Source organism: Cygnus atratus, chromosome 6, assembly GCF_013377495.2.
Source record: "Cygnus atratus isolate AKBS03 ecotype Queensland, Australia chromosome 6, CAtr_DNAZoo_HiC_assembly, whole genome shotgun sequence".
Lineage (NCBI taxonomy): Eukaryota > Metazoa > Chordata > Aves > Anseriformes > Anatidae > Cygnus > Cygnus atratus.
In genome coordinates, this window is record NC_066367.1 from 15,871,016 (window position 1) to 17,024,448 (window position 1,153,433).

Here is a 1,153,433-nt window from a genome sequence, read left to right on the forward strand (position 1 = left end):
TTAATGTAATAAGTTGCTGTTTACCTAAGCCCATGCTTCGGTGTTGGGATGACCCCTGATCCATATGCGTACCTCTATTCATTCAGGGTGGAAGGATTTTGAGAGTACAGGCCATGAATAGATCCAAAACTATGTTGCAATTTGTTGTTTTAAGAATGAAAAATCACAGGGTTTATTAAAAAAAGGAAGTTGCTTTATAGCATTTTCTAGTGTGGAGCCACTCAAACTAAAATAGAAGCAGAGTTCTCTCTTCTGCATGTCATTGACTGGTAAAAATTGGTCACTTCTGAATTGCTTCCTTTTTTCCTGCCATAGGAGCACTCCCTCTGGTTCCCCCTGCTGTAGTTAAGTAGTTACCCAAGGCCAGTTTTTTTTCTGAAACATCTTCTTACACTTTTGTAGTCTAAACTGAGAACTAAATGTTTTCTGTTTGTGATCACTTGCTAGTATCTCCTCCCCTTCTCTTATATTTTATTTTGTGTCAAATTTTAGAACTGTTTTTTCTCTACAGTGAAGTCAATGTGGAATGCTTTCCTGTGATGTACATTTCTTTAGCTGTAGAATTAACTCAAGTTTAGCATGTATAAAGCTTTTTATAAATAGCTACTTTATCTTTGCCATTAAAAAAATAAATAAAAATAAATAAATAATGACCTAATGTTGTCTGTTATGCTTCCATGTTTCAGCTCTGAGATTATCTGAGTATTTTGAAATACGCAGTTTTGGAAGTTGCTAGTAACTGTTGAACAAAAAGACTTGTTTTATTTACAAAAAAATAAAAAATAAATTATAGAATGTGAGAGGTTGGGAAGAAAATATTTTCATCTCAGGTAGTGAGATTGGCTTGCTTCTTCTAAAATGACAATACACAGAAGTCTTTTTCTTCTTCGTCATCCATCAGCCAGAAGTATATCTGAGGTTTCTGGTCTTTGGTTTAAACTACTGTTAAGTTTTCATTATAAATGTGCCACCTACTAGAGCAAAAGGCCCGTCAGCAAATATTTATTAATGTTATCTTCTCCCAGACACATTTGCATAGTAATTTCTTGCTAGATTTCTGTGCTTCTGGTTGTCATATCTACAGTGCTTCTTGTCAGCTTCACCATAGGGTATCAAAATGGTAATAAGAATTGGTGAGGATGTGGAGCATGGAGGCTTAATAAAATGCCTTTAAAAACAAAACAAAAACCCAACCAGAACGGATATTGTAAATTATAATGCAAAATACCTGTGAGTGAATGTCCATTAAGGGAATCTTACATATGGAGGTACTGTATATCTTGATTTCAAGATGGAAAAAAAAAATAATTCTTCGTATAGCCTTGTGGCAAAAATAACAATAACAACAACATCAAAAAACACTTGAAAAAAGATTTTATACTTCTTTGTGATATTCTTATTTTTTAAAATGTGTTCAGGATTGTCTTGGCATAGGACCAGTCATGATCATCATTACAAACGAGAGGCATTTTACTCAGAGCTTGTTGTCTTTTATGCCATAACAATCAAGTGCGTGGTTATTTATATTGCAAGCGTGTCTTAAAATCCACAGTTTTGTTATGCTAGACTTGTATAAAATTATGGGAAAGACTTTTATCCCCCAAACTTTAAAATCTACTTTGAAATATAATGCATGAAAACACTATATAGCAAGTAGGAGAAAAAATAAATCTAGAAATGATCACTCTGCTAAAGTCAAGTGATTTTCTCGCTATGAAGAATGTAAGAGGAAGAAATCAGAGACCCTACCTTGGGTTGTGGTGTCTGGGGTATGTTGCTCATGCCCAGGTTTTCAGCATCTTGATTCTAGGTCCTCAGTGATAAATGCACAGAGTCCAAATTTTATGCTTGCTGAATCTTAAATTTCTGTACTTCAGTTGAAATATAAACATAAAATTGCATATATTTTAAGGGTTTTTAAAACATGTTTGTAAGCTGATCATTGCAGTCAGTGTCCTTGTACACTGCCTGTTCATTCTTTTCATCTGTCAAGTGCTATTAAAGTGCTCTTTGACCATGAGATGTTGGGATGGTGTTAAATATTTTGTCCATATGTCTTAGAATGTAAGTATCTACAAGAGTATCAAGAAAGTTGGAGTGACTGCTGATAGGTCTACACAGTCTGTCTGGGATGCCACAGTAATTGGAAGAAGCTAGTAGCAGGATAGTTTCCCTCGGGTTTGTCACCTCTTTCTCATTGCTTAAGGAAGGAATCAAATTTCTTAGTCACAGGTATTTGTTGCATGAATTTTCATTTCTGTTGTTTATTTAGTGATGATTGAATGGCCAGTTTTGTATTGCTGGACAAAGGAAACTTAGCTTTGTTAGGGTGTTTTTTGATGTGTGCAACTGAACCATTTCCAAAACATGCATTTTTTTAATCTTTTTTTCTTGGTTTTATGCATGTCAGATTTGTGAGCAAAAGCTTGCATATTGATTTTTTTCAGTGCTATGTGAACAAAGAAATGATGTGTTAGAAGGCTAAGTGAATTAATGTCTTTAAATTACTTGGGGATCCTTAAATGAAAGGCTTCATGGAAATACTCTTTCAGATTTTTATTTTCCTGTTACTGAGCTATCTTTGCCTTTAGCCACTTTCTCGGAGACAATAAGCCTTTTTTTTTTTTTCCTTCTCACATCTCACCTGGTTTTATGTCGAACAGTCCTGCTCATGGAAAATATAAATGACTTCTCTTTGTTAGGTGACTGAGTGTAGTCTTCTACCGTCTTGTGAAACAGGCCAGGGTATATATTTGGCGTTGCTCCAGGTAGTGAGTGCTTGGAGTGAGCTGGGGCAGTGCTTCAGGAAACATGCCGCTTGCAGGAACAGGGCTCACATTTCCATTGGCTGGAAAAGGAGAAACATCAGCTGAAGTCATTAACATCGTTGTCTTTGGGGGTGCATGTAGCTGATCTGCCTACTTTCCCAGAATGAGCCACTGAAGCCAGTAAATAAGGCAATAAAATATGTCGCAGGTAGTAAATCTTAAACACCAAAAGAAAAAAAGATCTAAACAGTTTGAAGAAGAACATGGTTCTTTCAAACGTTAGGAGATTGAGGTTGTGTGGAAAGGGTATGGATAAAGAAAAACTGTGCTATTTTTATAGGAGTCGGTAAAGATTGTATCACAGGAAACTTCTGAAATGCTTTTGAACATTTCAATAATGAAAAAAACAGAAAAGGGAAGCAAGTCTAAGCAATGTCTGAAAGTGAAAACACTTAAAGTACGTGAATGTAACTCAAGGAAATACCTGAGTGCAAGAACATATCCCAAGGAGATATTGGAAATAAGCAGAGTACAGTATTACAGAACTTAAAAATAAGAAATCAAGTTCTGCACACAGTTTTATGGGCATGTGGAATTGATTCAAAGTGTATTTCTTCATAACTGGGCTTTCAAGGATAAAGGCATGACCTAATCTATTACTAAAGCGATTGTTCAAAGCATGATTTGACTTTCAGAATGATTTGGTTATTAGTCTTTTGTCCAATGGGTTAAAACAGCAGTGTTTCAATTTATACTTTTATAGGGATATATATGCTTGTGTGTAATATACACACACACAGAATTCAAAAATAACTAAAGTTAATTCCAGACTACGAAACAGAGGCTGGTGGAGAAGTACTGTGCTAGTCGTCTAAGCAATGATAGATGATTTCAGTGAATTGCAATTAGTTCAGAGTTGTGCATATTCATAATGAGGGCATAAATTATTTGGTTCTCCTTTCAATTTATTTCCTGTTATGTCTAAGCATAGGAAATATGCTTGGGAATTCAGGACTACAGCATCTAGCAAGAGTGGAAAAGACATACCAGTTCAAGTCACTGAGAGATATGTATTACTTAAGTGTCTTTCATAACATAATTGCAGCGTTTTAATTACAGCTGTTCAAAAATATGGCAAGCTTTTCATGACATTGACATAAATTACTAAAATAATCTTTCTGGAGAAACATCTGGAAGTATTTTGGAAGTCCATAGTTTGGGTTTTCAGCTAGCACAAATCTTGATGCTTTTCTAGGGTAACCTCAGAATAATCATTTTTCTCAGTTGTGTGTTGTAGCCATAAATAAGATTTTTTTCTGCTTTTTTAGGATTGTTTGCTATTTACCTTTGGGTTGTTAATATGTAAGGTAAACAAGTGTGTATAAAATTATAATACATTCTATTCATTATATTATACATTTATCACTATCATACTGAATGCCCTCAGAATTACTTTGAGATGTGTTCAGCATTTGTTGCATGCAGTTCTTCCTTTTTGCAAACAGAAAGAAACTGCAAGGAAGGAAGGTTTTATGAACTAAATATATAGTGGTGTATGAGATATTCTGGGGTGCCTGGCAGGAGGAAGCTTTAGGAATATCAAGTTTAAGTATCTGTGTCTTGTATTTGTGACACTGGGGTTGCGTTGTTTTGTTGTTTGATGGTTGGTTTTGTTCTTTGGTTATTTTTTAGCCCAGTAACCTTTATGGCCCTTTTCAACTACTGTGTTTACTCTCATTTTTTTACTCTCATTTACTCTCGTTTTTGTCAGTTGAGAATGATGAAATGGCCATGGTTGTTGGCATCTTGGAGGAGAATGGTTCAGATCTGTATATGCCATTAGGAAAACTTCCAGACAGTATCCCTTGGGAATGAAGATGTATTCAACGGAGGGAGTGGATATTCACTGACAGTTTTTGGGGTGTATCATTGATCCGAAGGATGAAGATGATTCTCAACCGCATTTGTAAAGGAAGTGACTGCCTTCATTGTTTAGTTTATTAGATGAAGACCGTTCTCCTTCTCCAAGAGCAAAAGATTGCAGCAACACTGCATAGTTCAAAAAAGGAAGTTTGATTTTTTTTTTTCTTTTGTCTTTTTCAGATCTTGAAAACAGAAGCTAGATAGGCTAATTTGGCATCCATAGTAGGTATTACTGTCTATTCCTCACATTCTTTTTCCGGCATGTCATTAAGCTTAGCCCACCAATGGCTGTGCAAGGGTATTCATGATTAGCACACCATGGTGGTATTGCCCCTAATGTGAGGGCATTGATCATTTGTAGTCCATTTATGGGGAATACTGCTATTCTGAGTTTGTTAAAGAAGATGGGTTGCTCTTGTTTACATAGCTTCTTTGTATTTTTAACGTGTCCCATGTAGTTGATTTCAGATATTCCCTGTCCTTCAGTTATCTTCTCAATTTAGCAACTGATCAAAGGAGAATTATCACTTGCAAAATTAGATCTGTGAAGAAATGTACCATTGTAGCTGCGATCAAGTCACACTTCATGAAACTCAAGCTGAATCACAGAGTGTTTGTCATAGAAAAGCATTGTTTAGCTGTTGCACAAGAATAAACAATAAGTTTTACCAACTACTACTATTAATAAGTTTCTAAAATCTGTCTCTGAGGCAATTACAGATCCATGCATCCCAAATCTAGTATTATGCATTTGGTCCTCTGAGATTTGAAAGGTTTGTGAAGTTTTATGTTGCCAAGCTGCTTTCTACTGAGCACTCTTCAGGGGAGGTTTCTGCGGCTCACTTGCTTTATCCAGTAGGAGTCTTGAAACAATTTCCACTCCAGAAATGTGTTCCTGTTTTCCCTGTTCAAGGTGGTAGTGTACAAAGAATTGAGTTGAGGAGCTTGAAACTTCTGCTTTTAGACAGAATGGCCCGTCTTCAAACACATGTGGAAAACATTAAACTATCTTAGTATATGAATATTAAATTGGCAGAAACCTATATAATAATGCAAAATTACGGTTCATGGCTGAATTAGGTCCTGATTTTTCAATCGCTAGCTAAGTTTATTTGTGATAGACCACAGGAATGACTAATATGATAATCTTATCAGAAAAAAAAAATGATACCACAGGGCAAATTGGCCTACAACCTATGCTAAAAACAAAACAAAACACCTGCATTTCTTGCATTATAATGTGTGCCTCTATTCATCCATCAGTGTGAAGTGCTCTTGTTATTACTTTTTTTTCTCTGAAAACTCAGCTGTGGGCTATTGTTGGGGAAAAAAAAACAGTATTAACTATTTTTTTTTAAAATATCCATATTGCTGATTGAAGCAAAATTAACAAAGGCAGGAAAACTCAAGGTAAACTTGTATGCTAGTTCATCCTGTGCATATCAGCTTAATGGTTAAACTAAATGGCATATGCTTTGGTTTCAGCAAGGATTAGTGTGGCAAGGTGTTGAGTTTGCAATCCAACAGAGCACTTGAGCATGTGCTTAAGTTCTTAAGTAACTGTCTTGAAGCTTTATAATTAAATGCAAGTTTCTATTCAGTGACTCAGAGGCAGTAAAACCAATGCAACCTCTTGTACCCTGGAGCTTCACCACTGGTACAGAGTACCATTCGGATTGTACATTGCAGCAAGGGCAAACAGTCAGGCACATTCTGTGAGATGAGTCAAGTACTCCAGCTGTTTTTTTTCGCAAATCCTGAGCTAGATGTGGAAAATTTGAGGTCCAATGTGTCATAATTGGAGACTTCTTGGAATTTGTTTAATTTTATTTGAATTCAGATAATATCACCCACATCCTTTTATTTGTGAGCTTTTTTCTGCATTTATTACTTTGGTAGATTATTTGCATTTTTAAGTAAAGTTCCAATGTGATTTTATTGAAATGTGCTGTCATTAAAAATTAGACAAAGAGCTATTGATGTTATTAAGCTCTACACAATTGATGGAGAATGACTTTTAATGTGTTTCTAGATTTTGTCTATTTTAATCTGTCAAAGTTGCTTAATTAAATAAAGGCTAGAGTAGATTGCATGTCTACAGTAAAGTGGAAAAGTTTGTATATTTAATACCTAATAAACCTCAACTTGTGTTACTGTGTCTAAACATATTGGCAGTACTACTCAAATTCAGTCAATATATTCTCTTCTTTAATAACATTCAAATTTTGAATGTAGCTGATAAAAAAGAAAGATTTATCTAATTTTATTCTTTAGTGACAGACTTGTGGTTGTACCCAATCTTATTGTGTTGAATAATTTCAAAAGAAAGAATGGAACTTCAAGGCTAAATTTTTCATTATATGTTAAAATAACAAGTCTTATGTCTGCTCTGAGTTGATGTGAATGAAGTATGTAGCACTGCACATACATTTATCATTGCACATACAGTAAGATACACGAAAATTACATTGTGTGTGAGAAATTGTCTGCACACTTCCTAGAATATTTCCCAGTAATCCTCTTTTCTCCATAAATAATATTCACATTTATTACAAGTATACATTTCTTAGATTAATTGCTTTTTTTTTTTTTTGAACCAAGAACATTCATAAGGCTCCAAATCCTCACAATATTAGGTGTGCAGTTATTTTGGAAATTTCATTTTGTTTATGAACATTTTCAGGCTTTATGATTATGGTACTGAAATTTAACTCATTACCTCTGTAAGATTTATGTATTCGGTGGATATGTGGCTGATCAGTTTCATAACATTTAGAAATTCTTTGCTCTTATTCCTAAAATAAATAAATCTACAATACATTAATCCAGGTAAACCAAAGGGGAGTGACTGAAAGGTTCTGTATAGTACTAATCTACTTAAATATCATCCATGTTTGAGTTATAAATATGAGTAGGGTATTTCCATTATTTCACCATATTTATAACTCTGAGCTTTAGAGTTTTACATATCATATCATAGGTTTGTCATTTTTCCAGCCACATGTGTAATACATGCCTGTCACTGAATTGGAACAAATAGCTAAATTTCATCCATAATTATGAAATAAATTTTGAATACGTATTCTCTTTTAATACCATTTCAGTGGTATCCAAATACCTATTTTTATTTTTTTCCCTTGCAGTTGTTGCTGTTGAAAAAGCTTATTCGTTGATAAACCAATTGTTTTTTATCATGCTATATACTTTCCCATATAAGTTAAATGTGAATTTATTCATATGCATTATGCTTTGTTTTCATTTGAATTTCCAGAGTTTATTAGTATACGTTTTTTAGCACACTTAACTTTTACAAGCACTTAAGTAAATGAGATTAATTTAAGTAAGCACTCCATTGTTACAGGCTATGCCCTTTTTAAAGGTGAGAGGAATCCTGAGAGTAAAGATAACAACTTTGAGTTAAATAATGTAAAGTTTTACACCTGACTGTATCTATTAAGTCTTCCTAATTTTTTCCTGAAATTCTTGCTTTTGGTGTATTGTTTGCAACAGTAACTTCAGCATCCTGATGAAAAAAAAATATATGTATATATTTATGTATATATTTTGCATGTGTCCCCTCTGTGCATATTGGCTCCCTAAGGTTAAGTGCCCAAGATGATACTGATCTACAGGGTACTGCACAACCAGACTTGGGAAGCATGGGTTCACGGATAAAGGCAAGGAACAAGGTTATAGGCCAAAATAAACAAGTTGATGCAGAAAATACCTGATATATAACCCAGATATGTATCTCTGTTGCTTTTTCAAAAGCTGTGCAATATAAATAGGTTAAATATTAATTCTCTCCCAAACTATCTACTTAGCTACTAGAAGATGACAGTTTGTTTAAAATAATCCTTTACAAAGTTTATGATGGCAAACAGGGTGGCCATTGGACAGGAATTTCCAGGATAAGGGGTGGCATAAGGTGTCACCTGCTTGCAAGACAAATGAGTTGATGCTCACATTATTTGTGGAAGGATTGGTGGGAGAGAGACCTAATTGCAAAGGGCCTTAGAAGTTTCTGTTCAACAACTAAACATAAGCTATGCTGATACTCCTTGGTGTCTGATGAGAGCTCTTCCACTAGCAGCTGATGCAAGCGAGCTGTGGTGGCTCTGGTCAGCCGTATGGAGTCCAGTCCCTGCCTCATGCTGGACTTGTTGTCTGTTGAGTTTCAGGATAGTTCTGTTTCTGCTACTACGTTCAATGAATAACATCAAACTTCACATAGACTTTCATTTCAGCTTATAATGGTGGTCATAAATAACTTCAATATCCAAGTACTATCTTCCGTTAGTGTGAAGATCATATTTTTCATTCTCTTCAGCAAGCTGTGGGTTACCTCAGCTCAGTTTAGATCTGTATAGGCCGTACAGCAGTTCAGTCCCCCTTGATGTGAGAAATTGTGCTAGAGACAAAACCAGAACACTGACACCTTACAAAACAAACTATAGGTTAAATTACAACCAGGGTAAATATTTGAATAAAAAGGAACCAGTGTGGAGAAGAAAGTACTATAGGGATTTCCTAGCCACATCTGAAACGAGCCCAGAAGGACAATCCTATTGATATTATTCTTATCCTGATGACCTTGTAGCTTGAGTTAATGGTTTCTAAACTTGACTGAAGAGTTTGCAGGACAGTCCTGTTTGTCTCCGTTCAAGGAGAAAGTCTTGTTTTTCAGCTCCACATTACTTTTCTAAGATTTTGTTTGTTCTCTAAATCTTTAATATGTATTTTAATTTGCATGGGTGTAGAAACAATGAAATTGTATTCTTGTGATCTGATCAAGACTGAAATGCAGTTCACTTGTGTTGTTATATACTTTCTTTTTAAAGATCTGGAAGTCATCTGCAACTATAATAAGCTTACCTAACACAAATTCTTGATGAAGGTGCATTTTGGGGAGGAGCAGGGGAAAGCGGAGTGGGCTCATAACAATCTAAAACCCAGGCTATTTCACACTGAGGCATGCGTCGGGTGGCTTCTGAGCCCAAACACATTTAAGCATATCTGCAGATACATCTATCTGGCAAGGAACCCGTTCCACTTTTCGGAAACTAGGGCTGCAGAGTCGTCTGAGGAAATGATCTTTGTGACAGATCCTTAATTGATTTTAAAATTGTTACAGCTTCTGTGACTTCAGACATAAAAATGAATATGCTGTATTTCCTGTAGTTATGTAGTTAATGTTAAGATACATTTCAGTTTTTCAGTTCCCACGTGGAACGCTGAACTTCACCTTTGTACACAATGCTGTTAATAGAAGTTGGATACTGGGCATTTTATAGCTGAAAACATTGTGCTCTCATAAATGTTAACTGTCATAGTAGTCTGTAAAATCAAGAAGCACCAAGGGATAACGTAATTTCAATTTTCAAACAATTGTATCTGTTTTAGAATGAAGACTTGTGATTAAAAAAAAAAAAAGAAAAAAGAAAGAAACAAAATAGATCTCATATTTTTATCATAATTGTGGACTTTGCCAGTGGCTGCTATGTGAAAAATTTCTTAAATTTTACTCGTAGCATTTCAGAATATTTGATGTTAAATGAGCAGGATTTTTATTCAGCTGTTCTGTTATTTAGTGAAAGCAGCTCTGATTTTCAAACATGTAGCTGACAGAAAGGACCAGACCAGGAATTACCCATTTTGGGAGGGTTTTCTCATGGAAAGCTTTTCAAAACAAGGGGGAAATTATGCTAAAGCACAAACTGTTTTTTTCTTGTTAAAAAGCTGAGAAAAAACAGAAACTACATAATATATAATAACAATTTGAAAATAATATATATATAATGTGGTTTGAGCTTTGTCCTTTAATTTTAATGAATTTAAGTTATGAAAATATGTCTGCTTTTGGGAACTTAAGCATTAATGTCCTTTTGAGTAAGGTAGCTAAATGCTTAAACATGTCCTCTATTGTGCAGGCAAGGAAGAGAAATAAAATATAAATTAAAAATATTTATAGAAAGTAGAAAGGAGAAAAAAGCCTGTTTTCTTTATAATTTGTTTCTCTTTAGTCCTAGGATTTAAGCATCTAATACCAATATGTGATGGCTTCTTTATAAAAAAAAAAAATCCATTTATTATGAGCAATATTAAAGCTCATAAATATTAATATCTGTTTTAAAAACATTGACCAGTAAACGCTTGACCCTTAGTAAATGCATGTTATTGGTGCAGAGATGTTTGGAAGGATCTTATCAACATCCACTGGTTTATTTCTTGAAGACGTCTGAGACATCTGAATTTTAAGTTAGTTTCTTGTATTGATCGGCCAGTCTTTCATTTCCTGAACTAATATTTAGCAGAACTTATTTTTCTGTTTTTCATTTGAGTGCTAGTGATGTTAAGCAGAGGTGAAGTGGCAGGTGTGATTAAAGTTAATACTCAATATCATAAACTGTTTTTTCTTCAATATTCTTTATCCAGGGACTTGTGAGTTGATGCATAGTTCTGTTTTTCTTGATAGGTCCAATGCTTGCTTTGCTTATGAACTCTTAACATAAAATTGTTCATTAACAACCACGAAATGTCTCCAGTTTGATGTACCTTTCAATATGCTGTTCATTTGAATGGAAATAATTTTTACACTATTGTACAGAATCAGTCTGACAGTTTATTTTCTGTTGCTTGTCATGTGATACTTTGGCTGCCCAAACCTCTTAGGTATCTTGGTACGTCTCCATGTTTGCGTACCCCGAGAATGACATGTTTTTAGGATGTATTGCTTTGAATTCTGCTGGAGTTCTGAGGGTTTGCTTCTTATCTGATTTATTGTTGTGTTGCTATTAATAATTCAAAAATAGACACAGTAAAAAACACATCAGGACAATTTTGTTGCTGCAAATCAAGGCTAAATAAAATTTGCAATGAGTTCATTAAATGTGGTTACAGTTACTCAAGAGCATCCTGTTAGTCCGTGTTACCTGTTAGTGATATATACTTTATAGCAACCTGTGTGTGTCCATGGTTCTCAACTGCATGGGATCAAGACTGGTCTGGAGAATGATGAAGTCATACTGCATTAAGCAAGAGCAATTACTAGGTTAATATACGTATACATATATATATATATATATATATATACACTTTTATATACATATAGTTGAGTCGTTCTCAAGCCAGTGCGATTTTTCTTCTTGCTTGTTCTAGTTCCTCCTCTGTTCACAATTTTGTAACTACCTTTTCATTCTTCTGCTGGCAACATAAAATAATATATCTTCTGATCTATTAAAAATATCAGCAATATTGATTCTTTGGGTTAAAACACATACAAAAAATCTTTTTTTTTTTTTTTTTTTTGAGGGGGAAGCTCTTAACTTCACAGAGACATAAACAGTAGTAGAGGTTTTGAGGTTCAGCTGCAATTTTCTTCTGGTCTGTCTTATGATGTTGCTTTATCTTAACATGTAAAAAAGAGGAAGTTATTTAAGTTAAAATGGTAACTAAAATTGCAGTAATAAAGTTCCTACCAGTAAGGTAGGGAGGAGGAATAATTGTGGCATAGTGATGTATTATACCAAAAATTGATATGACTTCTTTCTTATCGAATGTTATGTTTAGGTCTCCCGTCTATTACTAGACAAAATGGCTCTTTTCCGATGGACTGTGCTATATATAGTGGGAGTGACTTGGAATTTAAGCAAGAAACTCTGTACATGCTGAACTGTGGAAGGCATTGCAGAGTTTCAATGTCTGTTTTAAAAAAGAGTGAACAGGAGATAAGCTCTTTGATAAGTGTTAATTTACCATTCTTGTGACTTTTTTAGCACATTTTTTTCACGATCAGCACATGTATGTATACTTATAAACTTTATTATGATATGTTGTCGCAAAACTGGTTAAGATTAAGCATGTTTTTGTTCCATACTGAAATTTCAGAAAGTAGTTGAAATGACCAGGGCTGGTTATGATGTTCTTCAGTCTTTGTGTTTGGATTCATAGCCAGTCTTTTCAGACATGGTTGCTGTTTTCTTTCTTTCTTTATACATATGTTCTTGTTGGGAAAAATAATAGTAATAATTAAAAAAAAAAAAAGTCCATTTATCTGTAAGGAAAAACTAGGATATCAGTCTACCTCAAAATGGGGATGTGAGGTTGGAAGATATATTTTGATGCCAGTCTTCATTTAACTATATAACTGGTCAGCCTTTCCAATGAAAATAAAAGGTTACATGAAGGATTGAGACAAAGCTGTTCTGGCATTTCTTTGCATCTCAAGTTTCCGTACAGATCTAAATCTGACTCTGGTATAGATGCAACACTTGTCTCATTAGTCAGTTTTTCTCTTGTCAGGGGCCAGTAATGCTGACTGATACAAATGGATGTGAGCTGTCTGGGAGGGGCAGGCAGGAGTTTACTTGTGTTATTCTGTTCAGAGTTGTCCAGAAATAAAATACATTTTTGTTTAGCTGATTTCTTAGTGTTGAAATATTTGTATTTCACAGTTCTGTTATTGTTATTCTTTGACACTTGCTTACAATGACAGGAGAAAGTTGCTTGGCTGCAGGTCCAATTCATTTCTGAAGAGTACAAAGATTTTATGTAAGGGTCCTTTCTGAGTTTCAGGAGAGACCCATCTCTGCCTTGTGATATGTTTGAGAATGGCCACGGTTGCAGGTTAACCCACTGCAGAGAGAATATGCTCTGTGACAAGATGGATATTGGTCTGTCTTCTCTCTGATTTTGAAGGACTAAAAGTTCTTGACTTGTAAGATTTTAAGAACAATCTGAGTAATTACACAAACTTTATTTTTGTGCATTACTATTTATATAGATTATTTTTGCCTTGTATACATCTTCAATCCTATACATCTTCCTGAGATAATTATTTTCTTGTATACAAAATATAACTACTTTTAATGACTTGAGAAAAAAAAATGAAATGCTTGTTTACCTGTATGCCCTTCTTTAGACTTTCTCTAGAGGTCCCATTTTTTTAAAATATGAAACGAAAGTCAGTCTTTCCATTATCGAGTTTCTCTCTAAGAAGTGAATTTTTGGAAGAACATGGTAAAAATAACATCTTTCTTTACTTACAGAATGTGAAACTGAGAAGAGGAAATAATTAGTCTGAGTTATCCTAAGGTCAACCATTTCTGCTCATCTCCCATTAAGTCTGCTTAACTCCTGTGTACCAGTTAAATTTTCCTTTGAAACTGATAAAATGAAAGAAGGTATGACATGCTCAGTAGAGCAACAGGCATGGAGAAAAATGCAGGAATAGTAAAATTATACCCTTCTTCTTAAATAAGTGCAGATCAGTCAGGAGCGAGGGAGCTCCTTTCTCCCACTGCCCTTCGCTGAGTGCAGGCACTTATTAAAGTACTTACTTTAACTGGCACTACTGCAGTCAGCAAGCCTGAACCACTTAACTAATCCATTCCCAGCAAAACATACTTTTGTGTATTGCAAGAGGAAGTGAAAATGAAATTTAAAAGTACAGACCACCATTATTCATCTACCTTTGAAAGGAGGAAGGGTGCCCTAGCCTTGCAGGCTGCTCTGTGCAGCCCTATTGCTAGATGCTCATGTCTTCCTTGGACCTGAAAGAGAACATCCCAGGTAAAGTACAAATCCACTGAAGTAGTGACCTGGAGTTGCCATGAAATAGTGTAGAGCACGGAATAGCAGGGCTGAGGTACAGAGAGTCACTACACCAGTCAGAAAGTCTGGGGAGATGAGAAGCAGGTGACTTTTCAGGCCCAAATTCATATGCTGGAAGCACTCTTAACTACTTTGCCAGCCTGACTTGCTAGGGCAAATTTAAAGACAAGTGAATGTAGGGCTTTAATGTCCCTCTGTTAGGCTTGTAAGTAGGTGCTGGCTCCATCTGCTGTCCGGTACAGCATTTAACAGGTCCTGTAGACTCGTTTCTTTATCCTCTTGCTCTTGGTGCAGAACTGATTTGCATTTGGTGGATGGGGGTGGACATAAAAGAAGAACCCTCCACTGTGATCCTATCATATACTTGATGCTGGACCAAGGAATTTTGGAGCAGTTAGTAAGAATGATATAGGAATTTTTTTGATATAAATAAAGAGGGATAGGGCATTTTATCATCATTATTTGATTGCTAGAGTAGACATGGAAATTAATTTACTGTTATCTCAAATATTAATAATAATTATAGTGCAAGTTATCTTTTTGAGGTGTTTGGTACAGTTCTACAGCTGTCAAGATGAGCAGGCTTTAAACACTGACTCATGCACAGTAAGTGATCCTCTGCTTAAGACAATTAAAATTTACTTCTCTAAACTTAAGCTTTATAGTTTTTTTTTTAAAAAAAAAAGGAAAATATTGAGTAATATCAATTTTTTACTGAGCCCGTGAGGCCAGATGTTACTGGAGAAAGGGACGTAGGAATAATCGGGTACATTTGGAAAGAGAGTACTGATGACAACTCTTCCTCTCAAGGTTTGATTTATCCTGAGTGCTTCTTCAAGGAAAGTGTCCAAACCCCCTTCACATGCTTTAAAGAAAATGTAATTGTCTCTAATTTCCATTAAACTGTCTTTATCCCCTGTTAGGTGCCTAAATGCTGTCCGGCTAAAGGAGGTATGGACTGTACTGTGGAGTCCACGGCGATCAGCTCTTCTTAGTTCCTCTGTTCCTATACATTTATTATCTGTGTTTCATTCTGTGACAATGCATAAAGCTTCCCTAGGGAACTGAATTGCTAAACAAAATCTGTCTTGTAGTATCATTTCAAGTAGGACAGATGTAATCCTCATCCATGTTATAAGGTTTTGCCCATATATTTTTTTTTAGGACTAGACTATCATGGTTACTGGAATTAGTACTGGATAAGCAGGCAAAACTGCAATTGCACTGCTTCAGCAACATTTGCTTAAAGAAGCTTGAGTAGTGATTTTATTTTATTTTTAAGGGTACCTCAAACTTAAGCTGAGGTGCAGTTGAAGGACTTCAAGTCCCAGACACAGCTGACTCAGTTATCCAAGGACACAGTATCTGCAATTTCTTTCTGCTTCTGTGTAGTTTCAGAGGCTTTTTGAAACTGGTCTGAATGGTAGATAATAGTGAAATAGCCCTCAGGAATGATCACCAGATTAGGAAAAGATTAGCCAAACAGCTTTACACTTCTATTTTAGATAGAAATTTTAGATAACAACACTACTGAAATAAGTGAATTTGAATGAGATTTAGATGGAAAAAATGAATATTCATGTTTGTTGCATTCAAAAAAAAAAGTGGTGCTTATCTGTTTTTCTCTATGACAATTAAAAACTCAATTATATTTTTATGGGCATAAATGTGTCCTGTCGTGGATTGCAATATGTTGGTACTTTGCCAAGGAGGTGGCAGACTGCAGTGCTAATCCGCTGAAGAACACAGCAATTCATTTTAAGAAATCGGTGAAAATGTATGCTATTCCAATTGAGCAAACCCAGATGACTAATTAAATTAGATTGCTCAAAAATTCATAACAGGTATCTGGAATGACCTCACTGCTATCAGTGCTATAAATGTCCCTGGAGAACTTGGATTAGCCAAGTGAATACTCTGATGAAGGAAGGGCATCCTCGGTGAGCAGGTTGTCCCAAAGGGATAAAACAGTTATGTCTCCTATTCCCTGGAGGAAATAATCATACCTAAATGCATGTGGAAAAAGGCAGCTAAGGTATCAATAAGAAGCTTAGAGGTTAACATTGCAAGATTAGTTCTTTATCCAGACTGGAAAGAGAGGATGTCATCCATATATTGCAAATAACGTTCTGGGCAAAAAGCTTACTGAACATAACATGATTCAGAGAGAAGGCAATTACTTCATTTTGAAATACTGAGCTTTTGGGCTGGTAGCAACATACCTTACACAAAAATCATGTGATGCTTTTAGAAGTGTAAGCTTTGGATGCTGAAGTGCAAACTGATGGAATTTTCCATCAAAAGTGCAGGGGTGGAGGTCTGACAGTGAGTCCAGGCCTGCGGTGCTGTTCCTGGGGGTTGGGAGGAGGCAGGGTGGTTTTTCTGCTCCCATCCAAAGCCTGGAAATTTTCAGCCAACCTTCTGTACACCTCACACTTGTTCATACACAGCTTTAGGAGCATATGTTTGTATTCGTATTAGATATAAATACTTATGGAGTCTCACAGACATTCAAACAACCATGTGCATCTGTGAACCTGCAAACCTTTGGGGATGGATTTTAACAGGTGTAAATCTGCTTCTAGTTCTGATGCGTCTGTACAGATGCTATCTCTGGAAAGCTCATGCACAATTTGATGGCTTTTGTAGAAAGAGAAGGCTGGCTGCCAAGAAAAATTAACTCAGTGTCTTGTGTCAGTTAAGCAGTTTAATTGGCTTTCACACCTAAGGCAGAAATAAAAACGAGCTACTACTTGTCACCATGCTCTGGGGGAGACTGTTCTTTTTGTAGAGTAGCACACATCTGTCTGTTTCAGAGGGAATTCATTACAACAGACCCTGTCGTATTGTACTGGCATTCAGCTGCCTAAGCCCAGAAACCTTCCCTCACCCCACAGCGCAGAGCCCTTGGTCTACTTCTCAGGCACATCTTCCACTTCCAAAATACACTGACATGGATTCTCATGTGCTGGGTGTCTCTGTTCCTTGCAGCTTTCTCCTTTCCCATGACCTGCAAAGTAGCTGTGCCGGGGTAGGAGTGTGCTTTTCACTCCAGCCAGCTGTGGGTATCACTGCTCTGGTGGACTGCAGAAATACTTTAAGGTTGCAGTATGAGATCCAGTGCAAACCCACAAAAAATAGCTGCTAACTTGAGCATCACCAAAAAGGAAAAGGATTCAATGTACAAGAAGAGCAAACAAAGAGGCCAGTATCATCATAGCTGCACACAGTGCAATTAAGTGCTAATTAAGTAGAGAAATGATAGATGGAAAGACAAAGAACAGGAAGACAGAGAAAGTGGCAAATGGAGAGGAAGGATTGAAGGGAAGGGAGTTTGGGGAATGTGCAGTTCCCTTCTAATTTGGAGAGGCTGTGTGGGAGAAGATTGGAGCCAATACACAGTCCACAGAAGAACAGACATCTTGCTTCACATTTACAGAGCAGGGGTGGAAATTGTGCTTCTCGGATTGTGCCAGTTAAGCAACTCAGCCCCTGAAAGCAGGAGACTTTTCTCAGCATCTGTTTTACAACTATAGCTTAACACAAATGCTGAGTGAGTTGCACTATGTCATACTTGAATCCTTTTGAAACACCCAGATTAGGATGAGACTGTATAGCCTTCCAGCCCTGTATTTTATCAGAAGTGTTTTCATCTGTGGAAATTTCCTGTTGTGCCCTGCCATTAAATGAGAATGTCCATTCAGGGGGGAAAAAAAAAAAATGCAAAATCTGAGCAGAAACAGCCATTAATGTCTCAGATAAGTCTGCCAATAAATTCTCCTAATGAGTGAACCTGTGAGTTAGGGATGGTAGTTCCTTACATGGTTTCATTTCTTTTCTGTTCCTTCTTGCATCAGGATGTTGTTATTTTCATAACCCAGCACTCAAATATCACAAGGTAATTTTGAGCCATTACTAGTACAAATTTGAACAAGTCATTGGCTCGCTCTATCCACTCTGAGTATTATTTATGAAAAAGACCAGTCCTGCCAAAAATATGAACTTTAAACTGATCAATATGCCATTATCTGCTTAAAAATGTAAATAAAAAAATCACTGCCTCAGCTGTTTTTATTTTTTTACATTTGCTATGCTGCTGCTTCTAATTTGAAATTTTGTTCTGAAATGCTACAGAGAGAGGCAAAAAGGGCAAATGAACAGTTTTTATGAGATTGTCTTTAAAATGGGATTAATGGGGTTTAAACTATTAGCCCTTAGTATAGTACACCTGGATGTGTCATTCATTTTTTTTATGGCTTCATAAGAAACTGTCTTTTGATACTTCTTGTCTATGTTAAACTTTTTGGTGTAATAGTACTTAGAAACAGTATGTTTCTTTTCTTTTCTTCTTCTTTTCTTCTTCTCCTTCTCTCCTCTCCTCTTCTTCTTCTCTTCTCTTTTCTTTTTCTTTACTTCTTTTCTTTTTTTTAACTTCCTAAGCCTCTTACAGTCATCAGAAGGATTTGAATGTATTTTCAAACTAAATAATTGCTCAGAAGGCTGTATTAAACTTACATTTTCATGTCAGTATAAATGTCTTTCTCATTTTTTATCATCAATCTGACATTTCTGTGACTGCAACCTACTCTGCTTCCATTTATGCCATGAATTGATGATTGGTTTGCTAAAGTCCATTATTCCTTAACAACAGAGAGAAGCATGCTGATTAAAAAAAGTCATGAGCATACTCGTTTCCCAGAGCCTTTACCGTATTTTCATATTTCTGGTGTCAAATGAAAGGATGGCTCTCAAGATAGAGTTCCTTTCAAGGTATTCTTGATGGCAGAGTCGAGTTCCTTTCAAGGTATTCTTGATGGCAGAGTCAAATACTTTCAGTACAAATGAGGCAGTATCTCTTTCTGGTATCACCATATGCCACAATATGCCTGCCCTTGCACAAGTTGTAGGAGGTACTTTCAGTAGTCTGAATCCCTGTCTCCTATTGCCTTTTCCTATTTTCTTTTGCCCTGAAAGCACTCATGCCTTCATTCAAGCACAAATAGCTTCCCCAACCTGACCATGAAATTCTTTGCACCACAATTTGGAATCTCTAGGGCATGAGAGTTGCTTCTTCCTCAGCGACAAAGTGCTTTGCAAATGGCATAAGAATGGTTAAGCCTTTAGTGGTGGTTGTGTATTTTTTTTTTCTTTCTTTAAATGTTGTGTCATCACTTTCTAAAAAAGCTGATTGTGTTTAAGGAACAATGTCACTGGCGTTTATCTGTTGTGATGGGATAACTGCTTTCCAGCTCTAGTAAAGATGTCTGAACAGGTCATTTAAAAAAAATAGAAATCAGAATAGAACATAGCAGAGAAGATTTGGTATTATATAGCAAGGCATATCATGCACTTTTTTTTTTTTGACTTTGGGAAAGTCACAGATGCTTTAATTCATTACATAGAAAACCTGATGTACTTGTCATCTGTATCCTTTTTGGTACTGCTTACTTACATCGAAATCTCTTAGGTCAGGAATTCTTGTATGCAGAGCTCTTAGTACTGTGAAGCTTAATGTCACTTGACACCTCTCAGCATCACTGTAATAGATAAAATTAAAAATCATCAAGGGATATTTTATAGAATTTTGTATAGACTAGCTTGCAGCTAGTTAAGCTCAATGATTCCCCTCTATTCACATTATTTATGAACTTTTTTTATCATTAACATTATGATGAATATATATCTATTTGAATTTTGGAAGCAAAAGCTGGGGAAGATATATGTGCAACTTAAAATTTTGCTGTTTTCAAGTATAACCTTCTTTTCTATTCTAAACTTTTCTGAAGGTTATACAGAAATCCAGTGCAAACTGAGTTGGAGAACTAGAAGGCTATGAGTCTTTCAGAATCTGTGCTTATTGCAATAACGTGGGGGTAAGGGGATCTGATGTACCTCACGTGAAAGTTTCTGTTTTCCAGTGCCTGGTAGCACAAGATCCAAATCAGAAAATAAATTTGTCATTCTTGTTTTCTGACTGCAGGGAAGTACTTAATGGAATGACTCTGAAATGTCTGCTGTCATCTGGACCTTATAATGATAAATATTTATCTTAGGTCAAAATTTTATCTGTGCTTGACAATGTCTCCTGCATGTTCCTGTGTGTCTGTACAGTAGGATCATGTTATTCTACCAGTCTCCTGACTTCTGTTTTGCTCCTTCAAATTGAGATGATTCTTAGGGATTGCATAAAATGCATTGGATGAAAATGCTGCTTGAATGTGACCTTCAGAAACCCATGCATGTGTGACAGGTTTGCACAGTTGCCTGGTGAAGCTACCTTCCTTGCTTTTGCTTTGAATCCTGCCTTGAATTTTAAAAACAAAAGGTGGGTGATTTGGTACTTCCTATACTTTGCAGAATTTGGAGCATGGGTGTGAATCCTTTATTATAAGAGGTAGGATAGTTGTGTTTTTCATTGAACAAAGGTCTTTTTTTTCTTATACTAGCTGCTGGTTTAAGTCAGTCTCTCTGGAGAGTACTTGCAGTTCATTGGTATGCATTGCAATATTCCATCTATCTGTCTTCATTATGAATTCATCAAGATCTTAACACTAACATTCTTCTATTCAACATATATATTTGAAAATATTTGATGGACAGAAATGAGGGTTAAGAATCATGATGGGTAGTACAATAATAATATGGTCAAAAACTTAGCATAAAAGAACTTACTAGTAATTACTAGATGTAGCAGCTACAGTCAATTTTTTTTGTGTGAAAAATTTCTTTAACACTTCTGTATGCAATTAGTAGATGTTGCACTGAAGATAAAACCTTGAGAACAAGTACAACAAACCTGAAGAATTGTTCATGCACAGAAAACAAAGGACTAAACCGAAAGGATCTAAGCACAGTCATGCAGAGAAGCCTCTTACGGGTTTGACAGCAGGATGCTATTATTACTGTTTGACACTAATCTCTATGGAAGTCCCAAGTGGTAAATTTTGGAATTCTGGAAGGATGACTTGCTCTGTGCTCAAGCTGAAAATAAAGTACATCTACATACACTGTTCATTTTGCTTCAGTCACATCCTGACTGTACAGTTCTCCAGGTTTCTAAGCATCAGCCAAAATATAAGCCTGTTATATCACAGCCTGCTAGGGAGACTTGTCTGTATCAAAGCAGTAGAAAGAATGGAAGTTCAAACACCATGTTTTATGTAGATATTGTTGGATTCTAAGTTACTTTTGTTATTAAAACTTATTAGCCAAAGATAATAAATAACCTATTACAAATGCTCAAGTATCACTTCTCCAGCCTTGACACATGAGAGATGCCAGGAGAACACAGGGCGTGTGTGGAAATTTAAAGCATTAACTTTGGTAAAAAGATACCACCTGAGGATCTTACCAGTTGAGCTCTCTGTCAGCTCTTCATTCTTGGCTATGGGAGCTGCTCGTGAGCAAGTCGAGTGTACTTGCCCTCAGATAAGCAGCTCGACAGCTGCTTATCTTCTTGCCGCTCTGCAGTCCCAGCGTGCATGCTCTTGTGCATGCTTTCTTTCCTTTAATGAGATTTGTGGTAGTAGGTACCAGGCTTGCAGTGAATGTTGTACCGCCTTATCTTCTGGAAGGTCAGCACCTGATAGCTAGCTGGGAAAAAAATGCATTCATTTTTGTCATATTTCATTTACCATTGTTCTTTGCCTTTTTTACCTTCATTTCTCCCTAATGTTTTTGCTTTCTTTTCACTTCTCCCTATCTGCCTTTCGCTATCTTACAATAACATTTTGCCTTGCCTTTTATTCCATTCTTCTCTCACATACTATGTTGTGTTGTTTATTTAAGCCCTTTTCCCCTCATCTTTCTCCTCTGTATTCCACTGTTTCTCTCTAGTTTCTCTTCCAGCACCTTCCCTAACCTTTGTTCCTTCTTTAGCACCATCTATAATACAGTAGCTGCATGACCGCTTCAGACTGGTGCTCAAATGGAAAGTGTTCTCCTCTGGCTTCTCTCCTCGCCAACGCGCTTGCAGTGCGGAGGTGCCATGTCAGTACCGGCACTGGCTGGGTATCTCCAAAGGGGCCTGGTCAGGCCCAAAAATAATCGAGGAACCTCCACAATCATGGGACAGTGGGCACTAGTAGGAGTAGATGGGAGTTAATATGTGTTTTAAATAGGAGGGAAGGGAGATTTGGAGTTAAAACTTAGACTGTCTGGTCCCAGAAATCACATTTTTAATGTGAGCTAGAGGGCAGGACAAAACCCTGAAACTGTGGTTAGTGAGTCCTGAGAGCGTGCCTTCAGCTGAAGGCCAGTCTCTGTGAGACCAGCTGCTGTGTGCTGTTGAGGGAAATAGAAGGGAGCTACAGTGCATTGAAGCAGCTACTTGGTTGGACCTGACCATGCCAGTGCGTTGTAATGGCTTTAACAAGAAGCTATCAAGCATTGCCAAAAAGGAGAGGTTACAGACATTGAACAAGTGGAGGGAGTCAGGGAAGCATGCCTGCTGGTTCAAGGGCATATAGTCCTTGCCATTTTGTCTTCTTATAATGCACAAATATACCACATGCTTATGGAACGTATGAAACACTTCTGCAGTTTACAGTGTACTTAAAAAAAAAAAAAAAAAAAAGCTTTCAGACTTCACAGAAAATACAAGTAGTAGTATTATTGTCAGCATGAGAGAATGTAGTATTTACTTGGGAATACTGGTCATCTTGCTAAGTCATCTGAGTCTATATAAAACCCACATAAAGTTTCATAGAGTTTTGGTGCTGCCAATCCCAAGTGCGCAATGAGAATGAGTCACATCTTCCAAGATCACAAGATTTGCTTAGAATCAGAGGGGTTTATTTTTAATTGGGTTTCATTTTTATTTGCCTTTTTATGTCAGAACTGATTCCTTTTTTCCACTGTTTTTTTCTGAGATTGTTACTGCTAGCGATGTCCCTCCTTTTAAATAAAAAATAAAATAAAAATTTGAGGGGACTCTTAAGAGTACCAAATAGTTCAGGACATGTAACAAAATCAAGTAATTGCTGCCAATTCATGTTGGCAGGTAATTATTGAAGTAAGCTGCTTTTTAGTAGAGAGGATGAGGAGTGGGAGGCTCTAGAATACAATAAGAAGATTAGGCTGAAGTTTCATGTGTGCTACTTTGAGTAACCAATAGTCACACCCTAAAGAAGGGTGTTGTCACTGGAACAATGTTTTATGAAGGACTGCATACAAAATTAATCTGTTCAGAAACATTTTGTCTATTATTTCTAGGTTTGAGGTAATTTGTTCCAAGCAGTTTGCTTTTAAAAATCCTATTCTCCCCCTCCTCCCATCCTCTCATTTTTATAAAAGCAAACAAGGAAATTAAGTAGTTCTTATCTCTGTACATCTAAGGCAAAGCACTGAAGTGGGAGGGTTCTATACGAAGTTTGTTTCATAATCCTCAGTTTGACTATGAGGAATTGTCTGACTTTACTACAACTGCACAAATTTGCATCAGATAAAGAACTGTCCCTAATGCTCTTGGACTTCCCGGTGGTGCGTGAGTGTGGGTGTTTGTTTTGATAAACTTTTTTTTTTTTCAAGCATCCTGATTTAGTTGTTCTTGGAAGCATTCTTCTGAGGTGTCAGAAGTTCTGTACAGACCACAGCTGTGTATGTGCTGCAACAGCACATCCCAAAGCAAGGTGATCCAGGGCATGGACACCTCTTTCCATTAGCAATTTATTGTTCCAGTCCCAGCTTTCAGGTGTCTTGCCTTTTGCTTTTGCAATAAGAGGTTAACTGTGATTGCACAGAACCGGTCTGTCATGGGGTTTAGGGGACTTGGGGTACTTACCATGGTAGCAGTAGCATTCTGAACATTTCTATTTCATGTTCAAATTAGGGTTGGAGGTGATTTTTGAGCCATGCAATTCCAGGTTTAAAAAGTCTCAAACCAGCTCACTGCTGATATTTCTTTAAAGGAAGCACGTTGTATCTAATGAGACAAATTCAGCTGTGAGGTAATCAAGCACTGTGGTAACATCAGACATTCGCTTTTGCAGAACCTGAATTTAGCCTACTGTTTAGACACTTAGTGTTGTGTAACCAAACACCCTGTGTAACATAGGAGTTCTGCAAGGAGTTTTTGCCTTGCTCAAAGATTAGGCATTAACTAAAAGCAGTTTCAGGGCAGCTTTATTAAAATATACCACTTTAAAACTTTAATGTAGTGATGACTTTTTTCCCCCCCCCCCCCCCTTGTGGTTTTGTTACCTCAAATTAAAGTGGCACCAGCTACTGACTGTCTCTGCATCACTTCGATGTAGTCTGAAGAGGTGTCATTCACCAATGAGAGTGAAGTAAAGTATCCCTGCGGCTTTATGGGGCAAGGCATATTTCTTAGCAGCTCGAGTTCAAACCTTACTCAAAACTCAACCCGGATCAAAAAAGGAGTTTGTGGGAACATTCCCTTTGCTAGATCTGTTGTGCAGAGCTTCATATTTTGCTGAACTAACTGTAGATGAGAAACATGCTTCTGGGTAAGTAATACCATGTGGAGGTTGAAAGCTGTCTCACCTAGCTGCATAATAGAACACTGTATGCTTGCTCCGGCTGAACGGAAGGAAAAATGCATGCAGTGTTTCTGCCGATTTATTTTTTAATAGCAACCCATTAATGAAAGCTGTTATTGTGTGCTGTAGTTTAGGAGCTGGGTAGTTGAATTAGGAAATATTAGCTTTGTGAGCATCTGTGATCTATTTTTCTAGATACTTTTTCATCTTTAGGTAAACTACATCAGAGAAATACAAATGCCAAAATCAGCATTTGAACTTTCTCTCTTTTTTTCCCTTGTTAAGATGGTAATCATGACATTTTCTGAAGGAAGGCTATAAATGAAAATTCTTGTTAGTAAGCCCATTGGAAGAATATATTAAATATTTAAAATAAATTTGTTTCTTACTTGTACACGTGCTGATAGTTGAGCGTAAAAGTTTAATGCCTGATTATTGAATGTATTTAATTTCCTTTTAGTATTATGCTGCGAAATCCTGTTGACTGATACAGTGTTATATAATAGTTTCAACAACCATAAATAGTAATAACATTTGAAATAGGTAATGCCTTCTTGTGTATTTTAAAGAACAACTTCAAATTATTGAACTTATGAAATGTTAATACGTAGCAGATTTCACTGTACTGCTTAACAGCAATGTTAAAAATGTGCACGATGCTTTCAGAAAGTTCCTCTTAGGATGTCTTGTTAGGTTGAAAGCAGATAAATTCTCTCCTTGTATCCTCAAAGTCCTGCTTGTAGTTAAAAGATTACCTTGTAGAAAACATTTTTATTTCATACAAGGCAACCTTATCAGGAGGAATGCAACTGGTATTTTTTTCAGATATCAAAATAAATACTGATGAAATGCTCATTTGCAGTGAATTGAACATTATAAAACACTCTCTGCTCTGTGTATGATCATCCTTGGGCTGTGGAAAATTTGGCTTCATAGGCTTTCATTGTTTTTAAAACATTTTTTTTTCTCTCAGTTTGCCAAGAAAGACATGTATCCATTGACCATAATTTTTGGTTACCATCTTCTTGTTTTAACATTCTAAAGGCAAGAAAATGCCCTAGGGAGATGATTTTGTTAAGAGTTTAGGATTAGTGTAGTTTTTAAATTGGGCAGATATAAGCAAAATAACTTGCATGTTTGTAGGTGCTTCAGGACTGCAAGTACAGCTATTTCATAAGCATTTATGCCTTGCCTGGTCTCTCTCCATATGTGCCCGAGACATTTTGCTCACGTTTCATTTGATGACCACAGTATTGCAGCTTGGGTGCTGAAGTGTTTGTGGTAGGGAAATGCCTTCTGATTTTTCTAGACCTTTGCTTCCCTGTCTCATCTTGTGTATTCAGACACTGTCATGATGATAATTTGCTGTGTTGTGAAAAAATGTGTGCTATGGAAGGTTTTAACAGCAGAGTCTGAGAGAAATCTGCCCCTTTGGTTGTTTCTACTGCTTGCTCAGTGATTTCAGCATTCTGTATTAGAAATGTATTTGTTCTCTCTGAACTTGGAGCCTTCCATGCCTTCTTCAGGATGCTTATTTAAGATCACTGGTCAGACCTTCCTTGTGTACTACCATTACCAAGGTAACAGCAAGATTCATGTTTACCTGCGGTTTCTCACTGGCTCAAGTGATGGCCCACAAGATGAGCAAGGCTGCTGCGTGTCACTTGCAGCAAAGGGCTGCTGGGCAGCGCAGACAGCCCCAAATCTCAGTACTGCCTGCTCCCAGGAGATGAGGTCTAGGTGCTGGGTGGTCTGTGCGGGCCAGGCAGTGGCTGTCTGCTGCTCTTGGCCAACAGCTGGCAAGCCCAAGATGACACTGTCCTGGCAACGTGGCTTGCAAGCAGAGGGAGAGAAGTAAGAGTCCCAGAATTGGTATCAGGCCTTAGGGGACAGTTACAATGTGATGAAAACTGCAGAGCAAATTCTGTCTGTGCAGAAAGTTTAAAGAACAAACAAAGAAACAAACAGAACAAAAAGGTTGTTTTAACTTATCAAAACTGCTTTATACAGAACATGCAGCTCTGTTAAACTGAGAGACCCAACTGAAAGAGGAAACCCAATAAAATGTGGAAACTTGTGCATGGAAGATAATGTGAGTTTTAGCAAGGGTAGGAGCACGAAGCAACAGTGAGGGCAGAAAAGGGCGTGTTTGAACAGGACCCTGGGCTTACGGTGGGTGTCTGGATAGCAAGGGTAATCCAGAAGTACGGAAGTACACCACTGTCACTTTGCCAATGATATTTCTTAGTAACAGTAATTTTAAAAAGCCCTCTCTGTAGGAAAGATGAAGCCAGTTTTACTGTTAAGCAGGATGTTCAGTGATGGGCACTAAAGGGCAGCATGCACATACAATTTGTGTCATAGGTTTGTGTTTAGATAGGTGAATATTCCAGGTGCACATACAGATTTCTTGATTTCTGCAAATAGATACTTGGCTTTGTTCAGTACTTGAAAATTTGGCCTTTTGGGAAAAGATGCTTTTATATGCTCTAATACTAAAGTGCTTCCAGCAAACTTTAAAATCGTCATATTCTGGAGTTGCAGAGAACATTGACATCTTTTGGATTGACTTATTCAAATATCCTTATAGCTGATGGTGTGCTCTCTTTTGAATAAATTCAGGAAAGATTCATCTTAAGCCGTTTCTATCCAGTACTGCTTTAAAGAAACAGGAAAATATAATCATTTCGTCACTTAAAGCAGCTTAAACCTTCAGGGGGAAAAGGGTTACTACTTAAATTTCAGATGAAAGGAGCGTTTTGTGAATTCATCTGTGTCATGTATTCATACCTGAATTAAAATGAGCCATGATGTACTGCTGTTTCTCTGGAACATTACATAAACTTCCCTGTTCTGAACCACGCACAAGTTTGAAATGTGCAAACAGAACTGAAAGAAACTTTGCAGTAGTTTCTCCACAAGCAGGAAGCCTAATATTTACACTACAATCAATAGGGTAGTGGACACAAAGACAAGCAGTACTTTCTCCTACAAAACTTGGTTTAGCTGGTAAAAGAAGGTAGGATCCCTGTGAACAACAACTTTCTTTATAGTTAAAGATGGGTACGGTTGGGGATGGGTTTGGCTTGAATTCTGCAGAACCTTGTTGGCTGAGATTTGGAGTTGTGCAATTAAAGCAAGGGATTGTTTAGAAATGTATTTGGAACAGATTTCTTCTGGTTTAATTCCTGGGATTTTGATCAGGTCTTTCACTTGCATTTTTGTGAGACTCCATATATTAGTTGTGGAACAATCTGGTCCTGATGTGGCTTGGCATAGTTTCTTTCTGTATGATATACCTGTATCTTCCTGCAATCCTTTGTTGTGATATTTATTTCTGTTTGTGCTGGGTGCCTTCAGGGGCATGTTCTCAGGCTTGTAGGCAAGGGAAGCAAGAACACAGCCTACCTCAGTGCAACCAGAAAGGGACAAGAGGGGACAGCAAACAGTATATTTAATACTTGTAATTGTCTCAACTGTAGGGCTGATAATATTAACTGACAATATAAGATGAAATTTTTCAATTCTAGAGGAAGGTTGCTGGATCCAGGAAATTTTCTGAAGTTAAACCTGTCTTAGTTCCTTTCGTTTCCAATATACTTCTTGTGAGGACTCTGAAAAATGTTGTTCCCTAAATTCTGTGGCTAGGAATGATTGCAAATAGCATGTGCTATGTGCAAAGAATTATTGAGAGAAAGACCTGCCTGCCCCCTTACTCCTTGAGGAGACCTGTTCATTGGAAGGAGGGCAGGTAGCTAAAGTATTGAGACACTGTGCTAAATTTCAATTTTGAGAGTGGACATTTTGCTCACTACCCTGGTGTTCTTTTTCACTGCTCCAACTGTTGTAGGGCACCAAGTGTGTGGAGGTTGAAGGTATGACACGAGCTTTAGAGTAGCAGGATTGTTTCTGAGATTAGTTGGAGTTCTTGGAAAGTTGTTAAAGTCTCTGTGGGATAATGGTGAGGGTAAGAACTGATGATTTTTAACTCTTCAGAAGTTTTGTCAGTAGATCAAAGATCAGGTGGACAGACACAGGAGATTCTTCAAATATCTGTAGTCAGTAGAAGTGTGAGGAGTCCTCCCCAAAAGGTTTAAGAATTCTAAACAATGGAGATTATCAGGTAATCATAATTGGATGATATATATCAGTTTTTCTCTTTTTTTTTTTAAGCGTATATGCCCTCTAGTTTATTTTTAATATGTGTTCTCAGAAGAGAGTTAAAATTTAAAATAACAAAAATTTAAACTAGGCAAGGAAAATTTCAGCTGTCAGACTGAGAGATTATAGGCTACTGAAAAACATGGTCTTAATAATAAAAAGTACCCTGCAAACCCCCTAGTTATTCTAAATGTGTTACCTATTGTAATAATACAAGCCAGTAAGTGAAGTTCAGCTCATATTATGAAACCCAATTTAATTTTCTAGTCTTTGTGATTGAAGTTTGTTTTGTTTGGTGATTTCATTAACCATTATTACCAATGAGAATTGAAGCTCAGACATACATTTCAAAGGGCGATGCTACCCAGAGAACTGTTATATATGCTGTTTGGGCACAGATCCAAATCGGTGTCCAGGGTTACCTGATAAAGCAAATTCCTTCACTTGAAGAGATGATAATTATAACATTGATAAATGCAATTATCCACAAGAGATGAGGCATCTCAGCAGCATTTACAAGGTACTTTTTTATATTGTTTCCAAAAAAAACAGCAGTTGGCCAACTCAGATCTTCATGTCTTTGCAGAGCTCTATCTGGTATTGCTTTCTTGTTTAGCATCCTGCTTAAATGGTTGTGCTTGTGTGGTACTAGAAAAAAGAGAATGCACATTGAGGTTTTCATGTTTAGCTAAATTAGATTCTAAACACTTTTTCCCTCTACTTTTACAAGTATTTAGACTAAAATATATGTTCTCAGAGAAGCTGTGCTTTGTACTAAACTGAAGGTGATGGCTAAAGAATCAGATTGTTCTTTCCAAATTTTATGGGGAACCTGAAGAAAGAGAGTTTTCATAATGGAGTATAGAAAATTTCTTTTTAACTCTTACTCTTTGTAATTCTTCAACAATACATGTATTGTTAAATGTCAAGGCATTTGCTCAACACAAAAGAATGCTCAAGTTCATCCTACTATATTTTGCTCCTTGTTACCAGCATTTCTTGTTCTTGCTCATGAAAGCATTCAGTCATACACTTTATGATATTACACTAAAACACCATATTGCTTAATAACTTGGATGGTGTCTGTTTTAAGCTTATAGAATAACCTATCCTGATTGAGAAAAGGCTAAGCAAAACCCCAAAATAACGCATCCCTTCTTAATATATATATACACACTTCTGTTACTTGTGTTCAATTTGGTTTAGTTCATTGTTGTAAATAAAGCAAAATACAATATATCCTTCTAAATAACACAGTTGCTCAAATAGAATTATGACTATTTTGGACTCTAGATATTTAAATTAATTTTATGCTTTTACATTGTTCATAATCACTTAGGGATACAGCCTTACAGTGTTCTTAGGCAAGTTGTTCTTGCTGACTTATCTGGAGGCCCGTCTCTGTAAGCACTGTGAAGTTGAGCCATGCTGCTTCCTGCTGATCCAAGTCATGTTCTGTTTTATGAGTATTGCACTTTAGTCTATTTGTTTCTATGATGTTGGAAGAGACTGTAACTGCTGTGTCTTAGTTAAAGGGCTGGCAGTCTGCGAAAGCTCTGTGTGTGGTACTCATTTTTGCATTGAAACAAAATATTTCTTGGTCAGGATATAATATGTAATGAAGTTATAGAGAGAATCACTGTTATTGCCAGTATGTAAGAGGTATTCCTGCAGGGATTTGCTATCAGATATAATATTACACATCAGTAGATTTAAAGTAGACTGGTTCTGATATCAAATGTTGCACATCAGTAATGCTTGCAGACTGAGATCCTACAAACCATAGAATCCGAATGGTTTGGGTTGGAAGGGACCTTAAAGGTCTTCTAGTTCCAACTCTCCTGCCATGGGCAGGGACACCTTCCACTAGACCAAGTTGCCCAAAGCCCCATCCAACCTGGCCTTGAACACTTTCAGGAATGGGGCATCCACAGCTTCTCTGGGCAACCTGTTCCAGTGCCTCACCACCCTCCGAGTAAAGAATTTCTTCCTTATACCTAGTCTAAATCTACCCTCTTTTAGTTTAAAGCTGTTACTCCTTCTCCCATCACTACACTCCCTGATAAAGAGTCCCTCTCCACTCTCTTTTAGGCCCCTTTTAGGTACTGGAAAGCTGTTATCAGGTCTCCGTGGAAAAGACCTGAACAGGTGGGTAATGGTCTAATATTATCTCCTGAGTCTCTATGTCTTCATGTAAAATTTATTTTGTCAACACAATTACACCAATTTAATAGATTGGCTTTTTAAGCTATTTTCTCTAGTCTGCTTTTCTTACTGCTCAAATTTCAGTTTATACTTGTCATAATATTCAGATTGGTTTCTTACATGAGGTTTCATAGTATATTAAACAGGTATTAGAAGTTGTTTTAAACAATACATAGTAAGGGCGTGGTCATTTCCACACATTTCACGAATATTATCATAGAAGGCTGGAGGTTCTGGAGTGGTCAGCATCATTTTCATCTCTCTCTCTGTCATCTGCATTTAGGAAATATCACAGTAATTTAGTAAAATGAAAAGACAGCTTCATATATAGACTAGTTGAAGCTTTAGTAATACAGGTTTTGTCAGTGTCTGCCGTGGTGAGACACCATGCTAGATACAAAGGAATACTCTCATGTTACCTCTGTCTCTCTGTTGTGGTAATAGCACAACGTAACGTTGTGGCTGCCCGTGTGTTTGTGAAATGCCTTTGCATTAGCAGCTGACTTCAGAAAAAAAAATAGAAGGTGGTGAATTTGGCTGCTTAGTGTTGTTTTAGAGAGTGGACCGAAAGCAAAGACCGGCATGTGCAAGGAGGTGTGAAAGGCTTAGGCATTTAATTGGCACGAATCAACCAATAGGTTTCTTGTACTTTTTTTCCTCAGACTTAATTAAATTCTAACTGGAAGATTAAACCACGGTGAGGATCATTAATAATTTAGCTGCTATACTTGTTATATACAATCTTGAAGGAAAAATATCTTGGAACTTTCATAAGGACACTAAATACCAGTCAACTCAATATTTCTGAAAATAAAAATTTTTATCGAAGACAAAACAGTAAGAAGTATTTGACCAAGCTGCTGGGTATAACAAGCACTTTCAATTTTCACTTTTGGAATTTAATAGTAAACACTCAATTTCATAACTTGCATTTGGATACAAGCTGATAATAATTTCTGTGGAAAAAGTAGTTCCCTGATACAAAGTTGTACTGCTGAAGATGAAATATTAGCTGTAGTTCAGAGATTAAGAATATATTTTCAGAATCATTTATCAAACATGTTTTTATTGATAGACCAGGACCCTCGTTTTTGTTTGTTGGACTTGAATTGAAAGGCTCTTTCTTTTCACCACCACTGGGGATGCACAAGGGCTGCCCTTTCAATCTTATGTGGTTCATTTATCAGGTTTCTTGTTTAGCAGTCTGTTTGGTAGGTCTTTCCAAAATGAGGTGCCTCATGAAACCAGACTTAGAGGACTAAATGACATAGTTATGGCAAGAGGCTAATGAGTTAGCCCTAGAAAATGTGATATAAAAAGCAACATCCAAAATTACCTTAAAACAAAGATAGGAAAACACATATAGTTCTATGTTTCTTGATTTTTGTAGCATAAATCTTAGACGCTTAATCCAAAATTAGAAGAATTATGAAAAGACATCTAATCCTTAATCCCAGAAAAAATAGCTAAAATATCAAAAGAATTATGCTTTTCCCAGAAATCTTGAAACCTTGAAAGATCAGGAAATCTTTTTTTTCCTATCTATTTTGGAATTATTTGGAATTATTATTTGGAATTATTAATTATTATATTTGGAATTTTTATTTTCCTATCTATTTTGGAAGTTCTGTGCTATTTAAGAATGAGTTTTATTATTTTTATTTCTGTTTTGCTTGAATTTAGGAGAATTATATAGATCAGAGATCGTTCGATGATAACTTCCGGGCCTTTTCTTTGGTTGATTCACGTGCTTTGTCCTGTGTTTAAAGATTAATCAGTTTGTTGACATCAACAGCTGCTCTTTAGTGACTTGAGTTACAGTATATTAATGACTGTCAGCGTGTCATGGTGGCACAGCTGAAACTTAGGTAGAGATGTCAGTAATAGATCTAAAAATAGTTCTGAAAAGTTCTTTGAAAATTTACTGCCAACTTTCTGGCATGACAGATAGTAGCACAATAGGACAAGAAAGCAGCCCTGTGATGTTGGTGAGTTTATCTCCTGACAGACAGCCAAAGAACTGCGTGTATGAGTAAATCATAGAAAAATTGCCCCTGACTAGAAATCAGGTTTTGTCCGCTTTGATGTATGAATATTAATTTAACTATAAGACATTAACTTAGGAACTTAGATTTATTCACTTATTAAAAAAGAAAAAAGGATGTAAGTCCTAAAGAAATAACAATAATAATAATAATAAAAACTCTTAAGTATTCATTAATTTGTCCTGAAAGAAAACATCCAGAGCTAAAGCTCCCCATAAATCCCTGTTGTTTCCCATCCCATGTTCTGGCAAAACAAAGAAGCTTCATTTAGTTTAATCCAAATGCCAGACTATTTTCTCTCAGGTAGCCCAAAGTTCTAGAATTAAGGGAAACTTGGTAAAGTGCTCCTTTATAAATAGGGGATTTGTTAGTTACGGTGTTTGGAATATGCATTTTAAAACTTAGCTTTTAAGTTGTCGATGAGAGTGAATCAATGGCTGGGGCTGATAACAAAATCTGTACAGGTGAAGTGTGTATTTTGTAAGAATCATCCCTTTGCAACTCCTGTTTTATATTTATTTATTTATTTTTGTTGGTTTTGCTTTTTAACTGTGCTGTCAAAAACTGAAGAACATAAGAGACATCAGAACAAGTATCAAGAGCATTATGGGAGAGAGAGAGAGAGAGTTACAGAAGCAGTGAGGCTGCTGAACTAAAAACAAAAAACAGTCAAGAGCAGAGTAGGGATATCACTGAAGGTGCGAAGAGAGACTTGACTCTAGGTGTGTTTACAGCTATAGGAAACTAAGGGCACTATAGACATAAAAGGAGACTAATTCAAATTGTTTAAAGGTTTTGAAAAGATTGAGGAATAAGGATAGAGATTCAATCTTATAATTTTACTGAAAAAGTAATTTCATAGAATCATAGAATATTCTGAGTTGAAAGGGACCCATAAGGATCATCAAGTCCAACTCCTGGCACCGCACAGGTCTGCCCAAAAGTTTAGACCATGTGACTAAGTGCACAATCCAATCTCTTCTTAAATTCAGACAGGCTTGGTGCAGTGACTACTTCACTGGGGAGCCTGTTCCAGTGTGCAACCACCCTTTCGGTGAAGAACCTCTTCCTGATGTCTAGCCTAAACTTTCCGTGCCTCAGCTTGACACCGTTCCCACGGGTCCTGTCACTGATGATAACAGAGAATAGGTCACCTGCCTTTCCACTCCCCCTCGCGAGGAAGTTGTAGACTGCGATGAGGTCCCCCCTCAGCCTCCTCTTCTCCAGGCTGAACAGGCCAAGTGACCTCAGCTGCTCCTCATATGTCTTCCCCTCTAGGCCCTTCACCATCTTCGTCGCCTTCCTCTGGACACTCTCCAACAGTTTAATGTCCTTTTTGTACTGTGGTGCCCAGAACTGCACACAGTACTCGAGGCGAGGCCGCACCAGCACAGAGTAGAGTGGGACAGTCACTTCCCTCGACCGACTAGCAATGCTGTGCTTGATGCACCCCAGGATACAGTTGGCCCTCCTGGCTGCCAGGGCACACTGCTGGCTCATATTCAACTTGCTGTCAACCACAACCCCCAGATCCCTCTCTGCGGAGCTGCTCTCCAGCGTCTCGTCGCCCAGTCTGTACGTATAGCCACGGTTGCCCCGTTCCAGGTGCAGGACCCGGCATTTGCCTTTGTTAAACTTCATGTGGTTGGTGATCGCCCAGCTCTCCATAATTTCTGTGCCTGTGGGATTTTGATGGCACTGACAGGGTAGCTGTTCAAACAATAAAAGATACAGGGAATATTTGGAGACAGATTGAAGTGGTGAAGATTCCCTTTTTACCAGTGTCCTTATAGTTTGTGTTTTTTGACAGGCTATGAATTAGAAGCACTGTGTTTTCCATTTTCCTGTAAATGTTATTCCTAAGCATTGAATTGTTAGCTTCTAATTCTGGTTTTGCTGGCATTTTTGCCACTTATTACAGTGGAAGGAGGAGTTGGTTCCTGAAGTTATGTATTGCAGCTCTGATGTGCTGATTAGCATGTCCGTGGTGTATCAGGTGCCTTATGTACTGCAGATCAGTCTGGTGTGGAACACGGGCTTCACCTGAAACTGTCTTCTGACTGGCTTGTTCTGTCTCTTTCTCTCATGTATTTATTTTTTGTTTTATTTTGCTTTATTTTGTTTTGTTTTAATTAATTTATTTTATTTTTTGACTGTTGGGAATCCTGTGAGGTTAATGAAAATAATCTCATGGACGTGAGCATATGTGAGAACAGAAATAGGCTCAGAAATCTTCAAGATCTGGTATTTATCTGATTTAAATGAGAGAGAAGTAAAATCTTAGAAGGGAGGTCATTTTCCATTTGGTTCTGCATCTTGAGTGCAGTCATCCACCAGGAGTGATGTGTGGTTTCTGATGAAGTTCAACTCCAGCTGTAGAACAAAATCAATCAGCTTTTCACTGAATGCACTCAATAGTAAAATATATACATTAAAATCAGCAATTTTAGAGACTACAAGATTACTCCATGGCTCTGTGCTCTTAAAATTTTAAAATTACGGTAATTATCACATTGAAAACTCATCTGATAGTTGAATACTAAAAATAAAATTGAAACATAAGTGAAATTGATATTAAAATATCTGAAAATCGGCTACACTCACCATCTTCATTATTTTCTGATCTTGCAGAAGTACTAAGCCATTTGGCTTTCCCACCCTTCTCATGGGATGCTCTCCTTTTGCTTTATTGGTCAAGTTGTCCTTCTGGTTTTCCCAGTATTCATCCTTAGGAATACCATTCATTTCCTTCTTCAATCCTATCACTCATGGTTATGTCCCAGTGCATCAGATTAAGGAATATTCTTTGCTTACAATATTTACTCCTCAAACATTTGTGCTACAATGAGGGATACATATACTAATTTCCTTCTAAACTAATCATAGTAACAGCATTAGAAATGGTGCTCTCTGGTTGCGTTTAAGGATCTTACATCATTCAAATATTTTATTTCAAAATTGTCTTTATTTAGAGAACTTGTAAATACCTTTTGAATATCACTTTCCCTGTGATCATGTTAGTCTGTGGCTCCTATCCTGGCTGCTGGGTTCACACAAGTGATGTTTGGTGTTCTGCCACTTGATTATTGATGTTTCTTTTGTATGCAGTAACCTTGCAATTACTTTTAGTGGCATACTCTGTGTATATATGGTGCTTTGAAATATTTTTTTAGATTACATGAAAGTTCTTTTAGCCAAATGCTTACTTCCAGCAGCTGTAAATGGTGTCAACTTACTCTTTTAGCTGTCTGCTGTTGGGATATTAATAACAGTATCACTTTACTTTTTGAGTCCCTGTTCAAGTTTGGCCATTGAGAAATGGTATGAGATAATGAAAGGGATGGAATTCTATTACGACTTAATAGTGAAACAAACAAGCAAACAAAACAACAAAATTCATCTGGATTCCTGGATAGGAATAAAAAGATTTAAATAAAAGTAAAAACTATTACTAGCTTCTCCAGTATCACTACAGTATAGTAATAGCCTTAATATTTCAAATATATGTTACAAGATCTGAATAGATCTTAGAGTTTAAAAGAATGAGCAGCTTTTGTGGAAGAAAAGAGTGGGCTGATTACAGGAAAACTAGCCACAGAACAAAAAAAATAAAAGTTTCTAATTCTTGGTCTACATAGAAAATGTTCATCCATATACAGTTAACATGCTGAGTCTATAAAGCACAGAGATTTATTTTGCTCTTAGAGGACTAGTTGTAAGATTTGGGAAATCCTTCTGTTACAGCTATTTGAGAAGTGCTTTGAGAGGTAGTTCTGCAAGTCTAACAGAAATGAGGATCTTAGCGCTGTCTTTGCTTTTTAAAATTAAACAAAGGAAAGACTTCTACATGAAAGAGAGGAATTATTACTTGTAAATCCAAACATCAGGGATTGAAATCTTAGATCCTTAGGGCAAGGAAAGTGTAAGAAATATTAAGAAGCATAACAAAGTTGCTATAAAGTCAGTATTTTATATCCAATTCTGAGTCATTCTGTACTTAAAAATTATATAATACTGCCAATTATGAATACAAATCCAGGTGGAATTTTAAAACCTTTCATAAGAATTTTGAAAACCCTCTTGATACTGTCATGCCCTAAGGAACCAGGAACATAAATAACCCAGTACCTGATGCTGACCTCTGAGAAAATATGCAAACTCCCATTAAACTGCATCTGGAGTGATTGCACCATGAGAAACAAAGGGAGAGGTGGACTTACTGGAAGGGCAGCAGTTTCTTCATGTGAGCTGCTGCGAGGCCATTGCATGGATGCTCTAATCACTTTACCGGCTTCTGCCCAGAGCCCCTTGCTGTGAGCAGCAGTGTGGCTCCTCTCTGCCAAACCTCTGGACAGAAGGGCTTCCCAGGTCTGTACCTGCACACCATGGAGTCATTCATTTCATTGATTAAGGCCCAGATAGAAAGTACTAAACTAATATGGCAAGAAAACAGTTAATTCCTCTTTGTCTTTATTGCTAGAAGTTTCCCAATGATCTTTGTTTGCCAATTTCTGCACTGTTCTTCGTTCTCATAGTTTGATTGGATCCTTTCTAATACTTCATGCATTTGACCTCCACTTGTTTTGTCTTAAATGCTTTTCTTCCTCTGCACTTGAGTAGTCTGAGTACCCTTCTCCCACACCCCAAGCTAACCCAGTCATTGTCCTGCTTTAAGATACTTAAAATACAAATATAGGAGCTGAAATCTTAGGCAAACCTCTACCACTACAAGGTAACTGTCTATACTTTATCTCAGGACATTGATTTTCTTTTTTCATACATAGTTGTCATGTCTGAGGTGAAAGAACACCTCTCACTTTGAGTAAGTTATGCCCCCCCGTGTCCCCAGTTTCCTTAAACAAAGTGAATTAAGCTAGACTTCACATAGATGCTAGACCAGCACGTCTCACAGATTATGTGAATAGCTATTATACTTTAAATGCTCATTCTCTCATGTTCCTCATAATTTCTGAATATATGTCAGTCCTCAAATACAATGTGACCCTAAAGTTATCAGTTTCCTCTTTTATTTCTTTTTGAATTCCATCTGGATTTTTTTCACTGAACAAACTTTTCTGAAAGTGTTCCTCATATAGCATGGTCTTTCCATATAACCTTTTAAATTGAAGCCCTTTTATTTCGTGCACCATCACACATTTCTTTAAATTGTGTTTCAGAGAATATCTTCTCCCAAGATGGGAACAATTCCAAACATATTTGATAAAAATGCTAATAGGATTAAGCTGAGGCTGCCAGTCTTTCCTCTTCTCTTTGAATTTTACCTTGTTTCATGGTGAGTGAACTTCATTCCCTTCCATCAGATCAGAAACCACATCATTTTGTTAGCAGATTTATCTTCTGGCTCCATCTCTGACTTTGAGAGCTGTGGGATTGGTCCTGTTAGATGTGATGTGCTGGGCTCTGTTTTTCTGCCTGGAGCCCAAGACCAGTGTGATCGCTCAGGCCCCTTGGGAACCAGCAGCTGCTGCAGTGTTGGTGGGTTGATACCCAGGTCATGCTCCCCTGGGAGCTCTCCCGGAGTGGATCTGCACTCTGTCCTTGGGCTGTTGATGCCTCTGAACAGCCTCTTATAAGAACAGAGTTTCTTTCTCACCGGGTGTCTGCAAAGATGGCCTGTGTAGGCTGTGCAATCTCTCCTTGATTAGAACAAGGATCTGCTTAGGCAAAACTGAGGCTGGAATAATGAAACTGAAATGGAGTGGGCCAGGAGTGTATGTGAAGTGTGGTCTCACTCTCTTTTTGATGAAGTTGCTCTTAATGTTTTCATTCCTCTTTGTTGTTGTGATCATTTGCATCATGTCCCTTAGATCTTAGCATTACAGGCAAGTGTCTGAGATGTTAAACAACTGTGAGAAGAGTTTATTTCCTCATTGTCTCTCCTCTTCCCCCTAAAGTAATAAAAAAGTATTGGCTCAAACAAACTAAAAAGCAGTGTTATTTCAGAATTTTATTTCCACTTTAAACACCTTTAATCAGAGAATTTGCAAAACTAGAATCAATCTGTGTTTAATCCAGTTTATCAATAGAAGGTTCTCACTCAGCTGGAAATTCCCAAGCAAGAGAAACAGCCCTCTGCTCTCAGAGCCTGCATGTTCTTTCATATATTAACATTTAATGCTTTTGCTTCCCTGAGCTCCAAAGTCAATTCAAGGCTTCTTAGCTAAAGCAGATTTTGTCCAACCCGAGTAAAAGATCATAATCCTCAGTGTGAAGTGATCTTCCAGGTGTCAACGGAATGCATCTTGACATAGAGACGGCATTGTTGAAAGCTGCGGGTTTTCTGTGGGTTTTTACAGGAAGGTTTCTGTAAAAGCTAGAGGAGCAACAAGCGTGGAGTCAGGGCTGTGGGCAACAAAGGCAGGGAAGGCAGAGATGATTCAGTGACTGGGAAAGGGTGTGCAGCCATCTTTCTGCAGGGATGTCTGGTGAAGAAAGATAAACATTTTTCATCCCAGTCTTCCTCATCATTGTCTCCTCTAGCACTTGCTCCCTTGCTAGAATATTTCCTCCTATTATCCTGCACACCATGGGAAAGGGCAAGTCAGTCCTCAGTCTTCATGGGGCCAAAGCTCGAGGAGCCAAAGCTGCTCCTGCTGCTGGGAGAGGATCAGCCTGCAGTCCATGGAGGCAGGGTTTGTTTTCTTGTTGCCATTGAGGTCTTGGGAGAGGGGCAGCAGTGCCAAGTGCTAACTGTCAGCAGGGTGAGGGAAAAGCTCTTGTGTAGGAAAATGTTCATTCAGCTGTCCCTGACAGCTGCATGTTGCCTACTGGTTGGCTTTGCAGAGCAAGGCTCTGCTCTATTGCATGTTGTCACTGTACCAAACCAGTCATGTTCTGCTGCTTATAAAGATCTCTGCAAATTCTCTGACTGATTAACAACAGGATTTAAGGTAGAAGAGGCTTCAGGTGATACTCATGCTGATCCCTTGTGTTCTGTCTGCTCAGGAGCTGCAGGGAGATGAGAGGAATTGGACATCTAGGACAGGAATCTGAAATGCGCTGAGTATCCAGGGGCTGAGCGCGCTCAGTTCCCATCAGTGGCAATTTGTACGGTTATGTGAGTTCGTGGATTATGGGCAGACAGCAGCAGGACTCAGCTGTTAGTTTGAGCTTTCTACTCTGTGTAGGAAGGATTGTGCTAGAGAAAGAGGAGAACTGTGTGGCTAAGAGAATTAATTCAAAGAGAGGATCCTTGATTTTTTCATAGCTTGTGTTGTGTTTCTGGGATGGAGCAGCAATTTACCTGAGTTGGTGAGGAAGATGAAGTATGGAACTTCCGTATTCTTTTCCATTTTGAGGTTACTTGCAACATAGAGACACTTGGAGAGAAAAGGTAAGCATTGTTTCTCTGTGCAGCAACTGTTGTCTCCTTCAGGATAGGGGGCAGGACTCTCCTGTGCTGATGCCTTGTGTCACAGCAGGGAGATCATCTCCTCTACATCAGTTCATTATTAGTAGAACTGAGGTGGGTAGGAAGAAAAACAAGTCTCTTTTTTGGCTTTTGTCTTTTTTTTTGAGCAAGGCTTTGATTCAAAAGTTACTATTTATAATAGTTTCCATTAAACCCTGAGAGTCCATACTGGCAAGTAGCATCCTATTACTAAAGAATAAGCATTTCTCAAGCATTAAAATTGCTATTCAGCTGTTCTTTTGTTTCCATGGCAACTTTAAGAGTAACAACAAAGAAGTAGGTGATGTTATCAGCCAAAAAAAATAAAAATAAATATCTGTAATGTTCAAGTGATTGTTGATAACAACAAAATGGATGCCAGTGCAGGGTCACATACAGCCAGTAATAGATATTGCACCTATGACAGAAGTATTGCATGTGACATTTTAAAGCAGAAAGCATATCAGAAAGTAAGGTTGATGCAATCAGCAGATTTTATAAATTATGCATGAGGTACTGTTTCAAAATTCAACAGGAAACTGTGGTTTGCCCTCTGTAATGGCATGAGTTGCGTGCTCATTGTATATACAATATGTGCCACCTCAAGAGGAGAGCTCAAGGTTTCTGCTCAGTTTGTCAATGGAATAGAGAACAAAGCTCCTAAAGAGGGTAAAAGCTAAAGGTTAATGTTCTCATCTAGTTTCAGTGTTGATCTGAAAAAGGAAGCATGTAAAAAAGAAAAGGCAATGCTTTTCTTACAGATAAATAAAATAAAAGGGGACTAGGAGGAGTTATTACCACTTTTTGATCTCAGACCCATGGTCACAGGGGCTTGGATATTTTAATGACACGTAGAATTGAAAATCATTCTTGGAGAAAAAGCCTTAAGTAAATCAGACTGAGACTAGTGTTGGAAACCAGCTGTGAGAGGCAAATGATTTTAAGAAAGATGCTTGATGTTAGAGCTGAGAGAATTGGAATTAAAGTAGTTTTTATGTAGCTGAGAGGTACTGAATGAGGAGGTCTGTTCATAAACAAAAGTAATGATGGATGAGTTAATGAAAATAAAACTATTCTTTTAAGTAATTTTCATCCAATATTTGACAATTCTCTTTAAACTATTGGAGATGAGATGTACTGTGGAAATTCTGCCTCTTAATATAAATATATGCCATCAATACAGCATGTACCAAAATACCTTCTGGAGTCTTAAATTAGCTGAATTTAAATGCTACTTTCTCCAGTTAATATGTCATGTTAGCGCACTGTATTTTGTAAAGGTGTCACTTCGTTTCTTGTATCCAGGGCTCTTGATTTGAGCTGTCTGTTATCAAAGAAGGCTTTTCTACTCTACAGGAAAGATGGAAAGTGGAGATTGCAACCAGGTGTTTTTCGGAGCCTGACTTGACAGCATCACACAAGCCCTCATTTCACACAGATAAACAGAACAGCTTCATTCAGTAACAAGAGCACAAAACACCATCTGATGTCTGTTTTAGACTTCAGAGAACTGGACAGATATTCATGTGGTCCTTGGTTACTCATGGCTTCAGTTACACCTGTTTCTGTCCCTCCTTAATAAAGGCATCAGTATTTTTTTTAGCTTTGTTTTATTCAAATACTTTTGCTTGTTTGCATTAAGAAACATGTCCAGCTCTCACTGTCTCCTTGCCTTATGCACGGAAAAAGTTTTTCTTGCCTTTTTTATTTTTATTTTTTGAAGGGGGGGTGTAGTGGGGGTGAGACAGGGGATACTCTTAAAACAAAACTTTCAGGGCTGCTAGTGCCTCATCTCCCACTCAACAAGCTCAGTTTCCTTATTTGTTTTCATTTGTCTCAGTTGCAAAAGCTTTCTGAACAGATCTCTGGTTTTGAAAGTTTGTAGATAAACCTGAAGCATGTATATAATTCAAATTAAATAACACGTATTTTGAAGTTACCAGTTATATTAGACTTTCATAAAACTCTTAATTAAAGTGAAACACTAACCTTTATAGTCCTTGACTGTCAGCTGAACGGCATTGCAAGGAAGTTCAGAAGTGGCAAGGTTTCTGTCATTTTCACTTTTAAACTTTGGAGGTTGGACATCAGGGTAAAGAGCTGCCACCTCCTCATTCCTTTGGCAGGTATGTTCCTCTCTCTCTCTCAGCAGTAAAAGAAACAAGGCAGAATGGAAGGAATCTAAATGAGACTGAAATAAATGTAGGCAAATGTGCTCTCATGTTTTTGATGAGATTAATTGATATGAGCTGATGGAAGTGCGGGACTGTAGTCAATTAGAAAAATTAACTTTATTTTCATGAGAGACAAGATAACAGCAGCACTAGAGATTGACAGTCTCCATTTGCAGAGCAGCAATATCCTAAGTAGTAGAGGCTTCTCTATACCTGTTTCATTTCCTGAGAAAGACAACTACATATGTAATAGTGGCAAATACATCTGCATGTCTGTCTTGTGTACGCCAGGAGGAATTGAAGGCCACCAGCTGACTCCTGGCTGGCCCCAAGCCAAGCAGTGCCTGCTTTAAATCATTGTCACTTCAGGCTTAGCTCTGTACCTCGTCTTACAGTGACATTTTTTATCCTGTTGCCATCCTATCCTCTTTGTTTGAATCTTCCAAGGAGTATTTCCCTTCTGACATGTTCTGTTAAATCTGGTTCCCTAACAAAGTTGCTTAACCTATAAAACAAAGCTGCTATTTTTCCTAAATCCATCTCTATAAACACTTCTGAAAACTAAAGGTTGCATACAATTCATTTTTGTGTGATTTATCACCAGTGGAATATTTTTTTGCAAGTCAAAAATGTATTTATACTTTTGAAACTAACTTTTTCAGTGTGAGCAAAACTTTGAGAAGTGGGATTCCAGACTTTCAAGGAAAGATGGACCGCATGTCTAAATTGCTTTCACTGGTATTAGAACAGATCTCTCAATATCTAGAATCACAGAAACATTATTAACTTTGGAAGAGGCCTCCAAGATCATCTGGTCCAACTATTCCCCAGACGCCAACATTACCCACTAAACCATGTCCCTAAGCTCCATGTCCAACCTTTCCTTAAACACCCCCAGGGATGGTGCTTCCACCACCTCCCTGGGCAACCTGTTCCAATGCCTGACTACATTGTTAATCTAGTTGCTATCAAAGGATGAACACTGAAATGCCTAAACAGTTGTTATAACTCCATCAATTAATCTGTATAATTAATAAAAATAATAACTCTGATTATTTTTCTCCAAATTTTCTATCAAGTAATTGAAGTTCCAGTCTGTAAGCAAGATCTTGATGCTTGTCATTATGTAATATTTGCAAAGTAAGTAGCAAGTAATCCTGCTGACCATTCTTTTAAATGTAAGACATCTTACGGATTTTTCTAGTTTTTAATGGATATCTCTTTAGAGTTCACTAAGATCTGTCTCAAAGATCTGATTTTAACTCTTTCTGAGCTACACACGTGCACAGGAATCTCACTAAATACCATGGAGCCAGTAGCAGACTTTTTTCTTCTGTCAGCTTTTTTCTTACCTTTACTTATTTACCCTGTGTTTTGAGTACTTTTTATAGTAAGGGGATTTTCAAATAGTGTAGAGCAAGACAGATGCCATAGATTTAAAAGCAGAATTCTTGCCAGATTATCAAAAGGTTTCATTTTATGCAGATGGATTGGATGACTTTAGATTCTGTCTAGTCCTATTTTACAGTGATTGTTGATGTGTCTAGTAATAATGGCTAGTAAAAATAGCTGAAAGTCGCTAGTCACCCTGGGAAAAATAAATAAATAAAGAAAAATTCTTTAATAAATATCTTTCTTTGTAACTTGCACAAACCCTAATGTCCCTAAATGCAAGCTGTCTGTGCTTTTCACTGATTCAGCTCTCAGCAACTTGCATGCAAACAAATTGTTACAGTGGGTATAAGGCAATGAGCAGCTGTGCTTACGGTGTGTTATCATGAACTTTGCTAGAAATGTCTTATGGAAAAATAACATTTAAAATCAGATGCAACTTATATTTGTGAATAAGACTGTAATTTCTATATATTTATTGCACAGATAAGAAACCCTGTTCTTGACTATGACACGTTTGTCCTTAATGAAAATATGAAAATAAGTGTTCTATGAACAAAAGTTCCCAGTTTCGTTACAGCTGTGGAACTTTCCATTTCATGTATGGTGGTAGCAGAACTCTGTACAAATTGCTTTGACAAAAATAGTATTTTATAAAGTGGAAAATTCCACCTTCAGAGTGAGAGGGAATCTTAGCAACCTTCTTTTCCCAGAATTTGCAAGTAGTGTGTTGGGCACTATTAAACTATTCAGTTGTCAACAACCATATTTGACAGAATTCTAGGTGTGAAAAGTTTTTGTTCGCTTTAATTTTCTGCAGGAATTGATATATCACTCTGAGTGATTCTATTAGTGTTTATACTGTTCTCTCAATTTAAAATGCAAGAAAGTGCAAGTACAACAGGAAAACAAAAACGCAAATTTCAGATACAAAATAAATGTGTTACATTAAACATTACATTAAAGTTTCTTTTTTTATATACAACAAAAAAAAAGTAGGTATTACTATATGCTTTCATGTTATGATGTTAAGATTTTGACAATCCTGTTTGTGCGGGAAGGACCCACTTTTGTGCTGTGGTCTGTACACGATAAAATCCACTGCACTTGGGACATCACTGATGCAACTTGTAGGATATGTTTGTGTTTTTGTTTGCTTCTGTTAAATTTTGTTGTATCTATCTATTACCTAGAATTTGTGATAAAACTATCTCTGAAAGACACAGTCTCCTTGAAATCAAGCAAGGCCATGTTTATACTTCAAAAAAAAAAAAAAGAAAAGTATATGAAACTGGCTGTAAATATCTTTACTGTAATTTGTCTTTAATGTCTGCAGTCTCTGTATCCATTGGTGGTCATTTAATCCTTTAGTTGTCCTTATAGCTTTGCTTCTGCTTTATGTATAACACTATTTTATTGTCTTGATACTGATGTGTGTGCTGCTGAGACTCCAAAATTCTCTTGGGAGGTTATTTCCACAGTCTGGTTCAGCTCAGAGAGTGCCACCATGAACATTAAATGTCACTGAGAGTAATCTTGGTGTTGAGAAACTTTCCCCAATGTTCAGACCCGTGTGTATGTGTGTCCTTTTATTTCAGTTCTATTTTTCAAACCTTTCCAAAATTCTTTACTAGTCTTTCTAATACCCAGTGTCCCCCCTTGCCTCTCTGTTGTGTATTGTTACTAGCACATACACATGCAACTCTTTATATATGCTAGACTTTCCACAGCTTGCTTCTTATATCAGTCTCTTCAATTTGTAAATCCTTTTCAATTTGAAAAGTACTCACTGTTTAACACAGTAAGCATTGTCAGTAAGGGACCTATAATTTTTTGCTTCATGGAAAATGTATATTGATCCTTCGAGCTTTGTCCCTCGTGCTGTGGTCAGGTTATTAGGCTTCACACATGATAGTTTTATGCGGAAGAGGGAACTGGGCTTTTCCCTCATTATCCTTAATTGCTACTCTGGCAGGTTAGTCCCTCACTCTTGCAACTCAAGTATTATTTGGAAACATATCAAATGTTTTTACTGTGTGTACCTTTTCATATTTCTTGCTACATAACCAAGGTTATCTTTAGAAAAACAAACAAACAAATAATAATAATAAAAAACATTTCACATAGAATGTCCAGATATTTTTCTTTTCTGTAGTTTTTTGTCTGTCTTATTTTGCTCTGCACAGCTGCCTGATAGATTGATTTATCAATCTATGATCTGTACCTATCCCTGCATATGAAGACCAGGTGGTCTTAGATTGATTTACAGATTTACTCTACTGTTATGATTGAATATGCACATACAGAAATGGAAATATTGGACAAAGCTCATCCTGTCCATACCCCTGTTAATATAGGCATAGTGGTTTACAATCTCAAATCTTGTTGAAGTTTTCTTCTTCTGACCACAGTGGAGTCCAGCTGCTCTTAGAAGTTCTTCTTATTTCCAGCTTGAGTTCATTCTCCCTTTACTTCATCATGGACGCCAAGATTAAATACTGTGAGATCCTACCCCATAAGATGAACATTTCGCAGTTAATATTGAAAATGAATTTAAAATATGCCAGAAGACATTTTTCCTTAAGTTTTGTTGTAAAATGATGGCTATGTTCATTGTTGAAATCAATGCTGTTAAATCTGGGGGGAAAAAAATGGTGAGATTTGTTTCTTTTTTTTTTTTTTTATTTCCCTATTCTGGCTGCATTGTTGTTTAAAGACAAGGGGTTTTTGTTTCTTTCTTTTTAATTGAGGTATCGGTCACTGATCTCTATTCAAATATGTGTTTCATAAGGGCTTTAAAATATGCTACATACATTTCTGTTTTTCTATTATAGAAAAGACATCTGACGATTAAGTTTCACTTTGCATGACTCATTTTTGTTTTGTGTAATTTTCAGAAGTGTTGTTTAATAGATGATGTTTGAAATTCATGCCCTGGGAAAAAGTGTTGTAGAGGTAGGCATTGTTGTGTTGGCAGTAAGCTGTAAGATAGAAACTGTCTTTGCAAAACTTCTAGTGAAATAGACCTTCAATTAAAACAAAAAAGGTAAAATAAACAAAAATCTTATTATGTGTTACTTAAAGGGGTAGATGTAGATTACTTCTCTCTATTGTAAACATTCTACTACTGAAAAAAAAAAAGGGTTTATTCTTCTCTTTCCTGTTCTCTTCTGCACTCTGGCTATAATTTCTTAAATACCTAAGGACATTTTTTCCATTTTGAAGCAACTTAGGCCATCCCGATCTTTCTGATTAGAGTACATAAAAGCAGATTAATGGTAAATTCAGTTGCCTGATTTCTTCCTGTGCTCAAAAGCATACACTATAGTTATGGACAAGTTTCAAGCAGACTCTAATATCAAATCCTTCCAGAGAATGGTTTTGAAAATTCTGGAAAACGACACAAATGCTAAGGGTGTACTTACCACCAGTGGAGGCAGAGGGAGATTACTCATGCTATCTGTTGGGGGTAACCATGGTAAAAGTACAGGCTCTTTCTGTAGGTGATTGACCTCCAGTGAGTACTTCTGAAAATGCAAGTTCAGAGCCTAATTCTTAATTACCTTAATCAACCCCGGCTCCTGAATTAGTGACTTGGTTTAGATTGGTTCGATTCCCTAGATTATACAGCAGTGAGTGTATTCTGGAGTATGGTTTCACTCTGAAAGGCTGTTCTATTGCAGAAATATACAGCATATTTTAAACCCATTCTGGAATGCAGGCAACTGTGAAACCATGATTGCTGTATCCACAGGAATGTATAAACCTGGGCCTTAACTAAGGAACCAGTCTTTCATCTCTATCTTTGCAAACTTCCCTTGCCCAGTTTAGCATGCTACTGTGGCAATTATTAGTGCAAGGAGATGTTGTGTTTCAGGATGTTTGCAAAGCAATGGAAAGAGAGTGTTTGTGATGAGGAAGCTGCAGCATGTGGTGCAGAATATGTGGTGGTAGATAGAGGGGTGTAAGCTGTGATCATCTCCCCAGGCTACAGGTTGTTCTGCATGGCTTGTTGCTGTGGTCCTCCTGCTGCAGATGCTGTGATCTCTGTGGTATCAGTATACCAGGTATAGTTGTTTCCCTTTTTCCATTCGGTGTTCATGTATTCCATGTATTTACTGGGTTTCTTTGTGCAGCGGCGTAGGAAGTATTAGCCAATGAATAGCATGTAGCGGTTTTTGTTAACATATAAGTGCGCTAACAAATGCCCTAGTACCTCCTCTTGTTACTCCTTTGCACTGCGAAATGCTAGCTATAGCATCTGGCCTGTCAGCTGGTGTGTCTACACAGAGCTCCTGCTCAAGTTAATAGGCCAAATTTAACTCTTTTATTGCTGCTAATTCCAGTGACTCTGAGGACTTAAAAGGAACGATGGTGGATTCACACCAGGGTGTAATGCATGCAAGTTTGGACCATTTGCTGGACTTTTGTACATTGCACATTATACCTCCAGGTACACAAGTAGTTTTACTTCCCTCTGTATTTCTCAATAGCAAATATATGTAATTAAAAGGAAAAGAGCAGAGAGATGTTATAGATTTTTTTTTTCTTCTGTATCTAATGTGTATTGCCTTTCAGTCAGCAAAGCCTGCATTACTTCAGTCTTGCCAAGAACTAAGTATGAAGCAAGAGTAAATGTGCATGGCACTCAAGAGAATTAAGGAAAAGGTTCAAACATGAATTTAAAGACCAGTGATTTGGAACATGGTCTATTTCTTAATACAGGCAAAGTAAAGTTCAGAACAGACAAAAATGTATGTAAGAGTGTGCATTGCTTCATTCTTACTTCTCAGAATCGTAGGCTTGATCTTTACTTCGGTAAATAGTCAGGGGGTTAAAAAGAGAATGGACAAGGCAAATATTTCTACCCATTCCAGGAGGCAGGCCAAAGCCTGTATGCTGCTTAGATCTGTCCAGTTTATTAGCACTGAGGAAACTAAATGTTAAATAAGGATTACTGCTTTTAAGAACAGAGTAAAATATTACATTTTAAGATAGTGAAAATAGGTTTTAGAGATAAGAGGGAGTTATATTCTTAATAGGCATGAGAACAGAATAGACATCTTACATAATTTTCTTTCCTGTTAAGTTATGCACCAAAATACTACTATGTCTATTTACTAAAAGAAATAATGTAGTATCTGAAATGACCGGTAGTGAAAGGAATTTTGCACAGAGGATTGTTTTTTTTTTCTTCAAGATTCACTTATCCGACTATTTCTTTTATCAAACTTACTGTGAGAGTTTGCAAGTTCCTTTAAAGACATCCTAATAAGAGCACAAGTGCAAATTATCAGGAAGTGCAGCAAAGATAATTTTACTAAAATATAAGCTCTTTGTGTACTCAAGCACAAAGACTGTATGTGTAGATAGGAAATGAAAAGTAGTTCAAATTACAAAGGATGATAAAGAAAGAGTAATATGAATGTATAGGACAAAATTAAAAACAAAAAAAAAACAAGAAATGAGACTGAAATAAGCATCAAACTTTGAGAACTTTTTCTGTAAATGCACTTACAGTGCTTACAAAACACCAGGGAAAAAGCTGGATTGTTATTATGTGGTTGTCAGGAAGTCAAGAAGCTGGGATTGCATGGTGCCATTTCTGCATTATTGGTGTTAGAAAGATCAATTGTTTTAACATGACGGTCATCTTAATAAGTGAAGGGGGGAAGTTAAATGAAACGGGGAGATTGCAATGTAAGAATGAGTTGGTGTTTTGATGAACTGGGATCTTCAAAATGCTGGATCTGACAAATGCTGTACAGGGACATTTGCGCTAATGGAAATCCTGGAGCTCTTACCACTTGTGAAGAGAAGAGGAAGTCCCAGAGCATTAAAAGAGACCAGATGGGTCACAGTGTTTTTAAAAGAGGAGAAGGACCAAACTGAGTTTAAGAACTAATGTATTATCTTCCCTTTGAAAATGCAGACAAGTGAATTTGTGGCAAAGCATACAAAGGAGAACAGGATCTGAGTAACAAGCAATAGGGCACACAAGCAGGGATTGCTGCTCTGTGAATGCAGAAAAGGATTGCTGCATATCACAAGCTGATTATGAGTTAACAATGCCACGTTCGACAGATGCTGTCCTGAGAGAGAACCAGAAACAGTTTGGCAGGCATTAAATTTGTCTGCTATGCTGCCAGGAAGCTGAGGGACAGTTCAGGTGAGTCTGGGTAGGAGTGAGAAGCATCGCTGGTCACAACACTTCTAATTTTTTGTACACCCCCATCTCAGTACTCTCCATTGCACTATCGTGGATTCAGTTTAATCAGTTCATGGGTCTGGTTGAAAGCAAATTTCTCTGTTGTTGTTTTGTTGCTGGTTTGTTTCCAGGTGGTCTGACTCACTGTGCTGGCTCAAGGGAAGAGTTGGGAATGGAGGGGTGGTGGGGCTGCCCAGTCTGCGCAAGTGTGGTCATGGAAAGTAGATGCAGGCTGCATGGAAGTTTTCATAAAACTGCTTTCATGCTGTTTTTACATCAAATATTATCTTCTGTTTATTTTCAGATTATTTGATTAATTAGATTTAATTTATGAAATGTGATATTAAAGTGATACTAACCTTTGAGAAGTTAGGGGTGACTTTTTTTTCGAAAGAGTTACACTATCTGAAGTTCTGTTGAAAGTCAATGAATATATTGTTAAAGTTTTTTTCTTTGGTTCAATCTCAATTTAATTTTACAGAAACATTCTATTAAATACGCATTATTTTTTTCTTTCAATGTGAATGCAGGTAAGGGTAGGGTTGCCCAAGTTCATGTCATGCAGTCTTTGAAAACATAACAGCATTGAAACTCTTTATGATATATCGCTGGCAGAGCTGGTGCACTGCTACTTCCAAAAGCAGAAAATATTTCTAGTTGAATGCCAGTCATTAATCAATGTTCAATAACGCTACCAATGTGGTGATCTGTGCTACCAAATCTGTTAGTTTTAAATCTATTGCCTTCATTCCTTCCCATGTAAGGAAGGGTACATACCATGTATTATAATTTTATAGATTTTTAAATTTTTACTTATTCATCAATCCCAACTTTGAGAATACGTAAAGCAGTACTCCTTAATTCACAGAGCCAGGATTTGAGGACTCTGTTCTTCTGAATCTCATGACCCTGCAGAATCTCTGTAACCCTGCTCTCCAAGATCCCCTTTTATTAACTTTTTCAAAAATTCAAACAGACACCATCTCTTTTAAAAATAAAAATATAAAATAAAAAGAACCTATTTAAAAGATACAGCTCTGTAGCAGCCAGCTAGCCATCTAAAACAGTAACCTCTAACTTTAATTACAAGAATAATAACAGGAAAGGTGCCACTGAAACACAGTTTGTCAGTCTTTCAGGTTATATTTGATGTGGTGATGTCAATAGTAGGCTGCCCTCCCTCTGGAGTCATGTTGCAAACAGTGTCCTCAAGGGTAATTAAAGCTAAGCACGCAATTACAGCAGCCCTGATTTGTTTGGACTTGTTGGTTGCCCACTGTCTCATAGCACCCAACATTACAAATGCACCATGTTGAAATGAAAGGATTATTTATTTCTGAGTCTCATGCTGTGTGTATGTTTAAATGCTGCGGTGGAGGTGGACTGTAGCCCTGGGTACTAAGGTAAGCATCATGACACCAATTAGCAGTGGGAACTGGGACTGCATGGTCTGTTTTATGCTTTTGTTTTGCTAAAATGATTCATGGTTGCGTGGCCTTAGCTAAACTCTGCAGCTTCTGAATACTCTAAGGCACTGGTGATCTATAGCACTTTTATTTTCTGAAACATTGACAATTTTTTATTGGACAGAAAGCTAAATTTTATTCATCAGTGAACCTGGTTTCCATGGCAGACAGTTTCAGTAGAGCACTTTCAAAAATCTGTATTACCTGTTGATACAATCTTTTACCTGATGGACGTTTAGGGAGCAATGCCAAAAGAAGATCTTAGAAAAGGAAAACAAGAAACAACTTGGGTAACCGAGCTTTCTAGAGGTGACTGTGTAGAAAGTGGGAAAAGCAAATGAAGCATGAAATTATCTGAGCCATGATGACTTTTAAGAGTGTTGATAATTGACTAATTGGTTAAATGGTTAGACACATCTGTGAGGTTGCATCTGGGTCTAGACTCCCTTTTAACTTTGTGTACACTGTTGCCAAGCTGCTGTGTTGGGGTATTGAAGTGGAATAAGGAGAAAGAAGCCAACTGCAGACATAAATGCTCCAAATGTACAAGATAAGGTGTGATGGCTTTATGTGAGCATTAACAAAATGGTTACCCATCAGCATTCCCTTTGATACACTTGTTTGTTATTAGTGGATAGCAACTCAGGATGTCCTGAAGGAAAGGCTGTGTTGAGCCTCACTAAGAATTAGATGATGAGCTCAGTGGTGTCAGAATTTGGGATAAAAGGGCTAGGTATTGAGAAACATGGTATCATATGAGAAGTGTAGGGGAAATTCACTCTCTAGAAAGCAAACTGCAACCAGATTCTATCCCCAGTATTATGGAACTTTTAAGGTAGTGTAAATTGAGTCTTTTTTTACAGCTGTTCCTTAGTAGGGACACTTCAGTTTGTAAGGAAATATTGTGTTAAATCAAAGGATACTTTTATACTCTCCCCTAATAATTTTTCCATTTTCTAGATAAAGATACTTATTTTAAGAGGTTGCTCATCATTATACAGCAGTTCCCTAAAGGGAAAAAGCACTTGTGCTTGTACTGGCATGGTAATAAACTGTTGGCACAGGTTAGTTACTGTGTTGAGTTCCTGAGATAGTTACTGTGCTTCATCCTGGGACACTAACTGATTCGATGCCCAGCACCCAAGAACACGCATTTAAGTCAAAACAAAATAAACAACAATAAAAACAAACATGGGATGTAAGTTCTCCCATGCTCTGGACAAGACTGTGGCTTCAGTAGGCTGGTGGTGATATTTTTCTTTTCATTAGGGATGACAGCATAAAACCAAATAATGCTCTCTCACTGCACCTTTGTGTTGGGAGAGTGGAAAATGCAAGGGGGGCAAATAATTTGAGTAAAACAACAAAAGAGATCCTTAGGATTTCAGAAAGATCTCTGTTTGTATAATTGGCAAGAGAGCTGAAAAAGAAACAGCTTTTTTTTTTTCTTTCTTTTTTCTTTCTTTTTTCTTTTTTTTTTTTCTGTCATACCTGGACGACTTCAAAAGAGAAAACCACTCCAAAGCAGCATTTCCCAGAACCAGGTAGGAACAGAGGAGAGGGCAGAGTTGCTTAGGTGCTCAGGCCGTGGGTACCAGAGGGAGACGTCTGAACAAGCCAGGAGTTTCCAAGAAAAACAAGCTGGAGTGGACTGCAAAACTCTAGCTGACTTTAATGCAGACAGGAGTATTGCATTTATTAATAGTTGTCACTGTTTAGAGTAAAATCCAACTTACTGAACAAGATAGTGTTAAGATGTAACAAGCCACTCTGCTTTTCAAACAAATCATCTTGTTTGGTTTAGAAAATTATAAGAAGAAAATTAGCTCTTTTAAGTTACTAATGACAAATATTTCCGTACTGCCTATACATAATAACAAATTGTGGTTCTGCTGCAGCCAGAATGTTTCTTCCGAATATCAGTGAAGAATGGTCCTTATTTTACCTAATTGCTTAAGCTTGAGAAGGAGCCAGTCCGAACAGACATGTATTAATACTAGTATAATAGTTCTAGAGTTCGTTTGACTTGGGAATATAAATATTGCAAAAAGTGTGTGGAGCAATGTAGCACGATTGCTGTAAAATTTAAGCTGGGTATTGCACTAGTGTTTCCTTTCTCAGCTGCAAGAATACAGGGAAGACTGGAGGCAAAAGGAGAAAGAACGCTGGTGTGGGTCACATTCTGTAAACCTGGGGAGGGATGGAGCTCTCCCAAAAGTTAGGAGCAGATAATTGTAAGTTATTTAAGGAAAATGTAAGGCAGTCTGTTCAATTTCTAATTATTGGACTACTCTGCATATTCCATCTTTGTGCTATCTTATATATAAAACCTACAGGGATTCTAGTTATTTCAAACTACTAGAAATGCAGTACAACTGCAAGGAGAGTAAGAATTTCTTGATCAATGTTTTGATCTACATGTCTCTAGAATAATGAAATTACAGTTTTCTATAGTTATCCCTCTATGCTCCCACCCCCTACAATTGATAAACATCGCTATTTGTTCTCCATGATTTTGGTGTGCTAAATGTTGAGATTAGGAGAATAAATATTAATGTATTTCTATTTATTATTATTATTATTACAGTAGAGATTTTAAATACCAGCTTTTCTATGACTGCCTTCATATCAAGCTTATGTATAGTATTTACAATATTTAGTCTGCATAAAACATTGGAGAAGGATTATTAACAAATCATAGAAATTAGTGATTCCAAGTCAGTCAGATTTATGTTTTTATTTTAGAATCCTTTTAAGAAATACATGCAATATATAGCTATACTTCTTTTCTTTCTGATTGTAAATAAGCTATATATAATCATCTACGCTAGGTAAGTAAGTAATGGTTGACTTTTTGGATTGATGAAATGGCAGAAATTCCATTCATTTCAGCAGCATCAAGTTTCAATTAATTTTTGGTATTGACCTAGTCAGTGGAATCCTACATGTATTTGAAAAGCAGAAATACTTCATTTCACGGTATCTGATTTTATACAAAAGGAGAATATGGAATTCTGTTAGCTTGTCTTAATAATACATTTATTTCTAGATGATAATGGAAATAGTAACTTTAAGCATACTGTAAATCACATTTTAATTTGTAGGGACAGAATTATTTTCATCATCTGACATGTTTCTTAGATAGGTCATACTTGAGCACGAAGATCTTAAACTGTGCATTATATAGTTTATTTGTACATTGCGGTGAAGTTGCATCAAATGCCTCTGGCTTTTTTGAAGCAACCACTGAAAAAATAAACTCAGACTGGAGTGAAAATATTTGACATGTCATTTTGTATGCGTATGTTGCTTTGCAACATAGGCCTGGGCTAATGCTTTCTGATAACTTGTGTTAAGATGCTTATGCAGAGTGCTTCTTGCTTAATGCTGTTGAATAGCTGTAAGCTCTATACCAGTTCTTGCTGTCTCTCCTTGTGGCTTCTGAAAAAAACAAACAAACAAAAAAAAACACCACACATCTTTGAGGATTGTACCCATTTTTAGTTGTCAGACTTGGATGGGGATGTATGATTTGTGCTGTTTAAATCAGTTAATATGTCAGTGGAAGGTCTGATTGGTTCTTTGGTCTCTGAATAACATTTGAGGTATGAATTCAGTGCATTCCAAGTTTTAAAAGATGTGTAAGTAACTAGCTCTGGTGATAACCATATCAACCCTCAAAGGACCTGCATTGCCATTCATTAATGAATTAGTTTGCATGGTGCCCTGGGGACATAGAAGTTTTTTGCATTTTTCCTATTGTCAACTGGGGGTTGTGTCATACCTCATACATACTGGGGTTTTGTTTCAAGGTATTTTTAAAAACAAGTTACATTGTCTGGATAGAGAATATATTTCAGGATCATGTTAATTTGCTGTTAGGGAAGCTGCTGAAGGAGTGGCCTTCTCTCTTCTTTACTACTTTACTTTCAATCCAGTGGAATCTCTATGGATATCATAAATCTAATTTATCATAATTTTATATTATAAGGAATCAATGTTTTGCTGATTGAATTCTCTAAAAAATGATTGAAATGCTATATTTTTTCACATTGTTTTGTATTTAAGAGATGAGAATGTCTTAAACTTCATGAATATTAATGGCATCCTAGAATAGCTTTTACCTTAAGCATTTTGATATCAGCACCTGCTTTTCAGAAACTCAGAAGTATTTTACTTGGAATCCACTTTTTTTTTTTAGCAGATTATCTTATGCGTGAAGAGGAGCACATCACATTCTGTAATGCCCATGTATAGCAATATACAACAAGCAATATTAGAAGATTCCTAAATCATGTAAACTTTGAGAAGGAAAAAAGACTAGTATTTTATTGTTCAATATAGAGAGATATGGTAGGTGCTCTGGTGACAGATGTCATATGAATACCAAAACTAAAAAATGCAGTAACATTCAAGTGACTGATTTTGCCTCTCATTTATGGTGAAAAAAAATAATGGTATTGAATGTAGCTAGGTCTGGGGCATGATGAAGTGGAGGCATTGGATCCTTGGCAAGATACCTATTGATTTTTTTTTTAAAATGGGGTGCTTTCCTGTAGTTAGGTGTTGCTTTCTTTTTTGAAATATTATGCAATTATACCAATTTTCCCATAAAGGTGCATAAAAGCAAGTGTAGGCTTGGCCTTTTTTTTTTTTTTTTTTTAACGGCACAGGCAATAGAGCTGAAGAGAGTTTTATTTGTTATGAAAGCCTAGGTACTACTTCTGGCTCTAACCTGTTTATAAAACAGTTTTTGAGGCACATGCTGAAATAAATATTTCTGACAACGTTCAAAACTTCCACTGACAAAATTAATAAATTGAACTGAAAGCTGTAGAGACCCAGATAAAGGTTATGGGTGAATGCATGCAGAATTCTCTCAGAATCGTTCCATGAAACATTTCAAACATGTCCTGCCCGGCCTTAAGGCTTCTGGAACTTTGAAGGAAAAAGCTGTAAATTGAGATGACAGTGTGAAGTATAAAGGCAGGGTGACTGTGCATACTGTGGTTGCAATCCATAACAAATTCAGCCAACGTGCAAAACAAAAGGGACAAGTTGTCACCCCCACCCCTGGAAGGGATACTTTTCGGTCAAGCAGTGTCTGAAAAATGCTTCGCTAAAAAGGTCAAGGGAGGAGAAACCCCAGAACTCACCCATCCCATCAGTTGTTCACATGTTGCTACGGTTCCCTGACTGGGTGAGACAACTAAACGTTGCTCTAGAGGGTGATGGCTCCTTATAGCCAAAAATGGTCAGACAATTCAAGGATGAGAAAGCCAGCATGTCCTGTCCCTAAACTGAAACTTCTTCGGTGTAACTGGTGTAAGTGGTGGTGGGTGTTAATAACTCAGATGAGGCCCCTTTGATGTTTTACCCAATAGTGTGTTGGGCACAAGTTAAAGATGACCACATGCAATGTGAAGTGGATGCAGATTGTCCAGTCCACAGAATTTTTTTGACAGGATACTTTAATTCAGTCCTGATAGCACTTCGGTTACTCTTCCACTTGCTCCTGTGTTGACTGTGGGCTTCTTCCTTGGATCTGAGGACCGTAGTGTTGTATTAACATCTTTAAGTAATTAAAAATGGGAAGGAATTGAATATGGCTCTAGATTTCTCTACAGTGACCTTTAGTGAAAGCTTTCCAAGACCATGCTTTCAAGTTTGAAAAGTGTAATTTGTTTATTTAAATATGCTGAAATTGTTCACAAAATGTCTTAGATGAGTAATTTATGATTTTGTATGTGTGTATATGTGTAATAGTCTAATACTGACACAAATCAGAGGAATTAATGTGCAGGCATTACATGTTTTTGTGTGTTTGTATGTGATAGAAAATGGTCTTCAAGAGAAAATCGGAGGTAATATTTTCACAAGTAGTTTTCAGGGGGATGCAAAGGGAGCAGTTGCGTGCTTGGATTTCACTGGACTTGACACCTCTCTTGAGAAGGATGACCGGTGGCAGAAGCTAGCTGTGTTTGCCTCTGCCTCGACTGTGATCTTGCCAGTTGTGCCTTCTGCAGCTTTTCTGTGGAGCAGGAAAAGAAGAGCAGGGGAATTGCTGGAGACTTGTGGACCCCCTTTGCCACCTGCCAGGCTGTCTGTAACTCATCTTTCACTGGTGCTGCCCTGGGAGAGACCAGCACAAAACTTTCCAAATGCCTCCTCCAAAATATTGATTTCATTGCTTAATTATGTGCCTTTTTTGTTAGACACGGATCACGTTTGGATAAAGATGACAAAGTCTAACCTTTGTAAAACCTTCAGTGTCCCAGTGAGTTTCAGAGTGCGTGAAGCCATGTGTAAAAAGAAACAGAGCATGTTACACAGGGACTTGCTTTTGAGACGTGTAGGAGGAAGAAATTTTTTTTTATAAAATGAGACATTTTGGATCAGATGAGTTTGCTTTCCCTCTCTTAGACAACAATAAAGCAGATCAGTTGAGGTTTGGTGCATCATTTTGGCAGTCTGTTGCTTTCATCCCCTGTGCTTAGGTAGCTCCCACAGTGGTAGTCACAAATGAAACTTTTTTTTTGTTTGTTTGTTTTTAAAAAGGTTAGAAATTACAAATTTGAAATCAGCAAATGAATTTACAAGAAAGATCAGTTATATTTATGCCAAAGACTCACAAGTAGTTTAAAACAATCTGTGTTTGACATGGTAAATTGTCTTTATCATTAAAATGCTAATGAAATGGTAAACATCTGTTAAATTTATGATGATAATGAAGCTTGTCAGCTACATCTTTCTTATGCCAGTATTCCTGCTTTGCTCAGGTCTGAATACAGACCTGGTGTAGTGATGGCAAAAATCTATTTGACCTTTGGAAAAAATGCCAGTGGAAAAGTATGCCCTGTTCTGTTGGATCAGATCATTGTCCTGAAGTGCTCCCTCCTGTAGTTTGGGTCGTCCTTACCTATCATTCTTCCAGAGGCTTTCAGATGTGGGTCTGAAAATCGAACTTCAGTCAAACAGGACTACTGGTATATGGTTGGCAATAGTAGGAGTAGTAAACAGCAAAACAGAAGCGAACAAATTTATTATTAATGCTTACACTAATCAGTCTGGTAGGTGTGTATGTTTTCTGTTCCACAGGGGCTCTGAATGTATCCTAATCTAGTGATCATGTATTATGCTGGCAGCAGAAACACCATAGGCTGCTAAACTGTGGGCAGATTTCAGATGTATTTTAAATGATCTGTACTCAGTTGAGGCGTACAATGAAGATTGCATTGTTTAGCAGAGGATGCTAATAGTTTTTTAATTTAAAAAAATTTATGCCAAATGTTTTCTATACCTCAGTTATATATAGCATCAGAAACCTTGCTTAGGTCTGATTTTAAATGCCAGTCACAATTTAACTCTATTCTGTTCTCTTTTTTTCCTGTAAAATTTAGTTAAAAGATGTAACCATATTTAGCTTCATTGCTTCATGTTTAGCTTCATAGCTTAATTGAAGTGTGTATATGCAAAGAGAGGACAGGTCTTTTTTAACTCCATGCATCTTTAATTGCTTCTGAACTTCAAAGAGAAACTTGTAGAAGTTTGATGATGATGGCACTTTATGGAGTTTAGGTAATTGCTTACAGTGTAGCTGCTGTTGGAGTACAACTCAGAAATCTAAATTATGTAAAGGTACTGTTTCAGAATCAGCGAGTAGAAATAATCATCATTTTTGCAGTCAAAGATATTTTCTTTGGGTAAATCCTCTGAGATGCTGCTTTCCTGCTGACGCTTTTTTTTTTTTTTTTCATTTTGGATATGGAGTAGAAACTATGGGCATGTTAGACAGCCTTTAGCTTTTTGACATTTGTGACTCCACTTGAATAAGCTTTGACTTAATTAAGCACAAGTGTCACTGAGTTACACGGGCTCATGCAGAATGCAGGGTTTAACTGACTTAAAGATTTGAAAAAAACTTGCATTTATGAAAGTATCGGGGTAGGAGAAGAGAGAAAATATTCTGGAATAGGGTATCTCAAGCATATTTTTCCTTTCAAGTTGTGCAGCTCAGTTGGGATGGTGTCCAACAGTTTTCTTTCCATAGTTGTCAATGACCCATCTTTCTGCTATCCTCACCCTTTGCCTGTAGAAGAAACAGAGAATAGATTATAGCCTGTTACTCATCTGCTAGGCCATAATACAATGTTTACTATGCTGCAGCTGTGATCAAATTGACTGTGTCTCCAACGTCTACAAAATTTGAGCTCAGGGCTAGTTGTAAGCGTTTGGCTATCCAATAAATTCATGCAGCCCCATCTGGCTTCTGAACTCTGCTTTCCTCTCAGATACTATAGAAAGAAGAAACTACAGGTTTGAAGTCATGTCTGTGGAGGCGATGAGATGAAAAAGGAGGAAAATTTCTCTGCCTGGAATTTTGCATGTCCTTAACAACAAGAAAGGGAGATGTTTAATGGAAGACTGGTACTTAAGCAGCCCATGTGGATTGTCTGGCATCTTGCAAGCAGATGCAAATTATTTGATTTTGTGGGAGGAGAGAGGGAAAACTGCTTGGTTTACTTTGCTCTTTTTTTCCCCTCCTGACTGAGTTTAAAAAGCTCAGACAACTTCTATGAGAAAAAATGCTTAGTTACTGTGTCAGCTCTGCTTGAGACCAAAGAAGCTCCCAAGAGAACTGTTACACTCCTGGCTGATGTGCTGGCCACTGGTGAGCAGGAGAGGGAAGTAATGATGGAGAAATTCTGGCAGAAGGGACCTAGAGGAGAGGCAGAGAATGACTCACCCTCCTGTAAAGACATGGGACACTTGTGTTCCAGTGCCTGCTCAAGTCTGTGTTGAATTATTTATTCAACCCAGGAAGGAGCATCTGAGTTTTGTTGTTGTTTGTTTTTTAGTTAATTTTTGATTTCAGTGAAGGGAAATATTGTTTGAAATCTATTTTTTTATGATTTCAGGGGGAAAAAAATACTCCCACAGGCATAGCTGGAAGCAGTGTGCTAGGCATGCTATCGTGTGGATAGGGCAAACAGCTAGTTATAAATGAATGTTTGGACATCTGTGCCTTCACATTCCTTTGGGATCTTGCTGGGGAGTGATTCTCAAGTGTATACAGCAACAATTCCAGTACGTGCATTTCTGGAAAGCCCACTTTTTGGGAGAAAGATCTGTGCTCCAATTAAGAAAATGTTGATCTGCATTGCATGTAGAGAGTTCGTGTGTGTGCCAGCTGATTATCTGTTGTCCATTTTCTAATATTTGTATCGCACTGTAAAACACAAGGAATTAAATATATATATATATATTATATGAAATGATGTTTGTGCAGCACCTGATAGTTACAGAAGCCACCAGAAGAAGAAGAAACAAACACGCAGCTCACTATTTGGAAACAGACCTCTGGATTTCAGCTTGCATGTACTGCCTGCGTTAGCTGATCTAATAGGCAACCATGAATTGCAAAAGCATCTGACTTCCATGGGCGCCCATCCTGGCCTTTTTGGCACAGAAGAATTTTTCAGCTTTAGGAGGATTTATTCTACCTGCCAGGGTGATTTATATACCATATGTCTCCTCTTCAGCTTCCGAGTATGCATGGCCATAGGGAAGTGTTCTGCCTCATCTCTAGTGTGTGGAAATAGGTTTCTTTTAATGATATTAACTCCTGCAGAGCCACTTTATTACCTCCATGCATTATTTGTTCTTGGCGGTTGTGTCAGCAACAGATAGCTATGCTGTGTGTAACGTGGAAAGGAGAATACTATGAATTCCTGGTTTTGTTTGCTCTTGGCAGGCACTACTACACTTCCCACCCTTGTGCGCACACCTGCCTTGATGATGCAGCCTTCCCTGGATATCAAACCCTTTATGCCCTTCTCTGTGGACAGCAGCTCTGCTGTTGGATTCTTCCCAAATTTTAACACAGTAAGTAAAGGTGCTTCTGCATTTAGTTTCACTGTAATGCTTTCCAAGCCAGTTCTAACATCCGGTATTGAAACAAACCTAGTTTTAGTAGAACCCTGTTTGTCTGTGCTGTGAAGGTTACTGTTCCCTCGTGTGAAAGTCTCAGGCTGTTACCCAACCTTCTTGCTGCAAATGGGCCCCATCTTTTTTTTTTTTTTTTTTTTAACTTGGTCTGTGGGGGTGTTGTTTGCACACAGAAAAAGCCCCATGGCAGAGCTTTAATGAGCAATGGAATAATTTGGGGTGTTTACCTGGGCGTATACGTTTCCATGAGCAGTAAAAAATAAAAATAAAAAAATAAAGAAAAAGCTAATGGAAAAACCAGACTGGCAGGTAAAGCCTAGATCCTCCACTGACTTAAACATGTTGAGTGCACTGAAACTAGTATTTTGCATGCTGCCACTCAGTTTCGATTGTGGAGTTAATTCAGCATAGAACAAGTCAACAAACATTAAGTTAATAGCAACAGGAAGAAAACTGCCCCGGTTCATTTCTGCTGAGTCAGTAAATATGCTTTGCTCATCCATGACCATTGCCTGAACTGTAGAGCATCATGGTAGTCACTGTTGTTGTGGAGGGACGGGAAGGGGAGCACTGTCACCGCCAGCAGGCAGTGATCAGCTGAGCCACCACCAAACATTTCCTTTGCAAATTTGCCTTCTGCCTGAAGTTAATACAGCAAGAGGACTTATTCTTCTTCCTGACTTACAAATAAATCTTGCTGACAGGCCTTGTGGTTTGAGCACGCAGTGCTGTGGGATGGTTATGAGGTAACATATCAGCCGGCTTCTTTCAAATGTCAGCAGCCCAACTTATTTTATAAACTATAGCAAATATTACTAATTCATTACAAAACAGGCATGTAAAAATTGTGTGTTTGTGGGAGATGTGAGGTTATTCATGTGTACAGATCTGGGGGGTACATACACATACTTGTGTACAAAGAGAGAAAAGATAAAAATCCAAGTATTTTTGAAGTGCAGGAGTCAAAACTTAATACAGTTTAAGACAGCAGTATGTCATTCTCATCTCCTGGGCATGATGCAATTCATATTCATTTTCCTTTGTCTAATACATTTGAAAATTTTGTTATTGATTCGTCTGTTTTCCAATTGCACTGGCATTATAGCTGAGCTTTTTCACAGAAGTGTACATAAAGTCTTGGAGAACCTTTTCTTTAGGGATGCTCTGGTTGTAGTCAACCATTATTTGCTTGCCGGTGTTTTTATTGAATTTCTGAGCTTCTGTAGCCTCTAGAGGCAGATTAATTTGGATATATAGACTGTTTTTGCCTATGTACACTAGCTTACATTTATCTAGGCTACATTCTATTTGCCTAATTGCCAGAGTGTTTATCCTTCACACCTGCCACTTCTCTCCAAACTTCTATGAGTTTTATTAAAAGAGAAGCCTGGGGTCATTGGCAAATATCTTCTATTCCTCCCTTGGAATTCTTGATAATTATCCAAAATCACACTGTCATGCACCACAGACACCACATTCTTAAACTCTCCTTTTGGAGGAACAGTATTTCAGCACTACACTATTTCTAATTCACAGACTTTGCCATTTATCTTGTACATATTGATTTTCCTTAATAGCCTTTTATAATGGACTTTAAAGCTCATTGGAAAACTAAATCATTCATGGTTATCTTCTGACAGGCACAGTGAACACCAGTTGTCATACATTTCCCTTCTTTTTAACTTAGCACAACCTTTGCAAATGTAGATTTCTGTTTTTATTATTTTTTTTTTTTATCCAAGTAAATACAAATGGGGGGGAGGGGGGAGAGGGAGGGGAGATGTGTAAATAAATAAATATAATAAAGTCAAAATCCTTTTTCCAGAAGATCAAATTTGAGTAAACACAACCAAAAATCAGTTCACCCATGATGTATGCATCTTCAGAAGTTCCTTAATTTTTCTTCTTGTGCAGTACCAGAGTATTGGAAGAGCTTTTGCCACACGCATGCACATACACACCATCATTTGCCTTACAAATTAATCACTCACAAGAGGACTTGTCAAGGGCTGTGGACAGTGACACCTCTGGCATGCAACTCTGAATCTCTTTGCCTTTGGTAGGACTGAGGGGACCGCCAGCACATGCCAGGGCCACTGTTCACTGAAGGTGGAATAAAGAAATGTGGTCTGAAGAGAAAACTTCTCTGCATCAACCTGTTTCTTTTTCAGTTGCAGCCAGATACAGAGGTGTTTTTTCTAAACCCTGTCAGGAGGTGATTTCTAACTTAATTTCAATGGCCTGAAAAAGAAAAGTTTCTGCTGAAGGGCTTGATACTGCAACTACCAGGTCATGAAGAATAAGGTAAATTATATTAAATAGAAACATGTTTAAAGGAACACCCCCTACCGTGTTTCCAAAATAACTTCCTTTATTTATGGAAATATATTTAAAATCTGGGGTAAATCCTCTTTTTATATAGTTAACTTTAACAGTTTTCAATTCTGAAAACATCTGTGGTGCTACGGATGAAACATCAGTGTTCCCATTTTCTTTGTGAACATTTTCTGATCACGTTCCTCTCCACATGGGGTACTTTCAGATAAAATGCTGAGCAGACCCTGATTTTTTTTAAAAGGAAAGAATACCCTATGTATATCTTATTTTCTTGACAGAATTGTGTGATTTAGTCTAAGATGCCTCCCTTCTGTTTCTCATAAATCAGCAGTAGTTCTAAAAATAATGTGGATGTGTGTATAGTACTTAGCAATTCATGCTCCAAATGAATTTTTCTTTGTTCCTTAGGACTTGCTTATTATGTAGGCCAAATTAGTTGGGGATGCTGGTACTGACTCTTTTGGATACACGCCTTTATTCTTCAGCTAGGGAGCTTTTTTTTTTTATTTCAGTGCATCAGCCAGAAAGATCTTCTGAGTGCAGAATAAAGGACTCCAAGCAGCAAGGTGTTGCAGAACAGGTACTCTGTTCTTTCCTGGGCTTTTTGGAGCACCGGCAAATAGTTTTGTCAGATTAGGACAAGTGTGATCAGGCTGTCACAGCCTGAATGTGGGCTGGTGCATGGAAGGACAGGAGCGCTCTCAGAAGTGCTGCAGCAACAGATCCAAAGGGGACAGCATGTTAGTCCTGGCATCAAGTTCTGTAAACTCTTACTCAGTTACTTGTACCCCTCTGCATGAAATGCATAGCTTGAATCAAATTTTTGGCTAGTATGACTTAGAATATTTTTTATTTATAGCAGAGTGGGATCCAGGAGGTTCCCAAATTGGTACCTCCAATTTGGAACGGAAGCTGTGCAAAAAGGTATTGTTTAAGTACAGATGGTCTTTAACATGCAAAAAAGACTAATGATTCCTTAACATGTAACATCTTGCATGTTGATTACATTTTAAGATCTGTGAGACTTCAAAGTGAAGTCAAGTATATAATGTTAGTGAAAATCAAAGGTAAGATTACCACACAGTTTTAATTAGGTCCCCATTGTGCATCTATTATAATGCAATCTTGGATTTTACACTCACTGGCTTTCACCATACAGCTTCACCTTCTGTTCCAGTCTTTCTCTACACATTCTTGATGCATTTTATTATGTCATCCGTTCCGTGGACTGTATGAGGAAAATATGCTTTGTGGTCACATCACAGAAGGTTATATCTATGCATGAGCTAAAATGGATGAAAGCAAAGTTTTATCTTACAAAACAAACTGAATGATCGCTGCCTGTATCTCCCTATAAGGGATGTATAGTCCCTAGAAAAAAAAAAAATAGCCCTGAAAACTCCAGCACATTCTACCTTGTCCTGAAATGAGAGCAGCACTGCTTCATTCAAATTTAGTTGAAGTGGTGTGGCCAGGGACCCATCGGTCTGCACAAAAGCAGTATCAGCAATTTCTGAGATTCTATCATCATAGAAAATAATCAGCAATTCATATGCTTCCTTCCAAGTTTGTTATGGCCTCAGGGGTAATCAAAGATTATAGTATCTCTTGTAGCATTCACGTTAGTGAGATGCTTTCCATCTAACTAGACCACAATTGGTTTCTAAATGCTGGTTTGTGCCTTCATAGTTTAGAGGACTCATGGGTTAATGTGGCCTGGTTGCTGCCTCAGAGTCTATTTCTCTTCCAGTAGGTTATGCTGAGTCTTTGCATTAGAGTTCAGATCTCCCCTTGCAAAGCAGACCAGAAGTATTTTACATTTGCCAGGGAAGGTGAGCCAGCTGGAATAGGCTACAGGAAGGGAAAGAGGAGCTGACTGGTAACGTAGTCAGATATCTCTGTCTTTTCTCCATCATTAGCCTTGCCTGGACTAAGTATCTCTGGCCTGTACCCAAGAAGACTACCGGCAGGGACTAATTTGCTCTTTCCTCTTCTGCATTTTCAATTATGTCCCTCATTTTTAGTTGCTACCTCTCTAGTTCTCGTTTGCTCTCCCTCAAATTTGAAGGGCCCCCTAATCAAGCAGATCAGAGCGCTGTGCCTCATATCGCCCGCTACTCACCCTGCGTGCCAAGAGCCTCTCCTGCTTTTGGCGCTGCACTGCAGTGCAGGAGCTTTCTGTTTCCTTCGCAGGATCTGAATTTCAGCCACTTAGCGCTCTGCTGCCATGCCAAAGTACACACTGGAGCTCAGGCTTGTATACAGGAGGAGCGGATTCCAGATGCAGCCAACTGGATGGTGCCAGGCCATTACCTACTGTCCCCTGTCCCATGCAGCCTGTCCTTGTGCTCTCATTTCCCCTTCTCCCTTCTGTGCAGAGCCAAGGGAACGGAACCTGCTCTGTTCATCTCCCTCAGAAATATTCTGCTCCTGAGAATAGGTGAAGTTTCATAAGAGCAATACCTTGATCTCATTACCTAACAACACAGGAAAGAAATTGAAGTAAATAATTTAAAAGCAGTGTTTTGTGGAGTAGCTGGATGTTTGGTTTGGTCTGGTTTGGTTTTGATTTTTTTTTCTTTAAAAAAAAAAAAAAGGCAAGATTTTTTTTTACAGGCCTCTTATGTGCCCTTTTTTATAGTTACTGCAGGCACACAAAGCTCCTCAGGTTTTCCTCTGGTCCTTCGTGGAGAACTTAGAAGTGCTCCTCCTTTACCTTCAGTTATTCTGTAGTCTGTACAGTGCATGTTTTCCAGATCATAGCCAAAATCATCCAAACTACAATATGAGGAATTGAGGGATACCTTTTATGAATGGCAGAGGGAAAAAAAAAAAAAAAAAAGACTAATACATGTTATCCCAGTTATTTACACAAGAGAAAAGATGTTCAGGAACCCCATAATAAAGCCTGAACTGTGGAAGCACAGGCTGCTGCTGCTGTGTTCCTGGGTTAATTCTTGCTGCTGTGACACAGTTTTCCTCTGGCAGTATCTGTCCCTTCCCTTTGTGTCCTTAGTCTTTTTACACCAAGCCAGGGATTTCTCCTTGTCCTTCTATGGCTCTGATGCAAATCATCAGAAACCTCTTTCAACTGTGGTATGAATTTCTGGAAAGATTCTTCTTAGTCTTTGGAGGCCCTGAAAAATGTTTATTCAAAGCATTGTATTTTTCCCACAAAGTACTTGAGCTATTTCTGTTGAAACTTTCAAAAAAGATTGAGCTTGAAGCACACACCTGGTAAGATACACCAAGTCTGTATGTGGAAAGGGGGGGTGGGGGTGGGGACGCCGGAGGGAGTAGTGCTGCCAAAAGCAGGGAGTTGTCACTCACTCTTTGACAGGTTTTACAGTTTGTGGTATTTCAGTTTAAAGATGTAGGTTCCTTAGCTCCTGTCAGAAATCTCTTCAAAGAGCAACTCTCTGCTAAATAAGAGTCTAAATAAATATTTTTCTGACTTGTTTCTAGTCTCTAATGCATGTTATTCTCGGGAAAAAAAATCTTATCTAAAATAATAGACTGTCTTTAAAGGTGATTCTCCTCAAACATTAATAATTGTCTGAAGATTCCCATTACCTTGCATTTTCTCTAGCAGGATCTGGATGGATAAGCTTGGTTCTTTAACTTCCCAGTTCTGCAGCCAGATAGGAAGCCTTGTCTCTAAGGAGTGAATGCATTGCCACACACCAGCAAGAAGCAGATGTCCCCCAGCACGCTGGCCTTCTCCTACCGCTTTACTGGAGTTCAGTGTTGATGGTGTGGTTTTTGAAAAATGGTTCCTGAATTGTTCCACTGTTTCTGTTATTGTCCATACAAGTAATTAGGTCACCAGCCTAATTCCTTAAAGAACTACAGTTTCTGCATACAAATTCTAGCATTTCCTGAGTCCTTCAGAAGATCAATTCCTTGGCTGCCTGTTTCATCTGTCTTTACAGAAAGCTGGGAATTAGTCTCCCTGACACTTCCACAGTACGTATTCCTTCTCCTTGTCAGCACACGGTGTAGCCAAAAAGCCTTTATCTTCATTGAATTGCTTTCTTAAGTTAGTAGTGTCTTCATGACACAAGGAAGATGTTTAAAGGAAGAAGATTATTAACCATAAATATTTCAGACATTAGACCATAGAAAGATGGACTGTGAGGCAAATGTCTCCTCTCACATCAGGCAGTTGCAAAATTGCAGTCTAAGACAAACGGGGAGCGTGTGTTTCACCACTGTGCTTATAGAGATTTCAGTAGTTTCTAATTACAAGTTCTCTTGTCCTAAGAAAGAATCCAGAGCACCTTTAGAAAAGTCTCAATTCTTGATGTGTCAGCTGAATGCAGAAGCACCTGCTAGTGTGGCATGCTGGCTGTACCTGCTCAGTATTCCTGCCCTCACTTACAGCTTGCTTGCATCCCACCATGAGAAAGTTAGAATTACAGAAGTGATTAATTAATAAATGACAAGAATTAGCCAAGAATTAATGGCTGTTGTACTCTCTCTTTCTGAATGTGGGTATAGCTGCCAGTCTTTTAATTTAAATGCACTCAGTTTTACAGCAATTTAAGAATAGTGTATGGCAATTTAGAGTCATAGTGTGAAAGCTGTCTTTTGTTGGCATTCCTGAAAGCTGATGGTACGCAGGTCTGAGGCCCTGACCAGCCCATTTCAACTACCTGAGCAGGGCTCATTTCAAGAGCTGTGGCTTTCAACGTGGTCTTCTCCGTACACAATCTGTCTGATCCCATAGTGGATACATACAAACTTCATATGCTACACCAACTTAATGCTATGGAAAGAGAATGAGATGTATTAGAAAAGACCAGTTTTTTCCCTTTGCCTACTCTGTATCTCATTTACTTAGATTTACAAACAAATACAAACAATAAGATTTTGATTCTGCATTAATTTTCAGGGCAGGTTTGATTAGAAATGGATTTCTCTTGTAAAGACTCTTATACAAATACAGCGTTGTTCTTTTATTTTAATCAAAAGCATTTTAAAAATTGTTTGTGTAGTGTGTGGTACTGATAAGATTAAGAAAACAGACAGACACATTATTGTGTTTTTTTTTGTGTGAAGAAAGCCTTATTCGTTACTGGGGAGAGTAGATGACAGTTGTCAACTAACATAAGAAATTTTCGGTTCTGACTTGATTCTAGTTTATATTCAGCTATTTTATACATTTATGTTAAAATGCATATATACATATAATTTATCAATTTTTAGATACATATTTTTAGCATGTGAAAGGTAACTAAGCTAATTGATTTCAGAAGACTAGGCTTCCTGCGTCCTTATTCTTTCCTGTTCAAAGAATTGATTGAGGCCATGAATTTGGCTCTAACTTCTCTTAACATGGTTCAGAAGTGTGGAAGAAATTCAAATCTACCTAAGAGGATACCTCTTATGTGCATGTGATATTGGTGTTCTGGAACAGGCTGGGAACAAGAGAACTGCCAGCAAAACTTCAAGCAGACCCTCAAAAAGAAAAGGGTGAGGTCTAAAGGCATCCTCAAAGATGAAAGCAAGAATTAGGAATCTTGCTCACCCCACACATTATCTAAGTTTTTCTGACTACTACCTCCTAGGCTTGAGTCTTCTGTCAGGATTCTACTGAAAGGTAATTTTTCATATTAGTTTACCTATTTGTATTATTTTATTGTCAGATGGTAATAGACAGTTTGTAAAAAGAAGAGCTGTGCTCTCAGGGTATGCTATTGGTTTGATTTCCAGCATGTCTCATACAGTAGTATGTTTTTATTTTTTTCTGCATCTGAAAGGAAGATGTTGCTGGTAGTATTTTTCATTTAGCTTAACATAGCCAAGTGTTCTGAATAACAGCAGCCTTAATAATAAATAGCAGTTATATAGCGTTTTCCATCAGAGGATTTTGAAGAGTTGTAAACATGTTATTTAGACCTTTCAGCTTTTTTTTTTTTTTTTCCCGAGGTTGCAAATATTTTTTTTCCACATTTTTGAGAGGAATAATACAAGTACAGTTAAACTTTGGAGCCACTAGAATCACAAATGGAAGGGAAATTGTAATATCACTTAAGTATTGCTTTAGCCAGTGGGGTTGTACTTTATTCTTTTTCTCAATTTTGGTCTGTCATAGTCCTCAAAACTCATCTTACAGATGCAAAGTCTTGTATGGTAGTAAAGGAGTAATCTGAATGCATTGAAAATGAAGCTGCTGATTTCTTTTAGCTGGTTCAGTTTAGTATAAAACAAAGCATTAAACCTCAGGTATTTACTTTTTTCCTTGTTTCCCATTTGCATAATGGGGGGGAATTCTCTTTTGTCCCTGCTTTTGTCCCAAAACATTTTGAGCAGCTTTCTGTTTATTTACTTCAACTACAAGAATCTCCACTCCTGTCCAGAGCAGGAAATTTAGCCGTTTTTTTTTTTTTACCATAAGTTTAACCTATTTTAAACGGAGGCATCCTCTGTTTAAATGATGCCAGCAGCATAATTTGGTATTCACATTTGCAAACTCAGTCCTTTTATGTACCTGTATCCTCACTTGTGGATAAGCCTTATAAGAAACCGAGACCAAATTCAGAAGTTTTTACTGTGGTGCCTTGCCAATTCTTTGTTTTGTTGGGTTGTCTTTCCATAGACATCAAATATTTTAATAATCATTTTTTATTTTTATTTTTTAATTACAACAGTTTCTAAAACAGCAGTGGAATTTAATTTTTAGAACAGTTTTTTTAAGGCTCTCCTAATGATTGTTTTCTAAACCAGAATTTACTTTTAATGTACAATAAATATATCCATGGGTGAAAGGAAGGAAGGGCAGAGGGAATAAGAGGGAATAGTCCTAGCACTGGAAAAAAAATGATAGTAAAAAGAGAATTAAAAGATGTTTTTTTCAATTCTCTTTTGATCTCTATGCTTAATCATATCATATTACATAGGGAGAAGGGAAGGGAGAGATTAAAATAATTACATGACTTATTTATTTAATATTTGATTTTCTTGATTTAAGCCAAAGAAATGCAAAGACAGGGTTAACAGAAGAGCAAAAGATCAGGAAATCCCTGGTTTTAATTCAGTTGGACAGTGTAGAACATTTTTACTTTTGTTTATGTTATTCTAAGCAACTATTTTTCACCGGTTTAGGAGAGAGAAAATTTTGCTGAGAAGGCCAGGATTCACACTTGGCCTCCTGAGCTCAGTCAGACAAATTCTTGTGAATTAGACTTTCTAAATGAAACCCCAACTGAAAGCAGCCTCTGCTCCAACTCCCAGAGTTGGTGGTGTTTCAGCCGGCTCCGCCCCCCTGACTAGGTCAAAATACAGCAAAATTGTTTGTGCTAGCCTACAAGATGAATAAATGGGCCTGTCAGTAAAGATGTAGGGCTATGCTTCCCAAGCTGATGCTGAGGAAAGAAGATGAATGCATTTCCTGTTAAAAGAAATAAGATTTAATTAAGTAGGTAAAGAGAGAGTGTATTTGAGCATACTGTTGTCACTTCTAGTGCCTATACTTCAATGGCATATTGAAAATCTGAAGAGGAGTCAGAGGAAAAACTATCGAATGAATCAAGGCTTTTATAATGAGAGGCTTAAGGAATTCAGCTTATTTGATTTATCCAAGAGAAGGTTAAGAGCTGATCTGATTGCAGTGTATACGAGTGCCTACACATTCAGACATTAGGGTGCCCTTTAATCTAATTGAGTGAGGCACAACTAGATTGAGTGGTTTGTAACAGACACAGCACGGTGTGGATGTTAGCTGTGGGAATAGTTGATCATTAGCATTGCTTCCCCAGTGATGTCGTAAATTTATCTGAGTTGGAAACTTTTAAATCAAGGCCATGTTCCCCCCTTCCCCCCCCCCCAAAAAAAAAAAAAAAAAAGGTTCTGGTTGACCACACATTATCAGACTTTGTAATAGGAAGGACTGAAGCTCTCCAGTGTGTGAGAAACTGTCACGCATTTCTCAGGAAATCAGATGTAATGGTTTCTTCTAACCTAAAACAAATCTGTAAATTGCTGTAGATGTTGCTTTCAGTATTTTGTGTGATTGCGGATACAGGCACAGAGAGAGAATCACCCCTTTTCATTTTCCTGTGCAGGCTGGACTTCAAAAGGGGAACAAGCAAGACGGTAGTACACTAAGGGACTCTGCATTATGCCGTAGGAGTGGACGTAAAGCAGGGAGGGGAGCCTAACTGCCGCTGGTAGGAGACAGAAAATCAATGTCCCAAGCCCAGGGTTCCAGCCCTGCAGCTATGTTGGCAGAAATAATGTAGAATTTTCAAAAATGAAGTTAGCTGAACAGTAACCTCTAAAAGGAAAATGATGAAGCTGAATTTATTAATATTTCATCTCTTTTAACACATAAAAGGTTGTTCCCAGCTCTGGATGCACTTTTGGTCGTCTTGTACTAAAAAGGATGTTGAAATGTAAACTCCAAAGCTTTCTCTTTCCTTTTTATTTATTTTTTTAATTTTTAAGTACTCGCTGTTATTTCAACAACTCTTTCTGGGTATCTGTAGTGTCTGACATGTTAGCAATTAAATTACAGCAAGTTTTTTGTTTTGCGTTAAAAAGTCTTCAGGCTGATTTCCCTCACTAGTAGTAGTGTGCGGAGGTCACGGCTTATCACAGCCACTGTTTTCCTTGGGGAAGCTGGAGCTTGCTGCCAAATTGATCAAGAGGGGAAGAGGCAAACACAGTGAGGAGTTGAATTCAGGGACATTTGTGTTCAGAGTACAATGCTGTTCCTGTATTTTGGGAACCATGTGGGAGGGAAGGGAGATATTAGTCCCTGCAGCCTGCCTTGTCTCAGTGAATACAAGAAGTTCAGGCTTATGTATTTCTGAGCTTGGGAAAAGGCACCTACTCAGAATTTTAAAAAGAACAAAACAGAGAGATGCTGCTCCAAAGACACTCATGGTAAAGTTATGGACTCAATGCAGCCTGCATATGGTTGGGTTTGACTTCAGTAAGATCCAAATTTCATGCTATGTGTATATATATATATGCATGATGTGCAAGTACAAAGAGAGGTAGTTAAACAACAAAATATGATAAGAGCAATCCTCAGACCACAGGATTATGGCAAAAAACTATAATGTCACAAGTTTGTTATTCTTTCTATTCTAATTTAAATATTTGCACAAATCTTTGAAACAGCTGCAGACAATCTGGAAAGAGCTCTCCCCTGGCTCACCTACTAGCCATTTACATCTGTCTGATTTTTTGAACCCTAAAACATTGCAATGAGCATTGAGATAGAAATGTGGGGAGGCTGGGGTTGGAGACCTGTATGTTCACCGTATAGAAGTACATCTCTGGGGACGTGCTCTGTGCTAGCCGAGCAGGGCTGATACATGGGCACTGTTGACAGAGTTCCCTCAAGAAAAGTAAGAGGTGTGTGCCTTAGCAGGTGTTCCTGGTAATGCAAAATAACGAAGGAAAAGTGAAACAGTGTAGTGTCCACTTGAACAGTATATTACTCTTAGCATTAGCACAATGAGAAATGTGTTCTCTCTTGTGACAAAAGCATCATGAACATGGAGAGAACAGATTATTGACAGTCTGGGCTTGCTAATCATGTCAAATGTTGCATCGCAGTGCTGAATTTTCTGATTTTGTGCTGGACATCTTAACTATGTGCTCTGTTGAGTATGGCTATTCACTTCCATAACTGCTTTGGTCATCATTATATGTACTGTTGTGGTAGAAGGCTGTGGGTATATGGCAGAATTGATGGTAAACTTCAGCATATCACCACTCTCCGTGATAGCAGCATGCTCAGCTTTCCTGACAGTTTGAGCTCAAGCACAGAATGAGCACATGTCAGCACACAGCTTCATGATCAAGAAGGATATTGGGAAGATCTGATCTGCAGGATGTTTGTTGCTGTTTGCCTAGGTACTTGCTTATAATATTTTTTAAAAGGCACACTCATAAGGAGGGTAGCCCAGCAGTTTAGAAAAATCCCAGAATTTAGTTTAGATGCTGCCCTGCATTGGTAATTTATATATGTCACTGTTTGCTCCCCTTGATTGCCAGAGGGAAGCACTGGATTGTATTATCAGTTCTACATACGGTTAAAAATTTTATTTTGTCAGAGTAAAACAGCACAGTATGCCTTAGGGCCACTGTCAGTGTTTGTACAGAAGTTTCTTAAGTGATACTTCATTAAATTTCTCATAGCCACCTATCAATATTCTGTTTATAAATGTTTTTCTAACAGACAACTTTAGATTTGACCTGAGAGTTGTCATGATAGAAGGTAACTGAGCGGAGGGCATAAATTCCCAGTCACAGTTTTAAACTTTGATTTGGAGATCCTTGAGTTCCACTGCCATGAAACGGAGGCTTTATTGCTGCTGTTATGAGAAGATAGCTTTTGGGTGTAGATTTTCATTGGAGTGGTGGCAATAGTATGTATGACACTTGCTTACCGTGTATTAATAGCTAAATAGATCAGGAACAGACTGAAAGCTTAGAGAGTAGGTCATTAGGTAGAAATGGCAAATGTAGATCAATGCACCATCACAAGTGTAGATGTTTAACCAGCAATTTAGCCTTGCTACTTTATCAGCAGCTTGTGTTGTTATTAACTAGACACTAGGCAAGCACCAAAAGCTTCAGCTCAGATAACATCTAGGTTTATCCAAACTTTTAAATTGGAGATCGCACCTGAGCAAAAAATAATGAAAGTATTCTGGGTTTGCAATATCACAAAAAGCAGCTCTTCTTGCAATGTAGTGTCAACTTATTCAATCAAAAGGCTCAGAAATGATACCCAGCCTTTCTGTTTGCAGCAGCTTACCTCTTATCAGGATCAGTACAGTTATTTCTGAGGCTTACAAGATGTTGTTTGTGCTGTCTGCTATGTGTAGAGACATGTTAAAATAACAAGAACTTCAGTTTCATCGAAGTTCTCCAGATGCCCTCGCTCAATTTTTTCCCCTCCTTCTTGTGCCTATTTTGATGTCTCTTAGTATAGTCTGGATCCCTTCCCAAAGGGCACAAAAGAAGAATCTGTGGTACCATGAAAAAAAAAAATAGGGCAGGGAGAGTTTCTGTTAGCAAGTGTTATAACAGAACTCAAGGATAAAATGAATTACCGATGATAGTGTGTAACAGCTCATATAAACTGCTTTTGTACCTGAGGGCTGAATCGTGTGAAATGTAATGCAAGTTCTTAAAATCCATTCTGTGGAAAATGTAAGCTATTAGATGACCTATTTTTGCCAAGCAAATTAATAGGAACCTGAGTAAGAATAGTATGAGAGGACACTTCATACTGTAAACTGTCTGGAAATTGTAATCATAAATTACTTTTTAAAGAGGAAACCTTCTTTACAAGCATGTTTAAAAGGGGTCAACAAATATGTGAATAAGGATGTTTTGACTGAGATATTTTGAATTACCAAAAGATTTTTCACAAAGCCCCTTAGCAAAGATTTTGAAGAAAACTGAGTAACCTGGCATAAGAGGATTAGTGCAAGCCAAAAAGGTACTTAAGCATTGAGTTGAGGAAGTTTTCTAATGGGGAAATTGCTTTTCAAGGTAGTAAGAACAAAGATAAAAAAAAAAAGTGAAAGATTGTAATGAGACTGAGAACGTACACAAGAAATGGCTGGTGAAATTCCATCTAGATAAATATAAAGTGATGTACATGGAAGGAAAAGTTCACAAAACTTCACATGCAAAATAATGTGCTATGAGTTGGCCATTCTCACTTGGGAGTGGGAACTTGGGTTTATGATATGGAATTCTGTGAAAAACATCTGCTCAGAGTTCAGCTCTGATCCACCCTGAGTAATATATGAAGCATTTTGAAAAGTTAAATAGAATTTGTACCAATTTGTTAGAATTGAGAAGGGCAGCAAGGATGCTCCAAGGAATGGGTCAACTTCTATGTGCAGAATGATCAAGCAACACAGATACAATTTTGTATGTGGTACAGGCCTTAGAAAAATGAGTTGTGTGGAGCCAGGCTTAAAGAAGAAAAATTGTTTCTTGACACAGCAGGTTGTAGGGAATGGAGCTCAGTGCAAAGTGTGGAGTTTTCTAATGTTTAGGGAGTGTCTGGGAAAGCATATTGAAGAGAAGGTCACTGGGATTTATCAAATACACGTAAAACATACTTGGTTCTGCAAAATTTCTGATAGGAAAAAGTACGTGGATCAAATGCAAATGATATATTTGGGGGAAACGCCATGTATGTTTGTGCTGCTCTTGTTCTTCTCTTGATGACTGCATATGGCTGTTTGCAGGGGGCAAAATGAGGTGGAGGTGCAGTAGAGTTTAGCTACTATGTTCTTCTATGCTTTTCGATTGTCTGTTGCTGCATTAGCATTTTGGAAGTGCTTCAAAAGTCATTGTCACCAACCTCAGTGGTTGTAGATGTCTCTTACATTTACATATTCTGAAACTGGAAAAAAAGAAGTACTAGTAGGAGATTACTGCTGAAACCAGTACAGATTCCTTGCTTATTGTAATAGTAATCCTTGCACACTGTAATAGTTCAGATGGTTTTAGGCAGACTCATTGCAAAACAATAGTATATCCAACTTTCTTGGAAAGATGTTTTTTAATTTAACTTTTTATTAAATGAACTGAACTAAGAGAGCAAGACTAAAAGGTTGTTAAACTTGTTTATGGCTACCAGAGCCAATTATTTATTCACTTATTCTTATTCTTTAACATAAACAGCATAGTGCAAGTTTTTATTTGAATTTGTGGTAGCTATTTAGTTACTATTTTTTTTATAGAACTGTTTTTTAAATACCGGTGCTCCCAACTGCGCAAAGTGCGCTGCGTCATTTCCTAATACATACCTCAATAAATAATTTGCTCCCTCTTCCCCACTCCCTCCCTCCCTGCAATGAAGAGGATAATTTTGTTTAGTAGTCTGAGATCAGTTTACCCTGCAGTATTAATCTTCCAACAGAGAGATACTATTTTTTTTTTCCAGCATGCTGTAATCCACCCTAGTTTCTGATATATTTAAAACCTGTTAATTGTTAATAGGTTGTGCTTCTTGAATTCTAATTGCGACTACATGTGGGGCTCTGGTTTGGGGAAGGATCAGTGACTGCTCCCAGGGGAACCCGAGTGGTACTTTCTGGAGGCAGCACGAGCTGTGTTATTTGTGAGAGTTTGTTTTTGTGCTGCTGCATCTGTCTGAAACTGGGACTCTGTGCATAGTCTGCCTTGTATGTTTTTGAACTGATGACTGCTAATGTTAGCACGGTGGATTGCTATCTGGAACACACAGAGGGATCATTGAGCATTGCTTCTTTTTCTTTTTGTTTTCTTTTGTTTTCTTTTCCTTTTTTTTTTTTTTTTTTAAATGGGACTGCAGACACTAGTGGGTATTTTCGCTATTACTTCTCACTGAACTCAGACACTTCAAATGGTTGAGGTACTTTTCAGCATTACTTTTTTGTTCTAGATTACCTGATCTAGCAATTAGTAGTTAAGTTGAGAAGTAAAACATATGTGCCATTTCAGAAAAAAAATGCTGTTCCCTAATGATACAGCAATCTTTTAATATATTATAAATGTGATAATGTGTATCAAGTAACATATCTATTATAAAATGAATGATGAAAAATTTTTAATCTGCATGTATAATTGTGCTATATTATGTGGGGGAATGCAGTTAAGTGGAACAAGTCAGAAACAGGGTTTTTGTTTTATTTTAAACTGTTAAACTTTGAACTGTTACTGTAGTCCATAAGGAAACATGAAATAAGGATGTTTATTTCAGTTTTTATTTTAGACTTTATCACATTCATTGTAGCAACACTGTAGTGTCGTTTAATAATTCACTATTTCTTTCCAAATGATGTTTTTACTTTTGTAGCTGTTTATCTTAACATAGTACCACTATGGCAATGAAGTCCAGAATTTAATGGCAAAAGCTGATTAAAAATTGTATTATCTCCAGAAAATTAAATAGCAATAACATCTACAAAACCACGCATTTGGTTTAAGAGGAATCTAGCAAGAAACCACTGTAGCCTTAGCCCAAAAAAAAAAAAATTAAAATTGTTTAGTAGGAGTTGAATGTTAGGTAATGGATTATTAGAGAATCTATTTTTAGGCAGATATGATGCAAAAGGTTTTTCTTACATTTTTGTTTGTAGATGTGCATATATGCAGAGAAAATCCTTGTTAATGCAGGTTTCTCTGGAAGCATGGTATTGTTCCAAGGAAAAATTGCAATCTTTATTCTCAGGTTTAGAAACTCTGGAAGCAGCTAACTTGAAATTATGATTCTTTAATTAATAAATCATTAACTTCAACTTCTTTTTTTCCTTTTATAAGTCAGTTTGCTGTCAGATATGTGATGTGTATCATCCAAGATTAAACAGCCAGGTTTCATTTCTTAAAATAGTACTGTAAAGGAAAAATCATCACTGTGACTGCAAAACAAGCTTCAGAAAAATGTAACTTTCAAGCAAATTGAACTATTTTCTCTTGTGCTGGTTTAAAGACAAGGTTGGGAAATAAGCATTTATCTTTTCTTGTAGATGGCCATTTTCCTCCTCTCCTTTTCAGACTCTATTTCATATCTTAATTTAAAAATGTAAGACCACACATGCACAAGTGCTCATAGGATGATGGAGGTTGGAAGGGACCTCAGAGGTCATCTGGTCCAACCTCCTGCTCAGAGCAGTGTCAGCTGTGAGATCACTCCAGATATACTATTTTATACAAATTGAAAAAATGATTGAATCTTTGAATCAATAAATTCATTTTAATCTTTATCTATACTGCATCATGAACAAGACATTATGCTTAGTTGAGACCTTAATGCAGTAGCAGTTATTACCCTTTAACTTCCAGTGCTGTTCCCCCATGCCGGTAGAGTTAACAACAGAGCTCTCTGCAGTATTGAGGATATTCTCAACTAGTGTTCAGCAGTGGTCCTGGTATTTAGCATAGACGTAATCATTTCCAAATCGTGAAAATGATCAAATTTAGGATTATATTCAGTGCTTTACTTATCTCCAATTTTTCAGGGTGTCAAAATGTTTTTTGAAGTGTGGTAACTTTGGTTACTTTTTCCTGGTGCAGTCTTACCACAGACTCTGTCACTCACCAGTTCTGCATAGAAATGTTTGGAGATTGTGACCATTTTCTAAGCAAATGATGTTTCTAATGGAGCCTGCAAAGGACCTTCTCTGACATAGAAATCTCCAGGAGATAATATATTCCAAATAACTGATGATATCTATCACTGAACAGAAAAACAAATAGAGACAAATGACACGGATTTGTTAGAGGGCAAAATTGTTTTTTCATAACGTCTGTTGAATCACTGGGTAACATGGGAAGGCTTTTGGGGCCTCTTTGCAATTCAGATGTGACTATCAGGCCCTGAGTATGTGGAGGATGTGTAGGGTTTGGGGAGAGGTTATTTGGTAGCCTAGGGGTGGCAGCAGTGATGGAGCTGCCTGTTGTTGTTTTTATAAGCTCTGGCAGGCTACAAAATCCCCAACCTGTGTTAAATCTAATTATTATGAGGACTGAAATATTATTTCCCCTTGTTTATCTCAAAAAAGTAAAGAATAGGCTTCCAGTAGAAAGTTACTTTTTATTTATTTTTTTTTCTTTACTGTATATTGCCCTGAGAAGTTGTAAATGGATTGTTGTTTGTTCTCCAGATGGATCCTGTGCAAAAAGCAGTCATAAACCATACCTTTGGAGTGTCCGTTCCCCCAAAGAAGAAACAAGTCATTTCCTGTAATGTCTGCCAGCTTCGCTTTAACTCTGATGTGAGTATTGGCTCTTTTCATCCCTTCCACCCCACCCCTTGCCTTTTTTATTTGGTCACAATTTGTATAATTAATCCAAACCTCTTTTTTTTTTTTTTTTTTTTTTTCCAAAGTAAGTCATTATAGTTCTGCATACATGCTGCTCAACCTGGTGGGGTGATACCTTGCCCACTCAGAGTGGAAGTCTGTAGTGGTACATTGTTCTTCATTTTTCTTGAAAGTGTCTGGAAAGTAGTGGTCTTCACACATAACCTTAACTAATTGATTGAGAGTGATACTGCCAAGGCAAACAGACCAGCTGAGTGACTGGTGCTGACTGCTACCGTGCACATTTGTTCTTGGATTTGAGGACTAGGCTGTACTTTTTTCTCAAGTTCCAAACAGTAAATATTTAGGCATGATTTTCAGTCAAACATACACTGAAACAGCACCTCTGTATTTCCAGATATAAAGACTGCATGATATACATCATCACATCCATTGACAATACCCTATTTGATAATCCAGTAACCTTCAAGAAGGAGCAGACAGATAAACTATGTGTTATCTTAATGTCATACACACTTTTCTTTTAAAAGAAATACCTTCTTCCTATTGTTCCTACATTCTTTCTGATAATGTCTCCAGGTTTCATAGAATCATAGAATAGTTTGGGTTGGAAAGGACCTTAAAGATCAACAGGTTCCAAACCCCCAAACATCCCACTAAACCAGGTTGTTCAAAGTCCCATCCAACCTGGCTTTGAACACTTTCAGGTTTTGGGCACCTTTTCCAGTAACATTTTTGTTTGTTTGTTTGTTTACCTCTAGCTGTCTTTTAAGTATGATAAGGTTCAAGGAAACTGTTTCCTGAAGTGTAATTCAAAAAAAAAAAAAAGGGCACTCCAAAAGTGTACATTGACTGATATGCTTAAAATATATATCCAGTTAGTTTTTCCCAAGCAGCTTGAAAACTAAAGAAATTCAAGAATGTTAAAAGATTTTTTTAGCGTAATAATACTACGACTTTTGACAGTTTAAAAGTATATATTTGTTCCTAGAAACTTTGTTAATGTTATTAAGCTATTAAAACCAAAAAGTTCTCAGATATTTTGTTGCTCTCAAGTGTAAGAATTATTACTTAAGTGATGCATGAATATTAAATATTTTGCTATCGTAATTTCAGTCTAAAATAGTTTGAAGACAGCTCCTCAAGGCTACTGAGTGGTTGGTGCTACTGGAGTTTCACAATAAAGCACTGGTACCTTTTGCTCTGCTTTTCTTGCTCTTGCCTCTACCATTCTATTTTGAAGTGAGTTGTAATGTGATTTCCCCAGTTTGACTTTCTTGTCTAGGCTGGCAAGGATTTTGAAGCATTGCAGTCTTACCTTCAAATTGATTTCTGAATCAAAAATCTGTCATCGTTTCACAAGCTTATTAAACTTTCTTTGAAGTGGTAATATCTACTTAACAGATTTCAAAAGTCTTTTTATTTATTTATTTATTTATTTAGTTCACTTGTCATTTTTCTTTAAGGTTAAGGTTTAAGTTTAAAAAATCTTTTTGCTCTGATTGTTGGTCCAAATACCTACTTTTACTGATTAAAACAAGGAACCAGTAAAGTTCTGCTTCTGAGTTGAGCCTTCTTTTGTCACAGAGAAGGTGGCTGAGCCTGTTCCTTCTCTTCCCTCTCTTTCTGAGGTCAGGGTCCCTCCTGCTTGGTGGGTCCTGTCCCTGGAGGAGTTGTTCATTTCGTCTACAGTGACATTTGGATGGACAAATAGTACTTCAAGGCAGATAGCTTGAATCACATCTCAGTGGCACAAAACAAAAAAGAGATGAAATAGTGTATCATTTTGTACATCTGCCAACCGAGCAATTTTTCCTATCTAGACTTGCTCACAAGGTAGAACAAAAAGTGCATATTGTATTCTGCTTCAAATGGTGACATCACAAGAGCATGTCAGATTATAGCCTTGTTCCCTCTTCTGGGGTGGCTGTATTCATACTCTGTCATTCTCCTTTTTTTCTAAACATGCTCAAAATGCTCTGTTCTAGCTACTAGAAGATAAAATCCTTTTGTAATGGATGGTTTTAAGAATGGATGAGGCATCATGACCATGCTGCTGGTAGTGATAAAAAGCAGTTCCTTACTTTCTACAGCAGTTTGTTTTACCAGGGCATTCATAAGCAACCTGGAAATTTGATTTTAGAATGTGCTGAGACTCTAGTAGTGTTATTAATACTAGAAAATACTTAAAGTTTCAAAAATATTTCATAAGCAGAGCATACAGCAATATTTGGAGAACAAGTTTTCATAGAATAGCACTTCTACTGTAAAAGCTGTCTAGCCTTTCATCACATTATTCAGTTTCTCCTGGGAAGCTTACATAAGATTCTAAACCTTTTCTCCAGGTTCAGTCTTCTAACCTTGAGAGTTATTCATCTGTGTGTGTGTTGCCTTTTTTTTTTTCTTGTGTGAGATTTTATTTTATTTAAATATTATTCCTCCCTCACAGCCTGTGATAATCTGCATTGTCATAATCTCAGAGAGAATGCCCTTTCCAATCAGCTCTGGAGACTCTTTTGTAATCTCTTGATGGATTTTTTTTTTACATGCATGCATACAAGTATTTTCTTGTGGCTGTTACGCCTTGAAATGATGATGCATAGTTCCTTCTTAGCTTGTAACCTCCTTCATAAAAATAAAAACCTGGGCTCTTTGCTTGTGCTTTTCTTTTTGGTACCTTTATAATGTGAAATTTTGTTTGGGGTGTGGAACAGTCTTTACAGTCTATAATGTGTCTGGGGACAGGGGAGAAGGCAGTCAGATATTTGTGACCATAGTATCTGTTGAATCTTTCAGGGGATCTGTTCCACTGTGCAACATTCTAAGAATGTTTTGAAACCCTTTGTGGTGGCATCAAATTATGATAACTTGCATCAAACTCTTGAGCGTAGCACACTGCAGAATGAAATTTGCAGTTCATCCACTTCATAGTTACAATTCCTTCCTCTAGCTCTACAAGGCTGACGTGCTCCTTGTAGTTGATGGGCATTTTGTTCCTTTGAACTTCCTTTGACCTAAATTATGCAAGCAAATGAAATAAAAATGACAAAAAATAGCTATTAAGTAGTTTTCTTACTTTTTTTTTCCTCCTAAATGAATTTCAGCTGCATGGTGTTTGAAGCTTCTGACCTGATTCCAGTAGTGCTCTATCTACTGCATGAGTAGTGGATATTTGTCTGTGAGAAGAAAATCGGTTTCCTTGCCTGTAATCTTTTTTTGACACTGTGGGTACTCACTGGTCTGGATCAATAGACCAAAATATTTCTGACTTAGTCAATTTTTTGTTTTCTAGCCTCCCATTAAATTAACACAGTAAATTGCAAAGGTTTCAGATTTCATTTGTTAGTGTGTTTGTTAGTTTAGCTTTGTTAAGAAAGAGTGTCCTGACATCAGATACAGAAGCAGGGATCTGCAGCTATCTGCAGGAGGATAAAGTCTAATATCAGGGATGGAACACATTTTAAAATAAGTTGTCTTCACTCCAGGAGTAAACATACCTAATGTTGAAGTGATGGTTTCTTTATTCTGAGAAGCAAAATTTTCTGGGAGTTTTTAGTTTGCTAGAGAGTTTCTAACTGAATTCTTTAGGATCTTCCAATCTTCTGTAATTTTAAAACATTTTTTAAAAGCAAAGCCAAAGGAAAAGATCTGCAGGCAAACTTAGTGTAGTTTTAGTCTGACCAGTTTATCCTCCTTCAAGACAGAAATGAATTTTGACTCATACTCTTCAAACTATACTCTTTCTATGCATTGGAGTTTAATCTGTCAATACATGTGGGAAATAAATATATCAATATATAATATAATAATAATATATAATAATGTATAATATATCTCTTCAAGATATTCTCTTCCTTATCTTGTCTCTGCTTCATAAATCTCAAAAGGTAATTTAGGGAACAACCATATGGAGTTTGGAGGGGGGAGTGAGGGGTGAGGTTATTCTTTCCCCTGTTCTTTTCTGAAACAGGATATTAATTTGGTTAGCAAATAAAATATTTATGATCTTTAAACCTCTTCAGAAGATAATATTTTGACTTTGGAATAGTAGATTTCAGAGGTCAAAAGTGATCTCTGTCAGTGGTACTTCTGTCCCTCATCTTGTTTCTTCTCCATAGTTATATTGGATTTCTTTTTGTTGTTAATAGTTAATTGTGTTTCAAACATGCATTTGGTTTTTCATGCAAAACAATCATGCATTATTTTTCTTTGTGTTTCAAAGAAGCAAAGCCTAAATAGCAAAACTAGGAAAATAGGTTGCAAGGAAAAATAGGAAAAAGGTTGCAAGGTGGTCAGCATTATTTTTTTAATTAAGCTCTGTTACAAATCATTTGTATAACAAGGCCTTGATAATAAGAACATTACATCAAGAACCTGACTCCAGTTTCTACTACTTATGCCCATCATAATTTATTAATTATGCAGGAACAATATATGCAATTTTTATTTGGCATATGGTAAATGGTTGAAAGGGTACTTATGAAATGATTGAGGTGAGTCCCAACTGTTAACTGTTTACCTACAGAGTTGAAAACCAAAGAGTTTAGTTCCAATGATTTATAAATAGAATAATTGATAGGTTTTAGACTTACAGAGGAAACAAAAGGGTATGTTACACTGTAAGACTGGTTTAGTAAAAGCAGAACAAGGATAAATCCTTGGTTGCTCACTACTTATGCTATTTTGCTTGTGTAAGCTTGTGAAGAAAATGTGAATGAACACCTAATAGTATGAAGAGACTTGGTAGGCATGGTTTGTGTAGAAAATATGAAAAACAAATGTAGCTCATCTTTTCTAGAAAGATGCTATAGCTTGAATATATAATTAATTTAAGGAAGATTCTGTATGTTACCAATGACTGTCTGTGTGACTCTGTGTCCCCTTTGTCCTTTTTTCCATCATCCCTGCTATGTACCATTACTAGAAGGCAGAGGCTATGGGTTTTACTTGTACAACACTTACGCAAATGCACTAATACTAATCATGAACATTTCCCAAATGAACCTTTAGAAATTAATGCTGTTAACTTTGCCAGTGGGCAGACAATTGAGTTAAGGAACACCACGTCTTTCTCAATTAAAGAGAATCAAATTTACATACCTGTTTTTCTGTTGGTATACATTCAGGCACTCAGTATTATTCCTTCAGAGAACATAACAAGTTGTTTGCAAATGCAGTTTTTGTAGAGAGATGCCCAGGTATTTGTCACACAGTATAAAAGTAGTACTTAAAGTTCTTTTGTTAAAACCAGACAGTTAAAACTGTATTGTAGCACAAGACACTCGCATGGCACAGTGGGCCTAACAGTGTGTCTGGTAGTTAAGCTTTACTCTAATATGTTTCAAAGAAAATTTGCAAAAGTAAAATACAAGAACACATCAAATTTTCTGAATGCATTATGAATTCTTCTTCATGAATTATTTAATAATTCATATAGAGAAACATTTGCAGATACGTTTTGAGCTACTTTAACTGGGGACTGGCTAATATATTTGGGTTTGGTATGATTTTCATAAAAGTGAAAATAAGGAAACTAAAATAGAATGGAATGGTATTTGACAAAATCAAATATTTTGCTTGAATAGTTTTTATTTATTTTATTTTATAAAAACAGAGCTGATGTGGAAAGAGAGACCTGTAATTTGAGGGGAAATGTAAATTAATTTCACACAGATGAGGGGACAGCAGAGTGTCACACTTTAAGTGTAGAGAGCTTTTTTTTGTTAGAAACTTTAAAATCTGTTCTAAAATTTTCAGCTTGTTAACTGTGCTTTTTTTTTCCCTTTTCAGTGGAGGTGGGGATCAGAATTTAGTTATGAGAGAAGCATTTAAAGAAGTAGCAGAAAGTTAATTGACCTAAAGAGTATGATTCCAGGGGCGGGGGAAAAAAAAAGAAGTAAAGGAAGTTAGTAGGGTTGTCAACCATGAAGGGAAGTGAAATGAGAAAAAAAGTGAGGACAAAATAGAGCAAGGAGCTTTTTCCTAAACAAACTTTTACGATGGTCAGTACTGGAAGTCAAATGGCATTGGATTAAGTTAGAAATATCAATTTAAAAGGGATATCAATGTGCGGATTGGTAGTTGATGAGACTGATTAATCAGAGTAGTCAGAATTGAGATATAGATTTCTGCCTGCATAAACTTTATTCGGTTATGCAGATGAAAGTGCCTTTTTTAGAAAACTGTTTAAAATAAAATAAAATAACATTTATTAATTGTTGCAGTTGGATTCACTTCAGTATATTATAATAGACATAGGTGTTTCCATCTTTGCATTAAAACCTTTGTTAACACCATTTTTATTGTTTAATTTCTATACGATGATGAAACAGTATGTGTTCCAACTCAGCAAAATACAGTATTTGAGTAAAGTTCAAGTTCTGGTTTTGTGTTAATAATCCAGCTCAGAAAAATTGTGAAATATCTCATTTACATTTACTACCACCAGACACCATCCAGCAGAAGAGAAAGAGCCCTCTTCATGGAACAGATTGTGGTGGTGAGTCAGATCTTACTCTTATGTAAAGGCCACCAGAGCAAGGGATGAAACTATTCCACCAAGAGCAAGCAAGATGCATCTTAACCTTCGAAAAATGTTTTTTTTTTTGTTTTGTTTGTTTGTTTTGTTTTCTTTCCCTTTTAAGAATTCTGGGATTCTTTCCAAAGCTGTGGTATATCTATATAGAATATAGATAAGCTTTGCTAAATAAGTTTTCATATTAACCTCATAGGTCTGGTTTTGTTGATATTAATTATTTATATTGCAGCCATTCTAGCAGAAACAAAAAGCAGTTCGAATAAGGTTTGCTGTATCTTTATGGTACCTATAAAGGGTCCAGAGGCAACAGGGCAAGGGAAAGATGGCTGTTTACTGTCCTCCATAGATTTATTCTCTGACTACTCTTGGCTCATTCTTCCTCTTCCCTTTGGCCACCAGGCAAGTCTGCAGCATCTCCCGCAGCTGCTGTGTGGCAGTAAGTCCCTTCAGCAGCTGTGGAGCTTTGGCCAGACTGTACCTGAGTTTTCTGTTATGCTCTGTTCTAGCGTCTGGCACTGCAAATTGCAGCAGTAAGAGGAAAGTAAGTCATGCTTGCAAGGATACCTGTTAGGCTTTGGCAAAATTGTTTTTCTCTGTGTATAGAAATCAAGAAGCTTCCCCCTGCTGTCTTCTCCCATGTTATTTGTATTAATAGTCCACAGAGTCTTAGGAGCTTGGGCACTAGCTAATACTGTCAGTGCTAATCCAGTCCCTTTCCTCACCATCTGTACTCAAAATTCACAAATATGTTACACTAGCAGTCCACATGGTTTGTTTGTTTGCTGTTTTTGTTGTTGTTTTCCTTTTGAAAAAGTTTTGTCATCTGTTGATCACATCTAAAAGAAGTATATGCTTCCCTCAATGCACACTTTCCCTTTCTTGTAGAAAGGTCCCTGGCTGTGATGCAGCCAGTTAGGTAACACCTCGTTGATAAGATATCATTTCATTGACATAAACGTGTTTGTATAACATGTTGTGCTCTCCGATTGATGACTCGAAATCAGTGCTGTTTTTTGTTATTGCCTGCAAAGACTCAGAAACCAAGGAAAAAACACCTTGTGGGCAGATCAGAAAAAGCAGATGTAACAGTTGGGCATTAAGAGATGCTGACAGTCACCTTATTGAATGCTTTTATAGCTAATAAAAATGATGTGATGACAGTGATCTTCTTAAAAACAAAACAAAACAAAACAAAAAACAGAAGGAAAGTTTTTGAAATTTAGGCTACTGTTACCAAATGTTAACTTTGCAAATTTGAATGGATTACTTGTACTGTCAAAAAGGTAACACACAAAATAATCAATAGCATCAAATAAAAATCTGCAGAATTGTCATCATCTTTTGTCAAATGTTTTACATTTTTCCTATAAATAAACTATTTATATTGATTCTTTGGGTTTGAAGAGTAGTGAAGCAAAAAGGAGGTAATTAAAAGCATAAATCTCAGGAACTCGTGAAGGTAATTTTCTGTTTTGAAGACAGAAATGACAAAATGATGAAAGTTGTTAGCTTCAACATGACAGAAATATTGCATGATTACAGAGTGCAGGGTTATAATGTGCTGAAAGTTCTGTTCAAAAACAGCTATTTAACAGAGCTTTAAAATAAGTTTGACTAGTTGCTTTCTTATGACATGGCTGATTTTCACAGCTTCTGCATTTTCTCCATGTCTGTTTCAGTAGTAACCTACCTTACTATTTGGAGCAATTAGGTTTTGGAGATATATTGAGAACAAAATTTTAAAAATAACACACAGCTTTGGTGTAACAAAAGCATGAATACTTCAGTGTTACAGGTTTCTTCAATTACATCTATTTTTAATATCAGATGAGATAAATTTTTTTAACATCATTTCAGGTGCATCAGGTTGTCATTGAAGAGATCTGGTAGGTTAATATTTCTTCTCTACGTAGTAATAAATTCACTTAATTAGTCATTCACACAGCAAATAGATTCTCAAACTCAGTCAGTTGTGAACTGTCAAAATGAATAGCGCTGATTTCAAATATACTGTCAATCACTGCTCCAGACAGGCGTAATTTTCTGTCATCTTTTGTACTGCATTTTGTACTTTTGTACTTAGCAGAATTTTAAAGGGTTCTTGAAGGTAATATGGCTCTCAATGAATCTATATGATCTGTGTGTTTCCTGGTTATTTTTATCTTTCTGTATATACATCTCTCTATATATACATACATTTAAGTTTATGCAAAGTAAAGCTACTGGAGATATTATTTGCTAATGACAGTCACACTTTCTTAGAAAGCATGTTTAGGTGTAGAAGATGAAGATTTGCATTGTTGATGTTCTATTAGATGCAATCTGGTATATAAGGCAATACATCATAGCAAATGTATTGTATGTAGTCTCGAAGATGAATGTCATGATGCTTAGATTTTAAACTTAATAATTGATAGCTGAAAGCAGCAATTCACAAGTAACTTCAGATTCTGAGTAAAATGTGACATTTGGATGATATGTATGTCTCAGGGGAATATATTTTTGAGAGGAAGAGCTTGTCCTTACAACCAAGTCATTAACCTTTATAGCTAGTGTTTTAGCCTTGTAAACTTGGTTAAAAAAAAAAAAAAAAGGTTTAACGATTTGTTCGTTTTTGCATACTATTTAAAGGGTTTGAATGGAGATAATCAATATTGCTTAAAGAGTGGACAGGCAAATATTTTAAGGTACAGAAATTTGAAAAAAAAACAGGGGAAAACTGCGTATTTTTGTCCGTGTTGAGTATATTCTAAGCTATTTGCAAAGGAACTCAAAACACGTCTTTTTCACTGAGCAATGATATTCTAAAAACAGACATTTGTTTAGTGTCTTATAATAGGCATTCTGTTGATCAAATATTAATGCAAGACAAATGCATGAACATTTTTGTGGAATTTGGCCTGTGTCAGTACAAAGACATATTTTGCATTCTGTTATTTAATTCCACATTTATTGTAGCTTGAAACTCCTCTTGTTCATTAAACTTCCTAGCCAGTACCCGACGGCTTCCTATAATTTCTAATAATGAGGAGGATTCAATTTTAAAATGTAGAAATGTTTATATATCAAGCTAGTAGACCACATTCAGCTTTAGAAACAAGTGAAAATTAGATTTTCATTTTAGATTGGGAGTTCTTTCATATGGAATATTCTAGTTTTTCAAAAAACAAAAACCAAACAGACAAAATCAAAAACTAAACAAACAAAAAACCCTGCCCTTCTTGACCTAGCAAGCATTTCATTTAAAATGATAATAGTAATGCAAGTTCAATGGTGACATTTAGTTTTGATAATATAAGGAACAAATGTAATGATCTTTTTAAATGAAAAAATAGATATTCCAATAATATTGAATTGTGGCACAATGACATCAACATACTTGTTCTACTTCATTGATTCATCTCTACAGTAAATGCAGCCCTATATACAGTAATAAATTATTATGCAATTAAAAACCATCATAGTACATGACTGCAGTGAGATCCATTAAGGATATTTTATTTTGACTTTTCCTAATTTTAGAGCTCTTGTTTTCAGAAACTAAATAACACTTCTGTTGTTTTCAACATTTTTTATTTCACAAATATAGTTTTGATTATACAGAATTTGCATGAGTTAGTTATTAGTTTAGTGTTAATGTTGATCAAAAATGTACATTCACTATCTATTTAAAATATTATATTCCAAAGAATATAATAGTAACTTATAATTTTGCTCTTTTTTATCATCAAAATTTTTAAGTTACCTTTCTTTTATACAGCATGTGTCTTTTAAAACTTGCGTGTGCAGAACTTCTGGATTGTCAAATCAAATGAAAATCAAAGTTCAGCTTCTTGTCTTAACTGAAAATAAATAAATAAATGTCATGGCTTGTTCCAAAGATATGTTTAATATTTCAGTCACATGTTACAGAAGATTGTAGCCTGTAATATATTGCTGTATTGTGCCAGAAACAAGTTTTAAATGGGACGTTGAGCAAATAAGTTTGCCTATAATGTGGTAGCTGTGCAAAAATGTTATAAAACTAGGATTAGTAATGCCCAGGACATTAATAATTAGAATAATTGATACCAGAAATAATCAGAACTTGCTTTCCAACTTCGGATTCCCATGTCTCTCCTTTTCTTGTGTTTACTGTGACTCCAGAAAACTCTGAAGAGCAATAAATACTGTAATTCAGTAACAGGAAACACCATTCCATGTTGATTCTGCATTTTAGTTACCAAAAAGCAATGGAATCCAATGATTCATCTCACAGTGGATAATAAGCAAGCTCTGAACTTCAGGTGCCTCTGGAAGGGTTAGAAAATATTGCTTCAGTACCTCAAGGGATGCTCTTCTAACTGCACATTTGAAAAGAGTATCTGTGTGTTACCATGCACAGCGCCATGGAAATGCACATGCACATGTGTTTAAAAAGCCTAAAACCCAAAGGTTTAACAAAATCCAGCCACTGGAATTTGAGAATACACAACTTCACTGTAGAAATAAATAGCGTGTACTTAACTGATGAGGTGAACTATTGAAACAATTTAACTGAGGTAGTTATTTCATCCCTAGCAACTTTAAAACAGAGATTGACTCCCTGCCCCACCCTGGAGGATGATGGGCTTGTTCAAAAAGTTCTGGGAAAGGCTGGTGTTTTCAGAAGCTAGATTTAGATGGTCACTGCAGTACCTTCGGTCCTTATAATATACAGCTATGAAACTGATAATGTAAATATGATAATTATAAAATTTAAATCAAAAGTGAAACCATTCACCACATTCCATGAGGTTTCACTTGTGTTTGAGGAAATCTTAATTTTAATTCTGCTTGGGCTTGTTTGTTTTCAACAGGTCTCATGTACACTATATGAGGATTGAATGAAGGGAATCAAAGACTGTAGTAGGTTCTGACTGATATTGCTGTCACTGTTATTGCAAATATCAGCAGAAAGGCTTATTATCAAGGATTTGACTTACTAAGCCTTTCTCTTGAGTGCACCTATGTCTCCTATGTTGTAGCTTTGGTCTCAGGGAGTATATAATCCTACCAACAGCACACACATGCACGGAGCATAGAGTTTGGGTATTTAAAGGGACATCATCAACTTGAGAGCACTCGAGTGGAAAATCTTGTACTTACTGTTTTTTTCTAAAGTTGCAAGTATCAGAATGAAAAGGGTATACATACACCTCAATTTTTAGCTTCAATTTCTGTACATATGTACAAGCATGTGCATATGTGCAAAACATGAATAGTTGATGTAATTTTTTTGGTGTTTGACACTCCTTCTAGTCCATCATGTGGCAACAGCAAACTGAAGAGAAATGAACAAAGCTCAGCAAGGGTGAAAAGAGACAGGGTGATGGTACTTTGCTGCTGTTCATGCTTAAGGCACATTGATGTAGCAGTATGCAAACAATTTGTACTCCTTTACCTCATTAGGAGCTGAGGAGCTCCAACCCAGAAGTTGAAAAGTGTCCCTTTAAGTAGCGCACGTAGTAGTAGTGGTATAGCCATGTAGTTTTTCTTTATAATATATAAATTGTGCTTGTACATGTGTAAATAGTTCAAAGATTTCTAAATTGTCACATAGTTTAATAGCAACTAATGAGTAGAACCTTTACTGGTTTTTAATGAAGATTAGAAATCTTAATTTCAAAGGAATTCAAAGTAAAACTTATATAGGAGCTTTTCTTACTGAATGCTTGCTTACTGAAACCTACTGAAAAAAAAAAATGCAGCCACAACATATCACTGTCCTTTTGAGTTAGAAAGCACTGTGTTTCACAGGGTATATAATCACAAAGGTTCAGTATGTAAGAACTTAACTCCTATGTTTTAACTGCAATTCTCCATCACTTTTAATGGTGCATATAATTTTTGTGAAGACTCCACGAAATTGTCTGTTCTATGGTCTATTCCAGCTGTTTAGCTGTTTCTGCTGTTCGCTCACTCCTTTGTATAAAATATATATATATATATATTACATGCTGTCCCAAGATGACTGTATTGTAACGCCTATTTCTGCTGACCTTATGACAATTTCCTCATTATGACAGCACTCTTTATAATCTCTAAGAAGTTTGGATTCCATAGTTGCTTTTTATAAAGCATGTAATTTGTTTCATTTAACACAATGAACTAAATAACATAGTGAGAATGTGGTTTTGCATGAACATAGTAAAAGTTTCCTTGCACTGATGTTGTTATATGCCAGGTGCCAAGGTGTGGTCATCTTCTTACATGAAGCATGCTTTCTCTGACCATTTTACATTGAAATGAACTACAATATTAACTTTTATAGTTAATATGTAACCTTCAATAGAGGCACATAGTAGTATGTCTCAAATCATTAAATAAACCTTGTTTGGAAATAGTAAAAACACAAACTTATTGCTAAATAGTAATATGTAAAATGTTATAGCAATATGTAAAATGTTATGAAAATATATTAGGCTTTGTATGAAACTGTGTTCTTTATCCATTTTTAGTGAATTAATTTCTTAGCAAACGAGAAAAGTGTTGAAAAGTCATTTACAGAAATTTCCAAACTTTTGGGTTTGGCTTAAGCATGTAGTTCCTTAATTTGCACCTAATGAAGTGGCCTGACTTGTCAAGGTAGATGGTAATATACAGTCAGGAAGAATAATAGGGGATTAAAATCACTGAAAAAACAGGCATTTATTTATATGTCTAGCTTTAGCTGTGCAGCTTCAAAAACACTGACCTAGTTTCTATAGATAGTTTCATGACAAAGGAGAAGTAAACATTGCATCTTAGTACATATTTCTGCTGTTCTGTTTGGGCAGCCTGGAAGAATACGTTATATATATACAACACTTTAGTAGAGAGAAAATAATAAATATCAGCTTACCTACTTCCTGTCCTTCAGGTTCCAATTTTCTTAGTCTTTGGAAAAAAATATGCAAGGCAATTTATAAAACAATCAAGACTGATAAATATTTCATTTCTTGTGTTTCACTTGGGCCTATTGAAGTTTGTAAGTATGGTGTTTCTTCTTTTTATCCCTTTCTGCTTGATCTAATAGTGAAGTCATATTGTTATTAATGACTGTTTCAATTGCTGTTAGTGTAATGATGGAAATACTTTGACTTTTGTACTAGATCAAACAGAAGAAAAAAATGGATTATTTAATCGTGTTACAGCATGGTACATCTACATCTGCACACTACAAGCAATAAAGACTAGGGAACAGTACATGAAAATTGAGTAGCATCTTTCTCAATTGGTCTTGTTTACATTTGTATAGCTCTTTAAATCTTTAAGCAGCATGGAAGCAAAGAATGACATTAGAAGTGGCAGAGCTTTATCTAATCCTGAGGCCTCTTTTTCCTAGCTAGCGAAAACACAAACTGTTCATTAAAATCCTGTCGTCTGAATATATGAGAAATTACATCTAGGAAAACTACTGGTATAAAGCTACTAAAATTTTCCAAGTGGAATAATATGGTGCCTACTATTGAAAGTGTCACTTTTCTGCCTTGTCGTCCATTGTGTTATACAGAAGTACAGAAAAAAGTGAGCCTGATTTGTTCTCCTTTGTAGAGCCAGGCCGAGGCCCACTACAAAGGAAGTAAACATGCCAAGAAGGTCAAAGCACTAGAGGCAACGAAAAATAAACCAAAAGTTGGGTCTTCCAAGGACAGCGCAAAGGCTAACACAAGCTGCTCTACGCCAGTCACAGCCAACATCTCTGACAAATCAGGTCAATGAAAACTTTTTGTTCTATACATTCTTTATTTTCTACTTTTTAGTGTTTGTATGAAAGAATCTTATTGCATGATGCTGATCCATGACTTGTCTTTTCTAAACTATTTGCGATGTTTTCTTTTACAGAATTGATTGTTTTTGATGCTGTCAAAGCTTTTTTTTCCCCACATCTGTGTTACGTGGTGTCTCTGAACGCTAAAGTCTGGTGTTTCCTATTAAACTGTTAAGACCCTCTTATCAAATTTATTCCTATAAGCTATGTTGTTCATGTGACAATAGTAATAGATGGACATGGGTGGGGCGTCAAGTCTGAGATGTACATTTCTAGCTGAGGTACAAGAAATCTCTCCAAGAATTTTTTCCTTTCTGAATAGAATAATACTGCTCCAATGAGAAACACACCCATGGAAATGTAGTGAAGCCTTATGGCACAGATATTTCCTGATTTCCACAGCTCATTAGCTCATTTAACATCACTTTTTTTTTTTCCCCCCATGTCAGTAATTTGAGGAAGATCAGTAACACTAATTGCAGTAGAGTTGAGTCACTTTCTGCTCTGTCAGTGTTGTGTTACTGAGTGAAACAGGAGAATTTACTGAACTTGCTGACAGTCTGAAATACTGTACTTGTCATCCAGGAGAAAGCACCTACTGTGGGTTACCCGAATGTTGGTCTGATATCTGGTTGTGATAAACTTGCTGCTGCCTTGGCATCCATTTATCTTCACAAGAGCTGAGCTTGACTCGGATGCTGTAGGATGATTGGTACAGACAGTTCTCTGACCAAAAAATAAAAAAGAGAGAGAGAAAGAAAGAAGGGAACAAAACTATTTCCACACCCATGGGTATTTGTTGTCCTGTTCTCCCCACAGCAGCAAAACTGCATTTGGTTCCTTAACAATGAGCTAAATTTTGCATTGATTCACCTAGAAAATCACACGTTAGATTTGAGTGAGATAGCAATGATATGTGTTCAGGGAAACAAGCCAAGTTACTATAAAACAGTTGCAAGGTACCGTCTGCTCTAAATAAAATGTGCACTATCGAACAGGAAGAGATTTAAAACATTTGATAAATATTTTACACTCTGAAACACCAAAAATAGCTTTAGTTAAAACAGCTTACCACTCCAGATGTACACTAAAACCTCAGACAACTGTTTAATAAGAAGATTTTAGTTAAAACTTCAGAGGAATTAACTGTTGTGTAGGAATGCCTGCTGTGTAGTTGTGTTATGCACTGCCTGCCCTGCTTGTGCCAAAGGCTGATGGCCAAGTAACACAAGTTGCAGTATCTTTACCAATTCTATTGTCCTTTTCAACTGTTTTCTCTAAGTCTAGAGCTGTCTCATGTATTTCTTAGGCCAGCCTGTAAGATCTATCCCTGACTTAATTTTCTTCTTCTCTGTGCAATATATCTAAAATCATTTACTCCTCTATTTTCAGTTTTTGAGAGAGGATAAAATAATCTAAGCAACAAGAGAAACCTGCTCCTGATATTGTTATATTGCCCCTGTTTTGACAGTATGTTGTTACATGTTATTAATTACTCAACACAAATTAGACAGATTACCATCTGTGTCTGTTGGACTATACCACTGCAAGTGTTTCTACATTCAAAATAAATTTCTGTGGTGATTTCTGTGGTGATTTAGTTATATGTTTTCTTCCAGCCTGGGGAACAACAGAGTTGCCTGTGAAGGGCAGGCTGCTCAAAGCCTATTGCTGCTCTTTATAAGACTGCAGGTGGGATGTTTAGGAGGACAAAACTCTGAACCTGGAGTGACAAACTCTCCACATCCAAATGGAGTGCTGCTAGCAGAGATGGGGAATGGCTTGGAGACAGGAATTTTTAGTGAGCTATGGACAAGAAACCAAGCCATAATTTTGTTTAGCTGGACATGAACAATAGCCTCTGTAAGGGAAAGTGTTCTTGAACATGTTTAGCTCTTTAACGTAATGCTTATTTCAGCAAGAAGAATCACTATGTTGCTGCTGGGAATCAATGCCATGGTGGTTGTATTTTGTTCTTGTTGGTGGTGTTTTTTGTTTTGTTTTGTGTGTGTGTTTTTCCATTCATTTATTTCTGAATATTCTAACACAGCTTTCGTTCTTTGAGAAATGGATTATTACCGAATATTCACTGTATAGGTATATTTCAGTTTTTCTTAAAAACGAAAATAATATCTAATACTAAGAGTTTAATTTCTGTTTGTGGCCATGGTATTTTCATCCTGATTTCCACCACTTGTGAATCATGATCCCTGATCCCACCACTTGTGAAACTGTTTTAACTGTTGTATTTTGAAGCATTGCTAAGTTCCTCAGAAATGTTCATCAAGAAATGTTGTTCTTGATGTCCGTTCACTGAGTATGGAAGAGGAGAATAAGAAGCTAAGAAGTGAAGAGACTTAAGTTCCAGTGTTCCTTTATTACCTGTTGCACTTCTGCTGGTATTAATGCAGAATGGGTAGGGAGTATCACAGTACATTGATAAACTGAATTTACTATTACATTACATACGTCTGCTAATAAAAGGACACAGCTTTTTTGATGTGCTACCATTTTGAGTGACTTGTTGGCATCTGACCCAAAGCTCTCCAGACAGAGCAGATACTATATATTGAAATAAAATGTCAAGTTTGCTACAGAGCCACCTCTTCTGTGGGGCAGACATAAATATTTTAGATGTCATGCTGTTTTTCAGGAGCAGTAGTAACCAGAAAAATAATTTCAGTGTTAGCTCATCTTGTGTGATGAATCTATCAAACACAAGACCCCAATTCATCCAGTCCTTATTTTTCACATCTTGTGATGCAGTGGTCTCTTTACAGCTGTTCCTTTCAACTTGAGAAGTGTGGCTGCTGTTAGAGCTACAACAATTAAATTAATGTTTAAGGTATTTTGAGGAGTTTTCAGGAAAATGTGGGCTCCTGCAGAGAGATGGACAGGGGAAACTCTGGAACATGGTCTGAGTATGACGATTCCTAATGTGTGTGAAAGAGATCTTTACTGCTGTTATTAATACAATATGATTCAGAAATAACTTCTGTAAATTGATCATCAGCAAATGTAGTGATAAAGCCATAGTACTATAATGCAGAATCTGCTGCAGCCTCAGGTAAGTGGATATATTGATGAGTTGGATTGCACAAGTTTTGCGTTCAGGTGGGATCAGACTGTTATGTGATCTGATTTGCTAAGCACAAAACTCTTCACCATTTAGAAAATACTTGTTTACTACTACTTTGAAGTACCACTGTTTTATCCTGTTCACTGTTTCAGCAGAGAAAAAGAAAAAGGCATAGATGGTGGGTGCAGTGTGGTTGTTCCCATACCTCTTATTAGGCTATGCCTACTTGTCCTGATGGGTACTTTCAAACAGGAGATGTCCATAGGGTATCCTTTCTGAACTTGTCTCCCAGTTTCTCTAAACACCCCAGGCAAGTATAGTAACAGCTATGGAACAACTTCATATGCTAGAAGATGAGTGCTGTGATACTGCAAGCTTTTTCGTGGCTACTTTGAGAGATAGTTACAGGATGGCAGCATTAACAAGCCTGCGAACTGCTCTTTCATGTGGGTCAAAGATTACCTTCCCTCCCTGTGGGACCCCAGGATTTTAAGGATGGCTTCAAGCAGAAATATATGTGTATGAGGGAGAAACTTTTTATAAAGTCTGCACTGTTCAATAGTTTGTCAAGTCCTTTAGGCTGAAAGATGTTGTGTTAATGTAATGTACACATGTGTGGACATAGGTATTTCCAGTGAAATGCATCCCTTTAGAAAATGGCAGGGGTAGCAACAAGTACATAGCACAATTTAGAATATGCAGAGTGCATTTTAAATATAGGTCTGAGAATGCAACTGAAGATGGGTGTCTGTGATTCCAGTCTAGCATATTCTAGATGCTTATAGTGATGAGTCCCTCAGGAATGCGTATGATAATAAATGGACTAAAATGTCACTATTTACTTATCAAATGAAGAGGAATTCTTTGATTACACTTCTAAATCAAAATAAATTGTTCAAAATGAAGCAGATGGTGCAGGATCATTTTCTTTAAATTCTGTTTTGATATAAAAATCAAGAATTAAATGCAAGTGTTATAACCTACTAAAAAGTCAAAAACAGGTTTCAGAATTTAAAAATAAAGCCTTTTTTGTCTTTGAGCCATTCTGTATATGATCTCTTTCCTTTTCAGTGAGAGCTGTTTGTGAAATTATATATATATGTGTGTGTGTATATATATATATATATATATATATATATGGGCGTTTCAAGTTCAGATCTTGTTCAAATAAGATCGGCAGGCTCTGCTACCTGGGACTTGTTACAAATGGACCCTTTGGATGTTTTATGAAAAGTCCTTTTTGTTCAGCTGGTACATCTGCAACATCAGGCACCTAGTCAGGCCAAATTCTGCATCCTGTTTCAAATTCTGGCCCCTCTTACTACAATTTTGTTCTGTAATTGCATCTCAGAGTAGCTAAATGAGCAGTTCAGTGTCATGCTGATGATATTCCAGCATATGAGCAGTCCTGTGCTGGTCTGTTGTGTATGGCGAGGACAGCAAGAAAGGGATGTGACTGGAAACCTCGTTTGCCAGTTTCTTGATCCAGCTGGGTCTTTTAGGAGTTACTCCAGTTATTACAGCATGCCAAAGCATGGTACAGTGTCTGCTGCCCAAGTGGGCTAGCTCAGATTTTCAAAACAACCTAGACAGATTGATAGACATAAGTGCTACTTTGTCATGTAGACATATGGTAACAAGTTAGCCTATTAGATAGGACCAGTAACTACAAGCTTTATTAGACAAAAAAAAAAAAAATTGACCTCAAGGTCTTGCCAGTGATTTTAGTTCATTGAGGGCTTTCTGTGGGCACTTTGAAAATAAACCTGTATATTTTATTCCTTTTATTCCTTAGTAGAGTGCAACATGTTGAATCACATTTACTCAGGCACGTTACGATGGGTTGGATTTCTTCAGTGTCCCAATTACCAGTGCTATTTATTCATCAACTATGAATGAGACGTAATGTCCCATGGGATGGCTTAGTTCATATTTCACAAGCCCACCATCAGGACACTCCCTTGGTCATGTGGCTTGAGTTGCCAAACTGAACTTTTCCATATGCATCTCTGTACTTACGGTATCCTAAAAATGATACCCAATTCTGAAAAAAAACCTTAATATTTATTTTTAATTCATGACTTTATTTTAAAGGAATAAACTTTTTCTTTGTTTGTTTTAAATCACAATAATCTTATAGAAAGAGCAAGGAGATAATACAGCTTCCACAGCTATCTGTAGTATATCTGTTCTGGGGGGATTCTAGGCTATTGTTATAGAGATGTCATTATAAGAACTTCAACGCTTAGGACATTTCTAGGGTATTTATTATTTAATCCTTTGTAATGTTCCCAAGTCATCCAGACCTCAAAGTCTATGCTGCTTATATTGTGATGAAGTTGAATTTTGTGGAAAAGAGGCTATAGAAGGAGAGGAACATGACAATGATTTGTTTGGCTTGCTATACATCAACGTTAACAAGTCATATTTAGAGGTTTTTTCTTATGCCTCTCTGAGATGATTATCATTATGTCTAGTCTCCATCAAAAGCTACTGAAAAACCTCATCAGTTTTTCATATTTATGCTTACATAAAGAATTCTACTGAAATTATATGCTACAAAATAATAATGCATCTGTGTTTATGTGTATTCAGATAGTGCCTGCTAAGCATGGACGTATTTATGTTAAAGAAGTTAGTTTATGGTCAGCTCTAAGAGATAAATTCAATCAGATTCACCCACCAAGGAGAGTCATTCCAGGGGTATTTTTCTGTGAAGCTCTCTGAGGATGGTAGGTTTTGTCCTCTTTTCATTAAACATTTCACAGCCCTCAGAAAAATGCTCTATATTGCTCTATACTGCCACCTGTTGAAACTCCATCCCCAAAATAGATATAAAGGCACAGCATAGAATCTGCTGCTTGACCACAGTGCTTTTGTGGTGGATAATCTAAAACAGAATTCAGGAATTCTCATAAATTCATCACATGTATGCTGTTGTTTCATGTGCAAGTACCATGCATGCATTTACATGAACATTTTATTATCAGTATTGATATGTAAAATATACTGTCAGTAGCACATGTAATGTTGATACTGGATTTAGGAGCGAATAGTCTCTGGGCATGTTCTGGTGGGTTATTTCAGCACCTACTTCAGGACGTTGCTATTTGGCTTATGCACTTAGGATGAAAGTTTAATCAAAAGGACTATTAGCAAATCAAAGTCTATTAACAAGAAACCATTTTATTAGGTTTGAACTTCTGAAACACTTTCTTCCCTGTCACTCTTACTGGTCATACTTTTTCAAAATGGGATTTTCAAGCCTCATCTTTCCATGTGTGTCTTCTTACAAGCTAAATGGGAAAGCAGTTGTTCTGCATGGTTTGGTGTTGATGACTTCCAGGAGCTCCAAGGAGTTCTTCAGGTGTTTCTTCAGTCTGCCTATAATATTAACTAGCACAGATCAAATTCTGCACCTCTACTGCAAACTGATTATAGGTGAAATTAACTGAAATTAACTGAAAAACTAAGTTCTGTGACTGACACAATTACATTGTTGAGCTGTTCCAATTTCTGTTCAAATTGGAAAAGGTCAATCTTTTCTTTCTCCAGTCATTATATAAATCAGAAATACATGCAAGCAGAAGATTGTTTTGAAGAAATGGTAAGCTTTTTCTCCTGTAGTTATTTAAAAGCAGAAGCTCTGCATTAAAAGTATACTGTAAGACTAAATACTACTCTGTGTGCTTTGCTGTGTGCCAGAACATTCATGTGCCCTAGATCACTAAAGCAGTATACTACTATAAATTATTCCAGTTATAAAAAATGGAATTTCGTGGCATATTTTTTCATTAGCATCTTTCAAATTATGCAATTTTTTCTTACTTTGGGTAGAGGTAAAGATAGGCATTGGGCTAAGCAAGAGTGACTACAGATACAACTGGTCATTGGAGCAGAGCCCAGGGATGTTCTCAGCTACTTTTTTGTTTGTTTGTTTTTAGCTATATGTATACAGTCATTTAAAGAATCCGCTTATATACATTGAATCTCTGGGCAACTCTTTTCTTGTTATATCGGGCATCTGTTTTTCTTGCTTGTTCTGCTAATAATGTGCTTGTTGAATATCCAAATTTTTTTTGGATGATAATTGAATGATAAGATAAATATGGAATGTCACAATATACTAGCAAATGATTAAATATATATTTCCATAGAGGATGCCAGAGGTGGCACAATGACCCTAACCTAGCAGAAATAGTATGTATGACATCATTCTTTATTCATAATTGGTTATGCAACATATTACAAGAGTTCTCAAGTCTTCAGGTGTGGAAGTGGAGAAGGAGGGAAAATGAGAGTAAAAGAAGCAGCTAGCAAAAAGTGAGTGTAAGATTGAGATACCAATGTCACTCATCTGCTTTGCAATTTTCTAGTAGGAAGAAAGATGATCCAGAAGAATTTAAAAAAGCGAAGGTTTTGGAATGAGATTTTGTAAAAATTCCAACAGAGAGAAGTGATATATCCTTCTTTGTCACCTCAAGATAGTTATTCTGATGGAGAATGACAGTATTATTTCCATAAGAAAAAAAATCATTTGGGATCCAAGAATGAGGTTTGTTTTTAGATGACTAAGAAATTCAAATCAGTGGAAGTTCTCTTACTCTCAGTAGGACTTAAATTAGACCTTTAAATTCATTAGAATGGAAAATTCCCAATAAAGACATCTGCAGGTTTTTTTTTTTTTTTTTTAATAGCAAGCCTGGGATGGAGTTGCTTTATCTGTATCTAATAGTTCCCCAAAGCTTATTGAAGAAAGATATTGCTGAAGAAGTAAGACTGTTCATCTGATGCCAGACATTTAGCTTTCCCACATAATCAGAGAATAAATAACAGAATGCTGACGATTACTCATGCAGTTAGTAGCTGAATGGAGTTTTGTCTGTGTCTAGTTGTGCCAAAGTTGGAGGTTGTGTCAAGTCTCTATAATTTGAGAATTAAAGGTCTTTCTTTTCTCTCAGGCTTTGAGTGACTTTAGTCTCCAAATGTAAAACAATGGGTAAGACCCAATACTGTTTCTTCAGGATGCTTTGGTTTAGCCTCTAAATGAAGTAAATGTTCTATTTTTGAACCTTTTTTTCCTGGAAAACATGCACTTACAAGTGAGGAAAATAGTTTTACTGGTGGCCTTTTTTTTTTTTCCTGTATTTTTTCACCAACTATTTAAGTAAAGGAAAAGCCCTCTAAGAGTACAAGCCAGTCTAGTCTAGTAGCAACTTCCATACATCAATAATGTGTCCAGATTTTTTTTGGTAAATGTTGTTTTTACTCATCTTTATATTTTTCATATTTATTTTTTATGCAACATAAAAGTAGGCAGCATTTAGAATACAATGCTCAAAAAAAATGCTTGTTGCTAGGGCGTGTCAGACAACTGAGACCATGAAGTTGGTGACTTGGTTTTGATACAAAATTGTTCAGAAATCCAGAATTGAAAACAAAAGTAAAAATATCCCTGACTGGCACATCAGACAGTTAAATAGGTCTTTTGAAAACTTCTTTTATTATCCTTCCAACCTTAATTCTACAGCTGCTGCATTAGTGAATTGGTGTGAGAAACATGCTACATTTCCTATAGCATAAAAATGTATATATGGTCAATAGGTTGTGTTTTATTTCCTTATCCTTTTTTTTTTTTTTTTTTCTTCAAGGAGAGTAAATCAACTTGCATGTCTGTTAGGCAAGTTATATGCAATTTATTGGTCAAATCTTGAAATCTTGAGGATATGACTGCATACTTGCAGTCTTCAGGCAAACCTGTCACTGAAATCAGTGAGAATGCACAATTATAGATGTCATTTAACTGAAATGAAGATGAGTGTTTCATAGTTGGCTTCAATGGCAGATCTGCCCAGGCAAGTACTGAGTCAGTAGTTCAGACACAGGCCCATGAGAACATACCTGCATGCAGAATGTCCGTTCTTCTTGATTAATTTGTTTAGACACCCATAAATTTTGTATTGAGTTCCAAAGCACTTTAGCAGCTGTGGGTAGAATTTTAAGATTATTTAAGCACAAACTGCAAGTACAACGTGTTTCTAGTAATGTATTTCAGATTCATAGATGGTGGACATAACATTAATTTTATGGTTGAGGAGATGACCCAAAGCATTTTTAAGAAGTGAAGGATGTCTGGGTAGAATACACTGTTTGTTATAATCTTTGAATATTATTTTTTCTAAATATTCCTACAGTATTAAAAGGTTTAAAAGACAATAAAGTACTATGGAAAACTTGCATTCCTGTATTAGTAAAATAAATGTGGCAGTCTGTAATGGGAGTAAAAATATTTACAAAACACAATAGGTTTCTGGTGTTAGAAAAAGATAAGTTTTACCAGGTAAAACTTTTTTTTTTTCCCCCCTGGGTAAAAGTCACTTTTTTAATATCACATCATATACTATATTTCAAACTTTGCCCAAATTATATAATAGTTTCCAAGTCTGTTTTAATTTTTTTCCATTCCAGACAGTACAGACTGGCATACCTTAGAAAACATGAAAGGTTAAGATAGTTTTAAAATAAATTTACCAAGTCATAGAGCAACAGTACTGAAGAATGCAAAACTATGGGATATTCTCACCTTAAGAATACTGCTTTAACTGAGAAATGTTTGAAATGTGAGTCTTCCTTGTTGATCCATAACTTTTGCACAGTTACTTCAATATAAGTTTTTTATGTATGGAAAAATGTCTGCAAGTATGCAAATAATTGACTAAAAACTGTAGGTGACACTGTAGTGTCGTCACAAAGGCACCAAGTAGTTGGAACAGCAGGTGTTCTCTGTTGAAGAAGTTGTACAGGTAGGTGCAGAAATAAATATTGCAGGTCAAGATTTTGCAGTGGCAGAACCATGTGGACTTCTGAGTATTTTCTGATTCTCAGCAATCCAATTTCATGAGAATTAGGAGAATCCAAATTTTCTAAAACAAACCTTTATAACATTTAATCCAATTAGTTGCAAATGTATTTTATACTCTGAAAAAGAGACAGGTTCCTTTGTAAAAGAATTCCCTAGAGTCTTTGCTATGCCAATTCAGAAATAAAATATGTAAGAAATTAAGTATCAACATCACTGTTGTACCATAGCCAAGCAAGCAATACTTCTGAAATTAAAATGATACTTCAGTTCAGCCAGTTGGAGAGTAATGATGCAGTTAATCAAATAATCAGGCTAGCTACAGAGCTCACTCAATATTGCAGAGCCATCCAGACGTTTCCTGATGTAGCTTCAGTATCTCAACAAAATATGTTGTAGCTTATTTCAGTGCACATTTGTGCTTCAGATGAAAAGCTTTATATTTATAGCTTCCATTTGTTTCTCATCTTTGTATGGAAACAAAATTGGTTTTCTTTAGAATGTGTCAACCATTTATTTCATGTAAGTACCTTTCATTATATAAAATCTAGCCATTTTTTTTCAGACAGGCCTGAGGTACAAGGAAGAGCATTTTACAAATACTAAAGGTAACCAGAGGGTTAATGGATACTCTGTGCTATCTGATCTGCATGTAGGTTTGCAGTGGAATTTTTCTAGAACAGAGCCCTACGGGTTTTTCAGCCTCATTTCTCAGTAGACTGCACAACTGGTGAGAAAGTAGGTATTTTGTCTGACAGCCATTAGAGTCTCATTATTCAGCAAATGTGGAGATAAAACAAAAAAGATTTAAAAATCCCTTATCAAAGTTAGCTAACTCTGTCTTAATGAGTGTCAAGAAATAATCTAATGCTCTGTGTTTTTTTGTTTGTTTGTCTGTTTGTTTTTTTTGAGTGATGATGAGCTGCAGGATGGAGCACTTGCAAATGCTGTAAAGGTTGTGACCACCAGTGACTTAATTGCTTTCCTTCTATTGTCTTCATGGCATATATTACTCAGTGTTCATCTTTTTCTTCATGAAAAGGACAAATAATTGTTTAAATGCATCCTTTATTCCTTTATAACAGTGTGAGCCAGCAGAAGATGAGACTTTCTGTGAAGAACAATGGTTTGATGCTTGCTTTTTATTTTACTGGAACTATTGTCTGCATTTCTATTCAGCAGAGTTTTTCTGCTGATAGATTGAGAAAGGCCCTTCTTGTCCTCCTGTTAATTCAGTCATTGATCCTCTTCTCCCTCCATATATTGTTTCAGGGCAAACAGAACTAATCTAAATATAACTAAATATTGTTTCCAGTATGATAACTTGTGAATTGTCGTCTTCTGCTCCAGACCTATGTGGCAGGGTAGATCCTAGGATTTGTAGATCCTTCAGGTACAATGTGGCTAAATAAGCCTTCCCCACATTGATTTTATTTTCTCATGGTTTTCTAACATCTCTTTTATGAATTTCAGACAGCCTTGCAACCTCTTTGATTGTTATCTCTCTACTTCTCTCTACTTCTGCATTTTTGTCTTAAATCTTAAAACTGTGAATTTTGTTACGGTATTTCTATGTGCAGCTTTTAACGTCTAGTTCTTTCTTCCCTGTACTATTTCTTACTAACATTTTTCATAATTTTCCATTTTCATAGTGGCATCATTTTCTTTTTCTTTGACAAATGCAGCTAGGTCAAAGCCAGGTATGTTCAGAAGCGATGCTGCAGGGATACTCCTGGACTCTCAGTGGCAGGAGAGCAGTAGCTTTTCTATGTTATTTCACCACTTTATCCCCTGAACTAAAGCTACTGATTTTCTCTCTCCAAATTCTTCAAATCCTTCACTTTCAAAGCTCTCCGTGCATTGTTTCTCTGTTGTAGTGTGCTTTTAAGGTGCTGACTTGCACTTACCACCCCTCAGCCATTGTGACCAGCTTCGCACCTTTTCTGGTCCTTCTGTTTGTGAAGATCTTCCTACAAACAGCTGCCAAACGTACTTTTGTTACCATCACCTGTGAATTTTTTTTTTTTCTGTGATGGAGTGAAAAACAGAAGAAAGCTTATGAAAAGTTTGGCTGCCACACCAATGCGTACATTGGTGACCTGTTCTGTCTCCTGCGATTTCATATGTCTGTCTGCAGCTGTGATCTCTGCTCTTAAACTGCAGATCATTTGGTCTGGGGACCATCTTGCTGTTATGTGCAGAAAGCTTAGAACAGCAAGGTCAAATGAAAAGCTGCAGTAATACCAACTAACTGGCCTCTTTTCAGCATTGTCAGTGGCTTTATAAAGGAGAGTAGGAAGAAACTAAGTTTCACTTCGTTTTGTGTCACATGTGCCAAGAATCTAAAATATCAAGTTTTAACTGAGTTAGAATTTTATCTTTCAATAAATACATTTTTACTCTGTCTTTATTGAGACCAATTTAACAACAATTATTAGTTTTTCAGCAAAATTTCTTGGATTGTATATGGATGTAATTAATGTAATTTAGTTTACCTTTGCTATGCACTTGATAAGGGAAAGAATATTTATACAACAGTCTGACAATGTGATTGATCTCCTTGTCCCATTTTGCAGTCACTGAATGCTTCAAAGGTTGTTTAATGCAGCCCAATAGTCATAGTCATATTTGGAGCTGTTGAAATTACAGGGAGAACCTGAAAGCTGGTTTCCCTCAGTACAGCTCTGCTGGTTTGGGAGATATGCCTGCTTTACCTCAAAGTCTCAAATAGTCTAAAAAATAAGTACTTCAGGTTAATATTGGTACCCAGTCACACAGCCCATGTGAACTCAGGGCTGTCATACCTCTTTGCACCTCATTTCTAATGACAACATAAAGCTATTCAAAGATGTGAAACCCATAAATAAAACACAAACCCTTCCTTTCAGAAATCACTTTTGTTATTGTTGTTACCATAGGAAACTCCATAGTCAGAAATTATTTTAAGGTGTTCAGAATCATCAAGCTATCCAAGTTCTTAAAAGCTGTTCCTTCAGCAGTGATGTGGTGTAGCACTGAGCTGTAAATAAGGCTGATACTGCCAGAGGCTTTGCACTTAACCGTGCATCATCTGTTCTCTGGTAGCACGGCATTGATAACCACTCAGTGATCAAGTTGTGCTTTAGTTTGTTCCTTGTGTGTCTCCTAACATAGTCACTTGAGGCTGGAAGTTGCACTGGAAATTGCACAACTCTTTCTTTTAGGTTCTTCAAGATGAAAGGGACCATAAGTATTTCAAGTATTTACTATTTTCTTACTTTTATAAAAGAGAATCAAAAATATCTAGACTACCAGAAACAGTTTTTTCATTATGCTCTTTTCCAGGCTGGAAGTATGTTTTGTTGTATGAGAAGGTGAAATCTGTATAATAATATAATCTTTTATAAAATCAAATCTCAATTTGTGGGATGAGAAATTAGCAAATTCCTCAAAAGAGCTCTGGTGCAGGGCTGTGTAGAGCAGCAGTGGCCACTTTACAACTGGTGTACTGTGTTTTGGTTTTAAGTAGTTTGTGTAGGGCTGCTCAGCTGGGGGATGCCAGGTATGACCAAGTAACAAAGATAGCCGTGAAGCATACATACACACACACACAGAAATGTATTCTCGGTAAATAATATATTATTACTTCTGAGCAGATTTATTTAAGTATAGGCAGAAAATGTACATGACAGTTTTGTAAGGGTTATTAGGATTGTAGCAGAACTCTCTACCTAAAAGCTTTTGGCATATGTGATGGATAGGGCTCCTGCAGGTGTCTCCCATACATAATCTAAATCTTGGATAACCTGTAAATTTTATTTCAGTTGCTATTTGAACAAGCTGTTGTGAAGCAGAAGTTTATTGCAAAGATATACTTTGTCAATTTCAGTGATAAAAACTGGAAGTAGGCATGTTGTAGGATGTAAGTAGAAATAGCTATTATTGATACAGAAAACCTATATCATTTGAATTTCTAGGTTTATATATGAGTTTTATAATTCTGCTTGTTTTTATTTTTATTAGGAATCTGAATTAAGAAACATGAATTTTAATTTATTTTTCCATTAAAAACAGCACCTATATTTTCATCATAAATTCCAAGTGAAAACTTCTGTCTAATGTGTATGGAAATCATCACACACTCTAGAGAGAGAAAAAAAAAAGTGATTTCCTAGCTGTAAAAAGCAAGACCTATTGGTACGTTTTAGTATGGTAAGAGATCATTTTAAAATATAAATTTCTAAAGTACAAATGTATATATTATAAAATTATAAACACTTGACAAATTACGAAGTAAGCAAAGTGAATTCTCTTAAAAGTACCTTGTTAACCAAACTGCTTAATGAAATGATGAAATGGTTAGGGAAAAAAAGTTGTGTTGCTTTCTGTATGGCCTGCATTGATGGTCAGTCTGTGCATGGGGATGGAGCATTGACGTGCCATTGTTAGGAACCAGGAGAGGATACAACTGCACAAAGCAAATGCAGGTTGAGTGTCACAGGGAAGAAGGTGTATGGCAGCGGCTTTGTCCCTTCTTGAGCTAAGTGACAGCAACAGTAGTGAGAGAAACATGAACTACACAGGGCGGTACATCACTTGGGCTGGCAGGGAGCTAGAACCAGTTAGATTTAAGGCTGTCAGATGTTATCCTAAGCTGTTTTCTAACTTGGATACGTAAAGCCAAAATGAGGTACTACTAAATAAATAAATAAGTCTTGAATTTTAACATGGTGCTGATGCAGACATGAGGCAAACAACCACAAATATATGAAAACAACTTCAAAGCAGAATTGAAACAATGTAAGTAGGCAACAAGAGCATTGGTATTACTGAGCCCAAAGCAATACTTAATTAGCTTGCTTTATTTTTTCCTTGGGCTCTATTTCAAAATAAATTCAGGCTTCAGTAAGAGCTCGAAATGAACCACTGATTTATTTCTCTGGAGTCCTGAGGAAAAGGCAGACTTAATTAAAAGGCAGACAGAAATTTAACACAGATGAAATATGGCCTTCTGTGTGGAAAACGAACATAGTCCAGTACAGTGCAACAGTATGAATTAGATTTTCAATGGACTCCTTGCATGTGAGTTGTGATGTGGGCATTTCAAGTTGACCCTGGGTCAGACTGAATCACAGCTGCAGCTTGCTGGGAGGAGACTGACACCATCTGGGTCTTCTGATTCCAGTTCCCTTCTGCGGAGCTGTAGGATGGTGATCGTCCTGCTTTCTATATACATATGATCTGCATTTCCTGTGCTTTGCACAGTTGAATACTTGGTAGGCATTTGTCTCAAACAAAACTGTAGGTAATGGTGTTTTGAATTCTGTAGACTGAAAACAATAAGCTATTATCCAAAGTCCATTTGGGGAAGTGCAATTTTCTGATTTAGAAGGCAGAAAAAAAAAAGGCAATTCTTGCCCCACTGCAGTGATAAATATGTACTTAGCTCACTATACTTTCTGTGGGAGTTAAACTGTCTAATAACCTTCCAATTACAACAACTTTTGAAGATTAAGCCACTGCATTAAGCACTTAAAACAGTGGAAGGAAACATCAGCTTATATAGAGGCATGTATCTCTCCATGTAAACACACAGCCACGTGGAGCTGATCAGTGTCAGGAAGCTCTCCAAAATGAAAGAATTACTATGTGAACTCTAGTTCTTTCCAAAAGCCGAGACACTGGCAGAACTTTGCCCAGCTGGATGCTGCTAACTTCTCTCTAGTTTTCCAGTTTTCTTGTCATCCCGTTAGGCACTATATACTCTAGAATTGCTTTGTATTATGAAGAGTGAAAACACTGTAAAGCTTGGGAGTATTTTAAATATTGACGTACTACATCAGCTGGCATTTGAGCCTCAGAACTAAATATCCCTTAATGGTGGCTGGAGAAGTGGGAAATGAAATCTAGCATTTTTCAATCGCCTTTTAAATTCAGCAATGGAAAGCTGTCACTCTCTGACGGTGGTTGGTGACCTGTGTAAAATGGATCTTTCTCCATTGTTTAGGATCCTATTTTACAGGCACTCAATTGCAAAATCCACAACTGCAAATCTGTTCCTCTGTGCAACAGAGGGGTTGCACAGGGAGACTGGGGGTTGTGGGCAGAAGAAACCTGTGCAGTGCCTGCATGTGGGGCAGTGAGGGCCACCCCTCTCTGCTGGGCTCCTCTGTCCAGAGCAAGCCCATCTCAGTCTCCAGGGAGTGTTTCAAAAGCACCAAGTATATATGCTTACATCCAAAAAAAAAAAAAAAAAAAAAACACATGGGAAACGACATAAAACAGACCAAGTAGAAATATAGTCTATATATACACTAACATAAGGCTTGTGGTTCTGCAGGTGTATTTTACTTTTATGGCCTGAAAGGCAAAATACCAAGGAACCTTCCTCTGCTTGATTCAGGCCCCCACGCATTTGGACATGATGCCTCTTGCAGTCTGGCAGTGTGTCACATAGAACAACAACAAGAAGTCTATTATCCTGTAATGTGAACTCACAAATGGCAGCAGTTAGAACACTTTCCCTGTAGATATTAGCACTGCTGAGAACTTTCCATACTGAAAACTCTTTAATTTAGCATGTTAGCAGATGTAATTTATCAAAACCCTCTATTTTATGAACACTCACAAGTCATATGCTGTTTGAGGTTTTTGCAGATGTAACTGATTACTATAGTGACATTAAAATTGAATAGTCTACGAACTGTGATTTAACATCACTTTCTTTTGTCATACATTATCAATCGAAATACTTTCAGAATCTGGCTTTATCATATATTCAGTCCTAATAACAGGCTTCATACTTGATTATTTTCTGTCCTATATATTTCATATTGTGTAATTTCAAAGTATTTTTATAGCTATTTTAAAAAAATAATCGATTCTTTTATTAGAATTTCCTTTCTGCTGTTTTTTAACAATTTAAAATTGATGTACTGCAATGCACTTCTGGGAAATATGCCAAAACCCGTGCATTTTGAGTATCAAAATGCCTGTTCATGGTTCACAGGCGCTCTCAATTTCTTGTTGTAGGGGGTACAATCCTGTTTTCAGAATTCTTGGTAACGCAGCATTGGGGTGATGCACAGAGTGATGTTACAACAGAGTCTGGTAGCTGTAAACATATTTCAAGGAGCCGTATTTAAAAATAACTGAGTGTTCAAAATAGAACCTAGCTTTTAAATTGGTTCAACACATTTTAAACTATGCCATAGGTTTCAGATGGGATACAAGTAATTTTGAAGAGGTCGCTGTTATGTGATTGTACTTAGACATTCGTTCCTGTTGCAGTTGCTTAATACTTTAATGTTCTTTTGAATCTGAAGGACATGAAAACGTCACATCTTAACCAGAAGAAACTGTCATGTAAGTCAAGGCAGAATCTAGCAGTGGTCATAAAGAATGACTAAGGACATTACTTTAGTTATACAAAGCCATTTAAATATTAATTGCTGTGGGTGAATGAATAAGAAATGCTCTTCTCATCCCTTTCCAGATTTTCTTCTCTGAAGTAGAGGGAACAGTCATCTTGTGGACTTAGAGAAATGACAGTACTGATAAATTTGTGGTATTCCTCACTACAGATTAAACGTTTTGAAGTATAAAGTATAAATGATGTGTATGAAAAACATACAATGTAAATGTAGCTATATGAGTTTCTAATTTGTTCTGATAAAACAAGAAAGAAACATTAATTTTGAGAAGATGCTGGTCTGCATCGTCATATACATATTATTTTACACACTTTACCCCATATGTTTTGTATCATGTCCTATTTGGGCTTGTGCTGCAAGTGATGGAACTATGATTAATCCTAAATGTAGAGCTGGCCTTTGATATTGCATTAATCTCAGAGATACAGAAATGTCTAGGCTGATATTGGTTGGTCTTTAATAAAATTAGATCTACAGTCCTTTTCTATATGTTAAAAAAAATATATCTTTAAAATGCAAATTGGCAGATGCCAGTGTTATTTAATAGAATTGAAACTTTGTGATCTTTTGTTCCACTGATGGTGGCAGTTTGTTCAGAGTGACAACAGGTCCCAGTCTGAGGCTTTCATTTCATGTGTCCATTTTGTCAGGGCTGCTCATACCAGCAACACTGCACTTTTACCCCTCTCATCCCCTGTACTTTATAAGTGAGCTGGTACCAGTACAGCTTGTGGTCAGGAGGACTGCAACTGAATAGCTTAAAATGCAATGAGTTCTTGTAGACAACACATAGGCAAGGACAATTTGAATATTGGCTCTGGTTCAAAGTTCCTCTTTAGGCACATTTAAGACATTTAATCTCTCTGCCTTGTGATTACTATCTGTAAAATGAAGTAATACATGCCTACCTGTCTCATAAGAGCACAGATTATTGATTCATGGTTGTGAAGTGATAAAGGAATATGCTGAATGCGCATCGGAGCCATCGGATCTCTGGATGTGTGGAGAATTGTTCTTGGAAAAATCTAAAAATATTAACAGCTGTGCTCATGTGTATAGTGTAGCACCATACTCAACCCTAGCTGAAAGGAAGGATATCATATGTCAAGACAGTGCTGGAGCCTTTGAGTGTCCTCCCAGTGACTTTGAGAAATTCGAGCCATTCCAAAGGCAATATATTGCTTTTCAGGAGTATTTTTGTAATCCCCAGTACAAAGCCTCACGTGTTTCTAAGCACTCTTCAGTCTTTAACCCTGGCTGCCTTTGAGCTTTCTTGGGCTCCTTTCAGCTGGCCAGATCTGCAGTGTGACAGCAACAACAGCTGGCATGACTTTGTTGAAGTCATTGGTAATGGTAAACTTAAAAGCAGGAAAGTCATTACACACATTTTGTGGTTGGATTTTAACAAGACTTCAAGGATGCTGCTGTCCTGTATAAAATTGGATGACTTAGGCCCCTGTTGTGTTAGCTTCACTAAAACCACAGGACTGTTGCTGTATGATTGTTTGTGCGCAGCATATTTGACAGATATTTTGCTTCTTTTAGAAGACAAAGGGAAAGCAAAACCCAATAGTGCAAGTCAGAATTCCAGTACAGAAGTGGGTGCTTTTCTTCCAAAGCCTGGAGTGGCAGCAGCGGCACCTGTAACACCTGCGTCATCCTCCAAGAGCACAAATGGGGCTCCTAGCACAGTGTCTGAGTCAGAAGAGGAAAAGGCCAAAAAACTACTTTACTGTTCATTATGCAAAGTGGCTGTAAATTCCCTGTCACAACTAGAAGCGCACAATACAGGTGAGTAGGTACACAACGTGAGTGAGTTTTGTGTTAATTTCCAAAAAGTCAATGTAACAAGCTGTTTTTCTGATACTGCGTTAGCCAGAATTCACTGAAGAGTCTTTTAGTTAAAACTTACAATGGCAAGTTGCTAAAACTTTTGTGTTAATGGCAATTTGATGTGTGATGTTTGATATTTTAGTAAAGCTCTCTATAAATTTTAGAACTGTCTGTCAAGTACTCTGTAAGCTTTTAGCTGACAATATCCCTACAGTTCACGTTACTTTATCATATTCCATGATATCTCCATTGTGGTTTCTGTAGCACCAAGGTTTCTAAAATGTCAGTTTTCTGCCTCTCTTTCATTTTTGAGCTGTCTGTCTCTGGTGTCTGCTTTTTGCTGGCACAATTTTTAGTAACTTTTGTTATTTGATATTTTTGCAATTTTTAGTGTGGCCTCCTTAAATTTCCTAGATGTCCTAGAATCTTTGGATTATTGAGAATCAGCTATGCTCTCCTCATTCCTCTCATAAATCTTTTAAAAGGCCACAAGCAGCAATCCCTAATGTACTCTGGCTGCTCTGTGATGTGCTGGTGATGTAAAGCTTGTTAACAAACCATTGAAGCTGGTTTTACAGCTGTAATCCATTTTTGAAATGGCCAAAGCAGCCACTTCTTCCAAATCGAGGATACTTATTGCAGTCTCCATCACCACCACCACCTCTGATGACAAGCTGTGGTAATAACTGTGTGCCTGTATAGTCTCTCATTTTACACCTTCCTGGATGGTCCCACAGTCACCATTCTGTTTTAATTATTAAAATTTTTAGAAATATGTGCTGCTCTTAAATCTGCCTTCCTCCACTTCAGCAGTAGCCAGTATAGATTTATTTCTGAGGCACCTGTACTAGAGAAATTGCCATGATGGCCTGTGCATAAAAGTATTGTCAAAGAGATTAATCCAGAAAACTCCTGTCTCTGGTTAGTATAGTCTTTCTTTACACCTCAAGTTTCAGGGTGACCAGGACCTCCAAAATACTATGGATTCAGGGGAAATCTTTAAGATAAGTATTTCCTCATTGATCGTTTATCAGTTCCCACATTTAAAGCCAAAGGTTGAATTCTGGCCCTGGGTAAGTCCAGGGAAAAAATTTAATCCAAGTAACAGAGCCAATATGTCATGCAGTCTCTTTTCTTCCACATACCATCCATCTGTATTGTGGCTGCTGGCTTAGTCACAAATTCACAGATTTTGAATGATCCCTCTGGTTTTTCTCTTGGCTAATGCCCTTTTCATGCTGTGATCCACTAGCTTCTGGATTTTGTCGGAGGGGTTTTGGCAAACACCAGGCCATGCAGCCACACGCTGCCCCCAAACAGGAGCAGCAGCCCAGTGTCCCTGCAACTCCTTTCTGTACAAATGCTTCTTCTGTTGTGCGTCCCCTTGGATTGAGGAAGTGGGAACAATGCTGACCAAAAGCAAGGTCTTTGTTAATCCTGATCTGTGGTAGTTCTGACTATTCTGTCTTGAAAATAAATGTGTTACGAGAAGTGCCATGGCTAATGGACAAGGCTGTATGATGCTGATCATTAATTCATCTTCAATCTGCGTGCCCATTAGGCTCCAAGCACAAGACAATGGTTGAGGCTCGAAATGGTGCTGGCCCCATTAAGTCTTACCCTAGACCTGGATCCCGGCTGAAGGTTCAGAATGGCAATAAAGGCTCAGGACTGCAGAACAAGACATTTCATTGTGAAATCTGCGATGTCCATGTTAATTCAGAAATTCAACTTAAGCAGGTAGTCTGTGTGTGTCTGAGGCTTAAATCTGTTGTTAGTTATGTTGCAATATTACAGGTGGGATACAGATCTGTGTGAAGATGTTTTGCCATAAAATGAACTTTTATGAAGTATTTCTTTTCCATCAGCCCACAAATATTTCTAAATATCCATTGAATTCACCTAATTGTTACAACTGGGAAAAAAAAAAAGGCGGGGGGGGAGGGGTGACTTGAGAGTTGTAAAGCAGAGGTGGACAAAATGTCAGTATCAATGAATAGCACAGTAGATCTAGTTTAAAAGTTTTCTGTGGCTCAAGAGGTTTGAACTTTGGTCCCCTAACAACCAGAAATCCTGGGCCGAGGTTCTCTGAATTCCTATTTTGGTTCTGGTTTAATCTTTTTAATAATCTTTGAATCCAAGAGGGACAATGTGACTTGAATCTATTGGTTTAGGACAGTCAGTGGGAGGGTAATACCAGGGATATGTCTCAACTGTGTGGAGCAACGTTATCATTAGCGCTGCAATATCAGCATAGCTGCATGAAGATGCAGCTCTGCCCTGACCAAGCCAATGAACCCTGGGTTCAGAGCAATGCAATACAAGTTTGTTGTTTCTGATGCCCAAACTGGGATCTCCAACTGGACGGTGCTGTGCTGTGTGAACGTGTGCTCTCCTTCACGGTTATTTCAGTTATCTCTAAGACAGTATTAAATTGCATGGTGTACACATATCCCTGGGTACTGGTTCTTCCTTCAGTTAATATTGAATTATTTGTGCAACTGAACAGCATCAGAGAGACTGAAGTTCGCCTCCTATGTCTGAATATCCTTATGACCTAGTGATTACAGCTCGGCCTAGTTCAAAGCTCCTCAGGTAGAAAACGGAAGTACTAACCAAAATACCAATAATTTGCAGAGCCTGTCTTGGATCACAGAATTTGCTGTATTTGATTAGTTTCTCATTCTCTGTTTGATGTGCTCCAAATGGTTATGTTTAATTTAGCAAAACTCATTTTTGCTCTCTCTAAAGAACCTACTTTATCTTACAAACAGGGGCTTAGGCATACCCTGCTGATAAATCAATCTGAAACTCAAAGTTGAGAAATGTTTAACCAGTTAATTAAATGTGAGGATATTTATTTCAGCACATTTCCAGCCGAAGGCATAAGGACAGAGTTGCAGGAAAGCCCATGAAACCTAAATATAGTCCTTACAACAAACTGCAGCGCAGCCCAAGTATTTTAGCAGTAAGTATTTTTATTTCTCATCACTGTCTGTGTGCATTTGTGACCTTGGGGACTCCCACCACACAGAGACAGGAGCATGACAGACCTGACACTTGCACAGAGCTTCTTCCCCTGCAGGTGTGTCTGCGCTGGGATCAGATTTGAAGATAGTTATGTATGCTGTCTGTCCCATCAAAGGCATGCAGACAACTCTGGGAGTGTTATTTACCGCTAGGAAGGAGGGAATAATCAGTGGGATGTGGAATGTGAACCACATGCCCTGTGGAAAGGTATCAGCTCTGTTGCATTGGTGCATTTCTTGAAGTCTGAAACGTATATATTCTGTCTTTCCAGGCACCTGAGATAACTCTCAGTTATGATGGATGCAGTCAGGGAAAAGGACGTATGATGTTAAGATATAAAAATACTAATGCTCATTCTCTCTATGCAGCAAAGCAGAGGGCTGAGCAGATGTATTACGTTGCTGCAAAAGAGTTATCAGTTCTTTAGGAGAATCGATTGCCTATCAGCATGCTTGGGCAGTGTCTGTCACTGACTATCAAAACACCTCACCTCTCTCTGTGCCCCCTGCTGTTCCCCTCTCACACCCACCTGCATTTCCAAGAATTCCCCAAGCTGGCTCTGCCAGTCCAATGCAGCTCAAGTTCAGGCTGGCTGCAGCACAACACAGATTGTATGTTTATTTGCTCGTGACTCAGCCTGTATTTTATTCATTAGGGGAAAGTGCATGCCATCTATGGTGCAAAAACAAGTCATAGGCTGGAAAGAGAGACATGCAAATGTGTGTGTGCAAGAGTAAGGACTGAAAAGCCTTTAAAAGCTGAGCTACTAATGGGTCTCTCTAATTGTATAGAGGCAAATGAAAATGCTGAGGGCTTTTTGTGAGTCTCCCTATTCAATAACCTTCCCCATTTGTGTGCACCATTTTATAATGTATCAGGTATGCGAAGGTCTCCACTAACAAAGGAAGGATGTGAGCATCTTTGCCCCACAAACATGTATGTGATTATGATACCTGCCATTTTCAGTGAAACTGTATTGTATGTGTTTCTGGTTAGTTTTTTCACCACAAGGTAGTTCTGAGTGATAAGTTTCACCACAAGCTAAGCTAAGTGATAAGGTTTTTTCAGAAAAATTTTATGGTATTGATCTTAAAACGTGTATGTATGTGGGTGTTGATAAGAACAGCTCTGCATCAGCAGGTAAAAAGATGGCTGAACTAATATCAGCTTCCCAGTCTGACCACTAGACTTTTCTACAATTTATTTTTGCAAGTGAAAAACTTGACTTTTTACATTGAAGTCTTAGTTGTGTTCATATATATATATATATATGTATATATTTTCACACAGTAATGATTTATGTAATTTATTGTTGCTCACTTGCAAATTATGCTCCCTTCTGAACCTGTCTGACTGCCCTACTCTTGAGATTTGTGTGTTGTGGAATATAGTTTAGTTGCTTTAATTGCCTCAAGAGCAAGAGGGCAGTATGGGTGACACCCCTGAGCAGCCGACACCAGGCTCTGTGCATCAGGGTTCGTTCTTCCCCTATGAATGGTCGTGGGGAGAAATGTAGTTCACTGCCTTTTTTGTTTGCTTTATTCCAGGCAAAACTTGCATTCCAGAAGGACATGATCAAGCCTCTGGCACCTGCATTTCTTTCCTCTCCGCTGGCGGCGGCTGCGGCAGTGTCATCCGCTCTGTCCCTCCCTCCCCGTCCCTCCGCTTCCCTCTTCCAGGCACCGGCGATACCCCCAGCTCTCCTCCGGCCGGGCCACGGTCCCATCCGTGCAACACCTGCCTCGATACTTTTTGCACCGTACTGATTTGATCGACGTAAACAGGAGATAGCTATGGCCAGTAGAAAGGGTGAAAGAAAAGCGAGCAAGGGGTCTTTCTCTTTTGAAATGCCATTTGGCGTGACACCTCAACCAACCGCACCATAAAAGTCATCACTGATGGTACTGCATTTGGAGTCTAGACAGCTCTCTTTCTCAGTCTCTCTCTCTCTCTTTTAATCCAAATAGACAGTGATTTACTAAAAATTTAAATGCTCATAAAATTATATCATTAAAGATTCATGTATCTATTAATTATTATTTTTTGCAATGTGTATGACGCACCTTGGAAACAAGGAACGTAAAATATTTTCCTGGCAGACTTGAAAACTAGGGTCTTCCTCACTCACACTTATGTAAATAGCTCTCTGGAAACCAATGGGATATAATCTAGCGTGGAAAAAGATAGATCAGCCAAGTGCTTGATCGTGGGTAACATCTCAAAAACGAACTGTGTCCTTTTCTTTTCAATGTGCTCTTGTTGACAGGGATTGTATACTGTCCTAGGCCCCAGTACTGGTGTATCTTGTGTAGTACTAAAGATGTATCACGTCTGATTTTAAGATTTTTTGTTTCTGTGCAGATGTTTGAAAGCAATGCAGCGCTGAAGGTTTTTGTTTTGTTTTGTTTTTTAATTCTTTTGTGTCACACTTTGTTTAGAGAGATTAAAACTAGAAAGCCATATAACATATAGTTAAGATTACTACTTGTTTGCTACTTTCATTTAACTTATTTTTTTTTCCCTTCACTGGTGTTGCTAAGCAATGTTTAAAGAGAAAAAAAAAAAAAGCTTTTCAGTTGCACATTACCACAGCTCACATGCATTGTTCAAGAAGACAATGGATCCATGTATTTGTACGTAAATATCCTTTTTCTTCATTTCTAACTAGTTTCCTTTGTAACGATGCTGCATAATGTTGTGGCTCCCTAATGCAATAATGTACAGAACATGAAATATTTATAATAGACTGTCTTATCTGTTTACTGAATATATTGCAGTAATGACCCTCCTCTCTTCTTACCTCCCCAACCCTTTTATAAAGGTGATCTCAATATGCAGTACTCAGACTGAAGTCATTATGTGACAATGGGGGAAAACATGGAAGAAAGGAACAAAAAAATATATAGAATTAACTTTTAGAGCATCTTTATCTGCAATCCATAATAGTAAAATGTCTGTGTATTTTTTTAAATGTATCTTTTCAATAAAATAATAAGGAAAATATACATGCTTCTTGTGTTTATTTGTTGGTACAGAAGAAAACACTTGGAACAAACAAATTTAGCTAAAGGAGTCTTTAGGAGCAAGCAAAGCATTGGAGTTGCAATAAAGTATAATTACAGAACCTGTATTTACTTCCCTAGTGTCTTAATTTCTTTGCTTTGCTACATCCTGTTACAGCCTTTTCTGGGGCTTTTTTGCAGTAAGACTGTAAACATTCAGTACATCTGAGGGTTGGAGAAAGAGGCAGGAGAGCCAGGTCGGCGATTATGGCTTTTATTATTGCACCACCAGTGTACTGTGACATGGTTATGCCATCTCTTGATGAGGTTAAGGATTAACTTTAAAGCCAGCCTGGGCATACCTGAGGCTGCGAGCAGGTTGCTTTGCAGCCAGGACTTGCTCTGAAGCATGGGCAGAGCAGGCAGCTGCTTGCCGCAGCAGGCTGTTGAAGACAGGTGTTTGGGGAAGCTTTGAAATGATCCTTTTCCCTGCTGAAAAGCTTCATCTGCCCTGTAAAAATCCTTCCTTTGTAACTACAAAGTGAAAAGTAAGGAGTTCAAGAGTAAAAAGACTTAACTATTGGCCTGACAGCATCACTGCAAGTCCACAAAGGCCAAGGAGTAAAAATGTCAGGTACTTTGCAATACAGAGTTTACAACCAACATATACCTCATAGTTGCAACATATTAGAGAGCATTTTCTGCAAATGTAATTCTGCCCAATTTCCATTATTCAGTGGAGCAGTCAACTGTGGTATGAGAGGATAACTGGCTGGAGAATAACCTACAAATGGATAGGAAAGGGAGCCCAGGCTTTTACCATCCTCTGGGGAAGCAGCCATGGCTGTATTAATCCTGTAGTCAGTGAGAATTACAAGGCGGTACGGAAACACTCCTCCACATGCACCTGTTTGTGTCTGATTTTGTAACTCATGCTCGGATGGAGTCAGGTTCAACCACTCGGTGCTTCCAGAGGAGTGCCTTGCATGAGGAGCTGACTTCTGTTTGACACAAGGTATGTTTACAGCAGCATGCATTTTAGTTGGATGTTCAGGAAACAGATGTTGTCCATGAATTAAAACACTATTTTGTCTGCATTTTTAACTTACTATTGTTGATGAGAAATTGAAAATAATTACAAGTTTCTGCCATTGAAAATGTTCCCATATAAAATACAGAAAACCTGTGCTAAGGAGGGGACTAGTCAGTGATCTGCAGATTTGTTGTACAATTGATTGTTTCCAAGAATATCCTTAATGGGAGGAATATTTAGGTCACTGGGAATGAAACACACTGTCACATCATCCAGCAATGAGTGGAATTATTTAATCTGTGCAACACAAGGAGCTAAAAGACTGCAACTGTGACCCAAGGAGGACTTGTGTTCAGAGCCATATTCAAAGCCCTTTGTACTCTTTGCTGTGTTAACTTACATTTTGTGTACTGTAGCTCCTTTTGCCACTAAAGTGATGTCCATGACACACAGGACTGAGCATTTGAGATAATAATTAGAAGATAAATGGCAAACCCTCCCCTTATACCTGCTGAGATCTTGAATTTTGGAAATGAGCTCTAAATGAGAAGATTTTGTGTCATACCTGTACAAAGGCCATCAGCTGCTTTTTTGATCCATTAGGATGTTTTCTCCTGAGGTGAAATTTCACAGGTAGCTGGCTATGTTTATTTATTTATTTGTTTTAACAAAGAACAGTTCTGAAACGTGTATTTACAGTGCAGTTGCCATTTTGAATAAATACACTGAATGCACAAACCACGAGCTGATTTTTTTCGGTAACAGGGTCTGATCCCCTCATAGGTCTGTTACTTCAGGTCTGTTTACTGCAGGAACGGTCACAGTGTGAAGGGGCACTGATGCTGGGCGCTTGCTCCACCTCTGCCTTGCAAGTTGTTCCTATGCACGAAGTCAAGTTTGTGCCACCAGAATAAGGCTTATAGTGGGCACTGTGTCAGCCAGGGATTGTCACCTGGCACTGCCATCTTCCTGCAATGGAAGGAGGATTCAGACCAGGCACAGGCACATCAGTTGGGTTTCTTTGCTGCTGACGCATGTGGCTGAACCACAGTCCCTGTATTGCAAAAGATTTCTAGAAGGGCTATCAAATAGAGGGTGTGGTCCAGTAGTCTATACAGATAAATGCTTTTAAGACAAATAATAGAAATAAGATCATTTGTGACCGCTGCAGGATACTTGTGTGCCTCTCATTTCTGCAGCTCAGAAAACTAACAAAAATCTTTCCTTCTCAGTTTGGTCAGATGGCAGAAGAAAGAAGACAGAAGCTAGTGTACACACTACTCTGCCCATATCACCACCTGAACCCTTATGATAACATTACACTGGGAATTAAATTCCACGTGCTGATGACCTAATAAACATTTCCTGTAAGAAGAGATTCTTTCATTTTAAAAAAATTACCTTATTTTTACACCTTTACTCTTGACCTATAAATTTTGTGCTCAGAAGTTTTGAAAAGAATTTGTCACCTTTGTATCTAAAAAGGACATGGTTGTTTTAAGCTCTCCAGAAAGTATTTCACTATCTTTATGCACCTGGCAGCAACCCAGTGGGACCCACTGTATATCTTTTGTACGTGTCACCTTGAATAAGTGAGGTACTGTACTGTTTATTCCTGCTTGGTTGGAGAGTAAATCTCCACAGCTGTCACCTTCTGGTCACAGTGGTCATGATGATTTTCTTACTATGTCTAGTATATTTTTAAACTGTTTTTCTTTTTTATTATTGTTGTTGTTTCAAGTGGTATCCTAAGCATCCCCAAGTATTTATTGAAAAGAGCAGCATTTCAGGTGAAAGTGTATATTTTTAAGTATTTAAAATTCTTAGATAATGTTTGGGGATTAAAGTAAGATTGACTTACAAATGTTTCTCTTTGGTTTAGCATCCTAGTCATATTTACCTGTATTGCTGCAGTGTGGTGCTAGGCACTGTGCAGACCCAGTGAACCTGCACGTGCTGCAGAATGCCGAGAGCAAACTAGTGCTGAGCATGAGGCATGGAGCAGGCTGTATCCAGCCTGTCACCTTTGACAGGTTGCCATTGAGGGAGGTCCCCATTGACCACAAAATGTTATACCCATCTTCAAAAAAGTCAGCAAGGAGTATCCAAGGATCCAAGCCTATGAAGACAAATAGTTTGGGACTAGCTGACATGGGTTTACCAAAGGCAAAATCATGCCGGGGCAGCCTGATGTTGTCCGTGATGAGATGACTGTTGAGGGGAGAGCTGGGGATGCCGCTACTTCACCTTCAGGAAGGCACAACATGCTCATCAGCAACCTGTGCAATGGGATGGAGAGCACCCTCAGCAAACGTGTGGGTTGTACCGCACAGGGGTGCCTGCTCTCCCAGGCAGAGGGCTGGGAGGGAAGGCTGCCGTCCAGAGGGATCTGTGCAAGCTGGAGGAACGGTTGGACAGGTTCCAGACAAACGCCAGGTCCTCCATCAGAGAAAGCTTTACCCCTGCAATACTGCAGCCCGGGGACCCCTCACCACAGAAGAGCTTTGCAGGACAGGGCCCGGGCGTGGGGGTACACCCAAATTTTGTGGTGGACAACTTGAACACAAGTCTGCACTGCACCCTTGTGGCAGCAGGGCTTAACTGAAAACTGTGCTGCGTTAGCAAAACCATGGCCGGCTGGTTAAGGGACATGGCAACTCTCCTGTTGGTTACTTTTGAAGCTGCACCTGGTGTCATTGTCCAGTTTGGGGCTCCTGTCCCAAGACAGATGTTGCCAAATAGGAGCAAGTATAAGAGGTTAGGACAATGGTTAGGATATGCGCGTGTGGTTTGCAAGAGAGTGAGGTGAGATGGGTTTGCTGGGGATGTCAGTTCTGGCTGCTGTCCCCAGGTGTCCAGTTGGTGGTTGCAGAGAAGAGAGACAGAGGTTTCTTGGAGCAGCCCATAAAGGGTAAGAGGTGATGGTCACAAGCAGCAGGAAGGGATGTTCTGGCTGTATATAAGTAACAAATTTTCACAGTGGAAGTGGAGCATGACGCCCAGGCAGGTTCTTGCCGTGTCCATCCCTGGGGAAGCTCAGAGTGCAGCAGGTCACAAACCCTTGAACTTTGTGGTGCTGAATATACTGAGCATTCAGAGCACAGTGGGACTGGCTATGAAACGCTGACAAAATGAAGAAAAGCATCTTATCTGTGATGGGATGAAGAAGGGGAGCTTAAAGGAGGATGTAAGTGGAAAGGTAAGAGTGAAAGTGGCAGGGTGGGGAAATTACTTTTTCTGCAGTTTTGTGGCTAGGTTTTGGTGGGTCTGAGGTTGTATTTTTCAGTCTAGAAGAAGGGATATTGCAGTAATTGCAGCATGGCGTGTTTTGGGGCCTGGTGAGTTTTGCTAAAACAAATATGTTTTCACAGAGCATCAATTGTTTAGATGATATGAAATACTTTAACCTGAAATATGTTTTGCTGAAAAATTTCTTGCCAATCTTGGTCACTTCACGTGTTTGCAGCCAAGCAACTTCCATTATTGCATCAAGTACCAGGACTAACTGGTTCTGCATTTAGCTCTGGATAAGTGTGTTCTGGAGCAAGGGAATGTTTTGGATTTTAATTGCATATTTCTCTCACACTCTATCAGACCTAATAATAAAAGATTTATATAAAAATTTATCATGTTTTTTTAGACATGGACTATTAAAGGATGTGTTGGCAATGTAACAAAGTAGCAGCAAGAGGATAGATTACAATAGGACACTGCAACAGGCAGTAGGGCTACAGCTAACTGAACCTGATGAATATGCACTGGTTTATGCAGGTAATATTTTGAATTATGCAGATAAGATTCTGAATTGCAACAGAAAGGCTACAGAAGCTAGAGACAGCTTTCTGTGTCTGGAGTTTCTGGTCAGCAAAATCTGCAGGATATAGATATGCTTTTTAATGTAAATGCACTTCTCAGAAATGTTCTCTCAGAGCTGTATAACCATATAAACAGAACTGATTCTTTTCTTCCCCCTGAAGTAGATGTAGCCAAATATTGTGATTTTATTGTGCAAACCAGATGAAAATGGAACAAAAATGGAAGTTGGCGTTCACACCTTAGCCACCTAGTTATATTTGTCTAAGTTACATGCAATGTAATGGTGAAGGCGATGTGTTAACATCACAGCTTAGGTGGAAGGTACAGTGATTCCTATGAAATTGAAGTAAACAGTAGTAAAAAAATCCCATCAACATAAGATTTTCATATGTTGTGTGAAGGGGCAGAATCAGGCTATCCCCTTTACTTGAGGCTGGGTATGTGTAGGGCTCTGCTGTGTCTTTGTTAAATGAGAAACCAGTGAGAAACCAGATACCACTTCCACTTGCACAGAAGCCCCTCTCCACCAGCTGTACTGAGGAGAGGAACAGGCATAGACAGGCTTGCAGCCACACAACACGGGCAGCACAAGTGGCAGGATGGCCACGTCTACCTTGGTGAAGTCTCTTGTAACAGGAAGGGTGCTGCCAAGTTCAGGTCAGTCTTGCATTAAATTGTTTATCTGCAGTGGTGTTAGAAGATGCATTAGTCAGGAGGTGTTAGCTGCTGTGATCTCCTTCCCTGGGCTAGGTGCAGCCAGTGTTACCAGGGCACACACGCTTCTTCTTCAGAGACTGCAGTTTATACTTAAGCTATACAACATAATTTTGGCAGATTTAAATGCTCAACATGGACAGCAGCCTGTTGGTACTGTCAGACCACTAAATCTGATCCCTGTTTTTCAGGATATTTCTGGCAATGAGCCCCCCTCCTGTGTTGCAGACCCCAAAATGGTTCTTCTTAAGCAAGAAATACTTCCATTTCTTTTCCTCAGGATTTTGTGTTTCCTTCAGTAACTCTCATGCTCTGTCCTGGTTTCAGGTAGGACAGAGTTAATTTTCCTCCTAGTAGCTGGCAGGGTGCTATGTTTTGGATTAGAATGAGAAGAGCGCTGATAACATGCTGATGTTTTAATTGTTGTAGAGCAGTGCTTACACCAAGCCAAGGACTTTTCAGCTTCTCGCTCTGTCCTGCTAGCGAGCAGGCTAGGGATGCAGCAGGAGCTGGGAGGGGACAGACCCAGGACAGCTGACCCAAACTGGCCAAAGGGGTATTCCATACCATCTGACGTCATGCTGAACAATATATAGCGGTGGCTAGCTGGGGTGGAGGGGGGGGGCCGGCTGCTCGGGGATAGGCTGGGCATCGGTCAACGGGTGGTGAGCAATTGCATTGTGCATCACTTATTTCGTACACATTATTACTATTAATACTATTATTATTATTATTATTGTTATTCTTTTCCCTGTCTTAATAAACTGTCTTTATCTCAACTCACAGACTTCACTTTCCCGTTTCGCTCCCCCATCCCGGAGAGGGAGGGGGGAGGGTGAGCGAACGGCTGTGTGGTGTTTGGCTGCCAGCCGGGCTAAACCACAACAGTCCATTTGGCGCCCAACGTGGGGCTCGAAGGGTTGAGATATCGACAGATTTGACCAGAGTGTGTTAAACTAAAATTGGTATAAGTATTCGACCTGCTTAATAGTTGCTAGTCACAATGTTGATTGCCTTAATCTCAAGTCTGCTGTGCCTGTTTCCCAAATTGAGTTTTATAGCAAGTTACTTTCTGTATGTGCTCCCTGTCGTGCTGTTTATCCTTTCCGGGCCCTGGTTTAAGATTATTATGGTATTGTGTGGTGTAACGATGGCTTATGAAATGATGAGCTATCTGGTCATGACTCTAACCTGGTATTTGTACTCAGCACTGTCGTCGACTCTATACTTCGGAAACCATATCTCAGAAACTATTAGCAACTACACCTATTGCCTTTTTTCATCAGGGAGTCAATCTGTGGAGGGGACAGGGGAAGATATTTTTTCCTACCTGTTCACTCTCCCTTCCTCCTTCACCACCCTCTTATCCCCCGAGCTAGTTACGGTAGCTCTCCAAGATGTTGAATATCCTTGGGATACTCAGACCAGCATGTTCTTGTTGTTATGTCTCCTGAATGCGCTTCAGGTTTTGTTTAAGGTTAAACAACTACTTAGGAATCTCATCCGGAGATCTGTCTTGAGGCGGGATATTTGCGAGTGGCAGGGAGTGTGGGAGGATATGGGCAGGTTTCTAGAGCAGTGGGCACCTCCAGTGTTTTGGACATTCACCCCTGAACAACTGCAAAATCCTAAAAAACTGGTAGAATGCTTGAAAAAAAGGTGTCATGACTCTGGCAGTTCCAAAGTGACACAAATCACTGTGGCGTGCTGGGGTCTGGCTTGTGCCTATCGAGCTGCAATTGATGCTACTATCAACCTAGTGACAGACCCTGCGGCCGTTCCCGTCCTGGCTCCTGCAGCCGTTCCACCTCCAGCTCCCGCAGCCATCCCGGCTCCAGCTCCCGCAGCTGTTCCAGCTCCCGCAGCCATTCCAGCTCCCGCAGCCGTTCCAGTTCCAGCTCCCGCAGCCGTTCCAGCTCCCGCAGCCGTTCCAGCTCCAGCTCCCGCAGCCATTCCAGCTCCAGCTCCCGCAGCCGTTCCAGCTCCCGCAGCCGTTCCAGCTCCAGCTCCCGCAGCCATTCCACCTCCCGCAGCCGTTCCAGCTCCCGCAGCTGTTCCAGCTCCAGCTCCTGCAGCCGTTCCAGCCCCTGCAGCTGCTTCAGCTCCTGTAGCCGCTCCCACTCCTGTGGCTGGGTCAGAGAAACGAACTGTAGCAGTGCAAGTTGCCCCTGCAGAGGGTACTCCAACCCCTGTGGCAGACCCTGTGGCTGGGTCGGAGAAACGAACTGTAGCAGTGCAAGTTGCCCCTGCAGAGGGTATTCCAACCCCTGTGGCAGACCCTGTGGCTGGGTCGGAGAGGCGAGCTGTAGCAGTGCAAGTTGCCCCTGTAGAAAAGGTGAAAAAATGGTATAGAAACTCAGGTCGTTTAGAACGCAGAAAGTCTTCTGCTAAGTCTGGGTGTGGAGAAGACGAGGCTGGGCTATCAAGTGTGCAGGAGGATGAGGATGAGGATGAGGATGTCAGAAATCAACAGTAACTACCCGAACCCTATACCAGCGTGAGCTACGAGATGTGCGAAAAGATTTTGGTCGCTGTATAGGTGAACAGCTTGTCACCTGGCTGCTCCGGTGCTGGGACACTGGAGCCAATGGTGTGGAATTAGAGGGCAGGGAAGCCAGGCGTTTGGGATCCCTTGCTAGAGATGCAAGCATTGACAAAGCAATTGGAGATGGAGCACGATCTCACAGCCTCTGGAGGCGTCTCCTGTTAGCTGTGAAGGGAAGGTATCCCTACAAGGAAGAACTTGTATGTCTACCAGTCAAGTGGACCACCATGGAGAAGGGAATTCAGTACCTGAGGGAATTAGCCGTACGGGAAGTAATTTATAAGGACCTAGACGACGCACAAACATCCACAGATCCAGATGAAGTCCAGTGTACTCGACCCATGTGGCGGAAGTTTGTACGGAATGCACCATCAACATGGGCCAGCACATTGGCAATAATATCCTGGAAAGACGGTGAAGATCCCACAGTGGGTGACATGGCTAAACAACTCCGGCAGTACGAAGGAAATCTCTCCTCTTCCCTACAGGCCTGCGTCTCGGCTGTGGAGAAACTCTCTGAAGAGTTCCACCAACTTAAAGAGAATTTATCTTCCCCCCCACCTGAACAAACCAGTGGCCACCAACTAAAAGAGAATACTTTGGATAAACTTTTTGAAGAGGTCCACCAACTTAAAGAGAATTTATTTTCCCCCCCACCTGAACGAACCAGTGGCCACCAACTAAAAGAGAATACTTTGGAGAAACTTTTTGAAGAGGTCCACCAACTTAAAGAGAGTGTATTTTCTTCCCCACCTGTACAAACCAGCGTCTCGGCTATTAGGGGTAAACGTGCATCCGTGCAAAGAAGACAATATGGTGGGTACACATCCCGTGCCACCCTGTGGTTTTACCTGCGTGACCATGGAGCAAGTGGGTTGCACTGATTACTCAGTGGGCTCGAATAGGAAACCCCAGTCGCCCAGGAATCCTGGAAGTGATTATGGACTGGCCAGAAGGCAAGTACTTTGGGATATCATCAGAGGAGGAGGTGGTCCGTGCTGAAGAAGCCCCACTGTACAACAAGCTACCAGAAAATGAGAAGAAATATGCCCTGTTCACTGATGGGTCCTGTCGTATTGTGGGAAAGCATCGGAGATGGAAAGCTGCTGTATGGAGTCCTACACGACGAGTTGCAGAAGCTGCTGAGGGAGAAGGTGAATCGAGTCAGTTTGCAGAAGTGAAAGCCATTCAGCTGGCCTTAGATATTGCTGAACGAGAAAAGTGGCCAGTTCTCTATCTCTATACTGATTCATGGATGGTAGCAAATGCCCTGTGGGGGTGGTTACAGCAATGGAAGCAGAACAACTGGGAACGCCGGGGCAAACCCATCTGGGCTGCTGCATTGTGGCAAGATATTGCTGCCCGGGTAGAGAACCTGGTTGTAAAGGTACGCCATGTAGATGCTCATGTGCCCAAGAATCGGGCTACTGAAGAACATCAAAACAACCAGCAGGTGGATCAGGCTGCTAAGACTGAAGTGGCTCAGGTGGACCTGGACTGGCAACATAAAGGTGAATTATTTATAGCCCGATGGGCCCATGACACCTCAGGCCATCAAGGTAGAGATGCAACATACAGATGGGCTAGTGACCGAGGGGTGGACCTGACCATGGACACTATAGCACAGGTTATTCATGATTGTGAAACATGTGCTGCAATTAAACAAGCCAAACGGTCAAAGCCTCTCTGGTATGGAGGACTATCCACGAGGAAATGGTTGGCGACCTGCTAAGGAGCTTGGATGTGCGCAAGTCGATGGGGCCGGATGGGATGCACCCGAGGGTACTGAAAGAACTGGCGGAGGAGCTGGCCGAGCCGCTTTCCATCATTTATCGGCAGTCCTGGCTATCGGGGGAGGTCCCAGTTGACTGGCGGCTAGCCAATGTGACGCCCATCTATAAGAAGGGCCGGAGGGCAGACCCGGGTAACTATAGGCCTGTCAGTTTGACCTCAGTGCCAGGAAAGCTCATGGAGCAGATTATCTTGAGGGTCATCACGCGGCACTTGCAGGGCGAGCAGGCGATCAGGCCCAGTCAGCATGGGTTTATGAAAGGCAGGTCCTGCTTGACGAACCTGATCTCCTTCTATGACAAAGTGACGCGCTTGGTGGATGAGGGAAGGGCTGTGGATGTGGTTTACCTTGACCTCAGTAAGGCTTTTGACACCGTTCCCCACAACATTCTCCTCAAGAAACTGGCTGCTCGGGGCTTGGACTGGCGTACGCTTCGCTGGGTTAGAAACTGGCTGGATAGCCGGGCCCAGAGAGTTGTGGTGAATGGAGTCAAATCTGGTTGGAGGCTGGTCACAAGTGGTGTCCCCCAGGGCTCGGTACTGGGGCCGGTCCTCTTTAATATCTTTATCGATGATCTGGATGAGGGCGTCCAGTGCACCCTCAGTAAGTTTGCAGATGACACCAAGCTAAGTGCGTGTGTCGATCTGCTCGAGGGCAGGAAGTCTCTGCAGGAGGATCTGGATAGGCTGGAGCGATGGGCTGAGGTCAACTGTATGAAGTTCAACAAGGCCAAGTGCCGGGTCCTGCACCTGGGGCGCAACAACCCCAAGCAGAGCTACAGGCTGGGAGATGAGTGGCTGGAAAGCTGCCTGGCCGAGAAGGACCTGGGAGTATTGGTTGATAGTCAGCTGAATATGAGCCAGCAGTGTGCTCAGGTGGCCAAGAAGGCCAACAGCATCCTGGCCTGTATAAGAAGCAGCGTGGCCAGCAGGTCTAGGGAGGTGATTGTCCCGCTGTACTCGGCTCTGGGGAGGCCGCACCTCGAGTACTGTGTTCAGTTTTGGGCCCCTTGCTACAGGAAGGACATGGACGTGCTCGAGCGAGTCCAGAGAAGGGCGACCAAGCTGGTGAGGGGTCTGGAGAACAAGTCTTACGAGGAGCGGCTGAGGGAGCTGGGCTTGTTCAGCCTGGAGAAGAGGAGGCTCGGGCGACCTTATCGCTCTCTACAGTTACCTTAAAGGAAGCTGTAGTGAGGTGGGGGTTGGTCTGTTCTCCCACGTGCCTGGTGACAGGACGAGGGGGAATGGGCGAAAGTTGCGACAGGGGAGTTTTAGGTTGGATGTTAGGAAGTACTTCTTTACCGAAAGGGTTATTAAGCATTGGAACGGGCTGCCCAGGGAGGTGGTGGAGTCGCCATCCCTGGAGGTCTTTAAAAGACGTTTAGATGTAGAGCTTAGTGATATGGTTTAGTGGAGTACTTAGTGTTAGGACAGAGGTTGGACTCGATGATCTTGAGGTCTCTTCCAACCTAGAAATCTGTGTCTGTGTGTCTGTGTCTGACGATGGCTGAAATACAAATATGGAGAGTCCTGGCAGATTGATTACATCACACTCCCCCAAACCCGCAACGGCAAGGGCCACGTACTTACAATGGTGGAAGCAACCACCGGATGGCTGGAAACATATCCTGTGCCCCATGCCACCGCCCGGAACACTATCCTGGGCCTTGAAAAGCAAGTCCTATGGCGACATGGCACCCCAGAAAGAATTGAGTCAGACAATGGGACTCATTCTGAAACAACCTTATAGACACTTGGGCCAAAGAACATGGTATTGAGTGGGTGTATCACATCCCCTATCATGCACCAGCCTCCGGGAAAGTTGAACGATACAATGGACTGTTAAAGACTACACTGAAAGCAATGGGTGCTGGGACATTCAAAAATTGGGAAACACATTTGGCAAAGGCCACCTGGTTAGTCAATACTAGAGGATCTGCCAACCGAGCTGGACCTGCCCAATCAAACCTGTTACGCACTGTAGAAGGGGATAAAGTTCCTGTAGTGCACGTAAGAAACATGCTGGGTAAGACAGTCTGGGCTACTCCTGCCTCAGGAAAAGGCAAGCCCATTCGTGGGATTGCTTTTGCCCAGGGACCTGGATGCACTTGGTGGGTAATGCAAAAGAATGGGGAGGTCTGGTGTGTACCTCAAGGGGACCTAATACTGGGTGAGAATAGCCCATGAGTTGAATTGTAGTATGTTAATTATCATATAACACTGTATGTCATCACTACCATGGTTGCTATATATCATAGATGAAAATGGTGATTAGTTAGAAGGTATTGGAAAGAGTGTAACCTGAGCATGACATAAATGGTATGGAATAAGGGGTGGATATCTGTCCTGGTTTCAGGTAGGACAGAGTTAATTTTCCTCCTAGTAGCTGGCAGGGTGCTATGTTTTGGATTAGAATGAGAAGAGCGCTGATAACATGCTGATGTTTTAATTGTTGTAGAGCAGTGCTTACACCAAGCCAAGGACTTTTCAGCTTCTCGCTCTGTCCTGCTAGCGAGCAGGCTAGGGATGCAGCAGGAGCTGGGAGGGGACAGACCCAGGACAGCTGACCCAAAGTGGCCAAAGGGGTATTCCATACCATCTGACGTCATGCTGAACAATATATAGGGGTGGCTAGCCGGGGTGGAGGGGGGGGCCGGCTGCTCGGGGATAGGCTGGGCATCGGTCAACGGGTGGTGAGCAATTGCATTGTGCATCACTTATTTCATACACATTATTACTATTAATACTATTATTATTATTATTATTATTATTATTATTATTGTTATTCTTTTCCCTGTCTTAATAAACTGTCTTTATCTCAACTCACAGACTTCACTTTCCCATTTCTCTCCCCCATCCCGGAGAGGGAGGGGGGAGGGTGAGCGAACGGCTGTGTGGTGTTTGGCTGCCAGCCGGGCTAAACCACAACATGCTCATAAGAAGATGCCATTTTTGGTTAAGCCTTCTCCACTGAGCAATCCATCCAAGTTATTTTTCTATTCAGACACTTCCTCCACTCCAGCTGTAAGAGGGAGGTTTTTCCCACTGTTCAAGGACCAGTTTCTGCCAGCCAAGCTCTCACCATCTTGTCTCAAGCTATTGCAGCAGAATCTTGCCTAGCCTTCTGATTGCATCAGCTGACTCTCTGATCCTCTCTCCAGCTCCTTTCTTGACCACATCAAATTGCGTCACTTGTTTCTCCTGAGTATCAGCTCTCATGTCTCCCAGCAAAGCTCCATCCTCCATTTTGTGACTGAAATCCATCTTCATTTTCTGGCAAGTCGTGAGGTTTTGTTCCATGCTGCTTTTGATCTTGAAAGTAGGTCCCTAAATAACAAAGTCACTGAACAGTCCATCTTCAAAATCCTCCCTACAGCCTACTTACAGAAGCAAAAACCCACCTCCCATCTCTCCCTTACCTCCCTGTATGCACCCCCCCCCTCCCCCCAATAAATAAATAAAGAACCACCACAACTTCAGGGAGATTAAAACTGGCAGGAGATTTTGTGATGTCAATTTTAGCACATAAGAACACCTAAGAATAGAGGACAATACAGCCATGACTCTTCTCATTTCATCTAAGCTCTGTCAGCCTTGACTGCATTAAGCCCATTTTGTGCCAGATCTGATGCTTGCTTTAAAGGTCCAGTGACGCCTGCAAACTCTTCCTTTTTGGGATATATTATCTCCTCAGGAAGGTAGGTGGCAGCTTCATTCAAAGTTAATTCTTGGTTTCAACTGTGCCAGATCAGGTTTTCACAAGCAATTCTAATTTTAAAATCTTCTCTAACATTTTCTGCAGAGATTGAGTGAAAAATGGGTCTTCACTGCCTGACTTCACAGGAGCTGCTCAGAGGGCTGACATGGTTGAACAGCATGAGCCTACCTCTTGCCAAACACAAAATGGTAGGAGTTTGGATGATGTAAGAGGGATGAGAGGTCTGCCTCCTGTTGCCTGTCTGCCACCAAGACAAGGCTACAGCAATCCCCTTTCACATCTGGAAAAGCTGATCCTTTGGAGCACCTGAGTCTATGCCTTGCTCCTTCCCTGTGGCAGAAATGCCCTTCTTGTGTCCGGACCTCCTGCCTCCTTCCCCAGCCAAGAGGCAACCAGAGTTCTTTCTAAAAATGAGAGTGGGCAGGGTGGGATACAACTGGAAAGGGAGCTCTCACAGTACTGGTGTGGTTTGTGAGCTGCAAAGAGGTACAACGCACTCACACATTTAAGGAGGAAAATGTGCTTGTGAAGGTGTGTTTTCACATCACCAATGTTTGTTTTACATTCTGAGTAATCAAAACTTCAGTTGTGATTTGCAATGCACTTCTGTGTTGTGATTTAAAGAATATCTAATTAAAGAATTAAACCAAAAAGTTGTTTGATAGATTTTATAAAGTGGGCCATCAAGGAGAGGACTTTACTCAATGCCAGCCTATCTGTTTGTAGGCTTCCAACAAGCAATTCTTACAAAAATACATTTCAACAGATCACCCACTTTCTTTCTAATTTCATTTAAAATAAGAAAAATTTCAACTCTGTGAGTGTCTCATTCATATATAATTGTGATACAGGGAGTTTTTATTATTGTCTGCTGATGGAAAGAAACACCACAGCCTTAAAAACAGCTGGTGATTCTTTGCAAAGGGGAAACCATGGGCATTTCTACTAGGACTGAATCAAAACAGCCTGTGAAGCCAGCTGCCAGGTCACTCTACTGATGGGAAATTAGCCTCACCCACTATTTGTTATTAAATGGAAGAGCTAGGAGAGCAAAATGGAGATCACATCACTTTTTAAAATTATTATTATTTTTGGAGGTGGCTTTACAATGGCAAGGAGGAAAGGGTGAAACCAATCTCATTAACCAGCCGAGTCATGACTCCTGGAAACCTTGAATGTTTGGCTTTTATGAGCTTTGGAAATTATCCCAAAACTTATGACTCTACAGCTAGCCTACATGGGGCTGTTTCCTTCTGGTGGAGAACCTGGAGCCATGCAGAAGCTGATCTCTGGGAAGTACGTGCAGGTGTTGTAAAGAGAAAAATCCAGTTTTCAAGGTTATTTGTAGCTTGATATAACAGGAGACCAGTGTGATTCATGTACTTGTTTCTGTGTACTGTTAGGAAGGCATGATATTTGGCTTGCGTATGTTAGTGATGGTGATATTATCTATTTATTAATTCCTAATTAGTAAGAAGGATCTTCTTCTTTCTAGGAGCATTAAAACAATAAGTAAACAAAACACTTTTTTACTTCAGTTTACTGTTGCAAGTCAATAGAATCATTTGCCACAGAACTTAACAAGACACTTCAAAAATATGGTATAGAGTTAAAAGTTACATCTTGTAACAGCATTTTGTAAAGACATTAAAAACTACCATACTTCATTAGTCATGGACCAAAAACTTAAAAAATGAAAATGCAAATCCTTAATTTTGTAATTATATATCTTAATCTGGATCCAAACTACGCTGGGCTAAAGTCTCTGAACAAAGGAGATACATATATATCATGATGAAAATAGGAAATTTTTATACTTCATAATACTAAGAATTTCTGTTGAATTTCTGTTGAAAATGTTCTGAGCTGAATGTAATTACTGCAATTTGGAAAAAAAAAAGGGGGGGGGGTGCAAACCTAGAGAACCTCTAACTGGAGAATTAGTTAGATGTAAGATGAAATAACATCCCTAATTAGATTATTATAGGTTTTCAACACAAATTCTTAACATAACTCATAGAGTTGATGATTGAAGAGGAATAAAATTTGAAGCAGCCTGTACAACACTTGTTACACCCCAGACTTTTTTTTTTTTTTTTTTTTTTTAAAGAAAGCACCCTAGAGAGGTGCAACATAGCTGAAATGGAAACACTATGATTGCAAAAGTTAGTCACCCATTGCAGACCACATCTAACATAGCAGGTCCTGCATAGCAGCAGACATATCCTTTGGAAGCAGCCCAATGATCCCTCTGCCAACTCCAGGCCTTGAGTGTTTGCCCAAGTAGGAAAGAAGCAGGTACGTGTCTACTGAGCCACAATCTTTTGAGCTATCCATAACATCTGGTAGCACTTCCTGCCCGTTGTGTTCTTGAGTCTCAAAGAGGATGTAAATGTGCACATCTCTCTCAATATGTATACTATATGCCAATTTAGACTCATCAGCCAGTACCCAATTATGCCTAATTTCACAACACTTCTGAACTTGGTCCATTAAGAAAACTTCAAGTAGTATAACTCATGTTCTCTAAGGCAGCAAGAATCTGACTTTAAATGAACTGAATAGGAAATTGCCTGGTGACTGATTCTTCAATTTAATTATTTTTTTACTGTAGAAGTTAAATGTAGCACTTTGCAGGCTACTGAATCTAGGTCAAATAGATGTGATATTAATAATAACCAGTTCTGTGTGAAATCTATGGGTTATATTTAACAGAATTTTCATTCTGTAGAATCCTGCAAAGCCCGATTTCATGTAAGTCTTACATAGGACAAAGCCAGAATTGTCTGGACTTCTGTAGATATTGGAAACTCACCCAAAATCATTCTTCCTTGGCATGTTTGCCTCCTCTGTGAGCAATTCTGGGCATCACAGGCACGGAAAGAAGGAGAGGGTCTCTAGGTTGCAATTTTCCTTATCCTTGTTTAATTTATTTTCTTTCTACCTGTTATTAAATAAGTGAAATTACCTATTATTAAATAAGTGAAAGAGACCCTGCAAACTGCCTCACAGAAGAATAACTACAAGTGAAGACATGGGTGCTTCCCTCAGATCCAGGAAGAAAACAGAATCTGTGCTGACCTGGGCAGGAGGCAGCTGAGCTGAAAGGCACTGGGTAACATTCAGTCCAGCCCAGCTCTCTCAAAAGGTACAAATCTAAAAAGAAGGTCTTGCAGGAAAGGTAGATCAATGAAAAGGTTTTGTCTTGTGTGAGCTGAAACAAAATAACAGACTGGGAAATACATAATTTATTTACGTACTGGATCTGATTTGCTTTTTGGAAAGATACTGGAAGCTTTGGTGACACAATTCTTTATTGCAATGTGTAATTTGCTGTATTTGCTGTAATTTGCTGATAGATGATGTGCACACCTTGGGCTGGGTTCGTTCTCCCCCAAGTATGCAGCAAGTACTACCATCCCTGGGGGATTTCAGGGTAGGTTTATTTCTACACTTGACAGGTAATGATTTTGTACCAGGGATCTGATTAACAGCCCTGGTGACTGCCTGTAATTTATTCAAGCTTCTGGTCCAGATGGCTTAAAAAATAAAATAAAATCCCCTGCATCTCAAATAAGGATAGAAATGAAGAACTGGACAAATGACAGAAAGGGACTTTTAGACTGTGACTGGTAGAAACAGCACTTAAAGTTTTTGTTGAAAATGCAAAGATTTGGGGAGGTAGAGGTGGAGGACATATACAAAGAGTTGTGGGGTTTTTATTTTTGTTTGTTTTGTTTTCTTTTTAAGTGAAACCTGAATAATATGTCCCTTCTGGTGCCTCTTCAATTCACACCTTTTTCCACCTTGTAGATGCAGATGTAGATGCTCTGATACCTTGTTGAAATGCCAGGACAGACGGACACAAAGAAGACTTTTTCCAGGCTTTCTGGTGAGCGCTGTGTGTCCAGACAGGCTTTGGAGAAAATCGTAACAAATGCCAGGTGAGCCGATGCTAACCACCCGCAACGTGCATGTTTGGAGGGTGCTGTTTGCATCTTGTTGCTCTGATACAAACATTAGCAAAACAGAGAAAGGAGTGGGGAAATCCGAAATGTGGCCCTCTTACTGTTGTGTGAATGTGTTGGCAGCTAATGAGGATTTCACTTTTTCCCCCCCAAAATTCCCAAATCCCACAGTAAGCAGAGCCACAGTGCTGGTGGGAGGTTTGATGACACCTGGTGGCAAAAGGGGATAATGCGGCAGGGAGGACACGAGTGACATCGGGGTCGCTGACACTAAAGGAAAACGAGATCCACTGGGAGCATAATGTGAGCTGGAGCCTGACAGCAAGAAGTGGAAAATAATATGTTGTGAATGGGGTAGAGAAGTTTAACGACATTATTTTTAGTAGCAAAACCAGCTCTAATAAATGCGTTGCGTATCTTTATAAAATATTCTGTATAAAGAAACTGTAATGGGCTCTCTGGGATCAGTTACTGTCTATTTAGAAGCAAGTGCAGATAGCAATAAGATATGACCAATTAGTTTAGCTGGGTAAAGTTGTCTCCTTGGATACCATTCAAGTGACTTCAAGCATTGCTCATGCAATATAACCGGGAATACGAGCTTCAGGGTAATAAATAGGGTGTTCTAGGTAACGCTTCATGAAGTGAATCTGGTGAGGAAAAACCCCTGTTCAGAGCAGAAGTTGCAAGGCTTACCAGTGCTGGTGCATGCCTTGCAGCAGGGGAGGGAGCCAGCCCCAAGCCTGCAGTGCAGTGCTGGGGAGGAGACCACGGCCTCTATGGGCAGCCCCGGTGAGCTGGGGGATGCTCCCCTTCACTTCTTCTATTGCCAGGCTGCATCTGTGAGGCTATTAGGCCACCATGCCAGCAGTTCCATTCCCAGGTATGATCCCTGAGGAAAACCCTTTTACTGAAGACATGTGTTAATGCTTTTTTTGTTTTCTTTATTCTTCAAAAATAATCTTTGTGTTTTGTGAATGAATTCTGTAGGGAAGTCTGCCACCATTGTTACACACCTGCCAAACACTCCAATTTTCTATCCTACCTCACAAAAAACGACTTCTTTCACTGTAAAGGCTTTTGGCACCTTTCAGTAGCTTGTCTCTTTTGCACTCTGCATTTGTATGCTATTTTCTGTTTACTTGATAGAAACAGCCCTGAAATCACCTCAGAAGTTTCACTTTAGCTCCTAGTTCCCATGTGATGTCTGCTAATAGATTGCATAGATAGGGAGATGTTTACATGGAAATGGAGGCTGTTGTAACACTGCCACGAGTATCATCCTCTCCATCTCTTGTCATGTGTCCTGTAATGGAAACACTGGGGTTGCATTCAGCCTGCTATCCTTAGGGCTAAGGGCACAACTGAGCCATCAGTTTGAGATTCCTCAGTTGACTGAACATTCATTTAAGAAATGTAATAGCTTATACTTCATGGAGAAGTGAAATTTAAGTTGTTTTCCTCTTTTATATCTCTGAAAATTTCATGGTTGACTCTTTCTCCATTCCATACTTTCTGTTACCTTAAATTGGGTGCTAAGCTTTTTTTTTTTCTGTTTGTTTTTGTTCAATTTGTTTGTTTTAAGAAGTTCGACTCTTCATCTAAATTATGGGTCTCTAAATTGAAATATCTAATTATCTGAGGGCACTGGTAATAATACGACTTGCACACTGACACACACAGCTCCATTTTTCTGTCAGAATGTCCTCATTTTCACTTTGCAGTACCACAGTTAGAGGTCAGCATTTGCTCCACTTTCAGGACTCTGCTAGAAAAGAAAGCAAGCAGTAAACTTTCAAACATTTTCTGTCCCCAGCAACTTCTCAGTAATTTTTCTCCTGTTAGAGCAATACTCCCAAGCTTTAAAAGCCAGATATGAGGTGTTCTTTTGTCTTACTTAAAATTTGTCTTGCTAATGTTTGTGGGTTTGTTTTTCCAAATTGTATAATTTAAATAGGTCAAACAAAAGTTTGTGAAGAAGAAATAAAATATCAATATACTCACAACATGCAAGCAAAGACTGTGCACAAAAGTGGCCAAGCTCTATCTTAGGCAAGTTGGACAAGCTCTAGCCAAAGCAAGAGTTATTTTTGCTTACAAGTAAGGCGAGAATTAAGCATGTATTTCCAACTTAGAGTCATATTTAAGGCCAATACCTGATCAAGCCTCAGTGACAGCAATCCTGGATTCCAGTGCTCTCATCTATGGAATAAACAAGAGCCCCTGCAGAGGCTTGGGTAGCAGGGATGGGATTTGCAATGATTTGTGGCTCCAGGGCTGATTTAGCTCTTTACATCACTGGACGTGGTGCAGATCCCATCCAGAACTGCTGCCACTCACGGTGGGAGCTGTGTGCACCACACAGGAAGGGGATCCCTTCACTCCAGCCCCTGCACCCTCTGTGCTTACAGGTAGAGTCTGTAACAGGCTGCAGCAGAAAGGGAGGGAAGAAAGTGCTCTTCATGTTGACTGAGGCTAGCAGGACAGGTAACAAGTTTAAATTTGAGGAAGGAATATTTAGACATTAGGGGAAAAATTCTCATAGTTTGGGTGAGTAAGCATTGGCATTAATTGCTTAGGCTTTGTTCTCAAAACCTACATCAGAGATTTCATAACCTCTCAGCAAACTTTTGCCAAAAATGACTCACTGCAGAGTAATGTGTTGACTGGTACTTTAAGATCCCTTGCCACTACAGATTTTAACAGTCTGTATATGCACGGTTCATTGATTTGCTGGTTTGTTCAATCATTTGACATCTTAGACCCAGTAATTAAATCAAAAGTCTTATATCAGCCACTAGTGCGGTTGTATTACAGAGAGCTTTGATGCACTTTTACTAATTGGCTGCTTCTGTATTATTATTTAGTGTGAGTTAACTTGTAGCCTGACTCATAGAGAACACTTCAAGTGCAAGTACCAAACAATAATTAATGCTGTTAAAAATACTCTGCAGCAAAAAGCAGAAACTGAGAGCACTGAGTGAAATATTTGTTCCTTTTTTCCTCAAAGGCTCTAGAGTTAAAGATTTTACAGTGTCAACTGCTTGCATAATGACAAGGGCTTGTGGCCTTCGTAGTAGGTGAATGCATTTCCATCAAGGATACACTTTTTCTTGGAAAATCTTAGTTATTCAAGACTTCAGAGAACTAAACATTACCTCTTGCAGTCTTTCTGTTGCTTTTCCTGCCACGTACCTGGCAGTGCAGAATGGATGTGGGCTTGTGGGCAGCAACTGCTGAGAGTGGCTCTTCACTTGTGGGGGTGGCTCTCTGACAGACAGAAGTCACACATATCAAAAGCCATCTTCGTTTTGTCTCCAGAGGCAATGAGAACAGCTGGCTAGCTCATGTTGTGAAATGTGTCAGGAAAGCCACTGGGACACAGTTTTAAGAAACTTGGTCCCACTTTCCCACTACCTCTAAATTAATAAAGACCATGAGATGTCCCCACTGCTCATTTTGCAGCTGCTAGAAGTGTTAGTCACAAATACACTTTCAGCCTCAGTCACAGGTCTATCTGATGGATAGGGAAACATAAACTGGGAAATAAATATTTATGATGTATAGTCTCTCACATTCTTTTATTTATAGATAGTTCAGTGCAGATGCCTATCACAACAGTAAAACTAAAGCTGAGCTAGATTTCAGCATTTATGATTCATTTGCCATGGAAGGCTTAAATCATCAGTCTACTAAATGGAATGGCTCTGAACTAAATTGTGAAGTCTTTATAAATATCAACCTTGCAAAGAAAAGAAATTTGTTACACAGTTTTTTGCACTGACTGAAAAGGCTATCTGGAATGCAGGGAACTTAACTATCCCTTGAATACTAACAGCAAAACTGAGAACAACACTAGAAGAGTAGCTGCTGGAGCTGATGTTTTTCCAAGAAGACCATGGGGTTCATCCGCAATCCCACCTGGCTGTACAACAAAGAGTTTCCAAAAGTTACTTTTGCTTTGAGAAATGCAGTATCTGTCCCAGATACAGTGAAATGTTGTTATGGTAAGTAAGAGGAATGGATAGTCAATTAAAAGCATCCTCTTCCAGACATTTTACTTCTTTGAAACCCTGGGTACGTATTTTTCATGCAGTTTAACTTTGCTGAGAGAAACGTTCATGTCTGGAGCTCAGAACTTCCTTATGAGTCCACAGTTCTCACCTTCACAGGCACTGATGGCAGTTAAAACACCTTCAAGGAGATGTTTCTTTGTGCCTGTAACAAAGCATCTGAGTCTAGCAGGGACAAGGGCCTTCATCAGCCTCTCAAGTGAAAGGATGAATACTTTGGCTCTAGCCAATCTTAAACAGGTAAGAAATGTGGTTTAAGTTAAGCAAAACATATAAAAATGGTTGAAAATAGGTTCAATGCTAACACAGTAAGTCTTGTTTTTAATGTATAGTGCTGGGTAAGCAAAACTTCTGTGCAAGACTCAAGCATCCATTATCATTTTTTATGTGCTGATAGGTAACTCTTAATCTACCCCAGAATTTCTTGCTGGGTATTTGTATTGCAAGTCATGTTAGCCAGCAATCAGGCATCCACTGTGCTTGTTATTGCTCATGCATATCAAAAATGATGATCTCACCCCAGAAAGCCTACAGTTTAGCTATATGACAAGACCAAAAAAAAAAAAAAAAAAGGTGGAGGAAAAATGAATAGGACGAACAGAGAATAATAGTAATAGAAATGGCATTCCCATTCTGTTGTTAGCATGTAGCTATTGTGTTATGTCTGCATCTCTCTTCCACAGAAAGATCAGTCTGCTTTTGCCCATCCAGCTTTTGGGGATGAGTGTTCTTTCCGTGGCTTCTAGAGTGATCAGATCTTGTCATCTTTACCCCTTAGTTCACATTGGTGTCACTTGCTTTTAGGTGTCACTCACTCTTGGACTTTTTCTGCAATTGTTCAGGTTACTTTAAGAGATGCTGGTCCTTAGCCTGGGTAGATGTTTTCTCTGACCCAGCACCTTGTACTCACTTGTTTACAAAGCTCACTGGCTAACCCTTCCAGCACTGTGCTTTTAAAGAAAAAAATAGCAAAGGATTGTATCTCCCACATGATGCCCTCCTGTGAACCCTCACTCACTTGTCTCAAGATGTGTCTTCCTCACTGAAACTGTGAACCATTTTTAGTATTTATCATTTTTTTTATTTTTCAGCTCTGAAGAGGATCTCTTATCTTTCAAGGCTGATGTTAGGTTTCAAAATCGGATTTATTTCAATACTTCAGTTTTTGAAGACCAGATCCTCTGCTGCTCCCTTGCTACCTTTCCAAACAGGCCTTCATTTGCAGGTAGGGACTGTCACTTACAGGTAACAGGAACAATTTTCTACCAAGAGCTTTATTATATCTAAAGATGGATATTTACTAAGCAAGGTAGAGCTTCTGCATTTTCATAATGCATATTTAGAGTAGTTAAGCAAGTCGTGTTTCTTTGAGTTGAACTGACATGAGATCTCTAATATTTCACCCAGGCACAGTGCCTGTTGCAGAAAGCAGTTTGATCAGTACGCTGTCTTTCATAGATAGTAATGCTATGTTGTCAGATTTCTTTGTGTGTATTTTACTTATATATTTATCTTGTGGCACTGCAGTAGAAAAGCAAGGAAGTTATCAGGCAGGCCGGGGGAAAAAAATGCCTAATCAACCCTTGAGTTTCTGGTGCTTTCACTGCAACCTAGAGTTCTATTCACTCTGACCACAGTCACAGAGTGAATAGAGGATTAAAAAGTGGGACTTTATGGACTTTTTTTTTTTTTTTAATCAGTATTGATTCTACTGTTTTGGCGCATTTTTTTTTAATTATCTTTAATCAGTATCGATTCTACTGTTTTGGTGCCTGGTCAATCTAAAGAGTGATTCTTGTTCTAAAGACTTTTTGAAAACTAAAACCTAAGATAGTTAGTCCTGTGGATAGACCTCTGCCTGAACACTTGCAAGCCTTTGTGCTATATGAAAAAGTTGGTTCTTGCAGCCTGTTTTGGTTTGAAGTGCAGTCAGTGCTGGTTAGAAATTAAACAGCACATCTGATAACACTGCTCAAGAGTTGTCCTTCTGCTGACTCTTTGGGAAATAGTCTCATTTCAGTTACTTGTTTGGGTTTTGGTCCAAATCAAGCTGTTTGGACACATCTCTCACTGTGATAATTCACGTTCAATTTCAGGTTTCTTGACTTAATGAAGCTGAAATCGCATCATTGTTTTTAAATGTATATACTTCCTGGGTAGAAAAGCCCTACCAAATTTTTATACTTTTAGTTGGTAACTTACACTAGCAGGCTGCAATATCATTTGCTTATCTTGTTTTTTTTCTTTTTGGCTTCAGAAGCAAATAGCACAGAAATAGATTGGCTTGACTGAGGGAGACGAGACTGTTCTGGTGCCTAGAAACTAGCTTTGGCTGCTGCTTGAATACAGATGTTTGTGTAGGTGATAGGTTTAAAGGTCTGTCTTCCTACTGAGGGCCTCACAGAGAACTTTTTTTTTTTTTTTTTCTCTGAAGGAGCCCAAATAAGCCTGTTTTGGTCTGTTTTCTTACCATCATTCTGTTCTGAACACTCTTAGTGGGGTTTACAAGCAACAAGCTTCCCGAGAAGCAGGAGTTAATGTATGAGTAGTCCACCCACACAGTTCAAAGAGGAGCCACGTTTTGTCCTACATTCTCTGCAGCATGGTGCAGCCACCTCAGTATGGCCACAGGTAACTATGAGCCTGGTCCCATGCTTTAAAAGGTCACTTTCATTCCTTCCTGATGACAGAGGCCAGCCAGTCTAGCTAATTTAGCTGTTCTCTGAGTTATTTGCTCTATAAGCAAGTCTCTAATGTGATGAATCACTGAAGGTGAAGAAGCAGGTCTAAAATAGGGGAGTTAAAAAAACTATTGTATCCTTCCCTTAATTAACGGTTTGGAGTGAGGCACATAGATGGAAAGAAGAGATAATGAACTTCTCACTTTAAAGGGGCAAGGAAAATCAGCTACGTGTAATCTTGGGTTTAAACATGTCTGGCAGAATCCCAGCCTGGAACTGCAAGCCTCCTGTGTGCTCCATGAGCCCAGGGAGAGCACCTGGTCCACACCAGGATGCTGATACTCCTTTACCTGTTTACGTGGATGTCTATTTCCATTTTTTTTTTGAATTGCATACAGTTGAATTTCAGGCCTTCCAGGATTCATATAGAAAACTTAATTTAGCTGCAAGTAACAAAAAGAGAAACTAGAAATTCTTTAAAATAAAACATTCCTGTGACTATCCTACTGGAAGGACAGTGAAGGTGTAATATAAATAAAGAAACAATCATATGAAAGATCTCTCTCTCAAGTGTCAAGAAGTCTACAGGACTAAGATCACTATGGAAATTCAATCTGCCTGCTGCTGCTTTTGCAGTGGAGGAGTCGAGCTGTCTCGTTCAGGCTGGCAGCAACAATTTCATGTTTGCCATGGCCATAGAGAACGTGCAGTAGCTTTTCAGACCTATGCTGACAGAGTGGCAATTCTTGCAGTGTTCAAAAGACTGGAAAAAAAGAAGGCTATGAATTGATACCCATGTGAGCCTCTTAAAATTCTCGTATCTTCAGTTAAGCTTTTGCAGTCCTGTTCGACTCCTCTGCTTGCTGTAAGTCAGAACTTCCCACTTCACTGCAAGTTTGTATGGCTTCCCTTGCCTTCCCAGACAAACTGCGGAGAAATCTGTGATTTATCACATTCAGAGCAAGGAGAGTCTCTTTTGACAGTGACAGACTGGGCTAAGAGCAGCAAGCAGACACTGATACTGGTACTTCCTAGTCGAGCAGATCCTTCTACCAAGCGCAGGTGAAAATGTACATCAGGCTGGTTGCACAGAGCCAAAACGAAGCCAGCTCTTACACTGCTCATCATTAGACAATAAAATACTTCCTTGCTTGGGAATGTGTGGAAGCAGCGAGAGGGGAATCTTACCCTGCAGAAACTGCAGATGTGGTGTGTCACAGGTGCTCTGCATGGACGCACTGGGAGCCCACAAACCCCATTGATGAGTTTGTTGCTCAGGAAGAAGCTCATGGGGGTGTCCAGGCAAGGCAAGGTAGCATTGTGCAAGTACACAAAATGCTTGGATTGCAGAAATTGCCCAGCATGCTGAAAGCTGAATTACTGTAGGGCAGGTTTCCTTCGCATGAGTTGTCTCACTTAATGGTCAGAGCAGAGAAGCAGCTCCAGTGTCTTATCTGCTCCTTATGGTGCCTCCGTGCCCTTCACAAAGCCTACAGTCATCTCAGGTCTGCTGAAACTGGTGTGCCTAGCTCTGACAGCCACAACTCTTGTGCTGTAAAAAGAAAGTGGCCTGCCTGAGAAAGGTCAAACACTGTGCAAAACAAACCAACAACAACAACAAAATTTGCTGTACAAGTAAGGGATACCAAATACAAGAAATCAGGGGGAAACAGGCTTCAGTAAAGAGATGCTGCAATTGTGGTCTTTGTGGCCACCACTCACCATGGCCCTTCTGTTGTGCCTTTTACAAAGGTGGATGCTTAACTGAAAATTCAGATTAACAAGGCCCCAGTGCACAACCCCTTCTCTTCCTTTGATGCTTTGCAAAAATCCTTTAATTTCTCTTGAATTTGACTTGTTTAACAGAAATGTAAAATGTTATGGTGGCAGACCTGCACCACATCTAATGCTGTGGAAGAACAGGTTGGATTTTCTTCTAGTGTTTTTAGTGGAAAAAAATAATATATATATATATGTATTAACAGAGTTTGGAGGGACTTTGTCCTGAAATGGTTTTACCTGCAAACAAATATGAAAACAAAATCCCACTGAGTTTTTAGTTTTTATTAACAAAAAGTATTTCAGTGGGAAATATCACGTAAATACTACTCTATTTTGGTCAACACTTTCTATAGAAAATGTTCAATAAATACTAACTGCTAATACCTTTGCTCAAATGTAACATAAAAAACAATGTAATAATTAAGTACCGAAGGGAATATTGGTCTCTGGTATTTTATACTTAAGACTCTTATTGCCTTGGAAGGTAATATATATATAATAGCATCCTGATGAAACCCTGCTGTGTTATAGAGAAAGCTGCAGTGCTAAATTTTCAAAACTATCATAAATGTAATTACCTCCTGCTGAGAATCTAAATGCTTATTCATAGCACCATTACTTTCAATAATTAAGTCTATAATTTCCTTCAGACTATGATTTGTTCCTTCCTAAATCATAAAAGCCAGGCCAAAAAAAAATTATATTTGATCAGTTAATGTATAGAAATTTCATTATGTTTGCTCCATGCCAGAATGTACGTTAAATCTTCACTGTTTGAAGTGAATCAAAGCAACTTTTAAATTCTGCCTGAGGTGGTAGGGAGCAGTGAGGAAGGAGGATGACCCACTCAAGGGAGGGGTGGGTGTGTGTGTTTCTGTCCATCTGTCTGCCCCAGCGGTTTTTAACACCTGCCAGCCAGCTAGGGCAGGGTGCACAGATGTGCTTCTCCTCTTCCTTATGCAACAGCCAGTTGCACAGCAACAGCTCAGCAGAAGGCACAGGCAGGTTCCTGGTGGTTCTTGCTACCCGCAGAACTCTGCTCCAGGTGAGGCTGCCTTCCCCAGGCAGTGCAAGGAGCTGTGCTTGCCTATGGAAATTTCAGTCATCGTGACGCTTGTCTTTTTTCTGCCTCTTTCCGCCTGTAATATGATATAGGTAAGAGAATATAGTCAGAAGATGGTAGATAATGCTTCTTAATGATAGGAAAATCTAAACTAGATTGGTCCTTGATTTTAAACGTGTAGGTTGAGTTAATGCTGTGCAGCAATTGCTGGTTCATACAGCAGAAACATACCCAGATCATTATGCGTTCTGAATGTTAATACAGTATTTCCTTTTTTTTTTTATTCAACTCAATTTGCTTCCAATTTTTCTCTTCCTTTACATGTTTTTTTTTTTTTCTGTCTTGTCAGGAAAGAAAAATCTTACTGGTTGCTAAGTAACTCTTGCAGTATTGCTGCAGATGTGCAATAGGCGTATCTGTTACTACGATGCTCTTTAGTTTTTGAGTAAAAAATATTTTTCAGTAACATCAATGTAATTTTGAAAATAATGATGGCCTGATAAAAGAGGATGCTTCTTATCCCAGATGTTTCCAGCCATGTATTCATTATATCAGCTGACTGTAGAAAAAGGCTTTTGGAGGGAACTGGATTAGCCTACAGTGTTATTCTCCAAAGTTTTATGGGAATGCAGTGTAGGTGGCTAACACGGCAAAATGAAGTCCCACCAACTCATTTGCACAGCTCCTTGTAGGTAGCCCATCTGCTATTTGAGTATCATGGCTGTCCTTTCTGAAATCATTTCTCTGAGCACTGCAGACCTGTTTGAGCTCCAGGAGGCCCCACACCAAGCAAAATTCCCCCATTCACCACCAGCACTTCAATCTGTGGCCCATGGGGTGGCAAGTGGTTGTTTCCCAACTGCTCCCTGTGGGGAACAGCAGCCACCTCTGCCATCTTTTCCTCCTCTGCGTCAGAGCACTGTGCTGATGCACACAAAGAATAAAAGCTAAAGTCGCATTGATCATTCATTTGGGAGGAAAATACCAGAATACATACATAAAAGAGAATGATTGCACTACTGATAGATTTCATTTTAGCATTTACTAATTCTGGCATGTTTGACTTTGTACCTGCAGCAAGCTTTCCATGTAGATTCTTTTTAGCAGTAATTATGTATAGATAGACTCTCCTCTTAGCGTGGGAGGAACAAAATAGTTGTAATAGTTGACATTACTCAACATTAATGCATGGCATTTTAAAGATGTGTGTATTGTGTTAATGTTTCATTTATTGTAGCTGGGTTAGGAGGTTTCCATTTATCTATTTATTTATTGTATTCATTTTAATCAGATGTGTCCGTTAAATGTAGGATGTGGCATTTGGATTTTTTTAGCGTACGCTTGCAGGAGATTGATTTTTGCCTGTGTTTGCAGAGAGTGAAGGAGTTTGCCCGTGTAATCTCCAAAAAGGTCAAATCTTGACTTAATAAATGTATGATTCAGGAATATAATGCTTGTTCTTTAGGACATCACATTAATATTTATTGGGGTCTGGATTCTACAAAGACCTACTAATTAGTTACAGTGTCTTTTGTGTATTGGTTAAACTGGCTTAAATCCAGTTCTGCTCAAGAGGGATTAAAATTGCTCCCATTATGATAACTCTACTAAGCAGAGGACTCATATTCCCATTAATTCCTATTGCTCAGATTAGTGTATTGGTACATCTTTCTGCCCCAGTAAATAGCTAGTGGTAGCCAACATTTTTAATAAACTCAGTGAAGAATATTTCCAAGGAAAAGCACCCATTAATGCTGATCTTGGAGTGAGAACCAGGTGGCCTTCCAGATATATCAGTCCAAATGTTAATAGTATTAAAAAAAAAAAAAAAAAAGATGGTTACCCTTTCGAGACAACTACAGAAAAGCAATGCTCACGCTGGAGCAGAGAGAAGGGTCTGCTGTCCAAGTAAAGGACTTCAAGGCACAGCTATCATTGCAGTACTGCATGGGGGAGGGAGGACTTACCTATATATCATGCAAGATGGTGTGGTACAAACTTCAGCAGGCTGAACTGAGCCTGTAAATCCCCCAGACTCGCTCTGGATGAGTCAGCTATATGTGCACAGCACTAACTAATCAAATATACCCTGCTTCTGGAGTCAGATCAGTTGTTTCTCAGACACCTTTGATTATAGAACTGAGTGGGTAGGAAAAAGTAAGATTACACAAAACAACTAGTAATCTCAATGTGTTTGTGGAGAAGGAAAGAGAATGTACATAATGTAACAGCTGAAAAAGAGCGTGCCCTGGTAGAAAAATCCCTACAATGAGTGAACTTAAGACAGGCTTACAACTTAAAGCTCATGCCTTATGTTGAGGGAAGAAGCTACAGAGTCAAAATTGGATTGAAAAAATAGGAGTGGAAAAGATCTAAAAAAGAATCATGTGGCACAGAAGGACACTAAATAGAATCACCAGAATCATCTAGGTGTTTTTTTGTTTACTTGTGTTTTTTTCTTAAAAACAACCAAACAAAAAAAAACAACAGAAGAACGCTGTCCACAGGTATGCCTCTAAAAGGAGCAAAGCAATGGGGGAATAAGAGTATGTTTTGTCAGCCCAGAATGCCCCAGGTGATCATGGTTCTTTATACGGAAAGCTGGTGATATGGACCAAGGTGGGGTGGATGCTGAGGAGCAGGTTCATGTCTCATGCAGATGCTGAAGCAGGGGAAGGAAAGTAAGTACATATATATGCCAGAGGAAATTGAAGAAAGTGTGCTCAGTCATAAGTAACTTCAGTAGACCAATGTAAATCTTAAAAGCACCTTCTGGACCAGGCAGTAAGAGGTAGGTACAGTGGGACTTGCCTGACCTTGAATCAACAGAAACTTCTTTGTTTTCATAGTGAACATAACATCTGATAACAGTGACTCAGCTGAAGAACTTTGCACCTCTGTGAAGTATCACCAACACTGTGGTAAGTCTGGAATGATAATGAGATTTTAAAAAACACTGGGATGTGGCTGTGGTAATCTTAACTCCTGTAATTTTTTTGTTTTGTTTTTCCTTATGACAGGTATTATTCTAGAATAGAAAAATATTATTTCATAAAACCACGTTTAAGCCCCATGGCCTGAATCTTTAGGAATTTCATCTCTAGGTGAATGGGAAAATAATGGGCAGGGAGCTAACCCATCTGCATAAACTATTTACCCAAGCTCCTAATGGGGTAAAACCACGGAGAATATTGGCACACAGGGAAAAGTCAGCAATCAGAAACCTTCATTTGCATCAGCTTTCAGATCAGCACTCCCCCACTGATGATTTTGAGCCAACATAACACGAAGCAAATTAAAAATTAGTTTGGATAGTTAAGCTGAACTTAAACGTAGGGTTCAGTTCAGAGTCCTCCCTCTCTGCGAGCCCTTGTGGAGTGTCCCACACTATGAGCACCTCACCTCTGCTCCGAAGTGGTGGCTGGCTGCTTGTATTCCTGCTGCAAGAGAGGTATCAAAATAATGACCTACCTCTAATACTAGCTTAAGGGAATATATTATGTATCATCTGAAACACAGTGCCAATGGCAGTGTTCAGGCTGAAGCTGTGTTTCTCTAATAATAATCTCTCTCTTGCTCATGCTCCCCACCATTCAAGAATCCAGTGCTTGGAAGAGGGGAATAATTTTTAAGGGCTCTCAGAGGATATATAAGTGGTTCCAGAAATTCTGGCTGAGAGCTTAAAGATATATGCTAAAGACCCTGAAATGCACTGAACCGGTCTTTTTCTGGTTATTCCAATCAGCTAAGAGAGGGCTTATATGCTGTGAAGCTTCTGGTTTTTGTTAACACATGCTCACACACACAATGGCATTCTGTTGAATTGTATCCAGAAAGTTAATTACTCTTCAGAAGGATTTTGGCTTTCTCTGAGGACAGTCTGCACCCCCTCCCCCCTCTCTTTTTTTTTTTTTTCCATTTGAGAAATCTTTTGCCTTTTTTTTAACAAATAGGTGCAGTGGGGAAATACTTGCCTGGGAAATTTCTGCAGGGAATGAGATGCACAAAGATCTTGATGCTGCAGTCCAAGATAAATAAGACATTTTAATACTCTTAGCAAATGAAAATGCAAATCACAGAAAAGTAGAGGAGGCAAAAATATATTCCCTGGCCTGAACATTCAGTGAAAGGGAGCAGGACTGGGAGGTGTCTGACAAGCACATTATTTGCAGTCTCCTACTAATTGAGTGTTATCTGCATTGCTTGCGGCTGTCATTCCATGACCAAATGTATTTGTAGAAATGCCAGTAGTTTCAGAGAGATGATGCACTTACCAGAGAAAATTCTGAGCACTGTAAGGAGACTATAAGCAAATGCTAACTGATTGAAGGGATGTCCAGAAGGATTCTTTGCACTTGTCAGGAACCAGTCCTTAAAACCTAATTAGTGTGGCAATTAAATTTTACAACTGAAGATTGTAATTGGAGTTTTCTTTGTTTGTATACATGAGTTCAACTTATCAGCATGCAGTACCTCTCTACCACCTAAGAAAGAACTGCTGCCTAAGCAGTGAGATTTAGGTGAGGCCCAAAGGTAGCTGGCAAAGAAGGAAATATTTTTAAAGGGACTTGAGAAAGAGGTGACAACTCTGAGGTTTGGGAAGCAGAGAAATAAAGGAGAAAAAATGTAGTGTCAGGGAAGAATAGATGTGATGATGATGACAGCAGATATTTGAGAAAAGATGTGGAAAAAAAGAGGAATAGGAGTGAAAGAAGGAAGAATTGTGCAACAGTGGGAAAGACTGGATCATAGAGGAATAGAAATTAGGCAGAGGAGAAAGAGAGTATCTTTATTTAACAGATATGCCTTAACAAGTCTTCTGACATGTTAATTTACTCTTTGCAAATTGTAGAAATTATTATGTACATTTTTAATCCTTTCAATGGTAATACAATGTATGTTAATGTTCACTTTCAACTAGAGATCAGAACACATTTCATTTCCAGTGTTTCAACTTGGGGGAAAATATGTTTTTATGGAGACGGAGCAATACAAATGACTGCATCTAAAAAATTCTCTAATTTCTATTGTGCGGATACCTAATAGAGGCTTTGAAAAATAAACCTCCAAACATTCCAAAGTTTCCAAAATCAGATCTGCATGGAGGCATCCCACTGCTAGCAATGCCAGTTGCCAGCTGTCAAATCCCCTGATATATTGTAGAGGTTGTGATGCTTTTGCCATGGATTATTGACTGGACCCTGCGGTCAGCACATCATTGGTGATGCTGCTCCTGCCTGCAGGCATGCAGTAGGTGCCTGCCTGCTCTAGCCGTACCAGTGTCTCTCTGTTTTCAACAGCATTCATCATTGCAGAAGAGCAAGAGGGATAACTGAAGTTCTGTGGGCATTTGAAATAATTCAGCACCACTCTATTCTGTAAAGTCTGTCAAGCTTTATATGTTAGGAGGCAAGTTGAAATTGCTGTTTGAACGAAGTATGCAGGCAGAAACAGATTAAAAGCTACTCTCAGCACATAGCACCTCTTTCAAAGTGCTGACCAGCAGTTTGTGTTTAGACAATAATTTGGGGCTGAGAGGATAATTTCAGAGCTATTCCTACCTGCCTCTGGCCAGTGTGAGGGTGTAGGGAAAGGGGATTTTGCTACCGACTGCCTTCACGGCTCTCCTGCTTTCCAGTGGTGCTAATCTGGAAGGTCTGAGGACATTCAGGGACACTTACATGCCAAGTTTAAGATAACAAAGAGCCAAAACAAGATTGGACTCAACAGAATTATTTTTCCCCAAATTATGGGTTTGTTTCTTTGTATGCTTTTATAAATGAGGTAAGTTTTAGGACGTTATCTCACCCTCAAAGACTACTGGCATGTACTGTTGGTGAGGACTTGTTTGGAAGCTGGCTTCTAGCATAGGTTTACACAGATAAATTCAATAATGTAAAAACCCCAGCAGGAACTGCTGCATACAGCTCTGTGTGCTTTAGATGATCCCAGAACAGTGCTGCTTACAAGCCACTATGGATGTACAATGTCTCCCAGACAAGTTGCTAATAAAAATGGTAAAGTACTCCCATTCTAATGATGCCATATCTCAAAACCAACCAACCAACCAACCAAAAAAGTCCCACAAAAAGTTAAAAAAAAAAAAAAAAAAAAAAAATCCCTACAGGTGAGAATGATTTCTAAAGTGAAAATGGACATTTTTTTGAGTGCCAGCAAGAATGAGGGAAAGAGCTGTTTATGTCTTCAGAGCTGATGAACATTGAGAAGAAGGAGAGAACTGAAAAAGTACCTGTCAGAGATTTGAGAAATTTTGTGTTAGCTAACATACTTGTCCTTTTGAAACAAGGAGACGTGCTATAATCACACTGGAAACAGTTATAGATCACAATTTGGTCACTGCAGGAATGAAAACAACAGAAAAGGAAGGGTATGGTGCAGTTCAAATATATATACCCCGAAGCCATGGCCAGTTTAAATCATACTGGAATACACACACAATTCAGCTTAGAAAGAATTGCCCTGTTCCTGTAAATACAGCAGAAAGTGTCCATTAAAAGAAATGAAATGTAATAAGTTCTGCCTACTATTATGACCAAACTGACTTTTTAATTTACGCCGCAATTTATGTTCTTACAAGGTTTCAGTCAAGCCATTTATTCTATCTCTTATTTTGCTGTTTCAAGAAAGAGCCAGGAAGATCAGCTGTAATCTTCTCTCATTTTAGACAAATGCAATCCTGATGGCTGTGGTCTAAAGGGCAGAGCTGTCGTCACTCTGGAGGAGGAGGAGGAAGACATCGACATCTGGTGGCAGGACAGGAACAAAGGGTGGGCTCCAAGACATGCAGCTTGCTGCTGATGGTACAGGTGAGATACTTCTCTGTGCAATAAACAGGCATAGAATAATGCAAGAGAAATTGTGTAGAATATGTACTGCAATACTGAGCATAAGTCCAGACAACTTAGCTCACGTAAATGTGACTTAGTGAGCAAAAGGTGTCTACTGACAAGGCAGGACAGGAAGTCCGTTTAATGTCTCCTTTGGTTAGCCAAGCCCTGTGCACAGTCTGGCTGGAGAGCAGAAGGGGCTGAGGAGCAGGCACCATTAGCAGAGCTGCAGTGACTACTTACATGAATTTGGAACTGCAAAGGCCTTCTGGGGCCATGGGCAGCCAAGGTAAGCACCAGCACAATCAGTACAGGACAACCTGTTTGAACCCACAGAGCTTCAGGAGCTGTGGCCTTGCTCCCCAGCAGTGTGGGCAACACCATCCCCTCTCCTGACAACTATAACATGACCGAGGTGTTACTATAAAATGACAGAAAGAACTGCAGGACGCAGCACCAGAAACAAAAAAGAAGTCCGCTTGCACTTCTGGGAAGGAGTGGCTACTGGTTGTGTTACAGCGTTGCCCGGTTCCCACTTCCTCCTTCCCCCTTCCATGAAATACTGTTTTAATATTTGAGTTCATCTGTCAATTACAAGTGGGAATATTTAGCTCCCTTTGTTTTATATAAGTTTTATATAGGTTTCAGGGTATATGTTATATGGTCTTTATTTGAAACTCCTAAACTATCAATCTAGTCCCTTTTTTTTTTTTTTTTTTTTTTTTTTTTTTTTTTTTTTGTCAGGAAAAACCTGACAGGGGGCTGTGTTCCCCCGTCTTTGTAAGTATAGTATTTCCTGAAATATTTTGTGGTTCAGATTTGGATATTAAGCACTAGTAAATGCTCAGAAAAGTGGGAGGAGTTCCTTATGCTGCTATGTACTTCCATAAACTGCAGGGCATCACTGAATCTTCAAATTTGTTCTTGTTTAAATTACATATGTCAACACCTCCCTTCTTATTACAGCCTGAACAAGTGCTCTAGCTATTTCTAATAAACAGGAGGTCATCAATTGCCTAGCAGTTGTTTACAGCACCCACCATTACATTAAATGGCTCTGCAGTCCTTAAAACATTGGCTTGCTTTTTAGTGATGACTTCATACTGTCTACTGTGAGGCACCAGGAGGATAACAAGTGACTCGCAGCCAAAGACCAGTTTGTGTGAGGAGGCAGCATACCCTCCCTCCCTCCACGGGGTGAGGGATGGAAATGGCAGAGATGTTCATGCTGCGCCTTCCTTGGGCCAAGCACGGGGGCGTGGCATGATGTTCTTCACAGGGACCTCTAACATCTTTTACATGCTTTCTTGCTCTTGTTCTGAAATACTCTGGAGTTACTCATTTTATGGACATAAGGCCTTACTCATTTGTTCCAAATTTCCGTTAAAGAACGGAAGAAAGCATGAAATGTAGGCCCCTGTGTCTACCCTGGATATCAGCAACTGCTTGTAGGAGAAATGAAATAGACTGTATTTTCATTTTTGTAACTTGAAATGACTGGTGAGGCATTTGTGTATCATAGTTAAGTTCTTTGAACCTAAATTTCAAAAAACAGGAGAAAAACCTGCAGCTTAATGGAAGTTACTGGTAGTTTGGTTATGATTTTGAAGTCAATCTATAGTCTCTGCATACTTTAGATTTGGACTCTGGCAGAGAACTATGAACCTCACATTGCAAAGGTCCTGATGACCTTCATAACAAGTAAAGTTGTACTTCTGTAATGGCCTCTTCCGTGTGCTAATTTCACATCAGAGAATGCTTGTCTGTTATTTAGATCACCATACTTTTCTAGCCCATTTTCCAGTGTTGAAGTTACTAAGTAATCATCTGTTACTTCAAATAATATAAAAATAGCATGTCATTACCATTAAGCACCAACTGCAAGGATTTAATTTTAAACCATTTCTCCTTTCCCTGACTGAAGAAATGGCTCTGCGATCATTTTTAACCTTTCATCAGCATAATTGCCAAATAATTAACAATAGTTAAATGATGAGAACCTGAGAGAATTGAAAATTATTATTGAAATATATATTTCACTGGAGCAATGACCTACATGAATGTTTCAAAATAAAAGCAATGTACATTTGGCAGCAGAGGCAACACACACTCTTTATATATGCTAGATGTTCTTTATATGTGCTTGTGTCTTAGTCACCTATAGCTGTATAGGCATAAAGACCCATCTCACTGAAGAAAACTGCTCCTCCAAGCTTATTTTATCATGCTTTGCAATGTCTTCATTTCCACTAACACAAATTACTTATTCCACAGAATAAGCAGTGGAAACCAGTATTAAGACTCTACAATCCCTTTCTAATTTCTGTAGCAGATACTGCTTCCTTGCTTCTGCTAGCAGAGCAGATTAGTCTGCTGAGTTTTTCCTGTAGTTTCTCCATTTATCTCAATGAGATCCATGTGTTGATTTTATTTTTTTTACACACCCTTTAGGAGCTGAAAGTCATCAGCCTCTCCATCCTGTCCCATCTCTGCGAGTCATCAGGATTTACTCACTCCCCTTTGCCTACTAACTTGGGTATGTTTACAAGCTGCTTGGATCCTGAAGACCTGCTCATCTGGGTGCTACCAGCACATCCTTTCCTGCTCTTTGTTCCAGGCACTCCTATCTATGTTCCACTTACACTAATCTTAACATTTCTACTCCAACTCTCTGCATAGAAAGGGTAGGAAGATGGGAAAGTACTGGGGGTATTTACTGGTGTCCGGAGGAGATCACATGTAGGACAAACCAAGGGGACACAAATGTGTCAGAAGCTTGGCTGCTCCCAAAAGGAATTATTTTCCTCCCTTCCCCCTCCCTCCCTTTTTTTCAAAAGTTCAGGCACTTATCAGTGCACAGTGTTATGATGACACTATTAGGAATCCCAAATAAAACCTCTCTCTATGGATTTTCATCAGCTCCTTCTCAAATTCATCCTTCTTGTAGACGAGTTTGTCTTTCCAATAGTTTTTTGGTAAAATCATGGAAATTTCTCTGCGGCTTTCACTCCCCTTTTTAAGGGTGTGGATATATTTTATATGTAATCACACTTTCTGCAATATTCTTCTCTTCAGTTACATCATGTACTTTTAGTGGTGGATGTGATGCTGCAGCCAGTGGCTGATGCAACTACCCTTTGAATTGCAGTTCCTTCTGGGTTCACTCAAGCCTCTCATAGCCACTTCTTTCTCTCTGCTTGCTTTCATCTATTGCCACACCATTCATATTGAGTCCAAGTTTATTTAATTTTCTGGCTAAGGTTTTGGGGGAAGTAGTGGTAGAAAGCATGTTTTATTTATTTATTTTTTTCTGCTAGTGGTTCCAAGGTACATTGCTGAAGTACCAGTAGTGCCTATACAACCCTAGTGATCCTTCAACTCCTGTCCTGTATTTAAGCCCTTGAGCTGTTTAAATCTGGAGCACCTGGCTGGAAACAAAGGCAAGGGGCTGTCTGAGTGTTTTCACAAATAGAAGTAATGTGTCTCCTGCTTCAACTACATCCCCGCCACTTCTTCATGGACTATTTAGCACAAGGGTGTTCAGCAGGCTTTGCCTTTGTTCGACACCTGCTCAGAAAAGCTGTTGAGTACCAGAGTCCATTGGAGTACGGCAGCCCATTAATGCTTGCTTTTGAAAATGCAGGTCTAACACTAGCACAGCAGTTGTGATCCTTTGTGGGAAAGTGCTCCAAATGCAAATTTTAATCAATGCTATTTCCTTATAAAATCAGTCCCTCCAGCTCCCTAATTATCAGCACCAGGCTCTGAATTGCCATTATACCTCTCATATTGAGGTCCAGATTGAAACTGATATCTTCCTGTGCTGCACAGGAAAGGATTATCACCCTGATGCTCTACCAGGGATGGGAGCATACGTCAAGCTGATTAGAACATTTTCCTCTCTCCTGTGCACAAGGTTCCACCACTGCAGCTCTCTTAATGTAAAGCTACTTATTTTTATTCTTCTTATAAAAAATAAAATAATAAAAAACCCTACATGATGCTTCTGTGTATTGTCATTCATAGCTATTTTTAAGAAATGACAAAATCAAGATTGAGCCAATATTAAGCTTATTTTTTTTATGCAGTTCATAAGTACTGTGACCACACCTGCTGTTTCCCTTTCCTCCTATGCTAACATTTTTGCAGCCTCCTGCTTTCTCTGAACAACTAAAAGCCTCTAGATCAATAAAAGAAAGTAGATGTTCAACAGAATGGCTTACAGACACCTGAGCTTTCAAAACCACTGTGAAATAATTTCCCTCCCCAGTAAAATACAAGTGAAACTCTTTGGCAAGCGAGTGCATGTTCTGCTTTGTTATGTGTAAATAGAATAAAAAAGAAAGCATGATTCCTACATTTGAATTGTTTGGAAAATAATTGTATGCTACCTGTTTCCATTACCAACAAGAAGAGCTAATTTTTTCATTTAATAATATAAAAATCATCATATGCTTTTATTAGGTTGTTTAGTTTCCTTGTGGTTGGATATAACATTGTTATACTTAACTACTATATATATAATTTATTATTGGTGATAGTTATTGCTAATAAAATAGTCAATGAAAATACAAATATTATCATATTAAAAAAAAGTTGAATCCTTTTACTGCAACAAACTGTTTTGCACATTTTAGAACTTCTTTGTAGATTCTTTAAATGGAGAGTCTTAAGAGATTTTTGCAAAGCTTTGAGGAAAGTCTGTCTTTTTGCATTTAAACCTGAAATCAGAAATGCAGGTTATATTTTTACAAGATTTTGCAGCAGCTCAGCACTTGGAATATTGTAGTTTATTAATGACTTCTGGGGGCCTGCTCTGTCAGAGAAGCCTGAAAATGTAATTGAAAAAAAAAAAAAGCATAGTGGTCACAGATAAAAATAAGGATATTAATGAATATACAGAATAGAAAAAAAAAATTGAAATCTATTTAAGGGTGAACGTTTTGAGGCATAATCTGGATTAAACCCAAATGCAATGTTTTATTTACCAACTACAACAGAAAGAGACTAGGCTTTTGTTTGCTTCTTATTTTGCTGTGCTGCAGATTAGCTGCTGCAAATGTTTAAAACTGTGTACCTGTGTCCTGCTCTGAGAGAGAAGCAAATAGATGCTGTGTGTTTGCAGTTGTGATCTGGGAAGTATCCAGCACACTCCAGCTCTGGGAGGGAAGCAGTGTTTGTGAGGAGTAACTTGGGCTGGCCTCTAATGGCTGCTTTACAGAACAGAGGAATCCAAAGGTTTGTCAGTTTGACTATTATTTTCTGCAGCTGAACACTCTTTGTGTGCCTATTCCAAAGGACTTCTGGTAATTAGAAATCTGATTTTGTATCTTTTATATCGTCCATATACTTAAATGGTTTATAGGTGATCTAAAGTCTAGACCACAGCCCTGCTAACAGAGCTACAGAAATGTCTGAAATGAACAGGGCTTCTTGTTGGCGGTGGCTGCCTGTACAGATCCAAGCACAAGATGTGCACTCTCATGCAAAATATCTAATTCTGCGGATATTTTACTCACATAAGCAACTTTATATGTGTGAATAGTCACCTTGAATTATAAATATAAGAGAACTAATTGTATTTATGAGGCCTAGCAAGACTGGAACAGGACTATTAAAAGTTTTTTCTTCCTATTCTATCAAAACTGGTTTAATTTCTCACAATAAATAGAAATTTAAAAAGAATGAAGGAAGAAGTCATACATGACAGCCTGGGGAATTGTTGTGCAGTATACAAATACTGACTGATTTTGAAACTTCTCTATTACCAAACATCTCAGCATCTGTGCGATCTGCCAAAGGGTGTGATGTGCATTCAAAACCAGGAAGCTTGGAAGGCACCAAACTTGGGCTGGTTCCACTCAAGCTTCATTGAAGAACGAAGCTTAGAAAAGCCTGACGATTCAAATCGATTGGACAAGAGAAAAGTCTTTGAAGAGGAGACCGGCGAAGTCAAGGACTGACACTAGAGAAGGGGCAAAGAACTCGGTGTACTCACAGGGAAGGGCATGCATCACTTAACAGGAGAGAATAGCTTTATACCTTCAGGTGGAGTTTGATGAGTGTGTCCTTGGTGAAAGTACTGGCTGAATCAGTCCCAGGGGGCAGAAAAGGAGCTATTTCTGACTTTGGTCTGTTCTCCAGCCTGGCTCACCATGCAGCTGCACAAACCAAAATACTCCCTGAAAAGGAAGGGGCAAGAGGGGCAGCTGCAAATGAAGCAAGGGCACATCAAATCTGGCCTGAGATGAGCACCTGCAGAGGAGAGACTGCTAGAGAAGTCTGGAGGAGATCTGTGCCACCTTCAGGTTCCAGAGGTACAGGCTGGCAGGTAGCTTGGGCGCAGCAAGAGTTTAACCTAAATCCAAAACGTGTTTAGAGCAGGGAGGAAACCAAACAGAGAAATGCACAACCAGGCCTCTACTGTTAACTAAGTCAAAGCTGAGAAGGCCGTTTATTTCTGCTACGGCATGGTACTGATGGGGTAATCGCTGGGTGCCGAACAGGTCAGTGAGTCCAGAGAAGGGTTTCGTGTGAGCTGGTAAGGATGGTGAGGAAGGTGAAGGGGGAAGAGTTGCCACTAGTGTTAGTGCTGGTAACAGCAACCAGCAGGCATAAGGACATGTTTCTGGGAAGGAGTAATAAGTGGCCTGGGTGGCACAGAAGCCAGTGAAAACAGATGGGCCCTGTTTAGCCTAAGGAAGGTTTAAATCCATGCTGCCTCTGATGACACAACCTCGGTATGCTTGTGAATTTTAAGTGGGAAGGTTCATTAGGACAATTTGCTGCAATATAGACAACTCAAATGCTTCTTGCCAGTCCTGAAAACTCTAACTTTTTATAGTTTTTTTCCTATAAACTTTATAGTTTTTATATATTTTAAATAATATGTTAGCAAATTATAAACAAAAGATTTGTATTTAGGATAAAAGGCAAATAGCTGTCTGGATCCAGTCACTGATTATTGCTGGAGGACACTGGTTTTCTTAATGATAAAGTGTGGAAGATAGCCACAGCCAGTTATGAAAGAGGGTTTAGAAGAAGAATGAAAAACAATTATTTCATAAAATAATGTGAATTCAGCAGAATCCTTGTAAAATTTTTAAGCAAAAGAATTTCACATCCCTGCCTTTATTGTGTTACTTCAAACCTATCTGTATTTGAAATGTACTTCTGATTCAGTTAAAGCAAGCATTTCAAAAATCCTGAAACGCAAGGCCATGTAGAGATAAGCAATAAATGTCAGTAACAGTTTCAAACTCTTAGGAAGCAATGCATCTGTTGAAGAAACACAGAGCCTGAGAAGCCAGATTTCATTCAGTATAAATTCTGCTTCCCCCTCCATCTCAAACAACCTTGCAATACCTGAAAAGGAATAGAACTGCCACAGTTTTGCTGAAAGGCTTAAGTGTGCGATGTTGCAAATAGCTTTTCGGTGCAGTCTGAGGACAAACACAGCAGCCTGGATAGCTCACCCTAAAAGGATGTAGGAGCCAGGCAGATCAGCGGGACAGATCTGTTGGGTGGGCACAGGCAGGCTGGCGGGAGCGCTGTGAGTCAGCTGCTGCACGGCCTGCACCAGGAGGGGGAGGAAGGTGTCTAGCCAGCTTCCTGAAGCCAAACCAGTTACATGTAAGAAATAACAAGACCTTAGCTCTTATTCCTGAAACATGAAATGGATTTAAATGCCTTTATTCACAGTACAAGAAAGATGCTATTGAAGCAATAAGGTACCCATAGATATTTGTTAATGTGTAAGGAATCTGTTTGTATACATGCAAAAGGACAAATTAAAAATTTCTTACTTAAAGAAAGAACAGAAATGTTTTCTCACAGTGCCATGCCTTAGAAGCGGAGTTGCATACATGTACATGATCTGTCTCTAGCTGTGCTCCCTGAGAATCCTTTCCTTTTATCTGCATGCACGTGGTAAATTTCCGTAGAATTTGTAAAACCAAAAGTTATTGGGAAGATGTAATTCATGGTACATTGGGTTTTCAACTTGCTCACTGACTCACAGGAAGAATATAAGGACTATTAATGGCCTTGTCTTTAGAAAGGATCATTTGATGAAGTAATATATGCTATGAGTCTGTAAGATCTTTTTATCCTTTTTTTTTTTTTTCCTTTACACACAGAAATGCACATTTTTTGTGAAATTTTGTTATATACTGTTATATACTATATATACATATATATGCAGTGATTCAGTGCAGGATAACATTCTTTGATAACCTTTCTTTTTATGGAAGTTTTTGTGTTACCTTATTAAGTAAAAATTGTTGCATGACTTCATTCATCTCTGCCCTATTTTTCCCATCTCTCAGTATGAGCTGTTCTGAAATTATGTTCATGTACTAGAAGTCAAAGTGCCAAGTACCTATTTTTGTACTCAACAGTTACATCCAAACTTCAGTTGTTGTTTAACACCAAATACTGTAAAGACAAAAAACTCAAGAAATCCTTGCCTCAGACTAGAAAATTATCAGCACTTTGGTTTAGACAGTACTCGTGATACTCTGCTTAAATAGTACCTTATTACCAAAGTGGCCTGAGTGACTTTAACAACCTACTTGTAATGCCTGTGACCTCCTTGAATGAGGTCAGCATTGCCACCTGATTCCCCATGACTTCTGATGCACCTGTGCAGAGAAGCGACACAGGAAGCCCTAGGGTTACAAACTACTTGTAAACGGTGCAAAACAACTACCAATGAGTGGGATTTTAAAACACCTCTGTGGATTAGAAAAAAAATCCTGTGATTACCTTCCAAGGGTTTTGGATGTGTTTGAAAATCCTGGCCGTTCCGGGTAAGGTTTCTGAAATATTTTAAGGTTAAGGATCAACACAATGAATTATACTTGAGACTACTTTGTTTGCACACAACAATGTTGATAAAGCAATGAGAAATTACTTCCACACATTCCAAAATATTTTACTTCTCAATTATAATTACAGATGTAATTCCTTTCTTTGGTGAAATTGTTATTTTTTTAGGCATGAAATTCTATCCTTGAAGAGGATTTTTGACACATGGGGTGAACACCACATATTGAGTAACTGAACACCAAGTAACACCCTGTCTCTGTAAAATGACCACTCTTCTATACCAAAGGTTGCATTTTAAGACTCATAAATGCTTAATAAACATAATAAACTATGAAGCAAGGCCGCTTTAAGAATGTCCATAGACTAGCAGACACAGTGATGAATTTTAACCAGCTCAGGCATTTACTCTTAAGAATGGCTTTTTTTTTTTTTTTTTTTTTTTTGAGAGAGAGAGAGAGCAAGACAGCAAGGAGTTCTGGGTTATTGCCTCTAAAAATACTTCATATTTCTTATCTTCTTTCAATTCACCTTGTCTCACAATGATTGTGATTAGTATTAGTATACACCCTGGAAGCCAACTGCTGTTTGTAAAGTTAGAAAACCAACCTATAAAGAAGATGAACCTATATATAAAAAAAAAATTATTTAAAATCTGTAACTGACCGGTTCTTGTTAACATAGGCAGATGTGCTATTTTTACACTACAGAAAAAAAACTATTACTGAGACTCTCCTTTCAATGTATTCCCTTTCCAAATGATCCCAGTCTGATCCACAGAAGAAAAGCACAGATTTGTTTTTTTCTCATGAACACACTTGTTAACTCCTCCTGGTCAGAACTGTGCCAATCTCCAGAATCACCCAATATGGGGAATGTGCACAAAAGTGTAAAGCCATCTAAGACTACACTGCAGAACACCTGTTCCTTGATTTTTGACTTTTATCACCATCTAACCACCTTTATCCTGTCAACATTTTGCTATACCTGCTAGGAGTTCATTTTGAAGCTGGAAACTATATGTAAACCTAATGTAAACAAAAGAAAAGGTGGTGGTACTGCATATAGCTTTTTCGATAGGCAAATGCTAATAAACCCCATGGCCAAAGAGTGAGCAAGCTGCAGAGAGTCAGTAAGTAATCAAGCTTCCTGAGAAAAGTATTTATTTATTTATTTATTTATTTATTATTTTTATATGCAAGCAGAAGAAGCAAGCAGTGCAGTTCTGGCAGAACGTTAGGCACTTTGTCTAAGAGTCATTCAAAAGCATCACTGATGACCAGTGCTCTCTCTGCTACTTCTAGAGTTAGTGCTTCAGAGTCCTGTTTTTCAGAGCTGTTATGCCTTGTATGACAACTGGTATGGTGAGCATACTTGTTCCTCTTCTTCAGCAAGCACCACAGCAGTAATCCCTGATCATTCTGAGCCATCCATCACCAGGGTATGCTGTAGACAACCCACCAAACCTGCTCTGTGGGATGGCACAAGCACCTAACAGGACAGGTAGGTTGGTGCTCATCTCCTTCCCCAACAGGCACAAAGGTGACCGGAGGCATGCCCATCTCCGTTTTGCGGTCGGGTGCCTTCCCACTGAACCTACAGAGACCGGATCAAGATCCATACCCTTGTTATGCCACAGGGAGACTCAGGCCAGAGCTGGTAGACCATTTTGCTGCATAGAAAGGAGGATGTTCCCCTTATACTATAGGGGCTCGGGGTCTGTTGCCAGGCAGAAACTATTTCTCCTTTGCAAGCTGAAATAAATTCCTGAGGAAACTGTTGAAGAAATGTGCGCAGCAGGACGCTGACCACAGATAGCTTTGCTTCCCAGGAAACGTTTCTGACATTTCTCAGGTAGCTAACACAAGCAATGCAGCTTTTAGGCTTCTATTTTATTTTTTCACAAGAAAGCCCTTATTTCCTCAGTAGAAAGGAAAGGACAAGTTATGAAGTATTTTATAGAAGATAAAAAGTAATTAAACAAAGTAATAAATCACTGCAAAGCTTGCTGCGGGACATGCAATCCAACAGGCTGTAATAGTACTTAGATGGATACAATGAGATCAATGCTTTATTGTTTCCACCTGACCACAAAGCATATAAAAAAAGACACAAAATACAGTTTCTTCAGAATCTTGCAAGGATTCATACTACTGTCTCATTACAGACATGTCACTCATGCAAAGACATTTGTAAAACAAAGGCTTTATCTTTTTTAAAAAATAATTTAAGTGATGAACTTCAAAGTTATTGCCAACATGAGATAGCTATTTACAATATTGTTTTATGCACTCTTTGGCAAGTATGATCTTCATGAAATATAGGTGCTTCAAAACCTGTTGCCTCCACAGTGTGCCAGCCTGTGTTGATCAGTAAATGCAATCTCACTGGTTTGGGCTACCTGGGACTCCAGTGTGGATTCCATTAGGAGTGTGATTTAAGGCTTTGTTGCAATTGTTTCAGAAGAACCAATCTCTTCTCGGTTCATGATTAAAAACTATCATTTTTAATCATCGCGGTCTACAACTTCCTCGCGAGGAGGAGTGGAGAGGCAGGTGACCTATTCTCTGTTATCATCAGTGACAGGACCCGTGGGAACGGTGTCAAGCTGAGGCACGGGAAGTTTAGGCTAGACATCAGGAAGAGGTTCTTCACCGAAAGGGTGGTTGCACAGTGGAACAGGCTCCCCAGTGAAGTAGTCACTGCACCAAGCCTGTCTGAATTTAAGAAGAGGTTGGACTGTGCACTTAGTCACATGGTCTAAACTTTTGGGCAGACCTGTGCGGTGCCAGGAGTTGGACTTGATGATCCTTGTGGGTCCCTTTCAACTCGGAATATTCTATGATTCTATGTTTTGTGTTTAAAAGAACATTGCAAATTTTTATGCTAATAGCAGGTGAATGTGGCTACCTTCAGAATTCAGTGAGCAGTAGTTCACATATTGAATACTGTAGCAGATCTTTTGTTTGTTTCTGTGATGTTTTGAATGTGCTCTGAATGCTTATGTTTCTGTCAGTTTCACTTCCCAAGCCTTCTAATATTTATCAACATAGGAGGGACTTTTCCCACTGTTTTGCCAACATGAATCTGCCTGTATGACAAACACGTAAGGCTTTAAAGTAGTAGATATCTTTGCTGCTTACCCATGAATACGATACCATCTTGTTATGATCATAAAATGCCACATAGAAAACATTCACTGTTTTTTATTTACAATTCATCATTGCCAGCCTACACTAACCCTAGTGCATAGTTATTTACTGACTTGCAAATATACAATTTATGAAATGCAATGGTCTGCAACCTATATCTCTACTTACTTATGCTAGATAGTGCTAGCTTGTGCTAATTAACCCTTCACAGTCATTTTTGACCTGCAGGTAAAAACAATTGTCTATCTGCTGCATGGAGATGTAGAAGCAAATAGCAAGCAAGGCAGCAGAGTAAATCATTGCAGCTGGAGGATTTCCAGCCTGCCTGGTGCAAGGCTGTGCCCGGCAGCGCTAAGTGGAGCAAGAGAAAGCTGTGGGAGGCTCCTCTGAGTGTGGCATGGGGTGCTGCACAGGATGGCCACCGTCACACCTGGTGGCACCTGGGACCAGTGTCATGGTGAGGAGCTGCTGCCCACTAGAAGTGTGTGTGGGGGTTGGTTTGGTTTTCTTTGATGGCTGATTTTTCTGGAAGCACAGCAGCTGAAGCTGGAAGCAGTAACTCTATTGTGAGAGCATGGCTCTGCCTGTAACAAAGGCTCTGTTGTGCTGGCACACAGCACAGCTCCCAAGGCTCAGGATGTTTTCAGCCTATTTACTTCTATTCATAGTTGAGTAAATCTGGCATGGCTGCTGGAATATTATAACATGTATGCAGGCCTGTTTTGATCAGATTGATCCTTGATACAAAAATACACTGTGAGTTCTTTTTACTGGTAGTTTGCATGGCAAAGGCCACTAACTACAACTCTGAACTTCCAGTATAACTTCAAAAAAATTATTCATCTCAGAGTCTATCCTAGCAAATCCCCCAGCAGAGGATACGTGGACAATTCTTTATCTTCAGCTCTCGCACGTCTGCTGGGTTGTGTTCCCTGAGAGAAGGAGAGCTTTGTGACTCAGCGGAGGCCAGGGATGAGGTCAGTACCACAGATGTGCTCCAACAGGGACGCTGAGGGGGAGTCCTACAACAGATGTTGACCGGCAGCTACAGGGAAAGCAGTGGTGCTTTTGCAAACTGTTTTACTGAGGAAAACCAAACAGTTGGAGCCTCTGCTAGTTACAGTTCTCATATTCGGATTGAGATATAGTAATATTCAATCATTCTGCAAATAACAAGAGCAAGATTATTGTTAGGATGAAGTCTGTAGATACTATTTTTTATTATGAGCAATTACATAGCCCAAAAATGATGTGTTCAGCAGCTTTAAGACTGACACCAACTTGACCTAGGGCAGTTAGACTGAAAGCAAGACAAGAGTCCTGGCTGGTTTTCTTCAGATTTCTTTCCAGCTTGCACATTTTTGCTTGTATCATTTTAGTCTTGGCATCATGTAGTTTCAGGATGTGCGTCCAGGATAGGGTCAAGATGAGAGGTTATCAGCTGCAGTCCGGGGAAACAAATTATTAGCTGTGTGGTGACCGAAACACCGCTGTCAAAGGGCCACAACAGGTGGAGGTAGCAGATAACGGCTCTGCCCATGCCGTTATCAAAGACCACTTCTCACCTGCGGACACCCGAATCAGCTGGCGTCCAACACGCCGCCCGCAGGCTAGCTCATACAAGGGCCCTCAGTAATTAACGAGAAAGGGGCAGCATACCTGGCAGTATCTCATTTACCACCGGGTGCCTCGCATGGCTGCGTTTTTCGGGGTACCGCTGCGCCCCGCCCCGCCCCGCGCAGCCGCACCCCCTCAGCCGGCCGTGAAGGGCCGGGGCTGGCGCTCGGCACCCCCTAGCGGGGAGGCGGCCGCGCAGTGTCTGCCGCCGGGGTGGGTGGGGATTCTCCTCGCCGGCTCTCGGCCGGCCCAGGACCCGCGCAGCGGCTCGGAGGGAGGGAAGGAAAGAAGGAGGCAGGGGCGGTCGGCTCCGCGCCCCGCAGGCGGGGGCTGCAGCGGCGCGGGGGCGGCCCCGGCAAGCCACCGTCTCCTTGCTGGCAGGGGAGGGGTCGGAGCCGCCCGCCCCTCGCCGGGGGCTGCCGCCGGCCCAGCGAGGCGCTGCGAGCCCGGCCGGAGCGGGCGGGTGGGTCCCGGCTCCGCCCCGCGTCCGCCCTGCCGCCGGCCTCTAGCCCGGCCGGGCCCTCGGAGCGCCGCAGCCCGGTGAGTAGGCGTCCGGGTGGGGGCTCTTCCCCCCACCGCAGCCCCGAGCGCGGCGCAGGCCCCGCGGCCAGGCCGCGCTTTGTTCCCCGGGAGGTGGCGGAGCTCTGTCGGGCGGCGGCTGGCCGGCTGCCTCGCGGCCCTGCCGGGTACTGAGCGGTGGTGGCCGGGCCCGGCGGTGGGGCTGGGGGCACTGCACGCCTAGCCTCCCCGCGCGGCGCCGCCTCCTCGCCCGCCGCGGGCGGGCTGACGGCTGCCTGGCCGCTCGTTTTCCTGACCCCTCGCGGGTCTCCGGCCGGGAACCGGCGCAACAGGTCCGGGCATTGTTCGCCCCGGCGCTACGGACGGGGCCGCGGCGGGGTGGGGGTGCGTGGGGATGGGGGGGGGGGGGTGGCTCCTGGGGCATCATCGGGCCCCGCTTTTGTGCGGGCGCCGCAGGGCGGCGGCCCCCTCCCGGCCCGGGGCTCCGTCGGGAGCCGCCTCGGCCGCACTTGGGGCTCGCCCCGGGAGCCGCGGCCCTGGCGCTGCCTCGGCGTGGAAGCGCTGCCTGGTCGGGAAAGGTGATTCACGGCCGGAGCAGAGGCTGCTCAGAGCCGTGGTTGCTGTTTCTTTGGGTTTTGGCAGGTCTCTTGTCCAGCGATTTTGCCTTTTCTTCCTCCATAACCGTAGCGTCTCGTGATATCCACTAATAGAGCCTTTCAGGCAGATGGTTGTGGGCAGGAGATGCTTTAAAGCGCTCTGAAACAGTGTGTCACTGCGTGGAAGCAACTGTTTAAGACTTGTGTGGATTGCTGCAGTGTGGCTCTGTGTTTGATGAATTTCTCTCTTCCTCTCAGTAAGCAAAACTGGCAGTGCTTACACGGATTAGTGTTAATAGATGCTCTCGTCACTTGCTCTTTCATCTTCATCCCAAAGGAAATACTGGTCCGCTGTGTTCCTAGCACTGCGGTGTTTGCATTGTCCTAACGATTGGATGCTGACTTTGTTCCCTCATTAAAATTCACTGTGGTGAGGAAGCACTGCTTTTTCCCCTTCCCTGTTCCGTGATGTCTGATAAGGTTCAGTGCACAGTAAATAACAAATACCACAATTACGGTACAGGAACAGCTATAGGGATGAACTTGTGTGCTAATAAAGGCTGTTATTTTTCTGAATGTATGTCTCTTTATAGTCCTAGTGATGTTGTCCATGCCAAACACGAACTTAATAATGATGGAAGGGGGAAGGTGGACCATAGCGTAGAACTGAAGCTTGGTCAGAGAGGCCTGCTGCTTGTGCTTTGTTTTGTGGGGAAGAGCAAAACAAACAAAACTAGAGACGATTACAGTGTTGCTTCTAGTGATGGCTCTGGGGAGTTTGCACAATTCTTTACAGCATAAGCTGTTGCATCTTGAAGAATCCTGTGAAATCATCTTAGCCAACTGTTTTTCTTAAAAATAACATAATAGTTGATGTTTTATTCACAGTTTAGATGGTCTGTGACATTGCTTTTCCGAGAAACAGAAATTAAGAAAACTTTGTGTCTTATAAGAAACAGTACCCTGATGTCTCCTTGCATTATAGGCTCTAATTCCAATTTAGCTGTGGAATCATATTGCTCAGTAAAGCTTACACTAAGAAGGGAAATGCACATGGTTTTGGAGTTGATTGCTGTTTGCCATCAGCAGAAGGAGTAAGGTAGGCTTCAGGTCAGTGTTAGTTTGCTGCTGCTTGAGAGGGGGGGGAATGGGAGGTACTTGTGGAAGAGACTAAACGTGTCAGTGGTGAGCTTACTCATGATGCTACACAACTGGCAAAGTTTTTAGGAGTAGAGCATGAAGAGGAATAATTTTATCCCCTCAGTGACAATGAGTGGTTGGGGAAATAAGGCACACTTATAGTAGGCAGCTCCTGATAAAGTAGGCAAAGCCTGCGCAAGGATCTAGTAAGGGTAAGAAATGGTGGCACAGGTCTTCCCCAGCATCTTTGCTCAAGCTATCTTGAGCACTTGCTATTGATATTCTTGTTCCTGGTCTATGGGTGTGTACTACTGCCTTCTCTCTGTCTTTCTGGTGTATTTGCCTGACTGGCAAATTTCTGGTAGTATCTCTCTTTATGAACCTAAAACTTGTTGTGAGAGAGTGCTGTAATGACTGCTGCAGCTGAGTAAATATAAAACCTGTGAAATGTGTTCAATGTATTGGCTTCACCTGTGATACAATAAACACAGATTTGAGTTGTTGGATGTTATTGTTAGGTGGAGTTTGATCATGGCTGCAACATTTCATGCAAGTCTTGAAGCATTTGCTGAGGTTTTTCATTTAATACTTTCTCTTAATCCTGCATTTTCTAATATGTAGAGGGACTATATCGAGTTCAATTTCTAATTTGCTTTTTTAATATTAGTGTTTAACTTAGTTAACTTAGTTTGTAGGAATACATTCATCTTCTTTTCACAAAAAAACCCACACTTTTGCCTAAAACACTGTGTAGATTACCTCTGCTAGAGAGCGTACTGCAGGGATTCTGGTTCTTGTTACTTTCCCACTGCTTCCGGTGCTGCCTTAGGAGCATTGCCTTCTAATTATAAACAATGTTGATGTCTACCATATGTTTTGGTAGAAAATATGGGATTCCTGCTGTCCTACTCAAGTCGGATGCCTAGCTTATAAGTAAGTATTTGTGAATGTGTAGTGGAGAAGTTGTTTTCTTTATCACATAGCTTTCTAACAAACCCTTGTTTTCAGTCCCAAAGGAAATAAAATTTTAGTTTCAGGATCCATGTCTAAAAATATGGTCAAATACATTTTTTATTTTTTAAATTTAAACTTCCAGTATCCAGGATCTGGAGCTCAAACTTTAATGCCTACAGAAAGCAGTGTATTCCAGTACCAATGGTAAGAAAGATCAATCTGTTCTGAAAAGTAGATTGTTAAAAACTTCATCTGACTTACTTGGGTCTTATGAAGCTGATGAATATGCTGTGTTGAAAATTATCTTTGCAGCTGGTGTTGCACGAACTTATTTTTAAGCTATGACTTTTGTGTTTAACTTACCCACTTGTTTTTTCATCTTGTGATGTTGTAAAATCTTTAAAACCTGATATAACTAAACCAAAGCTTCAGATACTGAAGTTGTTTGCAGTTTGTCTTTGGCATTATAAAATAGTGCAATTTGTGTTATTGTCTCATAGTGTTAGTGTTTCAGAGCAGTGCTCTCAAATGTAGAGGATGCTTATGCAGAAGAATGGAGATACCTGGATTCGAAAGAGAGCTGTGATTGTGGGTGAGAGTAAGGACAGAAGTTCTAAAAGCATCAAGGTAAATTGTTGCTGCTCTGCTAATGATAAGCCTGTGTACAGAAGAAAAATAAGAGACTTGAGCAAGTAGAATAACCCACTGGCAAGACTTCTTAGTCTTAGACTAAATGAGAATGAGAGATCTTGAAGTGAGGATATCCTTATGGGAGACACTAAACTTGACAAGGAAACAAGTAAAAATGAATATGGAGTGTTGTTTTCTCTTTTTCTAGGAGAGAAGATGAGCTGCAGCATTTTGGGCAAGCTGAAGTTTGGAATGCTAGGACATAACCTGTTAAGAAGGAAATCACAATAGTTAAGAGGTGATGAAGGTATGACTTAGGGCTTTGCAGCAGCAATGATTCAAGGGAGATAGATGTAGTAGGCACATGAGAATGCAGAGACAGACAATGGTGTTGGCAGAGTTGACTTTGAGATGTGTTCTTAGAAAGTATCGTTAAAGGATAAATATAGACCAGACAAAATAAGGCAAAAAAGGGCACTGGAAGCATAGGATAAATGGATTTGATGTTAACATAATGTTTTGGTCATTAAATTGCCTGTATGGCTGAACTTGAGAGAATAAATGGACATTCTTAAGGGAGAGGGTCAGGAATAACATCAAATACATAGATTAAAGGTGCTGTGGCTTATCTGTTATTGGGTGTTAATGAAAATAATGGTTTCTAATCAGTGTACTCTTAATGTATACTCTTACTCTTGTCTGTTTTCCCTATGCTAGCATAGCATTTGCAAATTCTTTCATGATATGTTCTAATTCAGCCCTAGAAAATAGTATCAGTGGAAAATGCATGAACTTGTTATACCTGTGCTTCAGGTAGCAGTTTTGAGAGCTTGACTTTTATGTTCTCTGAAACATGTGACCATCTATTTATTTATGACGGTGGAATACTATGTTTTATTGCGAGGGAATGGGAGAGAGGTGCTGTGGTTACTGCAGGTGGTTGCTGTGGCCAGGTTCTCTTGTGGTTTGGAGCTGTAATGTTCAGGATTTTTCACATGAGAACAAAATTGAAGATAACTGTTCAACTTAAGAAATAAATCTTAAATCTTTCCTTTCACACAGTAACTTAAGGCCAGCACAGTTATTTTGTATAGCAATGAATCTGTAGTTCTGAAATATTTTGAAACTTACAGATGTGCATGAAAGCTATTTATGGCCCAGCTCTGGAATATTTCAATTTTCTATTTTACTTTAACGTTTGGTTAAGATTAGCAAAGTTCTCAAACTACTTACTTATTCCTTATACAGGGATTTTAATTATCTTTATTGTGTATACCTTCTGTGCTGTGCAGTGGGGCTTGAGGAAGGAGGCCACTCCCATATATATTATTTGTAAATACAGAGGAAATTGTTCATGGTGCTTTGAGGCCCACATGCAGACTTATTTTGGAGCTAGTAACTTTGTTTGTCAGATATCAAACACGAAGTTTTAGAGATGTGTAAACAGTCTCTTTATTAGCCTCTCATTAGTTTTCTTTTTGTTTAGGCTATTTTCTCCACCTAAAAAGGATAACTGCTTTTGTCTGCTCTGCTTATGTCTGTGTTCCCCACTCGACTTTCCTCTCAAACAACCCCTTGGCCCCTGCCCCAGACTCTATCTGGCTGTCAGTTTAGAAGAGCATTTCTTTTTGCTTCCATGTAATTGTAGTGATATTATACTGGGCTGAGAAGTGATTCTGAGGGCCTGAGCCACACGTACTTGTAACCAGTGCCAAGTATGTGTATTGTTATGAAGTTGTAGAACTAGATTGTTTTCTTGCATAAATGTTATAAAAGGAACAAGAAGTTCTAATCTGGCACCCCCAGAGAAAAGTTATTTTTCATTTGCTCTAGACTGCCAACAATTACACTCATCGGTGCAGCTGTTTGTCTTTTGACTTTGTCTTTTGATACAGCTGTTTATGGTATTGTCCAATCCCTCTCCTCTTACTGTCTATTTAGTTAGCTTTATAAAGTACTGAAGGCATAAGAGCTCTCTGATCTTTCATCATGAACTGGTTTTGGCCAGTTATTTAAAGAACTGGTGATAAGGGACTTGTTTTGGCCAGCTCTTTCACTCAAGCTTTTATGGCTGTTGGTTTGTTTTTTTTTTTTTTCAGTAGAGGGAGCTAGAGTAGGAGTCTGTCAGTTTATTTTATTATTCTATGAGTTATTTATTTTTCCAACCTGAAATGCAAACCATCTCTACGTGAGAGTTTGCAATCTGTACGATTTCTGTCATGTTTCCACATGGTTTCCAACTAAGTAACATTTTAAGAGCTGAACCTGTGTTTTTTATGGTAATTAGGGAAGTGTCATGAGGGAGGAAAAAAAATGTTTGTGCTATGCTTTGAACATAACATTTCAACTGACCTATTGGGAAGTAGGAAGGGATGGAAGAAGCCATCCCCCTAATTGCCTCACTTTGCTTATTCTGTGGTCATTCGATGCTCTGAAGTGAGTTGGGACTGTTCCAGATGACTGCAGCTTCTGCTGCGTTGGCTGCCTGTTGCAAGGGAGGGAATAAGGTAGACCAGAGTCTTTTGCTGCCTGGGGAAACATCCAAAAAGAGCAAGCTATAGAGGTCTACAGAAAGGTAAACACCAGGGCTCTCTGTAGATGTCGCAGAAAAGGAAATATGGAGATCCATCCAAAACCTGAGACTTACTTTCTCTCCTATTGTAGGTTAAAGAAGCCTGGAAACTGCTGTAATTTAACACGTACCGTATGTATTTGGCTTGGCCTGAGGCTGGAAAGGTTAGAAAACTCAAGCAAGCTATAGTTTTGTGTATAACATGTCATAGTATTACGGACTTCTGCATGTGTTTCTGTGGGTTGGTGTAAGACTGTCTGTGGATGTGACTTTTAAATCCAATGAAGTGCTGTTCCTATAGAGTGCTAATTGCTGCATAGTCCCGTGCTTGCCCTTACTCTATGAGATGACTGAGGTTTAGGTACCTTGTGTCATAACTGTGGGTTGTTTGTTAAATTGTTTGTGCTCTTCCTTCTTTTCTTTACCTCTGATGTTTGCTCCAAGTCTGAGGAAAAGCTCTCATTCTGTGAAATGAATGGTTGACAGAGATCAAAGTTAAAACTTAGGAGCACAATGTCTTTCTTAGATTGCATAGCCGCTCTTACTCACTTGTTCTGTTTGCTTGCTCACCATTCATTAACTTGCTCATCACTTCTTTTTGCCAGTCATCATTTATTCACTGCTCACAGAATGTTGAGGGAGAGGAAGAGGGTGGGAAATGAATATGGAAGATGGATCAAATAGAGGAAGTAGTTGTTAGAGACAGCTCTTTTAAATTTTGTTGCTAGCTGTAGTTAATTGACAAAATGTCTAAGTTAGGACTTGAATGTCCAGATGAAGATGGGGCAGGAGAAATTGAGTACTCTTTCTGAGCTTAAATTTGGTATGTCTGTGACAACATGCTTTTTGATGGCTTGGCAAACTGTTAACACAAATTTAAACAAAATTTGGACATGTTTTCCAGTTGGCATTCATGTGCTGTCACGAGTTGCTGAGTTAAAGTACTAATTGTGTGTCTGTAATGTAACTGGCATTGTATGATTGTGTTTTGCTTTCAAAGTACATACGTTTATATACTGATGAAATCTGAGTCTATAGCTTTTATTTTTTAACTCCTTAGTGTGAATTAACAGTTTGTGGAAGATTGGGAATAATTTCTTTTGGTACAATTTGAAAATCAGGCACAATGTAAAATTTGAGTATGCCTTCTCTTTTCCACTGATGATTTGGTCAAAAAGAATAATCATTTTATGACTGAACAAAATGGTTGGGGAAAAAAAAATATTATCCCTAAATGCAAATTGTTCTGAGGTCTTAAAAGACTCTGATGCTTAAAAATAAATAAGTAGTTGCTCCTAATTTGCTAGTTATCTGCATTTGACTACCTAAGCTGATGCTCATCTACGAGGTTTTATGGTGAATTTGAAACTGTCCAGCTGAGTGACCCAGTTCTGTGTGCTCTTTGATTAGAGACAAAGGTAACAAATGAGTGTTTAGAGTCTTTTCTCACTCCTTGGGTAGGCTTAGTGTTCTCAAATTGCCCTGAAGTATCAGTGCTGGAGATACTGTGTCCTTCTTGTCGTTTTGCTACTTCTGATGTTGTCTCGCCCATAGCTTTAATGTAGCTTTAAAGGAAGGTGGAATAATAATCTACATGGATGATCGTGATATTCAGTTTTCTCTCTCACGCATGAATTTTGTGTTGAATGGATGAACTTTTCTTTAAAGCTCATCCAGGTTGTTTGGGCTAATACTTTGTGGGTTGAAGTTAATGTCTGAAAGAACTTGCATGCTGGTTTCAGGGAATGAAGCTGTTAATTTTGAAGGTTTGCAATTCAGAAGTTGATTTTTAAAGAAAAGAAAAAAAACCTTCACCCTATATGATTGAGGCTTTTTTTGTTTTTGCAGTACTTCAGAATATCTATTGTTATTCGTGATATTGTTTGTGCCTGGACTTGCAAGCTGCTACAGTTTTGAATGTAGCTGCCCATCTGCTCTTCGGTTATTTATAGGCAAATCTATGGAACTCCTTATAATCTCCCAAGTCTGCAAAACATTAATGAATTAAACATAACAATACTCTTGTAAAAAGGGAACTAATGTATAACATCTCCATTTTACAGATGGGGAGATTGAATGAAGACTAAAAGGGATAAATGACTTGCTGAAAGCCATATGTATATTTCATAGCAGAACAAGGAATGGGAACCAGATTTTCTTCTGAGTTTTGGTCCTGCTTAGCAGACCAGCCATGCTGCATTGTCTGATATGTGATGAGAAAATGGTGAAATTACCTGCCCTTTGAACCTTGCAGTAGGTATTCATGAACAGACTAACCCATTTAAGGATCTTGCTCTGTGTACTGTGCTGAATATTTCAGTTCTAACAGCTCTGAGTAATTGCATGTGTATTAATTCTCTGTGATCCTGAATTCATTTTGATTGTTGATGTTTTTACCAGTGGTTCCCGTTGAATTGCTTAGAAAGAAAGCACATGTTAATTGCAGAGTCATGTTCGCTCTAGCATTCTCAGGGCGTCTTACTTCCAGTCATCAGGTTGGTGCAAGACCTTCAACTTCATCTGCCCTCTCTCTTTAATAGACTTTTAAAATGCTTTTAAACAGTGTCTGATCATTGGTTCTTATTTGGTTAGTTTTATTGTAGGAGACTGAAGATGTATACAGAGCAAACAATATTCTTCATTCATCAGAATTACACACTTTAACTCTGACTAACACACAGTTTTAATTGTAGGTCCTTTTTGTGAATTTGTTTTAATTTTTTAAAGGAATTTTTAGAATTTCAAACTGCCTTGAATTAAAAAAAAAAAAAAGTAATTTACAGTCTTTCTAGAGCATAGCTTTCCAGAGCTTAGAAATGACAGGAAATGCAGCCTGCCTAGTCATGATTTGATTTCACATTGGAGTGCAGCCTGAAATAGTTTGCATTTTTGTTCTATAATTTTTTTTGACAACTTAGTGTATCTCCAGTCCTTTTTCCTACCCCTAAACTATATCTATTTAATTCAAGTATGTCTTCAAGAGAATTTTATTCTCAGATAGAATTAGTTTATACTTTGTGGGGTGATGGGAAGAGATTTCTTTTCTTCTTTCTCTGGAACACCTTTCAAATGTTTAGGTCTTAAATACAAATATTGTCTGGATTTAATCTTGCTGTATTTCCATAGAAATCTTCAAAAGAACAAATATGTTATTGGAGGTGAACTTTCATGTATTGATTTAAAAACCTGTAAGCCCAGGTCATTCTAAAGGAGTTCATTGAGATTCTTTGGTGTGTTTCTTTTATTTTTAGCATGTTTCCTGTACCCACAAGTTTTATAACTTAGCCAATTAAAATACCATATGCCGAGTAGAAGGGAGGTAGGCATACAGCACTCTAGATTGTTTCTGACCTTGAGCAAATGGATTTAATCTCTTTAACTTGTTTCATATCTGTATAATGAAGGATTATAAAAGTTAGTCTTTGTTTTGGAATGATAAAATGCAGCCTGTTGAAGCACTTGTCTTTTTGCAAGTGAAATTTGTTCTCTTCAGTGCTTTTGTTTTTCCTGTGTAGCTTTTTTCTCTGAGTCCAAATGCCTTTTTTAATTTTAATTTTTTAAAAATTTTTTTAATTTTTAAAGTAGGCACTGGGTCTGCAGCTTTCAGCTAGACAGCGTTACAATACTGAGCATCACATCATTCTTTCCTCATACTAAATAAAAAGCTTGAAGGTCAGCTTAAGACTGTCATTTTGTCTTCTTCCAAACAAGTTAAAAACTTTTTTTAATAGGACTAAATATACTTTTTTTTAACAGCATACTTTAAAAAAAAAAAAAAAACCTTTGACAGTTGCCAATGGAAAGTAGATGATAACTCTCTTGAAATTGTTTCACTTTCCAGTAGAAAAATGGCATTTAGTTTTAATTCAACCTGAGATTCTCTAGTGTGCTAGGGATAGTGAGAGACAGTAAACGTTTTGTTAGTCTTGGAGGTTTTTATCTGGCATGTTGTGATAGCCTGCTGTTGTGAGAGCTCTCTTCTAGATAGAACAAATCAGAGCTCTCACAGAAGAGAGGTAACTGAAAACTTCCAGAGGTTATGGAACAAAGGGTAGGTGTTTGAAATTATCATAGCTCTGACTCACCTCCCTCCACTCTCAATGAACAAAATACTTCCTTTGGTTTCAGGAAATGCTGAACAAACGAACTATTTTAATCTGTGGACAGTGCCACTATTGTGGCAGAAAATCAAGCAGCACTTGAATTTGAAATAAATCGGTGCTTTTACAACAGCGAAGTAATGTGTTCCCTAAAGTCACTAAGCTGATGCAAGCTTTTGTTCGTATGTGAAAGTATGAAAATTCTGAAGTGTGAGTGTGCAAATTTGCCTTCTTTGATTATAATACAGAGCCATTTGTAATAAGTTTGAAATCCCTCTTGAGAAAAAGGGAAAAATCATTACCAGGTGTGTGTTCCACATGTTAAAGAAAAATGAATACTGTCAAAGCTAAGTTGCTCACACAGCATGGTTTGAGCATGGTTGTAGTGGAGAGGCAAAAATGTCTGCTTGAGTCATTCTTGAGTTTTGTATTTTATGCAACAAATAGCCGACAATTTTTTGCCTGAATCATACAGGAAGCTTTAATAGGATGCTTATCTGAGTAATTGTTTAAAGTGCAAGCTGTCTTGAGACTCAGTTTCCTGAAAGAGCCAGAACTTGTTTGTTTCTTTCTGTAATGTGTGAAATGTTTTATATAATTGATGAAAAAGACACTTAAATATGGAGATTTAGAATTAAGGGATGGAATGAACATTGAGAATCTTCACACATTAAAATAGGGAGGTTGAGTAAAAAGTTGAGATATTTTTGTTTCCTAATAAAAATAGTTATTTGGCTTCTTTCTGTCTGCAGTGAAGCTCATTTCTTTAACAAAAAAGCACTAATATATTTTGCCTTGGGTGTTCTGTTTGAGGCTTTTTTTTCCACTTCCACTAGATCGCTTACAGTCTTGATTCTCTTACCTGTTCCTTTTCCAAGGAAAAATGTTATCTGTATACATAAATACGGAATTGCCCAGTGAGCTTCAGGTCTCAGTCTGAAGCCCTGTGCCTGGACACGGTTTTGTGTATTTTTCTTTTCCTTCTGGTTTGAGGTATGTGAGAAGGAAATGAACTTAATCATGTAAGGATTGAGTTAATTTTATATGTTCTTTGAAATTAGACATGCTTAGGAGCTCTGGGTCTTGCTTTATCCTTTCAGCTACAGCAAAAATGATCTTCCCCACTGGGATGGTGATCGTGAGCTACACAGTAGGAGTTAATGTAAAATAACAGTCACACTTTCAGTACTATCTCAGTGGGAGCATCATGACAAATGTATGGAAATAAAGCATTTGTGAAGTTTTCTCCTTGATCAGCCTTCTGTTTCTTTTCTTAGGTCTCTCTTCCATGGCTTTCATGTTTTCTTAAAAAGCTAGGGAAGAAAGCCAGCATGCTATTTGTCAACTGCTGCCTGGATGAATGTCTGTAGTTCTTATTCTCAGTGGGGCTGGGGTGGACTTCAGGTGCAAGATAACTGCATTGTGCTGCTGTGCACAATGAGATGGTAAATATTTTTTCTTTATTTGTATTAAAAAGAGTGGGTGGTCATTCTTTCAGGGTGAAAATCATTGTGTGATAAAGATGTGCAGTGATAGTCATTTGTTGTGCTTGCATGTTACTTACTGTAGGAGTGCTGTTTTGCTTGGGGTTGAGTGAAACCAAGTGCATGGCACAAGTACAGAAAGAAAAGACTCCGACAGCATTATATGACAGCAATAATATTATGACAGCGATTTTAATCTTCAAATACAGATGTATACATAGAAGTGTATAAAGTAGTAAATTGACAGGGTTGTCAAATACTGGGAAAGTATAAATTGACAAAAATAATGGACAGTTTTTCTTGGCACAGTGAATGCCACCTGAAATATTTTGGCATCATTTATCCAAGAAACAGTACGGCCCCCAGTTTGAATGTTAGCAACAAAAAGCTAATCTGATGCTAAATCTTGGTGATCGTATCCTAGCCTTTTGTCTGTTTTGACTGGTGGACTGGAGCGTACCTTCCCAGATGTAGATCTGGACTTAGTGGAGGTTGGTGGAGCTGCCATGGAGTCGCCAAGGAGTCTGTGATACGTGGACCCCATATATCATTCATCCAAGGTGATTAAAAGCCACTCAGTTGAGTCCTCCCTAAATCATACATGCGTCTTTTTGGGTACTTGTCACCATCTCTGGCATGCTTGAGAAAACACAAATTTATTTTTTTAATTGTTTCACGTTTACCATTTATATTCTTAGAGATGCTTTTACTCTTCATCCCTAGGAACTTTTTTCCTAAAAGTTTCTGCTCTTTTGCAGCTTGTCATTTACAAGTGTTCAGGCTGCAGTTTTTGGTGTGGCTAGGACCCTAGTCAGTCTGTCAAAATTCATCCTTTTATTTCTGTGAAATAACTCTACCTGGTTTGTCTAAGTTAGTATTGTATCCTAATGTTCGGAATTGACTCCTGCTCTTTACTTCCTTCAGCTGCTTAGCTTACTCAGTAAGAGTCACTTCTAATATAGTTATTCTATATAATTCTGGTTTTATGTTGCAACAACAAAATGTATCTGTTTACTTCAGCACTGAGATTTTTCTGAAAACCAGTAAACTCAATACACCAGTAACCAGTTTATGCCTAGTAAATGAAATGTTTCTCTGTGCTTTTAACTACAAATAAATTTCATGAACCGAATAACTTGCATGTCATTTTTGTGACACTTAGAGGGGGAGTGGAAAGTAGTGTTCGAGTATCAAACCAGTTTCTAAAGAAACAGTGTGCTTTGGTGGTTTTCTTGGGGATGTGAGCCAAGTTGTCTTAATTATTTCACAATTGGATTTTCAGTTTTGTCAGGAAGATTTGTCTCTGTGCTTTTCTGAAGAAAATTTGTCTAATTGGGAAGAGTAAATGAATCTGAAAATTGTGATGCTGATCTTGGTGCAGGGGTAGTGGGAGGGTATGAATGACGAAAGTTGGGTGAAGTAAGTTTGTTACGGGGAAAGCACTGTATGTGGTGCTGTGTAGTACAATAGAACATAGTAAAAACAAGCATGAACTCAGATACTTAGGGGAGGATGGCAGTTGATGCTTTGTGTGGGCTGGAAGACGAGGTTGTAGTTCTAGCATCCTGTTGATAGCCAATGGAACACTGAAGCATTATCACAATGAACAGCGATTTATAACACAATGGAAGTGAGATGAAGGTAAGAAGGGATTTGGAGACAGCAGAAAAAAGAGCAGAAGCATTTCCATCTGTAGGCTAGACTTGCTTATTTTGGCTGTTAGATGTTTTTTCTTTAATTGAAGACTTTCTAATGGCACGGTAGGGACAGTGTCCTAGCATAAGTGTGGCATAAGATGTTTAATGACAATATCCCCGGTAATTTAAGGTAGACTACCCAAAAGTGGGTGAGAGCACCAATCTTATTCACACTTTCTATATCTGAGTGACAGAGCAAAAAGAAAATTTACATGTAAATTAATTGTACTTTAATGGAGTTGGGGAAATAAGGCTTTTGTATGAATTATTTCTGTATCCTTGGTTGAGATTCCGCTTTGATTTTTCCTTTTTTATGAGGAGGAGGAAGATATGCTTGTTTATAATCTTATGCATTTTTCATGTAAGTATTTATTTTTTCCTCAGTTTTTACAATACTTAGAATTTATTAACTGTAATGAGCTGACTTTTGATTTTGGTGTTCTATATTTTCTTCAGAAGAGTATAGAAGTTCTTTGGCCAGTGTGCTTTCTAGTGAAACATTGCAGTTGATTTTCCCTGCTTGGTGACTTCAATTTCTTGTGTTTCAGAGCCGTGGAAATTAACTGCAGTAGAATGGAAGCGTCAGTAATATTACCCATTCTGAAGAAAAAATTGGCTTTTCTTTCAGGTACAGTTTTTCCTCAACTTGTTCCTTTCTGCATAATTTGGATGGGATTTTTAGTTTGCTTTCTTGTATTCTTTCTTGTATTTATTGGATGTATGTAATGGAAATAAATTACGGGCTAGCACTTCATCATATTTCAGAAGCATCTGTGAACATTTTTATCTAGTAGCCAAGCTATTGTAGCTGACATCTCGCACTTGTTTTCACTGTAGCCCGTAACTCAACTACACAAAGCTGATGTCATGAAGTTGCAGCATACAAGTAAAAGAATGATAATTTAGCAGACATCCAAGTATAACCCTTTTTGTTTTGTAAGTGGTTTTAGAAATGCAGGTGGTTAGTTTCAGGATTTCCTTTAGAAAATTTTTCCTTCCTTGTTACCCTTGCCTTTTTTCCAATGTAGAAGTAAATGGAAGCAGAATTAGCCAGGCATTGCCATACTTTTTTACCACCTAGTTAATTCCGGCAAGGTTTAAATGACTGTTCTTTTATTTATTCAAACTTCTTGAGTCTTGGATTAAATGCAACTTTCTCATCTCCCTAAGCCAAAGGAAAACAAAAGGGAATGCTTGAAATGATGAATGATATTCTTTTCCTGATTTCACTGCTGTTATAGATAGTTGTCTTAGTTCTTGGTGTTTAAATGTCCCCTTTAGGGAAGGTAGTTAATTTGCAGAAAACATCTCAACTTTACAAATTGACAAGTGTTGCAATAACTAAATATTCTTCTGTTTTATTTTATTTTAGCTGGTCTATTTTAACCTGCCAATTCACTTGAAGGGAGGGGTGTTCCTTTTTAAATACAGTTTGTTTTTATTTGAATTTGCTCACTGTCCCAAGGAACTTCAAATCAAACAACCAATTAAAAAAAGAAATCAGCATATATTTACAGTCTGGAACAGTGGAAAGCTTCTTCAATAATATCAGTAGATGCATAGTATGGTTAGTTGTTCAGCATTATACTATAAGGAAATTCTCATTAACTAGAGTGCCTTTGCAGTTTGGCCATTAAAGCTGCCTGATCCACTTTGAAATATAGATGTTCTTAGGTGAAAAGTAATTTATTGAGTACCAGGTGAATGCTAGCAACCTTTCTGAACTTATGTAATAGGTTTGACCTCTTTGGAATTGCATAGTATTAATGGATGTTTTAATTTAATAAATGGTAAAGATTCATGCATTAGTTCTTTTAAGCATTCTTCAGTATAAGTAAAGGAACCCAGCAGATGAACCGGTTTATCGTGTCTCTTTAAAGCAATATTATTCCCTGTAGTTCTATAAATAAAGCCATAATGATTTAAAAAAATCAGAAAAATGATATTTTAGGGAAAAGTTCTCTGGTGTTTGTATGTTGAAGCCTCTTGTTATTTTAAATTATGTGGGTACAAATGTTGGCACTGCCACCTCTTTCTGGAAGCAGAACACAGTGGTTTCTAGTGGAACAGTGTCTCCTCAGATTTGGAATTCATGGTGGTGTGCAGACAAAAGAAGAAACAAACAACAAAACAAAAAACACCAACAACAAAAAGAATCACTTCAGTGCAAAATAAATTATGGAATTTCTTTTATGTTCTTAGTTGCTTTCTTCAGCTTACATGTGTATTTTTCCGTTCTCAGTTTGTAAACTGTACCACTTCTAAGTTATGGCAAATCACCATGATGTCTCTTGATTTTTTTCGGTTTTAGTTCTAAGCCTAGGGACTTAGCCTGAGAGTAGTGCTCTTTTGTAAGACAAAGAAATTCCAAGTTTATTATGCCTAAAATCATAATCTGATTTTGTGTTTCTCTCTCACCATTGTATTCTGAAGGTGGTAGTGAATGTTTATGGAATCTTTAATATTTAGAAAGGTGTTAAATGTAATACAGCTAAGATAAAAGAGCAATTTACTTTTATTCGATTTAATAGTTTTTGTTTAATGTGTTAATACTGGCAAATGTAGACTGTATGATAGCTATCAATTCTTAACTGGTACCCTTAGGGTAATGTTCCTTTAAAGGCTTAGTTTTTCAGTATTTCCTTTAAAAATACAATTTTGAGTTAAAATGATTTTTAGATGGGTAAAAATGAGTTAGCTTTTATGTAAGTCACTGGCTATCCTACACTGAACAAAAGAATGAGTTATAATTCCTGCTTTGTCCTCATTTTATGCTATGACAGGTTGGCAGAATATTTGCCTGATATGTGTATTTCAGACAAGAAGGCAAAAATCACTGTGCAATCAGAATATAGATGTTTGAATCTTTTCTGCTAATGTTTACAAGATGGAGGAAAAACTTCAGTTACTCAAGATGACTTGTACTGAAAATTAATAATTTTAGGAAATTATTCCAGTCTGTGTGAAATGTAAAGAGAAGTGTTTTTTTGTGGGTTCAGCAAGTGCTGTTTAGATATAAAAGTGAAAATTTCTGGGTGGCTAGTATTTTACACAAGTGGACTTCAAGTGCTAATTCTAAATTTTGACTTGTAAGACCCTTTTCAACACTGGAGTCTTTCAAGTCTGTAAACTACATATGAACTACTATTAATTGTTAACTTCCTTTGTGTGGATTGGTGCTAGTCTCATGAATCCAGAAATAGCATGTAGAAGAGCAAGTCTCAGCTGTGAATTAGCCATGATAAGAGTAACTTTGTATAAATGCAAGAACACATGTTTCTGCAAACTGTCCCACCCCCCACTGCATATAAATTAAATGAAATGAACATCTTTAAGCCTCCACCTCAAGATTGCTCTTGAGTTCATGGGAGGGAGGTGAAGAGGGAGCATTAGATACAACACCTACAAATCCAGAGCTGCTGCCATGGCTCCTGATGAAGTTTCTGACTGGAGGTCAGACCAAGGCCAACTTTCAGTTGTTCCTTATAGAAACGCCTTTATAATTTCTGATGTTATTACTTTTCCTATCATGAGCTCACTCAGTTTGATCACCAGCTTCTGTCCATTCTGTGTTTTTAATCTTTATGGTTATTTGTGACATTTTTCTTTACTGTGTTAGTTTTTCATACTTCTCCATTTTGATACATCTAAACTATTTTTGAACTTAGCTGTTGCAGTTTTCAGCTTTTAGTTTCAACCAATTTATTTTCCAAATTGTTAAAAATTGTTGTCCTCCTGCCTTTCAGAACTTTAAAAAAAAAAAAAAATCATAGCTTTTTGGACAGGGAAAGACCAAATGATGCCCAACCGCATAGGGAAAGGCTTCATTCTTCATTTTAATGTTCTGTTTTTTTCTTGTTGTTGAGATAGCTAACAAGCTACTGTTAAATCAGTATGGCTTCTGAGGTATTATTTTACATCCACACAGCATTTTCCTCTAATTTGTTGGATTTAATGTGGGTTCACTAGCCAGTGTAGACAGTGGGGAGAAATCATTTTTTTCCCACTCCAAGTGTACAGATGAGAACAAATCTCAATTTTCTTGTGAGGATTGAGTTACTTTTCCTTCCTTTTTTCTTCCCCTTCCCCTATCCATTTTTCAGGCTTTCTGACTGAAAAGGCTTTTGGCCTGAAACAGACAAGGATGAACAGTCTGTAAACAACTGTTCCTTCAAACTTTGAACTCCTTCGTGGATTCTGGAGAAAGGATCTACGTGTTTATCCTGTCTCATATAGTACCACTCTTATGTTTAGAAATAGTTATTAAAATGTGTTATCAGTTTTCCAACAATTCCTCCCCTCCCTTGATTCCCCCCCCCCACACACACAAAAAAGAAGGGGAGGGGGAAGGGACACAGCTGTTGGAACAGACCACCTATAAAGCAGTAGTTTTGAAGATGTGGAATAAACTCACCTGGATATCAGTAGATCTTCAATACTATTTGTGGAGCTTGGGCAGCTTTGGAAGCAAGGAAAAAATTGCAATTAAGATGCCAACATATATTGTGCAAACAAACTTTTCATTATCACACCTGCATCTCTAACATTTTGGGGGGAATTCTCAAATTATGCCAATTTAGATATATACATATGCAGGTGTTACTGTGCTGTACTTGTGTGCTTTGTCTTATTTCTCCACAGCTCTTGCTATTCTTTAAAAAGTTCTGCTTCCTGATTTTTTGGGGAGGGGGAAGGCAAAAACATGATTTCATGGCTTTAATCACATAAACAGCACATTTACAATTTGAGAATTTTTTTCCCCTTCAGGACACAGAAAAATTACTTTTTCTTTCTAATCCCCAATGAAGCTGAGATTGTCATCACCTTGGTACAGTTACATATTTTTTTTAAATGTTAATACTTTTTTTAGAGTAAGTTTTGAGGAAAATGGAAAAGCCTTTCAAATGCTCCAGACTGTGGGAAACTTACTACTTTGAAGCTGGTTTAATCTAGAGATGGGTATTAGTATTTTTTTAAATACAAACACCTGATAATTAAAGCAAAACTGTAATAAGCTATAAAGTCAAGCAGTAGGTCCTTCTGGAGTCTGTTCACATTCAATCATGTTTTTCACTTCATATGCAAGTTCTGTTCTCCACTTCTTTACTTTTTCTTCTGTTCCCCTGGAACAACAACAACAAATTAATAAAAATAGTTGGAGTCTGAAATAACCTTGTTTTAGCTGATTATAGACATTAAAAGATTTAAGGCTAGAGAGGAAAAAAATAGATAAGCTGATTTGCTCAAAAGAGTGAATACATGAACTAGATAGGAACTGCTCCAAATTATGTGGAAAGATGCAGCACAGCTACCTCTGGCCCATTACTGAATTTAGTTCTCCACGTTAACAGCTATTTAGGAACAAATTTTTTGATCCCAAGGTCTTGCGCATTCAGAAGATCAGCAATGATATCCATGTACTTGGAGATGCAGTGAATACGGAAGAGTCTGCTGCACACCTGACTGGTTTTCTTCACACTACAAGATTTTCTGGTTGACCTTTCTGATAGAATAGACGCACGTGGTAGGAAGCTGTGTCAGTATTTATTTTTCATGTGATCTTGTTCTATTAAGTATTTTTAGCTTCAGTTGCAGTTTAAACTATGAGAAAACTCAGTCCAAATCAATTTTGGTTGCTGGTTTATAGCCATGTGACTCAAAAGTCAGTCTTTTAGAGGAATCACAGAATATCTGGGTTGGAAGGGACCCATGAGGATCATAAAGTCCAACTTCTGTGTCCCCAAAGGACCATCGAAAAAAAAAAAAAGGAAAGGACCAAAGAGAAAACTTCAGCTGTTTAAAGAAAACTTTTTTCTATTTAAACTATACTTTTCCAGAGACTATCTGGATCCTGTGTAATCAAAAATGACCGAAACCACAGCTGTAGAACATTCTACTTAAATGCAGCACCTTAGCATCACTTAACAGTTGATCTTACTGGATCTTTGTAGCTGTTACTGCCTGTATTACTTTTATTAGAAGGGTTTAAAACACATACAAAGATTAAAGCAACTGGCTTGAAGTATTTATCTTAATTGTGAGGTGACTGTTACATGTTTGTAAGTAGGTGTGGAAATCTTACGAGTTTGATGCTTGAATTACCAACTTAGAATATATTTCACGGGCAGCCTGTGTGGTAAAAAGATCCTCCTTTGTATAATGGGTGTTTCCAGGAGGTCCTATGTTATGTTGAGAGCTGCTGTGTGCTCGCTCACCTTGGAAGCTTACCATGTTTCTTTCAGGCTGGTATTGTAGATGGTTTAGGAAATGCTTTTTGGAAAGCATTATCTAGATATGCAAAAATAATGCTTCTGTAAAACTTGATTTAGGGTGACGTTTGTGTTGAAAGCACAAAATGAAAGACTGACCAATATGAATGGGATCTATGCTCTGAAGCTTTGGTGATGCATTAAATATTAGTGTGGTGAATGAATTCTCAAGTCTGAGAGGAGAAACTTCACTTGTGATTTTCACAGCAACTAGAAATACTAGTTTCATGGTGTGTTTTGAGACCATGTAGCTACAAAGTTTTTTGGTGGTGGTGTTTTTTTTAATGTTAACTTTCTAATGACTTTTTCACCCCCCCAAATAGGAGGGAAGGACAGAAGAAGTGGCCTCATTCTGACAATTCCATTATGCCTTGAGCAGACGAGTATGGATGAGCTGAGTGTCACGCTAGACTACCTGCTAAGCATTCCAAGGTGATTTCAAAGGTGTTTGGCTCAGGGCTGCTTGCTTTTCCAGTGATAGAAGGGGTCTCTTGTTGTTTCTTTTTTTTTAATTTGACTTTCAGTACAAAATAAATCTTATGTAATTGGTTGTTTAAAATGTAATATAATGTGATTTAATCAGAAACATAAGTTTGAATAAACCTAGAGATATCTATTAAGGCTTGCCTAAGTCCTTTCATTCTCTGTATCTGGCTTTGGTTGTGGTGTGTTTTTTTTGTTTCGTTTTCCTTATGTATTTCTTTTGTTTTCCTTATGTATTTCCTCACTCCTTTCTTGGGATATTTTTGGTTATTTATTTCTAATGACAGTGCATTTAAATTGCCTTGTAAATTAATGAGCTACCATTGAAATTCTTAAGCTTGCAAAGGTATCATTGCAGTTGCTGAATTTACCCACACTAATAAAGCTTCCTCATCTTTTTTTACTTTGCTGTATGCATACTCTTGGTAATCTCTAGAGTTTAAGCATGCACTAAGTTTAAAAATAGATGAAATCTCACTGAAGTTAATGAGTTTATTCAAGTGTTTAAAGTTGATACCGCTTAAATGTGCTGAATTACGACTTGAGTGTTCTGTTGTTCAGTCCTCACTGTAAAATAATTATGTTCTGCTCATGTAACTCTGTAAATTTATAATGACAGTTTTTGGCCCTAGCTTAGCTGCATTTTATTTCTTAAAATGTAGAGACTGGTCTTTATAGTTGCTTTGTATTTATCTAAAAAGGAAAGAAACCCATCAACTAAATGTTTGCTTGTATCCCTTTAAGTATGTTTTTTGGAAATAAGAATAACTGAAGAATGTTTAGTGCACTTTGTTTATCGCAATCTACAAATGTGTTAAAAACATGGTTAAATAATCCAACTTCTTTTTGCAGTGCAGGCTGTTGGAAAAAAAAAAAAGTTCTGGTTAGGGAGAGAGTGTCAAAGAATAAGTTCAGTATGTTTATAGATAAAACATCAAAATGTGTATGTTGAACCGCATTTTAGCTGTGGAAGCTTTAGGGTTTTTCAAAGAGCTTGTCTTTTTTAAAGTCATGCAAATCCCAAATTGTCATTCATGCAAGTCATCTCATTGACTTAAGGACTTGGCCACGTTTATGGAACAGATGCAGGCATTGTTGTTCTCGAAAGCATTAATTATTCTGCAGTCTCATCCTGGTGTATGTTTTTACATATATTAGCGTAAAAATAACTGTCTGGAAGTTCAACCAAAGCACTCTTTGTACTCTGTACAAACTGGGAAATCTGTTTGAAAGAAAAGTTGTGTTACCACTTTGAATGTTCTGTTTTTCAGTCATGTGGAAAAAATGACTTCTTTTATGGTGGCAGTATGGACAGATCGTTGTCATTTTTGTTTGCATTTTGTTTGGTTAGTGGGAAGTGTGTACTTTTTGGCCTAAGCTCATGCCTTTTGTGCTCTGGAAAGAGTTGCTGAACAGTGTTTGAAAAGGAGGGATGTAGGAATGAATGTTGTCCCAACCCTGGATAGCTGTCCAAGAAACATTAATGTTACTTTTTTCCCCCCAAGTTCTATCTATAAGGTAACCTAGTATGTTTAAATTTAGTTGTGCATGCTATATATTATAATTGTAACTGTTTTGTAAGGCAGGTTTTTTAGCATTAGTGGATAGTTGTTTCCAAATTTAAGAGGCATAACTGTTTAGTGTCTTGGGTAACGTTCTGTGTGTGAGTAGCACTCCTAGATCTTCAGAAAGCACTTTTCTAAAGTTTCAAGTCACCTGTTACACTTTGTTTTGATGCTATTGAAAATTAGAGTCCTATTAAGAATATAAGAAAAGCAAAAGCAGTGGTGTTATCCTATTGCTTGTGCTGGTAAAAGGTTGCTTGCTTTGTTGTGTTCTCTGTACTGTAGTTCAAATCACTGAGTTTTATTTTTTCTTAAATTTTCATATAAACATTTGCTTGATCGGTTGCTGAACGTTTCACAAGTAGTAGCTCACTTTTGGATTTGATTCTTTTTTTGGAATGGATTTAGTAGTTGTAGAGAACAGGTATGGATACCTGCAATACTTCAAGATGTTATAGTGCCACTATTCATCTTGTTCTTGAAAGTACTGGTAGTCAGTCTTTGAGTTCATTCTGAATAAATATTGCATGCACAAGGTGTGATTACTGGTTTTTTTTCAGAGTGCTTCCAGGAAAATCACATTTGATTTTACAGGTTCCTTAAGCAAAATCAAAAGGACTTAGGGATTGGCAGCCAACTTTGTAATTAACATTTTCCTAAATAGACATGTGAAACATAATGCTTACTGTTACAAGCAAGTTATGTTGCTTTTTGTAAGCTAAGGAAAAATGGCTTTGTTTTATAATTACAGGTTTGAGAGCCTGGTCACTAAAGAGACTGTACAATGCTTTTCTACCTCATGTAAATGTCATGTTTTTTTAGTTAGTTATAACTTTGCCAGATATGATTTCTCAGGTTGAAGTTTTTCTATCTAATGTGGTAACATGCTAAAAAAAAAAAACAAACACCTTTCCCTGGCTTCTTCTGGCTGCTGCTGTGCTGATGGTCATATCCAGGGGTTGCTGCCACCTTTGAACTCTGAGCTGTTCTTGTTGGGCACCTTGCTGCCTGCTTCAGTTAGGAATGAGCTTGCCATCTGCTTGTGTTAATGTACTGAGAGCAAGGAAAGTTTTTACTGTTTTTTTCTCATTCAGTACTTAGAAATTCAAAAGCTATTTCTGCTTGTCTTTGCAACTGATTTTTAAGCAGAGCTTTTGTACGTAGTATGCCCAGACTCACACCTTCTTATTAGAAAAGATGTCCGTTTAAAATACTGTTTTCTAGATCTGTAGGCAAAGCCTCTGTCCTTGTAGAGGCTTTCTTTGCACTGTAACATTTAGACAACTTGTTCAGGGAAGAAATTCAAGGACGCTTAGATAAATTCCTGCTTGGAAATGCATCAAATGATATATAGCTGTATCCTCAAGTCTGTGCCAATTCACAGTGACCTCGTGAAAACTGGCATCCCTTTGCCTTTCATAGGAAAGGTTGATTTCCAGTTTCATGTCTTTCTGAGGATTTCGTGAAGTTTGTAGTGAAGCGGTGAAGTTTATGGTGTAGGTATGAAACCTTTCCAGAGATGCTAAAGTTTAAACATATACTTTCATTAGTGTGAAATACACTTCAGTGCTACTGAGAAATTATGATTTGTAGTATCTATTATAATTTGTAATAATTGTGCATTAAAATTGAAAATTACTCATAAGTGAGCAAACCTAAGTTTTGTAAATACTATTTTCATAATTAAAAAGCCTATAGCTGTATTTTCCAGTATATTTAAATCCAAAGTCATTGTGGTCTGACACTTGTTGATGAATTTTTTACTTTTTTCTAAGCATTTTTCTTCTTTTTAGTGAAAAATGCAAAGCTAGAGGATTTACTGTGATTGTGGATGGCAGAAAATCTCAGTGGAATGTGGTGAAGACAGTTGTGTTAATGCTGCAGGTAAATCAATTTTTATACATTCATGGTTTACAGATTAGTTCTATAGATGTAAACATAATTGTTTTACTGTAGAGGTAGTAATTAATAGTGAGAGACAATTTATGGCCTTTTACGATCACAGAATATGTGTTCTGTACAGGAAGAAACAATCTGAAAAGGGAATGATTTCTTCCCTCAAGTGAGTGTCAAGTTCATTACGAGCTCAAAACATGAGATTAGAAAAAAATCTACAAAACAGAGTTTTAGTTTAAAGAATACAGAAGTATGCTCCTGACATCAACGACTATGAGTAGTAGGAATGTCTGCAGGGGACAGTTGGCACTGGTAGTGCATCTAAGTAGGCTTTGATGCAATATGCTGTACTAATTGGCTTCCATTGAAATTGAGTGTAGTAGTTGATTTTGTTGCATGTAGTAGTTTCAGTCAAATTATATCCTGGATGCTATTCAAAATAGAGAGGGGAAAAAAGTGCTAATTCTCAGCTAGAGAAGTTCATAATAATATATTATTTTATCTCTTCAGAACGGTGGGGTAATGAAAAAGTCTTATTTCGGCTAAACAGTGTAGGTTATTTTCTGGTCTCAGTGGTCAAAGAAAATGCAAGATACAGCACACTGAAACAGAGGAGAGAACTTGGACTACTGACTTTCATACTGCAATTTTAGTGAAGCCAATCACTCATGTTTTTCTGTATTAGTACAGCATGGACTAGTGGTTGGACTTCAGGACTGGGAGTAAAGAGGTTAGATTTTTTTTAGTTCTGACACTTTTTTGCTATGCAGTTTAATGCAATCTAATATTAAGTATGATGGAGCCAACATGGGAGACAGATGCAGAAAAACTTGTTTAATTTCTATCTGCAAATGTAAGTTTTTGAATAGATAGTGACACTCAAATGGAATTCAGTTCTGTGGAACAAGAAAGCTAAATCTTGAATGTTTTACTAGTTTCTTCCCCCTCTCACCCCAATTTGTTTTACAGAATGTTGTTCCAGCTGAAGTATCACTTGTTTGTGTAGTAAAGCCAGACGAGTTTTGGGATAAGAAGGTTACACACTTCTGTTTTTGGAAAGAAAAAGATAGACTTGGCTTTGAGGTATGTAGAGTTTTGTGTTCTTCAGTCAGAAATACTATTTTTGGAATACTAGAATAATTGGATGCAAATGAATATAATCTTAAAATAGTTTTATTTTAGATGCTCAGTGTGTATCCTTAATAAACCACTGTTTTCGGGTTTTCTACTTGAAAATAATATTAAATGTAGTAATTTCAAATTAGAAATATTTTCCTCAGCAAGAGGATAAAACTGTATGGTACATTTGGCTAATGTTTTGACCGAAAAATTGCTGCAGTGTTTAGTGTGAATTTTGTTCATGACTTTTGTAATAGATTGTAGAGATGCAGTGTTGTATAGTGTCACCAAATGAGTAGTTACCATTTTGCAGAACATCTTATTGCCGCTGAATGCCTCTCTCAACTTTGATGTTTTTTCTGACATTAGCAACAAAGGCTACAGGGTCTTTCAGCTTTCCAAAAATAAGCTGATAGTATTACCTCATGAGACAGAGTGTGTACAAGAGATTACACACTAATGTTATCAGTTCCATTTTTATCTTTTTGGGAAGTTAATGAAACTTCAGTTTTCCCTATTTTTAGAAAATTACCCATATCATCAATCTTTCCAACTGTTTTTGAAGCTAAGCTTGTTTGAACTAGGACAAGTTTGCTGTGTTTGCCAAATACTAAAATGCCTGCTTGTTTTGTACAAGGCACTATGAAAGCATCTTTTTTGTGAAAGAGGTTGAAAAGAAAAGATTTTTTGCAGCCTTATCTTACACTGGTAAATTCTCTCAGATGGTAAGATTATAACGTTCTTGAATACTCCTGTAGAAAAGTTAGTTCAGGGAAAATGAGACTTGGAAATTGGCAGCTAAAGGTTATGTAACTAATAAGTAATATAGTCCTGGATGATAGTCTCTTTCCTAATATAGATAAAACACTGTTAATTCATATGATTTTTGTTCTCTTAAGTCTTTTATCAGACTTTACGTAAAATAAATGGCTTCGTTTCTTCTTTTTAGAAACAATTCCTGCATGTCAAAGTGGTGTGAAGGAGTGGAACAGATGGCATGGGTTCTGATTTTCAGTCAAGTGGCCAACCCCTTTATTTTTTCATTTTTTTCATTGCATTACTTCATTTTCATTCTTGTAATGTGCTTTAGAGCCTTATAAGTAAGGAAATCCTACATCTTTGTCTTCAGGATGCTTATCTTACAGAATAAGATCATATTTTCAAGTAGTTCCCTAAAGACACTTTCCTTTGAAAAGTAGCCCAAATACAATAGAGCAATGCAAAGAACCCCTGAAAGCCCTGTCTGTGTTTCGGACAGCTAGGTGTTTGTTAATAAAGGTAATAAGGTAATAGAGGTAATTAAGTGCCTGAAGTTAAGGGCTGGAAGTGGTTCCAATTGTGGTAATATTGTGACTTAAGGTACAGTTGTGTTCTCCTGGGTTTCACAGATGTCTGTTTATGTTCACCTAAATCCCTTGAGGGGACTGGCAAGGGGGTGTAGTCAAGGTTTCTGTCTTAAAGTTCAGTGTGTAGCAGCTCAGTCATAGCCTGTTTCATAACAAAGAAGATTACCAGAGCAAAAAAAAATGAGTAGGTGATGTCCACCTATTATATGCTAGTCAATTGTTTGTAGCACATCCGAGATGAGCATTAAGAAAGCAACCAAAGCAACCATCTGTACTAAGAAGTTTATTGTTTTAATGCTGAGGCACCAGAATTTATAGTTTTCATGGACTTTACCACAAATGGATATGTGACATTTGCATTAAGGAGCTTTTTTGTTCCCTAAAGGAAGCTTACATGGATGTTTTTATCATTTGGGAGGATCCTTTTGCATGTCCTATTGAATATTCAGAAGTTTTCTTTGCTGATTTTGACATCTGTCTCCATCTGTTTGCAGACAATTGATGAAAACGGTTGGGGAAAAAAATGGAAATGACGTAGAGGGAGAGGTCAGCTTTGTACAAACAGTATTCAGAGCTCTTGCATTATTAGAGATTAGTGTTAATGGCACTGTTGCATCAATCAAAATCATGCTACTAGAAAACAATAACTTTAGTGTCCAGAGGAATAAAATACAGCACTTCTACTTTTCCCCAAACAATTGTCTGTATTATTTCTGAAAAGGCTTTAACAATGTTTTGGCAGGCCAATATTGTTGATTAGAGTAGAACAATGATGAGAGGTGTTACCGCTCTTCTAACTTATAAAAAGAAGTGAGTACAGATGGTGGCAAGCTCTGATCAGTACCAAATGGGACACATTTGAAACCTGTTACCAGTCACCTTACTAGCTGTCACTTTGTCAGAAGGGGTGGGCCGAGTGGGAAGGGAAGCAAAGACTTAAGGATTCAACAGTTAGTACTTCTCCCAGTCTTTGAAAGACCCTGTCTTGCCTTCTGTCCAGACCTATTCATTTTTCCCTTAGGAGATTTAAGATGTTCACATTATAGTCTGCTGCCCAAAGGCTTTTGCTTGAGATTGAAAAAAATAATAATAATTCTAAAGCCAACATAATAAGATCACTTTGGAAAAGAAAAATCAGTCCAGTTGCAAGCAAACAGTAGGATACTTCTATTTTTATAACTGTAAATTGTCTTCGTTTATACCTGTGTCTTAACCAATATTCAGAGCTGGCAATAGAGATGATAGCAATGGGAAGCCATCACAGAGAATGGCAGTCTTCACAGAGGAAAGAAATTAATGAAGATGTTCTTTGTGTTCTTTATGTTAAATTGTGAAATTCGGATGCAAAGAGGATAGAACGCTAATTCATAAAGAAAAAATTGGCAGAATGTGGTGATCTGCCATTAATTTTCACAGAAGGTCAAAGACAATTACTGTGATCAGATTTTGAAAAAGTTTTAGGGATCTGATGGCAACAGTTTGTATGCTCTAAGTGCTGACCTTATAATAGAATTGTCTAGAATAATAAGTAAAGACAGTCTAAGACAATATTCTATTAGTGTGTCTTTGAGAAGGTCTTATCTGTTCTACAACATCACACCTTCCAGTTTTCAACCTTTTTTTTTTCTTGCCTCTCAGCCCATGTTTAAGTAGAGATCTGTGGTAGCTAATTAAAACAGTAATGCAGAGAAAGTTATTAATGTAAAGCAAATGGAGGGAGTTAACATTAACACTGTCACTAGTCTAATTCAGTACAAGAGCTAAATTCTGTTGAGGAACCTCCCTTCCGCTTCCACTTCATCAAAATTTCAAATGATTGCTTTCCTTTTTTTTTTTTTTGAAGTTTTCAAGCAGGCTTACTGCAGTTGTCTGAGATAAGTCAATAACGCCGTTAGCTCAAAGTTTTTGAACTGTAGAGAATAAATATTTTTTTTGGAGCAACATCATAAGTTACAACAAGGCTTACTATTTGAAATTTCGTCATCTTCGAGATCTTGCTAATAAGATGCAAATGAAATTTGTGTTCTTTGATCAAATCTTACTTGTGGGGGGTGGGTGGGGAGGAAGATTTTTATCTCATTGCTAATATTTGTTACATGAAGGTTTTGCTTTGCTAGAAAAGATTTTTTTTTTAATGTCTCCATGGAACAAGTTTGTAAAGTGTATCCCCTGGTCTTACCCCTCCCTTAAAGTATTTCAATAAAATACTCAGACATAAGTAGTCTCAGTGCAGTCCATCCATTTATTGAGGTAGTTTTTTTAGAAGTGATGTTTCAGTGGTATGAACCAGCTACCTTATTTACATTTATTTCACTTCTGAAGTGTCCCGAATGAGTAAATTAATTTTCTTTTTTTATTAACTGAGAGGCATGGGAACAATGTAAAAATTACTTAAACTATAAATATGTTGAGCACATTTGCACAGTAAATAGAGGCGCTTAACTTGTGCAGTATAAAGGACTGCAAGAGTGTACTGCAAATACTTTTACTGCAAGAGAATAGTGCAAACACTTCTAAGTACTTTGCAGCGTGATATCCTGCTACTAAGTTCCCTAAAAATAGATCATGTGAAGTATGGCTTAAGAAGCATCAGTTACCACAAAGAAAACAGCCAGGAACCATGTTTATTTCTCCTGCTGTACATAGACAAGGTGGTACAGGTGGTTCTGTTAAAGGATTATGTATGAGATGTAGGCTGCGTATCAAAACTACATGCCTGGTTTAGGTCCCAGTTAACTGCAACCAGTCATAATTGATATGTTTAGCAGTAGGAGGGTCCCTTCTTGTGAATCACAGAGAAGTTCTGGTCAGTACCTCTGGACACTTAGCACAACTTGTCAAGTACTTAAGTATAAACATTGCCTACACCTGTACCTAAAATTTCTTCTATTGTTGCAGGTTATTCTAGTATCTGCTAACAAACTGACTCGGTATATTGAACCATGCCAACTAACAGAAGATTTTGGAGGAACTCTCACCTATGATCACATGGATTGGTTGAATAAGAGGCTGGTTAGTTTCCTCTTTCTTTCAAATGTCTCATTCTTGATCTATATTTTTATTTGTGTAGGAACTGCTAAGTGTATAGATTTTTCCTATGCATAGTATTGCAATTCAAATGGATGAATATACATAATTACTAACACTGGATTTTACTCAAGGGGGTGACTAAGCTAATGTAATCAATTTATTGAACTAGCGTGTTCCTTACTGAAGCTCTCTTAGACCATCACTCTAGAAGAGCCTGAATGTATGGTATAGTGGCTGCAAAGGGAAACTTTTTGCCTACTCATAGGAGAAATCCCAAGCAAGGAGGAAATACTTGGACTCTGCAGGTGTTTTAAAGTTTTCTTATGCCTCAGTTCCTGTGGACTGAGAGCCTGTCTTTAAGCTGCCCTACACTGAAATCTCTGTCAGTGCTGTGGATACAGGGATGCAGTAAACGTCTAGGAGCAAATACGCCCCTAAATCATTAATATGCATAAATTGTTACAGCGACTGTAGGTGCACATAGCACTGCAGAATGTTTCTAATCAGTTCTCCACTGGTATTTGTTTTCCAGTTACTTGAATCTTCAATACAACATTTAATCTTGAAAGAAACTGTTCTCCTGTGCAATGTGTTCTTCAAATGTGTATCCTATAGACCCCTCTAGGGTCTATAGGTGGGATTCTGGACACAGATTCTCCACAGTGCTTTCCAACTCCAACTGCCCAAAGCCTTCAAAAGTACCATGCAGCCAATCTCATAATAGAACTTCCCCTGAAAAAAATCTGAGGGCTATACTTTTTTCCCCATCTGGATCTTAGCAAATTGAGATATAAGTGTTCAGACCCGAGGGCAGAAGGACAATCTACTGTGCAGCTTTTTTCTATTGGACTTTCATGAGGAGCAGTATGTGTGTGTAGGCTAGGTTGTTTCTGCTTTTCCTGAAACCAAGAGAGTCTGGGCACATGTTAGGGCATAGGATGGGGCAGGGATATTTAATATCTTCGTCTTTCATTTTTTTGTCTGGTATATACAAATCTGGCTTCTGCTTACTACTACTTCCGTTCACAGAGTTGATAAGCACAGTATTTCCACTGTAGCTGGGACTTCTGCTTTATACATTTTAGTTCTGTGGATTTTTGTTTTATAAACCACTCTTATAAATTAGGTTTTAAGAGCTGTCCACCTCTTGTCCTTCTTGTTTTTTCCTGAAATTTAACTGGTCCTACATCGGTTAAGGAAACTTCAGCTCTAGACCATGAATTAATAAATTATGAACATGAGAAAGACCTGAAAGTTACTGCCTATATCAGTTCTGGTACCAGATCATGTCTGGTTCTGTTAAAACTTTGTTCTAGAGGAGTCATGTGAGCAGTACCCAATGTCTGACTAAACAGGCCCTGCTATCTATACATACTCCTACATTTAAAGAAACTGATTAGGAGTATTTTTTAATTTATAACTACTCCTTCTTTTATATCAGTTATTTATTACACTATAGCTCTTATTTGTAGCAATGAAAAACTGTCATCTTCACAAAGTTGGTTATTTTAATCCGTTCAAGCGAGCTGTTGGATGTTTTTGTAACATATTCGTTCAGCATTATTGTTAAGATTTACTTAAAGATTGAGGCTTAAATGAAACGGTGGAATATATATGTCCATAAGGGCTTACAGGTTTTGCAAAAATCCAAAGATTTGTGAGTGTTTCAGAATTCAGCCCTTTTTTGTTATATTCAGTGTTCTATTTCTTATTTCCCTAAGGAATCTTAGTGCTCCTAAGTGTTCCATGAACAACCCTTTTTATTTTCTGCTATTTTTACTGTGCCATCTGAATGCTGGGCAACAATGTGAAGGTTGAAGTATATTATCAGAACTAGCGGATAAATTTGTAGTGATGCCTTCAAATACTGTCACTTAAAATTGTTTTTCTAAATGTAAAACATGTTTTATTTAGGTATTTGAAAAATTCACAAAAGAATCAACATCCTTACTAGATGAGCTTGCTCTAATTAACAATGGAAGTGATAAAGGAACTCAAGAAAAAGAGAGGTGTGTGGTTAGCTTCTTGAAGTTAATGTTTTTGATATAAAATTTCATTGGAATTCAAAGTGATATTGAAAATGCAATAATTTCTTAAATGTCATACAAAATATGTAAGGAAATTTTCAAAGTTTAAAATACAGACTACAAAATTTGTGATATATGGATGCTTGCTTGGCTATTGATTGCATATAGCTGCACTTCTGGTTTGATAAAAATGAGTACAGAAAGTGAGAGTTTTATGACTGGCTGCTTTTCTTGATACTTAGAATCAAGATGGGGGAGAGGGATTTACTCCCAGTACTTTTCTTTCTAATAAGTAGTTGTGTACCAGATGTAAACAGGCTCTAAAAGAAACTAAAGGACTCTAAGATTTTTTTAATGAGTGTGTTACAATACATTTCTAAACAATGTCAAAGGCAAGCTGATGTTTTCGGTTATTTCCTGTGACTTTGATAAATGATAGCTCTTTCTATAGATTTACAAAGAGCCTGTTTAGTTAAGGTATTAGGCTGGGATGCAGGATATTTGTATTTCGGTTTTATACTTTGTTGGAAGGCTCTTAAGACAGACAGCGCACAAGCTGGTGGGGCTATGATCTTGCTTGGTTATCCCTGCTGGCAGGCCACATTTAAGAACAAAGCTGCCACTGTTATGCAGTTCTGTAAACTATGAATGCAGCTGTCACTTGATCCGTTCTTTACCTATTTTGTAGTATATAATGTATTAGTTCTTTGGGGTGTGAAGGAAGGAGAGGTGTGGAGGAAAGTAACATAGTCTCTTAATGCTTTGTGGTAGCTCCGGTGTTGGTTGAAGCCTTGTAGTGCTACTGTATTAGAAATGAATGATTAATAACGTGTTTATTACTTTATTCAAGATCAGTAGATTTGAACTTCCTTCCATCAGTTGATCCTGAGATGGTACTGCAGACAGGTAAGTTGAAAAATAATCACGTTGGTTAATAAAGTTCATTATTCATTTTCATGCCCCACATGAAAGCACGGAGGGCATGATAACTATCTTAACGAACATCTCAATGTAATAAACTTACCAGTTAACGTAATCTTTAGGTTAAAAAGAAATCTTAGCAAATATGTGGAAGAACTCCAAATGATACTTGTCTGTGTAAAATAGGTTTTAGTAGCGCTGATACCATTTTCACGGTGTTACCATAAATTAATAGGTTTAATTTGAGAATACATTGCTTCTAGATGAATCTAATATGTTGGCCTTATGTAATGAATTAATCTCAGTAGCTACCAAATGGCTACGACACAAATAGCATTTTCCTGCACAATTCAGATAATTTGCATCAGCCTTGTTCTGAGTTGACTATCTGTAAACGTGAAACACAGTCTTCTGACTCTTCACTGCTTGGAATCTCCCTTGAACCTTAAACAATTAATTTTCTTTGAACAAAATGTTTTTTTCAGGTGGATTTCTTATTCACCATAAAGCGCAGTGGCACTGTTGATTTGGAGTAGAAATTTGCTTAAAGATTTGTGCCTTTGTAGAGTATTAAGTAATGAACCATGTTAAGATGGTGATCAGAGTCTGAGGAGTGCTCAGAATCCTTATAGCCTCCTACAATGTAATGTGTGAGTCATGTAACATATGCTACAGAGAACTGCTGGCTCTGCATGCACTCTTTGCAAAGTTTTAGCTTATTTAGATGCGGAAGAATATTGTTCGAGTTAAAAAGTGACATCATAGTTACTTTCTGGAGTCTTTAAAGCTTTTAAAATACAAAGTGTCTGTAGACACTGTCAGTAGATTTTAGTCTAATTATATATCCTCCTCTAATGGTAAGATGTTTGGACAAAACGTTTCAATTTGTCGAATAGGTGGCTCCCAAGTAAGTTTGGAAGCATTGTCTATTTTCTTAATTATTGCATAAAAAATTGTTGGAGCTTTTAAAGTTTATTAACTTTTATCAAGTCATGGGAGTTCCTCACAGATAACTTTACTTTCTTTTTTTTGTCAGCTCCACTATATTGAAAGTTAGAGAATAAAAAAAAAAAAAATTCCCTGATTAGTTTTGTCTCATAAATGCAAATATGAACAAACCAAATGAAAAGAAGGAAAAATGGTAAAAATTTGTTGGGGTGATGTTCTAAGGTTTTAAATAAAAGCCTTGTCTTCCGTAATAAGTACTGTTGCTTTCACAGGCTCCAAATCAAAGTAAAAACTGTAGTTCTTAATTTAATAAGAATCTAGTTTTAAAAAAAAAAAGTTTTTACCTTGAAAATAGTAATTATTTACTTCTGAAAAAATACAGTAAAAATCAAAATTATCCTAGTATAACTGACTTGTAAAAACCTTACACTGCTTGCCCTGCAACTATCTGTGCCTTGTAGTGTTTTATAAGGTGGAATAAAGGATGTTTATTTCCATAGCATGGCAAAATGTATTTGAATTCTTAAGATACGTTCATCTCACAATAAGAAATGCGGAGTAATTGCTTGCTGCAATCTCCAAAGCCTTTGGCATTTTGATTGTCTAGATGATACTGGTTGAATTTAGAGTCTATTTTTCTGCATTTTTCTCGAGGTACTGTAATTACTATTCTGGTGTCTTTTTTTGTTTGCTTGTTTTGGTGAACTGGCACGTTACCATTTTAAGACCTGAATGGCTGATGTGGGATTGGCAGATTTTTACTTGTACGTCAACACTTCTTTACTGACCAAACACTGTTTTATTTGTTAACTTGTTCATCAAGCTTTTGGGAGTACAAATAGGTTATCTGAGTTGACTAGTAGTATAGTATTTATATGCAGAAAATTTTACCACAACTTAACAATAACTTACATTCTTTGAACAGTTTAATTGGAAGACTAAATAGCCAACCATGCTGTTTTCATATATATGACGGTCTTTACACTGCTGGGATTCTGTACCATAACATGGTGTTTAAAAGCACAAATTAAAACATGAGGCCAGTGAGAAAATATTTTTAATCAAAATACTTTGGATTCAGCTACACGCTTTCATAGGAACTTATGTGCATGTTATAAAATCTTGTCAGCTAACAGAAGTGATATGTTTAATTTGTTAGTGCTTTTAAGTTGTTCATTTATTCTAAGAATACAAACTGTATGAAAGAAATACTTTGGATGCTATACGATATTTTGAAGTAAACCAGAATACTTATGGTTGTTTCTGACTCAGCATTGTGCTTTGCAAGTGTTCTCTTATATTAATATTACTGTCAGTGAATGTTAAATTCATGTTATCTCTGTTATATGTCTTAAATATACCACATTTTTGCCCTATTTTATGACTGGTACAGCCCTGCAGACTGCCTTGTGCTCTGCATGTTAATAAAATGACATCATTAAATGTGTACAATGTATGAAAGATTAGCTATGGAAATGTACTGCTGGGTGGTCTAAAAGTACATTTGCTGACTCATCACTTGTGTGCTTGTTTTGTATCCAAATTAACCATACCATTATACATTCCTTTAAAGGCCATGAGTTGCTATCTGAGCTACAACAGCGTCGATTTAATGGTTCAGATGGAGGAGTATCATGGTCTCCAATGGATGATGAACTACTTGCTCAGCCACAGGTCATGAAGCTACTAGACTCCCTCCGAGAGCAATATACCCGCTACCAGGAAGTCTGTAGACAACGTAGCAAGAGAACTCAACTAGAGGAGATTCAGCAGAAGGTAATGCAGGTAAGGATGAAGTTGTTCTTGAATAAGGTGGGGAAGAAGGCTTGAGCTCAAATCCCAGACTGTGTTCTCTGCAAAACTAAGAATCAGATGAGGAGCTTCTTGCTATTCTTCATGATTCCTTTCACTCCTGAAACTGCAGCATGCTAGTTTGACTGGATGCTTTATGTTTTGGCTACTAGGAGGGACTTTCTAAAGATTCCTCTGATACATGGGGGTGGTAAGAATACAGAGCTCAGCTCAACCTGCTTTCACCCCCACATTGAAGAACCTTCACATTGTCCCTTTGTCTGTGACAACGTACTCTTACGTTGTTAGAGGGTAGAAACATGACATATTAGCAAAAGAAAGAACATTGACAAATGAGACACAGTTGACTGTAGTTTTGCTTTAGAGTTGGAAAACTTCCCTGACACGTTGTTGTCTGTTACTGTTACTGAAAGTTCCTGTTACTGAAGGTAAGCCATCATTTTATTCCTTTATTTGTCTAATGCTTGATGGTTTAAATAAGTTAAAGTGATTTTAACACTGTATTTTGAGGTTACTCTGACCAGAATGAACAGAAATCTTCCTAATCAATTGTGTGTTAAAGGTCATGATGAGTTGATCTGGTCCTTCGGAAACAGGCTTGTAATTGGCACTTTCAATATTTTATCAGCATAGTCTCAGTAGAGATAAAATTAATTCAATTTCTTTGATTATTTCTCAAGTGTTCATTACTTGAAATTAGATTTATGTTTTTAAGCTTCTGTGAAGCTTGACCATGCAGAAAATGGAATGGATATTGCTTTTAACCCTTACACACTGACATTTCTAAAGCACAGCAAGTGCAAATCAAGTACTCACACTTCAGTGTTCCAGGTATGGGAAGATAAAAACTAATCAATCTTGTTTTTATTTCTAGGAGTAAAAATATTAATCTACTGAGAGGAATCTTTTTCACTTGTGTAGTCATTCAGATCATAATAAAAAATAAAAAAAAGTAATCTTCTGATATTTTGAGTTGGAAATAAAAAAAAAAAAATACGCAAAGGGTTCACCCTTTGTACTGTATAGAACGCATTAGCATGGCAGTGTATATAATGGGGTGATGAGAATTTTATTCCCTGTGGTAAAGTTATAGTGGCTGAACAAGATGTGCTGATTGAAAAAAGAAATTTATAACTAGCTTGGCCAACTGCCATTGTTAATGCATTTAAATAACTTGTTTACTGCGGCATCAGCCTCATTTTGCAATATTTTTATTAGAAATAGTCTTTTCTTTGCTCTGTCTACACTACGGATGCTGCATAGTAAGTGAACAGTCTCGGTACACAGCAAGAATGTGCTTTAATATTTTACTGAATTAATCTGTTTTATAAAGAGCTTTTTATAGCTCTCTAAATGTTATACAAACTAAAAATTACTAAATCTATAAACTGATGTAGTTTCTTTTGGCTTGTGGGGAAAAAATTGATCTAATAGAGAAAAGTAAAGAAGGTAATGATGGACTGTTGGAGGTAAACTGAAGTGGAATTTATTTTGTCAAAACAAACAACTTACGGTATAACATGCTTGCAGTATTTTCATTTGGAAGGAGTGTGTACAGAGAAAAGTTACTTGCTGTGTTGCTAATTTTTTCTGTTTTGATTTCCTGTTATTTTTATTACAATTGCATCTCTAGTCATTAACAATTAAAAGTATGTATTTACAAAAATAACATTGCTGCCTTACTCCAGCTCCCTCGGTGACTCTTCTCAGATCAAATATTTGTCACACAAGGATGTTCACGTGCTCTGCTAAGCAGTAGTTTGAAATGAAGTGGTGGCCTTGGTCAGAGTGGAGACTGCTAAGCAGTGGTCTTGCACATGTTGCTGGTGTGAACCCAAACCATGGTTTCCATATGTGAGCTGCCCTTACCATACTGAAGTTACAGTAAGCTATCTAGGCGCCTCCAGTTCAGGTTCCTACCATATTTAACAAGGCACAGCAGAGATGGTGAGCACACCACAAGGTTAATCTTGAAACAGAAAAAAAAAAAAATCAAGAGCAGTAGGGTCTTAATATGACAACTGAGGGTTACTAGAAGTGATAAAAGTAGGGAAACCCCAGGATGCTTTTGGAACAAACATTGTGTGTTCTGAAATGGTGCTGCTTATAAGAAGGAGGCTGGGGGGGAAACCACAGACATAACGAATAAGCATGGAGTGAATTGAGTTACCTTCGGTAAGGATGATGGCTCTCCTTGCTTACTGTTACAAAGCAGCCTAGCAGCACTAGAAAAATTGTGCAGTTGTCTCCTGGGTGTTTCATTTATCTTTATAGTTACGGTGTTGCACTGTTACTGTATTTTTTCTGAAAAACTTTGGATCTGTTCTGTTGTCTTTGTTTAAACAAAAGATGCAGTAAAAAATCATAGAATCATGGAATCATTAAAGTTGGAAAAGACCTCCAAGATCATCTGGTCCAACCATCCTCCTTCCACCAACATTACCCACTAAACATGTCCCTAAGTGCCACATCCAACCTTTGCTTAAACACCCCCAGGGATGGTGACTCCACCACCTCCCTGGGCAACCCATTCCAAAGCCTAACCAAAGAAGAAGCTGGCTTCCAATGCTCTTTCATTAAAGTTCAAAATATGGGGGTATTCATAGATTTCCTTACTTCAGGACTTGGTAGTAAGAGACTTTCTTTAGGTTTCATTATGACTATATACTTCCTAGAAATTTAAAGCTTTATTTTCCCTTAAGGTATAATCTGGTAATTCAGATGTGTATAAATTTGAGATGCTCTGCTTTAATTTAAATAATATTAGCAAAAATGAGAATAGTTTTAATAATAATAAAATCTCATGTCATAATCCAAAACTCTATCACCAGGATCCTGCAGAGTTCTGCCAGGGTAGATCCAATAAAATGGTGCCATTAAAACTCTGTAAGAGGCTTCTGTAGTTTGAGTGGAGCAAGTTGAACGAAATAAACACCTAAAATACTAAAAGTATAAATTTTGATTTTGGAATAAATATGTATGATGTACTTGTGTGTTAAGATGTTCAACAAAATTGGGAGAAAACTCTCAGGTGTGAGGTTGAATACAGCTGTGCATTGCAATTCAGTTTAAAAAAAAAAAGTCTTGTTGAAGTGTCCATATCAAGAAAATCATGTTTTAACTTGTTATTGACAGATATGAAGTGACAGCAATCTTTGCTAGCTGCCAACTGCTTTTATGGAGCTGACAGGCTAAGGTTAATGAAAAGTAACTTCTACATAATGCTTTTGAAGATACAAATGGATTTAACAAGATATATATACGTATATTTCTGCTTATGTTAGAATTATTTTTATACCAGTTTTCATGTAATTGATCTGCTGTTTTGTTCTTTGTCATCTTTATCTTATTTACAGGTAGTCAATTGGCTTGAAGGACCTGGATCAGAACAGCTAAGGACCCAGTGGGGAATAGGCGACTCAATTAGAGCTTCACAAGCATTGCAACAGAAGCATGAAGAGATTGAGAGTCAGCACAGTGTGAGACTTCCACTGTCTTTTCAAGTAGCAAAACAATTCTAAGTGCTTGCAGTTACATGCAATGTTTTTTGGTTAGAGTACCTAGAAATTTTGGGTAGTGAATGATCTTATGGTTTACTAATTAAGCAATTTAGCAACTTATGTTCACTGTATGTAGATGTTATTTATTTTGTTTTTCAGTGTAGAAAAATGATTTCTATTTATGATTTTTTTTTTTTGTTTTATTATGGTAGAGCATTTTTTTAAGGTTTCATGTAGAACAGGTGGAGTGAATTTTTTTCCTCCCTGCCTCTAGTTGGGCAGGCAAGGGCTGAGAAATCCTATATTTCTTGGGTGAATAAGTTAATATTCTGTTAATAACTTAACTTCTGTTAATAAGTTAATAACTGTGCCTTAGACTACTTTGCTTCTGTTGGCTACATCTTTACTATGCTTTTGTTGCTCAGATGAAGAAGCGTGCATTGTAGGTATTTGTCTGTTTTGGTCAAGTGATCTCATCTCCTGTGTGTTTTCATTGCTTTAAGCTCTTTGAGCAATGTTCTATGTTGAAAAACAGTATCTTCTGAAGTTTAAACCATCTTACACTTAGAATCCTAATTTTTTTTAAATTCAACTGCATTCTTTATTGACAAAAATAATTGTGAAAACCTTTTAATCATACTAGCACTTCAGACTAACAAGAGAAGTTAGAATAGACTTCGTTCTCACTGTCTGTAGCATAGAGAACTATGCTTTAGCTGTGGCTAAATATAGTCTTTGAAGTCATTGAAATCCCAGTGAAGTTTACAATATGACCTATAGCTTGCTCATCGCTGTAAGGCACAGAAAATGCCAAACGTTTCCTGGTTCTCTGGTTCTGGCAGGATTTTGTAGAAACGGAAAAGTTACTTTCCATTTTTATACCAACAGTAATTATTAGGATTCCTGTTTATAAATTAAAACAATTTTTTGAAAACAGCAATGGAATGTGGTTGGCCTCTTTCTGTGATTTCTAAACATCTCATAATAGCTGGGTATTTTCTCTCCTAAAAATTGATTTGACAGCTTATTTTCTTTTTCATTCATCTTTTCTTTTTCATTTATTGCTGATTATATTGCTTGTATTTTAAAGACAATTCCAAAGATGCAAACAAGATCTGTTATGTTGTTAGATTTGTTATCAAAGTAGCCTTTTCTGCTTCAGTTTACTTTGAAAGTGGGAAAAAAAAAAGGTATTTGTTTTGTTTGGGGGTATCCCCATTTCCTGCCTGTTTTATTGATGGGCAGTATACTTGAGCTGTTATTTTTGAGTATTTTTTACATGGTTGAGGTGTCATGAACATCTTCTATATGTCCCCAGTGGAAAATATCAGAAATACACATTTTATTGGTAATTATAAACAAATATTATATAATTATTAATTAGATATTATATTATAAACCATATTGTATGGTTTACCAGTCTCTTAGTTGCACTGATAGCTTGCTGAAAATCAATTACTGCAATCATTTTACTTTCTTTAATGATGAAAATTAATTGTCGACCTAGATTTGTTTGACTTGCCATATTATATTTGATTTGTCATGCTTGGTAAGCTTGATTTGTATGTTCAATATCTAAAGGTAATAACAAGAGTTATGTTGTGTAAACTGAGTTTAATGAGCTTGTGTATCTATAGCACAAGTGTGATGATGGAAGATTTTTCAATAGTATGTCATCCTAGCTGGCTCTTCTGGGGTAGATGAAAGATTTATTCAGCTCTTAAAATTTTGGTTGATTGCCAATTTAACTTTTTGTGACTTTTTGTTTCCTCATTGCATCTTCTTATATTCTTTCTTACTGTGAGCAGATGGTAGAGAAAGCTTTGGGTAAAAAGAAAAAAACAAACAACAAGAACATGAATATTTATATTCTATAGTTTACATGCTTTGTAAATAAATGAAGCAAAAGCTGAAGGCATAACTTTAAAAAAAAAAAAAAGACAAACATCCTCACTGGAGATTGACAAGAATACTAATTCATTCAGATATTTTAGGCCAATAGATGGTGCTGTTCAATGTTGTTGGAAATGCATAGGGCATTTGAATGTCATTTTACTGCAGGCTAAAATAAAAGCTGTCGGGCAAACGTTTTATTTTTCAGGCATCTAAATAATGCAAGATGTGAGTGTGATCTTGATGTATCAAGTAATTTTTAAATCTCCTGGAATTGTTAAATATTTGAAATATTTGCAAAAGAAAGTACACCACCATGACAACATTAACTAACTCCTGTGTATGCATTCAGTAATCAAAGCACTTGAAAACGAAGTCTACACATTTTGAATTCAGTAGTATAAAGTCTTTCTTAAATAAGAAAGAAGGGTCATTTGAAGTTTCTATATACGGAAAGCCCGTTGTATTTAGAAGATGATGATTACTTTCACTTTGTGAACAGTAGTAGTTTTTTCTAAAGGCTTAGGAAAATTACTGCTGGTTTCAATTGTGTCACTGAAAGTAACATCTAGATAGTCTTTTGAACACCCTTTGGAACGGCTTACCACTTGTCAAAAATTGCTTTATTCAGTAGAGCACTATAGACATGTAAGTATTAGAAGTTTGTTTAAAAAAGGTGGAATTCTTCTGTTGGTTCAGTAAAGTAGTTCGAGTGGGAGTTTGTGCTGGGAGCTAGTAACTATCCTGCTTATGATTTGTAATTTTCCCATCTTTCTACACCATTTTTTTATATTGCAGTACATGTATTATTCAAAATGTTCTAAGCACTTTTTGAGTTGATTTAAAACTACAAAAGTTCTCCTCTCCTGTGAGATTTCATAATTATAGTGTAAGCTGTAATAAAATCATTTTAAAATCTGATTATTTATTAATCTGCAGTTAGATGCATGCCATATTAAGAGAAAAATGTTTGGTATTATATTAATAGTATTATTTTTGTGTCTGTAGGAGTGGTTTGCTGTTTATGTTGAGCTTAATCAGCAGATTGCAGCTCTTCTAAATGCAGGGGATGAGGAGGACCTTGTGGAATTAAAAGCATTACAGCAACAGCTGAGTGATGTGTGTTACCGGCAGGCCAGTCAGCTGGAATTCAGGCAGAATCTATTACAAGCAGCACTTGAATTTCACAGTGTTGCCCAAGATGTAAGTTGTTCTTCCTAACTTTTCACAGGCTCACCTGTCAATGTGTTATTACTGTAGTAGCGTAAGCTTTCAGTACATTGGAAAAGATTTAAGGAGGGAAGACATAGAATGTCACTTGGAAAATGCCCTAAGTCTTCGTTTACTGATTGAAACACTGGGAAGATGAATTTCCCATTTTTGGGAGAAAAGTTCTTTGCGATATATATTAAATTTCAATAGCATTTGAAATGGAATGGTTAGTAATTAAAAAAAATACATAGTTTTGCTCTTGCTTTTTTATTAAAATCACGTGCATTACCTGTTCACGATTCTCATTTTAAAGAGTATTGGATATACTCTTCATAGTTTCTTTTTAAAATTGATATTTATTCCTTTTCTATAGTTGTTTAAACAATCTTGGCTTTTTTTCCCCCCATCTAGGGATGTATGCTTTTGGAATTTTATAAGCAGGTGGGACATTTGTCTCTCATCTTGAATTGATTTCCTAAAGATGTGAAAAGACACTTCTGAAATGACAGATTCCCAAACATTTAGGAAGCAGATTGCAGACCCAAGCATCTCAAGCCCCAAATTTCTTTTTAAACAGCAATATTTGTTTTTTGTTTTAGTTGTCTCAGCAATTGGATGGCTTACTAGGAATGTTGTGTGTAGACGTAGCACCAGCAGATGGAGCATCAATTCAACAAACTTTAAAACTACTGGAAGAGAAATTGAAGAGCGTTGGTAAGCATAATATTTCTGTATTTCAGACGGATACATTCTGATGAATGCATTACAGGAAAAAAGTGTCCTTGCCCCCCAAATCCTTTCTAAAAAGGACTTCAGACAAAGGAGTCTTCAGATTTCTAGCTGAGTAAAGTTCCACCTAACTACCTTTGACTTGCTGGGCTATCTAGTCTGGGAAGTGTTATGGAGTTGTCTTCTAAATGTTTTACTTGTAATTTATATATTGGTTATATACCATTACTATGCATTTCATCTGTTAACAGACTTTTTTTCCCACTAATCGTTCTTAATAACTTGAGAATATAGTGCTTAAATTGTCCCCTTTTTGTTCCAAGAACTGACTTTTAATGACTTAAGATTGTCTTCCACTTGGTTTTAGAATGTTTGTTTCTAACAAGTATTTTGCAGTGTTTTGGAATGTGTATGTTAATAAATCCAACACTTAAGCTTGTTACACTGTCAAGCTTATGTGGAAGAAGAATTGTAAAGCAAAATTGCATATGGTAGAAATAATTATGCTTAGACTTTAACAGTGTCTTATGCATAAAACAGATATTCCTTTAGGAGAATGAATAGTAGACCTGCCAAATAATAAATATGACAGCAGATTGTAACAGCATATTTCAGTATTGAAAAATATATCAACCATATCAGATGCATTATAAAACACTAACTTCTGCCATGGTGGAATGTTTAGGTTACAACTGCCTAGCAGTGATGAACATTACGGGTATTGTGCAACTGTGTGGATGAAAGATGTTAATAAGCTTTTTGTATGCTGAAAATTTAACACTCACTGTCAGCTTTTATTCCTTTTCTTTTTATCTGTTAGATCATAAAATAGCGAAGACTTAGCTCTTTTTTCATCTGGAAGAATACTTGTGCAAACTTAGAAGTTGGAAAGGGTAGAGAAATAGATGTAGTAATGTCCTTTTCACTTTCCAGCCACCCATCTCAGAGTCTCTATTTCATTTCTTCTCTTGACTTGGGGGAAAAAAATAACAAATGTGAAAGTTAAATTTTTGCTTTTTACTTTTTTCTTTTTTTCTTTAGACTTAGGCCTGCAAGGCTTACGTGAGAAAGGTCAAAGTCTTCTTGATCAGATATCTAATCAGGCATCCTGGGCCTATGGAAAAGATGTGACTATTGAAAACAAAGAAAATGTGGACCACATCCAAGGAGTGATGGAAGATATGCAGCTTAGAAAACAAAGGTAATAACAGTTATAGTCACTAAGATTTTCATGTACTGATAAGTCATCTTAAAATATCTCTTTTTAAAAAATCATCTCTTATAAAAATCTCTTTTTGAAAAGTCATCCTAAAAAATCTCTTTTTTAGAGAGACCATTTTGCTTTATTTTCATTTAAGAGATATATTGCAATTTATACTATTCATAATATATTTTTAAAAAAGACAAGTTTCCATGTCTGGTCTACTGGAGCATATTCCTAAAGCCAGGCACCTTTGCATTTCAGTATTTGCTGGGAGAATTTGAATGCTTTCCTATACTCATAAATGTTCAAGAATTACACATTCCTTTTATATGCAGTTATGGAACAGATGCAGGAGAGCTTCTAAATGTTATCTGTTTGAGATGATAACACCAATATACTAATACTACAGTAGTGATCGTGGCTCTAAAAGTATGCAGTGGTAATGTTCCAAATTTTCTCCTTTCTTTCTCCAACCTCTACCCTTTTAGCTCTGTCGCCCCTGACCAGCAAAAGGGAAGCACAGTGTTCAGCTTTCAAAACATGTTTGGTGTTTTATGTAAGTTTTGGAAAAAGATAGGGTGGGGGATGAAATTTCAGTAGAGGAAAATGCTGGGGAGGATTGTGAGAAGGATGGATTTTGACACCGCTCACTTCATCCAAACTTTCAATTGATTTTTTTAAGATATAATAGTACCGTGGATTGGCTATATTACTGCCTTCTGCTCTATCCCCCGTCTGAGAGAATCAGATGATGATGCTCATCATTACCGTTGTAACACCTGAGACAATAAAGTACTCTCCATAGAAAGTGCCTGAACTTTGCAGATGATGGTTGAACAAAGAGGGGCAGCTAGGGAGCAACGAGGTTTAATGCGTTGTCAAGTTGCGTTTTAGGAATTACTTCTAAACACAAATTGTTTTCTTAGGGAACTCAGTGTAAGGAACCACATATTTTGATAGCACTTAACATCCTGTTTTAAGTATGTCCTCTGAATCCTGTTTACTTGCACAGTGCTGTTGTTTAGAGGGCCAACTGCACAAAGTTTTAGAGGACCTTGCATCACTGCAGTAAAACAGCAGTTGGAATTCAGAAGTAAGAAAAGAAAAATACATAGGAAAGGGAAAAAACTTGATAAATGTAGTGATGGACTCTGAACTAGCTGCTACCTCAGGAGACAAAAGTTGGAGAATTTTTTCAAAAAAGTGTTTTGTCATACTATGAGAAGCAAGTAGAATGCTAATTATTATTAGGAAAGGAGTTGAAAACTAAAAAGAAAACATCTTGGTGCCACTGTGTAGGTGTGTGGTGCATTTGTGTTTTAAGCATTCTATAATTCTTGTCCCTCTCCTCAGAAGGGATGTAGAAATGTAGGAAGTCAGAGGACAAAAAAAAAAAAGCAATCAAATGCTTAGACAAAGGTATGAGAAGGCTTTCAGATAATGAATGATTAAACCGAGGATCTTCAGCCTGGAAGGGAGACAAAAAGTAAGATAAAGGTCTGCAAGAAAGAGTGAGCCAAGGAAAAGATGGGGATAGTTTTTTTTTTCATTGCCTCTTTCAGTACAAAAGCTAGAGGCATCAAATGGAACTGGCTTAAGCACTGAAAACTAAAGCTGGTAATTAAGTATGTAAATAAGCTGTGGAATTCTTTGCCACAAGTTTAAGCTTAACTAGTTTCAGGAAGAGTTTGGACAAACGGTGGGAGGATAAACATATCAAAGGTTTTTAAATATAGATGCAGCTTGTGCCTCAAAGTCAATGGGCTGGGAATTGCTGGAAGCAAGCACACTTGCATTACTGTAAAATATTGCTGTATACTTAATCTGTTTGGATGCTCTTTCCTAAGTATCTGCTATGCCTATACAATTAAATAGGTCTTTAAATGCTGCCTCAACTCTCTAAAGTCAGTTACATTACATGCCTGTAATTCTTAGTTGTATGAAGTGATTTGTGAATTCCTTGGTTGAGAAGAAAAAGTCCTCTGCATTCATATTTGAGAGAGCAGATAAAGGCAGCAACTATTTAGATGATGTACCTCTTGATTAAAATGTTGTAGAACATTGTTTTAGCTCACGTCTTCTCTGTTTCAGTCTACTTTAGATTCAGCAAGGATCTTATAATCTCATGAATGTGTTTAACTTGACAAGGTTTCAAAACTAGCAGAAACTCTCATTCTGGCACATTCTGAATCTGACTTAATTGTCAGTATCCATAATCTTAACCCAGTTGCCCTAGATTAACCATAGCTTCTTGTACCTGTTGTAGTGATTGTTGGAAATTTACTTGCTTTTGTGTTCAGTTTGTGAACTAGATTTTGTTATGTAATATTGCAGTATATCAAGTGAAACTAAATGAAATTCAAATCAAGACTGAATAGAATCTGTACATTTTATTAGTTTTATCATTGTAGTATCCTTCAGATGGTGAAAAATGGGAATTTGAATTTTAGAATGGGAAATTAAATTTTTATTAGGTTCATGTAACTAATCTGCATAGCTTATTCCAGCTAACAAGATAAGCTTAACCAGCCATGTAATACTTCTTATCACAACACCAAAGGTTTCTTGGTTAAGTACATACAAGAGAGCAGGGTTTAGCAGTAGTCTTTTCTCATCAAAAAGATGTTTGTAGAGAGAAATAGAAAATAAGTGGTTGGGAAATTAATGTAATTTATTTCTGCCTTCTGACACTTGTTTGCAAAAGAATCAGTGCGACTTTACTTAGACGGAAAACAAAATTGTCTTAAGTTATAATTGGATAAAATCTTTTTTTATTACTTTTATTAATTTAATTACCAAATTGTCATTGTCCACTGAAAAATACAGAAGGGCACCATAGTGTTCAGTAGTATTTTTTGACATTTCATTTTCCTCAAATTCAGTGGAATGTTTATTTACATATACATACAAGCAGTGTGATGTGTATTTCTAGGGACATTTTTCTGCCCTATTTATGCTTTCAGAACACAAAATCTTTCCCTGCGTTATTAGAGCAACAAATTTCGTTTTTGTAAGCATTACAGCACTGCAGGGCACTTAACAAAACACAGGATTATAATGAACTGTTCTTTGGAAGTGCTTATGTTTGCAACCAGTTTGAAAAAGAGAGATGTGCATGCGGTCTTTAGCATTTGCTTATAGTGCTAACTGTTGTTGACACTAGTGATTTGATTTGCTGTGTGAGGCAGGAGTCTGAATCTTGCTGGCTACTTAGGCTCTGAAATTGAAGTAGAAGGGTCATTCTGCTAAATGTTTTAACATTTTAGCTCTCACAGTTGAAGGAAAATGGCTTTCAATACGTGTTAATTCTGGCTACACAAAACTGCAAAATGTTCTTAATTCAGAGCAAGAGAATTGGAATTAGTTTTTATATGAATTAGAATCATAAGGGTTCAATTGCTGCAATCTTTAGCCTAAAAAATGTATACTGTGATTTTAAACAGTTTACATTTTATTCACTAATAAAGCTTTGTCACCAGCTGACAGAACAAATCACAATTATGGCAGGTTCAAGACAGCTTTTGCCTAAATACTTCAGCAGGAAAAAGTCTGTCTTAGCCATGAAAGCCTCTGGCCTGCAAATCTCACCAGTGCAACAGGGTAAGGAATCTGGAAGGTTATGTATCTACTGCTGGCATTACTTTCTGTAGCATAACCATGTCTGGACTTGTTAAGATGATGATGTCTGTGGGTTGTAGTGCTCAGTTCTTTTTATTGCTTACTTGTTTCTTATTATTATGGCAGACAGTATTTATTTTGATCATTCTAAGCAGCACAAAAATGCTTTTGGTCACCTTTCCATGAACACTTGCATTTTAATGTTGCTCCTTGAAAACATTATTGTCAAACTCTGAGTGTATTTTGTCTGCTATGTATGTGTGCTACTGTTAAAGGTGTGAGGATATGGTAGATGTGCGACGACTGAAGATGCTTCAGATGGTACAGTTATTTAAATGTGAAGAAGATGCCGCTCAGGTATGGAAATGGCTACAGAATTTCGTCGTTCTGGTCTTTGTAATCCTCTGGCTAAATTTAGGGCGGGTTGATAGTTGTACAGCATTATTTTTTGTCACTTTCAGATGCCTTATCTAATTAATTTGTACAGTGAAAATAAAGGATATGGCAATGACTGAAAATAGTGGTTTGGGAGATTTCATGCATGATCTACTAGTTTAACTGATACCTTAACTTTTTCCAAATCAAAAGTATACAGTAGTGCTGTAGTTAATTCACCCTGCTGTATGAATGTCATTTTAATTTCCTGGCTTTTATTCTTCTTATTTTTTTTAAGGCAGTAGAATGGTTAAGTGAACTGTTGGATGCTCTGCTGAAGACACATATCCGACTGGGAGATGATTCACAAGAAACAAAAGTTTTGCTGGAGAAACATCGAAAATTTGTTGATGTTGCACAGGTAAAATGAACTACTTGTAGCAGTAGTATGGGTTTTGTACAGTTTCAGAAAATGTCTTAAATAGGATTGCCATCTATACGTACAGTAACAGAACAGCTGTTCCTTGTCTTCATGTTTTGTTTTCATGCTTGAATGAATAAATCATGATTCCTGAAATTAGTGATGAGTCTAAAGAGATTTTGAAGTGAAGATTTTGGTGATCCATCACCGATAGTGATGCTGCAGTTCTACTGCCGTAGTTTACTCGGCTATGCACATGCAGTGCAAACCACAGAACTTGAATTTCACATTGACCTTTTAAAGGCGTGTATTTCAAACAGTCTTTATAATGATTTTTGAAGGACTCCAAACAAAATGATGAAATGTTGGTGAGCAACATAATTTCAGTCTATTTGGTGCTGTACTTCATGAAACGGAGACTGTTGATTTTCCAGGTAGTTTATTATTGGCATACAATAGTCCTGCTCAAGGAATATCCCTTTAGTAAGTTTAGATCAGCTGTCCTGGCAGTGTCCCCTCCCCACCTCTTGCACGCCCCTAGCCTACTGGCTTTGGGGGGCTTTGGAGGGAGTCTTGGTGCTGTGCCAGCACTGCTCAGCAATAGACAAAACACTGGTGTGATACCAGTGCTGTTGTAGCTCCAAGTGCAGAGCACAGCACTCTATGGGCTGCTGCAGGGAAAGCGAACTCCTTCCCAGCCAGACTCAGTACACAGGTACATGTGAATTTCACCGAAGAGTAGAATATGTAAAAGCTACGCCTTCTTTAGGTGCTATTTCAGATATATACTGTTTTTAGGAATGTCTAAATCACTGTTGCTAATTAACAGATGCAATATTTTGTAGTTACACCAGTTACACTGGAACTGATTCTCTCTTTTGATGAATGGAGACCATGTAATAATGAGGAGGAATTAGAACTGACCATGACAAGGGAATAGCTTGTTGTCATAATTGTGTGCCATAAAGCACCTGGATGCTGTGTGACCAGAAACATGGTGATGGTGGTGTCAGTGAGACGGTCATCTTGGCAGTAGATACCAAGCATACAATGCAAGATACAAGCAGTTATTCTCTGTTTTCCAGAAGGTCTGCCATTTTGCCAGTATGAACATTAGACATTGGTATTTTTTCATTATTTTTGGGGGAGCATATTTTTATAGAACAAAGAACTGTTTGTGGTCATCACAATTTTATGCATGCTTCAGCAGCATTTTCTAGTAGACCAGATTTGTTCAATGTACTCGGTGGATCTAGGCTGAGGAGGTTTCACAAACGTGTCTGCTGTCATTTTAAGATAACTTGCTCTTAAGTTAAATGCAGAGTTCTTATGTGTATCTTCCTGTCCTCCAACTTTTAGAGTACTTATGATTATGGAAGACAGTTACTGCAGGCAACTGTTGTGCTGTGCCAGTCCCTACGATGCACTTCAAGGTCCTCAGGGGACACACTTCCAAGATTGAACAGAGTATGGAAACAGTTTACATTAACTTCTGAAGAAAGAGTACAGAGGCTGGAAATGGCTGTTGCATTTCATTCAAGTGCTGAAAAGGTGAGTTGTGTTTTTGAGAAGAAAAATCTATCAGAATTTAAGGAAACAATGTAAGAAAAATGAAGTTCTTAGCATTTAAAACAACTTTTTTTTTTATCTCCCTAAATATAAAAATGAAAGATTTAGAATCTTTTATTAGTTAACTTCAGTACTTAAGGAAAAAAAAGCCAACTTAGGACATGGTAAAAGAAAAAAATTCAGTTTGTCATTGAAGGAAGGCATGGGCTGCAAAGCAGGTTTATATGCTCCTTGCTTGTATTCATTTCTTGTTTGTGTAAATGGAAGATATTTTGGATCCATAGGCATTGGGAGTTGCTGGTGATTCATGAAAGCAGAAATATATCATCTGTGCTGCTGCAGATGGCTGGAAAAGGTTTTACCTGATATCAAATTAGAATTCAGTGGTTCAACTTAAAGTTGATTATCTTAGCCCATATTATGGATGTTCTTTCATTATTTCAGTAGTTAATTGTTATATTTTCAGGCAATTATAAGCAAGTAAGTGGATGGCTGAAAAAAATTGTCTGTTCATAAGCGTGATTCTTCTAGCACTGTTGTGGCATTATTAATGAGGCTGAAATTATATTGCTAATACCTATGGTTCGTACAAAAAAATAAGAAGTGTCAGAGGGAAAAGTGGAAGAAAATATGGAATTCAGTACAAATATTGGGTTCCAATCCAGTCTAGAAACTTAGGTTCATATTTTATAAACCAGTCGGAGTTTTCTGCCAGATACAGATATTTGTTTTGAAGCAGCTTGTAACAGGCCCTTCATAATCGATGTTTTTTCCATCTTATGTGACTGTCTTGCAAGCTGCTTGATGCGGACTACCATACTCATGCATTTTGAATTTGTTGTTGGAATGTTGTCTAGCAAAACTTACTTTTTTTAGTTCTTTGTTCCCACTGAACAGTACTGTAAAACATACCAGTACAGAATATTGGTAGCCCCAACCTATCTTCTTACTCAGTGGTAGCTTAACTGATGTTTTTTGTTCTGGAATTTTATGAATATTTTCATTGAGCTCATTTAAATGTGGCAGTGAAGATGCTGAAGGAACATTCACTCTGCCCTTTAATGGCACTTCGGCACTTAAATAAATAAATTACATTCTATGCCTTGTCTACCTTATTATATTTTTTGGGGTTTTGTTTTTTTATTACAGATACTGCAAGAATGTCCAGAGCAGCCTGAAGCTTTTAATGAAATAGAGCAATTTGACGAAATTGAAGCAGTTGGGAAATCGTTGTTGGACAGATTAACAGTGCCTGTAGTTTATCCTGATGGGTAAGGAAAATGTTATTGTAATGCCTTTTGGATATGTTTTTTGGTAAATTTTCATAATGCTTTCAATATGCAGAAGAATCCTGAATGCTTATTGCTGAAATTAAAAAGATAATGCATTAATTCTCATTAATTTTTCCCATCTTTTCACAGAAAGCAGGCAGATCTGATTTCAGACTTTCCAAAGACAATGTGCCCACTATTCTCACACAGTAATTATTAGATATATGCAGTCATTACACCAGCAAAGTATGTAGAAGCAACAGAAGTGACCAGTCCCAGTGTCTCTCCCTGAAAAACAAATAATCACATTTGAATTGTGATATTTGATTTATTCAGACTTTTAGCTGTCTAAAGTCTTAAGCCAATACATTGAAGATATATTTACATTTGATTTATTCAGCTAATAAAACATTACTTCCCTCATGATCTACTCATACTAAGTTAAAATTGGTGGCTGTATCAGGCTACAAAACAAAACTGAATTTGGAATTTCAACCACAATAACAACTATTCTGTTCAGCAAACTAAAGTTGTCTGTTGCAATGTTGAGCTTGTGGTTAACTTCTTCCACCTTAGTATTATCTAGTCCTGGAACTAGTCTCTGGGTATGTAAGAGCACACCGTAATGAATGGGATTTGAAATCTGTGTTTTGATTACTTTGAAATGATATCAAGCAACTTGATTATGGGCTACTTGAAGTTAATCTGAAAAATAGTTAAAAGAAGGTGGTCATGAAAATTAGTTTTGTCATATTGCCAAAATATCATGTTCCCTGTGTGTTGTAGTTTTCTTTGGCAAGGAGTATTTGAAGACAGACCAGCAGCTGAACTAGTAGTGATTTTAATGCCTTTCCAGTAGTGTATTTGAAAATAATGGAGTATTTAACAGCTGCAAGAAAAGAGAAGCAGAGAAATGTGTTACGTTTGAAGCATTTTGGTTTAACTTTCATATAGCAGTTGTAGATGTATAATGACCTGGTAAATACAGTAACTTATTCTTAAAACTGGTGTAATTTGCAGATAGACTACTCAAGTGTAAACGGTAATGTTACTGTTTTGTTAAATTTGCGTGGCACCTGTTAGAACCTGGGAAAGCTTTCCATGAAAGAAGGCACTTAGTGCACTTTGTGATTTGAGTCCTAACAGAGTGCTCTTATAATTCTAGATGTATATAAATATGTATTAGGTGGACTGAATCCTGAATGTTACTTAAGTCCCCTCCGGCATTTCAGATGGGTTCTGCTTGTCCCCTTTTCAAAGATGGGTGGGATCTTAGCTGTCCCAGATCCCAAGATACCCTGCTGATGTGCCCACAGCATTCTATTTTTAAAGCTAAACATAAACAAAAAATTGCAAAAGGTTCAGCCATTAGTACAAATCGTTTTAAAAATGTAGGGATAAAGAAAATGTCATAAAATGCCTGCAGGCATACTTCTTTAGTCTTCATTTTGGACTTAGGTCAGTGTCTTCTTGAAAGTCTGGGTCACTGTTCCCTGTCCTATTCATGGCTTTTAATCTGCATCAGACAAAATGTCTGCCCTTATTTGCGATCACATTTGCAGCTGTGCAATCTATTGTATTTCTGGAGATCCCAAGTCAAACTAGTCAACTTCCATATGAAATAACTTTTCTGTCAGTTTATGTCCATACCCCACTCAATCCCAAGTCCTTTGTCCAGCCACCATTTCCTCTGTGCTTCATAATTAGATTTGATACCTGCTCTTCTGAAAGATTTCTTCTGTTCAAATCCTGGCTTTGCTGACAGCTCAGCTAGTGGTTTCCCTAACATTTCAGCTCTCTTTTGTTATATTTAAATAGGAGAAATCTGATTTAACAGCCATGTGTTCTTTTCAATTTGAGAGAGAGATTATATAATATGACTGTCAGCATGTGGCTGACTTCATATATAGAGTCCTTCAATAAAGCAGCAATTGTATAACCTCAGTCAGAATTCATGTATAGACAGATTTCCTTGATTGTCATAGTATTAAAAACTGCAAGACTGGATTGGAGAATGGAGATGAAAATAGTGTTGCGAAGTCTCTAGTTGAGCTTACAGAATGGTGCCCTGCTGTTTAGAGAATATTTTGGATGTAAGAGGGTCATTTGCTATTTATAGTAATTTCATCAGGTTTGCCAGGCAAGTCTCATCACTGCATCTATAAAGCTTTTTAAAGGTAGTTTTTAAATTTCAAGAGAAAAAGTGCCTATTTTCCTTATGTTTCTTGTTTTATAGATTGTCATTCACATGTATATTTGCACAGTCTAACTTGTCGCTGATTTCTTTGTCTTTTTTAGTTCTGAGCAGTACTTCGGGAGCCCAAGTGATATGGCTTCTGCAGCAGAACACATTAGAGAGAAGATGAAGCTAGTTAGCCTGAAAAAGCAGCAGCTGAGACAACCAGAAGTCACTACCCCAGAGAGCTAATACTGACCCTTGTCTATCAATTCATAATAGGACTTCAGTTTGTAATCCAGCATGTTGTTTGCATATTACAGAATTTGGCATAATATATTAAAATGCATTTCACAGCTGTTATGTCTCATCTTTTTTTCAAAGTAAATGTTCTCAGCATCTTAACACTGTACATCTATCAAGCCATAATTATTTAACATGCTATGAAACCATAGATTCCAAGTATCTTATGAAAAGGAACTGTAAACTTTGCACTGAAATTTGCTGTAAAGCTTTACCTGACCTGTCAGCTGCTTCTTAGTTAAACAGCTGATGCAAGCTTTGAATGGTGCTAATGAAAGTGTTAGGAGTTCCATATTACAAAACTGTAGTTCTTTGCTTCCCCCTATGCCCAGGTGATGTGGTAATTTTAGACTGTAGGTAAAGTACCTGCAGTGTAGACAGTGGTGACCCTATAATTTTAAGATTTTAATTTGAAATACTTTAAAATAAGAGATCGTTTATTGTGCCAGTATGCAACCTACCCATCAAATCTTTGGTATATCAGATTCATTAAACATATGTTTTCCTATTTGTATTGATAATGTATTAAAAGCTGTTTGTGCTTAATAAAAATCATCTTTTTAAAATCTAATATAAATCTGTTCTGGCCTGTGTTCCCAAATGTTATTGTTATATTTTGTGATAAATGGTAGTAAACACCCTCACTTCCCCAATAGATTTACACCTCATTTTTGTTATGAACTACACTCTTTAACACTGTACTTGTAAGAGGAACTGCTCTAAACAATTATTATACAGGAGTGAGAGTCTGTGCCTTGTTTTTTTTCTGATAGCAGAACTCACACAAAGGTAAGATACTATGTGCCTAAGTCAGTGTTTTATTAACAATAGCTGTCTTCCCAGGTAAAACTGATACACATCTCTTGTGCTTTATTTTTAGGTCTTGTTTCTTTTTGAATTGGGAATCTTGCATAATGTGAATGCCCTTGGTGTGTTGTACCTTTGAGGTTAAAGATGTTTGTCTAATATGAAATTGTTAACATGAAGTTTGTAAACATTGTAAAACCATGAGATTAGTCATAAAGTGAAATTTATTAAGGGAAGGGAATTGGATTGAAACAAAATCAGCTGTGTGCTTAATTTAGCTAACTTCTTATTCTTCAGGACTTAACCTGCATAAATTGAATATTATATTTGCTGGAAGGTGGTGTGGTATCTGACCATTTTAGAATACTGTGAGGAACAAACAACTAGATCTAAGTGTCTTGTGTTGTCATCTAACTATATTGTGCTCACAGTAAAGATCAGTGCCTGCAGGAAAAGAACATTTTATTGCTCACTAGGTTTTCTTGATGCATCTGTCATTCAAATGTTGTATTTACTTGTCTCAGTTTTCTCCATATTTTTTCCACAGGAAAGTGATGCATCAAATAAAGCAATTTCTCTTCAAACACAACAACAAAACATTCAAAATCAATGGTTTCTCTTTGATAAAGTGATAAAGGTATTTTGTTCCCCTCTCAGGGTATTTTGGCAGAGGAAATCCAATTATTCTTCTGATGCATTTGATGTAGTGCTGCAGTATTACATTAATACTAGCTTAAAATCAACTGAAGTTTCACAGACCTTTTTTATATAGACTTTGTCAATGTAATAATTTAAAATTGGATTTGGTTGCTCAATTCTCTTTGAGAAAGTTGCTGACACTGTTGCTAATGTTTGGATGAGATAACTTTATTTTGAAACATCCAAAACAAGAAAAATCTGATATTTAATACAAAATGCAAACACAAAAGTAAACTAAGACTATAGTCATTAATAAGCACTATGTCTCTAATTCTGCATCACTTGTTTATAAACTGAATTAGTTACAGTAATTAATGGTCTGCAGTATGAAGTCCTGTTAAAATAGTAGCTTATAATGAGTATGTATTACAAATTATATTTGCAAGGTTTTTATTTTTATTCTGTCAAGGGGCATAACATATGCAAAAAGAGAGCAGTATCAGGGGCTTCTGACTCATTCATGTGACTGCTGTGTGCACAGCTTGTAACTGATGACTGTTCACCCTAATAACACTGATGTTAATTGTGGCTCCATGTATGAAGTCCAGTCTTGAGGCTGTTCTTAGTTGTCATCCGGCATTCCTGGAGCCCAGTGGAATTCTGACTTTCATCTTGTCTCTAATCAAGCCTCTGATATGACACCTTGGGCTATGCCAGCTTTGTGTCTCCCTCTCTGCTCTCCTTTCCTTCCTCTCTGGAATTCCTTGCCTTTAGGGAAATCAGTGGCTAGTAAAGCGCTATTTTACCAGCACTTGTGATTTTTTTTCTAATTTTCCGTGCCTCAGGAGAGATAGCAGTGGCTTTCTAGTTCATGTTGCATGGATCTGCCAGATATTTCTGAATACTTCCTGTGAACTCTCCTCTTCCTGTCCTACTGAAAAATGGAATAAACACCATCTGTTAAGAATGCTGTTAAGTGTAACAGATTCTTGTGCTGGTCTTAGCTAACTCATTGTCTACAGTTGTACTTGCTACCGAACCTTTAGAAATATACAACCCATAAGGGCTCACAACCTAAAATGAAACAGAGAAATGCTAAAATGTAAAACTGTACTTAAGTAATCTGTTGTAACTTAGCTGTGCAGGTACTGCTGCAGGCAGTAGTGTTGACTGATGGTGACTCTTGCTGCGCACTTAGAGTAGCTTTCTGATAGCAAAAACATTGCAAGCATCGAAGTTCGAAAGGATAGAAATAAGATACTTTTAACATAATTGACTTGCACTGAAGGATACAGTGCTACATGTAAAATGGGGAGATACAAATGGAATACAGAAGGATTATTGTTATCGCAAGTGAACTGTGATTAATGACTTGAAAGTGATGGGGTCAGCCCTGTTCCATTGTCAATATGGAACATGTACTCATGTTATGAAGTCAATAACAAGAATTTTTACGTTCCTGTGAGCCACCTTTGGATGTATTTGAAATGTTTCAAGATATTTTATTTCTGCTAATGTAATCCTGAGTGTTTTTTGTGACAATGAACAGAGCAACAGCATTGATAGTTGTCATTCATTCTTAATAGGGCGTCAGTTAGATAGGTGGTCTTATCAAAATGCCTATACCTGTAAGTTCTTGTAATTGTGAAGTATGTGTGGACATTTGTTTCCATAAAAATGATTAATTCTATTTACTTGTTAGCTTTGTATTGTAATTAGGAGGACTAGTGGGATTATTTTTTTCTTGGGGGGCGGGGGGAAACAGGTTTGGAGCACAGAGTCTTGTATAGTAGGTGTGACTGACTTAACATTCACATAGAGTTACTCTGGAGGTACAGCAGAGGATGGAGAAAGGTTGTCCGTGTAGTGAGGTTGTATAGCACTTTTTATACAATCATACTAGCCTAAGGATATCCATATCATCTGGGAGCAAGATAGGGGAAGATTTTTCTAACCCAGTTTATTTAAAAAAAAAAAAAAAGGTAAAATTGTGACTAGGACACTTTTGTAAGCTGAGGTTGTCGTGGGCTTTCAACAACACTAACATTGTAAATATTTTGCTACCTTCAGTTTCCTAAATTCTTCAAAAACGATTTTTTAAAATAGTGTTGGAATTATTAGGAAGGAGGAAGAGTAGAAGCTTTTGTAGCTACAGTTGAAACACTAGGTGTGTTGAATAGCACATTACTTGAAGTCAGGAGCTAAAATGCTGGGGAAATGGAGATAAAAGAAAAGGTCTGTGATTCCTACTTTCAAAGTCTAGCTCCCATATATCTCTCCAGACTCTTGGAATAGTGAAAAGAGCCAGCAGTTTAGAAGCGCTCAGTTAAGTAAGATTTCTGCTCATTTTCTTAAATGAGAACAGAAGGTTGGTCTAAGCAGTCAGGATCTCAGCCCATAAACATATAATAGTTGTAAAAGCACCTAAAAGTGAACTTAAGAGCCAAAAACTGTTAAGAGTATCTGAATTTAAATACATTCTTCCACCAAGGTAATTAATTCATTATCTGTTGTCTTTTTTCATGTTTGTGGAAAAGTGATGTACTCCAAAAAAATTACAAAGATGTGAATAGTGTTAAGTAGTGCATTATGGAGATTCAAAATGAATACAGACTGGAAACAAGTAGACTGATTCTCTTCTGTATTGTGCCCCTTCCTTCATTTCCTAATATGCAGCAATGAAAGTGCTAGCTACTGCAGAGCTGCAGGTCTGTCATTTTAAAAATAAAAATTAATTCTCACAAGCATTCCACTTCTGTTTCCTGCACTGAATAGTCCATCATTATGGTACTGATGCTTTTCTGTCAAGACTTTATCTTAATTGAAAGCTCTATTAAAAATAGACTGATTATATACCTTTTGCAAGGATATGGAGTTCAGGAGTTCTTCAAGATATTTTTCATCTGATGCTTGTAACAAGTAACTTGTTTGTAGCAACTAACATTTTTGTGAAGATTTATTGTCTGTGGATATACAGGTGAGAATAAATACCCACTCAAAATGAGTTTGATTTCCAGCTTCTTGCAGGTCCCTTTGTACAAATCTTAGATACATGGTAGCTTAGAACCATTTCTCTGTGACTTTATATGGGTGACAATTTTAAATATAAAAAATCAATATTTTACTTATCTGCAAGCCTCTTAGCTGTTTTGCAGACAACTAGCCACTGACTACTCTCATGCAATACTGATGCAAGCTCCTGTCAGGAAATATCTCATGTACCTTGGAGATGTATGTAAATAGAAGGAACATTATATGCTATGTAAAATATCCTTCTGATTTATTAAGCTCAAATATCTCTGCTTAAAATGTCTGAGTAGACCTAATGTATAATGTAAATATCCTTGGCTTCTAACACTTCGTATGTAACAGTCTTTCTCTGTTAAGGCTGATTTAGCTTCAGATCACCTGTAAGTCTTCTATAGTAAACTGTGCCACTATCTGGATATGACCAAAATTATCTGTATGACTGCTTTTCACAGCTAGCTAACATAGTTTCTTTTATGGAAGTACAAATATACTGAGCTCCACTGAGGATCCTAACATTACATATCCCAATCTTGTTCTGTCTGTTCTGCTGCAATTACTGTCACAATCGGAAAGCAACATGTATGTTAAGCAAATTAAAAAAAATAATCAAAAAGTGGTCCCATGGTAGCTGTGGGTCCTGGAACAGGCACAGTAAGCAGATGCTTGGGCAGTTCACTATTGGTATATATCACATGTTAGAACAAGACTGACAGCTCAGTGCAGAAGAGGCTCAAGGCTTTGTGAAGTACTGAGAATCACTGGCTCCATATGAACAGATATAAATGCTCACTAACAATGTACCTATAGGTTGGGCCTTAAAAACTTTCAGTTTGTTCCCACATCTTAAACAAAACACTAATTCTAATAATCTATGCCCAAAATGTTTACAGGAAAAGAGGGAGTGAATAATCAGTGCAACAGATTACCTTTCAATTCTATTTTCCCAATGGAATTCAGTAAGGGTGAGTAGAGATCTCAGATACATGCATCAGTGAATAGTGCAAGACCTGAGGTGATTCAGGCTAACAGAAAGGTTTTGATGTCATGGAAATATGTAAGAACATATGTAGAAAGATGTTGCCCAGGGAAAAATAATGATCTTTGTGGTGATGGTGATTAGGAATGGGATTGATGTGAAAGATTCTCAAACAGTAGTAATTAAAGTTCTGGATTCAATAGTCTGGAAACACTGGGGGATCTCCATTGATAGCAATCTTTAAGAACAGTTAGGACTTATATGTGCCAAGAAATTGTTACCCCTCACTACACAGGTGAGGGGTCTGGAGAACAAGTCTTATGAGGAGCGGCTGAGGGAGCTGGGATTGTTCAGCCTGGAGAAGAGGAGGCTCAGGGGTGACCTTATCTCTCTCTATAGGTACCTTAAAGGAGGCTGTAGCGAGGTGGGGGTTGGTCTGTTCTCCCATGTGCCTGGTGACAGGACAAGGGGGAATGGGCTCAAGTTGTGCCAGGGGAGGTTTAGGTTGGATATTAGGAAGAACTTCTGTACTGAAAGGGTTGTTAGGCATTGGAACGGGCTGCCCAGGGAAGTGGTTGAGTCACCATCCCTGGAGGTCTTTAAAAGACATTTAGATGTTAAGCTTAGTGATATGGTTTAGTGGAGGACTTGTTAGTGTTAGGTCAGAAGTTGGACTAGGTGATCTTGGAGGTCTCTTCCAACCTAGACGATTCTGTGAAGAAAATTGCAGGGTTGGTGTAGTTTGGTCCCTCCTTTTGAATCTAGCCCTGTTTGTGACTTCGATTCCGTATTGAAGGAACTGGTAGATCATTCTTGCATTAATTAAAAGTGCAGTTTCTACTCTGATTCCTAAATCATAGCATCAGTTTTAGATGCTCTCACCAACCCCAAGTTTTATTACAGCTAACAACTTCCAGCTACACAGAACCCGGAAGGAAGTGTCACTCAGCTGTTTCACTGGTGTGATGGTAAAAGTTAAATTATAGAAATGAAATGGAGAGTGAAATTTATCTTAACAGTAAGAACAGCTTCTTAGAGACACTGATGGGAGATCCATTACTCAAGACACTTTACATCAGAACAAAGTATGAGCAAATACTTCACCTCTCAAAAATCTGGATTTTTACTTGTTACTGTTATCTTTTTTTTTTCAGAATTAGTCAATGCATTAATTTCAGTGGTGTAACTTTTAGACATGTTTCACTTATGCAAGGTTTGTAGTATATGGTTTACCATCTCATTTGGCGGGATTTATTTTCCATTTTCGCTGTTTGTTTTCTAAATAAGAGTTGCAGATGCTGGGCAAGTGACAGCACATTCCCATTGCTGACTTTCCAGGCATGCATGGATTGCTGATGTTCCCTGTGCCTCACGGGGCTGGAGGTTGCAGAGCTCTGGTGGGTTGGAGAGCTCCATTAAGACATTTGTCTAAAGTATAATGCCAGGATTTATTTTTATTAAAGCCCTTGGCAAGTTGTAAGTAACACTTGATGTTCCGTTCTCTTATGGATTTTTGGACTGCTAGGAAAAAGAGTAGCTTTCTTGGTGTTTTGAGCATTTTCACAGACACGCACAGCATGGTTACTGGATATTTATTATGGTTGTGTGATGATGTGGGCCTGACTTTCAGAGAGACTTGGGGATAAGCCATGTTCTAAAACTGGTACTAAGTGCAGACTGTTCTTTCTGAACACTTGTATGCAGCTCTGCATGCCTCTATTGGATGATAGATAAGTGCAAGCTAGGCTCAGCAGGGTGAAGATTGTACAATGTATTCAACACATCTGACTGCTACTCCACTTATCTGCAGTGATGATGTGAATGTGATGCCCCACTGTCTGTTTTATATCGCTTGCTGCCTCTCGGAGCACGGCCTTCCTCTCCAAAACAAATGTATACAAAGACACACAGTAAGGTGGTCAGCTGTAGCCAGGGTTTTTATTACTGCTTTTCTTGAAATGGCATAAAAAGGCTGCTGTGAGCTACATGCTCAATGAGCCTTGTAAGGTTTTCATTTTTCTCCATGATATATGGCCAATTTGTTAGGTGGCAGCCATTTGTAGACATCATTTCATGCTGCGTTACCTCTGCAGGACCAATCATTTCTGAAGAAGCCATGGCTTCTGCTCCTGCAAGTAACAGAAATGTGAACTTCTGGGGTTCACCTTGGTATTGTTAGCTGTGGCCCCTTCTCTAAGTATTGTTTTGTTTCCCAGGCCTGATCAGAGAGATGTCCACGTTTCTACTGCTAAATTTTCTTCTCTGCTAACGGTTTTGCAAAAGACCTTGCAAGTGATCCAATGTATACTTTAAAGAGTTCCTCCATTGTTCCCAAGGAAGAACTGGTTGAAATGGTTGCTACTTCCAGTGAGTGTGTGTGCGTGCATGCCTGTGTTGGGAGGGGATGACAGCTGAGTTCCGTGCTTCACAGGGGTGCTAGGAAGGAAACCTCATTAACGTTTGGGAGTGGGTGAGATGTTATAGTCATGGAAGTCACGTACGTGCACAAAGGATATAAAAACTACAGCTGAAATCATTTTCATTTTAGAGCAATGAGGTGATGGTTTTTTTTATCCTATATATAGTAGTGAAATTTGAGGAGCACTGGTTAGCAAAAAGAAAGGAGGGGAAAACCATGCACATGTAATAAAACCAGTTGGTGAACTGAAGGGTTTTATCTGCAATGAAAACGTTTATACAAAACATAGTGCCAAACAGGTGGGCTGTAAGGATGTTTGGGAAGATCAAGCTTCTCCCTTGAATGCGGTTAATCAAATATCCTGCAAAGAGAACAGATCTAGCACAGCAAGAAAGAGTAACTCAGAGAAAAGATTTAACTACAGAATATTTAGTAAATATCAAATCAAGTGTTCAAAAAACTATGAATCCTATTAAGTAGTCCTGCATGCTGCTTTTGTGCCTGGAACACATCAAGCAAGGTTGTAAAACATGCCGTTCCTGAAGATCCTGCTGCATTGACTAGGTACATCATCTATCGCTGCCTTCTGAAAAGACTTCCATATAATGAAAGAATGACAGGAATTTTCAAGAGTTCGAATTAATTTAGGCCAAGTTCTGGGCTTCTTCGCTGAATTGAGGCTTTTAATCTTTTGATTCTCTCCTGGGACTGCTTATGTTTGATGAAAGCTCTGTCTTGGAATTCAAAAATGGAGGCAGTGAAATAGTTTATTTTTTAACTTCATCTTGATTTAGCTAAAGAAATAGAAAGCTCACAGTAATTGTATAGCTGGAAAGAAAATAAATCTTTGTAAATCTGACATTCTATCTTGCCTCTTTGGCTATGAGGATGATTAAAGATTTTTTTTCAAATCACAAGTATAATGTATAACACATTGCCCTGAAGATATCCTTGATATCTCCTATAAACCTTCTGTAAAATGTCAGTGGATTTTTAATGCGACCAGTCAAAACCTTGATATGAAAGTTATTTTGCATGATGTGAACTTTACCTCAGCACTCTGGTGATGCTGTTGTTGCCAGTGGGGACACAGTACTGTTCTCAGGCCGTAACATTCAAGTAAATTAATGTGTCATCTGAGATTGTATTCCCCAGTACTCTGTCTCAAATAGTCTAATATTGAAAGTGGGTTAAGGTTAAAAACAAATCAATCACCTCTGTGCAATTTTAAAAATGCAAGGAAGGCTTTTTACATTTGTACTTGATTTGACACTTCCTTCCTGCCCCCAACCCTACTACATATGGAGGATACCCAGTGCTGCTTCGTGACAGGCTGCAAATTCTGTTTCGTGTATAGAGTCTTGCATGTATGTTGCCTGCCTTTTGTCACCATACTGTGAAGAAGATCACAGGAGGTTATGCCAGAAAATCTTGCAACCACCGTATCTTTAAACTTCAGTTTGTATCCTTTTTCAAACAGTGATTATTGTCCTGTGCAAACCTGTTTTCAAGTGTGAAATTCAAGGTAATTAAGCAATTCTTGGTTGAGACAGCTGACTGCAGAGCTCATTAGTGGACTGACAATTCAGAAGATACTTGTTTGAGAAACTAGAAAAAGTAGAAAAAAATAAAATATTCAGTGATTCATGGGACAAGACTTGATTCACGGGACAAGACTTCTATCAGGACAAAAGGATCCTGGTCACATTACTGGATGCTGTAAGAAAGTTAAAGCTCTTGGAAAAGATACACCTGAGTAAATGATTTGTTTGATCAATGCTGGTGACCTAAGGTGAAAAGGGTCATAGCTAGAACTTCTGTCTTGCAGGTCTAACAGCAACAGAGGGGTCACAGTGAATTTAGTGATCAGGTTTGCAACAATAGTGCAGTTTTGAAGTGAATTTCTGACTCCTTTCACTGCATGTTAGGCTACCAGAGCACTGTTGTGATGTATAAAATTTATTTTTCAGAAGAAAACTAATCTGGAAGCTCAAATCCAAATATGATCTAAACTGTTCCAACTCTCGGAGATTAGGTTTTTGACTAATCTGTGTGTCACCTCCCCACAAACTCCTTCAGATTATTTCTGACATGGTTCTCTTGCTACAAAGAGCAAAGTGCTGTGTATGCCTTTGCACTTACTGTTAGTTGTCAACCTCTAATTCATTCCTGAAGTTCTCAGCTTCTCCTTTGAAACAGCCTTCTCCTGTTTCAAAATGTTTTCCAGTCTTTTCTCTTTCCCATCCCTACTTAAATTCCTTCTTCTCATCACTTTTATTCTTTAAATTGTCCTTTTTTCCTGGTTTTAAACCATTTTACCATGGTGAGAACTATGACTTCTGTCTCCTGCTGAATTCCAAGAGGAGAAACCTGAGGTCCAAAGGTGGCTAATCATTTATTTGTGTGTGGGGAGATATGAAGTCTTTTAGAAACACAATTAGCTGGCTCCTACTGCCTTCCAAACTATTGTCAATTTCTCTTTCTACAGCTGTGGCTGCTCCTTAAACAACTATTCCCAAACTTGCTTTCCCCTACCCTGTCTCATGGCAGCTTTTAGCAGACCAAGTGAGCTAACTCCTTTTAATCTCCCCTTTCTCCAGTCAGTTCCTCCCTGAGCAGGAAACAGTCACAGGCTCTCATCTCCACCCTGTCCACTCCAGTGGCTGAGGGCAGGGAGAGATGACAGCCAAGACCTATGGAGCCAGTGGATACCGCTCAGGAGAAAGGAGAGGAAAAATCATTCTTGAGGTTCTGGAGGAAGATATCAAAACCTCTAGCTAAGACATAGGAAAGGTGATGCTGTCCTAAGGATCACACAATCTCGCCAGCCAGCCCTTAGATTTCCAGGCCCAGAGCCTTTGGTAGACCATGGGCAAAAATAAAAAAAAATAAATCATGTTGCCATGCAGACAGCTTGGTCACTATAGTATCATTTGGCAGCAACATGAACTGAGAAGAGGGGTGGGAAGAGAGAGAGAGAGAAAAGGAGTCTTGGTACCAAGTTTGTCTACTGAACCGATCCTTTTGCACTGACCCATCTGCTACTGCAGCCAGCAGCATTCATATCCAATGAACTCTGAGCACATAGTCCCAGAACAAGGAACAAATCACCTACTTCTACTGGCATACAGCAGTAGTTTTTGCTGTGGATGGCACATGGTTCTGTAGTGTGCTAATCTACCTGAACTTCAGTTAGTACTGAAAGAGTATTAAGGGGGGAAAAGTTTTTTATTATAGGCAATGCTTCCTAATTTTATGTGGGACTTAAATTATGCAGGGTAACATGCCATCCTTTGTAGGGCATAGGGCATGAAGGGTCACTTGGATAACCTGGGAAGAGAGGGGGCTAATTCTCATGTACTGTAGTCACACCCCAGTTACATTGGGTGTCAGCAGTGAGCGCACGTTTGTTTAACAACCCAGTTCCAGACAAATGGGGTTGGGGAGGAGAGCTCAATTATTCCTGCTTTTTTTTTTACCTCTCGAGTAGATAACACAATTCAGCACCTAAATGACGGGGATGACAAGGACCTGTTGTGTGCTCACTGTTTGAGGTACCATGATTTGGAAGATGGAAGTGCATGACTAGAACGTATAGAGGAATGCTCAGCAGCATGAACCTTCAAGTAGCAGAGTTGCACAATATGGAGTTATCTTTTTAAAACAAAACAAAGTGCTCCTATTTATAACTTCACCGATAAATGACTTTTTAAAAAGCACTCTAAAGTCTCATGGCTCTTAACACTTGAAACTCAGCTACCCCATTGAATTTAGCTTTTCTGGATAAATTCTCTCTAGTATTAGATGTCTAAAGCAATGTGTTATTAGAAGTGGGGCTGTGTAACATACTTTGCTTTGTGCTCTAAATTTATCTTTCTGAAATCTGTGCCTATTTAAATCAACTCTTCCAAACAATAGAAACAACATGGTTTGACTTTTTTCTTTGTGTGTGTGTGTGTGGTTAGTATGTTTATTAATCTATAAAATTAGTCTTGTTAAATAAATGACTCATACAGATCTTTTTTGGTATAATTGCTCACTGACTACTTTTGAAGAGGTTAAACAGATGTCTCACTCTTAAATGGTAGACCCCAAACCTAGTTACCCTAATGGTATATTTTTGAGCAGTCCATGTTTTTTTTAACTGCTGGTTTTATTTTATGAGTTTACTATATGCATCTATGTGTATAATCATTGAAAAATAAAGGGAAATAGTTTTTTAATAAAGCTAAATTGTAAATATAAACCAGAAATTGGCAACATGGAGCATAATTACCTTATTAGCTGGACAGTTTGTAGCTGCCTTCAGAGTAGACCTAGGTTACAATCTGCATCTTAATCTTTTTAAGGAGAAAACATCGCTTGGCTAACATCTATATTTGGTGCAGGGTGCATACTCCTCTGAAATAACACACCACATCAGGAAGGAATTCAAATGCTCCCAAGGAATTTAGTAACAAAAGTCCCGCTGACTTTCCCTACGTGCATGGGTGAGGGAACACACTAATCCTGTTTAATAAAATGTTCTTTTTCTCCTGCTGTTCATGAAGTCCAAATAACAGATTAATGAGCTATCTAATATCTTTGTTCTCCTGATAGAATTGAATGCACTGGGCCACAGTTTTTTGTTTTTTTTGTTTGTTTGTTTGTTTGTTTGTTTGTTTTTTCTGTTGACAGGCTTATACCTGTGAGCTAACTGTTAAAAACTGCTGCATTTTTGTATTCTACAGAATACAGGTGTTCTGGACAACTCCTGGTGAGATATAAATGTTGAGCTTCCCCTCTGGTGCTGATGTGGAAAGTCCAGTTTCCTCAGAATCATATGGAGAATGAAGGTGGTCTCTGCCATTTCTTCAGTAAACTTAAGAGGACACACGAGTTGCTCTCTCCCACATCCCAGGTGGAATGAGATGTGATTGTTTCATGTTTCACGCTTGGTGTTGTTTTCTTTTTTGTTTAATCTTGTCACCCTATTCAACAGTTAACATTTTCCTTATTTATGTTTTGCCATTACGTTGACATTTGAGAAGTCATCAAGTCACTCTTCTCTTTCAGTCTTTCCTGTAGCTATTATTTTAAGGAAAGTTATAAATCCAGCTTTTGTTTGTTTGTTTGTTTGTTTTTCTATTGGCTGTGACAGCAGAAATAAAATTAAACTTGCAAAGAAAAATGATACTGAGAAATTAATGTGTTTGGATTTGGAGACATCTGTTCAGATAAGTTGGTTTAGAGATGCATCTGTTAATCAGTCACAGCTGCCAATGTCCTCAGAATTATTGCAGAGACCTTTGTTGCTTGTCCCCCACCCCCTCTGTGATGCCTAGTGAATAAAAATGTAATTGGTCCCTATTTGTCAGCATTCCTTTTTACCCTGTATATGAGTCAAGTAAAGAATAGCAAGACCCTTTTTTTTTTTTTTGGAAAAAACATGTTAGAAATAATGGTCTATTACACACAGGTTAGAAGCTGGACTTCTAAATTTAAAGGTTATATGACCTTCCTTAAAATAAGCATGGAGGCTGAAGTGATATAACATGTGGTTGTAAGCCCTAGTTAAATTTGGTGGATCTTTTCTATCATTGAGGAAATAGTAAGGACTTAGGTACTGTTTTGACAAGTGCCAAGTACAAATAGTATGTATAGTTTGTGGAACTCAACTAGGGTCCAATAAGAGGGTAACAGGGAAGAGAGTGCTTTGCAATGAAGGAGGAACATGAAAAATTAATGACTAATGGATGGAAAAGTATCAGCTGTCACTGCTTTCCAGGTCTGTTTACCGTATGGGTTGTTTTAAATGTTGTTGTTCTTGGAAGAACATAAATAGTGATTTTGCTCATATACACTGAATTAGCTTAAACTGTTTGCCAGTTTCTTGATCTCTGATACACTCTGATTTTACACAGCAGACTGTTTTTCTTTCACAGAGACACATTCAGTATGTCAGGGATCAACTAGGATAACTCTTTTTTTGGTCTTTTCTCTGCTTTATGTGACAGTGCTTTTCAAGTAGCTTTTTCTCAATGTGCTGTTTTTTTTGGGTGGCATGAAGTGTCCTCGGGACTGGTGATAATCTACCGTGAATAGAAGGGTTTTCATTAGGGTGATGTATAGGATGAGTGGAAAGATACAAGCTATAATGTTTAAATATGCTAATATGATTTTAAATAAGATAAATCTGGGAACTGTAAAACAATAATTCAGACATGGATGATGGTTCTTTCTCAACACTTTTTGCTGGGGGTTGTCTCTTATTCCTTGGGCACTCTTTTACAGCTATTTCCCAGCCCTTTACTGGGATTTCTGTGCCTTTTCTTTTTGTAGTACGCAAATATGGAAAAAAAAAAAAAAAAAGGGGGAGGGGGCCACTGGGGTCGCTGTTTTACACATGCCTTTTCTTAAGCTGATGGACTTGTCACTGACAGGGAAATGGCTTCTGCCCATACTTCAACCATTATCCACATGAAGTTAATCTCCTTCACCTGGGCTGGCTCTTCCCCTCCCTTACAAATAATAGTAACCCTGCTCTCGTTCTCTTCCTTGCTCTGCCTTCTGAGCACTGGGACAACATTTTATGCCCAGCACCCTCTTGTCCTGTCTCTCTGGCCCTGAGTAATGGCTGAGGGTAATGTCTGCAAGTGCTTCCATTTCCTGCTGTTTTCTTGTAGCCTTCATAGCACAGGTCTCTGCAAGAAGCACTTATTTCAGTGTTTTCCCTGTACACATGTCAAAATTGTGATTAGGGTTTCCCTTGCCACTCTTCAAATCCTTTTTACAGTTGTTACAGATGATACCTGGCATTTCCCACAGAATTCTCCTGAGGAAGCTGGCTGCTTAAGGCTTGAACAGGTGTGCGGTTTGTTTGATTAAAAACTAGCTGGGTGGCTGGACCCAAAGAGGTGTGGTGAATGGAGTTAAATCCATCTGGAGGCTGGTCACTAGTGGTGTCTCCCATGGCTCAGTACCGGGGACCGTTCTTTTCAGTATATTTATCAGTGATCTGGATGAGGATAGTTGAGTGCACCTTCAGTAAGTTTGTCGACACAACAAGTTAGGCGTGAGTGTTGATCTACTTGAGGGTAGGAGAGCTCTACAGAGGGATTTGGTTAGACTGGACTGATGGGCCAAGGCCAACTGTATGAAGTTCAAAAAGGCTACGTGCCTGGTCCTGTACGTGGGGCACAACAAACCCATGCAATGCTACAGGCTGGAGGAAGAGTGGCTGGAAAGCTGCCTGATGGAAAGGGACCCAGGGGTTTTGTTCAACAGCTGGATGAACATGAGCCAGCAGAGTGCTCAGGTGGCCAAGAAGGCCAACAGCATCCTGGCTTGTATTCCGAACAGCCTAGCCAACAGGACTAGGGAAGTGGTCGTCTCCTCGTACTTGACTCTGGTGAGGCTGCATCTTGAATACTGTTTTCAGTTTTGGGCCTGGCGCTACAAGAAGGAAATCAAGGTCCTGGAGCGTACCCAAAGAAAGTAATGAAGCTGGTCAAGGATCTAGAAAACAAGTCTTATGAGGAGTGGCTGAGGGAGCTGGGGCTGTTTAGCTTGGAGAAGAGAAGGGGCAGGTGAGACCTTATTGTATTTTACAATTACTTTAAAGGGGGTTGTAGTAAGGTGGGGATTGGGCTCTTCTCCCAAGCACCAGGTTATAAGATGAAGATAAATGGCTTCAAGTTATTCTAGGGGAGGTTTAGGTTGTATATTAGGAGAAATGTCTTTACTGAAAGCATTGTGCAGCATTGGAATAGGCTACTTAGGGAAGTGGTTGAGTCACCATCCCTGGAAGACTTCAAGAAACGTGTAGGTTTAGAACTTAATAGCATGGTTTAGTGGTGGACGTTAGTGCTAAGTTAAAGGTTGAACTAGATGATCTTTGAGGTCTTTTCCAACCTGAATGATTTTGTGATAATTTAGACTACAGAGACCTCACCTTTTCTACTGTTTTCCCAAGATTTTTATCTATTGTTTTTTGTTCATTTCTGTTCATTTGCTCTGTTTTGTTATTTCTTATGGACAGCTGGTGAATGCTACAGTTTCTTTTCATTCTTTCTTGTGTCTTGGAAGACACAGCAGTAGCACAGGGAAAACATTTCTCTTTACTAATGCAGATAACCTGCCTGTTTCTGGCTTCTAGCAGGATTTTTGTTTGTTTCAGACAGAGAAAGAGATGACAGGTAACTAAACAAGACTGAGAAAAGCATGCTTGTTAAATTTTGTTTCCCTAGACTCAGCTGAAGTGTATTATCATGCAATGCCAAAATTCTTAGATTTTTCTCTCACAGTTGTGCTGTAAGATCCTTTCTGATTCCTCGCTAAAATTTCTCTGTCTGGTACTCTATCTCATACCTGTCTGTCTCTATCTCATATGCTTTGCTTAAGCCAAATCAATAGAATATCCATGCATTTATTATTAGACATTTTGAATCATTTGACTCTGCTGTTGCCAAAATTGCTTATGGTCAACTTTTTGAGTGGTGTTTTTTCCACAATTTTTGGCTGTTAGCACTACAAAACATGCTTCCTCATTTAACCTGAGTGATAAAAATCTCATGCCTGGTTACTCTGAGATGATGGAATGACCCAACTTGTGCCATTAAAAACACTGTTTAAGTGTGCTTGTGAGAAACTCAAGGACACTTCAGCATAGTACCAAAATTGGCTGGGAATTCCTCTTATGAGACTAATTAGAGACCAGGCTATTTTTTCCAGTAAGTTTTTCCAGCAGTCAATCCCTAATTGCTCTCAGTCTTCTCCACAGGTTGGAAAACCCAAAGTCACTGTCTTCTGGAATGTTATTTAGAAACCTTGAGTATTTAATAATTTTTGTACAAAGGATCTATCTTCATTTTGTTCTGCCACGCCCATTATATGAATACCCACATGAGTCTCATGAATACCTATGTCATGCTTCTTTCAGTGGCAGGTATTCCTGGGCCTCTTGCAAGTATTACAAGAAATTTTAGAAAAGTACATATTTGTTTTCTTGATGGCAGATTGAGGGTTCATGGTTCTCTTTTGGCACAAGGAATAGGTTCTGTTTTGGGAATTGTTCTGTTTTGCCAAGCCTGTTTAGTTCAGCACAAATCACTACAACACACTTCAGATACCCTGTTCCAAATTCAAGTTCTGAAGAAAAAATCAGATAAAGATTATAATTTTCCACTAATTGGAGGGAGGAGACAATGAACAAGCAAGCAAAGAAAAAGAAAAATTTGACGTATCAGTTCAAATTCCCTGTAACTAATTAAATTTATTCCAGTCAAAAATATTTTATATTTTTCTTCCAGATCTTGGTTTCACTGCAGGTGTCAGTTCTACTCTCCAATTAGCAAATTTAATTTAGATAAAAAATTTGTGTGTTACTTTTAAACAAATGAAGCAAGCAGATGCTTTGAGGAGAGTTACACATGCAGTTTGTTCAGTGGAATTGTGTTGCCTGAGTGACCTGCAAGCCCAAACACTGATGATGCTTTCTCAGCTGTTCTGTGGAAGAAAACCTAGCAGCTGCTGTCTCATACTGTAGGCTACTTGTGGCATGATCAGTGCTTCTGGCGATAGAATTAATATGCCAAACCAATACCGTTAATACTATTAATTTCTTACACTGAGTTAAAAGCTTAAGTGGATTGCAACCTTTATACAATAATTAAAGAGGTCTTTCTAACACTGATTTAGAACAAAATAAAAACTATAGAAACAATTTATGATTCAATTGAAAAGCAGATATAACAACATTAGGAGGGAATAAAAGACATCTTAAGAATTCATACGGTGTGCTTAGTTTCCTTCTTTGGTTTTTATGGTCACTATATATTTTAAAATTTTAGCTTAAAATTCCCGTCTGTTTTAGTTCAGCATCTGACATATACACATGTTTAAATGCTCTGACTCAGTGGAAGAATTATGTTAAGCAGACGTATTCAGTAACTAGCAAACAAGATTTTTTTTTTTTATTTGTAGAATGTGAAAATTTAGATTGTATAGTTGCATGCTTTGAAACCTCAGAACACCATATTTGTCTGTAGAGCCTCAGTAGTATAATTTCTTCTAGCTCTTTTAATTTAAGAAACCTTTTTCCTTTGGTTAGTTGGTGCCAGATGAGGTTCACGGTTACAGCACTTGACACTTCAGATGGTGACAAAAAGAACAGACAGCTTAATGCTACCAAACTAGGGGTGTGTCAAATCTCTCTCTCAAGAATGATAAACTCAATGGAGTTGTCTATTTTTAACCTCCTGTTCTTTCCTTTTGGCAGAGTAATCAGTGTTAGCTGAGCTCTTTCACTGAATGAATCCAAGAAGCCCTGTTTGTTGCTTTCTGAAATGAACAGAGGACCTCGTAAGAGCGTTTCCAAGACTGCTTTAATGTATAAAGTCCCATTTTGAAACACAATGTCAAATGAAGCCAGTTCGGGGCAGAAGCTTTCTACAACAACTGTCAGTTCGGTTGCTGTTCATGCCGGGAATGCCAGTATCGTTATAGCTGTACTTAAGGTAAGGCAGCCAGTGCTAGCAAGTCTCATAAGCTTTCTGTTACTTTGTTAAATATTCCGCACAAATGAATAGTTAGTATAAAATGACAAAGCAAGGTAATTTAGTTAATATCTGATAGAGATTCCTTGGACATAAACACTGTTTCTGTTCCCATTTTTTATTTTTAAATAGAATAAATCATTTGCCCAAAATATGTAGGCTCTTAGAGGCAAGGAATTCCTCTTATTATTTTTTTCCATTTAAAAAGTAGGAGTGCCATGAAAATGTGTTAATAAACATGTATTACCTCTTGAGGAGACTCAACTACAATAGTTAATTTTAAGTAAGACTGCTTTTATGTAAAATTATTACTACCAACTCTGTAAATGCAGATTGCATTTATCTGTTTTGGAGTGTTTGCTGGAAATAAAAAAATACTATAACTGATAATGAGTGGTTATTTTTGAAAGCTGTGAATTCATATTCCCCCGTGTTCTTATAGAAGCCCTTATGTGTGTATATAGTTTTACTTATGAGAAGCTAAAGGCCTGTTTATGAGCTGGAATCTGCACCTTCATCTCACACAAAATTTGGCACATGGAGTAAAGTAAACCTGGAGGTCTAGGTACTGAATCCAAGCTGAAATTTTTTGGCAGTTTAATTATTCATTTTCCAGGCAACTTGGAAAGTACCCTAGCCTCAGCCACTGGAGTTTGTCTGTAGTGCAGAATAAGGTGATAATGTGTTAAGGCTGTCACCAAATTAGGGTGATTATTCAGGATGTGGTTACTTCAGTTGTGCCAGTGGGAATGTTTCATCTTCAGTTCTGACCCTTCCTGGGAGACTCCATCTGCTATCACAGGGCAGTGGTTTTGTTGCAAAGTTGCTTAAATGTAGGATGAAGACACTAATTTTTCCCTTGAGTGCTGTGGGTTCCTTGTGTGCTAGCTTTCAGTGGCAACACTGTTTTGTTCCTTCTCATCATCCTCTCTGACTTGTATTTCTCGGACTGTAGCAGTTCTGCAGCACAGGGAGGAAAGAATTAGTTATGCTTTGTGTTGCTGTCATGCTTCCTTTCTTTGTATATCCTCCAGGACAGTGTGAGAGATAGCTGTTTGGGTTCCTATTCCAACAGCTATTAATTGTCCCCACAGCTTTGTGCAATCTCTATATACCCAGTATTCAGGTATATTGGATCTGTGTGCTAGCAATAAAAAGTGGTATCAGAGTCACTGCATCTGGTTCCTTCCCAATCTGAGTTTCCTTAACTACACAGTCTTCAGCTGAAAGGGGAGACAAGTTGGTGGAAAGTTTTTAATTCATTGTGATAATCTTACTCTTCATAGGCAAAAGCAAAATCCCCTCAGAGGCTGAAGAACGAGTCCGTCATTTTGATAGCTTCTTCAAATAAAGCTAGGTTTATATTGTAACCTCTGTCTTCGTTCTGCAACTCAGGACGTGTCTGTGTGTACCTGAGATCCTATTACCATGGAAAGTAAGTGTGAACTGAGAGTCTCTGTGAGTAAATAAATAAATAAAATCTTGTGTTTTCTGAACCCTGTAATTTTAACTTATTACAGTGTGGAAAATGGGTGAAGCTTCAGCTGGCTGAATCAACACCAAATTTATTAGAAATTGGCAGCAATCAAGATGAGACTAAAAAACTACTACGAGATCACGAACTCCTCCTAACTAAACTTAAGGTAAGATCTGATAAGGCAACACAAAAGTTTATTGAATCATTATATTTCAGATACAACAGTTGGCATAGTTGCTTGGGCCTCCTGTTGTGATGTGTTTGTTAGATCCACATGGTTGTCTTTGTTGATGTTTGTTAACTCCACATAGAAAAAATATCTCACCAGTTGTCAGTATAGTAGATCAATCTTAGGCCTCTGCATTGAAGAAAATATGTTCAATGACAATTATTATTATTCTGACAATAGAAGCAAAGGTGCACTATTTTTTCTGCTTTATGCGTTACTGTCAAGTAAGAAGTTCCTGCAGTCTTCAGTAACTGCTAAATGGTTTTTTTTTTTTTTTTTTTAATTAGTATTTTTGCTCCAATAGTGTGAAGTTTGGTCGTGTTTGCAACTTCCTAGAAACTAACTAAGCTCTTCACAAGTGTGAAGTGGATATTCCAGGCACATTTTTATTGAATATTAATTGCTGTAAGTTATGGTAAGAATGATACTGTAACATTGAGTATTGCTTGTCTTGAGATAGGAAGATTTTAGCTAAGTAACAGAACTGAAATTAAATTTTAGCATTCGTGAGAGCAGGATATAACAGTTACATTTGGACACAGTGACATGCTTGTACGAAAAAGCTGATGTATCTTAAATGTTGATGTGGAGAAGAATATAAAGTCTTACAAGAAGGAAATATGTTTTCCTGATTTGAAAAGGCAGATTGATTTTCATATGTGTAGACAAATTCCTTTAAAATCTTAGAGCTATGCACAGTGAATTATTTGTAGACAAATTCCTCTAAAATCTTTCAGCTGTGTGCAGTGATTTATCTTACTGGGGTCTATCTATTTTATTTATTAACTTATTTATTGAGATTAGATAAAAATCAGAGCTGACTGAGCAAACATGACCTGGATAGGTGTTCTCTTGATTTAATATTAGTGACCATGTGCTTCCACAGTCATATCTAAAACATATGTAAGGTAATTTAATATGGTATACTGAGAATATAATCTAATATAGTGTATAGTATGGAATTTGAACAGTATGAAGAATAGCATTACAAAAGAAAAAAAAAAAAACAAAACAGTGGTTCTGCTGTCTTTACTTGTGCAAGTGTCTCATCTTTATTGCCATCAGTGTTAGACTCAGGCATTCTTGGAACAAGCTGCTGTATCCTGTTTGAACAATTCAGAATTAGCCGAATTCTTTACACACTGAAAACATGAAACTGAATTTTGTCTTCTAATACTCAAAAATAATTGTAAAGCATGGAAAAAGAAAACATAATTCAATAAAAATCTTTAAAAGAAAAACAGATGTTCAAATAACATTTTACTGATGAGTCAAACCTTAAAACTTTATATATTCATATTAAATATTGTTTGCTGAGGGGAAAAACTACTGTAAATATTGTTCTAAGTGATCTTGTGGTGTTACTGAAACTTATAAGGACATGAACAATGACAGTAAACCAATAGAATCCTCTCTCTGGACTTCAATTTGAAAATACTATATTATAGAAAACAGAAAACTTTTTTTTTTAAAAAAAAGTATGCTTTGATTGGTGAAGTCCCTAGATGCATCCCCAAGCTATTCTTCTTTTTTTTTCTATTTTTGTTTTAAAATCTTTAAACCAAAGTTAAGTCTTGGATGTTTCTTTTTATTGCAATTTGCTTAAATTGTGAGAAAATCAAATAATTCAAAAGCATTTCATGCTCTCTGATGCTAATTCGGATGTTTGACTAGTATAATCTTTCTATTCCTGTTAGTTTAGATGCATGGAGCCTTAAGTTTGTTTTTAATTTAGCAGCACTTACTTTTTCTACTCAAAACAAGTAGTAGGATAATAAAATAATCACAGATATTTTAGTTAATATTAATGAAAATACTACCATTTTTCACTCCCATTTTTGAAACCTTATGACTGGCTGCTTGAACCCAGATAACCCATCTTTATATGAGTTTGAAAAGCATGGTAGATTGGATCAGAAAGGGTATTATGCATAAACTGTTAAAGAATCCTAATTGGTAAAACAAACAAACAAACAAACAAACAAAAAAAAAACACCACCAACAACAAAAATTCATGATTTCATATTTCATACCTGTTATGCTAGCAAAATTCAGGATTGTTATTGAACATTCTACAAAAGGATTAAGTGCAAAATAAGTATTTTTCTCAATAATTTAAGAGCTGCAATAAACAAACTACAATGTCTTTATAATTCTTACTGACTGTGCATTATCAGACATGACCCTTTCTGTCTTACAATAGTCTATTAACTCTTGCCAGTACTTATTGAGCCCTAAGTTACTAAATCCACTCATCAAAAGTTTTCACAAGAATGGTTCTCAATCTTAGAAGTATTGACAACTTTTTCCACTGTACATTTGTTCATGATTTATGCATAAGTTATGTGAAGAACGTTAAAGAGGTAGTAATGTTTTTCAGTCTTCAACATCTATGAACATAAAGTTTTGATTATTTATGAGAGGATAAAAAAGAATTTAGAAATGTGGGTAGGAGAGAAGTTAAAAAGATGACACAAAATTGCAGTTGTCAGATGACACATTTTGATGTAGTCCAGTAATTCTGTTTGGTCTTTTACCCTTAGTGAGAAACAAAATTTTATAAATCTTAACAATAAAGAATTATGCATAAACAGGGCTTTAGCTGCTATCTTATCCAATGCAGCTTTTAATGCTTTCCTTTGGGTTACAAATTGTTATAGTAATTCACTATCTTGTTCCAGCTGACTCTAACAATGTGGTCTACAACAGTTTTTAACTTGTATATACTTTGCTCTTAATTAAATCTTGTCATTCGGAATGTATTATAAATAGTCTAAAAAAGATGAAGCTAGGGTCTTGTGCTCTGGTACAGCTAGCCTTACTACAGTTTCATATAGCAAATCACAAATATCTTGTTAGAACAGCATGTTTATGAAAATGAAAGGTTTCCAAGAATGATGAATATCCTTCAAACAAGTAATTTTAGTTAAAAAATAGTAAATTTATTACACTTAATATTATATTGATGACAATTGGAATCGCTTCAATAATTAAGCTTAATTGAATACGAAAAGTTGGTAGAGAACTTATTAGCTTCATTGCTTTTTATCATCCTTAAACTTTTTAAAAATATATTAGCAAGTTACAGTATAGCAAGAGGGGAAAAAATTTTTTTCTACTGTGTTTCAGTAAAAAGAAGGATGTAATCCTTCTATTTTTGAATTCTGGAGCTGGAAATAGTTTACAATAGAAAACAGTGTAATTAAAAATGTCTCCACTTGGATCTCGAGGAAATAGTTGCAATTCTATATGTCGTGCAATTTTTCAATCACTGGAATTTAAAGTACAACACCGAGTCATCTTTGATTTTTTTTTTTCAGTTTCTCTTTTATGTTGTATTAAAAAAGATTGTGAAATGATCTGGGTGATCTGGGTTTTGATCATCCTTTTGATTTTTAATTTTGTTAGTCTCATCCAAATATACAAGTATTGTAAGTTATATTCAAAATATTCAGTCCAAATTCTTTTGTCAGCTTTAAAAGTTGAGCTTTTGCAGGTATAAGGAAGGACAAAATTTGGCATGGTAGCCTGTAATCAGTTTATAGTAAGTCTGGTGGTACAGGAAAAGGAATGTAATCCAGCTCGCTATTACAGGGAACTGTTATTGGCTCAGCAACGCCAACATGTTAAATAAAAAAGAAAATAAATAACCAGTTCGACACACAGGTATACAGATGGGGTACATTAAAATATATTAGGAGAAGACCTGATGACTGAGAAATAAGTAATTTCTGGAAAATTTATTCTCTGCTTTTGATTATCAGAATTATTGTGACAAAAATTGTGTGTGCATTAGGATATTAGGAAGAAAAAAACACCACATATACAAAATAATATCCTTTGGGAGAAAGTACTCAGTTATACTCATGACTGATTTAAACTTCTTGCATTTAATTTGGGATTGGAAACACTCTACTTTTTAAATGAAAAGCAAAATAAAACTTTTCAGAAGGTCCACATTTCAAATGTTTATGGATTAGGAAAGAGATATATTGTTAATAAAGTGAAAGAAAAAATGCTGGGGAGGAAATATGTATGTGGTCTTTACAGTATCTAGTTAAAATTCCTTCATGTTCTACAGATCTCATTTTATTTGTATGATGAGGATGTCCTTTAGAGTGGAATTATTCCATTTTGCTAAATTGTCATATTGACTAATAGCATCTCAGAAGGTTAATGAAACTTGTTTAGCAACAGACATTTAAAAGATAAACTATAGTTCAGTTGCCTTATTTTGTTCATTGATGCCTAATTGATCAGGAAAACCTATGTATACTCATCTTTTTTTTCTTTTTAGACAAACGTACAGTTTTGTTTTCTTGTGGACATTAAATTTAGAGTTTGTATGTGTTAAAGAACTGAAATAAAATGTCTCTTATGAACAAGGTTAAGAATAATCATAAATGTTTTTAGGTTTGCAACCAGAGCCTTTTCTCTTTGTGATTTGACCATTCAGTATTGTCATCTAATATATTCTGATTTTAAACTAGTATGTTCTATTGTTTTGGTAAATTAGACTGTATAAGCAAAGGCAGTTTTGTAGGAAACATCAACATCTGTAATTTCATGCAAGTCTTTTTCCTGTCGTTTCCTTCATTATTTTTTTTTTGTTTGTTTAGATCATCTTCACCAGGGTTCTGTGTTCTGGGGAGAAAACAACAAAGTATGCGTTGATTTTTTACAGTCCCAAAAATGTGAGCGGAATCAACCCCCCAAAAGCTTGGGAGACTAAAATTCTGGGGGTAAAATAATATCAATTACAGTGCATATACTGCCTTTCTCCCATTCTCCGTCATTCAGTTTTTTCTAACAGAAGCTCTACCTGGAGATAACATGCTGTCTCGGTGTTTAAATCTCCCAATACTAATTCTTTCTGGATCATTAAAAAAGTGTGTGCACATGTATTGCAATGCTTTTGGCTATGACAATGTTAAAATCTCCAATAAAACAAACAGCAGCATTCTTGGTTTGTCTCCAAAGTTCTGTTTTTTATCATGAAGCAGACTTGCAGAAGTGCTATAAAACAGAAACAAATCCATTCTATAAACTTTAGCATCATCTCAGGGAGGAGGGTAGTTTACAACACTGCAAATTTTAAGTTACAATATTCACTGTAAGAATCTGAAACTAGGCTTCCGTATGATATGATTTTGACCTTTTGTACTATCTGATGCATGAAAAGGACTGCCTGAAATTAGTGTTTCCAAGACCCAGGCACCTGATTTTTATGACCCAAGTGTCGTGTGATCTTAACAGAGGATGAAAATTCAAGGATCTGTGTTTTATTTGAGTTCACCTTCACCTCTGAGATCCTAATTATACTATAGTTAATATCTATCATTCACATTGGCATAAACTACAGCAAATTGTGATTTTTTTTTTATATTTTTGATCTTTTGATATATTTTTTTTTATATTTGTTTGTTTGGTTTTGGTTTGTTATAAATTAGATTGGGTCAAGAGCTGAGTCAGGAGCTGCTACCTGTTTAAGAAGAAATATCAGATAGTATTTAAGGGCAAAGAATATTTTATGATAATCCTGTTGCACAGATGACTGGTTTCAGGAAACAAAAGGTAAATGCTTTACTGACATACAATTTTAGATTTTTTGAGATGCAAAGCAGTAAGGATTTTTAAGAAGAATGAGAACAGTTCTACTTAAATTCTAACTGTACTTAACTGCAAACACTGCCGTGCAGTATTCAGTGACTAATTTCAAGTCACATGCCATGCTTGCATTACCAAAGCATAAATTCATATCTGATATTAGCAGCCTTCTGGTGTAGGCCAAAGTGTAAGGAACACTGTTAAATCCCTTTTACTTATGAAAGTTTAGTAACCCAAATTGTTGGTAATGCCTGGAGGCCCCAGTCATAACATAACTGAACCTGTGGGATTGATTCACATTTTTTTCACTGGTTAAACAAATAAAAAATATTTTCATGCAATGAAGTAGGGAAATATACATTTTTGTTTAATTAAATAGCTAATTTATCTGCAAAACAAAATACTTGTATTCATTTTTAAAATACTTTGAGCCATTTTTTAACATAAACTGGGTTATGTTCTTTTTGTAATGAGACTGGTAGAACAAAGTTTCACAAATGTCTGCCACTCATGAAAAGTAAGAGTGAAAATGCAGAATTTGACGTATTTTTAACTTATTTTCTATTGTTCTGTTTGGTTCAGTTGTATGGTATGCTAATTATGATTCTGTGGTATGCTATGTTTGCATTCTTAATTTTAGCTAGACCTGGAATATAAACTTATAGCAACTTTGTACTGAAATAAAGTGGCTCCATCATTCTTTAGTACTGCAGTAACTAAACAATTGCTAAATTATACGTATTATCCATTACTGTTACACCTTGTATTGCAGTACAGAAAACCTAAAGACTGCAAAGCACTTAGTGTTGACTGCCAAAACACTCAGAACTGAAAAAGGTACAGTTTTAATCCTGTGCTCCCTCAGTCTACAGGGTCCTCCAGCCTCTGAAGCCCCTTCAGACTCGGCATGCTAGAGCTCCTCAGCAAAATGTGTACCCTGTAATGTTGTATTTTTCCTTCCTCTTCTTTTTAGAAATGATCTATTGTTTGTTTTAGTTGAAACTTTTCAGAAAAAAATGAGCTTCGCACAGATCCTGTTACATGAAATTTAATTCTGAACACTTTCTTTGGTAAATTCACAAGCAACAAGAGTCTTAAAATGACAGTGTCATAATTACAAGCATTACAGTCTGTCTTAGGACTCCATGACCATAAAGCTCCAGAATGCTAAAACACCATGACTTTGAACTTTTTCTTCAAGTGAACATACCAACACCAACAGAAAGGTTCTATAGAGCTCTCTTCTGTTGTAAATTTATTGGCCTTCTAAATCAATCTTACTCTAACTTGTCCTCATAAATCTTGTCTTTTTGTTTAGTTTTACCCTGAGGTCAATAGCTCCATGCATCTTTTTGGATTGCAACATGCTCTATGCTATCACCTCTAGGTCCCTGGAATGTTAAAGGTCTAGTATCTAGTATCTAGTCCTTATTTTGATCAGGAGTTTGCTAGTTTCTGACAGTGCTTCAAGCTCCCTAATAGCTAGTTATCTTGCTCTGTCTGCTCTGCTTCCCACTCGAGAAGCTTTCTCAATGCACAGTAAGGGTGTTCTGAAATGTTCACTCAGGCAGGCAGAATTTTGCATCCCTCCAGAGAGGGACAGTTTTCTCATTTCTTCAAAAAAATACAAAAGCCGTACTATCTTATCCATCACAGCTTGCATAAAAAGATAACACAGGTTTCTAGACCTTCAGCTATTTCCTCTCTGTCTTTGGTATGATATCAGGCCAAATGGAATGCCCTGAGAATGAGTGGGGTGAGTGTTGTGTGGCTGCACAACTGCTGCATTTTGTGACAATGGTCATATATACCACAGGCCTGGGTTTGTGCCCCTGTTAGTTTCCTGTCAGTAAGTCTTAATCAGAACATTGTTCCTTTCAAGCAACCAGTGTTCCTTTATAGTATGGTGAATACAACAGAGTGGAAATGGAGATGAAAAATAGCACCTCACAATGAAATTGAAATTGCCCTGTAGTTTTTAAAACAATGTTTTTCTGATGTGGTTTTACTGAGAGCAACAGAAGCTGCATGTTTGTACAAACTCCATTTTGATTACATGCCAGGCATTGCTTATATTGGCAAGCTTCATGCCAGCTCATCTGAGTTCAGAGAAACAGTTCTATTTTGGGGGCTTTAAAGGCAATGAAAGATCACAAAAGGAAACAAATAGTATATGAAGTGAAAAGTACTCTGGATGTGTTCACATCCCATAATTGTTAATCTGAGAAATAACAACATCATATAATCAGAGCTGTGTTTCTTTTCTTTCCCCCCAACCTTAATTGGGAGAAAAAAAAAAAAAAAAGACCTTTCCAGGAAACAAAATCTTCACAGATTTGTTTCATTGAAACAATAAGTATATCAAAATGTCTGGTTCTGATTTTTCTTTCTGTTATTTTAGAGATAGGAAGCCAAACCAAACCAGAAAACTAAAACATCTGATTCAAAAATATTGGAAATAAATTTAAGGCTTCATTGGAATGCTCTGTAAAGTTAAATCAATTAACACAAGACAAAAAATACCTCCCCCAAACAAAAATAAAACAGCCCTCATCAAAATTCAGGTTACTGTGAAATATTTTTGCTTTCCATGAGTCAATTTTTTGAATGGAAAAAATTCTGGAAATTGGAAAAAAAAAAAAAAAAAGCACACTTTTTTACACTTTTTTTCTTCCTACTAAGATTGCTTCTAGAACAAAAAATCCAATTTGGAGGGGAAAAAAAGAAAAGGTAATTCTGATTAGATATTAGGGAAAAAACGTTTGTCTGTGATAGTCAAATACTAGAACAGATTGCCTGAAGAGCTTTTGAAATTTCCATTATTGATGTTCAAGACTTCATTCAATAAGTTCTTGTGTAACCTGATCTAATTGACAGAGGCTGTCAATATCTTATCTTGGAGATGGAGTATTTTAGTGGCAAAATTACAGACAATAAGATAAAAATGTTTAAAATCTTTCTTTACATGTTTCATGAACTAGCTTTTCCGTATATTTCTCTGATGATTCAAATATCTATCATGAGTATGAAAGTGGTTTAATTGATATTAACTGAGTGTGGAAAAAACACTTGTGATTAAATTCAGTTTAGAGTCATAGCTACTCCTGATGAAGTAAATTCAGATCCTGGGAATAGTTGTAAGTCTGATGGGAGAGGGCGTTTCCTAAAGGACAAAACCTTTCCAAGGATGTGTGGAAATGTTCTGAATTTCCTCAGCAGGGACTACCAATATGCTTTTTCTATGGCCCAGACACAATTAAACGTTGCCTTTTTTCCTCTTTTCTTCAAAATAGCCTGTCAAAAGGCTCCATAAATTCCATCTGCCCATTGCTGTTTTGCCTTTTTTTTTTTTCAGTGCAGGTTCTAGTGTGAAATCTTTCAATAAAATAAATAAACCTAATGAACAGAGCAGATCACAATGCTTCAAGGCATTAGATTATTCTAGCTTCTGTAGATAAAAGTGGAAAAGCAGGAGCTGATTTCCTTCCACCGTAAGGGTCAATGCAAATATTGGGAGGTAGAGGAAGAAGAATGGATTTGCATATCTTACTAAACATTGTTATTTGGCTATGTTCTGCAAAATAAAAATACTACTTGTAAGCCTGAAAAAAGTATGTATGGACCATAAAGCTATACATGCAAACAGTGATTTTTCAGCTATCATGGTCAAATTCTAAATTGTACATTTCTGTAAATGGTCACAATAACTATGATGGGATTTAATAATAATAATAAAAAAGTTTTTTATTCATCAATTGATTTAGCTCACATAAGCAATACTGAATTGAAAGTATTTGATGATATAGCATTCCATAATTGTTGCTCGGTTGAGAGATTCACAAACTATCCTCCTAACAAATGCCACCACATTTGTGCTGGAAAAATGATTATTTGTGCAGATTCTACTACAGCAGTTTATATCTGTAAAAGAGATGCCCAGGAGCAACCTTGCATGGGTTATCCAAATGACTCTGCCATTGCTGTTTTAGCAGTGTTCTGGAGTTGTCAGTATAGGAATGGAGTGCTTCATTCTGCCTGCTCATGCAACCCTCGATGCTTTTTTAATCTAGCATGAAGTTTTGCTGTCTCAAGAAAAACAGAAATGAACAATGTATGTTTTTGGTTAGGAAGGCTAAGATGTGATTCACTACACAACTTCTATTATTATTATTGTTGTCGTTGTTATTATTATTATTATTATTCAGAACATTTTTGGCTTGGGAAAAACTGTTGTATATTTTTAAAGAGCTATTTAAGTTAAACTCTGAGTGAATTGAACATTAGAAGACTTAACTGTAAGCCATTTTACCTGTAAAACATATTGTTCTTCCTTACCCCACGCTCATTGCTGTACTGTCTTTGACAGTTTTCAAATATTTCTTAAACATGCTATACAAAGGTTAAAGCAAAGCACTTCCTTGGCCCCAGAGCCAAGGAAACATTTTTCTTCACTTCTCTTAATAATATATATTGTCTGAAAAATATTTCATCTGCTGTGCATGGAGCATGGAGCTGGCAACACCTGCCACATAACTCCATTTCACACACTATTTTTTTTTAAGACTAAATTTAATTTTAGTTTATGAATTAAAATTCAAATTGTACTGAAAGCATAAAGAGATCCAATTACCCTTTATTATATATTATATACCCTTTATTATATATAATATACTTAAATACGGGATAGGTAGCATCTGGGGGATTTATATATATATATATCATTCATTATATACGTTGTTATATATTTATTATTTTTAGATATTTTTATCTATTGTTATATATACTATATATTATTATATATATTATTTATATATATTATATACTTAAATACGGGATCTGGAGGATTTGATCTTGTACTATGAGGCTATTAGGAAAGGGATTCAGCAGAACAATAAGAGCTAGTTTCACTGAGACATTAGAAAACAGTATTTCCCCTTCCTGGTATTCAGAAAATAAAATGGAACATTGGTATTTTTCTCTAAAACGCTGGGTTTTTTATTAGGTGCTCTTTATCATGGGTTTCTCACCAAACAGTAAGTGTACTTAATTTCATTAGTGCCATTCGTGCTGCTGCTAATAACGACTTTTCCACGTACTTCAGAAAAAGGAAGGTTTGCTTGGTGCCCATTTTGCCACTTATGATATGACAGATGCATCTTTCATATATCAAATTTTGGGTAAAGCCAACAAAAATTATCATGATTCTTTTTTTTCTTAGTTATCAGTGTGTGAAGGTAAGTTAATTTCTTTTTTTTTTCAGTAAAAGAATAAAAAAATCCATATTTTTATACCACTCTTACAGTACTGCTTTTAGAAGGCAGGTGATGAGCCTCTTCAAGCTGACAGTTTGAACTGTCAAGAGATTTTTGAGTTTTCCCATTTCTTAGTCTTCATTAGTCTGTGTCATGAGGGTGATTTATCATGGATTTTAATCTGCCTAATATAGATTTCTTTCCCCATTACAAATTCATGTGATAGCACTTGTAATAACAGCAGAAATTGACACTTTATTAAGTCATGTCTATGATGAAGACCTGAGATAGAAAAAAATTAAAATACAACAAACATTAATCAATCTTCTTGATACTAAACATTTTAATATAAGCTGGAAATGGCCCAGCAGTTACCTTTGTCATGGTGAAATTAGCAAAGGGAATGAAACACAATAGAATGATTGTTTTGACCAGAGAATATAGATTATTTGGTGGCCAGCCTTGGCAATATGCAGTAAGCTGATCCTTGAAACATTGCATGTATTTGGTGTTTTCTGGAGAATGCATGCATGTGTTCAAACTACTCTTTTCTGGATAGCATTGAAGTAATCACAGACTTATTAGTAAGTTACAAGATAAATTTTTAAAGCTTTGATTTTTTTTTTTCTTTCCCTTTTAATATCAGTAGAGCATGATGACATACGGAAGAAGATCCAAAATATTTGTATTGCTACTACTTCCAGGAATATTCCTGTGCTTAAGCAGATGTAAAATTAAATGAGTCTAAATTTTAGAGAGAGAATGATAAATACCCTTAACACTTGTTTTCATATGAAATTTCATAAAAATGTCCCCTCTTAAGAGCAGAAGTAATTCAGAAGTTCACAATGAAACAATCATTAACAGCTACACTCATCTTTAGGAGCTGGAAATCGAGCATGAATGAGAGATTTTGGATAGTTTCAGACCGACTGAAAAAGTATCCTGATGCCAATATCAGCACTGCATTTTGGGTTCTGTTTACAGAATTCTTTATCTTTTTCTTCTCAGGCTTTGGAAGACCAAGTGTGGGACCTGCTGCATGAAGCAGACAGGGCTGCAGAGGAGAACAAAGACAAGAGTCAGGTGTATGATGCCATGGCAGAGACACTCGGAGATGCATGGGATGCCCTCATCATTATGTTAGAGAAGCGACAGGCACTTCTGGAACTTACTTCACTGTTCTTTGAAAATGCTCTGGAGGTTTGTTTTTAAATCAAATGTCTCTTGATTGGAAACGTCTTACAGAAACTCTTTCCATTGTATTTTTACTCTGTTATACATGTTAATGTTAATTAACATGTTAATGGTTTATTGCATTCCTAAGGGTTGAAGTGATTAAGAAAATAATAATCTCTTGATGTATCCTTTCTTTTCCTCCTACTTTGTAGTTCAGGATGAAATGGAACAAAAATCACGTAGACTTAAAAAAAAAAAAAAAAAATCTTAGTCATGATTTCTCCAAGATTTGTACTTGACAGAAAAGTGACAGTGAAAAATGGAACTGGACCAAAATCTAAAATGCATAATTCAGTGGCTGTGGACATTCTCCAGAGTTTGTTTCGTTCATTGTGATTCAAATTATTTGGCACTGGAACAGCTGAATTCTCAGATGTCTTCGCTAACGATTATTAATGATTGGCCACAGAAGGTTTTACACTATAATATACTTACAGTCATTGTAATTATGCTTGCAAACTAAACCTTAATCTAACTTTCCAGGCCTTTACTCAAGACTTCCATGTGCAGAAATACACAAAAAGATATTTGTGTGATTCCAGAAGACAGATTTCAGAATGTTGTTCTTTCCCCTGCTTATTCATTTCTCTGTATCTCTTACCCTAACTTGTCAAAGTGGTGATAATTTCTGTAGCTCCCTGCCTTCAATTTTCCTATAATCTCTGGAATTTATAATAATTGTTTAATAATTCACCTTGATAAATTTCCTTCTACAATGGCTAAGGGTTACATATAAATTACCAAAGCAACCATTCAAATGCTAACTGTCCCAAGAGCTCCAGTGAAGGATCTGTATGATCAACAGACTACTAATCGTTGTGTCCTGGCCGTGTGTATTATACGAAGAAATGAGTACAAAGTCGGTAAATAAATTCTGATATGATTCTGATCATATTCTATATGATAAATTCTGTACCACAAAATGTTGACCTAGTACAAATTAAATCCCTTAAGGGGTAGTCGAATTGTTCAAGCAACAGGCTTATATCATTAAAGCACAAGGCAGCAGCTGAATCGTAGCACAGATCATATCTGTTATGTACAGATGGAAAGAAAAAAAAAACAACAATATTGATTTAAATAGGAATAACTGAAACTTCTTATGGAAAGGCTTTTCTTTATATGACAACCAGTGATTATGGAAATCTTTGTTTTATTGTGGTAGAACACAAACATTATCTCAAGAATTCTCTTTAATGAAAATCAGAAATCAAATCCCAAATGTTGATAACTAATACATTTCTTTTAGAGCAAGAGGGAAGGAAATCTGGAAAAATAGAAAAGGGAGAAAAAGCAGACAGTTTTTCATCTTCCTTAATTTCATCATGGGTTTCAACGTCTTTTATTACACTGAAATGCAAATATGAACTCTACTTGTTTCTTCATTCTTGAAATGAAGCAATGGAATTAATAAAGATTAGCTAAGATACATTATATGTGCCTAGACTCTGTCTGAGGTACTCATACATGAGTTGTGCCTACAAAGGTGCAAGTCAAAGAATTTCAATCCTATTTTTAACAGTCTTAGCAGATTACCAGACCTGCTCCAAGAAACATAGCATGTTTCAATATTTAAAATATGGAACCTATGGCAAAATGATTTGTAAGGAGTAACCTAACTTTAGTCTTCATTACAGAGATGCTGCTTCCCAGTATAGGCAATTAATATGTTTACCATAATATTAGCTTAAATTTTCTACTTATTACTACCTTCAAAATATTGCTTTGAAGATTGTATCTGTCTGATGTTTCCCTCAAATGTTTCTTTCCATCAACATATTAACATGGGAAATAATTTCTGGGTAACACGGGAAATAATTTCTGGGAAGGAGATCTAAGTTAAATGCTTAATTCCTGCTAAATGAGATTTTACTGAAAGTTTTAAAATTAACAGATTTTTCCGTAAGACTATATATTTGCAGTGTGTTTGAAGACTATATTGAAAAGATGATTGACATCAACCGAAACTGTAGTTTCAGAGCGTTACAACTGAATTTTGGGTCCTCTTAATCAATGAGAACCTCAAAAGAAGATGCACTGAGAACCTGTATTTATCAGTCATTAAGAATGCTTTTTTCCAAGAACTTACAAATTCTAACGATTTTGCCCTATAATACGGAAATTAGGATTGAGTTCTGTAAAAGACAGTTATATTGCATTTCCTCCCACCCTTTGTTTTCCTAATGCAGTTTGCTGTTAAAATTGACCAAGTTGAAGATTTCTTAAAAAATGCTCAAGAATTCGACAATATTGACACTTTGAGAGAACTCCTCCTGCAACAAGAGCATCACACAAAAGGTACAAACAATATTCTGCTCCGGCAGTGTGTGTGTGTTCTGGCTCCTTGGATAGTTTTCCTTTTCCCCTGAATAATTTTTTGAAAAACATCTCAGAACAAATATGAAAATGTTCCTTTTTTTTTTTTAATATGCTGCTGAAAGAATTTAACTCTCTAGCAGTTTTTCTTTTGTTAAATGAAAATGTATTATGCTTGTGCATGTTAATAGGTATGCCATTTTAAAGATATTTGAGTAACATTTGAAAAATGCTGTTAGATTTACAAATTATTATTTTTTCCTTGCGAAATTCTTTTCTTACAGAGCTCTTGGAAAAGTCGCTTACACTTCTAAACAAAAGCCAAGAGCTAACTGAATTTATAGAAGGATTCAAACGTGAGGGGCTAAATGCAAATCCTGAGCTGATTCAGGGAGCCCATAGCAGCTGCTTGAAAATTGACAATCTCCTTGAACTGCTACAAGACAGGCGGCGGCAACTGGACAGATTTCTTAAACATCAGCGCCAAGGACTGGAGCAGGTTCTCCAAATTTGTTTGTGGCATCAACAAGAGAACAAGGTAAGACATAATAGTATGGCAAACCACAGTTTAAAAAAAATAAAATAAAAAAAAAATCAAGGACTGTTTCACAGTAAACTATTATAGAAAAGGAGCTTAAGTATATTTATTAGGGTAACATCCCTGGCTCTTTTTTTTTTTTTTTCTCTATGAGATCCTAACTTGAATATTTGACTTCATATATAACATCCTCATAATTTATTTTAATATGTTTAATGCCTTCAAAGCAGTATTTCCATAGTGTAAGTTTCTTCTGTATTATTTCTGAAAAATATATCCTTCTCTGAGTTATCAAATGTGGTGCTTCAAACCAAACTAGATTCCCTTCAAATCAGATTCCCAGCACAGCTAGCTAAATCATCTCTAGCTAAATGAGCTATAACAGCAACTGATAATAGCAATGATAGCTGCAGAAGGCTGTTTTTGGACTAGTCAGTTAAAGAGAAGATATAGTGTAGTTAGCAAATTGGTGTGACTGAAAGGCTGACTGATTATTGTGTTCTTGCAGTCAAATCAAAAGCCTTTAGGTTTCTATATTGTTTAAAGGTTTTCCATGCCTGCAATCTCTTTTTCTTCTTTCTCCCAGCTTAGCTCCCATCTCTTATTGAATCTCTCAAATACATCTTGCTTTTGTACCTTCCTTTCAAAGCCTAGGTATATCTGAATCTTGCTCTTTCTTTTCCTCTTTCCAGTCCTACTGCCCTTTTCCTTTTCACTCTTCGTCTCCCAGTGTTCAGATCAGATAACTCTTCTCTGTTTGTGGTGTGCATTATTTGATAAACTTCTGCAACAGCAGACTCTTGCCTGTCATTTTCATTGAGAGACACCACAGACTACCAGAGAAAAGATACAGGGAGAGTCCTGCTCTGCCGCCATGTCTTTGGATAGTAAGTGTGCTCTGAGAAGGGGGAACATATGCAAATTTAACTGCCAAAGTCTAATAAGATTAAAGCTGAGTTATTTTAAGTGTTTTGTTAATAGGTTAAAATTTTGTATGGACCACAAACAGTACAGTTCTGATTGTAATGCCTCTGTATTCATTCCTTGCCTCCAAAATAGTTCCCCATTATATCAGTGGAAAACGCCATCCTATGAACCATAATCCATTCTGTAGGCACCTGCTTTGCCTGTGAGGTTGCTTAAGCTGAGAAGCACCTTACTCAACAAACAAAACTACTTGGAGTTTTGCATAGAGACAACATAATTGTTACGGTACACAAGCAAACTGAAAGCCTTATTTCTGGAGCACTCAATATCAGTAGCTGCGAGAAACAGAGCAAGAATTATTTAATGATTAGATAGAACAGATAAAAATAGTGTGGTCTTTATGCAAGTGCCCTAATCTCAATATCTAATTATAAAATAGCTGAAAAAAGCCCTTGATCTTATATGCTTACATAGAAATAATGAAAAATGAATGACAATATAGGAGGCTTTATCCATTTCTATGCAAATCATTAAAAAATATCTAGTGCCTGCTTAGAGATGCATATTGCTGTTACTGTTTTTCATGGCTTTTTTTCTTTTTCTTTTTTCTTTTTTTTCTCAGTATTACCACATAGCTATCGCATAAAAGAAAGATCTTAAGTTTAGTGAATTCTAATAAATTTACAACAGCAAGAATTGAACTTTCAGTATCAGTCTAACTCCATGTTGTTTTTCATCTAGGATTAAAAAAAAATCCTTTGCATTAAAAAGTGTTAAGTATAAATACAACTACCTCATAATCCCTGTGTTGTCCCATAGTATTCAAATACAGAGGAACACTCAAATGGAAGCATTTTTGCTATTGAAGAGTAAGAGATAAATATGTGCAGGGTGTGTTTTTTTTTTTTTGACTCAAGCACACTTTTCAAAAACAATTCACATTGCCTGAGATGGTAAAGGCCACACAATTTCATGAAATTTGCCAAATATTTCTACATGTCCTCATCATGCAAGGGCTAAATACTTGGGAGTAACCAAACAGCAGGTAGATAACCAGATAGGTATTTGGGAGCAACCAGACTGACCCTAATTTAGGCATAATTGAAAATACTGTGCAGTGAGTCGTATGTGTATGCTTCCTTTTCCTTTCAGGTAGCTGCTTGTATCACAAAGAGTAAGAATAAAAACAGTTATCTACTGGCAAGTTTTCTGGTTATCTGGAAAGAGGGGCTAGTATTTAACTACCTGTTAGCTCATACCTGCATCCAGTTCAAGGCTGGTATACACAAGGAGTGACAAATTCAAATAGTTTTTAGAATCATGCTTTTTGGAATATACTTGTGTTTAGCCATTCAATCATGATTCATTACCAATCAAGCCTAGTATAATGTCTGCATCTTGCACAAGTAATATATTCATATTTAAATACAAACACTGGAAAATTAACTTTTAGAGACTTTATGTAAAATGTCTCCCTCTGGTCTCTAAGACATTATGCATATATTTCTGCGCTGACAAATTCAATTCTCAAAGCCTCTCAGCAGATCTGAAATCTAATATTTTAGTCTCTGTACAGGACTGAACTCCTATTGATGTCAAATGTTGCTACATATGTAAGAAGAGCATATTGAACTCCCATTGATGTTAATGAGAGTTCAGGAGATACAGAGAAAGTGGTGTACTGGAGATGAACTCTTCTGTGCAGGATATGAGTGGATTTTTGCTCCTCTGTTTTGCTATGCACAATTATTTGTGCCTAATGCAGAGGTCTGTATTAAAACAAAAACAAAACAAAAGGCTGTAAAGTTTACTATGTATTAGCTGGGTTCTGAAGAACTAAAATGCAGCACCTTCCTTTGATCTCTAATTGGAACGCGATGATAAGATGATTGCAACATGTTTCTTTATCAGTATTTTCATATGTGTAAGTGTACTTATACCTTTAGAGAAGGGTGTGTAACCTTCTTTTTTGGAAGTGTCAGCATACTATTTTCTGATAATCTCATTAATGAAAATCAAAGGCAGATTATACTATTTTGTGCATAATTAATTATCTTTGGAAGTAGATTTATGAATGTAATTTTTTTCAATCGACCCAATCATGCATATATAAGACAATTAAAATTATTTCTGGTCCTTGGTAGCATCAAGGGCAGACATAAGAGCTGAGTAAAATTCAGAGTACAGGTGAGTACACCTACATTGGTTATCCAGACAGATATATAGGAAATAAACTATCTTGGTGTAAGTCACAGCTTCTTTTTTATTTTGTTTTCATTAAATACAGTTTAACTAACTTAAAAAAAACAAACAAAAAAAAGTAAGGTATCTTGGTGAATTATTCAGGGTGTTCTTCCCTTTTAATCTTTGCATAATAAATAGGTTTATGATCTTGACTACAAGTATTTATATATGTCAGAATATAGAAAGGTTCTGCTGTTTCTTTACTTGAAACCAAATTTCTGTTATGAAAAATGGATATTTGCATTCTAACATCTAGTAATTAGGATCTGGAAATACATACATGTATGTGCACATACATGAGAAGAAATCTGCAGCAGTAGCTAATACACCAACACTGCTGTAGAGAATTATCTAAGCTTGGCCTACATCTATTGGTGGTGTGCTCTTTGCTGATTTTTTCTGATAGCTGTGCCCAGCATAGTGCTGCTTCAGTAGCTAGAATGAAAGCACCAAGTTTAGCTTGGACAGTTTGGAGGCAAATATAACCATTGTCATTTAATGCTTAGAATTATTTGAATCATTAAGATGTTGTATGAAGTTCATCTGTGAACTTTAGACTTCACATTTAATTCCAGCACATTCTGCAAAAGCCATTTTTCATAAATATCAAAAATTACATTTTACGATGAGTGCTGTCATGTAGACCTGAATATAGTTAAGTTATTCAAAATTCTATAATCAGTTCAAATTAAGGCTACTTCTCTGCTAGCTACTTGTCATGGCAAAATCACGGCACCAGTGAATTTAGCTGTAGTTCTGCCATTGTCTTTCTTATGGTCAAGACTTCTCCCCTTTTTTATTTCCAAATGTCTGATCCCCAGTGCTGTTTTTTTCTTAAAATGGTAATTTAGTTTCTCTTACTATTCTTATATATGCATGCAAATTTCATATGGTTCCCAGACTTTGATTCTACAAAGAACCAAAAAACCTAACACCTTGAAACAAAATGAATTTCTGACATCCTGTCAAATGAACCCCATTGTTGGTGAGACATAATCTTTCCAGAGAATATAGGCATTCTTAGTAAAGTATCATGCACCTACATGGGTTATTTGGTCTTAATATTTCACAGTTGCAAACATTCCCTTCAAAGCTGAAATTATTACTCTTATGAGTTAATATTCTAAATAACTTCTGCATTTGGGAATGTTGTCTAAACAGAAAGTCCTTAAAAAAAAAAAAAAAGACAAAGAAAAAGTACACAATGTTTCTGTGTACATAAATAAGAAACTTCACAAATGAGAAGGACTGCTGCAATATACATGGACTTGAAATGCTTTTCTTGACTGGTATACATCACATTTAGTATTTTGTTGCTGTCGTTGTTGTTACCTCATCCTCCTGCCAATATTCATTTATTAATTTCCAGAGTCTGTTATAGCACTTCTCAAATTTGGTGTTACAAGCTCTTGGATGCTGCAGTAGTGATATTTCCTCCCTGCCCACCTCCTCACATTACATTTTATTACTCCTCTTCTTTACAAGTCTGTACTTGATAATTTTAAATTGAAGTGCTGCATTTTTCTTTTAAAATGTCTGTGGCCCCTTTCTGCCCTAATTTGTTATGAAGTTAATATATATATATATGAAATTAAACAAGAATGCTTCACTAGCAATATTGTGAAGATGAATACATTAAAGATTAGGGAAGGGTTTAGGTAGTGTGGTTATGAAGAGAGGGACTTAAATGTCCCCTAGATCTGTACTGTATTGCACATTGTATTGATGATGTCTTCAGATCCTGATGAGAAAAATATTATTTGAAACTCCAAGTAGTAACTCAAGCATCAGCCACTCAAATGCACTAATGATAAAAGCACTATGAAAACACGGATAAATTCATGGCTAGGGAAAATCACCTGTTGGTAGAGAAATGCACACAATCGACACTGCAAGTAAAAAATAAGTTAAAAAAAATGGTATTTAACAAAAGTCAATAAATTGTGAATACAGTAATTAATTGAGAATAGCTCATCCACATGAAAATATGATGCTTGCACTTTAGCATTAGTATGTCAGAATACATTTTACAGGCTGCTCAAGTTCAAACGGCCTGAATTAAGGTGTCAGACTTAATTTATGGTGTGTATACATGTGTGCTTTAATACATACTGGAAGAAAGGGAGTGAAAAACAAAGTTTCTCCTGATGTGAATAATTTTTATAAAGAAAAGTGTGTTACTTAATTTCCCTTCACTACTGTATTTTCAGTCTCACACATAGAGTCTGATTGTACAAGAGCTTCAGCATGGCATGGGACAACATATGTGTGTATAAGCTTTGAATTAACATGTGTAAGAATTCCCCTCCTTAAAATACCCCCAGTTTCACAAGTGTACTGGGTGCACACGCCCTGGTCTGGAAGCCGGTGGCTGCAGGGCAGTCTCGGTGAGGAGAGTCCGGGGTGGCGCTGTGCCAGACACAGCTGGTTCCAGCAAGTTCCAAGGGCGCCATGGTGGGACTTGGCTGAGTTCTCCGTTAGCGAAGCTGTTGGTGCCTCAGTGAAAGCACAGTTAAGAAAGGAAAAAGGGCTACACCAGTGGGGTGAAGAGTGAGGGTGGGGAAAAAAACTGTGAGGAACAGCCCTGTGAACACCAAGGTCAGTGAAGAAGGGAGAAGAGGAGGAGAAGGAGGAGGTGGTCCCACAGGTCTCTGAGAAGGACACCTGTGGCCCACGGAGAGAAGCAAGCTGGGAGTAGGTACCCAAACTGTGGAGAGGGTGTATCAATTGAGTAATCTGTGACAGAACAGTAGCCGCAGAGAGCCCATTTTGGAGCAGGGTGTCCTGACAGGACCTGCAGCCCCTGGAGATCTCATGCTGGAGGAGGATAAAAGTGTGAGGAGGAAGAAGCAGCAAAGAGCTGTTATGTACTGACCATAACTCCCTGGCCCCCCTGTGCTGCTTTGTGAGGGGAGAGATGTAGAAGAATTGGGACTGAAGGAGTGAGGTTGAGCCTGGAGAAAAGGCTGGCATGGTGAAGAGGGGGAAAAAAGTGTTTTCATTTTTGTCATTGTTTCTCACCATCTAAATCTGAAACTGGCAACAAATTAAATGAGTTTTCCTGATGTTGAGTCTGTTTTGCCAGTGATGGTAAATTGATACCTTTATTTTTATTGAAGAGCTTTTTCATCCTGTTTTCTCCCCCCGTTCTGTGAAAAATCTGCTTCCAGGAAAAAAAAAAATCTTCCGTCAGTAAGTACACATCTGGAGGATATGCTCAAGAAATTGAAGGCTTAGCAGCAAAATAAATTGTTTACCTTCCAAGCTCTGTTGAATAATTTGATAATTTGCTCCTTTTTTGTTTATTTTTTATTTTTTTTAGATGTGTTGGAAATATTTTCAGTTTTAAGGTTCTTTCATTCTTAGAATCCTTTAAATTTATTAAAAATAGCTTCTACATGAGCAGATAGGAAAAAATCTGGAGCATGCTTTAAAAATACATAGTACCTGCAGTACAAAGTAATTCTGAGTATGCTATTCACGATTTAATTATGGTGGTGATTTTCCAGACTTTGAAAAGAATGAAAGTCTACTTGATACTACTATTTTAAAATGCAAAGCTTCACTCAGGAATTCTTGCCATGTGCTGTTTACCATGAAAGTGAGAGGTACCTAACATGAATCAAGTAGAAATAAATGCAAGTCATTCTGTGCAATTTGCAATAGTTTAACTACAGAAAGTGTTTGCTATAGATATTTGCTAAAGTCTACATCTGTGAGATGTAGGATTTTTTTTCCTTTTGAAAGCTATTAAAGCTGTCTTGTTATATATATTCCAGTATGTGTTTATTTTGATCACAATCCTTTCATTATGTATTTATTAACTTTAAAATAATACAAATGCAAACATTTGAATAAAAGTATCAACATTAGGAATGAAAAATGAAAAGAATGAAAATTAGGGCTGCTTTTATAGATGAAACAGTGTTGTACATATTCAAAGAATGGACAGACATTTTTCAAGTCTTTCATTGACTGAGAATTCTTTATATTATTTATGTAGGTAACATCTTGGTACAAGAAGAACATCAGAGATTATGTACACAAGCAAAACCTAGGCTCGTCTTTATTGGAAAATGAAGAGTTACTTCAAGAGCATAAAGAAATGGAAGTCAAAGTGAAAGTAAGAAATATGATAATTGAATAGTGAACTAACTTTAAAAATAAATATCAAAACATGAACTCATGAGTTTAATATATGAGTAGGTACTCGGTATGTGTACGTGTGGCATATATTTATGTCTGAATTAGAATTTTTTTTCTTTTTACTTCTTTTAACAAAAACCTCCATGTTTGACAGTATTTTTCACATTTAAAACTTTAAAAGCTATTTACAAGGCAAAAGAAGAGTAATCCTTTATGCCGTTTAATTAGTTTTTCAATTTAGTGGCAATTTTCTAGACTGGTAGTTTACGTATTAAACAACATTGCAAAAATTAAAGAAAAACAATTTAATAAAATGTATCAAAATTAAAATTTTGATAGAATATAAAAAGCCAGCCACTACTACCATAATCCATTGTTACTGAACTGCGTATGTGGTTGAAACTGGTGCATATCCATTTATTTATTGGGTACAAAAGTAATTGAAATTTTATTTTCAATGTGAATATCAGTTTTCTAGAGAATAAATCTTTTATCATGACTCATAAAAGCAAGATGGTATCTAAGAAAATGTTGATATCAAAAAATTTTATGTTTATAATGTAAATTGCATATAGTTTAGAACATTTCTTTAGGTGCTCAATTGTGCTCTCATCAGGTAAGTGCTGTTGCTGGGTCAGGCTAATTCATCATGATATCATTTCTAACAGTTGTGTTTGGATAACTCACATGACCACACAGCATGTTTTCATCCAAAGACCATTCCTATAGAAACAAATACAGCATGTCAGAAAACAGATTTTCTTCATTTAGAGAAGTTTGTGTATGAAGAGCTAAATTCTGCTGCAATGCTCGCACAAGCAAAGCAGGAGAAAAGAAAAAAAAAAAGCACACACAAAAGAATATTACATAAATGTGGTACAATTCCATCTTGTTTGGAAAATCTTGGAGCAGAAACTAAAAGTTTCTTTATTAAGAAGACCATGAACTGCACTAGTGCTTTAAAATTTCTCTTCTACAATTTTACTGAGTAATTTTATTACCTCTGATTCTTCAAGGTAAAAGCAGACACCAATTTTTGCTGTATATATATTGAAAGCAATCTATTAAGCAACAGGAAAAATACAGTATCAGATTTTTCTGGTAACACAAAAACCACAGTTAGAATTGCCCTCCCTTCAGGAATCCCTTTAGTGTCTTATATTCTAAGTAAGAAGTAAATTGTTAATATTCTACATTAATTTCAAAGTGAAATGTAGTTTCCAGAAGTCTTCAGAAGTTTTATTAGATCAAACAGATAACTGTTTTATCAGTTCATGTGAGCAAATATGAAAGCAGTTGTGAAGAACTTTTCAGTTTATGTGCAGGCATAATTCTGAGGAGGACCTTACACAATACTTGGCTAATTAATTAATTACATGCTTTCTGTGGCTTGGTGATTGCTTAGAGCATAGCTGATGTCTGTTGTCATTTCTGTCTAGTTCCCTGATTCCATAAACTGTGAATGTTTCCAAAAAGCAATTAGTAGCTTTAAAATATTTTATTTACCCCACTGCAATAATAAAGGTAGATCTTGATTAGTGTCTTTCTCATACTGTCTGAATGGCCACTACAATTTCTAATAACATTCTATCAGAAGCAATAAGGACTGATAAAATAATCAATTTTGGGATTTCTGTATTAGGTCTTACAGTGGTGTAAATGCATCTTTTCAAGTAACATTTCATATGTATACTGTAGTTTTGAGAGTGTGGTGGAAAGTTGCTGTCATATAGACAAGTGTTAAGTGTTCCCATAGGGAGTAAGATAATGGAAAGTATTAAAACTGTGTTGTGAACGGTTTCAAACAGAAAATACACTTTCATTTACTTGCATGTATTTTTGCATTAAGATTATCAGGGCACATGATTTGTTTAAATTGCTCAGAGGCAAGACTAAAAAGAATTTAGACTTTTATTTGTGTGACTGGGCTGACAGAAGATAGGAGAATGGTTTATTACATTCTTAAGTTGGTATCTTCTCTTGACCTTGTTGCGAGGTGAAACCATTGAACGTTAGCACTATCTTGTGCAATAATCAAGAGCAAAAACAATGATTCATAAACGAAGGAAAAATAAAACAAAACAGTACAATGCCACCCTCGCAAACATTAAATGGACCCCCTACACACTCCCACACCAGGTAAGAATTAAGAATAGAGGAGAGACAGATTGAAGGGTGAGTGATTCTAGTTCTTTCTGAGTTCATGTCTGGAATTCATATTTCAGTGGGACTATGCTGGCACTTTCTGTCACAGTTCTGTGGGTTGCTTGGCGTGGTAGGAAAGAACCGCTAGCAGCACTTTGTGACCAAATAGCTTTAGAGATGAAGAAAAGGAGTAAAGAGTGCTGGAATCAGTTCCCCTTTTAATAAGGATTATTTGGAGAGCACTTCTTTCCTGTATAATATATCTGCATGGTTATTGAGTCTGTCATAGCCGTCATAGGTAATAGCATGCTCTACCAATGTTTCAGGATAGTTCTTAATGGCAAAATTCAGTATCACCATCACTGATATTAACTATGTTTTTTGACATTTCATCCATCATTTATAACCCTCTTGAAAAATACCTGATCAATCAAATAAGCTAGGAAGAGCTCTTTTTTTTTTTTTCCAGATGGAATAGTGAAAGCAGTGAAAGTAAATGTTTAAAAGGCTTACTACTGTGAGGAAAAAAAAAGGAATAATGATATAAGCTAAGGAGACACATTGAATATAGGCATATACTGTGCATTGCATCTTCAGTAGGTCAGAGGAATTCATGCACATTTCTTGTCAAATAAAAAAGTCAAAGTAATAATAGGCTTTGTGTTCTTTACAGGGGAAATGAGTAACAAGTATTTTAGTGCTGACAAACAGACTGTTACAAATTTAACATGTTGAATGCTGAAGTACAGAAAGAACAAGGATTTTTCTGCTGAGTTTGTATGTCCTTATTGACAGGAAGTATAGGCTTTTTATGTGTAGAAATCTTTCCTTACAAATAGAAAGCTGGAAATACTAGAAATTCTCCAGCTGTTTTATAGAAAGTTGAACTGGTTTTGAGTGGTGATCAAATAGCTTTTAGAGAGATCAAAATACTTTTAGAGTGTGAAAGGTTGTAATTTCCATACTTTTTTAAAAAACTATAAATTATTGCAATAAATTGTGTTGTTTTATTTTGTTTTTAATGAGTGTGTGAAAAAGGTTATGAAAGAAGTTTGGCTGAGTATAAAAGAGACAGAGTTTAACCTTTGCTTCAAGATTATTTGAGAACTGCTATTGGGTAATATATACCCAATGGATTCGTGAATGTTTTTACAGTGAAATCTTCTTGCAACTCTACAAATTGAGTCATTTTCTTACAATTAGCCTTGCCTGCTGTAATGATGATTTACACATTGCAATACACTGAAACAATTCAGAACTTTTTTCTGTTTTTCTTTATCTGCTTCTAAGCTAACTCTAGAAAATTTCCCTTTTTGTTGCATTAAAATATGCCTTTTTCATTCTTGCATGAAATATTTTTAATTATGATATGAATAGCATAAAAAATGAGGATGCACATATACCACTGCACTTTCCTGGCCTTTTTTTAGTTTATTAGTCCCAGTTAAAAGCTCCCAACTGTAATGTTGTTTTCTAATTCTCATTAACGTCTATATGTTTTAATGTGAACAAAGCTTTTTCGAATATGACCACAGAATACATTTGGTACCACTTGTTCCAGTCACATGTGCTGGAAGATGATGATATTGTGCTGCCGATACAATTGTATGTCAGGGGTCCAATTTAACATGATTTGCTCATAACTAGGTCAATTAAAGTTGTGTGTATGGAGAGAGATCCTGTACTATTTCCAACATAGACACTTAAGGTAAACAGGAATAAATATAGCACATTAGACTATAATTAACCTCAAAAGCGTCATTCTTGCTCAACATTACTTAGGTCAGAGAGGCAATGAAAGAATTTTGTGAAAGGGGAGTTGTGCGTTAAGGAATATAGTGTATGATTTCACTTGATTAAAAGTGCAGACTGAAAATTATTGCATCTGGAATTCATAAGTGGTCATTATTTTTTGTTTCAAATTAATATTAAAAAAATAAGGAGTTTGCTACAGCTGTTTGTCAGTAACAGACAAAATGAAAATAATTTAAAAAAAAATTTGCTTTCATTGTGTCCCCGATTAATCTCTCTTTATTTCTCTAGGAAAATAGAGGTGTTTGGTTCAGGTTCTTAAGGAATATTTAAGGAATATAGAATTAGTGTTTTCTTGGAAAAACGTGCAATTTCTTTGTGCACACTTCAGAGAGTTTGCATGGAAAAATTGCTTTTAAAAAAAATACTTTTAGATATTTTTCTGTCTGATTTACCAGACATTTGATACAATTCTGTGGAAGGAAATGCTAAATGAATGTTTTAAAGTTTGTCTTATTTCAAAATACATTTAATTCATTACCAGAAAATGTGGAAGAAAGGTGCTACCTAAGGCATGGGAAATTGCAGGATAATAGCAGATGCTCCTTTTGTTTTGAATAGCATGATAAGACACCAATTCTAAGTACTGACAAACACAGCAGGGTCAAAGTACATAATGCAACTGTTTTGGTATTTTATCATTTTCTTTATAAAAATGCAGCAAAATCAAATGACTAAAAACCAAAGCAGTAGTTGTAAGACAGGAAAAGGTGAAATTACTCTTAAAGTAAAACTCTTTTCCATATGATTAAACTCTTTTCTATATGGTTAAGTCATAGCCTAAAAAAGATAATGGGACTGAATACTGTAATAGTATTTATCATAGGTTTAGGAAAAAAAAAAAGTTTTGTGCTTAATCCCTAAATTTTATGTATAATTTGGGTCAGAACACTAGAAGCACAAGTCAGTTCAGTGTGAGTAGTTGAAAAAAGAAATAGGAGTCAACATAGACAATCAGTTCTGATTAGATGCTTCCAACTGGTGCAATGTATACAAAGTATATGTAAACTTGTACTGATTTAACTGAATCCATTTTAAAGCACCTCAGTTTTAAAGGACCTACCTCAATTAAGTGTCAATAATGTTTTCGACTGTGGCTTGAATTCCAAATTATGGTCTTCCTTTCTAAAGTACCTTTCCTTCTGTCTGTCACTACCACTAGGAAGGTTCAAGATCAGGTAAGGCTTTGAATGAACTTGTATTTTTGTCCATCAGGAAATCAGGGCAAATGTACAACTGAGAGTTTCAGGGGTGATACCACACTTCACTGTAAAGGGGAAGTCATCTGATTTAATTGATTGCCAGACAGCTCTCAGCAAAAATTGTCTTACTGGAAGCAGCTATTACCCAGGCAATATTTTAATTTATTCTTTGATGAACAGTTGGTTTTAAGGGGATGTTTGTCATAAAAGTTTTTTTGGTTTTATGTTGTCCAGGCCATCTTGCCTGTGAAACTCTGTAAAAGAATGTAGGATGCCACCACTGACAGCTGTTACAAAAAACATAATTTGCTGAGAAATTCATCCTAGAAGAAATAGCTTCAAACAGTGATAAATTTCAGGCTTGTAAACACAATATATGTTTTCAAGTATTAATATGATCATTGTGCAGGTATATTGTTTTCCTATTGGTAGTTGATTAAAGCGGAATTTTTCCTATCAGGAATGGAACTCCACTGTGGAACAATTAGAGGCTGAAGCACTTAAGATTTTGCTTTTGGAGGACTATACAGAAAAAGAACATCTAAACCTCACAAATCAGAAAATCTGTCTGTTGCAAGAAGAAGTGTGCTGCCATATGGAAGAAAGGAAAGCCCTGCTACAAGAGGCCAATGACTTTTTTAATGCTGCTGGCAAGGTTGGTAAAAAGCCAAGCTTGTAATAATGTGATCATAACATTAGTGTACATTTGTGGGATGATAGATGTGGGATTATGCAAACAGTTTTCTAAACAATTTTGAATGGAGAATTGCTAATCTGATTACCATTTAATATTATCTCTTTTCTGAAACTTCTATCCAAAATGGCAGATGTATTTTTAAGAAACATTAAAAAAAATTATATTGAGAAGAACACTCAGTTTCCCAAAAACGTATTTGGGAAACATAGTTTGCCAAAAATTGAATTTAAAGGTCATCGTCTCTGCCATGATATCAGCAAGCTGTATGAAGGGACAGAAGCTGTTCTATAATACTCAAGCTATTACAGGCTAGTTAGGATACCAGAAATCGTGTATCTTTACTCGCAGTGGTCTCCACAGGGGCTAATGTATAATCAGACATGAGGAAAATCAAGAACAATATACAATTCCTCATATACGGCATACCATACAGTACATGGTCTATACATGACATAATAAAAAAGCAGTCAGTTAAGACACAAAACTCCCTTAATCACAGTGCTAATGATGAGACAAGGCCCACACTTGGGGTCCTTGCTTGACACTGAGGTTAGCAAGATAATGTGTAGGTAGTAATTTCCATCACAGGTGTGCTCACCTGCAGACAGTGATTCAGGTTCCAGAATTAGACTCTTATAGCTCTCAGTGGAGAAGGCTAAGAAGGGGACCTACCTGTCTACTGAATTGCTTGTTTTGTGGAGGTTGTTTAGATACACGCAGCCTTAACTAGTATCTCTATTTAATTTTAAGTAATTTCCTAATCTTGTGTGATGAAAATGGGTAAATTATTGTTGACAAAAAAAGGAATATTTTAAAGCTAAATTTTTTGCTTCTCCACACATCAAGTCTAATAATAGTTACTTGTATGAAAAATATTTTCATAAATTTGGCCATTAATTTTTGTTACATCCTACCTGCAATCTTTTTTTCCTCTTAAAAGGTCATTGTCATATTTGGATACTTTAATACAATTTAAGAATTCTGTTTGTTATTTCTATTAGTTTTTTTATTAACTCTTGTGTAAGCATGATAGGAATAGTCTTGTAGAATTACTCTTCAAATCCCAATTCCAAAGCAAAAATACCATTTTTTTTCTTCAGTCATCTCCTGAAGTTGTTTTAGGATAGTAATTTTGTAGTCTAATGTGGGTTGTATTTCTTCTGATATTTTTACTAGCTCAGGACTTAAGATTTTAAAATTATTTTTAAATGTTATTTGCAGCTAAAAATATAGAATTATTTTTTAAATTATATTGATTGAAGGGACAGCCCTTTTCATAGGTCTCCAGTTTAAAAAAAAAAAAAAAAAGTAAAACGGTGAAGAAAAAAGACTTTTTTTTAAATCCCTCTATAGGAGTACAATATGATCAAGGAAGCACATGTAGAAAGGAATAAAATAAGTGACATAATGGAAATGACCTCACATTCAGCCAAGTAGAATTAAAATGGTGAAAGTGTCCTCTTATGTGGAAGCAAAATGAGTCCTCGGACACCAGTGTCTTTGCTTCAAAATGCTCCTGGTTAAAATCTGAAATATTTACAGGCAGGTACACATGTTACTAGAAGTATATGCACTTGTAGTTCTTCTGAGCCTTTCTTTTTTGAGAGACTAGATTGAATTTCAAATTAGTCTTCCAAAAAATAAAATGATCCACTGACCAATTGCTCTTGGTATAAGAAAAATGGTTGTAATCCAGTTTCTAGTGGATGTGTGCTCATATAATAAAAATCAAAATTCTCTTTAAATGCTAATTTGACACTAGCTTGTACTGTCTTCTAGAAACTCATCAGAGGTGAAAATAAAATTGAATAATACAATTTTTCCCCTTTCAAATAGTACTTGAAAAATCTTTAACTTCCAGTTTCACCCCAAACTGTTAGAACACCAGTGTTGTTCTAGCATTTAAAATGCTGGGGAGGGAAGGAGGATGATGCAGCGTGTCTGCCAAGTATACGATGAAAGTATTTTCTGGTATTGTGTTCTAATATTAATATGCAACAATTTGTTAAATGAACTCTAATTTAGAGCAGAAGGATTAAGCAAGGAACCCTCTATCAGACTGGTGAGCTCTCTTTTTAAAAATGGTTTGTCAATTTCGTTGCCTTGATTTGGGGCATAAACCTTTTGAAACATGAGGTGTTTAGCCAGCAGTGCTGGACCAAGTACATGTTACACAAAAGTTACAGAAAACAAGGACTCGTAAACTTTTTGGAGATACTAAGTGCTTAGAATCTACTATCTGAAGATATCCCATAGTCCAATTGATTTTTAAGTCCTTCAGAGCCTTGAAAATCTGTTGCTACATTTGAAAATTTTCTACTGCAAAGCAGGACCTCAAAATTAATGACCAGACTTAAAACGTGAAAGCTCTTTATTTCCATTTTACAATAAACCTGTTCTTCATGGGCACATACAGCAAGTAGTATTAGCTATGCAAACATTTTTCCAAAACTTTTTAGTTAGAAAACTAGTTAGAGAAGTTCCTAATTTAAGGTGGCCAAAAACCAAGTGATCTGTAATTTTCAAAGCATGTTCTTTGTAGATCACTTACAGAAGCTTTATAAGCAGATAATTTCCAGGGATAGCTCCAACAATAAACTTGATATATCTATTATATATGCTGAAAAAACAACCAACAGCCTACACTGATTTTTGTTTTGAGCACCAGGTGGGGCTCTAATCATGTGTCTTTTAACCTATATGTTCCTTCAGTATTTTTTTATTAAACAACATGTAAGCAATACTTAGTATTGAAATTATTTGTAGACCCTTGAAGTGACAAAGATCTTTTCCTCCAGTAACTATGATCTTTCTTGATCTCATTTACGATAAAGAAACAGAGAAGGTTAGGTGGAAACAGTGCAAAAACTGTCCTTGATAGTGAATCCCCTTCTAATCTGAACAGTGAGCTACATGAATATAGGTCTGTTGCTTTGAGAGCAAAGGTAGCATCTTTTCATAATACAGGGCTGTGCTATGTGGAAGTACTTGATGAAGACAGGACTAGCTCTTGTGTGTCTGTTCAGCATGCCGCTACTCCTGTTATGTGTAAGAGTGAATAAAACGGGATCTGCTACTCCTGTGGTGCACTGAAACTGAATTACTTTAGTTCAGAAAAGACACATTTTCTATTTATTATGAGGGCATATCTGAACCTTTGGACTATTTACATGTAATGAACAAATAAGCAAAGCAGATTATTAGTTGTTTTGATGCTACTTTTCAGGTCGCTGGAAAGCAGAATACTTGCATTGTGTTTGTGTTCATAATTTCTGGTGTGCATTTGGCCATTTCTATTTTTACTGAAATTACTGTTTACTAACTTTACTAATGGAGTATTTAAATGTTGCCTTCATTCAGCATTAAAAGGCAGGAGTTGTCTAAGAATACTTTTGTCACTTTCTTCTGTTATTTGAACGAGAACCTTCTTGCATTAAAGAAAAATGGAGAACAGGTATAAGAAAACAAAAGTGCATGTCTGCAAAATCAAAGACTGTTTTTAATAAAAATAGATTTAATTATAATTTACTTGTTGAATATAAGTTTGATATATTTAAAACATTAAAAAAAATAACGGCGAAGCTCCTTGAGTGTGCTTCAACAAACCTTAGAGTGCTAACACTGTCAATTGTATTACTATTGCTATTTTGGTTCTGCTTCAGTATCCAAGTGGCCTATTTCTGAAAATTGAATAGTTTTAAATTCAAACTAATTATGATTTTGTATGCCCATACTTGCATGAACTTTTGCTGAATTATACCTCTTTTCTTCCGTGACCTGCAAAATCAATATCAGACCCTAAATTAAAATGTTGTTCTGAGAAATGGGGAAACTGAAGAAATGGAGAATGTTAATTGCCCATTGATCATCTGCTTATGTAAAAGAATTTATGCTTGCATTTTAAATAGAAATATTGACAACAGATTTTTTTTTTCCAGGCACTTGATGCTCTTGAAGGTATTGAGAATTACCTTAGAATCCTTAATTCAGAAGGCTTAAGTCTGCCTGTCTTGGCAATGAAGTACGAGGAATTAAAGGAAGAAATTAAAGGCTGCACAGCAAGTACTTTGCGAAAAGGACAAACTTTAGTTAATAAAGCAGATTCTCACAGGTATTCCCTCCGTTTTTCATATTTGCTGTGTTTCTCCATATCTACCTGTTGCTTTATTACTGTACTAGTTAACTAAGTAAGTGTGGTTCTAAATGACCATTTCAGCCATACTTACCTTTCATATCTCGCTGCTGGCATTTATACAAACCAATCTATTTAACAAAAATGTTTAGGAACACTACATTCTACTTTCAAGAGTGGTGTCAAGTAGTGCAATTGATGCAATAGGGCATGGTTCAGAAATGGTGGTTTAGTTAACACCTAAAAAAAAAATATGTAAAAGAAAATGTCAACAGCTGCAAACTCTTCCTGCAGGCCAATGTAATCCTCTTAGACCTTTTTTTCTGCTTCTAAAGAAAAAAAAATATATATATATGTATATTTTAATGTCTGCTTGCACCATAAAAATAGGTCCTGTTCTAAGAAAACAAACATAATATGACTTTTCAATGTTTCCCTGCTGTCATTAGACCCCATAGCACAAATATGAGTTTGCCATATATTTCAATGAGTAGTGCTAGTAGTTCTGTGCATGTGGAACACTTTACATGCCTAGGTATGGGCAATATGTAAGGATTACAATCATGGAATAATTTATATTGGCAAGGAACTTTGGAGATCACTTAGTGCAATTTCTTGTTCAAAACTTTCAGCTTAGGTCAGGTTACTCTGGGCCAGGGTCTGAATATCTCCAAGGACAGACTTCACAGCCTCTTGGGCATCCTGTTTTAGTGCTTACGCCTTTTCCTTATGAAACGTGTTTTCGTTTTATCTAGCCAAAATTTTTCTTGCTGCAACTTGTGAGCATTGCCTCTTGACCTTTTGCTATACACCTCTGAAAAGACTCTGGTCCTGCCTTTTGTGTAACCCCACTTCCTCATAGATAATGGAAGACAACATTTAGATCACCTCTTCACCTTCTTGTCTTTACTCTGTACAGTTCCGTCAGCTTGCCAATGTGCATCATGTCCTCCAAGCCCCAACCATCTTGGTGGCCTCTGTTCAGTTCAGCTCAGTTCTGCTCCAGCTTGTCTATGTCTTTCTTGTACTGTGGGGACTCAAACTGGCCTCCAGATGCAGCTTCTTAAGCCCTTAATGGAGGGGAGTGACCTGCTGGCTAGGCTCTCCCCGATGCTAGTTTTCAATGCCACAATGATCCTGATTCATGGCCAATTTTTTGTACACCAAGACTGGGTTTCTTTTTTTTTTTTCTCCCAGTCCATAGCTTTTGGAGACACCCAGAATACTCCCAGCCACCTCATAAGCCTAGTAATGGCTGAAGCAATGAGTTCTGTCTGCAAATGTGATAAAGTGTTTATATTTTAGAACAATAATTTCCCCCAGAAATATTCATGTTTTGAAAGAGGGAAGACAGAGGCCTTTGTCCTTGTCATGTATAAACTAGTATGCTATCCATTAATACCGGTCAATATTTAGCCCAGTGATTAACCCAATGGGACAACAAGATTTGTATGAGCAGCTGAGGGCCAAAGGAGGAAGATTTGTACAGGAAACAGGACTCCTATGAAGACTAAATCCTGATACTATATTCTGTTCCCATTATTGTACAGTTCACTGATAGCCTTAACTGCCTTCACAAACTTCCCTTTTCCTACTTCCCTAGGACTGGAAATCCTGACAAATACGGGCAGATGCCATTCGAAGGCAGTGAAATGGGTGAATCTGAAAAAATGTAATTACTTTCACAAAAAAACTGCTTTTCCATTGGACAGATGTTTATAGTAGTTGAACTGTGTTTAAGGATAGTGCACTGACTTCAGTGGCATAATTATAAAGCCAAATCACAGTATAAATGAAGACATAAGGTTTTATTTCTGTATTATTTTCAAATCTTCTTAAAGCACGTTACAACCCTATACTGAAGTTGGAATTAGATGATCTTTAAAGTCCCTTGCAACCCAAACCATTCTATGATTCTAAAAGATAATACCAAGGAAGCTAAAACACTGAAAATATTCACGTTGGAAGGGGAAGGGAAGAGGACAGAAGGCAATTCTTATAGTCCCTAGAGTGTTTCAAATGAAAATACTGATAAATCTGATTTTGAGCTCATGTTTTTTAAAATAAAAGACATATTTAAACATATTTAACATTTTTAAATTAAAACCAGCTAGAAAAATGAGGGTGCTGCAAAAAGGTGTATTTATTAGCTCTCTGAGCCCTATCTGAAGCCAGTAGAAAATTTCCTTTAATTTTAGAGGACAAAGGAAGAAACCTTGCATAAGTACCTGTATAAAAATAAGTTTATGATGAAACTAAACTAATGAAAACCTTATTTTGAACATTTGTCTTACAAAAATTCTCATGATGATTAAATTTCAGTTATAAATCAATTGATACATGGGTTTCTTTTTTATATCAGAACTTCAGGCCTTAATTGTATGCAGTAACTTTTTTTTTACAATTTGAAGAGGATTGCCTCAAGCATCAGATTATGAACTGCCTACCTGATATTAAATGTTATAAATTACAAGACAAACAATTGTTTTGTCATCTTTTCTTCTGTTAAAACATCATCCTTAAAAAAAAAAAAAAAGTTGACTTAGAATGTATGAGACATTCTTTGTCTACCTAACGTAATAACACTGAAATACTTAAAAGTCCAAAGAAAACATTTTTTTTTAAAGTAGAAATTATATGTTGTATAATTTTGCTCTTTTCAGGGCTGTTCTGTTTGTGGTCTCAGTCTTTAGATAGTATAACTAGGGTCATTGAAACTACTTGTAAAATCAAATATCTCAGTGGATGTGGATATATGGCAAGTGAATCTAATTTATGCAACTGGCAATAAAGATGTTTTTGGAAATGTCATGTCTGTGTGCTACTCGTTACCAGTTTTGTTGGCATTCAGGTTAATATTTTTCTTGATTACTTTCCTTGTAAGGGTCACAGCTTAAAGTTCTTGTGAAATTACTTGTCATAAAAATAATCAGAAAGGTTGTTTTGTTTTTTAAGTCATTAAAAGCCTGATTGCTGAGCAAAACTGAGAAATGCTAATAGTTGCACTTTTCCATTTTAGCTCTTGGGTAACAGAAATTCAGAAAATCATAGAGTATGTTCAAAAAAAAGTGGATCAATTACTCAGGCAGTGTCCAGATTATAAAGAACTTACTTTGAAGAAACAGCAATGGAGTACCTCACTTGAAGATCATCTAAATATGGTACATCATAACATGCCTTCTTGTTAATGTGTTAGCAATGCATTGCATTTCCATAATTTAACTATGTGAATATTAAGCTTAACTCAAATAACACAAGTTACAGATAACACTGGTTTGTTAGAGAGCACACAGTTTTAGTTAGAATGCTGAATGTTGTTATCAGAACCAGTGAACCTAAAACTGTTCTGAAAAATGTTTCCATGAGAACATTTTACCAACCATCTTTAATAAAGCAATGATTTGCTTAGATAATGAGCTATTAAAACTTGTTCTTTTGGAAATGAAGTGAGTAATTAGGACTGTGACTTGCATACAGGTTTGCTATACTGTTTCTGTCTTCTGTTTCATTGTGCTGCAGATAAAAGTAGAATTATAGCAAAATTGAGGGTTAATAAGCACGGTGACTGAACTGCAGCAAATTTTTCAGTTACGCTGAAGAAGAGTGGATTCTTTTCACTAAAATAATTCCTTTAATTCATTAAGATATGCTTTAAGGAGATCACAGCCTTTTTTAAGCTTTTGAATGTTCTGTAATACTGCAGACTTTTTAAATGATTTGTCAGAGATGAAGTAGACCCATGACTCCTAATTAAGGTTCCATATGTAAATTAAAAACAAATTAAAAAACTTGTAATCTTTTAACAAAGTTCATACGAAGGAAGCCCCAGAGTGTAGACCAAAAAAAAGTACTGAAATTTGATTACTGAATAATTAAGACTGTAATCTGATATTTCATATTTGCATGATGCTTATAATGAACTACTTTGAATCAAATGGGAAGGCAATTTGCAATACATTGGTCCCATAGCACATTTTCAATAGAAGAGGCCTCATGATATTAGAATACAATGAGAATATTGTTGAGTTTAGTTGAAAGTATATTTGCTGATAGCTCCTCTTGGTTTTGGAGCAATGATGTCACCAGCATACCATCAATCTTAAACTAAAGCTACAATAATGAAGGTAATTTTTACTCAAAAGGTAGACCCTAATATTTACATGGTTTCATTCTGCACAGTTTGTTCTAATAACTTTGTTCTCAGTCTTCCATTAGACGATATTTTGGAGATTTAAGTCATAATACATGATCTTTCACATTACAAGGAACAGTGCTCATTGTTATATTCCTACCAAGCAAAGCATTTCTAATCTTCTGCTAATACAAAGTATCTCAAAGAACATGGTGCTAAATTCAGCTGCCTTGAGATTTACTTCATATAACATCTTACAGTGACAATGAAGTGGAATTGTGTATGTGTATTAGCATGAAAATAGGTCTTCTGGCTTGGCAGAGAAGCTTTAAATGAACTTTCTGAAAAAAGAATGTGCATTCTTTTCATAAAATGGAGCATCACAAAAGTACTTATGCCGATATTAACATACCTAGATATTAATACAGCTGTGCCTTATAGAAATAACAAGCCTGGAGTACTTAGGATAAAGGAAAAGCATTCCAGCAAAATGAGAGCAGACAGGATTTTTTTCTTCAGTTTATGACTGTACCTGTTAGATGTGCAATAGTAGAAGTTTATTCTTTGGTCTTTTCATTTCTTAATTTCTCTGATTATAAAAAGTACATAATAAATAGCAGCAGCCAAGTGTTACTTCCTTTTTTTCTCTGCAAAGTGATTTATTATACTGTCTACTTATTTAAATTAACTATATAAATAATGCTTTCAAATAAAGGTATCACAGTCGATTAAAAAAATCACCCCGAAGCTTGCAGTTGGTGTGGAGATTGATTCCTGTTTGTCTGAGTCAGAAAGAATTTTGAACAAATACCTGGAACTGGCTAATCAAATGAAGGTAAAAAAAAAAAAAAAAAAAAAAAAGGCAGATTTAATAATGTTAATTAGTCTTAAAAACAAATGCATACTGTATGTATTTCTAAGTAGGGTGAGAGCCTGAAGGTTTCTTATATATTCTCGGAAAGAAAATAGGTCTATAGTTATGTTTAAAAACACAGATAACATTGCAAGTCAGTCCTTCTTGCCCATGGTGTCTATTCATCTCGTTATTTGTTTCTGCGTCAAGACTGTAATGTTGGTAGGATCCAAGTGTCACTACCTCGAGATCCTAGTGTCAGCCCTTGAAAGAACAACTCCAAATGTGGATTCGTGCTCCCTCCTGAGGCACGAAATTTAAATATTGTGTATATTAGAGGCACAGAAAACTATTTTCGTGTCTTGTGGTTGTTATGCCAAATAAAGGGGATGAATAAGCAAAAAAAAAAAAAAAAAAAAAGGGGGGGGGGGTTCTTCATGAAAAAGTAGTTGCCAGGTAGAGGAACTGCAAAGAGGGCTGTAAAGCTACCATCTGATGCATCCATTGGTCATGTAGGGAATGCAGACACTACATGAAAGCACTGCTGTACTCAGCTCTGTAACAAAGATTAGGTTGTTTTCAAGTCGCATCTAGGGCCTTTCCAATTCCTCTAGCAATGCTGCAGTATCTAGGAGTGGGTTAAAGCTACTCCACATTTCATTCCCTCTGTGGTCTTGACAAAGGTGCTTTTGTTGTGGTTAAGCTGAACAATGTTGCACTACGTAGTTTAGCTGTATCCTATGTTTTAGGAGCTCTTAAAAAACACATTACTCCTATGGAGGTGTTTTTTGTTTCAGGCAACTTTTCAGTAGATCAGCAAGAGCCCATTTTTGTAGCACATGACTGTATAATAATTTTTACTGTCTTTGTCAAATTGTTATTTGGAGGTAAGTCTAGGGTGTTATCTCTTTTGCAATGTACTATCAGCCTTGACAACAGTAATCTGTCACCTACCTATTCCTTCTATGGATTGTGATATGCTAGAGTTCGTGCACTTGGCTGAGTGACAGAAATAGATCTGCTAAGTGGTTTGAGTTAAATATTTGAAGTAGATAAGCACGTCACTATAGATATGCAGTGATTCTTATTATCGAGAGGTATGACACCATTGTCAAAGGGTCTTACAAGACAGTGTCTTACAATTTATGAGGTAATAATTCTGTAAAAAACTATTTTAAATAGGTATTGAATACCTTGGTTTCTGAAGTGATTTCCTGTTTCCCAGTTTTCTCATATTTGACTGAAACCTATTTACTTTGGCCTAAGCTGGATGTCATTCTTTCTTTACATTCTTCATATGCAGTTGAGAACAAATGGTTTTTACAAGTTCTCTTCTGGTGTACAATTTCAAGGTAACATTCAATAAGGGAAAATGTACGTGTGCTTTATATATGTTAGATATGATGCAACGGAAAAAGTTGCAACTAAAATGAAGCCTTCATTCCTTGAATGAAGCTATGAGTTAAAGCAGCTGAAAACTATAATCCCAGCTGAACCGTGGAAAATATTAGTAACTCCCAGTGTATCTGCATAGACGGCATACTGTGACTTTCTTCCGGGTTTGAGCAGTTGATGCAGTAACAGATATGACCTATTTTTGATCCCAGTCTGATTTCAACAGGTTTGCCCCATGCAAGAAAATGTAGCTTCACAGGTAAGGACTAATCTGGAGCAAGGAAACAATTATTGATTCAACAGTGAAATCACGGGTGGAAGTTAGATTAATAAACCAAAGGGCTACAGGGACAGACCTTGAAACAATTACAGCAGTAGACTTATGAAGACCCAGAGACACACTCTAGAGTGTGACTAGAGAAAAAAAATTGGTATGAGATAGAAGCAGGTAAGGGGTATTTAGACACAAGTAATCAGTTCAGAAGATTGGGCGTTACCATTTATTCAAGGTAGCATATCAATTCTGGATAGCTGTGTTCCCATATTCTTGCACTGTGAAGTGGTTTACTTGATCTGAATATGGAGATTGCTATTCTTTTCCATTTAAAATGGCTATTATGATAACTAAATAAATAGTTTTTAGGTTTAAAATGTTGCAGGAAAGAAATGGTGTGTTTCAGCACACAATGGATATTATGAGCTCTTCAACTAAGTAATTGAATTATACAGAAGAAAGTGATACTACTGAGAATTAAAAATGTGTTACCAATATTCACAAGTTCATCATGGTCATTATACATTTTGTTCTATGTTTATGCCCTGAAAGGAAGCTTCACATGAACTGGAAGCAGCTAAGGGAATCATCAAAGATATGGAAGAGTTTGAACCCGAGCAAGTGGCAGCTTTTTCTAGCAAAACTGACTTTCTGAATGAAGAACTGAAAAAAATTGAAAGAAATATTAATTCAAAACTGAAAATCCTAACAACTTATGTAAACTTTTTAAAGTCAGCAGTGGAGGTACAGATTTTTTACTTATTCTCTGACTAAGCGGTGCAAAAATCTTAGAAGTGAAAACATGTTTTAATTTAGCTAAGACAAGTATCCTGTATACCACGACATCCTGTATGAGAAGTATGCCATGGAAGCTCTAGAAGTCTTTGTAAGCTTCTTTCTGCTTTAAAGGAGAGCTGTTCCACCAGGGCAAGCAGCCCTGATCATTGAACTTGCATCACCATAATGAGTAGCCTACGTACAGATTTTCTACTGATCTATATCACCATCATAGGAAGTAATATCACTGGATTTTTACTTTTTCTCTTGTGTGTATGTTCGCTCTTTTTCTCTCATTCTACACATAATAAAAATGCTTACATGTATGTACTCTGGCTTATAAATTTACCGGTTTTGTTTCATATATTTAAAAAATATTTCTCATAACATATTTATGCAATATGTTGATACGGATATTTATCGCAGTCTTGCACTTCCACTGAAGTGCTGATTTGTCTGAATGGATTTAAAAATGAAATATAAACTAGTTCTAGCTGAGATCATAATCCATTAATACCAACAAAATTTTAACTGTGCTAATGATGCCCAGGGAAGTTATTTTTTCATTTTGAAGTAATGTTTGTTTTAATATTTTACAGCACTGTTGTTGTTCTTTTGTATCTACAAAGAAATTGACGATGGAATGGAACCTGTCACATAAAATTAGTCATAAGGTTTATTTGGTACCTTGAGTTTAAAAAAGTCAAAAAATTGGATCATATCTACTTCTGATTCTTGCTACTACCATTTACTTGATATTAAACAGATCTGTGAAAATAATTGCATGTGTATAATGTTATATAATATTTATGTAATGATATGTGACAAATTGAATGAATTACTGCTCTCTGCTTGCCATCTACTGGTTTACAGGTTATTTGAAACATTGTTTATTGTTTAGTGTTTGTATAGGTTTTAGGGAGGAAGATAGATTTTAAAACCTGTAAAAGATTCAGTATAACATTAATTTTACCTTCGATTTTATCATGTCTGTATACCTTCTGATTATGGCTATTGATTTTTTTTTAATGTTTATTTTATATCTTTCATAGGTGAATGACCATATTCAAAATCTGAAGGAATTTTATCAAGCAGAACCACTACAAACAAGCAGGGAGGTTGAAAATAAAAGTGCAATAGAGTCAGCTAATACCAAGTGGCAAAAGACTATAAAGATGATTTTTTCCACTGAAAATTTGGGTCACAATTTCCTTAATTTAGCAAATATGGTGAGTTTTTTTTTTTTCATGGAGTTATCACCTTTATCAAGGAACAAACTGAAATTATGACAGATAGGTGTATTGGTTCTGCTATCCTTCATCAAAGAACTTGTCTAAGGCAAAGTGTATTTGTTCTTTGTTTCAGTAAGGAGAGTAGGGAGTTGGGAAGATAAAATGACTGTGATGTTTCTATGGAATCACAGTTAAAACAGAATAATTCTGTAAATTTCTCATTCCCAGTTCAAGAGAAATTTCTCAGAATGAGAAACAATATCCATACTTTCACAGTATGGAGTTGTAAAAAAACCTTTGATTTGAAAATGTCAAAATGTTTACAAAATCGAAGTGAGGGAAAGTTTTAACCTGAAATGTTCATAAGGTGATCAAACATTTTGTACCACCATTTATACACAACTATGTATAATATGTGGAATGACTTTGGAGATAGAACTTATCTCCCAAAGTTCTGACGTATAATTTTCTCATGTTCTGCATAGAATTGTTAGCTGTATCATAGTATTCTTCACTGTTCTTTTGCATTTACAAAGTGCACTCTGCAGGCTTGGTACTTACAGAAAGGGCAAGAATGTGGAGATGGAGACCAGGAAGCCAAGTTGTAAGACTGAATAAGCCAATCCTGTGGAGTTTAGGCAACAAAGATTATACAGCTAGCGATGCTATTTGTTTTGCTGTTGAAAACCTGAAATTTCACTGAAATCAGAGCCTGCAAATCCATTGTAATGGAAATATGCCTTTTGTTGATATTAGCTGCGCAGTACAAAATCTGTATAGGTACAGGACCTCTGTGTAGAAATTCTGCAGCAAGTGGTCAAATTCATGGGTTGATTGAGCATCCTATCCTGGTTGATGTGTAGGAAAGCTCATATAAAAAGAGTAAAAATCAAAGGAAGAATTCTGGAGGTTTTCATCAAGAAAATCTGCTGTGTGCCTTTTCTCTAGCAGGAGGGAATTGACTTCTTGTTTTCTGTGTAAATTAGCATAATCTGATAAACTGCACTGAGTATTTGATGTTTGCCTGTGATGAGGTTTAATCCTAATTCTGTGACTGATGGTTTGTGACTTCTCCAATAGCTGTCGTTAAAGGGAGTAATTCTGCTATATATTTGTAAGATATGAAAGTGTGAGTGCTAATGGCATTGTAATTAATATTAAAAAAAATCTTGATTGGCAATGAAGTAACCCTTAATAAGTGACCCAATATATGCACATAAATATAATCCATGGACATATCCATTTTGCTCATATTGGAAAGAAGCATATATGTAAGTGCAGGATTTGGTTTATTTTACTTCCACTAAGAGTTATTCTTTACTAATGCAGCGTATGAAGTTCTAAGAAAATGGGTGCTAGAGCTGCTTCCTTACAGATAATCTTTCCTGGTGTTGTTACATTCTTTCTTGGGTTCAGCTGGATTGCCTGGGCATCCTTATCTAATTTTCCAACACCTCTTCATGATTGATTGGTTGAGATTTGCATACTGTCATTCCCTAAGCCATGCCTCCTGAACTGATCTCAATTAATGTGGATAGCTTAGATACACAGCTGTTATTTCTGCTTTCCTTGGAGAGATTAGAGAGCAATTACAATGAGCTGAGAGGGTGAGAAGGGGCAGACGATCATGACAACATACAGGAGCAAGTAAGATGAGCTGGAAAAACCTACTCCGGGAAGGTATTCAGGCAGTTAGTGTGGGCTAAAGAGCGCGCTGTCACAACTGGATACAGACAGGCATAGATGAGATAGTGTACAGTCAAGCTGAATATGTCTCAATATGATGTCACTTAAAATCTAAATGTATATCCAGATGTTCTCTCTCTAAAGACCTGGAAGTGTGTTGCCACCATATTTTCTGCTACTCTCTTCTCATGATACTCTTAGGTTGTAGTTTTTAAGTGTCTGTAAGGATACAGATCATACTAGTAATCTACAAACACTTTTCTTAAAAGAGAAATTCTGAAATGAGAAAAGCAAAAAGAGCATTACCAGGTTTTCTACAGTGCTTCTGATATAAGCTGTGCTAAAAAGAGGAAAACCCACCAATATTCAAATGCTGAACATGTTATCTCTCCCATGCTTCAGTGCTGCTTTGGTTATCAGCACAGAGTGGTCTGTTCTTCATCCTCTTCACTTTCCAGCTGCTACTCCCCAGAAGTAGGTTTTTGGGTAGTTCTGTCTATTCAGAAATTATTTAAAGACACCTAGAGTACCAGAAATTTTCAAAGAAAGTATGCTAGAATAATTGCTTTTTATTAAGTTTTTTGGGGACTTTAATGATTTTTTAATTGTATTTTTTTTGTAAAAATTCAAATGTAGGAAAATGTGTGTTTATTTATTTGCCAGGCAAATGAGAGCTTAATATTAAAAGCAGAAAAAACTGTACAAGTAACAGAAGATACCATTATTAATCTGAGTAAAGGAAAGAAAGAGCTGACTGATCTTTGGGCAATCTGGAATTTTAAAATTAATCAAGTAAAACCCATCAAGCAACAGTGCTTGATATTTAAAGAACAACTAACTAAGGTAAGTAAAAAAGTAAGAAAGCAACTGCGACAAGCATTTCTAGATTGTTACTGGTTTGTCTGTGACTCTGTCATCAACTATTATAGGTATCATTTAAGAAAGAGAAATCATCAGTAAGATAATTCTCCATAGTCTATTCCACCACTCAGATAGTCATCAAAAAGCACAAAATGTTTTTGATTGTTTTTGCCCTTATTCAAACACATACAAGTCCTCATTTCAAATTTTCAGTTTTAATCAGTTCTCTATACTATAGAAGAAGTGCTTTTTATATGCTTTTCCACTTTTTAGCACCATCTTGTTGTAATTTAAGTTACCAAACTAATCTGTGTCCTATTAGTTATTAAAGCCAAGTCCAACAATGTTTGTAAGAACAGAGGATTGAAACCTCCTTGGCACTCTGTACAGTGTGCAGTGTTCCTTAAAAGCAATGCTAGCTGTGCTAGTAGCAGAACCAGAGGCTTATGGGCACTGTTTATGTCCAGTGTGACTTACCACTAAACCACCACATCATCTGTTTTCACAAAGAATGCACTGTGTGCATAGGTGCTCCCATCTCAGTGTATGAATCGTTTTTGTGCAATATGTTCAAGATCTCTTGTCACCCTTGTCAAAGTCAGAGGGTTTGAGACAGAGGTTTATAGCCGGAAAAAAAAAAAAAAGTTAGACTACATGAAAAAATACAACTATCAACTTCAGAATCTCCTCCTTCCCCCCATCCCCCCCCCCCCTCCCCCCCATTTTCCTCCTAGACTCTGATTTAAGGAAATTTACTGACAGCTTTTATATCTGGTTTGGGAAAGGTTCTTGTTACAAATTTAGATTTGGGTTTAACTATTTTTTATTTACTAAAGAAATACTGAAATATCTGATTATCTTTTAGACTACCCATGGGCTGAAGATTCTTCAAGAGGCTCTCAGACTTATATCAACAGTTGATCTTGGAAGCGACCTTTGTATTGCCTTAGAACTACAAAAGCTTAACCAAATAAAACCACAGTTTCAGGTGAGAAACTGGGATAGCGGAGTGCATGGTGGATCAAAACTTTTTTTTTTTTTCTCAAGTAAATAATAACATTGACATTGCTTTTAGACAGGGTGCCTGGGGTCTATTTTACATTGCATATTGATTTTCCAGAAGGGAGGTTTTGTCTGTGTTGATGAGGTAAGGGAGAAGATGTTTTACCTTCAGCATCCACAGAATATCTTGTGGAATGTTAGCTGTGTATTGAAGTGACACACAGGCATTGAGGTGGGGAAGAGTACAAGGAGATCATCAGCTTTACACTTTGGAGTCAGAGCTGGTCAGAGGCTGAGGTATATCGTACTGAGTGTCCTGCATCCTCTGGATACTGTTACTGAGTTTTAGCGAGTAGGACAGTCTCTTGTTCCCCTAAGCATCAGAACTTGACACTGTTGTTTTGATTAAAGACTGTTTCTGGGTGATAGTTGATATTCAACCTAGCAAAGAGTAAAGAATATGGAGAGTATTTTAAAGAGGCATTTATTTTTCCCTAAGATAATTTACTTTTCATAGGTTGTTTTATTTCATAAAATGTGAGGGAAATTATGCAAACGTATTTCTGTAATTTCTGCTCCTTTTTGCTAGCAACTGAATGCTGAACTTGAGTACATGATAAAAGTATTAGAATCGCCAAGTCAGAAAGGATTTCCTGTGAAAGAGAATTCTGAGAGAATAAGTGAGCTTATTCATCTACATCAAATGGTAAAGAGCATGATGGCAGAATATGATGAGATTTTCAACAAAACAGTTAAATTCCATCATGTTAAAAAAGAAGTGAGTATAATCTTTTAAAATACATCTTCCTTTTGTAGCCAGTCTCTTTTTTTATATTGGTGTCTGTCATCTTTCCTTTTTCACCCAAATAAACAACATTACCCTGCCTGGTGATCAGAAATTTTGGATCTAAAACTGCATGAAATTTGGAAAATTTAAAATAAAGATCTGAACCCAAATTTAATTACTCAAAATTTAGATTAACAAGTTATGGATATGAAAGGAATAGTAAGCTTCCACTCACATTCAAAACACACACTGATTTTCAGTTTAATATATTCTAGCTGGAATGTTTATCAAAATCAGGAGAACTGGATATTCCTGAAATAACTGAGGGCCCTGAAGATGTACACCATGCTAAAGCCTACCTTTTGAATGCTCAGAAGAAACATACACATATCAGACAGCTTTATAAACTGGTTATTACCCAGGGAGTGGATATCTTGTCTGCAGTACAGCAAACTGTGAGTAGAATTAGAATGATCTGTGAAATCAGGGATATATATGAAATAAGATTATAGAGCTATCTTATTGGCTTTTAAATGTACAACAATGTATTAATACAGTGAGAAAAATAAATACAGCGCTTTGAGAAAACTTTCAAAAGAAAACAAAATATAGAATCTATAGTAGTTAATCATTTGAAGATTTTTGCTTTTAGAGTTTACTGATGTACAGCCATCAAATTAAATAAAACATCTGGGAATTATATTTATTCTTCATTAGTTCCTCTCACATTATGAATTGGTTTTGCCAAGAAGAAAAACATGGCATTTTTCAAATCTTGTCTTAATTTTTTAATGATCTGTGAACAGATCTTACATCGGAAAGCCTCAAAATAGGTTTGAGATATGGAGGAAGTTTTAAAAATATAAGCATTGGGGCAGGGAGAGAGAGAAAGCATGACTTTCTGTTCTCTAGTAATTTTTGTGCAGGTCAAGGCCCTGTTGGTCGTTTCTTGAATGCCACACCTATGTATTAGACTCCTGATACTTTCTAAAGGTTGTTTTGCATATTTATTCTCCTATAAACAAAGGATAACAAAAGAACAAAAAGGAAATATAATGTGTTACCTTATTAGTGGATTCCAGACTTGCTTGTATTCTGAAATGGATATAATTTAGAAAGGAGTTATATATTCAGGGCAGGATCGTCATTGCCCTGTATCCATTTACTATGGAGAAAGCAAGACATTCCCTTCTGACCTGCTTAGGTTATCCGTATTGCCAGCCTGTTCTTCATGCTCCATGGCTTGGTTGGCAGCAGAAATGAGCTACCATCCAAATGGTAGAGACTTAGAGTATTCCAATTTCTCTTGGCTCAGAGAAGATACCATGTGTGAGTTGTGACTTTGTTTCCTGGAAATAACCCCCCAGAATACCAGTGAATGAAATGTCTGTGTACTTGCTCTTGTTACAGGGGAGGTATAATAGTTTAATCTAACCCATTGTTACTATTTACGCATGCTTTGCCTCAAAACAATTTTCATTTTAGATTGATTGAATTAGTGTATGCCCTGAATTTCATACTTTGTCTGTTCTCGGTTCAGAATTGCTTGAATGTTTCTGTAAAGAATCTGAAGCAAGAACTTGCTAGACTTGAGTGCGACAGCATTAACTGGAGTTCCAAAGCAGATAAATATGAGAAAGAACTGTCACAGCATTTCCAATACTGTACCAATCAAGAGGGGATAAATGAGGTAAATGATATAAATACCCATTAAAAAGGCTATTGTATGCTATATGTATATATTACATATATATACATTACTGTTTACTGTTACAGGCTTTCAGTTCTGTCAGCTTCATCTGAAATGTAAGGATCTTCAGCTGTCTTCCTTATTAAGCTAAAGTTTGAAACAAAAGTAGAATTTACACCTCTTGCAATTGTTAAGGCTGTTTCTTGTGCTATTAAGAAGTTTCAGTCTTTTAATGAGAAGATTTCAGAATAATTTACTGCTTGACGTTTTGTCAGAAATCCAAGATGTGATGCTCAGAAAAATTGTTAGAGGAGAAAGAAATATTCTGTGACATAATATATTAGAATTTTTTATTATAGAACATAGGCTAGGAAAAATTTCTTAGTTAATATGATCATTAATTTAACATCTTAGTAGGCCAAATATAAATCCACTCACAATTTTGCAAGTAAAATGTAAAGACATTTGTCTCTGCAAAAATCAGTTTAGGAGAAATATCCCATAGAATGAATCTTCCTAAAGTGATCTATTAAAATGAGAGGTTGATGGCATTAGCAACTGCACTTGATGTTCTGTAGATGGCACTTCTGGACAGTACAGGAAAAGTACAGAAACTCTTACGTGGAGATTCTTACCTGGAAAGATTTCATAGAATCATTTCACAGAGTCATAGAATTATTCAGGTTGGAAAAGACCTCTAAGATCATCTAGTCCAACCTTTAACGTGGTGCTAAAGTCCACCACTAAATGTTCCCAGAAGTGTGAAACATATGTAGTAGATACACAAGAGGTGGTGTTTTTTGGAAACAAAGGCATTGAAAATTATTTTTTCTTACTTTATCTTTCAGTAAGTAAATCCAGACCTGAATAAAGCAAGACTATATTTTCTCAGAATCACCAACAATGAGGTGACTGAGATTTCTGTCCCAATTATTTTAATGAGGAAATTGTTTTTCTTTTCTTTTACAAAATATTTATGTTTGTGAAAAAAATGTAAAGGTAGTTTGAGAGAACATGTGCAACAATATATATATATATATATATATATATTTAATCTCAACAGCTGTTCTACTCCATTGTCAGTTATAATCTGAACGTGTTGCACCCTGTGATGATCTGTGCCTCAGCCTCCTGTGATGTAAATTCTTGGGTGATGGTATACGGCGATTAGAATGTCAGGTGATTAAATTAGAAGCACTCAGGCTGAGGAGCCATGCTATAGAAATTAATGAAAGCATGAAGTACCTAAACAATAGGTCCTATTATGCTTTGCAGTGACACAGCAGATTCAGAATATTTGAAATTTGAATTTAACTATTCTAGTTTTTTTTGCTGAAAACACCTCTAATTTGCTGAAGAAAAGAAAAATGTTTGCTCAGCAGCCTGTGTGTAAGACTGGCCATATTTGGAGAGAAACTTGCATTAAATGGTTCTTGCCTCTTTCCTTAGTTTCTTGGATTATGTAATGAGTGCAGGAGAACGTGATTCCTTTCTAAGAATTATTTTTTTTTTTATTTTCATTACTTATTCTACTTCTAGTGAAAGCAGGATATAGAAGAAAAAAAACAATAGTCTCTTTCAAATTTAAATGAAGAGTGTGTCAATGACACTTCTTACTCACCGCATGTCCTATATTATTAAATATGATGTCAAAACTTTTCATAGTTGATGGAAACCCACTGCAAAATAATTGTATAGCATACTTTTAATTACGATATTAATTATATATTTTAGATTTTAAGTTGTGAATGCCATCTTGGCTGTATAGGTTAATACATGTTACATCCAGACCTACTTGAATGTCGAGTGTAATCTAACAGAAATACAACTTGCCCTGTGAATATCTTTTTCTTTAATTATATTCAATTTCTATTGAAAGTTAGCATAGAAGATATTTCCTAAACAAAGCTAGGCTAGTATACCTGTATATACATTAATCTACTGCTATTTCTCTTCATTTTTTCATTAATTATTTATAACTAAGTCTGTTTAGAGATAAAGAACAAAGACATTGCAACAAACTAAAAGTTATGAGTATTCACTTGAGTATTTTATTTTCTGTTAATTTTAACATCAGAAGTTAGTCTGAATATTGCTAGTATCTGATAGAATTGTTTAAAATAATTTTCTTTGCCATCTACTATGTCTAAGAAAATAAATATTTCATTTTATGTTCCAGCAGCAAGCAGCAGCTGCTCATACCTGTCACAGAGTAAACAGCCAGACAGACAACTTAGTTGTGATTTACCAGTGTACAGAAACTTTAAAATGACAGAAAATATTTAAAATTGTGATGTAAATGTATAAATTCACATACATTTAATGTGGTGAATTTAAGTACATACAGATAAAGACATTTGGCGATTAGGACTCACGGGTGTTTGAAAATACCATACTTAAGTCAGAGTACTTTACTAGCTCCGTGTGTTTGTAACATATTAGTACTTTTACGAGAAGCACAGAAACAAAAAATTATAGCATAGGATACATAGAGTGGGTTTGGAAACAGTCTAGGAGGACAGAACAATAAAATGTATGTCTTTTGTGTGCTTTTGCTAACTTAAAGAGAATTTACAAAGGCCAAAAAATTATTTATGCCTTCTACATCCTGGTAAAGTATAAAGAAAGCTCTTATCACCTTTGAGATCTGCATTTGTAAATCTGGGCTTCCTGCTTCAGTAACTAGCTTGAGTAGCAGCCTCTGAAGAACCACAACTCTACACAACATTACACAGCAATGACTTGTGAAAGAGATTAATCAAGCCTCATGTAGCTTAATACTGCATTGAATCTGCTAATGAGATTAACAGTTTCTTATAACCCTCTTATAACATCTTATAACCTTCTTTTAATATGATAACCCTTGCACTTCAAAAGCCTTTTCAATTTACAAATAACATTTGTGTGTCTGCACAAAACTTGTAACAGAAGAGTGACAGATCCTGAAATAGGTTCTCTGCTCTCCCCAGCCATCTCAATTCTTTCCTTTCCTCTTCTTTATACACTTATAAAAAGGTATGACTGAAGATATGAATTTTAACCACAGAGAGTAATAAGCTATCTTAGTTCATTAGGCAGTAGGAGCTGATATTTCATAGCATAATTCTTAACTTGTAATTTATAAATGCTTGTGGTCCCAGAATTAAATAGCCATTAATGACTTGAACAGCACCTTTTTTCTTACTTTCCATCTCCTGGCTGGCTTTACTTCAGCCTGTTCTTTAATCTTTGCCATGTTGAAAATCTGTTTTTAGCAACTTATTTTCATGGACTATTTTGATTCTTAGTGCTACTAAAAGTTTTGTGTGTGAATAAAAAGGGAAGGATAAGTGGTTAATGACACTGAAGTACCTCCTGGAAAGGAAACACAGAAATCAAAATGTTTTAGTGGAATTGTACTGTTAACAAAAACAAACAAAAATGTTTAAAGCAGTTTTATAGCTTGCTTTTTCATTTATTTCATAATTGTGTGATAAATCTTAGCAATTGGCATTTAAAACCCCTCTCCACCCATGACAGGCCAACTATAGTTAGGAACAGCTGCTGGATTAATGACTATGACACAATGGAGAAGTCACAAAGTTCCATTAAACTTGGCTGAAGTCACTGAAGCATATTAGGATGTATATAGACTTAAGTTATTCTCATTGTATTTTTCAGGAAATAGAAACCTGACCGCATCTCCATTTTTCACTGTTTTCTAAAAATTCAGCTATATAGCTTTGGTACAGTTGCTGCTGTTAACAGGCATTGGGTACATGCACTCTGAGAGGATAATATACAAGTCTAAGCTGAAACTGGTTTTCTACTGAGGCTAAAAGAGAAAAGTGACAGCAGCTGCAGACCTTTGACACATGAGCCATCATATCTGAAACAAGGCGATCTGATTTCACATACTTCTTTGAGGAGAGCTTCTGTCCTTATAACCGATCGCTAGCTTATGTATGTGCCTAAGCCAGTGAATAAACTAAAACAAACTCTCGCTCATCTCTTGTTTTCCTCAAAATTAAATCAGCAAATAAGGCATTTGTGTTCTGAATACAAAATACTGTTCTACAGAGGTGGTTTTATTAACAGAATACTGTTAGGTAGATTTTATTATTCTGCATACTTAGGTGGGATAAAGAATTTAAACTAATTGGAGATCACAGTGTAGGTGATAGAATTCCCTTCCTTTCCATTACACTGAGTGTATACCATCTGTCTGTTCAGTGCTGAAATAATGTGAGAGAATCCCACTAGATGAAATGAAAATGAAAAGAATATCCCTTGAGGGATTAACATTAGTATGTGATGATAATGATGAATTGCTAGCTCTCCCAATAACAGCAACTGCAAAATGAGCATTCATTACTCTCTGGATTTGGAGGGGGATAAGGGAGGGTAGGGGAAGAGAGATCTGTAAAATGTGCTTCAAATATTTTAACTAAATATCAAATTGTGGGTGTCACCTAAACTTTTTAACATTAATCAAGTGAAGTTATTTTCATTTATTTTTATCTGGAAGAATAAATCCTAAAGTAATAGAACTGCTGCATTTCTTTTATATCGGTTCCTTTGGATAAATACCACTTTACAGAGTTTATTCTACATTCTTCTAAATGCAAAAGATTGTCAATCTGAAAGAAGTGAAAATCTCAAAAAAAAAATAATAAAAAATCTTTCAGTCCTTTTTATATTCTTCCATTTCAAATGTTACAAATTAACACTTCCACATTTTTTGTAATTATGGAATTGAAAAGTAATTAAAATAGTACCTTTTCTAAGGTATCAGCACCATATTTTAAGCAGGTATGTTTTTTTTTGTTGTTTGTTTTGTCTGGTTCTTTTCCCTGCTCATTAAAGTCATTTAAAAATAACTGTAATATATAAAAATATATTTTACAGATGTAAATGAAATTAAAATTATATAACTTCTAGAGAAAAAGAATACTGGAAAAAAAAACTTTTATACTTAAAAATATATGTATATATAGTGCTATAAATGTATTTTATCTGAGTATGTTTGATATGGTTCTTTATAGATTGTTACTAATACAAAGAATGAGATACAGTTATATGGTTTATTAAGTGTATATGGTGTACACACCCATACAATGACAATGAAGCAAACAGATACTTAGAGTTGTTAAAAAAAAAAAAAAAAAAAAGGAAAGAAAATGCAAATATGCTGTGTGTTATGGTAAAGAAATATAGTTAAAGCTCCCATGGTAAAGAAATACCGTCTTTACAAGTATTGATCGTGTATAACCCTTCTTTTTGGTGTGTTTTAAAATAATCCTGGTAAATTGTCTAGCAAAAAAAAGTGTAGTTTCCTCAAACTCATCAGTATTATTTCTATCATTATGGATTTTTAAAATATTTTATAGATTGAAGAAAATATAGCCAAATTCCATCTAAGTAACAGAAAAGTTCTTCAGAAAATTTAGCAGAAGTAAATTTAACATTAATTATCTCATAGAATCATAGAATGGTTTGGGTTGGAGGGGACCTTAAAGATCATTTAATTCCAAACCCCCTGCCATGGGCAGGGATACCTCCCACTAGATCAGGTTACTCAAAGCCCCATCCAACCTGGTCTTAAACACTCCTAGGGATGGGGCATCCACAGTTTCTCTGAGGAAGTCTCAGCTGATAGGTCCCCCTGAAAAGTCTGGAAAGGCACTAGTAGTTCATTATCAGAGCTACTAGTTCATAATTTATATTATTACAGTAATCATTTCCCCTTATGTTGAATTTGCTGTATCAAGCCAGTACTAACTGGTAAAAATACTGTCGTCGTACCATGTTTATGTAGCAGTAGCTGGGTGAGGTTTTATTTGGGTGTCTGTTAGGCAGAGTCGCTCTGCTACCATTCAGAACACTTACTTAAAATGTAGGTGCTCATATAATCTACATCCTGGTTCTGCAAAGAACCAGATTCATCTTTGTATGCTGTGAATAATCGTGCTGAAATATTTGAACATTTTGTTTGGATATTGTAAAATTGAGCACCTGTGTAACCTCTTCAGATGCAAGGTTTCCAGTCTTATTCCAATGCTAATAGCTGCTGTTTATTCCATCTTATTCCCCACAGATTTTATTACATATTAGCCCATAGCTGCTGTAGTATAAGGATTATAGAATCACTGAACAATTTAGTTTGGGAGAGACTCCATCTGGTCTTGAGATAAACTCCTAAGAATCTATCAACTTTTCTGACTACTGGATATTAGTTCCCAGTATAGTGATAAATTCCTATTTGGAAAAAAAAAAAAAAAAAAAAAAATCTGACATAAGTGAAATATTGTACTGCAGGAGAAAGATACTATTTGTAAATACAAATATACTTTCCCAAACCCAGTAAAATGATGTTTTTCTGCAAACTAAATGTGGGTATACATTTACACAGCTACAATTTCCACCAAATGTACTAATGTATGTGTAAGTCACCTGTCTGTAGTTGAAGTCATTGAAAGCTCTAGGACAGGATTGTCTGAGCAAGGATCTCAACCTTTGAGTCAAACCTTTTTAACTCAGCCAGTCTGGAAACAATACTCAGCAGTCAGACTGCAAAACTTTTGATGTAGCAAGATTATGAGTTTCCACTACTAGAAAAAAAATCTGAGGAAATAAGGATGTTTTATGAGATGGCACAGTGTTAATAATTTCTGTATTAAATTCTCAGTTTTCAGATTGTGGACAAAAAGCTCATGGAAAAAAAATACATGGAAGTGTGCTGATTTCTTTTTTTACTGACAAATATTCTTACTCTTACTTATTCTTACTCTTTCAGCTCAGAGAATCATTTAAGGATCTCAAAAAGAAATTCAACAATTTGAAGTTTAACTATACCAAGAAAACTGAAAAAGCTAGAAATTTGAAAGTGCTTAAAATAAATATTCAGCAAGTTGATACATATGCTGAGAAAATACAGGTAATACTAGAAATATTAGTCTTGATAAAGCCTTGACTGAATTGAAATGGCCTGTGCTTAGCGGTAAGAGATAACACAAAATGTATTGAGTTTCCCTTTCACTAAGCTTGATATCATCCCCCTGTCTCAATCACTAAGACATATTTCATTGTTCTGTTCCTTTAATTCTTCAGTAAAATGATCTCATCCCAATTGCTGACTTCCTAAAGTTCAGTCCTTTTATCCTGTTTATCCTGTTGTTTTTTTTTCAGCATAACTTTTTATTCTTTCTGCCTCTATTCCTTCACAAGGTGTGACCTAGTTTTCTCTCTCCTTAAAATAAATAAATAAATCATATATCCTATCAAAATTGTGAACAAATGAGCACATTCCCTTTTGTATTCATCTATTTTCCTTTCTCATTTCATCATGTAAGCTTTTAGAGCCCTTTTCTGAATCCATTACCTAGAGTTGATCATGCTTATGGCACCTTAGAGCCCTTCTCACTGGAAACTCTTCTTCCAAATCCTACAATGGCCATTTTAATAACCAAATTATCCTTTTAGTATCTGGAGCTAGCAGTGCCAGTGTCCTCCTTCATATTTTTTCTCAAGGTTTCAGTAGCTTCTGTGATTCTATTCTTGCTATTTATTTTGTTATTACTTCTGAAACCTTTTTTTTTCTCCTTTCTTGGTGATTTTATCTATAAATGTAAATTCAGATCACAGAATCAGTGGGGTTGAAATGGACTTCTGGAGATCATCTAGTCCAAACTCCTTGGTCAGAACAGGGTCAACCACAGCAGATTGCTCTGTGTAATGTCCAATATCAGATTCTTGTGCAATATGCTAATATTGTAGGGCAAAAAAATGACTTGGTTTAAATTGACTTGTATTTTGTTGAAGTAAGAGTCTGAAGGATTAATAATATTTCTTTTTTTTTTTTTTTTTTTTATTTTGCCTATTCAGTGAATGTTATTTTATTCAAGATCCAATGTTTTATTACCAGGGATATTTGTTTATAAACTGAAAGTTTAATTCAATTCCATATTTAACAAATAATTATGTTGATTACAATCACATTGTAGATTTGCTTTGCTTTTGGAAATGCACATTATACTTACTTGTCATTTTAAAATATGGAAAGAGAATTAGATTTGTATATTTTTCATAGTCTTTTAACTTTTTATTTCTAAAAACAAATATTTTTTGTGGTGTTTAACATTGCTGCATCTTTAAACAGGTGCTTAAAAAGAAGATGGATAATTTAGAGAAGAAATTCATTGACTCTGCAGCAAATGAACTTAATGGTAGAGTCCTCTTGGGGTCAATTAATGAGTTACAAAAACAGTTGAGTGACTTTGGCAAAGTTGTGGAGGATTACAGTCAAAATCTGAATCTCATGGAACATCTGCAACAGATGATGGAAGAGGTACTAGTAAACCTGAGATCCTCACTATGGCTGTAATAGTGATCCAGGGCTGGGGTAAATAAAAGTGTTGATAAATACAGGGAGAATTTGTGACTTCCAAAGGTTTGGAAGGTTCCAAAGGATTGCTAAAAATCTAGATTTTCTTCTGTTTTTCCTTTGTAACTTTGTAGAGAAAAGAGGAAAAACATGCAACTTGACTGTATTCTTGCACTGCTGTGCATAAGACCAGGTTTCAGCTTAGCTGTGATCATACTTTTGAGCTCATTTACTGTAGGTGTATTCTGGAGCATTCTTTGATAGCAGCCAAATGACAAGAGACAGGTCATCACAATACCCAGTTGTCAGGAAGAGCTGTCTGTGAAGTGTGCAATTTTGGAATTGAAATTTAAAATATTCAATAAATTAACAAAAATGTAAAATATTCAATATCTTAACACCTTTTTTTAATACTCATGCTTGGTAAACATACTTTTTTTTTTTTTTTGGCCTGTAGCAAAGTCTAAGTCTTTGGGGGGGAATTCTCTAATTTAATATATCTGAGGACTGCCTTAATGTTGCCATATATTTTTTTTAAGTTTGTAAAAGTATTTTCCCTTGTGCCACACTGCATTGGTGCATCTGCTGTGAGTCAAGCACATTCCTGTCATCACTGTTTATTTTTAGAAATAACACTGTTCAAATCTCCAAATTCATCTAAATGTCTGATGAATAAATTCCCTTAATTATGGATCACAATACTAAAGTATGTTTTAAAACATGTTTTCATTGTCCAGTGATCACATAAATGTGTTATTTCATCTGTTGTTAGCAACGAAATTTAAGTTGTACGTTTTCATTGTTTAACATATGCCTTGCCCAGCCTTAAACTTTGGAGAGCAGAACTTATTTTCCAGAGATAAACATCAAGATGTTTTTTACTCATTGTGAAGTAGCACCTTTTACTTGTTTTCTTTCAGAGGATAGACACAATCTTAAATGATGATTTTAATGGTACTTAAGTATACTGATTGTTAGCTGCTTGCCATAATGATGTAATGCAGATGATATTGAGTGAGTACCAGATTCAATTCTCTCAGTATTGTTAACCAAAAGTGTTTATTAAGGGTACATTTTAAAGACCTTTTTTGTAAGTAGAAAGAACCTCAGCATCTTTAATGGTTGCTGAGAGTAACTCTATTTGCCAGCAGACTAAATCTAAGCAATCTTGCTGCCCTTACACAGGTATAACTGTGGCCACGATATGAAGTCTGTGAAATTAGACAGTAGATGCACAAAATAGAAAGAACTCAGAAATAAAACGTGTTGCAAAAGCTTTAACTAATAACTTAATGGATCTAATGATTAAAGAAAATGTAGCAGCTATTAATACTTACAACAACATTTGTAATGAAAAAAATGTTTTCCAGGTTAAGTTGTAATCACAGTATTTAAGGCATAGTATATGCCACTGAAAACAAACAAAAAAAAGACTAAGAATAGTCCAGTCTATTCTACAAAAGCTTGAACTGCTAATAATTATTCATTATAATAGTGTTTTATCCTTCTCAATCTACTTTAGTGTCAATTTTGCTTTGAAGATGTGAGTGCAACAGTCGTTAGAGTTGGCAAGTATTCTGCAGAATGCAAAACAAGAGAAGCAATAGAGACTCTCTACAAGCAATTCAATAAGTTTATTGAGTCTACAGTGCCTCAACAAGAAGAAAAAGTTCAGCAGATTATAGACTTGGCTAAACAGTTATATGGTGAGGAGCTGTCTGGAAATGTTGAAAAAATAAAAATAGAAACACAATAGCTTAGGACAGACAGAAGAGGATTCCTGGATTTGTTGATTTAAGAAGAAAAGGTGTTTTAAAGTATTGACTAGAAGGGGTGAAAGACTTCAGAACAAATACTTAAAAAATAGAAATATGAAAGTACTAAATAGTCTGGTAGCTATTTGGGTTTCCATATACAGACTGAGTTCACCCTGAAATCTTAATGTGGATGTCCATGTAATATTTTTGAGCTTGGAATTAAGGCTTCGTGGTTTATGGTAATTCATAATAGACCAACCCTTTGAAGTCAAAATATATTAGAGAGTTATACTTCAGTGCTGAGTGAATATTTACTTTAATATTGTAAATAGCTAGTGGAATGTGATTGCTAACTTTATTAGCAAAAAAAGGTGGATTGTTCTGTAACTATTGAATTTACAATTGTATTGATTTGTAATGTTGACTTGTTGATTGAAAAGAATGAAGGTCAGCCAGCTTCAGGATTTTGTTTTTTTCTCCAGCTCAAAATGTTTGTATACCTGTTGAAGTTAACTTTATCCAAAAAATAAGGTATCCATCCAAATGTGAAAGGATAATATGTAGCCTAGAAAGTCAAGTAGTAAATATAAGATTTCAATGCTGTGTTTTTAAATTCCTCTAATTTTATGTCAAAAAGGCTATTCAGAGAACTGATCACCTTTTCTCCTTCCTTCCCTCCCTCCGCTACTCTTACCCTCCCTCCTCTCATACTCTCTTCTCCATTCTGTCTTTTGTTTTTTATAGCTTATAGCAGGGATCTAGGTGTCTTCTAGCTATATAATTGGTCTAATAGTTTAGGAGATGCTTTGAGGGCAGTGGGTTTTTTAAGCAATGTCACTAATCAGACAGTAGTAATTCTGATCAAGGAGAAGCCCAACAGAAGACATGCGGATACTGTGAGGTCCAATCTCAAGTAAACTAGTAATAGGTTGGAAAACACATTGTTCTGCATCATTGGACTCCAGCAAAAAATAAACACAGAGAAAAATATAATTATTGCATTATATGGAGGATATAATGTATATTGAGTGTTATATGTCTGTTTGAGGTATTTGGGGTTTTGTTTTTCATAAAAGAACTTTTATGTTATTTTGCCTTTGCAGGTTTTGAAGAAGGAAAGAAGTATGTTGAAAAATCTGTATCAAAGTACAAAGAAATTCTTAATTCTGTTGATGAGTTGTGTAGATCTCTGAGAGAATTTAAGGAGATTCAGGTATTTTTCTTTTATCTGGAGAATATATTTCATCTGCAATAGCATATCAGGTTTAGTGTCATCTATGGGAGTGTGAAACATTTCTTGATTCACTTTTCCATTACCTGAAGTAATGATTATAAATCAATGAAATGCCACTTCTTTGGACACTAGATACTCATTGTGTGCTTTTTTTTGTTTGTGGTCGTTGTTGTTTGTTTTGTTTTTTTTCCTGGACTTCTTTCAGACCTGTTACTGCTTTCAAGTAACCTTTTGGGGGAAAGTGTCACAATTTCTTTCTTTAAATACCTAGACAAATACTTTTTTCATATTTCTTTTTCCCTTGGTACTGAAATACAGATAACTGCCAGATCTATAGAATGCAAAACAATGTAGTTTATTACATTATAGGAAAAATTATCCCCAAATACAAATCGTGTTAAAACCAAAGTCATTTACATTTAAAAAGCCTGACTTATAAAGACAACAACAAATGTATTAGTTTTGTATTCTGGTACGCTTCTTTAAGCATACCTAGGTAAAATGTATCAACTAAGCCCAAATTATGGAAGACGGTTGGAGGGATAGATTTCTGTAATAATGACTCAGTCTACTCTATCCCTCGGTCTCAAAGTAATGCATCAAACCACATTCAGCAATAGATGGTGGGGTAACTGTGTGAAGTTAGAAGAGTTAGAGGCTTAAATATCCTGGTTTTGTTTATGTTGAATGCTGTTTCACTTTTCTTTGGTGGAATTTTTCATTATTTCTTATAATATAAAAACTGATCAACATTCAAATTATCCATTAATACACTTAAAAGCAGTAAGAGATGCCAAAAGTACAAATGAGTTTCAAAAGTCATTAAATAAATGGAAAGAAACTTTGCCTGTCATTACTAGCATAAATAAAATTGAATATAAATAACAATTAGCTTCTTCAAGGTTCTCCTTCTGGTTCACATGTACATAATGGTACAAAATGGTATTTTGTGCAGAGCAGTAGCACCTGGTTCTGTCAGAATAGGGCTTTATCTTTTGATTTCTTGTTAGCTTAATACAATGTAATACTTTGACTAATTTTGATAAATGTAAAGTTATCTCTTTAACAGAGGTTTTTGGAGAACATTTTTCTTTTCCTCACATAATCATTCATAAATTTTTACTGATTGCTTTAACCTTTCATTTACGTGATTCTTGGAGATGATTAAAAGAAAAAATACTTCTTACTCAAAATGAATATTATCAAAAGGGAATTTTCTGCAATAGAGAGTAGTTATGCAACTTTTTTCAGATGAAAGATTTTTTTTGTATTATATGGAGTATTCTGAGATTCTAAAACTAACGTTTTTATTGTTTTCCACTGCATCTCAATAGTTGATGTCTGAATCTTATGAGAAATCGTTCAGCAAATTATCCAGACAAATAGACACCATGAGTATGCAATGCCATGGATAATAATTCAATTTCCTGTCATTTTTAAACTAACAAATTGAAAGAAAAATGTCATATTGCCTATCCCTTATTTTCCTTTCTTTATATCAGGTACAAATGGGTTCCTCAGATTCTTGGCCACCCACTTGAGCTCCTCAGTCTTTAGTGTCCTGTGCTTTCCCTACCTTGAAAAAGATCCACTCAGCTTTGAAAAATGCTTTTTTTTTCCTTATCCAGGAATGAATAAATCAGGTTTTGTGGCATATTTTTGCCATAAGCCATATACACCTGTCCTGATGAAAGGACAGGTCTATTTTTATTGTTTAACTACACCACTGTACAGAGCATGAGTAACTACCAAGTACTACCTTCTGTTGTGTATAACCTTAATTTTCTTTTCACATGGCAGAAAGATGAGTTTGCTGAAGAGTTGGTTACTGTGCAAAAAGAAGAAAGAAATAGCCAAGATGCATGTGAGGCTGTTATAGATGAAGCAGAGGAAAAAAAGCAGCGGGTCAGTTCGATTTTTTTTTTTAATTATTATTATTGTATTTATTTTTACCAGAACTTTATTTATTAAAAGATTTTGTGCGTTACTGGAAACTTTTTTACTTTTCAGGCTTGAGCTTCCCTGAAATTGAATGCTCTCAGTGTAGTCTTGGTATTTTAATTTCTATTTCAATTTTTTTAGATACCCCTCTGCCCTCCATCCAATGCATATATTCTTCCTTACTCACTTTATTTTTTTTTTAGACTTTTTACTCATCTATGTATCTTCTCATTCTCCCCCAACAGAGCACCACATTTATTTTTTTGAAAATCTTCTTTTCATACTCTTTTACCAATTTTCCAATGTGGTACTATTACCACAGTATTCATAACACAGCCATCTTATGTTTGACTTTTCCTCCTTCCTCAAGGGAGAATACATTATGCACTCTCCTTAAAGGAGACTTAAGGGAATGTAGGAAGTAATAAAGGAGACTCCCGTTAGTATTTCTCAGAACCCTGATAGTCATATAACCTCTAGCGACAAGGTATGGAAGTATTTGAATTAAGAGTAATATGCTATGAGAGAAGACTCAGCTTAGAACTTGAACAAATAATGGTGGGAATTAAGATATTTTGAATCACTGAGGTCTTCATCAGAAAAAAAGAAACATTTTCATTTCAGATGGGATCAGATATATTGCTTACAAATTCAAAAAGCGTTAGTGAGAAGAGAAAGAGCATGTCTCCTACCAACACTAAACAGGTATCTGCTTTTCATGTTGAGATTTATTTATTTTAAATCATATTGATGGGCATTGTTGTGTATTCTCAAAGGAATTTTACTCCTTGTTTCATTGCTTGTCAGAAATAACACATTTTTACAGACATTAATGGGCTTAGATTCTCTTAATTACAGTATTAGAAATCCAATACAAAGCCAGAATTGCTTCACTTTTGCAGCAGTGTGAATAACAGAAAAGCAGTCATAGCAAAAACACGATGTAACAAAAATACAGCTGTCAGTAGTTCAGTATGATGACATCACACAATCTGCTGTACTCTTGGTATGACATTATACATCAACAAAACAGCAGAAATCAACATCAAATAGTTTACTTCACTCTCACATCAAAACATTTTAGTTACATTTCAGTTGCCAAAATTCCATGCAACAGAGATCATAAGTTCTGAAGTATGAATTGCATGTTGAAGATCATACACAAAAGCAAATTAGTTATTAGGTATGTATTAGAATGGTAAAAGTTCTAGAAGACAAATGTCTTATTTATGAATACATGGTAAATGAATGTGAAAGATTTCAAATTGTAAATGAATAAATGTAGTCTTAGAAAGACAGGCTTTACAAAAATAAAAAAATATAATTGACTTTAATTCCTTTATCTTATAGAACATTTTGATGCCTTGGGGTCTTGGTCTGCAAAAGTAAATAATTCACTATGTGAAATCTTTCGTGAACATGTGAATGGATGTTAGTATATATAAGTCTTTACAAAGGTAGGATGCATTAGCAATTGATTTAGAGCTCTAAAATTTCTATTTTGCAAGCTGATAACGTAGACCAATACTACAAGACATTAAATTGTGTTTTATAGAGACTCAACCAACATTAACATTCCCTTCAGTTCAATACAGAATATCCTCTTCTCTGCTGATGAGCCAAAATTGAGTTTAATTAACTTTGTCACCTCTGTTCCAAGCCAATGAGAGGTTCACCATTGACTTGTAGCCTAGATTTCACTCAGAATTTTGTGTCTGTTCCAAAAAGCCACCCTCTGGAAAATCACCTCACCCAGCAGATGGCCATAGCTCTATTTCCTATTTTGCTAGGCCACAGCCCTGTCAGTCCTTGTCAGACTGCACATCAGCTGCCAATGGAAGAAGTAAAGGGTATGTAGAACAGCAAATATCAGATGTGAAGTATGACAGCTATGATACCTCCCCTCTTTTCATCACTCCATACTTCACTTAAAGAAGTAGCAGCTTCTTCTTACTAGGGCTTTTCTGTCTTCCATTTTCATGCCTTCTGAGAAAAGACCTGGCCCACTCCCAGCCTCTCATCCAGTGAGCCAACAGTATATAATTTTGTCTACACTTCTGCAAGCTATTTTTTGCAGTATTAATTTGCTTCAGTAGTAAGTAGCACCCTCTAGAAAGCGAGTACTTCTCGTGCTTATTTGATTGCAGGTATCACACCAGGGCTGAAAGACCTCATGCTGCCAAAGCCTGTCTGAGAGTTGGCTCACTGCCCACCTGCAATTTTTTTCATCAGCACAACAGCAGTTTCCCTAGGGTCATTTTGCAGCAGTGTTTGGAATAACTCTGCTCTATTCTGTAGCCCGCCCCCGAGGTGTGTTGACCATGAAACTGGCAGCACAGCCCTGCACTAGGATACTAGATTAGTTAGTGGAGGACTCCAACATCGTTTTGGCTTTCCCATAGTTGCACAGACGTATGTCAATGTGTGCACATATGCATATGCTCTTCAATAGGATGGATCTGGATCATTAATTTCATTCAGACAGTAGAAACTGTCAATTTGGACATTTTGATCTATGCTTTTTACATATACCTGCTCAGAATGTAATATTCTTGAGACACTTAACTTAATATTTAATTAGATTTGGTTTATTAAATTTTTTAGTGCAATTCAAACTATAATAGCCTGATTTTTGCTGCCAAAGTGTCTATTAAAACTTAATTTAAGAAAGACTTGCAAATCTGGTCAGGTTTATAACTGACATGGTTACTTAGAACAATACTGATAAGGATAAAAGGATGGATGACAAATTTGCAAACCCAAGAAAAATACATTGTATAAGCAAACTGAAATCTATTGCTAAAAATAACTATTTCCTAGGAATAGTTGACAATTAGTTAGAACCCCAGTAAAAAATTTGAATACATGCCAAGTGAAGAAGCAACTCATTTATTTTTTTCTTAGTAATTGGAAAGGTGAAAAATTGACATATTTCACTAAATTGGAAAGAGAATTATTATGTTTACATCCATGATATATTCATATTCAAAGATATTTTGGGAGTTGGTGCTCATCAGAGGATGCATGTGGAAAGCATTTAATACACAAACTTGAGCTTCATCTTACAAGTGAAATGAATGTTTTAGATAAAACAGACACAGTAAAAACCAAACTTTCTTCCATTCATTCATTTGCATGCTTGGCACCGGTCACCTGGCTTTTAAATAACGATTTTATTAAGTTAGAAAAAAATCTGTATTAATTTTACCATATCTACAGATATGGGTGCATATGTACAGACCAAGTGTGCATGTGAGGTTCTGCTTTTTTCTTTTACTGTGGTAATTAGCTTTCCAATGATTAGGTTCTATAATAAAGCAATAAAACAAAACAAAACAAAAAAAGTCCAAACAACTGTGCTGCTGCAGTTGTGTACTGGGTACTGCCAAAGAAGTCTGGTTTGGAGAACAAAGACACCGGGTGTACCACACAATAGCTTTGAATGAACAGTTTATAGGTGACAGAAACATTGCTTAGTGGATTAAATATATTTTTAAGAGAACAAGAGAATACCATAAGAAAATATTGTGAACACCTTTGCTGTGAGCCCCGACACAAGTGAAGCCTGATAGGCCCGACTATGTGGTTACACACTAAACAAAAATCAAGAGGCAGACAATAATAAATCAAATGTCTTTGATGTTTTGCAATTGAAGTGAATGCAGTCGTGATAAATCCAATTACTTGTAAAATATGATGGGTTCAAGGAAATAAAAAATAATTTTACCATTAATTTCTGTTAATATCTGAACAAGATCTTGTAACAACTGTCACAAAATAAGGAAAAGATAAAATGCTTGAAAAAATATCTTAAAGATTTAATTGTAAATCTTGAATATGACCAGTGACTCTCAAATAACAGAAGTCCAGTAACTTAGCTGTTAATCTATTTTTGTTATGTAACTGTTTCCCATTGAGATGTCATTATGCCATCTCCTTTCACACACACACGCACACACCACAAACGCTCTTATAAAAAGCACTCTTATAAAAAGAGCAGGAAATCCACAAGTTGTCATTTGTTTACGGAAAGAGGTACTTTTATTGTTACTGCTGTATTAAGTTCTTGTACTATGTTTTCTGCTAGTCCATCCAAACAGTTAGAAATTCCAGTTAACTTCTGCAAACTTTTCTAATGACTATCCTTTCCTCATGTTTCCTCCTGCTTCTCAGAATAATTAAGCTTAATTAGAGGAAATATTTCAAATATTGTTGATAGCTTCTGCATGAAAAGGCGATGCTTAGAACAGTAACTCATTCTTTCTCTCTCTGTTTTTCTTCTTTCACTTCTGTTCTGTCCCCTTCTAATTTAAGGAGAGGAATATTGATATTCCAATTATCTGCCCAGCTGGTAAGGATCTTGTTTCACAGGATACAGAGCTGTCATCTTCAGCCAAAGAGAAGAGCTCACAGACTGAGTTCCTGGCAGAAGAAATACCCTCTGGAGATGAATATGAGTGTATATCACCTGATGATATCTCTTTGCCACCACTTTCTGAGACACCAGAATCCAACGTCTTATTTTCTGAAACAGAGCTAGAAGAGCAGTGCTGTTGTAGTTCTCATAATCCGCATGCCAGTTCCTATAGCTTGCAAATACAGAAAAACACTATTGGTAAAAAGTTGATGGAAGCATCTGATCTCTTAACAAATTCTGCTTATGCTGATGCTACAAATATTAGAATGGAAATTCCATCTGATCAGTTTGAGAAGTTTTATATCTCTTCAGCAGATTTTGATCCAAAAGTCAGAGCAGAAGCTCCTTTGGCTTATAGTTTACGAGCAGTATCTGAGGCTAGCACTGCTTCCTGCACAGTGAATGCCAAACCAGTATATAGCATGAGGAGTGAAGTGTGCAAAACACATTTGCAACACCTTGAACTTTGTAAAAGCATGGCAGAAGCACAAGAACAATTGCATGACTTGAATAACTGTACTAAAACCCAGGACAGGCTGCATGCTTTGCCTGATGCATTCTCAGGTTTCATGTTTCAATCAGACGCCACCAGAAGCTGTCAGAGGCAGATGGTTACCCGAGAAGAGATTAAAAGTGCATCAGAAAAGAACAGCATGGCCAGCCTAACTGGACAGGCGCCTAACTTCTCCCAGCTTCTGTCTAATGTAACCGTCATGGAAGGTTCTCCAGTAACCTTGGAAGTAGAAGTAACAGGATTCCCAGAGCCTACACTGACATGGTGGGTAGCTTATAACGAGAAAAACTAAATATACCTATTAGTGAGGCACATTGAACCACTTATATCTATATTCATTAATCTATAGACTAGAATAAATGGCTTGTATCCTTACCACTCCACAGTTCTGCATGTTTCCCACTTTCAAAATTGTTTTGACAGTTAACCTACTTGAAATAATCTCTCTGTACTTAATTTTATGAATAATGAGAGTATCAAACAACTGCAAGCATATCCAACATTCTTTGAGCAAGTATGTCAAGAACTTTTTATGTTCTAGGCTATAACAATCCACTTGTTCAGTAATGTCTTAAAAGAAAGACTCAATCCAGATTTACTGTAAGTAATTCATCTGTGTTGTTTCAGGAACTTGCCACAATATACAGACAGACACAAATATTTATAGTCACTATGTGTAGGGGTGCACACATTTATATATAAGTGAAAGAGTTCTCAAAACCAGGAGAGGTTACAGGTTAAAAAACCAAAACCCTAGTGTCTAGTGTCTACACTATGAATACCCATTTTATATGAAATACTTGCTCTCTCTGTCTCTCACTCTGAATTGCTATATGTCTAATTAGATTTCTTTATACTCTATTGTGAGAAATACAGATATTGTAATACAAACATATTTTAATATGACTTTTTAAACGTTCCATGCAAAGATAGATAAGAACTGAAAAAGGAGGCAGGATTCCGAGATTTCAGTGTTAGTCCTGTATTTGCTGGCCTGTTTTCATAAACTTTTACCATGTTTGCCATTCCTTCACTTATTCCATTAGACTTTCACAGTGGAGGCCTTCCTTTAATGGATTAAAGTAAGATATGCCTCTTAATAATCTTAACTTGAAGACATTTCTAATACTACACATGTAAAACATATATATTGTGCAGAAGACAAAACAAGTAAACTATAAGCTCTTAGTAAGCTCTTAGAATTTTCTTCTATAGCACTGAGAAAAATACTGGACTCTGCAGCCTTGGTGGTATACTCTATTGGTATCAATAAATTTAATTTAAATCCAATTATTCTACACTTTGAGGAGTATTGCTGGTGAAACAAGGTACCTTCAATTTTGTTTTATCATAAGAAAGCATTAATTTAGCTCAAAAGTATGTATACTGATGATACATGGTCTTTTTAAGAATAACAACTGAAAGCATTTTGCAAATGATAAATTTATGAAAATAGAAAATTAATATCTTTGTGATAAAAAAATAGTATGGTAACACCAATACCATGTATTTTGTACTGATATAGACACTTTGTTGGATATATAGTTGGAAAATCATGTATGCATTTGGATTAGGTTAAAAGCAGCTTATACTGAAACACTATCAGGCAAGAAGAGCCAGAATTTTCTCTCACTTCCAATTCATAAATCAGGAGTCAATACCAATACATGGTGACTGATCCTCAAGTGTTAGAATATGACACCAATTTTCTGAAATAAGTCATGATACGTTGTTCTACCCTGTTTATTATGTGAGCTAAGTAAACGTTAAGTGGGCTCATGTGGAGGAATGGGTCCCTGACTGTTCTTTATAAAGTTCTTTATAAGACAGAAAGTTTGTATGTTGCTTGTGCATTTAAGATGCTATTTCCCCTGATTTGAATATGGATTGACTGAACACCTTACTAGCAAAAATGTTTCAGCAAAAAATTGAGGGGACAGGCCTTCGTGCTACTCTCTCCTTGATTACTGCAGTGAGATAACTGGGTGACTTGTCCATGCAAAACCATTTTCAGAGCCACATTTTCTAGTGTTAAGATTGTCTTCTCCAATAATTTGAATATGCATCCATATTTGTATATAACTTGGAAAAATGAGGATTGAGAGCATGACAGTGAACTCTCTCTTGCTGCCAACTTTGTGTTCTAGAGGTTTTCTGAATTTGGAAGTTTCTGCTTGACATACAATGGTACAAATCTGACTTGAAAACTGACTCTCTGCTTCAGGTACAAGAAGGGCCAGAAACTGACTGCAGATGAGCACTTAAAGCTTTTACAAAAGGAGACAAAGCATACTTTACTCATTCAGAAGGTGTGTGATAAAGATGCTGGCCTCTATGTTGTTCGGGCTAAAAATTCTAGTGGCACCATATCATCAAGTGCCATTCTCCACGTGAAAGGTAACAGGCCACCTATTGCAAGAATAGACTGGATAATGCTGTGTGTCATCTATATTAGCATATCACTAATGTACTGGCTATTCACAAAAGTACAATATTGACTGCACTGGGCTTAATTCTCACATGCTAAGGCAACATGAAATTTATTGTCCTACACTGAATCTTTCACCATCTGTACCAAACTACTTTTATGCCACACTCGATATATTGCTTGTTTCTTAATACCAGTATTATATGATTGTTTTTCTTTCTCATAGTGATGTTGAGATAAAAATAAGTTACAAAGATTTTCTAGAATCTAAGACCTGGTTCCCATTCTAAATATGTTGGCAATATGAAGTGTTGAAAACAGTTTTAATGGCTATTACATGTCAAAATACACACAGGTAGTGCGCTCAGATCAACATATTTTTTATGATACAATTTTTGGTGGGGATGAAGGAGGACACTGAATTTTATTTTAAACATAAGATTTATTATTTCCAATGACATTTTTCTCATCTACCTTTATTTTTATTTTTTTTATCTGTAAGGTAAAGCTTCTTAGTATAAAATGGTAATATTCATGATTGCACTGCCATAGATCAGATTTAAATTTCAGTCTCATTCCAGAGGATCGTCTCCACAAATAAAAGCTGCAGTAGTTCCAATAGAGATGTGATAATCTGCACTACAGAGATTTGACCCAGAATTGTCAGGATTTGTATAAGCAGCACTTAGCATACAGTAGAACAAAACCTGTACATGTTTACAAAATGAGACCTTCCAACATATCCATCTGCTTAGAGAGATGCTTGTGATACTTCTCTTCCTTCTTAAAAATTAAAATTATAAATATTTATGATAGTTCTCCATATTGTTAATATATAGGAAAAGAACAATAATAGTTTATGAAATGAGCATTTATGCACATTTAAAAATTTTAATGCACTTATTTCAAACAATCACATTGTAGAAATACTCAAAAGTATACTCACACCAAAAAATAATTAAAAGATCAGTCAAATAGAATTCTTCTGTAACTTCAAAGTAGTTAATCCAAAACAGAAATTTATCGACATATTGCATTTCATTCTTGACCAGGACAGCCGTAGATGTTATTTATTAAGTACTTTGCTTAAATATTTGATAAAAGCAACATAACTGCTAGTGGAAGAATTCATTCATAAATCCTTAAATGTCACTTGAATCCTTCTTTACTTCTAGTATTTGTTTAAGTACGGTAAAACCAATTGAGAGAAAGACAGATGATTTTTCCTGCATCTTTGATTTTCATCTTTCATATTATGAAATATTCTTTCTTCTTTCATATTATGATTATGGCGGTGTGGAAAATTTAGAGAGAGGAAATATTTACTTTCTCTTCCACATTTTGCTGAAAGAAAATAAGCCTTCTACTGTGCAGCATGCTGTGAGCAGAATACATATTGCAAATTGCACGGCGTCAATGAAATTGAACACTGACATTTAGATATTTTGGCCCAGTGGCTGTAACTTTATTAAAATTCCTGTAACTTTGAAACAGGAGAAGTTCTTAAGGGAATACAACCTCACAACTATAAGAGGGAGCTGGAGGAAGAGGAGAGGAGGTGGTGAGCAAATGACAGAACGAAATATTTAACTAAACCCTGAACGAACAATTTTCTGAGTTCAGTCATCTCCTGAAAAGGTTGTTCCATTCTCCCAGCTGTAAAAATCACTTCTTCTCTAAAAGTTTACTTTCCATTTCACAATAAAACTATTTTTAATTAGTACAATTTTGAATGTTTCGATTTTCATAAAAGTAAAATTCAGTTTAGTGTGCTTATGCCCTTGTGACATTATCTGCCTTTAGTAGTTGTTACAAACATTCAGCAAAACCTTCATGAGCAAGCTGACTTACCTAACTGTTCATTCCATTAAGTAGTATTACGGTAAGAACAAACCCCACATGCCTCTCCTACACTCTGTAAGGTTTTGTCTGCTGCACAGCTGCCAGTGCTTGATAACTGTATCCTGTTTATAACACTTATTTTCTGTTTGAAAAGAAAACTTAGGTGATGGCTGCCTTCAGTGCTCTATTTTTACTGAGAATTGTGACTCTTCCAGAAGCCCATCATTCAAAAATTAAAAGTACTCGTGGATGTTGTTTTGATTTGCTTTCTGCTTTCTAGCTAACTTTATAGAACACTCAGATCATTTTCCCAGGCATTTTTGCCTTCAATCTTGAGGCTAAGTTTATGCACTGAGAAAGGAAAAAATTGGGGGGGGGGGGGGGGGGCAGGGGTAAAAAAAAACAGGAGTGAAAGCAAAGATGTTCTCTTCTGCCTTGCCACTTCCAGAATCAGGCCTTTAAATTATTCACTAACTGTCATAAAGCTAGTACCAGAGTCATAGCTCTGTAGAGGCTGGACTCAAAACTGCATCTCTGTTTTAATGTGTGGATGCTTCATCTCGAAAACTACAGAAAGTTCATTGCTAGAATAATCATTGTTCTGTCATCTTTATATGGTGAGTGGGTGAGTTCAGCACAAAGCTGACATTTTGGTTGGAGGAGAGCCACTTGTGGAGCAAAACAGCAATGCAGGGTGAGCTTCTGTCCTTCAGGCGTCAAGGATTCTAATCCTGTTCAGAAGATCTTGTCACAACCTCACTTGTAGTTCTATCAAAGTGAAAAAACTTGAACTTTTCATCTTGTCATGGAGCAGAAACCAGAGGTAGCTTGGATATAGACTGGTAGTCAGATCCAATTGCTTGATAGCACTTCAAGAAAGACTATTTACTATTTACAGTAATCAGCTCTATGAGTTGAAAAGGCAACAGACAACTCCTAGAGGGGTGTTCTTTCTCCTTCCTAATGTACATCCAGACTGAGGTATTACAAGGGAACAGCTATGCAGACCTTTTCTCTCATACACATTACATTAAATCTGTTTCTGCTCTTATTCTTAATGTTACTTAAAAGGCTTTAGAACAAGCAGAAGAGATCTCAGTTACTTGGTTCACGTGAGATTTGACAGACAATATCTAAAGGTAGTTTGCAAAATTAGGTGAGAGAAAGCTTTGAACCCAAGTGGGATTTATTCAGTCTTTTCATTATTATTATTATTAGAAACTAACCAGTAATGTTATCTGATATTGGAGTTTGGGTTACACACGCACTCCCAAGCATAGCAAGGAAGACTGTAATCTTTGCTCCGAGAGAGGAAGAGATTAAGAGATGCTTCAGAGCAAGAGAGTAGATTTTGTTCAAACTGTTGCAAATCTATGCTCTGTATGCTTATGAACAAGTATATTCTACCTTTTACAGTAAAACTCTGCATATGTACCATGCTTCATATTTCTAGTCTTGTATACTTAACTTGTTTCCCCCCTTTGCAGAAAAACGTTTAAAATCTGATTTTCTCCTGAGTTATAGTTTAAATAATTCATGAAATGAGGATTGTTGCTAAAGATTGTGTTTTCCGTATTTATTTTTATCTTTTTTAAAATCATATTTTGAAAGTCCTATTGGTAGTTCATATACTGAACAAGACATGGAAGTAGCTTATCTTAATGGACTTTTTTAAGGCATTGCTATTTGAGTCTTGATTTGGGATGATAGTCTGGAAGACTTTGCAGAAGAGGAAGCTGCATTGATGTGATGTCCCTGTAGATGATCACTGCTACGATATGGTGTTGAAACACCATCCATGCTCAATTTTGGTGGCTAAAGAAGGACATTCTTAAGCTACTTCTGTCTAGGAAGTCACTAAAGAAAAGCTGCCCTCTGACTGCAAAACTACCAAGGAAGAATGGTAGTGAAAAGCCATGCTTGCATCCTTTTCCAACTTGAACCATAAATGCCAGTTCTAACTGACAAATTCCGTAGCTCAGATTTCAACAGATCGTCACCAAAGAGAGAGAGAGAAAAAAAAAAAAGCCAATGGTGGTCTTGTCTCCAACTACGTCAAGCAAAGACAAAACAAAAATTATTCCAATGGGGATGACTAGAATGCTGATAACAGTCTTTGAACACTGAGTAAAATTATATGCGTCTAAAGATTATATGGAAGACCCCAGTAGATTACCTGTCACCCAGGGAAGCCAGCTGCCTTTCTAAAGAAAGTAAGCAGTAGTTTTGCTGTTCAATTCAAAAGCAGATGAAGTGGCTTATAATCTGTGCCCTTGCCAGCACATCCACTTTCATTTTTACTCAAACGTGTTATTTGTGAAAGAATGAGTTTCCTACTATTGGATTAAATCCTAGAATTAAGCTTCTATTTAAATATTAAATAACATCTTTCAAGTTGTTAAAAGAGAGTGAGATGCAAAGGAATCCAACTTTCAAAATCTAAGTATACAATTGTATTTAAGGGTGCACACAAGTATTACATTCATGCTGTTACTATGTGACAGACACTGTGAAATTGTAAAAGGTCAAAACCAACATATTGTCTTTTCTGAAAATACCATTTTTGCATAGTTGGATATAATTATTAATCAAAAAGGTATAAACATAAGGTAAAAATACTGTAGCACGTCTATAGATCTTAAATCAGTGCAGAAGTTTTTAATCTCATTGTTCAATAAAACTTTCCTCAGAGAATTTGGAAATTTCTGTGAATTTTAGATTAACAAAACTTGATTTTCACATATCTCAGAGTGAGTACCGTATTGCATCAAACTTTAATCAGAAATATTTTAAAACGTGTAATTTTTAATAGTTATGTGGATATCAGCCACATTTTTAATAGCTGCAAGAAATAAAATTTAAAAAGAAAGAGGTTAGAGATACTGACTACACAGTGAGATTCTTGAAAGCGTCCTGGTTTTTAATGCTTTGCTTTGTAAACAAAGGTGTAGTCAATACTGAGTACTGCTTTGTTGGTAGTCTGGGTTAAATACTCTTGATTTGATGACTCTGAGTTCCCCCCAAAAATTGCTGGAAAATTCCTGCCAGGCTTCCCTCTCTCTCCCCGCCCCCCACCCCTTTTTTTTTCCTCTAAATAGTTCGTGTTGTGTATACCTTGCTTCCTCCTTCTTTTAACCATTCCATACAAGCAGAATAGTACATATGGGTGTTTTGAATTCTGTTTTTTCTGTGTTCTTGTTTTACCATACTGAACTCCCACAGTCACAGTTTTGAACCTATAATTAATGTAAGATCCAAGAATATTTCCATCTTCCTGACTGCTGTCTTAAGGAGCAGTTTTAGATATCTCTTCAGACTCACAACAAAAATATTCTGCTTAGGCACTTTACTAACCTAACCTCCCTTCCTCCTTCCCCATATACAGGCACCCATTAAAAAAGAAAGTGGTGAACAAGATTGCCTGACTAGAAGAAGTGGAATTATGTGAAAGAGTGCTTACACAAGGTGTACAAATTTGGAGGGGAAAGGGGTTAATTCTTTTTATTTTTCAAAAGAAGCAGCCTGATTGTGGGCCTAGGTGTGAGTCAATAGGCAAAGGGAAGCTGAGGCATTCCTCTGGTTGGCTTTGGATCAGATGTGGATGGAGCTGCAGTGGAGAAGGTGGCTTCCTCTCAAATGACTGGTAAGGTATGCCTATTTCTGCTCCTTTTTCTGGAGACTTTGGTAGGCTAAGGTAGTATTATTTTGTGTGTGGGGGGGAGTTTTGTCTTTAAAAATTACAGCTCAGTTTCCTTTTTGAGGCTATACCATGGTATTCAATGAGACTTGAGCTCTGGATATGGTTATTTCCGATCAGCTGGGATCATCGACCCACTTGATGTTTCTTAATAAAATTCCTTGTGAGTGTGTTAGTAGCTTGACTAAAACAAAAATCGCCAAACAATAAAATACAGTTTCAAGTAAGAGTAATGCTGACAGAATCCAAATTCTCTGAGCAGCATGGTATGAATCTCAGTCTAGTCTAAATTTTTTTAGAAGATACAGTTAGAAGTTGAGAAAATTTCCTAACATCACATTTCAAGACATTCAGAGATTTGAAATTATGTGCACAGGGTAAACAGACTAAGAATAACTGTGAATCATAGTAATCAAAACTGGCTGCTGAAAACGATTTGGCTTGATCTGGTACCACCTGTGCTTGAGCATCAGTGGGGGTGGTAAAAAACACGTGATGAAGTCAAGCCCAGGTTTTCCCCCCACCTGCAGTTTTTGCATTGTTCCAGACCTCTGAGTTTTCCTTTTCATGCTTGCCAGTTCCCCAGCTTGCCGCAGAATTGTACTGTTTCCAACAAATATATAACATTTAATATTATGAATTGAATAGACAAATTTCTTGGATGAAGTTGACAGGGTGGGTTTTCAGTGGCCCTGACAACCCGAAATGTTGTTTCCTTCCATAAGGCAGGGAAAAAAAATCTGTTCCTGCTGATCCTTTGTGGTTCATACAATGTCTATCCTAGGAATCAATTTTAATTGGCAAGTTGTTTTAGCTTATTCTGGCATTTCATTATGATATCATGGGCAAATCACTGGTGAAATATAATCATATATTTCCTCTTGAAGGTTGCTGTCAGAGGAAGATCTCTCCTTTTTACATCAGAATGTTCCTTTATTGAGTACTGTAGCATGTTCCTCAAAGAGTTGTAGTTACTGCCACTTCATGGTTTTGTTTGCACATACTTTTCACTTTGCTGTCTAGAAACTGGTCATTTTAGTTTCTGTGTTCTGCTGATTTACTGATTCAACATCAAGATGTGATCTGATTGATCATTGTCAAAGTTCCATTCAAATCTTTTATTCTTTGGTTGGTTGGTTGTTTCTCCTGTTGAAGTGAAGCTGCAGATTCCAAATCTCTGCAATGTAACAATGGTGGCAGCGTGTGTATGCTAGCTTTCAACAGCTGAGAACTCAACTGTTGATCTACTGAGCTATCTTAGGTTAGCAAGAGTATGAGAGTAAAAGTCACGTACTTCTGCTTTGTATTGTGGCCTCAGACCTACAGGATGGGAAGAATGTTACGCAGCTAAGACTTTATTGAAAGCTTCTTTTGAGTAATAGCTCACCTAAGCAAAGAATTTATTAATACAGGAGGTGAAAATGTCTGCCTCACCATGTTTGACAGTCCCACATTAGACAAATACATCCAAAGGACAGTGGCTAATAATCCATATATTATGGATTTAGATGTTGCTGGCTACTTTTGTGACATATGCTGTTTTTTGTTTCACAATAGCATAAAGCAAAATTATTTATTGTAATACAATGGGGTGATGCTGGCATAGTTCGTAGTACATTTCAGTAACTTCAGTTTCTGAAAAGACTGATGATTAGTTTTGCTCAATATTATGGAGATATATTATAGTTTATCATAAAGAGGAACAAGAATTAGGGAAGCAAAATGTTTATTTTTGTTGTGGTGTATATCTTTGTGTGTGTTCTGTGTGTTAGCATCAGGGCTGCTTTGAATTCCCTGTGTCATGAATACTTGATTTGAGTTCTGAGGTCTTTTTCTTCTTTTAATGTGGCCACGGAGGTAGAATTTAAGTGGAACTTTGGGTAGAAGTATGATGTTTCAGTACATCCAGCTTTACAGTTCATTAAATTTATTGTCACATGAAGCAAAGCTCTGATTCAGTACAAACTGACTCAGATGACTGAAATTTCTTCAAACATTTCTGGTGAGTTAATTTGTATTGGCCAGACTTTGTACTGTGGTATTGGCTCAGGTATCATCTGTCCTCCTACAGTTGGCATGAAACCAATACAAACTCCACCTCATGTGCTCTGGTTATTGCAAAATAAATGCAGTTACGTGCCCATGCTTCATCTAAATCAAATATGTACTGCATAATCTCATAGTGTGTGGCCTTAGTGTTAATGATGGCCAAAATATTGATCTTGATGATAGTAGTACAGAGGCCGTGTTCTGGCTGTAATCATTGCTGTAAATATAGAACAATATATTTTTTTTCAACAACATTTTAGACTGGAACATTGGAATAAAAAAATGTGAAGTGTGATGTATGACAGTATGCTAAATGCAAGTTAGCTGTCTTAACTTTTTTCCTTTAAATTTGTGTGCGATATTTATTTACTCTTCACTGAAACACAGTAATCCACATATATTTACCTATTACCTACACAAAGAACGTGATTCATTATCATTACCGTGGATCTAATGTCACTGCTGATGCATGAAATTTTTGGATGCTTGATATCCATGTGTTTCAGCAAACTTTATATTATATAGATAAATGATGTGTGCTTACTCCTGTCTTGCAAACAAGTTATCCTGAGTTCCAGGTGTCAATGAAGGCTCTCTTTGTCATGGAATGTGGTAAAGTTCTGACTATGATTATGGATTTTTGCTTCAGTTGCTTTAGTTTTGCCATTTAAAGTAGAGTGAATAATTTTTTTTCAGTACAGGGAAAACAGCCAAACTTCATACAAAAATTTGGACATACAACTCTACAAGAAGGAGAAGATTTAATCCTGCATTGCACTATACATGGAAAGCCCAAACCCCACGTCTGCTGGACTAAGGATGATATCCAAGTGGTAGCTGGAGATATCAGTGTATGTTCTAAAGTTCTTGAAATATTTCTTGGAGAAAGATAATACATTTTGCTTTATGCTCTTTATAATTTCCTATGTGCATTCTATTGTTTTACAGATTGAGAAATTAGGAGATACCTATTACCTCTTAAAAAGAAATGTAGTCCTTGCTGATACTGGGAAATATATCTGTGTTGCCAGCAATGAAGTTGGGAAGGCACACTGTTCTGCTGTTGTAACAGTGATAGGTGACTCACCCTGGCCAGCTGCATGCTTTAAGGCACATTGCCATATTAATTAAGAACCTAATTTCCACTTACTGATGTGCATGTCTTGTTTCAGAGAAAAATAAAACCCCAGAAATTTCCACCGTAACTCAGACTAAATCAGAATGGAAAGATGGATATTTTTCAGAAAAAGTGAATGTCACCACAGGTGAACTACTACAAACCCAGGACACGTTTTATGTGAGAGATCAAAGGCCACTCACTAAACATCTCCCATTAAGGTAATTTGCAGCTTCTCTGTTCTACATCTTGTAATACTCAAATAGCTCTAAAAACTTTAATTTATGAAGCACCCATCAAACACTTTCTGTTCCTATGAATTTTTGCATAATGTAAATGAAGCACATATTGTGACTGCTTTTTGTGCTTAATCCTGCATTAGAAGGTATTAAATTTTGTTAGTTTAAAGACCTTGTAATACAATAGAAAAGTGAATTTATGTGGAACAAGATATTTAGTTTGGTGATTTATTTTTTATATCTAGCTATATTAATCTTAATATTAACCTACAACTGAACAATATTACCTACAACTCGAAGGTAAAAAGTATTCCAGAAGTTCAGGTTGATATCACTTAAGTATTTTTCCTTCGTTGTGCAGATCGGCTTTTGACATGACATTAGAATACACTGATTTTTAGCCCATTAGCATTTCCTTTTTAAGGGAGAAAGTAGTTGCTATACATATCTTCCCTATTTAACATTTGCAGAACACCGTTGTACATTTTGCATAAGCCTTGAATCATTTTCTTTGCAAGAGCATGTTGCCTAAGTAGAGCAGTTGATATTTTCTGTATGTGCATATATATATGCATAGACACTAATTCTCTTGTATTACTGCAGTACATTATTCATTATTATTATTGTTTATTAAAATGCTAAAAGAAACGTGTACAAAACCTCTAGTAGCCATTGATTTCTTATTCTTATTATGTGAAAGATCAGCATATTAACCAAATATTGGATCTCTAAGTAATCGTAATACTCAGGTAGCATGTGACCGCAGTGAAGGACTATTTGTCTGCAAAATAATCCCACGTTATGTGATCTACATTTAAAAATTGTGATGTATTAATGAATAAAATAGTTGAAGCCTCCAGGACAAAGTTGTGAAGTTGATAAAGCAGCTCCTTGTCTGCTGTGCCATGCAGAAATTTGTAATATTTTGGACCTTTAAGAAGCACAAGGAAAATGTTCCTTATGAGAGTAGGCCTCATTTCAATGCCATACATCTAGAACATGAAGTCTCAATAAATGAATATGCAAGCAAAGTTTTCTACTAGGTAAGCATCTTTTTAGAAGTATTAGTAGCAATCCTACTAGCACAGGAGCAATTATTAACTGATTTAAGATGCCAAAGCCTTCCATTATGCACTTTGAGGAGATTAAGTGAGGTATTTCATGTCAATAGTTTTTGTGTTGACTTCCTGCACAAGATTATATCTTGCCTTCTGAATTTAGGCTCTGATAGCCAACTGTAGTTTATAATGCTAGAACTTCATGTGCTTTGTAGTAATGTGTTCAGGGGTGAGAGAGTTTTTATATCTTGGGACTGTTACTAATCTGGTTTACTCCATTGTCAGTTCATTGTTTCATTGCAAACATCAGGTAAGATGACATAAGATTGGGAAAAGATTTATATATACAGTTTTGCTGTCAGAGGTTTTCAACAGAAAATAACTGAACAGCTCTACTGATAATGTGTATTACATGACTGAAACTAGTAAGAGTTTCACTGTTTTACATTGAAAAGATGTTTTCACTAGGTATGGTAAAATAGCTTTCTTTCTTGAACTTATTTGGAGCAATATAATGGAAAAGAGGCCCTGTGGGTCTCAAGGAAGAAGTAATGGTTAATATAACTTTGAAAAGTGGTTGACACCCTGTGGGACTGCTGTCAGGCTTCTCCTTCATGGTCTGCTCAAAATATTAATTTTAAACTGGTCACATAAAAATGCATTTGCTTCCTGAAAATATCTAAATATATATATTTTTTCATACATAGGGAGTATTATGCCGAAAGGTCATAGAAAAGAGCAAGAGCAATTTTTTTTTCTTTCATCAGTTCTTGAGGTTTGCCTATCTAGTTGTAGAGCACCATGCAAATGGAAAGCAAAGTTACTCCATACGTTGATAAGAAAGCTGTTCACATTTCAGAAGCTGCCTGCATGCTTTCCCTAATGTATGACAGATCAAGCGTTGATCCCTTGTGTTTTGTTCTGTGTTTTCTGTATCACTGTGAGGTGATGGGTATTCCAAAGCAATGAAATCAAATGCAAGGTCATGTTAATTTTATGTGGTGCTAATATAGAATTCAGTATGATTAAAACATGTAGATCATGCAGAAAGATTAAAATTCTCCTTTTTTTAAAAAAAAAAAAAAATCTCTTCTGTTCATTATACCTAAAGTACTCTCTGGTTATTTGTTATCGTCGGTAAGATAGTTTTAAGATAATTTATGTTCTGTCTGGAGTCACTCTGCATTTGCTCTTTGATCTCTTACTGCCTTAAGACCAACAGCCTATGTCAACTACCATGGTGCTGATTATGAAAGGAAATGCTGCAACAGCCACCATTTTAAAATATAGGAAATATTAACTGGCTTTTTTTTAATAGGTTTAAAGAGAAACTCTGGCTTCAAGGAGTGTATCTTGAACTTGTGAGGCCAACAGAGGTTAGCTTCAATTTGGAACATGATCCTGTTCTTCTGCATGCTTCAGAGGATCAGATGGACTGAACTGCAAAATACCTGATTCAAGAGGGTGTTCATTTTGTTTGCTGTGTCCATTATTGGGTGCTGATCATGTGTGAGGAGAAAATGAGTCTTTGCGTGTTATTTGGTTTATATGTAGGTTACAATTTGTATTTTGGTTTCTCTATAAATCATCATTAATAAAAATTCACCTGTGCACAGCATTTGTTAGACTGGGATTTCTAATTTTTTTTTTTTTTTCTTTATGGTTTTTTAGACAAATCTAATAGAATAAGATGATGGGAAAAGGGAGACATAAATAATGCATATCTCCTTGCTGATTCAGCAGTACCAACTGTTTTGTACTAATTCAGTTGATGACAATCCATCAATAGTTCTTCCTACTACTTTATATAGAGAATTCAGACATAAACTCAGCTTGCAGAATGAGAAATTATGAGTTTATACTGTTTACAGTATAAAGCTCGTAAACTGTAGTACAGTTTATACTGTACTACTTTACTGTTTATATCTATTCCTGTATAATAAATACTGTGTTACCTTATTTCTAACAGCATTGAGACATTTCCAGAAGGGGCTGGGCTTCTAAAGAACTGGTAGCTAATTATTGCAAACCTTGTCTAATGCATACTTAGTACAAATAATGTCTTCATGGAACAGGGAATCTCTTCAAGGCAGCATAATGGAGAATTATATAGCTTCTGTTTTCAGGATTGGATTGCTGTGACAAAGCAGTCCATTTCCAGTTGATGCATGTCATTGTGGTCCAAAGGAGTGGATTTATGAAGCAATACCCCAGCTAGTTTCTAAGCTCATCCTTAGTTTAGCCAAGGGGATTCTTCCCCAGTGGTAAAATTGCTAAAGACCTGCAGCATCCATTCAGGATACAGACAAAACCTGAACTGAAAAGTCATTTGGATTGTAGGGCAATCATTAGCAAGATGAAATTTTTGTTTTCATCTCTTGAATTCAGAGACTAGGTGTCTTTTTGAGTTGGAAAGCTCCCTGCAGAGAAAGAGGAGGACATTTGGAGTGTCATCCACTTGCAGCATTAAAACAATTGGCTGAGGAAAAAACCTGTTTTGGCTGGCTGTTTGACTGGCACAGAACATCTAGTTAGACTTGGGACTCTCTGTTCTTCACCTTGGTCCTTCTGATTCACGTTTTCAAAGTCATAGTTAGCAAATGATTCCTGTTACTCGTTTATCTATTTAGTGTACTGCATGTGGCTTGTATAATACAACAGATGCACATTTTTTCTCCAACTGCCTATTGTGCAACGATTTGTCATTCTTTTTATAAACATTGATTAGTCCTACACTGGATTTATATGTGACAGCAATGCACTCACACTTCCCAGAGGGAGCATACAAGGGTTTAAGAAGCACAACATCTTTGTGCTACATCCAAGTTGATGTCATCTGTGCAAAATAGGGAATTAAATATTTTGACAGTTGCTTCAATCATAATACCAAAACATTAAACATGTTTCAAACAGTATGCAGGTTGGCTGGTAGAAACCTAGATTTCTCTCCAAATTAAAGCACAGTTGTAGAGAGGAAATGAGCTGAAAAAATATCATGTACATGTCTTCACCTGATCACATAAATCACTCGCTTGAAATTATAGGAAAGTCAATGGCATTCTGCCCATGAAAGAGTCACAAGGCTGTGTATATGTGCACGTAAATATAGTAACTAAGGACTAATGTTCTTGCTCTTTTTATTTACACTGTATCTTTCACAAAAAAAAAAGTTTTTTCCAAAATGGAATGGAGACATATTAAACACCCCGTGGATCCCATACAACTACATTTCTGCTAAACCCCTCCTCTGCATATGTTGTTTAAAGATTTCAAAGAATACATTGTTTCTAACTGTAATAGCATTCAGAGGACTGACAGAATACATATCAGATATCTCAAAGAATGAAATCAACTCACCCTATAATAAATGATCTTTTATCAGTGGAACTTTTAAGTATGGCTTATAAGATTTCCTGTTTAAAAAGTCATTCTGTAAAATTGAAAGTAGTATTCAGTGCCTTCTGATCTTAATACCTCAGCAAAGTTGCCTAAGGTGTTGGGTGGCTCTTGCTTTTCTTCTTGATTGTCAGTCTGTAGAAATAACTTGAACTTTGTTATATATGAGGTGGGCTTTTTTTCCCTGATGCACATAACATGACTTTACTTAAGTAAATAAATAAATAATTTTCTTTAAACTTTTCTAAATAATACATAAGGCAAAACAGAAATCTGTGCCTCTGTTCTGTCATATGTTTTTCTTACGAAACAGTAGAAAGGTTTGTTTATAAACAGATAAAGAAAAAAACTGGCAACCTTCTTTTGCCAATGAGTAGCACAGCTATTGCTCCAAATGATCCCAGGGAATGTATCAGTTATGAAACACGTTAATTTTTTGATTGTTTGTTTCTTGGTTTGTTTGTTTACTTTTTTGCTTCTCTTTTTATAAATTGTTGATGCCCAGGCTGCTGGTAAAAGGTATGAAAAACTTGATGGGGCACATGCATCTATTAAATTCTAAGGAGTGTCTCTGTGCAAGTTAATATTTGTCCCCAGTATTAAGATTTTAATTATTATTATTTTGCGAAAAGAAATGGAATGGTTAGACATTAGTAAATATATTCTTTACTCGGTGTCTCAGGCATTGTTGATAGGACAACGTTTTCTCAGGTGAGGAGCTAAGTATTTTTTTTATATGCCTTCCTTGTTTTGCATATGTAAACATGTATTTGAAATTAAAAAAAAAAAAACCAAACACATAGGGAAAACTTGCTAAATATGAGCTCTAATGCAATGTCTGTAAATCTTCTCCATAGATATTTCCAAGGATATGACAAGTGACAACTATCAACGTGAAGTTATTGTATATGGATCCTGATAACTATTCCACACCCTTTCAAATCTAGTCACAGTTCTCAGTAAGTTGTTCACACATGAAGTAACTAGAGTAGTTTGAAAAATTGCTTAGTGCCTTAGGTATCTTTTCTATGGTGGGAGCAACTAACAGTACCTTTTTCAGTAGTAAGTAAAGCTATTTTCTTCAAGCAAGTTTTAGTTCATGTTGAAAAGGATTAATAGATCTTGCATTAACATGTACAATATCTCAGATAAGAGATGTTAGCATTTGAAAATGTAGCAGCTTTTCAGAAGCCAGCTGCAGCACACAAACATGGTTCTTAATATCATGCAGTTTATAGTGTGTATTTAAAGTTCCCTAAGTTTCATTACAAAGCACTGTTTATAGGATTTACAGGGGAAGGGGAGTTGATGAGGGTAGTGGAAATTTTTGTGTGTTGATTTCAGGTGAGAATTTAATGGTTTAATGGTTAAGAATTTTTTAGTCATTTCTAAGATTAAAGAAGGGAGGACTGTGAAGGGGGAGGAAGAACTGAAACCAATTGTTTTTTCAGAAGTAGGCTTCAGAAAATTGGAAATTCAGCAAGGATATAAGATATAACTACGTTTCAAGTTGTGTTTTACCAGTCCTGTAAGGATTCAGGACAGCTTCTTATATGTGAGAAGGTTTATTTAAAATAACCAAACGATTTTTTTCATGGCACACTTGGTTTTATATATTCAGTTTGGAGGCAGAATGACATGAAAATAGTATACAGAAGGAGGTATAAAACACATCGCGTAGGAAAGGACAAAAATTATGAAAGAACCAAGGGAAAATAGAAGTAGAGAAGGAAATGAGAGAAATACTGGTTCTTTCCATGCAGTTTGCAAATTAACCTGTAGACAAATGAACAGAACCCTAGGAAAGAAAGCAGGGTTTATGTTATATTGGCTTTGCAGCTGCAGCACATAGCAAACCACTGCAGATTAAGAAATTATAAAGAAAATTTGTGGGTTTTTTTTTGTTGTTGTTGTTTTAAAGCAAACTAGGAATTTTCATTTCACTGGAACTGAAGTAAATTGAAAACTTGCCCAAGCAGCTATTTGAAGCTTTCAATATTTTAGAAAGAAAGGTTTTGTTTCTAAGCTCTATTACTATTGAGCTTTCAAGCTACCTTCATGTGGGCCTACTCAAGTAATTGATTCTTTCGTTTAGCTATGCTCATCAAGTCAATGGGATTATTAGAGTTGAACAAGGTGAATCACATACAAAGTGGTTGTTGGTATCCGTACCGCAATGTTTCATTATGTTTAACATTACCTGCTATTTCTCAAGTGTACTGTTGGCTTACAGTATAATATATATACTGTAGTAACATTGACAATAAATAGTTTCTACTTAAAATAATAGCAGCCTGAAGCAAATGCTGAAACTTGAATAATAATCCCCAGTTTTTCTGTCTGCCTGTGAAAAAAAAAATCTTCGTCGTTATCTTGATCTAATTTTTCCTTGATCCTGAAGCAAAGAAATAATGTCATGTTTTTATTAGCAATGTCTTTGCTACACAGTGTGAACACTGAACTCGTCCTTCTCCTTTGTACTGTAGATACACTATGTGACACTAAGCATGCAGAAATCACACTGGGCTGACCATCTGTTAAAGCATGGGATGTAAATTATTCGTATTTCCTTAAGAGCATGAAAGAAATATTTCACTGATCTCATTTCTGAATCCACCAACAAAAGAAAAAGTTGAGAAAGTACAAACTTTTATTAGGATGCAAATAGATTTAGTAGTGATCAAAGGCAATGTATACCTTCTGGGGAAAAAAAATGGGAAGGGACTTTTATTAAAAATCCAGAATATTCTGTTTATATATTTGAATACAGCACAATGCTTTTTCTTATAAATGTCTATTGTTAGCAATTGTTGCTGACTTGATTGAAATTGCAAAAATTGAACTTCTGGCCATCTCATCTTCAAAAGTGACAGTTTTCACATTTCTCTCACTTAGAAATTATCACAATTTCATAAACATTTTCATTGTTTATTTGACTTAGACATCATGAATAAGCTGGCATTTTTCTTTTTTAATTGTTAAATTTGCAGATTTTAGACTGTGTTTTCTCCAAGTTGATTTTTCACTGAATATTTGAGTGTCCAAGTACAGAAAAAAATGCCATCTGTTATTTTAGCATCTCTAGAATCAGACCTTTACACAGATTTCTTCAGACATTCTGTATCCTTTAGTAGAAGACAACTTTTCCTCTCTGCTAATGAGGTGCATTTATCATGCTAAGTCTTATGCAGACAAATTAGGTTCTCTGACATCTACTTGCACCAGAAGTCAAATATGAGGCATAGTACTCTGACTTTTAACCTCTGCAAGAGTATAGATTGTACCAGTATAAGAGGCTATTCCAGTTTCTGTTGCTGTTGTTACTGCTGCATGCCAGGTGTAGCAGTAAAGTTGATGTTAAGGAATGGATAATTTAAAGGGCAGAGACCACTGTAGTACGGATGGATAAACTGAAGGGCAAAGACCACAGCAGTATGTCCTTTCTCGTTTATTTCAGATCTGTTAGCCATAGTGTAACACCCTTCACAAGAACTATAGTGGTGGTGGTCTCTGTTGTTGGCAGTTTCTGGAGCTCTTGCTGAAGGTTCCTTCAGATCGCTTTCAAACACAAGTTTAGCTGGTATTACAAAACTCCAACCTGTGTTTAATTTTCTAGGTATTCTTTTTATACTGCCTTTCCCAGTTGTACTTTTCTTAATGTTTGGCGTTTTACACTACTAGAGCCTTTTGGTTGAGAGATGGGATTGGTACTATGAAGCTGTTGGTCTCCTTCCTTCCTTAGTGGGAGCAAACCTATTATAAGGACAGCTCTCAGGGATGTGCTCAGGGGATCATTTTCAGTGTGGATCTTGGTAAAAGCACACAGCCGCTTACCAAAAAGGCTAAGCACAAGCTTGACTTTAACCACATAAATAGTCTTATGAGACAATTATGTGCTTAAAGAGTTTGCTACATGAGTTAGATATATTCAGTTTTATAGGGAAAGAAATGGATCTTTGAATAAGACAACAACAATGAAAACAGGGAGGTGTGGAGCTGTGGTGATAAAACTCCCATCTATAGACAAGAACACTCTTCTAATTCTGACCACTATTTCTGAGGGAACCAATCTAACAGTACAATTAGCTGCACAGACTGGAGAAGCTGCAGCAGTGGAAGTTTGCAAACTAATATGCTAGTCCGTGAATGATTAAATCTTCAGTATGCACGAGGCCACCACAGGTCTAGAAAAAAATGTTAGACTTAAAATCTACTTTTTAAGCAATTACAGTAGTTATCTATGTTAAATTATGCTCACCAAGTTTTTACTTCTGCACTCTGGATACTAGTGTTTAAGCTCAACTGCTTGGAATATCCAACAGAAAAATCATAAAGGAAATAAAAAGAATCAATAGTCGAATCTATACATTCGCAAATACAATTTTACAATTTACTGTTATGGGGAAAAAAACAAACAAACAAACATGCATTTAAACAGTATATTCTAATAGCTTACAGCCACATGGCTGAGATCAGTTTACTTATTTAGTCTGGTGATTGACAGATGCATTTGGTAGTTTCTTGTACGTTTTATAAGGCAAGAAAGTAAGGCTAAATCTCACTGACATGACTACTACTGACTTGCCTATGTCCTCTGCCAAAGTTCTTATTAATTTTTCCTTTTGTGCTTATAACTTAGGAAATTTGCAATGGCTTCTAAATTGTACATTATAAACCAAACTGAATTATAAACCAAAATCTTTGGAACAGATGCTGTTTCTTCAGTGAATCCCTTCTGTGCTTCTAAAATTAGTATTGTCAGTCAAACCAACAGGTGGTGTATGGTTACATAGAGTGGGTCCCCTCTCACAGGATACTTTCTTTTAGGAAACCAATCAGAATTGTTACTGGTATGGTGATGTAGACCTGTCAGCAGAGCTGGGGTATATAAAGTAAAACAACTATGTTAGCACTTTTGAGCAGTCGTGCATTCCCCGCCTCGCCTCGGGTGTAGGGATTGCAAAAACAAAACTACACTGTCAAGACTGTGTAGTTTTGTTTTTATGGTTAGAGGCTCTACAATTCTCATGCTGGGATTGCCTAAAAAAACCTTACTCTGGATAAGGACGTCGTTCAAGAAGATTTCGTTGGGCTTAGCCCACTCCTACAGGCACTTTGAGAGATCAGGTTAGTAACACATTTCTCCTAAAGTAACAAGTATTTTATCAGTCAATAAGCCTAATGTGGTCTAATATCTATGTTTGCTCATATGGGGTATAGATTTCAGACTATGGACATGGATCAAATAAATTCTCTAAAAAGATTGTTTTAAATTTCAGGGGGTAAATTTTGATAATGCTCAGTAAAAAAGTTTTTACAGAATGTTGTTAAAGTTGATTTAAATTAAGGTTTGAAAAGTGCATGGAAACATCTGCTTAAATTAAAAACTCCTTTCTGGTCTGAGTGTTCAAGGTTATGCCACCAAGAGATAAACTGAGAAGCTCCAAGAATAGCTCTGATAAAATGCATATGGTATCAGCTAAGCGCTGATGACTTTTTAAGGGAATCAACTGCTAAGGTATCAATTACATGGCAGCTCTGGAACACTTGTCTGTTGTCATTCATATCTGGGAAGGTTATTTCTGGAACATGACATTTCAGATGCATACTTTCAATCCTAATTGTATGAAAAGCCTTGTAAGATCAGATCTTCATCACCAAAATTTGCCTAGACAGTGAAATACATAAATTTTATGTGAACTCAATGACGATTATACTTAATTAAATGATTTCTAATCTATTCTAATGTCTTCAGATTTATGTATAAGTTTTCATACTGTTTACTTATATTGTAAGCTGATTTCCATGTATTTTAGCTGAGGTTCAAAACCTACAGTTGTAACGGAAGTAGATCTCAGTGAATTACATGTGAGAGGTATTTTTTTTCACCTTCCTTTCAGAAAACTGCCATTGTGCTAGGACAAACTGTTGGCCATTTCTGTCTAATTTGAACACATTTTCTCCCTTGAAGCTGAAAAGTTTGATAGAAGGCTGTTCTCTGTCAAGCTTGAACAAGTATCCAGATAACTAGTAGGGGCAATAAAAAGCAGGTCAAAATCCCAATATAATATCCATTGATTTCAATGAGAGAGCTTGTCATGAAAAATTTTCACCCCTTTGAAAAGTAGCGTAAATGTGGCTTGTTGTGAAAGGAACTTCACCTTCTCATTAATCTTGAAGTCTGGAACTGACACAAAATCCGGTACAAAAGTCAAAGTAAACACCAGTAAATGTGTAAGATTAATTTGAAAAGATTATGAGGTTAACCATTTTTTAGTAAAACATGATATGCTCAGAGGAGTATTTTTTTTAATGAGAAAAATTGTAACTTAGATATATGATATTAAGATACTAGCTAAGTTTTAAAAAACTGCAAATTTAAAACCTTGAGTTTAACATCACTGAATAAATATGTTCGTGCAAATGTAAAATACTTCTGATAGAAACTTTTTTTAGTAGCAGTACGCTATTTCAAAGTAGGATCTAGTGGCATAACAGAAGGCAAACTATTTTTCTTTCAGATTTCACATGGGTCTGCAGTTGTTCAAACCATCAGTGTCAGTGGCTACCTTATACCCTAGCTCACATTTCGAAGGTGGTTGTCTCCCCATATTCAAAATTCCACTGAGATACTCTCTAAGAAAGAATAGTTTTATCTGCATGGTTCTGTGTAAAACGAAATTATTAATTCCTTACAGACTGAATTTCAAAGAGAGCTTGCTGGCAACTTTTTAATTATTAAAAGCCAAAATAGATTTTAGACCTTCACATGTTAAGTTGCTGCTTACTGACCTAGTTCTCTTCCCACTGCAGAATGCAAATAATTTGCACTAACAAAATATTTTCAGATCATATCAAAGAACTTTTACATAGAGATTGTTTTCTCTTTAGATAAAGGAGATTAATGGAGAAATAGAGACTAGATGACCTGCGCAAGGTCACACAATGAGTCAGGCAGAACTTCTGCTGCACATTTGTAATGCCAATTCACAGCTTTACTAAATATACGTTTCACATCCAACTCAGCTAAGCGTGCCCTAAGATTAACTTGCTATACAACTTTTCAAAACCTACATTTTTCCCCTTTTACCAGGTCAATGTGATTTAAAACTGATAAGTGTGAATTATTATGAGTACAGACATTTCTAATATCTAGCAAGAAGAATGTGTGCAGAGTAGCAATATGACCAGTGAAATCTAATTATGTTTTTGTTGCTTTCAGAGTGCCTGTAAAGATGACGACAAAAGCACCAACATTTACACAGCCATTACAAAGTGTTGTGGCATTGGAGGGTAGTGCCGCAACCTTTGAGGCTCATATTAGTGGTAAGGTTTTGCTTCATTCTTGCAAGATTAATTTTTATTATTATTGTGATTGATAACATTTATGCTGTGGAAGACAAATGAAAACACTTGTCATAGCTCATAATCTGGGTCAAGATCAGTTGAAATATGAATGCATCTCCTCAGACAGTACCGGTTGGTTCTGTGAGGTGCTGTCAGATTTCCACAAACATACTTTACAAAGTTACAATGGTTCCCAGTCAATAGCCAATCATCCTGCCAATGAGACTGGTATCGCAAGTTCTCATGTATGTTACAGTTGTCAAAACTGGGGGAAAATAGCATAAAAAATGTATATACAGAAAAATGGGTACTGTTCAAATCAGGGACCTTCATACTGATGCAGAAAGTAGTCTTGTTTGGGTGATAATGAGACGGAATGAGAAACCAAGGTGCAAAAGTGAGGGCAAGTGCCAGTTCTTCATTGACCTAGTGCTAAGCCTTATTTTGGTTAAGGCATGCTTCTCCTTCTGTGCCCTTGAGTTTAGTTAATTTCAGAGTTCTGACAGGTTAGAAGCACAAAATCTAGGTTCACATGGCCAATGAGGAGAGTAGCAAACTCTAATTTGCTAGGCAGTAGACGTTTATATTGATCATGATAGTAGTACAATGCTGGATTAATATAATCTAAGTTGTTATTGCAATTTGAAGATGCACCCTCATTTTATAGGATAATTCTTTTTGCCAATCCACACAAAATGAAAACACCCTAGCATGTGGAAAAAAACAAACAAACATGCAAACCCTGAGACAACGTTACCAGATAACCAACACTGTGTTCTAAGTGTGTCTCTGACCTCAGCAATGACTAAGTAGAAAAGGCACATGTTCTTGCTGAGGGAATTATACTGTCTTACAGGCATTAGCAATGTGATGATCCACATACCATAAAACACTCTTCTGAGTCTGTAACTACACAGATGCTCTGTGACAGGTGCAAACACATGATCTGTCCAACTATAAACCACTGACATCTATGGTCCACTGTGATTCATCACTTGGACCCTTTGGCCAGCACTGATTCACACAAGGTGTTTGAACACCTTCATTTCTGAAGACTAAATCTGTGATATTTTTTCATGTCATTTTTTGCTGTTTGGTCCTGTATCCTTCAGTTAATTGTCCACACCCTCTCTTCTTGTCTGTACATTTATATGAAAAACTTCTATCAAATAAATCCACTGACCATTACAAACAAATACATAAATATGCCATCAGAAACAGTTAGGATGCTAATATTATGGCTCAATGTGTGATTTCAGCTCTTTTCATTTGTGTAATATCATGGAGTACTTAGGGAACTTGATTTTCCTACTTTGAGAAGATATTGTGTTTTTTCTGACTGTATATACCATATTTACCATATTTTTATTTTAGTTCCAAATCTCATGTGAGGATATCTCTCATCAGATCTTACACACACTGTGGTATTTTGGAATACTTCTGCACAAAAAGCATTCACCAAGATTGACAAATTGGATAGTGGTTTAGTTTTTCTAATGCATAAAAAGTGACAGTTTTCTTTCTTGAACTAATTGCATTAATAATGGGCTACACAGCTTTATTCCTGCTGCATTAGTCTGTCCTTCCCATCAGTCATGAACTATTAGGAACTTGAAATTCAAACTTTTGGTTTATCTCTGATGACTCAAATATAAAGGGCAATGTTAAGTATTAATACAGAGCTGTCGTTTGAATGTGGAAAGCCCGGTTAATCTAAGAATACCGTGAAGAGTTTAGCAACTGCCTGAGATGCAATTTTGTGGTCTATAAGGTGAAACTGTACTGTATTGTATCAGACTGTGCATTAAGTGCCGTATTGCAGAGGATTGATACCTGATAAAAATATCCAGTCTTTCTCTATGCACTCAGAAAGCACAGCGCACTCAAACCCCGTGATTCAGAAGCAGTAAATGCTGGAGCAGCTGGTGCATAATCATAGGGGTAGCTCTACTGGGTGAGCAGTGGCTGAGGGGAAATGAGACAGCATGTCACTGTCGAGAAGGTCTGCAGTGCAGCAGGTGTTAGAACTGTGCCCATCCTCATGTCTTCACAGTACTGATCAAGAAGTTCTGTTTCTTTGTTTTGTTTTGTTTTGTATTTGCTTTTTAAAGAACTAATGAGTACTCTGCTTGACTTTCTTTGAACCAATATTTTGTTGTATTACCCAATGCAAGCAATCTTTACATTCCACATACTGTTAAAAGCAGCACATATATATGTAGGTTATAGGTTGGCAGTTCCCATCACTTACATCATTGTCAGGACAATTTAATAGAATTCAACTTCTTAAACAGTAAAGCTGAGACACTTCATGCTCATATTCTTTTTTAGCAATAAATCTCAAAAAACTTAAGTCATAGTGTAATATGGTATGTATAAAAGTAAATCCCTACTCCATATAAACCAGGCAAAAATAGCAATAATCTGAAGTTGATTGTATCTTTTAGTACCCAAGCTTTGTGGCATGGAACTCAGGTTCAGAGTTTCAAAATGGCTTCTAACTTTGGATCCCTTGAACATGACACTCTGAGAAATCAAAATAGCCTCATATTTAAAAAATATTTCCCTTGTTTGATTTACCACACAAACCCATGTTCACTAATCATGATGCCGCATAAAGAAAATAAAAGATGTTGGCAATATTTCAAGAAATTCACTACCTTAATTTCTAATCTCCTCTAACATTAGCTGCATTTTCTCATTCTGTGTGTGTGTTTATATTTTACATGTGTGTAAAAATGTTTTTCAGCTACGAGTAAAACTTTCCTAACCATCTAGTGTGACTACAAGTCCTTCCTCAACAGGATCGCCAGAAACTGCAGTCCACTCTTTATTCAAGCAATTTCCTGAATGCAGTTGCCAGTGCCCTTATCCTAATGTTCTATGTATTTTAAAGTCTTTTCTAAAAAAGAATTTCCTTTACTATTGTGTCACTGGAGGAATAATCATAAATCTGTCTATGCCATTGCTGTAACTGTGTATGCATGATCAAGTATTTTGGTGGTTTGGGACATACAGGATTTCATAGAATCTCAATCACAATTTCTCTTCCTTTTTCTCTAGGTTTCCCAGTTCCTGAGGTGAGCTGGTATCGGGATGGCCAGGTTCTCTCTTCTGCAACTCTGCCTGGTGTGCAGATCTCGTTTAGTGATGGCCGCGCTAAACTGGTGATCCCCACCGTGACAGAAGCAAACAGTGGAAGATACACCGTACAAGCCACCAATGGATCTGGGCAAGCCACTAGTACTGCTGAACTACTTGTAACAGGTATCAGGCAGCTAAAAAAAGATGTTTCTCTCTGCTAGTAACGTGAGAAAGGGAGCAATAGCAGAAGTGTCACAGATGATGAAAAAGGTTGGATGATCAGCAAAGAAATAAAAAAAAAAAAAATTTTTTTTCTCAAGCAGCCTAGACTTCAGCATATATCCTCACCAATAATTTATAATAGCATCCTTCACACTTTAACTGTATAATCTTCATTTTGTAAACTCTTAATCAGAATTACAAACATCTGTCCTACCCCTGTATACTACTACTCATCTGATCTGTCGTATTGACTACATTCAAACCAGTCATAAAAGAAGGATAAAGTTCTGCAGAATGGAGCCCTCAATGATATTTAGAAGAGTAACTCACTTATAGAGTCAGACACCCTCTGTGGTTATAATCAATGTACTTCTAATTCTAGAAACATTTCTAATCATGGACATAATCAGAAATAACAGAAATGTTAAACGTATGGAAAAAGGTTAAGGGTGCTTGTGCTTTGGCAAATCAACTTCTAATGTTTTGAATATTTGAGAAGGTCTCTGTCAGTAGCACATGAAGGAGAAATAGACCTTGTGCACTCATAGTAAAGAAAATACCTAGCCCTTATAATTCTTTTAAACTTAAGTTATTATTTTCTACTTATTTCTTCAATAAAACTGCAGCTGCAACAGCTCCACCAAACTTCTCACAACGTCTACAGAGCATGACTGCAAGGCAGGGAAGTCAAGTCCGTCTTGACGTGAGAGTGACTGGAATCCCTACACCTGTGGTGAAGTTTTATCGGGATGGAGTAGAAATTCAAAGCTCCCCCGATTTTCAAATTTTACAAGAAGGAGACCTTTATAGCCTAATAATTGCAGAAGCATATCCTGAAGACTCCGGTACCTATTCAGTAAATGCCACAAATAACATGGGACGTGCTACTTCAACAGCTGAATTGCTGATTCAAGGTAATGAAGCTGAGATTACAAACTATAAAAATAAGGGTATTTGTTGTTATAATGGTACAATATGCACCACTACGTCAAAGTTAATTTATAACTTCTTTCTCAAGAATTTCTTATAAAAAAGCGTTCTCTGGTGAAATCTGCCAAAGGTTGTTGTCTGAGAATTTAAAAGGACGCTTTATCCAACATAGGCCTTCTTTAATCTGAGGAATACCGTAGAGAGAATCAAGAGTGGAATAGTTTCTGTTGTTCTCTCTTTGTTCAGCATATTTAGCAAGGTTATATTTTTAATCTGGCTTTGGTAAAATAGATATATTACCCTACATAACTGTACGTGGTCTTGTAAGTAAGCTGGGTAAAAATGACAAATGTTCTTAGAGGAGAATTATAACACTGAATCATTCTACCCAGAGAAGCCTCACTTGGATTTCATCTTTGTTAGACTTCCAGATTGCCTGTGTAGTCATTTGGGGTCCAGGACTGATTCTGAAGAATCTGCAATAAATGTGTTTTTATTTATGTATGTTCTAATGACATAGTAATGCAGAAAGACAAATATTATTTTGACTTTTTTTCACAATTATCATTCTATGGATATTGCAGGAAAAACAGATGACTGCTTTATTCTTTCTCCATTGTTTATATACATTTTTATATAAATTGACCATTCATTTATTTCTGCAAATATTTATTGTTGCCATATGCAATTCTCCTGACCATATTTTCTCTTCCAAAAGGTGAGGAAGAAGCCGTTCCTGCTAAAAAGACAAAGACAATTGTTTCGACTGCTCAGATTTCACAAACAAGACAAGCCAGAATTGAAAAGGTATACTCTTCAAAAACAAAGGGGGTAAAGCTTAAATGTGAATGATTATGTCTACAGTATCTCAGACTTTTTTTCTTGGTTTCATTGCAGAAGATTGAAACCCACTTTGATGCCAGATCACTTACAAGTGTTGAAATGGTCATAGAAGGTGCAACAGCCCAACAGCTCCCACACAAAGCACCTCCACGAATGCCTCCCAGACCTACATCAAAATCACCCACCCCACCAATAATTGCTGCAAAAGCTCAAATGGCACGACAGCAATCACCGTCACCTGTAAGACAATCACCATCACCCGTAAGACATGTCAGAGCACCGACACCCTCACCAGTAAGGTAAACCTCATTAATCTTTCAAATAATATTAGGTTTTGAATCACTTCCACCTACAGCAGAAATGCAATTGAGAGAAATGAAAATACACTGACTTAATATCGACTATGAGTTTATTCTGACTGTGAGCTATAAAATGCTGTATTTGACATTGCTAAAAAAGAAGTATGTACCTCCCTTCTGTAAATTTTCAATCCCATATGGAAGAAGAAATTTGTTTGGAGAATAAATCCCTTTTGACTATTTTACATACATCTGAAGTAGCACACAAAGCTCCAGGCTCGTGATGAAAGAAGAAAACAGTTGGGCAGTTGTCCCTTGATGATTATTTTATACAAACAGAGGAAAGAGCAATGACACTTTGATGAGTGGCAAACAGAATGGAAGAATATATTAAAAATGTTCTATGTACGTGCTCGTAATGACTTCAGAAATCACATTTGGAATGTAGGCAGGGTGAAAACGAAATCTAGCTCTGCTATGTAAAGGGTCTTGAGGAGGAAGGTGAGTGATTTGAAGAGCAGGACCTGTGGTCTGGGAGACCCTGGTAGGTGTATGCTGAGAGATAGGTAAAGAGATAATTGTTTCAGAAGTCCTGTAGTCCCAGCATCCCAAAACAATATCTCCAAGCTCAGCAGAACCCCATCTAAATTGCCAATACTAGATGTGCTGATGAATTTTGCCCCAACGAGAATAACTTGCAAGTACAGACAAAAATGAATTGATGCTAACTACCTATAACTAAGACGCTAGGTGAAAGAATAACTCAATAGTGCCATCTAGAGTGCATGTGGAACTAGAAGTCCCGTTCTGCTATGCTAGTCAAACCACTCCTAGACCAACATTACATTAGAAAATAAATCTAAAAGTTAATGTGATGCTGCTGCCCCCTACTGCTGTAATACTGCAACATTTATGAACGTTATCTGGGAAATGAGGCATAATATCTCCAAGAAAATGTAAGTTAGCCTGTGAAAGGATTTTGAAAAGACCTTTTATATCATTCCTATTAGGAGAACGAAGACAGAGGAAATAGAGACTAATAATATATTTTTATATTTAAATATATGTGCTTGTGTGAAATGCGCTTTGAGATTTGCCCTTATTTCAACTTGGAAATCTAAGTTACTGAAACAATGTGGTTACAGTGATGAGTAGGAAAAGAATACACATTAGGTATAATTTTAAAAATAGATGTATGTAATTTTCAAGTGTAGCACCTCAAAAGCTTAATTTATTACACTATATTAATACTATATCTTGTCATTAGGTCCGTTTCTCCTGCTGGAAGAATCTCCACCTCTCCTATTAGACCAGTGAAATCTCCATCGCCAATCCGTAAAACACAGGTAGTGACAACAGCTGGGGCTGAAGTCCTTCCTCCTTGGAAGCAGGAAGGATACAGTGCAACCACTGAAGCCCAGGTGAAGGAAACCAGAGTATCTACAAGTGCTACCCAAATAAGAACAGAAGAAAGATGGGAGGGGAGATACGGGGTCCAAGAACAAGTTACCTTTAGTGGTGGCACCGCTGGTGAGGTTGCAGCTGGTGCTAAAGAGGTAAAGTCTATTTTTGGAAAGAACATTGTTTTTGCTCTGTGTGTGGACTCACTAGTGCTGAATCTGAGAGGCTGTGTATAAAGACTTGGGTGTAACTGCTGTTGAGAGAGTCCTGCTGCAAATCTTTGTTTGACTGCAGTGTTCTTTCTTTGTACTTGTTTTGTGCTTCTTTTGAGTGTATGCAAAACATGAAGAAATGTCTTCTGATGTGACTAATTTAGGTGAGAAAGGACAGTGAAAAAACAGCAGCTGTTGCTACAGTTGTTGCTGCTGTGGATCAAGCCATGGTGAGAGAGCCAGCTCCAAGTGTTGTAGAACAAACTGCTAAAAGGACAGCAATGACTGCAGTACATGTTCAGCCTGTTCAGGAGCAGGTAGAAGTAGAACACAGACATTCAATGATTTCCCCTTTATCCCTTCATCCAACATGCAAACAAAGCATGATTCAATGTGAAGAATTAACAAGCTATTACCACAAAAGCATGCATACTCGTATAGAGCATCTGGACTGTAAAGAAATGCTCATGGATCACTTATTCCATCACTTCCCTTCATAGCAGGATTGAACTAATTATTCTTAAACTTTTTCTAAGTTTAAGAATGCCTTCTATGAAAGTGATCCTGTATTTTCCCTTGTCAGTTTTTTTCTAACATTTGTCATACCCTCATGAAGTCTTTCCTCTAATGTCTTGTTTATACTTTCCCCACTAGAAATAAAATAATTCTCCCATAGTATTTTTTCCTTCACTTGCATTCCTATCTTATTTTTCCTTCTCTTCTTTTCATGATCAATTTGTTAAAATTAATTTTAAGGCTTTGGTTTTTTGTTTGTCTGTTACTACAAAAATCAGATGAGAAAGGAGGCAACGGTAGTACTTACCAGTGATAGAGCTACAAAACAAACAGTAATATCAAGATCTAGAGAAGGAATTGTTACTTCACAAGAACAAAGGCACATCTCTCATGAAAAGGTGAATACAGATATTACCCACAATTTTCATACCCTATCTTATTTGAAAAAAAAAACAAATATGAAGAAGACAAGCCTATGAACAATGAAAATGACATCCAGTGAAATTATTTTCTCCTTTGATATTTTTTCATTCTTCTAGTTTACATTGCTATCATTCTCCTGCCCCTCCTTGGTGATGTCTTTCCTTTTTTTTTTTCCTTTTTTAAATTTCATTTCCACAGTTAATACTTAAGAATGTGATATATAAATTTCTGAAAATTTAACTTAGAAAAAAAACTATTGTTTATGTTAAATTTTCACATGTTTCTAAGCTTGTAGCCTGCTTTGTTTGTTGGCAGCACAGTGGGTCAAAATAAGGAGGAAAAACTCATTCTGCATTGAAATCAGTTTTGACAATACTAGCAAGTGATTTGGGATTCAGGTTATTTTAGCATGTGTTTTATAAGATAAATTGATTTAACGGAATATAAGCTTTTGCAGAGAAATGTTACATTTGCATTCTGAAATGCTGAAATGTGAGAAAAAAACTGTAACCCGTGAGTACTGAGAAGCAAAAACCCACCTGGACAGAAAATTACGTGCTTGAGTTCAGGTTACATCTGGACTTCTTTGCAAAATGAAACTTACCTAAAACTTGCTTTAAATATCCTACACTTTTTCAAAGTGATTATGATGCAGAACAGTTTTTCTGTGATCCAATTTCTTTTATTACTGTTTTCAGTAGCAAAACAAGCATTTTTTCAATGTTCTATGATTTTTATGTTAAATGCATATACATTTTATAAAAGGGTTATTTATGTTGTTAGCATTGTTTCCAGAGTAGATGATTTTGAAATCCAGATTTGGACATTTTTCCTCTCTTTATTTTGTGTTTATTTTTTTTTCTTTCGTATCCTCTTTTCCAAATTTACAGAAAATCACATACCTTATATTTTGAACAATATATAATTTTAAATTCCATATTTGTAAACATCCAGGTAAGAAAAGAACCAGAGAAAACTCCAGTGCCCACAGTAATAATTGCCACAGACAAAGCCAAAGAACAAGAAAGAATATCAAGAGCTAGAGAAGAAGTATCTTCCAGACATGAGCAAGTGCACATTGCTCACGAAAAGGTGAGTAAAGACATTATAGATTTTTATACTCTAACAAGTTTATAATACGTCATTCCTCATCAGATGTCCTCTGCTTCTTTATGAAGAGGAGGTTACAAAGTGAAAACTTTATAAAACAACCTATCCAGATATAGGCCCAGCGTTGCTGCTCCAGATCTACTGAATTCATATCAGCTCTGTTTACAGAGGAAGAATGTAGCTCTAGGTCCTGTGAGGATTATAGCTTTTATTGCCAATTTCATGTGATGATTAATGACCTTTGCTTTTCGTCTGAAAGCAGATTTATGAAGATAGTTGTAAAGGTTAATTATCATGATAGGATAATCCTTATTTACATGTGCAGATTGATTTAATGAAGTTCATATTTGTGTGAGGACTGAATGCACCTGCTAGATCATATTCTGGAACTATTGTTCATTGAAGTAACCAATGAAATAGTTCCATGTACTGATGGAAATAAATTAAGTCATTTTTATTCAATCTTTTTCTACAAAACATAGTAATAATATAGTACAATTGACCAAAAGTGAGAAGATTCTTCTGTAATTCACACACAGATTAATGCAATATATTAATGGTTTTGAATGGACTTGGTTCAGCTAGCATGTAAGATAGGGTACAACTTGGACTGTACAAAGGAATTATTCCATTTCAGCAGTAATGTTTTTTTTTTTTTTTGTATTGATATACATTCTGAAATCTTGTCCCAATTTCATGAAAAACTGTGTAATTTTGATGACAGACATAATTGATTACTATTATTTTTCTTTACCATAAAAACTAGATAAGAAAGGAAGATGTGAAACCTTCTGTACCTAAGGTAGTAATTACCACTGATAAACCTAAACCACCGGTCATAATATCGAAAAGTAAAGAAGGAATTGCTACCAAACAAGAACAAGTGAGCATAACCCATGAAAAGGTGAATAGCACTATAAAAACCTTATTTGTTTTGTTATCCTCTAGTCTATGCAAATAGTTTCTTTCCCTGAACAAATACTAACTATACATTTACAGCTCATTTTTTTCTAAGATTTTTTCCACTTACAAACTTTTGGGACTGCCATTAATCAGATTATATTATTCCACCTCTCTTCCTCTGCTAAATGTCTTCATTAATAGGATGCCCATAATTATTTTTGACTGACTTGTGGAGTGGACTGACTGACTCCTGAATTTTATTTATTTATTTATTTATTTTAAATCATGACTTTTATTTAAATAGTTGTCAGGGAATAACAATACTTATCAGTATACATTCAATACAGAGCTGTCTGCAGTGCACAAGGTTGTAACCCCTTAATTTACCTTCCCTGTTCCCATTCCAAAAATGCTTTTCCATTGTTCAAGTATCTTTCAAGATAACTGAAACTTTTATTTCTGCTGCAATAATTAGATTAAAAAGGAAGCTAAGAAAACTACTGTAGTTCCGAAAATAATTGCCACTGATAAAACCAGTGCACCAGTCACAGTGTCCAGAACTAGAGAAGAAATTACAGCCAAGAAAGAACAAATTCATCTAGCTTATGATCAGGTGAATACAGCTGTTGCAGATGTGAAATGCGCTGTTACAACTTATCTTATCTGCAAAACTCACCTTTTAAGACCTACTTGAGTACAATAGAATGTATTCAAATTAATTCGTGATAATATGCGTGTTAGGTGGGTTGATGTCAAGTAATAGAGTCAGTGTGATTAATTAAGTTTCTAGTGATACCAAGATAGATGCCTCACCCTGTTAGGAAATGCCACTTTTAAGACTACATTCAGATATCTCTGTGAAAGCTTACTTACTACCAATGACTTTCAAGTAGTGTTTACTTGTCCAAATTTCTGACTCAGAAATCCTTTTTTCTACAAGCGGATTCCTTGCAATTTTATGGTTGTCAGATGAAACAACTTATCTATATTAAGGCTGGGATTGTATTGTTCTTTGTACAATGAAAACTTTAACATCAATTCAGTTCTGTCCAGTTTATTATTTCTGACAATCAGACACTTGTTGACACTGCTTTGTTCCAGTAGGATTACCATAGTAGAAAAGCTTTTCTACTGTAGTACAGCTAGGAACTCTTATCTATGGCAGAACACTACAGTTGCAAATAGCTTTTACTTAAAGTCTATCTACTTTGTTAGAAACAGTATGGTACATTCATGCAGTACTGTTATAAAATATAATTTAAAGATCATGGCATTTGAAAATGACTAAAAGGAATCAGAATGCAAAAAGATCACAACTAATTGGTAGAAGATGTGAATTGAGGACCAAATTCAAGCTGGTATAAACAACAATTTTGAAATTGGCAGCAAACTGAACTGAGGTCCCTGTTACCTAAACAGTAATGAAATAATTAAACAACATGTTTGTAAACAATCATATTTTGGCCTTGCTTAAGTCAATTTATTTTAATGCAATAATAATTTTGAAATCAACATTAAATTATAAATTAGTTGTGGAGGTTTTTTTGTCATCCAAAAGGCATATGTTTCATATGCTGTGTTGCTACAGAGGACATCCAGACCAGTTACAGCAATAATAATATACAGTAGGACTAATCATCCTAATATTTACTGTTCAATGACTGGACAGAAGTTTGCACCCTGATAACATTGAAGCTGATGTTATTCATCGGTGATTAGAAAAAAAAAAAAAAAGTCCTGATAAAAGTACATTATTTCCAATTTCTCAGAAAGCGTAGATTTTGTTCTTTAGTAAAGTAATTTAAAATAGATTAGCATCTGAATTTACAGATATGCTTGCAGTAGATATTTCTATGGATATATTCATTTGTAAATACATTTGCATCAGATGCCAGACATTTCACACATTTTTAGTAGCATCTAAGTTATATGGAGTTGATGAGCATGCTGACTTTAAAATTGTGTATACACAATTGTGTATACAACATAGCTGTTGTACTCACCGAAAGTAGTCATAAATGTGACTATAAAGTATTAAAAATGCACTTGCATAGAAATATTGATATGCATAAAGCATTCAAGCATAGTTATGTTCTGAATTTGTGTAGACAGAGCTTGGAAAAAATATGTCTATATTTGAATCTACTGACTCTGAAGTGTATGGGTGAACATATTTGATGTTTGTTATTACTTTTGCATATCTGTGTATGGAATGCGCTATCTCTTTGTCTTGAATATACTTTACTGAGCAGTATGTGCCAAGTAAAATATAAGTATTTGCCAAATATGCTAGCTGTTAGTATAATGATGAGTATCTGTATAAATTCTGCCCATGTTATTTGTAGATTGAAGCTGGAAAAAGGGCTGAAGCTGTAGCTACAGTTGTTGCAGCTGTTGATCAGGCACGTGTTAGATCACCCTGGGAACCAGAGCAAGAAGATGAAGCTTATGTCAAGCAGAAAGGTTTGGAATATGGCTATAAGGAGCATGCTGTAAGAGAACATGTTTCTGAGGCACCAGGAGAACATCAGGTTGTCACTAAAGAAGTTAAAACAGTCTATGTTCCTCCTGAGAAACATATTTCAGCTGCTGAAAAGAAGGAAGTTCATGTATCAACAGAGGTTAGATTCTGTTTATGTTGCATTCTTTTCCAAAAACTATGTCCTGATTAAATCTGTTTCAGTTTGGAGAACAGCATCACATTCTCAACAATCTTTTCATTGCTTCATGTAGATGAAAAGAGACATGGAAACCAAGATAGAGAAAACAATTCATATAGAACACCCGCGACCCCGCACAGCAAGTCCTCACTTCACAGTCTCCAAAATTGCTGTTCCGAAACCAGATCATACATATGAGGTAAGAAGTGAAAACAGTGTATGAAAGGAGAACAGCATGCTCATTTATAATAACCACTAGCCACCCATTTTGCTCTTCCTCCAAATCCAGTATGGTGCTTTCTCGAGAAGAAGAAGGGTTGTATGTTCTCTACAGTTGTTGTTGTCATCTTCTTTGACTAATAAAGAGTAATGCTGTAAACAAACACAAACTGCTAAAATGTGATGTGTAACTATTACTGGTTTAAACAAGATTAAAACATATGTAAGGATTCTGCTTCAATATTTTGCCATGCAGTGAAACCATAAACACTTTTCGTACAACTTACATTTTTTAGAGAAGAAATATCCCTTTTCAAGCTTACTATTTGCATCACTTCACTAGCACATTGATAACAGTGCTTTCTTCTTTGCAGATTACCACGTGCTAAGCTATTTATAAAAAAAAAATCCAGACTGTATTATATCACACTGTTTTTAGTGCTGTTTTTTCCGTTCCTCTGACTCCTTCACATAATATTAAAAGTTCACAATTAACCTCTCATTCAAGCAAACCTTTTCTCCTCATCTTGACTTTAAGAATGAGCTGTTTTTTTCTCAAACATAATTAAACACTATAAACTTAATAAATATTTCTCTATAGATTTATGCATGTTTTCCAAATTTATTACACCTGCAATAACATTTTGAAATCTCTTCAGGTATTTTAATGCATGCCATTTATATGATTAGAGGTATAGTTTGATGTAGAATCTATCAAACTGATGAAATGGAAAGTTAAGGCCTAAAGTAAATAAATGTAGAGGACTTCTTACAAGTTTCACTTAAGAGTTTCTTGACTGTTCAAAGATCAAATTCTAAAGTAAAAACTGAGAAAATATTTGAATATTAGCCAAATAGTAATAATAATGGAGGGATTTTACATCTCCATTACTCTACTACTGCAATCCAAACCTACAAGTCATTTTTATAGATATAGCTTTTGCAGCATCGACAAAGGAACAAGGGGAGCAACTGTTGCATACACAACCTGCTGAAGAAATACACTATGCCTTCTCTGAAAATAAGAAAACTACAAACTGCAACCCTTTCTCTTCTATTCTGTAGGTTTCAATAGCAGGGTCTGCCATGGCTACTCTGGAAAAAGAGCTATCAGCTACTTCCGCTGTGCAAAAGATCACCAAGCCTGTGAAACCACCTCAGCTAAAGCCACATGAAGTCAGGATAAAAGCAGAGCCAGTTACACCTCCACAGTTTCCCTTTGCAGAGACTACTGAGACCTATAAGAGTCATTATGATGTTGAGACTCAAAAAGAGACAGGTGTAAGCATTAAAGGTGAAGCAGCGCGGGAAGATCACTTGGTGTTGCAGAAAGAAGGCGAAGCAAAGGTATGTCGTTAAGCAAATTTCAATCACTCTGACTTTTATCTTTAAAAATGAAGTATAGCTTATTTGCTATTTCCTCCTTGCAGTTTTCTCACTTTTACAACATTTGACTGACTTTTATTTCTTTGCTGTTTAGCTCAAAATCTTCTAAGGACCTAATATTTACCTGTCTAATTTCTTTTCTTACTTAATTCTGCTGTTTATTTCCTTGGCTTTATTAATTATGTTTTAAACAACCTAGGTGACAGAAACTGCCAGAGTTCCTGTGCCTACAGAAAGCCCTGCTACTCCACCCACCTTAGTCTGGGTAAGGAATTTTTATGTAGATTAAGGGAGTTACACTATGTTTACAACCATTTTGTATTGTGATTTTTTTTTTAATCTTTGAAAACTTGACTGTGAACATTTGGTTTTATTTAATCTTTTTACCCTGTATTAGACTTACTCAGCCATACGCTTAATCTCTTATACAAACTATCCTGAATGTGTGTTATGGGGGTGAGTGTTCACAATCATGTAACACAGTAGGTTGACCTTTGCTGTTCTGAAAAAAAATTCTCACCATGATCTGGAATAAACATCAAGCTACTTTTTCATTTTCTTTTTAATGAAAATGATGTTCAAAGATCCCAAATCCAGTTTCAAATACTTCCCTTTTAAAAATGCCTCTTTTTTTTTTTCATGGATACACTGCTGAACAGAACACTTTTTTGTAGTAGTCATTAAATTTTCCATTTAAAGAGGTTTTAGTTGTGTAAATATCTGTTTTCTAGTGAAAATGTGTATTGACTGTGATACTTTTTTTTTTTTATACAGGGTCTCAAAAATAAGACTGTAACTGAAGGTGAGTCTGTCACTCTGGAGTGCCATATCTCTGGTCATCCTCCACCTACTGTGACGTGGTACAGGGAAGACTACAAGATTGAGAGCTCAATGGACTTCCAGATCACTTTCAAAGCAGGACTTGCTCGCCTTGTGATTCGTGAAGCCTTTGCAGAAGACAGTGGAAGATTTACCTGCACTGCTACCAACAAGGCTGGGAGCGTCAGCACATCTTGCCACTTACATGTGAAGGGTAAGTATACGTATCACTGTAGAAAGATTATTATTTTATTAACTGCATATTACTTATAATGTAACTTAGATATTTTGTCAGTTGTCAAGTAGAACACGTGCCCTGATTTACACTCCAGGGCAGTTAGGAAACAGAACTGGAAGAATATATGAAAAAAAAAAAAAGAAGGCTGACAGACTCTTAATTTGTACTCTCAGTGCAAGTTCCTGGTCCTCTGACCAACTAGCTACTTAGCCTTCTTCTTTCTCTTTGTGTTAGCTAAACTCATTTCTTAAGCATTATTCTAGTATTCTACCATTCACTATATCATATTTGCCTTGCAGTTTCAGAAGAAACTGAAGCTCGAGAAACCGTTTTTGAGAAGGCTGTTACAGAAGAGAAACGGTAAAGTTACTTCCTAAACAGATTGGTCCTACTGTGGTCATTAGTTTCTTGCACTATATTTATGAGAGCTTCAGACATCAGATCACTTACCTGCACTTTAATCTTTTTTCAGCTATGTGGAGACAAAGGATGTTGTAATGGAAGACGTCTCTGTTGCAACAGAGGAAGTAACAGGAGAACCCATACCTCCTTTCTTCATAAGAAAACCTGTAGTACACAAACTAATTGAAGGTGGGAGCATTATTTTTGAGTGCCAAGTAGGGGGCAACCCAAAGCCACATGTCTACTGGAAAAAAGGTGGAGTTCCTCTTACGACTGGCTACAGGTATCTTAAAAACAATGCACAAAAACTCTTTAAACATATTTTTAATAAATGTTTAATTGGTAATACCATAACTTTGATTCCTTATTGATGCTGAGCTAAATTAATCTGTCTTTTCACTCATTTCTGTGAAAATTATAGGATCGTGATGTGTAACTTGAGGTCTGCTGATTTTAAAAATATAAATATTCAAAAGATCATAAAATGAGAAATGCTACATATTTAAAAAAAAATCTGGAAGAAATTGTTGTTTTATACTGTCTGTACAGTGTTTGCATTCTGTCTATGCAAATGTCTATGGAAAGCAAAACACTTTCTAGCAGAAAAAATATGCTTCTGTAAAACTGACTCATATATTGACTCATTTAATGACCCGTATTAGAATAAACTATATGCACACTGCATGTAACGTTTTACCATGTCTAATAAGTAGATCTCTGATACTTCAATTCTGCTCTTTGTATTTAATTTTTTAGTGACAGCTAAAAGAAAATAGGCCTGTGCTCTAGTTTCAGTATGGTTACTTTTCCTGAGCTTTTCTGCAGATTCATTGAGTTAGAATTGCCTGCAAAAGTTTCTCTCTTTTTTTTTTTTTTTGGTCTTGTATTAGTTGTACAACTAATCAGAATCACTGTTAAAGGAAATTCATGAAAAAGTCTGCTCATAAGAATTATGGAGATCTTGTACTTTTATGTTTTCTATAGATACAAAGTGAGTTACAAACGAGAAACTGGGGAATGCAAACTTGAAATTTCCATGACTTTTGCCGACGACGCCGGAGAATATACTATTATTGTTCGTAATAAACACGGAGAAGCTTCTGCAACGGTCTCCTTACTAGAAGAAGGTACGTTGTAAATTAAAGGAATGGGGAAAATACTTTTTACAATTCATTTTAAAAAGAGAAAAACATTCTAAATTGTGCTGCAAATTCTTTGCAGTTTAGTTTGTTCAGTTCAAGAAACATAAAGAGAATGTGCTGATACCTGTACTAACTGGTGGCTCTGTTTCTGCCAGGTAAAGAGTTTGACATCAGGTTCTTGATGGATTTATGTTCTTTTCTGGAATGTGTAGCTATAGAAATGTTCTGTATGTTATAAGAGTGTATGTAACATATTTGCAGAGTTATGTGGGGAAAGGAGGTTAAAAAAGTAACAGGCTTTTCTATTACAGGAAAAGAAGTTAGCTTAGATCCACACAATATCCTCATCTATAAATTGAAGAGAGATGGGTTTGAGAGGTGGACTATTTAGTGGATAAGGGATTGGCTGGATGGCTGCAACCAGAGAGTTGTGGTCAACAGCTCTATGCCCGGTTGGAGGCCAGTGAAAAGTGGTGTCCCTCAGGGCTCTGTCTTAGGACTGGTGCTGTTTGGTATCTTTATCAATGACATAGAGAGTGGGATCCATTGCACCCTCAGCAAGTTTGTAAATGACACCAAGCTGAGTAGGTGCAGTTGATAGAACAGAAGAAAGGGATGCCATCCAAAGGGAGCAGGACAGGCTTGAAAAGTGGGCCCATGTGAACATAATGAGGTTCCACAAGTTCAGGTGCAAGGTGTTGCACCTGGGTTGGTGCAATCCCAGACATGAGTAGAGACAGAATGGGAGAACTCATTGAGAGCAGCCCTGCAAAGAAGAACTTAGGGGTTCTGGTGGACAAAAAGCTTGACATGAGCCAGCAATGTGCACTTGCAGCCCAGAAGGCCCTTTGCATCCTGGGCTGCATCAACAGAGGCATGGCCAACAGGTTGAGGGAGGTGATAGTCCCCCTCTACTCTGTCCTCATGAGGCCCCACTTCTTGGAGTACTACATCCAGGTCTGGGACCCCCAACATAAGAAGGATGTGAACCTGTTGGAGCAAGTCCAGAGGAAGTCCTCGAAGACGGTCAGAGAGCTTAAGCACCCTTTCTATGAAGAAAGGCTGAGAGAGGTGGGGATGTTCAGCCAGGAGTTAGAGTAGGCGCTGGGGAGACCTCACTGTGGCCTTTCACTATTTAAAAGGGGTTTATAAAAAGAGATGGAAATTGACATTTTACATGGGCAGATGATGATAGGACAAGGGGGAATGGTTTTATATTAAAAGAGAAGAGATTTAGATTAGGTGTTAGGAGGAAGTTCTTCACTCAGAAGGTGGTGAAGCACTAGAACAGGTTGCCCAGAGAAGTAGTGGATGCCTCATTCCTGGAAGTGGTCAGTTCCAGGTTGGATGGGTCTCTGGGTAACCTGATCTAGCAGGTGGCATCCCTGCACATTGCATTGGGGTTGGAACTAAATGATCTTTAAGGTCCCTTACAACCCAAGCCATTCTATGATAAAATTCTATGATTATTTTCAGCTGTCCATGTAAAAAGCATGAGAATCATTTAGGTTGGAAAAGACCTCTAAGATCATCAAGTCCAACATTAACCCAGCGCTGTCACATCTACCACTAAAAGAGGTTGCAGGAGACAGAGCTGTGGGGAAGGAAGTAAATATAGTCACTAAAAGTGCTTTCACTTAAAGAACTAGAATACTTATAATGCAGAATAAAACTTTTACCTGTTTATAAAACTAATCTGAGGGCAGCAGTCTACATTTTATTATTAGTTGCATTTTATTGCCTAGGCAGACAGAATCTCTGCTCAAATCACAACCCTCCCCCCATCATTGTACAAAATAACATCAGTTTTACTAATGTTAATTAATTTCACTGTTGTACAAAAGCAACAGTAAATTAAGTTTGTACTTCTTTTCTATTTCAATCCAGTGCAAACCACAAACACTTAGCAAAGTTAATGTTTTGTTAATTCTTAGCTGATTACGAGGCCTACATAAAATCGCAACAAGAATTGATGTACCAAACTCAAGTGGCTGCATATGTACAGGAACCTAAAGTGGCTGAGGTAGCCCCACCTATTTCATATGGTGACTTTGAAAAAGAATATGAAAAAGAACAAGCCCTAATTAGGAAGAAAATGGCAAAAGATACCATGGTGGTCAGAACTTTTGTGGAAGATGAGGTATGTCTACCACTCCATGCTCATTTTGTATCCTGACGAAAAGAACTGTTTGAAATCTTTTTTAATTTTACCAGTACAAGTCATTTCTTTTCAAGGTCATTACCTGACATATGGAACTAATGGTCTTGCTTTTCTGTACAGGAATTCCATATTTCTTCTTTTGAAGAAAGACTTATCAAGGAAATTGAACTCAGAATTATTAAGACCACCTTAGATGAACTCCTTGAGGAAGATGGAGAGGAGATGATGATTGATATTTCTGAATCTGAAGCTATTGAGGCAGGATTTGATTTAAGATTAAAGAACTACAGAACCTTTGAAGGCACAGGAGTTACTTTCCATTGCAAGACAACTGGATATCCATTGCCAAAGGTACTCCAAACCTGTATGACATTTTTGTATTTAAAAAAACCTCTGGTGCTCTACTTGAAAACACCCTTAACCATCTCACTGTCATAAATTCTACATTCTACACAGAAAATGGCAAATCTCAAAAGAAATGCCATCTTTTGTTTTGATATCAGGCTGAATTTTTCATTTGTCCCTTAATACAGCAGTGTTAGATTGGTTAGCTATTTCAAAGGTACGTTAGGTTTAACAGTTAAGTAGGTCTTGCTTCTGAATTTCTGTGAGTTAGCACTCACAAGTGGGGAGCACAGTAACAAGCCTGGTCTAGATCACTTTGCTCTCCCTCAAGAAAAAGGCTTTATTTCTGTTTCTAGCTCAAGAATATCAAAATTTATGTTTCAGGCTACTGTGGAAACATATTACTTTAGTCTAACATTTTTACTTAAACTAAGAAAATGTTAATACCTCTAGAGCAACAATGCATCAGCTGAAAAATAGAAAGTTGTAATTGTTGTATGTATGGGCCATTACTGGATATTTGTCTTTAGCAGGGTTCACTTAGCATTCCTGTTTCTTTCCATGCAGATTGCATGGTACAAAGATGGTAAGCGCATAAGGCACGGAGAGCACTACCACATGGAAGTTCTGCAAGACGGCAGTGCCAGTCTGCGTTTGCCTGTTGTTTTACCTGAAGACGAAGGAATTTATACTGTCTTTGCCAGTAATATGAAAGGAAATGCCATTTGCTCAGCAAAGCTCTATGTTGAGCCAGTTGCACCCACGGCAACTCCAGGTTATATGCCAGGACCAGAAATTATGAGAAGATATAGGTAGGTACACACTAATACACATTTCTTGAGAATTCACTCTTCTGCAATAAAGACTGTCCAAAACCTCATTATACAGAGGCTAAACCACTTAGGTTATCAAAGCTTGCATACTTCTGGAGAAGTTCTAAATGCTGTTTTCATGGCTTGCACTGATTTATGTGCCAAGTTAATGTCTGATTTGCCTTCTTAGTGAGCACTGCAGTTCCCAGAGTACTATCTTTCACATGCATATCCAGCCACAGTGTCAGATTTACAACCTCAATAGCCATATCTTTCTTAAAGTGGTTGTGTTTCAGAAAGAAAAAAAAAAAAAAAAAAAAAAAGAAAAGAATTGTATTTGGAAGTTTAGTACTGTATGCAACTCTTATTTCCCACTCTCGAAACAGCTGTATTTCTATAACAGAAAAAATCCAATGTTGCCATATTCTATCTAAATATACATATATGCACACACATGCAAAAAGCATACACTGGATTACATCTGTGTCTGTACAGTATCTGAAAAAAATAAATTTCACTGACTGTGGTGTATCCTAATACGATTTGTCAATACAAATTGCTGTCAAAAAGAAAGAAAATTGACTACACAATTTCTCACATAGATAAATTTAAACACTTTAAAATATCTTGTTAAAGGCAAAATTTGAGCTTTGATTATCATGTCAGCCCATTGCTACATAACATTGCCATATCTTTTCTAATCCTTCCAGGTCTATTTCTCCACGCTCTCCAAGCCGTTCTCCTGCCCGCAGCTCTCCTTCTCGTTCTCCTGCCCGCAGATTAGAAGAAACTGATGAAGGACAATTAGAGAGACTATATAAGCCAGTTTTTGTGCTGAAACCTACATCATTCAAATGCTCACAAGGGCAGACGGCAAGATTTGACTTAAAAGTTGTTGGCAGACCTATGCCAGAGACATACTGGTTCCATAATGGTACATCAGTTTCATTTTCATAAAAGAATAATTTAAAAAAATAATCTTATGAGAATTTTACATCTTGTTGGGACACATTCTGAGTGCATTCTTTTTTGTTCATTTGTTTCTGCAGGCCAACAAGTGGTTAATGATTACACCCATAAAATAGTGATAAAAGAAGATGGCACCCAGTCATTGATCATTGTTCCTGCTATGCCCGAAGACTCTGGTGAATGGGCTGTAATTGCTCAGAACAGGGCAGGCAAAGCTTCAGTATCAATGACATTGACTGTGGAAGGTATCTACTGTGCATGCTATTTTTAGGTCGCTGGGCAATGTTTTCTATTAAAAAATGTGGTTATGTCAATTCCTATTGTGGTAACCTTCCCTTGCTCTTTCAGCTAAGGAAGACCTAGTCAGACCACACTTTGTGGAAAGGCTGAAAAATGTTAGTGTAAAAGAGGGCTCTAGACTGGAGATGGCTGTGAAAGCTACTGGTAACCCTAATCCTGACATTGTATGGCTGAAGAACAGTGACATCATTGTACCTCATAAATATCCCAAAATAAAGTAAGCAGTTGTGGTTTTTGTTTGTTGGTTGGTTGGTTGGTTTTGTTTGTAATAGTAAAGCAGTTAATAATCACAGTCTTGTAAAGCACTGATTTCTCAGTACTCTGCAGGCAAAAGTGCCATTGAATTCAAGGCTTCATATTATCATCGTTGTCTGCTTGATTTGTAGGCACTGAACTCATAAACATGAATAAATGTAAGCAGCATGTCTAATTGCTCCAGTGAGTTGCCTTTGGAGACTTTGATCTCATTTTGGAGAAGTGCAAAAATGAGTAACAAAAAAGTGCAAAAATAGATAACAATGAAGTGCTAAATTTTTTTTATAAATTGTTTTAATATTTCAGGATTGAAGGAACAAAAGGGGCCGCTGCCCTTAAAATTGAATCTACTGCCAGGCAAGATGCTGCATGGTATACAGCTACTGCTATCAATAAAGCTGGGCGGGACACTACTCGGTGCAAAGTAAATGTTGAAGTTGAACATGCTGAACCAGAACCAGAAAGGAGGTTAATTATTCCAAAAGGGACTTACAAAGCCAAGGAAATTGCTGCACCAGAGTTAGAGCCTCTCCATTTGCGTTATGGTCAAGAGCAATGGGAGGAGGGGGATCTTTATGACAAAGAAAAGCAACAGAAACCTTTTTTTAAGAAGAAACTCACGTCGTTAAGACTCAAGCAATTTGGACCAGCACACTTTGAGTGCAGGCTTACACCAATTGGTGATCCAACCATGGTGGTGGAATGGTTGCATGATGGCAAACCCTTGGAAGCAGCTAACAGGCTCCGCATGATCAATGAGTTTGGGTACTGTAGCCTGGACTATGGAGTAGCCTATTCTAGAGATAGTGGTGTGATCACTTGCAGGGCAACTAACAAATATGGTACAGACCATACATCTGCTACCCTTATTGTGAAGGATGAGAAAAGCCTTGTGGAAGAATCCCAGTTGCCAGAAGGCAGAAGGGGACTGCAGCGAATTGAAGAGTTAGAAAGAATGGCACATGAAGGTGCTCTTCCTGCAGTTGCAGTGGATCAAAAAGAAAAACAAAAACCAGAAATTGTTTTGGTTCCTGAGCCTGCAAGAGTCCTGGAAGGTGAAACAGCTCGATTCCGCTGCCGTGTGACTGGTTATCCTCTACCCAAGGTCAACTGGTACCTCAATGGACAGCTCATTCGTAAGAGCAAAAGGTTTAGACTCCGTTATGATGGGATTTACTACCTGGATATTGTAGACTGCAAATCATATGACACAGGAGAGGTGAAAGTCACTGCAGAGAATCCAGAAGGCTTTATTGAACATAAGGTGAGAGTCGAGATCCAGCAGAGGGAAGACTTCAGATCAGTTCTTCGTCGGGCTCCTGAACCCAAACATGAACCTGTAGTGACAGAGCCTGGAAAACTTCTCTTTGAGGTACAGAAGGTAGACAAACCTGCAGAGACAACAACCAAAGAGGTGGTGAAGCTTAAAAGGGCTGAAAGAATCACTCATGAGAAACTTTCAGAGGAATCCGAGGAGCTGCGCAGTAAATTCAAGAGAAGGACAGAAGAGGGCTATTACGAAGCCATCACTGCTGTGGAACTTAAGTCTCGCAAAAAAGATGAATCATATGAGGAAATGTTAAAAAAGACAAAAGAAGAACTTCTTCACTGGACCAAAGAGATCCCAGAGGAAGAGAAGAAAGCACTTCCTCCTGAAGGCAAAGTCACCATTCCAACATTCAAACCAGAGAAGGTTGAGCTTAGTCCAAGCATGGAGGCTCCCAAGATATTTGAACGAATTCAAAGCCAGACTGTAGCCCAGGGGTCAGATGCCCACTTCCGTGTGAGAGTGGTAGGGAAACCAGACCCTGAGTGCCAATGGTTCAAAAATGGTGTGCAGATTGAAAGGACTGATCGCGTGTATTGGTACTGGCCTGAAGATAATGTTTGTGAACTGGTCATCAGAGATGTGACTTCTGATGATTCTGCCAGCATCATGGTGAAAGCAGTCAATATAGCTGGTGAGACTTCTAGCCACGCTTTCCTGTTAGTACAAGGTAATTTTAAATCTCTTACTTTTATTCTGCTGCCTCTCATAGTGCCTATTATATTTAAGTTTACATGGCCACTGTGCTGTTGATTAATTGCATATTGTTTTGCAGCCAAACAGTTAATTAGCTTCACCCAGAAGTTACAAGATATTGTTGCTAAAGAGAGGGACTCCATGGCAACATTTGAATGTGAGACATCAGAACCTTTTGTCAAAGTGAAATGGTTTAAGGATGGAATTGAGATTCATTCTGGAGACAAATACAGGATGCACTCAGACCGAAAGGCTCACTTTCTTTCTGTACTAGCTATTGAAGTGTCTGATGCTGATGACTACAGCTGTGCACTGGTAGAAGATGAATCCATAAAAACTACTGCAAAGCTTAATGTTGAAGGTAAGAAGCACACAGCTCCATACCATGGAGTACTTTTAAAGTGAAATCTGCTTCAGGAAGAAATAAAACAATTTAGACTGATGTGTGATGCATGAAGTGTTCTAGCTACTTTCATAGTTTTGAAATCTGATATTAAAGTTCATATATATATTTATGTAAAGTGGTTACATTTTGTGTATATATATGTATTTCCTTAGGCTCAGTTTTGTAAGAAATGTTTTCATCATGGGTATCTAATCAAGCTCATTCAGGAATGTAATTATTTTTACCTGTAGGTGCTGTGGTTGAGTTTATTAAAGAACTTGAAGATGTTGAAGTCCCAGAATCCTTCTCAGGTGAACTTGAATGTGAGGTTTCCCCAGAAGATGTTGAGGGAAAATGGTATCATGGTGATATTGAACTCACTTCTAATCATAAATATGTGATTGCATCCCGCCGTGGTCGGCAAATCCTCACTATTAAAGATGTTAATAAAGATGATCAGGGAGAGTATAGCTTTGTTGTTGACGGGAAAAGAACTCACTGCAAGCTAAAGATGAAGCGTAAGTATTTCTAATATTTATATCATCTATATTAGTGTTTTATATTATGTATTGTTATATCTCACACTCTCTTAATATTCAATATTCTGCTTATCTGTTTTGAGGATTAATTAATTTCATTTCATTCCGTAGCTCGTCCCATGATTATTCTTCAAGGACTTACTGATCAAAAAGTATGTGAGGGAGATATTGTGCAACTTGAAGTTAAAGTCTCTCTAGAAAATGCGGAAGGTGTCTGGATGAAAGATGGACATGAAATTCAATCAAGTGATCGCATTCATATTGTGTTGGATAAACAGTCTCACATGTTGTTGATAGAAGATGCAACAAAGGAAGATAGTGGAACTTACTCTTTTAGTGTTCCTGGTCTTGGTCTATCCACCACTGGACAGGTCACTGTGTACAGTAAGTCATTATCATGAATTTGATTTTGTGCTTGATTTTTTGAGTTCTTTATGATAACTCTTTAAAAGTGTAGCTTTTTCATGATGTTTGTTTGTGACTTGGCAGGTGTGGAAATAATAATACCCCTCAAAGATGTTCATGTAGTTGAAGGAACAAAAGCTGTTCTTGAATGCAAAGTTTCAGCACCTGATGTATCTTCATCCAAATGGTACCTAAATGATCATCAGATAAAGCCTGATGAACGTGTACAAGCTGTGTGTAAAGGCACTAAACAGAGGCTAGTGGTTACCAGAACCCATGCATCAGATGAAGGGCATTACAAGTTGATGGTTGGCAAAGTTGAAACAAGTTGCAATGTCACCGTTGAAAGTAGGTTTTGTTTATGGTGCAATTATTTTTGAAATAATTTCTTTAAATACAAAGTAGTGGAAGAAACTAATATATTTGTAATGTGCTCTTTTCTGTAGAAATTCAGATTATCAGAGGTCTTCGTGACATCACTTGCACTGAAACACAGAATGTATCTTTTGAGGTCGAGCTTTCCCATTCGGGGATTGATGTAATTTGGCATTTCAAAGGGCAAGAGATCAAGGCTGGTCCTAAATATAAAATTGAAGCACATGGCAAAATCTACAAATTGACAGTGGTGAAAATGATGAAAGATGATGAAGGAGAATATGTATTTTATGCTGGAGAGAAGAAAACATCTGGAAAGCTGATAGTAGCGGGTTAGTAGGCTTAAAGTCCAAGATTCTTATTTTATTGTGATTTAGAAACAATGCTCAATGTACTGTAGTTTGTAAATGTAGCAATTGTGTTATTTCTATACTTTCTTTGCCTTCATTTTATCTTTTATTCTGTTTTCCTTAATCTTCCCCTTATCTTTTCTAATCCATAAAATATGAATTGAACAGAGCTTTTAAGTAAGTGTTTATACATTTTGCTAAATCAGAATCATAGTAACAAACACTGTAGTATGCTTTTGATAAAATTAGTGTAAGAAAGAAGGTTTTTTTTTTCTTAAATGTTTGGTGTGCCTGTGTTGATAGCAAAAATAATAAGTTAGAATAACTAGGATAGAAGTAAGAAATATTTTTATGACGTTCAGGTCAGATTCTATTCTTGATTTTTCACAGAACTCAGAATGACTATGGGCACGCTGAAAACTAGGGCAGAGAATTGTATTCAGAACCTGCTTTTCATGTGGTTGCATTTCTGTATAGGGGCAAGCTGAACAGATGTGCAATGGCAACAAATGTGCTTTTGCTTTCCAACAGGCGGTGCCATTTCAAAGCCTCTCACTGACCTGACGGTGGCTGAGTCCCAGAGAGCTATTTTTGAATGTGAGGTAGCAAATCCTGAATCGGATGGCCAGTGGCTAAAAAATGGTAAACCATTACCTATGACAGATCAGTACCGTGCTGAATCTGATGGTATAAAGAGGAGGCTTAATATCCCTGCCACAAAACTAGATGATATGGGTGAATATAGCTATGAAATAGCAAGCTCAAAGACGTCTGCTAAACTCAAAGTTGAAGGTCAGTATTTAGTGGTTTTGTTTGTATAATAACTATCTGATGCCTTTAAGACAGTCTAGCATCACTCACTGTGTCTTAGATCAGGCCCTGAGATACAAACATATTTTATTTCATATTTTGAAAATTTTGTTTTACGACACGCTTTGTGAGGTAGCAAAACTTACTGTATTTCAGACTGTCTATATTTGGAAGTTAGCATGATATTTTAATAAAAAACATTTTATTTGTGGTACTGGCAGGTAGAAATAATTGCTAGCATATCAAAATTGCTAACATATCAAATAAATAAAATTTCTCATGGATAAATAAATAAATATATAGTTTCTCATGGACAGTACAAGTAAATGTTCTTTTTTTGTGTTCCAAGCACATCACTTTGGTGGAAACTGTATAAATTAATATATACATAATAGATTTTAAAATGAAGCACCATAATTCCATTTTATTAAGATTATTATATTTTCTATAATTTTTAAATTTTGGTCTGTTTTATCAATACTTTATTTTTTTCCCAGCTGTTAAGATAAAGAAAACTCTAAAGAACTTGACTGTGACAGAAACACAAGAGGCAGTTTTCAGTGTGGAACTGACTCACCCTGATGTGAAAGGGGCTCTGTGGATTAAAAATGGTGTTGAACTTGAATCAAATGACAAATATGAAATTTCAGTGAAAGGAACTGTTCACACACTGAAAATCAAACACTGTGTTGTCACTGATGAGTCTGTTTATAGCTTTAAGCTTGGAAAAATAGGAGCAAATGCCAGACTTCATGTGGAAAGTAAGTCAATCTATTTTGAAAATTTGCTTTAATGAGTGGTTTGAAATACAAATCAAGCACATTGATGAATCTTGCTAACTTTCTTCCTTAAGCTGTCAAGATCATCAAAAAACCAAAGGATGTGACTGCTTTGGAAAATGCTGTTGTCTCCTTTGAACTAAGTGTATCCCATGATACGGTACCAGTCCGGTGGTTCCACAAAAATGTTGAGCTTAAACAAAGTGATAAATACAAGATGATATCTCAAAGGAAAGTTCACAAGCTGATGCTGCATAACATATCTCCTGATGATGCTGGAGAATATACAGCTCTTGTTGGACAACTTGAGTGTAAAGCTAAGCTGTTTGTGGAAAGTAAGTATTTTAAGTTTGTAAGAAAGTAATTATATGAGTTGCTATACCAACTCATATAGAACAACTTGATCTCACACTTCATAGGCTTCACTCTTGTTTTTTGCTGTCTTGCACACATACTGACTTTTAAAAAATACTTTTTTCTTTTCCTTTTTTTTTCTTTTTTTTAACTCACAGCCATACACATCACAAAGACCATGAAAAATATTGAGATCCCTGAGACCAAAACTGCCTCTTTTCAATGTGAAGTTTCTCATTTCAATGTACCTGCTGTCTGGTTGAAAAATGGTGTGGAGATTGAAATGAGTGAAAAGTTCAAAATAGTGGTCCAGGGGAAACTCCATCAGCTGAACATCATGAACACAAGCAGTGAAGATTCTGCAGAATACACATTTGTCTGTGGAAATGACAGAGTCAGTGCAACTCTGACTGTAAAACGTATGTGAATATTCAATTAACCAGAATATTTTCCGGTTAGCAATAACAGAAGTTATTTTAATACAGGTAGTTGGTACAATTCAGACAAAAACAGCAGTCTTGTGGAGATATTTTCAAATAACTGTATGCCACATAAGTTACATTTTAAAAAGAGATATAGAAGCTGTGCGCTTGAAAGTCAGGTCCTTGATCCTTCTGTTTATACCAACATCCCTAAGCACCAGGTCACTATAGGAGACAGATTTGGGATTCCTATGTCATTCAGAAGCTTTAGGAAATTTAACTGTAGTATTGATTCTGGACACAGAGACTCAGGCTTTCATTTTCATATTTCCAAAAATCAGGATCTGTCTAAAAGAATTTTAAACATCTCTAAGTTAAAGTGTGTTTAGAACAAAACAAAACAAAACCCCAAACCCTAAACCAGGTTCATTTCTTTTCTTTTAGCTATCCTAATTACCTCCATGCTGAAGGACATCAATGCTGAAGAGAAAGATACAATAACATTTGAAGTTACTGTTAACTATGAAGGTATCTCATATAAATGGCTCAAGAATGGGGTAGAAATAAAATCAACTGACAAATGCCAGATACGAACAAAGAAGCTCACACACTCCCTCTCAATAAGGAATGTGCATTTTGGTGACGCTGCAGAATACACTTTTGTTGCTGGAAAAGCAGCTTCATCAGCCACTTTATATGTGGAAGGTATTTGCTGTCTTGATTTGTATATTTAGTGGCTTACAGTGGCTTAAATAGAAGTATGGCTCTCATTCTATTCCACCCTCCCACAGCTCGTCACATTGAATTTAGGAAACATATTAAAGACATTAAGGTTGTGGAGAAGAAGAGGGCTATTTTTGAATGTGAGATTTCAGAACCTGACATTCAGGTTCAGTGGATGAAGGATGGACAAGAGCTTCAGATTGGTGACAGGTAAATGATTGCTTCTACACCATATAGCCTTTTGTTATATATTTTCTCCCAGGAAATAACTTGTTCACTTTCTTTTCTGATTTCCTTAGGATGAAAATTCAGCGTGAGAGATATGTCCACCGTCTCATCATTCCTTCCACAAGAATGTCTGATGCTGGTCAGTACACTGTAGTAGCAGGGGGAAACACATCCAGTGCCAATTTGTTAGTGGAAGGTCGTGATATTCGTATCAGAAGCATCCGTAAAGACATTCAGGTACGGCATGCATAGGAGAATAAATATTTCATAACTTTATCATTCTACTCAAATAATCATGCAAAGGAAGAGCAACAATATCTAACCTGCAAATGTCCTAGCAGGACAAACTGTAAATGTAGTCAGAGCATTCCTCTAGGAAGGTTTAGTGAAGTGTGAGAGCATCTGTAAATACAAATGCTATTTGTAATATTTCTAATACTTGTTCTTAGGTCATTGAGAGACAAAGAGCTGAAATTGAATTTGAAGTTAATGAAGATGACATTGAACCACAGTGGTACAAGGATGGTATTGAGATCAACTTCCAGTATGAGGAAAGATACAATTATGTAGTGGAACGGAGAGTTCATCGAATGAGCATCTTTGAAACCACTTACTCTGATGCTGGAGAATATACTTTTGTTGCAGGACGTAATAGGAGTTCTGTTATTCTCTATGTGAATGGTACGTATATCCAAAACCAATACTTTGACTGCATTTATTACCCTTAATTTTTCTGACAATTATATAGCTTTTCTCAAATTCTAACCTTGGAAATAAAAAAATAAATCCAAAGGGAATTTTATCTATGGAACACTGCCAGAATCCTCATGTACCTGGATGTTTCTTGCTCTACTGAAATAGCTGTTTAGCTGCTGAAAATGCAGTGACATTTCTTTTTCCCTCTGTATTTGTTTAGACCGGGAAATTCTGAAGTCCAAATAAAACTAATTTGCTCATATGGACAAATACACCTTGACAGAGGGACCAACCAAACAGTCACTGGAGGCATTTTGCCAAAAAACACTTATTTTAATGCAGCTAGTTCTGTTAAGGCAGTTGTTTATCATTCTTGTTTCTACCAAGGGCAGATTTTCATGAGCAAGCAAGATTGGGAACAACAAGATTAAAATTGGAAATTTCCTTGCTAATATTTTTGAAGCCTCAGTAAATATAATTAATAAGATTTTTCTGTCTTTTTCTCCCTCTCCCTCCTCCCCTTCCCCTTGCCTCCCAATTTGCAGCTCCAGAGCCACCTCAGATTATTCAGGAGCTAGAGCCAACCACTGTGGAGTCTGGTAAACCTGCCCGCTTCAGTGCTATGATATCAGGCAAACCCCAGCCCAAAATTTCCTGGTACAAAGACGATCAACAGCTTTCTCCAGGTTTCAAATGCAAATTTCTTCATGATGCACAAGAATATACTCTATTGCTGATCGAGACTTTTCCTGAAGATTCAGCAGTGTACACCTGTGAAGCAAAAAATGACTACGGAGTTGCTACAACTTCAGCTTCACTTTCAGTGGAAAGTGAGTTTCCCATGCTCACATCGAGCGTGTCTATGAAATGACATTGTCAGTAATTAGCTGTATCTGATCTTCATCTTGAAAAATGGCTTCCTTTTTCTTATCCTTTAGTCCCAGAAGTTGTTTCTCCTGAGCTAGAGGTGCCAGTGTATCCACCTGCTGTCATAATACCACTTCGTGATGCTGTTACATCTGAGGGACAATCTGCTCGTTTTCAGTGCAGAGTTACAGGGACAGGTGGGTTTAATGAAATACTGTACATCTTTTCACCTCTCAGAATTTTTTATCTTCAACTCAGAAAAAATGCTGCACTGTATGTACTGAAATCAGTCTTTCCCTAGAGGTACAGTTGTCTGATATATACACACTGCAGATTGTTACTCATTGACAACTAGCTATTAAGCAAGTTATACATCACAGGGTGGTAGCAAGCATGGAAATTATATTCTGTCTTAAAAAATAAGTATTTCTGAAAAGAATAGCACATCTGATTTAAAAAAAAATGTCTTGGAGACTTCGGTGTTTCAAATGCTATCCGAAGTTGCAAAACTTTGTCACTGTAATAACATGCAGACTTTCTAAACAGAATATCAAGAGAGAAAACCATTATTCTGTTACATGAACATGGCAAAGTTTCTGATGTCACACAGCATTGCATCAATTATCTGAAGAAACAGACCAAAATTGTACTTTGATCATCCTATTATTGCTGAGTACTTCTACAAACTCTAAACTGCCACTGCATTATTTTCCTAGCTTTATAAGGATTTCTAAGTGTTTACTCATTGTCTTTTTAAGTGTAGAATTTTCCTTAAATACATTTTCTACTTTTAAGTAAATAGGATATCATCTTAAAATTTAAATAATTCCAAGTTAATTAAAAACCAAATCAAACTACATTTCTTCACTTCAGCAAATGGTCTTGAGTATGATTAGTAATAAAATATTCACATGGTAAAGTGTAGAATAAGATCTAGGTCCAATCCCAAAGAATTTGCAGTTTTAAAAGATAAATGACATTCCAACTTTAGAAATAATCTTGAGTGATATCTGTATAAAAATCCACAATAAATTGTTAGCACGTGTGTGTGTGTATATATATATATATATATATATACACAGACAAATATATAAAAGTTGCATTTCCATCACTTAAAGTCAAAATTCAGTTTTGATATGTTTCTCCCTTTAAAAAGGCTGGACAAATCTATTTCTGCCATAAAAGTGATGATAAACTCAGAAAATACATATTTGAAAGACTGGCCTGCCCTCTGTGCTAAGCATGCTGATTTAACTTTTTTTGAAAGAACTATATTTATGTAAATGTTGCAGTTTTATTTACAGCACAGAGCATAAGGAACCTTTCATCTAACTCCCCTTTTTTGAATACCCAAATGGATTTGCATACCACTCACTTGTGTTATGAAAAATGTTTCTATTACCTTAAATAATACACTATTAAAAAACATTGTTTAATGGTGCACGCTGCAGCTGGCTATCGAAAACACTGCCTTTTTCTTCTAATGACAGTAATCACACTATTTGTGTGGAAAAAAAAAAAAGATTCATAATATAATACAGTGACAGGTAAAGAAGCACACTTAAAGTCTGCTTCATTCCTTTTCCAAGTGTATGAAATCTACAGAAATAACACTTCTTATTTAGGACTGTTACAAAGAATCAAAGACAGGATCTTTCTGGAGAAATATGATCTGTAAAACTTACAATATTTACAATAAAAAAGGCAATATATTGTCCTTCTCAGTAAAAAAAAAAAAAAAAAAAAAAAGAAAAATCCATTTTCATTTGTTCAAACAGTTCAGCCTGACCTAGTGATTTTATAATCTGTTTAATCAGGCAATTGTAGCATAATCCCTTTTAAAAAATGTGACTTTCACTAATTTTAGCAGTAGAAAAATATTTTTAAATTTATACTTTAAGAGAGGAAAGGGAAAAAATGATTTTTATGCAGGACTATAGCCGCACTAGAATAAATTTTCCCATACAAATATTTTCAGGGTAGAAATCAAAACTTAAAAACCACATAGGCCATTTTCCAGTGATCATATGTTATCAGAGTAATGCAAGGCATATTCAAACTGATACTTGAGATAAAGATTGAGATTTCTCTCACAAATAGAAATATAAGAATAGTATTTATTTACAAGTCTCATATCATAACTTACAGATTTATTTTTTTTCTTTCTGTTGGTTGAGCAGATCTGAAAGTCTCTTGGTATAGCAAAGACAAAGAGATCAAGCCATCACGTTTCTTTAGGATGACTCAGTTTGAAGACACTTACCAGCTGGAGATTGCCGAAGCTTATCCAGAGGATGAAGGAATCTATACTTTTGTGGCTAGTAATTCTGTAGGACAAGTGACAAGCACTGCCACACTGAAGTTAGAAGGTACAGTGTACAATTAAAGATGTCTTGTTTAGGTCATGTTCCAATACTAATCTTTAATATACACTGATGATATGTGAGTCACTGTCTGTTGTCTTTTAACTCAACTAGTTGCTACCGTTTACAATGTCCACAACATACACGTTATACAAAGGAAAAAGTATTTCACGATTTTGCAATGTTCCATTCACATGACCTTTTCTTTCTCTCCAGTATTATAATCTGGCATGCACCAAACATGGTAGTAATCTTCTCTCTGATGGAAGTGCTTTGTTTACACATTCTTGCTTTTGATTGTGAGGCGGACCTAAGAAGAGATTTTGTGTAAAATATATTACTTTGAAAATTTTGAAAACATGTTAAATAAGGATGTGTACCAGCCTTGGGAAGCTGAAAAGATATAGTTCACATTGATACATAGAATGGTTTGGGTTGGAAGGGACCTTAAAATCATCTAGAAATACAAACTGATGAAACATTCATCAAAGTTTTAGAGCAGAAATATTGTTGGGAGAATCTGATATTTAAATTTTGTATTGTCCTTGATATTACTTAACCATAAACATTTTCTTTTTTTTTCTTTTTTTTTTTTTTGCAACAGATTTTTTTAAATGATGCGTTAGAATAATTAATGCTGCTAAGTTGCAAGTAAGAAAAAAATCTTGAAAGAGAAAACATAGCGTAGAGTAAGAAATTAAAAGTTGGCATGCTTCTTTTCAGGATTTAAAAAGGTTGAAGAACTTACAACAAAGTCCCACTGGCATGTTTCTTCATCTATTTCACTTAAGGAGGAATCTATTGGCCAAAGGCCCACCTTTATCCAGCCTATTTCAAGCTGCAGGGTATGCAGTGGGGAAACAGTCAGATTTCAAGCTAGAGTCTCTGGCATGCCCAAACCAGAAATCCAGTGGTTTCGTAATCAACACCTCATGTTACCAACAAAAGACTTAGTTTTCCACTTTGATGAGTCTACAGGTGCAGCTATGCTCATAATAGTAGATGCTTTCTTAGAGCATTCTGGCCAATACTCTTGCAAGGCAAGAAATAGTGCTGGAGAAACAACTTGTACAGCTACACTTACAGTGACTGAAGAAGGTAAAGCCCCATTTTTATTTCAAAGGGATTCAGTTTGTTGTATACCACTCTTTTACAATGTTACTAACGTTCTTTCCTCATTTCACACCTTTTCTTTAGCAGCTAATGTTATTAGTACCTACTATCTGTAACCCAGCCACTCTCATTTATTCTGTTTAAACTATAACATATTTGAAGATTTGCAAATTTCTATCTTGATGTAGATCAAGAAATAGAATCATTTTACTGAAGGAGTTCAGATTTTTAAAAATGGAATTAAGTAATGGCTGTAGCATTGACTGAGGTATTTTGCATTATCCTGTAGAAAAGAAAAAGAAAAAAAAGAAAAAGAAAATACCTCCTTTAAAAGTTCCATACTAAGCTATCTAATACTGAAATTCACAAGTGAAAGAAGAAACAAGCATCAACTGTGTATCAACTGCATGACTAGACTAGGCATCATTTGTCATTCACATTTGTGAATAGATATTCTTTCTGTCAAGAGCATAGTACATCTGGCATGCTGAGTTTTCAAGTGAAGATCATTCATTTTCATCCTCCGTGCTGTATGATTTTGTTCACATCATGGCCCAGTAAAGTTCTTTAGATACTAATATTGTTATTTTTTGTTACTTGATTACACAGTGCAATCCCTAGATAGGAAAAGTTCTGGGAAAGATGTAAAAGATTCTATGCGGTCACAGGCTCTATCAGAACTTCATGTTGCTCCTTTCACAAAGAAGAACATTAAAGCTTTTCAAAAAGAATTTAAATCAGTGCAACAACCATCACAGGAATTGAGTGTACAGGTTTTTGAAAGCCTATCTGAAAGTTTGACCATGAAAGCTACATCACTTGAAGAAACAGAAGCCATGCACACAACAATCCTTTCCCAAACATCTCAGGACACCAGAATCTCTATGGCTCCTGCTCAGGAATTGAAAGATGTTCCTCCAAAGATTCTTCTGCAACTCAGAGACTTAACTGTGAAATCTGGTGACATTGCTCAGTTCATATGTGCCTTAGAAAATGAATTCTTCTCCGAGTTTCTTTGGGTTCATGAAGGTGAAAGGATAGAAGTGTCTGAAAAACTGAAGATATCACAAAATGGAAGTGTCCTACTGCTCACAATCTTAAATGCCCAGCTGACAGATCAAGGACTGTACAGTTGTACTGTATATAATGATCATGGAGGGACAACAACTACTGCAATACTAACAGTCAAAGGTGGTTATCTGACTTTAAAAATTATGACTTACCTTTTGCAACTTCATTATCACAGCCTATAGCTCACTAATATTTCTTTAATTATCAGCATTTAATTGAGAAAGCTCTAGTAATAATTCTTTGGGTTCCCACACGCACATACATTTATGGCTCTATTCATAAGTGTTGTAACTTCACACTTCTTCCCAGTACGTAACAGAAGTCTGTGGCTTTTTATTCCTCATATCCTTCATGATATGCAATGAGATGTAAAGTAGAACAGGCTTGTAGGAAATTTTGCATTTTGAGAATTCCTGAAGATGGAGTTTAAGGGAGATAGGGATGTCAGGTAAGCAATATTAAACTGTGTCCCTGGTCATTTCAGATTGTAGGGGTCCAACTTGTTTCGCATTAATCAGGATTGTAATTTGCTTGAAAGGATTAATGGGTGCAGGTTCTGTATGACTGCACTAATGGATTGTCTTCTTCCTTTCACTTGCCCTGATCTAAGTATTTATTTTTGCCAAGGCTCCTTTCCCTTCTTCCTGACATCAGCATATTAAAATGTTAGTTGGGTTACTAGTGAAAACTCAAAAATCTATTATCACTACAATAGACAGGTTATAGTATTTCTGAGCTTGAAGGAATCAAGAGCAGAAAAATAATGAGGAAATTATTGATGCAGTGACATTGATTTGGCTCTTACATGCTGACATTTCTTTATTCATTGCTGAGTTGTGCGTAGTAGTTTACATAATTTTCTGCTGCTACTTTTCTGCAGCTACTTCTGCTGTTACATTGAAGCTCTAAAAAATTGAAGATAGGTGTGTATTAGGCCTTATGGACCAAATCTTGGTCCCATGAAAGTCATATAGACTCAACAGGGACCTCAACTTAGCCCAGCAGGAAAAGAGCTCTTAAATGTGTGATCAGTCATATTTAATAGCCTTATGACACTAACATGTTAGACATTCTTTTCAGTACTAATTAATGCTTGTTTTTCTTCCCTGCCTAAATATAAGGATGCTTTTTATTCCTGCAAAACATCTGACCTAATCCTTCTCCTAACTTTATTCTTACCTAGCTAAAGAAGCACAAGCCAAAGCAGTAACAAAAATTACCCTTGAATCAGATACTAAAAGCTTTAAATCAGCCAAAGATTGTCAGTTTAAAGCATCTGAAGTTAAACAAGAATCATCCAAGAAAACCTCAAGCTTATTTATATCTACCTCTCAAAGACTACATGAAGCTGAGAAGCAAAGAAGCAGAGTCTACTATCCTGATGTTGTGCCATGGGAAGACATTGCAGAAACTGATGCCAGAGCACCAAAGTTTCTTGAAACTCTGCCTTCAGAAACCATTGTAAAAGAAGGAGATGATGTTTTACTCTTTTGTGTAATGAAGGGTGTGCCTACACCTTGTGTGCTCTGGCTGTGCAATCAGCTAATAGTTGAGGAGTCTGCATTGTGTTCCTTAAAACATGATGGGCCACTGTGCAGTTTAAGATTGTTGAAAGTTGGTCAGAACCACAAGGGTATATACAAGTGCAGAATAGTTAATCCTGCAGGACAAGCCGAGTGCAGCACCCATCTGAGAGTGACAGGTTGGCAACTGCATGCTCCTTCCAAGTATCAATTCCTCTTTCATAACATCATTGCATTACAGTACATTCGTTCCCTGGGAGATGATAAAGAACGAGAAACATCTCATAAGCCTGTGGGTTGCTGAATGTTTTCTTCAGGAATTTAAGGCATGATAAAGGCATGTTACAATAGAAACCTTCCCTCACCCTTCCAAAAAACAGAAGCAAATCTTGTAGAAAAGTATACATTACAAACAAGTTTGAAAGCATTCAATTACTCTGTTCTCAAAGTTTATCAAATATTTGAGTTGTTTGGCATGCATTTATGTGTATTTATGTGTGAATTTCTGTATCTTTGCAAGAAAGAGTGAATGTTTTTACTTCCTAAAATGTTGGCTGGTACATTTAGCAATTTTAGCTCAAAAAAATCTGTTTTTTTGTTTTGTTTTGTTTTGTTTTGTTTTTCTAGCTCCTGAAAAAATTATTCATGAGAAGCTAGAGGAAGAGATTGAAATGGAAGTGAAAGGTACAGTCACTAATAATGTTACACTGAATAAGTAGTTACCAGTATTTAGTAACACTGAAAAGTGTTTATCTGCTTCTGTGTAGTGTCTGATGGGGAAAAACAGACAAATTTTAAAGCATATTGGAACATGTTGCATGTTTGTTTTGATATGCAAAGGATTACCTGCTTTATAAAGTTATTTAAGTTTTAAATTGTTTAAAACTTCAAATTTATAATTTTGCAGCTATATTCTGAACTTTTACTTCATGCTTTGCAGCTATTCACAGAGCTTTTATTTGTTCAATTTCCTTTTGAATGCATGGAATAGTTTACTTCAGAAGGAAGCTATACAATTTTTAATCATATTATTTTTAAGCAAGTTATCAACCTAACCTTAATCAGTTCAATGGACGTTATCAGATGGATGAATTCTACTAGAAAGCATTTGTTGTTTAGGATATGTGAAAGCTATACATTCCCATGATTCTTTGCACTTCATTTACATACATTAATTCATCATTATACATCTCGTACCCTGGCTTGCAGATAGCATATGTGGTTCATGTTGCTTGCTTTTTTTTTTTTTCCCCTGTGCATAACACTGTGAAGTTAGTGGCTGTATTAGTTCGAATAAACGCCTTCTCATTTCATGTTAGCTAATTACTTATGGTTTTTTGTATATCTTTCAAAATATTTTTTCTCAATTGTTTGAACATTTAATCTATAAACAGAAGGGTCAGAAAGGGCGTTTATTCTACTGTCTGCAAGTCAGGTAAGATTTTCTTCTTTGCTACCCAAAGACACACAGCTTTTCCAGGCAGCAAAAACACACACACAGAAGAACGTGTTATTTTGAAATTCATTTTTGCTTGTTCAAGAAGAAATTTCCACAGTCTGAAGAAAGAAAAGACAACGAACGATTTTCGTGTCAATCTTTTAAACAGAGCAAGGCATTGCGTTTATTCGAACAAATATGGTGAGTGAATTACTTTTTTTTCCTGGGTGTGTGATGAAATGTTGCATGCCCATTTTTTAATTCAATATATTGCTATTTATTTTTTTCAATCAGATAGCAGGCAGAGTGGGGCATGCTGTAATCCAATCTCCTTTTCTTGCAGGGCAGCACAGCAAGTTGAACCTCGAGGGACCTGAGGCAGCAGCAGTGCTGGACTGTCCCCAGAACTGCAAACCCACCTTCATGCAGGGCCTCAAGTGTAGGTCTGTTTTGGAGGGGAACCCTGCTGTCTTCCAGTGCAAGCTGGTGGCATGCCCGCCACCCCACATGGCATGGTTTCACAACAACCGGCCAGTCCACCAGGACTGCCGCAAAGTGATTCGCACTGAGAGTGAGGAGCACATGCATAGTGCCAGCCTGGAGGTGCGGGATGTGCGAGAGCATGATGCTGGCAGCTACAGGGTATTTGCCATTAACAGTGAGGGCTCAGCTGAATCCACTGCCTCACTGCTAGTGGCACGTAGTGGTGAGCTTCAGGGCTTGGGTTTCAGGGGGAAAGTGGAGTTGATGCAGGAGAGCTGGGAGTGCCTGCTGCAGCAGCGGCAGCAGGACCGGCTGCGGGTCGTGCTTCGCTGCACTGGTTCACCCTTTGACAAGGGGCAGGAGGCTGAGCAGCTGCTCCAGAACCTCTCCCCAGCCCAGGGCAGGGTACGAACCATCCATTTCCAGAGGTTGCCACTAGTGGGATCTCATTGTCTGAGGCCAGCATGTGGTGGGGAGCAGAGAGACACAGTGATGAATGCTGATGAGCTGTTGGATGAGGAAATCCGCTGGAAGCTGCAGCGGCTGCGGGAGGCAAAGAGGGCAGCACTGAAAAAGAAGCAGGAATCCTTCATGTCTATGCCCCAGGAGGGTCCTGCTGGGAAGCTCAGCCCACCTGAGGCACCTGGCAAGATGGATGGCTCTGAGTCCTTCAAGGTGCAGGTGATGGAAGGGTATGGCAGGCCCAAGGCAGCAGGGAAGCGATGGCAGGCACCAGGTGGGCTCCTGGAGCCCTGCCCACCTCTCTTCGTCCAGGAGGTCAAGCCCCAGGAGGCTGTTGAGGGGCACAGTGTTACCTTCTCCTGCCTCTTCCATGGCCGCCCACAGCCAACAGTCACTTGGTACAACAATGCTGAGCCTGTGGGGCGCATCCGGGGCACCGCAGTTCACACCACAGGGTGCCGCTCTACACTGACCTTCCCATCTCTGCTCCCACAGCATGGTGGCAGAGTCACCTGCGTGATCTTCAACCCACTGGGCACAGTCAGCACCTCAGCTGCACTTCATGTGAGGCGGCAGATGCCAGCCTATGAGGCCATTAAGGAGAGGGAGAAAGAGGAAGAGAAGAAAGAGGAGAAAGAAAAAGAAGAAGAGAAGGAGGAGGAAAAAGAAGAAGAAGAAGAAGGGGAAGAAGAGAAGGAGAAAGAGAAAGAAGGGGAGAAAGAGAATGAGGAGGAGGAAGAAGAGGAAGAGGAGGAAGTCAGCCTGGCCTTTGCAGTGGAGCAGGGATTGCCAAATACCATTCCAGACTCAGACGTACTGTCACTGCCTGTGGAAATCAAAATCACTGCCCCCACTCCAACACCAGAGCAAGACACAGACATGAGGGAGACCACACAGCCCTCTCCAGATCAGGCTGCACCTGCCATAAAGCACAAGTTCAAGTTTTCATTTGATGTGGGAAATGAGCCACCCCAAATTGTGGCAGAAACCCCAGCACGCATCCATTGCTATGAAGGGGAGGCAGTTGTGTTGGAGTGTGCTGTGTCTGGGCAGCCTCCACCTGCTGTGGCCTGGTCCCAGAACAGACAGAGTCTCTCTGCAAGTGAGAGGCTTATGTTTGAGGAGGGTGAGAATGGCATTCATCGCTTACACATCCGAGGGGTCTCTGTCTCAGATGCTGGACTGTATTGTTGTGTGGCCAAGAATGTGGCTGGAACAGCCCAGACTGTCTCTGAGCTGACAGTGCAGCCTAGTGCACACAAGTTGTATAGCAAGGATGGAGGTACTGAGGAACTGCCTGGCATGAACCATACCCCGCAACTCCAAGGCCTCAAAAAACTTGGGAAGGAGGAAGAGGAACAAATCACATGCTCCAAGGAGGAAGAATCCCATCTGTCCTGGCCCTTGCAGTGGTCTCCATCTTCTGGTGAGCAGGTTGAAAAGGATTTCAGGGAAGGTAAGATGGAGGAAACAGTGGTGCTGGATATCATGGAGGTTTGTTCGAGGCAGGAAATGGGTTATACAGAAGAGTGTGTAAGGGATACAGATGATATTTCTAAGATGAGGCAGCATAGGGGAAAAGCAGTCTCTGAGGAACGTGGCTTTGGAATTGATGCCACTGTCCTGCACCCAAGCATGTCCAGGGAAGAGCATGAACTTGTGGCCAAGGACTCAGGTCACTTTTCAGAGGAGCTGGAGGCTGAAGGAGACAAGCTGGCACAACATACAGACAGTCTGTCCTGGGAATTCTTGAAGTCACCATTTATGGAAGTGAAAGGGCAAATGCCTGCCTCTGAGCAGTCTGCTCTGACAAGTGAGTGTGAGGATCCACAGTTTTTCATTCCTGTATCACCACTGGTGCAAGAGGAGAGTGACAGCTACTTGGAGGAGAGTGATGCACCTGCCTGGGAGGCAATGCCTTCTGATGGATCTCCTGTAGATGAGCCAAGTGTGCCCCACCTACAGGACAATATTACAAGCACACCCACAAAAGAGCCATTAGGCTTTTATAACTTCTGTGCAGAAGAGCAGCAGGAGGAAAAGGCTAAGGAGCAAGAGAGATCAGTAGATATTGAACAGAACATTGAGGTTGATGACCATCTTCATAAAGAAGAAATGATTGGTGCTGGGGATGCTGCACACTGGGAAATATACAATGATAGACAAGTGCTGCAGGAAGCAGAGCCTGACACAGGCAACTACTCTTTGGATCTAATTCTTACTCCTCCTGGCATAGCAAAATCAGGTCAGGATTTTACTGAGGAAGTTGAAGTTCACCCAGAAGCTCATTTCAAAGAGCAATTACTGTCATCTGAGACCGATGATATCAGTATCATATATGATTTGAAGAAGTTTGTGGAGCCTTTCCCAGCTAAAGAATCTGTGAACACAAAACAGGCACAACCCCCTGCAGGTTTGGAGAGTGTTCAGCTGGGAGAAACAGGGCCCATCTCTCCTGTGCAGAAACATGAAGTGCTTGTGGAAGAGATTTCTCTAAGTGAGGAGCTGTGTCAGATCTATAGGATGCAGCTGGAGGAGGTCAGTGTCCAGGAAGAAGCGCAGCCAACAGAAATCAGGCAGCCTCATTTGCGAATCCCCAGTGGGAACGTTGGCAGCGTCACACTATCTGCTGAAGAGAGGACTTCTGCTGAAGAAATTCATGAGTCAGAGGCAAATGTCTTTGGGGAGGATTCACTTGAGGGACAAAATCATAGTTTTCTGGTGCAGCCCACAGCAGATTTCCAAAGGACAGTACAGGAAACACATGTGTGGGGGAGTGGGGAGAGGCTGGAGTCAACAGACACTCAGAGTGACAGCTTCATCAGTGACTTGAAAAAAGCTGCACTTGAGAGGAAACCCCAGCCTGGGCATCAAACAGAGGAGGAAGATGTCTCTGGGGTAGAAAAGGTCTTTGAGAAAGTAGTGAGCAGTTCCCCTTGTGAAATAGAAAGCACAAGTTACCCTGAGGGAATGTTCAGAGACATCCATCCAGAACCAAACACAACTAAGGGTTTCTCCTTTGGGCAACTCCAACTTGGTTCGATAATGGATGATTCTGTGGCACAAAAGGAGCAAAGGAAGGACTGTGGGGGCAAGAAGAGGACTCCCACTAAGAAAGCCTTTGAGAACAGCTTGGATGGTGGAGGACTATGGGAAGATGTTTCTGCAGGTCCAGAGCCCAGTGCTGTTCAAGCCTCAGAGTTGGAGCCTGACTTCTCCCTGACCAAGTATTTAAGGTCAGCGGGGATGCAGGAAGCTCCAGATGTCAAAGGCACAGCTCAAAAGAAACAGCGAGAAACCATCACTTCCCTGGAAGTGGAGGAGGTTACCTTCAGCATGGTTTATGACTATTACAACAACCAGCAGGAGCTGGCCCGGCCCTTCTCTCCTGAGTCAGAAATGTCCATAGAGCTAGAGAGTGGGAACGGAGAGGAGTCACCTGATTCAGACCGTTTCTACACACCTCCCTCCTCAGTGGAGATCTTTGAAACTGCTTCATCAGCATCCTACCACACACCACTCAGCACACCTGAGCGCTATTCCACTCCATCTGAGGGCTCAGAGTATGGCACACCACCTGAGCACTACTCTACACCATCTGATGGATCAGAGTACAGCATGCCACCTGAGCACTACTCCACACCATCTGAGGGATCAGAGTACAACACACCACCTGAGTGCTACTCCACACCCTCTGAGGGTTCAAAGTGCAACACACCCTCTGAGCGCTACTTCACACCCTTCGAGGGACCCAGCTCTGCATTAGGGGACAGAACACCACCAGAGCGTTACCGGACACCCACTGGAGAGTATATGGATGCCCTGGCAATGTCTACTCCCTGTGAGGAAAGCTGTCAGACTCCAGACCACTCATGGGCTGAGGTGTTTAGGACCCCCCGTGAAGCCCTGGAGCCATCAGGCAATGAGATGCCACCTGCGTTCCTCAAGGCATTGAGCAGGAGGAGGCTGTACAAGGGCAGCACACTCAGTTTTGTGGCTGAGGTGGTGGGTGTGCCTGATCCAGGGGTGAAGTGGTATCATAATAAATCTCTTCTGGAGATGGATAAGAGAGTGCGGATAGAGAAGGATGGGAACAAGTGCATGCTGGAGATCACTGACATCCAGAAAGACGATGAAGGACAGTATCTGTGCCATGCAGTGAACATTGTGGGGGAAGCTAAAAGCATTGCCCAGGTGGAAGTTTTGTCTGAAGATGGGCGATCACTAGCACTGCCACCCCCTGTGACCCACCAGCATGTTATACACTTTGACCTGGAGCGAAACACATCCTCACGGTCACCTTCACCACAGGAAATCCTTCTGGAAGTGGAGCTGGATGAAAATGAGGTGAAGGAGTTTGAGAAGCAGGTCAAAATCATAACTAGTCCTGAGTTTAGCCCAGATAAGAAGAGCATGGTGGTTTCCCTGGATGTCCTTCCACTTGCCCTGTTGGAGCAAGTTTCAGGCTTGGCCTCAGAGGAGAGTGAGGATGTGAAAATTGATTTCCAAGTGACAGAAATGCCTCCCCGCTTTGCCGTGCCCTTTGCAGATGTGGAAGTTACAGAAAGCTCAGAGGTAGTCTTTGAGTGTGTGGTAACAGGTACTCCTGTCCCAGTAGTGCAGTGGTTTAAAGGTGACACCTGTGTGACACCCACCTCAGGGAAGTATGTTGTGAGTCAGAAAGAGGGACTTCACAGTTTGAAGGTCCTTAATGTAGGTTCTTCTGATGGTGGCTGGTATCACTGCCGGGCGATCAATAGGCTGGGAGAAGCAATGTGTAAAGGCTCCCTTATAGTCAGAGCTCAGCAAGGAGCAAGTGCTAAGTTAAGCAGTGAGGCAGACATGAGCAGTGAACCAGAGAGGCCCCAGAAGTGTGACTTGCTTATGAGTAAGACTGTGTCCCCAGGCAACTGCTCAGAAGTAGAGCTGGAATTTAAACCACACATGGAGAACTCGGAGAGAGCAATACAGCTGCTTGCAGTGACTGAACAAGAGCGAGAGGTGGAAGGGCAGAAATATGTTGATATTAGTTTTGATGTGTTTGGAGAGCCATCCCAAGAAGAACAGATTGAGTTTAAAGCAGAGGACTCAGAGAGCTGCAGCTTTGAGTTCCAGGCCACAGAAACCCCTCCCAAATTTCTGAGGCTCATTTCTGACTACAGTACATTTGTAGGTGCCTCAGCTTGTTTCCAGTGTCTTGTGATTGGTTCCCCTTACCCGAGTGTTCATTGGTACAAGGATGAGATGTTGTTGGAAGGAGACAGGTACTGTGTGCAGGAAGAGCAGGGGGGTTCTCATAGCCTAACTATTGAAAATTTGATGCAAAGTGACAGTGGGAAGTACAAATGTATAGCTACTAACAGGGCAGGAACTGCTGAGACTTGTGCAGTGTTAACGTTATACTAAATGTCCATAACTTATAGTCTCTTCTGAAACACTAAATGTTATATACTGTCGTTCACTACAGGTAAAAATGCAACAATCATTTTAGGGGCATTGTTTTTCGTCTCTTTAGGGGTGAAATTCACTCCACATGGGCATGTTTCTATCTCATTTAAATTTACTTTCACTGTGAAATTTAAGTGAGATTTATGGTGTGCATAAGTTTTATGCACACTTTCTGTACTGAGGTACATTTCAGATTCCTCCCAAGCTCCTTACTCATTCTTGTAAAGATATTTTAATTGACGTTCATATATATAGGAATCATCTGTATAGTGTACATATCCCTGTGTGTCTGTAGGCATGCAATTATTATTTTACATAGGCTAGAAATCACCTAAAAATGCTGAATTTACCTTTTTCTTGTAATCTAACAGTACGGAATACTGACTTAGGCTTACTTTTTAGTTTGGACATAATTCCATGAAAGAACTCCTTAAACTGGTATTTCCCCTTCTCACAATGTTGTGTCAGAAAATGTGAGTCTCTCTGATTCAAATCCTGTGTCTACAGTTTCTGTCATTGCAGAACTCTTACATCCATTGGTCTCACTCTGTTGACTCATGGAATCCTATGATTTATTTTTTTTAATTAAGTCAAAGAAAGTATTCTGTTGCAAAGAAAAGTGATACAATGGAAAGAGAATAGAAGTTTTGCTTTAGTAGAGACTGGACAGGATTTTTACTCTATTACCAAGTAATAAACATAAAAATCTATTTTGTACTGTATCTTTAAAAGTTAAAGAGAAAGGAGAGGGAGCTTAATAAATCAATGATGTAACTGTAAATTCATTAATATAATTTTTTTGTCCCCATATTCCAGTGTCATTCATAGGAAATACATAGTAGTAAAAAATGTAAGAGATTTTTTTATGCAGTATTCTTGTTTCACATTAGAACTAAATCTCTACAAATTCTTTTTTTTCCTTTCCTTTCCTTTTTTTTTTTTTATTAGTAAAAGTTAGGTGTGCTATGTTTCAATATGACCAGAAATAAATAGAATACATTCAATTGTTACCTCTGGCATTTTCTCAGCATAAAAGATTTTTATGTTAATGTTCTCAGTTTGAGTATATATTTTTGTATTTAAAACTAATATTTAGGAGGAGAAATCAGCAGTAGCTGACATAATTAAATCAAAACTAAAGTAATCTGTCTTACATAAGCAATGATAAATTGATTAAGCAAGTATGTTAAAGGTATAAAAGTTATTAATTAATATTTATCAGAAGTTAAATAACTGTAATGCATGTGCCAGTTTTCCAGTTGCCTATATGCCAAAGTGAAACCCTAAACAACCCTTAGCAAAAAATACTTTTACTTTAATTATTTGTTTATGATGTTCATCACATTATTTACAAATTGCTGTCTGTTGCCTTGCAAACCTCTTTAAGGAGAATGGTGATTTTAAGTGTGAGAGAACTATTACTATAGTACAGCCGGCTATGTTTATGCATGTTCTTGTTTCTGAGTTTGACATATCCTCACAATGAGGTCAGTGTGCCTCAAAAACTCAGTCTTTTAAGATAATCTCATCACGTACTCAGGATAGCCATTTTTGTTCAAAAGATTCACTTTGCCCAATTGTGCTGCCCAGTATAAACTCAACTTGTAGGAGAGGCAACTTCTAATGACCCAGTATGTGACTGGAGTGGTTAGGTTAATACCATTGTGTCACTTCAGTTTCTTCCCAGTCATGACCCCATAATCAATATTTAAGTATGTTGTTAATAGGTGGAGATATTTTTAATTTTTTTTAGGTAACATTTGGTAGGAAAGAGAAGTGGGAGTGTCTGACCCAACATTGTGATGGGAGTTAATCGCTTCTTCATCTGTCCTTATCCATTCCGTGTGCAGATGTGTAACACTAACTGATTCATGAGGCAGCAGAGGTCCCTAGGGAAGTTGGCATGAATTGTTCTATGCTATGCATTAGCTGTGACATGAGTCTTTTAGGTACAAAGTCAATGAGGCCAGAAAGCCTTTGGTTAGGCCCTAAGCAATTATGACCTGTGTTTAATGTGCACATAAATTAACTGATTTTTTTAGTAGAAATAGGTCTACTTCAAAGCCTTGTATCCAAACAGGTCCAAGTTCGTAATCATATCTGAAATGTATGGCCAGGCATATTTATCTCTATCTGTGCAGCAGTGTTTGTGTTTTTTTGTAAGTTTAAAAGTCTAATTTTAAGTTTCATACATTGGCCAGGAGCACAATGTTGTGCTTGTGAAGATAGAAAGCCTGACCTAAGATACAACGGTATAAATCTGGAATAATTGTAATTTAAATAAACTTCCTCTGGGGCAATTGGTATAGCTTTAAGCCATGTTTGATCACCTCCCTTCAAAATGTTTTGCTTTCAAAGGAACTAAAAATATCACAATTTTATTGTCAGATTTAATGTCTTCAATTTTACAAGTCATGTATCTTTAAAAAAAAAAAAAAAAAAGGATGAATTATGTTTGCCACCAATGTGTAAATGTTAGCATGTATGGCTAATTTGTGAAATAAATATGTAAAATATTTAAGTCCGTCGCTTCTTGTACTTTATTCATTTCACAGACATAGCTACAATATAAAATAATCTGTATTTTTTGTCATAAATATGACAAACATGAACACAAAAAAGTGCATTAATTTGTACTCCACTCCTGTATATAATGCCTTCTCATGTCTGTTATCGTAAGTTCCCTTCTGCAATTTTTATACTTTCTTATGGGCCCCATTTCAATTGATCATCCTCAAGTTCACTAGCACATTGTATTTCTGAGGAAGCTGCTCTACTGGTTTAATAAGGCTTTTAGTTAATACTAAGGGATAGATGTAATTTTCTTTTTTTTTTTCTAAGTGTCTCTTCTGTGCAGGTGATCACTATGCACTGTGTTATGTCAAGTACACTATGATGTTTGTAGAAAGATTAATAATTGCTAAAACCAATGAGAAGTAATTGGGTATGGCATATTCTGTTCTTCTCCATAGCTGTGAGGACAACAGGATTTGATTTCCAAAGGTTTTATTTGCATTGTGCTTTTCCTGGATAGCTTGTTTTGTTCCTGGAAATCTCAGAATTCACCGATGTTTCTAGTGTCTAGGATCTGCAGAGGACAGACAACATGTTCTTTCCATGATGTCTGTTTCCTCACATTTCAAAATCACCATTAGAACAAAGCGGTTCATCATATAACTGTCCAAGTTCACAAAGGCAAGAAGAAAAACCTTGAAGTGCTCTAATGTATTTTTCTTGGGTATAACAATGGTTTTAATATGCAGGATAGTGCTAGGGAGGAGTTTAAAAGCAGAAAGGAAAATCAATGACATTAAATCAAGAATGTAAACTCATGGTTTTTAGTAATAATGGTGTTGTAACTGCAAGGGTCTACTGGTTAAAAAAAAGGGGGGGGGAATGGGGGGCAGAACAAAGCTGGTAAGGGAGTGGAAATATCTTGTGTTAGACAAAAAATAGAGTTGAAAGTAGTGAAGTAACTGCACCAGAAGGAAGTCTGGTGTGCTGTAAAGTTTGTCATATTTTTCCAAAACTAAATCTAACAATCTGGTTTTTCTTGGTGTTTTAAATTAAACCAGAGCCTTAGCACTGTTCTCCTGTACTTGTTTGTATGACTGCACATATAAGTATCTACGGCACATACCACTTTAATTATATTTTTGAAATGCATCAATGTTGTGCAACTGTTACTTGAAGCATAAATGAATACCACAAGAGGTTATGACTAACCCATACTGTGATGTTAGGTTTAAAGAGATGCCCATGTTGATCAAGATAACAAGTTCATAAGTAACCTAACAGCACACTGTGTGTGGTTATTTATGGTAAGTGTGTATTTAACAGAAGGAGGACCTTCTGTTCACGTTCATTGTTACCTGCTGCACAGGAGATTGTTACCTGCTGTGGAGAAAACCTCCACATATACAAAAATAGTTGCACTAACAGAGTTGTATATTACTCTTTGCTGTTTATTGCTGCCTTCAAGTGGTCACTTCAACATTCTAGTAAAACTAAACAATTTTTTTTTTCCCGTACAGACTTCTCTAGTTCTCTTACTGTGTCTTCTGAGGAGGGAAGAAGTGAAGGCTACAGCAGCAGCCTTCAGTTGCCTGATAGAGAAAAAACACTTGAATTTGAGCCTGAAAAAACAGTTTATTCCAGCCAAACAAAGATGAAAATGGAGGAGGGGGGCAGTGCACCTGTTTTCCTCACACAGGTCTCAGATGTTGAAGTCTGGCAGGGAGATGTAGCTAGGCTTTCTGTTACTGTTACTGGAAGTCCCACACCCAAAATCTTGTGGTTTTTCAGTGGTGTCAGGTTAACTCCATCCGCAGACTGTAAGTTAGTGTTTGCTGGAAATGACCACAGTCTCATCCTCCCATATGTGGGCATGCAGGATGAGGGCAAGTACACGTGCATGGCCAGCAATGTACATGGTGAGGCTGCATGCAGTGCCCACCTCCATGTGAGGCAGCGGGTACCTGGGGCTCCTTGTTTTGCCAGGGCACCAGACAGTGTGCAGTGTGCACCAGGCTTCACCGCTGTCTTTGAGTACACCGTGGCTGGGGAGCCATGCCCTGATGTGGAATGGTTCAAGGGGACCGAGCGGCTTTTCTCTGATGCACGTCGTTCTGTGTCTCACCACCCTGATGGCTCGGGCTCCCTGACGGTGTGGGAGTGCATGGAGGAGGACACTGGTCTGTACACATGCAGGGCAGTGAGCACCTTGGGTGAGGCTGCATGCTCCATTGAGCTCCTTGTGCTGCCTGAGGAACATGCTGTGTGTAGGCAGAGCCCAGCCTTGCAGCACTCTGCAGTGGCAGAGGACCAAAGCCCCCTCTCCTATGAGGAGGCCAGCGAGCTTCCCACTGTGAAAGAAGCACTCAGTCTTGAGGCCATGAGGGAGCCCGGGGCTTTCTTCCAGCTCCAAGTAAGCCAGGTGGAGCACATGCTGCCCAAGGAGGGCATCTTGCCTAACCTGCCACTAGCCTGCCTCGCTGTGCAGAGTGTTGAAGAGATGCTGGCCCAGGCAGCCACAACACAAGAGAACAACAGACTTCTGGCGGAGTCCCTGCAAAACCTTCCTACTGACTCCCAAGGTGCAGTGCCTGGAGCAGCAATTGAAACACAACTGCCAGGCTGCCTTGGGACTGTGGCTGCACAGATGCTCTTGCCCAAAGAGCAAGTCATCCCTGAGGAGGAGGAGCAGATGGCTGTCCTGGAGACAGAAGTTTCCCAAGCCTTTCTGCAGGTGTCAAGCACCACTGAGAGTTGTGCCATAGATGGTGACCACTTAAAAGTCCTAGAGGGCTTCCAGGCAATGAAAGGTGAGCTAAAGGCTGAACCCGGATTTCCCTCTGAATTGGCCTGCACTGGGAGTCAAGCTGTTGCCTTGGAGAACATTTCTGCCCTGGAAACAGCAGAGGAAGATTTTGCTGCAAGAATTTGTGAGGGACAGGCTATAAGATTTCCCTTACTGCTAGAAGAAAAACAGCCATTGGAGGAAGAACATGTTGTCGATCTTGCCAGCCCACTTAGGCAGTGTCCAAGGGTAGAGAGACAACCATGTGAAACAATGTACACTCACCAGCTCCAGGCAAGCCAAGTCCTTACCAAAGAGAGCCAGCTCACTGATCAAGTTCCCAAGAGCTGCAACCTCGACATAAAGTCCCAAATTAGAGATGCACTAAAAGCTGCAGTTGTAAGTGAGCAAAATGTCTTGTTTACAGAATGGTTGGCTGATAAAGAAAGCATTGAAGTACAGACAATAAAAATCACCAAGGAACATAAACACACCTTGTGCACCTATGTTGTGACCACAGGAGGACTCACTCCCGTAGAAGTCCCGATCTCCCTGGCAGAAGTCAGCATTCAGACAGCAGACCAGAAAAAAGTCTTGAAGGAGGCTTTCTATTCTCTTATTTATGAAGAAAAACATCTCTTAACAGATGAAAAATCCAAAGCATTGCCAGTCCATCCCCATTCACTTAACTCAGGAAAATCCTGTGATGAAACCTCTGAGTTGGAGCCCCAGCAGGCTGAGAGAACTATGGAGGCAGAAATACCCCTGGAGCAACCTTTGCATGCAAAAGTAATCAATACTGTGACTCAACACGGTCAAATCAAGGATGTAGGGGCAGCTGCAGCCGCTGCTGACGTAGCCTATGCAGGTGTTCCTGTTGAGAAACCCACAGAAATACTGAAAAGGAAGGAGAAAAGGGAAGAAATACGTGAGCAAGAGGGCAGAGGGGGTCTGGAAAATAAAGGTGGGAGTCTAGAGGATGAGCTGGGCAAAGAGAATTACCCTATTATATGCAGCAAACTGGTCGACACTACTGTGGAAGAAGGGGAGAGTGTCAATCTAGTGTCTGTCATAACAAATGTCAGAGAGGTGAATTGGTACTTTGAGGGTAAACTGGTGTCTTCAGGCAACAAATTCAAGTGTTTGCAGGATCAAGACACATACACACTAGTAATCAGCCAAGTGTGTGGGGACATCCACCAAGGAGAATACACATGTGAGGCACTGAATCAAGGTGGAAAAAGAGCAACAACAGCAAAAGTCACAGTTGTTAAAAGAGGTTGGATAATGGGGATAAAATTCTGCCTTTCTAATACACTGTTGTACTAATGAAACTGCCCTACTCTGTCTATCTGGACACAGATACAATACTAATATAATCACAACACTAATGACAGGATCCCCTTTCTCTCTGGATTTATGGTCTCCTTTTACCACATTGCAGTCTCTTACTCCTGCATCACACAAGCAAGATCAGGACAAGTTATACTGCAGTCCTGACTGCTTCATCCCATGATGAAGTTCAGCTATACTTGCCACTTTTCTCACTGCTGCATCCAATCTTCAGAGTCATTGCACTGTTTCAGCACAATTTCTTAACCCCACCACCATTTCTCACAGCTCTAAGATAGTGTGTATATGTTAATATTGCAATATTACCACATTGCTATTAAACAGTTTTCCAGTTTCACCACTGTGTTTTCTGATGTCATTATGCACCATGACACTGTCTGTTCACAGTTTTTTTCCTTTACAATCACTTAATGTGATTGCAAATAAATAATCTGTTTTGTTTCAGTTAGTCACTTCACTGTTACTTTCTAGAATGCCAGTATGCATGGCTCTGAATTACTCTCTGCTTCTGATTTCAGTTGCACCAATCCTGAGAAGAAGGCTTGAATCTCTGGAGGTGGCCGTAAACCACGTGGCCAAGTTTACCTGTGAGGTAGAGACTGCTCCCAATGTCAGATTCCAGTGGTACAAAGCTGGCCGAGAGATATATGATGGGGACAAATATTCCATTCACACCTCCAACTACATTTCTACACTGGAGATTCCGAGGCCTCAGGTTGTTGACTATGGAGAGTATAGCTGTAAGGCCTCCAACCAGCATGGCAGTGTAAGCTCTACAGCCCTTTTAACAGTAACTGGTAAGTACAAAGTCAAAAGCACTTCTTGAAAAAATGTCTTGGTATGTTGTAATGCTTTCTGTGGGGTACCTACAAACATTTGTGGTAGTGCTATTGATTGTCATTGTTATACATAATCCATACCTAATTTTGATGAGTACAAGCACAGAGAAGGAATAACTTTTGAAAATGCTGCTTTTAGGTGTTTTTTTTTGTACCTAGTATGAAAAGTTTCAGGAGGGAAGAAAAATGGGAAAAGAGACAGGGAAGAACTATGTTGTCTACAGAATGGGATTGCTTTGTGAAAACATTCTTGAAGAGAGTTTATTGTACTTCCAGACAACAAGCAAATGTGCAGTTTTAAATCTGATTTATTTGGTGTAGTAATCACTGGGCAATTACCCTACAATCTTACATTTATTCTTCAGCTATACTTGTGAGGCAGGCTGTGTGGCGATGCTTACCTAAACATCTGTGTGCCAGAGGAAACTCTGTGTGATGGGGGAACAGATCATCTTAAACAAACAAAAGACAGTTCAAAAGTATTTCATTTTACAAAACTTTTTTTTTTTTTTGTCTATTGATAACTATGCAATTATCTTCCTTTTTTTCTTCCTTTTTTTTTTTCTTTTAAATATCTTGTGGACCTTTGTGGGTGCATTTTTTTTTATTATTCCTATTTTTCTTTCTGTGGGAAGAATCTTTATGTAGTCTTTGCTAAATGCCAGATGCTAGAGACTAAAGAAGGATACTCAAACTGTGCAACATATGCAAACTTGTCTATCTTAAGGGAATCATGCACAAACATATCACTCTTGGGAAAGGAAATTCTGTCTTTTGCTTTATTTTCCTTTGGTTTGTACATTGTTCCAGAGTCAAAATGCCTTCAAGCTCTAGAGCAATATACAGACCCAAGAAGTACAAAACAAAAAGCCAAAATTCATAATCTTTAACATCTCTTTTCTCCTTCACTGCTCTGGCCTCTTTTGCTTAAGAGTGTCTAAAAACAAACTGCCCCCTCCTACTCTCTGTCCTTGGGAAACTTGGAGAAACAGCATAAGCTCTATTCTCCACCTCCAGATAACAATGAACCCCTTTATTTTGCAGAAGCACTTCCACCAACATTTCTTACCAGACCCGAATCTATCACCACTTTTGTGGGCAAAAGCGCCAAGTTCCTGTGTACTGTTTCGGGCACTCCAGTCATTGACGTCGCCTGGCAGAAAGATGGCACGACCATTTCACCTTCGGACCACCACAAGATCTCCAAAGTGGAAAATAAGCATGTCTTAGAAATTTCCCTTCTCACCACCAGTGACAGAGGGGTTTATACTTGCAAAGCTTCCAACAAGTTTGGGGCTGACATTTGCCAGGCTGAAATGGTCATTATAGACAAGCCCCACTTTATTAAAGTTTTGCAGTCAGTGCAGTCAGCAGTCAATAAAAAAATACATCTTGAATGCCAGGTAGATGAAGACAGGAAAGTAACAGTAGGATGGACAAAAGATGGAAACAAAATCCCTCCAGGCAAAGATTATAAGATTTACTTTGAAGACAAAATAGCCTCGCTTGAGATTCCTCTGGCTAAACTCAAGGATTCGGGCCATTACGTATGCACTGTCTCAAATGAGGCAGGAAGCAGCTCCTCTTCTGCCAGTGTCACAGTCCGAGGTAAGATTGTCCTAGGTACTGTTTACCTTTGCTCTTCTTCGGTTTCTGCTTTTTTGTTTTGCAGGTGAAGTCTTCTCTGGGGTGAAATCACACTGTGAAGTCTTCTGAAATCTTTCTTGCTCCATTCACCTCTTGCTTTTTACCCAACTGTCTTCCAAAGCACTGTGTATTGCTTCAATATTTCTTTTGTTAGCCACATCCAAGAGTCACTCCTGCATGTAGGGGAGAGATGGTGGGAGAGGGCAAGAGAGACCACAAGAACTGCAGCTCAGCAAATATTATGCTGATCTCTTCTAAAGTCATGTATTGTTCTTTCACTAGGAACCAATGTCTTTAAGGCTTTGTATTTCAGACTGCTTTACTTTCCCTCTTCTTTTTCCCCTTTTCCATTTTCTTCTTCTCTACTCGCTCTCCTGTCTTCCCTTCCCTTCCCTTCCCTTCCCTTCCCTTCCCTTCCCTTCCCTTCCCTTCCCTTCCCTTCCCTTCCCTTCCCTTCCCTTCCCTTCCCTTCCCTTCCCTTCCCTTCCCTTCCCTTCCCTTCCCTTCCCTTCCCTTCCCTTCCCTTCCCTTCCCTTCCCTTCCCTTCCCTTTTTTGCTTTTCTTCTGTTTTCTTCCCATTTTTAGAACCACCATCTTTTGTGAAGAAGGTCGATCCGTCTTACTTACTGACCCCAGGTGACTCTGCACGCCTTCAATGCAAAGTCAAAGGGTCTCCTGAAATCCAAGTTACTTGGTTCAAGGACAATAAGGAAATCCGTGAAACCAACACACACAAGGTGTCTTTTATCAATTCTGTGGCTGTGTTAGATATTTTGGAGATGAAAGTTGATGACAGTGGAAGCTACTCATGTGAAGCTGTAAATGAGGTTGGAAGTGACAGCTGCACCACAGAAGTAGTTGTCAAAGGTCTGTTCTTCCTGCTACTTACTGCCAGTCACACACTTGAGGAAAAAGCTTCTTTTTTTTTTTTTTTTCCTGGGCAATTAATTCTTTCTTGCTGCTTTTATAGAGCCTCCATCTTTCATCCGAACACTCGAACCAGCAGAGGTAGTGAAGGGAACAAACGCCGTTCTTCAGTGTGAGGTTGCTGGCACTGGACCATTTGAGATTAGTTGGTACAAAGACAAGAAACAGATTCGCAGTAGTAAAAAATACAGGCTGACCTCTCAGAAAGCTGTTATTTCCCTGGAGGTGTCATCATTTAATAGTGCGGATGTTGGTGAATATGAGTGTGTGATAGCTAACGAAGTTGGAAAGTGCATTTGCAGTGCAACATACATCTTGAAAGGTCAGTGGGAGAGAGAACACTCCACTTACTGCAGGGAACCTCTTATTTCTTATAATGTATTTTCTCTGAATTTCTGCGTAGCTAGGGTGGTTGGGGATGGAGGGTATCTTCTTCTTAAAAAAATTGTATATATCTTAACTCTTACCTGGCATCAAACCCATTAATTTGAAGAACATTGGGCTTAAAGGAGTATTACTCTTATGCTTAAAAGCATTACTCTTTAAGCTGGATAATGCAGCTCTTCCCTTTTCCTGCTCTTTAGCTGAATTGTGCCATGTACTGTGTACATTGTCTCATAAAACTATCTTTGAGCATTAGATTTCATGAAAAGGTGTCATAGCAGATGCATATTTCTTTATGTCTCTTTTCTTTGAACTAGAACCACCATCTTTCGTTAAAAAAATCGAAAATGTGACAGCTCTGGCTGGAGACAATATTACGTTACAAGCTGTGGTGAAAGGGTCAGAACCTATTTCTGTGATGTGGATGAAAGGCAAAGACATTATTCAAGATGATAACAAAGTGAGAGTGACATTTGAACACGGGCTAGCAACACTGCAAATTACTGGTGTCCAGCTGAGCTCTGGTGGTAAATACACCTGTGTAGCTGAGAACGATGCAGGAAGTCAGTCTTGCTTTGGTGAACTAGCAGTTAAAGGTCAGTGGAGGAGTGCTGCGACTTCTGCATTGTCTCCCACCTAAGAAGAGCAATTTACTTTTGTTCTTAACACTGATTGTTTAATTCTGTTGTAGAACCTGCCAAAATCATTGAAAAATCCGAAGTGATTCAGGTGACAGCAGGGGATCCAGCCATTTTGGAGTACACTGTCACAGGCACTCCAGAGTTGAAAACCAAATGGTTCAAAGATGGAAGGCCACTACCTGCCAGCAAAAAATACAGGATCAGCTTTAAAAATAACATTGCCCAGCTCAAGTTTTATGCCACTGAAATGCAGGACAGTGGAGAGTACACCTTTGAGATATCAAATGATGTGGGGACCAGCTCTTTTACTACCAGCTTTACGGTGCTAGGTCGGTACTGACCCTTGGCAAAGAGGCCTGTTATTCTGCTCTGAGCCCAGCAGAGCCAGAAGCAGAACTGTATTCTCTTTTGCTCATGTGTTGGTTTATTTATTTTTTTTTCATACCCAACAGATCGCACTCTCCCTCCCTTCTTTACCAAACCACTGAAGAATATTGACAGCATCATTAACACCTCATGCCATCTAGACTGCAAAATTTCTGGCTCTCTTCCAATGACCGTCTCTTGGTTTAAGCAGGACACTGAAATCACTTCAAGTGCCAAGTACACAATACACTTTGCAGAAGGCTCTGCATCTTTGGAAATAAAACACCTAGATGCAAGTGATGCTGGAGTTTACATTTGCAGAGCCACAAACTCTGCTGGTAGCAAGGACAGCAGTAGTACTTTGTTTATAAAAGGTTTGGCAGTTTCAAAATTCTTGCTTTTTTTTTTTTTATTTATTATTTTCTTGTGATAATACTTTTCTTCCCCACAGTGCAAGCTGTGTGTCTTATTCTTGGCAATTGTTTCCTTTCAATGCAATCTAGAACCACCCAGCTTCATTGTAGAACCGGAGTCTCAAGATGTGCTGCCAGCATCAACTGTACGTTTCAAGGGCACATTTAAAGGCACAACACCACTGACAGTGAAATGGTTTAAAGGTGATACTGAGCTGGTGACAGGAGGAGCCTGCTATATTATGACAGAGGCACTAGCAAGTTACTTGGAGCTTTATGCAGTCAAACCAAATGACTCGGGAAAATATATCTGCAAAGTCTCCAATGTAGCTGGTTCAGTAACATGCAGTGCAAACTTGTTTGTAAAAGGTTTGCATTCTTACTCTCTTTTTAACTTTCAGCTACTGGATTGACCCAGTGGCACTTTTTGCTGCCTTGTTGATACTGAAAGCTTTTCTTAAATCCACAGAACCTGCTGCCTTCAAGGAGAAGCTAGAGCCAACTCACCTGGTCAAGAAAGGTGGATATGCTGAGCTGACCTGTAAAGTCACTGGCACTCCTGAGATTAAAATCACGTGGTTCAAGGATGACAGGAAACTGAAAGAGAGTGACAAACACAGGATGTCTTTTACAAAATCTTTGGCAATACTTCATCTTTCAGAAGTTGAGACTGAAGACAGTGGCGAATATATTTGTGAGGCCAAAAATGATGCTGGGAAAGATATTTGCAGTAGTGTTGTTACGATCAAAGGTGTGTGTGACATCCAACCACTCAACCAGTTTTTCTCTTTAAACTCAGTGCAACTTTCCAGGCTTCCAAAGTGTGATTAATGCAAACTACACTCTCTCTTTTGCACTGTAGAGTCACCTTATTTTAGCAAGGAGTTTCAATCCATGGAAGTCTTGAAGGATTCTGATGTGGTTTTGGAGTGTGAGGTGCTTGGCACACCTCCCTTTGAAGTGTTTTGGGTGAAGGATGATAAGCCTGTGCGGAGCAGTAAGAAGCACAGAATAAGCACTGAGAAATCTTTGATTAGCCTCCATGTCTTCAGGTTTGATGCTTCTGATGTTGGAGAGTATCAGTGTAGAGTAACAAATGATGTTGGAAGCTGCCTCTGCAGTTCGGAGGTCACACTGAAAGGTTAGTGCAAGGTGGAGAATGCCACTAGCATGATCTTATGCTGGTGTGGGTTTCATGCCACATGGTCATGTACCAAACCTGTACTTACTTAGCCACTTTCTTCCTGCTAGAACCCCCACAGTTTTTGAAGAGGATAGAAAACATTAGCTCCCTTCGAGGGGGCACAGTCGTGTTTCAGGCTGCTGTTAAAGGCTCTTTACCCATCACTGTATCCTGGCTGAAAGACAATGATGAAGTGATTGAAGACAATAATATCAAAATGACCTTTGTGAACAACATTGCCACTCTTCTGGTGAGGTCTATTGAACTGAAACATGATGGAAAATATTTCTGTCAAGCTAAAAATGAGGCAGGAATTCAGAGGTGCTCTGCTCTGCTGACTGTCAAAGGTTGGTCCTACACTGAGTGCTGGCAGTGATCTCAGACAGTTCTCTTGGTTTTTTTTTGGTTGGTTGGTTTGGTTTGGTTTGGTTTTACAGATGCCCCTAACTCTCTTCTCTGTATCTCTGTTTAAAACAGAGCCTGCTACAATCACGGACAAGGCTGTGTCCATAGATGTGACTGAGGGAGACCCAGCAACCTTGCAATGTAAATTTTCGGGAACAAAAGACATTACAGCCAAATGGTTCAAAGATGGCAAGGAACTGACTTTAGGCCCAAAATATAAGATCAGTGTTACAGATACCGTCTCAGTCCTAAAGGTGCTCCATGCGGAAAAGAAAGATAGTGGGGAGTACGTATTTGAGGTTCACAATGATGTTGGGAGCAGTAGATGTTCTGCCAGCATCAATGTCCTAGGTGTGTATGAGCTGTCTTTTAGTATTTGTTTTTACTTACAATCTCTTCTCCTGACTTTGCGTCTACTACAATCATGGTTGAATTCCATATTTTGTCTTTTTACTCTGTCTTGGATAGATCTCATTATACCGCCCAAGTTCACCAAAAAGCTCAAGAAAATGGACAGCATTAAGGGGTCTTTTGTTCACCTGGAATGCATAGTGTCTGGTTCACATCCTATAAGTATCCAGTGGTACAAGGATGGCCAAGAAATAACAACAAGTGAAAAGCACAAATACTCTTTCCATGATAACACCGCCTTTCTGGAAATCAATAAACTGGAAGGCACAGACAGTGGCTCTTACACCTGCGAAGCAACAAATAAGGCAGGAAGCAACCAATGCAGTGGGTTCTTAACAGTCAAAGGTTTGAAATTCTTCTTCTTCTCTTGTGTTAGGTCGCTTATTCATAATTTGGGAATTCACCTATCCTTGAGTAATCCTCTTTCTTCTTTTTAACATGTTATAGAACCGCCGTATTTTGTGGAAAAGCCCCAGTCCCAAGAGGTTGTGCCCCATGCTAGGGTTCAGTTCAAAGCAATGGTGAAAGGCTCTACTCCTCTGCAGATAAAGTGGTTTAAAGACAGCCAAGAGCTCCTTTCTGGAGCCAATCGCTCTGTTTGGAAGGATGACACATCTAGTGTGCTGGAGCTCTTCTCAGCAAGGATGTCTGACTCCGGGAACTACACTTGTCAGATAAGCAATGATGTGGGGACTGCCACTTGCAAAGCAGCTCTGTTTGTAAAAGGTGTGAAGCCCAGTGTTCTTCTCATTGTCGTGTTTCTGATTTTTCTGTGCAATCTGCGGGGAGGAGGTAGGAAATGCTTCTATTTCCACAAACTACCATGAATATTATAAAGCCTCACCTTTTCTTCTATCTTCTAGAGCCTCCAAGGTTTGTTCAGATGCCTACTCCTGTAGTAGCTTTGCGTGAAGGACAGTCCACCACTTTTGAGTGCCAGATAGTAGGCACACCAGAGATCCATGTCACGTGGTACCTTGATGGGAATGAAGTGACTGATGGAGCTAAGTATGGCATCTCTTTCATAGATGGTCTAGCCACTTTGAAAGTCACTCAAGCCAGAGTATCGGATAGTGGTATTTATGTCTGTGAAGCCCACAATGATGCAGGTAGTGAGAGCTGCAGCATGGAGTTGAAAGTAAAAGGTTGGTCTTGAACATTTGTCACCACCCAGCTATGCCATGTAGTTGGGGTGATGGAATAAAGGAGACCTCTTCTTCCCTAATAACCATCAAGGTTACTATCTACTTTTCCCTTATTCTTCTTTATAGAGCCTCCAACACTTGTTCGGGAGTTGAGACCTACCGAGGTAGTAAAGGGATTGGAGGCCACACTCGAGTGTGAGGTGACTGGTACTCCTCCATTTGAGGTGAAGTGGCTGAAGAACAATAAGGAGATGTTCAGCAGCAAGAAATATGCCATCTCCACCAAAGAATCAATATTTACCCTTAATGTGACCAACTGTGATGTCTCAGATGTTGGTGAATATCAATGCATTATATCAAATGAAGGTGGGAGTTGTTCTTGTAGTACAAGGCTCAGCTTGAAAGGTCAGTCGCTAAGAAATGTACCCCAAACATTGTATCCCCCAGATGAAATGTAGTGACTAGGATGACCTTATATGATCTCTTTTCCCCCTTCCCTTTCCATGACTTCTCTTCTAAACAAAAAAAACCTCACACCACAGAACCACCATCTTTTGTCAAGAAGGTGGAGAATGTCACTAGCGTTTTGAAAGGCACCGCATTCTTCCAGTGCGTTGTAGCAGGTGCTCAACCCTTATCTGTGTCATGGATAAAAGATGAGAAAATACTGGAAGATGATGATTACCACCATATTACCTTTGAGAACAATGTGGCTACACTGAAACTTACCAATGTTGACCTCAGCCACAGAGGGAGATACACCTGCCAGGCAAAGAACGAGTCTGGAGTGGAGAAGTGCTTTGCTTTGCTTTTTGTGCAAGGTGTGTAGAAGTTGTGCCCCTTCAAGCTCATCCTGGATGAGTGCTTCAGAAGTCAGTCACCTCTCTGTAGCTAACAACCATTTTTATACACTTTGTACCCCAGAGCCTGCACGGATCACAGAAAAGGCTAAATCACTTAAAGTAACTGAAAGAGACCCCGTAACTTTGGAGTGCACTGTGGAGGGGACACCAGAACTCCGAATAAGATGGTACAAAGACGGCAAACAGCTTCTGCCCAGTAGATACTACACAATGAGCTTTGAAAACAATGTGGCCAGTTTCAGGATTGAACCTGTATCAAAGGAGGATAGTGGTACATACAGTTTTAAGGTTGAAAATGACTTTGGAAGTAGCACCTGCGAAGCTGTCCTGACTGTGTTAGGTTTGTATTTGGCAAATTCATGAATCCAGCAGGGAGGGATTAAAAACAAACTAACAAACAAAACAAAGAAACAACTAAAAATAAGAAAAGTTTCTGAAAGATAAGCAATAAGGTAACCGTTACGTTTTTGCCATGTTTTGTGTTGGGCAGATCAATCAATTCCACCCACATTTATCAAAAGGCTAACCAAAAAGGATACTGTTCTGGGATCTTCTATCAGAATGGAGTGCAAAGTCTCTGGATCACTTCCCATTACTGCAAAATGGTTTAAGGATGGAAAGGAGATAACTGACAGTGCAAAATATAGAAGCCTGTGCCATGAGAACACCATGTCACTCGAGATTGCTAATCTAGAGCTGCCAGACAGTGCAAATTACACATGCAATATCTCTAACATTGCCGGAAATGACTCTTGCAGTGCTGTCCTGACAGTGAAAGGTTTGAAACTCTTTGCTACTTCTTACTGGAGATGAATGCTGGGAGAATATATTATATCTTGTGCTAACATAACACTCTTATACTTCTTAATACTAATGCTGAAAACTTGGTCTCCCTTTTCTTACTGTGGATCTTTAACCTCTTATGCATTCAGTGCCTCTGCTTGCCTCACTAACTTTCTTCATTCTTAGACATTCCTGATTTAACTGAATATTTCTTTTTCTTAAAAACTGCAGAGCCTCCAAGCTTCTTACTAAAACCTGAAAGCCAGCAAGCCATCCCAGATTCCACGGTGGAGTTTAAGGCCACACTAAAAGGAACGCTGCCATTTACAGTAAAGTGGTTCAAAGAGGACTTAGAACTTGTATCTGGTCCAACTTGTTTCATTGGGATTGAAGGGTCAACTGTGTTCTTAACCCTCTATTCAGTGGATGCTTCTAGGAGTGGGCACTACACTTGCCATGTTTCAAATGATGTTGGCAGTGACTCTTGCACTACAATGTTGATGGTAACAGGTGTGCACACTTTCTAGTTGTTTTGCAGTCTTTTCATCTATTTGTTTTCTTTCCTTTCTAACAAGCCCACCTTAGTGATCTCTGATACCCTGTCAAGTGAATTCTCTGCCCTGTGTTTGCAACCAACTCTTGTTTGTTTTGCTCTTTTCCCTCCTCTTTCCTTTCCAGTATTAATTCAGACCTTCTGACACCACTTTTCTGTTTTTTTAGAACCACCCAAGTTTGCTAAGAAGCTAGAGACAGCAAGAGTAGTCAAGCAGGGCGATTCAGCCCGACTTGAGTGCAAAGTAAGTGGTTCTCCAGAAATGAAAATAGTGTGGTTCAGAAATGACCATGAAATTATTGCCAGTGAAAAATTCCGGACCTCGTTCATCGACTCTGTGGCTGTGCTTGAAATGAATCATCTCAGTACTGATGAGAGTGGTGACTATATCTGTGAAGCTCACAACCCTGCTGGCAAGGCCAGTTGCAGCACCAAAGTCACAGTGAAAGGTCAGCTGTTCTCTTGTTCTCCAGTTACATCCTTTTTTTTTTTTTTTTTTTTTGTGCGTGTGTGGTTTTCTTCCTTGGAAATCCATAGGAACATGAAATTAATTCCTTATTTAAGGGAATGCCTTTTTCTTCACATTCTGTTTGTTTTTTGATGACCCCTTACCTCCTCTGCCAGGGTCTGTACAAGGCAGTTGTTGTTCTTAATACAAACATGTCCTAGGCTAGGTGTTCCCCAGCTCTATGATTGCAGGGTCCAAGACAGGTAGATCTGATATACCATGAAGCCAAAATAAGAAGTAAAATAACAGACCCAAACTGATCAGTGTCAGATTTACACCCTGCATTTGAGACTACTGACAGCTAAATGGGACCTATATCCTCTCTATCAAGGGTCACCCTTCTGTTTACCTTTTATACAGAGGAGCTCAGAGCTCTGAATGCTCGCCTGCCTGTTAGATCATTTCATGATGGGCGCAGAAAATGAGGAAAATCATGTCCCGTTCAGTTAGTTTTCCCAGCAATCTTGTTGTGGAAAAGCTGATATCAGTAAACTGGTGGTCAAATACCTTCAGTCTCTTTTCTAAAAATGCTCCTTTCTTCCCTTGGTAGAACCTCCTGTCTTTAGCAGGAAGCCCTCTCCGGTAGACATGCTCCGAGGAACTGAGGTTAGTCTGGAATGTGAGATTTCAGGAACACCACCATTTGACGTTACCTGGTACAAAGACAGGAGACAAATCCGCAGTAGTAAGAAGTATAAGGTTACAGCCAAAAACTACCAAACAAGCATTCGCATTCTTAACGTTGAAGCTGCAGATGTTGGTGAATATCAGTGCAAAGCTCAGAACGACGTAGGAAGTGACACTTGTTTTTGCACTGTTAAGCTGAAAGGTAAGGTATTGGCACATATGCCTTCTTTAGTGCTCCCAGTGGCACTGTATTGCTCTTCTTTTACGTGGATACCATAAGTATTTACTACAACTGCATGTTTCTTATCCAGAACCACCAAAATTTCTGACAAAAATAAACAGCGTGACTGTTGTGGTTGGCGAACCAGTAGAGTTACAAGCAAGAGTGGAAGGCACACAGCCAATTTTTGTACAGTGGCTTAAAGACAAGGAGGAAGTTATTAGAGAAAGTGAAAACACAAAGATCACATTTGTGGAAAATACTGCAACTTTACAACTTGTACACACAGAGACAAGCAGTGCTGGAAAATATATCTGTCAGATCAGAAATGATGCTGGAAGTCGCGAGTGCATGGCTACCTTAACTATTCTAGGTTGGTAAAAAGCATAAATTCATAAAAAGATATATAAATATATATTAAGTTAGTAACTTGTTAATTTAATATCAGCTGCATGCTTTGCTTATAGCCCTGACTTCAAATAGTCAAAACAGACAATCGTTGTGTCTCCATTAAATCTTATTTGGGTTTCTTTTTTTCCAGTTGTGTAGGGATAGTAGTGAAAAAAAAATACAGGCCTTTACATTATGGTGGAATTCAGTTAACTGTATTCACAGTCACATCTTCTGCTCATGCCTGCTTGGAAGAGGACAGATAGGTGTATTTCACTCCTAGGAGTTCCAAAATATTTTTACTTTATTTTGGAGAGCATCTGAAATCTCCAGATTAGGGTGGAATAAAGGGTGGAAAAAGCAGAGCTGAAAAAATTCCCAAACCCAATGAACTGAGATATCCTTAGTATCAAATGTATAAGCCCCATCTCATAATGCAATAATACTTATAGCTAGTACTAATCAAATCCAGTTTTCACCATACATGTTACTTGTCTCTCCTTCCAGAGCCTGCAGTCATTGTAGAGAAGGCAGAACCAATGAGGGTTACTATAGGAGATGCCTGTACTTTGGAGTGCAAAGTGGCAGGCACACCAGAGCTTTCTACTGGGTGGTTTAAAGACGGCAAAGAGCTGACCAGCAGCCAAAAATACAGAATTACTTTCCTCAACAAAGTATCTACGCTTAAAATTATGGATGCAGAGAAGGAAGATGGTGGATTGTACACTTTTGCAGTGCAGAACAACGTGGGCAAAAGCAGTTGCACAGCATCGGTTGATGTTTTAGGTTGGTTGGGTAGTTTGTCTTCATCTTTTATCAAAACTTTCTTTTGGCCATGTTCTCTTTTCTTCCATTCATTTACTCCTTTTCTCTCTAACAATGGATGTATTATATTTTCTTATGCAGATCGAATCATTCCTCCTTCTTTCACAAGAAAACTAAAGGAAACACCTGGTGTCCTGGGTTCCTCAGCACTGCTGGAATGCAAAGTGTCGGGTTCACCTCCTATTTCTATTGCCTGGTTCCAGAATGGACTTAAGTTAGTTAGTGGGGAAAAACATCATATCACCTTTTCGGATAACCTATGTATTTTAGAAGTGAATTCACTGAGCAACTCAGATACTGGAACTTATACCTGCAAAGCTACCAACATAGCTGGTTCAGATGAATGCAGTGCTGTATTGACCGTACAAGGTCAGTATATGATGGTCAGCAACCTCTCTGAGCTACTCTTTTCTCTTTTCCTCTTGAAATTCCCTGTGGCCTTTTGTAAGTATGCTGAGGAAAATGTATTGACTAGAAAGTAAAGTCTTTGTTCTTTATCTTTGGTAGGTGTGTGGAAATGCCAGGGATACGCTGTATTAGTCTGTCTTATCTCTCCTTTTCTCTTGTGTGTTTAGAACCACCTTCTTTTGAGAGAACACCTGAACCTTTGGATGTTTTGCCAGGCACAAGCATAACTTTTAAAGGTGTTATCAGAGGAACCCCTCCTTTTAAGGTGAACTGGTTTAGAGGGGCCAATGAGCTTGTGCCAGGGGACAAATGTAATATCTACTTGGAGGACTCCATTGTGGAGCTTGAGTTATTTGATGTAACCCCTCTCCAAAGTGGAGAGTACACTTGTCTAGTGACTAATGAAGCTGGCAGGGCAAATTGTACGACACACCTTACAGTAAAAGGTTTGTAAAAATTGCATCTCTATATTTACCCTAAAATGTTGTTTCCTTCCCTCCATTTGTACTGCTGTGCTCAACATTTGTGACTTCTTACCCTTCATTAGAGCCAGCTGTCTTTGTGAAGAAACTGAGTGATCAGTATGTGGAACCTGGCAAGTCCATCATCCTGGAGGGCACTTACACAGGCAGCTTGCCCATTTCTGTGACATGGAAGAAGAATGGCCACACACTTGCTCAGTCTCAGAAGTGTAGCATCACCACCACAGAGAAATCTTGCATCCTGGAGATCCTTGACAGCACCAAAGAGGATGCAGGAGAATACACCTGCCATGTTGAAAATGAGGCAGGAAGAGATGTTTGTGAGGCTGTAGTCTCTACCCTAGGTGTGTGCTCCCTTTGCTTCTTTTTTTTCTTGCCTGTTCTTTTGAGTGTATGCTTTCCAAGGCCTGGCACTATGATGAGCCTTTCTAATTTCTTCTTTTTTTAGAACCTCCATATTTTGTTACACACTTGGAACCTCTTGAGGTGTCAGTTGGGGATTATACAACATTGCAATGCCATGTTGCTGGAACACCAGAAATTACTGTGTCTTGGTACAAAGGTGATACAAAACTCAGGTCTACTCCTGAGTACAAAGTGTTCTTTAAAGACAACGTTGCTACACTCATTTTCAACAAAGTGGTTAGCAATGACAGCGGCGAGTATATCTGCAAGGCAGAAAACAGTGTAGGAACTGCATCTACAAAGGCTCTCTTAACAGTTCAAGGTGATGATTTATATTTACTTGTTGCAAATTCTTCTTTACAGTACTTTTTCTCTTGAAAAAATATATTAAAAAAAAAATGCTTCCTGGTGCATATTTATCTTTTACTTGCTTTCTTCCAGAGCGCAAACGACCACCTTCCTTTGCAAGAAAATTAAAGGACATTGAACACCCAGCTGGCTTACCCCTAAAATTTATGTGTCGACTCAATGGCTCAGAGCCCATTACTGTGACTTGGCATAAAGATGGTGTGCTGCTAAGCGATGACCACAATGTGCACACATCCTTTGTAGATAATGTAGCAGTGCTACAACTGGCACGAACTGAGATGAATCACACTGGACAGTACACCTGCACAGCCACCAATGCTGTGGGCACTGCCACCTCAAGTGCTAGGCTCACAGTGGCAGGTGTGTTGGCTTGCAGAACTTTTGCCCAGATCATAGGCACCCCCATCCCTTTTTATGTGTGCAATGGTATTTGTATGTTGGATTAACTAACTTTTTTTTTTTATGAGGTATGAGTATTATTTTGTTTTCTTGTGTTTCTAGAACCCAAGCAGGCACCTATCTTTGATGCCAAACCAGAATCTATTGATGTGCCTTTGGGAGAAAGTGCTGACCTTGAATGCCATGTTACTGGAGCCCAGCCAATACACATCACCTGGTCCAAGGATGGTCGGGAGATACGAACTGGAGGAAATTACAATATTACGTTTGTAGCTAACACGGCTCACCTTCGAGTGCTCAGAGTGGGTAAAGGAGACTCTGGCCAATATACTTGCCAAGCTAGTAATGAAGCTGGGAAAGACTTTTGCTCAGCCCAACTCAGTGTCAAAGGTATTGAGATTAAGTCACCTTCATTTGTTGTTTTTCTTTCGCTTGGATATAAAAGGTCTCTTTGTTACTGAGCTTCATCTTCCACCCATTCCAGCTTGGACATATATGGAAAGTAGCTTTTCAAAAAGCAGACATACCATGAGGTAACTCTCTGCTTCTATAATACTGCATGACAGTAGAAGCCTTGTGTACCTGCAAAATCTCCAAGGGGACAGGTCTTCTTGCTAAGCTGTTTGTTGGTATGGATAAATGCACACAACACTTTCCTGCTTTTTACTTTATCATTAGTGCTTAAACTACGATTGCAGGGGTATTCATACATATCATTACTATATGGAACAAGAGTAATAGGGTAAATACAATTACTTTGCATTTTTAGACCAGCATTGGTGTCTCTTTCAACTTTTCTGAATGTTTCAGTTGGAGTAATGAATTGCTGATTTAATCTAGGCTCTAAATCGTTTAAGTTCTTCAAGTAGAAATACACTTTAAAGATGTGCAAGCAAGTGAAACTGTACATACCATGTTTCTGCTGCTCCTGGGGTAAGATCTTGGGGGTGATGGGATTGTTGATGCTTTCATTCTGGCTTGGGGACATTTTTGCCCCCCAAAGGAAACTGCAAAAAAAGTCTCTTGGGTGGAGCAATCATCCTTCACGTGTCTTTTACAGCTCCAGCTGTCTCAAGCAGCAGGCTCCAGAGTTGATAGAACCTAGTTGTAGTTGGTTTTGCTGTCTTCTCCTTGCATCGTTTCTTGAGAGGAAGCTCTTGTTGGAGATACAGCCAGCTGCTGTAGCAAACTCACCTTGTTGCACCCCAATATTCTTGCGCTCTCTATGACTCTTGCTCAGCACTGTAGATTTCACATGGCAAACGTGTTGTCACTCTCTACATGCTTATTTGTTCTGCAGAACCTCCTAAGTTCATCAAGAAGCCTGAAGCTTTGCGATTTGTGAAGCACGGAGACACAGTTCGACTTGAATGTAAAATCAGTGGCACGCCAGAGATCAGGACCGTGTGGTACAAGAACGATCAGGCACTCCAAGCAAGCAACAGGCTCCACATGTCTTTTGTAGACTCCATAGCGGTGCTAACTATCTTGGATGCCAGCACTGAGGATGGCGGCGATTACATATGTGAAGCCCAAAATTCTGCTGGCACTGCCAGCTGTAGCGCTTCAGTAGCAGTGAAAGGTTAGCAGCATGGCTCCACACACAACTAGAATCCCTGGCTCCTGGTCCTGCTCTCAGCTGCACACCCGCCCCCCCCCAAACAGGAAGCTGCTGCTATGGCAGTCAGTGGCTGCCAGGGCAGTTTCTTTCCAGCTGCTCTCAGATTAATATGCTGATGCGTTGTAGACATCAGAGAGACTAGGCAGGAAATGGTAGTGGGTGTTGAGCGCTGTGCAGCCACTCCTTTGCCTTCCTGTTTAAGCCAATTGCAAGCCGAATAAGGCAAGGTTGTTGGGTCACATGGGATGTGTGAACTAGATGAAGCACCAGCCGTGGTGAGAGAGATGGACACACTTTGCAGACATCCCTCTGCCTGTTTTTTATGTACAGTGATTCTATCAGGAGTGAAATTTAAGAAGCAAGAGAGGGCTGTTGTACTGAGCCTCACTGGTGGTAGCTTTCATGATTGGAAAGAGGTGGGGAAAACTGGAATATGGTCCTGAAGAAAGGGGAGAGGGGCTTTTGGGGAGGGGCCCTAAGTACTAACTCGAAACAGGTGCAGAAGTGTCATATTTTCTGCCCTTGGGAGTGCTTGGGATGGCTTTCTGGGAGATGCCGGAGGCTCAGCATTTTTTAGAGATGAGACCACATAAGATGAGGATGCTAAATATAGGTTTACAAGAAGAAGTGTAGGCCCCCTTCCTGAGTATATTGTGTCTTGCTACTATCCAGAAACCTACTCAGGGAAGCAGTCTCAAATGTTATGATGTGATTCTTTTTTTTTTTTTATAGAACCACCTGTTTTTAGCAAGGTGCCGAGTCCTGTGGACACACTTAAAGGCTCGGATGTTATTCTCCAGTGTGAGATAGCAGGGACTCCACCCTTTGAGGTGGCTTGGTTCAAGGACCGGAGGCAGGTCCGGAGCAGCAAGAAGTTCAAGGTGACAGCAAAGCACTCCATTGCCAGTCTTCACATCCTCAATCTGGAATCTCAGGATACTGGAGAATATCAGTGCAAAGCAATGAATGAGGTGGGAAGTGACACTTGCACCTGCCCAGTAAAATTCAAAGGTTTGTATGGTAGAAGACCAACAGCACCAGCACCTTCTTTTCTTGATCTTCTGGCTGTACCTCTTCCAAGCAGGCACGCATGATTAACCTTCCTCTGCCTCCTTGTTTTTGCCATCAGAGCCCCCACGCTTTGCCAGGAAGCTGAGTGACACTGCAATCTTCGTTGGAGAGCCAACAGCTCTACAGGCAGTGGTGGAAGGATCCCCACCAATTTCTGTTGTCTGGCTGAAGGACAAGGGTGAAGTTATTAGGGAGAGTGAAAATGTCCAAATGTGGTTTATGGACAACATTGCAACTCTTGAGATTGCCAGTGCAGAGGGAACTGATGTTGGAAAGTACATCTGCCAGATCAAAAATGATGCTGGCATGCGGGAGTGCTCTGCTTTTTTACAAGTCCTAGGTGGGTATAGCCTGTTCCACAAGTATTCTATCTTGCGGCTCTCGCAGTTGTCTCTGCCACCCCTTGTTTGCTGCTTGTATCCTGTGCTCACTGGTTTGCAGGTGGATTTCCTGGTGACACACTGTCCCCTCCCTTCCTATTTCAGAACCAGCAGTAATCTTAGAGAAGACTGAGCCGATCACAGTGATGGCTGGCAACCCTTTTACCTTGGAGTGCAAAGTAGGAGGAACACCTGAACTTATCGCCAAGTGGTACAAAGATGGCAGAGAACTAAGGAGTGATCGCAAATACCAAATTACCTTTTTCAATAATATCTCCACTCTGAAAGTCTTTTCTGCAGAGAGGGGAGACAGGGGCTTATATACTTTTGAGGTGCACAATGAGGTGGGGGACAGCAGCTGCACTTCTTCAGTTGATGTTTCAGGTCAGCTCTATATCTTGTCTTTAAAAACAGTGTTGTTTTTTGTTTGTTTGTTTGTTTTCTTGTTTGTTTTTGTTTTCCTTTGCACTGAAAAAAAAATTCTTATTCTTCTTCTGCCTTGTCTTACTTAGATCGCCTTGTTCCTCCTTCATTCTCAAGAAAATTAAAGGAAACAAATGGGGTGCTGGGATCTTCAGTGCTGCTGGAATGCAAAGTGTCCGGCACATCCCCCATATCAGTGGCCTGGTTTCAGGATGGGAATGAGATTGTTAGTGGAGAAAAATATGAAATCTCATTCTTGGATAACATTTGTGCTTTGAAGCTCAATGCCCTGGATGTCACAGATACCGGGCCATATACCTGTGTGGCAGCAAATGTGGCTGGATCTGATGAATGTAGTGCCTTCTTGACTGTACAAGGTCAGTGGAAGGATATTACAGCCCCTTCTGCAGAACACTTCTTCCCTCTTTCTTTCTTACTTCTGATTTCCCATGGCTTCTTTTTCATAGTTTCTTTTTCTATTTTCTCCCTTGTTATTTCTATTTCTAACCTGCTTCAGTTTTCATCCCAAACAGGAAATCTCCTATTAACATTTTTCTCCCTCTTCACTTTGTGTGACACTTAGAACCACCTTCTTTTGTGAAGACACCTGATCCCCAGGAAGTTTTGCCCGGATCAAGTGTGACATTCACCAGCTACATCAAGGGCAGCACCCCCTTCAAAGTCACCTGGTTCCGAGGCATCAGGGAGCTGGTGCTGGACAGCACCTGTTCCATTTCTCTGGATGAGTCTGTGGCACAGCTGCAGCTGCACAACGTGGAGCCGGGCCACAGTGGAGATTATGCCTGCGTGGTCACAAATGATGCTGGCAGCGTCTCATGCACAACTCAACTCTTTGTGAAAGGTGTGTGTGTGCGTGCATGTGTAGGTATCTCTCTCTTCATGCTCTGCCTGCAGCCCTGCCACATTTGTCCCTCTCACTATTGACCTGTGCCTCCACACAGAGCCTGCAGTCTTCATGAAGAAATTAAGTGATTTCAGTGTGGAGCAGGGGAAGTCCATTGTTCTGGAAAGTACCTACGTGGGCACTCCTCCTATTTCTGTCACCTGGAAAAGAAATGGAATGCCTATTGCTCAGTCTCCACGCTGCAGTGTTACAACTACTGACAAATCTGGCATTCTCGAAATCTTCAACAGCACCAAGAGTGATGAAGGCGAATACACCTGTGAGGTGGCAAATGAGGCCGGTGGGGATGTTTGCCACAGCCTTGTATCCATCTTAGGTATGCATCACCCCTGATGCCCAAGGGGACCCCAGTGATGCTCTGTCTCTGCTCACTATCCTCTTTCCTCCCCTAGAACCACCCTATTTTGTCACGCACCTGGATCGTGTGGAGGTGAAGGTTGGCGAGCCTTTGATTTTAAAATGCCAGATTGGTGGTGCACCAGAAATCAAGGTGTCTTGGTACAAAGAAGACACCAAGCTCAGATCAACGCAGGCTTATAAAATGCACTTCAAGAATAACGTGGCAACACTGGCGTTCTCTACTGTGGAGGACAGTGACGTTGGAGAATATACCTGCAAAGCAGAAAATAGTGTTGGCTTTGCTACCTCCACAGCTTTGCTTGTCATTAAAGGTGATGGTCCTGGGGCCACTCTTTCCTGGGGTAGTTTGTAGGAACTCTTTGTTGTCTACAGAAAGGGGTTCTTATTAAGTTCAGTGTTAACTAATTCTAGGTTGACAGGGTAGCTTCCTACTTATGGTGATGATTATTATTATTTTGCAGAACGTCAACTTCCCCCTACATTTGCCAGAAAATTGAAAGATATTCAAGAGACCGTTGGTGCCCCAGTGACTTTTGATTGTCGCATAAATGGCTCAGAGCCTATCCAGGTCTCCTGGTACAAGGATGGGGTTCTTTTAAGCGACAGTGATAACATGCAGACAACCTTCTTAAATAATGTTGCAGCTCTTCAGATCTTGCAAACTAGCATGGCTTACTGTGGCCAATATACTTGCTCAGCGCAAAATGCTCTGGGGACTGCATCTTCCAGCGCCAAGCTTCTCCTCACAGGTCTGTAGCTCACACCTAAAGATATTTTGTACCTATTTGCGCTCTTATTCTTTTACTCTTTCTCCCATTCTACCCACTGCATGGTGGTAAGGGAGTGCGGGCATGGCATGGTCAGGTGTGTGTTGAAGGGGAGCTTAGTGGTGAGCTCTGCCATGCTTTCCTCTTTGCAGAACATCTACAACCTCCCTTCTTTGATGTCAAGCCAGTACCTACTGATGTGGCACTAGGGGAAAGTGCAACCTTTAAGTGCCATGTGACTGGCTCTGTACCTATGAGAATTACATGGACCAGAGACAACAGAGAAATCCGCCCAGGTGGCAACTACAAGATGACACTGGTGGAAAACATGGCCAGCTTGACGGTCCTAAAAGTGGGTAAAGGAGATGCTGGACTCTACACATGTACTGCTAGCAACAGCGTTGGAAAGGATGCATGCGCAGCTCAGCTGGCTGTACAAGGTATTGCTGGGATCTTTACTGTTCATCAGGCATTTCTTTGCAAGGCAGACACCCACAAAAAACCCTGAATAGTGCAGACGTGAGACTAACAATCTTTACAAGATGTCATGTTGAGATCTTTCATTTCATTTAAATGTTATTTTAAAACCTAAATGCTTATCCATCTTTCTTCTGGTCTGGTACAGTGAGTCTTATCAAGGGAATTCTGTCACTGAGATATTAACTCTGACTTAGTACCCTGTTGTGCTTTTATTAATAACTGTTGGCCAGCAAAATCTGTCTGCCTTAAACTCTTTCTCTAGTAGTGTCATTTGCTAAGTTGTCCAGAAGAGGGAAAGGTAGCTGAAAGAAGCAAGTTCACTTATGAGGCTTAAATGTATTTTTAACGGGTGTGCAGTTCCTGAAAATATTTGAAAACTCCTGTTGTTGAATAGGAAAAATTGAAGGATCTGAGGGCAGACTTGGTGACAAATATCTGCTCCGCCAACACTTTACTTCTCTACATAGTGTGTGGATCTTATGATTTTCAAAGATCTAAATTTATAACTGGATCAAACTGTCCTGGTACAAGTGACACTTGTACCTTACTGTAATTTCCTTGATGTAGGTGGGAACCTTGAATTTATAAATAGATGTTCTGGATACTTTATTCCTACTGATTTTATTAAAGGACAAATGTAAAATACACTACTTAAATGATGCATAAGTTTAAATGTCCCTGTTGTTTCAGGGCATTCTTCTTTTCTCTCTCTCTCTTTTTTTTTTTTTCCTCTGTATAAGTTTGGAGGGGAAATCAAACACGTTACAAGAATAAATATAATGGCTTTTACTCTCTGAGACAAATAACACAAGAAACTGAACTACCACTAGCAAGATTTTTTAATAAGTGCATGTCAAATGTATTATGTCTGGAGTATATTCTATCCATAGGGATTTTTCTTGGTGGGGGTGGGAGGAGTGCGGAAAACTGCACTACCTGTGGACTCAATGGCAAATAGGGATGCTGTTATTACACAGTTTGGCTTAAAAAAAAAAAAAAAAAAAAAAAAAAATTGAAATACTGTAGCAAGAAATCTAAGCTCTTTTAAAGATTTCAAGTTTGTTTCCACAAGAATCATAATTCTGTTTATTATTAATGATAACAGTACTAATAGGTTAATTTGACTGGAATTACTCTACATAAAACGATCCTAACTGACCTTATTCATTTTCTTACTCTTCAACTCTTACTCTTCAACTCTTTATTCATAAAATTGTAAGTTATTCTTTTATTACTTTTTCCAGGATTATTTTTCCTTTAATTCTTTAGATTTTGTACAGATTTCCCAATGATGTAAAATTAATTTTGCTCATTGCTTGTCAGCCTATTCCTACAAAACTTGGAAGTGCAAGCTCATATGCGCATTGATTTGCGTGGTTTTAATTTGAGAAGATGCTGTCTTATCTCTATGACGTACAGTCTTTTGTTTGTAGAATCAAGATCTTATGTCCAATTGACTTTCAACACCTCCCTACCCAGCCTCCCCCTTTTTTTTTTAAAAAATCTAGTGTTCCCAATCTGTAGTTTTAACACCTGCCCTAGGTTCTAGAAACTACCTAACATTCTAAGTATATACTTTACTAACATATACTCACATTTTTGGAAAGGAATGGAATTACTGTGTGACTAGTCAGCAACTGTTAGTATGCAGATAGGTAATCAACTATTTATCAAATGAAATCTGAAAACAAAGTAATGAGATTCCAAGAGTTCTTGTGTTAACAAGACAATTTCTATTTTTAGAAATTCTAAGGAAGCTTTGTTACTAACAACATAGGATGTTCTGCAAATGTCCCACAGATTGAAGTGACCCACAGTAAAATAGATATTCTTCCTACATGTTACAGATACACAAAAAGGCAATTCATCCTGTTCTGTAGAGAGATTTGTTAGTTGTTCCCACATTACCACCTCTTGGTTTTACTACTTTTATCTTTGATCCATGAGCATTCAGTCTTGTGATTCTGAATCGTCTGCATGGTACTTTTGATGTAAAGTGTCAAACCTCCCTTTCTTTCTCTCCTTACAGAGTAAAATGTAACCATCTGGTTTACTTTCCAGTCATATGACCTTTAAAACCAATTTCACTAATACCAACCATCTCATAATTCTTCCCAGCATGACTGTTTTGAACTTCTCTTATTTGCTACCTAAGATCCTTGACTTTTAGTCCTTATATGCACCTTTATGTTTGGCTTTGCAATAAATGTGCAAAGGGTTATAACTCAAATACACTTATTGACTGTATCAATTCTTAATGACATATTAAGTTATAAAGCAGTTGCTATAATGCTCAGCCTAAATTCTCTGAACAATAGTACTTAGATGAACAGTTTGGATTCTTGAATTTCCATCAGGCATTTTTATTACCAATGTACTACAAGAGGATATTACTTAAAGAAAACCACATGTGTCAGCTGAACATAGAGAAGTAGAATGAGAAAACAAAATAAGGAGAAACTATCTAAAATGCAAATAGAGAACTTGTTTGCTGCCTAATCTACATTTTGGACAAACTTCAAATCATCTAAAAAAAAATGGCAATTACAAAATAAGAATGATTGCATAAGTCCCCAAAGTTTATATTTTCTGTTAGATATTTGCCTGTTTATTCAAAGAATCTGTGCAGTTAAAAACATCATCTTCCATTTTTGGCTTTCCAGAACCACCAAGGTTTATTAAGAAACTAGACTCCTCAAGGCTTGTGAAAGAGCATGACTCCACTACGTACGAATGCAAAGTAGGGGGATCTCCAGAAATCAAAGTCATCTGGTACAAAGGTGAAACTGAGATCCACCCCTGTGAAAAATACCGAATGTCATTTGTGGATTCAGTGGCAATCATTGAAATGCACAACCTCAGAGTTGAAGACAGCGGTGACTACAGTTGTGAAGCTCAGAATCCAGCTGGTAGTGCTAGTACCAGTACCTCACTGAAAGTAAAAGGTCAGAATCCCAGCTCTTCCCTTGCCTTTCTATCTGTATGTGTACTCTTGTGTGGAAAAGCTGTGGAATCCCACTTTCTTTAATCAGACAGACCAAAGCCTGTCTGAAAAGATGGCAAGTCTCTTGCCTGCTTGTTATATCGTGGGAGATCTCTCATAGTGTTCCTTTGCTGCTCACTATTAGTTTGGCTACTTGCATACTCTCTTCTTTAATATCATCAGCTCAAATAACACAAACTTTAACTCCTTTGTTTCAGCACCCCCTATTTTTATCAAGAGGCCCCATCCAGTCCAGACCTTGAAAGGGTCTGATATTCGTCTAGAATGTGAGCTTCAGGGCACTCCTCCATTCCAGATTTCATGGTATAAAGACAAACGAGAAATTCGGAGCAGCAAGAAGTACAAGATCATGTCTGAGAACTACCTTGCTAGCATTCACATTCTCAGTGTGGATACTGCAGATGTTGGTGAATATCACTGTAAAGCTGTAAATGATGTGGGAAGTGACTCCTGTATTGGCTCTGTAACACTGAGAGGTTTGTATAAGGACTGTCACCTTCTTGGAATTTCATTTTTCCTGTTATTTTCCTCCTACTTTTCCCCTCCTGGAGTGTTTTTTACTGTTAAATATCTTTTCTTAAATAGCACCACCAACCTTTGTGAAGAAGCTGAGTGATCTCACTGTTGTAGCTGGGGAGTCGATCGAACTGCAGGCTGCAGTTGAAGGATCACAGCCCATTTCTGTTCTGTGGTTGAAAGACAAAGGGGAGATCATTAGAGAAAGTGAAAATCTTTGGATTTCCTATTCAGAAAATGTTGCAACTATGCGGATTGGAAACACAGAACCAGCCAATGCTGGGAAATATGTTTGTCAGATAAAAAATGATGCTGGAGTTCAGGAGTGCTTTGCCACACTTACAGTGCTTGGTGGGTAGCATGGTATAAAAAACATAATATGTTTTACAATGCTTAAAAATTTTAATTTTTATGGTGCTAATTACTATTGCATTGTTGTTTTTAAAAATGCTGTGACTTGCATCTCATTGCAGAACCTGCAATCATTGTAGAGAAACCAGGCCCCATGAAAGTTACAGCTGGAGACTCTTGTACTCTGGAATGCACAGTAGACGGCACACCAGAGCTTACCGCTAGATGGTTTAAGGATGGGAATGAATTGTCTACTGACCATAAATATAAAATCAGCTTCTTCAACAAAGTATCTGGGCTTAAGATCCTCAATACAGAACTAGAAGATAGTGGAGAATATACTTTTGAGGTGAAAAACAGTGTTGGTAAAAGCAGCTGCACAGCTTCGGTGCACGTTTCAGGTTAGTCGACTACTCCTTTTGAGTCACATCTGATCCAAAGTTCTTTTATAATGCCTTTAGATAGCATACTGTTTCCCATGACTGGCAGTCTGTGGGACTCACTGCTTGTATAATCTTTGAATGCTTGGCACTCCACTGTGACAAGCATCAGGAACAGATGCCTACCTAGCATCGGAGGGGCAGGAGTTATAGCGAAGTTTGATTTCTTCAGCTTTAATCCATTTGTCTTTTCCAGACAACTGGTGCAATATTGTTTCATATGAAAAAGAACTGCAAAAAGAAAGGGTATTCCTTAAGTTGATTCCTTAACCATCAACTATTTACTTTTCAGTGTTTTAGACATGCAGGAGCAGATTGCTAATGCAGATACATCAAAATAAACTGGTTTTATTATGCACTGAAAACCCTCTGTATTTTAAGCTCCTGTACTGTAAGTTTTTTTGTTGTTGTTTGTTTTATGTTTAAACAAATGCAGATCGTATTATACCTCCTTCTTTCACGAGAAAACTGAAAGAAACGTATGGTCAGCTGGGTTCTTCTGCTGTACTGGAGTGCAAAGTTTATGGGTCACCACCTATTCTTGTTTCCTGGTTTCATGATGGACAGGAGATTACCAGTGGAGACAAGTATCAGGCTACCCTTACAGACAACACCTGTTCTCTGAAAGTGAATGTACTTCAGGAATCTGATATGGGAACTTATCTGTGCACAGCTACTAATGTAGCTGGATCAGATGAATGCAGCGCATTTTTGAGTGTTAGAGGTCAGTATCAATAAGAAGCCAGAGCTGGATGACTCAAATTTGTTTTCAAAAAGACTTAATTCTTGGTTTCGTTATATATTTCTGATTATTATGCTCTTCATCGGAAGCTGAATGTACTTCTTCTCTGTTTTATTTATATGCTTAGAACCACCATCTTTCATGAAGAAACCTGAACCGCTGAATGTTTTCTCTGGGACAAACATAACATTTACGAGTATCATAAAAGGCTCCCCTCCATTGGAAGTTAAATGGTTTAGAGGTAGTGTTGAGCTAGTACCAGGGCACAAATGCAATATAACCTTGCAAGACTCACTTGCAGAGCTGGAGCTGTTTGATGTACATCCACTTCAGAGTGGAGACTACACCTGCCAAGTCTCTAATGAGGCAGGGAAGATTTCTTGCACAACACATCTTTTTGTCAAAGGTTTGTCCAGACTACTGTTTCTTATGCTTCTTAAAGAAAAAAAAATCTCCTGGCTTTATTTAATTTATATTTTTGTATTGTTCATTATAGAACCAGCAAAATTTGTGAAGAAGGTGAATGATTTAAGTGTAGAGAAAGGGAAAAATTTACTCCTGGAATGCACGTATACAGGTACTCCACCAATTTCAGTGACATGGAAGAAAAATGGAGTAATATTAAAACACTCTGAAAAGTGTAGCATCACCACTACAGAAACATCTGCCATACTGGAAATCCCTAGTAGCAAACTAGAAGATCAAGGGCAATATTCTTGTCATATTGAAAATGACTCTGGACAAGATAATTGTCATGGTGCAATCACAATACTAGGTGCGTCATCAAGCCACCATCACTTCATCAAGTGTTATTTCAACTACTTGTGGTCATTGTGCAATACCTTTTTTTGTGCTGTTTGTTCTTCAGAACCACCTTATTTCATTACACCCTTGGAGCCAGTGCAGGTGACTGTTGGGGATTCAGCATCCTTACAGTGCCGGGTTGCTGGAACACCAGAAATGATTGTGTCATGGTACAAAGGCGATACAAAACTGAGAGGAACGGCTACTGTGAAAATGCACTTTAAGAACCAAGTTGCCACTCTGGTTTTCAGCCAGGTGGACAGTAGTGACAGTGGGGAGTACATCTGCAAAGTAGAAAACACTGTTGGAGAGGCTGCTTCATCATCTTTGCTCACAGTTCAAGGTGAATTATTCTTTTTTAAAAATTAGGAAAATGGCCTATATTTCTTCGGTATGTTTGTTCTTTCAAATACAAAGATTGTCTTTTAATTTTTAAAAGCTCTATTCTTTTCTGACCAGTAAGATAACCTGTGGTAATGTGTTCTATTAACAAAGGTCTAACAGTAAACCTAACTTAAATATATCTCTTACTGACCACATTTCTTCTGTAGGGATAGTAGCTTCTGCATCTTCATTCCCCATTTAGGATATTGTTTTGACTGTTTCTGCAGTTCAAGAATCCTGAGATCATAAGCTAGCTAGGCAGTCCTGGGGCTTAAATAGTCTCACTGGGTGTAAATAAGGGCAGAATGGTTATATATTTTCTTGAATCCATATGCACTGTGTTCTTTTCACATGAGCTCCCAAATTAAATGATGTACATTTAAATGTAACATTTTTAATAAGTTAAAAGCAAAAATCCATAATACTCTACAGTATTGGTGAGTACAACAACAGGTGCATAGCTTTTGAAAGACCTCATGGTACAATACCTGTTTTCTTACAGAGCGTAAACTTCCTCCTTCTTTTACCCGAAAAGTAAGAGATGTTCATGAAACTGTTGGCTTACCAGTTACATTTGATTGTGGCATTGCTGGTTCAGAACCTATTGAAGTATCTTGGTTTAAAGACAGCGTACGTGTAAAAGAGGACTATAATGTTCACACAACCTTCATAGATAATGTAGCAACTCTGCGGATTTTGAAGACGGACAGGAGCCTTATTGGGCAATATACCTGCACAGCAACCAATGCTATTGGAACTGCTTCTTCTAGTGGAAGACTTGTCCTTACAGGTTGGTGGGCTGTGAAATATTTAATGGAAGTATCTTAAAACTTGCTTTCACTTTATACATGTATTAAATATTGTACAAATAATATTTATTTCGAAAAGATTTAAAGCAAATTTTGATGTTAAAGTGATGCTTTTTAATTTCTTTCACTCTTTAGAAGGGAAGACTCCTCCATTCTTTGACACGCCAATTACATCTTTGGATGGTATTATTGGAGAAAGTGCTGACTTTGAGTGTCACATTTCTGGAACACAGCCTGTTAGAGTCACATGGGCAAAAGATAACCAGGAGATTAGAACAGGAGGAAACTATCAAATCAGTTATGTAGAAAATACAGCCCATTTGACCATCTTGAGAGTTGACAGGGGAGATTCTGGAAAGTATACATGCTATGCTAGCAATGAAGTTGGAAAGGATTCTTGCACAGCTCAACTGAATGTTAAAGGTACTGAGCAGATAATACATTGTGTGTAATTTTTCTTCTTTTAATTGTAAAGGAAGTTGGCATTATTGCTGCAAGAAAAGTTTGAGAAAAAACTTTAAACATAACTTTTGAGATATAGCTCAAAAATATCTATCTGGATGGTATAATACCCATGGATCTTTAAAGAGAAATTGAAAGGATCATTAACAACAAGGGGAGGAGGAAAGAAAGGATATTTTCTTCAGCCTAATTTCTTTATAGTCTTTCTATTCTATAGGCTTATTTCTTCCTTGATAACTCATCAAAAAATCTTGTGTTTTTAAAGGCATTTGACTTAGATCAATCATCAATCAATCAAATAGGTGTGTTTTTTTTCCTGTTGTTTTTCACAAATAAGAAAATCCACTAACACGACTGTACAAGTAAGACACTTGCCATTGATCTTGGAGTACATTCACTAAAACAACAACAAAAAAATCCTATTTAAATGAGAGCAACTATTGATTCCCCAATGTTATTTTTTTTTCTTGAAACGCTTTCTTTAGAATTTTTTATTTCAGCTTTGGTGCATATGTTCTTTTTTGACAGAACGAAAAACTCCACCTACTTTTACTAAGAAATTGTCTGAAGCAGTAGAAGAAACAGAAGGGAATGAACTTAAACTTGAGGGCCGTGTTGCTGGCTCTCAACCTTTGACTGTTGCTTGGTATAAAAACAATCAGGAAGTTCACTCAAGTCCTCATTGTGAAATATCATTCAAAAACAATACCTTACTTTTGCATATAAAGAGTGTAGAGCAATCAGATGCTGGTTTATATACCTGTAAAGTGTCCAATGAAGCAGGAAGCGTGTTGTGTACATCCTCTGTTGTTATCAGAGGTTAGTAGAAATCATGCTTTTCTTTACTTCTTAATTTTCTTTCTGTGTTAGCTGCAAATAGTTAACAATATTATGTTAGCTGCAAATAGCTTCTGTCTTATGGGTTTGTGCAGCCAGTAAAATAATTGTGCTGTGCTTAATTGTTTTTATTTGCCTTAATATTAATAATTTGTACTGAGATGGACATGATAAAACTGAGTTAAACCACAAAATCAATAAATTCTTTTGATTTTGTGATTTAAATTTGTGTGTGTAGGAGCTTCTTTTTCAGTACTTGCTATGACTGATCTAGAGTAAACATTGAAATCTGAAATCTTTAATGTGATGTTTTTTTCTTCTTTTTTTTTATTTTGCCTTTTTTAAACTTTGTTTGTTTGATTGTTTATTGAAAAACAGTTTTTCTGTGCAATTACAACTAAGCTTGGGCAGCTTTGATGGTGTGTTGTGGCAGCATGGCACATCATCCTAATACTATTGTAGGAGATTGCATATTTGATTCTCCACAGGTGCCTATGTAGTTTTGCAGTCTAGAATAACTAAAAGAGTTATTAATACTTTTTGCGTGCTACCGTCCTTATTTTGTGGAGAAAAGATGTGTTATATAAAACATTTCTTGCATGTTTGCATGCAAAACATATACTGTCTTGTTATTAATTCTATTTTCTAAAACTGATTCATATTCTCAGACTTCTTCTTATCCTTGTTCATTGCTTTCCTATGTCTTAAGAATCGCATGTATTTCTTTTTCTCCTATGCTCTTCATATTTTCCTTCCTTGAATCATAGAATCATTAAGGTTGGAAAAGACCTCCAAGACCATCTGATCCAACCATCCCTGTACCACCAATATTACCCACTAAACTATGTCCATAAGCACCAGGTCCAACCTTTCCCTAAACACCCCCAGAGACAGTGACACCACCACCTCCCTGGGCAATCCATTCCAATACCTGACTACTCTTTCTGAGAAGAAATTTCTAATTTCCAACCAACCTGAACCTCCCATGGTGCAACTTGAGTCCATTCCCTCTAGTCCTATCACCAGGTATCTGCGAGAAGAGGCTGACCCCCAGCTCCCCACACCTTCTTTTCAGCTAGTTCTAGAGAGCAATAAGGTCTCCCCTGAGCCTCCTCTTCTCCAGACTAAACAATACCAGTTTCCTCAGCCGCTCCTCAGAGGACTTGTGTTCCAGGCCCTTCACCAGCTTCATAGCCCTTTTCTGGACGTGCTCCAGAGCCTTGATGTCTTTCTCGTAGTGAGAGGCCCAAAACTGAATGCAGTTCTCAAGGTGTGCCTCACCAAAGCTGACTACAGAGGAATGATCACCTCCCTGGTCCTCCTGGCTACACTATTCCTGATACAAGCCAGGACACCCTTGGCCTTCTTGGCCACCTGGGCACACTGCTGGCTCATGTTCAGGCAAGCATTGACCAGCACCTCCAGGTCCTTTTCCTCCGCGCAGCTTTCCAGCCACTCTGGACCCAGCCTGTAGAGTTGCATGGGGTTGTTGTGACCAAAGTGCAGGACCCGAGACTTAGGCATATTGAACCTCATCCCATTGGCCTCTGTCCGTCGATCCAACTTGTCCAGGTCCCTCTGCAGGGCCTTCCTACCCTCTGGCAGATCAACATTTCCCCCCAACTTGGTGTTGTCTGCAAACTTACTGAGTGTACACTCAATTCCCTCATCCAAATCATCAATAAAGACATTAAAGAGGATAAAAAGAATTCACTGAAGCACTTTCACCTTCCAGAACCTAAAAAGCTTCCAGTTTTTGACCAGCCCCTTCAGCCAGCAACAGCAGAGGAAGGTGGTAACATACAGCTCAGCTGCCACGTCCAAGGATCACAGCCAATCCGGATTCAGTGGCTGAAGGCAGGAAGAGAAATAAGAGCTTCAGACAGATGCAACTTCAGCTTTGCTAATGGAGTAGCTCTTCTGGAACTTGCTGCAGTTACCATATCTGATTCAGGAGAATATATGTGCAAAGCTTCAAATGTGGCTGGCACTGATGCTTGCAGATCTAAAGTGACTGTTAAAGGTACAGTAACATGAACAAAATCAAGGATTGTGATGGAAATTTAAAACTCCATCCTACTTTGTTTTGTGTGGAACAAAGACACTAACATTGTAATAGCAAGCAATTAGTATCTTTTGGTTCTTTTCAAAACTGTAGAATCTGGGAAAACAGTACATTTAACAATAATTTATATATAAATAGCAACATAAACAATGGAATATCATTGTCAAATCAATAGTATATTCTTACCAAAAAGATTAAGAATTTAGTTCCTATAGCTAAACACAGAATTTAAGAAAAATGCAAGTAAGTGAAAATTACTTGGGTCTGCATATTTTATGGGAACAGTGGTGTTTATTTTAAAAAGTACAAAAATAATTTTATTGATAGTGTGGCCTTAGAGGTTAGCTGCTTCAAAATTATTACAGCTCCAACACCTTTGGGAATTTTAGCTAGAAGTAAATGTTGCCTAAGCATGAGAGCTTCCATGTAGAGTCTTGTTTTACCATCGCATTCAAGATATGCAGGTTCAGTAAGCTGTAGAAGCAGCATCTTTATCACTACATGGGTGGCAGCAGAGCTAAGAACTAGTCAAAAGAAAAAAAAAGGAAAAAAAAAAAAAGAATTTAACACATCAGTGTTACAAAAAGTTCAGATAACTCTGAGGGTGAGATTTCCAGAAGTAGAAAAGAGAACACCTCGCTAAAAAAAATGATTCATTTTAGAAAATTCTTCTTATTTGCATAGCCATCTATGAGCTTGCATCTATGCAGAATAAAAATGATCTGACTGATGTTGGTGGAAAACATAACATGGCCTACAATGCTCAGTTTCATTTGCAATGTAAAATACAAGTTACTTAAAATATGAAAATACTTTACATTTTCTGTATTTCGCATGATATTTTGTTTCATCTTGTAACTCATTCCTTTTCACACAGGTAGTTTTGGAGATTTTCAAAAACCATCTGGACATGGTCCTGGGCAAACAGCTTTAGGTGTCTCTGCCTGAGCGGTTGGAAAAGATGACCTTCAGAGGTCCCTTCCAACCTCATCCATTCTGTGATTCTGATAAAACAGTCTGTTTAATTATTTGACTCATTTTATTTATTTATTTATTTTAGAAAAAACAGCAGCTGCACCAGCAGCTAAGAAAGCAGAAGTGGAGGGAAAACTTTATTTTGTGTCAGAGCCTCAGAGTATCAAAGTCATGGAAAGTAAGAACTCTTTTTCAAAAAATTGTATTGTCTTCTATTTGTCTATACCTGTTGCTTGAGATTCTGTCCTGTTGTCATAGAAACACCTGCAAAGACTTATCTTCCTCATTTGCATCTTTCTGTAGAGACTGTTGCAACATTTATTGCAAAAGTTGGAGGAGACCCAATTCCAAATGTTAAGTGGATGAAGGGGAAATGGAGACAACTCAACCAGGGAGGTCGTATTTTCATCCAGCAGAGAGGAGATGAAGCCAAACTAGAAATAAAGGACACAACAAAAACTGATTCTGGCATGTACAAATGTGTAGCTTTTAACCAACATGGGGAAATTGAGAGGAGTGTCAACCTACAAGTTGAAGAAAGGAAGCAAGAAGTCATTGAAGGGGATGTCAGGGGGAAACTAAAAAGGTATATGCAAAGATTTTATAGATTACTTTGCAATCAACACAGAAAAACTTTCTGATTAAATGTGTCAGATCAAGATGTAATATTTTGATATTCATGATAAAAGTGTAACTGTGTACTTAAAATAGAAGCACCTAACCAGGTTACACTAAAAGAGTGCACTACATGCAGTAGTTCTAAGTTGATTCATTTTTTCATTGAACATCTTTCTACAAATGAAGTATTGTATATTTAACTTATGTCATTGATTCGAATAGAACTCCAACAAAAAGGAAGGAAGATGAGGAAGATCAAACTATTGATATCTTGGAACTTCTCAAAAACGTTGATCCTAAAGAATATGAGAAATACGCTCGCATGTATGGAATTACAGATTTCCGTGGCCTCCTACAAGCCTTTGAGTTACTAAAGCAAACCCGAGAGGAAGAAAGCCATAGATTGGTAAGATACAGTGTGACTACAGCATTGGCTTTGTTAAGAGTAACACAGCCCCTGTGAACAGACTTGGTGTCCATGATGTGATGTCACTGTGTGAACAGGATTTTCTCATAGCTGTTTAGATCTTTTAGTTTTCAAATTCTTGCATGCTCAAACTGAAAAAGAAGGAATGGCCCTTCTGGCCAGGTATGTTCTGTCTTGACAACTTGGTTGCTATTTTTTAAGATGAGAAGATAGGCTAGATACAGTATGGCTACAGCAAATTTGATGTAGGAACCAGTTTTATGTTGGATAAAAGTGACAGCTTGACATTTAGGATCCTTTAATCTTTAAGTACATTCTGTCTTATTACAGGAAATTGAGCTTACAGAAAAGGCTCAAAGAGAAGAACAGGAGTTTGATGAACTTGTATCATTTATTCAGCAACGACTGTCACAGACAGAGGTAACCTATTTTTGTCCTGATTTGTGAAATATTCAAACCCATAACAGGGAACTTGAAACTAATTTAAATTAATATTTTTCAGCCTATTACTCTGGTCAGAGACATTGAAAATCAGACAGTTTTAACAGATGAGGATGCTATCTTTGAATGTGAAATTAAAATTAACTATCCAGAAATTAAACTTTCATGGTACAAGGGAACACAGAAACTGGACTCCAGTGACAAATATGAAATTAGAATTGAAGGTGATCGCCACATACTGAGAATCAAGAACTGCCAACTTGAAGATCAGGGAAATTTCAGAATAGTGTGTGGACCACACATTGCCAGTGCTAGGCTAACTGTGATTGGTAAGTGTACTTTTGAACTAAGTATTTGAATTCATTTTCTCTTTGATTATTCTACTGTCTGATGTCTGCTAAAAATATATATATATTTTAACATGCTAATAGAACCTGCAGTTGAACGGCATCTTCATGACACGACTTTCAAGGAAGGAAACATATGCACGCTCTCTTGTCAGTTTTCTATCCCAAATGCCAAGTCTCAGTGGTATAGAAACGGGAGGCCCATTAAGATAGGAGGGAGATACTCAACACAAGTCTCCGACAAAGTACACAAACTCATCATCAAGGATGTTAGAACAGAAGACCAGGGACAGTATACCTGCAAGCTTGAGAATCTAGAAACAACTGCAGATCTGGCCATTGAAGGTTTGTAAAAAGATGTAGAATCTCTTTATTACATTAGTGGTAAAGAGTTGCTGGATGTTCCATTAACAGAACAAATGAAAATAAAATGGATTTCTTAAAAAAATATCCTTGAACTCAGAAATGGATTAAACAAGAAATTTTGTTGTTCTTTCTCATTGAAAAATAAATGTGACATATTCCTGTAAGTTAGTATTTTTAACTAAATCATCATTACTAATGACCCCTTGCTCTCAAATTGTTTGTCATACTTTCTTTTATCTTCTTTTATTCTGTTACTCTCCTATTTTCCTCATATTTCCTCTTTTTCCTTAATTATTCTTTATCTTCTCTTTATTTCCCTAATGGCTTCTCTTGTATATTTTCTCTACAACAATCGTATTATATTTTTATTCATACATCTTCTAGTCTTCATTCTTATGTATAATACTTCATGGTAGATGGAATTCCTTTTCTCTTATTTGTTATTACATCTCATTATACTGTAGCTATTTTTATGAAAACAGTAAGAAGGGATTAGGTAAACTAAATGACCTGGTCTTAGTTAATAACAGATATTTTTTTGTTGTCCCTGAAACAGCTGAACCAATCCAGTTCACAAAGAGCATACAGAATATTGTAGTGAGTGAACACCAATCTGCAACCTTCGAGTGTGAGGTGTCTTTTGATGATGCAGTTGTGACATGGTATAAAGGCCCCACTGAACTGAGAGAGAGTCCTAAGTACAGCTTCAGAAGTGAAGGTCGTTGTCATTATATGACTATCCACAATGTTACTGCAGAAGATGAAGGTAAAAATTCATGGCATATTTTGGCCAATGCCATTCTTTTCCGTGATTTTGTGTTCTTTTTTTTCTAATGATACAAGCATATAGATATGAAAATTTGTGTCTGGTGCAGGTGTATATTCTGTAATTGCTCGTCTTGAACCAAGGGGAGAAGCAAGAAGCACTGCAGAGCTCTATCTGGTAACCAAAGGTTAGCGAATTTTCTAAACAAATTTATGATCCTAGCTACATACAAATTTGTGAGTTTGAAACATGATTCTGGAAAAACAAATAGTTCTAAAAGAAATGTATTACTCTTTTGCAGAAATCAAACTGGAGCTGAAGCCACCAGGTAAAGATAATGCACAAGATTACCACAAGATCATGTCTGTTATCTGTCATAGATATATTGCATTGTTCTGCTTTATCCTTTTCCCCTGGCTATAGTAAGTCAAACCTACAGTCTGGAAAAATATTCCTCAGCCGTGAATGTGAGGAACTATTTATTCTTATACATAGTGGCAATCACTACTTTGATAACTCTGAAAGCAGTGATTATTGTTGTGTCTGGGTCTTATTTTGTACAATATGAGAAGCCACATTCTCTAACACAAACAAGTATATTTTTATTTAATTGACTGAGGAATAGAACAATGAAGAGGTACCAATGAATACATTCAACATCTTCTGCACAGCTGAAAAACAGTTAACCAAGGAAAAGCAAAATGGGTAGCAATCATCTCCTTATGATATATAATGACCTTCCTTTCTGAATGTTCTTAAGAGCCTACTCCAAAATGAGGCAAATATATATATATATATATATTATATATATATATAATATTTAATTTAATATATATTATTTATATATATATATATATATATAAATAAAATGAAACCGTGTAAAGTTTGGCCAGATAGAAAGATTAATTCAAGTAATTATCTATACATTGGCTTGCTTATGCTTCAGGAGCAAGTTACAATAATTGTATGCTAGAACATAAACAAATAAAGGTCCGTGAACTAATCTTGGGGATAGCAAATTCAGATCTGTATTTTTTATTCAGTTAAACATTTTGATTTTCCAGATGTTCCTGATGCCAAGGTTGCAGTTCCACCTCAAAAACCAGCTGAAGGTAGGATAAAAAACAAACAAACAAACAAACAAAATACTTGTTGCATAGTGCTCTTTTATATCATCACTGAAGCAGCAGAGTCTTGGGTACTTCAGAGAAAAATCTTACACAGCTCCAGTGATAAAATCTAGTTGATTCTCCCTGTAGAAATATTATAAGAGCAAGCGTTGATGTGAATAGACTTCTTTTGCAGCATCAGAGATGAAAATTATACACAGACAAGAACGAAGCTATGTCTCTTAAAAAAAAAAAAAATTGCCCATCATTCCAGCTTGTTTTCCTGTCAGTCTGCTGTTAACTCCACTTTCCCTTTATTTCTATTTTCCTGTTACAATCATTCTTCATTTTTACCACATAAATATCTTTTAAACAAGCTCTCTGAACTGCAATTTTGAAAAATAAAATAAAGTAAAACAATAATAATAAATTGAAAATAAATGACAAAGTCTTCTGAAGACAGAATAAACAGGTCACATGTATATTGTCAGTGGATTTCTCTACCCAGGCCCTGTTATTGGTCTACAGACTACAAACATTACAAATGTTTCTGCCAGATTCAATCATTTAGTACAGATTGAGAAATGCAGTGTTCTTGGTTACATTTCCATGACAATTTTGTAAATGCTTGGAGTGGCAGCAGGAGGGAAAAGACTGATATTTAGATGAATTACTATCAGCAAAGATAGGAGAGTGATGGTAGTAAAGAAAACAAAGCTGTGAAGGGTTGGGGTTCAAATAACGGTAGACTGGAGATTCACATTCAAAATATATTGTTCCAGATACAGTGGGTGGTCAGAATGAGCACCATTTTTCCTTTTATTCATAGTTGCAATAAAATAATCTCCTCTGCCTATTTTCCAAATGCACTAAGATATTTCTTCAAGAAGACAATACCATACTCACACTTTATTCTAAATATATTGTTTTTCTCATAAGCTGCTCCTATTCCTATTCTTCTGCCTCTTGTTCCACCACCAGAGGAGAAGAAGCCAGGTAAGAATATTTAAAGTATTTGGATAGCGTGTGTATGTTTAATTATGACTGTGTTGTTTTGGTTTGTTTTAAATAAAATTTTACTTTTTTTTTTTTCTAAGCAGAAAAGAAGGTTTCAGTAAAGAAAGTCTCCAAAAAGGTGGTTAAAAAGGGTCCTGAAGACGTCCAACCACCTAAAGGTAACTTTAAAAAACAAACAACAAAAAAAGTGTCTTAAGAATAGTAAATTTACGTTCTGGAACAGACATCTGTTTGATTTCTGTCTATATGTTAAACACATACACATTTAAAATCCAAGCTGATAAGGACTGCTGGGGAAAAAAAAAAAAAAGGGCACTTAAACTAAACTGTCCGTAAGGGAGAAATCATTTCATTAACTGTGAACATCCAATACACCTTGCAGATTCCAGGCTATATTTTATTTATTTATTTATTTATTAAGTTCCTGACGTTCTGCCAGAGAAGCCCAAAGAGGTCAAAATAACATCTATGGCAAGGAGAGAAGAGATTCATGAAGAAAAAATGGAAATATATGAAAAGTCCAAAGAGCCTTATGAAGAATGGGAAGATGATTATGGAGAAGAACATGATTATTATTTCAAGGAAGAAGGTTATGATGAAGGGGAAGAAGAATGGGAAGAAGCTTATGAGAAAAGAGAAGTGGCTTATGAAGAAACACGAGTCATTCATGAAGAAGGTATGAAAGAGTTTTAATTATCTTACAGTTTGAATCTTAATACGCTGCCAAGTTGTGATTGCTACTTGATAATACAAGGAGCATGGTATGGCAAGATATAGATGCAGATAGAAAGTGATACATTATAATATGATTACAAATGGACTTCGCAGATTGGACCATTTTTAAAACTTAATATGAATTTCTAGTTTGTAAGGTTATGTGTTATTTTTGGTTGTTTTAGTAATTTCTCCTATCATTTTCATGCATTCTACATAAACTTGATTTAGGTTAGATGTTTCAGACATCAATTTTTTGATGTTAATAACTGGATAATTTTGCAAGTCCTTGTACGCTTTAACTGTCTAAGGTGGTAGTAATGTGTATGCCTCTAGGACTAGAAAATGGTTCTGATGAGAAAACATCAAACACGGAAATGAACAAAAAATTTTACTGCAACAGTTAGATCTTCAAAACTCTGTGTATGTTTCAACTTCATAATCATATAATAGTATAACTAATTACTTTTGTCCTTAGTGAGCCTTTAGACAATGCATTTTTCATCATTAAAAATTGTTTTTATTTTTAAAGTGGTTGAAGTTCCTAAGAAGCCTGTTCCTGAGCAGAAGCCTCCAGCAATTACAGCAGAAAAGAAAGAAAAGAAAGAAGTAACAGTTCGTAAAGGTATGACTTTCCTGCAAAACTAACAGCAACATTCAGATTTCTCTCTCTAATACATCCCCTTCAAGCTGAACTGTGATTGCTATTCAGATATCCTTGAACAGGAATTTTCCTCATGTTGGACAGTTACGTGACCAAGGGTCATGGCAAACCTTCCTCTTCTTCCACCTCATATTTTCCAGCAGAGAGAATACTGGCAAAGGTGGTTGAAGCAAACCAAGAATTGCTAGCAAAATCAAGCTAAGCTTCGGTTATCTTTCCTTCTCACTATATATTAGCCTTGGGCCTGGGTGGTGCTTTTGAGCCAGTGAAAGCTGCACTTCTGAGAAGTGTCCTCCAAATAGATCACGGCATATCTCTCAGGGGAAGTGGGCCATATCACCTGTTTCACATGTACCTTTACCATTATTGTAGTGAACCTACCTAATATTTAGTGCCCTAAATAAAGTATTGGATACACAAAGTTTATCACATCTTAAGCGGGGGGGGGGATCCAGTTCTGCCTGTTTTATGTCTAGAAAATAATTTGCAAGATGATTTAAATGATAAATATATATGAATCACTTACAGTTGTCAAGAAACCTGTTGAAGAAAAAGTTGAGATTACCACTCAGAGGGTTGCAGAAGAAAAAGTCAAACAGGCTGAGGGTAACTACTGTTTAAATGTCATACTGTTTAGTGTCATCTTTACATGAAAGTTGCAGTTGTTACTTAGGTGATCTGCATATGCTTTGTCTTCATTTAACATGGATCCGAACGATTTTTCAGCCTGAAACAGCTCTAGTAAAAGCTTCTGGTGAATTGTGTAAAAGGAAGACAAAAAATTTTTAGGGGAAAATAGGAAATGTAGATATTAACATTGAATGCTTTAAAACAGGAAGGGAGCGTAAATTTGCATCAAGTGACAAAATATGTTCCACTCTGAGCTCAAGACATGAAATCCCTGTCTTCCTCAGCTTTCCACCTTGACTTGTCTACCAGGGAGTCTTGAATAAATGTTTGAAATAAAGATGCGTCCTTATTCTCTTGGTAACTCACTCTTCTTGTATAGCATTTACCATTCTGCAGCAGGAGTCTGTTGAATAGAATTCAGAACATATCGGGATATGACTTTCTGTCATACATCCTGAGCTACCCACCCCCTTTAGAAGGCAGCAATAAAATGAATGAAGCAAACACATTCCTTCTGTTGCTTTGCACAGTTCTGAAGAGCCTGGCTTAGCTGCTGAGCTAGATTGTTTGTCATGTTTTTTTGTGTTTTCAGCATTATTCGTAAATAGCTGTAGATTTATTTTGATCTCCTTGACAAATACATGACTGATTAACCAAATTTAATGTCAACAGTAACAAAGAAAGTTCCACCACCAAAACCTTCAATGATCGTTGAAGAAAAAGTTATAAAAAAGGAAGGTACAGATCAACATCTTTCAATTGCAGTTTATGTTTTCACCAGCACCCTGAGTATTCTTGCATCTCTTGTGACTATGTAGGGCTGTTTATGTACCTGAATTTTTTGTACTGGTCATTCTGTGACTAGTTGCATTGGTTAAAGCATTTGTGATTGGCCTTGTGATTCATCTTTAAATAACTTATAGGATATTGCAGTGTGATTTAGTTTTTTCTCTTCATATACTCTGCCTGCTGACATATGCTTACATAATAATGGCCCAGTGTCCCAACACTTCTTTGAAGAAATGCCTTTGGTGTTATTCTGATACACTAGTTCTGAAAGTCTGTGCATGCATTTATTTTAAATTCTGGGGTTAAAAGTGTCTGTGTCTTTAGACTCTTAATAGATACTACATTTTTACTTGTTATGCTTGTTTTGTGTTCAGTATTTTAGAATGTGAATACTGACTGTCTAAATATGTCTAAGATTTAAGTACATAATACAGATAGAGATTTTGTAAAAACTCACATGCTTTCTACCACTACTGTGGATCTAGGATATAAAATACTAAAACAAAATCCTATCTTTAAAGTACCGACAGTAGAAACATGGACTGTTTCAGAAGAAAAGATGTCGGTTTCTGTCCACAGAGAAGAAGAGTACTCATATGTCACAGGTATGTACAAAACCAAAAAGCTGTACAACCCAAAAAAATAAATAAATAAAATTAAATACAATGAAAAATAAAATTAAAAAAAAAAATCTACCTTGCTATACTTTCTTTAAATCTATTTTTATATGTGGCAAATTACATATTTAGACATAATGTACATCTACGTTTCAATATGCATTGCTTCTTTTTGTTTGTTGTGTTATGTAGCCTCAGTTTTCTTTAGATTAACAGATGTTAATATCTAAGCTATTTTACCTTGTTAAAATGCTTTTATCTGAAGAGCCAGCAGAGCATGAGAAGACAGTTGAAGAAAGATTCTTTGAAGCTGTTTACCCAACTGAAGGTAGATCGATTATAATGAGAAGTTAATATTTAAGATTTTTAAAACATTTTGAATTCATTTGTCAATCAAAACTCACTGTGAGATTTGCACATGCTGTTAATTTTCTGGCTGCCTTTTTCTTAACATATTAATGTATGTGTTTCAGTGGACCTTGGTGTACTGGATACACATAGTATCTTCTTAAAAGAATTTCAGATTTACTACAGACATTGACATTTCCTATCTCCAAATTTAACATCTTTCAAATTCCCATTGCAGCACGTAAGGAAGTCAAAGAGGAGGAAGAAGAAGAAGAGGTCATTTCTGCAGAACTAGAGATCCCTCATGATGAAGGTGAACAATATCATCATCAAGTGCCTAATTTCTAAGAGCTTTCATCTTATTTGGCTGTACTACTCTTTACCAAAGGAGAGCATATTAGAATTCAGATCATTCCATTTCACTATGGCTCTACTCCCAAAAGTTCTATACCTACTGCATTTCTAACCTCTACTTCTTCATGACTGCTTTAATTAATTTTCTGAATATTTTTTAAATGAGACTGTTGTATCTGTCTGATAAAACAAAATATTTTTTGACATACCGTGTTTGCTTACCAAGCATGTTGAAGACAGCCTACAGTGATTTACTAAATATTTTCCGACTTCTAAATGTTCACCACTTCTCTCTTCAAAGTGCCTGAGATACCAGAGAGGCATGTATCAGAAGAAAGAAAGCCTGTTCCTGTCCCAAAAGAAGTTCCACCAGCTAAAGGTATTTCTACTGCCCTAGTATAAAACACAAACAAACAAAGAAAAAAAAGTTATTGTCTGTCATCATATGTTTTTTAAATTGTCTTGAATGTATTTATAAATTTGATATTTATGTGGTTTTGGTTCTGCACTATCTCCTTTCTCTTTTTTTGCTTTGTTTTATAACTTTATTTACAGTGCTTAGGTGTCTCAGCTTTGGCTCTTCCCTTTCCTAACAATTTTGTGTTTGTTTGTATTTAGATTGTGTGGATTTTGCAGATAAGTGTAGGGTGTTTTTCCTTCAATACAGTGCCATGAAAGATGATAGTACATTAATATTAATGTTGATATTTTATACTGTATTTTATTGTCTCTCCTAAGTAGTCTGCTGCATGTCCAAAAGGTTGTACAGTGCATTGTGCTGTGGTGCTCAGCTGCTTGTCCAAATATTATGCTTTATAAAGCAATTTTGTCACTGAAATCTGGATAAGTGTTACAAAAACTAAAGCTCTCTCACTTTGACAATGCTTTCCAAAGTGCCTGAGGTACCTAAGAAACATGTTCCAGAAAAGAAAGTTGCTGTTACTAGAAAGGAAGTGGCTCCCCCAGCAAAAGGTACAGCATCTTTTGAAAGTGGACTTTTACCAGTCCTGTACTATTGTTCTAACTTCTAAATATATGTAGACTTTGTGTGCTATGTTATATGTCTGTTCTCACCTAAGACAAATTCATAAACATTGGAAAGATTACTGAAACACATTTTAATATCTTTAAAGTGCCTGAAGTGCCTAAAAAACCTGTTCCTGAAGAAAAAGTACACGTTCCTGTTCCTAGAGAAGAACTTCCACCTGCCAAAGGTATACTTGGTGACGGATTATACATGTACCTCTTAAATATCTGTTTCTGTTGTTGTTTTTGTCACTGTTCTTAACTTATCTATGTCAGGAAAGTACATATATATGTATATATATTTAATGTATAATTGTGCATATATAACACTTTTTAAGGCCAGGTAACATACTTGAACAGCTCTTTCTTCAGTTAAGAAATCAGTTTCAAAACACGTTGCAGTGAACAGTTTAATATTTTTTTACAAATATTTGTTGATCATCTTATATCTTTCCATGTTAAGTGTATTATCTATGTGTTCTGTGGTGTTTCTTGATATCCTTCTAAACAGATGTCTTTCTATAATACTCCAGTAGATCTTTCAAAAACAGAATTCAGTTGTCTTACATTTTATCTTTTTTAAGTGCCAGAGGTGCCCAAGAGAGCTCCCCCAGAGAAAAAAATTTCTGTTCCAAAAAGAGAAGAAGCTCCACCACCTAAAGGTATACCTAAATAAAATATCACTCTTTTCTTGTTATCTTAAACATCTTGATTGTGTGGGTAAATTTTCATTTTGATTAAGTGAATCTGGTTTTGGTTGTACTTCAGTTATATTAGCTATGTACCTTTTGTGTCAGTTTTGTCAGTCCTTTAGATGTAGTCTTAAAACACCTGTAATTTGAGTTATTTAATATTATTTTAATTAATATACCTGAAGTGCCAGAAGTACCCAAGAAAACAGCTCCAGAAGAAAAACTACCTTATGCTCCCAAAGTAGAAGAGGCTCCACCTGCAAAAGGTACAATATTGTTTTTTGTAGTCTTCAGAACATTAATATTTCCTTCAATTTGCTCAGCTGTTGTGTTTTGTAAACAGAATATGTCCATGTGTAATCTTCTTTTTCAATAATACATTTGTTATGTTTCCTTTTCCAGTTTTGCACTTTCTAGATCCTAAAACTAAACGCTTTTTTTTTTTTAAGTGCCTGCAGTTCCTATAAAACCTGTCCCTAAAGAAAAAGTACCTCCTGCTGTTCCTAAGAAAGTTGAAGCTCCTCGAGCTAAAGGTACGCTTTCCAGTAGAATGAAAGAATATGCTGGTTCTCACCTTCTGTGTGGTGTATGTTCTGTGCTGTTTTCAGTCATTGATTTGTGCTTGCTCTGTGAATTGTGCTGTACTGATTTTGTGACAATGCATCAATGGATTATTTTGTATGTGTTGTGCAGTACTTACAAAAATACTATTTGTAAATGTTGAATCTCTGTTATATGTTATTTGCTCAATGCCCTTAAGTGATTCTTTGGAAACTTAGATTTAGCATCTCGCAACATTGCTTCCACACTAGGATTAGAAATTCATCCATTTAATGTTATTATCTTTCAAAGTGCCTGAAGTGCAGAAGAAAGCAACTTTTGAAGAAAGAATATTCACAACAGAAGAAAGAATATCTGTAGCCATTCCAGAGGAAATTCCACCACCTGAAGGTACTCTATAAACAAACACTAATGAGAAACTTGTGCTTTTACTAGAAGTCTGTTGTTCTAAAACCAAGATCAAAATAAGCAAAAAAAAAAAAAATGTGTTATTTACCTTGAATGAGTTTTCTACTGGAATACTTTATGGACTTGCAGGCAGTTAAGATCTTCTGAGTGCCACTTACCATTTCAGTCCTGAATGCCAGGATCCCAACCCATTGACATGAATGGAAACTCTACCACCAAACACAATGATCTCAGGATCAAGTTCTCATGAAATCATAGTAAGATGTATGTATAGGTGTATAGTGTTGAGGTTAGACTCCAGTACTTAGGACTGTAGCTATGGATTTCTTATAAGCCCTACAATGTTCTCTGAAGCACTGCAGATAGATAACAGTACTATTCTCTCTGCAGCTTTAGCTTCTCACTAGCTCATTTAGATCAGATTCTCATACTCAAGGGAGGTTGAGATCACTTAAGTTGGCATAATTCCAACAAAGACCTGTTTCGAGATATCCAAAATCAACATTCTGACTGTTTTCCTATCCCATTAATGACTTGCCAGTCAATACAATTTACATATTCTCTTCAAAAATAAAAATAATTTTTAAAAATAGTTATGGAAGTTTAGTGGAGGACTTGTTAGTGTTAGGTCAGAGGTTGGACTAGGTGATCTTGGAGGTCTCTTCCAACCTAGATGATTCTGTGATTCTGTGAAGTTATCCATGTCAAATATGAACATGCAAATACATATATTCCTATGGGTAGATATACTGTTAATTTCTGTCCCCTGCTTGTCAACCTTTTACCCTCAAACAAGTTGATGTTTTCCCTGATACAGTCTCATTTGTAGATATACGTATGCCAAGTTTTCCTTTCAATACTTGACCTATCCTTATCATCTTGTTTTTGTCCCTCTTACTTTTATGTAGCTGGATCAAAGAGAAACATCTAATTCTTTGGCCCTTGTCTCCCCACATCAGTTGTTGTGATGGAGAGGTTTGGGGAGTTGAGGCATTCTGATGTACTGACCATTGACCAGCGAAAGATATTTGAGACAGATAACAGCACACAATAGGGTACATGAGGCATGCATAACAGACATCATTTAGTGCAAGTCATACTTACGTGTGTGCATGTCAGTTTGATAGAATGAATCATAGAATGGCCTAGGTTGAAACAGACCTTAAAGATCATCTAATTTCAACCCACCTGCTCTGGTCAGGGTTGCCAGCCACTAGAGCAGGCTGCCCAGAGCCGCATCCAGCCTGGCCTTGAATGAAGGCCAGTTTCTGTATAGTATGCATAGTTTCTGTATAGTTTCTGAAACTTCTGCAAGTTTCTGTATGGTATGCATATCTGCCAGTGTCATACAGAACTTTTCTTGATCTTCTTGCCCATCCACTGATCCATCAATCCATCCACCAGAAACTCTAAAACTAAGTATTTTCTTTAAAGAACCAACAGTTGAAGAATGGGCTGAAGAAGAAATGGAGGAAGTATCTATTTCCATTCACAGAGAGGAGATTTCTGAAGGTATGACCACAATTCAAGAATACTGGGCAGAAGCAAACAGATTTTTATTTTATATCAAAAATATCATAGATTAAGATTTATTCTATTTAAAAGGAAAATTTACTACTGCATAAATATGCCTTAAGTTTCATATCTTATAAACTTTAACACTACGAATGTCTACAATTTCTTTGACTTGTTTTTGAAAAGTGCGGTTAATCCTGTTTTAACACTGTGAAAATAATGAGTTATCTCTTGGGTGTTGAGAATTATCAGCCCTTCATTATTTTTTACAAAAATTCTCTGTTGAAAATTACTCTTTCACCTTGTTTCTCAAATGAAGTAAAATCTCTTCAGAATATCATGATGTACTCTGTTTCCTCAGGCTGTTTCATGGCAAAATGACTAAGTTGTTTCCACCTGTAAATTCATTGGTGGTAACATACCCTGATTGTCTCAATTACCTTTACAGGTGACACCATAGAAAGTATTTACAAAGGATGGCTTTAGCCAAAAAATTTTCTCAAAATCTGGGAGAGAGGCTTTCTCAAAATAGACAAATTCTAATATTAGTGAACTAGTGAGCAGAGGAATGGAAAGTGCTGATCTGGCATTTTAAATGCTGAACATTTTCAAATTCCACAGAAATACAAGATAGGAGCTCAATCCCAGTTCCGTTTAAATTGCTTGGACTTGTTTCATCAGCTTCAGAGCAAGCAGGAGGGTTTGAATCTAGTTTTTGTAACCTAGTAATACCAGAGGTGTCTTTTAGTAATGCACACTGCTTATTCTTGTCTTATCAAATATTTTATTACTTACAAAGGCCATAAAGATGGTAATAAATGTCAAATACTGAAATTCAAGTATCTTTATTTTACTATTTTCAAGTGACTGAAGAAGAATCTTACTACATAGAGGAGAAGGTAACTCTTCCTAAAAGAGAGGAGGTCCCACCCACTAAAGGTACACATTAATTTCATTTACGAAATATTGATTGTTTCTGTGTTCCTTGTTTCATCAGTCTGAGTGTTGTCACTACACTTTTCTCTAGTTGTTTTTTGTTGTTGTTGTTTTGTTTTTAATATATTAAGGAAATGCATGCATGTTAAAGTGGTACTATTCCTCTTTGTAAAACTATGTATTGTAATCTCTTAAAGTGCCTGAGAAGCCTAGGAGAGTTGTTCCTGAACCAAAAATTCCAGCTGCCCCTCAGGAAGCTCCAGCAGCTAAAGGTATAAAACAGTTCCTCATCTGGGTCATGTATTCTTGTTTCTTCCAGGGGGTATTGTTTGCCTCACTGTCTTCTGTGTTGACGTGTGCAATGTCTGCTTTCAGTGATGAATGGTTGTCTCAAATTCCATCTTGTACTATGAAAAGTTTGTGTTAACTCAGTAAAATGTTACTAGTTAAAAAAAAAATAGACAATTACAAATGAAGCAGTGCTTAGTATTCTTTCTCATCTTTCCATCTTACTTATTTTTCTGAAGTGCCTGAAGTTCATAAGAAAGCAGCTCCTAAAGAGAAAGTACTGATCCCTGTTCCTAAGAAAGTGGAGGCTCCACCAGCAAGAGGTATATCAGTGGTTTGCTCCTGTTGCAAAAAAATGACTTTACTGCTGCATTCTTTCTTTGACATTTATCATGATATCTATCTATCTATCTATCTATATATATATCATACCAATTTTCTTCAACATTAATAACAAATTTCATCAACATTAAACGTGCTTATGTCTGTTTGTCTACAATGTGGACTGTGTTCTCTGTCTTGCTGATGGTATTTATATGCTATTTCATCTTTTATGTTATCCCTTTTGCTGAGATCAATCCAATTTTCTAAAGTTGCACAATCTTTTTTAAGAACCTCCAGAAGAACAAGTGTCCACTTTCGAGACAGATGTTGAAGAAACTCCCTCAACCAAAGGTAAACAGAGAATGACATCATGGAGCATTTTTTGGTTGGTCTTGTGGTACTTGTATTTAGGCATTTTACATAAAATTTGTTTTTGTTAATATCTGAAATCTGTCTGCATCTCCCCGTTCTTTTGGTTATTTACTCTGCTTTGCTTGCACTGTGCCTGTAAAGTACGCTCTTCTTCAGTGTCTCATTTTTGTTATTGAAGTTTCTTTAGCATTTTCTTTTATGAAAAAGTCAGATGAAGTAGAAAAAATCAAATATGCCTGCATTTAAAATACTACAATTAAATATTCTTATTCTTTTTAAGTGACTGAAGTGCACAGGAAAATTATCACAGAAGAAAAAGTTGCAGTTGCTAAAAGAGATGAGACTCCACCCAAAAGAGGTATATAATTTTTCAGAGCTACACAGGAGAAGTCTTGTTTCAGAATACTGATTTATATTTGTAATGTCTGATTGTATAAAACAAGTTGTTTCAATGTTTGCTGTCATTTCTTTATTTGACTTAAAGAATTGCCACGTCTCTGCTTTTGTGTTTTGTCATCTGATCATGTTAGCAAACTGTGATTAATTCAAAATCTTTTAAACTAAGAATTTGTTTAAAAATAAATAAAAAATAATAAATAAATAAATAAATAAATTTAATGCCAGCAGTGAAGAAGACTGTGCCAGAAGAGAAAGTTCCTGTTCCAGTTTCACGGAAAGTGGCAGTTCCACCAGCTAAAGGTATATAAGTTCTTTTGAATGTAGAGAAGGCTTCTAAATATCAGATGTATGCATGCATCATATTCATCATCTGCCTGGGTAATAAAACCCCAGGCTCTCCCAACTTGATTTTAAATGAAAAGCAGCTTTGTCATCTCCCTTGCAAAAAAATGCAGAAGGTAATGGAGAACAGTCACACACCTGCGTTCCTTGTATTTTCTAAGCTGCTAGTAACTTAATTGATTATACTATCTGCTTAAGAGCTTTGGAAAGCTGAACGAAGACATTTACTCAGCGAAGACAATTTATTCAACAAATATCAACACATTTAGAAAAAAACTATCAATGTTTTATAACAGTCAATATTCAGAGTGGAGGGTTTCGAACTTAGAAATATGTCTTCTGCTTCTGTCTTTTCTTGTGTCTTCTGCTTTTCTTGTGTTTGAAAAGTAATTTTGTGATGTATGCTTTATATGTGGTGTTTTGTGATTAAATAATATTTCTGAAGAGCCTGGAGACATCTCACCTTCATCTCCATCTTTGTATCTTCAAGTTGTGTCAATATGCTGTTTGCTTTATGATGTGATTTGTATTTCTATTCTGTCTCTGTATTTCTTATTCTAATATTTTATGTATTATTTTAGTATCTTATAATATTAACACTTGATGATATTTCTGCTGTTACTAAACTTGCAAGGTGTTTCAAAGCATCAAATTTACTTAGGGAATTTATTCTTGGAAAAACCCCAAACTAATCCTATACAAAATACTTAATGCATATATAGCTACTATGCATTAAAATTTCAGCTGGTCATTTTCTCTGTGAATTAAATGTCTTTATCTTTGTATGTTCAGTGTAATTGTTGTGTTTATTATAAGATAAGTATCCTTGATATGTAAAAGTGTACTATTTCCCCATAATTGTTTGCCCTTAATTCTTTCCTATGAACTTTGTATGGAATTGTGTTTTTCCTTTTAGAATTTAGTATTCTTACAACTATTATCTTTTAAAGTGCCAGAAGAGCCAAAGAAAATTATCAAAGAAGAAAGAGTATCCATTGCTGTTCCAAAAAGAAAAGTGTCACCACCACCAGAAGGTATTCCTGCCCATGGATTAATCTATGAACCGACTTCCCTAAAGCAATACCATCAGAGCTTCAAACCTGCCACTGGCATGTTACTTATAGTTCTACTGCCTCAGCATCGTCCCAAATGAACCTTAACAGTGCCTTTGAAAAACACTAGATTTTCCCCAATTACCCTGGGTGTGGGAGGTGTCAGGAAATAATAATTAGTTTTCTAAGAAACACTTAATGGGATATTTATTATTCTACACAATATTGCACCAGAGAAAAAATATTAAAGTTGGACTCTGTCTTTGAAGTACCAACAGAAGAACAACACTGGGCTATGTCAGAGGAAGTATCCATTTCTCTTCACACAGAAGAGGAGATTTCGTACACAGGTATGAACAGACTAAAAAGATTCTATGTCCAAATTTACAAATTGTCAACTACTTAGCAAAACAAACAAAAAAGCAAACAAACAACAAAACAACAACAACAACAAACAGCCAATCATAATTTCTTGTCCTATGCAGATCACCAGTAATTGGTTTATCCCAAAGGTATATCTTGTAGAGTACTAAAGGTACCAAAGGGATACCAGAACAGCATTCCATTCTCACAAAAGGCTGAAATTTCCCCTCCTGGTTTATTGCTTTTCTCATAGCGGAAGACCAACCATTTCACTAGCCCATCCTTTGCAAATCTTGCCACCTCTCAGACCTTTGAGGAAAAACAGCGCAGCCTTTTTCTTATTTATATTAATATGCTTTCCTCTTCTGAAAAGAAAGTGTGTGCTTTCCTCTTCTGTGACAGCAATCTCCCACCTAAATCTGAAAGTCAAAGCAGCAGCCTTTACCTTTGCTCTGTTTCCCAGCTGGCTAAGACACTTAGCACAACCCCATGTATTGGACGTACCAGTTCAATGGCTTTGAAGAAAGTCTCTTAATTCATTATCCTATTACTTTGGGTAGCAGTCTATTGATTTGTGGAAAACGAGTCACAAGATGCCTCATATTTACTGCATTCAGTCCTGTTGCTGTTGATAAACATTATCAATCACTCTGAACATATCAGTATGAATTGAAAGATTAATATAATCACACCAATGTGAAGTTAAATAATTTATTTAGTCTCTCTATTGGAGAATGATGAGGGTAAAGGCAGATCATGATTATTATAAGGATAGAAGGGGACCTTTGACCGTCTATAAGGCAGGAATAATATTCTAGCTGCTGTCGTAATAGAAGGGTCAAAGCAAAAGGATGTCAAATTCAACAGTTCTCCTATGGGATGCCAAAGAGAGGTGGTAGCTGGGACAAAACAATCCAAAATATACTTGAGTTTCCTGACAAGGATACTGACGCACAATGCGGGTTTTGTAATCAAATCAGCTGAAGTTACCAGGTCCAATCAGTTTTAGTTTAAGATTTTAAATGCACAAGTACCTGACCTTTACAATTATACATCAGGAAGGATTCTGCGAGAAAATCTTTAAGGAGGTGGTCAGTGTTCACGTTGCCCTAAAACTGACACCCACAGCAAACATCAAGAGTCGTGGTAGCCATTCACTTCACCTCTACCCTCACTGTAGCCTACCATGAAAAAACCTGTATAAATTCTCAAATCTATCACTGACAAAATGGATTCCATCTCTAAATATCAAAATATCTCTGATCTGTTAAGAAAAGTCCAAATTTATCATCTTAGCAAGCCCAGCTGTCTCCCAGGTGTTAAAATGCTTGAGTAATTTTTTTGTTCAGTTTCCCTTGATATTGGTCACAAAGTCCCATGAGACCTGCCTCAGAAGACAAAACCTATGCACTGCTGCTCTAAAAAAAGAGAATATGCTGCTTGAGTATAGTGTGCATTCTTTCCTGAATAAATCTTACAAACTGAACATATTTGTATCTTAAACTTTTGGAACTTTTTCTGCCATTATAGGCAATGGTTGCTTGCCATGCCTGAATAAAAAGTAATTGTATAAAGCAATTGACAGAAGACAAACAATACCTTCCCCACTGAACAATGAATTCTTTTGCCTTTAATTAGGCCAGAACTCTTATCCATTGTCATCCACTCACACAGCTTTTTTTCTATGTGCTCCTTTTTCTTCATTTGGAGTTTCCTTTGCAAATCTTTTGTTAGCAATGATTGAGACTTTGCTCTATTGCTGAGGTAGTCACTGAAGATGTCACTGTTGTGGATAATGGCAGCCACAGAGGACACAAATGGAATTTAGTGATTTTGTAGCTGGTTGAATTTGGATTTTGAGCTCTGCCCGTTAGGAAGCTTAAATCCACTGCTGGCAGCAGAAGATGAAGCAGGAATCATCTCAGATACTTATGTTGGAACCTTGAAATGTTTGTTGTTGATTTATTGAATAGCAGTCTAATTGCTTCCTTAATTACGAGTCCATTGTCAATATATGTGGTTGTCTTCTATGTATCAGCCATGTATTTGTAAGATATTTTTAATGTGTTTTGACAATAATATTTTTGCTCTTAAACACCACTTTTTCAAGTTATTAAATATAAATGTACTGTATTTTTTAAGTGCCTGATGTACCAGAGAGGGCTATCATTGAAGAAAGAGTACCAATTTCTCCTCCTAAAAAAATGCCAAGAGCACCAGCCAAAGGTATACTGGATAGACTACTGAAATATGATATAAATGTTTTTTGTGTCTTGTATGTTCCATGTACAGAGAATAATACTCATTTTTTTTCTAAGGAATGTTTGTCCTTTGGTATAATTTTTACTTGACAATGCTTGTGATCCTTAGTGTCAGTAAGATCTACATGCTAAATTTTAAGATTCTTTTCATTGATATCTTTTTAAGCGCCTGAAGTACGCAAGACAGTTGTCCGAAAAGAAAAAGTGTATGTTGAAGTTCCTCAGGATGAAGAGGAAGAAGTTCCACAATATGAAGAAGTAACCAGATATGAGAAGGAAATAATCCATTACAAGGAGGAAGTCCACCCTTATGAAGAAGTTAGTCCCTATGAGGAAGAAGTTCCTCAGTATGAAGAAGTTTCTCAATATGAAGAGGAAGAAGTCACCCATTATGAAGAAGAAGCTGCTTATTACGAAGAGGAAGTTCCTCAATATGAAGAGGAGGAGGTGGAAGCTCCCCAGTATGAACAGGAGGCTCCCCCACCAGTTAGAGGTATACTTTAATTTTAGGACTGTGTGAGGAAAAAATAGTATCTGTTCCTTCAGTTAATGTATCCAAGTTTTGTTTCATATGTTCCAGTTTGGTTTACATCTTACTTTTTCCAAGGCATTTTATGAATAGAATATATTGTAGAAAACAAGCTGGGCTGCTGTATGCCTACTCTTCACTACTACTTCTACAAATTTAAATGTTCTATGCCATAAATGTTCATTCCTCTTTACATAAATTCTGTATAACCCACTAAGAAAAATTAATTTAAATTTATCTTGTCCTTGTCTGAGATCAAATTTTCCTATCAGTCTCTGTTTGAAATGTTTAGAATTGCATATGAGAACTGTGTGTCATGAACAAAATTATTTGTATCTGGAAAATACGTGGGGTATTTGAAAATAAGTGATTTTGGAACAATAGTCTTTTTTACTTCCTCTCAGAAATGTTTGAGAAAATCTATATTAATGTATTTATTTTTGAAAGGGAACAATATATTTTCATGGAACACAAAACTACAGAAGTTCTATTAAATCGCCATAGTTAAAATCTCTTACGTTTAGATGTTTTCCTTAGGAATAATGTATATAGTGATGGTGTAAATTTTCACTACTTAGAGAGGACAACCAGTTTTGGTCTAGGTCTTGCTAATAAAGTTTTGCTACATGAAGACATAGGCTAACTATATCTATTTTTCCAAAATTATATAATCATCTAAGAGTGCATAAAAATGTATATTTTCCAGTCCTGATTCAAATCACATAGTGCTTCTTCTGCAAAAGGAAGTTCAGGATTTCTTTTGACTAACTAATGAATTTCAAAACTATTTTTAACATCGTTTGCACTAGAATTTTGATACATTGGTTAGCACATTTTCCTAGTAAAGAAAAGGCCATGCTGCACACAGCAAAAGCGAAGTTTATCCTGAACAGGAAATATTAGGATTGGCTAAAGTTTTATTGACTTTATCCTAGCAGTTAAGTTTAATTCATATGTGCATCAATCTTTCTCCAGTATGCTCAGATCAAATGATTACTCTCCTATCATCATAAAACTTGTATGGATATTTAGCCATTTTGGAGTACAAAAACTGTTAAGATAAAGTTTAGTTGAAATTTTTGCCCCACTGTAGTTAAAGGGAAAAATTCTACTTATTTCAGCATTCAGGATTTTATTTTATTTTATTTTATTTTATTTTATTTTATTTTATTTTATTATTTTAATTGAAGTACACCACTCATATACAATGTCAGTACCCACCAAATTGTGGTATAAACTGCTGTGTATATTTTGTCATATATTGTCATATATATATTATACATTATATTATATATATATAATATATATATATATAATATATATATAATATATATATTGTCATATATTCATAGTTGTGTGTTAGAGTTAAATCAATTAACAAACTTGATTGGCTTGCTTTTTATATGTAGATAGCACTTGGAAAAATCTGAAAAATAAAATGTAATCGGCAATATATATTCAATATACAAAACCAGCTTATTCAACATGATAAAATTAGCATATTACATGCCTGAGAAGTGTTAGCATCATAGCTCTGGGGGAAAATAAGGAGAAAAGTAGTGAAACCTTAAAGTATTTAATAAAGTAATTAAAGCAGGCTTTTATTGCAATGTTTGTTTTCATCCACTGTTAGCATTTTAATTTGCTCCAAAAATTGGAGGAAAAAAATTAAATTTGTATTTTTGCAAGTTTCCCTGCCATGATGTTTCTTGATCTTCTTTAATAGCTGGTTCTAAAAAGTCACTCTCTGTCTTACTCTAAGCAATAAATAAACCTTTGAAATTAAAACTTTTTTTTTTTTTTTGATGGCATTAGTGGCTGAGCAGGAAGAATGGGCTTAAAAGCAGTGAATATGTCCTGTTTGCTGTTTTATTTTGTCTTAGTGCTCAAACCATTTTAAATCATAGCTGTATGTTTTGGTTATGTACTTGGGATTTGTGCTAGGGGTGCTTGCTTGCGCTTTATTTTCCTGTTGTTTTCCAAGTAAATAGCTAAGATATTAATGGTATCTTTCAAGTGCCTGACGTGCCCAAGAAGGCTGTTCCAGAGGAAAAAATACCAATTCTGAAGAAAAAAGAAGCTCCTCCAGCAAAAGGTATATAATCTCTTGATGTTAGCAGACATTCTCTGAATGTGTAATTCACACTATATCTTAGATTACTTTTTCTGTTCTTTTTGGAGGGGGCTCTGCATATGAAATATTTGTGCTGTTGTCTTTTTTGTTTTATTTCTGTTTTAAAAAGTTTGTGGATTATGTTTTAATCAAAATAATGTTTTTGAAGTGGCTGAGGTGCCGAAGAAACCTGCACCTGAAAAGAAAGTCCAAGTGCCAAAGAAAAAGGAAGCTCCCCCACCTAAAGGTATAGCAACTTGTATTAGCTGTGATCAGAAAGGTCTTCTAGACTTTATTTATCTTCTCACTTGTGTTAAACCATATGAAAGCAAAAGGATTATTGATCTTAAGAATGGTGGTTCTATGTGTTTGTGTTAAATTGTTTTGTGTCACTGACTTTTATGTAAAGGTGTTTTAGCTGCTTACTCTAAACTCATTTTACAATAATATCTTTAAAGTTCCTGAAGTGTCAAAGAAACCTATGCAAGAAGAGCAGGTTCCTGTTCTTGTAAAGAAAAAGAAGGATGTCCCACCAGCTAAAGGTATATCAGCTCTTGCCTAAATGTTTGATAAAACAAAATGTTCTTTGTTCACCTTTCCTCTTTAACATAATATGAAGAGTCTATTCTTGTTAGTTCATTTTGTCATTCCATTATATTGATTCATGCCATTCATATTGATTCATTCCATTTTTATTGATTCTTTACACTGTGGTGTAATGAAAAATGAAATTCTTAAACTGTAACTATATTTTTAAAGTGCCTGAAGTACCAAAGAAACCTGTGCCAGAAGAGAAGGTACTTGTCCCAGAAACTAAAAAAGTGCAAGAGCCTCCACCAGCCAAAGGTACACCAATTTCTGATTCAACCAAGTAATTCTAATTTTATTTCTTTGGCTTTAGAAGACAGCAAGTAACAAACCCATTCCTCTTCACTGTATTGCGACTCTTTTATGAGCATTTCTTTTTGTCATGGGTGATATACTTATTCTGTGCTTTGAAAATGTCTATGTTTGTGTCGTACTATTGTTTGTCTTTTTTGGAGAGGAACAAAAGATAATTGTTATTTACATATCTGAATTCTTTAAATGTACTTGCTGTTTCAAAAACAGCTGCTCCAGAAGATAAACAATATTTATCTTCCAGAGATAAACATTTCAAACAGCCAGACTTCCCCCCAACCTTACTACGTCAATTTGTAATGTGGTAGTTTGGATGTTTGTAAGTTCGCATCTGTGCATAAATCTGTGGAAAATTATATACTTTTAAATCAATGATTTTTTCATACACAATTAAATTTATCATATTTGTGTAGTTACCTTATGTTACTTGCACAGTTATTGTTTTATATTACACTGAAAATGAATTTCTTAAACAAAAATATCTTTAAAGTGCCTGAAGTACCCAAGAAAGTTCCAGAAAAGAAAATACCTGTCCATGTACATAAAAAGCCAGAAACTCCAACAGCTAAAGGTATCTTTTCTCATAAGTGAACCCGTGGACAATGTTTCTTGTTGTTTCTGTATGTTTGTTATTAGAATTTCACTGAAGTATCATAGCAGTTTGTGACAAATGTACTTGCTAATTTAAACTCTTCATCTTCTGTGTAAATCATCCGTCTGTGTCTGATGTTGTGTTTAATCTTCTTACAATTAAATACTATCTTTGAAATGCCAGAAATATCAAGACCTCCCCCTGAAGAGGTACCTGTCTTTGTTCCTGAGGAAGAGGAAGAAGAGGAAACTGTTCCAGAGATACCAGCAAAAGGTATAGCATTTCTTCCTGAAAATTACCAAAGAGCTCTGTCCAGTCAATTAAAAGACCTTCATCTCTGTTACTTGTTTTAAGCTGGATGTAAATCTTAATTATCTTTTTGAAGTGAGTTTTCTTCTTCTTACGGGTCTTTGTGATCATTTTCCATGTTTTTAGTAGTTTTGATGCTCTAAATATAATTGAAAATTTCTTATCAAAACAATATCTTTAAAGTGCCAGAGGTGCCCAAGACAGCTGTCCCAGAAGAAAAAGTGCATGTTGCAGTTCCTAAAGTAAAGAAAATTCCTCCAGCTAAAGGTATATCACTTTGCAGTGTGTGCAGATAATTCCTCTTCCTTATATTTTCGTATTTCAAAGAAATCTCCTTTTAAAGATCAATTTATAGTCATTCAAAGTCAGATCCTTGGTTCTAGCACACTTTTGCTTCCCAGCAAGCAGTACTAGATCGCAGATAGGGCTTGATTTTTCATTTTGTTCTTGACCAATCAGAACTCATGTTCCCAAGGAACAATGTTTAAACAATGTTCCTGGAATAATGTCCTATGGGACTTTATCTGGAAATTCTTCAATTCAGAGAGATCTTTCCGACATGCACCTTGAGAATGTATGTTAAAATTTCAAGCTTATTAGCTAAATATATACAAAAATAAAATGGAAGCACAATGGACTCTATAAATAACCAGAAGATGGACCCTGTCAGCAAACACTGACAATTTTTTATGTTAAAAATTAGACTAAAAATCTTCAACAACCTCTCATTTGTAGCAAGTGTTGGTAATACGTTTGGCAATGATGATGTGTAATTAAGAACTGGGCAAAAGAGCTAACCCTCATGTAATTCTTATAACCCAATTGCATTTTGGTATCCTTAGGGAAAGAATGAAAAATAACGAATTTAGTTTGCCTCATGTTTATTAGTGTTGTTATTTTAAAGTTGGTGTCCTTGTGTTTTGTGTTGTGATGTTTTCTTTGGGATGTTGCACAAGTAAAGTTTTTAATATCTTTAAAGCGCATGAGGTGCCACAGAAATTTGTGCATGATGAAGAAGAGGAAGCTTTTCCGGAGGAAACTGTACCAGCAAAAGGTACAAAATCTCTTGCGAGTTACCCATGTGATCTTTTGAGCTGATTAAAATGCTTCTTTATTTCTTTTTCTGTGTAAACCTTGATGATCTTATCAGGGAGTTTGTGATCTTGTTTCATATTTTTTAATGTTTTTGGTGCTCTGAAAGTAATTTTAAAATGTATTTGCAAAATAATATCTTTAAAGAGCTGGAGATTCCTAAGAAACCAGTCCCAAAAGAAAAAATACCTGTACCCACTCCTGAGAAACTGGAGCTTCCTCCATCAAAAGGTACATAAATTAATAACTAAGAAAACAATCTGTGCTGTTAGTCTCATTCACTAGCTATATTTATTTTATTTTATATTGTTTGTTATTTATGTTATTTTTGTGTCCCTGCTGTCTTTCTGTATTGATGTCTCAGAATACCTGTCAGATTTGTGGCAAAAAATAATTTCTGAAATGATCTGACTTGCTCATAAAGTCTCGCGTGGATATAAAATGTCTTTTTACTTCAACTTCTTTTTTAAATACTTTAAATATGTTCTGCAAATCAGTTATTTCGTTATGTATGTATGTATGTCTTCTGTTGTCTTTCTAATATTACTGGTAGAGGACATTCTAAAAAGAAAATAATATCTTTAAAGTGCCTGAGATGCCTAAGAAACCCGTTTCTGAAGAGAAAGTACCTGTTCCTAAAAAGGTGCCAGCTCCACCAGCCAAAGGTATTTCAGTTTGTAAATGCTGTGTCATTAATAGATAATATTCTTCATACAAGTTGACCTTAGCACAAGACTTAGTATGTCTGTCTTGCATTATATTTGTCACTACACTGTAAGTTTTTGTTCTGCTGGTGGTAAGCTTCTGGGTTTGTGTTTATTTAAAAACTGTGCAGCAAGTACACTGAAGTCAGTCATATCTTTAAAGTACCTAAGGTGCCTAAGAAAGTTGTTCCTGAAGAGAAGGTAACTGTTGCTCCCCCTAAAAAAGTGGAAGTTCCTGCTGCGAAAGGTACATATGCTCCATAATGTTATTAATATACATGCTAAAATACTTTTGACCTTCTTCGTTCTAACTTTTGTCTTTGTTATATGAGATTTCTGCTCTAATTTATGTCAAAACTCTTCAGTATCAATGTTTGCATTGTAAAACCATAACACTGCTTATTGTGTTTGTTTTTGTTTTTACTTATACTGCTTTAAGTTTTCATTTTAATTGCTAAAAGAAAACCATATCTTTAAAGTCCCTGAGGTGCATAAAAGAGCTGTTGCAGAAGAGAAAGTACTTGCTGTTGTCCCAAAACCCAAAGAACCACCACTGAGTAAAGGTACAGATATTTTTCTTAATCACAAATTTTTTTTTCCTCTTTCCTCCTAAAATCTTTTAGAATATATATATTGTTTCAGGAGCATGTTCTTTTATTTTAAAGTAACTTATGCTTGTGGTTATCAATCACATTTTCTGTTCTGTGTGGATGGTCTTGAACAACTGTAAAGGATATTAAATAATTGTAAAGTTAGTAACAATAATACTGTCTCTAAAGTGCCTGAAATATCCAAGAAACTCATCCAGAAAGTCCCTGCTCCTGTAGTGGAGAAGTACGAATATACATATGAGGAGTACGAGAAGTATGAGACATACGAAAGTATTGAAGATTTTGAGAAGGTTGAGGAATATGAAGAAATTGAAGCTTATGAGGAACCTGAAGAACCTGAGGGATATAAGGAGATTCAGGAACAGGAGTATGAAGAGGAGGCTGAGGAGAAGGAAGATATCTATGAGAAGTATGAGTTTAAGGAGAAGGAAGAGATCTATGAGAAACATGAGGAGGTTTACGAGGAGACTTACGAAATCCCACCAGCTATAGGTACATCATGTCATGATTTCTTTATTCTTATCATTGTTTGTTGAGTTTCCAGTCGCTGCTTAAGCCTCCATCTTTATATATTTCCCCATTTGTACACCTATGTATGTCTGCTGATGATGATGATACATCCATTCAAAGGTTGTTTGTGTCCTACTCCTTCCTAAGGAATTCTTCCTTTCAAAGTGGAGTAGAAAGATTCCCCATCTGACAGAGCTAGTGTAGATATGATACAAGCAAAGTAAATTATAATTTTCTGGTGCAGTTCAGATTCAGTCTGGATTCAACACTTTCATGTGTCAATGTGTTTCTTTTTCCCAGTTTAGCTCCAATGAGTTACAGAGATGTTAAAACTCAAGTAGGGCCTTCCGTCTTATCATGTTTACGATTACAGGATCATAGGATCCCTTATGCCAAACAGAAATTGCATCCAAAATGCACCAGAAACATGTACACTGAAATTTCTTAGCTTTTGTTGCTCAAGATCTGAGTCAAATGTCTGCTCTCCTGTCTCTGCATAAATTAGGTGATTCTTCTACGAGTGGTTGCTCTGCTTGCTGTCTTTGTGTCTGTTGTAATTCCTCATAAATAATTTAAAATCCATAATTAAATATTTCTTAAAGTGCCTGAGGTGCCTAAAAGACCTCTGCCAGAAGAAAAAGTACCTGTTCCTGTTCCTAAAAAAGAAGCTCCTCCAGCTAAAGGTACATGAGCTATAAGATAAATTTGAAAACACAGCCCTTTGTCTTCTCAGAATCCCCAATCCAGTAGTCAAATCAGAATAGATTTGTCAGAATTCATAGGTTTCTTCTAGTGAATGCTGAAATATATATATGATTTATAGTCAAATCAGAATAGATCTATCAGAATAGATTTGACTGCTAGACCCTTAACTTTTCTTCCCAATACAGTCAAAGACTGGGATTAACATACTAAAAAGATAAGTAAATACTTCTTAAATGAATCAAAACTTAGACAAATTACATGCATTCTGAGGGCAAAGGAATTGTGAGGAGGACCTCCACTATTTAATTAATAACATCAGAATGTAAATTACATTTTTTATCTAATGATTGAAAACAAGCAGATGTAAAAATTAATAAAAGTCTAATGATTGAAAACAAGCAGATGTAAAAATTAATAAAAGTCCATTGAGCTCAAAGTCTATGTCAATTAAAATCTAGTTTCCCATCAAATCCCCAAAACCAAGGGCTTTATTCACCCTAATTACATGCTGGAGTGGGTATAATGTTAATATGTGTTCACTGTTCAGTCTTTATAAAAGCTAAGGTTCATGAATAGAAATTGTCAGTGTATGTTAGTAGAGTTCCTGTACTAGTCCAGAGTTCTGTAGTTTTCTTTTCAGAGCACTTAATTTGCCAGAAACACATCTTGCACTCATTTTTTTAGCTGTTTGTCATTCAAATTATCAGAATGAAATCAGTGGGAAGGGGGTTAATTTTTGCATGATGACTTGGAGTTAATTGATAGAAAATAATAACTTTACCATATTCCCAGCTGGTATTAATACAGCTGACAGTCCATAAAACCTGATTATTAAGGCATATCCTGCTCAAATGTTCACCAAACAATCAATGTGAATCCAAGCAAAATATCTGAGATCTGTGGCCTTCAAGGTCACCACCGAATAGCAACTGAGTACAGTGTATTTTTATTTTTCTAACTTCTGTGACTCTTTGCATTGCTTGCTTTTTGTTTACCTTTTATTCTTACATAATATTAATACTGCAAATATTCTTAAAAACACAACAATGTTTTTAAAGTGCCAGCGGTGGTGAAGAAGCCTGTTCCAAAGGAAAAAGTACTACCTACTGTTCCTAAAAAGGAAATGATTCCACCAGCTAAAGGTATATACTTCCTCTGCATTGTCCTCACAAACCATGAACTCTGATTTCAGTCTTTTGTCCTCATTATTTGTTGAGAAACATGTGTCTGTCTTATGTCTTCATGGCGCTTTTTCAGCTGTTTGTGATTGAGTCTTTTTTGCCTGTTTATGTCAAGTCATTTTTTGAAAATATGTGAGTTGCATTGAAAAATGTGTGTTCTGTCTTCAAGATACATATGAAAGAAGTTCAGAAAGAAAGACTATTTTTGGTCACTGTGAAAAGGAAGCAGATTCCATCATCCAAGACTATGGCTGTCTTTCAAGAAAATGTTTTTAATATGTTATTCTTCAGTCTAATCTTCAAAATTAACATAGATATTCTTTCAGGAAACATTTAATCCTTTGTTGCTTCATGAATCTGTCGTAGATTTGTTAGATTTGTTCTTCTTTCTAACTTCTTCCAAGAAAATTTAAAAGCCCTAAAAGCAAACAATGTCTTAAAGGGCTGGCTGTTCTCAAAAGACCTGTTCCTGAAGAAAAGAAACCTACACATGCAGCTGAAATAGAAGTTCCACCAAAGAAAGGTAGAACATTTGATATGAGATTTTACGGAAAGGAAATATTTGCATTGTTTACCCAAACTAACATCTTCTAAAAGAATCCTAAAATTCTTTAGGCCATGACAAGGATATAATCTAGTCTCTAACTGCAGATTCAGTTCTGAGTGATAAATTGAATGCTCTTAGGCAAACATTTCATATATGTGCTATACATGTGCTAGACAGTAAATACACTGATTTATGAAAGAAAATGTGATGAGAACGTATTGCTACTTACACCATCTGTACATAAAAGCTTCAGTGCTTTTATTTTTGTGATGTAGTTGTAAATTCAGTTTAAACTGGGAGTTGGAAACAAGTATAATGGTCATGATATTCTGAGAAGTAATACGGCAAGAGCAAGTTTAAACCAATAAATCTGTTATAAATATCAGAAGGAAATATCAGCATGAAGATACAGTGTGAAAAGCAAATGGCTTATGCTCTTTGAGAGCAGAAACAATGAATTTTCTACATAATTCATTGTTCTAGACTGTATAATATATCTTTCATCAAAATGCATAGTATTTGGGCCATCGAAAAATCTTAGTTTTCTGGGTTTATTTCTGTTTGGGAATTTAAAAGTTGAAAAATATTTTGAGGTTACTAAAAAAAGGGATAATATCTTTTCAAGTTCCTGAGATTCACAAGAGAGCTGTCCTTGAAGATAAAGTATCCACCTTTATTGTTGGAGAAGATGAACCTACTTTGTATGAAGGTACATCAGTGAAATATCTACCAAGAAGTAAACTGCAGAGATTCATGTTCTAGGTTGTTTTTTAAAACATGAGACATTTTCAATTTATGTATTATTATTTTTTTAGTTATTTAAAAGTAATTTCTATGCATGTCTTTGAGACTCTCTAACCCCAACATTTATAGTTTAACATTTTTAGATGTTCTTTTCTCTCCTGTTGTTGGGTGAAAAAAGCATAAGAGAGAAACTAAATTTCTGATCCAGGAAAACCCTTCAGCCATATTAGAACAAAAAAATGGACTGAAGTAGATGTTGGCTTAAAAACCATCCTGAGTATGTCTTAATTAATTTTTGAGCTGGGATATAGATAATTAACTCCAGATGGGGAAATGGGAAACTCAATTCAAATACAATGTCCTATGTAACACAGAGAACTAAGTAACTAGAAAATAAAATGAAATATTTTTGAAAATTTGTATTTTACTAATTGATAATGATCACTTCTAGCAATAGTAGGTAAATGATCAGGCTGAAATGAGATATTTAAATAATTTATGTTCAAACAGGTCTTTGTCTATATACATGTCTGTGCATTATAAGTTGTCTTTCTAATTTTGTCTTGTAAATAATATTAAAATCCATAAAATAAACTAATATCTTTAAAGAGCCTGAAGTTTATGAAGATCTTCCAACAGAAGAAAAACTCCCTGTTGTTATTCCTAGTAAACCAGAAGCTCCAGCAGCTAAAGGTACTGCAACTATTCAAACAATATATAAAGTAACGTGTACCCTACAAATCAGTTATTCATTGTCATCATTCCATCTGTGCTCCAGTCAGCTATTTAATGTATTCATTCTAATGTTTCCTTAGATACTATGTGCTTGTCATTGCTTCTTTGCTTTGTTACTTACATTTTGTTATATGATAATGTTCTTAAAAATATAATATCTTTGAAGAACCTGCAGTGACAAAGAAAACTGTCCCACTTAAGAAAATACCTGCTGCTGTCCATAAAGAAGCTCCTCCAACTAAAGGTATACGATCTCCAAATGGTTTTTTTTCTATTCTCTCAAAATTGAGGTACTAAGAAACCCCTCATGCTTGCTTTTTCTGAACAGCATTATAAAGTGCTTTATACACACAGTTTTCTTCCCTTTGATTTCCTATTGTAAAAGTAATTTATTTATCTCAGGAAGAGAACATGTATACAGGGAGATCAGAGATGAAAAACATATAATCGTTTTGCAAACACAAAGAAATCCAAATATTTCAGCAGCTTTCTTCATATGTTAAACTAATGAATGAGCAACTACTAAGACAATCATTCATCATTCAGGAAAACAAATTCAATGATCATTCTGTGTAAATTCTTATTTTTGGCTTGTGTCAGGGACTGCTCAAACATATTGATACATTTTGCATCAAGAATTTAAAATTTAAACAGACAAATTTATACAACTACTCCCCCCCCTCTCAGAAAATTAAATAAATAAATAAATAGATAAATAAATAAATAAAAATTAGTAGACAGGTAATTCATTACAGGCCCAGGGATTAACCTTATATTTTTTGACTTCTTGTCATATTCCATTTCCCAAACTACATTCTATGTTGCTATTAAAAAAAAAAAAAAAAAAAGCCGTTACAGAGCTTGTTCCTGAAGCACATTTTCCAGTCATGTCAGGGGTTCTGATAAAGATTAGGTTAAGACTTCAATTCAGAAAAAAAATCAAAAAACCCACAAAATATTTTATAGAAACAGTTTTGTAATAAAATACAATTCCAGAGTTGAAAACTTTGACAAAATATTTGATTAACTTCACTGGAGTTTTGCTTTGCCTTTTTTAGGAAATTTTTAAAGAAATAAAAACATTTGAATTGACAAAATTCCTAAAGGTTGTTTGATAACAACAACAACAACAAATATTATCCTTTCAGAGAAGAGAAAATTCAGACCTGTAAGTGTTAGGAGTTCCAAAAACAGAGAAATGCATGAAGTTAAGTTGCCAAGTTGTATTCACAGCTTAATACTATATATTTTAATATTTTTCTAGTAGCATTTTTTATTGTTTTACAAAACTGTAATACTTATTTCCTAGTGCAAATTTGTAAAATAAACCAATCTTTTTAAGTTCCTGAAGTACCAAAGAAAGATGTCCGCAAAGAAAAAATACCTCCTGCTCTACCAAAAGAAGCTACGCACCTTAAAGGTACAAGACATTCTGAGTGGGGTTTGAAGGATAAAAGATCTGTTTTCATGTATATATCTTTAATGATTTTGAGAAAATTCTACGTATCATAACCTAAAGTGTAGTTAGCAGCCACGGTATAAAATTTATATATATATATATATATATATATCACCTGGAGTTGTTCTTGAGGGGTAAAAATTGTTTAGATTTAGGGGCAAAAAGCAAGGGACCCTGCTACATGAGATCAGTCCAAGGAAGGCAATAATTATAAAACAGACATTGAAAAATTGATAGAGAGTAGTCAGAGAAGTCCATCTCTCAGCACTCAAGAAGTAACTCAGTTTAGGACATAACAAAAATCTTTCTTCTCGCAACCTGCAGAGGTCGGATCATGGTAGTATACAAGGTTATTTCTTCCCTCACTTATAACAAGACTAAATTTGAGGGTTGATACAAAATAGACCTGTGTGTCTTAAGCTGAGCTTGAATATTTGATTTTCTCTGTTATTTGTTTTTCACATCGTCTTGTTGTCTGAAGATATTACTCTGAGTTAATTTAAATATTTAAACTAATATCTTTCAAGTACGTGAAGTTTATGAGGAAATGTACATAGAAGAAGAAATTTCTCCTGTTCATAGAAAAGAGGAGGCTCCACCACCTAGAGGTATATGATCTTCTTGATCATCTTTCCTGAAACTTGCAAAGTAATGACCTCCAAAAAAAAAAATTTAATAATGTCCATAGTTTAAGTATTGTTCAGTATAACTAATATTTGTGTTCATTCTTTTTGTTCTTTACTTATTTGTCAAACTTATTTTTCTGTGTGACTTGTCTTTCTGTCCTATATAAATTCTTAAAATGAACTAATATCTTTAAAGTGCTTACAGTAGTTAAGAAAGATGCTTCAGAAGAAAAAGTGCCTATTGCTGTGCCTAAAACAACAGAACCTAGACCAATGTCTAAAAGGCCAGAATCTCCTCTATCTAAAGGTACTTTAGTAGCCCAATAAACCTGAGGTCTTGTCTTTTGATGATAATATATTTTGTGTTTCTTACGTAGTTACTCATTTAATATTTTATAATCCACGTCAGTTTTGTGACACTCATGTTACACATGCTTGTTCTTCTGTTTCCCTACTAGTCTTATTTATTTGTATGTTTACTTTAAATAATAAAAATTAAAATCAATAAATAAGTTTAAACTGCCTGAAGTGCCCACGAAAGGTATCCCTGAAGAGAAACCTGTTCTTCAAACTTCAATTTGTTTTTTGCTGAGACTTTTTTGAACATGTAACTGTTGTCAGACTGTCCTTTAACATCTACTTGTTTTGTCTTACTTCTCTGTACTCCATGTTTTATTTTTCTGTTTCTCAAAAGTACATATCTTTAAAATTTCCAAGCTGCCTAAAGAATCTGTCTCAGAAGAGAAAGTACCTTTTGCTGTACTTAAAAAGACAGGAGTACCACCTGAACGTTATATGTCAATAAAGGTGACACTCTGAGATTTCTCTTTCTCTTGGGCAGAAGGGTTAACATGAAAATAAAAAAATACCCTTTATTTCTCATTTATAAAAATTCCTAGTACTGTGTAGTACTATACAAATCTTTTTGCATTACATATTTCTTTTCATATCTAATCTTTTGAATCTTGACAATATTCTTCTTTTGACACTCTTTCTTCTTAATATCACATATCTTTAAATGCCTTAAATGTAACAAAAATAAATGTTGTTTTCTTTAAAGTGCCAGAAGTGCCCAAGAAAATTACAGAAGAGAAAGTACCTATTACTGTGCCTAAAAAACTGGAACCAACACCAGCCAAAGGTATGTTTCATTACATAGAACTAAAACATGGAAGAGAAAAAAAACAAACAAAAAAAAACTCTACCTTGATTTGGTGGATTAGTTTTTGACTGTATGTTTTGTACTATTATATTTATTTTCTGTGGCCACAGTTTGTATATGTTACTGCTTTCGAAACTCTCTTTCTTGAGCGGTAGCTGTAATTAGCATATCGGTGAGTTAGAAATGCTCATGTAACTGGGCAGAGATGAGATCAATCCTCAAGGACCACAGCAGAAATCTTACAGTAAAAAATTAGCTGCAAAAGAGTGTTTAAGAATCTCAAAATACACAGTGATACAGTCCTCTAACACAGGGGAAAACCCTCCATGAAGAGACAAAAAATTGATAAAGAGATGACATCATCATGCATAGAAGAATGTGACAAGGAAGGCAGAATGGACAATGGCAGCCTTTAGTCAAATGCAGATGCAGGGAGGTCACTGACTTAAATGGAAAAATAATTTAATGTAGAGAGATGTGTTTAAGTCAGCCACCTTGCTGATCTGCATTTGATTAAGGCTTTAAAAGGCTCTGAGGTTTTACCTCAGACTTTACAGGGACATAAAGGAATGTAAAGTGAATAAACATATGAAATCAATGGTTCCATTAATTTTCAGTTTCTACTCCAAAGTTTTGAACATAACTGTAAAATCCTATATATTGAAAATATATATTGAATATATATTTGAACATAAACATATATATATTTGAACATAACTGTAAAATCCTATATATTGAAAATAATTTTTTTCCTCAAAGAGCCTGAAGCACCCAAGGAAGTAGTTCTAGAAGAGAAAATCAAAATTCCTGTGCCTAAAAAGCCAGAAGTACCACCAGCTAAAGGTACTTGTCATTAATAAATCCATAACAATAATTTGTTTTCCTTCACTGATAAAATCTTTTGATACTATTTCCCCATCTTCTCTATCTCCTAAACTGTGATTTATATACTTCATTTTTGAAGCAGACTCTTTTTCCACTTGATACTCTCAAATGTCTATCAATCTTGATTGAGAGCAAAAAGCATATTTGGTAAAGGATATTATCTTTAATTGATCCTACTTGGTGTCCTTTTGTTTGTTTCTTTTTCTAATTTAATGTTATTTAAATTTCTTTATATTCTTTGTATTAACTTAAGTATTAATTTTAAAGTGCATGAAGAGCCCAAGAAAGTCCCAGACAAGAAAATACCAGTCATGGAGCCTAAAAAACCAGAAGTTCCACCACCTAAAGGTATTTGTCATTATGGAGAAAAATAAAATAATAAAAAACAAAATGGAAAATATTGCTCTTTATTGTTTTGACACTATAGAAGACAATACCCAAGTCCCTTGTGGAGATTTTCTTCTGTTGTCTGAGGTTTTCCAAGTGAGCAAATGTTTTGTTTTTCAACATGGAAAAAGATAATCCTTGTAATTGGTGTACTCACTAACACTATTCTGCTGTTGTTCTTTAATGCTGTCCATGAAATTCTTATAGTAAAAGTTATTAATATTTTTCAAGTGCCTGAGGTACCAAAGAAAGTGGTCACAGAAGAGATTTCAGTCAAAGTACCAAAGAAGGCAGAACCTCCACCAGCTAAAGGTAACTGCTGTAAACAATGAATGACAGAAAAACCCTTTGAGTATTATTTAATAAATTAGTGTATTATTTTAATAAATGGTTATTTTCTTGTATTATAAATGTTCTATATTTGTTGTTGTTGTTTAAATTGTACCTTTTATATGTGTAAGAGAGATAAACAAAGAAGCTAACCTATTTGTAGCCCGTAAAAGACCATTACCTCAGAGAATATTTTCTGTAGGAATACGAAAAAGTTGATATTTACATCCAAAACCACTGATGTTGTTGATGTCCCTGAGTTTTACTTTTTATGTCCCAAGTGCTAAAGACACTCTGTTTGAATTTCATGCAAATAACAGAAATTATTTTCTTTAAAGTGCCTGAAGTGCCCAAGAAAGTGGTTCCAGAAGAAAAAGTACACACTGAAGTTCCTAAAAAACCAGAACCTCCACCACCTAAAGGTACATTTTCAGTACTGATAAAATCACACAACATTTTAATTGGTTTATCTGAATGTCATCTTTTTAATTCTATGTTATCCTCTTTGTTATATTCTAATATTTGTAGGTGTTATGGTTTGTGTTGTCATCCCTTGTGAATAACTTATTTAGCAACAATGGCTATTATTGGTGCACATTGGGCAATATTAAAAACAAATAGACTATTTATGAGGGGTATTTTTTTCTGATGTGGTCTGATAATTTTCTCCTTGGAGCTATTGTCTCCTTTTTAATTCCAATTCTTCAAATTCCTGAAAGTAAAATAAATAAATATTTTTAAAGAACCTGAAGTGTCGAAGAAGCTTGTTCCAGAGAAGAAATTACCTGTTCCTAAAACACCAGAACCTGAGATTTTGCCTAAAGAACCAGAACCTGTGGTTGTCCCAGAACCAGAGGCTGTACCTGAAGAACCGAAATCTCTACTAGAGAAAGGTAAATCTCAACATTAATAAAATAATAAGAGCAATATTTTCCTCTTTTCTTAAACACTGTGGTTTTCCAGGTCTTCTGTCTTCTGAGAGACCGGACTGTATTCGTTCTATGTATCTGCATATCTGTGTGAAATAGGCATACAAGGGTCTTTTTGAAGAATAGTGACAAATTCGGGACGTCTGAATTACCTGCGTTTTTCACTTCAATTCTTCTTACTATTTGGATTATTCTTACCATTCTACTTACTACATGCTTCAGTTCATGAAAACAACCGTAACTAGTATTTTTCAAGTTACAGTAGTAGTAGAGGAGAAACTACCCATTATAGTAGCTAGGAGCAGAACATATCAATATACTTGAAATATCAGAAGCCCTACCAAGAAAAGCTGGATGCCATCACTGATAATTCTTGAGTCTTCAGCTTATTACTTGCAAAATTATTAACATCTTTTATCCTGTCCACTTTGTTTGTAAATACTGTGAATTCTACATAGAGCTTAAGATATACTGTCATTGCATGTGTATGCTTACATATGTGGGGGCATGAGGTGTGTATGTGTGTGTATTTGAAGGAAGAAAAGCCAATATGTGTTATCTCCATCCTTAAAAAGGCTAACATAAATGCTTGGTACCTCATACGTTTTTAATGTTTCCCTTCCAATTGTCTTTTTATGTTTTATGATTTACTTAATGTACGTATTTGTGTCTGAGCAACTGTTAATTTAGAACTAATATCTTTTATGTACATGAAGTGGTCAAGACAGCTGTTCTAGAAAAGAAAGTACCTGTTGCAGTTTCACGAAAACCAAAGGACATTGCAGGACCCCCCAAAGTAAAACACTTTGTGGCACCTCAAGAACTAGAAGCTGTGACAGTGGCCCAAAAACCAGTGCATGCTGTGTCACCTGAGGTTACAAAGTCTGCTGTGGCACCCCAAGAAACAGAGGGTGTTGTGGCATCTGAGGAGCCTGAGGCTGTCTTGGCACACCGAAAAGCAGAAACTGTTGCGGCACCTGAGGAAACAGAGCCAGTTGTGGCAGCCCAAAAAACACTACATGTTGTGGTGCCTGAGAAAACCGACCTTACTGTGGTACCTGAGGAACCTAAGCTTGATGTGGCACCCCAAAAACTAAAGCATGGTGTGATGTCCCCAAAACAAAGGCATGTTGTGGCAGCCAAGAAAACAGATCATGTTGGTTTACCTGAGAAACGAGACCTTGCTGTGGTACCTGAGAAACCCGTGCCTGATGTAGCACCCCAAAAAATAAAGCATGGTGTGGTGCACTCAAAACAAAAGCCTACTGTGGAACCCCCCAAATTGGAGCCATTCATGGCCCCTGAGGAACCTGAGATCACTGTGGTACCTGATGACTCGGAGGCAGCTGCAGCACCCCCAAAAACAGAGCACATTGTGGTGTCCCCCAAAACAAAACTTCGTGTGGCACCCCAAAAAGCAGAGCTTGTTGTGGCACCTGAAGAAACAGAGTTTGCTGGAGATTTCAAAAAACCGAAGCCTATTGCAGTGTCACAAAAATCAAAGCCTGTTGCGGTGCAAGACAAGCCAGAACCTGTTATGGTGCCTAAGGATTCAGAACAAATTTTGGCACCCCGAAAACCAGAGAATTTTGCAGCACTTCAAAAACTGAAACCTGAAGTGGCACCTGAGAAGCCAGAGCCTGTTTTATCACCTGAGGAACCACCACTGGCCAAGACAGCTGAAAAGCCAGAGATTGTTGCCATACATAAAAAACAAGCAGCTCCACAAGCTAAAGGTACATCTTATGAGTAGGATGTCTATTCCTTCTCTCAAGTATAGTATGTTTCACTGCTCATAATAAAGCTTAATATGAATAACTAAAATATACTAATATCTTTAAAGAGCCTGTAATGCCTGAGAAGGCTGTCCCAGAAGAGAAAATTCCTGTAGCTGTTCCTGAAAAATCAGAACCTCCATCAGCCAGAGGTACATATTATCATGAATACGTGATAAACACACCTAATCTTCTTAAATATGATTTTAACCTCTTCTGTCATTTTGAACCTTAGGTTTTAAATTGTGCTTGCCGCTACAAATCACACTGAGCATGTTTGTGACATTATTTCACAAGATTTCACATCCTCTATGTTTCGGTCTGTGTACATATGTTTAAATGTATTTGAATTGTAAAATGAATTGAACTAATATCTTTGAAGTGCCTGAGAGGGCTGTCCCAAAGGAGAAAGTGTCCGATGGTGTACCTAAAAAAGCAGGAGCTCCACTTGCTAAAGGTACATGTCATCATGAGCACCATCACAGGGATGGTGGTTTTGTTGTTCCTGTTTGTGTATTTGTCTTTCTTTCCTTTTTTTTTTCTTTCAATGAATCCCATTTTAAATTGACCTTTTATAGTCATACTCTAGCATCTAAAATGTGAGAGAAATGCACCAGATATGAATTAATATGCAAGGTTGTCAAATGAGGGCTTGATTTTCTCAGAATACTCAGATGAAAGATGTTAAAGTTGAAATACTCAAAAACTGTATGCACAACAAATTGATGCACTGCTTCACCATTTCATTACTTTTAGAAAGTCCCAAATACTGTCTAGAGAAGTAAACATTTTCTCTAGCACCATATTCCGTCCATCCAAAACACAAGGACATAATTCAAGTGAAGTGCCATTTGCCAATGATGACGTTCAGAGTATTTAAATACTATAAATATTTAAAATGAATATTACATGAAACAGCTGTAAGCAGCATATAGTGTAATACTGAAACAAGAAATGAAAAGATGACAATGAAAGCAAACCCAAGCCCATAGCACACAGTCATGAATGCTAAGCAACAGACCTTCAAGTACAGTTGGATTCCATTAATAAGTTTCTGACCAGCTGTTAGAAAGATGGGGTGTGTTTTCTGCATTTCCACCTTGCCTCAAAAACTGAAACTAAACAAAGACTTCCCATGTCCTGCATGACATCTTTGACACCCTTGACATACAATGTGTGTGAAGCAAAGCACAACCGGTGACTGAGTGTAAGCACAGCGCTTTCTCAGGGAAGACTGTGTGCGCATGTTATTGATTGTCTTATTGTTTCATATACATCTGTACAGACCACAAAGCTAAAATATACTAATATCTTTGAAGTGCCCAAGGTACCCAAGAAGGCTGTTCTGGAAGAACCCATACCTGTAGCTGTGCCAAAAGAGCCAGAACCTGCACCAGCTCGAGGTACTTGTTGCCCTGCACATTGACCTGAACAAGACTGTTTCTTACTATCTGAAATGTTACTTCTGAAATCTGATGTCCTGTCCATTTGTGATTACCTGAAATTTCCAAGTTCTTTGTGTGAATTGGGAGTTCAATTATTTAGTATTTCTATGAACAGCCCAAAAGATATTTTGAATTTACTGTTTCGCTTTCATATTCTAAATCTTCAGACACAAAAATTTGATTTTTAAAATTTGATCATTGTTTTTTTGTAGAGCACTGCCAAACATTGTCTTAAATTGACAACACAAATGTCCCCATGACTATTTTGACAGTCTCAGTGACTGTGTATCATAAGCATGAGTCTTTCAGAATTTATAAAACAAAACAAGTTACTCAGAAATGCACATACGAAGGGAGTTATAAGAACTGATAGCATATTAAGTGCTTAAAGAAATATCTGATCATTTCAGAGAACGTAGTGAAGAAGGAATGGTTATAAAATCCAGTGAACCATATTAGCTGAGGGAGTTGCCACAGTGAGAGGAGAATTGAGGGATGAGAACTACTCAAGATAAGAAAATAAACCAGTGAAGTGAAAAGCATAAAGAAAGAATGGGAATGGAGAAGGACAGGAATAGAGATGAAGGAAAACCAGTGGGATTTCTGTTCCTCTCTGTATCAATGCCTGTACGAGGAATGACAATAGATAAGGTATGGGCTGAGGTTGTTCCCAGCGAACCATCAGATCCCAGCAGGGCTGAGAATGACAGTCTCTCTTCCCTGGGAGGGAAGGCTGCTGAGTACATGGAAGGGTACCCTTATTCTCACCTCGCCCTTGAGTCGTACATAAACACAGGCACTCTGTATCTGTTTGTGTTTTTGTGAGCAAGTGAGGGAGAGGTGGGGTTGATACCATGAGACCAGTTTGGTTACTTTCTCGAGGGCACCTTTCGTTTATGTTTCACTGTTCATCATCCTGTTCAATGTATAAAACTGACTGTTACTAATATCTTTAAAGCGCCCGAAGTGCCCAGGAAGGCTATTCGTGAGGAAAAAATACCTGTGGCCGTTGCCAAAGCCCCAGAGCCTCCAGCACCCAGAGGTACCTGACTTCATGGATAACTTGACAAAGAAGATACTTTATCTCCTTCTCTTAAGTGTTGTCCTACCCTCTCTTGGCCTGTCTTTGTCTTAAATCTGAGACTTGCAAAGTTATGCATGCTGGGCCTACTGTGCTGTGCGTGTGAGGTTTTGAACAGGCTTTTGTGGTGTTCAGCGTCTGCGTTGCCCTGTTTTTTGTTCCTACTTGGCATGTCTTTTCAGCAATGTAAAATGAAACACACTAATATCTTTGAAGTGCATGAGATGCCGGAGGCAGAGGTCTCAGAAGAGGAAGAGGTGGAAGTACCACCAGAGGAAGCGGTAGCAGTTGCCGAGCCTGGAGAGCCAGAAGCTCCTCCAGCTGAAGGTATATGGTGGTGTCCCAAAGTGCCTGCTGTGCTCTCGGTGTTGACACAGTACTGACTGCTCTTTGCCCCTCTGCCTTCTGTGGGGAGGGGTGTGAGCAGCATTTAGCCATGCTGTGTCTGTACGAGTCCATATGGGCCTGTGGCAGAGGGTGGGGCTGGTCGGCAAACGCTCTGTCATAAGCCCCCGCTTGGGCTCTTTGCTGCAAGTAGTCCACTTGAAGGAAGTGGTGTTATCTGAAAAGGACTCTTCCTTTCCTGCTTCACTGCTTACCATTAAGCTGTTTGCTGGTCTTTGTCCCTGTCAAGTAAAAGGAACTAATATCTTTAAAGTGCCTGAGGTGGTTGAGGAGGAAGAGCCAGAAGAGGAGGTGTCGGTGGTTGTTCCCCAAAAGCCTGTGGCAGTGCCCAAGAAGCCTGTGGCAGTGCCCAAGAAGCCTGTGGCTGTGCCCAAGAAACCAGAAGTCCCAGAAGCTAAAGGTATATTTGTGAGAAGAGCTGCTTTTTATTTTAGTATCTTGATCAATACTTTAATTTCTTGTTAGCCACTTTTTTTGTGTAAGATTTCTTATGTGTCTCCAGCCCCAGCTTCTACTGTGTGTAAGGCTGCATATGTAATTAACCAACCAGTCACTAGATGAACCTCTGTTTTTAGAAATATCTAAACTCTTTGCTTCTGTCATCAGTTTTATGATCTTTTGTATTTTTCTAAACTGTGAATTTAAGAGAAAATAATATCTTTAAAGTGCTTAAGGTGCCCAAGAAAGCTGTCCCACAAGAAAAAACACCTGTTGCTGAACCCAAAAAAACAGAACTACCACCAGCCAAAGGTATATATCATCATTATACTGTCATTATTTGAAATAAACATAATGCTCTTCTGGAATTAAATTGAACTAACCTTATGAATTATGCTCTGAGATACGTGCTTAAGTAATATGAAATGGAGGGTCAAAAATGTGGCATGCATTACAGATAAATCTACTTCATTTAAAAATATCATCAGCTTTCTGACCTTCTTGTAAACTTTAAAAATTAAGATTTGCAGAATGGTTACTTTAATGAGTATAAAAAGTTGTTTTGAAAAACAGGCTGCAAATATGGCTTCAGTTTAAAATACATAATTTTGCATCCCAGAATCTTACAATAATCATTATTAATGGATGAGAGCAGCCGTATCAGTTCTCTATCTCTTTAAAAGTGAGTAAATTCCACTAAACTGGAGGTGGACTTACTACCAAAAGACTGGATATATCTGCTGATTATTCTGTTAGCACATGAAAGGGCAATTCATTAATATCAGCCAACAGAGAGGAGAGAAAGTACACATTTCTGTAGAAAGAGGGATCTGCAAAGACAGGAACTGTGGAAAACTGAAAATGAAAAGGAGGTTAAAATACTGAAATAACATAGGAAAAAGGAGGGTAATAGTTAAAGCAAATGGAAATTTCGTTAACAATTGTTAGAGTTGACAAAGCAGTCATGAATGCTAAGCAACAGACCTTCAAGTACAGTTGGATTCCATTAATAAGTTTCTGACCAGCTGTTAGAAAGATGGGGTGTGTTTTCTGCATTTCCACCTTGCCTCAAAAACTGAAACTAAACAAAGACTTCCCATGTCCTGCATGACATCTTTGACACCCTTGACATACAATGTGTGTGAAGCAAAGCACAACCGGTGACTGAGTGTAAGCACAGCGCTTTCTCAGGGAAGACTGTGTGCGCATGTTATTGATTGTCTTATTGTTTCATATACATCTGTACAGACCACAAAGCTAAAATATACTAATATCTTTGAAGTGCCCAAGGTACCCAAGAAGGCTGTTCTGGAAGAACCCATACCTGTAGCTGTGCCAAAAGAGCCAGAACCTGCACCAGCTCGAGGTACTTGTTGCCCTGCACATTGACCTGAACAAGACTGTTTCTTACTATCTGAAATGTTACTTCTGAAATCTGATGTCCTGTCCATTTGTGATTACCTGAAATTTCCAAGTTCTTTGTGTGAATTGGGAATTCAATTATTTAGTATTTCTATGAACAGCCCAAAAGATATTTTGAATTTACTGTTTCGCTTTCATATTCTAAATCTTCAGACACAAAAATTTGATTTTTAAAATTTGATCATTGTTTTTTTATAGAGCACTGCCAAACATTGTCTTAAATTGACAACACAAATGTCCCCATGACTATTTTGACAGTCTCAGTGACTGTGTATCATAAGCATGAGTCTTTCAGAATTTATAAAACAAAACAAGTTACTCAGAAATGCACATACGAAGGGAGTTATAAGAACTGATAGCATATTAAGTGCTTAAAGAAATATCTGATCATTTCAGAGAACGTAGTGAAGAAGGAATGGTTATAAAATCCAGTGAACCATATTAGCTGTGGGAGTTGCCACAGTGAGAGGAGAATTGAGGGATGAGAACTACTCAAGATAAGAAAATAAACCAGTGAAGTGAAAAGCATAAAGAAAGAATGGGAACGGAGAAGGACAGGAATAGAGATGAAGGAAAACCAGTGGGATTTCTGTTCCTCTCTGTATCAATGCCTGTACGAGGAATGACAATAGATAAGGTATGGGCTGAGGTTGTTCCCAGCGAACCATCAGATCCCAGCAGGGCTGAGAATGACAGTCTCTCTTCCCTGGGAGGGAAGGCTGCTGAGTACATGGAAGGGTACCCTTATTCTCACCTCGCCCTTGAGTCGTACATAAACACAGGCACTCTGTATCTGTTTGTGTTTTTGTGAGCAAGTGAGGGAGAGGTGGGGTTGATACCATGAGACCAGTTTGGTTACTTTCTCGAGGGCACCTTTCGTTTATGTTTCACTGTTCATCATCCTGTTCAATGTATAAAACTGACTGTTACTAATATCTTTAAAGCGCCCGAAGTGCCCAGGAAGGCTATTCGTGAGGAAAAAATACCTGTGGCCGTTGCCAAAGCCCCAGAGCCTCCAGCACCCAGAGGTACCTGACTTCATGGATAACTTGACAAAGAAGATACTTTATCTCCTTCTCTTAAGTGTTGTCCTACCCTCTCTTGGCCTGTCTTTGTCTTAAATCTGAGACTTGCAAAGTTATGCATGCTGGGCCTACTGTGCTGTGCGTGTGAGGTTTTGAACAGGCTTTTGTGGTGTTCAGCGTCTGCGTTGCCCTGTTTTTTGTTCCTACTTGGCATGTCTTTTCAGCAATGTAAAATGAAACACACTAATATCTTTGAAGTGCATGAGATGCCGGAGGCAGAGGTCTCAGAAGAGGAAGAGGTGGAAGTACCACCAGAGGAAGCGGTAGCAGTTGCCGAGCCTGGAGAGCCAGAAGCTCCTCCAGCTGAAGGTATATGGTGGTGTCCCAAAGTGCCTGCTGTGCTCTCGGTGTTGACACAGTACTGACTGCTCTTTGCCCCTCTGCCTTCTGTGGGGAGGGGTGTGAGCAGCATTTAGCCATGCTGTGTCTGTACGAGTCCATATGGGCCTGTGGCAGAGGGTGGGGCTGGTCGGCAAACGCTCTGTCATAAGCCCCCGCTTGGGCTCTTTGCTGCAAGTAGTCCACTTGAAGGAAGTGGTGTTATCTGAAAAGGACTCTTCCTTTCCTGCTTCACTGCTTACCATTAAGCTGTTTGCTGGTCTTTGTCCCTGTCAAGTAAAAGGAACTAATATCTTTAAAGTGCCTGAGGTGGTTGAGGAGGAAGAGCCAGAAGAGGAGGTGTCGGTGGTTGTTCCCCAAAAGCCTGTGGCAGTGCCCAAGAAGCCTGTGGCAGTGCCCAAGAAGCCTGTGGCAGTGCCCAAGAAGCCTGTGGCTGTGCCCAAAGTAACAGAACCTATTCCTGTTCTTAAAAAACATGAAGTTCTTCCAGTTAAAGGTACGTATGTCAGTGACTGAGGCCATCCTTTTTTCTGTTCTCTCAATTCAAGTTTATAGACAATGCTTAAACATCCGAGTGTGTAATTTCACTGAAATTTTTACTCTTCATATTTTGAATCTCTTCCTCATCATTGTACTTTTCAGTATTTTGCATATATATGCATCTTAATATTCACAAAAATGAAAATTAACTAATGTCTTTAAAGCACCAGAAGTGCCGCAGAAAACTGTCCCAGGAGAGAAAGCGATTCTTGCAACACCTAAAAAGCCAGAATTTAAACAACCAGAGCCTCCTCCAACCAAAGGTACATATTGCTAGGAGGTTCCCCCATGAAAATACATCCTTTCTATTCTTTTCCCTTTTTTTTACTTATAACTCAGTATATAAAATGTGTCAGTTATATTACCTTCTTGACTACCCAGGGAAAGATCTTTTGGAGCATAAACACTCTTTGATCGTTATGGACTCTTATTCACTGTGATTTTCTGTGTGCTAGTTGTCTTTGTCTTTCTTATGTTTCGTACGTATCTTTATACACATGCATGTAAAACAACTTAATATTTTTTAAAGTGCCTGAGGTGTCCAAGAAAGCTGTCCCAGAGGAGGAAATACCCATTGCTCTTCCTAAAATACCTGAACCACTACCAAGTGAAGGTACAGGCCATCATGGCTATTATTGTAAAGATAATCGTTTTTCCAGTTCTTCCAAACATAAGCTTTAAAAATAATTTGTCCTCTTTTTCGCCATTCTAGTGTTTGTAAGTTTTTCACTTCATGTTTTAGATTATATCAGTCTGTTTCTTATATCTAATATTATATTTTCATATATGAGAGTAAAATATAGTTTTTTAAATTAAGTATTTTCACATGATTCTACATGGGATATTCTTGAGAATGAGTATCCTATATTATTCTCTTTTATACAATAATCAATTCTCACTAAATTCAAGTCTCTTGAAACCTACTATTTGGTATTATATTCATGTTATAATCTAGAATGAACTGAGAACATTACCATTTTTATTCTTTCCAGTAACAATTACTCATCCACAAATTTAATATTTAATTTATATTGTATGCATAAAAAACACTATTCTTCACACAACCTTGAATTAAAATTACATATAAATAGTTTTCTCAAGGCATGCATTAACTGCAGAGGTAACAGTATGAACAGATTCTGTGTGATTATGTATCCTAATGTGTTATTTGTCTGTGTATATTGAATTAGTGTTCTTTTTAGTGATATTTGCATGTTCATGTGAAATGATCTTATCATTGGAAACTTACACCAGTTATCAATGTTCTTTGAAGAATATGAAATCTTAAAGGAAGTTGAACTTGAAGAAACAGAAGAAATTTCAGTTGCAGAAGTAGAGGCTTTGCCAGCTGAAGGTATACAAAGTACCTAGAGGCTTTCAGACACCTTTTATTATTGTGCATTATTATTTTTTTCTTGCTCTGTTGTATGTATACCAGTATGCTCTTATTTTAGTTGCTTTCACTTTGTTTCCCGTCAACTGGAGTCTTCTCATCATTTTGTTTCCCACATTTGTTCTCATGTTATTAACACGTGTTTTTTTATATCAACTTGAATATTTGTGTTGTGTGCAAGCTACAAAGCAATAGCCTAAAGCTCTTTTATACTCCAATTAATTGTGTGATTTTTCATTAACTTCATTGGAAATGGAAAAGTACCATCTTTATATTTGCACTCTTCACACACCTACTGTGGTAGTGAGTTTACACTAAATCTACCTAATGTTATTTAAAGTGCCGGAACCTGAAAAGAAGCTTCCTGAAAAGCGAAAACCAGCAGCACCTACTCCACCAACAGAAGATATTAAATTGGCAAGAGAACTACTTAAAGGTATAAGCATCTGAATCCACCATTAACAATGGGAATTCAAACATATAATCCTTTTTTAATTATACTGATGAATCTTGAAAAGCGTGCTTTAAAACATATCACCATGGTTCTTTTTTTTTTTCTTATTTTTTATTATTCTAATGGTGCGTCTTACTAATGCTAAAGCCTGTATGAATTTTCACCATATTGTGGATAAATATTTTTTACTTCACCAGTGTCATGCCAAGTCAGTTTACATGGGTTCTTTTCAAAACTTATTGATTAAATCCATGTATTTAAAAAAAAATCTTTTGAAAGTTAACACATTCTCCTATTCTTAACATAATTCTGCTATCTTTAACACATTCTTACAAATGAAAAGAACTACCAGCAATAATTTACTGGTGCTACTTTGTGAACATGGTTTTCAGATCAACTGTGATTCATCAGACTTCTGAACAGTTAATCAGCCAGAATCTTAACTTTGTAGATCTTGTCTTTCTACTAGGTCAACAGTATTAATCAGTTGTTTGATTTTTTTGGAAAGTTTGAGGGTTTTTTTAATCTAGTGATGTGTATGATAAAATTCAAATAATTTTCTTTAAAGCTCCTGAATCAAAGAAGAAAGTTGTAACTGCAAAACCTGTTGAGTCTCCGAAATTGGAACCCCCACCAGCTAAAGGTACCTACCTAATAGAAGCGTCTTACTTCATTGAAGCCTCTTTTGAGCCCAGAGTTGTAGCTTTCAGTATCCTCTTCAATTTGCTTAGAAATATCAAATGGTGTCTTTATTAGGTTATAATTCAAAAGTGTACTCCAGTCTTGAATATATATGTTCATGTTGTTGTATTTATGTTCACTTTAATTTCCCATCAGGATATTAACAAACTGCAAAAAAGATAATCACAGAAGAGTAAGAAAGAGAGTGGTTTTATGAGTTTGCCACTTGTGTAGATGTTCATTTCAGTTCTCTGCTTAAGGAGAAATAAAAAGTACTATACTGTTTAAATGTGTATGGCATAGTTCAACCATAGTAACTATTTGTCTGAAATGTAACTTAATTTTGTGAGAAGACAATTTAGAGTTGGCAACAAATTATGAATTGAGCAAGCAGCTTTACAAGTATTCCCTTATATTTTTCATATGTACTGGACCTTTAGACAAGCTGCTAAGCAGCACAGTAAACATATCTTGTTAATGCTGCTTAAAGTTTAGCGACTAAGCTGACTGTATCTTTATGAGTATCATAGACAGTGCGGATGAGCTACATAACCATGTAATTCAAGAGAAAAAGGTGATTAAAATGTAACTATAACTCTCTTTGAATACGTAACTTTTCTAGTCTTGTTAGACCATATTTCTCTTTTGTTGTTTTGTATGAAAATTTACCTTTATGTATAAGCCTGTAAGGCAACTGAAAACAAATAATGTGGAAAAAGGATTAAAAATAATTGACTTCAATCTCAGCAGTTTTACCTTTGCTTTGAATGTTCAGTAGTGGACCATCATTTTATCTGTGTGTGTTTGGAGTGGTTAGTTGTTGATTAGCTCTTACTACTGTTACGAACCTGTAATAAAATCTGGAATAATATTCTTTTAAGTTCCTGGACTTGTAAAGAAACCTCGCAGAGTAATTCCTGAAGTTACCCCACCACCAAAAGAAGAAGTTGTTCTGAAAAGAGGTATAGTAGCTTGTAGTGGTATAAAATCCCAGCATATTAACATTGCTCAGTGTATTCCCCTAAATAACACTGCTTTGTATGGTGTGAAAAATTACATGAACAAAGTACTACTTCATGTATGTTTATTGGGGAAAGAGTTATAGCTGCAGGAATGAAGCAAGAGTATCCCAAAGTCTAACAAATCCAAAGGATCTATGCTGAAAACAGGCAAGAACACTGAAAACTGCTTCCCTATTATAGCTCTCTTCTGTTTTCCTGTTCCATGTAAAGCTTATGGAAAATTTCCAGTGTCTTCAGCTTGTGGACACTTAAATATTTTCCAGCAATAGTGTAGATGTTCTTAAAATCACATAAGTAAAACAGTATTCTCTTTTACGGTTTTCTTAAAAGTACTGCACCACTCCCAAGGGTTAGTGGGACTGTTGGACATCAGTCCTGTTTTCTGCAAAGTCTGGGGCCTTATAAATTACTTTGTGCTCAGTTACTGCTTAAAAAATAGGTAGCACTAATTCCCATTCTCTTTGAAATACGGGCAGGGATCATTATTCATGCCCATGTACCTTGCAGCTCACCTAATTTCAGACAGTCTAGTAAAACATAATGTTCATTTTTCTGACATGTCTCATCAGATACCCAAAATGGATATCTGAGAGGACAATTATAAGTAAAATGAAAAACAGTCACAATAAAAATTTGAGCTCTCCAAACACGACAAATTATTTAGCCTTCTTCCCTCACTGAAGTCAATACGAGTTTAATCCAGAATCCTCTGTTTTGTCCCTGAAAATTGCCTGTAACTTCAGTTATTAAGGCATGATTATGTACAGTAATTCATCGTCCAAATGTACTACTTGTCATTTTTGGCAGAAGAAGGCATGGGACTGACAGAAGTCATTCAAATCTTCTATACAGGCACTTGTCTGCTGACTAAAACTTCAAAGAATAAATCCAATATTTACTCAATGTAGATGCAAAAATACATTAGGTACAGTTCCTAAAATGTATTGAAAAGCAAGCAGTAGGAAACTGAAGTGATGTTATTTAATCTAACACATTTTTAATCTCATACTGGTTATGAGTTTGTAGATTAAAAATAACTTGACATGAAATGTCATTATTAACTAACCTACTTTACGCATATACATGTGTGAATAGATAATGTTATTTTTTAAATCTCAGTATTATAATAATATCTTTTACTGTTCTTCCAGAATATATACCCACCATATCTTTTCCATGAAGGTTCTGCAATAAGAAATTTTATGCTATCATAGACAGTTAACATTCACATCTTTCCTCTCAGAGGGAATGGTCTTAAATAAGCATCTTTTTGCTCTAGATGACTTTGAATTTTAAAATGCTTTCAGAATAGTATCTTACTAAGTATTTTATGTGCTTAGTTCTTTATTGTTGTTTACATATGTTTAGTCTTGTCTTGCTCGCTACACTATTCTTTTGTTTATCTGTGCTTTAAAAACTGAAATTCCTTTTCTTTTAAAGTTCTTAAAAAGAAGCCAGAAGAGGAAGAAATTAAACCAGAGAAAGAACCTAAACCTGAAGTTAAACCAGTACCTACACCAGTAGAAAAAATTAAGAAACCTGAAGGTATTAGTTTTCATTCAAATCTATCTGGTGAAACATAATACCAAAAATAAAAAATTAAAAATATATAAATAGATCCCACAATATTCTCTGAAATTCAGAGTTCAGAATTCTCTGAATTTTATAATTCATATTTTAATGGGTGGCTGTCATAAACCTAATTGTGTGAGTTAAAGCTTTGCTGGAAGCACATCCAAATTTGTCATCGCCTTTTCCACATTTGGATCTGGTTTCCGTGTCATGTGATTACTTCTCATCTTCACTGTTAGTAGAGAACTTTACAAGTAATTTATAACACTGATAAAAATATAACTATGTTGAAATAGTTAATCCAAATATTCTTTAGTTAAGGTCTTGCAAATATTTGTCCTTTTGCCCCCTTAGTGTTTCTATTCAAGTCCTTGTCTTAAAGATAGATGTTCCCCAAACTTACAAACATCTAAAACTCAAAGTCTAAAAAGAATGAAAACTTTTAAATATATTAGAGAAATTGGTATTTGGGGATGCAAGAAGTTTCAAAATATCTTACAAAATAATATTTTAAAGTCCCAGAAGTTCCTAAAAAGAAAATTGAGATACCTGTCATAAAAAAGGAGGAGAAACATGTGCCTGAACCACCAAAAGGTACAGATGTGTGGTGCTATTTTCCTTATTGCAGCAACTAAATTATATTCCTTGCTGCATTTCATGCTATATTATACTAATACATTACTGTCATCCAGTCTGTCTGTGACATATACTGATTAACCACTTTGCATTCTTCTGGATTTCTTTTTGTCTTTGATTCTTCAGTGCTTGAAAAATTCATCTTTTTTTTTTTTTTCCTGTTTTATCTGGCTTTACCAGAATTCATCCCAAGTAAATTTCTTTTTGGCTAAATAAGATACAAATAAAGTCTGTCTTCTATTAACTTTCTCTGCAATGTTGCTTCTAATTTTAATATTCAATGAGATTTTAAAACATGTAAATTAACCTATTTGTAATCATTGTGTTTGAAATGCCAGAACCTAAGCAAGCAGCTATCCCAGTTCCTGGGCCTGAATCTAAGCCTGCAGTAGGTAAGTCTTCTTTAGTCATGAATACCAATGCAGCCTTTCCTGTGCATCTTTTTTATTTTCCATTCAGAATTTTAAATTCGGAGATTTCTGGTTAAAAGGACATTAAAAATACATCTCAGCTTTAGTACTATAAAGACTGGAACATTCATACATTCTGCAGAACATCTTAGAGAACACGGTGCCTAAAACAAAATTATTTATTGAAATAAATAAATGAAAACTCCTTTTTTTTTTTTCCCCTCCAGCTTTAAAATCTCCAAAACCAGTAGCAGAACCAACGCCAGCTATTACTACTCCAGTGACAGTCCCTGTGGTTGGAAAGAAAGCAGGTATTTATGTTAGTTCTATTCTATTCATAGGGTTTTTCTCTCTTAGATACATAAATACCTTCAAGATAAAGAGAATTACAAGCTGTACAATCATACAACTCATTCATTACAAGGAGATTTGAGATCCTGTCCCAGGATCATGCTATTCTTGATACTGCCACCCAATGTAAAAGAAGCTTGTCTCTGTGAAAAACCGTTGAGATAAATCTGTACTCTTGTTTCTGGATGGTTAAATGTTTGCTTTTATTGTCAAAAATTAATATGAAACTATGAAAATTGTGTTTTCTGTTGATTCCTTTATGCAGTTCTGTGTTTTGATGTATGTCTTCTGACTCACATTTTAAGTTTTCTGTGTAGCAAATGAAAGGTTACACGTATTTCTAAACAATTCCTGCATTATTTGTTTTTTTGTTTTATAAATCGTTATTGAAATCATGAGGAACAGTAGCAGTAGTCTTGAAAAACTAGAGTATTACTAGTTTCCTGTTATATGCTTAGGATCCTAGGTCATATCCACTGTGGAAAAAAGAGAGTCCTTTCTTCTGGAAGCACTCGAAGTCTGAAGTCTGTCAATAGAGCTGATGTACATGCTGCTTGCCCATCATTCAGAGAGCCTTATCTTAAAGCACAGCTCAGACCTTGGGCACTTGAGAAGCCCGCTCATGAATGTCTCATGGTCATTGATTTAGGGATGTAGTCAGACCTGCAGTGGTACCACTAAACCATTCTATATAGATGGCCATGTCTTAGAACCATTATTTTCTGGTACTTTCAACCTGGATTAGATTTGGATTGGCAAACTAGTGGGATGACACTCTGCACCATAACAGAGGTTTCCTTGAGTCCTCTGTGCTGTTTGTGTGTGCAATTCTTATCTTTTCTGTGTGTGTGTTGTGTTGTAAATTTTGTGTTATATGAAGATAGTGTTCTATGTTCATTTTATTTCAGGTATAGCTGGAGATTTTGTCTTAAAATTTATTACTCTTGATGCTTATTCTTATGGATTTTAACTCTCTAAATTACCTGTGAAACCTTTGTAGCTGCAGAAAAGCCCGATGCACCATCTGTACTAAAGCATAAAGGTAAAATGTCCCCAGTGGAAGAAGACAAGACTGAATCAATTGTGTTAAAGAAGATTTCAGTTGAGAAACACATACATGTCAAAGAGAGAGTAAGTCCTAAGGAGACAGTTCTGGATGTTCGAATGATGGAGCCACTTGAGTTGAAAATCTCACTGGAAACAGCTGATGGAATACTGAACCTAGAGAGAGATGATCAAGTGGCTCTTAAATATTTTGTGCTGGCTCCTGAAGGAGGGGAGCCAGAAATGACACACACAGTTTCAAGAAAAACTCCTACCCCTACAGGTGAGAAAAGAGAAGTTACAATAGATCACCTTATTTATGAAAAGGATGAACCACTACTACCTGATGGGGAATTGAAATTGATCTATATGTCATCTGAATATGAAGAAAGTGATTCCAGAGAAGAAAAGGGGGGTGGAACTAAATTGGCTGTTCATAAGGAACGTGCTATAGAGAGAGTCTCTGACAAGTCTAGGGTTCTTCAGGAAAGAAAGATTCCTGTGCATGAAAAAGGAGAGGAAACTGAGTCAATTTATGTGCCTAAACATATACTCAAAGAGCCTTACGAGCCCGGAGACCAAAAAAGACTAAGAAAAGGGAGAAAATCAAAAATCAGTTTGCACCCTGAAGAATCTCCCATTAAGGATGAAACTTCATTTGTAAAGAATATCACAGAAGCAAAAATAACTGAAACTCCTCTGATTAGAAGTGAGGAGAGTGGAGGATTTACTCTAGAGAAATCTGAAGTTCCTCTTGAAGAATCCATGAAAGACAGTGACATACAGAAGAAAACTCAACAGATAAAGAAATACGGTACTACAGTAGCTGAAATTCGTATTGATAAGATTCTTAGTAAAGAAGCAAATAAAATGGAAACTATTCAAGATGATGAGAAAATGGACCTTACATCAGCAGAACTATATTCCTTAGAACTGTTGAATAAGACTACTGAACCAGCATTGAAAAAAGGTGTTGATCTAGAATACCCCACTGAAGAAAAGGAGGTTCCCAGAGAAAAATCTTACAGAATCTTTGAACAGTCTATTCCTAAGCCACAAATAGTGGAAATGAAAGCAGAAGCTAAATATTCTGCACAGGAAGGAGAACCCACTGAAGTTCATTATGTGGAGGATTCAGAAATACTGACTGAGAAAGCTCTACTAAGTGATAGAAAAATCAGCAAGAGGATAACATCAGAGAATAAAGACAAAACTACTTTCAGCACCCACTTAAAAGAGAAATTTAGACAGTCAAGTGCCCCTGAAAAGTTGCCTGTGGAGAAAGAAGAATTTGATACAGTGATTACAGGAGGAGGAATGGAAGGTGAAGTTTCCATAGGAGAACATGAAAAGGGAGTCACAGATGAAATAGCTGACAGAACTGAGTCCGTAAAGAAAGCTCCTATTCAGCCACCAAAGAGCCAAGATAAAGAACAATTCCATAAAGCTCATACCTCTCCAGATGAAAGTGAAGAAGCTCCATCCCTTAAAGGCAGCAAAACTAAAACTGAAGAAAAGAAAGACTCTTTGACTGTGGAAGAAGTGAAGATTTCTGGAAGAGAGCTTCAAGGTACACAACCTACTTCAGATGAAAAAACAGCAGCTAAAAATGGCATTAGAAAAAGCACATCTCTTAGCAAGAAAAAAGAGAAGGAAAACCTTCCAGACAAAATACCATCAAGCAAAGGAATCTCTGCAAGTGAAACAATCACTCACTCCTCAAGCATAGGTAAGATAATCACTCCGAAGAATGTAGGAAAGAAGGAGTGCTGGAGATCAGAACCCACTCACATGAATGAGCAAGCCAGTAATCTTTTAAGTGAGGGCAGGAATTTGGATGCAGCTGGAGAATCACATGAATTTCTGGATGTTCCTGCAAAGTCTCATGCAAAGCGAGGTGAGGAAGACTGCTGCCAAATTCTTCCACAAAGTGCTCATATTATTTGCTTCAAGAGAAAATACCATTTTCCATTGTGATGTTTGTTTTTCTTCTTTAACACCATTTACATTTTCATCCAGTGTATTAGCTGGCTGCATTGGCATTCAGCCACTCTTGATATGTTTGTCTTACTCTATGTATGTATATCCATGTAGTTTATGTTCATTGTCTGAGCCTTACATTTTTGTAAGACAGCATAAATCATGTTACATGTCATTATCTCCTCAGAAAAACTAAAACTTTTCTCCTAGTATTCATTTTTCCATCCACTGCAATAAAATCTGTCCTGCATTTCATTCACATCATTCTGACATTAAAAGTGTATTTTATATTTCCTTACACAAAATGATGATGAGAAGCAGTATAGTGGGGGAAATATTTTCAAAAGTTTTAGATGTGTCGTCACAATTTGGGCAACTGATGGAACGTGTGAGAATGTCACATTGTACCAAAACATATATTTAATTTTTACAACTTATATTTTTGTTGTCTTCATTAGTAAAAGTGTGTGCTTTTCTCAATTAACACATTTTTTAATAGATACTTGAACTATTTTGGTTGATGGGTGAGTATTGATCAAGAGTTTAATTGTGAGAAAAGTGTCAGGGAATGGCAGAATTTTACAAAATAAGGGACAAGACAATAAATTGAGGAACTAGGAGTTCCTAAGCTGCCTTTCGTTCCTCACTGCTGAATATATGACTTTTCCACCCTTGAAGATACTGAACTTACCATTCAGATATAGACTGTATAAGCTGTATAGATATATATTTATATCTATATCTTCCTTCCCTTGTATGTGTATATAACTAAAGAAAGAGAATATCTGATTTGTAAAAATAAAAAATAAAAAAAATGCTTGTCTTAATTTTCATATGTAAGTCTATTAAACTCCATTCCTAATGCTATTGCTGTTCTGCTTCAGAGGCCAAGCCATCAAAAGAAGAAACTCCGAAGGGTATCAGCCCAGTCAAAGGTAAAAATTATTATAAAATGCCTGTGATGGGGAATGACTGTTAACCTTTCCATGCTTGTTTCAATAGTTAGACATTATGAGAATATTAGATAGGTCCAGAGTCAGATATAGTATGTATGTAGTTAGAGGTTGTGCAGCCTCCCAGCACAGCTTCATCATGTAAGCAAGGCTATGCATTCCCCTTCAGGGCACAACTAGTCCACTCGGGGCAAAGAAGAGACAGTGGCAGAACTACTCCACCTCCCTTGAAATTCATAAAAATCAAACAGTTGTGAAGTTTAAACACAGTTACCCTCAAAATACCTATCCCTTCAGATTCAAGACATAAATGCATGATTCTGTTCTCCCATGTTTTGGTCTCAGTAGATGAGATTTGGTAATCAGGAGTAAATCTTTGAAAGATGACATAATAAAACTTGGTCAGCACAATTGTACTAACAGAGACCCAATTATTTCAGTTCAGGTAATATAACAAAAATTTAACATTACTTGCTAGCTCTGTTGAAATTCCATTAAAGGCATAGGGTCCAGCAACACTCTGAAATGCATCAGTGAAACAGGTGGGTCACAAACCCATTCCAGTTTGGCTCTGCAGAATACTTACAATAAAAGCAATAAATCAGGGTTAGATTTTTAATTTCTGTATCTGAATTACAGCCAAGAAGACACCTTCACCAGCAGATGCAGAAAGAAGGAAACTCAGGCCAGGCAGTGGTGGTGAAAAACCTCCTGAAGAGCCTCCATTCACTTATCAACTCAAGGCTGTGCCACTGAAGTTTGTCAAGGAGATGAAAGATATAGTCCTGACAGAAGCAGAATCTGTTGGGTCTTCTGCAATCTTTGAAGTCCTTATTTCACCATCCACTGCAATTACCAGCTGGATGAAAGATGGAAGTAACATCCGAGAGAGCCCAAAGCACAAGTTTATCGCAGATGGCAAAGATAGGAAGCTGCATATTATTGATGTCCAGCTATCAGATGCTGGTGAATATACTTGTGTGTTACGACTGGGTAACAAAGAGAAGACCTCTACAGCCAAACTCATTGTTGAAGGTAATCCCTGTTTCAGATCTGTCAATAATTTAAAGGCTAGCTACTCCTAAAGCTTTCTAGCTTTACTGGTACATTCTGAGTTTACAGTGATTGTTAGATGCATTCTTTGATTTTCATTGATCACTACACAATTCGATTTAATATGTAAGATATTCTGCATCACACATTCTGTATACAAATGAGACAAATCAAAACATTGTTTTTCCCACAGAACTCCCAGTGCGGTTTGTGAAAACTCTTGAAGAAGAAGTCACTGTGATTAAAGGCCAGCCACTGTACTTGACCTGTGAGCTTAATAAAGAAAGAAGTGTGGTTTGGAGAAAGGATGGGAAGATCATCAAAGACAAGCCTGGGAAATTTGCTCTGGGTATTATTGGTTTGTCGCATTCCCTCACCATCACTGATTCAGATGATGCTGATACTGGCACCTATACTGTTACTGTGGAAGACTCTGAGTTGTCATGCTCATCTTGTGTTAAGGTAGTAGGTAAGCAATCAAAATCATGTTCTCCTTTCTCTGTGGGATATTGGGGCTGTTTTAAAATTATTATTTTCCACATAGCATTACAATATAAACTGGCAGATAACATTTTACAGATATTAAAAGCTTGTTGTAATATAAAATCTGTAAGTTCTGTTTCTTCTATTTTATTTATATTAAAAGTCCATTAACCTGTATTCTTGTGTAACTTGTTATGCAGAAGTGATAAGAGACTGGTTAGTAAAGCCTATAAGAGACCAGCATGTGAAACCAAAAGGAACAGCTACTTTCACCTGTGATATTGTCAAGGATACGCCAAACATTAAGTGGTTTAAAGGAGATGAGGAAATTCCTGCTGAACCGACTGACAAGACAGAAATCTTGAAAGAAGGAAATAAAATTTTCCTGAAAATCAAGAATGCTGGCCCTGCTGATATTGGAGAATATTCAGTGGAAGTTGAAGGTCGCAGATACCCAGCTAAACTAACCCTTGGGGGTAAGGAACCTTTTATTTGCTTTATATTCAAAAATGAAAAGTCAGAATTCAAAAATCTCTAAACAAACAAGCAAAAAAAAAAAAGAAAAAGAAAAGGTAACCTGACTTCCTATAAAGCTCTATCAAAACTTGCCCTAATTATTTATGTGCTAATTTGTATATTCTAGAACGTGAAGTTGAACTTCTGAAGCCGTTAGAGGATGTCACAGTTTACGAGAAAGAAACAGCAAACTTTGATACAGAAATATCTGAGGAAGATATTCCTGGTGAATGGAAGCTGAAAGGTGAAACCCTGAGACCCTCACCTGTAAGCATCCTTGATTTAATAACAGTTTACTTAAAATTAAACACTGTGATCAGGTTCGCTTCAGTCATTGTGGTATGATCTTTGCAGGCATGCAATTTTTACTCAGTCCAGAATGTAGAAAGTCTAAACATTTTGGTTATTAAAAAAATGTTTATTGAAATAAGAGTTATGTACCTTAAAGGCAATCTTTTGAACTGCTTCTTTTTCTCACAGAATTACAGCATATTATTATGACAATAATAAAAACATCTTACGTACATTGCAGAGGACCATGCTGACGTTTAAAAAAACTCTGGAAGGCTGAAGAAATGTGCTCTTTTTTTATTATTATTATAATTTTTGAGTTAAAAGTGTTACTTTTAACTGAGGAATAAGTCCAGTCTTCTTTCTGACTGACTCATTACTGTGTATCAAATATTTATAGAATTCCTTTATTAAAAATGTATAGCAGCAAGTTATCTGCATTTTATTTACCAAAGTCTGTCATCCCTGCAGACCTGTGAAATCAAAGCTGAAGGAGGGAAACGCTTCCTAACCTTGCACAAAGTCAAGTTAGACCAAGCTGGTGAAGTCCTTTACCAAGCACTTAATGCAGTTACTACAGCTATCCTGACCGTGAAAGGTACAATGCACCACGAAATGGAGTACAACATCAACTTAAAAAGAATTCACTTTGAGTATGTTACAAACTACGTGTTCCATTTTGTTTCCAGAAATTGAACTGGACTTTGCTGTTCCCCTAAAAGATGTCACTGTCCCTGAGAGACGCCAAGCAAGGTTTGAATGTGTCCTTACCAGAGAAGCCAATGTTATATGGTCTAAGGGCAATGATATACTGAAAATTGGAGAAAAATTCGACATCATTGCAGATGGAAAGAAACATATTCTTGTAATCAATGATTCTCAGTTTGATGATGAGGGAGAATACACTGCTGAAGTTGATGGCAAGAAGAGCACAGCAAGATTGTTTGTGGAAGGCAAGTATCTTATTACGTACAAAACAACAAATAATAAATATGTAAATAAGTATCTTTTAAAATCACATTAGCCTTTTTTCCAGCGGTACTTACGTGTGCCTTCTTTCTATGCTATAGGTGTGAGGCTGAAGTTCATTTCACCTCTACAGGATCAAACAGTGAAAGAAGGAGAAACAGCTCACTTTCAGTTTGAGCTTTCTCATGAAGACATGCCAGTGAAATGGTACAAAAATGATAAGAGACTCCACACAAGCAGAACAGTTGTAATTACTTCAGAAGGCAAAGTTCATAAACTAGAAATGAGGGAAGTGACACTTGATGATATCTCCGAAATAAAGGCTGTAGTCAAGGACTTGAACACACAAGCAAACCTCAAAGTCTTAGGTAATTATAGAAACAATATAAAACACCCTATAGCGTAAGTATAAACAATGTTAATAAGTGGAGCATGACAAAATATTGATCTTTTAGTAAATTTATATTACTAATTTAATGTTTCATATCCAATATGCCTTTTGTAGAGGCTGATCCATACTTCACTGTGAAATTACAAGACTACAGTGCTGTGGAGAAAGATGATATTACACTGGAGTGTGAGCTTAGCAAAGATGTTCCAGTAAAATGGTACAAAGATGGTGAAGAACTAGTCGCTTCAAGCAAAATTTCCATAAAAACAGATGGTGTGCGCCGTATCCTAACGATCAAGAAGGCTGCAGAGAGTGATAAGGGTGTTTATGAGTGTGACTGTGGAACAGACAAGACAAATGCTAATGTTGGCGTTGAGCGTAAGTCATCATGCCTTGGCTAAGGGAAAGTACTGAAACCTTTGTAAAACGCTGTAGGCAAACAGACGCTCTCTAGAGTACAGCAGCAAAAATTGTGCCTTTAGAAAACATGTTGTTATGATGACTAGCTGAAATATCTAAATTTACAATTGTCAAATATGTTTATGAGAAGAGAATATATCTTAAGGTATATAAATGGCTGTTTTAATGACAGCGATGATCATTTTTTTCTCTATGTCCATTTACAGTCAGGAGAAAAAAAATCAATTTAACTGTAACATATAAGTTAATTACATGGAAAAATATTCTTACTGAAGCTAACTAAACTTTCAGACATATTACAGAAGGAGGTTATATACTGCCCAAACTCGAGCTTTTTTAAAAAGAAGTTAGATAGATACTTGTCGGTGATAGTATATGAATTTCCTAAAGAAGGGTTAATAAGAGAGCTGAAATCCTTTCCAGTCCTGCATTTCTATATTCTATATGTTCATTCTATATGTTATAGAATGAATAAGTAGATGTGAACTTTTTTTTTTCTTTTAGCTCGCTTAATTAAAGTGGAACGCCCACTGTATGGAGTGGAAGTATTTGTTGGTGAAACAGCACGTTTTGAAATTGAAATTTCTGAGCCTGATGTCCATCCTATATGGAAGCTGAAGGGAGAGACCCTAACACCTTCACCTGTGAGACTGCTGCTCTATTTTTAGATCATAATTTACACTAGAAAAACATATTTGATGATAATGTTTGCTGAGTAGTTTCCTAGAATACTCAAATTTTCATGGGTTCTTTTTTCTTTATCACCAGGAGTGTGAAATAATTGAGGATGGGAAGAAGCATATTCTCCTCCTTCATAACTGCAAACTGGATATGACTGGAGAAGTGTCTTTCCAAGCTGCTAATGCTAAAAGCGCTGCCAGTCTGAAAGTGAAAGGTAGAGTCTGCAGTTTGCCAACATTTCCATGTGTGTCTCAGGGCACTAGAACAAATCTAGTAGCAGAAAGATCTATATAAACCTATTACAGAACTGAAAGTGCTCTTCTTTGATTTCAGAATTGCCTCTCATCTTTATCACTCCACTAAGTGATGTGAAGGTCTTTGAGAAGGATGAAGCCAAGTTTGAATGTGAAGTGTCTAGAGAACCCAAGGCTTTCCGTTGGTTAAAAGGAACACAAGAGATCACTCCTGATGAAAGATTTGAAATTATTTCAGATGGAACAAAACATGCTCTGATTATTAAATCTGTTGTGTTTGACGATGAAGCTAAATATAGTTTTGAAGCTGAAGATAAGAGAACAAGCGCAAAACTAATTATCGAAGGTTTGTCTGACTTTGCCTTTCTAGGAAAGAGTTACACCATAGTTGTCCTTGAACGGTTTTTATTGGTAGCATTATTATTAATGAAATGTTTTGTTGATATAGGTATTCGCCTGAAATTCATTACTCCTCTCAAGGATATAACCAAAAAGGAGCGAGAAACTGCAGTGTTCACAGTGGAACTCTCACATGAAAATATTCCTGTTGTCTGGTTCAAGAACGACCAGCGATTACATACCAGTAAAGTGGTTTCAATGACAGATGATGGAAAATTTCATACACTCACTATCAAAGATCTTACTATTGATGATACTTCTCAGATTAGAGTGGAAGCTATGGGCAAATCCTCAGAAGCTAAACTCACTGTTCTTGGTAAGCATACCCAAAAGAATTCACATGATGTATATTATCAGAAGTATTATTAATGAAAAATGAATAATCATCAGAAAGTCTTGGGATTTGTTTGATTTGGTTTTTTTGTTTGGTTTAGGGGTTTGGCCTAAACCTAATTGGTGATTTTTGACAACTTGACAATTTGCTTGTCTTCCTTGGGGCTCCACTTTCCAAAAGGATAATTAAAATCTCTTCAAAATTTCATCAAAGTGTGGTGAAAATAGCTATAAAATACGTGTATGGTGCTCTGAATCTACCAGAACAGCAAAATCATGTTGTCAGTAGCATAAGTAATACACTGAATTTTTTCTTAGCTATTTGTTATTCTCTCTTTTTGCAACATAACTATGCAATAATTATAAGGACTGTATTTAATCCCCCTTGCAGGGCATAAGCATGAAATGTATCTTATGGCAAGAACCCTTTTCCTTTCTGAAAGACTTAATCTTCACATTAAAAGATGTCCTAACTTTTACTTGCAGAGGGAGACCCTTACTTCACTGGGAAGCTTCAGGATTATACTGCTGTAGAGAAAGATGAAGTGATTTTACAATGTGAAATCAGCAAAGCAGATGCCCCAGTGAAATGGATGAAGGATGGCAAACCAATTACTCCGTCAAAGAATGTTGTTATTAAGGCTGATGGTAAAAAGAGAATACTTATCCTCAAGAAAGCTTTGAAGAAAGACATTGGAAAATATACTTGTGATTGTGGTACTGATCAAACCTCTGCTAACCTCAATATTGAAGGTATGGTTATTTTATTGGGTTGCTATGTCGAAGAGAACTTTTGGATGTTTATTAGTGACTGAGGTAATCAATCACTTTTTCCCACCCGCCTCCCCAGACAGGGATATTGAGATCATACGTCCGCTATACAGCGTGGAGGTGATTGAGACAGAGACTGCCCGTTTTGATATTGAAATCTCTGAGGAAGGTGTCCATGGCAATTGGAAACTAAAAGGAGAACCCCTGACTGAATCACCTGTAAGCAGATATTTTAGGATGTTTCTTACGTGTGGCTCAACAACTTGCATGGAACTGGGATGTGAGGGAGAAGCAGACAGCTGCAGAAATTAAGTGAAAACTCTTTCTGCTTTCTATAATCATGTGTCTGAAGTGCTAAGACCACATAGAATTCTCTTAAAAGTAACGACATTTAAAAATTGAACCTTTGGATTCGGTGCATTTACCTTTTGTTTTTTTGAGTTATGATTGTTTTAGATAGATGTGGATCACATTTTCAAACTTTTCACTATTGTTCTGGTAGCTGAAATTTGTTTAAAATGGCATAATGCTTAATTAAATATTCTTAAGTCCTAGCTGGTAGGATATGGAAATTTAAAAAATGGTACAATCATGACTAACTGTAATTTGGCAATGCTTTGATGTTACAGTACTGATGTGAAAAATACACAAAGATAAAAAGTTCCAAGAAAATCAGTGTGAGGGTAAAAGAAAAAGAAAAGGGACAACAAAAGCTTAGTATTTCCTATTTCTTCTCAGCCTTCTGACTGGTCTGCATCTGCATATATTGGCTAGTCAATCAGCCATACATGCCACCCTCATTAATGCATTGCTTCTTGCCCTTTCTTGCTAAGAGGAGGTAGATTGTGTTAGAACAGAGGAGACTGAAAGGAAAGGGGCTAGACTATGGATGAAAGTTTAGAGGGCATATTTTAGGGAGTTTGGGTCTGAGTTTTGTGGAGGAAATAACGGATCCGTGGTATGAAGAGAAGTATGGGCTCTTGTGCTGAGCATGAAAAAGATACTGAAAAAATTTGCTTCACTTTTCTTTTTGAAGGACTGTGAAATCAAGGAAGAAGGCAAAAAGCACTTCCTTACACTGTATAATGTACGCTTAGATCAAGCTGGTGGAGTAGATTTCCAAGCAGCAAATGCTAAATCTGGTGCTCACCTTCGAGTGAAACGTAAGTGTCTTTGAAATTACCTGAATGAAAACAAGGTGGAAAAATCTCTATACTATACTCAACCTAGAGCAATTATTTCTAGAACAGCAATTCAAATATTAATTACTCAAGCTGTCTTCACCTCTTTAAGTTAAGGAATGTTCTTTCTTTCTCCATTTACTTATTTATTTATTTGTAATTTATGTAGTTTATTCATATAGGAAAAGAAAAAGTAAGGAGATGGCCTTGAATGCTTCTTCATGGTCTGGCATCATATGCAGTTATGAAATCAAAGTATCATAAGCAGAGGCTTTACAGCATTGAAATATCATGTTAACCTGAGAGGATGGGATCACAGTGATATTTGGGGATAGGGTTAAGAATGTGATGGACAGGGACAGACCACATGGTTGAAGACCACTTGTTTCCCACTCCAATCCTAGCCCTCGCTATTTTGGAAAACACATGCCTTATCTAACAAGAGGCATGCAGGGCTTGGCAGAGAGACAGATGCACAGCAACTTTCCTGCTGACCTTGTTCAATTTAAAGAAACGCACTCTGCAAATAGGAAATTTTCAGTCACTAGCCCTCCCCCTAAAGCCCCAGGGTGGCCCCTTCTATGTGGGGAATTAAACAAGCAGCACTGTGATGTCTGTCTCTCTTGAGGGAAGCCACCATGGAGATTAGTACATAAGCACAGTGGTTCTCTCTTGGGTACAAGTGACTAATCTGAAAATAATGTTGTCTTCTTACCAAGCTCGAGTAATAGGCTTGCTGAGACCCCTCAAGGATGTAACAGTGACAGCTGGGGAATCAGCAACCTTTGACTGCGAACTCTCTTATGAAGGAATCCCAGTAGAGTGGTTCTTGCAAGGAAAGAAACTGGAGCCCGGTGATAAGGTAAGGAGACTAAACTTTGTTTTCCCTCATGTTTGCTACTCCTTCCTCTCTTTCACTCTTCTTCTCCATATTATTTCTCATTTACTTTCTGCCAGTATAATTACTAAGTCACAAGAATGTAATAGTGCTACTGTGTTGAATGGAAAAAATGGTAAATCCTCACTGAATCAGACATGGCTTTCTTTTTTTTTTCCCCTGGAGAAGCTGGAGGATCTGGAATACTATAAGTTTTTATTGTACAACGGGAAACTATGACTTAAGTGCCTGATTCTGTGGGAGACTGAGCTACAGAGATACTGAATGATTTTTTTTTTCTAAGATTAATTTCAGTAACAATGAGGGGGTTTTGAAAGGTGCTATCAGGAAATGCTTTTTTTCTCCTGAATGCTGAGTTGCAGTCCAATTCTGCATATAAGGGGATTAAGAGGATTCAAATTCCATTTCAGGCATTTGTTCTGGCTCTCCAGATAACTTTCTAAGCAGGTTTGCTTGTCAAGCACTTCTCACTAACTATTTTTAACCCTTCATCAAGTGCTGACTCTTAGCTTTGAGATCTGAGTAGTGTGGAATGCAGCCAATTTAATATTTGAAGTTAATGGGAGAGGAGATACTGTAAAAAGCTAAAATAGAAAAATGATATGACTGGTTTTAAGACTTATTTCGTGTTTGTTTGTTTGTTTTTTACATATTAGCCCTAAGGGAAGTAATGCAAATGAAAGTATCGGTTGTAAACCTCATACAAAGCAAACTTTAAAGGCATCATATGATGTAGCAAAGTTTAAGAATCTGTAATAATGTAGCTAACAATACTTCAGTACATATTTTTTACCTTAAGATATAATTTTAACAGTTTGTTTTCAGTTTTGGAAAATAAATCTTTCAAAGCTTCACCAAATTTGCTTAAATTAAAACTATTTCCTACAAAAAATAGAATATAGAAATCAGAAAAAAAAATCATCAAAGAAGTAGCAACCCCATTACTATGTTTAAAGATAGATAGGCAAAACTGAAAATCAACAGAAGAGACATTTAATAAATCAAGGTAATCACTTCTCAACCTAGCTATAAAAATATGGAAAGCTATTAATCACTACAGTGACTTGTTAGTTATTACTGCCTCACAAGATACTACAAGTTCAGTAGTTCTGTATGATGAAATATTATTTTGTTCTTATCTGTGTTGTCATTTGCATTACATGAAAAAAAAAATTTCCTTCAGCTTACATACACACTCAAAACTGTCATTTGTCTTCAGCTGAAATTTTATGAAGTGGTGTTTATGTAGGAGTACCCTGTTAAAACGGATGATTGCAAAGAATCATGTATTTTAATCATGCAAAAAACAAACAAACAAACAAAAATTGAAATGTTCTTTTAGGCAGAACTTTCTACCAAAACTTAATAATAGAAAGTTAATTTAGTATTTGAAAAAGGGAATATGGGGAGGGTGCCAAACCCCTTTATATTTCTCTAAAAGTTTTTACTTTGATGTAGACAGGAATAATAAATTTTCCCATAAAGTTATAAACTTATAAGCTACTTAATTTGGCATTTATTAGTACATGTTCAAAATGAACGTGATCTCAAGGTTCATTCTGAATTTTGATAGTAAACTCAGGTTTTCTAATATAAAGACAGAAGTAAAATGTGTGGTAACATAAAATTCCGATTTCTCATAAGTGAAAGAAAAAAACAGAAATGATTCTCAAAATCCTCACAACATTTGTATCTTGAGATATATCTAGTGTATACAAAAGGAAATAATCCAAACTTCATATAAAAGTAAACAAAAAAACTCCACAGGTAACAATAAATAACAATTAACTATTCCGTTAAATATTCCTCAAATATTTGTTCTAGATATTTACGCAAGTATTTTTTTTATGTACTTTGTAAGGTTGTCACACGTGCTGAAGGGAGAGTTCACACGCTTACTCTTAGAGATGTCAAGTTAACAGATGCAGGAGAAGTTTCACTGACTGCAAAAGATTTCAGAACTCAAGCAAATCTTTTTGTGAAAGGTGAGTCAATCATTTTAATTATACCATAGTCCCTATTAATAATCTGTTCATGATTCACCCTGCAAAAGGACATAATATGTATATGTTATATGTACACCATATATCAGATTAGGAGGTTCATACATGCAATACTGGACTGGTAGACAACTTTCATGATTAAAATATCCACTTAGTTAAAATGTTTATGCTTCACAGAAGGGCTGGGGAAACAAAGGAATACTGGAAACATGTCAGATGTGGGAGTTGAATTAAGGTTTCCAGGGCTTCACTGAAGATTTGAACATTCAACTGGCCTCAACATGACCCATGAATACTGGCCATTATATCTCCTCACGGCTTGCTTCTGATTCTTGCATTAGAGTATCTAGAAACCTGAGAGTACAACTATGACACCAGTCAAGTGATACAATATTGGCTAGATTTCTTAGCTATGTGAAGCTAAGAAGTCAAAAAAAAAAAAAAACTGCACACGCTTCTAATTTAGCTATTCAAAGAAGAAAAAAGTTCCTAAAGTTCAGGATAGAACTTCAGAGTCACTGAGCTCACATGGCTGTAGTGTGGCTAAAGAAACTGAGTTGCAAGGCTTTGTGATAATGATTTGTGAGTAAAATCCTCTTGGACAAGGAGATCATTGAAACTATTTTACAGTAGGCTGAAAATGAGGAAATTGGCTGAATTAACTGAATATTATTAGGGATTAAAATAATAAAAAACTTTAGTAGAGAAGTCTAAGAGCATTGTTAATTATTCAGTCAAAGAAAAAGTTAGTAAACCACATGGGAGAGTTCTGTATTAGCAGAAGGCCGGATAAAATTTGGATCTTTTCTATCAAAAATCTGTCTCCTCCTTTCAGAACCTCCAGTTGAATTTACTAAACCACTTGAGGACCAGACTGTTGAAGAGGAGGCCACTGCAGTACTGGAATGTGAAGTCTCCAGGGAAAATGCAAAAGTGAAATGGTTCAAAAATGGAGAAGAAATTCACAAAACAAAGAAGTATGATATCATTTCTGATGGCAGGGTCAGAAAACTCATTATCCACGGCTGTACACTGGATGACGCAAAAACATACACCTGTGATGCTAAAGATTTTAAGACATCATGTTTTCTCAACGTAGAACGTGAGTCATTTATAAATTTCTAGAAAATGAGTACTAGAGACACTATGTACTATTGTCTATGCATATAGACACTATGTACTAGTGTATATGACTAGCAATAAATAATGATATCAAGTGCAGCAATATATCTTCTTTTTCTTTCTTTCTTTTTTGTAGCAATTCGTGTTGAGTTCCTGAGACCACTAACTGACCTTGAAGTAAAAGAAAAAGAATCTGCTCGGTTTGAATGTGAAATTTCTCGTCCAGGTGTTAAGGTTAATAATAATATTTCTGAATCTGAGTAATTCCTTTTACTACAGGTTGTTGGGGTTTTTGTTTTGTTTTGTTTTTAATTCACAACTTCATAGTGTTGCAAAACAGCACACAACTGAAATCTATTGTAAGTATATTAATGTTAATAAGCATGTCAATTTGTTCTAAAACAGGTGAAGTGGTTTAAGGATGGCATTGAAATTAGAAAAGGCAAGAAATATGACATAATTTCCAGAGGCACAGAACACATTCTTGTTATCAGTAAATGTGTCCTTGATGATGAAGCTGAATATGCCTGTGAAGCAAAAACAGCTCGAACTTCTGGCCTACTTACAGTGTTAGGTGAACACACCTTTTTAATAATCTAATATATGAAAAAGAAAAAGTCTTATTTTGATGAAAGGTTTTAATTGTTTTTTTCCAAATTCTTGTTGCAGAGGAAGAGGCTGTTTTCACAAAAAATCTTCCTGATCTTGAAGTAAATGAAAATGACACTGTGAAATTGATCTGTGAAATCTCAAAGCCTAATGCTGAAGTTACTTGGTTTAAAGGAGATGAGGAAGTGCCTGATGGTGGTAGATTTGAATACATTTCTGATGGTAGAAAGCGAATTCTTGTCATACGTAATGCTCATCCTGAGGATGCTAGCAAATACACTTGCAAGCTCCCAAGCTCTAGTACAACAGGAAAACTTACTGTACATGGTAAGAGAGTTACTTTTGTGTCTTTGTTTTCTGAAAAAAAAAGGTCAATAAGAATACACAATTTGGTTTATTCTCTTCATAAATAGAAAGTAAAATGTTTACCTACAAAAATATTTTCTTTCAGAACTTGCAGCAGAATTTCTTACCAGACCACAAAATCTTGAGGTTCTTGAAGGAGACAAAGCTGAATTTGTGTGTTCAGTATCCAAAGAGGCAATTACAGTACAGTGGCTTTGGGGTGACACAGTTCTGGAGCCTGGTGATAAGTATGACATAATTTCAGATGGCAAAAAGAGGATGTTTGTGATAAAAGACTCTACTCTAGGAGATGCAGGAAAGTATACTGTCATGGTTGGTGAAGCTAAAGCTACAGCACGCTTAACAGTGATTGGTAAGCTTTATTTTATCAATGTACAGGTACATATTTTACTGTATTCCTTCTACTACATGATGTCATATTTCTTCTGTTTTCTGAATTTCAGAAAAACTCAGGATTATAACTCCCCTTAAAGACCAAGAAGTTAATGAGGGTCAAGAAATTATCTTCAACTGTGAAGTCAATAAAGAAGGTGCCAAAGAGAAATGGTACAAAAATGATGAAGCAATATTTGATAGTGCAAAATATATTATTGTCCAGAAGAATTTAGTTTACACTCTCAGAATCAGGGATGCACAGTTGAAAGATCAAGCTACCTATACTATCTCACTATCAAACCAGAGAGGAGAACAAGTCAAGAGCTCTGCTGCATTAACAGTATTAGGTAAATAGCTTCCACTGTATTTAAGCTGTTTAATCATCCTGTATTCAATTTCACATAAGGATAATGAGGATGTAAATTAATCACATTTTATTTTTTGTCTTAACAGAGGAGGATCTCAGAATTGTTGAGCCCCTTGAAGATATTGAGACCATGGAAAAGAAAACTGTCACATTCTGGTGCAAAGTCAATCGCCTTAATGCAACTCTCAAATGGACAAAGAATGGTGAAGAGATCACATTCAACAAGCGCATTTTGTATAAAATTGATAAATACAAACACTCGCTCATCATTAAAGACTGTGGCTTTATAGATGAAGGTGAATACACTGTAACTGCTGGACAAGACAAATCTGTTGCAGAACTTCTCATCACAGAAGCACCAGCAGACTTCATTGAACATCTCCGGGACCAGACAGTCACTGAATTTGATGATGCTGTCTTCACCTGCCAACTTTCCAAGGAGAAAGCTAGTGTGAGATGGTACAGAAATGGCAGAGAAATCAAAGAAGGCAAAAAGTATGCACATTTTATTATGCTTGTTAATATGCTAAACGCCTTTGCTTTACTTTGTATCTTTATCTGGGTATTATAATGTTGCTTACTTATTTTCTCCCCATAAAGATATCAGTTTGAAAAGGATGGAAACCTGCACAGATTAATCATAAAAGACTGTAGACTAGATGATGAGTGTGAATATTCCTGTGGAGTAGATGACAGGAAATCTAGGGCAAGACTTTTTGTTGAAGGTATGTATAAAATTAAATAGGATTAATTTGTTCATTATTTAGTGATAGTAGAAATGACACACTAATACAACCAAATGAATTGATGTTTATTTCAGAAATCCCTGTTGAGATTATCCGACCACCACAAGATATCTATGAAGCTCCTGGTGCAGATGTCATCTTCATGGCTGAGTTGAACAAAGATGGTGTGGAAGTCAAGTGGCTGAGAAACAACATGATTATTGTTCAAGGTGACAAACATCAGATGATGAGTGAAGGAAAGGTCCATAGGCTGCAGGTGTGCGATATAAAGCCCCGTGACCAAGGGGAATACAGATTTATTGCTAAAGATAAAGAAGCTAGAGCTAAACTTGAATTAGCAGGTAAGATGTCTGCTTTGTATTTATTTTATAAAATTTGAGATCGGAGAATTAACTCTTCAAGTAAAGTTATTAAAATGAATATGAAATCAGGCTGAGACAAGTGCAAGTCTGTTAAACTGTATGAATTATAATTCAGACAACAAATTTTTTTTATTATACCATGCTTGTCCAGCTGTCAAGGAAATTATCGGTCACTTTTCAATGTCTACAGTAAACAGTAAAGAGCACAAACTGAGCTTACAGGATACAAAATCTTTTCATTAGGTCACTGCAGATGTAAAGTATGCAAATTATTTGACCTACTCATTTCAGTCATATAAGAAAATGAGTTCCTCATTTGTCTTTTACAGGATCAGACCAATAAAATTAATGGTCAAAAAGCAGCTCCCTCTTCCTTCATTTTATAGGAGACATAATGTCTGAGTTTCTTGCTCTCTGGAGCAATCCAATAAATATATGAAGGAATTTGTTTAGAATTGACATAACAGTTCCTTTTACTTTTCTATGTCTGCTTCTTAGATGACTCCACACGTACATCATTCTTATAATTTGTAAGTACTCACTTGTCATATTGATCTTCCTTAGCTGCTCCTAGGATCAAGACTGGTGATCAAAACCTTGTCGTTGATGTTGGGAAGCCTTTAACTATGACTGTTCCATATGATGCCTACCCAAGAGCAGAAGCAGAATGGTTGAAAGGGGAGGAAGGTCTGCCAACAACAACTGTTGATACAACAACTGACTGCACTACCTTCAAAATTTATGAAGCAAAGAAATCAGATAAGGGAAGGTACAAGATTATACTTCGAAACAAACATGGCCAGGCAGAAGCATTCATCAATGTAGAGGTCATTGGTAAGAGCTCCCACTGTTAAAACCTTGACTACCGTTTTTTAGGCCAAAACAAATAAAAGATGGAATGCACTAAATTATTGTTGTATGTTTCTTAGATGTTCCAGGTCCAGTTAGAAACTTGGAAGTCACTGAAACTTACGATGGTGAAGTTGGCCTTGCCTGGCAGGAACCAGAAAGTGATGGTGGAAGCAAAATCATTGGCTACGTCATTGAAAGACGTGATATCAAACGTAAGACCTGGATTATGGTCACTGATCGTGCGGAAAATTGTGAATACACAGTTACTGGACTTCAAAAAGGAGGAGTTGAATATCTCTTTCGTGTTAGTGCACGGAATCGAGTGGGTACCGGTGAGCCAGTGGAAACAGAGAGACCTGTGGAAGCTAAGGGCAAATTTGGTGAGCGGAACTTATGAAAAACTCAGTGTTTTATGACTGTGTGGAAAAAATACTACTAACTCTAGAGAATAGATAGAGAAACACATACCTTGTTTTTCCTTTTTGTCTCTAAAATAAAATGCAGAAGTTCCTGGTCCTCCTCAAAATGTAGAAGTTACTGATGTGAACAGGTTTGGTGCTACACTTACCTGGGAAGTACCTGAGTATGATGGAGGAACTCCAATTACTGGCTACATTATTGAACTGCGTAACAGAGCTTCCATCAAATGGGAGCCAACTATGACCACGGGAGCTGATGAACTGTCAGCTGTCCTGACTGATGTTGTGGAAAATGAAGAATATTTTTTCAGAGTAAGAGCTCAAAATATGGTTGGAGTTGGCAAACCAAGTCCTGCTACACGTGCGGTAAAAATTATGGACCCAATTGGTAAGTATGCAAGTTCTATTATGATTGCATTACAAGTTAAGAACATTTTGGCTATTTAAATACTAAGTGTACAGGAATGTTCCCAAAAGCAATCAGAGAAATGGGTGCTGAAAATAACGGGTGTAGCTAAACTTCTCCTGACTTTAGTATTTAAACATACAAGAAGTACCTTACTATTATTTGACACAATAAGAACTTCCAATATTTCAGCTTTGAAATTAGGACCGAACCCCAATTTAAAAAACAATTTGGAAAAAAAAACTCTGCATAGGCTTTAAAACTAGTACTTTAAGATACAGACAGCTGATATGCAGAGATACGCTCCTCTACCAGTTGCCAACATTTGTTTCTCTCAAATTATTTTCAGAGAGACCAAGTCCTCCCATTAACCTTGATCATTCAGATCAAACTAAGACGACAGTGCAGCTCACATGGGAACCTCCTCTCAAAGATGGCGGAAGCCCAATCTTAGGGTATATTATTGAAAGGCTGGAAGAAGGAACAGACAAATGGATCCGCTGTAACCCAAAGCTAGTACCAGCTCTTACTTTTAAGGTAAGATGTTTGATTCATCAACAAAGTACACAAAATGTGTAGATCATCTTTAATATGAGTTACTAAATAATTATTTGTGCTTTTTAGGTAACTGGATTGAAACCAGGATCCCGTTATTACTACAGAGTCTCAGCAGAAAATGCAGCTGGTGTGTCTGACCCAGCTGAGGCTATTGGGCCATTAACTGCAGATGATACTTTTGGTAAGCCATATGCTATGTATCAAAGATATTTTATCAGAAAAGATGCACAATGAAAGCGCATCATGTGGTTAAGATGCATATCTTTCACCATCAGTGATGCCAATTAGCAAAAAGAACCTTAGACCTTTGAGATTCTGAGTTATTTCTCCTTCGTCTCCTTCATTTCCTCCTGAAGGAGGAAAAGGCAGAGAAGACTCAAAAAAAAAAAAAAAAAAAAAAAAAAAGAGACTATAAAGACTATAAAGTTTCTATATTAAAGGATAGATTAATCTCCTATCTAGTAATGCTAAGATAGCTTATGATCTGACATATTTCTAAAAACAAAAACAAACAAACAAACAAAACAACAACAACATTTAGCTGGGAGAGTTAGGGAGTCATAAGCTACAGCTGCCTAGACAGCTGCAACCTGCTAGCAGAGATACAGTCGGAATAAGCCAGAATAATACAGAAATAATACAGAAATCATACAGAAATCATTAGCCATATTCAGAACATCTGAAAATATTTCATGGAATTAATTTTTCACTTTTTCAGTTGGACCTACAATGGACCTAAGTGCATTTAAAGATGGACTGGAAGTTATTGTTCCAGAGCCAATCAAGATCCGTGTTCCTATCACTGGCTACCCTGTGCCAACTGCCACATGGTCTTTTGGTGATCAAGTCTTAGAAGAGGGTGATCGTGTAACAATAAAGACCACTGCCTCCTTTGCAGAACTTGTAATTACTCCAAGTGAACGTCCAGACAAAGGAATTTATACCTTAACATTAGAAAACCCTGTGTCATCTGTTTCAGGAGAAATTAATGTTAACGTTATTGGTAAGTGGACGGATTCATATATTGCAACAATAACATTTTTAGATTAATAATGTGAAATCACACAACTTCCAGTAAACCAAGAATATTAAAACATAGCTAAAAACTAGAAATCCATCCCATAAAAGTTTTTTCTTGTTTTCAACATCCAGCTGTTAGTTGTTTCAGGAAGAATAACTAAGTATGGTAAGTCTTTTGACGGGTAAATGAAATAGAGATGATCTGACAAGTTCTGATTACAGAAGAATTAATAAAATTTCTTTGATTTCTAGCTCGCCCAAGTGCACCAAGAGAACTTAAAGTTTTAGACATAATCAGGAACACGGTTCAGCTGTCATGGGAACCTCCAGAAGATGATGGTGGAAGTCCAGTTACTGGCTATATCATTGAAAAACGTGAAGTAAGCCGGAAAACATGGATCAAAGTAAGTTCATTTTTTCTCAATTCTGCTTCTGTTTGCTATATTGTTTCCACATGTGCTACTGAATTTTATGTCATACTTTTGTGATTGTTCTTTGGAAATAAATTTTAGAAGCACAGTGGATTCTTCCTTCTCTTTAGGTTATGGATCATGTCGTTGACCAAGAATTCACTGTTCCTGATCTCATCCAAGGAAAAGAATATTTATTTAGAGTTTCTGCATGCAATAAATGTGGCCCAGGAGAACCTGCATATATTGATGAACCTGTAAATATGTCAGCACCAGCAAGTGAGTCACCTTTTTCACGTTGTTGGTGATTTTCTTGCTGACTGTTTCTAAAAACATTGCTGATTTTCTTTATGATAAGATAGAAAAAAAAGTCTCCCTTATATGGTATCTTAGAAACTAACCTGTATTTAATTTTCAATAGCGGTGCCTGATCCACCAGAGAATGTTAAATGGAGAAATCCAACATCAAAAGGAATCTTCCTAACATGGGAACCTCCCAAATATGATGGTGGTGCCCGCATCAAGGGCTATCTGGTAGAAAAATCACAACGTGGCACAGATAAGTGGGAGACATGCGGGGAGCCTGTTATTGAAACAAAGTAAGTAAATTAACATCTTGTCCTATCACTATCTGCAAGAAGAGGCTGACCCCCAGCTCGCCACAACTTCATGAGTTGTAGAGAGCAATAAGGTTTCCCCTGAGCCTCCTCTCCTCCACACTAAACAACTACAGTTCCCTTAGCTGCTCCTCATAAGACTTGTGTTCCAGGCCCTTCAACAGCTTCAGAGCCCTTCTCTGGACACACTCCAAGGGTCTCGATGTCTTTCTTGTAATAAGGGGCCCAAAACTGAACACAGTACTTGAGGCGCTGCCTCACCAGAGCTGAGTACAGGGGGACAATCACCTCCCTGGTCCTGCTGGCCACACTGATCCCAGTACAAGCCAGGATGCCATTGGCTTTCTTGGCCACCTGGGCACACTGCTGGCTCATGTTCAGGCGAGTATTCACGGTGGAAATTAGAAGAAATTTCTTCTCAGAAAGTGTGGTTAGTCATTGGAACAGATTGCCCAGGGAGGTGGTGGAGTCACCGTCTCTGGGGTGTTTAAAGGAAGACTGGAAGTGGTACTCAGGGACATGGTTTAGTGGGTAATATTGCTGGTAGGCAGACATTTGGACTAGATAGTCTTGGAGGTCTTTTCCAACCTTAAGGGTTCTATGATTCTATAATATCCCTTCAAGTAACGGTATCATCTGCAACACTTTAAATATTTGTTTGTTGATGTTTTTAACAACCAGAATGGAAGTAACAAAACTGAAGGAAGGAGAGTGGTATGCATATCGGGTTAAGGCTTTGAACAGAATAGGAGCTAGCAAGCCAAGCAAGCCAACAGATGATATTCAGGCCATTGATGCAAAAGGTAATTACGTATATCACTGAATTACAATAGACACTTTATTTCTACCTTTATCACTTTATTATGTGATATATGGTTTCTATAACAATGGCTTACTTTTCTCCTAAATCAGAGGCTCCAGAAATTTTCTTAGATGTGAAACTGCTCGCTGGACTCACTGTGAAAGCTGGAACTAAAATTGAGCTGCCAGCTAAAGTAACTGGAAAGCCAGAGCCCCAGATTACTTGGACAAAGGCTGACAAAATTCTAAGACCTGATGACAGAATCACCATTGAAACCAAACCTAATCATTCTACAGTCACTATTACAGACAGCAGAAGGAGTGACAGTGGAACCTATATTATAGAAGCTGTAAATTCCAGTGGACGTGCTACTGCTGTTGTTGAAGTTAATGTTCTCGGTATGCCTGTATTTTATATTGTTTATAAAAATAATCAGTAACATACTGAGTTATGCAAGCAGAAGATTAACATTTGCATCTTGTCTGCTACAGATAAACCTGGTCCACCAGCTGCATTTGACGTATCAGAAATCACAAATGAATCCTGCCTTCTGACATGGAATCCTCCCCGAGATGATGGGGGTTCTAAAATTACAAACTACGTCCTTGAGAAAAGAGCTATGGACAGTGAAATATGGCATAAGTTGTCATCAACTATCAAGGACACAAAATTCAGAGCTACAAATTTAACTCCTCATAAAGAATATGTTTTCCGAGTCAGTGCTGAGAACATGTATGGTATCGGGGAGCCAGCACAGTGTAGCCCCATCATTGCAAAATATTCATTTGGTTAGTGGATTAAATGAATATTTAATTTTGACAATATTTTAACAGAAATAAAAACACTTGTGATGGTTTTGATTTTGTTGTTTTTAATTTGTTAATTTATACAGACCCACCAGGCCCTCCAACAGGTCTCAAGCCTATAGAGGTCACTAGAGATTCAGTGACCCTAACGTGGAATGAACCAGATGAAGATGGTGGCAGTCCCATAACTGGCTACTGGGTTGAACGATATGATCCTGAACAGGATAAATGGATAAAATGCAATAAAATGCCAGTGAAAGATACAACATTCAAGTAAGATATAGTCACTTTAGACTGAAATAGGTAACAGAGCTATATAAATGTAAAAGTAGCCTTTTAAACAATTCTTACATTGTGCTTGCTCTTTTTTCCTTGCTTCAGTAAGTTGAGATCCAACTAACATCCGGTGACATACTTCATTTCATAATTAGTTTTAAAAAGAATAATGTCTTTACAGAAGACTGAATCATTCATTTCTTTTTTTTTTTTAACTGTTATGCTTAATAACTTCTGTGCTTTGTGATTACTCATAAGACATTCTAAAATCTCAGACATAACTACCTAATGCATTGGTTTGCTAACATCCCTTTCTTTTTTCCTCCTGAAACATATTAACTAACAATCATGCAACAAGCAGAAATGCAAGATGGCTCTCAACACATTGATTTATCTATCACAGCACACCATTCTACTGTTGGCATTTTACCTATTCTGAATGTTCACCATTTCATATAATATCATTAACAGTAACCTAGGTAGTCTCAGATTGTCAAAGAAAATTATAATATGAAGAGTATGGAGGATAACATTTTAGGCAAGAGTTAATGTGTAGATTTTGTTTAATCAAATTTAATTTTGATTTCCAGAGTTAAAGGTCTTACTAATAAGAAGAAATATAAGTTCCGTGTCTTGGCAGAGAATCTTGCAGGACCTGGAAAACCAAGCAAGGAAACAGAGCCAATCTTAGTGAAAGACCCAATTGGTATAATAAACACATCTTTTTACTGGTTTAATTTAACAATATATAAATATGTATGTTTGTTTTCAATCATGTAATTAATATTGGGCTCCTGCCTAGATCCACCATGGCCCCCTGGAAAGCCAACAGTGAAAGATGTTGGCAAGACATCATTATTCCTGAACTGGACAAAGCCAGAACATGATGGAGGGGCAAAGATTGAATCTTATGTCATTGAACTATTAAAGACTGGAACAGACGAGTGGGTGAGAGTGGCTGAAGGTGTTCCCACAACTGAACACTTCCTCAAAGGGCTTATGGAGAAACAAGAATACTCATTCCGTATAAGAGCTGTGAACAAGGCTGGAGAGAGTGAGCCCAGTGAACCCAGTGACCCTGTGCTGTGCAAAGAGAGGCTGTGTAAGTACTGTTTCAGAATGTGTTGCTACTACAAGTACGCTCTCACTATATTTTTAAAAAGCCCTATGTCTGCCTACTTGTGTAGGTACCAAGTGAACTCTTCCAGGCTTATGAAGTACTAAAATCTACCCTACTTCATCTAGGAAAACACAAAGTTTTTATAGTTTCAGTATTATTCTGTGTCTTCCAAGATCTTTTTCTGGGCAATATATCAACCTTTTTCTTGTATTGATATTTTACAGATCCTCCTTCACCACCTCGGTGGCTTGAGGTTATTAATATTACTAAAAACACGGCGGATCTTAAATGGACAGTACCAGAAAAAGATGGGGGTTCCCCAATTACCAACTACATTGTTGAAAAGAGAGACGTAAGGAGAAAAGGCTGGCAGACAGTTGATACAACAGTAAAAGATACCAAGTATACAGTGAGCCCACTGACTGAAGGCTCACTGTATGTTTTCCGTGTGGCTGCTGAAAATGCCATTGGTCAAAGTGACTATTGTGAAATTGAAGATTCAGTTCTCGCTAAAGATACTTTTAGTAAGTATGAGATTTGCTAGCTGAGTGGTCAGTAGAACAGCTCACTTGTCATGAGTTCCTCTTCTTTTCATGTGCATATGTTTTTTTCTTTAGCAACCCCTGGGCCTCCATATGCTCTTACAATAGTTGAAGTGACAAAAGGTCATGTTGATTTAAAATGGGAACCACCTAAGAATGATGGTGGCAGACCAATTCAAAGGTAAGCTCATTTTATGTTTCTGTAGTGTTTCCTGTAAATGAAGATTTATTTTTTAAATTTTAAATGGACACATTTTATATGAAAAAGAGGTGAATTTATGTTAAAAAAAAAAAAAAAAAAAAAAGCAGCAGCTATATGGTTACAGCAATTAAGAGTTTAAAGTGGAAATTATACAAATAGATATTACCTAATGTGCATAAACAGTGAATGTGTCTAAACATCACCAAAAGAGCATCTAATCAAATCAGATGAAATTGGATTGTAAACAAAATCAAACCTTAACACAGCTGTAGTCTCCATCTCTAGCTGGACCTCTAGCCACTTGGCCCCATCTACCAAGTAACATTGTTACATTTTCCTTTTGCCTGAGTTTCTCATTCAAACTCAGCTAGTGCAAAGCCTCATTGTTTTATGTTTATTCTCCTTGTTAAATTTTTCAAGCAGACATTTTTCCTCCTTTGGGTTTCTTCTAGCTTCTCAATTTCTGTGACTTCTCAAATATCTGAGCTTTGAAATTTATCTTGAATACTAGTTAGATTTTTCTCTTCATGTTTTCACCATTCCTCTTCTTCCCAATCACAGCAAGCATATTCTAAACAAACTGACAACTACAGAGCTCTGCCTGAAGCAACATAAATCACTCAATTTGCATTACTTTCCCATAGCCTGTCATAGACAAAATTTTGACAGCTGAAGAACTAATAGATAATATCTACAAATGTTCTCAGTGGAACTTATCCACCGATGACTGAGCTAGTGAATATTTAAGTTTAGCATGGAGGTTCTTTTCTTCACTTCTGCAACTCTTCAAGACCTGAGAACACAGCAGAAGTTCAGGAATAGTCTCTCAAAATTGGCTCTGTCATTAATGTCAACCTCATTATATCCAAGACCTACTAGGGCAATCAGGAATATGTCACTGATATATGAAATAAAGCCTACTGAGTCTGTCACACATGAGTGTCTTTACCTTTCAATTGGCCACATCATTCCTGTCTCTCACTATCTATTTTATTGAGCATGAAGTCCAAAATGTTCATATTTCACATGCCTGATATTGTTTACTCCTATTTATTCAGATATGTTATTGAAAAGAAGGAAAAACTAGCTACCCGCTGGGTAAAAGCTGGCAAGACATCTGGTCCAGATTGCAATTTCAGAGTGACTGATGTCATTGAAGGTACAGATGTACAGTTCCAGGTCCGTGCAGAAAATGAAGCTGGCTGTGGTCATCCCAGTGAACCAACTGACCTCATTCATATTGAAGATCCAACAAGTAAGTAGTGTTGTAACGTACAGTGAATGAGTTATGGAAACAGGGTGTCTATCTAGAACAGATATTCTGGGGGAAAAAATCAAACAATTCTTTTTGATTTCTGCAGGCCCTCCTTCACCTCCTCAGGATTTACATGTCACAGATGCAGGTCGAAAGCATATTTGCATTGCATGGAAACCACCAGAGAAGAATGGTGGAAGTCCTATTATTGGGTACAATGTTGAGATGTGTGAAGCAGGAACAGAAAAATGGATGCGAATCAATTCTCGTCCAATAAAAGATCTAAAATGCAAAGTGGAGGAAGGTGTTGTTCCAGACAAAGAATATGTGCTGAGAGTCAGAGCAGTCAATGCTGTTGGAGCTAGTGAGCCATCAGACATCTCAGAAAAAGTTGTTACCAAAGACCCAGACTGTAAGAATAGATCTCCTTTTTCAAACCCGCATAACTGATAACTGAAAAAAGACTTCGCTGTTTGGCAACTTTCTAATAATATTATACTTACTTTCACAGGTAATCCAACAATTGATCTAAAAACTCATGACATTGTTGTTGTAAAAGGACAGAAATTAAGTATCCCTGTGCCCTTCAGAGCTGTTCCATCCCCAACTATAACATGGCACAAAGATGGCAAAGAGTTGAAAGCTGGTGACAGAACAACAATGAAGAGTGATTACACTTCTGCACTGCTTGAAGTCACAGACAGTGTTCATGCTGATGCTGGTGTTTATACAATCACACTGGAGAACAAGCTGGCATCAACAACTGGCTCAGTCAATGTCAAAGTCATAGGTAACTAGATTTCGTTCATTCTGTGAGAGAGACTTATCTCCACCTGAACCCACCAACTGATGGGAGAAAAGACTAGTAAAATCTCTTTTCCATGGCGTAGAGGAATCACTTCAACTCAGACGCCGTGTAAATTGCTGTAAATACCTTAATGTTACAAAATCCCACCAAAAAAACACTTTACCCCAAATTGTTATAACTGCTATTTAATGGGTATTGTGTCTGCTCAAAGTCCAATTACTACGAATATTCATCGTATAAACATAAAAAAAGCTTTTAAGAATTATGGTTTTCTCCACCTTTAAGAACATAAATTCATACATATGCTGTATGGCCAACATTTGTGGGTTTGGTCTGCTTTCTGCAGAGCAAAGAAATGCAGTATAATTGTATATTTGTAATAATACATATCCCATCTATTTAGCTAATTCTTGTATTAATTAATTTTATTATTTTTATTACAGGTCCACCTGGACAGTGTAAAGACATTAAGGCAAGCGAAGTAACTAAGAATTCTTGCAAGGTAACCTGGGAACCTCCAGACTTTGATGGTGGTACTCCTATTCTGCATTATGTTCTGGAACGCAGAGAAGCTGGTCGTAGAACGTATATCCCAGTTATGTCTGGTGAAAATAAACTTTCATGGCAAGTCAAAGATCTTATTCCAAACAGTGAATATTACTTCCGTGTTAAAGCTGTCAATAAAATTGGAGGAGGTGAATATCTTGAACTGAGAAACCCAATTATTGCAGAAGATCCAAAACGTAAGTTTGCTACTAAGTGACCTAGCAAGTTGAATTTCAACTAAAATTTTCATGTTTTTTTTTTCTCATATGATCCCTTTTTTGTTACTATTCCACAGAGCCACCAGATCCTCCTGTTGACCTTGAGGTCCACAATCCAACATCAAAATCAGTAACACTTACATGGAAACCACCTTTGTTTGACGGTGGAAGCAAGATTATGGGCTATATAATAGAAAAGCTTGCTAAGGGCAAGGAGAGGTGGGAGAGATGCAATGACTATCTAGTACCTCTGTTAACCTATCCAGTGAAAGGTCTTGAGGAGGGGAAGGAATACCAGTTTCGTGTTCGTGCTGAGAATGCTGCTGGAATCAGTGAGCCTTCTCGTATTACTCCTTTTGTGAAAGCTGTGGATCCTATTGGTATGAATTGGTTTTTTGATTGTTTTTTGTAATTGCCATTCATCCTCAAACACGTGGGTAGATTCTACTCTCAATTTGTCATTCTGTATTATTACAGAGGCTCCAAAAGTTTTCCTTGCTGCAAACCTGCAGTCTGGCCTTGAAGTGAAGAGAGGTGATGAGATCATACTTGAGGCACATATTTCAGGGTCACCTTATCCATCTATCACTTGGCTGAGGAATGATGAAGTTGTCAGACCAGAGGAAATTAAAAAGAGAGTAACGACATACACTAGAAAGAAGAAGGGTGAAGCTGAAGAAGAACAACCTTTTCAGCTTTCACTGCAAGAACGTATGAGTATTGACAACCATAAAGAAGGAGAGTCTGTGCTATCAATTCGTGACTCCATCAGAGCTGACCACGGCACATTTACAATTAAAGTGGAAAATGATCATGGTATTGCAAAAGCCTCCTGTGAAGTCAATGTGTTAGGTGTGTAGTGAATGTGCTTGTAAACAGCTACTTCTTCAGAGAGTTGTGTGACAAGTGCACCAAATGAGTATTCATCATTTTTCCTTGATTTACTAACAGATACTCCTGGACCTCCAATAAACTTTGTATTTGAGGATGTGAGGAAAAATTCTGTCATTTGCAAGTGGGAGCCTCCCCTTGATGATGGTGGAAGTGAAATCCTGAACTATGTACTGGAAAAGAAAGACAACACAAAAGCTGAAATGGGTTGGGTCACTGTCAGTTCTACACTCAGGCAGTGTAAATTCCATGTAACAAAACTGATTGAAGGGAAAGAATATCTCTTCCGTGTATTTGCTGAAAATAGAGTTGGATCAGGGCCACCGTGTGTTTCAAAACCACTGACAGCGAAAGACCCTTTCTGTAAGTTTCCATTTTGAAATACAGTCTTTTCAGAAAACCACTGTAAATCTGCACAGGCTCTTAGAAAATTCAACTTCATCCTTGTGAAAGTTTCCCAGAAGAAAATTGAGCAATGTGATTATTGAACACCATGGAAAACCACTACTGAAATCCATGGAAATAAAGGGAAAAAACATCCTAATTACAATAGTGAAGAAATAAGAATAACAGTCACTGTCATAAAACTTTACATTTACACTGCTTAACATCTGAACCTTGATATTCTGTGTTCCATAGACTAATATTCTTACCAAAAGAGAGAACCAGTGCAAGTTTGATGACTGATTGCAGTTAGGAATCAAAGTTACTATGAAAGAGAGTAAAATAATTAAGAATTCCTTAAAATCAGTCATTTCTCATATCTTTGTTCTATCTTAACTCTGAATAAGACAGCAGTGATGACAAAATTATAACTTTTTTTTTCAGCTCCACCAGATCCTCCTAATAAGCCTGATGTGGAAGATGTTACCAGCAACAGTATGTTGGTTAAATGGAATGAACCAAAAGACAATGGCAGCCCAATCATAGGATATTGGATTGAAAAACGTGAAATTAATAGCACTCACTGGGCTCGGGTCAATAGGAACCTTGTGAATGCTCTAGAAATTAAAGTTGAAGGACTGTTGGAAGGGTTAACCTATATCTTCAGAGTATGTGCTGAAAACGCAGCTGGCCCTGGTAAATTTAGTCCACCATCAGATCCAAAAACTGCACAGGACCCAATAAGTAAGTAGCTTAACAGAAGATGGTAGCAGACTGATGACAGAATAGGATTCATAAACTTTAACTTCAATTTACATATATTTTTTTATAGTGCCACCTGGTCCACCCATTCCAAGGGTTGCTGATACAAGCTCGACTTCTGTTGAGTTAGAATGGGAACCTCCTATGTATAATGGTGGTGGAGATATCACTGGTTACCATGTATACAAACAACTAATGGGAACAAAAGAGTGGTCACGCTGCACAGAGAAACCCATTAAGGTTCGGCAGTATACTGTTAAAGAAGTCAGAGAAGGTGCAGACTATAAACTCCGTGTTACTGCACTTAATGCAGCTGGCGAAGGACCACCTGGTGAAACGGAACCTGTAACAGTTGCAGAACCTCAAGGTATTGCAATTTTCAAGAAATGTCCAGCTCCTAAAGGTGTATATGAATCTCTGTTTTGAACTAATGAATTAACCATTTCTTCTGCAGAACCTCCCACTGTTGAGCTGGACGTTTCTGTCAAAGCTGGCATTCAGATCATGGCTGGGCAAACTATTAAAATTCCTGCTACTGTGACAGGGCGTCCTACTCCCACCATTGCATGGACTGTTGAGGAGGGTGAATTAGACAAAGACAGAGTTGTTATTGAAAATGTTGGCAAAAAATCAGAGTTAACTATTAAGAATGCACTGAGAAAAGACCATGGAAGATATGTAATTACTGCTACCAACAGTAGTGGTTCCAAATCTGCAGGAACAAGAGTAGAAGTATTTGGTGAGAAAAATATTTTCCGAAATCAACTAAGCATTTCTTTTGGTAAAATAATCTTTGCACTTTATCCTACTTGTTTGATTTTTATTTTCAGATGTTCCTGGGCCAGTCCTTGACCTAAAGCCAGTGGTCACAAACAGAAAGATGTGTTTGCTTAACTGGTCTGATCCTGAAGATGATGGAGGAAGTGATATCATAGGCTTTATTGTTGAACGGAAGGATGCCAAAATGCATACATGGAGACTAGCTATAGACACAGAAAGATCTAAATGCGATATTACAGGTCTAGTTGAAGGGCAGGAATATAAATTTCGTGTCAGTGCCAAGAACAAGTTTGGTACTGGTCCACCTGTTGAAATAGGACCCATTCTTGCAGTTGATCCATTAGGTAGGATAATTAATTATGTTTTTGTTGTTGTTGTTGTTTTTACATAATTTAAATCTCTAGGAATACAGGTTAATAAAACAATAATGCTGTGTGGATTGCTTTCTGTACAGTTGCAGTGTATTTTCTTTCTCACTACCTGGATAAGGCATCTATCTTTACAGATCATTTACTTAACTCAGACCTGTAAAACAGTTCTGTAAAACTACTATGTCTCTTTATGTAATGAAATACCAGTGTCTACTGAGGCGCTGCTTGTTGCCTTTTTATTTGTATACATTAGAAACTTTCTAGTACCCATAACCATACTCAGATATTTTGCATATGAAAGATGCAGTTTTAAAAAGCCAGAGCTATTGTAGCTACTGTATTGATATAATTTAAAATTATTTAATATTGTCAATGTTTTTTCCTTATGATTTATCTGTGTTAATAGGTCCTCCAACAGCACCTGAGAGGTTCATGTACACAGAGAGGACAAAGTCAACCGTTACACTTGATTGGAAGCCTCCACGTAGCGACGGTGGTAGTCCTATCTTGGGATACATTGTTGAGAAGAGGAGACATGATTCAAAAGACTATGAAAGAGTTAACACAAAGCTCTGTCCTACCACATCACTTCTCGTTGAAAAACTCGATGAGCTCCATATGTATGAGTTCCGTGTCAAAGCTGTTAATGCCATTGGAGAGAGTGAACCATCGTTGCCTCTCAATGTAGTTATACAGGATGATGAAGGTATACCTGCTTTAAAGGGATCCATACAAATATCTCCAAAAACTGCAATACATTTTCTGTTTCATCTCAATCTTCACTGTCTCTTTGTCTATGTGTGTGTGTGTGTGTGTTTGTGCTTTTCAGTGCCTCCAACTGTAACATTACGCTTGGCTGTGAGAGGAGATACTATCAAAGTGAAGGCAGGAGAACCAGTTAATATTCCTGCTGATGTGACAGGACTGCCAATGCCAAAGATTGAATGGGACAAGAATGAAGTTTTAATTGACCAAACATCCAGTGCACTTAAGATAACCAAGGAAGAAGTATCTAGAAGTGAGGCAAAAACTGAACTTATCCTGCCTGCAGCAGTGAGAGATGATAAAGGCACTTACACTGTGCGAGCTTCCAATCGTCTTGGTACTGCATTTCGCAATGTGCATGTTGAAGTGTATGGTAAGGATGTGACATTTAAATAAAATGACAGCTAATAAAATGTTTTTATCTTTTTCTTAATGTAATTCTGTGTTCTTTTGCTTCCATGCAGATCGTCCTTCTCCACCAAGAAACCTTGCCATTTCTGATATTAAAGCAGAATCATGTTATTTAACATGGGATGCACCTCTCGATAATGGTGGTAGTGAAATTACCCATTACATTATTGAGAAACGTGATGCTAGTAGAAAGAAATCTGAGTGGGAAGAAGTCTCCAAAAGTGCTGTTGAGAGAAGATTTGGGGTAATTTATAAAATATTTTTATTATATGCTTCAGTTTGCTTAAAAAAATGGCAATAATTCACACTAAATGAAAACTGCTACTTGCATAGATACCTATGCTAGTGTTTCATTTAGAGTCCATAATTACTGGATGCGTGTTGCCCATCTATGTGTATGTATTTTCCTCATGTGACAAAACAAAATAAGTTGTTCCTTTTTGCTGTTTAATCTCAGCTGAGTTTGGATGACATCTTCTTTTCCATTTTTCAGTCTTATTTGCAGCTTTACCAAATGCAAAGAGAAACTCGGTGACATTTTTATTTATATTTGGTCCTATGAACACGAAATAAAAATACACCCAGGGCATGGCATGTGGCTATGTAGCTACATATGTAAAAGTATATCAATAATGTTCCAAGATATAATTTAAAGCCAAAACCCCTAAATAACTGCAAATAAACTTATTCTGAAAATAGATGCATGTTGACTGAAATCTTATTTTTCAGGTGTGGAATCTTGCAACAAATGAAAAGTATCAATTTAGAGTCCGGGCTGTAAACAAATATGGAATAAGTGATGAATGCCTCTCAGAAAAAGTTGTTATTAAGGATCCCTATGGCCTTCCTGGACCTCCTGGAAAGCCAAAAATTTTAGATCGCACTAGATCATCAATGCTGGTGACATGGGAGCCTCCTTTGAACAACGGTGGCAGCCCAATAACTGGTTATTGGCTGGAAAAGAGAGAGGTGGGAGGTGTTTACTGGTCACGTGTTAACAGGGCTCCAGTAACAAAACCATCAGTAAAAGGTCTAGAGTACAACGTGCTTCGTTTGGCTGAAGGTGTGGAATACCAGTTCAGAGTTATGGCCGAAAATCTTGCTGGAATTGGCCCTCCCAGTGAACCATCAGATCCTGCTTTAGCAGCAGATCCTATATGTAAGTCTATAATTTGTATGCCTACTTTTAAGGACTGTATCACACTAGAACCACAGCGTGCTAAATGTTGAATTTAGTGCAGTTAATCAAATGCATTGTTTTCCTTAAACCAAAAAGATGTTGTTGATGCAAAATAGTTGCCTATTTTGCTGTTTTTCACTGTTTTTAAGATAATTAGCTAATTTTACTTTCTGACATGTCCTTTATGTACATTAAACTGTGATTATATCTGTGCAAATGTTGCCAAATATACCTGAGTTCAGAATCAGATTTTTATATAATTATTTTCCTTTGTTGTTAGAGTTCAACATTTGTGCCTTTTACCTTAAATATTCCTCAATAATATATGTAACATATGTAATTACTATGCATGTTCTAGAATTATGCACTCTATGTATGACTGGAAAAAAAAAAAGTGCTTGCATTCTCCTAGAAACTATTCAGGAATACATATGTAGACACTAACTCTCAGGTAACTTTTGCTTGCTTGCTCTTGTTTTACAAGTTGTGCCTGGTCCACCATCTTGCCCCGAGGTCAAAGACAAAACCAAATCATCTGTGGCTTTAGCATGGAAGCCTCCACAGAAGGATGGTGGCAGCCCAATAAAAGGATATATTGTTGAAATGCAAGATGAAGGAAGTACTGATTGGAAAAAGGTGAACGAAGGAGACAAACTCTTTCCCACTTGTGAATGTGTTATACCCAATTTGAAAGAGCTCAGAAAATACCGGTTTAGGGTGAAAGCTGTAAATGCTGCTGGAGAATCAGAACCAAGTCCTGCAACATCTGAAATACCTGTCCAAGATATTCTCGGTAAGTGTTTTGGGAATTATTTTAGATATTTATATCAAAATGCCACCTACTGCTGAGAATGGTTGAGCAGGAAGACAATCAAGCAGAGTCAAAACCAATCAAGTAATTATGCAAGAGTGCAATACAAGACTGACATTTTGGAAAGTGTCATGATGGTCCTTACGAGGGTATGATACATTACAACACAGATGAGCACCAAAAGCTATGTTACAGAAATACTTCGTATTTTATAAAGAAATTACTACCCCAAAAAAATGCTTTATTTATATACTTCCCAGCTTTTTGCACACTCAGCTTTTTCACATAAACATGCATTCTGCATGTGTGACTAGGAGTTTAGACTAGTGCTGAGAGAAATTTACTCAGTAGCTCTGAAAATTTATATACTAAAATATTTTTGCAGAGGAGCCAGAAATCTTCCTTGATATTGGAGCACAGGATTTTCTCTCTTGTCGTGCTGGCACAACAATTAAAATCCCAGCTGTTATCAAGGGTCGTCCAGTTCCAAAATCATTTTGGGAGTTTGAAGGAAAAGCAAAGACAACAGCAAAGGTTAGGAAAAGAAAAAACTTTCTTTTTCATCTATTGCTAGACATGTAAGTATATCGCCTTCATATTTACTTTTTCCCTTTATTTATAGGAGGGAGGTCATAATGTACCTGAAGAAGCTCAGGTAAAGCAAATATTTTTTTAACTTCAGTATTGCAACATCTTTCAAATGTAAATATTTAAAGTTGGTCTATAACTTCTTTTTCTTTCTATGATGCACAGGTGGAAGCAACTGATACACGTTCAGTGATTATCATTCCTGAGTGCAACAGAAGTCATTCTGGACGATACAGTATTACAGCAAAAAACAAAGCGGGACAAAAAACTGTGCATATCAGAGTCAATGTGCTTGGTATGGTTTACACATACTGAAATGTTCAGATAGTAGGTTTATTTTATTTTTTTTCTGTGTCGTTATGTGACATTGTTTCTATTGCGCTTTTACCTTAACAGATGTCCCAGGTCCACCCAAAGACCTAAAAGTAAGTGATATCACAAGAGGTAGTTGCAAACTTTCATGGAAGATGCCAGACGATGATGGTGGAGATAGAATCAGAGGATATGTCATAGAAAAAAGAACTATTGACGGGAAAGCATGGACAAAAGTCAATGCAAACTGTGGAAGCACTTCCTTTGTTGTACCTGATCTCATAGCTGGCCAAGAATATTTCTTCCGGGTACGTGCAGAAAACCGTTTTGGTGTTGGCCCTCCTGCAGAAACTATTCAACGGACCACAGCCAGGGATCCAATTCGTAAGTTAAATCAAGGTGAATAGAATTCTTTGAAACCAAATGGTATTGTACGGTGTATTTATTCACATTTCTGTTTCCTTTGCGAAGATCCTCCTGATCCACCTATTAAATTAAAGATTGGCCTTGTAACCAAGAACACAGTGAGCTTGACATGGAAGCCACCAAAGAATGATGGTGGAGCTCCTGTTACTCATTATAATGTTGAATGTCTGCGCTGGGATCGTACTGGAGAAGTGAAAGAGACTTGGAAACAATGCAACAGACGTGATGTAGAGGAAACAAAGTTTACTGTTGAGGATCTTGTAGAAGGTGGAGAATATGAATTTAGAGTCAAGGCTGTAAATATAGCAGGTCCTAGTAGGCCGTCAGCCACTGTTGGCCCTCTCATTGTCAAAGACCAGACATGTAAGTAGTAGCTAATACCAGTAAATACAGATTCCACTCTACAATTATGCAGCATTTTTGTATGTTAATTTTTTTCCAACATTTCATCATAGGCCCACCATCTATTGAACTCAAAGAATTTATGGAGGTTGAAGAAGGAACAGATGTTAACATCGTGGCTAAGATAAAAGGTGTACCCTTCCCCACATTAACGTGGCTAAAAGCTTCTCCAAAGAAACCAGATGACAAAACACCAGTGCTGTATGACCAACATGTCAACAAGATTGTTGGTGAAGATTCTTGCACTTTATTGATTCAACAATCTCGCAGAAGTGATACAGGCTTATATACTATAACAGCTGTAAATAATCTAGGAACTGCTTCAAAAGAGATGAGACTAAATGTTCTAGGTAGATGTCAAGAACTCTTATATGTTACACAAATTGATAACATTCCTGTGACACTTTATCTGAATCACATTTGAAATTAATTCTTCTTTATAAAAATTTATCTTTTAGGCCGTCCTGGACCTCCAGTGGGACCTATTAAATTTGAATCCATTTTGGCTGACAAAATTACAATATCATGGCTTCCACCGTTAGATGATGGTGGTTCTAAGATTACAAATTATGTTATTGAGAAAAAAGAAGCAAATAGGAGGACATGGGTACCGGTTACCAATGAGCCTAAGGAATGCTTATTCACTATTCCCAAGTTGATGGAAGGCCATGAATATGTGTTCCGCATTATGGCACAAAATAAATATGGTATTGGAGAACCTTTGGATAGTGAACCAGAAACAGCAAGAAACCTTTTCAGTAAGTAGGAATTTCAAATTATGTCAGTTGTCTTCATACACTGGTCTGTGTGCAGCATCTGCAAAATACTACTACTGCTTTTCTCTCTTCACTTATGTAAACTTTCTAGAGTAGATTAAAGAGGTTTATCATTAGTATTTGGTTCTTAAAAGCATGTGTAATATTGGAAAAACACTTTTTTTCCCCTTGCTATAAATTTAAATTATTTCCAGTTTTTTTAAGGTGTAAATATACAAATAAGGTTTTATCTTAAAGATTTAGGTCAGATTCTGTTGTATTTGAGATATTATTGATCTTATAGATCAAAATGTTTCTGCTTTGAATATTGAAAGAGAAATTAAACCAAGTAGCTCTGATGTAAAAGGAATGTTAGACTGACGAGAGAAATCAATTTTTAAAACATTCAAGATTAGGCCAGACATTGAAATGAGGTACTGGTCAAGGAAGGCAAGGAAAACTCATTCTTCACTATTGTTATTAGAAAGAAAGATACTTTTTCACAGAAGTGTACATACATGAAAAGGGATAGGAAGATGAATAAAGGAAGGAGTCTTGTGCAGATGGGTAACTACCTAATGCAATTACTATCATGTAACTGCACAGTTGTTTTGTACCTTAGATGTCTTCATTTTCCTGTAGCATTTTTTTCCAAGCTATGTATAATTTTTTCCCCCCAGCTGTTCCTGGACCATGTGAGAAGCCAACAGTTAGCAGTATAACACGTGACTCCATGACTGTAAACTGGGAAGAACCAGAACATGATGGTGGCTCACCTATTACTGGTTACTGGTTGGAGCGCAAAGAAACTACTGGAAAGAGATGGACCAGGGTTAACCGTGATCCAATCAAACCTATGACACTGGGTGTTTCATACAAAGTTACAGGTCTCATTGAAGGCTCTGAGTATCAATTCCGTGTATCAGCTATTAATGCAGCTGGTGTTGGTCCACCAAGCATGCCATCTGATCCAGCAATTGCTAGAGATCCTATTGGTAAAGTTTTTAGGTTCCTATTTTTGTATTTGAAAATAATAAAATGAGAACATATAGTATACTGTTATGCTGCAACTGTGTAATGATATCTTTCAGCCCCACCTGGCCCTCCTATCCCAAAAGTTACTGATTGGACAAAATCTTCTGTAGACTTGGAATGGACACCACCATTAAAGGATGGTGGCTCTAGGATCACTGGCTACGTTGTTGAGTATAAAGAGGAAGGAAAGGAAGAATGGGAAAAGGTAGGTGAAAAATATTACAGAATCTGAATTTCTTCTCTCAGTGTGTTTATCAAATGAAATCCCTCCAGAAAATACATTTTCACAAATTTTCATTATGCAAGTTATTTTCTAAAACTTCATATTTTTGCACCATAATTATTTTCATATGTTTAAAATATAAGACCAAATTTAAAAGTCAGTAAGTGCCATTGTAGTTTCCTAATCTTAGATTTTAATTCTGTATTTAAAGATGTGACAAAAGAGGTAGGTATCTGTGATGGTTTTTTTAAATTCCATGATTAAATATTTGGCAAAGGTATGTAATCTTTGATAAAAACAAACCAAAAACAAAACAAAACAAAAAAAGAAGAAAAAAAATAAACTATCACTGGATTAATCTGTGCCAAATTATTTATAACTACTATGTCCCTACATTTTCCTACTGTTTTCAGCAATGCATTTCTGACAACTTAAGTGATGCATACCTTGGCCAGTTTTTTGTATCTCCATAGACACTGGGCTGCATTTAAAGTAATACCTAAATTTCCTGCACTGTTTCCTTGCAAACAGGCTTCATATTGGGGTTTATAAAAGAACAAAGAATTCCCTTTTTCCACCGTAGTCACTTATATAAAATTATTTGATAAATAATTCTTCTGAGACTACAGACTATTGTAATTTCTGTAACCTTCTTGGTTGTTAAAAGTACCAAAAATGTCAGTCTTCAGAACAATGGTTTGTATGTCCTGTATTTCTTTGCAGTTTCTGAAGACTAACATATGAGCTAGATCACTGTATGCTTAATACAGTCTTGTGCTTATAAATGCAAAAAAAAAAAGTCATCTGCTTCAAACATCACAAAGAATTTGATGGTACCTTGATGGTGGCTGATTTTATAATATTTCTTCCAGGTAAAAGATAAAGAAGTTAGAGGAACCAAGTTTGTTGTGGCAGGATTAAAAGAAGGATGTTTTTACAAATTTAGAGTTAGGGCAGTGAATGCTGCTGGCATCGGAGAGCCTGGAGAAGTTACAGACATTATTGAAATGAAGGACAGAATTGGTATTACATTTACATTTTTGTCATTTACATTTACATTTTTAGTTACATTTTCTCAAAATGAGAATAAAAAACACTGATTTTTTTCTTGCCTCCCACAGTGGCTCCGGATATTAATTTGGATGCTAGTGTCAGGGACAGAATTGTTGTTCATGCTGGAGGAGTAATTCGGATTATAGCATATGTCTCAGGAAAACCAGCCCCAACAGTGACTTGGAGCAGAGTTGACCAAGCTTTACCTGAAGAAGCTAAAATTGAAGAAACAGCTATTAGTTCTTCTTTAGTCATCAAGAATTGCAAAAGGAGCCACCAGGGTGTATACACTCTTCTGGCTAAAAATGCAGGTGGTGAGCGGAAGAAGACCATTATTGTTGATGTGCTAGGTAAAGAGCAATTCCACTTCTTGTGAACAAGTTAAATTTCATAACATTCAGTATGTACACTTAAATACTCCATTTCTTCTTTGCTTTCAGATGTGCCAGGCCCTGTTGGCATGCCATTCCTTACTGAGAACCTAACCAACGATTCTTGTAAATTGACATGGTTTACTCCAGAAGATGATGGCGGTTCTCCTATTACCAATTATATAATTGAAAAACGTGAATCTGACCATAGAGCTTGGACTCCAGTAAGCTATACAGTTACAAGACAGAATGCTACCGTTCAGGGGCTGACTGAAGGGAAAGCCTACTTTTTCCGAATTGCAGCTGAGAATATAATTGGCATGGGTCCATTCACAGAGACAACAAAAGAGATCGTCATTAGAGATCCAATAAGTAAGTACATTTGACGGTTTAGATTATTGTCATATGAGACGAATTTGCAGAAAAATTTACCATATTTACCATATTTTTTACAAAAATTTACCATATTTACCATATTTTTATGTTTGTTCACAGCTGTTCCTGACCGTCCAGAAGACCTGGAGGTAAAAGCAGTTACCAAGAACTCTGTTACATTAACTTGGAACCCTCCAAAATATAATGGAGGATCGGATATCACCATGTATGTTCTAGAGAGTCGTCTCATTGGAAAAGAGAAATTCCACAAAGTTACAAAAGAGAAAATGCTTGACAGGAAATATACTATAGAAGGCTTGAAAGAGGGTGACACCTATGAATATCGTGTGAGTGCTTGCAATATTGTGGGGCAAGGCAAGCCATCATTTTGCACAAAACCAATCACATGCAAAGATGAAATTGGTATGTATATTTCCATAATTTTTTTTGAAAACAGTCATCACATTTTCTGATTTCATATTTTTTTCTTATTAATATTGTTGACATTGTGGACATTGTAGTTTTTTAATTTCATTTTTCAGCTCCGCCATCACTTGACCTTGACTTTAGAGACAAGCTTATTGTTCGGGTTGGTGAAGCATTCAGCCTGACTGGACGTTACTCAGGAAAGCCTACACCAAAAGTTACTTGGCTAAAGGATGATACTGTTGTGAAAGAAGATGACCGTACAAAGATCAAGACAACTCCTACAACTCTTTGTTTGGGGATACTAAAATCTGTCCGTGAAGACTCAGGCAAATATTGTATTACTGTAGAGAACAGCACAGGATCAAGAAAAGGGTTTTGTCAAGTTAATGTTGTTGGTAGGTTTTCCTGATAAATAGTATTGTCTTTGATGTTTTATAGTGATTAGAATTCATTGAATTTGTAAAATGTTAATGCATCCTTTATTACAATATTTTGATGTATTGCAATTGTATTTGACTGAAATACTATTTACTGATTTTGATTCATAGTTAACTCTGACTTAGTTTATTCAATATGAATAAGTTAATATTTTTACATGCACTTAAATAATGTCAGTAGAAAATGTCAGTCATCAAATACCTTATACACATTGAGGAATAAGATCCAGTGAGTCAAACAAGTTTTAAAGAAAAATAGTGTTGAGGTTTTGACTCCTTATTAAGAATATGATCCCAGGTTTCTGTTTTCATATTATATTTACTATATTGACACTATTTTAATCTACATCATTATCTGAAGTTCTTATAAAAGCATAAGTATGATTTATTTATTTTTTTCTTAAACAGATCGCCCATCACCTCCAGTGGGCCCAGTTATATTTGATGAAGTTCATAAAGATCACATGGTAGTTTCCTGGAAACCTCCACTAGATGATGGAGGTAGTGAAATTACAAATTACATTGTTGAGAAGAAGGATGCACACAGGGATCTGTGGATGCCAGTTACATCTGCCACAGTTAAGACAACATGCAAAATTCCTAAACTGCTTGAAGGAAGAGAATATCAAATTCGAATTTATGCTGAAAATCTATACGGCATAAGTGATCCTCTCATCTCTGATGAGATGAAAGCCAAAGACCGTTTCAGTATGTCACTCATTTGCTATCTTATTTTGATACTTTAATCTTTAACCTGTTTGTTGTGCTCATGAATTCTTGTTTGTTTGGTTGTTTTTTTTCTAGATGTTCCCGATGCACCTGAGCAACCAATCATTAAGGACGTTACAAAAGACTCTGCAGTGGTGGTTTGGAACAAACCATATGATGGAGGCAAGCCAATAACAAACTATATTGTAGAAAAGAAGGAAACAATGGCAACTAGATGGGTCAGAGTTACCAAAGACCCAATTTTCCCCAGTACTCAGTTCAAAGTACCTGACCTCCTTGAAGGCTGTCAATATGAATTCCGTGTTTCAGCAGAAAATGAAATTGGCATTGGTGATCCTAGTCCACCGTCAAAGCCAATTTTCGCTAGAGATCCAATTGGTAAAGTATTAAATTTTATTTCTCATTGAATTTTTAATGCATTCTTGATTTTAGTTAGAAATCTGTATTAACGTTTTTCTTTTTTCCTTTTTTTTTTTTTGGTTCATTTTTTAACAGTAAAACCAAGTCCACCTGTTAATCCAGAAGCAGTAGATAAAACTAAGAATACAGTTGATTTATCTTGGCAACCACCACGCCATGATGGTAACGGCAAGATAATTGGCTATCTTGTTGAATATCAGAAAGTTGGAGACGAAGAATGGAAAAAGGCCAATCTTACAGCAGATTCATGTCCTGAAACAAAATATAAAGTCACGGGACTTACTGAAGGTTTGACCTATAAATTCAGGGTCAAGGCAGTCAATGCAGCAGGTGAATCTGAACCAGCCTATGTTCCTGATCCAATAGAAGTAAAGGACAGACTTGGTGAGTATAACAAAATCACATAAGTTTACTTAAGATTTTTTTTTCTCTCATTTTATAAAAAAATATCATTTTGATTCCAGAACCTCCCGAGCTGATACTGGATGCTAATATGGCCCGAGAACAGCATGTAAAAGCTGGAGATACCCTGAGACTTAGTGCTGTTATTAAAGGTGTTCCATTCCCAAAAGTTTCTTGGAAGAAAGAAGATCATGAGGTCTCACCGAAAGCTGATATTGAGATTACAGGAGTTGGCAGTAAACTTGAAATTCGTAACACTGTCCATGAAGATGGTGGAATTTACTCCCTGACAGTTGAGAATCCAGCTGGTTCAAAGACTGTTTCAGTAAAAGTTGTTGTCTTAGGTAATCTTTTTGATGTTCCTTTTGTACTGCCTGGTTTTATTCTTTAATTAGAGATTAAGAAAGGAATGTCAGGAAAATATCAGTAAATTAAGATATAAGAAATTACAAAATACTCAGTAGGGAGAAAAACTGAAGCTTATAGGAAATACTTTTTCTCTTGAGGTTTGCTAATTTTTTGTTGTTGATTTTTTTTAATGCTTTGATTATCAAATAGATAACAGATTTGTTTTTGGCAATATTAGATAAGCCTGGTCCACCTAGAAATCTGCAAATCAGTGAAGTTAGAAGTGATTCTTGCTACCTCACTTGGAAGGAACCAGAAGATGATGGTGGTTCTGTCATTACCAACTATGTGGTGGAAAGGAAAGATGTAGCTTCTGCACAGTGGGTACCCGTCTCATCATCCTCCAAGAAACGTAGTCACATGGCTAAATATCTGATGGAAGGCACTCAGTATCTCTTCCGAGTTGCTGCTGAGAATCAGTTTGGTAGAGGACCATATGTGGAAACGATCAAGCCAATTAAAGCTATAGATCCACTGCGTAAGTGTTATTCATCTGTATTATTTGTTTGTTCAAATTGCTCTAGGTAATTTTTGAATGATTTTGTTGGTACTAATGTGAACGTGGTATGCTGCTACTATATATCGGCCATCTAGTAACTGGTTTGGGTTTTGTATTTTAAAAGATCCTCCAGGGCCACCAAAGAATCTACATCATGTAGATGTTGACAAGACTGAAGTTTCCCTTGTTTGGAATCGACCAGATCGTGATGGTGGTGCTGAGATAACTGGATATTTGGTGGAGTATCAAGAAGATGGTGCAGATGAGTGGACAAAGTTCCAGACAGTCCCCATGCTAGACTGTGTTGTTACAGGCTTACAAAAAGGAAAAATATACAAATTCCGTGTGAAGGCTCAGAATATTATTGGCCTTAGCCTTCCAGATACAACTATACCAATAGAATGTCAAGAAAAACTAGGTAATTTTTAGTTTTTCATGTTGTTTCACTGATTCTTTCTCACCTTTAAGTATTCACTCTGAAAAGCATAACGTAATTTCTGTGTTTGTTTTTTTTTTTTTTTTTCTAATTTCAGTACCACCATCTGTGGAACTAGATGTGAAGTTAATTGAAGGTCTTGTTGTTAAAGCTGGTACCACAGTGAGACTTCCTGCAATTATGAGAGGTGTGCCAGTTCCAACTGCAAGATGGGTTACTGATGGCATTGAAATTAAAACAGAAGGCAGACATAAGATTGAGACTGATAATTATTCAACTGTGCTTACCATCAAAGACTGTGTAAGAAAAGATACAGGAGAATATCTACTCACAGTATCTAATTCAGCTGGCAGCAAAACTGTTGCTCTACATCTTACAGTGTTGGATGTCCCTGGCCCACCAACAGGTCCTATTAATATTCTTGAAGTAACACCAGATCATATGGTTATTTCTTGGCGCCCTCCTAAAGATGATGGTGGGAGTCCTATAATAAACTATATTGTTGAGAAGCGTCAATCAAAGAAAGAAACTTGGGGAGTGGTTAGCTCTGGAACAAGTCACACAAAAATTAAGATTCCACGACTACAGAAAGGCTGTGAATATATTTTCCGTGTTCGGGCAGAAAATAAGATAGGCATTGGTGCACCTCTTGATTCAGAACCAACAGTTGCTAAACATATGTTTGATCCACCATCCCCACCTGGTAAACCAACAGTTTATGATATTACAGAAAATGCTGCAACAGTGTCTTGGACCCTACCAAAGTCTGATGGTGGAACTCCAATAACTGGTTACATACTCGAACGTCGGGAAGCATCTGGTAAATGGGTGCGTGTCAATAAGGCTCCAATACTTGATATGAAATACAGAGTCACTGGTCTCTTTGAAGGCAACACATATGAATTCAGAGTTTTTGCAGAAAACATGGTGGGCTTAAGCAAACCATCCCCAAGCTCTGATCCAGTAAAAGCATCACGTCCTATCACTCCTCCTGGACCACCCATTAATCCAAAATTAAAAGACAAAACCAAAGAAACAGCTGATCTTGTGTGGACAAAGCCCCTCAAAGATGGTGGCAGCCCAATTCTGGGATACATTGTGGAATGTCAGAAAACTGGAACTACACAGTGGAATAGGATTAACAAAGATGAACTCATTCGACAATGTGCCTTTAGAGTACCTGGGTTAATAGAAGGAAATGAATATAAATTCCGAATAAAAGCTGTCAATATTGTGGGAGAGGGAGAACCACGAGAACTGGCAGAAACTGTACTTGCAAAGGATATTCTTTCTCCTCCAGAAGTAAACCTAGATGTGACCTGTCGAGACTTAATTACTGTCCGAGTAGGTCAAACAATCCGTATTACTGGTAAAGTAAAAGGCAGGCCAGATCCTGAAATAACATGGTCTAAGGATGGAAAAGTACTGGTCCAAGAAAAACGTGTTGAAATAGTCCATGATCTACCTAATGTTGAACTGCAAGTGAAAGAAGCCAAAAGATCTGATCATGGCAAATATATAATAGCAGCTAAGAACAGCTGTGGACATGCTCAAGCTTTTGCCATTGTTAATGTACTTGACAGACCTGGACCATGTCAGAACCTGAAAATAAGCTATGTTACAAAAGATTCTTGCATGATTGCTTGGGAAAGTCCAGTGGATAATGGTGGCTCAGAAATTACAAATTATATAGTAGAGTACCGTCAACCAAACCAGAGGGGATGGTCAATTGTGTCTTCTGATATCACTAAACGGTTAGTGAAGGCAAATCTTATAGAGAACCGTGAATATTTCTTCAGAGTTTGTGCAGAAAACAAAATAGGTCCAGGTCCTTGCATTGAGACTAAAACTCCCATCCTTGCCATAAATCCTATTGACAAGCCTGGAGAGCCAGAAAATCTTCACATTGCAGAGAAAGGAAAAACATTTGTATATCTGAAATGGAGAAGGCCTGATTATGACGGTGGAAGCCCTAACTTAAGTTATCATGTGGAGAGAAAACTGAAAGATTCAGATGAATGGGAAAGGGTTCACAAAGGCAGCATTAAGGAAACACACTACATGGTAGATAAATGTGTTGAAAATAAGATCTACCAATTCAGAGTTCAAACCAAGAATGAGGCAGGTGAAAGTGACTGGGTAAAAACCGCTGAAGTCACTGTGAAGGAAGATCTGCAGAAACCAGTGTTAGACTTGAAGTTAAGTGGGGTGTTAACTGTGAAAGCAGGTGATCCAATTAGAATTGAGGCTGGAGTCAGAGGAAAACCACATCCTGAAGTTGTATGGACAAAAGACAAAGATGCTACAGATCTTACCAGATCTCCAAGAATCAGTATTGAAACAACTTCTGACACATCTAAGTTTGTTCTCACACAATCCAGGCGCAGTGATGGTGGGAAGTATGTGATTACTGCAACTAACACAGCTGGTAGCTTTGTGGCATATGCTACTGTTATTGTTTTGGATAAACCAGGTCCTGTAAGAAACTTGAAAGTCACTGACATTTCGAGTGATAGATGTACTGTTACCTGGGAACCTCCAGAGGATGATGGCGGTTGTGAAATACAAAACTACATCCTAGAAAAATGTGAAAGCAAGCGTATGGTTTGGTCTACATACTCTTCCTCTGTCCTAACAAACTATGCAAATGTGACACGTCTCATTGAAGGTAATGAATATATATTCAGAGTTCGTGCAGAGAATAAGATGGGCACTGGTCCGCCAACAGAAACACAGCCAATTATTGCAAAAACTAAATACGATAGACCTGGACGCCCTGACCCTCCGGAGGTCACAAGAGTTAATAAAGAAGAGATGACTGTAGTTTGGAATCCACCAGAATATGATGGTGGCAAGTCAATTACAGGATACATTTTAGAGAAGAAAGAGAAACGATCATTAAGATGGGTTCCTGTTACTAAGACTGCAATCCCTGAGAGACGAAAGAAGGTTACTAATCTCATCCCTGGTCATGAATATCAGTTCCGCGTCAGTGCTGAAAATGAGGTTGGACTTGGAGAACCAAGCTTACCATCAAGACCAGTAGTAGCAAAAGACCCAATAGGTATCGTACTACTGTATACTACTGTTGTTTGTTTGTTTGTTTTTAATGTTAACAGATTGTTAAATTGCATAACTATATTCTTATCTGTAACTTCTATTGTCTTTCAGAACCGCCTGGTCCTCCCACAAACTTGAGGGTGGTTGATAGCACAAAGAGTTCCATAACCCTTGGCTGGGGAAAACCAGTGTATGATGGTGGTGCTCCAATTATTGGATATGTTGTGGAAATTAGACCAAAAGTGGAAGGTGCTGATCCTGAAGCAGGATGGAAACGATGCAATGTTGCTGCCCAAGTTATTCATACAGAATTCACAGCCACTAGCCTGGATGAGAACCAATTATATGAGTTCAGAGTTTCTGCCCAAAACCAGGTTGGCCTTGGCCGGCCAGCTGAACTGAAAGAAGCTGTGTCTCCCAAAGAAATACTTGGTGATTTTTCCCATCTTCTTCATGAGTACTTGCACATAAACTTTATTTGCTCTGTTTTTCCTTTTTTCATGTACTAAACTTTGCATTTTATTTCTGTGAATTTGTCTTTCAGAACCTCCTGAGATTGAATTGGATGCAAGCATGAGAAAGTTGGTCACAGTCAGGGCAGGTTGCCCTATTAGACTTTTTGCTATTATTAGGGGTCGCCCAGCACCAAAAGTCACCTGGCGGAGAATGGGTGTTGATAACGTTATCAGAAAAGGACAAGTTGATCTAGTTGACACTATGGCCTTCTGTGTCATCCCTAATTCAACACGTGATGACTCAGGCAAATATTCATTGACACTTGTTAATGCAGCTGGGGAAAAGGCTGTGTTTGTGAACGTCAGAGTTCTGGGTGAGTAACTGAAAGAACTACATGTAGACATTGTTTTAACTTTTTACATTGTTTTAATTATATTGTATGTTCTACACAAAAATCTTTATTCCCCCTAATGCTATAATTTTTGAGTACAAATGTATCAACTAATGCTACCTCCCCCTGTCTAAGAGCCTATTAACCCCCTTTAATTTTAATTTATTAAAGAAGAAAAGACTAACATAAATTGAAATTCCTTTATAGATACTCCTGGACCTGTGTCGGACTTCAAGGCTTCAGATGTCACCAAGATGTCATGCCATCTTTCATGGGCACCTCCAGAGAATGATGGTGGTAGCCCAGTGACTCATTACATCCTGCAGAAACGTGAGGCTGACAGGAAGACCTGGGGAACAGTCACTGCAGAACTAAAGAAAACTAGTTTCCAAATTGCTAATCTTGTACCTGGAAATGAATATTTCTTTAGAGTAACAGCAGTAAATGAATATGGGTCAGGTGTTCCAAGTGACATACCAAAACCAGTCTTAGCAACAGATCCCCTATGTAAGTATGCCTTTATGCACATTTTATCATTTTCTCAAATTTAAGTAAGATTTTGCATTTATGAAAGCAGTTGTTTCTAAATAGGGCAATGCTACTATCTACTTAGCAACGAGCATAAATATTTGTGTCAGTTACTTTCAAATAACACAGTCTGTGAATATAGTACCTTTGCAATCATTCAAATTTTTCCTCTTTTCTGTATTGTCCTTGTTGACTTAGCATAGATAGTATCCAGTATTTCAGAAATTCTTGGTAATTCAGTGTTTAATGTTTCCTTTCCTTCTCCCCATCTGCAAAAGGTGAACCTGATCCACCAAGAAAACTTGAAGTTACTGAAATTACAAAGAACAGTGCCACTTTAGGCTGGCTGCCACCACTGCGTGATGGAGGCTCTAAAGTTGATGGGTACATTGTAAGCTACAAAGAAGATGACCAACCAGCAGATCGCTGGACAGAATATTCAATTGTCAAAGATCTCTCCATTGTTGTAGCTGGTCTGAAAGAAGGAAAGAAGTACAGGTTTAGAGTGGCAGCTCGAAATGCTGTAGGAGTAAGTTTGCCGAGAGAAACTGAAGGAGTATTTGAAATTAAGGAACAACTCAGTAAGTAATTAAATACTACCCATGTTGCAATACTCTCTTTAATAATGAAATGAACAACCATGCTTGTTCTTAGACTGAGAACCGGAAAGTCAAATACTTTATGAAGTCAGCTGAAGGATTACAGTTAACTGTACTGAATATTTTGACAGCTCAGAAAGGATGATGCGTGACCACTAATTGAGAATCGTTAAAGAATTTTGTGGGTGTGGTTTCAGTTTGAACCAGAAGATGAGAGAGAGGGAGAAATAATAAATACATCCAATTAACTAAAAATGAAAGAAAAAAACAGAACAGTAGTTTGGGAGATAAGTGGGCCCAGAAGTGGGCGTTGTTTTAAGACAATAGAAAATAAATTGCTTATATTGTAGAGTCAGCTGGGAATGTAAAGCTAAGGTACCGAGGACAAACTGGGGAGACCCTGAGGCACAGGAAGATGCAGGAGTATGGGACAGATAAGAACAGCCTTCTTCATCCGTGACGTGGAAATAGGTACAGGAGCAAGAGACTGAAACATAGCCAATGGCAGGAAGAAAAGTACACTAAGCATATAGCCAGGCATCTTTTGCTATAAATTGGGAAATTTTTGTGCAGAAGAAGTGGGAGAAGGGGCTTTAGTTGAAGAATAATTCAAAGGTAGTAAAAAGAGGCTGCAGAAATGGGTTTAATTCAGTGAGAATTCCAGTCTTTCTTTTCTCTTCCTTCATGTCTGTCTTGTAGAAAGACAGCAGGAACCCAAATTCCACATACACATGGGAATTATGTGTGCAGGAAGGTGATCCAAACTTTAAAATATTCTCTTATAATCTGGATGAGAATGTGAAAGTAAGACTGGAGTGGATATTGCACACTGCAGAATCTCTAGTTGTTCATAAGTGGAACCTAAATTAAAAATTACCAAGTCATTCTTACTGGTGATTCCACTTACGGAAAAGGAAGAGAACTTTCACATGAAAACATAAGAAAAAGTGAATTAATATGTCACAGAAGTTGAATTTATATGTCTCTGTGTATTTTTCTCCAGTCCCGCCTAAGATCCTGATGCCTGATCATGTTCACATTAAAGCTGGGAAGAAACTGAGAATTGAAGCACATGTATATGGGAAGCCTCAGCCAGTCTGCAAATGGCTGAAAGGAGATCAAGATGTAATTACATCCAGTCGCCTTGCTGTCCATAAAGCAGAAAAGTCTTCTGTTCTTATCATTAAGGATGTGACTAGAAAAGATTCTGATTTTTACACTCTTACTGCAGAAAATAGCTCTGGTACTGATAGTCAGAAAATCAGAGTGATAGTCATGGGTATGTTTCATTTAATTATTTTAAATCCAGCTTTATACAAAACTAGTTTTAGTGTATCCCAATGTTTGCCGTTTTCCCTTATACCTATTTCTTAATGTATTTCCATGTGTAGATAAGCCAGGTCCACCACAGCCCCCATTTGACATTTCTGAAATAGATGCTGATGCTTGCACTCTTGCATGGCATATACCTCTTGAAGATGGTGGCAGTAACATTACAAACTACATTGTTGAAAAATGTGATGTAAGCCGAGGAGATTGGGTAACAGCTTTAGCTTCTGTCACAAAGACAACCTGTAGAATTGGAAAACTGATTCCTGGAGAAGAGTACATGTTTCGTGTTCGTGCCGAAAATCGTTTTGGGATTTCTGAGCCACTTAATTCTGGCAAGATGATTGCAAGGTTCCCATTTGGTACGTCAGTTTTTAGTAGCAGCATTTCTCTTTTTAGTCCTCCTAATAAGAAGGCATGTGATTGATATCCAATTTTGTATTTCTTTATAGATGTTCCCAGTGAACCAAAGAATGCACGTATTACCAAGGTTAATAAGGACTGCATTTTTGTTGCCTGGGATAGACCAGATAGTGATGGAGGCAGTCCAATCACTGGTTATCTCATTGAGCGAAAAGAAAGGAACAGTTTACTGTGGGTGAAAGCTAATGACACAGCTGTTCGCTCTACAGAGTACCCTTGTGTAGGGCTCATCGAAGGTCTTGAGTATACTTTCAGAATTTATGCGCTGAACAGAGCTGGAGCAAGTAAGCCTAGTAAACCAACTGAATTTGTCACAGCAAGAGCACCAGTCGGTAAGTCAAACGTATCAATGATTTGCAGCAGGCTGTTGTTTTTATGGTTATTTTCAGTATATCTGCAACTCTATAATCTTCAGTTTGCATTTACATTTATGTTTTTGTGTTTGCTGTGAGTGCACTGTGTGGTTGTACTGTAAACAGGATCCATCACAATTAAAGCCACTTTTTAATATGTTAACCCTTTTGGCAAAACAGACTATAACATGATCTTCCTTGCCTTAGATCCCCCTGGAAAACCTGAAGTTATTGATGTCACTAAGAGTACTGTGTCACTGGCATGGACAAGACCAAAGCATGATGGTGGTAGCAAGCTTATTGGCTACTTTGTTGAAGCTTGCAAATTACCTGGTGATAAGTGGGTCCGGTGCAATACAACTCCACATCAAATACCCCTAGAAGAGTACACTGCTACTGATTTGGAAGAAAATGCTCAATATCAATTTAGAGCAATTGCTAAGACAGCAGTTAATATTAGCAGACCTTCAGAACCTTCTGATCCAGTGACCATTCGTCCAGAAAATGGTAAGAAATGCAAAAGCATTTAAGAACTCTGATGAGAGTCTCTCCATACTGAATTCATGTGAAGAATGAGGTGTTCACCTCATACTATATTGATTTACTCTTTTGCTTTTTCCCTTCAGTTCCTCCCAGAATAGAGTTGGATTTATCTATGCAATCACAGCTTACAGTAAAAGCTGGAACTAATGTGCGTCTGGAGGCAAATGTATATGGAAAGCCTATGCCAAGCATTACCTGGAAGAAAGAAGGAGAAGTTTTAAAGCCTTCAGAAGGTGTTAAGATCACTACTAAAAGAAATCTTGCTACTGTTGAACTGTTCAGTGTTAACAGGAAGCAGACAGGAGACTATACTATTACTGCCGAAAATGCAAGTGGATCAAAGTCAGCAACCATTAAGCTTAAAGTACTTGGTAAGCTAAACACTGTCTGTTAATAAATACATTTATGGTTAAATGATATAGCAAGAACTGTAGCTGTAATAATGGGATGTTAATTCTTCCAGATAAGCCTGGCCCTCCAGCCTCCGTAAAAATCAAACATATGTATGCAGATCGTGCAATGCTTTCTTGGGAGCCTCCCCTAGAAGATGGAGGTTCAGAAATTACTAACTACATTGTTGACAAACGTGAAACAAGCAGACCAAACTGGGCCCAAGTCAGTGCCAATGTACCCATTACAAGCTGCACAGTGGAGAAACTAATAGAAGGACATGAGTACCAGTTCCGCATATGTGCTGAAAACAAATATGGTGTTGGAGACCCTATCTTGACTGACCCAGCAGTTGCTAAGAATCCATATGGTAAGTGTTTTGTAGGATAGTTTCATGAGTCACTGTTTTTTTATGTACACTTACACATATGAAAATAACTTTCAAATAAATCTTCACAGATGTACCTGGACCTTGTGATCCACCAGTTATCAGTAATGTAACAAAAGACTTTATGACTGTTAGCTGGAAGCCACCAGCTAGTGATGGCGGATCCCCAATAACTGGTTATATACTTGAGAAGCGTGAAACTAAAGCCCTTAACTGGACAAAGGTAAACAGAAAGCCTGTCATTGAAAGAACTGTTAAGGCTACAGGACTCCAAGAAGGAACAGAATATGAATTCCGGGTGATAGCATTGAATAAGGCTGGACCTGGCAAGCCTAGTGCACCATCCAAAGCAGTGTATGCTCGTGATCCTCAATGTAAGCTAAAAGTCTCAGACATTTTCTATGGTATTTCCAAATACTTTTGTACAGCATTCGGTATGAGTAACTTTCTGCTCTTTTAATTCTCAGATCCTCCTGGCCCACCTGCCTTCCCGAAGGTGGTTGATAGTACTCGTAATTCAATAAGCCTGTCATGGAGCAAACCAGCATATGATGGTGGAAGCCCTATTATTGGTTATCTAGTGGAAGCAAAAAGAGTTGACACAGACAACTGGGTCAGATGCAATCTACCTAAGAATTTACAGGCTACACGATTTGTTGTAACAGGGCTGATAGAAGATACAGAGTACCAGTTCCGCATTTATGCTGTCAATAAGATTGGATACAGTGATCCAAGTGATGTTCCTGATACACACACTGCCAAAGATATTTTAAGTATGTTCACTGAAAACATATTGTGATATTAACTTTTGTTTTAATTCATGGGATGGCTTCTAAATGAAGGGTTTGTCACAGATCACCAAAAAAAAAAAAAAAAAGATTAATTTGGAATGTGTCATTTCTCAAATAAATGTAGTTTAAAAGTGGCTAATTTGGAAGAGAACGGGGCAGTTAGGAACTGAGAAGAATCTTCCCAGTGTCTGCATTTTTAATTTGTATCCCAGATACTCTTCCACCTCCTGTTTTGTTTTTTTCTGTCTGATCCTAAAATCAGACTTTCCATGCCTTTCTTCTCATCTGAAAACTTTAGTCTTCTTCGTGTCTTCTAAATAGTTTGAAGCCAGACTATTATCCAAAAAATCCACTGACACACAATTTAATTATATGACACACATTCCTTAAGAGCCATGCTGGCTTCTGTATACATTTTGCTATCTGTAGAAAAGCATTGCTTCAGAGAATTGCCTCAGTTCAAGAAAAGCAGTGCAGTCTTTGAAACTCCTTTGGATTATAGAGGAAATGGGAGTCCTTTTCATATGATAAGCAATGTAAATGGTGGAAAAGACAGAAGAAAAGCAAGTGAAATCACTGGAAAAAAAAAAAAAAAAGCAGGTTTACAAATGAGCTTGAAATGGGAGTCAGGACATTAACTCATTGATATCATCATGACATAAGAACAAGCTAGTTAATCTAGTGAAATGCCTGTAAAGAGGTACTTCATGTCACAGACTCTTTAGTGATAGTCTTAAAGATAATGTTTTAATCACATCTTTTTTGTTAAACACAGTTCCTCCTGAAGGAGAACTTGATGCAGAACTAAGGAAAGTCCTTGTGTTGCGTGCTGGAGTCACAATGAGGCTTTACGTGCCAGTAAGAGGACGTCCACCTCCTAAGATTACGTGGTCTAAAGTGGGTGCTAACCTAAGAGATAGACAAGGATTAGACATCAAGTCAACTGACTTTGATACCTTCCTACGTTGTGAAAACGTAAACAAATATGATGCTGGAAAATACATTCTCAGTCTGGAGAACAGTTGTGGCAAAAAGGCATACACCATTGTTGTAAAAGTACTTGGTAAGTGTCAGTTTTCCCCAGTATAATATATTTGTTCACTTTTTAACTGAAATTTTTTTTGTACTTTTGTTTACTAAATCAAATTGTGGTGGGGGGATTGTGTTCTTCCAGATACTCCAGGCCCTCCTGTTAACCTTATTGTAAAAGAAGCATCTAAGGATTCTGCCTTCATTACATGGGAACCTCCACTAATAGATGGTGGCAGTCCAATCACAAATTACGTCATTGAAAAACGTGATGCAGAGAGAAAATCATGGTCCACAGTAACAACAGAATGTCCAAAGACAAGCTGCAGGATAACTAACTTAGAAGAAGGCAAATCCTACTTCTTCAGGGTTTTTGCTGAAAATGAATATGGTATCGGTGACCCCTGTGAAACTCGTGATGCTGTTAAAGCCTCTGGTAAGAAAAATGAATCAATTTCTCCTATTTTGGTATTCAAATCATTTTTATTTTCAGTTTGAAAGGACACTTACTATGCTTTTCTTCCTCTTCTAGAAACGCCTGGGCCAGTTGTGGATCTAAAGGCTTCAGCTGTAACAAAATCATCCTGCAATTTAGTATGGAAAAAACCTGTCAGTGATGGTGGAAGCCGTATTTTTGCATATGTTGTGGAGGTTCTCATTGGTGAAGATAAATGGCAAGAAGTCATGCGAGCAAAGAACCTCCATTTTTCAATGAGAGATCTAAAAGAAGGACAAGAATACACTTTCAGAGTAAGAGCCCAAAATGATGCTGGATATGGAACTCCAACAGAGATCACAATTGTGGCAAGAGATGATGTTGGTAAGAAACAACTTCGGATAATTAATTCTTTTATCCAAACACATTTATTTCATGCATAACATCATTGTTATGCATGTGTACAAATCAGATGCCTTTAAAAAAGCATCTGAATTTTATCAGAGTTTATGCATAGTTGAATAATTGGTGCCTTGATTTTTCACAGTGGCTCCTGATCTTGATTTAAGAGATCTACCTGATTTGTGCTATGTAGCTAAAGAGGGTAGCAATTTCCGTCTTAAAATCCCAATTAAAGGCAAGCCTGTCCCAACTGTAACTTGGAAGAAAGATGAAGACCAGGCACTTACCGAGAGTGGAAGAGTTGCATTTGAATCTACAGCAGTTAACACCACCCTTGTAGTACGTGACTGCCAGAAAGCTGATGCTGGAAAATACACAATCACTCTGAAGAATGTCATTGGCAGCAAGGAAGGCACTATTTCTGTGAAAGTTGTTGGAAAACCTGGCATACCAACAGGTCCAGTAAAATTTGAGGAAGTCACAGCCGATGCCATAACCTTAAAGTGGGGTCCTCCAAAAGATGACGGTGGTTCAGAAATCACTAACTATGTCCTAGAGAAGAGAGATAATGTAAACAATAAGTGGGTGACTTGTGCCTCTGCAGTCCAGAAAACTACATTTAGAGTTACAAGACTTCACGAAGGAAATGAATATACATTCAGGATCAGGGCTGAAAATAAATATGGAGTAGGTGAAGGTCTTAAATCTGACGCTGTCATTGCAAAACATCCATTTGGTAAGTATACATTATAATTTTCAAAAAAAAAAAAAAGTTTTACAGGTGATACTTATTTTTAATGCTTCTGCATTTTTTTATGTTGTTTAGATGTGCCAGATGCTCCTCCACCTCCCAACATTGTTGATGTTCGGCATGACTCTGTAGCTTTAACTTGGACTGATCCCAGAAGAACTGGAGGCTCACCAATCACAGGTTTATTGTCTCCCCAAAAGTCTCCTTAATATTACAGTTCTTAATACTTCTTTCTCTTTGCCAAAGGGTAAGATAAGGTGTTTATTATTTAAACTGAGTGAGTGAGTTAATGATTTCACTGTTTTCCTTCCTGCTCTTTCTGTATGATGAAACTTTCAAAGGCTTACCTTAAAAATCAGGAAGAGACTAACTGAGAAACAGTATTTTTGCGGAGAGACTAAAGAACAAATAACAAACTCAACTACATGATACATCACTCGAGGCTGTAAAATTAGACATTTGCATTTGCAAGCATCTCATTCTTGCAATTACATACATCTTTAATGTATGTTCATATCCATTTCTTAATCTGGTTTTCAATGTTGTTCCTGCGCAATTCTTATGAGGCATGCCATACAGACATTATGATATTTTGCAAAGCTAGGTTAAATGAAGATTTATAGAAAATTCCTCATTTTCACCTCATCATTTATCTTTTAGGTTATCACATTGAAGTCAAAGAAAGAAATAGTCTTCTGTGGAAGAGAGCCAATAAAACTCCAATAAGAATGAAAGATTTCAGAGTGACAGGATTAACTGAAGGACTGGAATACGAATTCAGAGTAATGGCAATCAATATGGCTGGAGTAGGTAAACCAAGTCTGCCATCTGAACCAGTTGTTGCACTTGATCCTATTGGTAAGTCATCAGAAGAACAAAAATAAAAATTCTGAAAGTTGAAATCACTCTTGTTTGACCATGGTTCATTGTTTTTTCTTTTAGATCCTCCTGGGAAACCTGAAGTTATCAATGTAACTAGGAACTCAGTAACACTCATTTGGACAGAACCAAAATATGATGGTGGACATAAGTTAACTGGCTATATAGTTGAAAAGCGTGATTTGCCCTCAAAAACTTGGACGAAAGCTAATCATGTGAATGTTCCAGACTGTGCATTTACTGTAACTGACCTTACTGAAGGCTCCAAGTACGAGTTCAGAATTAGAGCTAAGAACACTGCTGGAGCTATCAGTCCTCCATCTGAATCCACAGGAACCATAATATGCAAGGATGAGTATGGTATGTGGAAGATATCAGAAATAAATTTTATTTAACTCATTAAAACTTTTTTTTTTTACTTTCTTGTTATGACAACCTTGTTTTGTTTTGTTTTGTTTTTTTACAGAGGCACCAACAATTGTTATTGATCCTACTTTGAAGGAAGGTTTAACAGTGAAAGCAGGAGACACAATTACAGTGTCTGCTATTAGTATTCATGGCAAACCACCTCCAACTTCAGCATGGTCAAAAGCTGGAAAAGATTTTAGACCTTCAGAGCTTGTGCACATTGAAACCACACCAACTTCTTCTACTCTAAACATCAAATATGCAACTAGAAAGGATTCTGGAGAATACACGATCACTGCAACCAATCCTTTTGGCACTAAGCAGGAGAGTGTACATGTGAAAGTTTTAGATGTTCCAGGACCTCCAGGGCCTATTGAGATCAGCAATGTTTCAGCAGAAAAAGCCACTCTTACATGGTCACCTCCTGCAGAAGATGGTGGATCACCAATCAAATCATATGTTCTTGAAAAGAGAGAGACTAGTCGACTGCTCTGGACATTAGTTGCTGAAAATATTGAGAGTTGTAGGCATGTTGTTAGCAAGCTGATTCAAGGAAATGAGTATGTTTTCCGTGTATCAGCAGTAAATCAATATGGCAAGGGTGAACCAGTACAATCAGAACCAGTTAAAATGGTGGACAGATTCGGTAAGTAGAACAAGCTAAAAGGTTCAAGTGTGCTTTTATTAATCTCTGAAGACTTGATTTTTGTTTAAACTTTGTACTTTTTTCTTTCTTACCAGGTCCCCCAGGTCCTCCTGGAAAACCAGAAGTAACAAATGTGACTAAAAATACTGTGACAGTTACCTGGAAAAGGCCAGTAGATGATGGTGGAAGTGAAATCACAGGTTACTATGTGGAGAGGAGAGAGAAGAAAGGTTTAAGATGGGTCAGAGCAACAAAGAAACCAGTTTCAGATCTTAGGTGCAAAGTAACTGGTCTCCTGGAAGGAAATGAATATGAATTTCGTGTCAGTGCAGAAAATAGAGCAGGAGTTGGACCACCAAGCGATGCTTCAAACTCAGTCATATGCAAGGATGTTGCATGTTAGTATCATGCCTTTTGTTTTTCGATAGTGTGGTGGGTGGGGGATAAGTTCAGACAGTGTAAGAGTGACTTCCTCTGTAATGTAATGATGTCGTATAATGTGGTATTTTATCTTTTGCTCACTTTTCAGACCCACCAGGTCCACCTGCAAATCCAAGAGTGACTGACACTACAAAGACAAGTGCATCTTTAGCCTGGGGCAAGCCTCATTATGATGGTGGTCTTGACATCATTGGCTATATAGTGGAGCATCAAAAGGAAGGAGAAGAAGAATGGGTAAAAGATACAACAGGGACTGCTTTAAGAATCACTCAGTTTGTTGTTGCTCATCTGCAGCCAGGAGCCAAATACAATTTCAGAATCTCTGCCATGAATGCTGCAGGTGTTGGTGAACCAGCAGTAATTCCAAGTGTGGAAATTAAAGACCGGGAAGAGATTCCTGACTTTGAATTAGATGCTGAGCTAAGAAGAACACTTGTTGTTAGAGCTGGGTTAACTATTCGGATTTTTGTGCCAATTAAAGGACGTCCAACTCCAGAAGTTACGTGGACAAAGATGATGTTTCACTCAAAGGACGTGCCAGTATTGAAAATACAGACTCTTTTACACTCTTGATTGTCACAGAGTGCACCAGATATGATGCAGGAAAATATGTAATGACTCTTGAAAATGCTGCTGGTAAGAAGACTGGCTTTGTAAATGTAAAAGTCTTGGATACACCAGGTCCGCCAATAAACCTTAAGCCTAGAGAAATAACGAAGGACAGCATCACCCTCCAATGGGATATGCCTCTGATAGATGGCGGTTCACGTATAACCAACTATATTGTTGAGAAACGTGAATCAACTCGGAAAGCATATTCAACAGTCACAACCAACTGCCAGAAGTGTTCTTTCAGGATTCCTAATTTGGTGGAGGGGTGTGAATACTATTTCAGAGTGCTGGCTGAAAATGAGTTTGGTATTGGTGAACCAGCTGAAACTGCAGAACCAGTAAGAGCTTCTGAGGCACCGTCCCCACCTGAGAGCCTTAATATTATGGATGTGACACGAAACTCAGTTAGCCTGGCTTGGCCAAAACCAGAACATGATGGTGGTAGTAAGATCACCGGGTATGTAATTGAAGCACAAAGAAAAGGAACCAACCAATGGACACATATCACAACTGTAAAAACACTGGACTGTATAGTGAAGAATCTAACTGAAAATGAAGAGTATACTTTCCAGGTTATGGCAGTTAACAGTGCTGGAAGAAGTGCCCCAAGAGAAAGCAGACCAGTTATTATCAAGGAGCAAATGATGCTTCCAGAGTTTGACCTCCGTGGTATCTACCAGAAAACAGTCATTGCCAAAGCTGGTGACAATATCAAGATTGAAATCCCTGTGCTTGGTCGTCCAAGGCCAACTGTGACTTGGAAGAAAGAAGACCAGATGCTTAAGCAAACACAAAGAGTAAATTATGAAAATACTGCAACTGCAACCATACTAACCATTAATGAATGTACACGAAGTGATAGTGGTCAATATCCACTGTCAGCTAAAAATATTGTCGGAGAAGTTAGTGAAGTTATTACAGTTCAAGTTCATGACATACCTGGACCTCCTACTGGACCAATCAAGTTTGATGAAATTTCATCTGACTTTGTTACATTTTCATGGCAGCCTCCTTTGAATGATGGAGGTGTACCAATAAGTAATTATGTTGTGGAGATGCGTCAAACTGACAGTACCACATGGACTGAATTAGCAACCACAGTGATACGTACTATATTTAAAGCTACTCGTCTTACTACTGGAGTAGAGTATCAGTTCCGAGTTAAAGCTCAAAATAGGTATGGAATTGGTCCAGCCATTACTTCAGAATCTGTTGTTGCAAACTATCCATTTAAGGTACCTGGGCCCCCTGGTACTCCTCAAGTGATTGCAGTCACCAAAGAAACCATGACCATTAGCTGGAATGAGCCAGTTACTGATGGTGGAAGCCCCATTCTGGGGTATCATGTTGAAAGAAAAGAACGAAATAGCATTCTTTGGCAGACTGTAAGTAAAATGCTGGTATCTGGCAATATCTTTAAATCAACTGGACTTACTGATGGCATTGCATATGAATTCCGTGTTATAGCAGAAAATCTGGCTGGCAAGAGTAAGCCAAGCAAGCCATCTGAGCCTGTATTTGCTCTAGACCCAATAGATCCACCTGGTAAGCCAATACCTCTGAACATTACCAGACATGCAGTGACATTGAAGTGGACTAAACCAGAATATAATGGCGGTTTTAAGATAACTGGCTACACTGTTGAAAAACGAGACCTTCCTAATGGCCGTTGGCTGAAGGCTAATTTCAGCAATATACTAGAGACTGAATTCACTGTAAGTGGTCTGACAGAAGATGCTGCCTATGAATTCCGTGTGATTGCTAGGAATGCTGGTGGAGCTGTCAGTCAGCCCTCTGAGCCATCAGATGCAATAACTTGTAGAGATGACATTGAAGCACCAAAGATAAGGGTGGATGCTAAATACAAAGACACCTTAGTGCTGAAAGCAGGTGAAGTTTTCCGACTTGAGGCTGATGTTTCAGGTCGCCCTCCACCATCAATGACATGGACAAAAGGAGAAAAAGAGCTTGAAGACACAGCAAAATTAGAAATAAAAACAGCAGATTTCTCTACTGTTCTTATCAATAAAGATTCTTCAAGAAGAGATGGCGGTGCCTATACACTTACTGCAACAAATCCTGGTGGCTTTGCCAAACATATCTTCAATGTTAAGGTTCTTGATAGACCCGGTCCCCCAGAAGGGCCTTTGGCTGTGTCTGAAGTCACTGCAGAAAAATGTGTGCTGTCATGGTTACCTCCACTGGATGATGGAGGTGCAAAGATTGACCATTATGTGGTTGAAAAACGTGAAACCAGTAGATTGGCATGGACAGCTGTAGCCACAGAAGTTCCATTAACTAAACTGAAGGTTACTAAGCTGTTGAAGGGCAATGAATATGTGTTTCGTGTTATGGCTGTTAACAAATATGGAGTTGGCGAGCCTCTGGAATCAGAGCCCATTCTTGCTGTAAATCCGTATGTGCCACCTGATCCACCTAAAACACCTGAAGTAACAGCAATTACAAAAGATTCTATGGTTGTCTGTTGGGGCCATCCTGATTCTGATGGCGGGAGCCCAATAACTAACTACATTGTGGAACGTCGTGACAGAGCTGGTCTTCGGTGGGTAAAATGTAACAAACGGGTTGTTACAGACTTACGTTATAAGGTGTCGGGACTAACAGAAGGCCATGAATATGAATACAGAGTCATGGCTGAAAATGCTGCTGGAGTCAGTGAGCCAAGCCCAACCAGTCCATTCTACAAAGCTTGTGACACTGTGTTTAAGCCTGGTCCCCCAGGCAATCCTCGTGTTCTGGATAGCAGCAGGTCCTCTATTACAATAGCATGGAACAAACCAATATATGATGGTGGTTCAGAGATCACAGGTTACATGGTTGAGATTGCACTGCCTGAGGAAGATGAGTGGAAGATTGTAACTCCACCAGTAGGTCTAAAGGCCACTTCTTTTACCATCACTGACCTAAAGGAAAACCAAGAGTATAAGATCCGGATATATGCTATGAACTCTGAAGGTCTTGGAGAACCTGCTCTTGTTCCTGGGACTCCAAAAGCTGAAGAAAGACTGCTACCTCCAGAGATTGAACTTGATGCAGAACTACGTAAAGTTGTAACTATTAGAGCCTGCTGTACTCTAAGACTCTTTGTCCCAATTAAAGGAAGACCAGCACCTGAAGTAAAATGGACAAGAGAACAGGGGGAATCTTTGGATAGAGCAAGCATTGAATCAACAAGCTCTTATACTCTGCTTATTGTTGAAAATGTAAATAGATTTGATAGTGGGAAATACATGCTGACAATCGAAAACAGCTCAGGTAGTAAGTCAGCATTTGTGAATGTCAGAGTTCTTGATACCCCAGGGGCACCTCAAGATTTGAAAATAAAAGAAGTTACAAAATCATCTGTTACACTCACATGGGAGCCTCCTCTCATAGATGGTGGCTCTAAAATAAAAAATTATATTGTTGAAAAGCGTGAATCAACAAGAAAAGCTTATTCAACTGTTAATGCCAATTGCCACAAGACCAGCTGGAAAGTCGATTCATTACAAGAAGGCTGCAACTACTACTTCAGAGTCCTAGCTGAAAATGAGTATGGAATAGGCCTTCCAGTTGAAACTTCAGAATCAGTAAAAGTCTCAGAAAGACCACTTCCACCAGGGAAGATAACCTTGTTGGATGTGACAAGAAATAGCGTGTCCTTATCTTGGGAAAAACCTGAACATGATGGCGGTAGCAGAATTCTGGGCTACATTGTAGAAATGCAAAGCAAAGGCAGTGAAAAGTGGTCAACTTGTGCTACAGTAAAAGTTACTGAAGCCACTATCACAGGATTGATCCAAGGTGAAGAATACAACTTCCGTGTTTCAGCTCAGAATGAAAAAGGTATCAGTGATCCTCGCCAGCTGGGTATACCTGTTGTTGCAAAAGATCTTGTGATTCCACCAGCTTTCAAACTACTGTTTACCACTTTCAGTGTTCTAGCAGGAGAGGACTTAAAGGTTGATGTTCCTTTTGTTGGTCGGCCCAAACCAGCAGTGTTTTGGCATAAAGATAATGTGGCATTGAAGCAGACTACCAGAGTAAATGCTGAAAGTTCAGAAAATATCACAGCGTTAACAATAAAAGAAGCATGCAGAGAAGATGTGGGAGCATATTTAGTTAAACTTACAAACTCTGCAGGTGAAGCAACTGAGACCCTAAATATTGTTGTCCTTGACAAACCAGGACCTCCAACTGGCCCAGTCAAAGTAGATGAAGTAACAGCAGATAGTATTACCATTTCCTGGGAGCCACCTAAGTATGATGGTGGTAGCTCTATCAATAATTATATTGTCGAAAAAAGGGACACATCCACCACCACTTGGCAGATTGTGTCAGCTACTGTTGCAAGAACAACCATAAAAGCATGTCGGTTAAAGACTGGCTGTGAATACCAGTTCAGAATCACAGCTGAGAACAGATATGGGAAGAGTACATATCTTACTTCAGAACCGATTGTAGCCCAATACCCATTTAAAGTTCCTGGTCCACCTGGAACACCTTTTGTAACAAGTGTCTCAAAAGACAGTATGGTGGTACAATGGAATGAACCAGTCAATGACGGTGGTAGCAAGATCATTGGTTATCACTTGGAGCGCAAAGAAAGAAATAGCATTTTGTGGGCCAAACTAAATAAAACACCTATTCCAGATACCAAATTTAAGACAACTGGCCTTGAGGAAGGTCTTGAATATGAATTCAGAGTTTATGCAGAAAACATAGTGGGCATTGGAAAAGCAAGTAGAGCATCTGAATGCTATACTGCACATGACCCATGTGACCCTCCAGGTCGTCCAGAACCTATAATTGTCACAAGAAGCTCAGTAACACTTCAGTGGAAGAAACCTGTATATGATGGTGGAAGTAAGATCACAGGCTATGTTGTTGAAAAGAAGGAGCTACCTGATGGTCGCTGGATGAAAGCAAGTTTTACAAATGTCATTGATACCCACTTTGAAGTAACTGGTCTGGTTGAAAACCAGAGGTATGAGTTCCGTGTTATAGCACGAAATGCTGCAGGTGTTTTCAGTGAACCATCTGAGAGTTCAGGTGCCATTACAGCAAGAGATGAAGTAGAACCACCTCATATAAGTATGGATCCAAAATACAAAGACACAATTGTAGTACATGCTGGTGAGTCATTCAAGCTTGAAGCCGATGTACATGGGAAACCAATACCTTCCATTCAGTGGCTAAAAGGTGATCGTGAACTGACAAATACTGCTCGTATGGAAATTAAAAGTACCGATTTTGCAACAAGTCTTAGTGTGAAGGAAGCCATTAGAGTTGACAGTGGTCAGTATATACTGTTGGCAAAGAATGTTGCAGGTGAAAAGAAAGTTCCTGTTAATGTCAAAGTTCTTGATAGGCCTGGACCACCAGAAGGACCTGTTGAGATTACAGGTGTTACTGCTGAAAAATGCATGTTGTCATGGAAACCTCCACTACAAGATGGTGGTAGTGATATTTCACACTATGTTGTGGAAAAAAGGGAAACCAGTCGCCTGGTTTGGACTGTTGTTGATTCAAATGTGCAGACCCTTAACTGCAAAGTTACTAAACTTTTAGAAGGAAATGAGTACGTTTTCCGCATCATGGCAGTAAATAAATATGGTGTTGGTGAACCTCTTGAGTCTGAACCAGTACTTGCAAAGAACCCATTTGTAGTGCCACTTCCACCGAAGGCACCAGAAGTCACTGCCATTACCAAGGATTCTATGATAGTTGTATGGGAAAGGCCAGCTTCAGATGGAGGTAGTGAAATCCTGGGCTACATCCTTGAAAAACGAGATAAGGAAGGTATTCGCTGGACAAGATGTAACAAACGCCTAATAAGTGAACTGCGATATAGAGTGACTGGACTGATAGAAAATCATGATTATGAATACAGAGTTTCAGCTGAAAATGCTGCTGGTCTTAGTGAACCAAGCCTGCCTTCCATTTACTATAAGGCATGTGATCCTATTTACAAGCCAGGACCACCCAATAATCCTAAAGTCATGGATGTTACAAGATCATCAGTTTTCCTTTCATGGGGCAAACCTATCTATGACGGTGGCTCTGAAATTCAGGGATACATTGTGGAAAAATGTGATGTAAGTGATGGTGAATGGGCAATTTGTACACCTCCAACTGGAATTAAGAATACCCATATGGAAGTAGAAAAACTAGTGGAAAAACATGAATACAAATTCCGCATCTGTGCGGTTAATAAAGTAGGAGTTGGAGAGCATGCAGATGTTCCTGGTTCTGTTATTGTGGAAGAAAAGATGGAGGCACCAGACCTTGACCTTGACATGGAATTAAGGAAGATTGTAAATGTGCGTGCAGGAGGTTCCTTAAGACTGTTTGTTCCCATCAGAGGTCGTCCAACACCTGAAGTAAAATGGGGTAAAATGGATGGTGAGATAAGAGAAGCAGCTATTATAGACACCACTAGCAGCTTTACTTCCCTTGTTCTAGACAATGTTAACAGATTTGATACTGGAAAATATACTCTGACTCTAGAAAACAGCAGTGGAACAAAGTCTGCCTTTGTCAGTGTAAGAGTACTGGATACCCCAAGTGCACCTGTTAATTTAAAAATTAGAGAGATCACTAAAGACTCTGTCTCACTTTCATGGGAGCCTCCTCTCTTGGATGGTGGAGGAAAAATAAAGAATTACATTATTGAAAAGCGTGAAGCGACAAGAAAGGCATATGCAGCTGTTGTAACAAACTGCCACAAGACTTCATGGAAAGTAGATCAACTTCAGGAGGGCTGCTATTACTTCTTTAGAATCTCTGCTGAGAATGAATATGGAATTGGCCTCCCTGCAGAAACCAGTGACCCAGTTAAAGTTGCTGAAGTTCCACAGCCTCCTGGGAAAATAACAGTGGATGATGTCACAAGAAACAGTGTTTCACTAAGCTGGGCAAAACCTGAACATGATGGTGGCAGCAAAATCATACAATATATTGTTGAAATGCAGGCAAAGGGTAGTGAGAAGTGGTCGGAGTGTGCTCGTGTGAAAACACTTGAAGCAGTTATCACTAACCTAACTCAAGGGGAAGAATATCTTTTTAGAGTAATGGCTGTAAACGAAAAGGGTAAGAGTGATCCTAGAGCCCTTGCTGTTCCAATAGTTGCCAAAGATCTGGTGATTGAACCTGATGTAAGACCTGCTTTTCACAGTTATAGTATCCAAGTGGGACAAGATCTTAAAGTAGAAGTACCAGTTGCAGGTCGACCTAAACCAACTGTTACTTGGCTGAAAGATGGCCAGAAATTAAGGCAGACAACAAGAGTCAATGTTAGTGATTTAACTGATCTCACTATACTTAATATTAAAGAAACTAGCAAAGAGGACAGTGGCACTTATGAAATCTCTGTGGCTAATGTTGTTGGGCAGAAGTCTGCCTCTGTTGAAATTATAACTCTAGACAAACCTGACCCTCCAGTAGGACCCGTGAAGTTTGATGAAATAAGTGCAGAAAGTATTACTCTGTCATGGAATCCTCCAGTGTACACAGGCGGTTGCCAAATCACCAACTATGTTGTTCATAAGAGAGATACCACAACCACTGTTTGGGAAACAGTTTCAGCTACTGTTGCAAGAACTACACTGAAAGTGACTAAACTAAAAACTGGTTCAGAATATCAGTTCAGAATATTTGCTGAGAACAGGTATGGTCAAAGCTTTGCATTGGAATCTACACTGGTTGTAGCACAGTACCCCTACAAAGAACCAGGACCTCCTGGCACACCATTTGTGACAATGGTTACAAAAGACTCCATGGTCGTACAATGGCATGAACCGATAAATGATGGTGGCAGTAGGGTGTTGGGCTACCATCTTGAGAGAAAGGAGAAAAACAGCATTTTGTGGACTAAAGTGAACAAGACTATTATTCAGGATACAAGTTTCAAGACAACTAACCTTGAAGAAGGAATTGAATATGAATTTAGAGTTTCTGCAGAAAATATTGTTGGTGTAGGCAAAACAAGTAAAGTTTCTGAGTGCTATGTAGCTCGTGACCCGTGTGATCCTCCAGGTCGCCCAGAAGCTATAATAATAAAAAGAAGTTCTATTACTCTACAGTGGACCAAACCAGAATACGATGGTGGAAGTAAAATTACAGGTTATATTGTAGAGAAACGTGACTTACCTGATGGTCGCTGGATGAAAGCTAGCTTCACAAATGTCATTGAAACTCAATTCACTGTAACAGGGCTTACTGAAGACCAAAGGTATGAATTCAGAGTAATTGCAAAGAATGCTGTAGGTGCAATAAGTAAACCTTCTGACAGTACAGGGCCAATAACAGCAAGGGATGAAGTTGAACTTCCACGAATTTCAATGGATCCAAAATATAAAGACACAATTGTTGTAAATGCTGGTGATACATTCAGACTTGAGGCTGATGTTCACGGAAAGCCACTACCAGCTATTAAGTGGTACAAAGGAGATAAAGAGCTTGAGGAAACTGCTAGATATGAAATAAAGAACACAGATTTCAGTGCATTAATAATTGTAAAAGATGCTATTAGAGTTGATGGTGGACAGTATATTTTAGAAGCTTCTAATGTTGCAGGAACAAAGACAGTACCAGTAAATGTAAAAGTCCTGGACAGGCCAGGCCCTCCTGAGGGGCCTGTCCAAGTGACAGGAGTTACAGCTGAAAAATGTTCATTGGCATGGGCTCCTCCTCTTCATGATGGTGGCAGTGATATTTCTCATTACATTGTAGAGAAGAGAGAAACTAGTCGCCTAGCATGGACTGTTGTTGCTTCAGAGGTTTTACCTACAATGCTCAAAGTAACAAAACTCTTGGAAGGAAATGAATATATTTTCCGTATTATGGCAGTTAACAAGTATGGGGTTGGTGAGCCATTAGAATCTGTGCCGGTAATGATGAAAAATCCATTTGTAGTTCCTGGTCCACCAAAGGCCTTGGAAATTACCAACATCACAAAGGATTCTATGACTGTCTGCTGGAGCCGACCAGATAGTGATGGAGGTAGTGAAATCATAGGTTACATTGTGGAAAAGAGAGATCGAGCAGGCATCAGATGGATAAAATGCAATAAACGACGAATTACAGATTTGCGATTGAGAGTTACAGGATTAGCAGAGGATCATGAGTATGAATTCAGAGTTTCTGCTGAAAATGCTGCTGGAGTGGGTGAGCCAAGCCAAGTTTCCCCTTACTTTAAAGCTTGTGACCCCATATTCAAGCCTGGTCCACCTACAAATGCCCATGTCGTAGATACCACCAAAAGTTCAGTTACACTTGGTTGGAGTAAACCTATTTATGATGGTGGTTGTGAAATCCAAGGATACCTTGTAGAAATCTGTAAAGCAGATGAAGATGAATGGTCACTTGTTACTCCACAGACAGGTGTACGTGCTACTCGATTTGAAATCACAAAGCTTGTTGAACATCAGGAATATAAACTACGAGTGTGTGCTCTCAACAAGGTTGGTGTAGGAGAGGCTGCATCAGTTCCTGGTACTATCAAACCAGAAGACAAACTTGAAGCTCCAGAACTTGATATTGATTCAGAGCTAAGGAAAGGGATAGTGGTTAGAGCTGGTGGGTCTGCAAGGATTCATATACCATTCAGGGGACGACCAACACCTGATATCACATGGTCTCGAGAAGAAGGTGAATTCACAGATAAAGTTCAAATTGATAAAGGCATAAACTACACACAACTCTCAATTGACAACTGTGATAGAAATGATGCTGGAAAGTATATTCTTATGTTGGAGAACAGCAGTGGTTCTAAATCTGCATTTGTTACCGTAAAAGTCTTAGACACACCAGGGCCACCACAAAACTTAGTAGTAAAGGATATAAAGAAGGATTCTGCTGTATTATGTTGGGAACCACCCATTATTGATGGTGGTGCAAAGGTGAAGAACTATGTAATAGACAAGCGTGAGTCAACCAGGAAGGCATTTGCAAATGTCAGTGCTAAGTGTGGCAAGACAAGCTTTAAAGTTGAAAATCTTACAGAAGGAGCAATCTATTACTTCAGAGTCATGGCTGAAAATGAATTTGGAATTGGCGTTCCAGCTGAAACCACAGATGCTGTGAAAGCCTCAGAGCCACCTCTGCCTCCTGGAAAAGTAACTCTCACTGATGTGACTCAGAGAAGTGCATCACTCACATGGGAAAAACCTGAACATGATGGAGGTAGCAGAATTTTGGGATACATTGTTGAAATGCTGCCTAAAGGAACAGAAAAATGGAGTGTTGTTAGTGAGACCAAAACATGCAGCGCAGTTGTGTCTGGTCTGAGTCCAGGACAGGAATATCAATTCCATGTGATTGCCTACAACGAAAAAGGCAAAAGTGATCCCCGAGCACTTGGAGTTCCTGTGATAGCTGAAGACTTGACAATTGCGCCAAGTTTCAAGTTGATATTTAATACATATAGTGTACAGGCTGGAGAAGATCTAAAGGTAGAAGTACCATTTATAGGTAGACCCAAACCTACTATTACTTGGACAAAAGATGAGCAGCCACTGAAACAGACAACAAGATTAAATATTCAGGATACATCAACATCAACTATCTTACATATTAAGGAAAGCAACAAAGAGGACTTCGGTAAATATACAGTAACAGCATCAAACACAGCAGGTACAGCAACAGAGCACCTGAGCGTCATTGTACTGGAGAAGCCTGGCCCACCACGAGGACCTGTGCGCTTTGATGAAGTTAGTGCAGACTTTGTTGTTTTATCATGGGATCCACCTGATTATACTGGTGGCTGTCAGATAAGCAACTATATAGTAGAAAAGCGTGACACAAGCACTACCACGTGGAGTATTGTGTCAGCAACTGTTGCAAGAACAACTGTCAAATCAACAAAGCTTAAAACAGGTTCTGAATACCAGTTCAGGATTTCTGCTGAAAATAGATATGGAAAGAGCTCTCCTTTGGACTCTAAGCCAGTTGTTGTGCAATACCCCTACAAGGTGCCTGGGCCACCTGGAACACCATTCGTAATAGCAGCTTCCAAGGACCATATGATTGTACAATGGAATGAACCAGTTAATGATGGAGGAAGCAAAGTTCTTGGCTACCATCTTGAACGTAAAGATAAGAACAGCATTCTTTGGATGAAACAGAACAAGTCACTCATTGCAGACACCAAATATAAAACAGATGGCCTTGAAGAAGGTCTTGAATATGAGTTCAGAGTTTCTGCTGAAAACATCGTTGGCATTGGCAAAGTCAGCAAAGTATCAGAATTGTTTGTTGCCCGAGATCCATGTGACCCACCTGGCCGCCCCGAGGCCATTGTCGTTACAAGAAATAATATCACACTGAAGTGGAAGAAACCAGAATATGATGGTGGAAGCAAAATAACTGGATATATTGTAGAAAAGAAAGAACTACCAGATGGTCGGTGGATGAAAGCCAGCTTTACAAATGTGTTAGAAACAGAATTTACAGTAAGTGGTCTTGTTGAAGACCAACGATATGAATTTAGAGTCATTGCAAGAAATGCAGCAGGTTGCTTGAGTGAACCATCTGAAAGCACAGGGCCCATTACTGCCAGAGATGAAATTGAAGCACCATGGGCTTCACTGGATCCTAAATACAAAGATGTCATTGTTGTTCATGCTGGAGAAACCTTTGCTCTTGAAGCTGATATCCACGGGAAACCTATTCCTGACATTGCATGGTCAAAAGATGGTAAAGACCTTGAAGAAGCAACTGCAAGAATGGAAATTAAATCTACCATTCAAAAAACAATTCTTACTGTCAAGGACTGTGTAAGAGTAGATGGAGGTCACTATACTCTTAACCTCAGGAATGTGGGTGGCACAAAATCTATACCTATCACTGTAAAAGTTCTTGACAGACCAGGACCTCCAGAAGGACCTTTGAAGGTTACCGGTGTCACAGCAGAAAAATGCTACTTGGCATGGTCTCCACCTTTACATGATGGTGGTTCTAGTATCTCACATTATATCATTGAGAAGAGAGAGACAAGCAGGCTTTCATGGACACAAGTAGCTACAGATGTGCAGGCTCTTAACCACAAAGTAACCAGACTCCTTGCTGGCAATGAATACATTTTCCGTGTAATGGCAGTGAACAAATATGGAACTGGAGAACCCCTGGAGTCTGAGCCAGTTGTGGCTCGTAATCCGTACAAACCCCCTGGTCCTCCTTCAACACCTGAAGTTTCAGCAATCACAAAAGATTCTATGGTTGTAACATGGGGTCGTCCAGAAGACAACGGGGGTGCTGAAATCGAAGGTTACATACTTGAAAAACGAGACAAAGAAGGTGTCCGGTGGACAAAATGTAACAAGAAAAGGCTGACAGACTTGCGATTCAGAGTAACAGGTCTTAGTGATGGGCATTTCTATGAATTTAGGGTTTCTGCTGAAATGCTGCAGGTATAGGGGAACCCAGTGAGCCATCCATTTTCTACCGTGCTTGTGATGTATTATATCCACCAGGTCCACCAAGCAATCCAAAGGTTACAGATACTTCCAGGTCATCAGTTTCCCTTGCCTGGAGTAAGCCCATTTATGATGGTGGTGCTCCAGTTAAGGGATATATAGTAGAAGCAAAAGAAGCAGCTGCTGATGAATGGACTACCTGCACCCCACCAACAGGACTACAAGCAAAACAGTTCACTGTAACAAAACTTAAAGAGAACCAGGAGTATAACTTCCGCATCTGTGCCATTAACTCAGAAGGAGTAGGAGAACCTGCTACTATACCTGGTACAGTTATAGCAGCAGACAAGATTGAACCTCCTGAAATTGAACTTGATGCAGATCTCAGAAAAGTAGTTACTGTACGTGCTAGTGGTACATTACGTCTGTTTGTCACCATCAAAGGAAGACCAGAACCTGAAGTTAAATGGGAGAAAGCAGAAGGAACAATTAGTGATCGAGCTCAGATTGAAGTCACCAGTTCCTATACAATGCTGGTAATTGACAATGTGAATAGATTTGATAGTGGCAGATACAATCTAACTTTAGAGAACAACAGTGGCAAAAAATCAGCTTTTGTTAATGTCAGAGTGCTTGATACGCCCAGTGCACCCATAAATCTGACAATCAGAGAAGTGAAAAAAGATTTTGTAACACTAGCCTGGGAACCACCACTTATTGATGGTGGAGCTAAAATTACCAACTATGTAGTTGAAAAGCGAGAATCCACAAGAAAAGCATATGCCACAGTTACAAGCAACTGCACTAAGAATTCCTTCAAAATTACTCAACTGCAAGAAGGATGTAGTTACTACTTCCGTGTTCTAGCTGTAAATGAATATGGGGTTGGCTTACCAGCAGAAACACCTGACCCGATTAAGGTTTCTGAACCACCTTCTCCACCTGCAAAGGTCATTCTTGTTGATGTGACTCGCAACTCTGCTTCAATTAAATGGGAAAAGCCAGAGAGTGATGGTGGCAGTAAAATTACTGGTTATATAGTAGAAATGCAAACCAAAGGAAGTATAAAATGGAGTGCATGTACCCAAGTGAAAACATTAGAAGCAACAATAACAGGCTTAAGCATGGGAGAAGAGTATAGTTTCAGAGTGATTGCTATTAATGAAAAAGGAAAAAGTGATCCAAGAGAACTTGGTGTCCCAGTTGTTGCAAAAGATATTGAAATCCAACCATCTGCCGAGCTCCTTTTCAACACATTCACTGTGAAAGCTGGAGATGATCTTAAGATTGAAGTGCCATTCAGAGGACGACCTCTTCCATCCATTAGCTGGAAGAAGGATGGGAATCCCTTAAAAGAGACAACCAGGGTAAATGTTCAGACATCAAAGACTTCAACTTCACTATTCATTAAGGAAGCTTCAAATGAAGATTTGGGACATTACGAATTACATCTTTCAAATACTGCTGGATCATCAACAGCTTCTTTAACTGTAGTTGTCCTTGACAGACCAGGACCACCAATTGATGTTCATATTGATGAAGTTAGTGCTGATAGTGTAACTCTGTCTTGGAAACCTCCAGAATATGATGGTGGGTGCCATATTAGCAATTACATTGTAGAGAAGCGAGAAACTACCACAACAACATGGGATGTAGTATCTGCAGCAGTTGCAAGAACATCAATTAAAGTAGCTCGACTTACCACTGGTTCTGAATATCAGTTCCGTATTTGTGCAGAAAATCGGTATGGGAAAAGCACTTACACTAATTCTCCATCTGTTGTGGCAGAGTATCCATTTAAGCCTCCAGGACCACCTGGAACTCCTCATGTGGTACATGCAACTAAAACTTCCATGATTGTAACATGGCAGATACCAGTTAATGATGGAGGTAGCAGAGTACTAGGGTATCACTTGGAGCGTAAAGAAAGAAGCAGCATTCTTTGGGCAAAAGTCAACAAAAGCCTTATACCGGATACACAAATGAAAGTTACAGGTCTTGATGAAGGACTGCTGTATGAATATCGTGTATATGCTGAAAACATTGCAGGCATAGGCAAATGCAGTAAATCATGTGAACCAGTTGCTGCAAGAGATCCATGTGATCCTCCTGGTCAACCAGAAGTTACTAATATTACAAGAACATGTGTCTCACTGAAATGGACTAAACCAGAATATGATGGTGGAGCTAAAGTAACAGGATATATTGTTGAACGCAGAGAGATACCAGATGGTCGCTGGCTGAAATGTAATTTTACTAATGTGCAAGAAACGTATTTTGATGTAGGTGGACTTACAGAAGACCAGCGATATGAATTCCGTGTGATTGCAAAGAATGCTGCTGGACTTTTCAGTCAGGCGTCTGAATCAACTGGACCTGTGACTGTAAAAGATGATGTAGAGGCTCCAAGAATTATGATGGATGTCAAATTCAGAGATGTTGTAGTTGTGAAAGCTGGAGAAGTGTTTAAAGTCAATGCTGATTTTGCAGGACGGCCAATTCCAGTGATTTCATGGACAAAGGATGGCAAAGAGCTTGAGGGAAAAGCTAGAGTTGAAATAGCCTCAACAGACCACACTACTGCAATAACTGTTAAGGACTGTATCCGAGGTGATTCAGGACAGTATGTACTAACATTACAAAATATTGCAGGAATAAGATCTTTGGCAATTAATTGCAAAGTACTTGATAGACCTGGCCCACCTGCAGGCCCATTAGAAATAAATGGCCTTACTGCTGAAAAGTGTCATTTATCATGGGGACCCCCTCAAGAAAATGGAGGTGCAGATATTGATTATTATATAGTAGAAAAACGTGAGACCAGTAGAATTGCATGGACTCTTTGTGAAGGAGAGCTTAGAACAACATCCTGTAAAGTGACAAAACTGCTGAAGGGTAATGAGTATATTTTTAGAGTGATGGGAGTTAACAAGTATGGCATTGGTGAGCCTCTAGAAAGTGTTGCTGTCAAAGCCCTAGACCCATTTACAGTTCCCAGTCCACCTACATCTTTAGAGATAACCAGTGTGAGCAAAGATTCAATCACTTTGTGCTGGGCAAGACCTGAGACTGATGGAGGCAATGAGATCTCTGGCTATGTAATTGAAAGACGTGAGAAAACTAGCCTAAGATGGATCCGGGTAAACAAAAAGCCAGTTTATGATTTAAGAGTGAAATCGTCTGGTCTCCGTGAAGGATGTGAATATGAATTCCGAGTTTATGCAGAAAATGCTGCTGGCCTCAGTCTTCCGAGTCAAAACACACCATTGATTCGGGCAGAAGATCCAATTTTCTTGCCATCTCCCCCATCTAAGCCTAAGATTATGGATTCTACAAGGTCAAATATCACAATTGGGTGGACAAAACCACTATTTGATGGAGGTGCTCCAGTAACTGCATACACAGTTGAATACAAGAAAATTGATGAAACTGACTGGACAACTGCTATTCAGAACTTAAGAGGTACAGAGTACACAATAACTGGGTTAGTATCAGGCTCTGAGTATGTCTTTAGAGTGAGATCCATCAATAAAATTGGTGTCAGTGAACCAAGTGATATCTCAGAACCTCAGGTGGCAAAAGAAAGAGAGGAGGAACCTACTTTTGATATTGATAGTGAAATGCGGAAGACACTAATTGTAAAGGCTGGTGAATCATTCACAATGACAGTTCCTTTCAGAGGCAAACCAGTCCCAAATGTAACATGGAACAAACCAGATACTGATCTCCGTACACGAGCAAGCATCGATATTTCAGATAATCGCACATCTCTTACTATTGAAAAAGCAACAAGAAGTGATTCTGGAAAATATACATTGACATTACAAAACATCCTCAATGCTGCTACCTTGACTTTAGTTGTCAAAGTTCTTGATACTCCTGGCCCACCATCGCATCTTGCAGCAAAAGATGTAACTAAAGAATCTGCTGTGTTATCGTGGGATGTTCCTGAAAATGATGGTGGGGCACCTGTGAAGAACTATATTATTGAAAAACGAGAAGCTAGCAAAAAAGCATGGGTCACTGTGACCAATAATTGTCATCGTCTGTCATATAAAGTAACTGGCTTACAAGAAGGTGCCATTTACTACTTCCGAGTTTCTGGAGAAAATGAGTATGGTGTTGGAATGCCTTGTGAGACCAAGGAGGGAACTAAAATAACAGGTATGTTTCACTAATAAAAATAATTTAATATTATGTAGCAATACATATTCTAAAATGTTTACTTCAAAATAATATAAAAACATGTTAAATCTATTAACTGTAAGAAAGGTAAATATGTGGTGGTTATGTCTGTGGTTTTACAAAAGTAAATGCTAAGTAGTAGCTTGAATGTTAAGTTTTGCTTGCATTTTACTTAAAATGTTTCTAATATAAAAATTCATTAAAAATATATTTTCCCAATCCAGATGGCATTCCTATGTAATTGTAACATAAAAAGGAAATACTTCCTATATTGCTTAAGCTGTTAAACTTTTTTTTTTCTTGTCAGAAAAACCCAGCCCACCAGAAAAACTGGGAGTAACAAATGTCACAAAGGACAGCGTTTCTCTTTCATGGCTAAAACCAGAACATGATGGTGGAAGCAGAATTGTGAGCTACCTCATTGAAGCTCTTGAGAAAGGACAGCAAAAATGGGTTAAGTGTGCAGTTGTAAAGACAACTCACCATGTTGTCCATGGTCTTAAGGAGAATGTTGACTATTTCTTCAGAGTGTCTGCAGAAAACCAAGCAGGTTTAAGTGATCCTAAGGAACTACTGCTCCCTGTTACAGTTAAAGAACAATTAGGTAAGCTTCCTGACATGAGACAAAAGTTGATATACATTAAATTGGGTTCATACTTCAAAAGAGATAATATTTTTTACTGATTTGAAAATGTTTTCTTTTTCAGAATCTCCTGAGATTGACATGAAGGGCTTCCCTCATAATACTGTGTATATTCGAGCGGGTTCAAATCTGAAAGTTGAAATTCCAGTTTCTGGAAAACCATTACCAAAGGTGACATTGTCAAGAGATGGTGTCCCACTCAAACCCACCATGAGATTTCACACTGAAACTACAGCAGAAAGTTTCATTATTAACCTTAAAGAAAGCGTAGCTGCTGATGCTGGCAGATATGACATTACTGCTGCCAACTCGAGTGGCACCACAAAGTCATTTGTTAATATTGTTGTGTTGGATAGACCAGGTCCTCCTGTTGGTCCTGTTGTCCTTAGTGATATCACTGAAGAGAGTATAACACTCAGATGGCAGCCACCAACTTATGATGGTGGAAGTCAAGTTACCAACTATATTGTACTGAAAAGAGAAACAAGCACTGCTGCCTGGTCTGAAGTGTCTGCAACTGTGGCTAGAACTGTTATTAAAGTCATGAAGCTTACAACAGGAGAAGAATACCAATTCCGCATCAAAGCTGAGAACCGTTTTGGCATTAGTGATCACATTGACTCACAATGTGTGGTTGTCAAGCTTCCTTACAGTAAGTAATACATTTCTCACACTGTACATCAACATTTTAATGTTCAGATGTTTGAAGTCTCATTTTGTTAATAATTAATCAATTCTTTTGATATCATCAGCTACCCCTGGTCCTCCTTCTACACCATGGGTCACTAGTGTCACCCGAGAGAGTATTACTGTTGGATGGCATGAACCAGTCACTAATGGTGGCAGTGCAGTCATTGGATACCACCTGGAAATGAAGGACAGAAATAGTATATTATGGCAGAAGGCTAACAAGACCCTCATTCGTACAACTCACTTTAAAGTCACCACCATCAGTGCTGGCCTTATCTATGAATTTAGAGTTTATGCAGAAAATGCAGCTGGCATTGGAAAAGCAAGTCATCCATCTGATCCAGTCCTTGCAATTGATGCTTGTGGTATGTATTCTCCAGAAGATAAAGAAGCCCAACCACTGAAGTAATGTTTACCCATCCCCACCCCCCATGATACTCTGTCTTGTACAGGAAGCCAAAACAGCCGTTATTCATTACAAATACTTTCATGTTTCCTACTGCAGAACCACCAAGAAATGTTCGTGTCTCAGATATCTCGAAGACTGCTATTACTCTGTCATGGAAGAAGCCAGCATTTGACGGCGGTAGCAAGATCACTGGATACATCGTAGAAAAACGTGATCTTCCAGATGGCAGATGGACAAAAGCTAGCTTCACCAATGTTATTGAGACTCAGTTCACAGTATCTGGTCTGACACAGAATTCTCGGTATGAATTCCGTGTCTTTGCTAAGAATGCCGTTGGTTCCATTAGTAATCCATCAGATGTAGTGGGTCCTATTACATGTGTTGATACATATGGTAAGTGTTTTGTAATGATATAATGGTATCATTTTATGTTACTAGAAAGCTTAAAGGCAGCACTATTTTGCAGAACCACAGCCTTTTTAATACGGAAAGCTAATTTACCTTGATTGATTTACTAAGCATGAATGATTTTGAGCTATTTGGGCATGGTTGTAATGAGCATCTTTGGCTGTATCTGCATTTTTACAGTCTTATGATATTTTTATTCTTTTGACAATGGAAGTCAGCCCATGGCCAAAGTGATAATATTTATACATTTGGTTGCCTTTTTGGTAGTGTTAGTTCTAACTTGTTCCAGGATTCTGATTTAAGTTATGCATGCTAGCTTTACTTTAACCAATATTTACAAAATGCCTGTAACTGTTCACTTAGAAAAAGTATTATTTATTTTATCTTTATTAAATACAAATTTAAAATAACTATGTTTTTTTTTCTTATTTTTTCTTAAGGTGCACCTGAAATTGATGTGCCACCAGAATATACAGAAGTGGTAAAATATAAAGCAGGAACTTCAGTTACATTAAAACTAGGCATCTCAGGAAAGCCTGTACCCACAATCGAATGGTTCAAAAATGGCAATGAGGTACAAACCAGTGCACTACTCTCAATGGAAAACACAACAGAATTTGCTTCTATACTCATCAAGGATGCAACCCGACTCAACAGTGGAACTTATGAATTAAAACTGAAGAATGCCATGGGTTCAGCGTCAGCCCATGTTAGAGTACAAATACTTGGTATGTCTTGAGATATGACTGTACTACATTATTAAACAGTAATCTACTAATAAATACTTACATATGATTTCTTGCACCTTCCACAGACAAGCCAGGACCCCCAAGTGGACCTATACAGTTTAAGACAGTCACTGCTGAAAAGATTACAGTAATGTGGGACCCTCCAACAGATGATGGTGGTGCACCTGTAACACACTATGTTGTTGAAAAGCGGGAGACAAGTCGGGTTGTATGGTCTTTAATTTCTGAAAAACTGGAGGGGTGTATTGTAACTACAACAAAACTCATCAAAGGAAATGAGTATGTGTTCCGTGTCCGTGGTGTGAACAAGTTTGGAGTTGGGGATTCACTGGAGTCTGAACCAGTTATAGCCAAAAATTCATTTGGTAAGAAACATATAAAAATAGCTAATGTAACTGGATCATCTTGTGTATTATTTGTACATGGTATTGATCAACTAACATATATGTATTTTTATTTCAGTTGCGCCTGGACCACCTAGTGTACCAGAAGTCACAATGATAACCAAAAATTCTATGACTGTTGTCTGGAATAGGCCCACTGTTGATGGAGGCAATGAAATATCGGGATATTTTCTTGAGAAACGTGACAAGAAAAGTCTTAGTTGGTTCAAGGTTACTAAAGAAACCATTCGTGACACCAGACAGAAAGTAACAGGTCTGACTGAAAATAGTGAATATCATTTCAGAGTTTGTGCTGTCAATGCAGCTGGACAAGGTCCATTCTCTGAAGCTTCTGACTTCTACAAAGCTGCAGATCCTGTTGGTAAGAGACAATCCGCAATGTCTAATTGGTTAGAGATCAATGGACAGCGAACAATTAGGGTGGCTTGCATAAATATAACTGAGACAGATTTTTTTCCTTTTTATGATTAAATGTATGTCTTTTTTTTTTTTTAACTATAACTTACAGATAAACCAGGCTCACCAACAAAGTTGAAGGTTGTGGATACAACGAAGACATCTATCACCCTTGGCTGGATTAAGCCTGCTTATGATGGAGGAAGTCCAGTTACAAGCTACGTGGTTGAGAAAAGGGAGGGTGAAGAGCAAGAATGGACTGTAGTCAGCACTAAAGGAGAAGTGAGAACAACTGAGTATGTTGTATCCCACCTTCAGCCAAGTGTTAATTACTATTTCCGTGTGTCTGCTATAAATTCTGCTGGACAAGGAGAGCCTATTGAAATGACAGAACCTGTTCAAGCTAAAGATATTCTTGGTACTGTACCTTTCAGTGATTTACCACTTTTCTGTGTTTTGATTTTTCAAAGCACTTTTTATTTTACATTCCAAATATGCATTATTCATTTTTATTTATTTCCACAGTGGCACCAGAAATCGATCTGGATGTTGCTCTCCGGACCTCTATTGTTGCTAAAGCAGGTGAAGATGTGCAAATAACAATTCCATTCAAAGGAAGACCTCCTCCAACTGTCACATGGAGAAAGGGTGACAAGAATCTTGGGACTGATGAAAGATATATCATCCAGAACACAGAATCATCTACATTACTTACTATTCCTCAAGTTACCCGAAATGATACAGGAAAATATGTTCTTACAATTGAAAATGGAGTTGGAGAACCAAAATCATCATTTGTGAATGTAAAAGTACTTGACACGCCATCTGCCTGCCAGAAGCTACAGCTTAAGCATGTTTCTCGTGGAACAGTTACACTAGTATGGGAGCCACCTCTCATTAATGGTGGTTCTGAAATAACAAATTATGTTGTGGAAAAAAGAGATGCTACAAAGAGGGCCTGGTCAACTGTAACGACAAAGTGTTCTCATACCACTTTTAAGCTAACTAACCTGTCAGAAAAGACTGCATTCTTCTTCCGTGTTCTTGCTGAAAATGAAATTGGACTGGGTGAACCTTGTGAGACGTCTGAACCAGTGAAAGCTGCAGACATACCTGGACCTATAAAAGACCTAGCTATGAAAGATTCTACAAAGACATCTGTTAAACTGCAGTGGAGCAAACCTGACTATGATGGTGGTAGCATTATATCAGACTATGTTATTGAAAAGAAGCTGCAGGAAGAAAAAGAATGGACATATGCAGGCACAAGCAAGAGCTGTGAATTTGAAGTTGAAAAACTTAAAGAACTTTCTGTCATGGAATTCAGAGTTTTTGCAAAAAATGAAAAGGGCATGAGTGATAGTGTTATGGTTGGACCCATTACAGTGAAAGAACATACAATAACACCTGAAGCTGACCTTTCTGACATTCCTGGAGGTCAAATTGCTGTAAGAATTGGACATAACCTGCATATTGAATTGCCCTATAAAGGTAAACCTAAGCCATCAATGAGCTGGCTCAAGGACAACCTCCCTCTTAAAGAAACTGAACAGCTTCGTTTCAAGAAAACTGAAAACAAGATAAGCTTAAGTATCAAGAATGTGAAAAAGGAACATGGTGGCAAATATACTTTGATTCTTGATAATGTCATCTGCAGAAAAACATTTGCAATCACTGTCATCACTCTTGGTCCTCCATCTAAGCCAAAAGGACCTTTAAGACTAGATGAAATCAAAGCAGATAGTGTAGTTCTGTCATGGGAAGCTCCTGAAGATGATGGTGGAGGAGAAATTACTGGCTACAGTATTGAGAAAAGAGAAACTTCACAAATGAACTGGAAGCTGGTGTGCTCGAGTGCTGCTAGAACAATTTTCAAAGTACCAAACCTTGTTAAAGACACTGAATATCAGTTTAGAGTTCGTGCGGAAAACAGATACGGAGTAAGCCCACCTCTTGTCTCAGCAGACGTTGTGGCAAAGCATCAATTTAGACCACCAGGTGCCCCAGGCAAACCTGTTGTATACAATGTAACTGCTGATGGAATGACCATAGCTTGGGATGCTCCTGTTTATGATGGCGGCTCGGAGATTATTGGATACCATGTTGAAAAGAAGGAAAGAAACAGTATTTTGTGGCAGAAGGTTAATGTTGCGTTAATATCTAACAGAGAATACAGAATTACTGGACTGCTTGAGGGTCTGGATTACCAGTTCCAAGTATATGCAGAAAACACTGCTGGTCTAAGCCGAGCTAGTGAGCCGAGCAAGTTTACTTTGGCAGTTTCTCCAGTAGGTGAGTGAATGACCAGTCACACTTCACCCAAGAAAATTCTAGTGTTGTAGACTATGGTGAACAGTAATAGAAATAAATCTTTTTTATTTTTTTTTCCAGACCCGCCTGGTACTCCTGATTACATTGATGTCACCAGGGAAACAGTCACTCTTAAATGGACCCCCCCACTGCGTGATGGAGGCAGTAAGATTGTGGCCTACAGTATTGAGAAGCGGCAAGGAAGTGAAGACCGTTGGCTCCGATGCAACTTCACTGATGTCAGTGAATGCCAATATACAGTTACAGGACTCAGTCCAGGTGACCGATATGAATTTAGAGTTCTTGCAAGAAATGCTGTTGGCACAATTAGCCCACCTTCACAGTCTTCAGGCTATATCATGACCAGAGATGAAAATGGTAAGATTTCTTAATATAATTGTATTTGGGTACTGAAGCCAACTAGAGCTTCTGGAAGATGGGAGGCCAAAGTGGGAGGAATACATGACTGCCCTTCCAGCCAACTCAGAATCATTTCTGTTTGAGTCCAAGGTGGGAGGAGCTAAATTTAAGACCTAAATCTGGTAGACATAGGTAATCAATTGCTGTGTTAGAGTAAAGCAGTAATTTTTTATTCAATGTACTAATAGACTTCTTTTTGTCTTATAAATAGAATTTCGCTGGGATTTATTTGAAAATGAAATATCATCCTACAATATGTTTTTGATGTATTTATGGTTTTGTTACTCTGTGGCAACTTTAACAGTTCATATCATGTACTCTCAGACCTGGCAGACTTAGTTATTCTGGATGGCAGCCCTGTGGTTTTCCTTTCCAAAGTTTCTGATGATTGTGACCTTCAGGAAGGTATTCAGAGTAATTTAAACCTGTCCAGGGAAATCAGTTTCCAGATACTTTTGCTGAAAGTCACGGCACTCTACGTGTGTTGGATAAGAAGCAACAGAAAAGTTGGAAAGGAATAATAGACTGTAATAATCTGATGCACTGAGTAATTTAGAAATGAAAATTTGACTCAGCTTGACATGCTGTAACAACAAACATTAATTTATTTCACCTATGGTAATACATTGCACTGATTGCTAACAGGAAAAATAAGTTTACAGTTCATAATTCTTTATACAACAATCGTTTATAATTACTGTGTTTAAAATAGTATCAGGAAAAATTACTTAGCTATATGAGAATTGATTTATGTTTTCCTTTTTTAGTTGCTCCAACAATTGAATTTGGCCCTGAGCACTTCGAAGGCCTTACTGTTAAAGCTGGAGAGAGCATTAGACTCAAAGCTTTAATCAAAGGACGTCCAGTACCTAAGGTGACATGGTTTAAAGATGGTAAGGAGATTGAAAAAACAATGAGTATAGAAATAACTACAGCTATTGGATATAGCACAATCTTCATTAGAGATGCGACCCGGGATCATCGTGGAGTGTACACAGTAGAAGCCAAAAATGCATCAGGCACTAAACGAGAAGATATTACATTCAGAATACAAGGTACTGCACCAAACACTTCCAGCCTATATTTTTTTAATAGAATTTTAATCTAAGTGCCAGCAAATTTTAATTCTGAACCTTTAATTTTGCAGACACACCAGGAAAAGTTGGTGGACCAATACGATTCACAAACGTTACTGGAGAAAAAGTGACATTATGGTGGGAGCCTCCAGCTAATGATGGTTGTGCTTCTATTTCCCACTACATAATTGAAAAACGTGAAACCAGCAGGATTGCTTGGGCATTAGTTGAAGACAAGTGTGAAGCTTGCAGCTACACTGCACTTAAATTAATAAAGGGCAATGAGTACCAGTTCCGTGTCTCTGCAGTAAACAAATTTGGAGTTGGCAGACCACTGGAGTCTGATCCAGTTACAGCACAAATACCTTACAGTAAGTTTCCATCTCATTCTGTAAAAGTAACTGTTGAGTTAACATTTTGTATTTCTAACGATGTTTTTCTTTTTATTTTTATTTTAGCTCTTCCTGATGCCCCAGGAACTCCAGAGCCCACGAATGTAACAGGAGACAGTATCACACTCACATGGGAAAGACCAAATTCAGATGGCGGAAGTGAGATAAATGAGTATATTCTAGAAAGGAGAGAAAAGAAGAGCATGCGCTGGGTTAAAGTATCCAGTAAGAGGCCCATTGCTGAGAACAGATACAGAGTAACTGGCCTTATTGAAGGCAACGAGTATGAATTTCGTGTCATGGCTGAAAATGCTGCAGGAGTTGGACCTCCAAGTGATGCTTCAAAGTTGATTAAATGTAGAGAACCCGTGAGCCCACCAAGTGCTCCTAATGTTGTAAAGGTGACAGATACATCAAAGACTAGTGTAAGCTTAGAGTGGACCAAGCCAGTTTTTGATGGAGGTATGGAAATAATTGGGTACATTATTGAGATGTGCAAAGCTGACCTAGAAGCATGGCAGAAAGTCAATGCAGAGACCGTTCTTGCTACTAAATATACTGTTGTTGATTTGGAGGCAGGAGAACACTATAAATTCAGAGTTAGTGCTGTCAATGGTGCTGGAAAAGGAGAAAGCTGTGAAGTTCCTGCTTCAGTCCAAACTGTGGACAGGCTTTCTGCACCTGAAATTGATATCGATGCAAACTTCAAGCAGACTCATATTGTACGAGCAGGTGCAAGCATTCGTCTGTTTATTGCCTTCTCTGGAAAACCTATTCCTACTGCTGTGTGGTCCAAAGCAGATGCAAATCTTAGCTTGCGTGCTGACATTCAAACAACTGATTCATTCAGCACATTGACTGTGGAAGAATGCAATAGAAATGATGCTGGCAAGTATGTCTTTACTGTGGAAAACAACAGTGGAAGTAAGTCAATTACATTCACTGTCAAAGTTTTGGACACTCCTGGTCCACCTGGTCCTATTACATTTAAGGATGTGACTCGAGGATCTATTACTTTAATGTGGGATGCTCCTGTTTTGGATGGAGGTTCACGTATCCATCACTACATTGTGGAAAAACGGGAAGCAAGTCGTCGTAGCTGGCAAGTGGTGAGTTCAAAATGCACTCGACAAATCTTTAAGGTCACTGATCTGGCAGAAGGTGTCCCATATTACTACCGAGTGTCAGCAGAAAATGAATATGGTGTAGGTGAACCCTGTGAACTGACGGAACCAATTATAGCCACTGAAGAACCTGCTCCACCTAAGAGACTAGATATTGTTGATACAACTAAATCTTCTGTAGTTTTAGCTTGGCTTAAACCTGACCATGATGGTGGTAGTCGTGTTACTGGATACCTTCTTGAAATGAAACAAAAAGGATCTGACTACTGGATTGAAGCTGGTCAAACAAAACAACTTACTTTCACTGTTGAAGGCCTGGTGGAGAACACTGAATATGAGTTCCGGGTCAAGGCAAAGAATGATGCTGGCTACAGTGAGCCAAGAGAAGCTTTCTCTTCTGTTATTATTAAGGAGCCACAGATTGAACCAACAGCAGATCTCAGTGAAATAAGCAGACAGCTCATAACATGCAAGGCTGGAGGCACCTTTACTATTGATATACCGATTAGTGGCCGCCCAGCTCCAAAAGTGACATGGAAACTTGAGGAGATGAGGCTGAAGGAAACTGAGAGAGTGACCATCAAGACAACAAAAGACAGAACAACACTTACTGTAAAGGACAGTATGAGAGGTGACTCTGGGAAATACTACCTCACACTTGAAAATACTGCTGGTGTGAAAACATTTACTGTCACAGTGGTAGTCATAGGAAGGCCAGGTCCAGTCACTGGCCCAATTGAAATATCGTCTGTCTCTGCTGAATCCTGTGTGCTGACCTGGAAAGAACCTGAAGATGATGGTGGCAGTGACATTACAAACTACATTGTAGAGAAACGTGAATCTGGAACAACAGCGTGGCAACTGGTAAATTCCAGTGTAAAACGTACACAGATCAAAGTCACTCATCTTACAAAATACCAGGAGTACAGTTTTCGAGTAAGCTCAGAAAACAGATTTGGTGTCAGCAAACCCCTTGAATCAAAAACTGTGGTAGCTGAGCATCCATTTGGTAAGTGAAACTTTTTTTAAATCTGTTGTTTTCCTCGGACTACTGTAACTATTTGTAACAACTAACATTCTCCTCACCTTCCATTTGTGTTTAGTCCCACCAAGCCCACCCTCAAGGCCAGAAGTCTATTCTGTGTCTGCAACTGCCATGGCAATTCGCTGGGAGGAACCCTATCATGATGGTGGCAGCAGAGTCATTGGATACTGGGTTGAAAAAAAGGAGCGCAACACTATTCTTTGGGTGAAGGAAAACAAAGTGCCATGCTGTGAATGCAACTACAAAGTCACAGGACTGGTGGAAGGCCTAGAATATCAATTCAGAACGTATGCTCTAAATGCTGCAGGTGTTAGCAAAGCTAGTGAAGCTTCCAGACCTGTAGTGGCTCAAAATCCAGTTGGTAAGTATTACTTTCAATAGTTGTTTTGTTAATTAAGTTAAAAGCGAATTACATTTCTCATTTTTTGTTTTATTTCTCCAGATCCACCAGGAAGACCAGAAGTAACAGATGTCACCAGATCTACAGTTTCCCTGAGCTGGTCAGCACCACTTTACGATGGTGGAAGTAAAATTATTGGATATATTATAGAGCGTAAACCATATAATGAATCTGGTGATGGACGCTGGCTGAAATGCAATTATACCATTGTCTCGGAAAACTTTTTTACTGTGACAGCTCTTAGTGAAGATGAAGCATATGAATTCCGTGTACTAGCAAAGAATGCTGCTGGTGTGATTAGCAAAGGATCTGAATCAACTGGTGCTGTCATTTGCAAAGATGAATACTGTAAGAAATACTCATTTGGAACAATTAAAAAATAACGTTCCATTTTTAATACTGTCATGTAATTTGTTTTTAATCTCTTTTTTTCTTTATGACAGCACCACCAAAGGCTGAACTCGATGCTAGGTTGCAGGGAGAAGTTGTGACCATTAGGGCTGGATCTGATCTTGTTCTCGATGCAGCTGTTGGTGGGAAACCAGAACCAAAAGTCTTCTGGTCCAAAGGCGACAGGGAACTGGACCTATGTGAAAAGATCTCTCTGCAATACACCAGCAAACGAGCCATTGCAATTATCAAGTTCTGTGACAGAAGCGATAGTGGAAAATATACTCTAACAGTTAAAAATGCCAGTGGGACAAAACAAATTTCTGTTCTTGTCAAAGTGCTTGGTATGTATTCCATGATTAATATTCCTATATAATATACTGAAAAAAAAAAAGGCATTATTTTAAATAAGAGTGAGAAGTTTTTCTTAGCTGCTAATAACAATACCTATTTTCACCTCTATTCAGATTCACCAGGTCCATGCTCAGGCAAAATCACAGTTAGCAGAGTAACAGAAGAGAAATGTACTCTGGCATGGAATATTCCTGAGGAAGATGGAGGTGCACAAATCACTCACTACGTCGTAGAAAGGCGTGAAACCAGCAGACTTCACTGGGTTATTGTTGAGGCTGAATGCCAGACATTATCATGTGTGGTAACAAAACTTATTAAAAATAATGAGTACATCTTCCGTGTCAGAGCTGTCAACAAATATGGGCCAGGTGTTCCACTTGAAACAGAACCCGTCATTGCCAGGAATGCTTTCAGTGAGTGTTAATACCTTCCATCCTGTGTCAGAATGTGTGGAATGTTTCTCACAGATTTAAAAAAAATTGGTAAAACTTTTTTTTTTCCACATTAAAAAAAAAAAAACAGCTATCCCAACGCAGCCTGGTGCTCCTGAAGAAGTGAGTGTTGGCAAGGAACACATCATTATTCAGTGGACAAAGCCAGAATCAGATGGTGGCAGTGAGATTAAGGACTATCTTGTAGACAAACGTGAAAGGAAAAGTCTGCGCTGGACACGAGTGAACAGAGATTACACAATTTATGATACCAGACTGAAAGTCACTGGTCTTATGGAAGGCAGCCAGTACCAGTTCCGTGTCACTGCAGTGAATGCTGCTGGAAACAGTGAGCCTAGTGAAGCTTCACAATACATGTTATGCAAAGAGCCATCATGTAAGTTGCCACATTTAAAATATATTTTTATAAATATATTTAATATAAAATATATAAAAATATATAAAAATATATTTTAATATAAAATATATAAACTGTGAAATGTTCCCTGCACCAATATGAAATACATTTTCTTCTTTTTCAAAGATACTCCTGCACCACCTTCAGCTCCAAGAGTTGTGGATACTACCATGCACAGCATAAGTTTAGCATGGTCAAAGCCCACATATGATGGTGGTGCTGACATCTTAGGCTATGTGCTTGAAATAAAAGAAGAAGGTACTGAACAGTGGTACCGACCACATACAACTCCCACTCTGAGGAATGCTGAGTTCACTGTAACTGGCCTTAAAACAAACCAGAAATACCAATTCAGAGTTGCTGCTACAAATGTGAATGGTATGAGTGAATTTAGTGAATCATCAGCAGAAATAGAACCTGTGGAAAGAATAGGTAATTTGAAAACTCAGTGTGTATTTTAAGGAATAATTATGTTTTCCTTCAAAACTACTAAAAGATTAATTTGTTCTGTTTCTTACACCCCTTCATCAGAAATACCTGAGCTTGAGCTTGCTGATGATCTGAAGAGAACAGTAACAGTGAGAGCTGGTGGTTCCCTGCGCCTAATGGTCTCTGTGTCTGGCAGACCTGCTCCTGTAATCACATGGAGCAAGCAGGGTGTTGACCTTGTAAGTCGAGCTGTTATTGATACTACCGACAGTTACACTCTACTTATTGTGGATAAAGTTAATCGGTATGATGCTGGAAAATACGTCATTGAGGCTGAAAATCAATCAGGAAAAAAATCAGCGACTATTTCTGTAAAAGTGTATGGTAAGTACTGCTACAGTTATGTATGGGTATTACACCACTCATAGTGCATGTTGCTTGGGAGTAAGAAACTAAGTTATTTAAAGGAATTTTGCAGTTTAAATAACATGAGAATGTTTGGAAACTCAAAGAAACAATTCAACCCAGAGGAAAATAAGTAGTTTTTAAAAGCTGTGCTAGTTTATAAATCAAATCCAAATGTTGTTTTTCCTCTTTTTTTATTCAGAACTGAATCATTGACCAGAAGAGGAAGGGATCTGGAAGAAAAAAAATAATTTGTTGTTGTTGTTGTTTTAGATACACCTGGTCCACCAGCTGCAGTGAGAATTAAGGAAGTATCAAAAGATTCTGTGACACTTACTTGGGATATTCCAACCATTGATGGTGGAGCCCCAGTCAGCAATTACATAATTGAGAAACGTGAAGCTTCCATGAGAGCTTACAAGACTGTCACTACCAAATGCAGCAAGACATTTTATAGAGTTACTGGACTTCTAGAAGGAGCTTTGTATTATTTCAGAGTACTGCCAGAAAATATTTATGGCATTGGTGAAGCTTGTGAGACATCTGACGCAATACTAGTATCTGATGTACCTATGGTACCACAAAAACTTGAAGTGATTGATACCACTAAGTCAACTGTCACTCTTGCATGGGAGAAACCACCACATGATGGTGGAAGCAGACTGACTGGCTATGTTATTGAGGCCAGCAAAGCTGGAACAGAAAGGTGGTTGAAGGTAGTGACAGTGAAGCCTACTATTTATGAACATACAATTATCTCTCTCAATGAAGGTGAGCAGTACTTGTTCAGGGTCAGAGCACAGAATCAGAAGGGTGTGTCAGAACCACGAGAGATTGTCACAGCAGTGACAGTACAGGACCAAAAAGGTAGGTATCTACTGTTAAAAATAACAGCTGACACCAAATGAACGTGGTATTTATAAAATGGTTACCAAAAATATTAATGTTTTTCTTTTCTTAGTTCTGCCAACAATTGACCTTGCTGGAATACCTCAGAAAACAATTCATGTACCTGCTGGCAAGCCCATTGAGTTAGCTATTCCAATTGAAGGACGGCCACCCCCAGCTGCATCTTGGTTCTTGGCTGGTTCTAAACTAAAAGAATCAGAACGCGTCAAAATGGAGACTGTTGCCAAAATGGCTAAATTAACTGTGCGTGAGACCACCATACATGACACTGGCGAGTATACACTTGAACTGAAGAACACAACTGGAACAGTTACTGATACAATAAAAGTTATAATCCTTGGTAAGAACTTACGCAAGTAATTGTCCACGATCTTTAACTGTCTGAACTTTGTCACCAGTGATATGATTCCTTTTCTCAACATTATTTTTTGGCCTTTAAATTTATTTATTTTTTCATAGACAAACCTGGACCACCTGTTGGACCTATCCGAATTGATGAAATTGATTCAAATTATGTTACCATCTCCTGGGAGCCACCTGAGCTGGATGGTGGAGCTACACTTAGTGGCTATGTGGTAGAACAGCGTGATGCTCACCGTCCTGGATGGCTGCCAGTCTCAGAGTCAGTAACCAGGACAACATACAAGTTCACCAGGCTTGTTGAAAGTGCAGAATATGTATTCCGTGTGGCTGCTACAAACCGCTTTGGAATTGGATCTTATCTGCAGTCTGAAATTATAGAATGCAAGAGTAGAATTCGTAAGTCTACCTTTAAAAATATAAAAAAATACATGTACGTGGGCTTATGTAGCCACACAAAAATACAATTTTCTAGATGTAACTACCTCTTTTGTTCAAATAATATACATTATCATGCACAGTAGTCTTGTTATACTTCCAGGGAACAATGCCATCCACAAACCTGTGCAGGTATTATAGATGCACTGCACAGAACCTGGACAGTAAAATTGGATTTTATGCTCAGGTCTACAGTTGACCTTGAAAAATTGCTTTACCCCATTATAAAAGCAGGATTATTTCACTGATCTAGTTTCTAAACTACTTTGATATCTGCTGATAAAAAGAATTTGATAGGACATTGATATTACCTTGTCCTACATAGTATGTTCAATATTTCTGTGTGTAGAACGATCTGGTGCTTTCTTCACTAATTCTGTGTTTTCTTTTTACAGGTATTCCTGGCCCTCCTGGCACTCCAGAAGTGTTTGATGTCTCTCGAGATGGCATGACATTAACTTGGTATCCTCCAGAAGATGATGGTGATTCACAGATTACTGGTTACATTGTGGAACGCAAAGAAGTTAGAGCAGATAGATGGATCCGTGTAAATAAAGTTCCAGTTACTATGACTCGTTACCGTTCCACTGGGTTGGTTGAAGGATTAGAATATGAACACCGGGTTACAGCAATCAATGCCAGAGGTGCTGGGAAACCCAGCCGTCCTTCCAAGACTGCCATTGCCAGAGATCCAATTGGTAAGTAATTTCCTGTATAGATTAAGCACATGATAGCAGAATGGAAATGATCCTACTAGAAGTCACTCTTTTTTGTAATTTAGAAATTTATCTGGCTATGAAAATGAATGTCAGGGGAGATTCTGACTGGAGGAAACCAAGGAAAACATTAGTGAAAATCTTTCATTCCAAGTTGCCCTATATAAATCCTATTATGACTTAATACAGATCATATGCTAGAAGTTAGCATTTGTTATGTCTTTTAAATGTTCATAAAAAAAATTCCCACTGAGCCTCCCCCTCCCCACCCCCCCCATCTGGTCTTCTCTTCCAGCTCCTCCAGGTAAACCTCAGAATCCAAGAGTCACTGATACTACAAGAACATCTGTCTCCCTGGCTTGGAGTCCACCAGAAGATGAAGGTGGTTCTAAAGTTACTGGCTACTTAATTGAGATGCAGAAGGTTGATCAATTTGAATGGACCAAATGCAATACTACTCCAACCAAGATTCGTGAATATACCTTGACACATCTCCCCCAAGGTGCAGAGTACAGATTCCGTGTGCTAGCCTGTAATGCTGGTGGGCCAGGAGAACCTGCTGAAGTGCCAGGAACAGTCAAAATAACAGAAATGCTTGGTAAGACACTTGTCTTAACTCCCATTGAAAGCTGTCCTAAAGACCTATTTGCCTAAAGGAGGCATATTATCTGTAAAACAGACATAGCATGACATGTTAATTTTCTTTCAGAATATCCTGACTATGAACTTGATGAAAAATACCAGGAAGGTCTCATGGTGAGACAAGGTGGAGTTATCAGGCTTACAATACCCATTAAGGGTAAGCCCATCCCAATATGCAAATGGACAAAAGAAGGACATGACATCAGCAAGAGGGCCATGATTGCAACTTCTGACACTCACACAGAACTTGTGATCAAAGATGCAGAAAGAGAAGATTCCGGCACCTATGATCTGGCACTTGAAAATAAGTGTGGCAAAAAAGCTGTGTATATTAAAGTCAGAGTGATTGGCATACCAAATCCACCAGAAGGGCCACTTGAGTATGATGATATACAAGCTCGTTCTGTCAGAGTAAGCTGGAGACCTCCTACAGATGATGGTGGTGCAGATATACTAGGTTATATTGTTGAGAGACGAGAAGTACCAAAGACTGCCTGGTACACTGTTGACTCTAGAGTAAAAGGGACATCATTAGTAGTGAAAGGGCTGAAAGAAAATGTGGAGTATCACTTCCGTGTTTCTGCAGAAAACCATTTTGGTATTAGCAAATCTCTCAAATCTGAAGAACCAACCATACCAAAGACACCTCTAAGTAAGTCCCCATTTTATATTTTTTAAATATTTTTTTTACTACTGTTTACTTACTACAGTATGGTTCTAAAAGTGCCATAGTCTATGCAAATTTTTTAATGCTGTCATTATTATTTCTATTACTTATGTTGTTATCATTATTAACAGATCCTCCAGAGCCTCCAAACAACCCACCTGAAGTACTTGATGTCACAAAGAGTTCTGTTAACTTGTCCTGGTCCAGACCTAAAGATGACGGTGGTTCTCGTGTAACCGGCTACTACATTGAACGTAAAGAGACATCTACAGAAAAATGGGTCCGGCATAACAAAACACAGATCACCACTACAATGTACACAGTCACAGGACTTGTTCCAGATGCTGAATATCAGTTCCGTGTCATTGCTCAAAATGATATTGGTGAAAGTGAAGCAAGTCCTGCTTCTGAACTAGTAGTTTGCAAGGATCCTTTTGGTAAGAAAATGTTTGCATTAACAATTAATTGCTTGTGTATAGCAATTTAGTGACATTCAAAGAGGAATTTAACTTCTGTATATTCTGCAATTTTCAGACAAACCAAGCCAACCTGGAGAAATTGAGATCACTTCTATATTTAAAGACAGCATTACATTAGAATGGGAACGACCTGAAAGTGATGGTGGCAAAGAAATCCTTGGCTATTGGGTTGAGTATCGACAGTCCGGAGAAAGCACCTGGAAAAAATGCAATAAAGAACGGATCAAGGACAGACAGTTTACAGTAGGAGGTTTACTAGAGGCCACAGAATATGAATTCCGTGTTTTTGCAGAAAACCAGACTGGACTCAGTAGACCTCGAAGGACTGCTATGGCCGTGAAAACTAAACTAACATGTAAGGAAAAAAAAAAAAAAAAAAAAAACCACGTAATATTTACTGTGATATTGCCAAGATCTTGTGTTTCATAAACCATGGTGCCGCACTTAATATGCTGTTTGCTTTACATGTTATTTGCCAACATGACTGTCTTAAAGCACAGCCCAGTCATTCAAATATAAGAGGCACAATTTTAAATAAAGGTTAAATTCCAGTACCATAGTAATAGAGGAACATTTAATCTTCATTATTTTTTAATGAGGAACATTTCATCTTCATTATTTTTTTAATTTTCTTTATTTTAGCTGGAGAGGCACCTGCCATAAGAAAAGAAATGCAGGATGTTACAACTAAACTGGGTGAAGCAGCTCAACTGACATGCCAGATTGTTGGGAGACCTCTTCCGGATATTAAATGGTATCGCTTTGGCAAAGAGCTGCTGCAAAGCCGAAAATATAAAATGTCATCTGATGGACGCAACCATACGCTAACAGTAATAACAGACGAACAAGAGGATGAAGGTCTCTACACTTGTGTGGCTACCAATGATGTCGGAGAAATTGAAACTAGTGGCAAGCTATTATTGCAGGCTCCTCCTCAGTTCCACCCAGGCTTTCCATTGAAAGAGAAATACTATGCGGGTGCAGGTGGCACCCTCCGCCTTCACGTTGTGTATATTGGCCGACCAGTACCAGCAATAACTTGGTTCCATGGCAACAAACCTCTGAGAGGATCAGAAACAGTTACTATTGAGAACACAGAACATTATACTCATCTTGCTATTAAGAATGTTCAACACAAGACTCATGCCGGGAAGTACAAAGTGCAACTCAGTAACACATTTGGAACAGTTGACACTGTACTTAATGTGGAAATACAAGGTAATTTTATGTTCAGTATTTTTGTGGAATATTTTATGAAATATTAACTGGAAAAAGAACTAAAAATATGCTGCTTTTTTCTTTTACAGATAAGCCAGATAAACCAATAGGACCAATCATTATAGAGTCTATACTGAAGAACTCTGTGGTGATTAGCTGGAAACCACCAGAGGATGATGGAGGTGCTATGATAACAAACTACATCATAGAGAAACGTGAAGCCAAGGAAGGAACTGAATGGCAACTTGTTTCTTCAAGCATTTCAGGCACAACCTGTAGAATTGTTAACCTAACTGAAAATGCAGGCTATTATTTCCGTGTTTCTGCTCAGAATACATATGGCATTAGTGAAGCACTGGAGGTCTCATCAGTTGTTGTTATGAAGCCTCCATTTGGTAAGTGAACACCAAAATATCCAGTTGTGTATGTCCCTATAATTACTAAGGCAAGGTCACTTAATCTTTGAATTATTTTATTCTTTATAGAAAAACCAGGACAACCTGGTCAGCCAGTAGCAAGTGCTGTCACAAAGGATTCTTGTGTTGTCTCATGGAAGCCACCTGCAAGTGATGGAGGGGCAAAGATTAGAACTTACTATCTCGAGAAGCGTGAGAAAAAACAAAACAAGTGGATTTCTGTCACAACAGATGAAATTCGTGAAACTGTCTATTCTGTGAAAGATCTTATTGAAGGTCTTGAGTATGAGTTCCGTGTAAAATGTGAAAATCTAGGTGGTGAGAGCGAGTGGAGTGAGGTATCACAACCAGTCATTCCAAAATCTGATGTACCGATTCAAGCACCACATTTCAAAGAAGAACTAAGAAATCTGAATGTGAAATTTCAAGCTAATGCCACCTTTGTCTGCAAAGTCACTGGTCATCCTAAACCAATTGTCAAGTGGTACAGGCAGGGCAAGGAAATCATGCCAGATGGTGAAAAGATCAAAATACAGGAATTCAAGGGTGGATATCATCAGCTGGTCATAACAAATGTAACGGATGATGATGCCACAGTATATCAAGTTAGAGCTACCAACCAAGGAGGATCTGTGTCTGGCACTGCCTCTTTAGATGTTGAAGGTAATGAAGGATCTTAATTCCCAAGATAAATTATTTTTTAAGTTTTGAATATTTAAATTATTGGTGCTCTTTTCAGGTGTTTTTGCTCAAGTGTTGTTTTTTCCTTCCTCTTTCCTTTCCAGTTCCTGCAAAGATTCACTTGCCCAAGAACCTGGAAGGCATGGGAGCTGTTCATGCCCTCCGAGGAGAAGTAGTGAGCATCAAGATTCCGTTCAGTGGCAAGCCGCACCCCGTGATCACATGGCAGAAGGGACAAGATCTCATTGACACTAATGGACATTACCAAGTCATTGTTACACGATCATTCACATCTCTTGTTTTCCCAAACGGTGTTGACAGAAAAGATGCAGGGTTTTACATTGTTTGTGCCAAAAACAGATTTGGAATTGATCAAAAAACAGTTGAATTAGATGTGGCTGATGTGCCTGACCCACCAAGAGGTCTAAAGGTAACTGACATTTCAAGGGATTCAGTTAACTTAATCTGGAATGAACCAGCTACAGATGGAGGAAGCAGAATCATAAACTACATTATTGAGAAACGTGCTACAACAGCAGAGAGATGGATTCGTGTTGCACAAGCTCGTGATACACGATACACAGTGGTGAACCTGTTTGGCAAGACCACTTACCAGTTCCGTGTAATTGCAGAAAACAAGTTTGGCCAAAGCCAGCCCTCTGAACCTACTGAGCCAATTATAACAAAGGAAGATAAGACCAGAATAATGAACTATGATGAAGAAGTTGATGAGACCAGAGAAGTTACCACAGTTAAAGCGGCTCACTATTCTACAAAGGAACTCTATGACAAGTACATGATTGCAGAAGAGCTTGGACGTGGGCAGTTTGGCATTTCACACCGCTGTGTTGAGGCAGTTTCAAAAAAGACTTACCTGGCTAAGTTTGTCAAAGTAAAAGGTGCTGACCAGGTTTTGGTAAAGAAGGAAATTTCCATTCTAAACATTGCTAGGCACCGAAATATCCTATATCTTCATGAATCATTTGAGAGCCTGGAGGAATTGGTCATGATCTTTGAATTTATTTCTGGAGTTGACATCTTTGAAAGAATCAGCGCTGCTTCATTTGAACTGAATGAAAGAGAAATAGTGAGTTATGTACGGCAGGTCTGTGATGCACTAGAATTTTTACATCGCCACAGCATTGGACATTTTGATATCAGACCAGACAATATTATTTACTTCACAAGAAGAAGCTCAGTAGTTAAAATTGTTGAATTTGGTCAAGCCAGACAATTGAAGCCTGGAGACAGCTTTAGACTTCAGTTCACTTCTCCTGAATATTATGCACCTGAAGTGCATCATCATGATTTGGTCAGCACAGCGACTGACATGTGGTCAGTTGGTGCTCTAACGTATATACTTCTCAGTGGCATTAATCCTTTCATTGCTGAAACAAACCAACAAGTTATTGAAAATATTCTAAATGCTGAATACAGCTTTGATGATGAAGCATTCAAAGATATAAGCATTGAGGCCATGGACTTCATTGATCGCCTACTAGTAAAGGAAAGAAAAGCTCGGATGACAGCTACTGAAGCACTTAACCACGTGTGGCTAAAACAGCAAATAGAAAAGACCAGCACTAAAGCCATCAAGACCTTAAGACACAGGCGTTACTACCAAACTCTAGTAAAGAAGGAGTGGAACACAGTTGTGTCAGTAGCCCGCATTTCCTGTGGAGGTGCAATTAGATCTCAGAAAGGTGTAACAGTGGCTAAAGTTAAAGTTGCACCAATAGACATTGGTCCTATTGCTGGGCAGATAAACCATACTGTTACAGAAGAAGGAGGGCATGCCAAATATGTATGTAGGATTGAAAACTATGATCAGTCCACACAAGTCACCTGGTACTTTGGTATGAGGCAATTAGAAAGCAATGAGAAATATGAAATCAAATACGAAGAAGGTGTGGCAACCATGTATGTCAAAGATGTTTCTAAATCAGATGATGGGACCTACAGATGCAAGGTTGTAAATGACTATGGTGAAGACAGCTCTTATGCAGAACTTTTTGTTAAAGGTGTGAGAGAAATTTCTGAGCACTACAGATGTAGAACTATTAGGAAAGTGAAACGCCGGGTTGATACAATGAGACTACTAGAGCGTCCACCAGAATTTACTCTGCCTTTGTATAATCGCACTGCATACATTGGAGAAAATGTCAGGTTTGGTGTAACTATAACAGTCCACCCAGAACCTCGTGTAACATGGTTCAAATCAGGCCAGAAAATCAAACCTGGTGATGATGATAAGAAGTATACTTTTGAATCAGACAAGGGTCTTTACCAACTTGTTATCAATAAAGTCACTGAAGAGGATGATGCTGAATATAGTATTGTGGCACGCAATAAATATGGGGAAGACAGCTGCAAAGCTAAGCTGACTGTGATTCCACATCCACCTCCAGCAGATGCTACACTAAGGCCAATGTTTAAAAGACTGCTGGCAAATGCTGAATGTCAAGAAGGCCAAAATGTCAGTTTTGAGATCAGGGTATCTGGTGTACCAAAACCAACACTGACGTGGGAGAAAGATGGTCAACCTCTGTCCTTTGGCCCTAACTTTGATATAATTCATGAAGGTTTAGATTACTATGCTTTGCATATCAGAGATACTTTACCAGAAGACAGCGGTTATTACAGAGTTACTGCTACAAACAGTGCTGGATCTACAAGCTGTCAGGCTTATCTAAAAGTTGAACGCTTGAAATACGTCAAACGTGAGTACAAGACTGAAGAAGAGCGGGAGAAGCATGTTCAGAGGCAAATTGACAAAACCTTAAGAATGGCAGAAATCCTTTCTGGGGTTGAACCTGTTCCATTGACACAAACGGCACAAGAGGCTCTCAGAGAAGCTGCTATCTTATACAAACCAGCTGTCAGCACTAAGACTGTCAAAGGTGAATATGAAATTAAGAAAAAAGAGAAGAAGGAAGAAAGAAGACTTCGTATGCCATACGAGGTCCCAGAACCTCGCAAACATGTGCGCACTACTATTGAAGAAGATCAGAACATTAAACACTTTGTGCCTCTGTCAGATATGAAGTGGTACAAGAGGCTGCGAGACCAGTATGAAATGCCAGGAAAACTTGAGAGAACTGTTCAGAAACGCCAGAAACGCATACGTCTTTCCAGGTGGGAGCAGTTCTACGTGATGCCACTGCCACGCATTTCTGATCAGTATAAACCTAAATGGCGCATACCAAAGCTAACACAAGATGATCTTGAAACTGTGAGACCAGCACGCAGGCGTACCCCATCTCCAGATTATGAATTTTACTATAGACCAAGGAGGCGATCACTTGGTGACTTGTCTGATGAAGAATTACTCCTGCCTATTGATGACTATTTAGCCATGAAGAGAACTGAAGAGGAAAGACTGCGCCTTGAAGAAGAGCTTGAGTTAGGCTTTTCTGCTTCCCCACCAAGTAGGAGCCCCCCACGCTTTGAATTGTCTGCACTTCGGTATTCTACTGCGGGAGCACAGGTCAGTTCAGAGGAAGAAAGAAAAAGAGAGATGAGGTATTCAAGCTACCACATTCCAATTAAAGCTGAAACCAGTGCAAGCTATGCAGAGCTTCGTCAGCGGCATGACAGGGCTGCCTACAGACCACCAAAACAAAAACAAAGAATAATGGATGAAAGAGAGGATGAAGAATTGCTCCGTCCAGTTGGCACTGCTCAACGGCTCTCTGAGTACAAGAGTGAGCTGGAATATATGGCAGAAGAGGAAAAGAGTAGACTTAGGAGAAGGAGGGAAAGAGAAATAACTGAGATCACATCAGAAGAAGAAGAAGAAATAGAAATGGTGCAACATGTCCACAGGGAATTTTCACCTCCCTCTAGATTACTAAGAAGAAGAAGATCTCTCTCTCCAACTTACATTGAGTTGATGCGCCCTGTATCTGAATTAATTAGACCCCGCTCACGGCCTCCTGAAGAAAGTGAGAGAAGATCCCCAACACCAGAGAGAACTCGACCTCGCTCACCTAGCCCAGTTTCTAGTGAAAGATCACTCTCTCGGTTTGAGAGGATGGCAAGATTTGATATATTTTCTCGATATGAGTCCATGAAATCTGCTTTGAAAACTCAGAAAACTATGGAAAGGAAATATGAAGTTCTAACTCAACAGCCTTTCACACTTGACCATGCTCCCCGCATCACCCTGAGAATGCGCTCACATCGGGTGCCGTGTGGCCATAATACCCGGTTCATTCTGAATGTCCAGTCAAAACCAACTGCTGAAGTGAAGTGGTACCACAATGGTATCGAGCTGCAAGAGAGCAGCAAGATACATTTCACTAATACCAGTGGGGTATTAACTCTGGAGATTCTTGACTGCCATATTGACGATAGTGGAACATACCGGGCTGTATGCACAAACTACAAAGGAGAATGTTCTGATTATGCAACATTAGATGTTACTGGAGGAGACTACACTACATACTCTTCCCAGCGGAGAGATGAAGAAGTACCAAGATCAATTTTACCTGACCTGACAAAAACAGAGGCATATGCAGTCTCCTCATTCAAGAAAGCATCTGCTACAGAAGCAAGTTCTTCAGTAAGAGAGGTCAAATCAGAGATATCAGCAACAAGAGAATCGCTTTTATCATATGAACACTATGCTTCTTCTGAAGAAAAAATCACTGCAGCAGAAGAAAAATCATTGGAAGAAAGGACTGTACACAAAGCATTTAAAAGCACTCTGCCAGCAACAATCCTTACAAAACCACGATCGATCACGGTTTCTGAAGGGGAGACTGCAAGATTTTCCTGTGACGTTGATGGTGAACCAGCACCAACAATAACATGGTTCCGTGCAGGTCAACCTATTGTTTCTTCAAGGCGCTTCCAAGTAACACGCACACAGTACAAGTCTACTTTTGAAATTTCCTTGGTCCAGATGTCAGATGAAGGGAGTTATACTGTTGTGGTGGAAAACTCAGAAGGAAGACAGGAAGCACACTTTACTTTGACCGTTCAAAGAGCAAAAGTTCCTGAAAAAACAATTACATCACCTCCAAGAATCAAATCTCCTGAGCCCCGTGTAAAGTCTCCAGAACCAGTTAAGTCTCCAAAACGAGTGAAATCTCCCGAAACCATCAGTAGCCCCCCAAAAGCAAAGTCACCACCTGCAGACAAAACAGTACCAACAGAGAAAGTACAATTACCAACTGCTTCTCCTCCAAAGATAAAACAGCAGCTGAAAGCAGAAACTCTTGGAGATAAGGTAAAGTTATCCTGTGCAGTTGAAAGCAGTGTTTTAAGTGTCAGAGAAGTGGCTTGGTATAAGGATGGCAAAAAACTGAAAGAAGACCATCATTTCAAGTTTCATTATGCAGCAGATGGCACCTATGAGCTCAAAATTCATGACCTCATGGAATCTGATAAAGGAGAATACACCTGTGAAATTACTGGGGAAGGAGGCATTTCAAAAACTAACTTCCAGTTTACTGGACAAGTATTTAAAAATATCCATTCCCAGATAAGAGGGGTATCATCTGAAACTCGTAAATCAGTTCAGAAAGAAGATGAAGTACTTACAGTTTCTACCCAGAAGAAATCATCAGTGGCAACTGAAGAAAAAGCAGCAGTTCAGGAAGTCATTAAAAAGTCAATTGTTACTGAAGATGTCAAACAATTGAAAGCAGAAGTTAGAGCTTCTTCAACTCAAATGACAGTGTCTGAAGGACAAAAAGTGACTTTGAAAGCCAGCATTCCTGGTGCCTCTGAAGTAAAATGGGTGCTGAATGGAATGGAGCTAAGAAATTCAGATGATTACAGATACGGTGTTTCTGGAAGTGATCAGACACTAACTATCAAGAAGGCTAGCAATAAAGATGAAGGTATACTCACCTGTGAAGGTAAAACTGACGAGGGCATTATTAAATGCCAGTATGTTCTTACCTTTTCTAAAGAGCGCTCAAATGAACCAGCATTTATCATGCAACCTAAGTCTCAAAATGTCAATGAAGGACAAGATGTATTGTTCACCTGTGAAGTTTCTGGGGATCCTTCTCCTGAAATTGAGTGGTTTAAGAATAATCAACCTGTAAGTATTTGCTTAAGGTATTTACTTGAAAATTTAGAATTCTTCATAAATCCGATCTTAATGAAACATTTTTTTCCCTCCTCAGATTGCTGTTTCATCACACATCAGCGTAACTCGCTCTAAAAACATATATACTCTTCAGATTCAAAATGCTGCAGTAAGTGACACTGGAAAATACACAGTCAAAGCTAAAAATTACCATGGGCAGTGCTCTGCTACAGCATCTTTGACTGTACTCCGTAAGTTTGTTCTCTGGGTCTTGTGTTCAGACTAATCAGGACTTTTTGCTGTGGTGCATCTACTAAAAAGATTTTTGATAAATAAAACTCCGGTAAAGTTGATACAGGTAGTTTAACAAGTTTCTATTTATTTTATATATTTATATATCTGCAAAACTAAAACAGCATTAGAAATCTTCCCACAGAGGAGCACACAGATGCTCCGTTACATCCATAGATGAGTGTTAACAGAAAGCTGTGAACATTCCTTCTAGGATGACCCTGTTACTAAGACCTTGGTCTGGCAAGTACTCTTTTCTCAATTGCTAACCAGAATCTGTTTTGATAAAGTAATTCTGCATTTAAAAACTGTTACGGTAACTTATCCATAACTGAACCAGGTTTAGGATTTTACTGGCTGTACAAGGACATCTCTGTTCCTAGCACCAACAGGTTACTATAGTTTGTTTGGATGAATGTGCTTGTGCTTAAAGGAAAGCTGCAGTGACCGATCTCTTCTGCTTTCTTTGATAGTTACAGAACAGTGCAGTGAAGTATAGAACTCACAATACCATACCTGTAAGAACTTGAAAATGTTTCACAACTTCTACAAATATGAACTGAACACACAATTTCTCAATGTCAAATTCTACTAATGGCTTTAATAGGAAATGCTGTGTGATGACCTATTTCTTCTTAAGTATGTTTTTCCTTCAAGCTCATATATACTAGTAACAGTTCTGCTTCCTACTTGTTTCATTTACAAATTAGCATTTGTAACTTGGACATCTTGAATCAAATGATTGTAAAGAATTTTATTCTCCACTGCAGTTTTCCATTGAAAGCAAACAATGCGCTCTTCATTTCTGTGAAATTAACCGTATAGACTGCATGACTTCTTTAGTTAATGTGATGTTATTGGTTTTTCTTCTATGTTTGCGATGCTCCCAGCTCTAATTGAAGAACCTCCAAAAGAGGTAGTATTGAAGACAAGTGGCGACGCAAGCATGCACGACAGTTTTTCTTCTCAGTCCTTTCAAATGGCTTCTTCTAAACAAGAGGCTTCATTCAGCAGTTTCAGCAGTAGCAGCATGACTGAAATGAAATTTGCGAGCATGTCTGCCAAAAGCATGTCCTCCATGAAAGAATCCTTTGTAGAGATGAGCTCCAGCAGTATTATGGGGAAATCTAGTGTGGCTCAACTGGAAAGTTCAACTAGTAAGATGCTTAAATCAGGTCTGAGAGGTGAGCAATACAATTATTGGTAGAGTTAGTGCTTTGAATATCCTGAAGTAGTCCCTAGAGTAAACCTGCTGCATGTCAAAAGGGCTTAGTGGAAACAGACTAACTTGATATTTCTTCTCCTGTTTTGTAAAGGAATACCACCCAAAATTGAAGCTCTCCCATCTGATATCAGTATTGATGAAGGAAAAGTTCTCACAGTATCTTGTGCCTTTTCGGGTGAACCTGCTCCTGAAATAACATGGTACTGCAGAGGAAGAAAAATTACCAGTCAGGACCAGCAAGGCAGATTCCACATTGAAACCAGCGAAGATCTAACCACCTTGATCATCATGGACGTCCAGAAGAACGACGGTGGACTTTATACCCTGAATTTAGGAAATGAATTTGGTACTGATTCTGCCACTGTGAATATTAATATTCGATCAATTTAGAGAGCTTGATCTGTATTATTTACACTTGTCTTTTTACAAGTGATTAATATATGGACTGAAATATCTGATCTGTAAATAATTAAAAAAAAAATATTTTTGTACCTACCTGAATGAGACAAAGTCCAGAGATATACATTATGACTTATAGTCATTATTGACCTAAGAATTTTAAACACTTTTTTCACTGACATGTACATACTGTATATAGCCGAAGTTAACGGTTATGAAGTTTTGTACCATTTATTTTATGACATTTTGAAATGTAACTTTTGGAATTAACAGTTGGTAGGAGAAAGTTTCCTAGCAAACGACTACCCTGCTCAACATTTAACTAATTTTTGTGCCTCAACTCATTGTTGATGTCTAAGAATGCCTCAACAGGTAGAGAGGCTCCCTGTTGAAGATTACCTACACCTAAGAGATGATACTGTGCATTGTATTTCTTACGTGCACAAATATTTATGTTGAATCAGAAATGTAAGGCATTAGTGATGTTTGCAGTTACCCTCCTGTAAGCATTGCTTTAATGTTTTACGTTTTATCTGATTATGTCATACTTTCCATGCCTGACTGACAATTTTTGGACAAAGTGCAAGCGGCCAACACTTTGTTCACCCACCGTTTGGGTACTGTTTCTGACACACTGACTGCCTGAATAGCTTTAAAAAGTAACATCACCTGGCCATCCCCTTAATCAACAAAGCTATTGAGGTACTCAAGTGCAGCAGCAGTACCAACTCTGGGAGGTTCATAGGGTGCAGTGATTGAGTTTGTGTGGTAGTATTAGATACCTAGTAGTCACTTTCAGGCAACTAAGCAGTGAACCACAGTTTGAAAACAAACTGTTGTTACAACATCAAATACCGCCCTGCACTTCAATTTGCTTTAGTTCTCCTAATGTAGTAATAAATCTTGTTAGCTGTTGAGCCTCCTTGAGATAGAATTGTTAATTTGAAATAAAGCATGCTCTCTGCACCTTAAAATGTGTGATTCCTTGTTATTTATTTATTGTGCTTTGCTTTTATAGTTCATCTACTATACTACAGAAAGAGAGTTGCTGAAAGAAAAGTCTGGGTAGAGCTGTGATTCCCCACTGTAAGCTGGGTAACTGTTGAAAATTTAGCCATCTACCAGAAACATCCTGGCCATCAGACTATAGAGGACTAACAACAAAAAGTAAAAAATTTTTCATAGGTTCTTCACTGACTAAGGATAAATTCTAGCACATGCCTAAGCATTATGCTGTTTTTATTATGTCTCTGTTGAGTGAATTTCCAGGCCTTCCACTACGCCCTATATGGAAACATTAGTAATCTCTTTTCTTAACAGCCGGTCTCTGCTGGAAGCAGTTTAAAAACTGCCTCCAGGAAACCCAGCTATTGGCTCCTCTTTTTGGCAGCTGCAGCTAGTGTAGACTAGTTGACCATTGACTAATTGCTTGGTCCTAAAAGTTCTCACCTGCTGCAGGTCATTAAGGGCCCATACCCCATCAGCTCTTCACCCTTCAAGTCAGCTGACACACCTACGGGGAGCAAAGCTTTTACATTCTGGGGCAGGGGGAGAAAATCACAAATCCCATACAGGCAGGTCACAGTTTTGGTTATGGGAAAAGAGTATCAAGTTCAAAAGAGCAATTCTGTTTCTAGAATTCACTCTGATCAGTAGAAAGAGCTTAAGAGCAAAAACTCAGAGCAATGCAACACTGCTTCAGAGCCTGTAGAAGTCTCATAAGTGGTGCTGGGGAGTTATTTGGCAACACCACGTATTATGACTCCCAGCATACTACTGCTAAAAAGAAAGATCCCAAGTTTGCCAAAAGCAGTAAACACAGGTAGTATGTTTAAAAGCTTATCCTAAAAAGATGCATTAGAGAAACAGACTGATTCTTTTTTCTTTCCTATAAGCCTATATACTATCAACCACTAGCTATCCAAATGATACATTTTTTTATGTATTGTGTAACAGACAACAAATAACAAAAAACCTTAATTACTTCAGCAAGTACCTATGTAGGGCAGTTTTAAACTTAGATGAGACAAACCCTGCGTTGGGACCAAAGTAGCAAGCTGTTACTAAAGCCACCACCTCTCCTCCCTGATCCTTGCTACTCTACACTCTTACCAGGCACGGCAGTTCCACCCCTGGGGCTGGGAGGGGGGGCCCGCACTCACCTGACATTTATCTTCCTTGTTGTTAACACATTTCTAATGGCCACCACAGACAAGCTAGTAGGGATATAAAACAATTCTGAAGAAAATTTTATAGTAATAGAATTTGATAGGGCAATTTAAACAAAGCTGCTTGTATTTAATAATTTTAAGGTACTTAAAAAATAAATAAATAAAATCACTATTTGAAGCTACAGCTTGAGTGTAAATGCCCTCAAAAATCATCTGCTGCAGCACTCATACCACTGTAAACCTACCAAGAGCATGAGAACATGTTTTAGCTGAAGTATGAAACATTCCTAGATATGTTGTCATAGCTGGGGACTTATACTGTGCAGTGTACACAGAGGCTTAACACCCTCAAGCCCCATGCTAATCAGCCTACCTAGGTTACCAGAAACACAAGATCTAGCACCATTCACCATCTGGGAAAACAGACCTTGCTTCTCAACAGGGTATCTTAGCTTAGTGCTATACAGCACTAACAAAGCTGAAATCATCCATGGTGCAAGCTCAGCATCACACGGATAGTGTTAAAGTCACAAAGCCAGAGCCAAAGTGAGCTGCTCTCCGGCTAATAAATGGAGATGAAACAAGGTCTAAAGTCAAAATACAGATTTCGGAAGCTAAGTTTTGGGTCAGGACAAGATCCAGACATTTTCAAGTGATGGAACCATTTAGAAGCAATGAAGATGACAAAGGATTGTGAGAGTGTGCAGTACTTTTTCCTTACAGGCAAAAGTAAAAATGAACAACAAAGTAAGGTTTTAAAAAGGCCATTAATTTTAGTCGTTAAAGCATTCAAAGGGGGAAAAAAAAAAAAAAAAAAGCTCAAGAAACCATTTCATTCTAATTCCATTACAGGTATTAAAAAATAATTTTCAAGACAACACACAAAGATACACAGGTACAGCCAGCCAACCTTGTTTCAGCAACTTGTATGCACATATATTTGACAATATTACCACTAAAAATGGACTAGCCAGTAGTCTCAGCAGAAAGTAATAGTCACCAAAAAAAAAAAATCTGCAGACTTAAGCATGGATTCTATTCCGCAAATGCTATTGAAAATTCAGTCTTCAATGTCCTCTACTGAATCTAGACACATTTCCATGATCAAGTGGAAAACATTCTGGTGTGGCAGGATAAGCAAGTTTGTTCTGTCTGTAATGATGCCTCAACTCTGCATGGTACTTAAACAAGCACACCTAACTTTAAGCTGATGAGTCACTCCCGCGCCTAAAAATAGAATTTAAAGCACTTACAGGATTTGCTGAAGTACAATTTTAATAGATAATTCTACATGCCAACCTGCTGAGCCATTGTTTTTTACAGGACTACTAAATGAATGCTAATGTAGAGGTGACATTGATAAAGTCACAACATAAAGCTTCAGTCTTCTTCAGTTTCATAGAAGACATCCCAAAACAATTCTCAGATTACAATTCTCAGACAACAGATTAAGCAGTCTCTGAATAAAAATAAATACATAAAATGAAGCACGAACATTTGAAATTATTTGCCTACTCTATTCAGGTAGAATACTGGGATATTTTTACTTTACAGGCTGACACTTGCTCTGTTTAAAAACAAAACCAATTGCACTACAGGACCAAGTTCACAAAAATATACTAGTATATGCTAGCACTGATGTCTGAAGACATTTAGACAAAGAATGACATGTCACAGTGATAGTGCATAGAAAAATGAGTCAGATCCATGTAAGGTAACAGCACCCTGCTTCTGCAACTGTTATCTAAACTTTGCAGAAAATGTCTGGGCAGCCAAGAAGGTGAAGATAGATACAGAAATAGCCAAAGCAACATTTAGCTCAAGAGAATATGGAAGAAATGATGTGACATTCTTAAATCCTGACCCTCCCACCCTCCCTTTGAACTGAGAATTACCTTTGACATCCTTAATCAACACCCTTGGAGCCATGTGTTTACCCTTTTCTTTAAACATAATGCATTTAATTTGCTTGTTTTTTAAACAGAGCCATAAAATACAGTTGTGCTCTTACCTTTAGCTCTCTCTCCCATATGAGTACTAGTTAAGAACGGTCAGGATATGGCTACGAACGTACTACGGTGTCCTACCCTGAAGAAAAAGAAGGTACCAGACAGCAATGCAGGGAAATGGTGTGACTACTTTCTTATGGCATTCACTCGCCAAACAATATTCTGAATTGCTCATGCAGGCTTAACAAATACTAAAATGCCAACTGAAGCAATTAAATTCCTAAATGGCACCTTCAAATCAGTATTGTACACAGTGGGAACAAAAATTGTAATACATTTCTTTTAGCATGTTATAAAGTGGAGCCCAGTACGCTCACTTTCTAGTAAACTTGGTCATGCTTGTGTTATTAGACATCCTCTACAAAATAATGAAGAATGGGTCGCTCTGCTCTATGGGTAGAGGAATGCTTAGTTTCTGAATCTCTTATCATTTCATTGCTTAAACTAGCTGCTAAGCTGCTGAGTCCTTCTGAGACAGTGACAATTCTAAGGGTGTTACAATCATCTGATGAGCTTTACAAGTGAAATAATAATCTGTATGATCCTTTGGTCTTCAGTGTTAAGCAGCAGATATTTTCAGGATAGCAGCTGTGGCTTTGGTCACTCAATTTCTACACGACACCCCCTCCCCTTTAATCAGTAACATTCTCTTCTAGAGGTTGATCTGAAATGCTTAGGTTCAGCCCTGGAAGTAGTCAGCAAAGAATGACAGGTATGTTTTACATTAACTCTTTTAAAGCTGAATAATGAGGATCACCTGAAAAAACAGATTTCAGACAAAGAAGTTTCCTCCATTCGTGTATTATACCTCTGTAAAAAGTTGCTAGTGTAAGTGTAACATCAGCAGTAACAACAGCTACAATACCTATACTGATTGTGGTGTAATGAGCAAAATTTAAGTTCACAGTTTGTGAAATTAACTGTAACACAAATAGTTATGTCATTTTTAAAATAAATTAAATACAAAAATTGTATGCATTGCAATGTATGTATGTATGTTTTGGGATATAGCAATGCCTGTATTCCAAAAACTGACCTCCACTCGGGGCGGGGGAGGAGGGAAATCAAGCTGACACTATAAGCTAATTTACTCACTATACTTCCATACGACGAGTGAAAAGAAATACAAACATTAATTTTCAGAGTTTTAGACTCTGAACATTGTAATGTAAGTATTCATGAATTTCCAAATTATTCTGAGTGCTTGATCATTAATTCTTTATAGAATACAAGCTGGTATGTCATTTAAGTGCACTCCATTTCTAATCATCTACTGTTAGAAACTTCATAGATAAAAGTCAGTAACTAGAAATTAGCACTTTTAGCCTAAGTATATGTAGTATGCTTATATCCTTTAAGTGATAAATGCTTTAAAAAATGAATTTGGTTTCACTGGGAGCTCTTCGGAAGCAAGCGAGATCAAAACAAGAAGCATCAATTACACATCCTATGTTGACATTCAGCTCCCATTCTCCACCAGAAGGAGTAACAATATAATTATCAATTGCTGATTAGCTCTCCCCTAACCCTGGAAATGAAAAGAGCATATAGAGTTTTCTAATCTTACCATACATGGACCACTGTGGTTCTTCCACAGTATCATTTTCCAAAATTACTTCTTAGATCCTGATGCCAAAAGTATGATGGCATATCTTCACTGATTTCCTTTAAATACATTTTAGGATTTTAGCCATAGAGTTTAGCAGAGGTAGATAAAAAGGATGATCTAACTTTAGCAAGAACATGTTGCATATATATTAAGACATAATTCTAGCTTCAGTCACATAAAGAAACCCAACACAGAGCTGAAGTAATTATATAACCGTTGTGCTGGAATCTAAGCCTTACAACCTGTGTCTAACCAATCCTATTACAAATATTTTATCAGCAGTATTTAAAATGCTGATTTATAACTACATGCACAAATCAGTCTCAACGATCTTTTTTCGCACAATGTGGAGTCTGAACTATTTTTTCTGTAGTAGCTGGAAGCCAGAAATAGATACCTGTTTATGTAACATGAACTTAACTCTGTACAATCTGGAAGAAACCTCAGTGAAATTTCAATAAGTAGCTATAAAACAATATATATGATTCAATGAAACAGCAATATGTTGTTTACTTCTCTGAACATGTCTTTAATACTTATTTTTACAATTGTCTTAAGTGTCATACAGAATACATTAAAGCAAAATTTCAGGAAAAATGTACAAGCATGTGTGTGGCTGATATGCAAATGCTAGTTGCATGAAAACTGAGCACAAGTAACAGCTCTGAGCTGGTATCCATAAATAACTTTACTCACACAAGACCTTCAATTCCATTTGACCCCCAACATAATGGTTCAAAACCTGTTAGGCTAGACAGGCAACAGGTTCTATGTTTTTCCTTAACATTTGGACCTATTTTGATTTAGATGAACCAACGTAACAGAAGTTTATAATGAAAATTTCCATTCCAAGCCCATCTGTCTTTTCCACACTGCTTCAAAAACACCGAATTATTCATATACACCAAAGGAAGACAAGATAGACCAAATTAAAGACTGGTTTATAAAAACAGATTTTGGTATGTGCTTGAGTGCAAAAAACCCTGTGCATTTATTTAGGAATTGTGTAAATCAAAAACAGTAAATGGCTTGCTTAAAGTGCTCTACAGCTAAGACTTCATAGACCAAGTTTATCCCTAAATGAATACCCAAAAAAAAATCCCCCAAAGTTTACAGTGCTAACTCTAGCAACCTTATGGACCAAGGTGCTAATAGGCACTGTTATACTATATAACTCATGAATTATTCAGAGTCAGAATCCGATCTCACTTACAGTAATGCAAATTTACACTGATGTAACTGAGAGCAGAATCCATCTCATGGTTTATACCACCTTGAAATGATATAAAGGAGTCACCAAATCACAAGCTTCCTCTTGTATAAATATGTCATAAATAAAATATGTATAGATACAAATATCCATTTCAACAGCAGCTTCATGGTCTAATAGGTTCAGCTCTTACTTCTATAATACTTTGCTAAAAACACATCTCAAGTGAGCAGAGTAAATCTTAGCCTTGTTGCATTAGCTACTTGTGATGCTACACACCCCAGAAACAATTTATGGACATTTTGAAGCTTTTAGTAGATCCTCGGATCTTTAGTAGTGAAATTAGGTAAAAAAATTCTGATGCAAAAAAGAATAAATAAATAAAAATTATTAAATATCCAATGCTTGGTACAAATGCTTCATATTGTTATTTTCATATTTTTGTTTAGAAAAATACACTAAATATTTCTACTTTCATTGGCTAAAAATAAGGACCGGATTATGTATATCCTTGTGTTTTTAAAGAAGGCAATGTCAATTACCATTAAGCTGCTAGAGTAGACTTATTAGTGCCCAGTCCCACAGCCCTTACGCAGGCAAAAAAGCCACTGCAGGGCTATCAAAGCTCCAGGCAGATTGCTTGTACAAATGACCAGCAGGCCCATGGCACAAATTGCATTTTCTCCAAAAAAAATAAACCTTTTTGCTAAAGTTTTTAACCTGTAGATTTACTAATGTATCAGTCAGACCTTCACACTTTAAAAAGAGCAACATTTACAAATGTAGATGCTTATCTGTTAAACCATCATTTGTTCCAAAAAATGCACATTCAAACTGTGAAATATTAGGAAAATACTCTTGCAAATAAACGATATAAAGATAAAATACACTTCGAAGATAGTTTTTATGTTATTCTATAAAGTGCAGAGAAATCCTTCTAAAAAGGGAAATGACTACTTTCTATAACAACAGTATAATTACAGCAGCCTTTGCATAGCATTATTTATAGAAAATTGAATACTTTCAATTTCTTCATGAAGAAAAGGATGAGAAAGTCTCTTCCAGTTCAGATCTTTCGTTTGATATTGATCTATTTTCTTCAGGAATGGTTGATGATACCACCAGATCTCCATTGACAGCACTTCTAGAACAGTGAGCAGATCCTATGAAGATATCAATAAGTATTTAAATTTCAATGAAAAAACCCTCATCCAATCTGTCAGTTATTCTATTTGCTATTTCCTATTGGACTTCTCCAAAAATACTTCAATTAATACCACGGCCAAGGGTGACGGATACAAAGAATTTTCAGTTAGTATAAATGTGGTAACTTTTTTCTTTTAAACAATGATTTTTATATTATGAACAACAGTAATCTGTGAGGTGCAGACAAATTCTGTATGATGAAGAAAAATTTTTTGAAGAAAAACTGATGAATCAATAATATTTAATTAAAATATTTTCTATTATCAAAATGAGATGGATGACTTCCTGCAAGTTCAGTATTGCTAGGCTACCTGGCACAAAAGAGAATGAACTAAGATAACTAAAAAGTAGTAGAGGGAGCTTCTAACAAAGGAAAAAAATAAAAAAAAAAAGAGAAAGAAAGTGAGCTAGAAGCTAGAGCTAGTAAGGAACCAAAAACGTCTGGTATTAGCAGAAATACACAAGACTTCTCAGCAATTCTGAAAAGAATCAGAGTGGGTGACCAACCCCAGGAGAAGATCCAGATGTTAACAACAGACTTAGGTTACAGAAAGCAAGACTGATCTGCAACTAACTAGGCAGTGAGATGCAGACTGGGGTCTAAACTAAGTTTATTAGCTTGGGATAGGTGCTAGCAGACCCTAAACAGGTGGCAGGTGAGATGAAAGTGATGGTTGTCCTGCAATATGTGAGCATCAGAGAACCAAGAAGATGGTTTGGCAGTGCAAATACTTGTGCCGTGATAGTGTAAAGCATTAGTACCTCTTTGGACTCGCATGGACTTTCAGCACTGCACAGGCCCCAGTTTTTTTTCAATCCAAATGAGGCACTAGGAACTCCAGAAGGAAGCAAGACTAAACCAGAACTAGCCAAGAAGAACTAGTCATGTTAAAGTCTCCCTGAGAGGAGTTAGGATGGAGTCAAAAGGAGAGCAAGATTCAAGGCTTAAAAAGACAGAACTGGATACTAACTCACTCAGTAGGCCCCTCTAACCAGTAGGGTCTAATATTCTGAATATGACATCACTTTATCATTTTTTTGGTTGTTTTTATTTATTATTAGCAAGGCTGCACTATTTCAGAACAGTGCTGCTCTCCACAACAGGCAAGCAGACACTGAAATGAATGATCTTTCAGCAATGCACTGTGAAGAAATTAACCACACCCCCCCCCCTATTCAGAGGGACCAAAGAAAGGAGAATTTTTTTAGTAATAACAAGCAGATAGCAAGTAACAGTATACCACATCACATACCAAAATAATGTTCATGCAAGGTCCTTTTAGTACAAACACTCTTGTTCTGGTTGGGTCTCCATTTTAGATAACAAGCAGTCCTACTGATTTCAGTACAACTGCTCCAGCTGTAAGATCCTTTTCAACACTGATGAAAGCTAGCAAAAGTCAGCTACATAAAAACCTACACAAGCGCTTCGATTTATAATGTTGCAACCTTACAACCAACTCTTTTTTCTCATACTGATATCAGCACTAAAACAGTTGCTGTAAACAGGGTAATAAATTCTACAGAAAGATAAAAAAGAAAACCATCCCTTTTCCAAACTTACTCTGAGAATCTTCCAGGGGATTATCACTGTAAGATTCTGTATCTGAGTATGTTCTTCTGCGTCGCTGTGATAATCGGTGAAGGGATGAAATTGGTTCTTTTACAGAGTGATTATTCCTACAAATGAAACAAGATATATTAGTAAGTAAATTCTGTAACAACCCACACAAGCTTAACATACTTTAAAATAATTCTGGTTTTTAGTTTGTTAATATCAATAATGTTTTTCACTAAGACAAAAATAACAGAGTCAACAGAACATTTTGATTTTCACAATTTCAATGCCTGAAAATTGAAATAAAAATGTAATATAGTGTTTGCAAGCAGAAGAAGTCATTTGCATAAGGTTTCTAGCATGAAGAAATATTTACAGGGCAAGTATGAGAGACATTATGACACAATGAGCTCCATTATTTGCCACTGACACCAATAATCTGCTCCTTAGTTTTCAAAATTAGATCAATTTATGCCATTTAATTATTTTCCCAAGTGAAAAATTTCTCTCATACTTTTATTTTAATGCCAGCATGTTCAGGGAGGTGTTTTAAGAAATTAAGAAAAAAAAATGAAATAGAAAATTACCTTTCTGAATAACAAGGACCAGGGTGGCTAATGGAACGCTTCATCTAGGAAGAAAAAAAAACGCCACAAGCTACTTTCAAGAATAGTATACATACCTACACTAATTTATACTCTATTTACAGCCTCTACAAAGAGGGTGGGTAATCTCTTTTTTTTTTTTTATATAAATTAAAAATAACTGTTCTTAATGGGAAGTCTGCTTTAACTATATGGAAATGGATGGATTGTTACCAATATTAAAAGTTTTAAAGCATTCACACAGGAAATGCAATTTACTACACAGAATACTATCTAGTTAGAGAGCAACTTGTAAATTGACATGATATAGAAATATTGAAGTATTTTCCCCCACCAAAAGCCAGTTTAAATTCTCCATTACACAATAAAGCCAAAAGTCTGCCTCTTGATTCTTTGCAGTTCTTCTGATATCACTGCCAAATCTCTATGTGTGAAAGTTATTAAGTTATACAAATGACATACAGAATTGTATGTCGTTTGATGGGATGGAAGATAAAAGGACAATATCCAAGTACAAAGAAAGGGACTCCCACAAGAGAATCCTACAACACAGCCTATCTTAGAAACTACATACGTGATCAGTAAGACATTTAAGATGATCTCACATACACTGTCCTCCTAAAAGAAATAATTAGTAATGAAGAGTTATGCGAGTATCTTTACCGTTATTTACCTTTTTGATAAATAAGGGCATGTTATATTAATATGAACATTTTTGAATTATATACATTGAAAAACAACCTTTGTTGCTGCAGTTCTTCAAGTCACAAGGCAGTTGTATGTTTAACTGAGGAAAAATTAAATCTCATTTATTTATGAGATATCTCAGTACAGGGTCTTGACACATATGACAAATTACCCTGATTATGTGAATGGTAGCAAACGAAGACTGGAAACAGAGAAGTATTGATTTATAAAATATTTAGGACCTGCACTGATCACAGTAGTGTCAAGATTTCATTTGCTGATGTCATAGCACACAGCAATACTATAGTCTTCTGCCATTCTACCCCACATCTAACCAACTACATGACACGTAGGAAAAATAGTATTTTAAAATGTATAAACCATTTGGACAGGTGATGGTGACACAGGAGAAACCAAGGGATCAGGGTGAGGCAGCTGGAACATTTCTGGCTTAAACTTGGCATTAGCAATCTTCACACATTCTTCAAGTGTTGTGATAAATGTATTACAGGTGGCACTAAGCAAGGAAGAGGCTTCATTCATGTTCTGAAAATAAATGAAAGCACAAGCATAAGCAAGAAAAAAAAATGCAAATACAATTCCCCCCCCATACCCACTTATTTCCCTCCTTACCACTAAGAACTAGTGATAACTTCCATTTCCCATTTACTTAATGAAACGTACACTTACATTGAGGTCAATTAAGCAACTAAATGTGACAGCACTCTTTCTGACATCTGAATTTTTTAGGGTATCAGCCAATGATGCTATAATGTTTTTACTGTAAATACAAGAAGCTTGTCTCAGAATAGCTATCTGGTATCAGAAGGTCAGTGAAATAAAAGAATGGCATGTGAACAGCTTTATCGCTCCAGTGCAACAATTCTGCAGGCCAATTTCACCTTGCTGTTGCAAACCGACAGCCATTTTCTCTGTTGCGACAAAGTGTCGACACCTTGCTTTAATTTGCCATAAGTCACAGAATCATAGAATAGTTTGGATTGGAAAGGACCTTAAAGATCACCTAATTCCAACCCCCTGCCATGGGCACGGATGCCTCCCCCTAGACCAGTTTGCTCAAAGCCCCATCCAACCTGGCTTTGGGAACTTCTAGGCATGGGGCATCCACAGCTTCTCTGGGCAACCTGTTCCTGTGCCTCTCCACCGTCATATTAAAGAGTTTCTTCCAAATACCTAATCTAAATCTAGTCTAGTTTAAAACCATTAGTTTTAAACCCTTTAGTTTAAAACCATTACTCCTTGTCCTATCACTACACTCCCTGATAAGGAATCCCTCTCCTGCTTTCTTGTAGGCCCCCTTTAGGTAGTGGAAAGCCACCATAAGGTAACCCCAGGGAAGAACAGCCATGTCCCTGGGTGGGCTTCAACCACCACCATTTCAGTGACGTGGACAACAGTATTTTCCACACACTATTCAAGAGTATAAAGAATGAGGCCCAGCACTAACTTTCATTCAAAAACAGAAATACTAGAATACTTTTATTTGTGTATATTCAGAGAAACTTTGCAGGTTTCCGATTGTAGTGGGTTTACGTGGCAAGGCTTTGGTAGCAGGTGGCCATAAGGGTGGCTTCTGTGAGAAGGATCTAGAAGCTGCCCCATGTTTGGTAAGGGCCCCACTGCTGACCAGAGCTCAGCCAATAAGTGATGTTGTTTTGCGCCTCTGTGAGAGCATATTTAAGACAGGGGAAAAAAAAAAAAACGCTGCAACAAACAGCAGCTGGGAGAGTGGGAGGAGTGATGAACAGCGTTGCAGGCGCCAAGGTCAGTGAAGAAGGAGGGGGAGAGGTCCTCCAGGTGCCGGAGCAGAAATCCCCTGCGGTCTGTGGTGAGGACCATGGTGAAGCAGGCTGTCCCCCTGCAGCCCGTGGAAGAGACCACGATGGAGCAGGTGGACATGCACCGACAGAGACTGCGGCCTGTGGAAGACCCCTGCCAGAGCAGATTCCGGGCCGGACCTGTAGCCCGTGGAGAGGAGACCACGCAGGAGCAGGTGACCTGGCAGGAGCTGCTGCCCGTGGGGGATCCAGGTTGGAGCAGTTTGCTCCTGAGGGATGGACCCCGTGGTACGGACCCATATCTGGAGCAGTTCTTGAAGAGCTGCTGCCTGTGGGCAGCCCACACCGGATCAGTTCACCAAGGACTGCATCCCATGGGAGGGACCCCACAGCACAGGGGACAAGAGTGATCGAGAATGAGCGGCAGCGAAGAAGCGCTATAGACTGACCATAACCCCCATTCCCCCATTCCCCTGCACCACTCGTGGGGAGGAAGTGGAAGAGGGTGGATGGGGGGGAAGGTGCTTTTGGTTTCTTTCCTTTGTTTCTCACTTCTCTAGCTTGTTAGTAGTAAGTAATAAATCTTACTATCTCCCTATGCTGAGTCTGTTTTGCCCATCACGATAAATACTGCACGATCTCCTCGTCCTTATCTCAACCCTTGAGCCCTTTTCATCGTATTTTCTCCCCGTTCCTCTTTCAGGACGGGGAGTGAGAGAGTGGTTGTGGTGGAGCTCGGCCGCCCACCCGAGTAAAACCACCACACCAATACCTGTAACACTAGCTCTCACTGACAACAAAATGGAATACTCTCCTAAAGGAAGTAAAGAATGGACAAACAAGATAGATAGTTTCAACCACTCTGCACATAACAGAGATCTGAAACAAGACAAATTACTGTATAGCTGACGTGACAGCTCTTCTGGCCTTTTAACCAAATGACTCAATAACACAATTGATTCCTAATACATTTTATGGTTAAAATTAAATCATACAGGTTCTTTGTGCACTTATAATCAATGTCTGCATTATGTACACACAACTACTCAAAATCTGACTTAAATCTGAGTTAAAACTCCCAACATTCAGAAGAAGGGAAAAAAGCATAAGATGTCAGCTGAAACTTCAGTTGAACTATGTAATCAGGTTCTCCAATGCCATTCTAGAAATTCAATACCTCAATGCTGGGAGGAGAACGAGTCTCATCACGGTGAACAAATTCTTGTATTGTATGTACTTGCTGCATTAAAAGATCACAGTAGAGACGAAGTTCAGACATTTTGGTTTTAAGAGATTCACTGGTCTCACTTATTTCTATAAGAAATAAAGGAAATGTCAATTTATGCAATATCATTATCATATTACATATTCTAATTTTTTAAGTGCACTTCTCATTTAAATTTAAATATTGATTTAAAAATTTGTTTAAGCTATCACTTGAATTTGAGAAAAATTGGATTCTGCAATGAATCAAGAACTATACTTGAAGCAGACACCAGAGTTTGTACTTTTTGATAACTGATGCTACTTTAATGACCACAATGACAGAGGCATATAACAAGAAAAGATAAAGTTGAAATCTTTCTTAGTTACAGCGTAATGTAGGAAAAAAATCAGTAGATGAAATTTATCCCCGTTAGAGTGGGTAAACGGTTACATCAAGACATTCAAAAAAATATATATTCTCATGGGTTATATTGACTTCCTTCAGTGGAGGTCATTTCATCCAGTGTGTTTTAGTGTTTTTGTTTTTTCTTCCTCCAGTAAAAGGAAACTTGTACAACGTCCACATACTGAAATTCTAGATGCCTTACTGTCAAGGACAGAGCTGAATACATTCAGGAATTTTAACAATGAAGCATGTGATTGGTTTTACATACAAGTGATTTTTCATAACTTGGACAGAATAAAGACACAGAATATCACCGCTGGAATGTCTGTAAAAATATATTAGGCATATAACTAAGATACATGTATTTTCTCAAAAAGGGCCCAGGGAATTAGACACCTAAACCCCATGGACTTTGAGTTTAAACTCCCTGTCCTTCTAACTGTTAGACTCCTAGTCAGACATGCGTATTTGTAGAAGAGAAAGGAGTCTGAACTGATAGCAACTGATACAGGTTTCTTTGAAGTAAACAGAACTCATATTCATGGCAGCTGTGAATTTGATACTTCATATGGTCACAGCAACATTCCTAGAATGCCACACAGATATGAGTTGCAGGACAAATCTGAAGACAGCACAGGAATCCAAAATGGAAAGGCAATACAGAAAACACAGAAGTGATAATGCCTATGATCAGCAAAATAAAGTCAAAAACAGACTATGTAACACAGTGATTTGCATCATTTACTAGCACAGTTCAAACATCATGGGGAAACTTACATTACAGATGGCTAGAAATAATTACAGTTCATATTTTAAAGACAATAGTACTCAATTTCTAACACAATATTTGTGCTGAAAACAAACATTTGAAAAAGTGGTTAGCTTGTGCGTGCTCAAGGTAACACACATACCTTTTTCTTTTTTTGTTCTAGTATCTGCTAAACAGGCTTTTGCACTCCCCAGTGCTACCAGCCACCTCTGCCTTTCAGCTGCATTAACTGCTTTCATATAGAAATGCTGTTCCCCTGGGATGATTAGCTCCATTCTGGTGTTGTCTGTTGCATGAACTTACGACAGAGAAGAATAAAAGAACAACTTTGAAAAAAAAAAAACAAAACACAATCCGGTAACAATTATTTATTAAAAACAAATCAAAGTATTTAGTAATACAGTACACCACAGTAATACAGTAAATCACAATGTGCTGCTGCCAAATAACAGAAAGCCCATGCCTTCAAGTGAAAAGGCAGGAATAACAGACACTAAACAAACAGTGGCTAAACTCAAGTAAAATGGGGTTCCCTTACTGCATTAAGAATTCACCGCATGAATCTGTAGTAACTTTTACACTCCAACTCTGATCTAAATATGGGAAACTGAAGAGTTTTGTTGCAAGGACAATATTTACGGAGGACTAAAAACTGAATTGCCTTTCTACATTAAACCTGTCTTCAGGTCCCAGAGTCCTAGAAACAAGAACTGAGGTGGACTCCATTTACAGTCCATTATATTCATATAATATGATGAGTTCTAAATCTCAAAAAAGAGCTCCAAGTGTGAAAAACATTTTTCTTTGTCCCCATTTCATAATTCACATTCGTTATTATTTGTAAACTAATGACATTGGACTATAAATATACAAAAACAGAGGAGAAAAGTTTGTGATGCAAAATTGATCTCTTCTTGTCTCCCTGACAGCTAAAATTTCTTCTAGCAGAAACGTAATTCTTACCTTTTATTTCACACACAGCCATCTTTATACTTCCTTTGCTGCCTTTGCAAACATCATCTTGTGAATCATAGTATGACAATATCCCATTGTCTAAAACAAACCACCGAGGCTGCCAACCTAGCAAGATCAAAAACAGGAAAAAGAACGTTTAGTCTAATTACTAAATTGCAAATTAAATTCAGCTCTTTGGCTGCTAAAACTTTTACAAAAGATGCAAACATTACACTACTCCCATGACACACCAGGAAGTAAAGAATCTGTGGTCCAAAGACCGGAGCTGCTCTACAATCAAACCAGTATTATACAGCTATTTCATTCCCATTCATTTTGAATGACAGATTGGCAGTATTTCAGTGTTCACTATACTCCATTCTACCGCAGAATGAAATTTTAATTTAGCCACTATGGAATCCCATTTTGAAGACTGATAAATCACATACCTCTGAAGAAAAATCCTTTTTTAAATATATTTTTCAGGTAGACTTCCTTTAGATTGTAGTCCTAGAAATAAATGACTGTCGTCACAAACTGCTATGTTCATTCTCCTCTCTCTGCCTACTATATTTCAGTGAAAATGTCTATATTTCACACTTAACTACTGACATACTGTTTTCTCTGAAAGTAGCCCAGCTCCACTGTCAACAACAATTTAATGGCAGGCATTGTGCTGGGAATTGAGACATGGCTTACATTACTAAGAGTCCACTTGTGAGGACAGCATACACCAGCTCCCCTACTACTGTTTTCACCAGCTTTACATCAGCAAAACTATTTAATGATCTCTGACTTCATTATGTCTACAAAAGAGAGCAGTTTACACATGCACATGCAACTCTCTCTGAGAACTCTATGCAGCATTACACCAAGTAGAAATGCTGATTTATTTTAATCAGAGAGGGCCTTGACAATAATTTATCTCTTAATTTATTTTACAGCTATTTCATAAAGCTCAACACTCAGTGGATGGGTACTCTATTTTTTAATACTACCAGATATGAATATTTTTGCCTAGCAAAGCACCTTGGTTTCTAAAAACAACCTAGAACTAGAACATTCCAGTAGAAGATAGCAAGCACTCAGGCCTATTACAGCCTGGGTCGGCTAGACAATAGGAGCAGACTCTCCCTCTATTTTACAACCTGAGACCAAGCGTATACCTTCCTGCTTGGCTTATGGCTTGGAACAGCAGTAGCAGTGCAGCCAAGAACTCGACGCATCTGGCGATATGACAGTGTGGTCCGCGGTTTTCACCATCCTGTCATCCTGAGAGAACAAGCTGCAGCCACCCGGCAGCACCACACTCTAACACCGGAGGCTTCCTCAGGCATCCACTAGAGGCTTCATACTGCTCACGTGCAGTCATTACCAATTTTAACACTAATTCAGAAAGTGCAGGACCAGACCACATTACATCATGTCACAGTTCCAGGATAAGGAAATTATAATGCGTAACTTTCTTTTTTTAAGTTATTTATTAGCTATAATGGTAAACATCTTTATCATTCAAAATGCAGATGAGTAATTAATAAGCAGATCCACATTCTCACAGAAAAAAAGAATTAAAAAAAAAAGTAAAAACACTGAGGGACCCCAGTTCCCACAGGAAAGATTTCAAGTTATATGGGCACACCACAACTTACACCAGAGTAATATGCAAACAGCCATGAAATGACTGTATGGAAGACCCCGTCGTGTAAAAGGCAGCTCAGAAACGTACTCGTGTTTTTTTTAAGCTATGTCGTGTTGCAAAACATCGACTCTGTACTGTCCTTATCTCCTAAGTGCATGTCCATGTCAGTGCCTTTCTGAACAGTGTTATTCTGATAAAAAGGGACCCTATATGGATGATTAATTCAGCCTCATATTATGCTGGCTTTGAAAAAAACATCTGCAAGGGATTTAAAGGACCCCGGTGCCTCACAGAAGTAAGTAAAAGAACAAAGCCACTTCTTACTTGAATTTGGGCAAATAAAGTGTCCTGTATTCAACAAAATATTTAATAAATTCCTTCACAAGTCCTTAGATGAACATGTATTATTTAAGTAAGAAGGAGGAAACTAAATAATGTTTTCCACAAGCAACAATAACAAGCTTCTTTGCTGCTTGGCTTCTACTGTAAATAGTACCACAAATACCGCAGCCTATTTTTGGCTACAAAAACATATACCAGAGTAACAAGAAAGTTGATAACAACTTTGAAAAAATTCACTGATATGCTTTTTTTTTTTTTTAATTTGTTTCCCTCATATTCAGGAAATTCTGGGGAATTTCTGACACTATAATTTTCAAATGCAACTGGAGCAGATGCTGTCAGCTGGGCTACACACATGGAAGGAAGGGTTCTGCAGTTCAGTATATTAGAGGACTGCTGACTTTTAGTGGCAGTTAGCTGCATGTAAGTTTTTATCAAACACCACAAAGGTTCATTACCCATGACCTTTTACCTTTCACCGAATCACTTCTGGTCACAAAAAATGGAAGTGAGAAATACCATTCTATTTTGAAAAGAAATTTGCACTCATTTTCATACATAGCCACATTTTTTTCCACTATGCTATCTCCCCGCATTCACTGTGAAGCAACCAAAATATCTTATCTAATAGCTATTTAATTCCAACGCAAATATGGAATCCTTTCACTGGAAGGCCAGTATATGTGGACGTGGATTTGCTCTGAAAAATACAAAACTACGTACATTTCAATTCCAAGCAAGCACACAATCCTTGCAGTGTGGGGCCTGCACTGTATAAACGCTCAGAACTGAGTTTTACACCACTCCACATTCAACACCTGAATTCACCGAATTTAAAAAAATAACACAGGCAAAGACCGAGAGGGCAAAGAAGGCACAGACACACTGCCAAAGCCGCCCAAGAGGCCTGGTGAGGCACAGTATGTGATCCGGCTCTGATCTGCTCTACAGGCACAATTACAGCATCAGAAGAGGAATCTTCTTCCCCTTGGAAGTACAGCCTGTCCACTGCTATCTCCAGGGGGAGGTGACGACTGTTATGATAGAGGGTGAACCAAACACTTCTGACAGCAAAAGCAGGCCTTTGGTGCGCTTCTGCCCACAGCACTTCACAAAATACATTTAATTTACCCAGAATGTGTCCTCCAGAACCAAAGTTTGTTTGCATATTTCACAGGTTTGGATTCAGACGCAGGGAGTCCAAAAAATTACCATCCCAAATCGGATCAAGAGAATCCAGCCTCGGTAAGCATTTAGCACCCAACATTTAAAGACCGAGCCCTGCGTGACTCCTGAGCCGCACGTGGGGACACCGGCAAGGCTAAGCGCCGCAAACATAAGATGGAGGGGAAAGATGCGACAGCCACAACGAGCCGCACGGGGCAGCGGCCGCCCGCGGGCCGCCCGGCAGAGCCCCCGGCCCGGCTGTCAGCCCCCGCCAGCCCCGGGTGCCCGGAGCCCGGCGCCCCTCACGCAGGATCCGCCGCGCCGCAGGCCCGGCCGCCCCGAGCCGCCCCCGGCCCCGGCGCCGGCGCCTACCCGCCAGGTAGTTGGTCCACTTGTACAGGGCCCCCTCCATCGCTCACAGCCCCGCACCGCCCCGCATCCTCCTGCGCCGCCGCGGGGAAAGCGCGGCGGCCGCCGCCGCCGCGGGGATGGGCGCTCCCCTCCCGTCCTCGCTGCTCCCTGCGCGGAGGCGGAGCCGCTCGGCCCGGCCCGGCCCGGCCCGGCTCGGCCCGGCTCGGTTCAGCACAGCCCCGGCACGGCGGCGGCCCCGGCGGCGCCACCCGGCCGGCGGGGCGCTCCGCGCCTCCCATGCGCGCCCCCCCCGGCCGCTCCCCGCCGTCCCCCTCGCTTCCTGGGGCCGGCCCCGGGAGCCGGCCCGGCCCGCCCACAGCGAGCCGGCCCCGCCGCGACAGTGCCACGCCGGCGGCCTGCGCGGAGCGAGATGGGCCGCGACATGATCCTGGGCCCCATCCTGCTCCTGCGCCTCCTCGCCATCGCCCCGTCGCGGGCCGAGGGCGTCGCGACGGTGGCGGAGGAGGTTAAAATAGAGGTGCTGCACCTCCCCGAGAGCTGCGGCCCCAAGAGCAAGAAGGGGGACCTGCTGAACGCGCACTACGATGGCTTCCTGGCCAGCGACGGCTCCAAGTTCTACTGCAGGTGGGCGGCGGGGCCCTGTGTGCGGCGGGGCAGCTGGGGCAGCGTCTGCTCCAAACCATGCTGACATTGATGCTCCAACCTCCCCCCGCCCCAGCCTTCTTTATTCTATTTTTTTTTCCCTAAGCTGAGCGTTGAAGGATTTCTGAAGCCAGCGCCTGGCGGTTTGCTGGAAATAAGTCGTTTTGGACAGAAATGTCAGTACAGGCTTCTGCGTGGTTGGCATGGCGTCTGCCCCGCACCAGGCCGCTGTGGAGGCAGCGCGGTTGCCGGGGCTCTCCTCCTTGCACCCATCTTGCCGTTTGAGCGTATGCTTCTTCGCCTCGTCCCATCCATCCATCAGCAGGCTGTCTCTGCTCGTTTTGCTGAAGCCATTGTGCAAAAGCTTCGTTTTATTTTTAGTCTTAGTTTTAACAGTGCCTTGCTTTTCTTGTTGGCGCATCCTGCTGAGAGTGGCAGGACTCGCTGCGCAGAGCTGCAGAGGGGAAGTCTGCCTTCTTCAAGCTCGTTGCTTGCCCGTATATCACAGATCTGACTGGCATTGATGGGCCTAGTTTATTACCCAACCTTGATTCATCCCCTTACTTGTATTATTTAAGAAAAAATCAGTAGAGGATAACGCTACATTTAACTGCCATTTGACTTGCATTTTTTTCCTGTTGGAGTGGATAATTTTGACACATTTAGTGCTGCCCTTTGACTTTTGAGCTGCTCATTCACAGCTCAGTGTAGCTCCCATAGTGGGGACACCTCCTATGAGCAGAAGCTCGCTCAGACACTGTTTTAAGTGAACAGAGCAGCGGGTGAGCACACAGCACCGTAGCCAAGCTTTCCACATTCCCCCAACACTCAGTTGCGTGCTCTATCCCATCCCATCCCATCCCATCCCATCCCATCGTGAGCTGCTGAAGTCGTTCTCACTTCACAGCAGTGAATTCCTCCCAGCTCTCCTCTCACAGACTTCCTGAAGTAACACCTTGTTTCTGGCATGCAGTATGTCTCATGAGGAGGACTGAACGTTTTTAGTAAGGAGTTAGTTTTTTTACATGTCCTTTGATTTTAAAAGGAGGTTGCCATTTATACATATCGAGATTTGATCATAAATAAATCGTGAGTGTGGCAGAAAAAGTGTTAATACTTAGGATATTCTTGCACTCTAAACATTCTTGTGTTTAAATAATTTAATGCATACTTTTATCAACTGCTAATTTAAAGTCCTTTAAAAAATACAAATGCTAAATTAATTGTTATCCACTCACAATTGTTTTTAATAGTCGGACGCAAAATGAAGGTCATCCAAAATGGTTCGTTCTGGGTGTTGGACAAGTCATAAAAGGGTTAGATATTGCTATGATGAATATGTGTCCTGGAGAAAAACGGAAAGTGATCATTCCTCCATCATTAGCATATGGACAGCAAGGATACGGTAAAAAAAAGATTTTAAATACTAAACTTATTTGCTCTGTTTTACTGCTCTGAAATCAGGTTTGAATTTATGATGCTTAAGTGTGCAGTCCATTTAAAAAAAAATGTTCCAGTAAGAGTATTATGCAGTGTCAGTACTCAGTTGTAGATAACTTAAATTCAGCTCTGGCTTGGGTGTAGTAGTTTCTCTGAAAAAGCAGCTCCTGATGTGTAGTAATTATTTGGCAATGGTATTGGGTTAGAACCGCATGCACTGGTTCTCTATTTGCTAGAATTCCATTCTAGCCAATGAAGTTTAGTAGGAATAATTTGTTGTCCCTTGAGCGTAATGTTTAATAAAAAAGTCTTGTAACAACAAGGAAAAACACTGACACAAAAATACATTCTTTAAATCTAATACTAGCGTTAACTGTTTGTTCTAGGTAGCACTTCAAGGAAATACTGCTTTCCTACAGCATACTTGTCCTCTGTCTCAGCGTATTCCTGCATGTTGGGGAAGATGCCTGCCTAATCTTGAATTAGAAAAGATGCATGTGGCTTTCTAAATCTTTACATGTCTTTCTTTTGTTGGTATGTATATTTGTAAACTACGGGCACCGAATTCTAGTACTGTATCTTTATTTAGTAGGTAGTATATAAACCATGACATATGTTCAGATATATTTAAAACTTCTACACATTCAAGCTTGTAAGATTAAAATCTTTTGAACTCTGAAGCCTGTCATTTTTATACAGATATTTTAGATGAGAAGTGCAAGTAATAGTTTTGTTTGCCTTGTGCTTATAAACAAGTTTATGAAAGATGGTCACAAGCTCAAAATTCTGACAAAATTCTGAGGTTACAATGTCATACTCCTAGCTTTGGCTACGAAGAGAAACAGCTTGCATGTTTCCATTTTAATTCTACACTGCATGATTTCTAGATGCTTTTTTGGCTTTACTTTCAGACCTCATTAATTTATTCTTGTCTCTTCCAGTTCCTGTTTTGGCCAGATGCATGATGCAGTGACCTATGCTTATAGGCAAATGCTCTGACACAGGAATAATAGTGTCTAACATGTTTTGGTGTCTTTTTACTAGAGGCCAGACAAAATATTCAAGTAGTTCTCTTTTGGTTTTTTTGTTTGTTTTTGTTTTGGTTTGGTTTTTGGTGAATCAGTTGAATTACACATTACTGCTTCTTTCTAGTGAGATGCATATTTAAATCACCATTTTGCATAATGTCCTTTAACCACAGGTATAATTCATAGTAAGTTTGTAAAACCTGATATTACAAGCTTGTTTCTTCAGACAGAAAATACATATGAGTGTTGGCCTAGTACTGTAATCTTTTAAATCACATTACAAATATTAAATAAAGTTATACATCTCTCTCAGTAAGCCCCAGCATATGACAGTATGTGAAATAGTGAGAAGTTCAGAAATAGCTATTTTTCATAACGCACAAACTCTTCTCAGAATCATATACATCTTCATTTTTAAAAGTACCTGAATTGATATGATCAATATAATTTTGTTTTGGGGAAGTATATTGTTTGTAAATCTCTCTTAAAGTCATTTGTGTAACACAGTTACCTGCTCAATGCATGCCATTTCTGTCTTGCCAAAACATGAACAATCATCCTGTCTAGCTGTGTAATATTTAAATCCAGAGTTTAATCTGAATATTAAAAGTCTTTTGTAGCAGGAAAAATAAGACAATTTACATGTGCATTTACCATATGTGTGATCACTGAACATTTTGTTTGATTTCTTAAATGTGTTCTCTCTTTTATTCATAGCACAGGGCAAGATTCCACCAAATGCAACATTGATCTTTGAGATTGAACTTTATGCAGTAAATAAGGGACCGCGCAGTGTTGAAGCATTTAATCAAATAGACAAAGACAGTGACAGGAAACTCTCTGAACTCGAGGTAATAACTAATTTGGAATAGATTATAAAATTATGGATATACTTCATCAGCGTTATCTTTACATGAGTTACCTTTGTTGCAGTTCATCATGTAAAGCTTCTGTATACTTACACAAACTGTACAGTGCTATGTACATATTTGCTTTCATACATTAATAGTCCCAAAGTTGGTAGGAGAAAAACTTCAGACATCTGCACAGCAACTCACACATATACGACAATGTCACAGTAACTCACACATATAGGACAATGGTCTTGAAGATAGATAGCTGCTGAGTACTGCTATAAAAGCCACAATAGTTGATTTTTTATTTCTTCTCTTCTAGATAAGCCAGTATTTGAAAGAAGAATTTGCAAGAGATGGCAAAAAAACGTCACCCCTCAGTCCATGATGAAATCTTAGCTGATATATTTAAGAAGAATGACCATGATGGCGATGGTTTCATATCAGCAAAGGAGTACAATGTCTACCAGCATGATGAACTCTAAACATTCATAAAATCTTTGGCTGTTTTCTGGACACTGAATTTAAAAAAAAAAATCCAAAGTAATATTTCATCACAAAATCTTTTGTATTTTTTATAGTGGCATCTTTTTATATCTAAGGTAACTGTAAAAATCTTATTTTTAACACTCAACTAATAAAATTTGTTAGGTGTTGCAAAAGAAATAAATACAATTGGAACATAACAAGAACTATTGTTACTGATTTGTCATTTCCTAATCTACACTATTGCTCAGTTGTTTTCCTTAATGTGTAAATTATTGATCAAAATAATTGTTTCTGTCCTGTCAGTCACCAAAAAAAAATGGTTCCAGTAGTTGTTGACAAAATGAGAAAATAACTGGATGAATACTTCTAAGTTCCCTGTAAAATAAAAGGAGAAAACAATTCCAGGAAGGTAACTCCATTAAAACGCTGCATAGGCCATTGGCCATTGCAGCAAATTTGTCTATAAAAAGCCTTAAAATAAATGAATCTTGTCTGTGGAATTTCAACACAAAACCACAAATGTTTTTAAAGCAACTTAAAATACCCTCTTTATAATATTAAGTTGAAGTTTGGTGTTTATGAAAATACAGTATTTTCAACGAAGTTTTTAAACTTTGTAATAAAATTACTAATGCAGTTAGCCAGATTGTTCAGCAGCACAACGCTGAAAATCTACAATATCATATTTTATTTGAATGAGGTGGAAGATGATAGGAGATATTCTATATAAGGTAATTATCTGGGCATGAATCTGTTTTCCCTCACTTTGGAAAAATGCAAACTAACACTGATAGTTAATATACGGTACTTCCGCTTAATGAGCTGTTCTGTGTATGTAGATGTCATCACAACACTTCCGTAATGTACCTTTCTAGTGAGAAAAATGATCATTTATTTCAACATGAAATAAGGAGATGTACACAGTGAAAATGGCAGCCTAGGCAAAAAGATTTCTATATATGACTTATCTTAAAACCATTATAAAACATACAAATAAAATTTAATTGTCTTTCTGCTTTAACATAGCGTGGGGAAGGTTTGAACAGTACACTCAACAGCACTCCCAATCTCTGTATTGGGTGCTATTCTCTAGTGGCCCCTGGAGTATATATTCTTAACATCACAAACTTAATTTGTCATAGTTGAGATCTATAGATGAAGACCATCAGCCGGAAGTCTAGTTGGAAGGATTTAGTTCTGTTATCTTTGTAACTTTCATAAACATTTCCTGCTAAACACTTTTTTCTGAACACATAAATGGTATGAAAGTCATGAGTAGCTATGACCTAAAAAAAAAACTCAAAAAAGGTAGACTGGCTGGTACTTATTAGTAAAGACACTCTAATATGAAACTCCCATCCCCAGTTTTAGTTCCCTTTTGTGAATGAAACATTAGACGGAGCTAAGCTTTAGCATGTTTTTTAATCTGATACTTCAATGAAACATTCATGAGAACACTAAATTATTAACAAATATTCTCATTTTACCATTCTATGCCAGTGTAGATAAAGGCAACATTTTGGGGTTTAACAACAAATTTATGTAAACAACTTACTTATAGGTAGGTTCTAGCATATATTTTGACATTATGAAAATACAGTTTAAAAGCACATTTTTAATTATGATAATACAATGAGAAGGTACTAGAAAAAGGAAAAGCAAAATGTCAGGGAATGCATTAGGACATTTTCAAGTAATTAAGGTCATTGTGAAGCAAATCATTTGAATATAATAGTGTTATAAAAAGTTTTGCACTTTCACTATTTTGCATTTAAACAAAATGAGTCACATTTACTAATTCTGAAAAGTCTGTGGCACAGTTATTTATGCCCATGTCTGCAATAGGCACTTACCTACATCAGTTACTTCACTCTCTTATGCCAGAGGTCAAAACAGGGCACAGCATGCAGTCGTACATACTTTTGTCCATTAAAAGAACACTCTAGGCATCCATAGACTGTCTCCCTTTTAGAACTTCCCATTCCACAAAGGACACAGGGACCTTTCGGGATGTTATTATGAAGTAAATTAATCCGGATATGAGCCCCTTCTCTGAGATAGCTTGTAGAAAGATCGGTCAGGCTTGCAGCTTTTTCATAATAGTCTGTAAAAATGTCCTCCAAGTAAACATCAGAGTTAACGATGGTACCCACTACTCTTTTATCTGAAAAAGAAGGCACACAAAAAAGAGCAATGGTTTATCATTACATTATGAACTGCTCACAAAACAATCTGTAAATCTACTGATGGAAATGACAACTGATTCATGAAACCGTTCTAAACATGTCACACCATAGATGACTTCTCATCAAAAGCCCTGCATGATGAAAATTTTCCTTTATTTTCACAAAAGGCATTGGCAGAAGCTGGAATTATTTTTATATATGACCTGTATAATAGTAATATTTTTTTTTAGAAATGCACCTAATCAATCACAAATCGCCAAATCACAGCTGTGTACTTTCCTGTTTAAACATTTTCATTTTAGTTTTTCTAATTTTGTTTTATAAAAATTGTTAATTCTGTTTATTTAAAGAAAAAAAAAACCACCATTGCTTAAAAGATTTAGAAAATTTGGAGGACTCTATGCTGCCCTCCTAGAAGACTTCTGAGCATCCAAACACCCCAGGGAAAAGTCACTCTCAGACCGACCTGCTTTTCTCCTCTTTCTTCATGGACTAATTAGTTTAGATTGGATGATAACTTTTAAACAGCCAAAACTAACAACACATAGCATACCCACAGAAGATTTGCTCCCTTAGCATAATACTGGAGCAGAACTGAAGGCTTGGTCCATAAATGTCCTTTGATCAAGAATGGAATACAGTGGAGCAAGGACACATGGACAGAGCAGCCTTTAGAAGGATGTCTTTGAGTCTTAAGGTTTATCTTCACTTTCAGCTTTGCAGCTTTCCACAACGCTTATACTAAAAAATCTTAAAAAAAAATAGGATATTGTTCTACATTCACTAGAACAAATCCCCAGATTTGAGTAATACAGAGTCAGAGATATCCCAAAGAAGACATAGCTACATAAAGTGACACTTAGCATTGTTGGATGTTGTGTTCATATCAGAATGAGAAAGAGAACTATGATGCTATCATGCCCATATCCCTGCTACGTGAAGATATAGCCTAAAGAGTACATTCTAATATTTAAATTAATGTTGTTTGATACTTAAACTTAGTCATAAAAAGTATGCCCTGAAATACTATTTATAGATTATAACTTGTATTGCATAATGCTCTATGTAAATTGCAAACATATGAAATAAGCTTAATATTAACTGATTAGTTGTATAATTGCTCAATACCACTTTATCATCAGCCATGGACTAATATATTTTAAGATTTTTAATTTTAATGAACAGTAACACCATAAATTTGTTATTGTGAAAAAGATTCTGTCATAACTTGACAATCAGTACATAAGAAATTGAAGTACATTTTACACTGAAATTTTCTCATTTAAATGTTCATCTTGCACACAAACTAAAGAAACAAATATCTACTCTTCATGCATTAACTAAGACATTTGTGTATAAATACCAAAAGCCATACTTCGATGGAAGAGATTACTCTTTAACATCCTTAATTTGTTCATTGAAGATGATCTGGATTTCTCTTTTTCAAATCCTCCTTTTGAAATTGGAGTCACACATAGTTCTGTAAAAATGAAACATAAGCTTTTAGAAGAATGCAACATGAAAGCAATAGCTGCTCAACACAATTTGATTTATTTTTCTAATCTATAATAGGTTGATGAAGCTAGCAGTGATTAAATTCAGCTTTGCTAAAAATTGTAAAGGCTAGTACCACTGTCTAATACAAGTCTGCACTCAGCAATAACACACAGAATCAAATGACACGTTCAGTAGGATTTTTTAAATGTTCATGGCTTCCAACATACATAATCAGTTTGTTTATAGGGTTTTTTTATGCAATTCCTGCCCACGTTAAGGGTTAATTCCTTAAATCATATTGATGGAGCTCCCATTTCTAAGGAGAAGTATGTCCATAATCTCTGTAGACTCATTTGAAACTAAAAATAAGAACTTATAAGCAAGGGTGCGAGATCTATAGTCCTCTCTTCCAATGGAGATTCAACTGCCAAAAGTTATATTTTTGAAATAAAAATAAGTATCACCTTAGTTTCTATCCATAACTTGAAAGAAAAACTTGAAAGCAAAATATATGGATAATCAATTACAAGGAACTGAAGAAGCAGGATTTCAATTGATAATTATTTTTAATTGAGTTAGACAGATATCAGCTTCATTGATGATTTCAATGACTTAGTTAAAACATTATTCTTGTGCATGTACCTACCACTACATACAGGTAAAATAAAATCAGAGCACTTCAGAATTTGAAGTTAATGTTGAGCTTTATGGAACTGAATATAAAGAACTACTGTACTGTATTCTCTCTTCTACTTTTAATCCAGTAATTAAGCCTGATTGGGAGTGTATTTAAAGTTTTTACAGTAAAGTTCTTTCACTGCTCAGTAAAAAGGTGCTTTAAAACACAGAGTTTCTGTCATAGAATTTGAATACTGCATATGCCAAAGAATACAGAGCTATTTGCAACTTCTAAAACTGGTACTACTGTAGAGATCTGCAGAGTCACCTGCAGAGGTACCGAACACTTCCCTAATCTTTTGTCTTGCTATTTTAAAAAGGCCACAATGATAATCACAGTCGAGCAGTTCCTGAAACAATTTAGTGACTCTCACAGAGGTCCCTGTATTTAAGTACGTGTAAATTTGGTGGTTGAAACACAATATAACATTATTTGGTTTTACCAAGTTCTATATCAAATCCTAAAATTGAATTTCTGCTTTATTGCAAACAACACCAATAACATTACAGGCTACACATGTAAATGTAGTTAGTGTAAATAATGTAAACACATAAACTCTATCCTTTCTCCAAAAGGAGACAAACTTACAGGAGCTGCATAATGTTTTCCATATTTGTTTTCAGTAATTCTGATTATTTCTTTGTAAATATCTTCAGATAGCTATACGTGTAATGATATATCAGACTGAAATTACAGCCACAACAACAAAAATTCTTAGCTTTGCTTAAAAGTTCTGCACGCTTTCTTCTTTACTTAGGTCTTTTTACTTTCCCATGTTATGCAAAGTGTTCAGATGGTCGTAAAAGTCTCGAAAGATAAATAAATGACTTTTTGTTCCTTGCAAATGGAACATGTAGGATGTAAAAAAAAAAAAAAAAAGGCAGTAATACTTAAGTTTTAAAAATATTTCCATGGCAAAGTATTTTCCACTACCTGCTTTGTTTATCTTTTCAGTAATAATCATTTTCCTCAGAAATTCAGCCTACTTATGTTCATAAAATTAAGGCATACCCATTTTATAGGATTGAGGCTTATGTAAATGAAGAGCAAGAAAACTGTTGAAAAAACTCAAACCACTTCAAAAAATGACAGTAATGACAATAATGCACATGACTTACCAAAATTACCATCCAAATGAATATAAAGCTCAAATACACTAAAAGCAATTGTTGTATGTGCAGGAAAAACAATGGCTTTGTCCCGTCCTTTATAATTTTGGTCTTCAATAATGTGAAACTATAATTTAGAAAATCATCAAGAGAAAAAAAAAAAGAAATAAAAAATAAACAAAACAACATCTTAATTGTATATAGTGAGAACTATAATACCAGAAGGAAGCTCTGAAACTGAAGATCAAATTTCATCAATTAAGAATTTTATACTATCAGTGTTGCATTTATACAGAGACAGTAATTTAACTTGCATCAGTCACCAAAAATTATGTGAATGTTATAAAAGCTAGCAATGGGCAAACCTCAGAAGTTTCAATTATTCAAACATATTGATGACAGAGAGAGAGAGAAAGAGAGAGAGGGAGAAATGGGACAGGGAGTAAGATGCCAATCCTTGAAATAATAACAACCTGAAGTTGTAATGAGTTATAGAAGATGTATATAGTAATAAAAGATATGTTATATGATTATCAGAGTTTCAAACTGAAAAGAAGAAATTTCCGCATTTTTGCCGAGACTTCACCCAAAGAAATGGCTCATTGTCTAGCCATCCTTTTATGCATTTTCCCTTGCTCACTCACATAAACAATACGAATAAAGAACTTCTCATTCAGTTTTATATCAGTGCAATAAATTCACTTTATTCATCAGTGCATCAATTCACTTTAGAATTTTTCTGAGCTTACTTCTGTAAAAATGCAATTAAATCCAGCCATAAAATCTATAAAAATGAGCTTATTGTTTGCCTGTTCATTTGAGTTACAGAACTTTATTTATCCTCAAACATATTTACCCTCATTGTTTCTCCACGCATTCCAGTATGGACAGTTAATGAGCACTGCCTTGTAGTCCTAATACTTTCCATGACCACGCACAAAATCTCCATCCTACTTTTTCTTGATTGATGTACTAGACAGTGATCAAAGTTTATTTTTCTAAAATCAAGAGGGAGACAAGGAGGACATTCAGAGATTATTAGCAATTTGCATAATTGCATAAATCTTGTATAATCAATAACTTGTATATTATATATATCTTGTATATTAGTAATACAGTTATGAATTTTATAAGTAAAAGTAATAGCTTTAATGCTCTACCTTTGGGCTTCCATAAAGCTTATAACTGTGGAAAGTTTTGGTTAGAAATCTAAAATGATAACTATATAAGCTGGCATACACTGAATGGATTAAAAACTAGCTGATGTGTATGAACTATAACTGCAAAATGCTATATGAAGTACGAACATGAAATGATCATCAAGTGTGTTTCTAGGAGAATCTCTACAGGCACTGGCTCTTAGTCATATAACACTGAATATTTTTTTTATTTGTTTGTTTTTATCGGCAGATTAAGATCCCTTCTTCCTAATGTTATTTGAAGTAAATTTCAAATTTGCAATAGTAGGAAATTAAATAAATAGGATCTTTGATGGACTCGTCCTCTCTAGATTTTTTTTCTTTTTTTCTTGGAAGATGCACTGTAATTCAAATAAGAATTAATTCAGATAAATTCTATAGCCTCTGTTATACTGGAGGTCACGTGTATAATTGCAGTGATTTAATCTGAGACTTGTTAGTCATATGAGAAACCTGGAAAATATCTGATGGTGACTGCTATTTATTGCCTAAAAATAACCAAAACCTAACCCTTTTTTGTATTAATAGATTTTGTTCAGAGATTCAACCTAACTGTATGAAATATAACTATGGAATTAGAAAAAAATACATATATATATAATATAACCTTGTAGTGAGTTCTTTAAGTAATGTCGGTACTTCAACCTCATGTTTGGTCACTATGCCAAATGAAGCTTTAAAGGCAACAGAATCTGATCCAGCAACATCAAAACCAACATCGTTCATTATCTGATTTCCTCTTCTACCATTGAGCGTAACATCCGATTTGTCTTCATAATTGAGCAACTGGTAAGATGAGACACCTGAGTAAAAGAAGATAACCATTGTGTGATGAAGACCTGAACACAGTACTTTTACATAACGTTATATGCTTGTAACAGGACACTTTAATTATTTTAAATTTATACAGAATAAATGTAAAGAAGAGAATAAAGTGCACCGTTCCTACTGTACTTAACCATTTTGATATAAAATTCACAGCTCCATTATGTGCTTATTTATCAGTGCTACTACTGATGATTAATGGAAAGAGAGTGTGTGGGGTCTGAGGGATCTCTGTGCCTCTCACTGGCAGAGTTTTGCCCGTAGTCCCACATGGGATATACCTTAAGAATGAAATGGTGATTAGGAATATTTCTGCATTTCTGTGCTTAGTGCTATTCTCCTATATCAGGAGATATAGAACAAACAGATACGCAGTGTGTTCTGGGTTTAATGAAACATTACTCTGAAACACAAACAAAATGATTTAGTGAAGACTGCACAGAGTATGAAAACTAGGAATAAAGAGAAAGCCAACATGGCTGATAGGCATCATGTCCATTTACTAATAACTTCAGTGCAGCTCTGGTACATAGCAATTCATTGTGAAGACTTACTATACAGTAATATATATATACATTACCTGTGTATAGAATACACAGGTAATTTTTCCTTTTTTCTTATTTTTTGAAGAACTAAATGTTTTTTAAAGTTGCATTTACATATTTCCCTTGTAAAATAATGTTAGAAAATTCTGAAATTTTCTGGATGTAGTACAAATGAACCTTACATTGTTTTTCATTTTTGCAATACATGTATAAAGTACAGGTCTGCCAGTAACATTAACTTTGCCTTTTTCCCTGATAGGTCACAATCAGAATGTCTTGCCACACTTTCAGTGTGTCCCTAGTCATTCTAGAGAGTGTCAATTTAATCTGAAGGAAAACAGATTAATTCTGACTTACTCAAAAAAAAATCTTGCTCTATTGTACAATAGAAGGGTGGGTTCCAAAGCATTTTTTTTTTATAATATAACATTTTCTTATATAATATATAATATAACATTTTCTTTATAACTTTAAATACCATTACACTAACAGAAAAAGATTAGAACACATTGGTTGCAAAATTAATATGAACAGAGCAGGTAGATCAGGGAATTAGGCATCCAACTACATTGAAGAATCCAGGTTTTATTAATTTTTGTCTTATTCTTTGAAGCTTTTAGGATAAAGTGACACTAGAAAGTCATCCAGTATTAATCCTGTTTGTCTTTATTTTTAACAACAACAAAAAAAGTTCACGTTTTTTCATAACATTAAAAAGATTGCAAATGTTTATATTTGTCACAAAAAAAAAAAGGAAATTCAATTAGAAATGTCTTTGCTTACACTAAAGGACAAAACCTTCTGCACATGAAAAGACTTTACAGAAAAGACGAAAGGTTTTGTGAGATTTTTTAATGAGATTTTGACTCAGACTTTTCCTCTGACTTCTTGCATGAGATTTTTCAACTTTTTCAGATGACTTGTCCTGAATGCAAGACTAGTAGGATTGGTAGGATTCCAATTTTGTTTCATATTGCTTTCATCCTGAAATCACCTCTTTGTGACCTCAGGTGGCATTTCTGTCTTCCTGTGCACATACTGGTTTGTCTTAGAGTTTGTAGTTAATGCATTTGTTGTGTAATTAATATCTTTTTTTAAATGTATTTAAAAAAAATAAAGCGATGAAACTGTTTTGAGAAAACATATGCTGTTATAAATTGCACAGACTTTTCAAAGGAAGGTACAAGAAAATATAGTTCAATTTTGCACCTGTTAATTGTCATAGGATCTTCTCAAAACTTTCTGACATTGCATAGCAAAAGCTATTTAAATAGTGTTAGCTCTTTAGATATGTGAAAAAGATTACAAACATAGAAAAAACTTACAGAAATCCTATTACTTCAGTCAGATATCTGCTGTCAAATGTTTCTGCCTATGCAGAGCTTAGTTCAAAACATGAGACCACAAGCATGAAACAGATACCAAACTGAGTTCATTGCTACATATTTAAAAGAGAGAATATAGAGAAAGGTGCAAAATAAAAACAAATATTAAGTAGCAATTAATCATACATGCGTAAATAAATATGCATCAATACATCTTTCAGGAACTTGTGATTTGGAAAAAAACACAAAGCTTAACTAAATCTGTTGTGTATTAGTTCCTATCAAGGTTTTAAAATATAACTGACTTTTTTTTACTTCTTCCAGAAGTTTTTGTTTGTTTGTTTGTTTTACCAGTCTAACTTATACTTTTTTCCTAAATATTTATTATATGACGAAGCAACATACATTATATTACACATATACTAAAGAACCATCATACTACCAGTACAGACTAAGCCATAACTACTGGTCTGTATTTATGGGAAAGCATGCATTATTCTGCTTTCAAGAAAGATAGAAAACTTACCTGCAGAAATTTCTTTCTCCCCTTGAAGAATGTCTTTTAATGTGAAAGGTGTTGATGCAAATTTAGATTTTTTTGAAAGCAAACACTTTCTTTTCTTAATCACAAGGCTCAGAGGTTGGTATTTATCAGCTTCACTGAGACTGGGCACTGGAACTAGTCTTCCTCCATCACCAACCTGTTTAACAAAGTTTTTGGTTGCAGCAGCAAACATATTACAACATTAGTGATGATAATAATAAAACCCTCTGCATCAAGTGTAACTTCCAGACCTCAAACCCATGTTCAATTTCTCTTTACAATGTTCTTTGAAACAAAGTAATATTAAAAAAAAAAAAAACTTTTTTTTTTCCTTTTTTTTTAAAGCAAGTTATATTTTACTTGGAAAGACTTGAAAGCATCTTAACTATCCAGCTTCTAGATGTGTTGCTGAAGACCTCTCCCAAAGACCTTCAGCTAAGCTCTCTAGTTCTGCATCATGAATAATGAATTACCAATGTAAACTGATAGGAAAATGCTTGTCCTTTCCTCTGCAGTTTAACACCACTGTTTGGAAACCAAAATAAAATCTTAGAATGAGAAGACAGCAACTTCCGCAATCCTTAGCTTCCTGACAGGAGTTATTGATGCATTGCTGTTTATTGCATCCTTGCTGCAGCCAAATCCTAGCATGTTTTGCCACCAGCATCAGGGAGAGCGCCTCAATTACACATTTGTGGAAGCAAACAGACCTGCTGAGGTGGTGTTTCCTTTCAGCAGCAGCTGCACAACAGAACCTGCTCAAGCTCAGCGAGGGAGTCAGTGGCACGGGGCTCTGTGGAAGCACAAAGGCCAAGCGAAGGCTGGAAATTGCTGGAAGGCAGTGGTGGGCTCTCACTCAGTGCATGGTACGCTCCTCCCATGGAACACAGGACTGGTTTTGAGACAGACCAGCTGCATATATTTGGCTCTGAATTTGAAATTTCCAAATTTTCAGTAAGAGCTCTCAGAAAGTGTATAGAGTGTCCTTGTGGAAAACAATAAATGTAAAATTACAGACAGAAGTGAGATTATTGATATTAAGAGCAGCTCAAGGATCCTAGAGGAAAAACACTAGTACAAAAAGATAAATTGTAAAGGGAAGAAAGAGGGTCAGTAGGCATCACTGTGGTGGATGCTGCAGGAACTGACATATCCCCATGGAATTATAATGGTCCAGCTAGCAGGGACTTGAACTTCTTACTTCTTGCAAGAGTGGTGAGCACACAGCTGCTTGGTGTTGGAGCACTTCTTTTTGGTACTTCTGCAGTTACAGAAGATAAAATATCAGCCACAGCCCTGTGAAGTTACACTTTGATATGAATATTATCACTTGGTGCTGGGTGAAAAGTTTTGTTTGGTTGGCTTTTTTTCCCGAAATACAATTTCCACATGAAAACATTTTTTAAACTGTTTTAATAATAATATCATTTATTTAATAATATAAAACATTTCAATTTTGTTCTTTCCAATACTTTCATAATTATTTTTTAAATGGTTAGAGTATCAGGAAGTCCAACACAAAGGGAAAAAGAAAAACAGAGTTCCTCAGCTGCCTGAGATGGAGACAAAGGCTGTCAAAGCTTCCTGCTTACTCTAGAGGGTGCTGAAAAATCGAAGCTGGCTATATAAACGTTGAACTGAACTCATGAAATGCTGCAGCTCAGTCTGACTGTCATTCACATTACACAACACTAACAACAACAAAAAAACTGTACATATTTACTCAAAACAAATCAACAAAACTTCAAAAAGCTATAAAGAGAAGGAAATGCTAACAAAATATTTAAGTTAAAATTGATTATGATTTACATTCATCTCATGTATGTCTTATAATAACTGTTTGACAGAAGACTATTTTTTCTACAGGCTACTAAGCTCTGCTGCCTCTGTTTATTCAACATCTTTTTGGTAAAAGACCATACTCATTCTGATCCTAGCACTAGTTCTGTAAATAGTGGTTTCATTGGATATGTTTATGTGGTGGTACTCATGTTACTCCAACACCCAGAATGTCCACCAGAAATGCCACAGCAGCTGCTTGTTATTCTCATGCTACAAGTCAGAGAACTGGAGTGCAACTATGTTAACTTTGCCATTTCAGAAAACATTTACTAATTTTGCACATCCAAGTGAAAACTAAGTTAAACTGAGATGGTGTATGCCTTGAAAGAGTTAAGCTCACATAAACAGTACCAAATTATGCCAGTAAATTGTTTCATACCTTCTTAGCATACAAAAAGGTGCTATCAGTTGCCAGACCTCCTGACGTAAGTGCCTTTGAGCTATATTACATTTACCCAAAGATCTTTACCAAAAAAAAGTGCAAGAATTTAACTTAAAAAAAAAAAAAAAGGAAAAAATGCTAGTGAAAGATTACTTGCAGAATTCCATAACTTCCCAGCAGATGGCATGAGTATTTCCCTAAAAAGCAAGGGTCTCAGCAATATAGATCCTGTTATATTTCAGAAGCTAACAAAAATAACATCTTATGGGACTTATTCCATATATGCATCATTTGATACTATACCCATATTTGTAAGCCGATTTAAAAGTTACATTCATTTAAATAACTAGGTATAATCTAGTTATTAGAATAGAGCTGGAGGTGGCGTTCAGCAGCCTGGACATGCCTGAAGCTGCCACAGACCCTTGGCAGAGAGGAGATAAGCCTTGTATGAGGAGAAGGGGACACTAAAGCAACAGAGGTTGGGAGACAGGGAGTTTGTCACCAAACCTCCACAGAGCTCAACAGGCGAGGAAAAAGTGTCTTAGTGTCCAACACCGGCACTAGGAGAAACCCAGAGGAAGGGGTGGGCTTCCCCTGGGACCATGAGAGGGTACTCTGTCAGCAATACTGCTTTCTGTGCTTTGTAGGTATGTTGTGACATAACGTATTCCAACATAACTACCAAATATTTTGGAGAGATCATGTTTATATCGTGCTATTATTAGTCACTGGTACACTTCTCTTTTGTGATCTGGGTGGCATTTCAATCTATCTAGATGCAAAAGAAAGTAGTCTGTATGTCGTGGTAACTGTGATGCTGTGAGCAGAGTTAGGACTGAACTTCTGTACACCAGAGCTGGCCAACCTTAGATTTTCTTTCTGTTTATGCCTGTCCCAGAGATGGCTGAAGACTGACAGTTCTACTCACCGTGGTCTGACCAAGCCTGCTAGACTGTTAACATTTTTCCCCTTTCATTTTGCTGTCTCTCAGTTTTCTCTTACGTACACAGTTCTTCTCTCCCTTCTTAAAGTGCCTTTATTTGAGCTGCAGCATGACATTCTGCAGGTAAGAAAGAGATAATCTCCTTGTTAGATGGGACTACCAGTACCAAAGTGAGCAAAGATTTTTGGCTTCAAGCTGAGATGCTGTTAGCACTATAAAATACTGTCCTCCAAATACAGATGTCACAACAAATGCTTTTACACCCTCATATACATATATTCTGACAATGCCTGCCAGAAAATTCTTAGTTCAGTTATTAGGAGATAATTAAAAACATCTAAAGCCTGGTATACAGGCATTTTATTCATGTTCTGGACAGGAAAATAACACACTGTAATTTTGTTTTCCACTTTGCTGACAATTGCTCTAGCCACAGTTCATGCAGAACGCGTGCAAAACACACGAGGGGCAGGGAATAAGATAGACACTGCAGGTCCATAGGACTGCAGTGCGTGTCCTGCTGTTCCTCTTGGATTTCCCATCTGCATGGGAATGCTGTCAAAGTAGTATAGTACACAATTCAGACTCTTTCGCTGTTCTAAGCAGTTTTCAAATCAGTTGATTACTTTTTTTTTTTTTCCCCCCAAAGTGGTGCTTGTCTAGCAATTCTCTTGTATAAGCAAAAACAGTTTAATATGGTGACTTACATCCCTCTGGAACTCAGCACCAATGCCATGATAAACTCCTGGTCCAACAGTTTGCCAGGACACTGGGGTCTCTTGGCATGATGCTCACGCTGACTGATGCTCCCAAAACTGCATGGTATTTAGAGACTGTTGTGGGAAGAACAGCAAATTAAAGCCAGATGAAAGCTTTCAGCAGACTTGGCTTCAGCACGCATATACCTGCATGTTGGATTTCTTTATTATCTAATTCAAATGCAGTGAAACTTTAAATCAGTTCACAAATGCTATTTCAATTATGCAGTATAGTGGAACAATTAAATTAGCTATGGCAGTATTTTAATTTTGTGTAGACTTACTTTATTAAACTCTCAATTTGGTAAAGTTACTGCCTGTGTATCTGAAACTTAATTAGTTCATTATGGAAACTTCTCTAGGCGGCATGATAAATATGCTGTATCATTAGAGAGCTCAGAAATTAAAGGATGCAACTCATAGGAAGCCCAGTTTTAAGTCCCCACATTTAAAGTATGTTCTACTTGTGCAGTCAGATCCTTTTGAATATTCCACTACTATCTATGTTCCCAGGAAAAAAAATAATAATAATGAAAAGCTTCAATAGATAGATACTTTAATGGACTTTCATGTTTTATGTATATGGGAACTTTGTGATCATTTTCTTCACCAATTAGAAAGGATCTGAAAAAAAAAAATTAAAAAGTGTGGGAAACACTGTTGTCCAGTTCTATAGTGTTCTATCACTCTTCCAACAGATATCTAAAATGTATCATTAGGGCTGTTCTTTAGTGGAATATGTGTCATCTTTAAATGTATTTATCTGATATAACCATGAAGGGAAATCTCTCTTACAGCTTTTACAGTAATTGTCCCTTGTTCTGCTCCTTACTTCATTCTAGTTACTCAAGACAGTAAGTACACATTTCTCCAGATAAGCATACCTTCAAAGATAAATACTCTGATGTCACAGGAATGTTAACTGAGTAGTACCGCTTAAGTCAGTGATCACGATAATTAAGTTGCATTTAACAGTCCGTTTGGAAGACAGGCGCACACGTACTCACTGTAACTAATGTTTCTTCTATAATACTCCTCAAGTTGACAGCTCAAGTAAACTGCTGGAGCCTCCTTGTACGCTGTGTCACAGAACAGACTGTGATAATGCATATTCATAGCCCATCCTACAGTACATACAAAAGGCAAATTTCATGTCAGGAGGTGCTGTATTACAGTGCAGCACTTGCCCAGCAATCAATGTATTAAAAGCTGTCTTTTACAGTAAGTGTTACACCAATGAAAGGCTGCAAGATGTGGAGTTACCTCGCTCCTTTATGGCTTCTGGTTGGCATCATCCCCTGCTCACCTTTACACAAGCAGCTTCTGTTGAGTTGATGAAAAGGGAACATGTTGCACAGCCGGGTCCTTTGTACTACCTCACTGCCTTTCCGTGAGAGCCACATTAATGATGAGGAGGGAACACAAAAGAGATCAGGGAGCATACATTCTGGTGGTAGCTTCATCATCTCTTCCACAGACTCACCTTTCAGGTCACAGAGCTTTGTTCGTAGCTGTGGATGTGAATATTACTTGATCCGTGCTTCAAGCATACATATTGCAATAACACAATATTAAATGACCACTGCTGGTTGACATGTACAAAATATACCAGCTTTTGCTTCTAATTGCCCTAATTTTATTGGCAATGTTTAGAATGGGCAGATGGATGTGTTAGCTGTAAAGCATTTACTAGTAAGAAATGCAAAAGTAGTACTTTAGGGAGAGATTTGCTGAGACAGCATGCTTGCATTTAAACTTATTAACGACGAGGAGAGGGCACGTATTTCAGCCAAAATAAATGGTCTGTCATTTGTTACATAAACAATACTGCACATAACAAGGCTACTTTCATCATCTAGTATTATTAGGTTAGTGAAGACAGATCTCCTGGAAACAAACATCCCATTGTGATTTACTGTGGGTTTATCACTGCCTTTCCTTTAGAGGATGCTGCCCTACAGGCTCAGTCCTTCTGCCAGCATCTGTGATCAGGCGTCTCTGCGTTGGAGGACAGCATTGTGGGCTTGAGCAACCACCTGCAGAACTGTAGGTGCTGTGTCACAATGCCTGAAGAAAAACTACAAAACAAAGGACTTGTTTACTGTGATATAATTCAAACTGTCCATGCTGGTCTGTCTGATGTGCACTGGTAAAGGTAGCTCTATACAGTACGTCCTTCAGCATAGACATTGTGCTCCTTGCTTCTTGTTACATTTTCATCCGAGCAGCAGACTTAACTCTATTTATTTTTGGCGTTGCCACTGGCCACTCTGTGATACTGGGCAATTAACCTCAGCCTATGAAACCGACTGTATGCGGCTGTGGTAAGAAATCACTTCCCCAAGTAGGATCCTGCAAGAACTGACTAGTATTGTAAAGTACTCTCAGATCTTTGGATGGAGACTATTTATAAACAGATTAAATGATGTAGGTGTTTGTAGGGCGTGCAAGAATTCAGCATCCTCTTTCATAACCATCCCTAGTCTTATTTAGGTTGTTTCTTTTCATGCTACAAGAACACCTCCTCATCTAGTTTCCTTCCCTCCCCGCCCCCCCCCCACCCCCCATATAGGCATAAAATAATATACTTGAGCAGTTTCCAGATACTAAACATATTAACAGACAGATCACATAAAAAATTCTTGTCACCAAACATAAAAAGCAGGCTGACTAATACTGTTGTACTGGGCTGGCTGTTCAGCATTTAAGTGAAATCAGCTCCTAAACTAGAACTGAAGAATGCATGTGCCCTTGTGCTGTATCACTTCAGTTTCTTTGACTGCTAAGTGTCATGCTTGGCACTCAAAAATAATGTACTTAAAAGACAATCCATACCTTAATTTTAACATTTAAAAAATAAAAAAGCTGGAATGTCCTTACCAGAATTTGCTATGCACTTACAGTAGAAAAAGGGTAACCTCTTGGAAATGTTATTTTTTCCTCCACATACTCACCAGAAAACCTGCTCAAGAAAACTGGGGTAGCTGTGAAATTTGAGCTACTAATTAGTGTAATTTCTTTGCTGAAGAAAGACATATACCCAGACAGACAGCAATAAGAAAAGCAACTAAGTGTCTGATTTTACTCTGGAAGATTTCCACGTGAATAGGCATTGATTACAAATGTAATCTAATCACAGGTAAAACTGTTTTCATATCAGATTCATGCCTGTAACACTCTTTCATCTGTCCTGTATTAACTTTCCCTGAACACTTGTTAAATTTACCCTTAATAAAAAGCACTTGAGATATAGATATGGATACAGAACCAAGCCTCCCTCTTCACTACTTAGCTTAACAGTTACAACGTGTACATAACTTTCAGAAATAAAAAGGAGTCTAAATGTATGACATTTTATTTACTGGCCTTGAGTAAAATTAGACTCACCACTCAGTCTAAATAAATTATAGAGTAATTCGTCAGTTAGCCCATTGTACCTTATTAGTTTTGAATAACATTTCAAGTTAGTGTCTTTTAATCTTATTTAGTAATGATCACTTAATGGGAAAAAATAAATTTGCATATTCAGGTGCAGGAACAGTCAACATTGCATACTTGTGGTTTTTAACATTTAGACTATTTTAAATATTAATAAGCTAATAGGGACTTGGAGAGCCATGCATCTTGATATGTCGGCTAGGCAAAAAATGCTGTGCATCATCCCATCAGAACAGATTTTTGTACCGGCAGTGCCACCGGGAGCAGCTTTCTGTGGGCAACTCCTTTAGCTGAGTCAGGATGAAATCCTGTCAATAGCTTCCTACACTGTCTCACTTCACCACACCACTGCGCCTACATGTTTGTGGTGAAGAAGTATCATCTGTCTCTTGGTTAGATTAAATTTAAATATAAAATTCATTCCCATGCTCAAGGAATAGTTTTTCTGCTACTTTAGATGTCAAGAGAGAGGCAGAACAGCAGTGCTGCCTCACGGGCCTCTCGCACTCTCATCTCTTCCCAAAGGTTTGGTGGTTGGTTTTTCAATTAAGTAATGACATTTAACTTTTCCCACTTTATTTATGCACACCGATTTTGCTGAGCAACCGTCACTGAAGATAGTTAGACTGTTTTTGCCAAACATTGAGAGGCAAAGTACAGGTCCAAACTACAGAAATGTGAAACCCAAGCTGAATTCCACTAAAAGAACTGTTTAACAGAAAATTAGCTCAGGGCCTACAACCACGCTCAGAGCATCTGTTTGGATGACATCAGACATATACTCTGCCACCATGCACAATAATAATAATAATAAAAATTTTTTAATTGCCATTCATGAAAAAAAGTGTTTTTACTCCATTGCTGTTGCTTCCAGGCAGGCAGCCTTCCAGACTGCTTGAACACTTGTTCTTTTATAATGCCAAGAAACAACACAAACTTTAATTTCTGCCCCAAAACATTTTTTTTTTACTGTGCTTTCATTTTAAATAAAATGTAATTGATTTAAGGGCTGAACAACAGACAAGAACACATAATGGAAAAATCCCACATACTGTTGTTTTTTCCAAGATATCAGAATGGGTGGGTGTCTAGTAACTTTTTTTCCCCTCTATTTCCACACCTCTTTTTTTCAGTTCTATTAGAGAACATCAGGAACCCATTTCCTCCACTTGAGAAACATACCACAAGCTCCTTTTAATCACAAAATGCAAGCTGACGTGAAAAAAAAAAAGGCAAAAGGCTCTTACCAGCCGTAGCACGAAGATAAAACTAGGAACTGCCAAAAAGAAAATTGTCTTCTTTAAGGCCGCAATTGGTAGCTCCTGCCAGATTTAAAGGAACTGCACAGAGAGTCACGTGGCACAAGTATTATAAAATAATCCTGCAGTGGAAACAGGTTAGAAAGGAACAGGATGATGCTTCTGAGAAGCAGCTGTTTCAGTGCTATTGCTGCCACTATCACCCACCTCTACAAAATCAATCTGCACAACATATATTCAGAATTATACGATTAATAGCCAGTCCACTTATCTAGTTACAAACAAGTCATTCAAGACTCATATTCTGAGGCATTTCTCATGTTAATAAATCAGAACGTAGATGACAGCAGTTTAAACAGTGTACATTGAGTTTTATTAGAACAAGCACTAATAGCAGCAGTGTACAGAGTGATGGAGACAATGTACTGTATGCACTGAACAATAATAATTATACAATTGCACTTCTTCAGAGATCTATTAGAAAATGCTTTTCAGTAAACAGTTTCCCAAATCTAGCATTGTTTGGATTTGCCTCTGAGGAAAAAAATACAAAAAATATGCTTTTTTTTTTTTTTGGTAAGGCATTAGCAACATTCATTGGCAGGCTAAACAAGTCATTTGTACATGCATTATCCAATTACATTGCAACAGGTAAAAGAGCATCATGTTTCCTCAAAAACTAAAATTGTGTGTGTGTTTTTTGGACACAATATCCTGATAAATCCGGCTCAGCTTGAAGGAAACAGATGACATCTTTTGTTACATTTTAGAGCACAACAGAAACTATAGCATAGCCAAGTTCACCTTTATTTCCTACTAGAAGCTATAGGACCTTCCTCAGTTGGAGCTGGTATTGTGGGTATTGTCTATACCACACGCATCACAGGATTGAACTCCTAATTAATTTCTCTTGTTTACTACTGCCTCCACTACCACCTCCCTGAATCACGTGTCCAACAGATGCTCCTGTTGCCAAAGGATCATCACCAACACCCACTGCTGCATGAGCTTGTTATTTATTGCACGAGAGGTAGTCGGCGTGAGGCCTCATCTGCATTCAGGGTTACTACAACAGCATGGTCAAAAACAACTCATGGGTGCAAAGACACAGAGTAAGTGCATTGCAGCTGCGCTACGTGAGAACTTGAAATTATTTTTTTCATTGCTGTTTCCCAGCTAGCAAGTGGGTTTGATCTCTGAAGTAGCCAGAGAACTCAATATCCCGAAAACAGTAATTCTACTGATGTGCTAAAGCCTAACAGGAGAGAGGGGAGGCACTTTCTCACATTCATGCTTTTTGTAGGCTGAGATTTGGAGCATGCTCTTAGTTAGCCATCCCTTCTTCACAAGTCAGCAAAAGTAGTCTCCTGCTCCCCTCGGCATATGGCACTAGCAGCCTTTGCTCTGGCTCACACCAGCCTGAGGAGAGCACAGGGAAACAGGGACAGGAATTGCAAATATTCGCACAATTAAGCTTGCCAGAGTGAGACATAGTATGATTAATTGTCAATGATCTGATCTCCTGCTTTTTCTTCCACATGTCATACATAATTGATCTTTGCAGAGATGTGAAGTTAACTGATTCTTAAACACTGTAAGCCCCAGAATAAGGTCCCAAAATGTAAAAGAGCCAAAGTTGAATAAATTGCTCTGACTGGCAAGCAGTGAAAACAGCTGCATTTCACACATTGATCTTCCATGAGACTGTCCACATGGTCAAAAATAAGCTCAAGTATAAGTAGCTGAATATCTATGCTGGACTGTACGATAAGCCTGAAACTGAAATATGATTTGGGCAGCCAGACCATCCACTCCCCTGGAAGCTCACTGAGTTCAATGGAGTATCAACAGGAGCTGCTCAGCCTCATCTGCATTGGTGTTCATTTGTTTAAGCACATAGGGATTAGAAATCGAGTGCTACAAAGCCTGGTGCAACCACGTACATTGCTTTGATTTCTTAAAAATGTCAACATTGAGCCTTTTCATTTAAACATGAATATCTACATCTTTTTAACTGAATTCAATGAGACAATTTGCAATAGGTATCCTAAGGATGTACTGGCGCCTGTGCAAGATCAGAGTCCAAGCACAAAAAAACATGGGGTGTACATTGCTGATTAGCTATTGCATTTGAATTAAAGGTCTAATACAAATTATATCCTACCTATGTTTTTCATCAACTGTTGATGCTTAGTAACTGTAAGCAGTAGAAGTGCTTTTTACAGGCACAATTATAGTCAGTATTTGGAGCATAGGATCAAGAAGATGTAAAGAATCATCATCCTGAAAGATCCCCCAAAATGGCAAACAGTCAAGCAAAAATGAGTGAGCATTTGCAGGAAAGCAATCAAGATGAAGATATTTTTATTATTATTTTAAATTACTGAATGTACTATGAATCACTAAATTTAAACCTTTAAGAATTGCAATACTTTAAGTAGTTTATACAGCTTTTAACACAAAGATTTGCACATCAATTTTCAATTGAGTCATTTAGAAATTATGGTACTGACTTTTTTTTTCCCCAGTATCCTTTTCACCTTCATCTTCTTATGGAAGTCCACAGTGAACTCCTGAGCATAAAATGAAGGGTGCTGCGGGTGCAGTTTAATATTGCAGTGTTCAAAAACAATGTTTTCGGCAATGTTTCTGTATCTGGATACATAAATGCTTCTTCTTTTCTTTTTTTTTCCTTTAGTGACAGTTTTCTATTCCTTTTAAACAACATAAAATTTTTTGTCTGGTGCATCAAGGTACGTAGACCCTTTGCAGTTACAGTGTTACTGCCCTCCAGAACAATCACTGTCTATCTGTTACTCAAAAAGCAGCACTGACTCTTTATGTCGGGTTTCTTAGAAAGCAACTATTTGCTTTTAAAATTCATCTTAAAAAAAAAAAAAAAAGATGAAGCAAGTTTCTATATACCTTTCTAGCTACCGCAATAGTATAATCACAGTGGAAAGACTCTGAGGACCTCCTTTTACCAGGATGCTATACAAAGGTGCACAAGAAATCAACAGAGTTGTTGGTGTGGGGGTTTTTGTTCTTTTTTTTTTTTTTTTTTTGGTCAAATAAGCACAGAGATATGGAAAATCAGCAAATAATTCCCATTTAGCTATTTATGTTTTGACATTTTTACATAGTAAAGAAATGGTGCGAGGTTGTTTCCCATCTGAAAGTAAATGCTGATAAAAGTAATGAAGCTCAGTAAGCAAAGTAAAACTGACAGCTAATCTAAACCTTACTCTTATAATGGCATTTTCAGCATGTGAGCAATCTATAAATACTGGAATTTACTACGTCACGTGTGCGTATGGGAACTAATCTCACCATAAAGTGTGACATTGCTCCCACTTTGTGCAAAAGGAGAGAAAATACAGAATTCTCTGCTGTTGAAATGCTCAGAAATTGCAATTCACCAAAAAGATAATTATACAAAGGGAAGTAGATACAGACTGAAAGAAGAAAGCTTGCTACTGGTTTCAACAAAGCGAATGTACCTCATCTCCTAAGACAAAACTATCGTAATGATCTCTCTGGATGCCACAGTAGTTCAATTTTATGATGGCTTCTTATACACTAAATAAAGCATCTGCTTCAGAAAACCTGCTGTAACAGTTAAAGAACAAGCAGTTTGGTGAAGGAAAAGATTTCAGACATAAGATGCTAACAGCTTGATTTCTCACGTATTATATAGTAAATAACAGACACAAACCAATATACAAAAAGGAATCCCATCCAGAAAAAAAAAGCCTAAAAGTATTTATTTTGGGTCCACACAAAATTTTAGTGAATGATTATTCTAGGTCTACCTTGATCTGGGAACTGGAGGTTTAGCAACATCTGAACATCAATTGCATGAGAGGAGAACCATCCTCCATGTCTGTCAAGTTCCAAACACTGTTTAATTTTTAAAACTCAAACTTGACAAGTAATTAATTCTTAGTGGGGAATGAATGCTTGAAAATAATTAGTCTATAAATAATTTTAAAGAAACAAGAACACCGCTTTTACTAATTATAGCAAAAGCTTAACTAAGCTATTAGTTGCTATCTTTGCATATATGCCTGCATACCAAAATACATTCATTAACATCTGTTCTCAGCTCATAGTCACATCTTGTTTGAAACTCAGCTGAATATTAAATTTTGTTGTGATCTGAATTTGTTATGCTACCTTTAAACCACCAAAGAATATCAGTCACACTTATTTTAAGAACTAAATAGACCTCAATTCTATCCTCATATTAGAATGATAATTTTCAACACTAACTTCAAGATAGGTGACAAATGCAGGTTTAAAATTTTTATGTATTATTTCATTATTGCTGGTCTGATCTCAAAATATTTTTTATAAAATATTATGCAAGTACAATGATAGTTGTACATCACATCTCTATTTATTCAACACAGTTAAAGAAGCTGTCCTGAATTCTCCTCTGCCCAGAAAATACTGAAGGTTAAACTAAAATTAACTTTTTAAATGCTACTGTAATATTCCTGGTTGAGGTGAATTTACCAAAGGAAGAGGACTATGAGACAAAGGAACACAGGATTACAAGAAAAGAAATCTGAACTTGCAATCTTGTCTACTGCTGACTGTCCTTGGTGGGCATGAGAAATCAGCCCAATAGGCTCCAATTGTTACAAATGCAATCATAAACAGCAATACAGTTCCAGGAAAAAAAAAAAAAAAAGGAAAAATATTTATTTGTGGCTGAACTGACAGGCACAAGGAAGAATTATTCTGGTTGAATATTTATCACTCTAAGTGCTGCTTTTGTATGACACTTTCATCATAAGGATGCCCAGAGTATAAACAATTAAGTTACCCAATTCTGTGTTTTTGCAGGAATCTGCTCACCTCTTCACATTTTGCATCCCTAATAGTTTGTGGCAGGAAGATTATAACTTAGCGTAAGATATCCCTCATTCACTAACGCACACTTTTACGAGTAGCAGTAAATATGGAAATATGTTTTAGTGTTTCATGGGAGACAACATTGGATCACTGCTCTAAGGGTATATATAGGTAGCTTTGCCACTGAACTGTTCAAAGGTCATGACAGAATATATTACATGCTGCTGATTGGAATATATGTTCCAACTTTATGGTTTCTCTGTTTATAAAATCTATAACTTTCTTTGTCCACATTACCAACATACTTTTACCAAAATGTTGTCTACAGTAGCTTTTATTTATAAATGGAATAAAACTTTCCCTCACCTTCAGAATTCATTCTGAACAAATGTCACCAATCCTCCCTTTTCTCATGCTGTCATGAATCAGTGGAAAGAGAAATGGTATTAACATAACCTGCCTGGAACAGATTTAACAGCTGCTCTGACATTTTAATTCATGCAAGTTTGAAATTTTCCTATTTTTTTCTATTTTGTTACAATGGTGTCACTGACAGAATTGCTGTCATTAGTTTCACTGTTCTCTGTTGCAGTCTTTCTCTCCCTTCTCTGAGGTATGTCAGAGAACACAAGGGAAAAAGAATTAAAGACATGATGGGTTTAGTAATACCACAAAACTTGACAAAGGAGGAGATGGGTATATAAAGCAGCTACAAGTACATTGCTGTCACTTTTTAACTTACAAGATACCATATAAAAGTCTTCCAAAGGAGGTTTTAGAAAGAGGCTTTCAAATTTAGTGGAAGAAAGATGGAATGTGTACCAAAGCTCATCAATGAAGGGGTTTATACACTCAAGTTTAAGGAGCAAAGAATGTGTTTGCTTTTGTAAGTAGACCCCTTTACAGTATATAACACAAAATAAAACAGACTGCTGTAAATAGGCCATTTCTTTCAGCTTACTGAGATTCTTAACATTCTTATGGATGCCATTCACTTTTCCAAGGTAGCTCAGGGAGATATCCTCCCCAGGAATAATTAAACCTTTATTCACACACACAGTCTAGATTCTTCTGTTAAAAACAACTATGACAAAAAAAAAAAAAAAAAAAAAAACTTTCTCCATGAAACTTATGAGTGATGTGAAATTATAATAAAAGTAACCAGGCATTCCCTTGCAATTTTTAGCAGAAGAACACAAAAATTTAGTAGCAATTGTATCCTTGACCACCTCTACTTTTAACAATATGCACTCAAAAGAACAAACTAAAGTTTTATACTATTTTGATGACTGTTACTTAATGCCAGCCAAGAAGAAAATGCTAGATAGCAGCTCCAGTAGTCACTAAGATAAGCAGAAAGTTGTTAGCTTTCTCCAAGGTCTGTTTATAACACAGGCTGACTGGTGAGGACATTCCAGTGTTTCTTACACAATTTTGTTAACGCTGATCGTTTTTCCCCTAGCCACATGAAACTCTCTTTAACATAATCCTTCCATTTTAGTGTATGAATACAAATAACTACCTTTCAGGTAGATTTAATCTAAAAACTCTTCTTGCTTTCATTATGCAGCTCCAGTATTAATCCTGACAACTGAAATAGAGGTAATTCCTCAGCTTACAACTGCAGCCAATGACATTTTAAACAGCTAGTGTTGATCTCTGTCTCTGATCTCACCAGTGCTGGCAATGTGCACGTCCTGCAATATTTGACATCACCCTGGTATCTGTTGTTCAAACAGACCTCACAAATAACATAGAAGTTCATTCAGAGTCAGAAGATCAAAATGAGGAGAAAAAAGGGTAATGGTATTTGTAAGATGACCAGAGTATTACAGTAGGATTACATTTTTAAAGCCAAATACAAAAATAGTTTATTTCATGCAACCTACATCAGTCTAGAAGTAGAATGGGTGTTGAGATGACTTTTTAATCACAGTAAAACTATGAAAATCAACTCATATTCAAATTTTATCTCCTAGTGAGGTAACGATTTCTAATACACAGAAAAATCTGCCATCTTGTTAATATGGATCCAAAATAGGAATGAAGTTAAGTAAGATGTCATGACTTTTGATGAAAATAGCTATTGTTAACCAATCATATCTGCAGTACCGGAACAAGGAACAAACTGAAGTACACTTTAAAATATTAATTGAAAGTACATGTCACTATTGTTGAACTAAAGTATAAGGGCTGTGTATTTTATACACAAATATGTACTTTGAGAAAACAGAAAAAAGCGAAAATGTCTTTGTAATAAAAGTCAGAACTTCTTAAATTGTTTAAGAGTTTTTAAATACACTAATTTTCACCGTATACTAAACCTGTAGCAATTAAATCTACTAAGTAAGCATCTTTTATGCCTTTCCAAAGGAAATACTGCCTGGCTGAATGGAGGAGTTTTCAGTGGGCTGAAAACTGCCTGAATCCCCAGGCTTGAAGGGCACTGACCAATGGCTTACACCCCACTGGCAACCAGCAAGGAGGGGTTAATTCTGGAGCCTTTATTGATGGACATCTCACCAGTGACCTGGGCAAGGACACAGATTACACCCTAACAAGTTGGCATTAAATGAGGATTCAATGGCATACCAAACAGCAGAGCTTCTGTCAGGAGGACCTTGCTCAGCCTGAGCCCTGGGCCATAAGACACTTTGTGAAGTTCAACAGAAATAGAAAGGTCTCCACCTGGGGCACAAAAATCCCACAAGCTGGCATGGACGGTCAGGCAGAAGCAACCCTGCCAAAAAGCAGCAAGTGCTTACAGCAGGTGCCAAGGTGCAAAGGAGACTTCCCACCACACCGCAGGAAATCTGAGTGCACTGCACTGGCAGAAGGGTGGGCAGCCTGCCATCCCCCTCACCTCAGAGACGGTGAAATCTCACAGGATGTCTGCAAATCATAGTTTGGGCACGAGCCCCAGGACCTGCCTTTTAGTAATCCATTCTCTAGAAACAGCAAAAATATGTCCCAATGTCTCCCCAAGGTTGCAGGAAAAAAGTAATCGATATTACACAGAAAACAGAGAATTCTGTACTATAGGAAACAGCCCTATGGCACACCTGCTGGCACTGTTAGAATTCTGGTAAAGACAACAATATCTTGCAACACTTTGCTTTGCAATTCCTCTAGCTAATAATTAACTAATTTAACAATCAGTTAATTTAACATCCAGTAGGTTTAAACAGTTCCTTCAATAGAAAGATTAAGCACATCGTGTTTTTTTAATTCTAAAAATTTGAAAGCTATTTTTCTTTCAATGAGTATCAGATAAATAATTGTAAAAGAATAATCCAAGCAGTGATAACAACCTCAGTGTTCACCAAGTTTCAGTTTGCATTGCAAAGAATGGCATTCAGAAAACACTAGAACACTAAAACTAAATACCTTATTTCTATATTTAAATTAAAAGACAACTTTAAAAAAAAAAAAGAGAGAGAACATGCAGTTTCTGTCCCTCAAATGTACTTGCAATCATGCACTCGTAATACTTTCTAATATCACAGAGAACTGCACACAGACTGGAGTGTAATGTGGGCAAATAATAATGTTGCATTTAAGGGAAGTGACGTAAAATAATTGCTATTTTAGACACAATGTGCCAATTTGATTCATAGTGTAACGCCATTAAAGGAAGTATGATGAAGTCAACTAAATATGATTAAAACAAACAAACCTTTATATATTTTCTTTTTCTTATAATAACAACTGCAGAAAAAAATGGGTTCAAGTAGGAAAGAAAACTATATCATTATTCAAATAATTCACAATTTTCTTTGGAAGAAATCCTGGTAATCTGCACATAACTTTTTATACCAAGTATTCATAAGCCATGTTTAGTATTCAAAATTTTTTAAAATTCTACCTAATATTTTCTTTAGGTTTTCATACTTGTTCCTGATAACATAACTGTGTGAAGAAGCTGGAATACAGCAATAGCTAGTTGCTCTGCCTTACAAACAAGGTCGAGAACTAAATGGGTATTAAATAATCACAGTAATCTCAGCTCTGTAGGGACCTGACTGTGCCAAAGGAAGAGGCAGGTAGAGGGATGGGTACATGTGGTATTCCACTGAGAGCTGTTCACGCAACTCTACTGGCAGGATCACATAGCTACCCAATCATTCTTTTAGGTCTCATTACTGGAATCAATCTTAAAGAGAAAAAAAAAAAAAAAGGAGTGCATTATGTATGCTGTGTATATGTAGAATGGAAGACTAAGTCATACCATATGAAATGTAATTTTTACCTAATAAAGTTATTTTTTTCTTTTATTAAAACCTGTCTTTCTACTCTTTAGTGTTTCCAAGATTTTCATACAGAAAATGCCAAGACTTCTCCCACATATATTAACTGAGGCTTAGCAACACATATGAGACTTGGTTCCTAACCAAAAAATATAGGATCACTTTATGAAAAACTGTAAAATATAATTTTGCACAAAAGTTATTTTGGCAACACAAGTAGTAGTAGCTATCTACAATGCATGGGAGCCTCTTCCCTACTCTCAACTATAAACTTAGATAAGAAGAGTGGATGGGGAAAGAATGGAGCCAGTAAACAGCATGTGTGGCAGAAAACATTAGTTGCATTTAAAGTACTATCCAACCTCTGGAGCTAAGCCAGAGACCTTCCCATGAAATCTTTCTGTGCTTTAACACTGTTGCAAAGCTTCACGGAATCCTAATTGTATAAGCAGTTACAGAGAAATGAGATTCGCTGTAAGACCATGTCCACTCTGTGGTAAATGATCACATCTCAGAATCAGTCATTTAGAATATGAATTTTCTGACTAGCTATTCATATGCATTTACCAAAATTGCCTCAAATTTAACCAGTTAGCAGCTTCTTTTCAGTCTGATTATACAGTCAGCTTCCCAAAGTTAAAGCATGTACAGTAGATCTCGTTTCTCTGAAATACAGTTAAGATGTTTGTTTGTCTTTTGATTTTAAATAATACAGGTTCTCTAATATTTATAGCATGATAAAATCCTAGTGCTTTAAAAATCTGCCCTTCACACAAGCCTAAGCATACATATTTTAAAATGACTTATTGTACATCTTCATATTTTGTTTAAGGCATGAACAATGGCATGTGAATGGGAACAGCTTCCAGAAAAGCATATCTTTTTGACAAGGTCAGTCCAAGCACATCACACCAAAGGACTAACCTGAAGCCAGAAATGACAGTGTGGTGACGCAAGAGTTTTTAACAAAAATAGTTGAAACAAAATGGATTTTTTTTCTGTTTTTCTTCCTCATTTTTTTTTTAATTTAAATTACATTACTCGTAATGTCTGTTTAAAGCACCGGTTGCAGTTTTGTGTTTACCACCTCTTCCGAGTGACTTTGGATAACTCATCTGCTTCTCTTGTTCTGACTTTTCAGTGTATGAAACTTTAAAAGGTTTCTGTTTTTTCCTTTTTCTTTCTTTCCTTTTTTTTTTTTTTATTATTTTTTTAATGGCTGCTGCAAAATTAAAAAGATCCAGAAGTGGTCAGGGGCCTGGTCTAATGCACTTTCAAAAGTCCGTTATAAAGATGAATATAAATGCAAATGATAGGTTTTTCCATAGACCCACAAACCACGCTTAGCTATAAGAATCACATTGTGCATAGTTATTTTTTCTTCAGAGAGTGATATGTTTACTAGATCTACATTCTCAGTTTACCAGAGCACGGGAATTTCTACTTTACTAAATCCAGGATCCTTTCGCAGTTCCCAGTAGGTTTCATTGGTAACCCAGGCTTCTCTTTGATTAGCATCGATAACTTTTCTGTAGAAGAAAAAAGAAAGATAAAGGTCTGACCATAGATCTCTGCTCCTATACAATATGCAATCAAATCCCATACCTCTCTGATCTAACCCCAACATTAAATCTGACTTAATATTTCAAAAGGAGGCAAGAACAGTCAGGGATTTAAAAACAAAAATCAATCTCTGTCTGTGCCAGAAGTAGAAAGTTTAGAAAACAATCAAACCCACAAATCCATTGTTTGATCTTGGTAAGCAGGTTTTAGAGCTACAAAAAGCCTCTTTGGTCATAACAGATTCAGGTTCTGTGCAGGGGATCAAAAAACAGATCTAGCTTGCAGAACACTTGATTGTTTGCTCTGTATTATGTTCATTTTCCACTAAAAAAAACACACCAATCACTTTCAATCTGTTCACTTCTGATTCCCCAAGCTATCACACTATTTGACATTTGATATTCTTGATTCAGAAGAATGATTAATTAAAAAACTCCACTCTCAAAAATAAATCAACTACAATTTAAATGCATATATATATATACATTTATATATACATTATATGTATGTGTGTGTATGTATGCTTTTTTTGTTCAGGTCCCTATTTATTACTTTGTTTATGCAATGGCTTAAAACAATAGTCTCCTAAGAGCTAGCAATGATCTAAGCTAACAGCTCCTAGAATGTTATACTTCTATTCCATTTCAAAGTTCAAAAACCATTGGCCATGTGGTGCAGCAGAATTGTTAGCTGTTGCCCATTGTGAGAAAATGATCAGATACTCTCCATTACAAAGCTTTAAACTACATAAAAATTGCTTCAGACTGAGACTAGGTATCTGATCATTACAATTGCCATTTTCCAGGCTTTCATGATTAAACAGATTATGCTGGTGGTAATTCATGTAGTTCTTTGTCCAGTTACACCACTGAAAACAGAGAGAATTCTACTGAAATGAAAAGACTCACTTAAAAAATTTGGGTACATATTCAATGCTGTTTTCTTCCATGTGCCGCCTCCGACTTCTCTGGAGTTCTTCTATTCTTTGTTTCTCTGATGCTGCTGCTTCTACATTTCCTTCTTCCAGAAGCCTGTATGGATAACAGCAGGCCCTATAGCAATCATACAGTATCCAGAACAGGGGATTTTCCAGCAACAGTCATCACAAAAGACGAGCAGAAACCAAGCCTGTTGTCTGTGGTTTACTCACTTTAAGATCTAGTCAGAACCCCATAAAATGAGAATAACTGATATTTGACTCCCCAGTTGCATGTACTTGACCTTCACCCTTAGGCATACAACTTCTTTAGCTACTTCAATGCATCACAGATGCCGAAGTAGTGTGAACTGAGAATTAGGAGGGAATTAATATTGCCTCCATTCACAGCTGGAGGGCACGACGTTACAGAGCATGTCTTTCTAGCTTGTCATGAAGAATCCTACCTCTGCTAAAAGACTTGTATTATAGCTCTACAAACAGGATACTTTCTACTCTCCCTCAACTGGGTAAAGCAGAAATTTGATTGCAGTACTGAGTACCTTCTCTGCTAGCAGAATCCTCCAAGTTCAGACTGTAGTGAAGACAGACAAAATTCAATACTCAGCCAAACCCAGCCTTAAAATGACCAAATATTAGGTGTTTAAACAAGCATTCTTGCCTTTGATCTGGCCTGAATCGTGCATCTGTTGTAGGAAGAAGATCTTTCAGCACAGGATCTAACTCATTGAGCTCAATAGCAAACCTCGTGAAGCCATAATAACGTTCATAATTGGTTGGCATGGAGCCTGTATGCATATGCATGAGAAACAAAGAAGTTTTTACTATTACTATTACTCTGAATATGCAAGAGACTCATGTATTTATTAAATTATAAAAGCAAAAAATACTAATATATTTTACCCTTATATACAGTTACTAAGCATCAAGAGCTATTCTCTAGATAGAAAAACGTTCACTCAGTATTAATTTCAACTGCTTATTTTTCATAGGTTGTCATTATATGCTAATAGATTCAAAATGTTTATGATCTTTAATTTTTAAATAAAAATTACTGTTTTTAAGATTTTTAAGCTAAACAGTTTCCCGGTCCTAGGAAAGCAGGCTTATCAGACATCTATATAAAAGCTAACCCTAGCTAATCTTCAGTGTTGATTTTGGAACATACACTTGCTTGAAGACTGATTGGGCACTGTTCTGAACCTTTAGCACTAAGAGCAATCAGAGCAGAGTGGGTGCAAAGCATTAGCAATAATGACAATTCCTGGATAATCACTCTGCACATATGAAAAATACTGTATGTGCAAAGGAAGAGTAATTTAACACCAAAGTCTCTAAGTAAGCAATAAGGAAGCTGAATTCAACTACTGAAATTACAGGAGCTCACCATCTCTGAAGACCAATCCTTCAGTTTAATAAAGGACTAAGACAGCAAACTTGGTAAAATGGTATTTCCTATTCTGTTGAATCCAAACAAGTTACCCTCTCTCTGTGAGAAAGCAGTCAGGCAGACCCAGACACCTGATTATTTTCTTAATTTTATTCTTAGTTTGTCCCCCAAAATATACGACCAGAAGTCAGACCAAGATGTAAAAGTCTAGGCCCTGTAGGAGCATTTCCATTTACCATTATTATAAACTCCTGCAAATTCTTATTTATTTATCTAGTCAAAAAATTATTTCCCCCATAGTATTTTGTGTATTTAAAATGATGGCTCAAACTGCTTTACACAGTTTAGAGTTATACCATGGTGCTCGCCAGAGTTTATCACAAGCTTCTTACCTGGCCTCCATACACATTTGGCTGAAGGTGCAACCCCACAGTAAAGACCTTCATGCCACTTTCCAAACAAGCGATGCACCACCTTCCCTTCTTGATCTATCACAACACCTTGGACTTCATTTACATTTGAATTCCAGTAGTTTACCTGCAAGTTTAATGAAGAATTACTAGTCAACTATCATGTTACTCTGTACCAAAACAGTTACTGCATGAATCTTAACTGCCCAAATTTTGTATTAGAAATGCTCAGCTGAAACCAAGAATAACCGTATTCAAAATTCAGATGATTTGATTATTAATTGCTTTAGTTTGAGAAACCTTGAATGACTTGATATGTGGTTTCGGTATAAGGTATTCAAGTACAGTTAATTACCAGAACATAGGGGAAATATATTGTTGTTCATTAACCCAAATCCCAAAAGATAGAGCAGTAAAAATGACACTTTGAAAGCTGCAAGATCAGAAGTACCTAACTCTCTTCTTTCCAGATGGGGAGATACTGAATATATATATAAAGGAAACCTTTGATGGGTCCAGCACACTACTGTTTGTAGCAGGGAAGACTCTCAGCCAGTATTACTTGGTATTTGCTTTCTGTTTCTCTCTTCCGTTTTGCTTTTCTTAGACACATTTAACACCTTCATCTAGTGTTGGTCACTCATCAGAACATCCAACAACACACGAATTTCAGATATGCAGTGATACACCATTGGTCACACTGCAATGGTATCAGCATGTTTTGTCACAATACAAAGACAAACTTGTTTTAGGGAAAATAATTGATACTAACATATCTATACATTCATCTGTTTTTATATATGGTTCCTGCCTGGATATTAAAATAGTGTGAGCTATTGAAGCCAAAGAGATAAAATACAAATGGCCAAATTCTAGCAAAAGCAGAAGTAATATGGCACAGAAGTCTATACCATGACTTTGCATTTTCATAGTATTAATAGATAAGAAATTTTGTCATTTTATTTTTAACCTAAAAACAACAACAGTATAGCACACAGGTGTATAGCAATATAAGACATTGATATCAAACGTACCAGTTCAATGGAAAAGTCACACTACTTGACATTGCACTCTTACTTGACGATTTAGATATTCTCAAATGTTGGTAAGACAAAACGTGGAATGTGGATTTCCGGAATATTGAAGAAACATCTCTATACATATTTTAACTGTATACTTTTATAAATAGATGATATGCATTAGAATACATACACTACCTTGACAAATGTGAGTTTACAAATACAAACACTGCTTTTTGTGTTTCTGATAGTAATCTCTCCATAGTGCTCTATCCACCTCCTTCCACTAAGGATGTTATGTATGCACGTAGTGACTTTGTTCCAGACATAGTAATCTCCATACCTAAGAACAGATTAACAAGTAGTTGGTAATATAAATTAATCAAGATCATAAATGAGAAAAAAAGTAAGCCATTATACAATTTCATATTCCTCAAAAATGTTTGAAACAATAGCTTACTTGATTAAAATCATAGGCTCTGGGCACATTACTGATCCTCCATGGAGGAAGTCACCTATGGTCTAGTGTGGAGAACTGAGGAATGATGCTATGAACCACAAATCAAGATAGCATGAGCCACTGAAGTCCTGCACGGCAAATTCACTTTCCCCAGAGCATTAAGGTGCTTTGACCTTAATTCCAGGAGCGCTGGACCCAAAGATCGACATAAGGCTGGATTTAGGCCACAGGCAGACAATGCAATTGAATTACAAATAGAACAAAATAAACGTGGAAGGAAAGAACAGAAAGGAAGTAGGCAGGAGCTAACTGGCACACCATCCCTTTTCCTTTGTAACAACTACTCGCACTCAGAGCACCTCTGTTGTCAAACAAGGGACTAAAATGAGGGAATTCTATTGTGCAAAGCACATTCTCCTTCAAAGACTGAGGGACAAATATGGAGACAGAAGACAAAGCTGCTCACAAGTGCATTTACTTCAATTTCAAGAGATGAATAAAAAGGTGAAATGGAGTCCCAAAGAATGCCATCCTGGTAGAGTCAGAAAGAAAAGTGGCTGCAACATATAGGAGCAGGAATAGTACTGCAAAACCTGCAGATGTATTTAAAATATCCTCTCCTTGCATATTCTCAACTTACAACCAGCTTTATTTATATTGAAACTTCTTCCTCTCACTACTCAGTCAACATCTGAAGAACATTTTTGGGCTTTGACATTTTGAAAAATGACGTTGCATTATCAGTTCTTCTGAGGAAACAGCACTACTGAGAGCTTTAGTAAGGACAGTATTAGCTGCTGACAGTCCTATATTGCAGCCTTGTTTTGAACAGTTGATCACTACTGTATATGTAGAACTTGTGTTTTCTCTCCTAAAACATTTCTATTCTCCTGTCTGTCAGTTTCTAGAGAGTTCATACATTTTTCCTCCAAAAACCCAAATGAATCTTCAGGCTTAGCAATGCTTCCGTATCCCCATCTGTAGACTCAGGAGAAATTTGAGCTAGGCGCTGTCACCCATACAATTCATGCGATCTCTGCATACGCTTTACCCAATCCAGTCACAAAGCAGCTTAGATTAGACTACACCAAAGACCAAACCAAAAGGAAATAAAAAGGAGCTTACTTTGGAAGAGTCACATTCAAGGTTCCAACTGGCAGAATTTCCATTGATTTTCCCCAAAACTTGTTTTTCCACCTGATATCTGAATATAATAGTGAAAGATTGTGAAAGATGTACAAAACCAAGAAGACCAAAGTCTTCCATTCATAGTGATCTGTGGTAGATGATGTGATCTATACTACACCATCCAGTTTAAGACAGGGCCATATGAGGTTGTCATGAAAATACAAATAAATAAATAAATAAATATAAAACAACCTAGAAAATGGCATGAGGTCAGAAAAAATAAAGAGAATTTTGATTTTCTTCTAGGAGTTATGCCTGTGTTACATCACTGTCAAACCTCTCATGAGAACATTCCATATAAATTAAATGCAAATGCCAGTAGAGACAAGAAAAGAAACAGCTGCTTGTTCAACTGTGTAAAAAGAACTGCTTGTGTTTATAAGAAATAACAATTTTCTTGATAAAAATCTTTTAAGCAGAAAAGTATAAACAGACTGCAAGTGACAAGGAAAGTTGTAACACATCTACTCACTCTTCAAAATGAGAATTTGGAGTGAAGTAATTCAGAGCATGAGTTTGTAATATGTTACTACAAAAATTGTAAGTATAAAAATTTGGGGTAAGTTCCAAACACAAAGCTCAGCTTGTACAAAGTTTTTACTTGCTAATAAAAAAGGTTTTATGCTTTTGAATTAAAAAGGTATACCTTGCCAAAACACAAAGTTCTTCGATTCACAGTGACAGGCCGAAATGGGAGGATGGTGGCTAACCTGAAAAATAGTTTGGCTGAGTTAAAAGCAATTAATTTTCATTTCTAAGACAATACAACTGTTACTGCAATATAACAATATTAAATAGCCCACACTATCTATTAGCTTATGTTGCTATGAAAACAGATGAAACTTATGCTTCAGTTTTACACTATGTACTTTAAACAACACTACTACAGTGATTAATATGAAAACATACCTTCTTGTATTTAATGAAGTTCACACATACCACCTTTTTTTTACTATCAAGAAAACAAACCTTTTTTAACCAGAAAATAAAAACAAGGTCAATCTATTAATCAAAGAAACCAACCTCTAAACATAACCATCAGTGTCCATCTAGAAATAAGCCTTACCTGCTCTGAGAAAAATCGAAATCCTTTGTCCTCTCTAATACATTCATAAGTTTCACCAAGCACTGGGTTAAATGGCTTGCTTCCCGCTCTAAAGTATGTACAGGCATAACCTGACGCTGCAAAAGCAGCTATTAGAACCTGTTGAAATGCAGACAAGAATATAAGAAAAAATACGCAAAGATTCCTGTGCATGTACCATCACTGTAGGGTATCACACATGTTTTTTGTGAACAGGAAGAGTGAGAGAGGACTCTGCACAGACCTCCACACAACAGCTCCCTTTTTAATATAGACATAAGAAGTGCTACGCTAAATTTATTACCATGCGTTCATAAGGATCATCTGTTTCTGCAGCCTTGTCCAGGAGTTCACTGTATTCCAGCTCTTCACAGAGGTGTTGCAAGGTATTCAGAGGTTCATTTAGCTCAACTGGCATGGATACTTTGGAAAGATCTTTGCCAATGTTATTTCTCAAAATATTCCACAGATTGATGTTACTGGTGTCAGGACTGGGAGCTGGGAGACAAGTTCGCCGTCCGTTCCTGAATGCACCTCCTGTTAGCTCACCATTGAGAACTGAGAAGAGAAAAAAATACTATCACAACAAAGCACCACATTAAGAAAAACAGATTTATTCCTTGAACCAAATTCACCACCAGAACAAGCAAGGAGCAGAGTTGGTCTTGTATAGAGAAGCAGTAAGTCTGGTACATGAACAAAACCAACATTATTTCCCAAAGTTCAAAACATAGCAATATACTTTGCCGAGAAATGTTGTCTGCAACACTGGTGTTGTCCTCTGATATATTATCACTCACATCGCTGATATAAGATTCATCATCAGAAGCCTAAAAAATAAAATATCAATTAAGTCAAATATATATAAAGAATACTGACAAATTAGACAAAAATAATTACTTGAAACACTAATACTCAAAGAAATCCTCTGTACCCAATTAGATATATTTTAACTAAATTAACTAGATTTTTCAATCAGTCCATACCGCCAATTTGCTAACAGTGTCAAAACAAATGCTATGCTCTCCTTATGTTCTTGAACTGCTATTACGAAGCCAAATGTAGGCATTAAATTTGCAAAAGGGTGACTTCAAATGAGATCATGGATCAACAAAAAATTGACAATACAACACACTGGGGTTGGTGGTGAGAAGAGACAGTCAGGCTCCTGGTCTTTATACAGAATCCAACATTAAAATGTAGCTTGTATGTCAGCAAAAAAATACATAGACATTGACCTATCATTTTGCAAAACAAGAACTACATTAGCATTAAGACTACTTTTAAGATTTTTTTTTTAAACATACGAGCAGCCCGAGCTCTCAAACTCTATAAATGACTTATTCTTTTACATTTATTAGACAAATTTAATTACAAAAGAAAGGATTTTCATTTTAAGAAAAAAAGTTTTATTGGAGTCTGATGGAGTGTCTGCCATTCAGATCAGCTGAAGTGAGCCAAAAACAGACTCCAGTTTTGGGGATTCAAAGGCTTCTACTGCAATCCAGAGAAACTGATATTGAGAAAAAATTAATAGTTTATCATGAGCCCAAAATGGGATGAAATTGCTCATTTTAAAATTTGCTTTAGAAGGGCAGTGCAATTTTACAGCTGAGGAAAATAAACCACTTTTTTCTGCCAAATTTCCTGAAGAGTTTAGCACCTTTAGCACCTAATCATCCACTTGACACAAGCAACAAAAAAAGTATAGAAGACTTTTGCACACTTTACATTCTAGATATTTAAACTCTTTGTCAAAAGGGAAAACTCTGGATTTTCCATAATCTGGAAGGACTGAGAATGTCCCCATTTTGTTTATTTTTGAAATGATACTTTTACTCTCAACTGCTTTCAGCCTTGAATGTGTCTCTTCCCTATCCTGTTTCTCTCAACATTGCTTCACATTGCTTACTTTTAATGCCACAGGCTCTTCTCTGTGCTATGAGAGCAAGCTATGGCTGAGGCTGAAATTGAAACTAAAGCTGTCAGCTTCAGGTAGACACCCTGAGGTCTTTGTCTGACATATGCCTGACAACAGGCAACAGCACTCTCCATATAACATAAAAGAATTGAACACTGTAATTGTTTCCCATTATAAGGCAGCAACTCTGGACAAACCCACCCCTCTGGCAAGCTCATTTTCTGCATGAAGCTGCTATGGTCACAAGCCAGTTGAACTGGCAATTTGTAACATGAAACCGGATTTTCAGGACAAAAAAAAAAAATGCCATTTGTTCCTAAAAAAATTATACTGGACAGTGACAATTTAGAAACAGGATGTTCTCCACTGTCTGAAACTATGGCTTGCTTTTAATTTGCATGGTTTGGAAAATAAAGCTTGAGAAACTCTAAACCTGTGAAATTTTGCCAGAGCTCATCTGCTAGCAAGTTAAAGAGATCGATAATGAAGGTGGAAGCAAACTATAACAGTCTGCTCTGCAGACAACCATTTTATTTAGAATCATGGTAGTTTGTGATCGAGTTTAGCAGTTTTGTAAACAGCTCTCTTAGAATTAATTATAATTAATCACAGATGATTTTCCAAAACTCACATGGAGAAAACAGGTAAGTATGAACAACAAAAGAGACAAATTGGTAATCTCCGCTTGTCTGATGCACAACTTGAATAGGATGCTGAAGTGCCAACCCACAATATACCAGGTCACTTTACAAGATAAATTGCATGGGAAAGGTGGGGACAGCCACGTGACACAGGGCCACAAAAGTATCCAACTGTTTCACCTTCGAGCTTCAATGAGGCAATTTTTTATGCTTGTCTACTTCTCTGATTACAGAGAATAACCTTATATGTATGATAGAAGACCTTTTCTTTGTTTTTAATGAATATTTTAAAATCAAAATCTGCATAGACAGACCTATTTGGTCCTGTCTGTCATCCATCTCTGAAACTGCCATAGTCTATCAAGGACATGTACTGAACATACATTAATTATACAACTTTCAGCTCAGTTTTATACTTCAGGAAACCTCTGCAGCCCATCGTGAGTGAGTCTCATGTGAATTTATCTACATCTTATGTGTTTTGACACCTTTTTACTCTAAGCAGCATTAAAAATAATCATCCACTAGAGGTAGCAATACCTGAATCCATCTGACAGCAAAGCTGCAGCATGCCATCATAGCCTACCTCATTTTCTGATGAGCTGGCAGACAGAAGCACCTCCTGTGCATCAAAGAACTCTGACACTGATTCAGACATAGAGAGCCTGCTCTCATTAGAAACTTGCTGGGACAATGGCAAACTAACATGAATTTGTTCACCTGTCTGCAAATAAAGCACAGAAAAATAAAAGTATTATTTACAATAATAATAAAGAAATATGTATAAAAGGGGTAAATCATCTGAATATTTTTCTATGTCAAATACAGTAAAGACAGCATTTTAGCAGGACTTTTTGTGTACCAAACATGTGAAACTCAGACAAGTACGAAATGAAGTGCAATCTGAGCAGTGACATACATGTCTTCATTTGAGGCCTGCTCAGCATCAACTGCTAAGATTTAGCAGCATGAATAATCACGGAGCTAGTTTTGTATCCAGAGGAACGATTTTGTGGACAATAACCGGATTGTGTCAGACAAGTTTAACCACAAAATTCAGATGAAAAAGACATCTGATCATAATAACTAATATTATTGGGACCTAGCCTTGATACAACCAAAACTCAGAAAGACCAGGAAGTTATAAATTACTTTCAAAATAAATAGCCTTGTTAACCAGTTTTGTAATGTTTGAAAAGTTTGAATATTCAAGAGGATGGCTATAATAAACATTTATTTGCCTTTATTCCATATTTGTATTCCAAATCTCATCTGAATTAATCAATTAATTCTGACTTGCTACTACTAGCGGGAATGTACTCTTTATGGCTTATTATAAAGAGAATTTAACAGCAAAGGTAAGAATTCCCAAACTGTGCCATGTGTATATGGGGACAAGCTAATTTAAATAGCTTGACATATCTTCCTCTTCTTGCTATTTATGGGAAGAACACCACCTTTCAAAAAGTTACCCAACAAGCTTTAAGAAGGGAGAAAAAAAAATTAAGATTCTCTCCATGTACCATTCCACCAAAGTAGCTGCTGCTGTGGAAGCAAACAGGCTTCTGACTTAATCCCCCAATTTATACAGCATAATGCTTCAGGGATAATACAGACGAAACTACTGAAGCCCTTTTAAACACCATTACTCTTCAGATGGGAATGCCACTCCCATTCATCTTACTACAGAAGTCCTGCAAGTGATTTTGTTGACATCTTAATCTTGCCTCTATATAGTTGCCTTAAAATGCACTAACAATAAAAAAATCACAAACAAGCCAAGAGGTCAAAAATCTTTCATTTTTCCCTGGGGTTTTCACTTCGGCTTGTGGCTGGGTTTTGATTTTTGATGAATTATAATGGAAACAGAAGCTCATCTCAGTATTATCAGTATTATTAGAAGTGATTAAAATTTTAATTTTTTGTACAAGCTGGAGGGACTTGGAAAAATACACATGCCCCTACCTGAAAAGGATGCTTGCTCATGTATATATCTACAAACTGTAACATTATATTTATAAAGCAATCAAGAGAGGTGAGAGGGAGACCTGGGATCCTCTTTGAAATACTCCTTCAGTCAGATAAACTTGTACCAAGATAACTATGAATATAATGAAAGGAAACAGCTAACCAACAAAAAATACAAAATAGAAGAGATGGTCATTGCTCAGATCCTCACTGCCAGATGATCTGAATGCACGTGCTGTGCTGTGGCACTGCATCACCTCTATGTTCTGTTACCAGTGTCCAACATCTGGGCTTTTAGAAAAATTGTATGGACATTTTCAAAAATCAAATAAATAAAAGTAACCAGAAACAGATTTTCACCTGCCTTTCTTGTTGGAAAAAATAATTAGGAGACAACATTATGTTAATTGAAACAGTGTATGCATAGAAAATAATGAGTGGAAATGACAAATGGAAAGTATTTTGGTAAAATGCAAGCAGAATGGTTGTCAAAATGACAATATTAATTGCAACATATAACTCACAAATTCAGATCTGTCCTTCTTGTGAGGAAGACAGATTTGAAATTAATATAAATGTTTGGTAATCTGTTGACTCAAGAAAGCAAAACAAGATAGACTATATGTTGCAAACGTGCTATTAATATAGTGCTTGGTTCATAGACTGAACTGTTTGAATGCCACTCAAGAAATTAAACATCAAGCAAGCCCTTAAGCACTTGCAAGATCAGGCTATTAAATGCTACACTGTTCTGTTGATTCGGCAAGAAACTAAGATATAGAAGTGGTTACCTACTGCGTGTTATTGTGTGCTACATTCAAATACAGTAAAACCTCACTAATTCCCACACTCAACAATTAATATTTCAAAGTTGCAGTCCTTCCCTATTTCTCTGCAGAGGCCAGAGTTATTTTGTTAGCTCTGACATACACAAAAGACAGAAGTTTAATTTTTATATAGAAAAAATATAATCTGAAAATTTCTATAAAAATCTACTTTCCAATCTTTAAGATTTGATAATTTGCCAGGTGTGTTTCAGCACTTTCACTTCTCACTTTCAGTGAGAATTAGCAAGGTTTGATTGTACTCTAAATCCATTAAAGGCTGAAATCTTACCTCATCAGGACTAGGGATAATATTTACACTGACAACCTGATCACAAATAACAGATTCTGAATGTATTCTGTTCAAGCGACTCCTTAGTTCAGCATTCTGGTTGAGAGCCTTAAAATAAAAATTGCACATTTCATTTAAAATTAAAAAGCAACTGTTAAACAAGAAAAAAGAAAAAAGAAAAAAAAAAAGCTTATTCTCAGAAATTTTCTAAGAAATCACAGAACTTCCTTTCTTCCGTTTATAGATAAATACCCATTTTGAGATCCTCTCTAACATGACTCAACCTTTTTGTTGGCTTGCTTTCAGTAGTCTTCTAGGGTCAGGGGGAATGGATATTCTCCCACAATATTACAGTTACATTCTACCTTGATTCTTTAGATAGCTCCTTGGCAGCTATACCAGTGGGTTATGTACATCACAAAAATGGAGAGTGAATGCAGCAAGAAAGAATGAAACTGCAAAACAGCTAACAGGAACCACCTGCGAAATTCTTGATTTACAACTCTACAGCACTTTCTGAATGAAGGTTATCAATGCTAAGAGCCCACAAAAGGAAATGGCTTGCTTTCCAGCAGGGAAAAATAAAAATAATAATAAAAAAAAAACATAACCACTAGCATCACTAGGTGACTGTCTATTGAGATCAAGCTGATAAATTTGCATGTATGTGCTCAATTCAAACTACTGATTCATTTGGTATCTGCTGTTTTTTCTCCTTTGTTAAAGCCCAAGCTAGATTATAAATTTGGGTGCACATACACATCACCTGATGTCTAGAAGCACCTCTTCGTTGAAATCCAGAAAAATACAATGTGTTACCCAGAACACGAACTGACTTAAACCTAATACACCCTCAGTGCTAGGGATTATAGAAGCAAACAGCAGACAGATATACTGATTTAGTGGACAGTGTCTTTTATAATACAGTAATAATCTGCTTCTCCCTCCCCCAAGAGCAAACTCTGACATAGATCCCATGATTGCACTGAAACAAAGTAGGACCAATAGGTTAGCTTAAACTGTCTCTGAAAACAGTTTAAATTATTCCATTTTGCTTTATTCTGAAATGGTCTGGGTACGTTCATAATTGTCATCTACCAGGTGAGCAGATACAAGGTTAGACCACTAACAACAGCTGGGCTGTAGCTTCTTAAACTCCTCAAATCTGGCCACGAGACTGGTCAAACCCATCTGTCTGACTGTGCCAAATTTCCACTTACTCACCATTGAGACAATGAAATATGTTTGAAAATTATTTTTAAACTAACACTGGAGGCCAGCAACTATAAGAATGTGACCACCTATTTCACACACGTTACTAGTGAGTCTCGACAGGTCCTGGTTAAATTTTTATCAATAACCAGAAATGGTTGCCCTCATCTTTAGCCTTAACCTTTATTACAATATACAGCAATCTATCTGCATAATGTGTTATGCATCTGTGTCTACAGAAACATTATGCATCAATTTTAATCTCACAGCAATAAAAAAAAAACAACCCCAGTAACAATAATAGTGTTGGAAATTTTCTTCACGTTTAGGTGAAGTTCTGTTTGCCTTTAAAGCTCTGCTTTCATTTCTTGCAGATGCAAAGTTCCAAAGATATCCACTTTTTATAGTAAAATCTTTCACTTTTCCTTGTCTATGAAATCAAATGTTTGAGTTATTTTGCAACCGAAAGATGCATCTCATGGAATGGTGTAGGGTAGGAGTTCACCAGAGCACTTACTGTTGCTTCATCTTTCTTTCCAACTAAAGCCAATGACAATTTTCCTTTTGGCTTAAGTGGGAGAGACACCAGCCAGTAACAAGTTAGTATCTGAAAATCCAATTTATTAATGATTATTCTGTAATCATGTAATAACGCATGACTCCTTTTGCAGTTGGAGACATGGACATACAAAACAAATCAAAAAATATACAGTCAAAATGTAAAACTTAATTAAGAAAATGAGACTATCTCCTTGACTGTGGTGGAAATAGCTCCAATAAAAATATATATCAGTTGCATAAAAATCTTTGATGCCCTTACTTTACCTTGGAAAACCATAATAAATGCATGCTTACACAAGCAAACTATATTCTCCACATGCACTGAGGTTAGGCCTATGTTCTCATGTCCACAACAGAACATATGCCATAGTTCTGATTAAGAACCTGGCTATTTTCTTGGCTCCCTCTACCTCAGGGAATGGCCAAAATACAAAAGAAATAGTGCATTTGGCAAACTAGATGTGCCTGGAATCAAATCAAGAACATACCTGAGAGAGGGACTGTCTGAGGTGTGCTATTTGAGCATTGTGACCTGTAAGATCCTGTTCTGAAACAATCTGCTTAAGCTTCTCCTTCTCTATAGCTATGCTGTTAAAGGCAGACTTCAAAAGAGAATGCACTAAGGAAAAATGAAACAAAAAAGAAAACAAGTGTTGTCTCAGCTATGGATCTGCACATTTACATTTATTAAAATATTTCAGCAATAAAGACAGAGAGTGAGATTTCCATCCCACAGTTACATAAATTCGTAACAAAGATCTGAACTTCAAGTAATCTGTGCCCAAATTAAGTACAAACACTTACAGCTTACAGGTTGTAATGTGCATACAATATGTTCACATATGTCATCTGAGCATATTCTTGATACTGAGCATATGGAAAATTGTATATTTAGAAAACCTGTGTCCAATGTTGTCTTTTTTTCCTGTTTTTTTTTTTCAGGGTAATAAAATCTAAAGTTCTCATAAAACTTAATATTGCACTGATAACAAAGATTACTTGGTCTTTAAACAGATTTTTGATAATTTTAAAGAAATTAGTGTCACATTTTTCCTGTGTTTGTTATGTAACAGATAGCAAACTGACAACAAATACTTTTTAAAATAGCATTTTTCAGTATGCAGGATCATTCTTTTATTAGCAATACAATGACATCTCTAAAGTACATTCTACTAGTAAGCACTACTTCTGTTGTTTCCATTGATGTAGAGAACATCTCACAAAAACTTGTGCACAAAAACACCCTGCAAGAGATATATGGAGTAGTGGCATTTTGATTCATCTTTTGGAAGAGGTAAAAAAAATGTTTGCAAATTCAATCATGTATTTACAAGGTGCAAAAAGAAATTTGGAAGTTTGCTAAAAAAAAAAAAAAAAAAAATCCCTTATCAGACAGACTTTACCTATCTCCATATTCACAACATCCATGGAAAATATATTAAGGACAACACGTCATCTTTATGTAAGCCACATGTCCAGCTAAAAATTCTCGTACAGTATCATCTAATACAGATGAATGTCTTGGTCATAACTAAGTGAAGGAAATAATGAAACACAACAGAGAAGCATAGCGAAGGAAAGGCTTGACATTTCCAGTTACCTTTTTGAGCCATCAGGCAAAATTCTTCTTGAAGTTTCATGTACTCAGTAGAGCACTCCAGAGGGTCTGTTACATGGCTTGGCGGAGTCTGAAACTCGATGTCTGCACAAAGGTTGGGATTGGATGAATGCAGCCGAACAGGGGACATCGTAGCACTGAAAGGGACCTACAGAGAGAAACAGTAAATAAATATTGTTTAAGGTACAACCAACCATTTGATTCTGTTGCAGCAAAATATAAATTCCTTCTGAAAACAAAATACATGATTCACAATGTGAAGAACATAGTAAGAAAAAACATTTAACTTTTTACTGTCCAAAATCTCAGTACAGTCGATGTAGAATTCCTTGTACTTCTTGAAAATTTTCACTGAAACAGACAAAAGAAAGCCTAAATACAGAGCTAACTGCTAACAGTGGAGTATTTAAATTCTAACATTTACAAAAATGGACCAGCTCCTAGTGCTTAAAAAAGGATTGGAAAGTTGAACCACCAAACATGCTGCTTTATATTTTGGCATTTTAGAGTCCATATCGTATGAATCTGTCTTTACAATACCAACATCTGTATGCAAGTATGCAAGTTCCTCCACAGATCTAGAAATAGGATACAACATTCTCATTATATCATTATATATCAATTATATTATATTATATTATATCAAACATTATATCATTAAAGCTTTTCAAAACTACTGGTACACCTTGAGTTGAAACCCACTGTACTAGCAACTATGAATAGGGAAAAAGCATGTAGTCTTTCTATATTCTTTCTAATGAAACAAACAAAAAATAAATCAAAACTCCATCTGACTTTCATTTAAAGTGTATAAGCCATAAATTAATGCAAAGAGATGCAGTTTAGTAAAATGCAGCAAACATTTTAGATTATAATTTCCACTTCTCTTTTTCCTTTTACACTTTTTAAGTACAGCAATATATATATATATGCATGCATACCTTATTTATAAGTAATATATATAAATGTATCATATGTACTTAACGGTTACCTATATGCTCCATATGCAGTGTATGGATACTGTTGTTACATACATGATGTGTGTGTGTGAGAGTACGTTTTATTTTAATTTCACTATTTACATACATTTGTATAAAAAATAGGCCAAGAACCTAATTTTCAAGTCTAAATGCAAAGGGAAGGCATGCAGAACTACATGTTGTTACTTCAGTATTAAACACTTTTAACCACATTCAACACATTCCATCTAATTTATTTTATGATATTCATCAAATGTATAAATAAAGAATTTCCACACTGCAGCCCAATGTAATTATTCAAATATGAAAAATGGGGACAAAAAATAAAACGTGTCTTCTGGTGCATGATAAAAGTGGCATATAATATAAAAAGTCATATTACTAAGATATTTTTTTTTTAATCAACAGATAAGTTATATACTGCCATCAGTATTTGAAATCGGTACCTTGTTATTTGATTAGATCAGAGAATGGTTCTATAAATCCCTTCCCATAACACTTGCCATCAACATATGTTTTAGGTCTCTTATTCTCTGATGAAACTCTCAAAATCCTATTGGACCTAGTCATCATATCCCACTTCAACCTGGAGCACTTTCTGCAAAATACCACTTTCCACCCTGCTCTTCAACTTCCAGGTATGTACAGCACAAACTAATGGCCCTATGACACCTATCCAGTGTCAACTTTGTCCTCTTCTCTCATGTGTTTTGATTTCTAACTATACCAACAAAGTAGGTATTTTTCATTGGACATTATTTTTTACTCATATCAAGAAGGCTTTATTAACAAGGGATGTAGAATAAATTGCTTCCATGCATGCTGGACATTTGTCCTGTTATCTTCTTTGCCAGTACCAGACTGCCTCTCTCAGCAGCCAAACTCCCTTATAGTTTTTACATAGCTTAATTTTAAGTTTCCTTTACAAAACCTTATCTCTTCTTACACGAGAGAATACATTTCCAAAACTTTCTGGCTGGGCGCACTGCAAAGGTCTAGCTGCTCCACGCGGCTCTAGGACAGCAGAGTAGGTGGCTACAGCATAGCACTGTGTGTGGGGAACATGTCCCCAGTCCTCAAACCCATCCTGGAGGCAGGAAAGAAAGCTGCCCTGTTATAATGCAGGAGCTGGAGGGAGCCCCGCAGCTCCACGTGCCCACAGTGACAGGGCAGGCTGCCCCAGCCCCATGCAGACTGGAAGAGCTGTGGCCCTGCTGCCTGCACGTGGGGGTTTCTTTAGACACTTCTTGATGAACCTGACTGAAGAGACCTGCTCTAGAGTCATCATTTCCGCCCTGTCCCTCAGCTGGCCAGGCCGAAAAGCAATGTTCCTGCAGTGAGGTTTGTGGAAAAAAGAACATGTTCTACAAATATTGTCACACTGTTCACAAGAAATGTACATTTACATGACAGAGACAAGTAGCTGCTTTGCTGATCGCTTTAGATACAAGAAACAAAAATTCTTAACTGTTGACTGATATGACCTCTCCTCATCTGCATCTTTCAGGACAGTTTCCAAGTTACTTTCCACAACTGATGAAAAACATCAACACTGAACAAACTCATTCCCTTGAAGTCTAAGAAACACTCCCACATATTTCTCTTCCCTTTTTTCCTTTCACTGCCGTGCTTTCTCTTACGGTGACTTCATACTGCCTTGAGTACTTGTTTAATTTTTTCCTGTTTTTTAAAATATTTAACTCCTTGACGCATCCCTCTATTTTTTTTCCTCCTCACTCTTCTAGACATAACCACAGGTGTACCTTGTCCTGATTTTCTGCTTTACTCCAGAGGCTGAAATACCCACTCATCCACCAGCCTCTTCAGAATTAGATATCCATGTAGGAACAGACTGTTCCTGGTAGTGTGGTACAGGAACCAGTGGTACAGGAGTCATTTTGGTGCCTCCAGCTTTCCTCCCTCCTGCATTTTTTCCAGCTCTTCCAAGACCTCCCTCCTCAGCTCCTCACGTCAGCTGCAGGTGACAACTCAGCAATCCCCTGGACATCTACCACCCCTTTTTGATGCTGGCTGCCTTGCAGTTCAGGACCAGCTGTATTTGGTCCACTTGAGCACTCCTTGGCACAGCCCTTGTCCAGGCTGTTTAACTCCTACTGAACTTTCTGGTCGAGCCTCCCATTGACACTGCTCAGCCATGAAGACTGAGATGGGGGTAGATTCCGCTGCTAGGTGGGCAGACTGATGAGGTTGGACTACCAATCAATTATTGACTGATATGCTGCATCAACACCCGGCATCAACTGATTACAGGAGATTAAATTTAGATGAGTTAATTTTGGAACTGGAGTAGCGCTGACTTCTCTCATATTTTTTATGAGGACCTAAGAATAAATGAGGTTTGTGGTTCAGGCAGCCGGGCTTAAGGAGAAGCTGTGTCTGATCTAGCGGATTTTAGCTGTGGGCTAGAGCTGCAGACCCTCGAAAACGTTAGCTTGATGTTCACTGCTTGATCTCAGCAAGGGTTTGTGTTTAAAGCTCACTTTATTCTTTAGTTACACAGAGTTCTTTTTTCTTTTTTTTTTTTGTCTTCCCTATCTAGCTGTTGCACTAATCAGCTAAGGGACTAGCCTAATGTCTGTATTGTGCATTCCCAATAATTGCTTTCCTGACAAGGCAGCAGCTGAAGATATACTTATGATGCTAATTTGATTTCACAAATAGCTCCTCCCATCACAATCAGCAGCCCCCACGTTGATTTCAGAGCTCCAAATTTTGTTTCAAAGACTTGGAGAATTAGCAAAATGAAATACAGACATTAGTGGTAGTAATATGACTTTTTGGGATAATGGAATGTAAACAGAAAGTGTCTTAAATGGAAAGGCTAACCTTGAAGTACTAAAAAAAAAAACCAAGAAATTTCATGATTTCATGTTTGTAGCAAACCTCCTTGGTTCTGCTGTCTTGCTATGGACTGTCACAAGAATCTTTTACAGAATTTGATCATTTCTTTCCATTTTGAATAATAAAGAGAGAGTATACCAAAGCTATGTTCAAAGAGTGCAGGGCCTGAGTCTAATCACCACCTGCACTTGCCTAGAGGAGGAGGGACATGTACCACGAAAACAAGCTCAGACCCATATCTGTGAAATTCAGTTGTGTCAGGCCTGACCACTTCTAAGTGACTCAGCTGAGAGTGGGTAGAATGGACACCTCCATAAAGCGTAAGAAACATCTTCATTAGCTTATTACACATTCAAGTTACACAGCTTCCCATCTTTAGAGCTATCCCTTGATTTTTAAATCCACTCACTGTTGTAGCCACTGCAGCTGCTAGTCTCTGCCGGCGTCGTGTTGTGCTGAACTGGCCCTTCGGTGCCGGCCCTTCCTGACAGTGAATGCGAGAAGAGAAGGAAGTAGAGGAAGAGAAGGGAAGGGGTGATGGGACACAGGAAGATGAAAGGTGATCAGAAAAGGGAGAGGGAAAGTCTTTAAGTGGATTTCAATTTTGTTAACTCGTATGGCCTACACATTCTGAGAACATACAGCATGTTCACACCAGTGTATGCCAGAGACTTATATAGCTAGGTACTTTGCTAAAATTATCTCCATAAGGGGTGGACTGCAGTGCACTCACTAAGACTACAATAAATAAATAAATAAATAAATAAAATAAAAGTTAGCTCTGCATTTCAGAGCTGTAAGACAGTTATGGAATAAGAAAACAAAAAGGATGCTATGGCATGGCAGAAAACAAAACCAAAACTCCTTCTTGGGGTCACTTGACCATCTAGAAAATGAATTCTGGAAGAGATCACTTTGCATTAGTGGAAGTGCATGAACTGCTTTTACTGGAGATGCATGCATCTCAATGGTAAAACTTGTTGGGGTGTGTGTTATAGGCAGCTTGCAGATGTAAACATTCCTCTGCAAAGCTCTAGAATTTCTGTGTCCATCCCTGGGCTTATTTGTTCATTCTTCCCACACACCATTCTTTGAGTTCCATAGGATCAGATTTCTCCTTCTGTACATTACTAAAGGCAAGGCTTCCAAAGCAATGCAAAATCTCAGATAAAGCAATGCAAACGAAAACTAAGTATTCTAACAACTACTTCCTTTTCCGCATGCCTAACTTGTGTCCTCTTCCTGCCTAACTTCACTTGTATTTTACTTTTAAGAAAATTCATCTTGGTACATCAAAGTCAAGTACATGGTACATGAAGTCTGCCTAATGAAGAAGAGCTCCACACCTATCATAAAGCCCTTCTATTTTATGTCTGATCAAAATGATACTATTCTGAAGTCATTTAAAGAATTTGGAAGACTAGAAAAGCCACCTTTCTGCTTATAGGAAACAATTTTTAATTCCTTTACATTCTTCTTCACCTATATCTTCATCTACAGCCACTTCAGTATTTTTAAATCTATATACATTTCTACTTGTTTTTTCTGAAAGCTACATGGGCACCATGGAAATAACAATGGTATCGACTGGACACATGGACATCATACTGAAGAACTGAATACTGTAGTCCAATTATTAGCTGAAGTCTCCATACCCTCCACCCTCTGGTTGATGCTTCTGGCAATGCTACGGACTGTGGAAGGTTTTTCTGATGATGGCAGTAAGAGAAGCCTTGCTTTGCACCTTTTTTGTAAAACTGTTATATTAAAAACATGTATAAAACCTCTAAAACAGAGAGTACCAACTTCATTAAAGTAGATACTGCATCATATGCAGAATACAAAGCTCTCTGCCCTACAGAAGTATGTCTATCCTCTGAATAGGAATTTAGAAGAACATTACAGTTTAATAGGGACATATATGAATTTATACATACACGTACAGAGAGCGAATCATGCACAAATACATACATTAAGCACTCAAAATCTGCAAGATGTGGAATGCAAGTACACTTTATTAAACTTGGAACAATGAGCTCTGCAGAACCACTACCCCCAAACACAATATAACATGAGGTAAAAATCTGAGTTACGATTAGTAACATTTATATAAGTAGTTATTTAAGGGAAAAGGTAGCAACCCAGTCTTTGGGTCTGGTTGTTTATGAGCTGAAAGCCTCAGTAGAGCAAGCTGACTTTTCAGGTCACTCTGTGCTAAATAGTTTTGTTAAACAAATTCTCCCTCCACCCCCCTTTAAATCAGTCTTGGAACTTTACATCTTGGAGCACTGAAGGAAATCAAATCAATGATAGTTCATTTTGATCAGTAGTACTGTTCAACAGTATTTTATTTTTTACTTCCTTTGAAGATCTTTAGAATGCCATGCGAATGACAAATTGGTCTTTTACCCAAAGAAAAAAGAATGTCAGTTTTTGTACAAAAGTATCATTTGTAAAATGAATGAATACAGATCAACTAACCTGTTGTTGCAGACTATTTTCTTAAGACATTTTTAAAAAAGACTCTTTAAAAACAAAATAAACCTCCTTTATGTAACCAACCCTTCTTCAGAGAAGCAGTCCAAGTATTTTTTCTTTTGAATTTAAGCCTGTTATTTAAGCTGTTTATTCAGAAATACTAAACCCCAAATCTTACAAAAGTATACACATATTCTATGGTCAATTTTACCCGGGGAAGCAACCCCACTTTTGTCAGGGGGATTAACTGTGTGAGCAAAGTTAAACATATACAGAACTGGTATACCTAAATGGTAAATATGTACTTGTAAAAAAAAAAAAAAAAGTAGTCAAACTTGTGTAAGTTGTGTAAGTACAAAGTGTTTAAAATATACTTTTTTTATACACCTACCACTCATATTCTACGCACGTGTTAGCAGGAATACAAAAGCTATCTTACTGACTCATTATGAGTACAATACAGAACCTCGATGGGAGAATTCTCTTCTTGCATCTTATCCAGTGGACACGGAGCTACAAAAAAAATTACAGCTTTGTTCCCCATTATTTGTGAACAGGTCAGCTATTTACAGAGCTCCCTAATTTTCAGGCTCCCTGGAAGGACGTCTCTCAACGTCATACTGCCCAAGGCTCTTTTGATGGTAGTTAACAATCACTCTAAAATACATTGGTGCGAGTATTTCAAATAGAAATAATAGTACAACTAGCTGAAAGTTAGAATGTTAGTATTAGCATTATCCCATAAAACTAGTGAAATGTATGGAGGAATGGGGAAAGGAAAAGGATAACAAGCATTTCTGGTATCAAATCTGTCCACCACTTATTAGCAAATTATGTGTAGCTTCCATGAAGAAACAATTACAAATTAGACAAAGTGATTCTAAGTAGTGGATGTCCTTATAAATAGTTTATAAAGAGTTGGCATAGTCTTGAAAATAATTACCTATAAGGAAGGCCATGGAAACTAGAAGGCATGGCTAAAAGAAGAACAAAATGGGACTGCAAGCTTAAAAAAGCCTAGGCATGTGAAGGCAGTAGAATAGCAACATGAGCAAATTATGAATAACACAAGCAGTCAGAGTGAGGCCATCTTGCACAGATCACAGCTTTAGACCTTTCCTGGGACAGGACAGCCCTTGGAAGAAATGTATTTGAGCTCATAAAGCTAGTTACGATACCAGAGCAGCCAAAAGGGAGTAAACATCCTTCAACTTGCATGCAATTTAGAATCATTTTATTTTTTCTGTTTCCCTGCAGATTAATTTGTAAATCAGTCATCAATAATGTAATGCTTTGCTTTAATAAAATAAGCTTCATATTTCCACCATTAAACTTGCCAGAAGTTAATGCCTGCCAGGAGCTATCTTTGCTGTTAAGCAGATTTCTTTCTCTCCCTAGCAGTGACAAACCCAAGCAGAGCAGTCCATGCACACAAACTCTCCCAGGGGAATCTGCAAAGTGACCATACTTGAGATATTCAGGAGCAGGAGCACAAGACCTGTCAAGCCACCAACAGCAGTTTGAGAGTCGGGTGCCAAAAGGACAGTCTCCCACAGAAAGCCCAAGATGGTGTCACTCTGGCAAGGTGCAGGCGACACAAGAGTGACTTGCAATTCCTCATGGACCACACTAGATGATCATACATTGACTGCTTTCATCATTTTTTCATCTTTTTTTAATTATTATTATTATTTTATTTATTTACTTATTTATTTGTGGAGAGGAATTTCTCCACGACCACTGTGGTATGAACGAAGAACATGCAGTATTGACTTTCTTTTCACAGGCACCAAGTACTTGCATCCATTTTTCAGGTATTTATTAGTAGCCTACATTATTCAGCAGCAGGAAAACATAAGTGATCCTTCAAATGCTGGGGATAGGGTATGACATCAATCACCAAAATTCCTTCTTTACAAAATGAAGCTTTACAAACCTAACAAATAAAGCCTTCTAAGCCTAACAGATGCTTTATTGTACAACCTGTTATCATTTATCTAGTATAACTGTTAGACGAAAAGTCACCTAAAACAGCTGCAATCAGAAAGCTGGTGCAACAATTTCTTCTTTCCTTAAGATTGTCAGTCTTAAATGAGCCACAGAGTACTCTATATTGTGCCTCTGAGTCACAGAAAAGTCCTTATTGTGTCCCTAGGGAACATATTAAAGGCTTTCAAAGTTTGCATGAATTTCAAGGAATTTAAATGGATTAGAAGTTGCTGACATTTATTTATTCTGCTGCAGACAGCACTGTAGTGATTGTTTGCTCCTGAAGTCAGTTGACTATAGTCTTCATTAGAACTTGCTGATTTATGAAAAAAATATATTTTTTTTTGGATTAGGCTTCAAAACACACACTGACTTCTGACAAAACACAGTAAGACATCCTGGATCGAGCAGTGATCTAAGCTTCGTATGCTTATTTTTGTGCTTTTACTTTTAATCTCTAAGGCAGTAAGGATGGGGTAAATTCTTTTTTCTTCATGAAATTTATTCTTTAGTTTATTCAATTTGTTCCCATAGTAGCCTCTTCCATAAGAGAGGGCTTTTGAGAATACTTCTAACTGGTAACATTCCTAGTATAGGTCTTAACAAAGACAACTGGTATGTTTAGTATTTCAGTCATGTTTTCTACTTTTAGCTTGATGTCACCTGCCCAACTGCCCTTCTTGGCAAGTTTAAGATGGAACATCAGTATCCCCGTGTGCTGCATGCATATTGCCTTTTTTACACCTTAATTGACTACTGTTCAGCTTCTCCTCCTATCCCTAGATGGCAATGTTTTCATATGAATGAAAGTAAAATCAATACATTTTTCACTATCTTATCTAGGTTTTAAACAACCAACTGAGATTTAATTTACATCATCAGAACCATAAGGTATATGTATAAGGTGTATGTATAAGGTATATGTATAAGGTACATTGACTTCCTACTTTCAGTTAATATAACATTTCATGCTTAAAAATTAATCTCAAAGTACAGTGAAAAAGAAAGCATTGTGCATTCAGTACCTGAAGTTGAATTTTTGCATCTTTGCTGACACTTTTTGTTCTCCACCGTCTTGTGACCCGCTTGTCTTTCTTTGAAATATCTACACAGTTAGCCTACATTACACAAATAGTTAAAAGTGACAAAGTACTATTACGTTGACACAAGCAACACAGACAAGCACACCAAGTTAGTAAAGAACTATAGAGTTAGACATTGACAAATTAGAAAGTAAGGAAAAGAATGCTGCTGCCAGGGCCCACGGCTACAGCAGTGACCAGGTGTAGCTACCCATACACTTCTATAAACTAATGGTTTATTTAACTTATTTAGCAAAACTATTGGTATACCTTCTTCATAGTGCACAATATTTAGGACCAGATTTTGAAACTCTTATGTATTTCTATTCTGTTACTACTCCAAGCAATGCAGGGTTCACCTGTTCCTGAAACCAATGGTAAGCCTCGTTATCTCATTGAATATGAGATATGGATGACTTTCCAATGCAGCAACACCACTGGGAGATTTGTGTACTCAAGGGGGCTGAGTGAAAAAAGGAAGAAAGTATTTAGGACTTAGGATCTGCTGTTGCTTTCTTGTGGTCAGAAGGAAAACTCACCCTGAACTGGGAAATGGTGCAACCCCCTTAGGACCTTTGTGACTATGCCCTTTTTTCTAGAACATGCAGTGTGCTTCGTCTTTGAGGGTTTGGGTCTCCACTCCTTAAAAACTTAAAACAGTTTCTTACTCAGCACAGTAACAATTCCTTAAATATAATTTCAATGCATACGTGTATTTCTGTTGCATTAGTTCTTAGTTCTGCTTTTGCAAATGATTTAATCATTTGATTCATCCTATTCAAATCAAATAACATTAAATTAATACACCTTATCTGTTTACACATTAAACACTATTACATACAATTAAGATAAACACACAATTCAGATAAACTTTTCATCCAAGAGTTCCTGTGATTTCAGAAAATCATTCTAAGTCAATAAACAACGTCTTTATACTTCCCTTAACACAAAGAACAAATTTTTCAACATGATTACTTATTCTCAAACATATTTACCTGCATGTCTGTGAAATTTGGTGCTGACTGAGTTCTCTGCAGTATTTCTAAATTTTGAAGAAGTTTACTGAGTTCCACAAGGTTTGACTGACAATGAGCAAGATCTAACATATATGAAACAAAAATACATTAGGTGCTTCAGTTCAGACATATTTTTTTTGCCATGATGTCCACCATTGGCATTGTATTGTATAAGAGTTAAATGCCCCAAACCCTACTAAGTAAGGCATCTAATAACCTTATTTTCAGAGATGTTGAGCGCTTTTTATTTTTATTTGAGTCAGCAACAAGACTGCACCTCAAAAGTTGATTGCATTTTAACAATGATATCCATTAAGATAATATAGATTATTCAAATAAATTTTAAAAGCATCATCCCACCACATGCAAAGAGGGAATTTCCCACCACAAGCATCTAAGTACCTCAAGAGCTCCCTCATGTGCAAGTAAAGATGAAACTTAACCACTTTCATTGACCGTATATTATTTTATACCAACAAGATGTTTTGCTGAAAGAGTTAGGCACAAAAAAAGTAAAGACTAACCTTCTGCACATCTGTCCATCTCTTCCGAATCCTGCAACCAGGCTGCTACTTTACTCTGACCAGTAGTGCAAGTTGCAGGAAGACTGTTACTGCAAGGTATAGGAGACTGCCATGGGAAGTTATTTTGTTGTACCTAAGACAAAATAAAATGCTTACACTTGCTGTTGCATGTCTTGCTCAGTCAGTGTAATCATCGTACTAATTTCGAATAAAGAAATAAAATAGGCATTGTGATTTCAGTGGTATCTGTGATTTGACTATATACTTCCCCAAGATGCAGGGGTTTCTGTAGAGCATATTGAAGAAACAAACTAAGCACAAACTCAGAAGCACACTGCATTTGCTAACCACTATGAAATGGTGTTAGACAGATTTAGACCAAAAAATAGATTTATTTCCAATGCCAAAGGCTAGAGCAAATTTTTTTGGAGACATTGAATTCTTTGCAGGATCTCTATAGCAGCCTGTTTATGAAGTCTATGGTACAGATAAATTAGACAGTCTTTCAGCTGTGTGCTCTCAGCTTTTTGCTGGCCATCGGTTCCCCCAGCAGAAGGTCTTCTCTATTGGCATTACCAGCAGAGCCCACTAAAACTGCCCTTAAGCAAGCCCAGAAGGCATGAGTTTCCAACAAAAGGACACTACATACCTTTCCATCCGATATATTAGCAGCTGGTGAAGACTCTGTAGTAGAGGCTGAAGGGAATATATGGAAGCTAGCATCTCTTGGAGATCTCACAATCTCGTTCTGACGGTACAACCGGTGGTGGCGTAATTTTGAAACCCATGCATCAAATGAATCCTGGGACTTCACCTAGAAAGAAACTCACTGTCAAGAAGGTATCCAAAATATTACTCTTTCCCCCTAACTTTTACTGTGTTTTTTTTTTCTAATTATTATTATTTATTTCCACTGCAGATGAAAAGAGAATAAACATTTGCACCATTTTTTACCTTCAGATGATAGATATGTTCTTCTGTGTCAAGATCTATTCTGCGAGCCTTCTTTTTGATGGACATAACTGATAAACCTACATCAATGCTCCCGTGTACTTTGCCTTTCTGTATCTGAAATCAAAAAGCAGGGTAAGAAATTAGTAGTATCATGCGCTTCACTACAGTTAAGAGAAAAATATCTTGTGCTGATGTGTTTTCCCATTTTAGAAATATTTTAATATAAAGGCACATAAAAATTAAAACCTCAATCAGACTAAGCACTTAGTGTTTTTATAGATGAGAAAAACATCTCACAAGTGGTTAGTGCAGTCCCAACTCCAAATGAAAAATGTGTTAGTTCACACCAGCACACAACTACAGGTGAGAAGCTGAGAAAATTAGACAGCTCTTAGATCTCTGCTGTTACAGCTTGATGGTTATTGGTATTTAATGTAACTAATTTAATGCTACCCCCTGTATCTCAAGTACATTGTATTACTTCTCTGTCCTATCCACATATCTCAGAATAATCAGCTCTCACTAACACTAAAATTGAAAAATTAAAATACATGGTCGGGCTAATCTCTCAAGCACCTTCACTGAATAAATTACTTTAAGAAATGTAGCTTGTATTTTCATAGAAGTGAGAAAAGCCAGAAACTAGGGGGATATAACTCAACCAAAACCTCAACACACTTTATATAGCTCTCTCTCTGAATCCATTAACAACTGTCATGGGTGTGATGTCATAAGTATGCCTAGTATGAGAATGAGGTTTAATTGCTCTAGCAGGTTGAATTCAAATACAAATTTTAAAATAGTCTGCAACTTTACTTACGTCAATTGGTGACTTTGAATATTTTAACAGTCCATTATCCAGGACAAAAAATCTCTGAAAGTGGAAAAAAAAAAAAACACCTTACTTTATTCATGAGCAGATGCAATTTAAACTATGTACAATTATTTATCTGCTAGAGAAAATGATTACCCTGTAACAATTAAGAGTGTTTATGGGTTGGAAAGAATATAAATATGGTAGTGAAAAATTTTAATTCTTGTTCTATCATGGCAATGATCTTCTAAGCAAGAAAAACTAGATTCTCTGTTTCCAACAGTATGTTCTAGGTTTAACTTAAGAGACCTCAAAAATGAAGGTTGTTTGTTTTTTTTTGTTTGTTTTCCAGTCAATTCAATAATGTCTACAAGAAAGACACCATAGGCTGAAAGAGTTACGTGTTTTTCTTCATTTTCTTCCTGTTTTTCTTCCCAAATTATTATCCAAGACTCTGTAAGCCATCTGACATGGAAGGGAATGACAATGTTTTCCTGATGGGAGCCTATTAAATTGACAATATGAGGAGGGTCAGTGCTTGTGTGGCAGAAAATATCTCCTGAAGATGTTTCTGGAAATGATGTCAGTTGCACAACAGATGGTACCAATATCTCACACACGTTGAGAAAACAGTGCTTTGCTGGAGACATAACTTCTTGAATAAGATGTCAAAATAACAGGGTTGTGTTTTGTGTTTTTTGTTTTTTACTAGGTATGGTCATTAATGGACTTCAGAAAAATATGGTATTAATTTCTTATTCCTCTGCCTCTCTAGGTTCCACACACCAATGACCTTTCCTCATATTCCATTTCAAAGCATACTGAACTTCAGAAAATGGTGAGCTAATCTGTAAGTTGTACACATTATATCTGATATACTACTTAAGCACATTGTGAACCATCAGAATATGACATAAAGCATTCAGTAGACAGCTGATGGTACAGCTTTGCTAGCAGGTTACTAGCACAGCACACGCTAAAAGTACTGTCTCTCGAATTCACTATGCTCTCAGCACAAAGTATTGTAACAGAAACTGCAGGATATCAAAGCAGTAGTTGAAAAAGAAAAACCTTATTAACAAGTCCACAGTTTCTAACCAGAAGTTCAGCATAAATCCCTAAATGAAATGTAAGGCAGAATGAAGGGGGATGCTGAACTGTGAAGCTCTTACTAAACTAAAAATTATTTACTGGTAACTGGTATTTTCACTGGTAACTGCTCTAAAGTCAGCACGAAAACCAGATCACCAGTAGTAAACTCCTTTACAGAACTGTGAAAGTTAGACTCCCCTTGTTCTCTTGTTAAGTTCCTAAAACAGACATTTGTCTAAGAAACAACATATTAACATAATGTATTTTAAAAGAGTGGAAGCAGTGAGTTATCCCATAAGTTCTTATGTATTCAATTAATTGTTTTTTGCTTGTTTGCTTTTAGTGTTTTGTTTTTAAATAAGCTCTCCTTTTATGTTCTTTCAGTGTTTAAATGTAACATTAGGCAGCATGGTCTGCAATGTTGAAGCCACAAAGCTGTGTGTGCAAACTAATTCTTTACACAATCTGAAGAAAAAGTCATACACTGAAATCCTGGGCATTTATTTGACAGCCATTCTATTTCCTCTAGACAAAACATCCCAACTCACAAAATGAAGTAATAATCCTTTGACTGTTTTATGAGACCTTTACCTTGTGCCAACCTTTTAAGGGCCATTTTCTCTTTTTCAGCATGAAGCCTTCATGTTTGTCTGGCTTCTGGACATTGGTCTGGCCAATTTTCAGACCCTCTATGATTTCCCAGCTGTCAGGTTCCTGGTGAAAAAGTATGAAGACACATTGATTAATAACTGTGTGTACACATAATATAAAACTGCATTTATATGTAGCACAAATTCTCCAGTGCAAAACAAAGAGTATCTCTGCACTGTAAGAACTAAAAGGATTGGACAGATGTTACAAGTGGAGCACAGGCAAAACCTGTGTGTTAAAAATCTACCTTTACTCAGAGTATTCCTTCTCAAAAAAATAATGGGATCGTGAAATAAGATGAGATGAGATGAGGAAGAAATCTTACTGCTAACTATATGTAGTGTGCACTTTGTGGTATTCCCTGATCATGAAAATGTGTAACTTTTCTGATCTTTAAAGTACAATCTACATTGATTCTGGATGCTCTGATTTTTCCTTAAAATCTGACAAACAAGCAGAAGAGGTTGGTTTGTTGTTGCTTTGAACATAGCCCAGCTCTTGTCTTCAGTTACATTTCATGACACAGAGTTTCACAGGCTAATTGCACCTTTAGGAATCTGTAAAAGGAAATTAATCTTTTTAAAATTTTCCTGTCATTCCTTTTCACTGCATTAAGAGAAATGCATAGGGAAGCTAGCTAATTTTCCCCCTAGAGAAAAGAATATGAACTGTATCGTTTCAGACACAACCAGCTGTATGCCTTTCTGAGAGCCAATTAAAGCACATCCCTTGCACACACCACTTGTTATGCATGACGACTTGTATGACTTGAGCCTGACTTGTGATATACCATAATGAACAGATAAAGAACAATGTTTTTAAAGAGAAAAAAGAGCCATGCCTTTATTCACATTCTCTTGCTACTATTGCAATCAACAAAATTATAAGTATACTAGACAGTTTTAAATCGGCATTTTCTCAACTGCCACAACTCCCAGTGATATTATGAAAAGTTATTGGGAGAGGAACGAGGTCATCCTGCATCAAACTTTTAAAGAAAAAAAAGTTTTCCTCTATTTTCCACAAACCTGTCCAAAGACAAGCACTGTCAGCCTTTCCTAACTTTCCAAGTTACACAGCCTTCATAACATGAACATTACTGTTGTGGAAATACGATTTTAAAAGTAACAACAAGCTATACATTTGCAAACCTCGTTAAGGAGTTGCTAATCTGACAAGGATGAAAAGCTCTATTCCAAACAATACATATGCAAATTTTAATAAAAATTTTTACTCAGTTTAACTTTCCCTGCATAACTGCAAACTGGAACTATCATGGTGCTTGTAAACACTGTGCTCAAGAACCATCTTTTTGATTTCACTGTGTTTTGCTTGGACATTCTATTTCCATTACTGTAGAGGGAAGCACATATGCATTATTTTTTCCCTATGAAGGAGCACTTGGCTCTTGAGGGAGGAAATTAAACTATGAGTCCCCTGGGGCAAGCAGAGGATTTCTCTCCACTACTCTGCCAACTGACTCCTCACCATATTGATTTCTCCTTTAGAAGATCAGCTGCAGGCATAAGTCTTTTATCTACTAGATAACATCAGTATTGATTACTCTCAACCAGAAATCACACAATCTCATACAGCTATTCATTTAAACAAAAGGCCAGATACAGGGGGACAAAATGAGCCATTATTCAGTGCAATACAAATACCTGCCTTCTGCTGCGCCAGTGCCACAAGCTGCTATAAAGCCACCCTGACAACCCTAACTGTGGCTCACCCCAGTCCAGGTTTGGTCTGAATGTGCCCAGTAAGAGGGACATTGTGCCATGGACCCTTCTGCTGCAAGAACAGCAAGAAGCAAGGGAAAAACAAGGTGATGGTGATGTGCTTGAAGGGCCTCCATCTGATGTTGGCTCATCCAAAGCACACCTCTACTACTTCAGGACATCTGCAATTTAATACATATGCAAAACAGCTTGGCACAGAGCAGCAGGGCCAGGAAACACACACGTAACTTACAGACTCAGGTTCTGCTTATGACCCAGGTTCTGGCAATGAGGAAGCCACTACCAAATATTTTTTTCTGAACCTTGTCTTTTTGTATACAAAGTTTCTTTTCTTTTTTTTCAAACAAAACAGAACAAAACATTTCATTTTACCCAGTGGAACAGAATGTTTCATGTGGGATTTGTTTTCCCAATACTGTTTCAGAACTTACACTTTTTTTTTTCTTTCCTGCCAAGTATTCCATAACAGTATCCTCACATTTTCAGTAACAATCTTACTTTCTTATTTGAAGTATCTTAAAATGAAGTCTTCTTTATGAAGCATTAGACTTATCTGGAATCAGCTATTCCAAAATTCAGGAATTCAGCCAGGAGGACACTGACTGCAAAGCACTGCACACGAGGCTGCATCTTTCAGAAACCGGTGGTGTTACCTCTACAGTTCTATCAGCAACAGATTTTTTTAAGAAACTACCCACAAGGAATACCATTAGGAGGACTGGCCTATTTTTTTTACATTAATATCATTATTGATTAACAGTGCTTTTGGACTTAGATATGATATGCTCTGTCTTTAGAGGATTGTACTGAACATTTTTCAAAGACCCTGCTAGCTCCACATTTTGACACTATAAAACTTGGTCCTGGGAGCCATTCATGGGGGGAAAAAACAACCACTACCATCCAAATCCTTAATTTTGCTAATACAACATTTACTAAGGATTACTGACTTCTCTGAGACCTCAGCTGGCAAACAGGAAGCTCCAGGACAGGCACATAATGTATTAAATAACAGAATCATAAAAACCAATATCCCAAAGCTGTTAGTCAAACTAGGTTGTAACCACAGAAGGAAACACCACCTACACCACAGCCTGTGCTTTTGCTTACCTTGGATAGAGAGATAGGGTCAGTTTCAAGGAACTGCTTGCTTAAAGAAGGGTCTGTGCTCCCCGAAGAAGCCTTCCGCTCCAAAATATGTACACTCTAAAAAAAAAAAAAAGTTATTAAAGATGACTACTTATCATTCAATGGTATTTTTTTTAAATACATACTCAGTAATGAGTGACTGATCATTATACCCTTTATAGAATATAATTCAAGGTATTATAATAAAGTATAAAACTTCCTATCAGCATCATGGCTCAAAACATATATAAAGTACTACCCATGCATAACGAAACTGCACAGTTTGTCTTCCAGGGCAACAGACGTCCCTTTCCTTCCCCTCTTTCACTTCTTATCATTGGTTCTAAAATTAACTTATCTGTTCAATCTAGAAATGACTGGGAACTAATAAAATAAAACAAAATAATAAAAAAATAAAAAATAAAATAAAATAAAATAATAAAATAAAATAAAATAATAATAAAATAAAAATAAAAATAAAAAAGAAAAAATAAAAAAGAAAATAAAAGCCAGGAAAGGCAGGTAGTGCAGTTCTTGTCTACGGAGACTCAAAGCGCTCCCAACCAGATCAAGCACATTTTCTGTTGAGCTATGAGACACTGACCATACATATCATGCAGTGGGCACCGCCACACATTCACTTCCAAAACAAACCATTACGCATAAGTTATTACTGCCCCGAACATATTCATTATCACATCTTGGCTTTTTGCTGAAGTGAGGTGAAGTAACTCATTACTCGAGTGCTTGCAACAGATTATAGGTGTTCACAAGATCAGTTACTGGGTCTGTGCTGACAGGCTTGCTGGTGAACATTTACACGGCAAAACAACCTCCAACCATTACAGCTGTTTTTCTAAATGAGACTACTTCAAAATTTTGTATCTTTAAAGACTGGTATAAATGTGAAGTACATAATTTCAAAACCAGCCTTGAAAAAACATTCCTTTAAAAACAAACAAAAAATAAAAGACATCATCCCATTTTCCAGAAAAGTTTTATTCATATTTTGTAAAAGAAAAAGAAAAAGCATTCTTGCTACAGGTTGAGAAAAAATAACCTCATCCTGCCTGCTTGGGTTTGCATTTTGTTCTCTGGTGAAATTTTGCTACATCTCATGCTAATATTTGGTATTCTACCACAGCACATCAGTAGCACCTCTGTGGAATGATAAACAACTGTTTCATTTCCAGCACATGTAGCACAATGACATTGCAATTACAGTTCTCTTAAAAGGGCAAGTTTTTTTCAACTCAAACAACAATTACATTTTTGTTCACAATTAAGCTTCTTTACATTCACTGAAGAAGAGATTACACAGGTACAAGTGAGAGCAGAAATAAGCAGGGAATATAAAAATACATATAAACAGAAGACTAAATGCTATTGTTTATACAGACAACTAAGTACATAAGGACCATAATCAAAGCAAATTATAATAAACATAGCTATTCACATAAATGCACATATAACACAGGCTGCATCTTGCTGCAGAGAGACTCACAGACCTTTCTTTTCTCTTTCAGTTTGCAACTGTGAATGAATAGGAAAACATGGGGACTGACCCTGCTGTCAATGAAGATTAATAAGCATCCCTGCCACTGTGCAACAATAATTGGTATTTTTTTCAGTTACTTTTAATTTAATTTTACAGTGAAGAATTAGGAAAAGCAGCAGTGTTATTGTATCTGCCGCATTCCCAAGGGCCAACAAGCAAGAGCTTTGTCATCTGTGCTTTGAAGTCTTTCTGCTTTATCAAAGAAAGGCCAACTTCATTATTTAGCCCAATGTCCACTACCAGCCAGATAAGAAAAGGGTTATGTTTATTTAGCACAAGTTCCTACATTACATGTTGAAGAATTTAATATATTCATTTGAGCTGAGCACCACATGGTTACTAAGGAAAAACTATGGTAATTTTTTCTCACTGAACAGATGAAATACTACATTTCCACACACAGCATCAGATTTGAACAATATACAGCAAAATCTTAATCCATTCTTCGAAGGAAGATTAACATGCCTCTTGATTATCACAGTCAGGATGATTCCCAACTTTCTTGCCAGTTCTGTTTGGCAGGCAGGAGCCCCTCCACCTCGAGATGGAGCAATGCCCAACACAGATGTTCTGAAGGTCTCGCGTGTAGCAGCCAATGCAGTTTGTTGTTACATAAGTGCAATTTCATTTTGTAAAATATTTAGAGTGGAGCAACCCAGCAGCCCCTGGCCTGCCAGATTTCCAGTGACATTTTCAACCACGTGATTCTAAGGCAAGGTTTTTGTGTGTGTGTTGTGTTATTTTTTTTTAATCAGCCCTCTGTTATTACAGTTCCACTTCAGTTGAGAAATACATTATTAGCTAACAGCACTTTAATGAATGCTGACTTTCTCAACTATTTGTCTGGAAATCAGAAAATGAACACTTTTAAAATAAAATTGCCTTCTTTACATGCCTTACTTCAAGAAGTGTTATCTCATTTTCTGTAAATATCTCCTTTCCAATTCTCTTCTGTCATAACCACCATTACATTGACACAAAATAATTCCTTTAAATTTATGGCATGTCTCTAGCATAATATTAAGACATATTATTTGGTGCAAAATGTTTTCCATTAATGTATGTTATATTTCTGCAAAATTACTGCTAGAAATTACACAATTATTTGACATTTTGAAAAGCAGCTATTTTTATAATGCAGGAGTTTCTTTACCTATTTAGCACCACAGAAATAAGAATTATTTCAATCTAAAAATTATTATCAACTTTTTTGGTTTTAACATGAAAAAGTCACTAAAAGAAGCACTTAAAAAAACTTATGGGAAGAAAGAGGCAGATCAATACAGCTTCTGGGTGTTTTTTTATACGAACAGAAAACTGACTAATCCATGAATCCAGGCATATTGGCCAGCCTGGAACACTCACTCATCCCATCCCAAGAGCACAGGCAGACTATTTCATGTCTGCATTGCTCAGTTCCAGGCTTCCCTCATGCTTCAGGATTACCTGTGTGCTATTTTTGTCCCGGTAGAAAATGCCAGCAGTTCTTGGAAATTAATTCAACAAAACTATGAGTTTGACTGAAACCATTTCATAATCCCATTCCTAAATCTTAGTCCTAACTGTGACCCTTCCTTCAACTTTGAGATTATTCACAACATATGTAACAGACAAGACTGCAAATCTGCTCCAAAGTGTCCCTAGGAACCCTACACATGGTGAACACAAATGCTGATTCTTTCCTGTGTTTATTTCATGTTGCTTCCCAAAGACGGGTGAAGGAGAAGAAAGTTGATGGACAGAATAATGATGTGATGATGTTTCATATTCTCACCTTTTCTAGAGGGCAAGAATGAAAAATGTATTTTACAGTATAAAAATATCTTTCTAGATAACTTGGCTCTACATAACTGGCTTTACATGCCAATTTTGTTTTTCAGTGAAGAGTTCAGTGACCCATCCACCTCATCCACTAGAATAAATGCTGGCATAGAGTATCTGGTCTCTATCAGGCCATAGAGGCTGAAGACTCTAATGCTTTTTAACTGAATGTGACTTCCCCTGTAGAGAAAAGACATTCAAGTGTGTTTTCAAAGGGAAGGCAAGGAAAGAGGAGCGACGTTGGGTAAGTAAAGACATGAAATCCAGTGAAGGACAAGTCCAGCACTCATGCCTCCCTTTCTGCTTTGCTTCTTAATTACTTAATGGAATTAATTATACTTAATGCAATGAATTCTCTCTTATTTGATTTACAATTTATTGATTTTCCAAAAAATAGACAATCTGGTGAGGAATTTATTGCTCTCATCAGATTCAGATTCCCTTTAGTTAAAAATATGCACAATGTGGCTATCAATTAATGAAAATGGATTGGTGGGTCACTCTCTTTGCTCACAGCACTCAGCAATCTTCAACACCCATAACCAGAGGATGCACACAGACACAAAGAAAGCAATGTAAAACATAGTTTTTCGCTGTTTGTTGTTGTTGCATTGTTTTTTTTGTTTGTTTGTTTGTTTTAGTTTTATTTTTAATCCAAAGTACTGACTAGTGCATCTTCATCTGCTATTCACTGGAATTCTTTTTACAACCTAGCTACCCCTGCACAGACGTGTTCTGTATTTGAATCCTGCCTCATATGAAGTGCAATGCTTAATAACTTTGTCATCTAAAAACACAGCATTCTTCACTTATCTGAAAAACAGCAGTAGTAATAGGGTAGATACAGATTTAAATGCAGTTTTTGCCATCTTTTAAATAACACTGCAATACATGCTTTCATCTGCAATATTATTTCCAAATGGAATAACCTTGAATTTGGTTTTATCTTAGGCTACATCTCAGTTTTCTCCAGCTTTCCTTCTGCTGATGTTGGAATAAAGACAGAGTCCTGAATATCACTGTAAGAGAAGGGTTAGTACAAAACAAAGTAACCATGTCTCCATCACTGTATTTCTCCTTTCTTTCTTCTAGCATGTTTTTTTTTCTTTGTATAAGACAACCATAGTCCTATTTTTATCCTCAATCTCTCCTATCGACCCTGCACCATACCTGTCTTCCAACAATCTGAGCTATCAACCAACAAACAAAGGAACTTAATACATCATGAATAGCACATGTAGTTCATCTTTTTTTCACCTTGTAACACATGCTCACCTGGTATAGAAATGTGCTTAAGAGCAGTTCAATCCTTAAACATTGTCTCTTTGTAACCTTTTTACTGAAAGACAGATATATCTAAGCAGTCGTTCTGTACCATATTAATAATATACAGGTAGGTAGGTATCCACCAGGTAGAAAATAAACACTTCTTGTATTACAGAAATGTCAAGGATGCTCAGGAGCTCTCTATCAGCCCTTTCTGGAACTCCAGTTTTGCACTGCAGGCAGTATGTTACAGGCAGTATGCTTTTAGCTGCTGGAAACAAAGACTCCTTTGCTTTTAAAAGATTTTTTTGACAAACTGAAGAGAAGTAAGCTCCGGCTCCTCTGAAGAGCGTCTTAGAGGGAAGCACTAACAGAACTGGACAAAGCAGAGAAGAGCTGTCATTGTAACTGCAATCATAGCTGGAGTGACAGTGAGCTTGGGATGACTACCAAGTTGCAGCCTAAGTCTTTAATGACAACTTTCTTCTTTCACATTTTAGATTTTGACAAGCTTATCTCAAAACAGAGCAAACAGATAAACTGACAATATCTGACTGAGAGAATTTAAATGTTTGCTAATGATACAAAGCTATATTTTGACTATTGAAGAATCACAATTCAAAAGACTGAGATTTTTCTAAATAGTTCCAGGCTAGCAATTCTTTTTATTAATGCTAATATAGTAAAAGAAAAGGAGGGAAAATAAAATCACATGCACACGATAAAACTTCCTTGCTATGTTAATTTGTTAACTAATACAAGCATTCTAGACATGGTGAATGGCCTTCTTTAGAAAATATAAGCAGTTTTCATTCTAATAGATGGTTGCAATCAAATTTAAGTTAACACAAATCAAAGGACGAAGTTGGATGCTCACCTATGTGTGTAGGTTCATAAAAGAAAGCCCTTTCTTTCTGGGGCTCTTTCACATCCTACTGTAAGCTACCCACTTAGACTCTTTCAATATCATCTAAACTTTCATATATGCAGCAGAATAATATGAGGTGTTAAAAAAAAAAAACAGGATATTTGAAATTTTTTTGATCATCTTTTTTTTTATTTATTTTACCTAAAATCTTTTTCTACTGAGAGAAAAAAAAGTTTCAATTTAACAGCTTTATTTTCAATGCCAGTATTTAGTAAAAAAGTATTCAGTTTAAAACAGTAAAGCTACTTCCTGTTCTGACACCTCTCTAAGGCACACATTTATTCTGCTCAATACATTTGTATGTCTTGAACATGGATCCTCCCAGTCTTGCACAAATGTCTTCAAAACGGAAGCCTTCATATCATACCTGCCATTGCTCCCATCTTCTTTCCACTTTTGTGTCTTTGCTGTCCACTGAGGAAATAAACAAATCATGCTTCCTTTTCTTTCCAAGAAACCATAAGTCACTTCAAAAGTGTTGCACTGCCCTCCTCAGAATTCCTGTGTGTGTGTACATGCACACATCAATCCTCAGAAGCCCATTTGGGACTGAGTTAGAAAATGAGTGCATACTACAGTAATTTCAATCAGCGTTTTAAGACACTGGAATTGTATGACTTTTTAAAAAATTATTATTCATTTATTGACGTCCAAGCCAACCTTTTAATTTATGTTCTCAGGAAGAAGAAGGAAGACATTCCCATGTAGGTGGATGCATGGCAGAGGGGAAAAAATGGAACAGGAGGAAAACAGGAGTGACCGTGTTCTAAAAATACCACTTTAAATTATCTATCTTAATTTGCATGGGTAATTGAGCTTTTATGTAAGCAACTTCCTGGGTTTTGTAACAGAAGATAGCTACATAGACCATTTCTAATTGAACTGACAGTTTAAAAAAGGGAAATCTCTCTTCATAGCAGACCTGTGAATCTCAGCGTCCCCCTTGTAGTGTCTGAAGCATTCCTAGAGCCAAGATAACTCCGACTGCCACATGCACGAGGCTCAGACAATGTGCACACAGCCCCGCAGGACAGCACTGCATGCACACTATCGCTGTCATGGATCAGATCCATTCTGATGCTCAGCCTGCTTCCCACACTGTGCCAGTGTGCCTTCTAGACCAGCCTAGGCTGTCTCTCCTTCACTGCTCCAGCCCCTTTTATTTCTTCAGCGGCTTTAGCACAAAATCTTTCTTAGAAACGGGCATCATCTCCCTGCTGTTAATCGCCAGGATTATACTCTGGGAGATCTTGTCCACAAATCACTATAGATATTACTTAGTGCAGGAGCACTCATGATCCAAATATCTGCTGACTGGAGAGGACCCACCCAGTGCACGTGGACATGGACACACATCTTCTGGCTGCCATAAATCTGTTCTGCAAATTCTAGGCAGAAATAAAGGCACAAAGTGAGGATTTCTGGGTATGCGGTGCTGCCAATCTGTGCCAGCAGTCCTTGCCCTTGGGACGCCCAGTGCTGGAGCTGAATTTCCTCATGCTTTTACTGCACCCACCAGCATGTGTTCTGGGGGATGCTTGCCTAACCTCCAGGGTCCATTTGCACCAGTTCACTCTGAGTCTTATTTACACAAGTTCCTACTCCTGTTTCACACTCACAGTCCAAAGAGCTTCACTCTGGAAGTTCGTACTTTCTTCTGAAGATCTAATTGTAACACTCATAGACACTTGTGGATTAAGTTCACTTTTAACCACTGAAATGGTAAACGAGGAATCTAGCAGGCCTGAGAGTTATGACTTCCTTTAAGACAAGTGCTATGGCATTGAACATTCAGAGATGTCCTATAGCTTCCTGAAATTACTCTATTCATCATTTCAGACATTTTTTCAAACACTGAAATAAAAGCCACTACCTTCTGAACATAATGAACATTTTCAGACTGTATTAAATGCAGAGGATTATCAAAAAGACTTGTAGAGTAGCAGTAGTTAGCTGACTTGAAGAATAATTGCATGTTTTTGTTACCAATTTTGCCACTTCATTCTTTGGCTCCCTCAGAAGATTTGCTTGCTCCAGTGAGTTGCTGCCATTTAAAGTATTTATTTAACACTTCCTGCTCTAATGCTGCTTCATCTGTATCATCTGAAGAGAGTTAATTAGGAAAGAGAGGGCAAAAGAGAATTACATCACTGCAACAATGGTACTTGGCATTTAGCAGCATCTTCAGTTTGAAGCTCTCAAAGAGATTAGTAATTATTATTGAAATAATTCTCACAAACTATTGAGAAGTAAAAAGGCTCATAGAAGTCTACACTTTGTTACAGTGCAAGGCTGGGAATAAAGCTCCCTGTTCTCACGTCCGTGTATTAACTACTGGACAACCATCTATCCTTGCCTTTCTTTCATGACTTTTAAAGTCACAAGAGCAAATGAAATTTCCAGGTAAACATCAAGAATTTTTTCACAGATGTCATACCAGGTTGTCAGCAGTGAGCAAGAGCATAGGTTTCTATAAGTTTCTACTCAATTAAAGAATAAAGAAGGAATATAAATGTCACAGAATCACAGAATCACAGAATCGTCTAGGTTGGAAGAGACCTCCAAGATCATCTAGTCCAACCTCTGTCCTAACACTAACAAAACCTCCACTAAACCATATCACTAAGGACTACATCTAAACGTCTTTTAAAGACCTCCAGGGATGGCGACTCAACCACTTCCCTGGGCAGCCCATTCCAATGCCTAACAACCCTTTCAGTAAAGAAGTTCTTCCTAATATCCAACCTAAACCTCCCCTGGCGCAACTTGAGCCCATTCCCCCTCGTCCTGTCACCAGGCACGTGGGAGAATAGACCAACCCCCACCTCTCTACAGCCTCCTTTAAGGTACCTATAGAGAGCGATAAGGTCTCCCCTGAGCCTCCTCTTCTCCAGGCTAAACAACCCCTGCTCCCTCAGCTGCTCCTCGTAAGACTTGTTCTCCAGACCCCACACCAGCCTTGTCGCCCTTCTATGGACTCTCTCGAGCACCTCCATGTCCTTCTTGTAGCGAGGGGCCCAAACCTGAACACAGTACTCGAGGTGCGGCCTCACCAGAGCCGAGTACAGGGGGACAATCACCTCCCTAGCCCTGCTGGCCACACTGCTTCTTACACAAGCCAGGATGCTGTTGGCCTTCTTGGCCACCTGAGCACACTGCTGGCTCATATTCAGCTGCCTATCAACCAGTATTCCCAGGTCCTTCTCGGCCAGGCAGCTTTCCAACCACTCATCTCCCAGCCTGTAGCGCTGCTTGGGGTTGTTGCGCCCCAGGTGCAGGACCCGGCACTTGGCCTTGTTGAACTTCATACAGTTGGCCTCAGCCCATCGCTCCAGCCTATCCAGATCCTCCTGCAGAGCCTTCCTTCCCTCGGGCAGATTGACACACGCACCTAACTTGGTGTCATCTGCAAACTTACTGAGGGTGCACTCGATCCCCTCGTCCAGGTCATCGATAAAGATATTAAAGAGGACCGGCCCCAGCACTGAGCCCTGGGGGACTCCACTAGTAACCGGCCTCCAACTGGATTTGACTCCATTCACCACAACTCTTTGGGCCCGGCCATCCAGCCAGTTTTTAACCCAACGAAGCGTACGCCAGTCCAAGCCGCGAGCAGCCAGTTTCTTGAGGAGAATGTTGTGGGAAACGGAGTCAAAAGCCTTACTGAAGTCAAGGTAGACCACATCCACAGCCTTCCCCTCATCCACCAGGCGCGTCACTTGGTCATAGAAGGAGATCAGGTTCATCAAGCAGGACCTACCTTTCATAAAGCCATGCTGACTGGGCCTGATCGCCTGGTTGCCCTTCAAGTGCCTCGTGACGACATTCAAGATAATCTGCTCCATGAGCTTTCCTGGCACTGAGGTCAAACCGACAGGCCTATAGTTCCCCAGGTCTACCCTCCGGCCCTTCTTGTAGATGGGCGTCACATTTGGTAGCCACCAGTCGACTGAGACCTCTCCTGATAGCCAGGACTGCCAATAAATGATGGAAAGCAGCTTGTCCAGCTCCTCCGCCAGTTCTCTCAGTACCCTTGGGTGGATCCCATCCGGCCCCATCGACTTGCGTACATCCAAGTGCTGTAGCAGGTCGCCAACCATTTCCTCGTGGATAGCGAGGGCCACATCCTGCTCCCCATTCCCCTTCCACCAGCTCAGGGTACCAGGTATCCGAGAACAACTGGTCTTGCCGCTAAAGACTGAGGCAAAGAAGACATTGAGTACCTCAGCCTTTTCCTCATCTTTTGTAACTAAGTTTCCCCCCGCATCCAGTAAAGGATGGAGATTCTCCTTAGTCCTCCTTTTTGTGTTGATGTATTTGTAAAAACTTTTTTTGTTATCTTTAACGGCAGTAGCCAGATTGAGCTCCAGATGAGCTTTGGCCTTTCTAAATGTCCTCAGACTTCCACATGGAATATATTATGTTATACTGTGTTGCAGCCTTATATGAGCAACATTTTCTGAGGCACACTGAACAGATAGGCAGGCACAGTAAAAAGGCCCATCAGCTATATTCTCACTGTTTATGAGGCAGAAATCTATAACAGAGCCTCAAAAATGTCCTTGATAATGTGCCTGTGATCATAACTGGTCATAAAGAGAAAGTTGAGTTTGAAGTAACTCATCAACATACTAAAGACAAAAAAATAAAGTATGAACACTCTTTTCACCAACTTTCCTGTCCTTCCACCAACTCTAGTGTCCAATTACTTCAAGTGTCCCAGAAAAAGTACCAAAAATGCTAAATGAAACAGGACAATGAAAAGAGAGAGACTTTTTCAAATGACAAGTTTCCAGCAACCAAGATGGACCTGTGTACATGATATGCCTCACCCTGCCACTCTAGCCTACCAAGAAAAATTGCTAGTAGCTGAAATCTCCATTAAAAATAAATATACTTAAAAGAAACTTTTATATATATATATATATATATATATATATATATATATATATAAATCACATACCAGTAACTCACAGAATCTGTTTCGGATAGGTGATTCATAAGTATCATCTTGATTACAGTGGCCTTCAGCTAAATTAAATGATACATGAACCATTGCAACCTTCTGTCACAACAGCTCTTTATCCAATTGTACATCTACAACTGGCAAGTTGTCTCTTCTTCCACACCTACATCAAGGGGCTACAAAAAGAACTGCTTCAGCATTTTAACTTTAATTTCCATATTCCGGCTCCCTCCTCCTTTCTCCTTAGTGGAACATTCAGGAGCCGTTTAAGTACATGAGAGCATCAGCTAGACTGCAGCTCAGTGAAACTAGTTCTGGGTTTCTAGTAAGCTTCCCTTCCATTAAAACTATATCGAGATATAATAGAAACCTTCCCTCCAAAACCCTGATGGCATTTTTCTTTCGCAAGAGACTTCCCTTCATAACTTTCCTTTTACTCTTCTCAACATTAGCCAAACAGAGGAAGCTGGAATTGACATAGAGCCTATGGTACTTTGCTTTTATGCACATCTCTTCTCATTATGTTTTGTCATTAGTTGATGAAATAGACAACAAGTCACCTCTGTATTTCTTTTTCTCCTTCTAATCTATGTTTGTCCCATCTAATCAGCATTTTATGCTAGCAACTGACTTTTATTACATGCTTAACATAGTGCCTAGCAGTGAGATGCCTGGATTTATACTGTATTCCTATATCCAAGTAACAACTATTAGTCCTTTTTTTCCCCACATACTATACATTTCACCTCCAGATTCACCTATTGCAATAACTTTTTTATGGTCTTCCAGTTACTCTATAAACTAAGGTTTGGTTAAGGGTGCTGCAGAAAAATGACTCTATCCTTCCATCATCGTTAAAGCCCTTATTCCTATAAAATGGGGATATTTGCCTTAGGAGAAACTGCTTTCAGGAGACTACTTTGTCAACTAAAATACAGTGGCTACAAAAAGCTAACATTTCCCAGCACAAACCTCCAGGCAAGATCAGAGTCTTGACTTTGGAATCGCGCTCTCTTCCTTCATTTCAAAGCCAGGTTAACATCTCCAGTCCAAACTCAGCCCTTTCTCCATCCCTTGAGTACACCCTCTTCTCCTATTAGTCATTATTACTCTTACAGAAAGATAAAAAAAATTACATTAAAATCTAAAAAGCAGACGATTGCTGCTCTAGGAAATCTATTCTCTTTTTCCTTCAAAGACCCTTCTATCTTTCAGTCTTCACATATGGCTGAAAGACAATATTCATTTGTTATATGAAAGCACTGCCAGCAGAAAGGTGACCATACAAGACTAAATGCAATAGGACTAAAAGCTATTCTAATTTTGTGTTTGCTGTGTGGAAAAAGAAATAAGGTTTTGTTGAAACAGCAATCTGACAGAGAGAAACAGAAAGATAAAGAGATAATAGATAATCGTGTCTCCTCCCTAAAGGACCAAAAAGAAAACTGAGACATTAGAAGAGAAATCCTCACATGCAAAATAGCAGACACTGCTAAATCTACTTTACATCATGTATTAGCTAACCTTTACAAGTGGTCAGAAAAGTCAAACTCTTGTCTTTGTTCACAATTTCATTATTATTACTCTCCTCCTGTATTACTCCCTCTTTGTTCTGTGACTGCAGGCTTAATAGCCTGGGGTCAGGCCCCAATTTACCAAACTGCACAACATTAACCCTATAACCTTCCTTCTGCCTTCTCAGCACATTGTTACTTCCTATGCCTTGCAGTGAATATATAACATATTACAGTCCACAGTATTACTTGCATGTTCAGTCAATGACTATAATATAGAATGTTCATAAAGAGCTTGCAATCATCAGATTGAATGCACAGCATACAATTTATGATATTCAACTGTACTTTCTAAAAACAGCACTAGTTTTCCTCCAAATAGTTAAGTGAAACAGTATGACTAGCCTTTTCAGAGTCTCACAAGGAATGGAGAACAAGAACCTCCCCTTCCAGCATGGCCCATAAAAAAGGTTGTTAGAATTGCAGTTTTTACATTCAGTTTTGTAAGTGGACTCAGTTTTGCTCAGGAGCTTCAGTAGTCCTGACACTTGAAATGACAGGGGCTCTATGCTCTGCAACAGCTCCACAGAAGGAAAACCTGCTGCTGCTTGTCTCTGCAGTGTTCCCATCAGCACAGCACAACTGACCTGCAGAGCTGCTCGGCTCAGGGGTTAACAACATGGGTTAAGCCTGGGCCTGTCCAATCAGCCTAATTAACTAAGATTTCAGTGAGAACAAATGATGCTAAAGTTCCTATGATTATAAAAATCTGAAACCATTTTTTTTTTGTCTATTACTGGCTCCAGTACACTCTGTTCATTTATCAATTACTTAGTCATGGAGGCTGCAAATTGGCAATGTCAAAGCTTCTGCTGACTGCTAATTCTCTTAGGTGATGTATATTGGACAAATAAGAAAGCTACATTAAAATGCCAGCATTATATACAGCACAACATTTTCCACTCTCTCTGAGATGATTTATCATAGTCATGCTCACACTCATTCTGCCTCCTGCACCATAATTTATTGGGAAACTGTTCTATAATTGCTGGTATGACTTTGACAAGAATTATACGATGAGAAGATTTCAGTCATTAACCATCTAGAAATATCAAGTGTTATCCTCACATATGACAATGAAAGCTACATGGACACTTTACCCAGTCATATCACTTCCCATATCCATAAAGATTACCCCTTCAGGGAGGGTGCTTTTCTCCCAGCTCCTATGAAGAGTTTAAGGAGGCAGTAAGACAGAATTTTCAAGCCTTCTCAAAGCAAAAACCAAGAGCCCCCGAAACAAAATCCCCCACAACCCCAACTAGCACTATGTTTTGGGGAAATCCTATAAAAAGCAAAATGTATACAAATAGTGCCATAAGTGAGGAAAGAAATCAGACATATAAACATTACAGCAGATGGCCCAAAGAAGCCAAATGATTTGCTGCATCTAAGAATATGCACAAAGAAAACATTCATATGTTTACTTCCTTGGGTATAGTACCATTGCATCTCATGCTGTATTGCTTACTGCAGTTCATTCTCCTGGGTATTTGTCTGCCTGCAACGCCAAGGTAAAAAAATGAATGCCTGGCTGTAGCCTTTCCAGTCCACATCTATGTGCCTAAATAAATTTCCTAAGCATCATCAGACATTACTGGGTCCAAGGTAGCTCCAGATGCACCATCACATCATCAACCACTTCAGGATTATTTTAAAATTATGCTTCATGTTTCAGTGACCAAATACAGACTTAAAGCTAAGCATCCATTTTATTACGATGACAGCTATACCTTACACTACCCCATTGCCATGGTAACAAATACAGTAGACACTAGATTTATGGTAAAATGTATTCCCAAAAGGTAATTTTTTTTCATTCTCTCTTGCATGATCCTACCAAACTACATAATTACAAAGAATATTCAGAGGATATGCTCTTAGCTGAGCTCAGCAGCTCAGTCACAAGTCCTGCATTCATTTTCTTTGGGTTTAATAAAATACACTGACGCTTCACACAAAAGATGTCAGAACTCTGGATTTCAAACAGAACTACTGAAAAATTAAGAGGAGACTATGTGCTGAGACTTAACTGAGTACAGCTATCCCAAGTTCTGTACAACAGGAAAGGGAAAGTATTTATCATCTGTGAGGAAACCGTTTCTGCCTTCATTGAAAGGCAATGGAAATTATTTTTAAAAATCCAGGCACGTTTTCTGCCTGTTATTGAACACACATCAGAATTCTTTTGATTGTTTAACGTTTTCTACATACCTTATGGTGAGACTATTTACATTCAAAGCCATAAATGTTATAGTTTTCATCAAAATTTTTACAAGTCAAGTCAGGTAAGAAAAAAACTATCAGCAGCTGAGTAAAAAGCATCCCAGGTGGAATACAAGTTGCTGGAAAACGTTCCTAAGCTATTGCCATTCAAGTAAATGTATACCACATAAACACTAGTTTAAGTTCTTTTCCTGCCTCTTTTTCTTGTCAAGCTGAAAAGAAGTCAGTATTGCATGAATAATAATATTTTCACATTATTTAAAATTATAAAGTTGTAAGATTCTTACATACAACAATTCTTTTTAAACAAAATTCTTATTTTTTTAATTGTTAAATTAGAAGCTGATTTAGTGTTGAAGGTTTCCATAGATCCAATCTTCAAAGTACGTTTTTGGTCTAATCAGATTTTCAGTATAAGACATTGCATTTGTAACAATTTATCTGAAATCTGATAATAGATCTGACGCTTCCAAAGGGCCCCCACTGATGCTGGAGCCAGACTATACAGCCAGCTCTCAAAAAACAAACAAACAAACAAACAAAAACACATTAATGTGTAGGTTGTTTTGAGAGGAAATAACACAGCCCTTGTCTGAGGGGGATCCTGGAGAAAAGGTGTGATACATCCACGTAAACAAGAGCTTCTTGATAATGGAAGTCTAACAATTAGACTGGCACTGCATGACGTGGGGGCAACTGGTGTAAACGTGTAGTAAACCAAGTATTTAAAATGTTATGTGCTTCCATAAAGGATTAACAATGGAACATTTAAATGGAATTGAAATATGCTGTGGAAATAATACATCTCTGTAGTTAGATTAACAAAAAGAGATATTCATTTAGGAGGAAAAACAGTTTGAAGCAACTGTAGGCTCGTGCTGCCAAAGAACCCACTTTCCAAAAGATGTTAGAGCTCATTTCCTACTTGTCCACATGATTATATCCTTCCTGCTACAGTACTACACTTAGTGCTAATGTTGCTTCTGAATCTTTTTTCCAACCCCTGTGGGAAGTGGGGGAAAAAAACACAAAAGCAATGGTTCTTGGCTGTAGTGATAATATCCAGTGCTGTGAGGAAGAGAATTTGGAGCCAGCAACAACAAACTGCCATTCTACAGGAATAAATGAATCCTTTCACCAGATGTTACAAACATTTAGATCTTTTCCTTACCTGCCTCCTATCCCTCTGAGATGATGACGAAGAGGAGGCACTTCTGTGTGATGGAGTGGATGTTTTGTGAGCAGGAGATACACTCTTCTCCTCCGAACTCATCTTTGCAGCAAACTTGTAGTAATGGTCTTGTGCTCTTACCATTCATGTACAAAAAAGCAAGGGATACTCTTCTGCATCCTTCTGTTTCACAGTTTACGGAGAGACGAAAAAGAGTTCAAACTCAGCTGAACTGCACCTTAATAATAAAAAATAAAAAAAATAAAAAAAACAGATGTGAAAGAGTGAATGAAGACACCTTTGCTCCAAAATAGTTCTGCAGGAAAGAAATCTGTTGACAGTCACTATTTATTCCAGCAGATCTCCCGATTTTTTTTACTTCCTTTCCTAACATTACCCAACACAAACACAAATGCATTGCTCAGCATTCTCACAAAAGATAAAAGTGATGTTGTGTTATTTCAAAAAAAAAAAAAATGGAAAGGCTCAGGCAATTCACAGCAATTCTCATGCAAAGTTTACAATCCATGACTGGGGATCGATAACCCAATCTTGCATGATACCATAACACTATCAACAAACTCCTTAGTAGCTGCACCAGGGGAGATGGATATTCATGAAGGAACTGCAGCTTGTGGGGAACCCACACCAAGGTGGGGAAAAGCATGAGGAGGAAGGAGTGGCAGGGAAAACTGTTCTGTACTGACTGTAACCCACCACCCACTGCCACATCCTGTAAACGTATTGGTTTAAATTGGTTTAATTTGGTCTTTGATTTCTCTCTACCAAGATCTATTTTATTTAGCGATAAATTAAATTCATTTTCTCTAAGTTGAGACTGCTTTGTCTGCAACAGTAATTGGTATGCAATCTCCCTGCCTTTATCTCACCCCACGTACTTTCCCATCCTATCTTCTCCTCCCATCCCACTGAGAGAGAGGCTGGATGGGCACCTGGCTGCTAGCAAGGGCTAAGCCACCACAGCCACAAGGACCATTCTCTCTCCTGCTTACTCAGCCACTGCAATGTGCATTACCTCTTTACGAGTTTTCTCTCACTGACTCCTCTTCACCCAAATCTTTAGTTTCGATCCAAGAACGGAAACTTAGATACATATAGCAGCACAGAGGATATTTACGTTGATTATAAACACTACTAAACATTTTGAGTATGTCACCAGTACACTGCAACGGTTCAGGAACAGAGTTACAGTTCTCAGACCTTAACAGATTACTTCAGACTTGCTTCAGCTGATAGATCGTGTGTCTGTTCTTCTATTAACCTTGGATAAGAACGTTCTTTGAATGATGTCCTTTGCTTGAAACTATTATCTGTCTCCTCCACCTCTCTTTCCCTAGTTTTAAACTGGCCTTCCCTTTGCTATGCATTCCTCCCCCCCATCTGAGCTATCTTCTGCACTATGTTCAGCTACTCTGAAGCCTCAAAAGCCAAAACAAAACAAAAAACATCCCACCACAAGCAAAAAACCACCTCCAGAGCTACTGTAATTCTTCTTGTTTTGCCACTCCTGTTTGAAGACTTCCATTTGCATTTGGTTAAAGACAAGGTATACATGATGGCATCGCTGCGAATCTTGCATTTTTATAACAAGTTGTATATGGCAAAAAAATACTTAGCATTTTTAAAACATCCAGCATCAGGTCAAATCAACTTTTCCTGAGAAAATACATTTCACTAAGAAGTACTGAACTTTATCTTTCATCACAGGAATGAGCAGGAGAAAGTTCACATTTGTCTCTAAGGAATAAATGAACAGCATTAACCAGCAGTGCTGGTTTTTTTTTTTAAAAAAAAAAAGGCCGCACAACATATTTGTTTCAGAACTTCAGAGAGAAAATATAATGAAGTTGCATTCTGAGAGGCTTTTCCTTCCAGCCTAGCATACCAGGGACTGCTGATCTAGCTTCACAGCATTTTCATATCCTACAAGTACATCAGGCAAATTTCAGCCAAGGATGTGTACTGACGATGTCTCAAGAGAATTTGTCTATGCAAATTCTCCTACAAATAATGACTCAAATTACAAAAATTAGAAATAGTGGAACACTGAAATAATAATCCCAGTTCACAAAGCTGTGCAGAACAGTTGAGTTATGAAATAGCTATAAGGACAAATTTTCAGTCACTTCCAGTCATGAGGTCACTGAAAAATTTTTAGCAGAGCAGCCTTTGGGCAAATGAAAATCAAGTGCTTTTTAAAACATCTGATCTTCACTCAGTTGACTCATGTGGAAAAATTTATATTTAGCATTGGCACAGGAGGACAGCAATCTGGCACTTCAAGTTTTTTAAGGCTTTCCGGAAGCATAGGTGCTGTTGTAAGAAGCATACACAAAGCTAGCAAGAGGTACTCAGGAGGAACAGTTCACTGAGTCTGTTCTCACCGGGTTGGCAATTCTGTGAAGTATCTGCTTTTTCTTTTGAATGGTATTGAAACCAAATAAAACAGTCACACCTGAACTAAATTCCCCAGTGGTTCTGTGGTGTTTCCCAAGCATGAGCCTGAAGCTTACCAAAAACTCACTTAAAGCACACTAATTTGTCAATAGCAGGCTCTCAAAAAGGACATATAAAACAAAATCTTACCCTTCACGCCACAAGAAGCAAACTGCCTCTTGCCCTATTTAACAGCAGCAAGAACTTCAGTACAAAATTGCAATTACTTTATATGTAGAAATTTCTGATAGAAGAACAGTTCAGGGTTAAAACTTAAAAAACACAAGATATTTGAGAAAATGAGCACTGTAAGCACAACAAAAATATTTACATAAACTAGCAAGAGCTAGCATTGAGCTTTTTGTTATTGTCCTTGCATGTTAAGTTTGGGTTCTGTTTCTCTACATTGCTAAGAACTTATCTTCCAATTCTGGCTTAAAATTTGGTTAATACATCTTTTTTAGAGCATGTTAGAAGGAATAAATGTAGTGAAACTGATGTAAAGAGGCGCCACTCTCTCCATAACAAAGATTGAAGCAAACAATTATAAATCTAATTTTTTGCCCAACCAATTCAATTTACCAAAATGAAACTAATGCTTTTGAGGCATTTTTCATGCACTTTTTTCCAAGCGTCACTGGCAATTTTGCTATTGGCTTCAGTGGGAACAGAAGCAAGCCACACACTGTGTTACAGTATTTCTACACTACTTCTAGAAAATACGAGACAATCTAAGACAAACACTCAGAAACTGTGATGTTAGGATCTTGAGCAGGGAAATATTATTATTCTAATAATTGTGCATTTGTTCTGATACTGTTCCCTGACAAAGACAAAAATGTCTGAATTCATTGTAGGAGGTCAATCTTACCATCTCTACACCACAGGAAATCATCTTAAACCTGAAATTATTTTCAGTGATTTCAGTTGGGCAATTCAAACAGAATGGCATTACCCTTCAGAAATCAGGGTGACAAAATTGGCCATTGGATACTAATTGCTTCTTATCCAATTATCATTGACCAGTTTGCAGTTTGCAACCATGACAGCGAAATCCCTCACGAACTGCTAAAACCCACCATCAGTTTAGGACCATCACTTGATTCAGCCCATCAAATGTGACTGGCTCACTTCAAAGCTACTTTGCCATGAGGTCCCAGGGTGGGAAATACATTAATCACTTACAAAGAGAAACAGACCTCCTAGAATGCAAAAAACAGACACTGCACAGAGATTTTGGTCATCGCAAGTGACAATCACCTAGCTGGGAGTTCTGTCTTCACCTTTTTTATTTGGCATCTCAACTATTTTGAATGTAAATCATCATTGGTTATTTAGCAATTATTAAAAAAAATACTCATTCTTCAGTACAATCTTTTCTCAACCATTTACTTATTTTCTAGGTAAAGCAATGGATATAGAAAGGTAAAATGCCCTACCCAAAGTCCAACAGAGCAGGCAAGTCTTGTAACCAGAACATGCAGTGAAGTGTTATAATTCCAATGCATAAATAAAAATACCATGTGCCATGACTGTAACATCCTCCATATAAGGCAAAACATCTATATCTGCTGTTATTCATAAAGGAGTACACAATGACTGTATGGAAACAACAATAAGAAATTATTCAAGAAATATACTTAAGATTATAGATTATTTACTGAGTTATCAAGAAATTTTTTATTCTTTCTTTTTATTCTGTTTAACCACCAAACACTTAATACACTTAATTCTTACTGTTCACTCCTACTATGCTTGTTTTCAAGCTAGCCTTTGAATTCAGCTTTTTTTTTTCCAGTAATGTTTTGTGTTTGATCTCAATTGTTACAGTTCTTCCAAATCTGAAAAAAAAAGGAGGTGGAAACATAGAGATTCCCTTATTCTACCTCTACTTCTAAAATATTTTAATACACAGTAACTTTTTTCCATTTCTTTTTGGTTTATGGGGTTTTTGCCTTTTTTTCTGGTGTCTTAAGTCAAGTACTAAACACGTCTTAAAAACAAAGTGATTATTCATTTTCTTTCCATCCACAAAGGGTTGTGGTTTCTTTTGGTCTCTTTCTGGCTAAATAAATAAATAACACTGTGATGTTTTCTTTTCTTTATTTCTCATATTTTTTTGACAATAGAGGTATTATGTTAACCCAGAAGTTCTGCTTTCTACCATCAGAAACAATTGTTTCAGATGCATCAAAATAACCTATCCAATACCAAGAGGTAGTATGATTATTTTTTTATTACACAATGTTACACTAAATAGTTTGAAAGGCAAGAAAGCACTGAGAGCTACATACTGATTTCTCTTCACCTTCTATCCCATGATACAATAATATATATCATTTATCATCTCTTAAAAGAAATTCTTGGGAATTTTGTAGACTGGACCTTTCAGAATTACAGAAATATTGAGAAGGCACTTGTTCTCAATATAAAAATTCATTACTCTGTAGCTTGCTCAGCAAAGAAAATAAATTATATCTAGAGTTGCATGTGACGCAAATTTCTATTTTAAAATTAAGTATTTTTATGTTACTAGCTAAAATTAAAAAAAAAAAGAGAGATTAGAATGGGCAAAGGCTATTTCTATTGGGAAAAGTTTGTGTAAAAAAATATTAGTGGAAATAATGAAAACATACAAATACATGACTTGCATAAATCCAGAGTTATAAATAAACCTGCACCTCATATAAATAGAAGTTTTCAATGGGTAACTCCAAATGAAGTCTAGCTTCAGACAGCAGACTTCTGTGATAAATGCTGTGTTGTTTCTCACTGGCTGTTTGTTTCCCTTGATTGATTCTTCTCTGCAAGAATGCCCAGAACGCCTTACAGTCTGTTTAATATCTCATGCAGTATTGGAATAATTTGAGAAGACAATATAGGGTGCAGAATGGAGTCTCTGGACATAAATGAAATAAAAATATGTGACCATCACTGGTATTATTCCAACCGAAGCATCTTCACACTGATCTGTCAACATGGGGCTGTTTTTCACTGGGAGGGAAGAGGTTTTATGTGGTGCTCTGCAGCTGTATAGCACACACATTCTGTATTCGGGCATCCAGTGGAGCCCACCCTCTGTTCTCATTTTACAAGGAATATACAACTGCATGTTCTCCCCCTCTAACTGCCGACCTTTCATACAGGGAAATCATAACCACGCTTCTGCTGCAGATCCCGAATGTTGCAAACACAAGAATATAATAGAAATAACACATTTCAATGCTGTGGCAACGCTGTGGTGGTTTCATAGTCCATTTATGGGAAACAAACAATTGTCCTTTTTTTTTTTTCTTCTCTCTCTCTCTCAATAAAGCATTGAATCAATCACTTTACAGCCGCTATTTGAGAATCAGCCACATCAGCATTTACAATTCAGCTGAGTGAGACAAACTCTGTAACACGCTCTAGGTGTACAGAGACAAGAGAATTAAAAAACAGTGTGAAATCTGATCGACAATCAAACTCAAAGAAGCTGAAAGATGAGCAGAGACCGCACAAGTAATCTAGCAAACAATTCTGGATTCAACGATTTAACAGCTGCATTTGGTAACTAACAGCCTCATTTGGTTACATGAGGATACTGGCTATGACGAACTTCTTCAGTTGTACCTTCAACTGATTTTTAGCATAATGCTGAGCAAAAATTCGTGTCAGATCCTGCATCTCAAAACCAACCGTCCAGGAAATAACTGTTACCAGATTGCCATCACTCTAGACAAGTTTCTCCTTCTGGTAAAATCAGAAATAGCTATTCTGGATACAAGGTTTTATGGAGGACTTAATATTTGCTGCATTTCTATGTCTTGTTAAACATAATTCATTAAAAAGACTACACCAAAAACAAACAAACAAAAACAAAAACAAACAAAAAACAAAAAACAAAACTCTTTTCCAAATAGGTTTATCACTTTAGCAAACTATCAACTTTTTAGGAAACAGCTTTAATCAATTAATTTGAAGATATATTTTATTTACAGGTCCTGTCAGAAATCATACAGATCCAATTCTGGATTCAGGAGAATTATTGGCAACATAAGGCATATTTGCAATATGGAAGAAAAAAAAAAAAAGAGCATCTTTTTCTTTTTAAAATTCACCAATTCAGTAATTCCCATCAGGAAAATCAGTTTCCCACATTTTTAGCACATTTTTAATAGCATAATTGTTCCGGTAATAACTTTCATGGCTAATATTCAACATAGTCATCAAAACTCAGGTCCTAGAGCTCTGACCAGTTCATTTTAAATCCTAGACAGATACCAAAACAACACTCTTGCTCTAACAGAACACTGATGATTTTCAGGTCCAATATTTATGAGTAGGAAAAAATGACTAAGAAAAATGGTATTACTAGCACTGAATGTCTTTTTAAGATAGAAGATACCATAATTCATATGGCTATGTTACCATTGGCTCTTTCAAGTATTTTAAAAGCTGCATATTCAAGGTTTGAATAACAAATGCATATCTAGTTGTCTGATGACAGACAGAAGTAGTCCTTACCTATTTTCCACATGCAATTTTCTGTAAAATTTTCTAGACCAGATTATTAATTGGCTAAAACACAATGTTTAAGACCAAAGTCTAAACCTGTATCACTATTCCCAATTACACTATCACTTCTTCTAGACTGATACTCAATATTGCAGCCAAAGTAATGAAGGAAAAAAATCAAATTTTGTAGCAGCCATGTTTTAAAACCCTACATTTGACACTCTCCACAACAAGCATTTGTTGAAAGAATTATCAAAGAAACTAAAACTAATTAACATGGCATTCCCCCAAATGGTGACTAATTTAACTGATCTTATTAAATGCAGTGTTTATTTTTAACAGTCCTTAGGTTTTGCTTTGGTTCTTTTACTGGGGATCCTTGTGCATTTTGTTTTTGTTTTTAAGGAGGTCTGTTTGTTTATATAGTCTCTATCACTTAAAGTGCCTACTCCACAGAAGACTGCAGCATCAACTATCATCACTGAGATGCTCTAACTTTAATGCCATCCTCTAATGGGACTTGGTGCTCCCCAACACATCACATCTGGTATGATTTCTTTAACACTGATGGGTTTTTTTGTTTTTTGTTTTTGTTTTTTTTTCCAGAGTTGTTAGTCTAGGTATGGCTCAATAGTAATAAAAATAATATTTTTAAAAATTACTTGTGTGCATTTATGTCTGTAAAATGCACAGTTACAACATATTTCATCAAATAGATGGATGAGGTCAAACAGCAGATAATCAGATTCAAACAAGAAGAGGTCAGTACAGCATCTGCCTTTCCCATTTTCTGCTTGCCTACACGATTAAGCAGAGTTTTCCGCCCTTCCAGAATCCCTGAAGCACACATGGCAATTAGTGGCATTCCAGCATGTCCAAAACCTCCAGCTTAGATGATAATTTCAAATTAAGCCCTCAGCTCATTTCCAGCCTCTGAGGATTGCTTCAATAGCTGAAGTGACTGTAGGATTTTCATTAGGATTCCTTTGTTGTTCCTCACTCCTCAGGCTGTCACAATAATAGAATACTATTGATTTGCATGGCATGGAAATTTTTACATACTCCAGAGGCAGTGTTTTGACCTGTGGTGCATGCATTTGTAACAGACTGCTGTGAGTAGAGGATTATGCAGCGTACATACTTACAAATACACAAATACAAATATGCACTATAACCCAATTAGATATAAAACAGGAAATATTAACTGCTAGACATTATCATCCTTTCTGGGATGACATAAGACCATAAGACTCAAACAGCCTTAGACAGGAAAACAAACAAACAAACAAAAACAACAAAAAAAAACCACTGTCATCACACACTGTCACATTCCTCCAACCCTTTTTCAAACCCAAAACATTTTAGGGGAAGGAGGTTCTGTGAAAAATTTTTGAAGAATTACATCTTTCAGATTTTTAATATAAGCCATAAAAAGACAGTAAATTGTAATCAAAACTCAGAATATCATTTAAAGGAAAAAGAGAGCAAGTTTCATGCATCTTGATTTTTTTTATGGATAAAATAACACAATTTTCAGCAAGCTCTTAAAAAAAATACTCTTAAAAAAAATAGCCTCTTCTCTTTTGCTTAATTTAGTGATTTTTTTTTTAATCACTGGGCAACTTGGACAAAGAAAACAGTTTAGAAGCCTAAAGACTCGGGTTTCTTTCAAATAAGAGTTTCAACTGGATAGTGATCTAAAGCACAGAACTTAATTTACCTTATAAAGGGGCTGCCTTTTACTGCCTTTTTTATTATCCTGTGTCATTTCCCTGCATCCTGTATTTCCACTGCCTCATCACCTTTACACTTTTGCTGCATTTCAGACCTACCAAGTAAAATTTTTGATTCCTATGTCTCAGAGCAAATTAAGAATTGCCTATTTTATTGATCTTGGATTTTGAACAGTGCATCATCAAATGCTTGTAGGGAGGATGCCACAAAAGTCACTGCTGTCCCAACATAAATTCCGCATTTAATGGGAGCAAATCCAAACTTGATGTTGATGGAATTTGCTCAGGTCACAGAGAATGGAGTGGGGATGCACAAAATTGGAGGATCAGTCAGAGCTTCCAAGAACCTAGTTTTTTGGGGTGCTAAATTGAAGGTCACATCCAGGAACAAAAAACAGGGTGCAATTACACAATGGGAACTTCATTCTTGGAAGCAATTAGTTTCACAAACATTAAGTGTCATGGCAGATCACAGCTGCACAGGATAATATAGTTAATAGCTTATATATAATCTGGGAAACATCAAGAAGGAATAGGGAGGTTGTATTACCTCTGTGACTGCTACTAAATCACTGTGTTCAGCTCTGCCACCAGCATTTCAAAGACATCCACAAATGGGTTCAAGAGAGAACCATGAGCGTGACGACAGGATTGAAAAACATCACTACTAATAAATAGTTTATAGAGGTACATATATTTAGTTTGTCAAAGAGAAGATTAAAGGGTCACTGCATAACAATCTATAGCCCACTACATGGGGGAGAAGGAATTTATTATTAGCATTCTTCTCAAAAAATATAACAAAAACTAATGGGACAAAAAAAAAGGGTGAAGGGTAAGCTAAATACGCAGATTAGAAATAAGGCACACAAATATAATGGCAACAATAATTGAACACTAATAAAATACACTAAGGCTTATACTGGGTGTATGTAGGGGATGGGTAGGCATTTTTTGATCAAGACTGGAATTCTTTTTTTGTTTTGTTTTGTTTTAAATATGTTCCAAAGCTCAACCACTGCTACTAATTTGGAAGCAGGTATTCATACAGGGAAGTCTGATTGCCTATTCCATCATATAAGGTCAGATTACACCGTACTGCAAATGAATAAACAATGAAATGAAAAACGGAAAAAGAAGGATAAACTGAAAGGAATAAAACTTTTTCTCCTTAATTCTGATCTTTGGTGCACCCCATTAATCTCTCCACTTGAAGGACTACAATTTTATCGTCCTATGTCTCTAGGCATTTATGAAGCCTGATACTTTGTATGGAACAACGTTAGATGTTCATAAAGTCTAAAGAAACTGTCCTGGTTTCAGTTAGGACAGAGTTAATTTTCCTCCTAGTAGCTGGTAGGGTGCTATGTTTTGGATTAGGATGAGAAGAGCGCTGATAACATGCTGATGTTTTAATTGTTGTAGAGCAATGCTTACACCAAGCCAAGGACTTTCCAGCTTCTTGCTCTGTCCTGCTAGCGAGCAGGCTGGGGGTGCAGCAGGAGCTGGGAGGGGACAGACCCAGGACAGCTGACCCAAACTGGCCAAAGGGGTATTCCATACCATCTGACGTCATGCTGAACAATATATAGGGGTGGCTAGCCGGGGTGGGGGGGCCGGCTGCTCGGGGATAGGCTGGGCATCGGTCAACGGGTGGTGAGCAATTGCATTGTGCATCACTTTGTACACATTATTACTATTATTATTATTATTATTATTATTATTGTTATTATTTTCCCTGTCTTAATAAACTGTCCTTATCTCAACTCACAGGCTTCACTTTCCCGTTTCTCTCCCCCATCCCGGAGAGGGAGGGGGGAGGGTGAGCGAACGGCTGTGTGGTGTTTAGCTGCCGGCCGGGTTAAGCCACAACAGAAATATATCTTCCCATCACTGCTAATATTTGTTTTTCTTACTACTTTAATGAAAACTGTCTTACTGACGTATATTTAAAGCATGTGTCCATGAAAGAGCAGGTGCACATGATAAAGTCATTTTCTTATCTCATTACTACGTGAATTTCTTTATAACTCATTCAGTGAATGGTTTCATGAGAAAGACAGAAAAAGAAAAATAAACCATTACAGTTCGTGCCAAAGCAGCACCAAAAATGTCTTGAGTGCTTTACAATAGCATTAGGAATCACAGGAATGGCTGAAAGACCATGAGATGGAATAATTGCTTCTGAAGCTCCTGCAAGGTCTCAGATACATTAACTGGAATTAAACTGAGCACAAGAACAGGTGGATTGCTCAAAAGTAGCTTCCTGACAGAGCAAATCAGTGACAAAACAAACAAACAAAACAAAACAACTTTCCTTGTAATACACAGCTGGTTATCACAGCTCTCCTCCATGAGGGCAATGCATAATATTTCCCATCATCACACTATTACTTAATACAAAGACCAGCACACATCAACAGTTAAATACGCTTAGTTTTTCCTACTTTTGAAATACTAATAAATCAGCATTCAGCTGCACTGACAGAAAACATAGTGTAAAAACACTCAAAAGTAACATTCATTTGTCATAGCAGGAATTCTCTACCTCCAACATTATTAGTAATTTCAGCTGAAATTACACAACATTAAATTTATTCCACCTATGTACAGAGCATAACCTAATATGAGAACGGAAATGTCCTCAGGCACTTTGCCCATAAAAAATATTTCTGCAATCCTAGAGTATTCTCATCATGGGAAAGCTGTACACTGTCCATCAGTTATTGATTTCCAAAATGTATTATAGACAGAAAACTACTCCTAATATGTATTGATTTTTGTACATAAATAGGTTATAAAACCAGAAGAGACTACTGTGGCCATCTAACATAAAAAGGGTCACGGGAATTTTCAAGATTAGTTACTCTTAGAGATATACAATATAATTTAGCAAAACATCCAATATCAAGGAAAAAGCATCCAGTGGCAGGCAGTGACCATAAATCCTAATCAGTTCTTGCACAAATTAATTTTCCTGCATTATTAAGTATGCATATGCCATTTCTGCGTTAAATATGTCTAACTTCAAAACTTGGCCAAGGGACCTTCTTAAACTTGCCAACTACATGGAACATCCCTCCTCAAACGCAAAAGTTGCTTGTGCACAAATACACCATATTTAGTATTTACACAGGAATATAGGCATCTAATGTCAGTTTTCAGTTTTCTTTTTAAGATTTTTAACAACGTTGACAAATTTTAGACAAGAATTGACATAATTAAGGAATTGACAAACATTTTATAGTCAGAAAGGTCCGTGTTCTGTCCAAGAGAAGCCAGGATGAAAGGTTACTTGGCTGCAGTGGTAACTTCCCTGGTTCCCATAGCAATACATTTGTTTGTGCATTTCTGGAGTTCAGCATCCTGCTCAACCACATTGCACAGGCAGCTTACAGTCAAGTAATTGCCCTTCTCAGCTGTGAATCCCTTCAGTGAATAAACAGCTCTTGTGGGCAGTGCTCCTCACCCCTGTCTGGATGAAGGGGCTCACATGGTATTTCCCTATGCCTGTGTCCCTCTGGACCACCAAACCACCCCTGATTTCCCACTTTAAGCCTTGGCTACCTATTTAAGTATTGTCAGACACCCGCTGTCTGTAAGATGCCATACCTGTCCTCCCTGCAGCCACTGGGTGAGGAGGTACCACTGCCACAATGCTGCAGGCAAGGAGATGCTCCCACCAGGCAGAGGGCAGCGTGGGGACATGCATGAAGCACAAGCAGCAGGCATGAGGTTGAGGTGCTTCGACGGTATCACAGTTAGAGGCATGCTTGAGCTATTACTCTGACCACAGGCACATTTCACAATAGCCAGTTGCTCAGATATTCATATTCACCCGCTCTACGTCTCACATCACACATGCATGTAAAACCAGTGCAGGCTGTGCAGGACACACTCCCAAATACACACTCCTTGAGAGGCTGTGCAGGTTTCACAAATTATAATAAGAAGTCTGAGCGATATAGGAAGAAAATGTAAATTAGAAAATGTAAAAAAGCACTTCGACCACAATTAACAATTGCACAGCAATAACTTGGCAATATAGTAAACGTGCCAGCTGGCAAGCAGTACTCTCCATGACTTTTTTTCTGTGCTGGGAAACAATCACGCTTCCCTACTAACACCTAACATTGCTATTCTCTTTGAACACCATATACAAAAATTCTACTTACACTTTCCCTTAATTAAGGACAGGAATCTCACATTCAGTACCTTTTGGTGTCTTACAGAAAGCACCCAGGGTAGGAATGCCCACCTGAGAAGCCCCTTTCATCTCTCTCTAAAAACATGTCTTTTAACACTTCAGTGAGGGATGACCATTGTTGCATGACCTGCTGCATTAGCATCACTTGCAACACATGAAAATATCTTTTGACTATGGCACACGATAAACCAGAACGAGTGCAATGGCAGCAAGCAATAAGATTGAGACTTAGATGGAGCTACATAATTGGGAAATGGGGTACATGGAGCTCAGTCAATCAACTGAAAAATGCATTAATTTTACACAGGCCATTGAGAAAGAGTATTTTGTGTTAGTGATCAACAATCATATCTACCAACCTTGCAAGATGCTTGCGAGCTCTTTAATGCTTAGTAATGCCTCCATCCTCCAAATGCTATGTGAATACCCTGTGTTAGGCAGCAGAGACTTGTAGGGATAGCAGAGAAGCAGAAACACAAATCCCTAACACACCAGTATGTATCACCCATGCCTCAACTTTTCAGTAGATTCACTTTTTCCCTCTTCTGCCAACCTCATGAACACCCCAGATTCCCACAATACACCGTATCTTGCAGACCCATCCCTCTGCCCTCACTCCTGTATTTTTCATTCTTCCTCTGCCTCATCCTTAGACCATGAAGCACACACTGTGAACCCTTTTGCCCTTTCATATTTCAGGACCATGCCAGGTCCCTTTTTCTCTTTCTTTCTTTATGCTACTCTCATAAACTTACTGAAATCACGACCTCTGCACTTTATCTTTCCATTTGTCACCCAAGCTCTATACTTGCCCCACTTCTTCATGTTACACAGCACATCCCAGATTGTCAGTTCAGAGCAACAAATTCTTTTAAAACAATTTCAAACATATTCTGTATTTGCAAAATCCTGCTCTTCACAGGAGAGGCCATGGCTGCAGAGTCAAGTCACAGGAAAAAAATGAATAAAGGAAGAGAACCTACAATTAGAATTAAAAAAAAAAAAAAAAAACTTCTGTGTCCTACCACTCTGCAATACAGATGTGTATGCCCCAGACTCTCTCCCTCCAGGGACAAGATATGAGAAGGCTTTTCTTCAGCATGATCCAAACAAAATTTGAGTGGCTTTGAGTGGCTAACAACAAGCAAAATATGTCTCATTTCAATATTACTAAACCTGAAGTGCACTATCACTTTATCACAAACTATTTGTAATTTTCTTTGCAAAATAGTTTGCAATGAGGGGCTTACAGTTACACTAGCAACACCAGCACCTACACAATGCTTTTCATCTGTAGCTCTCAAAAGCATTTTAAGAAGTTTAATTTTAGCATGAAGTCAGCCACAGCAGATGCAGTTTGCAAGTTGCCATCAATTCTCACAAAGTCCTCATTAATGATCTGAAATAGCAGTTCCATTCACGCTCTAAATGGAAAGTGGCTGCCAATTATGCACAACACTGTTTGTCATTGTGCTTTAGCTGAATATTTACTGAGAACTAATACATTTTCTTTTGTGCCCAAATACAAGATTCCCAAACTGATATCAGGAGAAAAATCCGAAATGCCTAATTTCAATACCACTTTAAAGAGACACGGAGGAATTATTCTGTTTCACCAGTAAGAAACAAGTTCCTTTTTTTCACAACTAAATCATTTTTCAGGTTTGCATCTAATTTGCTAATGTTGTCAACAAATAACTATTACGTAATGTTATCAACTAATATAAGGAATTTGGCTTATTTATCAAAATTTAGTACACATTCTTAACTAAAAACGCCACTCAAATACAGTATTTCACATTCAGTTACTAATTTTTGAAACTTTGATTCATCAGTCTACTAACTGAGAAAAAGAAATATAATCCTTTCTTTTCTTTAAGGAAATGTATTTTAAAAAACTCCATGTATCATATAGAAAACTAAATTTGTCAATTTTAATTTTCTGAACTTTCCAAATCATTATATTATTATCTATAAGGTATAGTTTGCATTCTAACTACATTGATAAGAACATTTGATAAAAAAACATTTTCAAAGCCCTGTGATTATTTAAGGTGAATTTAAACTTTTTAAAAACAGGTCACACATAAAATGATATATTGATCTTCCTCTCTAAATGCCACAATTTCACACTTTACATTTGCAGAAGTAGACGTCATTAGGGACCTTTTAGAGAGCTACTCTGAGTAATAGTGAGGCAGACCAACCATAAAACCCTCAGCAAGGTTAGACACACATCACAGAACTTGGAAGGAGAAAATTTGCTTCTTTTAAGGTACGATGAGAGAGAAGGTGATTGGATTATTATAGAGAAAAAAATATTTCCATCTTTTCCTGAGAACAGACAAGTGCCCTGAGTTGGTCAGCTGCTCACCAAACATGAGCAATCAAATGTGGACTTAAATTGCCAAGGCCGCACTTTGAGCACTTTGCCCTACGGTAGGCGTTAACGTCCCAGCAAACTGCAGCCAAAACGAACAGCCAAGAACCAGTACGTCGCCCGCGATGGCCAAAGGCAGGGACTTGACCACAACGACAGCACATTGGAAGGGACAGAAGCAAAATCTTGCAGTCAACAGGAAACTAATGAAGTTAACATACAGTGCTGAAAGAGCTCTTCTGCAGTCCTGACCATTTCTACCTGGGTCAGCTCGCCAGAATGAATCATCGGTCATAAGCCAAGTCACATCTTTTCATCAACCATGATCTTGCCTAATGCATAAAGGAAATGAAAGATTTTTTTTCCAATACTTTCAAGGTTGAAGTAACATCAGTTAAGGATGAATTTAGATGAAATCTCTCCTGTCTATAACCCTATAAATGAAAACTTCATGTCATCTAAAATAACATCTTGCCCTCTGATGATCATGAACATCAGTCAAGTAACAGAGAGACCTGACTGTTGAACCTCTTCTCTATTTCCAATTTTATAAGACACTTACTTTTATATCACATGCATGTGAGATGTGTAAAAAGCCATGTGATATGAACTACAAGGTTTTCTACTAACTCAGAAAATACAATCTTTCGTGCATGTGAGGGTAACAGAGGATTGACCAAGATTCACTTAAGTGCAGTGGAAGCTTAAACCCGTTGCCATTCTGGCTAAAGGAATGATCAACAGGGCAGGATCGAGCTTGAAAAAGGAAACAGAAAAACAGTTGGCATTGCTCCCATCTTGTGCTACTGGAACTATTCAAAAAGGCTGATTTTTATTTATTTATTTATTTTGGGGGGACTGTTGTGATGGAAGTACTATTATCTCTTTACCAAAAAAATAGCTGTGGGAAGTTAGAGGACATCAAAATAACAGAAATTATCACTGGCAGAACACGGATTATGACTAATTTCCCATACTAAAGTTTTTATGCACACGACTTACAGCAAAACATTGTTGAAGTATTCCAAGTGTTTGGTGGTGTTTTTGTTTTTGTTTTACTATTTTTATTAAAGTTGAGTTATAATGAAATATTTATTTGACTGACCAATTATTAACTTAAAGTCTCCTCATCTGCAAGGTAACTATCCAGAAGACCACCCAAAAAAAGGAGCATTTCAGTGAAAGCATTGTCATTGAATGACCACACCATCCTGAATAGAAGTATAGGAACACTTCCACCTGCACTTCTTGGCTGACAGCATCGCTCCCAGACACAATGCCTTTATTTTCCTCTCAGAGTAAATTCCCATATGTCCTTTTGCTATAAATGGCCCGTGAAACATATTTTCTACTTACCTTTCCATTACTAACACATTTTATCAAATAGAAAACATAATGGCAAAACAATTCTTATGTACTTTTAATTAAACAAAATAAATTTAAATACAACCTGTTTCCCAAGCAGGACGAACAACCAAACAGGGAGCTGCTCCAGGTCTCCTGCAGTCCACGAATCCCAGACAGACTGCAGGATTAGGCACAGGTATCATATGTCTGTTGCTTCCTCGCTTCTTTAGGTTACCCCTGCCTCTGTTTGCAACGCCACATGTGATTTCTGCGTGGCATCAGGCGCATCAGCATGAGGGCTCATGGAAAGCATTCACCTGGAAATTTTTACTCTCATAGGTTATATTATGTCCACACTAAACAGACAGGCTGGAAACACAGCCTTTCTAATATTGAAAGTAGCCTTCTGGAGCGAGCCTGTAAACCCGTCATGAGAAGGAAGTAAAGTTCACTTCCAAAATGTAATTCAGAGGATTCTATTTTTAAAATGCAACTTAATGAGTAATTTAGAAAAAAATGTTTCAAACACAAAGCGAATTGTATGATGCCTCACCTTTGTTTCACAATACAGGCAAGCAAAGCAGCCCAATCTAAATTTAGCAAGTAACAACCATAAATTAGACCTCTGCATTAGGACCAGTAAGTGACTGCAAACCAAGCTGCATCTGCAGATACAACGAAGGCAATATGACTTTGCAGTATTTTAACCTTGTTCAGCAGTTCCCAAGATTCAGGGCAGTCTGCTCAAGGGGAGAACGGCTGGTTCTTTTGTGATGCAATTGTAATGAAAAGATATACTGAGATTCAGGGTGTACAATTTTTAAGTGCTGGAGAAAGTACCAGAGAAAATCACAAAATTAACACATATCTGCTCTCTCAAATAGTTTGAGAGGTTGCTATACTGGATACACGGGATAGTTTGTGCGCTGGTACCCAAAAACGTGGCTGTAAAAGCGCCAAGTACTCTCAGTGCAGCACCAGGCAGCTTCCAGCATTTTGTCCTAAACAAAATGTAATAGAATATGGCCCTAATTCATTTTTTCAGTTTTGCAGCAACCCATCAGAAGCTTTTACAATCAGGAAGTGTTTGAGGGACAATATAAGGTAGCAGCTTTGCACTCAAGTACACAAATTCCTAGCAACAATGTGAAGCATTTCCAATTTGCGTTAAATAGAAACAGAAATGAAAAAAGCAATTTTCTACAGCCCTACAGCAACTGCTGAGAATGTGTTATTAAAAAATACCCTCTGTGTTTTTATCCAGTGCTGATACGCATCTGATTTCAAAATGACCAAGTACATCACTAGCATTTGTGCTTCCATTACCTGAACAAAATCCCACTACCTATTTCCTCAAGCACACAGGGACTCTGTATCGCATACGTCTATCATTTGACAGCCCAATCTTCAAAAGTAGTCTCATTACTGACAAAACCCAACACATTTTTTACTTTCTCAAGTTTCCTCTGCTTTCAATTCCTCTAGTACCTTTGCCTCAATCCTCCCATGAAGTTTCACAGCTGACAGCACAAGAGCATCACATTTCACATCCATCCTTTGCTTTCCAGAGTACATCCTCACCTGTGGTTGTTGCATTTACTCTCCACTGAAAGGATACACATATGACAACTGTACCAACATATATGTGTTGTGCTGCAGGAGTCATTACTAATATTGCAATGGTTGTATTAATATATATCTTAAACCTCAACAACAACAAAAAACGTCTCAAAGTACGACCAGCTAAAGTTTAAGAGTTTGTGCAACTAATACACTCCAAAGATAAAACTGAATGGTAACTCCAAACATCCCAGAGATTACCCCAGAATCAACATTTACAGGTTTTTGTAAGCACAGTTCCAAAATGTTTTACTATACTGGAGTGAGGGAAAGTGGAGACTTCTGGAGTATGGACTATAGACAGACAGATATGCATACACATGAACTTCTGAGAGAGTTAAATCTCATTAAATGTAAATCTCATTAAATCTCTCTTTTTTTTTTCATAATTATGTCACATTTCATATGGGTATTTTCCTAATACACTATATGGCCTACATTAGAGATCCTGCTGCTGACTGACTGCTCCTAAATATAATCTGGCTTCTGCAGCACAGGAATGTAAAATCAGAGTGTACATCAGAGCTACATCCAGAGGGCAACACTGAAGTGAAGATTTCTTTGGTGTCAGGGAAATGACAGCTGGATATGAGGCTTTGTCATAGCCTGAAAAGGTATTTCTATTACTTATCTTGCCTGCCTTTTAAGTGTTGAGGTTGTGTTTTGTCAACATGATCCATAAAACTTGTTTCCCGCCCCACAATGCTCCACAATAAAACACTGTCCTGCCTGAAATGCTGTTCCTGGCACAGAACATTAAGCTGAGCTCTACCACCAACCTCCAGAGAACGTCTCAGCGGGAGTTAATACCCAAAGCATTTTTATGAAGAGGACAAGCTTGTTTTCCCAGACCATATTTTCACATAGAGGCTCAAATAAAAATCCTATTTCATTATTTATAATGATTATGCCCTATCATTTTCTAACTCATTATAATGAATATGAAAAGGAAGCTATAGAAAAATAAAGAGCTTTTATATTAATTAGTAAAGTAATTATACGTTGTGGTTTTTTGCTTAAACAAGCCATTTCAGCCTACAGTGGTTACCCTTAGAAACCCAATCTTCCTGTGGCAGCCGAGTGCCGATACCACAGTTATTTGCCATAAACAGTATTAATCTACATGCCAAAAAAATCAAAGACTAAGAATGTCACTGAGACCACATCATTCATTTTACCTACTAATGTTGATTGTCAACTTCCATAGTCATGTCCATTAAAGTACAAATAAATGGCACAGAAAAAACGTTTGAGAGCTGCAGCAAGTATACAAGAGCCTGTGCATGGTAATGAACTGCTGTAATAAAATGAACCTGAGGGAAGTTTTCAGTGGTCATAAACATTTTGGTAAGAGAGCTTTACAAAATACACAGAAATTTTAATCCAGCACCGTCAGGGATAGTAAATGCTCAAGGAAAGTCAATTTATGATCGAAGCCTGCAATACCCATAGGTTCAAATTTGTTTTGAGGCCTCCTTTACAGCCACAGCACAGAAAAACTGAATGATGAAGTGCAAATAATAGAAGGATTACCAAGCAACCGTAACGTAAGATTAAGACTGCAATACTCACAATTGCAGGATGATTCAGCAGATAGTAAGAGGATGCATTACAAACTACCTTTACATTGTCTTTGAAATTTGATTCAGCCAAATACAATGATTAATACAGCCTATCCTCTAAATGGGGACATTGCAAAGGAAAGCACCAGTGAGAGAAACATCAAGTAACATATTCTGAGTTTACATTTTTCCATGTATATCTAGCAAATACTCAGTTATTCCCTTGACTTCAAAATACAAAGCTAAAGCAAATAGCTAGCAAACAATATAAAGTCTAATATTAATATTTCATTTTCTTAAAATGTTTGCATGTTTTCTAAAGACCTTCACGAAACTACTGTATAGTTTGTCCACCACAAACATGTATGTTCTTATTTTCCTCTCCTCTTCCTGTTTCTTCTATTGCACTGATGACTTCATCAAGGTAGAGCTGGCAGTTAAGAGGTTTTCTCTTTTCAAAGAGAAAAAGCACTGATTTGTGAATGGCTTGTGACTACATGCAAGACTAAGTCAACAGTGAATGCAGAACATGCCCCTATCTAGCACACACAAACTGGCACGAGCGTTGGGGTTTTTCTGTAAAGGCTCACTCAAAACAGGATAGGGAGGGACAAGGACAGGAGAATGACCCTGTTCTACCACTTCTACATCAAAAAGACCACAAGGACTGCACTTTTGTATGTTCCATACATCAGAGCAAAAGGGTTGTCACTTACATTTCTGTTGCCTTTCTCTTCCCCTACCACCACCTTTATACATTCACATGGCAATCAACTACCCCATTGCTATCCTGAGGAACATTAACTGAAAGCTAGCAGTTCACAGATTTTTAGCTCAGAAGAGTAACCTATCATATGTAGCACTTCATTAAGTCAACTACAATTGGTTGGTTATACAACACGAATTATTTCAAGAATATTCAATTAAATCGTTTGTTATATTATCAGATTAACAGTAGTTTCTGTTAACTGGAAATAGTTTTTTGAGCAAGATTTTCTTCATGACTTCATCCACTAGAGAAATAAAAGCATTCAGAATGGAAACGCTAAGAGAATTTGATATTCAGATTTCCAACATTCCATATTTTTATTCTGTCCTGGATGTCACTATCATTTCAAAGCCAGGCTTCTTCACAGATATTTTTTTCTTTGCCTGAGTCAGAAATGACTCATCACATAAGTTATGATGAAATGTTCAAAAAGATGGTACATTCAAGCGAATGGAATAGAGCCAAAGGCTTTATGTACCCTTTCTTTCAAACATCTTCCAGCTACAAACACATAATCTCTTCCACATGGATATAAACTAAAGTTAGTATTCTTTCTCTTAAAAAACCTCTGATCATGACCCTACTAGATAAAATGTAGGAAGGGGGGAAAACCAACCTGCCTACACTGAATATTCTAGTTCTACCTCATCAGCTAAAACACTCTTACTTTTTGCTACATGACATCAGGATGTAATTATGATTTAGAAATCAAAAAGAGAATGCTACCTTGACTAAAGCCATATAAAAGTCTGCTACAAATAGAAACTCCAATATATGATCAATTACCTGGATATTTCTGCCTACAATTTTGAAGCACCTACTAACATAAAACAAAGAGGGCTGCAATAAATAAATAAATAAATAAATACAATTCCTTATGTTGTCCTGAGCACAATACACCCCAACAAACAGTATTCACAAACTTTAAACAAAACTGACTGCACTTCACTATGAAGAAGGTAGGTTATAAACAGAATTATCCAGGTAGTCCACACCTATTTGCATGTCAGTTCAACTCTTTTTGATCTAACTATTGTGCATGTCATACAGCATATACTTCATAATCCTCAACTATTCAGCCACCACAAAGACCTGTCTAAACAAGATTGCACGAGAAGTGGTATTCAAAATGTCTGTCACTGACCATCAAAGAATCTCTCCTTTTTCCATGTGGTTGGGAACTGGAGAGTGCAACTGCTACTTCCATTCAGAATGGGTTTCAGGAAATCAGGGAGCTCCAAGCAGCATGGAGAAATTAAAAGAACAGAGAGCACAGGATAGCACTCCTCAAACTAACATCTTCGTACAGTTCTCTGCAATTGAGAAATTAACTGAACAGTTCTCCCTTAAAGAAAACCACACTCCAAGATATTAACTGCTACTCCAAGGGAAATAAAATTGCATGCAACTACATTCTCTCTGTTGACAGAGTTACTGAACATGGAAGGTTATTAAAACATCAAATGTAAATACCACAATGACATTCTACAGCTTAAGAAAATGGACAGAAATAAATGACACCTACATTTTGCTGTATTTGCCCTACAGACCTGTATCTATTTCATTGTATTTTAATAGCAGGTGAATGTCAAACTACCTCTCTTCCAACTGTTGTTTAGCCATATAGAGGCAGATGTTTGTAAATCTCCAAATACTCAAACAGCACTTCTCTGTGATGTGGAGAAAATGGTACAATACTACGGATCTGCATATATATTTTCTACAAAAAAAAAAAAAGCACTTTTCTTTTTCTTCATATGTTTAGAAAGAAAAATGAAATAAAAGGCAGAAATTAGAGGAATGAGGGATGTTTTATAAAAGTTCCTAAATTTGTACATTTTACTCTGCTTCCATATTAGAACAAACCCAAGATTCATCATTTTATTTATAAAAGGAATCCTAGTTATTTCCTATACAGCTAAGCTGGCACATCCATCTCAAATCAGAGCTGTAATTCAAAGCTCAGGAAGAGTCAGAGACCACTAAGTCACAGTTTTAAAACAGACTAGTAGCAACAAAATCTCACTCTTCACTAACACCACTTAGTGGTCTACTATATCCAAAGAAGTCACAGGAGTTACCAATGCAATATAGAAAAGCTTTGCCATCACAAAAGCTACTAGAGCAACTGGCACAATCTTGCCTGAAAGCCCCTGGAGAGCAGCCAGAGCTGAGGAATGCAGGGTTTGCATTATTCTCCCTCCTACAAAGTCAGCTAGGACAGTAGCGTGTCTGTGACTCACTGCCCATGCTCCACGCTGCCGATACCAGCAGTATCGGCACTGCAGTGCCCTAAGCACACATACGAATTAGACATTTTACTCACAATGGTACTATTCAATTTTGAGGTGTCTTATTTATCCTGAAATATTAATGTTTTAGATTTTGACCGTTCACACATCTAGTGAGCTGAAAGAATTTAGCAAGAACCAATAATTAGAGAAATACTTTAGTTCAAATATACTACAGCGCCAGACTGGAGACTTAGTATTATTAAAAGCAGCATCCTGGCTGAGATGATTTAATAAATACTTGAAAATAGAAATGTTGACAGACAAAAATAAAATGTCTATGCATTGGTACAGCCAGTTCAAAGATATGACACACATATTTGTCACCAGAACAGCATGAATGAAATTGACACTGTCATTTAACAGGCCTCATTTCTTACTCCAAGAGGTACATGGAAAGAACACAAATACTTTTGTCACTGTGATCTGTCCCACAAAATAAACAGATCCATTCCTAAGGAACATATCACTTGCAAAGCAAACCCACCAAGAAGAAAACAGTGTCATTAAATACTTGCTCTTTGGAAGAGCTAACATGCTTGTGAAGATTGACAGCGCTACGAAGCTGCTGCAAAGCAGCAGGTGCTGCTCGTGTTTTCTTTCTTGAGCCAGAAGAGCCTCGTCAGATGCAGTATACAATGGCCAAATATATCACCCTTAAAAACAATGGGACAAAACCAACCACCAATAACTTAAGACGAGAAAAGTGTCTCATGTGGTGGTGTATATCCATCATTATCATGAGCAGCACAGCTGGGCCACCAGATGTTTACCTGCAGCTCCTTTACACCTGGCAATGCCACCCACTCCTTGAAGCCATACAAGGTAAGTGTGCACCCGCTCCAGACTAAGGAAAAGTACAAATCACTTATAAAAGAGCATCTTCAAACTTGTCACGCAAATAAAAATATCAAAAGAAAGAGAAGTCAAAACGATGAGCCCAGCACTATACTGAAAGCATTCCAATTAAAAGTATGCATGTACCAAAAGGAAAAACAGAATATATACATCTAAGAAATGGCTTTCCCTAAGTATAGATAATTAGTGTTCTTCAATAGCTCATATTGTGCTCATATCTGTTGATAGACTTTGTTGCATTATTTAATGTCACTTGTCATTCAGAAAGAAACACAGATTGTAAATTTTCAATTAAAAAAAAATCAGTCCTTTAACAACTAAATTTGCCTGCAGTATACGAACTGAAATGCAAAGATTTGAATAATACACACATATCTTATTAGGCTATCAATAAAACTAATACTCTAAAAATAAATTCTCTCAGAAACTAGATCAGCTGTAGTATTGTGAGAATCCACAGCTGAATCTTTAAAACAATTATTTTGACTAGATTTTGTAACGCATAAAATCCTCCCTTCGTTTTCTTCCTATTTGAACATAACTTTGCTTATTAATTACTGTTATCCTGGAAAATACAATGAGCTAAAATTATGACAAAATCTACTATTATCCATTGTATCATAAACAAGTGCTACAAAAAATAACAGCACAGGAAAGACAACAGACACTGCTGAAAGGTATGTTGAACAACAATGGGTTTGCTGTTTCTTTTTCCTTAATTGAATGGGATCATGTTCCACCCTTGGTGCCAGCAGTCTGTGCACACAAGAAAGTGGCCTTTTTCTCCCCCACTACATTTCTGCAGTTGTGAACCATCAGAGACGTATGGAAGATACAGGTCAGTTGTATCAAGAACTTGCACACTTCCAGGGCTGATCTGATCACCAGATCAAGACTGGTACGGTTTCCTAGGATCAAGCACAAGTTCTTCCTCTTGCTCAAATTGCCAGGACTTATGGAGAGATTGCAAGAAAGCAAGCAGCATGGCATGTGACAGGTGAGTATGAACACTGCTGGAGACGTATCAACACTTCCAAGTCACTGCAGTACCTCAAGACAACGAAGACAGTCTTGCTCTCTTCGTAGTGCACTGCACTTCCATTTCTGGGATTTTGATGCAATAAGACTTACGATGATGGGCATATTTCTGACTTCTGGTAGAGCAAGGGCTTGTATAGACCTTCTGGATTTAATGTCCACTACAAAACTGCATACGACACTGCAGGCTGAAAGCAGTACCTCAAGTGGTTTCTTCTACTTCCATAGTGTTATGTTTCTAAATAAAGTTGGTAAAAATGAAGAGCAGAATTATTGCTAAAAATAAATATAGTGCAGCTCAATTGGATATCACAAGATTGTTGCAGGAAGTGAAGGTTTCTATCTTGTGTTATGTAGCAGGCCATCATCAGAAGACAGCTATCATCTCTTTCTATATTCTTAACTCCCTGATGTATAAAAGTGCAGTCCTATTCTGAAAGTTGCCTGTTAAAAAAAACTTTTTATACTACTTGATCAGTTTCTGACATCAAAACTCACTATGTAGTTATTAAAAAACTAATTCTGGAAGTATCAATGCTAGAGGCAGATCTTGAACTGCATGCAAGAACTCTGTTACTGGCATTTAGTTTGCACCCTTTGCCTACGACCTGCATGCCAGTAAATACTCCTCCTTATTCTGTTCTGTACATGTACTACATATGCCACATTAACATTTTAAGAAATAGTAAAAATATCAGTGAAGTCAAGAGATGATTCATTACCAATGACCATATACCTTTGAAGAGTTAAGTAAAATGAGGTGTTTTTTGACTCTAACATCACAGTGACTCACCAATCCACTTGACTTGCATAACAATATATGACAATGCACTCCAGCGTATGGATACAAGCAAATAAATAAATAAATTAAACAGCCCAGGGAGTCCCTTCCCAATTACATTAATAGCAGACATACAGAAATGGTTTCAGGAATTCTATTTTAATCTAATAAAAATAATAATACATAGAAATCTCCTGGGAAATATGGGATCGGAAGAATAGAAACTAAGAAGATTAATCATGCTGCAAGTGAGGGAGATAAATGGAAGAGGAAAGAAAAAAGTTATACAATTATAGAATGGTCTTTTTTTTTAAAGGAGGTTAAAACTACTTTGAATATTATAATGAATGTAGTGTTTAAAATAGGAGATAATCTAGGTACACCAGACAGAATTTACTGAACAAGCTATGAAATACACAGCTTTGCAAAAGATAAAGTAACCTGCTGTTGTATGAAAAAGTAAATAATTTTTTTTCTACCTTATTTTTTTTCCTTCTAGTCAATGGATGAAAATAATGATTTTTTATATACACATAACAGAGAAGGTAGAAGGAAGAAACACTTCAGTAGAATGTATTCTAAGCACTGGGAAAATTAAGCTGGGCCTCTCTGTTTCTTATTTATAACACATAAGAAATGATAGGAAGAATGTTATCTACAGCCACACGGTAAAAATATATAATTCTTTATTCTCTAAAATAAATAAATAAAAATCTCTTTTATATAGAGATGCTTTATACTGTGGACAGTGCATCCAAATGTATCATCTTTTCATTTTAGTTAGTTAGGTTTTAGAGATTAAAGTCGATATTGGGAAAAAAATATATATCCTAGAAATAACCTCCTAAATCTGTATTTAGACCTGAAATCTGAACAAAACAATAATTCCCAGCAGTAGACAGCCTGGCTAGAAAGCTGGCTGCACAAAGCTCTTGAGAGAAATCTGCTCTAATTCATACAGCAGGATGACTAGTTTATATGCCTAGCTACTTCAATTGCTTCAGGTTTATAAACATGTTAGCAAAAATGGAAACAAAATCAAGCCCAGACTCTCCAAAAAATGAAAACAGATCCTTTGAAAAGGGCCACTCTGAAGACTGAGTTTAGAAGGACAGGGCAAAAACTTCACCAGCACTTTTATGTAGCAGATTTGTTACGTTCTGCTACCCTGGCAATTGATGTTCCTGTAAGTAGCTGAATAGACAATCAAAACTTCACACTGATATCAAAACATCATGCAATAACATGGACACTAGTCAAATCATAAACAGGACATGAACAGGAGTGCCCTATAAAAATATCAAATAAATTCCTACCACCTATTTAGCAGTCTGGAGAATGGGGGTGATTTTTGCTGTAGCTTGTGATAGAGCCCTGTAACTTGTAAGCCAGTGCACCCCAATTCCTAACCCCATTTCCACATGCATGGCTCCCCCATAAAAACTTGTGATTGTCTGCAATAGCAGCCACATTAAAAGCAGCTGGCAGAGCAGAATACTACAGAAGACCAGTGAAAATTAGATTTTAATAAATTAGGATGCACATCAGTGTAACAGGTTTTGTCGATCACATCAAACCACACTACTGGAGCAAAAAGCCTTAAGATGACATCATCGGTAATGAAATTACACAGCAGAAAAGCAGTTAAAGGAGAACACAACCAGTTCTGGACTAACAAGGAGTGTCTTTCTGCAAGAACTGAACTGGCATCTAAATTGTAGGATAAAGTCACTCTTAGTGACACCTCAGGTGACACACTAAAAAAGATACACACACCCTTCTCAGGAAAACTAGTGAAAGAAGTTATTTCTTATTTAATTATTTTTCTGCTGTTCTCTTCTCATGGGTTAGCTTTTATTCTGAAGGACTTTCACATCGTGTAATTCTTTGCTGGCTGAAGAAAACAGTCAATTCTGAATTGCTCAAAATGTATTAAAAAGCTCAAATGCTCTCAACAGATATATTCAACAAATACCTTGAACAACACACGAGCTATCCAAGCAGTCACAGACAGTGCGTGTATAAAACCAGGAAAATAAGCTGGGTTAGCAGCAGTAAAGCAGCTACAGCATCCTGCTCCGGATGCAGAGATGTGAGCCTTTGCCTGGCCTGATGCCAAGGCCTGCCTGCGGTTATCCTAGCTGTAAGTAGGTAGCTCTTCATTCAAGCTGGGAAGAAAAAAGGCAGACAGATGTGGTACTAGCCATATTGCTCCCTTGTGTGCTGTTGGCTACAAAATACAAGAGTGCCTTAACCACACAGAACTGATAAGCCACCTGCACCCAGAAGGAATCTTTGGCAGGTTTTGTATCAGGGAAACAAAAGCAAATATCAAAGCACCAATAAGGCTGTTGATTTCTTTTTAATAACAAACAAAAGAAAACAAAACTGAAATAGAGATTTTTCAGCAATGACAAAAAACTCCCATGAAGAAATGCAGTTTTAGCATAACAGTTCCAAGATGCTTGGAAAAAGATGCTTTTTTTTTTTTTTAACCCATCTATATCACTCTTTAATATTTCCCATGTTTTCCTTATTCTCCTTTTCTAAATGGTTTTCTATGCTCTCCTCTGTTTGATTTTTTCCACTGTTTTGCTCCTTCGTCCACAATGAGGAGCATCTCCCCGCTCCTTCCCAGAGGACTCCTTTCCTTCTTCATGTCGCTTTTTACATTTTTTTCTACTCATCTGTTTACTCCATGCCTCTGATTATTTTCCACCGCTTCATCAGAGAAGAGTCCAAGCAAAGACAAAAAGCAAATGGGAAGCAACAACATTCCTTCGATGCTCCACTGTTTTGAGCATGGAAGTGTGCCACTTCTGATGAAAGGTTCCAACTGGCATCACAGCGATCCCTGTGGTATTCGACAAGGATGTTATGTTGCTCAGGCAACCACTCTTAATTGTCTTTTGGGCTGCTGAGCAAACAAGACGTTTTTTCCTGGGCTGTGTGAAGGTCACCCTAGCATGGTGGAACCGAACACAGGTCAGTGCTACAGCAAGTGAGACACTGGAAAAAATAGATGAGGCAGCCCTGAATGCAGTAACATGTCGATCATGTATAAAACTCAATCTATTCTGCCACTACAGCCATCTAAGATAACGTGTGCAACACAGTTGTCATACAGGACTAAAACAACTACCATGCCAGAAACATTAATGCTATTCTAGACTCAAGCTGAACACAAATCTAAATGTTTCTCATGGCTTGAAAAAAAATAAATTAAAAACCTGTTTATATACAACAGCATCCTACAAGAAATAGATTGTCAACAACAGTTTGGCAGGGCACTATTAACATCTTTTAGAGATTAGGAAGAATTTTTTTCAGAAAGTCAGTCTCTATTGAAACAAATAAAGGCAGAAGCTTTGAGAGCAGTAGCTATTGCTTCAAAGTTCCTCCAGAAGGTTCATCTCAGTATATGAATATTTTGCATCTTAGAAGAAATGCACCATATGCTAGGATGGCTTTTCTTAACTAGAAAAGTCTGCCTTACATTTTTGGAACAGGCAAGTTTTTCCTCAGGCATGTTTATTGACATATTTCATAAACCTCAAACACTTAACTGAAAAAAGAACCTACTTTGGCTGTATAAACAGTGGATTTTTTTAGTTCAGGGACCAACAGAAGGAAGAAAGACGAAGTTTCAAGTAACATGGAAGAAAAGTCCATTTCAACATTAAGACATACCAATGTGAGCATTCCATTGCAAAATTACTCAAATGAAACTTCTATTTTTTTCTCCATTTTTGCTTTAATGGAAATTGTTTGCTAAATTTAATCTGAATTTACTAACAAAGGTACAAAACTTCAACTTTTTAAGGGATTCAGCATACTGAACCCATAAACTGTGCTTTTTAATCTAACAGAATTAAAAATCATCTGTAGATGCAAGTCCTGCCTCTGCATTTTCTGCCTGATCCATGGCAAGTTCAGATCTGCCTCTATGTCTCTGGTTCTCACTTACACTGGAGAACCGTGTGACAGATGCTAGGCAGAAACTTCCAATAGATAAGTTAAGATGTTACCACAAATATAGAACATATATTTTTTTTAATCTGCGTTTACTCTGTTTTCACTTTAATCTCTGCTCTGTAACACACAGAGAATTCTCCAGCCCTCATTCCTTTGTGTAATGTCTATCTTCCCTGACTTTCTTCAAACATACACACACTGTAGTACTATATAATAAGCACATATACATACGAAATATAAGGTCTAGGAAGTAATGGGACCACCTAGTGAGGGCAAGATGTACCTCGACCTGAGACGCCTCACAGTCCCACCCCGCCAGCAGCTGAAAGCCCCTGGGGAAGCACCACAAGAAGTGTGCTGTGCAGGGATGCCAGTGACACAGGGCTCAGCAGAATTAAGGTGCCACAGCTATCGTGTGCTCAACTTCCACATGGAGGAGAAAAATATTCTCAGAACCATTCACAGTACTTTTCTGAGGAAGTTGCCTTAACTATAACTCAAGTTTTTTCCCATGGATCATTCCAGTTCCCAAAGCCTAAGAATAGCTCTCACTCAATATAGTAAAAGATACAAATTTAGTAATTTCTGATGGACTTATTTAGACAATACTGGTCGTGAAGCTCCTGTAAGATCTTTGTTTGGCTGGATTTGCAAGCACTTGCAACCATTTTTGGCCAAAATTTTCTTGACCTCTCTTACTCCAGAATGGTGGTTGTTTCTTATATTAGTTTTACCTTTTCAGATAATTTTCACTGTCCAAGGAAAGCACTACAGTTCTTTAACATGAGAAAGCAGATTCTACCATTGAGAACACTTGAGCAAGACCCTCTAAAGAAGCCCATGTTGTAGAAAACTAACTATTGAGGTGTTGTGCATCCTGAAACACTGACTCCAACACTTACTACACCAACAAAGTCAGCGATATCCTGGCTTATCATTCAGTGGCTTTCAACTTTCACAAAACATATGCAGAGGCATTTTCAATTTTATAATGAAACAACATACAGAATATAAACAGATAAGACATTTTCTCATTTAAGTCTGGAGGAAGAGAAAACAGGAGTCATAATTCTCTATTACATATTATTGTGCATTCTGGAACACTAATAAAACAAGTGACAGTGGTGAACTGCATTCAGGAGATAAATAAAAAGAAAATTAAAGTAAGAATTTTCCTTAAAATTACTACTACTGACAGTATATTAATTTTCTGAGGACCTATATATGTAACTGAGGAGTTAAAACACTCCTTGCATTATTTGGCACTCTGAAAGGGAGGAGTGAAAAACAAACAAACAAACAAAAACATTAACAACGTGTTTTCATGCATTTTTATTTTGTTTTCAATTCTGACCTGATTTGGGGAAGATGTTTTTGCTGGTACAGATATGTACATGCAGAGCATGGAGTTTACAGCATACACGGCCCTTCATCTGCTCCAGTGGGACTCCAACAGGATAGTGTTCGAGTGCTTCCAATTGCAGGACAGAGACACTATAGAATCACAGACTTGTGCTGTTCTTGGGCATCCACACTCATCTTCACTTGAACCAAATCATTTTTAGGGACTTTGTACAATACTTAGAGGCAGGAAGATGGGACACCCCTCCCCAGTTAAAAATAAAATAAATCAAAACACAACATAAACTACCAAACAATTTACATGCCATATTGTTTTCATATCAAAGACTATATGTTGAAATTTAATAAAATACACTAGCAGCAAAATGAACAACATTTTGTTGACATTCTGTACTGACATATTGGCAAGAAAAGTAATATGTATGGTTTCTATCACTTAGATTAAAGAGTGATCTAAATTACACTGCATTTCAGCTAACAAAAAGACCTCCAGCAGTAAACAGCTGAACAAAAATCTGGTTGTTTCAGTTACTATTTTAATAAAGTATTAAACATACCTGCAATTCTAGCAGGACTGAATCTCAACCTGAAAAGGAAGCCAGGAAACTAAGCATTTTCTTCCACGATATCAGACTTCTACACTCTTGTATCACTGAATTCCCCAGTTGCCAGGATCCTACCCACACCTCCACCTCTGCTGGTAACAACCACTGCACGACTTCATTTGAGGTCTCGGCCAGAGCCAAGACATTACGCTGGCTATCACCTCCTCTGATCAAAGCAGGTCCAGCAAGTATTGCTCCTCTCCTTGTTCACTGACCTGGACAAATCAGGGAGCTTCCTCGCTCTGAGAGCTTCCTACTCTCACTTGAGATGCTGAGAAATTTAAATATTCCACCACAAGGTTCAACAAAATATTGACAGGCTGTAAGGATAAATTCGCATGCATAAAACTGGTGGCCAAAACACTAGCATCCTCTTCCCTGTTTCAGAGGAAGGGCACAGATTTATAAAATACCACAGGATAGAGTGTTTTACTTCATGTTTTGCTGGCCCTGAAGACCTAAACATTTTGAGTCTGAAATTGTATCTCAAACCATCAGTTTTTCCTGTACTTCTAGTGCCACACAACTCCTGGTTTGAAGTTCAGCATCTCGTTTTTAAGCCTCTCTTACTGTTGCCTACTGATTTCATAGCTACTGAGAAATTTTGTAACGTTATGTGACAGCAACATCTAGGCATAAGAATACTCCTGAAAAATATATTACATACAAGAGTAACACCAAAAGTATTAAATACACTACTATATTAAAAATGATAATATATTAAAAACCATAAAGGCACAGCAAAAATGGAAATACAGCTAAAATTTTCTCCCTCTGCTCCTTGTCTCCATTCACAAGTTACGACCTCTGGTTATAGGCAAGGCAACTCAGCATTTGTCAATTCACAAGAATAAAACTGTTTGGTTGCATTGACTGTGAGCCATCTACCATCTGAACAGTGAAAATACACAATGATATATCTATTTATACATAGATGTTACCTCAAAAAATTATTGCGCATTATTACATATTATGCAGTCATAATTCTGGCACGTTTACAAATAAATATACATTCAGAATTTTGCATCAGAGGACTGAGTTGCAGAGAGGTATCCGTGTTCTTCTCAAAATTAGGTCCTATTCCACGTTTTTCAGTTGAAACTCTTCATGAATGTGTATATTTCCACTCAAGAGACAGACAAAAATATTTCATTTATCCACTTTTTTTCTAAAGAGCACTTCAGGACAATTTCATACCCGAATATCATAAAATATTTTGTTAACCTTGCCACTTATTTTATCTCAATATCAACTATCTCAACTATCAAGTTCTGTTACAGAATTCTTTCTTTCTTTGAAGGAGAAATCACTCCAACTGCAAGTCAGCCTTTTTAAGTAACTCGTTTTATTTTTGTCACACTCCCTAGTCCTAAGTCACCATGTATCCAGATATGTGTCAGAAACCTCAGCCAAGATGCCCATAGCCATTTACACAGAAGAGAAACTCCCATGCTGTATGAAATACCTGTTCCAAAATTAGTCAACATCAGAAAATAGCAGTAAAATAATTCTTGAAACACCACCAAACAAATAGGCCAGAAAAAAGGGCTTGTAAGATTAATTGTGTTATTGCTACATAGCGACACCTGACAAGTAAGTGTTTTGGGACAGCTTCCCAAATACCAGCATTCCAAAAGGAGGATTAATAAGAAGACAGGAAAAAGAAGAAAATTTTTAAAAAAAAAAGCAGTTTAGATACTCAGTTGGAAATGGCAGTGTTCTGGAAAGAAAAATCTCATTCATCCACATGTATGAACTCTTTTTAAACTCTCTCTACAGCTAGGAAATGCACTGGTCTTCAGTTCCATGCAACTCCAGCTAGAGCCTCAGCAAGTCAATGGGCAACTGTGCCAAATGGCTGGTATGAGTTTGAAGTCTGTTATTCATTCCTTTTAAATCTTTACGTTTTAATCTTTGAACTATTTGCAAAATGTCATGTTCTCTCTTCAATATAGTAATAGCACTGGGAATGATTTGCTTAATTTTGACTTTGTCATTTACTTTCTCCTTTAAGCTCTTTTCTTTGAGAATGACTTTGTCCTTACAGCTAGACTGTTTAATAACAAAGATGGAAAAATGTTTTTGTGTGCAGAAAGAACTGGAACATGGTACTAAATGTACTGAAGCATGTACAATGTTTATTATAATGAAAAATACTGAAATATGGTGCTCAACTTGCTGCAGCATTACTTACCAAAGTATACAACTATGGAGCTTTGCAGATACAAGCACATTTCTTGGGGCCATGATCTGAGCTACTGCTGGGTGACGCTTCACTGCCCAGCACAGTCCTGCGCTGCAGATGAACAAGGAAGGCAGCTTCATAAACTCAGGCATGCCCCAAAGTGGAAAATATGCTCTCTCTGCTTAAATTTTCTGGCACTGCATTCCCAACAACAGAGCCACTTTGCTGAATACATAGAGTTTGGTTGTTCCCCACATAGCCTTTTTTCAGAGATCCCACATTCCCCATCTACATTTATGTAGGTCTTTGTAGCTCATTGGGTGAAACTTCATACCACACAGTCCCTGTAAGCCACTGCTACAATGTAAGATTACTCTTAGGTTCAGGCAAACATTGCAGCAAATATCACAGGAGAAACTTTAGCAATATTCCAGTATCATTGCAAGATCCATCTCCTCCTAGAATGGAGCACTGTTGACCTGAAGTATTTTCTCTACATGCATCTAGCAGAGCAAGATGCAAGCTGGTACCTCCTGCATTCTGCTTATATGCATATATGCTCTTATTAGCAAAACAAAAGTAACGAGCAAAATCCAAACGTTGACATATGCTATCTTTCACTTTTGACCTGCCGTGCTACTTTTGATCATGCTGTTCCCTGCTACTCTTGATAAACCTATAGAAACAGAAATGCAAAGTGCATATTTGCTTCAGAGAAGAAAAAAAGTATTTTCTCTAATTCAGACCTAAGGTATTTTCAAAATATGTTTATAGGGAGATCTAGAAGATCATTAAAGCAACAAACAGTGTAATAAAAATGAAATACATCTGGCTTGGTCATGGCTCAAATAAAACATTCACCCTCCTAACCTGAAGTACTTGAACAAAGGCTTTAAAAACTTGCCACAATTCCAACACGCCTTGAGTATTTAACGCTTAAACACAAGCTATGGTTGGCAAAGAGAATAAAATGACAAGCACTAAGTATGCATTATAGAAAATATAAAGATAAATACAGATTAGCTGTCTGGGAAATGCACAGAAGCCAGAGAAGACTGGAAGCCTCACACTTCCTCATTTATCCTTTAATGGAAAAAATTGACATTAGCTGAAAAAGTATTGATTTTCTGTGCTGCAATCTGTGGGAACCTGAAAAATTGAAAGTCATTTTTTGCAGCATACTGAGATTGTTTAAAAAGAAAAACTTCAGAGAGGTCTGCTTGAACTACTTTCTGGATCTCACAATACAAATACATTTATTTATGTTCAGACTTGTCCTTCTAAACAAGAAACATTTGGAAGTTGTACCATTGCTTTCAATTCTGCTTCTGAATTGTTTAAATGTACAGCCCACCTCAACAGAGCGACCAACATAAACTGCAAAAATATTTCACTCACTGTCATTAAGAAACAGCACCTGACATTGCTACTAGGTAAAAAGTCCATCAGGAAAACAATTGGTTTTCCTTGATATGCTCACTCTGCAAATTTCAAAGCATTTTGTTTACACTTCATTTCACTTTTTCCCTAGAGAGTGAGCTGTGTCTCCATATTATCATAAATCAGTAGGTAAGAAAGGAAAAAAAAAATGAACTGGTCAACTGGATTGTGGTTAAGATCCAACACGTCATAAATCAGAGGACAAAAGCTGGAGAAGCACGTCTCAGTGCTGGAAACCCGGATTACTAATGAAAGACAGGTCAAGAACACACTCCTGCTGCATTAAAAAAAAAAGTTTCAAAAATTAAGTTGCATGTTTCTGAGAAACTAAACAGATTTATCTAACGTTTGTGTTTTCTCCAGTGTTATATCACACACCTATGACACATTTTTCACTCCAAACTATCCAAGAAGCAGCCAAGAAGGCAGGAGAACTGCACGTTCCTCAAGATATCTGTGGCCTAAGCGCAGTTCGTTTCGATCAGCTTTCAACATGGGAATATTGCCAGAAATGCTAAAGTATGAAATGAATAAAGCTGCCACGCCCTCCACAAGCATTTCTGCATTTCTCAGCACAGTACATTGTGTCCACAGCCAGATGAAACAGAAGAACAGAAGAAAGAAAAATAAACCCATACAGCTTGTCAATGAACACACGTGGTGGCATTGAGAAATGAAACTTCTTTGTCATGAGATGCTGCTCCTTTTCTCGAGTGTGCTGGGAGCCTAGCTTGCATCAGACGCAGCTTAAACAGTTCTAGCTTACCAAGCTTTAAACCCCTTCAACTGTTGTAATATTATAGATTAATTCTGAAATTACTTCTATTCCTTAAACTCCCAGGCATTGCAAAAGCATGTTGAATTACTGAAGAGTCATGTAGAGGCTTGAGGGTTAGTCAGCTTGACTAATTCTAATCCTCAAATTCTGATCTGAGGCCTACCCTATTAATCCTGAACTCATATTTCGCAAAATACACAAGCAGGATTGTGTCAATTACAGGCAGAAACCACACATTTCATTTTGTTTGTAAGTTCTGTCACACAGCAGTATTTATGGTGACTGGGCAGGGACATATTTCTTCCTGAAACTGCAATGTGCAGCTACTTTAAAAAAAAAAAAAAAAAGCATTGCATGTCACTCTGAATTGTATACTGCAAATTGACCACTGGCTTTATGTGTAGGGTGCACTGCCAGTCATAAAAAGGACCAAGAAGCCTGCTCAGTGGACTGGCATATGCTTTATGTTTAGCTTCCCATAGTATATGTGCAAAAATACAGGTCACAGGGAAAGTCAGAGAACATTATTTTTTTTTCCCAGATAACTGAATATTTTTGCTTGTAATTTTGTCATCCAAGAACATTAAGCCAGGTGCAACTATGACCTGGACATAGTTAACATGAGTTACACATACAAAAAGAAGAAAAAAAGCACAGTTGTCAAGTGTACGTGAAGAAAGATAAAATTCAATTAGCTGACAGGAAGAGGGGAAAAAAAAAAAGAAAGGTTTTATGCATCAACAATTATTACAAGGAAAGTCATAGAATTTGTCTGGCTACAGAACTAACCTTCCAGTATCAGAGGCATGCTGACACTTTATATCCAGACTCATTCTCTAAATAACATATACTCCATTTTATATCAATCCCATCCTGTTTTCTGCAACTATCTTCTGCACAAAGTTTGCTTTCCAGAAACATATTAAAACCAGGAAACACAAACTTTAAACACGGAAGAGGTAGAAACTGAAGTCAAATTACCAGCTTAAAATCATTCCTGTGATACGTTCACAGAAACTTCTCTTGACCCAAATCCTCTTTATCATCACCTTACCCATGCTGGGATTGTCACAGGTGAATGGGGTGGGGTGGCTGCAAGAACAGAAACTCTGCTCAATGTCATGTAATCTAGTATTGCTTTATTAAACAGGACATGTGGCCATAGATTTCTATTCAGGATTGCCTACCCTGTGAAACATGCACACAAATCAAGGTCCAGGTGAGACTGGCACCAGAGAACCAGGGGAAAATGACACTCACCCCCAGTGACTTGATGTGTCGAAGTCCTGGCTGGTGGCCTGGGCCTTGTACCAGGCTGCTCTCCCTCCAGCTCAGTCTTCTAAGTGTCAGACGTATGCTCATGTCCTGTGTCATGCCCCCTCCACCTCCCACCCTCAGTGTTAATGTTTTAATTATTTATTGCTTTCTCATTTAAACTGTCAGCATGAACCACCAAAGCGAGCTCCAACTCCATAGTCCGTCTCTAAGTCCAATTAGCTGTCACCACCACAGTTTCTACAACTGTTTGTTCTCCCACCCCAATTATGTTACAGAAAGTGTGAAGTAAAGTTCTTCTATTGATTTTTCGACTGGAGTGGACTTCAGTTTCATAAATGTGAAATATTTAACTGAGGAACATATAACCTTCAAGAGATGCTCAGGGACAGCACTCTGCTAGAAACACAAATACCATCCCCCAAGCAAGGATACAGCAAGAAAACTGTTTCCCAGAAGGAAAGTGATTTTTTTGCCAGAAAACTTACTCTTGGAATCTAATACACCACGACACCTGTTACTTGAAGTCCCTGCAGCTCTATACAAAGCTCATAATCTACTAGAGATTCCTTTACACCTCAAGTTAATGAATCCATTATTTTCTTCAAGAGAAGCATTCTCAACTAGTATTAAACTATATTCACCTTTAAGGAACACACACAAAAAAATATTTAATTTTGTTCCAGAATGCAACTGTTCTCTCTGCTGCAGTGAGGCATTTCAAAGGATCGCTATGAAAGCTCTTCTGATCGTTAGGCCGTTACAACTGTAATACATTCCCAGGGAAGCGGTTACAGCTCCAAGCCTGCCAGAGTTCAAGAAGCATTTGGAAAATGCTCTCAGACATGTGGATTAATTTTGGGGCGGTACTGTATGAAGCCAGGTGTAGAACTCAATGACCCTTGACAGTCACTTCCACTCGGGTTATTCTAGGATTCTGTGATTTTCCAGACCCCTCCTCTCACTCTTTTTTATCTCCAGCTTCCTCCTCCTCCTTCAAAGATTCACTTCTTAAAGCCATGAATCCATACAAGACATAAGATACAACATTCACCAGTTTCCAACCTCGTGATGGAGGCGCTCACGTTGAAATCATTTGAACAACCAGTCTGCAGCTTTCTCAGAAAGACAGGCTTGGAAATTCTGCACCTTTCTCAAGAAGACAGGCTTGGAAATTCAGCAGCTCACTCCCTGCTGCCACACTCCATAACCACATACACCTCTCAAGCACATACTGACACACTTCACTTGGAGCCAGCACCCAAACTAGTTGCAGGTTCTCTGGGGTTAATACACAGAGAAAGTAATTCAGAGTTACTAAGCTCCATCTATTTTTCATTGTAAGGAGCAAGCAAAAATGTCTGGGTTATGCCAAAGCAGTCAGAATAAGTCAGGTTGGAAGGAATCTCTGGATGCCACTTCATTCAAATCCCCCTTTAAAACAAACAGGCACACACGCACACGCTTCAACTCTGTTTTTTCTTCTTCTTTCAGCAGTTGTCTCCAGTATTTTAGTATCGTTCACTTTTTTTTCTCTACCTCAATAGCTAAACTGGTCATTCAGCCTAAAAGTTTCCTTAAAAGACGCTGGTTTGACTGCCTGTACATCATGACCCTCGTGTTCTTCTCCTATCTTCTGTATTTCACGCTTTAGCTAACCTCACTTTGACCGGCTTATCAGCTGCCAGCACTGAAAAGCTCTTCCACTATTTTTCAGCTCTTCTGAAAGGAACAACCCTGAAGAGGGACGTACTAGAAACACCGTTCAACAGGACAAACACAGCAGCATTTAAAGACAGCTCTTAACTGCCCTTATCTCTACATTCCGCCTTTATGTGTATATATGTCTATATACTGAGAGGAAACAGCTGAAAGCTGTGGGTTTGTATTCACAGCTTGGAAAACCTAGGTATGCAGACAGTTAAATTAATTACAAACATACACAGATAACATTATTTATAGCACAAACACTACTGTAATTTAATATTCTTAATGTTTCATAATATTTCAGCCAAATTCAGCTAGCCTCAGCCACCCTGTCATTACACAACTTCCTCCCCATTACACCTCTTACAGTTGGACTTTCCCCATCTATCACCACAGCTGTTTTGAATCTGCCAAAAATCCAACACCCTTCACATGGCCTGAGTAAAATTACTCACATTTGTATATATTACCTCTTGCCACTTTCTTCAACGTTTAGAACCTTGATGTTGCATATTCAACCAAGAAAAAAAAAAAAAAAAAAAAAAAGAAAGGTAAGCATTTACTTTAGTATTCCACTGGGAATGACTTTTTTTTTTTTAAATCTCATTAAAACCCATCTTAAGAAAAAAACACAAGCCTGAAGGAAATTCTCAGAGAAATTCGTTTTAGAAGTGCAACTGCCCAGAGTAACATTCCCCATGAAAATTATCTACAGAAACTGCTGCCTTTTCCCATGCCAGCATAGTCAAAAACTTCAAAAAACATTCAGTTACCAGTAAAATAAATAAATAAAAATTAAGCCTCACAGGTTTTAATCATTATATACACCAGAAACTTCTGGGAACTGTTTGAATTGTTCAATGTTTAAAAAAAAATATGTTAGAAAAGACAGGAAAATCAGACAATTACTTTCTAGCCTATATATAAGGCTTAAGGGTTAATTAAACCATCAGCACAGACTTACTGTGTATCTGCACACACACTACAAATGCAGACGTACACCTTCAGTAGCCTTTCCTACCTCCCACTGCAATGCCAGAAGCAGTGACAGCAGGTCCTCCAGTGGGGCATGGCAGGACTGACCTGGAAGGCTAATGCTCCTTAGGAAATACAGCTCTCCTGAGACAAAAACACATGATACCAGAAGCCTAAGCTCTCAGAAATCTAAAGAAATATGAAAAAAAAAATTAAAAAAAAAAACACGACAGAGATAACCCATGGTAGTATCTCATGTATTAGGCAGCACAACAGCTAAGCCATTCACATCTGTCACACTAAGAAATCCGGTGGCAGACCATACTTCAGAAGAAACATGAGGCACCACGGGATAGATACACATGCACATCCTATTCATACACGTGCCGAAGAACTGAAGGAAAACAAAGCAGTAATATGAATATCCCCTGCCTCCATCTCCAGCCTGGGCTGAAGGAAGAAGTCACATCTCCAGCAGCACACACAAGAGAGCAAGAGGTGGGGATGGCCCTGCTGAAGAAGCTGCGATGCTTTACCTCTCCATGGTCACAGTGCCTTTGCAGCAAGGCCCGAATGGGCTGCTCAGTTGCAGAGAAACACCTGCGAGAAATGTCACATTTTTGATGGTTGTACAAACAACACATCCAAACATATAAACGTATATATAGTACAGCCTTTCAACACCAGCACTTGGAAAAAACAAACAAACAAAAAAACCCCACTCATTCGTACAGGTACACAAATCAATGTTTGCTTATCCCTGGGTGGAACTGAAGCAAAATAAAGATTAGAAAAATGGCAACAGAAACTTGGAGCATCACAGAGATGTATGAGTAAGCTATGAATGGGCTAAGAACTAAGAAGGGCGAGTGACAAGAAAGGCTGCTGACAATAGCCCTAACGCTACAGGGCTCACAAGCCCTGTGAAGCATCTGGGAGTATACAGTAAAACACTAAAAGGCAATGGAAGACGTGAGCTTGAGGAACTCCAGTAAAACCAAAGGTACTTTTTGTAGTCCTTAGTAGCAAGGAAATCATTTTAGAGGGTCTTCAGTCACAAATCCTGCGGTATTTTGTTTTTCCAGGTATACATCATACCACTTACTTGTACAGAAAAAGTAATTCAAATATAAACCTCATTAGGATATTTTAAATAATAAATGTTTAGGTTCTTCACATCTCTTAATTTATCTGGAACGGAGAGAAAAGAGATGGTAGCCTTCCTCTTGTGCAAACTTCTTAAACCAAATTAAAAGAAAACCCTATGCATTATATATACATAAAAATAAATGTCCTATTAAACTTTTAAGATCTTGTCATCCATACAACCACATCTGCTTAACCTCTAGAGGTCAAGGTCACGTCATTCATACCAAGATAAAAAAGTCTAATTACAGTATCTCCAGCTACATGGACAAAGACCAGTTATTAGAAAAGAACTATTATAAACCAAACACAATTATATTATACAGAAACCATTAGATATTTGATGAGATTTTAATCTTTGAGCTGGTGTCATTCCGCAAGTTAATCATCTGGAGAACAGAAAATCTGTTAGGAATGCAATTAAACATACCAGTTCCATTAAAATTGAGCTGATACAGTTGATTGTACTCCCAAAATAGCTATTTCCTCACACCTTCATCAAAGAGTTTTCTTCATCTACTCTGTGAGTGTCTGCTGCCGACACTGCCTGTCCCTTAAGCCCTCCGCTAGGACCCGCGGATACTTTTGCTCCGTTGGGCTCCCCACGCAAGTTGCACTGCAGCTCGCGGTTCGACCTTGGACTCCCAGCTCGCCCCAAGAAGTGCAGCAAGGTCTTTTGTTTCACGTACTATTAGTCCATCGCATCTGCATTGCCGAAGCTTTGGGGAAGAGCATCAGCGATGTAGTCATGCAGCACGCTAAAGCGGTTACAAAATAAAATTAAACGATGGGCCAAAACGATGGGCAAAGCCCACGTCAGATGCTCACTTTAAGCATCAGCACTTCTGGGAAGAGGATGCTTTCCAAGCCAATGCTTTAATGAATTCATACGTAGTCCAAGTGCTCACACGGGTTTTGCAGCAATGCCAGGACAGTGGGAACGCAGGCCATCCCTGCCGATATCTTTGACAGAGAGGGAGAATGGACACACAAAGGTACCCTGCGCGAGCACCGGCTTCCTCACACCGGCTCTGCGCAGCACCCAGGCGGCGCACGGACTTTGCGGGGCCATGTCACACCGCTCGCCTTGGGGGGCCGGAGCTGGGGGGGGTTCTCCAAAGCGCGGCCCGGCTCGGGGGGAGACGCGGGGCCGGGGGCTCCCGGCCGCCGGTTACGTAACGCCGGCTTCGCCCCGGCTCCGCCGCGGCGCTCGCTGCCGGATCAGGCCCCGGCTCCCGCACCGGGCCCCGCCGCCGCCGCCTCCCCCCGGCCGTGCTCCCACCCTGATGGCGGCACCGCACCCCGCTCCCCTCCGCGCTCCGCTCCGCTCCGCACCCCGCCGGGCCCGGCGCCGCGCCCCCCCGCCCGGCGCCCCCACCTCGTCGCCGGGATCCGCGGCGCATCCCCGCTGCGGCCCGGACCGCTGCGCCCCGCCGCCGCCGCTCCCGCTCCCGCCCGCCGCAGCTCCCCGCCCGTCTGACGGAGGGAGGGAGGGGGCGGGCAGCCGCTCCGCCACGCCGCCGCCGCAGCCCCGCCGCGCCGCCCCCCGCCCCGCCCGCACAAGGTGCCCTCGGCGCCGCATGGCACCCACCGGCGACAGGCGGCGGTGATACGACAGGACAGGGCAGGGCAAGGCAGGACAGGACAGGTAGCCGCGGGGCTCGGCGGGGCCGGGCGGAGGGCAGGGGACCGGAGGGGACCGGAGGGGACCGGAGGGGACGGGAGAGAAGGGCAGGCGGCGAGACCGGAGCCCGTAGCCGTGAGCGGGGCAGCGGCGTGGCTGCGCCCCAGTGAGGCCAGCGCCGTGCCCGGCCCCGCGCTCTTTGTCCCCTGATAACGGCAGCTGCTATGTGCTGTCACTAACCGCAGGAGAAATTGCTTCCTTAGTTTAATTAGCTTGATTTTTTATTATGTTTTTTTTTAGCCCTTGTAGATGCTCCGTTACAGCTCCCGTGACTGCCCAGACACCCCTCTGGAGGCAGGAGGCTGCGCTCCTCCCGCGGGGCCGCCCCCGGTTGTCACGGGTGGCCGTGGGCAGGCTGCAGGCTCCTGCGCTGTCCCGAGGCCTCCTACGGCACCCGGGGCGCCCCCGGGTCTGTGCTCCGCTTCCTGGGAACGCGAGGGGACCTCTGTGCTGCTGCCTGAGGAGAGGGACCGAAAGGCCGGGAGGACAGGATGCCACTGAGGACAAACTTCAGGGCTATAAGGGGGGAAGAGTAGGAATGGCAAGTTCCATGAACGTAGTGAGAGACTTACAGGATTGCAGCAATCTAATGACAGGGCCTGGACAACTCAGTAAGCTGAGATAAACAGGGTGTATGCCGTTGGGGTGTTTTCCCCCCTTTCTCAAACTGGAGGTTCCAGCTTTGGTACCATTGTTGTACAGCAGAAGATCGTCTGGGGGACGGTGGCGGATGAAGAGCTCGGGCTGTTTTCATGTTGAAGCTGAGACAATCAGAGGAGGTTCTCTTGACACAGCCCCCTTAGTCTACAACAAACTTCTCAGAAAAGAAAAGAAAAAAAAATCCTGTATTCTCTCAGCTGATGCTGCAAGTCTCATTTTAAATGCAGTGGAAGTAAGTACGGGAATTCATTAAGTAACATGCTTTTTTTTGTGTGTGTGTGTGTGTGTGTGGTTTTTTTTCTAGATTCAGTTTCCAAGAGTGGAAAAACATTAAGCAGGATTTTGGGAGGCATAAAAGTAAGCTAAGTCAGGTGGGCACTCAACATTACTAACCTGAAAAAGAGGACATGGACAGAAAGAAGCTTCAGAAAAGTGTACTTGGTAATTAGCTGTCTTGTTTCAGACCAACACATTCTTGAATATTCTCTGACCATCTCAATACCAAATTCTAAAGTTGCTGTCATACAGAAATATTTTTCTAACTTGCCCATACTTAAACTAAAGAGAAACTAACATGTAGAAAGGCAGATTAAAAACGTTGTTTAAATGATACGTAATTCTGAATCTTACATAATTATTTTAGGCACATCTCCCAAAGGAAAGCTTTAAAACACAGTTTAATTCTCCATAAAAGATAAAACTTTTCCAGGTTAAATCAGAGAATTATTTCCATAATTCTTAGCAGGACACAAATGCCTTTCAACTACCCCATTCTTTAATGAGGGAAGTTTACTAAATATATTAAATGTTTTTCTACCATCCATCTGATGAGGGTAAGTAGATCTATGGGCATTAAAAATATTTACTTGCAGAAACCCTAAAGAAATATTTATCTTCTCCTGTAGTAGAAGTATTGTTTTTCTTTGTTGCTGTTTATTGTTAGGGTTTGTGCATGTGTTTGGAAAACCACTACCTGCAGGCAAGGCATAGATCCCAGACGTTTTTATTAAAGATTTTTGCAAGCTACACCTTGCCTTTTTTGCAGATTAATTCGAATTATGCAAAACTGCGAAAGTACAGCAGCAGTAGCTAGTGAAGTGGAAATGCTTTGAAGAATGCGCACAAAGCAGAGCACCAAAGAGCACTGAGGAGTGGCAGGCAACAAATTAGGCAGAGCGAGAATTCAGGATGTGGTGGGACGATCACAGCAGTGCAGCGAACAATGCAAAAGACAAGCACAAGTGATGGAAAGGATGTGTCCTAGAGTTATAGGAGTGCACAAAGCTGAAAAGTCATCTCCAACGATCAGAAAGCACAGCTGACATCATGACTGACATCACATACCTCCATCCCGAGTAGAAAACCAGATCAACCTCCAGTTTCTTTACCAGATACTGACTACCCAACACTACATTATTGACTTTCTTCTTTGAGTTCTCCTTAGGACTGAATGGATTAGAGTACTTCTGGATGAAAAGCATTGTACTTGAATAGCCTAAAATTCCTTCTGCAAGGACCAAGAGTCTCTAAAGTTTCCTAATGACACAAAATTATTCATGGTAAACAGAACTGAAGCTGACTGTGAGCAGTTGTAGAAGGATCTCACAATAGCAAGTGATCAGGCAGCAAGATGGCAGATGAAATTCTACGACAGTAACTAATGTAAATAGCAATGAAAATAACCCTAACTAAACATACACAATAATGGACTCTAAATTAGCTTTTATCAGTGGGAGTCATTGTGAATAGTTTTCTGCAAACATTAGCCTACTACTCAGCAGCAGTCAAGAAGGCAAACAATGTTAGAAATGACTCCAAAAGCATCTGAGAACAAAGCAGAAGAGCTCGTTACGCTGCCATGTAAATCTCTTGCGTACTTGAGTAGTGTTTACAGTTCTGGCTCCTTCATGGGAAAGGGGGGATCTAGAAAACATACAAGGCTAAATACTCAGTGTATGGAAATGTACAGAAATACGTTTGTGTGATGAGATAATTTCTAACTGGGAAATGGAGGGAATAAGGATTGTCTTCAGATTCATGAAATCATGAGCGAGATGTAGGAGCCCAACAGGGAATAATCATTTGCTATTTTTCATTACACAATACGTAAGGGAGACGCAGTAAATGATCAGGCAGCAGGTTTAAAACAATGACTGGGAAGAACCTTTCCATACAAAGCATTATTAAATTGGATGGCTTGCTGTGACATGACGGTATGGAGCTGAAGACACAGATGCTTTTAAGCAGAGATTATAAGACAGAATGAAGGATATCTGTAGCTATTAAGCACAGTGGTTTCCTTTTCAGATCCTGCTTAAAAGTGCCTGCCTGTTGCCTGCTGAAAGTTGCCCAAGGAAGGACACTCTACATGCCTTGTGTCAACACTCTCAGGCATGAGATGGTTTCTTCTTTTCTTCCTGCTCAGTTAAGTGTGAGAAAGGAAGGACAAACAGCATCTCTAGGTACGAAAACATACTTCTACTTTTCCCCCATTCTCCCTGGGAGTAAAATCAGAATCTTAGTCCTTTATCTTCTTGTTTGTGTGGTTTTCTATTTCCCTGAAAAGAATTTGGAAAAAAATGCTTTCCCCAGTTCTTATCAATTTGCTCTTTGGTGGTTAGAGCCATTCAGTAGTGACAATCCACATGCACTGGCCTATCCATATCAGCACTATTTTTCTCTCTCCTTTACACAAAATGGGGGTACTACAGAGAAAGAGAAATCATAAAGTGGAATAACATAAGACATGTAAAGAATGTATTAGAAATACTTTCTGCAGTTGTCGATCATCATAGGAATAAGACCTAAAGTATTCTTCAGCATTCTGGAAGAGAAAGGGATAGTAATTTCTTCTCATTGAAGAAGCTGGAAAGTGAAGTAGAAACACCCAGAGATGCTTTAAAACTCAAACAATAGGTAAACATCCTACAAAGATAATCAGTTTCTAAGAATTGTATTAAGGATACCCCTATTAAATACAAGAAACTAGAAATCTGAAAAGCAAATCTAAAATGACGTTTGGCAGAATTCCAAGAATCTTTGAAGACAAACATATGATAAATCATCTGGAGCGGTTAAATCTCATATAAACAAAATCTGTACGGTAGATAATCTGTATAACTAGTTATCTGCACCCAGAGATAAGGAAAAGAGTTTGTTTCATACTTGATTTCAGCAATGGATAGTAGTGCTTAATCGTCATAGGCTTAATCTTCAGCAGAACACGATTTCTTTTACTGTTCAGACTACGAAACCAAAACAGTATAAAATCTTTAAGGAAGAAAACTAGGTAAAGACTTAAGTGAAAATTTCTTATGCTTCTTATATACATGTAAGTAAATCAAGTCTTACATGGTAAAACTGAAAAGGTATTGACTGCAGAAGAAATCTGAGGAATAGTTTTAAATTGATACAACTTATTAAAAGTGTTCTTACCATTTTGTAAAGCATGTGTATGCTTTTAGAAGTCTGTGGACTCTATTAAAAGCTTTAAAAAGTCATTTGTTCAAGATATACAGTGCATGGGGTTTTGGTTTTTTTTATATGCCATTGCCTTTGATTTTGTTTCACTGGTTAAATATAACCACTCCACACCTGCTGTCCTTAAATGTAACAGACACATTAGGAGGGGGATTTAGAGTGCCCAGGATAAGGACAATCAAAATTCTGATACTTAAAGTAACTTTCAGTTTTCCTACAATTTTGTTTGTGAAGTTGCTTATCATTTCACTTTCAGAAGATATTTCCAGTATATATTTGCATTTCCAAATAGAGTTTTTATGTCCCCATGACTAAATACGCTCTGTTAACATTGTCCTGGATTTCTTAAAATGACAGCTGAAAAATTTATTCATTAGCACTTCCAGAAAAGAGAACTCCGTCAGAACAGTTGGAAGATTTCCCAGGATATCTGTATCTTCTTTACTCTCATGTCAAGATTTGTAAACGCTTTAAATATAGAGTAGGGTCTGGTTGGCAATTAACTCTTTCAGTCTTAGCAAGGTCCTGCAGATGTTCTGTATTAACAAAAGGCTGCTCCTCTGCTATTGCATCTCTGGTCAAAGATCACTGGAGGTAATTTTAATAGAGCTCTCTTTCTCATTGTTCCAGATCTCCTCTTCAACAGTTAATTTTTATTTTTTCAAACTACAGTCCTTTCATCTGTTACCTGTAGTTTCCAGTTAGGTGACCAGTTAGCCTATTGAGACTCAGTTCATTTTCTTATTTTTACATTCTTCAGGTCTCACCTTGTATTTGAATACTTTACAGTGTGGGTGGTACTAACTCCCATATATCAGCAGGTAAACCACGTTTATTCTTAGCCTTATGCTCCTTAGATCGGTTTTAAAGACACACCAAAGAACTTCCTACAAGAAAAGAGCACAATGAGTCGACAAAACAACAAGAGAGTTTATCCCAGAGTTATCTCCTAGGAAGTCTATCATTTGCAGTGGTTTAGTGGCATCACAGCTAAAAGAGCTGCTTCAAAGTTTTACCCTATCTGCTTTCAGTCTTCTGCAAAATATTTATGGGTTGTTGGATCATTCCCTCTTAGAACCTCAGGAGAGCTGAGAACCTAATCTAAGGCATCTTGAAATTGCCGCAAATAGCCTATGCAAAAATAAATAAATCGGTGTTTCTTATCTTGTCTGGTGTGCCAAGGAAACAGACCACAAGAAACGCTGGGGTCGTTATGCAAGATAGGAGGTAACAAATCAGCTAAGAAGTGAAACTCATAGATTTCTTCCTAAACCCAAGTCTGCAGACTTTAAAGAAAAAAAAGTCATAGTAAGAGAATTGAGTAGCCAGATGCATGGTGCTAAAGCAGATGACAATAGCCTCACATCAATATCTATTACCTTATATCTACTACCTTATTGCAGACCAATTTACCCTAGAGTACAAAGCAAGCAATTTATAAAAAATATCATTAGCTCATTCACCATTTCAAATATATTCCCCTGTTAATGTTACTCTTAATTCCTTGCCTATGTTTAATAAGTTTTCATGAGAATTTTCTGCTGGCTGAATTTGACTTCGAGATCACGCTATGTTGATTTACTACTCCATTAAGGTAGTATGTCAATATGCTGCACCAGGTTTGCATGCCAAGATTTTCTTTCATCCTCTATTCAGCATTTCAGGTGTTAAAAGGAAGTGATGGGGCTATTATGTCAAAAATTGCCAAGAACCACACGCATCAACAACAATCAGATAACAGACATCCTATTGACTTGGTAATCACTTGCAATCAAATCAGTGTGAGTACCTGCTGCATTATTCCTGACTAACAACTACATAGAAGGAGGTACCTCAGCTACCCTGTGACCCACGATAGATTTTAGCTCAGGAACTTCCAACCTACATGGATCCATGAGAGGATTGCTTTAGGGTATATATATTCTACCCAATTTTGACAGACAAATCTTAGAAGATTCCAGCTATAAACATGCTTTGAATGAAACCATTGTTTAGTTTTGTTCCCTGAGCTAAAAGCCTTGTTGTACAGCAAGAATAAAGCAGGACCCCTTCTGCAACCAGTGATAGGGCCCAATATGAGCTAATACTCAGATTGCCATGTAAAACATTATTGTAATAAGTAAATTGCATTTCTTATAAGCTATATCTTCATTATATGTCACATATTTCATTGATTTTCTGTTTAGAATTTATTAAATAAACTCTTCACAATTAGGATTTTTAAGCTCAAATTTAATATCAAAATGTAATTATGTTTCTTGAAAATCAATTTGAATTGCCAAAAGGGCTAAATAGTACAACTTTAAAAGAGACAATATATTTCAATTTTGTAACCATATTACTAGCCAGCATGAGATGGTCTAAACTCTCCCATTCCTTTAAAACTGTTTTTTCCCCTTATCCACAAATTGTATCGTTCTCATTTTTTTTCTCACTGACTTTTCTGTTTTCATAGCAATCATTAAAAGTTTCCACATCTAGCAGCAGTATTTATCAGAATTTTACAGTACTACTGGTATCAGACTACGATCTGTGCTATGCCATTTTGTCTCTTAACACCCTCCATTAATTTATGGCATTTCAGGCTTGTTTGTTTGTTTGTTTTTAAGTCTTCACCATCAATGTAAAGCTCCCACTTCCAAGTTAATGGAGACACAAATACAGGAAAGTTATCTGGTTTACAGTCGTATGTATAAACTGTATAACTTTTTTTACCCTTCAGTTTGGCTGTTTCTATTCAAGAGTCAATCTGACAGTGCCATGCATGGGTGGTAGGGCTGTGGATTTGAGCTCTGAGATACACGGATTGTACAGTACTGAAAAGTTATTTTAAAGCTGTGATTTATGGTGTTTATAAGGCCCCAAGGCCATGAAGGCCATCATCCTTACAAGCAACTGCTTCTTACAGCTTCCTGCAAAGCATTTGTAACCAAGCAGAGTGCACAGCTGAGCACTGCTCTTACAGTCACCCAGCACAGAGCTGTTTCATTTTTATCTTCCACAAATTCAGCTGGCAGAGCTGTCTGGAAACACCTTTAGTGTTTCATGTGCAGTACAGCATAAGTCTGGCCCCAGGAGGCCTGATCCTGCCTAACTCAAGCTGCAGTTGTTGTATTTGTTCCTGCCAAAAGCACAGGCTGTGGATGAGCTGCCTGATGCGAATTTGTGCTGCAAGCGTTTCAATGAACTTAAGGCAGCTACAGCCACAGGGCGGGCTGTGAACGCAAGGAGGAACAAAAGCACCACACAGGCAAAGAATGAGGTTACCCAACAAGATAAAAAAGCTCAAGAGAAAGCACACATTTTGGAATAACAGATAAGGCTTTAAAAGTAATCTTTGTGCGGTGGTATTATGTGCATATGAAAAATACATGGTGCATGACATGGTGAGTACAGCTCTCATGCTGTGTATTTTAAAAGAAAGGATAAGACAGCAAAAATAAAGCTACTACAAATCAACTTATGAGCTTATGTGGTTCATTCACGAGAGACAGTCATCCAAAAGACTCCCAGTCCTTAAACCCAACACCTGGAAGCAAATGGCTTCCAGATCACCACAGTTCTATCTTGTCTGTCTCATGACAGAAATAGTTTATATTATCCTACTTTTCCCAGTATCAGATTTGACTTTCCCCTGGAAACCCTCCATGCCTTACCTCTTCAACTATTTTCTATTTTGTTGCCTCAAAATCAAAAATCCATTTTTTAATTATCTTTTTTTTCCTCCATATTTTGTGTCTTTCTTCTGGTTCTCTTCCTAGTTCCTGCTCATTCCCTCACTCAATCTTTTACTGAAAAATGACAAAAATGTTAAGTAATGATAGAAAGAAGTGTTCTGTATGTGTTGTTTTCAGGTGTCTACTAGAAAGTTTTCATAATTGGCATTATTTTAAAACTATTTGACTAATTCTGCTCTTGCGAAACTATAAAAAGCCTCTAGAACAGCAAGTAGAAAAGTTACACAAGTGGGACTGTGCAAGCAAGACTAGATTTCAAAAATAAGAGGCTGTGTAGAAACAAATGGTTTAAAAACAATTCAGGGAAAAGATAAAAGTTAAACTAGGATTCTGTCTTAAGTACTTTAAAATACCAAAACAGGATTTTGAATTGCGTTTGAAGATGAGAATCATCATCTATCAATCTGAAAATAAAACCTAACATTTTCTAATTCTATATTCAGATTGATTATCTTAGAAGGAAGTTAGATATTTTAAAAAGTAGTATCAATTTTGAGTTACATCCTACACACATACATCCAGGAGACCAGTGACCTCTGCTGGTGTAGGGGGGATTACCTAGCAATGCTGTAGGCTCCAGGATCACCCTTTGTGCCTTTGCTACAATGACATTCAATGAACTTTGACCCTCCTTCATTTATTTATAACGTCTCCAGTTTGTTCTGGAGAAAGTTTAGCAGTGCACCTGCAGTTCAAATATGGCATTCTGTGAAGAACTCCAGCAGAATCTTTGTCAAATATGTTTAATAAATATAGAAAGTTTACAAAAATGGTATGCTGAGAACATGAAATGCATTCCTGAACTGGACCTCTGCACATAATCACATGCTGTTTTCACCTTCAGCTGCTTCCACTTCCATATGGTTATTCCTCCTGTCTCTTATGTATTGATATAAGAATCAGAAGAGTGGAGGTGCCTGGCATTGCAGACATTAGATATCTCTGTAAACTGAGCAGACATAAGATGAAATACCTTGGGTCAGAAAATGGACTATTAACAGGAAGAGAGAGGAAGCATGCAAGGGAAACTGAATTCCACTGCGCATTACAAGCCTGGGCTCTGCCCCCACTTCAGGTACTCCAGTAGCAGCTTGTACCACCAAAGGAAAAGGTCTCAACTAGGAGCCACAAGACCCAGTGCAGGAAGCTAATTGCTATCAGACTTGCAGATCACATTCTGGATACACAGCCCTCTTGAGAATGGCCTCGTTTCACTTAACGATCAGAAATACTTTAATGTAGACATTCAGGCAACATAAGCAAATTAGTATCTTTCTACAGTTACACTAACAAAAGGCTTTTCTGCTGACCATGCGGATATGATTCACTAAATAGATAAAATAATTTCTGTGGGACCTCATTTAGCATAATTTATGAAGTCTGTATTATCTCATTTTCAGAAGGTTCAAAAGCCCTGTTCAATGCCAACAGAAACTACAGCTGATGAACACAGCTGAAATCCAAATCACTTACAGATAAGCATACGAAATTCTACTTACAAACATTAAAGTGCTATTACTACAAAAGAGCACACGCGCACACAGAGTAATCTGTGCAGTTCTTGCCAGTTCACTAGCCACCAACAACAGCAATACGGATGAAGATTTTTTTTTTCTCCCCCAGTACAGGAACCTAATGCTCCGCCCCCCCGGAGCAGACAGAGTTAGCACTTACTGATGAAAAGACCTGGAAAAGCAGTGTGACAGCTACTTAGCTGTAGTGCTATAGTACAATTTAAGTGGTATTATGAACACCACATCCAACCAGAATTGCTGTGTGAGTTTAAAGCAACAAAACGTATTTACACAAACTAGCATTTAGCTGGGGAAGACCAGTACATCTAACTAACACTCTCCTGAGTAGCTGTTCAAGTCATTCAGTTGATTCTTCTTTCACATCTTGGATGGGCAAACTCAGACACCCGTCACTTCAGGTTTTTCAGAGCACTGACACTCCCAGGGAATGTTAACATCGCCTAAACAAACAGGCAACTTCAGGGTCACATTAGAACTCCGGATCCTGACATAGGACAAAAAAGGCAATTAGAGGACACAAATTAAGTGTTTTTGTTTGTTTGTTTTGTTTTTCCCTCCCCAACTGACTGTGCAGAGACTCTCAGTATTTCACCTGGCACCTACATCACACACCCACCATTATTGTATACTTTAGAGCACCACCTCGAGCAAAGACAATTCTGCTCCAAACTGTCTGCTTTGAGCAAACACTTCTGCATTTTATATCCAGGCCTTCTATTCAGGTAACAGAAAATAAGTACAAACACAAGTCCCGTGAACCTAAAGGAAAAGTTTAGTTTAAGTGCCTGTGTAGCATGATGCATATAATTGCCTCAGATTTGTCAAAAAAGAAAAACCATCAGATCTCCTACACATACACTGCAAAGATGTTTGCACTGGCACAGCACACCACCACTTGTAGGCTGTGTTTTAGCTTACTCCTGACACACACATACACTGCATCACACACACTCAGCAGCATGCCAGACCTGCTATACAAGCAGGGTGACTGTCACGTTTGTACAGCAGAACCAAAGCTTTCTAAAAATATTGGACTCACTGCACACATGCATGCATATACACACAATATAGTTAAGTCTGCAAAGATGCTGCTTGATGATTCTGGAGTTTTGGATCTATGGCACACTCGTCAGAATTGTTTCCCCTAATCAAACACAAGAAAGCCCCAGGTTTACCTAAAATTTATGGGGAAAAAGAGAGACAGCGATGGACAGACAGGATTTTTCCAGAGGAGCTTCAGAGAAACGACAACACTCCTCACAAACAACCTCAGGGTTACAGTCAAAGATAAGATCCAATTCTCCAGGCTTAACCATAAAGCACTTTGATTCACTATGTAAAATTCCTGCTTAACTTGTTGCAGATTTTAGAAATTATAGTCTCCTTTAACCATGCAACCTCAATTCATTTTCAGTCTTTGTGCTGAACGAAACAATTGCTCTTGGGGAAAAAAGCTGTTGGTGAGTCATCAAGGACTGCATCATAACACACATTAGGGGAATGGAGAGGAGCAAGAGAGGTTTCTTAGGCAACCTTCATTCTGAAAGTTCCTAATGCTTGCGCATTTGAATTTTAATACTCTTTTAGCTTAAGAAATAACACTGTTCTGCATTAAGTACAGCTTCTGTCACTTCAAATCTAAACTTCTGAACCACTACAACAGCAGCCCATTCTCAGCTACCTTCTCTAATGCAAAAATACTCTTACCAATACCTCTTTATTAAAAAAGCTTAATGTGCCTGTATCTTGCATCAGAGAACAATTCACTAAATACTTTAAAATAATCACAGCACTAGAAGAGTTTTGCACTCTGCCTGTAAATATTATTCTAATTGTATTAATTCAATAGTAGGTGTGCTCACATTACAGTGCTAAAAGGCTAGCCTAGTTTTTTTTATTATAGCAGTATTTTGAGACAGCTGACTGTAAAGCACTGAGGTGTAAGTTTTGAGTAAGCACGTTTTCCAGTTAAAAAGATTGTATCCAGCTCTGCTCTTCTGCTTGCTCCTCTTCCCTTCCTTTCCCTCCCCGCCCACCCCCAGCCAAGTTACTTTGATGGGTACATGCCTTTTGATGCTGTAAAACACTACAGAAAAATTTTTAAAGGGTTTTACTCTCAGCTCTTAGCTACTTACAATTGGAAAATACCAAAACCTTCTTATTTCCTCCCTCTCCTTGAAGAGCAAACAAAGCAAGAAAAGGAGGTCATCTTTTGTACTTAAACACATAGCTTAAATTAAGAGACAAGAGAAAAATCACTAAATAAAAGGCATCGTGCTCTTGCACGTCAGTTGACCATCAGGACTGGGAAAGTCAGGAGCTTGGAACACTAGAAATAAGGCTGCAAAGATTCCCCCAATAAGAAATAGTTGTCTTGAAAAGAATAAGGGGGCCTAAGAAGATGACGAAGGCAAAGACTGTAAAGAAGGAGTATGATCCTGTAGCACAGAGAGCTGCATAGAAACAAATGCCAAAGCCTTCCCAGGAATATTAGATAGTAGGACTGCATTCTCACCCATTTTCCTATGGATTGGGGAATTTTTGGAAGGAAATCTTTCCAAAGGTGCTCGAAAAGAGAGCAAGTTGTGGCTGCTCACTTGTCTCCCCCCATTTGATGATCAAGGGACCACAAATGGAAAAATTGGAAACCAGGTACATGTTTCCAGGAGAGCATGCTTGTACACCAGTGTGCATACAACTAGAATTTATCAATTTTATCTGTAAGAGTTACTTTAATAATGAGCATATATTCAATTCAACAAATAGTACTCAGGGTACACAGAAGCGTATTTGGTGTTTGAAAGTTATCTGTGCAAATAGTTATCCAAATTAAGTTTGTTTACTCTTCGTAAATGCTCAAATCCTCTTTGTCCTGTCAAAACACCGAATTGTTCGATTATCTGATTCTTAAACAATGTATTCATCGAAAGATTCTTAAAAAAAAATAGCACTCAAGCACTCAAAGATGGAAAAAAAAAGTCCCCAGACTCCATGATCTCCCCATAGTTGTAATGAAAGGGACTCAAGATAGTAAAGGATAACATAAGCAGCAATGATAGCCTGTCCCACAGTCAAATGTCCTTTGCACTAAACAGCACATAAAGCTTAATGAATAATTTTGGCCCAAATGAGTGAAATATTTAAGAGCATACTTGAATCATTTTTATGAGTACAGCTGTTCTCTTGAATTTGACTTAATACTGACAGACTTGCTAGTAGTTTTTGAAAGTTATTTAATTTTAATTTATTGATGTACTTCAATGAAATTCTGGCCATTGGAAGTGCCTTCTATTTTAGCAGTCATAATCTGAATCATTACCAACTAACAAGTCAAGCCCCAAAATGCTGACTCCTTTATCCCCCCTCCCATCATCGTACTTTCCCTGTTAGAGGAGGAATTTAGTTAAACACAAGAGATATATTTCTGTAATACAAGATGACAGGTTACTACAAGAACAACCATCAGCATACAATTTTAGAAGGCTTAAGAGGGGTTTTCTGTTTGTTTGTTTTTTAAATAGGTGCATGGCCATATTTTTGAAAACAAAGTACCATGTGTGTGTATATATATATATATATACATACATATATATACACACACATACACACACACATATATATATAAAGATCAATTTTCTTAACAATTAAAGAGTCACTGTCCACAGGAACCATGTCTAGTCACGTTTTCAGTCAGTCAGTCAGTCAGCTGAGGGTCATGTCATTATTTAGTTTCTGTAGAAAAAACACAAGTATAAAAATAGTATCAAAAAGCAACATACCTATTTTTGTTTTAAAACATAATTGTTACAATAACATAAGTGAAAAAAACTTAACATATTTAGAGAATTATATTATCATATATGTGCTTCTCTGTCTTTTAGAGAAGTACCTCTTTTTCTGAGCAGTGTGTGAAAGCCAGAATTTTTCTGCAGTGTACTATTGATAAGAAACAGTTATCTTTAAAATATATATATATATTATTTATATATATATATATATATATATATTTCAACGATGATACAACTACTATTTAAGAGTATTTTTGCACTGTAATGAATCATTATAAATACGCATTAAACTTGGTGCTTTTAATAAAGCCCTAACACAAAAAAAATGCAAATCAAATCAGTGATGTAGGACTTTCAAACTTCTCAAAAGTCACTCTGGAAAAACGTGTGTATGGGTGCACAAAGGTTAACTTCTAAAGTTCTTGCTATAATGGAAAAACATTTCAAAAATATTAGCAAATATTCCTTTTAGTTACCTCAGTAACCTCTACTAGTACCCAAATCCTTACTGTGAATTTGGAAGTCGAACACAATCAATTTTTCCCTTCTTTTGATGTTAGTGGTGTTATGAAAATCAGAAGGTAAAAAAGACAATTTTAATAACAAAAAAAAAAAATCTAAACAGACACATAGGGCTAATCCTCTCCTGATTTTTTCACATTAGTGTAGTAGAAAAAGTAGCTTCTGCAGTCAATGGAAGTCCTCTATTTTGGTGTGATAACCAATACTTTCCATTCTATATCTGCTCTTCTGCTTATCCCATCTGCATATATCCTCTATGGCATATAATACAATGAACAACTGGGAATGTCATATAGTACAGCTTAAAGCACCATAATACACTTTATTGAAATGTTAAGCAGAAAGCACTATCACACATTCAGTTTGATTTCTTAAATATCTCAAGCCATAGGGAAAAAAAAGTCTTAGTCTGGAATCAAGATACAATCATAACTTATCTGTGCCTTGCAAAACACATTACATTGGAAAAATAAAGTCATCAAATTGGTAATTACCATCTTAAAAAGCTTATTCTTTATTTCTACCTTGTGAATATGCCTCGCATCAGCTTCCTACCACAGGATCCTACAGTTTTAGGATCCTAAACTAGCCTTTGTTTAGTGAAAAAAAAAAGAAACACCAAAAACAGCCACCCACCCACCTCTTATCTTTGCTTACTTAAGCATATTTATAGATGAAGTTTAAGCCATCTCTTCAGTTTCTGTTCTTCTTCTGAACTCAGTTTTTTGTCTCTGAATAATTTTTCTGTCGTCTTAACATCCTTCAGACTGTTAGACGACATTTACAGTGTGGACAGTAATACTTTCTCTCCAATGCTAATATTCCCTCCTATTACATTCACGAATTCCTCAATAAACCCAAGAATTCTCAACTCTTCTACCTACTTCATTACAAAGGGAATAGTTAATTATCTGTAAGCTCTAAATACCCTTCAGAGTCATTCCAAGATGAGTGAGAAGATATAAGTATAGATTATCTTACTAACTTTGGATGTGTATTATACCTACACTTTTCTAGTAAAAAGTAGTCTTTTCCTACTATGAAAACAGACCTGGTATTACATTATACTTTACGTCATCGTTTTTCTGCTAGTGACAAACAGGTTGGTCTTCTATTATTGGAAGTTTTAAAAAAGTACCTTTAAAAACAAAAACTTGGTAGATAAAGATAAAAGCATGGGTAAAAATCGCTTGAAGTTACATTCACCAGAACTACTGATTTAAAAAAAAAAAAAAAAAAAAAAAAAAAAACTTTCTAAAGAGTGTTAGCACCAATTGCATGCAGAAAGAAAGCAAAAATATGTTTGTTTTCAAGTAAGTTGTATATAAAGACTAGGAAGGCTTTTAGTAACTTCTGCTTAACAAAAGAAGAACATAGAAGTCCTTAGGAAAAAAAGGGAGAAGAACACTGCAGGTAAAGTCTCTCTTGGTCTTTATTAACTCCTTGGTCATAGAAAGTATCTACATAAAGATAGGTACAAGGAATGAAACTTCAAGTAAAATATTGATGTGAAGAGAGTTAAGATTTTAAGTAATGTTTTTTGACTGGGTCAAAGGGGGTGGAAACTTGTATTACACTACACTAATAATATGGCTACTGAAATTATCTGGGACTATAGTCCTCTTTCGGTAGAGGCCTGAGTATAAATATATATATATATATAAATCATATATAAATTTTATCTAATTTGATTCAAGCCAGTATTTTAAACGAACAAGTGAATTTTGGCTCCTGAAGTCTATGAAACCTTTCTATATGAGCTCTGCCAGCTTTTATTGGCCATAAACATAAAACATTCAAATTAATTAACTTAAACATACATCTCAACCCCACCACAACAGGCTCCACAGTATCTTCTTCACCATAACACATTCCAGCTACACCCAATTTCTGAGAGTCCAGATTAACCAAGTCAAGGCCTTTGGTTTCACCTGGCAACATTCCCTGTTCTTTACACGTCCACTTTATTTATCCCTTTCTTCATCTCTCTTTCAAGGTTAAACTCTGTATCCTTATCCAACACCATTCTCAGGGCATGTGTTTGTAATGAAAGAAAGACACGTACAAGCTGATCTCATTTATACTGTTTATTTTTCAATGCTCTTTTCAGTAAGATCTGATACTTTATGCATATAAGATTATTTCTATTAATCAACTGGTTTATATTTGTTCAAATGTTACAAAAATAAAGATTTCTTTACTAAAATAGGCGTGTATACATAAGCATACACACAGCCATATATATTATATATGCACACACACACACAAATTATGTCTATTTCTAGCTAACAACTAAACTTTAAATTTCAAATTAACATGACATTCACAACTAACTTGAAAATGCTTTGCCTCTAACTATTTCAAGTAGTTTAACTTGAACTTAAGTAACAGCTCAGAGTGGGTACTCACCTACTTAGTAAGTTCTTTGACGTTTGTTAGATTCCTCCGTAGGCGAGTCTGCCAACCTTACTTTAAGCCTGACACCATTCACAATCTTGCCGTGTAACGCAGTTATGGCATCACTGGCACTTGCTCTGTCTGCAAATTTTGCATAGCCTACATTTTTCCAGCCACAAGGTAAACTTTTATCAAGTGTCCAAAACGACTGAAAAAGTAATAAAGATAGTTAGGTCAGAGGTTTTGCTGCAGCACTGATACTTATTATCCAACCTCAACTATATGCAATTTCATAGTTGTGAATTCAACATAGCATACATACGAGAATATAGTCTTGTGCTACCCTGCTTTAAAACCCCCCAATTTTCATATTCTCTTCTCTAAAATTCCACACAGGAATGGAAATAAAACCAAGAGCTTATAGGCAATATCTTCCATTGAATGTTACGATAATTCACTGGTACTTGTAATTCTTATTTAAAAGAATACATAAAGCTGTTCTATTTCATAGTCAAACAGTAAATAGTACTTAAAAAAAAACAAACACGATGACAGAAAACCCTTACCCACACACCCCCAAATAAAAAACACCAGACAATTCAGGGGCTATACTTCCATCTCATTTAAATGAACTTCTTCAGCTTTGATTCACCTTTGTGAGTCATTTCAGCAAGACATTTCCAAAGCAAGAACTAAAACCTTGCAGAAAATCCCAAATTCCCTAGGTCTCAGGAGATTCTTAGCAAACTTTAAAAGAAAAAGTCAGCTTCCTTCATGATGAAGTTATACAAGTGTCAAGACCAGGAAACACAGCCTTTTTGTTCTCCAGTATACTGCCAAGAACACTGAGTACATCATGGAGGTATAGCTTTAAAATCCACACAGGTGCATGTTTCTTTTCCCCTCCCGGTGCCTTGAATATATTTTGGCTTTCCAGAGAACTATTGCAAATGCCAGCTATTAAAAAAAGGGAAATGTATTTTTACTATGCTGTTGAAGAAAAGTAGACAAGCTACTGGTGAACAGCTGAACAGCTATAAATTTGTTTTAAAGATGGCAAGAACTGTTCAGCTAAGTCTTTGCTCCTCATGTAAAGGTAGCATGAAATGACTGTTGAAATATTGCCCGTAAGGTGCAAACTACCAAAATGTCTCAGGACATCTCAGAAAAAAAATCAAAACGCTACTGTGGAAATCTATCAAAATACTAAAATTCCTTATGGAAAGATTTTACAAAAAAAGCCAAAATGATTAGAATACAAAAACAGGAAGTGCTATGGTTTTTGTTTAAAAAATTGTTATGAGACTAGACATTCTCTTTCTGATAACATAAATCATTAATTAACCTGTTGGACTGGTAATGTTACAATCTGTTTCCAGGCAAATTCCATTACACACCTGTTTCAAAAACTATTACTTATTTATCACTTTCTTTTGCCATGCATGTTCTTTTCTGGAAAGAGTTTCCCTGACTGCAACCTTTTTATTTTCAGGATTTATTTTAAATAAATACGGTTAGAAAACACTTATTTGTTTATGGGCCTTACCAGAAAACATCCTCCAATACATTCACAGGTAAAGGATGGGGATGAAAAAGTATGAAAAGCCTTTCTTTTACAGAAGTGTCAGGTGGAACTTTTTTTTGTGTGGTGGAAGTATGGCATCAGTTTGGGGTTGAAGTAATTGTGATCCAGAGGTTCCTCCAAAAGCCTGCTGAGACAGGAAGAAAAGAAAAAAGGCAAATATAAAATAATTGATAAAAACTGACACTTTTTTTGTTATTCAGTTTACAGTTTTTGTCCTTACCACTGGACATAGATAGACCCTAACAGTTAATTCTAATCTTAGTTCATTTATTTTGGTTATTTCATTAAATTGGAAAACAAATACAAATAAGGTCAGACATTTAAAGAAAATAGAAATATACAAACCAACCAGAGGTATCTCTTTTAAAGATGTAGCATCTAAAGCAGTGAGCAACGTTCTGTACTGACATATTCTTATTGTCAGTAAAAACTCCAGATATTAACAGTATCCACTATATTAACTTACAGGAGGTGTCCTATACTGCTGAACAATTGGATTGTTATTCCGCAACACTGAGGACACGTGTGCTGTTACCAGTTGTGTTGCCATTTTTCTGATGAGGCTGCAAGAAGTGATAATAAACTACTTTAGATAAACAGCTAAGTAACAGTTACCTTAACTTCAGCAAGAGAAAAAGATTTTTTTAAGATGTGCATTAAAATTTGAAAAAAAAAATCTGTAAACTCAAGTAGATAATGAGAAAGTCAGGCTTTCATACTAAATGTGGTCTGAAAGTACATACACTACCTGGAACTCACTGACAACACTTGTATTTCTACATACAGAGATACAAAACTTTCCTCTACTTTTTCCAGTACTATAGTAAAAAAGAAAACTAACTACAGAGCCCACAACTTTTTGTGAAGGGTGCCTAGAAGAACAAAGGGACAAATTTCACCTGTTTCTTTCAATAGAGAGCACAGAAATTCAATTCAGAAGTCAGAACATTAATCGCAGGAAGTTCATTTCCAGCTCTCATTCTCCAGTATTTTTTCCCTTGTTCTATTGGGGAATAAGAAAAGCAATTGCATATTTGCATGGATTCATAGCCTATCATAGAATATCCCGAGTTGGAAGGGACCCATAACGATCATCGAGTCCAACTCCTGGCACCACACAGATCTACCCAACAATTCAGACCGTTTGACTAAGAGCACAGTCCAAACGCTTCTTGAACTCCGACAGGCTTGGTGCCTTGACCACGTCCCTGGGGAGCCTGTTCCAGTGCACGACCACCCTCTGGGTGAAGAACCTCTTCCTGATGTCCAGCCTGAACCTCCCCTGTCGCAGCCTGACACCATTCCCTCGGGTCCTATCACTGGTCACTAAAGAGAATAGATTGGCGCCTGCCCCTCCACTCCCCCTCGTTAGGAAGCTGTAGGCCGCAATGAGGTCTCCCCTCAGCCTCCTCTTTTCCAGGCTGAACAGGCCAAGTGACCTCAGCCGCTCCTCATACGTCTTCCCCTATAGGCCCTTCAACATCTTTGTAGCCCTATGTTACAAGGCCATGAAGTAATAGGAAGTACCGAAAAGTAAAGAAAAACATTTGCAAGAAGGATGGTTGCAATGAATTATCATTTTAGTTTAAAGCAGGCATGCACTTCTGAAGTGAATCTCCCAATTGTCCCTCTGTACAGTCTTTTCATTCATATCCCGGAATAGCTTTGATGACAAACTAGATTCATTTAGGATGAAACTAAGCTGAAGTTTTCAATACTGGAATGCACCTAAGCCATGCCAATTTCTAATGAGCATTCAAATCACAGGAACAAACAAGAGATGGTTTAAAGTAAAACCTGACAATCCTCATACAATGCAGGTATCAGAGCCTCAGCACTAACAATTTTATTATACCTATATGATCTCTTGGCAGTGCTTGCAATACTAAAAACACTGCCAATAGATCAAGTAGGTGATACTTGTTTTTAAATAGAAAAAAAGACTAAAATACATATTTCTAGGATATATTAGAAAAACTTGAATTTATTGAGAATCTTTGTAAAGGTCCCTGTATTGTGTAACAAGGCCGTAATGTGTTTTAGGTGAGGTTTTCTTTCTCTACCAGGCTAAGAAGTGTCAAGAGATTCATTCTAAACTATTGAAAAAACACACCTGGATTTCAGAAAATATTATCTCCAAATATGAAACTATATTAGTGACATGGCTGTTCCTTTTCATATTTAAATAAAAGAGTAATAATAGTTTTGCTCTCTAGAAAACAGGTTACAAGTTTTTCTATGTATTAGTACTTACTCTGAACTATCGTTCCCATCTTCTAGAAAAATGACAGTTAATCTGTTTCCAGGAGGATACTCAAAACCATGTAGTTTATACTTGGCATATATAGCTGATGCAGCAGTACTGTACTGAATCACAGCATACCCTACAAATACAGTGCACATGGTTTCAGCACAATACAAGTACATCCTAACAAACTACACTCACATAAAGCAAGTAGTAGCATCAAGCTACACATTAGTCAGTCATTGATGCTACAAAATTCCTAGGTCTCTTTACCACACAGTAGATTCCTTGTAGCATAGCATTCCTTGTAGCTAGCAACATTAATATTTGTTAATAAAACTTCTGTGAAATTAACTAGTGATAAATCAGCTTTATTTATATTAATTTGAAAATATAATAATAAAGCAACATAACAAAACATGTCTTCTTCCCCAAGACAAAACTAGAAAAAAATGTTACATATTTCAGCTTAAAATGCAATTATTCCATCAACAAATGAATCTGAAGTACTGTAAAGTTACAACCTAACACTCTGAATTGTTTCCATGTCAAGCTTGTTTCAGTAGAGCACTCTTTCATGCTTCTCTCAGCTATAGCAAAACAAGACAAACAAAATCAATCCTTCCAATACAAAACAAATTTTGTTTGGAATTATTTCATCCTGTTTACTCATGTCTGCTCTTAGACAAATACACACACAGCTATTTCAAGATGAAAACTAAATTATCTGTTTACAGAACATTCAAGCTAGATGTTTAATTTTCAAAATTTTTCTTCTTCTATTATACCCCAAACTATTAACTTCACTTGACCAAAAAGTTAATTCTCGTATTTTTGATTCTGCCCTTCTTGAGATTCTATTAGCCTTATTTATATTTATTGTTAGTTATCTGTAAACAGGTGTTCAAACAAAACTGAATTTTTGGGCTTATGCATCAGTAATAGCAGCCAGCATTGGTATATAAGAACATTAATTCTTTCCCACAACTACTTTATTTTGCAATCTGAATATACTGGAGTACAATTAAAAGGTGGTGTTCTCTTCATAGGAAAAAAAAAGTGAAGATTTTTTTTGTACTTTTACTTACCATTATTAGTATGAGGATCTCGCTGAACATCACAATACTCTAGTCCTGGGACTAGATCAAAGAGGGCAAACAGCTGCTCTTGGACGAAAGGAAGCCGTGATACCACTGACAGACGTTTGGAGACTGACTCCTGAATTCGGCTCTCATTTTTTTCAAAACTACAAAACTCTGGGTGCCCACCTCAAGAATCAACATAAAAATAAATAAATCAAAGTCATCACACTAGCAAGCCTTCATTTCAAACTTATTTTTCATTCAACTTTTAAAATTACTCTAAGTGAATTAAACACTAAAGGTAACATGTTTATTTCATCAATGCGGGTCTTGAAATAATCAGGCAACTAGAGCAAAGCAAACCATGAAAATACTGAAATGAAATGCCTGACTCATTTTCTAACTCAATCTATTAGTTGTCAAACTAAACCTCCATTAGCCTCCCTTCTACCAAACCGCACTCTTACATTGCGATTGAGACTACAAATCATTTTTACTATAAAAAGCTGTGACTTACAAAATGGAAATGCATTTCCTCTTGGTTCTTGTCTTGTGTTATTACTATAGTATTCATGTTCAAAAGACTCTGATGACTTATTTTTAGGTTCAGCCAAAATGGCCCGGTAGCCTAAAAGAAACAATCACATATTAAGAACACCTCAATGTACCCAAAATATCTACAACCAGATCTGCATTCTCCAAGTACTGTATTTAGCAATATATTATTCAGAAAACCCATTTAAGTGCTATCTTTTAATGTATAACTCTTGAACGTTGACATAATCAATGACATGAAAGTTAACATACTCCACGTAAAACATATTCACGTGTCAAGGGCAACAAAGCCTACTTATTCTGGGGGTGACCAAGCATTGGAACAAGTTACCCCCGAAAGCTGTGCCATCTCCATCCTTGGAGATATTCAAAGCTGCCTAGACATGGTTCCAGACAGCCTGCCCTAGGCTGCCCTGCTTAAGCAGCAGGGAAGACAAGACCTCCAGAGGTCCCTTCCTGTCTCAATCATCCTGATATACTTTGCAGGACCCAGAGATGCTGTAAACGCAGTCAGCTGAATTTCCACTGAACTGTAACTGCTCATTCATGTTTTGTACTGATCTAGATTCTGCTTATCAATAATTTAGGTATTACTAACTAAGAAATAAAATTTAACAGCTAAGCAATCTCAGGCTCATATTTGTGACAATTCTTGTAAAGGGATAAAACATTTGTGTAGAACTACTTATGATATACCAGGTATATTACTTAAACCAAAAACAAGCAAACAAAAAAAAACACACCCACATGCCAAGGTGTTCAAAATTTGTGATTAAGTGAACGCTGAACAGGAGGTTGGACTAGAAGGCTGCTGCTAAGACTTGGTACTAGGGTGTAAATGACAGTTGGTTGATCATGAAGTGGGGCCAAGTCTTACTTTCTGTAAGAGATTAATCTTTGAATTAAGTTTAAAAAATAAATAAGAACTTCAATTAGCCTGATTTTGTTCTTAAGTAAATGTAATCACAACAGAATCCCTAAGGATTATCAAATAAAAGTTTTATGTCAAATACAGCGATATGTTTTTGTTGGAAAACAAATTCCCAGGGATACATAAAAATCAGGTTCTCCTGTGTATGGAGGCTACATTACAGACTGATGATACTTCATGTAAGAAAAGCACTGCACTCGTTTACCAAACTCTGTAAGTAAGATCAGTGAAAAGAGTTTGGAATGCAAGAATTTAATCAGGTGAACATTAGTAATACTATTTTTACTTGCAATATATTTTTTTTGTCTCAAAACGTGCTTACAGCATAAATAATTTGCCTGCAAACAAAACTGAAAATTAAAAGGTATACAAATGATGGTACACACTCATCATGAGAAACTTTGAAGAATTCAGTAAGATTCTTACTTCGATCACACTCTTCAATTGCTCGGGCAGCTTGTGATGGTTTTAAATACCTCACGTAGCCCAAACCTTTACTTTCTCCAGTAGTCTTGTTTTTAATAATGCTGCAATATTCAATGTCTCCATACATCTAGAACAAATAAAAAGTGCATTAATTAAAAACATTTGAAAAAGCCCTTCTGATAAATTAAGAAAAAAAAGCTAGTTTAAAATAATAATTAGCAAATTAGTACCTTAAACTTCTCTCTCAGATCTTCCTCTGTATAGGACTTTGGTATCATAACAAAGATACGTGTAAGCTCCTCATCTTCAACATCTCGGTGGCTTCCAGAAGCTCTTGACTGTGCAATAAATACCTAACAAGAGAATTACATAAACATTAATTAATGGAAAAAAAAGGCTTAGTCACATATCAAGTTTGTTTTTAAAACAAATCTTTGCATTTATCTTTCACATAATGCAGCCCTTCTAATGTGAACAAGAACATCTCTCATCATAGACGCAGCTGCAGCAAGAGACCTACAAGTATGGTACACCCCCACTGGTTTCTCAAGCAGAACAGTGGCCAGAAGTTCTCACCTGAGATAACGAAAAACAGTCAGGAATATCAAAACTCAATCCAGCATGACCAATGTTACAGAGGGCATCTGAGGTAACAACAAACGCATCACTGCAACAGGCCAGCCCTAGTATGCAGTCTTAACAACAACAACAACAAAAATTAATTAAAACTTTGTTCCTGCAGTTCACCTGGAGGCGTTCAAGATCAGGATGGATGAGGTCCTGGGCAAAATGATCTAGCAGGTAACATCCCTGTCCATGGAAGGGGGTCTTTAAGGTCCCTTCCAACCCAAGCCATTCTGATTCTATGTTTATTTGGGGACTATGAAAACAGTTCGAGAGATTGAAACCTACCAGCAACTGATCTAAAAAAAAAAAAAAAAAATTTCAATAAAACCTGTGCCTAAGATTAAAAGCTCCCTGGTTTAAGCTCCCAGCGGCGCTTCGCTCTCGCAGCCAAGCTGAGGCAGGCAGCTCGCTGCCCGCTTCCCCACGAGAAGGGCAGAGGGCGCTGGGGGGGCTGCTCCCGGCCGGCCCCCGCCCCAGGCGGCCCCACGGGGCGGCTTCACCTCTGTACGTGGAGGCCACCGCTCCTCGAAGCCGGCAAGCCCAGGCCCGGCGGCCGAGGCCTGCCGCCCTCCTGCCGCCATGCTGAGAAGGGAGGGAAGCTAGGGGCCGCCGGGCAAGGGAAGCGGTGGCTGCTGCAGCCCCGTTCCCGGCAGGGAGGAGGAAGAGGAGGAGGAGGCGCGGTACCTTGATGGGCTTGGTGTCAGGGATCAGGCTGCGGCCGTGCATCTCCTCCATAGCCCGGCAGGCCTGCGAGCTGCGGGCGAACTTGATGAAGGCGATGCCGCGGGACTCGTTGGTGCGCTTGTCCCGCAAGAGCCAGATGTTCTGGATGTCCCCGAACGGGGAGAAGCGCTCCCGGATCAGCGCCTCCCCGGTGTCCTTGCCTAGCACCACGAAGACGCGGCTGTTGGGCGGCTCATCCAGGCACTCGGCCGACAGCCGAAAACCGCTGCTCTCCTCCATGGCGTGGCCGCCGCCGGGCTCCCGGGCCGCCGGGGCTCGCTGGCTCTTCTCGGGGGCTGGCGGGGAGCGACCGCAGCGCCCTTTCCGCCGCGGAGACAACATGTCCTCCGCCCGCCTCCCCGCGCCCACTCGGGGCCAAGGCCCCGCCGCCGGCGGGCGGAGCTCGCCTCTCCGCACCGCCCCGTACCGCCCCGGGCGGCGGGGTTGGCTTGTGGGGCGCTGCCTGCGCTGCCGCAGGGGTGGTGTCTCGGCACCGGGGCGCGGTGGAGCTCGGCGGGGACCCGTGGGGGCACCGTGTCCGCCCCCCCGGTCAAGCCGGGCCACCTAGGGCAGGCTGGCCACGATCGCGTCAGCTTTGGAGCATCTCCAAGGAGGGAGGAGGCTCCACAGCCTCTCCGGGCAGCCTGTGCCAGCTCTCGGCCTCTGGTGTTTGTCCCTTGTCCTGTCCCGGGGCACCATAGAAAAGGGCCTGGCTCCTTCTTGGCACCTTCCCTTCAGACATATATATATGTAAGTCCCGGGGCAGCCTTCTCCAGGCTGCTCAGCCCCAGCTGCTCTCAGGAGAGGTGCCCCCGTCCCATAACCATCCCCGTAGCCGTTCGCGGACCCCCTGCAGCAGCTCCATGTCTCCCGTTCCGCGGGGAGCCCCGACCTGGGCGCAGTACTGCAGGTGCTCAGAGGCAGGACCACCTCCCTCGTCCTGCAGTCACACTTCTCCCAGCGCAGCCCAGGATCCCGTCCTCCTTCACAGCCAGGGCACTGGCTCACCGTCAGTTTAAGCATCCACCAGGTCCTTTCCTACAAAGCTGCTTAGAGAGTTCACCACATCTCTAACAGCTGGGTCCAAACGCAAGCAGCTCCCCAGCAGACCACCAGAGCAGCCAGGGTGTCGTGGCCGTGACCCGAGGACGCCATTTGCTGGGGGCTCCCAAGCCTGTGCCTTGCTGCACGTGGGGCCTCCGGCTGCCGGCCGGCCCTAGCCTGCTCCTGCCTGCGGCGGAGCCCGGGGTCACCTCCAGCTCGGTACCGTCCATTGAACACCCCCCGCGGTGCCCTGCCGCTGGGACCGTTGCGACAGTTGCGACATGGCACGACGCCCGCTGCCGCCCGCTCCCGCCAGAACAATCGGGAGAGGCGGCGGCCAGGGGCAGCCTGCGGGGGGCCCGTTGGGCGCTGGGCGCTCCCCGGGGGCGGCACCGAGCCGGCGGCACCAGCCCCGCCGTCAGGGCGCCGGGCCCTGGGAGAGGCCTCGGGGCGGAGGCCCCGTTAGCACTGGCCAGCTGAAAGGCGACAGAGTAAGAGGGGGTCTCTGAAGGGACGCGGCCTGAGCAGAACTCTCCGTTTTACCTATTGTTTTCTGAAGTTTCAAGCTGAAAGATATTACCCCTTAAAAATCTGTTTGGAGACAAATCAACGAAAACATTTTCTTCCTCATTCTTGATAAGGCACTAGAAGAAGTATGGTCCATGGGCTGTAATCACACACTGGGCACTTCACTTTCTAATTATACATTGAATTTATTATTTTAAAAAAGGATGATACCTACATAGTAATTTAAGTAGGAAAGCACGATCATGTGGCTGGCTGTGGCTGGTCCTGCACTGTGCTGTTGTCCCGTTGAGGTTTGTGCTCTGCCTGGTGCGGCCTCGCTTCGCGTGACGTGGAGTTTGGATCCAGTGTAACTGCTGACCCTGGCTTATGTGGCTGATGCAATTTGCCCTTTTGTGAAGAAAAACACAGCATTTGTCCCTTTAATATCGTGATTTCTTAAGTATCTTAAGTAGTATGTTCTATCTTCAAATTAGGGGCTTAGATTAAGAACTCAGAAAAGAGTCTTCCAAGATACACATATGTTAGGGCAGAGCGGCTGTGGCTGTCATAGCTGGCACCTTGGCATTTTCAAAATCGTGCTGCTTTCCTGTTAGCACAAAACAGGATTTCAGGATTTCCTTTTTTTTTTTTTTTTTTTTTTCCCTGGTTATGTGAAAAACTTCTGCAAACAGGCTGTGGAATTCTGTGTTGTTTTCTCAGCTATGCCAGTTCCTGGCTGGTTCACACTGTGTGCTGAAGCACTGCTTTATCTGCTAGTCAACCGTGCAGACTGCATGCGGGAGAAAAAAAAAAAAAAACCTTCATTTTTTCTAGATAATTGGTGCTTGTTCACCACCAGTGGTTCTGTCAAGTGAATTTTAGCTGTTGTTTTATGAATGGATGAGGAAAACTGCATTTGTCTGCACTTTTGCAATTCTAGTGCACAGCGTGGTTATCAGTAACCATTCTAGAAGAATGAGGAAGGGAATGGTCTCCTGTGATAGGGAATGTGCTGGTTCTTAAATAGTTCTGTGCTTTATCTAGATCTCAAATAGCTTTCTAAAGAAGGTACAGATTGCTTTTGCAGAGATGGAAACTGACATACGAGTAGTAGTTTCTCTGCCACCAGACCAATGCTGCGTATAAAGCTCCAGTTCTCTGAGCTTCTGTCCAGTACTTTTTTCCGAAAGAAACATTCACCTCAGAAGAGATTTTTTTTAAAGGCTAACTTTTACTAGAATAAATGTCAAAACCCTGTAGTGGTTGATGAAGACTCTTTTTGAATATATTCTCTAGACTATTAAATTTTTAAAAAGTTAGAACTGAATGGTAAAAAGTAAACCTAACATTGTTCAGTAAGTCAAACATAGTGTGAAGCACGAATATCTTCTTGGGCAAATACAAAGAATCCACAGCTCCCTTTTATATAAAATTAATCACTTTATATTAGTGATTTATTACGCATTGTTGGTTTAGTTAACATTGTCTAACATGCATCTGTTGAGTGATTTTTAATTGGCTGATCACTGTATCTATACTGCAGTGAATTTCTGTCATTACTGTTGTTTGATCAGGTTGATTATATGTCTTTGAATACTGTGTTTGAACATTTCCCAGTTGGCATGTCATCATCAATACAATACTAAGTTGTCTTGGATACAGCAAACATTGTTTCGTTTTTGCTTTATTAGACTACAGATAGCTTGCCTCTGATTGCATTGTTTAGCAGTTTTATTGATTGCATTCTCAAGTGCCCCATTACTGAAGTTGTGTATCTACAATGACCAGACTTCATTTTTCAGGCCTTTATACATTGAAGCCATCCTTTTAATTCCTTCTATCTGGATTTGTTTGGAAAAGGTGTTACAACACATTTTATACTTGTGCACAAAAGCGTCCCTTCTGGTAAAGACCTAGTTCTTGTAAAATAACACATTAAAACTGTTGTTTGTCATTGTTTGTTATTGTTTATATTCGGTTTTGCTTTTTTTTGTTGTTGTTGTTGTTCTTTTAATTTATCAGCTTTCCTGTCCAGCCCTCTGATTTTGAATTCATACTGTCTACAGATGTTATTTATAGGACCTGTAAGGGAGCATATTTAAAACAAAATATTTGTGAAAACAGTCTTCAACAAGTTCTGCATTTTTCATTACAATGCTTTCCTGTCTAAATAACAATTTCAGCATATTGCTGTATTTGGTTCTCAAGAGTATTCTTTTTATTGTTTAACTGAAGACATGCTTATATTCACATTGTTATAAAATAATTGCATGGTTTTAATAAATCCTAACAAAATGTATTCCTAAGTAAAGGGGAAGTAATTACAACTTTTCATTTTCCCATACTAGAAAAGCAAATGCTTGTACGTGGTTATTTTGATGTCAGATTAGAGGACATTTTTGAAAAGTCCTTCTACATAAATTACCATAGAAAATAACATCTAATCAATAAATATTAAGGTTATTCATCAAATATTTTAATGGTTACATTAATATGTTGTATTAGAAAACATTAAGCTTTGCATCTCCCTGTGGCTTCTTCCTGTGAGGTCAGGGTGAAGTGCACCTAGAAGCACCTGGAAGGGCTCCTAGAAGTTTGGTTTTCCGGCTGGGAATAATCCTTGTGAATCTTCACATCTGTACTGTGGTGGCAGCTTCCTTCCTGCTTTCAAGAGATTTCCTGGGTATGGGAGGATAGACCGGAGTGAGGGATGTTTTGGATAGGTGATGTGAGTTGAATTCTACAGTTCTGGAGACATTCTCAGTAGCACTGTGACCCACTGGGAAATCCTGAGGTGCTGCTATGTTTTAAATAGGTCTTCTAGACAAAAGTACATTGACCTTTACTCTTACCATGTAAGTAACTCAAAGCTACCTTAACTTCCAAAGATGTGAGTGGAATATTCAGTATCCCTCAGAGATGCAGCAAAAAACTCATGATGTTTTTCCCTAACTGTAAGTTAGATCACTTAAAAAAAAAATTTAATGACCATCAACAACCAGATCATGTTAAGAAACTTTGCACCTTAACGAAGCCTTATTGAAACTTACATTCATAATTAAGTCCAGGTCAAATTTTCATTAGTTGGAGGCATATTATCTTTTATTACTGTGCAAGATGGAGATATTTACTAAAACTGCAGAAGGAGATGACAAATATAACAGCAAACATTTCTATAACATTGTGCAATTTTATTTTAAATTTTTTGACAGAGCTCAAAATGGGTGATGTTGAAAAAGGCAAGAAGATCTTTATTCAGAAATGTTCTCAGTGCCACACAGTTGAAAAAGGTGGAAAGCACAAGACAGGACCAAATCTTTGGGGTTTATTTGGCCGCAGAACAGGACAAGCTGCAGGATTTTCTTACTCAGATGCAAACAAGAACAAAGGTAAAGCTAACAGATGACATGGATGAGGTGCAGTGCTGGAGAGAACATAGATGGGGAAAAAAAAAAAAACATTTAGAGGTACAATACCAAGGCTTAATCACATTGAGTTACTCTCACAACCATCTACTTTGCATTACCATACATGAGTCTGAACTATAGTTTCAGAAACAAAACTATTCGTCCCCTAAATTAAAAAGAAATTCTTGCAGCATTTAGCATGCCAAGTCAGAATGTATATAGCTTCCCAGAACTCTGTAATATCAATGGGCAGATTTTCATTTCTGTTCCTTAAGAATGCTTCTAGATTTTGTTTGCTGGTCACTACCCTCTGCTGGCATTGTGGTGTGCTGCAGTTGTTTTACTCAGCAACGTTTTACTAAATACCATCACCTACTAGTAACTAATGACTTGCCTTGTGTATTTTAGTAGTCAGTCTTGAAAGGTGATGGAGCACCTAAAAATGGAAAATAATTCTGTGTATTAATTTTGGGGGGTTGTTGTTTTATAGATATTGTTTGAATATAAATTATATTTAAATCAAGCTATTAATTACAAATACAGTCTTGTTTTTTTTCTGGTTACTATGGTGTTGTAGAATTTACTGACTTTTTACTTTCTTTTGATTTCTGGGAGCTGTTTTTTGACATTCACTTTATAATGGTAATTCCTTGGTGTGAAACATCATGTACTTCAACATCTGTTAATTATGGTTTTTCATTGAAAAATTAGTGAACAAATAATACAGATGTTAGTAGTAATTTTTGAAAGAAAGCTAAAAAAGTCATATCTAAATCCACTTGAGGTAATGGGAAGAGTCAACTTTGAAGGACAGAAGATAAAATTGAACATGTCATTATGATGAGGTATTTCGATAGTCTTCAGCACAACAGCAGGCTTCTGTTGACAGAGACAGAATTTAGCTGTGTTGGAAGAAAACACTAATGCTTTTTCAGCTTCTGTGGAGATATTCCAGGAAGTGGCCATTGATTACTCTTTTTCTAAGGCCCTTCAGCGGAGCACAACTTTAATGAATTTAATGTTGATCTGCAGACACTCATTTTCAACAGTTGAATAAAATGATAGTTGTATCTTCTGGTTACTGGAATTGCAAAGATACATAGTTTAAAAGCAGTAAATAGTTGTATGTTAATTGGCTCAATGACTTGCAACTCTTGATGATGCTAAAAAGGATTTGTGTTTGATTTACTAAAATGACTCGAACACGATCTATACCTTGTGCATTTTATATTATGCTACACTCACGTTCACATTTCTCTTGAACTGTGGGCACGTTATGTTCAGGAGTACCACCACACCTTAGACTTTAGACCCTTGGTAATTGTTGTAAATATATGATGTTGGGCTAGCCTTGCAGTTTACCTTGGGGGTTTTTTGTTTGTTTTTCAGGAGTTACCTGGACTGAGAGTACACTGATGGAGTATTTGGAAAACCCTAAGAAATACATTCCTGGTACAAAAATGATTTTTGCTGGAATTAAAAAGCAGAATGAAAGAGCTGATCTTATTGCATACTTGAAAAAAGCAACTTCTTCATGAAACATGGCTGCAGCAGCTGTAGTAACAGTGCAAATGCTTTTAATTTTGAGTAGCCGCTATGTCAGGTTTTAGCATTTTGATGTTTATTGTTCATTAGGGACTGGCCTTAGCAAAACCAAAGAAATGTATGTTTTAAGATGCTGCATCCTAATAAATAACACTGAGAGGTGAGCATTATTTATATCGTGTCATGTAGTAGTTCATAGACCTTTGTGGAGTGCACTACAGGAAAATATTGTTCCTTTCTCTAAGGAGATCTGGGAGCCCAATTCTGCAACTAGTTATTCAAACACTGAAACTATTATTATCTGGTTGTGGCTACATAAATACGAAAGCTCCTATAAGTATTAGAACTGATGACTAAATTAAGTTTTTCTTTTGGAGAAAAGCCCTCAGTATTACCATCTGGGAAGAAAGGTACTATATACAGTAGACAGGAGAATATGACGTTACATTAAAAGAACACTGTATGAGGATGATGGAAGTGGAATATCAGGAACATCAAATATGTTTAGGGGACAAGGAACCTTTCAGTCATTATGTTCACCTAAAAGAATCTTGAGATTCTTTTTGTTTTTTGTGAATCTTCTTGTTTTAAAAATATAACCCTTCTCACTGTGTTGTTAGTGTTCCTTCATGTATTAAAACAACATAATCATCTACCAGTCTTCTTTCAGAGATGTGGATTTTTTTCTCCGCTTGATGCTAATATGTGAAGGTATGCTCAAACATGTAGAATGAATGAGGGCTGACTAGCTCAAGCAATTGAGATTAGTAATACATATTTTCACGAACAGTGGAGGATTGATGAAGGTGATTACAGCCCTCCTAAAACCTCCTCATGAATCTCTACTCTACCACTTGAATTGGGATTTACAATGTAATTATCTGTTTACACAAATGATTTTAAAATGATTAAAACAAAACTCTACTCAAGCAAGGTTTCCTTATGTCATCACAGAAGGGAGCATTCGTACAAAACTAATTGTATCTGTTCCCAGGTACTTATTTTATCAGTATTGTTCCAATGCTTGCCAACTACGGGCTTTAACTAGTTGTCTTACCGTGTTCCATAGAGGTGAATTCTGTTTTTAACTAAGGGAGTAAGTGAGAGTGGGGTAAAAAGTTCTGTGACACAAGTGAATGAGTACCTGCTTTTCTTTTCTTTTGTACTCTAGCTGTAAGATACTTTCCACTTTCAATTTAATAGTTAGGACTTGTTCTATTGACTGTTTAGACAATTAAAGTACCTGCCTGATGACAAAAGTTTTCTCAAGTGCTTTCCTCAATTGCGTTTTGAAGAGTGCTGTGCCCCTGCCTTTCTCAATCGAGAAATAGACTCTGCCTGAGAAATGCACTGACACCTCTGCTTGTGCTTCGTTTAGAGCATCTGTATGCTTTGTGCCTTAGGAGACCGGGTGAGGCTGGCTAAAGCCTGCCTTGCTGTCAGAGTTGGCGTTACGCATCCACACCGATAATAGGTGCATCATGCGTAAGGCGCATCGGATACACGCTGCCTGGACCTCACTGCAGCATACCTGCAGAACTACAGCAGCAGCACAGCGAAATTGTGGAGCCAACAAAATCCATTTGTTTTTTGTCCCTCCCACAAAAAAGCTGTAGCTCATCTATCCCAGGCCCACACATGAATCTGCAGCCCAGAATACAGTGAGCTTGGTGTACTCATCCTGCAAAGGGAGGCATCCTTTGATGTGTGCCAGGATGCAGAGACAAGGGGTCTCTCCTAAAAGTCACTGAAGCAGACCAGGCCAGGTGTGCTTCAGTGGCAGGTTTTACAGTGACAGCATGAAGCCTGCTCAGTTTACAGAACAGACAAACCACTGTGATAATCTTTGTCACATTTTGTCTTTAAAAGAGATGAGTATAATTTGTACACAAATCTGGGGCTGCAGAGTTCTATACAATTAAGATATTACAGTAAATTGTTGTCTGTATACTTCATTCATTACTTCCTGCAGTCTTGATTCTTTTTGAGAACTTGCCAACAGGCAGATTTTTGCTTTAATCAAAACACACAAAAAAAATACAGAAGTTAACTAAAGACACCAGAAGACTGCGCGAAGAATTAAGGAAAAGGCTTGTTTATCCCTAACCTTACAGAAACACTAAATTGCTTTAAGTGTCCACGTACAGTACTGCTGCACGGTAACCATTTTGTACTAAAACCCTGGTGTGAGTGCTCAGGCCAAACCTCACTACACTGAGATGGTAAAAATCATCTACGCACAATTAATTCAACTGTACGTAGATGCCAGAGGGCCTTGCTTGAGAGATGGAGGTGTGTACCTGCCAGGCAGCTCGAGCTATTTCTTTGTGCAAGCGGCGTGTCTGTGCCAGCGCTGCGAGAAAGCAAATGCCACAGGAAAGGCCAGGCAGGGGCCGGCGGTGCCCTGCGCGAGCGAGGGTTCCACAAGCGGCGTCCCCGGGCTTTCTCCCCCAAAAAAAACAGCGGCAGGTGGTGCTCGAAGGGGGGCGCCCCCGCCTCGCCGCGGGCCGGTAGCGGGGCGGCGGCCGCCTGCTGCAGCCGCCCCTACGCGGGGGGAGCCGGGCGCGGAACTGGGCCGGGGGTCGGCTGAAGCCGGCGAGCTGCAGCGGGAGGCGGGCGCCTTTGTCCGCCGCTCCCCGAGCAGCCTCCGGGCCGCGGTGCCTGTCCTCCCCCCTCCCCCAGCCCCGCTGCTACTGCCCCGGAGGGGCTGCAGCAGGGGCAGGGACCCCGGCAGCTCGGGATCCCCGCTGATCGCGGGTTTGCCCGTGTGTTTCCCCGGCCGCCCGAGCTCCCATTCATGAATTTCTGTGAAGCCGCTTTCATTCAGTCTGTGGTTAGCGCATGAAAGACATTTTTCACGTGTTAGGATCCATGACTCCGCGGTGTGTTGGTTGTGTGTTGTTGTTTTTTTTTTCAATCGCCTGTGCGTAGGCATCGATTTAGCACTGAAACGTGCTCCACGTGCGCATAAAAATAACCCCGCTCCGGCTGCCTCGGTGCATGCGGCCGCTCTCCGTCTGGCAGCCGGTGCCGCAGGACCCCGCACCCCCGCCCGCAGCCGCGGAGCCCCCGGCCCCGACGGGGGGCGGCTTCCCCGCGGGGCCCCGCATCCGGCACCCCCGCACCCGGCCCCGCACGGAGCGGGATCCGAGCAGGGGAATTCAGCCGGTCTGTCCCCACGGGCTCCGCTTGTTCCGCCCGTCCTTTGAAGTGCTCAAGCGGCGCAAACGCTGCCATAAATTAACCCGCTGTAACGGGAGCACTCGCGCTGCCTCTCCCGCAGCCCCGCGGGAGGCTGCCCCTTCCCCGCACCCGCGTGGGCAGACAAAAGCACACCGCCACCCCCCCCCCCCGTTCCCCGCTCCCAAATTCCCGAACGAGCCGCGGACCACCCTCCCTCGCTCCGGGTCCCCCCGGTGCAGCCCCGCCTCGCCCCGCGGTGCCTCCCCCGGCAGCCGGGCTCGGCGGCGCCCCCTCCGCCCGCCGCCCCCCCGCGTCCTCCCCCCGCCCTCCTCAGCCTCCCTCCCCGGCGCTCCGCCGGCTGGGTTACGCAGCAGCCGCCGCCAGCGCTGGCAGCACTTGGCGGGAGGGCTTCGCCCCGCCGCTCCCGGAGCATCTCCAGAGGCAGCGCCCAACGGGGAGCCGGTCCCGGACGGAGGGGGCAGAATCGGAGGAGGGCCGGGAGCCGGGCAGCAGAAGAAGCACCCAGGCTAATACGCACGATACTACCACTAGTAAAGAGGGGGGCGAGGAGGAGGCGCGGCCCCGAGGAGGAGCCCTCGCCCCCGGGCAAGAGCCAGGGGCGGCGCTCGCCGGCAGCCTCCCTCCCTCCTTCCATCCCTCCTTCCCTTCCCCGCGCCCCAGGCGCCCGTCGGGGCATGGCCTGAGCCGCCCCCGCCGCCGGCACCATGGCGGCGGACGCCGGCCTCGACGTGGCGGCGGTGGAAAGTTTCCTCGACAGGCACCCGGAGCTGGTGGAGAAGTGGCTGAAGAGGAGAAACTCGGTGCCCAAGGCGCCCGCGGGCGGCCCGTCCGAGGAGCGGCGGGGAGGCGGCGGCGGCTGGGGCAGCGGGGGCGTCCCCGGCGGCGGGGGGCTGCAGCGGCGGGCGTCCCACAAGGAGCTGCGGAAGAGCTTCGCCCGCTCCAAGGCCATCCACGTCAACCTCACCTACGACGAGCATGTGCACGCCCGGGCACAGGAGCCGCTGAGCAGCGTGCGGCGGCGGGCCCTGCTGCGGAAGGCCAGCTCCTTGCCCCCCACCACGGCACACATCCTCAGCGCCCTGCTGGAGTCCCGCGTCAGCCTGCCCCAGTACCCCCCGCCCGCCCTGGACTACAAGCGCTACCTCAAGGAGCACAACGAGCGGCAGTTCTTCCTGGAGCTGGTCAAGGACATCTCCAACGACCTGGACCTCACCAGCCTCAGCTACAAGATCCTCATCTTCGTCTGCCTCATGGTGGACGCCGACCGGGGGTCCCTCTTCCTTGTGGAGGGGGCGGCCGCCGGCAAGAAGAGCCTAGTCTCCAAGTTCTTCGACGTGCACGCCGGCACCCCGCTGCTGCCCTGCGGCTCCACCGAGAACAGCAACGAGGTGCAGGTGCCCTGGGGCAAGGGCATCATCGGCTACGTGGCGGAGCACGGAGAGACGGTCAACATCCCCGACGCCTACCAGGTAGGAGCCGGGCGGGCCCCCGGCTCCCCGCGGCCCCTCCTGCGCCGTCGGGGCCCCTCGGGGTCCCTCCTGCCGCCCCACGGTCTCCTTCCTTCCCTCCTTCCTTGCCTCCCTCCCTGTCGGGGCGGCGGGGCTCGCGTTTAGCCGCCCGCTGGGTTTCCCGGGAGTGCTCGGCGGCTTCACGCCTTTTCAGAAAGTCCTCAGGGATCCGCTGGAGAAAAGTTCAAAAAGATGCTTGCGACAGTGCCAATGATTGTAGCCTTAAATCTCGGTCTCGCCTAACGTTCCCTGCCTGCTCGCTGCCGAAGTAATCTCCACCGCTTTCTAAAGAGCATATGTTTTCACCGGTGCATGTGCCCACTCAGACCGCATGGCGTGTGTTTTCAAACCGCTTCCTAGGAGTGATAAAACCATACCCATTATTCTCTTGCGAGGAGTTCCCCCACCTTGTATTTTTACAGAGGCTTCGGCTTGAGTTGTGAAAATACAGTCCTGGCTTCAGGGCAAAAATTCTGAATTCAGCAGAGACAGAAGTGCCCTGTCCCGAGAGTGTTAATGCAAAACAGTGCATTCAGTTTACTAGCGTGAGATTTACCACCCTCTGTCTCAGTCCTAGGGGTTGTTTCTACTAGGTACTAGTGTGAGACACTACCAGCAATGTAAGATTCTTTAGAAAATTAAGAATCACAGGACTACATATTTTATAAATTAGCATCTTGGAAAATTTTAGAAAGGTGTAAAATGCATGTCCTTAATTCAGGTAAAAAACATTGTTCGATGTCTAACTTCACTCTAGAATAGTTCCAAAAGCAATAAACATTTAAAAAAAAAAAAAAAAAAACGATGCTTAATAACAAACCATACAAGGAAGAAACTTGAAAATAAGACTGGATAATTTTTGTTTGAAATACAGAAGAGCTGGGCTAAATGTGTTTTGGGCTGAATATTTATGTATTTGTCAACCAGTGAAAAATACTAAGCTCTTCACAGATATGGACCGAGAGGTTTCCAGCCCACAGAAAAAGGAAAGACTAGGGCTTGGCAAAAAGGCTGTAGTAGTCAGCCTAAAATGACTGACTGTTGGATCACCTTTGAAAAAATCTAAGCTTGCTTTCTTAGTTTCTTTTTTCCTTTTCACCCATTATCCACTTTCTCTTACCATCTGATTTTTTTATAACTTTCTAAAACTGTACTCTTCCCAAAATATCAGCTCTTGAGGCCAAGCAGAAGATATTCTCAATAGTCTCAAGTGAATAAACAGATTAAGGATATCTGAGTTTGGTCGGGAAAGAACTCTCTCTCTCTTAACTCTGGATAGATCCAGACACTTTTTCTTTTGGAGGTGAGAAAGCCACTGGGAAGGCAGGGTGTTTTTCTAGTCCTAAGGGACTGTTATTTTCCTTAAGTGTGTGTTCACTTTGCATTCCCTTCCCTGTGAAAAAGCCCAGCTACTTTAAACAGTTTGTCTGTTTGGCTGGTTCACGGAGAACAGTGAAAAACAATCCACGCAGTTGCCATTCCCAGTACTATTTATATTGTACTTTTGCCTGGCTTGTATTCTTTATAATCAATTATAATAAATAATACGCTTTGTTGTATGTCTAAGCCCTAAGTACGTTAGTTACTGTAGAAGGGGAAGTTCTGAGCCAAGTTTCTTCTGTAATTATATCTGTTGCAACTTCACGGCTTTCCATGGAGTTACTTCTGAACAATTCTAGTGCAACAGAAACTTCAGACCTTGTAACATTAATGAAAGTTTTTCTTGCTAATAAAATGAGGGATATGCTTTCTGTTATGTTCCCTAGTTAGTACAGTTTATCTTGTCTTACCTGGCATGTATATAACCATTGTGCATCATTAAAAGGAGACCTTTCTAATTTAATAGTATAAAGAGCCCTAAGGAAGGCCAGTTATGTGTACGCAAAGAAGCTGTTCCACCCCAGATCATTGTAGTGCTCACAATACAGCTCTTTAAAAATTAAAAAATGTGATTATATGATTTTTGTCAGCATTGCCACCGATGATGGAAGTGTTTAATCAACCATCAGGTAAAAAAAAAAAAAAAAAAGCACCACCAGGAAACTTTGTCAGGCTGACAGATGAAGTTGGAGAAAAAGAGGCAAGAGAGCAGCACCATTTTGTCCATTGAAGAGAATGTTTACATTGACGATACTTACTTGGTAAGAAAAGGCCTTTTTGTAATAGAGACTAGCATCTCTAGATTAAAGGCTCTTTGCTTGTTTTTTAAATTAAATAATTATAGGTAAAAATACTTCAATATCATTAATTACCTCATTTACAATATTGGGAAATTTGTTTTATTGTTGTGCAGCCATCTTTATTTGCTCAGAGCCTGATCAGATACTAGTTGAAGTGACTGGAAGTCCTATCAACCAGTATGGATTGGGTGGCCAGTTTGTGCACAGATTATTGCCAGCAACTACTGGCATTAGTGAGACTTCATGGGAATAACATACACATTTAAATCCTGTCATGTCCTACAGTGTGTTTCATGCAGGCAGTTCCCTGTACCCCCATACAGAGTTCGATAGGCTTAGGAAGTTTGTAAATGATTTGCAGTGTCATTTTCAAAGATAGTGTAAGATTTTCAATTACACATTTATTTTTCAAAAGAGAAAACATTTGAAATAATAGGCTGGGGCTTTTTCGTGATTATTACTGTCAGCGGGTCTGACTTTCCAACCCTGCTCATGTAAACTGTCTGAGTTAATTCAATGTGCATAGCTAGATACAAGATTTGGAATCAATATTATGTATTGAGGACTGTATCACAGTCAGGATTTTTTTTAATAACATACAACAACTTTGGATGCCTCATGGTAATTTGATCTATGAAGTTTATGTGAAGTAATTGACCAAACAAACATTTTGGAGGTTCACAGCATCAGAGAATTTGACAAATATTTAATTTATGGAGAGGTTTAGGTGAATGTTATATGACTGATTTAGAAATTGCCGGATTCATTCATGACTCAAAGTTTTATTGATTACATTGCAAAGTCATGTGATGAAAGTGAGGTTTTATAACTGTATAACAACTTGTAATATATTTGGTTTAATCTGTAAGAGTTAGTAGTACAGTATTTGTCGGAACAGGAATGGAGATACGTACTCTCTTTGCATTTTGGAGTCAGTCTAAAACTCTTTATCCTGCAAGTAATCTAGTTGTAGATTGGACTCCTAGTAAATTTAAGTTTTAAAATATGGCCTTGGATCCTTCCCTTGTATTAATTTTGGGAAGCATTACTGACTCCTTATTCTTATGCAAATAATGTGGTATGTCTTGAGCATGTGTGTTTGAAGAATCAAACACCATTATACTGGCAAGGAAATTAGGACCCAAGTGTCCTTTTGAGACTCCTTTTAACAGAGCATAGATGTAGACTTTGCACTTGGGTATGAAATGTATTAAATATATTGTAAGTATGTAGGCAGAGGCAATATTAAACCTTTATCTGCAGGTCTTATGTGTTGTTTAAAAATTTCACTTTTTTTTTTTCTTTGCTATTTAAATCTGTGTATTTTTCATGTCATCCCTTCTTCTTACAGATCTTCTTCTATGACGTTCAGCTGAGGCTCCTGATCACTTCTATTTTGTTCCATCTTTTAGAGTATCACTTAAATAAATTAAAAAAAAAATCACAAGGAATGTTTGGTTATTGTTATAATTTAATCTGTGCAAAAGTTTGGAGATAATAGCGTCCCACATCCTTCTAACTAGTGAAAAAATCTTACTCTTTAGAATAGTAAGCATACATCAGGAAGCATTGAAAAATGTTCGGCCGTTTGCCAGTGTCAGCTAAAAAAGGTTTTCTGTATACCTTATGTTAAATTTGGAATTTAAAAAATAGTTTTAAATAAAGATAAAATGGCTTACCAGATGGATGTTTTAATAAAGTGGGGAAAAAAAGAGAGAAGAAGTATTAAAAGGATTTACACTAAGGCATGGGTTCTTGGGGGCTGGAGAAGGGCAGTAAAAATGATCAGAAATGATTTTTCAGAACAGCTCAAGACTTTAACAAGAATAATAGTTAAATATTCTAAAATATTTAACTATAAAAACTAAAATAAATCAAAACAGAAGACATTGATCTCTTCTCACTGTTTTCTCTGTCAAGTTTAGGCCAAGTGGCATACACCTACTGCAAACACAAACTGTTAGAGGAAATCTTAAAAATCCCTGATCACCTGGGTATAGGTGTTGAGATTGTGTCATTTTTACAGGAACTCTGGGTGACCTAGGAGCATTCATTTTCTCCTGCTTGTGTTGGATGGTATTACAATTACAGAGTTACTGCTTACAGGTGCAAACTCCTTAGCCTGGCTTTTCCCAAGTAAGAGCTGTTGGCATAGGTGGTGATGAACAGATGGGAGCCACATCATCGCACAGGTTAACTGCTTCTTACTATCAGTATTAATGGTGCATCTCTTTCCATTTTAAAGAGCAGCTACAGCATTCCTGTGAGGGTTTGGTCCTGTGGGTTGGAAGCACTTAGGAGCTGCCTTGATCAGCAGTGCTGGAGCAGCCGGCACTAGCCCTTGCTGCATATATTTCCACACTGGCTCTCAGGAAGGACAGAGGTTGCTCCTTAGAGACCACAAAACATGGCAAGCAGACAATCTCCATGTAATACACAAAAAAATGAGTTAGAACAACTTTTACTGTGCATTAAACATGACTAGGAAGCACCACAGGGAACACGAGATAATTACAGCAGTAAAGAACTAAATTGCTCTAACATGCTCTCCAGGAAAGGGCACCCCAGTCCACCATGCAAAATTTAGGAAACATTAAAGTTATGAGTCTCTAGGAAGTGGCCTTGTGCCATCCACAGCTGAGAGCCACAGCAGCGGCCACGGAGGTAGGGAGGCATGGCTGCTGTCCATGTGAGGCGCTCAGAGGCCCCTGCACCTTATTTCACCTTCCTTGGCCTGTGAGCCTTCTCAGGGAGCAGTTTCTGACTGAAATGTAAAACTTCCTGGGCCGCACAACATGCTGGTGCTGGTGACAGGTGCAGGTACTGTGATGGAGCAAACCCACCTCTCACATGTCTGTGTGGAGCAGGCCAAGTTACCTCATGGGCCAGGATGGCGGTCACCTGTCCACCATGGCAGGGCCAGCTGCTCCCACCCAGGTCATCGCTTCATGGCTGCTCAGCACCTGGGCATGCCTCCCTTGTTGTCTAGAGACAAAAATCAGGGGGTTGGCAGCAACTGGGTGCAGGGTGCCCAGGTGGACCCTGTTTAATGCAAGTCCACACAGTCCTGAGGCAAAAAGCTAGGACTGGAACCTGCCCCCTGCTCATGTGTAATGAGTTTTGCGATAATTTGGTGTTGCTGGGAAGTTATAAGCGGTGGTGCGGGTCTTAATGCACTTAAAGTCAGTGCTGAAGCATGTTGTACTGCCTGATTTTGGTGCTGGTATGAGGAGGTGCTTGTGGAGGGGTGCAACTTCCTGGGCAAGCCTAAGTGTGGAGGACTTCAAGGTATCAACAGGTTGGTATTTTTTGTTCATTTTGTTTTATCATTTTTGTTATTAAATGTGTGGCCTGTTTTCTTATTGACCTCGCAGAGCAAGTAGTTGGTGCCCTGACACTTTGGCTACCAAAAAAAGTGTGGTGGTCATGACAGCCTTCTAGCTCTCTTTTCCACAGAATGCCCATGGGCTAGTTCTGTCAGGCTTTTTTTTTTTTTTTTCCCCCTCTGTCAAACTGACATACTTCACCAGCATATCAGTTAGCTAGCCTGTTTATCTAAAGACACAAACATTTTTAGCTTAATTTTCCTCAGCTCCTGGTAAAATTTCCTCACAACATGAGCAGGAAACTGGTCCCTCCCTGGCCTGTGATTCCCTAGGAGTGCAGGCATGCCATGAGGTAAAGAGGCTTTGAGTTGTATGATGGTGTACTTTGATGCCAGGAAGGGGTGTGGTTTTGCATACAGGTCTGAAGCCTTTTGATCTGCTTGTATTACCTCACTATAAAAACCTCACGGATTTTAATAGTGAAAAAATAAAATTAGGGAGGCTCCAGGAAAAACCTCTGAATACTCATCTGGCTTCACCTCGTGCTGGAGTCTGTGGTGACTTAAAGGAGCAGAGACAGTTGCCTCTTTCTTTCCTTCTGTCCCAAGTAGCTTGCATTGAACACTTGGTGCAGGCCTCATTACTTTTTGAGGAATATATTCTGGAAGCCAGCAGCTACAAAAAAATTTACCTCGGGCTGTGGTTTCTGGATTACTGAGTACAAGTCGTCTTGAGTGGTGTAGTAGAGATACTGGTATGATGTAGAGGGAATAGCAATCCAGATTATTCCTATCTGTGGCTTTTTGTGCCCTCTCCTGTGATGTTGCCCTCTCCTCTCAGTGAAGTTCACTGTTCCAGCTAGAGGTGGGTTCTGAATCTCTTCAGTGAGTGGTTCTTTTTCCTTGTGTATTAGATTTGTTTTAATAGGGAGGAGGTAACACTTGTGCGTGGGGAGTGCTGTTGGAATCCCTACTTCTGGAAGGGCTGACCTGGATTTTGTCTTGCCATTCTGTATTCTGCTCTGCAAATTAACTGCAGGGTCTGCTTCTACCTGGCTGCAGCTGATACATCTTCTGGTGGTCCTCTCCTGGTTCTGCTTAAACTGTGGAAAAGGCAGGGCCTATGAAAGGGGGAAGGAGTATTTATCCCTCTGTTTCTGTCCTCCCTGGTGAAACTGATGGCACAGGTGAGGCTGTGCTTCTCATCACTTAATTTAGAGTTGCTGTCCTTTAATCAGTGTAGTGGTTTGGGATGCCTATTTATAGATAGGCTGTAGGAAATTTAATTAAGTTTAAAACACTGAAACAGTAGAGTATATAGAAATGCAGTCTAAGCAGTTAGTAGCCTCAACTTTATGCTATGGTGTAATATATGATACAGTATAAATCTGATACTTAAAGACATAGATTTTTAATATTTTTCCACTTTTCTGGTGTTGCTCTATCTTAGTAACTTCATTACAGGTCTTCATATCTCATTTTAGAAGCAATGAGCAAGAACTCCAGCCAAATGAAAAAGTAGACTTAATTTCTTTCTCATTAATACAGCTCTCTTATGAATGTCAAATGCTTCATTTTCTCCACACACTCACACTGCCCTGTAATTCTTACATTCTTGTGCTGTGGAGTTGCTTATATGCGGGGGAAAAAAAAACACATGACTACATGCAAAAGGAGAAGATAACATGTCAGTAAAAGAGTTGGAGTAGAAAAAGAACGAGGATATACATAAACTAAATGTTAAATGGCAAACACTTATCTAAAATAAGTGAGAATAACTTCATGAAATGAGAGTTTAGAGGATAAGTCAGCACTGCTACACCACTAGTCAAGTACAGAAACGATTTAAGATTGTTGCTTAGAGCCTTGTGAGAATTCAGACACAACTTCCTATTGCTGTCACTGATAAAACTAGCTGAAAGACAAATTTATGTCAATATTTTATAGTCATTTAGCTGGCTTCACTACCCCCCCCCCATTAGACAGATCTGACTTTAGTTGCACTCATGCTTTATTGCTCATTATCACTCATTTGTTTAGGTAAATTCTGTACTTATCTTAATTAGAAAAATGAATATCTAATGTATATTTAGTGCATGGCTGTCTTTTGCATACAGTTATTTTTTGTTGTTTGTTAATTTTATTCATGTACTTAACTAGAAAGATGTTCTGAATGATGTGTGTGTGTCTCTAAGAACATTATTTGAAAAAAAAAATCGTAATCTCTCAGGACAGAAGAGAAATATTTTCCACCTGTATGGCATGCAGCATTGTGGCAGTGCAGCATAATACAGTTCAATTATCTATTTGATTACAGTATGTCAGCGATGGTAAAAATGAAGGGTCTGATTCTGCAGTTCTAATTTTAGCAGAAATCCCATTACAAGAACAAGACTGAATTAAGCCTTTAGTTTTGCTTGGTAAAGGATTTTGCTGTTCTGTTCGATTGGTTTTCAGTTTTCCAAAACAAATGGATGTTACTTTGAGTTATTTACATTTCTATGTTATTGTGCTATTTTTCTATGGAATAGCAGAATTAAAACAAGCAAACATACATGCATTGTTACATAAGTTAACTTGTTTTACTTTTCTGCAACAGCCCTATTGACAAACTGAAATATAAACAGCTTGAGCTCATGGATCAGCAGAGTTGCGTTAGGAGGGTAATAGCAACTGTGTACGATGTGTTTAATGTCTAATGTCCCTACAATACACCTTTGAAAGTGACTGTGGCTAAGGTTAATAACACTACTGGTTTGTCACAATAACACTTTAAATTTATTATTCAAAGACCTTATTATACTACTTTAAATTTTAAAATATATATATATAAATATAAAATATATAAAATTTAAAAAATCATCCTGTGTGTTTGGGAGAATGGCACTAAATGGCTGACAGTGAGGCTGGCATGATGTGGGAACATGTGGTGGTGCGGCTGATTCCCAGCAGGGCTTCAGCATGCCCACTGCATACAAGGGCACGGAGAGCCACTGTGATAGAGCAAGCAGTAGTGGGTGTGATCTCTAAATATTTAAAACTACAGGAGAAAATTATTCTCTCTTCAAGTTTCTTCTCTGATAAAAATGCAGACAGAGCAGGAATGCACAGCTGTTGTACAGGATCAGACTACAACTTAACTTACTGCAGTGCTATCAGCAATCTAATGTTGGTTTGTCTTGAAGGAAGAACAGCAAAACCATTTTGTATTGGACCTGGGTAATGTTGTCCTGCAGAGGAATCTCTTCTTTTTCCTGCTGTTGATCAGCTCAGACTATGAAGCATAAAATGTGATTATGTTTATTAACTTGATATTCATGTCTACAAACTTGATAATGCTTATGAAGATATTTTTTTCCTTTCTCAGAAAAAAATTACATATACTATTTTCTCTGTTAATTTTGTGCCAGTGCTTGTATAAGTAGTCAATGTGTGCTGTTATTTGTCTGTTGTCTAACTAGTAGATGAAACTGTGGTCAGAACCGGATATAGATGATATAATGCATCCCCACCAATCAAAATAAAAAAGAAGGCCCAAACAGACACATTTAACAATAAAACATGAATTTTATCATTGCAAGTGACCTTTTTTTTGCCCCCAAGAAAGTCAATAAGTCTTATGTATTTTTCAGCTTAAATTATATATGGACTTAGTTTTAAATCTGGAAGTTAACAACTTTAAGGGCCAATGTTCCCTACTCTTTTAGGGAATTGTTTTGGGAGTGAAGAAATAGCTTGCTGAGCTGTTATGTGCTTTCTTATCTGTTTTATTCATTTTATCCTATAAGAAATATTGCTGTCGTATAAATAGTAAATAACTGGACTATGTGCTTATTTACTTGGGAGAATTAGGTTTTAGATGCTGGAGAATGACACTTTTGTTCTCCTGCTGCCTTTGTCTCTGGGGCCTTAGGGATTTGGGGGGAGATGGCAGGAATGGTTGCAGCAATCCTTACAAGGAAGTCTCTTCAGAGATTGGTTTACTTAGGTTTTGCCCCCCAAAAGCAAGTAACTATTTTCAACAAGGTTTTGCCCATATCTACTGCAGTGTTTTATTGCTTGGTTTCTGTTCCTTATGTACTACAGACCTTGCACTGTATGTGACTTTTTTTTTTACCTTAAAGAGAAGATTATCTAGAGCAGATGCCTTCATTTATTTACTTTTAATTTGTATTTTGGCTTTGTTATGCTTTGAGTCTGGATAATATGCTGTCTTTTGGGTTGTTCCTTTCCTATAAAAGCTTGAATATTGTTGTATGCTCACAGGAAACGTGATCAAGAAATTGAATAAATCTTTCTACTTCTACAAGTGTCAATGCTGCTGCAGCCTGGCTTCCTGTAAAGTCAAGGAATAAGGATATAAAGATTCATTTTCTTTTCTAAGTTCCAAGGGCTATGTTTAGAACTGTACTTCTGCTAACAATTTGTGAATCTCCTACTTAAAATCAAACTGAAATCCAGTTCTTTAACTTTTACTCAGAAATTAAAACATTCTTTATTACCATCATAACTTATTTCATGACTTTAAATCCCCCCCAACATTGAAGTTAGATTGAGAACAAGAACGCAACAGTTGGTTTGTTTCATGGGAGTTATGGAGGCTCCCTGCGGCCTTCAGTGGAAGGGTGCTTCTTGCTAGCTTTTTTGAAGAGTTTATTTTAAGTTGGGAATCATTAGAAAATGTCTAGATGCTGTTAGTGAGTGACAGAAATAATGACTTGTTAATGAGATTTTCACCTCTTTGTGGTCAGCATTAATTTATTTTTTTTTTTTTTAGAGTTCCTCTAAGTGTAGAGGTTCAGTTCTCACAATGATCAAAGCCTGTTATTTTGTGATTACAGATTCATGGCCAATTTGCCATTGCTTTCCAAGTAAAGAGGATTGGGCCTTAATAGATTTCTTTGCACTTCTAATCCTATCAATAATACAGCTGATCAACTTTTTTCAGTCCTTGCCCAATATTTTTATAGCTCTCAGTCAGATTTACAAATTAATCTTATGAGTACAGAGGTCAGACCAGAGGACTCGAGACAGCTCATGGGGATGGGCAGTATTTTGAGTTTTCAGCTGGTATGATGAAGGGTAAGGGATCTAGAAAGGTGAATTTGAATGTCCTACATCACTAAGATGTCCTTCTGCTCACAGCTGCTGTTCCAGGCCCTTGCATTTCTGATGCTTATGCTCTTGATCACTTTCAGGCCGTCCTTTCAATGTTATTCACACAGTTACAGAAACTAGAAACTTAATGTTTCTTAATGAAGGTTGATAACATTTATGATTCCAGAATGTAACTGTCTGTACCCTAGTTTAGCCTTTTATAGAATAAAAGCATGAAACTTTTCAGCAAGAGAAAAGAAACATCTTTAATGTCTAGAAGAACTGAGACTGCAGTGGTACAGCTCCTACAGCTGAAACACAAGTGCTTGAACTGATGAGTCAATCCGGCTCTCATCTTTCCTTGACTGACCATTGAATTTTACAGGGCAATATTTCCCCACAGAAGAATGACAATCAATAAACAGCTTTAGACAAGGTGAGATTTATCCTCTAGAATAAACATTCCTTGTTGGCATTTCCAAAATTCTAGTTCAAAGTGCCTCAGTCACTATACTTTGAATGTCTCTAGCATCTAGAAATCTCATTAGATAGAACAGAGTTTTTAAAAAAAAAAAAAAAAAAAAAAAGCTTGTGAGTTTTAGGAGTGTTTTTTAATAGTCAGTGGAAAACTTGACTTTATAATTCCTGGGTGTTCTTGCATGAAAATACTGCCTGTACAATTACAGTTATAGTGAAGGCTTTTGAAAATATGTATATTTTGTGTCTGGTCTGTCTCTGATTTCTGAATAAGCCTTGATTATAAAAAACTTAAAAGCAAATGCTGCATTCATATCATCAACATTAATATTCCTTAGCAGCCAGGAGCCCAGTGCAGATGAAGACCTTGTTGTGCCATGGGCTGTTCTAACAAATGGGATAATAGTTTGTATCACAAAATGTTTGCAGCCTAATTGAGGGCTTCTCTCTGATTTAGCAGCTTTGTTATCAGCTGCTAAACAGGCCTCCTTGCTCAAGGTTACTACCTTGTAAGTAGGGGTGGATGTAAATTTTGTACAAGCTCCTCAGCCTTCACAGGTCACACTTGAGTATTGAGTTTTTATTGATGCTGTTAAATCCAGCTAAACCTCTCAGCTAGATCCTACCGTGTACATCCTATTACAATATAATAAGCAATGGAAGAAAGCTGAGGGGGGAGCATGGGGTGTAAAAGGAAGGTTTGGGACATAATGCAGGTCATCTAGTCATTCAGCTTTCTTATGTGTGTATTGCTTATCTCAACAATATTAACGCTGGCAGAAGTAATGTTTTTGTTCACGTCTCCTTCCTCATTACTCTTCCCAAACATCACTAAAATGAAATTCCTGGCTGCTCTTCCACAAAAATTTAGGGACAAAATTTCACCTGACATCTTGATTACTTCCATCTTTGTACCAAGTTCTTGATGAGGCTTGTCTCGATCTCTTCCTTTTTCTACCTAAATGCATTAGCTTCTCTATAGTATGCTTATTGTACCTTTACTCTCTGTTCCAGAGATGTAATGTCCTTCTGCAAAAGGTAGTCCAGTTCTCTAGCATAAGTGAGCAATTTGATATCAATGAGAATATCACCAGAGCAGGTCACTGCATATCTGGGACTGAGGCTGTCTGCTCCAGGATTGCTGTGCCTCAATTCTTCTGTTGTAGACGTCCCAGCAAAAGATAGAAACAGGAAGCTTCAAAAATCCACTTGAAAGAAAATACAGTATAGCAGGAACAAAAAAGACCTTGCCTTGATTTGAGTCATTAAAAATAAACTTGCTATCCCAGGAGGCTTACCACAGCTGACAGACTTGTTCTGATTGTGATGGCGAGAGGACCAATGGGGATTTTTTTACAGAGAAATTAGAATGTCAGTGTCTCTTGTCATGGGCAGTGAAAAGTTTTCTCATACTGTGTGGTATTGCTGAGGGAGATGACTGCTGTATTTAATGTGGCTGTTGTTCGGGAGAAGCCCATTATGTAGTGAGATGCTTTCAATGTGTGGGTTTGCCCCTTTTATGAAAGCTCATCAAGTGCCTTACGCTCACTGTATGTGCCTGGGCCCAAACTGAAAGGTGATTGTTAGTCTTCATAAATGTAGAACTGAACCTGAATACTTCCTCATTTTACAGAATAAGGACCACAGGTGTGACAAACTTTGTGGACAAATGCAGCGTCCAGAATAAGGATGGAATGTGACTTTCTACGTACCTATGAAAAAGCATAACTTATTACTCTAGTTTGGGGGGTAAACATAAATTATTCTTGTTATAGAAATTGTAAGCAAGGGAGAAGCTTTTGACAGTGCCCTTTCCTGAGTAAATAACAGATTGTAAGTTACAATTGGATTAAAATGCTCATTGTAGTGAACCTTGTTACTTAAACAAAAACTTTTAGTTAAACATAAATTTGCTCAATTTTTAATCTGACCTCTTTTGTCTTACAGTAATGTGTCTATTTTTAAGTGCGCTCAGATAAAACAAATCCCAACTTACTCTTCAGTTTAACTCCTCCTTGAAGATTTCTTTTTTATAAGTCTTACAATTAACTAACGCTATTACTAGCCAAAGCTGCTTTTCAGTTTAGTTGTTCTCTATGTACTCTACAGAATTTGTAGAAAGCAAAACAGAGCAGGGTCTGTGTCTCTTCAGTTACACTAAGCATATCAATATTTCAGTCACAATAACTAATTCTAAATATTAGTTCAGACATTACGAAGAAGTAGTTGGGGGAAAAAAAGCTTAATTTATTCATTGGTGAAGCCTACTATGTGATAATTGCACTGCAGTTCACTTCTGGTGTATAAGTAGCATGCCTTTCTAGACAGGTTTCTGTACAATGCAGAACAGTTCAGCCTCTATTGAAGTTGATATCAAAGTGCGCAAGAAGCATGCAGAAAGATCACAAGATCAGGCAGGTCTGGGCCCCTGATGTCGTTATTAAAAACCATTCATCACGGGGGTTCTGTTTCTCCTAAGGAAACTGTTAGGCACAAATAATTCAAGGGAATCTCATTGCCTTATCAAAGACTGCATATTAGTAATCTGCTTTTCTTGGAAGCAAAGGCTGTTAATACGCTCTAGAGGCAGAAATAGGTCTAAGGAAGAACAACAGACCCTAATGAAGTTATAGAATTAAAACAGGGAAAAAAGAATGGTATAATAAAACAGAATCAAGAGCTTGGTGTTCTGTGGCAAAAATGTTATACATGAATATCACGGTTGGTATTAATCCCTTATGGTTAAAGGGTCTGAAAATTTGTACAAAGGTATAAACTAAACAAATGTGTATATTATGTTGAGTGAGTGCAGATCAACGGTTACTTCTAAATCATGTCAATTCTAAGGTGACTAAATGTTTCTGTAGTATCTGCAAAGAACAGATAGAAACAACGATAGAAGCAGATAGAAACACATGTTTCTATAGCATCTGCAATCAGGGAAATAAAAGTAGGAATAAGATTGCCAGGAAAAAGTCTGTCAACTTTTAGTGTCAGTAAAGATATAACGAATTCTCTCCCTCATCTTAATCAAGTTTTATCTTAGATCAAGGACTATATGGATTGTTCTTCTACCAGTGGACGCAAATGTACATGAATATTTCATAGCCGATATTGCCTAAACCTTTGGAAACAAAGCTCTTGCTTCCTGTAGAAGAGCTCAGTTTTCTCATGTTAGGGGAGCCAGAACTGTCTGCAACATGAATGCTAACTTCACCCTGGAGGAACGGAGCTGATGCCTGGAAATGGCAGAAATTCCCTCCCTGGCTGATGGTTATTGAAGATGATCCTCTCCCATGTGGGCTGGAGATGCTGTTAGCACTACCTCTTCTGAACTTCACAGGCTTCTTTGAGAAACCGATTTGCAGTTTGAGTGGTACGGTTCCAGAGCAGAATGGATTTCTGTATACCACCATGTTTTTAAAGGAAGTTTAGTTCAGTTTCCTTTAGCTTTTGTCAACCTATAATGAAAGTTATTTTCTCTTAAGATTTGAGTCTTGCTCTGAGCCTTTTTTTCTTACTTTAAACGTTATTGTGCTTAAGAAAAACAGACTGTTTAATGGTCAAAAGTACTATAATTTCCCCTTACTCTTCTGGTAAGCATAGAAAGTTGTATGAAGAGATATTTAATACATCTTTTAAACACTTATTTTGTTTGTTTATATGGTAATCTTTCTCCAGTGGCAACTAGCTGTGTGGATCCTGCAGAGGAAGCTTAAACTGTAAATCCAAGCAATATGCATAGCCATGTCTTCAGCTACGCTATACACTGAGAAATATACTGGCATGAGGGGGCTTTTTAAAATTGGATGTTCCTATACTTAGATTTCCAGAAATAACTGAGTATTTTATTGCATTTCTGTGAAAAAGCATTTTTACCCAATTGTAATATTAGCCATCATAGCAAGCCTTGTCTGTTTTACTAAATTTAAAGTGCAACAGGCAGAGAAGTAGGGCCACCAAGTGTCTCCATCTGCTTGGTGGAGAAATCACAGGCATCTACAAAATACAGATGTGAAACGGCAGCATGGTCTAACATGTAATGCAATCATATATGCACATACTAATCCTAGATATCAATCTTTGCTGGATGTCGTTCAGTAAGTGTTCCAAAAAGTAGTGGCACTTCATTAAAGTGATAAAATTTATTCATTCTAAAGATGTCATGTTGTTACCCTACATGTATTTTTGTCATTTCTAACTGGTTATAAAGATGGTAGTTTGTCATCATTGTTTACAATTTACTACATTCTGGAATTCCTACAAGTATTAAAGCATCTGTTTTGTCGCTAAGGCATGAGGCACTACTTCTAGTGTTTTAGGGCAAAATGACTTATGTTGGTTGCTCCAAAGCAGTGTGTTAAACCTGAAGTGAGGACTATCTATACACAACTTATTTTTTTTAATATATATTTTTTATGTATTAGACTTAGTAGTACTTACTATTCAGACTCTACATCTAACCCCAAAGCCATTCAGATACTGTACTATACGTGCAATGCTCTGACCCCACATGAAAGAGGAGAGGCAACAAAAAGCATGAACCAGTGCTAGTTTTAATAGATTAGATTGTGCTGAAATTTAATGTCTCATTTTAATGAGAGGCAAGCATTTATTCTCCTTATTAAGGTAGAAATGTGAGACTTTACATAATTGCACTCACAATGCGTTGTACTGATCCTCTTAGAGAGAAATGCTGGTTTTTATTATATATATATATATATATATGTATATTTTAGTATCTTAACTGAAGAAAAACAGCTAATAGAGGATAAGGTAAAAACACAGATGCAACAGCATAACTTTACTGTATAAGACATTGAGGAAAATAAAGTACTTTGCTACCTGAAGAAAACTCAGATGTATGACATGCACATTAATACTTCCTTATTTTCTTTTGAAGGATCGACGCTTTAATGATGAGATTGACAAACTCACTGGATACAAGACCAAGTCACTCTTATGCATGCCCATAAGAAACAGTGATGGAGAAATTATTGGTGTTGCCCAAGCAATAAATAAGATTCCTGGAGGTGCCCCCTTTTCTGATGATGATGAAAAAGTAAGACTGCCTTTTTCTGTTTTCTATCTTTAATATTAATAGCTTGGCAGGGAGACTCTTCTAGAGGTACTTATTGCAGGTGTTATGAGTATAATCTGTACATCTTCTAGACTTTGTAATTGGGTTGTAATTAGTTAATTTCTCAGATATGATACTACCACAGCATTTTATTGATGTACAATTTGTTTCTTCCTTTTTGTCCCTATTAAAGGGGAGGGAAGGGCTGATGTTAGTACTTATTCTCTATGTCCAGCTTGTGTCTTGATTTTTTTTTTTTTTTTTTTTTTTTATCATTCCAGGTTACCTGTCTTTACTTAAACCTGCTACTGATCTGTTTTTAATGCTTTCTCAACTCTGGGAGGGGGGGGGAAAAAGTCAGTAGTCCTAATGTCTTAAGATGTTATTGCAGCTGTAAAGCAGAAAAGCTGACTCTTGTTTTCAGGAGACCTGAACTTGGTATTGTGCTACTATCACTTTTTTTCCTGATCTCTTGTTTAAAAATAATGTTGACTTCCATGTTAGCTGAATCACTTAGTATACGCTGCTAACCTCAGATTAAGCTAGATCTGACACTGAAGAATCACTTTGCATCCCTCTTAAATTAAATCTTAATCATTCCGAATTTTAGCTTCCTTACGTGTCTTGGAGTTTGTTACTTATTTGTGTTTGAAAACACCTATTTGCATGGGTGCCTTTCTTTATCAGCCAGCCCTTCGCTATGTAGCCAGTTTAGTGTAGGTTAAGTTTTTGTAGATGGTATCTTGCTGTGTAGAAACTCTAGTTTCGAAGACCTATCCTCTAGTATACTTAGAAGTTATGAATTAAGTTTAAGGGCTCAGGGAAAATATGTGGTCATTCTGGGATAGTTCAGAAAACTGAGATCTTAAGTTATATTTAGAAGGAAAGACTAAGAACTTTAGTACCTATGCATTCTATATAGATGTTAATGCATATACATCCCTATTATAAGAATAATACCTTGTGTGCTTTCTGTCTTAAGTAGTTTCACTTCATAAAGAAATGAAACATGAAGAGGGCAGCTGACATAAGGAAGAACTTGTACCTCCAATAAATGAGATATTAGGTGCTGATTCATAATTAAATTGGTAGAAGTTCTTGCTTTAGGTTCAGATTACTTTTTTGTCATCCTATAACTATTTTATGAAGATCGGGTACACTGAGGAGTTGTAACAGATATAGGGTAGTAGTCCTTGTGTTAATGTTTAAGTGCTTAACATAAAAAGTACAGGTCTTAACATAAAACATACATCTGTTCAATAAATGCAGGGGACCGTTCATCTGAAACTTCAGTTTACCACTTCATAAACTTCATGTGGACTTTCCATGAAGTAAACTTTAATAGAAAAACTTCAGAGTTGACTCTTAAATAAAGTTTGTTAAGAAATTAATTTTTTTAAGCAATAGTTTCTCTTTTTATATAGGTACTCTTTCAGTAGAATATTTGGTGAAAAATTTTTAGTAGAACAAATACAATTTTCTGTTTGTAAAGAAAACCACAGCATGTTTATCATCACTGAATATTCACTTTTCTTTTTTGAAAAACTACCTGTAAGAATAAGTTTATAGGGAAAACTATAATACAGAAAATTCTAAGGTGGCTGACTTAAAATCATCACCTTCTCTTCATGTTCTCCATGGGATAAATGCCTGTAGCATTTACTAAAACTTTAATGGAGATCATACATTTACCCTGTTGTTATCACAGAACATAAAAGGCTTCCAAGTGCCTAGGAAAGGATAAAGAGGACAGAAAAGGGAAAATAGGTGTTTATAAAGTTAGAACTGGCGAGTAAAGGGAGCTCAAGTATCAGAATAGAGGGAACAGCAAGGATGGAATTTAAAGGTAGGGAAAACAGAAAATGGTGCTGGTGAATGCAGAGAGCAAGGAGGGGAAAATTAATTTTAAAAAAAAAAAAAGACTAGGGAAAAGTAAGGTAGGTCAGCAAGCTGTGGAGAAACAGAATAGCAATTCCATCTGACCAGGAAAGAGAAATAGAGTATCTTTCAAGCTTCTAATGGGAAACTACACACTTCTGTTTATATTAACATTGTATTGAATCTCATTTTTGTAGAAGTGTAGGTAGAGGCAGACTTGGCCCCTGAAAGCTTCTTATGTCGATTCAAAAACAGTTAATACACTAACAAGGTCTCTCTGTCAAGTATTTTGTATGTGTTGACATTTCCGTGCTATGACGAAAAGAGGTGTTATGTAATAATGCCTGTTGGAAAGGAAAATCCTACCTTACTGGTTCATCTAAGTAGATGATCCTTAGAATCAAGATTGTATGATGTTAATGAAAAGCATTATAAAGCTAAACTAACAGTTTATGAAATTTTAAATAGCTTGTGAAATAATACACAAATCAAACTTGTTTTCCATAGAACATATGTTAATTATATTTTAAGTACTTCTTGAAGTTGCTATTACATCTCTATTTTTTACCTGTTATATCTACAGCGATAAATTTAGGGCACAGTCCAGAGCCATTTAATAGTTGTTGGAAACAAAGGTTTGGTGAGAATAGTCATACAAAGATTCATATTCTTAATGTCTGTTAATAGCATCTGGTTCGTGTAGCGGGAATAATTCAAAATTGATTGTCTTTTTTGAAATTTCATTACATGAAGGAACTTTTTTGCAGTCCTGGTGGGAAAATCCTTGCCAAGTGAAATATTAAGTGTGTACTCTAAAGTTGAGAGAGTAGAGGACTAATGATTATTTTATACCTCCTATTAGTTATCAGATTTCTTCCAACAGAAACAGTCATGAGCAAATTTCTTTATATTACTTAGCAAGCATGTGCTATGTTAAATAATCTATCAAGTGGAGATCTTCAAGCAGTTATTCTTAGCAATACCTACTTACATGTGAAGAGCCAGCTTGCTTGCTGTGTACCCTCATATGCTTTTGGTGTTTTTCCTAAATCTTTCGTTGTTATATTGTGATCTGTTGTGCTCATGAGCTGTCTGTTAACTTCTTGTTAAGCTTCAGATTCTCATTGACCTAGCTGTTTGAATTGGAGGTGAAAGATTAGACTTGTAGATAGTTTATCATATTCTTATTTAAAGCACATTCAACAAATAAAAGGAGTGAAGTATAAGTTAGGCAAAGGGCAAGAATGCATGTGGTATGACAGACTAATAATTCAGACAACTCACTCCCCAGTTATTCTGAGGTATTATGTATGAGCTTTAAAAATATTTTGTTAAAGCCAAGTAACTGGGGTTACCATTGACACAAATATTAATATTTTAAAACTGAAAAATTATAAGGGCAATATTAATTGCAGTATGTGTATTTGACATCCTACTTTGGTTAATACTTTATTCTAACTATGTATTGAGTAAACAAGGAAGAAATTCAGTTCTGTCTCTGGCAGTATCAACTATTGTGGTACTGTGTTAAAGGTAACTTCTCTTACATGAGAATTTTTCCCGTGAAGATAACTCTTCCTGTTTCTGCAAAGTGTCTCTGTAATTGATGGTGCATAGTACAAATAACTTCAAAAATAACTGTCAATTTTAAGTTGCTACTTCAGACATCTGAAAAGACCCGGTACTTTTAAAATATTTGCTTCTGAGTTGCTTTTGATTCTTGAAAATATTGATGTGGAATATTGATGTATTAACATACAAATCTGGCAGTGCATGCTACAATAGGTAGTCAAATGCAAATTAAAGAAATGAGACCCTCTCTAAATATACCCTTTATATAGGCACAAGGTATACTAATAAAGTGCAGAAAAACGTATCTTGTTCAAAGTGTTGCTTTTATGTTCTATACATATCTTTGATAATACATTTGATTATCATATGTTCAACAAGCAAAACTGTAAATGTGAGTTGTGTATTACATAAACATGTTTATGTAAATATTTGATTATAGTTCAGAGCTGGTGGTGTCTGCTTCCATTCACTGACTACTAAGAGTATGCAAAATCAGCAAGTTTTCCATACCTTGATTGCATCTTTATTCTTGACTAGTCACTTATACCATTGTTATAATTAGAAAACAGTGCATTAAAACTCTTCAAGAATATATTAAATGAGCTCTCACATGTAGAGTTTATGGAAAAATAAATGAGAATGTAAATGCTATTGTGCCCCATAACAGATTTCAGATTTAATGAGGCTCAGCAGTCTGTGCTGTTCTTTTTAAACCTGTGCTTTTAAGCTTCTTCCCTCCCTGTTAAGAGGGAAGAACACATGGTAGAAATGCATGTTTTATCTCTAGGAAGCCAAAGGAGGCACTTTCAGGAGAATGTCTTGCAGGATGAGCACTTTAATGATGATATCAGCAAAGGTGTTTGTAAGGAAAGGGGGCAAGTGAAAACTAGGAGGAAAAAAAATGGGAGATCTCTTCCAAAACAATGAAAGGAAAGATCTGCCTGGGTGCTAAGGTGGTTCATGCAAAAAAGTCTGATAACTTAACTAGCAAATGAAAGAAGCCCAGCTTTATATTGATATTATAATTTCTGACAAGTAGCATGCATCAGTTAGAAAATGAAAAAATAATAAACTGCCCCTACTCTCCCTACCCCTGAGCCATCTCAAACAAATCTCAGTATCAAATAAGTATGTCTTCTGTTTGAAGTGTATTTCTATACTCAGTATTATGTGAAGCAATTAAAATAATTTGTTGTTGTTTGTTTTTTACAAAGCTACAAGACTATTGTATAATGAAATGTCACTTGGGGGCACTAGTGTCTTGAGTCAATAGGAAACAAAGAATTATGTTTTCAATTAGAATTAAGTAGATACAAGCATCACTTTATGTATTCTTTTTAGTTATTTTCTGGAAGTTAAGAGCAAATAAAATATTTAAGATTTGAAGAGTTTTTAATGCTCCCAAGTTGTAACCAAGTTTGTATTTTGCAATATGTAGAATGGTAGAGTATTAGATTTCAAAGCTTTTGTAGTTTTGTTTTTCATGGCAAACTTTCAGGGTTTTTTATATCTCTGGCCACAGTGTTAATAACATAGCACTACGAAGTTAATTTCCTGCGTGTAATGATTGGTTTCCAATTGCCAAATAAACTCTTCTCCCTTTTGGTATAAGGGATACTCCAGCCATTTCCTTGTTTAAGAACAAAACTAGACCTGACAGGCATTGGCATGAGAGAAATTGCTGTCTCTCCATGAGTTTTGCCTCCCTAGTGTCAGTGGCTTGATTAACCAGACTGATGTAGAGATTTCTACTTTGAGATAGACAGTAATAGAATAGAAGCTGTTGCCTTATTACATTATGTTATGTAACTGGTAACTCTTCAAAAAAAAAAAAAAAAGATATATTTCACCTGTTCATCTGCATATAGGAAGATTGGAGAGGAAAAAAAAAAAAAACACCTTGAAAAGAACTGTGCAGCCTGCGTGTGTTCCCAGTGCTGTCCTGAAGAGTCATTAAGTATTTGTGCTGTTTGCTGGTGAGTCATACTTGTTCCAGGACTGGTGAGAAACTCGACCTAGCAAGATCTTGACAGTCTGTGGTTTAGATTATTGTATGCCTTTTAGAGCCCTCTGAGATGTGGTGCCAAAACAAATCTAATCCTCCATCAGAGGTTTAACAAGCAGCAGCTCCACCATCCCTTAAACTGGTGTCCTTGTTCTCTCTGGCTCTGGCATCCTCCTAGCCTGAAAGAGATGAATCAACTGCAGGGAGATTACACAGGGGCAGCCAGTCTGAATTAAATCCTGCTTGATTTAATGAAAGACAGTAGTTTGAATGCAGCGAGATCCTTCCTAGGAGGGAGAAGACCAACTAGATTGGTTGTCTGTGCTCTGTGGGTAGTTTTCTGAAGAGCTATATAACCAAACTCCAGGATTCAGTTAGTGAACTTTGTGGTTTGGGGGGCCTTGAAGATACCGTTCTTGCATGCTCCGTCATTTCTAGTTCTTACATTCCTAATAACAGCCCAGTGAGTCTAAATAGCCCAATTTAATGTGCTGTTCTTGGTTAGTATTTGCTAAGGCCAAAATATATCCTATGCTGGGGTTACTATAATGATGAGTGACTTGCAGAAATTTTGCTCTACCTGCTAATTTGCCTTCTGTGAATTTTTACATGATGGGCTTAAAGTCATGCTGGGAGGTAGTTATCTGTAAGTCAGTTAGGACTGCTTCTTTACCTTATGGAAGTAATCAACTGTAAATAAAAATGTCAGGAGAGGGAGTGATTCAGAGCAGGCTGACATCTGACTTGTGAAAATGGTGCATCCAGCTCTGAATATGAAGAATATAACCTAAAAATTATTTTGAATGCACTAGAAAGGAATGTAAAACATATTGGCTAAAGAATCTTTTTGCATGTTTTGTACATTCAGTATGTGATGATTTTGGCCTTGAATGCTCCTGCTAACCTCTGTCTTGGTTCTCTGATAAATCTGCATGGCAGTAAGACTCCAGAGTCTATTATTTAAAATTGGCATAATTCTCAAAGGCATCACGTGGACTGTATCTCATTGTATGATATGAATTTGCTGAAAGAAGGCAGAAAATAACAAAGACATTTGAAGGATGAAGGTGCTGGAGCGCTACAACTATCTGGGAAAACTCTAATGGTCTATTAGGCACAGTTCTTGAAAGTACTTTCTACACAAATCTAAATTAAAATAAATCACAGTAACTGAATTCTCTTGCTGAGGGAGTTTAAAACAATTTGTCACTAAAATATTGATTTTTATCAGGGCAGCTTCACATCACTGGTTTGCAACCAACAGCACCAAGTGACTGCAGTGACTTATTTGAATGGACTTCTTTGTCTTGTATACATTGCCATACCTTCAGGTTAATGGAGAATGCTTAGTTTTCTTCTTAATAATAATAAAAAAAAAAAGTGCTTTAACTTATGTCTCAATATCTTTGTTTTGAGACTGGCAGTTAATATTTGAATTGGACATCATCTCTGAGGAAGGAAGGAAACATTTAAGACGTGTTACTGATATTTTAGTGAAATATTTAATTTCCAGTTCTAAATGTGTATCCATATGCTTGGGCTACTTTGCTGTATGTGTTTATGGTATGTAGTACACTAAATCCTTAATACCTGTTAGAGACCTTTAGGTGCTATCATCAAGCAAATGTGCTGTCAAATTTGGCTTCAGGAAGGATTTTTCTACAGAATAGCTCGGTGAAGCTTGTTTTGCTCCATAGTGAGAGTGGGGAAGGCTTCTAGATTCTCCCTCCAATTGCCACCAGGAATCTGAACCTGTTGGTTTTTCCTGTATTTTCTGTGCTTGTATCTTAATACAGAGACTTGGACAAATAAGTACTTTTTTATCCCCTGTAAACCTAGACTGTGATTTGGCTAATGTGTTTGTAGCATTTGATTTGGAGGCTGACTCAAAGCTCAAACTAAACAGAAGAGTTTCTGCTGACTTCATGGGCTTTTTAAACAGACTTTGAACATCTGCTTTAGGAGTATGTCACTAAATGCATACCCTCAAGTTTGTTCTATGAAGCTTAAATTCATTTATGTCAGAGCACTAATGAACCAAGTTGAAGATCAGTTTTGGCTTCTGTGTCCTTCCATGATCCAAACAGACTCCAAAAGGCTAAACACAATTTGTGGTAGACTGCTGTTGATTAAACAAATCAAACATCTTTATTCGCTAGATGCAAAGATGACTGCTTAATTGATTTCATGAACATTCATTTGAAAGGCAGAAAAGTGGAGAGATTATGCTTAAAGGTCAGCATCTCCCTAAAGTTAAGCTCCCCCTCTGAAGTTGTTTTGTCAGCTGTCCAGAGTCTGAAGATGTCTCTGAATTTAAAAAAATATATATAGATTTAGAAATGGTTGTCACTCCTGGAAACTGAGCCACACAGAGAGCTGTAAGACAGAATGTTTTGACATTGACATGCATTTCTTTCCACATTGGACCTCAGCTCTACAAGAACTGTGCCAAACATAAAGATAGTACAGGAACTGCTGATTTTCTTTGTTGGAAGTTATATGCAGGTTATGTTAAATCCATCCAGTGGACATGTTGGTTCATCTTCAGATCTCTTTTAGAACAATTGTTTCAAGCTGATTAGAGAACTACCAAGGCAGTGTTTTACTGCTTATGTTAACAGCATTCACAACTTTGTAAGGACTGAAGATCAAGTATTTCTTTAAAATGCAGAGCTGTGGAGAGCCCCGAGCCACCTACAGACTGGTGGTGGTAGTAGGCAGCGTCGTATGGCCTGGTCTAAGGTTCTTTTCCTTATTCTGTTTGGCAGGTTGTGGAAGCAGCCTAGCTGATTTCCTAGAAAATCAGCACTTTTCTTCAGATGACATTAAATATTTGAGTCTACTGCCACATTTAATAATATAAACAGATTATTGCTTTTATTCATTATTAGGTCAGCATAGGTCACTTGATCAAAAATAACACTTGCAAAGATTTTGATTCACCATGTCCCTGTTTGGCAAAACTTCAGAGGATTTATGAGGATAAAAGATCTATTAGAGACATTACATTTCTTTAGTTATGAAATATTCAGTTGTACCTTGGTTCTAAATCATACTAAGATATTTGGGTCTTCCTGTAGATTCTGAAGCATAAAATTGCCCTGGAGCTTGTGCCTTTTCCCCTTTCTTTGATACTTGCAGGGGATTGCAGCAGGCATGGAGAAAGGGGCCCAGATTTCCTATGAAGTCTGTTTACAAGTGGAAGACTAGTAATGTAACTAAATGCAGTGACTATAGACTTTTTCCTTACCTTTGTATATCCGTACTGCACTCTTCAAGTGAGTGGCGGAATGGCTTAACATTTTTAACAGCAAGCCCCAAAGCCAAGAGTTGTGTGGTTCTGATGGTAACCTTCAGACACTTCAGTAACCAGGAAGTGTAATGTTTTAGTTATTGCATTTACAGACTATTACTTTCGCCTTTCTTAATAAATAGTATACTAATAGAATTTTAACTGATAAAATGTCTTCAATGCCAAAGCAACAATAATACAAGGCGTCGGGTTAGAATTTAGCCTGATTCATCCATCAGCCTGCCACCAAACAGTGTGAGAGCTATGGTTTGTGTTATAGTATAACTCCTAGATACTTCCTACTTAATGAATTGACTAGAAGCAGTTTTTTGTTTGTGTGGCTTTTTTATACTCCCCCCTGCCCAAAAAAAGTCATATTACCAAAGGGATAAGATTTTCACCTTCAGCTGTCTTCTTTCTGGCTGGCAAAACTCCCTTACACCAGCTAAATTATTTTTGATCAAGTAACTCATCAGAAAAACCTTGTTTGCTTGAAGTTGAACTTGTCTTGGGACACAGTTATGGAAGCGTGTAAAAGGGAACCTTTCTGGTCTGTGGCTGGTACATCCTTAATTTCTTACAATTACTTGAGGTGTGCCCTGTGGGCCAAATGGGAGGAACTTGTCCCTGGTGAGGTGCTTTTTCTGAACTTCTGTCGGTCTATTCAGTTCTCCATAATAGCTGTTCTTCACGATAAGTTTAAGGGTTGATATACTTCTAGAAAATAGCATTTCACATCTCCTGTGAATTGCTTATCTTTCCTGAAGCAGAATGAAATGTTCGTACAGCACTTCCTGCCATCAAAAGTATTTCCCCCTGGAATAGTGATGCTGAGCCTGTCTGTAGCTATAGATTACGTGATGAGATATTGAAAACTGCTTAGCAAATCCTTTTGCTAAAAATTAAATCAACCTCTGACCTTCAGCATGTTCTTACAAGCTTCATAGGAAACTGTAATTAAAACAGTATTCTGTCATTCTGGCACTGACTCATGGTATGCCCTTGGGCAAATCACTTAGGCTCTCTTCTGAGACCTAATGCCTAAAAATGGCATTAGGTGGTTCCATACTTAATGTCTATCTTTTTTTTTTCCTTTTTATGAGGTAAGAATACTTAAAATTAAATGATTTTCCCCCTCTCACTAAACTTTGCCGCAACTTTTGAAGTCTTGCTGAATGCTTTTCTTATGCAGTGACAGTAATCTGGATGGATCTGGTTAGAAAACAAAAAAAGCAAAAAGCAAACACTTCAGCTGTTTAATACTCTCAGCTTTACATATTCCCATCTCTGTGCAAATTGTGCAGCCCTATTGTCCATGATTTGTTTGTGAAAGTGTAACTAGCCTAAAGTTGGTGAACTCCTGATTGTATGTGAGAAGGAACTCTGTACTCTTCCACACTCTTTGTTATTGCTAGCCAGAAAAACTACTGCTTGCAGACCCAGCAGTTGGAATATTTAAGCAACAACATGGAGTGTACAGGAATGTGTTGTATCTATTTGGAAAATTGCTTTATTTCTGTCACCACAAGTGAATAAAACTTGTCCCCTTCCTTCATAGGAACATAAGAAAAGATTTGCCTCCTCAAGCAAAAGGACACTCTAACCCAGTGACCTTTCTGTCAGCTGTTCAAAGGAGATGCCTTGGATGAGGCAAGCACGGGGTGGTATTTTTGTTACTCCACTGGTTTCCCATGATTTGCAGCTCATGGCCAGATGTGGTATCTTTTGTATTTATTACTACCCAAGGGATTTTCCACTCAGGAGTATAGTTGGGTATTTCTTGAAGCAAGCTAAACTTTTAGCTTTCAAAACACCTTGCATATCACATGAGGAACCCCTTCCTGACACTCATTAATTTCACGTTATTCCTCCTTGCTTTGCTTTTAGTTAACACTGTGAAGAGTTGCTCCCTATTCATTTTCATGCCAATTGTTTTGCCCTAAAAATCTTCAGCCTTGAAAAGCAAAGCTGTGAAGTTCCCACCTGGAGCAGCAGTTGTCCCTGCAGTGGGTTGTTTGCTTTGGCAGGAGCAGTGTCTGCTCCTCCAAGGCCTGGGCAGTGCCTTCAGTTTGCTGTGACAGCACTTCCTCTGGCTGGAGAAGCAGGAAAGACTTAAACCACTTTTGTGCATGCTCTAGCCTGAAAAAAGAAGTGCCATATTTTTCCATGATGTTCTGGGCATTCTTATCAGTCTTTGCTGCATATTGGCATTTTGATGGCACTGCATCAAAACATAAGGTTTTGTTCATCATCCAACCTGGTTGGTCTGCTTTGCTCTGACTGTAAATTTTGGCAAAAACTGTTGTTGTTCTTATGAAAGATTCCAGAGCTCTCTGAATCATGGTGGATGTTGGGAAGTGTATTATTAATAAAAGACCTTAGAACAAAGCATAATAAACATGTCAGGTCACCAGTGAAAGTTAGTCAACAAGGATAATGATTAATTATGCAGCAAGAGTATGTGTTGCAGAGTGGAGCTGACTAGAAATATGAAAGCTGAAGTAGTTTAACCAATTAAGATAATGATTTCACTGCTCTTGCCTGGCTGCCAAATGCTACACTGGAGTTAATATTATGATAATTTTTTTAGTCGGACCATTGTTGCAGGTGTCACAGATAACTAAGCCGCATTGTTTGGAATCATGAGCAGTGGTCAGATTTCAGCAAGGCAGTTATGCAGTACAGTTGGGTAACCCCTGACAGAGTAAGCAAACTGTGTTTAGAACAATATTTCCTGTGAACAGCACAGTGATACTGGCAGGGGTACCAGGAAGAACGCTCAATTTAACAGTGCTTTGTGGAAGCTGTGAGTAAGCACCTTGTCAACTCAGCCTGTGGGGAAGCCTTTTACTTATTTATCCCTATACATTTTTAGCAAAGCAAAAAGTGTTGATACTGGCAGCTCTCAAGCCTTACATTCTTTGGGCTGAATTTGACATGAATTTAACCTCTGTTAATTTGCTGGCAATTTGCTGTCTGTGTGGTAGCACTGAATGAATAAAAACAAATCTTGTTTTTTCTTTCTTGTTGGGAGAAGAAAAGTCTTTTGCTGTGTAAAAACAGACTAGCAGAATTTTGCAATGCTGGTGTCATGGTTACAAGACAAATTCAATGATAATAGCTCTCTGGCATGATAATAGCTCTCCAGTGTTGTGGCATGCATTCTCAGCAAGAGATGAGTGGAAATACCCTGGAGCCATGGCGGATAGGGCCCTTGTGTAGGGCAGCGAGGTGGGGACCGAATAGGAGGCAAGTGCAGAGCAGTGACAGGCTTGCAGAGGTCTGAGACCTGAGGGTGTCCTAGTTGCCATTTTCTCAGTGTAATGGTTTCGATGAGTTTGTGGGTGGTGTAACGTGGTGAAGGGACACGGGGCAGAGCATAAGTTGTCCATCTTTACCAGTGTTGTGATATGTTGCCTTTTTTATTCTTTTTGCTGATGTAAGTTAAGACTGACGAATGCATTTTCATCGGTGTATGAATGTATGATGAACGTGTATTCCTTGGCGTCAGTGGGATGTCCTGCAGGACAGCAGGTCTGGGTGTTGCAGTTGGGGCTGGAGTAGCCCTACAGCTTATCCAACAGAGCAGGAGTGTTGTGAATATGACGCTTCCTTCTACTAAGGGAAAGAGGCTTTGAAAGATGGAAGACTGCCAAGATATCACCATAAACACAATCTGAATTTTCATTTTCTATCACACAGTAGAAAACATGTTTAGTGGTTAGTGGGGGACTATGTGTTTGCTTTCATGCCTGAATCACAAGGGTTTATAATATGCAATAGGCAGGGTTTGCAGGGCTTCTCCTTCAACTCAAGAAGTAAAGTTGTGAGCATTTGGTCCTGTATGTCCAGAAGTTCCCATTCTCAGTAATGGCTGAGACTGTTGCTGCTCGACTGGATGGACACAGCAGCTGAAATGTAGCTGCAGTCTTGCTGCAGTCACAAGCAGGGTGAACTCTGATCTTTACGCTCTTAAGCAGCATTGAATAACGCTGTGAATCAGGGAGTTTTCAAAACTTGACAAAGCAGCAGGCGATGTAGATGGCTTGTAACAGCTGAAGCCTGCCTGCAAAAGTGTTAAACCAGTAGGCTGGCAAGAAGTTTCTCACTAACAAATAGAGGAACTGAATATTCTATCTAATTGAAGTTTTGGAACAATATGCAATGTAGAGACTGTAATTTTCCTTAAAAGCAGAAAGATGTTCTCTGTTTCTGTGTGATCTCATGAATATCTGACAAAACCCAACCTCTGAGTGGTAAACTCTATGAACTGCTTGGGCTGGCAGCAACTGTTTACAGTTGAAAGCATTTTATTTTTCTGAAGTGGGCTTTGGAAAAGCACTGTAAGCAGGGAGAAAAGGCCATTCCAGTGAGATGTGAAAAGGTGTCCAGCATCATCACAGCTTGTAGAGGTGGGGGCTGGAGCTCATTCCACATGCTCAGCTGTTAGTGTTATGAGATTTTTGGAACAATAAAGAAAGGTTGTTTTTTTTTTTCTCAAGCTATTACAGCTTCTCACATTCTATAAAAATTAAGGTTCATTTCTAGAGAAGATATAGAGGAGAAGAATAGTAGGAAACTTATAAGCCTGTATACTGTTTGTTTAGGTAGGATTTGCTGTGCGCTAAAAGAAATTTTTCCACTCACAAATTACTTAGTAATTGTCTTTGATGTAATACTGAATTAGTACATCCTGAACATAAAGAGAAAATATTTCAATTATTGTTTCATCAGGTACTTAGACTTTTTTAATGATAACTGAACTAGAGATGAATAACTTGGATTGTTGATTCTAATTCAATTAGTTAATTTGCATGGCCTTCTGTTTTGCTTCTGCTGTCAGTTTTGTGGATTTTATGAGAATAGATATGTCAAGTCATACTAAGGTCTATTTTTGCTTATATAAAAAGATTAATTTAGATGTGAGATGCTTTAGTAGCATGTGATGTTGAAGCTGGAAATATCTAACTGCTTAAAAATATCCATGAGATGCTGTTTTGAACACAACCTGCTTTTCTGGGGTGGTTGCTGTAATTCTGCAGTGAAGTTAATCAGCATGATTTTATGTGAGTGACTATTAAACATGAAAGTCAGTACTAGGAGCAATAAACAGGATTGGGTATCCAGATGCATCTTCCACAGCAGCAGAGTTATAGCAGGAGGACTGTAGATTGTGTTGTGTTTTGCTTTTAATGGAATTACTTTGCATAAACTTTTCTCTTGACACTTTAATTTTTTGAGTTGATCCGGTGTTCTGCTTCTTCTGGAGGACAGAGCCCTGTGCCTGCTGGAGCGGCTGTTGCCGTGCGCAATAGATGGTACAGCTCTCGCATCCCCACTAGGCTGGCCCTGGGACTGCTGAGTTAGCACTCGCTTAGATTTACTCTTCTGATTAGTATTGTTGCATTAGAGGTACAAATTGCTGCCCAATCACTTTCACTTGCAGTTATTTCTATCATCAAGAGCACAAACAGCCCGATTGCAGAAGTGCAGATATGAAGAACTCATGCCTCTCCTTCCTGTGCCACCGTGATTGTGATACTGAGTAAAAGGAAAGTGTAAGTACACAGCAGTGCCTTCCAAAGGTGTGCTATGCTCTTTCCTTAGCTTGGTGTTTCTGGCATATTCAGCACTTCCCTAGCCTGCATGGCTGCCAGCTGCTGGGTGCTCCAGTGGTTTCTCCTTGCCGTTGGGTTGCACCGATGCCCTGGTAAACTTTGCAGTGCCGACATGCATGTCTAGTTCAGATGACAACTGCAGAGGCCTCTCGTTTCCTCCCACAATACTGAAGAAGCAGAGTTAGTTCTCTAAAACCGTGCACTTCTCTGACACAGAAAGTCAAATGAGATTTTTTTTTTTTTGCTCTGTAGTTTGTCAGCAACTGACTTACTATATGAGGCTGATTTTTATACCCTTATCATGTGTGAATTACTGAGATGTCAGCTAATGTAGACCGAGATACTCAAAACATAAGGAACTGCCAGAACTGGGCACCTTTACCAACTGCATTCAGAGCTTTCCACAGGCAGTGTTTGCTTAGAGCAATATTTTGCTGTTTGATCTCCTGTGATTTTGTTGCATTGCCTCAGACCTTATTTGCTTCCCACTTTTCAGTCTTCTGAAGAGGATGAGATGAGGATGTGATCAGATCCAAAAATGGACTCAGAGACCCCAAGCAGCAAGACTTCTGTGTACTTCAGGCACCTTCATTGAAAATAGCCTTATGGCTGCCTGATTCAAGAAATGCCTTAAATTCAATAGCTACCTCACTGTTCATCTAGTTATCCAGCGTGTCTGCGTGAGTGAGGCTCCAGTCTGGCAATGTTATCAATTTTAAAAATTGAACAATTTTTCCTTTATTAGACGCTAAAAATAGCTAAACATTTTCCAACAAGATAATTGTTCAATTACTTACGCATCTAAAATATGATAAATCTGTAACGTGAAATTTTCCATGCTAGATTTTCTCCTTGGGCAGAAACTTTTGTATTTTGCCTTTTTTTCTTTTAACCTAGACAAAATACGTTTTTCTCTTAAACTATTTTTAAAAGCCTATCCCTCATCAAGCTCTTGCACACCAAAGTTCTGGAACTTGACATTTGGCTGGGAGCTGGGGTGTGAATGGCTGTATATATGTATGTCATGGCTACTGCAAGGAGCCCAGCGCTGTCTGTGTGGGGTTTGGGGGGAGGGAGGAACTTTGCTATTCTGCTTTCTAGCTTGTGGATCACTCTACAGCTCTTTAAAAGTTCTCCCCCTTCAACAGCTGTATCATCCTTACTAAATAGGCATTATACCCTGGTGCTGTATATGAAGCTGGTTTTCCCTCGGTGAATTCCCTTTTATCTCATTGCTTTTATCCTTTTGCTTATGTCTGTTTTTACTCTACACTTCATACAGATGTGTGTAGTTGTGAAAGAGGGGGATTCATGATGGGCTTGCTGTTTAGCAATGACCAGCGTGTATCGCTTCTCACTCAGACTGAAACGTGGTGGTGGCAGACAAGGTCCTTCCATAAAATCTCTTGGTGTTACAAGAGCTTGTGTGTGTTCATTAGATTTCAGACCAGTGAAAACTGCTACTGAGGGTTATTGTAAGCTGTCAGTGTTTGTCATATGGCACTGTATGTGACATGGTGTGTGTCTCCAATTTCTAGGATTACCGGAAATGCATATAAGGGTTTATATAGAATATACTATGTTCCCAATGCATTATTTGCAGATAGGAACAACTGCATTAATTTGATCTGTATTTGATTTATTGTATATAATGTACAAGTTAGTATATCCTTTCTTTTGAGCCTTTTTAAAGCATTTTAATCATTTTATTTTAGTATTGTTTATAATCTTCCTTTGTGTTGCTGTCATATCTCTGCTTGAATTTGATTCTTATTCATGTAGTACTACTTCATTTTTAATTTAGCTCTGCAGTACAAAGGGATCTTCCTACTCACTGTTTTTCTTGTTTCACTGATTGTAGTCATACTAAAACCCAAAAGAAGCAATACAAAGGGAAGGTATGGTACTTAAAAAAAAAAAAAAAAAAAAAAAAAAAAAAAAAAAAAACTTCAGGCACAATATCTAATGAAATAAAGGAAGGACAAATAAAAATCAAGAGTATGTAGGAAGCATGGAAGTAGTGACTTTGTAAGACAGATCAGCAGAAGGACAGCTCACTTATTAAAAGCAGAAACCAGACGAGAGAGGATCCGCCAGACACCAAGAACAGAAATGGTCTTGATTATAGTAGCAGTCGTGAAAAGTGTTTATGACAGCATCTGGGGTACAGGTTGACAGCACAGGATAAGTCTTCTGATTGCTGGTCTAAATAATAGCATAGCTGAAGGGCTGGTCCTATTTTCTATAATGTGCCGGGGGAAGGAGTGTAATAGGTAGAGTTCGGTGAGCAACCATGATATGAGCTGACTCATATATTGGGAAGGAAATTTCAGTTAGAGAAAACCTGTCTTGAAATCACAGGCAAAGCCATAGGAGTTTTAGTAAGATATAATGTTTTGCTTTCACACCCATTTTAAGAGGTTCAATTGGTAATAACATTAATCCACTTAAATCTTCTTGGAAACATTTAGAAGAAATATTTAGAAATGTGGTTAGGATCAAATGTAACTTAATCACTTTTTTCTTGTCATGTTGTGGTCAGGACTAATGCTTTCAGAAGGTATTTGTCACGATGCTGAGTGAGAAAATCCTTCAGGATAGTTGATTCTTTGAACTCGAGTATTAACAAACTTATTTCTAACACATTCTGGTGTCTGACCTTTCATCACTCAGCATAAGTTATCTGTAACACTTAATGTTCAGACAGGTGGCAAAAACGTCTCATGCAAGTTTATGAAATTCTGCAGGAAGTCACCTTTTCATTCTGTCACTTTGTATGTGGTTGACAGCTTTGGTTACTAAAATGCTAATGCCTTCTCCAGGGCCCAAGTTTTTTATCTTTGTAGAGATGAGAACACCTCCTGTCCTAGGTTAAATTAGACTTAAAACAAACAAACAAAAAAAAAACTTATGCGCGTATGGGAGGGAGGTAGATAAAATAGTAGTCAAAAAGAGCCAATTTATAAGTCAAAGAGATGCTTAACTAGGTTGTCAGTGTGATCTTGTATGTTATATCATGTTTAAAGGAGCAAAATAAAAGGCTGTAGTTTTGATATGGAAGCTAACATAGTTTTAAGACCCTTGAGGGTGTTTTTCTTTTGTTGTTTAAACAGGTAAAACTATTTAGGAAATACTACTGATGATGTACTTGTTTTTCAGGCAAAAATGGGAAGACTGCTGTTTATTTCTTAAAGCCCCCAGCTTGTCTTGTGTTGTTTCTTAGCTTTGACCTATTGCTTTTAGCCCCACCATATTTCCTCCTGCCGAAGATTGCTGCAAGGAGATCCTGAAGATAATGCTGTGCTTAGACATAATCACTGTGTCCATATAGGATTCTTAGCCTACACCTGAATGCCAGGAAGTGCTCCATGTTACTCCAGATAAATTCACTAGTCAACCACAAATATGGAATCTAGGCTTTGAACCTTGGCATTAGTTTAACCATGGTGGCACTTGAACTGGGTCTGGCACGGGGTGGTGAGGATTCATTTCAGGGCATTGCAGCTCCTCCTTGGGTGTTCACTGTGTGCAAGTTCCAAGCCAAACCCATAAATAAAGATATGGTGTGCTTTGAGTTATCATTAATGTGCGCTACTCTTGAACAGCCCTAAATGAAATTCTGGGAATGAAATTGAATGTTATGACTTCTCTTTAGGAAATCATATGCAATACATTGACTGACTTAAGTAAATATTTATCTTCACTTAAGAAGCTAACAGAAGTAGTAATCCTAATGAGAAAAAACTTCAATACAAGTGTTATGGGGATGAGAGCCTCAATGTTTTTAGGCATATTTATCTTTTCTTTGAAGAGTATATCCTTTATTTCACGTCTGTATACTTTCACCTAGAAGCCCCACTGATGAGCACTGTAGGTGTTGCACAAGCGGTGAGCAGAAGGCAGCTGCTTCTGCAAAGAGAGGGTAGGAAGTATTACAAAAATGATAGATAGGATGTCATAAATACGTGTCTGCTGACCTTTTAGTAGGCTTCAGAAGATCTTTTGGACACTTTGTGGGAATTTAATTTTTGTGCTGTATAAATTTTTCAGCTGAAAGCAGGCCACATAAATGTCAAGGGAAGAAGGAAAAAATCATGTAATAGCAGTCATAACTGAGAAATTGTAGAGGTGGCAAACTCTTCACCTCCAAGAACGAGACCAGGGTTTCGGATTGGGCTGGCTCAGGTAATCGCAGGATAGTACCATTAGGCCACGTGGTGGATCTAGTCTCACCAGAGACAGAATGACAAATAAGTGGCTGAATTTGCATTAATGCAGTTGTATATTAGTGGGTAAAATACAATAGAAGGGTCTGATACAGTGTTTGAGATTCTTTCTCAGATCTGTCCAAAGCATGCTATATGTTTTCCTTATGTTTTAATGTGGCAAAAAAATGTTTTGATGTATTTCCTGTATTAGACAGTTAATGTTATCAAGACAGTCTCTTTAAAACTGGTTGTTTGGAATACTTTTTTTTTTTTTCCCCCTGGAGCAGGTTCTGTAAACTTGTTCTCAGTTCATATTGTTGGATCAGCATACCATAATACATTACTGCAATCTTGTTGCCATACCATATAGTTATTTGTGATCGGCATTTATGTATGCTGGAGTGTGGATGTAGGAAAAAGTTTATCCTTTCTTTTGTGGAGGCATGGGGATTCTTTTGGCAGGAGTTTTTCTGAGACTCCAGACAAAAATAACTGGTCTTCTGTAAAAGGAAAAAATGGCATTCTTGATGATTTTAACCTTGTTATTGGTATAATTAAAGTGTAATAATATATGCCTGTGCAGTACTGAGTAATAGAAATACAAACCTTACTGATGCTAATGAGAACTCAGGATTAAATCTATTTACACTGTGAATTAGACTTTACTATAATATTTCACTATCGTTTGTTATCCTTTCTTATAGTATGTGTTTTGAGTGAAAGATTTTAACGTTCTCAAATTAGTGAGGAGAATGAATAGGTCTTCCTCTATAAGGTTGTTAATAAAGCCATAATAAGAAACTAAAATTGTATTCAGGGTATCATGCAACCAAGAGTTATAAAATAACCAGATTTATGGCGGGGGGGAGTACAAGTGGTTTTGGGTGCTTGTAAACCTTATTAACAAATGGCCTATTTACTTGTAATTTCCACCAACTTCAGAGCGTACCAACTGTAGTGTTTGGTTCAAATCTGCAGTCCTTAGCTGAGAATCGATTGTACCAGGTGAATCTTTATACCTAAAGGCCATTTTAAACTTCCAATATTATTTGATAATCTGGAGGTCATCACAATCTTTAGTAGACATTAGAACAATCAAACTCAAAGTCTAACTTATCACCGCTTCTCTGGGCTGTCTCTGCAGCCTGGAACAGCTCCAAATGCCACCTTGAACTCTGTCCTACCTGCTTATATGCATACAGTTCTCACCCATGTATGTCTGCTTTTCACCTGCATGCATCTTCTATGACTTATAGGGAAGGGGGGATGTGGTTCCCTGAGTTGGGACAGGAGTAGAAAAGGTCAGGATTTTTCCTCTTCAACTAAAAATCCATCACTTTAATTTGCAGGGAGCACTCCATTACTGAGAAATACAATTTATTTTCCACATGAGACTTTAAGTCTGTGTCTTTAATGCTGTTGAATTAGGACCCCAATTGTATTCTGTATTATACAATATAACAACAATAACTGGGTTCAATACCATTAGCCAGTTGTATTAGCAGCTGTCAGAAAGGGCAGCAGCCCACATCCAAAGAGCTCTCAGACACTCAGATTATAGACTTCCACACAGCTGGAAGTAAATGAATGTGTTGTTCTGCAGTGTAGCTGAAATCAAGGGACTTTTTATGCAAGATGACTCACACCATAAAACAATCACAACACTGTTCTTATATCTAAAATAAGGAGAGTGCTTTTCCTTTTATTGGCTAATGGAATAGTAAGTGCATTATAAATGTGCATATTGGTATTGTCAAGTGTTGGGCTGAGCCTTCTTAAAGTTAATAGCTTTGATCACAAGACTTTTCATTTTTGATAGCCATTTGAAGCAATTAAGCTCCTTTATGGAATGGAAGAGACAATCAGCAGATGTACTCAAGCTGATGTGCACTTGTCACAGTGCAAAACGTGAGTGTTCACGTGGAATGTGCTTTGAGAAGCTCTCTGTGACTTACAGATATAAGGTTTGTGGGCACATACTAGTGAGAAGAAACGTGGCCCTGAGTAAGACAAGAAGAAAGTTGTTGTGTTTTTTTTTTTTGTCTGAAGGCTAACTCAGGGTTTGTACTTGAAGCAAAAAGTACTTATTTATGGCTTCATTTAAGGTGATGAGACTTAATACATTGTTTATATCAAATAATGTTGCTTTGAAGCAACTAGTTCTATTTTTAACGGAAACCACTTGCAGTCACAGTTCTGCTAAATGAGTGAAAAACATAATCAGTGTTCAAAAATTCAAAATTCAGTGCTTCTATCAAAAGAAATTTGTACCTGCTATCTCAGTGTTTAATTTTCTCCTGATGAGGAATACCTCCTCAATGAAACAAGTCCTCTCCAAGGTCCTGTGTTTGAAGAAAACTCACCAAACACATGTTCCTAGAAGCTGCAGAAGTGTCTGTAGTAGCTGTTCATGTTTTAGCTGTAGTAGCTGTTCGTATCTTTTAGTTTCAGAAAGCCAAAAACATGTGATGACTGGCTGCTGCCCCTTCACATTTTTTCTGCACTTAGGGAGCCCACCAAGTAAGCACAAAGTATCAGCTTGCTACTTGTATTATTATCATAATGCTGTTTCTATTTTCTGTCTTCATACAGTGTGTGGGAAGGGAAAGTTTTTTTTTTCCTGTAACTAAGAATTACTTACAAATGTAAGCATAGCCTTTTTTTTTTTTCCAAGAATGTCAGTGCAGGCTGAACACATCAGTAGGAAATTGATTTTATATTCGAAATGAAGCTTCATGGGTATTTATGTTTATTGCAGTTAGTCTCCTAGCTCTACTGTGGCTGCTGGTAATATGCTAAGAGGATGTTTAGTTAAGGAAGGAAGTGTAAGACTTGTCATCTCAAACACATAAGTGCAGGATGACTGTGAAATTCTGCTTTCGGTACACATGTCCACATATTGGGCAAAGTTTTGACACAAACTCATGGTTTCAGTTTCCTTTGAGTTTCTGGCACTTCATTTAGCAGCTGCTATCATCTGAGCATAGCATGTTCCTCCTGAGGAGACCTTAGAGCCATGCCACGGCTACTCAGTCCCAGAGAAGGGAAATGTTACTGCTCCTTTTCACCTGCAAGTGGATAGGTCTAGCACTTCTAAGGCTGGAGGCTATAATCCACAGTGGTAACTAACAGTGAAAACAGACAATAATTGTCCAGTGACTTGGCAGTTCCTCTGTATAGAACAACTGAGGGAGAAAAGAAATAGCTTACTGGGGCAATGGAGAAAAAAATGCATCATTCTTACTGATGGCTTTATCAATGTGGAAGTTTTCAAGTTTGTCAGAGATATGGAACAGACAAAATCTATTCTTCAATGAAGATCATTTGGGAAATGAAAATGTTTTGTTCCCTGTCCTCTTGTGGTGCTTTAACACTACTTCAAAAATCTTGTAGTGACTTTCATTTAGATGCAGTGGCTCCCAGTAACCTTCCAGGTCAGCGGTAGAGCCGAGAAAGAAACCACAACTCTGTTTACTTCTTTGTATCCTGACCACTGGAACTAATCCTCTCTCCTGTTGATAAGAGAAAGTAACTGTATGATATTCACAATGTGAACTGGTAACTTGGGCTAATAAGTACAGTTCACATGAGTAAAAGTGGATTGTAGAATTCATTTAAAAGAAATGCACCAAACTGATTTTAATTCACTGAGGATCTGGGACAGGAGCTTTACTGAGGTATAAATTTGCTCTTATCTTTCTCAAAAAAAAAAAAAGTTAATTTAGCACAACGATGGTCTAGGTCAGCTTGTGATACTTGCATTTCATCTTCTGTGTTTGTGCGTATTTGAACAGCCAGACACTGAAATAAAAATGTTCATTGAACCAGAAGGTAGCACCTTTAAAGGCAGGAAAGCAGTGGTTCTAGGAAAACAAATGAGTACAGCAGCACTTGGAAAAATTAGTTACTACCTGGTGCGTGTGTCCATATTGCTTATGGAAGGAATAACCCTGAGTTTCTGCTGTTTGCTGCTGCCAAATTATTTGGGCCACCTAACACCCAAGTTAACATCTTTTAACGTGTTTTCTTGTGATACCATACAGCCAAGATGACAATTTTTTTTTACTGCAGCCTACATAATGCTTTCTGCTGTTCAAGTGTGAATGCTGAAGGATTTAGAAGATGCAACAGAACTGTTTCAACACTTTCCTCACTTATCTTTGTATGCAGCGTAAAGTTTTACTTTAAAGAATGACAATTTTTTTCTTCATTCATATAATCGTTATAAAATACAAATGACAAAAATTTACCCATACCTGAAATAACACGTTTAAATGCAGCAGCCAGATATTCTTTCCAATGCTGTTGATGGTCCTGTGATAAACATGGAGGTGTCCATTAAATGGTGCGCTCTATTGCTCTTGCTCTCTCCTGCTTGAGAGGCTACAAAGTCTCCTTGTTCTTGGTTCAACCTGCCCGGTTTTCTGAAACACAGTATTCCCATGAGGTGAGGATGCAGAATCTCTCTCCTATTCAGGTATTTCATATAAAAAAAAAAATCTAGTACAAGCCACTGGAAACCTGTAACATCAGGCAGACCTCAAGAATAATATACAAGGAAGATTTCTCAACACTGTGGGGTAGGAAGTGAAATTGTGTTGAATGACAGAATAGCAAATGTTACATCCATTCTTCTCATCTGTGAACTCTGAAATGCATAGATATACTGAAATTGACCACTGTAAAAGTTAAAATTACTGTTTACTCCTGTTTTTCTTCTTTATTTTGGTGTAATACTATTGAAATCATTGCTAATATATTTTTGCTGTGAGGTAGCTGTAAGCAATATAGTTACAATATGAAAATGTTATTTATTCACTTCATAATTATTTTGTTTAATTATGGCACCTGGTGTGTGCTAGTTGTCTCTGACATAACCACAGGTTTTGCAGAGTGAGCTGGGAGTGAGACTGTTTAATCACAGTAACTGTAAATTTCAGTGCTATCCTTTTTATTACCTATGAGCTGAAATAGCATCTTAGGACTCAAAATTCATCCTGAGATGCTACTTGTTACACCAAAATACCTTTTATTTGAACTTTGCATAAAATTTTAACTAGAGGTCAGTGTAGAACTTGAAGTATTTGAACTTGTTTATTGGGGAAACATGCTTTTGATTATTTTGAAGATCAATACATATGTGCACTGAGGAGGAAGCACTGTGCATCAATATGTAATATTTTGTTTGCATATTAATCTCTGAAATCTAGTTTTCTTTTGTTCTATTCCTAAAGTGCAGTGGTCCGGCTTATGAGGAGGCAGCTATGTTTGCTAGTATTAGCTTAGCATACAGCTTGAAGTGAGATCCTATTTTGAATTATTTCAAAACAAAATGTATCATATGTCTTGCAAAATGAGCTCTTAGCTAATGTGCTCATTTATAGCATTTTTTGCTAGCAAGGTGAGAATAGGAGGGTTTAAAAGATTTACTTGTGTTATTATATAAAAGTACTTTTATATATTCCCCTGACTCTCTTTAATGTAAAATGGACTTAGTAAAAATAAAAGTGTGAATATGGACTAGTGAAAGGGCCAAATTTAAGTGCTTCATCTATTGTGTGCCAACCAAGTGGATGGCAGTAGGGAAAGCTGGAACCAGCCCTGTGCCCTGGAGCCTCCTTTCTTCTATTGGTGTGGGTGCAGTCCTTAACTTTCAGCAAGTCTGTGTGGGGGTAAAGATGGATAGATGGAAGGAAGGAGTGGTTATGCCAGTAGTAAAATGGATAATGGTTTCCATGGTAGGCCAGCAGTTCTTAGAAATGAGATTGATAAAGTAGTTTTGTTTTTTCTTTTTTACTTCACAGTAGCTGAAGTCTGATTTGTAGCTGCTAATTAAAAATGAGCTGTTTTCAGATGCAAGAATCTCTCTGCACACACACAAAAAAAAAGGGGGGGGGAGGTGGAAGTAAGCTCCTTATTCAAATGCCTCATGCAATTTGTGTAAGGATATACAGCTCTTTAGTCCTTTGGATTTGGTTGTACTGGCACCATCTATTGGTCTTTTTTCAGTGAAATCAATTTATGCTTTGAGTTTAGTTTCTCAAATATGAAGTCCACAATCATGCAGGTATTGGTAAAAATAAATAAATAAACTTGTCGCTTCCAGTGGAAAAAATTAACAAGAAAATTCTATTTACCTGTCTATATAGTATTTCAGGACAGATGATAGATAAGACTAGTGTGCAGAATTCACTGCCCTTTCTTGGGCTTTTCCAGTTCCATAGATAAAGAGAAGTCTGTCTTTTTTGCAGTAGCAAATCTTACCTTGTTAAAAAAAAAAAAAAAAATAATCATGAAACCAGAAGAATTAAAACAAAAAGCAATATAAACTTTTTTCCTGAGAAGCAGTAGCTAAATAAAAATTGGTTGTTCCATAAGCAGAAAGGGAGTTGGAAATGAGAGTTTTGAGTAAAAGAGAAATAAACCGGTATTAGAGTACAGAAAACATAAGAAGTGGGTGTAAGGGCTGCAGCAAGATTGAATGCATGTTGAAAGCTAAGCTGAGGCTGATATTTTCCTAGTTTAGATAAAATTCCTAGACACTGGGAAAGTCATTAAAATTATATGGAAAAGGAATAAAAACAGAAGGAGAGCAATCTTGTGCACATGTGCAGTGAGCTGTATTTAGATTTCTCCTTGTACATTTGCAGTTCTATGCAGCCATACGAAGCAAAGGTGTACGATGCAGGGCACACCCCTGATCATTCAGGCTCTCCTTGGTTTGCATTTCTTGTTTAACAGCAGCCTTTACAGCCCAAAACCATGGTGGGGAGAGAGGGAATGAACAGTGTACTCAAACTCTAATCAAATTAAGGAATGCTACTCTTCTGCATTTTCTCTCCTCTTGGATATTTCATTTAAATAGCCTGTACAATGGCAGGACAGGCTCTGTTTCTGTTATTTCTGTAGCTCAAAGACCAGGTAATACTGGTTTGTATGCTGTTTCCTCCTTGGTACTGTGGAGTACTAGGGCGCATTCAGCCTTAGCTCAACTACTTTAAGGTTGTAGCTGGAAGTGAAGTCTTGTTTTGCTGGGTGCTGTGTAAATGTTTAACGTAATTTGGCTCTAGATTGAACAGTAATGTAGGCACAAGGAAGCCCTTAACATCAGTAATTTCACACCAAAAATGACACTGGCATAATGACTTCTGAACACAATTCACCTGCCTGAATCAAATGCCCTCTGGTCTGCAGTTCAACAACCATGTTAATATTAATGCCTTACTGTTTTTCTTGAGGCATGCAATGAGGTATACATAAATATGTTTGGAAGAACCTTGTGTTGCTGGAAGCAAAATGCATGTCTGTATAAATAACTGTTACAGGCTTGCTTATACACCCAATTTTCTATATAAAGGCTTCCCACCTTCCCCCCCCTATTTATCCAGAGCTTTTTTTAGATACACAGTCACCTTAATCTGAGATTCAAAACACCATATGATTTTTCAGCATTAAGGTGCAGGATGCTGTGTACTTACTAGGTGTAAGAATAACATCTTTCAGAGCTTACACTGTAACAAATCACTGCTTTATTTCTCTGAGGATGTAACTCACTGTGTGGTTCATAATGCTGCTCTCACAGAGAGGTCGTTCAGTCAATTGGTTTGAACTGTTTCTTCTGTGCCCTTCACCAAATTACACCAAAGAAAGAAAGGAAGACAAATGGCATCTGCATTTTACTACCTTATCTGAAGACATAGTAAAAACACTTTGTGGCCAGTTGCAGAGGAAGGAGAAAAAGATATGTAATTGCTACTGGAGGCTGATGCTTCTGCAGTCTTAACTAGGAGCAGCCTCTGAGCACTGGGGAAGAATTTCTGAAAGAGACTCTAGTGACAGTGTTTGAATACTTCACTGGACCAGCAAGTGAGATGCTTTAGGCAAGATTGCAACCACAAACTTGGGGCAACAGTATTTTTGCTTGAATAAAATCTCTTTTTGAAAATCTGTCTGAAATCTTTGTCTGCAGTGGCCTGCAACAGATAAGTCTCTGGGTATAAACAGCTTATATGACAAACAAGTCCTGTACCTGCTGTGAGAGAAGATAGCGTGATATTTTCTGTGTCCAGTGGACCTCACAGATCTGTGATAATGTTTCTCATGCAGCCAGGTAGTGCTTTACCACATCAGATTGGTAGCAGTCTGCAATATTGCACTGTGGATTTTATCATAAGAGAAAATGCACCTGGTTTTCCTGGCACCTGAAAAGAGTGAATTCAATGTCACCAGATTCCTCTACACTTTACAGACAGGTGCTTTAGGTAAATCATGATCTGTGTAATTATACCACCAGGATTTGACCCCATAGTCCCAATTTATAAATATCTTTGCCTAGAAATTGGATAGCATTTGCAGGTGTGAGTCATTAGTGCAGGAGACACAATGATGTGTGGAGAAAGCTTGGCTAACATTCAAACCAGCCCACATGCTTTCATCAGCACCTTAAAGTCTGCAGCACAGACAAGAATTGATTTTTTTTTCCAAGTAAGCCTGCTATAGCCCACCCAGTCCTAAAACTCAAAGGTGCAGTAACGTGCAGTGCTTCTCCTGGTGCTCTGTCAATCAGTGGTGCTCAAAAGGCAGTTTTAGAAGATGCTAATCTATTGTCTGAGTTAATTACCACAATTTCAGCTGAATGGGATAACATTCCCCCTCCCCCAAAATGTGTATTCTCACTTAGATTTTATTTATTTTTATTTTTTAAGCTACATTATACTTTTTCAATAACAAAGACATTTGAAACTTCTTAAGGTTATCAGTGCCAGGTAATACCTTTTCAATTAGTAACAAGAAGAGGTTTACAGTGCAAACTTACATCATTTGGTGTTATAGAGGTTAACTCTCCTTACAAATCTTACTCATACCATTCATTAGACCGTTCATGTTGTAACATCTGTATTCTTTCTACAGTGTCTTTGAATTTGCAATATGTAGGTACTTATAACCAAAGGAATGTATTTTAACTATAAAAAAGCACCTCAGTCTGATCAATGAGATGCATAACTTATTTTTCAGGATGTTTATTAAAAAAGCTGTTCTTAGTTTCTGAGAAATCTTTCACAAATTCTGACCTCAGCTGATTTTCAGGCATGTTTCTGCTGGTCATGTTGCAGCAGTGATCAGAAACCTTGGAACAGCTCACTTAGAGACAAGCTCTTCCATTGTGATAATGATCCAATGAAGGATCCAGAAAAGAATCTGAGATAGACTTGAATGAGCGGTAATGTGTTTCGAGCATTTTTCAAGACAAAAAAATCTGTCAGATGTCAAAGCTGTGTTCTGTAAGTCAGTATTTTAGAACATGCATTTGAAAGTTCTAAAGAATTAGGGAAATACCCAAACTATTACTTCATTTTATTTTTAAATTTCATGAGCTGAAACTGAGAGCAGTTAACGATATTGACCTCCCTGACTGCAGAGTTAATTGAGGCTGTAAGAAAGTAATCAGCAAGTACCAGTAACATCACCTTATGATAAGTGCTGTTCTAAAGAGAATTCCCGATGTCCTCGGGTAGAAAAAAGGAGATTTTAGTTCAGGAATAGAGCTGGCTTACCTCTTACTGCTCTGGCAGACTTTATTCTTCTAAGGCCTAACATCAGCTGAAAGGGGATACCTGAGTCCAGAAGGTCACGGCTCTCATCCATCCAAACTGATTCTTACTTACTGACGTCTTGTGAAGATTCTGGGCAAAACAGTAGAATTCAAAAAGTTTTATTTTTTTTAAGCAAAGATTAAAGACAGAAGTGTATTTTTTATATGCAAACAAATTTGCTTTCTCTAGCTGGTACGTTTTCAATATTGCAGACTGAATCATTGTTTTTCTTTATAAATTGCACATTTTACTACGTGCTGCATAATCTTTTTTTTCCCATATATGTTCTTTTCCTATCTGTGCAGTGAAGATAGAAAATCAAAGCACAGCTTTTACACTTTCTTTTACAATTCTTTCTTTTACAACTGCATCTCTAAATCTTACCAATATATAGCATATATTTTTCTTACTTGCTCTTACTGAAATCATGGTTAGGATTCCAAGTTCTGTGCAGAAATGCTTGCTTCCTTTCCTGTTTTTATTCAGATGTTCTTGTGCACGGGCAAACCGGTAAGATGTGAGATCTAGGCACTCTGGTAGTCATAGAGCAGAGAGAGGTATGGAGAAAGCAGGAAACGTCAAACCAGTCAGGCTGTCTTGCAGATTACATGGATTCACAGAAATTTTGTAAATGTTTATGCTCAGCTTCTTCTGACTGGCATCTGTCTGGAAAGGGTAAAATATATTTTAATGTCAATCTGTCTTCTGTGAAATTGGTACAACCAGAGCTGATGAAAATGTCCTTGAGGCATCAACCACCTTTCCACACCTTTAAAGAAGACAAAGTTCTATAAATTACAACCGTGTAAATCCAAATTAAAGTGTCAGAGGTATTACTGAAAGCTCATACTGATGTAGACGAGGGCAGTATTTGGTTCATATCCTTTTCTTCTGTTGTTCCTTTAATTAAACTGTGCTCATAGTGAGGAAGATGAGAGAGGATAGAATATAATTGCTCAACACTTTCTTCAAGTAGATGCATTAAGAAAACAGTTAAAGAATATTTCTGTACCTTGTGATGGTCTTTCAGAAGTTCCCTTCATCTGAAACTGCGTTTTTGTGTGCTTTTTTTCAGTCTTGTGGTTTAAGAAATTGCTCCATTGTATTGGTACTGCATCAGTTTTCATCTGGCCCTAATTGGATAGTTACTAACCTTAGACCACTAAGAATGACGCTGTCTAGATTTTATAGATAAGTTTCCCTCCAGCAAGTTCTCTGTCACTTCGGATAGAAACTGTTCTGAAAATGCTATTATTGATATATACTTCTCTTTTCATATACAAGCTCAATGTGGGGGGTTTGTGCCTTTAAAATTAAAGGTTTGTAGGGTTTATTTCCCTCGCTTCACGTGGCAAGTGAACACTCATAATATGAAAGGTAGAAATTAGAATACATGTTATAAGCATTACAGAAATTCTTAATTGGGTCTGAAAAAGCTGTAATAGAAACTAATTCAGATTATCTAATTGGTATAGTTGGATTGAAATAGTCAATTTTGCTAGTATAAAAAAATATGCTTTATGACAAAATGCAGAAACATTACATTTAAAAAAAAAAAAAAAAGCTATATACTGGAAATGCATTGTATTCCTTACAGAAATGAAAGGAGAACAGAAACAGCTTTCTCTGGATAAATATATGAAGAGCTAGCAGGAGAAACTCAACAAAATAACATAAGAATCTGTGTCAAAAATATGCTGTATTTAGGTGGTAGTAGTGATGCTTCTGTGTATTATGAAAGAAATGGTCAATAAGGTAAATAGGCACAGGAGCATCAAAGTGGGAAAAGAGGCATAAAATAGTGTGATATAAGAAATAGCCCATTACGCCATATGTTGTCCTTTGTGGACTATTTCTATTCCATCAAAGGCTTTATCCATTTGGGCATAAGGTTTCTGTAGCCTATGAAATACTAAAAATGCTTTGACATGGAGTGACATAAGGGAATATAGACAGAGATGTAGTTGTTGTCACGAGTCTCTGGCTGTCTTTTAAGCTATCACCCAGACTCTATCTCGCTTGCATAAGAAAACTTGCTTCAGATTTTCTTCTGGGAGAACAGAGAAGCTAAACTTATTCCTACCTGCTAAAATTTGACCTAAGAAATCTGGTTGGTTTGTGCATTAGACTCAGGCTTTTGTATTCCCATTGGGGTTTAAGCCAGGAGAATGGGCTCTTAGCAAGAACACCTGCCTTGCTGGAGGACCTCAGCATGGCACAGGACCAGGCCTCTGCAGTAAGCTCCTCCAGAAACAGTCTCTCTACCTTTAAACAAATCCAATATGAAAAAGTATATGAAAGAAGAACCTGAATAGAAACATAGTAATATCACTGTGATCTCGATGAGGACTGTTATATACAGATGATCTAAATTCTTTTTTGGTTAAACTGCACACAGTATGCAACAGCAGGATTGTTTCACTCACAACTCACAGTAACACATGCCTGCACTCTGGCTGAAAAGACGACTTAATTAGTAAGAAAAGTGAAAGAAGACATCTTTATTCAGTAAGATGCAACAATTAGTAGAAGCGTTTTTTTGCTTTGCCTGTATACTCTCATACTTTAAGATTGCAGCAAGAAGTATACGAATATATCTTGTTCTCATTTTTGACAAGAGTTGGGAGTTGGTAACTGAATTGTAAGTAGAATTGTGTGGCTAACTTTCTCAAAGGGTGCATGTGGAATTTATTTTTGTTTTCAGTACAATTTAGTTATCATGATAAGCTATTACAGGTAGTACCCATAACAGTAACACCACAGATGTATGATGCAATCTGGCAAGGTAAAACAGAAATTTGCAATTGTGTTAACGGAAAAATCAACTTTAAAATGGTGTTTGTTAATCCTTCTATATAGGTCTAAAGTTCTGATCTACAGCTCTGTTTTATCAGCAATAGTATCATTTTCTCTGCTCTTATGCTGCAGAACTAATACCAATATCTTAGTCTCATGCAACAGCAGTTATGAAACTTTTATAAGTGTCTTTGGGCAGGCTGGGTACAGCAATTCAGGTGTGGTGGGAACCAGGAGCTTTTCCCAAATTTTGACAGTCTTTCTTTGTGACCTTCTTCCTTCCCTCAGATAAATCATTTCATCTTTCTTTGGCTCAGTTTTCCTGTCTCCATAAGAAAATTACGACGTGATATTGCTGCTGTAAAACTTCACCCCCGGTCTGCCAAAGTGCTTCGATATACTGAGATTTAAGGCACTGCAGGACTGCCTGCCAGTGCTCTTGCACAATGGCTGCGGGCTCCTGTGCCTGGGGACTAGCCTCTAGTGGCTCATCTTCTAACAGGAGATAACAGACAGGCAGTAACAGCCCCTTTTGTCTCTTTGGAAAACATTATGCAGGTAAAATGTCCTCTGTGAACCCTGTCAACTTGACTTTTATTAAGGTGATAATATAATTTGACTGCGTCAAAGACTGAACAACGGTCATCTTTGAAGGACGGGAAGTTAATTGGTAAGTAGGAGCTGTGGTTCTGAGGACACTTTTCTGTCTCACGATGCTGCTCATTCATGTTATTTCAGATGAACTAATAAAAGCTGCCTAGCATTTTTCTGTCAGGTCTTGCCACAAAGGACAGTGCCCTGCCAGCTTTCAAAACCAATAGATGGAAACACTAGACCTGACAAAGAAACAATGGTTGTGTTGATTGTAACTGAACTGTGTGTCATCACACAGACATGGTGCATACCTCCACCATCCAGACTTGGTGGAGACTCTGAAGCCCTCGCAATGAGGCATCTCCGTGGCTTTCAACTTGCCCATAATACAGAAGCATACCAGCTTACTGGTTTGATCGTATTAGGTTAGCTTCACAGTTCTCATTTGGGCTGCTTGCAGGGTGACTTTTTTCCTTGCTTTCAAGCTTGAAGTGCTTTGCTGAACCCCCAGGACTAAGTGCTGCATGCCAGGCATGAGGCTTAAAGGTGCTTATGCTGTGACTGATGCTCCTTGTGGCAATGCTTTTTTCTTTGCCACCCCTACTCTTCCTCACTTCCTTCACGTTTCATTTTAATCCTTCATATCTCATTTTAATGGAACCAATATTCTTCCTTGTCCAACTCTTCTCCTTCCCTTGTCCCTGCTTTTCCTGCTGCAAATCCAGATTGATTTCACATGTTAAATAACTGAGTGGTAACCTGAAGTGTTTGCTGGGACAGGACTTATTATTGGGCATCACTTATAGAGTGTGAGTCAAACAGGGAAAAGCTTCCAATGCAGATAGAAGGATCTCTGCACGTATGAGACCAAGAGATTTGATCCTAGATTAGTAGCCATTTTACATATGTTTAAATTTGGAGGGGAGGGTGGGGGGAAGTTCTAGTCTAGAAGAAATGCTGTCATGTTTCAGATTTATCTGGATTAAAACAGTATTTGAAATAAGGTACTCAGTGGAAATTTGCCCTACAACTTATTGTCCTTTCCACTTTATACCAAATGCTAAACTCAATGCAATGTTAAATTTAAGTGTCTTATATATTACCAAAAATAGATTTAATTAGACCCCATCAATGTTTTTGTGTGTATGACAGAATAACTCAGTGTGGCTTGTTTAGATTTTTTGAGCTTCATCTCTTGCTGGCGGTGGCAGGTATGAATAATGTTTAGCTGCAAAATGACTGGGGCAAGAAACCTCCAAATGTCTGCCAGAAAAATGAAATAGGATTAGTAGATGTGTGTAGTTCTGACTGTATAAACAGTCTTACAAGGGTCTTACTGTAAATCAAATTAGATGTGTTCGCTTATTTCCTCACTTTAAACATCTGAGGTGCATAGGGGGAGAGAGAGGAGATGGGGTTTGTGCTGTAGGGCCTCCAGAAAGGCTGGAAAGGGGCAGGGGCTGAGGCTGAACCTGTCCACGCTGTGCTTATGCCCCCTCCTGTCCCTCGGTCCTGTGCGCAACACTTTCCAAGCACCATGGTTTGTGAGGACAATGACCTACATAGGAGTCAGGTTTTTAAAGCTGCAATAAGTCCGTTCCTGCAGGCGACGTGTATTGTAATCCGTCTGGTGACGCAGTTATCTCATTTGAATGTGTGCCAGTAATTTTATGAGGCAGCCAAGCCCAGAGTCAGGGCTGAAGAAATGCTCCTGTGCTCCTTTTCAGGCTGTTTACAGCAATCAAAAGCTTCCACAGTTAGCCAGCTTTATAGGACAGAGACAGAGTCATCTGTTTGTGAATATTAGGGCATTTTTATGGCACCATGTAAATAACCACAGGCAATTTTAATAAATAAATAAATAAGCCCAGGGCAATAGAAAATTGGTCCAGGAGCCTCTGTAGGTTCACTGATGTGAGCACGAGCTTATGAGCTGGGTTGAGTTTGTATGCCCCATAATTCATGGGATGTCTCTACCAAGCAATGGTTCTGTCCATGCTTGGAATGGAAAAATAACTTTGGAAAACATTTCTGGGAACTGCAAATCTAGGTGATGATCAGATTTTATCTGAGGTGTGGACAGTTGGCAGAAGGCAATGGAGTTTGGATGAGTGCTTGTGCTTAATGTTTTTGCAATTTATTTTGGTTTCTCATTTTCTGAATTATTTAAAATATTTCACTTGCTGAACTTATTTTTAACACCTCAGGAAGTGTTTCAAGGGGCAGCTGGTTTCTCTGACTTGTTTTTAAGTATGTTCATTAAACATAACTTTAAGCTATTGTAAAAATATTTACCTTACGAAGATATTTTTTTCTCTTTCTAGGAAGCCTGTACTACCTTGCTTCCCTGACAGACTTACCAAGCAAACTGTATAAAAAGAAGTGACTGCTGCGGCCCCTAAAGACAACACTTGAACCAGACAAGTGTTTGCTGAGAGTAGTATATCCTGAAGTTTGTGCCAGATTGGGCACCCCAGCCTTCCTGAGAGGCATCTTATCCATCAGACATCCAAACTGTTGTCTTTTGTGACCACAGGCAAGGGCATGCTTGGAGCATGTTGGAAGCCATGAGTTAGCCTATATCCATCAAATAGTTGTGGTACTGAGTGCTCTTGGAGAATGCTTAGTGTGGGCAAAACTGCATGTGGGGGAGGCAGGGTAAATGTCACTGCACTTAGCTGAAGCTGAATTCAGGGCTTCTTTCCAGCCAGCAGCATGAAGCTAGCATTTTACCTCTGCAGTGTGCTGCCATTGCAGCACTGGCTCTTTTTCATGATTAGCGAATAACTTTCTGCATTGCAGGTCTGCATGCGTGCAGCTAGCTTTGTTGTCTATACTATTAGTTATCGTTTAAAAAAAAAAAAGAAGGCAAAACACATGGAGATCCGCAGATATGAAAAACTGCATCCCTATATAGGGTAAGAAAAATAATTTCATACTGCTTTGTGGTTGATGTGGAGCTTGTATTATTTGAGAGGGGGAAACAATACTGAGGTTAGAAAATTAAAGTCCTTATATACCTTTTGTGAGGTGAAAATTGCAAAACGTAAGCTATTTTCCAGGAGACACCCAATTCTAGAAAATAGGCTTTTTTTGAACTTTGAAAGTAGGAGCCAGCAGTGGGGTTTTCATGGGCAGCAGAAAGAAAAGTGTTTGCAGGTTCAGTGAAGCACCATTGTCCCCAGGCTGTGTGATGAGGGGGAAGTTGGTGTCACCTGTGGCCAGGCATTGTCAGAAAGAGCTTGATCAGAGGTCTGGTACTGCCTGTTTCTCATGATAAAAAGGTTTATAGCATGTATAAGTTACTATGAGACTCAAGCCCAGATCACTAGAGAAACTCTTCTTTTTTAGCAGTTAGAAGGAACATTGTTGGGCATCTCTTATAACCCGTGTTCCGACTATGTCCCAGTATCTACAAAAAGGCAAGTGAATGCTATATCCCAAGACACTGGGATGCTCTAGTATAGGTGTCCCAACGCTGCAGCCAGGTATAGAACTGTTGGTCTATAAAATTGTGCTTATGAGCAGAGGAACCATAGGGAAGGCTGCCCTCTGAAATTTTGAAGGACTGCTGTGCTTCATCTGGACTTCAGAACTGATGCCATACAAAACAATGAAACAAGGGCAGGTTTATTTGCAGCTTTCGTTTCCTAGCAGTTAATACAGTGGAATTTGGGAATGCTTAGTACTTTCAAATATAAAGCTACAGCTTCAGTGCTTATCTGCAGATTTAAAAGTCTACCTTTGCTTATAACAGTTGGAAAATTTTGGAGATGTGTGGAGATGATAAAGCAATGGGAATCTATCCTTCTGCAGGAAGGAAAAAGTAACAGTGGTCAGGACAGCCATTTGATCTCACTGCTTTAGTTTTGCAGAGAAGATGCATCATCTTCAGACCTCAGCTGAAAATTAAGTGATTGCATATTGCAGCTTCTAGTACTTATCCTGTTCATTCCTTTGGTATATGTATTTTAGTACTCCTAATATAAAATAATTCCATAACAAAATAAAATTCAGAAACGAAGAGGATGAAATATTGAATTGGTCCCTATCGCTTCACCTTTTTTCCATAGAGGGTTTCCTCCCCTGATGAAATATTGAATACTTTGTAGGTGAATACAGCTTTTTAGCTTTTGTACGCCATTCTGAATTTGAGGTGCCTGTAGTTGCTACCTGAGGATGCTGCACTTGTTGGACTGTTAGGTATGAGAAATGTGTCAGGTTACCTGGACCCTGTATGCTCAAGTAATTCACAATATAATCTTGTTAACCTGCAATTATCTGAATGCCTTATAGCTGGCACCAGAATAAATGGTTGTCCCTTCCAGCATCTTAGTAGGTTCATTAGATTAGCTTATTATTCAGACTGAACATTATTTTAATAAAATATACTATTACAAATTTACTGATTTGCTTGTTAATATGCCGCAAGGTACTGTGATGAATCATTGCAACTAATCTTATTTGCCAAAATAAATGAACAAAGTATATCTAGTAAAGCTATATTTTTGATGTTTTCATATTCTGCCTATTCTCTTTCTTAGCAATTTGCTTTGTTTAATAAATCTGCAGGCTTTTTTTCCTGTCATTAGTTCAAATTAGATATGGAAGGAAACTTCCTTTCAGGAACACTCTGTTTTCCTTCAAAAATATTTTTAAAAATCTCCTTTAGGCAAGGGAAGATAATTTTATGCCTTTTGGAAGGGTATGTCAGCTGTTTTTCCATGAATTTCACACGCACATTGTGCATTGGTGTAATGAAAACATGCAGTGTACTCCAGCTTTGAACTGGGTGCCAGTGATCCCTTAAGTTCCAGCATCACGTAGGCTTCACCGTGTAATATAACAATTTGGTAGAACCTGTACAGACCTTGGCTGGTAGAGGCAAGCCGGCCTGACCTGTCTAGTGCTGCGGGAAGAACAGCAGATGGGGAAGAAAACAGCTCTTTCTTGAAAAGATCATCTCACTGAAACAAATTAAAATAAGCATGTGTTATCTGGGTCTGCTCCTGTGACGCACTGAGTAACAGTGTATCTATGACCAGCCATAATCTGTCCTTTTTCTAAAATTTAGGCTTCTGCCTAATTTATTTGCTATTACCAAAAATCAATAATATATTACCAAACCATATCTGTGCTGGAGATTTAAGAATTAAAATATGGACTGTGCTTTTATGCTTACTATAAGTAAAATGCTTTTATTTAAGAAGCAATAGTAATGATCAGCAGGAATGGAAATAGAATTGCAGTGCATTAAGATTCTGTATTGCAATGTATTGGAGCACCAAAGGATCTGTAATTATATACCTGTAACTTAAAGAGTTGTCTCCAGTTTATAGTGTTATATGCTATTTCCTCAACTCTTTCTTTGTATTCCCCTCAGAGGAAAAATCCTTGAAGGGAATCTGCACAACAATACCAGCTCATTATAATGTGTGGTTTGGTCAGAAATGAGCTGAGTATTGTTACTTCATATTTGTTGGAGTGTCAACAGCTGTAACATCAGTAGGTTGGAGGTGCTTGTAAAGACTTTCTTTCTCTTAAAACATGACAAAATAAACCAGAAAGCAGTCTCAGGCACTGCAGACTTAATTTTGTAATTTGAAGTCAAAATGTGATAACTGCCTTCTACTCCATTCTGTAATTTTTGATGAAAAAAATCTTATTTAAAATTCAGATACCATTAGAAATGTCTATTCTTTATTTGGTACTATATTACAACTTGCCGAAGACTGTTTTATGCAGCAGTTGTCCTTATGGCTCAGAAGGTACAGAAGAGGAAAGACAGTAGGCTTTTGCTCTTACACTTGCTCTTTTGTAAACAGTGATAATTGATTTACGTCTTATTACAGCTTACTACAGGATGGTTCCTCTCTAACTGATGGTTGATTTTATATATTTTTTTCTTAATACTTGTTGACATTTATTAATTTTTTTCTACTGATTATATTAAACAGCTTGGTACTTGATGTCTGTTTTAGTTGTGCTAAACCTTACACAATTAGTTTGAGTGGTGGGAAAAAATGACGTAAGTCAGCTTTTTCTAGACTCTTGTCATTTCATGAACCAGTGTTTTATGGATGTTGCTTTCTGTATAGAAATTGGAATTTGTATTCTGGAGAGTGGTGTTTTTCAGTATTGCAAAACTGTATTTTCTTCTTGCTAAATAGATGTTCTTGCTAGCTGCTTCTGTGATGGCTGAAGGTTCATAAACTGCTTTCCATTGCCATGGTGTCACATCATATTTGGGAAAATAGGTTGCAGTGTGGGACCAATGAATACTAGTATTTACTTATTTTTATTAAGTAAAAATTGTATATAGTCTCACTATGACATATATAATTACTCCAATGTCAGATTTTTCTCAAATTTTTCTGCTCTACATACATCTTACTTGGCTGTGGCATTTAGTATTATTACAAGGAAATACAGATAGGTTTTTGCTTCATTTTGGAAGTAAAATCTACACGTAAATATGCAAAATTCTCTCAGAAGTTCTTACCAGAAAGAATGATGAACCCCTCAGGGATTGTATTTCAGTCCTTGCTTTTCATTTCTCGTGCTCTTTCCTGCAGGTCTGTTGTGATAGTTGACCAGCTTAATTACTACTGTTGCACAATGATAAGGGCTTGTCAAGTCTGAAGTGCCTCACTTTCCTTTAGAGGGAACCATGGTGGAAGCGGACTAAAGTAAAGTGTTTGCAAACTCGCAGTATAGGTGTGTTTGTGTGGATTCATAACGTCTGTGGTTACTCTGACAGAATGGCAGCTGCAAAGGTGCAAAATTCAGAGGATCTGAAGATCCTCTTAGAGGACTCATCTATACCCCAACACAAATGAACTAGTTCTGTAGCCTATGGAGCGTTTAAGGAAGATGAAGTAGAACAGCAATTGCTGCGGAGTGTTCTGATTCTTCTGAGAGATTACAACTCTTAATTTTTTCCTCATATAGTCTTAATAGCCCACTTCCCTGGGTTAGCAGTAATTTTCTAATGAAATGGAGTTTCAAAGACAAATGCCAGTTTCTCTATGCCAGAATTTCTCACAGGAGAGGATTGCTTGCAGTAGATCTCCCAGTTGACAAAGACTGGGGAGAAGAATGGTTAGTTGCTGTAGCATTACTTTATTTTTTTTTTAATTGGAAATGCTCTTTCACTTAGAAATCACACTTTATTACCAAAAAGGAGAATGTCATACACCTACAATGTGAAATTAATGATGGTGCTACAGAAATGATTACATATAGTTAGTTTAAAGATCACAGTGATATGCTTCAGTGCACCTCACTGGAACTATTTTCAGGCTATACACTCTATTTTCAATTTTCACTCAGTTCAGGATGGGAAGTCCACATGACTTTTATGTCACTCCCTGCAGTGATGCTTCCTGCCAGCCTGACTTGTGCCCTGGTCCCTCCTCAGTCATGCCTAGGTGTTTTGCAAGTAGAGGTATCTTTCAGAATAGATCCAATGGAGCAAAGCCGAGTAACCCTTCTGAATAAGGGTCCCTTCCCTTGTTGGTGAAGTTTATTTCAGTGCTCATACTATCATCTATTTTGTCCAAAGACATCAAGGTGGACTGAAGCTCTCTCTATCAACCTTCTCATATATTCTACTAACCATCTGGTGAACTTCTGTATCGCTTCAGGTACACAGAGGAGCTGACTCTGTAAAACACAGAATACTCCAATTCCCGCTGGCTTCACAAATGTTGAGACCATTCAGCACCTATAAAATCTACTTAATATCTCAGACCCAAGTTTGGAACTGCTTTGCAATGACAGTGTGTTACAGACTTGTTATCAGTATGTGGCTTTAAAATGTTATTATTGGACTTTGTTCCACTGTCATCCTTGTGAAAGTGCAAGTCTTACAGCTATTCAAATATTTGACCAGAATGGTTTACTCATGTCAAACAGAACCAGCCTAAAGTATGGTCAGCTTGTGCCTCAAAATATTTTCCCAGTCCTTCTTGTGTAGTCTCTCTTTCTTAATGGATGGTGATGTATTAAGCCCCAGCTTGCTCCCCTTAAAGGTTTAAATACGAAGGTTCTTGCAGGTCTAAGTCTTGTAATTCTTTTCATTCATTTCAATTTAACTTCCCTATCCTTTCTCTTCCCTTGTATTTTCTCAAGCATATCTGTAACCCTTTCCCCACCCCCTTTTTCCCCCTCACTGAGAAGACAATCAGCTTTCTGACTAAGAGTTTTGGATGGATGTGTTATGTTCCACAGTGCTGGTATTCTGCAAAATCTGTCCCCTCTAGAAATCAGCAGGAATGTGACTCAAGCTTGCTGTTTTCAGTTTTTACTTACTTAGATCTTAGAACAAAAGCAGTCCAGAAAAAATAAAGAATACTTTTGCTGGGGAAGCTGCAGTGCCTACAGTATTTTAATATAGTCTTCAGCAGACAATTGCTAGACTTGAGAATCTGCAATTTTCCACACAAGTCATAGAGGAAACTCACTGTTGGGACCTATGAAACGAAATACATTCATTCTTTACTTCCAATTGGTCTTTGTTCCACCTGTTTTCTGTTCCTTGTCTATGATGATTTTGCTTTTTGTTTAGTGTTCTGCTGAAGAGTGAGCGGGCCAAGACCTTCCTGGGAAATGCAACCTAAGTTTAGGTCTCTTTGCTAATAACATGTCTAATTGCAGTTGTTTTTAATGACTGGGAATTTCTTCTGATTCTAGGTGATGCAGATGTATCTCCCATTCTGTGGGATTGCCATATCCAATGCCCAGCTGTTTGCAGCTTCAAGGAAGGAGTACGACAGAAGCAGGGTGAGTAACAAAACATGTATTGGACCTTCTTTTGTTCCTTCAGATTCCAGTTACGTATATGTGTTTGCTAAACAGTTTTGACTATATTTTACTTCAAAAAAAATGCATTTCTAACAGATAGTGAACTTTACTGAGGCAGCAAGCAGAGAACGTGGGAGGGAAACACTCTTGTTGGTGGCTATTGTTTCCTGGTGTCAGTTTCTTGTTTTGTAGCACTGAGACAATTGTGCTGGTGATACAGACAGTGCGGTAGAAAGTTACACTGGCAGCAAGTCAAACTCTTGTAAAACTCCAGAAATATCAAACCTTTTGGTATGCTGGATTTGTAATATTCAATTCATGTGCAAATAATGTGGATGTATCCTTATAAAAGTAAGCAAGCAAAAAGACCTCTATGTGAAGGATTTTGACAGCGTGTCTGCATAGATATGTTACATTACTCATTGCTGATGCCATGCATGAGTTGGGGCAGGAGGCTCCAAAGAAGTGAAAATAATACTGAGCTCACATGCCAGTTGCTTCTTGGAGAGGTCTTTATTTTTTAAGAAACGAAATGGTCATTTGTAGGTTTTTTCCTAATTGTTGAATTTCTTTCAAATCACCTTTCCTTCAATGACAGATAATACTTTTGTGATTGTGGATCATACCTCATCAAAGCTTCAGTAGAAATACCATCTGTGGTGTTGAACTACTCTTGCTTCACAAATCTGGGGAAACTATAGTCGGGTGGGTCCTTATATCAAGTGCTAACATTTTCATATCCACGATTTTAGTACTTTCCACTACTCTGAAAACCAAAATTAACCCTTTCTAATAGTGTATAGATTTAAGGGTCATTAAGTATTTGAGCTTGCCTTCTGTCTGGGTCTGACTACAGATTACTATATTTTGGGGTGGAGACGTGGAACAAACAGGAAAAAAAGCTTGTCTGCCAAAGTGTTTTTTTTCTTTTTTTCTTTGTTTGATGTTCAAACAAAATATTTTTTTGATTACTTAAAAACTTAAAATTAGCTACAGATTCCCAGCCTGCAGGGAACAATGACAGACTTTTGAGGAATTGGCGTTTATTCTTCTAAGGGAGGCATTCAGCAGAAAAATATTATGTATGTTCTCATTCTTCGTAAGAAAGTGGTAAATTCTGGTGGGTGGACACATTAGGAAATTGGATTAGAGATGTGAATTTTTGTTTCTTGTTGCTTTAGCTATGGGAGGCATAACAAGTATTTGTTGCCATTTGACAAGTACACAGTAGCCTGTACTTGTGTTTTTGACTTGTTGTTGGTCTTCAGCTTTGGCTAGTCCATGGCTGAAAATAGTTGAGTAAAACATGATAGACAGGTCTATACTTTGCTCCCCCCCCATCAACCTGCACACTGGTGGTGGCAATTTCCAGTGACTGTGATCAGCATTTTGATGACCACTGCACTTGGGAGAGCTAAGCCCACTAACATCATTATGCTTACCTATATGGGTGTCCATTAGTTTCAATGCCCTAAATCAGAATAAAAGAAAAAGTTTTGGACTTTAGTTGTGATTTAGCTCTGGCAGGCGGCTAAGTACCACATAGCCGCTTGCTCTCTCTCCCCAGGTGGGATGAAGGAGAGAACTAGAAAGGTAAAAGTGGAAGAACTCTTGGGGCTGAGATGAAGACAATTTGCTAGGTAAAGCAAAAGACACACGTATCTAAGCAAAGCAAAACAAGGAATTCATTCACCACTTCCCATCGGCATCCACATCCAGGGAAGCAGGACTCATCACATGTAACATTTGCTTGGGAAGATGAACACCATCACTCTGAACATGTCTCCCCCCCCATCCATGCCCCCTTCCTTCTTTGCCCCAGCTTTTATTGTTGAGCATGTCACCATGTGGTATGGAATCTCTGGCCAGCCTGAATCAGCTGTCCTGGCCATATCCCCTCCCAAATTCTTATGTACCCCCAGCCTCCTCTCTGGCAGGGCAGCAAGAGAAGCAGTCCTTGGCTCTGTGTAAACACTGCTCTATAACAAGTAAAAACATTGGTGTTTTGTCACCAATATTTTCATCAAAAGTCCAAAACACAGCATTGTGTGAGCCTCTACAAAGAAAATTAACTCTATCCCAGACAAAACTATGAAAACTTACTTTGGTCTCATAATAAGAAAGAACATAGCCTATTATTTTTATAGGTAATGAAATGAGAAGCTCTTCATTTTAAATCATCATATTTTACAGACAAAGTTGTTAGTGGTAAATTTGGGATCAGAGTGTTACTGGAATATAGAAGTCTTGATGTCATCTTTTCTCTCCTACTTTGAACATGCAGAATGGGAAATAAATGAATAAAACAAGTATAAATGCACCAGCAAATTCAATATAGCAAATCAAGTAACTCAATCTATACTGCATACTTGGAGAGTTGCGTTACAGCCATTGTTTCATTTTTGGATCAAAATGGAATGGTTTGAAAGATTCCCATTGTTCGCTATGAGTGGTACTGTGCCCGGTGTTGAGCTTAAAAATGAATACTTGTTTCTCTCTTCAGATACACCCACCACCACCACCCCCCACACATTGATTCTGTTGAAATGATCATTAATAACTTTATGTGAAGGTTTCATTGTATCACTCATCAAAATCAAGCCCAGAGATTGACTCCTTGCAATGCTCCATGTATTTATTTATTCTGCAACCAAAACAAAAGGTTTCTATGCTTATATATAGGCTTTGCTGGAAGTAGTGAATGACCTCTTCGAAGAACAGACTGACTTAGAGAAAATTGTCAAGAAAATTATGCATCGGGCCCAAACCCTACTGAAGTGTGAAAGGTGCTCCGTATTACTTCTAGAAGATATTGAATCACCAGTAAGTATGTCTGCACATCCTGCAGAAGGGCTAATATATGAGTAGTGTAGCAGCTTTTTTTTAATGGGGAGAAGTTGTTTCATACCGTATGTAAGTGTTGGTCAGCAAGAATTATTCCAGCATATAATTCTTAAATGTAAATTAGATACAGGTTGAATCTTTATCTAATACCACTTTTTGAAGGGAAACTGAAAAGTACATTTATATTTCTTTCAAGTTAACTAAAGGAATTTAATGGATTGCCTGTAAGTTGTTGGTGGATCCAACTGTGGTGTGATCCAGCAGATAACCTATGATTTGCAGTTTTCTGTGTCATGGAATTTGTCTGTACTGCAGAGCAGCTAGGACAGCTTAACTGAGAAGCAAGGCACTTCTTTGGTCTGCTTAAAAAAAAAAAAAAAAGTGACCTGATTTGTTCTCTTTTATTTTTATTTTATTTTATTTTTTGTAGTAGAAGGAAAGAAAAGCCTTGTCTGTAGATTCATTTACATTTACCTGGAATTTATCGCCTTGATGTTTTCAGGCTAAAGCCTCATTAAATAGGTGGTGCTTCCAAACAGTTTTAGAACCATACTTGTTCTTGTGATAGAAGGAAGCTTTTTACATTGAGCAGGTGAAGTGAAAACATGACTTTCAGCATTATTGAAGTATTCTTGGTTTGTTTGTTGTTTTTTTTTTCAAGTGCTCTTTCCACTTGATCAGGGAATAATTATTTTGTTGTACAGCTCTTAAGTTGAACAGATGGAGGTAAACTATATGAAAGTATATATCAAGAATTGGATTTCATGCATCACTTTTACAAGGACTTTTGCTGGGACACTGTACACACTGCTATTCGCAGGGTATGAGATCCTCTTTTAAGAATGCTTAACATTGTTATGATTATTGTAATCAGTAGTAAAATAAGTGGCTACCTTTACATTGGTAGCTCCATTCCGTGTTTTGTGGCTATTCAGCACAATCTATCCTCCTTTCTGTTGATTTGAGAAGTAGTTGACAGATTAAAATGTTTGTAATAACATTTTTTCTATCCAAGTATCTTTGGATTCACTGACTCTAATTGATTTGCTGCAAGGCTATGACAAGTGTAAATGATTACCAGAAAATCACAAGACTGTATGTATAGCAGGCAACATTTGATTTCCTGGAGGAAATATATGATTCTCATTTCATTTAAACTAATAGAAATTAAATACTTTCAATGGAGTATCCCTAAATTACACTAGCATTCATAAAAGCAAGATCGAGCTTTGTATTTCATGTATATATTCTGTTACAGAATTTTAATGTTTCTAGTTTTTCTCATTCTAGACCCCCCCCCCCAGATTTTATAATTACAAAATATAGTTGTACTACATTCCTATTTTTGCAAGTATAATATGAATTTTATTTTTCATAGAGCAGTACACTGTGTTTGTAGCAAGCAGGCTGTGGGTGGCATTTCATTTTTTTTCTGCTCTTAGTACTATTTCTACCTTTGAACATGGAGGTTTTTTTCCAAACCACACACAATGAGTTCTTATTCCTCTGGAGCAAATCCTGAAATGTGGACAGACAAGGTATTCAGATAAGCCTGAAAAAGGTCAATCGCTTTCTTTTTCTAAATAATCATAAATCTTAGGTTAAGTTGGAATAGAATAGCAGAATAGCATCTTGCTGCACAATTGAGCATTTTTACAAGTGGCAAAACAATTATCTTCCTGATTCTGCCTGTTTTGGGGCAGTTAATATATATAAATATATATATATATATCAAAGTGGGTCTTTATGGAGTAACTGAATGCAAAGCCATGTCTAAAATACCATCTTTCATATATCACATGAAAGACTTTTACAATACAGAACTGAAGTAAAAGGTGGATATTCATTAGCATCCAAAAATATTATCTGTGTCAAATCAGCTACTCTTAAAATGTTTCATTTGTGTGCTGTTGGCACATATGTTCAAGGAAAATAGGTTACAATTAGTACTGGAAAAAAAAATCTGTTTATTTTCCTATATATAAAAACCAATGAAGTTTGGGTAAAGCTCTGTAATTCATGTTCCAAAGTTTTTTGAGGGGGAGCATACTGTTGCAGAAAATAACTTAATGAAGGAATATCAAACTATTTCATTTAGTTTTGTTTGTTTATGAACAATGCATAGTGTGTTTGAACATGAATTCTCCACTGTGGGAATATAGAGTTAATTTTTGTCTTACGATCACCGGATAAAAATATTATTTAAATATAGGAACTTTCCATTAATGTTTACTTGATATATCTATAATTTTAATAACAATTTTAAGTTCCTTTTTTATGTGACAGGTGGTGAAATTTACAAAATCCTTTGAGTTGTTATCTCCAAAATGCAGTGCTGATACTGAAAACAGGTTAGTGCTCATTTCTTATATGGTAATGGATTGCTTCATTTTTCACATAGTTTTAAATTTGCTTCATCCTAGTTTTATTTTACTATGGAACTTTGGGTAGATTTGATTGAAGAATGTGAGCTTACTGTCTTTACCAGGACAAGACTCCTGTACACTTCAAATGGAAAATTGCTTGTGTCAATATCGCTATATACATACTAAAATTATATCAGTATCTCAGAGGAGAAACCAGGAAATAACTAATGCCTTTTTATTGATGAACTTGTGGAGAACACACAAATGTCATTTTGAATGGTTAATACTGAAGTAAAAATTACAAAATTGTTTTAAAATTGTTTGTTGATCTCTTACAAAATGCCTCCTTAGAGTTGCATTGAAAGACTTCCAGTAAGATTTGATTTCTGTTCTTGTCAAGTTGGAAAACCTAAAAACCACAGAGAACATGAATTTGCTAGAAATTGTGTTCCTGTTACTGAATCTGGTGTGGAAGCCCAGACAAAATAAGTATATGTTTTGCTTAGCAGGATCTGTATTTAAACATTGACAAAAAGCTAACTGTAAGAAGTAATCGATATTTCTGTGGGGTTATTGTATTAATTCCTACAAGATAATGAAAACCAGTAACAAAAGTTCACTTAAAAGTTCCTACCAAAGGAATGGATGAAGATTCAGGGTTATTGTGAGAAAGTTTCTCCTCTCTTTTAGGGCTCAAACTCAGGGATTATATCATGGAAAAAAAAAATGTATGTAGAAAAATATGTATGCAGAAAAATCATACTGATTTTGAATACTTATTTCCCATGCAGAATGATTGCCATAATGGTGTAATCCTAACTTCTGTCCATCCTGCTTTCCATAACTTAGCAGGCTTGAAGATTACTTTGTGCTTTGCTGTATGTAAGCCCTTCAGACAACATTCAAAATGTATTTATGGATTTATTCTGCTTTTAGTGCTTTACTTCTTTACCTCCAGTATGGTAAGAAGGACTTACCATACTTACAACACTTGTTGTAACAACAACAAGTGTAAGGGCACTTACAACATGCACGTTCACCTTAGCCAAGGGCTCCAAATTGTGACAGTTCCTAATTATTAACTCTTTTCTTGGATTGATCTTAGCATTACAAAAATAGTAGCTTTATTTTATTGTTTTTATTTTAGTATATTGTCAGTACAAGCTGATGGCAGAGTATGGGTCCACAAAGAAAGACAGTGGTAGAAACTAGATCTCTTCCATGCCCTATCCACCACTGAAGGGCGATGGATTGGTGAGATAAAATGGGAAAGAAAAGTAAGTGATTAAAAACATAACTTTAAGGTTTAAATATGAATAAATAATCTGAGAATCATAAGTTACTCCTTTTGACAAAAAGCTTCAGAGTAGCAATTGTTCTTTCCTTGGTCCATTAAAAGGGTGAAAATAAATTCCTTTTGTTAAGGGACAGGGGTTTGAATCAAGGGATGTGGTTGTTCTTGTTTTTCTCAAACTTGATCAGTAGCCAGATTAGTCAACACAACGTAGAGTGGTGTCAAGATAACCAAGCCGGCTCATTTCTTGTTACCATAGTTATGCTAGCATGTTACCAAAAAGCAATTTGTAGTAGCCTGCTCTGCATGTAGTCAAGTAAAGATTATTTTAACTTTGGTCTGAGGCACGTGAATAAACAACCCAGTAGTCAGTGTAATAAGACTTATAAAGGTATATTTCTATGCATCTTAATGTAAACACTTACTGGTTTTCTTTCATTTTCCGTCTAGTGGAGAGTGAAGTTGGTTTTACAAAGATCAAGTTTAGACTGACAGATATGATGTCACATTTGGATCTAGCACAGGCACAGCTTGAGTTGTTGGCACTATAGTGGTAAAATAAAGGTTATTTAGGATACAGAACAATGCCAGGAGCCCTTGACATTTGAGCATTTCTTCTAGTGAGTTTTGCCCTTTCCATTCCACATTCTACATCCCTAACTGATGGTAACATCATGAGATATTTTATGTAGGGAAAAATGGCAAGGTGACTTTCTTCATCACTACTCTAGTGAAGATAAATACAATTTCTTTGAAATTTTAGTGGAAATCCAAAGATTATAGGCTGAGAATCATTCTAGTTATAAACTTTATCTGAAGGAGAGAGAAGGTCCAAGGACAATGTATCTTTTTATGTGCTAACACGTTTTCTTGTTTGGTTTTAGAAGAAATTAGCTTTTCTTTTGCCTTTCTTATCTGTGCCTAATAACAGCTCACCTGTTTAGTCCTTGAATATTATAATGAATACTCGCATCTTATTTTATTTGCTGTTGGTTGTAAAGAAATACCTTGCAAGGACACACTGCCAACACACACCAGGATTGAGTTCAATTCTTATTCGTAAGATGCTCTCCTTTTTGTCAATCACATTGTTCTTGAAGAACAGTTTTGCCATATCTCTTATTTTTTTCTCTTTGGAAAAAAAAGCTACATGACTTGTAGAAGCCTTGAGGGTTCAGTTTGGATGTACCAGTGAGAAGATGCTGTGAGCTATATCTTTCCTGCACAGAAGTCATTTTAGCAGCTGATGTAGCTGAGATTACTATTCTGCAACAATTCTGTATCAGAGATTGAGGGAAGGTGAGCTGCCTGAGCCAGTGGGTGGGCTGCTTGCTGAGGAAAATATTTGTGCTCCCTCCCAGTTGGACAGGTACAAAGAAAGTTCTGAAATCCCTGCTACTGCTGTTTCACTGTCACCATCCCTGGGGATGACACTCACTTGTGTATTGCCTGATTCCTTGCAGTGTTTTTATGCTGTTTAAGACATCTTTTTGCTGTCTTAGTCTAGGAGTTGAAAGGGTTTGTGTCACATTAGAGAGGATTGAAGATACTCATGACTCTGGCAGTACAACCTCCCTGCTGTCCCGTGTATGTTCTGTCATCCCTATCAGGGAATATCGCTTTGGGGAAAGTCCATGAGGATGCACCTGCGTGAAGGGAGCCTGCAGCACCGCTTGGTGCTCTATCTGGGTTTTCTTTCCTGTCTGGCACATGGTGCTGCTGCTTGTGTGTGGGCAAGACATGGGGGCAGTGGTGTGCAGCTGCCTGCATCAGTCCAGCAGCACTCGCTTGTGGCTTTCCACAGCATAGAGAAAATTGTTGCCTCTAATTTTTAGAGGAGCTTTTGATTGTTCTGAGTTGCTGAGGATGGAGAGGGAGCCAGTTGTCTGTGATTTGCATCAGAATTAAGCATTGATATTTCCTCCTGGTGAAAGTTGGGTGTCTCTCTCCAGAGAGCAGTTGTAAAGTACTTGCTTGGATTGGGGGAAACATAGCAGAACATGCTTTTAAAACTTCTTCCTGAAATATATCTTGGTTCTTTTACTTGAATTTATTTGCCACTTAAAATGCGTGACACTCATAATCCAGTCCTCATTTAAACTGTCTTACATTATAATGATAATATCATCCAGATTTTTAAGGTATGAATTGGGAGCTACACGTTTGAAATTAGATTTTTATCTTTAAAGATTTTTCCTTCCTCTCAAGTATATTGATGCCCTGAAATAAATCTTAAATTATACAAATAAATTTTATTACTTAGCTCAAAAACATTTTACTTCAGTAAAGGTTCCTGTCAAAGTGTAACATTTATTACAGTCACTCAAAATCCTTATCCCAATTGAAAGCTGATACACTTAAATTTCTTTGTGTAAATCATTATTATTATCTTTATTTATAGCCTTTTAGGACTATTGAATTTTCTTTCAAATAAATGACTTAGTTGAATTAGTCTCCAGAAAATTAATGCGGCCAACAAAAATCAATCCTTTCACTTTGATTGAGTCTTCCACGCATTTTACTGTGCATCCTTCATCCCTATCCATTATTTTGAGGTTTCAAGCCATTGCAGTCTTTTCCATAGCTGCTCAGTGTCACTTTTTTTTCTAAGTAATGTTTCTCAGGTGATGAAAATTCATTAGTTTTCTTCTCAAAGCTAAGATAATATGCATTTATTTATTTACACACAAATAGGTACCCCTTGCCAATGTCAAAAACCTGTTTACAGTAAGTCAATGAGAATTTTCCTGTGGATTGGATGAGGACTTGAAAACTGTGTCTACAGAGACCTTAAGCATAAGCTGTGGTGGAGTCTGGTGTGTCAAGCCCATAATTCTGGTGTCTTATGCTTGTTTACTGACATTCATAGCTCGTATATCTACCAGAATCCACCTACTGTAACACACTTGCTTTATTGATTTCAAGACTTATTTAATGATCTCTTCCTCAGCCACTCTGATCCAGCACTCTGGATCAAATAAAAAATAAACAAGACATTTCAGATGACAAAAAAAAAAATCATTGGAAGTATGGATTTTAAATAACGCAAGTTATTAGCCTAATTTGAAAAATTAAAATCTGAAATTTTGTTTTCAGCTAGCTCTACAGAAAACTTGAGAACTGTTTTCTTTTGATGAGCAGAAATGTGGAATGTAATCCTGCTCTTGATTCATATGTCAATGCATTTTATTATTAAATGTATTTATTTTACATAAGAGGTCAATGCTATTTTCAGTAGAAGGAATTGTGCAAAGGAGAGAATTTTTTGGTGTACTGTTCAAATAGATACCAAGTTATTGTTTCATAGATAATGCTCAGTAACCATTAATAACTGTGAACAATTCTGCTGTTCCTATGAATATGTCTGTAAGACATTCTCAACTTTCAAGCAATGTTGACTATTATTTCCTTCTCTTCCTATGCCTTTTGATAGTTTCAAAGACAGTGTGGAGAAATCATCATCTTACTCTGACTGGCTAATAAATAATAGCATTGCTGAACTTGTAGCTTCCACGGGTCTCCCAGTGAATATCAGCGACGCTTATCAGGATCCCCGCTTTGATGCTGAAGTAAGAGAGTTTTGGAAATGTAAATATACTTCGTATTTTTGGCATTGCTACTAATATAGTAAAGTTTTATAGTTATATCCAAGTGGCTGTAAAGTGTGCATATTGTTTTTGAATTATTTTTCCTTGCTGTATGTCCTCCTTCTGGTCTGCTAGTGTTGACATGGCTTTATACAGCAAAAACAGGTCATAGAATTAGTGTATGAATATAGGCAGTTATTAGTCTGCTTGTGATTTTTTTTTTTTTAATTTAAGCAATGCTTTCCACTGCCAAAGTGCTTTGAGATTGAGGCAAACTGATTTTTTATTGCTGAAAATTCTTCTGTTGTTGTTTGGTGTCAGCAATATCGTCATTGTTAGCTGTTGGGGTGACTGAAACTATACACAGTGTGAACAGAACCAGTATCTAAAGAGATAAATGTTGTTTGTGATCTAACTTAGACAACTGCCCTTTTAATTTCATAATTTGCACAAAACAAATACGCACGATGAACTTGTTCTTTTCACAAGATGCTTTTCACTCCTAATAAATGCTCCACATGTATCCTAACGTGTTCATTCCAGTCACAGTTTGGAAGATACAGATGCAGATAAAAATGTGTGTATGCATGCCCCTAAGTAAATGTTAGAGGCATAGGGAAGGACAGTCATCACTGCATTCTGTCCAGCGAAGCAGTATTACTGTGGGAGACTTCGCCAGCAGTTGGGCAGCTCATTAATCAGTGGGCAGTCTTGGTCAGCAAGCTTGCCACTACTACAATAAGCGTGCTTGGAAGTGTTTCATGCAAGAGTTTCCTTGGTTCCAGTTTTATTGCATATGTCATTATGGGTAATAGCTCTCACACCAGCAGAATTTGTCAAAACAAGAGAAATAAAAGGGGCTAGCTGTAAAAATATATGGGAAAAATGTGTTGATGCTAATTTATTCAGAATTTCAAAAAGTACAATTAATGCCTGGGGTTAATCTCTTGCCAGAGAGATATGCTGAAATAAAGCACATCAATTCTTGATATGTTTGCGGTTGTACTTTTAATATGTTATGTCCTGAATAATTCACCCATCTCGTATCTGTTTCACAGTTAGTCCATTCAAAGTTAGAAGTGCTACCCAATTTGTAAACAGAATATAATAACTTAATAAAAAGGGCAGCAATTTTTTTCTGTTAGTGGATTCATGTGAAAATTTTATTCTTAAACTCAGTTATTGCAATGAATTATTTCTACAGAAAGTCAAGTGTAGTAAAGGAGGAGCATAATGGAAGCTCTCATTTCTACGTTTTAGGCTGACCAGATTTCTGGCTTTCACATAAGGTCTGTTCTGTGTGTTCCTATATGGAATAGCAACCACCAAATAATCGGTAAGGCCTTCTGAAGAGCTTCCCCAATTTTTGTGCTAATGTGAATTTAATTCTGTCTTTTTAATTCTGTGTTCCTTTTTCTTCTTTTTCCCAGCTGAATATTGTTAAGAAGTTACGGTACCTAGGATGCATGCTAAGTATCCAAGAAGGGATGTTTTGACTTGGATACTGTATGGACTTTTTCAGCTTTCCCACTGTGTTATTGTTAAGTTATATATTGTATTGAAACTTGAATACAAAATTAGATGAAAATTAAAATGCTAACACTATTAGTGAAAAAATGTTCCATAAGTTTTGATACTTTTTGACAGTCTGCCTTTTTTTGTGTACAACTCAGGCAACTGTTTCTTCAGTCCAGCAAGGTGGTCATTTCCCTCTTTAATAATAAAATACATGGTCAAGGCCAACTTACTGGAGAGACTGTGGCAGCTGTCAGGGTTGCCTGTGGTGGTGGTGTGGGCTGGATCAGGACATGACAAGGTTTTATTGCCTGTTTGATAGGATGCTTCTCAGCTTCTCAGCTATGATGCACCTGCATTGACCCTGTATTATTACTGGCTTTTGCCCCCAAAAAGGAGCGCCATTTATAAATAAGTGCCAGGTTTCCTCTGTAACTTTCCACAGAAGAATTCAAGTCAAAACTATAGCAATTTAAATCTGCAAGAGCAAGACCTGTGTGTTGTGGCTGTTGGTGAGAGCTGAAATTGGTAGTGCTTTGCTGAAGGTGCTCAGTGCCATGCAGGATCAGGATCTTTGAACTTAATCAGCAGAGGTGACCTGGGAAAAAATCCTTTTAAAAATATGGCTTGTTGTGAAGTGCATATTACCTTAAAGAAGTAGAAGAAAAACTCAACCCTCTATTGCTGATAGCTTTTAGTGTTTTTTTAAGGGCATACTGTAGCTAAATGAAACAGAAATGGTTTGTTGCAGTATAACTCAGTATTAGTTCAGCTAGAGCCAAGAGCTTTGAACACTTTTTCAAGTGGTTTAAGGAATGTCATTTTTTTCATTATTCAATAAATTCATGGACCAGTCATGAAGAAATAATTTTTAAAAAAAGACATATACCCAGGTGATGCCAAATTAGCTAATATTTAGGAATGAAGATACTACTCTGGCAAATTATGTAAGTAACTTCAAATTGCTAGGACAAGTTACCTGATTCTGTTTGCCAAGTCCTTAAGTGCTTTCTCAAAGAGATCTTTAACCTTTTGTGAAAGGCATCATCAGTCACTTTGTTTAGATCTCCAGTATTATACTTACAGGGCAAAGAGTAACAGTTGAAAATAATAAACTGAGCCCTGGTAACAAAAGTCAGACTTTCACATATCAATGTGAAATGTTTTGTATCAATGCTTAATGTTTTTCGTAATAAATATTTTCAATTTTGCTTTTCAGTTTGAAAAAAATGTGTTAGAAAAAATGTTAGTAATGAATAGAATATTCTGTCTTATGAATTAATGAATAAAGATTGTAACTCATATTTACACTTTCTAAAGGGGTAGCTCAAGTGCTGAACAGGCTTGATGGGAAACCCTTTGATGATGCTGACCAGCGACTGTTTGAGGTAAGAGGCGTTCTGTTTTGTAGCAGTAACAATTCTTCAGCAGAATTTGGTATTTCTGGGTAGTGCTACTTCAGCCTACTTTAGGGAGGTGGGAATAAGTTGTCTGTATTTGCGGTTTACCATTAGTTCTCAGAAGCTCTCAATAAGGTTGCATCCTAATCAAAACATTTCTCGCATCTGATCTTTCTCATCTTTTTGAGGCCAGTGACTTGCATACATTCTCAAGGTAACCTGTCTAAACATAATTATTGCTAATATTTCCGTGTACTTCCTTTTCAGTTGTTAAGTATTCATCTTTGTGTTTGTATTATAACAGAATGTAAATTGATTTCTTTTTCTCCTCTCTCCCCTTCTCTCATTTTAGGCTTTTGTTATTTTTTGTGGCCTCGGCATCAACAATACAATTATGTATGACCAAGTGAAGAAATCCTGGGCGAAACAGTCTGTGGCTCTTGACGTACGTGTACATCTTAGTGAAACTTCTCGCTCACAAGTGTCACATGTAAAGAAAGCTACTGCTTCTCAGTTTCTTGTAGTTAGCATAATTTTCTATATATCTACCTCTGCACGTGAGAGCAGTTTCTTATGGTAATACTGAAGCAGAATTTCCTCAGAGTACACTTAGCTGGGGAACTCATGCAAAACTCTAAGTAATTTTGAACCCATCTTTCACATTTGATTTCACACCCCTGCTTTTTGTATTTTTTTTTTGTTTGTTAATGTTAGGAGGGGACAGTGATAACAAACCAATTTCTTACAGATGTAGATGTAGGAATGAGTCTAGGTGTTACATTTATATTCCTGTTCATCAGTAACTGAAAATTTCTTAAATTTGATATTTTACATAGCCTGCTGTCATTTTTTTTTCTAGTGCCATAAAGTGTAAATGAATAGTACTGTGAACAGGGAAAAAAATTGATCATCATAGGTTTTTCAAAAGTAACACCTGCTTGACCCCTTATCAGATATGGCTTGCTAGAATAAAGTCAGAGCAGGATCTCTAGCAGCTCAGTAAGCTCTGATGTGGGTCAAAGCAAATACATAATGCAAGGTACCTGGCGTTCCAGCACACTGCCTGTCTATATAAAATGCATATAGAGTAGCAAAATGGATAAAAAGGTTTCTCTTTTTTTTTACCCCCCATCTTTGTAGGAGCTACTTTCCTTGTGTTTTTTTCCCTATTCATAAAGAACAAAACCTACCAACCCCAGTAAAACAAACTCTAAAAATTCAAAAAATGATGGCTATTTAAAGTCTTATAAGCTAATTCAACAATAAAGTACTGTTCTGTATTATATTCTGAAGTTTTTATGCATAAGTATATTGAAAATAATCTTGGTGAGAACAAAGCTTTGAACTTTGAGGATAGACTTGCAGATTTACATTATCCCTGCTAAATCAATAATGGAGGATGGTTTGAATTAAATTCAAAATCTTTTTAAAGGCATTATGCAAGACTGATATTTTTTTAAAACATTCTTTTAATGAAATGGTAACATTGCTAAGATTTTAGTATTGTTATAAATTCCACATCTGATAACAGAAGAAAATGATCTAGATATCCCTGATGTGTGCACAGTAACTGTAGAACTCTGTTGAATTTACACAGTACCCACCATTGTGATAAGAACCACTAAAAACAGTGTTAGTCTGGATGACATACAAATTTCTCTCTATATTAAATCAAAAATTAAACCAAACTGGATTTCTATGAAGACAGCATAATATTTTTCCTTTCCTTTAGGGTTGAAGATATTTGTCTATGTATTGGGAATCAATCCTGTAAAGCATGTAGATGTGAATTCTTTTTAAATCAATAGGACTACTCATGTTAGAAAACATTCTAATCATGAGAAGCACTTTGATTATTCCTATTTATTTATTCACTTTGGAGGAAAAATGAAAAACTTTCCTATTTGGGCCTTCAGCAAGATTCCTTATTCTTTACATATCACAGTCTTGAATTACTGTAAGCCTTCATATGCTGCAGTTATTTGTGCAATATTACAGCTTAGACTGAATGTTCTCCCTGGTAAGAAAAACAAGCAGTGCCAGCTTTCACACTTAGATACATAGGTATGAAAGTTAACACAGAAATTTATTTACTACTGAAACCAAGGATATTTAAATTTCTTGCTTTAGAATACAGCTTCTTTCTTAGATCTAAAAAAAGACTAATAGTCATATAGCTTGAATGTAGATTATACATTTGATAAATGGCCACTATGCTTCAGTGAAGAGTAATTCTATCTATAAACGAGCAACAAACAACTCACAATAATATTTGTGTAAAGTGATTGAAGACATAGCAGAGAAATACTGAACAAAAGAATGGTATATGCTGAAGGGCTGTGAATCCATTTTTCAGTAATAGATTATTTTATTACTATTTATGTACTTAGCTAGGATGACAGAGTGGCATTTCGAGATGACATTGATATCAGACATAAAATAAATCAATTTGATTTGTACTATGAAAATATTCTTATCCAAATATACAGATTAGAATTCTTGTAAGCCTGACTAATAAATAGAAAACCTAAACGTAAATAAATGATGGGGATAGGTTGACAGTAGGGTGCCATATGGTTCTAAACAGGTTGCCATCTTACACATTAAGGATTCAAAATTGCATATAATTAAAGTTAGAATAATGAAAATTAGGAAGGACTATACAAATCTACAGGAATATGAGTTCAGATAAAGGAGAAGCTTGACAAGAATGTCAGTATTAAGTGCAATCTGTCATAGCAGAAAACAATTTTTACTTATCTTAGATTTCTGACAAACTACAGTAGGGTTGGATAGAAAACTAGATGGTCTTTGAGAAAAGATTATATATACATATTGAAAGTAAAACATGGGACAGAAGTAAATTGGCATTTATTTATTCTTCCATAGTGTGGGGATGATTTCCAGTTAGTAAAAGAGAACGCCTTTATAACTGGTATGAGTAAATACATCTTGGACTTATTGCCACAAGGTATTGCAAGCCAAGGGCATTTGAAATAGAGTAGATTTTAAGATGAAAAATTGATGAAAAATATTTCTAATTTTGAAATTAATAACAAAGCTTTGGTACACAAGCAGACCATGTGTTGCTGTGGAGTGAGGAGGGCCTGTCCTTGCTAGGAATGCTGTGTGTGTGCAAGCTTGCTTGTGGACTAGCACCTTGTCCCATGCGCAGTCAGACCTCAGTCAATCCAGCATACAGGATTAGCTTTTGCACCTTCTGGAGTGCTTGTTCAATGCTAGTATCTTCATATAAGGATATAATGTATTCCACATAAATGTATGCATACTTTTAGGTAATAACGCTAGGTGTGTGTTACTTTGTGTGTTATATTTGATGCTTTTGTCTCCAGAATGGTAATGGAGAGAATGTCAGGCATAGAATAGAGGTGCTAATTTGCATGTGCTGACACGCCATTAGCAGAGGCATTAAAGCTCTACAGTATAGCAAAAGGCATTATTTAAAGTCTATATATCTACAATTTTTTAAATTAAGTTTTCTCTTTTAATTGTAGAATTCCAGAAGAACTATGTAACAGCAGTTATAATATTCAATTACTTACTGGCCATGGTTCCCTGTAAAACTACCTGCAACATAAGTGCCAAATGTATACACAATAATGTGTAACTAGTTATTATAAAGTGACATTCAGAACTGAATTATCATGCATAAATATTAATTAAATTTGTTTTAAAAATCATTGATTAGACTGCTGTACAGAGCCCTATTATTTCTACTTGTCAGGTCTGAAAAAAAATTTAATCTTTTTTTTTTTTCCTGGGACAGGTGTTATCTTATCATGCAACTTGTTCAAAGGTAGAAGTGGATAAATTTAAGGTAAGGATTTATGTTTTTGGTTATTTCTGAGAATATAACAGTAAATTAAAGTGCATGCAGATTAAAGTTTTACTTTACAGTAAGCAGAAAAAAATTAGCAATGTTTTATGGAGAATGTATTACATGTTAGGCTGTTATGCAAGGAAGGTAGAAAAAAATCTTTGAAAAAGATGAAAGAGCTGCAGTGATGGGTGCATAGCAGCTTTTCATTTTAGAAACCACAAATGACTAAAATGACGACTATAACCTAGAACTGCTTAAACTAAACTGAGATATTTTTTCAGAAGAATGTTTCTCTCCTATATCTAGGTGTCTTGCTTTCAATTCCTGACAAAAATGAGTGCCAGGTAGTCTTTGTTCATGCTTTACACCATTGACTGTTTTTTTTTCTTTATATAAAAAAAAAAAAAAAAGAACCAGCTTGTCTTATGGGCCATCAACAGAGGGCTCATCCCTAGAGAGGGCAATCTATCCATGGGATGAAATTGCTCCCATCTTCCTCATTGCAGCCTCATTGCAGGGCTCTGGCAGCTGATCTGCCTGCCAAGGTCTCCTGGGGCATCCTGCCTTGAAATCTCTGTTCTTTTCACTGTTTATTATATTGTTATATTTTGTGTAAGCCCTATGTTATATTAGGGTCATCTTGTAGACTTGACTGGCTAGTAAACAATTTCTCCCTTTGGAGGTGTTTGGGGCTAAAGTGTCCCCTTTCCTTTCGGTGATTTATTGTCACATGCCAGTGGACATGTCTGTTATGATTTACCTACGTTCTGGTTCAGTCAGAACAGGAATAAACACCCTTTATAGAAACATCTGAATGAGGGTAATGCCAGTAGTCCTCTACTGGCTTAACTGACATGGGACCTAACAGCAGTTAGTGACTTTGGAGTGACAATACATTTCAGCTGACAGCTTTTCAACATTTTATCTCTAAGCATGCAGGAACTGCACACCAAGAGCTTAGAAATAATTACATATTCTTCCTGCTAGTTCAAGCTGTTTATTTCTGTCTTTGCCGTCTTATTTCTTTATAGCCTTAATAAAGTGGCTTTCCAAAATTTTTATTTGCCCAAAGTCTCAGGAATATTCTGATACAAAGCAAAAAATTGCAAGTATATTTGTACTTGCTCTATCTTTTAGCAATGAATTAATAGTATCGCATTACAGAAAGCCTGCCAAGATTAAAGTTCATTTTTACTTGAAATTTTGTCAATAACTTCCTACTGTTATTGGATGAATTCACAAATTCTTATTATATACCTGGTATGTTTTTAAGAATTAAAGTTCATTACCGTGAGCAAGTTCCATGAAGTAAATAACATTTATTTCAGTTGCTACTAATCCTACTTGAGAATTAATAGAACAACAACAACAAGTAAGAAAATTTGCAGTAAAGCTTTTGGTATTCATTAGCAGGCACACATTTCTCTGGAGGCCAGCGTGGGCAGGTGTCGTGCTGCTGGCCCAGAGGGGCCACCTGCTAGGTCTGCTGCCAGCACCCAGGCAAGTGGGAATGGAAGGTGCACGCTCGTCACCCAGAGAGCTCATTTTAGCAGTGAGGGAGGGGGCTCAGCCCTCCAGGCAGACACAAGCAGTATGGCAGAGATCTGGATTCAGAGCCTGAGCAAATCCCTTAGTCTTTGCAGGTAATAGTCTGGCCCTAGGGAAGGTAATGGGAGGTTTGCCATTGATTTTAGTAAGCCAGGGATGTCTGTCTGTGGTTTCATTTGGCATCTGTAAAATTGCAAAGCGGTGATCTCCATCACACCCTCCACCCATTTACTCGTGGTAGTCAGTCTTTTGCACTGTGTTTTGATAGAACAAAATCTCTTGAAAAAAAAAATATTAAAATTTAAGCTCCTGTCCTCTTTTTATGCCAGTTTAAAATGTATTTTAAGTTTGTACCAACTTTGAGTTGGTGTACAGTATAAAACAGGCCCTTTTTTTCCTGAAAAGTTCAGTTTTTAAGATGGGGAAAGAAGCTAAGTGGAAGCTTAATTGATGGAGTTTCAACAACAGCCAATTGAATCAGGATTATTAATCAGAACTAATTGTGGCATGCCTACCATTATTCCTCTACTGGGGATACGCACTGTACTTCCAGGTTGTAAGAAAGAGGATGTTTTTTGAGATGTATGGAATTAAAATAAGAGTAATGAATACACACAATTTATAGTATTCTACATAGACTTTCCATTGCTAGATTATTTTGCTACCAAATATTTTTCAACCTTGATTTTAAATTTAAATTATGATGGCTTCCTTAAAAAATAAAAATAAATAAAAAAAAATCATCAGATATGCTGCTAAATTCTTCTAAACTGCATAATATTTTTTCTTGCATTTTGCTGCATTACTGTGATAGGTAGATTTCTGATACCATTGCTGTAGATCTAGGAAGAAAAATTATTTTTTTGTGAGTGTTTGCAAGTAAAACAACAAAAATCTACATTGAATGCAAACATTTATTACATATCTGAGGATGACTGTCTGATGTCTGAGCCTGATTTGTCACTACACTTCTCGCTTGCATCTACACAACTGCATTAAACTGGCACTGAATTTTGGCAGGATAAACTAAGGTAATGCACCAATGAATCATACCCATATCAATATTATTTTTTTGGAAAAGTTAGAAATATGTATGATTTTTAAAAACTGGCAACTCAGTCCTCTCTTGTATTTTAAACTTGGAAATGACAGATTTTTTTATTTTATAACGTACTAGTGCTACTGTTTAGCTACAAGCATTTGTAGTATTGGAATAGAAAGATCTAGGACTAGTGAAGTCTGATTGATGCTATCCTATAGCATTGTCCTGCAGTGCCAGGTTTCTTCTCATTGAAATGCAGACTCTCCAAGCCTAAAAATAGCTATCCTTTAGGCAAATATAGAAAGCCAAGCTACATGAGTAAAGAATGCAGAATTGTGTAGGACAGGATATTTATAGCAAGAGTTACTGGCTTCTGAGACAGTAATGAACAAGTCCTGTGACTTAAACAGCAAGCAGTCCCACAAACACACATCACCTTTAAATTTAATGTAGTTTCCAAAGAGAATATGTAAACAATGTCCTATTATGGGTAATATACAAGAAGCTATTTTAAAAAAGCTAACCTAATTGTGCAGCTGTGAATGGTATAAGCCAGATCAATATTTAATGACTATGATGCATTATTTATAGCCCTGTGAGAGATTCCCTTTTTTAGGTCAAACAGCACACAGGAGAGCTACACAACAGAAAATAATGTATCACCTGCTTTACAGAGGCTTCGATTCAAAATGTATCATTAATAACAATCCCTGTATTTCTCAATTGCATAGCCTGAGGTGTGGCTAGTTAAGACTTACCTTTGCATGGGGAGGCTTTTGTATGTCTCTCAAAAATACAGAGATTAACTGAGTAAAGACGAAGAGATGAACCAAAAAGAGAAACCACCTTTAAGACTGCTACTGTATATGACGATGTAAACAGTTGAATACATGAAAAATGACAGATTTAAGTGAATTTGATACCAGGAGTGCACTACATGTATGAGATGAAGTGAATCTGCATTTGTCATACACTGTGTCATTACAAGTTTTACACCCACCATTAAAAGTAGAACAGTGGCAACACAATGAGAAATATAATTTTATGTATTAATTTTATCTCCAGTCTCTGTAAGGAGGGGGAAAGCATTCCTAGACTATATTATTCTCTGTTGTGCCATCATCTTTCAATTTAGAACTATTTTAGTTACTTTTATGTTGTGGTAATTAAATCATTTGTAGTTGTTTATAATAATTGCATTATAGTCTTACTTAGTAATTAAATTTCAGAAGGACAAGTTGCCCTTTGTTTTGGACCACTTATGAACTATTAACAGTGTTTATATATGTATAGCTGGAAGATGAGATTTTTCACACTTGGCTGTGTAGGTGACACTGTTTCAAACTGCCGGGCAGCACGGATTTAACAAGGACCACAGGCATGTAGGCGCGCTGCAAAGTCAGTATGGCAAACAAAACCCAGCCATGCATACGGTGAAGCACATACGGTTCTTTGAGCCCCAAACCTCTCTGTAAGTGCATGAAGTTATTCACACATTTAAGTAGTTTTAAGGTTGTCACTAAGACCAGTCACACAGACTCTTTGACTCCTCTTTGCTGTCACAGGAGGGACTGTGCTGACACCAAGCTGTTCCCCAGTGTTATTCCAGCAGTTCAGGTTTCCCTGAGCATAGTGGCAATGGGGAAAATAAGGGGAAATCTAGAGGGCAAACAAGGCTGAAGTGTTAATATCAAGCTGTGTCCCCCTTCCCTTTTGAGAAACACTCCTGCACAAGATGTAAAGCACAGCTTATTTTTCTCTGCTTTTCCGCATGCACTGCCTACGTAAGACAAGACCTACAGCATCGTGTTGAGAGCTTCATAATTCATGAAACTGAGATCCTTATTGTATTACATGATTTCATACCCTTCTGCATGTGCTTATGTCTTCAGTTGTCATGGAAACAAGAAGTCAGAAATGCATTGCATATACTGAAAATGATTACAAATAAAAAATAATGATTAAAAATAGTATACTGCTATTTTATACTAGTTTCTGAAATGTGAGGCTCTCATCTGGTGACATCAGGCTAATGCTCTCTAGTTCAAAGATATGTAAAACTGGAAAATTGTTTTAAATTTCACTGAAGAGAAGGAATGGCAAGGCATGGTGAAGAGGAGTAAAAGACTGCTCATGATCTTTTCTCATACAGTGTATTTAGGTTTGAGAGCATCTAATGAAATTATCTGGGGTACAGATTTTAATCTGACCAAAGACCTCCCTTCTGTAAATGTTTAGTTAACTATGTGACCTATCACTGTAGATCTTAATAAGTGTAAAAAATAAATAAAAAATAACAGAAGCAAAAGGCAAATGAGGACTGTTGCACAGAGACAGTTGCCTCTGGCTTAGGCGATCTCTGATGTGCAGCTCGCCAAAGCTGGGAGGAGTGCACATGTCCATCACTCTCAGAATTAAGGTACAGGGCTTAGAAAGAACCTTTGGTCTGATGAAATACAGCCAGCCTTACGTTATTAACTAGTGCCTTCCAACAGTGTTGTTTGGAGAGGGAAAAAAAAACCTATATTCTTTGCATCACTTTGTCACCCAGAAAAGAGACTACGCCCTTTATGCTTAAGTTGCAGAAGAATGCTCTCTGACTTCTTTGTTACTGTCATAAATCTCAGAAATTGCAGATACAGAGTCTGATGAAAACCCCTTAGTTTGCTGAATTGTTTGTTTTAGTAAGAGCTCTTTCCCTTCCTTTCTCAACCACCTGCTTCTGGAAGTATTTCCCAATCGCCCTACAAAGCTGTTCTTCAGCTCTTTTCTGCAGTCCTGGGACCTGGGACTATCAGGTGCGTTTCTTCCAATGCAACAGTCCCTCTCCCAGCGTGAAACCTGATCCAGTGTGATAGGATTTACTGAGAATAAGGCATATGAAAAAACACTAAGACAGTTTATTGAGGGAAACTAATCTATTTTTGCTTCAATTTGTTCCATGAGGTATTATATCAGAAATAAGGAAAGTGGGATGACTTCACTGTGTCAGAGGCTTGAGAGGCACCTGCTTATGAACTACTGTTAGAGCAGTACTATCATACATCAGTGCCTACCCTAATGTTAGGGATGCTTGATAGAAAACAGTGGAATTTCTGAATTTGCTTTCTGAATTTTAAACATTCGGCTTTATTGAATTTAATTTTATAGTAGCATTGTAGTTGATCAAGATGAGATCAAATTGTTGCAAAAGGTCACTGGACAGATTTTCTTTTTTTTTCATGACCACCTTCTTATTTTTTGGTAAAAACATGGAGCTTTAGGGTAGAAGGTTCCCTTCCCTCCAGAGCAAGTGAAGTATGTGTTTTCCAGGACATTGTGGAGGGAGGGTTTGCAAGGAATAATTCAACCTGGTGAAGCTTGAGTACTGAGCTGCTCTCCAGAGGGGCTTAGACCTCTTTATCAGCTACAAAGCAGGTTAAGTGAGGTTATAGCAGTCATGAGGAGCACATCCACCACCCCCTGCCCACCTCTGAAAACTTGCAGCCTAATTGGATAGGCTCCTTGCTCTCACACTGTTGTATCAGTGGTGTGCAGCAAGGTGCTTCTTCATGTAGTGCTTTCCCAAATACAAAGAGGGGGATAGATACAAAAACATTCCTGTTAGATATTTCAGCATTTCTTTTTTATGATTACAAAGGACTGTTATGTTTCTGTTATAAGCCTGCATAAAACCAGTTTATTTTGAAGAGTAGGAGATAAGTAAATCCTGGTTTTGAAAATTTTTCTCTTGAGGAAAAATCATATTATGAGAGTTGAGGAAAAAGTGAGAAACCTGTGGCCTGGAAGCTAGATAAAGCCCACAATTTGATCATATACCTATGCCCAGACTTTTTTTTTTTTTTCCTGTTAGTTTGAGTTAGCACGGGTCATTAAATAAACTTGGGAAGGAATGGTCTTCCTTCAACAAGGAAGAAGTTTCAGTCTACAGATTAAGTCAGGGTAAGGGAATCATGCAGATGTTAACAAGAAACTTTCTGTGGTAATATGTTTTACATATGCAAAGGAAAAATGTATTTATTTGTAAGTGTCTACTATACAGAATAATCTCTGCACATATTTGCACCGTATGTTAAAAAAGGGGGGTTAAGGGGTTAGGATTGAAAATGTGAAAAATCAATATTGATATTCTGACTGCAGAGTAAGGACATGGTAACTAGAAATATTAAGTAATGAGTACATCTAAGATCAATTTCTTCGTAGTTATACTACAGCTTAATTACTCCTGTTAAAGACCTTGACAAGTAATAAACTTCTATTACTGAAAATAACAGAAAATTAAAAGTACTTTCATGGTCAGAATGGGTCCTTATACTACTTCATTTTTTTTTTTTTTAAAAAAAGCCTTCTGAAAAGCTGAAATATATTTCAATTGGTTTAGATTATAATAGAATTCTAGGAATTTCTGCCGTATTTCATTATTATTTTACAGTACTAAAGTATTTGAAGCAGTTTAAAATATTGCTGACTGCCTTAGATAGTGGCTGCTTTTCAGTTTCTTAGTAATTACACATACTAGTACAGTGATACTTCAACAACAGAAATTTTCATCAGAGGAGTGAGCAATAAACTTGGTTATTAATTTGCCCGTACTAAAAAAAGTGTGCTACTACTTTGCTGCTCTCAACTAGTATATTTGTTATTGAAATGAGAAGTTTCTTATTTGTTGCATATATTTTCCTATCCAAAACCACGGTTGGTCCAGGACTTGAGAATGCTTAGATAGGCAAATTAGAAATAGCAGTTGTTGGGGACATAGCATTGTTCCAACTGAAGGTGAAATGATTAATTCTCGAACAGACCTGTTGTCTGTCCTTCAATCTGATCGGCCATCATACCCTACAAGATTCTCTTGTCAAGTGGAAAGCACTGAGGAATAAATACAGTTCAACATTGCTACAGTGTTTAGCCAACAACCATGCAAAAAGCAATAAGGCTAGAATACATTTAAAGTGTCGTGCAAGGCTGAGGAATATCTGAAGAATTGTTTTTAAAAAATCAACACTTGTGAAATGATAAAGTAGTATGCTTTGGTCCATGACAGATTTGGGAATTTATATTTGGAAAGATTTCCAATCAGGAAGAAAAATCTATCTAGAAAAGACTCGTGCACTTAAATTGCACCAGAATAATTAAAAACTGGGATACTTCATTGAAAGATGCTACTTTAGCAGGTCTTCACTGTGGGTTTGTAATGGTTCTTTCACTGTCTACAAGGGGTGAGTTATTCCCACACAGTTAATATACATCCCTGTGGAGGAAAGAATTCTTCAAAGAAATGCAGAAAAAAAAAGTATAAAATTTCAATAATATTTTTGAATAATAATTTCATTTAACTGAGCTTAGATTCTTTTTGTAGCTTAGATTCCTTTTTGAAGTTATAGCTGGGAATTTTCTGATTAAAAAATCAAGTTGTTTTTCACCAAGCTTTATTTGGATAGAAATTTAATGCTTTGCATTAATATTATCAAAATTGATTTTAAAATGAAACAAGTTCCCTAATAGCAATACTGATTTTTGAAACCAGGATGGAATCATTCATTTTCCCCCCAGCATGTACCCTACAAAAAGACAGAACGCTTTTCTTTATTTCTGCCTGGATACTGTGTTCTGGCTGCAAACAGCTGTTTGTCATAAATTTTTGCTGGTATTGATTTTAAATTATTAATGGTAACATTTCTGTAGGCATTTAAAAAAATATTTTACAAAAGGAAAAATAAATGTCCTTCAAAGAAAGAAGGCAGCGCCCTTAAAAGGCCTTTTACATTGCCAACTGGTTCACATTTAGAGCTAGAATCTTTTTGTAATTAAAGCCCTAGAAAGTGAGGGATGAGAGAGAGCTGAGAAACGTTTTTCTGAGATGAGTCTGTTTGGCCACTGGGTGCCATCCTTGCTCCACTTTAAGTCTGAGCATTTAGTGTTTTTGTTAGGCTGTAAAATCCTGGAAAAGGTAATACCAATGCAATTTCACACCATCGTAACGTTTGTGTGTGTGCATGTAGTGGAATATGTTAGCAGCACGGACAGCGTGTCCTTCTTGAATGAGTCACGGAGAGAATTGGGAGAAATATCCTGACAGGTTCAGCCATGTTATGTCCACAGCAATATCCAGCAATTTTTTTTATTTTTTTTTTGCCATCCTCCATCAGCTCGTATAGAGCACGGCAGTGCTGGAAGACCTGATCCTGCACACAAGCATGTGAGCAGCTGTGTTCTGTGCAGTATTAATTTAGGCTCTGGGACTGTTTGAAAAGAAAAAATGCATGGATGCACAGTTGTTTCCTAAATAGGTTCATATTTGGGGTGTGTGGGTCTGTGTCATCCAAGCAAAACTATATCTAGCATATATTGTGTTTAAAAAAAAAAAAAACTTTTGTTCATTATTTATTCTATTGCTTCATTATCTCTGGGGGATTTCTGAATTGTTTTAGTCTCAAAAATCTCTTGTTATAGTCTGGGCAAAATCCCAGACTGTGTACATGTATTTTCTACCAGAGAAGTTATGACAGTAGTTCTGCATTTTTATTTTTTTAAATTAAAAGTGTAAACACTTAAAATGTGTGAGAAATAAGATCTAGCACTTCTTTTTTGCTCCAACTGTATGGAAAATGCACAGATTGTACCCCAGGCAAAAACAGAAAGCTGAATATTTTATGAGGCCATTTCTGTGAAGTGTTCCGTCATCCTTTGCATTGCAACAAGCTATGCCCAGGGCTGAATGTGCACAAAAGAGCTGAGAACATCAGATATCAGTGTTTTCCAGCACCTTTGTGATCCCCCTGCACGTACTGCATTCTGTTTGGAGTACTTAAACTTAGTATAACAAACCCTGCTTTCTGTGCTGCTGTGCAGTAGTGTGTTTTATCCCAGGCATACAACAAGCTCAAGGGCATACACGGGGGGCAAAAAAAAAGGCTATTTCTATTTTAGAAATTATGCATATATATTATTTCATATACACTACCATTAGACTGATTGCAAGTATCTGCTCATGTGTCTGCACTTCACCTGTGGTGGTGCTGATAAGAAAAGTCTGTAAGTGGCATAACCAACGCAGTACTGCGGCAGGACCTGGTCTGTGGGTAGCGCCTGTCCCAGGGATGCGTGGCACTTACCTGGAGGAGACCCTGGTGACTACCTCCTGGTGTGGCCCAGCAAAGCAGCCTTGGTAGGGATCCGTATCCAGCTCCTTGCCCGGCCCATTTCTCACTTGTCTGCTCATTAACTGCATCTCTGAGTCGGTGGTAGCTCAGGTGTTGGTGCAGCTTTGTACCAGGCATGGACAATCCTCAGTGTCCCTGAAAGAGTCATACAGACAGACCTTGTCACTGAGATTCACACCTCCACATCTCTGCACCTGATACGGCCTTTCCACAGCACCCCCTAAGCATACAATGAGAGGATATATTCAAAACATTTGACAGACCAAAGGTATCTAGGTGAAAAGGAGCAATAATATCAGTCAGATATCATAGTATTGTGATAGGGGCCAGTTAATGTGTATTTGTAAGATCTTCATTAAGAATTCTATCAACAACGTAAAAGAAGTATTTAAAGCTGTGTTGCAGCTTTCTACCTCAAAATAGCAATAGATGAATGGCAACTTTTGTTTAAAGCAAATTTATAAAGCTAGTAAGATCTAGGTAGTAAGTAAAGACCTGAAAAAATACAAGATTTAAGTGTCTGTTTATTTTTGTTGAAAGAGCAGGATGCGTACATTTTGTATTTTCTCAGCAACAATGTTGTGATGAGGCTGTGGGCTGTGTGTGAAGCAGAGCTTCCTGCTGCTCTGCAGGTTGGGGGCCTGGACTTGCTCTGCTGGTGGGCTCCATGGGGCCGAAGGGTGCTGTGGAGAATGTACCTTGGTTCCAGTGAGGGAAATTGGGCTAATCCTCCTGGCTTGTTAAAGCTGTAGCAAGATGAAACTGGTTTGGGGTTGGGTGTTTGTTTTTTTTGGAGGATGCTGTGTTGAGCTCTCCTGAGGGTGCCTGGGGAGTGATTTATAGATCCAGAATAGGAAAGGTGGATTTATTTTTTTTAAACCTGATGAGAACTAAGGAGAAAAAGATAAAGATGAGACATTTAAAGACAATCACTGTAAGGTTCTCTATAGCTTTTCTGTAAATGTATGTTGAAAGTTTGAAGGCATTTTCAGCATTACTTACTGTCTGCCTAGCACTAGTCTGCTATAGCTGTCACTCTAGCAGATTTGAAATAGGAATTTCTCCCCAGCTGAGTAGCAGCCCACTCACACTTGCTTACCACCAGTCACCAGTTCTGCCAGTCTGATTTGTCACAGGTGCTTAACAAGAAAACCTCAGTGGCCAGCAGGAATGCCATCCAGTGCCACTGCTGAGTGCTCTGGCAGCACTGCCGTGGCCCATGAGCAGTGCTCCTGTGGATTGTGACAAAGTGCTGGGGTGTTTTGTGCTGCCTGAGTAGGCTGGGACAGAAGAACTAGTGTAATACCAGTTCACACGCTATTGTGGCACTGATGGTTTTGTTTGTTTTATTGTTTTGTTTTCTTGTGGTGTTTTTTTTTACTCTCTTCTTGGCAATGCCTTTGCTTCTCCCTTGTGTCTTCACACTGTACGTGTTCTGCTGGGAATTGCAGGGCACAAATTGGGCTGTTTGCCACCAAAAAAAAATGGTTCCTCCCTGCTTCTTCACATCTTCTGTGAAGAGAACCCTGACCCTGTTCCTTCCACCCTTAATCAGGCCTTTTCCTCTTCTGAGTCTTCAAGGAAACAAACAGAGCCTTCCTTCCCATTCCTAGGTCGTCTTGTGGAGGAGAAGGCTGTCTTGTATCCCTCCGCACTCACCCTCCCAAATTTATAGGCACAAGGGGATCAGTGCTCATTACCCATTCTGCTCTTCATGGAGCAACAAAGCTGACTCTGCCTACCAAAACCAAGTAGGGCTGTTGTGGGAAATGGCAGCCTTGCATGCCTGACACTTATTTTGTATCACAGAGAAATATTTGCCCTAGGTTTGGTGCTAGTGTTTGTTAAAAATTCTGGGACGGAGCCTGAATAGACCCTTTTGTATGAGCTTCTCATCTGCACCAATGGTCATAAAAAGTCGACAGTTGCTAGCCTGTAGTATGTGACACACTGGCTATTTTCTAATCACCATACGCCAAAAGGACGTGAACACTCCCCTGTGCGCCTCGGGAGATCATTGTGTGCAATGTGTATGCCCTGTAAAACTCCAGTCCTGGGCTGCTGTGGTTATGTACTTTGGCCTTAAGAATAATAGATACTCAGACCATTAATTGCTTTTATTTTGTGTGTCTGTTCTTTTAAAACAGAATTTTCTTGTTGCTTTTATAGGCTGTCATATATTTTGTTTCTATGTGCTAAGAAACAACTGTAATGCTGTGGATCAATTTTTAGCAACATAAATAATGTATTTTGTATCTTTTCCATTGTAGTTTATATGAAAATTTTAAGTGTAATATTTTTATCTTCATCAAATTCATTATTCCTTTTGATGGGTCCCAATTTGAGAAAGAAGCATGTTCAGGATTAATTGATCAGAAATACACTTCCAGCTTTTCAGCTATAGTTCTGGGCTTACATTTGGAAATTGCATGTGAAATGCTGTGATGACATATCTTCCCTTGTCCTTTTAAAAATAAAAGTATAAAAATACATTCTTTTCTCAGGTACATGTAGCTTTATACCAAAAAGTAAATACCATATTTTTGTCCTGAGCCCACAGTGAAGTAGATATATTTGATTTGACCATTTGCCAAACATAACTTTTTGAAACAAGACCAAATGCAGCTTGCTTTCTTCTACAATTTGTCTAAATTGCATCCTGCACTGCTAGTTTGCTCATTGAGGACGTAGCAGTACACAGTAGTATACACTGCATGCACATGCTCGATTTGCAGGTTTCAAAGCTGAATGCAAGAGCAGCATTATTCTCAGTTTACAGATGTGGAATTCTTGACGTTAAACAATGACCTTTTCCAGTAAAGGGCTCAGACACTCACTGTGGGACTTGGGGCAGAATTTGGTCATTTGCTTTTGCGATTGCAATCCGCTGCTTATCTGCTGGATTACTCTGGAAGAGCTCAACATTCATAAGCCCTGTTCTAGGGACTGATGATATCTTTCACATCTGAACAGTTGTTAGATAAAACATTCATAGTGTCCAACACAGAAACTCGGAGTTTGGTAGATCTGGTGATGCAAAGCAAGTGTGCCAGGTCTCCACATCTCATGCTTTCATCCAACTGCCTTCAGAGGGGGCCAAAGCCCTGCTCCTGTTTCACTCCGGTCTCCAGTTCCAGTTATTTGAGTATCCCCCTGTTCAGGGAATCAAAATTTGGCAAAAGTTGTTGAAGGGCAAATAAAGTATGATTTTTTTGACCCTGTTTGAGAAGGGGTCTGGACTGGCTGGTGTCGAGAGGTCCTCTCCAACCTAATGGCTCTGTGACTCCATGTGATCTCTCTCCAGAAGGCAGCAGTGATAGTCATGTTAAAAGCCCATTAGAATTAAAGTCCACAGAGGAACATACACACACACTTTGAATCTGTTCCACAGCCACTTCCCTTTACTGTAAATATTACAAGCTTTCATTTAAATGCTGCTGTCCTGCTCCTGCTGGGGTTGGTCATTGGAACAGAGGCGCTGACTCAGCGCTCTAAAGGCAGAGAGGCGCCAGCCACAGCCTGCAGTAACAGATGGAGGCCTTTAAAACCCGGGTTGCTCTGGGCATTAAAACATCCCTGAGCTGAAACATTTGATTCTTGCCCTTTGGAGAGAGTAAGAAATGTGTCAGACTGGAACATAACAGACTTTGGTCTTCCATGACTGGGAATATGTGCGGAATTTGTCCACTACTGCTATCAACTGACTATAAAAGATACGTTGTAAAAAATGTCTGCAGATATAAATATAAGCAAGTATTTTTAGAGGCCTTTATACATGAAAAGAACCCTTTACAAATCAAAATCTATGCCATCAGAAGTTACTGGCTCTAGTATGGTTTGGTAGATGATAAAGATGAAGGCATCACATTTAAACATCTGCTTTGATGATTTCTTTGCAGTTTTTGATGATCAGTCTTTAAGATTTTTTCAGGTCCTGATCTTCTGAGAGCTACAGAAGTACTCAAAGAAGTACTTCTGAGAAGCTACAGAAGTACTTAAAAGGGCCTCAAGTCTGACTTCATCTCAGTATCAAATATGGAATACATAAGATTGCTAGGAATATATTGTTACAAGTATTAGTTCAAAATCATTTAGCCTTCCCTGCAAATTATATTTTGTCTTGTGTTCTCAGTACCAAACGGGATCAAAAGCTGCGTTTCCATATTTTATATATAATGCCGAATGGAATTATTACAACCAGATCCTTCAGCTGTAGGTATCTTCTGTGTAAGAAACTTCTTAAGCTGCCTATCAGTGTGTGATGACCGGTGGGAAATATGGATGGAATAAAAGAAATTTGGCAAGATGGGAGAGAATGTAATCACCACCAAATTGCCCTCTTTCCACTACTAAGCCAGAATGGTCTCATAATCAAATTCTGCTACAGGAGATTGCTAATTGTCCAAATTGCTATTTCATATTTGTTCCTGGAGTGATACAATTGTCCCCCTACATGAAGAGTTATCTCCCTCTGAGCATTTTTTGCACTGGTAACGTGGACTGGCCTGCTGGTCTCTGCTGAAGGTAAATCTGAGTAGCTAGAATAAGAAGAGTTTAGCTCGGTATAGCTTTCACATGCTGAAAACTAGACTTCAGTCTCACACAGGGTATGTTTGGTTTGTAAAACTTTGTGGATCGTTAGGGAAACCCATAAAGTTCCTTTCCTATTTGGAAAGACTGGTAATGTTTCCAGATCCTAAAATGGAAAGACACCTATCACACGCTTATGGCAGCTATCAGGCTATTCAGGAACTTTGCCGCCTTTCCATTTACCCATTTCAAGGGATTGTTCTTGTACTATTTATAACTATAAATTGATTTAAAGTTAATTTGTTTTTCTCAGTGGCATTAATGAGTGTAAGAGGTCATTTAATGACATGTTTTGCATACACTTTCCCAACGTCTATATTGGCCATTATGAAGGTGTTAGGGTAGTATATGGCAGAAATTGAAAGTAGGATTAAAAGGAAAGCAATTTGTAGTAACGTTAACCAAGCTGAATGTAAAACCTATATCTCATTCAGGAAACGTGCTCAAAACAGCAGCAGAAGTCTCTCCTTTTGCTTGTGTTGATTGATTGGTGTTCCTCATGAGCGCCTCATTCAGCCCTTACAGGGAGAACCTTGTAAAATTCTCTGCGTGCGTGTATTACACTGCGCTTTTCTGACGTGTATATATACATGTACACATACTGTCCACAAGAATGAAAGAGTATGAATGAATACTTTATTCTTGTCTAGTTCTATGCTACCGATATAAAGAAAACATTTTATACCACATACATTTTATATGTGCTTCTAAAACTGTGAAACGCTTGTTCTCAGCAGCACTAAGGTGTAAGCATCAAATAGTAGGTTTTATATGAAGTATTTCAATTTTTAGTGTTTCCATAAAATTTTTGACTCCTTGGTTTTCTAAAGTTCTCCTTTTTAAGTTCTACTCATCCACAGCAGCCCAGAGGCTTACTAATACAGAACCAGAACCACAAGTTTTCTATTCCATAGGCTCTCTTTGATAGTGGCCAGAATTGGGATTCTATAGTTGATAGAGTTGCTCTATGCATTTGGAAGTATGATGGTCATTAATGACATTCAGCTCTTTGGTGACTGCTGATGTAGGTTTGGTTAAGGTTCAACCAGTCACTTGTCTCCTAGCTGTTCACATGTGCCAAGCAGGCTGTGAAGCAATTTACACGATAGTGAAGAGCAATGAGGAAAGGAAAATCTGCCTCCTCTCTGAACTGACTACAAAGGCACTATTCCCCCCTCCTGTACCCATCCCACCCCCAGCCCGTGCACATGTGAGTATGGGGCAGACACAGACCTTGTCCCCGTGCACTCTTCCAGGGGCATGGCGCCCTTTCTCAAGTTGACTACAAGTGGTGAGAGTTTCCCAGCCTGGGAACAGCCAAGTTTGTACTTACTAGGCAAGACCAGATGCCTTCCGTGGGTTAACCCCAACTTGTGTTCATGGCTCCTTTCAATATGTATTTTTAATTTGATTCCATGGAGTACTGGGATGTGACCAGAGGAGTCACATCCAGCTTTAATTTACTGATTAGCTGATAGGAGAGTCATGTGAATCTTTCTCAAGGATGAAGAGCCTTGAAATTACTTGGTCCGCAGGGTAAAAAGACTTCAATGTATAATGTTCTTAATTGTTTTTAGAAAGAGGAAATTGAACTTCAAAACATTCCAAAGGAAGCAAGCCTTTTAAGTGATCCTAAATCACTGGGGTGCTTTAGAAAATAATTTCACTGTAAGTTGAATTTTAATTGCCTGCCCCTTCCTCTTATTGTCGTGGTACTTTCATCCCTTCTGTTTTCCTGGAAGAGAATGTTGTTATTGCTGTTTATTTTAAGAAATCCACTGGAATTTCTCCTGCAGTGCAGCAAAATGTTAGGGCTGGATATGTTTTAATATTCAGTATTATTAATATTTTTTATATCTTTGTAATTAAAAAAATGAAGTTTTAATGACTGCTCTCCTATAAACCCTGGACTGCTGCATTTCCAACATAAGAAGCACAGGACAGACAATGCCAGGTGCAGCCAGAATATTGCTTCAGCCCCACAACATATCAATTTTTTTTAACATTATTCAAATTAGTCTCAACACTCATAATTCTGTTGTTTCCTTTATTGCTGTTGTAAAGCAAATGGTTCTTTTATACAAATGTTATCTCCTGGCTATTAATTCAGCAGTTATTTTGGATTATGGCACTCCTGTTAAATTTAGGAATGTAAAATCTCATAAATATTTAAAAGTTTCAGACTGACATGGGAAGAAATTGTTTTTGACTTGCTTTGTTAAACTCTTGTTCAGTTTGTAATAGATTTGGAATATATTGTTAATTCTCCACAATCTGAAAAAGGGAAAAACAGTTGTAGCTGAGCAACTGCTTCAGTTGTACTCCCTTGAATTGTAACAGGTTGGTAAACGTATTTGTTTTCATTGAAAAATAGCAAGGGAAATACCCCTTCCCTTTTAAGGGTATAGAAAACATGAAAATGTTAATCAGAGCCCACTTCAGAGTTAATGAAAATGCAGCAATAGGTTTGTAAAGATGGTTTCAGTGAAGCAATTTCAAGCAGGGCTGCTTACAGCCAGGCAGTTCTGTTTCAGCATCTTTGTTCTTTAAACTTCTTTCTAAGAAACAAGTAAAATTGACAAATGCTTTTCTTCCATCAAAGACTTTCTGTATAGAGTACGTTTAAAATGCAGTGAGTGTATCCATAAAATAAATATTTTAAGTGACTGATAAAAAGTCACAATTTTTGTAAGACTGCTGAAGGTCTAGGTGTCAGCATTTGGGCCAGCATTCCTGTTTCACATCTAACAGCATCTTCTTTTTCATTACCTCAGAAGTAAATGTGTAGCTTTGCAGCCAGATCTTAAGGAGTATTAAGGCATAAATTGTGTTGGTGTCATTTAGAACTATTTCAAATATTTCAACAATTATTCAAATAAAATTTAGAAAAAAGTATTGAATTGATTCAACCTGAATCATTAGGCTAGTGGACAAAGTATGTATATGATTAACCAAGATTGCTTCTCTCCTGCATGCTCCTGAGGTTCTTCAGCTGTGTCCTGGAATGACACGTGATGGGTTGTTTTATTTCCCATGCCAATTAACCTCACTGGCATAACACCGTGACTTTTTGTGGTATTGGCATGCAGCACTGGGCACTGAAGTGAAAAGGCAATTTTCTTCTAGTTAGCAGATGGGTCAGTACCACAATGTTAATACTGTTCTATGACAGGTTTGCGCTATCTGCTTGTACATGGTACGGCTGAACCAGCTTAATCTTTGTGTAAAGTAACTATTGAGGTGGTACTTTTCCTTTGCCTAGAAAAAGCTTTTTACTTGTCAGTAACTTGTCATAGTTATGGTGCAGTGTTTCAAAATAAAAGTTCTTAAAAAGGAAGCCATAAGGTCACCATGTAGAAACCCATAACTGTGAAGGTGAACTTAAAACTGCATGAACAGGTATTTTCATATGCCAATGAGTACCTGGATGTGCCATGCCAGCTGAGTCCCTGCAAGTTTAACAAATTCAGCATGGTACAGCCCATGGCCCATGGGCCAGACTCAGCTCCTTTGTGAGATTTTTACCTGACCCATCACCTTCTCGCTGGAGGAGAGCGAGAAGAGATGCTTCTTCAGCAAATGCAGGCTCCTCCACCTGCCCTCTCTGGAGAGATGAGTGGCAAGTCTGAAGGGGCATAAGGAAGGGCAAACAAGCCCTTGAGGGTTGATGGCACCTCCGCCTGGCTCCTGCAGATGCTGCCGCTGGGCCACCCAGAACATGTCTATGTGCACAGCTGTATTCATCAGCCAGTCCTGCACAACCACCTTGTATGATTTTGTGTGCATGAAAAGCCCATTCCTCTATTACAAATGGAACATGAATCTGCTGTCATATGGAAGGAGAAAGATATAAGGCTTTTGCTATAGCTTATTAACTTACTGCATGATCAGAATGTTGAAAATTATTTTTATGTTCCTTTGGAAAGTATTTCTTTCCAAACGTTTCTTGTATTACTGTTTTGGTTCTGTGAATGTGTAGTGAACAGTATAAAGTGAAGGGCACTTGTACGCTTATGAACATAAAGGCATTTGGACGAAGAAATCCTGCAGAGCAGTATTTACTTTGCATTTCTGAATGGTAGTGATTAAAATTCACAGCTGCTGGCTGTCCAGATGCATTTTTCTTTCTTGCATTACACCATTGTAATTTGCATTGGAATATATTGTGTTACTGCAATAGCTGTAAAGTGGACAGCTCTTCCAGTCTAAATGCTGTACGCAGGTTCCAGTTGGGATGGTGAGCATATTTCCTGATTGTATCTGGTTCTTCTCCTTCCCATTGTTCCCCTTCTCTGTTACCTTGCCCTGTTGGTATTTCTCACGTGAAGACTTGTATTGGTTGGCATTCAAATCAAGCAGGGTTGATTTGAATTGGCAGGTCAGAACAGCTGTATGGGTGGTTTCTTGTAAGAGTGACATGGAAAAAAAGGCCCAGGATTTGAATCAGAAGTTTCCCTTTCCCCTTGGCATTTTCAGGCAGCAAACATCCCTCTGGTGTCAGAGCTTGGCATTGATGACATCCATTTTGATGACTTCTCACTTGATGTGGATGCCATGATTACTGCAGCCCTGCGGATGTTCATGGAACTTGGAATGGTTCAGAAATTTAAAATTGACTACGAGGTAACCATCTGCTCTGCGGAGATATCTGCTGCTTCTGTCTTGGCTCTGCTCTGTCCATTTGCACACATTTAGTAGCCTTGGTAAAATTTGTACTTTTCATTTCAGACACTGTGTAGGTGGCTTTTGACGGTTAGGAAGAATTATCGAATGGTTTTATACCACAACTGGAGGCATGCTTTCAACGTGTGCCAGCTAATGTTTGCCATGTTAACTGTAAGTATCCAGCTACAGACACAATCCCGTAGGAGCTTTTATTGCCACGTTGCCTTACCTGTCTAAACATTTTCTAACATTTCTTTTCTAGTTATTAAGATATTCATTCATTTGCAATGGATATGCACGCAGAATTAGGTTATTCAACTTAAGGCAGCACATATTTGGCAAAACCTTATAGTGTTTTAGTGACAGTGATACCATAGGCACATTAAGTGACTGAAAACAGATGGCAGTCTCGGAGTGAGCTTGTTATTATGGATCTTGATCTTACAATAATGTTTTCCTTTTGGAACACTTTGATTTGACATTTATTTTAGACTCTTAAATTGGGACGTACTAAAACATGGAAGATTAGAATCCTAAAAGAAGTATTTATTATGTTGATATTAAATATTTTCTTCTCCAGCTTCATCTAGATAGTCGTGGAAGGTACTGCCTTAAAACATTCTAAGATCATCTTCTAACTTAGTGAATGAACTGAACCTTGTACGTTGGATGCTGTAACACTGCTGCGTTTTATTAACCTTTATCTCCATCGGTAGCCGTAACTTCTCTCAACATATAAGTTAATTCTTTGAAAGTACCAATGTTTCTACTCTCCTTCCTCCTACCCCACAGCAACCTCACCACATGAAATAATGCATATTTGACCTGTTAATTCTTGCAAAAGTATCAGTAAAAAGACTGGTGGTTCTGGATTTTTAAGGTTCTGGTTAATACAGCAAAAGAGAAGCAGCCTGATATTGTGTGATGCAGGACTTTCACTGTGCTTTCAAATTTTTTTGTCATATCTCCAGATAAAAATAAGAATTCAAATTAAATGAAATGTTAATGTAAATCTCTAATATTCATAAGATGCATTGTCAACCATCTTTTCTTATTGAAGATGGTTGACACATAAGCTTATGTTATATAATTAGAAGAATATTTCTCATTTAAATCTTAGAATATTTTAATGAGGAACCAACAAACAGACTCCCCAAAGCAAAGGCTGCACTTGCAAATACAGGAATATTTTCTTTCCCAGGGACAGAGGAACATTTGACAGAACTAGAAATAAAATTCAAATCTTCTGACTTGTTAACGTAGTCTCTGGTGAACAGTGCTAAACTGCTCACATCTTAACAAAGGAGAAACAAGTTTTTCTGTAAACCTGGGAGATGACATTTTGTAGACAATAAAAATACCTCTGGGCTACCACTACCACCTGGCTGGGGAGCTGTGTTTTGAAGACATCCTAATCAGTAGGTGTTACAGAAGTGCCCTTACTGAGGCCAGGGATATGATGTGCTTGTTCCCTAATTTTTAATCACTGAATTTTTACACTCTTGTTGCTGAACAGCCTCTGCATCGAGGCTAGTGTTCATGTGCCATCAGTCTGAGCATTATCGGTTGAGACTGCACAGTCTGTGCTGTTCATACAGCAGCACAGATCACCAGATCAGTCTGTTCCCTGCTGAAATGTTTCTGCTGTGTTAAATGGACATTGGATGGGCCATGGCATGTTACCTGTGCGTGTGGGGCACAGCTGTTTCTGGTGTGGATTCCAAGCTATCCTCCTCGGTTTGGCACGGTCTCTGTGGCACAGCTGCATACCCTGGTCAAGAGTAAAAACAGAGCATGAAGTCCCCTAGCAGGTAAATGTGCTAGGTCTGTTTTGCTAGCTAAAGCTACAGGGGCTAATTTCTGTGAGCATTTACAAACGTGTAACAAGTTGTTATACACCGTGAGACAAAGCAAACAGAGATCTTAAATAAGAGAGAAAATTCACCCCTTTTGGGGGGAGTGAGGTTGTTCAGCAGAGAAGAATTAAAGTTGTTTCTGTTTTCCAGCAGACACTTTCTGTTGACTTTAAGCAAAATCTCATGGTGACATGGGGGCATTCGTAGTTTTTGAAGCGCTATAAACTTGACATGCGCTTTTTTTTTTTTTTTTTTTGTAATTTATCTAAAGATGAAAAGCTTTTCATTCTGAGCAATAAGTGGGAAGTCAGCAACGCCATTTGAATGGGAATAGCATTAATTTCTGTTGAATACTCCTGGAGATTCGAGGAAGCCACGTCTCCCATCTTCACAAACCTCCTCTGTGAGGAGAAGCGTCCTCTAGATGGAGCTCCGAGGCCAGGTTTGCGGCCGGTTGTTGTTTTGGGTGGGAAAAGCTCTTCCCTACCAGGCACTTCCATCTCAGCTGGAAGTGACTAAATCGGCAGCCAGCAGGGAGGAGGAAGATTTCGGTTTCTTGAACAGCCAGCAGTAGGCCTGCGAGGCTGAAATCTGAATCTACTCTGTGGTTCTCAAAGCAGAATCGCAGGATGCTTTTAGCAATCAGCATGGGGATATAAATATCTGTGGGAGGTAATCTAGGATTTTCAGGCCAAACTCCTTTCATTATCCACACTTCTGGTGAATTGAACAAGCGATTGCAAGTGAGTAGCTGGGCACATACACTAGGCATTTGACTTTCCAAGTTCCACCCTGCTTTGCTGCTGCTCTGATAGAGATCTATCTAGTGTGGATCTAGTGTGACAGATCTAGAGATCTGTCTGCTCTGATAGAGGTCTGTCCAGTGTGGGACCCACCTCGGCTGCTCTTGCTTCCAGAGATAGGAAGACTGATCTTGTGAAAAAAGACATGAAAGTGATAGCCAAAAGACATAATAGCACAGGGCTTGCTCATACTGCATTTGCCTTGTTAGGCAACATCCTAGTTAACATGCCTTGGTGTTTTATCTGTAAAAAGGGAAAATTCTCTGCCTTGCAGAGGGGCTTTGGTGATCAGAAAGGTGCTGATTTGTGTAGGATACTTAGTTTTGCAATGTGTATATGAATGTATGTCTATGTGCAAGACTCTTTCCTACAGTTATTGTAGCCTATTCCTGACTTCTCTATGAAAGTCAGCAATATTAGCTGTACCACAAATATAAATAAACAGGTCTATTTTAGGGAGTTTTCAAGAAGGTCTTACCATAGCATAGTAATTTCTAAACTGTAACGTGGTAGCCTGACCACATTCCCACTGAAAGCAGGAGCAAAATTCAGCTGGGCAGAACAAGCCAACCATCAGAAATCCAGCAAAGCTTAAACCAGTTGTTTCACTCCCATGTCAGCCTTTGGTGTGTCTACTGTATATTCCTGTATGTCTAAATATACATGTTCTGTCTCTCCAGTTAGACACTGGAGAAATATAAGCCCAGTCCTATGAGTCATACTCTTGTACAAGTATTCTGAAGACACGCACTGAAGCAAGGCTGCTCCTGCGAGGTAGGAACATCACACGAGACTAAACCACAGGATCAAGCCCAGCCTTCATTATCAATGCCTTTGCCTAACCCAGTTCATATTGATACTTACTTTTTCATTTTTACTTTTTGAAGTAAGTAATACAAAATTAAAATCCCATCTGGTGTGCTAATAACGAAACATATAAATGTGGAGCAAGGTATAATGAATGCAATTCATTTCCTCACATGAAAGAATGACCTCCATAACTCACTGGAGACTCTGCCACTCATGAGTTATGGGTCATTCCTTTTCTGGTGAAAATAAATTTTACTGCACCATCATCTATAGCTATGTATTTTTTCTCTCTGTGTAAATTCAAAAAATGGGGAAATGTAATCCTTTGGTCTGAATATAATGCAAGAAAGCAAATATCCTCTTATCATAACATTGTTTTATTTTAAATGATCTTATTAAGTGAAATATGCTGTATTTCTCCCATACATTCAATGACAAGATTTTTGATTAAATGTTGAATTTATTTTTGAGATATTGCTACTGTTAATAAATTCCTTAATCAGTTTTCCTGCATTTATAATGCAGGTTGAATCCTGAAGTTTAATCAAAGCTTCTGTTATGCTAAAGGCTATTTATTGCACCATCAATTTTCTATTATGAAACATCTATTTTAAGTTGCTTTAACACAGTTTTTGAACGTTTTTTCTAGATTGAAACTTGACACATGGTATGTTGTCAGTTACAAGCTTATTTTTATTTTTCTAAATAGACCTTGCTTATTCTTTGTTATATAAGAGCAATATTTAAAAAGTAAAAAGAGAAAACACTATTTTTTAAATTATTTTCTCTGCCTGGGTAGCTGCTACAGAAATTTTAAAAAGCAATGCTGCTAGGAAGCAGGAGAAGCCCTTTCATAAATATTCAAGTTAATCTGAACACCAGTGGACACTTCCTGAATGGAATCTTTTTTCCTCACATTTGATCTTTTCGATATATAAACTTTGATGCGCAGTTATAAAGCTTTTGTAGCGAGTCCTGCACTTCTTCAGTTCACATTAAAATGTTTTCCTGAGCACTCAGGGAAAGTTGGTTCTCTGTACTGCCTAAGAATTAACTGCAACTGCCTTTCAGACTATGAAAACAGAGAATATTGGGGTTTGGATAAGCATTTATTTAAGTAGAATTTATAGTCTTCAGGGTGAATAGCAGAGTTTTCACATGGTATTGCAGTAATGACTGGCATCTAGGCAGTGTGTTCCTACAGAAGTGTAAGGACACCAAATGCCACAGTTATTCATTGTCTTTGTATCGCTTAACACTCTTCTTGCCAGTGGGTGAAAATATTCCCCACTCAGAATCAGTGGAATTAAGGATTTCTTATGTGGTGTTAGTGTTCAGCCTAGCTTTGATCTTCCAATGTAAATGTATTTTATATTTCTTTATTTAATCTCTCTCATGCTAACTAAAATATGTGGCTAGTCAGAGTGTAGTTGGAGCCTGGCACTATGGAAAGACAAGTGTTAATTGTTTTCCAGCTCAGTCAGTCCTTTTCACAGGCAATGTGCCCTTGTGCTTCTGAAGAGCTGAAGTACCAGGTTGTTTCTGCTGAGGGTAAGGTGCAAGGCACCAGACAAGGGGTGTCCCACGCAGCCTCCAGTACCTCCTCGAACAGGACCTGTTCAGGATGCCTGAGGTTAGCAACAGCAGCAGTGTTTCTCCTCTGGCATGAGACAGTTCAGGGAGAAAAACTGCTATAGCAGGTCTCCTCTACGAGGAGAGGTATAACGGCAAAAAATGTTGGTAGGTCAGCTCTCCATTCACACAGGTGTACCTGAGGTGGTCATGGGGAATTTTGGTACATACATTTTCAAAATTCTTTCTCAAATTCAAGAGGGTATCTGCAGCAGAATTATGCAATTTGAGGTATTTCCCCTTTAAATCATGTCATTTCATTTCGTATGTCCCAGATAACAAATCACTTAATAGTTCATAATAGTTCCATAGACTATATTTTAGCTGGCTTCTTTTATACCTCTTTTGATTTAACATCTTAGATATCTCTGACTGTAGGGATTAACTAAAATGATCACCTCAGGATTGAAGAAATCTGTGTTAATGTACTTCTCTGAACAATAATTTCAAAACAAAATCAATTTTGTTTTGTATTTCTATGGTATGAAATTTCAGTTGCTATCTTAGTGTGTAGTTATTGGTGTTTTTTTCCATCTCTTTTTGCCTTTAGTGCCTTCTGGGTCGCGGGGAAATGGCATGCTGGAAATGCAACAGAGAGATAATAACAGATCACTCCAAGAACGTTATCTATTCTGCTAACCATCTAACATACAGCAGGGAACATAATATGACAATAAAGCATTTATCTTCTCCTTACTGAAATGTTCATGATATCAAAACAAAGTTGACTGTTGCTCAATGGACTATCATTACTTATCCTTTTTGTTACAGATAGTTACAGATGCTATTTTTTTCTGCTTTCAGACAGCAGGATTCCAGGAGATTTTGACTGAAATTGAAATTTTAGCTTTGATTGTGGGATGCTTATGTCACGACCTTGACCACAGGGGAACCAACAATGCCTTCCAAGCCAAGTAAGTTTTCTAATTGTTATTACTTTAATTTGTTTTTCTTCCACAGAAGAGCAAAAGGTGACCAAGGATAAAGAATGAAGCATTAATTTCAGGCCTCCCAGGCCAAGGCTAAGTATTCCTATTCCTGTATATAGTAAGGGACTATCCATCTTTATAATTCTCTGTTCTTTGTGGTAACTGTTGGCTTGTCCTTTGTATCAGGCTGTCGATTGGGTTACTCCTTGTGAACAGACACCAAATATTGAAACAAGGTACCAAAGCCTGATGTTTCTCTCAAGCTCAGGTATCTCGCAGGCAGATTCTTACATCACCTATATGACATCTTGCTCTCTGGATCATTTGCAATTCTAAGAATGATTTTTATTCTATTCAAAGTGCTTAGGACCCGATCCGGCAACCCTGACTCACACTTATTTTTACTGTCCAGGCTGCTGCCCTCAGACATGTTACTGAAGTAGCCACAGATTAATGGAAAGTTTGTGGGTACTTTGGACTGTGGTGGTAAGGGAACTCTGTCGACCAAGGTCAAATTGTTTCCAAAATCTGTGTTTGAAAGGCAGTAGGAAATGTCCCCTGACAACATCCTGGACAAACTGTGAAATGCAGTTGTCAGACATAGAGATTCCTTATCCAAATCCTGTGTGGTTTTCTTCGCTCCCTGGGCCCTCTACAGTCAGAAAATGAGACCCTGAGGCTCTCTTGTTCTGCAGAACTCAGAATGTGTTTGCAGATTTGTCTGTTTTGCATTACTGCTAATCCTACACTGTGACAGGAAGTGGTCAAATGGTTGTCCAAAGTATTTGAAAGACAGGGTATGTTGGCCTATTGTCATACCCTTTTATGTGCAAAGATAGCCTGTTTGTTGCAGCGTGTATGTGCACTGGCTGCGGCATTTCTGGGGGTGAGTAGCCTCAGTGAACATCACTCAAATTGATGTTTCTGATATTCACTAAGCCACCATTTCCTGAGCTATTGCTGCTGCTGTACAGTCTCAATGAAACAATGACACTGTCTGGATCTTCAATCACCACAGCAAGAAAAATCAATTGCAGTGCTCAAGACAGAGCTCGTGGTGCAAAGGTTACCAAGCACCGCTAGATGCATGTTTGCAGCTGAATCTTGAAGAGAATCAAAAAAGACGAGACAAATGGGAAGTTCAGCTGATTGATGTTTATGTTCCTAATTTACCAACATGAGACCTAAGATTTACATCCAGACCTTTTTAGGCTCTGATTAAGTTAACCACTTCTCTACTGTAATATTACCCAACCGTATCTCCTGTGCAGAGGGATGGCTGAGTTAAAGGTAAAGGTTTCAGTGTTAGACTGCTGTCACTTATACTTCTTTGACAACTGAGTACAAAGAGGAGACTACCATTTTACGACTCCATAAAGAAATTGCTGAAGACATTTAACAAAAGACAAACATTACTACACATATAAAATATCCCTGAAAATAGAAGTTGCAGTTTTCATACAGCAGCTGTTATTTATTCCTCTAACTTGACTTACAAATTTAAGCATCACATTTTCCTATTTTATCTTCAGTGTTCAATGCTACTGTTCTATGTGATGAAAGTTCAAGAGGTATACGATGAAGGCAATATCACAGCTGTCTGAAATGGCTCTGTTATATATCTCAACACTGTGTTCTCTAGGGATGATGTTTCCTGGACATCCTTCTCTCTAATATAGCTGCTTCTGATAATTAAATATCAGTATGGTGCAGTTTTATAGTATATGCTCCTAGGAGACTCTTTCTGTTTGTCTGTAGCATAATCTCTTATTCTCATTTCTTTGGAAAGAAAACCCATCTTGTCACTCAAGGCTGGGTCCCAGAAGTGAAGTAATGGTGAACAGTAACTGTTCTGACAGTCCAGTCCAATTCTCTGCACCTCCCAACAATTTTCAATGCTACAATTGTTCATACAGTTTTCAATTGCATTGTCTAAGTTTTTGCTATTTAAACTTGAAAAATCCACCTGCTCTGTGCATTTTGAAGCTTAATTTTGTTTTAGACAATAAACATGATCAGAAAATACATTCTAGACAGAGGCTAAACTTTTATATTTATTGCTCTCACTTCTGGTTTTATGTCTACCTTAATTTTTTAAGTGTATGGTTTCACATATAGACAAGACTTTACAGCATTTGCAGTTGTTTTGTTTGTTTGTTTTTAAAGCATTTGTAGCCACCCTTTGTAATCCATTGTTTTTACATCTATTAAAAACTGAAAATGAAAGGTAATAATAGAAGAGCTAGTCCCTTGGCACCTGCTCAAGGACGTTACTGCCTGCTTTTACTGCATAGTGGTGCGTGCCTGTGCTGCTGCATTGCTGAGGTGCTTTGGAAGTTGCATTCCAAAACTTCATGGAGTTCCAGGAATATCTTTAGTCAGATGATGGTATTTAGCAAGGTCTGGAACATAAATGCCGTGTATTTGGCTTTAAGTGACTGTTTTGCTCTGGCCAACTCTCTCAAGTATGTTTGCTGACATGGAGAAGGCAAGTGTGGCTACATGCTTTCATTACTAAATTGTCTCTGAAACCTGCTTCGTAAGCAGACGAGCAGTATTTGTTGACTCCCTGTGTTCTGTTTCAGGAGCGGATCAGCCTTAGCTCAGCTCTATGGCACCTCTGCTACCTTGGAGCACCACCATTTCAATCATGCTGTCATGATTCTCCAAAGTGAGGTACAAAAGCATTACTATTAATCTCACTGTAAGCTGTTGGGCAGTTTCAGCCAGGGAAAGGAAATACCACACACAGTACCTTTTTAATGCCCTCTCCTTGAGGAATTATTTATTGGTTACCTCAAAGGTCACAACTAGCACAAAATTAAACAACTACAAATGCTGATCATAGATTCCAGAGATTATATCTGTCTCAATCAGCTAGGGGCAAGGAGAACATATCCTAATCATATTGTCAGTTTTTCTCAGTCTTCTAACATCCTGCTCAGTGCTGTACAGGGAGACAAAATGAGCTCTTACCTTTCCCCACAGGTGTTGTATTCAGTGTATCTCAGTCCTTTACTGGACCAATTTAATTTCTTTGACAGACTTTATGTAATCACTATTTTTGGGGTGGATTTGCATTATTTTCCTAAATGACTTCTTTTAAATTAATGTCAGCAATATTGTGTTGTCCAAAGTACACTAGCTGTTTTGCAGATTCATATCAGGACACAGTTCCTGCCTAGAACACCTTATGTGCAACAGTATGCAGCATGTAGTACCCTAGAGATGTCATAAGTGGGAGAAGTAGAAAGATGCACAATTCTTATGAAACAGTGGATGCATTTTTTTAATATACGCAGATAGCTTGCTACAAAATCCATTCAATATATACAAAAATGAAAGTGTTGTTCATACAGCACAATCAGAGACTATATGCTGATCTGCAGTAACTTTTGAAGAGCATCTGGGGATGTCCCGTGGCAAATGAGAACAGGGTGATGGCTTTACCCTGTGTGCAGTGTCACAGTGATCAGTCATGAGATGCTGACTGTGGTTTTAGTGTTCAGTTGCTCAACATTATATTTAAAATGTAGAAATGGGAAAAGAGAGCCCCAGCATGAGATTTAAACAACTCAATCTGCTCAGTTTAGCCTAGCTTGTCTAAATTGTGATACCCAACTAAGTGGCTCCTTATACTAGCAGAGAAAGGTATAACAAAAAGCAGCATTTAAAGGCTAAACAGACTAGTTCAGAAAGGGAAAAAGGAAGATTTGTTTGAAAACAATGAGGCTGTTCGACTGCTGGAATAAGCTTTCCCACTTCTTGAAGTTATCATGACTGAATGTCCTTCCAAAGATAGGCTTAATACATGTATGACTTTATGCAAGTTTATAGCTCATGTCAGACTACATGCTTTAAAAGAAAATCCAGCTTAGAAATAATAATGAAAAAAAATTACAAAATAATGTTTTGTCTTTGAATCTACTTCTTTTCTGGATTCTTCCTGGAATCTAGCTGCTTTTGTAGATGTAAAATATTACTTGAACCAAAAGTCTGCTTTGGTCATTCAGGCAGCTTCTTCTCCTCATCTGTGGACCAGAGAATTAATCACAGAGGATTTTTATCCAATAGATACTGTCTATTAATGGGGACACGACACCACTCGGTTTGGAATAAATACACATTTACATCTTCCAATGCTCTTACATAGATGCACCAACTTACACCATCTGTGCAGTCAGTCTCTTCCCTCAAATAAGTTGAAACTAGATTATATCCTGTGCACTAATACTGATATTCTAGTCTCTCTTTACTATCTAGGATGAAACATAGAATATTGCATTATTTCTGTAGATTTTTATCATGGCGGACAAAAGAGCTATTTATCCTTTACTCTTGACATACTAACCTCAGTATAAGCGATATTGAACTTTGTAGTGGTATGGTTTTATACATGATGAAACAGATCAACAAGGCAAACAATGTTATAGATTAACAGACACTTTGGTAAATTACTCCTATTGTAATAGCTGCTGTTTTCCTGATACTTTTTTTTTTTTGATTACTCTTGTTATAAGTTTGGTTTTCATAGATAAGCTTTAGATTTTCAAATCTTTCTCATCACTTAGCTAAAAATAATAAAAAAAAATCAGTCACAAAGAGATCATCTTTTATGTATGACAAATTATTTTTTAGACCAACAATTAGCTGATTTATTTAAATAAATAAATTATCATCTCTACCTCCAGACCTTATCTTGTCTATGTCCTCACACCATCATGGTTATAAAAATTCTGTTGCTGGAAAATTCCCATTTTTAAGTTCATTGTAATATTCCTAAGCAGTAGATGGCAGTGCATACTGAATGCATGCATTACAGTGCAAAATGTCACCAAAATAAGATTCTGTTTAGCAATAACGTTGTTTCTACAGGTTATTTAAAAAAAAAAGTATAGTACTTTTATTTACGTGAATTTAATCCTATGTGAATAGTGCTACAGAAATCACTTCTGTAAGATTACTGTTAGAATTTTTCATTAATTTTGTTTCTTTCAGCTTGTTTTCTCCAGGATTTCATAGAGAAATTGTAGGATCTCCGTCCCTATTATTTTTTCAGAAGTTGTTACAAAAGCACTTCTATGTTCTTGAATAACAGTATTAAATGGTTTTCTTCCCTTCATTCTGGCTATGGAGCACCTTTCAAATCCTTAGCCCATGACCCATAGGAAGTAGCCTATTGGGCCTTTAAACCACATAAAGTTGCAGTTCTTCAACCTGTGTAGGAAAAGCTTGTATATGCTGTAAGAATAGAGTAATGGTCAGAGTGAGCAAACAGGCTGTTTTGAATGAAAAAAATGATTTAGTGTCTTTGGCTGCTCTAACAGCAGTTTGTGTGCCTGCAAGCTGCAGCTCAGATAAATCTATTAGGAGCACAACTCAAAAGCTGCAAAGCACAGCTCCCAAAAACATTTAATAAGAGGGAAGATTGAGATGTATCCATAGTTTTCCTCCATAAACTGAGACTGTGCAGGGTCAGAGCAAAGAGTAAATCTTTTCTCAAGAGGCTATAATTTCAGCAGAGTTTAGAAAAACATCCCAGATGCTTGATTACAATCGTCAACTCTTCCTCCCCAAAGTAATCTCCACAGTATTAACATTATTATTTTGTCATAGTTTTGCCATGAATCAGAAAAAGCTTCTGTTAGAGAGAAGCAGTAGGCTAAAGAGTTAGAAAACCTTTTAAAAACCTATATTGATTGCTAGTCCTTTACCTCCTTTATCTCTTTCATTATAGGGTCACAACATCTTTGCTAACTTGTCCTCTAAGGACTACAGTGACCTTATGCAGCTTCTAAAGCAATCGATATTGGCAACAGACCTCACTCTGTATTTTGAGTAAGTATTGGCATTTCTTGTATTTGACAAATGAAAATTCGAAGAACATACTCTAATGACCTATTAAATACCAATGAGGATATATAATATGAGAAATTAGTCTTTAGCTGTGGTTGAAGAGATTTAGTCTAATACTTAGTATATTTTAGGCTAATAGAAATATCTCAACTGTCCAAGTCAGTTTTGCTTTAACGTGTAACATCTATATCAACAAAAATCAAATGAAGTCCCAGGCTCATACTTCAAAGCGATCCCAGGAATCAGCTACAGTTTGGTCCCATAATTCTCTTGTCCCTTCTGTGATCGTTTTTTCAGGCATGTAGAAAATCAATGACATTTTAGAATTATTTTCCGCCATTTCAGACTTTCTAACCACCTATGCTAAAATTACTGTATTTAATAAAAGAGACGGATGCTGAGGTAATGAAAGCTTACATGTTACTTCTTTGAAGACAAATTATGCCAGTTTGCATCAGATGAGAAATAAGATTAACTGTAGAGAAGTGTAATAGGATCTCTTTCATCCAGTTATCTTTTTTTCTTCTCATCTGCATATCAAATCTCTAAGCAGACTTCAAGTTGGTTCTATTTTGTTTTTCAAACACTGCTAATTATTACCAAGTTATATTTGCAGTGAGACTGTGTGGGAGTGTGCGTGTAGCCGGAGGAGTCATGGTATCACCAGCACTTTATGCTTCTGGATCACCCCTCTCTGGCACATCTGTGGCTGGCTTACAGGGAGAGTATTGGCAGGTGTGCAGCTTTACGTGCTGCCTTCTCAGCCTTGACAATGCTCCATCCTTAGGGATTCTTGTTTAGGATCCTATCTCATACGACTCTGGGTAGCATTTGGTAACGTTTTTCTCAACTTTTAGAGGAGGGGTATACATGTATTCCCCCCTTTATGTGTGCTGATGGTTGATACCAAACCAGTTTTCTAGGTAACTTCAGGCATAGTTTATCTATTCAACTCTCTATATCAACATTGTATCTTTAACTGTTAATTGCAAAAATACTAAAATACTAATTGAGATGCTGTGATGTTTGTCCTGTCTTTTTTTTTTTTCTTCTCTCAGTATTGTGTTACTTTGTTAAGGGCTACTTCTGAACAATACTGGCAGTAAAGACACTTTTCTTTGTTTCCTGCAAGTCTGTTCTCAGAGAAGCTGTATTAAGAAAGGGTTTTTATGAATAGTTTTACTGTAAATAACTTGTAAAATTAGCCCATGAAGAGGTTTCTACTAAAAATCAGTCTGCGAAGAAATTTCTGCTTGTTGACATGAAGGTCCACAGGAAGACAAATAAACCCTTTAAAACACATTATTTTTGAAGCTGTCTGTTAGGCTAGCTAGTGATCTGGAGGGCTGGTATGGCAGTGGAATTTGCTGACAGCTTTAAGTGAGATACAAGGACCACAGGGATGTGACAGTAGAGGTTCTACTGCCTACCTGCAAATAATGGGGACTGCAGAATTGGTTTGTGCTGTAAGGAGAGGATGAGGGTTAGTGGGCTGAGAGGGCAGCTGTCCCAGCATGGCCCCATGCGCTCCCGCTGGCCCTGCAGCCCCTGAACAAGCTGGAGACTGTGCCCTGGAGAGCACCTTAGGAGGCAACCCAGGCATGATGAAGCTCTTTTCCCTGCCTGCCTTATGCTGAAAAACTACGTGGTCAAGTTGTCTTTCTAGCTTTAATACAAAGAAATAAAGTCCAAAGAGGGACATCAGTTGAATTTCAAGATGATTCTTCCCTGCTTGCATAATTGATTTTTAGTTGCTATATGAATCAGAAAAGTTTTAGTAAATGAGACCTCTTTACTCGGAAGTCTGCAAATAAGTTATCTTTTCCTCTGATGTTATGATTCATTAATCAGATGGTGGTTATGCTACTCTACTATTAGTGCCTGAAAATGATTCCCTGAAATCACTGTTGGTTTACACTTCTAAAAGCCACCCGATGTGAACAGGTGTTTCCACACAAGAACCTTGCTATTCTAACTTGTTTTTTCAGTTTGCCATGTCTTCGATATTTTTGTAGGGAAGGAAATTATCATATCAGTATTCTTACAATGCTTAAACCTAATGAACAGAAAATCCAATTAGCAAAATAGCAACAAAATTTCAGGCAGATCAAGGCTTTATGACCCTCTCAAGGCACTGCTTTTCTACAAACAAACAAAAAGATGACTTTCAGCAAAAGATTAGATGGAAAATGTACTTGATTTTAGCAGATAACTTTAAATGATGTTCATAGATAATACAGCAAGCAAAAGAATGAAACCAAAGTGAAGGTTATGGAAATTAGCTGAAATGATGTCTTGAGCTACTGAACTGTAAAGCAACTGCATTTGCTATATGTAGCAAGTCAACTTTCCCTTTCAGGCTAAATACAAGAGTCAATGCTACTCAAAAACATTCCCAAATCGTTATCATTCTCTTTATTTCTTAAATCCTGTCATGTTATATTTGCTTAATAGCAACAAACCTCTTCCTGTTGGATACCATGCCTGAGTAACCAGTAGGAAACACTAAACTGTTTCCTTATACATGACTGCTTTCCTCAGGTTGACTCTTTCCTATACTAGAAATTCCCTATGGAGTTAGTCTAATACATCTACATCTATCCCAATGGATGTCAAAGCAAATTCCTAATTTAAAATTTTCATCTTAATGTATGGCCCTGAGACTCGCAACATTTTCAGCTACTGTTTATGAATCTCTGTACTTTAAATGTGAATGTTTGAGGTTTCTGAGATGTCATCTTCCTGACATCTTTAAATCCTTTCAGCTTTAAAAATTGTTGCCCATTTTGTGTCCAGTGACATAGGAATTATGCAGAATAACCAATACTACAAAATGAAAGAATTACCACATTTTACACTTAGATTGGGCACTGAAATACAGGATGCAAAAATCTACCACTCTCCCTCTTAACGAAGTACATAGTTATTGATGATCAGCTCAGGATTTGGTTGATTTAAGGTTTAAGTGCCAAGTAGTCTTGGCCATTAAAATGTTCATCACTGCAATGTTTATTCCCAGTGGGGCCACGATGCTATGAATTTGTACATGAACTGAATTTTGTTTTCCGCATGTATGACTTTGCATTGTACTCACAAATAGTCTAATGTAAAATTCTTTTACATCTCATTTCAAGAAGCATAAGGGATTAGATATCACCATGTAGTCCCTCTCTCTCCCTCTTCTAGTTGCTGTCATCATACCCATTACAGAAGGGCCCTCAAGCAGGAGAGACTGGTCATATAACGACACTCAGGGACCAGAATAACACAACAAGTTCCCTGTAAAATTCTGTCCATTCGTCAAGGGCAATGTTCCCAAAAGCCTGCATCTCCTTGTTTATAAAACTTGCACTCACTGTCATCAGACTGTGCTTTCAATAACTACTGTTCAAAATTGCAGTCCAGCTGACATAAATGTGGAAAATAAAAAGCCATAAGCTTTCTCCAGTGAGGAATCTAGTAATGACGTGCCCACATGGCGAGGAGATAGATAGCAGTTTCCCATGAGCTGGGGCACTGGACTGGCACCCAAAACATAGGGATTTTGTTTCCAGCTTTGGTGCTAATATGTTGTGTCACTCTAAGCAAGTTGTTCCATATTTTTGTACCTCAACTTCTGCTGCATCTGTGGCAGAATCTGCTTCGCACTGCATGTGTAGTCACACTATGTGCAGTAAGAGCCCACTGAAGTTCGAGTGTGAGTTGTGATAAAAATTACAGACTATGATGAGTCCGAATTTTGGTACTTAAAGGCACCAAGCGAGCATTAACATGTCCTGATTCGTGTTTTGTCCATCACTGAGGAGATTGGCAAGATCTTCCAGAAGACAAAGCATGGGGTCAAGCAGGGAGACCTAATTTAAAGTCAGTGAGGACTACTGACTCAGGACATCCACAGCATCTCGGTGTTTTGTGTGTTGGAAATAACTGTAATTACAAGGCTCTGAAAAATCCTTCAGGATCCAGAAGTAAAAAAACATTTTGCAAGGACAAGTAAAGTGAAGTGTGCGTATAATTCAGGGGTATTTCTATTGTCTGTCTGTCCACTGCTGTAGTCAAACATTTCATGCTTCCATGGAAGACTGAACATTTTTGTATCATTTATTTCCTTATCTTCAGAGGCCATAAATACAGTATCGCTTTTACTAGGCAGCTCTGACATTGATAACAGACATTTATAGAACATTTTCAGAAATTAGTATGTTTCGCTTAAATGGACTGTCAGTGTAACATCTTTAACAATAATACATGAGGTTCAACGGTTTCATATCACTCAGAGAACTGTGTTTCTACTGCAGTGCTGCACTGGAAGTATCCATTTGCCTCTCTGATAATCTGTTTTGTTGCAGGAGAAGGACTGAGTTTTTTGAACTTGTCAGTAAAGGTGGTTATGATTGGAATATAAAGAAACATCGAGAAATATTTCGGTGAGCACTAACATTTCTTGCTTTCTAGTTATTTCAAAGTGTAGACTTTGTTTAAGGAATTTCTTATGTTGTGGAAAGAAGACTACAGTAACAAGAGAAGGCAGCTTGGTTTAAAAATAAAAGATGATATATATGATATGATTTCTAAACATTACCAAACTTAGCAGGGATGTAATTAGTATAACCTCACCTTCTCCATTCCCATTTCTGCCTCTGCTGCATATTTTTCCCCTTCTCCCAGCCTCACCAGTTACTGCTCAGCCCTTCTGATCTTTCTCCAGAAAGCATCAATATTCTGCCTCTGAACCCAAAGGCCTTTCTTTCCCATTTCCTGTTTCCTCCTCCTCCCAGCTATTTTCTTCTGTGGGCTTTTGTGCTCCTGTAGTTTGTAACTGGGAATTTGCAGATACAGTACTCTTCTAGCCCTCAGGAATGATTGGAGCATGCACCCTACAGACATTGTGGCTGGTTTGGGTACACGCCACTGTTGAGCCATGCACGTGCGTATTTGCATATGCATATCTGATTATGTCTCAATTTATCTGAAATTTCATTAAAATTCTATTTCCTTTTGGGTGTCTTTTTTTTTAACTGAAAAAATGGCCATTTTCTATTTTCCATATCATTTCACTCATTCCTGATTTTAGATTCAAGCAATATATTTGATGCTTCATTTTCAGTGCCCTTGTTCTTCATTTAAACTTTCTTAGACTTTTATCTGCATCATGTACTGTACATAAACGCTTTCTCCAGCTGAATGGTTTCTTTCTTCTAATGCATATAAAACATGGTTGTAGCTAGGTATTAAACTACAGTGGAACAGTACAGCTCATTGTAAATCTTAAATTTTTATTGTAGACGAGCAGTAGAAACTGCTTAAGCAGTGTCTGTGTTGCCTCCTGTGATTATAGGTTCTGTTGCTACAGCAGTCACTTACAAATAGGCATATAAATTAATCCAGTTTGCAGGTATTATTGTATAATAATACCCTTACTTATATCATGTGACGTACATGCTTTCGGGTATATTATATGTATTTATATAAGTAGTGGCAGGAGTACTGCAAAATTAGCAGTTACTCCCGTGCAATACCATTTCTTTTCTAGTGTGCAGTGCACAATACCAAAAATTCATTGTCTGATGACCTGCAATACATTAGCCTTCCCAGGCACAATTGTGATGTAAAAGCCATGCTGATGGCTGAGATTTCAAACATGTCATTCTTTTCTGGAGGAAAAGAAGGTGCCATGGCTGACATTTTATATATGTATTATTTATTTATGCACCCAGAGCAGAGTTGTTTAGAAATCCAACAAAGGTTGATTCAGCTTGTATTGTTCATTTCTGTTTTTCAGATCAATGCTAATGACAGCCTGTGACCTTGGAGCTGTGACCAAACCGTGGGAGATTTCAAGACAGGCAAGTCATGATTAATAGCAGGGCTGGGAGAAGGCGGGACTGGTGGGACAATATTCCCAGGGCCCTGACTTACAAGGGACCAAAACTGGAATCAATTTACAGCAGTATTAATGCTATAAAAAATAGCAGGGGGGTTCTGCAAGAAATAGTTTATTGCTTAATCTTTCTATGTGTACATGCTGGTGAACAGTATGTAGGTACCTGAAGAGATCCAGCTTTACAACCTCTCCTCTTACTAACCTTTTAGATCTATATTTAAAAAAAAAATAATAATAAACAAAAAAAGCATGAGCCACATGCAGTTGCACTTCCTTGGTTTGTCCCAAAGTTCTTTTTGGCAGTGACAGAATCTTTCCTGAATCAGCAGATGATCTGCAAACTTGGATTAACATCAGATTGTTCCGTTAGAAGTACGTTCATTGATGGAAAAAAATTGCAAGTGTTTTGTAGAGTTTTGTTTAGCATCCTGTACTTAGAAACAAAGAAAAAACTCAGTCTTCTGCTGCTGAGAAGGCCTTTTAGAAGCATATACATAAAATTCAGGTCCAAGCATTGACTACAGGAAATAATTACAATGTGGGAAAGTAAGCACCTGGCTTACTGGATCAAGACTTGTCCCAAGAGTCTCGTCCTTTACCACACGATTTTCCCACTTCTAGGCATCTTTCCTTACTCAGCACCCATCATTAATACTTCCTGTTTCCCATGCTAGCAATTCTGTGTCCTTCACTGAGGTCCAGAACCACCTAGTAGAAGGCAGGCTGCATAGGGAAATAGGGGTTTGGAGGAATATACACCATGAAGAAGCAAATAGGAAAAACACCAGTACAGCTGAGTGTAGGTGAGCAGCTGGAGTGAGTTTGATTGGCTTAATGACAAAGTGACAGTTAAGATGGGTTGAAGACGATAAACTAGACAAGAGAGTTAGTGAGGTACAAGCAGCCAGAGTTCTTGGAGAAGGACAAGGATGTGGCAGCTAAGAGACTTGCACTCCTTTGCAGCAAAACTATGTGCACGTTAACTCAGTAAAAACACATTCATGTGCTGAGGGCTTCAGCTCCACTTGCAGTTTTGTCAGATGAACCTTTTTTGCTTTTATAAGCAGACTAGAACAATAGTCCATCAAAGGCTATTACTCAGCCTGAATGCAATCACCTCACAGAAATCAGGGAAGTTGCTCTTATCCTGCAGTGGGAAAATGAGTTTCAAGACTTTTCAGTGCCATCCAGCCACAGCTGAGGTTCAGGCAATCCCTCCTCATTTCTCCTCTTTAACCCAGTTAGCTTCTACATTTTCTTTGACAGCTAAATTGTCAGGTAGAGTCTGTTTTCCATGTTGTGGCTCTGTGTTACGGTGCTGAATTAGTGATGAAGTCTCTGGCAAACTGTTATTTATTCTTCCCATTTTTGAGGTCTGCAGGTGAAAATTCCCCTGCAGCCTAGTGTACAGGTTTACTTTATATTGAAAAATCCCATCTGGGATTGATTGAAGCAGTACCTGGTTGAGCAGAGAAGCTAAATGGTCCACAGAGGGAAAGTAGGGGCAATAGTTGGACCTCAACTGTGCCTAAAGAAAAGGAACATGAAAAGCGAGCTAAAAAAAAGATTACAATATGTGAATCAAAAGGAATAAAGATTAAAAGTGAGAAGAAAAAATTCAGGACAAGAAGATAGATGAAAGAGAGAAAGGGACACAAGGAGAACAGGATCAGAGTAGCAGTAAGATGGGGTGAGACTATATATTGATTATTTTCATACAATACACTTGGCAAACACTTAATTGCTGCTAAGTTGTTAAATTATTCCTCTATATGGAGTATTGATCCAGAATGTTATTAGTGCACTGGGATTACGTTATAAAGTTCCAAACTGTGTGATAGCCAGGCTCAAGATTTAAGAATACTTTATAACATCACTTCACCTATTTCTAATGTATTTTGATATTCCCTGTGTCAATTTTAGCAAGCTTAGGATTTGTGAACGTTAGCTACTGTGCAGTTGCTACACCAAGACATTTTGAGATTTTATGAAGTTTTTTATGAAGTGTAGGTTCTCTCAGTTCTTATGTCTTGGTGTTACAAAATCATTTCCTATCTTGAAAACTCTTGAAAACAATAAGCAGACATGACAGAAGCTTTACAAACTGAATGCCATCTTCAGTAGGTAAGTTTCCTTTTTTTATATCTGAAGTGTCACGTGTGCCTACCATCTAAGCCCTGCACTTGAGGAAAGCACGGTTCATAAGGCTACCATATCAGGATTGCTTAGTTTGGTTTCTTAAAATTCCTGCTGTTTCCATAACTAATTTTGTTATTAAATCTCATATTCTTCTGAGGAGCACAACCATCTGCTGAGTAGAATAACATCTTCATTCACAAAAATCAGAAAGACATCTTCCAACCTACCAGTTCTTGCTTTTGATTAAATATGATAATAACAGTCTGAATTCATATTTGATATTCAGGTCCTATAGTGATGACAGTCATGGGGAAAAAAAATAAAGTCTAGTGGGGAAAAAACCTTTATGATTTCACATTAAATTAAGACAACAGAGGTTACTGGTTAATTAAGTTTCTTTGACAAGTGAAGTTGTTTATACAAGGCAACGGCCTGTAAATACCCAGAGAGCTCTTGCACATTTTACAAAGCATTTTTATAGATGTAATTATGCATGCCAACAAGAAGTTACCATTTTCTATTCTGTTCTCAATACTTTAATAAATTGCATATGAATGCAGTGAGTGCTACCTGTACATTGCAATGTGATTCCCCAGTCAGTTCCCTACCAAAAGGTGATAAATGTGCCTATTGGTGGTCATGGCTATTTACACCCACTTGTATGCCCAGCTCTGAAAAGTATACAAACATGCCTTGACATCAGTCACGTAACTGGGGCTATTAACTTCTTTACAGTTAAGCACAGACTGAGGTCATGCTCTGAGCAAGAACTTAGTACCCGAAAAATTACGTTACAAGAACTCTAATCTTTGTCACAATTTATGTTTTAGGCGGCTGAGCTGGTAACCAGTGAGTTCTTTGAACAAGGAGACAGAGAAAGATCTGAACTGAAACTCACCCCGTCAGTAAGTCTTTGTCACTTCTGAAATAGTTACCCACTTGAACAGGATAACAAAATATCATTGGGTTCATTCAGAAAAAATAACTGGTATAAAAAGAAGCATCTTGAAATAAATAAGAGCTTTGTTGAATAAGGAGATTCATTGAGAGCCATATATTAAAAGCTCTCCAGTCAACTTGGTCACTTTTGCTTTGAGCCCAACCGCATTTTCTGTACCTAACCCCAAGGTTATTCTGTCATTTAATTTTCTAAGCAATGGGTATTATTTCTCATACATAGAATTCAAATCAAAAATCACCAGATACTTAGGGACATTTAAACTTTATGCTGCAGTTGTCTGATATCTGTGTTATTTGATACATCAAATGCTGAAAAGCATTTCTGTAGATGTGCAACTAAATACAACACTTTGAAAGAATAAATTGATATTAACTGGAATATAGGCAGATGGGTATAAAGTTTCAAACACGAACTAAGAAAAAAATTCATAAAGATTTTCGGTGAATGATTTGAAGAGAAAGCCTCATCCAGGTTAAATACTTCAAAATGTTTACAAACTTGTCTGGAGGAAATGTGAGAAGAGAAACTAGAAAGTCTTCTAAAGAATTTAACTTACAAGCTATTTGCAAATATGCTTATGCTTCCAAAAATAAAAAAGACTATTCTAGTGGCTCAGATTTGTTCTAATTTGGTAACTGGCACATGAGCGTACTACCTGTGGGGATGTAATGAAGTCAAAAAATTTAAAAAGCTTGTAGAAAATGTTCAGATAGAGAGTTGCTAGTCAGCATGATAATTTGATGATATCTTAACTTAGAACTCATGGAATTTTTTTCTTGCATCATCCTTATGAAGATCTGAAAAGGACAGTATTTTTCAAAATGATTTTAATAGGAAATACAGAAATATCCTAACTGACATGCAAGATTCTCATTTAGGATTGAATCCTCAAATCTTAGCTCCATGTCTTATTTAGATAAACTGTGTGATAACTGTGTATGTCAGAAAGAGCAGGCCACAACTAGAAGACTTCAACCATGCATTTACTACAATGTAGTATGTATAGTTTGGAGTTTCTGGAAGGTTGAGAAGGAAAGTAAGTTTCCTCAGGAGACATCAGTTTGGAGGAAATGGGCCCATAGTAAAACCAGATTTTCCACATAAGAAGACAGGAACGTTTAAAACCTGGCATATTCAGAGAATAAAAGAAGAAATTTAGTGATAGACCACTAGAAGGAGGATTAAGATCCCATAGAAAAAAAACTGATGGACCAAGTAATCTTAGGGAGGATATGGAGGAAATTTATGTTTGAACTCTTCAGAACTAAGTTTCTTCCATCTTCTATAAGGCAGTACAGCCAATAATTGAGCCTCTTAAACATTGACTTAGGTCTCTCTAATTTCCTCTTTAGAGAGTGCAGCAGGCAGTGAAGTAGGCTGTATCCAGAAGAACAAATTGCTAACTACTCCCCAGACTGCTCTGTTGACTCCCCATGCTTTGGATTCACAGACATAGCTGGTTCTGCAAAAAGGGTCTTTAATTGGGAGGGAGGGAGGAAGGGAGCCAGGCCAGATCCATCACTGTTCATTTTGCTGAGCTGGAAGACCCTGTATGAGGAAAGGAAAATTTCTCCTCAAAGGTATCTACATTTATACAGAGGTGTTTTTTTTTTTTTTTTTTTTTACCATCTCAACTCCAACTGCAGAGCATTTATTTTATATTTCAGAATTATAAAATTTAAATACATTCAGCCTACAAATTTCAAAACAGAAATGAAAATAAACAGTTTATTTTTCATGCCAGACAAAGCAGTAGGAAGACTTCTGCAAAGATTGATTATGGTTTACAAAGTGTTCTGGTTTTGAGAATTTGATCATAGCTCCGAAGTGCTGGATGATGTATCTGTAAAATACTCCAGTGTAATAAAGCATGACAGTTTTGTTCCCTTCTCAATTCAGGCCATTTTTGATCGGAACAGGAAAGATGAACTACCCAGGTTGCAGCTCGAGTGGATTGATAGCATCTGCATGCCATTGTATGAGGTAATTTTTACTTACTGCTCCTTGTAGAGTCCAGAGAAGTTTGTTCCTGCCTCTCTAGGGAAAAAGAGCTTACTGTGCAGCCTTGAAGGCCCTTGGAATGAATGCTTTATCTCTCTTTGACTTTACCAAAAGTCTGAATTCTATGCAGAAATCTTCAGTTTCCCTGAAGGCCAGTAATATCTGCAAATATAATTTCTCTCCAAGTTATAAAAGTTGTTTAGGCAACTATTTATTTTATTATGCTTGACACAAACTGATTCTCATCATGGCGAGGTGTGGGGTGCTCTGCTGAGTGGTGCCGGTGGGCTGGACTCATTAGGTGCTGCTGTCCAACTTGTGCCTGGGCACATGTCCAAATACCTGTGAATCAAAAGGAGACACGGGGCCTTTGTGCTCCCTTCTGCTTCCTTTCCAAACTGTTAAGGGGCACTCTAGGCTATGCCTTTAGGGTCAGTGGCAAATGATTTGCGATATATGCTGCGTGCTGCTTAACTTGGAGTTTACTCTTTTAACAATGCTTCTGCACAGACTGCTTGGGTGTTTGGTATAAGGTGTAAACCCTCAAGTACTACTTAACTAGGGCTTTGATTGACCAGAATAATGCTTCCCTCTTTTTGGATTAGACCAGCTTCAGAATTTGATTCCTGCGTAATGTAAACTTCACCATTTTAACTGTTATCTATATAGAAAGCAGAGCTACACAGGCAGAATGATAAATGGAAAATAAGGCTAAAGCAACTTAACCATTGATAACTGTGTCTGCCAGTTTTCCTCCTACACACTGAAACCACACAGACCACCTTATGTCACTAAAGACTGCCCGTTTGGTCATTGCTATCTGTAAAAACATGGGGATGGCCATTTTGGGGGAACTGCAAAAATACTCTCCCTGCACCCCAAACTGCCTCACATCTCTGCAATGATGAACAAAACCAAGAGCTGGAAAGTAGGTACCAGCTCCCATGTTAATGGTGCACTCTTGAAATTGTGCACGAATGTAGCCTCCCTGTCCACACAGGAAAATGGATTAGCAGTTCCTTTTCATTTTATAGACCAGATATGTCACCAACAGCAAAAAAGGTAAGAAGGATGATCTGCTTACCCTGCCCTCCGTACCTCGTGGCATCTGAGGCTGCCACTGCCACTAGTGAAGGGGCTGCCCAGTAGCAAAGACAACTCCTATTGTGTGACAGGAAGAATATGTGCTGGTGTAAATAGAGAGGTGGACTAATGCTTTGCTTTGCCAATAGATCTGGTCCCTTCCTCAGGTCAGAATTTGTCATGATAAAATAAACTGTAAATCCATGGACTTCAAACAATTAAGACAAAGCAAGCACAGAAGACCCATAGAAACATACTTTTTTTCTTTTTAAATAATAAGCTCATCTTGGACACCAACAGGGGAGAGGGAGGGAATGACACTGGAGGAAAACTCTTAAAAACAATGTTCTATTCAATATAATAGTTCATATTACATTATAATGCATATTATACCAGAATTCATGATTTTTAATCCAAAAAAGTACAATAAAGCAGGAAGAGCTGATCATCAGACCATCCTCTGCAGGAGAAGACTAGATCAGAGCACTAATGCTCTGGTTAGTTAGCTCCATCTTAGCAGGAGATCTCTGGGGAATATATTCACATCTGATTTCCCTGCTTTCTGCTGTCTTTGCATCATGCTGTGCAGCTATTAGCCTGCTGCTCAACAACTTAAAAAAGAGACACCATCAAACCTGGAAGTCATTGCAGCACCAGCCTTAGGGGTAAACAGAAAACTTGATGTCATAGTACCACACTGCGGGAGATTCTCTCTTGAATGTGAAGCCAAGTTTTAATTTTCATATCCAGCTTAATCAAACCTCAATACACATATCACATCAGCAGTGTATTCAGACATTGTAAATCCTCTGGTTAGGGCTGGCTGAACACACTACAACTATGGGTAAGTCTTAAATTTTTATTATTTTTTTTTTCATTCTAAATATATTCCTTAAAATTCTAGCCTTTATAACGTGTTGTAGGGACAGAATGGGTTACATCATTACAAATGCAACATAAAGAGGCAGAGTGGCAGCTGACAAATTAGTAAAACCTTAGCAGTGCTTATGTAGCTCACCAGCATAGTGCTTATAAAAACCTTATGTTTGACAAACATTTGACGCTCATTTTGATACCAAAATTACAACATTAAACCATAGAGAAGAAACTCAAGGCTTTTGCATATAGTTATTTCCGTGCAAGTGATTAGAAGTCCTGAATCCGTATGGGCAGATCCTGGTGTCCAGAGGCCTGAAGGGAACTCTGCAGGGGAACACGTGCTTCCATACCAACCCAGCTGCTGTGGCAGGACCTAACGCTGTGCTTCATTTTACTTGACACCCAGACTGTAGAGATGGTCCCAGCAATCAGTGAATGCTGGCAACTACCATTACAGATAGAGAGGAGTTTTACTTTAAAAAGACCAGCAGAGCCCCCTGAAGTTTTCTTTACCCAAAGTAGTCCTGAGGGCAGGCTATCCTTGGCAGCTGCACATTTCTGAAGTACACAGTATGGAAGGAACTTCACAGCACAAACTTGCAGGAGTGATCTGACACCACCCTGGTGCCACTGACTACGCTGTAACAAACCATACTTTCTCCAGAGTCCAGAGCTAAGTCATATGTCAAAGTGCCCACAAGGAATATCTGATAATTCGCAGAGCTTTCTAGAGAGTTCTGGCCTTCCTTGCCTTAAGCTTTTTTTTTTCTTTGCCCCCCCCTTTTTTCCTCCATTCTGAAACATTCTTTGGGATTTAATCAGTCTTCTGGGGAGATTTGTCTCTACTTCCTCCATATGCATCTGCTCTCCTCTTCCTGCTTTCCTCAGGGTAGCTTATGACAACCCACCCTGAGGTGTAGTTTTTGTCCCAAGTAAAGGATGACCTAAGTCTCCTTTATTAGGCAGATGTGTATCACGGCAATGTGATAGAGCAAACACATGGCAGGAAATGTGTACCTCTGCTCATCTGGCTGGAACCATTTTCTGAGTTTGGCCCATTTTGTTTTTTGTAAGAATGTTTACAAGTGACTAGTAAATTCTCAAGATCCATGCACCTTCTGCTAGCCATCCTGTTTGACTGCTGTTTGGAATGCCAATCCAACCCTGAAGAAGGTTACAGCTGTATAAAATGTGCTATATAAGCTAATGTGAAGCTTGAAGCTGAATATAAATGCATAATGATAACTAGGATATAAAACAATAATAATAATTATACACAGATTTCCCATATCCAAGTGACTAAATCAAAACCTTTTTGTTTTTACTCTGTAAGCCTGACTTTTGGCACAAGGTAAGCTGTGGCTCTGCTCCCTCGATCTGTCCCACATTTGCTGTTCGATGTGGGAATTAAGCCACCTCCAATTTCAAAATACTGTAGTAATCAAATCTGTTTCCTTCATACTGTATATCAAAGGATTGTGAAGATAAAAGCTTCCCTATTTTTTGTTCATTTCTTTTTATTACACTTTGGACATTATAATTTTATTGAATTTACTTTTTTGTTACCGTAGTGATCACTGATCAGAGTATTTTTATGTGACAGTGAAGTTTTTGCCTTGAGTAGCATAACAGCCACCCATTTACTCTGAAGTTCTGATTTTAGGGGCTTTAGTTATGCTTTACTGCATCACATTTGCTCTTCATTCAAAAATGCCAGCAAGGAAAGCATTCATCAGTAGACAGATGAGAAACAAGCTTATTAGAATAATCATTTATAAGGAAAAAATGCATTTTTTGATCTGTAGAGCATTTAAAATCTACTAATGTAGCTTCAGTATGGAGTAATCATCCCCTTTTTTTGGTAGAACACTACATAAAGGCGAATCACATGCAACTAAAGCAGAAAATCTGACATCCTGCTGAAAATAAAGCACTATGGCCACACTGGCAGCTGCATTCACCATGCAGGGAAAGTATTATGTACTTAATTGAACATAAATGTTCGTGTTGTATAACGGGAGCACCATTTCAATCATTAAGACAAATTACTGCTCTGAACCTCCTGTAAAGAGATACTAAGAGTTTCAACACCAATAGATTCCTCTCCTGGACTCTGTGGTGTGTGCATACCTAAAACAGGATCAGCCACAGATTTTTCCTAACTCAGATCAGATTTCTCTGTAGGGAGCAGACAGAGCAGGAGAGTGAAGATCTTATTCTTTTTAATCATTATTTTTCTCACAAACAACATCAAAGCGTTAGTGATTCACTTCAAACAAAAGATGCTAACAGAAGCCCAGCTCTGTTCACAGCATTGTTAGGCAGAGACAGTAACACTATGAATAGCAGGGCCAAAGGCCATGCACTCTGCTTCTGGGCAGATAAATACATAGTCAGGTAGTCAGTGACAATGACAGCAGCTATTTAAATTTAAGGGAGATGTCTTTGTGGAAGATAAAGAAGCTCACGGCACATACAACTTATGTGTGCCTGAGATTGCCCTGCTCACCTCTACCTTGGTGCTCCATTGAATTGCTCTGTTTTAGTGCTATTCAAGATTTTCTTGGGAAGTAGGAGCTTTAAACACATAATGGTATATACAGAAGTGAAGTTGCATTATTCCTTCCAAGATTCTAGGGAGAATCTGGGAAGAGCAGAAACATTTATTTTTAATTCTAGCAAGTACTTTAAATGTTTTACACTTGAATGAAATGTTGAAGGACAGAGCCCTTCTTTATCACAGTTTGACAGACTTAGAAAGAAATCTAATCATTCTGTCTACAACTCCAAGTGCTCTGATATGCCTGCCTTCCTACAGACGATAATGTCCTGCCTTGTAATTAAATCCATCTTTAGAGTAATTCCCCTATGGTGATGTAGCTGCAAAAACATCTATCCTACTTGTTAGCAGATATTAAAGGAACATGGTATAATAAGTGGCAGAGCTTCTACAAAGTGTAGAAAAAAAAGGACAGAAGTCTCCAGCTATCATGGCTACATCTTTGCTTTAATTTCTCCGGTTCAAGAATTGACTTTGACCCCTGAATTAGAACTTCATATTCACACACAGTGATTTTTTTCCCAAAAGTTTATGCTCTAGCTACAATTATAAGGCAGGAGATTAACCTTTTAATATTCCTTTGCAGAAAAGAAGGAGGGGTATGCTTTAACAATCATGTTTACACTGCCGTGTCCTGATACAGCCCTTCTTCAAATACCAAATCTATCCTTTTCCCTCAGTCCCTCAATGACAATTTTGCATAAGGAAATATTGTATAAGAAAGTCAGGGTTCAGACCACTCCTCTAGAAGTCCAAAATGGGCTGTATGGTATGGCTTAGTACTTATCCAAGCAAGAGTCACTGGATGTAACCAAAACAATTTATTGGTTTGAAAGTCTCTGTCCTCAATATAGTAATAACTAAAAAAAAAAAAAATAAAAAAATAAATTGATTTAAAGGAGGAAGATCTTATCTGTATGAACATTTTGGCAATGGCTTGCTGTACCCGGCATTCACCCAAAACTGGGGTTGCTGACACAAAATTCAGAGCGCTGCTGTTCTATTTTGTTTGCACCTAATTAGGGGGCAGGGCTAGCACTATGTAGCGAGCTGTTCACTATGAACAATACACAGACATTCACTGAAACTTGTACACAAGTTCTTGAGAAGTATTTCAACAGAAAAAAAAAAGGGGGTGGGTAGGTTTGGGGAATCAGGACTAAACTGGAAAAATGTGTTCACAGGGAGGAATTTCATCAGCTCTGTGCGATTCTCATTGAAATCAGCTTTTCCCTTATAGAATGTTGAGGGAAGAGCAGGATAACTTTTGATAGATCCTAATGAACACCAAAAAGACATTAGCAAGGCTTACTTCTGATATATGGCTTGGACACAAAGAGTGAGAGAGAATGCATCTATGCTTCCTGGGACTGCCCAGCTGACAAGGATTAGTAAGGCAGATAGGCTTAGGATGCAGTCTGTGATACACCACGGACTGAGGCTGCACATACATTGGCAGATTAAATTAGTCTCACTTTCTGTTGAAATCCAGGGGGTAATATTATCTGAGGAAGAGCAGGTGCAGCATATTCTGCTGTGTTTGTAAGGAATCTGCTTCAGAGGAAATTTAATCAGGCAAATTATGCCAAATGCCAGTGCTGGGGGGGAGTTGGTAGCTAAGGATTATGTTAGGGATAAGGGTTTGTCACAGAGAAAAGAGACTTTGCACTGCAGAAGGATCTCTCTGTAGCCCTGAAATAGCGACGTGGCTGGGCTCAGCACATTTGTTGCCCTGCTGCTTGTCTACCAACGATGAACGTAATTGAGGCTACCTGGAATGAATGCTCTTGAACTTTCAGAAAACTCAGGTACTCTGACTATATTACAGCTTCCAGTAATGGGATAAACATCGGCAGACTGTTTTTGTTACCTCGTCATTCTTAACTTAAGAGTCTATTTTTTCTGCTACTCATATACTAATGGAGAGAAGAGGTGAAGAAGAGCTATACAATAAAAGAAAACCAGAAAAAGAAGAAGGAATGCTTTTACTTGTAATTCTCAAAGTCAGTCACTAAGTGATATGGAAAGGCATAATTTTGCTGGTTTCGAAACAAGGATTTTTGTGCCAATAAGTATCACAGACAGCTTTTTACAAGAGACACAAAGATCTTCATCCTCTTTTCTCATTTCCTGAGAGCAGGCAGGGCTTCTTTTTGGTTTTGGAAATTATTTTTGTTAGGATTTTTGTAATTTGGTGAGATTACTGATGAAACATTGTATTAGTATTGACAACTTCAGGAATGTACCAGTTTTCCCAAATTGGTTGGAAGAAGAGACAGCAGAAACATTTTTCTCTTCAGACAAGGGTATTTTTCAAATTACTTCTCAGTTATCTAATGCCAGAAAGATCTCAACTGAAAGTGCAGGTCAACAACTGAGATATTTGAGAGAATACAGAAGAATGAACATTTGCCATCAACTTTATTGAAGCTTGGCTTCACTAAGGTTTTCACCATGATCTGTGAGAAGAAGTGAATAATTCATAATACTACAGTTTCTGTTGCTGTTTTATTTAGGATTATCTGCTCAATGTGTTGCGAAGGACATGCAGTTGTGTATGGAAATGCATATAAAGATCTGAGGAAGTAGATTGAAAAGTTGGCAGATAAGGTAGAAGAGACAGCCAATAGAGGGAACTCAAATTGTACAGCAAATCTGAAAGAAGATAAATGGATAATTTAACAGCCATTCAGTTTTCAAGAAAGACAAAGCACAAACTACATTGCATCAGAAAAGGACTAGAAATGATGATGGATGAAACACTTCAAGTAAGTGTTTAACACAACAGAATCACAGTTGCCTGCAGAATTCCCAGCTGAGGGCAAATTCAAAGAACTAAATAAGGATATGAGGCTGATACGGTTTGAAGAGTTTTTCAAAATCCATTTAATAGTATGGCAGAAGACATTGATCGGCTGCTCGGCGAAAATGTTGAAAGGAGAAGGCGTAGAAACATTTTACATTTTGCACACTTCAGATGTAGAATCAAAACCATAAACAGTAGAGACCAATAAGAAGTTGTTTATGAAACACTAACTCTTCTGAGCAAACCCTCAGTTTCATGAAATTATTATGAACGGATGAATCATTTACAACTTTAGCAACACATCAGTTGAGCTACTTCAGTAGGTACCACTCCTGTATTGCTCTTTCCCTTTGACAGCAAAGCAACATTGATATTGGTCAGAACACACTTTGCTACCAGGAACTCTGTACATATTCCCTCCCCCCAAAGTACCTGGCATATCTTACTACCAGAGAATCTTATAATCAGCCTTCCATAGTATGTACGTTTAGTTACAAAGTAGTGCAGCATTATTCTTGCTACTGTACCATCACCAGAAATGTAACATTGATTCACAGCAGAAGAGCTGAATGCTCATATGTGTATTAGATCCCTTTCTGTTCACAAACAGCTCTCCTCCCCACCACTAACGATTTCTATATGGAACATAAAAGAAACTCCCATTTTCTATCAGGAAAGTTAGTGTATTCATTTCACCTAATTACAGTTTTAGGCATCAAAAGAAAAATCACTGGCAGAAATGCAAAAACAATGCACATCTGCACTGTGTATTTGACTCCGTGGAACTGCTCTCAGCTAGCCCTAGAAGGAATAAACAAAGTCTCCATCAACAATGAGATCCCAGTCTTTTTTTTTTTTCCCCCCATGAACTCAGCCGCCTCCCAAATACAGTAATTTCTTCTGGAACCTAATGATTACATATGACCCTGAATCAGTAGGGCAAATAATTAAGTCACGTGCACACAGTCAAAGGTTCATATAAGTTAATCCCTGCATCTTCTCTATATCACTGTATTTTATGTATTCTGCCTACAGAAGGTAGAATTTTATCTGTTTCTTTGGTTTTAGTACACAGGCATGTGTGCAGAAATGCTTTTGTTTTTTCTTAACATCTTCCATCAAATATTTGTATTATGAGGCTCAAATCTGTGGATGACTGCAGTACAGATCCCTTTTATCTGAACTAATCTGAAGTTCAAGGATTTTCAGATAGATGGCTCACCTTTGGCCTATGTATTCTTACATGAAAGCCACTTCAGCAAAACTCAGGAGTCCAATTCAGCTTTGCTGTAACTGGTCACGACTCTCTTGACTTCAGCAATGCTTCATATGCTTACACCAGGTCTGAATTTATCCCTATGGCTTCTCGGTCACTAGTCCTCCCTTCCAACTCAGAAACTGCCTACGTAATAAAAGTGATTCATTAGAAACCACTGGGTTCCAAAGCAGAGTGAACACTGCGACCTATAACTTTTTGATATGTGTTCAGTCGTAAAACTGAATTTATATGGTCTTATTCCATAAACTCGCTTTACAAATATTAGACCCGCAACCATACTTCCGTGAGCCATAATCTTGTCAAGGCGCATAAGTTAAACAAGGTCAGAACTGGGCAATATTTGGATGAGAACCTCAAAAAAAAAAAAAAAGAAAAGAAAAGAAAAAAGGAAAAAAGACACCCTCTGGAGGTCCTGCAGTGTTTGTAAGCTAGGGCATGCAATGCGCCCCTTAAAATGATTTGGTGTTAGTCTCAGAATACAACAAAACGTCTTTGTTTTAGCAGTAGTTTAGACTCTGGCCACATCTGTGCTGCACCTTGGCTGGTTCAGATAACATCCTTTCCCCGAGATGACGCTGATGTAACGGCTGCAATCCTCTGCCCCTCACCACTGCCCTTCCACCCAGAAGGCAGAAGATCTACCAACAAATGCCTCTGCTGCTATCTGTCACTCCCACCCTGAAGGTTTTGTTTGGTGGTTGTTTGTTTGGTTTTGGTACTTCTACACTTTCTGCATTCTCTATGCTTTAGTTACAGTGCTGGGTGGGTGCTGAAGTGCCAGTAACCTTCTGTTGTAGTAGAGGAGCCTGTCCATAAGAGGAGGTTGCCTTGTGAAAGGATGTTATGGGCAGAGCAGTACACAGTCACAAAAGAGACCTACATCACTGAAGGTGACAGGAAAAATTCAGAGCTATACAGTAACTTTCTGAGAAACAGCTTAGTCACATACCTGAGGTAACACATGGATGCAGAAGAGAATTGCAAACCTATCTGGCTTTTCCTAATGCTGGAGCACAAGCCACCAGCATGACCGCTCTCCTGGCATGCTTTATCACTCTGTGATGATGAGCAGCTATTACAGGAAAGGGGGTAAACCTGTGTCAGCTGTTGAAGACCAAGTGTCTTCCTATTGAAGCAAAGAATAAATTGGCCCTTAAGAAGCTGGGTAGCAAATTAGACAGCAAAGCAGTTTGTACAAGGCATGTATCAAAAATAGTGGCATGGAGGAGCAGTACATCAAGGTGGGGTTCATGCAGTAAAATGGAAAGTAAAAGTGCAGCCAGGAGGCAGAAAACCCTGACTAGGCTACAGCCAAATAAACCTAAATAGCTTTAGGAATAAATTGGTGGTTTAATCCGGATCAGGAACAGGTGCTATGCATGTAATTCAGTAAATAGTCGAGAACCTGCCAGAAGGGAGAGAAATGTGTTGCTTTTGAGATAATTTCCCAGAAGCTTCATAAAAGAAAATTGATTACTGGAGTTAAATAATTTAAACAGAGCCAGAAATATAGTAATCAAATGAGTTTTTAATTACATCTCAAGCAGAAGTAAAATCCAATTTGTGTACTTTGTATCAGAAAAGTCCTACTTAAATGCTTTGCTAGCTGGAAAAAAAAAAATAAAAATAAAAGCTAATTTCCATAGGAATTATAGTAGTTGGTTTAATTAAAAGGCTAGATCAGAATGAAAGAGTCCCAAAGTGAAAGGATACTAAATACAGAAGCAGTGGTTTAAACATCAGATCAATGTCTGAATAAAGACGTTTTATAGATTAAGTGCAAAATCTGCACTGTCAAGATCCCTATTCTAAATTAATATATAACAAAATAAAGTTTCTTAAAATTACACTATATATTCTGTCAGCATTCCATAGAGTTAATTGCTTGTGCTATGGTAAAACTGAATATCAAAGACATGGTTTATTCTTTCTTAAATATTCCTTTTAATTTATTTTCATCACAGTTAATGTTATTAGTTACCCATTCTGGTTATTTACCTAGTGACCTCTCTTGTGTCTGGGCTATCAGACTCCATAATATGCAGTTAGGAATACATTTCTGGGAAAGCTATGTATTGCCTTTTGGATTTAATAACATGTTTACAGTTCCTAAGATGTGGTGATTACAGGGTGTGGGTGCTTCTTGAATCCATTACTGATCAACTGGGGCTTCTGCTGTAGCCAACACAAAGGTAGTTGACCTCAGCAGCTCAAGCACCCACTGTCCTCCCGGCACCTTTGGTCCCAAGTGAGATGCAGGTTGCCTGTCAGAAGCTGGTCTCCTACCGTAAGAGCATGGCACATGCCTAGGCCTGGAGGGACAGGCAGTTGGTCATGCCCTGATCCCTGTTTGCTCCCTGGCTCTAGGATTGAAAATGTGGTTTTGTGCTAAGTCTTGGTAACAAAATGGTACAGAAAAGATGCAGCCATAGCCTCGAGCGGAGCAGACACGCTGAGACAAAGCCTACGGTCCAGTGAACTCCTCCTCTATGCTGCCTGTAGGCAGATACAGGTTGTTGATACATTTGTGATGGAAACACACTGCACGGCATTTTGTGCTTGTAGATCCTGGGGCTGATGGGGTGTGAATGCCGTATTTGTGCAGAGAGATGTTTGAAATGCACTGATTTTCAAACACAGGATAAAAATCTTAAGCAGATACTGAAAAAAATGCTTCACAAGAACTTTTTGAAGATTCAAGAAATGCCAGCAAGCTTAACTCTGGATGGATACTGGCTTCGTACAGAATGGATCTGCTAAGTTGCTGTCAAGATTTGAATGTTTGAAGTGCTACCTCCAGACACTTGATTTGGCAGAGGCCATGCAGGTGCTAAGGACATCAGCAGTGAGCTCGTCGGACAGGTGTTTTTATTGCATTGCTGCTCCTCTTTTTTAGATTCCACCAAACCAGGTTTGGAGAACACATAATGGTATGAAATAAGGAGCTAAAACAGGGAGCTGTGAGGTGTGGTGCCAGGAGTGTTACATCCCACAGCCACTCTTAAAACAGCACAAATGCCACCAGGGAGCAATAGTGTCCGTGGCAGAGACCGCAGTAAGCACTACCCCTTACTTCAGTCCCAAAGCTGCAAAATTATCTGCCCAGTCTGTGCCATATTCTCAGGAAATAATTTCAAGCAGATTTGCTTCAACTTCCACACAAATCAGCTACTTACTCATGGCATGATTTTTCAGAAGTGCTGAGCATTCATATTTGCTACCGAAGTCAACTGAAATTGCAAGTTTTCAGCACATCTTAAAATCAGGCCATTAACCTTTAATTATCATATAATAGCTCAATTAAAAATTTACCGAGACTTACTTCAGTAGCTAGCCAAGCTCCATGGCTTACAGGCTAGCTATAAAAAGTCCAGTTCTTTAGTGGTGTCTGAGCTCTGGGGACCATTTAACGTGGTTGCTGTTAGGCCTGCTATTTAAAGCACACACAAAAAAAAGAAAAAAAAATAAAAAGAAAATAATCAACTACAAAGGTACCTTCTTCCCTTCTCCTTTTCTGTTCTCCCTTCTTTTCATTATAATTTTCTACACTTTTAGAAGATAAACCTTTGCTGCCTTCTCCATCCTTTTTTTTCCTTGCACCAATCCTTTATTTCAAATGGCAAGTATGTAGTTTCCATGCTATCAGAGAAAGTGCAATACCCAACTTTCATCAAAACCCATTTCTTCCCAATGAAAAAAGCTGCAAAAGAAAAATACTTCTTCTGTCCTGAACCAGCACAGCACATGGCCACTCTGGGGGCAGCTGTTAACCCTCTCTTTGCATCGTGTGCTGCTATTGATGGGGTTCTGTCTCTCTTCAATGTAGGGACAAAGCCATGTGAAACACTTACTGTCTTTCCACAGAAACATTTGATATGAAAGAGGAAGTTGAAATAAACTTCTAGCAAAAGAGCACAGGGATTATATCATTTGGGGGCTAATTCAAATCCAGCTGAAAACAGATAAAAGACTCTTACTGGCTTCTGTGGGCTTTGGACTGGGTATGTAGAAAAGAGGTGATTTCAGTGGAATTTAAAAAGAAACCTTTCTTTTTTTTTCTTTGAGGACACAGAAAGGGATTTTTTTGCCACCTTTGGAAAGCCTGGTACTGTTGTGGTTTACTCATCTATAGCAGGAAATAAGAAGCTAGCACATGGGAGAATCTGAAGCTTATTTCAGCTTTGTCCAGCTTGTCATCCAACTAGTTCATAGCTACCAGTAACCAAGAAGCCCCAGGCACTTGGGGGATGCCTCAGAAGGACTATCTGTAAGGATTACAAGAAAGCTCTAGTAGTTGTGCGGCAATTCTGCCACCTTATGTGCTTTTTTTTGACATTTTTGATGGCTTACTTAAAGCCTCAAGTCAAATGAGTATGAGATAAAGAAATCTCAAAGGGAATGAAAAATTTTACCTACGTGGGAATTTACAGCCAGGGGCGAGGAGGGTGAGGGGCATGGTGCAGATCAGGCTCCTTTTACCACGTTACTCCCTAGTCTGTCCATCAGCAGACTAGAAATACCATCAATATTTTTTTTCTCTCCCCCTCCCTTTTTTTTTTTTTTATTTTCTTCCAGTCTCTAGTGAAGCTGAATGCGAAACTGAAGCCTATGCTGGACTCTGTGGCAGTAAACAGAGGTAAATGGGAGGAGCTGCACCAAAAAAGACTTCCTTCTCAGGCAGCATCCTCGACCTCCTTTTCCTCTAGCTTTACCGTGTCTCTCAAAGACATAAATTAAGCCTGCAAATGTCAATGTCTATTTATGATAAAAGCTGTCTGAAAGGCTTCCGTAAGCTTTGGCACACCACTTTTTTTAAGAAATGCTTTCAGAGACATGCTTAATTGATCGGATATTATCTTGATGGCAGCCTAGTTTGGTTTTACTCGGAGCTTTAGTCAGTCTGAAGGGAAGGCCTGCGGTGAGATTGCGCTGGTTTCCGAAATGACATGGAAGACAGCACAAGAAGCATTCATTCAGCTCCGCTCCATTTCAACTGCTGCTGTAAAAATCTGTAAAGCTGACAACAGACTGAAATATAAGAACTTGCAGCTTAATAAAATTAATAATACAGAGCAGAACTGGGATGCAAGCTGGTCAATTCACATGCAAGGAGCTGCAGGAAAGCAGAATAGTATGTAATTACATTGTTTTGCATCTCTTCAGTACATGTTATGAATCAATTATGCCTGCTTTTGTGATGTTCCTCTCTCACTCTTCCCTCCTCTTTTATGCCTGGATGTTCTGAAAAGCCTGCTTTGTATTCTAAAGAAGTATTTTTTTACAACAAAGCTTCTTAGTGATTGATCAGGGCCTTTAGAATTGCCTACCTTTGCTACATTTAACAACAAACTTTATTATCTTTAAAAATACCAATCTGTCCCTGCTTCCCTGAGAAATTCATATTAACAATGCAGTAAATTTCTCAGCAATGGGAAGCTTGCATAAAAGCAAAATATTGCATGGTAATTTTAGAGGGTTGTTGTTTGTTTGTTTGTTTTTAAATACTCCTTTAACACAGTTTTTTAAATTACAGTGTCCCCTAAGGAAAAAAATAATGGGCTTCAATGAAAATAGAATAAAAATAAAAAAGAAAATCTGCTGCCTTATGCTTCAGGTTTATATTATATTGAAAACTGGACCATGGATAAGCCTTTCTAGTATAATCTGCAGCTGAATGAGTATTTTGAAATGACGGAGAGAAAGAGTATCATTGGACTGACTACCTCTTCTCTTGCAGTTCTTTCAGTACAATTTAAGATGGTTATTATTACAGCTAGTGCAGTCCTAGAGTCACACATAGACATGTGCAGTAGAGGGGTTCATTAAAGTTTAATCAAACACGATAGGTCACAAAACCAAACATGTCCAGTTCTATGTCATGATGCTGGTATTATGTGAAAGTTGGTCTCCTTCCATTAGTACAGGGATCACTAGGGTAGCAAAACTGTGATCTACGAACTGAGGGTGCTTTCTCTGCTGCTTGACGGGGCACAAGAGGAGTCGTGTTGCAGTGCTTACGAGTTCCCATTCATGGGAGAAGAAAAGCCTTTGTACTCCATGAAAAATGCGATGCTAAATATAGCATTGTCTGGCAGCAGAAATTAAAGCTGAATTCAGCTTAATTTTACACCTGTGACAAAGTCCACTTACTTCATGGAGGTACCTTGAACTGACACCAGCCTCATGGAAATCAGAACCTGGCCCAGTGGACCAGATGCTATAAGGAGCCTTCCTGCTTTCCAATGAAAGTGAGTTGTTAGCAGCTTTGAAAAGCTGACTACATCTGTCTGATAATCAAACAGAAACAACAAATCTGCTGATCACTTCCTTAAAAAAAAAAAAAAGAAAAGAAAAAAAAAGAGAACACAGACCAACAACAAAACAAAACCCTCTGTGCTATTAATCATATGTATAGGGGAATAGCTGGGAATTTCAGTACCGTTGCAAGCCAATATGTTACCATGCAACTGAACCACATCATTTTCTCTATCACAAAGAAGCAGGGAAGGAGCAGGGATCCAGATTGCACAGCAGTGAATACATGCACCAAATAGAAATGTTTCTGCTATTATTTTACCACTTCTTTCTTTCCTGAATAAAGATAGATGCAGGATAGTAAGCATAAAGCCATATAAAACTTGTAACACATGCTTTATGGGAGAAACACATACTAGGAATTGACATAGTACTGCTGGCAGGTACACATAGCTTTCCTGAATTTTGATACTGCATATTGCTAAGTGTAACATAATTTATAGCGCGTGCCCTCCGGCTCCCCCCAAGGTTGAGTTTCCCCTCATTTCCTCTCCTTTTTATTGGCTTCAGTGCGCTGTTGCCCATGGCAACACCCACCGGCAGTGATGGGAATTCAGCACCACCGCAACCTGACATACAGTTGAAGCTCTAACAATGTCAACCATCAATCAAGTGACTGTTTGTAATTGCCTCCATCTATTTCTCCTGTCTTTTGGTATCTTTGCTATTGTGGGTCAAAAATCAGAAAGTGCTGACTAATGTTTTGGTTCCGTTCCTCCATCACAAGGAAGAAAATGAGAGCACACAGTTAGATCCTTATCAAATTGTTCTCAGGAAAAATGAAGCAACCCTGCTGAAATCAGGAGGTCACAGTGACGTATCGCAGAACAGAATTTGATGTCCGAAAGTGATACAGCTCAGTTTTAAAAAATATATATCTTAAAACATGCTAAATGTTTTTAACACAGTTTAGGCATCAACGAAAGACTCGTGTTTGAGAGAAAAAGAAAATCCTTTATGGAATTCTTTGTCAGGTAAAGAAGCATATTCCAAGTTTCTCGTATTTAAGATGCTGGGAAACATTTTTTAACTAGTGCTTACTATCCCAAGACATACTCAGCACAGACGAGATGACTATGGGTTAGGAAATCGGAATTCTCCTTCGACTTGTTTCCCTGCTGACTGCACGAGCACAGATGAAAACCCATTGAAATCACACTAGTTCTGTGGCTGCATACAAAACACAGGACTAGCAGAGGCAAGGACAAAGGACACAGGGCGAAGAGGACGGAGAGCCCACTGTTACCCAGCACAGTACTAGTAGGGTGCCTCCCACGTGGCCTCGCCTTGGAGATGCCCACCACAGGCTGTTCTGGCTCAGCAAGAGAAGAGTCCTCCCTTCCTTGCCCCTGCCGTTAGTGGAAATTTTGCCTTGAATGGGGACTCAAGTATTTGCAACTCCAGTGCTAAAATGCAGTGAACATGAGGCACGTCCATAGGGTCACAGGGCCTGCGTTCTCCCCCAGAGGTGCTTTGAGCCAGTTCAGCTGCAATGCAGTCCTCAAAAATAGTTCTGGACAGGCAGCAATTCCACTCAGGATTCCTACCTGTGAGACTGCTGACCAAAATCAACCCTTCCTCACCAAAGAAAACAGGTCTAAATGCTACAGCATCACTTAGGGCCATCAGAAGGGAGCCTGGTGTTCAAGCCCTGTTTGGTTTGGAGCAGGCTTCAAACTGCAGGTGCACCTTCTTCCCCACCGTCTGGGAGGGAGCCACAAGGGCTTCCCATGGAAGCCCTTTACAGGTGCCCAGCAAGGAGACAGGAGGTCTGCCAGGTGCTGCCACTGTGTGCACCTCGCTCCTGGGGAGCTGCGCAGAGCCGAAGGGTTTTGGTGGCACAGGAGGGGCCCTGGGTGCATCCTCCTGGGTTAAAGCAAGCCCCTGCAACACAACACTGTGACCCCAGCTGGAAACCCAGCACTGTTCGAGGCAAAGACCACCAGGGCCAGAGGGTCTCCTACACATCAGGCAGAAGGAGGGTTTCCCACCTCCCACAGACAAGATGGGTAAGAGGTAGGTGTCTTTGGCCATAGTACAACCAGACAATTTGCCCTCAAAGTGGACCATCATTTTGCCTTTCTCCCAGCCTGGGACCTACAGGCAAAAGAAAACTTCATAACTTGATCAAGACCTAGACATCTGCTTCTGGCAGGACACAGTTTTGTGTCACACACAAGGTTAAGCAGCAGAAGCTCACAAAAGTTTAATTTGGATGCCTAATGTGGCAGTTAGACACGTAACTCCCCATCTAGCTCTGTCATAGCTCTTACTTCTTTGCCGGACCAGGGATCTTGCTGAGAAGGCCATTAGTATGTTTTGTGCCCTGCAGAAAATGACTATAGAGTAGAGGAGCGCGTTTCTTTTTAGCTCAGGTATTCATTCAGATGGTGTCCTTGGTACATCAGCTGCGTTTTCCAGACTGTTGTCCTTGCTAATTGCTCCTTCTTATAGTGCACTTCAATTTCATAACGTGCCTGTAGTTATCAGCACAGCCAATACTAGTACTCACAAACTGTTTTTGAAAACTGCAACCAGCAGTGCCTGAGATCATTTTTAATATTTAGACTAATTAATCCTAGTAGAAAAATTGGAGTGTTTCAGCCTGCAGGCCAAATATTTATTTTCCCCCCATATGATTAAACAAGTTATAGACAGTTTATGCACTGAGTACAGATTAGAACAGGTTTCTTTCAAGGCTACATAAAACATGTTAACAGACACTTCCAATGCTAAGAATGTTCTGGGCAAGAAAATGTAGAGTGTAACATGTTTTTATTGGCTTTTCCAAGAAACTGACGATTTTAATAGTAAAATCGTGTGAATGGTTTCTAAGAAAACAATGAAATTTGAGGTATAAATCAGCTGAAAGGAGAGTCTCCAGAGGTTTTCATGACTTGAATGTGACAGTATTGGAATATATACTGTGTATCGCTTGTTACCTTTTCTTTCTTGGATCATCTTGTACTTAATTACCAATTTATAAGTGTGTTGGACACTGCATCTTACAGTTGTGTGGGAAATACCATTGTAAGCTTTGAATCTTTGCGTATGGGAAACAACTGACACATGCACAGAAATAGTGTGTGTATTTTCTAATGCAAGTGTACCCTATATACTTTCAAAAATGAATACTGAGAAAGACTTCTGCCTTCTTTTCCTTTTTGCATTTTAAGATAATTACCCTCATTGTTTTGCTTTAGTAGATCAACCAATGCTGATTCAGCTTTTTAAAGCATGTTTTTGAAATTAACAACTTGGTTTTACTGGTCTCTCTAAAAATAATAAATCACTTTAATGGTTTCCTGTGATTTATTTTTTTTATTTATTTTTCATTGAAACTACCTTGTCAGAATGAATCAGAGCTGTATTGTATTGATTTCTGAACTACGCAAATAGAAGAGCAGTGAAAACACATGTGACTGAGCAGCTCAAATACAATTTTTGAAGCATGACCTTGCAGCACTCATTCCTGGGAGCAAACCTAACTCTACCAGCTGCACTTGGCATTATTCTGGAACGATCAGAAACCAAATCTAGCCAATGACTATAACAGAACTATTTACTCGTATAAAAAATATACAGATTAGTACAAGTCTGTGATACCAGGTATGTCATTATTCTGTAGAAATACCATGTACCCTTGGGGAAAACACCACCACCACCACCACAAAAAAAAAACTATAGTTCCCTCCAAGGAAAAAGGACACTGTTGAAATAAGCAATTTCAGAAAGTAGGAAAATATTTGATCTAAGCTTTTAAAGCAGTAGGAGAGCTGTCAGATTCTGTTAGGATACCAGCATTGTTCCTTCCATCAGCCTTTACAAACTTAAGCTCTTGACACCTTGTAAAGATTTCATATTCAAAAAGCACAAGACATCAATAAAATATTTCTTGTCCTGTGTTCTAGGGCTGCGCGTTTAGCTTAGGGCTTTTTCTTATAGTATCACTACTTAGGAGTACTTAAAGTCAATTACTCAAGGTTTAGAAATAAAGGATTTGAAAAACATCAGTAAATTTTAACTTTACTCTCTATTCTTGTCGGCTGCAGGAAATACTGAAATGAGGAAAATATTTAAGTCTAAGTAGTGTTTTAAGGACACTATTTCTATTTTAGCTGCTGTAGAACTGTTATTAAACTCTCCGGTTTATTACTTGGAAGATAAAAGCACAAAGGGGAACAGAAAATGATAGGCGGATATAGAAAATGCAATTTCTTTCTAAGGCATCAGGTCTCATTCGCATCGTGGCTGCTAGAAAAGCAAGGACTCAGCCACCGTAAACCCATCTTATTCCAGCATTAGGCCCTTAAAGTGGCTTTTCCGATGTGGCAGAGCTGATGTGGGCACACGGCGGGTTTGGCCTGCTCTATTGTCTGTCCTCAGCCGCGCTTCTCTACTGCTGGGCACGAGGCCTGTCGGGTCAGGGAGCCTGGCGGAGGCCAGCGAGGGCAGCAGGTGCCGGGGCTGGTGCATCTATTGCCAGGCTCTGGGTGCCAGCGGCACCTTCGGCCTTCTCGTGCAGGTGGGCAGGGGAACTCATTTCTCCAGGCAATAGATTTTGGTGATTTTTGTTGACTTCGGGCAGCTGCTGGATTAAGTACAGAGCTGAGGGACAGCTGAGTTCGGCCACCGTCGCAGTTTGCCTGAAGGCGAGCAGAGCACCTTGGCAGGGCCGTGCCGTTGCCCCTTCTCTCATGGGCCGTGCAGCAGCAGCAGCAGCGCCGGCTCCCGGCCCCGGGTCCCGGCGCCTACAGCTCCCGGCGCGCCCCGCGGCCGCCGCCTCCCGCTGCCGCTGCCCGGAGCCGTTCCGGGGCGCGGGGCCGTCGCCGCGGCAGCGGCGATGGAGGCGGCGGTGTCGGACGGGCAGTACACGGCCGTGGTGTACGGGCTGATCCGCGGCGGGCGCTGCGCGGAGGCGGCGGCGCTGCTGAGCCGCGAGCTGCAGAGGGGCTGCCGCTCGCGAGGCGGCCTCTCGCTGCTGGGCTACTGCCACTACCAGCTGCAGGACTTCGCGGCGGCGGCAGAGTGCTACGAGCAGCTCTCGGCGCTGCACCCCGAGCTCGACGCCTACCGCCTGTACCGGGCGCAGGCCCTGCACAAGGCCGGGCTCTACGGCGACGCCCTGCGTGCCGCTGGGCCGCTGCTGGAGCGGCCAGCCTACCAGGGCCGCGCGCTGCGCCTGCAGGCCGCCGTCCGCTACGCGCAGGGCGACCTGGCCGCGGCCGAGAGCCTGGTGGAGGAGGCGCTGGCCGCAGCCACCGAGGGCGGTGGTCCCGGGGCAGCCCAGGACCCCTCGGAGCGGGCCGATGCCGAGGTGAACCTGGGCTGCCTGCTGTACCGGCAGGGCCGGCACGAGGAGGCCAGCGTGAAGTTCGCCGGCGCCATGCAGGTGCTGGGCTGCTGTCCCGAGCTGTCCTACAACATGGCGCTGTGCTGCTACGCCGCCAAGCAGTATGCCCCCGCCCTCAAGCACATCTCCGACATAATAGAGCGCGGCATCCACCAGCACCCCGAGCTCAGCGTGGGCATGAGCACTGAGGGTATCGACGTCCGTAGCGTGGGCAACACGCTGCTCCTGCACCGCACGGCCCTTGTGGAGGCCTTCAACCTCAAGGCTGCCATCGAGTACCAGCTGCACAACCTGAAGGCGGCCCAGGAGGCGCTCACAGACATGCCGCCCCGGGCGGAGGAGGAGCTGGACCCGGTCACGCTGCACAACCAAGCGCTGATGAACATGGACAGCCAGCCCACCGAAGGGTTTGAAAAACTGCAGTTTCTCCTGCTGCAGAACCCCTGTCCGCCAGAAACTTTTGGAAACTTGCTGCTCCTCTACTGCAAGCATCAGTACTATGACCTGGCGGCTGATGTGTTGGCAGAGAATGCCCATTTGACCTACAAACTGCTCACGCCTTACTTGTACAATTTCCTGGATGCCATTATTACTTGTCAGACTGCCCCCGAGGAGGCTTTCCACAAGCTAGATGACTCAGCAGGGATGCTGACCGAGCAGCTGAGAAAACTCACGAAGCAGGTACAGGAAGCTAGGCAAAACTGGGATGATGAAGCTGTAAAAAAGGCCGTTAATGAGTACGATGAGACTCTGGACAAATATATACCTGTCTTGATGGCCCAGGCAAAGATTTACTGGGACATGAAGAACTACACAATGGTAGAAAAGATATTCCGCAAATCGGTAGAGTTCTGTAATGAATATGAGGTATGGAAGCTCAACGTGGCTCATGTGCTCTTCATGCAAGAAAACAAGTATAAAGAGGCTATTAGCTTCTATGAGCCGATAGTTAAAAAGCACTATGACAACATTCTCCACGTTAGTGCCATTGTGTTGGCTAATCTCTGTGTTTCCTACATCCTCACAAGTCAGAACGAAGACGCCGAGGAACTGATGAGGAAGATTGAGAAGGGGGAAGAACAACTGTCCTATGGTGATCCTGAGAAAAACACCTACCATCTCTGCATTGTCAATCTAGTCATTGGTACCCTTTACTGCGTGAAAGGAAACTACGACTTCGGGATTTCAAGGGTCATTAAAAGCCTGGAGCCGTATAACAAAAAACTAAGCACCGATACGTGGTATTATGCCAAAAGGTGTTTCCTGTCCCTGCTGGAGAATATGTCCAAGCACATGATCATGCTACGTGACAGCGTTATTCAAGAGTGCATTCAGTTTCTGAAGCAATGTGAACTGTATGGAAGAAACATCCCAGCTGTCATTGAGCAGCCACTCGAAGATAAGAGGATGCACAGTGGGAAAAATACAGTTACGTATGAAGCCAGGCTTTTGAGGGCACTGATGTATAAGATTGTTGGATGGACTCTGTAAATGACGTTCCTGTACAGTAGAGATTAGAATCTTGTGTCTGATCTTTTTTTAGATTGTGGGGTGATGCTTACCCTGGTAGTACTTAGTGGTCTGCTTTTTTTCTTGATTGCTTGCATTTAAATATTTTGTCCTGTATTTTAACAACATTCAGTGGAAAATAAAATATTTGCGTGAAATTAACATGCACCAAAATAACTAGGGGCATTCTCAGTCACGTCATGAACACCTTAAGATTCACTGACCAAGCACTACAGAAGTACCATAGAGTTTTCACCTGTAAAATATTTTATCCCTGTGAAATTTTCACCAAGTTTCTTTACATTGTTCACAGTTGAAAATAATTTGCTCACCATCTCTCCTAGCACAGATATTGAAGAAACAGAGTTATTTCAGTTCTCTTATTTGTGCCTGTGTGTGAAAAACTTCCTTCTTTTGCTTCTTTCAAGCTATTTTTAATATGTCACAGACTGTGTTCATAGTATATTCAAACATTAAAAGTGGCTTTATAATAAAAAATCACTCCTACAAAAATTAACATTGCCTTTTGTTGTAAACTCAGTAATCATGCATGATTATTCTGGCAAGTTGTAGACCTAATACAGAGACCAAAAATATATTCCAAGGAGAGCATCATGAGTGGGCATAAGGAGCTATAGAGACACTGCCTGGTGCTTCCTTTTCCCATGCTGTGATCCCCAGCATCCCCTTGCCAGCACCATCCACGTAGCACCTGTTGCCTGCAGACCTGTGTGGCAGCACGTGCTCGCTACATGTGCAGTCTTTCATTTGCGGCCTGGCCTGCCCCTTTGCTCTAAGTACACCAGCATCTGGTACAAGACCGTGCAAATGTACAATTACATTATTTTCCATATTGCTCGAAAAGCATATAACTACAATTTCAAGTGAAACTTACCACTTCTGACCTTAAATGGAAGAAATCCACTTCTCAGTTTCCTCCTTGTATTACTTACTGTTCCTGCTTCTCCAATAGCTTTCTGAAACCCTGTTTATTTACTTAATTCCTTTACTTATCATTTCCATCACACTGGTATCAGATACTTTATTCAGAGTCTTCCCATACCTTTTCAGACATACTACATGTTCTACACAGAGGTGAAATCAAAATACCTTTCACTCTTTTTTGAAATCTCATTCTGTGCCCCTTTTTGTTTATTATTCCTTCTGAAGTAATGTGTGGCCTGAAGTTTTTTAAACAAGGGTCAAATATCTGTAGCTTTAACTCCTTTGCTTACCTTTGACCCTGGCTACCTGAAGAGCTGTCATGGGAATTTCAGAATGAGACTTCATGTCTCTCAAAATCCAGTTTCTGTGCCACCGTTTACCTGGAAAGGAAGAGGACGGCATTTTTTTGAAAGTTGTTCTACTATCAAGCAATGAAATACTTAATCCTTCCAGGGAATTGGTGTATCTGGAGACTATGCCTGTAATTAGTTCAACACGTAGGAAATCAACTCTGCTTTATCCTGAGAGAGAAACTCATCAAGGCTGAGCATCTCCTCCATAGCTAAAGTAGATGGCTGTGGGTTAGGAATGTTACGGTTTACCCAAAAATTCTTCTAACAGCAAAGTAAAATCAACTTTAGCACAGTTGTCTTTAGCGTCAACAATGGGAGAACGTTCTACTGTAGGCAGACCAGCAGCAGTATGTCGCAAGGGGTCCTGGAACGGCCTCTGTAGCTTGTTACTAGTCCATAAGTCATCCAGGACCCCCCATTACGATGATATTGAAATATTTTCCACTACTGCTTCCATATGACGAAGAGACCTGTGATTTCAAATCTTGTTCACCTTCATGAAGCACAGCAGCAGGCTGGAAAGTATGTTTCTAATTTACAGTAGAATTGTATTACATATTATGCAGCATAAACAGCATGACCTTTAAAAAAAAAAGTTTTTAAAAGTCACACCACATAATGGAGTATGAAGTGCGGGCTATGGGCAATGACTTAGGGAACATCAGAGATTTTTTTCATATTCGCTGTGCATATTCCGTAAAAGTCAGTGGACATTTAAAAATAAAAATAAAAAATCCCTCTGCAGATTGGTGCTTGTGAGAATGTTCTATGCCCTTTGAGCAATTTTAAAGGGAACTGAGAGCAGGACAGAGACTTGTCCACAGCCAGCTCTGGCACACAGCTCCTGCTTCTGTCAGCTGCTGGGGAAGGGGCAGGGTCCTCAGCCACAGTGTGGGGAGGGACTGCAGGGAGAGATGCTCCCTGCGCTGTGTCTGCCTTTCCTGTTCCCTCCCAATGCAGCTAACAAATACCCCAACACCTGCAGCAATGCTGTCCACAAAGCAATGTCTCCTCTTCCATAAGAGGGACACTGCTCTGACAAGTGGCTCTAACACACTCTGCCCACATCTAGTGACCACACAGCGTTTGTGAAACGCTGGTGTACAGCATGGAAACAAATGCGTGCGGCAGGTAGAAGGCTGTGCCTACAGAAAGCGCTTTGGAGCCAACATCAGCTTTGGTGGATTTACTGAAGAAAGTGGCTGAGCAGCCACTTTGCTAATTGGAGAAAACATCCCCATGAAAGGAAATGGAGCTCCTCAGTTATGCAAGATGAGGCTGTTTCAGAAAGCGTGGCTAGAGGGCAGTCAGCATCTCTGGAATATGCTTCATCCTGCTGCGACAAATCAGATGTACAAAAACCAAACCAAAACAAAAACCAACCATTGAAAAACCCCGGGGAAAATGTCAATAGAAATACTTTCCCTGTTCTTCCCTTACATCACGTTTCTATCTGCTTTTCCTCTCAAAGTGTGCAGCCAGGACCGGCCTGGACCTAACCCACGATTACTTAGCAGGTTAGGTGGTGCTGAATGTTACAACCCCAATGCCAAGCGGCCTCTGATGCGGAAAGGAGAGAGGGAAGAGGCAGGACTGAGACATGCCAGGAGGAGACCTGGGACACACTTCCTCCTCTGCTGCTGTGTAAGGACTTCATGTGGTGCTTCTCAGCTGGGCCTCCTCCCTTCCTAGCAGCATTTCCCACCCCAGCCACCAAAGCCTGTTCCTCATCAGCTTCTCCATGGCCAGGATGGACACCCCGGCCCCCATTTTGTCCTAGGCAGCTGCCCACCCTCTGGTGCCCACAGAGGCTGGGTCCAGCCACTGTAGGTTTTTGCAGTGTATTGCTGCTTGCTGTGCAAAACATGCATTTATGGCATCTCCAACTGCAAAGCACTTTGGTCATGAAAAATATATAAATGTTACAACCACTTTTATTACTGTCTTTATACTGCATTTAATGTTTCACTATGTGACTTACACACAAAATACATTTTTAAAGGAAAACGCATACGGTTTTATTTGGAGGAAAGGGAGGACACAAAATAATGGTTTATGCTTCTTAGAAACACAGTAAAATCTGTCTAAATTAATGCCCTAAGCCAGTACAGTCCTTCTTTTGTTCGTAACCAAAAATCATTATTTTCATTTAAAAGAATGCAAACAAACCCCACCACCTACAAGCAGCTGGCCCTATTCCTGGGGGGCTGCCGGGGGCAAACACCTGGAGCTGAGCAGAGCGGAGCAGAAGTAATGGATGCCGGGGCCACTTGTGGTCAGCCCTGCAGTCAGAGCTGATCAAAAAATGTCAGTAATCAAGGGGTGGCTGACTTTACACTGAGACATACAAAAGCCGAGACAAAAGAGTCTTCTTATTGTATAACTGGGGGCGGAGCGTGGCCAGAGACTTCCTCAGGGAAGATGTGGGTATTTCTGCAGGGTAAGCAAGCCCCATTAGGAGGTGGAAGAGAAGAATGCTGTTTCTCTAAAAATGGTGACATTTACAAGAATAACAGCTGAGCTGAGCATCCTGCTTCACAGCATCTTACAGCATCCTATTTTAGATGCCCGAGTTCAAAACTGTATCCTCCAGCAATGGCAGCAGAGTCCAGCCCTGACTAACGGTTTCCAGATCTGGGGCACGGATGTGATAACACGGCCGTGTGGGCTGAAAGATAAGCACTGAAAGATCCATCTTCTCTCCCCCCACACTTCTCTTCCTTCATCTCCCTTTAGACTTTCAGCAAATAAAACCTCCAAATTTTGTGCCTCTGCTAAATTCTGCTTGTCTCTTAAAGTAAGGAGTGACTGCTCCTGGGACAACATGCATCTTCACATCGTGGTGAGTTGTTCATATAGAAAGAAAGACAAACACATGAATACCATCTGGCTTACCAGGAACCAGGACACAAAAACAATTGCCTGCAAAAACACCTTTTAGCACAAAGAGCTAAGCGAGGCTGGCAAAATACCACCTTTTTTACAACCAGAGAACTGTGAGGGGCAGCTCTAGGCTTGCCTTGCACATCCACCACGTCTAAGTAGGCTCCAGCAAGGTGCCCCCTGCGCCTGCTGCAGTGCTGGTGCATTGCTCACGGGACGTGCACCTTTTCCTGTGACTGCATGAAGTGCTGCATTGACCTTCAGGAGCCACAGCCTGGCTGTGCTCCGTGGGCATGCATGGCTTGGTCCCTCTGCGCTGGTGCAGGGAACCCAGGAAGTGTTGGAAATCTCCCAGCTTCAGTCAAGCTATCATGACTAAGTGATGAAGGAGTGCCCAGTGGGCACACGTTCTGCTGCAGGGAAGTTTTCAGACTGAAGTGCTACAACAAACAGCTGGTTTTCAGGCCTCTGCACCTTGTTTGCGACCTAGCCTAAGCTCCCAAAGAAACAGCGTCTAAATGAAGTAAAAGAGGTGTTGGGTCCTGACAAACTTCTAGTGTTCACTTTCACCAAAACAACTCTTTTTTTGGCCGTCCCTTTTCCATTAAGTAGAAAAATTGAGACATTTGGACGCATTTTACAAAGAACCTCTTGATTAGCATCGTTTTCCTTAACCTTGCCTGAATTTTAGCTAACAAAGCCCCATTACAGAGCAGACCCTGCCAAATCCAACAGCTTCAGTCCAGAATGTTTCTATTCTGGGGTTCTTTAAACTCAGTGGAGTTTATAGCCCAAACTGAAGCTCAGCGAAGCCAATAAAAAAGTTCCCATTGACTTCAGTGACCTTTAAATTGACACCTTAGAAAATATCCATTTTCATAGACTGCTATTTTGGGCCATCCAGGAGCAGCGTCTTGTAGGTACTGAAATGCTAGAACCCCACTCAAATCCAGTGAGAAAACAAAACAAAACAAACCTTGTTTCCACTCACATAAAATGCTGCTCAGAGCACCCCTTACCCCGCGTTCCTCCTGGTGCAGCCGCTGCATGTTAGGAAAACATCGCTGCTGCTGCAAAACACGAGGCACAGGGCTGCGGCGTGGAGCCGGGCGGCTTGGTGTGGGATCGCCCCGGCTACCATTCCCTCCTGCCACACGGGAATCATCACAGGGCATTGAGAACTTTTAAACTTTCAGGAGTGAATTTACACACTTTCATTCTCTATTGCATACAGTCATCCCCTTCTCCGAATTTCAGGCTTTTTTGCTGCTTACCTTCCCCTCTCCCCCTGCCTGCTATGCCTCTAGGACCCTTGCCATCCTGTGTCACAAGCAGGGAACAGGTTGACTAACAGCTTTTTATGAGTCAGTTTTATTTTATAGCCCTCTTTCCCGTGGGAGAGGGCAAAAGGGTTTGGCTAACAGTCAGATCCTGTTGGGTTCTAACAGTTGCCTTCCGAATTAAAATTAACGCGGCTCGGATTTTTCTTAAATGTGTTTATCAGATGCTTCACAGGGCTCTTTGTGTCCGCGTTCACTGATTCACAGCTGCTCAAACAGCAGGCAAACAGAAATGCAGGAGCTCTGACATGGCGTATCTGATTTTCTTCCAGTGCCAGTGGTATTTATCACTGCAGCTTCTAAGTACGGTTGGAGGCCCTACTTCTCCGTCAGGGCTGAGGGACACATAAATCCTCCGCACTTCCACACACCCTCAGATGGCTGTCACCCAAACACCAGCTCCGCCATCCCGATAGCAAGGAGATAACAACCGTGCTGCTGGAGCCACATGGCGCCCTGTGGGCAGGGGGCAGGTGTGGGGCAGCTCTGCTAGGAAAACGCCTGTGCGTGGCCCCAAGGCACCAGGCAGCGGGAGGCAGAGCGAGCAAGTGACCCCTGAGGCAGCCAGCTTGCTGGCAGAGGGATATGAGCAAGTGCTGGCAGCTATAGCAGTCGCTCCAGACACAGAATGGAAACACGGCCTCTTTGTTTTTTGTTGTTTTTTTTTTTTTTCCTAGCCCACGCTAGAGTTTGCTACTCCTCCTGTTTGGAGAGGAGGGAGGAAAAAAGGGATGCCAAAATGCCTTCAGAGTCGTGGAAGGCAGTCCTCTCCGTCCTGAAGAGATGGCTGCTCCTCCAAGCACAGCTGTTGCCCCTTCTCTAGCTCCCCAGGAGCTCCCTGTTGCTGCTCTCCCCACACTTATGGGGCCAGGATACTTGTGGGCAGGCAGTGAGCTCCTTCTGCAGCCGCTGGGTACCGCTGCCAGCATGCTGGGGGGCAGCCTCATCGTCCCCAGTGATGCAGGTGAGGCCGTGCAACCCATGCCTCCAGCACCCCTCGCAAGCCCCTGTCATGCTCCCACAGGAGCGGCCGCAGCGTCTGAGCCAGACATGTTTTGGGGGTCCCCAGCACAACACAGGCTTCACCAGAGATTCTCCGGGAGCACTCATTTGGGGCCCCCCCAACAGCCTCTAATGAACCCCCACACTCGTGTGAGCGTGCAGGGGGTGGGGAATGGTCACAGCTCTACCCAGTGTATTGAGTGGCAGCTTCTTTTATGCCGCGCTTAAAAGCCTCTTGGCCTGCTCCTGCCCAAGAATGAAATCATGACATGAAATGCCAGTAACGAGAGTTAATAGCAATGAAACAGTCAACAAAATATAAAGCTGTTAGAGTGGGGCTGGAGTCCCTGGGAACGGAGGTGCTGGAGCCCTGCCCTCAGCCTTTGTGCTCAGTCCAGAGCAGAAAATGCAGCGACGCCTCCCTGATCTTGTGAAATGCCCGCGAGTGAGTATGTGTAATGTACTGTGAAATTTTTGTCACTTGCTAGGTTATAAAGCTGGTTATAGAAGAATTTAATAAAAAAGGAAACCAGTTTATCTCTTTTTGATAATTTCTCTATGGCCTCAGGGTCTCATTCTAGCTTCCTCCCCATGCCTGGAGAGGTGATCCTAATATTCAGTGTAAAACGTACCAATTCCCTAAAGGGAACTTGAGAGAAATTCTCTGCTTCAAATTCAAACCTGACAGTACATATCACATCAGGGGATCCCTTTTATCAGCAGGATATTCAGAAGGGATGAATGATTTACTCACATAATCTCTTAAACCTTTCACTTGCAGAGTCTAAGATAGAATTTATAGCATTTTTATCATTTGGGCCTAAAAAAAAAACAAACAAAAAAAAAAAACAGTAAAATTCCTCTATGAAATCCAAAACCCTACTCACTGATTTTCTAGCCGATGAAATTTCAAAGGAACGTGTTCTTCCGTGATGGGGGAACGGGGGAACAACAGGCCTCTGCCTTGGCTCTGGTGGTTTCTCATGTCAGAAATCAGGTAATTCCTCCCTCGGGAGGCACGTTAAATGGATACCTCCTATCTCTGCATTTGAAAAGACTGAGGATTTGGATTAACCTCCCATAATTTAAGACTGTACCAAGTTCCATGGAATTTATTTCTCTAATTTCCATTTGCCAAACGGACATAAATTTGCACCAAAAAAAGCAAAAACAAACAAACAAAAAAACCACTAATGCTTTCATTTTTAGTTTTAACCTAAGAGATCAGCTTTGTGTTCAGGATGGTGGGGAAGGCAATCTACGTGACCACATTTGCTTAATATTTCTGCCATGTAACTACTGCAGAAATATAAACCAAAAGTGGGATCTGATGTTTTATTTCCCTTCCTAAAATCCTTTTGCCCATCTAATATGTTCTCCCTTTATCTGATGAAAATATAAGCTGGCCTAATTCCAGGTGTTGCTTGAACTGTCATAATAATAGAGTGGTGTCACATTTTTTATTCTTGTAAATTTTATTTTTGAATTAAACTGGGGAAAATGAACTCAGAATGAGCATGCAAAACAGATCCTCACCTAATTTCCCATCAATGTCTTTTGTTTGCTGCTCGAACCTAGAACCATTGGGTGTTAATGGCAGATGCTGGCTAGTACAAGGAAATACGTAATAATAGCTGTAAAAATAACCTTTTCTTCATTTGACCTTAAGGAGGTGTCAGATGCAGGAGGCAAACAAGCATAACTAGATTGGTAATAAACACATTAGAAATATTCAGAAGTACCAAGCGGAGCAAAGGAAATTGAGATTCATTTTTAGCTGTTAGTGTGCACGCACTCAGCCTGTCAGAAAGTATCCGTGTGTGAATTATCTCCGGCAGGGTGTCCATAAATGATGACGAGATGCAGGTTAGAACTTTGCCGTGCCAAATTGTCCCCTCAGACCACATCTATAGCAAATCCTGTCCGTGCTTGCTGAGGGGCAGAAAGCTAACTTCGTGGCTTGCAACTACTTTTTTGTTGTTGTTTCACAGTGCTCCTGAGCAGACTCCACAATCTATCCATTTGCTCAGCCAGGATCCCGCTGACCTCTCCTTTGCACAAGGCAGCGCTCCTCAGCAGCTGCTAAATTATGCTTGCACTTGGCCCCTTCAAGCCCCAGTTCCTCCATCCAATTCAGCAAAACACACTCTGATTCACACCAGTGTAGTGACAGCAGGATCTGGCCCTGTGGAGCAGGCTCTGTAAAGCTGGTATAAGTTCCTGTGGCTCAGTTTGCATTTCTAGTGCCACATTTACTTCTTTCCATTTAGTATGTGGCCCAAGGTTATTTTAAGAAAATATTTCACTGTCATAATTATTCCCATGAAATGGGAGTGCACTTTGCATTTGGCAGCCAATGTCACTTCCCATGCCTTGAGAGAAGCTGGCATTAGTTTCCTGACGCTGAACAGCCAGAATCCCTCACAGGTTTTCCTCACTGCCGTTTTCTTCTCCTCCTGCCTTTGAACCCTCACAACCTGAGCCAGTCCTGGAGGAGCCTTTCCTGGCACCAGCACCACCAACAATACCCACATCTGCATTTGGAGATTAAGGAGCAGCCATCTGGAAAAGTATAGACTTCCATAAACAGGGAAGGCCAAATGTGACCCAGATTTTGCATGTGTACTGGCTATACTGCGCTCCCCTCCAGTCCCTTGGCCCTGCATGCAGGGACAGGAAGGGGGATCTGAGCCACACAGGTGCTGAGGCAAAGCCCTGGGTGCAGAAGTGGCACATAAAGATCTTTGTGCCCCGCTGCCATTTGCTTCTCTGCCCCAAGGACACGGATGAGGTAACTGTGGGTGAAGCAAGGGAGCCTGCAGGCTGAGGGCATTACGGTGTGCAGGCACCTGATCCTCCCTGGTTCAGCAAGAGGTTCCCAAATATCTTTGGAGAGCTGTTCCTTGGGATACGATGTGCCAAGACACCATCTGAATTGCACACGGGTGCATTGTTACTGCTGCAAGGTTGCTCATCCCTGCTGGGGACAAGGAACAGGCCGGACTTCGCCTCCTAGGGCCAGGAGCAGCCCCCCTGCCCCTCCCGGCAGCAAACCCTCACCTCCTGCTCAGGGCCTCGGAAACAGGATGCTCGGCCAGCCAGGCAGAGGGAAGGACAAGGGGAGAGCAAGGCTTGCAAACCTGTGGGATGAAATCTGCAGGTTACAGCTGCTACTGGCGGACACCAGAGTGCCGGGATTTCCCTCAGCTTTGGCAATGCCTGTACAGTTTGCTGTGTCAGGAGAGGCCCCCATGCACACCTAGCCTCAGCAACATTTTGGGTGCTTTTGGAGGGCTTATCTCCTCAATTGGGACAGCTGTCATCGCACAGAAATGTCTCCCACCTCAGTTTTTGTAAGGGTGTTACAGCAGAGGTTGACAGGCGTTGGGAAACCTGATGGTTTTAACAGAGTTCAGCAAGTTTCATATCCCAGGACAGGTTTTACGTATTCTATGCTCATTGGCAGTAAATAAAATTGTTTTTCCCTGCCCACCTCTTTACTGTGCTGTTCTCTCTGAAGCTGCCCCTGTACACATCCCTGGCAGGAGCCACTTGTGTGTGTCCCCAGGGAGGAAAGTCCCAGCTGGAGACTGGCCGTGACTTGCTTCGGATGGGAAACATGGGTGTGCAGAGCACCTCGCACCTCTGAACCTGCTGTCGTCAGGAGTTAGAGAGGAGATCTATCGACACGTGTGAGCATTCAGGAGTTAAACCACATTGTAGGGGCTGTCTGCTGATTTTACAGAGCTGCTGGCAGGAGCTGGGGCAAGGGGAATCCCACCGGTGATTTGTAGTTTGGAAACAGGAGGAGCGGAGTTGCTGAGCTGCCAGGAATTTGATTTCTGGCCGCAGCTGTTTCTTCCATCACGGTCCTGCCCCTCCTCGCACCGCAGCCCACGCCTCCTGAAGAGGTGCACCGTGCACTGCTCATTTTTATCACATCCCAGAAATGCCTGATTTTGCTCACTCTTTTTCCGTATGTTTAATGCCTGCCAATTCTCACACCTCAGACAGAAAACATTCAGACCATCCTCTGCTCAGCTTTTGCGTTTTAATTTTTTTTCCCTAGCAACGGGATGTGCCCCGAAGTATTCCTGATGAGAACAACTCTCATCTCAACACAGGAGAGGACCTTGGCTCTGTATGATATATGCCCTAGTTAAAGTAAACACTAACATTCATATTTTCCTGTAGGCTGCACCAGAGCACTGGTCAACCATTCAGCAAGTAGCCCATATTTCTTATTTCAATTTATGGCCTTGAGATGGACAGGAGCTAATGTAAATGTCCTCAGAGCTTGTGAGGGATGGTGCAGGGCACATAATGGCTTTGCAGTTACCTATGCTGAGCAGATACACAGTTCACTGATCTGTTAAGCACTTCTGAGATCATGCAGTGTGTAAAAAAAATACTACGCACTTGTAAATGTCAAGAGGAGTTAGTGGTATTTATAGAAAAGAAACTGTTTTACTATTTCCAGTTCTGTGGAGCAAATACGCTGTATACTTTAGGGTTCAGCTCCAGCAGCTCGGTAGTTTCCATGGGATCAGATTTTTAAGGTCATAAATAGATGGAGATGACCCAGGCAATTCAGCACTGTGCCTGAGCCATTTAAAGCCCAAGGAAAGGCAAGTGACATTTAACGGTGGGAAAGAAAGCAAAGCCAAGCAAAGGCAACGAGCAGGTTTGTATGTGATGATAAAAGCAAGCCATGCACTTTTCATCAGCTGCGTTTCAGAAGGAGGTGGATCCTCCTCTCTTCTGCAAAATGTGCCAGGGCCTACGAATTCTTACGGTAGTCCCAAACACCAGACACCTTGCTAGCAGACCTGGTCAAACTCAGAACCAAGTCAAGCAGGAAAATGAGGGATCCAGTCTAACAATAAGCACACATTCTGGTGATCACGACTCCCTAATTTAATGCGCCACATGGAAGGCTTTGTGTTTTAATTTATCAGTTTCTTTTTAATTGACCAGATTAATTATTTCCACCTTGCCACTTGGCAGGTAGGTCACTGCTCCTTTTCACAGCATTAATGAACTAATTCCGTTTTTCCCCTTGTAATTAAAAGCATTGAGTTACAGAGATCACATTTATAAATTAGCTGGGTGCACAATAAAATGTACTCTTTGTGAAGTTAAGTATAACATCAGGTATTTCTTGTACCAAAAGCGATTTCTTTTCTTTGCATTTCTCCACTAGCAAAAACATGACAAGAAAAAAAATAAAAACCAACACCCTATACTTTTCAATCAATAAAAATGGGTAAAATAAAATTACCCGCTGACTCCTGAACACCCCCGTATGTCCCTTGGGGATACCAAGCTCAACTACAAATGGGAAAGCAATCCACATCACCAATGTTTTATGCTCTCATCAAGGTCTCTGGTGATCAGGTCAAAAGGAAAGACTTGCAAGCATCCTGCTACGTTAGTTGAGGACGACGCACTGCAACCAGCCCATTAGCTTTATCTGTTTGCTTTAAGAGAGGCTGGAGGAACATCAAGGCTGCTGGCTGCCATCAACACAGCAGTCAGACTCACTGGGGTGGCTGGCTTGGGGTCTGCAGCACTTTGAAAAGCTTGTTTTAGTTCTTAAATTGTCCTCTCAAATCTGTGTGCTTAAACGCCAGCTTTTCCTGCCTTGTGATACGGTTGTCCAGTGAACTCCATGTAGTGGCAGCTGATTCATGTGGAAGCTAGATCTCTTTTCTGCTGGTTGTACTGGACTGGCTGGAGATACTCCGTGTGCCAAATATGTTTCAGGAATGAGCAATAACATTAAGTCTACTTGTAGGTTCTTGTGGGTGTAGGGCAAAAGCCGTCCTTTAAACGGGCTTTCTCACTGAATCCCTTGCCTCTCTGCACAGGGTCAGAGCAGCTCTCACGGGGCATGGGCAGGAGGTACGGAGTGAAGGCGAATTGCTAGGATGGCAGAGTAAAGAGAAGGGAAACTGAAGGGATATGAGAAGGTCAGGGGATGCTGGAGAGAGTTAAAAATGAGGGTACAAATGCGGGCCTGGGAAAGCAACTATTCCGGTCACCAGAATTACAGCTGCCTGAGCACAAATGTGGCTGACAGCCCTCTGCCCTTTCTGCTCCGCGTGTGCATCTGAAGCCCAGCTGTTTCAAAACATTGGTTTCGTCTCCATAGATTGCATTCTTTTTTCCCACAAGGAAAGAATAGGCAAATACTTAAACACATAAAACAGCCTTTGGACTAGTTCTCGGTCCATCTGTGAGACCGAGATGAATTCAACAAGGTTGTGAATAAAAATACAGCGACTGGTATTTCTAATTCTATTTCTCAGTGGAAAGCTTCTAGTAACAGCTAATAACTAAGTCATACTAATCAACTCAGTGACAGAACCTCTAAAGTATGTAATATAACATAGTTTCAGATTTTTTTTAATGGAACCTACATGTTGCAATCTCCTACTCTACAGTCATAAAACTTTATAGTGTTCTCTTTTGTCTACTGAGATTTCAGGTGTTTAACCACTGACTTCTACCCAAACAAAGTCTCCAGCAACACTAATGCTATCCATGTGCTCCAGTAAATGAGCAGTTCAGCCTGGCCAGCAGTTCTGGCTGTTACACACGCACGCAGCAACAGCAGCCCACCTTCCGCTGCGAGCTGGTGTAACTTCACTGTGACCTTCACGGTTGTCAGTGGAATTACTTCTGATTTACTTCAGCATGACTGAGGGAAGAGTTTGGCCCCGTTTGTGCGCCTTTATGGAGAGAAACCTGGAGGACAGTATCTGTTCTTGTTTAAAGTGCAGCAGGAGTTGCAGTGTTGGTGAAGAAAAGCATACAAGCCACAGCTGCGGCCAGCAGTGGTGTTGCTATGGCATGCCATCCTCAAGCTGTTCTTAAAAGCTCAGCGAGTTTGGTACTTTGCCCGCTGCCTGTGGGACCGAGGCATGCTAAAGCACTCACGTTAAGTGACTTTTCAATTTGACTTTGACCCAGAGGCACCTCTGGAGAGACAGTGGTGGAGGAGAGGAGGGACAGTGCGTGGGGATCTGAAACAATTAAAGCTGTTGTGTGCATTCCCAGCACACCTCTCCCTGTGCGCTGCCTGGTATTACGTTGAAGCCTGGAAAGTTTGGTAATAAAAACACAGGAGTTCAATTAAATAAACTCTCCAGGCACAGGAGTGTAACAAAACTAGGGAGTCACCTAAACTCGTTATCAGTCCTCACTGGCCATAGTTCTTCTGCAATGATAGAGAGTCATTACAAACACTTATAATTTATTTTCCGTGCCTTACCCTGTTAGAAAGGTCAAGGGACCCTTCTAGCAAGTGCAGTCCCATTGGCCATGGGGAAATCTTCACTTGGTGAAGTTCTCCTCTTTTCCTACAACCTGAATTTCCTTTATGTAGGAATAGAGAGCAGCCACAGCACTTGCTGTGCTGCTATGCCTTTGTGCAGCCCCTGCTAGCACAGCTCTGGTTAAAGGCCTAAGTACATTCAATAAAATAACTTGCTTCAGGGTTTCGGAACTTGGTTATAAAGATTTGTTTGTGGCTGAAACTTTGCGCTCCGGTGCTCTGTCACAAGAGAATGGCAAAAATAAATTAATAACTGAAAATGTAGCTCGACAGTTTCACGGTAACAGTGCAGAGAGAAGGAAACCAGAGCCAAGCTGGAACGGCACAACTCTTACTCAGTTCTGCAAAGTTCAGATTCTTGTTCCATTCATCCAGCCCTCGATAGGAAAGATTTAAACTCTAGAGAAGAACCGCCTTAAAGCCCAAAGAATTTGTATCCATTTTGATTTTATCACCACGCTCCCAAGTATCCCAAATTTCCCGGAGTTATGCCACTAAAATTAAAGACTGGCTTCTCCTTTCCACAGAGTCGCTGGGTGTTTCAGGTAGGAGAGGCCAGTGTCCTCCTCCCACTGCACTGCACTCACGTATTCCACCTCAGCGCGTTGCTTCCTGCTGTCCACTGAACACCAGCAATGTGCAAAACAAAGGCATCCTAACCTGAAAGGAGCAGCCTAACTCTTCCATCTGGATGCATGTGCTCCAAAGTGGCTTTTCACAGTCTGTTCATCCCTGTTGACTTCTTGGACACTAGTGAGGACCAACCAGAGTCTGCAGCACACCAACAACTCAACAGACATAGGTGACCCCGCCTGATTTCTTACCTACCCACCTGCCTTCCTGGTGCATGGCTGAGCTAATCCTAGACAACTACAAAAACCACCTGCCACTTTCTCCAAAAAATGTTTGCTCCTGACACTAGTTATGCACTCCTCAGCTGCCACCACGTTCATCCCATTCCTGAATTGGTGCCAAATGGAATCACCAAGCCTCGTGACAGAACAGAAACACCTGCTCCCAAGCAGTAAGGCAGGTTTCCCTGCGTACCCCAAGTATCAGTGCCTGAGTCTTTATGCTGCTAGTTATACAATGGGAAACAGCTTCTGTTGGATTGAGCTCCCACAAGGGAAACAGGTGAAGGGAGATGGGACACTGCACAAGGCACCTGCCAGGACAAGCTGCATCTCTGGCTCCCAGCAGCCTGTGCATAGGGACAGCCTGGAGCCAGAGGCAGCAGCCCTGCAAGCACATGGGGTCACTGCAAGGCTGGTACGGTGCTAGCAGGGCACACTCCTACGGTATCAGTGACCTCTGTAAAATCAGGTTTCAGGAGCTCATTAAACTGGTGCAAACTGCCTGGTACCAGCGTTATTTTGATTTAGAGGGAGTTTATTTCAGCTCAATGGGAGCATAACCCTGATCCAGATGAAAACAAACAAACAAACAGGCTAGGGTGTAACACTAATATGAAAGGAGATTTAAAATGCACACTTAGCTTTTCCCTGGAGGGTAATCACAATACAGTACTAACTAAAATTAGACAACACTGACAGAAAAGAAAAATAAAAACAAAAAGCCAGCCCAAGCCACCAATTGCTGTTGTTTCCAGATCTTCTGATCCCAATTAGTCTGCCTGCAAATCTATAGAGAGCCCTTATGATTTTATTAGTCAGAGCTGTCCTCACAACTGGCTCGCTGTGCCCCCATAAAAGAGCAGTATGGTCTGGGCATATCTCCGGTAATTAGCAGCAGGATCCCTGAAGACAGGCATGAAGCCACTTCTGCCAGCTTGCAGTTTTTCACACAATTTCCTATCAAAAGACCTTCTGGTTTTCTTCAAACCATCAGTCAGAGCAGTGTTCTTAAAGACGAATAAAGACTTGGGGTAAACAGGCTTCACCCTGCTCCTTCACCCTGCTCCATGATCCCACCCACACCTTTCACTTTTCTGCCAGGTCCATGAACCCGCTGCCCGAGCGGGAGGCTGGGGAGAGAGGTGACAGCAGTGCCCGGGGTTGGACCTGGCCCTTGGCATCCTGGGGACAAGCTCACCACATCGAGGGGCAGCATGGAAAGGAAGCTTTGTGTTTAAGCGTGGTAGCTATTAGAAGGACTTTAAATTCAAAAGTAAGGAAATTAAAATCTTTAGACTCAGCATGGAAGCTATTTAAGAAGCTTTAATGTAATCACGGAAAGCACAAAAAAGAGGTGTGCGGGGGTGAGGGAGGCAGGAAAGTATGGGGGAAAGCAATAAAATGGTCAAATGGCAAGATATTGTTCAAGCCAAACAGGTGCCTTTCAAAAAAAAAAAAAAGGCAGCCCAACTGAAGTCAATTGAAAGGGAATATGAACTAGAACAAATAAAATGTCAGAGCATGAGAGTTAAGAAGGCTGAGAGTGATTATGAACAGCCACTAATGAAAGACATAAAAATAAGTAACTAGAAAGTCTTTCATGAGATCAGCTGCTGCAGCAGGGCTTAGAAGAAGCCTTTCATAGTAGGGACAGAGCAGAGGAGCTGCGCGATCCCTCAGCATCGGGCTTAATTTCAGAGACACCTCCTGCAGCTACATCTTACCCATTATTAAAGCTGAGAAGCTGTCAGAAGAGCGGTTAATGAAACCGTCGGAAATGCTAAACCGGCCGGGCGCAGGCAGAGAGGCACGTCCTCCGTAACACTACCGTCAGGCACAAAAGGCTCGCTTTTCCCCTGAGGTTGCTAGCGTTGCCATAGCAAGTACGAGCGTGTTTATTGGTGTGAACTGGAAATGTCGGAGTGATAACATCAGGGGAGATGACTCATATTAGCACTCTCTCAATACCACTTCTCTCCAGGAGAGAATAATTGTCATCCAATATTGCTTTGGTGGTCCAGAAGCACACAAGTCTCCTTTCAAGAATGAACGCTGAGTCCTTCGGTGAGCCACCCCCTGCATCCCCTAAAAAGTGTCCAGAATAGCATCGCAACTCATGTCTTAACACCACTCACCTTTCTTCTCACTTGCTGTAAATAACAAATAAATACCTGATCTCAACATCCAGTGCAGAGAACAAACTTGGTTACACTTTAAATTTTGTTTTTTCCTAACTGACTGCATATATCTGGCAACATTAGTTTACTGGTGAATTCGTATCGCAGCGAGCTCAGCCACTGCGTTTATTACAGGGTATAAGGCCTAATGCCTCTTCTGCATGCCCTGCATGCCCTAGAAATAAAGCTACCACTTATCAATATTGAAAAAGCAATATGAATTCATAGATGAACTAAATCCTGCCAGACATATGCAGACAGGCATGCTCTATATCCATTGTCACTCTGATTTCAAATAAGGTGAAATGAAGAAAAGGTGAAACAGACACAGAACATTTGGTCCACATATTTGAAGAAAATAAGGGTTTCTGCATAATAACTTAAGGTCCTCATGCTTGCAGCATTTGGATTGAGTTGTGGTGGCCACAAGGTGTGATTCAATTTGTTTTTAAATTCTGTTTTGCCACACTGTAAATGCACTCACTGTTACAGGTCTCCGTAAAATCAAAAGGTGGGGTGGGTAGGCAGGCATGTGGGTAAGATATTCCCCTGGGATCTATAAATGCAGGGACTGGATCCAAAAAGCACTAACCGAGAAAGCCATCAAAAAAGAAATGGGGGGGAGGGGAGGGAAGTAGGAGGGAGCGACAAAAAACCTGCCCTTAAAAATAACAAATATTTAAGAGTAGGCAACTTGTAACTTCCATTTAATTTCACAGAAATTGAAGGTCCAAAATCTGTGTAGGTGGAGAACATGGTTAGATCCACAGCATTTAACTCTGAAAAGGAGCTGATTGGGGTTCAGCTGTTTGTCCACAACTGAGCTCCCACACCCTCCTCTGTAGATAAGCCAGCCAGTAATAACAGCAAGCACAATGGTGATTTTTATTTATTTTAATAACATGAACTTTATTCATCTATTCAGGTGTTTCGATCTCCTGGGAATGGGCCAAGCAGAAGAGGGGTCATGAAGGGTGCTGTGAATGGCAGTGACCCTTGCCAAGGGAGTGGAGAGGAAAGTACCAGGTAGAATTTTCCTATTTGGATCATTTGTCTGGGAAGAGTCAGAAGAAAAATGAGTGGCTGTGCACTTAGAACTAACCCAAACATTAAAGGATTTTACCTTGTGTTAAAGACTGATGAGAATATTATCGTTAGCAGGAGGATTTTAAACTTGGTGGTTGAGGTCTCCCCCTAATCTTGTGTTAGGCTGAGGTCTCCCCCTAAACTTGTGTTAGCTAAAAGTACCTCTTGGACAACTCAAAAGCTCATTTTAAACAGGAAGCATTGCCAAGAAGGACCCCAACCAGTTTTTGAAGCAGCAGTGTCCTCAGGAACTTAGTTTTTCTCTGTGATATGCATTCATCAGCTTACACAGAGTAAGTCAGATGTTTGCTGTGATTTAAAAATTCATTATATCTTGAAATAAGGAGAGGGCTGAATTTAATCACGTGTCAAAACATAGCCCTATTTTGAGACTGCTGCCAGTTTTCCATGCTGATCCTATGGGAGAGGAAAGCATACCCATCCAGTAACAGGAACAGAAGCTTCAGGAGAGCAATCTGCTGCAGAAAGACTAAGTCCGATCACAAAGCCTGTTCTGATGCGGTGCATGTACTTTATGGGTAGGGCACGCCCAAGAGGGTGTAAGCCCAGCACTTGGGCTGTAGATGGCCTTGAACGGATTGCCCAGGCCAGTCAAACTATAGGCTGGCAGGGGACCAAAGGTGACAAGTCCTCACCTTTATTGTCATCCCGTGTGCAGGGTACAGCTTAGGAGCAAATGCTATGTTCTGCTCTAGGAAATCTTTCATAATGTGGTCGCATAAACTATATGAGAAAAATAGGCTTAGCTGTGCTAGTCGCTCATTCTGACATTATTTTAGCTCTTGTTTCATATGGTACTTCAGAATCAAATGAAAAACAATCAGAGGAAAGTTACTCGTTGCGCAGCCTTTGAGCCCAGATTATGTCTGGTTACTTAGAGAAATTAAGACAGAGCATTTGTTCAACACATATATGGAAACTAAGAAATCCCTGAGGCAGCCTGAAGGTATGCCCAAGGTTTTAGCATGTTGCTACTTCTGAAATACCGATGCATCAAAGATTGAAGGCAGGTCACGCTAGCTGTTGAAGAACTGGTTGCAGATAGCATAAGAAGTCGTTCATGGAAGAGCAGTCCTTCTCATTTGCGAGATACAATTACCACCATGGGAGACAGGGCCAAAAGGGTGATAGAAAAATCATAGTTGATGGGTCACTCCAAATCACAGACCACTGTCATTACTATGGTCACTATCAAGACACTGACATTTCTGGAATATCCAACTCCACGCTGCTGTTCCCAAGCCCGGCATTCTCAGCAGAAATTGCTGCTGCTAAAGCTAGACACATTATTGAGGGGAAAAATAATGTTTTACATAGAGACTTCATGAATAATGTTAACTATGAGTCCTGCTGATTTGTTGAGCAATGCTGTGTTTCCATCAGCTAATCTAATTACGCAAAGCCTTCTGTATTAGAATCAGCCAAATCACAACAATCACATTTCAAATGCACACGATGTGTTTATAACTCTCGTGAGACATGCTGTCCACTCCATTAAAAATAACAACCTTTGTAGTTATGCATGCTAAAGTATCAGTAATCAAATCTCATGCTTCATGGTGTAAGATGATCACTAGAAGTGTCAGGAAGAAATTATTCCCCTAAGAGATGGCACAGCAAAATATGTTTGTTGGCTTTGAATCATCCCATGTTGTCAGTACAGCATACTTGTGTGTTAGATCATCGATCCGACAATCTGTTATAGCAAATTCTATAATCTGATGTTCCGCAACTCAATCAATTCAAGATAACCGAAATATAAATCTGCTTTCCTCACAAAGTAGCCAGCCCTAAACTTTGAAACAGCGAGGAATGCACATCTGGCTCCAGAATAGGTTTTGAAGGATGTACTTATAGAAATGGCTAAATCAAAACTCCCAATCTAAAACCTCCGCAAGTTTGTGGGCACCAAGATTTGGCTCTGAAATTTGCTGCTTGCGGCTGATCTCTCTCCATGCAATCTAAGTTTTCTGTAACACTTTAAAGCTGCCCAAGACGAGCACAAAACCCTCCAGGGCAACTATATTGGAGCAATTTGAACTTGTATGGATGAATTAATTTGTGTCCGCTGCTCTTATGATGGTTTCTAGGGAAATTAAATGCAGCAGAACCGACCACCCCATACAGCAGCTGGAACTGGTGAGGGGGAGGACTGCTGACCCCGTGGCATACTTCACACCTCGCATTAGCCTCGTTTGCCACTGATGGGCTTTTGGTAACTGTAAGAGGGGAGAGATGATCTGTAGTTGATGGGATCCTTCCCAACAGATGAAGACAGCAATAACAAAGATGCATGATTTTTGTCGCCGGAACACGGATGCTAGTTTCTGGTGCCATCTGTGCATTAATCCTACTGTAAGTCTGGTATCTTAAATTACTCAAAGAATATTTCTGGAAGAAGAGATACAGAGCATTGGCTCTTTGATAGATACATCCCAGAGCTTTAGAAATTACCCTCACAGAACTGTCAAATTTCTTAAAATTAAAATAAATTGCTTATTCCTGGAAGTGCCTTCAGAAGCAGCATTTTATCATCAAACTGGCACTTCTTGCTCACGCTGGCTGCTATTCAAAATCGCCCTGGCACCAGAGCCCTGGCCAGGCTGCAGTTTCAAATCACCTGGCACCAGCAGCCTAGAAAGTGTCCTCTGAGATAAACGACCTCTGTGCAAAATAGCAGCATAAAACTGGACAATAAAATGTTGTCCCTTAGAGAAATAATTCTGATACTGTGAAGTGTCACAGTTTCTCCCTGTCCCCTCCTGCCAGCTCCCCACAACCTGCCTGAGCCCCCTCTCCTCACAGGAGAGACCTCTTGTGGGGCTGAAGGCTCCCTGCCCTCAGGACAAAGGTGCCAAAGGTGCCAGCCCCATGCCGCTGTCCTGCTCACGTGTGACGGAGAAGCCCTGGGATTTGACTGTCAGAAGATGGCAGAAGGGCTTCCTGCCCAGCACTGATGTCCCAGTCGGCCACCACCAAGCACCCTGCCATCCAACAAAATGCACCCTGCACTTGGCTCCCCATCAACCCTCCCAGCCCTGCAGCAAGGGGAAATCCTCTCATCCTTCCTAGATTTTGGCTGTTTTGGAGTGTGGGCAAAAAGCCGTCTGCTAACGTGCATTCTGCTGTCTTGCCTGCAGTTTTAAATTCTTTGGCTGCAAGTAAGAGAAGAAAAATCACAGGTTTTGTATCCCAACCAAACGAGCAGACACCACCCAGATTATAACACATTAAGAAGCTGTTATGCAGGGGCCTGTTGCCTTGGCTCATTTTCATTCTTTTTAAGATCTCACAAAGACTGAGCTTGTTCTCAGCAGCTCTTTGGAAACCCACAAAAACCAGCTAGGGCTGGCAACAAACGACAACAACAAAAAAAAGGACAGGTGCAGGAGGGTTTGTCTATTCTGAGACACCGGTATCCTCAGTTCTGGCTGCTGGCGCATGAGCTGACGCTGTGGGCACTCGCAGGCTCTGCAGGGGCTGCGGAGCAGCCAGCACATTTTACACACAGCTCTCAAAGAAGTCTTGTACAATAGGTGACAATAAATAACATCATCCTTCAGGGGGAACAGCCAACAAAAGCCAGGGCTTCCACATTCAATCCCCAAGTACAGGTTTGGGTGCCAGATACGCAATCACTCCTGGGAGCTGTGGGCAGGCAGGATTTCTGAAAGCACAGCCACTCAGGTCACTGCAGCGCGGCTTCACACCCCCAGCCCGGAGCCCCGCTCTGCTGGCACCGCCGCGGTGCTCACAGCTCCCAGGGTTGGGCATGGCGGGGAGGACCGCAGAGCCTTCGTCAGCCCACCCATGCTGGCCAGAGCTAGCAGTTATGTTGTTTATACAAAATACCTTTTGATTAATGGTTAGAGAAAGGAAAACTGTAACATATGTTGTTCTCGGTATAAATTCCTGAGTGTGTCAGGTTTACGGTGCATCTGGCCAGGACAGGGGGTACAAAGATGTATTCCTTCTGCTATGCCCCGTCCCCTCCCCATTTCAGCCTGAGCCCCCCAGGTCATTCTGCCTATAACACTCTCATATGACTCAGAAGACATCTAAGCCTGCTCTCCCCCTCAGGTGCAGCCAGGACATCAGAAAGCCCTGGGAGAGAGGCAGGATGCTACCAGACCGAGCAGTGCATCTGCAGCAGAGCCGGGGACTGCCCGGCCAAGGCCCCGCAGGCAGCAGCAGGTGGGGATGGCAGAAGAGGTTCTTGTTTCCCTCCTTCTGAAGGGATGCGTCCGTTCCCCTGGGGAGGGCTGGAAAAGGCCAGCTGTGCACCTGGGACTGGGCACACAAGTGGTGAGAGGCACTGCCACCCTCCGCTTTGTGGGCGTCTGTCCCAAGCGGATCTTGTGGGAAGACGCAGGGAGACTGCCACATGTGGATGGAGGTGACCAGAGGTCTTCTCCTCCCCAGTTAATACAGCTCAGACAAAAGGGAGGGCTCAGCACCGGGAAGAGCTCAGCACCCAGAAGAGGAAGCTCAGCACCTCGACAGTACTCGTACTTTTCTCAAACACACATTTTCCAGAAGTCTTTTTATTGTAACACCAACTCCTGTGGCGTTCTCACAGAGGTATTTCTCCCTGGAAAGGGGCTTACATACCAAAAAAACTTTTTTTTTTTTTAACCCTTCAAATAAATCAGGGGGTCTAATAAAAGCTATTACCCCTCTCTGGAAATTTTATCTCAGTTATAAATAAGACATTGGGCCACATTCTCAGCTGGTATAAATTTCGGGTTGCTGAAGCAAAGCCCAGTGGAGTTGCACCAATCCAGGCTATTGTCTGTAATACAGATGAATAGAGGAACAGGACTCTGAACCACCTAGCTGTAGCCAAACCACAATTTCAGGCGCTTCCTTGCCAGCTCCTTGTGCCTGGGGCCACAGATCACAAAGTCACAATACAGATCAGAAAAAAACCTGAATCTATGGACAGCCCAAGCATTTTAACTTTTGAACAAATCCTTATCATAATGAACAGAAGCAACCTCAGGAGGAACAAAGAAAGAGCAATATCCATTAACAGTGAAAAATTCAAATACACAACACAGTTAGGACCAGAAAGATCCTGTCCATTCCCTAGGGAAACAGTATTTATCAGCAAACTACCAGAAATGGTGCTTCAGAGATCCACATGCTCTTATTTCTGCAAGGCAGAAGCCCTGTTAAACTGCTCAACCTAAGAGAATAGAAACAAAAGCTAGTGAAAACGATGGGACAGAAGTAAAGCCAAACAGCAAACAAACACATACCCAAGCTACAGCCTAGAAGGAATGAAATAAAGGCCTGTATCAACCCCTAACATGTTCCACTATGTGCGATTGCTCTGCCAGGGCCCATTAACAACTCATAACGGTAACCCAGCACCCACAGAAAGAATTATATTTTCATATAAGACAACAAAACCAACCCATAAGAGGAAGTCTCCTCTCTGGGGTTGCATGCCTTGTTGACCATGGGACTGCAGCAGCGGGTGAGACCAGGAGAACAGACCTAGAAGCGACTACAGCGAAGCTCAAGGGCTCATCGAAAGAGGTAGCAGCCTCTGTCAGCAGGCTAATTCTGACCCAACAGGCTAATTTTTCACCTAACTAAAGCTTTTTTTCCTGGATGTTTTCTAGAACTATCCTTTCTGATGTCGCAGTTTAGCATCTTGTTTAGCATCTCTAATTCTTGGCCAGAGGGGTCCTGAACTGCAGTATTTGTACAGGGGTTTGGATGCCTCCGAGTTTGGGATCCTTGCAGCAGATACTCTCTTGAGGACTGAGCCAGGGTAAGATCTCTGTCAGAAGAGAAGCCAGTGAATTCATGTTTATAGTGAATTGCCCTGTGCAGGCTGAATTCACATTAGCTTGTCACAGACACTTCATTACTCATGGCTGGGCTAGGGGCCCACCAAACATTTGAGGAGTTGCTGGCCTTTAGTAAGGCCATTAAAAAGGAACAGCACTAATAAATTCTCCTGTTGTTATGCTTCAAGAGAGCCCAAAGGTTAAAAGTACTGGGAATCTTCCTTCTTCTCTGACCAAGGGTCCTCCAGATCATGATGGGCACTGGAAAAGAACTGATGGAAGGAGCTTGCCAACCCCAGGCGATGACTTTCTAGGGTATGCTGACAGAAGTAATGATCAATTTGCTTAGCTTTTCTGTGAAATGTTAAGATTGTTGCAGAGTATAAAAGCAATGGGATAATGAAGGCAGTGATTTTGAAAGGCATTTACTTAAAAAATCTTGTTAATTCTGGAAAAAAAAAAAGTTTTATTCACACCACCTAAACTCATTGCAGAAAACCAAGGTACTACCATCAGACTGATCTCTGGCTAAGTGGTGGCAATAACAAACACATTTTAAGAAGAACAGAAAAGTCCAGCAGCCCTAGGCAAACACTCTAGCATCCTGGCTACTCTCATTTGTTTACCAACATCATCTCAGCATTCAAACCTCCACCATCTGGCTTTAAAGTGGGAGCTAACTGTGCAGTTATCAGGCCTTTGATCTAGAGGTAAATGAAGATTTACTTTATTCTCAGACCACTTCTGGCCAGTGCTGCAGAAGATAGAGGAGATCTCCCTAGCCAGCACAGCAGGTAGGAGAGGTGGCAGCTGTATTGGTCAGCGAGGGCTTAGCACAAATGCTAAGAAGCAGGGTTACTCTGCCAGGGAGTGTATAGACAGCTTTTATTGTAGCACCAAATTATGAAAAGGTCAATCTTTCTGAAAGTGGCTGAGGATGGAAGCAGGCCAACTTGCAGACTTGTGCAGTAATGGGCATGCCTGGAAAAGGGCCAGAAACATCCACTGTGGCCACTCAAACCACGACACATGCGTGCAAAGCAGAGGGGACCAAGAGGTTCCCATGCTCCTCCGAATGCTGATCATAGTGATTTATAAGCTGGCTTCTGCTGTGGTGGTCACTACTTACTGCACTGATTCAATATCACAGAATGGCCTGTGTATCTTGTTGCATCTCAATTTTTTTTTCCTCCCCTTTCTTTCTTTCAAGGGAAGGAAAGAGGTAAAAAATAGAGATAAGACCATAGGCATTACTAGGCATTTCACAATAGATTTGTATCACCTAACAGAGCTCACATCTTTTATTCTCACTGAGCTCCGATCTGCACTCCTCTCTGAAAGCAGTCATTTTGTGTAGCAGTTAATCTTTATCACACTCTTTGCTGCTCATACATTTTAAAATCTGATTCCAAAAAAAAAAAAAAAGAAAAAAAAAGCCAATTACAGATATCCCAGGGGTAAGAATACTCCAGGAAATTTCTGCACATTGTTTTACAAGCTAGTCTGCAGGTCTACATTAAAATAAACAAGCTACAGAAAAAAAAATATCTTAGAAGTATGTTGATTTATGAAAAACTCATCCCAGATATAAGTCAGATAGAGGGGTCTTTCTAATCTAGAAAGAAGACAGAGAGAAGAGCTGTGGAGCTGAGATATACTTCTTCACAAGCACCCTGCTAAGAGGAGCCAAGCTCTTTCAAAGTTCGAGCTCAGCCCCAGATCAGTATGCCCTAAGTTTCTCAGTGGTGCTGAGATCACATCTCTCTTACCATGAATCCCACCCAGCCCGCTGCAGTTTCCCAGGCTCGTTCATGATGCCCAGGCCACATTCTCTCCCATTTTTGATCTTTGCATATCACATTGACTTTGTTGGGAGACCAAGTTCAAGGAAAAAAAGCAAACATCTTTAAACAGCCTCTCAACGTACCATTGATTTGTTGTTTAGGAAAAAAAAAAAAAAAGAGAGCTACCAGTCTGGACTGTGTTAGCAGAGGATGGAAATCACAGCAGAAGTGCAGCTCTGTGCCAGAAGTAATTCCTGTCTAAAAAATGCAAACACAACCAGAAATAGTAATTTCTGGCAAGCAGCATGGACTTTGCAAGTACTGTACTAGACAGAGAATTTGCTCTAGGCAAATTTCTAGGCATTTACACATCCTGGGTATAGCACTTAGGAACACTTGACCAGAAATGTACCTATACTCATTGTGGCATTCAGCTTAATTCAGCTGGGTTCACACACTTGCTTTACAAATGCCCTGTGTTTTGGTGAACAGAGCCTCATTTTGACAGCTGTGGGTGTATCAGGTACATCAGATGCATCTTTAGAAATATAACTGCACAGACTGAAATACCCTAATTTCAAGCTTAGTTGCATTCCTAAACTGCGTATTTTGATCCAAAATGTTACCCAATATACATTTGTACCATTTTTTGTCAACTACTGCTAAGGGCTTGCCAAGTCTATAGCAAAACCTGCTTAGTCTTCGATGAGAAACAAGCACACATTGCAACAGACATTGATGAGCTTAAATTGGATTTGGCGAGCTTAAATTTGAGATAATTGTATTTCCTTTTTTTTTTTTTCCATGTGCAAAGTGATCAGTATGGACGTTGGCATCTGTCTTCACTTTTAATCTGTTTAAAACTTTATTGGCACGTTCATATGAGGTAAGTAAATATTTTTTTCATGAGCCTATAAAACATCATTAGTTTATTTTTTCATCCTGTCAGCTTGGATAAGTATCTCATGGTGCCTGTACATCTTCATGAGGATTTTATTATTTATTTTGATTTAGACTAAACTAAAATGAAGACCTGTCCCAAAGCCCTGGGCTTCTCTGACAGTCTTTAAAATATACAGCAATAAAAGTGAATTAACATGCTCTCAGTGGCTTCCAGATGGCAATGCGCTGGTAACAGCGGAGAAGCCACCAGAGCGTTAGCCCGCCCCATTCTGCCCCAGCACTGCAGCAGACATCTTCTGCATCTCTCCCATCCCAGTGCCAAAGGGCTGGAGGGCAGCGGGCATGGGGCAGCAGGAATGGCACCCTGCTGTCAGCACAGTACCCTGCCCACACTCAAATGCCAGAAGGGAACATTGCTCTTGCAGACTACTGCTCAACTGTGCAATTTTTGAGAAACAATAGCTCCAGGACAGTTCATTTTGCATTTTAACCACATAGAGGCATTAGCACAGTAAGCTGGACAATGAATTAGCAACACGATGGTTGCCTTACTCTAGCAAACTACATTAATTCTCCACGTGGACTATGTTGATGTGAATTAAAACCACCAAATATGCATCTTACCCCAGATTTGAGGAGAGAAGGGTCTGCACTAGGAGAATCAGGAAACACGAGCACAGATCTGCCGTAGGTTCATTCTCCAGCTGATGAAGCATGAGTGCTCCTACAGAGGACAGTCCTGGCTCAGGACTCTTCATTGTAAATCTCATCTTCCATATAACTGAAATAACCTAAACCATTTCCTTTCAGCTTTGTAAACTGGGCAAAAGGGATAAGTTGTTTCCTTTGAATTAATCAAATGCCAGGAGAACCAGTGATGCAGGAGAATGTCGTCCTGCATGAGACAGTGACACAACTTTACCAGTGCAGACTCAATTAATGTCCCTATCATCCAAAAAGAAATCTGCCGACAGATGCACAGGAATTGTTTCTGCTGGTGTAACCTACATAAAAACAACACCAGAATACAGTACTAGCTGGCACAGTATAAAAATAGGGCAATTTTCATTTGCAAACAGGTGAAAAATTCATTTTTGTGCTTGAAAGCAACCGTAGTGTCTGTGACAGAGGTGACTAGCCTCGTTAGCCACATATAGATGGCACTGCTATGGATTCAGAGCAGCATTTTGGCATGGTGGTGAGACATAGGTTTGATCCATTACAATTTGTAGGTCTTTAAAAAAAAAATTTAAAAAAGGACATGGCAATTGGAATTGGGAGTTGCAGGACTGAATTCTATAAACTCACTTCGATAAACAAATAGGGCAGAGAGACCAAGCAAACAATGCCAGAAGAGCTAAATAAGTTTTCTAAAGTCAGGTTTCCACTCCACCCAGGTGATTCGTCCTTTTGCATCTATGACAAACACATCATTCATCCCTTTTGGGTACAAGATTTACCTCACCTACTTAAACGCTTCCCTGCTCTGCCATAGCCTTTACCTCCTTCCTCACACAGCACACTGGAAAATGCTCTTTTACAGGAATTACTGCTCCTTCTGTGCAAAGAAAAGTCATGCAGAAGAATCCAGAAAAGAAAAAAGGGTTCTCCCTCCTCACTCTAGCAGGTCCTGAAGTGAAAGGGAAGACCCTCTATTCTGTGAAATCAAGCAATACACATCAATGAGATCAACAGGTAACATAATTCAGTATAATCTAAAAGGTTCACTCCTGCTGCCATTGTTACTGGAGCAGGGAGAAGTCTACTCTGAATGTTGAGCCTGGCTAGTTAGTTTTCCATGTTTTTCTTGAGAAGTGAGATTCCTTAGGGAAGGAAATCAAACATCTCCCCCCCTTTCCTGCCCACAAAAGCAACTTGCTGATGCCCCAAGTCCACTGCCCAGCCAAGCCCGTTCCCCCAGCACCTGCATACAGCACCCTCACCTGCATTCATCCCTCCTCCCTGTGCCCCAGCTGCCTGCTGCTGATTACAGCACATCACAGGTGTGCCCATATGGCTGCAGAGTGGGACACAAGGGGGTTGCTACAGGGAAGGTTTCCATTTTGATACAGTGTGACCTGCAGCCCTCACCCTGATGCTGTGTGCAGCGTGCCCTGAGGGACCGGCTCTCTGCCGACATCCACACCCAGGACAGTGGTGGGGGCTCCCCACCTTGTGCAGCTGCCTCCCTGCCAGGGCTGGGGAGGTTCAGGAGCTGCAGGGGGGACACCCTCACATCAGGGCAGGGGCCTGAGGCTTCCTCCCCTGCGGTGGAGTAAGGCAACCTCTGGGCAGCCCCGTGTGGCGCTGGTGCCAGATGGTGGTGAACCAGGGAGCTATAACAAACTCTGCGGTTTCCTTTTACCGCTCTATTCACCCTAATTTCTCCACAGCATCCTGAATGCTAAGAGCATCAAATGCACAAGCCACCACCGCAGTTGGAAAAGCATAGGTATGCAACTTAAGTAAATATAGCTCAGTTGTACTAATAAAATTGAAAACAGAGAAATGACATAAAAGAATGTACATTATTTTAAATTGCAATTTTTTATATGTTCACTTTTATTGCCTCAGTCTTTAAAATAAATCCAGGACCTGATTTACTTTAATAAAAGTTTAATTTCGCATCTTGGTTTCAGTTCTGTACTCTTAATTTATTCTATGACCAGCCTTCCGACAGGAAAGGAGCTCGAGCAGCTGGGAAGTTTTACAGGCAGGTTCTACCCAAGTCACAGTAATACAGTGGTTAAGAGCAAATTCAATTGCAGCTTCCGCTATATATGAATTTTTGTTGTTTTTGGTTGTTGTCTTGTTTTTCCATACATATTGTTTTCAAAAAGCAGCAAAGACTGAAATGGAGCAGTCTTTCAGATCCACGTGAGCATGTGCCACCAAAATTTCACCATCACACCTTTCAAAGTCAACAGAAATGGACTGCAAAAGAGGTATATTAAAAACCAAAGCAGAAATACATCACCCACAAACAGCATAGCACGGCAGGAGCAGGAGCCTCCTGTTTTCATCAGACCAGGCAAAATTGGGATACTTTTTTCTTTTTTAATAAAAGAAACTTCTTCCAAAAATCACCAAGCGATTTCAGAGCACAAGTAATAATTTATCCACGGGAAAGAAGCTGCTTTCCTCAAGCTTATTACTAACCTAAAGGCAAGTGCCAGGAACACAACAGCAGCTCTGCTCTTTCTTGCCCAGCAGCCTGTGGCTGGGTGCTGCCACACGCTCTACCCAGGCCCACAGCACCACTCCACCGTCAGGCACCAGATTTGGGGCACCCTTGCGGTGCCAGGGGGACGTTTTGGCAGGGACCCACTCCCCCTGCACGCTCAGTCCCCTCTGCCCTCTGCTGCATGGGACCAGGGATTTCGTGCTTGTCTAGAGCCACGTGTGAAACAAGAGCCAGAGCCAGGAAACAGCCACCAACGCGCAGATAACACCACAGGAGAAGGCACCAGGCACCCACACTTTCTGAATCCATGTTTTCTCACACATTGCCACTGCCCCAGGGAGACACTTGGCTCTGCCAAGCAGGGCAGGGGCTCCCCAGCCTCCACAGGCCAATCCCTGGAGAGCACTGCTCATGTGGGGACCCCCTTCGCCTGCCCCCCCAAGCCCCTTTGCCCCAACGCTCTTCTCACTACACCATGTTTGGCCATGGCAGCCATTAAACGTCTCTCCCTTCTCACCTCCCCCTCTCCACAGCCCACACTGGGCACCCGCTCCAAGCCCTCACCTTAGTAACAGCAAACGTTCAGAAAGACATAAAAATAACTTTTGTCCTCCCAACCACAGCTTTCTTACCTTGAGGGGAGCCCCTGCCAGCTCTGCTGGGCCACACTGCTCTGGAGAGCGCCTCAGGCCTGCAGCCCCACCACAGCCCTCGCACCTGGGGTGGGGCTGTGAGGGACCCTCAGACACAGGTGTGCAGGGCCCTGCCTGCAGCCCCCTCCCCGCCCTGTGAGGAGGGCAGGTGAGGCTTGCTTGGGCAAGCCTGTGAGGGAAGCACCAAAATACAGCTAGACAGAGCAAAGAGGGTCCAGCTGGAATAATGCTGACAAACATTTTCAGCTGTAGGGAATGAAAACTGCACTCATGAGACATTTCACTAAGCTCTCTCTGTTAAATGTCCACCACAGTCCAGCCTGTAGCCTATGTTTGCTTTGAGTTCAAAAACCCTGGGCTGTCTCTTCACGTGATGCCCCAGCCAGCCTCACAGGGCCACACAGTATCATTTTGTTTCTGAGGAGTTTGTTTGCAAGGCCATAAGCAAAGCCTGGCCCTCACACTTGGGGCAGAAGCGTACCCCAGAGGATCCGTTCACCTCACACAGCACCCACACCACACACACAGCTCTCCTGGCAGGGGTTGGTGGATGCAGGCAACGTTGTTTCTGGATACTGTTTCCTGCTCTTGCTTGTTGTTAGGGAAATTTGCTTTTAATTTCAACAGTGAAAACTCAAGGCTTTAGCTGAAGATCTTGCTGATTGCAAGTGTCTCTGCAATTGTGCTACTCATTACCAATGCATTATTCATCACAAGTTTTGCTACCCCACCACTCACAGCTGTTTCAACTTTGCTTTGGGCTGCCTGGCCTACAGCTGTAGCTTATCAGCATGTGTTTTTAAAACAAACAGAAGAACGACAAAAATCTAAAGCAAAGCTTTTGCTCTTCTACTATTTTTTGGAGTGGATAAAAATCTGTCTACCTGTTCTGCAACAGCTATACGGATAGATTTGGGCATAGCAAAGGAAAAATCATGCTTAGAGATGAGGTGGAAGGACCCAAAGCACTGTAGGAGGCTGTCCTGCTCAGCTATGCAAGTGCTCAGCTGTGAACACCTGAGTGCTGACTGCTCAAGCCCAGATACATAGGGGAGTTTTGCAAGAGCTACCAGAAAGAACAGGAAATAATGTTGTGTTTTATGCATGTCCACAGAGCAGCACACAGTTCTACAAATGAAGAGATAGTGATTTCCTCTCATCAGCCTCAAAAAACTACTAAGTTGTAACTAAGTCAGCAGATTTGTTACCATCCTAAATTTATCGTTTCTCTATAGCAACCAGGTCCCTTCTGCTTGGCCGTTGCTGCCAGATGTTCATTTCAAGGCAATTTAGCCATAGACACAAGACACTGGCTTTGCACTGCCCTCATTCTGTTTTCTCTGTTAGTAATTCTCTTGCTTCCTGGTCACTATTTCATTAGTAATAAGTCATGCAACAGACAGGCAAAGCTGTACAAAGAAGTTTTTATTAAGCGTGCTGATGGACTGTGCTGCCTGCTAGAACTTTACAGATGGAAAGCCTCTGTGCTCCAGGTTGCAATGCTAACCTTCATACCACACAAAAGCTCTTCTCGAAAGCCTTTCTCCACCTCCTCTGGTGCAGCAGTCACTCATCTCCTCCACCTAAAACTGTAAACCCTGCTTCCTTAACCACATGCTAGATAACAACACAGAAGGTCTCCACACCTGTAAAGCTAAAAAAGCTAAAGACTTTTCATCATAATGGCTAGGACTCTATTAACACACATACAGAATCAGCTTATTGCTGTCTTCTTCCAGTGTCTTTTCTCTCTCCCCAACCTCTTTTCACAGCTTGTTCTTGTCCCCTGTAGTCTGCTTTAATGCTATGCTAAAGGGATTTGCCCTCTGAAGGAGAAGGCTTTCAACTAAGATCCTTCCAAGGCACTTCTGCACATTTAAACCATGCGCAAACCAAACAAATACAGCCTCAAGGAAACCAGTTAGCTTCTGTGTTAGTCCTATGCAGAACCAAAATTGAGGACTTGGTCACAGTATAGTTACAAGCATAAACAAAGACAGGCAAAATGACTATTTTTTGAAAATATCTTGAAACAAAAAAGCTAACTGGAAGAACAGTGCTGTCCTGTATTTCTTGAAACAGCAGTACTGTAAAGAAGAGATTGCACTCTGGCTGACTCACTCAAAGTATTTTAAGGGTTCAAGAAGAACCACATAGCAGAGCACGCTGACCATCTGAAGGGATGTATAACAACTAACATTCATTTTTCTACCACACAGATTTTCTTGTATTAGCAAAGGCTGAACTAACATTTCAGCTTTTATCTTGCCAGCACAAAATTAAAGTTGCTGTTTTCCAGAAAGACATCTAGGAACTTAATACATTGAGACTTCTACCCTATTCAAGTTTTGCTGAAGCCTTTCACAAAGCTCAAAATCTTTGGTTGGGAACAAAAGAAGACAAAAAGAAGAGTAAACTAAGCAGTAAAAAGATTGTATTTGCTTTGCTTTCTTAAGAAATTTGGCTAAACACAGATTTCTGTCATAAGCAAGTCAAGGAAAAAAAGTTTTGAATATATTTAGGACTATGCTCTAGCTCTGTAACATGGTCAGTATCACACACAATTCTTGTCAACAAATGTCATTCTAAACCTGAGGTTTTCATGCAGCATTCAGCTCACCCACGTCTTCCTTACATTTGCTTTCTAACATTAGCCAGATTTACTCCCCGTAATGACTGGCTTTTATTGCCTCATCTCCACATGTATTTACCCAGCTGCTATGTATTTGCTAGGTGAGCATGTGTATCACTTCATGTTTCAGAAGGGCTTTTAACCCTTGCCTCTGGGCAGCCAGGATTTCCTGTTCAGCAGCAGTAATAGAGTGAAACAGGAAATACTCATGGCTGCTGCCACTGGGTGGAAGGAAAAAAGGTCAACTGCTGTATTTGTACCTCCTCATTACCCCCATATCCTCAGACCTGTGGCTATTCAAGATTGCTGTTCAACCATTTATCAATGCCACAGTCAATAATCAATTTATGGCTAATTAAATTAGTCCAATTGTCCTGCCTGTGCACAGACATATCCAAGTCAACTTTTCATCTTTTCAGTAGTTGCAGAACTTCACTTGAGTATATTACATCAATGCCATTCATTGTCTTTAAACTGCTTTGAGCATTTACTTTACTGAACTAGCACTGACTGGTATGATAGCAACACCGAATGCCCACACACACAGTGTCTGTGTTATACGTGGGAATAGAGCCAAGCCCTTCCAACAGCCTGAAATAAGAATACTTTTATCAACACCTTGTCTTGAGTCTGTGTCCATTTTATATTTTACTCTGTAGTAGCAAGCCAAGTGATACTGAAATGAAGTGCAAAATTTGGAAAGTCATTTGACATTCTTCATCATTAGAAAAATACGGAATTTTAAATGAATTTTAAATTTTTTTTTCCACTCATCTTCTATTTTGAAGTTCTAGAAGCAGCAGCAGCTTATACCTCACATGATGAGGTGCATCATAGGGTTTTGTCCATCATCTTCTTGAATACATGTAACTTCATTGCTGTGACCAGCACTTCCATTTTTATCCTTTAGAAGGCTACTATGAGATATTTTATAGTACTACAATAAATACATTCATTTAAAAGCTGTTAAATCCCAACACTTTCACCAAGAAAACAGAAATAGACAGGATGCTCCTCAAATAGGAATATCATACTGGAGTTTCTGAACTGTCAATTGAAATAAATTTTGCTTTATTCTGAATCAAAATTAAACATTCATAAAGCTTCCCATAAAAAAAGTTCAATACTTTGTTTTTCACCCCCCCAACAACTTCATAAGTGAGACATTTCACAGCATTACAGTAAAGGTACCTCTTATTGCAACTTGCACTAGTAAATACAATACTTTAAATCTTACTTGCAGGATTCAAATATTTTTGAAACCAAATTGTTAATTTCAAACTAACAGCACTGATATTTTTCAGAAACAGTATTGCAAATATTTTCAAATTACCTCTGACCACCATATCAGACCTTAAAGCTGAATGTGAACAGAGCAACCATTTGACAATTCTGCTCTGCATGAAGAGCCTAACAGTAATTGATGGCTTTCCCTAAAGGTAACATGGAACTGAGAATCAGTAGTGGGACTACAAAACCCCATAAACAGCAAGCCTTTAATATCTACACAGCTGCCAGTTCAGGTCCAACTTGTATAAAACTTAAATGAAGAGAACACTGATGGGATCTGAATGTCATCCTGAGACAATCATACCAGCATCTAAGATCTCCTTCGTATTAAGTCTATCTAGACGTAAATAACAAATGCTGCATTTTATGCTGCTAATAAGAGGGAAACATACAAATGAAATGCTTTCATGACAAGTTTTTTCCTTCCTGTGAGCAAGGACACTGGAAATTTCAGATAATATTGAGAAATTTTTTTAGTTCTACAAATGAAACCATGTCATTAAGACTCCTGTCCCCTGCATACTATGTCTTACAGTATTTGTATAAAGCGCATTGAATAAACTGCATTAACACAAAACACCTGAACTGATCTTTCAAGCAAGATGCAACTGCACCCATTTTAGCTCAAAAGGCATAAAAGTTTTATAGCAACAATGCAGATAACTGAGAAATCTCTCTTCTGCATTTGTAGACACAGCACTTTCAAACAGATTCCAGGACCTTGACCAAGTAGTTTTTAAATCAGATGTGAACACAACAGCAGGAAACCTAATGCCTTTTCAATAGTTTAACACAATGGGGTAGGGTAAGACGAGGTATGCTCCCGTATTATATTGACAGAGCACTGGAAGGTGGCTTTGTTGCTCAAACAAGAAAAAACAAGGAAGAGAAATTTCTGAACTGAGTAGGCTAAGGTGTTCAAGTGTTGTTTTACCCTTCCTTCACTGAAATCTTCTCACATGCCTATTTTGCATTACATGGGACACAAAAGCAGTGCTTCTATTAGCATATATTTAAAAATTCATCCTCCTCTCTCTCGAAAGGTGCCCAAACCTTCCTAACATTATTCCTTAGGAAACAGTTTACCACCAAATTAAAACAAACCAAAGATGACAAGTTCGGTGAATATACTTGTTCAGCTTCAGCACAGAAACACATACCGGTTCAGGCCCATTTTCCTTTTATTAATAATATAAGGTTCTATAATCTCTTAACATTACAACTGAAAGTTTTACAGTTAATCTCACACTAAAGTGACAAACACTGTTTGGCTTTATTTGCAGAAAGTTGAATTACAACCTTGATAAACATACATTTCCAAGATTGAGAAATGACTTGTATTCTGGATTTCAGTGCTCATGTATCCCTGCCTTTGAAGCTGGTTTCAGTTAATTAAAATTGATACGGAAGAACTATTTGGCCTGACCTCTGTTCACAGCTGTAAGGCAAAGATGACATCTCTAATGCAACCACTATACTGTAAGTAAAGTCAAGAAGAGACAAGTTTTTCTTAGACTAAGATGTAGACCCTGTGGCAATTTTTTAATGGATTTTCTTCTACGATATCCCCCTCAAAACTTTTAGAAAGCTCTCTCCAATAAAAATACATTTAGTAGTCATGCTATACTCACTCTGCACTTTCTTCCTTCCAAGGGAACAGACACTGTGTAATAGAAAGTCATGACAATCTTAATTAAAACTGCTTGTAACTTACACATAGCCAAAACAGTCAACCAAACAAAAAAGTGTTATGCCAAGATACCCTTCTGATCTGCACAGATCAAGCTCCATCTCTGAACAGGCTGCAGCTAACGGAAACTAAGTCTTTATAAACAAAGAGAGGATGCAGAAAGAAAGGAGTAGTGGAAGACTACTAGTACTAGAAGAGGGAAGATTTCTTTTAAACAGGCTCTCGAACTTGCATTACACTTCCCTGTTTTCATTAGAAATTTAAATGTGAAAGAATTGAAGACCATCAGTAATACATGCATTCCAACTGTGATTTCACTAAACTCAGACTAGTTTCTAAGACAGAAAAAATATTTAGGAAGACAACTATCAGGTGGCCATTAGAAAAAAAAAAGTGTCTGTTACAGTCATAGTTAATCTTTTCCTCAGAGCTATGCAGTGACATAGCTTTGGGACCCTTATAACCTGTTATTTCACCTTCCCGTAGGACAATTGATGTGCAGTAAAAATCTTTACTGCATTTTAAATCACTTCAGCAGCCAGTGGCTATTTAAGGGTTGGAAATAGAAAGCATAAAGAGGTTTTGCCTGTGTAACTTCAATAAAACAAGGGATGGGGAAGCCATAGTCAAAGTTAAGAGTCAGGGAGGAAGTTGTAGAGCAGTGTAGTACTTCAAGTCAAAATCTTAAGACAGGTATTACTGAGCTATATGGACTTGTTCTAATTATATTTGTGCTGTCATTCTGCAAAAAGGCTTCACACACTTTCCTTCAAAATTGATTCTTCATAGTTAAACAAATACTTTCATTGAGGCACATAATAAAACACCCTTCATATTTACCAGCTCCTTGAAAGGTTTCTATTTGAGAGTGATACTAGTCATCTGCAAGAGTCCAGCTGTGGCCAAGTAGCCACCACTGTGCAGCACGTGAGATGAGGAATTCCCCTGCATAAACATGTACAGATTCACTTTGCTGAGACACTTTGAGTACGTAACAATTAAGGAACACTTGACCACAGTGTGAAAAGTCAGTTTTCTAAAACAGACTACACCCATTGTTTTGGTTGCTGCTGAAATACGAACTCTATGGGCCAAGAACAAAAATACAAAAGACTAGATTATGTTGAAATGTTGTGAAACGGCATTAGAAATAAAGCTAGCCGCATTACAAACATCACACTAACATCCCATTTTATGACCTGCAGATCATAAAAAAAAGTTTCCTTTAGTATGTTGACAGCATACATTTTAAAGTGATGTTTTGAATATTCATGGGCTTTCGATCATTTTAACTACAGAATTGAAATTAATCTTCAAACAAGTTCAAAGTTTTGTCTGATATGCAGTATTTTGAGCATTTTATACTCTTTTTGGTGTATTACCAAGATTGAGAGCTAATTAGACAGTATCCTGAAATAGTTTAAAAATAAATATGTGATTTTATCTTTCTTCTTGTTAAGGGAAAAAAAACAAGACACCTAAAAAAAAGGTGTCCAAACTGACACTACAGAGCTGTGAAGCAGTTGGCTAGAGAGACCTTGTGTCCTCAAAGGATAGTCCTTATTTTTTTCTATCCTATGCAATCATATACATTAATTGTCAAAAAGTTCGATAACTTGCTTTAAGAAAAGAACCCACCTTAAAAATGGATCATGAGTACTGACAAATACTTTTAGTTTGTTTTACTGATTAAGACTCAAGTTTCAATGTAAAAATGCTTACATACCGTACTGATCAAGAAAATCTCATTTTCTTAGTTAAATGGACAATTATAGTTGTTGATACTAGTGAAGTAGATAAATGATTCATCAAGGCCGTAGGAAATTGTACAAAACTAAAAAGGGAAACCTCACTTTTAGGATGATAGTATGTTGTCCACTTAAGTTTTATTAAACGGTTGAGACTGTTTCAAAAGACAGTGCTGGGCAGTTTCACTTGAATAGCCAAAATTATTTTTTTACTGAAAAAGATATTTTGCATCTCTGCAAAACAAACAAAAACAGAAGCAAACCCATACACACTAGGACTGTAGTACAGATGAAAGCAAAGTTTTGTTACAAACCTGTTTTCAACATACAGTGAGAAATGTCCTTTGTACAAAACTTATAGTGACTAACCTACGATTAATTTAAGATTATCCCAGCAATGCAAATACAACTCAGAACAGCTCAATTGTTTATGATTTTCCAATTGTATTAAGGTGGGAAACTACTGAGTTTTCAGAAGTGGTTTGACTTGCATTGTCTTTTTTGATCAAAATCTACATTTGTGCTTTAAGTTTTTGCTGGTTACAGGTCTGTTACATACCTAATCCTTCAGCACAGAGAAGTACTCCTTGGTGTAATCTCATCTGTCTCCTAGCAGCTTTCCTGTAGCAAGAGGCTGGGCTGAGCAGCTGCTTCTGTAGAAAACACTGTTGTCAGTCTTTGTTCTCCTTGCAGGGGATGCTTTAGTAAGAAACAGCTGGCTGTATCCAGCATTGAAAATACTGTCAGCTGTGTTGCCTAAACCAAACTTGGAAAACCAAATTTGCATTTCCTAGTTGGTAACATACTTTGTGCCCACCGGGTTTTTTTTTTTTTTTTAAGAGTTTAAGACCATTGTAAGTAAAAATCCATAAACATTAACAGTGATGTTTACACTTTATTGGGGGGAGGGGGTGGCAAAATCAATGTAAGATACTAGTTTTAAAGTTTAGGCTATGTTATATTTGATTACTGGGATATCAGTACAATGAAAGTGGCGGAATTTCAACAGTAATTTTGAAGAAGTTTTAGTACATCATATTGTGCAGGGTTTTATAAAAGATTCTTGTTTCCAAAGATGTTACTGGGGTCCACATATTCTTTAACAGATCTCAGCATTCCCAGGCCAACATCAGAGATGCTCTCCTTCATCCAGCGCTTCCGCAATTTGCCTACTGGAAAAACAAAAACAAAGTGTTTCAATATATGGCAGGATTCTAGGAGCCAATCAATCTTGTGACCATGAATGAATAAACACTGTGTGATAAATGCTTTTATTCAAAAATGAGAAATGTTTTGCTTTATTTGATTTATTGAGCCCACCAGACTATCAAGCTCATTAAGCTCAGCATACTCCCAGAGGAAGACTGTGTTCCACACTGTCTACTTTCTTTAGAAACTAAGAAATTTAGATTAAACTTAGGCTGAAATCACATGTTCTATTAAAATAGCGACTTGGCAGTAAGTTTTGAAAAGCTACCAAACTAATCTTTTGAAGTAGGAAACCAAAGATGAGCTTACTAAAAAGAAGAACCCCCACGCCTCTGAACTGCTTTAAAGTAAGAATGTTCTCAAAAATCAGAAACAACCTTAAAACAGCATTGGTTTAAATAATCAAAATTTATTTTCTGAAGAGAAGGCCTAAAGTCTAGTTTTCAGTCAATAGAATATCTTATTTTATTCCAAAACTTCTACACAGGCTGGTACTCGCACATGCTATCACACAAAAGCTTACTTTCCATGTTAAAAATGTATATTCACAACACACAGCAATTATAAAGCAAAGCTGAAACACTAGCCATTTAAGAACTCATTTCAGTAAATTCCCACAATAGTTCTGTTAAATGGCCAAGTGTTCATATACTAATTAACCAAGTCATCAACTCTGATTTAACAGATCATGCAAAATAAAGGCCATTCTTTCATTAAACACAGTATAGCATTTAGCTTGTCAGCCTAAACCACAATCCATTTGTCAGTATGATGTGATATAGTAAAGGTTTGAGAGGCAGATGCTTTAAGAATATCTGAAGCTAAATTCAAGCCATCTTTTGTGCCCTGTTCTCAGGGTAGCCATCAAACTGTCATCAGAATAATAAATTACAGGGACACCTCTGGAGAGCAGAGTATATTTGTTTATACCTTAAGGAATGAGCTAGTTACAATACCAACTGAAAAAGCAAATAACGTGAGAAAGAATGAAATTTGCAGTTTAGTAAGAAAACAACTATTACCAGCATACATGTCAAGAGCAAAGATCATAACTGAAGGACAAAAGCATTTTTTCATGCAATAGGAACTGTGGCTGTATTTTGCAGCTCGGCTCAGAAAATATCCCCATCTGTAGATAAACCATCGCTACAATTAGACTGACCAAGTTGATTCAGTTGAATTTTATCTGGGAATACTCTGATTCTAATACTACCAAAACGCACGCACAAACAAACAAAAAACACCACACACACACAAACAACCAGAGATGTATGGATGGGGTCTGACCATCACCTCAAGTCAGTTACACTGGCTCATACACAGGCAGCTGAAGAACAGTCATTATGATTCTCAACTGTTATCTGTAATATAGTTTCAGTGAATGTGTCCTGTGGTTATGGATGTAATTGTCCTGAAAAGACTGCAAACAACTGCTCCAACAAGATGGAGCACATTAGAATCACAGCAGGATGCCCAACAGCTAGCATGCCTGCCTCTTTTACACCTCCAGTAATAATGCAATTCCACAAGGAACTGAACTACTGTCTGAGCAGCACCAAACAGTCGTTGCATATTTAATGAAGTCGCTCACCAAGTGCTGGAAAACAGAAGGTGCTTGGAGTGCATCATTAGTTCTGTCAAAGTGATAATTTACACATCTATCTTGTCAAATTTTCTATGGTTTATACTTTTGCAATAATAAATCTAACATACATTTGGTTAGTGAACTGGAAAGAAAAAAAAGCTGTACTACAGTTACCAGTGGTCCTTCACAAACATGTTCAATGAGAAGATTTTAACCCCTTGATAACAGCAGGTTGAGCCCCTGCTTCTAATATTCTTGCCACTAAGATATATGTGGATTTTTCAGCTACTCCAAGTTCTTGTACCAGAATTAAAAAATAAGCTGAAGTAATTTTGCTTTTCAAATTCTATGTAATTGGATGGACCTGCTTAGAAAACAGACTGAATGAAAGGATTTGTGCAGATGACAGTACTATGAAGAAAAACAACACAGCTTGTTTCACTTCAAGTTAGTTCTGCCTTTTGAGTATTCTTTTCCTCCTCCACAGGAGGATACAGTTAAGTTCAAGGATGAGAAAGGAAAAGAAAACACCCTAACAGTAAAAGATATTACCATGAATGTAAAGTAATTCCAAGAAGCAAAATTGCTTAACTCCACTCTGAGCCTTGCCAGAGAATGGGTTTGGGCTCAAGGAAGACGCAACCTCCCCAGTAATAAAAGGTCTCAGTTAAGCCTGATTTTTCCATGGACTAGATAAAACCTTTCAGTTTCTACCTACAGAAAGTAGACCATTTAGTTTTAAGGGCTGGATGATGCCATTTATCTAGAACTGACAGGAGATAAAATTCACCTGATTTTATATGCTACATCACAACGGAATTAATAAGGTTCTCAAATCAGCATAACATTGTCCAGGCACTGTAAACTGAGCATACAAGTTACCCTGCTATATACACCATTATACACACAATATTTGTTGAACCAACTGGCAACATATAGAGTCTTACATACTTTCATCTTTTTCTTCTGAAGACACCTAATTTGGCATCTTAGTTATCCAAAATGATTTATGACATAGTTAATTTTCAAGTCTTAAACCTAGCAAGTACTCTATTCCTGAGGTGTGCTATGCAGTCAGCCACCCCATAAAACATTCATTGCTAGGAAGCCAGAAAGTTTGTTAAGCAGGCAACAGGACTGAGACAAGCCAAATTCAATGTAAAGCCTAGCCTGTATTACATAGAGTGCAAACACCCTAGCATGACAAAGAATCCACTTCAAACAAATCAAGTACCTCAGACCAGAAAGCCAACAAGTTTGTTCAGTAGCAACTCGAAAAAGACAGTCCAAGACCTATTTTTGCAGTTAATTTTCAGGTTTTATTATCGTTATAGTCCATGTATGAAACAAACATGTAATCTGAAAAAAAATTAACTCTGGTCCAGCCCATAGCTGGTTTTATTAGAAAAGTTGTTCATGCTTTTAGGGAATAAAATGCACCTTGGTGAAGTGAAGCCACATACTGCTCCTGTAGAAACACTAACATTACACTCTCTGCCAAAAATGACAGTTTCCTATGTGCATGACTTTTCAAATAGAAGTGCATTAGATGGACATCGCATACCTGCTGGCCACAAAGGAAGCTAAAATGGTAGAAAAGCTCTACTGGCTCATAAAGGCTATGCTTGCTTGTCTTTGAAGATGCATCTGGATGGTTGCAAAAAATCTGGCTATGAGTGGAGCTAGCAAACAGCAGGCAGCAATTGGTTTTCTCACTTTAGGAAAATCAAGTACATGAACACACAAATGGGCTTGTAAGGGAAGTTTTAGTGTAGCTGATGGATCCCAGGAATAACTCTACCCCTAGTGCAGACGAAATTTATGGCAGTGTGTGGTCCCAGGGGAAATAGGCTCTAGGGCCATGTGCGGTGCCACTAGGCTTCCTCTGCTCCAGTCCTTCCAACTTAAAGAGGCCGTTATTGGAGAACAATAGCTCTGCAGAAGGAGAAACAGTAGCATAGGTCATAAGAAGAACAAGGCTCTTCCAGCTGTTGAATGCTCTTCCTGAAGCTGGTTGTCTCTATGGGAAGCATCTTTCCTCTCCTAGAAGTTGCTTAACAGGTTATTACTCTTCCAGAGAGCTCTGGAAGAGAGCTGAGAAAGGTCAGTGCATTAATCTAATACTTCAGTAGAAATGGAGTACATTGCACCAGCATACCTAGAGTCTACTACATAATTAACACTTCCCATTACTGTCCAACATCTGGCACACTTTTACTTGATGCCTGAACAACTCAAGTTCTTTCAAGTTCTGTGCTGAAGAATCAGAAAGTCCTCTGTGTTTATTTGGTGAAAAGGGGCATTGAAGATAACAATACCATTTAGACTTTCTACAGACTAAGGAAGAAAATACGACTGAGTGATTATACTATTTCACATGATAGGGTTACTTCAGGTCTGACAATTGTCAGAGTTTAAGCTTCTCATTCTAATTAACAAGTAAGCTCTTAATTTATGAAATAATAGTATGGTCAGTCTCCAGAGCTTAACTTAAAGCTTAGAGGATATTTTTCATGTGTAAAGAAAAGAAGACTCTGTCCAATTCCACCCTCCTGCCCCCCAAGGAAATTTTATAATTGCAGATTTTGTAGTTTGTGGGGATTACTGTGCTATACGGCTTAAGCCATGGCCTCTTAATGATACCAAAGAATTGCAATGTCAAACATGCAACTGAAGGCACATCAGTTTTACTGCTTTTTTTTTTCTGCCTAAGTTTTTCTTCACAAACTGCCAGGAAATTGATACTATACCTAAACCTGTGGAGCCTGAGCTACATTAACCTCTATTCTAGTCAATCTGTCTAGAAAGTGGAAGAAAATTAGTTCTATTATGTTAAGTATCTAAATGGAGTCATTTTGCTCAAATCCACAAACTGATAATTGTTTCCTTAAGTAACCAGTTCTTAGTTAGAACATTCCCTGCAATGGAAACAATCTATTTTTATTTTTACAGAAGTGCTTAGATTGGTAATACAGAAGGAATCAAGCCCAAATCCAGCCAGCTCCCTTCAGATGGCATACTCCAAAGCAAATACTATATATATATATATATATATATATATATATATATAAAATCTATATAATATTTATAAACCAGTCCTACCTAGTTATTATTTCCTCAACACGTTATTTTATCTATACAGAAAAGCATACATTTTATTAAAACAGGGATTCAAGAATGCAAGGAGTGACATCATATGGGCAGTCTTAGGACTTGCCATTAGAAAAACTGTTTACCTAAACTTAAACTTGTATCTACATTAAGTTGTCATTTCTAATGCTGCATTGAAAATGCTGAGTTTCTAGGTGCTAACTGACTCTAGCAACCTATACATACAGGACTTTCAAGTCTAAGGACACTCATTGGCCAGAAAAACGAAAGGATTAAAGCTGTGTTCAAAGACGTACATAATCACTCCCTAAATGCAGGACATAGTAAAGGCAAGGTGAAAACCATGGTCAAGACTGTAAAAACTGATGTAGGAAAAGAAAATAAGAAATGCTACAACTTGTACGTCTACTACCTTTCAAAAACGTTTTAGTTAATCGCATATTATGCCATAGCATTGGCTAAAAGAGACAAAGAAAGCATAAGAAACCACTTCAAAGTCACACATTAAAAACTCCTTTAAAACCTGTAAAAAACTTTTCATCAGTTTGTTCACAAAAAACTAGCGAGAAACAGACCTACAACATTTAGACAAGACTGCCGGGATCATGAAAAATCTGATAACCTGCTCTACAAGGAATCAATTCCTGATGCGCTGGAGTATGGCTAAGTTCCCCCAGCATAAGAAATACTTGCTTGGTCAGCTACGTATTTTGGGTGCATTTTTATAGCAACACAGGTGCCTTAGACTGTTCATAAATGCAAGTTCTGTACATTACATAATCCAGAAACACTAAGTGGGAAAAAACAATTCTGACATTTACTGATTAGATGTAAATATTTGAAAGTCAAGAGTGAGAAAGTTCAGAAAAGAAACAATAATTTGATTAAAAGAAAAACGTCAGTTTTAAATTGCAGCATAATAGAAATGATATTCAGATATTATCCAGAAGTCTGGATTCTCCACCCCAAAATACAAGTTATTGTTATATTGAAAGGGCAAGTTCATTACACTAATGTGTATGTCTGGCTTTGCTACAGTGACTTGTGTCCATGAGATGCTTGCTTTAACAGGCTGGTATGGATACACTTCTGCAATTTCTTTACAAGAATGTTCTTCCACTTACATATTGCAAGGTGTGATCTGAAGTGTAATCCATTAACAAATTGCAGTTATGCTTCTTTTAAGTTTTAAACCTCAAAAGCTGTCATGGGGGGATCAGGAAATACTCTCACAGCATTGCTGAGTCCTGCCTAGAAGTTAGGATATTTTTCATTAGCTTGGGGGAGGAGGGGAAGAGAAGAGATATTGGGATTAACTTTCTGAAGTTAATCCTTATAAAATTAAGAGCATTGCTATTTTAGTTTTCATTACACAACAGCTACTATGGGTATCCTGCAGTTAGTACTTTTCCAGATGTAAAGTAATTTAGAGCTTTACACATCTCAAGCTGTCATATATGACCACTTCTTCACTCAGAGTGGATGAAGATTGACTCAAGCAGGCTTTGTATTTCCTATAGCCTCAAGTCCCAGACTACATCTGTTTTCTTTGATACACAAAACCAGAGTTAAAATAGCTCCATTTATCACAGCATGATTGTAGGCAGACAAACCAGCCTGTCTGTTTCCAGATAGTGAAAACAACTGTTATTAATCACAATTACAAGACAAATACTAAAAGAAATTGCACCAGTATTTCTTTTACCCCACACAATAGACTGGTCTTCAGTGCAAGGAATGACAAGGCCTGAAGGTCGGTAAATAAAACTATTAGGCTAATTCTCAGCAGCACATCTACTAAGAACAGGTTGAAAAATGGATCTTGTGTATCATACACAATCACGCACTGCCAGACAAAAGACACTTAAAGCAGAAAATATTTATCAAGAATTAGGCAGTCATGTATCCAACATGAGTACGAGAAGTCTGATAGAAACCAAATTTTCTGAATCTGTGGAGCCAAAAAGTAAGTATGTAAGTGTGTGAAAATGCTACAGAAGTATTTTTTTTTTGTTGTTGCTCGACATGCTGTAAACAAGATTTTGTATGGTGAGGGCAAATACATCCAATCGTGACAAGCTACAGCTGCATCTGAGTTAATGGATGAAATGCTAGTCACAGTAAATCATGGCTGCCACAGCAGGAGAGAGCACACTAGTAGATCAAGAGGGCAATTCCACATCCATGTGTGAGAACTGACCAGTCCACCATAATACAGTAAAAAGTCAGAGGACAATAAAAGCATATTAGAAAAATATTGAAACCATTTCCACTCAAGTTATCACTTATCTACATGTCTTCCAATATCCTGATATTGCTGAAGCAGAGACAATTCCAATTTCTATCTAAGATGTATGCCTGAACACAGCCCTAGATTTAAGTTTCAAGCCCAGGAATTCACCAACGTGTTTTAAAACATTGCTTCTACTCTTCAGGTTTCCCCTCCATATAGAGCTTTCTTAGAACTACAAAATTTTGATTTAATTTTACACCACTAGAACTCTTCCCTCTTTGCTCTTACTTCTGTGGCCAGGCAAGACCCCAAGACAGTTGAGAGAGAAGAAATGTATTTTAAGATAAATAGTTTAAAGAAGTTAGCTACACAAATCAAACCAAATTCAAAAAAAAATCTTCCTGACATTTGAGTTTACATCATTATATAGGGCACATGCAATCAAAATTATTAGGCTACCTGAATACGTGGAAGAAGCATATTTAAATTATCAGGGTAACACTTATACATGGCATTGGTTCTTAACATTACTATTAAAGTGCAAAAATAGTTTGCGAAGAGACTAGTAACTCATGACAAATTGTTTCCAAACCACAAGAGAAGAAACCAAATAATCACAAGTTAGCAGACAGGAAGACAGTACTGTCAATACTTGCATAACATCGATTATGCAACAGATGGTAACCTACAACATAATCCAGTTAAAGTCTCCAACTCTTTTAGGCAGATACTTTTACTAAATGCTCTGGAAATAGGGCTAACAGTGTTCACCTAGCCACAGGGGACATTAAATTGCTTCTCTTAGAATTATGAAACTGGTATTCACTTGCGTAGACTAGAATGTGCCTTTGTTTGCACGAGGTTTAGTAGAAGCTTATGACTACCTTTTCAGGTTCTCAGACAGCCTGTAGACTTTCTATCAACGGTTGGCATTCATAAACATACCATATTGTGTGATTGGACATCAAGCGAACTGGGTGTATTGACATTTCCCCTAAAAGTCTGTTAAAGGACTGGGAAGTTCCTTGAAAGACTTACAAAATATTTTTCCGGTAATTTCAATTCATGACTGTGAAATATTTTTCAAAATTCTATTGAAAAGTATTTGATGTACTCGTGAATATTTAGCGGTATAAAAAAAATTAACATTAGACTGAGAACAAGAACAATACCTCCATGGTGATGTGACAAACTTCCTCCATTGGCAAGTATTTCTTCTCTAGCAGCCCTCTAGATGTGAAAGATAAGGTATTCAACATTAAACGCACAAGACGTTTGGTTTTAGTGAAATGCTTGCTATGGTACTCATTTGAACAGGTATATGAAAAAATTCAGAAACAATTAGGGTACACAGTAAAGGTGAACACTTTGGTTCAAGTCTACATATATTAATATAAGTGGGGATTTTCAAAACAAACATTACTAAAACCAAGACATTTCAAAGCACATCTGTTACAATAAAGCTATTTTTCCAGAACGGAATATCCTGGATCACTTTCCGCTTGCCAAAATCAAAATAATCTAGTGGGCTGGGGAGCTCATCCAGAAGATGGGTAAGTGCCTACTGAAAAGAAACCTAAAAAAAAAGAAAAGTTTGAAAACAAAAATCCCCAGAGTGACTGAAGTTCTTTATTCAGGCTGGAGTTTAGATCAAGATTTTCAAGATTCTGAGTGAGGTACTTCACAACTGACTACTCTTCTGCGTGTAAAGTTTTTGGCAGAAAGCAAAATTTAAATTTTTATGTTGATGAAGAAATATTCAAACACTTTCAAGCTAAAACACTCACCTTGCAGTCTTTCTACTACTTGGTGCACTGTTGAGGTGTGCCTCTTTTCCTAGCTAATGATCAAAGCTTTATTAACAGACTTTTGTGATCTTTCCTGCAAAATTCAGTTAGCTTGGCCAATGGGTCTGGCATATGCTAGGGAACATCAGCTTCAACCCTCCCCCTTAACTGTTGTTCTTGTATACATTACCTCAATTTCTTCATAGACATGAATAGGATCACTAATTCCTCTGTAGTTAAAGGCGAAGTAGAAGTAGACACATGCACCCGCATCATAAGTTTGTGTGACCCTGTTGAAGAGAACTGCATTACAAACAGAGCTTTATTGTATTAATCCAGCCACTATGTCATACTACACAATCCATAATGTTACTCATTTGATTTTAAAAGGTAGCTTTTTTTGTTTGTTTGTTTTAAGAGTTTTGTTTCCTTTTTGCTCCTACCTCATAGGAGCAAATCCGAATCAAGGCTATCACTTTCAAAGAGCTGAAGCTCTTAAATTAATCCTGTTTTGCTTGTGGGCACCAGATAGTAAAGCATAAGTGTCAAGACTAATAAAGTGCCACTATTCCCTTTAAATAAGTACTCTTATATGTAACCTACTTGCAGGTTAAGGTCAGGATCACTAGTGTTTGTACTATCACTAATAGATGCACTTTAAAATATCTACTAAGTAGCAAGTTTAACAACTTCTGTAGTTCCGTTACTAATAAAAGATCCAGAAAAGTGAATATTTAAGTTGTTGAATAACTTACCTGCAGGTGGAAAAGGGAGCAAACTGAACACCCTTTTCTTTGCATTCTCTTACTATCCTTTCCTTTACGTTCCTACAGAGGTCTAAAACTCTGTAACAGAAAACACGTTAAAATATAAAATCTTAATACGTGATTTTATACCACTTCCTAAAGAAAAATGTAACTTCAACATTAGTAAACCTTATACCTTTTAAAAAAAATCTAACAAAAAGAAAACCACCTTCTAAAACTAGTTTTAACCACTTCATATTTTATTCTAAGAATAAAACAATCCTCCATCAAGACTTCACCAGCATACCATTCCTGAATAGCAAATCTACTCTGAAGTACAGCAAGGAATGAAAGCTCTTTTCCATAAGGAATAGAAGGCAAAAGAGTTCAGCAGGAAATACAGGTTGCCCACTTCTGTCTTTATTTTCTCAGCAAAACAGCCTCAAAAGTAGCTCACAAACACAACAACTCATAGTAGAAAGCTTGCGAGGTCTAAGACCTTGTATACTCAGCCAACGCCATAGCTTTGATATGTTGCAAGGCAAGAACTGGAGACTCCAGCTATACTCTGCGAGCTTGAAACATTATAGTATTAATATGGTAGTGTGTTATTAAAGCTTGTCATAAGCCATATTTATTTTGCTTTTAGTGATTTGTCTTTCCCTCCCCACCTCAGCAGACCTGCCAGGTACATTCAAAGCACTAGAACAATTTAAAGAAAGCATTTTTCAAATTGCTATTTCTTTAGTTATGTATTCTCCCTCAAAGGTCTGCAGTACTATCCATCCTGTGCAGTTCAGATTTTTAGACATTTAATGCAGATTTAAAACTACTTTTCCGGCTGACAGGAGTAATATATACGAGAAATTTATCCATTTAGTGGATGAGCAAGTAAAGCTAAATATTTTATTCAAGTATCTTCAACCAGTCAGGCAGAGTAACTGACTGATTTGTGGAAAACTGCATAGCTCTTATGAGTCAAAGTAGAAAAAAGTTTTGAAAGCAGTTGCTTTGGTAAGCACAATTTAAGAAAAATATTTGAAATTCTTACATAAAAACTCCTTCTCTCAGGTAAAACCAAAATAAACTGGTAACTAACCAGTTAACATACGTCAAGATCTATAAAGCTAAACAAAAATAAACAGCAATTTTGCTTTAAAAATCACCCTCTTCAGATCTTTCCCACCCACTGGCTTACCAGCTTACATCACACTTTCCATAAATTCCACTTTGCATCAAAAAATGTCAAGCTTAACTTAAAATCAGTTCAGATCCTGCTTTAAGAGGTTTCTGGCTTACCAAATGGACAGAAGCATCCAAAATCATTTTGTATGTTAAACTGTGCTATGGTCAAGAGTTTCTCAGCTACAGGTAACAGATGAAGTAACTTTTGCTCAGGATTAAGATATTTATACCAAGCTTATCTTTTTATTTCTTTCATTTCCCTGCATTATTGGGTGGAAAAACAACTTTTAAACATACTTAAATATTTTTTGTGAGCTTCACTACAAACTTTTCTGCTTGAAATACACTGCTGATCCCATACATGCGGCTGCTTACCCCACAATACTGCTATTGAAGCCATTACCCAACTTACAAAGCTGGGCAATTTCAAGTGCTGGATTTGTTACAGTAAGTTAACCTAAACAAAAATATTACTGAATGCTTGCCTACATCGCATTTAGAAAACTGAGACATAATTTACCAACAGCTTTAGCAAGAGCACAGCTGCAAGATTTGAGGCACATCAGGGAGCCTCCAATACACATAAGGCCTAAATTAAATTAAGTTTCCTCATGAGCAAGCATGAGTTAGGAATAATTTGAATGAAATCAGGTACAAGGTTTTAAGCAACTCTGAAGAATGGTCAGTTTACCTATCCCAAGGAACAGATGTCTCAAATGATTCTCCTATTACATAGTAATCCAGGCCCAGGTCCTAATAAATACAGAAAGGAAATTATCAGTAACATTCAGCACCAACATCTGGAATTCCAGTGTAGGCTACACGGCTAGCAGTTGAGCAACTTGAGATAGACTTGAATGAGAAAGACACAGAAAGTCAATTTAGCAAAAACAGCCATCTGTCCTAGTGACATTAGTTTATAGTTATGGATGTAGGGCAGATCTTCCAAGACACAGACGACAAACATTTTGATGTCATGGCTATAAGAAGACAGCTTGCCAGAGTGTCAGTACACTTGCACTAATCAAATATTTGCGCCACCATCATCAATCCAAGAGCTGCACTGTTCTAACCAGCAACATAATTAAATTTCAAATAAATATTTTCTATTAAGTTCTACGTATGAAAAAAAAAAAGACAAGAAATAGTCTGCCCATTTTACCTACAGCCTGCTGAAATAAAAAGAAATTAAGTGATTTGTACCAAATACAAGCCAACTAAAATGTAGCATTCAGGATGTATATAATATTCTGAAAAAAATCTCTTAAATCCACTAAGACTGAATTTAATAAAAACAGCTGCATCAGTTCAGACTAAAATCCATTTGTCCTGGAATTCTGATTCAAACCATGGCCATAAGTGGATGTCCATAGAGAAAGAGCTGAGTGTACGTGCATATTTTGAGTACTCTCCCAGGCTCAGATTACTTTCAACCTGTAGATTTTTAAGTCTGATCTGGTTTATTTAGCAGCCACAAGTAGACCCTCCTTCAAACTTGTTTTTTTTTTTTTCCCTAACCTGTATTGGTAACTATTTTCTTAAGTTTTCAAATTAATGTTTTTAAGGTATTTTGCAGACAAAATTCTATGAGATGGAAAAGATACAATCCTCTGGTGACAAGCTTAAGAGATCATTCAAGGCAACCTACATACAGAATTCGAGAGGATCTTCAAAAAGACATGTTTGGGTGGTGGTTTTTTTTTTTTTTATTAATTAATATAAATTTCAGCAGGAAGGCAAGAGGTGACCTACCCGAATGTAAGCAATGACAAACGTCAGCATATATCCTCTCTGTCCGTTATCTTCTCCAGCTGCCAAGCCACTGCAATTAAAGAATTTAATTAAACTTTCCAGCAGAGTATTCACAGGTTTCCAAAAATAATTAGAAAGTCTATACTTTGATTATCAAAAATATGTGCAAGTTTAGCTGTTTCTAAGTTGTGTTACAATAGCCACTAGTAATAGCATCTCTGTAAATAAAAGTCACATTTTCCACACTTTGAGATGTTCATAAAGAAGAAAGTTGGGCAGAACAAGAAAAATCAGGGAAAGAAGTCAATTCAGACACAGACAGACACAGATTTCTAGGTTGGAAGAGACCTCCAAGATCATCGAGTCCAACCTCCGACCTAACACTAAGTACTCCACTAAACCATATCGCTAAGCTCTACATCTAAACGTCTTTTAAAGACCTCCAGGGATGGTGACTCCACCACCTCCCTGGGCAGCCCGTTCCAATGCTTAATAATCCTTTCGGTAAAGAAGTACTTCCTAACATCCAACCTAAAACTCCCCTGTCGCAACTTTCGCCCATTCCCCCTCGTCCTGTCACCAGGCACATGGGAGAACAGACCAACCCCCACCTCACTACAGCCTCCTTTAAGGTAACTGTAGAGAGCGATAAGGTCGCCCCTGAGCCTCCTCTTCTCCAGGCTGAACAAGCCCAGCTCCCTCAGCCGCTCCTCGTAAGACTTGTTCTCCAGACCCCTCACCAGCTTGGTCGCCCTTCTCTGGACTCGCTCGAGCACGTCCATGTCCTTCCTGTAGCGAGGGGCCCAAAACTGAACACAGTGCTCGAGGTGCGGCCTCACCAGAGCCGAGTACAGGGGCACAATCACTTCCCTAGACCTGCTGGCCACACTGCTTCTTATACAGGCCAGGATGCTGTTGGCCTTCTTGGCCACCTGAGCACACTGCTGGCTCATATTCAGTCGACTATCAACCAGTATTCCCAGGTCCTTCTCGGCCAGGCAGCTTTCCAGCCACTCATCTCCCAGCCTGTAGCTCTGCTTGGGGTTGTTGCGCCCCAGGTGCAGGACCCGGCACTTGGCCTTGTTGAACTTCATACAGTTGACCTCAGCCCATCGCTCCAGCCTATCCAGATCCTCCTGCAGAGCCTTCCTGCCCTCGAGCAGATCGACACACGCACTTAGCTTGGTGTCATCTGCAAACTTACTGAGGGTGCACTGGACGCCCTCATCCAGATCATCGATAAAGATATTAAAGAGGACCGGACCCAGTACCGAGCCCTGGGGGACTCCACTTGTGACCAGCCTCCAACCAGATTTGACTCCATTCACCACAACTCTTTGGGCCCGGCTATCCAGCCAGTTTCTAACCCAGCGAAGCGTACGCCAGTCCAAGCCCCGAGCAGCCAGTTTCTTGAGGAGAATGTTGTGGGGAACGGTGTCAAAAGCCTTACTGAGGTCAAGGTAAACCACATCCACAGCCCTTCCCTCATCCACCAAGCGCGTCACTTTGTCATAGAAGGAGATCAGGTTCGTCAAGCAGGACCTGCCTTTCATAAACCCATGCTGACTGGGCCTGATCGCCTGCTTGCCCTGCAAGTGCCGCGTGACGACCCTCAAGATAATCTGCTCCATGAGCTTCCCTGGCACTGAGGTCAAACTGACAGGCCTATAGTTCCCCGGGTCTGCCCTCCGGCCCTTCTTATAGATGGGCGTCACATTGGCTAGCCGCCAGTCAACTGGGACCTCCCCCGATAGCCAGGACTGCCGATAAATGATGGAAAGCGGCTCGGCCAGCTCCTCCACCAGTTCTTTCAGTACCCTCGGGTACATCCCATCCGGCCCCATCGACTTGCGCATATCCGAGCTCCTTAGCAGGTCGCCAACCATTTCCTCATGAATAGCGAAGGCCACATCCTGCTCCCCATCCCCTTCCACCAGCTCAGGGCACTGGGTATCCAGAGAACAACCGGTATTGCCGCTAAAGACTGAGGCAAAGGCGGCATTAAGCACCTCAGCCTTTTCCTCATCCTTAGTAACTAGGTTTCCCCTCGCATCCAGTAAAGGATGGAGATTCTCCTTAGTCCTCCGTTTCACGTTGATATATTTGTAAAAGGATTTTTTGTTGTCTTTAACGGCAGTAGCCAGGTTGAGCTCCAGATGAGCTTTGGCCTTTCTAATTTTCTCCCTGCACAGCCTCGCTACATCCTTGTAGTCCTCCTCAGTGGCCCGCCCTTTTTTCCAAAGATTATAAACCCTCTTTTTTCTGCTAAACACAAGCCGCAACTCTCTGTTGAGCCAGGCCGGTCTTCTTCCACGCCGGCTCGTCTTTGGGCACATGGGGATGGACCGCTCCTGTGCCGTTAAGATTTCCTTCTTGAGGAGCGCCCAGCCTTCCTGGACTCCTCTGCCCTTCAGAAACACCTCCCAAGGGACTCGGCCAACCAGCGTCCTGAGCAGCTCAAAGTCAGCCCTCCGGAAGTCCAATACAGCAGTTTTACTGGTCCCCTTCCTGGCCTCGCCAAGAATAGAGAATTCTACCATTTCGTGGTCACTCTGTCCAAGACAGTTTCCGACCACCACATCTCCCACCAGTCCTTCTCTGTTTGTGAAGAGAAGGTCTAGCGGGGCACCACCCCTGGTAGGTTCACTGACCAGCTGCGTCAGGAAGCTATCTCCCACGCTCTCCAGAAACCTCCTAGACTGCTTTGTCTGTGCCGTGTTGTGTTTCCAGGATATATCCGGGAAGTTGAAGTCCCCCACGAGGACAAGCGCCGACGATTTTGCAACTTCTGTCAGTTGCCTATAAAACTCCTCATCTGTCTCCTCATCCTGGTTCGGCGGTCTATAACAGACCCCGACCAGGATGCTAGCCTTGCCGGCCTTCCCGCGGATCCTAACCCACAGGGATTCAACCTTATCATTCCCAGCCTGGAGTTCCACAACATCAAAAGATTCTCTAATGTAGAGAGCCACGCCACCACCCGCTCTGTGCTGCCTGTCCCTCCTGAAGAGCCGATAGCCAGGCATTGCAGCACTCCAGTCGTGGGAGCGGTCCCACCACGTCTCCGTGATGGCAACCAAGTCGTAGCCTGCCTGCTGCATGATGGCTTCCAGCTCCTCCTGTTTGTTACCCATGCTGCGTGCATTAGTGTAGATGCACTTCAGCTGGGCCATCGCCTTCTTCCCCAGCCTAGCCATTGTTTCCCCCGGCACAGCTCCAACAAGCCTTGTTTGAGCCCCGTCCCCCTTCTTACCTAGGTTAAAGCGCTCTCTATGAGCCCCGCCAGCTCCTGACCTAGGATCCGTTTTCCCCTTGGAGATAGGGACCCGTCTGGGGCCATCAGGCCGGGTGCCGAGTAAAGCTCCCCATGGTGAAAAAACCCAAAATTTCTGTGCTGGCACCAGCCTCTGTTTTGTCACTGAAAGGTAGCAAGCTGCTCACATGAACTTCCATTTTTATAAAACGGAAAATTCAAAGCACAAATTTCAGAAATGATAGCCTTGAAAATGATGAGACATTTTTGAGTAGCTGAGACTAATACAAGCAATAACTTTCTTAAAAAGAAAATAGTACGTTCTTGATATATCACACTTTAATGATAGTTTTCATCACTGTTGTAATCAAAGCAGATAAACAGAAACTCAGCCTACTGCTACAGTGAAGTATTTTCTATTCCTTTGTAAGAACAGAAAATAGCCTGTAGGACAGAGAAAATCAGCACATTCCTGTAACTACATGAATGCCTCTTTTAAACAAGCTTTGTGTATTCATTTGCTCACATCAGTCCTGCAAAGACTTAATATAAGTCCTAATACCCTTACGATTTTGTCTTTCCATCCTCCATTTTAAAATATATAATCTAGTATTGCAAAGCATACAGCTTCCAGGCCCATAAGCAATTACAAGGGCTAGTTTCCATTCTAACAACACCAATTCTGTATTTAGTCAAATACTCATTTTGATGTAGTATATAGACAGCTGAAGTTTTTCTTTAAAGCTACCTATTAAGAATTAACACAAGACTTATTTATTAAAGGGAACACTCAGTACCTCATCAATTATTCCCACTTCAAACTAGTAAATTGAGAACAGATCTACCTGGTAATTGCAACAAAAATGGTAACCTTGTTTTCTCCTGGACAGTTAACTCTCAGTTTCATATGAAAAAAAATCTTTGAAAAGCATACCCAAACTTGGTGGCAATGTCATAGACTTGTTTTTCATGCTGAAGAACCTTCTCTCTGTCACCCTCGAAGAGCAAGGTAGCTACGCACAATATGTTGGGATCAAATCCTTTAAACTGCAAAGAGAAAATCATTGCATTGTGTCATAGCTTATGTGGTAGAATGCAAGCAACAAGTTTTTGCTTTTCAAATACATAGCGTACCCTCTGGTTAGTAAATGCTGTTGTAACTATGAGGAAAGATTAGGGAAAAACATCTTTCAAAAAATCACCCCAAAAGCAAGCAAATTTTTTCTTGACAGGACATTTACAAGCCCACTGAAGTAACAGAGTTGATCTGTCACTTTTTTTCCTCCTGGCAAAAAAAAAGCAAGATAGACAACAGCTGTATCTACTCCTGAAGACAGAACATCTCATAAATGATTTGAGCAATAAGGAGACATTTATATTCTATGAACTATTCCTTTATTAAAGCACGCGGATGACCATGACAACAATAAATGTCACTGCTCTCAAAACAGTTTTATTAGCGGTGTGCCACAGAAAATCTCTAAGTTTGGAAGTGCTATGGAGTGAAAATAACCTTTAAACTTGCGGCAGGGAGCATAGCCCATTTGAAACGAGAAAACAAAAGGTTTAACAGTAAAGTAGTCAGGGAGCCTGTATGGCTTTCTTTCAGGAATAAGGGTTGAAGAGGCAAGATCCATATCTGGAGGTGATGCCAGTTAAAAGCGTCCAAGTTAGAATTTCTGAAAAGGATCCTACCACCCCAGAAAAACACCATGAACACTAATATGAAACAATACATCTTCCTAGGCAAAGAATCTGTCTCATTCATTAGTCCTACAAAGCCAGCATAGCTAACATAAGTAGAAAGAAATACTGTTACTACAGTGATAAACTCCAATCACAGGAACAGAAGTCTACTAAGATGCCATTCACTGTCCCTTCTCATTCTAGAACTATTTGTATTTCATCTAGTGTGAATTTTTCCTTCTGTTCTGCTGTCTTGACTGTAATGCTCAGGAAGCACCTTACAATTCTCTTGAAGAGGCACCAGAGGAACTAGCTACAGCGTGAACTGGTAAACACAAACAATACCTAAAGCATTTGTGAATCAGTGAACAGTCCCAAGCTATATGAAGGAATAAACTGGGAAGACTCTGTCCCTGTTCTTGTAAGTGGTATCTGTTAAACGACTCTTCCATTCAATAAAAAGCATAGAGCATTAGTCTAATGTGCTCTGTATTCTGATGTTTACTTTAAAGCTTAAAGTACTAGAGCTAATGTAATCAATGGTATATTCAAGCAAGAAACCAAGACACACAACAGTCTTCATATGGCAAGAGATCTCAGAGCTTGCCACTATCCATAATGAGTCACGACATGAATTAGGGGGAGCAATTCACAGATGAAATAAATACGTGATAATTTGAGTACCTTGGTCCCAGTACACCTGCTGTATCAATCTCACAATCATTAAAAATGCTTTCTCTACTCCCAGCTGGAAGTATCACTGTGCTGTATAGTACCATATAATACTGTACCCAACTGGGAGCATCTCTGAAGTGCGAGTTGCTTACACACATCAGGAGACTGAGCCCTAGCATAAGAGCTCCAGATGTGTCACCAGCTTGGAGCCTGTGTCAGTGTTACATAGCATTTCTTTCATTTCTTGAAATGTTCCTCTTGCAGAGCTGGAAGGACTGGAATTGCAGTGGACTGCAAGCTCAGTAAATTGGTTCCAGTCTCGCTCTGTCACTGCCTTACTGTTAGACAAGACACACTAATCTCATCTACAGATGTGAAAGGTGAAAACACCAGTGAGAATCTCTCCTATGGAGTAACTCCTCAAACAGAATCTTATTTTGGATTAAACCACCCTGAGATTCTCTAACTAATCCTACAATCTGTTAGACAAACTCAGAGCTGCATGAGACAGCATACCCACAGTCTTGAATTCTATGGATAGCATGCAAAGTTTCAAGCAGTATTAAACCCCAAAACAGTTACCTTTGTGATGTAGAATTTTTTCAGTCCATCCAAAAATGATGTAAAAATGGAAGCAACTTGTGGTTTAAGAGCATGACCTTTCGCAAAAAGTAGAAAAAATGTGTTAAGAAAATCAGTGCTCTTAAAATTCTAACTCCAAGGAACCAAAAAAAAGCTTGGTACATAAAATTGCAAGAATCATTCAGAGCACTTTATCATAATCAAAGGGACCTTTCTGTTTAGAAGAAGATTTCAGAAAAGGTTTTTATTAATTTTTAAGAGGCATACATACAACTGCGCACAAATATTCCATTTGACACTTTAATTAAGGCTGTCGTAGTTTAGATCTTCACAAGTATATTGCACATGGAAAATTTTGAAAGAACACTTCATTAGTTTTATACTATAAAACTAAGCAAAACCACTGACCTTTTTTAAAGTTATGCCAAAACCACTGAAACCAATAGCCAAAAATGGTGCAAGTTAAAGAGTTAAGCAGTTTTTTCCTTAATGGTTATGTCACTTGTGCAAAATTTTCTACATAAAGCTAGTAATTGCTTCCTTAATCACATACGGAGAACTAAAATTACCAGGATATATAAATGGTGTCTTGGAGTCTGTTAAATTAACATCTCTGCCTCAGGACTGGGTTTAATTGAGATGAAAGCCTTTTACTGTTTGTTCCATTGTTTTCAGTCACAAGCAACTTCTGAACTCCCATTACTGCTTCATTTTTACAGTCTTGCATCTGGCCTACATGCTGTGAGCCCAATTCATAAAAAAAGTTATGCACCATTTACACAATACGTCCTTCTAAAATACTTCACGAAGTATTTCCTCCTGAATAAAGCACGAATTTCAGTAATTCATTTGCCTCCTTCCCTCTTCCGTAAAGAGGTACTCTCCCTGTAGATATGAGAAAATGCCAAGGAATAGGCCTCCAAGCACACTTAAGTGAGGATACAAAAGCAGCAGATAACAAAACGACATTAATTTATTAAAACATGATCTGTAAAAACTAGTGGAGTTAAGCCTACTTAATAAAACCACAAGAAAAACTTAAGAGTCACTTTTTGCAGATGATTGTATAAGCTGCAACATCAGATCAAAGCCAAAGAAAAGATCTATTTATCTAGGGTTGGACTTAAAGCTTATAATTGGTCAAGCTTCCTCCCAAATAAAAATAAAGAAGTGCATCTGCCTTCTGTTGTACGTGTTTGTGAGAGAGTACAACACAGTGATGACCAAAGCAGGCAGCAATGCTTGCTGGGCTCTCAGGTGTTACAGATACTAACTTGGTTCAAGAAACAAAGCTCAACTTTCTCACCTCCAGATTAAAGCCATTTAAAGTCAAGATTCATTACTGAGACTTTTCTCGAAAACAGGTATCAGATTCTGACTTGTTCTCGTAGTATTAACATTGAGGTTATGAAGGTCAATCACAATTCACTTTTTCATCTTCTGTGCCTAATCAAAATTGCATGGCCTAGGAAGTGCTTTGAGTCCTATGAACTACTAGTTGTGTGTTGTGGAACTTTAGGTTCTCTCAAAGAGGGCCCTGAGCCAGAACACATCTTTTGCCAAAGTTTCTACCGTTAAAAATGACAGCTTTCCATTAAGAAGGGCTCAAAAATGATTGCTTTGCATGTCTGACATCATCCTATTTATGTAATGTCTAGCTTTAGTAACACTCCAGTAGCTTCACTGACTTTCTATACTTAAAAAAATAAAAAAGCCAACAGCTTATTTCTGTTTGCATACAGTTATGGTATTTACCACATCTGAACTTTTTTAAAAACAAAAGCCAGACAGCTCATTTTCAACATGTGTCATTGCCTCACCCCCGCCCAAACAATCATTGTCACAATATTTTCAAAACAAACTGCTACTTCTCAGGAATCTGTACACACTGTGATGCTCTTAGGAAATTTACATCAACCAATTTTAACCAACCAACTTACCTTCAAAGTAAGATGCCTGCATTCCGAATCTCCCCTGCACTCTGATACCCAACTTCTCCTTAATATTCTTCACAACCAAATGTTTCAAGAACAATATTTACAAAACTATCATTTCCACTCCTTTAGAGCAGAATAGAGGTAGTGCCTCCAGTATTTCAAAATTCCCAGAAGACTATGTGCTGTTAAATGGAAAGGTTGCAAAAAAAATCTTACACATCTATATGCACAGCAAGGCTCTTTACTAACTATTGTAGTTGACAGCGTTTTTCTAGAGGCAAAGACACATTTCTGTTTCTGAAAGTACATATTACAGCATTACCTGGAATTTGAACGTAGGGATCATTGCCTTCTTTGTCTAGTTTTGAGCAAAAGAATTCCCAAATGATACAGACTTCAAATACTAAGACAATCAAAGCTCTTGGAAACAGGTATCCACCTGAGAAAATCTACCTACTTACCAAACTGAAACTGTGCATTGTCAACAAGGCGAATTGATGCAGGAGCACATCTCTTGGAGGCAGAGTTAGGGGAGTGAGAGGAAGGAAGAATAAAAGGTTTATGAACAGATGTGCCAAAAATCATGACAGCGACATTTTCATTTAAAAAGAGAATAGAAGAAGCAAACTTAAGAGATCTATGGCCATTATCATCATTGAAAATTGATAAACTTGTTTTCATTTGAGAAGCAACACCTATTAGGCATGTCTAAATATAATGCATTGAGAATTTTCAGTTTACACTCAAGGCAACACAGGCATAACCCCAAGATCTTTAACCTTCAAGTACTGAATGTTTTTCTATAAAATAGCTGTATTGCCATAACGCACTGAAGATACCATATTTGATTAGAGTATCGCGCTTATGCTGCTATGTAATCACAAATATATATACATTACAAATCCATTGAAAAGAGACTAACTATTGTGGGTTAACCCCAGTAGGCAGTTAAGCACCACACAGCTGTTCACTCCCTTTCCTCCAGTGGGGTGGAGAAAGAGAACCAGAAAGGCACAAGTGAGAAAACTTATAGGTTGAGATAAAGGTGGATGAACAGGTAAAAGGGAAATAAAAACATGAAAACAAGTGATGCAAAGGCAATTGCTCACCACCAGCCAACCGCTGCCCAGCTAGTCCCCAAGCAATGGTAACTCCTGAGGAAATTCCCCCAGCTTTATTGCTGCGCTTGACATCATGTGGTATGGAATCTCTCTTTAGTTGATTTGGACCAACTGTCCCAGTTGCATTACCTACAAACTTTTTGCCCACCCCCTAACTACTACGGGAACAGAGTAGTAAATGTAGAAAGCCTTGCCACTGCATAAACACTCTTCAGCAACAGCTAAAACCTTAGTGTGTATCAACACTGTTTTGGTCACAAATCCAAACATAGCATCATATGGGCCGCTATGAGCAAAATAACTCCGCTCAGACCCGGTACACTAAAGTTCTGTCATCAGGTCACAATTAAAATCCGTGCCTGGGTTCAATCAAAACTATGCTCTATATAGAAGTCTGAAAAACAGTAAGAATAGCTGCCTTCTGCTAAGCAAGCTTCTAGGTCATACATATGCTTACAACATGCAATCTGTGATGGCTGTGTTCAGTCATGTAATGAAATATATAGCTAGAGGAATACAACAAAGCATGGATTTTAGGCTAGCCTTCACCTAATCACAAAGATATAGAAGTATTCCTCTATCACTTAATTTGATACATGTTCACCCTCCATCACATTGCTAATGTATATTTTGTCACACAACAGGAAAAAGGACACAAGGAGAAAGTAAAATAATATCTTACCAGGCAGGTTGACAGAAAAAGGCTGAATGAGTGGTTTTAATGACACCAACCCAGCCTACAACCTGCAGGTAGCTTTTTCTTACATAAAAGTAGACTAATAAATACAAAAAATAGCTTTTCTGTTAGAGATCTTTGTAACTGCTAAAAAGATTGATGTGAGCAGCACCAAAAGAAAAGAATAAGTAATTCAGACTTTAGTAAGCAGTGAAACAGAAGTAGCAACAGAAGCTTAGAAATGGAACAACATCAGCAGCTAATATTGTGGGTTTTTTTCCTCTTCTAAACCCATAGTTAGGGAATAGACACTAGTTCCCTAATTGACTTAAAATGTTGATCAGCCATACAATTAAGCATTCCGAAACAGTCTGCTTAGATACCTTTAATAGGAAGAACAAGCACTAGCAGTAGAAGCATGTGACAGAAGAACTGGCAAGTGCTGCTGACTAGCATATACATGTCATTCACATACCAGTTTGAACATCTGGCTTGGAACATTAAGTCATTAATATAGACCCATCACTGGAAAAATGTAAAGCTGTATTTAGTTTGGCATTAATTAAAACATTTCTGAAATTACTTCCCCAATTCAGGATATATATTCCTCCTTTCACAGAAGTGATTTGGTACGTTTTGCACAGTGCCAAGGAAAGTTAGCCTAGGATGATAAAGAAAGAGGCTAGCCAGCGTAAGATTTGCTCGGAAGCAGAGCCATCGGGAAAAACATTACAATTTGAATACCCATGTCCAAGTTTTGTTACTTGAAATCCACTTCCCTGTTGTCTGATCATGCTACTCAGAAGGCTCTACTTAAATACTAACACGTAAGTACAATTCCACCTTAAAACATCCAGCTCATCTGAATACACTGCCGTGCTTCAGGTAGTGCTTTCTATCCCCTGTAAACACAGGTCACATCCTTCCACTGCATGACTTTTGTTCCTTTTCACTTTAGAACCACGAATTCAACTGTCCTTTACTTGCATGCTGCAACTGAATTCCTCTAAATACTGGTCACTTTTTACATAGCCTTAAATGAATCTCAGGATAAAGCTCTTCGCTGAAGAAGATAAAGAGCCAAAATCTCTGTGCTGAGATATGCTAACAACTCCCACTTTTTAAAAAGAAGTCATCAGAAGGCATATCCACAATTTGGCTAAGAATGCCAAGCAAATGATGGTCATGATCAATCATCCATCGCATCATTTCCAAAAGCCTCACTGGCCATACATACTTATGAGGTTCATATCCTCTCAACTCCTTTCCAGTAATTGATAATTTAGACTAGAGCATCAGCATACTTCTAGTCCTAGATCCTGGACTAGGTTAGAACCAGCGTTCTTGCATGAATTCAGCATAAAGCTTCTCCTTACCTGCTTTGCCACTTCCCTCAAGCAGGCCACCCCTCGTTCAAAGTTGGGGAAGACCACAGAGCCATACTTCTGGTATTCAGGGAGTGGGCGAATCTTTATTGTAACTTCAGTGACCACTCCCAACGTTCCTTCAGAAGAAAAGGAAAACTCAGTAGTAAAGCGCTGCAAGACGGAATTCTTGCAAATCACACAACTTAACTAGTGTTTACCAGAGTGTTACGAAGTACCCTAAGTCAGAAGTCCCAAAAATTCAGTACTGCAGTAGTAAGCAATTTATTCCTGACAATTTACATGGTGAATTCTTACAAACACCCTCTAAATCATGATGTGTACAGTAGATGTGTACAGTAACTCCACAGATCTGTTTTAAGCACTTTTCAGAGTTGCATAACTTTGGTCCTAAAAAAGGTCTCAATGTATCATCCTAACACAAAACTTCATGCCTGCAGAATGCCACCCATAGACACACCAGAAGCAACAGCATTACATATGCTCAAACCATCAAGCCATTATAGAAGCTGAATTAAGATGCACTTATGTGAAGTTACTGAGTTATACCTTCAGATCCCATAATGAAGTGATGGATATCGGGTCCTGTTGACATGCGAGGTACTTGACAGTTTTTTTCAACTATTCCTCTGGGAGTTACCATTTTTATATGAATCACCTGTTTAAACAATATACAATGACTATACATACTAGCATTAAGCACAGATATTTTTTGTATGATATTTATTTTTTTTTTTATCAAGCATGACATGCATTTTATACAGTTCAGCTCTGCAGACTTCATACTTTCTGTAGGCAGCCCCAAAAGAACTTTCAGGACGACCTCAGGACTGTTACAAACAATTATCTCTAATGCAGCATGGTTTGCCCACACAACAGATTGCTCCAAGTTCTATGCCAAATCCAATCAATTGTTGGCCACAAGCAGACAGCACCAGTTAAGGCTGTTTTGTTTCTCAGTGTAGACAGTGCTCGCCATGAATACTAGCATTTAAATTCACAACACACACAATACTGCAGAGAGGAAAAAAAAGATGGCTTGCAGCAGAAGAAATGTTATTTCTTGCTTAAGTTTTGCTTTAGAACTGTTGCTTGATAAAGCTAATCTAATTTAGACATCAGCTGCTACAGAAATACTTCTACTAGGAAGAAAGAAAACAGTGAAATACACTGTCAATATTACATATGTATCAGTCTTACTGAAGACTTAAGATTTTGTTTTTATTCTGTACTAATTTCTTTCAAAAAAAAAAAAAAACCTTCCTTGGTGCAAGTGAAGCTTTCAACTACAGTAAAATTACTGCATTTCAACCAGTGGCATTACAAATTTCAGGCACATGTAGCTAAGTAATTTTCATCCTGTTCTGAATTGTTCAAGAATTTTGTTATATGCATTTTATGAACTGGTGATTCTGTAACAAGTGGATTTTAGGCAGCTTATATAACACACTATTTCTAGATGTAAGATTTTCTCAGAAAGTAAACACCTCCCCAAAACTTTCTCACTGTGACATTAGGAAACATGAACGTTTCTGAGTCAACTTTCAAACCTATCCCCTCCTAATGAAAATTTCAGAAGCTACATTTTAGTCTGAAGTTATGCTCCTGCGATAGAAAAGCCTTCTGCTTCACATTTCCCAATCCAAGAAAAACAACACCAGACAGGAACACTTCAGGCAGTAGGGTACAGATGATACAAGTGCTAGCAGTTTTAGTTCAACAAGACCTACTGAATAAAAACTACTTATTTGCTGCCAAGCTCATTCGCTGATAGTAAAGTGTTTGTTCTGTGCACAGAACAGACATGTTTGTGAACTACAAGATGATGAAAAAGCCTGAGGTGTTAAAGATACGACTCAAAAAGTGTGCTGCAGGAAAGGGAAGGGAAAAAGAGGCAAGGAAGGGCTATTATGAGAAAGAGCTAGAAGTTCAAAGCAAGGAGGCAGGATTTGACTTCGGTATACTCACTAAAACAGAAAAAGTATTTTTTAATTCAAAATGCTTTAGGAAACAATTTACCTGGTTTAATATAAAGATGAACCATTTTAATGCTTAAAACAGATTTAAGAGTAGAATACTGCTATTCCCAGTCCCTTGCTTCCTTCTTCATTGCCCCCACATACTATGCAGTGGGATTACAATTCACTGTTGTGTGCACAGAGGATCAATTAGATCAGTGTGCTGATTTGAAGAAAAACAATCTACTAGCCTATGGAAGTGGGAAGGCAGATGGAACTAGCTTGCTGTCAACATGTAGTGATTCCACCAGACAACTTCAAGCACAACAGGTAGGAGAGAGCATGCACCTTTTGAAACTACCCTACATATTTAACAGAATTATTACACTGGATTAATAGAGAGCATGAAACAGTGGAAGAAGGCAGCAAGGACAGGATAAGACAACACAGTTCCTGAAGCTAGCCAGTGGGTACCAAAGTGAAGCTTTTAGATTAGCAATAATGCTTATTAGTACTAATACCAAAAGCTAGCAAACAAGCTCCTGAGTCAAGATTTGATGCCAAAACTGTATCACTTGTTAACAGAACTGCAGTGTATTCTCCCTTCTCCCTCTCACTTGATGTCATTACACAAGTTAAACCACCAACCAAAAGAGTAATTAATTAGAAAAAGTATTAGAAATATTTACCAGATCTTCAATGTTTCCATAGATGTTTTTCTTCATGCCTGATGCTCGTGTTGCTACCCATCCTCCTAGTGAACTGAACTCCATGGAGTCTGGTTCATGGCCTGTACAGAAGCCACTTTCACCAAGCTGAAGAGAGTAAAAATACATTCTACAGAGCTTGCATTTGCTTAGTATTGAATATTTTAGGTTTATTTTCTTTAAAAGAGCAAATATCCTGATAACACACACAATTATTCAGGCGCAAATTTTGTCTTTGATATATAAACGAAATGCAAATTGATTCTGCTCCTCCTGTGTATATGTTGTGCTATATATCAACCTATAATACTCCTCCTCCATATTTTAAAACTAAGACCTCTATTGTTTGTAAGAAGGTGAGAATTCAGATACATACAGAAAAAAATCATAACTAAGTAACTGCCAACTTTGCACAAATGCTGCCAATAAATAAGGCACTTAATCTCTTGTTCTTTCCATTCTAATGTGATATGCAGCAGGTCTGCAGAAAATGTGAGCAAATTGCCTGTACTTAATTCTCTCAAGGAGTGATGTGTTTTAATATACAGCCATCTGGTTGGGCTTCCTGTATGCAACGCTGTCAACTATTTGTGATGCAGATCACGCATTCCTGTACATTAAGTAGTCACTTGTTTCTCATTTTTCTGTATTAGCTTGGCTTTGCCATCTGCACAGCACCTGAGGTTGATTGGATGCCCTTAGAATTGCAATACCAAAACTGTTGGACAGAAAGAATTAAAGACCCAGCACTTTCACATTAAGTGATAACTATGTTAGTGTTTGAGATGACCAATTTGCACTGGGCAACTGAAATACCCACATCCAAGTAGATACCACATAATGTGGGTTATTAACTATGTTCTGTAGCACGAAGTGATTCTAACTTTAGTGATTGAAAGTTATGTCTATGTAATGTCTATGGTGACTCATCTAGCTCATGGTCCTTTCTCTTACTGGAAGAGCTTGTGACTTTAAGTGCTTCCTGATCACATTAGGGAAGTGTTGAAGCCTTGTCATACCCTCAGAGGACAATAAGTTTGCTTCAGTCACAGCTTACAGATGTCTACAAGTTGTACAAACACAAGCACAGCAAGAGACTATGTTTTTGAATAGTTGTAACTGACTGGGCATGCACAAAGCAGTAGATCCAAACTCATGCGAATTACACGTTCCACCTACCTGCCACCAGAACTCAATTTCTTCCCTCCAAGCCTTGCCTGTTTCAACTACCTGTACTTACCACATGTTCATAGTATTGACCTTTGAGGGTTTTTTTGTTTGTTTGTTTTACCCTACTCATCTCTATCTTGCTCATGCTGCCCTAATGTGAAAATCGCTCTGTGTTCTAGTTAACACTAGCAAGCTGCAAAACAGTCTTTCAAGCAGTTCCCTTTGCTGCACTGTCCAAATGCATATCTGCATTCTATCTGTATTTCAGTGGAAGTTTGCACAGGTGTTAATCATCACAGTACTCAAATTGTAGTACACAAAACAAGCACAATGTGTCACGCCTGGCAACCACAAGAGTATATCCAAGGTCTGAAGTAGAAAGCATAGTGACAATTCATAGGATGTAACAACTTAGTGTACGTCTTTTGCGGCTACATCTAAAAGAAAAATTGTAATTTAAAAATGTGTATCAAATACAGCATCCAACGTGGTTCCTAACTATGCATGTAATGTTCATAACCATGTATGTAATGCAGCGATTTAGACAAGATATGAGGAACAACAAAGAATGATATGGAGAAATACCAGATGTTTGACAAGTTAAAAAATACCTGTTTTTCCAAATCTTGTCCAACAATGCCAGCTTCCACACACGCTGTTAAGTTTTTCTCATCTATCCAGAGAATCCGATTCTGTTGGAAAGCCAATCAAAACTAAGAATCAGTGTTAAAGATTTTTGTTTATTTCCTTCCCTAATGCTACACGATCAAAAATACTTGGTCATATAAGTTACTGTTAATACAGTTCCAGTTATTACAGCAGCAGAAGCTGAGCGCTCACTCCCTCACACAGTGATACAACAGGTTACAATTCACAAAGTCACTATTGTAAGTGAATAACATTATAGTTATTAGTCAATTCATACTGGGAACGTTTATAGAAACAGTGCAGAAAATCCAGAAAATATTAAGCCAAAACTCCTACAGATATTAAGCAATACAACATTTTTCCACAAAGAACACAATTTAAGGTGCCTGAATCCAAATATGTGGACATTGGATATACGCCAAGGAAAGTATTCTTGAGTATAATCCCTGAGTTAAACAGACTGAATGGGACGAAAGATATGCTACAGGATGTCAGAGAATGTACACACTGAAGAAACTGAAAACCTGGAAGGATTATACCATTTTACTGACCCATCAGCATAATCTACTAAACAGGGAAAGAAGCAAACACTAAATGATACGCTAAGAGTAATTATCAATGAGGACAATCCACGTGAAGTAGAAACTTAAATCTGGTTTTAGCTCTGTGTATAGCAAGAATGCCACAGAAGCTTCACCTTCAGTTCTTCACTGATAAGTAATTGTAGAGTTATTATCCAGGACTGAGAGTTCAGAAAAAAACAGCTTTATGAAGATAAATCAGTAGAAAAAGGAAACATGCAACAACCCTTTACTTTGCAAATTCTGGAACAGACTACAGCATAAATACTGTATTTATATTAACATGACATCACAGAAATGAAAATAATAGTATGTGTACTATGTACTATGTCTGTCTCCCTGAATAAAGCTAATATCACTCATTTTCAACAAGAATTACCATCTGAAGGACCACTAGAGCCACATTTTTACATTTATATATACTACCATATACTAAGTGTAGATATTACACATTCACACAGTGACTTGGTAGGTAAACTGCTGGCAGTTTGGTTATTCAACTTCAGCATCTTTCAGAAGTCTTAATTATTATACAGAACTTAAGCCTTGACTTGTTGACAAAAAAATACATCAAGCTTCATTTGCCAAAAACAACACTGCCCAACATTCTTCACATTTCTGGATACAGTTCTTCTACAGTCATGTATGCAGTTTCCATATAGTACAGCTAAAAACTCACTATTTCTTAATGCTTACAGTATTTATGCTCTGAACTACATGCTCCGTGGTGCATTAGAGCTGTCTACTGCAGCAGAAGACTGCTGATTCACCTTTTACTCAAAGACATTTTATTTTTATATGTATGCCCAAATTGATGTCAGATGAGAAGTTTATTATTGAAATCAACAAATTTCATGAAAATGAAAGGATACAGGGGAGCTCCTACAAGTGTTCCAAATCACTTCTATGGCACTTGTATAATTTTGCATTATTATATTGCATAGAAGGAGAACAGCTCTAGCTCCAGTTTGCCTTGCTTTCTCAAGTGGCAAATGTGGACATTTTGTAGTCCAGCTTAAACTATGAACAATTAACTTTAAAACAATTCTCTCCCCTCAATAGCCAGCTGTTTTAACTCTGAAAACACTTTCAGTTTCAACATGGACTACTTAACTGATCTGAGATGCTACATAAATGAGTTTTTATGCAACACAGACCCTACATGTAAGACAAAGATAACCATTAACTGCCTATTAAAACAGTAAAACTTGTCTGATCAACTTAATTGCCCCGGGAGTGCTTTCCACCCTAGTTTCTTTATTTTCACTCCACATCAATGACCACAAAAATGGCTTGGCAGCATTATTCAAGATGCATTCAAAAAAGCGGTCTGTTTCCTGACCTGATATATATAATTACATGTCTAGCCAACACAAAAGGATGATAGCAGGAGTTTAGTACATTCCTCTTCCACCCCCAAACCAGATATTAGTCAAAGCTGTGGGCGATGAGTCAGTAAGTTCAAACAAAGGCCTGAGCCAATATTGTACTCTGAATTTCACCCCATAGGTGAATGAAGAGTTTCCTTCAATGCACAACTACTGCCTTGTAGAAGAAAAGTCACTTTGTAGCCAGAAACACTCAGAAGCTACTAACTTAACCCAACCATCATGGAATAAGCAGAAAAAAGGGAGCCAAAACCCAGGTATTACCTTGAAGGACAAAGGAGTTAAGTTCTGCAGGAGCTAAGAAACAGTACAGCTTAACATTAAGAGACACAGAGCTGTTTCTGAAGCATCTCATTACTATGTAACCACAAAATGGTCATTTTACAACTATAGAAGTTCTTTATAAAGGAAAGCTGAGAACTAGGACTAAATTTTACAGAACTTAATTTCCGGAATGCCGTAAAACTATGAACCTCACGTTCTTGAGATGATATCTACACAAAATCCAGATTTTTATTTCATTTCTTAAAAAAGTTAATCCTGCAGGTTGAGTTATAGATATTACACCATCTTATCATCCTTTACTGTTGAAGTATATTTTTAGGTCTGTAAAAAACAGCGTAATTTACAAGAACAAATAGCTTCCTCCTAGACTTTCACTTAACTCCGACAATTCCAATATAGAAGAATAGTACCTTCCTCTGATTTTGACTTAAGTAAAGCTGCCATAAGAAGGTTCAACAGTAGGAATTTTTTTTCTAAGTACACAGGTCATATAAAGTACAGGGCTAGCTTAAACAAAATATCACTTTAACTGAAGGAGCACTGATTTAATCATACATGGTACAAGTTAATACATCTCAGATTTGTTCTTCAAAGAAAGAAATTTCAACTTTTTTTCCCCCCAGAAGAGATACATACCATTTGCGATGTATCCAGTGAGACAATTGTTCTTTTTTCTTCTTCAGGGCATTCAAGGGCACTAGAGACACTTGTTCCCCCTGAAAATATGCGAGGGATATTGCAATTGTAAAATTCTCAGGTAACCTCTTCCCCACATACCCATCCTTCTCTCCCTCATTTCTAACATTGAGCTTAATAAAGTAAGATCACTGAAATTAACTGTTTGAAGCTAATGATTAATATTCTAAAGCTGTCCTTCTGACTTGAGAGTTTCACAAAATCAAGGCAACACTGTAGCAAACAGAAGGCTTTAACAGCTCTTGATAACAAACCATGAAATTGTGACCATCTCATCTGCTGCTGTAAAGCCTGGAGCAGAATTTACAAGCAGGGAGGGATAAGAAATGAAGCCACCCAAGAAACAGAGATAGCCGTTTCTATGTATTCTTCTGAGAGCACTACAAAGGGCACTACAGCCCACTTTCTAGGTGGAAGTGAAGAGGTCTACTTAATTTAGGAATGCAAGACTTACCTGAAAGCAAGAAACAAACTGAAAGAGTGTAACTATAAATATGGATGAATAAAAACAAATACCAAACTTCTCTGGCGGTTTCTAGTGCATCTTCATTGCATGTTGCAGAACAGTGTCCAAGAAGCCTTTGGCTTCTCAATGACTCCAAAAGCCATAGGTAAAAAAGAGACTAGAATACTACAGAGAAGAACAAGCAGTGGCAAGTACAGAGATGGTGCCAGCTAATAAAACACGAGTACTCTTCAGCTGCATCAAGACACATCATCTTTGTTTCCAATAACAGGAAAGATGATATTTTAATACTAACCCCTACAATAGCTTTGGAAGTTGACCGTAGTTAAATATACCAGATTAGACAAAATCTGAAGATCTTCCTGTATCCCGATCAGTGAACATGAGCTAGTCAATATTGCTGCTCTCACCTATACTCATTTACTGGTACCAAAGATGATTTGTAGCAGTCATACAGCTCTCCAAGTGTATCTGGCAAGCATTTTAGGGAGAAACAAGCATCATATCAAACTAATGGAGCCGAAATGACGTTTGTATTCTCAAATAGTAAACATCCTTCCTACATGAGCCTGCAGCATAAGCACCAAGGCCTAGACTTATCACACAGAATTAAGAGTTCTTGACAAAACACTTTTTACAGAAATAAGCTTGTGAGAGCCAACATCCCATGTTACCTGCTGTCCAAGTCAAAACCAGGTAACTCACACTACCTCAGCGGGTTTAGAGGAAACAACATACACAATTAATAACGTGAACTTCCTTAGAAGTTATTTAGACTGAAAAGGACCCAGATTATACAGGCTTTTGCTTATGTTCTACAAAACCCAGAACATTTCCTGAAAACTCCTTACAAGAGGAACATCTACTCTAACTTCCAAGTTGATTAGTGTCTAAAAAGAAATTAGAATTATGGTTAATGATTTTGCAAAATTGTGTCTGACAACTATCCTCCTTGGACCTACGAGATTCAACAATACACTGCACTCTGATGAACAAACTAATTTATAGGTGTTTGTGGGAACAGAGCACAAGAAATGTATTAAAAAATACCTTCAACATAGATAATTGTCTCTCTTATTTCCTAGAAGAGTTCCAAGCACAGAGGTAGATTTCAACCTCTTATAACCTCTCCTTACACCCCTAATATTCATGGTTTTTACACTTCTGACTTTTGCTAAACTGAATAGAGCAGCTTTTAATACTGCAAGAAAATTGACAGCACTCAATGTACTGCTAATAGATCTAACTTTTGAACTATAGATACATTACTAAAACTGCAGATTTAATTGAATTGAAGTACAATACTTTTGCACTAGTGATTTTAAACAGATTTGAGATTTAATAATACTTACCACCAAATGGTATTATGCAGAGATTATGTTTACATGCTAATTCCACAATTTTAACTACATCTTCATGGCAAACTAAAAACAAACAAACAACAAACAGTTAAAAAGAGGATTTGGACTTATTACTGTTGCTTAAATATCAAGAGTCTAGATACTCAGCGGCTCCTCTTCTGACACCAGAAAGGAAGACATTTCAAAGAGGTAGACACCAAAGGGCTGGACCAAAAATTAGCAAAGCTCTACAGTAAAAGTAGAATTGTTTCACATCTAAATTATAAAGAAATTACTATAGACTTGGTCACTGCTCACAGATTGAGACCTTCTGGGAATTCTCACGGCAAGACGGGCTACCAAACAGTTAACAATTGAGGTATCTTGGAGAACAAGTTAAGTTCAAAGCTTTATTGAAAATAGGTTGTCCAATCTATTTTAAATGAACTTAATCCTTTTTGAGAGCTGAGCAACAAATATTTTTCTTCCTGGCTGACGTTCCATTTCAAAAGTAGACCTACTGGTCAAATTTACTTTTTCAGAATGTATTGTACATCAGGTCAAAGGCGGAAGCAGAAATGCACGTGCACAGGGAAGGAGAAGGACTATCAAACAAAGATCAGATGTAACATGTACCTGAGTGTTTGCAAACTGCAGAGAATAAGCAAGACTGACTACATAGGCTTACAAACTCTGGCTATTTTGCTCTGGCCATACAGATCAGCTCTAAACCAATACAGTCATTTTATTTCAGTTGCTTTCAGAGCTGCACAAAATAAAGTGGAGTGGTAATGAACGCTGTTCATAGTCACCAATGCTGTCATGTCAGTAACTGTCCTCAAATATTCAGAAGCATCTTACAGCGTCTCTTTTTATCCTTCCCATGCAATTTTGTTTTCCTAAATAAAGTATGAAAACTGAGCTAAGACTAATCTTGGGGTTTCTAATACAGTGCAGCTATTGAAATTTCAGAAAGTAATAAAAGGAAAAAGAAAAGTTGGATTCATACAGCTTAGGTACTTAGACCAGGTGCCTTTTTCATTAGCTACTGAAGAACAGCACATGGAAAGTAGGTCCTAGTGACCTGAGAAATCTGACTTGCAAACAGAAAATTCACATGAGTTAGCACAAAGTTTTATCGGTTTAGATATTTGTCTTCTACTAGATAAAACCAAGCATTACTTTCTGCTACACGTTCTTACCTACAACAGCATTAGCGATTATTCTATTCTATTTAAAATGGGTCTAGCCTGTACTCAAGATTGCACTGCCATTTCTTCAAGTCAATGATCCTTTGTAAAGTCTTCTGATTGGAGTCACAGGTGTCGTACTTTTAGAATTACTTTTAAAGAACTGCATGTCATAAGACCAAATTCTTTAATACAAACATTTCACCACCTTCCTATCATCACATTCTCCTTTAAAAACAAGATTTAGGGTGTCATTTAGACAACTATTCTTGCTGCACATACAAGTTCACAATATGCTGTGGTTACTCAAGTCATGAATTCAGCTTTCATCTGAAACTTCAACTATATTTAATGATGAATTCAACTTCCTCATGAAGCGAATCCTTTAGGTTCTCTAAAGATGAGTTAAGTCAATGAACAAAGATAGCTTCCCCATGACAAGAAAGCACAAGAATTCATGAACAGTTGAGAAGGAAGAAGAAAAAAATAGTTAAGCTTACCAGGCCATACAACTATATCAGGAATTCTCTTAAACATTCCTTCCCTGAGAACAAATATCTCATGTAGGCAGTGACCTGAAGCACAAACAATAAGTTAACACGTTCAAACAGGAAGCATCTAAAGTACACTTATATAAATGAAGTTCTCTTACCATGAGCTCTGAATACCCTATCTTCTGCATCCTGTGAATATGAGATATTAGTGGCTCTAAGATCCTGAAGAAATTCTTCATTTACAATGGATGGAGGTACATCATTAACATTTAAGGACGCCTACGATACAAAAAATATGTTAATTAAAGGTAGGCTCCCTCTTACCGCATTTCTGTACAAAATAAAAAATAAAAAAAAAACAGTTTACCACTAACTGATACCAAAATATAGCTATTTGAAATTAGAAATACAGAATTTCTTTTCCTCATCTTCAGCCACTGATCCCATTTGTCCTGCTTGGTATTCAGCTGACTAGATGCACACAAAGTTTTATTCCAGTAGCGCATTCTTTCCCTTTTTCTTCCTAACAGATTTGGGGAATGAACTAGCTTATGAGGGCAGACTAGACAAAATACTTTGTTTTACAGAATTCAAGAAAAACAACTGCCTGAATAGGACTAAAGACTCTCCTGTTGATAAAGGTTAAGGTAAAAATTCCTTTTTGAACATAAATTCCTCCTACAATACAGAGAAATACATACTAAGGCCACCATATACTATGCAGATTCCAGTACTTTTAGTTCTAGGTACTTTCAGTTCTGTTTCTACCAACCCACTTCCGCTCCTTCTGTCACATACCAGAAATTTAAGTGTGATTGATCTAATATAACAGGAATGCTTTAAGTAGACCTCACACATCAGCAAGACTTCATAAAATCCTAGTGCAGTCATTAACATGCAGGTGTTTTCAAAAAACCTCTAGATAGAAGTCCTGATCAGCTCCTTGGAAAAAAGTTTTTCAGCCTTCTACACACACACACATCCAAGTTTCCTTTCCTGGAATAAAGAGTTTCACTCCTCTTTGTTCTGCATATAGCCTCCAGAAGTGCTCATACTTTTTGCCAACATGTAACTGGGGGCTTGTTAAAATAAAAGCATTGAAGATAGCACCAGTTACCAAGCCAACAGTGAGGGGAAAAAAAAAAAAAAAAAAAAAAAATTATAGTCTCACATCTGCCACCATGGCAGTCTGTTCTGAAAGGGATGGTTCCTAGAGCAGTGAGATCTGAAGAAGAGAAGATTTAACCTTCACCAGGAAAGTTTTCAAGTAATTAGATCCACAGGTTGCCTACCAGGGTCCACCTCAGAAGAAAGCACATAAGGTTACACAGAAATTAAGAGTACTTATAGGGATCACTTAAGGAAAGAATATTTGCATTAGTTACGTTCATGTCTGATGGCTCACAAAGCCTCAGAGGCACAAAACGATAGCCAAGTGTTTGTTTTACATTCTTCATACGGGACACATGACCTAATGAAAATACAGTTTTAATAATGATTTACTCCTGGGAAAAAGAGAGGTGCTGTTTTGAATGGCTTTTTAAGGGTGATGCTGTACTTGAAATAAGGTGTCAGACATCTGAGAAAAAGGCTTTTCCCTCCAACATATTCACGCTGTCACCTACAAATAGAGAAGCTAGAGATTGTGTTGTTCAGGTGAGAGGCATGCTGCTCTTAAGAGATCATGATTTTAGGGGCCAGTCAGAATAAACAGATGGGAAGTCAGGTCTTGGATTGCTGCTCTTAGCTCTTGCTAGTCTGCTATTAATGCACATTCACACAGCACCGTTTGCTAACCCAAAGAGCAGAACTCTTAAACTTGGAAAACATGAGAAACAAACCAATATGAAATGAACAAAGATCTTTAAACCGCTTTGGTAAAGAAAATCCCCGCTAGCTCTGCTTACATTTTCTAGTTTAAACTTGTTTCTTCATGGATTTTTGTAGACAGAACCATTTTGTTTCATTTCAAGTTGAACACCAAATGCTGGAAGATCTTGGTTTTCAACAGGAGGAAGATGAACTACTTAAAGCTATAGCATTTCCCTATGGATAACTAAGTACCTTGATTTTTTTCTTTTTTGCAAGCATTTTAGTCCTCTAATTTTTCACCTTCAAGACTGAAAATTTAATATTCATATAAATCCTATGCAGAATTCCAGGCAAAAATAATTTTATTTATTCTTATGGGACTGAGATATTTTAAAGATTTGTACACTGAAAGGCTTGACAGGAAATCTACGTGAACCAGGTCTAAACTGCTGTGTGTAATAAATCTAGACTGAAAAGGAAAAAATGTCATCAGGCCTTGAGCATCAGAAAAGCAAGTACATTTACTATTGTTAATTACAACAGAAAGGTTGCATGCAACAGGGAACCCTTGCAGTCCATAGAACAGAGGCAGGAAGAGATGAGACAGAAAGACATACGGACCAAGAAGTCCCTTTCCTGCTGTTGTTCCTATACCTGAGTTCCTTTATGCTCTGATGACAATAGATGGTGAAAACCAATACAGTATGACAACCTGAAATATAAACCAGGAGCTATCAGAAAGACATGCAAATGGGACCTGCAGTAGTACTTGAGAATAGCTATGAGAAGTTAGATATGAGAAGTCCAGATACACACTGGAGACTCCAAAGAATTGTGTTCTGCATCAAGGTAGCCAGCCTGTTTCAGACTGTAACAAAAGCATCAGAACCAGAGGCGCATGGTATAACAGGAAAGCATGCAACACTGATGGCAGATATCCTGCGAACCAGCTCTTCAGGGTGTGTTGTGGAATCAAGATAGTATTCAAGAATCTGCCCTAGTCCCCCAATTCTGCTTTATTCTGTATTTTCTATACATGTAGGAAGGGAACAAGTGCCCTCAGGACCACTGGTCACAGTGAATTAAAGCAATTTTGCTCTGAGCACCTGCCAGTTAAGACCAACCTCAGTCAAGGAAAACAACCCCATCAAGACAAACATTTCTGAAATATATTGGCACATGGAGAGACCATAAGTTATAGCAGATGAAAGAATGGCTTGACTAGCAGAAGACTGAAGTGCTCAAGTTTTCAGGCCCAATGAGATGACCTGCTTCAGGGAAAACAAAATTTTAAACTCACTCAAGTAATGGCTAAAAAACCATTACCAAAGCAGTATCGCTGCAGTCACTGTACAGTCGTCATACAAGTATAGAGCACAGCCTGCTTCCAGTGCTGCTTAGGCAGTTACTGAGTCAGAAGCCTGCAGCCTCAAAGGAATTCTTCCTAAAATGACCTCACTCCAAGTTGAGTTATTCTTTTTGAAAAGCATAATATGTATACTTCAGAAAACCCAGAATATTCTGATTTTTTTTTGAACATTCAGTTCAATCTTAGGTATTCTGGTAGCCAGTTTTCAGCATCCAGATGTGAAAAAATATTACTGTCAAATAAGAACTTGGATAACATTAAATACACTAAAAACACCGTACAATTGAATGTCACTGTATCTTCCACCTATGTTATCACAGTCATACCAGTTGATCTAGAATGACAAGTCAAGCTAAATCATTGAAAGTTTCATGTAATATTTCTACACCAAATAGCAACTCTGAAGTGTTATAATACACAATTTAAATCAATTATATAGAAGGCGACATTCAGGACAAACAGCTGAATCATCTTTAACAATCTGGTTTTGACAATCACCACGACTAACATTCAAGGGAACTGGTTCAGCTATTTACTTACTCTAGAGGTAGTTTTGTGCTCCAGACTTGCTCCAAAGGTTTTTTCTATCCATTCCTTAAAAGTTGGCAATACCATACCACCTAATCTGTACCTGAAAAGTCAATATTACATAGGGTCATTTTAAATTAAAAGAATGTATGTCAGATACACTTCTTTTGATTCTAAGTAAGCACAAATAGTAAGTTAGATGAAAAATTGGATTTAAAGAAGTCTGCAAAGCTTCTGCTCATTTAGTTTTCATGCAGCTGCATAATTTCTTTGTATTTATATGTTCTATACTTCACACAAAAATCAAATCAAATGTCAACAACTTAGAAATTATGTTCCTTCACGATATTTGGGAATTGCAGCATGTGGCTTTTCAGACATTCCACCCCCCCATCTTCATTTTTAAGAAAGATCTCCCAGTAATGTAGAAAGTGTCATAGTTTACAAGTCAGTTACAGATAGAGGGCATGTATGTATAGACACATTGAAATGTAAACCAAAGAAACCTCAGACACACAAACCCAGCTCAATATACCTTAGATGGTTTCAAGAAAAACAGAGTCAAAGGTTCCGCTCTCACCCTCAGAATGCATCAAAACCCATCAAGTGCCATGAATGTGTCTGTCACAACCCCCTTGGCAAGAGCTTAGCCATGTGACAGATGAAGAGTTAGTTACAAGACAAGGGACAGAGAAGCTGTTTATAATCATGCATACCAAATGCAAGAACAAGTGAGGCTGAGCCCATACTTAAACCCTAGTGAGGTAGAAACTTAATTGTGTACATCTGCACACCTTGTGCATGTTTATGATATATGCACAAGCATTCTCTGAAAAAAGGAAAAAAAATACCCTCCTTTGGTATCACGAGTTTTCAGCAGTTGAGAATCCTATAGTATATAACGTCACTGCATTAGGCCCCATGGATCTTTCTTCTATGATCATTTAATTACCATAGCTATCCAGTTATGACCCTGTCCTTCTCAGCTACAATTAAGTCACCGGTTGCACAAAAAAAAAAAATTCCTTTTGTTTCCTCATCTTAACTACCTTCCAGCTCACCTCATTGGAGAAAAAAAAAAGTATTCCTAAAGATGAAAGGCTACAACTATATCTTAACTCAGCTAGACTCTTCAGCTTGGAAGGCTATGTTCTGTGATCCCTCTGATCCCTCCTGTGACTGCTGTTATATATCATCATATCCATACAGAACAGGTAAGCGAATTCTGTAGACAGGAAAGCACAATAAGCAACAAATGTATACGACAGAAGTTTAATGTAAATTGGAAGTCTGCAATGGTATAGAGCATCTTGGCTCAGCTTGGTGTTTCTTCTCTAGACATACTTTTTGGTGTTGCCCACCTATTGCTACAGCTAGCTTACAAAGGTAATCTTACCTTTAATTTGTCCTTGAATAAGTTAACAGAAATCTAACAACTTCTAACTCAAGACAGACAAAAGTCCCAGGAGAGAGGGAGTTAGTGAATTTACTGCACAGAACACAATTACGATTAGTTACTCAGGGGTAAGCTTTGTACATATGTTGATCGTGCAAGAAGTCCCTGAAAACACAAAGCAAAACAAAAAACCCACCTCACTTTCCTCCCTAGAAAAAACAGGTTTATTTGCTCAGACAAGTATCTTCTACCTCTGGTAAGATAGTAGAGCCAGTAATAAAGATCATTTGACAGGTAGATAAGCATGGTCTATTGGGACAGTCAGCACAACTTCCATAAAGAGAATTCCTGTTTCACTAACCCCTCGAGTTCTATGACTGTGTGAAAAGAAAGTGAATAATGGGGAGGGATGCAGTGAACACACTCCTCTGGATTTCCACAGGGGTTCTACCTCAATTGCTAGTAAAGAAAATATGTTGCTACAGTACTGAAGGAAAGGTTCTTCTTCAGGCTGAAGGGTCAGGGCTTATTGATCACTGTCCAAGAGAGACTCAGGAGTGCAACTTGCCACACACTGGTCCTGGGTCCAGTTTACATAATTCCTGCATCAGTGATTTGGAACAAACAGTGGACTCTCCGAACAGGTGAACGATACTAAGGTCTTCCAGGTAGACATAGCACACTGATAGTATTTTTAAGGTCCCAAGCTCCTTCCTAACTGAGCAGACAAATGAAGAAAGATGAGCTGTGATGTAACCACAAGAACAAACAAACAAACGAATAAAGTGTTACATGCATATTTTGCTGAACTAGACTAGTAGTCAGTAAAGAAAAAAAAAATCAAGGCAGGTATGAGAAACAAGACAGATGATTTTTTTTACACTGATCTGCAGAACCCTGGTGCATCCCCATCTTGAGTCCTGTGCACGCTTTTGGCTCTGCATTTCCAAAAACATGTAAAAGAGCTGGAGAGGGTTCAGAGAACAGCCACTGTAAAGACCAAGGGGCCTTACAAGCACAGACTGGAAAGGGCCCAGGACTCCTCACAGCATGGAAGAAAGGTGGAGGAGGGGATACAACTGAGTCTTGTGCAAACAACAAGACTGGATACTAAAAGGCATCTCCAACATAATCTTTGCAGATGCTACTGGATTACAAGCGCGATTGATCACAAGAAGCCAGGCTCCCATTCTTTCTTTAAACAGCCCCACCTTTCTTTCACCACTGAGAGGAACTACTCCATGAAAACCACACTGGTGGGGGCCAACATGGCCTTTCTAATACTTTCTCATACAGTTAGAGAAAATGCAGGTGGGGGGAAAAACACCATTCTCCCCTTTTTCTACAAGGGCGACTAGTACTCGTCAGTTAAACAGCAGCCTCAGTGCTTCCTCATGAAAAAAAAAAAAAAAAAAAATCAAGTCTAGCCCTACACCTTTGCCTCTTTCAAATCACCCTGCCTAAATTCTTCCTGTGCAGCGTAACCTACCCCAGATAAACTAAAGACATCAGATGAAAGCATGACTGGCAGAGTGACAAGGGTCAGAATCCTGGCAAAAGGAGAGATCGTCACGATCTCCCTGAATAGCATACAGTAAACTCATGCCTTAGTTAAGGCTTTGCATTTTAACCTGGGCCTGAAAATTAAGAGATTCAGCGTTAGTGTTCAACACCAGAGACAGATTTTTTCAGCTTTGGCTCAAACTAGCTAATGCTAGTTTACAGAAACTCAAAGAACAAGGAGGAGCTTTTCTGAAGGACAGTACCCTAGCAAACTTATTGATCTTCCTTATTATCATCATCATTATTTTTACTCTTACTGAAAGTATATTATTTTTTTTAAACTAAAAAGACTGCAAGACTCCTTTCCTTTCAGGCAAAAGGGAACAGTAAGATACCAAGTGACAGGCTTAAAATACACTGGAATAAAGTAAAGAGATCTTGAAGTAGAATTAATGCTGTCTTTACTGAAATGGATATTTCTCAGGAAAACAAACTTGCTCTATAAAGGGCTAGTAGGCAATAGATCAAAAATGTATGCTGCCACCACAAAACATGCAGCTGTAGAGCAATTTTTGTTTTTAAAACTATGAGGATAGAGTAGCTCCATGCACAAAGGTTAAGAAACCTAAAACAAATCGGAAGTTTAAGTAAAGCAACTTGCTGACTTTCATGAGATTCTCAAAACTGGCACAACTCCACAGAACTGCTGCATGTTTTCCTAAATCTTTAGGTGGTGGTGCAGATTCTTGGTCTGATTCCACTCCTCCGGGGTAAGTTTCACTGCTGTGTGTAAAATTCAGTAAACCTGTTAAGTGCAGAACTAATGACCTATTCTATGCAATACAGGAAGCTTTCTGCTGCTTTCAGCTTAACTGAACAGTGCAGTTTTTAAACGCTTTTCCAAAAAATTACTAAATTAAATACTTTACTCCACTGATAGAAGTTTCCAGCTTACCTTTTTCCTGTAAATTCTGCTTGACCCTTCTTATTGAATATGAATTTTGAGTCATTATACCCCCATCCATTCCACTTCAGAAGTTCTTGCCTTAAAGGAGAAAAAAATATATATAAATAGTATAAATATATATAAATATAGTATAGTATAAATAATAGTATAAATATATATAAATAGAGTGTTACTGACAATGATCAGTGGTGACTATTTCAAAAAAAACTTTGCAACTCAAAGAAACCTCTGCCTCAAGGCAGCTGTAACTCCAGCTTTACATGCAAGGTAACTGGGTGCTGATCAATTACCAAGGGCATTCATTACAGAGATAACGCTAACATGGGCTGCTGACATACTACCTGTGCTGTAATTAGACTTGCCTTAATCAGAGCCCGTTTTCTTCAAACTGCCTGTACACATGGCCTTTAAGGAATCAAATGGAAGAAAACATGGGCACTTAGTACAGCTGTTTGAAACCGACATTTCAACAAGCCTTTGACAAGCTTAGCACTTCTTAAGCAAGCTTTACAGGGAACTTCAAGTACTTAGTAACTGATACATTTTTGTCAAACAGCCAGTGCACGTTGCTCCTACACACTGAGGAATTGACTAAAACTGCAGCCAAATTAAACTGTTTGATGAAACAGTGTCTAGGACTGCAGTCTTTGTCAAGGCAAGATTTCTCCCTCTGGTGACTGAATGGAATATTTCTATACACCCGATCTCTGGTTTATCAAATTATGTAAAGTCAGAACAGACCTGATATTAATAAACCAAATTTGAGAAAAAGTTAAGCAGCGTCACCCTATTTTTGAAGGGTGGCTCCTTCAAGGCAGTGCCAAAATAAGCTGCTAAGTGTGATGCATGGAACAGGGCAGAGAAAGCAGCAACAAAGCTAGAGGTGATCAGACAGATCAAGACACAAAGCACCAGACTAAAGGAGCTGCCGACATGTGGTAAACCGAGTAAGTGCAGCTTTGAAACTACCACCAGTCCTGATGTCTGTAGGGACAGACATCTCTCCCCAGATTCAGGGGAGGCACTATTAAGGCCGTGAGCAGAGATCCACTTAGGAGCTCTTTCTGCTAAGCTGACTTAGTTCCCTGTTCCTTGCCCTTCCTGCAGGCCTGCTTTCCTAGGTTGGTGTTAAAGTACCTGGTGCTTTCATCAGGTTTTAAAATACCAAATGGAGGTTAAGAAGTCAAATTTTGTAAGTTTTCGGGATCGACTATTCCTGAATGAAATAAGCATATAATGGTTTGCTCTGAAAGACAACATAGCTCGTTAGTGGTGTGTTGAGAGTAATTACATAAAACTAACACAACAGTTAACATGTTTGCAGAACAGCTGGTTCTGAAACATCTCAACTACCTCCTACCACACAGTCGGGCATTCCCCCCGGCATAACGGACAGCTTTGTATCTCGTGACAGGTAAACACAACAGGAAGTTCACTGCAAACATCTAATTTTCACATTCAGTGCTATACCAAGCAATTCCAAGGTTTCTGTTTGTAGGCAACAAGGGCTGTTTTGTACTGAGTCATCTGACATTTATTCCCTCCTTTGTTCCATCACACCAGGGAGCACTGCCAATCTGGGAACCGCTATCTGATTTACGTATAGTGGTTCCTAGCACCTCACGCCTACGCTACACGGAGTTAGAGGAAATACTGCATGTGGCTTCCTAAAGAAGAAGCCTAGAAGACCAGAATATAAAGGAAAGTGTCTGATTACTCAGCTCCAATTCATAAATGACAGGGCCTCTGGTAAGCAACATGGCTTCTCCCTAACACTTGTCATTATTCTTGTTTTAAACTCAGTGCTCCTAAGTTTTATATCGTACCTGAGTTGTCTCATTTAAAGATGACAGCTTTCCTGTTCAGCTACATTGACTTCAACAAAATGTCAAGCTCATTAACCCTACTTTTGTCTTTGACATATATGGACTATTTTAGCCAGAAATGTTAGAAAGTGATCAGTTCTTCCTTGCCTTCTAACTTTGAAATGCTAATTTCAGTACAGAAATGGATGAAGTGCTAAACATAAAAATGTTAAAAGCCAGCTTTGGTTCACATTTTTGATATTATATATACACACTTACATATACACACACATAATATATATGTAAAATAAGTAATGATATTGCCTGAAGGGAAAAAAAAAAAATGAAAGAAAAAAGTTACCATGGAAACAGTGACAATAGGAGCAAGTGTTGCGGAAACAGCATGCTTAGGTTAACTGAATTTAAACATTTCACTTTCGTTACAATGCCCAGCATTGAAATACTAGTTTGACTTGATGTAATAAGAGTTTATATATATTTGCATTTTAACATCAAAGTCTTTTCAACAAATAAAATATCTCCTCACTTTTCTGAAGAACTGGCTATTGAACAACCACAGAGACACGAGGCAGGAAGCTGTGCAGACCACAGCACACACAATAAATAAAATAAAGGCGTTTAAAAATCGCACAGAAGCCCACGAGGTGGCAGCCTTCCCCCAGCCGGGGCAGGCTGAGTCCTCCAAACCCAAGCATTTTAACTAAAACAACATCTGCCATCTCTCTCCAAATCTCCTGTTTTAGTGACAGGCACTATGACTGCTTGAAAATGTTTTCCTTTCCCTAGAAATCTGAGGCAGCAGCACAGGGCCTCCAGCAGGAACCGAAGCTGAGCGTCCAAAAGTTTAACTCCCATGGAAGTTACAACATAGATGCTTATTTTCAGCAGTTCCAAATTCATGCAACAATTACACATCAAATAACTACAGACACAATACATAGAACTGACAATCAAGAAGGAGTTTTTACTTTTAAAAGAAAAAAATATCACCAACAGTTAGTTATAGCCTTTTATCTTCCAGGTGGGTCTAAAACACATTGGTAACATTAGAAGCAGACTTTTTTTTTTTTTTTAACTTATGAAGTTACAAGATTACGTTCTGTGAAATACTGGAACCAAGTTAAAGTAATCAATGAATTTTACTTCAGCAGCAGCAGCAGCTGATTTAATGAAGAGTGCCAATGCTGAACTCCTTTCCTTGTTATACAGACACACTGTCCAAGCACACAAACCTCAACAGAACTCCCTTGGCCTTCCACAAAAGAACTTCAAGCTCTAGTGCATCATACAAACTGAAAGACTACTTTGCTAAACGGGCAATGATCATTTCTCTCATTTTCTTCAGTGCAGCCACCCTACGGCAGGATGGAGGATGGTGCCATCCAACCAACCAATGCGACTCGGGTGGAGCAGAGCCAAAATGCCCACAGCGATTTCCCCACAATACCCACCAGCGTTTTCAATTCAGTCATTAGGTGACGCCTCGCCTTTAAGCACCACACACCTAAGACACACACCACTCCTGTTGTGCCGCCCAAGAGCCGGCACGATCTTGGAAACCAGACTGAAGCGGCAGCTGGAAGGGCTCACACGTGGGCTGGCGCGGGCTGCCTGCCTCACATCGCCACACGAACACACGTGTCCTCCCGGCTGTGGTGCTCTTGCGAGGCCGGGAGCAGGTGTGGTATTATGGTGCTGCGTAAGGAGTCGCAAGGCAGGACGTTACCCGACCAGCAACTCAAAGCTCACCTCAGCTGGACTTTTGGCTACCAACTCAGAACACCTACAGGAGAGGGTTCTGAATCCCCTGAGGTGACCACACAAGGTCGCCCTCCCTCTGCTGTGGGGCACAGGCCTGTGTGGGTCACACAGGCACACCTCTCAACCACACACCGGCCAGCCACTCCAGAGAGCTTCTGGAGACAGCAGTAAATTAGGATTAGGTGTCTGGAAATTAGGAAAGGGAACGTAGCCCAAGGAACCACTTCAAGAACTGCTTTGTGAAAGCATTATTTATCCAGAGAAGAATGACAGGCTGCAGGCGGGGAATATCTACTGTGCTCGTCATACTTCTGCCCTTTTGCAGAGCCTTCCCCTGCAGCAAACCAGAACTAACCGTTCTCAAGTCAAGTAAGATGCCTGTTTTTATAAATTGAGACACATTGAGGTTCTTCAACCTGCACTCCAGACAAACCCCTGCACTTACACATACACCTAATACTGCTGCTATTCTGTTTGCTAAATACCTCGTACAGCAACATGAACCTGGGTTCACATTTACCGTAGTTTAAATCTACTGTAAGCTGAAAATGCAGACACAACTTTAGGCATAAAAGACTTGACGGAACCAGGTACTCCAGAGTACTGTTGTGTGGTGGGTTTTTTTTTGTTTGTTTGTTTAAAACTGTTCTGACAAAAAAAAAAAGTTAATTCTCCTTACCCATGATACTAGTCTCAACTACTTCATTACTCCACATTTCACCATGTTTTAATTAGCAAAGCCCCAAGGAACAAGTAAATTGGTGTTTCTCCACTGCTCTGTTGTAGAAAGCTTATGTTATTTAGTGAATTAAGTGAATTAAAGATTAACCACTATAATCAGTATGAAGAAAATCAAGATATTATACCTATGCTTCCCAGTATACACTTAGCCAAATTATGATCCTTATGCAAGGGACTACCTTAAAAGAAGCTATTTCTATTCCATATACTACTTCAGTCAATACCAGTTTCATTTTTATCTTTCAAGGGATTGCTCTACTGCAAAAATACGTGCACATGGCTACTTCCAGGCAGTAAAGGAATAAGCACTTAAACGCTTCTCAAACACTAGAGATCAGTCTTGTAAGAAGTATTTCTTGAAAGCTTCCAAAAGCAGGAAACCTGCTTCACTATCTTCAAAAATTCCATTTAACAAATGAACAGTATGCTGCTTATTTTCTCAAGTAAAACAAGCTCAGATCCTGGACAAGACTGTTTTACCCATTACACAGAAGATTTTTAGCATGCTCTGTAGCAAATGCATCAGATAACTACTAAATAATACTTTTTGGCCTATACAATCAACCCAGAAGGCTTACATACAAGAACAACATTTGGATGTAACAAGGCCACAGAGACATCATGCTTGTCCATCACATTGAATTGACAACTGATTTTTTCATATTTCACATTATTTATTCTCTACTAAGAGGTATAGTAACATTACAGTAAATTCCAGCTGACTGCAACCCTTACACACATGGCAGATGTTTTTAGTTTACTTCCGGTCAAAGTAGCTTCTAGGAAGTCAAAGTAATTATTGTAGTCTACTGTGTTAGCAAAAGATTGTTCTATTCAACTTAAGCAAATCTTAGGCTTAACTGAATAGCTATGTACATTCACTTTCTTGTGCAGCAGTTAAGACTTCAGTAGATATCAAGAAGTTGATCTACAAAATTCTGCTTTTCATGTAAGTAGCTACTTATTTTCATGTAATAATATATATTGTACTTTAATATGTTAAGCATGTTTTACACTTTTATTTGCATGTTTTTTCTAGTAAAACGTAACCAATGAATACATTCACTTTGGTTTACTTGATATCAAAAGATCTATCAGGATAGTTATTATATTTATTTAAATTCAATTCTGACATTTCTTACGTGCCATCTGCCCAAAGACATGACTACTTAAATAATAGATAGAAGTTGCTGTTGCATATGAAGTCATGTTTGCCTTCAAATGATGACATCTTCTTTAATCAGGATAGTGTTTCTGTGAGAGAATCAGATTACCTTATCTGCTCCTATACTTCAAGCAATAACCTTAACAAGCAATTACCTGCTTCGATGCAATCACAAACAGCCTCCTGTGAACTGCCACACCTTCCTCAATGCAACAGGCTTGTGCTCTTTGATTTAAGACTCTAAAGGGACCAGCCCTTTCCTTCTTTGCCTAGTTTCCACTACCTTAAGCTCAGAAGCCAGCTATGCCAGGATTTAGCTTAATGTCAAGTTTTGCTTAAAAAACACTATTTCCTAAAGAGTTAGTGCTATTACCAACACTTAACAAGTCACATATGGAATCTAATCTTTCAAACAAAATTTTGATGTTGCTTACTGAACTTAAGATACTTACAGTAGAAAAGCTAAGCCTAAGAAACACTCCCTCTGCTCCCCAGACTTCCTTCAACCCCTGTTGCTCACCTTACACTTCGGTGTTATCATCCTCCAGTCTCCAATCTTAACAAATCATGAATTTAGCTCAGAATAAAAACTGTTATACAAGAAGTCTTTAGAAGTTTTAAAGTACTCATAAGAGCATAGATGCGTATTCCTGCGAATACCAGGAATTCCTCTTTACCAACTGCAGTAAACTATCCTAAGGAATGCAGTAACCATGAAATCACAAATTAAGCCCTTCATTCAGGATAGGTTTCAGAGAACAGCATTTACAGATCAACTAGAATAATGCACATTTACCTCATCAATTACAAACTAGCATTCGCACTAGACATCGTTTAAATTTACATGACACAAAAAGCATACTGCAAAGAAGGGTCTCAGTATTGTTGGTAATATGATCCCTCTTTTAAGTTACTTGTTAAATTCAAGAAGCATCTTTATACACTTGGCTTAGCATCTTTATACACTTGGCTTATATACTTCTGCTTGGCATAGTCATCATTGTTATCAGCAAGAACTGCAAAAGTCCAGATAAAGACATGTTGATGTCAACAAGTTACCTTGAACAGCCTGGGTTTGAACTTGCTAAAGGGCAGATGGCTGGCTGTACATTCACCCCTTGGCTTATCCTAGATAACAATGTGCCCATAACAACCATAAGAGAGCCACAAACCTCTTTTCATCCCATAAGAAAAAAGCTTCCCCACAAAGAGATGGGAAAATCAGGAAAATCCTGCCCTGCTTTTTTTGCTCCAGGACAGAAAAAATTTAAGCTTATGAACCAACGGATCAATCTTTTATTACACTTCATCAATGCTCCCTTTTAACAAGGGATAATTTTTTTATTTTCATTTTTAAGTTCAAGTTAGTTACAATACAAACTATTACAGCTAGATTAACATCAGTGCATGGTCCACCTCTGAAGCACTCTTCCTTTCTAGCATATATAACAATTACCCCGGTACAACTGTGTCCTGAGGAATTATAGTACCTTACTGTTTGCAAAGTAGCACAAGCTGAACTCTTCGTGTACTTAATCTTCAGAATAATTGCATATCAGTTTTTAGCTTAAGTCTCACCAGGAAAATGGACTTACCAGTCACCAAAAGTCAACAGCATAACGTAAAGTTTTGAAAAAACACTTTTAAGGAGGAATTCTTTTCCAATTCAAGATTTTAGTAAGTTTTTTAGCAGGCCCATCAACTTTTTAAAGCTCAGACACACAGCAATTTATAACTGTGACCCCCACCTTCCACTGCAGCACTGAATTAAAATATAAAATTCAAACCAGGAATGGTACCAAGAAGTAACATCTCTCCACTCTTGTTGTGCATAATGCCCTCCATTCACACAGTACACTCTTACAGTGCATCCTTCCTTCAAGGGAATGATCCTCTAAGCATAACGTAGCTTATATTTTCTGATAATTTTTTCCTTTTGATAATGGTAATTTTATAAAATAAGAAGCACACTACAATCTTTAAACATATCAACTTGCAAACATATTGGTTTGCCTTCACAGACATTTTTATTTTGAAATAGGGACAATTAGATGAACACCCACAGAAACTCAGATACTCTCCTTCCTATCCTCACTGGTGATGAAAAATGGCTAGGTAAGATCCTTACCCACATGGTCTTCAGACTGTCAAGAAAGCAATGTTTCTACAGGTCAGTGTCTAGTGACTACAGGATAAGTATTAGAACATTTTTTTTTTAGTCATAGCAAGTCTTCTACTTTGCAGAAGCAATACAATACAAAGGGAATGTTGTATATAGATCTGGTGTAAGTGTCTCTCAAAAGCTTTGACTATTCAAAACACTACAGGAAAGATGCAACAGACCTAAAGAACACAGAATTTTGATTAAGGTACCCAAGCTGCAGCTTTGCTAGGAAAAATTCAACTAATAGCTCAAAAGAGGTAGAAAAGCTGAATCATCATAGACAGATTTAATAGGAGACTGCAGGAAGAAAGCATCTGGGTTTGGATTGTCGTAATATTGCTGAAAGACACGCAGCATCACTGTACCATCTATAGGTCAGTTAGGCTTAACAGATTTTTCAGTCAAGCTTTTCAGTAACTTATGAAAACATTGTCTTCAGGATATTCCTAACACAGGATGTCACATTAGTTTCTGAAATCCTCACTATTCTTCCCTTGAGTGGTAGGTAAAATAGCAGCCAAGTTCAGTATTGTGTCTCTCTCGAGTTGCAATTACACAAAGATATATGCTTAAGCCCTATTAAACTAATAGACTGAAAAAAAAAATATTAACTCGATATCAGTATAAAATTTGGTACAGATTAACCTGTTTCAAGCCTAAAGGTAACTTACAACTTGGTGCAATAATTGCACACTTGGTAATTGTGAATATCCATACAGACCAAAAGTTTTCCAGAAGCACTTCAGAAGTTTCAAGCTTTATTTTAAGCAGTCTCAGGACCTTGTAACCTGCTTGAAGACCTAAAGACACTCACAACTCTGACAAAGTTAAAGTACTTAGGTGTCTTCTGTTACTTGAAAGAGCAGCTTCACTGGAGTCTAGACACCTTTGAATTGAAATAAAGAAGTATTGCCAGAGCAGGTCAAGCATGGAACATGGCACAATCCTTTTTCAGCAAAATATAATTAACCAAAGAACCCAACCTCCTTAGACTTGGCTTTACACTTCAAAGATCTATTGTATTTAACCAGCTCATCTCCTGCATGCTCCATTGCTCAGTACTCACATCCTGAAATGCAAGTTCAGCTATTAACCTTTCAGGTCTAACACATTTTCTACAGCTTGTATACACTCAAACAAGTGCTCTAGCACTAGTTTCTTTATGCCTGATCACCACCTCAAAACCCCCACAGGAGCTCCAGACCTAGCCTCTTACACCCAACATGACCTCAGAGATCAGACTGTCTCCCTGCCTGATTCTCCAAGCTTTTGTTTAAGAGGTGCTTTTTTGTTGTTGTTATCAGTTTTGCTTAGGGGCTTACCAAATGAAGGAAACCATATATTCAAACAAGGACTATTAATTATACTTTTGCCAAAGATTTCTGTCCACACAAAGAGCTCTGGGAAACTTTCATTGCATTCATCATAGCACCTAGCCTTATACAAGTGTCTTTGTACTACCCAAGCAAAACCACCACACAGGCAGAAGTGAGCTTAACTAAATGCTGAGAGAGCCCAGTACTAAGCCTCTCACCAGCTGAACAAAGTTAATAAGCTGATTTTTAAAAATTCCTTACTTTTAGCAAGCTTCAGATATTTGTTATAGTCAGTCTGTAGCATTCTTCAATTCCATCCCAATAATCTCTTTACCTTCTCATTCAAGCAAGAGCACCTTTGTTAGAATTTAATAATTTTAAGGTGAACAACTTCAGAAATAATGTTATTTTTTCAACATAGTTTAACTTTCATCTTGAAATCTTACCCTATCCCTCCCACATCCTCTCCAGACTCCCTTAACACACTTCAATTTATAAGGCCGCACAGAAGACCTTCCCAGCTGTCCATGGTTATTCCAGACCCCCTAGACCTTCTCCATCTTCACCAAGTAATCTCAGCCACCAAGACAGCCACTCAGACCCACCTATAACTGACAAGAATTCTTCTGTCCAATACGTTCCCAATCTTCTGAATGGAACAGCCAGCTCCAGATCAGCTGGAAGTTGCTGGAACAGGACTCAGGCATTCATCACTTACCACGTCTGAATCACTACAGGCAACAGAATCATCTCCACCTACCCTCCCATCACTCACTTCAAAACTTATTATCTTGAAATACAAACTCTACCTAGCTCCTCATACCCAAGGTAATATTAAAGTATCACAGACTTTTTAACATCTACCACCTCAAATATGTTTCACCTAGACTTCATATTCAGAGGGAACACCTGAAAATAAGAGGTACAGATCCTCTAAGGTTCTATTTCCATACGTACAAAAGTGCTGGGCTCTAGGTACATCAAGACAGCTGCACCTATGACGGGGATCAAACTTTCCAGCAGCTCCCTTACACCCTCATAGCAAAGCATCCTGCAGTTGCATCACTTTGATCATAAATTCCTTGAAGCTACATAACATTATTAATCTAGAACAAGTTGTATGGTGGTAAGAAGTATCAGTTCTTCACGTTCCTACAGCGAATACCAGTACGGGACGCCAACGTCATTAACTTGTAGAAGAAGTACAGGTGTAAGTTCACCATGCCTGTGTTTCCACAGAAGAAGCTATCCTTAGGGTCACAGGCATCTTCACAAAAGCATGCTTCTGCCGCTCTTCAGGGATGCAGGAACTGGCTGTAGAAATTACATGAGAATTCATTTAAAGTAAATCTTTGAGAACTAGCTAAACTGGTATTTTTCAGAAACAAGGATTTCTTCCTAAGCTCAAACCAAAGAAAAACTCAACCTGGAATCCAACAATTTTAAAACAACCCATTTCTCTTAGTGAACAGCACTGCTTGATGCATCTCCTGCAAGAACATCAAATCCCCTCAGAGGGAGGGGATATCACAGGCTTACAAACTTTGTCATATGCATGAAGTCAAACGTTACATCCCAGTCCTCTCAAAGCAGCAAGCTCGGCTTGGGCCATGCATGATCTGTTAGAATAATTCAGACCATCCCTTGATCTCACAAAGCTTGCTTGAGAAAAGAGGTTCAGAGCAAATCACAGGCTGAAAGGATTTTTCTCAAAGGAGCAACAACTCTCTTACCCACTACTTGCCCTACCTGCCTCCTGAACGCCTCCACATGCTACCAGAACAGACCAGTGCCTGTGCACAGCCTGATGGAGAGCAGTAGGCTGTCTACAACCCATACCATAAGATGCTCCTGTGGGACTGCAAGCTAACGCGTGCATAGGAAATCCACATCTGAAAACAGGGAAATCGTGAAATAATCACAAGATCATCCTACCTGAAAGGTGAGCCTCATGATGACAAGTTACATGAACCTGTACCACGGTGCCTTAACTGTGTCACTCAATTTACCAGAGAAATAAATCCCAGAGCTAGCAGAACAATTCACAGCTGGACAGCTGTGCCGTTTGCTGTGCCATTTGCCCTCCCTCGCTCTCACGTGAGCTGAGATGCTCAGCTCCTAGGTGCCACAAGGAACAGAAAGAGCGGCCGACAACATGCTTACAGCTGAAACTTCGGGCAGGGCCAGCATACACCGGCAGCACACCGGTGAGGTGCAGGCTTCCCGGGTCTCCAAGCCGGGCGCAGAGGGCCCCTCCGCCAGCCCGCCTCCCGCAGAGCCCCCCCTGCCCACGCACCCCTCGCTCCGACGGCCGCAGCCCGGGGCCGCCTTTCCCGGGTTCCCCCGGCCCCTGGGGCCGCCTCAGCGCCCGCCCCGGGTCCCGGCCCTCCTCCGCCGGCCCCGCTCCGCCCGCAGCGGGCAGCCCGCGGCTCGCCGCCCGCACCCACCGCTTCTTGGGGATGGAGCCGGCGGCCGGCCCGGCGGGGCCGCCCTGCGCCTTGCAGGGGCTGGGGGACAGCGCGGCCAGGCCCGAGCCCCGCAGGTGCCCGGAGATGATGCGCAGCCGCCGCCGGGCGGAGGACGGGGACCCGCCGCCGCTTCCCGCCGCCTCCGCCGCCATCGCGCTTCCGTGTTGTGCCGCCGAGCGCTGCCGGGTGAGGGGTCAGGCGGGCGGAAGGCGCCGAGACCCGGTCTCGGAGCCCCGATCCCCGCCGAGCTGAGGGTGCCGGGCCGGCCCGCGGGGTCCCCGTGGAGGCTCCACGCAGGCACCTCCGTCGCGGAGGTGTTTGCTCCTCAAAGCGGAGATTGCCTCAGCTCATTACGAAACGCTCGTTGGTGGCGTTAGCGTAGGTGGGGTGCTCAAGGAACTGGTTAGTGGGGTGACAAATTGTCCTACAGAGTTACAGATCTTATCGCTGCTGCTGACAGCAGTGTCCCAGCGTGTGAAGGGAGATCTGCCGGCCCTTCCCTTTCCCCTCAGCTTACAGGTGCTTTGCTGAAATAGGCAGAGAACCTGCGCCTCAGTACGCTTATCTGCAGTGCACACATACAGCAGTGGAGTTAGGAACGTGCTGATACCACTTCTACCATAGATTTATACTTCAAAAAATTTACTATTTACATTATTAGATGGTATCAGTACAAGTGAAATGTTTTGCCCCAAAATAATCATCGCCTAGGTTTTTCACATAGGAAGATGATCATATTTTAAACTTAAAACTCAATATCCAGGTAATAGTGTTGAAGTTACTCAGATTTCTGTCATAAGTGCCATAGTTGCAACAACAGTAACAAAGTCTTCAAATGGTTATGCTATTTTGTGTTTCTACTCAAGGACTGTTCAGTCTAAATGCAGGGCCCCAGCTTTCGTTGACAATGTCTGCATAATCTCCAGACAAAACACTGAAATGCTGAAGTTTTCTAACAGTACCTTTGGCTGTGGAACAAGCCAGGTTCCTATGCCAAGTGTCTGCTGACTTCACACACTCAAGCTACCGTGTTGTGAAGTTGTCTTGGAGTGCCTCACGTGTCCCAGTCAAGTGATTCGGGCTGGTTTGCATCTATTCCGTTGAAGACTTGGGGGTTTTCAAGACGAACAGGTCCACCCAACACAGCCACCACACGGGTTGAGGAGGGCTCTGAGCGACACAGGCCCTGCGATCACACACCCACCCCAACCTGGTGGCTTCACACACAACCCATGATCATGCCAACATCTTAACCTGGCACAACTCACCAGCCTCTGCTTTGCACTCAGTGCGGACCTATGCTGCCTCTTGCAGCTGATGCGGTCTTTCTGGCAAGACTCATACCTTTGAGATCTGCTCAGAATTCCCTGCAGGCTGTAGGACAGGGCATGGACTCCCCTGGCAGGATGAGAACTTGGGACCACTGGCTGCTTCTTCATTCCAAAGAGGCTTGGAGGTGAACAACTGTTCCACCTAAAATGGTCTGGGTTTTGCATTGTTTGTTTGTTTATTTATTTATTTATTTATTTTCTTCTCCAGACATCAGCCTAGCCCATAGCCATTGCTTAGCCAAATCCCCTCCTGTGTGGCTTTATGGGAGAGAAACAAACCCTGGTGGGTGGGAATATATTCCTTTCTGTAGCCAGGACAGCCAGCACCATGTTCAGAACTGCCATACAATCCTGACCATGACACAGTATGAACAGCTGGGATTCATCCTGTAATACCAGCACCATCAGAAGGTGGCAGTCTTCAGGGACAATGACCATTCTAACCCTGCAGAGCTTAGCCTTTTCCTGATTACTGACTGCTGGGCAGTCTTTTCAGTTTGTCCAAATCCACCATCGGCTTAATGATAAGCAAGAAATATAATAACATCATATGGCGGATCCTTTCATTATCTGTAGCATCCGTGAGGTCATGGGGAGGGCCATCCTATACAGATTCCTAAACTATGAAGAGGGAGAAGTGGGATTTAAGGGAAGATATAGATGTGATACCAACTCCAGATAAGGTCTGCTGCAATGAATCATGCACCGGTGTGCTTTGGTCAACGTTGAATTTCCACTTGGGAAAAGATGGAAACTGGAAAGATTTTAAAGGGGAAGAGAAAGAATGGCAAGAGGGTTTTGTTTGTTTCTTTGCTTGTTTTTCTTTCATCAGAGAAAGAAAAAAGACTGAACAAACTGCATTTCTTAAAGACGTCTCAAGAAAATATGTTATCAGTCTTCAAATATATAAAAGACCGCTGTGAAGTAAAAGGGACCAGTCAATCTGTCCATCATGTCCCTGCTATGTTGGTGAGAAGCAGTGAGCTCAAACTGCAAGATATTACTTCAGTATTTGTATGTATTAGACTACTTTCCAATAGCAGTGAAAATGAAAAACTGTTGTAGCCTGCCTAAGAACGGAATGAAGTCACCTCCATTAGCTTTAAGAACAGACAACACACCATCTACCAGAGATGGTACCAGTAGAACCAGATCCGCTCAAGGCAAGGCAGTGGGCTAGCGACCTACTCACATTAATTCCAACTATGTGAACTGAAATACCTTACACAGTTGAGGCCTACTTTGTTATCACACACAACTTACTTACATGATTAGCTTTAGCAGTTTGATGGCACCAGTCAGCTTTATGGAAATGTTGAAGTGGAACGCTAGTATCTGTGTGATTATTAATACTTTCGTAATGATATTTTGCCTATCACTGCTGGTTTATTTGTTCATTCCTTCCTCGTGCACCCCTATGCTTGTTCTGTCATGTGTATGAAATAAAATCACATGGAAATTCATAAAACTCTTACCTTATCCTCTTTCAAATCCCTTTCAAGGACCTATTTCTCCCTTGATAGTTCAGTGCGATACCTTTCCATTAGCTAAGTAACTAGCAGAAAGTTCTCTAGGGAGCAGCAACTAGCAGGAAGTTCTCTGGGGAGCAGTATGTAGTGCACAAGCAGAGAGACTTTGGTTCAGTTCCCTACTTCACATGCAATATCAGTGTCTCTTTGAGTCATAGCTCTCCATAAAGAAACCAGGGGTAACAGTATCTCCCTGCAGAGATTGACCAGAAGATAAATACACTAAGGTCTGTGTGACAATATAGGATCAACCACCGTAAGACGTTCTGATTGAAAGCTGTACATAAAAGCCAGGTATTATTACCATTTGTTTTGCTTTCATTCTCACCATGGCCAATTCATCTTACACCTCTTGTGTGCTTGACTAGAAAATGGTCTGTAATTTTCCTGGGGCAGGAATTGCACTAGTTGCAATGTGGTCTCAGCTTTAGGTTAGGTTTCTGGTATTACTGCAATATAAACAGCTGTTCCGGCAGTTTGATAGTTTGGTTATGGAGTTAAATTTCCCCCTGTGAGTAATTTGTATACTACTTTCTGAATTAACTCATGCATATCTGCATTTAACTATCTGCTGCTGTGGAGGCAGTCTTTAGGGAACAAACACAGATCTCTCGACTGAGTTTCCATTCACATTGTTTACTGAAGTGCTGGATATAGCTGGAGGGATTTTAAGTCACTGTTATCTAAACCGTTCCACATTGTGGAAGGTTTGCAGACAGATACTACGTTCACTGTAGTAGGCTTCAGATTTTGCTAGAATCTTTCTCTGCATTGCACTCATTGGTAAGGAACAATCATTTGTAATGGGCTCGTTTATTTGATCCTAATCATAGGAGGTTGCAAGTCAAAAATAGAATATAATATCTGATGAGAAACATTTATCACTACCTCAGAACCTAATTCTCTAAAAAGTTCCATATTAGTTTTCAGGTGTGTGCACTTGGAGATTTAACTGAGGGGTCTTTTCTTACTGTGAGAATGAAGAGTTCCTGGCAGCACTGTGAATGCATTCCTCAGCGCCCTTGGAAGGACGGCAATCTTCATGAAAAGGAATAGGAACCTAATGTATTGGCAGATCATGAGTCTGCTCTTTCTCACCATTTGCCTGAAGTGAACCACTGATGTATTTTCAAAAAAAATGTCTAATTGGTTCATACAAAAGTGCTAAAAAGAAAACTTAGCAAGCACAACAATGTTGAAAGTAATGTAATTGTGACAAGAAAGGGAAATACGATTTCAGTAAAAAATCCAGCAGATCTACAAGGCAGTAGTTTGAAGCATGCTAATTGTTGCCAAGCCAAAGCAGCAGGATTTACTGTTCCGTGAGCTTTCTTTCCCACACACCTGAGTGAATCTGAAAGTGTGAGTGGGATGCAAACTGCATTGCAGAAGCAATGAGAAGAGCAACCTAAAGAATCCACTGTTTTCTAGAAAGATGGGAAATGTTGGTTTTCTATGACATGAACTAGTTTTTCCTACACTGGTAGGAAAAAATAGAGGCAGAAGAGTTAAGTAAAACACGCTGAGCTTTAACTTCTAATTGCCAAGATTTCAGCAGGTGAAGAGCAAAAATCATGGAGCATCAAAGCCATTGAGTCCTTTGATAGTTTAAAAGTGACAGGAAAGAACGATGCAGAGGTATTGTAGGGTATTATAGATCATATTTCGTGTAACAATAACCAGCAATCTTCTGCACCTTGTGTTAGTTCTTCACAAGGTAAAGTTATTGTGGGTTAGGAGTTTAATATGCTATCAGTAGTTGTAACTATGGCAAGCAGACAATGTAGCTTCAAACAGAAACAGAAAAAGCATTTAAATTTACAAACAGATAAACTTTAATTCAAAAGACTTGAATGACCAAGAGAAATGTTGACAGTACCCAAGAAAAAGGTTATGTTAGTACAAGGGATGCCATCAGGGGCCTGGCGGCACTACCAGACCTCACTGGCCCTCACCAGCCTCACTTCGCTGTAGCCTGTTTAGGAAAAAGTGAAATGATTAAAAAAAAAGTGAAAATGATTAGGTAATGGCAGAATATTAGGGGGAGATATCACATATGCTTTATCTGTTCTGATTCTTCCAGATGTCTGTTTGTGGCCCGCATCAGAGACACAATACTCTGCAGGATGGACTGTGGTCTGAAGCAGCACGGGGATTCTTCAGTCCTTATCCCTGACAGGTTTTAAAATATTAGCTTAAATATTTCATGCGTCAGTAAAATGCCATTTTTCTCCTAGATACACTAACTGAAAAATACCATTTTGAAACAACTTCCAAAGGAACACCACTACATTTTTCTGTACATTGTTTGGAATGACTACACCGTAATTAAAATGCTCTCTCTCAGATTTTTAGTGTACAGCAAAAGTAACAGATTTCTTCATAACAGATGAGCAGGACATGAACAGAGCAAAAGAACTATTTTTTTTTTCAAGATTCTTCATTTCATGGGTCTACTTGCAAGGTTAAAACAGAAAAAAAACGCCTACTCGAATAAGGTGTGTTTTAGATGTTTCTCTCTCCAGTCCAATTCAGATGTGATTGACACTAATGTATGAGGAACACCTTTTTGTTCTGTATTTCTACAACCCTGTACAATAAGCCAGCACCTACAGAAAAGGTGGGGTTTTGGCTGTCCTAGGAACAGGATGGGTGTGGAACATCCACAGCTGAATCATGAGCTCAAAAGAGGCTTATGAGGCAATAGATGGGGTAAAAGGGCATAAGCCTTTGAGCTCGCCTCTGGATTAGTCATTTTATTCACCAGAAATGTAGAAAGTTTACACCTGTTGATGAACATGTCATTCAACACCAAGTAATTCATGCCCTGGGAGGAGTTTTGTTGATATCTGAATGAGCCCATAAATTTTCCTGAAAGGAAACAATTTGTCCAAGATTTATCAGGTTTTGTGCCATTTTTACAGTCAACAGAGACCCTGAAGGAAAGGCAATGCATCCATCCACCCACCCATCTATCCATCCATCCATCTACTACCAGCTTATAGCAAGAGGAGGCTCAGGTGGCTGAACAACGTAGAAGTATGTCTATATCTGAACAAGAATCATTGAGAAGCAAGTGCTAAATCCTTGCCAATGATGTATTAAAAAATGCATATTGTGAAACTTTGTGAAACTGCTGCAACTTCACTAAGTCCTCTGTTATGACCCAGGGCAGAGTTAGTATATTGTTGTTATCCATGTATTAATAATATATCTGGATCTATTTTATGTATACTGTATTTTGCATACAAGAAAAATACTTGCTAAATAATTAAATATATGCATGGATGAGTTCATGCATCAATTGTTTCAAGGCAGGCCATTGCAAACTGAGTAAGAGACATTTCTATTTGATTACTCTGTTAGCTTCTGGTAGTAAATCCAGCTAAACTCCACCACTGGTAACAAGAGTGGCAGATAAGTTTGTAAGTTTACATGCTCTGCAAGTTCCCAATGAATTCTTATTTCACTTTCTTCATTCTGCTGTAACGACAGTCCTGGTGCATCCAGATAACTGAAGGGAATAATGGCAAACTTCCTAGAAAACTCTGTGCAGAGATGTGCATCCCTGCCCTGTTTCAACCCTTCCACAATGCATGTCAAAAGCCTGTCAAAAGAAAAAGCTTTTTTATTTGTTTACTGAGGCAATTCAACAAAACCAAACATACGTTTACCACATACGGCTTCCTGTGGCTTTGTTGGTAAAAGTAAGCATAATTTGACATTTACAGACATTTAGCTTTCAAGGTGTGCATCCCAAAGAAGCTCAAGTGTGGTTTCCACGCTCTTTTTTTATTGCCCCAAGACTTTCTCTCCTTCTCCTTCTTTAACAGAGCTGTCAATTAAAGTGAAATGCAACTGCCCAGCATGACACAGGAGCCTCTACGGAAACTATTTGCCTCCTCTATGCTTTCTTGGCTGTTGCAGCTCTTGTACACCTGCATTTTATCTTGGTGACTTCATTTCGTAACTATTCTCAGTTCCCTTTATTTGCTTTCAGAACATCCATTTTTCATTCCAGCTTTATGCCCTCTTTTGGAAGAGTCTGACAGGAAGTGTTGAAACAGTGAAAATCCATTTTTGAGAATGAACGTTTTCATAGCTTATGAATTTCTCCTGAATAGAGTTGGCATTAATTCATAAAATGATGATTCTCTCCTCATTCGGGTAGTTATGTGTGTTTGGAAAGGAAATATGCTTTCCTTCCTATGTTTTCCTAAAACGTATTGCTTTGTTAGCAGACAGTTGAGAAATGTTCCATGTAGAATTGATGCAGGAGAAACTGGACGCAGTGCACACTAACCATGTTCAACAGTTTGCCCTGACAATCCTGTATCCTGGCACTCTCCTGTCACCTACATTCTAAAGAGTATGGACTGTGAGATAACTCAAGATACAGCTAGGATCTCTACGTACATCACACCTTTAGGGGAGACACTGGAAGCTAGATTGCATTATAGCACTTTGTTAAATAATCCACTCTAAGTATGCAGTTTGATGCACTAAAATTCTCTCAATCTGCCACAATTTCTCAGAACTTCCAAAAAAGAAGAAATTACCTAATAATGGCACATGCTTAATTCTGTATCTCCTTTGCTTATATCCCTAAACATACTGTTGTTGCTAAAAAACATTGTTTTACCTCCTCAGGCTACACAGCATACAAATTGTACTGTGGAAGGGAATGCTGTGTATGTTTTAAATAGAAAGTCAATTCTCATGTATCTTTTTGAGATGTCTGTAGGTATGACAAAAGCTCTGCTATGCCTGGGTAAGAAATAACACCTCAGGAGGAGGAGAAATACAAGGGTATGGAAAGGGCTGATGGTGCTGGAATGCAATTTAAGTCTGTTGGATTTTTACTTGTTTAATTAAAATACAAAAAAAGTGCTGATGAAAAGTCTAGTATATTTGTGCAGCTCTTGACTGAGTCTTAGCACAGAATTCTGTACTGTGGAAAATTAACATTTACCAGATAACTGTAAAACTTTTTGACATATTTCAGTTAAAGATATAACATTAACTGTTGTGGCTAACTCAAAAAAGAAAAAAAAAAAGGCAATGAAAACACTTCCTAGATCAGGGAGCAAGGGAGCTTAACAAACAAGTCAGCTACTGCAAATCCAAATTCAGAGTTTAATGAGAAGGAACAATTTCTTCTAGTGTCTATTACATTTTAAGACAATTACCTGAGTGTGCTCTAGGGAATACCAAGGTACACAACATCAGACACACAATTAAGCAGTGTAATTGTGTAAACACCATATTTGGGACAGGAGAAGTGTTTGACTACACCATGCAAAAACTATTCCCAAATGGAGGCTGATGAGTAATCATGTGAGTCTTTAAAATAAAATAAAATAAAATAAAATAAAACAATTAATGTTAGCTATATTTGAATCAAGTGTTTGATTCTATCATGGTTCCCTTCACATAATTCCATTGTTTTAGCCACTTTCCACTTTTTATGTGAGACAATTGATATTTTTTCGTCTGCTTAAAATCCAAGTTTTTTCCATGATCTTTATGGAAAGAGACGTCAAAGGAGAATTAAGTATCTGCAGCTTACAATATGAGAAAACTGTTAACATTGTCTCAATATTATCTATATTATTCTCATATGCTCCTATATTTCTCCATAATTATCTCCCACACAATAGTACAATTGTCCTATAAAGGTAGATACTAATGGAAAGTTAAGCTTTTATAACTATTAAAAAGTAATGTTATTAAACATCTGAATTTCCCAGTGCACCTTGTGAAAATTGTAAGGACAACGGTAAGTACAACTACCCTGAAGCCTCTGCATTTGTTCTTATAGATGTAAGCACCCATATCCTTTTATACTTCAGATCCACAGTCTTTCAACACACAACTGGGAGTGAATATTATCCCTGCCATTAAGGTCTGCTGCGGTGCTAGGGGCATGGGTAAAGCTGTGTCCTAACATCCTATGGTAGATCTGCAGTTTATGCAAGGAGCTGTATGCGCTCTTATCCATACAGCCACAATTAACCTAACCTACTGTACTTGTACCTTTGTATATATATATGCATATATATATGTATATACTGCAAAGTATCCTGCAGTGTTATATCTTCCCTCAGTGTTCACGCAGTAATTTCCTGTCCAGCCTTCTTTCTAGATTAACCCAGTTTATTTTTGCATTGCCACATCAGAGGTACCTCCTGGCAAATCAAAGATGCTTTCCCAGCATGCACTAACTATATATAGGGGAATAATACTTTTTCTGTTCATTTTTGGAGACATACTTCAGGACTGCAATTTTAAAAACATATTCAAGAATATATGCAAAAGATGATGAGAGTAGATCAGGCAAGTCAGGAAGAGTGTAGATGGAAACAGGTCATGGTATTGGGCATCTAATGGTCTCTCTTCATGTGCTGTCCGAAGAGTGGATCAAGAGGACCTGGAGGCACAGAGCTGTGAACAGGGAACCTAACCACAGCTGGTGAGTGCAGCCCACCGCATGGTGTTGCACTCATGTGGCTAACCACAGCAGAGAGAGGGAATTTCCTGGTTTACATTCAGATACATTATCATTATACCAGTAGCGTACCATTTGCCTTTTGCTTTGAGCAGAAATACACAGTATTAACACCACATTTTCATCCTCCTTTTCCTGGATTTGTATCCAAGCTCTTCAGTTTTGCCCTATCTGAGGAACAAAAACAAGGAGGAGGAGACAGGCTGAAGTAGTAATAATGAGATCAAGAAGTAAATCAAGTTCCTTCTATGAAACAAAACAGATGTTGATTCAACCATAATTTAGGCTGGGGAGTGAAGGGCAGCTGAACAGAACATTTGTATGAGTGAAAGCAACATTGCTGCTTAGAGGCAAATCTGCTGCGGTTTTTAAAATACACTTTTAGCATCAGAGATGCTAGTGAAAAGGGATGATCTTCAGGATTTTGCAAATTACAGCACAGTATATTAAGAGGAATGAGTGGCAATTTATCTGAATATAAACTGGCTATAAACTGAAGCTGTTCAGCAGCTGCTCCACAGGCAGCAAAATTGTCTTTGTGATGACAGTGAGAGCCTCCTGGAGAAGGGCAGGGTGGACATTCACGGGTAGGAACCATTAAAAAGCATCATTACCTATAAATAAGCAAGCACTGCTAAAGCATACTGAACCATATGAGACACTAAGACAGTCTGGAAGGCTGTCTCCCTTTCACTTTAGGAATTACTGAGTATTTGTTGGTTTTAACTTTTTAAATTTTTATTTCGTTCCTTACTATGATGTGATTTTAATTCTTCTGCATATTGCAGAAGTTTAATTAAGTATATAAAATTAAAGCATAGCTTCAGCTTGTACTGCTGAATGTGCACCAGCAGGACACCTTAAATGCTCTTACTGCTGCTGCTTTGCCAGACCTGAGGACTCCAGTCTCAGGCACTGTCAAGCCAGTGCTGTTCACCAGTGCTTTGTTTCAACAGAGAAATGTGGTGCATACAAGGGATAACAAAGGCAGCTCCTTTTTTTGAAGAACACAAAATAGATTAAGCTGGTCTCAGCTGAAAAGGATGCCATCAATTTAGACAGCAGCCTGCTCTTTCAGCTGAAAACATGGGAAATGGAGCAGCACAAATGGGTGAACTGCTTGATTCTCCAAAATATTTGTGAGATAATTAATCTCTACTGCTTTCTCTGTGTGATAGGGGACCAGCTTACTGCTCCATTACATGCAATGATATCGTTGAAGAAGGTAGACACTTTCAAATGAGTGAGAGAAAACAGAATTTATTTTCTCTGTAACACAACACTCTTTGTATGTTGAGAAGTTGAAAAACAAACTGTCCTTGTGTGCATGGCTCCTCAGCACAGGAAGTTTAGGGGCAAAGGAACAATTGCAAAACAGAAAGTGGGGGTAAAGAAAGCAGTGCCAAACTTAGAGGGAGAAAGTACTACTGTAAATATATCTAATGACTAGGCATAAAAAGAAGTACTGAGTGACTCCTCGTGTTCTTGTGAGCTGGAAGCAGCTTGGTGAGAAACCTCAGGGCAATCATTCCCAAGCCTGCTGGAACAGGGCCTGTTAAGACTTCAGGATAATAGTGTTGGCTCCCCTACTGGAGCACTCCCTCCCGGCTAATGTATGGATTAGTTTGAAGAGGGCAGTTAAGGATAATGGTACAGCCCTGTGACTGAGGGAAGAATAAAATTGTGATAATAAATTCAGCCGAGGGAGAGTTAGAAAACTGAGACATTTATCAAGACGATTGTCTTGCTATGACAATAGCAGTACTTGCCCTGGATATCATGACATGAAGCAGCTTGGGCAACAGCATTAAAACTGCCCTAAAACATCAAATTTTAGCTGGAATGGAGAGAGTGAGACTTTCGGTACACAGGACAGCAAGACACCACTGATACGCCTATTCTTGAGTCACTAATCCGAATTTTTCTTATGTGCTTACGGCTAGCGAACGTTTCAGTCATTCCTCCAATAAGATGTTTAAATTTCCTCGTGTACTGCTCAGTACGTCACTCAAACTCTCCAACAAAAGGATCGCTGCTGAAAGCACTGCTTTGTCATGCTGGATCTTTGATGGAGGCCTGGCTGATCTCAGAGCAGGAATGCACAGACATAGCACGTTTCTTCCATAGAAAGCTTTTTAGCAATTGTTTGTTAATTAACTGAAGTGTGTATTTGTTTATTAGTAAAGTATTTTAAAACTTTATAACTTTAAACCATTTTTTTTTACATTAAACTTTTGTTATAATGTCAAAATCTATTTTAACATAGCTTCTAACCAGTTTCTAAATGTTGTTAAAAAATTAAAAAGGAAAAACTAAGGGCCTCAGACTTCTTTTCCTGGTCATAATATGTATCCCATAATGTATCCTGCAATTCCTAAGCATCCCTGGACACAAACATCTCCCAGACTTCTGGAGTGCTGAACTGATTTGAATCAATGCCTCTGCTGTGAGCTACTGATGCCCTCTCCTCAGCCCTGCAAATCCCTGCATCAGGATCAGTGGTTCTGGCAGACTTTGCTGCCTTCAAATCCAGTACCAGAATGCCCTTTGAGGACTACAGATGCTTGCCTGCAGATGTGCCTGCCTTGAGTAGCTGACGGATTCTGTCAGCCACGTGCACTAACAGCAAGCTTCTGGCTGTGGAAGACAAATGGTCCCAGCCCAGGACCTGGGACCCCCCAGTAGCGTGGGCATCCCTGCCTCATGCACCGGCATGCAGGGCCTGAAGCTGTACCCCAAAATCTCATCTTTTCATATCTCCAACCGCACCTAGGGGCAGCAATAATCTTACATAGGCAGCATCTCTATGGGAACAGCATTTCAAATTGCACAATACTGAATTCTGACCTAAGGAGATCTGGTAAACTCAGCAGGGTGGGTTAACAAATCATTTCCTTATCAGAAAGAAATTACACGGCCTAAATGTATCATTTGCAAGGACTGTGTGGTATTTGCAACCTTTGCTTCCAAACGCAACAAGGCACAGCTTTCTTTTTACCCAGCAGATGGCCAACTGCTCTTGGTTAGAGAAAATAAAACCTAAGCAGAAGCTTTCTCACTAACATTTATAGCCCTGCAGATGGACACATTGCAGGAAAGGCAGCTTTGTAAATAAATCAAAAAAAACTATAATAACTTTAAGTTCAAGGCCTACTCATTCCTTTTTTCTTTAGACAACTTTTCTTGAGCAGTAAAATACATGCAAGGCCTCAGGGAGCTCAGGGCCTTGTTGTGTGCTCCAGGGATGAGTGGTATTTTACTGCCCTAAGGAGTATGAAAGGCTGAAGTAACAGGAATGTTAGCCTTTGTACCACTGAAAAAACTCAGAAATATAAACCTTAATTACAGGAGAAAATATAAGTAAATGCTTTGAAGTTTTGCTCAATACAACTCTATCTACCATGCCCTGATCTTGTTCTCTGAAAGTTCTCTTTATTCACCAGGGTATTGAAGATTTGGGTAGTCCCACCTGCATTTGGTGACTGCAGTTCTGTACAACGCCTATGACTCTAGATGAAGTCAGAGGGTGCTCCTAGAAAGGAACATGGAAATCTAAACTTGATCTAGTATTTTCTCCAAAGTTCACATTCTGGATTAACCCAGCAGCTCAGGGATGGTATTAGTACGTACAAGCACTCATCCTTAGGTGACAAGCTCATCTTGCATACTTAGCGTTATCCCTAATGTTTAGTCTCTCACTATCAACTTTTAGGCATTAGGTAGTTATCAGCATAGGCAGACTGGCAGGCACCTACCAGCATCAGTAAAGGTCTCACAATGACAAAATGGACTAGTTAATGGAAGAACAAACTTTCATCCACACCCAGGACACCACACAGTCTAATCTAGCATAGCAACTGCTAGGAGACACTCAAAACCTGGGGCATGGGATGCTCAAAAGGCTTCAACTGACCCCAGTCACAGGCTTTGTCCACCCACATCTACAGGAACTGAGGACAGAGTAGATGCCTGTTCTCTTCCCAGAGCTGCTCTACTTGCAGTAGTTTTCCCTCTTCTGCTTTTCCCTTGACCACACAGCTGTTACAGTGATATTTGATCACCAGGGAGGTGTATGTATGCCCCATCAGAGATTAGTGCACTAATCTCTGTAGTGCAGAGATTACAGATAAGTTTCCTGCTTTATTAGATATAATTTTCAGCAAAATTTGAGTTACTGTTTTATTATTCTTACATGCAGCCAATTATTTTTTTCTGTCTGAGAATCTCTCAGATGGCAACACAGCAAAGAATACAGAGTGAGACAGTATGACTGTATGTTAGGAAACTAAGAAAATTAGCAGGACTGTTACAGGCAGATGAAGTAAATAAAATAGCATTAACACTCTTAGAGAAGCATTACAGACTTTGAAATGACAAAGTCCTTTTCAATAAGCTTTGTATTACTTACACACCAATGCAACGTGTTGTGCAAACAGTTTTAACTCTAATCTTACTGAAACAGGAGATTATGTAACCAGGCCACAATGCACACATTGCCTTTTGAAGGGAAGTGTAAAAGGCAGTAAAGTATTATGAAAGTGTTGTTACAGGAGTAAAAGCTCTTTAGAATCATTCTAACTCCTCCTTTCACAAGAGAAGGAGGTTGTTTAAACTCTGTGCTGTGGTATATTTAAGCCATAAAAAGAAACTTTGGGAGATAGATATTGCATGCACAAATCATAAAGGGTGCCATAATCATTTGCCTTTCAGAGGTGGAAAATTATATTGGAAGTTATACAAAAGTACAACTGAAATGGAACAGACTGAACAGTATCTAAAATTGAACAGGTGCCTTTCTATGAAAAAAAAAAGGGCTAAGAAATGCCAAACAGGAAGAATGAAAGGTTTCTGGAAAGCAACTAATCCGATGGGAACTTCTGCACAAGCAAGGTCAAGTGTGCTTCCCTACTCTGCCTCCTGCTAATGTTCTCTGCCGTTCTGCCCTTCTACCACAGCATCTGTTACCATGATGTGATTTTACTATTTCTTGCTCTGCCCCTCGTCTCTAAACTTAGTTATTGATTTTTGGCACCCTTTTCCCTTTCATGCTTATGTTTGTTTCAGGCAACAGCAGCTGCATGGAATAAATCCTTTGGGTTTTATAGAGCCATTGTTCAAAGCTGTTTTAAGAGTGTTACTACATGTTTGCAATAGTAAACGACAACATAAAGAAACTGGAATTAATAATAATAAAAAAAAACATAATAAAAAGGCAGAGCTATATATTGCTATTCAGTGAAAACAATTGGAAGTATGCATGTACAAATCCACTTGTTTGATTAGCATGTCATGAAGGAATCATCATTTTTAGAGGAAGAGCATGCAACACTTATTTCATCCAGCAGTGAATAAACACCACAGGGCAGCGATGTTAAATTCTTTTTCTTCATTTTGTAAGTAAATGTCACCTTAGGTCCTCTTTCAACCAATTAGCCAGTACTCCGTTGCATACTGGAACAGCCACAGGGATGATCTAGCTATGTTCAGAAGACAATTGTTCCAAAGGGAGAGATATTCCAGCTAAGAATACAATCTACCCTCTTTTCTATTATATACCCTTCCTGCAGAAGAGAAGCGTTTGGCAGACAACTACTTGGGGAACACTACACCAGCTCAAAGGCTGCCTTACAACAGAAGCTATACCTGGGAGTCCATATTGAACCTCACTGCTGGAAAAGGAGAATGGCTTGGCTGTACCAGAATTTTCTCTGTGGTCTTTGTCTTTTTTTTTTTTTTTTTTTTGACTGGGTTAGCCAAAAATCACTAAAAGTAATGGATGCTTAGAATCGATGAATTCAGAGTTATCAGTGAGATTTGCTATTTTAAGGACCGTTTACCATTTTACAAGAAAAGAAAATGACAATAAATATCTTTTGATAACCTTGCATATTCCACTAACATAGCCAATTCTATTTTGAGAAAAGCTGCAGTATATTGTGTGCATTTTTATATTAGCTAGAACTTCAGAACACAAGATGGCAGTGTACATTGTAGTGAATTCAGGCTTCTAGCTGCTCCTGTTACTCAAACAGAACATATAACATTTTATTCAGTCATATATTAATCTGATCGTGTAATTGCGGTATTAGAAATAAACCTAAAAGTATTTATCAACAGCAGAAACAAATGCAATTTGCCAATAAATGAATATTGCATGAACAAGTGTTAGGTAAAGCTTAATTCAAGCTTTTATCGTACATAACAACACTCTGGAGACATTAAAGCCTCTTATGGAACTCCTCAATTGCAATAACAAGAGAGTATCCCTTTATGAAGGAATGGAAGCTGGCTCAGTCACAAGAGCTTCAGAGCAAAATTGGCTGCTGGGGAAAAGAACATAAGAGAGCTGGCAGCCTAAAATATGTAAAAAGCTCAGGGCTCTCTGAGGAGCACTGCAGACCACTGAAATGGAACAGACTGAACAGTGTCTAAAATTGAACAGGTGCCTTTCTATGGAAAAAAAAAGAAGTGGACAACTGTTTGGCATGACAATTCAGAAAAAAAAATCCACTGAGAAGCACTGAATTAGAGGAATAAGTCTCTGGCTGAGGACAAAATTGCTTAAACAGATACAAGGAGTCAGACCTCTCTGTACACAACTTCAGTTATGCAAAGTCTCCCTGAGTACAAGTGGCCAAACAGAACTGCAAAAACAAACTTTCTCTGTAACTACTCGCTACTCTCTCTTCTGAGGTTGAGTTGAATGTCGGAGTCAGCAGGTATAGCTTGAAAGTTGTCTTAGCTATCCTTCTGAACTGAATTACTAGCATTTGGTTATACACACATCAATGTATTAGAAAGGCTTGCTACATAGTAAAGAAAGCCCTAAGAAAAATAGCAGCATTTCAGAGTATAAAGTCATCATGGAAAACATTATCCCCAGGGGATGTGTAACACTGACAAAATTCCAGGCAGCCCTGCTTTCTCCATAGGTGTTGCTCAGGTTATTTTACCTCCCTACATCTGAACTCACAGTGCTAATGACAAATGAGACTGACCTGGATCATCAAAACTCAACACCAAGCCCCATCATTTCTGGATACAGCTCTTAATTTAACGTAGTTATTTTGAATTAGATTACGAAAATGTATAATATCTCTCAGATGACTGTGTCATAATTACTTCACATTTTTCTCTCCAGAATGGGGATATTTGTAATCTTCCATTTTACTGGACAATAGAGAATATCAAAGCAGTGTGAGTGGAGCATGGCATGCAGAGCTTGGCCAGCATTTTTGAAAGAAGGTGGAATTGGGAATGCTGGTCCACAAGTCTACTTTTCTTGTAGTCATCCGTGTGTCAAAATATCACCCTGTTCCCAACTCCACAATCACAGCAGTTCCAACAAAAAGTTATCCTACTTTTCATGGTGGTCCACTGCTGTTGTTACTTCAATTGTTGCTTGTTATTGCCTTATGTTCCCACACATAAATCATTGGTTTTATTCCAAGACTTTTTTTCCTCTCTCTTTCTGAATTTGCATAAGATTGCATTTGGCATTGATTCAGGTCAAATAATTCAAACATCATTTTTTGCCTGGTATTTAAACTAAGCCTGGGTGTGGGCTCATGACTAAAATAAAGTGTCTAACCTAGCTGTTTCAGTCACCTGGTCTATTTATCACAGTAGATTACAGTATGTGTGGTATGCACAGAATTATGCATGTATTTCTCAGCCATCTAAAATGGAGGATAAATTGGACGTGTCATGGTTTTAGGGCAGTAATTTATATTGAGTACAGGGCTTAGAATGGACCCGAGCCAAAACCTCAGATCTAAATTACCCTGAGTTCCAGGGAAATTTTAATCCGAATAAAAACTTCACAGCTGCTCATTATATAATTAAGTGAACCAACAAAAGACCATTTCTCAGCACTCTCAAACTAAAGCATTTACATCCACACTTAAACTCTGTGGCTTCACCCATGGATGCCCTATACTGACCCTAATCATGGAAGTTCTTGTATGTAATTAGTGCCTCTCAGATTCTGCTGTCTGATACAACCATTCTGAATGTTTCTGCTGGCTTTGAGAAGATCCCCATTATGTATATTATTCTTTAACCTAATGGTATTTCCCCTCTGAGAGTATGTTACAAGGATTCACAAATTAAATATTTTTCATGTATGAACTATTGAAGTTGGTCTCACGGCCTCCTTTTCATTTCAGGTTCTTATTGAAGATTTGATTTTCAAGAGTATGTCTTCCTTTAGCAACCATGGGAATTAACTTCTGAGTTTCTGTGAATGCACTTGAGTTGTCCAGTCCGGAGAAAAGGAGGCTGAGAGCCGTCTTTGCTGCTGTCTGCAACTTCCTGAGGACAGGAAGCGGAGAGGGAGGTACCAGCTTCTGCTCCTTGGGAACAGACGGCAGGGTGCACAGCAAAGGCACAAAGCTGAGCCAGGGAAGAGTATTCCATTCCATTCCATTCCATTCCATTCCAATTTTATGTTATTCGTCAGCCCACATAGACACACAGTGAAATTTCTTCTTTAGGTAAAATAGTTCTTACTTTTCTATTCAGAACTAATCCTAAGCTAGCCTTCTTTTACGAGGTATAACCAATTTCCCTATAATCAAAGATAACCTCCACTCCCCTCACAATAAAATTTTGCTATAAGAGCCCGTCCCATGAATGACCCCTTCCTCCCCAGACTTTGACAAAATCATCTCTTTGACATAGCCCTACATAAATCAAAATTAATTTATTTCCTGCAGTCCAAAACAACTTCTTCCCTCCAAAATAAATACTTTTCTGAACATTAAATCCTAATTACACTGGCGAATTCAGGAAGCTGTGGTGCAGCAGAATGATAGCAGTCCTAGAGGCACTGTAACCTGTTCATTTACTGAAAGCATCATCTCTCTGCCTTTCATCAACACATAATGTGAAAGACTAGGTCTGGTCTATGAGGGCATGGAGCAGGAAATGTGAGTGGGCAGGAGACTGCTACCTCTTGGTCCAGCAAGACCGAGACTCCAGCTGGGGCTGCAGGCTTTAGAGCTGTTGGGACTGGGGGTGGCTAGGATAAAGGATGCTGGGGGTTAGTGCCACCCCAACATTCCCCAAGTAAGCACTGATTGTAATAATTGTTAAAAGTAAAAGGCAATACATTTAAAATTGGCAAAAGTAATATGCCTATGAAACATGCTGGCAAATGGTATCGCTGAGGCCAAGTGCTTAGCAGGATTTAGTAAAAGGTTATACATACATATTCATACATTTATGTGGGGAATTAGATTGGACCCGATAAAAATTCATAATGGATATAAATGTTCGCAGTTCAGGGCATAAATCAGCCACCAGCCTGAGGTTAGAAAATAACTTCCCCTACAGTCAGGTTGTTATATAATTATCCATTATACTGGTGGGGGGGGGGGGGGGGGGGAAGAGGTTGAAGAATAGGGCAATTTCCTCAGCGACATCTGGGAATTACTATTGTCAGACAACTAATTTAGATTTGATCTGGTATGGAAGTTCTTATTACATCAAATAATGTAATTTAGAATTAAAGAATATGATTTATTTTTTATTTTTTACTCTTTATGTAATCAAGTTCATGCCTGAGGGTAACTGCAAGCCTTTCCCATATAAGCAGGCCAAAGTTAGCAAAATGTACTCTGCTGTGCTTTCTCACAGAACCTCCTTAAAAACAGCTTCAAATTTTCCAAGGAAGGCAGGCAGAGTCCCAGGAATTCAGTTTGTTGAGATGCTAGCCAACTAATATAGCCAACTTACTGGCTATATTAGAAGAGAAAAATTTCTGTTCTTGAGCTACAGTAAAAATCTCATACCCTGAAACGTCCTTATTTTTGTTAAATTTGTTAAATTTGGAGAATAACATAAAAAGACTGGCAGAGCTCCTAAACATCACAAATTATAGCACTAAGGCTACTCTGTGCCTGCTTTTTCTACTTGGTATTGTCAGCACACCTAAGCAAATCATACGTGTTCCTATGGACTTGTTTACATCAAGCAATATCTCTTCAGCTGTCTTGTTGAACTTACAAACTGTGAAAGCTAACATAACACACACTAAACTCTAATAGAAACATCCTTTATGACCTTGAAAACAAATGGTTTGATTGAAAATGGCTTGATTAAGACTTTTTAAATGAATACAGGAAAACATTCCTGTGCAGGAATTCAGTGCAGGAGTCAAGGGATATTGGCTGCATTCTGCTATGGTTTCTAGAATGTATGTGCTACACCTACTGTAATTATAGCATAAATTATCATCACAATAGATGTGTGGAACTAAGGAACATTTATTAACAAACCATCTCACAAATTTTCAGAAGAAAAAAGTGTGATACTTGGCATCAGTCTCTTAGAGTTTCTGTTCCTAGTGAAATAATACTAGAAACACTGCACAACAATCACACATCTGGAATGTTTAGGACCACAAGCAACAAACATTTTGGTTTTATGAAATAAAAATCTTTGTGTGAAACTTGTGATCTGTTCAGAGAGATTTATAAAAGGAATAGCTGAAGAGAAGGCAGCAGATATAACATAGCAGATTTTTTTTAGTTTCCGTGTTCCATAAAAATCTTGAAAAATTAATTCAAACTGGCTTTGATAAGAAACCTGTAACTTCGCTTGCTGCTACAGACCACCTGTCCCCTGAATGCAGGCAAGCAGGCGTCTCCTATCAGCTGGGGTCCGCCCAGCTCCATGCCAAGCGCTGTAGGTGTTGCTGGCACTACACTTTGCAGGCTCTAGTTACCAGGGTGTCCTCATTTAACACACAGGGTCTGCAGAAGCAATGGGACTGCTTTATGGCTTTCTCAGAACAAATAGGGCAACTCCCTTAAGCACAATTAACTCTTAACAGTGGCAACATTACCAGCCCTGCAGATGAAACCCAAATGAGGGTTATGACAGTATTGGGTGGGTCTTGTTGGGACCATTTGACAGCAGTCCTCTGCCAGTCACATATGCAGTTTTGTTGTGTCTCCTGCCTCCTTATGTCGTCCTGCTGCCACTAATGACACCCTGCCAGCAGCAAGCTATTTCCCCGTGAAGCTCCCAGGCTGTTTATCACCCAGCTGCCTCATCCTGCCAGCCACCAAACTGCAGCTCCTGCTCTCGTGTAGGGTTCTCCCTCTGGAACTTGGCTCACAGTACACTGGAAACCCCAGCATAGACTGGGAACCTCAGTACAGTGTGGCAAAGACATAGGATATATTGAACTGTGAGGAGGTGTTTGTGGTGTGACAGATATAGGTGTGAGGTCTAATTTTTTTAAATGTCTTCATTGGGAAAATAAAGTAAACTCTAGTGTGCGGCTGACATTTACAGTTGTACTTTGCGTAAAGCTTCAAACACCAGTGAAGAGAGAATTAGAGACGAGGTGTAAAGAAATTAACACCCAAAAAGTAAAAGTTTTGATCTAGAATAAGGCAAACTGATAAATATTGTACAGATAATCCAAATAGTTTTCCAGTGGAAGAAATAACCTCAAAAAAGCATGAATTAGAAAAGAGAATGATGGGAAACTTTCCTTTTTCTCCCCCTGCAACTACAAGCAAGTTTGCATGGGATATGGCAAGGCAAAAGAACAATGTAATTTTGGCTCCATATGAGAAGCTGTAACAGCAGAAGGTTAAGTCATTTTCTTTATGTTTTTGGCCTTAAATATTCAGTTCCACCCACAGCACTATCAAAGAGACAAAGATAAATGAGAAAGAGTTCTGAAAAAAGCCAGGAAAATAATCAGTGGCTAGAGGGCCAGATTTATTTGGAAATATGTGCATATGTTTAACTTGTCCAAGCCTTTAAGGGTGGTTAAGGCGAACTCGTATTGGACAACTTATTCTGGAACAGAGCACTTAGAAATACAAAGTTAAAAAAAAAAGGTTAGCAGGTAGTGGGCTGCCAGAGATCCCAATACTGCTTTATTAGTTGCTGCTTCTGAGCAGCCACCAAATCACTCTAGTAGCGAATCCTAAAACAATGCATAAAAATAAGGGTTGCATTTATATTCTGAGAAATTAGTTTAGTTTTTATTTCCTCAGAAACTCACTTTCAGAGACAAACCTCCCTGTCTCTAACCTACGCTTAAATAAGTAGTAGGTGCACACACACACTCCAGTATAGTGCTGAGGATCACATTGATGGCTTGATATTATTTGACATTCAAAACACAGACTTCTTTCATAGCAAGGCCTATATGTTACACTCTCCATATAGCACACTATATGGAGATCCTGATGGGTAGCAACACCATGTACATAATAGCATATTTAGGACAGGACAAAAAGATGTACCTTAAGCTAAAGAAAGGTTTAAAACAAGCAAACAAAACAAAAAAAAGAGAACTATGCAAAATACTAACAGAAACATCATGACTCCAAGGATTCTGCAACTCTGACCACTCCTTTTAGACAAAGGCATGGAGGACACATTGATGCTGGAAGCAAGTCTGTGCAAATTGTTCAGACTATTACCTACGCTGCCTAGCTCAGAGTGAGACTGGAAAAGCATTCTTGGGCAGAACAGCAGTCTGCCCTCCTGCCTGTGCCAACCTTCACAAATACGAGCATGTTTAGAAGTCTGCACTCCACCAGATCCATCAGGACAGGCTTGCCACTGACAGCTGCTGATAGTTAACAGGCTGTCTGCACAACAGTCCTGTGGACAAGAAGCAGAGCATCCTGTGCATGTGGCTACTCCAAGTGCAGCTCTTTCAGAACAGCGTGAATAGTCAGCAGGCTGCTTATATTTGAAACATTGTAGGTAAGAATTGCTTGCTGGGTTAGCAGAACACATGGGGCATGACAAGAGGGTGCAGTAGTAAACAACACATTATATTCCCACATCATGTGACTATCAGGAGGAAAAAAAAAAAAGTGGCTATAGAACAGCCAGATTCTCCCCTATTTAGCAAACACTTCTGTTACAGCAGGGTATATATACTGAGTTTAGAGAGTAAGGTCTTCTCTAGCAAAGAATTATGAATATTATCACAGATTAAACACTATTTGATTTATTAATGCTATTTCTATAGACACATCTAGTATACTAAAATATTTTGATAGGGCAGATATTCTAACCAATGCTTATCTTGTCTTTGGCATCAGAAAATGCAAGTCAAAGAGAACTCAGTACTGTTCTTACTTTCACATTTTCTATTTTTGGGGGGTGGAAGGTGCAACAAAAAAATGTGAACAATTATAGTATGCATTTGTGAGATGTCTAGGCTCTCTGAGCTCCTGAGAACACGTGAAAATTGACAGGGAAAGATGAACAGTAGCTGGGTCAGCACACTTATGACATGAAGGTATTCAAACACTTTGAGGATGGTGGTGAGTTCAATAGCTTATCAAACATGGGAGTCTTACTACAAAGCACGTGCTACTCTTCAAACTCTTTGTAATATGTTTATTTATAGTTAGGTCAGCTTCAGCGGTTGATGTCGCAAAACGTAGTCTTTCAAAACTTTTTGGAATACATTCATTGGAATGCAGGTTGAAAAAGTTCCTATTCCTGGAAGTTAATTCGGATTTTAAATTGCTATATTACAAGGCCATTCACCTATTTTAGCCTACCTTAATATTTAATTCTGGGACAGTTATTCTGTTCTAGAATTATTCCAGAATTGTCTTGGCTCCAGAAAGTCATGGAAGCATCTTTCATTAGACACACCTATACAGTAGTATGCCCTGGGTAAAACAAGAATTAGGATTCTAGTTGAGTTAGGAGTGCAGATCACATAATTTGTCATCTACAGATGCCAGGACGTTAAAACTTTCAATTGTTTTCCCACCAAACTGAATGAGGCATTTCGTTAACACAACTATATCTGTATAATTGGAAACTAAATCAATGACGACTGCATGATTTGAATATTACTTTAAATAATTTCACTTCTATTATGCTATTTTGTTGTAAATGGTATCACCAAATAGCTTATTCATTTTCCTTCTGCTTCTGATTTGAGCTTGTGCTTTTCTTTAAGAAAGACGCAGCACATTTTCAACCTTTCTAATTTTCTGGGATACACTATGCATGACTTTTAATTATTTAGTCTGATACACATTAACACTAAAAGTTCATAGAGCACAGTGAGGTAAACAGGTGAGAAGAACCGGGTGGACTGTAACTGACCCAAGAAGCTGAGTGAGTACCAGCAGTCTCAGGCAACGCCCTTGCAGGAAAACAGGAATTTGGGGTATACAACCAATGCAGGCCTTTAGTTCTGGGAAGGAACTCCCATACTCCTTTCAGAGGAGTGGCCCTAATCACTGCCTGTTAATTCCTTTGGAAAGATGCAGCTTTAAAGTATTTGGACATGTAACAGGAAGAAAGGCCACAGGCTACTTACTCTGCCACACTGGGTCTTTGAGGAGAGCTTTGATGGTTTGTTTGTCTTCTCCCACAAATTCAATGCTCAGTTCCTGACTAAAAAGTCCATGAAGCTTCAGATTTTCCCTTATCTGTAGAGGATTTAGAGAGCGATGGAAGATAGCTGTTAGCCCAGAGGATTGAACAATTTTTAGCCTGACTAGGAATACAAAAGTATCACAGAAAGTAAATTAAAAAAAATAATTGTTTCATTGACCTTTCCCAAAAACATGCTTTTCACTGCATGAAAGACATAATAAGCTCAACATTTAAATGTCCTTTATTTTGCTTTTGATCAAGCTAACTTAAAACTCTTACAGTGTAACGTTGGTAAAATGTCTACTCAGGACTGCATGTTCATAAGCATTACAAAAAACTTCTGAAAATTGTTATCTGCCTGATGTAACAAAATTAAGTACAACAGAGCAATACTGTCACAACAGCAGTCCTTCTCCACTGTGAATGGAAAAGGGGAGTCCTCCAGAGCTCCTCCAAAAGGCTTCTAAAATACTAAATCAAAATGGCTAAATTGTCATTACAAGCTCTTTTATCTGTTTTAAACACATTATTTTCAAGAATTTCTCAACTTGAAAGGAATTTAATTTCTAAATTTAAGCCATCAAGCCTTAATAAGGTGGAAATTCTGACAGTCAAGAATTCAAAGCGTTACAGTGTCAGTTTATTCTACAGGATAAGACGAGTACCAGCAGAAGATAAACCATTTCTGACTCCTTGAAACTGAATTGGAAATTGAACCTTCCTCAGGAAGAAAAAGCAAAGGTCTGTACTCTGCTTGTTCATACTCATGGACAAAGTCCTATGACTTCTCTTATTACCATGGTTCCAGGGAATGAAATCATAACCAATACAGTTTGGGGCATGGGAAAAGATTACAGGATACAGTTACTTTTCTGGTAACCACAGAGACAGAGTCTTCTTTGAGAAGTGAAGAAAGAACCAGATACTGTACTTTGAATAGGACATTAACTTCATCTAACTTTTAGATGGTAAGGGTTAGGGAAGATGAATTCCAGCCACCGTGGCTGGGGACATACCAGCTCTTCTGTCAACAACCAAGCACTGATCCATGGTCCATCTTATGGCTTTGCAATGTAAGACAGGAACGGAGCTTGTAGCACATATGCTGATTCCAGGTCCTTGTTTTACATCTCATGCAGACCTCTCTATAAAACAGAGGATGTGTCCTTATCACTGAGTTGAAAATAGATTTTGTCTCACTCAATACTTTCATCAGTTTTTTTCTATTGTCATCACAGGGGCTAATTTTAAAATGAAATTCCTTGTTAAGAATATAACATCAAAAAAAGTTCTAGCACAAAATCCCAGATCCTGAAAGTCACTTCTCAAAACAGCCTCAGTCAAAGTAGTCACTGATTCAAAGCTCAGAAATTCAGTGTGACTGAAATTCACTCAGCAAATCAGCAAGTGTCTCCAACATTCTTCAGATGTTTGAAATATTTTACACCAACAGAATAAATTTTTCCTCCATTGCCCTTTTATTTGAAGACACCCAAACTAGCAAGGTTTTAAAAATTTCAACAGTAGGTGGCACTGTGAAGTTTCTAGCTTCATAATTATTCTAATAATATAAAATGTTATACAGATCCTTTAGAAAGAACTTCATCAAAATGTTAGTAGTCCTTCATCTAAAAACATTGCTCAATCTTTCCTTTCTCCTTTCATTTTAAAAAGACCATGAAAACATTTTAAATTCTGATAACAAAATAAATGCTTTTCTACATATTAATATTGACAGAAATTCTAAAACAAGAATAGGAATAACAAGAATGTCACATATAAAAACAGGCAACTAATAAAATTTAAAATGTCATAAAAATATCCTCTATACTCTTTGTTACTCTTCAGTAAAGTACCACTATGGTTTGCTCTTGAATACATTAGAATTAGCTCATGTACTGAGCTACTTCAAATTTCCTGGAAATCTTAGCACATGAACTATAATATCACAATAATGGGTGTCAAGGCAGGTGAACACAGACTAACAGGAATATCTCAAATGGAGACCAAAGCATTATATGTAGGTCCTTAATCCTCGCTATATACAATATGAAGATGCTACTATATGCCAAAACAACTCCTGGATCAGAAACATGCAATATTAATTGAAAACATTTTTTTCAAAACTTTACCATACTAAAAGCTATGAAGGGCAACTAACAAACAAGCATGTGTTTCCAGGTATTTCAGATTGTCTAGACAAATGAAAATAACAATATTGTAAATTTATTGCTTACATTGATTCAGAAAGCTCTGAATGCCATACACCCAGCTCAATAGTGGTGTATGGGAGGAATAGTGCTGCGAGATACAGCATTTTCATTAAGCTGAGTTTTGGATGGCTGCCTTGCTCATCAGAAATGATACACTGGTCTGCCTAAGCTCAGGGTATGAAGATAAGGAAAGGAGAAAAGAAATTAAGCAAGGAACACAAATGAAATATATAGTCAATACTCTTTTATCTGGCCTGGCCAGCAAGAGTCGTTGCTTTTTTTTTTTCACCCCAGGCTCCAAGCAAGCTGCTTAGCTTTGCATGGAATTTCTGCACTGTGATACAATCTACACCAGCACCTAAGATTCCTGTTTGTTTTTATTTTGCTTTCTATTAAATAAAACATGTAGAAAAGACACCTTTATAGCTTCAGGGCAATTTTTCATTAACTGACATTGTGTATTACTCATTTTATGTGAATGTGTTCTGTCTTCTGATTGCTGTTTCTTTTAAAATACTGAAAAAAAAATCAAAAGACATCATTTGCAAGGAGTCCTGAGCTGGGAGCAGCTTTACCCAAAAGTTTTTTTAAACTGTGACAGCCAATTTGTGTTTTAGAGGCCTGTTTCTCCAGAGTCTCCAACACAGTCTTTTCAGTTGGATTCTGTAGGGTTCACTTTTAGACCATATAATAAACTGGTACTACAAAAATAATAAACAGAAATACACTTAAAATTTTGCTGCTGGTTTTCCATTATAAATGATTTATTGTTGCCATGCATTATCCCTCCATGGAATCAAGGACATGGTATTGTAAGAGCTACTTCAGTACACCTAGTCCATTCAGTGATGCAGCATGTGTTCTGCTTGGACCTCCACAAGATATTTAGTGGCTCTATGTATGTGCTTTAACTAAACCTTCATTGTAAGGCAAGTGTTTCCACTGCATCTGGTACAGTTATCAAACATGCATATAATAAATCTACTGATATTACAGGTTCTTTCTTCAAATGGATATCTTAATTTTGCATAATTGCAGCAAGCACCTTCTATATTTTTGGGTAAACACCCACCTGCAACATGCTGGTACAAAGAAATTTTTTAAATTATTACAGATTTACCAAATCTACATACTTGTGCTATATTTTTTTAATTTATAGTCATACTCTTGCACCACGTGGAGCAAATGTGAAAATTAGCTCTTCACACTAGCCCTGTTTTACATTGGCAAGCTGAACTAACGCAGCTCAAGCATTGTGAATACCCAATGCAGGAGTATTGCACCAGTCTGAAGAGAGTCTACAGTAACACCCAGGCTTCAAGCCATAGAAGCTAAATAATTGCCTGCAATGGAATAGTTAGATTTTCTATTAAAGATCGTAAGCATCCCAATTTCATCTTATTTGGTTATATTAGATCATTGAAAGGAACCTCAAAAATGGGCACAAAGGATGATCCAAGGATCATTTGAAAGCTGTACATGTGAAACTTTGGGAAGCTGTTTTTCCAAAATGTTCTTTGGAATGAAGAATTGCTGACACTTGATTTATTACTCCCAAATTAGTACTTCCTGAGAAAATGCTCCCTGGGGAACCTGCTGCAGGTGTTGAAACATCTTGAGCAGGACGTTGAACCAGACGACCTTCAGAGGTCCCTGCCAACCTCACCCTTTGTGCGATGTACTGCCGGGCAGCCTACAAACACAATGGCAGTGGCCGTGCCCTTTCAGACCCATATTCAAAGCACTGAACAGATCAAGCATTTGACCGCTACTTGAATTTCCAAGAAGAATTCAGCTTGCATTCCGATGCATGTCATTTGTCAAGTAATGGCAGGTTAAGATAAAACACTCCAATAATTTGGTAACTACGACACGGCAGGGATGCAGGCCTGTGGCCCACCAGCTCTAAAGTATTCCCCCTCACTTTTAGGTGTGCTGCTCCTCCTAAGAAATACGATACACTCTTGAATGCTTGTTAAATACCTGTAGAAGTCAAATCCTTGACATTACGTGTTTGACAGAGACGTTATCAGCACCGCTGACATTACTGCAGTGTGGGGGACAGAGTCTAAAGGTATCAATTCAAAACAATTTGTGTGTATCAAACCCTTGATTTTCTTATCTCTCTTTTGGCTGGTTTGCAAGTGTGGTCACTTGTCTGGAATTCTCCTACTGTGAGGAAGGAGACTGATATGTAAGCAGGTCTGCAATGCCGTTAGTGTTGTTCCAGCTTTGTTATTCTTAACAAACCTCCCCACAGTTAAACACCAGCAGTTGTAGGTTATGTCTGGGTTGCATTGGGCTTTGGTGTGACTTCCATCTTTCCTCCGCCAGTGCTGAGCTCACTGTTCAGCTGGACCCTGAGGACACCTAGCAAGCACTACATGAAGTGTACGTAGAGGTGTATCCGCAAGTATACAGCTGTGCTAAGGCCAAGACTGAAGAGGGTATATAGAGATGAAGTTTTCTCCTAATCTGATCCCATGCCAATTGAACACCTGGCTGATAAACACTGGCATTGAATGCCAGGAGCGTTTCCATTACATCCATCTTGAAAATACCATGCGGGAGATTCAAGTGTGTAAGTCAACCCACTAAAAAAAGTACGCCGATGATTTCAACACCTGTAGCGTTGACTGGGGCCGTAATACAGAAACAGGAGAGACGAGGGAGTCGGGGCACTTTTAGAGGAGGCATTACCTTGACACACGAGGGAAGGGTGTGCAGAGACTGCGGAGGTATCTCTCGGCCCCAGCCCCTGCAGCCTGCAAGCCGTACTGCTGGAACCTCTCCTCCCACCCGGGCCCCGTTCCCGTCAGGGCCGGCGCTGCCGGGAAGGAGCCGCCCCCGCGGGCTCCCGCCGCCGCTGAGTGGCCGGGCCGCGGCAGGGCGGAGCGGGGGGTGGCCCCCGGCTCGGCTCGGCCCGGCCCGGCCCGGCTCTGTCCTACCCTGCCCGGCCCGGGCCGCCCCCGTCCCCGAAGGGCGCCGCAGCGATCGGGCGGGCGGTGCCGGCCGAGCCGCGATCGCACCGCACCGGCTTCCTTCTCCTCCTTCTCCCCGTGCCCGCGCCGCCGCCGCTTCCCCCCGCGCGATGGAGATCGAGCGGCCGCCTGCCGCCCAGGTGAGGCGGGAGCGGGGCCGCGCCGGGGACCGGGGGGTAGCGGGGGGGGCCGGGGCGGGGCGGTCACGCGGGCGGCGGAGCACATGGCACCGCCCCGCCCCGGGCCGCGCTGAGTCACGGCGGGGGCGGGACCGCGGAGCTTACAGCCCCCCCCCCCCCCGAGGTCTGTCCGTCCGTCCGTCTGTCCGTCCGACCTGCGTGGGCGGCCCCGACCGACCGCCCGTTCCCCCCCGGGATGCCCGGTAAGGAGCCCGTGAAGCGGCACGGCCGGGGGGCAGCGGTTGGAGCCGAGGGGCTGCCCTCGTGTGTGTGACCCCACGCGTGCCCGGTGCCTTCTCAGGGCGCTTTGGGGTCGGAAAGGAGCTGTGAGATCGTCTGGTCCAACCGGGGACAGCACCCAGGGCACCGTGGCTTGCACCCCGGCCTGCACCCTGGGCAGCGCCGTGTGGCATGCTGGAGGCAGATGGAGCTAAGAGGTCAGCTTGTGTGACCCCTGGTCTTCTTCTCGGGCTTGGGGTCAGGCAGCGGACCCCATCAGCAAGTGTCTGGTCGAACGATGGGTGCTAGCAACTGTAGCTTGAGTGGTCTTCTGCTTTAGTACTGCAAACCTGGAACTCGAGAGCCCTGAGGTTCCTTCTGCGCATATCTGTACAGTAGGTGCCACACAGTGCTTTATAACACCTAATGTGCTTCCAGCATACTGTCTGCCCTGCTTTTAGGATAATGCGAGTAGCTCCTACATGTGGCATCTCCTTAACAGTGTCATGTGAACTCCATGCAGCTCACTGAATACCACTGCCTGCCCTCGGCCACGGCAGTTCCACCTGCCAGCAGGTTTCTCTAACCCCAGCTGATACAGTCAGGGCCTCCACCTTCCCTCAGTGGCTTCTGGGAATATATAACAGCAAAAGTCAAACTCATGGGCTGGGTTCCCCATGAATTTCTTCTTGCCCATACCATCCAGCCACAGAAAGTTTGTTCTCACTTCTGAGAAAATCTTGATGCTGCTGATTGCCATGTACCTGCTTTTGTATCACCTTGCCCCATCTACCAGGACTTCTCTGCCAGCACACCTAGACTTTGTCACTCATTTGCCTGGTTTATCAAACTATTTATAGAGCCACCTGTTACAATTTTCCTCCCTGAGCTCAACAGCTGGTGGCTTCTCCTCTCAAATCCATTCTGAAAAAGCAGTGTAATTTTTGGGTGGTAAATGGATTAACTTCTTTTAGATATAATTTAAAATGTGTTTGTTAAATGGGGAATTCAAATATATTTTCTCATAAATTGTTCCCTTAGAATGAAAGACAGGGAACACCGTGTTTAGTCCTTCAGATGTGGCGAGCCGTTGACTGGGAGGGGTGTGTACTACTACAAACACCGTGCAGGCCCTTCGTCTTTCGTGTGCCTGGCAGCAGTTGTCATAGCAGTGAAGGTGAACGTGGAGGCCTGGGACTGCTCTAGCTCCATAACCAGAATGTAATATCACTGCTTTTTGCTACATGCCTCAGCGGGAGTTACCACAACTGTTGCCTGCAATACCCTTGGGGGAGAATACTCCTTTGTTGTAGTGCTTTTCCTGTAAATAGGGCACATCTCTGTGTGCTGAGGTGAAATGGGACGTTGCCTGGTACACACTAGTAATGCAAAACACCTAAGAAAAAACACACAGGAATGTGTGTCAAGATGTTTCAAACCAAGTTTGCAAAACCATTATGTTCTCATAGTAGTAGTTTCCCTCTTCAGTAAACCTGAAGTTACCAAAATTGCTATGCCTGCTGCTTTCAACCTTGTAAGACAGAGCAACAAGCTCATCAGTTATCATTCAGTCCTGAGCCTTGTGAGAAGAACAGAGCAAAAAGAACTTACTTTCCAACACAAAGAATGAAGCTATGAGCTGCATTTACACTGAAGTAACACCAAATGTATGACATAACCAAGTAAGCAAGTAATTGAGTATATATATTTAAGGTTTTTCTACCTACAGAACTGCCCGAAGAGTCTCTAGTGCAATTAGTGATCTCTTCAGTCTAGAGGGCTTTAAGCAGGTATTACACACACATTTTTATGATGTGCTACATTAAGCTGTCAAGTGAATGGGTTTATTTTTGACTCCCTAATGGCCTATTGTTTCCACATGACACAGATTATGCAGGCAATGACAAACAAGTGTGTTGCTCAGGCCTGGCAACAAGCCTTTGATTTTTTTTGTTGTTTCTTGATAACAAAGTTGAATAGAAGCATCTGTTGATAGATGAAGATATCTGTAGAAATATCTAACTATCCATCTATGTTTGTAGACACATTCCAGTATGGAAAAATACCTCAATTTTTTATTGTTATCTCTGAAGGAACTGAAGGCATGGGGGCTGTTTAGTCTGGAGAAAAGGAGGCTGAGAGGAGACCTCATTGCTCTCTACTGAAAGGAGGTTGTGATTGTGAGGAGGGTGTTGGCCTCTTTTCACAGGTGACAAGTGATAGGATGTGAGGCAAAGGCCTCGAGTTACACCAGGGGAGGTTTAGATTGGATATCAGCAAATTCACGGAAAGGGTGGTTAGGCATTGGAGTGGGCTGCCAAGGGAGGTGCTGGGAGTCACCACCCTGGAGGTATTTAAGAGATAGGTGGATGTAGTGCTTAGGGACATGGTTTAGTGGTGGACTTGTTGGGTGGATGGTGGGAGTTAATGGTTTTAAAGGTCTTTTCCAACATAAATGATTCTGTGATTCTTAAAATTACAGAGAAGTGTGGCTGAGAAGGTAGATGAGAGTATCACGAGTTCTGTCCTAACTATGAATGCATTTATTCAGACACTCTCAGTTCTTATGTGCTTAACCATGGTGTGATGCTGCACCAAAAAAGGTTTCTGCAAAACCCACAAAACAATGTCTTTCAGTTAAACTAGTGGTAGATGTAATGCAATGTAGTATGTTTAGCTGAAATGAATATAGAATAATAGGAGATGACCATGGCAATTCTTTCAGGAGAAGAACTGATTGGGTATTTTTTGTTTCTGTAATAAACGTCCATCATATGGACGCTCTTCTGCATGCTCTCTGAAATGAGCTAAGAATTTACAGTTATATTGGAAATTGGTGGTAGCACAAGGAGTTAGCTGCATCGGAAAATGAGCCATGAAGAAGCTTGTGGTTAGAACCCAAAGTTGGAGAAGACTTTGGCTTTGGAAGTTTGCTTGAAAAATATGTGGAAGAGACCAAACTGGAACGAAAAAGAACATTCAGTATAAGCAGAGAGCAGCTGGATGATTTCGTGTGCTTTAAAGAACTTTAGATGTTTTTATAGGACTGTGTGGGTGGTTAGGAAGGTTTGTGTACGTTTCTCACCAGCATTTATGGGCAAGAATAAATTTTGTCTCTCTGTCCATAATTTTTTTTAATTGAGAAAACAAAGATGGTACAACATTTATCCTAAGTAAGAATCCAGTAGGCTATATATACTACTGAAAGCCAAAGATATTGTGAAAATCATGTTAGATTATTATGGGTGGTGTTGCCCTTGAATACCGTTTTGGTTTCTCCTAGTTTTTTTCCTCAAGCTCTGTATCTTAAATTTGCAAAGCAAAATACTGCCTGGTTTATAGGCAGTGCTACTTCTATGGTCCCGACTAAAATTAGTGTAGCAATAGCGCATTGAATGTACTTTGTTAAAGAAGTCTCTGATACCTTTGTGGAATATGCTGGGGTTTGTGAGATGATGAGGAACACTAGTCCAACTTGAGGAGTTGGACTTGATGATCCTTGTGGGTCCCTTCCAACTCGGGATATTCTATTCTAGAAGTGGAAGGAGCTAAATGAAATGCTTCTTAATTCGATTTCTCATTCAAAGCAATTTGTATTCTTGGTTAATATCATTTCTTCCTACATATAGTAGTCAAATTTTGTTAGATTTGGTCCCTCAAAGTAAACAACCCCCAAAACAGCAAATCCTGCCACAATTTGTCATTGAAAAATATTTGCAGTGCATTGATTTTTTTTTTTTGGAGGAGGGTGAAAGAAGTTGACTGCAGGTCCAGAAAAGGGTGAGCTTACACAGGGGAGAAGGAAATCTTGTAGAAAATTCAGAAGAGAAGAGTAGATGATACCGCGTGCGTTTCTAACACTAGATGTATCCTTCATTGAAAAGGAGGAGTTTGTTCGGTTTTTGTATCTAGAACATTGGTTCTTTCCCTTTTTCTTTGAAATTAATAAAGATAAGCTCTAAGGTGACTAAACCATTCACTAAAATTAGGCCAATTTGTGAAAGTGTGATGTCTTTACAGTAATTGTGCTGGCTGAGGTTAGTGCAGAACAAGTCTAGGCAGTAACCTGTTGGCATGGATTAAATATTAATCCCCTGCTGCTGTGGTTGAATTCCAGCCAGCAAAAAGCCCTCCAGAGTCTCCAGGTTAATCACCTAGTTAAAGTTTGTTTTGGCCTCCACCTCGTTCCAACCCTAAGTAACCTGTTATTCTAATACAACACATTCCTAGAGAACTTAACTGAACTGACTTCAAACTGCTTTTTCTGCTACAGGGTATTATATCCAAGTTGGACTTCGTGCTATGGAATTCAACTTACGGTGAAGGGAAAATACAACACATTGGTCAGCTTAGTTGTTTTTTTGCAATAATCTAGTTTAACTGGTTTTGGAAACAATTCATCTGCTACTTGCGCAAGTCTTTTTCCATAAACCAATGAGAAGTCTGGTGGGAGTAGTTGGAAGTCATGACTTTAATGCTGTGTTATCCAGAGATGACTGATATACAGTGGTAAACTGAAATCCTGTTCAGGGTTGCTCAACAATAATAGCTTTATGGCATATTTGTTGATGAAGGTAAACAATTAAAGCATCCAATAAGAAATGAAGCCAGCAAAATTATCTGTAGTGTATAAAACTGTTAAAACATGAAAGGCTTATTTGAAAGAGACATGGGCAATTGCAATTCAAGTAAAGACAGTCGTTGTTTACTTTTTTCTTTCCTACCCAGTACCTGCTTTCTGTACAGGAAAAGCAGTAGTAGTACTCGCTAACTAATGGGATAGTGTGCAAGCTTTTCTACGGTGTGAGAACAGTGCTGGTACTCCGTGTAGCACAGTACTCAGGCAAGCACAGGGGTAGTTCTGTCCCTGGATTTCTTTGCTGTGGAGGTTTTTCGATACAAATTTTAAGATTTTTCTGTACTGCTTTTAGAAAAAGAAAAAAAAAATTTCCCAGCAGAGTATGCCATTTTAATATTCATTTAGTTTTACCATGATATACATAGCCCGTCAGCGCTTGCTTCAAATAGAAGCAAAGTCTCTCAGAATCAAAATTGGCACCATATATTTAAATATTAATTTGGATAACCAAGAAATGTATAACAACGTCAAGTAAGGAGAAAAATGTTTCATGTATCTGACTTCTTCAGAGAAGAGGGTTTGTCTTCATGTTATGAAGCATGTTCTGTTTTCTGTCTTCAGCCCTTTTGAATTCTTGGTAAAATATTTGGTCGGTTTTCTGTAACAGATACTGACTTTTGCATGGAAGTGTTGTGTTTATACATGAGCTTTGTGTTCGGCTGCTAATTTCTACTTTAATATTCAGTTTAAAAGAGTTAAAATATTTCAGTATGTTGACCATAGAAATGTTGGAAAACTTATAGGAGCTAATAAGAGTATTAAGAGTGCTTAAAGTTAAGTTAGCGTTGTTTTACCAGCAGAGTATAACTGCTTCTCCGTGGTGTATTGGTAATCCCCAGCGCAAATACGGATTGGCAAGACGGTATTTGAGAAAAATAGTGGGTACAATTTATATACTACAGATCTGTTTGAAGTCTTTCATTAACTTAGTTTAGATTTGTGATTTTGGCCTGATTAGCTGCAGTTTTTATACTGGGAAGAAGGAACATAAAATAATGTTTATTTTTAGTAAAGTAATTGGAAAAGCAGTGTAAGCGACTGTTAATGTCTTAAATCTTTCCAGCTAAACTAAATCACTTCAATAATTATGTCTTTGTTGTTGATGCTATTACGGTAGTGAGGGAGTTGAGACCACCCAACTTTGCACTTGTTTTGCAGAGTGTTCAGACTTTTAGTCCCACTTCTGCAGTATTATTATGAGCACTGAAATTAAAAAAGAGGAGTAGGGAAAAACTTCTCTTAAGTTTGGTGTTTTAGCAACAAGTTGTGTAGGATCAGTTTGAAATGATCGCTTTCAAACCTTTTAAGGAAGTATCTTCTGTATGGCCATGAAACGTAAAGATAAATTTTTCTCCCTTGGCCTCACCTCTGTCTTGCAGTTTCAAAGTTTTATTGCTGTTTGCTGTATTAGTATTACATGCTGTCTCTTGTAAGTATGAAAAAACCCACTCGTGGAGATGGCTTGCAAAACAAAGTTTGCATACTTGAGAAATTGACTCAGAAGGAGCTTGGTTGATAGCCTGCCTTTGAGAAGTTTGTTTTGTGATTAAGGGTGTGCCTGTTTGCTGTGTTTGAAATTAATTCCCATTAAATACTGAAGCAGCTACTTTTCTACGACTGAGTTACATGAAAAGTTGCCATGACTTCGATTTGCTTCCTGCTCAGGTCATCACCGTGTGAAGCCATAAAGAGCTATGATAAAAAGATCCCTAGGAGGGTTGCTTGTTTGAACCCTTGGGGTAAAATTAGTATCTCCCTACTTACTGCTATAATTAGAGTGGAGCAATTCCTGTACTGCTTTGGCTGTTTGAAGATCTCTGCCGCGAATTCACAGGCAGCATGTGGCTGATGTGGGTCTGCTGGTCCCACGTAAAATGGTGGCCTTTGCTCCACAGCTGGTATTTGCTTCTGCTTCACCCGGGCACTCGGCCATTTCTTCTTTCTGTCTTCAGGAATTGTGTCCTTGAGTTGTGCCCTGTTGGGTAAGAAGGGTGAATTCTGTCCTAAAACAGGGTATTTCCAGTTAGATCGTGTGCAGTTGTATGACCAGACACAAGTTCCCCAGTCAGTTGGGTAATAAAGTGAGGGGCAAAAGTGGGTGGTGGGGTTGGGCAGGCAGCTTTGCAGGCTGATGCAGCTCAGCTGGGTAACAGATTTCCAGGAGCTTCATCAACAGAAGGAGAACATGGGAACCTTAGCAGTAGAGGCCATGGTGTCAAGGTGAGTGCACCCCACCCTAGCTTCTTACACTAATACTCGTCTTCACCAGTATCACAGAAGTAGTGACAGATACATCCCAGTGCAGATAATGCAGCCATTAAGTGTACTGTAGGTCCTGGTGCTGTCGTCTGTGATTTATTTAATGCGAGATGCATGGACACGTTTGCTTAAAGCTGTTTTATAATGCTGAGTTTTATTGGTACATTATTTTTTTCTGCTGTAGGTGGGCCTCGAGCAGGTCTGTGTGTCAGCTGTGGAATTTCTGGGAGATTGCTCTGCTGATACTTTTTAAAACAAAACAAAAAACTTGAAACTTCTGAAACAAGTATGATTTAAGATACTTAAGGATAAGGATGTTTAGGTGTCTCGTACCTTTGTATGCCAAAGCACAGTAACTTCTGATGCTATACTTTGTAATTTGTTTTGGCTATTTGAACTAGAATATAATACAGGATTATTGGGTTAATTCTTCAGCTAGTATAAGTTGTTGTGACTCTGGACTTCTGTGGCTCTGTGGAGTGTTTTCCGGCTTGATTTGTGATCCTTTGCAATCTGCCACTTTAAGAATATAGTCTGCACAAATTCCACTTGGGAATTCTTGCTCATCTGATAATCAGTGTGAACATCTCTAGATATCTCTCATCATCTCTGTTTCTTTTTGCTGGTAAACTGAAGAATGGAATCTAATTAAATAATGAAGCTGTTAAGGGAGATACAAGAAATCACTGAAGTACTTTAAATTATTCTGAAAAATGGTGTGCTGCTAGGATTAGAGCCATAGAATTATTTTAAATTCAAAATGAAGCTTGGGATGAGAGTTTTTGATAAATTGTGTGTGTATGTGGCAGAGATGATGAACAAGGTCTTGCAAAATGCAAGTAGTAATGACAGAATTAACACTTAATATCTGACTTTGTGAGTAATGATTTACCCTAACAAGATAACAGTCTCTCATTGTCTGAATTAATTCTGGTGTAGAAAAATTGTAGTCTTTTTTTTTTTTTTTTTTTTTTTTTACTGGCAGTTTGCTGCAATCTGGTTTTCCCAGTACTTACTGAGGCATAAGGAAGTGAAGTGTTTTGGTCAAAGACTGAAAACTGTTTGAGATCCAAACCTGACACTTTCTTTGAATTCCATGTTTTCGTTTGTTTCAAGTGATCTGCATTTTTTCCTTTTTGCCTAAAAAATGGATTTCAATTATATCTGGAAAGCAATTAAATCTTCTGTAATTTCTACCAGAAAAAGTCACCTGTAGACGCTGATTTTAGAAACAGGCTGCTAAATAAACTTATTTTGTTTAACTGGGGGACTTGGCATAAAAACTCCGGTTTGGCGGCAGATATACGGGACAGTTACTTATTTTCTATTTGACACACCAGCCAGTTGCTGCCCTTCAGCTGCTGATAGATACGCCTGCAGTGTGCAGGGATGTTTCACCCTGCCTTTAGAGATTAAACACTCTCTTCAGAGGCAGCAAGGTAAGTCTGTTTCTTCTCAACCCCTTCTGCCATCAAAATGGGATCGTTGTTAAGGATTTCCTTTTCATTTTATTATGCTGGTTAGAGTAACTTTTACAATAAAAAACATGTCTTGCTCAAATGGCCTTAGTGTAGTTTACCTCCAAAGACCAGCTGCAGAAGTTGGCATGCAGAAACTTAGAGACAAAAATGGGTAAGATACCTCCTTGAACCCCCAGCTGTAAGGAAGAAGGTCCCTCTTCTACAAAGCCAGGAAAACAGAAGGAACACATGGAATGAATTAAGAACTTTGAACATTGTCTCTGAGGTTGGTCTGCTGTTGGGACAGCTCTGCCTTGACTCACCACCATCTCTTTCTGTGCCGAACTGGGAATACTGTGATGGCAGAGTAGAGGAACAGAGAGCAGAGAAAAGGTATCTTCAGCTCATGTTACAGGAGATGTGAAAGAATTCACAAGGGCATTTGATCTAAACTTCAGTAATTTTTTTTGTGATGATGCAGGTGGAGGGGAAAGGACGCATATAGTTTGGATGCTTAAGCCAAGGATATGAAAATAGTTTGTTTTCAACTATTTGCTTTTGTTACAGGATAAGAGATTTACTATGCTACTTCATTGGATACAGAATAATTGAAAGTGTAGTACTTTTTTGAAGGAAAAAGGAAGTTTAGCACTCTCCCTAATTCTCTTGGCAACCTGTCTTCTTTATCAGAGTTCAACATTCTCCTTTCAGAAGCTGCAATGGAATGCCTTATCAGGCTGCAGCTTGTGGGCATGGGAGATAAAACTTTGCAGCTCTAGAAAATATCTAAAATGCTCTGTGTTGCCCTGCAAACTGTTTGTATAGAGCAGCCAACCAGCACGTGCTTAAGGTTTTAACTAAGTTAACGTTTATTATGTAAATATTTTGCTTTATAAATGTCCAAAAGATCAGTTCTTCTTTTTTTTTTTTTTTTTTCAGATAACAAACCCAGTTATCAACTAAAAATAAATGTTTAACAGGTAACACTGAGTGGCTTTGAATTTAAAAGTTCTTGATTTTCTGTAATATTCTTGCAAGCTGAATAGCTATCTCCTCTGCCCTTCATCCTCCCAAATATTTAATGTTTGTTAATCAGGAGCATGTTTGCTTATAGGTGGTAGAGGTGTATCCATATGTTTATTATTCAAGACAAACAGTCTTGTTTTGGTCATCGTAGCTGCTGGTAGAGGGTATGAGGCAAAATGTGTCAGGGATTGGCACCCACCTTGGTTTCTCAGGTACATCTGTCTATTTGATTGGAAGGCTGAAGGAGGCAGCCCTGTTAAAGCTTGTTGTATGGGCTGTGAGCCAGTGAGATGTTGGTCTGGGTGGAAGGATAGAATTATCGATGGCTGTTTTTTAGGGGGGGTAGTGGTTGTTCTTTGAGTGCATGAAGAATTATTGTGTTAATAGTATTTGGTAAGAGTGTTAAAACCGTTTACTTTTTCTGGTTCATGTCCTGGAAGATGAATTAGCTCTTTTTGCTTTCAGAGTTTATAATGTGAGGACTACACAGGAATTTAAAAAGTGAGGGGTGGATTGCACAGCACAGATAGCTTTACTTTCTTATACGGTGTTGTTCAGTTCCTCAGTGTTTACCTTTTTTAAGCAAAAGCCATCTTTGCGTTCAAAAATGATAAATCGTCACACGGACATGTGGCATGGTGGCCCTTCTTGGCCTTTCTTGTTTTAGTTGTTTAACTGTGTAAGACCTTCAGGTTGAAAGAGTTTTCTGAAACCTTCATAGGGATTAATGATTTTTCGAGGATTGCTTTTTGTTGAGAGAGAGATGAATGACAGTGCTTAAGAAAACGAGCAAATAAAACATATCCTTGCCTCATTCTGTGGGAAAACAGTTCCCGTCATGTATCTCTGTGGCTGAAGGAGGGGGGAAAGCTGTACTAACTCCTTTCATGGAAATTTAATCATGATTTCTATGATGTCTTGTAAATTTGGAGAATGCATTTTTGGTCATCAGCACACAGTTGAGCTATATTGTTATTTACTGAAACTTTAGTGTGTCATTAATGAAGGTTGTGCATGGTGTCAAATACACCATTTAAACATGAATTACTTCGTTGGAAAGGTAAAGTGTTACCACAGAAAAGCTTGCCATGCTGGGCTCCCTTTCTCAAATCTGTCACGATCCTGTTGTTCCCAGTGGTGAGCAGTTGCATAGCAATGTATTTTGGCCTTTTCTGTGTTTTTGTTCCCTCACAGAAACTAAACTGCCTTTTCAAGTATATTTGAAGTTGAACACCCAAAAAAGTGAGTTCAGTGAGCTGAACTTTTCCCTCCATCATATGCTTAAAGGTAATCAGAAATACGCGGTTGCCATGTTGGGCCCTATTTATTTCTCTACGCACCGTATGCACTGACACTAAATTCCCAGCATTCACTATCAGCACAAATGATGGATGTGAAGAGTGCACATCAGTTGCAAGGCTCTGACCCACAAAGGTGTTTTATACCCGTGTCCCACAGAGTTCAGTGGGAGGCAGGCATTGAAGCACTGCCAGATGTGGGGTGCCGTGTATGGAGCGCGGTGCAGCTCAACGCCTCTGCAGCAGAGTAACCATGTGGGTGCTGAGCATTACTGTCTGCTATGCACGGGCACGCTGGGCATTACCGTGTGCCGATCGACACGTTTTCTGGAACTGCATGTTAAATATAAAAAGGAAGAAGCAACAAGACAAGGGCAATGTAGAGCTTTGAACTGGGAAGGCAATACAGAGAGTGGGTCTGGTCAGACTTGGGTGCCATTGGGGAGTACTGTTGTACAAGTCATCTGAGATCACAGAGAACATCTTGGTAATTTCCAAAGCAGTGAATTGACTTGGGAGTTACCAGTCTCGATAGAACAGCACAAGTTCTCGCTTTGTGTCCAGGCTACTCCTGCAGGCTGCTCTGAGGATGAGGGTGACAGACGAGTCCTGCCTCAGAAATAGGGGACTGGGATCCTGTTAGTTGTGGCAGGTTTCTTTCTGTCCATTTAATGTTTTTGTTGCTTAGTCCTTAGAAGTGTACAGTGCCTCATTAATGTTCTCTTAATGGAGTATTTTTAATGTAGAACAATCTCTGATTTTTTGTTTACCTTTGAATTATTTTTATTCTTAGGCGCTCATGTTCTTAAGACATGACTTCTAGGTTGATGAGCTGTTTGTGTGGTGAGTTCTCTGAGTTTGAAGGCATCCTTGCTCTTTCCTTGTCGGCTGGGTTGGGAAGCATGGAGGAGTTTTTGTGATGCAGCCCTACGGGGTCGATGTCTGAAGGAGGGATGGTGGATGTGTACTGGCATTGCAGTTAGTGAACCTCCTTTTCTAACCCATGCAGATATTCCAGTCGCTTGCCATTGTAGTTTGGCCCATAAACAACGACAAAGTTGCTTGTGAGATTACTGGAGGGAAACTTGGTGAGACAAGCTTCTTGTTACACTAGAGCTTACAGTTTCCATATCCAGGCTGTTGTGTAGCTGTAAAAACACATCTGGTGCCTGTCCCCATAATTTGCCCAGCCATCAGCAAAATGACAGCTAAGTGTGGGCCTAACAGTAAGATTGCATTGGAGTGAAAACTTACAGCTCAAGAAAGAGTGTAAGTAATCCTTGAGAATATTTTGACCCATAACAGATACTGTGTTCTCGTGTTTGGCTTGAAACACACTTTTCCAAAAAATGTAATTCTAGTGAAAGCAAAATAGTGACTAATAGTTTATAACCTGAGGTTAATACAACCTTATAAATGTTATTTACAGTTTAATTAGGTTCTTTTCTCCGTTTGTGTCCATGTTTTCTTTCTTCCTGATTAGTTTCATTGGACATAAGAGCATGTTATAATTTGACTGGGTCGGGTTTCCCAGATGACTGAGCCATTATTGTAAGCAAATCCTCTCCTAGATAAACTAATGAGTAGCCTGTGGCAGTGTCCGCTCACAGTATATGCCTGGCTGGGAACAGCAGGATAGCTTGAAGACAATCGTTTAACAGGTAATTGTTTTCCAAGTACTGTAGGTTCCATATACAAAATGAATCGGGACACAAAGGCTTCTCTGTTACTATGGTTGAAAGATCAGCAGTACTTTCAGATGCTGTTTATTTTTTACATTATTTGTTACTTTTATATTTGTTTGCCTGTTAAGGATATTTTTGCTGTATAAATGAGAAAATCCAACAATTGCCATTTTTTTACGATAAAGTTTTTAACTTGGGAGGAAAAAAGCAAAGCTAATAGGACCAGCTTTTCCTGAAATGAAAAAGACTTCTGGCTGGCTGCTATTTGAATGTCTTTCAAAATGGGGTTACGTGGTGCAGTACATGGTGATTAGACAGCAGCTAGAAATTAAGCCACAACAGAATCACTCATTTTACTTGCTGGGGCAGCAGAGCAGAGTTTTGTTGATGGATCAAGCATGTAAAAACAAATACACAGCCTAACCCACTCTTTTATAAAACAATCCCATTTTTTTTCCCAGCCTCATTATGCAACTTGTGCAATGGATTGTAACTTGTATACATACTTCATGTGCTTATTGACTTAATCATTTTGTAATGCTGCTGGTGAAAGAGTAAAGAAATTGCAAGTAAATGGCTCTGTTAAGTTGAAAGGGGTTCGCAATTTGAGTAGGGGGGCAACAACACTGGTATGCCAGCCAAATACACTGCAGAAAAGTGAAATTTAGATTAACACAGTGTAATTATGATCTGAAGGGGAAGAGGGAAGAATGGAAGCCATCTGGCTGAAACAGCAGAGCAAAGAGGACATGTCAGATTCATTGCTTTAGACACTGATGTTCCAGAAAGCAGGCTGGGACTCCAAGAGATTTAGGATGAAGTTTGAAGAATCTGGATGACACCCATAACCATTTTTGGCTTTTGCTTAGTACCCAGGGTAGTACTTATAAATATGGGCACGGTTAGATCTAGTAAGAAAAGTTCATTGTCATTAGCTTACAACATTAGACCTCACTCTGCCTTTTCCTTTAGGCTAGGCCAGAAATAGGGGGATAGAATGAATGCATGACAGATTTGGCCATGAATACTAGAGAATAACTGTAAAAAATCAGATATTATACAAACAAAATAAGTAGTGATATCAGAGTAAGACTCTGCATGCTGCAAGCCATAGAAATGAGTGTGCTTGGATTATCTTTTTTCCTGAAATTCTTAAGATTTTGAGGAATGATCAGTAGTGGGATAATTCAGCCCCTGGAAACCACATCCTCTATATTAAACTCAATTAATGTAAAGCTACTTTCTAAAAATTGATTAGATAACTTAAAAAAACACAGATGCTTCTGGAGCATGCGAGAGAGTACCAAAGTCTCCAGCAAGGAGATCTGTAGCACTGAGGAAGAATTCCCTCAGCTGTTGTACCAGAAATGGCCTCCTCAGGGCAGACCAGGCATGGGGCGGCAAAGGATGTGTGTATGTGTTTGTGATCATGGAGACAGATGGGCTGGAGAGGAGGATGCCACCACTCCTCCTGCTGCTTGGCTCTGGGCTGTGAAGGGGTGCCGGCGGCCTTCTGTGCATGTTCAATGTTTTAAGGAGGGGCATGGAGGTGGGAGTGGATGGATTTTGCAGAAGAGAAAGCTATTGTTGAAGTAAACTGCTGTTTATGTCCCTTCTCTTTCTCTTTGCTGTCTTTGTGATGTTATTTTCGTCACTTGTGGGCTTTCTCTACTGCTTGCATTAGGAGTTTGCTGCTTTTGGGGTTAGAATGAAGGTAGGCCTGGCCTATGCATTAATGACCATAAACATCCTAAAACAGCTATTCTTTATGGCAGTTGCATTCTTGCTTGTTTTACGTTCTTCAGGCTTAAAGAAAGCTAGCTGTATTTTCACAACTGTTGGAGAATATATGAGGTATGTCTTGTTCCTGGCAGTTTGGAAAGCTTGCTTGCCATAGCATGTATCATATGGGAAAGCCATCACGTTTACAGCTGTACGCAAAACCAGGTCTTACAATCATTGCCTGTGTTGATACCATTCCTGGAAGAAGGCACTTCAGGTGAAATATATAAATCATCCACTTTTCAGAGGAGTTATTTCTGGAGCAAGGGTTGGGAGGGTGGCAGGGCCCGGGGTGGTGCAGGGGCAGTGGCCAAGTATCGCTTGTGGAGGCAGATTGTCCTGCCTGCCTGTCTGAACCTCTCCTGGTCCATGTCAGAAGAATCCCAAGACAACGCTCTCTGAAGCTTTCTTAAGAATGCTGGGCAATCTAGCAGAGTAGTTTTTCAAGTGATTTAATTTATAAGAGTATATTCTGATGATTTGGCGTTGTTTAGGAGAGCTTGCTCGAGTACAGTGGGAGCTACAGTCTGAAATACGAGATGTATGTTAGGAGAAGACAGAGGCTAAACACTTCTAGCTAATGAAATACCAGAACTTCTTGTGTTCCTGGCCTGGCAGAAAGCACTCTAGAGCTTTCTTCGGTAAGAAAATGAAATTTGTGTACAAACATTTACGTTTCAGTGACTGAGCTTATTTCATATGTCTCTGTTGGGGCAGAAGAATGTTGCAAGAAACATGGCCAGCATTTTTCAATGGGCTTGCTTATATAGACGTGGAATGGAAATTCTCTTACAGCATTTGTTCCTTAAAGCTGTCGCTTTCCAATCCTTTTAGAGTAGGTTTTTTTTTTTTTCAGGTAAGCCAGCCTTCTGGAGCATAGATCTTGGTCAGCGAACTCTTTTTAAGGCAGCCAAAGATCAATTAGGGCTAGGAAGACAAATGGGCATCAAGAAGCTGAAGCAGGCGATGCCTGAGATGTATTGGTTTAGTGTTAGGCATACTAGTAGTGCTAGTGGCACAGGTATGAAGGACAGAAGAAGGACCGCCCCTACCCAAGCATGCAGTTTGCCCCTACGCTGCCTGGAAAAAGGTCTTGGTGAAGAATGTGGGACAGCAGGCAGTTCCACAGGGTGGTCAGGGACTTGACCTTGTGGATTCACGAATCACAGGTTGCTGTCATGTGGCATTCTTTGGCAGCTGTCTGTCCTGTCACGTTTCCAAATCCTAAATCTAGACATCTAAAATTGATATTGTCCCTCTGCCCTCCAGCATAAATAGCTTCTGCCATTCTTTTCCCCATTTTTAAGTGCTGTTTTTGCATGTCTCAAATTAACTTCTATTCTTCATATTTCCAGTTGTAAGGCATTGAAAATTTTGGGTTACTTGTTAAAAACTCGTTGTTTGTAAAAACTGAAAGTGTTGGGATAACTTTATCTGTTTTCTGTGCTTTCTCTGAGTCATGGGGCTTGTGTGTCCATTTTTTTTTTTCTGTAATTGACTTGCAATTAACTAAGTAGTTTACCTCAGTGAAGAATTGCCAGACTGGAAGATCTGGAATACAGAAAAAAAAATTGGTAATTATAGTGATTTTGGAGATCATATGAAAACATCAAATGATTTATAAATCATCCTTAAAACCTACTTCAGCAAAATCAGTTCCTCTTGAGGATAGTGAAAGGAAGATGTTCAGCCATTGCTCCCACTGCTTTTTTGAGTGGTAAGAATGCTTCCAGCTCTGTCTCTTGGACTTGCATTGTTACCTAATCCCCTCCCTTTCATTCTTGTCTTGAAGTATTTCTGGACTTTGATCTTTACTTCCTAAACGGTGTTTTGAATACAGCAAAAATTTAACATGCTTTTTGTTTGTTCCTTTCCCTTTCTGGAAAGCAAATGGAAAATGGGTGATATGTTGCCAAGCTCTTTTTGTGAATAAGCTGTAGGAGTGTTTTCTTGCTCCTTCTGGGATCTTCTTCTGAGCTCCCTGCTGGATGCAATATCCATCAATTCTATTGCTCTTTCTATTTATTCATGCTGATAAGTGAGTTTTTCTCTTAAAGTTAGGTGCTAATGGATCATGGGAAAGAAAAAACGTCTTTGTCTGGTGAGAGCTGTTGCTAACGTTGTCCCAGTTTATCTTGCAAAAGGCATGACTTCAAAATGTAAATGTGCCAAACCCATGGATGTGCCCTGTATTAAGGGGATAGTGAACAGTTTGAAAGCTCTGTCAGAGATAGCAGATTTTCTCTACTGACACTTGGGCCGCTGGATGTTTCCGCTTTGCTGACTACCTGTAAGTGGCTTATAGTCCAAACAAAAATGAAACCAGCCAGATAAACCAAACAGGCATGAAATGGAAAGATTAGCATTTTGTTTTAAACCACAGAAGTAAGTCTAAGAAAAAAACACAAAATAACATAGGGTCCCTTTCTTTTGTTTACCCTACTGCAAGTATGTTTTCTTAGGAGCAATAAGAGTTAATTGTCAAACTTTACAATGTAGTCAGAGATTTTCTCATAAAATGTATAACAGACTCTGCCCAGATGGCAAATGCTGATATGTAAATCTAAAACATGAAAATTTCCATTGGGGGCCAGATGGTGGCTTAATGTGAATTGTTTAACATTTATGTTTATCTTATTAAAACTGCCTTTATAAGTCCAAACTAAGCTATCAATGTGGTGGGAAGAGCATATCACTAAATGAACAAAAAAGCAAACCACGAGTACGAGGCACCTCTCGTGTGGATCACGGGAAAGCAAAGTGTGTCCTCCTCTGCTGAGAGGCGGTCTTCTTCCATTTACAAAATTGTGAAGAAAACACTAGAAATAAAATCACTGCTCGTCTGCACAGGAAAAATATTAAGAACAAGTTATTCTCCCAGAAGTTAGGAGTATTGGGCAGCAGAATTTGTATTAAATGCCCTAATTTATTTCCTGTCAGAACCCTGGGGCTCGGGGGGAAGGAGCCGAGCTGTGGTGCAGGGGGAAGCAGTGCAGCCGAACCCCCCTCCTCGTGCTGGGGAGGGCTGGCTGTTCCCGGGCCTCCTTTGGCTCCTGCCAAAACAACCACTTCCTCTGATGCAATTCAAGAAATTACACAACGGAGGAAAGAACAAACGGGCACTTGTGGACTAAGTCACATGAGGGGCTGCTGGCGCCTTTACAGTAAATACGTGGGATATTCAGGGAAGTGGTGAGTGGGGCTTCACAGTACAGTAGCCAGCTGCTGTTCAGGTAAAACCTCCACAGAATTCCTCGTGCACACACTTGAGCTGGGCTACAAACCTCTGCTGGGGTTTCCCGCCCTGCGAATCTTCTTGAGCCTAGCACCTCGTGTCGAGTCATCCAAAAATCAGAGGGTAGCTGTTGCACAGGCAAGAACTAAAACACCTCTTACTGGCTTTAGTTAAACGCTAAATAGAATAATGGGCATCAAATACACGGTCACTTCTGTGACTTTTCACGGTGAAAGGCTACAAATGCTTCAGTGATAACTTAAAACAAGGTGCCTGCATAATGTGGATACATCTGTGTGTGTGTGAGTTCTCAACAAGGCTGAGAAATAACTGGAAGTGGAAGGCTGTGGGAGGCCGAAGGAACAAAATTGCAAAATATTTTCTTCAGACTGCAATTTCTTTTTTAGTTCTTTGCCATCACCTCATGCTGGGGGTGGTGAGTCACTCATCAGTGAATCACTGGTCAATGTTGACTCCATTAACTTTGACCTGGGGCTTTGGCGTAGCGCCCAGAATTTTTTCTTTTCTTGAAAAGGGCTAAAATCATTGGCTGAAATTATAGATGAGTGTTAGATGGCAGGTTTTATTTATATAACATGCTGTTTGATGATTTTAAATATTAGCTTTCTGAGCAGTAGAACACTTCCTCCATGCAACCCATTCATGTGAAGAGTAATTACTTGCACTGTTGTTAGAATTTAAGGCTAATATTGCTGTGTCTGTGTAGAACTTTCCAAGCTGGAAACAGCAGGACTTGTTCCCAATTATAAGGTGATCATTAAAAACAAACAAACCTTTTTGGTCTAAGTGCCACAAGAAGAAATACATTTATTTTAAAAATAAAAAATAAAAAAAACTTCTGACAGGCATCTTTCTACAGGGCACAGGCATGGTGCTGCTTAGCAAAGCTCTGAGATTTGCCAGAGGTTTGATACTGAGCTTTATACGGGGCCTTGAAGAGCAGCGATAGAAGTTGGTCAGTGCTGTGACATTCCTCAGGCAACAGCCCTGGGTGTCCTGAAGAGACACAAGCGTGCTTGCTTCCTTCCCTTGATTCCAGGACAATGCTGAGTGCGGTGCTGCAGCTTTCCAGGGGCGGCGTACAGCCACACCATTTTGCTTGTCCAGCTGCTGTCTGCGGAGTGCTCTCATTCCCCAGACAAGGCAGCCCCCAGAGCTCCTTATTTTGCTAATGAATGCATCCAGTAGCATGGCTGAAGGATCTAGGAGCTGTGCCTTAAGGTTTTGCATTAAGGCAACATGTTTTTCTTCTTAAGGAAAACATGCTATGCCTTCTGTACATCTTTTTTGATCACTTGTGTGTTTTGTGATTTAAACTGAAACTGCACAGCAGTTCTGCTATTTTTGTGCGGTAGTCTGTTGCAACTCGGAGAAAAACAGCTCCTTTAATTCACAACCTCATGCATTATACACACACACACACACAAATCTTTTGAGTCACATTCATAATGGTGCCTTGTAAATGAATAATTCAGAAGTGAGCCCTAAAATCCAGATCCTGCAGTTTTATCCAGAACATATTGCAAATGCTCTGAGCCTAGGAAACAGTTTTGAATCTGCTGCAGAAGGAGACAGTGAGCAGCTGGTAAACTACTGGTCCTTAATGAAGCTGTACCATACTGCAGCATCTCCAATTACTGCAGAACTTAATTAGTTCATTTTACCCTGCCAATCTGGAGAGACCAAACATTGTCTTGGGCAGCCACTGCAATTATTTCAGCTTCTTCATGGCTGGCCATTAAGTTTGGTCTCTCCCAGCAAGGTATATTAAATATGTCTTAGATTTGAGAATTGCATTGTGTTTCGTAGATATTCTACATAACTGCCTGATTTTAAAGTAATTTTTTAATAACTGATGGAATAATTCATGTGACGTGTACGTACGAGTGTTAATGGTACAGAATTTGTAACGAAGAGAACGCTGTCTTGGTTGGTTCAAATGTGCACCTGCACTGAAGCTTTTTGTTGTAACTGTTGTATGGAAGCAGTCATTTCGGATGGCAGCATGGCGTGAGACTTAGGTCAGTTGGCTTCTCTACTTGAAAATACTCTTGAGAGTAGAGAATGTTTTAGTTTGATACGGTGGCAAAATTAAATCTTTTGTTGGTATAGAACCGTTAACAGGGTCAGTAAAGTTCTGTTCAAACGAAATGTGCAAGGAGGGTGTTGGTCCCTCTTCTCCGATGACAAGTGATGGGATGTGAGGAATTGGCCTCAAGTGTCACGAGTGGAGGTGTAGATTGGACTTTAGGAAGAATTTCTTCACGGAGAGGGTGGCCAAGTGTTGGAATGGGCTGGGCTGCTGTCACGGTTTTGGCTGGAATCGAGGTAATTTTCTTCATAGCTGTTGTGTTTTGGATTTTTAATGAAAGTCGCAGTGATAACAGCGATGTTTTTCGTTGTTGCAGAGCAGTGCTTACACAGAGCCGAGGACTTTCCTGCTTCTCGTAGAAGGGAAGTGGAGGAGTCCACTGGAGGTGTTTAAAAGACGTGGTCGTGGCACTAAGGGACATGGTTTAGTGATGGGACTAGGTAGGTCAGGTTCATGGTTGGACTTGATGATCATGAGGGTCTTTTCCAACCTAGATGATTCTGTATTATTTGTAGTGTACTAACCCGGTAAGAATGCCTAAGGTAAAACATTTTTTTGTGCGTTGCTGCTAAAGGGTAATTTTAAGAATAACAAAATATGCCAAAAAAATCAATGTCGCAGGTACCAGCTAGATTTTCTTGTCATTTACCCAACTGACAAATGTGGCTACCAAGTATTAAAATTTTCTATCAGCTAACATCCTGATTGATGATTTCTGAGTGTTCTTTTTACCTTGCAGAAGAAAATAGTCCAAATGTCAGTCCTTAAAAATACTGAGCTCTTAAACAGTTCAAAAAAAAAAGACAGAGCCCAATTGATTAATAAAATTTGACACCGAGTTTATACTCAGCTCCAAACCAACCACACTTAGAATGTCAATTTAGAGAAAGCTTTAAACTACAAATTTTTAGTAATAATGTTATTAATAGTGTTTAGTTTTAGTGTGATATTATGTCAAGCAGTGAGTTTGAAACCAGGTTATTCTCCAACTTTGTAGCCCTGTTCTGTTGATCTTTGAGATTAATACTTAATACCAGCATCAAACATAAATATTTTAAAATGTGTTTTGCAGTATGGTGGTTATAGCTACTTCAGACAGCCCCCTATAATGTTTTTAATCAGTTTTTACAATTTCATGAGATGGTGCTGAAAAAAAATTACACGGGCAAGCTTTTTAATTTCTATTTTTTTTGTCTTTTTTAACTTTGTTAATGTGACATAATTCATTCTATAGTTTCGTGTTTCCTATAAGATAATGTATTAAAGAAGAATGTATTTATCCTCTGGCTAGTTCCTGTATCACTTTACCAGTTGTAACAAATTGCTTAGTTTCCGTGAGCCTGTGTGGGGGCCACCGCAACCAAACCATCATCAGTGCACACACTTAAGGTCGCATAGAGACATCTTTTATTTGGATAATTTTGTAGGATTAAGAGAATAAATCTCGGATACATGAGTCTACATGTTTAATACAGAATTTAAAAGCTTTCTTATTGTTCTAAACGAGTTCTTCTGGGGAGGAGGCTTGCTTCAAAAAAGCATTTCTATTACAGGACATGAACTTGATTGACATCCTTTGGAGGCAAGATATAGACCTTGGGGCAAGGCGTGAAGTTTTTGATTTTAGTCAACGACAGAAGGAGTATGAACTCGAGAAACAGAAGAAACTTGAAAAGGAAAGAGAAGAGCAGCTCCAGAAGGAGCAAGAGAAAGCCTTGCTGGCTCAGCTGGAGTTAGACGAGGAGACAGGTGAATTTGTTCCAGTTCAGCCAGCTCAGCGCATTCAGCCAGAAAACACTGAGCCACCAATCACTTTTTCACAGGTAAACTCTGTGTTTGTGAGTGTGTTTCAATCTCTTTCCATCCACAGGAAGACGTAATGGTTACCTAAAATGAATTTGCATTTGTTGGTGTAATGGAAGATTCTTCAGTTATTCAAAGTTAGTGACATTTTTTCATAACTTTCCTATTTAGAGCACGCATACTTCAAAACCAGAAGCAGAGGCCTTGTCCTTTGATGACTGCATGCAGCTCTTGGCAGAAGCATTCCCATTTATAGATGACAATGAGGTAAATGCTCAGTACAGCGGTTTTGTGGGTGGTCTTCCAGGGGATCAGTCTCACATTTTGTCTTCACTGTAATATTAATTTGTGATATTTGTTTTGTCCCCAAGCCAACTCCCAACTAGAATAAAGCAGTGCAGTAGGCTTAAACTAGGGCTGTGTCAGGCATGGGTAGCATGGTGCTCTTGTGCTCATTGAGTCCTACCGCCAGGATTCAGTGTATAGCACCAGCTGATGGCAGTCACGCCAGTTACTGCAAATAACAATAGAAGTTTTGCAGTTTGTTGCAGCGAGTTCAGCTTAGTTCAGAGCTTAGTTCAGCGCTCTGAAGTTAGTGTATTTGGGTTGCTTTATTTTGATGTACTGACCCAGACTATTTGATGTGTAAAGATAAGTCCTTCAATGGTCAGTTTGTACTTTTTTCCTGTTTCTGTCTTTAATATGAAAATTCCTTTCACAGGAATACTTTTATACTATACCATTATTTACAATAAATGCTTTTGTTAAGAAACACCTGTCTGTTCTGCAGAAATGGTAGAACAGCAAAACCAGATTTTTGTTTTGGGAAATTCTAAATGTGTGTGTGTTTGTTCAATGCTCTAGGCTTCTTCAGCTGCGTTTCAGTCAATGGTTCCTGCTCAGATTGATACTGACCCAGAGTTTATTTCCTCTAATCAAACTCAGTCACCTGAATCACCTGGTATAGTTCCACTTACTGATGCGGAGAATATGCAAAACATAGAGCAAGTCTGGGAAGAATTATTGTCCCTTCCAGAGTTACAGGTAAAGGTTTAGTATGATAAGCATCTGAAAAAAATAGCAGGGTATTCCAATAGAGTATGGTATGTCAGATAATACAGTATAATAGCATCTTAAGCAGTGGTGATTATGGCTAACTTGTTGCACCCTATACTTGTAGGATGTCTGTAACTGAATATGAGCTTTAATTTTAAAAAATAAAATGAAGAATTTATAGGGGGAAGGAAATAGTTTTTCATCAGAAGGCCTTAATAAAACACCATATATCTTCCCAGTCAGAACTTCCCCATGTTTGACAAATCCTTGTTTGCATCTATATGCAACCTGTTATAGCACAATCATAATTGAAATTTCAGCTGCCTAAAAAGGAACATTTCTGAATTATAGAACGTGAATTGTTTCTGCATTACTGTAGATGTATTTTTTTCCTCAGTGTTTAAGTAGATTGAGTGCAAAAGTAACCATAAATGATTTACACAACCTTTATCTAAGGAAAAGTTTTTGTGAAGATAATAGAACATATAGTTAGATATATAATTATACCCAACTCTTAACACATGTAAGCAATAGCTATATATAATGCTAAATATAAATAAGCTATATGATATAAAAACTGTATATAATGTACATGAACTAAATATTTCGGAGGAACAATAGACAGCTAAAAAATCACTGACATATTATTAAATTGTGCATTACAGAGGGCGTCTAGTCTGATTTTTTTTCAGTATTTTCTATTTCTGTTTTACTTAGATTTGACTATAAAATTGAGCAAATTTATTTTCATGTATATTATTGTAGAATATTACCATGCTTTGGCTTGATGTTGCCCTATGTCATGCTGTTATCATGAGGTGAATGCTTGGTGGAATGCCTGTGAACCCAAATCATATTGCCCAATCATAGTTGCCCAATTCTTTGGGGACAGCAGGCGCACTCACTTCAGCTTCAGTTAAGAAACTGCCACGCTGTTGGAAAGAACATTGGTCTTGTAGCCAGTGAAAGCCTATCAATATAACAGCCTTAGACACTCGCATAGATGTTAGCCAGCTTAACTAAGAGTATGTGGGTGAGTTAATGTTTGTTAGGTTTCATGCTTTTTTAACTTCATGGAGAATGACATTTCTCTGCACTGAACAGCTGCTTCATTCTAAATCCTAAAAGAATCTTGTCTTTCAGGAAAAAGGGATCATCACATAAAATTAAGTTAAAGATTGCTAAAAATACTTTGCTATGAATGCTGAGTAAGTCTCATTCAATTATTTTACATTTGCTTTACTGAGGCCATTATTAGCAGTGGTGCTTGTGAGAAGTTCAGACCTGACAGACCCACAATCCCTACTAGCATCTTGCCATGACAGGAGGGCTCTGTGCAGTTTCCATATAGCAGAGTGTGTTGGGATGGATATCTTGTTAGGAATTTGAGAGGTTCTGATGTTTTATTCTAAATAGTGTTGTCCAGAATAAGTTGATTCATACTCTGCTTAGGTATCTATTCTTCCTAGATTATCTCCCCACAGTACAAATACGTTCTAGTCATCTAGGTTACAGCAGTGTTACAGTACCCCGTGTGCATGTCGATGGCTAAAATATTTAATGGTTGTGGATTTTATGAAAAGATTTTATCATCAATTGGTGATGTGTTGCTCAATTCCTCTCTTAATATTTCCCATGTAGTGTCTTAACATTGAAAATGATAACCTGGCTGAGGTAAGCACAGTCACAAGCCCTGAAACCAAGCCAACAGAGATGCACAACGGCTATAATTACTACAACTCATTACCCATCATGAGAAAAGATGTTAACTGTGGTCCAGATTTCCTGGAGACTGTTGAGAGCCCTTTTTCCAGCATTTTGCAACCAGAAGACAGCAGCCAGCTGACGGTGAACTCTTTAAATAACACATCCACCTCAAGCCCTGATTTTTGTGAGGATTTCTATAGCACCTTTATTTATTCAAAGGGAGACAGTGACATAGCAACAACAAACACTATCAGTCAATCGCTTGCAGAAATTTTAAGTGAACCTATTGATCTTTCTGATTTCTCACTGTGGAGAGCTTTTAATGATGAACACTCAGGAACTGTACCAGAATGCAACGATTCTGACTCTGGTATTTCACTGAATGCAAATTCTAGTGTAGCATCACCTGAACACTCTGTTGAATCATCCGCCTGTGGAGATAAGACTTTCAGTTGTAGTGATTCTGAAATGGAAGATGTGGATAGTTCTCCTGGAAGTGTGCCGCAGAACAATGCTAGTGTGTACCCACTGCAATTCCACGATCAAATATTTTCTTCCGTGGAGCCAAGCACTCAACCACCTAGCTTGCAATGTACAAACACACCAAAGAAAGACCCTCCTGCTGGTCCAGGCCACCCTAAAGCTCCGTTCACAAAAGATAAGCCTTCAGGCCGCCTTGAAGCTCATCTCACAAGAGATGAGCAAAGAGCAAAAGCTCTGCAGATCCCTTTTCCTGTAGAAAAAATCATCAATCTCCCTGTTGATGACTTCAATGAAATGATGTCTAAGGAGCAGTTCAGTGAAGCCCAGCTTGCTCTTATTCGGGATATACGCAGGAGAGGCAAGAATAAGGTGGCTGCTCAAAATTGCCGTAAAAGAAAACTGGAAAATATAGTGGAACTGGAGCAAGATTTGAGTAACCTAAAAGATGAGAGAGAGAAACTGCTTAAAGAAAAAGGAGAGAATGACAAAAGCCTTCGTCAAATGAAAAAGCAGCTAACCACCTTATACCTTGAGGTTTTCAGCATGCTACGTGATGAAGATGGAAAATCTTACTCTCCTAGTGAATATTCACTGCAGCAAACTAGAGATGGCAATGTCTTTCTTGTTCCTAAAAGCAAGAAGTCAGAGACTAAACTTTGAAGGGCAGCACAGCTGGCTAGTGTTCTCTGAGTTACTATTTTTGTATCATTATCCTGATAGCTTTTCCTGTGAGGTGGAATGCAGAATTAGGTAATATTTTTCAAGTAATTTCTATGCAATGATGATTCTAAAATTAATAATTAAGTTTAAGGAAGATGCAAGTTTAATAGTGTAATGCAGATGTATGTATGCAAAATTTGTAATCTCACTTTTTTAACAGGCATTTCCTCCTTTTAGCACCACTTTGAGTAGTTCCATATATGTGTAAATATTTAAAGATACCATATTTATATACTGTTTCTATCTCTTGTTATAGATTTGATATATATATATATATATAAAATGATTTTAGCCTCTAAATATAATTTCTTGCAAGACGAACAGTATGGCTTCTGACACTTTTAAAAAAAAATAAATATGCAATAGTGTTTCCCCTTTTTCTTATGCATTTATATTTTGCTTTATATTTAATATGATTTTAATTTAGTATAAAAGTTGATACTTAGTGTTTGATTTTGGTTTGTCTTACCAGTTCATTAAACTTTTTTCCACTCTACTTTGTATGCATTTATTTCCCTAAAGTAGATTATTTGCTGATTCAGATATTCTCACTTGTTTTCCAAGGATAAGTCTTCTTGCAGCAAATATGCTTAATAACCAGAGATGTATCACACAACATTGTCGTTGTTGTTAGTGCTTCATCATAATTTTAACTCCTGTTTGGAAGGACTGTGAAATTTAAGTTTCAAGTGTATGCTAAGTTTACATAACTTGTTTTGCTCTTTGAACACTACTTAAAAGCTCATGATGAGATCTTTCCTCCAAAGGCATTAGAATCTGTGAAATAAACCTTGTCAGCATTATGCATTTTTCCAACTAAAAAATTCTGTATGCTTTTCAGTAATTTTTCTAGAAATACATTATGCATATCTGATCAGCAAGCATTGTTTGTCACTGCTAGTACATTTGGGGTCATGGAAAGAGACATACTAACTCTGAGGCAACTGCACTATTTGGAACCTGTTCTCAATTAATTGAAAAAATGTTGTGGAGGTTGAAATTGAAATAAGATTAAAAATTGGTCAAATAAATATCATTGATTCATTTACCCTTCAAATGGACTCACTGTAGTTGATCATTGTGGAATTTTTTTTAATACAGAAAATGCATAATTTTTAATTTAAAATACACATTGATCTGAACATTAAAAATGTATCTTTATGTTTTCTGTGAAATGTCTAAAAGGAAATGTTTTTTCTGCCACAGGTGCTCTGTATCATCTTAAGTATATTTTATATCTTAAATATTATGCATAATTTCATTCAATAAACACCCAAGATGTTCTGCAAGTCTTGATTGACCTATTGTACATTTTCTTAAAATGAAGATAATCATCCTTTTTTTTTTCAAGTTAAAGAGCTTTTTGAAATCAGCCAGCCTTGTTTTTCATTTTAACTTAATCTGTAACTTCAAATGCGCAACTTCAAATGCACTTGAAAGGGCTGAAGTTTTCAAAGAAGAGGAAGGATGGGGGCTAGTACAGAAAGCTATAGTTTCGATGAGTATTATTGTATCACGGGATGCTATGGAAGTTCTCCTTTTTTCTACTTTTCTCTGCTGGTTTTGTACAACTCTATCCAGTGACTCAAAGCCCTCTTGCCCAAATATTATTAACTAGTTTGGAACCAAATGTGTAGTTACCAGTTTTGTTTTTCCCTTTATGCACTGAATTTCACATGGTATTTTATTGTCTAGTTGGTCACAATAATATCAGTGTAACTCTTCATAATCAGCTTTTATTTTTATTACAAATAATTTTGTATTTATACTTAGTCACCTGGTCATTTACCTTCCTGTTCTCATTTACAGATTCTGCATAAGAGGCCTTTCTGCTACACATGGTCTCTATTGTGCTTCATCTGCAGTGCAACTTTTAGCTAACCAGAGAAGAGCCAGGAGTAGGAAAGCAGATCAGTTACAACAGCTTTACCAATAAGGTAGTTACATGATGGCAAGAACCATGATCCTGTTGACTGTGTCCTCTTTAAAAGACAATGTAATGGCATAGTGCCAGTACCAGGAGACAGTCCTCTTCACTTCGGTATGCAGCTGTCAGAGGCTCCAGCCCTGCCTGTCCTTAAAGATCCAGAGCACAGGTAACAGTTTTACGCAACTTTTCATACTGTTTTAGTTCAAACCTTCCAAAGTAAGGTCCTGCATCAAAATGTATGTATCTGAGGCAGCAGACACAGTGAAGTCATGAAGGGGTCAATAGATACACAAGAAAAACTGCCTTTCCTGAAATTTTACTTCACAAATTGTTTAAAAATCTGGAAATTCAAGTTCATGCTATGAAAACTGGTAGTGTCGTTTTATCAAACTGACCTAAATTCTGCTTTGGTGTTGTAACAGCATCAGACAACTCCAAACACTGTTCTCAAAAACACATCAACTGTGTTAGCACTTTATCAGGTTAGTCAAAAGTTGTGCTAGGAAACAATGATTTCACTTGTTACATCCATGATCTTTACCGTTGTGACTGCAGGCAGGGGGAAGGGTAGTCCTTGGGCAAAAACCTTGGGCAAAAACAATGGTAGTTTCCACTCTGCATTATTTATAAAAAGGGGAAGAACAACTAATTCTCAAAAGCACCTCTGAAAAGTTCAAAATTGAAGTAAAGAAAAACGCTATCCTAACTTTTAATCTCATGTAACACGGCTAAAGAATAACATGGAGGTCTTTTTTTTAATCCTACAGAACGAAAGCTATTAAGCCCTGAATAATTGTAATGGTACTGGCAAGATGCTCTTGTTCAGTTAGGTCTCCAAGCAAGGCAGCCCTGGAGAGGCCTGGCTGCTCTGGTCAGGCATTCCAGGCTTACCCAACTGCAGAGATTCGCTGTGGCCCTTTCCTGCAGTACTTAGTGAATGTTTGCAATACTGCAGTTCCCTGAGATGGCCCAACTTGAGATAACAGCTCACTGCTACCAAAAGGGGAAGAACTGGCTTCCATCCCTTGCCTTGCTGATGGCTGCACATTCCCAATCTCATGCTAATTGTAGTTTATTAAATGCTGATTTGGGTTACTAACTCCCCAGAAGGTTACACTGGTGGAGCAAAGCAGACATTCCTTACACATACTGCAACAATGGCAAGCTCACAACCATACAAAGAAAGCAGGAAAGACAGACTTCTTTTGTAATGTGAGCGCACTAAGCTCAGTCGTGTGCAAAAACTGTCACTTCAGATGTGCAACATCCCTGGAAGCTGTAGGAACCCTGCCCTCTACATTCAGCAATGTTTATTTTTGCAGGTGATGTTTATCAGGAAATGGAAATCTAGGTGACCTAACTGGCACTTTGAGGCTACTTACCTTTACCAGCCTTCTTCCTTGTTAACAGCATGTACAGTCCTTGACATACTCCAAACACAAGACTCCTCTTTTTGGAGCAAATGGTCAATACCAATGGTTGAAAAAAAAACCAGCATTTAGATTTGATGGATGAAGCAGCTTTATTTGCTCTAGATAGCACAGCTGGTCACCAGATTAAATCAAAGATACTGCAGCAGTGAGGGGTATTTTTCTTGCTATTGTTGTTCAAGTACGTCTGTGTTGACTTTGCACTCAACACTGCCTAGGAAAGCAGTAGGAGGAGACTGCTAGCAGTTACCAAGCCTGTCTGAAACACTACAGGAATGTGAGACTCCAGTGCTATTTAAAGCAAGACAATCTAAAATTGTCATTCTTAACATCTTAGAGCATAAGCATTAAGGAAGAAGCACACTGAGCTATGGCCCTGAACCATCTTTCAACAGTGATACACAGCAGCTCTAACACAGAGGTAGGTCTGACAGCAGAGAACCTAAAAAGGAAAATATTCCCCCCCCCACACACACACACATTAACTAGGCTATAAAATGTCTCCAGCTTGTAGAGAAAATGTTTTCTCTACATACAACATAAATATTTTAATCACAAATTAGGTATAAACCAGACCTTGGTAAAACCCTGCCCTCCATTTTAATTTGGTATTTATTTTAGCACTAACACAAAAGCCTATGGCAAACATGCTTACAGCCTTTGCTGAGGCTGCTATATTTGTACTACACACATTTATAAAACAACATAGGGATACTTACTCCATTACCAAGATGAAAAGAGCAATAAAAATATATATATATATCCCCACCCAACAAACTGCAGCTAATGCAGAAAACTTGTTTGAATTCCACCTCGCAAAGAATCAGTCTTAAGACTGCAACAACATGCATTCAGGTGAAAGCAGTACTTTTCATATGAACACAAAGTTGGTTGTACTCACATCAGAACACCCAACATCATTAAAGAAGTATTCCACATTAATCATTTTGGTATACATGAAAATATCAGCTTGCAAACTGTAGCCTTCATTTATTACTATGACTAATGTACAATGTGCTCCCAAACCTGGGAAAGACCAGTGACATTGCCAAGTCCTGTAAGTTCTAATGCACCCCAATGCTGCCCTCACACACTGACATGTCTCCATATGCAAACCATTTATTTCTTTATTAAGTCATTCAGTTGTGAAGCTGCTAAAACGAAAATTCAGGAGCTGGGTTGAATCAAGGTTAACTTCTGACTCGCAGTTCCCAGTTGGAAAGATGATCCTGCCACTGTGTTGCATTTTAAGATCAGTTTGTGCTCTTCACAGCACTAAACAAAAAAAGGTGATGGCAACACATTTTAGATTTTAAGTCATTTGACAATGTACACTTTATTTTGATACAAAAGTGAAATAATTTTAAACAAATTTCAATCCATTATGGACTATATTGAAATTTTTAATTTCCATATTTTTAAACTTGTTTAACCACAAGTTATAAGATTTCACCATACTAGCACCATTGCTCTTCAAGTCTTTGCCAGTTATTAAAATATGTTATTCTGTTTCCAATCTTGCGATATTATCTTCTACATGAAGGTCATTTTTCTTCTACGGAGATACTTGGATTACTTTAGTTGAGGAAAAAGCTAATCTTAGATAGAGATGTCAACCTGTAGTACCCACAGCAGAAAAAGAATGATCCATCAGATATCTGAATTTTAGTGATACTCAAGATCTTTCATGCTCCACACAAGATACACATATTTGTCAGAGACCACAGATTGATATGTAAGTGAATATTCCATTGCAGTATAGACAGTATATGAATAAAAAGTTAACGTCCTAAATACAGGAACCAAAGACAGCAGCAAGTCAGTACATCACACAAGCGATACTTGAAAGACCAGGAGCATTCCCCTTCCCACCTTAAAATATTCAAAGGATATCAAAGTTAAGATACTGTGATTAATTTGTTATCTAATAAAACATTTATCAAATCTGCATCTGCCTGGACTCCTTTTGGAGAAATACATGTTTATTACCTGAAAGTATGATTTGCTTTGAAGTTAACATATAGCTCTAGGTATTAAATAGGGTCATGTAGAACTCTAGCCTAAGGACCAATGCTTTGTAATTTTATTCACATCTCCATTTACAGCTGCTATTTTCAATAGCAACTACTACAGAAAAACGTAGTCATTAAATAATATTCTTAACTCTTGGAAGTGCCTCTTGGACAAAGATACACTTGACCAAATATTCCTCAGTATTAAGAATTAATGTATTAAAGTATTCATCTTTGACAAGGTTTATTTCTGAGAGAAAAAAAAGGATATCGTTGAAATGAAGCAAATCAATCAGTAAGAGTTGTAAATCCAAGTGTGAAAGTAACTCTAAAAGTGAGTATCTAGTTACACAATTAGTGCAAAAAGAACCCTCAAGAGCACAGTATGGAAAGGAAATTTATACACAGGCCTCTAATGGGATGCAAACCAGAAACTTTTGCTTTACTGTAAAAAAAAAAAAAAGTAACATTCCTCCTTCCCCGCGGTACAAAAGCATTTGCCTGTAACTGAGTAAGCATAAGCCACATTAATGCTTTTCCCTGTTATGTATTTCTACCTTTACATGACTAGATGAGTTCACAAGAGCACCTCTGCATAGCAGAGGAAAAGTGTATTTCACCTCTGGGTAAGGAAGCAAGCTAGTCACCTGAGCAACAAGTTATCTAGTATACTACACAAAGGAGAGACTGGGACCTCACTGCAGCAGGTTTGAATTTTAGCTCAACCTTGGCTAAGTAAAATAAAATGTTGGCAAGTATTTTAAGTATACACTCACTGTGAGATTTCCATTTAGTAAGTAGCTCCTGATTATATGAAAATTGCACATTACCATTGTAAAATACTTCAAGTTAACTTCTGATTGTACATGTTACAATGTGAAGTTTGCTTTCTAGATATTCACAGACAGCCAGTAACAAGTTTCACTAGTGGAATCAGTCTGCAAATTTTCCTAAGGCCCGAGTTAAACTGAAATGCATGTATTCAATTTGCCTTTTTCTGAGTAACTTAAGCATAACCAACACTAAATAACCAACTAAAATAGAAACAGATTTTTGCAGGAATACTGTACAGATGTGAATATGTGCTGATAAGTTAAAATAGGTAACTACTATCCAAAAAGGAATTGGAATACCCCATACCTGTAACAGTCCATAATACAGAACAGGAAATACACATTCCAAGAGTTAAGAACCCACATGCATATAAATCAGATTCCATGAAGTTATTTTATTGCCATTCATCCATATACAGTTGTGCTTTCAGCTGAGTATCACTCGTCAATATTAGCCTCCACTAAACTACCCTGAAAGCACCAAAAATCTGAAAGGGAACTAGATATTTACATTTGAATACAAATTCGCTTGGTAAGCTAAAATTCATTTATTAGGATGGAAACCTCTGTTTTAATAAATGCAAAACGTGTTTATGGAATTAGTGCAGAATCAATACAATCTGTGAATTGTGATGAGCTGCTTAAGAGTGTCATAACCTTTTCATATCACACTGTGTAAGGCTTCCATTTCTGTTACAAGTTAAAGTACAATTTTTCAAAAGCAGACTGCACACTCTTCATGGTAACTAAGAGAATGTATTTCAAAACATTTATCGTTTCTTTTTGTTGATCTGTGACACACAGCAATTTTGTACCTGCCAGGAAAGGAAGATTCTTGAACAGCAGTTATGTCAGCAGACACCCCTAATCCAGAACAAGAAACACTGGATGACATACACGGGAATACTTGTTCCTTTATACTTAAGGCTTTCCCTACTATCAAAAGGCTGGTAAAGGAAAGCCTAAGAAGGAAATGAGCATTAAACACGTGTTTTACTATGCACTACAAATCTTACCCAGTCAGAAACCTTCAATTGAAGAGGATGTGCAAGACATTCCCCATTTTGTCAAGCAGCAGCTTCTCATTCAACCTGAAAATTAAAGAAATTACTCTTACCTTGTTAAAAAACCTCCCACTACTCTTTTTAATTCATGAAAAATTTAAAGGCAAACCTTACCTATTCTCATTGCCCTTCCTTTCAGGTCTAAATGCTAGACCTATTGATTTTGAGTCAACTCAAGTAGCTATCACTCAAGGAGGTTCCAAAAGGTGAAGAACTCTTCCTAGACTTTCTTCTCGACATTTCAGCTGTGATAAGCGGATTTAACTAGCCTTTGGAAAGCTGCTCACTATCAGCACAGTATCTTATGCCTTCACTTTTCTGGAAGTTGAAGCTGTTGCTCCTGCTGCCTTGTCATTCTTTAATTATGCTGACTTCTCCATACTCAATAGGCTGCTGAAGTCCTGTCTTACGAGTCTCCTTAGCAAAGTATGGGTCAAAGAAGTACATCCTAGGTTCTTTAAAACTGGTTAATCACTGTCCTCACAGCTTACACTTTTTCCACATCACAAACAACAGCTAAGCTACCCCACCCACCTACAAAGCGGTCACTTACACACTCCATCTCTTAAAAGGTTGCATACAGATCTTGTTCATAAAGTTTATTATGACACTATTTTTCAAAGTTAACATTGTTGTCACAGTACAGCTACAAGAGGCCCTGTTAAAAAGAACACTGTCAATACATTCTAAAAAATTTTAGAAATACCAGATCAATTTTCAGAAGGGACATCAAACCCAACCTCCAGTTGTCCCTGCAATCAGATGCAGGCCCCAGTTACAAGTCTACACATCTTCTAGGTGTAGTAGTATACAGAGCAGGTCAGTAGTTAGGTGTCTCACTCCCTAGTGAGATGTGTTTTGGTTTTGAATGTGTTTTCAAACTCCAAAGGGGTCATTTAAAAAAAATGCCTTTATTGACATACAACCTCCCCACCCCCACCCCAACCCCAACCCAATCCCAAATTATGTACAACAACAGAAATGTTCACTAAATCAGCAATTCTTGCTTTAAGTTATAGTTTAAAACTCCACAGAAAAGAATAAGCAGACTTTGAAATCCAGTTTGGAGGCTACCATCTTGACAGCGGTTCCTTGTTTTAGTGTACTGCAGTCTAAATACACTCCAATAACATTGTTTAAATAACATTGTTTAATTTTTTCAAACAACACACTCATTTTTCTAATACTTCTTAAAATTATAATTCATTATTAATATGACTGATTATGCCTTGAGTCATTTCATACATCTTTGCAGATTCATTCCTACACTGGAATTGCATTTACCTTATACTGCACATTGACCCAGAAGTGAAACAGGTGTGAGTAATTCCAATATCAATCACATATTGTCAAGTGTCTGAATATTTCTTCTATTGACTGTGTCCCTACTCTTCTGATTCTGAATTGTCAGAAAGCACTGTCCTGGCAATAGTTGAGAGAGAAGTCACATCAGCTGACAAAAGCACAGACTGTAGTGCCTTAATTTGGAGGTCAGAAGTGAGAATTAAGTACAATTTCTAGCCATATGTGCTGATAAGATTTGCTACTCCAGTGCATCAAATCAAATTGTAAAACACTATCATACTGCCTATGGAAACTTAAGACTGTACCATTCTATGTTGTGGGAAGCGTTTCTGGTCAGTAAAATACAACTAGATCATGTTTTGTTTCATCTTCAGGCTCTTACCTGAGCTTAGATATTCATAAGGGAAAAAGCTTGAGGACTATGCTACTTAAGAGAGCCCATCGAAAATGGGCTTTTGGAACGCATTACCTGGGACTGTCAGTGATTACACCTGTGCTACCCTTGGCTCCCAGTCAGAAGAATGTGTCCAGAAAATTGCCTAGGGTGCATGCAAGAAAGTATATAGCCATTAAGTTATTTAGGAACATACCTATTACTCTCACTATGACGCCTTGTTTAATTGAAACAGCACAATCTGGTGTGAGGGAGAGGGAAATGGGGAGAAAGGAAGGGGATGAAAATTCCAAGCCACCCTCCCCAAAGTATAGTTTTATTGAAACAGAATCATTGTATATCCCAAGGAAACAGGCACTTGATTCCCACCCCACCTTAACTTCTCGGGAATTACAATAAATAAAAAGGTAAAAAGCAAGTTTCTTTTTCTCTTCACCCAGAACTTGAGCAACTGCAGTTATCCCTTATACATCTCAAAGGAGACGGTAGACAGCTTGAATGTGACTAAAGTTGGTCTTGTTAAAATATTTATCATGCCTTATTTTCTTGAAGCGCTAGTACTAATACAGAACTACAAATTAAAAAAATATGCACAAACCAAAAAGTAATTTGAAATTTTCATTTGAAGGTAAAGCTTAGTTCTATAATTCACAAACACTAATTTGAGTAACTCAATCCTAGTTATACATCTGAACAAACTATAATGCAACATACAGATGTTTTCCCTCTGTATGCCTATGTAACTCATATCAATGACAGTTACATATATACACTGAGACTAGACCCCTTTAAGACTGCAAATCAATAGGTGTTTCTATTGTTAACTTTAAATTAATACAAAATAGTAATTGAGAAATGCATTAATCCTCTCTATTAACTAACAAGGAAACACCCTAAACTACATTTTATTTCTGTTATAGAGTTCTCTGTACTAAATGTGGAAAAACTGAACTACACAAATATTGAAAAGTTAAAAATTCCTTAATTTGTTTATTCCTGGTACCACTACCACAATTTACAGGGCAATATACCTGATGTAATGGGAAAATAAAAAGAAAAAAGAAAGACAAAGCTACAACAGATAAAGACCTCAGGAATGTACATCTAATTGACACTACATTGCATTAATCAATAGCTGCACTTTTTGCAAACTGTGGCTATGACAGTCCTGAACAAGAAGGGTTTCCTGTTTAAGCTGCAGTAACTTTTCTGACTATGGATCATCGTTCCTTCTGTGGCAGATTTTACAGTTCCTCTAATGCATTTGGGACGACTGTCTCAAAGTAACCTGCAGCTTTCCTGACAACTCCTCGCTCTCTCTCCTGCTAAGAACTGTAGCCTGTTGAATACAGGATAAGAAAATTATTACTCTCAGTGAACAGTTGTACATTATTCATCATCATTATAAATATGAATTACACCTACCCTTTTTCTGGTAGCATTTTTAGAATCTTCTACCACCATAGCCCCCACTTCCACTTCCAGATCCATAACCACCTACAAAGAAAACAGGGTACATATTGAAACTTAAGATTAATAACAAGGAAGTTTAAACAAAAGAAGTATTTTCTGTACAGAATTTTATTTACCACCATAGGGACTGCCTGAACTTCTACCACCAAAGCTGCCACCACCTTTCATGGGACCATAGTTAGACTGCTGCTGTCCACTGTAATTGCCAAAATCATTGTAGTTTCCACTGCCACCATAATTACCTAAAACAAAAGCAGGTGTGTGAATTTATGAAGTCTGTAAGATTATTAATTTCAGTGTAATTATCAGTATTTTACATCATTTTAGAATAGAACTGTAAGCATTGTGGGTGCTACCTCTACTCACAACGTGCAAATTACAGAAAACCCTTAGCATTTCTAAGATTAGAAACTGGTATTTCACTGAAAATGAAAAGTAGCAGGCTATATTAGAAAGCTCATACAGGTTTGACCTGCAATTTGAAGTTACCACAAGAGGCCAAATTTAATGCCTCCAAACTCAGGAAAGCACAGTAGTTTCTCTGCCAGCCTTCCACACTGCTCAGTGCTTTGCATGTATGACAACCATGTAAACTACAAGCCAAGTATACAATTTATTTGCTGTAAAACGTGACAGAGCTGTATATGTTGCATACCCATTACATCGAAGAGTACTAATATAATATGCAGCAGATTTTGCAGCTAAACTGCCCAAACTTGCACTAGGTCCATGCAAGTTCTTTTCTAGAATTCTTGGGAAAGAAGCAGTAAGAATGTCGTATGTTTTAGTATTTGTGGTATATTCTAAATCGGAAACATCTGACATTAAAGGCCTCTAAAGAAGTTACCACAGGTCTAAAAAAATAACCTTAGCATTCAGAAACTCCTGTAAGGAAATTAACACTGACAACACAGAACAGGAACATGGCTAAACTGATCGTTTAACAGGACATAGCTAGATTTATTTTGATTTTGTTTAATGTCTTCCCTGATACTATCTACTCATCGAGGGTTTACACTAGTTAACACTGTAAAAGAGTACTGTAATGAAATGGCATCCAGTTAGTCCAATTAGAATGTGTAATTGGCAAAAGAACCTCTTTTATAAAAAATTAATCAGAGTACCTTGTTTCACAATTAAACAAAAAGCATAACTTTAAACATTTAGTCCTCATGAAGGACATGACCTACGTGGTGTGAACAGATATCCAACAACACCACCATATTTCAAGTGGTCAAGTTTAAATTCTCCTACTCTACTTCCACACACAGATTTACAGCAGCTGCTTTTAGAAAAGTAAGTTACAGGCAAAGTAACGTTTTATAGTTTAAGCAAAGCTGATCCAGAAGGGAATTTTCCTTGTTTAACACGCTAATCTGCATTAACACCTAATTGTACAACTCATCTTACGCAGCACCATACTTCAGCCACTGTACTACTCAAACCTGACTAAAAAAAAAAAGGTTTGGTTAATTAGAGCTGTCATCTTACCACCTCCAAAATTTCCTCCTTCGTTGTAGCCATCATATCCTCCTCCTCCACCTCCATATCCACCACCTGGGTTTCCATATCCTGGTCCTCCACCACCACCATAACCTCCTCTGCTGCCATACCCAGGACCACCTCCATAGTTACCACCTTTGAATACAAAAAAAGTCAAACTAAGCACATCAAAGCTAAATATTGGTTAAAAAAAAAAAAGCCCATTAACACACACACACACACAAAAAAAAAACACAAGCACACAAAAATGTCCCAGTGTTTCCCTTGCAGTGTATTCATTGTGGTTGCATCATTTTTACCTGAACTGTTTAATCCAAACAAACAAAAAAGTATTAGCTTATGTCTACACCCTAGAAGCATGATCCTTGAAGTTTTCTAGCTCATGCACAGTACACAGATATACAACATGTAATAGCTGCCTCTTTGCACAAGTGGCTGTCACTACTGTAAACCATCCTCTTTATTCCTCTGAACTAAAACTGCTCAGCAGGCAAAGCTCTCAAAATAGTTCTGGTTTATATTTTTTATCCAGACATACAACTTTATTTACACTTGTGTCTAAGCTACCAGATGCTTTTTTTTTTTCCAAGTCACCAAGAGTACCCAAAAGACTTAATATTCCAGATGTTGACTTTTTCTCAGACATATCAATGGAGTACTTGTGAACCGGGAAACGGTCCCAAAGAACTCAGGATCACTACATGTATCCGCTTACACAATCACGACAAACAACTACTTGCTGCTTCCCCTATTTCCCTCCCACACACATGAAAACACTGCTATCACAGCTGTTTGGCAGCTTCCACACTTCTCTTCAGATGGATTTTGGATACTCGTTACAACTTCATCATGAAAAGATAGTAATGAACAAGTCTTAGAGTTGACTGAAAAGACTTCTGGGATGCCAGGTGGTCACTGCTTTGTTTAGTTTTAGTAATCTCAGCTGATGCCAGTATCTTCATTCAATTTTCTCAATGACAAACAACTGCTACGTGACCTCATGACATGAGGTCAAAGGGTAAATATAGGGGAGTATTTTTTCACCCATAATTTTGTAGGGAAATCAAAAACCTCGACTCTTCACAGCACTGCAACGTACATTATCACTAAAGTAGACTTGGTGTCCAATGTGGAGGTAAGACTTTAGAGCTGGCTACGCTGGCAGGAGGCAGGGAGAAGGAGCAATACACTTACCATCACCAAATCCATTGTATCCGTCACCACCCCCAAAGCTTCCTCTGCTCCCACCACCGCCACCACCACCCCCATAGCCGCCTGGAACACAAAACAGATGAGATTGTTGGCTTAAACACTTAGCACGTGTTCAGGAAAAAAGACTCGGCAAATGTGGAAATCACGTTCTACAGAAATATTCTAGTCATTTACCTCTTCCACCAAAGTTTCCTCCTCGGCCAAAGTTTCCTCCACCGCCTCCAAAATTTCCACGACCCATGAAATTGCCTGAGCCACCCCCACGACCTACAAAATATTTTGCTTAAATTACATTAAATGAAAACCAGTCATGTAACATAACCCTGCCTAACTCCAAACTTACCTCTCTGAGAGCTAGCAGTCTGCATCTCTTGTTTTGAGAGTGCTTTTTTCACTTCACAGTTATGTCCATTTATAGTATGATATTTCTGAACTAGAGAAAATTTGAGAAAAAGGACAGCATTAGAAATTCAAATAACTGAAAGCAATATGCTGTACAACTCTCATAGAAAGCTACTGTAAGGCATGACCCCAGTTTTCAAAGGAATATTAAAGCTACCCCATTGCTCACAATAGTCAAATAGCTCATCATGCCAACATCTTACATTCCATGCATTGCTTTTTTGAAAGCTCAAGTTACACTTTTATCCTGCAAGTCATTTCTCCTTAAAGAATTACATACCAACTATTTTATCAACTGTATCATGATCATCAAAAGTTACAAACGCGAAGCCTCTTTTCTTTCCACTTTGCCTGTCTTCCATGACTTCTATGGTTTCAATCTTGCCATATTTTTCAAAGTACTCCCTTAAGTTATATTCTTCTGTATCTTCTTTAATTCCACCAACAAATATTTTCTTTACTGTGAGATGCGCCCCAGGCTTTACAGAATCCTGCAACACCAAAAATTACATTCAGCATTTTAAATAATTAGGTAGAAATTAAGAAAGAAAAAGCTTAAACTAAAACCCTAACTTACCTCCCTTGAAACTGCTCTCTTTGGTTCAACCACGCGTCCATCTACCTTATGTGGTCGAGCACTCATGGCAGCATCCACCTCTTCCACACAAGAGTAAGTCACAAAGCCAAAGCCTCTGGAACGTTTTGTTTGTGGGTCTCTCATCACCTAAAAAAATACAGGGGGCACTCTGCATTTCTGTACTAGATTAAGTACCTATATCCTTTCAAAAGCACAAACTAATTTTGGACACTTTACCACACAGTCCGTGAGTGTGCCCCATTTTTCAAAGTGTTCTCTCAAGCTATCATCTGTTGTTTCAAAGCTCAGACCTCCAATGAACAGCTTTCTCAACTGCTCTGGCTCCTTAGGCTCATGGCCCTACAAAATCAGAAATCAAATACATATTTTGAATACAAACCACAGAATTAACATTTCACATATTTACTAAAACTTATCTGTGCACATAACTACAAATAGGTGGAACACATTTACATAAAAACAATGTCTTCTAATGGTTGTAGACAGCAGCATAATAAGCTTAACAATTAACGAGGTGTGATTTTAATTAAACAGTAACTAACTAACAACTTAAGAATGCTCAAATGCAAACAACAGTAAAGAGATTTCAATATACTAAATAGTTTAGTTGCTTACTTTCCTCCTCTCCAAGAAGTGCATTTGTTTTATGCTCATCTTATGTTCGAGTTGCATATTGCTCTGTAGGGATTAGCAATGAAGCACTGCTAGATAAAGGGAAGTTCTAACACTTCATGAAGCACAATCATAAGGAACAATCAAAAAATTAGGAGCACAGTATGCAAATGGCAAAAAAAAGGTTGCTGACCAAATCAAGCACTTAGTCTTTTGGACTATCTGATTTAAAACTATTTTAAAAGTTTATTTTTATGCATTTTAAAGAAAATTTATCAATTCCAAATTATTTAATAATGTAAATCTGTACTTGGATAAATTTGTAAGTTAAGCACATGTAATCAAGAAAGAAGTACAAATCTGGTTTTCAGCATTGTGGACAATACCTCTTAAATGTGAATTAACAAGGACTTATGTCTTACAGAAAAAACGTCTTGAATGATGACTAATCAATGACCAGGCATAGGGATAACTACTGGAGTAAGACTGGTAACTTAACAAGCAAACTTAAAAGTTCAGTTTAATTGAAACTCTTTACAGTATCAAAAAGATACCTGTTTATAGAACAAATAAAGTGGGCTTAAAAATGCATTAGTGTTTCTGTTCTGTTACGTATTTTATTTAGTGTGCATTTGAAAGGCCCTTGTCAAAAATCATTTTACAACTTTCTCCCATCCCCAAAAGAGAGAAGTCTTCTAGCAAGCAACCATATTAAGATCTTATTTTACAATCTGGTACTATTGTGAGTGTAAGACATCCTGCAACAAAGTGCTGGCCAGCTACGCTACATATGACTTCAATTCTGCTGCAGGAATGAACACTGGGCTTCACTGTTTCTGCTGTGCTGCGTTAAGAAGCACAAACCTTAGAGCTGAGCTACATAAAACCAGCCACAGACTTCTACATATAGATGCCTTGCTTTAAGACTGCAGGTGAAATGCTTTAGCTTCTGCATGTTTAAATAAACGTGGCGGTAGTGCTGCTGTTGGTCAGAAAAGCATACATCCCTTTGAGTACTACACAACCACCCTACAGAGCAATGAATACTGTGATGTAATACATGATAAAAGAAAATTTTGGAATTATATGCTGCTTTAGATATCCATTGGTTTATAACTTTTGGGTTGAACTACAGGAAACAATGCCTAAGATTATGAAAAGCTGGCTGGGACAAATCCTCACTCTTGTTTATACCTGCTAAACTGAGCAAGAGCTAGCCCCAGCATTTTTAGTAACATTTTTTTATTTAAGGCACTAACTTCATTACTACAGGATTATCTGATAGTCAATGGCACCATGACTAAAATAAAACTTCCTTTCCGTGGTCTCCTAAGTGGTCTGAACTACAGAAGTATTATTAAAAAATCTCCTTTTTAATTACATTTAAACTTAAAATCTTGAAGGGTTAATACACTTACTGTATATAGAAACTGCTTTAGGTTCAGTGAAATATTGTTTTCTGTTGCTAACTTCATTTTTTTAAAATCTACTTACACTACTTACTTTTTAGCTGGTTATGTTAAAGCTGGGAATGTTGACTCTTTTAAACTCTCCTATTCTTAATAAAAGGAATCTATTATGACTTTACTATTATTAATATTGAATTTAGACTTTTCCAAAACCAGAAACCTAAGAAAAAAAAGCTTTTTATTGTTCTCTAATGCTACTTAAGTCTGTGGCGTTGTCAATTAGCAAGTCAGACTGCTTTTCCATTTAAAGAATGACCCCAGAACTCTTCAGGTCACTCCTGAAAGGAAAAGGGAAGTCCTTTTCCATTTATTTTATTACATGCACACGAACTTCAGTTCTCATATAGGAAGAAAAACACTTGCTGTTATAACTTCTCTCTTCCATCAGAAATGATTATCCTCAGAACACATCTATGTTATAGGAATTCTCCAGACAAATAAAAGGTGGTACTTTGTTAGGGACGAGTTGTTTTTCAGGCATTTTGTTCTCGCTGGGGTTAAGCATCTCTAGGGCTTTCAGAGTGCTCTTCTCTGTCACACAGGATGCTGTTTCTCAATCCTTCCGCTGCAAACTAGTTACAACAACAGCCTTTCCTGTGCAGCAATCCCTGTACAGCAAGATGTCTCTCCCTCTCCCTAGCCTAACTACGACACTGCCTCAGCAGGATCAGCAGGCTCCCTCCCACTCAGAGGCTGCGGGCCAGCACGCCATTTTGCAGCACTCCATCCGGGGCCGGGGGGGAGGGAGGGGGGGCTAGTCGGTAATTCCCTGCCTGCTTGCAGCCAGCAAGCTGGAAAGAGACTACGTTCCTCCCCCTAAGCATTTTAAGTGCTTTCCCAAACACATTAATAGGTTCTGCGGAGGCGGGGAGCTTTTCTTCCTGCCATGGCTAGCTACTTCCTTCTCAAGCCGAAGCCCTGCACGGCACAGACCGCCTCCATTTTGTGAGCGATCTGATCTGTCTCCTCCACACTCAATATGGAGCCGGAGGGGTGGGGCCATGGCAGAGCGGGATCGCACAGACAAGCAGCCCCTGGCCACGCAGCCCCTGGCCACGTCCCAGCACCGCAGTGGCACTGCAGGAGCACCCCTGCAGCCCCCGCCTAGCCTGACGGGGCAGGGGGGCCGCGTTACGGCCAGCAGGGCAGCCCGCACTGGCGGCAAGGCCGGCATTTTGGGGCTGCGTCTAGTTCTCTCTGCACCACCCTTTCTCACAATCGAAATCGGACTACAGGCTTCTATATCCTACCTAAAACCCCAAATGCTTGGTTTAGTCTGCCTGTACCTCTCTTAGAAGAGAAGAAAAAAAGGCAGCTAGCACCCGCCTGTGATTCCTGTAAAAATCACAGTCTGGGCAAGATTAAGAAGAATTTTTTTGGACAATACTGCTGCAGATATGCATTGCCTTTATTCAGAGTTTGCAAGAAACTCAACCTTCATGTGGCAGGGGTTTTGCATTTGATCAGCATTTTGAAATTGCAGCATTTCTCTCTAAAGGTCCTGTTTTGACATGAAGTCCTGCCATGTACTGTATCTTTAGGAACCAGCTAATCCCAAAATGCCTGTCACTGTGCCTAAGTTTATGCGCAGCTAAACCCTAGACTGACTTCTGGAGCTCAAAAGCTTGTGGACAACTGGGGTTAATCAACTTTCTTTGTGAAATATTTTCTCTAGAAACTTTATAGCATTTATGTGGATTCCAGGCCAAGCTACTTCTGTAAACTACAAAAGTTCATTTTGCAGCAGCTGAGGAACCCGTTACATTCTAGCCGAAGTCCAAGGGCAGCGAAAGGGTTGAAACATTCCTTTGCAAGAGGACTTTACACACATTTCTTCAATACAAAGTAACCATAAGCTACTGGATACATGCAACTCAGAAAAGGTTTGTTCTTAACTCTAACCCTCTGACATTACAGCAGTGTATGATCACCAGAGAAAGATGGGCTTAACTAGCTAAAACACTCAGGCATCCTGGAAAAGTAATGTTAGAAAGCAAATAAATCAAAGTATATAATCAAACAGGGTCTCAATTACAAGCCATACAAGCATAGTTAATACCCTCTTTGCTAATCTTAAAATTGAGTTTATACTCTGAAGGGTATCAAGACTTTTCCCCCCCTCCCACTTCCACACCCTGCCCCAAAGTAACTAGCTCCCATCCTCCCAGAACAGCCCCACCATCTTCTCTATACTACGCACCTTATTCAGTCTACGGTATTTCTGCTAGAAGCAAAAGAAAACAGTTATTTTTACTTAGTACAGCCTCGCTTTCATTTGCAGTGACTATTAGGCAACCATTTTTTATTAAAAAAGAACCTGTCTTCATTCCCACTAAAAAAAAGATTGTGAAGATAGGAAAGAATCGAGTTCCTGCCAATATTCTGAGGATGCATCTATTTCTTTAAAAGAAAAATAATTACACCTTTAGTCACAAACATACATTTACACATTTAGTTATAACAGAAAAATATAAAAGCAAAGTTTCCCCACTATACTTAACATCCCACCCCTTAAAATTGTAACTACTATACAGCACTTTAAGGTTATTCTGCTATTATGGGGATGAAGAAGGTAGAAAAAAAAAGTTCTGAATTAATGCATCAGATAGAAACAGTTAAGTAAAACTATTTTTATTAATCTCTTCCCCTTAAAGCTACTTGTTTTTAATTAAAAAAAGCAATTCTCTCACCTGTGAGGATCGTCTTCCTTTTCTCTTGTAGTCTTCCACATCTCTCTCTTCCTTAAGAGCAGCCATTTTGGAAGGGTACTCTAACTCGGCCTTTCTTTTAGATTTAGGAAACCTAGAAAACAGGTTGGATAAGTCAGTACTTACCCCAATTCCTATGAAGTAGGGCCTTTCTCTGGCTGCAATGCACAGGTGTGGCTTTACAGAACGGGAAAGGGGCAATGAAAGTATAAAAAAGGTAAGTATTTCAGAGGGTAAAAATCCTCAGCCTATTTTGCCTAAGAGTAGCTGCAGAAAGAGCATCTGCTGCCAGGTGAAAGTGTTAGAATAACTTGGTGCAACCTGAAGTTATAATCTGCAGAGCAACTTATTTCAAATATTGCCTTATGTAACTATCACGAATACAACTTGTACATAGTAAATAATAAATCAAATTCTACTTCTCCAGATTTAAAATCCAAAATTTTTGCAAAAAAACATTTTGCAAATAATGCTTATTAAAATTATCTTATGTGTAACCTACTGAAATCAGTAATCCAGCAGCCTACAAACTGGAATACTACAGGATGTGAAATGTTTTTTGTACTGAAAAATATTTTCCACTAACTCCAGTGGAAGGACCCTTTAGTGATTCTGTTCTTGCAGAATTAGAAATTTGAACACTTGAACCCTAGCAATCTGTAGCACTAGTCATTTGTGTTACTTTTCCTTGCAAATTATATATTTCATTACTACTTTGTACTCTATTTATGTGCCCAATTTTTATCAATGAATATTAATGAAGTTACAAAAAGCATTTCACAAGATAAACTCAGTCAATGCATCCATATGTAAGCATTCAAACAAAAAAATCACATTTGCTTTCACTTTGTTTTTTTAATATCAAGTTTCCTAAAATCATTGTTAAGTGATTTCTCTTAGTATGTTATATTGCTATCTTTGGAAACAATTCACTATTATGCCAGTGTTTCTTGAAAATCATTACAGTAGCCAAAGTCATCAACTAAATAATATGGTACTGTAAAATTGCATTTGTACTGCATTAAAATAATTGATTTTTACAAGATTAAGTGTATTAGTTTTCATTTTTTGAAGTTTTACTGCATGGGGAAAGACAGGTAGGTCTTTACTAATGACTCATTTATTCAAAGTTAAATAATATAATTCCATGTTTAAATTCAAATTAACATTCAAATTAAGACCTTAATATTAAAGAGCTGTGAAATCATGAGTATTGTGATTGAAGGTGTTAAGAATCTTAAAGGTTTTATGAACTAATGTCAAGGCATTTGTAATATCTTCAGTTCCTCTCTATGCCATATGAACCTGCTCTTGAAATCCTTCAAATAAAACTTAGACTGACTTAGCTGAAGGACTTGGTATCCTAATACCTCCCAGGCTGTTCAATTCCTCAAATCACACAGCAGTCAAGGGCTTTTAAAAAAAATGTTGCTGTATGGCGAAATAAATCTTTCGGAATTATTAGGGAGGGAAGGGCTAGGCCTAGATACCTTTTTAAGTAATTAAAAGTTTGCAAATGCTCTCTTATTTCATCACCTGTTGCTTTCCCCAGTGGGGCTCCATACTGACCACCATAAAGCTCATAGGCATGGTCTCTACAATGATGGCATCTGAAGGCTATGATGGACAAAAAAAGAGCTGTTTCATTATTGATGAGTACCATCAGCTAAACCGGTACACAGCCCTGTGCAGCCTTCTTTCACAGGAAGCTTAAACAACTGTAAATACTAGCATTTTATAATTTATATCAACAACATGTTGTTCTTCGCTTTGATTTAAAATATTCAAAATGTTCTTATCAATTGAGTTTAACTAGCATTGAAGCAGTTGTATACTGCAACTTAAATGACAGAAATGAAATGGAAGTAATCAGAACAAATTTGTTGCTATAATGGTTCCCAGGAACTACCTAATTACTACAAGAAACTTGTAATGCTACTCTCTCTTAGAGAGACAAGAAGCAATGGTTGAGAGGAAACTGACATTCCCAAGATGGAAATGTACTTGTCCATTCAGAGAATACTATGGAGATGTATTGATCTTTTCTGTAAAAAGACAAAGTTGGACCTAATGTGCATATAGTATATCTTGCCAAACATAAGATGTAAAGCACCAAAAGAATGGGCTTTCGGCTCTAAGTGCATTTGCAGTTTATTCCCAACACCAACAGGAACATTTCCTGGGAAGAAAAAACAATATATTAGCTTAGTAACTGATGTGATGGGTTACCAAACTTTACTGAAGCACGTTCAAATGCTTTGAATTCATCCTCCCTCAAATTTGTCAGTGTTCAACAATCCCGAAGCAACTAAGACAATTGCTTACATGGAAAACAGAGCTATTTTTAGCTGTTTTGCTCAGGGATCCAGTTTCTTCTCAGCTTTTAATGGAACAGAAACCAGTGTGAGCTGTCACGTCTCTGTTCTCAATTCTACAAGGTCTGAGCTTGCAATGGAAGGGTCACGAAACCCAGAAAAAAAACACTGCACCATTTTTACTCACCATACTTTGAGCATTTCAAGTTACTTTGAAATGCTTAAAAAAAAAAAAAAAAGGTTTTGAGAGGAAAGGGAGAAGAAGCAAGAGGGGGATGTGATTGCAGTATTTCTCTCTGGGTAGGGCATGGATGATGGCCCCAGTCTGGATTTGATTTTGACTTGGTTCACGTTGGGGAAGTTTTAAAGCAAGGCCTGCGTGCAGGGCCGCTCCTTTGTGCTTCCCACCGGGGCCATGGCGGGGTGCTACAGAAAGAATGCCGAGGCTCCTGTGCATGTGCGGCTGGGGGCGTGGAAACAGGGAAACGGGAAACTCTGCAGGGCTGCCTTGCCCTGCTCCCGGCCATTAGAGGGGCCCTACACGTGCTGACGGCAAGCACCGCTACGTGTACCGGGGCACGGCACCGAGCGCCCCCCCCCACAGCACCGCACGAAATGGCGGCCGCAAGCCTCGGCGCCCGCGGGGCCTCGCAGCGGAAGCGCGGCCTCTCCCGCCACCTCCCCCCCCCCCCACCCTTCCCGCCCGCGCCACGCCGCAGGGAGGCGGCGAGGAGCACGGCGCGGCCGCCATTACGCGAGCCCGCTCTGCAGCACGGCGCGCGCAGCACCCCCACCCCTCCCGCCTGCCGTCTTCCCGCCCAGGCGCGGTGCTGCAGCCTCAGTGCACCACTGCTGCTGCTGCTGCGCGGGCTGCGGCTCAGCAGTTACCTCCGTTTTGTGCACGCACCCGCCTCCGCCAGCGCCAATATGGAGCCGAGGGAAGGGGGGGGGTCACGTGGCGGGAAGGCGGGCTCGGGGCTCTGCGCCACCAGGGCGGAGGGGGATTGCGCGGGGGGTGCAGAGCTGGCAGCAGCGCGCGCCACGGCCGTTGCCCCTTTCTTTCCCGCCGCCCCTCCCCTCCCCCACCCGTGCCGTTAGCCCCGGGCCGCGCGCGGCGGAGCGGGCCCGTCCCCGCCGTAACGGGTGTGAGGGGGGGGAAAGAAGAGAGCGAGGATCAGCTGCGGAGGGAAGGTGGGGATAGGGGAGGAGAGGTGAGATAAGAAAAGATATAACCGTGCCAGCGTCCGCCCGAGCGCCTGCCCGCCCTCTCCTCGGTCCCACGCCGGCAGCCGGCCTGGTGCACTCACCGCCGCCCGCTGAGGGGGTGGAGACGCCGGCGCGCAGCCGTTACTGGCGGCGCGCGCCCAAGCACCGCCTCTTCCCGTCACGTAAGACGGCCGCCAGCCTCCACCCGCCCTTCTCCTTCCCCTCCCTTCCCCCGCTTCGGGAGAGAGGCGCCCGTGAGGGCTGTGGGGAGGCGGGGGGGGGCGTCGAAGCGCTGCTCCTGAGGGAGGCACCTCACAGAGCTTAACGGCAGGGAAAAGAAAGAAGGGGGGGGGGCGGGGTGCCACAGGCTTACCTCCGCGCGAGTCTCGGGAAAGCCGTGAGGGGCCCCGAGCCCGCCGGGGGAGATTTTTTTGTCTCCTGGCGTCGCTTTTGTCTTGGGGGTGCTGTGGAAAGATGGCTGTGCAGAGGCTACTCAGCTCGCACCCTTTGGAAGCGAGCGTAGGTTATTTCGGATTGAGTACGAGAACAAATCCGGGCGGTTCGACAAACGTCTCTGTAGCTTCGTCAGCAGAGGCATCGCCTGTATCTTTTAGTGGGTTTTGTCACCACAAGCTAACAGAGGTGAAAAGAAGGGTTTTTCTTCAATAATTTGATGTAGAATAAAGCAGAGTAAAGAGTTAAGCACATACATAAGCATTTTTTCCTTATCTGGAAAATGACATGAGGAAAACAAAGGCATAAAAATGTACCCTCTTCAGTCTTGTTTATGCCTATCCTCTCACGGTTCCAGTAACTATCTCAGAACAATGACCTAACCCAGCTTTCGGCACTTACCCGCATTAAAAAAAAAAACACCTTTGTGCATTACAGATGAGTACGCCAACTGATGTGGTTTCACTGAAAGGTCCCTAGGTGGGTACCCCCATATGAAGCACTAGACTGAAAGGGTTATAAATCACTGGAAGTTCAGTATTAGCTGCAGATTCATGTGTCTGTGTCGTTAACCCGCATTTCCTACAAAGAAAAATTGGAGAATACGATCTTGGAGTTTCAAGTTAGCACCTTTACTTTGACTTATGCAACAGCATCAAAACCTGTTTAACTTCTCTAAGAAGATTTTTTAAATATGTAGAGATATTTACAATAGGTTTAGAAATGTTCTTTCTACTATACTGTAACTCAGTTGAAATATGTTTTTGAAGTATTAAATCTGTCAGAAGATGGGTGACTTCCTACAACGTAACATTGCATGGAAATCTTAGCAACCTCCAGATCATCTTTGTGGTACAACTAAAACCATCAATTTCTCATCCTCATCTCTTCTCCCCAAGTATAATGCACAGTTTAACTTTTTATTTCAAATAAAATTATTTATTTATGTGTCACTTATGTTCCTTGTTCTCTTGCTAGTAGTGTGAGACAGACAACAGCGCTGGCAATATGTTTCTTAAAATACTTGTCAGTTGCAAAGATTCTTGTTAGTTTATACTGGACTTGCCTCACAATTTGAAGAATACCTTCATTAGTCTGATGTTATTCGTTTATCGCTTAAGTATCAGTCATGGAGGCTGACTGTCTTGTAGTCTGATTTGGTTGCACAGCCATAGGGAGATCCCATTTGAATTCTATAGTTTCAGTTCATGATCGTCCTTCCCCATGTGTAATCAACTGTATAGAATGTAATCATTTTATAATATTGTGCTGGCTACACTAGCATAAAAGGCAAACCAATAAATGAAGGAGTTGCTTATTTTACAGAGTCACAGTTGCTTGTGAAAATTGTCCACAAACAAGTCTGAGGTCTTAGATGAAAAATTGTACTTTTGATTTCAGGCAAACAATTTTCTGCTGGTAAAGTGTTTTGAGGTTGGTTGGTACCCAGAAGAATATTGCTTCACATATTGGATCACACAATTCCTTAAGAGAAAATGTGGCATTTAATACACTTCTATCTATTTTGGCTGATATAGTTTCATCATTATGTGTAGTTTCACATTATGTAGCAGACCTAGCATTGGTTATCTGTGCAGATGATTGACATGCTTTTTTTTTTTCCTAGCAGCGTTTGCAAATGTACTCTTTTCTTTGTAAGCCATAGGAACAGTAGATTGTACCTGGTTCAAAAAATGTGACAAAGGCCTTTAACTTTCATATATTTTCATGGCTGAAATTTCAGTCTTTTCTTCATCCTCTTCTTTTAATTGTTTGTTTAATTATTTATTTTTGATTGGCTCTTACATGGTTTTAGATTGTGAAAAGATTCTTTGTGTAAAGAAATACTATTGGTGAAATTGTCCAAAGGTTTGCTTTTCTTTGTTTGTTTGTTTTTACTGTTACACAGAGATTATGAATGTGACTATGAAATTGATCTTGAGTTCTACTCTCCAGAATAGTAATGTTAACAGAATCCATTTGATGAACGAAGTATGTTTTTCATAAGCCTCTTAGATTGCAGAAACAAATTGACTTATTATTAATTAAATGATTGTATTGTGATGGTAGTTTTGTAAATATAGTTGGTCTAAATATATTTAAGTTTCCTATGTTGAAAAGGACACAACTGCAATTTTGATCAGAAGGCCTGCATGCTCTATACTAAAATGTTCAAGTGATTTTCAGGACTAAAGATCATTTACCATTCTGTTCTTTTTTTCTGGGTTTTAGAAATGCAGTATATTCAAACATAGGTGTCACTGTAGATGCTTGACTATAGTGCAAGCAACTGCAGCTTCTGTTACCTTCTTCATTTAGAAACAATTGTTTTCACCTCTGCGCTTCATTTAAATTGCTGAGCTTCGCTGAACAAAGACAGGATAATATATTCATGTAAATTCTGATAACAGGTTGGCAGTTCCTGTGCTCATATGCAGCACAGGCTACATGAATACTGTTTACGTCATTAGTTAGAAAATACGTTTAACAAATAACCTGATTATTGATACCAGAATTAGTAGTCTGGTTATGCTACTGTATTCGCTTTAGTTCAGAAATTGTTAATAATACTCTGTGTACATAAACTAACCCTTTCCGCTTCAGATTGTGCCATTTCAAGTGTTTTCTACTCCAGAACACTGGCAGTTTGTGGAAGACTTAGTTGCAGTGGTTTGAGGTAGTATTTCCCCTCTCTGTTTACTTTTTTTCTACTGAAGTCACAGAATGAGTGTAGATATGTAAACCGCTTCAATTTAGTCCCGTACATTAACTCTACTAACTAACATGTCAGTCTTTGACCTAGTTTATCTGAAGGAAAAACACACGATTGTCCACCAGACTAATACAGGCTTAATAATCTCAAGCAAACAATTGGGGAAATAACACCGAAATCTTGTAACATTAGACTCCATCTGTCAGAGACCTTAGATCGTTTTTGCATGACTTATATTCCTCAAGAGTTACATCTTAGAGCTGTGATCTAGAAATTGAGACAGATCAATTAGCAACAACCTCAATTAGAAATACTTATAAACTGCTTTCCCTTTGTATATTTTGTTTTTATTTAGGGACGTGGCATTAATTTTTTCTACAAGTTGTATCCTCTTATAAAATGTTTATTCTTTTGAATATTTTATATGTGAGCCAGATATGTACCATGGAAAATAATCCTGCATTTGGGATTGCTGTAGAAATGAATACAGTCCTAAACATTTTTTTCCCCCAATTGTTTTTCCATTCTTTGAGTTCTAATTAAATCTGAATGTATTTAGACTCTATTTTATTCCATAAACTGCTTTGTCTATTTTTTTTTATCTCAGTTTTTCTTAAAATTTTACTTGTTAGAAACCTTCTGACATAAATAAAACAAGAATTATCATTGGGAATGATAATGAGGACTAACCAAACAATAAAACCTCTAGCAGGGAAGGAAAGATACCTTGCTGAGATGCCATTTTAACATGGCTGGCTTTGTAACTTTGTGCACATTTCATTTACATTTATGGTCTGGATCTTAGGAATTTTGTTACTAGCACAATTATGCGCTAGACAAAGTGTAAGGGTGCCATGTTAAAGTGACAACGATCACATTTATGAAGCTTCCTTGCGATAAAATAATGTATGTCTAACATAGTCTATGATGCTTGATTTACACTAGGCTCTAGGGTAAATTTAGGGCTCTCTTAAAAGGAACATACTTTGTTTATGCTAGACTTCTTGTGTTAGCAAACATATTTTCTTTAAATCTAGATCAAACAGAAAGAAGCATATGTATTAGGGAAAAAAAAAGTCATTTTTCAACAGCTTTAATCCTGTTGTAATAGCCACCTACATGTTGAAAACTCCAGTTAAAATAAAAATGAATATGTTGTGTTTGAGGTACAAATATATGTGATAAAATCATCACAGCATGCAGAAACGTAAGAAATACAAGCTATCTAGAAAGAATTTTAATAAGAGTACATGTTTTCTTTACAGAAAGAAAAAATCTCATAGAGGAAGGAGAAAAATGAAGGACATAGCAGGTAATATCCGCTGTTCTTGAGATCAAAAATCTTGAAAGTAGTATATAATTTTACTTGACCGTAGTGTTCATTCTTTGTTCCTATGATTTGGAAAACACTAGTTAGCAGTGGTTGTACTACTAGCTAAACAATAAGTATTATTGGGCATGTTTTATTAAGGGGAGGAACTGCAGGTGGATTTCCTGCTTGCCTATGTAGCTGTGCAAGAGAGTAAGGCAGGGGAAATAAATCTTGTTCTTTCCTTGACTGCAATGCAGATCTGGCTCTGGGAGGGGTTTTCAGATCTGCATGGCTCAAACACATGGTCAGTGTTCAGCCAATAGTTAGCCTTACATCTGGCAGTGGATTTGTGCAGCTCAAAATGTATTTTTTCTGGCTGCTAAACATGAAAGCCTCTCTCTCTCTCCTTTTTTTTTTTTTTCCCCTAAATTGAATTTGCACACATTCTTCAGATTGTGATTTATATCAAACATAATTTTAACTGTTTATCTGGTATACACTGTGGCTACCCTAAAAACTACATAGCCAAGGACTGTCACAGACAGTTTTGTTTTTTTTAATAACAGCTACATAAAAGATTTCTTTCTTGTGCTTACTCTCCCAGCTATGCTTAGGATGCTAGGATCATGCTTTTTGAGGGGTTGCTGTGTTTTAATCTGTTTACATCTTGTACTCCAGTTTTGACTATTACACCTCCCTGGGAAATCAGATATTTGAAAAGACATAGAATTGATTTTTTTACATAATTATTTACTGTTGCTGCTGAGAAACATTTATTTGTATTTGAGATTTTTAGATTACTGTAATTCAAGAACATGTGTACAGTCCTCTGTATAAGGACAGCAAGAAACATGTGTGAATAAGGTTATGCATTTCAAAAGTTGCCAAAATAAATTTAAATTCCAAGGGGCAATACCACAAGCTCTAACATTTGCATCTGGAACTTTAAGTCATATCTGTTAAAAAAAAAATATATATATATATATATATCTAAAGTCTACGTAAATATTTTTACAAGCTATGTATCTTTCTTCTTTCTTTCCTAACAAAGAAATTTTGTATTAAATTACAACTAGATATTGCTAAATACAAAATATTATCCCCTAAAATATGGGCGGTTGTAATTTAAACCAGTATCATAAGCATTGTGATAGTTTCTGCTAAGCATCTTTTAATTCTTTCTTGCTACATTTAAAATGATTGTACTGATCAGTACCAGGAGTTCAGTGAAGATGCTGGGTAAGTAGAATAAAACTCTACAGAATGTCAAGAAACAACCTACTCATTGTGGCTGATTAAATCACTTAATTAAGAAAAATATATTGAAACCACTGAGAGAATATAGCCTAAGGTGAGGAAACTGCAGCTGACAGTCATTTGTACATTCAGAGACCTCAAATGTATGAACTGATGTATTCCATGGAAAATTGTGATACAAATTTAAAAAATGCACTGTAATGCTAGAATGTTCATCACAGAAATGGCTGTACACACTTGTTTACCAAATATTGTAGGTCATGTGCAATAAACACAGTTGGAAAATGCTGAGTAGTAGAAATGTTTATGGCAATATATAACGTGATGACATTCTGCCTTCGGGACACACATGGTTTGAGTTCCTTGGACATATAATTAATCATTTTCTATGTGTTAGTAAGAGGATGGTAATATAAGCAGATTATGCAAGAGAAGTCTAACATAAGGTAAACTGTCTAATACTTTAAAAGGTATTCATGTTTAAGGCTGTAACTTTTAAAGGAGTGATGTCATATAAATGGGAGCAATTCACATTTTAAATGTTGCCATTTTACTTTGGGGAAAATGACAGATGACTGTTTTTTTGTGGAGTATCATTTGACCTCCTCTGAAACCTGTTGAAATGTAATATAGACACTAGCACCTTTTTAATGTTTGCAAACATAATTATGTTGTAGCTATATCATCTGCATTTGACATGTATTGTATCAATCTGTATTATCCAGATGTCAGAGGACTTGGTTACAATATCTTGTACCAGATGAAGTTAAAAGTTGAAGTTTGAATTTGTGGTCTTTAAGGGACTTAAACAAACCACGTCACAATGTCCCCAAAATGTATAAAAAATTCTGGATGAAGGATTTAGAGTGATGGAATCAGATTCTTACCTAATGTACATTCCTTGGACTTTATGTTGACTAAGGACGAGGCCTACAATCTAAGCAGTCCTAAGGTACTTGCAGATATTACCCATTTCCATATTCTTTTTGGGTGCAATTTCAGAGACTTAGTATACAAAACATGCAGATAAATGGATCTGTTTGTTTCACTGCAGTGGGACCAACTTGAGGAAGGATCACCTTGGACTCTGTGACTTAGAAGTTTGTAGGTTTATTCAACAAAGAGGGCTGTACTATTTCAAATACTAGATGTAGTTTTACTACAGATTTTCCAATGGTAAAAATGGTTTGTTTGGTTTCTAATATATATTTTGGTGTCTCCCAGTACACAATATTTTATTAAAAAATCAAGAAATGTGCTTGTAGTATAATTATAGAAAACACACGGCTGGCTATTTCTCTAAAACATGTTTAAAGCTGCTATTTTATCTAAGAATTAGCTACTTCTTGTGACCTTCCCATACAGACATATGCTAATCCTCCAGCACACATGTTGTTTTTATTCCCTCCCCTTTGTTACAGAACCAATTGAAGTAAAGTTACTTTTTCTTCCATTCTGTAGTCCCGTGCCCAAACAAAGACTTTGTCTTGCCTTTTTTTTTTAATTTTATTTATTTTTTAAGCTTAATACCCTCCCAAGTGTTTAAGCAGATATGCAATTACATAACACATCCCAGTGGAAAACTGGGAGTACTGTATCAGGCCTGGAGCAGCGAGGCAGTATTCCAGGCTGGCTGCTGGAAACCACAAATCTTGGCCATTACTGCAAAACTTGTGATAGGAACACAGAGGAGAGTGTTATTAGCCAGTCATGGAGTATTAAATTACACATGACTGCAGCACTGCTGAAACACCAGCCTTTTTCTGTTTTGTTCACTTCAGTGACATGAGGTGGATTTTTCTGTTTTGGCCTTTGAAATAGATCTGTCAATATTGATTCTAAAATTTGCCTACACTCCATCTTCTGAATCCAACTATTTCTGAGTGTGTGTGCGTATGCGTGGGATACCTATCTGAGATCCTGTCTACACTAAAACACAAGCATGTATGTTGCCAAGTGGTTTACATGCATAGTCTTAGGATGCTGAGGGAATTTTGCAGTACATAAGGAGAAAAATAACTGTACGTTTCACCCCATTGTTAGGGTTTTACTTCAGTGGTGTTCCAGTAAGAATAGAACATAAACTTTAGTGCATTCTACCATGACCCATGCCATGACTCTGTATGTCTACAGTTGCAGTCTTCTTTACTGGAAGTGAATTATTGGACCAAACAGCTGTTGCTGAATTACTTCTCTTTGAAGGGTAAATAGGAGAAGGGAATATTTTGGTATTATGCACATTTTTGGTTGGAATGAGTGTGTCGCTACTACATGCTGTCAGTTCTTGTTTGTTTGATAACAGTCCCACAAACATTCAGTTTGTAATATCAGGGATCATGTTCCTTTCTTGTCTGCCTTACATAAATGATATTAGTATGCCAGAACAACCAACATTATTAACCGCTGTAGGAATGCCAGCAGTGCAGAAGTTTCCTCAGACCTTGCTGAGGCCTTCCTGAGGTTATACCATTCACTGCTGCTCTTCCTAGAGCTCTGTGAGTATTCCTACTTCCACTGAGGACAGTATAGGAAACTTGCAATCCACGTGAGACTGTAGGACTGCCACCTTGTTACTTCTAAATCACAATTCAGTCTTATAAGGTTAAATCTAGTATGCTGATGTGGGAAGAGGAATAAGCTAGAGTTCTATCTTTGCTGTGACAACCAGCAGTGCTTTGACCATTTTAAGAGTAACTGGGTCATAAATGCACATGGAATTATGAGTATTATGAAAAATTAGAATAATACATAATTGCTCATTGATACTTCCTGGAAAACAACAACGAAAACCAACTACCTCTTTCTAATAAAAACAGTCAAAACACTGCTTTCATAATGCTGAATTTGAATACCTTTTTTGTTCACTTGTTTGTTTGTTTTCACTGACAGATTGGTTGTGACTTCAGCTATGGTAATTGAGGGTGTTTTCCTACATCCCTAAATCTAATGTGTTGGATAGTGAAGTGGCTGACATGTAGGCCCACGTTCCTCTCTCCTTACTATTTTCTGAAGATGATAAGTTCCAGCAGGGGAGATGTCAGACAAAGGCAGTGTGCAAACGACTTAAATCTCTGCAGCTGTTGGCTCATTTCTATTCTGGTGCCACATGTTGTTATCAGTAATTTGTGACATTCATCAAAAGTGGAAGGCAATGTTTTCTCCATTAAAAAAAAAAACACTGTGATTTTTTAGTTGTTGTTGTAATGTGTGTGCTACTATTGCAATTAAGCTGAATGTTAAAATATTAATGCAGTTTGTTTGTCACTTTGGCAATACTGCCCTAGCAATTACTGCTCAACAGGCAGACTTTGTTGAGAAAAGAAAGTCAAGGTGACAGTAAGGAAAAAAAGTCATTAGCTGTTAGCTAATCAGAAAGAATACCTTACCTTTCTTCTTCTTCTTCTTCTTCTTCTTCTTCTTCTTCTTCTTCTTTTTTTTTAATTTTCTGTTCTTAATAATTATATATAGTAAAGGAAAATGATATTCAAAAAGGGGGCTTGATGAATTTAATGGGGGGAGTTCACAGAAAGAAACAAACCCCTTTGTTTTCTTTCCATATGAATGCTTGGTGAATTTCAGACTCTGAACTTTACTGGAACTGTATTTACAGATAAGGTAGCTGATGATAATTCAAGTGGAATTAGAATCAACTTAGAGTATATGACATCAGAATAAACTCTCTGAGTACTTTGCTCAAATATATTTATATAATAGTCTAAAACTTCTCCACAAAACCTTGTATCCGTTATATTACTGATATGTCCTGTCTCACAAAATTTAGAGTCAGAGCTGCGTTTTCCAGAATCTGGAGTAGTTTTGTTTGCAGGTTTGCTTTCTGATGTCTTGATAGAAACTGTCTATTACTTTGTTTTTACTTATGGATGGACTGCAGCCCAGTTCTTTTTATACCTTCCCTTTATTTTCAATTTTTGATTGTATCTCCAATTCTTATTGCTATCCTCTTTATCCTGTTTAAAAAAAATCTGTTTTCAAAAATGTTATAAAGTCAATCATACTTTTATTTTTATATTTATCACTTATATTTTTCTTCATTCTCTTGATTTTAAAATCAGATAGCTGACATAGCTCTGAGTAAGTTTAAATAAGTGTTAAAGGCTAATGAGTGTAATAAATATATTTTACTTGCAATGCCACATTAGTATTTTGCTCTGAGGTCTGAATCTGAGACTTTACTAATTGTATGCAGATTTCTAATCCTTGCACAGCATTCCATTGCAGTTGGTACTTCATAAAGAAGGAATCCTTCTTTCTAAAACTGATTGGATGACCAAGAATCCACATTATTGCTGAATGATAGATCTAATCTAAATTATCATAATTCCATAATCACAATGATGGTGTTTTAATATATCAGTTCCATTGCAAAGTAAAATATTTCAAGCCATAAATTCAGTCCTCTTTGTTAAAATATTCTATTAATTCAAGAGATGTACAAAAAATAGTTTACCTTGTGTGATTCTTTAGATACTACATTCCTAAACCCTGTAATGTTTCTGCTCATTTTGACAGAGATCTAATGGACTTGCAAACTTAAATGCTAGCTGTAGGAGTACAATTTGTCTTTTACTAATACAGCTGGTGGTAGCATTAGTCTGTCAGTTTATGTGTGGCATAATATTCAAAGCTATTTCCTCATATCTAGATTAACTAATTAAATATATTAAGCAGCATCAGATTTAAAATCTTGTATGTTTTGGCACACATCACAAATATGCTAGATTTATACTATACTACACCTTTTCTGTATTTCTTTGGGAAGATTCAGAACTGTGAATTCCAGATCTGAATCCCTTTTGCAAAGTAAAAGGAAGAAATTAAATACTTTTGACTCTACTGCAACAGTATTACATGAAATAATGTTATCATCTTGAGTATAAACGGTTTGGGTCTGTAGTACTAAGGCTCTCATCCAACCAACTTTGATGCTGCTTAGATGCAAGGTTGTACTATAGGTCTCTTACCAGACTTAATGTATACTAGAATCGAAGAAAGGGTTACTACATTCCTAAAAAGAGGATGATACCTCGAAAGTATTAAGTTAAAAAACAATGCATTTGTCAAATGAACCTTGGACAGTGATATATACATTTGTTTTATTCCCCAAAGAGCTTTGTATAGAATTTAAAGCAGTGAGAATTGCTGGTATTATGAAGCCTGGTCTAGCAGTGTGAATGAGTTTTTTTGGCTCTTTTTTTTTTTTCTTCTTCTCACAATTCCACATATAAATACTGAGAAGCTTGGCATAAAGAACGCAGCCTGGGGCATACCCCATAAAACTTACAATGCAATTAAATGAGCAATTTCTACTGGAAATAAAATGGGTATGTTGAGTAGAATATGAATTAAGCCAAGCAAGAACAGAGTCAGACAACCTTTGATAGTACTCCAGGCTCTTCAAAAGAACCCCCAGGGTCAGCAGTACCAAATGCAGCTGACAGGTCAAGGCCAATCAGTAAAGAAAGATAACTGCAGTTTGCAATGAAAAGCAGGTCATTCCAAATTTTGATTAATGTAGTCTCAACGCTGTGGTGTCCACTTGAGTGGGTTAGCAAAATAAAGACAGATAGCAGTGGATTAACTCTAACACTTCTTTATTATTCTGCAGCCGTTACAAGCTTCTCTGCTGCATTTGCGAAGACTAGGTTTTCTCCAATTTATGATCCTCTGTCTCACATTGCTGTCTGTCCTGAATTCTATGGAATTAACTCAGTTACAAGGGGCTGCCCTGTTGACTATTTACAGAACTGCCAAAATGACCTCAAAACAACTTTGGAACAGGGCAAACCCACCATATTCTTAAAATATTATGATTAGTTGATGTTGGCAATGTGTTTATGCTGTGGAGCACATGGCAAAAAGGTGTCTGCTCCCATGGCTTTGGAAAAACACTAGAGGCAACTAATTTGGAGTTTGTTTTCAGATTTTGTTACACAAAGTGAAGACTCAAAATCCCTGGTTACAGAGTGAACATCGCAAAGATAACTTGCCAGTGGCAGGAATCTGAGAGGTTCAGATATAATGAAGAAGTGTTGCCACATAAACTTTCCTCTTATGAAAGAACAAATGTGTTCCCTATCTGTGTTCCTTAGATGTTATTTTTTTGAAGTAGAAGAGAAACAAATATGGTCTCTTAGTTTTTCTTTTCTGTTCTAAAATAAAGTTAGCAAAGAAGCATTCATGTGCATACCAGCCAATGTGGGATTGAAATAATTCTTTACAAAACACAAAATGCCTATGTGAGTGAAGGATAAAATTCACTAGCAAATATGAAACTACTCCAAGAGATTTAAAATACCAAAATAATTTGACATAAATAGATTTCTTTCATTCAGATTTCTTTCATTCCTTTCATATATATATATATATAAATATATATATATATATATATATATAAAATTTTGGGGGGGGAAACCTTTTTTTTTTCCTTTTGGAAGGTAAGAATTTGTGCCATACCAATTTGAATATATATTATAATTTTGTTTTTTAACCCAAATCCTGGTGTGCTTAGTTTTCCAAGTCAATTATATTGAAGGTGACCTGTATAATTCTCAGAGTGAGAATTAGTGTTTTTTTTTTTTGTTTGTTTTTTTACATAACTGTGAGTAGCTCTTATTCTGTGTGTTTGTTCTCTATTTTTGTTTGTTTTTGTTATTTTTCATTGGGTAAAGAATACACCTATTGAATAGTAGTGAGTAGAGAGCTATCAGCTAGATATTTTAGATATTTCAACTGCAGAATTTGTAACTCTGCTGTTCAAAGTGTATGTTATCTTCTCTCTGGTTGTATGGAACATTGTAAAAAAGAATATGTGTAACTTTATGAGCTATGCTGTTTAATGGTGCCAAGGCCAGAACAGCAGGGTTCTCTTGAGGTAACTGCCATTACAGACATAGAAATCTTCTCTCTATGTCCCAGTTTTCAGAGTCACTTTGGTTGGACAGCTGCAGAGAACCTGCCCTATGATTGGAGAAAACTTCATTTTTAGAGAGGATTTTCTTGCACTGTAGAAGTATTTCATTTTCTATTCACACCACAGCTGACAGATCAGCCACCAATATGATGTATTTGTACATGAACAGTGCTCTGTTATTGGTATTATGTGAACATTTATGGGTTTCTTTCCCCAGCTTGTAAATAAATATAAAATTCAGACAGTTGGCAACAGTTGCCTGAATTTTTGCTTGCTATCTTCTAAGGCAGAGCAGTAGACGACTAGCTTGCTGATTCCCCTGCTTTGAACTTTGTGTGCATCTGGATTTGAGTGCATGTGCCAATGCACATGTCAGATCAGTACGCAGTGACACCCTGAAAGAATCAGAGTAGAATGCAGCCATGAAGTCTATTGCAATGTCAGGACCACTGCAGTTAGAGAATGGAAACTTAGGACTTGCCTCTGAGGGCATCTGTGTCCTGCCAGCAGACAATGAAAACAGCAGTCTGGTCTGAGAAAGGGAAGCCAGTGAAGGAGGCAGACTGCATGCTATTTATTAGCTAGCACAATAAAGCAGTTTCTCTAGCAATGAACCTGAAGTGTCCATTGAGTTAATATAGGATAAAAAAGCCCGGTGAGGTAGGCCGTTTACTGGGGTTCATCCCCTTCATAATCCAACATAATGACTTCTATGTTGTACTGAACTCCCAGCAAGTAGCAAAAATATCAGACTCTTCTGTCTGTGCACAGTACAGTTTATTTTCATTTAATAAAAACAAGCCTGAGTCGGTTAACTATTATCCATTTCCCTTTACAGGATGTATCTTACCAGTCATCACTGAGAATATTGCTTTCAGACTCATTTTAGTTTATAGCTCCAAATATTTCTCATTTGCTTTGAATAATTGTTTTCCGTTGAAAATTATATAGCTGGCTTGTTAATTAGTAAGATATAAACAGGACACATCACTGCATTTTTAAAGCTATGGTGCCAGCTAGTGGTGAGAGATGACAGACAGCATTTCAACCTTGACATTTGTGTAAGTGTACAGTCTGTTTTTATTTGCATCGTGATAATGTGACATTAAATTTTATTTTTCAGTTATCACTACTTTGTGACACAAAAAAGGCAAAATAAAATGAGCAGCTGCTTTCATTTTCCAGTCAGATTTGAATTGGGTATTGTTTATTTGAAATCTTCCTGCCGTTATTGATGGAATGATTGCATCATTCATCAGGCCATTTGCCAGTGAAGTTTTTTAGTCTGTAGTTTCTCATTTGTGAGCATCAGTTATGTGTTATAGACCTGCAGGTGCTGTTTTAGTTTGCTAGAAAAATGGATTTAAAAAAAGAATGAAGTAGGGTTTAGTTTTGAGCAGCAAAAAAGATGCTTAGACAGTCTCTTGAAAAGACTGGGGAGAGCTCTAGTGTGGCTAATACATGGTAAAACTCTTCATTGATTGTACTGACTTGTAACTGATGCACCATGTTAAGATGAAAATCCTGTTATTAACATATAAGGAAAATTCAAACAATTCATTATTCATATGCACTGTCTGTATCCAAATGAGATCACAACAGAAAAGGAAAACAAGCAAACCTTAAAACATTTGTAGAGAAATGGAAAAAATAATTAATATCTTTTATGTTTTTTGAACAAAGAGTCATTGACAGGCCATCTTTCCTAGTTTAATTAAGCAATAACTGATCTCAGTGAGGATGTGGAAGGCTCTTGAATACTAATAAATAAAACCCAAAGATGAAGCATTTCTTTCATTAAATAGTGGGAGCTGTTTATAACTCTATTACTTACTGCTAAAATAAATTATTATTACTAATACTCTACAAGTAATTTATAACTGAAGGCACACTGAAGGTTGTAAAGCAGAACTTTTCTTTTTAGATGTCAGACATAGCCATGAAGGTCAGCTGTTGTGAATAAGGACACCTCAGATGAACACACTTGTAATAATATTTGTGAAGATAGATCTAGTGTTAGTGACAGCTGCACACAGTAACCAGAGCTGTCACAGTCTTACTTCCAGTCTAATGTGTATCACTACACTGGTGTAAAAATACAGGATTGTATTTAATCTAAAGGAATAAAGAAAATGGATTTTTTTTTTCCCCCAGAAGATTTAATCAACCAATGTAAACACACAGGCAATTTATTTAAAAGAAGATGCTTGAAATATTAACCTATGGAAGAAATACTCTTCCATTATTAAAATAAATTGTAATCTAATAGGTATGAAAGAATTTCAGGGAGCCACAGTGCATTTTTGTTTCCTTGTATGTAACCAGCTGAAATATACTGTCACATTTTCATCATACACTCCTTTTCATCCACTTTCTGTAGGCAATATGTTTGTGATAGATATGCACATTTTTTAAAATTTTTTTTTAAGGTGCTGTTGCAACATAGTTGTTTCAATTTGATATTGCAGGGAATACCTAAAGGAAAAATCCTCTCTCTCTTAATGTATTAAAATGCAGGCATGACCTTAACTGATTTCTGTTAACTGTGGGTTTTATAATACATCTTTCACACACTTTCCTGATCTTTTACTTAAATATAAATCCTAGATTTGGGATATTCTGTGAGTTGGCACAGTGTCTTGAAATTTACATAACTGTTGATTCAATAACGTTTTAGCTTTTCAGAGAACTTATCATGAGTTGCCCAACCTTGAGAGTTGTCGAAAATGAGATGTGCACCTTTGACACCTTGTTGTATTTTGAGACCAACAAGTGGTATTCTCCAGCTTATTTTTTTTTTCTTTTTGGTGATTTAAATTGGGTAACTGTCCATAAATGTTGTATTGGAATGTAATTAGAATGACATATATCTTCAGGACTGATGACTATAATCCTGTCAATATTGAGGTTAAATTTCTAAGATATTAGACCTTCAAACAACGTAAAGTGGAGTTCAGAGATCTAAACACGGTGACCAGTATTTTTAATGTTTAAGTGTCCATTTGGATCAACAGTTCTTTAGCTATCATGGTAAAGTCACTCTAAATTCAGTTCCCGTCCAAAAGACATGGTTTATGCAGATGACAGGTACAATATTGAAAGATTCTTTTATGAACCATTTTTAAAGATCTTTTAAAGTTTGTTTTTCATATATTTACTGGATAAGATACAGATTTCACAGTTTACTTTCTTTGCTACTGTAGAACATGTCTTGTTATAATAGCACTGAGATAATATATTTCTAGGGTATTCTAAATGGGACAGCCTTGTGCATCTAATAAAACGCTGAAGTTTATGAATGTAAAAAAAATCTATGTAATAGTTTAAACTCAGCGTACTTAGAAGAATTCAGTTTTTAAGTACAAACTTTGATTTAGGAAAAAAAGAAAGAAAAAAGCCCAGAGGATATTGAGTAATTCCTTTACATCCGCTGATGTTCTGTTGGTGCCATGATGATGAAAAGGAAAAAAATATTGGCAGTAGTTTGGGAGTCAAAAGGAATGTGTTTGAAGGCTTCATGGCAAAAAAAAAAGGTGCATCGGAATTCGTAGCAGCCCAGTATGGGAGTTGGCCACATCTGTCAGGAAACTTACAGACGGTTCAACTCATTAGCTGACAGAACTCCTAGCGGACATCAGCAAAGAGTATGGGGACCTCACTTGGACTAAATGTTAAGCTTGCCTCCTGTTCAGTGCTGCTACATTTCTCCAAAATAAAATCCTTAACCATTTCTATTGGGCCCTGGGTACTCTTTTGAATGTAACCAGTCTGCAACCCTGTTTTACACAATTTGCAAATATGACAAATTTAAATTAATACTGGTTGCAACATTACAGGCCCACCCAAACAGTGTCTCAAGCATAGCTCAGCCTATCTTTTAAATGTTGGCAGTGTCTGATATTAGTATGTCTCCATAATAATAGAAAAACTGGGATGCATGAAGTCCACTGCATTTCTAATATAGATCTATAAAACCTTTACTTTAGTATTATTTTTATATTGTTACATGCGGCACCCATGCATGCAGTACTTCTTATCCTACCTTTCTCCATATTACTTGGTGTTTCTAGCAAGGTTGTAACATATTTATGTCAGCGTAGTTAGCAGCAAACCACTTAACAGCAGGTGTGTTTCACAGTTGACTTTGCAGCAGAGCCAGCAGGGGGAGCATACACTTCAGTGTTTTATGATAAGGATTTTGGCCATTTTTTTCCCTATTTTTGCAAAGATGTATTTTCATATATGTAGTTATTAGGGAAGACAATGTAGTCAAGTCTTTGTGCTCTGGAACTGCAGTAACTGTAGAGGGAAGCTGAGCTGTCTGTTTTATGATTACGAAATTAGCTTTGATTTTGCAAAATCTTGCACATATCACTCTGTGTGATGGGAGTAATTCTTTTTGGACCAAATCTTATTGGACCCTGGACAGAAGAGACTTTCCTCCAGAAAAAAAAAAGTCTTCCATTATACCCCAGAATACACTTTTTTTTTTTTTTAAAGCGACATAAATTTAAGGACAGGTTAATATGACTTCACATACTTGCAAGGTCAAGCCTTTAATAAATCACTATACACATTGTGTACAGTTCACCTGTGTAAAACAGGTTTGAAGAGACTGTTATGGTTTTAGTTGATAATTGGAGATACTTTTTGGGTGTATACAAAATATAGTGTGCAAAGATCTCTTTTTTGTTTATACAGATGCTTAGAATGCAGAAATGCTCTGAAATCCTTCTCACATTCTCAGTCACTGTGTTTTGGGCCTACTTCCAAAGTTGACAGGACTTTTGCTAGGTGAAGTTTCAGGCCAGAAAGGTGGTTGTTTTTGCACAAACTTATGTGTGTTTAAACAATATAGTGAATTAAGTATTAACCTTGGAAATTATGTAGTTTGTGTCATGATTTAAACTTTATTTAAATACTTTTTTTTTTTGTATTTAGCATTATTACACTATGTGCTTGGCTAAGCCAGGCAGGGTTGATTATCATTAAAGTGTTATTTATTTCTATTTTATTAAGCCCCGTTTTACATTCATGTTACAGGTTAATTTATACTTTTATTTCATGCACTACTTGGCTTTACTGATTAATATGCCCCATGGCATTCAATAAAGCCAGGCAGTGGAGGAAATAAGAGTGGTATTAATTTCTAACATTGCTATAAATTTGCCTTAATAAAACTAGCTCAATAACACTGCAGTAGTAATACAATGGATGCTTCCAAATTGTTAGCGAAGACACAACTGAAAGAACAACATTTTTTTTCATGAATTTAAGAACGCTGTGCTGTCTTTTTACTAGTGTTCAAATTAGACTACCTGTTAAAATACTTAATGCTCTTACATTGTGTTCTAAAAAGCAGCATACATTTAAAAAAAAAAAGTTTTTTTTTCCTTAGTCAATCAATTCAATCAGATGTAGATAAATCCTTTGGATTATGCAATCCTTTCAAATGCCTTGCAGATTTTCCTGATCACTGTTACTTCACAGACTGCCTAAAATCAGCTTTTAAAATATCAAAGAAAAAAAAGAGAACATTCTAGAGTGTGAGGGCAAACAGCAAACAAGGAAAATTAGAATAATGGATTTTCTTTTTAGCAGTAAAATAACTGCTATTGATTTACAATTCCCAGTATTTTCCATTGATTTACATGTTGTTTTGTGGCAGAGTGAAATTCTCAAGACAGAAACACAGGTAGAATTGCTGAATGTTAGCTTTCGTTCTACAAATTGTTCATTACAATGTAAATATTCTTGCTATATTTTATTTATTATTTACTATAACAGCTGTAATTTTTTCAGGTGTAGACTGTGACTTTTTTTTGGAATGAAAATCTCAAGTAATCTTTGCCAGATAAAAACTAGCTGTGACAAACTTCTTACTCATGCCTGTATTCCTTTCTTGCTCAAACTCATATTAATTTAACTGATTTTTTTTCCTCAGTAAGAAAGTTTTGGATACAGCTTTTATTTGACCTCAGTGCAAAATGAAAGCATGACGAAGAAAGTTAGCATACAAAAATCTGAACACAAGTGTAGTCCAGGAGAACTGCCGAATCCTCAGAACTTGATCCTGGAAGGTGCATGGAAAAGCCCTTAATTGCTTCTGAAGCCAGTGGGATATGAGCCTTCTCTGCACTTTGCTGGGTCAGACCTTAATAAATCACTCGACACATTTTACAGGGAATCACCTATGGGGTGAAAGGCAGCAAATGTTTAAAAGGATTAATATAAACATTATATATCAAATGGAACTTATTTTTACATTCAGGCAGCTATGAAAATAATACTGTCACTTTGATAAGTGTATTGGTTAGTTAAAATCAGATGGTCAGCAGACTATATTCTACCTTTTGATTTCACTAAATAAATGCACTTATATACATGTACACAGTCCAAAGGCTGAGGATCTACCAATGTAGATTCAAATTCAAATTTTAGGCATTATGTAATAATCTTTGCTTAATATAGTTTTCCAAATAGCTACAAAAACTGTAAAATAAATATCATTACCTTACTTAATATAAAACTCATATATGTCCAAACATACCATTTAATTTTCTTATATGCTGGTGGTGGAGTTTAATTCTGGCAAATGACTTCATTCAAGTGTTCTGTAGCCTGTTAATTGTAGAGTCACTGAAGTTGGAAATGGAAATGATATCTTCACGTGCAGTGCACATGCAGTGTGTGAGACTCTTGCAGAATTCCATTTTATCAACTGTTTTTTTTCCAGAAGAATATTTAGTTTCTAACTGAAAACTAAATGTCTTCCTGGATCAAGCTTTAAATGACATTAGCCAACAATAGGAATAATGACATTTACAGTAGCATAAGATTCAATGTTTTAAATGGGGATATAATCCGTCATACTTTGGGGAAAATTTGCCAACTGCTGTGCCAAGCTGGATAGCTTATTCTGGAATTGTACTTCATGGGAAGCTCCTCTGTATGCCACTGGAGTGATGGAAAATTAGGTTAGGTAAATAGACCATTGATTAGATTGTTTGGCAGTTATTTAATTTGCCAGAATTGCTGAAAATCTTTACCACATAGTAGTATCGGTGAGATATGCAGACACTTAATGCTTTCCATCTCTCATTGACAGTGCTAAAAGTTTGGACTAGTCATTAGCTCTGGATAAGGCTGCAACCTTGTATGTGGGGTGTATGTAAAAGACACTCAAAACGTTCTATTTTTAGCTACACAGATAGGCAGTTGATATGATTATAAAGGAAAACACACGAGTAATTTTTAGTGTTCAACCTCCCGATGCAAAGCTATATATCTGTTTTCTTCTTGCATTGTCACAGCCATGCAGAATAAGCTACACTGCTTGCAAAACAGAAAAATGCGTGTTTGGGCTGTGAGGCATAACATTTACAGCTAAATATGAAAAGATCTCTTTATTTAACACTATGAGGAGCAGGGGGCGGAGTGAGACAGAATGCCTCATCAGCCCGGGTACTGCAAATAAAGCATGGAGGGTTCAGGCAATGTCTTTTTCCTTTGAGAGGTTTTTGCAAAGCGGTCCATTTTAAAGGGGTGCCTATAAATTAAGAGATTAAATGGAGGAAGGGTAAATAACCGCCACCCCCATCTCTTGCACTGTACTTACCTACATGCAGATGCTGAAACAAGAATATTCATTTCTGCTTCGACTTTTCTCCAAGCATTGTTTATTGGTAGGGGCAGGATTAATATTTTGATTTCTTATGCTTTTTTTTTTTTTTTTTGCCTCCACCCACATAACACGCCTATGATTTTATAGACCACAGAAAAAAAAATCCATGTTTTGCAGAAGGAAATACTTACTGATTTGCTATTCTGCCTCTCCACAAAATGCTTCCCTCCCCATTGAATGTATTTTTATGGAATTAAAAGGTGTTGCCTTTATTTATTGGTTGGCAATAAATATTACATGTTTTTACACCTCTTTCTTTACAGCACAATCCTGGAAGAGGAACTGTGGTCCAAGCATTGTTGTTAAGTTTTATATTTTCAGCCATGCATTTAAGTAACTTTTGTTTCAAAAGGAATAGATCACTTGTAGGGTGACATTTTCTGGGAACTAGAACCTTAATTGCGAAAACAACGCAGCCAAGTCCCTGCCTGTACCTACAGCAGGAGCTAAGTCCAACGGAATAAACAGACACGATGGTCATTAGGGTCATTAAAATATTTTCTGGCCATCTGAAGCAAAACTGCAGGTAACGACGCGGCAGCGTGACACCCGGAGCCTCAGGACAGCCTGCTGACCTCAGCCGCCGCCTGCTTAGGCCTGCAGCCCGCACCGCGCCCGCCCAGCCCCGTGCCGCGGGCCCTGCCCGGTACCGGCCGCAGTCGGTTCACCCCGCAGCTGCCGCGGCCCCGCCGCCAGCCGCCGCCCCAGCCCCGCTTCGCCGCCGCGAGGTGGCGCCGCCAGCCCCGCTTCGCCACCCTCCGGTCCCCTCCCCTGCGCCGGGGGAAGCTGCGGAGGCGCTGGGCGCTGCGGCTGCGGCCGTGGCCGTCGGGGTGATTGATGGGTAACAGTCACGCTGAGATAAAATATGCAATAAACTTAACGTCGCTCGGTGCAACTCTTAGAATACGATCGTTTGCTAGGGGTCATTATGGGATCACTGTACTGAAAACGGTATTGCCGCCCGCTAATTCCGCGCAGCAGAGCTGCGCCCTGCAGCCTTACTTCAATGGCAGCGTGCTATGTGTGCCAGAGCCGTGAAGTGCGACACTGCCTTGCAGCTTTGCAACAAAAATTACCTGCAAATAGTCACGGTCTTCCTAAGGAGATAGGAAAATAAAGGTGGGATGGGAGGCGAGGGGTGGGGAGAGATGTTGATTTGTATATAGCTGTAATTCTTTTCCTTCTTTGCTTTCATGTTTGTTTAAAGTCCTGGTTGAAAAGCAGGTGTGGAGAAATGTCCTGCCCTATAAACTGTTGTAAATTAACCTCAGTTGATGGTTTCTGGAGTGACAGTAGTGTAAATGCAATCCTGAACACACTGGATATAGAGATGAATTTAGGAACATTTTTAGAAACATCTGTCTGGAGTTTATGGAAACTCCTTGCATGGGCTGGAGATGCACGTATGTAAATGTGAACTTCAGTTTTGTGCTTATCACATTACTGCTGCTCCTTACATGATAATAAATAATGATAATGGTAATAACAACAATAACAGCAATCAGTGTGAAGAGCAGGGCAAACAAAAGAACTTGCTGCTAGGGAAAAGCATCAGACGTTCTGGACAGCTCTTCTAATCTGTTTAACCCACAGAAATAAACTCTTCAAAATCTTTAAAATTCAAGCAAAACAAACTCCTGTTTCTTTTTGTCTTGTCTTTTGAGGCCAAAAGCCTTGCCTAGTCTAGCCTTAAGTAGAAGGTTATTTGGTAGGTCCTTAGGGAGTGTGAATGTGGTTTAGCATAGCTCAGCCCAGTTATGGAGTCCTGCTCTAGCTGCATGATGCAGGCACTCATTGATAATTGCAAAGATAGGGCCTTTCTGATCAAAACTCAATGGGCCTCATTTTGTTGGGTCTTCCTGGGACTGATGCTGAGTAGCCACACCATTTCTTTGTATTTAATCAAACTTTTTTTTTTTTTTAATTGTTATACATATATATGTATATAGATGCGTATACATATATACACTGAAAACAGATATTGCCTAAGGAACATGAGGAATATATCACAGATGGGTGCTCTCAGCCTGGTGCTTTTAGTACAATGACACAATAGGTCTCACCAAACCTTTGATGTCAAGGCATCTGAGATAATATGGGCAGCTTGTGTCTACTATAATTCTGTTGTATTATGATCCCAAGTCCTAAAATCCACCAACTTTTGTCTTTGGATCTTCAAGCTCTTATTATAATCCTGCACAATAAATTCAGCTAGTGAATTTAGGGAGGATACATGGTTTTGTGGCTTCAAAATTCCATCCAAAGAGATGCATCTGAAAATATTCTCTTTTCCATGGTTATTTTTATCCTGTTCTTTGTTAGAGAAAATATGTAAGAAAGATGTGTTTCTAAAGTGTGTTCCCAACAGTAATAGTTGTTACAAAGCAGGGGCTTTCTTTTTTAAACTCTAGAGTATGTTCTTCCAAATTGCAGCTTTTTTTTTTTTCTTTTTTTTTTTTTCTGGAATTTGTTACTTGGAAAAGAAAAGTTGAGAATGACAGAAGGAAAAGATGAGAAATAGATTACAACAAATGGAATAATTCTTTAGGAGCAGTACACTTTTCACCTCTGGGTGCCACTGTTCAACTGTTTCTTGTTCAGTGACCATCTGCTTAGAAGTCCAGCTCTTATTGGAGAAATATTCCCTGAAAAAACTATTAAAGAGATATTGCCTGTATCTCTGGATAATCAAGAAATCAAGTTTCCAGTGCACAGATATTTGTTATGCTGTGTTTTGATATGCTATTTACATACTGAGCAATGAAACAGTAAACAACCCACATTTGTCCAGTTTAATAAGTGGTCTGATGGTTTATTTAGAATGTCTCTTTCCTCTTTTGTTAGAAGTTGAAATGAAAAATCTCCTTTTCTCATACATAAATGAGTCCTAATGCATATTTATTAAATATACAGATTTACTGTAATCATTCTGTTGGTTTAAACAAGTTTTACAATATCAACAATAATTTGCTTTATTGCCCACAACCTGCTTAATTCAGAAATCTATTGACTGATACCATTTCTTTTCAACTGCTGTGGAACTGCTAATATTCAGAGCAAAATTAATTGCAGTCTGTGTATCCAGCTGTTCCACCAGATTAATTATATTATGACTATTTCTCGTAGAAACTCAGGCAGGGCAACTCATCGCTAAATGACACTAGACCTCATCTCTGAACTGTACTGTGATTTTAATTGTAGTCAAATAGAAATCTTCTATGAATGAAACCAAGTGTGTCATTTAACTCCTTCATTGCTATCAGGCTGTGTCTTGGGCAACATTTTCGAAATAATAATGATTGCATTTTGGGTCATAGTGATCTGTATCTTACCTCACCTGGAGAGAAACACTGATGCTCTCTTGCTCATACCTCCAATCTAGAAGTGTTCTTCCTGCACACTACTAAGTACAGCAGTCTGTCAGTGAAAGCCAGAAAGCCTTTTCATATCTGCACACTGACAATGGAAAGTTCCATGATAGCCTTGTAAATAATAGGCATGAGCTGTATTTATTTGTGTTTAGTAGTTGCTGAGGGAATTAAATTCCTTGTATTGGTTAGATCTGATGGTCTGTTATGTTCTTCCTCCCTAGGCATTTTGCTATCCTACTTACTATATGTACATTTGGTCAAAATGTTAGAGGAAAAACCAGACTAAAACATCTGCTAAAAATTAATTTCAACTTTGTCCCAGATTTGTACATTTTTCTATCCAGTTTCATCGGAAAATCCCAAATAAATAGAACACTTCAAAATAAAAGAATTTAACTTTATCTTGGGAACACGAAGTTCAGGTTTTGGAAGGGGAAATGTAATAAAATGCTGTTCAAATGAAACTAGTAAAGCTGTAAAATACGTAAGTGGAAATTTTGAGGAAACTGGCAATGAGAAACTGGAAATCAAGCAGTAATTTAAGTTTCACACAACCACCCTTTGCATGCGTGAGTACAAAGGAGAGACTGGGCACAAATGTGAGTCAGAACCCTCCTCTCAGGAACTGAAGGGACAGAGATTCCCAGCATCTGTTTCCTTAACTATCACCCAGAGGATACTGGTGGTAAATCACAGTGAGTAAAAATAGAATCAGAAAAGTAGCTCAAAACAAATGAGGTACTGTATTTTGCAGTACTTTTGCAGTAGATCTGTATCCAGCTTAGCTTTTATCTGTGTTCAGATTGGATGTGTCAGATCACATTTATATCTAAACAAACTGTTAATATCACAAGCATGGACAATTAGGATATCCCACAGAATAGCCAGCCAAATTTGGTGCATAAATGGGAGATTTATCCTGCTCACATGTTGTAATGACTGCGTCAATGTCATTGTTGTAGAACAAGATGGCCAAACACTTCAGTAGTGTTTATCACTGCCCTTCTTTTGAAGTGAGTGGGCCTATGTTGAGTTGAATCTCTGGTCCAGCCAAGAGACTCCAACTGGAAGAGCTAGTTTGTTTGTGTGAATTATTTTAGACTGTACATTGATCAGTACAGATTTTCCATGTCATCAGTGAAAGCTGAGGTAATGATGACTTTGCCTTGAAGGACTCTAGTGAAATTTAATTAAATGGGGAGTTCTTTTGGAAGACACCACACAGTTGCAAGGAATTCTGATCCACTGTAAGAGTTCTGAATTTATACTTGAACAGCAAACATTTTAAGTAATGTTTTACCCGTTTACTGCAATGATGATGCTTTATAAAAATGTCAAATATGGAATCAACGTGTCTTTAGTATATCCTATTTGCTGTAAATAGCCTTGTTATTAGGTATGTAAATATAATGTGATTGTGGGACTTGTGAAGAAAACCCCAACGTTTTATTTTAGAAATAATGTGTAGATAGTGTGAGATATTCATGGACTCTATAATATTTTAGAAAATGACAGCCACACATTTCAAGAAATACAGCAGGTTTAATGAATTAGATTTCCAGTTAAGAGAAGTTAACTATATTTAATGGAATTGATCCAGTAAGTTATCATTGACAACTGTTAGTAACTGGCATTTCAATATATACTGTTGTCAAGAGAGAATAAAAATTTTATATCTGCTTTTAGTGTTTTGCCTCCTCATATTTTGAGGATATACCTTTTTACCCATTTTACTCATCATAAAAGATCATTTAGTTTTATTTCCAACACACGATGCTTTAAGAAAAACCTTTTCTTCTAGAGAAGTTCATAATTCTAGTAGCAGTAACCCTAAAAATTCTTGTGGTCGAGGAATATTTGATAAAACAGTAAAAAGCTGATGAGGGAGAGAGAGAAAGAGAGAGAGAGAGAGAGAGAGAGAGAGAGAGAGAGAGAACAATCCTATATGCAATAAATACTAAGAATAAACCACTGTTGGTTAAAAACCCTCAAGCAGAAAATAAAAAGTTTTACAATGAGAATCACAGACAGTCATTCTGCTATTGCTGTTATTATATGGAGATAATTTGATTTAAATCAGTATCAAATAATGCAGTGGCGAGTTAGCAATGCAGGTGTTAAAGAGTATTTACATGATCTGAATCTTTTAAAAAATCTTATTTGAGTTTCAAATAGAAATCTAAATCTTTAATATACAAATTTTAAGATTTTGAAAAAATATATTCTTCCATGGTTCTGAAACTGACAAACTCACTAATGTTACTCTCATCTAACCATAGGAATTTGTCATTTATAACTCTTTTCTTCTCTGCAGTCCATTTAGTCTAGTTCATCACGGTTACTGTTTTAAGGCAATTTTCTTTTTTGGCACTTATATAATTCAGAATCTGGACCTTGAGTTGAATAGTACATATTAAAAGAACGTATTTATTGCATTTTTTTTTTAAATCCAGATTAACAGATTTCAATTATTTTCTATTTGGTACTTTGCTTAATTAGAGGCAGAGTTTCACAGCACTGTGTTCTTATGCTATATGATGTTATGCAAACGTTAGCCCTGAGACAGAAGTCTCTGTCTTGAAGAGAGACTTTCTGAATATACTTTCTGAATAGGCTTTCAAAATCACTAGTTGCTGTTGCATCAATGCTTGCAGTCCTGGTGCCCTTCGGCTTTACAAAGTATCACGTTGAGTAATCAGTTTACTTCAAGATAGGAAAACATAACTGAAGAATATTCAGAAGTCCTGTAGACACAATTATGGTCCATCTCCTGTGGTTCTCTTGTGCTTACTTTTGTTTGTGACGTGATCATTTCTAGGGATTTTTTTTCCAGTAATATTTGAGTCACGTAGTGTGGTGAGTGTACCACCTCCTTCAGGTGCAGATAGCATTTCCATTGTATGCTTCTCTGCCATTTGGTATTTGTTTTCCATTTTTGTTTTGATTCATTTGCTAAGGAGCTTTAGCAGCAGAAACACACCAGATTTCATTGACCATCACACATGTTTTGTCCTTTGTCTGCTGCTGAGAAAAAGGTGTGAGAGATTGAGAGAAAAGTGAGGCAAACAAGGCATCGAGTAAATTAAGCATTCAGGTTTTTTCTACTCAATGTACCTCATTTTCTTGATAAAAAAATGAAGAACTTCACCTACATTATACATATTTTCAATAAAGTTAACATGTATTAATTACCCAAAGCAGCTCCCCCCCCTTACCCTTCTTTATCCTGCTCCTGCCCCACCCCCCACCCCCCACCCCCAATTCTATGAATTCTTGTTATCAGCAAGGAGAAAACTCTAAGGGTTTAAGGCCACTATTGGTCTGCAATGTATACATTTATATGTTTTTCAAAGGACTTCTATTAAACTAAATTGTTTTGCTATGCTTTATCCCACTGATTATGCAGACAGCAACGCGTTTTTGTATTTATGCTGCTTGTTTTACTATTCTAGCTCTGTTACTGGAATAAAGGAATTTGCTGATTCATTCACTAATGTTTTGCAACATCCATTTTCACACTGTACTTGGTTAGCAAAACCATGTGGCTCTGCATGACTGTGAAGCTCTGCTCATAGCTCCAAAATCAAGAGCTATGAAAAGACCGGACTTGTCTGCAGCTTGTTTAGTCAGTGGAGGCAAGATTTAATTAAACTGTTGACTGTTATATTGTAGGAACTTTTGTAAGCAATGCTACTCATTTCTTGTCCTAAATGTGTGTCTAGGTTTTAGACATAGCCTTAAGTATTTGTTGAACTAGGTTTGTGTGTATATATATACACGAACACACACATTACATAATGCGTATCTAAAATACGTATAAAATACAATACAAACATATGTTAAATATGTGTATAAAATATGATATAAACAATTCCAGTAGTTTCTGAAAGATGAGTAGGTTAATGGAAATTGGATGCAATCTCAATACAAAATAGAATGACTTCTGGAAATTCAGATTCACAAAAAAGCAACCTATTGTTATGCTGTCTTAAAGAGGGCACTTTTAAAGAGCAACAGGGTTAATATTGATGTTAAAGCACTTTTTTTGTCTGCTTTCTGATTGGGTCCTTTGCTACAGGTGAACAGGAAATGCAGTGCCTTAAAGCTGTGGGAGGACTTTTATCTGCTTATTACTAAAGGCTCTAACACATTTTTCTGTACAAAATCATAACCCATCCCAAGAAACAGGAGGTTTTCCCATGGACTTTCTTAGAAAAAAATATATCAAAAAAACAGAAGGCAAATTCTGCTCTGTAAAATTTCCTTTCTGTTGGAGCTTAGTTTAAAGCTTCTTTTAGTTTTAATCTGAATTATTAATGCGTTTCATCATAAAGTAATTATATTTGTATATCCATATTAAATTTAAGCCGTGCAGCCAAAATAGTAAGGGGCGACCACATACTTAACAGCTGGGCAGGCGGATAATGCAAGGGAAGCAAAATGAGGAGAAAGGACTTGATGTACCAGTTCACCACACTGTCAAAAGAGAGATGTCCTGCTCCAGCGCCCCATGTCAGCTTCTTCTCTCCCTGCCTCGGTGTACTTTACTGCTTACTTTGTGGCAGCTGTAATGCTCATTCCTTCTCTGTTTGTAACTAAGGATTTGGTGAGGAATAGGGTGTTGCTGATAGTGAGTTAAATGGCCTTGCTGAGGCATCAAGTAAGCACCAGGGCTGTTAGGAAGGAGATGGCATGGTGATGCAGCCAGATAAAATTGCTGAGGGAAGAAATCAGGGAGACATGCAGGGGAGGGCATGGGGGGAGACAAGATTTCCCTTTCTTGTACAATACATAGTAAAATATTCTAGATTCTCTCATATAAAACCTTAACTTCACTGTCACATAAGAAGTTTTGTAGAAGTTAATTATGTTTAGCAAGTTGATGCAAAGGGTGCTTAAATCTATCGGAGTTAGGCAACTGAAGATTTTCTCATGCATAACACCCAATCCTAAAGGCTGTATTTAGTTCTGAAGTAAATTTTCCCCTGGCTTCAATTTTCTGGCAAGTTTTCAAGAATAAGTAGAAATCTTATCCAAGTGTCAGATTTGGTAAATAGCCAATATTTTATAGAAATATGCATGTAGAAAACTGGGGAAAGAGACCAGAAAAAAGCGCAGCTGGTAGCTACATCTCTAAAAAGTACCTCTCTACTGAAAGGTGAAGTGGTCTTGTATGTGGTGTTTTCTCATTTGGAAAACTCTGCATGTGTATACTTCTAGTGATTCATTCAGTTTTCACTTAGGTTTTAATTGGCTGCCTTTAAAAAGAAGAACAGAAAGTCTGCAGGCTGTGATCCTTACATTCCCAAGGTGTGTCCTTTTATCTTCACAGAGAGGTTTTGCACTATCATGCCAGCTCCTGGAGCTTTTCTTGGCCTTTTAACAGCCTAATCTAAGTTACAGTTCATTTACCAAGATTCCTGCTTCTCAGCTAATAAACAATTTTAATTTTGTCTTATTGTTCCGTAGGCACACTTCTTTACAGCATGTTACTAGAATTTTTGGTATCAACATTGATTCCCTCCTGACCTTTACGCAGCACTCTTTGCTTGTCACACTAGTGTTCTTCAAAGCAATTAATATATTTTAACCAAAGTTTTGGGAGATAAACTGACGTTATTTCAGTTTTACAGGGGCAAAACTGAGGCATGTAGAAACAACAATCAAAAGAATTACTAATTCTGGTAACACAGTTTGACACCACTATGGTTTATTTTTTCAGAGTATCTAGTATTACAATACCACTGCATTATACAATAGCACATTCAAAGCACAGTTTCCATTGATTTCAATTACTCCTGTCATGCATGAAGAACACACATTTACTGATCACTAACAAAAAATTTGCTTTGAGTGGCTTGCCATTGCATAAGAACTTTGTAAGTCAGTGATAACATCTAATTCCTTAGGGCAGGTTTCAACTGCCTTAGACAAGAAATCATCCATTCTGTTTCTAGTAATGTTTAATTCTTTTAACTACAGAGTTTAGCCCATATAATGTAATGAATAAGGTTGTGTCAAAAAGATCTGAAGTGGGAGATGCCAAACATTATAGGAAAGCTTTATGAGAAAGCAACCCAGGCATCATTAAAGCAGTTGTTTTATGCATGTATTTTAGGTAGGGAATCTGATCTGAATAGACTTACAAGGTTCTGGAGTAATTTCTGGAAATATCTGGCTGAAATCTGACTCGCTAAAAGTACATACAGTGACAATCATAGCAGCTGGAATCTAAGTGCCAACATTGCACCACGTGAATTTTCACTGTCACTCCACACTGGGAATACACCTGCACCCTTTTGCCTTCTGCAGCAGCAAATGAAAGACTTCTATGATAATTCAAGCACAGAGCAGTTCCAAACTGTGCAGCTTGATAGGGTTTCTAAAAGACGTGAATTTCTTTTTCTTTCAGTTCTCATCATCCACTCTCATTCCCACCTGCAGTTCTGTTTTTCTCTGCTCATCAGGATACTTCTAGGTCTTACAATGACTTCTACTTTAGTTATGCTTATGGAGAACTTACAACTTCAAGTTCTTGTTTTGATGTTGAGGGATATTTTTCAGCAAGTAACAGTCAGCTGGATCTGTGCCTTGTGTACCAAGTTTTATCACCTTGGCTGCTACCTATAGACTCTCTTGTGAGAACTGTTCATTGTTGACAAAACTGATGTTGGTGGTGGTTTGGAACAGCCTGTAGATTTTTTGTCTTTGGCTTTTGTATAATTGGTTTTCTGCCTGCATACCGAAACTATAAAAATCTATATATTTCAAGCAATCACAAACAGAATGGGAGGAAATGTTTCTATCCAAAACTTGATTCACAAAGGACACTTGGGTTAAACATTTATTTTTATCTGGCTATTTATAGTGACTAAATGTTATATGAATGTGTCTTGCAGGAGCTGTTTATAGACTAATGGTTGAATCCAGTCCTGATGGAAATGTGTGGAACTCTGCTGGCCACATTCAGTTATAACAGGTCTGGAACTGGGCCATTCAACTCAGTAGATTAGTGCAGGATGCAAATTGGTGTGGAATTTGATTCACTGTGATTATTAGGTGTGTGAATATGAAGAAAATAGGGTCTTGTGGAAAAAATATTAACAGCTAAAATTCAAAAGCAGTATTTCCAATGGGCATTCCTCCAGTAGGTGTTCTATGAAGCGTTAATAATAAGCAATTAATTTTGTGAATGCAGCACGTGCACTTCTTTTTTTTATTAGGGTTTCGGATGTTTGTGAAAAAAGGCTCCTTTAAGCTCTTTACAAGACAGTGAATATTCTGTCTGCTTTTTAAGTCTTGTTTTTTTCTCTTCCTGGAAATTTGAAGGAGGACAGACTTCTGAGTTTACTGCGTATACAGATGATTTGGACCAGCCCTGCCTCTGATACACATTATAGAACCAGATTATACTATTTCAACACCCTATTATAATACAAAACAGAACATTTTTGTCAGGCACAAAGTATATGTGTATCAAATGTGTTTATATGTACATGCATTTCTTGAGACCTGAAGCCTCATTTCTCCATTGTTTCCAAATCGTAGAATAGTCTTTCATTTATTCTATCTGCATGCTCATGCACCTGTTGTAAGTTGGATTGATCTTTGGCTAAGAAGGAGTGTTTCGAGGACATGACAGAAATTTGTGAGCAAATGACTGAGCAACTTTTATTCTTGCTTTTGATTGAGCATGAATAAAAGGATATAACTCTGATGTTATATTTAAATGAATGCCTACACAGTCAGTACCTTATAACTAGGATCATAATCTGTCCAATGATATCCAAGGATTTTTTAAAAATGATTACTACACCATTTTTAATGAAAGAACATAGAACATCTGTACAGATAAATATTAATGTTTTTGGTTTTGCTGCATTTTTAAATAAAATTGTCAACAGCTGTGATGTAAAATTGGTAATTTCCTGTTAGTTAACATTCAAGTTTCCCATAATAAGATTTGTTTTCCTAGCAAACTGATTCCTTGGTACCCTAAGATAAAACTTCTAAATAAATTCAATGAAATGCCCATATTTCCATTTTTAATTGTTGAAGTCAGAAAGGGAGCAAAACTACATAATTGCAAGGGGTTTGGATTTCAATTTAAAGAGAAAACTGTCATCTTAAATAAGTCCAATACCTCCTGGGAGCTAAGATCATTTCCAAAAGATAATAACTTTGAACAACAACAAAAACAACAACAACAAAAAACCAACACAACCTTAAGTGATGTATATTTATAAACAGGAAAATCATTTTCAATTGAAGAGTGGTCTCTAGAGATCACTAGACTTCCACAGTAAAACAATTCTCAGCTTGAATCCAATCCAATTTCATTGCTTTCTACTGTCCTAGCATTGTACCCTTATCAGTTGAGATGCTAATTATTTCCCCTTTGACCATATCATCTGATTCTGATGATATCAAAGCAAACTTAAGTGATTAACCATACAATTATTGGACAATTGACGTCATCCAGTGGCAAGGTTCACTTTTGCCTCCTGTTCACTTATAATGCTATTGTTAAAGTACAGTATAAGTCCTTTTGTATTGTGACTTTAAACAGTATCTTTTCTATAAATGCTGTGCACGCTTATTCCTTTCAGGAAGCAAAGGAGAAAAAAACACTTCATGTTATGAATGTGGCTTTTTACACTCTGACTTAACCTTTAGCAAATGAAAAATACAAGGTCAGATGGTAGTTATGTCAGAAAATATTCACCTGGATTGCTGTATTGATTTTTTTAAAAGGGAAAGCCAATAGCATATACTTACAAAATGCATTCATTAGCCCTAATGGCATGTTTCTAACACAAGTGCTCTAGCAGTCTTTTTCCCCCTCTTGCTTTTTTTTTTTTTTAATGGTTACAACACAACATTTACTGAGAAGCAAACTGTTCCTTTTTGTTTTTGTTGTTGGTGTTGTTATGTAAATTATAAATTTGGTGTTACACGAAGAGGTAATATTTATCTTACACTTCTATTGCTTTTCTGTGAAAAAAAATGCAAACAAAAAATGAGAGAATGGGAAGCTTTAACTAATTACTCATTCACTCTTAATAGATTCATGTGTTTGAGAAAAAAAGGAGCACCTTTGTGGACCAACAAAGTAGGTCAGATTCTCATTTTAGACTTACACCCATTAAAATCATGCTGGACAGTGTAAGGAAAACCTAAGCAAAGAACAGTTTAAATTTATATTCACCTTTGAAATCTTTAGATTGACAGAGTAGTGAAGTCTGTAGGTACACCTAGTGACCAGCAAAAGCCAATAGTAAATGCCTACGAACACATTTTGAGCAGAGGTAAAACCATATATATACACAAAGTTATCTCTGTTGTAGTGTAGACACTGAGATCTTACAAAAGTTGGAATTATAGTAGAACCTGATGGGAAGCCCTTAAAAACAATAGTGTCTTTTCTTCGATTTTGAAGGGCTTTAGGTCAGCAACAACTTCAGTTTTTTGTCTTGTTCAAATCACAGTATCATCATCAGCCAAATGCTTTCCTAGCATTGATAAAACATTGTTTCAACACTGATTTGTAGGAGAAAGAAACCACTTGCTGAATCATTGAGACCACTTCCTGAACATTTTAATTTTACGGGAAAAAGAAAATAGTCATAGGATATTGAAAACAATAGGCTCAGCAGCTTTTTGCTGGGGGAAGTCTGACAATAATGGACTTTGATTTAAATACTGTTATGCAAAAGTAATTTATCTTTCTTTAGGAAATCTAAGAAAACAAGGAAAATGCTACTGAAGTTTCATCTACTATTTTACCCATTGTGCTCTATAAAGTCAGATTTATGATGTGAGTGATAATATCAGATATATAACTGTGAATCTGAAAAGTGCTCTTCCTGAATATTGCCTTAAAATATTGAATATATATATATATTTCTGAAAAAAGAAAACAACAAGAACCAGAAACAAGTTAATGCTAAGTTTTTTAAAAATTATTATTATTATTTTTTATTTTTTTTTACCCCACTTGAGGTTTATTCTCTAGAAAATGTAAAATAGATTAATGGAAGAAATCCAGAACTATGTTATACCTATATCAGTTTTTTCAAGAACACTTGTCTTATTTCAGATGATAGAAATTGGCTATAAGTATTTAAAATTGTGAATTATTTTACCACTGAATGTTATATGTTATGTATTTGTGAGGAAAAAGGTAATATGGAAATGTCTGTATCAGGATCTGTTTCTGTGAATATAAATCAATTAGGTTATACAGAGTCTTATATTATGAAATATAGCTGGTCAGCTACAGCAGGCACTGACTGAAGCAGTTTCCTTGGCTTTCAAAAATCAGTGAAGAGTAAAGAAAAGGGCTTAGTATTGATAAGTATTATCAAGTTGTGTTTGTTTCTTTGTTCGTTTTGAGAATTGAGGTTCCAGAATTGGCATACTCAAATCTTGATACTTATATCTAACTTTGACTTAATTATTCATTTTCATATGTCCAATAATCTCTAAGAACATGAAAATTTTTCATGTAATGTCCTTGCCTATCTGTGGTGCTAAGTATAACTTAAAGTTTGCCATTTATGTTACTAAAAATGAAGTTCCTTAGCAAAACAATTGCATGATATTGAGACTGGGCTATAAATTAAATGCTGATAAAAGGAAAGCAAATAGCATAGGAAGCAAACATTTCCAGCTTTATATATGCAGGAATGATTTTTGAAATGATTGTTATTTTTCAGGAGAGAAATAACTCCACCATACTAGAGTTATGATAGCTAGTTTTGAGAGGGTGTCTGTTGAGTGCTGGGTAATGGTCAAACTAAATAAAATATTAGGAATTATTAGGAAAGGAATAGGAATCAACCATTGTTAAAAACATCATGCAGCTATATCTTCAATACTATTTGCATTTCTGATCCCTTCATTTAAAATTAAAATAGTAGAACTAGAAAAGCTGTAGAATAAGACAAGAATGACAATAAAAAAAAGAACTAAATAAATTGGGATTCTTCAGCTAAGGAAATAGACAATGAAGGGAAATAAGATAGAGGCCTGTAAAATCTTAAGTGGCACAAAGAAAATGAATAGAAGTTGATTGCTTCTTCTAGTACAAAAGTGAGGGGATATACACTTAAGGTATAGGGAGACAGGCTTAAAACAGTAGTAGTTTTTCATACAGTTTAATTTGGCTGTGAAAATTTTTGCCACTAGACATTGTGGATGCTAAAAGTTTACCTTGGTTTAAACGGCAATTAGATAAATATGTCAAAGAAAAAATCCATCAAGAGCTATTGAGCACAAATAATACCTGTAGTTCAGGAAGTCTCTCCTACAAATTGGTAGGAGGTAGAAGAGCATACAGGGAAGTATTGCTATATAATTGCTCTGTTTTTATACTCTTCTTACAAGGGAACTTTTTTTTTTTTTTTTTTTCCTGGAAACAGGATACCAAGCTGCCTTTGTTTTGACCTGTCATGTCTATTCTTATGATCTGCCCTGAAAATAGCAAGCATTTCTATTGAATATTTTCCACTGAAACTCAAAAATCAACATCTTACATTTGGGATAACACTTGGTTCATAGAGATATCCCAGTTCTAAATATTTTCAGCCAAGTGCTTTTGTGGCCTGTAATCAAATGTATGTGTATGCTTACATGTATATAAATCTATGGGTATGTTTACACACATATCTTTGTGTGTATGCACACAAACACACCTACAACATTATTGCCATTGTCTTTACCTAAGATTGTATGGTCTTAAAAGTTTGTGATCCTTTAACACTGTTCATAAAGATGCGCTTGAAATCAAAATTTGAGTAGCGCAGTTGACTTCAGGTAAGCTTTCGTATTTTGCTGAAACAGGGCATGAAAGTGTATGGTGAGTATTATTATTACTAAAGGTAAACTGACCCACTGTTAGTCAACATTTCCATATCTTCTTAATGATTAATTCTTTTTCTTAGAAATAAATAGATATCCAATCAATTTTCAGAGAATTAGATAATAATGTGATGCATGAATGAATGTGTATGCAGCTGTATGTTTTCTGATAACTGTGTCACTGCATAGCATAATCTGATCTGCTGGTGAATCAAAGCTGGTCGATACAGTAGAAAGACTTTCAAATGAACTCGCCAGTCCTGAAAGTCCTCATTCACATGCCTACTCTATGTTTGTACAAGACAAGGGCATACCATCATATTCATTCAGTCTGTCTGTGCAAATCATGCAACTTTTATTCCACCTGTAATCGAAATCCATAATTTCACTGTCGAGCCCATAACGTCTTTTTAGAGGATATAGCCACACAGTAGACTAAAATAGTTGCACTTTATACAGAGAGAAACAAAAGAAGATACTAAACCTTTTTTGGAGCAATGAAACAGATGTTGGCTGTATCCAGCACTAGAATCCCCAGGGAAAAAAAGTATTCTCTCAAGTAAGTGTGCATCTGCCTGCTGCTTCTGCTGCTATGATGGATAGTTACAGGAAATAAACTGACTCAGCAATGGTACTTAGAATCTCTCTCCCTTCTCTACTCATGCTACTTCCTTCTATTCAGAATTAGTAGATAGATACTCTGATTAAAACCTACTGTCTAGATACAAACTATAACACTGATTAAATGGATCATTTTGCCAAGGGAGATGTAGCTGAATTGCCCATTTTTCATTCAAATGTTCAAGCTTAGAGAAGTAGCTTCCAGCTCTAAATATATTGAATCACCATTAACGCAATGAAGAGGGTAGGTACTCAGATACACACTTCTTATTAGATGAATGGAGTTGCTTGTCTGATGATATGAACAATTAAATGGTGCTGTTTATTTAGATTCTTTTAAAATGAATTTGATATAATTCCACATGACAAGGTGTTGATTAAACACAACAAGAATTCAAGGTGCCCTCTTAAAGTATTTGTATAGTTTTATTAAGGTTCCACTATGCAAAAGCTGTGAATATGTAATTGGATAAAAAAAAAAAGACAGAGAGACTTGCAAGAAAATAGTTACTACTCATTCACAGTTGAATAGATGCCACATCCCATAGGAATCAGTGATTGAACCATGTTCATTCCACTCTGTAAAACGATTACGGCATAAAAGTAAAGCAGAAATCTTTAAGAACAAAATAAAATGTACACACAATTTAAAATCACAGAGTTTTGCTCTGTGGAATACATTTTACATAGGAAGGAATTGCTTTGGAAAGGTAATGAAACATCTAAAGTTTTATTTGTACTTCTGTTTATTTCAGATAGTATTCATTCTGGGTTTCCTTAATACATAACAATTTATAATGTATTAAAAGAGGATTAAATGGATATATTTGTGTTTATTAGTCATGAGGTTTTAATGTAGCTCTCCAGATTTATAACAGCTTTAAAATGGATTCATAGGGGTTTAAGGCCAGAAGATATGGTTATCATTATCTAGTTTGACCATAGACCATTTCCCCTGGTGATTCCTCTTTGACTTTGATGACTTGTGGCTGAACTACAGTAAATTTTATAGAAAGATAGTAGTAACAATGTGAATTAACTGCACATTTTGTATTTAGTACGATAATCTTAAAGCACCTTACGTGTCTTTCCCATGCCTGAATATTTTCATAGTTTCTATTGCTGAATATATGAATGCATATGAGGGCTCAAAGTTTACTTCATAATTAGTTGTTTTGCCTATTTATGGGTGTTGCTATTCTTAGCACAGAGTAGTAAATTACTTGCCCAAACAGAAACAAATCTATGACTAAGTTAGTAACAAAACCCTTATGTATGTTGATTCTGGTCCCACCCAGTCACTCTCCTCAAAATACTGCCTCGATCAAAGTATTTAAATAGGTGGTGTATTTTCCAGTAGTTTATATGAAATCGAATGAATGGGCAAACTACCTGAAAGGAAATCTATCTTAAAATAGCATAATATGAAAAAATAAACATGCCTTCCTCATGTTAAAAAGGATATGGTATAAACACCTTTGCACTTTTAGGGTTAACAAAGAAAGCAAAGAATGTCAAAGCCAAACAGAACTGAACTTACTTCTTGTTGATAATTGCGTGGCAGACACTTATCCAGCAGGCTTACACTTTTGGTGGTTTTGTGCTAAGGATATTAAATAAGAGATCTTAGAAATTAGGGCAGTTTTCATTGTCAAAGATATAGGAAATGAGGAAAATGGAATTTCATTTGGCAAGATTTTGGTAGGAAAACATTCCATTAAGATTATAATGTTCAGGCTATTGAAATCCTACTTGTAGTGAAGAAAAGATATAACAACTGTTGAAAGTAGTATTCCCTTCAAGGATGAAGTTTATTTTAAAAAAGAATCACAGCCATGAGAACATGTTATTTCTCTTTATGTAACTGAGAAGTAACATTTTGCGTGGCATTGGAACCAACAAGTGGCAGCATTGTGTTATGCTTGAATTTGATTTTTTACTTGAGTCAATGTTAAAAGTTTTTTTTTTTTTGCCATTTTTATCACGTGTATCAAAAAAAAAAATCTGACATTAGTATTCCTAGTAATATCTAATGCGATCAGTTTCATATGTAACTTTCTATTAACATGAAACACAAACGAATGCACTTTGTTTAATGAATGGAGTTCCCAGAAGTGCAGAGATACTTGAAAGTAACTGTGTTGACAAACAGCTTTGGACTTGTTTTTTTTTTTGTTTTGTTTGTTTTTTGTTTTTTTTTTGACACTGTTTTTGGCCTCTTAAGAATGTCAGAAGCTAAAGATAAGTTCCATTCAAGTCAGGAGGAGAACATTAACATATGTGTTGGAGTCATATTGTACTCTTAAGACTGGCTTAAAGATAAGGAACCTACCTCTACATGTGATTGAGTCTTCCTTCTGAAGTTCAGGCCTGTATGCCTTGACCTGAAAGATAAAGACTGCAGTCTCAAATCTTTTTCAGGTGTATGTCCACATGTTCTTGTGCAAAGGATTTACAGAACAATGTCTCTGCACAGAATTGTTACATTAACTTAGTAGGGAAAGCCCTATACTAAATGACCATTACTAGTTAAAGAGTAATCCACAACACTGAGGAGACAGAATGTTACTTGCATCTTAAAAAATTTGCCATTTCTGCCTCACTAAGAAATCATTAAATGTTGTGATCCAATAGAATTAATTTCTTTCCCCTCTGCTACAACCAGTGAAAAGGGAAGCTTCCCTCAGTAATGCTTTTTGTATCGCCTCCTGATCTTAGCACTGTAGTTGCATACTGGGCTGTGAGATGTTTCTTTTATTTATTGCTTGAAGCAATTGCAAAACGGTATTTCCTTCTGTGGTAATTTCAAGTGAATAAATACAGAGATAGTTTTCCACTAGTATGAAAGGGAAGGAGATGCTTGGTTTAATTGTTTTCACAATATTGTATTCTGGTGTTTTGGCTGATCATAATGATTGTCATTTGGTTTCTTTTGACTAGGCAGCTAATTAACTAAACTTCCCCAAAATGGAAATTTAGTTAATTAAATATTTATTGGCATGTGAGTTACACGTGAAACTCAGCTCAATCCAAAGGTAAACCTTCAAACTGTGACTGCTTCAGGTTTTAGCTGTAAACTCAGAAACAGGGTTTAGGACACAGTGTGTGCTAATCCCACTCTGATTGGAAGTTGTAAATTTTCATTTCAGCACCACTGGGTCAGTTCGAGTTCAGTTATGTTGCAGAATGAAGCAGTTTACATGTTAAATTACCATTGCATGCTAACTCATTCTTTCAGTACTGTAGAACTGATTACCAGATGTCATTTGTGGAGGTAGAATCTCATCGAATATGAGAGTACTGTTCTACTAAAAAGATACAAATACCATTTGGGGAACTATTTGAGATACTAAATTGAGATGCCTTTAATTATAAATATATTTATTTTTAAGAATTTTATTATTTTTTAATTTTTATAATGAGCAATAAAATAAAAATGAATAGGCCACTTTATGAATGTGTGTCTGTTTTCACCTAATAAATGGCATGCATCACATTGAAATTCCTGGTAATATTTTAGATATTGAAAATGAGAGATGAAGAATTTTCAGTCAATACCTGTGGTGTCCTGCAGTGTTTGAACATATGCAGCAAACAGCTCTATGTTATGTGTAATTAGAGCATGTTTTGTCATGCCAGTATTGTTTCAGAGTCCTACTCCACTTAAAACAATGAGTTGTTTTTTTCTTTAGAATAACAATGTAGTCATTCTGCCTCTTTGTTGCCTGGAAGAGGGGCTAATTTTTCACTCTTGCTTAAGAGCCACCTTATAATTCCCAGATTCCACAGATTCTTTGCTATTCAGACCAAGGCAGAAGTTAGGAGGAAGCATGACAGACACATTTGTAGCAATCTGATTCTGAGCTGGGAAGAAAGCTAACAACACTGCCCCTTTCTCGGGACTGACTGAGAAAGGAGCAGAATCTAGTTTTAAAACGACTCTGTTAGGTCTTGACCAAGAAGGAAACTAGAAGTAAACTATTGGTTTTGCTCTCTGTTAAGTTTAGGTCTCTACTTCACCATGGAGCTTCTCTGCTGTTTCATTTCGAGATACTTTTTAAGAGAGAATTTGAAATTCAAAAGCCCCCCAGGTTACTTATGTGTAACAGAAACTGGATTTTAACTGATGTTTATTGTTTCAAAAGAGTGTCTATTAGATTTGTTCCCAAAATACTATTTGAATTTTAGTGAAATGATCTGTAGCAAATTTAAAAATTCATGCAAGAAAGACAAATCACTTTCTCAGACAAAAAAAAATGCATCAGTGGTGATGCATCATTGTCTTTTATTCCTTCATCATCATATCTTGTTACAACAATATGCAAAGTTGTACAATACACAGAGGGTTTAGCAAAGTTTATTCTTTAGCGGTTTATGACTATTGATCTTCTTATACATGATTCTGCAGAAGAAATATCTTGCCTACCTCCAATGTTATTTACGTCATGTCTTAGTAACAGGATCTGTTTCACATGTAAGTAGGAACTTAAGGCTGAGCTCAAAGGTGGTAATCAGTAGTATGAAGACCATCTGGAGGCCAGTAACTAGCGGTATACCCCAGGGGTCAGTCCTGGGTCCAATACACTTGAACATCTTCGTTAATGATCTCAATGATGGGGCAGAGAGTATGTCAGCAAGGTTGCTGATGACACAAAACTGTGAGGAGTGGCTGGTACACTAGAGGGTTGTGCTGCCATCCAGAGGCAACTTGACAGACCAGAGAAATGGGCTGACAAGAGCATCATGAAGTTGAGCAGAAGTGCAGAGACTTGCACCAATGGAGGAATAACCTCAATTCACCAGTGTGTGCTGGGGACAACCAGCTAGAAAACAGCTTTGCAGAGAGGGACCTAGGGGTCCTGGTGGCCACCCAGTTGACGATGTCCTAGTGATATCCATGATATCCTAGTGGTATCCTGGGCTGCATTAGGTGTGTCACCTGCAGGACGAGGGAGATGATCCTACCCCCTCTACTCAGCACTGGTGAGATCAAATCTGGAGTGCTGTGTCCAGTTCTGGCCCCCCCAGTAAAAGAGACATGTGGAGCTACTAAGAGAGTCTAGTGATGGGCCACTAAGATGACTGTGGGACCAGAGCACTGTCATTTGAGGGAAGGCTGAGGGAGCTGGGACTGTTTAGCATAGAGAAGAGGATGCTTAGAGGGGATTTCAGCAAGATATATAGAAATATCTGAAGGGGGAGTGTAAAGAAGAAGAAGCCAGGCTCTTTTCAGTGGTGTCCAATGACAGAAAAAGAGGCAGTGAGCATAAACAGGAGCCCAAGACACAGGAGCTTCTCTCTGAGTATGTGGGTGACTGAGCACTGGCACAGGTTGCCCAGTGGGGTTATAGAGTCTCCCTCCCTGGAGATACTCAAAAGCCTGGACATGGGCCTGGGCAAACTGCCCTCAGTGACACTGCTTGAGCAGCGGGTTGAACAAAATGATCTCCAGAGGTCCCTTCTAATCTCAACCATTCTGTGAAGTCAGTACCTGTTAAAATTATTCAATTAAAGTGACTACATAAATAAAACATAAGCCCTCACTGCCAAAAATGGTGTGTAACTAATAATTATTTGTTGTGTTGCTTCCATGTGTTTTGGCAGAACAGTGTGACATGAAAAGTTGAGTTCTAACTTCTCATTAACCTTACTTTCTCGTTTGTCTTTTTTTATTTTTTTTCTCTTAAACTGTCATGACACTGCCTAGTAGCAACAGAAAAGACAACAGACCTAAACATTGTACCTCAATACAATTTCAGAAGTGTGATAGCAGTTGCCATCAGTTGAGAATTTGGCACTAAGAGCATCAGGAAATGTTTTTAGCAAGATAAATATTTACATAGCAATCTCCATTACTACAAACTATAAATAATGCCAGCCTAAAAACATGTGTACCCTTGGTCTGTTTCATGACTATGGTTAAACCTCTGTTTACCACTGTTTGAACTGTTTGAAGACAGCTAGCCACACCCACTCTCATTAAGAAAGAAATACAGAGAAAAAAGAAGTTTCCAACTTTTTTTTTTTTTTAATTCTGTCATATTTGGAAGCTGGCAGAGGAAATCTTTCACATGTACAGAAGAAGCTATACTTACACGCAGAGAACTTCATAAATATCACCCTTCTTATTTTAATTCTGCCTGTCTTGTTCTTGGTTCGGGGAACCTGGAGGTCAGATGCTGCAGGGAGGATAGACTTCCTGGCAGTAATCCAACTTTGTAAAAAAGAAAAATGCTTTGCAGAGAATGATGAAGATCTGGCTTTCCAAAGTTTGAAATAATTTTATCAATTTACAACCAAAGCATAACCAGTGATCGTTACCATATACATCTATTATAGCAAATGAAATATATTATAGTAGGCAGCTGAAATATACTTATTCTAAAGAGTAAGAATTCACTGAATAACTGAAAGAACAAGAAGTCTGTGGTCCCAAGGAGGAACATGTAGGCAGGTAGGTGCTGCTAGATATTAGCTGACTCATTGATATGAAGGCCACTAAGAGATCACCTTTAGTAACTTGTCTTGCTTTATGAAGATCTATCCTTTTATTAGAGTGAGTCATACTTCTGAGGACAAGAGGTCACTGTGGAACTGGTACCACAGTGCTGAGAGGTGGCAGAAGCAAAAATATACTAGTCATGATGGTTAGATATGACTAAATTTTTCCTTTTTTTTGTGACTACTACCTTAGGTATTCAGGAAAAATATTTGCTTTACCTATGGCCCATGAAATCATCTGAAGAACTTTTGCATTAAATTAAAATAGAGACCACATCAACTTATGCAAACCAAAGCAGATTGAACAGTTTCATTATTTTGAGGTATCTGCCATTTATATTAGGAAAAGTTATGAATTTACAACTATTGCATGCAAGTTCTTCTCAGATATCTTCTCTTTCGCATTTATGGGCTTAGATGGAAATCTGTAATATTAATCTAGTTCAATACACTTTCAATTGTATATTGTTAAAATAATAAGCAAGCAAGAATATTGTAATGACTAATTCCATAATCAAACAACTCATAACAGGCTACAAATAAATCTGTTAACCTTCAAATCCATACAGAAAGATGTTAAAACAAATTATATAGTTGATGTAAAAAAGTTATTTTCTTTTTTGCCTGTGTCAGAACTTTGAAGGAGCAATTTTTTTCCTTTAATCTAAGACCCTAAAAAGACCCTCTACTTAGTGTTTTAACAGTGGTCTTTATGTAACTGGTGAAGGACACAAATATTGGTTCTGCTCTGAAATCATACTCAAAGACAGATGACAATTTATGTGGTAAAATTGATTTAAGATTCTGGGAAGTGCAGAGAATATATAGGTTTCTTTATGGCCCATAACATGAGTTTTTCTAAATGCAGCTCCCGTTGCATTAGTTACTGTTATTTTCCTTGATCCCTTCCTTGCATAGAACTCACAAAGCCATAGAACAGACTTGTGAAGAGCTTCAATTTGTACAACTTTAAGTAGACTCTTTAAAACTTGTCAGAAGGTACAGATTTAGGAGCCATGATATTGTTCTTCCAAGTCTACGTGTGCATACACAGTCTATATATTCACATGCTGATAGGGGAAGAATGCTTCCATCTCATAAAATAAGCAATGATTATTGTTTTTCAAGTGTGCTGCCAGTTCTCATGCATTGTTTTCTTCAGGAACTTTGGTTGCTCATTTTTGTTGTCCCTAAAATTCAGCGAAAGAATAGATTCACTAGATTGGGATGGCAGTAGGAGTTGCACAGGAAACGGTAGCTTCACTGACTGAAGTTTTTCACTTTTTACTCCTGTAAAGGGCCATTAATAGAATGGCGAGGCAAATGTTTGAAGTATAGTGAGTAAACTGAGAGACCACAAACTTATTTTATGTGTTCGTGACTTCCTGGTCTGGAGGGAGAATTCTCCTCCTTTTTCTGTGAAGACAGACTGTCAACAAGTGTAAGAAAAGTCATGTGGCCCGATCTTTCCATACTACGTAGGCTTCAGATCTCGTCCTACTTGTAGCGTCCTACTTGTAGCTTCCTACCAATCCTGCAAATTCTACTGATGTATCTACCTATCTGGTGCTTTCAAAAATGCATAAATAAGATCAGATTGACCCTCACTATGAAAACTACTCTCTTTTTGATGTATTTGTCATGGGGACTAGTGCTTCAAAAAATAGTCAATGACATCGTTAGTGTCTATATTTTACCTACACAGACTTTTAAATGCATGACATTTACTTCCTGGCAAGAAATGGCAGAAGTAACATGCGGCCCAAATCAGAACAGAATTTATTAACTACTTCAGTGGCTTTTAACCTAGAGATGCAGAACTGCTTTATCTTTATATCAGAATTAATTTGTTTGAAACAGTTCACCTTTTTCTTGTTCTTTTAAACTTTTTCTTCTTTATTGGTCTAGTAGTGTTTGGTTACTATCCTATTTTTTCAAATGATAGACAATCTTTAGTATCTGCTTTTGTCACTGAATGTTGGCAGATTTCAGACACCATGTACAGTTCATATTTCAAAAACTGTAATCGCAAAATAAGAGCAAATTCAAGGAGGATTTCTGCCTTCCTGTCAGCTGCTTTCAGATGAAAATCTAGCATACTTACTGAGTAACCACGTTCTTGGTGTCCCCCAGACACTTATATAAGAAAACAACTTTGAACACTTGTAAAATTTTATATCTATCACATACACTGATTTAGACCATTAGGCCAAACTGCATTTCTGTAACTGTTTTGTGAAAGTAATAGACAGAGTGTCTTACCAAGCTTGGAGGAAACCCAAGAATTTAAAATACCAAAGTACTTTTTAATAATCCTCTTGGGACTTTTTTATCATATGCTATACTCTGTGATCTGCGTTGTTATCGTTCTTCCTACCTTTATGCTCAGAATGGAATATAATCAATAAAAAAACTTAATGCCAAGCTCATTTCTTTCCTGTGTTAGTTAACAGCTCAGCTGTAATTCATTGTGATATCCATCTTCTGTGCTATACCTCTGAAAGTTTCACAAATGCTCTACTCTTCCAGAGCTTTTGTGAAAAGTAAAGCTTAGAGACTCTACTGGAAATTAATAGCAGCTAATGAATTCAGCAAGTTTTCAAATATTCCACATTTATGACTCCTTCAGGATAAAAAAAAAAAAAAAAGAAAAAAAAAGTTATTTACATCATGGACTCAAAGAAGGATTTCTTTCTTATTAACTAAAAGGGCTGCAGACAAACTCCTACTGAATTCAGTGACCACTGAGATTGCCTGGAGAAAAGCTGCACTTGGAATGCTGTAGATGTAGACATTAAAATAATAATAAAAAACAGGCTGTTGCAATAAATAGTTTTCATTAGCACATCAAAGAACTACACTCTTCTTTCCTTGCTTTGAGTCTGACAAACAAGCAAAATGTCAAGAGATCTGCTTTCTGCTTGGCTTGTGTGCATTTTTTTTAGCTCATCTTCATTATTTCCTGCCTATAAAAATTGCCTCATAGGGGTTAATTCATTTTTATAAAAGGAAGTGAGATTTTTGGGTGGAATTCATTGCAGAAGTGAAAGTTATCACTACTGATTTTTGGAATCTTGAAAACAAAATCTTTCTATGTAGATTTTATTCCTACTCTTTGCAAACATAAATTATTTCTATCAGGTACTTTTATGAGCTACAACATGTTTGAAAAAGATCATAAACAATTATGTTGAATAGGCAAAAATTTGCATTTTGGACTGAAGAATTTTAGTTATATCAGTGATAATGTTGATCTAGCACTTGCCTTATTAAACGAAAGAATTATTTTTATCTATTTTTACTGGGTGATAAAGAATGGTAGGGGAAGATAACATATGGAAACTTTTGGAAGACTCAGTGCAGTAGAGACATATGAAATAGCTAGAGTGTAATAAAGAAGTTTTAGGGTTAATCCATTGACATCCATCTTTATTTTCTATTCCACTCCATTGCAACCACAAATATGAACTTGACAGATGTTAGTAAAAGACTGGATGTAATCCAGGCTGCAATGGTTGCTGTGGATAGAAAGTTTAAAAGTTTTGGCTCAAGGCTGCAAGAAGCTGGGAAAAAACAGAGAGAGAATTTGGGCTCAGTGACTGATGGACAAAACACGAATTAAATTGATGAACTGTAAAATAAATTCAGATTGAGAAATATAAGGTTGATATAGCTTCATGAAAATAAAGAATTGGATAGCTTGAGATCTGTTATTTGTTGCTAAGGCTTATAATGGTGTTGAGAGATAAGTAATTTATCACTTATTTTACATTGTGTGGTGGGACTTTCTATGCTGGGATTGGTCAGTTGAACACGAGTATAGTATTAGTGTAATGGGCAAGCCTTAGCATTAAGGGATAGAATGTCATAATTCTCATGTAAATATGAGTCAAGAGTTCAAGTTTCAAAAATCATATTTTAAAATCCATGCTATAGTCCAATATTTCAGATTAAGTAAGTGTTTGTGATTGTCAGAATGAGAATAAAAAATACGAGCTTGGAACACAGCTCACCCTCTCTTGCCAAGGTAAGGATAAGCATATTTCTTTCTTTCACCTCCCCAGTGCCACTGATTTTTTTGGCCACGGACATGGAAATTATATCTACCTTAAGAATACAGGAACGTCTTTGTAAAAGTTGATCTGTTAATAATTCTGTCTTTGTTAACCAGGACCCTTTCTCAGCTACCACGTATTGTGATGCTGAGATCAACTGAAACCTCAGCAGTGAACTTCTATGGTATTAGAAGTGTTACTACTTAACTGAGCTACTCTCTAAAACTTTAAAAGCTGTTTCTAACAAAATAATAATAGCTTTCTCATCCTTGCTAACATTGTATACTTGTTTGGTTCAGGAAAGCATGAAAACCTTGGACTTTGGCCAGAAAATGTTCCTATTGTTTCTGCTGAAGTGAAGAGTTGGCAAAAAAACCAGCTTTTAATTTTAACTCAGTCTTCACTGCTCTGTTGCAAAACGTAATCTAAGCCTCTTTACAGATGATAGTCTAGAAATAAGAAAATACAAGCAGTAGAAACATATATTTGTAATGAACTCCTATATCTTGGCTCTTTCCCATTTGTTCTTGGCTGTTTTTCTAGTAGTAATGCATCATTTTGTTATCTGCTCTCATATATCTCTAACTTAAAAGTCCATCAGTTATAGGGTCAATAGAGCTGAAATCCAGAACTTCATTTTTTGTGACAATGCCTCAGTTTTGGTTGAGGCATTTTTTTCTATTATAGGGAAGAAAGCAGCTGAAGCTGAAGCTGGTTAATTATCCAGGAGGGTAACATCTTTTATGACCAGTAGGTATTTTTAGAAGAAAGACAGAATGTTCCTTCAATAGAGCTTGAAGATTTTTTTCCAAAAGAATGGTGCCTGTTTGATGGAACAAAAATGTTCCACAGGAATGTTCATTCTGTCACAGCTATCAACAGAAAACAGGCAGGGAGGTGAGCTTTTATTTTCTTGCCAGGTTTTGTACCAATCAACCAGCCTGTCAACAGCTGGGTGACCTCTTTTCTAGGCTCTCTAGGCTCTTAACCTGGCAAGCTCTCAAGCTCCTCAGTATCCCAGTTCATCACTTGATGAGAAGCCAGCTCTTTCTCTGGCTGCCCGTATGGATCCCAGCAGCTTGCTCCTGGCTTGCCTAAGCGTCCAAGTATCTTGCTAAATGGCTGTCTTCCCTTCTTCTATACAGGTCCTCAAATGCCACTTCCTCAGACTTCCTAGCTCCTCATCGCCTTAGCTTTTGAGGTGTAGTTATTGTGCGTGGCCTGTTGTCCACCTACCTAGCTCCCAGCATCAGAAACCCAGCTGGCTTGCTCACCAGGAGTTGCTTCCTAGCTAGTTCTCTGTTTAGCTGCTGTATGGGTTCTCTCTAAGGCTTACCATCCCAGACAGCTGGTTCCTGCTGATGGTCTTCTCTGGAATTTTTATGGGTTTTCCTACACAAATCAGTGATTTTTTTTTAAAATCTATATAATATTTAAATATAATAATAACATAATATTTAAATATGATAAACACAGTTTTCACAGGACAGTCTTAAGACTTTAGCTACCTGTGTTCTCCAGAGAGCAGTAGGTTTTTCAAAAGAACACAGTAGGTTTAAAAACCTTAAAAAAATAGATATTTCACCTCTATTTTTTGCTAACTGACATGTTTTATCCTCTTATTAAATTCTCTTTCTCCCCTGAGTTTCTAGAAAGACTCACACAATCAGGGAAGGTGACTAACTCTTGAGGGATAACATGTTATATACCAATTAAACAAATATTTACCTTAAGAAAATACTCTTCTGTTAATTAGAAGTTTTATCAGTATATGTGCTAAAAGTAAATGCAATGTGAAATAATTCAAAAGGATATTTAAGATAATGGAATTTACTTTAAAATGTCTCACAAGTAAGAATATCATCTAGCAACATTAAAAAAAAAAAAAGGTTATCTAAAAGTTATCTCACTATGTCTGGCCTGTGGAGGGAGAGGCAAAGCTTGTATGTAGGAGCAGGATAAAGGCCACTTATGACATCACCATTTAGAAAACTTTGATTTTGAATTTCCTCAATTTTGTATTTATTGATCTCCTTTCTGGTAGAAATACTATTCTTTATTCCTTTCATTTTCTTATATTTACTCACTCTTACTTAAGAAGGCCACTGAGCTTCCAGTTGTCTTCTACTGGCTCCCCATAAGCTTTAGTGAGTTTTTAATTTATATTCTGTGTGAAATATCTCTCAAAAATGTACACATGCACTGGTGTCCTGAAAGTTTTGAAATCTATTCTAGAATTGTATCTATTTGCAAATGAAGGCTTAGCAACATAACATTTTAGGAAAGGCTGGGATTATTAATTCTAAGTGTCTTCATGAGGTTCTGCCCTTGCATGGAGCTAGGCAAATTTTCATTTATTGCCTGTTTGATTTATGTAGTTTTTGAATTAGAAGTGAAAAATTTAAAAATTTCAGAAGCATGACAAAGCAGGAGAAGAATCTGCATGTCTGTAGGGCCACGAACAAATGCTAAGTCAGGTTTTTAAAAATTGTCTAAATTAGTTACTTTGACAAACAAAAGCCTCAACCTACTGTTTATTTAATTAGGGCAAAACAAGTTTACTGATTAAATAGCAGTAAATACATACATATGGACAAACATACATATTTTAAGATTTTATAATTTTTATTTAAAGATAAAGATGAAGAGAAAACACAAAATGTTACTTAGTTTCTAAACTGAAACTAGGTGATGTTTCAGGATGTTTTTTCAATTATGCAGTGGGCATTTTTGTTTGACTTTCTGTTTGCTTTTAAGATACCTGCCCTTTATAATCACATTCCTGTCTCCATTCCTGCCCTTACAAGGTCGTAATTTCCCTTCCCATTTAAAGACAACCAGAGACCGATGCATTTCTCCTAGGTACAATGCTCTGATTGCTATGAGTTTCTCAGCAGCTAGAGATTTCTGCACTGTGGAGGTACAGGAATGCAGGATTTTCTTGCCTTAGTACAGTAATAATCCCCTTTTGTCTTAAAAACTGCTGTGAATGTGGCTGGCTATTGTTCAGTGGCTCCCCAATCCATGCCACGTCTTCAGAACCCTGTTTCCTGCTCAGCCTAAGATTTTCATTTCCTTACCTTAGCTTTGAGATTCATCTTAGGAGCAACGACTGCCCTCACCGTATGGTGGCACCTCTCTAAACACATACAAAATCTCAGGTACCACACAGAACTCTTCAGAGGGTGCATATAAGGAGTTATGCATCTTTCAACTCCAGCAGCCATGTGATGACCTTAATCCTGATCCCCATGTACAGTCCTGTTTTTGGATGCTTGCGTACACAAAAAAAATTATTTTTTATCTGTGTAATGAGCCAAAAAGCTCCTTGAATCCAGTCTGTTGGTCAGAATCTGTGTTCCTTGTGTGTATTGGGCTAATTATTAGTTACATGGGTGCAGTGTGAGTGGGGAATGCTGTTTTGTGTGCTGGCTGGTACCTCTTTGCTGGGTGCCCCCTCTGGCTGGCCTCAGCAGTTCTGGAATGAGCAGCAGCAGAAACACAAGCTCCACAGACTTCAGCACATGTACTCCTGCTTCTGAAACAATGAACAGTCTGCAACCAGTCTTCTGTCAGTACATCAGTATTTCAGAGTATTAGTTCTAACAAGAGGTGAAACAATAACAGAGCATCAGAATGGACTTCTAGGGATCTCTCGAGCCAGCTCCTGTTCAGCTCACCTCCCTGTGAGGGGAAGGCTGTTTTGTTCACACGACTGCTATAGAGAGGTGAAGTCTTTCTGAAGAAGGAGTGCTCAATGGAGCAAAGGAAATTCACACAGAAAGGGGCACCTCTGAGTAGCTAAGGGGATGAGGTTGTAAGGGGATGAGAGAGAAGTTGTTTGTAGAGGTGTTTTGAATGTTTATTTAAACAAGTTATAAATCTTTAGTGAGCAACTGTTCATACCAGTACTCACCCAGAGCTTCAGGACCTAATGCAGGCATTGATTCACATTCTTGCTCTTTTTCCAACACTTCAGACTATTCAGTGTGTTCCTCTTTGGCACATGTTAGAAAATGATAAAAAATGTTACAAATCTCATATCTGTATTTGAAGCTTGGAGAACTATAGTGCACTCTTGGTATTTAGAAGCTATTTCCAGTAAGCAGTCAGGCCAAAAGAAGGTATTCAGAGTATACTGCAGAGATTTAAAAATGTGCCTTTGGCTCAACCCACCCCCCCCACAAGTCATACCAAAGCAGCATTTGTGTACCTCATAATTAGTGTGAAAGTTTGTATGGTGTCACAAGAAACTCTACACCTGCTATTTGGCATCGTTTAGGTTGGAAAAAGGTGACAACAAAGCTGTGCAAATGGTTAGGAGCAATTTTGTAAAAGCGAAGCAATTAGATCATCTATTATGAAAGTTCTGGATCCGAAAAACAAGGCATAGTTTTTCAGAGTAACTCTGCGAACTGTGGGGCTTATGGCAACTTTTATATTCTAGGAAATAGTTGAAAGTGATATGCTTTTATGTATTCACTATAGGAATAGAGAAGAGGATATTATTTTCAGATGTTAGAACAAGAAATAGTTCCTGCTTCTAGAAAAAGTCACTTCTGGAGGAAGAATTTTATGCATTTATCAAACAAAAGTGTTTTTTGGATTTGGAATTGGAAGTTCTCCTCAGCTGACAGGTCCTTGCTAATTTAGTAAGTAGTATTTATCATTATGCAAATATTCATTATTCATGAGGTTTATTATTCATTAATAAACCATCAGATTTTTATGGTATCAGACAACTATTTTTGCATACCATACCTAGCATTGAAGTTACAAATCCTGAAAAAAAGCTTTATCTAACTAAAATATAACAGTTGGTCTAGCTAGTAACACTGCCAACACTTTATCCAGTTATACTATTTTAGCTCCCGATGGTTTGGAGCTCACTTCAAGCTTGACCATAACAGTCTGAAAAAGTTATATCTTCACCACTACAACCTTGTCCATGGTGACCTATAAAACCAAACAAAGTGTTGGGCAGTGTGGGAGGACTTATAAATACGTTCATGTGTAAAAAAGAATTTCACAAAAGCTGGATATGGATTCAGTAACACAGTTCTATGTGAGGAGGAATTATCTCAGACTTCCATACAAAAATCAAACTTGTCATTTAGTTTTTCTACTTCAAAATTTCTCATCTGAACCGTTTGGGAGATATTATGTAAAATACTACATAAAATTTGCTGAGAGAATTTTAGAACTGGTTACAGTAAGTTTACGTAGCAATCTGAATGCTTGCCAATGTTAGTGTTTTAGAAAAAGAGTTTCTTCCTTTCCACACCCTTTAAACATCCTTAAAGTATTTCCAAGAAAAGAAACAAGTGTAAAGATCATACAGTATGTTTGGCATTTCTGATAAAGAATGCCTGATTTATGAGACTTTTGCACACCACTCATGTTCCCAATCCATAGAATTAACCCCCTTTTTGACTTGCACAGGCGATTTCCTTCTGTCTCATAAACAAAGTTCTTGAAGGCAGGTGAAACTGGCTTACACAGCTTATGTAATATTCTGTCATGACAAACATGCAGCACAATTATTTTCCTTGAAAGTTCCTGGTATGATGATTGCAGAAATAACTGGTTTGCTTTCAGTCTACAAGCAAACACACAAGCACAGAAAAGGTACTCTAACCACCACTAGGGAAAGCCAGCGCACTCCATTTGTCTAGAGGATACCAGCCTTTGCTTCCTATTAATAGATCCCAGAAGAAGTAAGAGGCTGGAGCTCAAGTTCCCCCATTCTGCAGTTAGTGGAATCAAAGGAGTGATGAGGCATGTATGACATCCCATTTTACCGAGTTCTAGGTAAAAGACTGTTTCTGCAGTTCAGTAGAGAGTACTTCTGCATAACTGTTTCTTAAGGGCCATGAGTAAATTTCACAGCCTAACTTTCAGATTTTGTTGTGTGTAAATTACTCTGATAGGGTTTTATAGCTATTTTTCTCTGTGTTATTTTCAATGTTTAATTAGTGCAGCCAAATACATATGAAGCTCTTAGACACTCCAAAGAAATTTTAACTCCTACCTGTTTGTTAGCATTCATGCTTATTTAATTTTAGACCAAAAACTTCAAAAATATATTGATCTTTTGTATATAAATGTGTTGCATGGATTCACTCAGGATCTGAGGCAGTTCCCCAAAGGGGGCATATTGTTTGGTGTTACAAGAGTGTATAGTGAAATGAAGCCATCTGTGTGACGGATGCGCTGCATGAAGTAAAACTGTCTCATTAACCTTAACCACAGCATCATTAAACTGGTCAAAAAACAAGACTGTGCAACATTTTGGCACACAATTAATTTATTCACTAATCTTTTTTTAACTAAGAACATCTTTCTCAGCTGTAATGTTTTACTGAAGGTATTTGTTGGCCAAGAGAGCAGTTAAAAAATTACATCTTGTAACTTCTGGCTTATTTACATAGTGCCTGAAAGAGCATCAGCAAAAATATACTTACTGGATACATAATACAATTATTATTTTTTTTTACTTTTTTTTTCCTCTCTTCCCCACACCTGTGTGATGATACACATAGTAGCTGCACTTTAAAATAAATCCATCAGACTGATTTTCCTGATCTGATATCCTAAGTAGTTATTAGTTTATTTTATGTCCCTGACTGGTTCCTGTCATTCTCTCCTTTACTGCATGCTAAGAATCCAGTCTCCCTTGTCACCATGACTCATTGCCAAATCTGTCATTAGTTTTCACCTAGATTGCTACAACACCACTTGTTCTCACTCCAGTTCTGGTCCCCAAATGGCCCCATAGTTACCTACATTGCCAATTCACTTGCCCTGTCTCTTGAATGCTCTGTTCATCTGAATGTAGAACACAATGTCAAGTTTTAGCCTTGTTCAGAATTTTGGTTAATGTTAATCCATGGCATTACAGGATTTTGTGTCCTTCCTTGTCATCTTCCTCATTTGGGTGGAGAGATGTCAGCTGATTTTCAGGTGGCTGCATACCATTTTAGATTTTTCTGTTCAAAGTGAATTAAACTGAAGAAAATGAGCTCATGAGTATCTATTGAGAGACTGTACAACTCTACAGGAGTTTTATTTAGCTGTGGTGTAAAGATATGGTTCACTAGAGGGAGACTAAGTAGACCTTGACACAACTGACCATTGTGGTCTATTTTGACAGTAATATGCATACTGAAGAGAAGTCATTAGTCCACAGATTGGAGTCTCTTGCACTGCTCCATGAAGAATTCAACTCTGTATTCTCTCCTGTTACCACGTACTGATAATATACATAAAAAGTTTATTTTGTATGTGCTTCCCAGTGAAAAAAAAAAATATTATGGATCACTGAGTCTTAGAAGTATTCTTGCGGAGCTTTCATTTTACATTAAAACTTTATACTGCAGGAAAACCTTATACTACTCATGATTACATGAATTCAAGACAATAGACATTGTTCTCAATATTACTCTACTGTGTAATTACTCTACCATTTATTTCATAGCTTAATTCAGGCAAAATAGAAAATATATTTTCTAAAAGGAATAACCATCTTTCTAGAAAGAGTAGATTGTGTTAAAGGGTTAGTATATATTCACAAGGGCAAAGACAGAATTCATATGGAAAATTTGCTGTTAATGCATAAATATTACTGGATTGTCAGGTATGGTGCACCACACATTAGTTAATATGTTGCAGTCACTCCTCACTCCTTTGAAAAAAACGGCATTTATTATTAACTTTGAATTCTCTAGTTCAGTGGGTTTCTCAGAACCTTAAATTTATGGATAATTTATTAATTTAGTTAAGGGATATGTACACTCTCCACTCTCTGTGATCTTGTCTGGAAATCACTCCTTATCCTTTAAAGACAACAATAAATAAAAAATGACTATTAGTAATGTGTGAATTCCCAAGGACAGGAAGTCAAGGCATTGCACATACATGTGCAAATCATATTAAAGAAACAAAACTGAAGTTTGTTTAATGGCTGCAATCAAAATCTCCTGAGTTTTCTGTTCAAAAAAAAAAAAAAAAAAGCTGAAAAGGGGCATGAAAACAGCTTTATTTTTAATACTTCCACTGTTTGCTTTTCAACTCTCATGAAAACATTGTATACACACAGTTCTCAGTCTTTCTAAGCCTTACCCCTATTTTTAGTTTTGGCTTTGTCTGGATGTGAATAAAAACATCTTCATGGCAACAAGTGGAAAGTCAACAACTGAAAGATGCTTTGAGAAACTTTCTATTGACCCCTATGCATTGGGAATGTCTGAGCATTGAATGCAAAATTGTAGTTCAGTTTTTATTTTCTTATATTTTCTGAGGAGGGACAGATAATAAGGTTGGAAGTATTTTGTATTTAAACCACAGAAAAGCTAATCGTTCTAGCTAGGCAGAACATGCTGTGGGTACAGACAATGGCAAAATAGTGCCTTGTGCCAAGAGCCACGTGCCACAGTAACGATGAATCAAGTAGGGGCACTGCATTCTCCTGTGTCCTGCTCTAGGCCAATGGTTCCTTTTACCCAGTTGTGGATTTATTCATTGTACTGGTGCTCTGTTCAGGTACCCTGACGTCCAATGAACTCAATCTGGTAAGATTCAAAAGATTTGTCCTCCTATTTTGATTATAAAATGGGAGCTCTTACATTCAAATACTAGGATGGCACTGTTATATTCATAATAGAGATTATTTATTGGTAGTGAAAATATATCAAATGTACAAAAAAAAATGTCTATGACTTTGTTGGAAGCTGTGCTATTAATTTGTTGCTTAGATTTCTGCTTTTGCTCATTTGGACATATGAGTTTTGTTATCTTTTCATATAAAGTGCTTAAAGCTTGTACTTTGCTGAATGCAACTTACATAAAAGCTCAGTTTTGCTTGTGCTTTCTGGGTCATCTACAAGGAAGCACAAGAATCAGCAAACTTACTTACAAAGCAAGTTGTTTGTCCTAACTCAGGTCAAACCACCAAAAGTTTGTGAATGTTCTCTGAAATCCAAATGACTTATTATCAGGCTTCCTTTGCTTTTGATCCTGTTGTAGGATGATGTGTTTTCCTAATGATGCAGAATCTCTCATTAAGTTCAGGAAACAGGATATAAGGATAAGTCAATTGACTCAATTTATGGGCATAATAAAGCAGGCCCTATTACATTCAGCAATCAAGGCAAGACGAGGTGAAACACAAAGCTGTAAAGTTGTTATGACAAATAGTTTAGTATTTACCTGCAAACACAGAGTTAATACACTGTGTTTTTGAAGTAGAATTTGAGGCATTATAATCTGAAAATAATAGTCAGAGTCTATTGTTTCATCTGTCATCTAAGAATATTTCAGAGTTCATTCAAAGCCAGAAATATCTACTCTTAAATCATGATGAACTACAATAATTTTTTGAAGTATTTCCTAATGTCTGCTCAACATCTCCTTTTGGCCTTTCTGAGTTGGTGTTAACAGCTGGGGCATTTTTTTTCTTACTTGTAATATAATTAAAAACAAATTTACCAGCAGAATAGAAGTTTTGTCAGTTGGAGGCCTGTTAGTTTTTAGGAAGGTGATTGGCAATGTATGCAGCTGTTCCTGACAATTATGAAGTTAGAACAGGGAAACAAGGGAAAGAGACTAAATTTACCAAATATGGTTTCCTTTGTATGTCAGTGACAACAAATCATTGGAGTGGCTAGAGTTTTTCATGCAGCATGCATGAATCAAGCTCTTTTACACATACGGCATTACAGAAATTATAGTTGAAATTTAATATCTTCCCAGAGAAAGCAATACAATACATGCTTCCATATTGCATGGAACACAGTAGCTGGTAAAGAAAACATTGGCAATTGGGATTTAGGCTGTACTGTCTTAACAGGAAAAGAAATTCTTTTATTTTCAGATGGAATATAGTCCAAAACCAGCACAGAGAGATGTTGCTTATTCATGCAATTAAAAGTTTCTTTGAACTTCATCTACCTATATCCAATGAAGTTCAAAATTATGAAAAGAGGTCTTGAGATTTCGCATAATTAGGTCCGTCATGGTGCAGATCTTGCCAAAGGGGTAAAATAGGGCAATAATGAAGGAAATGTGTGAAGCAAGTTGTCAGCCATCAGTACTATTATTCCCTATTATTGAACTATGGTGCTCAGGAGCAAGGCTATTTGGAGGTGTTCTTTCTCTGTATCTGTTGTTATTTTGGGGAATATTTAATGCAGGGCTTTGACCACCTATGACAGTTCCTGTAAGGAAAGATACGTTCATCTGGAAGTCTTATGTCCAAATCAAATTCAGACAATAATATTTCACTTATGTTATTCTGGACTGCTTTGAATTGTCTCCCGTAGTGTGACACAGGAAGTAGACATTCTAAGGAAAATGTTATGAGTGACCCTTACATATCATTTTTATGTTTGTAAAGTGCTTTTGAGTCTTAAGGAACTGTAAGTGCTAAGTGCAAGGCATCATGAATATTACATAAATCTATGCTCATTAGCATTAAAAATTCAAAACCAAATTATTTTCAGTGACAGAATTTCTTCTTATGTTCACTCATTCAACAGGCAAAATTAAAGTGAAATACTAGCAAGACAATTCCAGTGCCAAGAAAGGCACTGCATTTCAAGACCAGGGGCAAAGGAATTAGAATCGACATTGTAAATATTTTCATTATCCACTTCATACAACTGTCAGAATAAAATCGTCTTGTAAACTCACTAACAATGTCTCAGTTTGCTATTTTTCTCCTTTGATATCAGAACCTACACATTTGAATAACTATGGTGAAGATTTTTTACTAAGGTGGTCAAAATAAAATATAACAGCAGGGACAGTGCAGCTGCTGTGTAAGGTAAATGTAATAATGATATTGATGATTTTACTAACTTACTTAGTGAACCAGAATTTACCTTGGGAATAGGGATTAGTTTGTTGTCCATCATCATTATTTCATTCATCAGATAGATGTTGCTCTGGGCAACTGCTATGTGCTATGCTACTTGCCTCTCTTAGTTTTAGCTTTTTTCTTTTTCTATTTTTTTTTTTCCAGAGTGATTTGCATCTATTTTGTTCTCTTCATGTACGTGCTATGAAGAGTAAGGAAATGGAGGCTTTTTCTGTGAGGAATGTGAAACAACCCTTACAACATCTAAAGAACTGGAAAACCTTATGATCAATGCACTAAGACGTATTTTGGGGGCAGAAGCACAGCCTCTTGATTGGGCTGATTTTTAATGTTTAAATTTGCAGGTGAAAGCAACTTCCATTGGCAAGAGCAAAATATATGCTGTTGCATTTACATAGTCTCCTTAAAAATCAGTTTGTTGTTGCTGCTCTTGGAGAACTTGAATAAATTTCGAATGTTGCTTGTGATCGAAGATCAGGAGAGGGAAGAGAAATGCACATTTTTCTTCTTGTTCATATGCTCATAACAGTCTTTTCTGCTATTGATAAGTGTATGTAACTCCCATTCCTCTGCTTCATGGACTCTCCCTCTCATTTCAAACCTCATTTGAAACATATTTTCTCCCTCCTTTTCCTTCTTACTTACCATATTTGTTTACAAGCACATAGAGTAATATTGAATGTTTTGTGAACATGAGTGCTCTTTACTGCTTTGCCTTCTCAGCTACAGCTGAAGAAAAATAAAGATTTACTTTTTAAAATTTAAGATTTTGATGTGCCCACAAATTAAATATGTGAAATTTCATGTATCTCATCAAAAATTATTAATCATTTTCAGATTTAGGTTTTTACCAGCACATTCCATTTCACCTTCTAGGTTTTGAGAACAGTATAGGAAAAAACAAACTTCCTGGCTTTTCCCCAGTATAGGAAGGTTATAATCAAGATAAAGGTTTAATTAAAAAACAAAACAAAACAAAACAAACAACAACAACAACAAACAACCCTCCTAAGCATTCTGGGAGAGTTTCAAACAATTTCAATGAACTTTGGACTGACTCTTCAGTAGAACTAATAATGCGGGCAAAATTTAATTCTACAGTGGCACAGACTTTTGGGGGAAGAACAGAATGAAGGCTTTGAGGAGTCTAAAGATGATAGGGGGGAGGAAGGTTCAGATGTAGATCTGAAAGTGGACGCTGGTCAGTAGGGCTTCAGAGGGAGCATTGTAAAAGATTGTAGGTGAAGATGGAGGTTTCTGGAGTCAATAGAGCTCTGGAGAACTCGAGGTCTGAGAAATCATGGCATTTGATGTAAGAAATCCTAAGAAATCACTTCTGCCATGTGCAGGCAAAGTCTGGGGGAGAGCTTAGTCAGATAAGAGGAATGAATATTCTGAAGGCATTCAGTTAGGTGAAAGAGATTAGAAATAAGAGGTCTCTGGATGTGCATCTTTGTTGAGTCTGTGGTTGGTGACTGGGCAGGTATATGGTTCTATCTGCCCCTTTCTGTGTTTCTGGGGACCCTTTTTTTCTTCCAAGTAGAAGTTACTATTTGGCTTTTTGAATCTTCTGGAAGGGGAAAGAAGAGAAGGAGGAAGAAGGGAAAGTCAGCTGCCTTTGCATGGGAGGTTAAGATGAGAACTAGGTGTGGGAAAGAGAGGTGTAAGAATGTAAAATGAACTGTTCTTGGTAGAGCAGGGCTTTCTTCCTCTGCCTTCGCAGAGGAGATACCAGAGTATCTGCTGGTACTGAGAGCAACAGGCCACAGCAAACACTATGCCACACACTTCCAAGGGCAGCAATGCCAGGAGCAGTTGGCTGTGAAAGCACAAGCTCTCCAGACTAGGTCCCTGTCTCCTTAGAAACAAACAAGATGGATGGGCAGTATGCCAGTGTAGGCTGCTGAGTGCTTTATTGCTTGAGTCTTGTGGTCACGTGTGAGCAACCTACAAAAGTTTTTAAGCCCTTCCTAAGGAGTACATTGTTGCCATTTAATCTAATGGTTGGTTGGTGTGTGTTTTGAGGACAAAACAATCGGTATAGAGTTTAGAGTGTATGTAGCAAATGTTGACTTCCAGGCAGTTATATTTCTTTCTGAAGTAGCATAAAAGAAAAAATCTATAGCAACTTTATGAGATAGCAAACACAGATCCAAGCAGTGGCAGTACAAGCTGTAGGTGGTTGCTGAGTAGCCAACATTTATATTTCAAAAAGTCAGCGCACATTTGAAAAAGTTCACTGCACATTCATGTGTCACTGCATGTTTTTATGGCCCTGCTGTGCATGCAGAACTGTTGGTTTTCTTCAAATTGAAAATAGTGTGAACCTGACCAGCGCTACATAATAGCATGGACTCCTCTTGCAACTTCTGGTTCCCTTCATACTGTAATAGACAAACAGCTAAACATTCAGTGGCTTAATTTCTTTTTCTTTTTGTAAATCTGAGGCTTCAGATGCTTATCAGATCCCGACGGGCTTGCTGTTTTTACTTAGGCAAAATCACTACTGACTTTGAAGCCCATATCAGCTTCGTCTAGCTAATGAATATTGACTTGAGAATTTGGCCCCAAATTCCTTTTATAGATAAATCATCTGGAGCTCTCACATAAGCAAGCTAACTACTTATGTTTCCAGTATTTTGGGCGGTTGCTAGCATAAGGAGTGTCACAGAGGCAAATGACCTTTCTCACGATCCTTCAATTTCAAGTTGGAATTGGGAATTGAAAATAGGTGTTTATATAAAATGCATTTTTTTTTTCTGGCAGGAAAGTGAAATAAGTTCAATAACTTTGTACCCAGGAACACTCCTACAGAAACAGATAGCAGTAGTATCAGCCTTCAGTGGGAGCAGGAATGACAAAGAATACTAAGAAATAGTACCAGACCTAGGAGGACCTACAGCTGCAAAACATTATATAACATGTGGGCAGCTACACAGGTGTTATAAAACTGCTGGAGTTGAGGGACTATTTGATTAGCTAATTACCCTTATAAAAGGGCAACTTAATCTGTGTGAAACTCCCCCAGCTGAAAACTCATTTTGTCATTCTATTTTCAGATTTTCTCTCCACAAATTGCAGTTAAAAATAATTGGAAATTTAAAAGGAAAGAAAGAAAGAAAAAAGAGAATCTAATTTGTCCATAAAAAAAATCAACTTTTAAAATTCCTCCCTGGTGGTCTGGTATTATTAAATATTCTCCTTGATTTTTTTTTTTTTTTATCTTGGTTTATTGGAGAGAGAAAAACAATTATCTGTAAACGTAATTTTTAATGTATGGTAATAAAAATAAATGGTACAGCTTTGCTGCTGCTCACCTAAATCTTCTTCCCTGGTGGTCTAGTGGTATTAAATAATCTGTTCCACATGTATTCATCATTTGCTGACAGGAAAAGGAAAACTTTTTACATTTTACTGTCTACAAAACAAACACAATGTTAGTTAATCAGGTGGAGAAGACTTTTCTGAGGCCCACTCAAGAAACAAAAGAAACATTTTACTTTTCCAGCTGGTGATTTTTACCTCTGTTAATTTACATGACAATTAGTATGAAACTAGAAGGGCAGAAATTATTTCCAGAATGCCCTTTGTGTTCAGTACTATTTTGGCCAGATAATGTTTGTTATGGTTTTATTCTTTTTTACAACAAATTAACTGAAGTAATGAGTGTTTGCCACAAATTATCTCAGTGCTGATGAGTCATTCCTTTGCTTTAGGATATTTACTGTCTGCTTTACATTTATAGATAAAACTTTTAAAAGTAAATCTCATAGTGCTTTACTAAATTAGATTAACAAACATTGTCCTTCCTATTTCAAAGACTGCTAAACTGATCATTGTTGATGCACAGTGTGAGCTTCCCTATAGCTCTGTGGCAATGCCATGGCAAGAGCACAAAATGGAAGAACCTCAGTCTCTGTTTCTTTCCCTATCTCATAGACCAGTAGTATGTCCTAATTCAAAAATCTGAAGTTTTTATTTTCCATGTGTCCTTAAAGAAAATAACCTTTTGGCAATGGAAGTTAATTCCACATTAGTTCTTATTAATCTTATTTTTTGACATTTGTGCTTAAAAACAAATTTTCTCTTGACCAGTTTTAGACAGCATGATGTCATAGCTTTGTGTACTCTCAGAGAAGACAGACTGAAAATCACTGATTTGTTGGATGGAGTATTATATAAATTAACACTGAGTTTTGAAAATACATGTCCATACTGTTATAATTTTGGTTTTGGCATAAAGTTCAGTAACAAATTTTAGAGATTTATCTGTGATAACTGATGATTCTTTTTATTTTGTAAAACAATATATATGATTTACTTATTAAATACAAGCTGATATTATTAACATATAAATCTCAAGTATTATACTGGATGTATACTTCATATGGCACATTGGGGATGTTGACAGAAACTGCTTCATTTCCTTTGGGCTGTTTTACTTTGATACAGTTTGGACATTGAAAACAGCAGTGGGTAGAAAATACATACTGGATCATTTTTACAAAAGCTAGTGCAGAGGTTTTATTTTTCTAAAAAGCCTGTAAATAACAAGAGCATAATAGACTGCCATGAGATGTAATTTTGATCTCATTATGCTGTGAAGGCTTGATAACACAAGAGAGGTAAACCACAGGAGAGGAATAGATTTCTTATCACAATGATGTTAAAAGTAAAAAATCATTCCAAAGGGTTTGCAGCCCATTCTTGGGAAGCACAAATATTTTTGCTTTAAAATAGGAAGATATGTACATTTGTTTTTAAACATGAATTGCTTTCATCTCAGAGGTATAAAATAATTAACTTAAACTCTGATAAAATCTGTAGTTTGTAATTGAAAACATGTGCATTGTGGGACCAGTGGAATGTTTCCAGCCAAGCTGTGTGTGGCAGAAAGGAATCTCTACAGAGCTCAAAGCATTCCTGGTTTTATGGTAAATGTCTCTCTCTCCTCACTGAATTCTTATTAATCAGTTTTATTTACATGGCGTTGTAGTGATCTATTGAAGAGGAAAATGCTTTAAAAACATTTTGAAAGAGACATAAGAGTCCTTGAGGGAGTAGACTTTAATTTAGCAGCAAGCTCCTTTGTAAACCACTTTCAGTGATAAGGCTTTAAAAAAACACGAACTTCTTATGTATGTATGTACGTATTTGTTTTCTACTGATGCTGTTGGGGAGACTTTCTGGGAAACTCCTTTATAGTGGAGCAGTGAATGAATTGTGTGCCAATGATACACTTTGTTAGAACTTAATTTTTTTTCACATTAACTACTATGAAAATATTACAAAAACAACTGCTTTCAGGGGCATGTGGTACTCAGGGATATTAATGCAAGCTAGAGCACTGTTTTGGGGGCAAATGTCACATTGTTAAATGTGAAGATGGAAGAGGAAAACCTAATCTAAAACCATTACTTGTCTCTATCAAAAGGCTTCTTCTTTTTCTATTTTTCTTTTTTCCTGTTTTTTCCCAGAACATTGCCTTTATTGAATGTTTTATTCAAAAAAATATAGCTTCTAGAGACTGTTAAGGTCTCAGTGAGGGAGTCTATTGTTGGTTTCTGAAAATGCCTCATTGAAGATATTTAATTTATTTTCTAATCTGGTTATCTTTAGTAGCATGAAGTGGGTTCAGTTTCAGTCCCTTTAACATTCCTATGGAGATGATCTTTGAGCAGTTATGTAGTAAAAAATTCAGTCTGGGTTAAAAAACCTTCCTAGGACCAAAGTAAAAATGTGGCAGCTTGCCTGTAGGAAATCATATGTTGCTAGGGCTATGGTGCTATCAGTATTTTTTTTAAGATAGTTCAATGCAAGCTCAGATACACCTACATGAGTTGTAGTTCAACTTTTAAACTGTAATACAGAAACACATTCTGATTTGTTTCTAAAATACCAAGTACCAAGCGTGTTACAGTGGAGAGTTTATGAAAAAAACACTATCTGATTGTATAAATGAATACTGGAAAATATTTATCAAACAAAGATGTACAAGCTTTTCAGGTACTTAATTAACCACAATGTTTTTAAAAAGCATTGTGATAGAAATGCAAATTCCATTGCACAGATTCCAGAAAGATTTCTGGTGGGGTGGTGACTATGACACAGATCTTTGTACCTTAAGTGAATTGAGAAATTAAAAGTAACTGTTAGAGGTTACTATTTTCTCAGAGATCTGCCACAACTCAAGGGGAGAAAAGCATTTTGGTAATGAACTGTGTATTAAGGCAAAGGAATGTAATGCTTTATCCTCTGTTCAGAAGAATTATGATCCTTCTGGTCTTACTTTTCATAATCTTTGCTTCTGAAGGAGAAATTGTCTTCAACCCCTTTGGCAGAATAGTCCCAGTGAACACAGTAGGAACACTGTTGGGAGGGCTGCCTCAGTGCATCATGATGGAGGGCTTCAGGAGTTTGAATACTTAGAGCCATGTATTGCGATCCTCTGGCCAACCTCATTCAGGCTTCTGCAAATGAGAATTTTCAAGGCTTAAAATTGCCTGATGCAATAGACTTCTCTAAAAGACTTTATGGTTTAAGATTATTCAACTCTGAGTTTATTAGAAGTCATTGTTCCAGTGTAACAGTTTTCAATATTGGAAGAACAATGTAAACAACTTCATGCTTTGGAAAGACTTTGAATTATTATTGTTGTTGTTATTATTTTCTCCCAAATCAGTCTGAGATAGAAAGTTATCGTAGAACCTTCTCTCTGAAGCCATTGAGAAAAGCTTTAAGTCTTCGGTGTTAAGCTCTTAAGTTTGGCAAAAAGCTCTCAGCTCTGTTAAATACACAGAGATTTCATAGAATAACAAAGGTTAATAATTTCAGGGTAATAATTCATGACTAAAACTATGAAATAACCATGTCCTGAGCCCATTCAGCTCCATCCACTGAATCTGTTTGAAACATTACATTTTTGTAAAAGCTAAAACGGATTTTTAACTACAAATAAATAAACATGACACCTACCATGGTGCTAATATTTTAAGTACCAGGAACTTATGGAATTAGAATGAAAGTAATATTATTCTAGTATGAATGGGAATCCAAAAGAAGCTAGTGGGTGTTCAGTTTGAAACACACAGAAGAGATCCACTTTCTTTCAGAGCAAAGTAAGCAACGGAGTTCCTTACCTCCAAGTTTAGGTTTAGTATTTGACATACGAAAAAATTATTTTGATTAAGAAAACCTATTAGATAAATTGCTGAAAGAAAAAAAATATTAAATATAAGTATACAGCTTTGGCTCAGAAAGTCCCTAAAATATGGATTGCTAGAAGCTGGAAGACTATTCTGGAGAAATATCAGTATATGATATATACTCATAATCCTTCTAAACCAGCCTTATTGGCCGTAACGGAAGATAAGATAGGAGATTAGATAGATGTTAGTATAGCTATTCTTCTGTTGATATACTGCTGTAATATCATTACTTTGACAGCACTAGTCCTTTGTCATAAAGTAATTCTTCTTACAGTTGTTAGTCTCTTTGATATTTGTACTAATATCAAGGACATAAGTCTTTGCAGTTAAAGCTAAGAATCACAAGTCAGTATTTATGGATGTTACTCGTATTTCTGTTATTGCCTCCTTATGTGATTTGAGGATATTCATCAACTTATGTGCCTCTGTTTACTTATGTTAAAAGCTATTTTTGAGTTTTCATTAGCTGAGTGTTAGTATTCTTGGTGAGATTAAAATAAGAGGCATGAAAAGGCTCTACTTAATTATTTTTATTTAGCATTGCACTCCTTAATTTTCATTTTCATGTCTGCATTTAAGTCACTAAGCGTAAGCGGTGTGCAAAAACAATGATGAAGAAGGATACCAGCAATACATCTGGAGAGAAAAAAAAAACACACCAGATTTGGATGGGAATCTTCAGTTATAAGCTGTAAATCTGAGGAAAGTATAATAAACATCTAAAAAGTCTTTCAAATAGAAAGTTGTGTAACATTAACCTGTCATTATCCACTCTGAGCATCACATGAATAAGCCCTTAATTGTATGGAATCAAGACAGTGATGACACAGAAATTATTTTATCAAATCTTCATAACTTTCTGTCATCTCAGCATATGATATCATCCTTCTTCAGGGTAATCATGAATCAAAATGTCTCACACTTTGGATTCTTCTCTGAAGTCACCTGTTGATTCAGCAGGGATACAAAATGTTTCTGCTGGGAAGTCTCAGATATCTGACAAAAGAGGGGTTTTGCTATATTAGAGGCTCTGAACATTGCTAACCCTTCCAGCCCTTTTGTTTCAGGCAGTTTTTGTTTTGAACTCACTGGTGAAGTAGTTTGAGCAGTCCAATTGTACAGGCACAGTACCGCTTCAGTAGGTATCTGAATGGGAGCCTTCTGTTCTTTTAAAGCTATCATATGTAACGCTTCATTGTAGCAGTAATAATGTTCCTAAAACAAGTCTTCTGTCTTCATGTGTGAGTTCTGGAAAATATACTCATCCTCAAAACGTGACAAGAATAAAAATATTGTTAGATAGACAGAAGTCACAAATAAATCCAGTGGGATCATTGTTTAAAAGAGAAATCTGAGCAGTGACTCTGAAATGATCCCAGTTTGCAGACCTGTGGATAGGAAAGTTTAAAGTGCCAGCATTACACTCCGGCCATTGCAGATCTAAAGGCAGGAGACCCACCTGTATGATAGCCGTGTATGACTTGCTGGTCCTTGCCTACAGGCTTTCAGTTCTTGTGGTTGTAGTCCCATGCTGGTGGACCTATTTTCACAAGAGCTCTGTAGCTACCAAGGATGCAAAACTGCCCTTTTGCTCCCTGTTAGTGGGTAGGACCTTATACCGGGAGAACACAGTGAGAACGTAGTCATTGAAGAATGACATTCAGACAAACTAAAATATAACATTGACTAGCTTGATCCAAGGCTTGCATCATGTCTATCAGGTTGCTGTCTGTACTGACTGTTGGAAGAAAGGGCTGAGTCTGGAAGGTTCATTCATGAGAAGAAAACATAGCTCTTCTACTTGTAAGGATTACATTCAACAGTTGTAACTAATAAGACCAATTAGCTGATGTCATCAGCATAACTCAGCATGATTTTCTCAAGCTATAACATAGGTTGAAAATTGAACCTATCAAATATAGTTTTACTTTACCAGATACAAATCAACAAAAATAGTGTCACTATGTAAGTGCTTTTAAAACTCAATGCACAAAAACAAATATCATGCCCTTTCTGCTAATATTTGCTTTGTTCTGTTCCACAACAGTGAAATTGTTGACTCATCTCTCAAACTGCTCTACTGCAAGAGAAATAAATGTAGCACCCATTTCTTCTAAGTCTTTCCTACAATGCCAAAATATTCAAGAATACCTCTAAAATTGCTTTGTCTTTAGAACTAGAATGAATTTTACCTTGAGAGTCCTGAGTGGCACCTTTGATGCTGTTTGTGGAAGAACTGCTAATATTTCTGTTTCTTGCCTTACTTCTGAAAATCTACAACCTCAGAGAACTGCTCAACCAGTGCTGTTGTACAGTGAACGTGTGACAGGCTCATTCCCTCTTAGAAAAGCACAAGACTGCCCTTTTCACACAGAATATGTAATAGACTGAAATAGACTTAATTGCTTTTTGTTACTAAATATTAGTAAAGTAATATTATACAACACTGTAGTTCAACTTTATTATTATTATTATTATTATGTGAGAGTCAAGTGAATACAAGTGGAGGATTGAAAAGTAAAGGTGAGAATTGGCTGGTGGAGTTAGTGTTGAATGTACAAAACAGCATTGCTTTGGCAAGTGAAAAGTCATTTTGTGTGGTCATAAAGTATTCCACAATGCATATCAGAAATGAAGAATTTAATTGATGGGTTGGAAAATAAGGAAAGGAGTACAGGTGAACACAGAGAAATCTTCCTAGAAAGGGTAGGATTGCTCTTCCTTTGTAACCTGCTGGCCAGCAACTGCTTCCAATGCAGACAGCAGGAGCCACGCTGGTGGACCCAGCTACTCAGCTGCTCTTAGGTGTGCATTTGTCTCCATAGCTGCAGGCCAGATACAGCTCCCAGTGCTAGCCAGGAGAGCTGCTTTTCCTGTGGCTTCTTGCCTTCATTGTCCTTACTGACAGAACATATGGACTTGTTCTTCAAGCTGTACTTACATAAAGGTAAACAAGGTTCTTTATGTGAGAGGAAGAGATGGTTAGAGATACATTTTATGTGCCATTTATACTTAACCTTCAAACATATCAGCTAAGCTGAACGATGTCAAACACAGGATTGATATGGCATAGAGAACAACAGAACTAATAGGTTTTCTGGATAGTTTAACTCTACCTTTTTTCTCCTTCCTTTATCTGCACCTTTATCACTTTAAAGTACACCTAGGTGCTAACTGCTCATTAAAGAATGAATATGCCTATGGTGTTCTATAAACTAAGAGCAGAGTTTCAGTAGTGCTGAGGGCCTGGCAGCTGATTTCAACAGGAACTGCAGGTGCTCTGTGCATCTGAAAATTCAGGCCTCAGTTTTTTTACCAGAGATCTGTCTTAAGTGTGGCTGTATGTGTGTTTGGGGTTAAGTGTTAAAAATTCCAAAGCAAATACCTAATTGCAAATGAAGAAAAAAAATGTCTTCATTATGTTTCCATATATACACTTGAGATAAATCTTTTACTATGTCAAAGTGAAAATAAAATCCTTCATTTTCATATGACTACTTGAAGATACTTGCAATATTCTGAGCATAAATCAGAATAGAGGAGGAGAGAGGGCTAGCCATGCAAACTTGCAGCTGATGTCCTGGGGACAGATCCTTGCAGTGGGGAGAGCTCCATTATGCGCTCAGGCACTGGTTCACATAGTACTCCTTGAAAGAGAAGTTCGCAGAGACAGACACATCTGAGATTTCAGCACTTAAAATGAAAGTCAAAGGGCATTGTGCTTTGAATGTAAAAAATTTAAAAGTGCTATGGATAGTGATCTGCAAGTCAGGTCATAGCAACATTTTATGAGCATCCAAAGATACTGGTAATATTTTTTGTAACTGGTAGCTAATTCCTGCCTTTTTTCTCCTTTCAGAAAAATAAGAAACTAGTAGCACAAGAAACAGTAGTACCTTATTTCATAGATTTTGGCATTATTCTTGCTTTTTAAGAAAAATACATTTACATTTTATTGAGGAACTCTTGAGAGAGGCCTACACAGAACTGAGAAATTCTGTATTTGGGGCCACATGTTCTGCGGGGAATATAAAGAAAAGACTGCATAAGTATTCATTTGCTGAATGAGGCAGAGATCTGTGGAAAAGTGCTGCATGCAGTCATCACAGACTATGTGGAGCTTTCTGCTAAACTTTGGCTGGTTTGATAATTTAGTATCAGCTTTATGTAGCTGTGTAAGTGTGTAACTATACTAACTGTCATAGGATCATCACATGGCTTAATGGGACTGTCCTCGCAGGAAAATTCTAACAGCATGGATATCACAGGGTTGGGGCATTATAAAGTTGCTTAATATAGTAACAGCCTTTCCTTTGCCTTCTAAATCACATTTCTGAAGTGCTAAACATACTCAAAATCTAAAAACTTGTCCCAAACTGAACAGAATTAGCACTGATTTTGTTTCAGCCAATGCATTTATTTATTAAAGTCTGTTACTTAAGCAAGCTCCTGGCCATGTTTACAAATACCAGACAACATAATTAATCATTTTTGGTGTATTACTCTGCTACCTATTGGCTGTGTGAAGGATATGCCTTGCGTTTTTCAAGTACTATGAAAGAAGTACTAATGTTAAAGGCGAAATCTCAAACAAAAAAACAAAACCCAAGCGACTGTGCCAGGAAAAAAAAAAAACACAAAACGAACAAAAACAAACAAACAAAAAGAAACAAACAAAACCAGTAACCCACCAGTTCATTTTCATAAATTTACATATAACCTTTTTTGGAAACAGAATGTGATTTATGATAGATCCCATTGTAGGGGTCTGAGCCAATGTTGGAGACAAAATAGAGTCCTTGAACCGGCAAGTGTTCTGTCCCTTTAAGAGTCTCAGCTTGATTATCACAATGAGTCTGCATGCTTCAGAGAGACAATAATTTAAGTCATGTTTTTAAAAAATGATTGGAAAAAATAAGACCTCCTTCATCGCCAGGATTTCTAGATACTGAAATGGAATCTGCGTTCCCCATCTCATCTGCATCATTTGCCCTCCAAAATCCTGTTTCTTTAGTATTTTTTTAAAGTGCTGTGGTGAGATGTCAGTAGGCTGCATATATTACTGATAAATTAGGATGGAACAGTAGTTTTAAAAGGTATAAAAGAAGAAAAATAAACAGAAACATGAATGGTAAAAAGGAGAAGGAATACCGAATGAATAATAAAATATTTAGTGCTTTTCAATTAACTGTTCAAATGATTAGTATACTAGTATATTATATCATAAAAATCATGTCTATTAATTTTTTGCAGCCATTATCTTGACTGTGATTTAATCCTCTCAAATCATTAACAATGCTATTAAAAATGTGGGTATAGATGAATGTTCTGGATAGTGTGCAGGAAAATAGCAGGATTGTGGCTGAGGGTCAAGAATAAAGCTGAGAACCAACAGATTTTTGGGGACAGAGATGGGGGACTGGAAAGGAGCAGACATCTGAAAGGAGATGAAATGAAGAGGAAGAAATACAGCAAAAACCATGATCTGACTCTGTCCAGTTCCTTACGGTAGCAAAGTGCTTTTCTGGTAAGATTCCTCCTCTCTTCCCCCAAATGCTGCAGTTTAATCTCAATCCTGAAAAAAATGTTCATTTCCTGAAAGGCACAGCCTTTTGGAATCACACAGCTTTTCTTCACAATGGAAATCTGTGTGTACATCACGAAGAAGATAAATATGTGTATGAATAAGAGTCCCTGGGGTCTTTTCTGAAGCAATGAAGCATCCTCGTTTCAGGTTACAATGGCAGCTTGAGGGCAGCATTTCCATCCAGAAGAAAATGGCTGTGACTCTTCATAAATAGAGGCCTTCTTTGAAAATGAGATAAAGTGCATAACTAGGAAAGTGTTAACCAAAGAGAGAAGAGAAAGATCAGCAAATTGAAAATGAATGGCTGACGCGTATTTGGAAAAAGGTTACCAGTGGTGATTTCTTTGTCTGAGTGGTCTTTTTTTGGTACAGATAGATATGTTTTTGTCCTGACTATTATGTAGTAATATTAAGCTAGTATTAATTAAAATTTTAATAAAATTTCCTTGGTGCTTTTCACACCTGAAAATGACAGTCCTTCACGCAGCTTTAAGGATTCACTGAGTCAGAGTTTTGTGTTAATGTTAACATCTTATGTTCAGGTAATTAGACTGTGCATTTAAAGTGAGATCAGACTTTCTATTTTTTATTTTATTTTTTCATTATAGTTTGGAGTAGAAAGGTTAGACTGCTACCAAAGAGGTAGTAACAATGCCTTGTAAGTGAAAAAGTGAGTTATATTACAAGGCCCACAATTTGTTCGGCACAAACACAGACTGGTTGGCTGGTGGGAGAAAGAGGAGCTGGCCAGCCTGGCAGAGGGAGGTTAACAGCCATTTCTCTGTACAACACGATGGCTGAAGGATGCGGTCTGCAGCATGACTGTCTGATGAACTCTCCCGTGTTTGCCTCTGCCCTCCCTTATTGATTGATACCAATGGCAGCAGAGCAAATGTGCGTGCTTACATATGTTTTGTTACACCTTTTAGCACAGGTCTAACCAGTGGGCATGCCAGGGACTGTGTTGCCTGCAACTTACTCTGCACCTTAGACATCTAGGGAAGCTCGTGGGTTTTTAACTCTAGCAGTTATCATACACCTTTGCAAGGAGGGAAAGAAATAGGATGATACTTTTGATAGTAATTAAAAAACAAGAAGTTGTGAATATGGGACACAGCTGCTGGTTGCAAGAGCTCCTCACACTGTCTCAGCTCCTGGTTCTGAACAGTAGAAGGGACCCTTTTATTCTTTCACATCAAAAATACATGCCTATTTCTCAGTGGAAGTCAACTGGACTCTACCCCAACCCAGCAAATAGTCCTTGGAGGAAGAATGGACTCTGGAGTCCACAGTAAGGGAGAGAGAAATTTGGAGAGTGAAAAATGATTGATAACAGTAGGTAGATGAGTAGATGTTTTCTCACTATATGGTTTTGTTTTTTTTTGTTTGTTTGTTTGCTTGTTTGTTTTGGAGACTTGTCTCACAGGGCAGGTTCGTGCCTCCCTTTACACATATTTGATGGAATGAAGATGGAGGGCCTTAAACAGCTGATTTTCTCACACTTCCATATGTTTGAATATGTGCTTTCAGTAATTTCTCTGAGCAATGTTAAGTGACTTGTTCCTCTGCATTTTGAGTTAGCATGTGTTTATCTCTTTGGAAGAAAAAAAAAAGTTATCATTCCTTTTAACAACAAGCAATATTATGGTGATTATTTTTGTACTGTTTCATTGGAATTAATATATTTAGATAGATAGCATAACCTGATGTAAGGAGAGGGATCTTTTACAAAATTTTGAACCTCCACAGAGGCTAATGATAATTTTAACATCAGTACCATGACATAGTATCATCAATCAGCTGCTTCCCAGAATGCTATCGCTTCCATAAAGGTCAGTGTCAGTTTAGAGTAAGTAATCTGGCTCTGAATGTGCCAGGTAAGTTACACCACCAAGTAACGTAGTGGTTGACTGGATTAAAAGATCTCCAGAGAAGTGCTATTTGATTTTTAGGATGAATGACGGGCATATTAATAAGTACATGCTTTGTAATATAGAGTTTTCTATGTTTTGACTGTGCTCTTTTATATGTTAAAAGCACATTAATCCACAATTGTTTCTCATTCTTAATTGCTTTAATAAAGAAACAGGGTAAAGAGGTGAGTGCAAATATGAAGTAAAGGGGTGATAAAATTTACAAATGCCATACTAAAGTCAATCAAATTTTCATTTAGCTTGACATTCAAAATCTGCTCTAAGAGAGCCTTACTTGCTGTCTTCTTGTCTTTGTTTGATGCTTCAACCATTACCTTCATACAAAACAGTTCAGCAAAGGGGCAGCTTTTACAAAATTCTGTATTCTCACGAATGTGTGCCATAGTTCAATGTACCTCCTATCACAAGATTTCTGCTGCTACCTTATTGCCAACCCACTTAAATTATTTCTATATCCTAGCACCTTCCTTATCCATCCTCTGGCCTTCTGTTGTTTACCCTTTCCTTAATGTGCTGATGTGAAGGCCAAGCTAATAAGCCTCAAACCTTTTAAAATTGTTTTACAGCACAGTTTGTTAGCCAGCAGTGCAACAGTACACCTTTGATTTGTCTAATTAACTTTGAATTCATATATATTTTTGAGTTCTACAGTTTAATTATGCAGTCTGTCAAAAAGCACTTTTTCTTCATTGTTTGCTTGTTGATTATTCCTTGAGAATTTGCAGAATTTTCTGTAATCTGTTCTACACTGAATGCACATTATATCTAGTATTAAAACTGGTCTGAAACAAGGCAGTTGTGATTTTCTCCATTACTATGCTTGTTTCTCCATCGAAGTTGAGAAAATCATAGTCTCTCATTAGCTGAGATGGTGGTAATACACAACATTCTTGCAAGCAAAAAGTCCCCTTTTTGGAAAGAACAACCTTCAAAAACATTGTCTGTATCTCATCAGCCCTATTTCTGCTTCCATTGAAGTCAAAAGCAGTTTACCATATGTGATGTATTTTTGTTTTATTCTATTAAAAGCAATGCAGTATTTGAAAAATCTCCATTAAAAAGCAATTATAGTGCTTATTACTATGTACATAACGTCCTACATTTTATTTCTCTTTTAATATCTCTTTCATATGCTGTCATACCCAAACATATCCCAGTCTTGTATGCAGTATAGACATGAATACTTCCCCTAAAATCTATTAGAATCTTTGCATAAGTGAGTCTTCTTGGATAGTACCTATGTATATGCATATTTTATTAGTTGCATGAAAAAATATGCAGTGAAGTGAATATCAATGGATTATTTTAACTGTTTATCTGGAGCACTTGTTCTATTAGTGCTCCTTGTAAGGAATACTATAACAGCACATGCAGATGTTGAGTTAATAGTAACAACTTTATGTCAACTTTCATACTCTGGATCATCTCATAAGTGACATAAAATCCCAAAATAGGCCACAGATAAAAATCAGTTCTCTTCATATAAAAGTCTGGATCCTGCTCCAAAGAGATTGAAATGAAGACCTGACAATAGTGAAATAGTGACCTGACAAAAATTCAAAGTATGTAGAAACAACACAATGGAAGAAGTATAAAATTTTATTGTAATAATCATGAGATGTAAATATACAGAAAAATACTTTTTTGATCTTTCAGTGGTAGGATAATGGGTATAAGTAATAAAGTTTGCTTGAAATGTCTTTTGACAGCATGTAATAACACCGTTTAGCCTGAGGGGGCGCTCTGAGCCTATTTTAGAGCTCTAACGTTACTGTGGCTGGCATTCTGTCATTATATAATTGCATCCAGCTGATTTCTTTGCAGTAATCCCGACATTTGTTAAATAACTCAAAACACAGAATGACAAAATGGTAGAACTCCTCCTTTCCTCCCTTCCCCCAAACATATATTAAGGCTGCCTTTGGCTGGTTCTTATGTTTATCTTTGCCAAATGCTTGTGATTCTTTCTCAGCCTAGAAATTCCCCTCAGGAAAGTTAGTTTCAGCTTTGTTTGCCTATTTTTATTTTATTTTATTTTTCAGCTAAAGTGAAGCATACAATTAAAACACACTTTTTAATTTATAAAATGGATAGATACCTTACCATAAACATATCCTTAGTATTATTGTTGACTGTTGCTTGTCTTAATTTGTATTTAAATACATCGCATGGTAGAAAGCCACACGTTTCTTGTTTTCCACTGTATCTGGAGTCACACTCAGTTAAGGTTTATGCTTGTAAATTGGGCTTGGTTATCCACAGATCTGAAATGTGGACTTCACTGGTATTTTAAAGCTTGGTGACATTTGGAACTAGGAGTTTGATTCTGGTCCACTGCTATTCTTAATTTTACTTGTTTATTACTGACAGTGTAATAAATGTGTTTCTGATGCCATGACTCTGGTTGTCCCTAATACCATCAACCTTATTCTTAACTTCTTATTATGGCAAGAATGGCCTGAAGGAAGTATCACTTATTATTTCAATTGTAAGTTTTATTCTAATGGCAGTAGGCTGAATCTTCACCCAGACCCATGAATTCTTTTGTTTAAATTTGGTCAAAGAGTTACATCCTCTGCCTATATGCCATACAATTGACATTTTAGGTGATATTTCTCTTTTATGTATTTGTGCGTTAAAAAGTATAATTCCTGTAACATATTTTCACATGGATCAACCATGTAGTGAAGGTTATTATAAGCATATGTCTTGTCTGGTATGCCTACCACAAACCATAGCATGTCTTCATAGGGAGGCTATTCTAAAAGATAGAAGATTAAAAAGAGAACATTGAATAAAAGTGTAAGACATGGAAATAAAAGGGAGAAAGTGTCCTCTGGAGGCCAGTAGCACTGCAGCTAATAAAAGTCATACTGTAGTACTTCAATACATTTTATTTTAAATATGAAATTTAATTTTATTTGGATGTAGCATAAATCCAGTGACAGCAATTTTTAGATTTAAGAGACCCCAATATGTCAGTCTTACAACCAAACAGAGAGTACAGATAGTTGTCACTGAACAACTTCCTGTGATCAGAACTAATGGTTCTGGAGAAATAATTAACAATACAAAGCCAGGACATGCCCATTTACATTCGAATAATTTAGTAGGAAATGTAGACTGCTGTTTTCCATGTACAAAAATATATAAAATGTATTTTGTTTGGTGAATTGCAGTCAATATGCAACGGACGTCACACAGGTGAATGTTCTCTCTTCTACACATTTTCATATTAAGACTGTCTTGTTATTAAAGCTCTCTGGGTTTCTCAGGAAACATAGGTTTAGTTCCAAGGTTCCAATATGTTTAAATGATGTTTGTCATCATAGTTCTGGGCTTAGCAGTTCATGAAGCAATGTGACTAATATCTGTCATATGTTGGTCGTTCTCTCATCCTCTCCCCAGCGAAGAAGCATGTGCAATGGAAAGTGTTGTTTTGCAAGAGTTTTTATTTTAAAATCCACAAGTTGCTGTGTGCTTATTTTAGGGATATCGAAGTCAAATAAATGTGCATTGCATTGGGACTGGAATGGGGTGCGTTTTTTGTGGTGGTCCTTATTCTTTGTGGGAGTTTACTGCATGTGTTTGGATGAGCTCCTGAGAAAAATCCATGCTCTGCAGACAAACAATCATTTATTATTGAGTTCTACTGGTTTAGGGAAGTGTAACAGTTGGCAACAGCCTTCTCCTTAGAGCTTGAGGTGTTTTTCTTCTGTATTCTGGGTCCAGACTGTTGAGGAAATGAGTACGTGATAAAAATAGCATGTGGATATGCTTGCGATAGCTCTGTATGAGCTGCCTCAGAGCCTTTGAAACCTTTGACAATTTGGTATATGGTCCTATGGACAGCCATAATACAAACCCAAACCCTAAAAGAGTCAAACTTAGAATGCAGGGCTTCATCCCCATGTAGCTCCTGGCCTAACATTCACACAGAAGGGGCATTTTTTCTGGTTATAAGAGGAGACGATTGTATACATAAATACACAAAATATATTGGTTTGTATTCCAGAGTACTTGGAATTGTCTGTTGATACCAGTCCTCCTTGTCTTGTCTGTTATAGTGTGGTGTTAAAGAATGAAAAGTTTTACAGTGTGATGGGAAATAACATTGAAGAGTACATTACTGTACTCATTGTGGTAATTATGTCTATAAAATTGCAATCCAACCTTGTAAATTATTGTAGGATGACTCATAAGTGGTGATAAATTGTTATAACAGGTCTTTGGTGAGTTGGTATTTGCAGAGGCAGGTCCATGATTATTGCAGGATCCAGAAAGTGTGCTAACATAGAGGTAGTTTCTGTGAGGATTTGAAGTCAAAAGGAAAGAATTTCTGGCACTTACATGATCAGGTCTGTAATGACTACAGTAAGAGGGTACAGCTTGCTTTTTTTTTTAATTTAACTATGTGTAAAATATTTTTAGTAAATATAAATTTTACAAAACTTTTCATTCTTAATAAGATAAAATAATTAGTGGAATGTTCTGTCCTTGTGCTTATTAAAGATTCTCCAATCTATACACTGCCTCCATCAGCTAAATAAGTGTGCTGATGTACTGCTTCTCTGAGGATGACAGAATCTGTTGCACAAAAAATAGCCCATTTGGAAACAGTGAAAACTTTCTCTCCAAAATGATTCTTGGTGTGTTAGATAATCACTTAATAGTCATCCAAAAGAAAGAAAACCAGAATAATGTGCCAAATCTGTTATATATCTCCAACCTTATATCATAATGCAAATGTGATTTTAACAAAAAATAATTTATTGCAGGGTAGAAATGGAGTACTAAAATATTAGTACAGTTCACCCACTATATACATTAAGATATGCTAGTATTCTCAAAAGTGATATTTTCTAAGGATTTCAAATGCAGAGAACACCTGGACTAAGTATGACATGGAAATGTGTGCTATTATTATGAATAATACCCCTGATTCTGCAAGCACTTGCAAGAGTAAAGAACTGTGAGCCCACTGACAGCCCACTATTTCTTTGTATGACTGATTTCACTCAGAAGTTTCCAAGGATGCTCAAACCTTTGATCCTGGAAACATCCATGAACTGTACCTTGCTCACCGGAGTAGCTTTACAAATGTTAACAGGCCTACTTACATCAGTAAGACCAGTGTTTGAATAACTTTTGAGGAAGTGGTGCCTAGATATTAATGTAAAATATGAACTATTAACTAATTAATGTGCACTTGCGAATGGTGAAATGCTGCTGCAGATGCCTATGGACAGTCTCATAAATTTGCTAAGACTAATCATGCATTAATGCTACTAATATATTTAGTTGTCTTCAGGTTTGGGCCATGGTCTTCAGTATAGTGTTAATTTAACACAATTCTATTTTAGGCTTGTGACAGTTTAATGTTTAGACCAATCAATGTTTAAAAAGTACTCTTAAAAGTGTCTGTTTCATTGTGATCTCTGGGAGAAAGAAAGCATAGTGGAAAGAAAACACATCTATAGAAGCGGTTTAGTAAGATCTTTCATAAATATTCAAGTGTGCAATTTTCAATTGCTGGTTTGATTACTAAAGAGCTAAGATGAAATATATGAAGTGTTCACTGGTGAAAACATTAGAGCAAGAGACGTCTTACAGATGTTTATCTACTACAAATTCACCCAGTAGACAATAAATGCTTCCATGCAAGTATGAACACGACACCTTGTTTTAAATTTGTGCTCAGCATTACTGGTTGTCTTGTGCTGTTTTGCCTTTCTGATTTTTATTTCTCTGAAATCAAAAATAAATATTAAGATAGGGCCAAATCCAGAAAAATTCCTTGACTGGGCCTGAAGAAGGAGGACCTGAGAACAAGAGATGAAGGATTTAAAGATGTCATCCTTTGAGGCATGTTGACTCACAGGAGATTTACACACTCCTCCTTACAGGGCGATGTACTAGTGCAATTTTATATGTGTTTGCTGTTTTTCTGACCAGTCATGTTCTGTTCTGTATTCAGACTTGGAGGTGTATGAGCTTCTGGCAAATATCCAAAGATGTCTCCTGCATCTATCTGTTCTTTCTGGCTCCAATTTCCCATTTAGTTTATTTTCTTATACTCATTTAGTTACCCCCTGATGCTGAAAGACTGCTTCATGATTGGGATTAATATAAACATTTAATTACTAGTATTTAAATATTATGGCTTAGATGTGTTAATAGCATGCCCAGTGCATGCTAAGTCCACATATGAAAGTGTAATACAACCATTTAACAAAAGATTTGATTCTGGAATGGTTCATTGTCAGCAAGAAGTTGTCCAAGACACCTGCATGAAGTTCCTGGCCAATTCACAATCCTGCTTCTATAGAATAAAAACTGTTAAGAAATTTTTGGATCTTGTTATTTTCCATAGAATTTTTCACAGCTGGGCTCTCAACAGGGTACAGCAGGAAATTATTTAGGAATTACTTATATAAAAATAGATTTAGAAAATAAAACACTTTATATAATGCATGTATTTCTAAGTATCTCAAACATGTTACATGCTATCACCATTTATATAGATTTTTTCCACAGATAAAAACATGACTGAAGTTAATGGGAATATTTAATGTTAAAAGTGCAGACAGAAATGACAAAGTTTGGTTTGATTTACACAAGCATAAATGCAAAATGACTGCACTATCATTAAAGGAATTGTGTTAGATTTACAGTATTATAAAGTAGAAAAGAAACTGGCCCCAAGTAAGCACTTTAGCAGTAAAATGCATCTTTTTATAAGGTGAAAATGTACAGCAGTATGAGATAGGAGGAAACTAGGAGCATTCAGTTGGCAGGGCCATGAGTTGCCCTGCAAGAGCCTGCTGTCTAGACTGACTTCCACAACACCCGTTTCTGGTAAGACTTTGAAAAGCTAGAACACAAGTGTTACCTATCAAAAATTTGCCAAGGGGAGGAAGAAGCAAAACCTATGGTAGCACAAATTATCCACTGTATTGCTTAAACTACTGATGTCCAAGGTATAATCTACAGAACTATAGCGCCTTTTTAAAGTGTAGAAGTGACAAAATGTTATTTTTCCTTATAATTTGCTTAAGATTAAACCAATGGCAATCTTTCTTAGGTATTCATTTTTGGTAGAGACTTTGTGCACTCTAATCTTATATAAAATTGTTTAGAAACAAGTTAAAACCTTAAAAATGCTGTAGGATGGTACAAGAGGTCTTAAGCAGTAAGCTCTTTGATCAGTATTTGTCATCACTTCTGGTCTTTGCCTGGGCTCATAATCTTGAAGTTCTATGAACATGGTAGAATTGTAAGCTTGTGGAAAAATTAAAATCTTTTTTTTTTTTTTTTTTTTTTTGTGGAGATCAGAGTCAGATTCTGATAGTGAGATCTTGAGAAACACAAACCTCTATCTTCCTACTATGGATTTAATTTTAAGTGATTATCTTTCCGCAGAGATAAATGAAAGTACTGGTAAAAACAGTATTACAGTAGTCTGGCTGGCACTCCACCATTGTTCCGGTAGGTACAACCATCCGGAGCAGACACTTCCAGGATTGATAGCAAACTTCAGTCGTTCAATACAGCTGGCAATACCAGTCCATCTTTAGTGAAGGGCACTATTAATAGCCAGGTAAAAGCATTTGTGTATTAGAAGATTCCAGTTATGGTCATATTGTGTCAGGAAGATGTTAAAGTTCTATCTCGTCTTGCTACTAATGATCGCTAATACAGTACTTACAGGATAATAGATGAGGAGGGATGGATTAAAAAGTTACAAATCAATCAAACTTTTTGTGATACATTTATATGCTTTTGTGGCTTGTTAAATCACCAAAACCCTCCGATTGATTTTTACTTTAACAATCAATCCTCTCTATGTTTTTTAATGTGCAGTCAAGAGTTAAATTTTTGTAAACTACAAATATTGAGAAGAGTATTATGACACTAGCAGGAAGATTTATTACATTCTGATGGCAGAGCTGGAAGGATGTATATGCTATACCACTGCAGTGTCGAGATGCAAAGGTTGATTAGTAAGAAAGAGTTTGTTTTACAAACAGGAAACTCATCTCTATGTTCATCACCTGATATGCAGCAGGAATGCATCTGCACAAACATTTATACTCACAAAGATGGTCTGATATCAACCTCCTCATAGGATGATGTTTGAGTCTGTGTTGAAAATATTTATAATATTATCTGTGATGAAGCTACAGCAGTACACAGGTAACTGTCACATTGAAGGCTGTGCAACTACTCAGATATTCATCACAGCTTCTGAGAAGCAGTAAATGACCCTCAAAGATTTTGACTTTCTGTTCACACATTTCCTCAAAAGACGAGATTCCAGACTGGGAATTCTATTAAGGCAAAGACAGAAATTCTGTCCCTGGGTGTAATCAGCTACTAGAATTTAGGCTTACAAGCAACTTTTGTATTTGAATGCCGTCCAGTTATTATGTAAAAATTTGACAGTTGAGATTTTGACAGAAGTTTTGCAATTGAGACATAGATAAACTGGGAACAAGACTAAACCTACCAGATATGTCCCATGCACTTAGCGCAGCTTCCAACCCAAAGTGAGTTTTTACTAATCATGTCATTTTAATGTGAGAATTAACCTGTGCAATGCTTAGAAAGTATGGCATTGCAACTTTGTCTCAGGAAGGGAATTCTGATAAGGTGGAGGCTGCAGATCATTAGTTAGGAGGTTCATGTTAATCTGGTAGCTTGTTACAGGCATCCCTTGTAGCTCTACATTATGTTTCCATCTCTGGCCCCATCTGAGCCATGCGGAACTGAGAAGAGTTTAAGTGTGGCATGTACAGAATCTTACACTCATGAGGAATATGTCTTCACTGCAGCTGTATTCAGCAGGTAAAGTGCACCAGCAATCTGAGTTAGAGATATGTCAGGTGTGTCACGTTAAGTGACTCTGCTTGAGTATGGCCCATAGCAATTATGTAGTGAATGTCCTAGCTAATCCAATTCTGCTTTAACTAAGCTGTTTTACTTCTCGAATGGGACAGGCAAGTAGGATGCATATGTCCAGTTAATAAGTGCTAAACTGACTATAATTTGCAGTTGCCTTCTCCTATCTTTCACCTTAAACTATTTTGATTAGAAAAAAACTCGTATTATGTCAAGTTAACAGAACAGTTTTTTAAAAGGATTGAAAATAGGCTAATGACAGATATCAAAATATACTTGTACACAGGGAGAGATTAATTTAGTAGATTTATTTCCAGTGGAGCTCCCTGGAGATCTGGGCTTCTTTTGGCACTAATATTTTTGTCAAAGAACTAGGCAATGATGAAAAGCATTAACTACTGAAGTCTGTAGATGAAACAAACATTAGTGAATTAGTAAGGAAAAAACACAATTGTTAAATGGATCTCAGTGACCTGGTGACATGGTCACAGACCAATAATCATGCTGTTATTTCCAAATGTATGTTAGTATCAATGTAGATACTATACTATAGATACTTGTGATACTATAGCAAGAAATACCATGCCTAGAAACTCAGAAAGTAATCAGTAATTCTATATTAGAAGAATGCAGTAGCTTATGAATATTTAGTTTAATATGAACTATCAATGCTTTAACTAAAAGAGGCAAAGGGATCCTTGGATGTATGAGAAGGAAAATATTTACAGAAGTAAAGAAGTACAAAAAACATTGTCAAGATTCCTAATAAGATTGTGTTGTGTCCTGGTGATTACCCTTCAAGAGGTAGATGTGGAAATAAGAGAGTTTAAATAGAAGCCATAAAAATTATTCAAATGCTAGAAAACAATTATTCCTTGAAAAAAAGTGCAAGGAGTTCTATTTACACTACTCCTTAAAGATAGGGTCAAGAAGCACACAGATACTTTTCCATGAAAACAAATCTGATAATTGGGCTTTTTTGTCCTGCTGACAAAGCATAACAAGATCGAATGGCTGGAAGCTGTGAGAATAATTAGACTCAGGAAATGTTTCCCAGGTGAGGTGGAGGACTCACCATCATATAGATTTTTAGGAAAGAAGACTAGATCTCCTTTTCTAAAAAAGCTGTAATCCAGCTTCAATGAGATATTGTAATACCTGTGTGTTTATAGGCAGAGGAAATGTAGGGATGGCAGTGAAAGTGCATTGCTGGAGGTTTCCAGTTAATTTTACCATCATTCAGGTTTGTAAATCTGAGTTCCTTCTTTCTTTTGTGGGTTGCAGCAAGCACTGGAATGCTTGCATTGCTTTCTGTGATCTTGTGACACAGGCAGCTCAGTGTTAAGACAATGATTATAGACTTCTCAAGCTTCAGGTCTTCAGTCAGTCAGGAGTGAATTTCCCCAGACACCCAGTTAAGTACATAGACCCAAGGATTTTGTTTGTTTGCAGCTTTCTCTAAAGGCTGACCATAGCTAGACATGGGGCACCAGGTAATGTGCGCCAATGCTTTGAGTTGAACAGAGATACCTCTTTGATGTGGCTGACTTATTTTGCTCATGTGCTTGTGTTAGACTGACTGCTCTCTGGGAGGGAATACACCTGCAGGCCAGACGGGGAAGACCCTCGGTAGTGTAGTCTAGAGTTCATTTGCTGGGGTAACTTGGCATATCTCACGTCATCCATTTCCTGCCAATGTGGGAGTTCTGCCTATTGGACGCTTATTTGCACTCCTCTGCTTTCTGTCTCAGCAAGTAATTTAATACCCCAAATATTTTGGTTTAACTTAAAATGTTGGGAATTGATGTGGGCCACCTGAATGAAACTTAATATTTTCAGATTAACAGATGGTCAGCCGGAAGCATTTAATAATTCTTTCTGACTTTGAACTTTGAAATTTTGAATTATATCATTTAATGACTTTTATTAGGGCTGTCTGCTTAAGAGGATTAGAGCTGTGGCCCCATTTTCTTCTTAGGCTGTTGCTCAAGATGCTCTTACAACTTTAGCGATTGTTATTGTCCCACTAAATACCTCTCTGAAAAGTCCTGCATGCTTCTCCTGGAAATTCTCAGCACTGTTTACTTGGTGAGAGGTGTCAGTAAAAACAGATGCCAAAGCTTCTGCTGGGCAGAATGGATTGCAGACTGTGTCTGAGCAACTGGGAGGAAGAGATGCTGGTAGATGCATGCTATGGCAACATAGTGTGTCAGGAAAAACATCCTTTGGTCCTTGTATGTCATCAGTATGTGAAATATAGAGGGGTCCAGAGCAGCTTCATCACTTTCTCTAGTTTTACTGGAAAGGAATAAAAAATGTATGCTTTTGCAGTACAAAGACTGAATGAAAAGGGTACTGCTTAGGGGGAGGCTCATGGCAGCACTGTTTCCTAACATATGTGTGATATACGCTAGTATGCTCTATTTACTTTGTTACTTCTAACAGAGGTTTACTGTATAACCAGTGTTAGTGGCAAACCCAGCTTTTCTGCAATGGCTTGATTTCCTTTAATAAATGCAACAAATGACGTAGTCACATTCAGCTTTGTTCAGAAAACCGAAGGCATTCGGGAGCAGGCAAAGAGTAATTCAGGTGACTGCTGAGCTGTCGGTCTGCTGGAGCATACGGTCCAGCAACATTTAAAAACAGATGATGTTTTCAGTTCCTTTACCTTTTGTTTCCTTTCAACCTCACATTATGAACAAGCCTCCTTGTTAGGTAACAGTAATCCCCTGTGACAGATCTTGAAAAACAAGTTTGTTTTTAACATTAAGATGGAGGAAAAGAGTGAATGTTGTGTGCAGCACAGTGTCTCTGTTTATTAGAAAGGTAAAGACAGTGAAAGAAATACTAAGAAATTCAGGCATTTTTTGCTAAGATATTACCCTAAGGTGTGAAATTTGCCAGCTGTTATAAACTATTTCCCTGTTTCTCTACAATGAACGGGGCTGACTTAATATTAAAAACACAGTTTGAGAACAAACAGTTCTTTCTGCCCAACCTTCTGAAACTCATCTTCAGATGCTTTTGGTGAATGTTTCCTGTAATGTATTCCGTTTGCACTACAGATTGTAGATTGAGTATCATTTTATCTTCCTCACTATATGCATGTGAACAAGGCTATTTGTGTAGAACAGTGTTATCTGTTATTCTTTCCATTTTGTTATTTGAAATGTTACGTGTTTTTTTTCCTCAGCTGAAAAGAGTGCTAACCATTTATTATAAACATGAATGTGATTGCATTTACTAGACAGATGACAAGAATAGAAAGTAGTGTAAATTTTTTTTGACGATACACAAAGATTTGTTTAGTGTTCTTTAAATACATTATGATTAGTTAATAAATTAGTGAAAGTGACAATCTGTTTTGTAAAGGATTTGCAAAGAGGAAAAGAGCTACATCTGTCATGTTTCCAAGAGAGTAATGTGACCAATGATAGCACTAAAATACTTATCAAGAAAAAACTCCTATTTAATAGTAGTCCCCAAACCTGAGCCCTATAGTTATTCCAAGTACCTGAGACCCAGATTTAACTGTATTCACCAAACTCTTCATAATTAATCTGAAATGAAACTACTGCTTTGGATGCTCTGTCTTGCTTGTCTAGCCATTAAAATAACTTTTTAAATGCATTTCTGGTTTTGTTTTCTGTTTTGGTAATGGCATCTGAATTTTGTTAGTGTTAAAAATCAAACATGCAAAAAGAATAACGGGCTGCTTAAGACATTTTATCACTGACATTCTCTAAGATTAGATCAGACTTTTCAAACAAAAAATAGCCTGTGAGCTGAGAAAAATATAACTTATTTGGATTATTTTTATTGTGTCTCTGCCTCTGTATCATTGCAATAAACTTCAGCTATAATGCAGATGTTTCATTCTGTTCACATACTTTATAGAAAAACAGCAAGACTTCTGGTCAACAAACAAGATAAGCTTTCCTGAAATGCTTTTCTTTTTACATTGCTTCCTTGTGTTTTGTTGATAAAATATTTTGGAACTTCTTGACTTTGTAACAAAGTTCATTTTTTTAATTGTTTTTGAAATGGTATATAGAGGGAGAAAAAAAGCATCACATAAAAAGGGATGAACTGAAAATGAAGCAAACTCCTGGAATAGTTGAATGACATTTTAAATTAATTCAAAATTATATTTTCCATTATTTTTTGGCCAATATATGACAAGATTTACTTTTGCTTTTACCTAAACTTTTTCTCTTTTTCTCCTGCTATGTCTTTAGCTTCAGACACCAAATAAGGAATGCCTGGTTTTCCCAGCTCTTGCACTTTTGTTTAGGCCAAGAGCTTCAGCTGGATCTTTCTGTATTTTGCCCCAGGCATTTGTCCCACTTTCCTTTGACAGAAGAATAGAAAACCACATTTGTAGTATTTCTAAATTAATTATACTTTTCAGGCTTAAAATATTTTGACAGATCAACAAAACGGTAGCAGAAAACTAATTCCTTCAAAAAATATGAAAAAAGGAAGTTGAGTAAGATGGTGTAATTAATCTTGCAATAAAAATAATTGTTTACAGTTAAAATTAATGTAACATGCATTCCTCAGCAGATAATAAATTATGGGTTTTCTCATTAGCATTTGAATTGATTTCCTCTAATTTGTGAGGAACACATGAGCATGTGACTAGATTAAGTTTAATTGGACTACAGCTGGTGCTGATTGTGTGTGGATAGTGTGGGGGGGTGGGGATTTTGACTGATTTTGCGTCTTCCTGCATTCTGTCTCATTGTCTGTTTCTTCCCTTTCTGCTTTTTGTGTATGGATTATAAGGCACTGTGAGAAACATTAGAGAATTAAACTGGAAAAGAACCATCTGATTTGTGAGCAGAGAAAAATGTAGGTGAAGTACTTATAGAGGGTCTGTGTTGTCAGCTAGGGAGCGGGCTGAAAGCGAGACAAATGTCATGCTTTTTAGAGCCAAGCTGCTATACAGTATGACTTGCAGATGATACAGACGTTATCAGAAGAGCATTTGTGAATCTTATTCTAGCTGTGTAAGACATTGCTGAGTAGCTGTCTGCCGCTTCCTTGCTAGCTGAATGTTACTGCTGTTGTAGGAGAAAGTTGTCCAACATCTGTACTATGCTCCAAAGCCCAGTTCAGCCTTTTAACCAAAACAGTGAATTGGAGCAGAAGAGCCAGGAGTATACTAATTCTTGTTGCATAGACACTGACTTGGGTCAGATGACAGGATTTTAAAATTTTGCTGCTAGCATTACCAGAGTTCTATCAGCCTAGAGAGCCCAGTGGCTGCTAACAGCCGCCGTCAGAAGGACATGAGAATAGGTCAAACACATAGTGGTATTCCTCTCTGTTCTTCTGGTCTTTGTCAATGTATGGCTCCACTATTTTCTGAACAAAAGGTGGTGTCTTTGCGCTTAATAGTCTTGGATGGGTTTGTCTTTCATGAATATATATAACAGCTTTTAAAACCCAAGTTGAATCTTCAGCACCCACAGCGTCCTGCATCTGATTTCATTAGTTTAATTGTGCACTGGTTGAAGTTGTATTTTCATTTTTGCCCTTTTCTTTACATCTTTGAATGCTGCTACAACTTTTTAGCTAGAGAATCCAAGACTGTATTCAGTACTCGAGTGACACATCCCACATCCATACAGTGACATAATGATACATACATATATATATATATAATTTTTTTCCTCTTTTTTCTCTATTCCTTTCTGAAGACTGTACAGTCATAGGGAGTATCATACTATTCAGTGACTGGGTTGACAGAAAGAGGACTACTGAATATAGAAAGAAATAGAGGGCTATCTGTTAAGAAGAGCGTCAAACAGGTAGTGGATAACTTAAAGACTACTTTTCTCCTCTTCTTCTACTAAGATGTTTCACGTACTGAAGGCGGAAACAGTTTAAAGAATTTGTAGATGACAAAATGAATTCAGAGAAGAAAGTACTGAAGTACTGGGGCATATGGTAGGGTTATTAATGGGAAAGGAAAGGCTACAAGGTATAATGAAAAGGCAGATGCTTACAGTGAGCAATTTAATAACAAATGCAGATAGAGAACCAGGCTCACTCACAGTGTAATTCAATTTAGGTCAGCATCTGAGGAAACATGAAGAATGAATTTGGTTCATGCTATATAATTTTGGTTTTGATTCTGTCTGCCATCTTTTGTCTTCCAGGTGCTTTCCATCACAGGTAGAGATGGAAAACAATGTTTATTGTTGGTTCATGCTATACTTGAAACATGTAACACATGTGAGGGGAAGTAAGAACATGTTTTACAAGTCAAATTTAAATAAAAATATTTTAACTAGTAGGTTCCTCAGATAGCTTCCTAGAATTGTTTTTCAAATGTCTACTGAGAAGGCAGGCAAAGATATTCTAAGAATGGTAATGGGACTAACAGAATTTATATTCTTGGCATTTCTTTAGACCTTTCTTCTTAAGTAAGGAAATCCTTTGATAGATCAAACTTGATTAGAGTGGGAGAAAGCAGAAAAAGATGATACAGGAGAATAACCTTACCCTCCAAAATCAAGACAAGAGCAAAGAACGGCTAAAAGATATCTAGATTTTGCTTGTATTTGGATTAAGGAGTTGCCCCATTTTTTAAGTTCCTCCTTTCACATATCCTTTGCAGATCATAATTGGAAATGGTGCACTTGCAACTTATGAAATATTTGGTACTGTCTAATGGACAGCAGAAACAAGAACATATAGAAATATATAATTTAGTGTATATTTTGTTCTACCTATTTTGTCCCCTTTTTCTGGGAGTTTGATACCAACTTTTGAAACACGATCTTAAAATTATGTTTGAGACATTTGCCTGATACATGTATGAAATAAAGTTTAAAAAAAAATCATTCTTCCTTCTTGGAAAAAATTTACTCCCTGAAATTAATTTCTCCATATGAGAGTCTGGCCAGTAATAATACAGTTGCTCTGAGAAACATGTAATGGCATCTTAAACCTCTATGAACACTGAGGAATGCAGTTTTACATTTCACCTGAAAAATTACAACTCCAGCAGTATATTGTATGTTAGCACCATGCTGAGACATGGGCTTACCACTAACTTGAAAAAAAGACTACCCCCTGTACATGGGCTAACACTGACTCTTCCAGCTGTTTTTTTTTCATTAAGTATTTTCTGCCAAATACTGATCAGACATTTGCTAGGTGTTAGAGGTTTGTGAGATTCAGGGAAGTTAGAACCCTACATCCTCTGGTTACAGGCCAATTTCTAGGGACCAGAGCTGTTAAAGGAACTTCTTGTAATAGGGAAAACATCTCAATATCTAACCTTAAATTTCTTAGTTAAACATAGATATAATTCTCTATTTAACTATACATAGCTGTGTATTTAATTATTTATTTATTATTTGTATGAGAGTAGTGCCTAGAAATTCATGTCATAGAAATGCTACTTACTGTGTTCAAATTTTACAGACAAAAAGGTCCCAGCTTGTACAAGGTGTTTTAAGACTATTTTTGAGCACTGTGCGTGTGGGGTTTCCTGTGCATGCCAGGGAAGACAGGATTACCAGGCTAGGGATCAGCTGGCAGTGGGATGACCTTTAGAAGCAAGGCAAGATTCAAAATAGGGAAGTAAACAACAGTGATGTTTTTGCTTCCAGAAAAAGCCAACTGCTGGTACCATGCCTGCAATAAAAATAATGTGCTCCTTACTGTTTCACTTAAGCATGAAATATAATGATGCCAAGCTTAAAAATAAAACAGCACTAGAAGTAGTTGGGGGGGGCGGGGGGGGGGGGAGGAGGAATGAAAGCAGTTAACTGCAAGTCTGATCAGACCTGTTCTGTGTTGTGCTTTTCTGCATTTTTTGTATCCCTCTTACTTCAGCTATGAGCAAAAAGAATCTTTACTGTAAAGTACAAATATCCATCTTATATTTCAGCATTCATTTGGAGAGATGCCATGAACTGCCCAGCTTACCAAGGTTATTGAAAAAGTATTGCAGGTTACTAGGGAACCTTCTGCATTCAGGGGCTCATACAGCCTCCAACCTTCACCAGATTTTTTCTTCTGTTCTCAATTTATATGCCTATGTTCATGTAAATTTGAAGATTTTTCACTAGTCTCAACTGGTCTCTTGTTTCAGTGACACCCTCTGATCAAAGTATATAGTACAGTTTGACTGCAGCAAAATGTGCCGTGTACCATCTCTAATTAGTTGGGCTGTCAGTACAGGATTTTAGCCTGCCCAGAACTTTCAATCTTCCGTGCTTTATGTGCATTAAATCTTTCACCATCTACAAAATGCCTTACCTCCCCCCCTTACTTTATGCTGTAGGAGAGCTATAGTCCATAACCTTTGTTTTCAGTTTTATCATAAATTGAAATACACGCACACTTAAATTTTCCTAATAAATAAAGTGCTATGTTGTTCTAAAGCTGCCTTTTCACCTCATTACAGCTCAGCGGAGTGGAGAGTGATGTCATGGTTGACCCAGCACCAGCATGCCCATAAATGATACAGTATGTTCCCCCCTTTACTTCCTGGCTAAAGCACTGGGAAGGAGCTTAATATGAAATTCATGCCGTGATGACAGATTTAAAAGTTGCTACAGACTGTAACAGACAGCAACTGCATTTTGCAGACATACATGACACATACCACTCTCTTGTATTCTTAAGTGATGACATTTTCAGTTTAAAGAGTTATGTTTCTATTGCGTATTATGGCTGTCTGTCTACAAAATTAGGCGGGAGGAGGAAAGGAAAGGACAGGACAGAGAAAACACTGAACTTGATATAGATCTCTGCTTGGAGAATATGTCAAATATTAATCAGCGGTTGGAGGGGCGGCACACACCAGTTTTCAAGCAGACTGCACTTCTGCTCTGTGCCTTTTGGGGGATTTGGGCTGTTTGGAGGCAGAAAAAGCAGTTGTACTTCATCTAGAGAAATGGGCCCCTCGCACTTTTAACAAGGAGACTCTGAATACCCAAACAGTGCTAAACTGTAAATCTGCAAGCAGGAAACTAACATGCCAAACTTGAGACACCCTTCTTTGGCGGGGCTTTCCAAGCAATTAAATAAATAGCCATCATGTGGTGTCTCCAGGGCAATAAAACATGCCACTGAGGAGAATTTACAGGAATGGGCCGGGGAGGGTTTTGCCTGATAGAGAGCTCGGATGTTCTCCACTTACATCTATGTCTGTGCTGGAGAAGCTTCCCATGAAAGTGAAGCTTGACTATAAATATGAGCTCTGGTTTATAACCTTGGTATCTTCCTTCACCCTCCACAGGCTGTCCTTTTCTTCATCTACCTAGTATCTCACCATACATGACAGGTAAACAGTCACTCAAATTGAAATAAAGCAAAGTTATGCAAGTAATGGTGGATTACTAGGGTTGTGCTGGATCAGGAAACACACTGACATTGGTTTCTTTGAAGGCCTTTCATACCGTTACTGCAGTTTATGCCAAATATGCAACCTCCTGCATTGGAAAGCATATATGTCAGTTTCCTTCAGGATTCTTAGATGCCTGACAAGGATTTCAGAAAAGCTGAAGAATACACTTGAGAATCCTTCCAGGTTCTATTCAAAGATACATGAGTACAGAAACAAGATTTTATGATTTTTTAGATGCTAAGCAGCCTTAAACCAGAGTGGAAGGAAATCAGCTCCTTGCAGAATTATGTCTCTAGCATGGTAGGAAAGCCCAGTCACAAGAGACATGATCAATAAAGCTTATGGTTTATGTACCTCAATATTGAGTTTCCACATTTTGATTTAAGGAGTTCCCAGTAACATACCCCATGGGGGCTAAATTTTCCCCTCTGCATGAATGAAATGTTACCATTCTGTTCAATATGCAGGTTATTTATCATCTGGAGTCCTCCACATATTACTAAGCCAAATTCCTTCATGGAAAGAGGCTATTCTTACAAAAGAGCATAACACTTCTGCTCCAGTAAGATACCAGCTAGTGAAAAAAAAGCAACTCAAATTAAATCAAGGCAGAATCAAATCTTGAACCCTGTTGAATCTGTATTTTTCTCTTTCAGACAAGATTTTATGTCTTTTTGAGTTTCAAAGAGTTGTGAAATTTTTGGCCTTATTAAAATCATGAAGTGCTGGAAATCTCATCTAAAGATGGACTATATGAGATTTCCATCTTTGGTCCTCAGTTGAATTTGTGTGCAGAAAGGCTGCTAAGACGCAACTGCTTATAAACATCCAGTTTACCTGGATGGCAGAGAACCTGATGTGATATTTCAATTTTATGACCTGTCTTTCAATATATCCTACAAACTGGAATTTACTTGTCTGAGGGCAGAGTAAACCTATGTAAAGACCTAAACAGTCGACTCTGTGATTTCGAAGATGTCACACTACTTTTACCTGCCAGTCTTAGCAGAAATGTTGTAAATAATTTTGACATAGATGGCAGGGTATGTTGTTTTCTGTCCTCTGTACAGGTGCCAGACTAATGGAAGTATCTTTTTAATTCTTTGTTCAGTCCAGATTCCCACTTCTATATCAATTTATCTTTGTCTCTTGCAGAGCCTCACTTAGCTGAGTGGCTCTCATTTGTTCCCTGACCTTTGACTGCTACTGGTTACGTTAAATATAGGATAAGGAAACTGCCATGAGGAAGGTGTCTTCTTTCTCCATCAGTCCCTTGAGGAATTGAGCCTGGTCACTGCAGAACATGTAAGGTTATTTTGTAAGATTCTAGGTTTATTTTCATTCCAAATGGTGTTTTAAAAAAAAATATTGCCACTGCAAAGAATATGAAGTATTATTTAGGAAAAAGGTATAATATTTGTATTTTCTGAAAAGTCAGCTAAGGATACGTTACAGAAGTCATGCATATTTTCTTCACATCAGAAAAAATGCTTTGACACTGAATGTCAGATTTTGTAAAATTACTGTTTTACACTGGAAATTATTCCATTGCTACCAATTTGCAAGTTTTGTTATTTTACAGTGCATGGAGGACAGTTCCTAATTTTTCAACATCAAGATATTTAAAAATGAAATAAAGCTGACACTATAAAATGCAGGGAATTAGAGAGTGTTTAAAACTAGTGGCCTGCTTTCCAAACCTGGAGCATGGATTAGCAGCATGTGAAAAGGGAAATCACCAGGGATGAAGTATTGACCACTCTAGCAGGTCCTTGTCAAATGAAAGTATAACAAAGTTGAACATTATTAATCACTACTACTTATGTGTGCTTTGACTTTTTTTCCTAATTTTCCTATCATTAATTGTGAAATCTAATATATTAAGTATAGTTCTGTAAAAAAGATTGCTAATTCTTTGTCAATTTAATTATCCTTATTTTGATTATTGCTTAAAAAAAAAAAAAAAAAAAGCTATTTGCTATTTCTAAAGTCTTCCCTGGAGATCTGGCACTGAAACGGTCACAGGAAAATTTTGCCAAATCTTTATTTGTTTGAATAATCCCACCAGATATTTCTGACAAAATGGGCTGACCTAAATAAACACCATTTTACATTTGGAATGAATCCTGTTTGCAAGTGGTAGCAGTAAATTAGTAAAACTTATTACTGGAAAGAAAATCATGTTCTTATATATAATCTGTAACTGTTAAATCTAAAGCACCAGGACCCAGCATCTGACCAATTATATGCAATTTCATGAACTGAATATGATTGTACAAAATGTGATTAGCAACTTACATGTTTATCTGGAATATCAGATTAACTCTGTATGGTAAAACCTTTATTCTGGGAAGTGAACGTAGTCCTGCCTTGCAGAAATAGTCTTCTGCCTTCCAAAGAATTAACAGTTGCTTGGATATTAGCAAACAGTGGAGTGGTTTTAGCTAACTCTGGTTACTGTCTGCGTAGTTTAAGAGTTCTGCTGGAGGTGCCAGGTGAACAATGGAGGAAACAGACAATGACTTGCCAGCATGAAGACTTAAACTTCTTTTTATATAAGGACAAAGAAATCCTTGATGAAGGGTTGAATTTTAATAGGTTTCAAGTAGGGATCTGAGTGATGAAGGAAAATGTAGGTTCCAAGCCTGTATTCTCTTCTATGACTACAGATTTGGGAAGAGAAGTCTGATATGAAAGACTACCTATATCTGACAGTTTAACTGCTGGAACGTATTGAATAAGAACTTTGCAACTAGTCTAGCCATAGATATACAGATAGATATACATAGATATACAGATATATAGATAGCTACAGATAGATATATCCATTGTTCTCTTCCATTTTCCTTTTGGCATTCTAATGAATTGCCTGTATTAAAATGTAATTACTCTTCATATATATATTCTGTATTTATCTTCATATGGGTTATGTTCAGGACAATTTCATGTCTCTGTCAACCCTCAAGGATATCTTCTTCTCTGTGACTGTGAGCCATGGAGGTAGAACATCCTTGCAGTGACTGGCCCATTGTACTCAAAAGATAACAGACTACTGCACCATAAACTGCCTGGGCCAGATTAGGATTTGGAAACTGGCATGGAAGAAGTGTCTTCCAGTGACTTGTATTGGACAGGCAAGCTCCTTGGCCTGCTGCATGGTAATCAGGAAAGTACCCGACACCTGAGAATACCGAAGGCATTTGTTATAGGAAATGTCCCATAAACACATCTCAGAACTTTGCTGATGTGTGTGAGCATATAAATCCTTCTGGATTTACATGTAAATAAATATATGTTGAATGCATTATATTTTATTTTAGGTAGATATGGTGCAAATCAAATTATAATGACAGAGATCAGGGAAGATTGAGATCAAATCTCATTAGCATAGGGCTGAAGATGTATACATAAATCATCCTATATTCTTTGTTTAAGAGACACTGGAAGACACCGGAATGTCTTGTCAAGACATTTTGACAAGACGCTGGAATGTTCTCTCTGATCTTCTTTAGTTAATCAATGCAGCTTTGAAAATATGGCAAACTAGGAGGACAAATACTGAAACCAGACCGGCCAATCTACTTCATTTTAATGCATGAGAGGTACAGCTGATTCATGGGATGTGGTGATACAGGGATATTGACTGCATTATGAATGTTTCCAGAAGTGTACAGCATTTCCAGTTTGATTTCAGTCGGTATGACAGGTGAAGTTGTGGTGCAAAGCCAATGAGGTTCAGGAGTTAGGCTTTCCTCTGGAACTCTTTGGTTAATACAACCTAACTGGTAGGAACAATATCAGTTGCAGTGAAGCATGGCAGCATATGTAAGGCTTCAGGAATTCATGCATGAAACTGCAACTGAAAACAAACTAATTGCTGTGATGTTGGTGTGTCAACACACATTCATGTGTTGACACCACTGTTTTTGAAGACTGGGAGATGACGTGAATATTATATTGACAGCATGGGAAAAATAGATAAAGATTTGGGAGATGAAGAAATGCCCAAATGACACAAAAAGTAGGAATAAATTATTGAATCATAGAACGGTTTGTGTTAGAAGGAACCTCTAAAGCTCATTTAGTTCAACCCCCTGTCATTGGCAGGGTCATCTTTCACTAGACCAGGTTGCCCAAAACCCCATCCAACCTTTCTTTGAATGCTTCCAGGGATGGGGCATCTACAGCTTCTGTTGGGCAACCTGTTCCAGTGCCTCACCACTCTCATTAAAAAAAAATTCTCCCTTATATCCAATCTAAATTTACCTTCTTTCAGTTTTAAACTGTTGCCCCTTGTCCTGTCACCACAGACCTTGGTAGAAATTATTTCTCCATCTTCCTTATAAGCACCCTTTATATATTACAAAGCTGCAATAATGTTTCACTGAAGTCTTCTCTTCTCCAGGTTAAACAGTCTCAACTCTCTCAGCCTTTCTTCACAGGAGATATCACAGAAGAGAGATCAGTACTAGAAGCACCTCTTACTATTTTCATTCCATGTACAATAAAAAAACAAAAACAAAACATACTTCTCATTCCACTTGGAATGAATTCTTTTACATTATTCTTCTCAAAACTTGTGTGTGTGATGTCTACAAAAACTTCTTAGCAACATAGCCTAGCACGCTGACAAATTTAGCCTCATTACTTACTTGCATTTCCCTGTTGGTCTGTCAGTGTCAATCATCTTGTTTTGGAAACTGAACTCTTAAAGACCCCCTGTCTTTTACAGCACTTATCACAGTCAGTCCAAGTTCACGGTCAAGTTAATGCAAAACATAATAGATGAAAATTTGTATCAGTTAATAGGCAATATTCAAACACATACTCAAAACTGGGATGGCAGATTCAGAGGCTTTGAGTCAGCTGTGGTGCTGGGAACTACCAACAAAAGATTAAAGGCTGAATTCTACTGATGTCAAGTAGTAACTTTTATCTCACTGATCATGCAATTGGAATGAACAGACAAAGTAAATCAGGATAAAGGATGGCAGAAGATGACCATCAATGACAATGCAAAATGTTTTAATGGTAGATGGTGTTTACCTAACAGTGACTAGGTAATGGATTTACGGGGGGGGAAAAAGTCTAAGCAACTGAAAACAGGAACTATACCTCTTAAAATGGCATTTTATCTTTTATTTTTACCTCTTTATCTAATACATTTCATACAGAGCCACTGACTTTTGATAACTAAATCTGAAGTCAAATTTGCCTAAAATTATCTGGAAATGGGATATGGCTTATTTCTATTATTTAGAGCTGATCATCCTAATCATCAAATCATCACGGGGGTTTTGCAAAGCTGTGTTGTGAAACTCAATTTTGACTAGAAGCAATGCCACTTCATATAGCTGCTCTCCAATAGTTTGGAAGAATTCATGTTACTGTACTTTCATAAAATTCTTTCTCCAAGCAGATTTTCTGCTCTTCTGCTCTTCCTTTCCCTTTTCTTCCTGGCATACAATGTTTTTCTTCTCCCTTTGCCAATGTGAAGTTTTGAGTAGAAGTTAACATTAGCAAAAATTTAGAGATTGAGGACTGAAATCTCTTACAGGCAAAATAGTTTATATGAAAGTCTATTTGAAGCTTTCTCTCTGGCTGTTCACTACTATAATTAGTCAAACATTATATTCAAGTTTCTATAAATGAGGAAGCCTAGATTTGGCCTAGGTATTAACTGTGTGACTTGAAATGATCCTTGTGCCATTGTACTCTTGTACTCCTTAACATCTGTTGTATTTCAGTTGACTGGTAGATAAAATGACATGTACCCAAATGTAGCAAGATACATCTGTGAGCTAGCAGGAATAAGTTGGACAAAGGTTGTTGGTTATTTTGGGGCAAATGGAACGTACTAATCCCCCTCTTCTCTGGCCCAGAGATGATCCCTTTCAAGCTATTTTGAAGATGAATTGCTGTATTTTTTGGCATTTCCAAGACCAGAGTCAGTGAAGATAATCCTCTCCCAAAGCTCATGGTAGGCTGATTGTGATTTGATACAGCTTTTATGTATTTACTTAGTGAATCTATTTGGAGTTAGTTTTAAATGTATCAAAATTTAGTACAGTTGATTTTGATAGTTATTGTTAGATATATTTTTTTGAAGTCTTGAAAGTTAAATCTGTAATTAATCTCTTATCACCTAAATATATTGACTGATAGCCGTACTCAAAGAAAACTGAATTTTTAGTATGGGGTACTGGTGTATTTCAGAAAATGTTTAAGATGATCTTACACTCAATTTTGACTAGTGCTTTAATCCCATTTCATTGTGTTGCTTGACATGTATGCCCCTTTTCTGACTTCATTTGATCTCTCATCATGTCAGGAATGGACGAGACAAGTAAATATATTCAGACTTCTGTCACCTTATTTCATAGGCTTTGAACAGTGTGTTTGACTGCTTTCTTGAATCTCTGGGGAGACATCTGTGATTTGCAGAAAATCTTGGTAACTTTGAGTTATCCCTTGTGTCCTGAGGGAGAAAGGAAAAGGTTTGGGATTTAGCTGAAATTCTTGTAAGGAAATACTTTCAATGCTTTCAGTTAAGACATGTTTTAAAAATGTTTAAATGGATGACTTCATGCTTCATTTTATGGCATTCCTGGAATCCTGTTACAAATACAATAAATGTTCATTTAATCACAACTACTATGCTAGCTGTCATTTGTGAGACAATGCAATAAAGTCCTCACAAGTTCTAAATGGGCTATTTTATATAGAATACGATATCCTTAAGCTATAGCAGTGATGTTCACGTTAAACTCAAGGATTTAAGTTTTAAATTGAAGGGTCTTTCTCTTATTTCACCATACACATGACTTCCCGTAGTAGTTAATCACTAAATGCACCGAGACCTCCCATTTCATAACATATTTTTATAGGGGAAGATAATTGCTCTTGTAGTGCTCTTTGGTCTGATTCTGTTACATTTATCCTAGAAATCTTTCATTTATAAAAACTAACAAGAGTATTCACATCTAAACAGTTTTCCTGTGGTAGTGCTGCCTAAACATAACAAGTGAAGCTGATATGATGTGTAGTTTATGCATACACTTTGTACAGTTGTGAGTGACATTTACCATTTGACATAAGATACTTACACCCGTTCATCAAATTCTGACTCATTGCAGTCTTCTAAAGCTAACCAGTAATATGCATGATTATGGTAATTTGAAAATGAAACATAGTGTAGGAAAAGAACATGATAAATGCATATCATCTTACTCTTTATGGCTCTGGTAAATTCTATACCGTAGGCTAGACTGAATACGTTTTGAGTTTCCCATGCAAAAATCATTTTCAAAATGAGTCAGTCAACAGGCTTTTTCTTTCTCATTACCATTTAGCCTAAAGATCTTTGGAATCTGTTTTTGTTTCATTATCAATTTATTTCTGAGAAATATCATTGTTTTTACCTAGTACTAAAATTATCATTTCCCTTCAGTTTGTAACCGGGACAGAAGTAAATTATCTACCAATTCTGAGAAACTACTTCTATGCCTGGATCTTTCTTTCTCTGTGTGATGCTTTAATCTATAAATTAATATAACAGATACCCTCGAAGAGCCTCAGAAAGAAGGAAAAAAAGGTGTTTTATATTGGAATCAAGCAATCAGCTAGATACTTTAGTTCTTTTTATTTGCAGAGCTGTAAATCCTTTTAGCAAGTGGAATAAACCAGTGAGAATAACTCAGAAGGCGTTTAGTGAATTACACAAAGGGTGTGTGGTTTAGACCTTTTCTGGAACGCAGGCTGCAGTTTAGCTGTCGAGGCACTATCATTC

At 38.0% G+C, this 1,153,433-nt stretch overlaps 15 protein-coding genes and 2 long non-coding RNA genes across 81 annotated transcripts; 11 read left to right on the forward strand and 6 right to left on the reverse strand.

Moving 5' to 3' along the window:
- The first annotated feature begins 51,693 nt into the window (after positions 1 to 51,693).
- Positions 51,694 to 118,787, forward strand: ZNF385B (zinc finger protein 385B). Its single transcript, XM_050711622.1, has 8 exons — positions 51,694 to 51,801; positions 61,619 to 61,749; positions 79,782 to 79,892; positions 94,033 to 94,192; positions 113,145 to 113,390; positions 114,994 to 115,172; positions 116,299 to 116,400; positions 118,010 to 118,787. The coding sequence occupies exons 2-8, from the start codon at positions 61,660 to 61,662 to the stop codon at positions 118,226 to 118,228; spliced, it is 1,107 nt and encodes a 368-aa protein (XP_050567579.1). The 5' UTR covers positions 51,694 to 51,801; positions 61,619 to 61,659; the 3' UTR covers positions 118,229 to 118,787.
- A 23,438-nt stretch (positions 118,788 to 142,225) lies between these two features.
- Positions 142,226 to 156,532, forward strand: LOC118243073 (uncharacterized). Its single transcript, XR_004777173.2, has 4 exons — positions 142,226 to 142,347; positions 149,498 to 149,569; positions 153,334 to 153,475; positions 155,948 to 156,532. It is a non-coding gene; the product is annotated as an uncharacterized LOC118243073 (long non-coding RNA).
- A 10,952-nt stretch (positions 156,533 to 167,484) lies between these two features.
- Positions 167,485 to 220,525, forward strand: SESTD1 (SEC14 and spectrin domain containing 1). Of its 17 annotated transcripts, XM_035569431.2 has the most exons (24): positions 170,235 to 170,279; positions 171,139 to 171,237; positions 173,595 to 173,666; positions 175,566 to 175,755; positions 175,903 to 175,997; positions 178,880 to 179,047; positions 179,511 to 179,646; positions 181,332 to 181,411; positions 187,376 to 187,484; positions 190,894 to 190,984; positions 191,966 to 192,079; positions 196,360 to 196,473; positions 198,406 to 198,500; positions 199,369 to 199,424; positions 201,961 to 202,172; positions 205,556 to 205,678; positions 208,601 to 208,795; positions 209,404 to 209,518; positions 210,575 to 210,734; positions 214,631 to 214,712; positions 215,029 to 215,151; positions 216,511 to 216,702; positions 217,870 to 217,991; positions 220,290 to 220,525. In XM_035569431.2, the coding sequence occupies exons 8-24, from the start codon at positions 181,357 to 181,359 to the stop codon at positions 220,417 to 220,419; spliced, it is 2,088 nt and encodes a 695-aa protein (XP_035425324.1). In that variant the 5' UTR covers positions 170,235 to 170,279; positions 171,139 to 171,237; positions 173,595 to 173,666; positions 175,566 to 175,755; positions 175,903 to 175,997; positions 178,880 to 179,047; positions 179,511 to 179,646; positions 181,332 to 181,356; the 3' UTR covers positions 220,420 to 220,525. The 17 variants fall into 17 exon arrangements, with proteins under 17 accessions (XP_035425379.1, XP_035425283.1, XP_035425298.1 ...); XM_035569422.2 differs by lacking the exons at positions 170,235 to 170,279; positions 175,903 to 175,997 and adding an exon at positions 167,529 to 167,631; XM_035569398.2 differs by lacking the exons at positions 170,235 to 170,279; positions 175,903 to 175,997 and adding an exon at positions 167,624 to 167,942.
- Positions 220,526 to 238,711: 18,186 nt separating this feature from the next.
- CCDC141 (coiled-coil domain containing 141) lies at positions 238,712 to 319,632 on the forward strand. The gene is made up of 29 exons (XM_035571390.2): positions 238,712 to 238,837; positions 240,397 to 240,519; positions 252,453 to 252,644; positions 254,870 to 254,978; positions 255,281 to 255,534; positions 262,709 to 262,828; positions 268,471 to 268,665; positions 272,646 to 272,818; positions 275,859 to 276,000; positions 277,687 to 277,806; positions 280,046 to 280,237; positions 281,323 to 281,499; positions 283,852 to 284,031; positions 284,915 to 285,037; positions 285,641 to 285,829; positions 286,114 to 286,293; positions 287,379 to 287,528; positions 294,304 to 294,444; positions 295,666 to 295,854; positions 297,413 to 297,596; positions 298,751 to 298,860; positions 300,682 to 300,786; positions 301,447 to 301,527; positions 305,137 to 306,017; positions 307,978 to 308,150; positions 316,466 to 316,620; positions 316,718 to 316,847; positions 316,942 to 317,107; positions 319,502 to 319,632. Exons 1-29 carry the CDS (start codon positions 238,736 to 238,738, stop codon positions 319,620 to 319,622), a joined length of 5,157 nt encoding a protein of 1,718 aa, XP_035427283.2. The 5' UTR covers positions 238,712 to 238,735; the 3' UTR covers positions 319,623 to 319,632.
- A 9,182-nt stretch (positions 319,633 to 328,814) lies between these two features.
- On the forward strand, positions 328,815 to 568,443 carry TTN (titin). The gene is given in 260 exon segments (XM_035572644.1): positions 328,815 to 328,905; positions 331,990 to 332,193; positions 332,859 to 333,146; positions 333,881 to 333,969; positions 334,060 to 334,304; positions 335,572 to 335,860; positions 336,082 to 336,234; positions 336,712 to 336,831; positions 337,811 to 337,948; positions 338,733 to 338,870; positions 339,345 to 339,482; positions 341,215 to 341,490; positions 341,603 to 341,728; positions 342,814 to 343,095; positions 343,334 to 343,399; positions 343,909 to 344,167; positions 344,491 to 344,551; positions 344,664 to 344,876; positions 345,578 to 345,720; positions 347,670 to 347,875; positions 348,017 to 348,247; positions 348,809 to 349,053; positions 349,764 to 349,987; positions 350,103 to 350,267; positions 350,371 to 350,539; positions 350,884 to 352,574; positions 352,680 to 352,961; positions 353,237 to 353,503; positions 353,636 to 353,908; positions 354,014 to 354,277; positions 354,376 to 354,636; positions 355,186 to 355,446; positions 355,962 to 356,225; positions 356,318 to 356,578; positions 356,756 to 357,016; positions 357,464 to 357,724; positions 357,811 to 357,952; positions 358,042 to 358,207; positions 358,420 to 358,651; positions 359,212 to 359,496; positions 359,605 to 359,730; positions 361,714 to 361,902; positions 366,231 to 366,287; positions 380,605 to 380,883; positions 381,970 to 382,533; positions 383,158 to 383,439; positions 383,543 to 383,821; positions 384,201 to 384,479; positions 384,575 to 384,853; positions 384,977 to 385,264; positions 385,394 to 385,672; positions 385,773 to 386,054; positions 386,166 to 386,444; positions 386,555 to 386,833; positions 386,964 to 387,242; positions 387,360 to 387,647; positions 387,750 to 388,028; positions 388,166 to 388,447; positions 388,574 to 388,852; positions 388,990 to 389,268; positions 389,372 to 389,650; positions 389,801 to 390,088; positions 390,325 to 390,603; positions 390,814 to 391,095; positions 391,705 to 391,983; positions 392,093 to 392,374; positions 392,899 to 393,177; positions 393,298 to 393,585; positions 393,792 to 394,070; positions 394,172 to 394,450; positions 394,555 to 394,833; positions 394,953 to 395,240; positions 395,382 to 395,669; positions 396,580 to 396,861; positions 397,633 to 397,911; positions 398,030 to 398,311; positions 398,457 to 398,735; positions 398,864 to 399,151; positions 399,358 to 399,636; positions 399,737 to 400,015; positions 400,092 to 400,370; positions 400,521 to 400,808; positions 400,979 to 401,266; positions 403,970 to 404,251; positions 404,508 to 404,786; positions 404,896 to 405,177; positions 405,300 to 405,578; positions 406,054 to 406,341; positions 406,487 to 406,765; positions 406,856 to 407,134; positions 407,228 to 407,506; positions 408,050 to 408,337; positions 408,492 to 408,779; positions 409,347 to 409,637; positions 411,391 to 411,678; positions 412,781 to 412,873; positions 412,999 to 413,281; positions 413,536 to 413,719; positions 414,071 to 414,160; positions 414,243 to 414,510; positions 414,613 to 414,873; positions 415,451 to 415,660; positions 415,770 to 415,847; positions 415,962 to 415,988; positions 416,725 to 416,772; positions 417,709 to 417,765; positions 417,867 to 417,944; positions 418,208 to 418,462; positions 419,033 to 419,125; positions 419,693 to 419,770; positions 420,467 to 420,532; positions 421,787 to 421,861; positions 446,859 to 446,939; positions 447,720 to 447,803; positions 448,464 to 448,544; positions 448,901 to 448,984; positions 463,012 to 463,116; positions 463,660 to 463,737; positions 464,118 to 464,171; positions 464,417 to 464,500; positions 468,449 to 468,499; positions 469,157 to 469,552; positions 469,764 to 470,039; positions 470,254 to 470,529; positions 470,697 to 470,836; positions 471,332 to 471,458; positions 471,550 to 471,813; positions 471,931 to 472,197; positions 472,335 to 472,598; positions 473,145 to 473,284; positions 473,409 to 473,535; positions 473,655 to 473,921; positions 474,024 to 474,290; positions 474,794 to 475,060; positions 475,158 to 475,297; positions 476,115 to 476,241; positions 476,979 to 477,121; positions 479,019 to 479,142; positions 479,996 to 480,262; positions 480,419 to 480,516; positions 480,688 to 480,856; positions 480,952 to 481,218; positions 481,343 to 481,609; positions 481,701 to 481,979; positions 482,086 to 482,494; positions 482,600 to 482,724; positions 482,820 to 483,086; positions 483,672 to 483,941; positions 484,037 to 484,339; positions 484,464 to 484,766; positions 485,134 to 485,321; positions 485,409 to 485,523; positions 486,061 to 486,345; positions 486,615 to 486,766; positions 486,904 to 487,051; positions 487,194 to 487,371; positions 488,071 to 488,192; positions 488,302 to 488,589; positions 488,683 to 488,979; positions 489,084 to 489,270; positions 489,864 to 489,979; positions 490,076 to 490,375; positions 490,618 to 490,917; positions 491,011 to 491,116; positions 492,196 to 492,392; positions 492,499 to 492,804; positions 492,904 to 493,182; positions 493,644 to 493,943; positions 494,042 to 494,344; positions 494,442 to 494,816; positions 494,916 to 495,218; positions 495,684 to 495,983; positions 496,072 to 496,368; positions 496,456 to 496,740; positions 496,832 to 497,125; positions 497,559 to 497,858; positions 497,982 to 498,290; positions 498,382 to 498,572; positions 499,058 to 499,487; positions 499,993 to 500,301; positions 500,705 to 500,853; positions 500,942 to 500,974; positions 501,073 to 501,202; positions 501,304 to 501,603; positions 501,691 to 502,008; positions 502,101 to 502,397; positions 502,506 to 502,805; positions 503,483 to 503,797; positions 503,894 to 504,042; positions 504,933 to 505,083; positions 505,182 to 505,463; positions 505,554 to 505,856; positions 505,980 to 506,282; positions 506,402 to 506,683; positions 507,134 to 507,433; positions 507,530 to 507,832; positions 507,950 to 508,258; positions 508,339 to 508,620; positions 508,863 to 509,162; positions 509,308 to 509,601; positions 509,717 to 512,683; positions 512,791 to 513,111; positions 513,224 to 513,508; positions 513,734 to 514,033; positions 514,333 to 514,635; positions 515,657 to 515,932; positions 516,045 to 516,344; positions 516,435 to 516,737; positions 516,966 to 517,265; positions 517,385 to 517,672; positions 517,765 to 518,061; positions 518,151 to 518,453; positions 518,547 to 518,852; positions 519,646 to 519,933; positions 520,045 to 520,335; positions 520,432 to 520,719; positions 520,883 to 521,473; positions 521,564 to 521,668; positions 522,149 to 522,346; positions 522,431 to 522,727; positions 522,834 to 523,421; positions 523,517 to 523,819; positions 523,951 to 524,367; positions 524,370 to 536,870; positions 536,873 to 541,054; positions 541,383 to 541,679; positions 541,783 to 542,370; positions 542,471 to 542,773; positions 542,914 to 543,210; positions 543,666 to 543,953; positions 544,040 to 544,339; positions 544,437 to 544,739; positions 544,887 to 545,192; positions 545,300 to 547,066; positions 547,166 to 547,462; positions 548,272 to 548,559; positions 548,652 to 548,951; positions 549,039 to 551,105; positions 551,200 to 551,502; positions 551,584 to 551,889; positions 551,985 to 552,275; positions 552,399 to 552,698; positions 552,808 to 553,113; positions 553,261 to 553,566; positions 553,666 to 553,947; positions 554,242 to 554,835; positions 554,930 to 555,217; positions 555,337 to 555,636; positions 556,071 to 556,373; positions 556,687 to 556,989; positions 557,101 to 557,685; positions 557,832 to 558,137; positions 558,235 to 558,534; positions 558,822 to 559,397; positions 559,487 to 559,792; positions 559,883 to 560,476; positions 560,599 to 566,549; positions 566,635 to 566,788; positions 567,719 to 568,012; positions 568,145 to 568,443. Coding segments are annotated over 260 exon segments (94,539 nt in total).
- A 6,301-nt stretch (positions 568,444 to 574,744) lies between these two features.
- On the reverse strand, positions 574,745 to 588,311 carry PLEKHA3 (pleckstrin homology domain containing A3). 2 transcript variants are annotated; one of them, XM_035536939.2, is made up of 8 exons: positions 588,162 to 588,311; positions 584,651 to 584,767; positions 583,830 to 583,985; positions 582,484 to 582,620; positions 579,889 to 580,053; positions 578,803 to 578,846; positions 578,222 to 578,337; positions 574,745 to 576,614 (listed from the first exon to the last, which is right to left on the reverse strand). In XM_035536939.2, the coding sequence occupies exons 1-8, from the start codon at positions 588,199 to 588,201 to the stop codon at positions 576,484 to 576,486; spliced, it is 906 nt and encodes a 301-aa protein (XP_035392832.1). In that variant the 5' UTR covers positions 588,202 to 588,311; the 3' UTR covers positions 574,745 to 576,483. The 2 variants fall into 2 exon arrangements, with proteins under 2 accessions (XP_035392832.1, XP_035392833.1); XM_035536940.2 differs by having other exon boundaries at positions 583,830 to 584,013; positions 588,162 to 588,179.
- FKBP7 (FKBP prolyl isomerase 7) lies at positions 587,977 to 592,817 on the forward strand. Its single transcript, XM_035536944.2, is given in 5 exon segments — positions 587,977 to 588,785; positions 590,057 to 590,208; positions 591,989 to 592,122; positions 592,448 to 592,483; positions 592,485 to 592,817. Coding segments are annotated over 5 exon segments (1,257 nt in total). The 3' UTR covers positions 592,611 to 592,817.
- Positions 592,818 to 592,964: 147 nt separating this feature from the next.
- PJVK (pejvakin) lies at positions 592,965 to 605,841 on the reverse strand. Of its 2 annotated transcripts, XM_035536943.2 has the most exons (7): positions 605,679 to 605,841; positions 602,506 to 602,680; positions 599,892 to 600,087; positions 598,942 to 599,083; positions 598,095 to 598,212; positions 596,176 to 596,280; positions 592,965 to 594,778 (listed from the first exon to the last, which is right to left on the reverse strand). In XM_035536943.2, the coding sequence occupies exons 3-7, from the start codon at positions 600,008 to 600,010 to the stop codon at positions 594,477 to 594,479; spliced, it is 786 nt and encodes a 261-aa protein (XP_035392836.1). In that variant the 5' UTR covers positions 600,011 to 600,087; positions 602,506 to 602,680; positions 605,679 to 605,841; the 3' UTR covers positions 592,965 to 594,476. The 2 variants fall into 2 exon arrangements, with proteins under 2 accessions (XP_035392836.1, XP_035392834.1); XM_035536941.2 differs by lacking the exon at positions 605,679 to 605,841 and having other exon boundaries at positions 602,506 to 602,843.
- A 5,665-nt stretch (positions 605,842 to 611,506) lies between these two features.
- On the reverse strand, positions 611,507 to 712,634 carry OSBPL6 (oxysterol binding protein like 6). Of its 11 annotated transcripts, none has more exons than XM_035536945.2 (25): positions 712,532 to 712,634; positions 670,166 to 670,403; positions 654,638 to 654,733; positions 651,726 to 651,848; positions 650,049 to 650,102; positions 649,229 to 649,342; positions 648,924 to 649,088; positions 648,275 to 648,407; positions 647,730 to 647,833; positions 646,678 to 646,770; positions 641,595 to 641,669; positions 637,326 to 637,491; positions 636,214 to 636,344; positions 633,953 to 634,060; positions 631,455 to 631,592; positions 629,049 to 629,136; positions 628,611 to 628,864; positions 628,289 to 628,426; positions 627,869 to 627,932; positions 627,160 to 627,238; positions 625,773 to 625,917; positions 624,538 to 624,682; positions 623,417 to 623,543; positions 622,727 to 622,849; positions 611,507 to 621,784 (listed from the first exon to the last, which is right to left on the reverse strand). In XM_035536945.2, exons 2-25 carry the CDS (start codon positions 670,307 to 670,309, stop codon positions 621,676 to 621,678), a joined length of 2,916 nt encoding a protein of 971 aa, XP_035392838.1. In that variant the 5' UTR covers positions 670,310 to 670,403; positions 712,532 to 712,634; the 3' UTR covers positions 611,507 to 621,675. The 11 variants fall into 11 exon arrangements, with proteins under 11 accessions (XP_035392838.1, XP_050567486.1, XP_035392839.1 ...); XM_050711529.1 differs by lacking the exon at positions 712,532 to 712,634 and adding an exon at positions 701,035 to 701,111; XM_035536946.2 differs by lacking the exon at positions 712,532 to 712,634 and adding an exon at positions 674,062 to 674,137.
- A 55-nt stretch (positions 712,635 to 712,689) lies between these two features.
- LOC118243152 (uncharacterized) lies at positions 712,690 to 720,427 on the forward strand. Of its 2 annotated transcripts, XR_007708503.1 has the most exons (4): positions 712,690 to 712,801; positions 713,078 to 713,729; positions 714,543 to 715,959; positions 718,634 to 720,427. It is a non-coding gene; the product is annotated as an uncharacterized LOC118243152 (long non-coding RNA). The 2 variants fall into 2 exon arrangements; XR_004777206.2 differs by having other exon boundaries at positions 714,543 to 720,427.
- Positions 720,428 to 724,961: 4,534 nt separating this feature from the next.
- RBM45 (RNA binding motif protein 45) lies at positions 724,962 to 737,508 on the reverse strand. Its single transcript, XM_035536955.2, is given in 12 exon segments — positions 724,962 to 725,981; positions 728,969 to 729,124; positions 729,127 to 729,164; positions 730,503 to 730,590; positions 730,593 to 730,668; positions 731,008 to 731,104; positions 732,796 to 732,925; positions 733,875 to 734,054; positions 734,386 to 734,496; positions 735,781 to 735,907; positions 736,011 to 736,133; positions 737,092 to 737,508. Coding segments are annotated over 11 exon segments (1,503 nt in total). The 5' UTR covers positions 737,473 to 737,508; the 3' UTR covers positions 724,962 to 725,981; positions 728,969 to 728,972.
- Positions 737,509 to 741,901: 4,393 nt separating this feature from the next.
- On the forward strand, positions 741,902 to 743,802 carry LOC118258303 (cytochrome c, somatic-like). Its single transcript, XM_035566977.1, has 2 exons — positions 741,902 to 742,070; positions 743,478 to 743,802. Exons 1-2 carry the CDS (start codon positions 741,902 to 741,904, stop codon positions 743,624 to 743,626), a joined length of 318 nt encoding a protein of 105 aa, XP_035422870.1. The 3' UTR covers positions 743,627 to 743,802.
- A 3,739-nt stretch (positions 743,803 to 747,541) lies between these two features.
- On the forward strand, positions 747,542 to 876,935 carry PDE11A (phosphodiesterase 11A). The gene is made up of 21 exons (XM_050711656.1): positions 747,542 to 747,637; positions 747,734 to 748,306; positions 764,328 to 764,486; positions 804,755 to 804,844; positions 807,548 to 807,688; positions 809,996 to 810,060; positions 814,803 to 814,938; positions 816,217 to 816,292; positions 817,792 to 817,859; positions 818,224 to 818,316; positions 821,659 to 821,709; positions 840,532 to 840,678; positions 840,784 to 840,891; positions 846,626 to 846,735; positions 849,336 to 849,426; positions 852,488 to 852,588; positions 856,956 to 857,033; positions 858,389 to 858,452; positions 861,460 to 861,534; positions 863,490 to 863,573; positions 876,774 to 876,935. The coding sequence occupies exons 1-21, from the start codon at positions 747,542 to 747,544 to the stop codon at positions 876,933 to 876,935; spliced, it is 2,568 nt and encodes an 855-aa protein (XP_050567613.1).
- A 6,096-nt stretch (positions 876,936 to 883,031) lies between these two features.
- IFT70B (intraflagellar transport 70B) lies at positions 883,032 to 885,892 on the forward strand. The gene has a single exon (XM_035566962.1). It carries the CDS (start codon positions 883,357 to 883,359, stop codon positions 885,355 to 885,357), a length of 2,001 nt encoding a protein of 666 aa, XP_035422855.1. The 5' UTR covers positions 883,032 to 883,356; the 3' UTR covers positions 885,358 to 885,892.
- Positions 885,893 to 923,935: 38,043 nt separating this feature from the next.
- Positions 923,936 to 1,006,741, reverse strand: AGPS (alkylglycerone phosphate synthase). Of its 2 annotated transcripts, XM_035566998.2 has the most exons (22): positions 1,006,592 to 1,006,741; positions 1,002,695 to 1,002,823; positions 1,001,620 to 1,001,731; positions 966,470 to 966,559; positions 962,628 to 962,718; positions 959,065 to 959,185; positions 958,913 to 958,987; positions 957,235 to 957,306; positions 955,357 to 955,436; positions 952,430 to 952,510; positions 950,631 to 950,756; positions 948,533 to 948,641; positions 947,975 to 948,102; positions 945,263 to 945,314; positions 942,865 to 942,941; positions 940,856 to 940,968; positions 936,669 to 936,738; positions 935,608 to 935,669; positions 933,741 to 933,830; positions 933,176 to 933,275; positions 932,371 to 932,428; positions 923,936 to 924,232 (listed from the first exon to the last, which is right to left on the reverse strand). In XM_035566998.2, the coding sequence occupies exons 5-22, from the start codon at positions 962,700 to 962,702 to the stop codon at positions 924,111 to 924,113; spliced, it is 1,611 nt and encodes a 536-aa protein (XP_035422891.1). In that variant the 5' UTR covers positions 962,703 to 962,718; positions 966,470 to 966,559; positions 1,001,620 to 1,001,731; positions 1,002,695 to 1,002,823; positions 1,006,592 to 1,006,741; the 3' UTR covers positions 923,936 to 924,110. The 2 variants fall into 2 exon arrangements, with proteins under 2 accessions (XP_035422891.1, XP_035422880.1); XM_035566987.2 differs by lacking the exons at positions 1,001,620 to 1,001,731; positions 1,002,695 to 1,002,823; positions 1,006,592 to 1,006,741 and adding an exon at positions 977,902 to 978,271.
- Positions 1,006,742 to 1,006,788: 47 nt separating this feature from the next.
- On the forward strand, positions 1,006,789 to 1,033,825 carry NFE2L2 (NFE2 like bZIP transcription factor 2). 4 transcript variants are annotated; one of them, XM_050711728.1, is made up of 6 exons: positions 1,006,853 to 1,007,012; positions 1,027,084 to 1,027,207; positions 1,028,321 to 1,028,590; positions 1,028,742 to 1,028,837; positions 1,029,435 to 1,029,614; positions 1,031,268 to 1,033,825. In XM_050711728.1, the coding sequence occupies exons 3-6, from the start codon at positions 1,028,324 to 1,028,326 to the stop codon at positions 1,032,474 to 1,032,476; spliced, it is 1,752 nt and encodes a 583-aa protein (XP_050567685.1). In that variant the 5' UTR covers positions 1,006,853 to 1,007,012; positions 1,027,084 to 1,027,207; positions 1,028,321 to 1,028,323; the 3' UTR covers positions 1,032,477 to 1,033,825. The 4 variants fall into 4 exon arrangements, with proteins under 4 accessions (XP_035422915.1, XP_050567685.1, XP_035422941.1 ...); XM_035567022.1 differs by lacking the exon at positions 1,027,084 to 1,027,207 and having other exon boundaries at positions 1,006,789 to 1,007,012; XM_035567048.1 differs by lacking the exons at positions 1,006,853 to 1,007,012; positions 1,027,084 to 1,027,207 and adding an exon at positions 1,007,130 to 1,007,254.
- Positions 1,033,826 to 1,036,281: 2,456 nt separating this feature from the next.
- Positions 1,036,282 to 1,055,191, reverse strand: HNRNPA3 (heterogeneous nuclear ribonucleoprotein A3). Of its 32 annotated transcripts, XR_004781838.2 has the most exons (14): positions 1,055,030 to 1,055,172; positions 1,051,464 to 1,051,575; positions 1,050,974 to 1,050,997; positions 1,046,909 to 1,047,031; positions 1,046,672 to 1,046,818; positions 1,046,375 to 1,046,585; positions 1,046,036 to 1,046,125; positions 1,045,867 to 1,045,974; positions 1,045,675 to 1,045,755; positions 1,044,469 to 1,044,615; positions 1,043,094 to 1,043,219; positions 1,042,930 to 1,043,001; positions 1,039,758 to 1,039,832; positions 1,037,200 to 1,037,513 (listed from the first exon to the last, which is right to left on the reverse strand). XR_004781838.2 is itself a non-coding variant. In XM_035567122.2 (13 exons), the coding sequence occupies exons 2-12, from the start codon at positions 1,051,527 to 1,051,529 to the stop codon at positions 1,042,949 to 1,042,951; spliced, it is 1,161 nt and encodes a 386-aa protein (XP_035423015.1). In that variant the 5' UTR covers positions 1,051,530 to 1,051,575; positions 1,055,104 to 1,055,191; the 3' UTR covers positions 1,040,938 to 1,042,843; positions 1,042,930 to 1,042,948. The 32 variants fall into 32 exon arrangements, 27 of the variants coding, with proteins under 27 accessions (XP_035423015.1, XP_050567686.1, XP_035423029.1 ...); XR_004781855.2 differs by lacking the exons at positions 1,037,200 to 1,037,513; positions 1,050,974 to 1,050,997 and adding an exon at positions 1,036,282 to 1,037,171 and having other exon boundaries at positions 1,045,867 to 1,045,959; XR_004781852.2 differs by lacking the exon at positions 1,050,974 to 1,050,997 and having other exon boundaries at positions 1,045,867 to 1,045,959.
- Positions 1,055,192 to 1,153,433: the final 98,242 nt, after the last annotated feature.

What these genes read in the sequence shown, in the direction of transcription:
- OSBPL6 (XM_035536945.2), bottom strand. Translation starts at nt 670,309, where the DNA reads ATGGTAAGAGCACAAGACCATTACTACAAGTTTGCTGCAAAGATGAGT. An exon ending in CTCAGAGGGATAGGAGGCAG is followed by an intron (nt 654,734 to 670,165) that starts GTAAGGAAAAGA and finishes TTTTTTTTTTAG; the next exon opens with AGTGTACATATTTTGGAGCG. An exon ending in CAAATTTCACAGACATGCAG is followed by an intron (nt 646,771 to 647,729) that starts GTAAATATGTTT and finishes TGTGTAATGTAG; the next exon opens with GCTAACTGTGTAGATATTTC.
- HNRNPA3 (XM_050711729.1), bottom strand. Translation starts at nt 1,051,529, where the DNA reads ATGGCTGCTCTTAAGGAAGAGAGAGATGTGGAAGACTACAAGAGAAAA. An exon ending in AGGAAACTTTGGTGGAAGAG is followed by an intron (nt 1,045,756 to 1,045,866) that starts GTAAATGACTAG and finishes TTTGTGTTCCAG; the next exon opens with GCGGCTATGGGGGTGGTGGT. An exon ending in ATACAATGGATTTGGTGATG is followed by an intron (nt 1,044,616 to 1,045,674) that starts GTAAGTGTATTG and finishes TTGTATTCAAAG; the next exon opens with GTGGTAACTATGGAGGTGGT.
- ZNF385B (XM_050711622.1), top strand. Translation starts at nt 61,660, where the DNA reads ATGATGCAGCCTTCCCTGGATATCAAACCCTTTATGCCCTTCTCTGTG. An exon ending in CAACATCTCTGACAAATCAG is followed by an intron (nt 94,193 to 113,144) that starts GTCAATGAAAAC and finishes TGCTTCTTTTAG; the next exon opens with AAGACAAAGGGAAAGCAAAA. An exon ending in GCAGCCCAAGTATTTTAGCA is followed by an intron (nt 116,401 to 118,009) that starts GTAAGTATTTTT and finishes GCTTTATTCCAG; the next exon opens with GCAAAACTTGCATTCCAGAA.
- SESTD1 (XM_035569390.2), top strand. Translation starts at nt 181,357, where the DNA reads ATGGAAGCGTCAGTAATATTACCCATTCTGAAGAAAAAATTGGCTTTT. An exon ending in TACCTGCTAAGCATTCCAAG is followed by an intron (nt 187,485 to 190,893) that starts GTGATTTCAAAG and finishes TCTTCTTTTTAG; the next exon opens with TGAAAAATGCAAAGCTAGAG. An exon ending in TTCATTCAAGTGCTGAAAAG is followed by an intron (nt 216,703 to 217,869) that starts GTGAGTTGTGTT and finishes TTTTTATTACAG; the next exon opens with ATACTGCAAGAATGTCCAGA.
- LOC118258303 (XM_035566977.1), top strand. Translation starts at nt 741,902, where the DNA reads ATGGGTGATGTTGAAAAAGGCAAGAAGATCTTTATTCAGAAATGTTCT. An exon ending in AGATGCAAACAAGAACAAAG is followed by an intron (nt 742,071 to 743,477) that starts GTAAAGCTAACA and finishes TTTGTTTTTCAG; the next exon opens with GAGTTACCTGGACTGAGAGT.
- CCDC141 (XM_035571390.2), top strand. Translation starts at nt 238,736, where the DNA reads ATGTCAAATGAAGCCAGTTCGGGGCAGAAGCTTTCTACAACAACTGTC. An exon ending in AACTGGCTAATCAAATGAAG is followed by an intron (nt 277,807 to 280,045) that starts GTAAAAAAAAAA and finishes ATGCCCTGAAAG; the next exon opens with GAAGCTTCACATGAACTGGA. An exon ending in CTTGGCTAAACAGTTATATG is followed by an intron (nt 297,597 to 298,750) that starts GTGAGGAGCTGT and finishes TTGCCTTTGCAG; the next exon opens with GTTTTGAAGAAGGAAAGAAG.
- PDE11A (XM_050711656.1), top strand. Translation starts at nt 747,542, where the DNA reads ATGGCGGCGGACGCCGGCCTCGACGTGGCGGCGGTGGAAAGTTTCCTC. An exon ending in TTTCTGATGATGATGAAAAA is followed by an intron (nt 764,487 to 804,754) that starts GTAAGACTGCCT and finishes TTCTGATTCTAG; the next exon opens with GTGATGCAGATGTATCTCCC. An exon ending in AACAATGCCTTCCAAGCCAA is followed by an intron (nt 846,736 to 849,335) that starts GTAAGTTTTCTA and finishes GTTCTGTTTCAG; the next exon opens with GAGCGGATCAGCCTTAGCTC.
- IFT70B (XM_035566962.1), top strand. Translation starts at nt 883,357, where the DNA reads ATGGAGGCGGCGGTGTCGGACGGGCAGTACACGGCCGTGGTGTACGGG.
- NFE2L2 (XM_035567022.1), top strand. Translation starts at nt 1,006,983, where the DNA reads ATGGAGATCGAGCGGCCGCCTGCCGCCCAG. An exon ending in CATTTATAGATGACAATGAG is followed by an intron (nt 1,028,838 to 1,029,434) that starts GTAAATGCTCAG and finishes TCAATGCTCTAG; the next exon opens with GCTTCTTCAGCTGCGTTTCA. An exon ending in TGTCCCTTCCAGAGTTACAG is followed by an intron (nt 1,029,615 to 1,031,267) that starts GTAAAGGTTTAG and finishes TTTCCCATGTAG; the next exon opens with TGTCTTAACATTGAAAATGA.
- AGPS (XM_035566987.2), bottom strand. Translation starts at nt 978,074, where the DNA reads ATGGCGGCGGAGGCGGCGGGAAGCGGCGGCGGGTCCCCGTCCTCCGCC. An exon ending in GGCTCCATCCCCAAGAAGCG is followed by an intron (nt 966,560 to 977,901) that starts GTGGGTGCGGGC and finishes TTCTCCTTTAAG; the next exon opens with GCAAGAACTTCTGAAGTGGA. An exon ending in GCTCCCTTTTCCACCTGCAG is followed by an intron (nt 933,276 to 933,740) that starts GTAAGTTATTCA and finishes TCTCTTCAACAG; the next exon opens with GGTCACACAAACTTATGATG.
- PJVK (XM_035536941.2), bottom strand. Translation starts at nt 602,716, where the DNA reads ATGTTTGCTGCTGCAACCAAAAACTTTGTTAAACAGGTTGGTGATGGA. An exon ending in TCATTTGGATGGTAATTTTG is followed by an intron (nt 596,281 to 598,094) that starts GTAAGTCATGTG and finishes TCATTTTTACAG; the next exon opens with AACTATGTGTGACTCCAATT. An exon ending in GAGTAATCTCTTCCATCGAA is followed by an intron (nt 594,779 to 596,175) that starts GTATGGCTTTTG and finishes CTTCTTTTTCAG; the next exon opens with ATAAAAGAGTAGTGGGTACC.
- PLEKHA3 (XM_035536939.2), bottom strand. Translation starts at nt 588,201, where the DNA reads ATGGAGGGGGCCCTGTACAAGTGGACCAACTACCTGGCGG. An exon ending in GTTCTCCTCCCAGCATTGAG is followed by an intron (nt 580,054 to 582,483) that starts GTATTGAATTTC and finishes ATTTATTTTCAG; the next exon opens with AACATGAATGAAGCCTCTTC. An exon ending in GGTCCTTGTTATTCAGAAAG is followed by an intron (nt 578,338 to 578,802) that starts GTAATTTTCTAT and finishes TTTCATTTGTAG; the next exon opens with GAATAATCACTCTGTAAAAG.